Source organism: Cotesia glomerata, linkage group LG3 (genome assembly GCF_020080835.1).
Source record: "Cotesia glomerata isolate CgM1 linkage group LG3, MPM_Cglom_v2.3, whole genome shotgun sequence".
NCBI classification, from domain to species: domain Eukaryota; kingdom Metazoa; phylum Arthropoda; class Insecta; order Hymenoptera; family Braconidae; genus Cotesia; species Cotesia glomerata.
In genome coordinates this window covers 27,676,305-28,724,833 of record NC_058160.1, presented here as the reverse complement: position 1 = coordinate 28,724,833, position 1,048,529 = coordinate 27,676,305, and the positions used below count along the sequence as shown (strand labels likewise).

General features: G+C 29.3%; 61 protein-coding genes, 5 long non-coding RNA genes and 1 pseudogene across 154 annotated transcripts; 33 read left to right on the top strand and 34 right to left on the bottom strand.

The window, feature by feature from the left end:
• Window positions 1–4,646: 4,646 nt before the first annotated feature.
• LOC123260721 (cyclin-dependent kinase inhibitor 1) lies at window positions 4,647–11,834 on the bottom strand. The gene is made up of 2 exons (XM_044721992.1): window positions 11,141–11,834; window positions 4,647–6,177 (listed from the first exon to the last, which is right to left on the bottom strand). Exons 1-2 carry the CDS (start codon window positions 11,733–11,735, stop codon window positions 6,074–6,076), a joined length of 699 nt encoding a protein of 232 aa, XP_044577927.1. The 5' UTR covers window positions 11,736–11,834; the 3' UTR covers window positions 4,647–6,073.
• A 6,086-nt stretch (window positions 11,835–17,920) lies between these two features.
• LOC123261973 (TBC1 domain family member 19) lies at window positions 17,921–152,104 on the top strand. Of its 3 annotated transcripts, none has more exons than XM_044723917.1 (13): window positions 17,921–18,188; window positions 23,310–23,458; window positions 35,566–35,760; window positions 76,633–76,680; window positions 147,508–147,633; window positions 147,751–148,101; window positions 148,161–148,283; window positions 148,772–148,976; window positions 149,050–149,198; window positions 149,733–149,963; window positions 150,024–150,535; window positions 151,700–151,886; window positions 151,982–152,104. In XM_044723917.1, the coding sequence occupies exons 6-13, from the start codon at window positions 148,006–148,008 to the stop codon at window positions 152,048–152,050; spliced, it is 1,572 nt and encodes a 523-aa protein (XP_044579852.1). In that variant the 5' UTR covers window positions 17,921–18,188; window positions 23,310–23,458; window positions 35,566–35,760; window positions 76,633–76,680; window positions 147,508–147,633; window positions 147,751–148,005; the 3' UTR covers window positions 152,051–152,104. The 3 variants fall into 3 exon arrangements, with proteins under 3 accessions (XP_044579852.1, XP_044579851.1, XP_044579853.1); XM_044723916.1 differs by having other exon boundaries at window positions 35,566–35,783; XM_044723918.1 differs by lacking the exons at window positions 17,921–18,188; window positions 23,310–23,458; window positions 35,566–35,760; window positions 76,633–76,680 and adding an exon at window positions 147,053–147,143.
• Window positions 20,311–31,321, bottom strand: LOC123261979 (cyclin-dependent kinase inhibitor 2-like). 3 transcript variants are annotated; one of them, XM_044723928.1, is made up of 3 exons: window positions 31,159–31,321; window positions 21,357–21,556; window positions 20,311–20,494 (listed from the first exon to the last, which is right to left on the bottom strand). In XM_044723928.1, the coding sequence occupies exons 2-3, from the start codon at window positions 21,525–21,527 to the stop codon at window positions 20,321–20,323; spliced, it is 345 nt and encodes a 114-aa protein (XP_044579863.1). In that variant the 5' UTR covers window positions 21,528–21,556; window positions 31,159–31,321; the 3' UTR covers window positions 20,311–20,320. The 3 variants fall into 3 exon arrangements, with proteins under 3 accessions (XP_044579863.1, XP_044579864.1, XP_044579862.1); XM_044723929.1 differs by lacking the exon at window positions 31,159–31,321 and adding an exon at window positions 23,257–23,388; XM_044723927.1 differs by lacking the exon at window positions 31,159–31,321 and adding an exon at window positions 22,146–22,474.
• Window positions 49,478–57,170, bottom strand: LOC123261978. The gene is made up of 2 exons (XM_044723926.1): window positions 56,643–57,170; window positions 49,478–50,198 (listed from the first exon to the last, which is right to left on the bottom strand). The coding sequence occupies exons 1-2, from the start codon at window positions 56,914–56,916 to the stop codon at window positions 50,089–50,091; spliced, it is 384 nt and encodes a 127-aa protein (XP_044579861.1). The 5' UTR covers window positions 56,917–57,170; the 3' UTR covers window positions 49,478–50,088.
• LOC123261474 (serine-rich adhesin for platelets-like) lies at window positions 69,894–73,999 on the bottom strand. Its single transcript, XM_044723068.1, has 5 exons — window positions 73,981–73,999; window positions 70,882–73,811; window positions 70,563–70,809; window positions 70,306–70,482; window positions 69,894–70,219 (listed from the first exon to the last, which is right to left on the bottom strand). Exons 1-5 carry the CDS (start codon window positions 73,997–73,999, stop codon window positions 70,083–70,085), a joined length of 3,510 nt encoding a protein of 1,169 aa, XP_044579003.1. The 3' UTR covers window positions 69,894–70,082.
• On the bottom strand, window positions 88,461–116,567 carry LOC123261972 (solute carrier family 2, facilitated glucose transporter member 1-like). 6 transcript variants are annotated; one of them, XM_044723911.1, is made up of 7 exons: window positions 106,610–106,719; window positions 104,506–104,527; window positions 104,376–104,435; window positions 104,272–104,292; window positions 93,802–93,900; window positions 91,541–92,506; window positions 88,461–90,683 (listed from the first exon to the last, which is right to left on the bottom strand). In XM_044723911.1, the coding sequence occupies exons 2-7, from the start codon at window positions 104,518–104,520 to the stop codon at window positions 90,336–90,338; spliced, it is 1,509 nt and encodes a 502-aa protein (XP_044579846.1). In that variant the 5' UTR covers window positions 104,521–104,527; window positions 106,610–106,719; the 3' UTR covers window positions 88,461–90,335. The 6 variants fall into 6 exon arrangements, with proteins under 6 accessions (XP_044579846.1, XP_044579845.1, XP_044579848.1 ...); XM_044723910.1 differs by lacking the exons at window positions 104,272–104,292; window positions 104,376–104,435; window positions 104,506–104,527; window positions 106,610–106,719 and adding exons at window positions 111,278–111,480; window positions 115,485–115,556; window positions 116,473–116,567; XM_044723913.1 differs by lacking the exons at window positions 104,272–104,292; window positions 104,376–104,435; window positions 104,506–104,527; window positions 106,610–106,719 and adding an exon at window positions 100,542–100,983.
• LOC123261975 (hsp70-binding protein 1-like) lies at window positions 117,312–121,766 on the bottom strand. Of its 2 annotated transcripts, none has more exons than XM_044723920.1 (5): window positions 121,576–121,766; window positions 121,046–121,253; window positions 119,756–120,158; window positions 119,311–119,548; window positions 117,312–118,325 (listed from the first exon to the last, which is right to left on the bottom strand). In XM_044723920.1, exons 2-5 carry the CDS (start codon window positions 121,244–121,246, stop codon window positions 118,112–118,114), a joined length of 1,056 nt encoding a protein of 351 aa, XP_044579855.1. In that variant the 5' UTR covers window positions 121,247–121,253; window positions 121,576–121,766; the 3' UTR covers window positions 117,312–118,111. The 2 variants fall into 2 exon arrangements, with proteins under 2 accessions (XP_044579855.1, XP_044579854.1); XM_044723919.1 differs by lacking the exon at window positions 121,576–121,766 and adding an exon at window positions 121,393–121,526.
• LOC123261971 lies at window positions 123,714–141,194 on the top strand. Of its 2 annotated transcripts, XM_044723907.1 has the most exons (6): window positions 123,714–123,918; window positions 134,005–134,209; window positions 135,232–136,143; window positions 137,728–138,765; window positions 140,660–140,689; window positions 140,846–141,194. In XM_044723907.1, exons 2-6 carry the CDS (start codon window positions 134,098–134,100, stop codon window positions 140,923–140,925), a joined length of 2,172 nt encoding a protein of 723 aa, XP_044579842.1. In that variant the 5' UTR covers window positions 123,714–123,918; window positions 134,005–134,097; the 3' UTR covers window positions 140,926–141,194. The 2 variants fall into 2 exon arrangements, with proteins under 2 accessions (XP_044579842.1, XP_044579843.1); XM_044723908.1 differs by lacking the exon at window positions 140,660–140,689 and having other exon boundaries at window positions 123,715–123,918.
• LOC123261970 lies at window positions 142,128–146,784 on the bottom strand. The gene is made up of 5 exons (XM_044723906.1): window positions 146,650–146,784; window positions 146,469–146,567; window positions 145,787–145,948; window positions 145,407–145,644; window positions 142,128–144,506 (listed from the first exon to the last, which is right to left on the bottom strand). Exons 1-5 carry the CDS (start codon window positions 146,717–146,719, stop codon window positions 142,235–142,237), a joined length of 2,841 nt encoding a protein of 946 aa, XP_044579841.1. The 5' UTR covers window positions 146,720–146,784; the 3' UTR covers window positions 142,128–142,234.
• Window positions 152,105–152,188: 84 nt separating the features above from the next.
• Window positions 152,189–166,976, top strand: LOC123261968 (coronin-7). 6 transcript variants are annotated; one of them, XM_044723901.1, is made up of 10 exons: window positions 152,189–152,463; window positions 152,562–152,587; window positions 153,218–153,427; window positions 154,955–155,844; window positions 158,082–158,234; window positions 158,865–159,356; window positions 160,497–162,339; window positions 163,610–163,743; window positions 163,916–164,005; window positions 164,181–166,976. In XM_044723901.1, exons 3-10 carry the CDS (start codon window positions 153,268–153,270, stop codon window positions 164,187–164,189), a joined length of 3,771 nt encoding a protein of 1,256 aa, XP_044579836.1. In that variant the 5' UTR covers window positions 152,189–152,463; window positions 152,562–152,587; window positions 153,218–153,267; the 3' UTR covers window positions 164,190–166,976. The 6 variants fall into 6 exon arrangements, with proteins under 6 accessions (XP_044579836.1, XP_044579835.1, XP_044579840.1 ...); XM_044723900.1 differs by lacking the exon at window positions 152,562–152,587; XM_044723902.1 differs by lacking the exons at window positions 152,189–152,463; window positions 152,562–152,587 and adding an exon at window positions 152,630–152,729.
• A 1,460-nt stretch (window positions 166,977–168,436) lies between these two features.
• Window positions 168,437–171,854, bottom strand: LOC123261977 (ubiquitin-fold modifier 1). Of its 3 annotated transcripts, XM_044723925.1 has the most exons (5): window positions 171,570–171,833; window positions 171,304–171,395; window positions 171,058–171,114; window positions 168,752–168,882; window positions 168,437–168,616 (listed from the first exon to the last, which is right to left on the bottom strand). In XM_044723925.1, exons 2-5 carry the CDS (start codon window positions 171,306–171,308, stop codon window positions 168,546–168,548), a joined length of 264 nt encoding a protein of 87 aa, XP_044579860.1. In that variant the 5' UTR covers window positions 171,309–171,395; window positions 171,570–171,833; the 3' UTR covers window positions 168,437–168,545. The 3 variants fall into 3 exon arrangements, with proteins under 3 accessions (XP_044579860.1, XP_044579859.1, XP_044579857.1); XM_044723924.1 differs by lacking the exons at window positions 168,437–168,616; window positions 168,752–168,882 and adding an exon at window positions 168,917–170,009 and having other exon boundaries at window positions 171,304–171,433; window positions 171,570–171,854; XM_044723922.1 differs by lacking the exons at window positions 168,437–168,616; window positions 168,752–168,882 and adding an exon at window positions 168,917–170,009 and having other exon boundaries at window positions 171,570–171,854.
• A 3,994-nt stretch (window positions 171,855–175,848) lies between these two features.
• LOC123261976 (serine/threonine-protein phosphatase alpha-2 isoform) lies at window positions 175,849–181,223 on the bottom strand. Its single transcript, XM_044723921.1, has 5 exons — window positions 180,814–181,223; window positions 178,574–178,705; window positions 177,999–178,229; window positions 177,580–177,908; window positions 175,849–176,464 (listed from the first exon to the last, which is right to left on the bottom strand). Exons 1-5 carry the CDS (start codon window positions 180,866–180,868, stop codon window positions 176,225–176,227), a joined length of 987 nt encoding a protein of 328 aa, XP_044579856.1. The 5' UTR covers window positions 180,869–181,223; the 3' UTR covers window positions 175,849–176,224.
• Window positions 181,224–182,272: 1,049 nt separating this feature from the next.
• Window positions 182,273–185,222, top strand: LOC123261964 (ran-specific GTPase-activating protein-like). The gene is made up of 4 exons (XM_044723897.1): window positions 182,273–182,430; window positions 182,584–182,723; window positions 182,819–183,105; window positions 184,464–185,222. The coding sequence occupies exons 1-4, from the start codon at window positions 182,416–182,418 to the stop codon at window positions 184,745–184,747; spliced, it is 726 nt and encodes a 241-aa protein (XP_044579832.1). The 5' UTR covers window positions 182,273–182,415; the 3' UTR covers window positions 184,748–185,222.
• A 12-nt stretch (window positions 185,223–185,234) lies between these two features.
• LOC123261963 (endoplasmic reticulum resident protein 29) lies at window positions 185,235–188,340 on the bottom strand. 2 transcript variants are annotated; one of them, XM_044723895.1, is made up of 4 exons: window positions 188,232–188,340; window positions 187,474–188,127; window positions 186,139–186,540; window positions 185,235–185,824 (listed from the first exon to the last, which is right to left on the bottom strand). In XM_044723895.1, exons 2-4 carry the CDS (start codon window positions 187,579–187,581, stop codon window positions 185,588–185,590), a joined length of 747 nt encoding a protein of 248 aa, XP_044579830.1. In that variant the 5' UTR covers window positions 187,582–188,127; window positions 188,232–188,340; the 3' UTR covers window positions 185,235–185,587. The 2 variants fall into 2 exon arrangements, with proteins under 2 accessions (XP_044579830.1, XP_044579831.1); XM_044723896.1 differs by having other exon boundaries at window positions 188,239–188,325.
• Window positions 188,341–190,149: 1,809 nt separating this feature from the next.
• On the bottom strand, window positions 190,150–206,047 carry LOC123261961 (alpha-tocopherol transfer protein-like). 3 transcript variants are annotated; one of them, XM_044723894.1, is made up of 6 exons: window positions 205,958–206,047; window positions 204,100–204,434; window positions 193,214–193,494; window positions 190,841–191,204; window positions 190,587–190,692; window positions 190,150–190,471 (listed from the first exon to the last, which is right to left on the bottom strand). In XM_044723894.1, exons 3-6 carry the CDS (start codon window positions 193,483–193,485, stop codon window positions 190,284–190,286), a joined length of 930 nt encoding a protein of 309 aa, XP_044579829.1. In that variant the 5' UTR covers window positions 193,486–193,494; window positions 204,100–204,434; window positions 205,958–206,047; the 3' UTR covers window positions 190,150–190,283. The 3 variants fall into 3 exon arrangements, with proteins under 3 accessions (XP_044579829.1, XP_044579827.1, XP_044579828.1); XM_044723892.1 differs by having other exon boundaries at window positions 190,151–190,471; window positions 193,214–193,646; XM_044723893.1 differs by lacking the exons at window positions 204,100–204,434; window positions 205,958–206,047 and adding an exon at window positions 202,302–202,683 and having other exon boundaries at window positions 190,151–190,471; window positions 193,214–193,646.
• LOC123261967 lies at window positions 191,197–193,377 on the top strand. Of its 3 annotated transcripts, none has more exons than XR_006508815.1 (4): window positions 191,197–191,365; window positions 191,459–191,555; window positions 192,963–193,104; window positions 193,237–193,377. It is a non-coding gene; the product is annotated as an uncharacterized LOC123261967 (long non-coding RNA). The 3 variants fall into 3 exon arrangements; XR_006508816.1 differs by having other exon boundaries at window positions 191,197–191,371; XR_006508814.1 differs by having other exon boundaries at window positions 192,963–193,086; window positions 193,237–193,344.
• On the top strand, window positions 193,642–196,803 carry LOC123261966. The gene is made up of 3 exons (XR_006508813.1): window positions 193,642–193,992; window positions 196,401–196,637; window positions 196,723–196,803. It is a non-coding gene; the product is annotated as an uncharacterized LOC123261966 (long non-coding RNA).
• LOC123261954 (RIMS-binding protein 2) lies at window positions 202,856–227,369 on the top strand. 7 transcript variants are annotated; one of them, XM_044723871.1, is made up of 16 exons: window positions 202,856–203,174; window positions 203,333–203,884; window positions 207,779–207,907; window positions 208,851–209,176; window positions 210,047–210,734; window positions 210,819–211,134; window positions 212,147–212,724; window positions 213,606–213,732; window positions 214,605–214,813; window positions 216,394–216,798; window positions 218,088–218,577; window positions 219,035–219,444; window positions 220,543–220,788; window positions 220,903–221,158; window positions 223,008–223,354; window positions 226,581–227,369. In XM_044723871.1, exons 3-16 carry the CDS (start codon window positions 207,875–207,877, stop codon window positions 227,067–227,069), a joined length of 4,920 nt encoding a protein of 1,639 aa, XP_044579806.1. In that variant the 5' UTR covers window positions 202,856–203,174; window positions 203,333–203,884; window positions 207,779–207,874; the 3' UTR covers window positions 227,070–227,369. The 7 variants fall into 7 exon arrangements, with proteins under 7 accessions (XP_044579806.1, XP_044579805.1, XP_044579804.1 ...); XM_044723870.1 differs by lacking the exon at window positions 203,333–203,884; XM_044723869.1 differs by lacking the exons at window positions 202,856–203,174; window positions 203,333–203,884 and adding an exon at window positions 206,029–206,159 and having other exon boundaries at window positions 208,851–209,173; window positions 214,629–214,813.
• A 5,947-nt stretch (window positions 227,370–233,316) lies between these two features.
• On the bottom strand, window positions 233,317–236,318 carry LOC123261960. 2 transcript variants are annotated; one of them, XM_044723890.1, is made up of 5 exons: window positions 236,034–236,318; window positions 235,658–235,973; window positions 235,425–235,586; window positions 234,950–235,355; window positions 233,317–233,551 (listed from the first exon to the last, which is right to left on the bottom strand). In XM_044723890.1, exons 1-5 carry the CDS (start codon window positions 236,147–236,149, stop codon window positions 233,451–233,453), a joined length of 1,101 nt encoding a protein of 366 aa, XP_044579825.1. In that variant the 5' UTR covers window positions 236,150–236,318; the 3' UTR covers window positions 233,317–233,450. The 2 variants fall into 2 exon arrangements, with proteins under 2 accessions (XP_044579825.1, XP_044579826.1); XM_044723891.1 differs by having other exon boundaries at window positions 235,670–235,973; window positions 236,034–236,317.
• An 11,230-nt stretch (window positions 236,319–247,548) lies between these two features.
• On the top strand, window positions 247,549–284,332 carry LOC123261957 (ATP-binding cassette sub-family F member 2). 2 transcript variants are annotated; one of them, XM_044723875.1, is made up of 6 exons: window positions 247,549–247,651; window positions 277,908–278,064; window positions 278,471–278,652; window positions 280,477–281,660; window positions 282,821–283,012; window positions 283,486–284,332. In XM_044723875.1, the coding sequence occupies exons 3-6, from the start codon at window positions 278,481–278,483 to the stop codon at window positions 283,831–283,833; spliced, it is 1,896 nt and encodes a 631-aa protein (XP_044579810.1). In that variant the 5' UTR covers window positions 247,549–247,651; window positions 277,908–278,064; window positions 278,471–278,480; the 3' UTR covers window positions 283,834–284,332. The 2 variants fall into 2 exon arrangements, with proteins under 2 accessions (XP_044579810.1, XP_044579811.1); XM_044723876.1 differs by lacking the exons at window positions 247,549–247,651; window positions 277,908–278,064 and adding an exon at window positions 278,223–278,362.
• LOC123261958 (cardioacceleratory peptide receptor) lies at window positions 250,676–275,018 on the bottom strand. Of its 11 annotated transcripts, none has more exons than XM_044723883.1 (9): window positions 274,432–275,017; window positions 272,478–272,763; window positions 271,616–272,413; window positions 255,314–255,449; window positions 253,569–253,766; window positions 253,201–253,295; window positions 252,843–253,098; window positions 251,932–252,112; window positions 250,677–250,967 (listed from the first exon to the last, which is right to left on the bottom strand). In XM_044723883.1, exons 3-9 carry the CDS (start codon window positions 271,802–271,804, stop codon window positions 250,766–250,768), a joined length of 1,257 nt encoding a protein of 418 aa, XP_044579818.1. In that variant the 5' UTR covers window positions 271,805–272,413; window positions 272,478–272,763; window positions 274,432–275,017; the 3' UTR covers window positions 250,677–250,765. The 11 variants fall into 11 exon arrangements, with proteins under 11 accessions (XP_044579823.1, XP_044579818.1, XP_044579812.1 ...); XM_044723877.1 differs by having other exon boundaries at window positions 271,616–272,763; window positions 274,432–274,577; window positions 274,836–275,017; XM_044723879.1 differs by having other exon boundaries at window positions 271,616–272,622.
• Window positions 284,333–284,452: 120 nt separating the features above from the next.
• On the bottom strand, window positions 284,453–286,948 carry LOC123261965 (transmembrane protein 98-like). The gene is made up of 4 exons (XM_044723899.1): window positions 286,608–286,948; window positions 286,420–286,526; window positions 284,951–285,083; window positions 284,453–284,880 (listed from the first exon to the last, which is right to left on the bottom strand). Exons 1-4 carry the CDS (start codon window positions 286,758–286,760, stop codon window positions 284,605–284,607), a joined length of 669 nt encoding a protein of 222 aa, XP_044579834.1. The 5' UTR covers window positions 286,761–286,948; the 3' UTR covers window positions 284,453–284,604.
• A 1,453-nt stretch (window positions 286,949–288,401) lies between these two features.
• On the top strand, window positions 288,402–296,111 carry LOC123261959 (U1 small nuclear ribonucleoprotein 70 kDa). Its single transcript, XM_044723889.1, has 7 exons — window positions 288,402–288,726; window positions 288,884–289,066; window positions 289,146–289,208; window positions 290,523–290,604; window positions 293,571–293,814; window positions 295,235–295,593; window positions 295,676–296,111. Exons 1-7 carry the CDS (start codon window positions 288,583–288,585, stop codon window positions 295,831–295,833), a joined length of 1,233 nt encoding a protein of 410 aa, XP_044579824.1. The 5' UTR covers window positions 288,402–288,582; the 3' UTR covers window positions 295,834–296,111.
• A 1,894-nt stretch (window positions 296,112–298,005) lies between these two features.
• On the top strand, window positions 298,006–304,523 carry LOC123261956 (staphylococcal nuclease domain-containing protein 1). The gene is made up of 6 exons (XM_044723873.1): window positions 298,006–298,580; window positions 299,199–299,317; window positions 299,384–299,526; window positions 300,748–302,789; window positions 303,980–304,183; window positions 304,266–304,523. Exons 1-6 carry the CDS (start codon window positions 298,527–298,529, stop codon window positions 304,362–304,364), a joined length of 2,661 nt encoding a protein of 886 aa, XP_044579808.1. The 5' UTR covers window positions 298,006–298,526; the 3' UTR covers window positions 304,365–304,523.
• Window positions 304,524–306,428: 1,905 nt separating this feature from the next.
• LOC123260695 (methylosome protein 50-like) lies at window positions 306,429–308,828 on the bottom strand. The gene is made up of 5 exons (XM_044721956.1): window positions 308,539–308,828; window positions 308,122–308,458; window positions 306,992–307,164; window positions 306,699–306,885; window positions 306,429–306,631 (listed from the first exon to the last, which is right to left on the bottom strand). The coding sequence occupies exons 1-5, from the start codon at window positions 308,654–308,656 to the stop codon at window positions 306,436–306,438; spliced, it is 1,011 nt and encodes a 336-aa protein (XP_044577891.1). The 5' UTR covers window positions 308,657–308,828; the 3' UTR covers window positions 306,429–306,435.
• A 621-nt stretch (window positions 308,829–309,449) lies between these two features.
• On the top strand, window positions 309,450–314,912 carry LOC123260696 (vesicle-associated membrane protein-associated protein B/C). 3 transcript variants are annotated; one of them, XM_044721959.1, is made up of 7 exons: window positions 309,450–309,487; window positions 310,354–310,423; window positions 311,248–311,403; window positions 313,208–313,317; window positions 313,397–313,576; window positions 313,705–313,806; window positions 313,889–314,912. In XM_044721959.1, the coding sequence occupies exons 2-7, from the start codon at window positions 310,366–310,368 to the stop codon at window positions 314,060–314,062; spliced, it is 780 nt and encodes a 259-aa protein (XP_044577894.1). In that variant the 5' UTR covers window positions 309,450–309,487; window positions 310,354–310,365; the 3' UTR covers window positions 314,063–314,912. The 3 variants fall into 3 exon arrangements, with proteins under 3 accessions (XP_044577894.1, XP_044577892.1, XP_044577893.1); XM_044721957.1 differs by lacking the exon at window positions 309,450–309,487 and adding an exon at window positions 309,855–310,127; XM_044721958.1 differs by lacking the exon at window positions 309,450–309,487 and adding an exon at window positions 309,855–310,158.
• Window positions 314,913–321,646: 6,734 nt separating this feature from the next.
• Window positions 321,647–379,511, top strand: LOC123260606 (glucose transporter type 1). 16 transcript variants are annotated; one of them, XM_044721800.1, is made up of 16 exons: window positions 321,647–322,013; window positions 322,145–322,669; window positions 343,965–344,140; window positions 346,595–347,312; window positions 354,656–354,851; window positions 355,020–355,160; window positions 355,953–356,048; window positions 356,206–356,366; window positions 357,590–357,949; window positions 358,084–358,315; window positions 358,533–358,745; window positions 362,716–362,940; window positions 365,305–365,444; window positions 367,145–367,174; window positions 370,910–371,007; window positions 375,970–379,511. In XM_044721800.1, exons 4-16 carry the CDS (start codon window positions 346,603–346,605, stop codon window positions 376,071–376,073), a joined length of 2,706 nt encoding a protein of 901 aa, XP_044577735.1. In that variant the 5' UTR covers window positions 321,647–322,013; window positions 322,145–322,669; window positions 343,965–344,140; window positions 346,595–346,602; the 3' UTR covers window positions 376,074–379,511. The 16 variants fall into 16 exon arrangements, 15 of the variants coding, with proteins under 15 accessions (XP_044577735.1, XP_044577739.1, XP_044577738.1 ...); XR_006508481.1 differs by lacking the exons at window positions 321,647–322,013; window positions 322,145–322,669 and adding exons at window positions 339,062–339,410; window positions 372,677–372,762 and having other exon boundaries at window positions 375,970–376,038; XM_044721801.1 differs by lacking the exons at window positions 321,647–322,013; window positions 322,145–322,669 and adding exons at window positions 339,572–339,661; window positions 339,746–339,953.
• Window positions 379,512–380,963: 1,452 nt separating this feature from the next.
• Window positions 380,964–382,972, bottom strand: LOC123260612 (mediator of RNA polymerase II transcription subunit 27). The gene is made up of 4 exons (XM_044721818.1): window positions 382,663–382,972; window positions 381,654–381,923; window positions 381,258–381,558; window positions 380,964–381,192 (listed from the first exon to the last, which is right to left on the bottom strand). The coding sequence occupies exons 1-4, from the start codon at window positions 382,833–382,835 to the stop codon at window positions 381,058–381,060; spliced, it is 879 nt and encodes a 292-aa protein (XP_044577753.1). The 5' UTR covers window positions 382,836–382,972; the 3' UTR covers window positions 380,964–381,057.
• Window positions 382,973–384,093: 1,121 nt separating this feature from the next.
• On the top strand, window positions 384,094–386,980 carry LOC123260611 (periodic tryptophan protein 1 homolog). Its single transcript, XM_044721817.1, has 10 exons — window positions 384,094–384,278; window positions 384,364–384,422; window positions 384,493–384,629; window positions 384,853–385,038; window positions 385,345–385,452; window positions 385,547–385,721; window positions 385,799–385,957; window positions 386,025–386,133; window positions 386,435–386,762; window positions 386,825–386,980. The coding sequence occupies exons 1-10, from the start codon at window positions 384,216–384,218 to the stop codon at window positions 386,926–386,928; spliced, it is 1,428 nt and encodes a 475-aa protein (XP_044577752.1). The 5' UTR covers window positions 384,094–384,215; the 3' UTR covers window positions 386,929–386,980.
• Window positions 386,981–387,475: 495 nt separating this feature from the next.
• LOC123260608 (pyruvate dehydrogenase phosphatase regulatory subunit, mitochondrial) lies at window positions 387,476–408,355 on the top strand. 2 transcript variants are annotated; one of them, XR_006508482.1, is made up of 14 exons: window positions 387,850–388,203; window positions 388,597–388,809; window positions 388,909–389,072; window positions 389,133–389,296; window positions 390,323–390,506; window positions 390,645–391,166; window positions 391,918–392,075; window positions 392,597–392,745; window positions 392,804–393,101; window positions 393,351–393,530; window positions 393,586–393,786; window positions 393,897–394,173; window positions 394,441–394,448; window positions 408,343–408,355. XR_006508482.1 is itself a non-coding variant. In XM_044721815.1 (13 exons), exons 2-13 carry the CDS (start codon window positions 387,947–387,949, stop codon window positions 394,104–394,106), a joined length of 2,700 nt encoding a protein of 899 aa, XP_044577750.1. In that variant the 5' UTR covers window positions 387,476–387,528; window positions 387,935–387,946; the 3' UTR covers window positions 394,107–394,232. The 2 variants fall into 2 exon arrangements, 1 of the variants encoding a protein (XP_044577750.1); XM_044721815.1 differs by lacking the exons at window positions 394,441–394,448; window positions 408,343–408,355 and adding an exon at window positions 387,476–387,528 and having other exon boundaries at window positions 387,935–388,203; window positions 393,897–394,232.
• Window positions 394,833–406,098, bottom strand: LOC123260604 (CCR4-NOT transcription complex subunit 1). Its single transcript, XM_044721789.1, has 5 exons — window positions 405,244–406,098; window positions 404,624–404,836; window positions 403,844–404,284; window positions 396,237–402,892; window positions 394,833–395,266 (listed from the first exon to the last, which is right to left on the bottom strand). Exons 1-5 carry the CDS (start codon window positions 405,343–405,345, stop codon window positions 395,179–395,181), a joined length of 7,500 nt encoding a protein of 2,499 aa, XP_044577724.1. The 5' UTR covers window positions 405,346–406,098; the 3' UTR covers window positions 394,833–395,178.
• Window positions 407,478–423,036, top strand: LOC123260605 (protein phosphatase 1 regulatory subunit 12A). 8 transcript variants are annotated; one of them, XM_044721792.1, is made up of 23 exons: window positions 407,481–408,239; window positions 408,343–409,222; window positions 410,557–410,687; window positions 410,794–410,912; window positions 411,811–411,970; window positions 412,055–412,199; window positions 412,270–412,403; window positions 412,482–412,624; window positions 412,834–412,968; window positions 413,097–413,179; window positions 413,251–413,383; window positions 413,535–413,643; window positions 414,029–414,166; window positions 414,440–414,640; window positions 415,484–415,612; window positions 416,114–416,294; window positions 416,508–416,657; window positions 417,397–417,580; window positions 417,661–417,770; window positions 418,035–418,106; window positions 420,022–420,348; window positions 421,233–421,328; window positions 422,858–422,998. In XM_044721792.1, the coding sequence occupies exons 2-22, from the start codon at window positions 408,974–408,976 to the stop codon at window positions 421,326–421,328; spliced, it is 3,129 nt and encodes a 1,042-aa protein (XP_044577727.1). In that variant the 5' UTR covers window positions 407,481–408,239; window positions 408,343–408,973; the 3' UTR covers window positions 422,858–422,998. The 8 variants fall into 8 exon arrangements, with proteins under 8 accessions (XP_044577732.1, XP_044577727.1, XP_044577725.1 ...); XM_044721790.1 differs by having other exon boundaries at window positions 407,481–408,269; XM_044721797.1 differs by lacking the exon at window positions 416,508–416,657 and having other exon boundaries at window positions 407,478–409,222.
• Window positions 423,037–424,285: 1,249 nt separating this feature from the next.
• LOC123260610 (glutamyl-tRNA(Gln) amidotransferase subunit B, mitochondrial) lies at window positions 424,286–428,287 on the bottom strand. The gene is made up of 8 exons (XM_044721816.1): window positions 428,068–428,287; window positions 427,836–427,983; window positions 427,643–427,756; window positions 426,897–427,218; window positions 426,245–426,666; window positions 425,847–425,983; window positions 425,652–425,775; window positions 424,286–425,581 (listed from the first exon to the last, which is right to left on the bottom strand). The coding sequence occupies exons 1-8, from the start codon at window positions 428,151–428,153 to the stop codon at window positions 425,351–425,353; spliced, it is 1,584 nt and encodes a 527-aa protein (XP_044577751.1). The 5' UTR covers window positions 428,154–428,287; the 3' UTR covers window positions 424,286–425,350.
• A 323-nt stretch (window positions 428,288–428,610) lies between these two features.
• LOC123260613 (YY1-associated factor 2) lies at window positions 428,611–430,944 on the top strand. The gene is made up of 3 exons (XM_044721820.1): window positions 428,611–429,016; window positions 429,098–429,588; window positions 430,415–430,944. Exons 2-3 carry the CDS (start codon window positions 429,412–429,414, stop codon window positions 430,754–430,756), a joined length of 519 nt encoding a protein of 172 aa, XP_044577755.1. The 5' UTR covers window positions 428,611–429,016; window positions 429,098–429,411; the 3' UTR covers window positions 430,757–430,944.
• A 2,219-nt stretch (window positions 430,945–433,163) lies between these two features.
• Window positions 433,164–436,219, bottom strand: LOC123260614 (LITAF domain-containing protein). 5 transcript variants are annotated; one of them, XM_044721825.1, is made up of 5 exons: window positions 436,074–436,219; window positions 435,829–435,998; window positions 435,014–435,156; window positions 434,743–434,899; window positions 433,164–433,669 (listed from the first exon to the last, which is right to left on the bottom strand). In XM_044721825.1, the coding sequence occupies exons 3-5, from the start codon at window positions 435,129–435,131 to the stop codon at window positions 433,564–433,566; spliced, it is 381 nt and encodes a 126-aa protein (XP_044577760.1). In that variant the 5' UTR covers window positions 435,132–435,156; window positions 435,829–435,998; window positions 436,074–436,219; the 3' UTR covers window positions 433,164–433,563. The 5 variants fall into 5 exon arrangements, with proteins under 5 accessions (XP_044577760.1, XP_044577756.1, XP_044577757.1 ...); XM_044721821.1 differs by having other exon boundaries at window positions 435,888–435,998; window positions 436,074–436,215; XM_044721822.1 differs by having other exon boundaries at window positions 435,888–436,002; window positions 436,074–436,211.
• Window positions 436,220–437,734: 1,515 nt separating this feature from the next.
• Window positions 437,735–445,916, top strand: LOC123260306 (protein Jumonji). Its single transcript, XM_044721319.1, has 7 exons — window positions 437,735–437,779; window positions 437,872–438,094; window positions 438,196–438,365; window positions 439,337–444,225; window positions 444,287–444,385; window positions 445,114–445,416; window positions 445,504–445,916. Exons 2-7 carry the CDS (start codon window positions 438,009–438,011, stop codon window positions 445,591–445,593), a joined length of 5,637 nt encoding a protein of 1,878 aa, XP_044577254.1. The 5' UTR covers window positions 437,735–437,779; window positions 437,872–438,008; the 3' UTR covers window positions 445,594–445,916.
• Window positions 445,917–449,122: 3,206 nt separating this feature from the next.
• Window positions 449,123–453,431, bottom strand: LOC123260307 (solute carrier family 35 member C2). Of its 2 annotated transcripts, XM_044721322.1 has the most exons (8): window positions 453,254–453,431; window positions 453,098–453,150; window positions 452,663–453,017; window positions 451,983–452,197; window positions 450,214–450,286; window positions 449,890–450,142; window positions 449,611–449,786; window positions 449,123–449,536 (listed from the first exon to the last, which is right to left on the bottom strand). In XM_044721322.1, the coding sequence occupies exons 3-8, from the start codon at window positions 452,870–452,872 to the stop codon at window positions 449,189–449,191; spliced, it is 1,275 nt and encodes a 424-aa protein (XP_044577257.1). In that variant the 5' UTR covers window positions 452,873–453,017; window positions 453,098–453,150; window positions 453,254–453,431; the 3' UTR covers window positions 449,123–449,188. The 2 variants fall into 2 exon arrangements, with proteins under 2 accessions (XP_044577257.1, XP_044577256.1); XM_044721321.1 differs by having other exon boundaries at window positions 453,098–453,431.
• Window positions 453,432–454,285: 854 nt separating this feature from the next.
• LOC123260638 lies at window positions 454,286–479,188 on the top strand. Its single transcript, XR_006508483.1, has 3 exons — window positions 454,286–454,466; window positions 478,747–479,005; window positions 479,100–479,188. It is a non-coding gene; the product is annotated as an uncharacterized LOC123260638 (long non-coding RNA).
• Window positions 456,153–459,032, bottom strand: LOC123260636 (SOSS complex subunit B homolog). The gene is made up of 3 exons (XM_044721854.1): window positions 458,676–459,032; window positions 458,060–458,588; window positions 456,153–456,667 (listed from the first exon to the last, which is right to left on the bottom strand). Exons 2-3 carry the CDS (start codon window positions 458,513–458,515, stop codon window positions 456,431–456,433), a joined length of 693 nt encoding a protein of 230 aa, XP_044577789.1. The 5' UTR covers window positions 458,516–458,588; window positions 458,676–459,032; the 3' UTR covers window positions 456,153–456,430.
• Window positions 459,307–461,510, top strand: LOC123260635 (nurim homolog). 2 transcript variants are annotated; one of them, XM_044721853.1, is made up of 3 exons: window positions 459,307–459,588; window positions 460,668–461,154; window positions 461,226–461,510. In XM_044721853.1, exons 1-3 carry the CDS (start codon window positions 459,453–459,455, stop codon window positions 461,350–461,352), a joined length of 750 nt encoding a protein of 249 aa, XP_044577788.1. In that variant the 5' UTR covers window positions 459,307–459,452; the 3' UTR covers window positions 461,353–461,510. The 2 variants fall into 2 exon arrangements, with proteins under 2 accessions (XP_044577788.1, XP_044577787.1); XM_044721852.1 differs by having other exon boundaries at window positions 459,322–459,593; window positions 460,667–461,154.
• Window positions 462,643–503,062, bottom strand: LOC123260637 (dynein axonemal heavy chain 6). The gene is made up of 51 exons (XM_044721855.1): window positions 502,889–503,062; window positions 502,650–502,791; window positions 500,430–500,669; window positions 499,345–499,601; window positions 499,003–499,186; window positions 497,145–497,308; window positions 496,654–497,058; window positions 494,897–495,128; window positions 494,657–494,806; window positions 493,090–493,902; window positions 492,798–492,944; window positions 491,259–491,435; window positions 490,696–491,133; window positions 490,479–490,615; window positions 489,463–489,653; window positions 489,271–489,386; window positions 489,051–489,196; window positions 488,840–488,985; window positions 488,404–488,536; window positions 488,129–488,345; window positions 487,912–488,046; window positions 486,457–487,041; window positions 484,955–485,178; window positions 484,664–484,875; window positions 484,142–484,589; window positions 480,967–481,459; window positions 480,677–480,867; window positions 479,371–479,543; window positions 479,118–479,301; window positions 478,825–478,996; window positions 474,512–474,673; window positions 474,225–474,401; window positions 473,855–474,051; window positions 472,957–473,202; window positions 472,196–472,736; window positions 469,725–469,910; window positions 469,460–469,632; window positions 469,019–469,376; window positions 468,725–468,958; window positions 468,520–468,654; window positions 467,218–467,408; window positions 466,536–466,978; window positions 465,437–465,631; window positions 465,258–465,356; window positions 465,025–465,167; window positions 464,774–464,944; window positions 464,483–464,662; window positions 463,491–463,586; window positions 463,215–463,409; window positions 463,025–463,142; window positions 462,643–462,909 (listed from the first exon to the last, which is right to left on the bottom strand). Exons 1-51 carry the CDS (start codon window positions 502,939–502,941, stop codon window positions 462,680–462,682), a joined length of 11,775 nt encoding a protein of 3,924 aa, XP_044577790.1. The 5' UTR covers window positions 502,942–503,062; the 3' UTR covers window positions 462,643–462,679.
• Window positions 503,063–504,975: 1,913 nt separating this feature from the next.
• On the top strand, window positions 504,976–513,420 carry LOC123260853 (ras-related protein Rab-3). 2 transcript variants are annotated; one of them, XM_044722186.1, is made up of 4 exons: window positions 504,976–505,219; window positions 510,094–510,315; window positions 510,733–511,023; window positions 512,658–513,420. In XM_044722186.1, the coding sequence occupies exons 2-4, from the start codon at window positions 510,094–510,096 to the stop codon at window positions 512,811–512,813; spliced, it is 669 nt and encodes a 222-aa protein (XP_044578121.1). In that variant the 5' UTR covers window positions 504,976–505,219; the 3' UTR covers window positions 512,814–513,420. The 2 variants fall into 2 exon arrangements, with proteins under 2 accessions (XP_044578121.1, XP_044578120.1); XM_044722185.1 differs by lacking the exon at window positions 504,976–505,219 and adding an exon at window positions 508,373–508,519.
• A 7,922-nt stretch (window positions 513,421–521,342) lies between these two features.
• LOC123262257 lies at window positions 521,343–617,815 on the top strand. 4 transcript variants are annotated; one of them, XM_044724432.1, is made up of 14 exons: window positions 521,343–521,740; window positions 530,387–531,213; window positions 561,370–561,632; window positions 563,813–564,258; window positions 567,843–568,058; window positions 569,985–570,096; window positions 593,500–593,654; window positions 594,383–594,436; window positions 594,675–594,949; window positions 603,427–603,582; window positions 614,821–614,994; window positions 615,133–615,382; window positions 616,665–616,848; window positions 617,295–617,815. In XM_044724432.1, exons 2-14 carry the CDS (start codon window positions 530,655–530,657, stop codon window positions 617,439–617,441), a joined length of 2,991 nt encoding a protein of 996 aa, XP_044580367.1. In that variant the 5' UTR covers window positions 521,343–521,740; window positions 530,387–530,654; the 3' UTR covers window positions 617,442–617,815. The 4 variants fall into 4 exon arrangements, with proteins under 4 accessions (XP_044580367.1, XP_044580365.1, XP_044580368.1 ...); XM_044724430.1 differs by having other exon boundaries at window positions 614,803–614,994; XM_044724433.1 differs by lacking the exon at window positions 594,383–594,436 and having other exon boundaries at window positions 614,803–614,994.
• LOC123262258 lies at window positions 579,221–580,178 on the bottom strand. The gene is made up of 2 exons (XR_006508895.1): window positions 580,103–580,178; window positions 579,221–579,829 (listed from the first exon to the last, which is right to left on the bottom strand). It is a non-coding gene; the product is annotated as an uncharacterized LOC123262258 (long non-coding RNA).
• LOC123262325 lies at window positions 595,883–595,982 on the bottom strand (annotated as a pseudogene).
• A 6,013-nt stretch (window positions 617,816–623,828) lies between the features above and the next one.
• Window positions 623,829–629,736, bottom strand: LOC123260707 (chitinase-like protein Idgf4). Its single transcript, XM_044721975.1, has 6 exons — window positions 629,606–629,736; window positions 628,850–628,974; window positions 627,152–627,405; window positions 626,782–627,085; window positions 625,103–625,265; window positions 623,829–624,395 (listed from the first exon to the last, which is right to left on the bottom strand). Exons 2-6 carry the CDS (start codon window positions 628,965–628,967, stop codon window positions 623,933–623,935), a joined length of 1,302 nt encoding a protein of 433 aa, XP_044577910.1. The 5' UTR covers window positions 628,968–628,974; window positions 629,606–629,736; the 3' UTR covers window positions 623,829–623,932.
• Window positions 629,737–633,563: 3,827 nt separating this feature from the next.
• LOC123261651 (Golgi integral membrane protein 4-like) lies at window positions 633,564–640,540 on the bottom strand. Of its 3 annotated transcripts, XM_044723352.1 has the most exons (8): window positions 640,213–640,540; window positions 639,991–640,066; window positions 639,446–639,628; window positions 638,805–639,280; window positions 637,703–637,837; window positions 635,762–636,258; window positions 634,262–634,389; window positions 633,565–634,152 (listed from the first exon to the last, which is right to left on the bottom strand). In XM_044723352.1, exons 3-8 carry the CDS (start codon window positions 639,624–639,626, stop codon window positions 634,097–634,099), a joined length of 1,473 nt encoding a protein of 490 aa, XP_044579287.1. In that variant the 5' UTR covers window positions 639,627–639,628; window positions 639,991–640,066; window positions 640,213–640,540; the 3' UTR covers window positions 633,565–634,096. The 3 variants fall into 3 exon arrangements, with proteins under 3 accessions (XP_044579288.1, XP_044579287.1, XP_044579286.1); XM_044723353.1 differs by lacking the exons at window positions 639,991–640,066; window positions 640,213–640,540 and adding an exon at window positions 639,803–639,914 and having other exon boundaries at window positions 633,564–634,152; XM_044723351.1 differs by lacking the exon at window positions 639,991–640,066.
• A 127-nt stretch (window positions 640,541–640,667) lies between these two features.
• LOC123261655 (probable NADH dehydrogenase [ubiquinone] 1 alpha subcomplex subunit 12) lies at window positions 640,668–642,378 on the top strand. Its single transcript, XM_044723358.1, has 3 exons — window positions 640,668–640,841; window positions 641,598–641,680; window positions 642,017–642,378. Exons 1-3 carry the CDS (start codon window positions 640,741–640,743, stop codon window positions 642,259–642,261), a joined length of 429 nt encoding a protein of 142 aa, XP_044579293.1. The 5' UTR covers window positions 640,668–640,740; the 3' UTR covers window positions 642,262–642,378.
• Window positions 642,362–645,896, bottom strand: LOC123261653 (protein tramtrack, beta isoform-like). Of its 2 annotated transcripts, XM_044723355.1 has the most exons (7): window positions 645,750–645,896; window positions 645,602–645,669; window positions 645,187–645,491; window positions 643,562–643,741; window positions 643,254–643,482; window positions 643,114–643,200; window positions 642,362–642,799 (listed from the first exon to the last, which is right to left on the bottom strand). In XM_044723355.1, the coding sequence occupies exons 3-7, from the start codon at window positions 645,385–645,387 to the stop codon at window positions 642,540–642,542; spliced, it is 957 nt and encodes a 318-aa protein (XP_044579290.1). In that variant the 5' UTR covers window positions 645,388–645,491; window positions 645,602–645,669; window positions 645,750–645,896; the 3' UTR covers window positions 642,362–642,539. The 2 variants fall into 2 exon arrangements, with proteins under 2 accessions (XP_044579290.1, XP_044579289.1); XM_044723354.1 differs by having other exon boundaries at window positions 645,187–645,669; window positions 645,740–645,874.
• Window positions 645,897–646,212: 316 nt separating this feature from the next.
• Window positions 646,213–657,906, top strand: LOC123261649. 2 transcript variants are annotated; one of them, XM_044723347.1, is made up of 6 exons: window positions 646,213–646,457; window positions 647,100–647,366; window positions 647,444–647,644; window positions 649,276–654,358; window positions 654,421–654,654; window positions 655,616–657,906. In XM_044723347.1, the coding sequence occupies exons 2-6, from the start codon at window positions 647,131–647,133 to the stop codon at window positions 656,696–656,698; spliced, it is 6,837 nt and encodes a 2,278-aa protein (XP_044579282.1). In that variant the 5' UTR covers window positions 646,213–646,457; window positions 647,100–647,130; the 3' UTR covers window positions 656,699–657,906. The 2 variants fall into 2 exon arrangements, with proteins under 2 accessions (XP_044579282.1, XP_044579283.1); XM_044723348.1 differs by lacking the exon at window positions 646,213–646,457 and adding an exon at window positions 646,691–646,712.
• Window positions 657,907–659,541: 1,635 nt separating this feature from the next.
• On the bottom strand, window positions 659,542–661,255 carry LOC123261654 (STING ER exit protein). Its single transcript, XM_044723357.1, has 4 exons — window positions 661,030–661,255; window positions 660,432–660,588; window positions 659,878–660,106; window positions 659,542–659,729 (listed from the first exon to the last, which is right to left on the bottom strand). The coding sequence occupies exons 1-4, from the start codon at window positions 661,148–661,150 to the stop codon at window positions 659,580–659,582; spliced, it is 657 nt and encodes a 218-aa protein (XP_044579292.1). The 5' UTR covers window positions 661,151–661,255; the 3' UTR covers window positions 659,542–659,579.
• A 113-nt stretch (window positions 661,256–661,368) lies between these two features.
• LOC123261650 (WASH complex subunit 2) lies at window positions 661,369–672,577 on the top strand. Of its 2 annotated transcripts, none has more exons than XM_044723350.1 (9): window positions 661,369–661,507; window positions 661,647–661,781; window positions 662,837–663,716; window positions 664,769–664,957; window positions 665,026–665,324; window positions 665,430–665,797; window positions 667,478–669,060; window positions 670,169–670,278; window positions 670,508–672,577. In XM_044723350.1, exons 1-9 carry the CDS (start codon window positions 661,505–661,507, stop codon window positions 671,873–671,875), a joined length of 4,935 nt encoding a protein of 1,644 aa, XP_044579285.1. In that variant the 5' UTR covers window positions 661,369–661,504; the 3' UTR covers window positions 671,876–672,577. The 2 variants fall into 2 exon arrangements, with proteins under 2 accessions (XP_044579285.1, XP_044579284.1); XM_044723349.1 differs by having other exon boundaries at window positions 661,370–661,507; window positions 665,026–665,345.
• Window positions 672,578–675,239: 2,662 nt separating this feature from the next.
• Window positions 675,240–681,178, top strand: LOC123261189 (fatty acyl-CoA reductase wat-like). Of its 3 annotated transcripts, none has more exons than XM_044722712.1 (9): window positions 675,240–675,363; window positions 675,520–675,720; window positions 676,125–676,215; window positions 678,007–678,252; window positions 678,331–678,476; window positions 678,561–678,863; window positions 680,239–680,541; window positions 680,625–680,882; window positions 680,964–681,178. In XM_044722712.1, the coding sequence occupies exons 2-9, from the start codon at window positions 675,569–675,571 to the stop codon at window positions 681,052–681,054; spliced, it is 1,590 nt and encodes a 529-aa protein (XP_044578647.1). In that variant the 5' UTR covers window positions 675,240–675,363; window positions 675,520–675,568; the 3' UTR covers window positions 681,055–681,178. The 3 variants fall into 3 exon arrangements, with proteins under 3 accessions (XP_044578647.1, XP_044578645.1, XP_044578646.1); XM_044722710.1 differs by having other exon boundaries at window positions 675,243–675,363; window positions 675,440–675,720; XM_044722711.1 differs by having other exon boundaries at window positions 675,278–675,441.
• A 5,213-nt stretch (window positions 681,179–686,391) lies between these two features.
• LOC123261823 (Krueppel-like factor 3) lies at window positions 686,392–938,930 on the top strand. 3 transcript variants are annotated; one of them, XM_044723655.1, is made up of 9 exons: window positions 686,392–687,220; window positions 687,295–688,268; window positions 710,241–710,836; window positions 767,112–767,147; window positions 783,012–783,101; window positions 805,078–805,246; window positions 923,696–923,963; window positions 928,062–928,276; window positions 938,097–938,930. In XM_044723655.1, exons 3-9 carry the CDS (start codon window positions 710,825–710,827, stop codon window positions 938,267–938,269), a joined length of 963 nt encoding a protein of 320 aa, XP_044579590.1. In that variant the 5' UTR covers window positions 686,392–687,220; window positions 687,295–688,268; window positions 710,241–710,824; the 3' UTR covers window positions 938,270–938,930. The 3 variants fall into 3 exon arrangements, with proteins under 3 accessions (XP_044579590.1, XP_044579587.1, XP_044579591.1); XM_044723652.1 differs by having other exon boundaries at window positions 686,392–688,268; XM_044723656.1 differs by lacking the exon at window positions 767,112–767,147 and having other exon boundaries at window positions 686,398–688,268.
• Window positions 829,687–830,657, bottom strand: LOC123261826. The gene is made up of 3 exons (XR_006508780.1): window positions 830,374–830,657; window positions 830,033–830,281; window positions 829,687–829,974 (listed from the first exon to the last, which is right to left on the bottom strand). It is a non-coding gene; the product is annotated as an uncharacterized LOC123261826 (long non-coding RNA).
• Window positions 907,448–910,263, bottom strand: LOC123261824. The gene is made up of 2 exons (XM_044723657.1): window positions 909,347–910,263; window positions 907,448–907,535 (listed from the first exon to the last, which is right to left on the bottom strand). The coding sequence occupies exon 1, from the start codon at window positions 910,261–910,263 to the stop codon at window positions 909,349–909,351; it is 915 nt and encodes a 304-aa protein (XP_044579592.1). The 3' UTR covers window positions 907,448–907,535; window positions 909,347–909,348.
• A 12,822-nt stretch (window positions 938,931–951,752) lies between the features above and the next one.
• Window positions 951,753–953,097, top strand: LOC123261825. Its single transcript, XM_044723658.1, has 5 exons — window positions 951,753–951,882; window positions 952,154–952,297; window positions 952,365–952,471; window positions 952,549–952,654; window positions 952,952–953,097. Exons 1-5 carry the CDS (start codon window positions 951,834–951,836, stop codon window positions 953,029–953,031), a joined length of 486 nt encoding a protein of 161 aa, XP_044579593.1. The 5' UTR covers window positions 951,753–951,833; the 3' UTR covers window positions 953,032–953,097.
• A 13-nt stretch (window positions 953,098–953,110) lies between these two features.
• On the bottom strand, window positions 953,111–955,525 carry LOC123261822 (kanadaptin). Its single transcript, XM_044723651.1, has 2 exons — window positions 955,481–955,525; window positions 953,111–955,384 (listed from the first exon to the last, which is right to left on the bottom strand). Exon 2 carries the CDS (start codon window positions 955,376–955,378, stop codon window positions 953,267–953,269), a length of 2,112 nt encoding a protein of 703 aa, XP_044579586.1. The 5' UTR covers window positions 955,379–955,384; window positions 955,481–955,525; the 3' UTR covers window positions 953,111–953,266.
• A 1,404-nt stretch (window positions 955,526–956,929) lies between these two features.
• Window positions 956,930–958,618, top strand: LOC123261081. Its single transcript, XM_044722565.1, has 2 exons — window positions 956,930–957,185; window positions 957,788–958,618. Exons 1-2 carry the CDS (start codon window positions 957,027–957,029, stop codon window positions 958,571–958,573), a joined length of 945 nt encoding a protein of 314 aa, XP_044578500.1. The 5' UTR covers window positions 956,930–957,026; the 3' UTR covers window positions 958,574–958,618.
• Window positions 958,619–958,765: 147 nt separating this feature from the next.
• On the bottom strand, window positions 958,766–960,645 carry LOC123261082 (protein SGT1 homolog). The gene is made up of 5 exons (XM_044722566.1): window positions 960,432–960,645; window positions 960,238–960,348; window positions 959,964–960,165; window positions 959,250–959,446; window positions 958,766–959,029 (listed from the first exon to the last, which is right to left on the bottom strand). Exons 1-5 carry the CDS (start codon window positions 960,456–960,458, stop codon window positions 958,925–958,927), a joined length of 642 nt encoding a protein of 213 aa, XP_044578501.1. The 5' UTR covers window positions 960,459–960,645; the 3' UTR covers window positions 958,766–958,924.
• A 97-nt stretch (window positions 960,646–960,742) lies between these two features.
• LOC123261080 lies at window positions 960,743–968,289 on the top strand. The gene is made up of 3 exons (XM_044722563.1): window positions 960,743–961,014; window positions 961,790–965,149; window positions 966,132–968,289. Exons 1-3 carry the CDS (start codon window positions 960,848–960,850, stop codon window positions 967,897–967,899), a joined length of 5,295 nt encoding a protein of 1,764 aa, XP_044578498.1. The 5' UTR covers window positions 960,743–960,847; the 3' UTR covers window positions 967,900–968,289.
• A 133-nt stretch (window positions 968,290–968,422) lies between these two features.
• On the bottom strand, window positions 968,423–970,489 carry LOC123261473 (the record flags this gene model as incomplete). The annotated part of the gene is made up of 4 exons (XM_044723067.1): window positions 968,423–968,574; window positions 968,882–969,134; window positions 969,221–969,411; window positions 970,298–970,489. Coding segments are annotated over 4 exons (765 nt in total), but the record flags the coding sequence as incomplete, so codon positions are not given.
• Window positions 970,490–972,373: 1,884 nt separating this feature from the next.
• On the top strand, window positions 972,374–977,196 carry LOC123261079 (general transcription factor IIH subunit 1). The gene is made up of 8 exons (XM_044722562.1): window positions 972,374–972,527; window positions 973,056–973,237; window positions 973,308–973,509; window positions 973,602–973,758; window positions 974,667–975,200; window positions 976,324–976,645; window positions 976,748–976,923; window positions 976,990–977,196. Exons 2-8 carry the CDS (start codon window positions 973,084–973,086, stop codon window positions 977,110–977,112), a joined length of 1,668 nt encoding a protein of 555 aa, XP_044578497.1. The 5' UTR covers window positions 972,374–972,527; window positions 973,056–973,083; the 3' UTR covers window positions 977,113–977,196.
• A 3,794-nt stretch (window positions 977,197–980,990) lies between these two features.
• Window positions 980,991–989,805, top strand: LOC123261078. 3 transcript variants are annotated; one of them, XM_044722561.1, is made up of 11 exons: window positions 980,991–981,701; window positions 981,774–981,961; window positions 982,466–985,061; window positions 985,128–986,024; window positions 986,162–986,188; window positions 986,325–986,462; window positions 986,542–986,663; window positions 986,741–986,865; window positions 987,859–988,142; window positions 988,227–988,409; window positions 989,051–989,805. In XM_044722561.1, the coding sequence occupies exons 2-11, from the start codon at window positions 981,942–981,944 to the stop codon at window positions 989,285–989,287; spliced, it is 4,629 nt and encodes a 1,542-aa protein (XP_044578496.1). In that variant the 5' UTR covers window positions 980,991–981,701; window positions 981,774–981,941; the 3' UTR covers window positions 989,288–989,805. The 3 variants fall into 3 exon arrangements, with proteins under 3 accessions (XP_044578496.1, XP_044578494.1, XP_044578495.1); XM_044722559.1 differs by having other exon boundaries at window positions 982,466–986,024; XM_044722560.1 differs by lacking the exon at window positions 986,162–986,188 and having other exon boundaries at window positions 980,992–981,701; window positions 982,466–986,024.
• A 4,627-nt stretch (window positions 989,806–994,432) lies between these two features.
• LOC123261077 (caprin homolog) lies at window positions 994,433–1,001,895 on the top strand. Of its 2 annotated transcripts, none has more exons than XM_044722557.1 (6): window positions 994,433–994,615; window positions 995,546–995,764; window positions 997,251–997,607; window positions 997,923–998,672; window positions 998,770–999,061; window positions 1,000,670–1,001,895. In XM_044722557.1, the coding sequence occupies exons 1-6, from the start codon at window positions 994,502–994,504 to the stop codon at window positions 1,000,945–1,000,947; spliced, it is 2,010 nt and encodes a 669-aa protein (XP_044578492.1). In that variant the 5' UTR covers window positions 994,433–994,501; the 3' UTR covers window positions 1,000,948–1,001,895. The 2 variants fall into 2 exon arrangements, with proteins under 2 accessions (XP_044578492.1, XP_044578493.1); XM_044722558.1 differs by having other exon boundaries at window positions 994,434–994,615; window positions 998,310–998,672.
• Window positions 1,001,896–1,003,784: 1,889 nt separating this feature from the next.
• Window positions 1,003,785–1,005,998, top strand: LOC123261074 (RING-box protein 1A). Its single transcript, XM_044722556.1, has 5 exons — window positions 1,003,785–1,003,953; window positions 1,004,152–1,004,179; window positions 1,004,643–1,004,764; window positions 1,004,979–1,005,064; window positions 1,005,702–1,005,998. The coding sequence occupies exons 1-5, from the start codon at window positions 1,003,858–1,003,860 to the stop codon at window positions 1,005,712–1,005,714; spliced, it is 345 nt and encodes a 114-aa protein (XP_044578491.1). The 5' UTR covers window positions 1,003,785–1,003,857; the 3' UTR covers window positions 1,005,715–1,005,998.
• Window positions 1,005,999–1,012,981: 6,983 nt separating this feature from the next.
• LOC123261071 (proton channel OtopLc-like) lies at window positions 1,012,982–1,024,539 on the bottom strand. Its single transcript, XM_044722547.1, has 9 exons — window positions 1,023,685–1,024,539; window positions 1,021,053–1,021,244; window positions 1,017,756–1,018,003; window positions 1,017,459–1,017,634; window positions 1,016,355–1,016,516; window positions 1,015,801–1,016,070; window positions 1,015,343–1,015,733; window positions 1,013,863–1,014,098; window positions 1,012,982–1,013,594 (listed from the first exon to the last, which is right to left on the bottom strand). Exons 1-9 carry the CDS (start codon window positions 1,023,705–1,023,707, stop codon window positions 1,013,310–1,013,312), a joined length of 1,983 nt encoding a protein of 660 aa, XP_044578482.1. The 5' UTR covers window positions 1,023,708–1,024,539; the 3' UTR covers window positions 1,012,982–1,013,309.
• Window positions 1,024,540–1,048,529: the final 23,990 nt, after the last annotated feature.

Sequence of the window (1,048,529 nt, the reverse complement as noted above, 5' to 3'; positions counted from 1 at the left end):
CACAACTCCAGGAAAATATATAAAAAAAAGTAAGACGATTTTTTTAGAAAATGAAATTTTGAATTATTTTTAAAACTAAAAATTATGGCCATAAATAACAAAAATTTATTTTAATTAAAACCGGGAACTGATAAATAAATAAACTGACTTGAATATTTATCAATCGCACGTGCCAGTTTGCTGGAATTGCATAAGTAATAGCTTGTTAAATAAACATAAAAGCAGCTGATAAAAAAATGGACAAGGGCGTTATTGTCTAGCATTTTAAATTTTCCATTTTAAAACTGAGGGTCGTTAAATAAAGCGATAAATAATCCATAATACGCGGTTTAGGTACCAAAACACCGAAATAGTCGAAATATAAAAAAAAAAATAATGCTTATTATATATACAAGAAGAATAAAGTCCCATTATTCATATTATGTATTGATGTAAAAATCAAAAGTCGTTTAAAATTTACAGAAACCATTTCAGCGACATTTAAGGCCCATAAAAAACACCACGTGTCGTTAATAAAGGAGCCTGACAAGAGCTTATAAGTAAAAAAAAGAGTTACTATTTCCAAGACACTTTCTTCCTCTTTTTTTTCAATGGTTGACGCGTGTAGAAGGATATTGAATTTATTGGGCTTCCTTCCGACAGAAAACTGGTCATACATGCAGACGCAAGATGTGCCGGATGGTAATTTGATAACGAAACTTAGAAATTAATCAGTACAGCTTTTGCATTTATTTTTTATAATTTTATTTAAACGTTGAACACCTGAAAATTTGTATATTTATAAGGAAGCCTGTTTTCTACTTCCTTAAAATTTTATAAAATTTTTTCCGCTATCAGTCGCTTCGAATTTCATATGTATGAATTCATATATACGGCTGCTCAATTTTTGGTTTTTGAATTTATAATCGGCTAATTATCTCTTGACAGTATAATTGGACTGTCAAAAATAGATGTCAAGTAAAAAGTATAATCCTGCTAAGGAATGATTTCTATCAATAATTAAAGATATTAAATATTTTTAGGATACTCTGGCGTAATCCGTTGAAAAAAAGATCCTGCGTTGAGTACGTTCTCATTTCCAATCTACCGTCAAGGTTAAATTTGACCGTTACGCCTCAGCGTCTGCTCCTTATTCAGACTCTTCTTTGGTTCACTCTTTCTTCTTCTTAATCTTATTCTTATTCTTACTTGAGCTCCTGGTTCTTCTTCTGGTTCTTACATTGCATTAACAACCCCCAAAGGCATGATCACAAGCCTAAAAAAGATTATATTCTTTTACTTTTATTATACTCGTAGCAGTATACTATTATAAGGTAGTGATCGATTCGCAAGCCCTCGCACACCTGCTAATGGAGATGTAAAAAAAAGAACAGTAAAATAAGAAATATTATAAAATAATAATAATAATGATGATAATGAATGAAAAAGCTAACAAGTATTGGGGACTGTTATTTATAATGTATCACATAAGACTTTACTGTGTTATACCATACTAGCAACCTTGCAGCCACTATGTGACTGCCGTGACTTGTGAACTATGAATAAATAAAAATTTTGCTTTATTAAATAATAACTTTTGTTAAATTGCACTTTACTTACTTAAATATTGACGTTTTTGAATATATAGGCTCATTCCGATGTTACACTTATCAAAAGCTTTCATTTGAGTACCCACTTGCATTTTTCATATTTATATATATATATATATATATATATATATATATATATATATATATATATATATATATATATATATATAATATACATAAATATATAAAATATATGAAAAATTGATGTAGGTACTCAAATAAAAGGTCTCGATGAGTGTAATGTCTGGGTGAGCTTATATCTTTAAGAATGTCAATAGTTCACAAGATATTTGGTAAATTGCACTGTACTTTCTTAACTAACGACTTTTTTAAAGATATAAGCTCATTTCAATGTTACACTCATCAAGAGCATTCATTTGAGTACCCACTTGCATTTTTGATATATTTTTCATATATACATATATGTAATATATATAAATATATAAAATATATGAAAAATTGATGTGGGTACTCAAATAAAAAGTCTCGATGAGTGTAACGTCAGGGTGAGCTTATATCTTTAAAAATGTCAATAGTTCACAAGATATTTGTTAAATTGCACTGTACTTTTTTAACTATTGACTTTTTTTAAGATATAAGCTCATTCCGATGTTACATTCATCAAGAGCTTTCATTTGAGTACCCAAATGCATTTTGATAAATTTTTCATATATACATATATATAATACATATAAATATATGAAAAATTGATGTGGGTACTCAAATGAAAGATCTCGATGAGTGTAACATCGGGATGAGTTTATATCTTTAAAAATGTCAATAGTTCACGAGATACAAGGTCATTTCTTAATTATGTATTTAGAGATAGAGCATTTTCGAATGCAGCCTAAATACTTATCATCATAAATTAACTATTGGTGAGAATGATATGAAACCATGAAAAGGTACAACTCCAGGTCAAGACTTTTCTAACGATACCAAATTTACCCATAAAAACCCATTTTATCATGTAAATACACTGGCCACAAAATTTTTCTTACTCTCTTAATAATACAGACTAGTAACATCCCTCTTTATTTCTCTTATGTTACTCTACTGTCGCAGTGCTCTACTCACGCACCTGCCGTCTCAATTTACCCTGACACGATCAAGAGAGATTGTTCTTCCCATGTAATGCGTACCCATACTTACACCGCGAATTATCCACTTACACTTACACCACGGAAAGATTGAGATAACTTTTCTGTACGCAACATTTAACATTCAATTGTCCGTGATAAATCTCTAAAGATAAATCTGATCTACCCTTTACGTATTTTTATTTCTTGAACTTTCAAGCATTTTATAAATAAAGGATTGGGTAAATAAAAATACAACAAAGAAATTAAATGTCAATAATTTGTCTTTAATATTTTATTTTTTATAAACAATATGATTTTATTTAGTTTTGTGTTAGTTAATCTATTATAATTAGACTCTCTTAATTGCTATGTTTTTAAACTATTATCTTTTTAATAATCTATTGTATTGTTCTTACAGTAATTACGGTAATGTGTGTTGTCAATAAGCTAAAAAATGAAATTGATTTAATTACCAAATAATTATAAGCGCTCAAAAACAATAGCATTGAGTTTGTACAATTTTAAAAAGCGGGACTTTTAGAATAATTTTTTTTTTTCACATAAAAACACCCATGCACGCATACATTTTTATTTATTTATATATATTTATATAACAATTATTTATTAACTAATTTTATTAATGTTTACTGAGATCATACTAATACATCACAGGGTTACATTGATAATATTTTTTTTTTTTTTATAATATTGTTGCTATTTTTTAGTTTTTTATATTTTTTGTTCTTCTCAGTTATATTTGACGTAAGTCACTCAAGGACAAACAAGTTCTTGATTATACAGTCGAGGTATTTAAATTAAAAAACAATTTTATGTATGTCAATCAAACGTTACTAAAAAAATTACCAAAGTATTCCATTTATTAAGATTCGATATAATTTTGATTTTATTACGTTAACGTAATAGATTATCGCTACATTTATTACAATTATTTATTTATTAAATACAAATTTGTATAAATGCCTCAGTAATTTAAGTGTAATAATATAGTATTATAATTATTAATTTAGCGCCACTAAAATATTAAATGTTTTAGTTTTTTTTTGTTTCAATTAATTCAAAAAATACAATGTTTAATTGTAATAGAAAAAAATAGCTCTGTGTAACCACCAGTCGTATTTTTGGCTATAATCTCAAGACGAAATAAAAAATACAAGGAAGTATATAATATGTACGTAAATTTGAATGATACAATAATAATAATAAGTGATAAGAACAAAGATACACAAAAAGAACAAGATGACACTGGATATCATTCCAGATTATACTGAGTGAAAAAAATTACGGATAGTAGCTAATATAATCCAGATTACAATGAGTATAATCTAGATATAATCAGTATAATCTGGATGTTTTTAGCTATTACACAGTAAAAAATTTTGCGTCATTGCGTCAAAAAATTTTGTGTTAAATTAACACAAAAAAGTGTTAAATATTTAACATAAAAATTTTTAACACCAAATTTTTTGACGCATTGACGCAAAATTTTTTACTATGTATCTGAAATTTTTTTTCACGACAGATATCACTGAGTATAATCTGGGATGATATCCAGTGTCATCTTGTTCTTTCTCTGTAGGTGAGATGAACAAAAAAATTTTAATAAAAAAATATAATTTAAAAAAAAAATACAATAATAACAATAAAGAAACATGATCAGTGACGCGCTTCGAAAGTTTAATTTTTAATTAAATTGTGACTTTATGAGCAAAATATAAAAATTATTAAATAATAATAATAAATGACAATTATTTATAAGAAAGACTCAAAGCCAATGTGTGTATAAGTAGGACCGAAGGATAAATGATATTTTCTCAGTTTGTTAATCATTATTTTTTGTTAGTATTTCAACGGCGAGGTAACCAGGAAAAAAGGGGAACAATTTGATTTATTGTCAAAATATATTTATTTATAATAAATATAAATTTTGTTTAAATTAGAATTTTCAAAGTAAGAATTTAATTTTTTTTTTATAAGGTACAAATAAAGATATAAAAAAAAAATAAGCAAATTCGCGAGATTAAGATTTGGCATCGGCTGTACTTTTAAAAGTTATTTTGTACAGGAGATCAATGCTTTTATTTTTGGGTAACGTAGTAAAGGTTATTTTAAATGTCTTTTTTTAAATAGTTACTTGACATTACCGTTGACTTTCTTTATACCTTAGTTTCTAAATATTTCTCAATAAACCCGCATCTTAATCGTCGGAATAGAACATAGTTTAGAAAATCGTAATAGAAAATAAAAGAAAGGGAAAAAGTAACGGATTTTTTCTAGCCAAGCAACAAGTCAACGGTCAGAAAAAAAGACTTTAGGAAATACGGGTACTCTTTAGCTTAATCTTAACAAAATACTTATCTAAAAACTACATACTGACGCTGTTTCAGATGTGTCACGCAAAGCATCTCGCTCTTTTATTTTCTATCTTCTCTTCGAGTCCATAGAAAATAAAAATAATGATAATTATAATAGTGATAGTAAAAAAAAATAAAAATAAAAATACAATAAACAACAAAAGAAAAAGACATACAGTATAGTTATAAGTATATATATATATATATATTACAAATAAATTTAGATAGTAAATTTTTCCATATTTTTTTCTTACAATAATTATTACTCTTAAATTAGTACTCTATCAATTAATTAATTAATTAATTATATAATGTTTTTATAATAATCTCTTCACGCTTTAGTTCCACGCGTCGCAATTATTTTTTTTTTAAATTAAATTATATTTAACAAAAAAAAATAATCACCCATAAACAACCAACGCCGAGGAATTTAAAACAATGAATATTGAACATAAAAAAAATAATAAACAAACAAAAGTTTATTAATATATTTATAAATAATCATTTGATCCTTCACTCGGTACCTATTAATTATCCTCTTGTATATCATTTGGTGGTTTAATGCGTCTCAGTCAAATAAATCTAAAACGTGAATGGCACAGCCAAAGGATCTTATTATAAATAATTAATTATTGATCCTCAATTAGTGGCACTCGCTCAACTTTCACGTTGAGACAATTGATTAATTAATATTAATAATAATTATCATTATCAATAACAAATTATTGTATTTTAGAACGCTTTGATATATCACTGGACGCCGGGACATAAACGCGTTCATTAGCTTTTTAATTATTGAAATTTAATATAATATAATATATTTATTTATGTTTATATTTATATATTTATATATATATTGATTTTTTAATTAAACTAGGAACAAAAATAATCTATTGTAGAAAAGTAATTCAGTTAAGTTAATTATTAATATTTTGTTTTTTTTTTTTTAGAGGCCACAATTTTAACAGACGTCGTCGCAGTTAGATGATAAATAAGAGGAAGACACGATCCAATGAAGATAATAAAAAGTTTAGCTGCGTATCTGACCCGCGTTACGAGGCAATTTCTCTGGCGGCTCGATACTACTTTTCTTCGTGCTACTGTTTGACGTACGTTTGCGGGTTTTCATAAAATCTGAAACAATTATAATTTTAAAATTATTTATTACAGTGGTAACTATTTTTTATTTTTTTTTTTTAATTTATGATTTGCTTGAAAAAACTTGACAATTTTTATGGATAAAAATATTCGTTGGTAACTATTTAAAAGTGGAGTCAAAATTATTTTTGGTCATAAAAAATAGATTAATTGATGCATGGAAATAACAAGATGACACTGGATATCATCTCAGATAATACTCAGTGATATCTGAGGTGAAAAAAAATTTCAGATAGTAGCTAGAAAAATCCAGATTATACTGCGTGATATCTGCATTAAACTAATTGAAATCTGGATTATACTAGCTACTATCTAAAATTTTTTTCACTTAGTATAATCTGGGATGATATCCAGTGTCATCTTGTTCTTTCCGTGTGGATCATCATAATTTTTTTTCTTAACTTTGTCTTTACGACGAATTTATGGCGGTGATATCAAAAATATTAAAAAAATAATATTTCAATTATTAGTTAAAATTATAATCATTAACTTTTTTTTTAATTGTTAATTTTTTTATGTATTTAAAAAAAATATATCACTAAAATCAAATAGAAATTTCATTCAAAAAAATGAATATTAAAATCGTTGACTCCACTTTTAAATATTTACAATTCGTTTTATGAAAGTAAATTCTGGAGTTAAAATAATAATTTTTTTTTTTAGTTTAACATATTGAATATTCCGTGGTTAATAAATATCGATTGCAATGAATATAAATAAATTCGCCGAGTTTTTCCTTTTGTCGACAATGACATTTATAAATGACATCTGTACAAAATTTTCCAATCCTCTACTCCGGCCGTATGTCACACACGCGACCAAAAAATATAATAGGGTCCTTGTATTGTCAAAAGAAATAATTTCTGTCCCTCGTACCCTTTTAAATTAATGTGGTGATCTTGATCTTCCCCAACTTGTCGATATTTATTCAAATACATAGACTAGTTTTGTTTGCTCACGTGTCGCTTTGGAAAAGTAAAGCATAAATAAAAGCCATTGAAGTTGAAGTAAATATAAAATAAAATAAAAGCAAATAAATATAATAAAGCTTCAAGGTATTTACTAAAAATTATTAGTTTTGTTTCTAGTTGATTAACAAGCACCGAATATATTTAGATATTTAAAACTTCAAGGCCGAGTCGCGTGGAAGTCTTGATAATTTATCGAGTGTGAGTGAGTGGGCACGTTCGCAAGAGAAACGATCCGCAAAAGTTAAAGTTAAGGTTGGTCATGGATTATGATGGCGAAATAAACGCCATTTTTATTATTATACATTTAAATTTAATATTAAATATTTATATTTTGGTAACAGGCCGGCATCTAAATACAACCGAAAATAAAAATAAATAATCAGCTCAAAGCGAACGCCAACTGTAGTTATATCAAGTTCGCTTTGATTTAAACCAAGAAATTTATTTGCTCAATTGAAAAGCGGTGACAAGCATGCGGGACACCTTAGAACAATAGCAAGAGAAAAAAACAAGTACCATATGGGTCACTTGAGCATTAAATGCTTGAACGAAGGCCAACGAACGGTTTTTTCTTCGATCTATATAATTCACAAAAAAATTTGCACATGCGGGCAGAAAAAATGTTGCAATTTGAAACAACAATTCAATTGCTAAATCAGCTTTTCATTCAAATCAAATCAATTTAATTAATTAAATATCCGACATAATTTATTTTTACGGTATTAAGGTAGTACGAGCGCTAGGCGGGGTGGGAATAGATATCGACTCTACGGTAATATAAGGGGAGAGCAGTAACCATATTATTTTTCTCAATATATAGATGTACATTTAACATTGGCTAATTGCGGCATTTATTTTTCTTTTAATTAATACACTTTAATTATTCGGACAAGTATAAATTTTTTTAAATTAAATTATCACTAATATATTTACTTTCATCCATAAGTTTTTTAAAAATATTCACTGACAATTTTACAAGAAAAATACAGAAATGTTTCAATGTTACGAGATTACCCTACACTGATAGAAGGATTTATTTGCACTAAAAAATATTTGTTAATAGTTAATACTAAAAACCACTTTTTAGTATTAAACAAATATTTCTTAGTATTTAAAATAATTTTTTTGTATTTAATAAATCTGATATTCATTTATTAAATATTAATAAATCTTTTTAAATACTAATAAATATTTATTAAGGACTAAAAAGTGGTCTCTAATAAATGATTTGTTAAATATTAACAAATATTTTTAACTACACTGAAAAAAAAATTCTTGAACCAAGAAAATAATTTTGAAGAGTTTCATTGTTTTGAATCAAGACGAAAAATTCTTTAATTAAATAAAACTTACTTAAACCAAGAAAAACTTCTTAATTTAAGAATTTTTCTACTCAAATCAAGAAGATTAAATTCTTCAAAATTATTTACTTGATTCAAGTAAAATTTTTTTCTGTGTATAAACAAATCCTTTTATCAGTATATAAGACCAATGTTAAATTGCTCAACTTAAAAGTTAATTATTTATTTAAATAATCGGGCAATCTCCTTCAAATTTTCGGAATTTATTTAGACATATTTACTTCATATTAAAAAAAAAAATAAGCCTTTTATTAAAAGTTGCCTTGGTGCTCGTACTACCTTAAATAAAAATCTCTGCTGATTGTGACAGAAGTTGGAGTAGAGGAGCAACGAAAATTTATCTTCTCAGCACATGTCAAGAGTTCACATAAGTTCATATCGAACCCTCTCTGGCGAACCCTCGGATTTTTAAAAATAACTAGTCTGGCGTGTAAATCCCCGGGTATATTATACGCGCACAGCTGATACCCCCATGCACGTGGGAGCGGCAGCACGCGCTCGTGGGGGTGAGAGTAAGGGGGTCAGTTATGAGCATACGCAAGGGGTGCAAATAAGGGTGCGTCAAAATACAAGGGTACGTTTTAGTTTTATTTCTCTCTATATATCTATACAGACATTTAAATTTATATATATATATATATATATATATATATATATATATATATATATATATATATGAGCACGCACACAAATTTACCCTAATGTAACAGCTGACCGATTTCTCATTAATAAAAGTACGTTACGAATTCCAAGTTTTCCCTAGCAAATGTATAAACATAAATTATTTATTTTTCTTGATATTACATCCTTTTGCCGTGACTACTTTAATCTACGCTATTTTGTACTCTAATGTGGGGAAAATTAAATCCCATGGAATATTTTAATATTAATGGCATTAATTTTATGTTACGAGTGATATTTTTAGATTTATTATTACAATGAGTCATTTTTGTTGCAGCTTGGGTATAAATATTATAACAGTGGACTTTTGACAATAGCAAGATGAAAATAATCAAAGGAACAAATAAAATTAAATAAAAAAATAATTTGACTTTACAATACACGAAGACTTTTGTCATGTCTCGAAATAGTAACGAAGCGTGGGCGAACGGCGTTGTTTTATTTGTATGTACTTAATACTTGTGGGTTGAATCAACCACAAAAATATGGAGCTTGTAAATTATTAACGTCCATTTAATTGTATGCGGTCTCAAACCATAAGATGATTTAAAATAATAGGTAAGTTTTTTCAAACAAATCAAATATTATTATTATTATTATTATTATTATTATTATTATTATTATTAAAGATAGATAGTTATTATTATTCTAAGCCGAATAATTATAATAATTATAATTATAATTATTATTAATGTGTTTAATATATGACTCTATAGATCGGTAATTTTATTTAATAAAGAGGAGAAACAAAGATAGTTATTATTATAAGCCAAGGTACCGATCTAATTCTTGAAGAATGACTAATTTTTCATTATTATTTCTTCACCATAATATTTTATCGGTATGAGGTCTCATACCATCAGAGAAAATCTTAGGTGAAAATACAACAATTAAAATTTATTTCGACAATTTTTGTTTAGACAATTTCTGTCCGAATTATTTTTTCACTTACCGAAAAAGTTAAACTGAGTAAAAAATTACATCTTTACACATTCTCTAACAAAAATTGTCGAAATAAATTTTAATTGTTGTATTTTCACCAAAGATTTTTTCTGATGGTATGAAACCTCATATCGATAAAATATTATGGTGAAGAAATAATAATGAAAAATTAGTCATTCTTTCAGAATTAGATCGGGTATCTCGGCTTATAATAATAACTATCTTTGTTTCTCCTCATTATAATTATTAATATTATAACTATAAAATATAAAATGATTACTGAGGATAAATCTTTAAGTCTGTGATGCACAAATCGTCATGTCTCATTACTCCAATTGCCGGGTCGTAAACAAATGAATTTTTAATTCAATTCACCCGGTGAATTGACTTTGACCTACTGCCTTGTTTGATACTATCAAAACTCTTACAATTCACACTCGTTTAATACATCAAGATTATTTAAAATTTTTTTACTTTTATTAATCAGATTTCGTAATATTTTTTTCATAAATCATCCAAGCTTATTTTTTATACTCCACCCCGTAAATTTATGTTTTTAAAATATCCTACCAGACAATATAGTAAAATTTTTTATCAGTATCTAAATTTAGTTATATTATTTGCAGCTTCAATAAAAAAATGATAGCATTAAACTCTTTTCTAATCTCTAAATAAATTACATACTGAACCCGTTTGTTTTTTTTATCTAGAAAGTAAAAGTTTTTTTTTTTTATCAACGCAAACGCAGTTGGCGGAAGTTTACCTCGGAATTTAAAATACCTGATACATAATTCTTAATCAAGCTTGTACTCAACAGTGTGTGTTCATGTTCATATAATTAAATTACTCCATCGATTACTTTATTAATTTTATTAACTTTATTATTTTCAGCACACTTGCTCATCTTTCATACTCCATTAAGCTTCCTATTAATTAATTAATTAATAAAAAAAAGTGTGAATAAAAGAAAAATATAAATCTTACCGGTGATACTGGATTGCTTCCTCGCAGATGGAGGCAGAACTGGCGTTGTAGGTTCCGGAATAACGCAAGATTTCTTCGCACAGTCGCCTCTGAACTCATCCTCCGGTTCCCCGATTTCCGGAACTCTGGGCTCTTGCGGGGGCGTCCTCTCAGCTTTAGGACGTCCAGAATCCATGTTCATTGGGGACAGTGACGTCGAACGCCGGTTCGCCGACGAGACACTACGTTCGTTGGTTTTTCTCGGCGTACTTGGAGCATTTTTGCGTAAGTACGGCATGCCTCGGAGCGCGTATGGCTCGGGGACGACTTCTTCATTGCTGACGACTTCCCAGTCATAACGAGCGCTGTTCCTGGGCAAACCCAAGCTAAAGTCAAAGCCCCAGCGTTCAGCGTCCAGCACAGATTGTGCTTTCAACTCGCGTTCAACAAAAGCTCTCGCGGCTTCGTGGTCAACTGGACCAAATAAATCTCGTCTGACTTTAGCTAATTCAGCACGAGTTGGGACAACACGTCCACCACCACCTCCTCCTCCAATGGCGCCTCCTAATTTACGACTTTCAGTCATCATCGCAGGATTCATTACTCTCGCGCTCATTATTTAGCTTCTTTATTTTTTTTAATTATCTCAGCTCGGATTTTATTTGTCTATCAATTTATAAATAATAATAATTTATTATTATTATTATAAATATGTAAAAAAGTTTATTTTCAATATAAATATTTATATTTATATTTAATTATATTTATTTTCAGTATAAATAAGAAAAAAAAGTTTGTTTTCAAGTTTTGAAAATAAAATCTAGGTCAATTTTTGATTTAAAAAAAAGACCGGGAAATATTTTAAAAAATCCAGCGTGTCACTATTTAATTTGAGTGTTGAAGAAATTGTAGCTCAATAATACAACACTGCGTCACAAAATTAGTTGGCGCGATAGTTTAGCTTCAAAGCAAGCACGAGGACAGTTTTCCTGGAATCTCTTGGGGCTGAGTGATACCCACATACACCACCAGCACTTACCAACACATTGATATATTATAAGGCGTGTTCTCTCCTAACACACCCTCACACCCACGGATCAAAAACACACTCAACACACGCTAAAAGTGGCCTCAGGCGTATGTTGCGCGCGCAACTTTTATCAAAACTTGGCAACCGCGTACTCCCTGTCTCTTGGTCGCTTCGAACGAGTTTCTGACGTCGTCTTCGTCAATCTACACACACACAATACTTTAATGTAAAGATATAGATTACTACCAACACATGTACAATACTAAATCCAAGTCGAAGGCGCGGGAGAAAACTATCACGTTCTCTTCTGATTTTCACAACGTAAAATTTTCACACAAAATATTATGATAATTAACGGGTAGTTATTTTATAAAATTTATTTCACTCAAGTGTACCTGGCAAACGTTGAAACTTAGTTTTTTTGATAAAAATATTCCTTTTAACTCCATACACAATTTTTTAACTTATAACTTTATTTTTATTTTTATTTATATTAATTCACTTATGTTTTTTTTTTTTTATATTTATTTGATTTCAGATTCCCGGTTAAATATTTATTACACAGATATTACGTTCATTTTATAAACTTATAATTCTCTTGGCAACGCCGTGTAGCGGATCTTGAAGAGAACGGCGGCGTCGAGCCCGCTCAACTCGCGAAGGATTTAAATCCGGCAACGCTGCACGCACTTGTGCTTGTGTATTGGTAATCGAGAATGGGTTGGGAATCATGTACGTGTTAGAAAATGAAACGCTGGATAGAAGCGGGAGTCTTAATCACATAAAACAATATTTTATTTTAATGGTAAAAAAAATTTTTATTTATTTATTTATTTTATTTTAAATTAAACGGTATTAATTATTTTATTAGCACAATAATTGTTAAATTATCGAGTTGTGATAGCAAAACAATTGTTACTATCCAAACAAATCGATTGCACAATGCCCGTGACACTTGATATTATTTCTTCCCACTGGTGGTAATTTAATAAACAAGTCACTAGCAATAACCAATAATATATTTTAAAAATAAATTTAACTGGAGTTAACCAGAAATTATTTCCCGCGTTATTTTTGGAGCACGTTGGTAGCAGGTGACACACATCCAAAAAACAATAGCAAGAGTTTTTAAACTTGCCGCGTGGATAATGTTTATTAATTAACAAACTGTGTTTAATTTTATTAATATAAAGTACTCTGGGTGAATTGTTTAAAAACAACAAAGTACCGAGCGCGTACCTGCGTTATGTTTGTGTATAACGCTCTCTAGCGACTGGTACCAGCCGTGTTTGTTGCAAGCGTCCAAACTCCTCGCGAGGGTCGGATTTAATCGGGTAAATTCGGCGGGTCTCGATTATTTCCGTTTGAATTTCACCGCGCATGCGCAGTACCCCTTCTTTTGAACTCATTTTATTTCGTTGCTACTCGGTGACTGTCGCTGTAACCGCCATTTCCAATGTCCCGCTGTGTATACTTCACTCCGCGAAAGCACATGAGATCTGTAAATACGTATATATTGTGTATATGTATAAACCAAGCTATTGCACAAGTGTATACTGCGTACTAGAAGTTAAGATGGAATGAAAACCACGATTATTATCGCGTACTCTCGATCCTCGTAACAAAACAGAAAAAGATGGACGAAACTGAGTGGATAGGGCACTCAGCTCCAAACTGAGTAAAAGTTTACTTTTAAATAAATTACCCAGATGAAAAAAACATTGATATTTTTATTTTTTTATATATTTTTTTTTACCGCGTCATTAAATACGTAATAATACTAAAGCCGACGTTTTTAATTTTTTTATTTTTTTTAATTATTAAATTAGAACTAAAAAATATTTTTAAAAAATTGCACTTACAGTTTTTCAAGTTTTTAACAAATGACAATTTTTTTTCTTTTTTTTTGGAGTCATTTTTTCAATAAAAAAATTCTTTTTAATTTTCAAATGTCGGCTAACTTAATTTTCATAAGTTAGTCGACGTTTTTAATTTTTTGATTTTTTTTAATTATTAAAGAACTAAAAAATATTTTTAAAAAATTGCACTTACAGTTTTTCAAGTTTTTAACAAATGACAATTTTTTTTCTTTTTTTTTGGAGTCATTTTTTCAATAAAAAATTCTTTTTAATTTTTAAATGTTGACTAACTTAATTTTCATAAGTTAGTCAACGTTTTTAATTTTTTGATTTTTTTTAATTATTAAATCAGAACAAAAAAATATTTTTAAAAAATTGCACTTACAGTTTTTCAAGTTTTTGACAAATGAAAATTTTTTTTTCTTTGTTTTTGGAGTCATTTTTTCAATAAAAAAATTCTTTTTAATTTTTAAATGTCGGCTAACTTAATTTTCATAAGTTAGTCGACGTTTTTAATTTTTTGATTTTTTTTAATTATTAAATTAGAACTAAAAAATATTTTTTAAAAATTGCACTTACAGTATTTTGTAATAATTTTTTTAATAAAAAAAAGTTATAAAAATTTTTAAATGTCGGCTAACTTAATTTTCATTAATACGTATGCGTTGACTGGTCCACCATTTCTTTTTAACCATCAGTAATTTATTTTAAAAAGTGGAAAAATAAAATGAAGGTAAATTACTTTTTAAAATATATATTTTTCGTTGATTTTAGGTTAATAAAATATCCTCGTTATTTTTTAGTTTTATATCTTTATTGGCAACATAGCCACTGGATATAAATATCGATAAAAAATGTTACGTAAATATTAATGACAACAATACTAGTGATAACACTGATAATTTAATAGGACAAAAAATTTATAACCTAATATTTATTGTTACTTTTATCGCAAATAAGATGAAAAAATTTCACTGACATTTAATTTTTTTTTAAATTAAAAAAATAAGTTTTTAAACATCCAATTGTTGAGAATTGCAAACCTTGAGATGTTTTTTTATTACACAAGCGAATTTTTACAGACACAATTGTCGGCTACTTTCAGTATTGCTTTAAAAATACGATGTTTAAGTAACAAATATTTAAAGTAATTTTTCTTTTAATACTTCTTTTGTTTATTCAGACATAAACAAATTAGTCTACTGATTAAAATATTTTTAGCCCATGGAGAGTTAAGATAATAATCATATATGTTGAATTAAAAATGATACACGATAAAAAAAAAATATTTTCTCTGCAAGAATTTTTTTCAGTTTAAATATAAAAATCCGTGATCTTTAAAATTAACGCCAATCTAAACAATTTATACATTTTTTTCTTGTTCCAATTCTGTTTTAATCTCAATAACTGAACCATTAAATCCGCGATTAAAGCTTCAAATAAAAATAATAAGTATCTAATTTAAATTTTAATAAATTATCACGTTTTATTTATCAACAAAATACGATTACTCAATCAGTGCATCGGGTATTTGCATATTTATCTTGTCCGTTTGACACCGTGTCACTCTCGAATTCCGAAAAATGATAAATTATATTAAAAAACATATAAAAATAATAATAATGTTTAATTAGCAAAATAATATTCCATGTTATTAATATAAAATTTATCATTCGAGTTATCAAACAGAAGTTACAATTATAAACTCAACACAAAGGAGAATAAAATGTTTGCAGAGAAAATTTTTCATTAATTATCAATTTACTTGATAGCCATAGTTGCTATTTGCATAATATTATGTACATAAATACATATATATGATATATAGAACATATGAGGCGGGAAAGTAGATCTCGTGAGTGCGCATCTTGGACTCTCTTTGTATTTCAATTTCAGTTACAAGTCTTTACTTATTATATTAACTTAATGTTACTTGTACACAATGTTTGTGTATTTAATGATACATGCAGCGTGTGTACGTATGATATGATACATTGTATTGTATTGTATGACGGATCGAGAAAAACTCTTGTGGAGTATACTGTATATAGATGAGCATGCATGAGGGTAATCGTAGCCACTGTACGAGCACATACTATCTCTGTACATATTTTATTATAAAACACAGCAACATAAAAGCGATGCGAGTTCGAGCCTGCTAGATTCTTTCGGTTCTCTTCTTCTTTCTTGTTCTTAAGAGCTCGATCCCTATCGCGCGGGGGCGATTATTTTAATTTAATAGACGGCAGCAGTATCGTTCAGCGGGAAAAATTTGAATATTTTGTTTTTTTCAAGCAAGAATTTGATAAAAAAACAAAAATAAAAAATTTTAGAAGGTACCTTGATAGTCACGCTTTTTAGTAGATTTCATAGAAATCTAACTATTGTATTGGTCCTCATGACGGAACTTTTGAAAAATTTTGCTATATTTCGACTGAGCTTAAAAATTTTCTTGAAATTCTATTCTTGGTGGAAGTAATTTTTTCTTAATTCAAATTATCATAAATACTTGATATAATAAATTATTATATTTGATCAAGATTTTTAGATACTTTAGGGAAGCAATGCCACCTACTTCAGCGAAGAAAAAAATTTTTTCACCTTGAGAAAATTTTTCTCTTAAATATTTGATACCCATTTTATATTATTTTAGCCTGCAATTAAACATATTGAATGAAAAAAAATGATTGAATATTATTTGATCTTCCCATTTGACATGTTAATCAATAAAAATATTAATGAAAATTTATTTTTATCTTTATATTTAATTTTTTTGAGCAAGAGAAAAATTTTCTCAAAACAAGATTTTCTTGACTTAAATAAATTTTTTTGGATCAAGATACGTATTTCTTAAAGCAAGAGAATTAATTTTGTTGGAATAAGAGAAATTTCTTGCCAAAAAAAAATTTTTTTTTCGCTCAAAAAAATAATTAGGTAGAAAAATATTTTCTTGGCTCAAGTGAACCTTTTTTTTGTGTAAGCAAATTGACGAAAATCTACGTCCACAATTTGAATACAAAAAAACCAAATTTTTGGTTAAATTTCTTAACAACGCTTACGTATACAACAGTCTGGGCTGTCTGATTATTTTTTCAATTACGGAAAAATTCCCACTGAGTAGGTCCCCCCTTTCCCCTATCCGTTCTTTCCCAACTCCCTTAAAATTTGCTTTAATATGGCCATAATTTATAGCTAAATTTGTCATTAAAGACAAATTTGGGAACTGGGGGAAATAAAGGATAAAGGGGGGGGGGAGGGACCTTACTCAGTAGGAATTTTTCGGTAACCGAAAAAATAATTCAGACAGCCCAGACCGGGACTCGAACCCGGATCGTTTGGTTACGCGCCAAAGACGGTGTATTACTACAACATGACTAAAAAACTTGCACTGCAATTGACCTCAAATTTCAGAGTAACTTATAAAGAATTTAAGTTAACTAAAACCGTTTGGTTTGCAAACTTTTTTTATCAAGTTGGCTACAAATTTTGGCAGTAGATTGAATAAAAGTTTGAGTTAAGGTGGCTATCAGGGTAGAAGGATTAATTTACTGAATACAGTAGCTGCTTTATCAAATAAAGAGTCGTGGAGGCACACCAGTAAATATAACATTAGAGGCTGTAATTCATGACATAAATTAATCTTGTGTGGTTTTATAATATAACGGGCTCAAGGTAGACAAAAAAAATGATGTAACATGTTATATACACAATAATATCACAAACAGGAATAGAACGCTGAAAGCATGTACGCTTTCGCTTTCACAGCTAATGCCCATTAATGTTTACTACTTGTAAACTAAAACTAAATAGGCGCAAGTGCTATCGATGTACCTGTTTCATATTTATAAGTTTAACTATAACTATAACTAATGAAACCTGTTTTATATCATTTTATCAAACGTGAGCTAAAATAATTTAATTTTCAGGGTCAACTGTTGGCGGACTGGTTTTTCCTTTCTGTAACTTGAAAACAGTTTTACTTTTGATGGACAATGGACGTTGGGATAAATACAAAAATCAGTGAATAATCTTTTGTTGCAGAGCTTTAAAGAGAACCCAGAACTGATTGTGGAACTTCCGTGGGAATTAAAGAGAACGGAAGTGCAAGTGGTGGCGGTATAATCTTAACCCACAGAAATCTCAAGATTCACTTTTATTTTACCAAGTACCAAGTTCATAAGTAAGTACTAAAAAATACCACAGAACCAGACGCATTAGTTTCATTTTACTTTTAAAAAATAAATCCAGTAACAAGATATCTCTACTTTTCTCGGTATTAAATTGTACAATTAAATTTATATTATTAAGAAAATAGTCCAAATTTTCTGGCAAGTGTATTTATATGATAAAATAGGTTTTTATGGTTAAATTTGGTATCGTTGGAAAAGTTTTGACCTAGAGTTGTGCCTTTTCAAGGTTTCATATTATTCTTACCAATAGTAAATTTATTATGATAAGTATTTAGGCTGCATTCGAAAATGATCTATCTCTGGATACATAATTAAGAAATGATCTTGTATCTCGTGAACTATTGATATTTTTAAAGATATAAGCTCATCCCGATGTTACGCTTGTCAAGATCTTTGATTTGAGTACCCACATCAATTTTTCATATATTTATATATATATATATATATTATATATGAAAAATATATCAAAATGCATGTGGGTACTCAAATGAAAGCTCTTGATGATTGTAACATCGGGATGAGCTTATATCTTTAGAAAAGTCAATAGTTAAGAAAGTACAGTGCAATTTAACGAATATTTGTGAAATATTGACATTTTTCAAGATATAAGCTCACCCCGACATTACACTCATCGAGACCTTTCATTTGAGTACCCACATCGTTTTTTCATATATTTAATATATAAATATATATCTTACAAATACCATATATATAAAATATATAAAAAATGCCATGTGAGTACTCAAATGAAAGGTCTCGATTAGTGTAACATCGAGATGAGCTTATATATTTAAAAATGTCAATAATTAAGAAATGACCTTCTATCTTGTGAACTTTTGAAATTTTTTAAGATATAAGCTCATCCCGACATTACACTCATCGAGTTCTTTCATTTGAGTACCCACACCATTTTTTCATATATTTATATATATATATTATATATATGTATATATGAAAAATATATCAAAAATGCATGTGGGTACTCAAATGAAAGCTCTTGATGAGTGTAACATCGGGATGAGCTTATATCTTTAAAAACGTCAATAATTAAGAAAGTACAATGCAATTTAACAAAATTCATTATTTAATAAAGCAAAATTTTATTTATGTATAGTTCACAAGTCACGGCAGTCGCATAGTGACTGCAAGGATGCTAGTATTATTTAGATATTTTTAAGCAGTAAAATGTAAACAGAATTGTTGGAAGTCTCTAGTCTGGAGTGACCTTCGTTGACCCTGAGGTAGAGCTCAAGAGATCTTGAAAAAAAATATGTTGATGCTACGAAATGTTTAGCGTTTTTAAGATAGGACGATTGTGAGTTTAAGTGTAGACAGGCGGTGAACTGAGTATGAGATGAAAAAAGAATAAGTAAAGAAGATTATAATGACAAATGTGTGTCTGGTTGTGTTTAGTCGTAGTATATAGTATATAATGATATAGTAATGTCACAGGCATTACTACACGTATCGTAGTAAACTGGGTCGTACGCACACAACTTGAAACCTCCAACGCGATTAAAATTTTCTTCGTAGTATCTTTCATATTAAACTCTTCTGTTCTCTAACAAAAACTCATTATAATTCAACATAAACTCACAAGTTTGTTACGCACATTAATTTAGAAGGAAAAGTACCGGGCTTTTTTTTGTTTGAAAAACCGTTAATTCTTTGAGGTCGTGACGAAACATCGTAATCTAGGATTTGGGCCCGGTTTTGGAATATGTTTACGGAAATAATTACATGAGGTTTCCTGTTTAAATGAAATCAGATATCAGATGCTATACAAGTTATTTTAAAAATTTTGTTTATGTATATTTATTAAAAATGAATCTCAATTGCACTATTTTTATAAAACAAATATTTTGTTAAGATTTATAATTCATTTTCATAAAATATCACGAGTTTACTTAAAATACTCTGTAAATAAAATTGCAAAGGACTAGACTACCAATTATTTATAAAAAAATTCTTGCAATTGGTTTATAGAGTACTCATTACATTAATTATCAATTTAGTTCATTTTAAACTTAGCTTCAGGTGATATTAAATTTAGAGCGTTGATAATTAATGGAATTAATGGAAATAAAAAAACAATAATACATAATATCAGTCTGTTTGTAAGTTAATGATTATTGTTATCTATTTTTTCTTGTTGTAAATTATCTCTGGTGTTGCTGTGGGAATTTCCTAACGCCGGTGGACTCCGATCTGAAAATTCTTCGTCTATTTTTACCCATTCCCATTGACCGTTTAACGGTTCATCTTTTTCGAAATCGAAATTCCATCGTTCTTTAGCCTACAGAATAAATTTATTATAATTAATAAAGTAATATTATCGAAATCAACATAACTTAACAGCCGATCCCATCATTTTTTTACTGCAAGAAACGGTACTATCCTTGTTGCACTCATGATTATAAAGCTATTGCAGTTTTGTTTTTCTTTTAAACAAATGAGAATTTCGAAAAAACGCTCTGTTATGAAATAAATAATTAAAAAATCTATTACGTAGCAGAGCGTTTTTTTTTTTTTAATTCTTCTTTGTCTAAGAGAGAAATATAAAGCTGCAATCGTACACGGAAAGAACAAGATGACACTGGATATTATCTCAAATTATACTCAGTGATATCTGTGGTGAAAAAAAATTTCAGATATATTATAGTAGCTAAAAAAATCCAGATTATACTGAGTGATACCTTGATTATACTCATTGTAATCTGGAATAATCGGAAAAAATAGACTTGGAAAAAATTTTAAAGTTATGAAAAATTCACATTATTTCATTAAAATTATTATAAAATAAAAATTATAATAATAATAATAATAATTGTATCACTCCTACAATTTTCCTGAAAAACAAGCACCCCCAGAATGATCACTCTATTTTTTGTTACAAAAAAAAAAATTATTATTATTATTATAATTTTTATTTTATAATAATTTTAACAAAATAATATGAATTTTTCATAACTTTAAAATTTTTTACGGGTCTATTTTTTCCGGGATTCGTAATCTGGATTATATTAATTGTAATCTGGATTATATTAGCTATTACCTGAAATTTTTTTTCTCTCAGTATAATCTGGAATGATATCCAGTGTCATCTTGTTCTTTCCGTGTAGGGATCGGCTGTTAACAGATAAAAAATAAATACATACTTCAAAACGCGTTTCCTCAATTAATCTATTAGCCAAGTTATCATCATTCCCTTGAGTAGTCTTTTCTTCTTCATTATTTTCTTGATTATCATCAGTATCGGTAAATAGTCTCCTTCTTACGTTTTGTAACTTAGTCTTATCAGTATTCTTATTGCATTTGTCCCCGTCCATTGCCAGTTAAGCCACGTAACTCAATACTTCTAAACATAAGTAAAGCCCAACAAATAAATTAAAAATATTGTAACATAATGACAAGCGATGTAATAATGTTTATATAAATATTATAGATAAAATAGCATCGAAGTGGATTATTATCAAGGCTGTGACCAGCAACAGAGCACACTTGCGTTGTGTGTGTAAACATTACGCGGGTACGTGCCATATCAGACAGTACGACGCCAAAGTCAAGTATAAGAGAAAAAATAGGCAGCACATATACAACGTGTATAATACACACATGTCAAGACAAAGACAACGGGTTCTATTTGTTTAATTTGGAGCTAGCTGTTCTTATAACTGTTTCATTTATTATTATAAAAAATCTACATACAGTATTTAACTCCTAATTTGAATAATTATCTTCACTAATGTTAAATTTTCAAAAATCACGTCGCGATAATTATTCTAAAATACCATAATAATTATTCAGCTTTCATACAATCCAAGTACTTGTAATTGATCAATCAATTTTTTTACCAAAACACATGTACTTTATTTTCTTTGAGCCGGTTCTTTGTACAATAAGTATTGAGACATTTTACAAACTAAAAAATAATACAAATAACTCACTCTTTCAAGTACTCGTTCAGTATTTGCGAATAATTGAGGTCGCGGATGATTCATCAGGTGCACTTGGCCACGTAGTCGCGTTATTAAACGCGAACAGACCTATAACTTCGAGTTACGAGCTACTGGGTCTGGTTCAGTCGGCTAACCAAAGTCCGGTATTATTTTTCAGAAGCGCGACATTAGTAACAGCGAATCAATAATTTAATAAATACGAGGGTGAGCTACAACCCCTGTGTGAATTTTAGGACGCCTGCGCAACTGAAGTTGTCAGTACTGTTTTTGATCACTACTGCGTATGCGTCATCCTTTTGGCATTTAAATTTGTATTACACAGAAAAAAAAGTTCACTTGAGCCAAAAAAATATTTTTCTTTCTAATTATTTTCTTGAGCGAAAAATTAATTTTTTTTTTGACACAAGAAATTTCACTTATTCCAACAAAATTAATTCTCTTGCTTTAAGAAATGTGTATCTTGATCCAAGAAAATTTATTTAAGTCAAGAAAATCTTGTTTTGAGAAAATTTAGTCTCTTGCTCCAAAAAATTTAGTTCTTAATAGAAGTAAATTTTCTTCTCTTGAGAAAATTTCTCTCTTGCTCCCAAAAATTAAATATAAAGATAGAAGTAAATTTTCATTAATATTTTTATTGATTAACATGTCAAATGGGAAGATCAAATAAAATTGAATCATTTTTTTTCATTCAATATGTTTAATTGCAGGCTAAAATAATATAAAATGGGTATCAAATATTCAAGAGAAAAATTTTCTCAAGGTGAGAAAATTTTTTTCTCCACTGAAGTAGGTGGCATTGCTTCCCTAAAGCATCTAAAAATCTTGATCAAATATAATAATTTATTATATTAAGTATTTATAATTATTTGAATTAAGAAAAAATTACTTTCACCAAGAATAGAATTTCAAGAAAAATTTTTACTTCGACCAACACAACTTCGGTCTTCCTTCAGGCACCCGAAAATTTTCTTGAGCCAAGAATTTTGTTCTCCAGTCAAGAAATTTTTCTTTCTGTGTATCAATTGGTTATACTTTGCATATAAATATTTTGCAATTTAAATTTAAACTTTTAACAAACATGCTGGTTAATTAAACGAACCTTTTACTGATGATTTAAATCCCTTATATGGAAATTTTATTTTCTTGTTACAGTTTTCCAGTCAATGAATGAGTCATCGTGGTCAACAAACTAGTTATTTATAATTTTATCAACGACGGCACATTTTAAAATGTTTGTTATGCTGGATAGACGTAGAGATAGCCGTGGTATTTCCGTTGGAGGCTGAAGTACGACTGACAAGGTAAGAGTTTATACTTGACTAGCTTACAGCAACTTGCATGGTTGCAAATGCAGCCTAGTAACACGACTAGCCTAGATCCAAGCACCGACTGACTGCAATACTCTTTCATGACTTTAATAGTATTAGTATTAGTGAGTATGCATTGTACAACGTACATGCACACTTTTATTTATTCAGTAGAGAAATGATCGAGTTATACTCTACTCCATGCACAGTCACTGGTATCGTGTACCGTTAACATCCTGTCTCATTACATTATCATACTCTGATGCATGCTTTTTATGCTCAGGTTCTCAGTCGACTATTTTTAAAATTATTTTTCAACTTTATGTACGTCTCATTTTATTTTGTGTTTTTTTTTTATCTTATTCCTAAACGTTGTGTTTAAAGAATAAAGTTTAAGTTGAGGTTGAAAGATTTTTTTATTCTGCTAAAGCCGATCTCGGGTTGCGTACATTCAAGTAAACTCGAAAATTTTCATATGCATGCGAGTTGTATAGACGCGATACGATGGGATGAACGACCGCGTAATAAGATTCTCGACTAACGGCTATTCCCGTATGCACCAAAGGATGAATCTTGTCGACGGATCCGGTTGTTGTTCAATACAACGCATAGAAAAAATCAAAATATTACTTTTATTTTTAAATTATGAAAGATTTTTATCCTCAAATTTATATCGATATTATAAATAGAATAAGCAAAATTTTGTGGCCAGTGTATTTATATGATAAAATGGGTTTTTATGACTAAATTTGGTATCGTTGGAAAAGTCTTGACCTCGAGTTGTGCCTTTTCATGGTTTCATATCATTCTCACCAATAGTCAATTTATGATGATAACTATTTAGGCTACATTTGAAAATGCTCTATCTCTAGATACATAATTACGAAATGACCTTGTATCTTGTGAACTATTGACATTTTTAAAGATATAAGTGGGTACTCAAATGAAAGCTCTGGATGAGTGTAATATCGGGGTGAGTTTATATCTGTAAAAAAGTCAATAGTTAAGAAAGTATAGTGCAATATTACAAATATCTTGTGAAATATTGACATTTTTAAAGATATAAGCTCACCCCGACATTACACTCATCAAGACCTTTCATTTAAGTACCCACATCAATTTTTCATATATTTTATATATTTATATATATGAATACATGAAAAATATATGAAAATATATGTGGGTACTCAAATGAAAGCTCTTGATGAGTGTAACATCGGGATGAGCTTATATCCTTAAAAATGTCAGTAGTTAAAGAAATATAATGCAATTTATCAAAAGTCATTAATTTAATAAAGCAAAATTTTATTTATTTATAGTTCACAAGTCACGGCAGTCACATAATGACTGCAAGGTTGCTAGTTTTTACTTACATGACGCTTGTTTAATTCATAACTTGGAAAATTTTTTTATTGTTAGTTTGTCCTAAAGTCCAATTTGATGAAGTTGTAAAATTTTGATCATAGATATAAAAAATGATTATCTTCGACTAACTTCAGCATACTTACAAATTTTTTATTTATGTATTAAAAAAATTTTTATTGAGCTAATTAAAAAAATTACAATATTTTTCTTAATAATATTTTTTTATAAAGTCAATCACTGCTCACCTGAGCGTAGTGAGAAGTACGACATAAAGAAATTCTCACAGAGCGTATACACCGCATCCACAACGTTGTGGTGTATTATATGTTGCAGTACGCTTATAAATATACCACAAGTCATTTGTTGATGGATACTTTGTATCTTTGTAATAAATCTGATACCAATAATCATATTAACAATACTGATATCTAAAAAATTAATTCTTAAAAAAATTTTGTCAATTTTCTTAAATTAAATTGCTCAAGAAAATTAAAAAAAATTTATTTTATTAATTATATTTAATACACATTAACGATAAGTGATATTTAATTGTAACCAATTATAATAATACTTAAAGATGATAGTTTTTTATCCACTTGGCAACGGAAATATACGTGAGAATCCTTGACCGCAAAGCGCAGTCTCTTCATAGTATCGTTAACCGAGCGTAGCTTGCGTGTTTACAATGAGCCTTCAAATAGCCTGTTTCCTATTTATAAACATTTTTTTATCAATCACATCCACAGGCGAATAAACTAATCACTGTCAAATAAGCCACCAAAATAATTGAACAAATTTATTGCCAAGCCACGAGCCGAAATAATTAAAAGTTAATTAAGATTTTATGATTAATTGTTTATTTATTTTCTTTTTAAATTCAATTTTATTTTTAAAATTAATTAGCTATCGGTCATTGACGTCTGATGTTTTTTATTCGACAGATAAATAGAGGAAATAAATATAATTTCTTAATGAATTATTTCACATGGTTAATAATAAGCACATTAGTTCTCGCGCTTTACTTCTCTAATTGCAAGTAGGTATTCTATTATTACAATGAAATATCCCCGGGGGAAAATTGTACGTGTAAGGACAGCCATAAATATTAAACTTGTAAATTTATATTTATACATATCTATATAAACATAAACATAAATATAAATATAAGATGCAATTATTCATAAGCCTTCGACGAGAGTGTAATGCACGCTCTACAGTGTGTTAAATTACAAAGAACATTAGTACTGTCTTTTAACTTGAATTTATTTATAAATATTCAAAGATAAATCTTTCAAGGTTTAAATCATTAAAACTTCATTTGACAACGAGAAAAAATTTTATTTGTTTTTTTTAATGGTAAGTTCTCTTAAAAAAAATTTTTAATATTTATGAAAATTATTATTTAAATTTATTTTATTAATTTATTATATATTTTTTCATTTCGCATTTAAATTTTTATTTTAAAAAGCGAAATAAATTTACACAATTTTAATAAAAATTAGAGAATTTTTTTTATTAATAAATTTCTAAAAATCCTAGTGAAATTTTAATGTCATACACTTTGAACAAATAAATTATTTTTTTGTTGTAATAATCTAAAGAACAGATCAAAAACTCATCCACCCTCCAACTTAAAATTGTTTTCCTAAAAAAAAATTACTATAATTATAAAAGGAAAATAACAATTCGAAAAAAAAAAAAATAAAAAACGGAAATTCAGCTTTGATTGAGTAGCTTAAAAATCAGGGTTATTAAACGACTGTCAAGTGCATGAGGAATTTAGTGAATGAACGGTTTATTCATTTGCTCCTCCACAAACCGTGACGATGAAAAAATAAGTCGTATCTACTACACGTGTATAAATGCACTCCGATGGTTGATGGCATTTTAAAACTCTTCCTCGTCTTTAGTATACTAATGCGTAATGTAATATAATGTAATGTATAATATATAATAAGAGACGTGGACGTGGACATGTGGTTAGTGAATCTGGGGCCAACTGTTCCTTCCTGCTACTCCACCAACCTTGAAATATATTCTCAAGGAAATCTCAACGTACATATTTATCATTTATCACACCGCCAATAAACATCTAAGCCCAAAAAAATTCATAAAAAACTATTTAATCTTACCAATTTAATCTGTCAATTATCGGGGCATTGACTCCCAAATTTATTCACAATTACATTATTATTATTATATTTTCTGATCCAATCATCTTGATAGTTGGTTATTTTTTTACTAAAAAATTTCAATAGACTTCGTTAAGATTTAAAATTTACAATTAATTTTAATTGTGTTTATATTTATCATTCCCCTATACTCGGTGTTTGTTGAAAAAAAGTGGCTCACCCTCCGACAGTTCCTTGACTCGGGCACTTCCCGTCGCACGCCAAAAGTCAAGGGATGTTTTTTTTGAGTATACATGCAGTTACCAAAAAAGACAGGAAAGAAAATGATATCTCGGTGTCAACTAATACTAACGACTCTCACCACGCGCTTCTCGTGTCAAGGGCCGGATATTTTTCACATGTGTTTATATTAATTCTGTCACTATTCACTATCCTTCAAGATTTATATCGTATCCTAATTAAATTTTATTTATTCTATGGTACAAGCAAATGTTTATCTTGAATTTGAAGGCTTTACATCTTTTAAGGAGAGTAATTTAATGAATTTCCAAAATTTTATGTATCCTAAATTACTTTCAAGTGTTTTGGGAAATTATTTGGGGTTCGATGGCTTAGAATTGAAGGGGCGGGAGAGAAAATGGTGGTAAAAAAAAATTATTGTCAAAATTTTCTAACCTGTTAATGATCCTTGATGACTTGACAGTGATTTATTATTTACCTAATGGATATTTTCATTTTACTGTTTGACAGTTGTGAGGTTAAACGTTTTTCTGTCAAAAGATGAACTTATTTATATTTTTAATTTCCATAAAATTAGTAAATTGTGAATTATAATTTTTTGTCAAAATATTTTTATATAATTTCCTTTTCAAATTAAATTTAGAGTAAAAATTAACTCATTTTTTACACTTTTTACACAAAAATTAAATAATTTTTTACGAAACACGTTTAAACGTGTTTCATTTTTCCAACGTCATTAAATTTTACTGTAATAATAATTTATCTAATTCAGCATTAAAAATTTTAATAGCTATACTAATTTTAAAAATTACTTTTCTTCCTCAAATTAACAAAAAAATTTTTCTTTTTAATTTTTTTCTAACAAATAAAAACGTGAATAATTTTTCTTCTTATTATAATTATAATTTATAATAATTTATTAGACAATTTCAAACTATCTGAATATTTCCTTCGAAATCAACAGTAGATTTTTGTTTACATTCTTATCATAATTTTTTAAAGACTATTTTTAATTATAAAAAATAATACTTCCAGCGAATTCAACGGCAGCATTGATAAATATTTTTATAATTTTGCAAAAGAAATATTGAACCTCATACATTTGATATGATGTTGCCCGAGGTCAGTACGCGAACGAGAGTACAGTGGACCGTTTTATATTCGAGCAATTGAATTAAATTACTAAAACACATTTAATTTAATCTTATTTATTAAATACATCGGTTTAATTAATCTTAGTAAACTATACTCTTATTTTATATTTGTCGTATAAATTCCGCGAATGAAGGGAAAAAGCGAGCGTCAATTGCGACCGCGGTGTTGACAGTAAATATTTTCGAGCTCGTATAGCTCGTAAGCTGCGATATTTAACATTATTTACAGCAGAGAAAAATAACACAAGGGGAACGAAAGGTCAAAATAAAAAAAGTAAATTGCGGTAAATTTCTTGTTGAACTCTCAAGGTAATATTTAACTGATGGCAGTAAAGAGATCGGGTACGGAGGGAATATGGGAATTGCAAGGGAAAAAGAACTAAATAAAATAAAGAGCAAAAAGGAAAAGAAATTTGTGAAGAAATGCTTTCTGAGAAAAATGATCTCTGCAGGCGTTTACTGCACGAGTTCCGTCGTTTCATGAGCCAATACAAGTGCATTGTATAGCAAGAGCATTTTACCGCTCTCGTGATGATGAAAATTACTCAGCGAGCTTTAGAAACCTTCTCCAGGGTTTTGTGACCTCGAGGATACATCGCTCTGGGCATCATACCAACAAATGACCAAATCATCCGGCTAAAAGTACTCTGCCTGATTATATACGTCTGTATCTCGGCTGTGTTATTTTGAATTTTACGAATATGTTTATGTTTTCATTTATTTATACCTGCTGAAAGGAACTATCCCGTACATGCATATATGTATATCTATATATATGTATACAGGGTTGAATTTGCTTCAATAAAAATAAATTAATACTTTTAAAAGTTTATGCTTTGTTACAAAATACTCTAGTGAGCAGAGCCTCCAGCTTGGGTTTTAAATCTTGAATTACGCTAAATCTACGACCCTACACTAGTATAGTTATAACCGTGCTCTTAGCGGCGATAAAACTTTATTGTCTACTGTGTAGAAACAATTATGCGTAAATATAATGTTTACTTCCTTCCACTTATGTTAATTCTGGTATTAAATTAAAGAAAAAGTCTAAAAGTTTGATTCAATGAGTTATTTATTGTACTTTCACTTCACAGATACCTTTTCGGCGGGGAAAGTTCAAGGGAACGAAAAAGATTCGAGGGTTTCAGATGCATTAATTTTTTTTTCGTGAGAAGTTTTATACAATCGTTTAAATTACTGATCTACCTTAGTAGAATGTATGTTATTTTATTGAAAAACTTTTAGTATTAATTTTAAATTTTTTTGTTGAAGACGTATTGGTAATTATTTACAAGCTTAATTTTCATTTTTTTGAACGAAATTTCTATTTGATTTTATTGATATATTTTATTTTGAAAGATCCATAAATAAATGAACAATTTAAAAAAGAAAAAGTTGATTATCACAATTTTAACAAATTTTACTAATTTTCAAAAAAATTTATAAATTTTTTAGAAAATTGTGATATTTTAATTTTTTTTTTTAAATTGTTCGTTTTTTTTATGTACTCTTCAAAAAAATATATATCAAAAACATCAAAAAAAGATAAAATAGAAATTTTATCTAAAAACATGAGAGGCCAAAATTTTTTCCAACTTTTGAAGATAAAAAAGCTATCGAAATCTTTTTTTTTTTTTTTTTTTATCTTTTAACGACATTTTTTATCATAAATGCCCCGTAAAAACAAGCAGAATAAAAAAAATTTTTAAATGTTCAGTTTTTACCTAGATATGGCCAAAAATAGGGTGGGCCCTAATTGTAAATAATTACCGAAGTATCAATTTATTTTATATGAATAGGAATTCCCTACAAAACTTTATAAAGATTGCAAAATTGAATTAGTATATAATAATCATTAGAAATAAAGCTTACTTTCATTTACTTTGGATACGCCGGGATTTAACTTTAAAAATAAGAAATTTTTTTTTAATTAAAAGAGTCTTTTAATTAAAATTATAAAATACATATTTGAAAAATTTATAAATAATTTAAAAATAAAACCTAAACTGGAAGAGTTACACAAGTAACAAAATCTGAGAGGATGCTTGTGGAAAAGCAACTTCCGTTTGTGGTACTCGCGGAAGTCAGTCTGACAAAAGAATCCTCGTGATGTAATACACACCATATATAACATACATCAGCCATATATATTCACAAAATATCTGTACACACGTAAACACGTATGTAGTCTGTCGCGAAAAGAAACCGCGTGTATCCCGTCGCAAATGCGGGCTCATTCATGACCAGGGTCGAGGCTCATGCTTCAAACAATAGATCCTCGAGAATATAAGTTTATGGCTTTAAATTTCATGCTTACAGAAATTTGAGCGAAATTATACCAAGCTGTAAGCTACAACAATGCATTCACAGTGCTAAGAGTCTCTTACGACACTTACATTTTACATTTATAATAATAATAGTAATAGAATAGAAAACAAAACAGTTGTTGTAAGACTTTAATTATTTACACAATGGCTATTGTCGTTAACAGAAAATTCCCGCTCTGTCACGATTTACTTTAATCATTTTTTCTCGGCTTATCTCGAAATTATTTTTACATTTCTACGAGCATTTTTTTATAAAGAACAAATTTAATTAATTCTAATTAAAAATAATATCCTTCAAATTAGATTTTTAGGAGAAAAAAAATTTACGGTCAATGGGGTCAATTCAAACCTGTCGGCACGAAATAAAAAAATTAGAAATTGAACAGACTTCTTAAAAAAAACCGGAACTATTTTTAAATTACTCCAAAAGGTCAAAGTTAGCCTATTAAATGGTAATTTTGATCAATTTTTCTTACCAATTTCCAGAAAAGGATAGATGTTGAATGATCACTAATTTTTTTAAAAAGAGTAAAATAAAAAATAAAAACACACTTGCACTGTACTAGATAAAATAAAACCGCGAGATCACAATATCTATTATGAAGCCCGGACCTGTCTAACACTTTCCGCGTGGTCGCTGATTTTATATTGAATACTTTAGTATAATCTAAGACATTATGCGCAAGTCTGCTCGCGCAAGTTTTTATTGCAATACACTAGTTTATGCCCCACTAATAAATCGTGAAATCGACACGTACTTGCTAATTAATTTTCTCGACAGTTGTATTTTATCCGACTTTAGACTTTATATTATATTACCTGATGTATCCATCTGTTTTGTTAATGCTTAGTTTTCTCACTGATGAGTCATACACGCTCTTTCTAATAATTTATTTATGCAAATTTTTATTGTATCATCGGCATAAGACTGCTGTCTTTGTTAATTTGTTATCTGACTAGTTAAATGACTTATTGAAGAAATATTTAACCTAATTAAAATTAATAAAATAATGAGTCAAGTAATGGTACCATTATTGTCCTATTTCGAAACAAAATGAATTAATATTTTAAAAACTTTTTTTTTTTTTAATTGTACTTTTTTTAATAATTTAAATAATTAATCTGATGTTTTTGAAATGCGACAGTCGTATATATTAATATATTAATAATATTAAATTAAGTCATCAGATCATCACTTTTATAAAAAACATTACAAAGGAATAATTTCATATTCTTAATTTTTAATATAATTATTGTAAACTTTAAATATTTTGACATGCTTGACAAATATAAATTCTAAAAAATGAAAACAAAATTGAACTTGAGCAAATTTTTTGCAGAATTGTTTAATCAATGCATTTGGTGCATGTGGTTAAAATAAATACAGATGAAGAAAGTTATTTATGGAAGTGCCAGACGACTTGAGAAAAGACTTAAGTATAAGCATAAGATTTAACAGGGAACTCACCCTCTACTCTGTTCTTCCTTCTTATCCTCTTCCTCATACTCTTCTTTTTTCAAAAGTTTATCTTCATTTCGCTCTCGGTTTATAGTCTTTACTTTTTTTTATTTTATTTTTATTTTTTATTATTCTATTAATTTTGTTTTACTTCAGTACTTGTGTATACATATAGCATAAAGCCGTAGCAAATTTAAATGGCCTGCATCTGACATCCAGGAGAGCAGCCGCGTGCAGAGAATTCTATTTCCGTAATAACACAAGACAAAGAAATACTGCGAGCCAGTACCGGGGGTTGAAAAAAATAATATTTATTACCTTCAATATTTAACGTCAAATTTTACTTAATGCCGCTGAGTTGGAACTTTTTAAAAAATTCATATTATTTTTATTCTAAACAATAATATTTTTTTATTATGTATTATTATTACGGTAATTTTATCGATAAAAAAATAATATAAATTTGCTTCAATTAAATATTTGACTTGATATTTAAATTCGCTAAACAATTGATCGATAAGACTACATTAAAGTCATAAAGATAACCCGTGTGTATTTAATTAATTACGTTAATAGCATAATTATAATTATAAACACATTTATTCAATAATTTCAAGTAAATAAATAAGCAAGAATATGCAAATGCATTTTATTTATACGGAAATAAATATTTACTTTTGTCTCTTTGACCCTCGACTAAATTTTTTATGGTCGTTTCTATTTTTGAACATTGTTTTACTTTACTAAAAATTGTTTATTTAAAAATAATAACAATAATGGTTGAAGTAGTCGAGATAATTTATCAATATAGTTATCAATTTGTCGGCAGTATTTATGAACAAACCTTAGTCATCACATCACATCACATCACATAAAATTAATCCATAAGTGGGAGACTCCTAAAAAATTCGTTTATGTCTCTAGCTACTTTGTTATCTCAACAGCACTCAGTTTGGAAGACGCTCTGAGTCGTAGAAACCAAATAAAATGTCAGTTTTAAAACTGGCATATCATCAAACGACCACTCAAAAACTCGTAATAGCCTTATAAATTATAAACATGCATTTGTATATAAAACATTTCCGCAAGATTCTCTTTTTTTGTCATTCAAATTAAGCGGTTGTACAGTCCTTATCAAGCCGTAATAATGGTTCTCGTTTGTCACGTTCCTTCATTATACTAAATAAAAATAAAATGAAAATTCTTCTTGATGATTATAAATTATAAGTCAAAGGTTAGAAGCAAGAGAGTACCATTAAAAAATAAAAACAAGTTTCTTTTACACTGATAGAAGGATTTAGTACACGGAAAGAAAATTGAAGGAGTTTTTACTATTGTACTATTGTAATTTTTACTACATAAAATAGTAACGGTGGACTATACTTCTCATTTAGTAATTTTTACGATCTACTATTGTAAATTTTATCCAACAAATAAGACTAGCAAGAGTCTTAAAAAGTCGGATACTATAGAGCAAATTATACAATATGTGTTTGTGAACTTTACAATTTAACTATTGTAAAAATTCACAGTTGGTTTTTTTAAAAGAAATATTAGGGAGGGAGAGAGATAGAAGGTTGGACTAATTGGTACCTGTACAGTAATCGAAAAAAGAAACCGACATTTTTGTGTTATCTGGGAATCGAACCCAGAACCCTGTGTTGGCAGCCAGAGACTCTCCCTCTACGCTATCCGAGCTAAACTAAGACTCATACGATTTAACATTTACATAAACTCGGAGTCTAGCGCTGTCACGGCCATCACTCACACTAATTGAGAAACATTCCAATTCAACTATTGTAAAATTTGCTATAGTTCTATTGGAAAGATACTTTTTACAATAGTAATATCGTAATTTTTCATGAATAAATAGTATTTTTTCTTCTAAAATATTTGACAATTAATAGTAATAAAAGTATAGTCCAGCTTTACAATAGTTGTATCGTAAATTTTCCCAGAAATTTTTTCCCGTGTACGGGGTACTAAACTAGTTTAGTAACAAAATTTTTATTCATTTATTTGGGAGAAACAATCATTTTGTACCCATCAATATTATTTATTACAGTTTAATAAATGATTTCTTTACATAAACAAAGCCTTATTACATGGAAATAAATATTTATTTCTACCAAATAATATTTAGTAACAGGTACTAAATATTTCTTTAGTATAAGTATTGTCGGTAGATGGCTATGCTTTAATTCCAATGTTTATGAGATACATAACCTATTCACTGACTCAGATTAATTTATTAAGCTCGATTTTGGAAGATTTATCTTCCCTTTGAAAACACACATACTCCCAATAAATGGCTTCTATTTATGTCTTTTCTCAATAGAGTTTGGTTAACAATTTTCAATTTGTCTATTGTTGATATGTTAAAAACTTGTTTAATTTTAAATTTTATAAATGTCTTAAACAAAAAAATATAATTTAATAAGATTCTTTTCTTTATAATACCTTATATTTTTACTTAAAATTATTTATTTTTATTATTTTTATTTAGGGTAGAAGTACCGTTTTTGGCCACCTTAGCACCGTTTTTTGCCAGTTAACATTTGAATTAATTTATAAAAAATTATAATATTATAACCATATTTTTGTTGAGTTTTAAAAAATTTTTATTAAAACAAATTGAGTTTGTAATAGTTTATTAATATAAATTAATTTCTATCGTTTATTTGAACAATAAATGGCCATAAACGGTACAATGGCCACAAACGGTACTTCTACCCTATTTTAAGTTAAAAAGTTAGGCTATACGCTAAAATTAGTTAAAAAATTAATTTCTTTGATACCAATAAACGATTTATTGAATAGCAATAAATAATTTGTTAAATACTACTAAATATTTATTTGGTGGAACTAAATGGGCTTTAATAAATAATTTAGTACCTACTACTAAATATTTGGTAATGAAAGGTTTGTTACTAAATCATTTAGTATCTGTTACTAAATTCTATTAAATAGAACTAAATCCTTCTATCAGTGTATATTTCTTGAGATAAATTTTCGAATTAAAAATTGAAGAATTGGTTTTTTTTTCTAAGACTTATTTTTTGAAACGTTTATTGGGAAAAATGAAATAAAGCGAGCATAGTTCGTTCTTTATTAACGCTGGAAGTGATTTCACGGTTGAGAGAAATCCCTTGTAGTTGTGTAGAGTGTCCAATTTTTCGCAGACAGGATTTAGGCGAGGCATCCGCTCATTCGATAATCGTTAACTTGCGTCAAAGTCCTTTAAACATTTACGTTTCTTGCATTGTCCTGTCTTGTCAATTGTCAGTAAAATTGGCTTCTGAGAATAAAATTATTAAGTGTAATTTTATATCTGGAAGACATTAAAACAAAATTATTTCAAAGTAGATACAAAAAATTAATAACAATAATAATAACAAATTATTTTATTAAAAATTCATTCTAGCGCTTAGCAATAAGATCAGCCGGATGTACAGAGCACCCGTGAGAGCAAAGAGAAAGGATGACACAAACCACCGTACCTACTAACAACCTCCAGGGAAGAGGATTCGTCCCGAATTACAGCAAGTTAGAGAGAACGATACTTTTTGCGGTGGTCTTGGGTCTTGGTCCAACGATCAGCTTTACATCGTGCATTCAGGTTCGTGAGACAGTTCACCTTTGGTGAGTACATCCTTATATATTATATACATATATGTGTTCATTCTTCCCAAAAATACATTCAACCCTTTTTCTTCATCATCTTTATACACCTTCTTAGTTTTATCCTCCTTAGACTCGGGCTTGTATGGCACAAAAGCCTTAAGTCCAGTCATCAGATAGCATAACACCAAAAGTCTTCTGATGCGAAACATATACATATATAGATAATAAGACCCCGCGGTTGAAATTCAATCGGGCATAACCTACACACCCCTGATACCCTGTTACAGAAATCAATCCAATCCAAATCTCACCACCAAATTGTGGTTTTTTGATTCCTCTTTTTTACTAAAATTTATCCTTAAAAATATTTCTATTAATTTTTTTTTTTTTTAAACATTATATTGCTTTGAAATATTTTGTATCGCGTCTAACTTAAAACAATTCAAAATCACTAATTATTATCTATATTATCAAGAGAATAAGCAAAATTTTGTGGCCAGTGTATTTATCTGATAAAATGGGTTTTTATGGTTAAATTTGGTATCGTTGAAAAAGTCTTGATCTGGAGTTGTGCCTTTTCAAGCCTTCATATCATTCTCACCAATAGTCAATTTATGATGATAAGTATTTAGGTTGCATTCGAAAATGCTCTATCTCTAGATACATAATTAAGAAATGACCTTGTATCTCGTGAACTATTGACATTTTTAAAGATATAAGCTCATCTCGATGTTAGACTCATCAAGAGCTTTCATTTGAATATCCACATCAATTTTTCATATATTTATATATATTATATATATGTATATATGAAAAATATATCAAAATGCATGTGGGTACTCAAATGAAAGCTCTTGATGGGTGTAACATCGGGATGAGATTATATATTTAAAAACGTCAATAGTTAAGAAAGGACAGTGCAATTTAACAAATATCTTATGAAATATTTACATTTTTAAAGATATAAGCTCACCCCGACATTACACTCATCGAGACCTTTCATTTAAGTACCCACATCAATTTTTCATATATTTATATATATTATATATATGTATATATGAAAAATATATAAAAAATGCATGTGGGTACTCAAATGGAAACTCTTGATGAGTGTAACATCGGGATGAGCTTATATCTTTGAAAACGTCAATATTTAAGAAAGTACAGGGCATTTTAATAAATGTCTTGTGAACTATTGACATTCTTAAAGATATAAGCTCACTCCGGCATTACATTCATCGAGACCTTTCATTTGAGTACCCACATCAATTTTTCATATATTTTATATATTTATATATATATGTGTCGGAAAAGCATTATTAGGGGCGTTAGTACAGTCCATTGGATTTGTTTATTCAATTATTTATTAATTTAGAATAATTAAAATATACGCTAACTTGTATAAACAATACTACGATTAATTATCCAAATATAATTAATATACAAGGTAAAAGCGCTGGGGAATGAGACCGAGAATGAATCCAGGGTCAGCAGGATATATTCGATGTCTTTACTTGATCAATGCTCAACGAGCACTACTCGTCTCAGTAAATAATTATTAAATATTCTATGCTTTACAATTTTGCTTAAAACTAACAGACAAACTAAAATATTGGGAATTTCCCTATCTCTAGGAAAACCCAGCTCGATATTATCTCCGACACGGCCAACCTGACGATCACACGTCCTCGGGTGCATATCTAAATATTTTATTACAAGCCATGTCATTTTTTTTTTTTTTTTTTTTTTTTTTAAGATATAACTTTTCTTTGTTCAGAGGCTAATTCAAGTGACAAAAACTTTCGATTATCAAATCAAAATAAAATTAGTTTTCTTGAGGATGCCTTTTCAAAATTTCTATGATTGTCTATTCCAGTGATAACATGCAAGCTATATTCACTACCACCCCAGGTATAGACCCTTAGCACTCACAATGGTCTGCAACTGTATACTTCATACAGCAAAACTGTGTATCCACATAGTAATCCAACTATGTACACCTCAAGCCCCCGCCACATTGTCAACCACGTATGACACATGTAGTGCAGCTTACAACATCTCTGGCCCCCGCCATCTCACCAGCTGGCCTTCGCGCCCTGACAATTTTGATAAACAAAATTGATTCAAACTACCCTGAGTTTGCAGTTGCGACTACAGACTGGCGCAGATAGTGCGGCCAACAGATTTCTTTTGTCCCCGCCACTTCACCAACTGGCCTGTCATACCCTAGCCAAATCACTCTAGATTTGCTTGTACGACCTACAGCTTGGAGCAAGTGGTGCGACCTCAAGAAAAATCTTTTCTTATCGCCACCACATCATCTACTGCCCATCATGCTCTGGCCAAACCAACCTTGATTTGCCATTGTGATCTACAGCCTGATGCAAGTGATGCGACTTTCAACAACTACCATTAGTGCCTAGTATTTCCCCGGTGGTTTCTGACTCTGTCTCCGAGTACTTCTGAGAAACTTCATGCTCATCGCTTTCATGATCATCTAATAAATCCAATTCAATAGGAATATGGAATTCAGGCATTTTTCTTAAGTTTTCATGACAATATTTATATGTTCTATTACCCGTTAAAGACTTTAAGGTATAACAATTACCGTCGAGAATTTCGATCACCACGAATGGACCTCTGAACTTCGGATCAAGCTTTGTTTGGTGTCTTTCTTCATTTTTAATTAATACAAATCTCCTACTTTAAATCGAACTATCTTTACTTTATTTTTATCAAATCTAAACTTATCATATTTTTCATTAACTTCTATGGTATCAATCGCTTTTTGTCGTACGTCAGAGATATCAATTTCTTTATCGTCTTGATCAAATATCATACCAAAAGGTCTAACTACTCTGCCAATTAGCAATTCTAACGGACTAGCTTTAGTAACTCGATTAGTAGTAAAATTAATTGCTAATTGAATTTCGTTTACAACTGCTTGCCAAGAGTTTCCACTCGTTTCGGCTGCAGTAAACATACTTTTTAGGGTACTCATTACGCATTCTACCTGGCCATTAGCCTGACTTGAACCCGTAGCTACAAGATGTAATTTTGAGTTTTATGAGGTGCAATACTCAGGTGAAATTCTTTACTTGTGAAACATCTACCTTGATCTGCAGTTATACGGGTCGGTGGGCCAAACAATGATATAGCATTTTTCAGAGCCTTAATAGTATTGACACTATCTATTTTTCGAGTATGGTATAATAAAACAAATTTAGTAAAAGCATCTATCAACACGACAACGTACTCTTTTGAATCGTTTTTACCCGTTAATTTACCTGTGATATCCATGTGCACTGTATGCCAAGGGATGCTGGTCTTAAGAATAGGATGAAGCCCTGCTTGTACTTTGCCTTGAGCTTGACTTGGAAACTTTACAGGTATAACAGTTATCAATGAATTTACGAACATACTTCGTAATTCCTTCAAACTAATAGTACTCGCAAACCTTGTCAAGTGTTTTCTCCCATCCTAAATGCATAATTGACTCGTGCACATGATTTATTACCGACCACCTAAAAGCACATGGAACAATAGGTAAACATAATGCTTTACCTCGCCTATGGATTTTTCGGTGGAATAATCCCTGCCGTACTTCATAGGTTTTAACAAGATCGGACGCGATTTCATCATTTTATAAATCAATTATTATCTTACTAATTTCTGGGTCGCGCCGCTGCTCAACAAGGAGCCAATGATTGGAAATTTCCGTCAAATTTATGCGTTCCTGTAAAATTTTATCTGAATTGCTACGCAATTGTTCCGTAATAGAATTACGCGAAAAGAAATCAGCGTGAGCCATTCGTTTACCTTCTCTATACACGATATCGAATTTAAAAATCTGTAAGAAATCCCACCAACGGTGAACCCTTGGTGTTAAGTCAGCCTTTTCCTGAGAAGCTTTTAACGAATTACAATCCGTAATTACTAGGAACAGTCGGCCATGCAAATAATAGCGGAAAACTTTACTCCGTTAAATACAACTAGAGTCTCTATTCATATGAATGATATCGCGGCTCAGCTGAACTAGTAGCTTTGCTATAATACTCGATAACTCTATTTGAACCATTAAATTTTTGCATTAATATAACCCCATAGCCTTCAGAGCTAGCATCTGTATGCAACTCTATAGGAAAGTTCGGATTGAAGATCAATAGTACATGCTCACTAGTCAATACAGAGATTACTTTCTGACGGATATTTTCATGTACCTCAGTCCATTCAATATTTCTTTTGCTACCTGAAGTCAGAGGGTATAAGGGTTTCGTTACCTGTGGGTTTTGAGAAACGAGTATTTCGAAAAATGAACAAAGAATACGGATTTAATGAAAATAACAACTAATTTTTGAAGTCTGTCTAACGCTTTCTCGATAGTTGAAGCTATAATCATAATACCATCCATATACACAATGACGTATGTATACGAAAATTATCCGAGGGATCTTACAACAGCGCGTTAAAAGATAGACGGTGCGTTCTTTAAGCCAAATGACATGGTCAAATATTCATATTTTCTATCAGACGTTACGAACACCGTTTGTTCAATCGATTCTGTCTCAACAGAGACTTGGTGGAATCTGCTAGCTATGTCTCAGCACGTGAAATATTTTACATTAGAATTTCGAGCTATCTGATCAGCAATAAGGGGTAATAAAAATTTATCGTTAATTGTATTATCATTTAATGAATGATAATCAACATATAGATGATCCAAAACATCTTACTTTTTAACCAATAATATAGGGCTTGCAAAAGATGAACGGTTGGTACTTATAACATTTGCTTTCAATAAATCATCTACTCTTTCTTTTACTACCTGCCTTTCCTCAATACTAAGATAATACGGTCGCCCTTGTACAGTTACATTAGGGTCAACTAAACGTATTTTAAGTACCCCAGTATTAACACAAGTACTTGGAAACCCCTGAATAAATGAATCTGTATATTCTTTTAAGATCAAAATAAGTTTCTCTTTATCATCTCTAATTACGTCAGTATCAATATCATTAAAATGTATTTTACTAACCTGATTACTTTTAGATAAGTTAAATTATTTGAAGTTATATTTACATCAAATCCTTGCCCAAGAATTTTACGACTAATAAATATGTCACATTTTAAATAATCATGTGCAATAGTATGAAAAAGTATCTTTAACTTATGGCTTTTTATAGTTATGTCAAACAAAATTTGTATAGTACAGTTCACGCTAACATTTCCAATACCCTTCAGAATTGTTAAATTATTTTTCCTTTTTCCTGCGATCCTAGTCGCAATACTTTCTTTAACCAATGAGCATTCCGCTCCTGAATTAAACCAAAATGAAAACGACTCACCACGATGTATTACAAAACCTGGCAGAGTTGTCACGGTGCGGGAATTGATTCGCCACTCAATAGATCCCTTGAAAAGCGTCGATTGCTGCAATAATTAATGAACTGTCTCCCAGAAGACGTTCCACCAAACACACATTCACTGTCGCACACCAAGTAAACGAATCCGCGTTTGAATTTCCCGGGTTAAATTTCGGTAGTGAAATACTACGATTCAGTGACGCCGGTTTTGTGATAGCCTTCATTAGCTTCACAAGACTTTTGTTTTGCATTTCCAAAAATAGTTTTAAATTGCTCAGAAGAGAATGCAGCAAATGATTCTGATCCCACTTCTGATGTCGGAAAAGCATTATTAGGGGCGTTAGTACAGTCCATTGGATTTGTTTTTTCAATTATTTATTAATTTAGAATAATTAAAATATACGCTAACTTGTATAAACAATACTACGATTAATTATCCAAATATAATTAATATACAAGGTAAAAGCGCTGGGGAATGAGACCGAGAACGAATCCGGGGTCAGCAGGATATATTCGATGTCTTTACTTGATCAATGCTCAACGAGCACTACTCGTCTCAGTACCCTAAGTACTTCTTCTCTCAAAAATATTTCGACAGCCCTCATTGTCTGTCGATATCTTTAACTGTATACTTATTACTTCTATCTTGTGACCTCGGCTACGTTTGGTGACCATTGTCACTCCGGACTCAAGCCCATCGCCATAACCATAAAAATTATAATCGGATTAAGTTATAAATAATTATTAAATATTCTATGCTTTACAATTTTGCTTAAAACTAACAGACAAACTAAAATATTGGGAATTTCCCTATCTCTAGGAAAACCCAGCTCGATATTATCTCCGACATATGTATACATGAAAAATATATGAAAATGCATGTGGGTACTCAAATGAAAGCTCTTGATGACTGTAACATCGGGATTAGCTTATATCTTTAACAATCTCAATAGTTAAAAAAGTACTGTTCAATTTAACAAAATTTATTATTTAATAAAGCAAAATTTCATTTATTTATAGTTTACAAGTCACGGCAGTCACATAGTGACTGCAAGATTACTAGTTATCATTAATCTTATAATAGCTGGTATAAAATTTTTTATTTGTACCTTTAAGATGAACATCATGCTTACTGTAATTTTCACACCGAATGATTTACACCCCAACGGTGCCGTAAATTTTTTACAGCGTATGTAGCTTTTAATTTTTGAATCAAGTAACCGCAGAATAAGCTGCTGTCTGCCAGCACATTATATTATATAGCCTTTTTTTTTAGTTGCCTGCAAAAACTATTGTGCCAACTCGTAAGAATAATTACAATATTAAGAAAATCTTAGTTAAATTGTTATCATAAAAATAGTAAAGTTTAAATAACTTTGAATAATTCTAGACAAAAACATCAAACTATTGTTGCCGCAAGACTTTGGCTCGCGGCATGAGGTCTTATGATATATTACAGTGTATATATAGTATATTACAACTCGTTAGACTTAGATAAAATATCGTTAACCATCAAAGGTGCTTCGGTAGTCCACATCCGAGATTTAAAAAATTTATATCAGCTACTTTGCTGCTAAAATCAGCCGCTTAATTATACAGAGTATTAAAGACTTAGTCTTAAAGTATAATTTATAGTTAAAGATGATTATTATTATTATTATTATGATAATAATTGTTGTTATTATTGTAAGTAAAAAGATCGAGATGAGATGAGATGAGATGAAATATTTGTTCGACGAGTTCATTAGACTAACTGATAGGGTTATTGTGTTATTGTGTTAGTAAAGCCGGCTTGCTCATGTTTTCGTACTCAGTGTCCCTGCTACCTGTATTCCGCCTCGTTATTTATCACACAGCAGCCAGTAGCAACTGAATTACGACTCACAGTTTCTCTTTCTTTATTTACTTTTTTTACATGTCAAATTCTTTTTCTTCGCTCTGGGCGTATTTGTATGTTACATTCAGGAGTTTTCGCTTCGTTTTATTCCTCCTATACCGTCCTCGCCGTCGTTATTATACACATATATTAATATTATAATACTCCGAGTCAACCGGGATTATGCTCGTGATAAATGATCACTAAATGATAATTACTGCCTAATATCCACGATAAATTTTACACTCGTACAATAACCAGCGTATGGTAGCTAAAATTTAATAAAAAAAAAATTAAAAACATTATTTTTTAACCTCAAAATTGACATACAATTTACTTGATTTTAAAAAAGGAATTTTGAACTAAATTATTTAGAATTTTTTTTAATATAAAACATTTGCAATTATTTCAAATAATTTTCTTGGTTTAAAATTCTTTCTTTTAAATCAAGTTAATTTTTTTTATGCACATAATTTTAAAATAATTAAATTTAAATAAATAAATTCTTAGTAATTGTTTAAATTACTTTTAATCATTTAAGGCTGGCAATGGCCTGGTCGGCTCGGTGCTCGCTTTTCGAAACAGTGGGACCCGGGTTCGATCCCAGCACGCATCAATATTTTTCAGTGATTATAATTAAAAATATGTGCGTTACGTTACGTTGCCAGCCTCTGGAAGTGGCAGAGATAGCCGGGCGGCACACGTCTGACTTTGGGCGATCACACATTTAAGCAACAACTTGAATGGGTGACCGCTCTAGTCAACGTTGGCTAGCGCTAGGGATCTCTGCACACTAGGAGAGGGGCCTAATGCTCCAGTGGTCGATAAAGAAGAGTTTCTTATCAATCACTGTAGACTTAGCCCAGCTCCCAGACTGTACTATCATGGGTTTTCTCTGTGGTTTCCCCATGATTCTGTTCCAACAGCCTGAGAAGGTAAGGTTCAGGGTGAATACGGTACAGAAAGCACAAGTCGGTCCACAGCCGCAAAAATTAAAAGTAGAAATGAAGCGTCGGGTGGGACTCGCTAAGGTCCAATATGAGAAATAGAAAAAGCGTAGAGCTAGGAGAAAAAGAGGAATCAGCCTTGTAAAAACCGAGAGGCGTACAAGTAAAGCATGATAATAATAAAATAATACTTTTAATCATTTAAAAAAATATTTTTTATTCTATTTTACGGCAGTTTTACGATAATAATTATAAAAATTTGTAAAAATAAATTTTTCAATTATTTTTAAAGCTTTAAATGTTAAAAAAATATAAACCTAGAATTTTTATCCTTATTTTACTTTTAAAAAAAATAATTGAAAGAAAAAAACTTGAAAAATGTTAATTTTTTTAAATTTCATCCGAAAAAATTTTTTTTTATTGAAAAATTGACATTTTTTTTAATTATTCTATTTTTTGATGAACTAAAAAGAATATAAAATTCTAAATATTATTTTTATGAACTGAAATCTTATAGACCGCGAAACTAAACAACAATAAAATTCTTTTATCAGCGTATCATAATAATTAATAAAAACTGCATGAGGTTATTTACAGGCAGGTTAACTTTTTTTGATTATATTTAAATTAGATGCATAAATTTTATTCCAACGTCACAATTATTGTCACACTCACGCGGTGAATAAATAAATAATGGTGATAAAAAAAAATTTAAACGCGTGACAAGATACACAGAAGACGCTCAACTTGAAGAAAAGAAGTATACAAATGTGTGTATACATTGAAATATATTTTTAGAAACCACTCGAGTTAGTGTGTTGTGAGTTTGCAACTCTTGAGGAATAATAAGACACGAACTGCGAAGAGCGGAGAGCGAAGAGTATAATATAAGCATAAAAAGTACAAAAGCTAAAGTAAAAAGATAAAAAATGAATTATATTAAATTTGTTGGACATGATATCAGGCAGCGAAGCTAAAGCTGAAGGTGTCCGTCGAGTTGTACCCATGCAAACAAACTTTTGGAACGGCAAATAGCGATACACTGCCACAAAATGCCACATAACTGTCGACTGGTTAATAAATCATTTTGTTCTCACTACGCGGTTCCTCGTAAATAACCCGCTAAACAATACCCGTCAGAGTAAAACAATAATATATTTCTTGATGTCTATGTGACAGTTTAAAGAAACTCGCTATCATCATACTGAAATAGGCTCCATTAATTTGGTATGCTAAGTTAAATATTTTATAGCCAAATTCCTCATAAAAATAACTATAAATTTAAAAACCGGAGTTCAATAAATTTTTAGCTTCTTCTGGTGCAGGACTTTGATAATTTTTATTTAGTTTTTATTGTTTAATGTAAATTTATTTTGGATCTACAAGTTTATTTCGAGCCGAAGGTTAATTACTCGCGAGGAATATGCGATTATTAACAAATAAAATATTTATTACTAGTTAATAAAATTTTTTATAACAAAATTAACAATTCTATTACGGTTTTGTTATTGAAATTTTATTGTGAAATCCCGAAAAGATTTATTGCAAATAGATTTTGGTGGTTAATATAATTTTATTCTGAATAATAACATAAAAATTGGAATTACTAATGATTTTTGTGGTAACACTGTGAAAAATCGCTTAGAATTTTTAATCCGCATTCACAGTAGCTGGAACTTCCGGAAGCTTTAATCCGGTCTGGATTTAGTACATAATTTTAGAATATGAATAGATTCTTTACAAATCTATTATACAACTTTACTAAATGGCGATCTATAAAAAATTTCAATCGCATTCAAATACTTATTACTTATTAAACACCAAATTTATGTTTCCTCAATTGAAATTAAAATATTTCAACAAGTTTTACAAAACTAAAAATTCCTACAATTTTTTAAATGGTATAAATTATTATAATAATAAATAGAATTACGGGTATTTCAAATAAATAATTTTTAATTTTTCATAATTTATTTTTAGTAAACTTTTATTATATTTTACTAATTATTAATAATAAAAATTATTTATTAATTCTTGTATTTTTCAGAGCTTAATACAATTATAATATAATTATAATCAATTATAATTATTTTTTAGCTCAATTTTTCATCAAAATCCATTAAAACTTAATCCAAAAACTGTAACGACACAGTAAAAAATTTTTATGTTAAATATTTAACACTTTTTTGTGTTGATTTAACAGAACAAATGTTAAATTTACACATAAAAGTGTTAAATATTTAACAAAAAAGTCTTTAACACTAAGTTTTTTGACGTAATGACGCAAAATTTTTTACTGTATAAATTTCAACTCACCTGGCCTAATTTTCAAAAAAAAAATCTGGAAAACGGTTGACCCTAAAGGCCATCCCTGCAACTTCCCGCCAATTCCATACCTAAACGCTTGAAATTGCACTTATGACGTTTCTGAGCTCTTCGAGCTCAAAAATACAATTTGTGTGTTATTTTGAGCTCTCCGAGCTCAAAGAAATAGCTTTCGTATGCTTTTGAGCTCTTCGAGCTTAAAAGGCTGATAGAAGTTTAATAAAACAGTATTTTTTGAATTTTCAAACTGCAATAATTTCTAAATGAATGAATCGATTTTCACAAGGTTGGCAGTATTCCACGCATTTTTTCAGAATCTATGATAAACTTTTGAACACAAACTGATCAAACCGAAAATCTTAGAGAAATTTGAAAAATTCAGTTTTTCCGAATTTTTTCGACAACGATAACTCACGAACCAATCAACCAATTTTCATGTTCTTGGTGGCGATCGACGTAATTTTTTGGGCTCTAATAATTATTTTATTTCGTCAAAAATGATCCAAAAAGAAATCTCGAAGTTATGTGAAAAAATTAGGAAAACGGTTGACCCTAAAGGCCATCCCTGCAACTTCCCGCTACCTCCATTCCTAAGTGCTCAACAATTCACTTATTTTTTAAGCTCTTCGAGCTCAAAAATATAATTTTTGTGTAATTTTGAGCTCTCCGAGCTCAAATAAATCGCCTTTCTGTGCTTTTGAGCTCTTCGAGGTCAAAAGGCTAATGCCAGTTTTATAGAACACTATTTTTTGAATTTTCAAACCACAATAACTTTTGAATGAATTAACCAATTTTCTCGCGATTGACGGCATTCAACGCAGTTTTTTGAGTTCTTTGAAAAATCTTTAAGCGTGAACTGGTCAGACTAAAAATTTCATAGAAATTCTGAAAAAAAACATTTTTTCCAATTTTTTTCGACCACGATATCTCACGAACAAATCAACCGATTTTGACTGGGCTGGTGGCAATCGACGTGGTTTTTTGAGGTTAAGAGCTGATTAGTTATTTGGAATTGATCGGTTGAGCCGTTTAAAAGATATTTAAAAAAAACGAATTTTTGGAAATTTTATTTTTTAGATTTCTCAAAATTGATCGACTCAAATTCTGTAAATTAGTATCAGAATTCTAGGGGCAAAGGAACTCTTTAGAACGCCACTTATTTCGATCGAATTGGATGATCCGTTCAAAAGTTATGAGAGATTCACGTACATACACACACACATACATACATACATACATACATACAGACACGGTGACATAATCGCGGAAATAGTCAGGAACGCTTCCTAGGACCTCAAAACGTCGAGATCTGATGAAAACTCGATTTTCGAAAAACGGGGTGAAAACAATAACTTCCCGATTTTTGAAAATTTTCAATTTTCTTAGCGGGAAGTTAAAAAACACTTTTTTCGAAATTTTTCGTTTTCAATAACTCTCGAACGAATCAACCGATTTTGATGGGACTGGTGGCAATCGCCGTGTTTTTTCAAGCTTAAGAGCTGATTAGTTTTTGGAATTGATCAGTGAAGCCGTTTAGAAAGTTATTCCAAAAAAACGATTTTTTGAAAATTTTATTTTTGAGATTTCTCAAAATCAAGCGAACCGAATCGATTCAAATTTTCACGAAATTTAATGGCAATGATACTCTTTGGATTGCCACCTATTTCGATCCGATCGGCCGAGCCGTTCAAAAGTTATAAGAGGTTTACACACACACACACACACACACAGCCGCACGGACACCATCGCGGAAATAGTCAGGGAAGCTTCCTGTGACCTTAAAACGTCGAGATCTGATAAAAACTCGATTTTCGCAAAATGGGGTGAAACCAATAACTTCCCGATTTTAGAAAATTTTCATTTTTCTTAGCGGGAAGCTAAAAATTCCCTCGAAAATAAAATAATTATTCAAATTTATTCAAACAAAACTATCCAGTCGTTGATTGAATTAATATTTGTAAAATAAATTGATCGTGAGGATCACAGGTAGTTAATATAAAAAATTTTATTATTATTGGTTGGTAGCTGAAGTATCATCATAAAATTAGCTTAAATTATTTTATTATTTTATTGAAATTACCAGCAGTAAGATATAAGTATGATATAGGTAGCCATTGCTGTGAAATATATGGGATATTCCACGCATCAGCTGCTTCTTTTCCATCCTATAATCGCTTGTGGTGCATCGTAACGTAATTAGCCATACACGTACATAATACCACACCGCTGGCGAGCACCCCCATGTCTAATTTCGGTCGCAATCGAGCCAACTATACATCTGTAGCATATTTACGCGATCGGGGGCGGCAACGTTTGTGATGAAAACGGCAACTTAAATAAAAAAAAACACCATGTATGTATATAGACCCCCATGGAGTGTCGATTGTATCCAGGTGGTTCGGTACGTTACAAATGCCATCCTCGTTCTAATCGACTTCCATTGGAGTATTATGTAGTCGTTGTCTCTATACTGTCTCTACTCAGCTGCCGTCTAATTTTCGAAAACTACGCGCATAGTATGTATAATAATACTACGCCGGGATTACACCGTGGCAAGCGCGTGCCGCCGATTTCGCGTGTACGTGTGGCGACACAAGTTACAGCTCGTTGCTCACATGAGTGCTAATGTGTGTGATATCATCAACGATAACAGTCCCACTCTATTTTATCGCGGTATATATCTATATAGATTTTTAAAACTAAATGTTGAATAATTGCTCACTGTACTGTATATTTACTGGCTTTTTAATTTTTATATGCGCGTTTTTGTCAAAGAAAAAATATATAATAATTATATTAATTTTTATTAATTTAAATTATGCTCAATATTAATTAATTTTTAAAAAATTAAAAATATTTCTTTGAATAATTAAATAATTAATATGAATTTAATTTTTACATCCGCGTTTTGATCAAAGAAAAAATATATAATAATTATATTCATTTTTAATAATTAAAACTGCTCAATATCAATTAATTTTTAAAAAATTAAAAATATTTCTTTGAATAATTAATATGAATTTAAATTCGATTCAGAAAAATTTTAATTAATACTAAACTTAAAACTACTAATTAAAATTAAATAATAAGAGTCAATAATTTTTTTTTTACATTTATTCAATATTTAAAGAAAATTTATACAAAAAGTAGAGAAAATTAATGACTAGATTGGACAATAAATTCTACAGAAAAAAATAAAAATATTAATAATTATACACAATAGCCGACATTGAGAAAATCTTAGATATTTCCCAACACTTAATAAGTTGATTGTTATTAATTGATCGGTTAATTAGTCTTTGGAGGCGCTGTATTGTTGTTCCGTTAAAGAATCAACTTTTTTCAGGCTTCTGACGGATTTAGCGAGACAATTATTTTTAATTATAATAAGAATAAATTTAACAGAAAATAGATAATACATTATAGAAATAGAGCAGTCTCTGATTATTTAAAAAAATCCATTTAAACCTCCACTAATCACAATAATTATTTACACCTTATGTGAGCTAATATAATTATAATTATGCACAAAACATATTTGTCAATAAACTATTTGATTAGGTCGAATTACATTACAGTAATTATATATATATATATTTATAAAGATATAGAGATAGAAATAAATATATAATATGTTAAGGAAGATACTTTTCACGTTAAATAAAATGAAAAATTTAGGATCACGTTAATTAACGATTAATACCACCGCAACAAAGTTGCTATCGTTAATTATTCTCTGATGCTTATCGTTAGTATTAAATAGTAACTGTAATTATTATAATCTAATAAAAATCTTAATCTTGATTGCGAGGTTAATTTGTTGTCTTCTGAGGCTCTTGCTTCTTTATCATCTGGTTCGGGTCCACTGAAGATACTAGTGATTTTTTAGTTACGTCACAGCTTTTTCGTGATCTCCAGTAATCTGTAATAGAAAAAAAAAAAATTTATTAGTGATCTATATTATTAAGAAAATAAGGAAAGTTTTGTGGCCAGTGTATTTATTTAATAAAATGGGTTTTTATGGTTAAATTTAGTATCGTTGGACAAGTCTTGACCTGAAGTTGTGCCTTTTCATGGTCTCATATCATTCTCACTTAAAAGTCAATTTATGATGATAAGTATTTAGCCTGCATTCGAAAATGCTCTATTCCTAGCTACATAATTAAGAAATCACCTTGTATCTCGTGAACTATTGACATTTTTGAAGATATTAGCTCATCCCGATGTTACACTCATTGAGACCTTTCATTTGAGTACCCACATCAATTTTTCATATATTTATGAATATCATATATATGTATATATGAAAAATATATCAAAAATGCATGTGGGTACTCAAATGAAAGCTCTGGATGAGTATAACATCAGGATGAGCTTATATCTTTAAAAAAGTCAATAGTTAAAAAGTTACAGTGCAATTTAACAAATATCTTGTGAACTATTGATATTTTTAAAAATATAAGCTCATCTTGATGTTACACTCATCGAGACCTTTCATTTGAGTACCTACATCAATTTTTCATATATTTTATATATTTATATATATTATATATATGTATTTATGGAAAATATATAAAAAATGCAAGTGGGTACTCAAATGAAAGCTCTTGATGAGTGTAACATCGGGATGAGCTTATATCCTTAAAAACCTCAATAGTTAAAAAAGTACTGTTCAATTTAACAAAATTCATTATTTAATAAAACAAAATTTTATTTATTTATAGTTCATAAGTCACGGCAGTCACATAGTGACTGCAAGGTTGCTAGTTTATATTAAAATCAAAATTAAATTTTATAAATTAATTCCAAATTTCACAAGTTTAGATATGAATAACGTTATTAATAAATAACAAGATTTATTGAAGGTTTTAAAAGAATTTAAATTGATAGAAAAAAAAATTTCCATTACAATAAAATCTAAATGCAGACTGTAACCAAAGGCCAGGTCGATCTTTGGTACAAAGTCCCTTTATCCTTCATCAGAATCGTACCCTTGTTGGTCAGGTATGGCACCTGAGTCTTTTCCTACATACTACCCTCCAGACTTTACTTGTGTATAAATATATAAAATAGTATGTGTGTACTCTACTGTATTGAGGACAATCTTCTCTACTTTGCTCGCAAGGGGCCCGGTAGATTACTCTTCACTCCAGGCGAGACGCGACCCCGGTTTTGCTCGCCAGACGACAGGTGAGAAAGTTCAATCCGCCTACACAATTCTCGTTTCTTTTATTCTATTCGTACGGAGCTAAACTGAGCACATGAAATATAAAGGAGCGCAAAAAATCATAAACATTCTAAAGTACCTGAGGGTACGATGTATGAATGTAAATATGAATATGTATGTGTTTATTTATATATTATGTGTGTAAGAGTAGTTTTAACCATATGTCTCCAGAAAGTGATTTCTTATTTAATGCTTATGGTTTGGACTCTCACCCCCCGTGCGCATACCAAATTACCTTGTTTATAATATTAGTTTTTAAAAGTTAAATATTTCCCTGGCATGCGGTTAAATAACGAAATCTCCTCCAGGGATACACATCTGTTTCAGCTGCATTTAATGCTATAACCGCAGACTTTCCAACGATCATTTCTTATTATCCTTTTCTACCTGTGCAAATCTTTGGATTTACTTTCTTCATAGAGTTCAAGCTTTGTATTATTTTTTTTTATTTTAAACCTATTTTGATATTTAAAATTTTTTTTCATCATTTTAAATTATTTTTGTTTGGAAATTGTAAAAAGTTCAAGTTTGAATTAAAAAAAAAATCTTGTAATTTTTTTTTTAATTTCAAATTTATTAAAGTAGATGTTAACATTAAAATTTTTTAGTCTCGAAAAATTGACAATTTTTCCAGACGAAAAAAATTAAAAATTCTTTGAATTAAAATAAAAATCAATTATTTCATCTGTTAGATATTTTATAAAACCAAAAAGTTTTTCAATAAAAAATTTGATGAATATCTGGCACACTTCAAAAATCATAAAGAATCTTTAGAAAAAATACTCAATGATTCACAAAACGAAAAAAATGTCAAAGATGTATCACAAGATAAAAAAATAATCTTAAGTTTGAAGAATAATCTCAAACAAGTACCCAGCATCTGATTTTTGACATAAGAAGTGCATCCTAACAAAGAAAGAAAAGAAAAGATGGCACATAAAGAAAGACTTGAATAAAATTTATCTGCCCGGATTATAAATGACGGTTAAGAAAATTTTCATGACTTGGTCGTTAAATTGAAATGAATTGAGAGGCGCATAACGCAACAAAGAAGCCCCTGCATAGTAATAATTTTATCAATAAAATAAAATGAGTGCGGATAGAATAAGAAAAATCAGGAATAGAGCAAACGACTTTTCTTTTTTCTTTTCTACGTAACTTGCCCAATGCAACAACGTAAAATAGCAGCACAAGGAACATCAACAACAACAACAACAACAACAACAACAAGAACAAAGTCTCCTCGAACTGGAGGTAGTTTAAAAACCAGTAAAGTCTTATTCTTTACTGGAGTTTTTCTCCGGGGCATAGTTTTTTCTCCCCTGTTTCTTCTCACGATTGAATGGCAGGAGCTGGATTTTACGACCCCGTACCTGAACAGATCGGCAACAAATACTGAGGCGATGCATCGGTAGATTTTTTCTCATTTTTTAGAACCGTCAACGTAAGAATAACGTATATAGATATTTATTATTATGGAAGAATATCTCTTAGAAGTGAAGGACAAAGAAACGTGTTGTCGGTGGAGAAGAACCAAGAGTCTTCCGGATGATTCGTTGCGGTCGATGACCGTTCGTGAGACTCGACTTGCATTATTCTCTTTACTCATATTATATTATATTATATATTACTCTAGTTGCCCTGCAGCAACTAAATTTCAGCCGCTGGCTCTTTCTTCAGTTAAAATAATTTTTATTCATTTTTTCTCCAGTGAATCCGTAGCAAAACGTGTAATTTAATTTGTATCCTCCGCGATAATTGAAACAATTAGCAGGGTAATAAATGAACGCGATTTTTTCTCCGCATCTTAACAATGACTCAACACTTGAGAGTAAAAAATCAAAAGGTTCTCTTTACTATAATTACTTTTTAATGGTGAGAATTTAAAAATGCAAATAGATGTTATCCCTCTGGATTGCATTAGCAGTAGGCAAAAGGAAATGTCAATACCCATCAAGAGTAACCCTTTTCAGGAGGAATTACCAAGAAGACTGACCATTAGTTCTCCCTCGTACGTTTTAACTTTAATAATGGAAATAGTTAAGTTACAAGCGGCCTTTCCGAGGACGGGGACACTTTCTTGATGGCTGCCTCCTGAGAATCGCATTCAGCATAACTGCCGAGCTATTGCGTGTAACAGACTTAATTGTGGGAAAAATACACATATCAGTTGTACATATTAATACATACATACAATAATAATGATTATAACAATAACAACACTCGTAAAAAGTTAAATGAAGACCCTTAGCATGATTTTATGGAGTTTAAAACAGGTGTCGCAAAAGGGCTAGCTCCGTATCGGTTCGCTGGTTTTTCCCGGGGATTCCCCCGGTTATAATCTTATATATTTCAACAAACATCTATTTATCTGCTGTGTACTTTATACTTCTATCCCAATAATAAAGATGTTGATGTGAAGACGCATATTTCCGGCTGATAAATCTAATGCAATTCTTCAAATTAATATTTTAAATTTTATTAATTTTTATAAACAAAAAAAAATCATTGACTCGATGGTAAAATTTTTAAATTTCTAAAAATAATCTTCAAGATCTCTTCTAATCAATTTTCACTGCTATCTAATTTTTCCATTAACCATAAGCAGTAAAAGGCTCAACTCCCTTAATAAATCTAAAGATACGGCGTATTATCTTGTATTAACAGCAGGTATTAAATGAAATATAAGGGCAGCGCAAAGAAAATATCCTGAACTTTGAGACCGGTACCCTCGAAATATTTGTAGTCTCGCCATTTTGTAAACCAAAACTCTCTTTTACGTTAACAAACACGACCCTTTCTGTATTTACCAGCGATTATTAACGATAAGAAATATAAGATATGATCACGAGAGACACGTTGAGATATAACACCATTCTCACGATTTATTTAACGAAAGACAAGGCCATTTACTACTACAATGTATAACGATCATATATGTATATCTTTTGTTGTGTCTTACAGTTGCTGTTGCTATGTAAGAAAGAATTTATTAAGTAATGACGACAAGGATTATTATACATATATATCTATAGATATGTACGTGTATATGAAATTGTGATGGTTTTATGGGGGCTTTGTAAGGTTTAAAAAAACGTCCTATCGAGTCTCTTCTCTTCTCTTGGTCACGGATGAGTTAAGAAGGATTCGAAGAACGCGATCTCTAATTCCGAGCGATGTAAAAAATGTAGTAGTGTATATATGATTCACCCGAGTCCTTTCAGGATTTCTTATTTCGTTTTTTTATATTATACATTGTATTAATACATACTACCTCGGTTCGTATGTGTTAAAAAAATTTACGTGATTATATATGTGAGAGTGAGTGTACGGATAAAAAACTAGGTAGTAAGGCCATGGCTCATGACTCATATGACCCAACTCTGATTCACCGGCACGGTAACAAGTCTAGACTCGTCCTCTTTAGTCCTCCCGAATTCTTTTTTAATTTTTGACTCATATGTGCTCAATATGCTGTATATTTTTTTTTTTTTTTTTTTTTTTTTAATATTGAGCGATAGTATTTTTATTTATAGTTTATAGTGTATTAATTCAAGACAGCCAATTTTAAAATTCAAACGCTATCTGTCCGATCTTATAGCCATAAATATAAGCAGAAGACGTGTCGTGCTTTTCTAGTTATACTGCGCACTTAACGATTATGGAGTGAAGATAGATATAGTGGTATAAGGGATATATGGATGTATAATATTATAGCCGAATAAAAAACATCATATTATATTGTAGAATTATATAAGTTGGTTGATATCGAGAATAAAAATGATTCGTAGTCGAGTCGAGGCGTAAAACTAGAAGCCGAGTGGATGTGGAAGATCCAGAATAATAATGCTAAGGGTCCTAGATATGTGTATAATAAGAATGATGGACAAAGAGCCCATACATTTTGAGATTCAGAAGAGAATATAATATAATGTAAGGAGAAGAAGAAAGTAAATAAGAAACGAGTTTAGGCCACGCGCCTTTAAGCATCTTTCTAGAAGAGTTGTCAATTTTAAGCGCTTTTTTGCTGGTTTTATAAAATATTACTGGAGGAATTTGGAGTTAATTGGATCAATTATTTGTATCGTAAGATAGTTAATGAGAAAGTAAAAATTTTTAATTTTTTAGCGTTTGATAAATTTATTTTTTTTTTTAAATTTTGGAAATCTATATTGAAAGTATTGAATTTTTTAATATGGAAAAATACGATCAATTCAAAAGTAGTCAATTAACTTTAGATGTAAATATTTTTTTATTTTAGAAAATGAAAAATTTTGAGATTTATTTTAAAAGTGTTGAATTTTCGAACAATATTAAAAATTAATTGAATATAGTAAAATTTTTAAAAACTTGAATTAATTTTTTATGTTATTAAAGCTCACAAAAAATGAATTTTTTTTTCTTTTTTAAATAAAAATTAATTTTTAAAAACTATTAAAAGTATCAATTTTTATAAATAACAATTTCCAATATTTTTAATAATTTAAAAATTTTTATGACGTACTTATATCATTTTAATTAATTAACTTTCTAAAAACTAAAAAATCATCCTGACACAAAAAATTTTTAACCGCCCATATTTTAATTTTAATAAAAAAATAACTTCTTGGCGTCTAATATTCAGGAATAATATTAAATATTTTTAATATTATCATTAAATAAAATTTTAATAAAAAAATTCCACCAAAACACAGGTCTTATTTAAAAAATATTTAACCAAAATTAATTGACAAAATTACACCAAACAACCGAACTAAAAATACGTCCAAACAGCTATTTATATCAAGTGTAATAATAACTAAAAAACTAACAGGCGTATCGACGCTCGACGCGTCTAGTTTTCCCGCCAAAAGTAACAACGTGGCACATGGTGACGCTTATGAATACCGCAGATTTTTCCACATCCACGCCGCCCAATCTTAAAACTCTTTTGCTTCTGTTATCGAGCCAATTGATATTTTTATTCGGCAAAAGCAATCATAATTAATTTATTCACCACCATTGCAAAATATCCGATCAAAAAAAAAAAAATAAAGTAAATGCTAATTGATATCACACAAGTGAAAGATACCAATTCGCCGGCAATTGTATCAATATTAATATTAACATTAACATTAATTAAAAAAAAAAATAATTTACCGTGAATACATGTTTGTCTGGAGTAAGGCGAGCTCCGATTTTTTCGTGGAGACCGCTCGAATTTTCTTTGAACATTTTCCTTGTCCTCCTGACAAGGATCAATGCCCCATCTCCGCTCAAACTTGCTCCTCTCCATATCAAGACTCTCCTGAAGAAGCTCCACCGAGTCCTTGGGATTTGGAGATCCGAACAAGCAGCGTGGGACGTGTGATTGCATCCTTGAGGTCAGCATATTCCCGAAATGCAATTCGCGGCAAAATGGTGCGGCCAACATATCACTTACTTTCACCGTGATAAAATAGCGAGTTATCAATTAATAATAAATTTATATTTATATTTTTATTATTAAAATTAATATTACAAAACTTAATTTTAAATTTCAAAAATGAATAAAATTTAAAATAACAAATCGGATGAAACTTTAACAGAAACTCGAACAAAACTTGGATTTGAACTAAAATTTTTTAGAAATAGAAATAGATAAAACTTGGATTATCTTCACTCGAAGACAGTCCGACTCGGTCTGGCTGATGGCGTTCTACGACGGTTAAGACCAAGTACGCTCCAAACCACGAGGTCTTCCCCACTTTGTTCTCCACCAAGTTTGAATTTTATTGGAGCGCCGAAAGTTGCGCAGTGAAATTGGCGGGAACGCTGACCAACGTTGTTAATCATTCAGTTTAAATAAACTGTACACATATGTACAGTATAAACACAAGCACAGACATTTTCGGAGTGGAGCACAGGTATACCATTTTGTTGGAAGGGGAAGACTATAGTGGTCCGGGGACCAGAGAAGGAAGGTTCGATGTAAATTCAAAGGCATCGAGAATGATGAACAGCAAAATGAAATGTAAAAAGTCTCTTGTATGTGATCTCTGGATAAATGTGTGTGTGAAGAGCTGGAGGGTATGGACGGACGAAGGGAGGGAAGAAGCTACGTTTGCAGTGAATTTATTATAATTCACTAATACCAACTCTACGTACACTTTGTACTAGAATAACGAGTAAAGTAGAATAAAAAATTCGAGTAAGATGCATGTCTTTGCTTCTCCCATCGGTATTAATCTGGTGAATGGTGGGTAGTAGTTACACTTCTCGGGTCACCTTCTTTCTTCACTTTTTACTTGGCTTCTCTGCCCCAATGCAGTGTAATGCTAAGTAAAGAGCTTCTTGCACCCCAAGATAGGAAAAGGAATAAATATAAACGATTATTCAGTGTATGTTACATTAGTCACCTGAATAAAGGCTCAACGGTTTCGTTTCTTCTGTATGTTGTATTATGTATGTATATTATATATATAGGCTTGGAGAAAATGTTCCACTACTAAATCATAAGACGTCATAGTACGTCTTTTGGCTCCACTCCTATCCTGAGTAGACAAAAAACCGACACGAGTATATGAAGAGAGATTTATGACGCCTGTGCTTGTTTTGGCGGGAAATTATTCTTGGATGTGATCATTCGCGGCTTTTTTAGGATAAAGAGTTTTATTTATTATGATTTTATGAACAAATAATTGTGAAAAAAATTTTACATGTCAGAATTTTAAAAAACTATGGGTGCAACTTTTTAAAAATATTTTTTTGGCACTATCTAAAGTGATCAGATGTTTCCTAATTACTGTAACATTAAAATGTACACAATAAAAAATTTTGCGTCGTTGCCTCAAAAAATTTTGTGTTAAAAATAAAAGTGTTAAATATTTAATACAAAAATATAATACTAAAGTTAGCCGACATTTTTAATTTTATGATTTTTTTTTTTTCATTTATTAAATTAGAACTAAAAAATATTTTTAAAAAGTTACATTTAAAGTTTTTTAAAAATGAAATTAATTTTTTTATTTTTTTTTTTCAATCATTTTTTCAAGAAAAAAAATTCTAAAATTTTTTAGATGTCGGCTAACTTAATTTTCATCAGAAAAATTTTTAGCACTAAGTTTTTTGACGCAATGATGCAAAATTTTTTACTATGTAAAATTGTTAAACTAAAATTTGGTTACAATTTAAAGCAACAATAAATCTCTGGTAATTTATTTAGCCCCAAGTTTGTAATTTACTATTCGTATTCGTATTAAGATTTCGGGTGAAATGATGAATGAAATACCTGGAACAACTGATGCATAAAAACAATAAAATACAAAATAAAGCTTCGGGAGCTTCATGTTTATCGAGTAACTAAGGCGGATGTTCAGTTTCCGTGTTAATTTCGCCAGTTACAGTCTGATGCGCAGTTGCGAAGGGGATATATGACTCTACTCCGATGTGTCTCTCTTTTCATTATTATTGTTGTTATTATAATATGTAACGTTATGTTTATTTACTTAAACTTGGCTGTATCAGTACAATATTCGGTATTACGTTTATATATAATTTACATCCTAATTTTAAGTGATACACGATGCACTGAGTAAGAGTACAGAAGGTTAAATCCGGTCACCCGCTACCGCTTTATATTTAAACTTAAACTTGCTTTGTCATTATTTATCGTCTACATTTTACCTTCTACCTTCCACGTAATAAAATTACTTCCAGGGTCTTTATTGAATAATACTGCGTCATATTTGTTACGCAACGAGGATTTAAAGAGAGATTGCGTCTTTTTCGGAGGTAATTCGTTAGATGCGCTCCGTAGGAATTGAACCCTAATAGGGCAATTTATACTTTACTAATAAGAATAAGTCATAAGTTACGAGTAGATTTAAAGTTTCTTTTCTTGTATTTATTCACACTTGGTAGGGCTTCAAGGACTATAGGGGTGGATTTACCCAGGGATTTTTTGTTGGCTATATTATACATTAATTCCTCAATGGGGGTTACTTTTGACCGTTACTGTTTTAATGAAAAGGGAAAAAGTACAAAGATATCGATGTACAAGTTCAAAATCATGCGGGTTGATGTGAAAATATACAGAAGTAAGACAGGTGGACGAAACCGTGACCAGTGGGCGTAACAATATAGCTTGGTCATTTTTTTAACTCGTGATTGCGCTACCCCCGCGGGATCGTCGATCTAACTCTTTTAAAAGGAAATTATTCACCCTAGATAACATTACTGTCTGTATACTTATTTTAACATATGAATTTTTTTATTTCCTCAACCAACAATTTATTTTTAGTCGAAGGGTTTGAAAAATGCGAAGTGAATAAATGTAAAATTTTCTTGGGAAGAAATTAAATAATTTTACGCTGTAAAAAATTTTTTTGAAAATATTTTCAGAGGTTTTTTTTTCCATAATTAATTTAGTGTAAAATTTTTGATTTTTTCTTTAGCAAAATTCATTTACTAAAACGCTTATTTCTTATAATTTTTTTGTCTTGCAAATATAACAAAAGTATATAAAAATTTATTTTAAACTATATGTAATACTTTTATTTTTAAATATTTTCTAATATAAGTATATTCTAATATTTTTAATATAAATTTTAATAATAGTAAAGATAGAAAAAATATAAATGAAAATCGGCCAAAAGTTAGCTCTTGAAAATATATTTTTAATAAAAATTTTATATACTTTTATGCATTATTCATTTATCTTTCAATACATATATTTTTTCACGGGGGATTCCACTCGAAATTTATAGTACCAATAATTTGTAATTTAAAAATCCCTCCCTACCAAACAGGTAACCCATGCTGTCTGATAAAATAAATCCTTATTTGTACGTCGATAAATAGCGTCGGCTCAAAAATATTGTAAACATTTTAAAATTCCACCCACAGCTTCAGCGCTAGGTCATGAACGAAAATGAAACCGGTCTCTAAACTATTATCGTGGTTTAACAATATACAAAAAAAGGCACCTAATATAATAATACAATATATGTTAATATAAATACTCCTTACACATACATTTCCCCTAGCAATCCTCTTCTCGATTACTTCCGGCAAATTCCCCAGACCGGAACATCCAAGTTCGTGCAGGAAGACCCTCCCGAAAATCCGTACAATTTCTCCTGTCCTCTTCACGGGGGTTCTTAAAAATAAAACACAAGTCCACACTTTAATTCCCATCAATTAAAAAAATTAATTATTTTTCTGAATTTCTATTCTCATATTTTATTCTCGTGATTAACAACAACAATAACCATCAATAAAATTGCATCGTTACAAGCTAGAACGAGCCTGTGACCGCGAGAACACACCTACTTCCGGATGTGACGAATAAATGTGCACTTAAATGAATAAATGAAAGTGCAATTGTAGATACAAATCGATGCGCATTGTTGTCTACGTAATTCAGTAGGAGTAAACGCTGGAAACAATATATACATGACTCGAGTTCTCTTATTACTGCTTGTGCTGTAAAATTTCGAGCGTCTTCAAGCTGAAAATCTCCTTAGCAACAGACCGCAACTACAACAGGAAATCACAGTGCCCAATCTCGATCTGAAAAAAAAGTAAACAAATGAAATAGAATACTCAGTCAGAAACGAAGATGGATTGAGGAGATTTAAAAGGCGTGAAGCTCTCGATTTAACAATATCGATTTTGCGCAAGAAAATCTACGACCGTTAGCGCAAAATTTGAAGCGGAAACGATCGACAGCTGACTCAACTTTTCGTTTTAGTTCTTTGTTGCTGTACGTGTATATGTTTCACATGCCTCGATGGTCTATCTTGTTTGAGTGTGCGTTGGCGTCATCTAAGGATGTATTGAAGATCATATAAGACCGTAAACTGTAGTAAAGCCGCTATATATATATTTATATATATAAATATATACAGGCGTTATTTACGCAGTATGTATATGGTTTAAAGCCAGAAAGAAGAATAACCATCATCTGTATATCTGGCAACGCCACAAGTTAAGCAAAGAGTGAGCAAGATAAAATTGTAACTCTACCCTTTACTTTGAGTTGTTATTCGTGATCGGTTCCAGCACCTGGTTGCATCTGTCTAAAGCAATCCACCCGATCGTTTGACCGTTACAACTAAAACGATCTCCACAAATAAAATTCGAAAACAAATTAGCTTGAATCTTTTGTTTAGCCGCGGACTATGCGGGGTAGCTTCTAGTTGGTATCATTTTAACGTCGATAAATTTTATTTAAGATTTTAATTCCGGGTTTGCTGGTGCGCCTCTGCGGGTTCTGAATTCTTTTATGATTTTATTATCTCAATTAATGTAAATTATGAGATGGGGTGATACGTAGATTGCGGGTGAAGTAAAAGGATTGAAGAAAGAAGACTTATGAACGGACAGAGTGGAGTAAAGTACAGTAAAGACACGGGATAAAAAATGAAGAGACTTCAAACGGTAGCCGCCGAAATTCGGGAGCAGATTTCGGGTTTAGAAACACGTTCGAGTCATCTACTCTCCGGCAATCTTTACTTGGGAAACGATCTGCCACGGCGGCATCTCTTTGAAAGCAATACACTGACTGGTTCTGCTCTGTGAAAATAATGGAACCACCCGCAAATTGTCTTTCAGCTTCCTTGTTCCTCGTTGATGGACCTTGAAGCAAGACGAACTCGCTTTTGAGAGTAAGCCACGTTTTAAAAGCAACAATACCTCTTTCATCGATTCGTGATTGGAGTTTGTCAACACCTACCTGGTTTAAACGATCCTTGAATCCTTTCACTAGTAAAGTCATTGGTCATTTGTCATCAACTGAAATTGCTGAAATAAATAAACAAAGTAAATCAAAAGTAAAATTGAAAATTTTTTAAACAAAAACTAAGCAAACATTTTAATGTATTGTTGTTTTTTTCATATGTTACTTTCTATTGTTGTTGATGATCTGGATCCAGATGGGATTCAAAAAGTGATTGATCACTCGCCCGTGGGTGAAAAAGGATTTACGGTTCGTGTATACGTGGGTGAATTATCCAGAGAATCTGAAAAAAATCTACGATGAAAATGATTGGTGTATAATGAAAATATAAATGTTAATAGAAAAGGGTTTTCTTAAATAGGCATCGATACGTCCAGCTGCTTATATATATACATGCAGATGGTTATTTAAATCCTAGATCCCAGCATGACTGCCGAAAAATTGATTACCAAAATTTCCCAATTTTACATAAAAAATATGAATCACAGCCGAAAACTGGCGCACTTTTTTTTTTTAATTTCATCTTTTTTATATAATTTGATCCTTGCTTACACTTTGGTGAAAAAAATGTAGCAAGGGAAAAAAAAATTAGAAGATCTTGAAGGACTGAAAAAAATTTAAAAGTCCGTTGGGCTGAAAGACTTATACCTTTAAAAACGTCCGGCACCAGCTGTTCCTCCTACTCTGTATCTGCCGTTTCTCTGGGATCCTGTTGCTATCTCCGGGAAGTATCGCGAGACGTACCATGGATTTTTTAGGGGTTGAGTAGTCGAGTCTCGTATAGAGAGAATAAGAAGAGAAGGTGGATGTGGTGCATGTATACAAACATAAGAGCACTAGTTTCGGTGTTTAGTAGTTGTGAATTTTATGCAGCTGGATTCTGCTAGAGTAGATCTCGACAACGAATCCTCGTCACGCCCCACGCTTCTCGTCTTCTTCAGCCCCTCAACCTTCGTCTATTCACCTACACCTACACCCACACCTTACCTACACTAGAGTATTCAGTTTTGCTCTAGGTAGATCTGCTGTCTGTATAGTCGATTCAGGCTACATATGCCGTGATCTCGATCCTTTTTGGAAAAACGTTATACTTAGTATGGTTCGTGGGGGTGTTTAGGGTATCGATGGTTGAATTCGGATCTACCAGATGTCTCAGGCTCTGGTAATTAAACATTGGAAATGACCTTTCATCATTTACAATAAATGAAACACAGATACGACCCCACACACGTACTCCATCAACGGAAATTCCGGTATCAAAAAACATGAAAATTTCATTAATTTTTTAATAGAATATTAAACAGTGTTCCTAATGCTTGATGAAATAAACACAGAATTTATAATGAATCAATTTTTTGTTTGATTTCATTTTTGTGATAAACATATTCAAGATCGAGAGTTTTAGAAATATTTTTCTCAACACTGTATTTAAAAGTTAGCATGAGCAAGATTTCTTATTTACAATATGGCCAAACTGTTCAATCTTTAATTTTTATTCGATTTTTTCAATTAGACTGAAGATAAAAATTAATTAGATTCAAGAGAAAAATTCTTAATTAAAAAAAAATCATTTTGAAGAGTTTTATAATCTTGAATCAAGACAATAAATTTTTTAGATTTTATTTATTAATGCCAAGGCACAGGATAAATGGCAATTTCTATTACATAGTATATACAGTTTTTACAAGAAAACAATTTTTGTCAGTACATAATATAGTATTGCATAAAAATGAATTTAAATAATTCGCATATAAACATGGTAAAATCAAACTAAACTTAGAATTTAATATAGAAAATAATAATTTAAAATATAGAATTTTAATGTCATCAAATCAGATGATAACTCAACATAATAATTCTGCATGTATAAATTCGTGAATCAAGTAAAATTAAAAAATTTACTTAACAGGCGAGACCATCTTTTTTTCGCTTTGCTCTCACGGAGTTCAACGGAACTATCTCTGTCGCACTCCCAACAGCAGAGCAATTGCAGTTTCGATTGGTTTCACGAAACGAATGAAATTTTTGAAAAAAACGCTTTGTGGTTAAATAGTTTATTAAATTATCTATTATCTCTAAAAACGTTTTTTTAAAATTTTCATTCGTTTCGCTAAGCCGATTGAAACTGCAATCACTGGTCTCGGCTATTAAATAATAAAAATTTCTCAGTTAAAGAATTTTTTACTCAAATCAAAACAATGAAGCTCCTCAAAATACTTTTCTTCGCTATTGCCAAATTTTTTTTGGAATTTTGACTGTTAAAGTTGTTAATAATTGTTAATAAAGTTTAAAGTCACTAGCGAGTGTACATTAATTTTCATATTAATCAATTTAAAAGCTTCTTCAAAAAAAGATGATCGAAAAAACGGATTTTTCGGTTTTCTAAGTTCATATAATTCCTCAAACTCGAATTTAAATCCCTCAGGCTCTAAATTTGACCTGTCGCGTAAAAATAAGATAACTGAGCATAAAAATTCCATCTTCTAGCGTGAATTTCCCGCCAATCTCGATTTGGCGGGAACTCGGAACTGATGTTGATGATGAATTCAAGTTAGTAACGGCCGTTGGTCTTTTCGGTGTGCTAGTAGCTTGGAAAGTGGCAGGTGCGAGCCGGCCAGACTTCATTAAACGCAATCCCATCTGCGTCCTCGTGTTTCCAAGACCAAGACCAAGACGCCAGAGCACTCGCGGTCGGCAGGCATTCTTGAGAGGAGAAGAGAAGTAGAGGTGATGAAGGAACAACCAACTGAGACAGAAAGCACATTCACCAAGGAGAGTCCGTGCACGCAAAAGAGAGGCCCTGTGAGACGCACGTGCACTTCTTTTCTCATCTTAACTTTATTTTTATTTTCGATTTCGTTCTCGTATGACCGTTGAGAATTTTTCTCATGGCAACAGAGCTCGCTGGATCTCAATTCGCCATTTATCAACACAATCCCTGCATCACACATCACACATCACACCTGATAACTTTTTAACGCGCCAAATTGGCTAATTTCGGTGGAGACTACTTAGTTGCCCTTTTTGTCGACTACTCATAGGCTCAAGCCTTTGTTGCCGGGTCATTTCAGGCGATTGTCTGATTGTCGAAGGAGCACGATGATATAGAAGAAACCAAACTAAAGGGAAAAAATAATAAATAAAAAATGGCGAAATGTAGGACGCGTGCGAGCCTTTTGAGATGTTTGTCGGTAGCTGTTTTGGTATTATGTATTAGTATGAGCATGAGTATAAAGATCTACTCTCATTCTCTTCTCTTCTCTACTCGCCGGTCGTTCATGTATGTGTCGAAGGAAAACAACAACTAAGAAGATGCCAAGACGGTTGGAGAATCGTTTCTTGGAAGTTGGAGCATGTCGCGTGGCTAACCGGCATCGTGCGCGTGCCACTTCCTTTACATCCACAAAACGATCCCTGCAGAAATTCAATGATCTCTGTTTTAGTACACTTTTAGCTTCATTTAACTTTTGTACTCTCGCATAATTTCATACACCCTTCTTCTTCTTCTTAATCATCACTTTTATTCATCTCTTCTCCGTAAAAGTCATTATCGTTCCCATTTATGGCTGCATAATTTTTTTACATAATTACAAGCAGTATCATAAATGATTTTGCTTATTAATTTCATATTTAAATTTGTTTTCATTCATTTTGCTGGAGATGAATAATTGTACAGATTTGTTTTGGTAAAATAAAAATATAATAGTACAGGGCTGCCTAGTGTTCAGCAGTGGCCTTTAAAGTTTAAAGGGATCTCTATAGCAGATCCTTTGGGTGCAAGTCCATGAGGTGCTGGTAGCTGGTGGGCTGCGTGAGACGAACAGCTGATAGCTAGCACCTTGGGGATAGTATTTAGACTACGTCAGGCATTGCCAGGAATTATTTCCGACTTAGTATTAGTTTTAAAGTCAACATGTCACGTGGGAAAATTTTCATACTTCCTGACGGATTTTATGTTAGTACCGTTAATTTAATATTGGGCTAGTTTTTTCAAAAATTTACCAGGCCAGGCGGTATCTTTTTATCAGTTTTAATTTTAAAAAGTCATGTTTGAGTCCGTTAGAAATTTTATTTATGAACTACGAGCTGAGAACACCAGTAGGCGCGTTACTAATTAATACTAAATGCTTCTAAATATTTCCAAAGTCGGTTATTTAATTAGCTTCTCTCAAACGGTAACGGTGCGAAATTCCACGGTCTTACACGGTAAAAATTGGAAGTAGACTGATCTTTTAACATCTAAATTCATTTCATTTCATCATTCGGAAGTTCTTTATTAAATTCTGCTTACTCGGCAAATTTTTTTACATTGTACAGAGTGTTGATAAAACAATATCAAGAAGCAGTGACTCAGTTTTATCTTAATTGAATAACCGCTCAAAACAAAGATACTGTTTCAGTAGACAGTAGAATTAATACACCAGGTGTGAGATGAATTTTTCTACGAAGAGCCAACCGCTAACATTAGTCTTGGCTTGCACAATGTTTAAAAACTAACTTGACACGAGTCTAAAATTGACGTACCTGAATTCCCCGTAGACCTTACAGTAGACAAGGTGTTGAACCCACACTTAGGACCTCTTAATAGTAGTAGATCCTTTCAAAATTTAAATGCCTGGCCAAACCTTTTTACTTGGCCCGTATATCTTGTCTGGGCTTTATTTTCGTTGGAAAACTCCCCATCTACAATTTACTCCTCAAAAGTAAAACACCTTTGACGTCATAGAAGATCGTCATGTCAGTTTTAAATCCCGCTTAGAATTTATTTCCATTGGAATAATTCCTTTTTGCTATTTTGTATTGTAATAAAATTGTTTTGGAGAATTCTCTGAAGTTTTTATTGATAAATATACTGAGTAATAATAATAATAATAATAAAAACAGTTTATACTCTGTAGTCTGTAAAAGAAAACAAATAACAAATTTGTTTTAGCCAAAACTCAACAACGAAGGCTAAGGATTGATATCTGAGGCAATGTTTGTACGCGATAATTTTTATACTGTTGTTTAGTCAGGAGCCGAAAGAAGAAATAAAACAATAAAAAATCTCTATGCAAGGCTTTTTTCGCTGCTGCACAGCAAAGTAAAGAGACGGCTGCACCTGGCATCTCAAAAATGTTTAGCGAGCAAATTTACACTTTACTTACACTATTTTTCGGCACCTGCGAGATCAAACTCAGGTAATAATCTTTCCGGTATTAAAGTACATAATAGATATGATATAATTGCAATCTCAACTGCGGATTGCCAACAATAACTAACCGGAATGCTGGCAAGCCTTTGCGAATCGTAAGTACGTCTTTTGTAATACATAAAACAATTTTTAAAATAAACAAAAAACGCAATAACGTATCCAATTAATGGTTAATGAATAACAATCTCAATGCAGTAATGCATGCAGTTATTTGAAATATTCAATTGCGTGTTGTTGACAGTCTGGTATTTACCCATCCGGTTTTGTTAAAAATGACAACACGTTTTACGACATATGGAATAATACTAAATAATAAAATAAATTGATCAACTTTTTAGATAAAGACAATTCATTTATTGGGGTAAAAATATTTTATTGTCGTAATTAAAACATTAATATGACGATAAATTTTCTATTTTCCACATTGTGCTTTTTTACTGAACAGATGGTGTTTTTTTTTTTTTTTTTAATTTATAGGCGTTAATATTTACCGTTTAATTTATACTGAAGCCAGATTTCCGAGGAAGCTTAAGATTTGTTTAACATTTTTATTTAATTAATGTTAATATATTGTAATATAATTCTGGTGACGCAGAAAAATCTATTGTGATGCTAAGTATGAAGAGGTAGAAGATTCCGGTGAAAATTATTCGCAGGAGGGCCCTTTTATTTCGGAGAGCCGACTTTGAAAAGTTTTCCAACCGATTTCATGGCCAAAAAACAAGCAGTAAATAACTTGTGAATATGAATGCTCAAATTATTAAATGTCCTTTTTGATTTATTCCCGCTATAAAATTAATGTTAATGGAAATAGAATACCAATTGATCAATTATTAGTGAAATTTATTACTAATTATTGTGAGAAATTTAAGCTGATGTACATACGGTACATTTTTGATGGACCCCCAGTAAATATGTTCCCACAATAAATTAAGCGTTGAAACTCGATACGACAGAACAGACGAAAGCCGGAAACTAACAAATAAAAGGAATGTTTAACAGGACAGTTTTACAATCTAAAATTGCTCTGTGGACGTCTTCGAATGTTATATTTTTTAATTACTCGGTGAATCCGTGGCATATGTTATAAAGTATGATATCCAGGTGCTAAACGAGGGGTGTGTCCATTCTCAATTGTACTTGAATTTGTTTATGCATTGTCATGATAGAGATCTGTTTACCGATTAGGATTTTGCAAATCATAGTCACAGCAGTCTATCCTTGTTTGTTTTGATGAGTTAAATATTTAAAACAAAAATGACGCTTAACTTTATATATGGTCATTGTATTGTTGTTCCTATCTATAATCATTTAATAAAACTATAACAATTCACAGTTTGATGGAAATCTTTATTTGATGTTTATTTAAATTTTCACAACGTTGCGTCGGTTTCCCGACTTCTTCAGTTGCTAGAACAATTAAATACAAAATACTTTACAATAATATTCTTATAATTATATTACATGATATTATTATAGCTTTGTATGACCTAGACAGTATAAACTCAACTCAAAAATTAAGTTCAGGTTGTTAGCCTGCTTCAATTCATATAACATGATTTTAACAATTGATATTTAATAATTGAGGTATGTGTGTGTTGTATTCTTAGACTTAGTCATAAATTTAATTTTTGAGTTGAGTCTAGGTCATACAAAGTTATAATAATATCATGTAATATATTTATAAGAATATTATTGTAAAGAATTTAAATAAACATCAAATAACGATTTCCATTAAACCGTGAATTGTTATAGTATAAAAACATATCTGAAAATCGATATCTGTAACGGTTTTGTAGAAAAAAAAAACTATCACGGGAATTCCAATTTATTGGGGATGTATCAAAAACTTTCGCACGGTGATCGGCCAGATGACGCGATAAATACAAAGTTTACTCTTTAACAGGGTAATTGGGGTGGGCGTACCCGTGACGAGTATTTAGGTACAACGGTAATAGATGAAATTAGTTGCTTTGTAATGAAATGAAAATTCATACTGTCTTTTTTTCCCACGCCATAACTGCAATTTTTTTGACAAAATTTTCATAATTTTATTTCAAATTTTATTTTAGGTAAGGTAAAAGACCCAGTTATTGACACTTGCAATTTTATTCTGATTAAAGAAATAAAATGTTCTCAAAAAATCAATTATCTAAAAATTTATAATTCAAAAATTATATTAATTAATTTATTAGAGTCGATTTGTTTTATTTAATTAAAATAAAATTGCAAGTGTCAATAACTGGGTCTATTACCTTAGATAAATTTAAATAAAAAAATTTCAATTTTTTAAAATTGCTGAATCCAAAACTAAAATCTTATTACATAAAATATACAATATAATTTATTATCAATTAATTAAAATAACTATCAACAAAGTTAACATATAAGTATCAAAGAAAATTAGTATACGTGGTAGTAATTTTTTTTTTTTTTTTTTTTTTTTTTTTTTTACAAATACTGTCTGTCATACCATAAAGCAAATAATGCCACTATATAATTTTCTTTGGTTTATTCAATATGGCGATGATGATGAATTAATCTTTAAATTACTGTCATATCTTATTGCCTAGTACGATTAAAAATATATAATAATAATCTAAATTTATATAACATTCAATAAATCATTTGTGCTATAACATATATCAACAAAACAATTTATATACTAAATAATAGTTAACGTTAATCATGGTAGATTTGCGCTAGTTCTTTTACTTTTCTTCGATATAAAGTATAAAATAACGCAAATTATCACAATAGCCGCTGTCAATCCTCCAATGATAGCTCCTACGTTTACAGTAACTTCATTTCCACAAACGTGAGCTACAAAAAATTATTATAAGTTAAAAATCAACTTATTATCAATGATAAATTTTTTATAGATTCAAAATTTGTTAAAAAAAAAATACCTTTTCTTAAAGCTAAGTCTTCTTTGGTATTGAATGCTATCAGCGCAACATTTTTCATCGACAGAGTAATGTTAGGAGTATGGACATCCGTACGTTCATCACAAATTAAGTATTCTGTTGAAATGTTCGCTTCAAAAAGACTTAGACGTTTGATTGATTTTTCCTTCAAGGTCGCCTCTGTAAAATTAATCAAATTGAAATTTACATTAGCAATTAAAATTAAAAAAACGATATTAATGATTTTGAAACATGCTTACTCAGCGCATAAGGGAAAGTCGCGTTATCAAGGTAAATATTTGCCTCAATGTTGTCGAGATAAGCTTTGCTGTCTTTGCTGACGAAATTAAAGACAACAGAGTTCATGCCAATTTCATTGCTATCGACATCTCGCTTAGATTCCGAAAGTTTTTCGTTTTTCCACTTCAGTATCATCATTGCATCGGTGTAACTACAAGTACCTTCAACTTGTGCTGTCGTTGGAATAGTCATACTTCCATTAGCCATCTAAAAAAAAATTTGGATAAAAAAAATGATCAATGATTTCAAATCTAACAAAAAATGTATTCAAAAACTTACGGTATGATTAGCCATCTCATAATGAACGTCCAAATTCATTACAGCACTCATAAGCAAGCAAGGTATTTTAGTTTTTGGATCAACGACGACATATTTATACTGGAGTGAATGATCAGAGCTCTGGTGCGATGAATCAGCAGCCAAAGTTGTTGGATGAACTTCCATTTGGGTTACAAGATCCGTTGACTTTTCAAAGGAGGTCGATTCATCTTGGGTTGCATTGGAAGAGGAGTTACTGCTTGCAGTTGCGGCCGCGGTAGAAGTTACATCAGCGGAAGAATTAGAAGCTGTTGAATTATCGGCTTCAGAAGTTGATTCGGTTGATCCAGTCAAATCTCCCGAGCTAGTTTCAGTAGAATTTCCATCTGGTGAAGCAGTTGAACTTAACGCTCCTGTTGTAGCTGAAGAATCAGAGCCTTCTGCAGTCGCAGTTGAATTTGAGCCTTCAGTCGTGTTAGAAACAGCTGTAGCTGAACTGAGATCTGGTCCTGCGGTTGAATTGTCAGCCTCCAAAGTTGAGCTTTCAGCAGTAGAATTATTAGAAAGTGTTGAATTGGTAGTGTCAGTAGAATTTGATGCTGTGGAGTTATCAGCGAGAGAATCGGTTTCATTTTTAGAGAGACTTAAAGCAGCTTGTTTATCGGCGGCTCTTTGATAGAAATCCATTTGAAATGCGGACAGATGGTTTAACAATCTTTCCTTTGGTTCTTTTTTTATAATTTCAGTGGTAGGATCAGCAATTCGCTCAGAAGTGGTATCTTCTGCTGTAGAATTATCAGAAGGAGTTGTAGGGTTTACTGTTGCATGGGATTTTGAAGTTTTATGTTCTACTATTGAGTCAGCCGTCAGAGTAACTTCATCAATTCCAGAATCAGCTGGAGGGCTAGTTTTTGCTTCGGTTAAACTAGGAGCTGTGACATTCGCTGTTGGTTCAGAAGTTGTATCTTCTGCTGATTTAGCTTTAGTTTCTTCTGATGAAGCGGCTGTTGAATTAGCAGTACTTTCCGCCGTGGCATTGGAAGCTAAATCATTACTAGCGGTAGTGGCTTCGCCTGTAGAATTAGTGTCTTCAATTGTACTTTCTACTGGAGATTCAGAAGTTATCTCAGGAAGAACAGTAGTCGCTTTTTCTTCGGAATCAGCGCTGGAAGTTGAATTATCAGCTGGAGTTGCGGTGTCTACAGGTGACTCAGAAGTTGATTCTTCTTTTGTAGAACCATTACTGTCAGTTGTACCTTCTACTTTGGATTCAGAAGTCTTTTCCGTGGGTTTGCCATCAGTAGTTGTACCTTCTGTCGTAGAATCAGGAGCTGTTTCTTCTGTAGAGTTACTAACAGCAGTTAGATTTGCTTTCAATTTGTCGTTAGAAGATGTAAGTTCTGCTATTTCGTTAGCAGTGATAGCTGTAGGATCAATTGTTGAATTCAAACCAGGAGTCATACTTTCCGGTGTTGGAGTAGCAGTTGAATTATCGAGGGGAGTTTTCTGTTCTTCTGTTGAATTAGTAGAAAGAGTTGTGCTTGTTGAGTTATCAGCAAGGTTTTGTTCTTCAGCAGTTGTATTTTCTAAGATCGAATCAACACTTCGAGTAGTTATTCCATCGGAATCAGAAGTTGCCTCAGCAGCTGAATGTGCGCTTGTAGAGCTAAGAATTGGAGTTGTTGCATCTGTAGAATTATCACTAGTTGTTCCGTTAGCTGAATTTAGAACAGATTGCGTTGCATCGTCTTTAGAATTAAGACTTGAAATTGAATCCGTTGAATTACCAAGTGTCGTTGTTGCATCTGTAGAATTATCACTAGTTGTTCCATTAGCTGAATTTAGAGTAGATTGCGTTGCATCCTCTGTAGAATTAAGACTTGAAATTGAATCCGTTGAATTACCAAGTGTCGTTGTTGCATCTGTAGAATTATCACTAGTTGTTCCATTAGCTGAATTTAGAGTAGATTGCGTTGCATCCTCTGTAGAATTAAGACTTGAAATTGAATCCGTTGAATTACCAAGTGTCGTTGTTGCATCTGTAGAATTATCACTAGTTGTTCCATTAGCTGAATTTAGAGTAGATTGCGTTGCATCCTCTGTAGAATTAAGACTTGAAATTGAATCCGTTGAATTACCAAGTGTCGTTGTTGCATCTGTAGAACTATCACTAGGAGTTGTTCCATCAGTCGAATTGCCAACAGAAGTTGAATTGTTATCGAGAGTTGTACCATCTAAAGTAGAATTAGCAGGCCCGTCAGGACTTATACTATCTACTTTATCTGTTGAATTACCATCAGGACTTGTTAATCCTGCTAAATTGGTAGCAAGTGTCGTTGCATCGTCAGTAGAATTACCACCAGTTGTTCCATTTGTAGAATTGCTTGCAAGAGTCGAATTGTCTGCTGTGGAATTTCCTCCAGGAGGAAGAAGAGCTTGAGTCGTTGAATTGGTATCACCCGTATCATTGAGAGCTAATTCTGTAGATTTTAGAGCAGTCGAGTTTCCGTCTAATCCAATACCTGTTAACGTTGAGTTGTCATTAGTCGCGTTCACGGGTAATGCTGTCTTGTTACAAGTCGGATTCGCGGGTGATATTGTGTTGTCACTAGTCGCAATCAAAGAAGTTAGATTTCCAACTGGTGCATCGGATAATGTTGTACTGTTACCAGCCGGATCTATTGATGACAGTGTCGAGTTATCAGTGGTTCCATTTGCTAGCAATGTTGAATTGTCTGCTGTTGTTCCATTCAGTAATCCTCCAGTAGTATCCGTCAAATTGGATGCTGGTGTCGTAGTACTGTCAGACACAACAGTTGTCGCTGATGATGAAGCGTTTGATGAAGCGCTTGCTGAAGAGCTTGATAAATTGCTTAGATCCGATACACTGAACTCTTTTTCTAGAGGAATAACTCCAGGAGGTGTCGGTGTAGCATCTTCTGAAGATGTTACTGCAATCATTTAATTTTATACTCAAAAAATTTATTTCTATGAATAATAATTATTATTAATATTTTTCAAAAATTTTAATCTAGTGGCTCATTTTTTTTTAATCACCGGAAGTTTCTTTTTTTTTTTTTTTTTTTGCAAAGTATCGGTACATTTCTGTTTCCAATTTACTGAGACCACCCAGCTGCATCTTTAGAAACAATTTAAGAGGTCATTTATCATTTATTACCTAGGGTTTTGTTTTACCAGAAAGAAAAGGTTGCTCAACATTCAAAATTTGAATTTTTATTTCATAATTATCTTTTACTGATGCGTCATAATTATGACGTAGAAGCGTCATAATTATGACGTAGATGATACCGTATCAGTAAAAAAAACCACCGTAGGAAAATTACCTAACAAAATTAAATAGATAAGAAATATATAATTTTAAATTTCTCAATGATTTTGAAATTAAATTTTTGTTTTAAAATAATTTCAGCTTAAATTAATTATTTTAAGTAGAGTATCGAAAAAAAAATCTGTTTCGTTCCAATCGACTTGATGATTATGAAACCGGCTGTTTTATATAATTGTGCACACAAATATAATTTCATCCAAAAATAAAATTATGTATACAAACGTTAATTATTATTACAAATGATTCGAATTACTGCACAGTGAAAGAATATTTTTTCTTATTTTAATTATGAAAAAAAAATTTTTTTGGGCTAAAATATAGAAAAAATTAAATTAAAAAAACTATACCTCGGAAAATAAATACAGCAACAATGAGTACTCGTTTAAACCACATTATTTTTAGCCAAATAAAAACTAATGTAAAATTCTATAAAATAATCTCAAAACTTCATATCACCACTAATATTAAAGTAAGTAAAAAAAGTAACTAAAAAATAAAAAAATTATATATCTAAATCACTTTCCAGTTAGGTACTCAGATCAATAACGAATGAAAAATGATAAAGATCCGAGTTTAAATAAAATAATTAATTTGATACGGCCGATTAAACGGTTGCGGAAAAACTGAAAATACTCAGGTGTAGTAAGACCAAGTTATGGAAGACCAGCCCGTAATGCTCAATATCATAACTCCCCCCTCCAAATGACTAAATTTAAGCAATATTAAATTTAAAGCATCATTGCGACGCTGATTGTTTATGCCTTTACAGATAGTGTACTTATATCACACATTTAAACATAAGTTTGTCTTTATATTATTACAGTAATCCATCATACAATACATTTCTTTCTATCGCGTGTTATTTTATCCCACTTTGTCGTAATCTAAATCCCATTACGCTCAATTCGATTGTTGTCTACCTGATTTATTGCCCAAATAATAATTAAAGATATTTTACTTTATCATTCAACATATTTTTACCGCGGCTGTTTATCAAAGTAAACTTAAAAGTTAACTTTTATATCTATTGTAAATATTTATTTAACACTAGAGCAATTATAAATTTTTAATATTTATTCTGGAGTTGTACCGATAATTATTTTGTCATTTTTTCGAGATATAATTCTCATTGTCGATTCTTTTTATAAAAAAAAAAAAAAAAAAAAAAAAAAAAAAAGTATATTTCTAATGTATGAAAATCTCAAATTTGTGATGATTGGTTTTTGTTGTACTACAACAACAACAACAACAACCTTCAGCAGATAGCTAATTGCTAACTTACTATAATCTATCACTACCTGTGATTAGGTACATCGACAGCAGATAAAATTTTTTTCATTTGTGGGGGATGATTTTAGGGTTTAACATAAATTTATATTATGCGGTGAGCCATAGTCGCAAGTTGCAACGTATATATCCTGCAGTATAAATCGGAAGTGGTTTCACGCACTAACTAAAAGATATATGGACACATACATACTTTAAAACCGTGACATAGTATTTTATCGGTACACGAAACTCGAATGTTAATCACAGCAGGGTGATTAAATTTATTATTATGAAAATCTACCACCTGGTTAATTTAATATAACGTACATATAATACCCAATTTTTGTTCACAGTCGGGTTTATATTGTATTAGTGATTTAAAAATTAAAATCCAAAATAATTTTTTTTTTAATTATTTTCATAAGAAGGAACACATTTTTTATATTTAGAATATATTAAATTCTTATAATAAACGATAACTTATATATTTTACGAAATTTAAAAAATATTTAAATATGTTTAGCACACCTGATGTAATTTTAAAATTTATCCTTGAAATAAGACTAACAATTGCAGACATTACTTGAATTACGAGTCGGTTCTTTCAACTCATGTTGATATATCATTTGACATTTCTTATATTTTCGCAGCCTTGACGTAATTTCATTTCACCAAGAATTGTAAATATCATAATTCAATGTTTAATATAAGTATTTGGTTAATATTATCAGTAACTATTTATAAATTTGTCAATTACTCTATTACCTTTCTTTCAAGTTGTAAATTAATTTTATTTAGCTGTATGTATTGTAATAACGTATAAGTAATGAGATATATCTTGCATCCCGGTTCTTCTTTTCATACACTCAACCGATTACAATCAAATTTCGTAGAGATTACATTAATTTTTCCACACCCAGCTGGCAACTCCCTTTTTCATTTTATTCATTTTAAATAATAACTTATGTATCTTGTAATGGGATTCAAACTTCATTTTTTAAGCCCATGGTTTTGAATACAAACTTTTATTTATAAGTTTTTTAAGTAATCAATTTATTAAAAAAATATTGACAGCCTGAACATTCTAGAAATTTTTATTGAATTCAATAAATCAAATAAAAAAAATTAATAAATGTCTAATTTTTATGTTTTAGGTTCAAAAATGAAGAATTGTTACAGAGATCGACAATTTCTGCAGATAAGTGAGTTAATTTTTTATTTTTCTTCATTTAAAAACTTATAATAATTTAAAAACTTGGTCAAATATAATTATTTAATGACTTAATCATCAAAAATAACTTATGCGTTTTTTTTAATAAAAAAACTCTAGCTATACTGAGAAAAATAAATACTTTTATTAAGAAAATTTTCTTGATACAAGAATTCATGTTCTTGAAAATTTTCAAGAATATATATTCCTAGCTCAAGAACTTGTTAAATTCATTGAAATAATTTTTACTTAATTTAAATAAAGCTATTCTCTTGTTTATCGATTATCCAAAGATAAATATTGATGTTCTTCTCTTCAGAAATTAATAATTAATAATAATAGAATATTTGATCGTTATCGAATTTTTTGAACCAAGAAATTGTTAATTGAGTAAAAGTATTTTTTTTTCTCAGTGTAAAGTAATCATAATGAGCATTTAGTTGACTCTATTTGAAAACAAAACTTTTTAAAATTCAATTAAGCTTATTAACTCCCACAAGTCATTTTTTATAAAATTATCTTTATTGTTTTCCGTTAAAATTTGGCAAAAATATCAAGTCCCATCTGTTAAAAAAAAAGAATAAATGAAATCTAATAGAGCCTCGCATTAAGTCTCCAAAAACTGTCCATAATAGTCATAAAGATGTTCGGTCTTTAGAAACTGCTGACGCCATTAGGACAAGTCGTTAAACCGTAATTTTGAATGTTGACCGAAGCCCAATAATCCTTGGCGAGAATTCTTTGTGACGTTATCCAATACAACTATCATGTTGTTTTTCTCGCTTAAAATATCCTCAGCAGGGAGGCTCGTTAAATAAAATGTTGTCGGACATTATATAGCAGTGCAGGACATTTACGAAAACCCAGCTGAACATCTAATCGCAACAATAAAAGTACTGTTTTTAAAAACTGATAGTCATCTTTTCAACGATTGATCCAATCTTATTTCAGATGATTCTGTTCAATGAACCATCTGCATCTGCAACAGTCATAATAGTACCCCTTTTTTTTGCTTACGGGCCAATGGTTAACCACAATAGTGTATAGAGTCAAAAATACATTTAATATTAGCACTTAATTGCACATAATTACAATCTAAAAACAGGGTATTACTTCCATCATTTTGTATTATTAAAGGCAACAATGCTGCTGCTGATAATCATATTTTTCACGAGCAAATAAATTATACCGTGGACACGAGCCCAAAGTTATCTTGCCCACTAATCGACCATCGATTACATTGCATATTTTAATACATACAATAAATTTTGAAATATTTAGCATATAATATTTTTTCTCCCCTCCGGGCGGAAAGCGTCAATTTTCCGTCCGCTGCGCTAAATGAAAATGCCGCTTTCCGCCTCCGTTGAGGAGAAAAATAGCATTCTCACCACGGGCAGGAAATAAGAAAGCCTCAGATCACACGTTTGTCGACCTCGGCTTCGCCTCGGTCAACAATTACATGTAATCTGAGACATTTCTTATTTTCCTGCCCTAGGTAAGAAATATACTATATTTTACTGACAATAATTGGAATAAATAAAGCCAGGAGCTTGATATTTACAATAAATTTTCAATTTTGAAATATATCTCTTTTTATTTTTCTTTCGAAAATATTATTTTAAAATCATGTCTTTAAATAAATTCGATAATAATATTTTATCTGGTTGCGTTACAAAATAATTAATGTGGACTTTGATGAGTAACTAAATCGACAAGTGTCGCGGTGTTTTTTTTTATGGTCAAAAAAAACAAAGTATAAAATAAAGGACGGTATAGTATTTAGTATTGATTTTTTATAATAACGATCAGTTTTCTCCTATAGCTCGGTTATTTGAGAGGACACCATACGTCACTCGCGACGACCTGAGATGCTTCGTGTCGAATTTCTCAGTGTCATCTGCTCTCCGTAATAAATTTTTACGCTTACAAGCTTCTTCATCCTTTATCTCCAGTTATTTATTGAGTAATGGTAAAGTCTTACTTAGTATACTCATACTTAATTAAACTTAAACTTATACTTCCCGATTACTGCCCGTCGATTCCATCGATTGCCATCGCAGATATCCGATTTCGGTAAATTTCAATGTCCTCTAATCCAAAGATCGGGTTGTTAATAATTAGTAATCCATTAGGACTTCCGGAAACCGTTAACTTGTTTTTAAAATAATTTAGTGGGTACAATACTCATTATTTTTATATTTCTAAGACTTATTTTTGTCATTATATACCGATTAGAAATTTAATTTCGCTCAATAAAAATTTTACTGACCATAAAAAAAATTCTACTGCCTAAAATATTAAAAAAAAAAAAAAAAAAAACTAGCAACCTTGTAGTCACTATGTGACTGCCGTGACTCGTGAACTATAAATAAATAAAATTTTGCTTTATTAAATAATGACTTTTGTTAAATTACACTGTACCTTTTTTACTATTGACGTTTTTAAAGATATAAGCTCATCCCGATGTTACACTCATCAAGAGCTTTCATTTGGGTACCCACCTGCATTTTTGATATATTTTTCATATATACAAATATATAATATATATAAATATATAAAATATATGAAAAATTGATGTAGGTACTCAAATGAAAGGTCTCGATGAGTGTAATGTCGGGGTGAGATTATATCTTTAAAAATGTCAATATTTCACAAGATATTTGATAAATTGCATTGTACTTTCTTAACTATTGATGTTTTTGAAGATATAAGCTCATTCCAATGTTACATTCATCAAGAGCTTTTATTTGAGTACCCACATGCATTTTGATATATTTTTCATATATACATATAAATATATGAAAAATTGATGTGGGTACTCAAATGAAAGGTCTTAATGAGTGTAACACCGGGATGAGCTAATATCTTCAAAAATGTCAATAGTTCACGAGGTACAAGGTCATTTCTTAATTATGTAGCTAGAAATAGAGCATTTTCGAATGCAGGCTAAATACTTATCATCATAAATTGACTATTGGTGAGAATTATTCGCTTATTCTCTTAATACACTGATAGAAGGATTTAGTACAGTGTACTAAATTGATTTAGTAACAAAATTTTTATTCATTTATTTGAGAGAAACAAATATTTTGTACCCATCAATATTATTTGTTACAGCTTAATAAATGATTTCTTTATATGAACAAAGCCTTATTATATGGAAATAAATATTTAGTTCCACCAAATAATACTTAGTAACAGGTACTAAATATTTCTTTGGCAAGTATTGTCGGTAGATGACTATGCTTTAATTCTAATGTTTATGTGATACATAACCCATTTACTAACTTAGATTATTTTACTCAGCTCGATTTTGGGAGATTTATTAAACCTTTAAAAACACACATACTCCCAATAAATATCTTCTATTTATGTCTTTTCTCAGTGGAGTTTAGATTACATTTTTTAATTTGTCTATTATTGTCTATTATTGATGTGTTAAAAACTTGTTTAATTTTAAATTTTATAAATGTCTCAAACGAAAAAATATAATTTAATAAAATTCTTTTCTTTATAATACATTATATTTTTACTTAAATTTATTTATTTTAATTATTTTTATTTATTTTAAGTTAAAAAGTTGGGTTACACGCTAAAATTAGTTAAAAAATTAATTTTTTTGATACCAATAAACGATTTATTGAGTACCAATAAATCATTTGTTAAATACTACTAAATATTTATTTGGTGGAGCTAAATGAGCTTTAGTAAATTATTTAGTACCTATTACTAAATACTTGGTAATGAAAAGTTTGTTACTATATCATTTAGTATCTGTTAATGAATCTTATTAAATAGAACTTAATCCTTCTATCAGTGTAATATAGATTACTTAAAAAATAAAGTCCATTAAAAATAAATAATCTTGCCTATTAAAAAGTTTATACTTTGTCACGTACGCAATGTAAAGCGTGAGTCACTCCCAAAACACTTGATAATTTATGAAAAATGTTTATTTGTTCCAAATAAAATTTTTTCAGTATTAGTTATTATTATTATTTTTTTTTTTCTTAATATTATGATTATAATACGTAAGTGTCTGCATTGAAAGATTAACTGCTGAACGTATTATTTATCATTAACGCTCATTTATTGTTAAACAAAAACTTCCGTAGCGTATTTTATATTTTTTAACATATACATACACACAATACTCAAACTCTTGGACATAAATAATAACACAGACACATTAATCAAAACATGTCAACTATATTTCAAGGTTTTTATTTTTCTTTTTTTTTTTTAAATTTAATAAATTCGATAATCATATACAACGCACGTGTTTTTACATTTTATTTGCTTTATTTTAATACACGGAAAAATGTATTCGAATTTTCTTTAATCTCATTTATTATCTCCACCTGGAAGCCCGAGCTAAAAAGAAATGTCATGGATTTAATTTAATCGCCGCTGTTTTTCGGCGTAATTGTAAATTATATAGCATGTGCCAGTAAATCCGCCAGCCCTAAAATAAATTTCCATTTTTTTGATGACTAATTTTTTTTCGGGGGGAGTTTGAATTGAACTTACTACCTGTGAAGCGGTGATTAGGATGTTAATATTCACGGATGTGGTTTTACATAACCGAAAGGACACCAGGGGGTGGCACGGTTTGGTGAATTCAGCATTGTGAACTCACAAATTGAAACAAGGGTTGAAATCAAAAACAATAATAGTAATAATAATATAATTTATAATGAATATGGTAATATTACATACAATACATAAAATAATGATTTCGCTGTGTGTAGTCGAGCATCGTTCCTCTTCCTCCCTTTTACTATCTATATATATTCATATTTTAATATATATATTGTGGAGCTAAAGTTGGCGACGTAAAACGTTAAGTTTGAAACAACCCCCGGAAACAAAAGTTAAATAATATAAGTCCCACGAAAAGGTATTTATGTATTCTCAAAATTACCACTCCGTGAAATGCTAATGCAACAGATTATGATTTTTATTTTATTTTTTTACTTACATTTTTTTTTTCACATTTTTTATCTTGATTATTGTTTTTTTTTTTTTTTTTTTCATTTTATCAATTTCACATTATCGCGAACAAACAAACAAACAAACAAAAAAACAACTCAATGTTTCTTTTTTGATAAATCACAGGAAAATAAATAGCAATAAATTTTAATTAGAAATTTTGTTAAATAATAACAATTATTTTTAAATTGACGCGTGTAGTAAAACAAAAATTCAAGTAATTTGTATGGAAAATAAAAAAAAATAATTAATGACGTGAATTTTTTGTTTCCGTGCTGTGCATTAATTATAATTGAATTTATTTAACAAAATTAACATGTAATTTCTCTTGTCTACAATTACTCGAGTGTTAACTCGGTTTCTTTTATTTAAACATTTATCGAGGCGAAAACCAAAGGAGTCAAGAGAACAATTAGCATAAGCACTTAAGGTGCATACATATTTATACATTTATATTTACTCACAACTCGCGCAAAAAAGAGATTTCTCGGGTGATTTCTCTGACACTTCCTCGCACGATCCAGCGAAAAAAGTAACATATTTTTTCGTTAAAAAACTTATTGCGTGAATAAATTAAGCTTGCGTTCTTCGAATTCACCAATCATTTTAATTTATCATAAAAATAATAATAAAATAAATAAAATAAAGAGTGCAGAAGCGAAAAGTTGGAAGAGTTCACCTGCAAACAGTAAAAAAAATAACTACACTTAACTTCCTTTTTGTTCTTGTACAATAGTGCAACAATAAAAATAATAACTGCAACGAATAAGAATAACCGACCAAATTTATGCCCCGTAAAAGTCCGCACTTGTATATTACAAGCGTACAAGGGTGTCTAACACTTAAACTTCAACGTAATTGTCTTGGGAAAAGTTACTGCCGTACATTAGAAGAAATATTTCAAACGTACATTCGTACATCGATTCCATAGATCATAAAACACGTACGATAGGTAGTATATAGGTGTAATTACATATGATTATTATTTATTATTTTATGTATGATATATCATTAAAAAAAAAGAAATTGCCCGTGCATTCACCGTTGAGTAAGTCCGAAATTTTTTATTCTGGTGAAAGAATGTAAAAACAGTTAACGAGTGGATAAAGTATCTTAACAACGGAATTTTATGCTCGATTAGCTCAACGTTGGGGGGATCTACGGATGGTCGGCAATCGTTGCCAATTATTAAAACCGTAGACGGGTAAAGTCAAGAAAGTACATGGGGGTCGCTGCAAAAGACCAGAAATTTACTGTAGATAAAATTAAATAGGGTTACTTTAGAATTTTTGACGGTTGAGAAGTAATTTTAAGACAATATTATGATTTGAAGGTTCATTTTTTTATTTTTTACTAATTAATTAGTGAATTACATTTTTACTAGTAACTTGATGGATTGAATTTTTCACTACACTGATAGAAGAATTTGTTTATATTTAATAAGCTTTATTAATGGTTAATAAATGACTTTTTATCATCATAGGATTTAATAAATATTTGTTAACAGTTAACAAATATTTTTTAACTATTAATAAATGTACTTTCCTTCCAAATAAATATTTATTGAATGTTAAAAAATATTTATTAAAATTTAATAAATTAAATAATTGTCTCCAAATAAATTAAATTATTAATAGTTAATAAATCCTTCTATCAGTGTAGTAATTTTTTTTCATCGTAAATTAGCGAACTTTATTTCTGTTGATAAATTAATAAAATTTTTTTTTACGAAAAATTTCCGTCATTTCGTAAAAAAAAAAAAAAATTTTATCAACAAATTTTATTTAAAATAAATCAAGCGTATACCCAAAAATTAAACAAAACTGTTTATTCGTCACATATCTTACACGATTTGTGTACAAAATGACGCAAAATTTTTTACTGTGTAATTAAAAACAATTTTTATCAATTTGATCAATTCTTAAGATAAGAAAATATAATTATACTGAGTATTGTTCCCAAAAAATTTTCTTAATAGCAGTATTTTTTCTATCAAGATGAATCTTAAGCTTATACTCGAATAACTTGACTAACAACAAATCAGTAGAGGTCATAAAATCATTAGTCGGTCTTTTTTAATCTCAAATTTTTATACAAAACACGTAAAAAAAGAAGTAACTGTCTTGCAGTTGAAGAGTTTATTATCATTCTATCTAGTTTGTAAGTCAGAGCTTTTTTTATGGGTATATTAAAAGAACCAATAGATGTTATAAAGACCCATTAGTTCCATGCTGGGGGCACGAAGGCCATATGGACATAAAACATAAAATATAAGAAGCAATACTTGTAAAAGAACTTTATTAGTCTCAGGAGCAGTCAGGTGAGACCTTATTAACAATATCGAAACTCTTCGGGGAGCACCACCCCAACTCCGCTTATAGGCTTGAAATAATTCAAGAAAATTATGTGCTTCATTCTTAAATTCATGAAACTTATAATCAAGCATTGAAAATACGTGCAGAAATTCAATTATTTCACTTTAAATTGTTGTGAAGAAATGTCCCGCATAAATTTTCTTTCCTGGTGGCTTTTAGCAGCGAAATTGATTGATTGAGGAAGCAGTAGCAGGGAATTAAAAAATTCTGTGGGATTTAGATAAATTTCATTGTTTTAGAAGAGAATAACAATTAGTTTTGTGTATAACGGAAATCTGAAACGACGGTTTACCGCCCGCGACAATACCGTGACGCATTGTGTATTGTGAACATGCACCTGCGTTTTATGATTCTTAAAACGGAAGGACTCCCACGTGTGTACACCGTTCACCTGTGTTTTATTTTATTTCAATTCATTTTAGATGTACCAAAAAATTTATCCAATTGTTTTAGTTTAACAAATTATTCCACGGTTTTTTTTTTTATTTCAACTTATTATTATTCTGAAAATAAACGTCATAAAATAAAATAAAAAATAACTTAGCAATTTATTTATAAGTTTTTAATTTAAACATTAATAATTTAATGTACTTATAATATCCGTTTTTTATAAAAATATTTATTTAAATTAATATTGATTTTAATTAACAAATAAATTAAATTTAAAGGATTGACGTATTTATTTCAATTAATAAATTTGAGCTCCGACTGAAAAAGCAAAATTTATTTTATTTATAGCTGATAAAGTTTGATTTAATATTATTTATATCAATTTTCATTGATTAATGCAACTACTCATTAAATAATTACGCTTATGATTTAAAATTACACTTAAAAAAAATCAAGTAGCAGTTTTGAGAGATTAATTTAAGAACTTTTATATCTTTTATTGTTAACTTTGAAGATTTCATTTATGTAAAGTAGATAAATTTAATATCCTTTTGAGTAGTAAACGATATTTAAAGTGTAAATTTCGTTTTTTTCTTTCAATGTTACGTTGTTTTTGGTGAGAAAACTTTATTACCGGTTTGTTTTTATAACCCCTGAGGGACGGCCTCTTTTACCCAGATTCCGATTACACAGATGGCGCTATTACCCAGATCCCTTTGACACATATCCCGATTACGCAGATTGTGATTAAACAGATTTTTTATTACACAGATTACTTATTACTCAGATAACCGATTACACAGAAAATCTTTATCGCAGATCCCGATGACGCAGATAATTTAAATTTTTAAATGATAAATGCCATAATAAAGCCAAGCACTAAAAGTGCCTGAAATTTTTAAATTGCCGCCATCAAAACATGCCGGATGAGCATGTAATCTAGCTATTGGTTGAATTTAAAGTTAAAGGTGTGCACGGAGCGCTTTATTGAAGTATCTACAGTGTATATGTGTAAAATCCCGCGTTGGTTGAATTTTTTATTAAATACTTGATATAATGAATCAACAAAATTACAGGTTAAAGATTAGAGCTATATAGGTAAGTAAACATATTTATTATTTATATTAAAAATTCGGGTTTGAAGTTTAAATATAATTAGTTCAATTACCCCCAAGCGGGGATGAATCGAACCATTTGACGCGTTTGCATAAATTAATCATTTAAGAATCAATGTTGTTTATTGAATAATTTATGGATCGATAATTAGAAAAGACATAATAAATTACCATTCCAAGAAAAAAAAAAATATGATTTAGTTTTAATTCGAATAATAAAAAATTGATGAAAATTTTTGGGTTCAATTGACCCCCTTCTCCCCTACTTTGAATTAAAAATTTTATAGATTATAATCTTTATATATTAAGAAATATATAAAATCAATAGTAATTAATAAATTTAAAAACTATTAAAAATAATACAAATATTTATTAAAAAAAAGTAAAGTTATATATATATTAATATATATTATATATTAAAAGATATATTGAAATATATAAAGAAAATGTACATAAGTGAACATATGTAAAAATTAAAATAGGACCAAATATAAGAACGAATCAGGGTAAATTTTTTCGATTTGAAAATCCCTCGTATAATAATTGGATCGATTTATGAATTATTTTGAGCTCTCCGAGCTTGGAGAGATAGCTTTTCTATGCTTCTTCGAGCTCAAAAGTCTAAAAATTATACTATCTCATCAAAAACGATCCGAAAAGAAATGTTATGTGAACTTATGCAAAATTATGTAAAGTTATGTGAAGTTATGTGCAGAATACACTTTTCGGTTTTCTTTCGTTCATGATATCTCTTAAACGAATCGACTGAAATTATGTGAAATTATGTGAAATTATGTGAAATTATGTGAAGTTATGTGCAGGAAACACTTTTCGGTTTTCTTTCGTTCATGATTTATCTTGAACGAACTGGCTGAAATTATGTGAAATTATGTGAAATTATGTGAAGTTATGTGCAGGAAACACTTTTCGGTTTTCTTTCGTTCATGATATCTCTTGAACAAACTGACTGAAATTATGTGAAATTATGTGAAGTATGTGCAGGAAACACTTTTCGGTTTTCTTTCGTTTATGATATCTCTTGAACGAATTGACTGCACTGATAGAAGGATTTATTTGTATTAAATAATATTTGTTAATAGCTAACAAATCATTTATTAGAGACCATTTTTTAATGTTAAATAAATATTTCTTAGTATTCAAAATGATTTGTTTGTATTCAATAAATCTGATATTCATTTATTAAGTATTAATAAATCTTTTTAAATACTAAGAAATATTTGTTAAGGCCTAACAAATGGCTTCTAATAAATGATTTGTTAAATATTAACAAATCTTTTTAACTATAAACAAATCTATTAGTGTGAAGTTATGTGAAATTAAATTTTATGTCAAAAGTATAGAAAGACTATCTTTGAGCTTGGAGAGCTCAAAATAAGACATAAGTTGTTTTTTTGAGCTCGAAGAGCAATTATTAGTGCAATTTTAAGCGCCTAGGTATGTAAGTGGCGGGAAGTTGCAGGGATGGCCTTCAGGGTCAACCGTTTGTCTAATTTTTTTTTTCTTGGAATGGTAATTTATTATGTCTTCTCTAATTATCGATCCATAAATTAGTCAATAAACAACATTGATTCTTAAATGATTAATTTATGCAAACGCGTCAAATGGTTCGATTCATCCCCGCTTGGGGGTAATTGAACTAATTATATTTAAACTTCAAACCCGAACTTTTAATATAAATAATAAATATGTTTACTTACCTATATAGCTCTAATCTTTAACCTGTAATTTTTTTGATTCATTATATCAAGTATCTAATAAAAAATTCAACCAACGCGGGATTTTACATATATACACTGTAGATACTTCAATAAAGCGCTCCGTGCACACCTTTAACCTTAAATTCAACCAATAGCTAGATTACATGCTCATCCGGCATGTTTTGATGGCGGCAATTTAAAAATTTCAGGCACTTTTAGTGCTTGACTTTATTATGGCATTTATCATTTAAAAATTTAAATTATCTGCGTCATCGGGATCTGCGTTAAAGATTTTCTGTGTAATCGGTTATCTGAGTAATAAGTAATCTGTGTAATAGAAAATCTGTTTAATCACAATCTGTGTAATCGGAATCTGGGTAAAAGAGGCCGTTCCACCCCTGATAGCCACAGTTTCAGACCAACCAAGTTGGTGTCAGATAGTTACCACCAACTTAGCGACAACTTGCGGTCAACTTCCGAATTTGTAACTGTTGGCGTCAAGTTGGCTACAAGTTTCTGGGAAAAACAAGACCAATCTACTGCCGCAATATGTCGCCAAATTTCTTGAGAAACTTGTCGTCAACTTGGTGCGAAAGAGTTTCGAAAGCAATTTTTGCCGACAACTTGGTGAACAACCGAGTTCATTTCCAAGACTTGCTGCCAACTTGGTGACAAGTTGCGGCAGTAAATCGACGGAAAGTTGCGACCGACTTGGCTATCAGGACCAGCGTGTTTTAAACCAACAGCAGGTCATGTCGCTTTAGATCTAGCGCGAGGTATTTGAATTTTAAATATAATTCACTGTTGAAGTGAAACAATATAAAAATAATAATATTATTAACAATATAGTAATGTTAATAAAAATATAAATTTATTAAAAAATATTTAATTCAAAAAACTTTAATTACCTCTTCAATGATTTTACTCGGCACAAATTTCGAGAAAAATAAATTTTAAGAAGGTATATTATATAAAATTTACATAATTTCCAATAATGATTCCAATAAAGTTTTCTAAAGTTTGTTTGGTATAAAATCTTTTTTTAAGCTTTTAAGCTGCTTATAATTTCCACAAAAATTTTTCTCAAGATAAAAATAGAGATTAACACATAAAACAAACACACTTATATCAATTTAAAGGAATTCAGTTCTGGTAAATGGAATTAATAAACCCTTTTCATATTTTTGAATAATATATATATTTTTGAAATGTTTGACAACAAAATATCAGCATCAAAAATACTTATATAATAACATATTGCATTTATTTTGATACGGTGACATGTAAGTTACATTTAAATCTAATATTACTGTGATCTCTTGGAATATTAAGATTTTTGAGGTACAATTTTAAACTCTAAACTCGTATAAGTTCTCAAAGATCCATCTAAACATATACTTATACTCATATTCAATACAATTATAATAATCAATAATAATAACTATAATTATATCAAATTACTCTGCGATATGGTTGTTATTAAAGTTTTTTTTTGCTTAAAAACTACAGCAGGTGTAATTAATTATTATTACTCAAAACATGATGCTGGTTTTTGGCATACAAAAGAACACATCTAAGTTATTATCCTCCTAAATAATTATTCTATTAATTTAATCAGAATAAATTTACAAGTCCAATAAAACATTCAAAAATCAATTTTCTATCATCAGATTTAATTAGAAAAATAAATTTACATGCAAAAAATCATTTCTAAATATACAAACTAAAAACTTATTTTTTTATAATTATTTTTAGTCTATTTTTGTGTGTTTTTTTTAATATGTTTTAATGTTAAAAGATAAAAATAAGCAACTGCGTAAATATTCGCAACTTAATTAATACGAATGAGTATTTAATTCATTAAAAAATTATCATTATCATTTACATATATAGTATTACTTATTTCGAAGACGTATTCGATATATTCATATATTTATTTATAATTTAAAACATCAAATCGTTTTTTATGAGATATAATCTGAATTGCTTATTTCAACAACAATTATATTCTTGAACAAACATAACTTCATATATCTTCAACAATTTAAAAACGATTTAACATCGTGTCTGATTAATTCTACTGCATCAAAATTACAGATGTAATTTAATATTTATATTGATCTACACGCACTCATTATTTACAATATGACAGAAAATAGTTACAATGATAATAAAAATAATAATATTAAAATTTATCTACTGATAATTACAAAGTTGATTATACTGTTGACATTATTGTTTGTACACTAATATTTTAAATTAACAAAGTCTTTTTTAAGACACAGTTTCAATAGCAGTTCAATAAAACTCTATCCAAATTAAATAATTAACATTAAATAGTCAAATATGATTACAATAATAATAATAATATTAATATTCGTTGTCTTTAACAGGCAATAAATCTCAAATATCCTGAATCGGAATACTAAAATTAATACCGGATAAATTTACCAAATAAATCTCAGCTGGACTATTTGACAAATTCTCGCAATATTTATAAATTAGCCGAGAAAAAATTAAAAATGTCGATAAATAAAACCATTGAAGGTAAAAAAAATAGTGAATTTGAATTATGACTAGAGTTGAAAAATTTTTGAATGCGCGTGGTAAATTTGCGCATCCAAATAATTTTTCACTTTATTGATCTATCCTGAGTCTGCCTGTCATGACTTAAACAGTAAATGTTGTTAATTTCAAATGATTTAAAAACGGTGAAATACAAAAATGATAAAACTAAATCTAAAAAAAAAAAATAAAACTATTTTTTTAAAAACTAAGTGATGCCTAAGTCCTGTGTTTTCAGTTCGACATTTCCATTACACGTATAAAAAACAATATTACTCATACACATACATTTATTGTATTATATATATAGTATACTATATATGTTATACATATAAAATCGGTAACAGTTATCGACTGCTTTAAATTGATCTGATTATTCAGAACCAAAATAACATTCATCATCATTCAGATCAGATTCATGCTCCATCCACACAATTTTGTCCTAAGCGTTAAAATATATATTCTTTCGTAAAATAGATTTTAATCGTCTCACTGATAGGATATTTGCCGAAACATACTGCTGATTTCCTCGATAGTCTTGTTCTTTGTTTCTGGAACCTTCTTCCAGATGAAGAGAGCGAAGAGCGCTTGGATGATGGCGAAAAGAACAAATACATTCGTGTCAAGAAGTTCTTTTAATGGTAGGAACGAGTAACTGACGATGAAGTTAGCTCCCCAGTTAACGGCGATCGCAATGGATGTTGCGATTGGTCTTGCCGATTGGTTGAAGAGTTCTGATACCAAGAACCATGGGATACTTCCAGGACCGGTTGCGAAGACTACCACGAACATGATTACCAATGCGATGGAGAAATAAGCTGCTGCTGATGAAGAGTCCTGTCAAGTTAAAAATTTTATTAGTCATTTCAAAAATTATTTCTCGATTGAAAATTTTATTTTAAAATTGAAACGGTTAAATTTTTACTAATTTAGTTAGTCAAATTTTTTTTTCATTTTAAAATTAGTGATTTTACAAGTTATCAATTATAATTATTTATTAATAATTTTATTTTGTCTTTCTTTTATTTTTTATAATTTGCTATTGTTGTGCATGAGTAGCAATAGCTAACTCATCATTACTCCTTTCACTTAGTAATTTGTAATTTGTATATGAAATCACTATGCTAGCTATAAGTCATCTTGTTATACATCAAAAAAAAATTTTTTATATACTAACTACTGTATTATTAACCCTGTTAATGGCCTAGGCTGTTGGGTTTGTTTATTTAAATAAAATAAAATAAAATTATAATTTTTCACTGAATTAATTAGGGTCACTAATTATACTAGACTTGACTAATCAAGCAGTAATTTGTCTTAAATAGTCAATAATTTAACTAGTGATTTTATATTTCACTAAATATCAGCAGTAGATTTCATTTAATTATTAAAAAATATATAGCTAATTTTATTTGTGGGAATTGTCGTTGTCAATATCGCTAACAAATTATTTAAATGTGCTAGTGTGTAATGAATGATTAAAAAAAAAAAAAAACTAATAATAAAAATAATGAATAGTAATCGATTGATAATAATTCTATTTTAGATAGTAAAGTTGTAATTTTAGGAATTAATTTATGATAAATGTCACAATTCAATAATAAAATTAAAAAAAAAATTGATAAAACTTTCCTGTAATTTAGTAAAAATAAAGTTGATTTAATTATTAGAAATTAAAAAATAAATCAACTTACCGCATACGCTAAGCAGAGTGCAAGCAAAGCAGTGTCAATAACCATTGCACAGAATCCAAAGAGCAGAAGAGTTTTTCGTCCGCATTTCTCAACCAAAATCAACGAAACAAAGGTCATAACAACATTCATAGCTCCAACACCAAGAGTAGCTGATTGAGAAGCTGTTGTGTTCAATCCAGCCATACGGAAGATAGCGTCTGAGAAGAACATGACTGCGTTGATTCCAGAAAACTGTTGAGCCAACATCACCATCAAAGAAATTATCAGCGGGATTCTCAAAGCCGGGTTAACGAAAATTTCCTTCATGGTTACACGTTGGGTCAGTTTGATAGATTCAGCTTCATTCCTCATTTCTTCCATCTCGTCATAAACGTCATTGGTCCCTCTTAACCAGACGAGACCTCTCTGGGCATCAACATCCTTGCCTCGGTTCAGAAGCAGGAATTTCGGACTTTCGGGACACAATGGCAGAGTTAAGCACTGGAAGATTGCTGGGATTATGGTCAGACTGAGAAGAAGCGGCCATTGCTCGACGGTACCCAACACTTTGTCCATACTAAGAACTTGGGAGATCAGAATTGAAATTGTGACGATAAGTTGGTAGACGGTACCAACAGCTCCTCGTAAGTGCATCGGAGATATTTCTCCAAGGTACATGGGAGTTATTCCCGCGTTCAAACCGGCGTTTATTCCAATGAACAGACGTCCTACGATTATCATCTCATAGCTGCCGGCCATTTTAGAAAACCCTTCGAATATCACTGTCAGGACGACGAATATGTTGTTTAGTAGCAGACCACCCTTGCGTCCAAATCTGTCGGCTATTAGTCCTACCAAGGATCCACCGATTATACCTCCGATACAGAAGATGGCCACTGCCCAGGCCCACAAGTCTGTCATGTCGTTTGCGGTGTGAGGGATTCCCGTTCGGTTGGTTTTGACTTCTGCGATCCAGGTTTTGATGATCTGAAAGAAATTTGTGTTATTAATCATGTAATTTTGATTTTTAAAATCAAAGATTTGATTAGTTGAATTCTAAAAAAATCTTTTAAGGTTGTAAATAAATTTTGGTGAATAAAATTTAGAAAAAATTGTTTTTTCTTCATTTGATCAATAAAATTTTTCTTTTAGTACTTCAATAATTAATGATCTATTTTATGAAACTAAAAGTGACAAACATCAGACTTTTTTTTAACTTTTGAAGTATAAAAAATAATTTTTCTTTTAATTCTACAAGTAGAAATTAAAAACAAACTATGAACGTAATTAAAAAAAAAATTTTTTAATCTATATTATTAAAAGGATAAGAAAAATTTTGTGTTCAGGATAGTCATATGATAAAATCGGGTTTTTTGGTGAAATTTAGTGTCATTGCAAAAGTCTTGATTTAAATTTGTGCCTTTTCAAGGTTTCATATCATTCTCACCGATAGTCAATTTATTATAAAAAGTATTTAAGCTACATTCGAACATGCTCTATCTCTAGATACATAATTAAGAAATGACCTTGTATCTTGTGAACTATTGACATTTTTAAAGATATAAGCTCATCTCGATGTTACACTCATCGCGACCTTTCATTTGAGTACCCACATCGATTTTTCATATATTTTATATATTTATATATTTCACAAATATCATATATATTAAATATATAAAAAATGCCATGTGGGTACTCAAATGAAAGCTCTTAATGAGTGTAACATCGGGATGAGCTTGTATCTTTAACAACGTCAATATTTAAGAAAGTACAGTGCAATTTAACAAAAGTCATTATTTAATAAATCAAAATTTTAATTTTTTATAGTTCACAAGTCTCGGCAGTCACATAGTGACTGCAAGATTTAAAGTACTAATTTATTTTTTAAATAAAATAAAATTCTTAGGTGTCTTTTGTTATTATTGCCGCTAAATTTTGATAAGTATAATAAATTCCCGAGTCGAAATTTAAGTCGTAGATTCAACGTTTTAAACGTTCAAATCGTAAATTCGACGTATTGAACGTTGAAAACGTAAGTTCAACGTATTGGACGTTGAAATCGTAATTTGAACGTATTGAACGTTGAAATCGTAATTTGAACGTATTGAACGTAAAAAATATAGATTCAACTGTTTTAAAAAAAATATATGATCCAATTATATTCAATATCCAATAAATTTATCTAGTTTAATCAAAATAATTTGCATTTTTCATCAATATCTAGATCTGCATATAAAATTTAATCCAAGTCCTTTAAGTTAAAATTTGTCGACTAAATTTACCTCTTGAGGTGAGTTGACAACTCCAGTATTGTAACCATGTTGGAAGGCAGATCCCAGTGCGATCGCAGTGATCGCGAACGCCAAATGGAAATTAATACCCTGCAAAAAAAACAATAAAAATAAAAATCTTGCAATAATATCCTTTACAATTGATAAACAGTAAATATATAAAGTATATATGATTATGAAAACAATATGCGTTATATAATTATTAGTGGTTTGTTTGTTTGCGAGGTCAAAAGGATCGCTGAAAATGGATCCTCGTTATTCAATTAGAATCCGCGCTCCAGAGACCCATATTACATGTAGTCATACGTGATACGATAAATATTAACCAATTGAAACCTATTGACGTTAATCTGCGGTAGAGTGAATATCTACATACACATCATATATTATGCAGATATTAATATTGCACTTGACCACATTATCGATTACCGCTTGAATTAATTCATTCGAAGTAATTAAACTTGGATCCCGATTGGGACGAATATTTATTATTTAATATTTAATTGATAATTAGCCAATAGTTATTCCGATCCATGTTGAAATCATCAAACCATCGACAGCTCGAACTTTTCAAGGGTCGTGTGATTAATCATTTATGTGTGATGAAATGTCACTCTGATGAGCTCATAATTGATAGCGCTCCAATTAAAGTAGACAAAATATAGATCAATTTTTAATTATTTACATCGTATTTAAAATTCGAAATCGTGCATTCAATTCTTAACACTTTTCTATTTTTATTAATCATTAATTTTTTTATTTTTGTCCTGTTTCATAACATTCACAGAAAAAAAAATTTACTTGAATCAAGTAAATCATTTTGAAGAATTTCTTCTTGATTTTAGTAGAAAAACTCATAAACTAAGAAATTTTTCTTGGTTTAAGTAAATTTTACTTAAATTAATTCATAAAATTTTTCGTCTTGATTCAAAAGTCTTCAAAACTATTTTCTTAGTTCAAGAATTTTTTTCTTGATTCAAATTAATTTTTTTTTCAGTGCAGTAACTGAAATTTCTCAAATTGTTTCAAATTTATTTTATGAGAAAAAAAAATTACCGTTTAAATTAATAAAAAAATTTAATTTGACATTTAAGATAAATTACTAAAAAATTAAAAAAAAAATCATATTGTTGATTTGTAAAAAAAAATTTTCCACAAAAAAAAACATCTAAAAATTTTACAACGGTTTTTTAAAGTGTTAATAAATTTGACAGCTGTATAAAATAAATGGGTGTATTATTTATGTCACTTGTATCAAAAATTTGACAACCCTGATGACACTTATGATTTATAATATCATTTACAATATCAAATTAACAGCAATGAATTACATAAAATCAATGCGGTTGAGCTTAAAAATTAATATCTTTTAATTATCATTATGCTTATTCGTGTAAGTGATTAATATTAATGGATATGGTACGATTTTATCCAACCTTGAAAATATAATATGTAGTTTTTGTGGAAGATTATTAAATTTTAAAATTAATCTTCTTTCTCAAGTTCGTTGGTGATTTAACGTAGCAAAGTTTCTTGAGATAATAAAATGAAAAACATATTTTTTGATTTTCAAATGTCAATGCCACTCGTAATCAACAAATAACAATTGTTGGTATTTATATTGATATTTTTTAAAACTCACCGGTCGTCTTAAGTAAGGCATCGAAAGTGTTCTATAAATAAATCCAAAAATTCAAGAGTAATTCTATTTCACAGAGCGTTAACAGATTCCCGCAAAAAATCGAATAAAAAATACTAGAATGACACTTTTTAGTTTCCGCTCTTAATATAGCATGTGTCAAAGACTTGACTGTCGGGTCGACACCCTGCAACGCATTTATATCAAGTACACACACACCAAACATGGAATTCTCATACTATCAAATCTTAACATATTTAAATATTTGTATGTGTTAATCAGCGTATGTAGTCTTCTGTATGATAATCGAGTTAAAACCCAATATAATACACAATCAATAATATGCTACATATAATAAAAATAATAATAATAATAATGATAATAATAACAATTTATATCCATATAATGTATTCAATTACTAATGTACTTGTATATTGTTTCTTTCAAAGTAATATGATACATTAAACAACTGTCGAAAAGACGTAACAATTACTCACTTTAAAAACATGTTTCAATCCTCTTTTTCCAGAATTTTCTGCCATAAAAACGTTCGATAATTTATCACACCAAAAAAATAATTTTATCAGAATCGCCTCACTATAATATTGAGTTGTATTAATCCCACTAAATAAATTTCACAACCGAAAAATTTTATCTACATAACGATAAATTAATTTAGTAAAATAGTAATATCAAAATAAAAAATAATGGATTAGTGATAGTGACGTCATCGATTTTTTCGGCTAAAAATCTCTTCGGATCATTTGAAATTTATAACCGAGCACGTGTAAAGCGAAAAAAAACAACGGTGTCAGCGAAAAAAAAAAAAAATAATGGACTTTATCTGCGTAAAGCAATAATGTTAAACCGTCTCGGATACACAATGAGTCTTTGAGTTTCGTTGGTGATAAGATTACACGGTATTATAATTCAAATATTCGACAGACCCACACGTATTACATATTAATCGGGATCATTATACATGCATACTCACACTTGTGACATGCAACAAAATGTGTGGTACTATTTATTTAAAAATAAATATGATAATTGATAATGAACGGAAATCTTTTAATTAATAATAAAATTAATAAGTGATGATTTAATTGAATAAATAATTGAAGAACGGAGTACTACTACGATAATTAGCATTTGAAAGTGCATTTATCTCGAAAATTACGTATTAATAAATGATGCAACGTATGGTTTATATGAGTAATAAAAGTAAACGAGTAAATCAACTTTGCTAGCTTATAATTTATATATTTATATATTTATGTGTATATATGATATCAAGCTCATTATATTACTTAAGATGACACGTAGTAGAGGCACGTTCTTATTCGTGTTTCGATTGGTTAACGCGTTAACGATCCCCAGGCGAGCCTTCTTATATTGTTGTATAATATATGTTCTTCGTTTAAGATAAACTTAATACTTTACTTATATATTCATATTCGTATGTTTTATTTTTTATACTTTGCTCACGATTAAGTTACGAAAAATTTTCCACTCGTAAATTCAACGTTTTTTGTTATTCATAATCAGCATTGTTCATAAAAGATTCATTATCGATTCAACAAAAACTATTATTTATCGTTAGATAAACTTACAATGTCAGGTTAAATTTGCAAATTCATTCAAGATATTTAAATATTTAATTTAATAGTTAAAAAGTGATACTTTTTTTAAACAATGCAATTTTTTTAAATAAATTATCTAGCAGCTTTAATTTTTTTTTTTAATTTTTTATAATTAATTCAAAATGTTCAAATTTTAATTTAAAAAAATTCCCAGACAATTTTTAATCACAAAAATTTTTATTTAATTATTTTTATTTCCCCGAGAATTATATTAACATATTTTTCGTGTGAGTTCACTATTTCAACTCGGATACAATACAAAAATTAATTAACAAAAATACCGCGGGTATTAAAATAAATTGAGTTAATAAAATAAATCAAGCGTTAAAAATTATAACTATAACTAATAAAAGTATTTCTTTAACAAACCACCGCGTAATTACACAGTTAACTACTGGTAGTTTGCCGTCATTTTTAATAAAACATGGTTACAGATAATAACTAACGATTATCCAATTAATACCATACAATGTACCGAAATTTATAAACATTAACGATTTTGAAATAATTATTAAAACTTTATATGAATAAAATTGATTGTTTTACAAACCTGAACTTCGCTGAACATATCCGATAATTTATGACAATGTAAATATTTAAAATTAAAAAAAAACGCCTTATGACCGCGTAAAAGAGCCAAGTAGACTTAACACGAAACGATACGACTGTTGAAAATTCCAGCCGCCGGTTTCTCCCACCGATCCAGTGATTCCCTTCTCTTGGCCAACATGTCCACACATACAAATTTGTATGAGCATTTAATATAACACATGTAAGATATAATGCGAGACAACACATGCAAAGCGGGTTCATGAACGTGTACCATTGGCAAAGTGAAGGTGCGCCGATCTTAGAAGCTTGCGATTGGTCGAACATGTCGAGCCTCTTTATTAACAACCACGTGCATGTGTTGAACTGCTGTATCACTAATAATAGCAACACGCGTTTTAAAACATGGTGTATTCATATTTATTATTGTTATTATTATTATTATTATTATTATTATTATTATTCATTATGTTATAAAGTCACAGTTTACTTTATTCTTCTTTTGTGCGTGAATTTTAATTGGAGCTATAATTATAATTATAATTATGATTGCTATTGTTGCATTGTACGGTTTTTGTATTAATGCAGTACTTCCGACATCTCTAAATAATTTCCCTCAATGAAGGAATAAATAATTATCGGAATTATTTTATTGTTTGACCTCGATATAAAGTTTCCCAAGTATGCTTTATTAACGACGGATTAAACAAAAAATTGATCAAGAAATTAGATATATATGTAAAAAAGGAAACTGGAAACTGAGAAAGAGTGAATAGAAAGGTTTTTCTACCTGCTGTACCGTTAGATATTTAAATAAATTTTTGGAGTAGATTAAATGGCGGGTGTCATTAGCCTGAAGTTGATTTATGGGAACCGTAAAATTTTATTTATGGAGTTTAGAAGACCGATGTTTATTCTCACATGTTGATGATAAATAATGTAAAAGTTATAGAACTTTTTGATAATTTATATCTCTGCAGCTATTGGTCGTAGAGATATCGGGTTAGTTTCATTTTTTTCCTTAGTATAAATTTCTTTTTAATTTTTTCATCAGAAAAATTTTACCCAATAAATGGAAAAGACAAACTCTACACAGTAAAAAATTTTGAGTCATTGCGTCAAAAAATTTTGTGTTAAAAATTTTTATGTTGAATATTTAACACTTTTTTGTGTTGATTTAACAGAATAATTGTTAAATTTATTTAACACAAAAATTTTTAACACTAAGTTTTTTGACGCAATGACACTAATTTTTTTACTGTATAGTTAACTAAATCATTTTAAAAATTTTTTTTATGAATTAAATAAAAATAATTTCTTAAAATTCTTTCTCTGCATTTTAATTTATTTTTCTTAAGTATATAATTTCAAATTTTCTGTCATCTATATTGCTGACTCTCTTTTTCAATTGTTATAACGCCATCTAGCAAAAATAATCTTGCAAAATTTGAGTAAGACTAAACATAACTACTAAAGTATTATTTATTGTAATTTCAAATTAAATTTTCTTAAAAAAAATTTATTTTTTAATTTTTCATTTAAAATTAAAATGAAAAATTTGAATTTTTACTCAAATATATTTTTTTATTAAAAAATTCCAAGTAAGATTATTTGCCGCAAAAATATTCTCTAATTAAAGTAAGTTCCACTTGACTAAATTCAAAATCCATACCATTGAAAATAATTTTCTAATCTCCGCTTGAGCGGTCACAAAAGAAACTCTTTTAAAGCCTCAAAAACCCAAACAATAATTGAAAAAAGATTTTCTGCATGGTTGAATTTTTACTTTATTGAATGAGTGCGTGGAACATAATAAGGAAATTTACGATCGGTCGGCCGTAAAGACGAGCCTCCGACATAAAAATGTCGAATGGAACTAACGTAGGTCAGTTTATTCATGCGCTCAGCTTATTTAACTCAAGCTAAACTCATCGATTTATCATTATTATATTATATTATATTATATTTAATTAAACTCAATTACACTCCTAAGAAACTTGAAGTAAATTATGGTAATTATCAAGCGAGAGTTATAAAAAAACGCTATCAAAATATTCAAAGAAAGTGAGTAGAAATAAAAGTTGTCCAGCCGGTTTGTGCATATTTTAAACGAAGTGCATTGCTACGTCAGCAATTTAAATCCTAATTTATAAAATTAAGGATAAGGATATATTTAACCCCAAGCAGCTGAAATAATTCATTATTTTCGGTCAAACTAAATATTTTACTTAGATTACATGTAAACTAAACTTTCTAATAAATTAAACTAAACCATTTGAAATAAATCATCGCCTAGTTATCAAAACAAAGGGATTTGCATTAATTCAAATGAAAAACAGCAGGATGTTCTTAACATTTCATTGTCTAGACTAAAGAGACTGTAACGCCCACTTACACCGTTATATTATACCTCACAATTTACAATATAACAAAACTTTTATTTAGTTAATTTGATATGATACTTGATACAATAATTCAGATTTAAATTTAAAATGATCCAGTTTACTTCAATTTTATTAAAATTAATAAAAAGACCTTCAACCAAACCATCAATTATCAAACCAGTAATCTTTGAATTATCATTATATCAATCACAATTATTTAATGTGATAAAAGCCGGTGTTAAAAAAATACCGCGATTACACTACAAATAAACTTTATTGTACGTTAAAATATGATTAACGATCTGACAATTAAAACTCACATTATTGAGCAAACAATTTTTTATCATTTTATTTTTATCAAGAAAAAATTTTTATTCTTGAACAATAAACTCTTGTCATTAATTTATAGGGCAATGATAAATAATTGCGATAGACCTTTGTACTCTGAATTTTTTACACTTAATAGTAATTATTATTATTATTATTCAATTAAAAATAAATTTCTTCGAAAATTACCTTAGCTGGAGAGGATTTACTGGCGTCAGAAAAGCAACCCATTTTATTTATAAATTTTCCAATATTAAACGTTAAAAATAAAATAAAAACGTTCACTTGTCACTTTTAAAAGCACGTGTTATTATTTTTATAAATAAGAGCTGATAAATCCGCAATAAATGTTAGTAAAATAAAAACAAGTTGAAGTATAAGATCGAAGTGCGCTTGAGGATAGTCTCTTACGAACTGCGTACCGATATACGTAGCATCGAAACTTATTAGTCCGAATGGGTGAGCCACGTCCCGAAAGCAGGTCTACGGTTCTCCTTTCCTTCCTTTTCTTCCATTCCTTCCATACAGTATAATACAATATTATTGTACATGAAACTACCCAAGTACAAGTGCAAGTACAGTAAATTAAAGAGAGTACGACGATATTGACGCCCAACCCGGTTCCAGATATAATAAAGATGACAGTGGAGGAACCTCTAAATAAAATATGCCATATGACAACTATTGTATCAGGTACTCCTACTACTTATAAATGTTTATAAATATGAGAATGTGTAGGGAATAACACACATGAGTCTAGTGTTCGTGGGAGATACGGGTACCCTCTCTCCAGCCCTTGTTGTACTCCCCCACCGATGATTTCATATTTTTCGTCTCCCCCCGGGTCTTCCGCTCACGTAAACTTAACCACAAACCTACTCTATCCTCTCGCCTGTCGGATGCCTGATAATGACAGCTGCCTGTCACGACTCGACAATTTTGCAATTGAGAATATTGAACCTGAATACCGGATTAAATTCTCGAGACATGTTACAACTGTTACAAGTGACCTATTCTTGCTGAGCGTCCATTTTCTAAGTTGATAAACTGTTTTTTAAATCAAGCTAGCTATTTCTGCGAATCTTTGAGGGTAGTTAATTTTTTTTTGATTTGCAAAATTTTTTTAAATCTTGTAGGGCTTATTTTAGGGTTCTATGATTCTTAATTCTCCGACAAAATATCCCCGGACAAAATACACTGATAAAAAAATTAACTTGACCCAAGAGACAAAATCTTAAACCAAGAATACCATTTTGAAGAAAATGATTTTCTTCAATCGAGAATAAACTCTTGAGTCGAGAAATTATTCTTGATTTAAGTAAATTTTCCTTGTCTCAAGAATTTATTAATTTTATCAGTGTATCTTAAATAATTAAATTTTTTAATAAAACAATTCAAAACAATAAATTTGAAAAAAATTATCATTTTATTTTAACCCGGACAAAATATACCCAAAATAAATATACAAAATACACTGGTAAAAAAATTAACTTGACTCAAGAGCCAAAATCTTGAACCAAGAATACCATTTTGAAGAAAATTATTTTCATCCATCAAGAGAATAATTAAATCAAGAAATTATTCTTGGTTTAAGTAAATTTTCCTTGTCTCAAGAATTTATTCTCTTGACTCAAAAAAATCATTTTCTTCAAAATGTTATTCTTGGTTCAAGATTTTGGCTCTTGAGTCAAGTTAATTTTTTTATCAGTCTATCTTAAATAATTAAATTTTTTAATAAAACAATTCAAAACAATTTGAAAAAAATTATCAATTTTATTTTAACACTTATTAATGACATTTCAACAAATTAATATTCGTAGCACGACTTTACCGTGTTGTGCCCTTCTATCATGGTTTTTGTGTGTGTTTATTCGACAGTAAACCAACACATAAGCTTATTACCGTATTGTGCCCTTTTATCATCGATTTTGTGTGATATTTAGTCTCGGAGATATTTTTTTTGTGATATTTTGTCGGAGAAATAAAACGCCTAATACCTTATTTGAGTCTTTTGGGTGACATTTAGCTAAAAATTATTTTTTATTAATTTTTTTGGGAATAGTACTTCACTGAAAAAAAAGTTTAAGTCCTATCGCAATACGTTTAAGCGTATGACTTATACAGATGGCGCATTTAACATGGGTTTAAGCCATACACTTAAACGTATTGCGATAGGACTTATACTTTTTTTTTCAGTGTTGAGAGATTGGTAACACGAGCAGAGAGTGTGTCTAAAAACACAAGCCGCAGCTAATAACTTTGGCTACAATAGCTTATGTAATAAATTTTCATGAGAATACATCATAAATTTTTGAAGTAATTACGAGGAATTTTTTCATACTTGTCATTTATAATAAGAAATTATTAAATAATAGTTAGTTTAAAAATTTTACTCATTAGAGAAACATGTTTTTAAAAATTGAAATTGAATAATGCTAATGATTAAATAACGAGTACAAAAATAAAAAAAAATATTCTTTAGGCCACAGAATAATTAACAGAGTACAATTAGTGTCTTACAAACAAACTGTAAGACACTAAGAACAAGTGTTTTTACTAATTAACAGCAATTATCGATTGTTGCAACAAAACGCGGATATGAAAGGATGGATGCCGTAAAATTCTATATTATTCCATTGAATTTAAAAAAAATTTTAATTTTTCCCGCATTATTTTAATTGAATTAGCAATGAAAAAGTCATTTAAATAACAAAATCGTTTTATGTTTGAGAAATAATTGAGTTTAAGTTAATATATATAAAAATAAGGCTGCAAAAATTGACAGTTAGTATCATTGTTAACTTCCAACAGCAATAGATTTATTGTTTCATAGAATATTGAACGGTGAATAGAATACCTTGACAGTTGGTTAGCAAAACTAATTATCTATTCCCATTTTCATTTTTTTATTTTATAAATTTAAAAAATTATTAATAAATAAATAAATTTATTAATTGATAAATAAATAAATTTAATATTAATTATTTATTTTAAAAATTCCACGCGAATGTAATTTTTATTATAATAATAATAAAATTTGTTTTGCTTATGTCAAAAAATGTATGTCAGATACTTAAAGGACATTGCTTTTTTTATTTTTTAAAATGCTACAAGCTTTTTTTTTTATCTCGACATTTGAATAACACGCAGTAAAACATCTGTGGCATCCGGTAAACGAAAAAAAGTTATTTATAATTTGTTTAAAATATATAATGTTAACCGTGAAGGTGATGGATACGTCTTTGAGCGTAATAATTTTATGTGAAAAATATTTAGTGAAGATTAAAGTTCATAGATTTATTTATTGCGATTGTCGCGACTTGCTGATTTAAAAAACCTGCAGATTTTTTAATTTATTTTAGACAGATATATTTTTATCATATCGACATCTGATTGCGAGGTATCTCTGAGATACACTATATTGATACAAATATATAAATATATAAATTATCATTACCGCTAATCCTTTTATAAACAGAGAAGTTAGTGTTTGCGCTAGTGAATTTAACTAAAAAAAATCACGCGCAATTTTCTAAAAATATTCATTATTGTTTGTGTGAATCTGTGGAGTTGATTCAAGCGGTGCGTGACGCAATACACCGGTTTCTTTGCAGCATGCTAATTAATGTGTGCTAAAGCAAAACTTAAAAGTGAAAATTTATAATATCAGTACATATCAATGAAAGTAAACGAACGAGAGCGTGAAAATACATTTTTATCGCATCGATTACAAGAACAAACAGTCTAGTTTGCTGAGATCTGATTCTGATTAAACTTGTCTCAATTATTGTCCCAGTTTTAATGACTATTGAGTCTACACCTTCGTTTATCTTTAGGTTCTTATGTCAGTAAGGAGATTGTATATTGAAAGAATTACTACAGTTAATTCAATTGTAAGCGAAAAAAATAATTTACTCACAGCTTCCTTGCGTTCCGATTCCTGCATGCAAAAAAATTGTTGATTGTTAGTGAGTCAAGTGTTATTAGCCTTTTAATTTAATTTAAATGGTAATTTTAAACTACCTTAGATGTAGGGGCCAAAGCAGTCGGCGTGCTCGGCGCCTCTTGAATTTCTTCCTTTGACTAAATTTTAGTAATTGTTAGTTAGGTTATTATGATAGTTAAAATTAGTTATGAATAATGTTTTATTTACCTTCCCCAGTTCCATGATGAAGCTGCTTGTAACATTGTTAGATATTTTTATTAAAAAGTTAGTATAATTCAAACCATATGAGTAAATTAAATAATAGAGTGTCTAAATTTTTTTAGAAAAAATTTTTTTGAATCTAAAAATTATTAGAAAGATAATAATTAATTTTTTGCTTTAAAAAAAATTATTTGAGCTAAGATTGTTTTAATTTTCTTGGCTTAAGTAAAATTTTTTTTCAGGATAGAGCTTTGAGTTTTTAAGTTTTAAAATTGGCGGGAGAATTGCGGACAGTGAAAAAAAAAAAAAAAAAAATTATTTTTATTTGATATTTTTGCTACAAATTTTGATACAAATTTTTTTTGATGATAAATAAGGAACAATTTTAAACAAAAATATTTTTGAAAATAAATTTAAACAGAAAACTTAATTTTTGTATAACAATATTCCAGTTAAATATCATCCGATGATACCGAAAGTTATTTAATTAATCTTATTTTCAAAATACTTTAAATGAGTATTAACGTGATAAATAAAAAGCTACGTCATTCATAAAACAAACTAAAAAAAATCTGTTAAAAAATTAAGATAAAATAATCCTGAAAGATAAAATCTTAATTTATAATCCCCCGGCTTAGACTTTTCATGAAACAAGTAAAACCAGAGTAAACAAAAAAAAAAACCAGACTAATTATTCCAAACTTGCCAGCTTTTTGTAGACTCGGAATAAACATCGAAATAATTACAAACCCTAATAAAAAAAAATCTCAACATAAAACAGCACAGCCAATTTCGTACATAAATCATTAATTAGATTCGGGAATACTCGCTATGAAATAACTTATTCAAAAAATTATAATAATCAAAATTTTATCAAATCACCGCGAGGCCATTGTCATTATCGCTTAAGTAAGGTCAATCCTGGATTAAATATATACGAAAGTTAATTATATTACAATCATCATTTTCTCTATTTTAAATTTTAAATTACAGACTCGACGTTAACATTTATTAATGAAACATGAGACATAAACATTAGACGTCTACATTAATCACTATTTTTTTTATTTAGCACTCAATGATAAACAAAACGACCCAATAAAATTTATCCATTGCTATAAATATTACCAGCATTAATTAATTACAATCTATAAAAAATTATTATAAAAATATAAAGCAATATTAGACGACCATTTTCATTTAATTAAATTTATACAGACAATACACTTGTAATAAGGTCAAAAGGTCAAAGACATTTCTTCAGTTTGTTCCCCCTTTTACTACAATATATGTTTGATATACGTATTAAATATTTAGAAAAATAAAGTCGAAAGTACACGCCTTTTGTTATTTTAATAATAATTTATTATTTCATATTTTATATGTTTTACGATGTAATATTATTATGAAAAAACAAACTGATGCGCTTATTGCGACAACACATTATCGAGTATTTTAATGAGTCGTGATAGAGTCGATAACGCGTAAAAAATTCCTAACTTTCTCTTTTATTTAAACATTCAAATATTAGATAACGATTTATCATCAATTAAACTTATTTAATTAATATAATTCCTCTTATTAAATATTAATCTTTTATTTATGTTTACGTTTGTATCGATAAATAGATTCCAGATATTTTTTATAAAAATATAATTAGCAAATATTATTACAAAAATAAGTCAAATTTAAGTACTTTAGATTAAAGTATGAAGATTATAAATAAATATCTAAAAATTGAAGAATTTTATTAATGCTGAATGGATGAACCGGTTACATAACCCAATCGAGTAAAATAAAAAATTGAGAGCACATTATTGTCAATATTATTTATAAGTGAAGAAATAAATTACTTAAAAATGAAAATATTAATAATTTACAATCAAATTTAAAGCTCTATGCTGATTTTTTTCATTTATAAAATCGGATGTGAGATAATAAATAAAATGAAGTGGAAATAACTAGTCGTAGATAGTTTAGTCTCAGGCTATGAACGCTAACAATTACCTCGTAATTATTTAATTGCGATGAATAAAAACGCGGGTCTCGGGTTGGATAAAAAAGCGAGATTGAAAAATTGTTAACGTGCAACATTAACAAACAAACTCACCGTTAATTGTTTATTGTTTAAGGGTGATTGTTAGTCTCACGTACTAACTACGATAGTCTGGTGGCTATTCTGAACCAAAGTTCGATTTCCGACTGATATTATTCAACTTTCATGAGTACCACACAAACTACCCCGATTATTAACCCGCATGCGCTGCTGGATTCACCCTCTGCTACCAACCCTACGTTTTATTTTTGAATTTCAGGCTCAGTCAACGACGTGATGTATTTCATCATTCTTGTTAGAAGAAATTTATTTCTTTTAACGAACTATCAATTTATTTTTTTTCTAAATAAATTGTTGTAGACAAAATTTTAAATATAAATTACAAAAACTCAAATTTTTTTAATGTTACAAATTTTTATTAGTTTAAAAAAATATAATTAAAATTAAAAAAGCGCATCTAGAAATTTATGGTTATTTTTTAATGTTATTTATTATTTATAAAAATTACAAAAAATTACACTTGTAATTTTTTTACTTTCTTGTTTGCAAAATTGCATTCAAATGTTGCAAATTTTTATTGGTTTAAAAAAAATAAAATTAAAATTAAAAAAACACATCTAGAAATTTATGGTTATTTTTTAATTTTATCTATTATTTATAAAAATTACAGAACAAAATATTTTAAAAAATTACACTTGTAATTTTTTTACTTTCTTCAAACGCTAATTTTTGTTTTTAAATAATTTATTTGATAAAAAAAATCAGACAAAATTTAAAAAAATTAATTAAAATTTTTTCAATTTTAATTTTTTTGTCAAAACAATTAATTTGCTCTAAAAAATTGTTAAGTATTCGCTAATTTTTTTATTTATTTATCTCTCAAATATCGCTTTGAAAAAAAAGAACTACTTAAAAATAATTCTAGCTAAGCTTTAAAATATTATTTTGAAAATTTAGTGATAAACTATATTTTAAAAAAATTTTTTTTAAATTTATTCTTTATCACGAGTATGAATTCAAGGCTATGCGTCGCACGATGCCACGAGCGTTTTATGTGTATATGTATAGCTATATATACAAATACATTTAATACTGTACTGCATGTACGTACACAGTCGGTCTTGAACATGTAGTTAAATACTTTAAGTAGTTAATAACCATAGAGTAGAGGAAAGAAGAGCAAAGAGGAAGAAGTTGACGAGCCCCGAGAACGCCCTTCAAAATGACCAATCACATCGCGACTACGTATTCCTGCCGCTCGTCACGTACTCCTGTCCACCGAATTTAATCGATAATAAAGTAAGAGTGTACAGAAAGTGACGTCATTCGCGAGGGCAAGTATCCTCGAGCGGTTTCGTTTCTACCTGTTGAAATGTTGAAATACACGCACATTATTTCGTATCGGCTGACGTAAATCTTTCGGGTCTTACATTTTATCATGCATACACATATCATATAGATTTACCGTTAAATGATATCAGAGGGAGTTTATTGTACTTATAATTTATTCTTCTAATCATCGTTTTATTTTTATCAATTAATTAGAAACAATTATGTCTATATTGTTTGTAATTAAAAAAAAAAATCATTATTTAGATTAGATTTGATCAAAAAATTGAAACTTTATAATTTTAATTCTTGCATCATTTTTTTAAAATAAATTTTTTAAACTTATATTTTGATTTTTTCAATTTAAATATTGTATTTTTAAGTAAATTTATTATTTATTTATTTTTATTATTTGTCGTTATTGTTTATTATGGTTTTTTTTTTTTTTATAAAAGTAAAAATAAAATTAAAAACTGGAAATAAAAATAATTCAAGGCAAGGTTGACAATTTTTTGTAGTAAATTTTTTTCAGATATTTATATTGTTGTATTTTGACGTAAATATTGTCTACACAGTTCTGAGACTGCTGAGAGATTATTAGACCGTACTAATACTAATATTAAGACAGTTTGATCAATAAATGACATACATTTCTAAAGCTTTTATTCTCACTTAATATTATTATTTTTATTGTTCTAATTAATAAAATAAATCTGGCGTTAGCTGGACTGAAATTTCCTGATTATTTTTTTTTAATAAATAAATTCTTATAAAATAAAACAGAAAATAGTTTAATAAATTATCTCGAATTATTCATTAATCTATTTATATAACAATAAGTAGTAATTTTATCACCCCAAGAAATTCTTGTTAGTTATAATTGAAATAATTCATCTGAAAACAATTTATCAAAAAAAAATTGATTTTGACGATTATTAATTTTTTATATACGACTCATTGCAAAGTAAAAATTAAAGTACATATTTTTTACGTAAAAAATAAAACTACCTCAATATATAAACTGTAATTACATTCATAAAATATTTTAACAAATTAATTAAATGCTTTTATATTTTTTCTAAGTATTAATTATTATTATCAAAACATTTAATTAATTAATTAATTATTTTTTACAATTAATTATTTTTTATGACAATAGTTAAAAAAAGTAACTCTTATTTCAGTAAATTAATAAATAAAAAATTTCATTATAAAAATTAAATTTTTTCCAAAAATTATTTCAATATTCTTCTAGGAATAATCAATAAAAAAAATTAGTTCAATAAAAGCATGACTAATCCTTTAACACAAAACGTAGAATCTTCTGACGACAAACAATAAGTACTACATAGCTTCCCTACTGACCAAACATTTACTTAATTAAATAAAATAAATATATTTTCTTGAATCAGTAATTCGAGCTGACAGTCAATGACGGTATTTTTTTATTAAATAAAATTAATAAATAAATAAATAAACTATTTACTAGTTTCGAGCAGAGGCTGGGGGATTGTCATCGACATTGGCCGTCAGTTACGCAATAAGAAACCCGTAATACCAATTTATTGAACGCAATGAGAAACAATACTTGTATCATCCACTACTACATAAAAATAGTACACAGTGCAGATTAAACGGTATGAAGAAACAGTGACGTACGCTCCGTGGACCGACACTTAATTTCAAATAAAACGATATTATTATTGACATGTAATGCTCGTGAAACTAATCGCTTACTTTGTTCGATGTAATGTAAATAAATTTAAATATAAATATCGCGGATACAATAAAGAAAAAATACAATACAATTTTTAATGTCCACATTTTATGATATAATGTCTATATCTATATCAAATACTAATTCTGATTTTAATCGATCGACTTTTTCAATGGAAAAATTTGAGAGTGACGTTATAGTCATCTTCAGTGATTTAATAAATCATCTTCTGTAGCGTAAGGTATAGATGTGTGTATCCATACAATAAATCATCAATCAATAAGCCCCCCAAGTCGTGCGAGTCAACTAGAGCTCTGATCTTTGATGAAGACTATTCTATATATTCTATGAAGACAATTAAGAAAAAAAATGAAAATTTATTTTTAATAAAAAGAAGTTTATTTAATCAAAGTTAGTCAGTGGAAAAATTTAAGCTTGTATGAAATATATGTATTTGTTTGTGTGCTTATATCTAACACGTAAGAAGTAAGCAGAGATGTCTTGCAGTGATTGATAAAAATAAACAAACACACCTCCCAGATAAACCACGCGTCTTATATTGTAATTATTGCTGATATATGTATATATTAATTTCCTGTCTCTTGGTCATCATTCAAAGAGATTCCGTGTGCACCTGAGTGACCTCCAAGAGTCATGATCTTATTATGTCTCATCTGCTTGACACGAGGAATAACACGAGATTTTCCTTCTATACATTTTATTATTTTATTGGCTATTTATATTTAAATCAGCGCTTTTATTAATCTGTTTTTCATTCGGGTTTATTTATTTATTAATTAATTTTCTAACGTGAAGAAAACTTTCCGTCAGTTTGAAAATAAACAAGAAAAAATTTTTCACAAGAAAAAATATTGCAAAATTTTATATCTGGATTTTTTTTGGGTAATTTTTCATTTTTTATTACTTCAAGTAAACAATCTGACTTTTTTTTTTAATATTTTTTTCTACATATTTTCTTTATATAAATTGCATTTTTTAACAAATCGAATTTAGAGTTTAAACTTTTTTATAAAAGGAAAATTTTTTTTAATTTCAATAGCCGTATTTTAAAACATATTATTATTTAATTATTAAGAATATATTTTCTTGTTTGAAGAAATAATGAAATTAATTAAAATACTTTTTATTAAATTTAAATAAAGCTATTAATCTATTTTTTTTATTTCAATGAAAATATTGATATTATTTTGTCATAAAAATGTCAATAGTTCATTTCAAAAAATTCCTGAGTCAAAAATTAAAAAACAATTACCAAAAAAATAATTTTCTTTTCTTTGTATACTTCAGAATAATTTTAAGAAATTACACACAATTTAAAAGATAATTTTCTGGTTAGAAAAATAAATTATAAATAATACATTTTTAATCAATAATTCAAGAGTCAGTTGTTAGAAATTATTCAAATTTATATTTCTTCCCTTCACTTAATTACTAATATAAAAAACTGTCCCACAAAAAACTCATAAATTAATATTTCTTCTTTATTTTAACTAGAAAGGTGCATAATTATTTATCACGCATTTCTTTTTATTACTTTCTAACAACAAATCAAACCTCGGTGTCAACGACTTTAAATTAAAATTCAACTTTTACTTTGAATTTACGGCTTTTATATACATACTTATGAGTTATAGTAGATAAAAAAAAAAACTCACCTGTCTAGCAGATAAAGGAAGCGTGGTATCTCGCGCATAAATCGGAGCATCCAGATCAGTAACACTGCTACTGATACTAGGAGCTCTGGAGTCGTCTCTCCCAGGTACCGTCAACGATGTCGGTCTCAGAGGATGGGATTCCGCGATATATCCTTCCCCGAAATCATCATCGTCCCTGTCCATGGTCATCAATTGGAAACCAACTGGAAGTTATTAAAAATTCATTGAAAAATTTATAATTTAAATAAAAATTTAAATAACCCAGATTTTTAGATAAAAGGAACAAAATAATAAATTATTATAAATTTGATGAAAAAATAGCGATCAAAGAGATAAAAAATATTGAAATATTGATTTGGCAAGTTATAAATTAGTTCACGAATAACTTTATGACGTATGAGCTTTCCCTGTCAAGAATTTGGCATCGGATCAAGGCTAGTAACCCTGTGACACTCCTCTAGCGGCTTACGATATACCGATGATGATGTTTAGCTTGGCAGTCGCTAATCATTGAGGTTACTTGCTTACAAATAAGTCCGACCCGCGTGCATGCATGACTGAGAATCAAATATACACACATTTGTTTGTTGCTTGTTGCTTTTCATGTGTGTATAAGTAGTCTATCTACGTTTTATTTTTTGAAGCTTCAAAACTTCCATTTTAATAAACCCAGACCTTAAACTTATCAGAATAAAATTCTGGGATTCATGATTGTCGGCTTAATTATTGATATGAAGGTGTATGACCTCCGGTTCAAGCACTTGGGCTTAATTGTACAAACATTTGCCATAGAATTTACAGATACTGAGTGTTTTATTTTAACACACGAGTTAGTTCATTAATTAAACACTCAAATGGCTAAAAATATATTTTCAAGTATAATTAAAAATTTTTCTTCATTCATTTAGCCTTGAATTATTTAAAAAAGGTTCTAGGTCTTAGTAAAAATTTAATATTTTATTAAAAATACTCTGATATGTTTTTTTTTTGTGAATTAAACAACAAAAAGTCTTAAAAATTTTTATTATTATTTTAAAAAAAATTAATTTTTTTTTTAACTTCCCGCTACGAAAATCGAAGATTTTCAAAAATCGGGAAGTTATTGTTTTCACCCCGTTTTGCAAAAATCGAGTTTTCATCAGATCTCGACGTTTGAAGGTCACAGGAAGCTTCCCTGACTATCCCCGCGAGGTTGTCACGGCGTCTGTATGTGTGTGTGTGTGTGTGTGTGTGAAAGTATGTGAACCGCTTATAACTTTTGAACGGCTTGATCGATTTCATCGCGGTTGGTGCCATTCGAAAGGGCTTGACCAAACTTAGATTTTGAAAACTATTTGGACCGATTCAGATCAATAGATTTTGAGAAATCTTCAAAAAACTGAAAAAAAAATTTTTTCAAATTGAGAAATCTTCAAAAAACTGAAAAAAAAAATTTTTTCAAATGTGGTTTTTTTGGAATAACTTTTAAACGGCTTAATAGTTCAATTCCAAAAACTAATCAGCTCTTAACTTCAAAAAACCACGTCGATCGCCACCAGTCCGGTCAAAATCGGTTGATTCATTCGAGAGATATCGTGAACGAAAGAAAACCGAAAAAAGTGTTTTTTCGGAATAACTCCAAAATTCCTAGCGCGATCAATTCAAAATTTGGGATTATTTGTGAAACTTGAAAAACTGCGTCGAATGCTTCTTACAGCGTAAAAATCGGTTTATTCATTCAAAAGTTATTGTGGTTTAAAAATTCAAAAAATAGTGTCTTATCAAATCTCTATCAGACTTTTGAGCTCGAAGAGCTTTAAAGGATAGGAAAGCAATCTCTGAGCTCGGAGAGCTCAAAATAACCCATAAATTGTATTTTTGAGCTCAAAGAGCTCAAAAACGTCATTGGTGCAATTTTAAGCGCCTAAGTATGAAATTAGCGGGAAGTTGCAGGGATGGCCTTCAGGGTCAACCGTTTTCCTAATTTTTTTTGGATCGATTTATGTATTATTTTGAGCTCTCCGAGCTTGGAAAGATAGCTTTTCTATGCTTCTTCGAGCTCAAAAGTCTAAAAATTATACTATCTCATCAAAAACGATCCGAAAAGAAATGTTATGTGAACTTATGCAAAATTATGTAAAGTTATGTGAAGTTATGTGCAGAATACACTTTTCGGTTTTCTTTCGTTCATGATATCTCTTAAACGAACTGGCTGAAATTATGTGAAATTATGTGAAGTTATGTGCAGGAAACACTTTTCGGTTTTCTTTCGTTCATGATTTCTCTTGAACGAGTCGACTGAAATTATGTGAAATTATGTGAAATTATGTGAAGTTATGTGCAGGAAACACTTTTCGGTTTTCTTTCGTTTATGATATCTCTTGAACGAATTGATTGCACTGATAGAAGGATTTATTTGTATTAAATAATATTTGTTAATAGCTAACAAATCATTTATTAGAGACCATTTTTTAATGTTAAATAAATATTTCTTAGTATTCAAAATGATTTGTTTGTATTCAATAAATCTGATATTCATTTATTAAGTATTAATAAATCTTTTTAAATACTAAGAAATATTTGTTAAGGCCTAACAAATGGCTTCTAATAAATGATTTGTTAAATATTAACAAATCTTTTTAACTATAAACAAATCTATTAGTGTGAAGTTATGTGAAATTAAATTCTATGTCAAAAGTATAGAAAGACTATCTCTTTGAGCTTGGAGAACTCAAAATAAGACATAAGTTGTTTTTTTGAGCTCGAAGAGCAATTATTAGTGCAATTTTAAGCGCCTAGGTATGTAAGTGGCGGGAAGTTGCAGGGATGGCCTTCAGGGCCAACCGTTTGTCTAATTTTTTTATTAAAGCAATAAATAAATTTATTTTTTTTTTCAAATAACTTTTTAAATTAAACTATTATTATTATTATTATTATTATTATTATTATGCTTTATTTGTACACCTCTCGGTTTTTACAAGGCTGATTCGTCTTTTTCTCCTAGCTCTACGCTTTTTCTATTTCTCATATTGGACCTCAGCAAGTCCCACCCGACACTTCATTTCTACTTTTAATTTTTGCGGCTGTGGACCGACTTGTGCTTTCTGTACCGTATTCACCCTGAACCTCACCTTCTCAGGCTGTTGGAACAGAATTATGGGGAAATCACAGAGAAAACCCATGATAGTACAGTCGGAGCTGGGCTAAGTATACAGTGATTGATAAGAAACTCTTCTTTATCGACCACTGGAGCATTAGGCCCCTCTTCTAGTGTGCAGAGATCCCTCGTGCTAGCCAACGTTGACTAGAGCGGTCACCCATTCAAGTTGTTGCTTAAATGTGTGATCGCCCAAAGTCAGACGTGTGCCGCCCGGCTATCTCTGCCACTTCCAGAGGCTGGCAACGGTAACGTAACCCAGTTAGCACAGGTTGACCATCAACTAGGTTGATGTTCAATAGTTTACGTCAACTTTATGTTAACTTCGCGTCAACCGCTGCATTTGCAACAGTTTCCCAGAACTTGACTTTAACTTACACATCAAGTTAGCGTAAATCTATTGCCGGAATTTTCCGAAAGGTTCGCTCAAAGTTAACGCAAAGTTGCAGAAAGTTAACGTTAACTTCACGTCAACTGTTATAAGTATAACTGTTGCTCTACTGTTAGCGTAAACTTTACGTCAAATTCCGGCCGCAGGTTTACGTGAACTTCGTTTCGCTTGTGCTAATAGGGTAACGCACATATTTTTAATTATAATCACTGAAAAATATTGGTGCGTGCTGGGATCGAACCCGGGTCCCACTCTTTCGAAAAGCGAGCACCGAGCCGACCAGGCCATTGCCAGCCTTTTTTAAATTAAACTATTAATATGCAAATTAAAAATTAAAAAAATCTATTTTTAAAACATAAATTGACATTTTATTGTTGAAAAAAAAATTTTATTTCAAAAATTGCATAACAAAATATTTATTTACATGCATTAAAATAAAAAACCAGACTCTGTAACTATGCATGAATTTTTTTAACGCTTAAAATAATTTTTATTTTTATAATTTACAAATACACATTTAAAAAAAAATAAAAACTTAATTTCTAGGGTCATATTTTTCAGTTTTGTACAAAAATAATTATTAAATACCTCAAAAAAATTAAATATATATTGATTGTTAATTTATAACAATTTTAAAGGTGACTTAATTCTTAATAAAAATGACAAAAAATAATACGTACGTTGGTTATCTCTAAATGAGTGACTCATTGCTCTTAAATTTGTTCTCTTCCCACGATATTAGACAAATCGACCTATAAATAAAAATATACATACATAAAACATGTAATAGTCATTAGATCTAACCGGTAAAACCAACAACGGATCTAAGCGCAAAAAAAAATTTTTAGTGACAGTTCTATGTATGATTCAGTGGCAATAATAACGCACGTGGCGTCGTTTGAGTTTCGTCACATGTTTCGAAATTACCTTTGTAAAAATACAGATTTTTTTCTTAGACTTTTTTAATTTTCAAAAATTTATTTTCACTGTCAATGTTAATAATAATAATATTATTAATTATAATCAATCAGTTGGAAACATACAACATATTAATGCATCTGTTTAATCAAGAGGCGAGCAGTAAATATGTAGATCAGTACGTCTCTTAAAAATACCGTTTGTCGTTAAAATTAGCACTCCATTGCGTATTTGAACGCACGTAGGCTCGTGAACATTTCTAATATTTAGAAAAAAATATTTATTAGAAAAAAAAATATTTTGAGATTTTTTGTAAAAACAAGAATTGAAAATTTTTATTTCTTCTTTGAATAGAAAAAATTAATAAGAAGAAATATTAAATTGTTTGAAGATGACCTGACATATTAAATATTAGTAAAAAAAAAATTAAAAAGAAGAAATAATTAATTAAAAATGACCTGATTTATTAAATATTAGTAAAAAAATTAAAAAAAAGAAATAATTGTTTAAAGATGACCTGATATTAAAAATTAGTAAAATAAATAATAGTTAACGTATTGTAAATAATGTCTGCAAATGAGGCTAAATGAGCATACTAATGAACTAAAACGTCTGAAGATAATCACCACTGGATATATGTAATAATACCAGCATAGAATTGTATATAATATATTCTCATATTTATAACAATAATAATATTTATGTGTGTATACATTATGAGTATCCAATAACATAAACTTTCGTCATTACCTCCTCGTGGAGATGCGAGTCGTTTAAAAGACGGTCACAGTACAGGAGAATTTAATATAAAAATCTAAAATACAGATTTTATTTTATTTAAACTATTTTTTATATTTTATTATTATGATTATTAAACCAATGCTTGTATTAAATATCCAAAAATACAAACAGGCGTGGAGTCTTTCAGAAATAGAGCCGTCAAAAAACTAAATAAATAAAATACATGTACAGTATCTATATATATATTTGTAAAATAAAAGTAGCATCAAAGCTTAAATACGCAGCACGTTCTATTTCAGTAGATTTGAATGAAGTTAAAAAAAAAATAAGAACCGAGTAAACGGCAATAGTAACACCCGAACTCTAATTCTAACGTGTGAAATAAAGATTGAGGATTTAAGATTAGTTAATACCCGCACCCACGGAATATGCTCTTGAGACTGAGCTAGAGGACGTCGTCGTCGTCGGCTAAGAGAAGACGTATTCGCGATTCCTCGATCAGCACTGGTCGTAAGATACTACAAGCTAGATTTAATTTTAACGTGCGACGTACGTCGTGATCAGACGAGCCTCCGCCTTTTTCCGAGTTATCCACATGTTACATCTTATATTATATATTGACCATTGCAATTATAAGTATTATTTATTGCTATGTCTCTCTTTAGTTTGTTTGATACTTAGATAAATAAAATGTACATAGATACACATAGATAAATTTATAATATATATAAGAATAAAAAGTAGATGATCAATTGATTGCTTACTGAGTGTTACAATTGATTTCACCCTGTATTTATTACGTATGCTATAAAAATTTTTCTCGGTCATAACATTTACACTCACTAATATTTTAATATGTATTAGTACGCACATACATGCAAGTACGTATTTATAGATGTATATAGATATTTGAAGAAATAGAAGATGTAATAGAGAATTTCTTAAAGAGATACATTAGCGTGCGAGACTTGGTTATTGCTTTATAAATTTATTTCACGACTGACGCCACTGCGTAATTGTTAAAATTTTTTTTTCCCTATTTAGTTTTTATAATTTTTGAGTAAAAATTTATTTTATAAATCAATAGGCTTTAACTGATGTAATAAATGTTGGATTAAAAATGTGATTTGTAAATAACGCTAGTTGCGTCATCGTTTATGGTGGGTCAGATAAATATTAAAATTCTGCTGAACGTATTTGAGTCTGATCATAAACACACTTTTTAGAAATTAGTGTTTATTTTTTTAATCTTGCGACGAAAAAAAAAAAATGTATAGTGAATAAGAATGAGATGAAGCGGAGGCTGAGGTAGATAAAAAATATTATTTTAAGACAAGCGAAAATTTGCTGACGTGCGTTGAGTCACGTAACTAGTCTGGTTGAGATGGATTCCGATTTCATCAGGCGCGAGCTGGTCGTTTTAACTGATAATCGATTATACTAATGTTTGAATAAAATGAATATCAATTATTGGACAATTGATAGCAATAACAACATATTAATTGATCCAAATATTTATTATTTTTTAAAGTACACAATAAATAGTTTATTATTGTTTAAAAAAATAATATAAGTTAGTCGCAATTAATAGTATTTTTTTTGCTATTATTATTGCATTAAATTAATAAATAATAGACCATTTGGAGAGTTATCTATCTTGATCGAAAGGTGATTGTTCTGCGAATAGTCTGTCGAGTAACTCGTTGCACAGTTTAACTTCATCGACAGCTTCTTCGGATTTCAAGTCTTTCAAATGCCTCTCTATCGTTGCTTTTAAGCACAATTCGGGTCTTCGGCATTCACGTAATGCTGGTAAATTGTTGTTGGCTGTTAAGCTGTTTAAAATACTCAGCAGTGCATCCCTAATAAAAAGAAAAAATTAAATTATTGAACAATTTGTATTTTATTTAATTTAATATTGTTTAGTTCAATATGTGATAAATCGTTTAAGAATTTAAATCTGAAAAATTTTTTGGTAATTATTTACAAGTGGAGTCAACACCATTTGGGCCGTAACTACAATAAAAAAAAAAATTAACTTGATTCAAGAGAAAAATTTTTGAACCAAGAATATAATTTTGAAGAGGGTAATTGTCTTGAATCAAGGCGAAAAATTCTTGAATCAAGAATTTTTATACTGAAATCAAGAATATTTAGTTCTTCAAAATTATATACTTGATTCAAGAATTGATGAAAGAAAAAAAAAAGATTTCGATAGCTATTTTTGCCTTCAAAAGTTGAAAAAAATTTTGGCTCTCATGTTTTTGAATAAAGTTGCTATTTTATTTCTTTTTTTATATATTTTTATTTGAAAATTACATAAAAAAACAAACACTTCAAAAGAAAAAAGTTGAATATCACAATTTTCTAAAAAATTTATAAATTTTTTTTAAAATTTGTTAAAATTGTGATAATCAACTTTTTTTTTTTAATTGTTTATTTTTTTATGTACAGGGAAGAACAATATGACACTGGATATCATCCCAGATGATACTCAGTGATATCTGTGGTGAAAAAAAATTTCTAATTGTAGCTAAAAAAATCCAGATTGTACTGCGTGATATTTGGATTATACTCATTGTAATCTGGATTGTACTAGCTACTATCTAAAATTTTTTTTCAGTCCGTATAATCTGGGATGATATCCAGTGTATCCACTTTAAATATTTACCAATTCTTTTAGGTCAATTGAACCTTGACACACAAGAACTGTCGCAAAGAATCTTGAGTATAATTTTTTGGATAAAAATAAAAAAAATAAGTGCTTTATACACTTACTACTGATACAATATAACTATACTAAACTACCTTGATATAATATAAAAAATAAAAAAAATAAATATATACCTGGTATCTCCAATAATACTATTCATAGCCAACAAGCCGGAAGCTTGTTCAATGATACCCATTTTAATTAAACTCGATCTAATAGCATGCGCATTGTCCTTACTGCACAGAGCGGATAACAAGAATGCTGATTTAATTTGCAGCTTTTCCACAGAGCTCTGCATCGCTCTTATTAACACCGAGTATCCATCGTTAACATCCATGTATTTAAGCGCTAATGCATTGCCACGAACAATACCTAAAAAGGTGATTCAAATATAATAGTATATCCAATAAATGATTATATTTATATACATTATTATATCAAGAAAGAACGTAGATGGAAAATAGAATAAATTAAGGCCGTATGATAATCAACTTCTGAATCAAGACAGTAAGGTCTCAATCAAGGCAAGCATAATACTTATAATTAGAAATTATTAAAAAAAAAAAAAAAAAAACTTACAGGAAACTGCGTACAGAGCCTTTATCTTGGCTTGCTCCGAAGGGTCAGAGTCGACCATCTCCAATAAAATTGGCATGAGACCCATAGCTAGTATCTTTTCTTGACAAAACGGGTTATTTTGCGTCAACTCAGCTATCACGTCTGCTGCTCTCCACCTGATAGTGCTGTGAGGTGAATTCAGACAGGCTCCAATGAGACCGAACCCTCCGATTTTGTAGAAATCATTGGCGATGTCAATACTGTCTACGTAACTCGCTATACACTCCAGAGCTGTTTCGTATTCTGTTGGATCGTCTTCCTGACGAAGGTCCATTACATTTGATAGGATTTTCGCGGATTTTTGCAACTCCTCGATTACATTTACTGTCATCGATTCCAAGGCTTTGCTCAAAAATTCTTTTCTCTGGAATTAATTATTATTTATTATTATTATACTGAAGATGAGCTAGCTAGCTTTGTAAAGAACATAATGAAAATTAATTTAGCAGATATTTACTAATTTTTTAAATTTTCTTAACAAAGCTTTAAATTATGGCAAAAATAAATGAGAAAAAAAAAATTGACATGTAGGAATTTTAAAAAATTATAAATGCTATTTTTTAAAAAACATTTATTTGTTAAATAAAATTAAAAATTATCAAGTGACTGATAATTTTAATGTCATATGAAAATAAAGTTAGCCGACATTTAAAAATTTTTAGAATATTTTTTATTAAAAAAATTGTGACAAAAAAAATTCATTTTAAAAAAATTTGAAAAACTATAAGTGCAATTTAAAAAAATTTTTTAAATTTTAATTTAATAAAGCAAAATCAAAAAATTGAAAATTTCGGCTAACTTTATTATTATAGCTTTATAATAAATTTTTATGTTATTAAATTAGCAGTCACTTAATTTATTAATTTTATTGAACAAAAAAATTTGCTCCAAAAAATTATTTTTAAAAAATTGCATTTTTAATTATTTTTGCTATAATTTATTTGTGAAAAAAATTCTTAAAATGATCAAATATCTGCTAAGTTAATTTTTATAAAATTTGTAATGAAAATTAAATTAGCCGATATTTGGAAATTTTGATAATTTATTTTATTGAAAAACAATTTTAAAAAAAATTAAAAGAAAAATTTTCATATGTAGAAAATTTTAAAAATTATCCGTGGAACTTTTTAAAAATAGTTTTTTAGTTTTAATTATTAATTAATAAAAATAATTTCTGAATTTTTGAGTGTCGGCTAACTTAATTTTCATAAATTTGTAAGCAAAAAAAAAATAATTAAGACAGTGACTTACTTCTTGATCCAGAGGTTGGAAAGATGATTGATGAGGCGCATCTTCATTTTTAGACGCCTCCATGGCGAATCTTAACAAACCTTGCAAATTAGTTGGTTGTCTTGGTTGATTTTCAACTGGCTGGAGATCTGGTTCAGCTGGTGGTGCTGTAATAGACAGAGGTCTACTGCTGCTGTCATTTCCACTTGGTTTATTATTCATTTTGCAACTAAAAATCCAAATAAAAAAATTAATCAATTTTTATTATTAATATTATAATTATAGTGAAATTAAAATTAATTTATATGAAGAAATAATTGAATTTTTTTTGGGTTATAAACACGTTGTTTATTTCCTTGCATTTGTACCTAGAGACTTTATCTTTTGGCTGAGACTGCGAAACACCCATTATAAAATTAATAATAATCATAAACTATATTATTTTTCTTTTTAATTAAATATAAAATGTGTGTACTAAAATTTGGACATTGAAAATACTTAATAATGACAGATAAACAGAACAAGACAACGATAAGTATACAAACACGTACAAATTTAACGATATTATATTAAATCCTTGATGACTTGTGATGTTTCCAAGTTTAAAGCGACAATTACACAATATCAATAGTCTTTTGGCAGGCTCTATTAAGTACAAACTAACGACCACGCTTTATAAATCTCTCAATGATACTCTATTCATACAAAATTGTTTAAAACCACTGGTAAATACATCAGGTGTGTTTTTATATAATTATTTACGAAGAATATTCTAGAATGTTCGAGACATCTAGCGTTTGTTCCACTTAACTTAGACAGTTCCGATCATTGTTCTAATTAACTAACAGTTAGTAAGTAAGAAATTTTTGACATTTGAATTTCCCGCGAAATTATACACCAGCAAGTGCTGACATCTGGGTGCAAAAAAAAATTCTAAAGTCGGTATTTTAGGTTTTGGTATTTTTACTAATAATTAATATAATTGTGCAAAAATTTTAAGCAAAATATAAATGAAAATTAAATTAGCCGACATCTAAAAATTTTTTTTATTGAGAAAAAAATTTTACATGTTAAAAATTTGAAAAATTCCAAATGTAATTTTTTTACTTATAATTTTTATTGATTTAAAAAATCAAAAATTATCAAATGTCTGCTTAAATTATTTTTATTTTATCTGATTTTTCAAATTAATACACAGAAAAAACAAATTTCTGGCGCTAAAAAAATTTTAAGGAAGACAAAAGTTATTTTGGAGCAAGAAGAAATTTTCTTGACTCAAGAAACTATGACTTCATTCAAGAAATTTTCAATCTTCCTCAATATTTATGACATTAAAGTTATCAGTCACTTAACAAGTTTTTAATTTTATTTAACAAAAAAATTTGTCCCAAAAAATTCATTTTTAAAGAATTGTATTTTATATTTTTTAAAATTTTTACAGGTCAATTTTTTTTTTATAATTTTTTTTTGCCATAATTTATTTGTTATAGAATTTTAAAATTATTAAATATATGCTAAATTAAATTTCATTAATATTTTCTTGAGATAACAAAACTAACACTCAAGTCAAGAATTTTTTTTTTCAGTATACTGTAAAATATTGATAATAAATTTATCTTTATAATTATGTTTAGATAATTTTAAAAAACATTTTTACCTTTGAAATGACAATAATTTCGAAAAACACTAATAGGATCAATGCTATGGAACGGAAAAATATTACTAACAAAGTATATAAAAAAATTTTTATACCTCTCAGAAATAATATGAATTTTAAAGGTGAGTTGTTGACAAAGATACTATAGAAATTTCCTTCATTTTTAGGGTAGCCGCTTACTTAAAATATATACTTTGATGTTGAATACTATAGAATTCTCAGTAATCTGGGATAATTTCATAAAATTCGAAACCACAAAAATGACATTAATCCAAGAAGAATACAAAAGTTTATTGAAAATTTATCTTGTATAAGATATTCCAAGATATTTTAAGCTACAAAAAAATTTTTCTTCACAGATTTCCACGATTTTAAACTAACTAAAATCCTCTTTACGTTTTATTAATTTTTTTCTGTCGTTAAAGAGCTAGAGAACTATAAATTATAAATGAACATTCAATACTTGAAAATTCTATCACGAGTCTAATTGAATGTAATATTAAATGCAGGTGATAGTCAGAATACGAACGACCCCATTGGAACCAGGTGTGTGGTCTATAGCATTTTATTATCATGCAAATTCAGGTAATCATACAATTCTGTCACAGCACTTCCGCTGTCAACCCTTCACCCCCAAAAATAAGAATAACACAAAATTAAATACATATAAATTTCGCAAACTTTCTCTTTAACCACCGAATTATTCCAAACAATGACTTGTTAATCTCAGTCCAAGAAGATCAACATTGGAATTAAAATCCTCACAGTAATTTAGCAACCTAATTGCCGTCCTCTAGTGTAGCATAAGCCCACGCTTTCCTGCGCGCGTTTTTAGATTAAAAAAGCCATTTTTTGGTATACATTTATTGGAAAGTTTGAACTTAATGGTTTAATTAAATTTGCTGTTTAATAACAGGTATTTTAAAAGTTTAATGCGAATTAATTTTGCGTGGAAACTGTTAGTAACAAACGGTGCGCATGCGTGTAAATAATTAAACGTAGTGGGGGTTGAAGCCAAGCAACCGATTTTTCCCGCCGGGACGCAACAGTCTCCCGTTGGATTTGAGAGAATTTACGTCCAATACCTATGATTGATGTTTTTGAACTGACAACACCTGGCTGTATTAAACAAAAACTTCCACGACTGATTACTAACTAACAAGTATCAATATGTGCTGTGTTTATTGACAAAATAATTGTTTTTCAACGATGGAAGAGTTTTTTCGCTCGTAAAACGGTAAGCTAAAAATTTCTAAATTAAAAAACTACAACTTTTATTACCAAAAATTTTAAGGAAACCAATTGAACCGTAAATGCCTATGGATGAGAGAACAAAACATCCCCTTGCTCATAACATGACTATCCTTGAACGGAACATCTGCGCTTAGATTATCTGTACCACGGAATCTAATAACACACTAATATTGATGATGATGGACGTTGTTATATTACTTTACTACACTTGACTTCCCGTGAAATTACAGCGCGCTCGAGATTAGATTTTATGAGCACTGTACTTGTACTGTACAGAGAGAATAGATGCCGTGATTGATCTGTCACGATCTATCCAACTCGGTATTTTCTTGCGCTTTAATCCCTGGGGCTTTACTCCCGGCGTGCAACTAGACTATTGACGGAAATTGTAACCCTCACTTGTAATCAAACGTCTATTAAAAGGACTTATCTACCAGCACTTATTTTACATATAATGACGTCATTGCGAGTGTCCTATGAATAATTTTACGGGGCACATATTTTTTTTTTTAGTTATATTTACACGGAAAAAAATAAAGGTGATTGTCGTCGGCACATCTTGAAACTTGCGTGGATTTTTGCAGAATTATTTAAAGTTTTTTTGGAGTAAAAAAATAATTAAAGGCGTCGGACTTTGAAAAAATGACAGTTATTTCGAAACAACCGAAATCTTTCATAGATCTAGGCTTCTGAAAATTTTTTCGAAATTTTTTTCTAAAAACTACATTAAAAAACAAAAATTTTCCATTAGGTGTGGTCCCAATCGGTCAATTTTTGAAAAAGTTCTCGTGATTATTGAATCAAGTAAATAATTTGAAGAATTTTACTATTCTAATTTGACTAAAAAAATTTTTAAGCTAAAAATTTCTCTTGGTTTCAGTAAATTTTACTTGATTTAAAAATTTTTCATCATGAGTCAAATCAATAAAACTCTTCAAAATTATTTTCTTGGGCCAAGAATTTTTTTCTTGTTTAAAGATGATTTTTTTTTTAAATCCTTAAATACAAAATTCGCTTGTCCTTGTTGATTTTTTTATTTAACGATGTGCATCATAAGCTTCTTTAATCACTAAATCCTCTTTACATTGCCCTAGTTTTTTCTCAATATTATCTATCGTGTTATTTTATTAACTGAAACTCGAATTAAAAAAAATATTTAAATTTAAATTTGCAACACCTGTTCTTCAGGTATCGATCCGCTGTACCACCCGGTCCTATCGTGCTCGATTCCGTCGCAATTCAAAATAAATAACGATACTAAATCCAAAGAACAAAATAAATTCAATAATTAACTCTCAAATAAATTACTAAATTAAGATCATAAATCAATAAAAATACCGTTCTATAAATTTTTTCCAGCGTCCTAGATCTCTATTGTCCCAGTTATTAAATATTTTTTAGGCTAATAAATAAAACAGTAAGGGAATTAAAATTTATTGATTTTATTAAATTTGAAATCATTAAAATTTATCAAGTAAATTTAACGAAATATTCTAGTCTATCAGCGTCTTTTATATCGTCAATCGTCACAAATACCGTATCTTACTTCACATTCAGTGAACTTGAATGAATACTATCGCAGTCTTCTGACACTCGCAAATTGCACAAGTACAGTATCCATCCAATGAAAAGCAAACGGATAGCAGACATAAACTTTTACGATAACAAGTCGATATTTTCCCCATTAAAAAATGTCTCGGAAATAATAAAAACTAAAATATAAACAGAATAAAAAATTTTAACGATTGAACATAACTAAAAATTACTACTAAGTTATAATAATAGTTTAAATAATAAAAAGCCAGGTATTAATCTCGATCTAACGGCGTCCTTTGCCCCTTCTCTTTATCTTTCTTTTCTTTCTCGATCTTCTCCAGGTATCTTATACATATATACACCACATACCATATACGTACAATATATATGTACATATATGTTCAGATGATCTCAATCGGGCAAGCCAAGAGCAAGAGCAAGAGTGTGTGTCCAAGTACGTTATACAATTCCTTTAATTTTTTTTCTTCCTTACACTTATTTTCACATCCTCCATCGCGGATCTTTTATACTCTCTCCTCCAGGTACCATCTTAGCTCCTATTATCTCTCCATACGCTAAAACTCAAGAATTATTTTATAATTCTCGTTCCGTTACTTTATTGTGAATAATTTCATTCGTCCGATGTAATATTTCGTCTCTATCTCGATTGATCGATGCCCAGAGCTGTAACGAATCCTCATTATGTTTTATGTATGCAAACGATAAATCATTCAATGATTTTTTTTATTTTTTTATCGTTATTGTATTCTTCAATTAAACTCTCTGCTCAGCATTCGTTGCATTGCACACTGATGGAAAGATTTGTTTATATTTAATAACTTTTATTAACTGTTAATAAATAATATTTTAATATCATAAAATTTGATAAATATTTATTTACAGTTATTAAATATTAATAAATTTTTGTTAACTAATAACAATAATAGTTAGGATAATTATGAGCTAATAGAATTTGGTATTTTACAATAAACATTATTATAATGTGATATAATAAATGCAAATAATTTATAAAGATGATTTTTATTTATAAGCAATCTTCATATCATATGACATTACAAGCAAAATAATTCACTCTACAAAATATTTATTAACTGTTAATAATTATTTAACTATTAATAAATACTTATTGACTATTAATAAATGTACTATTCTTCCAAATAAATATTTTTTAACATTCAATAAATATTTATTCGGAAGAAAAATACATTTATTAATAGTCAATAAGTTTTTATTAATAGTTAACAAATATTTATTAACAGTTAATAAATATTTTGTGGCTCCCCGCCTTTATTAATCCCGCCGAAATTTCTCAGCAAAAATTTCTCACAATTATTTACAATTAAGTACAATTATTTCTAAAAGAAAACATTAACATGGCCCTTGTATCATGGTTTTTGTGTGAAAAAATATTGTACAAGAAATTATTGCTGACAATTTTTGTCGCGAGAAATTTTTGCATGAGAAAAAAGAGACGGTCACCCATTATTATTTTTATTTTAATTTAAATGTTTTTATTTTTCTAATTTCAAACGCCGTCGGTTCAATGAACACTCAATAAAAAAAAAAGTCATCTTCTTTCAAGATTCACCTGACATTTTTAAATAGTTTCATTGAGTCTTAAATAAATTACATGTCTCGTACTCTATATTTACTGTTACGTACCAATTTTAACTATTTCTTTATTTTAATAATATGTAAACAAAAAATATATATTTCAACCGGTTTCATTTCCCGTGTAAATTCATTATAGACTTATTTCTTATTTCTTACACTTGAATTTTACGTTTAACTTCCATTCCCATCACGGACTAGACTATTAAACGCCCGACTACTTAAACTTAACTTTAAACTCAAGTTTCATTCTTATTCTTATTCTGGAAAGTTGACAAATTTCAAGATACTTCCACTCGCAATTGAAACTAAAAAAAAAAATTAGTAAATACTCCGTCTGAAAGTTTGTCTTTTATTCTCTGTCTTCTTTATTCTAGTAAAAAAAAATATTTTAAAAAATCAATGCCCGAAAATTTCAACAGCCTGAAATGTCATGTTGCCATTTCATTTTTTATCTCTATAATACATACATAATAATATTATGTATTGTATATTTTTTATTATTATTATTATTATCTTTATTATGACCATTGTCATTATTATTATTTCTTATTATTGTCGGTACATAACGCCATCGACAAGAATAGATGAAGTGAGAATAATGTATAAGAGTGCGAGACCTGACCCTGAAATATAATACAGACTGGCAAAGCCTATAAAAATCCAACACTCACTGCAAGATCTCAAAACTCTCTCTTTCATTTTATTTTATTTATCTTCATCTTCATATTTTTATTTATGTTTACTCTTACTAAACTGTAATTTCAATTCTTCGTGCAATCAAAGAGCGAATAACATAAAATTTATATCTTCTCTGATAAATGTCTTCTTTAATAAATTTATTTATCTCTAAATAAATAAAAAAATAAAATAAAAAAAATATTAATAATAAAATTAAAATTATAGAGGGTTTATTAAGTAAACTCTTTTTTTTTCAACCCAAATTGTCGCCATAAATAGACACTCAATCATTAATTTTATAAAAAAAACGGCGTATCAAAATAAACAGAGTTATTTTAGTTCTAATCGGTTTTATTTGCCCAAGAATGTAAAATAAAATAATTTTTATATCTACAGTACTAGCAGTTAACAGTAATGATGATACTTAATAAAAATAGTTACTTATTTTACTTAACAACGACTTCGTTAACCTAATTTAACTATCACTCTCAGCTCGTCTAGTCTACTCGGGGAATTTGCTATTATACTATTATCCCTGTTATTATTTATTATCATTATGTATTTATAATTTAATTAGTTAAACGCTTGTCTCATAATTTCGTTTCACTAATTTCTCTATAAAAGCACATCGTCATCGTCGTCATCATCATTACCACAAGTGTTAAAGTGTGAATACGTAAAAATTTTCTCCATCAGTCTATTAATCAAACCAATTTAAAATGAATTCATTATAATCAACGCTTGAAATCTCTTTTAATCAATCGAGATTCACATGAAATCGAAATTAAATGGTTTACTTGTAGCTAGAGGGTTTTCAATTAAAATTCCCGACCAGGAAAAACAAAAACAAGCGCGTTATGTTACTTATTATTGTTATCAAAGATCAGATTAGATTAATTGAAAAATAATACCATGATTTCATAATTTAAATACGTAGAAGAAAATATTTAGAATTAATTAACATGATAAAATTTTAGATAAAAATTCAACATTAGTTGATTATCAAGATTTATAAAATTTTATTAAATATTTTTTTTCTTTTTATAATGTTACATATTGTATGTATATGTGTATAGTACCTATGTAATGATATCATTTATATTTTTATATTTACCTCAAATAGCAGCCCGTCACAGAGCATCTGCACATTCTCAATGTAAAATAACACTTTGATCGCCCTGATTGAATCTAATTCGCAGAATTTATTCCACATTAGTTTAACCTACTTTAATTCTACTAGACGGAATGAAATTTTATTAATAATTTATTAGATTATGTATCAAATTAACAGATTATCGATTTTATTAATACAACGAGTATACTCTATTACCTTCTATTCATTAAAATTTAATACTTGTACACAGAAAAATTCAATTTAAAGATATTTATTGACATATTTAAATTTGTAGATCAGTTCTTCAATCAATTGCATGATTGTAATTAAATGTAAAATACGTTTACGATTCCTCGCGAGTTTTGCTTAATTCTATTAAATATTGTTTGTTATTATAAATTTATATAATTTTTACATGTTTAGTTATTGTTTTATTTTCTTAGATAAAAAATTTTTATTAAAAAATCTAAATAAATATAAGTTATGCCTACAAAAAAAAAATTCTCTTGAATCAAGTACATAATTTTGAAGAACTTAATCTTTTTAATTTGAGTAGAAAAATTCTTGAACTAATAAATTTTTCTTGATTTAAGGAAATTTTACTTGATTAAAGAACTTTCCGTCTTTATTCAAGACAATTATCCTCTTAAAAATTATTTTCTTGGTTCAAGAATTTTTCGCTTGAATCAAGTTAAGTTTTTTTTCAATATATCGACGGTCTAGTAAGCAATTGGTCTAACTCCTTATTTTTTAGAGGATGATTTTATAACATTCTGATGTAGCAATAGTCTGATTATAAACTATTTGAATGATCCAAACCAAAATATTATACCTCTATTAGATATTAAATTGTTTTTTAAAGTGATAATAAATTTTGAACTAATTTTTTTTCGTAAAAATAGAAGATTCTCTAAAATGGAGTTAGGGGACGGACGGGCATTAGATAGAAACATTTTAGACTGCAATCTGTCAATCTATTTTATAACTACACTTACCATTATCGATAAAGCATTGGTTTTGCACACTTGTGAGATTTTTTTTTAAATAAATATTGAAATTTAGGAAAAAAATTAACATTTTAATTTTTTTAAAGTGATTGTTTTAATGTTGTTAAAAACGATGCAGATTTGATTTTTTTCTTCATATTCGGGACGCTGTTTATATTTTTGCGACGATTGTTACACGATTAACATGTATTTTCCAATCAGTATTTGTTTTGCACTCATAGAAGGATTTGTTTATAGTTAAAAATATTTGTTAATATTTAACAAATCATTTATTAGAGACCACTTTTTAGTCCTTAACAAATATTTCTTAGTATTTAAAAAGATTTATTAATATTTAATAAATGAATATCTGATTTATTAAATACAAACAAATCATTTTAAATACCAAGATGGTCTCTAATAAATGATTTGTTAACTATTAACAAATATTTTTTTAATACAAATAAATCCTTCTATCAGTGTGCTATGTTGACTTTTTTTTTTTTTAATTTCGAAAAAGAATTTCTTTGTTTTTATTTTTATTTTACTTTAATTATAAACTTCAATTACCCAAAAAATTAATAGCCAAAATTAAGAGTAGATATTATTATAATATATATTTGTTATTTTATTTTTAAATTAACATATCCTTTTTGCCCATCCTTCCCCTAGACAATTTGCTAATTAAAACGTGGATGTATAATATATACATTATTACAGTATTACAATTACATCTATAAGTTCATTTTCATTTCGGTATTTAATTTGTTGTAGAATTAAACTAATGTAGAATTAAACTATTGTAGAATTAAACTAATTAAAATAATGCGCTGACAATGAGTGAAAGTGAGTTAAATTTAAATGTGATGATGATGGTAATAAAGAAAGAAGTAAAATGCGAAATAAATAACACGTAGCGGAATTTCGAGTTATGTGCCAAGTGTGTCATCCCAAAGTCTTTCTCTGAACATCAACTATATTATTAACTATTTCCATGTAAATTCACACGACACTTAACTGTTTGTAGAAATTTTTTTCACGGTTCAAATATTTATTATTCTAGAGAAATTTATTGTTTAATATTTTTTATTTTAAATAATAATAATAATATTATTAATGATAGTAAATTTTTCACCGCGCTATTAATTAAAAATTTATTACCAATTTGCAAATTCATTAAAAAAAAAAAAATTTTATGTGCAAGAAATTTTTTTCTCTTCATTTCAAAGCTTCTAATCTTTTCGTAAAAACAACTTTTACGACCCTCATTTTCAAGAACAATAAAAAGAGCTCAACATACAGTGAGCAAATTTTATTTCCCTTTAAATATTAACATGTATATGTAATGTTACTGTGTAGAGACTAAGCGTCATAACATAATGTAACTTTTTATGAAGAGCCAACAAGTAAAAACTTCATAATAAGTTTCTTTCTATACATATATGTAATATATATGCAACATTATATTAATTTTAATAGTATTATGGTTCAGGCTGCGGTGTATATATTTGCATTGACATATGTACGCTGTATAGTCATGAATAAGAGTGTACACATACAAGCGCGCAAGGAAAGTGGGTTGCGAGTAGTACGCGCTCGCGTATTTACGCAAAACCGGAATCGTATCAGATACTCCTAAAAAAGAGTAAAAATAACGTATTCATACTACAAACTTACGGCTATCGAAAAAAAAAAAAAAAAAAACTTGTTATTAAATTTGTCATTTCTATAAATAAAGTATTAAGTATAAACATATTACACAATTATCATATAAATTATCCAAGTTATAAAATCAACAAACACGCAATGTCGTAGTAAATTCGCGAGTGATTTTAATCAGTTCCAAAATCGTTACCTCCATTCGGGTTTTTATTTTTTTCCATTTCAATTCTTCTACTTGGTCGGTTCCTTTTATCTCCGTCATAAATCACAAAGGAAACTTTTTCTAACTTATAATTATCCTGAAATTTTTAAATTATCTCTTGCTTTCCGCCCTTTTTACCTGTTTATTTAACTTAAATTATTTTTAGTTAATTAAAAAATGAACTTGGATTTTAAATTAATTAAACAATCAATCAATCACAACAAAATTAAGGGTATTTTTGTTTCTACTTATTCTGGTTAGAAAAAAAAATTAAAAACGACTGAAAATATTAATTCTTAAAGGAAGAAATAAAGAAGTATTTGAAAATTTAAAGATACTGAAGAGAATTTAAATTTCTTCATTTCCAATAATCTATATTATTAAAAGAATAAGCAAAATTTTGTGGCCGGTGGATTTATATGATAAATTGGGTTTTTATGGTTAAATTTGGTATCATTGGGAAAGTCTTGACCTGGAGTTGTGCCTTTTCAAAGTTTCATATCATTCTCACCAATAGTCAATTTATGATGATAAGTATTTAAGCTGCATTCGAAAATGATATATTTCTAGATAAATAATTAAAAAATGACCTTGTATCTTGTGAACTATTGACATTTTTAAAGATATAAGCTCATTCCGATATTACACTCGTCGAGACCTTTCATTTGAGTACCTACATCAATTTTTCATATATTTTATATATATTATATATGTATATATAAAAAATATATCAAAAATGCCATGTGGGTACTCAAATGAAAGGTCTCGATTAGTGTAACATCGGGATGAGCTTATATCTTTAAAAATGTCAATAATTAAGAAATGACCTTGTATCTCGTGAACTGTTGACATTTTTAAAGATATAAGCTCATCCCGACATTACACTCATCGAGACCTTTCATTTGAGTACCCACATCAATTTTTCATATATTTCATATATGAATATATGAAAAATATATCAAAATGCATGTGGATACTCAAATGAAAGCTCTTGATGAGTGTAACATCAGGATGAGCTTGTATCTTTAAAAATGTCAATAGTTGAAAAATTACAGTGTAATTCAACAAATATCTTGTAAACTATTAACATTTTTAAAGATATAAGCTCATTCTGATGTTACACTCATCAAGACCTTTCATTTGAGTACCTACATCAATTTTTCATATATTTTATATATTTATATATATCATATATATGTATATATGAAAAATATGTCAAAAATGCATGTGGGTACTCAAATGAAAGCTCTTGATGAGTGTAACATCGGGATGAGCTTATATCTTTAAAAACGTCAATAGTTAAAAAAAGTACAGTGCAATTTAACAAAAGTCATAATTTAATAAAGCAAAATTAAATTTTAACTTAAAGCATCTTAAATAAAAATAACAACAATATAATTTAAAAAATGCAACGTGATGATTGAGTAAAGAATAAAGAATTTATTTATTATTCCTTATTAATAAACTTCCTGACATCGGAAGGCTTTGATGACAGAAAAAAGCATGGAAGCTTCCGTGGTGGTTATTTACACCTGTATCGGCTAAGTGACATCGCTCGTGGTTCGTTAACCTCTTCTATTCTATATAATACCCACAGTGCTAGCATGTAGTTCCTTCCTCTTAGCACACTGCATGGCTCTCGTTACACTTGGCGTAACGTCTATAGCTGGTCATGCAGCAGCAGCTAAGCCGACGCAATTATTTTCAACGTGAGATGATATCTAGTACACTGGCACCATACCCCAACAAAAGTAAATCAAGTCACTGATACCCACGGGAGCGCATTACACCTGCCAGTAATTATAAAAACAAACAGAGAATTTATTTACTTATTTTACTGTAAAAAGAAGAAATGTAAATGCGAATAAAAATAAAATAAAATAAATAAGCACTAACCTTGCTGGCAATTTACAAACACCGAGTGATTAGCTAATATAATTTTAAAAAACAAACGGATATTACGTCAGGCTGCAATTCCTGACCCCCTGGTATAATACAAAGACAGGACAGGACGCTTTCATTAATAACCAGCGTGTGTGGATGCGATGCATGATGACTAGAGTAAAAGGCCTTGTTAATCGTCTTGGTCAATGGGATAAGACATGCTGACATCCGCTCCGGGATCATTATCCCTCAAACTAAAAGTCTCTTATTTATTTCATTTCTCTTTCGTCGCATCAACGCCCATTTTAAGCTTATTTCTTCCGTGTGTTATTTTTAAATTAAAAATGTTTTTTTTTTTTTGTATTTTTTCAGGGCCCGGCGATCCAGAATGTCTGTAGAAGAAAATTACGAGGATAATTTAGGTCAATAAGAAAGAAAAATAAATTTTTTAAAAAGACAGCCAAGATGTCGATGGCTTCTATAGAAACGATGGACTCCATCAAGGAGTTACCACCACGTAAATTTGTAAATCCAAATTTAATATCCCTCAAGTGCCTTCTATTTATTTTTTTTGGTGGTAAGATTTTACTTTTTTTTTTATTTTAATTTTACAATGAAAAAAAAAATTAAGTTGAATCAAGATGAAAAATTTTTAAATTAAGTAAAATTTGATTTGATTTAAAAAAAATTTTTTTTTAACTTTTTAGTTTAAAAATTTTTGGTAAATATTTACAAGTGGGGTCAATTATTTTAATTTTCATTCTTTTAAACGAAATTTCTGATTTTATTGATATATATATATTTTTTTTTAAATACATAAAAAATGAATAATTTAAAAAAAAAAAGTTAAATGTCACAATTTTAACAAATTTTCAAAAAAATTTATAAATTTTTTAGAAAATTGTGATATTCAACTTTTTTTTTAAACTGTTCATTTTTTTATGTACTTTTCAAAAAAATATACATCAAAAAAAGATAAAATAGAAATTTTATCCAAAAATATGAAAGCCAAAAGTTTCTCCAACCTTTGAAGGTAAAAAAGCTATCAAAATCTTTATTTTTTTCTTTCGTGATATTTTTTTATCATAAATGCGGCGTAAAAACAAGCAAAATCAAAAAGAAAATAAAAATAAAAAAAAATGTTAATTTTTCACCTAAATATGGCCAAAAATAGGGTGGGCCCCACTTGTAAATAATTAATGACATTAATTAATAAATTATTTAAAAAAAATTGCATTTTTAATTTTTTAAAATTTCTACATGTCAATTTTTTTTTCTTATTTTTTTTGCCATAATTTATTTGTTAATAAAAGTTCTAAAAATTATTAAAAATCTGCAAAATTTACACTTGTAAACAATTACCAAAAATTTTTTAGCTGAAAAAAATTTTTTATTTAATTTTTAAATTTTTTTACTCAAATTAAAAAAATAAATTTCTTCAAAATTATTTATTTGATTCAAGTAATTTTTTTTTCTGTCTAAAAATTTTAAGATGATCATCTCCTAAATTAATGATTAATAAAAATGATACTTAAATGAAAGGACACCTGATAAATTTGAGCTTATTAATTAATCGAATTTTATTGATAAAACTTACAGGTATGGGCTGTCTCTTCCCATTTCTTCCACTCCACATGATTGCAGTGGGACTGACAATGGAAGAAACGCGACTGGTGTCAATAATATCGCCTGTGATAGCGATATTAGGACCAATTATAGCAGCACCGGTAGCGGACAAGATAGCAGCTCGTCAAGGCTCTAAGCCGTCAAACGGGCGCTACTTGAGAATAATGATAGCTCTGGTATGTTTTCTGTCGGCTGTGGTCTACTCACTGTTGCTGTTGGTGCCCGTCGTCGAGAGAATAGAGCTTCCGCGAGAGCACAGACCCACACTTAGATTCTCCTGCAACCGCGAAGGCGCGACAGTATTTCAGGAACGCATAAATGAATTTTCCACGTGCTACAACTGGACCAGCGAGAGCCGAGTCTGCGCGATTCTCCTGAAAAATTGCAACTACGCTTGTCATCCGATAGTTCCCAGGCCGAACCATAAATTCCTAAATAACCCGATGCCAGCTATCGATGTTCCTCCAAACACCGACATCGGAGTCCTGGGTGTCGATGAAGGAAGCGGCGATATCGTTGGAGGAAACGGCCACGGCAATTCCCAGTACGCTGATTTGAGCAATGAAGACATCGAATGGAGAACTAAAGTCCCGATAAAACACAAACGACGTCGCTATATCCAGGCTAAAAGCGAACCACCTCATCTGTGTTTTCATGAGGGTGATAGTAAGGTTTGTCATGTTTACACTAGTGATACAGGAAGCTTGCCAGTTAATGCGAGCTTCAGACAGGCCAGTAATACACGTAATAAACACGAATGGTGCGCTTATCCAATCACTGAAGATTTTACCTGTAGGATACCACGCAAATTGGAAGCTGATATGGCTAAATTTAATCAGACTTGCTCTGTTGAATGCGATATACTTGACCCGTTTGTGCTACCAGGTATGTTTGCATTATTGCAATTAATTTTTTTTATTTTTAACTACAAGTATCATAGCAATGAAAAAAAAAATTGCTGTCCAGTAGCCGGAATGGAGAGTAAATTTATTCAAGTGAATTTCATATTTTTATTATGAGTTTAAGGGAATAGACCTAGTTATTGACACTGGTCTAGTTGTTTGACACTTGCAATTTTATTTTAATTAAAAAAAGAAAATGTTCTCAAAAAAACCAACTGTCTTACAATTTATAACTAAAAAATTATCTATATTATTAAGAGAATAAAATAAATTTTGTGTTCAGGATAGTCATATGATAAAATCGGTTTTTTTAGTGAAATTTGTGCCTTTTCAAGGTTTCACATCATTCTCACCGATGGTCAATTTATTATAAGTACTTAGGCTGCATTAGAAAATGCTCTATCTTTAGATACATAATTAAGAAATGACTTTGTATCTTGTAAAATAATGACATTTTTAAAGATTTAAGCTCATCCCGATGTTACACTCATCGAGACCTTTCATTTGAGTACCCACATCAATTTTTCATATATTTATATATATTATATATTTATATATATGAAAAATATATCAAAATGCATGTGGGTACTTAAATGAGAGCTCTTGATAAGGGTAACATCGAGATGAGCTTATATCTTTAAAGTCGTCAATAGTTAAGAAATGACATTGTATCTAGTCAACTAATGACATTTTTAAAGATATAAGCTCACCCCGACATTACACTCATCGAGACCTTTCATTTGAGTACCCACATCGATTTTTCATATATTTTATATTATATATTTCATAAATACCATATATATAAAATATATAAAAAATGCCATGTGGGTACTCAAATGAAAGGTCTTGATTAGTGTAACAGCGGGATGAGCTTATATCTTTAAAAATGTCAATAATTAAGAAATGACCTTGTATCTTGTGAACTATTGACATTTTTAAAGATATAAGCTCACTCCGACATTACACTCATCGAGACCTTTCATTTGAGTACCCATATCAATTTTTCATATATTTATATATATTATATATATGTATATATGAAAAATATATCAAAAATGCATGTGGGTACTCAAATGAAAGCTTTTAATGAGTGTAACATCGGGACGAGCTTATATCTTAAAAAACGTCAATATTTAAGAAAGTACAGTGCAATTTAACCAAAATAATTATTTAATAAACCAAAATTTTATTCATTTATAGTTCACAAATCACCGCAGTCACAAAGTGACTGCAAGGTTGCTAGTATTTATTAATTTATTAGTTGATTTTTTTTTTAATTAAAATAAAATTACAAGTGTCAATAACTGGGCCTTTTACCTTATTTAAAAAAAAAGATGTGAATAAATTACAGAATATTAGATTAATTATGTATAATTAATTTTAAAAAATCTACTTTTATAAATTTTTTTAATAAAATTATTAATTAAAAAAAAATTTTTACTCTTTATAAGAGATGAATTTTTTTTTTAATTTCTTATAAAAGCTGCTAAACCTGTAATTAATTTTAAGTGATCTTCATTTCTTCAATGAGTATAATAATAATACTTGGCGTTATTGACCTTTGCAGGTAGCATTCACACGGAAAATCAATGCAGACAAGTAGCCGGTGACCCAGATATGACATTTTGGATGTACCTGACAATCCGTTCGATCGCGGATATCTTTCCAACAGCAGCAGTAACATTGGTAGACGCAGCGATAGTGATAGCAACAAGAGAAACTTCCTGCGGCCGAGGTGACGTGGGTAGACAGTTAGCCTTCGGGTCACTAGGTTTCGCACTATTTGGACCTTTAGCCGGGTACCTCAACCTCCTGATAGCTCCGAAACCAGCATATCTTTTGCCGATAATTCTACACGTCGCGATGATGATTCTCGCTGCAATAGTAGCGCTGTCTTCTAATGGAATGCCTCTGAGTCCACCAGAATGGTGGTGGCATACAAGGTCAGGAATGCTGGCTGTACCAATGAGCGCGGTAAAAAGATACGGCAGCGAGACAGCAGCTCTGGTGGTGGTACTAATTGTCCTGGGTACTCTTTGGAGCGTGATGGACAGTTACCTCTCGCTTTATCTCACAGAACTGACTGGCGATTCGCTGGCGATAGGTGTAATCTTGACAGTCGGTGCCTTGCCGGCACTTTTGTTCCTCTGGAAGTCTGAACACCTTGTCGACTACTGCGGCCACAGCAATCTACTTATAATGGCGTTCACCATGTACATCGTCAGGTTCGCTGGATTGAGCGTGGTAACTGACCCATGGTGGGCGCTGGTCTCCGAGGCGTTGGAGCTTTTCACTCTCGGTATCATGTGGGTGACTGCTATTCTCTATATGCGACACCTTATCCCAAGAAACCTTACGGTCACTGCTCAAGCGCTGCCAGTGATTGCCCACTTCTGCATCGGGCGCTGTCTTGGAGCTGTTATCGGCGCGTATGTCCACTTCGGCGACACGGAAGTTTTATCTCTAAAATATGTTTACCAATGTATGGCCGTGTCTGCTGCTGTGATTGCTGTTTTTTACTTCGTTCTGTACCACGGGATCCTTAAGCCCAAATGTCATGCTCAGACGATACAAAATGCGCGTACTGCTCCTTCTATTGTACAAGGTAATTTTTATTTAAAAAATTTTTTTCATGTTTGTAAAAATTTAAATGACCATTAATTATTTAAAAATAATCAGCGATCCTGCACTACGTGACTAACGTGATTTGTAAACTATAAATGAATAAAATTTTGGTTTATTAAATAATTATTTTGGTTAAATTGCACTGTACTTTCTTAAATATTGACGGTTTTGAAGATATAAGCTCATCCTGATGTTACACTCGTCAAGAGCTTTTATTTGAGTACCCACATGCATTTTTGATATATTTTTCATATATACATATATGTAATATATATAAATATATAAAATATATGAAAAATTGATGTAGGTAATCAAATGAAACGTATCGATGAGTGTAACATCGGGATGAGCTTATATCTTTAAAAATGTCAATAGTTCACCAGATACAAGGTCATTTCTTAATTATTGACATTTTTAAAGATATAAGCTCATCCCGATGTTACACTAATCGAGACCTTTTATTTGAGTACCCACATGACATTTTTTATATATTTTATATATATAGTATTTGTGAAATATATAAATATATAAAATATATGAAAAATCGATGTGGGTACTCAAATGAAAGGTATCGACGAGTGTAACATCAGGATGAGCTTATATCTTTAAAAATGTCAATAGTTCACAAGATACAAGGTCATTTCTTAATTATTGACATTTTTAAAGATATAAGCTCATCTTGATATTACACTAATCGAGACCTTTCATTTGAGTACCCACATGGCATTTTTTATATATTTTATATATATGGTATTTGTGAAATATATAAATATATAAAATATATGAAAAATTGATGTGGGTACTCGAATGAATGGTCTCGATGAGTGTAACATCGGGATGAGCTTATATCTTTAAAAATGTCAATAGTTCACAAGATACAAGGTCATTTCTTAATTATTGACATTTTTAAAGAAATAAGCTCATCTTGATATTACACTAATCGAGACCTTTCATTTGAGTACCCACATGGCATTTTTTATATATTTTATATATATGGTATTTGTGAAATATATAAATATATAAAATATATGAAAAATTGATGTGGGTACTCAAATGAATGGTCTCGATGAGTGTAACATCGGGATGAGCTTATATCTTTAAAAATGTCAATAGTTCACCAGGTACAAGGTCATTTCTCAATTATTGACATTTTTAAAGATATAAGCTCATCCCGATGTTACACTAATCGAGACCTTTTATTTGAGTACCCACATGACATTTTTTATATATTTTATATATATAGTATTTGTGAAATATATTAATATATAAAATATATGAAAAATCGATGTGGGTACTCAAATGAAAGGTATCGACGAGTGTAACATCAGGATGAGCTTATATCTTTAAAAATGTCAATAGTTCACAAGATACAAGGTCATTTCTTAATTATTGACATTTTTAAAGATATAAGCTCATCTTGATGTTACACTAATCGAGACCTTTCATTTGAGTACCCACATGGCATTTTTTATATATTTTATATATATGGTATTTGTGAAATATATAAATATATAAAATATATGAAAAATTGATGTGGGTACTCGAATGAATGGTCTCGATGAGTGTAACATCGGGATGAGCTTATATCTTTAAAAATGTCAATAGTTCACAAGATACAAAGTCATTTTTTAATTGTGTATCTAGAAATAGAGCATTTTCGAAAGCAGCCTAAATACTTATCATAATAAATAAACTATTTTAAAAAAGCATATGAAACATTGAAAAGGCACAAATTCAAATCAAGACCTTTGCAATGACACTAAATTTCACTAAAAAAACCGATTTTATCATATGACTATCCTGGACAAAAACTTTTTCTTATTCTCTTAATAATAAAGATTATTATAAATTACTTGTACTTTTTCTTTGGTTAGCTGCTTTACAACAACACGAACAAGCGATTAGTAAGTTTTTAATAATCAAGATTAAAAATTCACTCTCACTTACCTGCCTGTATTATTAATTTTCTCTACTTAATAATTAATTAAATAATTATATTTAGATAAAAAATTACTGTACAAATTATTATTTGTTGTGTTAATTGTTTCATTTAATTTTAGGTATGAATGGAAATGGAAGTTATACACCGCTGAGAGTCTACCACAACGGCCTGGGCAGGAAAGGACAATTTAGATACTAAGTGTCAATTAATAAAAAAATAACTAAGAGATTCTTCGAGTCGCGCGTTAAACTTCTTTACTTGCAATTTATTCAAACTTACTTTAATAAATGATCTTTGTAAGTTCAGTATGATTTAACAAGACGATTTAATTTAAGCTCGAAAGAATCTCACGGTTCATCCGCGGTCGTCAGTTGCTATCGTGGACAGAGCAAAAGATAAAAAAATGTTCAAATTATTTTAGTGGAATATCCACTTGTAATTTTTCTAATATATTTTTTTATACTATACACAGTGCATTTTATATTTAAGAAAGAAGTGAAACTGAAACTGCATTTTAGATTTTAATGTTATGTATTTATTTATTTGATAAAACTAAAAAAAACGCTTTTAATAAAGTAAAGTATTAAGTGCTATGAATAAAAATATATATAATACAAAAAAAAGTTATTAATTAATTTATTATGTTATTTTTACTTACAATAATTCCATTCATTCATAAATTTCATTAATAAAATTATCTCTAGCATTCTTATTCTCACATACACACTCATAATCAAACAATTGTACATCATTCATTTATTTATTTATAATTAATTCTAATATTAATATTAATTATCATTTATTAATTACTATTGATAGCTTACAACTAATGTATTGTTGATTTTACGATCATTTATTGTAACAAATGAGGAATTATTAATTATTTATTAGCTTTTGTTCTTTTAATTTCTGTTGATTAATAATTATTATTTTGACTCTGCAAGTTATTATTTTGACTTTGAAAGTTATAAATTTAATTAATAAATTTATCAAAAAAAAAATTCGATTTAAAAAAATTTCCAATTAAAAAAATTATAAATCAACAGAAATATTTGATTAATATTTACAGTCTATGCGGTACGCATTAAAAAATTTTGCATCATTGCGTCAAAAAACAGTGTTGAAAATTTTTGTGTTAAATATTTAACACTTATTCTGTTAAATCAACACAAAAAAGTGTTAAATATTTAACATAAAAATTGTTAACACAAAATTTTTTGACGCAAAATTTTTTATTGTGTAAATTATGTCAGCACTTATGTAAAAGTATAAAAAACACATAAGGGAATATTTTATGAGATAAAATTACTGCATAATAAAGTGATAGTAATATCAATCATAATTAAAATAATTATTATTATTTAATTAATATAAAAAAAAAAAAAAATATACTAAGCTCGTAAAGAAAGTAAAATCAATTATATGTCTTATTCTGTTACAAAATATAGAGAAATAATTAAAAAGATACAACAAAAAAAAATATATATTTATAATATATAAATAAAATTTAGTCAAGAACCATACACTCGTCTTCTTCATCATTGTTTCTCCATCTGTCAAGTTGATCAACACTGTTATTTTCTTCAATTAAAGTTTTAACAGCAATCACAGTTTCTTCGTGTTTGGCTTCTTGACTCGCTGTTAATTTATCCTCGTTATTTTCCCGCGAGTCATTTAATGATTTAGCGGGAGAAACTCCAGGAACATCGTCCAGTTCTATTGAAGAATTATTATTCAATGGTTCAGGTGATTTATGATTCGTCACTTCAATATTCAAATTTTCTTCATCAATTTCATTAGTATTAGAAATATCTTTATCGCCATTACAGTCGTTCAAAGTCTCCAAACTCGGTTCAGAAGGTCTGTCAACATTCATCGCCTCGCCACTGACATTAACCACATCAATATCATCTTGAGACGACGTATCAACTCTAGTATCATCAGAATTTTTTTCACTCTCCTCAACACCTGGCTCCTCTTCGGCAATTATATTAACCGGAGTTTTATCTCCAACAGGTTCCTCGAGGTCAACGACATCGACATCAACATCATTCTCTTTTTCTTTCTCACTAACTTCATCCAACCTCGGAGATCGATCACAATCTTCTTCAATAGTCTTTTCTTGTCTCGCGATATCCTTGTCAATTAAATCAGTCAGCGGTACTTTCTCAACAACATCATCAGTGTCTTCATCTTCGCCTTGATTCTCCAGATGTTGCAAATAAAAAATGAACTGCTCCTCATACTTTCCAAAATTATGATCATGAATCTTGGTAGGTTTATGAATTTCTTTCCTCTTTTCAAAGTCGTAGTCCGTCCTCATGAGCAACGAGTACCCGATAGTCCTATCATAGTCCTTGGTCTCAATTAATTCTTCGACTTGTACCCCCTGGCTTTTAGTCTGAATCTCAGTATTAGTGCTCCGATTAATCGTGTCTTTTTCAATAAAATGCTTAACTTTACCAGTAAAATCAATCAGTTGTTCTACATCAACATCATCAACTTCATCCACTTCATTATCAGAATCAGACTCACTCTCGCAGTCCATATCAAAAGGCGTGTATTTAATACTACGCTCTCCTTTTTTCATTACAATTTTATTAGTATTATCATCAATCGGGTCTCCAGTAATTAATGACTCCTTCCACGGTCGATATTGTTGAATCATAGTGTTATTAAAAGCCGACAATTCATCAACAGCTTGATAAATACACCGATTAATAGTAGCAAGCCTAACTCTAGCATTATGAGCTTCATTGTCTGCCAAATTTCCAGCAGCTTTTTTTAACTCCGTCCTTAGTTTTCCTCGAATTTTAGTAATTAATTTATCAACTTCTTTAATAGGGTTGTAAATAACATCATCAAATATCTTCCTCCGAGGATTGTCTAGAGACATTATCGGTGATCGGTCTTCAAGTCCGGCATTCGTAAGTGCCACAGGATTGATAACTTTAACAGTTTGACCTGCAGAGGTCTGCTGAGCTTTAGAGCTTTCAGTGGTGTTGTTGGTAACTGGGAGCTCTTCAGGGTCGCTGTCGATGTCTATGACACTGGGAGTCGTCGAATTAGGCGTAGTTAGAGCCACCGTGGGGATAGCGGTGAGATTCTTGCATCTCAAGAAAGTCTTGGGAGTCTGATTGACGTTGGCAGTAGTTATAGGAACACTTCGCCCGGGAATAGTTACCATTGGAGCGTTAGGTCGGGTGGGTATCCTTGCAAGTCGGTGTAGCGTCGCTCCGGGAGGCACTGAGTCTAGTCTTATCGGACGGAGGTTTATAATATTTCCCGGTGGCCCGCGGAACAGATTTTTGGGGATCGGGTTCAGTGAGATCGCACTGTTGTTCAGAATAGAGTCTGGTATTTTAGCGTTTGGCTGGTTAGGAAGTACTTGTCCGTCCCCTTCAATCATTGTTTGTTCAAAGTGGAGCAAAGGTGCCGGTATCTCGTCCTTGTCTGAAATATGAGCGGGTGGGCTTGGTTCTGCAGGCAAAAATCGCGTAGAAGATAAAAATCTTGTGTTTCCGTTTGAAATCACTTGCATTGGTTTGTTGGTGTAATTATGATCTTTTGATGTAGATTTACGGTTTTTATTGGAGCCGTTTTTGACTTTGCTCTTTTTAGCGGAACTTCCTTGGTCAATATCATCATTTAACGAACCGGATGATGATATTGAGCGCTTGCGGCGGGTCGAACGCTTTCCTACGCAACATTTTGAGTCATCCTGCTCCATTTTGTTTTCTATGTCCTTTTGTGACATCGTAGGATTGCTCTTTAGTATCCTAAATTTAGCGTGAGATTAAAATTTATTTAATATTAGTAATTCACAAAGATCATAATAAGATAAATGACAATACAGAAGTTAGCCGACGTTTTTAATTTTTTTTTTTTAATTATTTAAGGGATAACACCACTGTGACGGTCGAAAAAAAAAAGTGTTTTTCAGGAATTTTTTCGACAGGAAAAATAATGGAATTTGGGGATCGGATTTTTTTTATTTTATTAAGGGTACATTAGAGATTATTACCCTAAATTTTTATTAAAAAATATTTAATTATTACAAAGTTATTAACAATCTCGTAGAGTACTAGAAAAAACGGAATTAAAAAAATTTTTATTTTAAAGATTTTTTTAGCCGGATTAAAACAAAAAAAAAACAGTAAGAATAGTGAGAAAATTTTCAATCAGTCGCCATTTTTTTGGAAATTAAAATTTTAAAAATTCCGTACGTGCAACGATAACTACATCCTTACTGATTAAAAAACAATTTGGGTTTTATTTTCAGATGATCCGTTTTTGAGTTATCGATGCGACCATGGAGGGGGAAATTTTTCTAGTGCTTTACGAGATTGTAATAAATTTGTGATAATTAAATATTTTTCAATAAAAATTTATGGTAATAATCTTTAATGTACCTTTAATAAAATAAAAAAAAATCCGATTTCCAAATTCCTTCATTTTCCCTGTCAAAAAAATTCCCGAAAGTCACCTTTTTTTTTCGACCGTCACAGTGGTGTTCCCCCTTAATTAGTACTACAAGATATTTTTTAAAAATTGCACGTGTAGTTTTTCAAATTTTTTTTTCTTATTTTTTTGTAATAAAAAAATTTATAAAAATTTTTAGATGTCGGTCAACTTAATTTTCATATTAAATAAATAAAAAGTTGGACATAACAACTTACCTCGTAACAGTTTTTACGTGGAGTAACAAAGCTCGACACACACCTCTCAGTGTATAAAGATCCTTTGGATCGCATACAAAACACCTCCATTTTTCGTCTTCTTCAATCCTTTCACGTACCTCAGCGTCGAAATTTCGCTTGATACACTTGTCGCAAAATGTATTACAGCAGTACGAACAGCAATAAAGGTTCCCGCCATTGGCACACCAACGGCAAAACATATCCGTTGCGTCCTCGCCTGATTTTAAACAATCGCATCTTCTCAAATATATATTTTCACCGGGGTATTTTATAAATGTGCTCAAGTTTTTTCTTGATCACATTTAAAATTATTTTAAGCAAACATTTATTAAAAAAAAAAAAAAAAAAAAAATACACACCTTGTTCGAAATCTCCGTCACCGTAAAATTCTCGACAATGGGCACACAGCAAGGTCTTGAGCATTGGATGTTCTTGCATGTTGTATGCATCGATTGGTGCTGATCCAATATGTTCATCACAAGCTGTACAATGGAGTCTACGAAATCGTACTTGAGCAACATCTGTAATAATAAATAAATAAATAAATTATTATCCATCATTTATTATAAACACAAATCGAGTCAATTTTATTTCTTAGTAATTTTTACTCATTACTCCATTTTTTTATGACATTAAAGTTAGCAGTCACGACCATTTTTTAATTTTTTTTTTAACAAAAAAATTTGTCCCAAAAAATTATTTTTAAAAAATTACATTTTTAATTTTTTAAAATTTCTATGTCAATTTTTTCTTCTAATTTTTTTTTGTTATAATTTATTTGTTAAAATAATTATTTTAAATATCTGCTAAATTAATTTCCATCATTTTTTTTTGTTATTAAAATATTTATAACTTAAAAATTTTTATTCTAATTAAATATATGGAGCATGGTGTTAAAAAAGAAAAAATAAATTTAATTGATACATATTAAAAATTATTTTTGCAAAACTGAATTACTTTTAAAATTAAAAATTGTAGTAAAAATATTTTGAAAAACTTAAACTTGGTTTAAAAAAAAAAAAAACATGATCACAAACTCACCATTTCCAATCATACGACGATAAAATTTTGATTCTTCCGGCGTAACAATTTCTGAAGGTCGATATTGGATAAAATTTTTAGGTTTTTGATCAGCTGAATCTAATAAAAAAAATCATAGGATAATTATTTACTACAATTATTTACAAAGATAGCGGTGACGAGAAAAGAAAAGAAAACTAACCTGACGATCCGAGTTCTGGTGACGCCCGACCCTCATTGACTTGCACCTCAAGTAAACTCGAAATATCCATCTCGATTTATAAAAACAAAATAAAATAAAACAAAAATGATAAATCCGAGCGAGAGTATCTTATTGCATAGTAACTGGAGAGACTGATGATGTATGCTGATGTCGGGTGAATGTTTGACCGCCCAAGTCTCGGTAAAATCGTTACTTCAGTACTTCATCACTCAGTTAAATGCCAGTTCGATTGCATTAAAAGCCCGCAACATTTTCCAGGCGCCTATTTTCACAAAATATATTTATATTTATTGTTACATTATATGGATATTTATAATATACCTACACATATATAATTAACGTAAGCAGTAATATGTACCTGGTGTCTGGGCTACGAGCTTATTCACAGTTCACGGAGTATGAGTATATACAAAATTGATTTAATCACAAACCACCACTGAAACAGTTGAATAAAAGAGAGGTTATGTGTCCAGGTAATGCTACCGTATATACACTTAAATACACTGTAATTTTTTTTTTTAATGTATGAGCTATTGCATTTATCTTTATTTGTGGGATACGTGATAATAAATTACACCTAGGTGTTCAGAGATCTTAAGATCAACCAACACAAAACGAAGGCTTCCGTTTTTTCACTCTCGATATTAAGTCTCGATCTGGCTACAGTGCTTTTAAAATTTTAGCGGGACTGTGACACTGTGACTGGGACCAAGATGGCCGATTGCTTAATCATTCAAACACGTGCACCTCTCAAATAATTTTTTTAACCACATTATCATCCAGAACACCGAAGAAATTAGCAAATTTTAATTAATAATAATTTATTTAATATTTCAGTTCACTTGGCAATTTTTTCCGACCGGAAGAGCGCTAGTAGCGCCGCCTTTCCAAAAAACTACGAACTAAATTGATAATTGCGCTTATTTATGGCCCTTATTCTGTAATTGGAGCTTAAATTTGCAGGTAAAGAGCGTTAAAAGTTGAAACATCAATTATTTAATCAAAAAAATAGCTCAAAGATTAAAAATTAATTTTTTATTTTATAATTATTCATAAATAATTGTTTCTTTGTTTTTGTAGGTTATAAATTCATCACCGACAGGTGTCAGGCCAGTAGATGGAGGCAGTTGACTAATCGATTTATGAAGAATCGATATCTCGAATTGTTTGTATCGAATAAGCGCAGGAAAGATGCGCGTGGAAATTAGCCATAACCCGGGAATAATATTTTATTTACAAATGGCGACGACAGTCACGGTTTTATCTTCGATTTTTATTATTAAAATTATTTCTTATCTCTACTACTTGATTTCTATTAATTAAACAAATAAAGTAATGATAAATAATGAAAATATTGATGACACTGCTAAAAAATTGACTGAAGAAATTCAATGTATGAGTAATTATAAAAATTTATACAATGAGATCCAGGTAAGCGATCAATTTTTTAATTAATAATGATTAATTATTTAATAATCATTATATTACAGAGAATTGTTGCTTCCTCGGCTGTCAAAAAGGATAATTTTAAAAGTACATTACTTGAAGCGTTGAAAAATAATGGTGTAGAAACGGAGATAAGAAATACTGTTTTTCATTGGACGCGCGCTCAAGTAATTGATTTTTTATATAAATTATAAAAATTAAGTTAACCGACATTTAAAAATTTTTATTTTTTTTATTGAAAAAATTATTACAAAAAATAAAAAAAAATTTCCATTTGTAAAAAAAAATTTAAAACTATAAGTGCAATTTTTAAAAATTATTTTTTAGTTCTAATTCAATATATAAAAAAACCAATGAAAATTAATTTAGCAGATATTTCATCATTTTAAGAATTTTTTTAACAAATAAATTATGTCAGAGAAAATGAGAAAAAAAATTGACATTTAGAAAATTAAATAAATAAAAAATGCAATTTTTTAGAAATAATTTTTTGGAGCAAATTTATTTATTAAAAAAAAATTTTTAAATGGTCAAGCGACTACTAACTTTAATGTCATAAAAAATCAAAAATGTCGACTAATTTTAGTACTATAATCTAATTGATTATTTGAATAATAACAATAGTTTACTTAAATTATACTTAATCTTATTCAAGGGACCGTTGCAGTCATCAGAAGAAAAAAAATCAAACGTCGATTTAAATTATTTGAAAAAAGCCCAAATTCAGTGGGAGAGACGGATTCACAAGTCATTAAATTCAATGTGTAATGAATTGAACATACCGCTTGCAAGAATCCGCCCAAGCGCTGATAAAGATGAATTAACAGACAAGTGGAATGAACTGAGTACTTTTGATATTGGTGTGTTTAAATTATTTATTATTACTTAGTACTTAGAATTGAAATTTGTTAACTTTGAAAATTTTTTTAATAGATTTGTCTTCATACCGTCCTTTGTACGCCCCAAAAGATTTTCTGGAAGTACTGTTTAGTGTGCATGACCCAGCGGTCAAGAAACAGATTAATGAGCCTAAATGGGAGTTCAGTCACATTCAAATTCAAGTTAAAACTTTAGAGCAGCTGGTAATTGTTTCATTTTCATTTTAAACAAAAAAAAAAAGTAAACATTTTAAGTAATATAAATTAAAGTTTTATGTCTATTGGTCAAGTGACTAGTGAATCTAATTCAAGACAACATATGGACATTCCATCTTCCCACATGAAATCTATCGAACTTGAATACTAGTAAAGCTGGAAACTTGTGGTATCTGTACGAGTTATAAAGATGTTGATTGAATGAAAGAAATGAAAGAAACCTTGAAAAAATGTATGGGGGTCGGTTACCAAGCCAGGAATCGAACCTGGACCTCCCTGATATCATGTCATGAGCTCTACCAGTTAAGCTACATCTTTATAAAGATAAAGATATCTTTATCTTCGTGTAAAGACAGGACGTCTCTCGACCATGTGGGAAGATGGAATGTCCATCTGTCGAATTAGATTCACTAGTCACTTGACCAATAGCCATGAAACTTTAATTTATATATATATATACAATCGGTCAAAGAAAAAAATAGCTATTAAAATAGCTTTGTTAATTTTAAGTAATTTTCTTAGAGGACGACGTACGCAGAATTAGCACAAGGGGTAGCTTTATTAGGAGTAAATAATGACATGCCAGCGGCAAGAAAGTTTGTGAATCTTGAAGCAGAACGTACTGACTTTGGTGAAAAAGTTCTTAGTAGCAATCACGCACCTATAGCACAAGAATTTTTAAAACGTGGAGCTCCTAGGGCTCTTCGTGGTCGTCTCTGGTCGCTTGTACTTGGTTCTGTTATTAAAGATAGCGTACGTATTTATTAAATTCATTCAAACTATTAATTGATAATTTAATTATATTAATTTTAGGACAGAAAGTACTATGAAGAATTAAAAGAACTAGTTTTACAGTACGACATTATGGTCGATAAATTGATAATAAAAGACGTACAATTAACAGCAAGTAACGACGACCAGTACTTCGTCTTCGAGGATGTCCTTTATAAGACTATGTTATGTTTCTCCCGGGACTCAGAAGTCCTGGCGCCGGTTACGACTGATAGAAGCGCAGGCGGGCAAGTAATTCACGCGATTCTCCAAGGAAAGCCGGCAGCTCTGGAAAATACTTTAGTTTTTCCACCAAGTGGTGTAATTCCGTTCCACGGTTTTACGATGTACGCAACACCATTTTGCTACTTGTACGACGACCCTTGCTCGATGTACTTCACCTTCCGAGCATTTTATTTGAGATACTGGCTGAGACTTCACACGGTTTCCAGTCATGAGCAGGGAATTGTTGCTCTGTGTCTGCTGTTCGAGAGATTATTGCAGTGTCATGAACCTCAGCTGTGGGCTCACTTTAGAAATATGAAGATTCAACCGTAAGTTTTTCATTTATTAAATTTAATAATAATCTATTAGCAACCTTGCAGTCACTATATGTGCAGTCACTTTTGTTAAATTGCACTTTACTTTCTTAAATATTGACTTTTTTAAAGATATAAGCTCATCCCGATGTTACACTCATTAAGAGCTTTCATTTGAGTACCCACATGCATTTTGATATATTTTTCATATATTCATATATATAAATATGTATAAATGTATTAATATATATTATAAATGTATAAAATATATGAAAAATTGATGTGGGTACTCAAATGAAAGGTCTTGATGACTGTAAAGTCGGGATGAGCTTATATTTTTAAAAATGTCAAAAGTTCACAAGATACAAGGTCATTTCTTAATTATTAACATTTTTAAAAATATAAGCTCATCCCGATGTCACACTAATCGAGACCTTTCATTTGAGTACCCACATGACATTTTTTATATATTTTATATATATGGTATTTGTGAAATATATAAATATATAAAATATATGAAAAATGCCATGTGGGTACTCAAATGAAAGGTCTCGATCAGTGTAATGTCGGGGTGAGCTTATATATTTAAAAATGTCAATATTTCACAAGATATTTGTTAAATTTCACTGTAATTTCTTAAATATTGACTTTTGTAAAGATATAAGCTCATCCCGATGTTAGACTCGTCAAGAGCTTTCGTTTGAATACCCACATGCATTTTGATATATTTTTCATATATACATATATATATAAATATATTAAAATTTGATGTGGGTACTTAAATAAACGGTCTCGATGAGTTTAATGTCGGGGTGAGCTTATATCTTTAAAAATTTCAAAAGTTCACAAGATACAAGGTCATTTCTTAATTATTGACGATTTTAAAGATATAAGCTCATCTAGATGTTACCCTTATCAAGAGCTTTCGTTTGAATACCCACATGCACTTTGATATATTTTTCATATATACATATATATAATATATATAAATATATGAAAAATTGATATGGGTACTCAAATGAAAGGTCTCAATGAGTGTAACATCGAGATGAGTTTATAACTTTAAAAATGTCAATAGTTCACGAGATACAAAAGGTAATTTCTTAATTATGTATCTAGAGATAGAACATTTTCGAATGGAGCCTAAATAATATAGATTTAATATTTTATTTATTACAGAGTAAAAATTGTATTCAAGTGGTTAATGAGAGGTTTTAGCGGACACTTACCACCAGAGCAATTACTTTATCTTTGGGATCTTATTCTAGGATATGATTCTTTAGAAATAATTCCTTTACTTGCAGTAACGATTCTTAGTTTTAGAAAAGAGAATCTTTTGCAAGTTAATAATTTAGTCAATGTCGAGGTAATTTTTTTTTTTATATTAATTACTTCATAAATAATTAACACAATAAATTTATAGAAAAAAGTGCTTTTATTAAATTATTTCTTTACTTACAGGCCATCCTAGCAGATCTTTCGTCTCTGAAAGTAATGCCACTGCTTCAACTAGCACTATTGAAAGAATAAAAAAAATAAAAATTGTACAATAAATAAATAAATAAATATTAAATATTAAATTAACTATCAAAGACAAGTATTTAAAAAAAGGCGGTAGTGAATAAATAACAGTACTTTCAGTCGGTATATTATCCACTAGAAGCTTTGTCTAGACGGTCTAGACTACTGTCAGTACTAGATAGATACAGTACCTGGCGATTGCGAGTGAAAAAGGAGTATGACGAGGGTGGGGCGAGTGAGACGCCATACATCCAGATAAGTCTGACAAAGCCAGACACTACGGGAGGGTTCTCTTTTCCGGCTGTCATACGCGACGCCTGTCACCGCTACCAAGTGTTTATACTGCATTTGTTAAAAATATATTAACATTTATTGAGTTACCAAACAGTGTCCAGTGACAAGCACCTACTTGTTATCAATCAGTGAGTATTGCATAAATAATAACTCCTAACTGTAAATATAAATAAAATAATATTAAGATAAAAAATATATGATAGTTCAATTGTACATTGTATTGTAGATTTCAGATAGCAGATAGGAGACAGTGTAGGTATACGTTTATAACCAAGTTTTAGTTGCACCCCGAGTAAAGAACGAGTGAAGCAAGCAGAGGGTGGGGTAGTTGGGTAGTTGGGTAGTTGCGGCCTCACCCCCGAATAATATTAGTCATGCACAGCTTTATGTTACGGTAAAACACCCTCGGCCCTGTTGAGTACAACAGTAGCTTTACTTCTCTGTTACTGTGACTAGACTGGTTACGCGACATCATTTTGTTGTGTCTTTTTAACATTCTATTATATCCCGTCGAAACAATCTAGTCTTTTACTCACCTCCCAACTCAGTGGTCTCTACTCTCATTGTCTATTGCGTGCTGTAAATTTACTTTGTTAGGTTTATTTAATTTTTTTTTTACATTATTTAATTTTTTTATCCATTATTACTCAACTAGGTACTGTTACCCTTCAATGTAACAGCCGATTAAAATTTACTGTCAATTTAATTTAATTTTTATTATATAATACTTTTAAATTTAATTATAACATCCATCATATAATACTTAGTTATTACACTTAGATAGTAATAAAAAAATAGTTAGTACTTTTTTTTCTTTGGAGAATAAAGTGGAAGGTTTAATTTAGTGGGTAATTATTAATTGTTTTTTTTTTTTTATTGCAGATTACATGAGTTAAAGTAAGACCGGGTGGACTTAAATTTACTGATGCAAGATGGCTTGGAGATTTAAGGCTTCCAAGTATAAAAATGCAACTCCAATTGTCCCGAAGCCTGAGGCATGTATTAGGGACATTTGCGTGGGTTCATATCAAACTTATGGCAACAATATTGCGGCTTCTGCTGCCTTTATGGCATTTAATGTTGATCATAATGGTAAATAATTATTAATCTATGGTTTTAAATTGAGAAATTTTGGTAGTTGGAAAAAATTGACCCGGAAAAAATTTTTATTTATTTATTTACAATCAAACCCAACAGCTGTAGCCATTAACAGGGGTAATAATATTTACAAAGTAATTATTCTTAAATTATTTTAGTAATGACCAAGAAAGTTAAATAATAAATTCATTGCAGCAATCGCTTCATAACTACTCGAGTAGGTAACCATAAAAAATAAAAATAACAAAAGAAAAAAGTAACAAATTTGTATGAAGAAAATTTGAGAGCCAGTTTTTCAATCCAGGATAAAATTTTATCCAATGATAAAAATATATCTATATATTTCATATATATAAATATACTGGCAATAATAATTTTATCCTGGATAAAATTTTATCTCGGATTGAAAAACTGGCCTTGAGTAATTAGAGACATAAATTAACTGCAAAATTTGTATACCTAATTTTTTTTTAATATTGCTGCATTTTTTATAACTTAAACCTTAATTTCAAGCATTTTTTTTTTTTAATATTTATATTCAAGTATTTTATATTCATAAATCAAATTTTTCATCAATTTAGCAGGCAAACTTTTTTTTAATAAGAAAAATTGAAGAAAATTTCTAAATGTTAGTTACTGTGTTTTGAAATTGGACAGCCGAATTAGGATTATAGTTAGTGGAGAGATCAGTCAGATCGGTAGAGTTATGAAAAATTCATATTATTTCATTAAAATTATAAAATATCACACCCACAATTTTCCTGAAAAACAAGCATGTTGCTTACCCCATAATGATTGCTCCATTTTTTGTTACAAAAAAAAAAAAAAATTTCCGGGTCTATTTTTTCCGGGATTCGGAAATTTCATGTAAGGTAAAAGACCCAGTTATTGACATGGGCCTACTTGTTTGACACTTGCAATTTTATTCTAATTAAAAAAATTAAATGATTTCAAAAAACTAATTTTCTTAAAATTTATAATTCAAAAATTATATTTATTAATTTATTAGAGTTGATTTGTTTTCTTCTAATTAAAATAAAATTGCAAGTGTCAATAACTGGGTCTTTTACTTTATGATATATTTTTTTTTCTAAATTGAAATTTTTTTATAAGAATAAAAATGATCAAGTGTCTATTTTCGCTATCATAATTTATAAGATAAAAATAATCTGAATTATACAGAATATTCCTTTTTATTCTTATCAATTACTATTATTTTTTGTTTTGGTTTGCAATTGCTAACACATCAAGGGTCTATTCATTTAGCAATCTATCTATTAAATTAATGTACTATTTATAAGTCATTTTGTTATACATTACAAATTTTTTATATACTAACTATTGTAACTATTAACCCTGTTAATGGTGTAAACTGTTGGGTTTGTTTAAATAAATAAATAAATAAATAAATATTTAAACAAGTATTTGATTATAAAAGTCAGTAAAAAATTCTTTAGTATTATAAAAGTCAGTAAAAAATTCTTTAGCATTATTGATTTCTAAAAATAAAATAACTTGCAGGATCGAGTTTGGCGGTTTTACCATTGGAAGATTGCGGTAGAAAAAGCAAAACAATGCCACTGCTGCACGCTCACGCGGACACAGTAACAGATATGGATTTTTCACCGTTTCATGACGGACTATTGGCAACTGGATCGCAAGATTGTCTTGTTAAATTATGGCACATTCCAGAAGCCGGGTTAGAAGAGTCACTGTGCAATCCTGAGTGCACGTTCTCACACCGGCAAAGACGAGTTGAAGTTGTTCGCTGGCATCCTACCGCAGAGCATTTACTGACAACAGTATCTTACACAAATTTATCACTGTGGGACGTTATTTCCCAGCAAGAATTATTCTCAAACAATGAGCACGCTGATGTAATACAGTCGCTGAGCTGGAAGTACGACGGAAGTCTATTGGCAACGTCGTGCAAAGACAAACAAGTCCGGATAATCGATCCACGGGCTAGTAAATCCATTGTCCAGATGTCCTCGAGTCACCAGAGCATCAAGGACTCAAGAATTGTCTGGCTCGGAAACGGTGACCGGCTTCTGACAACGGGATTTGATGCCGCGAGACTCAGACAAGTCTTCATACGTGACTTGAGGAATTTAAATGACCCGGTTAAGACTCTGGAGCTGGACTGCAGCACTGGAATTCTCATGCCGCTGTTCGACCCCGATACCAACATGCTTTTCTTAGCCGGCAAGGGCGATACGACAATAATGTACTTGGAGGTCACCGACAAGGATCCATTTTTAGTGGAAGGAATACGACACAGCGGGGAACAGACCAAGGGAGTTTGCTTAGTTCCAAAGCGGGCTTTGAACGTTATGCAAGCTGAAGTCAATCGAGTGCTTCAACTCACTTCCAATATGGTTATTCCGATTATGTATCAAGTGCCGCGTAAGGTCAGTATATTTTTATTTTATTCAATTTACAAGTTTAATCTTAAGCTACTTATGTTATACTAGCTATTACTCGCTGGGCGCTTTATAGAATTACATTTTTAAATCTAGACTTGAAATTTAATTAGAGTATTGTTTTGACTTGCACAGATTCCCAGTTCTATAGAATTGGCATGCACCTTTTGTCCATATAATTATTCTAGCTAATATTCATTGTAACTTTCAATATGCAATCATTATAACATTCCCGTGTCTTTCTTACAAAAATTAATAATAATTGATTTGAAAAAAAAATTTTTAATGAGCATTGAAAGTTTCAGTTAAAGAAATTGAAGGTCTTATAAGTAAAGAAATATGCGTAGTATATAAACATAACCAATAGAATTAAACAATTTATTTTAAACAAATTACAATCGAGTAGAATAAATTTAGTTACAATAAAATTTTATTATTTCTAAGGTAAAAGACCCAGTTATTGACACTGGCCTAGTTGTTTGACACGTGCAATTTTATTATAATTAAAAAAATTAAACGTTCTCAAAAATTAATTATCTTAAAATTTATAATTCAAAAATTATTTATTTATTTATTTACTAGTTATTACTCGCCCGCTCCGCTGGGCGATTTATAGAATTACATTTTTAAATCTAGACTTGAAATTTAATTAGAGTATTGTTTTGACTTGCACAGATTCCCAGTTCTATAGAATTGGCATGCACCTTTTGTCCATATAATTATTCTAGCTAATATTCATTGTAACTTTCAATATGCAATCATTATAACATTCCCGTGTCTTTCTTACAAAAATTAATAATAATTGATTTGAAAAAAAAATTTTTAATGAGCATTGAAAGTTTCAGTTAAAGAAATTGCAGGTCTCATAAGTAAAGAAATATGCCTAGTATATTTATTTATTTATCTGGTAAGGAATTATATCGAGGTGTAAAAACACCTGTGTATAAAACCAGCACAAAAAATAACAATTTTATAATACATAGAATTTTTTACAAAATTTATGTCGATAATACAATGCAAAGAGATAATAAGTACGAAAAATAATAAATTTTTAGAGAAAGAAATACAAAATTATAAATGATTATCAGAAAAAGAAATATCCAATCAAATACTCGCATTTTCCAATACATTTTTTAAGCATATTAACCATTAAGGTTTCTTATCCAGTAACTTAACTTTTTTTTAACAATTTTTTATTACAATCTATAGTTTTTATATCAGTAGGGAGTTTGTTGTAATATTTAATTGCTACATAATAAGCATTCTGTGTACTCATAGTTTTGTTAATTTTTGGTTGTACTAGCAACTTAGATCTTGTATTTGTGTTTTTCAAAGTACAGGCTTTTACATTCTTGATAGTAGTAAGTTAGTGCATTTATTATAAATGAGTCTCTTATTGCCAAGGGCATAGTGTTGTAATTATTTATACATAGCTTTTTAATTATTTTATATTGAAGAGATGTGACAGGTTTAATTGAATTGAAAAAATAACTAATAGAATTAAAAAATTTATTCTAAACAAATGGCAATCGAATAGAATAAATTTAGTTACAATAAAAATTCATTATTTTTAAGTCTAAAAAATATAGGTCCCGGATAAGTAAGGTAAAAGACCCCATTAGTGGCACCTTTAACCCCTATTAGTGGCAATTTTTCTTTCAATGAGAAAATGTTCTACTTGGAATAAAAATTGAAAATTTTTTTGATATAAAGGTCTTAAAAATTAGAATTAATATATTCATTATTAAAATTAATGATTTCATTGATTGAATAAGTACCAAAATCAAAGAAAGTGTCAGTAATGGGGTCCCTGCCACTAATAGGGTCTTTTACCCTAATCGACAACATATCATATACTAAAACCTTTTCCGAAACACGCTGCATCTTATGGTATAAGGTAAAAGAGCCAGTTATTGACACTGGCCTAGTTGTTTGACACTTGCAATTTTATTTTAATTAAAAAAATAAAATGTTCTTAAAAAATCAATTATCTTAAGATTTATAATTCAAAAATTATATTTATTAATTTATCAGAGTTGATTTGTTTTTTTTTTAATTAAAATAAAATTGCAAGTGTCAATAATTAGGCCAGTGTCAATAACTAGGTCTTTTACTTTAAGTATTCCGATCGGTTCAGTAGTTTTCACAGTACAAAAAAAAAAACCGGCTCTCCATTTATTAGTATAGCCTTAAGTCTATCTAATTGATTGTTTTGTTATTTATAGACATACAGAGATTTTCATGGTGACATATATCCTGATACCGCTGGTTGTATGGCTCAAAATACCGCTGAGGCTTGGATTAAAGGTCACAATGCTCCAGTTCCTAAAATATCTTTAGATCCAGCAAAACGCGCCAAAGGAGAAGAACCAATAATGGTGAATAATTCACTTAATTATTACTTATTTATAATTTCTTTTTGTAGCTTGGTAGATTTTACACTTATTATTTTTACCTTGCGATACTGTGACTTAATTACAGCTTTTAATGACACCAGTTATTTTTTTTTAGTCGACAATAGATATGTAGAATTTTATAATCATTTTTACCTAGCACGTATTTAATTTATACTTTTAAGATTATGATTTATTGATTTGGTTCATGTATTTGTATGATTTTTAGTTCTGTATGTGCATTATTATTATTTAATATTTCAGAGCACCAACTTGAGTGTTATTTCTTTATGAAAATATTTTAATAATCCAAGTAGTGCGGATAAATTATTTATTCCTAGCACGTTGGAGATTTTTTTTGCCTCATCGAATAATGTGCAATGTTTTTTATGTTATTTTTATTATTTTATTATCATTTTTATCGTTGATGAAATTTAAATTTAATTTGCTATGTAAAAAAATTGAATAATTTGTGCATACTAGCGATAAGATTTTTTTTGTGCTGTCAATTGCAACGGCTTAATTAGTGGATCAAATTAGCGGCTTTTGTGTGTTGAGCTTTAAATGGGCTTGTAAATCAAACCAAAATGAAAACAACTTGATAATATTCATTAGATCCACAAAGGAAATCTGTCATCGCTGAAAGAAACCCAGCAGGAAATAAAAATAGAGAACGCTAAAGCAGCTAAGAGTTTGCACTCGACACCGAAAGGCTTTGTGCAGTCATCTAAAATACAGTCTATCATTCAAGAGCGGGAGAAGATTGATAAGAAGGAAAAGGAGATGGAAAAAGACCGTCTGAAGGATAACAAAGACAAGGATAAGGATAATAAAGAAAAAGATAAAGATAAGGATAAGGATAAAGATAATAAGATAGAGTACGAGTTGGAGCGAATCGAGCAGCAACCTGTCAGATCAGATACCGATGAAGATTTAAAAGGAAAGATACAAAATGGACAATCAGTGCCTCCAAAGCCGCTACCCAGATCCTCTCGCGCCAATAGTATTTCCGAGGAAGAACCTAAGCCTGTTGCTCGTCCTAGAACTTCACCGAGTACCGGTTCTGTTGTCACATCCGTAAACCCCAATATAGTTGGAGGCTACAAGGTTCGATGGAAACGTCACTCTTAGAGTTATATTAGTGTTATAAATGTCAGATTATTAGTAGAAGTACATTTTTTATATAGTCCTATTAATTTATATCTATATTATTAAGAGAATAAGAAAAATTTTGACTCTAGGATAGTCATATGATAAAATCGGTTTTTTTTAGTGTCATTGCAAAGGTCTTGATTTGAATTTGTGCCTTTTAAAGGTTTTATATTCTAACCGATAGTCAATTTATTATAAGTATTTAGGCTGCATTTGATAATGCTCTATCTCTAGATACATAATTAAGAAATGACCTTGTATCTTGTGAGATATTGACATTTTCAAAGATATAAGCTCATCCCGATGTTACACTTATCGAAACCTTTTATTTGAGTACCCACATCGATTTTTCATTTATTTTATATATTTATATATTTCACAAATACCATATATATAAAATATATAAAAAATTCCATGTAGGTACTCAAATGAAAGGTCTCGATTAGTGTAACATCAGGATGAGCTTATATCTTTAAAATCGTCAATAGTTAAGAAATGACCTTGTATCTAGTGAACTATTGACATTTTTAAAGATATAAGCTCACTTTGACATTACACTCATCGAGACCTTTCATTTGAGTACCCACATTGATTTTTCATATATTTTATATATTTATATATTTCACAAATACCATATATATAAAATATATAAAAAAACCATGTGGGTACTCAAATGAAAGCTCTTGATGAGTGTAACATCGGGATGAGCGTATATCTTTAAAAACGTCAATATTTAAGAAAATACAGTGCAATTTAACAAAAGTCATTATTTAATAAACCAAAATTTTATTTATTTATAGTTCACAAGTCACGGCAGTCATATAGTGACTGCAAGGTTGCTAATATTTATTTATTTAACCAACTAGTTTAAATATTTTTAAGTATCGGTAATTATAGGTTTATTAAATTACACTGAAAAAAAATTAACTTGAATCAAGAGAAAAATTCTTGAACCAAGAAAAATTTCTTAGTTTAAAAATTTTATCTACTCAAATCAAGAAGATGAAATTCTTCAAAATAATTTACTAGATTAAAGTAAATTTTTTTTTCTGTGTAAAAAAAGTTTAGTACTCATGACAATATTTATTTTTACAGCCAAGACTGGGACCAAAACCATTCCAAGCAAAATCAGGTAGTCAAGAATTTTCATTCGACAAGGTATTCTCAGTTCCGGTAGCACCAAGTACCGATAGTAACGGCTACACCACAGGAGATACAAACGCTTGTTCCGACACAAACGTGATCACAGACTCCGATAAGTCACCGACTTATGACAATGAGCGAATCAAGGAAGCAGAGAACGGTAAAAGTGACTCTAGCAGTATGGAAGAAGACGCAAACTCAAGCGACTCTGGTTACAAACCCAAGACACCGAGTACCGCTGAGCGACGTAAGTTATTTGAGATAAAAGTCAAAGACGAGTCACCGGAGAACGAAGAGCCGGGGAATCTTGAGCGTGGAGGTGCCAACCGGAATTCAATCGCTGAAAGACGGAGGCTTTATGAAAGCAGGTCGGTCTCAGTGACCGACGGGAACCTCGCCGAGAAGGCGATGGGCTCTCCTACGGCTCTCCGGAGGAGAGACTCATTCAAAACCAAGAGCGAAGTAATCAAAGAAGACGATGTCAAAAAAATAGTGCCGATGTTGAGGCAGCAGAGTATGGATCCACGTTTGGAAAAGCCAGAACCTATCTCAACGCCAACTCCCAAGAGAACATCAACAGTATTCGGCCGTGTGTCCAAGTTCCGACACTTAAAAGGCACACCGGGTCATAAATCGACGCACATTGAGAACATTCGCAACATCAGTCGACAGATTTCTGGTGAATGCGACGGCTTTCATGCCAACTCTGACCGCGTTGCCGTTCCATTGAGCGGTCCGGGAGGAAAAATCGCCGTGTTGGAGCTTAAAAAAACTGGAAGACTTCCAGATGGCGTGATGCCAGCTCTGGTGCATGGCGCGAGCATAATGGATTTCCAGTGGGACCCATTTGATAATCAGAGACTCGCTGTTGCTTGCGACGACGGCATAATCAGATTGTGGGAGATACCAGTCGGTGGATTGATTGAGCCAACAAATGAACCTAAATTCACAATTGAAGCGCATTCAGACAAAATTTATCTTATTAAATTCCACCCACTGGCTGCAGACGTTCTAACATCGGCTTCTTATGACACCACTGTAAAAATCTGGGACCTGGCACCCTTGAATTCAGGCACGGGCTCGGCAATTGCCAAGATAACTTTGACTGGACACACAGATCAGATTTTCAGTCTCGCGTGGTCACCTTGTGGCCAGTATCTCGCGACAGCTTGCAAGGATGGAAAGCTGAGGGTCTACAAACCGCGAGCTAGTGAGACTGCGATAAATGAGGGCAAAGGACCCGTTGGTACGCGAGGTGCTAGAGTTATTTGGGCTCTAGATGGCCGCTATCTTGTTGTCATGGGATTTGATAAAGTATCTGAACGTCAGATTATCATTTTTAAAGCGGATAAATTGAACTCTCCGCTGAACACTGTCGGGCTGGATGTTTCACCGGCTATTTTGATGCCGTTCTATGATGAAGATAGCTCGACTTTGTTCCTTACAGGCCGTGGAGACTCGACGATTTATACTTATGAGATCACTGAAGAAGCTCCTTACTGTTGCCCTCTGAGCCATCATCGCTGCGCTAGTCTACATCAAGGCTTGTCATTTCTTCCGAAGAATAAGTGTGACATCGCGAGTGTTGAGTTTGCTTCTGCACTCAGACTCACGAATAACACTATAGAGCCTCTGAGCTTTACTGTACCGCGGATAAAGAGCGAACTCTTCCAAGATGATCTCTTCCCGCCGACTAGGGTCACTTGGACACCCACTCTTTCTTCTGCTGAATGGTTCAGTGGCGTTAATAAACATGCGCCGAGGATAAGCTTGAAACCACCTGGAATGGACTGCTGTAAGTTTATCTTGATACTGAAGTTAGCTAACAATTTTTTTTTATTTCATAACAAATCAATTAAAAAAAAAATGCTTCTAAAATAATAATCTCTACCTCTAGATACATAATTAAGAAATGATCTTGTATCTTGTGAACTATTGACACTTTTAAAGATATAAGCTCATCCCGATGTTACACTAATCGAGACCTTTCATTTGAGTACCCACATTGATTTTTCATATATTTTATTTATTTATATATTTCACAAATACCATATATATAAAATATATAAAAAATGTCATGTGGGTACTCAAATGAAAGGTCTCGATTAGTGTAACATCGGAATGAGCTTATATCTTTAAAAATGTCAATAATTGAGAAATGACCTTGTATCTTGTGAACTTTTGAAATTTTTTAAGATATAAGCTCATCCCGACATTACACTAATCGAAACCTTTCATTTGAGTACCCACATCGATTTTTCATATTGTCCTAATGGCTATGTAACTGCGTTACTTGGCAAACTAGCAACTAAGTGGCGTTAAAGATGTGCAATTATGAATTAATAGTTAATAAGTAATTTTTAATAGGTAATAATTAATAAGTAATAAGCAATAATTACTCAGCAATTTTTATGAGTGGAAATGAATGAAATCACTATGCTAGCTATAAGTCATCTTGTTATACATCAAAAATTTATTTTTCTTATGTACTAACAATTGTATTATTAACCCTGTTAATGGCCTAGGCTGTTGGGTTTGTTTATTGAAATAAAAAAAAAAAAAAAAAATAAAAAAAAAATAAAAATATATAAAATATATAAAAAATGTCATGTGGGTACTCAAATAAAAGGTTTCGATTAGTGTAACATCGAGATGAGCTTATATCTTTAAAAATGTCAATAATTGAGAAATGACCTTGTATCTTGTAAATTATTGATATTTTTAAAGATCTAAGCTCATCCCGATGTTACACTAATCGAGACCTTTCATTTGAGTACCCACATCAATTTTTCATTTATTTATATATATTACATATATGTACATATGAAAAATATATCAAAAATGCAGATGGTTACTCAAATGAAAGCTCTTGATGAGTGTAACATCGGGATGAGCTTATATCTTTAAAAACCTCAATATTTAAGAAAGTACAGTGCAATTTAACAAAATTCATTATTTAATAAAGTAAAATTTTATTCATTTATAGTTCACAAGTCACAGCAGTCACATAGTGACTGCAAGGTTGCTAGTTTAGATTTAAAATAAAATTTTTTTTTAAATTGCAGTAACGGAGAGCCAAGGCCAGGGAGTGGTTACCGCACCAATTTCCGCTAAACAAACGTCACAATTTTCGGTTTCACAACAATCATTGACAAGAATGGGATGGAACTCAGATTTGATAAAAGCCAAACAAGACGAGGTAGTTATATTATTTAAATAAATAAATTAGCGATGCATGATATATTTCTTCGCGATGTAATTAAACTTCTTCTACATTGTATGTAGTAAAAGATTAATTATAAGCAGCGTAATATTTAAATTTACTACTTGACTATCTTGAGTGTATCGTGTGTGCTATACTTGTGTGGTAGATCCAAAAAAACATGAGCAACATGGTCGGTGACATGATTCAGTGTTCGCTGGAGCAAGATCACATGGAGGGCGTTGACGAGCACGAATGGGTACGTACTCGCTTCATGCATTCTTCATGTCTGCTAGATTTTTAAGTGCATCCGTATAATTATATCTATATTACACCACTCTATTTTATTTAGAAAAAATTTTACCTTTATTTAATAATTGATTAATAAATCAATGAAACATTTTACATAATAATAATATTTATTTATTTTTTAGGACGATTAAAGCAATCTTACAAATTCATCCGCTTCAAGATTATTTTGAATATGCAAATAAGCTGCGATCGTGTGCAAGACACAGCCATTTGGCTCACACGAGCTAAGCCATAACTGAACCTTTATTTCACTTACATATTATTTTTTTTTTGTTATTTATATTTTAAAATTTAATATTTACAGAGATATTAAATACTCCGCCATCTTTTGGCTCTATTGAGTCCAAGTATTCAATTACGAGCCTATCCATGACCGTAATTATAATTATAAATTAATAATTAATGCACTAAAATTAATTTTGTGCTATTTAATATTTTATAAATTATGTTTGGCATTACGTATATTTATTTTAAATGCAATTAGAGCTCGTGCTACTCATTGTAAATTTTGTCTTTAAAAAAGAAAATCAATTCCTTGAAAATAATTGCGAGCTCGACAATACTATTTACTCAATTAATTATTATTATTATTATTATTATTATTATTAATATTGGGCGTTTTTAAATAGTAACGCGTGATAGTTCTAGTCTCGAATGATTTTTAAAAAATACTTTTATTAATTATTATTATTATTGATTATTATTTTAAAAAGACATTTGAGTCTACCGTACGTAATATTGATGCTAAAATGTTAGTATTATAATTATATTATAACAATTGTAGATTTATAGAGGCGAGTAGGCGATTTACTTTTGCGCAATAATATTTCGCCAAAGTAGTCGTATTTTTTCTTCTTCATCTTCGTCTTTATTATCTAATCTTGTCTTTAAAAAAACAAAAAAAAAATAAATAAAAACCAAAACAAAAAAAAATGATACTAAAATTTTTATACTTTTTGACAAATTTTTTAATTAGCAAAGTAACAAAAATAAAAAAAATATAACGGAAAATTCAAGTAAATATTATTGATAAATAATACTCAATTGATAAGAGATTTTGTTTTTAAATAATTAAACAGAAGAATAAGTAAAAGATATTCTTTGAACCGTACGCACACGAGTCATAATATGAAATAAATTATAATATTATTATTATTGATATTAAATTTATTAATAATGATTAATTAATGAATGAATTAATTAATTACTATGATTATTAAATAAGATAGTGATGATGATGATGATGATATGCAATACTTTACACTACTGTAATTAAGTATTCCGTGATTTTATTTGTTTTGATGATAAATAATTTAAAGACAAAAGAACCATATCGATTTGAGTCTTTAATAAATGGATTGATAAAGAGACTGTCACTTAAACTTTGATAACGAATAAAATAATAACAAAGAACGAATCCGGGAAAAAATTTTCAAATTTTATAAAATTCATATTATTTCATTAAAATTATTATAAAATAAAAATTATAATAATAATAATCATAATAATATTTTTTTTTTAACAAAAAATGAAGTAATCATTCTGCACGGAAAGAACGAGATGACACTGGATATCATCCCAGATTATACTGAGTGAAAAAAAATTTTCAGATAGTAGCTAGTATAATCCAGATTACAATGAGTATAATCCAGATTATAATGAGCATAATTCAGATATCACTCAGTATAATCTGGATTTTTTTTAACTACTATCTGAAATTTTTTCTACCACAGATATCACTGAGTATAATCTGAGATGATATCCAGCGTCATCTTGCTCTTTCTGTGTGGGGTGCTTGTTTTTCAGAAAAATTGTGGGGGTGGATATTATAATTTTTATATTATAATAATTCTAATGAAATAATATGAATTTTTCATAACTTAAAAATTTTTTCCGATTACCCAAAGAACATGTCGAGGAATTTGTTTGTGTCTTTAGACACAAATTGGCTGGGAAATAAAAATTTTTTTCTAAATAACGATAATAATAATAATATAACTAATAGATACCGAAAAATTATTTTAAATATAACCCGTTTAAACTTTTTCAAGTTTTTTATCTATTTTACACTGCTAATAATAATAATTATTTTTGCGATTGTGATTGCAATACAATTTTTCTATGGTATATATTTTTTTAGTATGAATGCATCATTTGGATACTTAAATGAAAAAAAAAAATTAATTGAATTTTTAGTGATCGATTGTCATTTTTATTGTGAACACTGTGTGTTGAGAGTAATGTAATTTAAATCTGGTGCTACAATCTCCTGTACATGCTTCGATTTCACTTAATATCTAGACAATAACGATAATAATTATGAATTATGTATGTCTAATGTTAACTGTTATCAAGCATTAATGTAACACCTGCTCCATTAACCAACGAGGTGCCAAAAAAAAAAAAAATTTTAGACAATTTTTGATTTTTATAAAACAACTATTTGTAAGCGGCGTTAATAAAATTTTAAACAGAGGCCTCGGTCATTCCAAGAGCATTCCAAGAGCGTAACAAGTAGAATAATAAATTAAAGTTTAAGAGTAAAACTGTAATACTCGTTTAATAGTTTTATTATTTTATATTTTTGTAATTGATTTTAAAACATTGATTTATTATTTCAGTACATTCACTTGCTCAAACTCAAGTAGTACTTTCTTCTGTAAAATCATTTTTAATTTTATTTGTAATTTATTATTATTGTGTTGTGTTTTAATTGATGAATAACTGTCAGCGTGTGGACCCGAATACTTTTCGACCAAATAATTAACGGGTCGTAGCCTAAAAGTACCTCGAAGCTCAACATTTAGTGTTGATACTGGTAATTTGCCATGTAGTTTTTTTGTCTCAGTAGTGACGTCTCTTTGTATCTACTTTATATCTTACATGTATTTCATCAATAAGATATTTCTACCAAATAATTTTATAAATTTATTTCTTCCCTTGTCCACTTTAAAATTTTTTTTTTATTATAAAAAATTGATCAAAAAATTTTATTTTATTTATTTATTTAGTTTTAATGCCAAGGCGTTAAACTGAATGGCAAATTTTATATACATAATGTTCAAATAAGTACAGTAAATTTTGGAGTATTACTAAAATATATAAAACAGATTGCATTAAAAAAAAAAAAAAGAAATGTACATCATATTATTATTTACATCACGTTATTATATTATTTTCCAGCATACTAATTTCTAACTGAGGAGTTGAGTTTCAAAAGGATATCTTTTCATTTTTGATTAATCGAGACAAAAAACTGGTTCTCTTCAATTATAAATATTTTTATTGAATTTTTTTAATTTAGCTATAAAGTGCTATCAGTTATAAAGCTACAATTCAATTTTCATTTACAAATCTTTATAATTCTCGAGGTAATTAATATTTAAAAGTTCAAAAAACTGCTCGTTTAAAATATAAAAAGATACCCTGTTGAAAATCAGCTCTTCAACTATTCATAACTTAAGGGGGAATTCTGGTCTAGAAGCATGAAATTTCAGGTAATTTTTAAAGTGCCGTAAAAAAAAGGCAATCAATATTTTTACTATCCATTTTTTTATGTTATTTATTAACATTATAAGAATACAGAAAAAAATAAAAAAATGAAGAGTTGAAAATTCAAAAAATTAGCAGCTGATAGAGTGGGGGGGGGGTCTCAAAAAATTGGGACGCAACGATACCCACGATTCCAATCCTCCTAGCAATCGGAAACAAAAAACTAAAAAAGATTATTATTCTAGAGTAATGTCGCTATGATCGGAACTACGGTCATCTCCAAGTTTCAATTTTTACTATTTTTAAAAAATTCGAAAGTCAAAAAAAGTGGTAAAAAAAATTTTTTTTTTTTTTCAGGCAGTCGCCATTTTGAGAAAAATTTTTTTTTAACTTTTCCGTAGTTCCGACCATAGCGACATTACTCTAGATTAATAATCTTCTTTATTTTTTTTTTCCGATTGCTAGGAGGGTTAAAATCGTGGGTATCGTCACGTGCCAATTTTTTGAGACCCCCCCCCCTTCATCAGAATTTTGAATTTTCAACTTTTTTCATTTTTTTATTTTTTTCTGTATTCTTATAATATTAATAAATAACATAAAAAAATGTATAATAAAAATATTGATTGCCTTTTTTTACGGCACTTTAAAAATTACCTGAAATTTTATGCTTCTAGACCAGAATACCCCCTTGATAGAAAATCAAATAATTTAATTTTGAAAGTCTCTAAACTGAGAACGTTTACAATTTGAAGGAAATATTATTATTCTTAGGTGCCAGCTTATCTGATCACCTAATTTCAGGATCTTCTTCTATAAATAATCTACGTAGAAACTTCGGTTCACCCGTCAATATTAATTTGAAAAACAAACAAGCCAAAAATAAACATTTTGAAGGAATGTTTAAAAAATTTTTATTTGAAATTTAATTAACATATTCATAGTTGCAGTAATTTGAATTAATCTAATAAAAAAAATATATATATTTTTTTTTGTAATTATCTAGATCCACCAACACGATCTCTGGGTATAAGCCGCAATTCTGTTCCATGTTTCAGGAATACATTACCTGTAAATATATTTTTAATAATAACAAATGAGAAAATTTTTCCAATAATTTAATAATAATTAATTAAATTATTAAATTAAATTAAATAAAAATTAATAATAATTCAATAAATTAAATAGTTTAATAAAAATTTACCAGCAGTTTGTTGAGGATTTATTCCAACACCATCATCAGTAATAATAGCAGAAGTTGCTGGCGTGACTCGAAATTCTTCAGCAGCGAATTTCAACACCGCTGTAAAAGGAGTGTTTTCTGGTACACTTAGCCTGATTAAAAAAAAATACCAAAATTATATTACAAAGTAAAAAATTTATTTACAAACAAAACTTGACATTCAATTAAAAAATCAATGAACTAATTCATAATTAATAATATATTTAATGCAAACAATCTCTTTCAACTTCAACCCAAATTGATCCGTCAACTAATGCTTTAGCAGACTGTAAACGATCTGCAACAACTCGATTCACATCATCCGAAACATTTAATAACTTCCGTATTACTTTAACCAAATGAAAGTAACTAAAAGAATTATCAGACTTCCACGCGCTGCCGTCCCAGCTCATATTTCGCCCGAAGTAAAAAATAGCGTCCATAAAATTGTGATTAAAATCACAATCCTCTAAAAGCTTCCCCATCAGCTTTCTTTCGACATCAACAAGCGCCAAGCAAACAGGAACATCATAATCATGAGCGTATTTACTCAAATTACTCCAAATTAATTTCTTCGCTGGGCTGTCGGCACTCAGGGAATCAAAAGTGCTGAGGACTCTTTTTATATGCCCATCAACGATCATCAGCTGGATCAACTGGTCAACTTGCTCGTGTTTTCCACAAGAGACCTCGTGGTCCCAAGCTATTGTTCGCGCCTCGTCTTCAATAGTCTCTGTAGGCAACCCGATCTCCACCAGAGAAGTCAGCAGGACATTAGCAGCCAGCGTGTCTGTTAAAAGACTATTGAAAAATTTATTAAGTCGATTGTGACCGCAATGCTGGACATACAAGTGCAGTAACTTATCAATTACATCCCGTGGGATTTTTTTATCCTTCAGAAAGACTTCTAGTAAACGATCGCTCGCTAATTGCAACTCGGTGCACGTGTACAACCGGGTCCGGTTAATAGAATTCCAGTAACCGTGTAAATTACTTTCAAATTCTCTTAATTTGTTATCATCCTTTGCTCTAACCACCACAGCCTCGACAAATAATGAAACGTTAAATGCTGTTGTTATATTTTCAAGTGTTATTTTTTGGTTTTTGTTTTCTAGCAAAGATAAATATGCATCGAATGTTTTCAATATTTCTTCAAAATCTCCAGCCATTTTTAGTTCATTTATTTTTTATTTTATTTGCAAGTCTCCCTTCATCTTCTGGCAATCAATATTGGACTCATCTGTTTGAAAAAATAAATAAATAAATAAGTAAAAAAATTGGTGAGTTTTTTTTTATTGAAGCCAGAAGATTCTAGGATTTTATTTAATGAAACTGAAAATAGAAAACGTCTGAAATTTTTTTTTTCAATTTGTTTCATGGTACTGAAATTAATGACATTAAAATTAGCAGTCACTTGATTATTTTTTAACAAATAAATTTGTTCAAAAAAAATATTTTTGAAAAATTGCATTTTTTATTTTTTTAAATTTCAATTTTTTTTCTTATTTTTTTTTTGCCATAATTTATGTGTTAAAAAAATTCTTGAATTTATCAAATATCTGTAAATTAATTTTCATTAAAAATTAAGAAACATCTGATAATTTTTAGAAATTTTTTAACAAATAAATTATAAGAAAAATTAATTTAAAAAATTTCATCTTCAGAAGCTTTAAAAAATTATAAATGCAATTTTTTAAAAATAATCTAGACATAATTTATTATGAAAAAAAATTAAAAAGCTATCAAGTGTTTGCCAATTTTAATAATGACATTAATTAGCAGTTACTTGACCATTTTTTTAATTTTTTTCAACAAACAAATTTGTTCCAAAAAATTATTTTTAAAAAATTGCACTCTTAATTTCTACGTTAATTTTTGTTGCAATAATTTATTTGTCACCAAAATTCTTAAAATTATTAAATATTTGCTAAATTAATTTTCATATTTTGATAATGACATTAAAATTAGCTGTCATTTAACACTTTTTTAAATTTATTTAATAAAGAAATTTCTTCTGAAAAATTGTTTTTTAGAAAATTTCATTTTTAATTTTTTAAAATTTCTACATGTCACTTTTTTTTTGCACTAATTTATTTCTTTAAAAAATTCTAAAAATTATTAAATATCTGCTACTTTAATTTTCATATTTTGATATCATAAATTTTAAATTATTCTAGTAAATTAATATAAAAATTGTTGATAAATTTTGAAACTTGTTTTCAGAGGTCTGCTACTTTCTGCATCATCGTAGTGTTTTATTTAATAAAAAAATCTAAATGTTTACTTACACTTTGAACGGGAGTTTTGGATCAGACGTCAAGGTTATTTTGAATGTTACTTTAGATCTATAAAAAAAAGTAAATAAAAAACATTTATAAATTATATTGTTTAAAATAAAACATATGGCAATAACAAGGTTAACTTTAAACAAATTGTTTATATGCATAAATTTAATATTAATCATTTAATTGATAAATTTAATTAATTATTTTAATTAGTTATCAAAATTTAAACATAAATAAAAAATTACTTACGTCATTATTGTAAATTTATTTATTTATTGAAAGTAATAAATACCGAATCTGAAGTAACCTTAGTCTGACAGGTGACTTTTCCCTTTTTTGTCCTACGTGTAAAAGTCGGTAAAATAAATGTCTATTTTATCTATCCCACAGGACAAATTAATTTTTTTAATTAAGTAAAGGACAATAAATAATTGTACAATTATTTTATTCCAATAATAATATTAGTAAGTAATTAATAAATAATTAAAATGAAATATTTTATAAATACAACCCACCAGACACAATGACATTTTCTATTGTCTAAAGCCTTGTTGTTTTTTTTTTAATTTTAATACATAATTATTGTAATTTTTATTTTTATTATTACTCCTCGTGTGCTTAGTGATCACGGTGATCGATGACACTAATGTCTGATTATTTATTTATCATTATTGTAAACGACGCAATTAATCGTACCCTGTTTGTTTATTTTTTTTTTTTTTTTTTTTTATTTAGAGGGACAAGGTATTTTATTTATTGTTCTAAGATACTGAAGTTAACTGACAGCTGTCAATTTTTTTTTAATTTTAGACCAAGTAAATTATAAAAAAAAATAGTTCCAAAAATTTCCATTAATATTTTTTTTTTTAATTTTTTTCACAATTATTTTATGAAATTAAAATTACCTGTCACTTGACAAATTTTCAATTTTATTTAACAATTCAATTAACTCTAGAAATTATTTTTAAAAAATTGCATTTTTAAATTTCTACATAGCAATTTTTTTTTTGCCATCATTTATTTGTTAACAAAAGTTCTAAAAATTATTAAATACCTGCTAAATTAATTTTCATAATTATTTTACATGAAAATTAATTTAGAAGATATTTAATAATTTTTTTAACAAATAAATTATAGCAAAAAAAAAATTAACAAAGAAATTTTAAAAAAGCATAAATATTTTTTAAAAATAATTTTTCAAAAAAAAATTTATTTGTTAATTCAAATAAAAAAATTTCTAATGTCTGTCAACTTCAGTGTCATTATTGTTCTTTATAAATTTTTTTTTTTAGATAATATTTTTCACTGGATCCAGAGCGGATTTTCAACTAGGCAACTACGTGACCTAATAATTACACCTATTTTTTCATCAAATTTTAATTTTAATTGATTAATTTTAAAAAATGAAATTACTTTAATATTGCTATGGTAATATATTAATATTTTAGATCCGCGACGACCCGCGTCGGTTTTTTTAGCAATTTTCCACAAAATTTTTCTACACTGAAAGAAGTAGACATGTAACAATTATTAAACTTTCAATAAAAAAAAATAAAGTAGAATAATTAATAAGTATGACATTAAATTTAGCTGTCACCGGAAAATTTCTTAATTTTCTTTAATAAAAAAATTTATTCTAAAAAATTTCATTTTTAATTTTATTAAATTTCTACAAGTCCATTTTTTAAATAATTTTTTTTTTGTCATAATTTATTTATTAAAGAAAATTAAAAAAATTGTTGACAGCTAAATTTAATGTCATTTAATAAGTAAAAATTAAAAAAAAAACTTCAAGTGATTTTTTTTTTTTCATTTCATTTTTCTTTACAATATGTAAAATATTTAATAACAGAAACTCGTCAGATGTCTGCTGCTTTCAGTACCACGATTATTATTTTATTTTCTATAACAATTATCAGTGCTAGTTTTACTTTGATTTATCGCAAAAAATTTTTGTATATAATTGTATTTTATCTTAATTAGTGAGCATACATATTATATATATATATATATATATATATATATATATATATATATATATATATATATAATAGTTGATAATAAAATAATAAATTATAAAAAGAAAAATTCCATTGTCTGCCGGATTAGAAATCACGTCCGGTTTATTTAATCTTTCACTTATATATTTATATGTGTATATAAATATATAAATAATGATAGAAAGTAGCTGAGCCGTATGTGAAGAAATGATTAGATGCAGCTACTAAATTTTTTTTTTTTATTTAATTAAAAATAATTTTCAAAAACTTAAAACGAGAATGGAGTTAATGAAACATGAAGAATTAATGACAAGTATATTTATTTTATTAATATTTATAAAATGAAATGAATTAAAAAAAAAAACTTGAATAATTTGTTTAGGTGTTTTTTTATTTTTGTAAAAAAAAAAATTTTTTTTCGTTTATTTAATGTACATACATGAGGGAGAGATAAGAGCAATTGGGAGGACGTAGGCAGGGCAAGTGAATAATTGTGAATTGTCGATATTATAGTGCATTTGTTGTTTAATGTTTTTGTTTATGAATAAATTTAAAATGGCATTTTAATGTCCATTGCGTTATCTGTTGTGCATTTTGTTTTTACAACAATGTCATCGAGTTTACTTTTGATGATAAGTTAAAATTAATAATTTATATTTAACAAATCAAAGATTGACAAAAAATGATTCTATGGCAATGACTTTCGATGACATGACAACAAAAAAAAATATATATATGTATGAGTATATATATATATATTTATATATAATGAAAAAATAAAGAGATATAATAATGATAATAATAATAATATAATGAATGATACTTAATAAATACAAATGTCTCGATTTGACGAGAATAAAGTTTAACTTTGTTATTAGTTCATAATTTTTTTTTTTACCATTCTCACTCGCATTCGCTGTCTGTTTCAACGTTTATTTTTCTGAGTTTAGTTAAATCGCCTTTTTTTATAATTGTTATGTTAATTTACGTTATAATTAAGTTTAATGATATTGGTGATTACTGCTGGTGTAAAAAAAAGATAAAAAAAAAAGATTAACAATGATTGGAAGACGAGACCGGAGATATTTTGCTATTAAATTATTTAAATTAATTAAACTCGAGGCTAAAAAATTAATTAATAAATATAATAATTAATATTGTTAATTTAAATTTAATTGTTTAGTAATTTTTTTCATTCTTCACAACTTAATTTGAGTGAAACTTGTGATTTCACACGTACATATTTTTTATTAATTTTTTTTTATACACACAGCCTCTCGTGCATTCTCTGTCATTTAAATTTACTCATCAGTGGTTGGATGGAATTTTTCAATTTGCGAGAATTTACAGATTCAGCGTGCCAAGTTTATATTACATAGTCATCTTAAGAATTAAGAAATCCCTCTCTTCTTATTTTTTATCCATTTTTTTTTTTTCCAAGTCGTTCCAAGTATTCAAAAATTTTTTCTATATTTATAAAGAATACTAAAGACCTTGATAGATAAACTTAATGTAAATTAAATGAATGAAAAAAAGTAAACTGGGCGTGCGTAGTCAAAATGGCCGATAATAATGGGGGCCATCGAGTTTAATATATATTTTGGTGCGTGGGTGATCACAATACTCAAAGCAAGGACAAAATCACTCATGACGTAACTCTACTCACATTCTCATTAAAAATTTAGTACTTTAGCAAAACATTACTACGCCGTAATAAAAAGATACAAGTGATAATTTATTAAATTAATATTAATTTTAAATAAATTTTCATTTTTATAATTCACATCTTGATGAATAAATGTAAACGTCAATCAAGCTGTGGATAAATATTAAACATAAAAACTGATGAATTAAACAGACAAAATAATTAACAATAATTCTACAATTAACGAGAATCAATTCAATAAAAGACAAATACAAATTTATATAACTAATTAGCATTTTTTTAAAAATAACACTAATGCTTATTAATTTTTAGATTCATACGAATAATTTCCTTATTTAATAATAGATATAGAAAAATTAATAATAAGTGTTGATACTGATCATTAAGATTTACAATTTAAACGCCCTCCCACGCGGAAAGAATAAGATGACACTGGTTAACAAAATAAAAATTTTATTTTGTTTAAGAAATTTTTTATGAAAATTATTTTTATTCTAAGTAATTTTTTTTTCTGAAATTATAATAATAATAATAATAATAATAATAATAATAATAATAGTTATTATTATTATTATAACAGTTATTATTATTATTAAAATGATAATTATAATTATTATATAATTTCAATTACAATAATAATAATAATAATAATAATAATAATAATTATTATTATTATTATTATAAATAACAGAAAAATTTTTACTTCAATTGTAAATTTACAAGTATGTATGGATATTATCCTAGATTATACTCAGTGATATCTACGATAAAAAAAATTTCAGATAGTAGCTAAAAAAAATCCAGATTATACTGAGTGATATCTGGATTATACTCATTATAATTTGGATTATACTAGCTACTATCTGAATTTTTTTTTCACTCAGTATAATCTGAGATGATATTCAGTGTAATCTTGTTCTTTCCTTGCACGAATTACCGAAAATGAAATCGTAATTTATTTTAAAAATCCAAACTTTTAATTGAAAATCAAAATAAATAACTTGGAACTTGTTTGGTTTATTAAACAACCAGAAAATCTTAATACAGAGAATTAGCGACAGCGCAAGTTCCGGAGGTAAAAATTCTCGTCTTCATTATTATGAAAATCATTGCTCGATCGTTTTATTCTTTTTTTAATTATCTTTTTATTTAATATATATTTAATTATTATTATTAATATTAATATCCGAAGTTGGTTAATGACAATGGGTCTTTAGTGTCATGTTGAACAAGGGCCGGAGTCGCGAGGTGCTTCCGTTGTAAGATCAGTAAAGTGTAGCGTTGTTTTAGTTATCATTATTATATTGTTTACTCAAACTTTTATTAGTCATATTAATATTAATATTATGATTGTTGTTTGTTGTTGTTGTTGTTTAGATCAATGACAGTAGGGACGGGAGTAGGTGGAGAGTGAATGATGGTGTTGTGTTACTGGGTTGATAATAAGAGAGGTTTGAGGTCCTAAAAACTCCGCGTCAATAAATTACGCTCCCGGGAATCTCATTCACTTCTTTTTGTTTTTATTATTGGGACCTCGCGGCGGCGTAACCGGTCGGCCAGAGTTGAGGCCACCATACGCGAATTTCCTCTTGTCTGCTGGTTTTAAGATTTGAAAACTGCACATCAGCGTATCGTCGACCGACATCATGGCACCGGCGTTGTCAAACTCACCGCAGTAGTTTGGCGCTGAGAATAACGTCACCAGTTGTCGTTTTGCAAAGAATTCGTAACCATCTTCGACGACCTAGTAGTTTATAAACAAACCAAAACAAAATATTTTATTGAGAAATCTGACAATTTCACGGTCACATTGCGAACGTGCCGGAACTTATTTTAACTGAGCTCTTGATTGATTGAATAGTCCAATCATTAATAGTCACTATTTTTATATTATTCTTAATATACTTTTTTTATCAGATGAATAATAATCAGATTAAAAATTAAGTGTCTATCAAGATTAGAATAATCTTATAATATAATAAATTTGATGGATAAAAAATTATCTTTAAAATCAATCGTTATTTCCATAATTATTAACTATGTTAAATTTAACAGGATCAATAAATTAGGTAATTATTTACAAGTGGGGTCAACCCTATTATTGGCCATATCTAGGTGAGAAATTAACATTTTTTAATTTTCTTTTTATTCTGCTGTTTTTACGGCGCATTTATGATAAAAAAATGTTGTGAAAGAAAAAAATAAAGATTTCGATGGCTTTTTTGCCTTTAAAAGTTGGGAAAATTTTTTTTTTAAGTACATAAAAAAACAATAATACTAAAGTTAGCTGACGTTTTTAATTTTTTGAATAATTAAATTAGAATAAAAAAATATTTTTTAAAAATTGCATTAACAGTTTTTAGTTTTTTACAAATGAAAATTTTTTTTTATTTTTTGTAATCATTTTTTTAATGAAAAAAAATTTTTTTAATTTTTAAATGTCGGCTAACTTCAAAAAAATTTAGAAATTTTTTTGAAAATTTGTTAATTTTTTTTTTTTTTTAATTGTTCATTTTTTTATGCACGCGGAAAGAACAAGATGACATTCGATATCATCCCAGATTATAATGGATGAAAAAAAATTTTAGATAGTAGCTAGTATAATCCAGATTCCAATTAGTATAATCCAGATATCACTGAGTATAATCTGGAATGATATCCAGTGTCATCATGTTTTTTTTCATGTATTTAAAAAAAAAAAAAAAAAAAAGTATATTAATAAAATCAAATAAAAATTTCGTTAAAAAAAATGAAAATTAAAATGACCCCACTTGTAAATATTAACCATAAATTATATTATCCACCAAATAAATACCTAAAACAATTACGATAAATATTATTATTGATTATCGAGCTTACTTGATGCGCACGGCATATGAGGTCAAAGTCATGCTTGTGTAGAAATTTGGCAACGACCTCGGCACCGAATGTAAACGATACACCACGGTCATTTTCACCCCAACCCATAGTGTCTTTGTCGGGATCAGACCAAAGAAGATCACAGAGTAATCCTTGATCAGGAACATCAGTCGGTCGCATAATACGTCTTATTTGCTCCATATTCTGTAGATCAGGACTGAGTCCACCGTGACAGCAGAATATTTTCTCGTCAACGATTGCTGCCACGGGTAGACAGTTAAAGCAGTCCGTGAATGTCTTCCATAGTTTAATATTGTAACGACGTTTGCCTATTCAGTACCATAAAATCCAATAATTAAATCAATAATTCGAACAACAGCATACATGTAACATGTAATATTAATGTCAAAGTAACTTACACTCATCGTAAAAACCGTATATCCTGTTGATGGATGCACACTCGTGATTTCCTCTTAACAGGAAAAAGTTCTCGGGATACTTGATCTTGTACGCAAGAAGAAGGCATATTGTTTCCAACGATTGCTTCCCCCTGTCGACGTAGTCGCCTAGGAAGAGGTAGTTACTTTCCGGTGGGAACCCACCGTATTCAAAAAGCCGCAATAAGTCGTAGTACTGACCGTGAATGTCACCTGATTAGCATAAAAAAAAAAATTTAATAAAAACATCTCAATGGTATACTTAACTCAACATGTGATTCTATTTTTTTCATTATTATCTCAGCAGTAGGAATTAATGTATAAATGTACCAACTAGTCGCAATTATTACGAGTATGCTAATGTCGCCGATAATTGACATCAATAATTACATCTAATGTTGCTTGTTTTCATTTTTTTATCCACTTTGATAATTATGTAAGGCCTTAAAGGCTCGTGTTTACAAAAATAGTAAAAATAAAAAAATATAAATATACACAAGATGCATATACATAATAATAAACACGCGTTCTCTTAGCTCAAGTACTAAAATACACACCGCATATTTTCAACGGTGCCTCCAGCTCGAGTAGTATCGGTTGGGATAGAAATATTTCACGCGACTTGAGACACAGGCCACGGATCTCACCCTCCGTTAGCTGGACATTTTTCCCAGGTCTTGATCCTCGTACTGTAAACAAATTAATCATACAATTATAAATATCAATCGATATAAATAAGTCTGTTGGATAATAATAAAATTAATGTGGTCTATTGCTATTATTATAATCTATATTATTAAGAGAATAAGAAAAATTTTGTGTCCAGGATAGTTGTGTAATAAAATCAGTTTTTTTGGTGAAATTTAGTCATTGTAAAGGTCTTGATTTGAATTTGTGCCTTTTTAAGGTTTCATATTATTTTCACCGATAGTCAATTTATGATAATAAGTATTTAGATTGTATTAGAAAATTCTCTATCTCTAGTTAAAAAATTAAGAAATGACCTTGTATCTTGAGAAATATTGACATTTTTAAAGATATAAGCTCATTCCGATATTACACTCATCAAGACCTTTCATTTGAGTACCCACATCGATTTTTCATATATTTTATATATTTATATATTTCACAAATACCACATATATATAAAATATATAAAAAATGACATGTGGGTACTCAAATGAAAGGTCTCGATTAATGTAACATCAGGATGAGCTTATATCTTTAAAAATGTCAATAGTTAAAAAAGTACAGTGCAATTTAACAAATATTTTGTCAAATATTGACATTTTTAAAGATATAAGCTCACCCCGACATTACACTGATCGAGACTTTTTATTTGAGTACCCACATGGCATTTTTCATATATTTATATATATTACATATATGTATATATGAAAAATATATGAAAAATTGATGTGGGTACTCAAATGAAAGCTCTTGATGAGTGTAACATCAGGATGAGCTTATATCTTCAAAAACGTCAGTAGTTAAGAAAGTATAGGACATTTTAACAAATATCTTGTGAACTATTGAAATTTTTAAAGATTTAAGCTCATTCCGATGTTACACTCATCAAGACCTTTCATTTGAGTACCTACATTAATTTTTCATATTTATATGTTACATATATGTATATATGAAAAATATATCAAAAATGCATGTGGGTGCTCAAATGAAAGCTCTTTATGAGTGTAACATCAGGATGAGCTTATATCTTAAAAAAACGTCAATATTTAAAAAAGAACAGTGCAATTTAACAAAAGTCATTATCTAATAAAGCAAAATTTCATTTATTTATAGTTGAAAAGTTACGGCAGTCACATAGTGACTGTAAGGTTGCTAGTTATGATTAAATGTACTTATTTATATTTATAAATAAATACATCTACAGTTTAATGTATAATATAAGTACAAGTGTCGCGTGAATGTTGTATTGCGCGTGCGATCGATTTGTGGCCAAGACTGCTATGTCTTTACCAAATAAAATGCCTTGCTACGATTGTCAAGGTCAACGGACCACCAATTGACATTTAAAATTGTATTGAATTATTCCCAACGATTATCACTCGGTTTAACCAACATAAACGTTAGTCTCCTCCCACTCGATTGATTTCCTGGGAGTACCTACCACCTTCTATGTTGGTATGTTAACCAAATAAAATATTTACAATCTAAAAAATCTAAAAAGTTATATCAAATATCAATAGTAAAATCTATTATATTCAAATTTCCCGCGGCGATTTAAATCAACAACAGACGGATGGACCTCGCCCCAAAACGACTCTTGGTCCCTCTGCGGTTGTCAACGGTGTTTTGTGTAAACAAACTATACGCCTACGGGCTTTTAACAATCTCGATCATCATCAACATCCTAATCACAAACTAAATTTAATTCTGTTGCGTAATAGCTTATCTGCAGGATTAATAAATAAAACGCCGTTTGCAAAAAAATAAAATCAAGGGAGAGAAATAGATAAAAAAAAATAAAAACAATTTTTTGGCAAGACGTCATCCTTTTATAAACGTACTGCAGTGACGAGCAAGTAAAGTCGCACGGAGAATTGCTGGAGTTTTACTCTGGGCTCGTGGTGGGGGAAGAGAAAACGCGTTCTTGAATACTCTTTCCATCAACGGGTTAATTGATACCCAATTGTTAAAAATATAATTAGTAAATTAGCTGATGAAAAAAAAATTATTATTACTAATAAAATAATATTAAAATATGTGTTGAATAAAAAATATGATACGTATAGGCGAGACTTAGAGCGTCCCTCGTGTAATTATGTCGCATTACCTTCCAAGAGCCGAGCGATGATGTTGTCAATGTTTAATTTATCCGTTTCAGCCATCGGGCCGGGTTTTTTTGTGCGTCCCGGGCTTCACTGGGTGCACCTCGCGACTAAAATGGCCCTTGATTTGAGTTTATTTAAAAACTCGAAATATCCGTGACAATTTGATGTTTAACACAGATTTAGTCTCGATGCTTACGCGGCTCAGAACGTACGACGAGAGATTACTTGCAATGGCCGCCAGACTCAACCGCAAAACTCCCTCTACCTCTGCTCTTCGTTTAACTTTAGTCGAGCACTAATATAACGTGCGCACCAACCAACGCGACGATTGCTCTTGGCTCTAATATTTTTTTTCTTTTTCTTTACTTACTCTCCACTCCTCACTCTTCAACAACCTTACGCTTAATATGAACAAGACAGAAGACCACCTGAATTTTGCTATTTTCTTGTCACACTATTACCAACTATAAAAATAAAGTTAACGAAAATTAAGTTAGCCGACACTAAATAATTTTTCATTTTTTTTATTAATTAAAAACTAGGACTAAAAAATTATTTTTAAAAAACTCCACGTATAATTTTCAAAGTTTTTTGATTTGTTTTCAATAATTAAATTAGAACGAAAAAATATTTTTAAAAAGTTTTTAGTTTTTTACAAATGAAATTTTTAAAAAATTTTTTTGTGATAATTTTTTCAATAAGAAAAAATTCTAAAAATTTTTAGATGTCGGCTAACTTGATTTTCAAAATTTAATTTTCATTAATGTTAGCCGACATTTAAAAATTTTTAGAAATTTTTTATTGAAAAAATTTCAAACAATTTAAAAAAAAAATTTCACGAGTAAAAAACTTGAAAAACTATAAGTCCAATTTTTTACAAATATCTTTTTAGTTGTAATTTAATTAATAAAAAAAATTAAAAAATTTTTAGACGTCTGCTAACTTGAATGTCATTTACAATAAAACTAAAGTTAGCCGACATTTTTTATTTTTTTATTCATTAAATTAAGACAAAAAAATATTTTTTTTTAAATTCTACTTGAAGTTTTTAAAGTTTTTTGCAAATGAAATTTTTTTTGATAAATTTTTTCATTAAAAAAAATTCTTAAAATTTTTAGATGTTTGCTAACTTAATTTTCATTACCAACTGATAAGTAATAAATAAACGAGGCCACAAGATCTCTAGTGCTGCCCTCATTTTTAAATTTCTCCCTCCATTTTTTATTTTGTCACGGCCATTTTTATTTTATGTAATTTTATCTTCACCAAAAATTTATTTTTCACTAATATAATTTGTCAATAAAAATAACTTTTCAATTTTTATCAGCAAGCTTGATATTGTTTTTTTTATACTTTATTTTTAACAAGACCGTTGACGCTGCCAACAAATACAAAAAATATACTCACCAGTTTACATCCAGCGACATCATTGCAACCAATGACAGCTCCGAATTTTAATACGCAATCTCGTGTAAACGCATGGTGTGAATTTTATTAAACGCAAAATCTACGCTTGTGCTTGTAAGAACTCGTAAATTTACAATTTACAATCGTTGGTTGTTTTTTATTCACCATTTATTTATCAGCTTTTAACAATCAGCAACATGCCGGAAATTACGGTGAGTAAAATTAATAATTTAATAATAATTAATTTATTGAAAATTTAATTAATATCTAGGTTATTATTATTATCATCAAAATAACTAATTGTTTTTTTTTTTTTTTTTTTTTTTTATATTTAATTGACTAATTAATTTTTTTATGGTTGACAGACTAATGGAGACCATGAGAAGATCAATGGTGAGCATCAGGAGCAAGAAGAGGAAATAGATCCTCATTTCGAGCCAATTATTTCCTTGCCACTGATTGATGTGTCGAGCAACGAGGAGGATGAAGTTGAGATGCTTAAACTGTAATTTTAATTTATTATTTATTTTATTAATTATTATTATTTTTTTTTTTTTAATTTATTTCACAAAATTAAATTATTTTGCATTTTTTTGACAGGCGTGCTAAGCTGTACCGTTATGACTCATCAAATGATCCACCAGAATGGAAAGAAAGAGGTACCGGTGATGTTAAATTATTAAGACACAAAACCAAACATACAGTTCGAGTGGTAATGCGACGGGATAAAACGTTGAAAATATGCGCAAATCATTTTATTACCCCTTGGATGGAATTGAAACCTAATTGCGGTAGCGATCGTGCCTGGGTTTGGAGTGTGTTAGCTGACTACGCTGATGAATTACTCAAGCCGGAATTACTTGCCATCAGATTTGCTAATGCTGAAAGTAATTATCTTTAAATTTTATTTTCTAAATTACTTTAAGGGGAGAAAATCTCTTTCATCCTGATTTTTTATTTATTTTTTTAAGTTCTAATTAGAAAATTGTCAAACTCCATTTCATAGAATCTTCCATTTGTACAAAAAAACAATTCAAAATTTATTATTTTAAAAAACAATTTAATATTTAATAGAGGTACAATGTTTTAGTGTGGATCATTCGAATAATTTACAATTTAACTATTGCAACATCAAAATTTTAAAAAATATGACATTAAAGCTAGCAGCCACTTAGCCATTTTTTCATTTTTTTTAACAAATAGATTCTTTTCAAAAAGTAATTTTTAAAAAAATTGCATTTTTTATTTTTTAAAATTTCTATATGTTAATTTTTTTCTACTTCTTTTGTGCCATAATTTATTTGTTTAAAAAATTCTTAAAATTATCAAATATCTGCTAAATTAATTTTTATTAAAAAATCACTCTAAAAAATAAGGAGATAGACCAATTGCTAATTAGACCGTCGACAAATATTTATATTTTTCCATATTCAGCTGATACACATCGTAGGTCGTCTTCCGACTTAGCAGTTGGTGTGCACTATGGAAGCCACAATTTTTATCTAAAATTAATGACATAAAAAAATTACTTTTCTTTATACAATTACGCTGAATATGAACCTCCATCATAAGCGATATTTTTATTTAAACTATTTTTTTTTTTAATAAATAATGCATGAAAAAATAGTAAAAAATCACGATTTAATTTTAAAACCCTCTAGAAAATTTTTACTTTTTTTTTTTTGGAATTGAGGTTCATATAGAAGACACACATATAAAAAAAAGTAATTTTCCGTGCCATTGATTTTAGATAAAAATTGTAGCTTCCATACTGCACAGCTGCTAAGTCGTATGACAATCTACGCTGCGTATCAGCTGATATCTCCGCTATTTGTTAAGTTATATTGTTGTTAAATACGAAAAAATACTCATAAATAGGGTAGAAGTACCGTTTGTGGCCATTTATTGTTCAAATAAACGATAGAAATTAATTTATATCAATTAACTATTACAAACTCAATTTGTTTTAATATAAATTTTTTAAAACTCAATAAAAATATGGTTGTAATATTATAATTTTTTATAAATTAATTCAAATGTTAAATGATCAAAAACGGTACTTCTATCCTATATGTATAAAATAACCTAATAGTTTAAATAAATAATATTAATTTTTTATACCTTAAAAAAATTAATGAAAATCAGCATGAAAACGGCCTTTTACACGTACTTCCCCCCTTAATAATTGTACAGCTCCATTTTTTACAAGAAAATTATTAACATATATTTTTATTTAAAATCACAGACGCTTCTCTTTGGAAAGAAACATTTGAAAAAGCAAAAAAAATAGTCGGTACTGAATGCGAGATCTACGCAGGAAAAAACAATCCTGACGCTGAAGCTGACAGTGACAGTGATTCGAGTTACAACGGAACGGATGAGAGTGATGCTGAGGATAAAGCACCAGAGAATCCAGAAAAAGAGAGCAATGAAAAGGAAGCGACAAATACAAATAAAACAGACTCGAGTACTGACCAAGTGACTGAACAACTCACAAATCTTGATGTCAAAGATACTAAAGAGGAATAGTAATCAAGGACTTTTTATAATCCATGTAAATTTAATATTAATTACTTATAATTATATTAATAGATAAACATTCCCGCGTATAAGAATGGTGCAAGTGAAAATGTTGATTGCTTTAGACATTTCTTATTGTTAATAATTCATATTGATAACATTTTAATAATAATTAAAATCACAGAAGTTTTTTTTAAGTTCAAATATCTTGTTCATAATTCTTAACGCTTAATTTATACGGTTTTGCATACTTATCTGTGATTTATTCTTTTTTTTTATTACTATTTTATCTTACGACTCATATTTTAGTGTGATGGTAAACAAAACAACGTTTGATCATAATTGTAGTAGTTAGTTTTTAATTTAAGTATTTGTACGGCATTTATTACGATTGAATTTATAATCACACTTATTTTTAAAACTGTTAACTTTTAAGAGCAAACAGTAATTCGATAAATAAATTTCAACTTATTCCTATAAAAAATTTGTTTGATTGTTTTAATCCTTACCAGCCTAATTTTATATATATATATTTTTTTTTTTAATTTTCTTGACGTTCAGTCCATTACGACAGTGAAAAATTTGATATCGATTCAAGTGCTTTTGCTATTAAAAACCACACTTCAATCGTTATAGAAATAATATATATAATTATTGTAATTACGATGTAGAAGATATTGGATTTTCAAACATCAGCCTTGTGCTCATTATTATAATTTATAAATATATAAATATATATTTAAAAAAAAAATGGAATCCCTTGGAACTTTAATAAAAGTTCATCACAAAATAATATATTAATTACAAATCATAGATATTTGTTAAAGATTCAAAAACCAATCAAACAATTTATAATTCATCTCTAGGCGAAAAAGACTGAAGAATATTTTTCTTCTCTTCCATTGTCCGTTTTTTATCATCAGACAGTTTCTTCTTAAGCAACCCGTTTATTCTCGTGTGTTCAGACTTTACAAACTCATCGCCTTTCTCCATTATCTTATCCATCATCTTCATATAGACTTTAGCGGCGAGTTTTTGCTCTTCTGGAAGAGTTTTCTCCAAATTTTTAGCCTGGCTTAAAATTTCCTGAAATTAAAAAAAAAATTTTTTAATTTAAGATCAATTATGTTCATTATTATTATTAAACATAATGTACACGGAAAAAACAACATGTCACTGGATATCATTCCAGATTATACTGAGTGAAAAAAATTTTGAGATAGCTAGTATATAGTATAATCCAGATTACAATCAGTATAATCCAGATATCACGCAGTATAATCTGGATTTTTTTAGCTACTATCTGAAATTTTTTTTCACCACAGATATCACTGAGTATAATCTGGTAAAAAAAAAAAAATGAAATAAAATGTTTAAAATTACAAAAAAATAAAGCTAACTTTTCTTTTAGCTTCATCAGCTGTCTTAAACTCTTCAGCGAGTTTATCCAGTTGCTCAACACACCCAGGTAGGCCTAAATAAATTCCAGTCTTAGCTCTGACCATTTTTTTAATATTTGTAGACGTGAACTCATTTTCATCTGCCTTGGTCAGTAACCTCACGGGTTTAGTTTGTCCTTCCTGGAACAACAGTACTACTGGGAAATCTTTCTTATCAATATTGAACCTTTTTGCCAAATCTCCGTTGTCTCTATTTCCAAAATCTTTTACTCCAACGATCGCCACTAGCAAATCTTGAACATCCTTAGTAGTTTCAGCGACAGTTCCATATTCATCATGCATATTTCCAAATGGAAATGCCACGTCGAATTTAACTATCGCAGCCTTAAATTTGCTGATTACCTGAAAAATTGTCATTAAATTAATTCTAATGTTACAAAATTTTCTGTGAATTTTAAATGAAAATTAATTTAGAAGATATTTAAATAATTTTTCTAATAAATGAATTACTGCATAAAAATGAGAAAATAATTGACATTTAGAAAATTTAATAAATTAAAAAGGCAATTTTTTAAAAATAATTTTTCGGAACAAATTTTTTTGTTTAATAAATCTAAAAAATGGTCAAGTGACAGCTAACTTTAATATCATGAATTTTAAACTCCTTTTTTTTAATAATTCTAAAGTTAGCCGTCAGCTGTTAATTTTAAAAATGTTTTTAACAAATAAATTATAATAAAAAAATGCTTCTAAAAATTTTCACTGGTAATTATTATTAATTTTCACATGTGAAACTTTTTAATTAAATTTTTGTTCAATAATTTAATTGTCATAAAATTCTAAAAAAATTTTTAATGTCTGTCAACTTTGTCATTATTTTTAAACAAGAAAATTTTTTTCCAGATATTCAAGCTTAGATTAAAATAATAATCAATAAATGCATCATTTATTCCACGATAGAATTTAATAATTGATGCAAAGAGATGTCAAAATCAATAACAAACAGTTTAATCACATGGCACAGTTTAAATTTACCCTGAAAATTAAGTTAGCCGACACTCAACAATTTTTGATTTTTTTTTATTAATTAAAAATTAGAACTAAGAAAATATTTTTAAAAAATTCCACGTGTAATTTTTAAAATTTTCTACATGTGAAAATTTTTATTTTAATTTTTAAGAAATTATTTTTCAACAAAATAAATTATAAAAATTTTTAAATGTTGGCTAATTAAATTGTCATTGGAAATGATATCCCCAAATAATTTCAAAAACCATACAATAAACTTGTATCTAATTAAATAAAAAAAAAATAATAAATTTTATTAATACTCACTTTATCAAATGTTGCAGAGTCCAAAGGAACACATCCTCTGCAATCTTCAGCATTAACCAATCCAATTGCCACGGTGGCAATGATAAATATCAGCAAACACGACTTCATGTCACTCTAATAGCTTTTTAATCTTAATATCAATAAAAGCACAGATAGTTTTAAATAAAAATAAACTTTTATTGTTTATTTTAATATTTTTAATCTAATGCCTTTTACTGATGTTATTATCAATAATAATAATATTTTATTTGAGAAGAAAAGTAACGAAGATATTAAAAAGAAGCCGGTTAATGTTTCAATGATCTTTTTTAAGGTAAAAAAATTGAAATGAAATAATTTATCAGCGAACGTGCTTAATGTTACTGAAAAAAAAGTGTTATCACAATAACATGTTTGCTGACGATGGCAATAACGCTAACACATATCGTATTATTATTATTATTATTATTTATAAAAAGTGGATATGGATGTGGATGGTTACGCGGACTTAACTAGGTTGATACCGTTTACTCAACTGGGAACTGGGAACGCGGTATGGTATATAAGTAAACCCGTCGAATCAGCATCAGCCACGAAGTGCCATGTGGATGTCAATGTATTGGACTCCAGTGCTGGTGCTGGTGTTTTATTCGACAGTCAACATCAACATGTAGCCTAATATAAAGAAGAATATATACAATACATTAATATTTAGATTTTACATGTATATATATACCAGTGAGTGCTCTAATACTAGAGTAAGAGTACTTATATATTACCTCTCACCTTCACTGCCACTCTCTGATTCTGACTTTGATCCTAGTGTAGGTGCGCGCATGCCTGCTCCAACTCCCTGGAGCTGTTTGGTGTTGGTAATTCGGCTTGGAGAGTCCGAAGGTAGGATACTAAATCTCTGGAGGTGCGCTGGAGTACCGAGTGTTGGTGCACAGCTGCTCTGTCCACTCTGTCCACTCTGTCCTAGTCGACTGGAGATGGAGATGGTAGAGGGGCATCATACGAAGAAGTAGTACCTACTGGTGTAGGTACGAAAATATCCACCACCTGCTATAATATAATATAATACTCTAGGCATGGTATAAATGTTATGTCATGTAAATCTAATGTAATGCTACACATACTTACGTTGTGTATGATGTTTGTATACATACGAATTACGTTTACGTTACGCTCAATGCCGGCACAACGACCCATCTATGATCTACAGCACTTGGATAATCCAATCGAGACTACCCTTTGTTTTCCTTTCATTTTATACCCTGGCTTCTATATTTGGAATATATATATATTTTTGACTGGTATTTGTACGCTAATTAGCGTACAAAAGTCAGTCTCTTCATTTTGAAATTTTTTTTTTTAACAAACAAATTTGTTTTAAAAATTATTTTTAAAAAATTGCAATTCTAATTTTTTTTAATTTAGACATGGCAATATTTTTTTCCAAAATTTTTTTTTTCCAGGATATTAATATGATAAAATCAGTTTTTTCAGTGTCATTGCAAAGGTATTAATTTGAATTTGTGCCTTTTCAAGGTTTCATTTCATTCTCACTGATAGTCAATTTATTATGATAAGTATTTGAGCTGCATTCGAATATGCTCTATCTCTAGATACATAATTAAGAAATGACCTTGTATCTTGTGAACTATTGACATTTTTAAAGATATAAGCTCATCCTGATGTTACACTCGTCGAGACCTTTCATTTGAGTACCCACATGGCATTTTTTATATATTTTATATATATGGTATTTGTGAAATATATAAATATATAAAATATATGAAAAATCGATGTGGGTACTCAAATGAAAGGTCTCGATTAGTGTAACATCGGGATGAGCTTATATCTTAAAAAAGGTCAATAATTAAAAACTAACTTTGCTATCTTGTCAACTAATGATATTTTTGAAGATATAAGCTCACCCAGACATTACATTCGTCGAGACCTTTCATTTGAGTACCCACATCAATTTTTCATATATTTTATATATTTCACAAATACTATATATATAAAATATATATAAAATGCCATGTGGGTATTCAAATGAAAGCTCTTGATGAGTGTAACATCGGGATGAGCTTATATCTTTAAAAACGTCAATAGTTAAGAAATGACCTTGTATCTTGTCAACTATTGACATTCTTAAAGATATAAGCTCACCCTCACATTACACTCATTGAGACCTTTCATTTAAACACCCACATCAATTTTTCATATATTTTATATATTTATATATATTACATATATGTATATATGAATAATATATCAAAAATGCATGTGGGTACTCAAATGAAAGCTCTTGATGAGTGTAACATCGGGATGAGCTTATATCTTTAAAAATGTCAATATTTAAGAAAGTACAGTGCAATTTAACAAAAATCATTATTTAATAAAGCAAAATTTTAATTATTTATAATAAGTCATGGCAGTCACATAGAGACTGCAAGGATGCTAATTAAAATTATCAAATATCTGCTAAATTAATTTTCATTTAATTAGCTTTTTCATCCGCTGGATAAAAATCTTTTGTTCAATTTATTGTTTGAAAAATGATATTAAAATTGAAAAAAAATCTGAATATTTTTAGAAATTCTTTAACAAATCAATTATAGCAAAAGAAATTTATTTAAAAAATTCCATCTTTAGAAACTTTTAAATAATTTTTTAGACCTAGTTTATTTTTAAGAAAATTAAAAAAGTGCCTGGCTCATTTAAGGTTCATAAAATTAAATCTATCAATTATTTCTGGATTTACATGCTATAGAAAATTTTTATTTAAAATAAAAAAATGTTAGGGTCTGCAATTTTCAATATCATTTATCATTTTCATTAAAATTATTGCTGTCATTGCAATTATTGATATCAATTTTATGAATAATATCCGGGTCTGAACCGAGATCTCCAGGCGATAATTTTTTTTCGGGCGTTTGCCAACCACGAAAGAGACGTTCTTCTTCTAAAAAGTAATCCCGTAGCGCGTATAACTTTTCACAGTGCTCCTCTGCAATATAATTTAAATTTAAAGTATCAAGTATTAAGCTTAAATATTTAAAAATTTCAGTAAAAAATAATAATAATAGTAAGCATAATAATTATTTTTAGGCAGATAAAATTACCATGAAGAGTCTCTAATGAATCCAATTGACCTCCAAAGTCTTTGGGCAAACATTCGGGTGGTATATGCTGATAAATTTCTTTAACATCGCCGGTGTAAAGATGAAGCTGTTTAAAATTTAAATATTAAGTGCATATTATCATTATGATAATAATAATAAAGACAAATAGCAAGAGCAAGACCAAGAGAATGTTATATAAGCAGTGAGTTTATGAGAATTATTTATTATTACATTAATAATAATCTGGTACTTACGTTGTCAAATAACTCACGCTTCATGAAAGGTCGAATAAGTGCGAGAATCTTGTCCATGAACCACACGGCATTAAGTACATGTATGCCTTTAAGTCTTACTGGAAGACCTTCTTGCAGGTATTCAAAGAATCTACGTATGCTGGTGATTGATAGTCTGGTCAAGTGACCTAGCCCAACACCCTGCATGTCAAATAAAAATATATAACCAGGCGTGCAACCTTCGTAGTACAGACTTCCATCAACGGACATCTGCAGCAGCTTTATTCCGTCGTTGAACATGTACTGGTTTGGACGATTATCTGCCAACCGGTGGAAGATGATCCGGTTTCCATTTTTGTCTGGTTTTGGAAGACTTACGAATTGTCTGGAATTATTAATTATTATTTAATAAAGAATTATTTGGCTATAATAAATGTTTGTTGATTATTTTTAGGTTTTGTGTTACTAGCGGTAATTTTATAAGAAATTATACTCTCTAGAGTATAAATAGAAAGTCTACAAGTATATAAGCATTAATATATAGCTGTAAGTGTAGCTATATATTGTATTTATTTATATATATTTTTAAGATATCGGAGCGATAGAAAAGTATTAATAGAAAAAAAATGTTATTGACAGGTGGGCAAATTGATCCAATAAGTTGCTGAGAATTTATCGTGGTTTCTTATTAACTTAATAATAATTTACGTCGAAGTACACGTTGTATACCGCCAAGGTAAGCTGCTATATTACTTCAAAGCTTCAAGTACATTTTATAAACTTTTGATAAATATTATTAAATAAATATTAATTTAAATATATTTAAAAATTTTTAAAAGTATTTAAATTTTATTTTTTTTTTAATTATAATAATAATAATAATAATAATAATAATAATAATAATAATAATAATAATCTATATTATTAAGAGAATAAGAAAAATTTTATCTCCAGGATAGTCGGTTTTTTTTAGTGTCATTACAAAGGTCTTGACTTGAATTTGTGCCTTTTCAAGGTTTCATATTATTCTCACTGATAGTAAATTTATTTAGATAAGTAGTCAGTTAGGCTACATTCGAAAATAATCTATCTCAAGATACATAATTAAGAAATGAGCTTGTATCTTGTGAAATATTTACATTTTCAAAGATATAAGCTCATCCTGATGTTACACTCATCGAGACCTTTCATTTGAGTACCCACATCAATTTTTCATATATATATATATATATATATATATATATATATATATATATATATATATATATATATATATATATATATATGAATGTATGAAAAATATATAAAAATGCATGTGGGTACTCAAATGAAAGGTCTCTATTAATGTAACATCGGGATGAGCTTATATCTTCAAAAATGTCAATAATTAAGAAATGACTTTATATCTTGAGAACTTTTGAAATTTTTTAAAATATAAGCTCATCTCGACATTACACTCATCGAGACCTTTCACTTGAGTACCCACATCAATTTTTTATATATTTTACATATTTATATATTTCACAAATATCATACGTATAAAATATATAAAAAATGCCATGTGGGTACTCAAATGAAAGCTCTTGATGAATGTAACATCGGGATGAGCTTATATCTTTAAAAATATCGTAAATTGACAAAATATAATATAATTTCTTAATAATTGACATTTTTAAAGATATAAGCTCATCCCGATGCTACACTCGTCGATACCTTTCATTTGAGTACCCACATCAATTTTTTATATATTTTATACATATGATATTTGTGAAATATATAAATATGTAAAATATATAAAAAATTGATGTGGGTACTCAAATGAAAGGTCTCGACGAGTGTAGCATCGGGATGAGCTTATATCTTTAAAAACATCAATAGTTAAGAAAGTACAGTGCAATTTATCAAAAGTCATTATTACATAAAGCAAAATTTTTATTATTTATAATGCAGAAGTCACGGCAGTCACATAGTGACTGCAAGGTTGCTAATAATAATAATAATAATAATAATAATAATAATAATAATAATATGACCTAATTTTAACAATTATTTATCAAGAGTTTAATTTATTGGCTCGCTTAATTCACATGAAGAGCTTGTGACGAATGAACTAATAGTTTTATTTATTTTATTTATATTTCAGATACAGAATAGCGCACACGTAGAAATATATGAGACAACGTTAAATTGCGGAGAAATTAAAGCTATAATTTAACCCGGCAGTTAACTATTTTCTATTTTACATATACATATATTTCCATTCAAGTGTGAGTAAAGTGAAACTGGTATATGTAATACTGTTACCTATCGTTACAGTTTAAGTCACGAGTCATAATATTATTTTTAACACCATTTAGAATGAGAATATTAAATACATATAACAGAAATACGTACAGAGCTCTTAATGAATGTTGCAGATAGTCGGCAAGAGGATCACGATTGCTGAAAAATTCAGGCACTGTTGCTCTGAGCTTGTAGTAAACGGTCATACATTTCTTGGCAGCCTCCAGGTCGAAGTAACAACTGTGAGCAAATAGAGCTAACTTTTCATCAGGTACTTGCGTTATGCCTCTGGCTACTGCCCACACACGTAGCTCATCCAAGATTTCTTTTGTGAGCTCTGGATACTTCTCGCGAGAATCTTCAATAGTATGTCCCAGCTTCATTGTCTTTATTTATTAAATTTATTCATTCGCTGTCTAATAATAATTCCTCGCAATTGTAAGAAGTAATAAGACTGGATTTAAATCAAAAGCTTGTGAAGACAACGTCAGTTGGAAATTATAATTAGATGAATAAATAAATTTGATAACAATTGAAGCGAACTCTGTAAAATAAAATAGGATAATTTATTATATTATTTTATTAAAAATTATATTATCTTGGTTTAATTAGTCGAGATTTAATTGTCGTTTAATGGGGCATGAATAATTTTTAATTAATGAGATGAAATTCAAATAACTGACCTTAAATTATTGTTGTTATTATTATTAGTAGTACCAGAAGTAATATTATTATATTTTTTTTCTGGAGCGTTAGTTTAACTAAGCACTAATCGATAAATTTAAATTAAAAGTGTTATTTAAACACGGCAAAGTAAAGCGCTGAGTTTAATTGTTAGCGACTATTGTGGAGGAAATTATAAAAACAAAAGATCCGGTGAGACCTTGATTGTAAGTCATGTGAATAATTCACAGGTTATTAATATATATTTAGTTAAGTATTTTAATTTTATCATAACGAGAGTATTGAACAGATTATATTCGAGAAATTATTTAAGTATAATAATTTAACTAATAAAAAATACTTTTTAATCTATATTCGAAAATGCTCTATCGCTAAATACATAACTAAGAAATGACCTTGTATCTTGTGACATATTGACATTTTGAAAAATATAAGCTCATCCCGACATTACACTCATCGAGACCTTTCATTTGAGTACCCACATCGATTTTTCATATATTTTATATATTTATATATTTCACAAATACTATATATATAAAATATATAAAAAATGTCATGTGGGTACTCAAATGAAAGGTCTCGATCAGTGTAACATCGGGATGAGCTTATATTTTTAAAAATGTCAATAATTAAGAAATGACTTTGTATCTTGTGAACTTTTGATATTTTTTAAGATATAAGCTCACCCCGACATTACAATCTTCGAGACCTTTTATTTGAGCACCCACATAGATTTTTCATATATTTTATATATTTATATATTCCACAAATACCATATATATATATATATATATATATATATGCATATATATAGCAGCAGCATATATATATATATATATATATATATATATATATAAAATATATAAAAAATGCAGTGTGGGTACTCAAATGAAAGGTCTCGATCAGTGTAACATCGGGATGAGCTTATATATTTAAAAATGTCAATAATTAAGAAATGACCTTGTATCTTGTGAACTTTTGAAATTTTTTAAGATATAAGCTCATCCCGACATTACACTCATCGAGACCCTTTATTTGAGAACCCACATCAATTTTTCATATATATATATATATATATATATATATATATATGTATATATGAAAAATATATCAAAAATGTGTCACGAACGGAGTGAGTGATGGGCGTAAGGACTATGAAATAGAAATCTCAAGTATCCGAACGTTGTCACTTTGTCCGTTCGGGAGCTTAATTAAAAATTGCGTTGGAGTGTGGAGCGGTACACAAGCTCGAACGTTATCTCTAAGGATTAACTTAGAGAGAGTAAGGATGATGGACTCCTGCTGACTTCGGTCACGAGTAACCTATTCTATTGTTCAACTGAAATCTTATTTGTAATAGAGATCTTATTTTATTTAATTGTGTAATTTAATTCAAAGTCAAAAGAGTATAATTCTGTTAATTGAATTTATTGAGACAAACCAGTTAATAAGTTTACAAATTTGGGTTACAAATATAAATGTTAAATAAAAATAGTCATAAAAATGAACATAAAGGTTAGATATTAAAGATAAGTTTATAAAATAAATGTTTTGTACGCTTACCCTGGAAGTCTGCTCTTTCGAGAGTGGCCCAAGTTTTATGGGACTTTCACCTTCTACGGGTATTGTTCACTTCTGAATCACCGTGTCTCGGATATTCCGGAGAAGTTAAGTAATTTAGATAATGAATTTTAATTATAATCGACGCTTTTAGCGGAAATAATAATAAAGCTTCGCGAATTTCCGCGAAGAAATCCTTAAAATCTAGTCAACGCTCTTCGGCGCAAAATACACTTCGCGATTTACGCGGAAAAAGTCAACGCTCAACGGCGGAAATAAATTAAACAAAAGAAAAATTGGAATATAAACTATGGCATATATCGAATAGCCGATGAATCTACCACGTTAGTGCTACTAAAGTGCAGCCTAACCACGAGCAAGGTACTGACTCGTATATTACGGAGTCTATTGTGCTTCCGAAGAATTATTTGCCCGGAGCCGATCGACGCGGAGCTAACCAGTGGTATCCTGGTCGAAATCAAACTGCCTAAAAATGAATTTTGGGCGGTTTATATAGGGTTAGCAACATCGGTGGCTGTATGGGACTCATAGGAAAATTAATTCAAAAAAATGAAAGGGAGCTCAAAGATATTTTGTTGAAAACAAGCGTCATCGCGTTTTTAGATTTTCGAAATACGGATGAATCTATGCGTAGTTTGAACTATTGCCTTATAGGTCTTACTTTTACGACTTTAAGCAGAAAACGTGATGGTGGCTTCACCATATTACAAATTTGAAAGTTAGAAAAACAAAGTCGTTAAATTCTGATTATCACAAAGAGATCGGGGTGATTCGTATGAACGTTATCAAATCGTGGAAAAGATGGGCCAGATTTCTCTTATACAGACTTCAAGGGTATGACAAATTGTAAACTAAAAATAAGAAGTTGCATATGTTTGAAAGAAAAGCAAAATTTTAAATTTTAGCAGACGTCACAAAGCTTTTGATGAGTGTAACATCGGGATGAGCTTATATCTTAAAAAACGTCAATAGTTAAGAAAGTACAGTGCAATTTAACAAAAGTCATAATTTAATAAAGCAAAAAATTTTTTAGGTGTACAGTTAGGGGTACAGTGTGGCTGGTAAAAGTTTCGCAATGCAGAAATACCAATGGTTAATATAATTGAAGAAGTTAAACACTTAACTGGTGGTGTAGGAAAATAAATACCGGGTACATTACTCCACTTAGTAGTTTAAAGGAAAAAGATTTAAGTGGAGCTATGAATTTAATGACGGTTTTAAGAAATATGCCATTTCAAGTTATTGATTTATCGATTGGATATTATATGAAGTAAGTATTTCTTCGTGAAGACATATATCCTTTGAATAATACAACAAATATAAGCGTGCTTACCAGCTATTTTCTTACTTCATAGATTTTTTATCCAACGTTGATGAATAGTGTCCTAGAGCCGCGGAATTCGATTTCTTAACCACTCAATCTTCCGGTGATTTACTTTATTTTTATTGATATTATTATTGTTATTGATGTACGAGTGTTTCATTTAATTCCAGTCTCGTAAATATTAAAACGCACCTGGTCGAAAACACTCAGCCATCGCTGAATGCTGACTGATAAATGATAAATGAAAGTAACTGGTGTCTTACGTTGTAATACTAATACAGGTATTCTTATGAAGAAAATAATTCTAATGATTGTGGCTTGTGGTAATGCGCCAATACAGCTAAGCGTATGAACCGGTTGCTGGTTTCAGCTACATAACACACGCACTGCGTTTTACATAATCGGAGAAAACACGACGATCTCAAAGAAAAATAACGTCATCGGAGAAAGGAAAGGAGCTAGATTTTAATTATTTATCTGAGGATTATGTCCGTAAAAATTCTTTGTGTAAAACTTTGTCAGTATTAGAAGAAAATATTTTTTGAATTCACTAATTAGTGCGGAAAAAATAATGAGAGTCATTAATAAAAGTAAAACTCGGATAGACTTTGTCTCTATAAACTCTGATAAACTTTTCTAATTATTTAAAGCTGACCTATGTCTTACTAGAATTTTAACTTTAACATCTCTTTGAAATTTCTGACCCTCACCGTCCGTATTTACTTACTCCAGATTTTTGCCGCATATTAAACAGACTGGACCTTTCACGAGGTTTCATTGCCAGGTACTGTTGTACACAGTACTGAGTTTTCATTGATCAAAGTTTAGACATCAATATCATCATTCATAATAATATCATTCAATTATTTTGCTAATTTTTTAAAAATTATTCTACTTTCATAAAATTAATAAAATTATCTGAACATCAATTAGTTTAATATTTTTTTAAATATTATTAATTATGTAGGAAAAAATTTGTAATATTTAAAAAATTTATAAGATAATAATAATTTACATGTTAACAAGGCTGACAATGGCCTGGTCGGCTCGGTGCTCGCTTTTCGAAAGAGTGGGACCCGGGTTCGATCCCAGCACGCGCCAATATTTTTCAGTGATTATAATTAAAAATATAAGCGTTACGTTACCGTTGCTAGCCTCTGGAAGTGGCAGAGATAGCCGGGAGGCACACGTCTGACTTTGGGCGATCACACATTTAAGCAACAACTTGAATGGGTGGCCACTCTAGTCAACGTTGGCTAGCGCGAGGGATCTCTGCACACTAGAAGAGGGGCCTAATGCTCCAGTGGTCGATAAAGAAGAGTTTCTTATCAATCACTGTAGACTTAGCCTAGCTCCGACTGTACTATCATGGGTTTTCTCTGTGGTTTCCCCATGATTCTGTTCCAACAGCCTGAGAAGGTGAGGTTTAGGGTGAATACGGTACAGAAAGTACAAGTCGGTCCACAGCCGCAATAAAGAGGAAGTATAGAATGGAGATCAAGTGGGATATCAGCCTTGTAAAAACCAGATAACGGTATACAAGCAAAACTCAAAAATAAAAAATAATTTACATTTTAATTTAATAAGATGGTTAAAATATAATTATTCTCTTCAAATTGGCAAACTAAAAATTTAATATTCATTTATTTTTAAAGAAATAATTTTATTCAATTATTTTACTAGTTTTTTTTTAAATATTACTAATTATGGAGCAAGAAATTATTAATTTTTATAAAGTTAATAATACCTTAATAATTTAAATTTTAATTTAATATCAGAAAGTCATATATATTATTAAGAAAATAAGAAAAATTTTGTGTCCAGGATAGTCATATGATAAAATCTGTTGTTTAAAGTTAAATTTAATGTCATTGCAAAGGTCTTGACTTGAATTTGTGTCTTTTCAAGGTTTCATATCATTTTCACCGATGGTCAATTTATTATGACAAGTATTTAGGCTGCATTCGAAAATGCTCTATCTCTAGATACTTGATTAAGAAATGACCGTGTATCTTGTAAACTATTGACATTTTTAAAGATATAAGCTCACCTCGACATTACACTCATCGAGATCTTTCATTTGAGTACCCACACCGATTTTTCATATATTTTATATATTTCATAAATACCATATATATAAAATATACAAAAAATGCCATGTGGGTACTCAAATGAAAGGTCTCAATTAGTGTAACATCGGGATGAGCTTATATCTTTAAAAATGTCAATAATTAAGAAATGACCTTCTATCTTGAGAACGCTTGAAATTTTTTAAGATATAAGCTCATCCTGACATTACATTCATCAAGATCTTTTATTTGAGTACCCACATCGATTTTTCATATATTTATATATATATGAAAAATATATCAAAATTCATGTGGGGATTCAAATGAAAGTTCTTGATGAGCGTAACATCGGGATGAGCTTATATATCTTTATGAGCTATTATATCTTTAACAGCGGTTTATAGTTGATTTTCAAACGTGTTTTTCTCAAGTATGTGATAAAATTTCGAAAAAAAAAACGCTTCGCTCTTCGATAGATAATTTAATTATCTATCGAAGAGCGAAGCGCTTTTTTGGAATATTTTCATTTATTTATGCATAAAATGCGTTTTAAGATTCTATTTGTTGTACAAGTATGACAGAGATACTTTCGTTTGTCCAATAGAGGGCGAGAGAGAGAAAAAATGTAAACCCTTCTTAAACGTCCATATTTAAGAAAGTACAGTGCAATTTAATAAAAGTAATTATTTAATAAAGTTAAATGTTATTTATTTATAATTCACAAGTCACTGCAGTCACATAGTGACTGCAAGGTTGCTAGTAATTATTATATTATTATTTTGAAAATTTTTTATGCATTCATTTTATTAATAAAATGCAATTAGTAATTTATAAAGTCTATAAAATAATAAAAATCTAATCTCTAATAAAATATTAGAAACTGATAATGATAATTAACATTAATGACTAATAAATAAAAAGGAAAAATAATCGAGGCTGTTATTATTTATTAGCCATCAAGTCCAGTGTTATGCACAGAAAAAGTGCATGTACTCGTGGGCGAGAGAGAGAGAGAGAGAAAAAAAGAGAGGGAGAACCGCCACCGGCGGAAGTTCTCCGTACGTTCATTGATAAGCCCGTACGACCCAGGAGGGTGCGAGAGGAGAGAGGTGAGCTTGGAGGCGGTGGTAGTGCAGACCAGCCATACCAGAAAGAGAACCAGAAAGTGTTGGTGTTGTCCACGACATGACGTCATACATTGAAGGACAACGAGGATAGAGCGAGATGATGATGGTGTAGTTGATAGTGATACATCCACACAACAGAACGCTGAGTAAGAGAAGTAGAGAGTAGAGAGTACTCGCGCCCCTCATCCTCGACCAATTGACAAACTGGGCTCACGCATGCTCCGTGCTCCAGTTTATTTCTGGACACCGAATACTCCTCGGAGGGTAAGAGGAGAGTTTACCCCCCGAGTAGCGGCAGCCGAGGGCCAGAGGGAGAGTAATATTTTACCCCTTGCACGTTGGAGGGATGATTTAAATGGCACGCACGCGCTCTCTTCTTCTTCTGTACACAGTACACACGTCTGTCAATTGCATACTGAGGCAATTAGTGGAAATAAAATTTTTTATTTTATTTTATTGTTTTATGACGAAATTAACTGGGTGAATGGAGACCAAATTGGGAAAGCTGTCACCCTTAAAATCCGACCAACAAATCCCTTTTTGAAATATTGCCATTAAATTCGCTGGCGAGTTATTTTTTTAGGTGGATTTGCGTCAGCGAAATGAAATAATGCCTAGGCATGTGACAAGAATAAGGAGTTTAGATATGCAACCAAAGGATTTATTTTTCAAATTACTTGTCTTAGGAGTTTACTTGGTAATTTTTAAAAATAAGATGGTTTTTTTGAGATTGAAATCAAAATTATGGGCTAAATATTGAATACAAAAAAATTATAAGGGACTTTTTTTGATAGGAAATTTCAATTTTCTATAAAAAAAGGAAAATGAAGTGTCGGTCCAATATGAGAAATAGAAAAAGCGTAGAGCTAGGAGAAAAAGAGGAATCAGCCTTGTAAAAACCGAGAGGTGTACAAGTAAAGCATAATAATAATAATAATAATAGTTTTCTATAAAAAAAAGGTCATCAATTTGATTGTATCTATCTTTCTTTATACAGAATTTTAATTTTTTATAATGAAGATTTTTTGGAGTATGTTAAGTACTATATTCGCTAAATTTTAAATTTAAGAAAGATTTTGAGGTAAAAAAAGTTCACTTGAGCCAAGAAAATATTTTTCCTAATTATTTTCACGAGCGAAAAAAAAAATTTTTTTTGACAGGAAATTTCACTTATTCCAACAAAATTAATTCTCTTGCTCTAAGAAATACGTATCTTGATCCAAGAAAATTTATTTAAGTCAAGAAAATCTTGTTTTGAGAAAATTCAGCTCCTTGCTCCAAAAAATTTAGTTCTTGACAGAAGTAAATTTCCTTGTCTTGAGAAAATTTCTCTCTTGCTCCAAAAAATTAAATATAAAGATAGATGTAAATTTTCATTAATATTTTTATTGATTAACATGTCAAATAGGAAGATCAAATAATATTTCATCATTTTTTTTCATTCAATATGAATAATTGCACGCTAAAATAATATAAAATGGGTATCAAATATTCAAGAGAAAAATTTTGTCAAGGTGAGAAAATTTTTTTCTCATGAAGTAGGTGGCACTGCTTCCCTAAAGTATCTAAAAATCTTGATCAAATATAAAAATTTATTGTATCAAGTATTTATGATAATTTGAATTAAGAAAAAATTACTTTCGCTAAGAATAGAATTTCAAGAAAAATTTTTACTTCGGCCAACACAACTTCGGTCTTCCTTCAGGCAACCGACAAATTTTCTTGAGCCAAGAATTTTGTTCTCCAATCAAGAAATTTTTCTTTCTGTATACAAAAAAATAGAGACTTTTCGGCTGCCCAATTTTAAGACACAGTAACTGCAAAATTTTTTTAAATAATGCTGGATTTTTTATAACTTTTAGACCTTAATTTCAAGTATTTTCTATTCATAAATCAAATTTTTCATCAATTTGGCAGGCAAACTTTTTTTTTTTTAATAAGAAAAATTAAAAAAAATTTTTCAATGTCAGTTAGTGTTTAAATGTTAGCTGTGTTTTGAAATTGGACAGCCCATTTTTTTTTTTTTAAGAAATTAAATTTCTTACACAGAAAAAAAAATATTCTTGAATTGAGTATATAATTTTGAAGAACTTGATATTCTCGATTTGAGTAGAAAAATTCTTGATTTAAGTAAATTTTACTTGATTCAAGAATTTTTCCTTTTGATTTAAGACAATTAAATTCTTCAAAATTATTTTCTTGGTTCAAAAATTTTCATCCTGATTAAAGTTAAATTTTTTTTCAGTGTACAAAAAAGGTCTCTATCAATTTTTCTGTTCTCATTCTTTTAGCAGAATTTTGAATTTTCAGGTAAAAGTTGGATTGAAAGAAAACTGAGTAAAAAAATACAAAAGTTGAATTTTCCCAAAAGTAACTTTAAGAATTATTTTTTTCGACAAATTTTGGAATCTGACCTTCTGGAAATTACAGGGATAGTTATCCTCCGGCGAACGTCGGTGTCAGCGGCTCGGTTTTGTTGTCTCGAAAAAAAAGGATCTCTTAAGTAAAGAGATGAGTTATAAAGAAGACTATGCTCGGAGTAAGAAAAGTATAGCTGGAAGTAAGATATTGGAGATTGCTACGGTGTGTCGTTATTGATTGGTCTTTTGTGATAGGTAGCAGAGCAGTCGGCGTGTGCCAGGCGTCCCTCTGATCGATCCACGAGTGACCCATATCCGGCGTGTCGGAGGGGACTGGCCACCTCCACAGCCGACGAGCTTGCGCAAGCAGTTCTCGAGTGCTCCCTCGCAGGGGTTTCTCTTCCAGCGGGGGTGGCTTTTCTTAGTCGGGCCAGTCACCAGTAGGTGTCGCTTCACTACCCGTGTCGTATATGCTCTCGGAATCGGGGGGCCTCGGCAGCTGGCTCTCGTCGTCGCCGTCGCCGTTGTTCTCGTAATCGTAATCGCGCCCGCCCACCACCGATTCGAACCTAAAACAGCGGCCCTGCCTCACCGTGGCCCGAGATCACGGGGGCTGACTACCCTCTAACTCCAAAATGTCTAAAACGTATTTAGTAATCTTTATTTTTATTTAAATATCTTAAAGCCCGGAGTCAAAAATTAAAAAATCGAGTGACCAGTGGATTAATTACAAAAAAAGTGAATTTATTTTACTTCAATTAAAAAAGTGACTCCGATTACGATAAAATAATTATTATAATTTAAAATTACAAGACAAGGCTTAATTTTAAACGAGAAACTCCCTCGTTTTCTCTCTCGCCTCTCGCGGAACCTTTTTCATCACCAGCAGCAGCCCTGGCCTGCCACAATCCCTTCGATTCGGTTATCGTGAGTGTATAATTATTAAATTGTTTATTATTATTAATAATAATTATTAATACTAATAATTTATCATATTTTACTTTAATTAATTAATTAATTTTCATTTAAAAAAGAATTTTCTTTTTTTTCCGAGTTAAGTTATTAATTTTTTTTTATTTCTTCAGTGGTGACGGTGAAGAAATGTATAGCGAGTGCTTAAATAAATATTTTATCGACGTTTGTTGATAAGATTGTGAAGATTGAGGATGAAGAGATCTGTTATACACATATATAGATATATATAGTCGGCCTAGAGTCGAGATGGAGCTAAAGTGTACAGTAACGATGGCGGCGAGTGAAAAAAAATGTTAAAATTTTGTTAATTTTCACCTTACGCCATTATATTCTTCTTATAAAGATATATTCTTCATATCTTTTATAACTGATTCTATTCAGTAGTGTTCTTAGCGAGTGTACGTCCACACACGCCTTACATATTTATGTACATAGATATCTGTCTGTCTGTCAGCTATATTTGTACACATATATAAATAAGCGTAGATGTATATGTATACAAAACTATATTACTAGTAGTGTAACGAGTTGGAGTAGTATTATATGGATATGTACAATGACTACGTATGTAGTATTATATGTGAGTGTGGGACTTGTCATGCACCCGGTGGTAGTACGCAGAGTGGTGTGTGACGCCCGGTGAGACTCCTATATACGTATATGTAGGTATCTTTAGTAGTGAGATCAATAAGCAGTGCCGTGCTGCTGATTTAGCCGGCCACCCTCATCTGGATTCAATCCCCCTTGACCCACACCCTCTTACTTACTTACTTGCTTAATTTACATACGTCTGGATCAATTATAATTATTGCTCCGAGTAAAAACTATTTTAGACTATTATTTTATGCATTATGAGGAAGAAAAAAAAATATCTTACCAAGTTAATTTATCTCTGCGGTGTTGTAGTTACTTCTGAGTTTATCTTGACCTCACTTTTAAGCCACGAATAAACTCTCTCTCTTTCTTTATGCTTCTCTTCTATTCGGTGGAGTATAGTAGATCTTGCTATGCAGTTAACGTACGGGCACATTTCCACGGACGTTAAATTGCAAATTCGAAAATTAACCACTGTCATTTTGAATTACGAGCTATTATTCAGAAGCTATCGCATTCGTGGATCTTGTTCTTCTTCTTCTTCTTCTTATTCTTTCTGATATTTTTACTTTTAATATAAATCCGGTGATTCCTTTGGTTTGGGTCGGCTCTTTGGCTCTAAAACAGAAAACTCGTCACTTAATGTATATAAATACCCGAGAGGACAATCGATCATTCGACGAGTCGATTATTTCTGGTTTAACATCCAGATAAAGCGGCTGAGAACAAAAAAGCCTCGAGCTTAAGCTTAAAAGCTCTGGTTTTTCTCGTGGATCGCGAGAAGGGATGCGATTGTGCTGAAACTGGATCACTCTTCACGAATGTAAAAATCTAAATACCATCGAGATTACGCTTTTTTACATTTATTTTTTATAAATTTGACTCTTGTAATTGACTCTTGTGTATTATAATTTATTTAAATTTTAATACTGTAAAAGTTTTAATATTTAACTTATGCTAAACTTTATCAACTTTACAAATTGCTAAAGTTATTTAACTACTCACTTGTAAAATATTAATTCTTTTCAATTATTTCTCAGAAATATCAAAGTAAAATTTTATAAATTATTTAATTTTATTATTTAAAATTATTTTAAGAATTTTTAAAATTATTTAACTATTACAAAAATTAATTCTGAATTTAATTTTCATTTTAAATAATTTTTAAAAATTTATTCTAGCTTTACAAAAAAAAAATTATTTAAAGCCAACACCAATCGTTAGATTAATCCTCAAAATAATTTGAACAATATTAATTCTTTTCAATTATTTCTCAGAAATATCAAAGTAAAATTTAAAAAATTATTTAACCGTATTTAATTTTTAAATTATTTTATTTTATTATTTAAAATTATTTAAAAAATTATTTAACTATTACAAAAATTAATTCTGAATTTATTTTTCATTTTAAATAATTTTTAAAAATTTATTCTAGCTTTACAAAAAAAAATTATTTAAAGCCAACACCAATCGTTAGATTAATCCTCAAAATAATTTGAACAATATTAATTCTTTTCAATTATTTCTCAGAAATATCAAAGTAAAATTAAAAAAATTATTTAATCTTATTTAATTTTAAAATTATTTAATCTTATTTAATTTTATTATTTAAAATTATTTAAAAAATTTTAAAAATTATTTAACTATTACAAAAATTAATTCTGAATTTTATTTTTATTTTAAATAGTTTTAAAAAATTCACTTTAATTGTAAAAAAAAAAAATTATTTAAATCCAACACCAATCGTTAGATTAATCCTCAAAATAATTTGAACAAATCCCTGGCGAGTAGAATGAATCACAGGTTTAGTCATATCACTCCCAGCAATACATAATACGAAGAGAGTAATTACTTTGACAGATATATAGTCCGTCAGTGGTATAGAGCCGATGTGAGCCGACTAAGTAGTACAGTGCACGTTAATCAGACGATATGTCGTTTCCCCTTTCATTATATCAACTCTTCTACTCTACATATTCCCTCATATTATGTCAGCCTTTCTTAAATCACAATGAACGGTGAATAAATGAACCAGTTGATTCGCATCAATTACTCCCCAATAACAATACTTGTAATTAATCAATCATTTCTCCTTACTAAAAAATATTCTGCTAATATATATGTATTTAAAAAGCGCTTACCAAAAATTTTCCAAATGGTTTTCAGTCACTCATCTCTACTTCCGATAAAAAACTTTTAAACATGAACAGGCGCTCCTCTCTGTTGTCTATTTCCAGCGCAACTTGCAATTAAAAGCGCGCGAACGTCGCTCATCATCTAGAAAAGGGTGACGTGCTGTCCAATATGTCGTTCGGCACTTCGTATACCTACAAAATGTACAAGGTCAGATTTTACTGGAATTGATCATCTAGATTCATTTTAACCCGGCTCTCTGTCCATTGTATTATATATTTGAGTATGACATCATATCATTCCAGTATTTCACTGATAGAAAGATTTATTTTTGTTTAATATACAGAAAAAAAAATTTTATTTTAAGAAGATTATCAAGAAGAAATTTTATAAAAAAAATTAAATATTTTCTTAACTTAAAAAAATTCTTTCTTCAACGTAGATTTTATTTTTTCTTCAGTTTGAGTTTAAATTATATTTTATTTAAATTAATTGTACTAAATATTTTTTTGGCAAATATTTACAAGTGGGATCAACCATTTTCATTTTTATTTTTTTGAACGAAATTTCTATTTGATTTTATTGATGTATTTTTTTTTTTGGTAATCGGAAAAAATTGACCTGGAAAAAATCTTAAAATTATGAAAAATTCATATTATATCATTAAAATTATAATAATAATAATTTAATAAATCTGAAATAATATGAATTTTTCATAACTTTAAAATTTTTTCCAGGTCTATTTTTTCCGGGATTCATTTTTTTTTAAATACATAAAAAATGAACAATTGAAAAAAAAAAGTTGATTATCACAATTTTAACAAATTTTCAAAAAAATTTATACATTTTTTTAGAAAATTGTGATATTAAACTTTTTTTTTATTTTTCGTTTTTTTTTTATGTACTTTTAAAAAAAAATATATCAAAAAAAGATAAAATAAAAATCTTATTCAAAAACATGAGAGCCAAATTTTTTTTTCAATTTTTAAAAGCAAAAAAGTTATCGAAATCTTTGTTATTTTCTTTCACATTTTTTATCATAAATGCGCCGTAAAAACAAACAGAATCAAAAAAAAATTTACACTTGTAAATAATTACCATTTTTTTTTCTTTAAAAAAATTAAAAAAATCATTTTATCAGTGTAAATAATCATCTATATAATTATTGTTGTAATTATCTTCATCATGATCATCATCCTGATCTTAAGAATCTCAACATAACTTTAAACATCAATAGAAAAGTATCTTCAGTACTCTGACAATTAGTTTATTAAATTAGATTAAGGATATAGTCCTTCCATAGAGAATCAATGCAATTTTCTCTCATTGATTTGAGAGTACATAGAACGAGAATAGCCGTAGAAACTCAGAGAGTAACTCAGTAATACGAGTATAGTGGGTAGTGCGTAGGCTAGTATCTCGCCGACATGCGTAGGTGTCTTTTATGCTGTTATTCATTATATAGATCCAATATATGTATATGTATAAGCATATATTTCATTTTCAATGGACTTTTGGAATTTATAGTCAAGATATGTCGATGCAGGAGCTCAAATTGGATATTATACTGTATGATGGCTATTGAATGATGAGTATGGTTATTCCAGCGTATTGATCATGTCCCAAGAGGACTTGATAAATTGTATTATTGCTCTTTAGTTGTAGTTTACCTACAGTATGCTTTATATATTAATGTCATTAATTGATTGATTCATTTTGTTATTTATTTATTTGTTTTATGATTGATAAAATGCTACTTCCTGTCAAAATTAATTATTATCGATTGTCCGGTGATGGATTGGATAATTGATGATCGAGTTTTCTTTCAGTGCTGTGGCGTTGGAGGTGGCGGGTCCACGTTACCCCAGGCCGCACAGCATTTGGGTACTGGAACTGCCGTCGCGGCCACCTCCGGGAGAGCCATCATGCAGGATCCGGTACTTGAGTCCATTTTGGAGGTAATTATGTCATTTTCATTCACAAAAATTAAAAAAAAAATTTTTTTTTAAATTAAAATTTGACTAAATTTTATTAAAATTTTTTTTCCACAAAAATTTTATAAAAAAATTGAAAAATTTCTCGCTAAATTTGAATTTCTATTTTTATTTTCAGTTTTAATTTTGAACTTTCTTATGGTAATAAGTAATAATAATAATAATAAATTTTAATTCATTAAAAAAAAAAATTATTTTTAAATCAAACTTTAACTAGTTTTTATTTGATTTTTTTTTTCCACAAAAGTTTTATAAAAAAATTGAAAAATTTTAATTTCTATTTTTATTTTTAGTTTTAATTTTGAACTTTTTTATGGTAATAAGTAATAATAATAATAAATTTTAATTCATTAAAAAAAAAAAATTATTTTTAAATCAAACTTTGACTAGTTTTTATTTGAATTTTTTTTTCCAAAAAAGTTCTATAAAAAAATTGAAAAATTTCTCGCTAAATTAAAATTCCATGATTTTATTTTTAGTTTTAATTTCTAACTTTTTTATGGTAATGATAATAATAATAATAAATTTTAATTAATTAAAAGTTACTTTATTATAAAATATACTTTTAATTTAAAATTAGGTAAGTGAAAGAGTATTTTTATTGAATAGGAGATGATAACATACCTATAGAGAAGTATAACGCCCACGCGACGGCTTCAGGCAATGCCAGACACAATGAGAATCTCTTTCCCTAAAAAATTTTTTATTCTAGTTATTTTTTTCGACATACCTCTACTTCACTAGTTATTAATGCCACGCAAACGATTTCTGTCGTTGACTCTTTCCGAAATTACCCAGACATTTTGGTTATTAAAATCTAGAAAATTAAAAAGCTCTTACTGATTATAATAGATTTTTTTTACATTGAAAAATTATTAATAGAAAAATAAAACTATAATAATTACAGCAAATGCGTGAGACGGAGGCTCGCAGGGCGGACCTGGAGCGGCAGCATGCCGAAGCACAGAACCAGCTACGGGAAAAGCTAGCAGGCAGATATCAAGGTCCAGAGTCTGTCGAGGCGCTGCAGTCCAAGATTCGCGAGCTCGAGAAGAAAACAGAGCTGCAGATGGTGAGGAGCGAGGAGTTGTCTCTAGAGCTGACGAGTCTCAGGCGAGCGAGAAGTCGCGGTCCTGGTTCCACGGCCACTACTAGTATCACTGGAACCACGTGGCCGCCTTCAGGCTCGGAAATTGACAGGATGATTGCTAAGATTGAGCAAGACACTAGGTAGTACGTTTCATTCCTTTTTTATTGTTCACTTTAATCAAAACACTGTTAAAGTATTTTTATCAAGGAAAAGATAAGTTTTTGCAAAAAAAAAAAAAAAATTTATTTTGGTATAAATATTCTTAATTAAAAAAAAGATGTCTTAAATTTTTTTTTTTAATTTTGATATATTTTTTTTTTGAAAAATACATAAAAAAATAAACAATTAAAAAAAAAAAAAGTTGATTATCACAATTTTAACAAATTTTTTAGAAAATTGTGATATTCAAAATTTTTTTTAAAAATTGTTCGTTTTTTTATGTATTTTTCAAAAAAAAATATATCAAAAAAAGTTAAAATAGAAATTTTATCCAAAAACATGAGCCAAAATTTTTTCCAACTTTTGAAGGTAAAAAAAATTTGAAAATGTTAATTTTTCAATCAAATATGGCCAAAAATAGGGTGAACCTTGTGATTAATTACCAAAAATTAAAAAAAAAATTGCATTTAGAATTTTTTTTTCAATAATTTTTTTGCTAAATAAAATCTTAAAAATTCCCCAAATTTCTTAATTTTACCATAATTTAATTATATAATTAAAATTAGAAAATATTTGATCAACTTTTTGTTTTTTTAAATTAATATTTAGAAAATTTTCTAAATAAGAATAATTTATTTTTTTAGTTAAATCTTCAAAATTTATCATAAATGCGCCGTAAAAATGAGCAGAACAAAACTAAAATTAAAAAATGTTAATTTTTCACCCAGATATGGCCAAAAATACGTTTGACCCTTTTTGTAAATAATTATCGTCTTTTTCTCTGAAAATTTTAACAGTGTTTTTCTAAATAAACAAAAACAAACTAAAATTTTCTAAACATTTGAACCAATCAGCGGTCGTATTCTCCACGAACTGGACCACACGAGAGGAGTGGTGACAACCCAGCAGCCTTCCTCCGGGCAGAGAATCCTGCGATCTAGCGCAGAAAACCTGAGCAGCCTAAGCCAGCACCAGCAGCATCCTCCTCATCCACACGCGCTGGAGCTTGGAGACCTCGGGATGTCACACTACGTAGGCTCGCCGATGCCTCTGACACCAATGATGCCTGGCTGCCCGCCGCTTACTCCCAACGGACCACCATATCACTACAGCGAACCAATTCCTCCCGCCCCGTCGTCCCTGTCAACCAGCCAATCCCAGCCCGCGTTTCAGCAAAAGCTGCAACAGTATCACCATCAGCATCAGACACACGTCGACATGGCCAGCTCTCATCCTCAAGCCAGTCTCTCCAGTCTCTCGTCTCAGCATCAGCATCAGCAACAACAACAGCAGCAGCAACAACAGCAACAACAGCAGCAAAAGCAACAAGCGCACACACATTTCTCAAGCAATCAATACCAAGAAAGTTATCCTCACACACACACGCAGTCATTTCAGCAGTCTAGTCAGCAACAGCAAACTCACCAATCCCAGCTGCCTGTGTCGAGTACGTACCTGGGGTCCACCAGCCAGAGTGTCCTGCCTCATTATAGCCAACCGATCGGGCAGACTGGACAAACTTTCCTTAATGGAACTCAACAGGTTCGTTTGAGTTTTTCTGAAAATTAAACGGGTTAGACGATTAAAAGTTTTAATTAATTAATAATTGATATAAAATTGTTTCAGAGTGGCAACTATCCAAACTTAACGCTGACTACTCACCCAAATGGAAGCTTCACCTCGGGGGTTGGCAGCAACTTTGGGACGACGCATCAGCTAGGCCATCATAATTACTCAGTTCCCAAGACAAACCTCACGCAAACGACGCTGTCTTCATTGCCGCCATACTCGTCCTCGTCTTATCACTCGGCGCTCAGTGGCCTCCCAAGTGTATCCCAATCAGTGCTTCCTTTCTCCAGCGTTCAAAGCAGCTTCTCTACAACTGGATCAACTTACTCGACTGTCGGGACCAATGCCTTTGGCACTTCTGGCGTTAGCTCAGGTCAGTTGTTTTTTCTTCTATTTTATAATCATCTATATTATTAAGAGAATAAGCAAAATATTTATATGATATAATGGGTTTTTATGGATAAATTTGGTAGCGGAAAAGTCTTGACCTGAAGTTGTGCTTTTTCATAGTTTTATATCATTCTCACCAATAGTCAATTTATAGTGATAAATATTTAGGCTGCATTCGAAAATGCTCTATTTCTAAATACATAATTAAGAAATTACCTTGTATCTCGTAAACTATTGACATTTTTAAAGATATAAGCTCATCTCGATGTTACACTCGTCGAGACCTTTCATTTGAGTACCCACATCGATTTTTCATATATTTTATATATTTATATATATTACATACACATGTATATATGAAAAATATATCAAAAATGCATGTGGGTACTCAAATGAAAACTCTTGATAAGTGTACCATCGGGATGAGCTTATATTTTTAAAAATATCGTAAATTGACAAAATACAATATAATTTCTTAATAATTGACATTTTTAAAGATATAAGCTCATCTCGATATTACACTTATCGAGACCTTTTATTTGAGTACCTACATAAAATTTTTATATATTTTTATATATTACATATATGTATATATGAAAAATATATAAAAAATGCATGTGGGTACTCAAATGAAAACTCTTGATAAGTGTACCATCGGGATGAGCTTATATTTTTAAAAATATCGTAAATTGACAAAATACAATATAATTTCTTAATAATTGACATTTTTAAAGATATAAGCTCATCTCGATATTACACTTATCGAGACCTTTTATTTGAGTACCTACATGAAATTTTCATATATTTTATATATTTATGCAATAGAGCAAAACAGCATATTCATAATCTCAAACATTTTTTCCAAATTACAATATTAACAACTTGTTCAGATTTTTCTTAAATTAATAAATTAATAAGATAAAATAAATTTCAACGTCTAAATAAAACATCTAAATAAAATTACTAATTGGTTAAATTTTTATTGTATTATTCAGGATCGTCGTCGGGTGGGTTGCTCCAAGCAATAAATGATCCATTGCAAGCGATGCAGCAGCTGTCAGCGCAATCCCAGGCAAACCAGCTCCACCAGCAAGCAATTATCCAACAAATTCAACAAAGTTTACGGGCTACATCTCCAACAGCGACCTCTACGACGGGTCACCACTTTCTGGGGCCGCGTCAGATGCCAAAAATACCCACGTCAATACTGACAAACCCTCTGGACCGGCTCACCAGCGAGACCATTCTACCCGAGGGTCAAGTAGACATGCTGGATATCCCCGGCAAGGGGAGGTGCTACGTCTACATTGCAAGGTTCAGCTACGAGCCTTTCCAACACTCGCCTAATGAAAATCCAGAAGCAGAGCTTCCAGTTCAAGGTGGTGACTATCTTCTCGTCTGGGGCCAGCCTGACGACGACGGGTTTCTCGACGCGGAAACCCTCGACGGACGCAGAGGACTAGTTCCCGCTAACTTTGTACAAAAACTTGTCGGTGATGATCTTCTTGAGTTCCACCAGGCTGTCATGGGCCTAAGAGACGTCGATGACGCTGCGTCGACGAATATTCCACAAGTATGTTGACTCAAAATTTAAATATTAATAATTTGTAATTATTTTTATTGATTCCACACAGAAAAAAAATTAACTTGAATCAATTAAACAATTTTGAAGAACTTGATCTTTTTTATTTGAGTAAAAAAATTCTTAAACTAAGAAATTTTTCTTGGTTTAAGTAAATTTTATTTGATTCAAAAATTTTTCGTCTTCACGGAAAGAACAAGATGATACTGGATATCATCCCAGATTATACTCAGTGATATCTGTAGTGAAAAAAATTTTTAGATAGTAGCTACCCTCATGAAAAAAAAATATAAAAAAGATATATGACGAGATACATAAAAAATATATTTTAAATATATTAAAAATCTACAATAAATATATAAATTATGTATAGTAAATATATTTTTAATAACTAACTTTTAGCCGATTTTGATATATGTTTTATATATTTCAAATATATTTTAGATATATTCAAAATATATTTTTTTTATATTATTAGCTATGTATTTTTTATGTATTTAAAGATATATCTTGAATATATCTAAAATATATTTAAAATATATATGAAAATCGGCCAAAAGTTAGTTATTAAAAATATATTTACTATACATAATTTATATATTTTTTATAGATTTTTAATATATTTTTTTTATATTTTTTTTTCATGGGGGTAGTATAATTCAGATTATACTGCATGATATCTTGATTATACTCATTGTAATCTGGATTATACTAGCTACTATCTGAAATTTTTTTTTACTCAGTATAATCTGGGATGATATCCTGTGTCATCTTGTTCTTTCCGTGTTGATTCAAGACAATGAAAATTTTCAAAATTATTTTTTGGTTCAAGAATTTTTCTCTTGATTCAACTTAATTTTTTTTCTGTGCAGTGTTACCTCCAAGACATTGACCTAGAATTGGCGGCATTGGAGGAGGGAAACAGAAATCGGCAAGCTGAGCTGTCAGCGTACGCCGAACTTGACAATATTGCTGAGGAAGACGAACAAGAACCACCAGGTTGGTTTAGCTCGAAGTTGTGTCGTCATCAATGGAGTAATTTTTATCCATCTAACTTGTCGAACATAAACCATATTATATATTGTTATATAATAACTTATATATCTATATCTATATCTATAGAATTATATAATGATAATGACAGAGTATTTAATTCAAGCTTAATGATAAAGTAGTTTCAATGTATTGTATTCTGACGATTTTATTAAATTTTCTGGCTAAAATCGTCATGCTTAAGTAAAATCCCGTGAAAATTGCTACAATAGCTTAGAACTAGAGCTTAGATATTATAAAAGCTGGTTTGTGTTCGCACTGCACGCTTTTTGTCTTAATTTTAATTAACCAGAAATTGTTTTATTTTTATTACTTTGATTGTTTAATTAAAAAATGCATCTAAGATCCATTTAATCTAAAAGTACCGATTAATTTGAGTAGGAAGAGTCTTTCTGAAAAAATAAAAAAAAAATTAGCATGAAATGTTGCATCGTTTGACAATTTACTTAGCGGTGGATGCTTGAGGCGACGTTTGGAACTGAGCATAGTTTTAATCACAAGGTAATGTACTGGTAATTGCACAGTCGTCTCACAATGAGTGGATACAGTCATACAGAGCAACTCAGCATCAGCATCAGCGAAACTTTGACACACGAAAATGATAATTAAAATCTAAATAAAAATAATAATCGTAATTGTGATAATTATTATTATGATTATTGTTGGTATTAATACTGTTAATGTTCGTCGTTGATCTTGCTGTGTTGGTTGAATTTTTAATTTATTTTCGGTGCTCTTAGGCTCGCTTGACAGTTGTGTTTAGCTTAGAGATTTATATCTAGCTACAGCTAGGCTTGTCTTGTCTTTTCCTCCTGAAGAAGTGTACCTGTTTTCGGACCTAGTTCCGGCGCCACAGCACCTCACCCTCGAGCGTCAACTCAACAAGAGTGTGCTGATTGGGTGGACTGCGCCAGACAACCCCATCCAGTTGGAGTCCTATCACGTCTACGTCGACGGGGTTCTCAAGGTCACCGTTAAGGCTACCGAGCGGACGAGGGCTCTTGTAGAAGGTGTTGATTCAACTCGGGTATGTTGTCAATATTTTACTAAAAATTTATTTTTTTTTAATAAAATATCCTTTCAATTAATTGATTAAATTATTTGATAATCTCAAAAATCTATATTCTTAAAAGAATAAGAAAAATTTTGTTTCTACGATAGTCATATGATAAAATCGGTTTTTTTAGTTAAATTTAGTGTCATTGCAAAGGTCTTGACTTGAATCTGTGCCTTTTCAAGGTTTCATATCATTCTCACCGATAGTCAATTAATGATAATAAGTATTTAGGCTGCATTCGAAAATGCTCTATCTCTAGATAAATAATTAAGAAATGACGACCTTGTATCTTGTGAAATATTGACATTTTTAAAGATATAAGCTCATCCCGATGTTACACTCATCGAGACCTTTCATTTGAGTACCCACATCGATTTTTCATATATTTTATATATTTATATATTTCAAAAATACCATATATATAAAATATATAAAAAATGCCATGTGGGTACTCAAATGAAAGATCTCGATTAGTGTAACATCGGGATGAGCTTATATATTTAAAAATGTCAATAATTAAGAAATGATCTTGTATCTTATGAAATATTGACATTTTGAAAAATCTAAGCTCATCCCGATGTTACACTAATCGAGATCTTTCATTTGAGTACCCACATCGATTTTTTATGTATTTTATATATTTATATATTTCACAAATACCATATATGTAAAATATATAAAAAATGCCATGTGGGTACTCAAATGAAAGGTCTCAATTAGTGTAACATCGGAATGAGCTTATATCTTTAAAAATACCGAAAATTAAGAAATGACCTTGTATTTTGTGAACTAATGACATTTTTAAAGATATAAACTCACCCCGATGTTACACTCATTGAGACCTTTCATTTGAGTACCCACATCGACTTTTCATATATTTTATATATTTATATATATGAATATATGAAAAATATATCAAAAAATGCATGTACTCAAATGAAAGCTCTTGATGAGAGTAACATCAGGATGAGCTTATATTTTTAAAAACGTCAATATTAAGGAAAGTAACAAAAGTTCACATAGTGGCTGCAAGGTTGCTAGTAATTTTTTAAATATTCAAAAAATCTGATCAATTTTTTTAAATTTTATAAATAATTTTTTTTCAATTTCTACATCTGACAATTTAAAAAAATTTCCTTTTTAATCATTTTTTTTGCTAAGCAAAATCTTAAAAAATCAAATTTCTTAATTTTACCATTATTTATAGAATGAAAATTAGAAAACATTTTTTTTTTTAATTAATATTAAAAAAATTTTTTTTATAATAATTTATTTATTAAGTTAAATTTAAAAAATTTACCAGATGTCATAATTATTTAATTATAAAACAATTTTTATTTTTTTAATTATAAAAAATGTCTACTTGACCTTAAAAACTCTAATCATACCCAAGTTTTGATAATGAAACCCATATTTATTAAACATAAATAATTATTACGATAAAAAAAAAAATAATAATTATAAGAATTTCAATATCATCTTCTATAAATAGCCGGCGCTATCCACTAAACCGTAGTACGTTTAATTAATAATTTCCCTTTGATGTTCAGCCCCACCGAATAAGTGTCCGCTCGGTGACACACTCGAGAAGAACATCACGGGACGCGGCGTGCACTATGGTAATTGGAAAAGACGTCGCGTTGGGTCCAACAGCCGTAAAAGCATCCAATGTTACGGCGACCAGCGCTGTGATATCATGGCTCCCGAGCAATAGCAATCACCAGCACGTAGTGTGTGTCAACAATGTTGAAGTAAGGACAGTTAAGCCAGGTGTTTATCGGCATACCATCACCGGGCTTGCACCATCGACTATTTACCGTGTCACTGTGAAAGCCAAGAATCTCCGTGCCACTCACTTCGAGGACCAAAACGCTCAGTTGGCCAATAATCTTGCCTGTCACGTACACTTCAAGACTCTCTCCAAGGGTCTACCAGATCCTCCGGTCGATATCCAGGTTGAGATATATTTTTACTCTTCTTCTGCTCTCCACATTTTTACTCATCATCATCGTCATTTAAAACACAATGAACAATACGTACTATTCTTCATCCATTAGTTATATTTATTTTTTCCGTCTTCATCATTTGTATCATTATATTTATCATTGTTATTATTCTTTTTTATACGATACTAATGATAATAGTACTCGCTGTAGCAATAGTTATAGTACTAGTACTAGTGTAGTTATAGTAGTAGTTGAAGTCAATATATTAATGCTTGTAAAAGTCTATTGTCAATTTTTAAAAGCAAAGTGGATGATGATAGTCCATATCAAGGTTTACTAGAATATGCACTAAATATCACTCTATTTAAATAATTGGTTACAAGACTAAAGATTTTTATAAAAAATACATTTTTTAATTCAGGAAAAAATTTATTTTAATTTTTTATTTTAATCAGAAAATAAAGAATTATTTTTAACAAAATATTTGGGATAAAATTTTTGGTAATAACTTTTATTTTAAATAAAAATTTCAGCTAAACTTTTATAGGATAAAGTAGAAAAATTTTAATTGTTGAAGTTTTAAAAATTCAAATTTTATTTTTGAATTTATTTATTTAAAAATCCGATTTAAAACAAGTAATTTTTGTTTTCGATAATTTTTTAATTTTATTTAATAAATAAATTTGCTCCGAAAAATTATTTCTAAAAAATTGCATTTTTTATTTATTTAATTTTCTAAATGTCAATTTTTTTTCTTATTTTCTTTGACATAATTTAATTGTTAAAAAAATTCTTAAAATCATAAAATATCTACTAAATTAATTTTCATTTCTAATTTTACTAATAAATACTTTTTTAACTTCGAAATTTTGTAACTTAATAATTTTTTTTGTACAGGATTGATAAAAAAAAAGGTTTGAATAAAAATCAAGGTTTTGCTCTAATTTCAATAATAAAAAATTTTTTTATATAAAAAATAACTGCAAAAATCGCAACAATATCAATCGAGAGTTGTAAATATTTAATTACTTAATTTGATTTATTGACCATCAAACTCACTTTTTCAGAGTTAAAATTTTATAGACCATCACATTGTTTTTTTTTTTTAATTAAATAAACTTCTGTTTGCTGTCAAATTCAACTTTTTTTTTTTTTTTTTTAAAATGAAATTTTTATCGGGATTTTTAAGAGATCTGTAGTCTTGTCTCCAAAAAATAAAAATGAATGAAGCAATAGCCAAAATAAAAAACCAACAGAATTAATTAAAAGTGAATTATTGTTATCTGGAACGAATCTAGGTGGAGGCTGGACCGCAGGACGGCACTTTGCTAGTGACCTGGCAGCCTGTTGCCCTAAACGGTTCGGCCGTCACCGGTTACGCGGTTTACGCGGACGGCAAGAAGGTCACAGACGTTGACAGTCCGACAGGTGATCATGCATTAGTAGACATCCACAAATTAATGGGCCTTAATCCAAAAGCCATCACCGTCAGAACGAAGAGCAGGGAAAGCCAATCGAGTGACAGCTGTGCTACCGCGATTCCTTGCAGCGTGTTGCGCGGGGGACCACACATGCAACCGGGAATGGAGCACCCTGGCGACCAGCAGCAGGGTTACATGGGCATGGTGGGCAACCGGATGGCCCAGAGATTCCCCGGCGCCCCTGTGCCCGCTCACATGAGGCGCCAGGGCGTCACCAGGGTCGATGCTCATGGTCAGGTTATCATTGAGACTGACGAAAATCTTTCGGATAAAGAAATTTATCCGGGACAAAGTATTTCACAAATGGGTAAGCCTGCTCTTCAAACACTGATAGAAGGATTTATTAACTATTAATAATTTAATTTAATAAATATATTTTAACATTCAATAAATATTTATTTGGGAGAAAAGTACATTTATTAATAGTTAATAAATATTTATTAATATTTAACAAATATTTATTAACCATTAATAATTATTCATTAACAGTTAATAAATTGTACTTAATAAATTACTTATTAATTGTTAATAAATATTTTTTAACTTTTAACAAATATTTATTAACATTTAATAAATCGTATTTAATAAATAATTTATTAGCTGTTAATAAATATTTATTAAATTCTATATATGATGTTAAAAAATCATTTGTTAACAGTTAATAAAGCTTATTAAATATAAACAAATCTTTCTATCAGTAAAGAAAGAGTTTATCGAAGATTTGATTATCAGAAGCTATTTATACTCTAAAACTTGGATTTTAGGAATTCCGGAGATCACCAAAGACTCAGCGAGCGAAGCGAATTACAGTGAAGAAGACGATCCTACTAGAAGAGGTCGTGGAATGCAGCAGCACCCGGGACACCAAAGATACGGACCTCAAGGAGGGCCTCAAGGCCCTCCAGGAACTCACAGACCTGTTCCAGGAAGAACACCACGAGGTCCGGACCACCAAGGGTATTATGATCAGCAAGGGGCTCAGAGAGGCAGAGGACCTGGCTATCGCGGTGGTCGAGGTGGACCTGTTCAGGGTCCTCATCATCCAGACGCTCAGCAAGTTAATAAAAGAGCTCGCTGGTTCGTCGCTCTTTATGATTACGATCCTCCAACAATGTCACCTAATCCTGATGCTTGTGAAATTGAATTGCCCTTCTCTGAGGGTGATACTATTAAGGTAACTTTGTTTATTTACTAGTATCTTGGGATGACAGTTAAATTTTTAATAAATTATGAGTTTTGTATTTTTTTTTGAGATTAATTAGGATAAAATTACATAAAAATTCAAGATGCAAGAGGCATTTTAATATTTTTAGATGATATTGAAGCCAGTAGGCTTTTAGCCATTTTTAAGTAGATTTTTTAATAAATTTATCTGTTGAGTAAATTTTGGCAGCCTGTTTTATAAATATAAAAAATAAGTATTTAGGCTGCATTCGAAAATGCTCTATCTCTAGATACATAATTAAAAATGAGCTTGTATCTTGTGAACTATTGACATTTTTAAAGATGTAAGCTCATCCCAACATTACACTCATCGAGACCTTTCATTTGAGTACCCCCATCAATTTTTCATATATATATATATATATATATATATATATATATATATATATATATATATATATATATATATATATATATGAAAAATATATAAAAATGCATGTAGATACTCAAATGAAAGCTCTTGATGAGTGTAACATCATGATGAGCTTATATCTTCCAAAACATCAATAGTTAAGAAAGTACAGTGCAATTTAACAAATATCTCGTGAAATATTGACATTTTTAAAGATATAAGCTCATTCCGATGTTACATTTATCAAGACCTTTCATTTGAGTACCTACATCAATTTTTCATATATTTTATATATTTATATATATTACATATATGTATTTATGAAAAATATATCAAAAATGCATGTGGGTACTCAAATGAAAACTCTTGATGAGTGTAACATCGGGATGAGCTTATATCTTCAAAAATGTCAATAGTTAAAAAAGTACAGTGCAATTTAACAAAAGTCATTATTTAATAAAGCAAAATTTAATTTATTTATAGTTCATAAGACACATACTAACTGCAAGGTTACTAGTTTACTGTATTTTCGAAAAATTCTAAACTTAATCAATGTTATAATAATAATTAAAGTCTGATAAATTCTCTCTTGATTTTTTAATTTATTTCGTAGCTTGAAAAATTTTATAAATTTATCAAAAAATTAATATTTTAAAAAATAAACACCATTTAATTGGATTAACTATTTTTATCCAGGTTTACGGTGACAAAGATGACGACGGATTTTACTGGGGTGAATGTCGGGGTAGACGTGGATTTGTGCCTCACAACATGGTAGAAGAGGTGAAGAACCCTCCCCCAGGTGCTCAAGGACCAGGCCAACCTGGCAGAAGAGGCCAGAATGACAGGTGGGGTGATATATACACCAACATGCCAGTCAGAAAAATGATTGCGCTCTATGACTATGATCCGCAAGTTCTCTCGCCTAATGTTGACGCCGAGGTAATTATTTTCTCAAGCACAAAAAAAATTATTATCAATTTTGCTTCTCAATTCTCATCAGATATCTTATCGATTGCAATAAATAATACTAATACTTGTAAATAATTATTGTAGCAAGTTGAATTGCGTTTTCAAACGGGCAATGAAATATACGTTTACGGTGACATGGACGACGACGGTTTTTACATGGGCGAACTAGACGGCGTACGTGGTCTAGTACCAAGTAATTTCCTAGCAGAAGCTGGTCCCAACAAAGGACAACCTCCACAAGCCGGGCGAAGACCTCCCGGACAAGGTCAAGGTCCAGGTGCTCGGGGTCCACCTCCGCCACCCCGAGAACCACCACCTCCAGGACATCGACGTAATAAAGGTAACACTTATCCGCGATTCACACCCAGTACCACGACTTAGAATCAAATTCCTTCGCGTTTATTTTTTTTTTTAAACAATCTTGTCAGTTAATTATTGTAAATAAATTCTGCTGAAAATTCCCACTGGAAATAAAAATAAATAATAATTATTTAAAAAAAAAAAAACCCGTAAAAGACGGCAAGCAACACAAGACACGAGACTCAATGTGCCAGACGACAGGCAAAGGGTCTTTTTTATTTAAAATCTCTCCCGTCGATTTTTATTATTTATTATTATAATAATTCATAGCCAATGCCTCATCTACAAGGTACATATTTAAGTTAATGCTCTATTATATTATATCAATAAGACATTTAACATTAACAATGCAATAACATTATCAACATTAACAACAACATTCGCTAAAATATATTTTTAAATATATGAGAATTAATTAATGCTGACACATGACAAATGCAAATAACATTCGCTGCTTTCGATGTATTTTATTAAGTATCTATATTAATCTATTGTTATATATGTATACATATATTATATATATATATATATATATATATATATATATATATATATATATATATATATATATATATATATATTGTTCTATTTTTGTCTATCTATCTTTGAGCGTTTTCTATATGGCTCCATTACTCTACTACATATTTGTCTTTCTTCTGTATTTTTGTATCCAAAATGCGGTATACTAAGGCTTTATTCAGTGTACTTATATAATAATAATTATAATAATAATAAACTTAAAAAATTACTTCAATATTATATTTAATGTAACGTAAATTAATTTCAACTTAAAATATTTTAATATTCCAAATTTGCGCTTCAGTTTTTAATAAATATTTAGTGAAATAATTACTCAATAATAATTCCAGTAAAATAATTGGATAATTATAAAAAAATAATATAACGATTATTTATTATTATATGAGTAACATTGTGCGATAAATATGTGAGGTATAAAAACATTAATGTTAATCTGCGATCGTGTTGCTCCAATTTATTGATACTTTTTTTTATTATCGTTACTATTATTATAATTTATTATTATTATGTACACTAATACAAGAATCTCATGCGTATATATATCTATATAATGACGTGATATATACGTATATATTTATATTTATATCTTTCTTTCTGTGTGCCTGAAACTGGTCGATGGTCGTCGTGTCACATGATTGTCGTTCGTGTCGTGTTGTCATGCTGGCCATTTAACAATTGTTAATGCCATTTCACGGTGATGAATTTATGCCAAAGATATCAATTATTTTTTCTAATTAACTATCGCTCCTGCTTTTATTTTATCTTTCCAATTATTTGAATAAAATTTTTTCACTTAATAAATTAATTAATAAATAAATAAAAAAAATAAAAAAAAAATAATAATAATAATTTGCGTTAGTTCACCGTGAAATGGATTATCTATTTTTCTTTCCATAAAAAAAAAAGCATCAATAGTTCCATCGAAAAAATAAAGAATAGATAAAAGTTATATCGATATAAAATATTGTTTCTACTTTCCAATAAATTCTGGTCGTTTAATTTTATTTTATCCGTTAATTATAAACTAAAGTAACAGCAGTATTGATAAATAATAATTATTATAATAAAATATTATTTTAATAAAAATAATAAATAATAATTATTTAAAATAATAATTATTATAATAAAATATTATTTTAATAAAAATAATAATTAATAATTATTTAATAAATAAATAAATAAAAATGTAGTTTTATTATTTATTAATTATCGTGAAATAATACAATTGAGCTAAAAGAAAGAATGAGCCATGAATGACAACACGATTCTGTTCTCTTCTCTGTTGCTAGATGCCTGCATTGTGCCTGTGTCTGTCCCTGTCTGTCACTTAGACTCTAGACAACAACAACAACAACAACAACAACAACAACAACAACAACAACAACAACAACCACAACAACATCAACAACAACTACAACAACAACAACCACAACAACATCAACAACAACAACAACAACAACAACTACAACAACAACAACAACAAAATCAACAACAAAACAATCCACCGCATCTAGCGTACCAACAAGCGAACCACCACAGCTACACAACTGTAACAACGTCGAATCAGCACGGTGGTCCGGGTGTTGGCGTTATGGCCCATCAGCAGGGTGCCGTACCGCCTCACCTTCAACAGCAGGTGAGTCTATCCACTGCGACCTCTGCCAAGTAATAATATATTAAAAAAAAAATATTAAATATATTTTAACTAACATATTTATTTTTTTTTTATACACTGAGAAAAAAATATATTTTTGTTAAGAAAATTTTCTTGATACAAGAATTCATGCTCTTGAAAATTTTCAAGAACATATATTCTTAGCTCAAGAACTTAATTCGATTGAAATAATTTTTACTTAATTTAAATAAAGCTATTCTCTTGTTTATCTATTATTCAAAGATAAATATTGATGCTCTTCTCTTCAGAAATTAATAATTAATAATAATAGAATATTTGATCGTCACCGAATTTCTTGAACCAAGAAATTGTTAATTAAGTAAAAGTATTTTTTTTTATCTCAGTATAGATGACACTGGATATCATCCCAGATTATACTCAGTAATATCTGTGATGAAAAAAAATTTTAGATAGTATACTGATAGGATTTGTTTATAGTTAAAAATATTTGTTAATATTTAACAAATAATTTTTTAAGGACCACTGTTTAGTCCTTAAATATTTCTTAGTATTTAAAAATATTTATTAATATTTAATAAATGAATATTAGATTTATTAAATACAAACAAATTATTTTAAATACTAATAAATGATTTGTTAAATATTAATAAATATCTTTAACTATAAACAAATCCTTCTATCAGTGTAAAAAAATCCATATTATACTCAGTGATATCTGGATTATACTCATTATAATCTGGATTATACTAGCTACTATCTGAAATTTTTTTTTACTCCGTATAATCTGAGATGATATCCAGTGTCATCTTGTTCTTTCCGTGTACTTACTAAGAATTTAATTATTTTTATTTCTCCGCTATTTTTTAAATATTATTTTTCTACTCGATATTTATTCTGCGACTGCTATTTTTTTGCAACAGCTTAAGCTTTGATTACACAATCTCTATGCTGCTATGAATGTAAATTTAAAAAACAAATGTGTGATCATGTCTCGATATCTCGTGACACATAGGCTGCTACCCAACCGATAACGCTTGAAGATTAAGTGAGCAAGTGTATAAATGGAAGGGAGTGACTTAAATGTTTTATTTTTATTAATTTATTCAATTTTGTTCAATACTAAAAACAAAATTTTAAAATAAAACTAACTAAATTGTCAATCAGCACGGCATGTTGCACTCTGTGACTTTACGCTTTGTGACTCTACATAACAAAATTTATTATTTTTTTTTTATCAAACTTTGTTTACGTAAAACCGGAGTTTAAATTTAATCAAATTCGTATTAAATATTCAACACGATCGCTAACTTTCTCTGGAAAGTCTAATGTAACTATTATCCAGCGGTACCTTCTGCTAGATATATATATATAAATACATATATGTATATTAAACCAGGCTAAGTATGTACTCAAATTTTAGTGCAAATCTGTGCAGAATATTAGTGATATATATCAGCAAATATTGAAAATTTAAACCAACTTTTAAATTAATTTAAATCATAAAATTTATGCTCTTAATAAATTTGCAATTAATTAAATTTATTATTCTTAAATTCTGATATTAAAACTGAAAGATAAAATAATTTATTTTGTAATAAAAAAATTTTAGGTAAATTTAGCCACTTTATAGCAAAACTTTAGCGTCGATAAATGTATGAAAAGTTTTTAGTATGAAATTAAACGCTCTATCATTTTTAATAAACTTATATAATATAATTTCAATAAGAAGTTATTCATTAAACTCTTTAAAAACTTTTTAATTTCAATAAGTTTTTTAGTGATTCATTAAAAAGAAACTCTTTAAATTTAAGATTTAAATTTTCCACGCTGTATTCTGCATCGATTTATACTAAAATGCTATTTAAAAGGGGGTATTCTGGTCTATAAATTTAAAAAAATTGTTTTTTTCATATTTTAAAAGCTTAACCCTTTAAAAATATTTCTTTAGAAGGATTTAAGAAAATTCAAATTATCTTCAAAAATTTTACACGCGAATTTTTAAACGCGTTTGTCTTGAAATTGTCTTTTTTCAAACGATACCCACGATTTCTCAAGTTCTATTGAACCGAATTACTTGAAATTTGGTATAAGTCTTCTCTATAGGCTTTTAGCTGATAACTTTTTGAATTTTGAATTTTTTTTATTATTTTTTTTCTGTATTCTTGACATTTTAATAAATATCTTATAAAAAAAAGAATAGTGAAAATATTGATTGCCTTTTTTTGCGACGCTTAAGAAACTAGCAACCTTGCATTCACTATGCGACTGCCGTGACTTGTGAACTAAAAATAAATAAAATTTTGCTTTATTATATAATGACTTTTGTTAAATTGCACTGTACTTTCTTAAATATTGACGTTTTTAAAGATATAAGCTCATCCCGATGTTACATTCATCAAGAGCTTTCATTTGAGTACCCACATGCATTTTGATATATTTTTCATATATACATATATGTAATATATATAAATATATGAAAAATTGATGTGGGTACTCAAATGAAAGGTCTTGATGAGTGTAACATCGGGATGAGCTCATATCTTAAAAAATGTCAATAGTTCACAAAATACAAGGTCATTTCTTAATTATTGACATTTTTAAAGATATAAGCTCACCCCGATGTTACACTCATCAAGACCTTTCATTTGAGTACCCACATCAATTTTTCATATATTTTATATATTATATATATTTCACAGATACCATATATATAAAATGACATGTGGGTACTCAAATGAAAGGTCTCGATTAGTGTTACATCGGGATGAGCTTATATCTTTAAAAATGTAAATAGTTCACGAGATACAAAGTCATTTCTTAATTACACTGGCCACAAAATTTTACTTATTCTCTTAATAATATAGATTACCTCAAATTCAAGCTTTTAGACCAGAATACTTCCTTAAACTTTGCGTAAACCTCAACGGTACTCTAAAATATCTAAATGTGTGCAACTTAATCGTCTGCTGAACGACATAATTTCTGCTTTGAGTTAGCCAACTTACTTACACATGCTCACACACATTAAAAAAACATTATCAGTAAAAGTAAACACACTATTTGAGCAATTAACAATTACTAAATAGACTAACCAGCAAATATATATCAAATTGAATAATTCAAAAAAAAAAAAAGCAAATAATAAAAGACTTTTATTCTCAGCACGTTAGGAAGAAAAGGCAGCCACAAAAAAGAACCAATAAAACTAATTTTTAATAATTTACAGGGGAGGGGGAGAAACGCGGGCAACCGGGGCGGTGGTAGTAACATGCCCGGAGGTCTCCAGCAGGGTCAGCAGTTCCAGCAGCAGCAAGACTACCAGCAGCAGCAACAACAGCAGCAACAACCTAACCAGCAAGGATACAATCAGCAGAACCCGAACTACCAGCAGCAGCAACAGCCTCAGCAGCAAGGCTACAATCAACAGCAAAACTACCAGCAACCCCAGCAACAGCAAGGACAGCAGCAGTACCAGCAGCAGAACCAAGGTCCCTCAATGCAAGGGCCTCAGGCAGCCAAAAACATGCGGGGAATCCCCGCGGTGATTCCCAACGTCCAGAAGCCTATGGATCAGCAGCAGCAACAGCAGCAACCCCAGAGCACCGGGCCCAATCTCATGCAGAAGTTCACTGAAATGGCTGGAGCCAGTGCTGGAGGAGACATCCTGTCCAAGGGTAAAGAGCTCATATTCATGAAATTCGGACTGGGAAAGTGAGTCGATGTTAATTTCAACAATCCACTCTTCGTTGTCATTATTTTGATCATCATCATGTACGTACCGATACTAACTAGGAAGAAGAAGAAGAAGATGATGATGATGATGATGATGATAGTAATGAAGAAGAAGGTGTCTTGGAGACATGAAGAACGTGATAAAATAAGCAATCGACTGGTCATTGAGACAAACGATGTCTCGTGACAATGGTTTTAGTATCGTTCCAATATTACTGATTGGAACGTTTGGTTATTTGTTATCGAGTGAGGTCAACGACTTGTAATAGATTATTGATAATAATTAAGGGGGTATTCTAGTCTAGAAGCATGAATTTTAAATAATTTTTTGAAGTGCCGTAAAAAAAAAGACAATCAATGTTTTTACTATACATTTTTTTATAAGTTATTTATTATTTATTTATTTTATTTATTTATTTATTTATTTTAAATGCCAAGGCACAGGCCGAATGGCAATATATTAAATACAGACAGATTTTGTGTGTAAACTGTAGATATACATAATAATATAATAAAGAATAATTATAATAATTAGATATAAAGCATGACTAAAGAGGAGTGAAAATAATCAACAAATGTTAATTATTTATAAATAATTAATTTTCTCACTTAAAGACTTATGATGAATTAGATTCATAATAATAATAAAGAGTATATAAAGAAATACAAATAAGTATAATTATTAACATTACAAGAATACAGAAAAAAATAAAAAAAGTTGAAAATTCAAATAATTAGCAGCTGATGTGAAATGAAAAAATCCAAATTTCAATTTTTACTATTTTTTAAAAATTCGAAAAAATCAAAAAATGTAGTAAAAAAAATTTATTTTTTTTTCAGACAGTCGCTATTTTTTTTTCAAATTTTCCCTAGTTCATTTTTTTCTGTATTCTTGTAATGTTAATAAATAACTTATAAAAAAATGTATAGCAAAAATATTGATTGGCTTTTTTTTACGGCACTTCAAAAAATTACCTGAAATTCATGCTTCTAAACTGGAATACCCCCTTAATAATAAAAATAAGGACATATTGAGTCCTGATTGTTGATCTTGGTGTATTTATTAAAGATAAATATTTGAGCTATTATAAATATGTTAAATTGGTTATGATAAATGCTGCTGTTGATCTTGCTGCTTTGTGAACAATTATAAAAAAAATATAATAATAATGTATCTATTGTACGTGTATTGTTGTATAATATGTAATATGCGATTGTTGTTGCTGTCGAAAGCAGTCATCGCCGAAACCGCGTTTTATCGATTAAAATGTGTTTCTTGTATTTTGGTTAATTAGAAAGTCTGACTTATTATATTAATATTGATATAAATAAGAGAAAAAAGAGAAGAGATTTTTAGAGATGAAAATAGCGACTATATTATATTAATATAATATTAAGAAAAGGACAGAAGGATGTCGCTGTAGATAAGAGATGGTAAATTAAGAACAACCTCTCACAATAACTTGAGTTGTTATTTACTACTTAAAGTAACTTTTGTTGATACTTGAGAGGAGTTAAGTCTTCTTAAACTCTATTCAGCTCTTTTGTTACCTTGTTTATCTCTGTGTAGATATTACGCTCTTGAGAGCTCGATATTTTCACTGAGACAATGACTGTGTTTAATTATTTTTTATTACTCTATTAGATAATTATTATTGTAATTATTAAATAAAATAAATGACGATGTAAGATGCTTTAAAGAGAGACAAATCGCGCACAAGAATTAATTCTAGACACGCGAGAGGACGAAGCTGCCACCTAAAATATTTAAATTAGAATATTTATCGAGTAGTTATGATGAAAGATTTTATTATTTATTAATTATTATGATTATGATCATGTAAGAATAGTAGATTATTTATTGTAGAGCGAGTTAACGAGAGGCGGGTGTGCCTTGAAATGCCTCACCCTTAACACAAAACAATAATCATATCTCTAAAAATTGATAAATTTATTATTTATAATTTATAATCATAATCAATAATTATTTATTAAAGTGATCACAACTACTTAATAATAATAACGGTAATATATTATAAATAAGAAAGATAATGATAATAATAAAGATAATGTAATAAAAAATTAAGGTGGTGGCGTGCGTTCAAACTCACCCCCTCGATACATATAATTATTATTTTTAAATATCATAAATTGTAATTTAATTTTTTTTTTTCGGGGGTCCTATTTTTTTTTTTTTTTTTTTTTTTTTTTGAAGAATGTTATTATATTTATTAATTAATGAATTAATTAATAGACTGTGCAACGATCGTTTCCGAATTTTCGACTTGTTAATTTTTTAATTAATTATATTATAAAATAATTAAATTTGCTAGACTTAGGTGCATGAATTAATTTCCAATTATTTATATTTAAATAGATATTAATATTAATTGATGTTATTATAAATATATACATATATATATTATATATATATATATATATATATATATATATATATATATATATATATATATATATATATATATATATTAGTTGAAAAGTATTAATTTTAATCAAGAGCGAGAACGATCGTGAGAAATCGGTTATACACGCGTAAATGCAGTAATGAAATTATATTATTAAATAAAGTAAATTATTATTATATAAATAATATACATATTATAAATAATACATATACATATTATATTTAACTATTGGAAATTGTTGCTACTTGTATCGTATTTTGTACAAAGTATCCGATCTTTATTTTTCTTTCGCCAGAGAAATGTTGATTCAAAAAAAAAAATGACGAGTTACTTTAATTAACAATAAAATTTATTAATTATTAGTTATTTATTATAAATGACAGTCTGGTCTAATAATTGTTACTGTGAGGATGAACGATAGTGAATATATAATGGGTGGTATGCTATAAATATATAAATATATGAGAATTTACTCGTTGCATTAAAAAAAATTATTTGAATATGAATGAGTGAATAGTTTAATGAAAAATCTAATGTAAGTTAATTATTTAAAAATGTAATAACTGTTAGAAAAAAAAAACCGATAAATTTAATTGCAAATTACGACTGTAATAGCTCTTGACAATTCATCGATCCTTTATGTATTTATTATTATTATTATGATTATTATTATCATTATAATATTGTATTAAATTAAATATCGCGTTTTGATGTTTGCCCAAAAATTTTATTTATTAATAAAATAAAAACGTTATCATAATATTAAAATAATAATTATAAATAAATTTAAATGATTATTATTATTGTAATAATGGCGAATGAATATAAATATTAATTTTTTCTTTATCAAATAATTAAAACCAATACGTAACGTTGTACGTGCCATTTGAAATATAAATAGCGGTATATTAAATTATAAATTTTAAAATTTAGGAAAACAAATTCAAAGAGAATATTGATGGACTATTATTATAAATAAATAAATAAATAAATAAAATGTTCTCTTGAGATTGAGATTTAAACTCAATCTAAAAAACGATTGTCCAAAGAGACTGACAGGTAGTAAAAAAGAATAAATAAATAAAATAAAATGAACGAGCCGAGCCTGGAGTGAAAAATAATAATTTGTACACCTGATCATTTAAATTTTTCATCGTATGTGAAAAATAATAAAATTATAATAAATAATGGAACAATTAATTATTAAGGCGACTATGATAGTCTAGTATATATTTAATTGTTGCATTAAATATCAAGAATAATAATAATAATAATATTAATACTAATGATAAATAATAATTATTATAGTAATAAATTTATCAATAAATTCTGCAAACGCTTGATCTTAAAAAAAAACAATCTAATAATTATTTCCAAACTATAAAACTCTTGATATTTATTATTTTTATGCATAAATTATCATAGCAGCCTCGGCTACATATCAAATAAAACGCGAATAAAACTAAAATGATCAAGATTATTGAGAAAATGAAAGTGAAAATGAGGGAGAGACTAGATATTAAAATAGTTAATTAAAAATCATCCTCTCCAATTTTCTTGGTGCTAGAGAAATAATAATTATTAATTATTACTATTATTATTGATGTTATAAAATATGTTTTTAGTGTTGATACTACGTATGAATTGGCTTACTCTGCACTGCTTGATGAGAAGTATAAGAGGGGTGAGGCATTAGCGTATGCATCTTCATTCTCATTAGATTCGCATTTGTAAAAAACAATGCGCAAAAACCACTTGGATAATCTCTTAGGAAAAAAAACTCATGAACGAAAGAATGAATTAATTAAAAATAAAAAAAAAAACCTAGCTGTTATTTAAATGAAGTCCGACATTATTCATCTTATTAGGAATTACGTTAGACAATAATAATCTAACAGTTATACGACTCGTGCAAGAAACAATAAGGATAATTTTCAATTTTTTCGATGAAAATTAAACTAAACAAATAATTAATTAAATAAATAATTCGTACATTTTGTCCTCTTTGTCCGTTGATAATTGAATGCTATCGCTCTTTTAAAAATAAAAAATGAACATTTAAAACGTATATATATTACAACAAAAAAAATAAACTTGAAAAAAATAAATTAAATCATGTTTTCTCTTTGCTCGTTGATCACCAATAATTGTTGTTGTTGTTATTGTTACGCGTACTACGTACCTACGGCAGAATTATTATAAAAGTCTGTTGATGCTAATTACTAAACATTGACTATTTATTAACTGACAAAAAGAATACTAAGTATGCTAAGTGTAATCTATATGAGTTTAAATTTTGTAAATCCTTGATTTTAAAAATTCCTTAAATTTATTAATTATGTATAATTATTTATTTAATTATAATCTTTATGTATATTCTTCGCGCATAAGACTCTTTGATTATTAAAAAACAAAACTAAAAATCGTAAAATATATGTATTAAATCCCGATCCTTTTATTAAGAAATTTCTCGTGCAAAATTCTGATTTAAAATGAATTTAAGATTGAAATTCATATTTTGACACAAATATGAATTAGTTTTGAGATCAATCCAAATTTGAGATTGATTTGTAGATAGAAATTAGTACGCCTGTAGAATTTTCGATCTTGCTTTAGAATTTTAATAAAGACAAGAATATTTAGGATAAAATTTATCTATAAAATCGGCTGCCCAATTTTAAAACACAGCAACTAACATTTAGAAATTTTTTTTTAATTTTTCTTATTAAAAAAAAGTTTGCCTGCCAAATTGATGAAAAATTTGATTTATGAATAGAAAATATTTGAATATAAATATTTTAAAAAAAAAATACTTGAAATTAAGGTTTAAAAGTTGAAAAAAAAATGCAGCAATATTAAAAAAAATTAGGTATAAAAATTTTGCAGTTACTGTGTTTCAAAATTGGGTAGCCGAAATATTCTTAAGTCTTTATTAAAATTCAGAAGCAGGATCGAAAATTCTACAGGCATGCTAATTTCTATCTACAAATCAATTTTAAATTTGGATTGATCTCAAAACTAATTCATATTTGTGTCAAAATATCAACTTCAATCTTAAATTCATTTTGAATCAGAATTTTTTTTGCACGGGTTAAGTTATATATATATATATATTTGTTATAAATTAAGAATTATTATTTTAATCGAGTCTTAAATAAGAGATAGAATTTTATTTAAAGCCGTTACTTCATCTTTCGTATATTGACACTAAAAACTAAACGCGAAGTGACCACGAGTGATATGAAAATTAAAAAAAAAAGTATATAATATATTAAATTAAATTGAACAATTAAAATGGACGTAGTGCAATCGATAAGTATACATATAAAGATGAATTATTATAAATATATCCATTGCGTAAACAAACATCTTTTAATACATGTATATTGCGTCGATTTATGCCAAATTACCCCAAAAAATATATAAATATATGTATAATAAATAATATTATTATAAAAAGAAAAAAAAAATAATAATGATATACATAATGCTAAAAAAAATATGAATGAAAATTACGACGCTGAAATCTCTTACGCTTCGTTTTTCTATGAACCGCGTGTGATGATCCGCGGTTAGATAAATTCAAATAAAAGTTTTAAAAAATAATTAAACTTGTGGAGAGGATGATGAAGTGAGAGAATGCGAGTGTGAAAGTCGATAAATAATAAATAAAATGTTATTATAAAAAAAAAATAATTAATAAAAAAAGAACGAATTTTGTTTCTTGTTACTTCTGATACTTTTTTTAAATAAATTATTTTATCTATTTTACGGGAGTCCGGTAGTGCAATAAAGAGATTTTACTGTTGAGTAATTAGCGTTTATTTTTTAATAATTACGCTGTAGATTAAATACTTGTCTTTAAGAGCGTCAATGCTTCATTTAATTAATCAATTAGTTACTTTTTAAGACATTGATTGATAGGTAAGTTCAAATGTTTATGGATCCTCGTCCCAGACTGTTTCCGTGAGGATCGCTATGTTATCTAGCCCTCTCATCGGCGCGTATTCCAGGTTCCACATCAAGTTTGTGAATACAACTGTGACAAAATAATATTTATTAAATAAATATTATTACTAATATGATTAATAGTATTTTTTAGATTTTTTTCAGTTAATTGGCTGCCGAGTCTAATGCAACAATTTTTATTTAATATTGTTAGCCTGTATTTCCCTCCAGGCAGAAACAATTTAGCCACAATTCATATCTAAACCTATCATTAAAGGGAAAAACAGACTAACAACATTAAGTAAAGATTGGAGAAAAAATTGTTGCATTAGACTGGACAGCCAATTAACTGAAAAAAAACTAAAAAAAAGTATTATACACAGAAAAAAAAATTTCTTGACTGGAAAACAAAATTCTTGGCTCAAGAAAATTTGTCGGGTGCCTGAAGGAAGACCGAAGTTATGTTGGCCGAAGTAAAAATTTTTCTTTAAATTCTATTCGTGGTGGAAGTAATTTTTTCTTAAATTAATTCAAATTATCATAAATACTTCGTACAATAAATTTTTATATTTGATCAAGATTTTTAGATATTTTAAGGAAACAGCGCCACCTATTTCAGCTAAGAAAAAAATTTTCTCACCTTGAGAAAATTTTTCTCTTGAATATTTGAAACCCATTTTATATTATTTTAGCCTGCAATTATACATATTGAATGAAAAAAAATGATGAAATATTATTTGATCTTTCCGTTTGACATGTTAATCAATAAAAATATTAATGAAAATTTACTTCTATCTTTATATTTAATTTTTTGGAGCAAGAGAGAAATTTTCTCAAGACAAGAAAATTTACTTCTATCAAGAACAAAATTTTTTGGAGCAAGAGGCTGAATTTTCTCAAAACAACAAGATTTTCTTGACTTAAATAAATTTTCTTGAATCAAGATACGTATTTCTTAAAGCAAGAGAATTTTGTTGGAATAAGTGAAATTTCTTGTGTCAAAAAAAAATTTTTTTTTCGTTCAAGAAAATAATTAGGAAGAAAAATATTTTCTTGGCTCAAGTGAACCTTTTTTTGTTGTGTAATATTTACCTCAAAATCTTGAGTTCAAAATTTAGCGAATATAATACTTAACATACTTCCGAAAATGTTTTTTTATAAAAAATTAAAATTCTGTCTAAATGATAGATACAGTAAAATTAATAAAGACCTTTTTTTTTATAGAAAATTAAATTTCCTATCAAAAAAGTCTTGTAATTTTTTTGTATCTCCAATATTTAACCCATAATTTTGATTTCAATCTAAAAAAAACCATCTAAATTTAAAAAATTACCAAGTAAACTTCTGAGACTAGTAATTTAAAAAATAAATTCTTTGGTTGCATATCTAAACTCGAAAAATATTTTCTTGGCTTAAGTGACCTTTTTTTTCTGTGTAAATTAGTCTTAGGATAAAGAAAAATATTAATAACAGTATTTAAAATACTAACGCATTTCGCCTCGATGCAAATCGGCAATAAGCTCAGGACAAGAACTGTTACAGGGGTTTATAGGCGTAAGCCGTAACTGAGTAGCTCCCCGAAGTTGAGCAAGTGCAATGAGACCAGAATCCAGTTCAACTCTCTTATAACTCGGACTATTATAATCAGAGGACATCAAAACCCAATTGAAGTGTGCTGGAGACACGGTACTTGACAGGAAGTACGGCCGTTGATAATACTTTCTGAGAGCTTTGACAGCATTAATATCGCAGTTCTGCCAGTGAACGAACCATTTGGCTACCTCGGGTGAATGAACACGCCGAAGAAATGCCGCAAGATCCGAGGAACCGGTCCTGAGATTCGATGTAAGTGAGCAGGGTACCGTTTCCATAAGACGTTCGTTCCCTAAGTACAGCTATTAATAATCCAGTTATCATTTTAAATTTACAATTCTGAATGACAAGATCAGGTAGCAGATAATTACATGCGTGATATTATCAAACCAGAAGTAATCGGTATTTATAGCAGCCCAGGTGTCCATCGCGTCGGTGATGATAGCCGGAGCATCTCGGCTCAAATAATTGTCGACCAGTTGACGATAACGAACATCAGACAGACGGTCAATCGTTTCAACAGACTCGCAAGTCTAAAATTAATTTTTTCATTCTTTTAGAATGAATTTTTGGGTGTAATTTTGTATTATGATATTTAAATTACTCTATAGCTTACGACGCAATCAACCTCGGCGATGGGGTACTCGGTGTAGAACGGGTTATTCATCATACAATTCTCGCGGTAAAGATGCTGCCAGTTCCAAAAAGGCAGAATTTTTACAGCCAACAAACGCGACAGAGCCGAGAAGTGAGTTCCAACAAAGTCCAGCTGAATAGCAGCACAAGTGATGGTACCAATTACTACCAGAATTACAGTCGCTCGGAGAACCAATTGGAGCCAGGAGCGACGCATAGCTGCGACAAGGGGTTGGCAAATTATGTCCATCTCTTCCTCGGTAAATCCGGCTTGTTGGCAATATCTACATAAATATTGTTTGATAAAATAGTGCAATTTAAAAAAAAATTAATGGCTTGCTAACCTGTAAAATGAATTGAGTTCATCGTCAATGAGCCGCAACTTCTCTTGGTGGCTCATGTCCTGAGGCTCTTTCGTGTAAGCCTTCCTCGGGGCTTTAATGCACTTGTTGCTTGACATTTCGTTGCCAAGAAGTTGATACAACACTTGGGGATATGTGAGTAATTTATTTTAAATCACCACTGGTTATTGAACTGATTGCTTATTTTTAGAGGGTTGATGTCAACTGAGAACGGATAAAGGTAAGTGGATTCTGGTTGTATCTACGCGCTTGCTCTGTTTAATTCGCAATTGCATATCGATTGAAGCTGCTTCAGGGAGACTTGCGAATTTTGTTATGTTTGGAAAAACGCATGCGTTTCTGCTTGGCACTAGCTCAAGTGATATTTGAATAAAATCCAACGGAAACGGGGTTAAATTGACGGACAAGAATGTATTATATTAATTCTAGTGTCTTCACAGAAAAAAAAATTTCTTGACTGAAGAATAAAATTCTTGGCTCAAGTAAATTTTCAGGTGCCCGAAGGAAGACCGAAGTTGTCTTGGCCGAAGCAAAAATTTTTCTTGAAATTCTATTCTTGGTGGAAGTAATTTTTCTTAATTCAAATTATTATAAATAATTGATACAATAAATTTTTATATTGGATCAAGATTTTCAGATACTTTAGGGAAGCAGCGCCACCTACTTCAGCTGAGAAAAAAATTTTCTCACCTTGAGAAAATTTTTCTCTTGAATATTTGATACCCATTTTAGATTATTTTAGCACGCAATTGTACATATTGAATGAAAGAAAATGGTTCAATATTATTTGATCTTCCCATTTGACATGTTTGTCAATAAAAATATTAATGAAAATTTATTATCGAGATATTTAATTTTTTGGAGCAAGAGAAAAATTTTCTCAAGACAAGAAAATTTACTTCTGTCAAGAACTTAATTTTTTGGAACAAGAGAAAAATTTTCTCAAAACAAGAAAATTTTCTTGATTCAAATAAATTGTCTTGGATCAAGATACGTATTTCTTGAAGCAAGAGAATTAATTTTGTTGGGATAAGTGAAATTTCTTGTGTCAAAAAAAAATTTTTTTTTCGCCCAAGAAAATAATTAGCAAGAAAAATATTTTCTTGGTTCAAGTGAACCATTCTTTCTGTGTTAGCATACAATCAGGTGAGGTTGAAATACATTTTTGAGTTCAACCAATTATGTTTGAAAGATTTGGAAACTCATAAACTTCTTATTTATGTAGATAATTTGTTTTTTTAAATAAAAGGTGGAATGTTTTTTTATGGGAAAAAAAATATGCTTGTAGAAATTCAAAAATTTATTGGCCTGACTAGAGTGTAATCATATTAGATGTTCCACAATTTTTCGATAATTTATTAATTATTTACCTATTGCAAAAATAATGTTAAAAAAATTTTTTTTTAATCATTAAATTTTTGATTAGTTGGAAATTTTAAAAAATTAGCTGTCTTAATTTTATACTCATGAACCTGACAGAGTTTTTTATACAAATGAAGAAATCGTGAAAAAAGCGCTCTGAGAATTATGACATTAAAGTTAGCAATCACTTGACCATTTTTTAATTTTATTTAACAAACAAATTCGTTCTAAAAAATTATTAAAAAAATTGCATTTTTAATTTTTTTAAATTTCGACGTCAATTTTTTTTTCTCATTTTTTTTGCACTAACCCAGATAGCAAAATGACGTATTAAGTTATTCCGAATGAGCTCAGATTTCTGATTTGGACGTCAGAGTCTACGTCTAAAAGACGTCTTTAAGACCTTCTGAAGAGGTCGAATGCGCCGCTTATTGTAGACTTTAAGAACTCATCAAAACGAGCTCTTAAAGAGCTCTTTTTTTTGAACTCGCACAAATGAATGATTTTTTATCTCTATACGCTATTATAATGATAACAATAATAAGAACACAACAAAAATAATATTAATAATAACAATAATAATAATAATAAAAGTAAATTATGAAAAAAATAATTCAGAGTTTCATGAAGCACCGATGCTGATTTCGAATGTTTATTAATAATTATTTTAGTTAGACCTAATATATTGTAAGTTTAAAGAGAGAAAGTGAAAATCGCAATTGCCGTAACTAAGATTCGAATCCGAGTAGCGCGCGTGCTAGATCGATACCTAACCCCCTACGCTGTTCAAACGATACGTCGTTATACATCTAATGAGATGTAAGAATAATGATTCTTATAAGCTAAGTTTATATAGTGATGAAATGTTGCGATCATTGTCTATATTATTTATTCTATTTGATACTGTGTATCGATAGAGAAAAAGTAACTTATACGAATATTTATATACTAAAAAATATTCAAAAGTCTACCTGTAATATTTTTTTAAATAGTCTATATAAATTTTGTTTACTTTTCACAATATAAAATCTAATAGATAAATTAATGAATATTAAAAATTCAACAATAATTAATAAGTATATAGTTATAAGATATCGTTAAATTCGAATAAAATGTTTAAAATTGATACATGCAAAGTACTCCTTAAATGTAGAAAGTTCACATAATTTTTTCAGATTAAAATCCAATTTTATTATTTTATCTAAATTAGTTTGATTACGAACCAGATTTTAACATTATTGCCTATTACTTCATAATATAATTTAAAATTTTTGAAAAATTTAATTAACCTGGATTAAGAGAAATGAGTTAACCTATGCCAAGTGTATATCTATATATTAATCTATTCAAATTGTTTTAAATCATTTAATTTGAATTATTTTTAATCATTTTCAATTTAATTTCTCAATCAGGAAAGTAATAAATGAAAAATGAATAAGATTTTGACAGCTTTATATTAAAAAGAAATTTGTGTTTTTGTTTATAATGTCTATAAGCTCATTATACGCAACTCAAAAAGAAGTCCAAAAAAGGGACTCAGTTAGATGTCAGAAAATTGACTCCAAACTTATGAGTTCATTAAGAGCTCTTAGTTCTGACCTCGTAAAAAAGAGCTCCTTAAGACGTCACATTAGGACTTCTATAAGAAGTTTTTTAAAAGACCATACTGAAATCTTTCTGACTTGGATGCTGACTGGGAATTTATTTCTCCAAAAAATTATTAAGTATCTGCTACTTTAATTTTCATCTAATAATTTATTTATTAAATTTATATGAATCTAATTCTTACGCTTATACCCATCATAATTTCATTTGATTTATAAAATATAAAAATTTGAGTTGAAAATTATTTATTAAAAAAATTTAAAAACTTATCATTATCAACTAGAAAACATTGCATAAAAAAATAAGTCCCACAAACCTTGACCGGAGAAATATTATGGAGATCCAGGTTGCTTTTTCATCAATTTTCTTCGATCTGGAACTTAAATATACACCCGTAAAAACAATTAGAACAATAAAAATCTAAAACATACTATTAATCATTTTCTTCCCGAACTAAAAACGGTTGATAGAATTCTACTGCCGCCAGTGGGTTCGTATTTCACTTGATTTGCTGCTGCGTCGGCACTACAGACATCTTGACAACTTTTCTAGTGCGCATGCGCTCCGCGCTACCCCCACTTTTTTTACTCAAATTCGCGGTAAATATTTTTTTTACACAACTACAGATGGCGCTTCAAGTAAAATATGCCTTTCATGCGTAACTTAATTGTGTTTTGTTTAACTCTCAATATTTAATTAACCATTTAAACAGTGATCAATCATAATACGCCGCAACAATTGTTCGGAACAGTGAAACGAGTTATTTAAATAAAATTAAAAAATTAAACAGCCAACAAAGATAATTTTTATTTGTGGAGTAAAATTATTTCGACCGGTATTGAAAATGGCGACGCGATAAAGTTTTCCTTTCCCGCGTATATTTTTATTCCGACTAAATATATAAAAACAAATAAAAGTAAGTTTGCTTTATCAGGAATTAAAACCCACGAGCATTTTGACATGCATAAAATTAACTATTATCGTTATTAGTAGGATGTTATATTTACACATACCGCTAATAAGTATGAATATTAATTTAGCATATATTTAAAAATTTTAAGAATTGCATAACAAATAATGACATTTAATTTAGCTGTCATTTGATAATTTTTTAATTTTCTTTAACAAAAAAATTTGTTCTAAAAAATTATTTTTAAAAAATTGCATTTTTAATTTATTAAAATTTCTACAAATCCATTTTTTTAATAATTTTTTTTTTGCTATAATTTATTTGTTAAAGAAAATTAAAAAAATTGTGAAGTAACAGCTAAATTTAATGTCATTAACAAATAAATTATGGCAAAAAAAAAAATTAGAAAAAAAATTTGACATGCAGAAATTTAAAAAAATAAAAAATGCAATTTTTTAAAAATAATTTTTTGGAACAAATTTTTTTGTTGAATAAAATTAAAAAATATTGAAGTGACTGCTAACTTTAATGTCATCTAATTAGTACATGTAACGAGAAACTAAATTTACAATATTGAAAGTTTTAATGAGTTTCTGTAACACATAAGTAACTTAACACTTATTCATCCAAATTTTGTATGAATTATGTAATTAGTTGTTTAGCCCACCCTCAGACAAATATCCCGAAAGCATACATGTCGGCTAAATTACAAATGCTTTGAACAATTAAACTGCTAGTTAAAATTAATAATTTACACAAGCGTATAATGTGCTAATTGTTTCGTCCGTATAATTCTGCAATTGAAATAATTTATGCAAAACCACTAAATGTATGATAAATTTAATAATGACAACGTTGGAATAACTTTTGGTAATATAATTTATGTATTTAGAATTTTGTTCTGTTGTATTTACTGTGTTTACTATCAGTTTCTCTTTAACTTGACATTTCTGTTGAACAAAATTCAACCTCTTCTCTGAATACTTAATTATTCGAAACTTGTTTTAGTTGAACTAATTTCTTTGCTTGTGCTTTTATTATTTCCGTTATTAGAATTTCTCATTTGAGTACCAGTCTTTGTCTTTTGTTTCCGAGGCTTTGATAACTGACGTATTATTGTGTTGATGCACTCTTGTTCTTTTTCATTAATTTCTACTGAAGTTTTTTTATACGGGTCACCATCTCCAAGTGCTCTATTAAATTAAAAATTATGCATAATTTATAAATAAAACTAAAATATGAAAATTAAGTTAACCGACATTTAAAAATTAAAAAAAATTTTTTTTATTGAAAAAAGTAAAAAAAAATTTCATTTGTAAAAAACTTGAAAAACTATAAGTGCAATTTTTTAAAAATATTTTTTAGTTATTAATAAATGAATAACTCGGGATATCCTAACCCTATAGACGGGTGCGGATATCATGGTTGAGTGCCGACCGGGCGCGTCCCCGGGTGGCGGATAGGGGGGCTGTGGGCTTGTTTGGAGAAACCTGGACCCCTTACAACAGAGGACAGGGATCTCTAATCAGATCCCGGCCAGCAGAGGCCGAAGGAAGCACAACCAGTGTAAAACCTGGCTTTGGGCGACCTCGACCCTGCCGCGGACCAACTCCCCTAAGCTAAGGTGGGAGCCATCGTGCCGATGGCTGTATGGTACTAGGGTTATAGTGCCGCAAACGATGCCCTTGGGGCAACAGGCGCAACCCCATTGTATTTATGCGCCTTCCGCTGGCATGCCAGGCTCTGTTAGCGGTGACCTTTAGTTCCTGGAGACTCGTGGGACCAAAAATGGACAACACAATAAAAAACCCCAACGGACTGGGGGACTCTGCGGAGAACCCCAGTCCTTCCATGAAAATGGACATCGTGGAGGAGGCACAGGGCTCAGCAAATGCCGGGCACAGTGACTCCTCCAAAGATATCATGAAGGAGGCACAGGGCTCGACAAATGCCGGGCACAGTGACTCCCCCAAAGATGATGAAGACTCCTCCAAAGATGATGGAAGGAAGAGGAACCGCAGTGGTGCTGCAAAGAGACGGGCCCGAAGAGCCAAACTGGCCCTAGGGACCCAGGCTCTGGAGCAAAACTGCGGGACTACTCCTCCCACCATCTCCGTGGCCAAAGTGGAGGAGGACCCCAAGGGAAAAAACACTAAGAGGCCTAGACCCGAGGAGAACCCTCCAGCAGAGGCTAAGAGTTTGGCCAAAAAGGGCAAAATAGCCCACAGGCCGAGCGGCTTCAGTGACGCCGTACGGGCGAGCAGGAAGGTGGCAATAACACCTTCTGGCTACCCTGAGGTGCTACTGAGCCAAGAGACCAGCGACCTGGTAACGCAGGCACTCGTTGGAGCGCTGGATGCTGTCCCAACAGGACAAGCAGTCCCGTGCTTCGAGGGATGCCGGTGGGAACAGGGAGTGCTGTGGTGACTTGCGCCGACGAAGACTCCAAAAAGTGGGTCCTAAGGACAGTCCCAGCTCTCAGGGCTAGGGAGGGTCTCGTTCTCCAAGTGTTGGAGAGGGAGGCTCTTCCTCGGCTCAGGAAGCTGACGGCGGTCCTGGGAACCAACGAAGAGAGCAGGTCATTATGAGAAGACTCGCTCGCCAAAACCCTGGACTCAACACTGAATTGTGGAGAATCTGGGACAGACGAACGGTCGGCAAGACCGTTCACCTAGTTCTGGGGGTGGACCAGAAGTCACTGGCGACACTCTCGGGGTGCAATTACTCACCCCACTTCGGATTGGGTAGGGCTCGCTTTTACGAGGCCCAATCCAAATCCGGAGGGGGAAAGAGAGCGCTGCCGGGGCTACTGAGCCCACACCCAAAACCGAGCCTCCCAAGGGAGGACTGTCGACGGGAGAGGTCGAGCCGGCCAAGGCTTCGGATGCCAAGGGCGGCTCGATCCCTCCAGAGGGACGAGGGACTTCGGTCGCTGCCACCCGCTGGAGAGCCGAGAGGCCTCCCGTGGAGAGGCACAAGCGACGAAACCGGGTCCTTCTTCCCTAACGACGATGCAGGGCATAGGGTCCCTTCTGAAGCCTGCGCGTCTCCTAATTAGGAGTGCCTCCGAAGAAGATGGAACGATCCCCGAGGGACGTTCCAGCTCCAGAGGAAGGCCCACTAAAGCGGAGACGCTAGCTAAAGAAGGGGCCAAAGGGCTTAAGCTGGGTAAGCAATCTACCCTTGCTCAGGCCCTAGCCAAATGGGAGAAAGGGTCCGGCACATTGAAGGAACCAAACACCCAAGGCAAGAGAGATGAAGATGGGCATGAAAATGTCCCCATCCCCCTTGACACACCTTAACTCCAACCTTCCCCACATTCCCACCTCCCTCTTCCCGCAAATTCGCGAAGACCGTCAGCAATGCAGCAACTACAGCTGCAGGGCAGACGACGTTTTCGCAAATTAACTGACAGCACTGCAAAGCGGCATCTGCTTTACTTAGCAGAGACCTAGCAGTGAGGCACACAGATGTATCCCTGATACAAGAACCCTGGACGTACAAAGGGCAAGTATTAGGGATAGAACTGAAAGGTGGCAGTCTGGTCTATGGTGAATCAGAGCAGGGGCCTAGGGCCTGTATCTTCATAAACAGGAAGCATACAGCGCTCAAGTTGCACCAGTTCTGCACCAGAGACCTGGCTGTTGCCTCAATAAAAATTCCCATAGGAGAAACTAAGGCGGATATCATAATAGGATCTGCCTATCTCCCCTATGAAGATACGACAGTGCCCACTGAGGAGGTCATTAGACTGGTGGAGCACTGCAAAGTCAATGATCTGCCACTCATTGTGGGGTGTGACGCAAACGCACATCACATAGTGTGGGGCAGCTCAGACATTAATAGAAGAGGCTCAGCATTGCTGGAGTACCTCTCAACCACAGGCTTGGAAATCCTGAATGAAGGATCCAAACCTACCTTTGTCACTTCTCGAAGGCAAGAAGTGATCGATATAACACTGGGCTCTCGAAGGATAGCACAGGAAATCAGAGGCTGGGAAGTCAGCAAAGAGGATTCTCTTTCCGACCACAGACAGATAAACTTTTAGTGAGAGGCAACAATAGCAACGGAACTCAGGACACTTATAGGAACCCCAAATCTGCGGACTGGCTCAAATATAAAAAGAGCTAAGAAACAGATTGGGAAGACCTGTAAGAGGACTGAGGAACGTGCCAAGGATTGAGCAAGTGGCCGAACACTTGCAACAAGCCATTGTTCAGTCCTATGAGATTGCCTGCCCACTAAAAGTTAGGAAAAGCAACAAACGGGTGACATGGTGGAATGCAAAGCTGAATAAGCTTCGCACCCTGTCCAGAAAGTTGCTGAATAAGTCCATCAAGACAAAAACGGACCAAGACTGGGCAGACTATAAAGCTGCCCAAAAACTGTATAAAAAACATATCAAGGTCTCAAAACTAGACGCCTGGAGGAGATTCTGCGGAGAGCTGGAGGACTTACCACTGGTGGCCCGCCTACGCAGAATCTTTACTTCAGGACCTAAAACAAAACTCGGTGTCCTCACCCCTACAAGATGGTAGAGTGACTGAAAACAACGAGGAAACATTAGCGCACCTCTGCGAGGTTCATTTTCCTGGCTCGGAACTCATGGAACTGGAACAGGAAGAAGCCTCAGAGAATGCGATAATAAAAGCAGTCACGAAACGAGGAGACTGGAGCACAGCCGTCAGAGTGATAACACCTGATAGAATAAGGTGGGCAATTGGAAACTTTGAAAGGTTCAAGAGCCCAGGGGTGGATGGGATCTTCCCGGCTCTTCTGCAGGAGGGAAGAGAAATCCTCATCAAACACCTAACTAGACTTTTTAGGGCCTGCCTGGCCCTAAGCTACATACCGAAGGCTTGGCGTGAGGTCAGGGTTGTCTTTATACCAAAACATGGCAAAAGCAGCTATGACCTGGCCAAGTCCTTCAGACCTATTAGCCTAACATCGTTTCTCCTCAAGACATTGGAAAGACTGGTGGATAGGCACATAAGAGATAATGCACTAAACGACACGCCGGTGCATTATACACAGCACGCATACCAGGCAGGCAGATCCGTCGAAACGGCCCTACATGATGTGGTTACCTACATTGAAAGGGCCTTTCGAGGGAAGGAATCGGTCCTGGGAGTGTTTATAGATATAGAAGGGGCGTTTGACAATACCCCCTTCGAATCAATATGCGAGGCTACAGAGCTCTTCGGGGTAGAGAAATCTATCACCGGTTGGGCTCATTTTATGCTTCGCACAAGAATAGTGACTGCCGGACTCAGTGACACTAGAGTCCGGGCCCGTGTGAGAAGGGGCTGCCCACAAGGTGGGGTTACCTCCCCTCTCATGTGGATCCTGGTCATCAATGAGCTCCTAGTGGCACTAGAAAACCTAGGAGTATATGCTGTAGGCTACGCCGATGACGTCGCACTGATGATTAAAGGCTCAAGCCCGACGGAGATGAGATGGAGAACACAACGTGCTCTAGATCTCATACAGAAATGGTGCATAGGAAAATCTCTAAGGGTTAACCCCAACAAAACAGAGATGGTACTCTTCACCAAAAGAAGGAAGCTGAAAATTACGGCTCCCTCTATCTTTGGCATGGAGCTTAAATTCTCAAAGGAGGTACGCTATTTAGGCATAACTGTACACAGTAAGATCACATGGAGAAGCCATATCGAGAAGCAGACCCAACAAGCAACTGCCACTTTCTGGGCATGCAGAAGAATATTTGGCATAACATGGGGCCTGAAACCAAGACTGATCAAGTGGATTTACACGGCGATCTTGGTTCCACAGCTCACCTTTGCCTCTGTTGTATGGTGGCCTTCGCTTAAGAAGAACATCAACATCAAGGCATTCCTAAAAGTCTACCGACTGTCGTTGCTAGGGATAACTGGGGCTCTAAGAACCACAGCTACCTTAGCAATGGGGGCGCTCCTGAACCTGGAGCCCCCGCATATCACTGCAGAAGCTCTTGCTATGAAAACAGCAATGAGATTGCTCTTTAACGGACACTGGACAAGGGCTAGAACGGGACATGCAGCCATCCTAAGGGACAGGGGACTCGACAGATTCCTAACCCAAGGAGGAGACATGAGCCCTCGAAGCTACCACTTCAGACGTCAATATAAGGTCCTTATCCCAAGTAGGCAGGAATGGGACGAGGAAAACAAGAGCATCCTGTCCCCCATAGGGCTAGTCTGGTATACGGACGGCTCAAAAACGGACAAAGGGGCAGGAGCTGGAATTTATAGCAGTGGACCGAAAACAGAAATCTCTCTGCGGCTAGGGGACACTGCTTCGGTTTTCCAGACAGAGGTATACGCGATCTGGGCCTGTGTAGAGCACATTTCTAAGCTCAACCACAGGAACAAGCACGTATACATCTGCAGCGATAGTTGCGCTGCGCTCAGGGCACTAGAACAAACTGAAGTGTCCTCGAGACTAGTGCGAAAATGCATAGACTCCCTAAATGAATTAGCAGAGTATAACAAAGTCAAACTACTGTGGGTACCGGGCCATAGCGGGAACGCAGGAAATGACAAAGCAAATGAGCTGGCGAAAGCGGGAGCTCGTAAAAGAGACCCTGAACCAGTAATCAGCATAGCGGTGCCTTTTAGTCTCATAAAGCAACACGCTTCCCTATGGACTAACGACAAGTTTCAGGAAGTGTGGGCAGAGGCAAAAGGCATGATGCATACGAGGGCACTTTTTAAAGGACCCTCCAAGACATTAGGCTTGTCCTTGATAGGGCTCGACAAGAAGCTGCTAAGGCTAACTGTCGGGTATATCACAGGACACTGGCTAACCGGCAGGCATCTGAGACGCCTAGGCATCTCAGATCACTCGATGTGCCCCAGATGCCTATCGGAGGAGGAAACTCCTCTACATCTAATCCTCCATTGCAGAAAACTGGCAACAGCCCGAAAGGACATACTAGGATTCTGCGATGGAGAGTCTATTGATATACAGGAGATTGGCGTGGGACAGTTGCTTCACTTCTTGAAGCAGACAGGCCTGGCCAATCTCCAAGATATATAACGTAACCAACCTAGAAGGGCTGAGTACAATGGTCCAATAGGACTGAGTGCTTGGCTCAATGTCGGCTACAATATTCCCTCCCCTAATTCTATTATTAATAAATGAAAAAAAAATTAAAAAATTGAAAATGTCGGCTAACTTTAATGTTATAACTAAAATTAGCCGGCAGAGAAAAATTTTTGTTTTTCTTATTAATTGAATTAGCAATAAAAAAATATTTTTAAAAAATTGCATGTATAGTTTTTCAAATTTTTTACATGTGGAATTTTTTTTTTTTTTTTTATAATAATTTTATTGATAAAAAATATTCTAAAAATTGTCAGCTGTCCGCTAATTTTATCTTTATAACTAAATTTATTATAATTTCCCTTTCATAGCAAATTAAAACGAGATTACTCAGTAATTTAATTTCAATCTCTTCTAATTTAGACATGTAATTAAAACGAATTTACCTGTGACGTTTTTCCTGCTTAACAATTATTTTTTTAATGCTCATAATTTCTTTTTGCGCATTCTTTAACTCATCTTCTCTGTTCTTAAATTAAAAAAAAAATTAATTAAATAATGTTTGAATTTTTTTAGATTAAAAATTGGAAGTACTTGAAGCATTTGAGCCATTGTAAGAAGATCCTGCAGTCGATTGTCAGCCAACTGATTGACAGTAACTATTTCCTGAGCAAAACGGGTGAGTTGCAAACAATAATGTTTTTCACGCTCACAAAAGTCATCCCATGTTCGTTCCTTCAAAGTTAGCTCCTCTTTCAGCTTACGCAATTTTTGTTCCATTGATGTTAACTCGGTTCTGCCATTTAACATTTCAAAAGTTTAAGCTAATTAACAATTCAAGTTAAGTCTGCACCCACGTGTCTAGCTTAGAACAGTATAAGCTAGTAATGGCGTAATTAAATTTGGATTACACAAAGAATCGATTTTAAAATAACTCACCTCGTTATTAAAACAAAGGACTCAGAAGGATTTAATTTTGGGAGTTTTTTTATACAATATTTGCAAAATGTCCAAGGAATACAATTTACCTTTTTTTCTTTGTCTAAATCCTCAGAATTTTTTGTTATTTTAATTTTATTTTCATTCTATTAGCAAAAAATTGATAATTAATAATTCGATTAGCAAAAAATATTTTAAAAATTATAACATTACTTGAATATTTTTATTTTTATTGAAAAAATTCGAGTTTATAGCAAAAAATTTCTCCTCGAGCTCCTTTACTTTACGTGATTCTTGAAATACTCTACATTGTTAACAACATTACATATTTAAATTGATTTACTGTTCTATGAATAAGTCACTACCTACTACTTACTGCTCCTTCAAAAGAACATTCTCATTAAATAATCCAATAACTCGTTTTTGCATTACTTTCATTTTATCTTCATCTAATATTTTTTTAAATTCGACACTACCACCGTCAATTATTAAATTATTAGGCTTTTGATCTAAAAAAAAAATAAATATACTTTAATTTAAAAATAAAATAATCAAAACTATTACATAAAATTTAATAAAACAAAGCATTGCTGTGACAAAAAGTAATTTAAAAAAATTTTTATTATTGTAACAGACTTTTGACATTATTAGTTTAAAGAAAAAAAGTATCAAAATAAACGAGAGTTGGATATAAAAAAGTAAGTTGGGAGTTTTGTTTTACCTGAAGTGGTAATTTTCTTTTACTTTTTTTTCTTCTTTCATTTTTTTTTATCCAACACGTGTAAGTTACACTTTTTTCGTGTCTAAGTAAAGGATAAAAAAGCAGGAAAGAAAAAAAAGTTAGCAAACTAATATAAACTAACCTGTTGAAATGCTATCGATAGCATGGGAACTGTGTGAATTTGTGCTTTGAGTTAATCGGGAAGTATCTGACATTGCCACGTTCCCTCAATTTTCGCAATGGAAAAAAATATATTTTATTTTATTATAAAAATTTTTCTATCTCATTTTTACAGACAGCGCTCCTCCGTGATTTAAAATCAAATGCATAAATTATTATAGTATTTTATTTTTAGATTTTTTTCTATACCAATTGCAAGTTTTTAAATTGCATAACCTACTAGTAAATTTAATTATTGTTATTTTTTAAATTAATTTTACCACGATAGAGCTGTCATCGACAACTTTCATTTGTTTATAAGTAATTAACAGTCACTATGCATGTTTAGGTCAGTGCTAAAATTTCTTTGAGCTTTGACAAAAATTTTAACTTCAAAAAAACTTATTAATTTTCTGAAAGTAACTACAGGTCAATAATTAAACTCTAATTACTATCAATAGCTTTCTACCTCTTTAGCAAACTTTATCAAACAATTTTCCGCAATCATAATTATGATCCTCGGAATTCAGGTTATCGACAAACAATATGAATAATTCAAAACATTTCCGCAAGTATTATCTCCTCCACTTGTGTGATTATTGAAAATCCGATTTGATACCAAACATATTAATTGCTGATAAAACCACAAGAAAATTATTTCAACAAAACCCGAAGCTTATAAAAATCCTTGGCAGACTTTCCTGCAATATAACTCTTAAAAGTTTCCTTAACTTTGATGTTTCGTCAAAAGAAATTAGCCACAAGAAAGAACCCTCGATCCTTTGATCTAATTTTTCTCATGAACTAAATGATTGAACTTAATGAAAAAATAAAATGATAATCTTTCTTATTCACTTTTATTTATACATAATGAAAATTAAACATAGAAATATTTTTTTAAAATAATTATTTAAATATCTCCAGGTACATAACAAATATCTATACTAAAATATCCTTAAATTTACATACATTTTAATATACAGATGAATAACAAATAATGCCTTTTAACTATCAATCAATATTAATATAAATATTATTAAAAGTTTATCATGCAATAAATAACACATTTAAATGTGTTTTAATAACTAAAATTTTTTATTTTTAAATTAGCTGCCAAGTATTGATTAATATATATATTTATTATTTTACAATAAATACTAGTCAGCTATTTTGTTAATTGTATTTTAATTATAATAAGCCCTTTAATATGACACAAGTTATTTATATTATTTACACGTATACTTTGAGCGTATTACTTTTCCACATTATATTTTTGATTATAACTGTTATTTGTTTTGTACTTGTAGTTAACTAAACAATCCTGTACAAAGTAAATTTAAAAATACTGATAGTAATTTTACGTATTATCAAAAATGCAATTATAGGTACAACAATTAAGTATTTTAAAGTCTCATTGTTTTTATATTTTTCTTATGAAAAAAAACTCATATATTTGCTGATAATAAAATTAATTTGATTAAATTTTGAACCGCAAGATTTTAAAGATTTTGATTATTTTAAATCAAGCAAAAAATTTGATTTAAATAAATTTAATTTGATTCAAAAATATTTTTACCCTATTCAAAACAAATAAATTTTTAAAAATGATTTTTTGATTCAAAGTTTTTTTTTCTCAATATTAATTTATCCAATCTTTATAATAAAATTCAATAGAATACAATTTTTGCACCAGCATTTAATTAGACTATTGTATTTATTCAACTATTATATATATTTAATATTGAATTGAATAATATTATAAATTTATTCATATTATCACATTGACTTTTTTCATAAGTTATAAATTAAAAAAAATATTAAAATTATCACGCATTTATTTTTTAATGACACGTAAATTGAAATACTACAATATTTTTTACACGTTTAATGAAATTTAATTTAGTCCAACTTTAAAAATTATTTTTAATATGTATACATATACATAATTAGATAATTTCTAATACTATTTATCATTTAAACAAACGATACCATTACATGTTTTTTGGATGCGGTATGCAGTATAGGAATATGCCCGCTTCTTCTTGAAGAATGAGCAGTCAACGATGTTGTAACCGTCGTCGTTCTCGTTGCTCTCCTCCGAATATTACTGGCGCTAAAGCAATTATGTGAACACGTACAGCACCGTCCCGAAACCCAGGAAATCGCCTGCATGTTTCTACCGTTAGGTGGAACAAAAATTTTTAGAAAATTTCATTTTAATTTACTTATACATTCTTTACACATTTAAAAAAAATATATTAAATACTAAACATTTTTTTTTTTTCTTTTCAATTAAAAAATAAAAGATCAATTTATAATATTTTTTTTATATAGATCGTTCTAGTTAATACAAAATAAATTCTTTTTAATTTAAAAAATTAACACATATTTCATATTAATCATTAACTCATCTACTTACCGAATTTTTTTTTCCATTAATTTAAGAAGAAAAATAATATATTTTTTTTATGACATGAATTTAAAGTACTCTGATATTATTATATATTTAAATGTAATTTAAATTACATTTCTGAACAAACTTTGCGCAAGTTCAAAATCAAAACTCGAACGGATGTTTGTCGGGATATTGGATAAGTTTTACATGAAGGGAAAAACGAAATTTAAATAAACAAAAATCTAATTACGTTAACTCGTAAGTTATAATGAATAATGACGATCTCTGTACTTTAACACGTGAGTTCATTTCAGTACTAAATTTATAACCATCTCTGTGATGGTAAAACAAATATTACTTTTTAATCCTGGAAAAAACTAAAAATAAAGTTTTGATTGTGATTTTTAAAAAATCCAGAGAGTATAAGGCACCGGTTGAAAGTTATTAAGATTCTAAAAAGACTTTTTTTTAATGGATTTTTTTATTAACTTATTTACTATCATACTTCAAAGGGGTAGAAGATAATTATCTACTCTTTCAATGAAACATCAAAGGGATGTGTTTAAAGTAATAATATTAAGGAACTGGAGTAAATAGTTATTTATAGAAGCATTCAAATTCATTTTATATATCATGAATTATGAATGATAGTAAGAGTTATTTATATAGCTGTTGAATTAACATCAAGTATGAATCATTAATTATACACCTACAGAAATCTATAATTCAATGTAAAGGATCTCACCGTACGTTCTTGCAAAATGGTGTGCTGAAAAGACAGTATATGATTGGATTTGCTGCTGAATTTAGCGGGGCTAGACTTTGAATGAATGTTGCAACCGCAATGTTTGTCTGTGTTTTCGGTACGTAGCCATATACTTGAAGTAAATCAAAGACGATATATGGACTCCAACAGAGAACAAAAACTGTAATATAATGGAACTGATTTATCAATTTTGTAAAAAAATCTCTTTTGTTTTTATTTTTATTTATTGTTAAAATTTATTCGTAGTCATAGAGAAATTTCTTTTGTAAAAATTAATCACAAAGGTATAAATTATTTCATTCATAAAAGTTCATTGAAATTGATACGCTTGAAATATTATTATTAGAGTTCAATATTTACGCGGAAGCATTACTCAGTTTTCCGAATACATATAAAATATTTTATAAAATGCAAAAATTAATAATAATAATAATAATAATAATTATTATTATTATTATTATTATTATTATTATTATTATTATTATTATTAACAAATCAACACTCTAAAAAATAAAATGTTTTTATTTTCTTTTTAATATTTTCATTTTATGATTTAAATATTCATATTCATTTATGACAATTCGCGTTTTACTGAGCTTATTAATTAAACAAAAAATAAAAATAAGATTTTTTTTACACAAATAAAAAATTAAATAATATTTATTCTGTTATTTATATAAAATTTTACTTTCTACTGTGATTATTTTGATAAATTGAACGTGAGTAATATTTATCAACTCAATTTGTATACAAAAAAAAAAATACACATAGAAATGAAATCATCGGAAAATTGAATTTAAAGCAAATATTATTTAATATAAATTGAAATAAATATTTATTTTCCATTATAAGCAACAAAAATAATTTATTCGAATCTTAAAACTACTCACCGAAAACTATAACGAATGTCATTTTAACGCTTTTTATTTTAGCACGCGGTATTAACCCCCTGGACGAAGCTCGTCTGTCGTCCCGCATCGGACTTTGACGCAATGCACTGCTTTGAGTCCAGATAGTTGTCACTATCACCAAATAACACCCACAAATAATGATAGTAGGCGCTATAAATAATGTAAAACTCACTAGACTCATGTAAATTTGCCAATTTACGGGTGATCCCAGGTCTATCCAACATTGTTTTTTTTCCTTCAATTATAAAGAAGGAAAAAGTCATTAAAATTAATTGTTAACTCTTTTAATCATCAAGGAAATTAAATTTAAAAAATTGGTCGTATATATAATTTTTACCTGGATGAGCTTCTCTTCATAAAGAAAAATAATAGGAATACTAAATGCCACAGATAATCCCCAAGCTGTTGCAACAAGAGCTCTGGCTCTCCACCCTGACATAAAATAATGTATGCAATGAATAAATAAAAATTATTAAAAAATAATAATAACAAAATATAAAATAGAAGACATGAAAAATAATATTTTTATCTCTTCTCGTGTTTGAGCAAAATTAATAATATTTTTAATTTTTATTTCAAAGAACGCATGTCTTCTATTTGAACACAAGCAATATGAAATATGTTTTCCGTGTATTTTAAAAATAGAAACGAGATGATGGATAAGTACAAGTACAAAATGAAAATATATTAATATAGAGTACTTACAGCTTCCGGAAAAATTCATCGGCCTAGTAATGGCATCATATCTGTCTATTGAAAGTGCGACTAATACATACGTTGAGCTGTACGTCACAACTACTTGAAGAAATTTAATGAGCTTGCAGGCGATGTTGCCTGCATGCCATATTATCGTAACTCTCCATACAATATCCGTCAGGACCGAAATTAAACCGACGAGTAAATCTGCAATATATAATAAAAACATGCATATTCCTTTATTATATATTACGTTAGAGGAAAATTTGCTGTAGAAAAAATTGTAGAAGCTTTTTAGTTTAGCTAAAAGAGCTCACAGTGGGATATTTCTGTTTTTTTTATCGATCACGTCAGCTATCAGAATATTTCATTTTTTTTTGTTACGTCATATACATATATTTCAGTATTTTTTTAATGATTGAAAAGAATCGTCAAAGCTTTTAGAAGAAAAAGAATTTTCAATAAAAAAAAAATTTTTTTTTTCAATAATCTAACAAAGCTTTTTTCAATATTTAACAAAAAACGTTTTGCGTTTTCAATACAATAGTAAATACTCGAATCAGAGCTCATCGGATAAATATTTCAATAGATAGATTTAAAGAGTACGAGGCGATGAAAAATCCGTGCTTAAATTTTATTGGCTTAATGTAAGCTCGGAAATACGGAGAAATTGATGCATACAAGGATAAACATTATTGAAATTGAATTGCAATGAAGATAAATGCTCTGCGCTTCTATAAATGTTGTAAATTTTAAATCAAACAGTTATGTAAATTGATAAATTTTTTATATTTTCTTCTCGACATTATTGATAATAATTGTTGTCAATTTAATATATTTTTCATTGATTATTTATTATAATCAGATACTTATTTCGACGTTTGTAGACAAAAAAATATGCTAACATAACTTGAATAAATTTACATTTTTCGTTATATTGTCTAAACGAACCAGTGAACCCCAAAAGTACAATGTTTTTGTAACATTTAATATACAATTTTTATTTTTTTTCAATTTGAACTAAAATAGAAAATTTGTAAAATATTATTTCAACGGTGTTATTCTTCCTCAATTTTTTCAGTTTACTTAATTGAAACATTAAAAAAATTTCGCTAGTTATTTCGTCTATTATATATAGCTTCTAAATTCAAAGCTCGATATATTAATGATAGTCAAATAACTCGACTTGAACCAATACCAATATTAAACGTCATCTTCAATTTAGTCTGTGCTATGTGGATTTACTGTCAACAAGCATGCAGGTTACATAAGATGGTATTTACTGTTGTGATCAATTATCAGTAGTGATTTTCCGAAAATAACCAAAACTTTAAGATTTAATATTGACTTGTATAATTATTCCAATAAAAACCTTGTGTACGGCTTTTATGTTTAAAATTTTCAAATAATAATATCGACAGAGAAGTTCCGAACTATTTAGACAATTTTCACACATCCCGCGGAATTTGTTTGACATTTAACAATTTGACCGACAAAGAAAATACTTCATTTGATCCCACCTAGTTTTTTTTACAAAAATTCAAAGAGTAAATTTTTGATTATTAAAAACTTAATTCTTTTATCTTAAATTTGATTAAATTTTTTACAAATTAGAGAAAAATTTAATTTAAAAGAAATTTTTTATTAACACTAAAATAATTTATTTAGTTAGTTTTTTTGTACTGCATTAATATGTTAGTTATATATATAAAATATTTATAACTAATTATATTGTCATACATACATATACATACCAGCGATGGCCAGTTGCTTAATAAAAAAATCCATCCGTGATTTCCGGCGTTTTCCCAACAGTAGACCCATCAGCACAGAGACGTTACCGACGACAATTATAGTAAATAGAAACCATAGTAATGTAAATTGTTCTGTCTGAAAAATAAAGAAAAATTCCATCTAAATAATATAAAAAAATAAATAAGGTCAAAATCAAAAATTCAAGTCTAAAAAATATAAGTATATATTTCATAACTCGCTTACTCTCCTATTATAGTAATAATACTTATTTTCTAGCAATATATATAGATATAAATCACGGAGATTAAAAAAGCGAGGCCAGATAGATAAAAGGAACACCGACAAAAATATATCCCGGTTATGTCATGGCATTACAATTAATTAATGTGTATACAGCAAATACACTGGCTGAGAAAGGAGTTTAACGGACATAATGTGCTGCGGTCATCACGAGTTGTAGGAAAAAAAAAGTAACAACAACTTTGAACACATAATTGCCATATTAATCCTTTCATAAATCACTTGCTGAATTTATCATTGTACGCACTAATGAATGGGATCGTTGTCTAATTTGTTTCTTGCCAATTTCGAATTGTCTTAGACAATTGATTTGTAATTCGTAGCTCGCTAAAATATTCGTTAGACAATTAATCATTGCTTCAAAAAATTTGCTTTTTATTTTGCAATTAGAAAGTACATGATACTTTTTTTTTAAAAACAAATGATTTTACATTTACATGACAGTAATTTTTTTTTAAAATCGACATTTGATTTATTTGCAAACGTAAACATAAATCATCTTGAATAAAAAAAAATTCTTTAATTTAAAAATTGTTCTTGATTCAGATTTTTTAATTGTAAAATTTCTATAAAATTTTTTTTTCAACGTTTTGATTTTAAATTATACATTACTTTATTTCAAATTTATTAAAGATTACCCCACAAAAAATTTACACGATCTGAGACCAGTAATTATTATTTTATTTTGACAAATTTCCTTTTATATAATTGTTGCTCAATTTAGCAGATCGGCTCAACTGACAGACTGGTGAATAATTCATTATAAATAACCCTTCGAGGCATTGAATTTTGCGCTAAGTACACGTTATCCATGGCCTCATAATTTTCTTAACTCGAAGCGTTATGTATACTAATTATTATACCACTATAAAAATTAAACTCTTTATTCCTGAATCCTGTATCGTAAATTCTTCCGGGTTCGACGACCTTAAATAACTACAACTAAATGCAATTTAAAAAAATACCGATGCAAAAAATTAAACTGTCAATATTATGAAATTATTTTTCTTAGATTTCACAGCGTAAATCAACTATCAATTAATAAACAACGTTTTACTATTAAATTGAATTTATAATTTTGAAAGGTAGCAATTTAAAATGCGACATGAACACAATGTTGCTTCTCACGCGTTGGATTGACACAAGCTTACAAATTTATTAAACAAAAATCTGATTAATACAGAACGGAAAAAATTTCCCGTCAGTTATTTTTTTTTTTTATTTATTAGTTATTGTTAATGTATTTATTTATTTATTTAAAAAATGTAATAACTTGAATATAAATCAGTTTTTGTTGACATGAAGGAATAAAAATTCAGTGACCTTACGGATGTATAAAAAGTAACCCTGACGTATCATTCTTTTTACTTTTCTTAGATACTTTTTTCCGTTGACTCATCGTGTCTACCGCACATTCTGTCACTTAACTTTCGAGAGTAAGAGATGAGACTTAGCAAGTTAAGTACCCGAGTCCTGAAAATAATTTAAAGAGAAAGGAATATAATAATATAATAGATGAGATGAGATGAGATAAGAAGAAAAGAGAAGAGAATTATTCTCTTTCACACATCGGCTATTAGAAATTTATTTTCAACACACGCGTTGCTCATAAATGAAAAAAAACTAATTGCGTTAGATTTAGGCGTTGCTCAAATAAAACCCAACTAAGTACTCGAGTATATGTATAGATATATTTATAAAAATATATATAGAGGTTAACGAGATTCTAATGAACATGTACCAGACTTATTCTGATTCATTCTGGACAACGAATAAAAAATCTAAAAAGACAAAAAATAAAAAGTTTAACTCTCTTTATTTATAGCAAGCTAAATGGAACTGTAAATGTTTCTCTCAATCTAAATATTCGTGAGACATTATAAATTCATGTCAAATTTTTTTTTATTATTTACTTTTTACAGAGTGATATTATATCGGTGGTTATTTTAAAATAATACTCTTATGAATGTATTTTTGTATCGCTTTAATAAGCCAAGGTAGTTATTCAAACAATGCATCCAAAAATTCTTTAAAAAATTAATTAAATAATTTTAAAAATTATTTTCGAGAATTTTTGACGCTTGATTCGACCCAATTAATCGAAATAAAGTAAACAAAAGATAAAAAATCAATATTGTGAAATACTTGTGAATTTTTTTAATTTTCAGCTGTCTAAATATTTTTATTAATCGATAATCATTAAGCGATTTTTTTTTTATCGCGATTGTTTTATCGGATTCTTCATTTATTAACTTTGACCTATAAAAATATGATTAATGCGGTGTTAGGAGTTAAATCATCGAAACGCTAATTAATAACCGGTGAATTTATTAATCCAGTGGGGACTATAATTAGAATAATTTATTTTCTCAATATTAAATATTTCCGAGCATACTTCTCTAATTCTTTTATTTCATTATTGTTTGAAAGCGCTAAACCACAAGTAATATCTCATGAGTATAATAAGTTCATTCACGTGTGTCCATGACATCTTCAGGAATTTTATTCTAAAGACCGCAATATAGCTGTGAGAAGGAGTTTTATCTTTTACAGGTGACGAAAATCCTTTTTATTTTGCAATAAAATAAAATTGAAAAATCAACAATCCATGAATTTTAAATTTATGCATAAAGTACTTTAAATTTATTCAACTGTAAATTTATTATATATAAATTATTTACACGCAATAAAAAATAAAATTGAGTATATTATCTGGTGATTTTCCTACCGTACTGCTGTTCTTTTCACTTTTCTTCATTAAACTTATTTATTCAATTTTTTTTATTGTTTTATTTTTTCTTAAAACAAAATACTAAAGCATTAAGTAGAAATTGCTGTATAAAACTAAGTGTTTTATTCAATTAAACTCGAAACTTAACGAGCTTATACAATCTGAGAAGTTTTAGGAAATAGTTTACAAAATTTGATAAATATGTAATATGTATTCTGATGTAGCTTGCGGCAATATAAATTTTCAGCGGAAAACGTTTTAAATATATATGGATTACTTTCACATTTAACCTTTTAGTGTTGAGTTTTTATTTTATATATGATTCAGAATAACCGCGTGAACAACTCCAGAGGCAATATCGCACCCTGAAATATTGAATTGATGTGTAGTAACTTTTACCTCCAAGCTCTAATATTTTTCTCGCTTCTAGCTGTTTAACATCTTTTGTTCATAACTTCCAGTAAAAATAAATAAAGTTATTACATCTGGAGCATTATGTAGAATAAAACTTGAAAATATGCTTCCTTACAGCACAATTGACGACGTGTCACATTGCACAATTATCTGTTTTGTGCATACTATGTTTAGTATGAAGACGGGAGAATTTTTCAAGTACACGGAGAAAAAAGTATTGCTATTGTAGCGATCCAGTGGATCTTGAACGTAGTATTGTGATTAGCTCAAAACAGTATTGACATTTTCACAATATTATAACCTGATATACTCAATACTTCGGATTTTTATATTCACTTGCCGTGGTATGTGAATATGTCAAAACGTATTGTGATCATAAAGAAACGTTTCCTTACTACGGCGAAACGGATCGTGATTATCACGATCCACGACACCTTCAGCGCCACCACCCATATCCAAGTTTGAAACTTACGATTGGATTTATTTACAATTTTGGTGATGAAATAGTGATAATTAGATAAATTAGTGAATTAATAATAATAGCAATATAGATGATTGGTTGTTGATAAATTACTCGAGTGAAATCTTCCTATGTTAACTGTGTTAATGCTGTGTCCGTGGTTATATTGTTTATAATTCTACTGCGTTGATAAGGAAAAACAATGTACATTATATATTGTATTATTAAATAAATAAAATTTTTGTTTTCATAAAAGTCTTTTTTAGCATAAATGATTTGATCCCATACTGTTTTATACAAAAATATGTACCGTAATAAAAGAGTAAAAATTCCATTAAAAATTTTTTTCTTATGATAAAAATATTTGCCTCTTTTAAATGAATACTTCGATAATACAAATTTCTAGACTAATAATAATAATATTTGTAAAAATAAAAAAAAAGTCATATGAGATAAATTCCAACAGTACTGCTGTAAGTCATTATTTAAACATTGTTAAACCTAACTCAATTCTTGACTGTCATAATCTACACAAAAATTTTTAACTAATCAAGCTACAAAAGGAATTTGTATTTATGTTAATAACAATAATATACTAAAAAAATAATAATCTGCAATAAAATATAATTAATATTTAATTCAAGACAACTTATCATCTATAAACCATAGCAATATAGACACTCGATATCCGAATCCATGTGGATCGTGATAATCACGATCCACTAGATTGGGCATTTGCGCATCTAAAGTATAGTCATGCGGGGATCGTGATCATCACTATACTGTATTGTGGTAATAGCAATACTTTTTTCTCCGTGTATTGTGATATTAATTTTTCTGTAAATAGTCAACATTCTAAAATTGTTTTAAAATTCTCATACTTTTATACTTCAAAACATTTCACATGTCTCGAATATTAATAATTTTTCTAGTGTAATAATTCATGATTTATAGAAAAAAATTGGATCAATATTCATTTAACCACATGCTGTTTTGTTGATATTATTTTAAGAATGCATCATTACACATTTATTAAATTTTTATAGACATCAAACAATTGATTCGTGAACAGTATTTTAACACGTGATTGATCGAATGGTTTACGAAAAAATATTCTCCTCGGGGCTACTACATTAATCATCATACTTTTGTAAAAGTTGAATATTTTAAAAAAAAGATTTATATTGCTCTAAAAAAATAAAAAGATTAATTCAAAAGAAAATTTTTTAAACTAAAAAAATTATTTAAGAGTTTGATTTTAAAATTTTCCTTATAAAAAAAAATACACAAAAAAACTTAATAAATTTTTAATCGAGAATTTTTGTGCTTGATCCAAGAAAAAATTTTTCAAAATAATTTTTTTGACTCAAAAATTTTTCTCTCGATTAAATTTAATTTTTTTTATCGCTGCTAGTAGCTCAAGTGCTTTGTACAAAGTCTATAATACTATTTTGATCCTGCTTACGTTTATAATTAGTTTACTTGCTTCCTATAAATTCTTCACCACAAAAAACAAATACAAACAAAATAAAGACAGATTTACAGCCGATTTACTTAACATCACCTATCAAGTGTTTGCTGTCAATTAAACGTGTCTTGATTGCTCTGTTCGATCACGACCTTATCCCCTTCTCTTTCTACTTTAGATAAATACGAAACATAAATTTATATTCTACTCCCACATTATTTTATCCGTTTCTTTTACAATAATTTACACCATTGAAAAAATTTCCAAAATTAAATTTATTCATCAATTCAAATTGATAACAAAATTATTCATAAATTTAATAACAATCATGCCCAATAGAATAAATATTCAAAAAATTTTTCGCTTCTGTTTATTTGAAATATTGAATCGATATGTGTCAAGAGTCGGACTGTAATTCAATAACTTTTGCAAGATGCCAAAACTTTTCGTTCGTTTTAGTTGATCGAAACAATATTAATCGGTAAATTTCATTTTTTTCTTTACGATTTTTGCACGCCTCATAGCGCGAAGCGCGTGAGGTTGTGCTTTATACTCGACTCGTCAAGATCAAGCAATTTTGTGATCTTTAAATGCCTCTATCACAACCATATTACACTTATTCAATAATATAAGTAGATGTATACCGAAAAACACTTAAATTAAACCATCTTTTACTTTCTAAAATCATTTCATGTTGCTATTTTGAAAAAAAAAAAAACGTTTTGAAAAAAATTTTACGTGGACGTCCGGATGTCACCCCATTTTGGATGTACCAACGATTACTCCCGAACAAATTGATATTTCAAGACCGGACCTTTTTTATTAGTTTAAGAATTCGATGAATTGGGTCCGTATCAGTGGCCTAGCTTATGTATTTTTTTTTTAATTGAATTTTTATTAAAATTCACGGATACAACCGTACAAAGCCAAACGAACTTTTCTTATTTGTCACGTGAAAACTTTGGCGCCACTTGATCAAGCTAGATTTTTTTAGACTGCGTGTGCATATGACAAGAAAAAAGGGCGCCGATATTTAAAAAAAAAATAAAAAATACTCTGTAAGAAATTACTTAATTATAATTTTTTTTTTTTAAATTAATTATACAATTAATTTTTTTTCTTAAAAAATGATTGAGCGTTATGAGGCGTGCACTTTTGGATTTTCCAAACTTTTTCGACTTTATTCGCAATAAAATATTTTTTTTAATATTATTAATAATTAATGACCGAAAGGCAAGAACGCATTAGAAGAATTATAATTATCACAGTCGAGAAAAATTAATAAAGTTAAAATTATTAATAAGATAATTAAAAAACTTGGGTAAACATAAGCAAAGAACCTTACAAGTGCACTACTTTTTCTTATTTTAAATAATTTACTTCGCTGCATCCGCGAATCGTAAAATAAAATGAAAAGCATAACAATAGAATTTAATTAACGGAATTTCAGTGTAATAAATAATTCATGAATAAATTGGGTGCTTGTATTTTTACCTTATGTATATTTATCATGATAAAAGCTTTAGTGATACACTTTTAACCACTTGTCCTCCATTTGGGAGATATAATACTTATCGAAACACGACAATCTTGTGTTTGGTTTATCTATCGTTAAATCTCGTCGCGGGTTGTACAGTGTAGTGTTTTTATTTGTACCCTTTTAGAGCAACAATTAACTGCATTAGCTGAGTAAAATCATAAATATCTATACTAATAAATGGAGAGCCAGATTTCTTCACTTATGAGACCTGCAATTTTTTTAACTGAAACTTTCAATGCTCATTGAAAATTTTTTTTTTCATATCAATTGTTATTCATTTTTGTAAGAAAGACACGGGAATGTTATAATGATTGCACATTGAAAGTTACAATGAATATTAGCTAGAATAATTACATGGATAAAAGGTGCATTCCAGTTCGACAGAATTTGGAATCTGTGCAAGTCAAAACAATACTCTAATTAAATTTCAAGTCTAGATCTAAAAATGCAATTCTATAAAGCGTCTAGTGGAGCGGGCTAGTAACAGCTATAGTATTGATATAAATAAAATTTACCGTATTTACCATATTAAACATAAATCAATCACAATTTTTTATTATTTAATCTTTGTAAAGAAAAATGAACTAGTAACAAAAAAAATTTATTCTTTTTTTTTCTGGACCCATATGTGAGAACCGACTTTTGCATACTTATCGTTTTTGTGGGTTTATTGATCTGATTGTTTGACGCAAGTCAAAAAATAACCCCTAGTCTTATCGTTTTCAATACCGATTACGGGTTTTATTTATGACGAATCTTTAAGTTTGGTATATATTTATATCTATGAAGAACGTAAACCACCCGCATATAATGTTGAGTTCTCAAAGAGATAACATTTTCCACCGAAATCCAGGATTTGTTATACTCGTTTATAAACCCACGACAGTGTTGTCCTCCAGTCATGAAATAAAAGTTACGACATCCTCTCGGAGACGGACCATTCGGACAATTGGATTGTAATCGATAATGAAGAATAAAATAAAATAAAAAAAAAACTCCCCCCGTTAGACTATAAAGAAAATATTCTTTTATCTTGTAATGATAATAAACTAAAAATAAAAGAGTAGGAAAGCTCTATGGGCGATAAAATTCAGTCCCGAATTGGTTTATTCATCCGAAAGTTTTTAATGACAATATTTATTATACAAATAAAAACCGAGCTAGCTTCAACAATCATAAAAAATACCTTCATCAACACTATTATTATTTTTAACCTTTTTATTTAGTATATTATTTTTGCGGCTGTTTATAAAATTTAATGAAAATTTTTTATCCCATTTTTTCTATAGGTCTCGGAAAAATGGAAAAAAACTTAAGCGTCGATTTAAATTCCGGTATTTAATTTATTGTTCATTAAAATTCAATTACGTTGATCTTAATTACTATTTTCATAAACTTTGTTAGAGTTTAATGAATATTTATTTCAATGTACATCCAATGTCACTCTTGTTTTTTTTTTTTAGTCAACAATTATATAAATAAAAAGTAACACGCTCACAAATACAACCTTCAGCGCGGCAGTCGTGCCTGCAAAAAAATGCAAAAAATTGATATCAGTTATAGTTGCTCATCACCAACTATTTCACCTTTAAAAATCGATAACCACACACATGAAGTACGATAAATTAACACGTGTTCTCAGATTCTACTCAATGGTTCATTAGTTTCAATAGTTCATTACTATACGTATTTTATTACAATATTTATCTTAATATAAGTAAGTACCTTGCATCATTACTGGTAATTAATTTCATGCGACTGATAATTTATTTAAAAACTCGGTACAAAGCGAAAAAATGTCGCATTCACAGTGCAAATAATATCGTCAAAGCAAAAAATTAATTAAATTTTTCCAGAACATTGTATTAATTGTTGCCATTCGGAAAGTCATGTCTTTGTACTTATTGCATTTCATGCATAATAGTAGCATGGTCTTATACTTATATATAATACATGAAATGTCTCAAAGATTATTATTTAGCTCAAATCGCTTGAATTTAATAAGCAGCAAAGTGTCAAGTCAAAAGAATATTTTTTTTCTTTCACTTTATTATAATATTCTATGATAAATTTTTATCCGTCAGCTCTTCAAATCACGATCAATCGATTAAATTCTGACATGATAATTTATTACGCTTTAAATTAAAAAAATTAAAATTATTAATTCAAACTATAATTAAATATTCGTTGTGTAATTTTGAATATTTATTAGATTTAGAATATTGATGTTTGATGAACTAAAAATTCCAATCAAGAGATTAATTATATTTATAAATTCAAAAGACTAAAAAAATTAGATTGATTAAAAAGTACAAAAAATTGATAATATAATATTATGTTATTTATTATCATTGTTAATATTTAATGGCAATTTAGGTAGCTATTACAATAAGTATCTAAATAAGTTAACATGAATTTCTTAGTGTAATTTCATGACCTCATAAAATGATAAAGTATAAGATAAGCTAATAGCAACTTGCAATACTGCACTTTAGTATAAGAATCGTGTGTGTGTGTGTGTGTGTGTTTTAAACAAGTTCTTGGTCTTTTACTCGGTTATTAAATACCATTTAAATAAAAAAAAACATGAATATGATACAGTTATCTAAAAACTTAGTAAATTTCTTTAAGAACTATTTTTTTTTTTTAATTACCGGACATATGCTTCACTCTACTCACAATTTGTTTTGCATATTCGTATATGGAAGTTATGATGTGTTCTTGAAAGTTTTGAAGCGAAGTTTGCTTAACTATGTTTATTTCAAAGGCACAACATTGATGCGACAGAAATGACAAATGGATGTACAGTGATGGAACTTTGTAGACAGTTGATTGACTCAATTGTATAACGAATTTAAATAAAATAAGAATTATTATTGAGTTAAATTGTGCTATTCACATTCACAATAAAATATAATAATTGAGCTTCAAGTACAAAATAAATATTAAAAGAAATGACAAGTTATGTTAGGATTTGTAAATTTTAATCCCACATTTTTAGTAAATTAATAATTTAATTTTTTTTTAATAGGCTTTTTTTTTCTCCGTATAGTAAATTTTCAGAAAAAAAACTTCTATTATTTTATAAAGAGTTACTAAGTTAATCATAAATCTCTATAACAGAAAAAAATTTCACGTTTATAATTAAAAATTTTTAACAATCGACTAAATTAATTTTTCGTGGTGAAATGTAATACGGAGCGAAGTGATTAAATAACTCAATTATAACAGGGAGCTTGATGGTTCAATTAAATGTAAATGACTATCAAATTACTATTCGGATTGAAATTTGATTCTACTTCAGTAGATATGAAGATAATTTAATCCCTCATCTGTAATTAAAAGGCAATAACTTCATGTAATATAAATCAATGTCACGTATTTACGGAAGTTACTGTGCTTGAATAAATTTATCATTTATAAAAATTTAATGCGTCTATAATATATAAATTTAATTTAAAATTCATAACACATTTACACAGAAAGTAAAAATTTGTAAAAACGTAACAACTTTTCTTATTTAAATGAATTTAAAAAGTAAAATTTTTTATTGATTTTATGCACAAAACTTTTTTTTATCATTTTTACTGGAAATCACTTAGTTGTGAGAGAAAAAGTGACAAAAAAACGTAGCGTACATATAACATGAGATAACTTTATTCGTTTCACTGATTTCCAAAGAATATACAGAGATAAAATGAAAAAAAAGGCGAGAAAAAGAAACAGTGCGATAAAAACAAACCGAGTCTGCTCAAGATTGGAGTGGTCAGATAGAAAATAAGAGACGCCGGGACCTAAATCACCAGATAAACACAATTGTTCATTTCAACGCGTGTAAAGGAAAAAGCATAAAGCTTTTCTGTTTCTGTCATTCATCCGTATGGTAGTCCCTCAAAGTTGTTGAATCTGTTGGACCACAAAGCGACAAAATGGGCTAAACTCAAATGAAATGTGGGCGTCCCGAGTCAATAAAAGTGTCTTTGACACGGGAGCAAAGTTTACACCTCCCTTCATCTGAACAATATTTTCCATTAATAATCTGAAACTAACTATTGGACATTTTTCAACTTAAACTCTAGTTATTTTATCAATTAAACAGCGTTTATTATAATAATTTATAAAGGCAATAATTGCTTTAAAACAGAACGAATGTGTCCGACTAATTAACTGTTTTACTACTATAAAACTTTTTTCCTTTTTATTCTGCTATAAAAATTGAATTACTAAAATAAATATTATTTTTAATAGCGTAAAATTGAGTTTTGATTAATGACAAAATTTTTAATAATTGCTCGCACATTTATCATTTTTTAAATTTCAAATAAGGAGCTTAAAATAATTCAAATTACCTCGTTATCACTTGTAAATGTTTCAGTAAATTCGGAGTATTTGCATGAAAAAAGAATAATTTGAATATGCTAGCTGATACTATACATAGACTCGAACTGGTCACAACTGCGTGCCTAGTTATATTTATCATTGTCAAGGCAATAAATAACAACTGCACCCGACGAAATAATTCATATATAGAATACGCAAGCTAACAAATTCGTCTCTTTACAATAATTGTTGTGATTATCGCGATTAAATGAATTGATAATTATGTCCCCAACAATTATCGGGTTTTTTTTACGGAAATTTCAAATTTTACCACCGTATTATCTGATCACAAAAAATGTAATTAAGGACTCTTCATGTGGAAGTTAACTTTACTAAATCGGATAAACTTAGGAAAATTATTTCACTAGTTGAAAATCCAATTAACTCAAAGTTTTTAAAAATCAATGTTTTCTGAGTTTTATAATTGTTAATTCTGTGTTATTTGTTTTGTTTAAATTTCTATAAGTAAAATTAAAATAATTTAATTCGGTGTAAAAATCATTCAATTTTTTATGTACTTTTTTTTAGTCGGATTAATTGTTATTTTCTTTAATTTCTGAGTAAATGCACCGAGTTAGAAAGAAAAGAGTTCATGTTTCTTCATTTGACGTCATAATTAATCAAAACTAAGATTTTCTGAAGATTAAAGTTGATTATGACTCATCACCCTCCGGCGTGAGGAAGAAATTTTTCCAACCCATTTCAAATTCAACTAAAATTATTTTAAATTTTATTCAATTTAAGTTTTTAGTAAAAAAAAATAATAATATTTATTATGAAAAATTTAGTTTTAATTAATTAATCTTCTTAATAAATTTTTTTCTGTAGAAAAAGTTCAATTGTTGACAGTGACAATAATTAATCCAAGTGATTAAATAAAAGATAAAATCTGAAGCAATAAAAAATTAATAGTCGCAAAAAAAGTTCAATTGACTCGTAAAAACGTTCACTTGGATAAATATATAAAACAAATAAAAGAGTTTTTATTTTATTATGAATGTTAAAAACCGTATCGTCAGTTAATAAAAATTTGTTCATTTTATTACTTTTTTCTCTTTTCTCCTTTTACCACTTTTAAAATATTACTGTCTAAGTTGTAGACATATATATATAAAGGAAATAAATTTTTACGATGATTTTAAAGAATCCCGGTTATAGTTTTGATCTTATAAATCTTAAACTCTTCAGTTATACAAACTTTTTATTTAAGTATTTCCTTCTACCCAAGTATAAAATTTTAAAGGGAATATTATTTTATCCTGAAAGAAAAATAAAAACTTTTAAGATAACATATATTTTATAACTTTGATAGAGATTATTAAGTTACACCGGCCTGGCTGTAATTAAAATTTTCCTTCCAGTAGAAATTAAATCACGGATAAAAAGTTTTTGATACACGGATCGATTCTTCAATAACGCCCACTTGTATTAGTTCCTTTTTTTTTTTTATTAATTTATTTTATGCAAAAAAAATTAGCATGGAGAATGGTAAATTTTTGTTATATATGATATAATAATGTCTCCTATGACAGACAACAACGTCAAGGAACATTATCCAAGGATACAAACATATAGAGGATTCGCAACCTCGCCCTGTATTATATTGTTGTTTATAATCTCATCATCTTATCCCCACAAGTATCATTTCTATTCAGCGAATAACAATGTGAAAGCGTCGATTTGATGTATCGAGTATCGTATCTCGCTCTGAGCAATCATAGCTTTCAGGATAGTATTAGTAATAATAATAATAATAATAATAATAAACTCAGACAATTTCAAATAAAATTGGTTTCTTATTGGATCTTTTGTCAATTTCAATAATTCACTTATTCTGTGAGAATTGTTACTGTACATTGAAAAAATTAATAGTCTTCGATCTTGTTAAAAAAATTTTACAATGAATAATTTTATTTTGAAAAATTTTACAATTAATAAGGCATGCGCTGATAAAAGAATTAACTTAATTTAAAAGAATTATTGAAACAATAATTTTATTTTTAATAATTTAATGAACTTTAATTAAGTGGAAAAATTCTTGATTCAAGTAAATTCTAATTGATTTAGAAATTTTTCGACTTGATTTAAAATTAATTTTTTATCAATGTGTTATTATAAACAATGAATAAAAAATACAATAAATAAAAAAATATAAGAAATAATGAATGAATTATGACTTGCTCAATGATCATGTTTGTTTATATTTATTATTGACGATCAATTAGATTTGTTGATATTTGATAATATTTTTTATTTATCATTTATAAATTTACTTTATAAAAGTCTCAATATCAAATCAAAAATTTAATTTATTTTCTCTAGAATTATTTCATCCGTAAATTTTGTTAATCTTTAAAGTTTTTGTCTTGGAATTATTTCAGACGCAATTTCAATTTTATTTAGTCAAGTGAAAAAAATTTTTCTAAGTAATGCAAAAATTTCTCGTGGGAAGAGAATTGATGCTTGTTAATTTACAAGTTTTAATAACAGTCAGTACAAAGGTCAGTACAAAGGTTTCTGTTTAAAATACAGATAGAATTCCTTTGCGTAACATCGACATATTCTCGAGAAATAACTTTATATATTTTATAAATAATTATCATAAGATCCTTCATCACTAACAAAGTTGCTCCTTTGATCTGTTTAAATTAAACAATTCTCTAGTTGTAATTTCCTTTACCTTTGTAACTGGTTACTCATGTAGCATTAAAATTTGTTTCAACAATGACTCTTGCTTTGAAATGAAGACATAAAAAACAATACCAACTGACAATTAATTTTCACCGCTTGAATGATAGTCAATTTTAATAAAGTAATATTTAATTAATTTGAAACTCAATGTAAAAGTCGAACCTAACAAAAAATTTTATTAATTAATTTTCAATCATCAAATATCTATAATATTAATTTTTTTTTGTCTATTTATTAATTGCTAAGTACATAATGAAGTAATTTAATTAACGTAAAAATCTATTCTTCCTGTTTTTTATGATAAAAAATTCTTATAACTTTATGGGCCTCCTTTGCAAGGAAAAGTTTTAATTTTTCCTGAGAATAAACTCATCGAACAGCCAAACGTATTTACTTCACAGAAGCTGATAGACGTTAATTAATTACCGGATTATAAACTTTTTTTTTTTAATTTTATCTACTGACTGCTCCCATATCTTTGAAATTTCCGACAAAGTATGTCAATGAAAAAATGTCGGAGTACATGTAGCAATGTAAATATTTAGATCAAGAATTTCATAAGTTTACAAATGAGTGCCTAGAAACATTGCTTATTTTTTATGTCCTTTACTTAAATTTATTAAAAATATCCAAGTACAGTCCTTGGAATTTTCGCTGTAAAATCTTTTTTTTCCCCGATGATTTATTTATTTATTTTATTTTATTTTATTTATTTACTTTCCATCAATTACATATATAGTTGTACATATAGAATAGGGAAAAAGATAGGCTTAATGCCTAGTGATAAACAATAATATTTATTACTAATAGAGTCTCTTTTTTATGAGCCTTCAAGGAAAAATTCAAATTAAATTTTGATCTATTTTATATTTTGTTTTTAGTAATTTAAGCCTTATTTGGTAACTGAGATTGTATTATTTTAGGAAATTAGTTGATTCTGTGTATTTGTTAACCATTTTTTCATTTCAACCTTGTTCGTTTTATTAATTTTCGACAATTCTTTATATTTAGTCGGCAAAAGATTAAAATATTTTATAGCAACTTAGTATGGACTTTTACAGTATCTTGTTTTATTGATTTTACATAGTTTTATTTCTTTGTATCTAGATCTACCATCATAATCGTTGTACAATTTTTTACATGCATCATAGTAATATAATAAACTATTTAAGGCAAAAGTTTGCTTAATATTTAGTAGTGTGTTATGTTCCAGCCTAAGTTTTTTGACTATTCTTTTTTGCATAGACAATAGTGGGTTGATCACATTTTTTTAGGCACCCTCCAAGCTATGATACCATATTTTAATTTACACTGATCAAAGGAATTATTTGTACTAAAAAATATTTGTTAATAGTTAACGAATCATTCATTAAAGACCACTTTTTAGTATTAAACAAATATTTCTTAGTATTTAAATATTCATTTATTAAATATTAATAAATCTTTTTAAATACTAAGAAAATTTATTAAAGACTAAAAAGTGGTCTCTAATAAATGATTTGTTAAATATTAACAAATATTTTCAACTATAAACAAATCCTTTTATCAGTGTACAAAAGCTTAAAAACAATCAGATCTAGAGCGTGAAGACTCTTGAATTAATTAATAAAAAAAATTTGGAAAATCCAAAAGTGCACGCCTCATAATCTCATTTTTCACAATAAAATTGATTAAAATAAAATATAAAAAGCAAAATAAAAAACAGAAAACTCTGCTTTGGTTTAGTGGCGTCATAACTCTAAGGTGAGGAAAAAAATACAATAATAAAATATATAGATAGATACACAGTCATGTATTAGTTTTTTATAAATAATAATTTAACAACAGTGAATTTAACGCTTATATTAATTGAGAAAATCAGTCGTGTGTTACTTAAGATAATAAAAAAAAAATATTCCGGTACGATCATTTTTTCGATCAATCTCCTTGCCACATACACCCATTCATACACGAACGTCCAGAAAAAATTATGTTTAATGTTATTATTTACTGTGTTAAACAAAAAAATTGTTATTGAAATATATTTTATATGCCTGACAAATTATTTAACTTGATATAAGTGTACTCATATTGACCTGTAAGTGCGATATAAATAACAAAAAATCAATTTCAGTTTCGAGAAAACTGCTTTTTTTGAAATCTCGAGAGTAGAGCACAACCTCAACGCTTCGCTTATGAGGCGTGCAATAAAAATAATCGGTAGGAAAAATATTAATTCATAAAAATACCGCGGTGGTGAAAGTTAAAGAAATAAAAAAATATAATAAAGTAAAATGATGAATGAAGAATAGGACTAGCGGGTATAATAACGACAAACCTCGTAAAAGTAGAAAGAGTCAATTTCAGTGGTGGCGTTGACCTCGAAGATAGACGAACTATTTGGCAGAACGTATGTAACATCATACCCCTCATCGGTGACATTGGTAACGGGAAGAATCTCGTTATCAAGTTCTAAAACGGTCTCGTTGTCGCCGGACAACAGGGCGACCGTTTCATCAGTAGACATGTCTCTCTCTTGTCTTTGTTGAGTCTCGAGCCAGAGCGTCGATCGAACCTGGCTCAAGTGATATCACCAATCGATTCTCCTCATCTTCTCCTGAGTTCATTTCCTGTCCTCAGGTTTTTTCCCATTCTATCTCAATCACCCTTTTCCCTCCACTATCGCCCCCCTTTGCACTATCCGCCACTTTTATTTTTTCTCAGATATATTCTTCGCTATTATCGATATTATTATTCCTTCCAACTACTGTACCACTCACTCTTTTTTTTTATTCATTTACTATATCGTATAATAATGGTAATAACAATAACAATGAATACTCGATAACATATATGCCGAGATTGCTAATTTTATTCACCGAGTTTGTTTACCTCGGTACGATTCGCCGCGTGTATTGTACAGGCATTGTCACTTTTTGACATTAAACCACTTGGAAAATAAAAAAAAAAATTTTTTTTCAAATGTCATTATTGTAATTTCTTCCACAGATTCAAATTAATTTTTATTTAAAAAAGTTAAAATAAAAAAAACTTTAGATCGTTTTTTGATTTTTCACAGTGCACTATTTAACTGTTTGTTGATTCAAAAAAAAAATTTCTAAAGCGAAAACTCTTCCTATTTGATGAATGAATTGGAGCATTTAATTTACATATAAAGTTTGGTAAATTTGTTGAATTACCTGTTACACAGCACTTTAAAAGTTTATAAGTTAATAAAGTTATTCAACCGAATATCCTTTGACAGTATATTACTGAGAGCTTTGCAAAGTGTCTCGCGCAAGTGCTGTACTAAAGTTTTAACACGAAAATCTAGATACCATTCTGCTACGTGAATGTAATTATAGAGAAATACATTTTAGATAAAGAAGAAAAATTTTAACTGCACAACATGCACTTAGTTTATTTATTTTTATCTTAGTAAATTAATTTAATCATCAAATCTTCATTGTTGGACTTAAGTACAAGCTAAGAAAAATAATAATTTCATTATTATTAGAAAAAAAAAATTTATCATGATTTTATATCGAGAAAAATAAAAATGTCTTGTAAGAAAGATTTTTTTACACGTTTGATAATTGTTAAAAATATATTTTCTTCTATAAAAAATTGATCAAATTACTCAAAGTAATTTTTTCCGGAAAATTAATAAATTCAAATAGTTAATTTAAAAAAATTCTGGAGTGAAGAAATCCTTTTAAATAATTTTTCTTTCTCTCAGTGTATTATTACTCAGTGAGTGATTTTCTGTGCCTATTTCGATATTAAATTTCTCATGCGGGCTGAATAAATTTCTCCGCAAAAGACTAGTGGTTAAGCTCAGGATCAATTTCGACAATTTATCTTTTCCGCTAATACAGAATAATCAATCTCTAAAACTAACTTTCAATGAGGGTAACCTCTACATAAGGATGTTATTTGTGAACTTGATCTACGATCGTTAATAAGACATGTGTCACCACTTTATTCCACACATATGTGCCTTTTACTTTATGACTTCGATATAAATCACACTACGCTCTTTAAATTTTTATTCGCTTGTAAATAGACATCAATTATTTTTTATTAAATACCTTACTAACTTTTTTTAGCAATTAACCTTATAGAATACTTGCAAAAACTTGTTGTTTGTCATTAAATAAATACTAATTACAACCATTTCTATGGAATATTTCAAGGCTTATTCAATAATGTTTTATAAAAAATAATTGTTAATTAATAAACAAACAAATAAAATTTTTTATTAAAAGTCAATTGAATTTTTTTCAAAAAATAATTTTTAAAATATTTAAATAAAAAAATTATCTTAAAAAAAATATACGACAAGCGGAATAATATTTTATTCGGTTGTTTAAATAAATTAAAAAAATAATAATCTTATCAACGCTTTTTAAGCAGATTGCTCAGCGCATTAACGAATTATTGAAGTGTCAAATGCTCTTTTATATGGAATTTATATATTTATAACAGAGAAACATTTCATATTTTTTTTTTCCTAAAGACAAACTTTCCAAGCAATTTAATTAATTCAAAATCGCGTTCGTTTATTTAACGTCAAAAACAAACCTACTTTTTAAACTGTTTTTTTAGTATATATTCATTTTGATTAAATTTTATCACAATAGAATACGGATCCTTTGTGCGTTTGTCATCTCAAATATTATTATCTAGGAATTGTATCGAATGCTAATACAAGCGACTAAATCGCCTCAATGCTTCACTATTTGCAGTCAAACAAATATGAGTAAAAAAAACAATCACTAAAAAAAACAAAAAAAAAAAATACAAGTCCGCAGGATATCTAAGAGATAAAAAATAAAATATTTCAACTCGGCAAGAATGACAATAAACTAGTCGGAAGATAAGTAGTAAAAAAAATTCAACCCAAAGAAATTTCTTGCGCTCATTTTTTCCAACGTTTATTTGCGAGGATCCTGAGCGAAATGTAGTCGTACTAAAGTCTCTATTTAAATTGCAAGAACATTAAATTTTACTCTTTATTTATCTCACAATTGTTTATAGAGTTGGTGTAAAAATTCCATCACAATAAAAAATTTTCTTGTGACACAAAATGAAAAAAAAAATTCAAATGAAATTTTTAATTTTTCTAAAAAATTTAATGCCATTGACTCTTACAAATTAGTTAATAGGAAATTTAATATTGCACGAGATTTTATGAATATTTTCTTCATTTATCACAATTTCATTGTACTTTGTATCCTACCAACAATAGGATTCAACATGAATAGTGTCCTTTGAGACTCGTTGTTCAGTCTGTTACACTAAAAGAATTTTTTTAATAAAAATATCAAATAATACGATATTTTTTCTGATTCAAGCTCAAAAAAAAGAATAAAAAAAATAACAAAAAGATTAAATTTAATAAAAATTATTAGTGGAAAATCTCCAGTGGAAAATATTTGCCAAGTTTCCACGTGGGATGTCTGCAGTTCAGAGTAATGAATAATAATAAAAAAAAAATGAATATAGTAATAGTAATGTAAAAAGTAAGCGGTTTAGATAAGAAAAAATAATTGTACAGAGAGAACGTAACACACTTGCACGTACGACGCGTAAAACGCGACTGAGGCGGAAAGTCGCGAGTAGGCAAAGCTGTGCGAATCCTGATACTGCACTCACCATTCACCACTCACCACCCGCCACTCAACGCAGTTATCCACGGATAAAGTCGGCAACGGACGGTGCGATCTGAATGTCAAAGAACTGAGCCAACAACTAATGTCAACTCGGTAAAAGTGGTGTACCAAGATGCTTGCTGGTTGTCTTACTCAAACTTTTGCGCATGTCCTATTTTTTTTGTTTATTTATTTTTTGGTTTTTAACATCCGAATTATTATTTGATATTATGACAGTCAATTTAAGGGCTTTTAATGGTGAAAATTTTTATAGTAGTTAGTAAATATTGACATTTTGTACTAAGCTTTTAAACGTCAAATAGCATACAGCAAATACGGAAGATTTTAAAGTTTTCAGTTTAATAGAACATCAAAAGACATTTTATTTTGAAATTTTGTCAAAATTTATAATAATTGTTTGACAGGCACTCAGGAGTCAGTAATTTTTACCGAAATTGAATTTCATTTATTTTTAGACAAAAAAAAAATAAAATAATTGACATTTTTAATTTTTTTTTTTATTATTTTGTTAATTTTTTCGACGTATTTCTAAATCTTCAATTAGAAATTCGGAAAAAAATTTTTTCATATCGAATTCTCATCTCTAACTTGCAAAAAATGTACTTTTGTTTTTTTTTATTATTAAATTTTAATTAAAGATTAATCTATGAAGTGTTCATACACACATTTTTTTTTTTGAAAAGACACAAAAAAAATTTAAACTCACAAAAAATGATTTAAATAATTTTTAAAATTTACAAAAAATTAAAAAAAAAACCTTTTTTTCTGTATATCTAACTTTCTAGTATTTATGTTTAGTATTTTTGAGAGTTTAAAGGACTTAAATAATTTATTTTGTAAGTTCTGAACTTTATAAATTTTATCTAACAAATAATCCGACTCACAGCTGAATAAAAATGAAATTAAACTTAAAAACGTTAATTTTAAAATAAATTGTTGATAAATACATTATAAATTTCTATCAAAAAATTATCTACTTGATATTGAATTAATATAGTAATTTTTATTACTGAAGAATACAGATTTTTATAAAAAAATTTGAATACTCTGGAATAAATGAATTAAACATAGACTCCGTGAAGAGAAACAGAGAAAAATAGAAACAAAAAGCAGCCCGTGTGCAAGTATAACATGATATTTATTGAAATAATAACTTAATATTACAAAGAGCGGCGCGTATAAATGTTTTTGAGCGCAATTCAGTATATTAATTAGCTCAAAACCGTTTTCGTATGTGAATGAATGACGAATATGAATGAGGTCTAAATTCACAGTCGTTTATACGCAACCATCGTTACCATATTTGTACATCGGTGACTGATATAATAGAGTATATTTTCGTGTGTCCGCATGCTTTTGAATACATTTACCAGTGCATAACTATTACATTCTATTATTTGTTGGCATATGGACAATTATTTTAGAATTGTGATGATAGTCGTGTGAATCAATTAAATTAGTGATAAGTTAAGTAAAATATACATTAATTTTAAATATTTAGAAAAACAAAATGTCATTTGGCCATAATCAAGGTAAATAGACAAATTTTTTAGACGAATATGATGAAAAATAGAATTTTTAATTAATTCAACACTAAAATAACAAACTTGATTCTTGAGAAAAATTCTTGAACAAAAAAAAATTTATTTAAAGAGCTTTATTGTCTTGAATCAAGATGAAAAATTCTTGAACTAAGTAAAACTTACTTAAAGTTTAAAGAAAAGTTTATCAAAAAATTTTTTTACTTAAATAAATTCCTCAAAATTTAATTTTTTTTTTTTTTTTTTTTTTTTTAATTTGTTTAAAGTCGCATAAACTACTTAGGACATGAGCGACTACGGTAGGGGGTAAACTTTTTGAGATTGGAACTCGTTTTTTTATTTTTTGGGCTGAGCAAAATAATACACTTAAATATTGAAAATACTCATTGGTGTACGCCGGACTCGAACCCGGTCCAATGCTTTGGTAAGCAAGGGCCGGATCCGACAGGGTTACTGCGCGCCTAAAATTTAATTATTTGAAGATAAATGTCCAAAATTTATTTTTTTAAAACTTTTTTAAGCTAAAAAATAAATTTAAACAAATTTTTAAAAATAAGATGAATTCATCGGATTTGAAATATTTTTAATAGAAATTTTTTTTGGATATCAAAGAATTAAAAAAAAAAAAAATAGATAAATTTTTCATGAAATATGTGATTGTTTATTTAAAAATATACTTTTTTCAATAAAACAATTTCCATAAAATTTTTCATCACAACAATAAACTATTTTCTCCAAATTAAATTAAAAGTAATAAATCGTACCTATTTAAAGTCCGCCGGAATAATTTATTATCTCAATTTTTCTCTACGTCCTCAGTTACTTACAAAATGAAACCCGCTTCACTCAACAACCCGTTACACAAATTAATTAAAATGTTCAAGTCGCCGTACTAATTAACATTTATACTGAATTATAAAACTTCTATAGATTAATTGAAAATTAATTAATGAAAATCGAATGAAGAATTTCAATTATTGGTTGAACTTTATCAGCAAATTTGATTAAAACCATTTTTTTCAATTAAAATATTACAATATTAGTAATTGTTTCTTCCAATTCCAAATTTTGGAGAGAGCCATGAGTATTTTCAAGTGCAATCAATTACCGACAAATTAATTACTGCGTTGGAAATTGAAGTATATGGATCCCATCACGTGCGAAGTTGATTGAACTAATTTGACATTAATTTAAAATTGGGTCAGAAAATTGCTACGCGACTGTGAAATTGAAAATTTAATAACAAACAATTGAAAAAAATTTTTTAATTAAAAAGCTTACTTTAAGTATTTTAATTAAAAATTAACCATGCAAAAAAAAATTAGTAAAATAAATTGCGAATTTCAGTAAGTATTTTCAATTATTTATAAACTAATTTAAAAATGAATTTTAAAAAATCCCGCTTATTTTCTAGTGCTGCCATCTGCAAAAAATCACCACGAACTCTGATACCAATTTGATGGTTTGATTCTCTCTTTTATCATCCATAAATCCACGTGAAGTTTAAGATTCTCCGAGTTGGGTACATCGTTACTTTTAGGATCCCTCATTTTGGCGCACAACTAGTACAGGTAATAAATCATTAATAAAATAATTAACAACAAGTCAAACCCGTAAATTATCAATATCCTGTTTTGTACCATTAAAAAATTTTTTTTCAACTATTAAAAATTATTTATCCATTAAAAAAGGCTGTAATCTCAGTTGGAGGTCACGATAATTTTTTACCGTTTCATTTGGCTGATATCGAGCAACGTGCTTTCTTTGTTACTATCCCAAGTATAAGTACTAGGATAATCTATTTTAGCTAAGCATTTATCTCAGAATATTTTAGAACTTTCTAATTCCCAGCTGTGTGATTTTTCTTACGTAATAAATTATTTCCTCAATAATTATAATTTACAATTAACAATCCATGCTCCAATACAGGTTATGACTTGCTAGCAAAAATGAACTAATTACGTTTTCATGATTTAGGTCGACCAAGATGCCATCAGACGCGAAAAAGAAGCAGCAAGCCAAGAAGAAGGAGGCAGCTAAAGCTAGACAAACTGGTAAAAAACCAGCGTCAACTAATCCTACTAAGGAGGATGGAAAGGAGCAGATTAATGCATCAGCAAATGAAGAGAACGGAACTAATGGAGTACTGAGCGCCGAAGGTGAATTATTATTTTTCTTTATTTCAGCATTTTCACTTCAAGTATTGCGGTGATGATTCATGAAGCTTATCATGACAATTAATATAAATTGATTGATAATATTATTCTAATTATTTTTAAGCTTCATGGTTCATCATCAATAGTCACTTTTTAGTAATTGTAAATGTCCTGACACTGACAAGCTTAAAAAATTCCTCATAATTTTATACGAAACTAGCAACCTTGCAATCACTATGTGACTGTCGTGACTTGTGAACTATAAATAAATAAAATTTTGCTTTATTAAATAATGACTTTTGTCAAATTACACTGTACTTTCTTAACTATTGACATTTATAAAGATATAAGCTCATCCCGATGTTACACTCATCGAGAGCTTTCATTTGAGTACCCACATGCATTTTGATATATTTTTCATATATACATATATGTAATATATATAAATATATGAAAAATTGATGTAGGTACTCAAATGAAAGGTCTCGATGAGTGTAATGTCGGGGTGAGCTTATATTTTTAAGAATGTCATTAGTTCACAAGATACAAGGTCATTTCTTAATTACTGACATTTTTAAAGATATAAGCTCATCCCGATGTTACACTCATAAAGAGCTCTCATTTGAGTACCCACATGCATTTTAATATACATTTCTCATATATACATATATATGATATATATATATATATATATATATATATATATATATATATATATATATATATATATATATATATAAATATATGAAAAATTGATGTGGGTACTCAAATAAAAGGTCTCAATGAGTGTAATGTCAAGGTGAGCTTATATCTTTACAAATGTCATTAGATGACAAGGTTCAATGTCATTTCTTAACTATTGACATTTATGAAGATATAAGCTCATCCCGATGTTACACGCATCAAGAGCTTTCATTTGAGTACCCACATGTATTTTGATATATTTTTTATATATACATATCTATATATATATATATATATATATATATATATATATATATATATATATATATATATATATATATATATATATATATATAATATATATAAATATATGAAAAATTGATGTTAGTACTCAAATGAAAGGTCTTGATGAGTGTAACATCGGAATGAGCTTATATCTTTAAAAATGTCAATAGTTCACAAGATATTTGTTAAATTGCAATGCACTATTTTAACTATTGACGTTTTTAAAGATATTAAAAATTTGAATAGTGCGCTACGCGCGCGCCTAAATTTTAACCAATAATGAATCGTGGCCCGTTTTTTGCGAGTTTCGACCTTTGACTAACTCCAAGACTTTCATGTATTTAGAGGATAAAATCCTGATGTTACACTCATCAAGAGCTTTTATTTAAGTACCCACATGGCATTGTTTATATATTTTATATATATATATATATATATATATATATATATATATATATATATATATATATATATATATATATATATATATATATATATATATATGGTATTTGTGAAATATATAAATATATAAAATATATGAAAAATTGATGTGGGTACTCAAATGAAAGGTCTCAATGAGTGTAACATCGGGATGAGCTTATATCTTTAAAAATGCCAATAGTTCACAAGATACAAGGTCATTTCTTAATTATGTGTCTAAAGAGATTTTTGAATGCAACCTAAATACTTATCATATAAATTAAATATCGATGAGAATGATATGAAACCTTGAAAAGGCACAAATTCAAGTCAAGACCTTTGCAATGACTATGACTATCTTGGAAACAAAATTTTTCTTATTCTCTTAATAATATAGATAATTATAACAATAATTCATCAAAAAAATTGAAATTTCAGAGGCGTTATGCTTAAAATTAGAATCAGATGCACGTCTGAATGCTGAAGCTCGAGCCTGTACTGGAAGTTTAGCGTCGCATCCACGAAGTCGTGATATAAAAATATCTAATTTTTCAATAACATTTCACGGATGCGAGCTTCTGCAAGATACAAATCTCGAGTTGAACTGCGGAAGGCGATACGGTTTGTTGGGCCAAAATGGATCCGGAAAGTCGACACTGCTCTCAGTGATCGGTAATCGTGAAGTGCCGATTCCTGAGTCGATCGACATATTTCATTTGTCCCGTGAAATGCCGGCGAGTAGCAAAACAGCTCTGCAGTGCGTGATGGAAGTAGACGAGGAGCGAGTGCGCTTAGAGAAATTAGCTGAAGAACTGGTCGACTGTCCAGAAGATGACGCCCAGGAGCAGCTGATGGACGTTTATGAGCGTCTTGATGACATGTCTGCAGACACTGCTGAAGCGCGAGCTGCTCATCTGCTCCACGGTCTTGGTTTCACCACCAAAATGCAGAACACTGCCACCAGAGACTTTTCTGGAGGTTGGCGTATGCGAATCGCACTAGCTCGTGCTCTCTATGTAAAGCCGCATCTTCTGCTGCTCGATGAACCGACCAATCACTTGGATTTGGACGCCTGTGTATGGCTCGAAGAGGAATTGAAGACTTACAAACGTATTCTTGTTATAATATCACACTCTCAAGATTTTCTTAATGGTGTTTGTACGAATATTATTCATCTGAATAAGAAACTTCTCAAATACTACACCGGTAATTATGAAGCATTTATTAAAACCCGGGCTGAATTGTTGGAGAACCAATCTAAGCAATATCAGTGGGAGCAAGACCAAATAGCTCACATGAAGAATTATATCGCGCGTTTTGGTCACGGATCCGCTAAGCTTGCTCGTCAAGCTCAATCTAAAGAAAAAACTTTGGCTAAGATGGTCGCTCAAGGTCTCACTGAAAAAGTTAGCACTGATAAAGTATTGAACTTTTATTTCCCATCTTGCGGTGGTATACCACCGCCTGTTATCATGGTACAGAATGTCAGTTTCCGGTACAATGATGACTCACCGTGGATTTATAAAAACTTGGAATTTGGTATTGATCTTGATACCAGGCTGGCACTTGTTGGTCCTAATGGTGCTGGTAAGAGTACATTACTCAAACTACTTTATGGAGATGTAAGTTATTTTCATTTTATTTGGTAATTATGCACAAGTAGGGCTCCATTTATTTTAGATAAAATTGAAATAAAATAACAATCAAAAAATTGATTTTTTTGAATATTTTCTGTTCAAATTGTTTTTCACGGCGGATTTATGATAAAAAGGATGAGAATTGAATATTTTGATGTTTTTTTTTTTTCATTTAAAATTCAAAAATTTTCAAATTATATTCTGAATTTTTTTTTTCTAATTTATTATATTTTTATCGCTTCTAAAGAAAAAAAAAATATATCAATAAAAAAACACCCAAAATCGTAAATTTTTGAACATTAAATGAATAAAAAATCACCAAAATATTGAATTTTCATACGTTTTATCATTTTTACTAGCAACCTTGCAGTCACTAGGTGACTGCCGAGACTTGTGAACTATAAATAACAAAAATTTTGCTTTATTGAATAATTACTTTTGTTAAATTGCACTGTACTTTTTTAACTATTGATATTTTTAAAGATATAAGCTCATCCCGATGTTACACTCATCCAGAGCTTTCATTTGAGTACCCACATGCATTTTTGATATATTTCTCACATATACGTATATATATGATATATATTTTAAGGATATAAGCTCATCTCGATCTTACACTCATCAAGGGCTTTCATTTGAGTACCCACATGCATTTTTGATATATTTTTCATATATACATATATATAATATATGTAAATATATGAAAAATTGATGTGGGTACTCAAATGAAAGGTCTTGATGAGTGTAACATCGGGATGAGTTTATATCTTTAAAAATGTCAATAGTTCGGGAGATACAAGGTCATTTCTTAATTATGTATCTAGAGAGTATGATATGAAACCTTGAAAAGGCACAACTCCAAGTCAAGACTTTTCCAACGATACCAAATTCAACTATAAAAACCCATTTTATCATATAAATACACTGGCCACAAAATTTTGCTTATTCTTTCAATAATATAGATGATAAATCCGCCGTAAAGAAGAATAATTTGAAGAAAAAAAATATTCAAAAAGATCAATTTTTTTACACTAAAAAATAAGTGGAGCCCCACTTCTGCATAATTACCTTTTATTTTTATTATATTGATATTCATAGTAATTAAATTATACAGTTTCAATAATTTTTTGCTTTATTTTTTACAGCTGGTACCAACCACTGGAATGATTAGAAAAAATAGCCATTTACGTATCGCTAGATACCATCAGCATTTGCATGAATTATTAGATTTAGACATGTCACCGCTGGATTATATGCTTAAATCATTTCCAGAAGTTAAAGAACGTGAAGAAATGCGTAAAATAATTGGTCGTTATGGTTTGACTGGTCGCCAACAGGTAAATTCATTAAATAATAATACTAAAGTTAGCCGACGTTTTTGATTTTTTGATTTATTTTCATCAATTAAATTAGAACTTAAAAATTGCATTTACAGTTTATCAAGTTTTTTAATAATGAAATTTTTTATTTTCATTTTTTTGTTATAACTTTTTAAAGGAAAAAATTCTAAAAACTTTTAGATGTCGGCTAACTTTATTTCCAATAATACTAAAGTTAGCCGACGTTTTTAATTTTTTGATTTTTTTGAATAATTAAATTAGAACAAAAAAATATTTTTAAAAAAATTGCACTTACAGTTTTTAAAGTTTTTTACATATGAAAATTTTTTTTTTATTTTTTTGTAATCATTTTTTCAATTAAAAATTTTTAGATGTCGGTTAACTTAATTTTCATTTATTTTCATCATTAAATAAATTTTTAAAGTTAAAGTTACAAGTATTTGAAAAATTAATTAAAATTTTTTGTACAGGTATGTCCAATTAGACAATTGTCCGATGGTCAGCGTTGTCGTGTAGTATTTGCTTGGTTAGCATGGCAAGTACCGCATTTATTATTGCTCGACGAACCTACCAATCACTTGGACATGGAAACAATTGATGCGCTCGCAGAAGCCATCAGTGATTTCGACGGTGGAATGGTTTTAGTTTCTCACGACTTCAGACTCATTAATCAAGTCGCCGAAGAAATTTGGGTGTGTGAAAATGGAGCAGTGACTAAATGGCAAGGTGGAATTTTGCATTACAAGGAGCATCTTAAGAATAAAGTACTGAAGGATAATCAAACGCGAGCTAAAGAATTATTGAATCGTGGAAAATAATAAAAAATACTGTTTATAAATTCAAGATAAAATAATTTTGATCTGATTCTCCGCTCTGTTAAAATTCGATTTAATTATTCTATTCCATCGTGTTATCATTCAGATATTAATAACAATTACTTATAATAATAAATATTATTGTACTTTACTACACACTTTCGGTATAGAGAGTAAAATAATATTAAAAACGACAATTTAAGTATTAAATCTCGTCATTGTCATCGTATACGCTACTATGTAGTGTGAATAATCGTGTCAATTGACTTAGATAATTTATTTAAACGATAAATTCAATCAATTAAAACCACCCAACATATTTGTTAATTAAATTATTAATAAATAAAAATAAATTAGCTCAATAAAATTAAATTAATGCTTGTCACGGGAAACAAAATAAAAAAAAATCAAGTTATTGCAATTTGAGCGATAACAAATTAATATTTAATGATTTTAAATTTTTAATTGATGTAAATTAAAATAAAATAACGCTGGAGGGATTCAAATATTGTATTTTATTTATTATCAACATTTTTAATGGAAGACTATTTTATTTTAATACCTTAGTCTATAAAACTCTTAGAAAATCTGTTAAATATATTTAATTAAAAAACATAAATATATGTATATATACAATTTGTCAATCACTATTTTGTTCTGTATCAATTTTTTTAATCGATTCGTTAACCAACGAATAAAAAAATATATTACTTTGAATACTGTGTCAATGTAAAATATATAATATATAATATATCAATAGTAAAATGTATATAATCAAACGGGTGTAGATACTGGAATGGAACTTGTGTTCTCTTGAGCTAGAGCAGCATTTCTCAGAACCAGAAGATGAGTATCCATATCTTGTAAAGCTTGATCAATGAACGCTAATTTTCTGGCTTGGTTTTTAGGTACACCGTGTTTGGTAACAAGAGCAAGATGAGTAACTGCGAGTACCAGAGCTGCGACGCGTGCTTCTAGGAGTCTGGCGTCTAATGGGGGATACAAACTGCGAACAACGTCGTCCACTCGCGGTGGTATCCTTCTTGCAACCTTTAACATCAAATTGACAGTAATTAATAGAAAAATGTGAGAATAGATATATTAATAATTGGTTACTAACATCGACAATTTCTAAGGGCACAGTATTGCTATTAACAGTACCAGCGATAGCTGTAAGACTCGCAGCAAGTGAATGACATGACCGTAATACAGCAATACAAGGTGGAGCTAGTCCAGTAGCATCGTCAACCCACCTGTAAGTAATAAATTAATAATTACTAGTCACTATGTGACTGCCGTGACTTGTTAACTATAATTAAATAAAATTTTGCATTAATAAATAATGACTTTTGTTAAATTGCACTGTACTTTCTTAACTATCGACGTTTTTAAAGATAGAAGCTCATCCCGATGCTACACTCATCAAGAGCTTTCATTTGAGTACCCACATGCATTTTTGATATATTTTATATAAATGGTATTTGTGAAATATATAAAATATATGAAAAATTGATGTAGGTACTCAAATGAAAGGTCTCGATGAGTGTAATGACAGAATGAGATTATATCTTTAAAAATATCATTAGTTAACGAGATAGCAATGTCAATTCTTAATTATTGAAATTTTTAAAGATATAAGCTCACCCTGATGTTACGCTAATCGAGACCTTTCATTTGAGTACCCACATGGCATTTTTTATATATTTTATATAAATGGTATTTGTGAAATATATAAAATATATGAAAAATTGATGTGGGTATTCAAATGAAAGGTCTCGATGAGTGTAACATCAGAATGAGCTTATATCTTTAAAAATATCATTAGTTCATGAGATAGCAATATCAGTTGTTAATTATTGACATTTTTAAAGATATAAGCTCATCCCGATGTTACACTAATCGAGACCTTTCATTTGACTACCCATATGGCATTTTTTATATATTTTATATACATGGTATTTGTGAAATATATAAATATATAAAGTATATGAAAAATTGATGTGGGTACTCAAATGAAAGGTCTCGATGAGTGTAACATCAGAATGAGCTTATATCTTTAAAAATATCATTCGTTCATGAGATAGCAATGTCATTTCTTAATTATTGACATTTTTAAAGATATAAGCTCATCCCGATGTTACGCTAATCGAGACCTTTCATTTGAGTACCCACATAGCATTTTGATATATTTTTCATATATACTTAAATGTAATATATATAAATATATAAAATATATGAAAAATCGATGTGGGTACTCAAATGAAAGGTCTTGATGAGTGTAACATCGGGATGAGCTTATATCTTTAAAAATGTCAATAATTCACAAGATACAAGGTAATTTCTTAATTATGTATCTAGAGATAGAGAATTTTCGAATGCAGCCTAAATACTTATAATAAATTGACTATTGATGAGAATGATATGAAATCTTAAAAAAGTATAAATTCAAATCAAGACCTATACAATGATACTAAATTTCACTAAAAAAAACCAATTGTATCATATGACTATCCTAGACACCAAATTTTTCTAATTTTCTTAATAGTATAGATAATTCGAATCTCAAAAAATTATGATTACAAATGATACCTTTCAGCACCAGCGAGCCATTCTTCTCCTTCCCAGGCATCAAGACCCAAAGTACATCCGTTGTCGACCTCCAACAAGTCAGAGTTCAAGTCTGCGTCTTTCTGTTTCTGCAATTTCACCAATTAACGTCAATCACTGTGATTGTCAATTAACTTCTCTAAGGATCAATAAAATAAATAGTTACTTACATAGTAAAAACGTTGACGGCGACATATAACCAGTAAAACAAATAAAGCACCGAGAAATACTGCTGCTAATGCACCTAGTGCAACAGCTACCACCGTTTCCATACCTGGTGCCGTCGAAGAGCTAGCACTACTTACTGACATCGGAGAACTCATTGTCAATATTCGATTGTCAATATTTTTACTGTCATATTAGTTGTCACTTCTTAACTAAATTATAATTTATTTTTCAGGAGTAATTTAATTAAAAATTTATATCATTTTTATAAAATTATTCTGTGACAAACACTTTGGAATAATTTGTTGATACGCCATTCTTGTGGGAGGTACTGACTGTTACGGACCTGTAACTCGTTCATAAATAATATGTTATCATACATATAAGTATAAGTATAAGTATAGGTATATACAACTATCTAGATAATTTTTATTTTGATAAAAAATAAATTCTAGATGAATATCCTAAAGAGAATTAATTTAAAAAAAATTAATGTGATAAGATCATTTTTAAGTTTGGATATTTTTAAGTATAATTATTTTTTACTGTGGCTTTTTAAATAAATTTTTATGTTATTTTAAATTTTACAGATAACGAGATGAAAGATAAAATGTGACACGATTTTAAATATTAAACCTAATTTTTGTCATTTAAGAAAATTTAATTATTAAAAAAAAAAACAATTCAGCTTTTAGAATTAATTTTTTAAAAATCATTCTATTAATTTTAAATTTATATTTAAAAACAAAAAAAAATTTTAATAAGTATTTGATAAATTATCATGAGAATTAATGAACTGAAGTTGACAGACATTAGAATTTTTTTTTAATTGGAAATTATAATGAGAAAAATTTAATTAAAAAATTCTAGAAGTGAAAATTAAAAAACAATTATTATTAGAAATTTTTAGAAGCATTTTTTTAATGTAATTTCTTATAAAAATTAAAAAATTGACAGTTCTCAGCTAACTTCAGTATCATGGATTAATTATGAACCTGAAGTTGACAGAGATCATAAATTTTTTTTTAATTTTATAGTAATTAAATTATAAAAAAAAATTTTATTTAAAAATTCCAAATTAATAAAAATTACTAGTGAAAATTTGTAGAAAAAAAATTTTCATTTGTTAAAAACTTCAAAAACTATAAGTGCAATTTTTTAAAAATATTTTTTAGTTATAAATTAATAAATTAAGCAAAATAAAAAAATTATAAATCTCGGCTAACTTATGAAAATTAAGTTAGCTAACATTTAATAATTTTTAGAATTTTTTATTTATTAAAAAAATGATAAAAAAAAAAATTTTCACTTGTAAAAAATTTTAAAAACTGTAAGTGCAATTTTTAAAAAATATTTTTTCGTTCTAATTTAATTATTAAAAAAAAAAAATCAGAAAATTAAAATCGTCGGCTAACTTTAGTATTATGGCTAATGAAAATTAAATTAGCTGACATCTTAGAATTTTTAGAATTTTTTTTTATTAAAAAATAATTTTTTAAAAATTAAAACAAAAATTTTCACATGTAGAAAATTTTAAAAATTATCCGTGGAGTTTTTTAAAAATAGTTTTTTAGTTCTAATTTTTAATTAATAAAAAAAATCTAAAATTTTCGAGTGTCGGCTAACTTAATTTTCATTTATGATTAACTTTATAATTTTTTTTATTGTAATTAATTTGTTAAAAAAATTTTTAAAATTGACAGCTGACGGCTAACTTCAGTAATATGATTACTTACATAGTTCTCCACCAGGTGGCGGTAAAACTAAAACTACTGCGCAAGTCCGTCTAAAAAAAATTGACGAAGAAAAAGACAACGAGGACACACGACCAACGGGGCTTGGCTGCAGTTTCCACATAAGTTTTTATTTTAATTTCCACAAAGTATTTACCTGAAAGAGAATCTTTTTATTTAAATTGTAATTAGTTCATTAAAATGTGTTTTATTGTTTGAAGTAATAAGTTGGTTATAGCTAGAAAAAATGACACAATTTTTACCACCAAATTTATTAGCACTATTTGCTCCGCGTGATCCAATACCATATTTACCACCAGTTAGCAAACTTCCGCATGAAAAAAAGAATGGAGGATACCTCGGCGTCGGATCTTTTCTCAAATACTTTGAGGTGAGTTTATAGCTCGTCATTTGTTATTGTGACTCATTGTTTGTTTGCTAACCTTAACTACTCCATTTTACACTCACGCGCAATTATACCTTATTAAGGTTAATTAGAAAATGGCAGGATGATATAAAATTTTTTTAAACATTTTGTTTGTTTACAGGACCCGAAAGATACACCACCACCGCTTAGAGTTGAGACACGGGAAGAACGTCTAGAACGTCGGAGACGTGAACGTGCTGAACAAGTTGCTTATAAACTTGAGCAAGAAATAGCGGTCTGGGATCCAGCAGCTATTCCTAATGTTACTGCTGATCCTTTTAAAACTTTATTTGTTGCGCGAATTGTATGAATTATTTTTTCTATTAATTATTATTAATTTAATTTCTTTATTTATTAGAGTAACTAATTGATTTTTATTTCAGAACTATGATACCTCTGAATCAAAACTTAGAAGAGAATTTGAAGTTTACGGGCCAGTTAAGAAGGTATGAATTATACTTAATATTTTACTGGTAAAGTACTCCAAAAAACAATAATAATAATCCATACAATATTATTAAGGGAATGCAAAATTTTTTGGCTAGTGTATTTATATGATAAAATGGGTTTTTATGGTTAAATTTGGTATCGTTGGGAAAGACTTGATTAAGTCTTAATTAAGAAGAGACCTTGTATCTTGTGAACTATTGACATTTTTAAAGATATAAGCTCATCCCGGTGTTATACTCATCGAGACCTTTCATTTGAGTACCCACATCAATTTTTCATATATTTTATATATATATATATATATGGAAAATATATCAAAATGCATGTGTGTACTCAAATGAAAGCTCTTGATAAGTGTAACATCGGGATGAGTTTATATCTTTAAAAATGTCAATATTTAAGAAAGTACGGTGCAATTTAACAAATATCTTGTGAAATATTGATATTTTTAAAGATATAAGCTCACTCCGACATTACACTGATCGAGACCTTTCATTTGAGTACCCACATCAATTTTTCATATATTTTATATATTACACATATGTATATATGAAAAATATATCAAAATGCATGTGGGTACTCAAATGGAAGCTCTTGATGAGTGTAACATCAAGATAAACTTACATCTTTAAAAATATCAATATTTAGGAAAATACAGTACAATTTTACAAATATCTTGTGAACTATTGACATTTTTAAAGATATAAGCTCATTTCGATGTTAAACTCATCAAGACCTTTCATTTAAGTACCCTCATCAATTTTTCATATATTTTATATATTTATATATATTATATACATGAATATATGAAAAATATATCAAAATGCATGTGGGTACTCAAATGAAAGCTTTTGATGAGTGTAACATCGGAATGAGCTTATGTCTTTAAAAACATCAATATTTAAGAAAGTACGGTGCAATTTAACAAATATATTGTGAAATATTGATATTTTTAACGATATAAGCTCACTCCGACATTACACTGATCGAGACCTTTCATTTGAGTACCCACATCAATTTTTCATATATTTATATATATTACATATATGTATATATGAAAAATATATCAAAATGCATGTGGGTACTCAAATGAAAGCTCTCGATGAGTGTAACATCGGAATGAGCTTATATCTTTAAAAACGTCAATAGTTAATAAAGTACAGTACAATTTAACAAAATTCATTATTTAATAAAGCAAAATTTTATTTATTTATAGTTAAAATAATCCTTGCAAACTTTTTGGAGTATAAACTTTCAATATTTTATTACAAATTAAATCAACTAATTAACTCTTTAAATTATTTATTTAGATTGTTGTTATCCACAACACAGTCAATGGAAAACCAAGAGGGTACGCATTCATTGAGTATGAACACGAAAGGGACATGCACTGTAAGTAAACAATCTAAATGAATAATGAGTTCCAAATAAATAAATTGGATAATGTTTAATAGATCCTAATTGGAACTCGGTCTTAGCGTCACTGAGCTAGATAACGAGGATGGGCGGGTTTATTATTTTAAAAAATATAACTGAAGTGAAAATCGGGGGATTGCGCGATAAATAAGTCTAATGCAGGCATTAAACATCTATCTGAAAACCATTTCTTGAATAGTAAATTGACGAATTTAAAAAAAAAAACTACAAAGACATTATTGGCTGTTTTTGATTAATACAGAGTTTTTATCTTGTTCTTGGTACAGCGTGGCGGCCGCTGCCGGCAACTAGTGCCGTTCACTATTCCATGCAAAATCCCTGAACCTGCCTGATAAATTATAGGTTTGTATGTGTGGTAAGATCCAACATACAACGACGTTGCTAGAGTCTATTTAATAATCACCCTGGTTTATCATGAGATCTATTTTTTTTATCTTGCGGTTTGAATGAGACTAGACAATACGGACTTATTTTTATTTATCTATTTTTTTTTTATACTTTTTGACGCATTACGCGGTTTACAAAAAATATTTTAGCATTCTATTTTGAAATTGATTGGGTTTCGTGACAAATCAAGAGGTTCAGGGAATCCGGCTATGGAAACTTTTATTACTTAACTATTTTTGGTAATTATTTACAAGTGGGGTAAACCTTATTTTGGGTCATAAGTAGATGAAAAATTAACATTTTCAATTTTTTTTTTATTCTGCTTATTTTTACGGTGTATTTATGATTAAAAATGTCGTGAAAGAAAAAAATAAAGATTTCGATAGCTTTTTTTGCCTTTAAAAGTTAGAAAAAATTTTTGCTCTCATATTTTTAGATAAAATTTCTGTTCTATCTTTTTTTTATATTTTTGATATATATTTTTTTAAAAAGTAAATAAAAAAACGAACAATTTAAAAAAAAAAGTTGAATACACGGAAAGAATAAGATGACACTGGATATCATCCCAGATTATACTCAGTGATGTCTGTTGTAAAAAAAAATTTCAGATAGTAAATTTAAAAAAAATCCAGATTATACTGCGTGATATCTAGATTATATTCTTTGTAATCTGGATTATACTAGCTACTATCTGAATTTTTTTTTTCACTCAGTATAATCTAGGATGATATCCAGTGTCATCTTGTTTTTTTCGTGTATCACAATTTAAAAAAAAAATTATAAATTTTTTTGAAAATTTGTTAAAATTGTGATAATCAATTTTTTTCTTTTTTTAAATTGTTCATTTTTTTATGTACTTTTCAAAAAAAAAAAAAAAAAAAAATATATCAATAGAATCAAATAGAAATTTCGTTCAAAAAAATGAAAATTAAAATAGTTGACCCCACTTGTAAATATTTACCCTATTTTTTTTTTATGGAAGTTTGTTATTGATTATCGTTTTAAATTCACGGAAATTTTTATTTTTTTAATTATTTTAAATTATCCGCAGAGTTAAAAAATATAAAAAAAATTTTTAAATACTATTAGACTCCATTAAATACTTACACGATGAAAACGACACAATCTATTGACTAATAAAATTCTTCCATTAATTCACTCGATACTCAAACAATAGGTGAGTAGAATAATCGATTATTAAAAAAAAAAATCGCTCATATTAACCCAGATTAACGTTCACTCGCTTTACTTATTTACAAAGTAATTATATTATCTAGTAATAAATTAATCGAGCTCATTAAAAAAAATTACTAAACAGTACAAGTCCTTTTACATCAATTTCGATTTAGAATACTAATTTATCGCAATTTAATAAAATAAAATCGGTTTGACGAATATAATTTTCTAAAATTAACAAAGTGTGAGTGTTTTGAATGAATCAATGAGCAAATGATTAATTTTTAGAATCATTATTTATTTATTTAAAATTAATAACTATTCTTTAAATATTATTTATCACAACATAGTTAAAGTATCGACTTAAATTTAGAAATTGATTTAATATATTAAATAAATAGAATTAAAATCATTAAAACAATACAATATGCGCACGGTGGTTTAGTAAGTCGTAAGTAAACAAGTATAATTAAATGTAAATAAAGTATGAGTAAAAAAAAAGCGCACCAGGTAATAAATCTATAAATACTATGAACTATCTATGATGTATGGAGATTGAACATATGAAGAAGTCTTTGGGGCAACTTACCAATGAAATAGTACGCGATGGTCTACTCTATCCTCTGATCGCGAGTTACTTACAAGTTGTTGCATTTCATGATTAAAAAGTTCCTCTAAGCATAAGCTTTGTGTTAACTTCCGTACGTAAGTAGTCGCGGTAGGTATATTTTGTATCTCTGATATAATTATTCTCACAAAATAATTCAATATACCTGCACTTATTTCTCAGCCTTTGATTACTGATTACTTATTAAAAAAAAAAAAAAAAAATTATTTAATAATTATTAATCAAACAAAAAATCTTCAGAGGATTTAATGTTTAATTAAAAAAATTATTAATTAAAATAAATATAACGATAAATAATATGTAACTGATAGCTGAGTGTTTGTGTAAAATGATTTTTAATAAAAAGTGCAGTCATTGGGTAAGATGACAGCCAACCAGCGTAATACCGTGTCGTAATAAATAAATAAATAAATATTATCTGTTAGGTTTCTTCATTTAATGGTAATTTTTCAAAAGGTGTACATTTACAGTGTCATCAATACACACCGCGGTAATTTTTTTTTTTATTATTTATAATTAATACGCCCAGTGTAGTAAGTCATTGGCGCGAACAATAAAGAACGTGAACCTCGTTCCTCTGATGTTATATTATATTAATATTGTTGTTTTTAAAATTCTAAATAAATATATAAATTTATAAATTATGATGATTTATATAAATTTATAAATTTATGATTAGGTGGTACTTGCTGTAAGCAAATTTATTTATTTGTTAATTGAATAATTTTAGCTGCGTATAAACATGCGGATGGTAAGAAAATAGATGGCCGCAGAGTGTTGGTGGATGTTGAACGTGCAAGAACGGTTAAAGGATGGCTACCACGTAGACTTGGTGGTGGTCTTGGTGGTACACGTAGAGGAGGTCCTGATGTCAATATCAAGCACTCTGGTAGGGAGGATAACGAAAGGGAACGTGAGCGATACCGATTGGAACGAGAACGAGAAGCATCTGGTCGTGGACTTGACCGTGATCGGTAATTTATTTATTCATCTATATTATTAAGAGAATAAGAAAAATTTTGTCATAAGTATTAAGGCTGCATTCGAAAATGCTCTATCTGTAGATATATAATTAAGAAATGAACTTTAATCTTGTGAACTATTGACATTTTTAAAGATATAAGCTCATCCCGATGTTACACTCATCAAGACCTTTCATTTAAGTACACACATCAATTTTTCATATATTTATATATATTACATATATGTATATATGAAAAATATATCAAAAATGCATATGGGTACTCAAATGAAAATTCTTGATGAGTGTAAGATCAGGATAAGCTTATATCTTTAAAAACGTCAATAGTTAAGAAATTACATTAAATCTTGTGATCCAATGATATTTATAAAAATATAAGCTCACCCTTGCATTACACTCATTGAGACCTTTGATTTGAGTACCGATATCAATTTTTCATATATTTTATATACTTATATATATTACATATATGTATGTATGAAAAATATATCAAAAATGCATGTGGGTACTCAAATGAAAGCTCTTGATGAGTATAATATCAGGATGAGCTTATGTCTCTAAAAACGTCAATAGTTAAGAAATGACATTGGATTTTGTCATCTAATGATATTTTTAAAGACATAAGCTCACCCTGATATTACACTTATTGAGACCTTTCATTTGAGTATCCACATCAATTTTTCATATATTTTATATATTTATATATATTACATATATGTATACATGAAAAATATATCAAAAATGCATGTGGGTACTCAAATGAAAGCTCTTGATGAGTATAATGAGCTTATGTCTCTAAAAACGTCAATAGTTAAGAAATGACATTGGATTTTGTCATCTAATGATATTTTTAAAGACATAAGCTCACCCTGATATTACACTTATTGAGACCTTTCATTTGAGTATCCACATCAATTTTTCATATATTTTATATATTTATATATATTACATATATGTATACATGAAAAATATATCAAAAATGCATGTGGGTACTCAAATGAAAGCTCTTGATAAGTGCACAGTAAAAAAATTTTCGTCAAATTTAACATAAATTTTTGTGTTACTGACTGTTTTTACACAAACTAATGTTAATTCTATATTCTAGTGTGTTAAATCAACACATGAGAATGTAAAATTCTACACACTAGAGTGTAATATTCTACACAAAAATTTTTACACTTTACACAATGAAGAAAAATTTTTTACTGTGTGTAACATCAGGATGAGCTTATATCTTTAAAAACGTCAATATTTAAAAAGGTACAGTACAATTTAACAAAAGTCATTATTTAATAAAGCAAAATTTTATTTATTTATATTTCACAAGTTACGGCAGTAAATAGTGACTGCAGTTGCTAGTTTATATTAATTAAAAGTGTTAAATTTAATTTGTTATATTTTATTTGTTTCAGTGATCGTGACCGTATGGACAGAGAGCGTAGAAGATCGCGTGAACGTAAACGAAGATCGCGTAGTAGATCTCGCGAGCGTAAACGTAGACGTAGTCGCGACCGCGGTGCCGAGCCAGAGGTCGAGGAAATACAGAGAGAAGAGCGGACTCGCGATCGACGTGAGCGTGATAGAGATCGTTCGGACCGTGACAGAGACCGCAAACGCAGACGATCGCGAAGCAACGATCGCAGCGATCGCGATCGTGATCGTGAACGTAAGAGAGAAAAGCGTGATCGCGAACGCCGGGATCGTAAGGACCGCGAACGCGTTCCTGACGAAGACACTAAAGAAATTCGTGTCAAAGAAGAACCTATTGACGGTAAATATTTTTTTAAATACTTTTTCATTATAATTATTATTATAGTAATTAATTAATTAATTTTTTATTCATTTAATTACAGATTATCCGGAGTATAATAATACTTACTCATCTACGACACCTTACTTTGCTCAAGTAAAGTATGAAGACGACAATGAAGTTGAAGAGAAGTATAGAATTCCAGAAAATCGTAGTGATCAACCTCCGTATAATTATGATTCTGTACCAGAATATCATTAATTTATAGCTAATAATTAATTAATTAGTTATAACATTTCTGTAAAATTAATCTTGTTCTTTTTGTTCACCTTTTTTTATTTTTTTTTTTTTTCTAATTTAAATCCTAATTTTTCTCATATCCTCGCCATAGAAATTACAGAGAGTGACCAATAATCAATTTTCGTTATTACTGACTATGTGTATACAACGATAAGTTAACTAAGGTAATTCAAATGTTTTCAATGAAGCTACATTTACTTTTTTAATATTAGTATACTAATTAATAAATTAACAAGACGCTAATTAAAAGAAAAAAAAAAATTTTCTTTTATTGTTTGAAAAAAAGGTAAAAATTTTTAATTCCTTTAATCTGTATATAAACAAGTTAATAATTTTGAAGAAATTCCATAATAACTATAATGATAATGACGATAAATTAATTAAATAAAAAGTGATCTGTGTGTATATTCATATATACAGAAATCAGTATATTTATACACAAATATAATAAACAGTGCATAAAATAATATTTATTTTGAATCGAAAATGATGTTTTTTTTAAATAATTCAGTAATATTTTTCAATAGATTCAGTGATGATAAATTTATATTTGGAAATACAAGTCAATTAAAAGTGAGTGCTGATAAACAAATAAAATACATCCTCAAAATATTTATATAAATTTTTATCTGATTTAAAAATTTCTTGTATTTATACAAGATTGTTTAGTTTATTAACATTTAATGAACAAAAATAACAGTTCAAATCACAATTATAATATTTTATTTAATAAATAATTTAATCAATTAAATCATTTACCACAGATTAGTTACTAAATTGTTCTATTTATTTTTACCGTATTCCTGTAAATAATATTACTAAAATACTGAAAATTTTATAAATATATAACAAGGCTAGATAAGTATGATGAATGTTGAACAAAATTTGAAATTTTTTACTATGAAGAATATTATTTAGCTTTTTTGATAATTTTTTCTTGTCAATACTTTTAAATATTTTAGTTGATAATTTTCATTTAATATTTAGACAAGTTTTTAATAAATCAATATCTGTCAATCATTAGTTTAAAATTTCATCTAAAAAATGCAATTAAATTAAAAACATTTTTTTAATTAAAGTTTGTAAATTTTGCAGTAACTTTTATGAAAATTAATTCTAAAAATTTTTAGAATTTTTTTATTGAAGAAAAAAAATTTGACATGTAGAAAATATGAAAAATTCCAAATGTAATTTTTAAAAAATATTTTTTTACTAATAATTTTTATTGATTAAAAAAAAATAAAAATTTGTCGAATGTCTGCTAATTTTTATTTAGTATCATATAATTTTTTTTAACTATGTTATCATTGTTGACAAGTATCATAAATTATAATAATAAATTAAAAGTAAAGATGGTAATTCGGTTGATCAAATATCATAAAAATTAATTTAGCAGATATTAAATTTTAATAATTTTTTTAACAAATAAATTATGGCAAAAAAAATTGACATGTAGAAATTTAAATAAATTAAATATGCATTTTTTTTAAAATAATTTTTTGGAACAAATTTTTAAAGAAAATAAAAAAATTTTCAAGTGACAGCTAAATTTAAATGATACTGAGTTTAACAGACGTCTAACAATTTAATTATAAAGAAAAAAATTTCACATGTAGAAATTTAAAAAAATTATGTGAATTTTTAAAAATATTCTTTTTATAATATTTTCAATTTTTAAAACTCAATCTCATAAATTTAGTGTATGAAAATTAATTTAGCAGATATTTGAAAATTAAAAAATTTTTTTTTGACAAATAAATTATGACAAAAAAAATTATAAAAAAAAATTGACATGTAGAAATTAAAAAAAATAAAAAATGTAATTTTTTAAAAATAATTTTTCGGAACAAATTTAATTTTTAAAAAATAATAAAGTGACAGCTAACTTTAATGTCATAAAATGTAATTTTTTAAATATAATTTGTTTGTTAAAAAAAGTTAAAAAATGATCAAGTGACTGGTAACTTTAATGTAATTGAAACCTCATCTGCAGCAGCTAGCAGAACAACTAAAAGAAGATAATCCAGTTATTGTATCACCAGGAATGATAATTGAGGTATCAGGTATCAGAAATTAGGAATAGAGCTAGGTCCTAGAAGCTAGTAAATAACAAAAATATATAAATTATAGATGGCACGAGGTTCGACCGGCGAGTGTCGCGTGTTGCCACATCAGCATCGTGGCCCAAGCTTTAGTTTGGAGAATGCATATGTATAGATTGCGCTCGTGTTCACCTTTTGTACTACGTGGTGTTGGTGGTGACGGTAAACGATACAACGAGTGCGTACGAGTGAATAGGAAACGAACTAAGCTATAGAGTGCAGTATACTTACCTTCACCGCTCGCCTCTCGGGATACCCTCTAGCCACTGAGGAACGGACAAAATCATCCAGTTCTATACAAGAGTGTGGAGTGTGTTGCTTTATTTCAACATGCCAAATTATTCTTGAACAGCTAGTATCCACGTATTCCTTAATTAAAATTTTTATTAATAATATTCTTCTATTATTATTATTATAATTAGTGTTATTATTATCATTATTATTTTGATAATCATATCATCTATTTTTACCTCAACTGTGTACTGTATTAACATTTTAATTCATCCTTCAATTATTTTTTAATAATAATTCATAACATATATATCAATCACCATGAGTAGCAACAGCACTACTAGCAACGATACCAAACACGGCATCGTTAAATTGGTAATTATTTATCTATTTAACTTGTTATTATTATTACCGCATGTTATGTTTTTCATTTTTAATTACTAGTCATTAATTTAGAACTTTTTTTAAAAATATTCACTCATTTTATTCATCATTTTCACCAGCTGGATCACATCTTTCCGGACATATGGTTTTATTTATCACTTTTTTTTAACATTTATTTCTTCTTTATTTATTTATCCATTTATTTTTTAAACAAAATTCAATATTTTAATTACACTTGTCTTAAATTTCCACTAAAATATATTTTTAAAAAAATTTCTAGGTCATGTTTGTCAAAAAAATTTTTGGAGTAAAAAAAAAAATATAACCACACAATTTGACAAGATATTTAAAATATTTGTGTTAAAAAATGGATTTTGTAATCAAAATAAAATTTTTATGATATAAAGTCATACTTTCGACTGCCACGTGCTCAATTGAGTGATTGTATGTACATACACTCATATATATATATAGATATATAGATATGTATGTAGATATCTTGGAGTGCGTTGAACGTGTGATTTAATAAATAAATGCTGAGTAAATTAAATAAATACTCAGCTTATTTTTTTAACAAAGTGTCAACAATCTGCTTATTTATTTATTCAGGTTGTTTCCGGAGACACGATTACGATACGAGGACAACCCCGCGGAGGCCCACCACCGGAGAGGACTATCGCTCTTTCTAACATCACTGCTCCGAAATTGGGACGTCGAGGAGTCAACAAGTAAATTTTTTTTTTTTAATTTAGATAAATGTCAAAAATATATTAATTAAAATTTTTTAATTACAGTGGAGAAGATATCAGAGATGAGCCATGGGCTTGGGAAGCTAGAGAATTTTTACGTAAAAAATTAATCGCTCAGGAAGTTGTTTTTGCTGAAGAAAAATCTGTCAGCGCAACTAAAGTTTACGGATCCGTTTGGTTAGGAAAAGGTTACTATTATTTATTTATTTATTTATTTATTTATCAACATACGCTTATCGGTAATATATTTCAATAGAAAATATTTAAAATTAAATAACACTAACAAGTGACTTCCGCGACTTGTGAACTAAAAATAAATAAAATTTTGATTTATTAGATAATTAATTTTGTTAAATTGCATTGTAATTGCTTAACTATTGACATTTATAAAGATATAAGCTCATCTCGATGTTACATTCATCAAGAGCTTTCATTCGAGTACCCACATGTATTTTTGATATATTTGTCATATATACATATATGTAATATATATAAATATATAAAATATATGAAAAATTGATGTGGGTACTTAAATAAAAGGTCTTGATGAGTGTAATATCGGAGTGAGCTTATATCTTTAAAAATGTCAATAATTTACAAGATACAAGATCATTTCTTAATTACTGACATTTTTAAAGATATAAGCTCATCTCGATGTTACATTCATCAAGAGCTTTCATTTGAGTACCCACATGCATTTTTATATATTTTTCATATGTACATATATATAATATATATATATAAATATATGAAAAATTGATGTGGGTACTCAAATGAAAGGTCTTGATGAGTGTAATGTCGGGATGAGCTTATATCTTAAAAAATGTCAATAGTTCACAAGATACAAGGTCATTTCTTAATTACTGACATTTTTAAAGATATAAGCTCATCCCGATGTTACACTCATCAAGAGCTTTCATTTGAGTACCCACATGGTATTTTTTATATATAATATAGTATTTGTGAAATATATAAATATATAAAATATATGAAAAATTGATGTGGGTACTCAAATGAAAGGTCTTGATGAGTGTAACATCGGGATGAGCTTATATCTTTAAAAATGTCAATAGTTTACAAGATACAAGGTCATTTCTTAATTATGTGTCTAGAAATAGAGCATTTTCGATTGCAGCTTAAATACTTATCATAATAAATTGACTATCGGTGGAAATGATATAAAATCTTCAAAAGGCACAAATTCAAATCAAGACCTTTGCAATGACACTAAATTTCACTAAAAATATCGATTTTATCATCTGACTATCCTGAACACAAAATTTTTCTTATTCTCTTAATATAGATTAATTAAAAAAATTAATTAGAATTTAATTAAAGAATAAAGAAAATAAATAATTTTTAAATAAAAAATGAAATTTTAATAAAATTTATTTTATTAATTAATCTAGATAAGAACACCGGAGAGAACGTTGCTGAGTTGCTAGTTTCTGAAGGGTTAGCAACAGTAAAGCGTGATAATGTCCGTAATCCAAGCCCGCCTCAATTGCGCCTGCAAGAGTTGGAAGACGCAGCTCGTTCTGCTGGAAAAGGAAAGTGGTCTGGAAGCCCGCTCTCTGAGCACATCCGTGACGTAAAATGGACCATTGAAACTCCGCGTACACTCGTGGATAAATACAATGGCAAGCCAGTCAAAGCAATAGTCGAGCACGTACGCGACGGATCAACAGTAAAAGTGTTCCTATTGCCCGACTTCTACCACATAACTCTAATGCTCTCAGGAATCCGGTGCCCCCAGATAAAAACAGAGGGAGAAGAGCCATTCGCCCGACAAGCCCAGTACTTTGTCGAGACACGTATCCTTCAGCGAGACGTAGAAGTGATCCTCGAGGCGACCAACAACAACAACTTCGTCGGTACAATTTTACACCCAGCTGGTAACATCGCCGAGCATTTGCTCCGCGAAGGATTCGCCAAGTGCGTTGACTGGACCATGAACTTCACCAAGTCCGGAGTTGACAAGCTCTACATGGCCGAGAAAGCCGCCAAGGAGCGCAAGCTTCACCTGTGGCAGAACTGGCAACCATCAGCTCCCCAGAAGGAGTACAACGCCGTGGTTGTAGAAATCACCAGCGCGGATTCAATGATCGTAAGGACCCAAAATGGCGAGACTAAAAAAATATTCTTAAGCAGCATTCGTCCGCCTCAGAGAGAAAAAAAAGCCGGGGAGGACAAAAACGCTCCAAGGTCAAAGGACTTTAGACCTCTGTACGATATTCCGTTTATGTATGACGCTCGTGAATTTTTAAGAAAGAAATTAATTCGCAAACAAGTCAAAGTTATTGAAGATTACACGCAGCCGGCTAAAGATCAGTACCCGGAAAAAATCTGCTGCACTGTTATGGTCGGAAAAGTCAACATCGCGGAAGCTATGGTGTCCAAGGGATTCGCTACTGTTGTTAGATACAAGCAGAACGATGATCAACGCCCGCTTCATTATAATGAACTCCTGGCCGCTGAGAGCAAGGCTGAAAAATCACAGAATGGTTTGCATGCTAAGAAAGACACTGCTCCGCAGAGAATAATAGATTTATCGAACGACGCTGCTAAAGCCAAGTGTCACTTGTCTGCGTTGAAAAGAACACGTGGCACTAAAGCCGTCGTTGAGTTTGTAACAAGTGGCTCGCGTTTGAAGCTTTTCTTGCCTAAGGAGCACTGCTTGATAACCTTCTTGCTCGCTGGAGTTAAAGCGCCACGCAGATCACGTCCAAAGCCAGGCGGTGGAACTATTGAAGGTGAAAAGTACGCCGAGGAAGCTTTTAATTTCATGAAGGAGCAGTGCTTCCAAAAGGATATTGAAATCCAGGTTGATAATATGGAGTCTAAAGGCAGTGGGTTCATTGGTTGGCTCTTTGTTGATGGGGTTAATATGTCCGTTGCTCTGGTTGAAGAAGGACTCGCTGAAGTGTCCAGTTTCAGTGAGCATGGGGAGTATATCAAGTCGCTGAAGGCTGCTGAAGAACGAGCCAAAGCCAAGAAACTTAATATCTGGGACCGGCCTGATGCAGAGCCGGAGGAAGAGGAGGTTAAGGAGGAGAAAGAAGTTGTTGAACGCAAGGTTGAGACTCGTGAAGTTGTCGTTTCGGAGGTTACTGAGGATCTTCACTTCTTTGCTCAGTATGTCGATCAGAAGAACCAAGTTGAGGGGCTGTTGACGAGACTACGTCAAGAGTTGGAGGAAAATCCTCCTCTTCCGGGGGCGTTCAGTCCTAAACGGGGAGAACTAGTTGCTGCTAAGTTTTCTGGGGATGGAGAGTGGTACCGCGCTAAGGTTGAAAAGGTTGCTGGTACTAATATTAGCGTACTCTATGTTGATTATGGAAACCGTGAGGTTGTTAATGTTACACAAGTCGCGCCGCTGCCTGCTGAATTTTCCGGGGAAAAACCCTACGCTCATGAATTCGTTGCGGCTTATGTTGCTCTTCCTAAAGATGTTAGTATTTCTTTTTTTTTTTTTTTTTTTTTTTTTGAGATTATTTGATGAATTATAGGGTAATTATTTACAAGTGGAGTCCATAAATTTTGAATCATTCATTTATTTTATTTTTGGAGAAAAATTAAAAATTTTTTTGATCTGAAGGTCTTGAAGATTAGAAATAATATATTCATTATTGAAATTAATGATTTTATTTATTGAATTAGGTAAAAGACCCAGTTATTGACACTTGCAGTTTTATTTTAATTAAATAAAACGAATTGACTTTAACAAATTAATATATATCATTTTTGAATTATAAATTTTAAGATAATTGGTTTTTTGAGGACATTTTATTTTTTTTAATTAGAAAAAATTGCAAGTGTCAATCAATTAGGCCAGTGTCAATAACTGGGTCTTTTACCCTATATTTTTTTTTAAATATATAAAAAAATTAATTTAAAAAAAAAAAAAGTTGATTATTACAATTTTAAAAAAAATTTATAAATTGTGATATTTAATTTTTTTTTTAATTGTTCATTTTTTTATGTACTTTTCAAAAAAATATATATCAAAAACATCAAAAAAAGATAAAATATAAATTTTATCCAAAAACATGAGAGCCAAAATTCTTTCGAACTTTTGAAGGCAAAAAAAGCTATCAGAAATTTTTTTTTTCTTTTACGACATTTTTTATCATAAATGCGCCGTAAAAACAAACCCTGATTAGAAAAAGAGATTTGAAAAGATTCGAAACGGCTCAAAGCAATTAAAAAAAATTCAACTTGACAAATATATAGATATACATTTTGCATAGGTTGAATCGTTTTAAATCTTTTTTTTTTTTTAATAAGGGAGCAAAATAAAAAAAAATAAAAAAATGTTAATTTTTCACCTAGATACACTGATAAAAAAATTAGCTTGACTCAAGAGCCAAAATCTTGAACCAAGAATACCATTTTAAAGAAAATGATTTTCTTGAGTCAAGACAATGAATTCTTGAGACAAGAAAAATTTACTTAAAGCAAAAATAATTTCTTGACTCAAGAAAATCATTTTCTCCAAAATGGTATTTTTAGTTCAAAATTTTGACTCTTGAGTCAAGTTAATTTTTTTATCGGTGTATGGCCAAAAATAGAGTGGAGTCTACTTGTAAATAATTACCAATTGTAGTTTATTTTATTTTAATAAAAATTGTCTGATTTTAGGTTGATGATCAAAAAGCTGCTATCACAGCATTCCAAGAAGATATTGAAAATAAAACATTGTTATTGTCGGTGGTTTACAAATCATCTTCAGGAGTATTAGCAGCAACTTTAGTTGATCCTGTAACTAGTGAAGATATTGTTAAAGCTCTTGTTAAAGATGGATATCTACTTGTCAACAGAGAAAAAAGAGTTTATGTTAAGCCTGTTAGTATTTTTCATTTAATTTAAATTACATGTTTAATCAAGGATTTATTTATTTATGAGCTAATTTTATTAATTGTTTTAGGAATACTTGGATGCACAAGCAGAAGCCAAGAAAGCTCATCTCAACATCTGGCAGTATGGTGACATCACGACTGATGATAATGAAAACGCGTGGAAGTAATTAAAGTTCCGTGTGTGTTTGAAAGTTTATCATACGGAATTAAACAATAATAATAATACGGATGATAATTAAGATAATAAAATAAAAAAAAACGGTTATGCATAATGGGCGAAGGATAAATGAAGAGATTGGTTGTAAAAGAAGCATAATATTGGGGATTAAAAAAGACGACATAATAATCACATTAATAATTAACTTTATATATATTTTAATAAGGAGTAAATGGCAATTATTGGTACGCGTATTCTGCCGATTGTGATTTAACATAATTGCACAGCCGAATGATAACAAGATAAAATTTATAAATGATGATATAGAAGAAGAAAAAAGTAAAATATGAATTATAAATTGTACATAATTAATAATCATGGTAACAAGAAGAAATTGTTGACGCATATGACCCCCCCAACGTCCCTCCTATTTTTTCAATTTACCTCCCTAAATAAGACTGTTTCATTGTTTAATAACTATTGACTACTATAATAATGCATTCCGCGTGTTTTTTTAAATAAAAATCTTTTTTTTTTTTAATTTATTTGATTTCTTTTTTGAAATTAAAAAATTTTTTTTTTTAATTAAAATTTTTTTTTTAAATAAAAAATTTTTTTTAAGTTAAAAATTTTTTTAAAAATTATTTATAATGAAATTTTAGTTGGTAAAAATTTATTTTGTGTACTGGAGAATTGACACTCATCCGGGGGTTATTTGCATCCAGATTTTTATTTTATTGTGCATCAACTTTAATAAGAAAAAATCTATTTTTTATTAAATTTGTTTGTTTTAAATAAACGCGCTGGATAAAGTTTTAACGTAATTGTAAAAAAATATATATTAAATATGTGCTCAAAGTGACACTGATTCATTCATTAAAAAACAAATGTACAATAGATATTAATAACTAAACAATTTAAATTGTTAATTAATTAATTTTTAAAGATCTTTTATCTTTTGATCATCTTTGTTACGTTACTGCATCACAATAACAAACCATAATGCATTAATTATTATTTAAAATCGTGTTCATTCAACTTAAAATAGTGATAGATAAAGTGGCAAGTGGGGTTTATAAATAAATAAATAAATAAATGAAAATATAAATATAAGAAAATAATAAAAATTGGGGATCACTAAAATGAAATAGTGATAATTGTGAAAAAAATTTTTTTATTATTTACAAATTTAATAAATTCTTATCAATGTTTATAGCTTAAGAAATTCTTGAAACATTTATGTAATCATGATATTCAAGTAAAAGTAGTTAATAATTTCATAGTTATAATTTTCTTATTTTTCAAACTAGTTTTAATATTTTTTTTTTTAATAATAAATCTGTGTGTTAAAAAAAAATCTGCCAGGATTTAAATTTTACTATACCCATGTTAAAACAAAAATCACAAAACTGTTGAAAAAAATAAATATTAAACAATTTATATTATTTATTTATTCACCCTAATTATTTCTTAACAATTTAGTAGAATTTAATAAAGAATTTTTTTAAATTCTTTAAAAAAAAAATAAGACAATTATTTATTAGATAATTAAATATTCCTTTGTTTATTAATCCTATATTCAAAATACAATTATTTTTTATAATTAACAAATTCAATCAAATTAATTTAATGGAATGGGATTTTTTATATTAATTGTAAACAAATAATTATATAAAAAGTATAAAAAGGAATATAAGTAACACAAATATAAAAAAAAACCTGCTATGAGTTGTGAATAGCTTTTGGTAACTAATTTAATAAGTAATAAAGTCATTAATTAATATTAAATATTTTCTAAGACAAAGATTATTGGATGGATGAAGATAGTTATTAATAATTAATAAAAAAAAGTCATTTAATATTAATATAAACTATTTGAAAGATAACGTGAAATCGATCTATTGAAATGAATTAATGGCAGTTTAATTCACCGCTCATTTAAAAAGCAATGAACAATTATTTAAAACTTATCCTATATAAGTACTTGTTTGTACTTATAAACTGTTATTATTTATCTATGAAAATAAATGTAAGACAATTTATTTATGTCAATTCAACGACAGTGCGAGTTTTGTTTAAATTTACTGATCAGGAGACGAAATTTCATGATTTAATATTGTGTCATCCCATGAGCAAGTTAATAATTCATCTTTACGCCAAGCGAGACCACGAACGAAATCTTTGTGACGGAAGTCTTGGTAAATTAAGCTCAAGTGTTGGGTTGGGTCCAGCACTTTTACAGTCGTATCATCACAGCAGCCAGCAAGCCAATTATTTCTAGAAAAAAAAAATAAATTTAAAAATAAGAAAAAATTTTTTTTTTAAGAAATTATTGCATTTATACTTTTCAGGATGATATCTGAGTCTGTGGACTTGTCGAGGAAATACAGCTATCTCACAGATGACATTATTTGGTGAACGAATGTCAATTAAAGAGACGCTGCCACTTTGTGAGCCTATTGCTACATTATTTTCGTTTGTTTTGTCCCAAGCTAGTGATGTCAAGCCGTTTCCTTCTTTTTTATGTAAACCTGACAAGATTAAAAATTGAAGATTAAATTAGCAAAAAAAAATTTTTTATAAAATTATCATGGCCTTATTATTCAACATTAGCCTATTAATAAATATGAAAATTACATGATGAAGGTTTGGGCTGTCTTAAATCCCAGAGAATAGCTTCGCAATCTAGTGAAGTTGATCCACATATCCAGTCATTCTTCGGCATTACATCAACGCAAGTTATTGTACTGGTATGAGCATTTAAATATGTATACTCGGCATATAAATCAGATATTTGCCACACTTTCATACTGTAAAATAATTACATTAGTTAGCAGTAACTTGACCATTTTAAAAATTTTTTTTAACATACAAAACTTGGTAGAAAAAATTATTTTTAAAAAAATGGGATTCATAATTTTTTTTAATTTTTAAGTGTCAATTTTTTTTTTCTAATTTTTTTTGCCACAATTTATTTGTTAAAAAAATTGGTAAATTTATTAAATATCTGCTAAATTAATTTTTGAATTTATGATTTCTTAAAATTTCTGTCTATTTTTTTTGCCATAATTTGTTTATTAAAAAAATTGTTAAAGTTACTCAAGCGTCACAAAAAGAAATGTTGACTTTCTGGTAGATTTTACTCAACAAGAAGTGAAAAAATTAATAATCGTCAATTTAAATCCAACAAAACATTAACAAAAAAAAATGTGTGCCTCTTAGATTATTAAATATCTGCTAAATTAATTTTTGAATTTATAATTTCTTAAAATTTCTAAGTGTCATTGTTTTTTTGAATTATTTTTGCCATAATTTATTTATTAAAAAAATGATTTAAGTTATTAAATATCTGCTGAATTAATTTTTGAATTTATAATTTCTTAAAATTTCTAAGTATCAATTTTTTTGCCATAATTTATTTGTCAAAAAAATTGTTAGTTATTAAATATCTGCTAAATTAATTTTTTAATTTATAATTTCTCAAAATTGCTAAGTTTTAATTTTTTTTGCCATAATTTATTTATGGCAAAAATTTTGACAAATAGTCAAAAAAAAATATTAAAGTTATAAAATATCTGTTAAATTAATTTTTGAATTTATAATTTCTTAAAATTTCTAAGTTTTAAATTTTTTTCTAATTTTTTTTGCCATAATTTACTTGTCAAAAAAATGATTAAAGTTATTAAATATCTACTAAATAAATTTTTATTGTAAAATAAAACTAATATAATCATTTAATATATCTAAAAAAGAAATAAATAAATTACCAGCAGTCCATTGAACTAGTAACAAAATGAGTTTTGTTATCAAAGACAGCCAACGAAGTAATACTGTCATCATGCTGACACACATAGCCAGTGCACTGAATCCCCGGAGTCAAAGTCTCAGAAGCCTTAATAACCTCAAGTACCTGGACGACTCCGCTGTCTTCGGCGACGAGAAATTTTTTATCATCTAAAAAAGCAGCGTCACAAATAGTACTCTCAGTCCTCGTGACCGCGTAGGCATTTTTTCTGTCCAAGCTCGTGGCTCCGTTGAAATACCACACAGTTCCGGACCAGTAGCGATCTGTCAAGCTGCTCGCTCCCACGATAGTTTTGTCGTCTGTCAAAAATAACAAACAATTCCTAAGTATCAACATTTAATTTATCATTTAACATTAATAAAAAAATATAACCTCTTACCATTGACTGCTACAAACTGTAAATGTTTACCCAGAACAGGTGGCCTATCAGCGGCTGTCATGTTTCTATATATGTCCGCATTTGTATTCGGATGAGGGTAATAGTCCGTGGTACTCATTGTTGCAGAGTATCAATAACTTTAAATAATTATTTATTGTTTACACCAGTATCACTTAGCAACTGTAACAAGAAGACAAGAACACCAGCACCAGGATCTTTAAACTACAAACACGTGCTTTGTTCTCTACTTATACCTAAAGATTAATTCTCATTGGTCAGCTGTTGTGGTTAGTTATTAACTTCGACCAATTGGAGCTCTTCTTTGCTAGAAAAATTTAACTCACCAGATAATTTTTAACCAATTGGATTTGTCAGCTGGGATTTCAAAATTAACCGTTGAAATTTTTTCTTATCTGGCCTGCAGTTTTAATTTGAGGCACATATTGACAGCGTCAGGTAATAATTATTATAATATAAAACTAAAGTTAGCAAACATCTGACGGAAATTAATTTAGCAGACATTTTTTAATTTTTAAAATTTTTTTAACAAATAAATTATAACAAAAAACATGACGTAAAAATGTTCAAAAATTAAAAATACAATTTTTTTTTAATATTTTTTTTTAACAAATTTGTTAAAAAAAATAAAAAATTGCTTCAATGTCATAAACATCTGTTATTTTTTTTTATTTTTACAATAAATGAATTACTCAAAAAAAAATTTTTTTTTAATTATAATAAAATTTTAAAAGTGGAATTTTTTAGAAAATTTTAATTACAATTTATTTGTTTACAAAAAATCATCAGATGTCAGCTAACTTCAGTACCAATTATAATTTTTAATAAAATCTAAAAACTAGTTCAAAGTTTAATTTAATTTTTTAAGAATACTGAAAAAAATTTGGAGACATTTTTTCCTGGTGATTGAAGAGTAATATTGACATAACAGGTGAATACTTTTAGTGATTAGATGTAAAAATAATAATAAAGTTAGCCGACATTTTTTATTTTTTTATTTTGCTTAATTTATTAAATTATAACTAAAGAATATTTTTAAAAAATTGCACTTATAGTTTTTGAAGTTTTTAACAAATGAAAAAATTTTTTTTTAATAAAAAAAATCATAAAAATTTTTAGATGTCGGCTAAGTTTATTTTCATGTAAAATTAAGGTATTTTTTGTTGGTTAATTTTACAAGAATTGGAAAAATTAGTGGGAATAAAAGTAATTGAAATGATTTGCGTAGTAATGGCGACAGTGACGTAACTAGTATGTACACATAAAACGTTAGTGTGTTAATTTCCTTGATGACGCATGCGTACTTAGGATTACATACATTTTTGTGTTGAAGGCTGAGCGAAATCAGAGAATTAGTTTTAACGGAATCGTTGGAAAATAATAAGTGCGAGTCTATTATCAACTTAAATATTTTATTTATCACAGGCTCATTTTTTGACATTTGTTATTGTTACAGTAATATAATAATAATAAAAAATAATTACAACTGTATGTAATATAAAACGTAAAATAATTCAGTGTCAATAAAACCAGCAGACACAAAAAATACATATTTTACAAATATTCACCCGGTATATCTATACATTTTTATTATACATATAGGTATTTAGTATATATATGTAAAAAAAAAAATTTATATGTATATATTTATGTCTGTGTATTGAGTACATATATAAGAATGTATGTACATATATTATAGGCATAGGTATATAGATATAGATAAATATTGTAAGACATTGAAGATCGTACTGTTGGTGATTCACGAGAAACTAACTAATAATTTTTTTTTTTTCAAAGATTCTGAAGAAAATGACCAAGCCGGAGCAAGTTTTAACTATCGAACCTCAGGGCGAGTTAAGATTCCGTGGTGGGTGTTTTATTTGTCAATTATTTTTATTGTTTTAGTTATTAGAAGTATATTACGGCATGTATTGTCGATAAGATGATGGTCATGATGTGAAAAAAAAATGTGTCATGGCGATTTATTAGAGTTTTCTTATTCTAGTAAATTTTATTCTATTCTAATATATATTTTAATAAATAATTTTATAATTATCGACCCAAGTTAAATTATTAATTATAGTAATAATTTTTTTTTAATTTATTCAAGTGACTAAATTTTTTTATAAAATCGAAGGTTACATTTTTTTTAACCGGTAATTTATCACAATACATGACTCTGCATTTTAACAATAATAATTATTGGTATTGAGGGTTTTATTTACCTGAGTAATTAGTGAGAAATATTTATGGCTGATGATATTAAACTGACAGGTTTTAGTGATCAGTTGTCTATTTATAATACGATAATTTTGTTAGACAAATTTATTGGAATTTGTTCAATGAAAAATATAGATTTTGCTAGCATTTTAATTGAACATTTATATTTAGAATTTACAAAGCTATTGATATTAAATGTTCTAGATATTATCTAGGTTTTAAGTTAATTATTAATACGGTTTAAGTAGCGAGATTTAATTTACCTTGTATGAGCTTAAATATATATTTTGTTTTGTAATAAAATTTATTTATTGATAGATATATATTTTTATAAACATAGCTTTGTTTGCAAATAAATTTAATTAAAAATAGTAAATTCTGGCGTATTTCCAAATAATTTTGTTAAGATTTAGAATTTTTGAAAGTATGTAATTTAATTATAATTTTATTTATTTACTTTTTTTTTTATAGGCCCATTTACAGGTTCACCAGTCACATCATACATAAAGTTAATTAATCCAACAACTCAAAAAGTATATTTTAAAATAAAGACTACTGCTCCAAAGAGATACTGCGTAAGACCAAACAGCGGAGCACTCAAAGCTAAAGAAGTTACTGAAATAGCAGGTTTGTTATTTATTTAATTTATTTATGTAAATTACTAATAGTGACTATGCGACTGCCGAGATTTACGAATTATGAATAAGAAAATTCTGGCTTAATGATTTTTTTATAATCACACTCTAATAGTTTGGGGACTTTTAAAATAATAGTGCTATCACAGGATAATTTACAAATAATTTAATGGACAAATGTGACCGAGCAAATTTATAGAACCGAAAAACTATTAAAAACTCCTCCAAAAACTTGACAAAAATTGACTACCAAAAGGCACTAATTCTTATCAAGACCTTTCTGATGATATCAAATTAAACTATCAAAATTTCTTTAAAAATAATAATATGCTCGTCACAAAATTGTCCTTTCTCTCTCAATTATTTAAATCATAAATAACTATCGCTAAAAAATATCAAGCCCAATTTACGATAAATATATACCCGTTACTATATTTTTCTTAGTCTCTTAATTATATAAATTAATTTTTGACATATAATCACATTAAAGTGTACAAAACAAAATAAATAAATAAACAAATTTTGTTTATCGCTAAATTCGAATCTATTTATAACTACTTCGAAAACTTATCATAATAAATAAACTATTACAGAGAAGCATATGAAACATTGAAAAGGCACAACTTAAGGTCAAGACCTTTCCAATGATACTAAATTTAACCATAAAAACCCTTTTTATCATATTAATACACTGGCCACAAAATTTTGCTTATTCTTTTAATAATATAGATTATTATTATTGTTTTTAGAGCATTTTACCTATCAAATATTAATTATAATTTATACCTTCTTAAGAGCTTTCATTTGAGTACCCACATGCATTTTTATATATTTTTCATATATATATATATATATATATATATATATATATATATATATATATATATATATATATATATATATATATATATATATATATATATATATGAAAAATTGATGTGAGTACTTAAATGAAAAGTCTTGATGAGTATAACATCGGAATGAGCTTATATCTTTAAAAATGTCAATAGTTCACGAGTTACAAGGTCATTTCTTACTTATTGACATTTTTAAAGATATAAGCTCATCTCGATGTTACACTAATCGAGACCTTTCATTTGAGTACCCACATACATTTTTAATATATTTTTCATATATTCATATATATATAATATATATAAATATATGGAAAATTGATGTGGGTACTCAAATGAAAGGTATTGATGAGTGTAACATCGGAATGAGCTTATATCTTTAAAAATGTCAATAGTTCACGAGTTACATGGTCATTTCTTAATTATTGATATTTTTAAAGATATAAGCTCATCTCGATGTTACACTAATCGAGACCTTTCATTTGAGTACCCACATACATTTTTGATATATTTTTCATATCTACGTATTTATAATATATACATAAATATATGAAAAATTGATGTGGGTACTCAAATAAAAGGTCTTAATGAGTGTAACATCGGAATGAGCTTATATCTTTGAAAATGTCAATATTTCACGAGTTACAAGGTCATTTCTTGTATCTAGAGATAGAGCATTTTCGAATGCAGCCTAAATACTTATAATTATAAATTGACTATTGGTGAGAATGATATGAAACCATAAAAAGGCATAACTCTAGGTCAAGACCTTTCAACGATCCCAAATTTAACCATAAAAACCCTTTTTCTCTCAATAATATAGATTATTTATAAGTTGATGTAATTTCAATTTTTAAGACACATATTTTATGAGAGTTTTAAATAAAAACTATATAAAGAAAAAAAAAATAGCAAACTTAATAATCTTTATTTTTCTTTTAGTTTGTTTACAACCATATGAGTTTGATCCAAATGAAAAAAACAAACACAAGTTCATGGTACAAACAGTTATAGCACAAGAAGGTGACAATGACGACTGTGTCCACGATGTGGTAAATATTTATTCATATATTTATCGATTATAATGATCGTAAGCTTGCTTGTATTTGATTTTTTCTAACACATTTTCAGTGGAAAGACATTAATGAAGATTTGGTTATGGAATACAAATTAAAGTGCGTGTTTGAGAACCCAGTTAGCAGTAACACATCCGGAAAAGTGTCCGCTGCTCCAACTCAGTCTAAAAACGAGCCCAGTACAGTTAATGGAAAAAATAAAGCCACTGGTGATGGAGCTAAATCGACTGACAAAGTAAATTAATTATTATAATATTTATTATTAGCCACACTCTTAATCGATAATTAAATGAAGTAAAGAGCGTTAAATGTTATATTATTTTTATATAATAATTATATTATTAAATAACGTTTGTTTTCCAGCAACTTATCGAGTACGAAGAAAAGTTAATGAAAGCCGCTGCAGAAGTTAATCATTTGAGGGTAGAAGAAAGTAATTTGAGGCAGGAATGTCTTCAACTCAAGGTAATTTATTTTAATTATTTAATTAATTTATTGAGTGACTAAAAATGAACTTATGTTGTATTTATTGTTGATAAAAAAATAGGAAGAACTATTGAGATACCGAAATATGGAAAAAGGTGGAAACATTACGTCAGGACGAATGACATCTGGGTCTTTAGAACGTAGTAATCCACAACTATTGAATATGACACCTACTCTAGCAATTGCAGCGGTTGTTGTCTTGATAATTGGTTATTTCTTCGGAAAATTAATCTGAGCAGTTCTCTTGCCCAACGTGTATACATCCTCAGCGCACCCGTTTATCCCAAATATATTTTATTTAGCCTTCTCTCTTTTTATTTTTACTATCACAACTTCATTATAATTCGCTATTTATTTAATTTTCTCTTAAAAAAAAAATATGTTACTAAAATTAGTAGCACAACGATCCACTTAAAAAGTAATTATCATCCAGCAGATTAATTTTTTTTTCTTAGATTTAAAATTATAAATTTATTTTTATTACCAGACTTTAATTTTTTATTCTGATTTAATTTCTATTATCATTATTTATTTTAACATTGTTTGATTAATAAAAGTAGTAAGAAGAGAAGGAAACTTATTGATCGAATTTGTTTTTTTTTTGTATTCACAATAGAAATAAAAAATCGCTTAGGATCAAAGTTTTAAACAAAATATTAAAAGTAATTAAATAAAAGTATATTTAAAGTGAGAGGAAAGATATTAAATTGATAAATTGCGCTTGACAGAATAAGTATATTAAGAATAATAAAATGATAAAAAAATAAATGTCGCCAATTTAATAAGAAAAATATGTTGATTATTGTTGATCATTCGACGTGATCTGTTTCTATTATTATTAATAATTAGTTGATTATATTTGTGTAATCGAACGATGAGTAAGTGTTGATATTTGAGGCTCTGAGAAATCTAGCCCGATTAATGATTATTTTTTTTATCAATTTATTAATTAATTAATTAATAAACAGTGTATATAAAGTGTTGATCAGCTGAACATCACAGAGACAGATAACCAAAATATATCATTTTTGACATAGTTATTTGTGTTTGATGATTAATAGCTTTGGTTAATTTAATTAAGCAAAAACCAATAAATAAATATTTAAATTCAACAACTATTCTATTAATTTGATATCGACGAAATTTATTATTATTAATAAACCAACAACTTTACTTACTACGCAATTATCTGATCTGCAAATGACCGTATTGTAATTATTATTATTATTATTCTTTATTTTTTTTTTTTTTCTAATAAAATCATACATGTCATTAGTATATTTTACATTATATAACAAAATTATGTACATCTATTTATTTTTATCAATTATCAAACTGACTTGCATGTTTTAATTTATAAAATTTTTTTTGCGTATTTATACACGGAAAAAAACAAGATGACACTAGATATCATCTCAGATTATACTGAGTATAATCCAGATATCAAACAGTATAATTTGGATTTTTTTATCTGTGATGAAAAAAAATTTCAGATAGTAGCTAAAAAAAATAATTTTTATTTTTTATTTTAAATTAAATTGTTAAAAATTTATTAAAAAAATTTCCAATTGTGCTTGCTAAAAAAAAAAATTAAAAAATTATAAAAATTCTGTAAAAGTTTATAAAAAATCAATTTTGAAACTTTAGAGTATAAAAATTTAATTTTAAAAGTAAAATTTTTCAAATTTTTATAACAAAACTTTTATTATTACATTGTAATTTTTAATTGCTTTTTTTATAAAGAGCTCAAAAAATAAAAATTAAAAAATTTAAGTTTTTTTTAGCTACTATCTGAAATTTTTTTTCACCACATTTTTTTTATCACAGATAAAAAAATCCAGATTATATACTGTGTAATATCTGGATTATACTCTGTATAATCTGGGGTGATATCCAGTTTCATCTTCTTTTTTCTGTGTAATACTACAAAAAATTTTTTTATGACAAATATATCTCAAAAAATTTTCATCAATTTTTTTTTTCAATTGAAAATATAGAAAAAAATTTTTTTTTTAATTTAATTATTTAAAATCTGTAAAATTAATTAATTTTTTTATAACGAGATATATTTGTCATAAATAAAAATTTTTTCGACAGTTATAAGCTGATAAAAATGAAATAAATTTTATAAAATTAAAAAAAAATTGAGACATTTGTATAAGGCTATTTTTTGTTTAAAATTGTGATGCGTTTAATTTATATAGCCCGCTTGTTTCTTCCAACTAGTCTTAATAGTTAACTATTGAATATTATAAATTATAATAATAAACAACGGAGTATGGTTTTAATTATTTGGTAAAAATAATTGTTGCTTGTAAAGTTAATTGATTGTACACTTGAAAGAAGAAATTAATGTCAAGCACGTCATTACTAACGTCATGATTAATTAAAAAGTCAAGTTTTTATACCTTACAGTCTCAATAATAATTATAATATAATACATAATACATAAATATTTAATAAAATAAGACTAGATGTTTTAAAGAATAAATAAGTACACGTTGTTTAGTTTATTTGGTAAATGTAAAGTGACAAATCACCTATTTAATATTAAATAAAAATAATAATGACTCACTAGCTTTCATCCGTGATAAATATATTGGGCGTGTTTTTAGCTATTAAAATATTTAAAATTTAAAATATATACCATCGATTGACTTTTATTATAAATGTGTAAATAAGTCAAATAAATATCTGGAAAAATAAATAATAATAATTAAATGAATCAGCAATAATTTATTGTTAGTCTTGTATTGAAGATTCGACACCGAGATACAGAACAATATATTATTGTATATTATTATTGTCAGGACAAATAGCACTTTTACTTACAATTAGTCAACTATGCACACTGGAAATTGACGAGAAATAATAATAATAATTATAATGATAATGATAATATTTAATAAATGTAGGAATAGCTTGGAAAATGATATAGGATGTTTAGCACATTTTTGATTACTATATAAGCGAGTTGCAATGTTATTTATTTTAAATAATATTCAATAAAATTTATTATTTATAAATATTAATAATTGTACTGAGATTACTTAGCGATTAAAACAAAATTTATGTAAAACGTTATTATAAAATATTATTATAATTATAACTTGTAACGTGTAACTTATAGCCAGTTGCGTTAGAGGCACAAGGTTTTTGCCACGACTTTGTGAATCGAGGTCATACCCGCAGGACTCTATGACGTCAGGTCTTGAATCAGATCGAAGAATTGCTTCTATGTTAAAAACTTGCATCTAAGTCGTTACATTCCAAGTTACAAAAATAACTCATCATCCTGCTTAGTTTAAATTTTTTAAATTAAATAGTTAAAAATTAATAAAAAAAATTTCCAATTGTGCTTGCTGAAAAAATATTTAAAAATTATAAAAACTCAGTAAAAGTTTATAAAAACTCAATTTAGAAACTTAAATTTTTTAGAGTTTATAAAAATTTAATTTTCAAAATTTTAAATTTTTCAAATTTTTAAAAACAAGCTCTTGTTACTATATTGTAATTTTTTAATTGCTTTTTCCATAACTAGCTCAAAAAATAAAAATTTAAGTTTGAAATTTTTTAAAGTTAATAAAAACTCAATTTTCAAACTTAAATTTTTTACTTTATAAAAATTTAATTTTCAGTTTTAAATTTTTAGAAAAAAGCTCTTATTACTACATTGTAATTTTTTAATTGCTTTTTCCATAAAGAGCTCAAAAAAAAAAATATTTAAGTTTGAAATTTTTTAGAGTTTATAAAAACTAAATTAAAAAAATTTTTCAAATTTTTAGAAAAAAGCTTGTATTACTACATTGTAATTTTTTTAATTGCTTTTTCCACAAGGAGCTCAAAAAATAAAAAAAAAATTTAAGTTTGAAATTTTTTAGTTAATAAAAACTTAATTTCCAAACTTAAATTTTTTAGTATATTAAAATTTAATTTTCAAAGTTTTAAATTTTTAGAAAAAAAGCTCTTATTGCTGCATTGTAATTTTTGAATTGCTTTTTCCATAAAGAGTTGAAAAAAAAAATTTTAAATTTAAGTTTGAAATTTTTTAGAGTTTATAAAAACTCAATTTTCAAACTTAAATTTTTCAGTTAAAAAAAAATAAATTTTAAAAGTTAAAACTTTTTATTTAAAGCTCTTATTACTACATTGTAATTTTTTAATTGCTTTTTTCCATAGAGAGCTGAAAAAAAAATTTAATTACCGAAACAATAAATCATCGATATAAATTTCCACATCAGCTATTTTACCAGAATAGACACACGTAAAAGTAATTAGCAGAGCAAAAAAAGTAAAAGAAAAAAAATAAAACTCGCCAATTATCCTCCAGTATTTGAATTAAGGTAAACATGATTCTGGAGGAGCCTCTTGAGGTATTATTGATAAAGGTAAAAAAGTGCCTTTTAAAAGATAGTTTTTCAAGAGCCATCAAATGATTTGGCTTTTGTTACCGTCCTATACGATATTCAACTTTATTTCTTCTTTTGAGTTTTTTTTATCCATTATTATATACGTAACTGTACTCCTTTCTCAGTACAACGTGAAAGTGCCACAGATACATGCATTCATGTACAGAAAATCATTTTAGAGGAAGCGAAGGGGTTGAACGGGGAGATAGTATAGATGAAGGATGGAAAAGGAAGGTGGAAAATAAAATAGTGAATGGAATAGAAGTATAAGGTGGAAGGAATAGTGTCTCTCATCCGGGAGAGTGAGCTTGCGAGGGGTTTGAGGTTTGAGGGCACGTAACGGGAGCTTGCGACCCGCCACCCAATAGTAGGTCAACGGCGGGCCTTGCCGTGCTATGCGCTTTGCGTCATTCTACGTGCGTGCATTACACGGGATAGGATCTGGAAGGATGAAAGAGCAAGAGGAGGGAGAGGAAGAAACTCCTGGGGTGAAATTTATACATATATATTTTTATATAATACGTATTTATATCTATATGATGAGAGGGCGACACTGCGGCTTTGGTAGCAACGGCAAGCAACCCTTCTTATTCATGTCTTCTATCTTGCATCTTCTTTCTGAACTCTCACATCACGTTCCTCCTGATCCTGATCCTTCTCCTCGTTTATCACTCTTTTTTCATCCGACTGAAAGTTACTGCAAGCTCACGAGACCGAGATGCGCTATAAAAATTTTTTCATCCCTCAGCAATAATGTCAAAGCTTCAAACGCTGTAAACGACACGTCAAGTTGTGTTTCAAAGCTAAAAGAAACACAAGTACTGTGGTACATATAAATATACTACAAGGGGTAACGAGTAGCCTTCACTTTACTTTTATTTTGTTTTAGATAAAAAGATTCGCTAAAAAATTTAATTGTTTCGCTGCTTTTTCCCTCAGCTTTGTACTGGGAAAATAGTTGATTCATTTAAGATAGACGGTTTTAAAACAACGACTTAGATAGATGGGTTGCGGATAAACAAATCGCTCCGAGTTTACTTTTTTGTAGAGCAACGTTTTTTCGATCTATTGATCATTTATTTTGCTGGTTTTAATCAACCAGCTGGAGTTGAAATAAGATTTTTATTTTATTGAGGAAATATCGAGATTTTTTTGATTGATTTTAAATTAAGTCTTTGAAATTATCTATTTGATTAAAAATACATTTTTTTTTAGAAGAAAATTTTATTACAATAAAAATAATTTATTTAAATACAAATTAAAATTTTAACAAAAAAAATCGTTTTTAAGTTTTTGATTAAGAAACAAAAACATTTTTATATTTAAACTAAATTTTTTCTTTTTTAAAAAAAATTTTATTGAAGAATTTATTGAAAGTAGATAGATAAATAAGTATTTTATTTGTATCACAAAAATTATGTGTTTTACAAAGAATATAATTTTAAATATATTAAATATTTAAAGCTATGTGTTTATAAAACTACAGTAGTTTTTTAAACTTTTAATTTCTATAAGATAATATAAATGAATATGGTCATACACATATACTTCATACATATTATTAAAAGTAATTGATTTAATTTCAAATTAAAAATTTCAACAGAAAAAAAAATCATTTTTAAGAGTTTTTAAGTTTTTAATTAAGGAGCAAAAACATTTTTATATTTAACCCAAATTTTTTCTTTTTTTAAATTTCTTAAAGAAAATTTTATTGAAGAATTTATTAAAAATAATTGATTTGGTTCCAAATTAAAAATTTTAACAAAAAAAAATCATTTTAAAGAATTTTTTAGTTTTTAATTAAAGAGCAAAATCATTTTTATTTTTAAAATTAAATTTTTTCTAAAAATTTCTTAATTCAAAAATGTATTCAAATTAACCCTTGAATTTATCAAATTCTAAATAAAAAATATCAAAATTTGTTTTTATTACAAACTAATTAAAAAACCATTGAATTGAATAAAAATAATTTCAATAAATTATTAAAAATATACAATCCTGCGTCAAAAAAATTTTTTTCTTCCCACAATTACCATCATCACTTCTCCATATTAACTTCCAAAAGCTCCAATATTTTATCCAAATAACCCAAAACCTTCCAAAAATACTTCCCGACTATTATTTACAAAAGTAATAACCCGAATATTTTTTATTACTAACAAACCCTATGAAAAACTTTTTAATGTTTTACGAGTAAAAATAGGTGGAGCCACCCGACAGCCGAAACAAAAATTTATTAGCACTGCTCCATAAATCCTCAAAATATCACCAATAGTAAAATTTCCTAGCTGATATAAATATCAATCAGTAATAATGATAACAAAAAGCCCGAAAGTTTCCACCCAGGCGAGCGCATTTAAGATAAAACACTCTAGTTGACGGTAAAAAGGTGGCGCATGGTCACAGAATTGCATTTACCTCGAGTCCGAGGTTGCAATGCGGCTCGCCGAAGGTCGCACCGGATATATAAATATAAATATGAAGAAGTTCGCCGCCGCGGAATAGAAGCGAGACGGACGGTAATGGCTCGAGGACGAGAACGAGTATGAGTAAAAAAAATTAGCATGAGGAAACTTTAACATCCATCCACATACTGAAAATTTTCCGAGTAAAATACATACATAAATTTCTATATAAGCCATGGAGAAAGCAACTCTACCACCACGGTGGAATCTCGAAGCTTGCAAGCTCGTGTAGAGTACGGACGAGTGTGCCAGCACTCGCGAATCAAGTAAAGAGGGGTTGGACCGTGCGCGACGACCACGGCTTCTCTCTCGAAGCACACCACGGGAAGGGATCAGCAGGGTGGTGGTACCGGCTGGCTATTGATTTCAAGGGCTTCCTTAACTCCCTCCTTCCAGCAGCTTTACCGCTGATTCCAGGTCGCCTACAAAAGCTCGCGGAACCCGCGTCTATTTCATTATTTTCCTTCCCCTATTCCGTTCTTCCGCCCCCGCATTACCGCTCATTACCACCCTCCTTATCTCCAATTATCTATGCGCCGTTTTTTTTTTTTTTTTTTTTTTTTTTCCAATTAACAACTATTGATTCGCTATTTCAGACTCTAAATTCAAATGATTAAAGAAAAATGATTTATTTAAATAGTAACAATTGTTTTCCCGGGTCGAGTTTCGGCATCGATACTCCGAATTTAAGCGTGTGAGTTTTATATTATTTACATACAATACCTACACCCACACTTTGGCACACATAGACGGGATTGGTCCGGCTAGGGGTTGCGCGTACGGACTTGCACCCTTAGAATAAACCCAACATGCGTGTACACGAGGCACAGCACTGCGCGAATCGCTGTCGCTGCTCCATATATTTATCCCCGTAGATGGTTATATCTATATATCGAGTCTGGTGGTCGTACCGTCGCTCTACTCGCGCTTTACGTCCAAACCAAAGTTGAGTCGAGTCGAGTTGAGAGGATACCGTCGAGTTGGGGCGTCGTCTCCTGCCGTCGCCACCGTCGAGCCGGACGTCAACTAGACAGGGAGAGTGCCCAACGTTGTTCGACGGACCACCGCCTTTCCCGTCCACTTTACTATTGCTATTTTGTATTTCGTGTGTGCTTTCACCCCACGTCCCACTCCGTTTGATTATTTATTTAAATAATAATAATAATAATTTATATTATTGTTATTACTGTTATTAGTTTAAATAATAATAATAACAAATCAGTCGTCTTGAGCGCGGTGGTATTTTTATTTCTATTTTTCTCCTAACCTGCTTCTGTAAATCCATCGGGGCCGCAGTGAGATTTAAGCGGGGGTGTGTGATTTTTTTTAATCGTCAGTTTATGGAGGAATAATTTTAATTTTTATATTTTTTTTAAATTGTTTGTTGGGTAAATTGGTAATTAATAAATCTCCTAATGTATATTTATACTTCTGGTTTGTTAGCTGAAGAAATAAAAGCTCGCGAAGATGTACGATGTCGTGTGTAAGAAAAAGCGGTGATTGGAGTGACAATTTAAATTTTATAGAAGAAAAAAAACTTGTAAAGAAAAGTGATTTTAAATTATTAATATGGGGAAAATTTATAAAAAATTTAACGAGAAGAGCTGCGATGATAACAACAGTCTATCATTCAAAAGTTGTCACTGGCAACGTCAGTTATCTATTACAACCGCAACAACTACTACCACTCATTACAACTGCTGATGATCGCAGCGTTGTTGTTGTTATTATTGTCATTATTAATATTATTATTACTACTGGTATAACAATAATAATAACCGGAGCTCTGATACTCGCCAGAGTTTTAGCTGTAACTGTACTTGTAATCAGTAGTGTCTTGACAGCCGTCGGTGGTGTTTCAATAAATACTGTCAACTACATCACTGCTAACCGCCAGGTTAAAACACCCAGTTTAAACGCGGCCTCAATTCCACGGTAATGCCAGCCCGGAAAAATCAACTCAACTGGGTAGGTACTTGCTTATGACTATTATACCTTTTTTTTTTTAATTTTAGCGCAATAAAAAAAAAAATTATTGAACGCACCATGAATTCAAATGCGTGCGATAAATGCTAAATTATTATTATCGGTTATTTTTTATCGAGACAAGGTCGTGACGCACAAGATCCGAATTGGATCCAGAGGGCGAGTTGGGTGTTGCTCTATTGGTTATAAATTATGTTATTTAAATATTCAATTTTGTTTTTTTTTTTTTTAATTACATTGTCCTGTAATTATTAATCGTTAGCGCTGTTTTTGGTTGTGCAAGTGTGTTTGCTCGGGAAAGTTATTGCGGGTAATATTGACGGGGTTGTTAGTGAATTGCAAGGCATTATGTTATATGGCTTGCACAACAACACACTGTGTTACTTTGTCTTAAAATATAAGAATCGTGTGTTCGATTTGCAGACTCAAACGAAACGACCTCGTGAAATCACGGATACAAGTGTTACGAGTTCACTAAACCAATCGATACCTTTCTATAGACGAACGTCGGCAGTTTAAATTACTCTACATGTTTTTTGTTACATTTTTTTTTATATAAATATATAAATAGATAAATATTACGATATTTAAATGGGTAGTTTTTAGTTTAATGAGGACACGCCTAAAACTTTTATTCGCTCTTAGTTAATCAATTTATTAATTATTATTATTATCGATATTAAAACATTGTATGTGAAATTTAATTCTCTCAATTTGTTTTAAATTTAATAAAATATCCAATTCTTTTTATTAATTTTAATTGGTATTGTTTTCGTTTAAAATTTTTTAAAGGATTATTTTAACAATAAAAATACAGTAAATTTTTAAAAATATCAAAATTTATAAATAAAAATCAATCAAAATTTTCTTTCCCATATAAATATACATGACATATATTTTTAATTCATAAAAAAAAATTTATTGTTCATATACAAAATATTTAAAATTCAGATATTGTTAAAATATTTATTTTATTCAAAGTACTTTTTTTCCATTTTTATTTTTTAAACATACATAAAAAAAAGTATAATTTTTCTTGTTAAATTATCATTTATTATTATTTATTATCAAGGCTTTTTGTACTTTTTTATAAGTACAAATTTAATAGATCTTGGAAGAGTAATAAATAAAATAGTCATTTATTATTTTTTAATAGTGCATTAGAGAAGTTGGAAAAATTTATTTGAAAATTTGTTCATATGTGTTCAAAATTTTTTTATATATCTTAAATATATATCGACGTTCTAATTAGCAAATTGTCTAACTCTATTTTATAAAATCTTTCATTTATACGAAAAAATAATTAGTTAAAAATTTATTATTATTTTAAAAAATAATTTAACATTTAATAGAGGTATAATATTTTGGTTTGGATCATTTAAATAATTTATAATTTAACTATTGCTACATAAAAATATTGAAAATATATATTATATATTTAAGATCTATAAAAAAATTTTGAACACATATGAACAAATTCCCAAATAAATTTTTTCAACTTCTCTAATACACTATAATCTTCTCAGCATGAAAAAAATAATAAATGACTATTTTATTTATTACTCTTCTCAGATCTATTAAATTTGTACTTATAAGAAAGTACAAAAAGCCTTAATAATAAATAATAATAAATGATTGAAGATGAAAATGTAATTTAAGGACTTATCGTGGATAACATGAGATATAACTTGTATCATTACAAGAAGTGAACTCCCCATATATAAATTCTGTGAGAATAGACAAACTATTGGCAATAGTATATATCATTAAAAGGAGATGTATATACGAATAGATCTATATAAATGTATAAATGTATATGTAGTAGGTACAGAACAGGAAGAGGTTCGAATAAGGGAGCGAGAAATAGAAAGCGATTAAGTTGTCCTGCGACAAAACTGGTGGCTTGGGAGTTTCACCAGTGAAGTTTGCGAGCAGAGAGCAGATATACTGTTTCACGTCCCATATAAACCTATATCCACCGTAAAGTGTATCACATACCTATATATAAGCTATGTAGATCTATATACATACATAAAGCTTTATACAGTGGATTTGAGTGAGATATATAGAGTAGCGAGCATTGGTGATGTCCGATTGCCCATCGTGCGCGTCAGAGTTTGATTGACCTCGGGTGACTGCGGACACCCATCTGTCGTTCTATTTTAATTCCAACATCACCAATTATCGGTTTAAATAAATATCTTAACCCACACGCTTACTCTTATGACCTACTGTGACATTTTAATAAATACACGGAGAAAAATTAATTATACTACCTACTATACAAAAATAGTAACTCCTACTATCTAAAATGGTAATAAATTAAATTAGTAACAAAATAATAGGTGGTATCATTGACAATTGTAATAGTAACTATTAATAATGGTAACGATTACTATTGAAAATAATAATTGTAATTATTATAAATTATAACTGTTACAATCAAAGATGGTATAAGTATATATTTGGTTATAGCTTCACGTAATAATTACCGTAACTCCTATTCTTTCCCGCTTCACAGCATTATTTATATTTGTAAAAATGCTTGACGTAAGATGGACGGTGTGGCTTAATGTATATAGAACTAGCGAAAGGAAATTTAGTATAGACCGGATAGCTCAAATGGTAGAGTAGCCGACATGTCTTCGGAAGGCTCTGGGTTCGAATCCCAGTCCGAGCTATCTAATAATTTTTTCTCGCATATTCTATAAACTCACATTAAGATGATCCTCTCCACATTCCTTTCTCAATCCTTTCCTACCAATATCCTGTTACGTGAATGTGGAAAGCTTCACGTAATAATTACCGTAACTCCTATTCTTTCCCGCTTCACAGCATTATTTATATTTGTATAAATATTATTATATTCTTACTACCGAGACCATACTCGGACGAAGTAAAAATTATAAGTAATAATTTGTAATTATATATTTCAAATATATTTTTTTTATATTTTTAGCTATGTATTTTAAGATATATCTAAAATATATATGAAAATCGGCCAAAATTTAGTTATTTAAAATATATTTACTATACATATTTTTTTATATATTTATATATTTTGTATAGATTTTTAATATATTTTTTATATATTTCGAATTATATTTTTTTTTTCATGGGAGAGAAAATAGCAAAAATACAAAAATTTATAAGCTTAAAACAAGTAAAATAATATCTTAATTCAAGAGTCGCGCCATACTTGGAACAAGTCGGTCATATTTTGAACCAATGTTACCGTCTATCTAAGAGAAAGAAATTCTTGGGCAAAGTTATAAATATCTTATTTGAAAACAACCAAATTCCTTGATTCAAAAATCAATTTCTTTAGTTAAAAGAATTGAACTACTTAAAACAAGAATGAAATTTTGAAGAAAAAATTTTTCTTTAATAATCAAGTCATTTTTTTATTTTGCGGTCTTTAATTTTTTTTCTATAGATTTTTTGGGAAAATGTGCAACGAGAAAAAAAAATAATTTGAGTTAAAGTTGGGGCTGAGGAGAAAATAAAAGATGGGGAGAGTAAATACTATATAATAAAAGTAATGTATATAAATATATTGTAGTATAGTAAAATGAAAATGATTGGGAAGATGACAAAGGCGAGGGTGAGTTTCTATTTCTATTTAATATTTCTATTGAAGAAAGAACGAATAGAACGATTTATTTAGGATGAATGAGGTATAGCGTATATAACTAAGAGTAGAGGGAATAATTGATTTTCAAAGTGCACGAAGGTGTGCTGCTGGCTTGCAATAACCTGTGCTGTGCTGGATTTTATATTTATCAGTGGTTTATAGGAGTAGTGCATCGTGATCGTGTCAGGAGTATAATATAGCTGGTGGCGATGGCTGTTTGTTAAAGTATAATACATGGAAGGGGGACAAGGGTCACTTGATGAACTTTAATGTAAGAATTGGGATGATGTGAATATGATCCTCATCCTAATGAAAGTTAACTTTCCTCGGGTTTCCGGTAATGAGATACCCCGAGCATTGCAGAGACCTTAAAATCAACATTTCCTAACGACCGGAAGGCTACCCGAGTAGATCGTATCTAAATGGTATTGTACGTTTCAGTAGTACATCTGTAATTACATCAAACGGAATTTAATCCACTGTAGGTGGTTGCTTTTTTTTTATTCCTTTTTGTTCTTTTGGTAGGGAATTTCTTTTAGAGAATTTTTTGCTGAGGGTAGATGAGAATTCAATGGAATTTTGGTAAAATTGTTAATTGCTATTTTTATTTTGTAATTTCGTGAGGAAAAAAAATTTTATTGGTATCGGACATCTGACAATTTTTTTTTTTTCAATCGATAAATTATTATAAAGAAAATTTATCATGTTGAAAGTTTTAAAAAATGTTAATGCTATTTTTTGAAAATAATTTTTTTAATTTAAATATTTAAAAAATTGTCAGATTTCTGCAAATATCAACAGTGTAAAATTTTTTACACTTATAAAAAAATTTAATAAATTTTTATTGATTATTGAATCATTTATTAAAAGCGATTTATTAACATTTAATGAATATTGGTTAATAGTTAAAAAATTTTAATTAGTAGTTTAAATTTATTTCAATCGATAAATTATGATACAGAAAATTTATTTTATTTATAATGTTGAAAGTTTCAAAAAATGTTAATGTTATTTTTTGAAAATAATTTTTTAGTTTAAATATTTAAAAAATTGCCAGATTTCTTCTAATTTTAATAATTTAAAATTTTTTACACATAAAAAAATTTAATAAGATTTATTTACTGTTAATAAATTATTTTTAATATCAGATTATTTAATAAATTTTTATAAATTATTGAATCATTTATTGAAAAGCGATTTATTAACATTTAATGAATATTGGTTAAAAGTTAAAAATTTTTAATTAGCAGTTTAAATTTATAATTAATAAATATGTTTTAAGTGTTAATAAACATTAATTTAGACTATTTAATAAAAAGTAAGTGTCTAAATTCTATTTTGACCTTTTTTATAACTCCATATAATTTAAATAGATACTAAAATTCTATTTAATAAAATAAATTAATAAATTTTCTATAAATTCATTCAGTTTTAAAGATGTTCATTAAATGTCAAATATTTTTTAATTATCAATAAAAATTAGTTATTTATTATTAACTATTAATTAAAAAATTTTTTTAACAATGTTGGAAAATTTATTATTTATCACTGTAATTTTTTACCCAAAACTTAAAAACAAACTAAAAAATTTTTTTAATTTAGCTTCTAAACTAAAACAAAAAAAAACTAGCATTATCTCTGAAAGCAATAAAACTTGGCAACAATTTCATATCACCGTTTCAGCCGTGATAAACTATCCAGCTTAATATAAATGCAAACTAGTTACTGAAACAAAATATTTAAACATAAGCTGCTGCTCATATATTATATAAAGTCAGATATTAATTAACACTTAGCTATCATACTCGTATATAGACGACCCACACCCCGTCAGACTTAAAATTCGCGCTAAGCTCTTTCTCTCTATAATAATAATAATAATAATAATAATAATAATAATAATAATAATAATATAATAATATAATAACTAATAACACATTTAACAGCTTACTGTTTAACAGTTTGCCGTCTAGTCTAGTCTCTAGTCGAGTAATATAAGTACGAGTAAAGCAGAACATAGAACATATAATAGAGGTCTGTTTCGGCAGCGGATAGGAGCAGTGAAACCGCATGATTGCACTGCACCAACCACTGCACCTATATAATAAGCGAATGGAAGATTCTTATACATGCGAGAAAGGTCACCCGAAATAATTTAGCAACGCCCTCTATTAATGCAATCTAATGTTATGTCTGTGTAGCGTAAAATTTCCGTGTACAAGTTGTAGTTGTAAATGTAGTTGTAGTTGTAGTTGTAGTTGTAGTTGTACCTTTCTCTGTAGCAACCCCTCTGTAGGGGTCTAGTTTATAGACCCGTGCGCTCGGAATTAGTATGCAGAGTTTGGTAGCTCGTTTAGGGGTCAACTGATGTAATATAACGCAATTACCTGCTCATATATACACACATACAACTGTTTAGTTATCGAATATAACCTCGATGTTTGTGAGTTGAGATTGTTATTCGAGTTGAGAATATATAATAGTAATAAAGCCACATCTAAAACATCTTAGATAAGCTTCTGCGTCACGGGTTCTATCGCCTATCACATTTATGTCCGCTCCCAGATCTAATATCTGGCCTCCGTCGAATAGAATCTTCTTTAGAGTCTCTACTTGTTATTATATCGTAGTATCTGCTGTTTCCCCATCCTCAGCTCTTTTGATGTTATGTTAACGCTATCGTATTATATTGTACTGAATTTCAATTCTCTTCGGTTCTTGCTGTTGACAGGGCAACAGAGCATGCTCTCTCTACCTAACATGTATTTCACTATTTTTTTTCCTATGCAAATCAACGATTAGCTTTTGTCAAGTCGATAATTATTTTCGGTTTTTTGTTTGTCCACGGAAATAAAAATATAATTAATATTTTAATTTAAAATTGAATTTATAACAATACTAGCAACCTCACTATGTAACTGCCATGACTTGTGAACTATAAATAAATAAAATTTTGCTTTGTTAAATAATGAATTTTGTTAAATTGCACTGTACTTTTTTAACTATTGATGTTTTTAAAGATATAAGCTCATCCCGATGTTACACTTATCAAGAGCTTTCATTTGAGTACCCACATGCATTTTTGATATATTTTTCATACATACATATATGTAATATATATAAATATATAAAATATATGAAAAATTGATGTGGGTACTCAAATGAAAGGTCTCGATGAGTGTAATGTCGAGATGAGCTCGCATCTTTAAAAAGATCATTAGTTGACAAGATACAATGTCATTTCCTAATTATTGACGTTTTTGAAAATATAAGCTTATCCCGATTTTACACTTATCAAGAGCTTTTATTTGAGTACCCAAATGCATTGTTAGTATATTTTTCATATATACATATATATATCTATAATATATATAAATATATAAAATATATGAAAAATTGATGTGGGTACTCAAATGAAAGGTCTCGATGAGTGTAATATCGGGATGAGCTTATATCTTAAAACATTTCAAAAGTTCACAAGATACAAGGTAATTTCTTAATTATTGACATTTTTAAAAATATAAGCTTATCCCGATGTTACACTCATCAAGAGCTTTAATTTGAGTACCCACATGCATTTTGGATATATTTTTCATATATACATATATGTAATATATATAAATATATGAAAAATTGATGTGGGTACTCAAATGAAAGGTCTTGGTGAGTTTAACATTGGAATGGGCTTATATCTTTAAAAATTTCAATAGTTTATGAGATACAAGGTCATTTATTCTCTTAATAATATAGATTATTTCGAACTATAATTTTTTTAAAAACAGCCACGTTTCAGTATTAAATCTAATTTTTATATTTTTCTTCTTTTTCCGCGTGGGTTATCCCAATTAGATCCTACTTCTCAATTTAGAAAACAAATACCCTAAAAAAAGGTTTATTTGAACTAAAATAAACGATGAGAAAGATCATAAATATTTTCTTCAATTGAAAAATTATTTTCTTTTCTTAAAAATTGATTTTCGTGTCCGTCGATGTTATATTTATTTTATGTTGAAAAAAAACCTTTCAGATCTTATTATTACAATTGAGAATCCGAACCTGACAAACTCAAGAATTTTATCTTTATTTTACGTTGGTTTATTCCTCTAAAATTTTATTTTTATTTTAATTGAAGTTTCCAAATTGAGTTATAATTGAGACTTACTTATCAAAGACACTAAACCACGATAAATAAATTTTTACATTTAATAAAAATAAAGTTAATTCAAAATGTAAAAATTCTTAAACCAAGAAAAATTTATCAGTTTAAGAATTCTTCTACTCAAATAAGCACGATAAAGTTTTTAAGAATTATTTTTTTGATTTAATTTTTTTTCCGTGCAAAAATAAAAAATTCAAAAAAAGTATAGAGTACTCAGACAATCTGTAAATAATTGATTTTTGAATTATGATAAACCCGAGAGTGATATGAGCAAAGCTTGGGGAATTAATCCACACCATTACTTTACATTGGGTTTCACTAGCGCATCACTCCTCATACATCCTCTTATCTAGGGTTACATGTGTACACCAAGTATCTTTAACTCAATACCTGCTACATGAACCCTGATGTATTTTATATAAGATAGACATAGACATATAAATAGACATAGATATATAGGTGTATACAGGAGGATGTATGTGTATAGCTAAAGGAAGAAGAGACATGCTGGCATATATATTTATGAGTAAAGAGACTTGCTCGCTCAAGTGTGCCGCTGTTGTCACTCTTGAACGTCATCCATCAATAAAGTATCCCGTCGCTCCTATGTACGTACGTATATATTCCATATATATGTGTATGTATGTTATGTATGGATATCGTAAGATAAAATCACTTCTACTCAAGATGTCTATTAGCATAATGTATCAAAATTGCTCTTTATATTGATAATATTTTTTTAGAGCCATCGACAAAATCGTTTATGAAAGACGACGTTGATTATTATTGAAACTCATTCTGGAAGTAACGTCGAATTTTTTTTGTTGGGATAGTTCGATATATTACACTGATAGAAGGATTTATTTGTATTAAAAAAATATTTGTTAATAGTTAACAAATCATTTATTAGAGACCATTTTTTAGTATCAAACAAATATTTCTTAGTATTTAAAATGATTTGTTTGTATTTAATAAATCAGATATTCATTTATTAAATATTAATAAATCTTTTTAAATACTAAGAAATATTTGTTAAGGACTAAAAAGTGGTCTCTAATAAATGATTTGTTAAATATTAACAAATATTTTTAACTATAAACAAATCCTTCTATCAGTGTACTGAAAATTAAATTCATTTTACTATTTTTTAGATTTATTTTGATGAATAATTAGTATAAAAAATTTTTTTGAGTGAAAATTTGAATAAAAATTATTAATGCAATTTTTTAAAATATTTTTTACGCTGATAAAAATTAAAAATTCAAGAAAAAACTCAGCAGGAGTTTTATATTTAATATAAGAAAATAATATTTCTTTTTTATTAAACTATTATTGTTATTATAAATTAGAAATAACAACATCCATTAGTAAATAAAATTTGATATTATTTAAGTGAAAGCTTAATAATAAAATTCATTATAATCATACTTTCAATTTAGTATAACGTATATAAACATATTCATAAATTATTTATGCATGAAAAAATATACGAAAAAGTCTGACTACAGATAGAGTAATTTGTAACGCGAGGAGACTCGGTGAATAGAAGAGCTAGAAAAATTCTGTATGTGCATGTTTAATTTTGAAAAAACTAAAAACAAGTAATAACTGAAAATAATAAAACTATCCACGTAAAAATTCACCCAGTGAGTTTTGTTAATCGTGTATATACTATTTCAACAGGATAAAAAACAAGCACGAACAAAAAACAGCGTAGTTTAATCGTCGGGCAATTAAACGGCACAGCAGTTCCGTGTCAATTACCGTGAAATTGAGCGCACCCTGCAAGGTCGTGCCCTCCTTCTCTGCTATTTTTTGCGGCTATTATCCAATCATTCTTCATCCATCAACACCCGACAAAATTACGAATAAATAAGTCATGAAGTTATAAAAATCATTATTGCATTTAATGTCTACCGTACATTCCATAAATCCTTCTTAGGCACACAACTTTTCGTCCTTTTTTGACTACTGAGAAAAAAAATTTTTTTTTTATTCAAAAATTTGTTAAAATCAGCAATTTAGTATAGTACTTTTTTAACTATTGACGTTTTTAAAAATATAAGCTCATGCCGATGTTACACTCATCAAGAGCTTTCATTTCAGTACCTACATGCATTTTTGATATATTTTTCATACATACATATGTGTAATATATATAAAAATATGAAATATATGAAAAATCAATGTGGGTACTCAAATGAAAGGTCTCGATGAGTGTAATGTCGGGATGAGCTTATATATTATAAAATTTCAAAAGTTCACAAGATACAAAGTCATTTCTTAATTATTGACATTTTGAAAGATATAAGCTCATCCTAATGTTACACTCATCAAGAGCTTTTATTTGAGTACCCACATGCATTTTAATATATTTTTCATATATACATATATGTAATATATATAAATATATGAAAAATTGATGTGGGTACTTAAATGAAAGGTCTTGATGAGTGTAACATCAAAATGAGCTTATATCTTTAAAAATGTCAATAGTTCACGAGATATAAGGTTATTTCTTAATTATGTATCTAGAGATAGAGCATTTTCGAATGCAGCCTAAATACTTATCATCATAAATTGACTATTGGTCAGAATGATATGAAACCATGAAAAGGCACAACTACAGGTCAATATCTTTCTAAAGATACCAAATTTAATTATAAAACCCATTTTTTTTTCATATAAATATACTGGCCACAAAATTTTGCTTATTATTTTAGACAAGAAAGAATTTTTTAGACAAAAAACACATTGTTTAAAATTTAAAAAAATATATTTTTGTGTTAATAAAATAAATTCTTGAGAACAAGAATTTTTTATTTCAATATATTTTATATTTTTCCCATTGCAATAGTGGTGATGATAAATTCAATTCAATTGCAACAATACTAAGTACGTGATTCTGATTAATATCGTATCATTACAAGCTATTTTTCCAAGCCGGCTGTCAGCGCGGTATTAACGAAGAGTAATTCTTCTTAGAAAGTTATTACCGAGATTTCCTGTTCTTTGTAAAATTGCCATTCTGAGTTATAATAGTTTTAAACATTCACACATTGTGCGCGCGCACAACAGACGTAGACACATTTAGTGTACACAGACTCTTTAGCTCTCTTTCGGTTGCTAGAGGCGTCGTACAAACTCTGGTTATAGTTCTGGTTCTGGTTCTTCTATACTATGTATACTCAGAGTGGAGCTTTACTACTATACAGCATGTTATCGATCTCAAAATCCCAGTCGAGATTAAACTTGAGGGAGTTTATGTATAGATAGACAGATGTATACATAATATGAGGCACGAAGTTTTCCTTTCTGGAATCCCTGCGGTCTTAACCGCGTGCCTTTCGTCTCTGTATGCCCGTCAACTGTTATCAAGTTTTCCGGTGTTATATTAAATACACATGGACACTCTATAATTGATTTCATTCCGAGAATTTAAGCTAAATCAAATTTTGTAGGACTACTGTTAATCTAGGTGTCTTCAGCTGACGTCTTCATCGTTGATATTATATTAATTTATCCGAGGGAATTTATCATGAATTATATAAGAGAACTTTGTATGTTTTATTACTTGTTTTATCAAATTAACCTTTGCACTGAAAAAAAAAAATTGATTTGAGAGAAAAATTCTTAATCTTAGAAATCAAGTTAATTTTTTTAACAGTGTATGAAAAAAACTTATTAAAAAAATAAATGAATAATACATAAAACTTTAGAAAATATATTTTCAATAGTTAACTTTTCGTTTATATCTTTTATACCTTTATAATTAAAATACATTGAAAATAGATAAAAACATTCATTTTCAACCATATATTATTTTTAATGAATTTGCATAGTCATGTTTTTAATATAAACTAGCAACGTTGCAGTCACTATGTGACTGCTGTGACTTGTGAACTATAAATAAATAAAATTTAACTTTATTAAATAATCTCTGTTGTTAAATTGCACGGTACTTTTTTAACTATTGACGTTTTTAAAGATATAAGCTCATCCTGATGTTACACTGATCAAGATCTTTCATTCAAGTACCCACATGCATTTTGATATATTTTTCATATATACATATATATAAATATATGAAATATATGAAAAATTGATGTGAGTACTTAAATGAAAAGTCTCGATGAATGTAATGTCGGGGTGAGCTTATATCTTTAAAAATGTCAATATTTCACAAGATATTTGTTAAATTGCACTGTACTTTCTTAACTATTGACGTTTTTAAAGATATGAGCTCATCCCGATGTTACACTTATCAAGAGCTTTCATTTGAGTACCCACATGCATTTTGATATATATTTTTCATATATATATATATATATATATATATATATATATATATATATATATATATATATATATATATATATATATATGAAATATATGAAAAATTGATGTGGGTAGTCAAATAAAAGGTCTCGATGAGTGTAACATCGGGATGAGCTTATATCTTTAAAAATGTCAATATTTCACAAGATATTTGTTAAATTGCACTGTACTTTCTTAACTATTGACGTTTTTAAAGATATGAGCTCATCCCGATGTTACACTTATCAAGAGCTTTCATTTGAGTACCCACATGCATTTTCATATATTTTTCATATATACATACATATAATATCTATAAATATATGAAAAATTGATGTGGGTACTCAAATAAAAGGTCTCGATGAGTGTAACATCGGGATGAGCTTATATCTTTAAAAATGTCAATAGTTCACGAGATACAAGGTCATTTTTCATTTATGTATTTAGACTTAGGTCAAGACTTTTCCAACGATACCAAATTTAACCATAAAACCCCATTTTATCATATAAATACACTGGCCACAAAATTTTGCTTATTTTCTTAATAATATAGATTATTCGAAAGAAAAAAAAACAAAACTTTGACAATAATAAAGTTATTTTTAATTCCATGCCCTTTATTGGACAGTCAAAGACTTTTTAATGTAAATTACATTAAAAATAGAGCCATATATACCATAAAACAATAAAAAACTAATCAATCTTCGTCACCGAAAACTTACAAAGTATTTACACATCACTCAAAATTTATTCACATTAATGTAATCTCATTATTATTCCATAACTTTTTCATAGAGATATTTATTACTCAACTTTTATTTCGTAAATCATATCCAATCAATGTTTTACAACTTTTACAATCACTCTAAAAATTAAAAAATAAAATTTTAATCTACCGATTGCGTATGAATATCAAAAATTTAGCCCGAAAAACTGCTATCGATAAGTGGTAAGTGATTTAGCGTTAAAATTTAACAGATAACTTTTTTTATACATCATAAATTTATCGGCTTTTCTTCCTGGTGTCAAAATCGGCCGAAAGAAGAAAAACTCCGTAGAAGCACATGAAAGATTATATATTACCATAAATCTAAATATTAAGACGATAGGGATTATTAATGAAAACCAAAGAATAATTTTTCATCCCCTTATACATATAATGTCATCTCATCCCTTTCATCCAGTTCCCTCTGGGAATGTCTTTATACTATGCAGTGTGAGGTAACCGCGGTTTCTGGATAGTGTGGCTTATATATATTCCTATCCAGCTAATGTAAGTACCGGCACCAGAAGCATCAGCATCGTATCACAGCGAGGCATATATTCCCAGTTGTTACCTATGTAACTTATGAATATGTGCTAGTAGTTTGAGTTACCTCTTCTGTGGTGCACCTGCTCGGGTGGTGGTGGCTCTTGAGCAAAAAAACATAGTCGAGATCTAGTATAGTATAAATAACAAGTATATATAAGTGTACCTAACATATACCCGATGATTTTCACCTTATGCTAACATACTTAGGGAGGTTTCATATTTTTAGATTAATGATGCGATCGCTTCAGATATTTTTATTTATTATTTACTTTTTGTTATGATAAATGGTCATGTTGCAACTGACAGTCCACTATCGTGCATGAATAGATATATATGTTGATATATATGTAGAGCACACTGACAATAAGATAGCCGGGATTATATTATCCCCTTTTACTTTATACTCTCGTGTGTCAAGTATTTTCATCGAGGATATCCTTGAATTCTTTAGTTATAAATCTTCCAATAGCTCGCTGGTATATATCGCATTACATTTTATATATGTATGGATACGTATTATACACATATATATGTACTCGTCCGAGTAAATTGTCTTGCCGGGCGCTCACTCGTGAAGTTGAATCGACGAGTAGACAATTTATAGATTTTTTTTTTATTTAAACTCCTCGAGGTATTTCTTGTATCTTTTTTATTTTGAGGTCACGGGAATAGAACTCCTAGTGGAAAGTCAAGAAAATTTATAGAATAAAAAATTATTTTAATTAAAATATTACGGCATGCTCATGATCAACTTTTAAGTTATTAATTACATATTTTTTAGTATATTATAATTTCACTGGTAAAAAGTTTATGAAAAAAGGAAATAAAAAAATACTTTTTTTATTGTGAAACTTTTACGCATTTCTGTGGTACTCATAGGAATAATAATAATTATAATAATTTTTTATATAAGATTTAATAACTCGCTGGTAATAAATTTGAATTTATAATAGAATTAATGTAAGAAAAACAACAATTATTTAAAGTTCTGGGTTTTTACTCGCTCATTATGTTATATCATTCTGGCAATAGCCTGCGGTGATAACGTGTTAGTCTGACTTTGATATTATCTTAGTCATGTTATTCATGATGTGTATGACACAACCTATTGCAATGATAATAGTGAGAAAACAATGCCATTATTGATGCTTAAATAATTGAAACTGTAATAATATTATTATATAAAAAAAATTGAGATGTAATATTAACTCAATTTAAAATATTATGTTAGATAATACAAGCTTAAATTTGTTTATTTCTTTCTTTCGAGTTTTATCAGGGTCGGATGTTTGTCCTGACCTTAGCTCTCAAAGGTCGTAACCTAAATTTTTGGGATTTTATTTTAGTAGACAAATGTTTGGAATATTTCCCAGAGAAAATTGCTTTGAGGAATAAAATTTTATAGTAATATTTTAAATTTCAGCAAAATAACAGAACATTGAAAAATTAATCGTCAAAATAAATAAATTTTTTCCAAAATTTTTTATTAGTTAGAATTTTATGAAAAATAAAATATTTTATTAATGTTAAGTATCTAAAACTTGCAATACACACTGAAAAAAGGATTTGTTTATAGTTAAAAATATTTGTTAATATTTAATAAATAATTTATTAGAGACCATTTTTTAACCCTTAACAAAGATTTCTTAGTATTTAAAAAGATTTATTAATATTCAATAAATGAATTTCAGATTTATTAAATACAAATAAATCATTTTAAATACTATTAAGAAATATTTTTTTAATACTAAAAAATGGTCTCTAATAAATGATTTGTTAAATACTAACAAATATTTTTAACTATGAACAAATCCTTCTTTCAGTGTAGATTTATAAATTTCTAGAATAAATTAAATAATATAAATTTATAAAAAAATTCTTAACTTTTCTCGAAAATAATTAGAGAAACAATACAAGCTCTAAAAAATTATAAAGTAAAATATATTTATCGATGGTTTAATTACCAATTGGTCTCTCCTTATTTTTTAGAGGGTGATTTTTTAATATTTTGATGTAGCAATAGTCTAATTATACATTAATAAATTATTTTAATGATCCAAATAAAAATATTATACCTCTATTAGATATTAAATTATTTTTTAAAGTGATAATAAATTTTGAACTAATTATTTTTTCGTACAAATAGAAGATTCTCTAAAATGGAGTAAGACACACTGATAGAAGGATTTATTTGTATTAAATAATATTTGTTAATAGCTAACAAATCATTTATTAGAGACCATTTTTTAATATTAAATAAATATTTCTTAGTATTTAAAATGATTTGTTTGTATTTAATAAATCTGATATTCATTTATTAAATATTAATAAATCTTTTTAAATACTAAGAAATATTTGTTAAGGACTAACAAATGGCTTCAAATAAATGATTTGTTAAATATTAACAAATCTTTTTAACTATAAACAAATCCTTCTATCAGTGCAATTTTCTAATTAGAACGTCGTTATGATCTTTTGACTCTACTGAATAATTACAAGCATTGTATGGTCAATGAACGTTAGCACCTCAATAAGAAACCAGGCTATCGACCGTTTACTTTCTGAAAATCAAGTGAACCGTATCAATTGGTAGAATTACAATCAATCGGTCAGTCGGTAAGCGAATCATTGACCATCACAATACGAAAGTACTCACACAAAACATAAATAAAGAGATTGACTGGCAGCAGATAGCGTACTGCATCAGTCATGCTGCTGTTGAACCAGTCAGACTCGTGGCCTCTTTGTCGCACTTATAATTCGTAATATATATCCCATATACAAACATACGCGCAGTAATACGCCAAGCTGTCTCTGTCTGATTCTAGTTACCGGACTTGGTATTACTGTACATATTTTATATGGTACGAGCAGATAAGAGTAGGGATACTCTTGTGTATATTTTGTATTTCTTTTATTCAGCTCCACTCGTGACTTGAAGCACCGCTTACTGATTAGTAGATGCTGCCTTGCCAGTCAGACAACACGGATTTCGGTTCGCGCTTTTTGTCACTTTAATCGATATTTGTCTGTAAAAACCATTTCGTTCTTAATGAAATTGGTTCGTTGATTAAACAAATCTCCATTAATTAATTAGCTAATTAATTAATTTGTATAATGTTTATGATAATTAATAGTAAACTTTTAGAGTGTAAAAATGTAAAATCAGTGCAATAAATGATAATTTATGTTACACTATTGAATCAAGTAATTAATGATTCTGGAGTTACGTAATTTATCATTAAATCTGCAATTATTAAAGTGCGTATTTTTAATCTATTGCTGTAATTATCGTCCCACGGTACGTCTTGGTTGAAATATTTAACGAAGGATTTAAAATAGTTTTTATTTTTTTAATTATTAAAATTCAGCCGTTGTTCGTTACTGCTATTATTATTATAATTATTAATTTTTTTTATTATCATAATGATATATTTTAAATGTAAAGTATGAATATTCAATGCGACAATTATTACCAAGTTGATTATCACGGAAACAGGCGCAAATGAATGCTTCAGCCGACATTTTCCAAGAGTGCTTAACATAGCCGAGGTTGAAATCTTTACTTTCTCTCTTTGCTCACATTTCTCTTTCTCTTTTTATCCCGTTTACTATATCTCCTCCAATTCCTCGCAGGATCCTCCGTCGTTTCATCTCGTCTAATTTTCTCTCGACTGCTGTCAGTCAATCCTGTTATTGTCATCTTACAAATTTGTCTCACGCACCAGTTTCCTCGCGATTATATTCAGCAAAGCTAAAATTTAACCGGAGAATATCAACCGACTTGGATAAAATTTAAACACTTTGCTTATTAGCAAATTCCTTTCTTAATCATCATAATGCTGTGAGTACTATTTTAGAATTTTAATCACTAGAAAAAATCTTTTTATATTTTAATACTTTGATAAGATAATTTTAAATAATTATAAGCAGTTGTCTATTTATAATTATAATTACGTAAGTAAACTTAAAGCGATAAAAATTATTTTTTTTGTTATTGAATTAATGTAAAGTGTCTTGAAAATTAAAAAAACTTTTTTAGAATCTAATTATTAGGACAAGTAGTAAATAATTTATTCATTACTTTGCATAGAAACAATTTCGGTAAAATATAAATTCATTTCAACATTAAAACTCCGTGATCTGAGTGAATGAGAACTTTAATGAAATATACATTTACTTCACTGAAAAAACTCTCTATTTACTCCGTACGCGGAGTGATTTAGTTTCAACTTCAGAACTTTCGGTAATACAAAGTGAATCCGTACTAAAAACTCGCTTTGAATTTTATTTATTCTTGATTTTATAGTTTTTTAGCACAACTTTTTTTTATACTCAGTAAACAGAAAAAAGTATCACTTAAAACCAAGGACACTAGATTATCCTTTGAAAAAATAATTAGAGCTAAATAATTATTATATAATTGAAAAATTTTAACAGAAAAAAATAACTACAGCTATCAAATAATCTATGTTATCAAGAGAATAAGAAAAATTTGGTGTCCAGGATAGTCATATGATAAAATCGATTTTTTAAGCGCTCTATATGATAAAATCGATTTTGAAAGTGCTCTATCTCTAGATACATAATTAAAAAATGGCCCTGTATCTCGAGAACTATTAACATTTTTAAAGATATAATCTCGTCCCTATGTTATACTCATCAAGACCTTTCATTTGAGTACCTACATCAATTTTTTATATATTTTATATATTTATATATATATGAATATATGAAAAATGTATCAAAATGCATGTGGGTACTCAAATGAAAGCTCTTGATGAGTGTAACATCGGTATGAGCTTATATCTTTAAAAACGTCAATAGTTAAAAAAGTACAGTGCAATTTAACAAAAGTCAGTATTTAATAAAGCAAAATTTTATTTATTTATAGTTCACAAGTCACGGCAGTCACATAGTGACTACAAGGTTGCTAGTCTATATGATTAAGAGAATAAGCGAAATTTTGTGGTCAGTGTATTTATATGATAAAAAGGGTTTTTATGGTTAAATTTAGTATCGTTGGAACGGTCTTGACCTGAAGTTGTGCCTTTTCAATGTTTTATATACTTCTCTAAAATAGTTTATTTATTATGATAAGTTTTCGAAGTAGTTATAAATAGATTCGAATTTAGCGATAAACAAAATTTGTTTATTTATTTATTTTGTTTTGTACCCGTAAATGTGATTATATGTCAAAAATTAATTGATATAATTAAGAGACTAAGAAAAATTTAGTGACGGGTATATCTTTATCGTAAATTAGGCTTGATATTTTTTAGCGATAGTTATTTATGATTTAAATAATTGAGAGAGAAAGGAAAATTTTGTGACGAGCATATTATTATTTTTAAAGAAATTTTTATAGTTTAATTTGGTATCATTAGAAAGGACTTGATAAGAATTAGTGTCTTTTGGTTTTATATATTTTTTAGTAGTCAATTTTTTGTCAAGTTTTTGAAGGAGTTTTTAATAGTTTTTTGGTTCTATAAATTCGTTCGGCCACATTTGTCCATTTAATTATTTGTAATTGATTCTGTGATAGCTCCATTATTTTTAAAATTTAATAAAAAAATACCCAAACTGTTAGTGTGATTATAAATATAAAAAAAATCATTAAGCCAAAGTTTTCTTATTCATAATTCGTTAATCTCGATAGTTGCATAGTGACTGCAGGTTGCTAATAATTGTTATTTTTGTGAAGAAAAATTAAGAAAGTTTAAACAAAAAAAATTGTTGCTGATAAACAAAGTATGAAAAACGTCATGAAAAAACTCGATAAAAAGTATGAAAATAAAAAGCGATTAGAAACAGCGATGGGATGCCAGGAAAGAGACGATTGCGCGTGGAAAACTCCTAGCGCTGATAATACCGTTTTGTTTCTTTTTGTTTTTCTGGTGTCATCCGTTTCGACGATGGACCAGACCGGCATCAGGATCATCTCTATTTTAGCTTGACTTATCTTTACATTTAAAACGTCCTCTGGTGTGTATCAGCTCTGTGTGGTAATCAACGTTTACTCTTCTCTTTTTTTCGTTTCAGAACCTTCCACTGCAGACTGTACCTTAGCTATATGTACACACCATTATACGTACATACACAAGATACTATTTACTATACACTATATAGAACCACACCCCCATATATATTATCTACAAAATATAAGCACAGCTTCTTCATCGCTTTACTGCTGATGAGAGCAAAATTCCTAGAGTTTGTTATCGCTATTAGAGAAAAAAGTCCTCATGTTTGCTTTCATTTTTTTTCCTTTACTTTTTTTTTAATACTGAGTATTAAAAAAATTTTCATGCGTAAAAAACTTCCTATTAATTTATTCCTCGTCGGTTTTAATTAAAAATATTTTTTTATTTATCCAAGTACTGAATAATGAACTCTTAATTATTTATTTTTTTTTATTTTTATTTGTAATATCTCGAATTTCTAATTAACTACAACTTAATTTTTTTGCCGTCTGGTTTATTAATATTCAATGAATATTTGTAAAAATTTATTAAAAAATTTTCAACGACAGAATTTTTTTGCCAATAAATTTTTTTGATAGTTATTTTTGTTTTTTATGGCAATAAATATTTTTTAACTGTAAATAAATGAATTTTTTTCCTCAAAAAATATTTATCAAAGTATAAAAAAAATCTTGTTTATATTCCATAAATTAATAAATAAATAAATAAATTTTTTTATTACCAGTTAATAAGCTCTTCTACCCCTCTATAAATACATACCTATTGATTTATTAGTAATCCGGGTAATTCTCACTTCAGAAAACGAAAAGTCACTATTGTGAGTGACATTTTTTAACCCCTATACTAAGGGTTACAAGTACGGTGACTATTAAGCAGCCCTAAGCTGAAAAATATTTTTTCTGAGGTAATTACGGGAGTTACCATAAAAAAAGTCATTCACGATAGTGACTTTTCATTTTGTGGTATAAAAATTACCCTTATCATTATGTTTGAAGATTAAAAGCTTGTATAATTATTTATCAAGTCTTTCTAAAGTTTATTTCATAATTACATTAATTTATTTTTGCACTCAGAAAAAAAAATTCAAGTAAATAATTTTAAAGAACTTAAATTTCTCAATTTGAGTAAAAAAATTTTTGATTTGAAAAATTATTTTTGATTCAAGTAATTTTTACTTGATTCAACAATTTTTTATCTTGTTTTAAGAGAATAAAACGCTTCAAAATTATTTTCTTGGTTTAAGAATTCATTTTGTGGTATAAAAATTACCCTTAACATAATTATATTTCAAAATTACAAACTTGTCCAACTATTTATCAAGTTTTTGTAAAGTCGATTTCATAATTACATTAATTTATTTTTGTACACAGGAAAAAAATTAATTTGAATCAAGTAAATAATTTTAAAGAACTTCAATTTCTTGAGTTAAGTAATTTTTACTTGATTCAAAAATTATTCGTCTTATTTTAAGAGAATAAAACGCTTAAAAATTATTTTCTTGGTTCAAGAATTTTTCTCTTGATTAAAATTAATTTTTTTTTTTTTTAGTGTAAGCGAACTAATAATTAAACATAAATACATACTAACTAATTGGTGTATGTGTTGAAAAAATATTAAATTGGATAGAACCCATACATAATACACAAAATGTTATAATGGGTGAAACAATTCGTTTGAGATTAATTTATTTTAATGAGAAGCTTGCAATGTTTTGGGCTAACAATAAAATTAATAATTAAAACTCATGATCTGATGTGTGGCCCACAACAGCCAGCAGCCATGAATACCGCAACAGTCGGCAGTAAACAGTTAAATTTTATATTTAACAAGAAATTACATTAGTAACAAAGTAATTTTGTTTTGAATTTCAGGTTATTGTTACGGCTGGAGACGAGTCGAGTGGCCGCGGGACTTGGTGAGACGCACAACCGTCTACCTTTCAACGTTACGTCGGAGCTTATCTGCGACGAGGACGAGGTTGAGGGCTACACAAGTGTCGCCAGCCAGTTTGTAATAACCTACCACAATGGATTGTGCATTTTTTAAGGTGAGTTTTTTTAATTATTCCCCTCCTTGACAGTCCTTATAGCGACGGGTTTTACAGCCTCCGTTTACGATCCTTAATAATAAAAAATATTTTTCTTACTCAAGACTCATTTCCGGATCGCTGTGAGAGCAAAAAGTTTAAATAAATATTTTTCCTGGAATTAACATTCTGCTTTCAACACTTTTTGCTCTCCATTCTGCATTTATTCCGCGTTTCTACAGTTACTTTTAACATTTTTAAGTCTTAGTACACGCTTGAGTATTGAGTCATAAATATTTATGTTTTATCGCTAGAAAAAAATTGTTTTTTTTTTTAAATAGTTATTGTGGTCATAACAAGGTAAGCCTTTCGTTGTCGTAAATTTTTAACTTTGTAAAAAAAGTTACTAATTATTTACTAACACTCTATAAAAATTCTTCTATAATTAAATGATAACAATTTTTAATTTAAATAATTAATTTTAAAATTAGAATTTTTTTTTACACTGTATTATTATAATAAATGATGATTATGATTTTTCATAATTATCTTCTTGAGGATTTTTTCTCTTGAATAAAGTTTAGTTTTTTAACAGTGTAGGAAAGGTTTAGATATAATTGAAAACACTCGGAGAAAAAAAAAAAGGAAATTTCCAAGTGAAATTATTTAATTTATCTCTGACTGTTTAAATAACAGAATACTTTCTCCAGAAGACTAAATGTAAATTAGTCATTTAATTAATCTTTAAAAAAAAATACTAATTATAACTCGGAAAAATTTTAGGTAAATTTTTAGACCAAAAATTATCTATAAATAATCAGAAAAATCGAAATTCATTATAATTTCACTTTACTGATGTCAAAATGAAAAAATCAAATTTTTTGACACGTCTTTTTGGCTTTAGAAATTTTTTTATCTTAAAAAAATTTTATTTCTCATATTTTTATTAAATTAAAAGTAAAAAAAATTTCTCCAAAAGACTAAATGTAAATTAGTCATTTAATTAATCTTTTTAAAAAAAAAACACTAATTATAAGTAGAAAAAAATTTTAGATAAATTTTTAGACCAAAAATTATCTATAAATAATCAGTAAAATCTAAATTAATTACAATTTCGCTTTACTGATGTTAAAATAAAAAAAATTTTTTTGACACGTCTTTTGGCTTTAGAAATTTTTTATCTTAAAAAATTTTATTTCTCATATTTTTATTAAATTAAAAGTAAAAAAAATTTCTCCAAAAGACTAAATGTAAATTAGTCATTTAATTAATCTTTTTAAAAAAAAAACACTAATTATAAGTAGAAAAAAATTTTAGATAAATTTTTAGACCAAAAATTATCTATAAATAATCAGTAAAATCTAAATTAATTACAATTTCGCTTTACTTATGTTAAAATAAAAAAAAAAATTTTTTTTTGACACGTCTTTTTGGCTTTAGAAATTTTTTTATCTTAAAAAAATTTTATTTCTTATATTTTTATTAAATTAAAAGTAAAAAAAATTTTCTCCAGAAGACTAAATGTAAATTAGTCATTTAATTAATCTTTAAAAAAAAAAAAAAAACACTAATTATAAGTCGAAAAAAATTTGAGATAAATTTTTAGATAAAAAATTATCTATAAATAATCAGAAAAATCTAAATTAATTATAATTTCGCTTTACTGATGTCAAAATGGAAAAATAAAAATTTTTTGACACGTCTTTTTGGCTTTAAAAATTTTTTTATCTTACAAAAATGTTATTTTTCATATTTTTATTAAATTAAAAGTAAAAAAAATTTTCTCCAGAAGACCAAATGTAAATTAGTCATTTAATTAATCTGTAATAAAAACACTAATTATAGCTCGAAAAAAATTTTAGATAAATTTTTAGATAAAAAATTATCTATAAATAATCAGAAAAATCTAAATTAATTATAATTTCGCTTTACTGATATCGAAATAAAAAAAAAAAATTTTTTTTGCTTCAAGAATTTTTTTATCTTACAAAAATGTTATTTCTCATATTTTTATTAAATTAAAAGTAAAAAAAAAAATTTTTTTACGCCCTTTTGTCATTAATAACGCGATTTATTCACTAGTAAATCAATGCTCCATACTAATAAAATAATAATCAAATAAAAATAATTTCTCTAAATGTTGTATAATACCGAATCATCCGTGACATTTTGAAAAATCAGTGATGAATAAAAAAACTGGCATTAATTATTGAATTATCTTTATCATAGCTCACATGGATGTTATCTTTACAGCATTAATCTATTTTATAGCGACATTAACTAGCCATAACCGTATAAAAACAATGATAATGATAATAATAATGACCATGACAAGGGCAATAAATAATTATAACATTAAAGTAGTACAATGTATCATAAAGAATAATAATAAAATAAAAGAGTGTATTATCAGCGAAAGGATTACCTTTAAACCGGGTATCAGCGTGATCGTTTGATAATAAATTGTCGTGTTAGCACATACGATGGCCGATTCACGCGGCTTCAAGCCAATAAATTTGTGGAGCGGTGACCCGGACTCGGAGTGTCTTTACGAGGAGATATCTGGTCTCTCGTCATCGGTGGACCCAGAGCGTCGCAGCGTAGGATCCGGGACCAGCGAGCGGAGCAGCCGGTCGAGGCGCAAAGCGAGCAGTCAGGAGACTCTCCAGCGAGCAGCAAGTGTAGGCAGACGCGTGTATCACCAACAGGAGCAGGCCCAGGCGGTTTTGATTCCCGATAAATCGGTTCCCCAGCCGCAAGTGCGTCACAATACTCTTCCCGCTAATTATCAGCACCAGCATCAACAGATTCAGCACCACCAATTGCAGCAGCTGCATCAACAGCATTTGCATCAGCAGCCGTACTCAGGAACAACCCAATCAGCGGTACACAATTTCCGGGATCAATTCGGGAGTGGAAACACCGCCGGCAGGGTGGAGGAGCAATATGCCACACGAGGATTCTATGGGGAGTCTCTACACGGCGCCCCATTCGAGGCTTCTGCCTCATTCAAGCTGACGAGGGGACGCACCGCTGCCCACTATCATCACTATCATCATTACACCAGCAGTCTGCGGCGTCCTGGCGCTAGACCCGCACCTAGATACCACTTTCCACGCGGTGTATTCAGTGATGAGACGCAGGAAGAAATACAAGAGGACGATGAAGCTACTCTCAGAGAGTTGCTCGTAAGGTATGTCCTCTTCCTCAATTACAACAGAGCCCCCTTTTATTTTTATCCTCACCAGATAAATATTCGATATTATAATTCATTATAATTATAATTATTAATCAATAAATACAAAACAAAAACACACTATCTATCTAGTTTTTTTTTTATTTTACGAGGAATTTTTGTTGCTGCACGGTCAAACATTTTTTTTATTAAAAGAAAATTTTTTAATTTGTTTGTGTTGGTTGGTCAACAAAAGCATTGAGAATATCGAAATACTTTTAATATTTATTTTTTCTAAAGACTGTTTTATAATATTTTTATTTATATTTTCCTTTGAAAATTTTTCAATTTATTGGCTATCCAGTCTAATACAACCAGTCCTGGTCTGGGCCGTTCGAATTATTTTTTCAGTCAAATTTACCTTTAATGACAAATTTAGATACGAATTTAAAATTGTTTATGCCTGGAGGGAAGACAGGCTAACGATATTATAAATAATTAGATAAAATAATTGTTGTATTAGACTGGATAGCCAATAAATTGAAAAATTTTCAAAGGAATATATATATATATAAATATTGAAATAGTTGGAAAAAATATTCTTTTGTAGGTTTCAAGGTACAGATGATTATGATTATTATTAGCTTGTATACACTGATAAAAAATTGACTTGACTCAAGAGCCAAACTCTTGAACCAAGAATACCATTTTGAAGAAAATGATTTTCTTGAGTCAAGAGAAAAATTCTTGAGCTAAGAAATTATTCTTGGTATAAGAAAATTTTCTTGAGTCAAGAATTTATTCTCTTGACTCAAGAAAATCATTTTCTTCAAAATGGAATTCTTGGTTCAAGAGTTTGGCTCTTGAGTCAAGTCAATTTTTTTATCAGTGTAGAGTAAATATTTACAAGTGGGGTCAACTATTTTAATTTTCATTTTTTTTGAACGAAATTTCTATTTGATTTTATTGATATATTTTTTTTTGACAAATACATAAAAAAATGAACAATTAAAAAAAAAAAAGTTGATTTTAACAAATTTTACCAATTTTCAAAAAAATTTATAAATTTTTTAGAAAATTGTGATATTCAACTTTTTTTTTTAATTGTTCGTTTTTTTATGTACTTTTCAAAAAAATATTTATCAAAAAAAGATAAAATAGAAATTTTATCCAAAAACATGAAAGCCAAAATTTTTTCCAACTTTTGAAGGTGAAAAAGCTATCGAAATCTTTTTTTTTTTCCTTTCACGACGTTTTTTATCATAAATGCGCCGTAAAAACAAGCAGTTGAAAAAAAATTAAAAAATGTTAATTTTTCACCTAGATATGGCCAAAAATAGGTTTGACCCCACTTGTAAATAATTACCGCTTATATTTTAATATTGAATATTGATTTTTATAATTTTAAAATGTGATCCTTACAGAGTTTATAAAAATTCAATTTTCAAACTACAATTTTTTAAATTTCTTGCTCGGAGCATCCATCTTTTATAAATTGTAAATATAAATTTAAATTTTATGTTTAATAAAACGAAATTTTTTTTTTCAAAAATTTACTTTTGAGCCGTAAAATTTAAATTAATCTAAGTAAATTTATCGACGTTACTCTCAATAAAATAAATTACATAAAAAACAGCATTTAAATGTGTAAAAATAAATGAACCGTTTAGTTACGGATAATTTACGTAGATTGTACAATTTTTAACACAAACAAATTGTATTGAAACAACTACTATAAATTAAGAGTTAAAAAAAATTTTTAAATGAATCTAATTTAAAAGAAAAATGTTTGACTGTGTACTTTGTTGAATTTTGTTTGTATTGAAATTGGGATTGAATCTTCCGGAGGAGAAACAATTATTTATGAGAATGCAATGCTTCGGCAATATATTTGTTACGTCACGCTACATAGATTCCATTTTGTGTATTATATATTAAATATTAACACACGAATCAATTCATGGTTGAGTTTCGTTTTGTTTGTTTATTACAAATTACTATCATATCAGTTGGTATATACATATTCTTGAGATAGTATTTTAAACATAACATTATATTACATAATTATAAAATACATGGTGTTGTTTTTAATTGTGTTTGGTTCTTTATGTTTTAAATTTGGTTTAGTTTTAATTTCGCTGCGACGCTCGCAGGCTTACCACTTGATTGCTTATGTTATTTTCTTTTTAATCATGTCCCTCATGGTCGTAAGAATAAACGGGTTTTATCTTTTGATCCTAGATAGATATCAAGCACAAATATTTTTTAAATCAATATAAAACCTGAAAAATTTAATCAAGTCCCGGCTTTTAAAAATATTTTTTTTTTCAATTGCGCTCTTTATTGCTTAGATTTAATAGCCAAAAAAAAATATTAAATTAAAATAACTAAAGTTCGATTTAAAAGTTCCATAAAATTTTCCCCAAAAATGTTTTTAACTCCATCAAAATTCTGATAAAAAATTACCTTCAATTTTTATTATAAAAATTAAAAGACTTATAATGAAATAAAAAAATTTAACGACGTAAAAAGATTATAAATCTGTCAACAAACCGTGACTCAATTTTCTCTATTACATCCCAGATATTAAAAGTTTATGAAGTGTAACTTTAATATGTAATTTTCAAAAGATTAAATTCTTAAAATACTGCCCGTAAAATTTGTTCCATCAATTTTTGTCGTAACCCAGATTTCCAATTTATTTTTGATTGCAATCCGCGGATCAATAGCGCAATTGAAAAATTTTAGTCATAAAAATATTCTTTAAATACTCAAAAATTTTTACTTATACAACAATAAAACAAATCAGTTTATTCTGACGCCCGAAATCACTCATGAGGTCATGCTGATTTTTTGTAAATTATTTTTGGCCAATCAACTCATCAACCGCGTGTGTATCAATCAAGTGATGGAGATCATTTCAATACAGTAAGAAGTGTTTGAACTTTTGGACACGGGCATCTTATCTAGGCAGGGGTGAGTAAGCTGGCGGCGCGTCGCAAAAGATGAATATAATAAATACTAAATAATTAATATCAAATAATAAAATAAATAGTTGATAAATAATATGGAATTAAATAATGTAAGAGTCATTGACAATGACAAGACGAGAACGATAACGATTAAAAACTAATACATATTGTATGTAACGTCATTATCATATTTTATAGTAATAAAATCGTACTTAATTTTTTTAATTAGTCTAATATGATCATAATAGATACAGTAGTAGCATATAAAATGATTTTAAAATAAAAGTAGATCCAATTATTGCTATTTTGCTATTTATTAAAGTAATAAATAGAGTTTTATAATACTTATTATAAGAGAATAATAAATTGTATGAGTAGAAAGATAAATGATAAAAAAGTAATCGCCCTCGACTAGTCATTGGTTGCGATCGACGCCATCAAAATCATCATAAACTGAACCACGACTGTGTTTCCTAAACTAGGTAAAGCTTACAGAGTGCTAAAAGAGGTGGGAACGCGAGCTCGCGGACCAGCCAGCTTCGTTCGTAGTTGGACAACGATACAATACTCGTCTACTGTGTTCGAGACATTTATTCTGTACGAGGCGTAAGAGAGAATTGAGTATCATATTGCGATAAGTAAACCGCAAGTACGTGTGTTGAAATATACGTATTAAACTGTACGTGAAAATAATAACAACAACATTAATAATAAAAGTAATAATAATGAAAATGGTAAAATAAAAATAATAATTGTTATTATTTAACTAAATTATAAAAGTAACTGACGAAAGACTAAATAATTGAAAAAAAGTAACTGATCTGGTACCGAGTGTGTGAAGAGGAAAAGTGAGAAATTGAGAGAGAGAGAAAGGGAAAGAAAGAAAGAGGGTTGAGAAGCGTTAGATGCTACTGTAGTTTCGGACACACAGCCATGGTCTCCCTATCTCCCAGGTACATAACATCGTCACTGATCTATCTTCTATGTCTTATAATTCATAACTTTTATTTCATTATTTATAATACATGATATATATATATATATTTTTTTTATATATATTGCCATTGTAACTTTGAATATGTTAATTATTTTTATATCTATATTTATATCTGTGTCTTTATATCCATATCTTTTATTGCTATATCGTATTAGAAGCAAGTCATTTGATCATTTGCTCACGTCATTACGCTATTATGCAATCGGTATTATGTTTTTAGTTGCTAAGGTTGATCATTTTTGTTAATTTAATGACTTTAAACCGGTTTTATTTGTGTACGTCTTGTTTATACACTTGGTGCTGTGAGATAAGTATTTTTCAGGGGGTTGCTGAGAAATAAAATACATGAGAAATTAATCAATTAAAAATAAAATTTATAATTTTTTATACTTCCAAAATTTTTTTCGCAATAAATTTGAAGGTCAAAAATAAATTTTAATTATTTATTTTTAGTTAAAAAAAATTTGGATATTTTTTAGCTGAGTTTAAAAAAAAATTACAAGTATTTAAAGTAAAAATTACATTTAAATTTATGTTGAAATAAATTTAGTGATTAAAAATAAAATTTATAAAATTTTCTTATTTTAAATTTGAAGGTCAAAAATAAAATTTAATTATGAAAATTAAGTTAACCAACACTCAAAAATTTTTTATTGTTTTTTTTAATTAAAAATTAGAACTAAAAAACTATTTTTAAAAAATTCCAAGAATAATTTTTGAAATTTTTTACACGTGAAAATTTTTGTTTTAATTTTTTAAAAATTATTTTTCGTTAAAATAAATAATTAAAATTTTCAAATGTCGGCTAATTTAATTGTTTATTTTTTTTTTGTTGAAAAAATTTTGATGTTTTTAAGCTGAGTTTAAAAACAAATTATAAGTATGTAAAGTAGAAATTAAATTTAAATTATATTTTCGTGGGTAAAAAGCTTGAGAATAACGTAACTTTAAAGTGTAAATCTAATACCAGTTGATAACTAACAGATTTTATAAATGAAAAATTAAAGCAAACTTAATCTAGTAATACTTAATAAAATTGAGTGTAAAAATATGTAGACAAATTAATATCACAAGCTTCAGTTCATAATTAATTAATATAATTTTTCAAAGGCATTGAAAGGTGAATGCTGCTCTTAAAAGCGGACTTAAGTGATAATTTATTTCTCATGTTAAATTTTCATACCCAGCTGAAATAAACTTTTTTCAAGCACTCTACATACTTTTTCCACTATCACAACCATGTAAATTTACGAGCACTACCTGCATCGTGACTCACTAAATACTCTCTAATGACAATATATTTTAAAAATAAATTTTTGTTAACCCAATATAGTCTACAAACAAGTACGAGCTATTGCTTTTCACGGTATAATTGATTTCTGGCGAAAATTTACCAATAATTTTGTTAACTCTAAATATATATTTTTGCCAGTAATTAATTGAATGTTAATTAAAATTTAATAACTCTATTAAAAAAGTGCACAGATTAATCCAACACTTTCCACTCCTCCACGAATAAAATCTAAGTATATAATGATAATTAATTAAAGCTTAGAGCTACTAAAGAGATTAAAAAGAATAACAATAATTAGAGACATGCTTTATTAGTCGCATCTGATGTCTGTGTTGTCTTACGTGATAACGGATATGTGATCTTAAGCAAAAAAATTGGTAGCTGCCGAGCTGAGTGCACTTTGCTAAATTAAAAAATAAATAAAAGAACCCAAATAAATGTAAATGCGATGAGATGTTGTAGAGAAGTCACTGATGCAAAAGCTCGGCAGTTTGGCAAAGTAGTTCAACACCTTTTAGGGACTAGATATAATTAATTTAATGTGATTAATTATAATATTGCAAGGGCTTGATGCCAATGCGGTCAAAGTAGTTATAGTTTATTTTTAATAAACTTTATCATTAAAAAAAACTTTATCCAAAATATGAAAAAAAATCCACTTGGTTTAGAAAAAATATTCTCTTAAAAATTTCATTTTAATTTTTTCTTACTAAGGCAACGAGTTTTAAGATAAGAAAATTCTTTAATCAAGACAACCCGGCTCTCTTTTATAGGTCAATAATATTTTTTGCGAATCTAGTATAGTAATTTTTTCCATTTAAAATTAAATGTTTTTCAATATTAAAAAATAAAACTGTTCCAAAGTATTAAAAAAAAAAAAAAATAAAATCTATATTATTAAAAGAAAAAGCAAAATTTTGTGGCCAGTGTATTTATATGACCTTATATCTCGTGAACCATTAACATTTTTAAAGATATAAGCTCATCCTGATGTTACACTCAACAAGACCTTTCATTTGAGTACCCACATCAATTTTTCATATATTTTATATATTTAAATATATTACATACATGTATATATGTAAAATATATCAAAAATGCATGTGGGTACTCAAATGAAAGCTCTTGATGAGTGTAACATCAGGATGAGCTTATATCTTTAAAAACCTCAATAATTAAGGAAGAACATTGAATTTTGTCATTTAATGATATTTTTAAAGATATAAGCTCACTTTCACATTACACTCATTGAGACCTTTCATTTAAGTACCCACATCAATGTTTCATATATTTTATATATTTAAATATATTACATACATGTATATATGTAAAATATATAAAAAATGCATGTGGGTACTCAAATGAAAGCTCTTGATGAGTGTAACATCAGGATGAGCTTATATCTTTAAAAACCTCAATAATTAAGAAAGAACATTGAATTTTGTCATCTAATGATATTTTTAAAGATATAAGCTCACTCTCAAATTACACTCATTGAGACCTTTCATTTAAGTACCCACATCAATTTTTCATATATTTTATATATTTATATATATTACATATATGTATATATGAAAAATATATCAAAAATGTATGTGGGTACTCAAATGAAAGCTCTTGATAATTGTAACATCAGGATGAGCTTATATCTTTAAAAACCTCAATATTGAAGAAAGTATAGTGCAGTTTAACAAAATTCATTATTTAATAAAGCAAAATTTTATTTATTTATAATTCACAAGTCACAGCAGTCACATAGTAACTGCAAGGTTGCTAGTTTCTAATTAAAATTAAATTTCTTACTATTACACCTGCCCTATTAAAACCGGCAGTATTTCTCTTATTACCGAAGTAAGCGAAGTTAATTTTTTAACCAAAATGTTAACAAGTACTTCCTTTGATAATTTTGACCGCATTGGCATAAAGCCTTTGAATATTAATTAAAATTATAATTGTGATCATAAAAAAAATAGAAAAATAGAGAATAAATTAAAAGCAATGTAAAGTAAATTAAAAACAGTGAGAATGACTAAGAGGAGTGTCACGTGTGTTGATGATTAACGACAAATAGTAACCCGTAAAAATGTATGTCCGGCAGTCTGCAGAAACAGGTCAGCGTGATGAGTATGAACTTGAGTGCCAAGCTGGACGAGCTTCAGCAGCGGGGTGACCGTCAGCTCGAGACGACGGTGGCTCTTTGTGAGATTCGTACTCAGCTACAGGAGCTCACCAAGAGCGTCGAGTCCTGTCAGAGCGAGGTCAGCGAGGTCAAACGGGACATGGTCGCGATAAAGGTATGATTGGCACTGGGGCTAAAAAGTCGAAAGCTAAAAAGTTGAGCCCGAAAGTGCTTTATTCAATCAACCGACAATTAAAATTATTAAAGTTTATTGCTATGCATGGCCCGGTATTGGGCATTACTTTTATATTGAACGTGAGTCATTGGCTTGCCCGTGGTAAAGAATATTGTTCTTGTCACGCGCTGCCTGCAGCACGAACTGGACACGGTGCAGCAAGTCAAGGAGGAAATTGAGGAATTACGGGAGTACGTGGACCGACTTGAGGAGCATTCACATCGACGGAAACTCAGGCTTTTGGAACAGGTTTTTTTTATACTTATCTATATCATGTCAGAGCCACGTTTTTTTTTCTACAAATTGAAAATTGATAAATTGCCGAGAAAAAAATTCACTACTAATTTTTTTTTCGCTATAAATTATCAGTTTTTTTTCTACAATCAGAATAAAAAACAATCTCTGAAATGAAACTCCTTTATTTATACGTAGTATTGTGTGTATTTTTTATTTTTTTGTTTGTATTTGTTTTTGACAAATAAAATTTTTTATTTATTATTTATTTTAATTGTTTTATTTATTTATTTATTTTGTTTTCTTAAATAAATTAAATTTACACGATATGAGTTTATTTTTTTATAAAGCAATTTAAGGAAATTTTTTATTTTATTACTTAATTTAAAGAAAAAAAAGGAATTTTCAGAGAATTTAACCCTTTGGAGCACATACGGATAAATTAAAATGTAAAAGCTTTTTTATTATTTTTTCGGTGAGTCGAAAAAATTTTTACGAGAGATTTTTATATTCTAGAACAGGAACAGGGTAAGCTTTATTATCTTTTTTATATCTTAATAAATGGTGACAACGGATAACTACTCCGACTTAATGTTAGTCATTAAAAATACCTTTTTAAAAGACACATAAAAGCTTTAAAAATTTCTTCTAGCAGTATGCTCCAAAGGCCGATAAAACCTCAATCTTATTTATTATTATTATTATTTTATTTTTTCACTATTTTGTATTTTATTTGTGATTTATTCTGTATAATCCTTTGAATATTGCATCGGTGTTAAAAAGCTAAATGCGCATAAATATTTTCAGGGATTAACATTTTTCCTGGCGTACGCGATATTCGCAGCGGTGTTTGGAATGCTTCAGTTCGGATACAACACTGGAGTAATAAATGCACCTCAAGGGGTAAGTTATTGGCATTCTCAAGCACCTACTCGTATATATGTATAATACCGCGTATGATACGATACATTCATAAATCATCAATATTGCGAAAGCTCTCGAAAAAAATAACACGAGCGAGGAAAAAATATTTATTAATTTGATATTAAAAATTTTTTAGAATATTGCCAACTTCATGAAAGATGTCTACAAAGACAGGTACGGCGAAGATATGCCTGATTATTATGTTAAAAATTTGTACTCGGTAGCAGTGAGCATATTTGCAATTGGGGGGATGATCGGTGGGTTCAGCGGCGGAATTATTGCTAACAGATTTGGAAGGTAAACAAAAATTATTTTAAATTATTACTGTAATCCGTCTGACGGTAATTAGACTTTATTTTAAGTACAAATATTAACGTGCGCGAGTATCACGTTGTCAGAGCTTGGGTATTTCAAAATAATTAACGATAAGCTTCTTATAAGTATTTACATTAAATATATTAATAGTTAACTGTTAGTAGTAAAATTCATAATCTCTTTAGAGCTACTTGCTCAATAGGTATTTTTGAACTGACTTTCTTTGGGGTCTTAGCATTTAATTTTTTCTTTCTATTATTAAGAATTAAGCGATGTTAGACCGGTCAAAATTATAAGACAAATATTATTTATTTTGTAAAATTATTTTTAAGTGAACCGGTTGTTTTAATAATAACTTTTTCCGGTTTTAAAAACGAGTTTAAAGTAAAAAAACAAATATTTTATCTCAACTCTTTCTAGAATGTATTTGAAACTTATTTTTAAGGATATGGAAAATAACAAAAATTTGAGGATTTTTGGAAAAATTAAAGCTTTATTTATAAAAGCTGGATATTTTTAATAAAAAATTCAAAATTTTTACAAACTGTGTAAGATTACATTCGAAATTGTAAAAATTAATACTTAAAATTTTACTTTATAAAAATTTTATTTGAAACTTTATAAATTTTTTTGCTTGAAGCTTAAAAAATAAATTATGGAGTAAAATATAAGCGCTCTTATTTAAAAATCATCAAATTTGTAAAATTCTTAAATAAAAAAATTTTTATCTTTATTAATATTACTTTCTTCATAAAAAATTGAATTTTTTGAATTAATTCAAACTAATTATTTCAAAACAAAAGTAAAATTTCAAAAATTTTTTAATCAAGTAATTTTTTTTGTAACTTTAAGTTTATAAATTTTTTTGTTTGAAGCTTAAAAAATAAATTGTGGAGTAAAAAATAAGCGGTTTCATTTTAAAATAATCAAATTGGTAAAATGCTTGAAAAAATTTTTTATCCTTATTAGTTTTATTTTCTTGATTAAAAATTGAATTTTTTTAATTAATTCAAACTAAATATTTCAAAGCAAAAGTAAAATTTTTTGAACCAAGTAATTTTTTCGTACAATAGTTAAAAAAAAAACTAAAACCATACTCAAGCCAATAATTCAAACCTGAAAGCTCCGTAAATTTATTATGTCAGACTCGGATTACAAATGACCATCACTAGATCAATATCTGTTAACATAATTGTTATTTATAGAAAAGGGGGACTGCTACTAAACAATGTACTAGGAATAGTAGGAGCATGTTTAATGGGTTTCACAAAAGCAGCTCATTCATACGAGATGTTATTCTTGGGACGTCTTATAATCGGTATTAACTGCGGACTGAACACGTCATTAGTTCCCATGTACATATCGGAAATAGCCCCGCTGAATTTACGAGGTGGGCTGGGAACTGTTAATCAGCTGGCTGTTACTATCGGCCTCTTAATTTCCCAAGTACTGGGTATTGAACAAATTCTGGGCACTAATGATCGCTGGCCCGTTCTACTGGGCTTAGCTGTCATACCGCCTATTGCACAACTTCTGTTACTGCCAATCTGTCCAGAATCTCCAAGGTAATCTCGACAACTATCCCTGATTAACTATATAAATACTGTTCGAACTAGTGACTTCCATGACTAATTAACAATTTGGAATGGCGAGCGGCGGAAAAGACGAACAAGTAGCGAATAAAATAAATTTTTGGCAGGTATTTGCTCATCACCAAGCAGTGGGAAGAGGAAGCACGTCGCGCACTGAGAAAACTCCGAGCTAGCAATCAAGTCGAAGAAGATATTGAAGAAATGAGAGCTGAGGAGCGAGCTCAACAGGCTGAGTCGACTATTTCGATGGGCGAGCTTATATGCAGTCCAACTTTAAGAGCTCCCCTCGTTATTGGTGTAGTCATGCAACTATCACAGCAACTTTCGGGTATCAATGCAGTAAGTCTTCTTAAAACTATTACGTTCTATTGTACTTTAACTATCACTACACTGAACATTCTCCAGATTCTCTCCAACCTGTATTATACTAAACAAAGTTCCTCTTTTGTTATATTAATGCATAACGAGCTAAAGTCATTGTCATTGTTGTTTTATTATTATTATATTACAGTAAACATCTATTGTTTAAGTTTTCGTTGTTATTTTTTTCTCAAAGGTCTTTTATTACTCGACAATACTGTTCCGAAGTGCTGGATTGTCTGACGAAAGTGCCAAGTTCGCAACAATCGGTATAGGCGCTATTATGGTTGGTATGACGTTAGTATCCATACCGTTAATGGATCGCACTGGTAGACGAACGCTACATCTATATGGTCTCGGTGGAATGTTTATATTTTCCATATTCATCACCATTTCGTTCCTTATAAAGGTAAGTAATCCTCTGTCCGATTTATTATTATTAATGTTAATATCACCATTTTTAATCACTAGGTTTGGGATTATTTTTGGGATAAGAAGCCAATTACAATGCTAATTTTAAGTCTTTAAACTCTACTAAGCCTTTTAAAATAATAGTCATGGTAATATTATTTAATATTAAAGTTTAAAAAAATTTTAACTGAAAAAAAAAAGTTTTAAACAATGAAGTCAAAGTTTCTTGAGCCAAGAAAATTTGATAATTATTTACAAGTAGGGTCAAACCTATTTTTGGCCATATCTAGGTGAAAAATTAACATTTTTTAATTATTTTTTTGATTCTGCTTATTTTTACGGCGCATTTATGATAAAAAATTTCGTGAAAGAAAAAAATAAAGATTTTGATAGCTTTTTTGCCTTCATAAGTTGGAAAAAATTTTTGGCTCTCATGTTTTTGGATAAAATTTGTATTTTATCTTTTTTTGATGTTTTTGATATATTTTTTTTTGAAAAGTACATAAAAAAGCGAACAATCAAAGAAAAGGAAGTTGAATATTACAATTTTATAAATAATTTATAAATTTTTTTGAAAATTTGTTAAAATTGTGATAATCAACTTTTTTTTTTTAATTGTTAATTTTTTTATGTATTTTTCAAAAAAAAAAAGTATATCAATAAAATTAAAAAGAAATTTCGTTGAAAAAAATGAAAATTAAAATAGTTGACCCCACTTGTAAATATTTACCAAATTTTCAAGGAAGAAATCCCGTTAGAAGGCTTAAAATATAAAATTTTAAAGACAAATATTGACTTCTTATAACACCAAAAATATGATCATAATTATAATATAAGCACACGTATGAATTAATACGTATATGTTAATGCTCCAGTTGGGAGAAGAGTTTATAATTGTTGAAAGAGATCATTAAACGTTCATATGTGAGTACATTCGACACACCCGGGTTAATATGACGTGTAATACACTCTTCAAGTGGTTTGATGTTTACCATGATAATTAGTCTCTAAAGAGAATTTTTTTCATGCCCTTATTTCAGCTGGAATTTACTCAACTTGCAATGTAATATAATGTTATTTAAGAATCCGAAGTATGCGTAGACCATAACCGGTGCAGCGAGAAGGATTGTTGGTTGTGGATGAAAAAATTTTATTGTTCTGTGTATGCGGCCTGGCTCAAATATTTCCACGAGTTCTTGCTTCGGTGTTTTGAGTCTCAGTAAAGAGGGAAAATAATTCTATATTATTTCGCCTTTGCATAGCTTGCAAAAAATATCTCATTTAATTACTTAAACGCAATTCAAAACTAAACTTTCAACTTATTCATAAGAAGCCATTTACAAGCCGGAGGATTTTAGTGAATTATGATTATTACTGTCTTTAGTTAAAGTCTTTCATGCTTTATCTTCAAATGAAACGGAACCAATTGACGTTGAGAAATTAAAAGGAAAAAAATTTACTAAAGAAATAAGCTTTCAAGTAAATTTATCACAAAGACTTTTTCTTGAATTTAAGTTATTCGAAAAAACGATGAAAATAAAGTTCGATTTATTTCCAACAATAAAAAATCATTTTATTATTACTTTTTCTTTTGTATTATTATCACGATAAAAACGTCAACTTTTAAAGCTTAGAAAATGAATTTATTTTTCAATATAAAGGACAATTTCGCTAAAGATAATACAGCTTATAAAAATTCAAACGCCAAAAATATAAATTGACATATTACTTTTTTTTTTTTTGTTATTTATATAAAATAATATAATTGAATTTGGCTACTTCAAATCCAATTTAACTTAAATCTATAAACTTTTATACCTCCGTTGGAGTTTAAGATCAAAGATCATCAATTTACCGAGTTAGACTAAAAATAGCCTTAGATAAAACTCTAACTGATTGTCAGTCAATCGCCTCTAAAAGTGTCAATGTTTAAAAATAAGCCACTATAACCCGTTATTTAAAATCAATCACCTTGTAAGCATTTATAGATACGAACTACAGACTAAACTCTTCTCCTTTCTCAGCAACAGGAGCTAAATAGGATAAATATCTATTTCATACTTCAATATCGATGTATACAAATTTTCGACCGACATGTATTTGTATATATTAGAGATAAGTCGAGGCATTCGATATGCTCTTTGGTTCTCGAGCAGTACTGCTCAATACCTTTGAAAAAGGCATTATCGAAAGTCCTGACCTATATTTATATTATAATAATAATAAAATATGAGAAAAAATATAAAGCTAGAAAGCTGTAAATACCAATCTCTTCGTGCTTCAACACAACGCACTCGAGTGCAAGGTACTTGAAATGCTTTGTACCCAGCTGGAGTGGGGCACGCTGCACCACCGACTATGAGAGTTTATCACACAAAATATGCAGCTATTTTGCGATATTTTATTGTCAATATGACGAAAATTCCATTTGTTGTTATTATTATTTTTTAATAAATTACTTAACGGGGTGTCTTGATAGTTTTGCATCTATCCGAGTTCCTGTTGAGATTATTATTAATACTACATAGAAAAAAAAATTTACTTGAAATTTTATTTGAATCAAAAAAATTATTTTGAAAAGAATTTCATTTTTTTTTAGTAGAAAAATTTTTAAACTAAAAAATTTTTCTTAGTTTAAGTAAATTTTATTCGATTCAAAAATTTTTCAGTTTATTCAAATTAATTTAATTTTAATTTTTATTCAAAAAATTGCATTAAAAAATTTTAATCTTTTAAATTAAAATCCCCTAAATTACTTTCTTATAAAATAAAAATAGTAATAATAACAAAATAAGTAAAATAAAAATGTCTACATATAAAAAACATCATCTGTATACATGTAAGACTCAATAATCTCCTTAACCTGCATGCGCTTTATTACAGCTGTTATTATTAAAAAAAAAACTATCAGATTTATTCTATTGACTTGCACACTTAAAAGCATTCGCATTATTACCAACAATAACAACAGTAATATATTACACATTACCTATATACGCTTTTAATATTTTATCGTAAAATAATCATCGGGTTTAGTCGATGCAGCAGTACGATAACACAATAACAATCTGCATGTTTATTTGTTTTAACTGTTTGCTAATTTTGCATTCCCATTACCCTTATTTCCCCATTTCCTGTCCCTCCCCCACCGACCTTTTGACCTCTTTCGTGACAGTCTGGAGGAGAATTCAATAATTTAAAAACTCTATATATTTAACATTTATTTAAATATTTTTTTTAAAGCTCAAACCTGTTACTTTTGATACCATACTCACAGTCATTCGTGCCTCGATGGCTTTTCTGATGCTTGCATAATAAACTCAACATTTAAGTACTTTTATATACTAACATCTCTGTGTATGATAAACGTATACATATATATTGAATAGGTATTATGTAAGAGCTCGTAAAATTTTTTACTTTTCATTCAAGATTGTCAGAGCTAGAGTACAAGCATTCAACTTACTATTATACGTACTTTTAACAGTAAAAACGTTTTTTTTAATCCTTTTTTTTTAACATATACATACGGCTTTCTATTCTTATTCATATTATTATGATTATTGCAGGCGGGTTTTTATGAGGTCAATTGTCCGAAGTAAAAAGATACAGCGCAATCCTTAAAAACCCTCACAAGCGAAAAAAGTTTGCTATTTAAGTGAATAAACAACAAAGCGTTTAACTTAAATAAACACTAATAACACTGCTTATGAACAAAACGCACTTGAATTTACATTTTAAATATATACACTACAGTATATTTATAATTAATATAATAATAATGATAATTTAAATATTCACAGACAACACAAAAGTTCAGGACTTGAGCTGCACGTGCATGGCTAATTTATTTATTATTTATCTATTTATTATTTTTATTTATATTATACTTATTTTATGAATTATTATGAATCCTGAGGCTCCTCCAGCTGCTCAGGAAAGATGAACTTTATTCTACGCCCTGATAGGAGTTTTTCAATTACGTACAGGAAATGATCGGGTGGATGTCTTATCTATCAGTGGTATCGACATTAAGTTTCGTAGTATTCTTCGCCGTGGGACCGGGTTCGATACCGTGGATGATCACCGCCGAGTTATTTTCTCAAGGTCCTCGTCCGGCTGCCATGTCAATTGCTGTCCTCGTTAATTGGATGGCTAATTTTGTCGTCGGAATCGGTTTTCCAAGCATGATGGTGAGTTATCTTTATCTCTATTTTTTTTGTTCTATAAAGTAAAATAGTATGAGACTTTTTTATAAAAAATTCAATTCTATAACCCGCTAAAAAATTTAATTTAAATTTAATGCTGGCTAATGGTTAAAAATTAATCCGTATCTTTGTAGAGCAGAAAAAATCCCGAGATTCGCGAATGCTGTGAAAATTAATTCATGAGCCGCGGGATTTATCTTCAAGTTCTTTTTTTTTTTGACTGATAATAAATAGTTCATTTTTTATCCGAATTAGGCCAGTTTCGTTAATCTGAATTAAAATGATAAGGAATAACTAGCCACCTAGTCACTATGTGACTACCGTTGCTTGTGAACTATAAATAAATAAAATTTTGCTTTATTACATAATTAATTTTGTTAAATTGCACTGTACTTTCTTAACTTTTGAGGTTTTTAAAGATATAAGCTCATCCTGATGTTACACTCATCAAGAGCTTTCATTTGAGTACCCACATGCATTTTTGATATATTTTTCATATATACATATATGTAATATATATAAATATATAAAATATATGAAAAATTGATGTGGGTACTTAAATGAAAGGTCTCAATGAGTGTAATGTGAGAGTGAGCTTATAACTTTAAAAATATCATTAGATGACGAGATTCAATGTCATTTCTTAACTATTGACATTTTTAAAGATATAAGCTCATCCCGATGTTACACTCATCAAGAGCTTTCATTTAAGTACCCACATGCATTTTTAATATATATTTCATATATGGGTAATTCTCTGTAAGGATGTTTTTTGCTGTCCCAGTCATTTTTTTATTAGAAAAATTGTTATTTTGTTACTAAAAAAAATTTATTACGAAAGTAAAAAAACATTTCTATTTGAAGCATTGAAAACTAAAATGGAATAAATTTTGGTTTTTTTGCTATAAATTCGTAAACCACCGAAATGTCAGTCCCCTAGGCTGTCCCAGTCCCAAAATTAAAACTTTAAGATTAAATTTTAAGTTATTCGTCAATAATATATAATTTGATCCATAATGTTTATAAACTTAATTAGTTAACTAACAATCTTTTTCAATAAAAAGTACCGAAAGTTAATTTGTTTCATTAAATTCATTAAACCAAAGTTTGTCCCAGGCATTTTAAGATCAGTCCCCTGCCAGAAGTACAGAGCCAAAAAAAAAAAAATCTAGCGTGTTATTTTACCTTTTGTAAGGTTTATAAGGATCTAACTAGCCGTAAGTTAATAACCATAGGGCTGTTAGCGCTTTATCGCCATTTTATTTAGTGTCAAAACTTCAAAACTCAGTCCCCTGGCAGCTATTTTTGTTTATAAATTATTTATAAAATTGGATCCATAAGTCTTAATATTATTCTAATTAATGTAAACATTTATTGAGAACTTAAAAAGTTGAATGTATTGAAATAGTTTGCTTGATTTTTCTCAATTTGATAAAAAAAATCAGTCCCTGGCAGTCAGTCCCCTGTCATGTTATATGGCAAAAGATACACAAATATCGAAAAAGCAAAAATTAATTCGGCTGTTTATTTATTATAATTAAGCTGATAGTTTTGTAGCCCTTGTTAATTTTTTTTCTAATAAAATCAAAAATAATTTGGTCGGACAATTTTGTACATATTTAAGACGTCCTTACAGAGAATCACCCATATATATATATATATATATATATATATATATATATATATATGGGTGATTCTATTATATATATATATATATATATATATATATATATATATATATATATAATATATAAAATATCTGAAAAATTGATGTGGGTACTTAAATGAAAGGTCTCGATGAGTGTAATGTCGTGGTGAGCTTATATCTTTAAAAATCTCAATATTTCACAAGACATTTATTAAATTGCACTGTGCTTTCTTAACTATTGACATTTTTAAAGATATAAGCTCATCCCGATGTTACATTCATCAAGAGCTTTCATTTGAGTACCCACATGCATTATGATATATTTTTCATATATACATATATATATAATATATAAAAATATATGAAAAATTGATGTGGGTACTTAAATGAAAGGTCTTGATGAATGTTACATCGGGATGAGCTTATATCTTTAAAAATGTCAATAGTTCACGAGATACTAGGTCATTTCTTAATTATGTATCTAGAGATAGAGCATTTTCGAATGCAGCCTATATAGTTATCATCTTAAATTGACTATTGGTCAGAATGATATGAAACCATGAAAAAGCACAACTCTAGGTCAAGACTTTTTCAACGATACCTTTAACCATAAAAACCCATTTTATTACATAAATACACTGGCCACAAAATTTTGCTTATTCTCTTAATAATATAGATTATTTGATGGTTGTTTTTTTCAGACCTGTCTCGATAATTATACATTCCTACCGTTCAGTGCATTCCTGGCTGTTTTCTGGATCTTTACGTACAAAAAGGTCCCGGAAACTAAAAACAAGACCTTCGAAGAAATATTGGCTCTCTTTAGGCACAACCACGACAGGTATGACGGAAAGAAGCTATCAAATGTGATATCCGATTCTTATACTAGTAGACCACAAGACAGATAGTTTATTCAAAATACTCAACTTATTATTATTATATATTATAACAATTATTACGATAACTGTTATCATTGCATTAGATATATATATATAACTGCCATCAATGTAAATCGCGCACTTTAAACAGTTTATAGTTATACTAACTGTTTTCAGTTTGTTACCATAACTTCAATTGTTATTACTTATTACATACTTTACATATATATGGGCAACCATTTCATATGTGCAGATTTATTCTTATGAAAATTGATACCTCAAAAACATATCAAAATAAAGCGTTGTCTTTAAATATTTTTGTTTTAAGTTAATGTCTTAGATATTTTTTTTATCGTTTTATAAAATTTTTAACATTAAGTTCTAATTAAATCGGGACCAAATAGGAACTTATTAATTTTTTAATTTCAAATCAATTATTATTGTTGAATAAAACATTTTAAAAAAATTTTTTTCTATAAATATATTTTGGATAAAAAGTTAAAACAAAACCGTATTAATTTTATTTTTATAAATAATTTTTTTACTAAAAAAAAAATTCTCGCAATATCGATAATTTCTATACTCCAATCAATTCTCAAAGTTATTTCATTAATCATCAATTTTTTTTACTCACCGGATCCGCAAAAACTCGAGTCGAGGGTCAGATTAAATTGGACACCGAGGAAAAGCGATTAAAAAAAAACTAACTTTTCACTGGAACGATATAACCTGAAAACAAAAAATATTTTTATGATTATCCTCGAGGTTTCGAAGCTAAACAAAAACCAGTATATAAATTTTTTCAATTATTATTGTTATGATTGATGATATTTTTTTTCTCTAGAATTCAATTGACGTCAGATTAATTTTGATGAACTAAAAATTTATCAAAATTATAAAAAGATCTCCGCCCAACAACGCGCTCAACTCAGTAATCCGTATCATTATTGCTATTACTATTATTATTATTATTATTATTATTATTATTATTATTATTATTATTATTATTATTATAAACAGTATAAATAAAAATTTCCGCAATTCAAAATGAAGTTTTAACGAGTAAATAAATTTGAATACTACAAATAATGGTTTAATTGAAATTCGATAAATGTAAATTGATATTCGGCTTTTGTAAACCCTTAACGATTCGGTCAAGTGATTTGTTAACTCGGTCATACAACTTTATCCAATATATCCTATTTCTAGTAGTTAAAAATACAGCTGAAGTATTATATATATAAAATAAAAAAATAAGCACAATTGTACAAGGATCAGAAGTAATTGATAGCATCGTTTCGATAAATTTCAAACTGATGCAATTATCATTAATCATTATTATTTTTATTTTATTTTTTATTATTATTATTATTATTATTGCTATTGATTTTAATTATGTTTGATGTGTACTTAGTCCAAATAATTTATTAAATTGAGTATTGTACTTAATATATTGTTTATACAAAATAAATAATTACTGTTAATCGTATTTGTTTTATAATTTCAATTAGTATTATTTGATCTTTTGTTAAAAACTAATTTTTTTGACTTTATAATTTATAATTTACTTTTGTTAAAATAATCAAAGGAAGTAAATATAAATAAATAATTTAAAGAGGATGACATTGTCGTAACTATGCTCTTTCTGTATTATTCGACACAGGAGCAGCTTGCGGGACAGCCGACTTTATGGGTGAGTCAAGTGAAAATAAATAAATAAATAAACGAGTTGTGTTTTCTGCGACGTCGGCTTTTCAGTTACTCAATATTGTTTTGTTTTTATTTTTGTTTCGACTTTTATACAAATAACTTTCATGCATGATTAAATCCATTGTTTTTTCCATCAACATCAAAAGGAATTATATTTTTAAATATTTTATTTTCTTTCTAAATAAATAGAATGATGTAAAAGAAGCTTGAGAAGATCTTGGTACTTACCGGGAAATATAATGGAAAATCGAAGGAACTGACAACTTTAAAACTTTTCTCTTTATAATAATTCAAAGGATATTTTCACATTTTTTTCTTTAATTTACGCAAATTATTGTCTTTAGTAATATGTACCTTTAAATTTACATAATTTTGTGATTAAAATTAAACAGGGCGCCCGGAAGCCATTTGAAATTCAAATAGAAATTATTGGAAATAATTCGATTTTTTTTTTTAGCTCACGGTCACATTAGAAAGGTCTCGTAATTTTTTTTTTTTATTGAAAAAAAAGAGTTATAAAAATTTTAGAGTCAAAAGAGAAATTTTTAAGTTTTCAGTTCGGTTTTTAAACTTGCAAAAAATATTTTAAAAATTTAAAATAAATTATTAAGTCAGATTTTTAAATTTTGTATTTTAATTATTTCTGTAAAGAATTTATTTAATTAAATTAAATTTCGGATTTATTAAATATTTAAAATATAATTCCATTAGACAAAACGACGTTTGTAAGTTTAAAATAAAAATACCGCATGATATTTTGAATAAAACCTGTTAGTTTACTTAATTATTATTATTTTTTTAAATTAATTTATTATTATTATTATTATTATTATTACTGTTATTATTATGACTACTATTACTATAATAAAGTTAAGAAAAATAGAAATTACGATAAAACTTCAGAACCAGTAAAGCTAATTATTCAAAAAATCAAATAATGATAATACAGATAATTATATAGCTGCATGAACAATTAAGATAAATAAATAACTAAATGTTATTATTTATTTAAACAAAAAAAAAACGTGAAGATACATTTCACAGTTTCTGCAAAAGTAACTCAGGGCTATTGTGTAATTTAACTTTTATTGGTAACGTAAGTGACCATCATTACATTAAAAATGAATAAAAAAAATTAGAAATTATTAAAATAATTAATAAGAATAACATAAGAGCCCCGACACACTTGACTATCTGGAGCCTAGCATTTTATCGCATGCTCCTAATTATTAACCTATACCTTTAGATTATAATTTAATTTATTTTAAATTGTTAAAAATTGAGTGATAATTTTAATTGCAGATTCAAAAGTATATTTTTGAAAGATTTATAATCTACTGGGCAATTGTCGACGATAGTTGGCACGATTTACTACCGACACTATGTGCAATTGCATGTCAGTGCTTAATCGTTATAAGCGTTTTATTCGTAAATGAAAATAAATAATAATTATTTATATTTTTTGTCGATAGCCAAATGCTTCCAAGCGCTTTAATTACCTCAATGCATCTATTTTTTTTATCCTCAACTATTCGTCATTGCAATAAATTTAATATCGTACATTTTTTTCATTGCGGTTCAATATACTCTACTGTAAATCTTTTAACTCTTTGGGATAGTACTTTTTTATTTTATTTTTTTTTTTGAATGGTCGTTGTGACTATTTAAATTCAATATACCATCCAAAGTAATAGAAAAAAAGAGAAAAAAAAAAACAGATGAGTTTTTTTTTTATTGGTGACTGTTACTTTTCAATTGAATTCATTCAGAGTGTACATCGTGTTTATTAGTTTTTTTTTTTTTTTTCAATGAAATCGTTGAAATACCATGTATGAAAGTGATTTTTAGTAAAAGTATTTATTATCTCTCTTTTTAATCAATTATCACTTACAAAATTCAAATAAAATAAAACCGAGAAACTAAAAATAAAAAATCAGATATTTCTTTTTTCTTTTGCAATCGCACAAAAATGTAAATTCACATGTGAAAAATTAGATGTACAAGGACCTAATTTGAATACAGAATATAAATCTTCATAGAATTAAATTATTTTTTTCCGAGAACAGTAGATTAAAAAAATCACTGTCAGGAGGAAAAATCGCTGTTATAAATTGAACAACTTCCTAAATGGACTTTTAAGCGAGCCATTCCCATTTCATTAGTTGTTTCTCCTTTTTTTTAAGCTCTGATTTTTTTTTTAACCATTCTAGTATTGCATAGCTGCAGTTGTCATAGCGGAACAAAATTATCAATAAAATTTCAACATCGCAGTGTAATTTTAAGTTAAATTAATTAAATTTATGGCATCCCACTTTCAAACTTTTTTTGGGAATTGAAGCTAAAAAAATTGAGATAAGTTTCTTGACACTTTTAATTAATTAAATTACAACTTTAATAAAAATATTTTTTTATAAAAGTTGCAGAATATTTAAAAAAAAATCAATAGTTTATTTTTTAACTTTATAAATAAATTAAATAAAAATAATTTTCCATCAGAAGTTAATTATCGATTGGAAGGTAGCAGTCACATGGGGCAATAATTAATTCTTTTATTTTTAAAATTCAGTAGTAGGTTTTGCCGAAACATTCAATAGTATAATTACAATAATAATTATAATCACAATAAAAAATTTCTACAGAGTATAAAATTTGATAATATTGAGAGAAATAAAATATTTATTAAGTTTTTAAATAAAGTGAAGACATACTGGGTGATAAGACAACACTGGACGTTTAAATGAAATGAAAGATTTAATAGAAAAAATTGAAGAAAAAACGGAAGACCGAAGATTAAAAGGAAGACAGGAGGACGTTAAAGAAGAAGTAGTAGTAAAAAGAAGATAAAATTAAATTAAAAAAAAAAAAAAAAAAAAAGATGTACTTGATGGCCAGAAATAGCAGAGTAATATTGTAATACGTATATATTGCAGGCAAGAAGATCTCACGACAAATTCTAGCAGGGAGACGATTTTGTCTGACGTCACCGCGAGCGCCCACCACCCGCATACCCAGCTTCGATAGGCCGTAATTTCATTAGAGGAAACTATTATTACCAGTAACCAAATTATAGAGAAATGTATAAAGAAAAATAACGAAACTTCCGTGCTCATGGGAATTCAATTACAAGTATAACTTGACTTTTTTATTTTCATTATTTTGAAAATAGATTTTTTTATATTGATAAAATTTTTTTATTTTTTTATTTACTTTCTATGCAATCAGTGTCATTTATTCGTCATAATTCATGAATCATTATTATTATTATTACTCCATTTAGTACTTGAATTATCTAATGCATTATTTAATAGTTTCTTATGAATATTTCGGCATTACCAAATTTTTTTACTCAATGTTTATTTTTTGTCGTGTAATTAAAAATAGAGTTCAATTATTGAAGTCCTAAATGTAATACACAAAATAATAATAATAATAATAATTAATAAATAAAAAATATTAGAAGCATTTCTACTACACAGGCCAGTGAATAAACTGTAATAGAAACTGTGAAATGATTAAGTATAATTAATAAACAAAATGAAAACTGTTCATGCAGTTTAATATTGACTTACTGACATGCATGTTACTGGTGTACAAACTAACGAATATAATAAATAGCGTTACGCCAGCGGAAAATTGATGGCGGGCTAAAAAAACAATTAAAAAGTACCATTTAAAAGTTATAAGTTATAAATTAGGAAAGTCGCGTGGTGTTTTGCAGGAGCATGCTAAACAGTACGAATGCGTTAGAGGGACACATACCGCCAGCCGAGAGTGCAGCCCTGATGGTGGCCGAGGAGAAGCCACATCCTGACTCATGTAAGGCCTGTCAACCTGACCGACAACAGTTTTATCATCACCTGTCACTATCACATATTCCAGCGACAAGGCAAACTATTCCTCAGACCTGGCTCTAGCTGTTTTTTATTCTTTCAATCCCGACGTATTTTTTTTTATTCTAATATCGCTCTTCTTATTTATATTTTACTTTTTTTATTATTCAACAATTTAATTTAATGAAATAATTAGTGCTACCATCTGAGAGTATTTTTAAATGATGATTTTATTAATCAAGAGAATTTAAAGGCTGAACTTCATTATTTACCACTACAATTTGTGGTATGACTTTTTTTTATTTATTATCTTTGTTATTTTTTTTATTACTTTTTAGTAGTGTTTATTTTTTACGAGTTAATTTTGGAAATTAAATATAACATGACAATAATTTATTTTTAAAAAATCAATAAATTTACAGATTTTAATCTATACTATTAAAAGAATAGAGTTATACTGCATTCGAAAATTCTCTATCTCTAGATACATAATTAAGAAATGACCTTGTATCTCGTAAACTATTGAAATTTTTAAAGATATAAGCTCATTCCGATGCTACACTCATCAAGACCTTTCATTTGAATACCCACATCAATTTTTCATATATTTTATATATTATATATATATTTCACAAATACCATATATATATAAAATATATAAAAAAAGCCATGTGGGTACTCAAATGAAAGGTCTCGATTAGTGTAACATCGGGATGAATATATGTATTTAAAAACGTCAATAGTTAAAAAATGACGTTGAATCTCGTCATCTAATGATATTTTTAAAGATATAAGCTCACTCTTACATTACACTCATTGAGACCTTTCATTTAAGTACCCACATCAATTTTTCATATATTTTATATATTTATATATATTACATATATGTATATATGAAAAATATATAAAAATGCATGTGGGTACTCAAATGAAAGCTCTTGATGAGTGTAATCTTAGCATGAGCTTATATCTTTAAAAATGTCAATAGTTAAGAACTTACAGTACAATTTAACAAAAGTCATTATTTAATAAAATAAATTTTTATTTATTTATAGTTTACAAATCACGGCAGTCACTACGTGACTGCAAGGTTGCTAGTTTTTATTTAAAAGAATTTTTTTTTTAATTTTTTTTAACGCATTATTTATAAAATACAAATTTGTAAATTTTTTTTTTCTGTGAATATTTATTAATTTATCTAAATCCTACAATTATAAAAAAACTAATATTTATGGTTTATTAATTGCATCGAGTCAATTAAAATTTAATCTGACATATTTCATGAACAGCCACCAATTAATTTACTGTGATCCGAATTTTAAATACCGAGTTTTATAAATTACTGTAAAACCTCCAAATCTAGTAATATAAGCACTATACATTATTGTCATGTTATATTTATGCAGGGATTATTGTCGACATATTCTTCCCGTGGGACATTAATTCCATGAAATATAAACTCGGAGATCTTTTTACTCTAAAATTAATTACCTTGAGTTTGTTACCGGTCACTGCTAATTACAATAAAATAAAATTATTAGCAATAATAACAACAATAGTAAATTTCTAATCAAAAATAAATAAACACTATTAAAAAGTAAATAATAAAAATTGTCAGACATAAAAATGATCAACTGATGAGTCCTGACTTTTAGGACGCGCAAAAAGGAAACGATGTTACATTAGAAGTTTATAACAACTTACCACAGATATAATACACACAAAACCTAGGATAAACTCGGTAAGACTTAAAGTTTAATAAAAAACAAGTTTTATAAATGAACAACAAAAAGCTCGACACTTTGTTATCGTTTGAGGAAAATAAAATACCAACACGGTAGCCAGCACGCCTTTAAACAACTTTATTAGGGAAAATGGATGTACGTTCTGATGAAGCACTGTTCGATTATTGGTTAATTTATAGTCTACTGATAATGAGTGGCAAGGGTGCTTTATTTACTCCACGAGCGACACGCACTTAATTACAAGGTTTTTACGAAAATCACACATTTTTTAAATGTGAAGTTGATTTATTTACTGATAAATCCCACGCAATGCAATAGAAAATCACAGAGCACATTGATGATCTAAATTATACTTATATAATTAATATTATATATTATAAACAAAAAATCAATAGAAAATCACGCGATCACTAAAAACAGCAGCCTAATATCTGTGTGAACCCACCAAAAACAGCCGTGTGGTCAATAAGCTTCGAGGAATCGTTTGCTAATTGTTGCAAAATCCTTCTTTTATTGAGTAACTCCCACACTTATGCATGACACCTTCTCTGTATGTTTGTAACTTTATTCATTCGTAGTCTCACTGTTATATTTATTATCATTGTCATTATTTTTATTTAAATCGCTATTGAAGCATCATTCTTTTCTTTGCTTGTTTCATACTGATAAATAAATGTATACTCTTAAATTTATGGTCCCCGGTGTGGTGTAATTTATTAAAAAAAAAATTCAAACTCATATTTTTACAAAATCAATAAAAAATGAATTAATTGTCATGATCATAAGTGTGATACTCAAGAAACGCAGTTCAATTGATATTAAAAATAATTCACTGATAGAAGGAATTATTTGTATTAAAAAATAGTTTAATAGTTAACAAATCATTTATTGGAGACCAACCACTTTTTAGTATTAAACAAACATTTCTTAGTATTTAAAATGATTTTTATTAATTTATTAAATATTAATAAATCTTTTTAAATACTAAGAAATATTTGTTAACGACTAAAAAGTGGTCTTTAATAAATGATTTGTTAAATATTAACAAATATTTTTAATTATAAACAAATCCTTCTATCAGTGTGTTTTTATAAAAAAACATTCGTGTTAAAAATTTTTAAATCAATTTTATGGTAGAAGGGGACCATTTTTACAAAATAAATGTTTATTAAAATTTATAAAATTATTGTTAACTCATTAATCATTAGATTCATTTTTTGTAAGTCAATTTATTTATTACCGTACACTGAAAAAAAAATTAACTTGATTCAAGAGAAAAATTCTTGGACCAAAAATATAATTTTGAAGAGGATAATTGTCTTAAATCAAGTAAAATTTCCTTAAATCAAGAATTTTTCTACTAAAATCAAGAATATTAAATTCTTCAAAATTATATACTTGATTCAAGAAAATTTTTTTTTCTGTGTAGAATTTAACCCACCAAAATCATGTCACTTGCCAAATCACACATCACATTATTATAAATTTACGTTTTATAAATGTTATTTTATTTAAAAATTGTCATGATCATTTTGTATGTCACTTTTTACACGACAAACACTGGCCTATGTAGTAGTTTAATTTCAATAAATATATCAAGAGTTCTAAAATTGTTTCAACGGATTTTAAACTGCTATACGTGTTTTAATTATTATTATTAATTTTTTTGTTATTAACATTGTTACTATTGATATAATTATATTAATAAATATAAATAAATGGACACCATATAAGAGAAGTAATTATTGTTGGAAGGGATGTAAAGGGCGTAAATTTGTGACCGAGTAGTAAGTGTGGGTAACTTTAGATTAGTGTGTGTATGTGTGTATATTTACATTGTGTACTATTATGTATAAAATGTGTCACATACTGTGTAATTGTCATGGATGTTAATTTAAATGGTATTATATTTAATTGTTATAAGCATGATTACGCACGGCAATGCATGAGTATTATTATGTAATTATGATTAAGATTGTTGTTATTATAATTATAATTCTGTGGCAAATTTTTTTATTTGCAAAGCTTCTTTAAATAAATTGATCAAAACTGGTCGTAAAAATTTGTTTAATTCAATTGTTGGCAATTTTTCATTTTTATGGCTAATAAAAGCAATAATTCATTTATTTATTGACGATTTAAATTAAATAGATAAACGTTTTGTTTGGTCGGTATTTAAGTAGCATAAAAATCTGATAGAGAAGCATGAATTTTTATTTTAACTGGAATAAATTTATTAGAATGAAATAAACTAGAGGAAAAATTTTAATAAACTATTAAGTTTCATAACAGATGTTAAAATTTTATAAATTTTTTGATTTGAATCTGTATTTATGATTTATAAATATTGTTTTACGGTCAATGTAAAAGTTAAATGAAACTAAAAAATTTATTGAAATTAAGTTAAAAGTTTAATAAAGATAAAAAAAATTCAATATTGGTTAGCTGAAAAATTGATATTAAAATTCCATCAGTCTGCTTTTAAAAATGATAAATCAATTTAAACCTTTAAATATTGACACTGTAAATAATGCATGAATAAATTTGATACAGAGGACTGTAAATATTAAAAGAAAAATTCAATTTTTTTTTTTAAATGTAAAAATTTATGAGAGAAACTTTGTCGAATTTTAGTGTCAATAAATCAAAAAAAAATTTTTTCTATAGAATGTGAGTAAATATTTATATTTTGAAAAAGTAAATTTTGTTCAGGTTCAAAATTGTAATAATTAATTTTTTGTTGAAAAAAAAATCAAAATAAAAGTAAATTTAGCTCAGGGTGGTCACTAAAAAATAATTTTTTTCTTTTACAATAATTTTCAATTTAATAAGTATTTTTTTTATGAATTAATTTTTTATTTAATTAAATTTCTATTGACAATTAAAACAAAGATAAAAAATATATATTTTTCGCTTCAATTTTTTTTTTTTATAGAATTATTGTAAAAATGTACCAGAAAATATTACCAATAAACAAAATTCAAGTTATTATAAAAAATAAAAAAAAATTTCCGATACTTGTCAACTAATTCCAGCTTATGACCACCCTGGAACTTAAAAAGTAAAAAAACGAACCAATTAAATTTAATCGAAAAAAAAAGTACTTTGTATAAACCCTGAAAAATAATAACATCAAAGCCGAGCTTTAAAATAAATGGAATGTAAATAAATGAAATGAAATATAACTAAAAAATATTTTATAGTTGTGTTTGCAGCTGGATCAGAACGCTCTTCCATCGCTCCCGCTCAACCGGAGAGGGCACCGCCCCCGCTTCCCCCGCCACGCTTTCCGAACAGCGGTGTCTGACAATGGGAAACTCCTCTTAATATTGGGAACTTTATGATAATTAACACACCAATACCGCTGCTATTGAGTACAAATAGTCTCACTTTGGAGAACCATCTGTACGAATTGATAACAGAACGCAGTAAAGCTTGCGCCGCATTCTTGAGAAATAGTTTAAGGCGCGCCGCTTCAAACGCTAACACAATACAATGGAATATTAATGTCGAGTCGGGTTTAATTAACACCAGCCATCAGTCACATTTATCTAGACCCTAAACTAATTCACTGTTAATAACAAATAGTAGTTAATACTTAATAATTAATAATTAACATTAATCACTATTGTTAGTGAAAAACTAAATTTAATTTTCAAAATTAAATTTTCCCGATTAATCTTTCGATTTTCGACTGCTGTCTCCAAAAGTGTTCAACTCACGACAACCCTCGTCACATCTAATTACGATGCGATCATAAATTTAAAAATCACGGACTATGGTATGAAAAATTAATTCTACTGTCTATCATGCCTATTTATCATTAAGAGTGCAAGTTAATTATTTTAATAAATAAAGACTTCGAGTTTGTGCGACAAATTTTATTAATTAATTAATTAAGATTTAAATAATTCAATTTTACTTAATTCATTTGAGTTGTGGGTGTAACGGAAGGTTTTTCAGTCCTCTGAATAATTAATCATTAATCTGAGATTTTAAAACCCGGAAAAAAAATAATTTTATTGGCAAACCTTCCATTATATGTACATACTTGTGTATATAATTGTAATTTAAGTTTCCGTTGATTTAATTCGTTTTATCTGTTAAAGTTATAGCTATAATTATTGATTATAAATTATAAATAAATAAATTTTGTACTATATTACTCGGTGGTATTTAGAGTAAAGTTGTTTGACGTTGATCTAAGTTTATTTGTCGTTTGGGTATTCATTGAACAGTATTCTAAAAACTGTGATTTATATTTATAAAATATTTATATTGAAGTTAAAAGTTTAAAAAATATATTAGTTAATTTATTTATTAATTAAATGAGTAATTAAGTTAATAATGCGGATTGAAAATTCAATCGAAATTATAATGCTGATGTTATTGATTCAATCTCATATCAAATAACCAAGGGGTAATATAGTACTGTTTAATTAAATAATCAATCTTTGATTATGTGCTTGTCTTGTATTTATCGATGAGATATTTATTTTTTAATCGACGTAATATTTTTTTATGTAATTTGCTCTGGAATTGTTCATTAAAAAAATTTTGTATTTTTACCGGCTGACTAAATTAGATTTTACTCCTTAATTTGTTTCATTTAAAAATTTTTTAGAGTTTAATTGGATTAATTAATAAATTGTTTGATATTTTTTATTGAGAACTAGTCAATTAATAGATAAATATAGTCTTAACGTAAATACAAGATGTGAAATAATCGAAAAATTGATTAAGTTGAAGAATAAAATTAAAAAAGTGTGTACGATTTATTAACTGATTATTAAAAAAGTAATTATCTAATAAACGGCTGTATAAATTGTAACCGCTAGCATATCCGTTCGATAGACAAAAAAAAAGTATAAATAAAAGCATTAAATAATATTAAATATGTATTTTAACAATTCGAATCTTGGATTCGATGAGTACACACGTGTTCATAAGTTTGTTTAAATTTACGCGTTAGATAAATTTGTTTTTAGAAGCTTTAATTAAACACGTACAATTATAAACGAGGACTAGCAAAATTTATTGAGATTAAAAAACGGCTGATCGTTTTTAATAAACACAATGAAACAATGAAATATACAATGAAGTAAACGTTGCATATGTACTTAAATTTTATTGGTTTTTATTTAACCATTAACGTCTAGATAACTTGATTAAAAAGTAATAGACGAATGTCATCCGACCACATATGTATAAAATAAAACTAATAATAATTATCATTTATAAATTATTATACAATAACAATAATTATGATAATAATATTTATTAAGTCCGAGGCACATTTTTCTTAGAAGCGTAAATTTGCATACCCACAATTAGGTAAAAAACGAGCAATAATCGCATAAATAGTACCCTTTTATTTATCTTTTTTCTTATAAACGATTTATGAATAAAGATTAATCAATAATGATAAATAAATTAGATAGAGCCTTTGGATCAGTCCATCAAGCAAGTTATTACTTAAACAAACTAATTAAATTGTCAAATATAAGTTCACTGCCATTCAAATGACTTGCGCTTAATAAATGATTTAAAAAGTGAAGTTTTTAAATAAAAAAAAAACACTAAAGCGCCAAATATTCCAGGTGAATGTAATGTGTACAGTATGTTAATGTACTAAGTTATGTATTAATTAATTAATGGTATGACATAACATAATATTAATGGTAATGTAATGATAATGAGTGTTATGTAACTCATTTTAGCAACTAAACCGTAATATTAATAATAATAATAATTATATTAATGATAAAATATATAGAATTAATTACAGAGCTATTATGAATGAAAATGATGCACGCTTTAAGGTAATACTGCAATTAAATGTGGTCAATGGTAATACATTCATAAATAATAAATAAATTTTATAATAAGCAATTATTAATCGTGTAATTTCACTCGACACTGTGAATCATTATTTTTAATTAAATAATATAAGCAGTGTGATTGATTTATTGATTAGTATTATTTATCTTTGATCGATTAAATTAAATTGAAACGAATATTATTAAATAAATAAATAAATATAATATTAATACCTTAACAGTCCTCACTTATCCTTGTAAATAAATGGTTGACTCTATTTAGCGTAGCGTAAATTTGAATAGTTTAAATAAATAATTTATTAATGAGTTTACGGAAGAACTTGATCTTAACGCATTTTCAATCCATATGAAGCTCTGTGATTATAATTAATTAAAGAAAGATAAATAACAATTATAATTATAATTATATTAACAAAAAAAAATACGCTGATAGATGCTATGTAACTAGAATAAATTGTGTACAGTGCAAAGTGGTGAAATTAACGATAATAATCGAAATCATTCTGGAGTAATTAATAGTTGATCGATTAATAAGATCGTTATGATTATGATTAATAATATTATTATGACTATTGATTATTTATTAATATTGATATTGATAAATTGAAATGTTTTTTTTGGAGGAAGTTCTTTGAGGACCAACTTCCATGGAAATTTTTAAACACGTAAATATTATATGTAACGAATAAATATTAAATGCGTAAGACATTAATAAGAATAAATAATAAAAAAAAATAAATAAACTTTCTATATTAACCGTACCAGTAGTATCTGTTAAGAGATTCAAAAGAATAATAACAAATTAGTGACTATGCTAATTTCCTTATAAAAAAAATCTCCAATCCTTCAACTTTATACTATCGTCAATTTTGTTATTCAATGAATAAAGATACATTAAAGACTAATGTTTTTGGTGAAAATAATTATTTATTTTTGTTTTTAATTTTTTAAAAATTCAATTAAAAAAATTTTAGGAAATCCAGAAGTGCATGCCTCATAATCTCATATACCACAGTAAAATTTATTAAAATAAAATACAAAAAACAAAATAATAAAAAACAGAAAACTCTGCTATGGTTTAGTGACGGAATAATTCTAAGGTGAGGAAAAAAATACTACAATAAAATTTATATATAGATTTACAAATACACACTGATAAAAAAAATACTTTTACTCAATTAACAATTTCTTGGTTCAAGAAATTCGATGACGATCAAATATTCTATTAATATTAATTATTAATTTCTAAAGAGAAGAGCATCAATATTTACCTTTGAATAATAGATAAACAAGAGAATAGCTTTATTTAAATTAAGTAAAAATTATTTCAATCAATTTAACAAGTTCTTGAGCTAAGAATATATATTCTTGAAAATTTTCAAGAACTTGAATTCTTGTATCAAGAAAATTTTCTTAATAAAAGTATTTTTTTTCTCAGTGTACGGTCGTATCTTAGTTTTTTATAAATAATAATTAAGTGACAGTGAATTGAACGTTCATATTAATTGACAAAGTCATTAGTGTAGTACTTTAGATGATAAAAAAAAATGATTTCGGATTATTTTTTTGAGCAATTTTCCTGCCACATACGCGGATCCATAAACACAGACACACAGACATCCAGGAAAGATTATTTTTAATGTTATTATTTACTATGTTAAACAAAATAATTGTTATTGAAATATATTTTATGTACCTGACAGATTATTTGACTTGATATAAGGGCACTCATATTAACCTGTAAGTGCGATATGAGTAAAAAAAAATCAATTTCAGTTTCGAGAAAACTCCTTTTTTTGACATGGCGAGAGTAGAGCACTTCCTTAACGCTTCCCTTATGAGGCGTGCAAAAAAATATTACTACTCAATTTTTATTTTAACAAATAGGGTAGAAGTACCGGTTTTTGCCATCTTAAGACCATTTTTGGCCACTTGATATTTTAGTTCATTTGTAAAAAATTTAACTATTCAAGTAGAATTTTTTTAAAATTTATGAATTATTACATTTATACGAATTGAATTCATTGTCTTTCGCTTATAGAAATATTTTTACAATAATTTGAAAATAAAGTCGATAGAATTGTTCAAACATAATTTGGACTTTAATAACATATTTAAACTTTCAATTTTATTTTTACATCTATATTTCATTTTGATTTTCATAAAATGCTGTACTAATGTATTATCTTTGTATGGACGGCCGCAAGAAGTTTTGACTTCTTGGTCGATGAATAAAGAAATAATAATAATAATAAAGTGGCCAAAAAAGGTACACTGTCCACAAACGGTACTTCTACCCTATTACCCCAAATAACAAACTTATTAAAATATCTAGACATTAAAAAAAAAATAACCAATTTAATTATTAAAAAATTTCATTTATTACCTTCATACAAATTATCTTATCAATTTATACAATAATTAATTACTTATAGAATTAATTATAAAATTTCAAGGTTTACATTCTTGATGATACGGCTCAAGAGTCCTAAAATCTCTCCACGTGGGTGGTAACGCATTATGTAAGTGTAATCCGCACCTTTTGCAAGGATCGCTGAATAAATTATTTAAACTTCCGAACCAGGTCTGGATAAAAACAATCAATTAGTACTTATATAGTAAATTAAAGAACAAAATAAATTTAAACTTACCATAAAAGATCTAACAGAAAGCTCAGGAAGTGCTGGCGAGTGAAAATGCAGCATAGCAGCATGTGCATTTTCAGTAAGTTTTTTGAAAACTTTGTACCTGGATTCCGTCCAGAGATCCATTGGCTCGCCGTATCCTTTTACGATCACCCACTCGATCATCAGACCTTTAAATGCTATTGCGCCTTTCAGGACCTGGCCCAGGGTGACATGTAAAATAGCATTTGACGCGTAAGGCCGAGTTACAGTTACAGTCATCTCACTGTGCACGCGATCTAAAGCTGCTATTAGCGCGTCAACTTGTCTAAGAGTAATAAAAATAATAAGTTAGTACAATTGATAATGATAATGGGGACAGTGGTGGTGAGTTAGAAGACGGCGATTAATCTAAGTGCTTACTGAGGCGGCACATTGTGAGAACTAATTTGCATTCGTCCTCTCTTGGCCCTGCTGGTACTTATGTAAGATCTTTTGAGGGAATTAGTACCCAACAGTGATTGCGCGATATGACTGTACTCATGAATCCTATCTGTCCATTTGTAACTGTTAACCAGAGTTCCATACAATGCTTGTCTACCTTGTGTCGTTTCTTGACTCAAGAATGTGGTACTTGCTAAATTAAATGGTCCTGGTGGTGGATTTAGAGTACTTACTGCTTGTTCAACATCTCTGAAATTATTCTTTTATTCGTAAATCTTGATATTTAAACATTTTACTATAATTATTAATGAAAATTAAGTTAGCCGGCATTTAAAAATTTTTAGATTTTTTTTTTTTGTTGAAAAAATCATTACAGAAAAATAAAAAAAATTTTTTCATTTATAAAAAACTTAAAAAACTGTAAGTGCAATTTTTTAAAAATATTTTTTACTTCTAATTTAATAAATGAAAAATAATAAAAAAATTAAAAACGTCGGCTAACTTTAGTATTAATAATTATTATTGAAAAATAATTTATCAGGTGTTTAATAATTTTTTTAATAAATAAATTATGGCAAAAAAAAATGAGAAAAAAAATCGACATTTAGAAATTTTTAAAAATTAATAATGCAATTTTTTAAAATAATTTTTTGAAACCAATTTGTTTGTTAAAAAAATTGAAAAATGACCAAGTGACTTAACTTTAATATCATTAATTATTAAGTCTTCTTAAACTAAAAAAAAAAAAATTTTTTTAATGATATTTAAGTTAGCCGACATTTTTAATTTTTTTATTTTTTTTTAATAATTAAATTAGAACAAAAAAAATATTTTTAAAAAATTGCACTTACAGTTTTTAAAGTTTTTTACAAATGAAAATTTTTTTTAGTTTTTTTGTAATCATTATTTAAATAAAAAAAAATTATAAAAATTTTTAGATGTCGGCTAACTTAATTTTCATATTTTTTTATACTTGATTAATAATTACCGCAAATTAACGTTGACCGCAGTCAAAAGCTCCTGGAGCTCTTGTACATATTTAGCCTCTTTATTCTCTTCTCCATGATCAGCTCTCAGTCCATTACCAAGGCAATCAAAAACTTGTCCGACACTTGATCGCAATACTTTTATTGCTGTCAGTGCGGTGTGCAATTGTTCCATAATATAAGATTTTTATTTTATTTATTATAAACACTATTCTTTTTTCAAGTATTATAATTTCATCATAAATTTCGAATTTTTTATGTTGAAAATTTGTATATAAACACACGTCACAAGTAGAAAATAACAAAACAAACTTTTTAGGTTAGATCGCTCTTAACAAAACATAACGTGAATATTTTCTAATGTACCGACCAAATAGCGGAATGTCAAAAATTCAAATTTCACGCGCAATATAAGCAAAATGGCGGTTAAAAAAGTAATTAATAATGATCATAATATCACTATGATTGATAAAATAAAAAAAGAATGAAAATTCTTAGTTAAGACGAAAAAAATATTTATAAATTATAAGTCTAACAATTTAACAAGTATTAAAAGTTACTTACTGACCCCAGAAGAAAAATAATACGCTGCAGATTCGATGTGAAGATCCATCAATTAATGGCTCGTTTTTTGGCCATAATTACACTCACTAGTTAACATCGCACTATTTTTTTCGTCAAAAATAATAATCTGTATTTTAAGAACACGTATTTACATATTTTTTATTAAAAACTTAAGTTAAGCTTAAGTTACTTGAGTTTTTTAAGTTGAAGTAAATTATGACGTCATAATTTAAGATACTGAAGTTAATTGACATTAAAAATTTTTTTATAATTTTATAACAATTAAATTATGATGAAAAAAATTTAATAAAAAAATTCCACATGTAAAAAATTAAATAAAATTATTAGTGGAAATTTTTTTATTGTAATTGATGTATTAAAAAAATTGAAAAAAAATTGACAGTTGTCAGTTAACTTAAGTATTATTTTTTACTATTTCACTCGCATTTAATTGTTGCGAATAATAATTATTAATTAATTCCATCCAAAATAAAACTAACTTAAATAATTTCTAAATACTCTTTTTAATTAAACTAACATTTAACAGAACTCATCCGACCAATCGAAGCGACTTGCTTAGAGTCTTAGCGCTCAGTGATTAAATACTATATAGAACTAGTTGGTTAAGCCCCCTCCCTAAAAAAATGCTCTCCCCCCACTCTCGGCCTCTAAAAAAATTTAAACTTAATTATTTAGTTATTTTTAATTATTTAAAAACTTCAAATTTTTTATTATGCAATTTTTAATTTAATTGACAGACATAATAATTATATTATAACAGAATTAAAAGCAAGCGCTATCCTTGATACCAATTGCTGTTAATTGCATTTTCTTTATTATTCTCTTGATTCTCTTTCTAAATTATAACCTGCAATTTTAAATACTGTGTGTACAGATTTTATACCTGCAATATTTTTCACTCCACGTGTTGCATGTTTCAACTCGTGTTTAATAGTTAACATAATATTTTAGTAAATAATCTCCAGCAAAAATGAACGTAATTCCTTGCTGTACGTGGGTTAAAAGAGGAGTTTCGGCCGCTGTTCCCGACAAAGTAATTAATTGTTTTAATTATCAAAATTATGTTTTGTATTTACTACTCATTAAATGGTAATTGTTAATTAAAAAATAATTTTTAGGTGCAATTGACAGCTGAGGAGCTTGCAGGAATTATAAAAAAGACTGAATCAGATCTTGCGTGCGTATTAATTACCTAAAAATTAAAAAAAATTTCAGTTGGTATTTTTAATTTTTAAAAATAATTTCAGTGAATTTGAAGCTAATTCTGATGATGATTCTGATAAAGAAGAAGCTGGATGTAGTAGCACTAACACTGACAATAAAAACGAAGCTCCTTCAAAATCAACAGACGATGAATTCAATTTCGAGAACTATGACCAAGAAGGTACCAATTATTTATGACATTAAAGTTAACTGTCATTTGATAATTTTTTAATGTTATTAAACAAAAAAATGATTTTAAAAAATTGCATTTATAATTTTTTAAAATTTCTACAAGTCAATATTTTTTTCTCATTTTTTTTTCCATAATTTATTTGTTAAAAAAATCATTAAATATCCGCTAAATTAATTTTCATAATTTAACCAATTATTAATTTTATTTGCAGCTGGAGAGATCAAGGTTACTATGGACAGTTTGGCTTTAATAGAAAAGGATGGAAAAGATCCTTACATCACAGTGCAAGAAAGTGAAGATGATGACTCTGAAAAAGAAGATGAGATTATTAAACCTGATGATAATCTTGTGTTACTTGGACATGTTGATGGAGATGCTAGTATCCTAGAAGTTTATGGTACTTTTTTAATTTACTTATGACATTAAAGTTAGCAGTCATTTGACAGTTTTTTAATATTATTTAACAAAAAAATTTGTTCCAAAAAATTATTTTTAAAAAATTGCATTTTTTATTTTTTAAAACTTTTTCATGTCAATTTTTTTTTCTAACTTTTTTTTGCCATAATTTATTTTTTAAGAAATTCTTAAAATTATTAAATATATCCTAAATTAATTTTCATAATTTACTTTCATAGTTTACTCTCTTAATTTTCATCTTCTGATTTTATTTACTTGCTCACTATTAAATTTTTTATTTCTTCAGTTTACAACGAAAGAGAAGGTTCTTTCTATTGTCACCACGATATTTTCTTACCATCGTTCCCACTGTGTCTTGAATGGCTCAGTTTTGATCCTTCTGATGCTAAACCAGGTAATTAAAATCTACCATACTTCAAGATAATAAAGATTTATTTTTTAGTTGATTGATTCAGATTATTAATTATTTTAAATTAAAAAATATTTAGGAAATTTTGTTGCAATTGGTAACATGACGTCCGTGATCGAAGTATGGGATTTAGACATCGTCGATTGTTTAGAACCGATTTTCAAACTCGGTTGTAAGCCAAGTAAAAAACACAATAGGAAACGTGTAGGTCACAAAGATGCTGTTCTTGATTTAGCATGGAATGTTCAATTACCGTAAGTATTATCTTTAATTATTATCATGATTCTAAATTGAAATTATGTAATTAATTAATCAATTATTTATAACACAGGCATATATTGGCAAGTGGATCTGTTGATAAAACGGTTCTACTATGGGACATTGAAAAAGGAGTCCCAGATACGAAGCTAGATCAATTTACCGAAAAAGTTGGAGCACTTCAATGGCATCCGAAAAAATCTTACATGTTACTAGCTGGATCTGAAGACAAGTAAATATTTATTTTCATGATCAATTTTTTTTAAATTGAACAAATAATTAAAAAAATTTATTTTTAGAACCGCTAAATTATTTGATTGCCGAACGAGCGATACATTCAAAACCTGGGAAACTACTGGAGAAGTTGAACGTGTCTTGTGGAATTATTTTGACCCCAATTATTTCTTTGTAAGTATTTTAAATTTGTAAGTATTTTGTATTTTAAGACACTAATTATTGACACTTGCAATTTTATTTTAATTAAAATAAATCAAGTCTAAATAAATTAATAAATATAATTTTTGAATTATAAATTTTAAGATAATTAATTTTTTGAGAACATTTATTTTTTTATTTATTTAGAATAAAATTTCAAGTGTCAAATAACTAGGTCAGTGTCAATAACTGGGTATTTTACCTTAATACTTATAAAATTAAATCTTTTAATTCAATTATAAACATTATGAATAATTAATTATTGTTTTTTTAGTTAAGTACTAAAAATGGAATCATTGAATGCATTGATATACGGCAAGGACAGCATTTATGGGAAGTAAAAGGTCACGAAAAAGAAATAACAGGTCTGTCGCTTAGTTCTTCGTGCCCAGGATTTTTAGTAACCTCATCTGAAGATGGAGTAATTAAAGTATGGGACGCATTGAGCCCACAATTATTGGAACCTGTTTGGGAAACAGAAACAAATTTAGGAGCTATTCAGTGTCTTCATTTATCTCCAAACAGTCCGTTTACTATCGCTGTCGGTGGTGACCATAAATCTCATAATTTCAAAGTCTGGGATCTCACGGAAAATTCACAAGGTAAATATTTAAATTTAAAATTACTTTTTAATAAAATTATTTATTTTAACAATTTTTTTTAGTCAATGAACGATTTCGGTCACGAAGATTGGTTGAGTCAGTCCAGAATGAAGAATCTGATGCCGGAAATCCTGAAGATACTGAAGAGATGGAAACTGATGAATAAATTAGATTTAAATTAAAAATGTTTAAATAATTATAACTGAGATATGTTCTCATTTCTTTTTTATTAAAGAAAAATTTTATCTTTACAAAATTAATGAGTTTAATTATTTAATTATATTTTATAAAAACTTCTAGTTCGAGTAAAAATTAAAATTGATAATTAATTAGAAGCTTGATTAATAAATTAAATCTGGAAAATTATTTATAAAAAATTGCACTTATAATTTTTTAGCGCTTCTAAAGATGGAATTTTTTAAATTAAATTTTTATGAAAATTAATTTAGCAGATATTTAATTATTTTAAGAATTTTTGAGACAAATTATTGCAAAAAAAATTGACATGTAAAAATCTAAAAAAATTAAAAATACAATTTTTTTTTAAATAATTTTTTCGAACAAACTTTTGTTGAAAAAAATTAAAAAATGGTCAAGTGACTAGTAACTTTAATGTCATTTAATTTTTTTTGCTATAATCTATTAGTCATATCACTCTATTAATTCAAAATCAAAACACTCATTCATACACATTGTTATTGTATTTATGAAACTCCACATTTCGTGTGTTATTTCTTAAAGTCACGGATGACGTCTCAATCGAATTAGGTGATTTTCTAGTTTTGTCACTCCATTTTATAAATACCAATAAAAAACTTTTGTGTATATATTTATTTATATAAACATATAATTTATGAAACAAAAAGACTGACAATAAAGTGATAAATTAGTGTTGACACATATTTAGAGGTTAAAAGTATCTTGACCAACAATTATAAATTATTTATAAAAACCTTATCGCATTAAAATTAATTAAGCAGATATTTTATTATTTTAATAACTTTTGTAACAAATAAATTATGACAAAAAAATTAGACGTAATATTTAAAAAAATAGAAAAAGCAATTTTTTAAAAATAATTTTTCAGAAAAAATTTGCTTGTTAAATAAAATAAAAAAAATAGTAAAGTGACTGGTAACTTTAATGTCATATTTATTACTCTATTAATAAACATAGACATAACAATGTGGCCAAAAACACCAAGTGCTTTTAAAAAACTCAAAGATTATCATTGGAAAAAGTTGTTGACAAACCAACAAGAGTTGTCAGGATGGAGAACGATGGCTAATGAATCCAATGAAACACCAAAAGGACATAATTTATCATTACCTGAAAGTAAGCATGTCGTGATATGTGGAGGTGGTGTCATGGGTGCTGCAGTTGCTTATCACTTAGCAGCTGCGGGATTAGGACCACAGACTATTCTTCTTGAAGGGTCCAGGTACTATAATGCTAAAATTAAGACACATTTGATTATTTTTAGAATTTTTCTAACAATTAAATTATTTATTAATTTATTATAAATTTATTTTCTTTATTTAATTTATTAATAATAAATAAATTAAATTAAATAATAATAAATTAATTAATTAAATTAATATAATTAATAAAAATATTAAAACGAAATAATTTATTAAAAAAATTCCATGTTTAAAAATTATAAATAAAATTTTAAAAAAATTATTTTTTATACCTAGTTTATTTTTTAAGAAAAGTAAAATAATTGTCAAGTGTTTTCTAATATTAGTGTCATCTAGGTACTTCATACAAAGATTACTTTATAAAACACTAAATTTAATTTTACATACTTATATATTTATTTATTTATCCACAGAATTGGTGAAGGGACAACTTGGCATTCATCTGGTTTAGTTGGAGCATTTAAACCAAGTTTATTTCAAGTCAAGCTAACACAAGACAGTATTGCTCTGTACAAAGATCTTGAAGCAAGAGGTCTTTCAACTGGATGGAAACAATGTGGGAGCCTGTCAGTTGCCAGAACTAGAGATAGGATGACATCCTTCAGACGTATGAAAGCTCAAGCTGTGTGAGGATTTTTTTAATTATTTATTTATAATTGACTTAAGAAAAGACATTAGATCAATTATTCTTACTCATTAGTAATTAAAATTATAAAATTATGTAGATCTCGTGACATCGAATGCGAGCTGATAACTCCAGCAGAAGCCCAAAAACTTTGTCCTCTACTCCGAGTCGATGATTTAGTAGGCGGTATCTGGATCCCCGGTGATGGTGTCGCTGATCCTTATCTTACTTGTTTAACTTTAATCGAAGAAGCTCAGAAAAACGGTATTACAAGTCTTTAATTAATATATAGAACTACTCACTGGTTTTATTTATCTGTTAAAGGAGTAGAAATTTATGAAAATTGTCGTGTAACAAAAGTATTGAGTAACCAAGGAAAAGTGTCCAAAGTTGAAACCACTCGTGGTAGTATTAATTGTGAACACTTTGTCAATTGCGCTGGATTTTGGGCTAGAAGTATTGGGAAATTAAGTGATCCTTATGTTAAGGTATTTAGTTTTATTAATTACAAACAACCTTGCAGTCACTATGTGACTTCCGTGACTTGTGAACTATAAATAACTAAATTTTGCTTTATTAAATAATGACTCTGTTAAATTGCACTGTACTTTCTTAACTATTGATCTTTTTTTAAAGATATAAGCTCATCCCGATGTTACACTCATCAAGAGATTTCATTTGAGTACCTACATACATTTTTGATATATTTTTCATATATACATATATGTAATATATATAAATATATAAAATATATGAAAAATTGATGTGGGTACTTAAATGAAAGGTCTCAATGAGTGTAATGTGAGAGTGAGCTTATATCTTTAAAAATATCATTAGATGACAAGATTCAATGTCATTTCTTAAATATTAATGTTTTTAAAGATATAAGCTCATCCCGATGTTACACTCGTCAAGAGCTCTCATTTGAGTACCCACATACATTTTTAATATATTTTTCGTATATACATATATGTAATATATATAAATATATAAAATATATGAAAAATTGATGTGGGTACTTAAATGAAAGGTCTCAATGAGTGTAATGTGAGAGTGAGCTTATATCTTTAAAAATATCATTAGATGACAAGATTCAATGTCATTTCTTAAATATTGACGTTTTTAAAGATATAAGTTCATCCCGATGTTACACTCACCAAGAGCTTTCATTTGAGTACCCACATGCATTTTTAATATATTTTTCATATATACATGTATGTAATATATATAAATATATGAAAAATTGATGTGGGTACTCAAATGAAAGGTCTCGATGAGTGTAAAATCGGGATGAGCTTATATCTTTAAAAATGTCAATAGTTCACAAGATAAAAGGTAATTTCTTAATTATGTCTCTAGAGATAGAGCATTTTCAAATGCAGCTTAAATACTTATCATCATAAATTAACTATCGATTTTATCATGTGACTATTCTGGAGTCAAAATTTTTCTTATTCTCATAATAATATAAATTAATTCTTCTCTAAAAATTTATTTTTTTTTTCACTAAATAGGTGCCATTACATCCAGTGGAACATTACTATCTACACACAAAAAAAATACCAGGCTTGGATCCAATGACTCCAGTGGTACGAGATCTAGACGGGTCTGTTTATTTTCGCGAAAACGGAGGAAGAATACTAGCCGGTGGCTTTGAATCAAATGCCAAGCCAGCATTCGAAGATGGGAAAATACCTGGTTAGCCTTGATGTAAATCTCAAAATTTAAAGATTAACATAGCAACTTAAAAAAAATTAATCCATTTTCAATTTTTTCTAATAACTATTTTCCAAAAATATCATAACTTGGCCCATTAAAAAATTGCTTATGTTTTAGAAAATATATCGGAGAGAATTTTACCCGAAGATTGGGACCATTTTCATGTTCTGTTGGAGGAAATGCTCCAGCGTATTCCCTCGATGGGAGATGCTGAATTAGAACGTCTGTGCAATTGTCCAGAAGCCTTTTCTCCCGACTGTAAATGGATCGTCGGTGAAGCTCCGGAACTTCGAAATTATTACGTCGCAGCTGGAATGAAAACCATCGGAGTTTCGGCAGCTGGTGGGGTAGGACGAGCCACTGCGGAGCTCATAATTAATGGATCAACCTCCTTTGACATGTACGAGCTAGAAGTCTCGCGATTTTTGGGTCTCCATAATAATCGGACTTTTCTACGTGATCGAGTTAGAGAGGTACCGAGTACGCATTACGCGCTTCAGTATCCTCATCATGAATACAAGACTGGTAGAAATCTCAGGATGTCGCCGATCTATCCTAAATTAAAAGAAGCTGGTGCTGTTTTTGGTCAAGTCATGGGATATGAACGCCCTAGTTGGTTTGAGCCAGCTTCTGAAGATGGTAATTCTTAACTATTTCTTAACTATCTACCTTAAAATCTTAATCATGTCCAGAAAATGTAAATAACTTTAAATTTAGTCACAGAAATTCAGGACTATAATTTCAAACTACGTATTGATTCTAGTTGAACGTTTCGTCCTTTTATTAGGACTTACTCAGCAACTACAAATAAACAAAAAATTATAACCTTTGTATATAAAAATAAATATAAAAAATTCGTAGTACAATGGAGGAGTTATGTTTCAAAAGGGTATCTTTTCGTTTTTGATTAATCGAGACAGAAAACTGGTTATCTTCAATTATAAATGTTTTTATTGAACTTTTTTAATTTAGCTATAAAGTGCTATCGGTTATAAAGCTACAATTCTATTTTCATTTAGAAATCTTTATAATTCTCAAAGTAATTAATATTTAAAAGCTCAAAAAACTGCTCTTTTAATATATGAAAAGATACCCTTTTGAAAATCAGCTCCTCAATTATACCTTAATCATACTAGTTCACAGTTTAAAATATATTATTGTTAAAACATATAAAGTATTAGTATACATCTTACAAAAATTAACAACTTAAATTTTATACCAATTATCACAGAATAATTAAGTATACTTCTGAGAAAGTCCTAATAAAAGGACGAAATCTTCAATTAGAATCGATACGTTGTTTGAAATTATTGTCCTGAATTCCTGAGACCAAATTTTAAGTTATTCAATTAACATTGAACTATTTAAATAAAAAAATCAATTAATTTAGATTTTGATCCAATTGATGAGTCTCGCAGATATAAAATCGCTTACACAAATACTTTCGGAAAACCACCATGGTTTGATGCTGTTGCTAATGAATATGCTGCATGCAGAGAAACAATTGGTTTAAGTGACTATTCTTCTTTTACCAAAATTGATCTATGGGTACTCAATTTAAATTTAACTTAATAATTTAAAGTATAATTAATTGAAATCAGGATGATGTAGACCAAAATGATGTTATGTTTTTTATTCCATTTATTTTAACATGCGACATTTTTTAAAGCTAGTATTTTCCAAAAAGCAGACTGAAACCTCGTGTTTATTTGAAGACTATTGTTGATAATTTGTTACTTATCAATATTAACTAGAAAATAATAGACTAATTTTTTAAACATATTGAGGTTTTTGAAAATAGTTAAATAGATATGTTTTTTTTATTTATTACGGACTCTAATTTTTTGTATATAAAAATTTCGTGCGCGGTAATTTTTTAAATTAAGGACTATGTGTTTTTATATTGTAAAATTTTAACTGAAAAAAAGTCGCATGTTAAAATAAATGTAATAAAAAACATATCATCATTTTGGTCTACAACATCTTGATTTCAATTAATTATATAAGAATCTAGACCGGATTAGAGTAATAATTTAAAATATTTGTTAATAATAAATATATTGTTTTAGTCAAGTGGTACAGAGGTTGTGGACTTACTCCAATATCTGTGTTCAAATGACGTAGATGTGCCAATAGGAGGTATTATTCACACTGGAATGCAGAATCACTGCGGTGGATATGAAAATGACTGTAGTTTGGCTCGTATTTCACACAACCAGTAAGTTATTTAATGTAATTAAGTAAAATTACTGATTGACTAAACGTTAGAATTTTAGTTACATGATGATTGCACCGACAATCCAGCAAACGAGGTGTAAGCATTGGATAAGACGTCATCTTCCAGCAGACGGATCCGTCGCAGTGTCTGATGTGACATCAGCATATACTGCGATTTGCATAATGGGATCTGCGACTCGGCAATTGCTAGCTGAGCTTACTGATACCGATCTTAGTCCTAAAAATTTTCCATTTTTTACATTCAAAGAACTTGACGTAGGTCTGGCGACTGGAATAAGGACGATGAATTTGACACATACTGGAGAGCTTGGATATGTCTTGTACATTCCTAATGAGGTACTAAAATTTTTGGTAAATATTTACAAGTGGGGTCAACCATTTTAATTTTCATTCTTTTGAACGAAATTTCTATTTGATTTTAGTGATATATTTTTTTTTTTAATTATTTATTCAATAAATAAAAAATATTAATTTTTCACGTAGATATGGCCAAAAATGGGGTTGACCCGTCTTGTAGATAATTATCAAATTTTTTTACTAGATAAATAAATAAATAAATTTATTATTTGTAAATTATAATTGTAGTTTGCTCTTCATGTATACACGAGATTGATTGAAGCTGGCGAAAAATACAGAATGAAACATGCTGGATATTATGCGACGCGTGCTTTGCGTGTGGAAAAATTTTATGCATTTTGGGGTCAAGATCTAGATACCTTTACAACTCCATTAGAATGTGGACGTGCTTGGCGTGTTAAATTTGACGTGAGTTAAAAATTTTCTCAGTCTTGACAATTCAATAAAATATATTTTATTACAGAAAGACATAGATTTTATTGGAAGGGATGCATTGATGAAACAACGTGACACCGGAGTTGAGCGCAAATATGTTCAATTATTATTAATTGACCACGATCCGGATATCGATATCTGGAGTTGGGGAGGCGAACCGATATATAGAAATGGACAGTACTGTGGAATGACAACCACTACCGGTTATGGATATACTTTCAAAAGCCAAGTAATTATAATAATAATTGATTAATAATAATAATTATTAATTATATTAATAATTGATTGAATTATTGTTTTTCTTATTTATAAAAATTTAATGTTAATTTTAAAATGCAGGTATGTCTTGGATTTATTCAAAATATTGACGACAAAGGTCGCACTCAAGTAGTGACCAATGAGTACGTGTTATCAGGTGACTACGAAGTTGACGTTGCAGGTATAAGATACCGAGCCAAATGCCACTTACACAGCCCGAACCTGCCAACTAAATTCCCTGACAAGGAACGTGATTCTTATCACGCTACTCGTGATCAAGTAACTCGGTAAATAATTTTCAAATCTAAAACCTTCCAAATATCTGTACAAATAAAAACTGTATATAAATTAATAACTAGTTGTTTGACACTTGCAATTTTATTCCAATTAAAAAAATAAAATGTTCTTAAAAAACCAATAATCAAAAAAATTATATTTATTAATTTATTAGAGTTGATTTTATTTTTTTTTTAATTAAAATAAAATTGCAAGTGTCAATAACTAGGCCAGTGTCAATAATTGGGTCTTTTATCTTATGTTGATTTTTTTTGTTCGATGATACTACTTGTAAGATTTTAAATATTTAACATAATATAAATATATAAGTATATGTTTTTTGTATGAGTGTTAATTGTACATTAAAATCTGAAATTTGAACCTGTGCCATTTTATTTTAAGATTAAATACATTAATTACTAACTCTGAACTAAAGTAAAAAAATTTTCTTAGTGATTTTAAAGTCTACTGAACACCATTGTTACGTTTTCATTCTCAATATAATACATAAGACTAATTATTCATAATTGATAATAATAATTATTATCTTTTTTTGACACTCAATATTTTTTGTACTGAAATCATTTTAATTATTTATAATAATTATAAAATATTTATAATATTGTTAATAACTACTTATATTAATCAGCACTTTATGAGAAAGACACGATTTTTTGTTGAGGCTTCAACATTAGTTTTCTTATATGTCAGCAGCTTATTTTTTTTATACTTATCTTAACATTTTTTATACATATAATTATTTTTTATTATTAAAATATTAACATATCAATTATTTTTCCTTACAATTTAGTCATTTGTAACTTTTTGTTTTCATGTCTGTTTTAAACTATCATGTTATCTACTTAATATTACTTAACCTTGATATTTACTTAGTTCGTTATAATTATTAATAAGTCAAACAAAAAAGAAAAGAAAGTTTCAAAGTTCATCATAATATTATTATACACTCTTAATAATTATATAAGCAACTTTATACACGCGTTATTAATAATAAGTATTATAACTTTAAAGTTTTTGCTTTGTTCACTGTACACAGAATAAAATTACGATTTATAAAAACGTTTTATCACTCTGGCAATTCTGGTTCTTGTGTTGATTGTGTTGATAGCACTTGTTTTTGAACCATACATGATCTCGCAACAGACTCAAATAATCTGAAATAAAAAATTTTGACAGTGATTAGTATGTTAATTATAAAAACAAAAATAGTTATTATTTACAAGGGTAATCGGAAAAATTTTTAAGTTATGAAAAATTCATATTCTTTCATTAAAATTATTATAAAATAAAAATTATAATATCCACCTTCATAATATTTCTGAAAAACAAACAATTCCAGAATGATTGCTCCATTTTTTGATATAAAAAAAATATTATTATTATTTTTATTTTATAATAATTTTAATGAAATAATATGAATTTTTTATAACTTTAAAATTTTTTTCGGGTATGAAATTTAAGTTAGTTGACATTTCAAAATTTTTAGAAATTTTTTATTGAAAAAATTCCAATTAACCAATTAAAAAAAAAATATCACATGTAAAAAACTTGAAAAATTATAAGTGCAATTTTTTAGAAATATTTTTTTAGTTGTAATTTAATTAATAAAAAAAATCAAAAATTTTTAGACGTCTGCTAATTTTTTTGGGGTCTATTTTTTCCGGGATTAATTTACAAGTGAGGTCCACTTTATTTTTGACCATATTTAGGACAAAAATTAACATTTTTAATTTTTTTTATTCTACTTATTTTTACGGTGCATTTATGAAAAAAAAAAAAATTTTGGCTCTCATTTTTTTGAATAAAATTTCTATTTTATCTCTTTTTGAAAAGTATATAAAAAAACGAACAATTAAAAAAAAAAAAAAAAGTTGAACATCACAATTTTCAAAAAAATTTTTCAATTTTTTTGAAAATTTCTTAAAATTGTGATAATCTACTTTTATTTTTATTAAATTAATTTAATAAATGAACAATTATTCATTTTTTTATCTATTACAAAAAAAATATCTCTAAAATCAAATAGAAATTTCGTTCAAAAAAATGAAAATTAAAATGCTGAACCCGACTTGTAAATAATTACCAAAAAAATAAATAATAATAATAATAAAAACAAAAACATACTTTTCAATTTCGGGTGCACAATGAACAAATTCATGAGTCCAAAATTTATACGTAGGATTTTTAATAAGCTCAATAAAAGTAATAAGTAAGCCCCAAGGATGTGGTCTGTTGACGATCAATCTCTCCAAAAGCACTCTCGTAATTTGTTCCTGAATAGCTTCAGTATTTGCTTCAGCAAACAAATACAATAATGTACAACTGAAGTAATGCGTATGACTGTTAGGATAACGTAGCTGATTAGCGATAGCGTTCAAGAACAAGTACCGTCCCTCGGTGTCGAGATCAACGGCGAGATTTTGGAAGATGTCCATGTGAGCAGAATGAGCGATAGTCGACATATTCGGTGTGTGTCCTTTGTTACGAATGAAAGCAATCGCTTGAGTTCCCACGTACAAAACCAGCGCGTTCATCAGTGGTATGTTGTACCGCATTCCAGCTTCTTGGGACACCTGTAAGTTGCTTCTCAACTCCGACAGGAAGGTGACAGGTGCTCGAGCCTTGAGATAAGAATCAAGTTCCTTTTTAAAACTAAGCGGCTGGATTATCGACGCAAAGTTTGTGAGTACTCTCGGAGCATGTGCTATCTCTTGCAGCATATCGACCTTCAGGTTAGGAGTAAACGGGTCTGGGAGCCGCATGTTTCTCGGGAATGCGCTGAGAATTAAATTTCTCATCTGGATACAGTTGGGCGGTATCGCATCGCAGAATCCGTAGTGATAATCACAAAGGAATTCCGGAAAATCGTGCAACAGTACCAACAAAACTCGAAGAGTTCCTTTGTAAAGAAACAGTACTGGCTTGGCAAGTTCAGCGTTGCGCAAATACGGAGCCAGATATCTAAACAAATCAATCAGCAGTTGAGCATACATGCCCCAACATTTTTGCTGAGGAGTAATCGCAAGCATACGGCCAATAAAAACTCGGTGAGAAACGAGTTCTAGCCACGCGTAGCAGAACCCTGAAGCCTTGGCTGGACGCAATATGTGAAGAGTGTGACAAAATGCAGTGAGTACTTGATAATTAACAGCCTCTAGGACGGGTTCTGGAGCACACAGTTCCAAAAACAGCATTATAAAAATCCGATGATACGGCAATTGTTGAAAATCAGTACCACGCATTTCATGATCTTGCAGAAGAACACCAGCTACAATACCCAGCACTTTGTTAAGCAGGTTTATTTTAGTGTGAGTGTTAGAGGTGTCTCCAGAATGCTTGACCAGCAACGCTACCAGCTTGACAAAAGCGTCAAGAGTCAAGAAACACTTGGCTCTTACAGCCGATACCGCTAAATTAGACTCAGCTAGCGCTCGGTAGCAAAGATCGACGCACATTTGTGTGCTCAGCTTGAAGAAGCGGGTGATTAGGTCGTCTGTCTTCAAGATACCGTGGATGTTCATCTGATGGACAAAGAGACCAAATGCCTTGGTGGGGTCTCTTGAATTGTTGGGACTGTGATGCATTGTTACCCACTCGCGCAACAGGTACTCCGTTTTTTCCATCAGTCCTGGTGGATCGTCAAAATCACGGGCTCTGACTTGGGAGATTCCCGAGTGAATGTGGGCAGTTGGTCCCACGGATGAGCGGTCAGCTAGTACACCTGACTCGTGGTTGGCACGGAGAGATTCCATGACACTGGTGAGACGGAATACAGAGATGCCGTCGGGTGTTGCGCGATGATGAGCCATTCGTGCTAAAGATTCAAGGAGGTTGTACAAGTCAGATTCATTTACGTGGGTGGTTTGTCTTTCGTCGATCAAGTAGACCTGGACTAGCTGCATGGCGAAGGCTACGGCCATTGCAATGCCTCCTTCCATAGCCTGAGCCAGTGCTCCGTCGAGTTGAGGAAGGCTTATCAAGTGTGACCTGATGAGACAGTCAACGGCTTCAAAGTTAAAACGACACTCTTCTCTGCTGTCGGCCCATACACGTGCTACATTTTTGTTCGTCCATTGTAAGCCGTAAGCACGTGGGTCTTGGAGGCATTTTAGAATTCTAAGATGCAATTCACGATAACGGAGAATTAATTCCGATTCTATGGTACTGCTTGAAGCTGATGGGCTCTCTAAAAGTCCATCAACAGCTCTTTTTAAGAGAGCCATTGCAGCACCGGCGTCACGAGACCTTCTGGTGAGGATTATAGACTCCAGAAGCGCGTGGAGGCCTGTGAGTTGCTGTGGCGGGGCAGCTGTACTCGTGAGAAGTAATTCAACTTCACTGGCAAGCTTCTCTAGCATTGTACCAACTTCGTCGTTGTTTACAGCTGCGTTTGCATACACAGCGACTTGTTGTGTTGGTAATGTTACAGCGGGGTTTGAAGCGAAAGCTGTCACTGCTGTCGGCTCGCTTATCGGCTTGGGTATAAACAGAGCTTGTGTTTCACGCTCAGACAGCGGCAAAAATCCGGGAATATTTCTTGCAAATTCTTCATAGACAGCCATTTGTTGAGGAGTTACTCCTCCGGCTTTCAAGCGAATTTGTTCCGGCATACGCTCGGCTTGGTATTTAGCCACAGGATCAAAGTACCGACGTCCCTCTTGACGAGCTATTTTTCTGAGCTCAATTTCATTCAACAGCCGTTTGTCCATTTCCGGCATTGCTTTTTCAATAGCCGTCTTTTGGACGAAAGCACACGCCAATTCCATATTGTCACCAGCAAGGACATTAGCTGCCTGTTCTACAAGATCTTTTTGCTGTTGCGTAGAGCCCATCAGTGCTGCCAAAAATGCCTGCTTCAAGTTAGTGCTAATAGACGCCAATATTTGATCTCGGCAAGTAATCATTGCCATCCCAGCGACTAAATTCCGTACCATGTGACGCGCTGCTTGACGCATCCTGGTTTCATCAGGATCTAATGCGAAATCTTTTCTAGCAATCTGTTCACTGGTGGTAAGAGCTATTTTAATAGAACGATCTACAACAGGATGAATCCATTCTTGAATTGCACGCTCGATAGATGGCCGGATGAATTGTTTCAAGTGTGGACTCGCTTGCAAAAGCGGAAGCTGGTTGTTTACAGTTATATGTTGAGCAACATTGGCTACATTGGATACATTGATGTCCATGTAATTAAATCGGGGCTCTGGAGGACCGGTGGGAAGAGATGGAGTGGTATTAGCCGGCTGAGGCTGAGAAATAACACCAGGTGCTGAAGATCCGACTAATTCTTCCATTGTATTTTGTTGAGACGACTGTTGTTGTTGCTGCTGCTGTTGTGACTGTTGTTGAGCCAATTGCTGCTGCTGTTGTTGTTGCTGCTGTTGTTGTTGTTGTTGCTGCTGCTGTGCTTGTTGTTGTTGTTGCTGCTGTTGTTGTTGCTGGGCTTGTTGTTGTGCTTGTTGTTGTTGTTGTTGCTGCTGCTGCTGTTGTTGTTGCTGGGCTTGTTGTTGTGCTTGTTGTTGAGCCTGCTGTTGCTGTTGTTGTTGTTGCTGTTGCTGTTGCTGTTGCTGCTGATGTTGCTGTTGTTGCTGCTGTTGTTGAGCAGAATGAGACGCCTCAGATTTTTTATTAGGTTGGGACAGTTGGTACTCAATACTCCTTATCTTCTCAGGATCCTTTAAATAAATCGCAGGTTTCAACTCCGAAACATCAATACTAAGATTTTTACACAAAACCTCGATTTCAAATTTGAGATTCAGCTTCAAATCTGGCTCTTGGTGTAACTCAGCGAGGACATTCATTATAGACATGGTCCAAGGGTTTGGTGGCCGAAAAACACGACTCTTGGCACAGCTTTCTAAAACTTTAGCTACGAAGGGCACGACGTACAACAATTCTTGCTGACCTTTATTATACGCTTCTACTAATAAGCTTTTTAAATCAATGTCAACTTGTAGAATTGGCTTATTTCTTCCAAGTGTTAGCATACCGAGCCAATGTCCGAGATTTTTTAGCAAAGAACGGTCAGAAAAATTTGCAATACCTTTATCACTGCGTAATAAAACTTTAATATTCCTAAAAGTCTCTCTCGTTACTAATCTGTTAACTTCTGGTACTTTAAGATAATCCAGAAAATTTGAATACAGTACATGAAAATTCAATTCAATACTCGCACGTTTCATTACCAAGTACTGAGCAATCCAAGGCCAGAATTCTTCAGTAACAATTTCACGTATTTCATCACACTTAGCTTGTAAATTAATCTGACTCAAATTATTAAAAATGAATGCCGTTTTGTCTTGCATGGTTTCTGGCGGTATTGTAATTTTCATTTCTTCTTTATCAGTAGCTACAAGCAGTGTATCGATATTGGTTGCATTTGCAATAGAAGGCCGAGCAGACATCGAAGTTGTTGGCGTAGTAGATGGTTTTGACTGCGTGTTGCTCGTAGCGGTCGTTGTAGTTATGGATTTGTAAGCAGTGGTAGCCTGGTTCATCATAAGAGGATGTGATTTTGGGTAAATAGGTCCCTGAGGTTTATGAGGCGGCTCTTGCCCGCTCAGTCCAAACTCAATGTACTCGACTAAATGCGATGGAAACTCAAGAAAATGATGAATAGCTCTTACATGTTCGCAATAAGTCGAATATTCTTTTAAACGGCTTTTGAATCTGTCAAGAGCTGCTAAACCAAAGAAATACATTTTACTGCCTTCTGGTTTTCTCAGAGCATCTAAAACAAACCTAAGCGCTATTCCCAGGGTCATGTAATTATTTACCAATCCACGATCAATAATCCCGCCGAATAATTGAGCAGTGATATGAAGTTCCTTTTCAGGATACTGCGGAAAGAAACGATATTCTTCCAATAAATTACGTAATATACACTGAAACACATCATGCTCGCGTTTTATAGTAGAATTCTGAAATTTTTTTAATATATCAAGCACCTCATCAATTGACAAAGTCTGATGAGGTGAATGATTGTAAATACCCATAAAATAACTATTAGCTTCATCTTCAATGTCTTTAGACACTATTTGTGGCATATCAGGGAATAAATTTGATATTTCAGGTATTCTAGTCTTTTCAATATTCGCCGGCGGGCCTAAACGTCCATTACCGCCTATTGACGCAGCACCGGGTATCACAGCAGTGCTCTGAGTACCAACTGGTCCAGAATGAATTTGCGAAGACATTGGCATCATTGGAAAAGGATTTGGCGACGGACCCATTAGCCTCGAGGGAGATCCTGGTGCAGATACCAAAGGACCTAAAGCACCGGGTAAATTAAAAGCTGAGGTACTCGGCGGTCCTAAGCCAGATCCGATACCCATTGAAGCTAAATTAGTGCTCAAATTACCCAGAGTGTCAATAGGTTTTGTTGGAAACAAAGGAGCTGCCAATTTAACTGGATTAAATACGTCTAATGCGGGATGACGCATCACTCCTGGAGGCGGTGGTCTGTTTAAATTAGTCTTCAACATCATACTGCAGTTTCCGATCATCGTAATTATGGTATCTGCTAGTTCTTGTGAGAGACTTGCAGTGCAAGGTTGCAGGACCATTAGAATAGTTGTCAAAGTTTCTTGAGGCAGTTGACTGGCCTTGGGGATGGTTGTGTCTTCTTTAATACCCGGTCCCATTACTTGTGGGCATCTTCGTTGTAAAAATTTAACACATGCCGCGATGAATATTTCACCGTGGTCACGTATTTTGTCTCCGAGCCACTTTTCCAGTTTCAAGTACTCTCGTCGTGATGCCAAACAAGCAAGATCGATTACAAATGGAAAACTTTGTGCCTTTAATAATGCTGATAAAGCTTTTAAATCTTGAGCTACGTCTAAAATTCGTGATAATCTTGTCTGATCATTATCACCGCGTAAATACCAGTCAGCCATTGCGTGCATTATTATCGACTTTATTTTTAAATTATTGGCATGCCAAGCGTGGTGTAAAATAACTGCCGAATTCGGGTGATTGCCTAAAAATATTGGCATTAAAGTGCTCAGCAATTCTTGCCGTAACATTGTAATCGGTGGGTTAATTTGGAGTAACGCTAATACAAGTACATCCGGACAGTGTTGGATCGGCCATTTAAATATATCTTGTACAGGTCCATTGAGTCCACGTTCAGCCATATGAAGTAAAAGCTCTACTACATTTAGTGATCGCCAAGTTTGGGCTTCTTTGCTGTCACCTTCCGGTGCAGCTTTTAGTACATCAACTGTCACCGAATGATAGGGATAATCAGCGAAGCAAAATACATCGGGATTTTTCAAAATTTGCTGAATCAAAGAAAATTGTCCCTCGACATTGTCCCAATGACGATAAAATAACTCAACTGGAAATACATCCAATGGAAAACCTTGTAATTGTAATCCAAGTCTTAAACCAGTTATCAAAAGATTCAAACTTTGGCGATTTTTAATGTGAAAATCGGGATGATCTAATTTAACAATCACTTCATTCCATGATAATGTTGACTGAATTTCTTTTAACGTCTGTACAAATACTTCAACATTCCATGTACTTGATGGATTACCGTCTGATTTATCTTTGTTACCGTCAGCATTGTTCGATGAAATACTCCAAAATGACTGTAAGCCACCAGCATCGTCTAACCCACTGTACGTTCTTGCCATGTGAGCCAGGACGCGTGCTGCAGCCAATGGAGATATTTCTCGCGCTCCCAAGCCAGTTAAGGCTGCGCGACAGTCTTCTACATTGTTGGTAAATCCATAGCCTAATTCCATTATCAACTCGACTAACGAGTTGGCGTCCTAAATTTTTAAAAGAAAAAAAATATATGTAATAAAAATAATAATATAAATTAAATATACAGTGGACTCTCGAAAACTCGAACTTCAAGGGAAGTGATAAAAACAACGAGTTTTTATTCAATCTACTGCTGAAATTTCTCAAGACTTGCAGTGCAAGTATTTTAGTCAAGTTTAAGTAAAGTTGAAAGGAAATTTAACCAAAAGTTAACCATAAGTGTTAACTTGTATTCAAATTGCGGCCGTAGATTTTCGTCAATTTGTTTACAACTGAGGAGCTGAGTTTCAAAAGGGTATCTTTTCATTTTTCATTAATCGAGACAAAAAACTGGTTATATTCAATTATAAATATTTTTATTGAACGTTTTTAATTTAGCTATAAAGTGCTATCGGTTATGAAGCTACAATTCAATTTTCATTTAGAAATCTTCATAATTTTCAAAGTAATTAACATTTAAAAGTTCAAAAAATTGCTCTTTTAAAATATGAACAGATACTCTTTTGAAAATCAGCTCATCAACTGTTGTACTGTAAAGAATTACCACAAACTTGATGTTAAGTTAACTGTAACTGCTGAAATCCAACTATTTTTAAAAAAATCGTGGCTATCAGGGATGTTCAAAATTTGCAAGTAGACCAAAAAAATTAAGAAAACATTTGATTTGCAAGAAAATAACTTAGAGAGAAAATATACATTACAAACAAGAATATAAAAATCATTGAAAATTTCTATAGGAATTAAGATTTAATTGCTATAAGCTTGGACAATTCGGAGAAAAACGTCTTTATATTTTACTAACTTCGACTTATAGAGTTTCACTTTTAAAATTCGAGTTATAGAATATAAATATCCTTTATTGATACTGGAAGGGAAACGATGCTAAGTTCGAGTTACTGAGAATCCACTGTAATTTATAAACAATACAATGTAAATAATAAATAAAAATGACAAACCATTTGATTGGTGGCCATATCGAGTTCGTTAGGTACGTGAGTAATTTCCCCGTCTCCTGGATATAATAGTGGTGCTAGCACCACTGGTACCAGTTCACGGGGAAAATCACGTTTCAAATTTTTCAAAAATTTTTCTTTAGTCTCCAACGAGAGCCCGTAAGAATTTTGATCTTTCAATGTTTCAATGAGTATCAAATGTAATACTTCCGGCGAGGAATCGTGGAGCCCGTCCTCCTGCTGCTTGTTGCCAGTACTGTCTGCTGACTGTATGTAATTATTTATCAAGTCTGGAAGTTGTTTTTTAACTTCCTCAAGTGCCAATGATCTCAACTCGGCGTTTTCTGAGTGCTGCAATGCAATTGCAAAAACAATTTCTTGGACGAGAGTTAAGCTCAGTAGTCGTCGTAAGTGAAGAAAAAATTTCAGCGATGGTTTCAAAGTCTGTAACATTGATTAATAAATAATAAGTTAATATTTTTAAGAAAAAGAAACAAAATTAATGTCAATTAATAAGACAATCTTCGGCTGCCCAATTTTAAAACACAGTATGTAACTGCAAAATTTTTATAACTGATTTTTTTTAGTATTGCTGCATTTTTTATAACTTTTAAACTTTAATTTCAAGTATTTTTTCTTCAAGATATTTATATTAAAGTATTTTCTATTTATAAATTTAATTTCTTATCAATTTGGCGCGCAAACGTTTTTTTTTTTTTTTTTAAGAAAAATTTTTAAATTGTCAGTTAATGTGTTTTGAAATTGGGCAGCCGTCTTCCTTACCTTTTGATGATGGAGAGGATGGTCAATAGCGTAACAGAGATTTGAGACCAACGAAGGTTTTCCAAGAATATTTGTACACTCTTGTTTGAGCAATTGAACTTGATAATAATCCTTGGAGCTAGTGTTTGGCGTTTCTCCTGTAGAAAAGTCAATGTGCGAGAACAAACAGCGCAACAAATGTCTGTCTGCCTCTAGACCTTTCCACCGTACTAACTAAGACATTAAAATATTTTTTTATTAATATAAATATAAACATACTAATTTATGTAAATAATAAATCAAGCCTTTGTTTTTACGGTGCAAGTTAATTCGACTATCATTTGTTATAAAAGTTAATTATTACAGAGAAAAAAAATAATTAAAAATTTAACGTTAGAATGTTTGTCTGAATTAATTTTAGGGAGCATAAAAAGCTGAGTAAATAAAACCGGAAGTAAGATTAAACATGGCCATTAAATTTTGGCTTGAATAACCTCTACAGGCATCAAACATATGGTAAAAAAATGTCTGGTGCAACGGAAGACGAGCTAAACTTCCGATACTGATAAAACTAATAAAGAGCTATTGTTAAAATAACTACTTCAGGGTAATAATAAAAAATATTGTTGAGAAAAACTTACGATTGATATTTCCTCGGTACTATCGCGATAATTTTTCTTATTTAAATTTACAATTAAATAATTTATTTGTGTTAAAGTAAAAGATAACGAGTCCAGGTTCATAGTTCCATTAATCCGACCTCGAAAGCTTCAAACGTATTTGAAGCTTTCTTGGGTAACCACAACCAGTTTCTTCTCCAGTTTCTATCCACTTTATAACCATGAAAACTACATTTGCACAATCCTACGACCAACATCGGGATCGATATTTAGATTTATTATTTTCACACTATAACGTCATTGCGAATCACTTCAATACAATATTATTATTATGATTACTTAACTACACTGACTAAATTAATAATTACAATTATATTTATAATAAAAATAATAATAATAGTAATAATGCGGATGCAAATAGGCGGAACAATGGTGGTGATCAAAAAGAATCTAACCAGAGAATAATTTTGGTTGAAAAAAAAATCACACTACCCAACAAAAGTCTACTTGCAAAATCTCAATGTCTTTTTTATTTTTATGACTGTTATTAAGACTGTTGTCCGTTGGATTTTTGTCACTCAGTCTCGTACGGCTCTTGGCTATACGCAGAAACCGATTGGTTAGTTTTTTATTTCCCCCCCGACGAGTTTAACCCCCACTAGCACCCAAATCCCGCTAACGGCGTCACAATGAAATTATTATTTTTATTACCGCACTAGCTTTAAATAAATATTTACATCTAATTAATTAAACGATTGTTATTTTTATTTAAGATTATTTATTTTTATTATTTATTATAACTATCTTTTTATAAATGTTCAAAATTGTAACGTCACACACGATGTGGTGTCGAACAACAGCCGCCATTACAGGGGTTTATTTTTAAACTTCACCACCAGGCTGCGCGTTTTTCTCTTTTTGTTCTTTATACCGCCCTCTAGGTTTTTATTGAATCATTAAATTTAAGGCTTAAAGATATTTTGAATTTTGATAATTTTCATCAATAATTAATTTAGCAGATATTTAATAATTTTTCTAATAAATAAATTACTGCATAAAAAAATAAGAAAAAAAAATTGACATATAGAACATTTAATAAATTAAAAATACAATTTTTCAGAACAAATTTTTTTTGTTTAATAAAATTAAAAAATGTTCAAGTGACAGCTAACTTTAAATGAAAATTAAATTAGCTGATATTTGAAAATTTTTATAATTTATTTTATTGAAAAATAATTTTAAAAAAATTAGAACAAAAATTTTTACATGAATAAAATTTTAAAAGTTATACGTGGAATTTTTTAAAAATAGTTTTTTAGTTCTAATTTTTAATTAATAAAAAAAAAATCATTAAAGTTAACAGCCACTTGATAATTTTTTAATTTTATTTAATAAATTTTTTTTGGAAAATTATTTTTGAAAAATTGTGTTTATAATTTTTTAAAACTTCTACATGTCAATTTTTTTTTCTCATTTTTTTATGAAAATTAATTTAGCAGATATTTAATAATTTTAAGAATTTTTCTAATAAATAAATTGCTGGATAAAAAATTAAGAAAAAAAAATTGACATTTAGAAAATTTAGTAAATTAAAAATGCAATTTTTAAAAAAAATTTTTTCGGAACAAATTTTTTTGTTAAATAAAATTAAAAAATGGTCAAGTGACAGCTAACTCTAATATCATATTTTTTTACCATAATTTATTTGTTAAAAAAATTCTACAAATTATTAAATATCTGCTAAATTAATTTTCATTTTTTTATCAATGGTTATAAAATTTTGACAGTTGGAATTTTTTTTTGTAATAATTATATAAGTAAGTTTAAAAAAATTTGAAAACTTGTAAAATATTTTTTAATTTATGAAAATTAAGTTAGCCGACATTAAAAAATTAAAAAGAATTTTTTTATTGAAAAAATGACTACAAAAAAAAAAGAAAAAAAAATTGTCATTTGTTAAAAACTTGAAAAACTGTAAGTGCAATTTTTTAAAAATATTTTTTCGTTCTAATTTAATTATTAAAAAAAAAATCAAAAAATTAAAAACGTCGGATAACTTTAGTATCATTTTAATTTTTGGATCAGCTGATTAAAAAAAAATTTTAATTTTTTTAAATTTGCCGGTAAAATAAAGAGCTTGAAGTAAACCGAATACTCAATCGACTGTCAACAATTCGATTATAATAATAATCGATAGTGTTTCAAGGAGAAGATAAAAAAGTATTAAAATAAGTGTAATCGATATATAAAAAATATGGTTATCAGTTGAAAATCAAAATGGCAGAAACATTTTTATGATAAATGTAATCATTGACAATAAGTCAACAATACAATGTATTATTACAACGAGTAATATGAAGAATAATGTGTAACAGAGAGAACAACTCAAATAATAACAATAATAATAAATGAAAGATAATTATTAAAATTGAATAAGATGTAAAAATGGCGCGGCCAATGGGAATTGAAGATTGTGTTGATTCTTGATTAGTGTTATATTAGAGTAGTCACCAGTCACCAGTCAGAGCACCAGAGCCAGAGCCAGAGCCAGAGTGCCCGAGTAGTCCCAGCAACACAACCAACAACCAGTAGTGTGTAGTTGTAAGTTGTATGCATTGTATTGTATTGTAAGTTAAATATATGTGTGTGCAAGTGTATTAAATCTAGTGGGCAAAAAACTGGCTGTATACACAAGACACCAAAAAACGCTACAACTCGTCGGTCTCTGACCAGTGAGAACTTCCACTCGGGTGCTCTCTCAAACTAGCTGGCTCTCCTCAATCTCGAGTTGACAAAAATTAAGTAGTTGGAGTAAATTTCGGACTGAGAGCTGCTCGAATTGAATTCGGAGCCAGAGTTGCTTACCATCCAGTTGCTGAGTCCGAGAGTGAGAGATACGGGTGGTGTATTGGTTGGTTGGTTGGTTGGTACGGGTACGGACTAGGGTCGGTCGACCAAGAATAGCCGTCAGCCAACTAAGACGGCCTGCAACTACAACTACAACGAAAAATAAGAGAGTGAGCCAGCCAGACAGACCAAGGCAGCACGTACTACTGCTGTAGCATCTTATCTCTCGCTAAATAAAAGTACTTAACTCTCTACCTCTTAATAATATTTTAGTTTTAGTTCGATACCTTCTGCACGGACAGATCTTGTTACTGGTGTTGTTAATTGTCATCCAGGAAAGGATAACACTCGAGACCCCACCCCTCCCACCAGCATCATCATCATCAACGTCATTACCGCAAGTATCGTCATAAGCGTAAACGTTATTTTATTTATTTAATGGAATCACTAAGTATCACTAAAAAAAGCGATAAATCAATGGCCGAGGATTGCACCGAGTTACTGTGGATCACCCTGAGGTTCAGTGTTGTCTAGTATAGTGCTAATGGTTCATCAGTGCTAATTCAACAAGCAAGTGTATCGTCAGTGTTTCTGTTGGAATATCATCTAGGTAGATAATATTGGATTATAATTTAATGTAATAATAATTGTAGGGATGGAAATTGGACAAGTTTTATCGGAATTTTTGATTGCCCAATGATTGATTGATGGATAAAAATAAAGTTAACTCCAGGTAGAGAGACCCGGAGAGTCTGAGTGTGGGATTATTAGTCTTCGGCCGGTGGTGATTTAGATTGGTGTCTAGACGTTCTCATTGAGAGCAATACGAGTTAAAAGGTTTTGTAAATTAGAGAAATTAAAGTTAATTTAAAGTTACTTTAATTGAAATTTAAATAGCAGTAATATGTCTCTGGAGACGAGATCTAACTCGGCTCTGTTCAAGAGGGCCGAGCAGCTTAAACGGTGGGAACAATCAGAGACTAATAGAGAACCGGCCCAGCCAAGACAAATCGCGCGAAAGATCAAGTTCTCGGCCGATTGCGTGTTCCTAGCAGCATGTGCTGCTGGCGACAAGGAAGAGGTCGTTAGATTGTTGCAAAAGGGGGCGGATATCAACACTGGCAATGTCGATGGCCTTACTGCGCTCCATCAGGTATGACTAATTGCCCTATTTATTTATTTATTTATTTATTTATTTATTTATTTTGCTAAATGATTTATAATGCCAGTGATTTGATCGTAGCTCATAGTTACATAGGTGAGACCAAGGTTATTAAATGAAAGTAATTATTAACCATTGATGGTTCTATTAAGTTGTTGGAGCAGCTAAGTCTTCTGTCGGCATCTCTGCAAGATGGCCGACTCAGTACCTACTCCAGCTGTCTAATTTCAGCACCAGATCCGCCAGATATTTATCCCAATGTGTACACGGCTGTCACGATCATTTTCCTTCATATACTTAAACACTAATATAATACTCTACAGAGTAATATACTTTTTGCTCTCTTATCTAACATTCATTATTTATTTATTTATTTATTTATTTATTTATTAATCAGCCAACAACTCTCTAAAGACACATTAATGAATTTAATTAATATTAATGAATATTTATTATTGAATAAAATAATTTATCAAAGCTAGAGAGCCGTTATGACAATCGGTATTTTGATACCGCTCTTGTGCTCATGACTTATGATTATTTAAAACGTTGATTAAAGCTAAAAATAAATACATCATCACGGAATAGAGTTGTTGATTGGAATAATTTTAAGAATTATACCCAGAATAACAACGAGAATTAATAATATAACATTTATATTTTATCATTGCTGGATTTTTTTCTCGGTATGTTTAATCATATTGAGGATTATATAATCTGCACTTGACATTATGTCATAGCCAAACCATTAAATCAGTAAATTCTGCGGTAAAAATTTTGAGTTTATGATAGAGATGAGAAATGGTGTGTACCTAAAGCTCTATTTATAGTCCTTAACTATTAGGAGTCACAAGCCCTGGTTGTACATGTGTCTACGTTCTTTGTCAGTCTTCTTCTCTTTCTTCTCCTGCCTCTTCTTCATCATCATCTTCTTATACTTATACTTTTCTACTACTTCTTTTACACTACTCTACACTACATTAGATAGTTTATTTTTTTGGCGAGACTTAAACATGTTATATTATCCAACAAACTTTGTGAATGAGGGAATAGATAATTTTAAGTTTAAAATATATACATATTATTTTTTTATTTGCAGCTTGCGAACATGAGTGATTCACGTGTGCTATTTCTGACTAAAATACTACCAATATTCTATATATAAATGTCCATATATACTTTTACATTTACATATATATGTATATATATTTATAATGTATCAAATAAAGTATTTTTAAATTATATATATATACGTATTACGCATATATATATATATATATATATATATATATGTAACCTTATAATCAACGGCTATTGTTTTATAGGCATGCATCGATGATGACTTGGACATGGTGGAATTTTTGGTTGAACAAGGCGCAGACATTAATCGCGGTGACAATGAAGGCTGGACTCCGCTGCACGCAACGGCATCGTGCGGATTCATATCAATCGCCAAGTACGTGAAAATATTTTGTTTATTTTTATTTTATTTTTTTACACCCAATCTACGCAAGTATTTTAATTATTCATTTATTATAATTTTTTTTTTTTTTTTTTTACAGATATTTAATTGAACAAGGATGTAATTTAGCAGCTGTAAATAATGACGGTGAACTTGCCCTTGACATCGCGGAGAGCGATGAAATGGAAGATTTACTTCAGCAACATATCAATAAAGCAGGTAAGGGGTCATTCATTAATTACGTAAGCGGGGGGTTAAGAAAATCTCTACATGTCCTTATGTTGGGGAGAAGGGGGGTGAAATAAATTCTTACGTAATATTTCGTAAATCAAAATTCAATATTAAAAATCTAATTCCATTTTTCCAAATAGTTTTCATAATTTTAAAGTGTACAGTCAAATTTTTATTTTTAAATAATTTTTATTGCCATTGAAAAAAAAAATAACTCATTAAAATTTCATATGTTTTTATTGTTATCCATGTTTGGTTCTATAGAAAAAATTATAGTAAATTTTTCCGTGTATTATCGTATTTTTATTATTTAAAAAATAAAAAACATTATTACTTGTTAAAGAATAAAAATGATAGATCCACGTTGACCTGTAAATTTTAGTGAAACTGATCCTTTCCTAACATAACAGTTTATTATTTAGAAGATCAAGATAAAATCTTACATGGGGGTAGGGGGGTCAAAAGTCACCAAAATTGTCCTTACGTAATTAATGAATGCCCCTAAGAGTAATTATCGGGTTAAAAATTATCATTGGCCCTTTTCGTAGACTTTTATAGCAATACTTCCATTAAAATTATTTTTTTTATTTGATAATTTTATAAGTTATAATAATAGTATCAAAAATAATCCCGAAACCCGTGACTTAAAAAATTTGTGATGTTATTAATTTTTTAAATAAATTTATTAGAGTCTAACGTTACCGATTTTCAACTTTTAGAAACTTGGGATTATACCGGAATTAATTTAGAAGAGTGGACCTTACGTAATTTTCCTTACGTAATTAATGAATGGCCCCTTAATGTGAAATTTTTATTAGTTAAATAATTGTCAATTATCTATAATGTAATTAATGAGTATAGTAAATTAATTGTGAGAATATTTTAGGTATAGATTGTGATCTAGCGCGCACTGAAGAAGAAAGGTCGATGCTGAGTGACGCTAAAGCCTGGAAAGCTGGATCTCCTGGAAAAGACGCCGTTCATCCTCGGACTGGTGCTACGGCACTTCATGTAGCTGCTGCCAAAGGCTACATCAAAGTCATGAAGTAATTTATTTATTTAATTAAATTTTATTTTAAATTACAGTGGAATAAGTATTAATTAATTAAGTATTTATATTTTTTTTTTAGTATTTTATTGCAAGCTAGGTGTGATGTTAACGCTCAAGATTACGATGGGTGGACGCCGTTACACGGTGCAGCCCACTGGGGTCAACTAGAGGCGTGTAAACTTCTTGTTGAAAATTATTGTGATATGGATATTAAAAATTTTTCTGTAAGTTTTTATTAATTTTATTAATTGATTGATAAGTCATTTATTTATAGAGATAAATATTATTAAATAGGGTCAAACGGCGTTTGATGTAGCCGACACCGATATTCTCAAGGCCTTGGAGGAATTAAAGAAAAAGCAACAGATAATATTAAAAGATCATCCGTTATTAAATAATCAAAAACAACTCCCGATACCAAAGAAACGGTTATTATATTTTTCATACAGTCGTATGTATGTATGTATGCTTTTTATTTTTATTTTATAATATTTTTTTTTGTATAGAATATCACCTACAATTGAGAACACAGTCGTCAATGAGGGAATGGAGACCTTTGAAGAAGAAACTCCAAATAAAGTAATTAAAGTTGAATTGGAAATACATTCGGATAAAGACGACACAAGTGCTGACACGAATAGTGACGTCGGTGAGTGTGTCAATTTTTTTTTTTTTTTTTTTTTACATCATACTGTAATGTAATTCAACATAATAGTTAGTTGAAGTTTAAATTAAAGATTGTGGTTGTAATATTATTTGAAGTAATGTATTGTGTCAGTATCATTAACAACTGTTGATTGTATTATAACATTAAATGAATAATTAACATTGCATTTGATATGCATGCTGCGTGGATAGAAAGTGGAGAAGAAACAGATATTGAAGATAGCGATGGTGATAATGATTCTGAGAGTAGCTCAGATTCACAAACATCATCATCGTCGAGTAATTATTCTAATAAGTCAGATCAATTTTTAGGTGTTACTGACGATGGTAAGCCTAAAGTTGAATTTGTGAATATATTTTATTGCATATTAAATTTATTATTATTATTAATATTATTATTTATAGTTATAAAGTGTAATTATTACGGGTTGTTAATGGGATTTTTAAATTTATAGAAAAGAAAAATAGAGCTAATAAAGACGACAGTGGAACACTTAGTCCAGTCAACGTTCCAGAAATAAATAAAGTTCCTAATCAGGTAATTTAAACTAATCTATTAAAATTTAATATAATAATTATGTAATAACTTGGGATTTATAATTACTTAAGGCGCCAATTTTACCACCAAAACAACAGACTGAGAATACTGATGAAGATACAATACCGTCGTGGAGACGATCAGGTTCATTTAGAAGTCGAATACAGGAAAATGAACCGACTAATTCAGTAGCTTCAACTAAAGGTAATAATTATAGTGTAATTTTAATTAAAAATTTTATTCACTATTATTTATTATTTATTATTTATTATTGATTATTTATTATTGATCATTTATTATTGATTATTTATTATTTATTACGCACTATTATTTATTAAAAAATTTTTTTCTGCAGAAATAGAAGATAAAGAGAAAAAAACACCGCTTATCTCAAATAAACTAAACCAGAATACAGATTCAGAAGTTGTTTTACGAAGAACTCATAGTTTTGAGACAGACGAAAAGTACGTAAAATTAATAAATATTATAATTAACACAAATATTTTTAATTGTTTTGCTGATAAATTTATCAAAAGAAATTTTTTTTTTTGCTTCATTCATTCATTACATTTTTTTTTTTTTTTTGTTATCAGTAACCAAAGAGTGAATTTATATAGAGCTAAATATTTGTTTTGCATAGCAGTTATCATTTGCCAAAGTACTCAGTAATATTATTATTTTAATCAGTCATTAGTCATATTAGTAATTAGTAATTAGTTGAATATTTTTTATTATCATTTAATTTAATATTATTTTTATTATTTAATTATACATTAAACATGTACATACATATATAAAAAAAAAGTATTAGAGCATAGCAGTACGCATGGCATGATGCATGTTACGCAGGTTCTATGAGCAGTATCTGGCATTGCGAGCTCGCATCAAGGCATCTTCCTGCCCTACACTCCATCGCTGCAATCCAGTTACTCCTACCCTCACCAACACTTCGACCGCGCGTTCTGCGTCTTTACGCGAAACTCACAGGTACATGAGCATGTATCAAAATTATATATTATTTATTTCATTTTATTTTTAATGCTATAAGCGACAATTAAATCGAGTAACACACATTTGCCTTAGTGCTTCATTAGAGTCGCCTTGTAACAAATGATTCATCAAGCTACTTTATTTATTTATTTTTATCACCAATTCAATCAAGTATTTCTAGCTCCAATTATTCAATTAATTACTGATTTATTAACTATACTCACTATCGCTACTTTTTTTTTTTTTTTTTTTTTTTTTTTAATTATTTAGACGCAAAGAAGTAAAACTTAATTTGGAATTGTCACGAGTACCACAAGAGGGTAATGCATCATCTCCAACATCTTTGACAAATAAGTTTCTGTCCTCACCAGTATTGCCGATATCCTCAACTACTGGTTCAACTCCAACAAGTTCTACCTCCACAACTACTACCACAACGACAAGTCCTGTACCAGGAAATCAAATTCGTAGGTTCGTATGATGATCAATAATTTTTTATTTATTTATTTAATATTAGCAATCCGCCCCGGCTTCGCACGGGTATTTAAGAAAGGTTTTAAAATTAATTATAATATAATATAGCCTATGTCATCCGGGGGTAGTGTAACTTCCCAATAGTGAAAGAATTTTTCAAATGGGTTCAATAATTTCAGAGCCTATTTAATGAGTTCCATGATTCTTGATCCTCCGACAAAATATTCCCGACAAAATATCTTAAATAATTAAATTTTTTAATAAAACAATTACAAGCTTGTTACCGTATTGTGTGCCCTTTTATCATATATGATAAAAGGATTTATTTGTACCAAAAAATATTTGTTAATAGTTAACAAATCATTTATTAGAGACCACTTTTTAGTATTAAACAAATATTTCTTAGTATTTAAAATGATTTGTTTGTATTTAATAAATCTGATATTCATTTATTAAATATTAATAAATCTTTTTAAATATTAAAAAATATTTATTAAGGACTAAAAAGTGGTCTTTAATAAATGATTTGTTAAATATTAAAAAATATTTTTAACTATAAACAAATCCTTCTATTAGTGAAGATTTTGTGTGATATTTAGTCTCGGGGATATTTTTTTCTTTTAATATTTTTTTTTGGGATATTTTGTCAGAGGATCAAGACGCCTGATACCATTTAATGCAAACAAATAAACGAACAAACAAACAGTCAAATCTTTCCTCTTAATAATATCAGTATAGATAATAATTATTTCGGATGAATAATTTTAATTATTATTTAATAAATTTTACTGTATGGTGTTGTGTATCTTTTAATATTATTAAAATATAATAAATGGGCAGTGTACAAGTGGTGGAGACGAGCTCTGCAATTGTAACTCCCTCTTACAATTCAACAACAACAACATCAGCACCGACGACTCCTGCTGGTGGGAAACTCAGCCCAGGAAATATCTTCAAAAATTTCTTCAAGTGCGTACTCGTTTGACGGTCGAAGATAATATACACCTTGAAGATCGTGTGATTTTATTTCGCGTGTTTTTTACCCAATCACAATTATTTTACAGCATGATCGTTATTTGCTTTGGCATAATTTATTATTTATTTTATTTTTTGCCAAACATTTAGGAAAATTCAACGAGGATTTGTTTCCAATTATCCAACTAATAATTTACATCTTGTCTCAATAATTGTGCATTCGATAATTAATCGATCACTAAATTGAGTAGATAAATTTAATTACACTAACTAATTATCTAAACACGTACCGAGAAAATTATACTGGCTTTGTGAATATATTTATATTTAAATAATTAATTTATTAATTTTTTTGGTTGAAAACTAAACAGGACAACGTTTTCTTCACCAAAATGCTTCAAAGTTTTGTTTGTTTTATTTTTATCTTTAGGTTTATTAATTAATTAATTACTAATACTATTTATTAATATAATGACACTTGTAAATTTTTTTTAGATCATTTGTACCACCTGTACGTGATGAAGAGAGTGAAACACAGCGTAAAGCTCACGCCAAGCGTGTACGAGAGACACGACGTTCTACTCAGGGAGTTACTTTGGATGAAATTAAAAGTGCTGAGCAGTTGGTTAAGAAAAAACAACAGCAATCTAATGATACCTCATCATCCACACCGCAGGTTAATTTCTATTTACATATTTATATTCAAATGTTTTGATACTTGGTGTAATTAAATTTAAAATTAATAGCTTATAAAGTACCGCAGTTTAATTAACACTTTGCAGTATTTTAATGCAATAAAATGATACTTTTAAATTAAAATTATTTATTTAAATTTTTTTAAAAAATCAATATGAATTTTATTTTTTATTTTTTTTTTTTTAAATACCAGCCAGCAGCTTCTCTTGGCCAAACAGCTTCAATCATAGCCACGATAACAACAGCAACGCCAACAACCGTGACAACAAATAAATTACCTGAAGAAACGAATTTGCCTGAAAGACGGCCGTCTTGGAGGTTGAGGGTAGACAATGGAAGCAAGGTTTGTAGCTTTTAATGTGCTTTTTTAATACTCAGCAAATTGCTTTTCAATAAATAAATGATTATTTTAAGGATAAATATACAGTACACGAAAAAAAAAAAAAAAAAAAAAAAAATGACACTGGATATTATCCCAGATTATACTCAGTGATATCTGTGGTGAAAAAAATTTTTAGATAGCTTAAAAAAATCCACATTATACCAGCTGCTATCTGAAATTTTTTTTCGCTCATTATAATCTGGGATGATATCCAGTGTCATCTTGTTCTTTCCGTGTAGAATAAATGAATAAATAAATTAGAAATAATATTTAAAAAAAATTTTTTTTTTTAATTTTTAATTTTTTCCAGGCATACGGAACGAACAAAATGACACTGGATATCATCCCAGATTATACTATCTGAAAAAAAATTTCAGATAGTAGCTAGTATAATCCAGATTACAATGAGTATAATCCAGATATCACGAAGTATAATCAGGATTTTTCTAGCTACTATCTGAAATTTTTTTTGACCACAGATATCACTGAGTATAATCTGGGATAATATCCAGTGTCATCTTGTTATTTCTGTGCATCACCAAATAAATTTATTTCTGTGTAATTTTTGAGGCAAAATTTCAGATTTAAAAAATTTATAATTTATATCTTATAATTTAAGGACTATACTAATTGTTGTATAATGCCGATTGGCGTTTAAATGAATAAATAAATAAATATATAATATATAAACTGTTATTAGTTCCAGCTGGAAGATGCTAATAATAAGTCATCGGACACAACAACAGCGTACATACGAAGGCCTTCAGGTGGAACAGGTATACCTCGACCAAGTTCAGCACCAGTAGACTCAATAGCAACGAGTACTGCCGATGCAACAGTTACTTTGCCACTTAGACGATCATTAAAATCACCGGAAGACAAAGGTAATATATATTTAACATTAAATGTTAATAGGTAATTAGTTGAGTGGTAATTTAAACCTTTGATTGATGATTGTTTTTAGATCAAGACAAGGAGAATGACAGTAGAAATGCCCAAGCTACCCAAGCTGTTATTCAAAGGCGACGTAGACCCAAGAGAAGATCTACTGGAGTTGTTCATGTGGATATGGATGTTAGTACAGTTATTTATTTAACAAATAATACATTTTATTTATAATATCAATTTAAATTGATGGTTTAATGCATGTTTGTTTTTAAAATGGTCCTGAATTAAAAAACCAAAAAAAAAAAAAGAGTTTGAAACGTGTAGGCGAACCAGATCACTATTTCGTTTGACGTCACACTCCCAATATCTATTAATAATATCTAGAATGTTATTTTATTTTAAGTTAAATACATTTGCTGATTATTTACATGTGTATTTATATTTTTTTAGGAAATAGATCCTGATAAACAAGATACCTCAGCTGGTGGTGATTACGAGGAGTCCAAAACCAATCACACAGAAGTATGTTGATGATTGAAATAAATTTTATTTTTTTTTTTCGTTAAAGTTTTAAGTAGCTTGCAATGATTTATGATCTCATCGTCACCTTGCCGTCATCGCTCTTAATAACAGTAAAAATTTTCTAAGTATAATAACGCGTAAATTTAAAATTGTTTAAAAAAAAAACATTTATTGGCAGACTCGATGTCTGATTCGCACACAAAAGTGTATTTACAGATTAAAACAAATGATGATGATGATAATGACTATACATCACATTAAATCTATTTTACACTTTAATACAACACCACACGATGTCTTCTCAAACGTATTTTAGGTCAGCTTCTGTTTAAGATTAACCTCTATTCTTACATACCGGCGATTTAAAATAGAATACAACAATCTGCTGGTTTGTTTTACTTATTTTATGCTTTTAAACACTTTTAACACATGTATAAATAATATAATAACGATGCATATGGATTTTTAAAGGATCAAGTGTCAAAAAAAAATTAAGCTTTCATCGACAGACGGATCGAGTTGATCTGATGCGAGATTGGATCTGAATATCAGATTTTTATTTTTTTTTTCTTTATTTGTATTTTTATTTTTTTTTACTTTTATTTATAGACTCGTCGTGTCAATAGACTCGCGTGTATTTATCGGAGTTATCTAAAGAACGATATAAAAATAATATAACACTCGTAGCAATTAAAAATAAATTTAAACGACATGGTCATTAACTGTAGACACCTAAAATTACACTCTGACATTTGAATCGACCTCTGACATTCGTTGATAATTTTTACCGGGATTAGTTTTTTATTTTTTCTATTATTAAATTTAATTCGTGGATTTAACTAAACTGACAGGGTAGATTTAAGCTGTGACAATAGCTTAGTTATTAATAAATAATTTAATTAAGAATGAAAAGGAATTTTAAATAGCCGTTTGTTAATTTAGATGTTTTAAGTAAATCTGTATTTATAATTCTATTAATAGAATGATCATAAGAGAGAGAGGTATAGAAATAAAAAATAAAAATGGCTGATGACTGTGAGTTTTGCTGGCTAGCTTCCATCAGTCAAACACTTGCTGTCAGTGGCCGTGGACCACGGGAACGGGAGTCAAAAATTAAGAATTTTACCAATTATGATTGTTAATTATTTTTATTTAGTTAATTCGTTCTAGTGTCAATGAAATTAAAATTAGGTCAAGATTAAATTTAAATTTAAATTTATAATTGTCAGTATTGTTAAAAATTATTTAATTAAATTATATAAAACAAAAGTATGTCAACTTACCGAAAAAGGGCTCAAGCTAAACCTACAACCGCAGCTGGTTTACGGGCACAAGCATCCGCAAATGGTAGTTCGATATTCAGAAATAGACCAAGAAGTATTACCGGTTTATTTGGATCAAATCAGAGTAGTTTTTCTAATTTACTGGGTATCAATACGCCTAATTATAACTCACCTAGTCATAGTATTAATAAACCTTCAAAGTCATTTTACAAAAATCCGTACACTAACTCAATAAATAATTTAAATTATCCAACTTCTTATACAACTTACGGTGGAACGGCTTCTGGCTATGGGAGTCTCACTTTACCATCCCATTCAGCTGTCAGTTCGTTAAATCTCGCTGTACCATCAACTAGTTATAATTACAATCGTAACAGTACTGGCAGTAGCATTACTGCCGTCAGCAAAAATAATTCCAGTGTTAATTCAACTAAAAAATCTCCAGATAATTACAATAGACGCGTTAAAAAAGCTGAAAGTTTTAACAGACCAAAGGCATCTAAGCCCTCGGGTATCGGATCTAGAAGTTCTAGTTTGCAAAGTTTGGCTGGCTCTGAAGGATACGCCGTAAGAAAATAAATGTGAGTGATTGTTAATATTAAATTTATTAACCCGTAATTATTTTATTTCAGAGCGGCAATGAACGATCCGGACGTTCGAGTAGGATTGGATCCATAACATCTCTGTCGTCAGACATATCAGTGACTCCGAGCAGCAGAATAAAGTCCTCAAACTCGGAGAATGGCGAGCTTGATTACAAAAAACTCTGGGAAGAGTCTCAAGCTGAAAATGAAAGGCTGAAGGAAAAATTACGGCGATCTGATGAGCAGCTTAAAGAGGCTAGAAGTTCGTTGGAAAAAGTACAGAGCACACAGAGTAAACTCACTCTTTCAGAAGCGGAAAAACGTGAGAGGAGAGCTATGGAACGAAAGCTCTCGGAGATGGAGGAGGAATTAAAAGTAATTTTTTTATTTGTTATTATTGTCATTTTTATTAATTATACATGTATTCTACTTTACTTTAAATTCCACTTGTTGTCTGACATCTCTTTATATTTGGATACTCTTCTAATTACTCTGAGGCTCTTCAAATTTATTATTAATTAATTCCACCAGTCAGATAAGCAGTTTATCAAAACGAGTTTATTTTATTTTTTTAATTACGTATACAAATATAAATGGATCAATAAAATATTAAATTAATAATAATTATAAACGTCAAAAATAATTATTTTATTTTTATATAAAATAGTTAAGATAAATAGATCAAAAATAATTATAAACGTCAAAAAAAATTATTTTATTTTTATAAAAAATAGTTAAGATAAATGGATCAAAAATATTAAATTAATAATAATTGTAAACGTCAAAAATAATTATTTTGTTTTTATAAAAAATAGTTAAGATGCACGCTCGAGTTTTTCGACTGTTTTGTCTGCTACGGTGGAGTGCAGGAAGGGTGCAAGTTTTTGTTCTCTTTTATTTTTCTCTTTCTCTCTATCTGTCTTTTTTTTTAAATTATTTAATACCAGTTATGTCGGAGAAAATATACCGGGCTTCGTGGCATTGCTTTTATGTTTTATTTATTTATTTTTTTACTTTCAAACTCTGGCTCGTATCTTTTTCTATCGAACCTACGCGAGTGCTTAGTCTATCAGTCTTTTGAACAATTGATCCTTAAAAAAAAAAAAAAGTTATCTTATTGTTGGTTTTTTTTTTTTTGGAGATGATTGTCTCTGCCCAGAATCTAATTACTTTCTCCTATCCTCTTGTATGGTCTTGGGATTTTAATTATTAAAAAAGGTTAATAAGGTTTAGGCTAACTCTTTAAATATTTATTACAGCAATTGCAAAAGCTCAAAGCCGAAAATGAGCGATTGAAAGCCGAAAATCGGGCACTTACCCGCGTCGTATCCAAACTCACCAATACTACTAAATAGGTAAAGGATTAAAAAAAAAAAGAAAGAAAAATATTTAAACAAAAAAAGATAATACACAAAAGAAAAAGCATTGCGTTAACAGTTGTAAATTATTAAATTACATACTTATATATTAATTCATTAATTAATTTTTAATAATTAGTTTTTCTTTGTTTACATGCAGTATTAAAATTTTATTAAATAATGTGCTACACTTACTCACTAAGAATGTATGAGATTATTTATTAAATTTTTTTTTAAACTTATATGTTGCTTTAAAATTAATCATTTTTTTTTAAATGTTGAATGGAAGATTTTTTGTAAATAACTTTTTTGTTTTAAATAATTAAAACTATTAATTGTGTTTAAAATTTTTTTTTTTAATATAATTAAATATTTAAAATTCTCATACATTCTTAAAACAAGACAATTTTTTCTTTCATAATAAACAAAATTTAATTAGTATATGAAAAGATCAAGATGACACTGTATATCATCCCAGATTATACTCAGTGATATCTGTGGTTATACTCAGTGATATCTGTGATTATACTCGGTGATATCTGTGGTGAAAAAAATTTCAGATAGTAGCTATAAAAATCCAGATTATATTGCGTGATGTCTGGATTATATTCATTGTAATCTGGATTATACTAGCTACTATCTGAAATTTTTTTTCACTCAGTATAATCTGGGATGATATCCAGTGTCATCTTGTTATTTCTGTGTACTTTTGCTGAAACGTTTTTGTTTAAATTAAAAATTACTCTACTCTGTTGTAAAAAAAATTCACTTAGTAAATTTGTTATAATAATTTGTATAAAAAAGTAAAAAAAAAAAAAAAAATTAGCAAATAGTCTAATTATACTTGTGTGCTGTGATAAAAGAAAATACTCCCTCTAAAAGATAATATTTACGCGAATGATTATTTATTATCGTTGTAATTTTCCAATAGCCAGCACGCCAAGCGCATGAACAAGTTTAATTTTGAACCTCGCATCACGGTTTTTAAATTATTATGAAATAAAATATCATAATTTTAGCATGAATTTTATCCTTACTCCTCAAGGTTTCCTCCCAATAACATTCATTAACTAACAAATAAATCTTTTTATTTTATTTATTTTTATAAAGTAAGATTAAAAATAAAAATCTAAACAAAAACAAACAAACTCACTTCTACTCATGTACTTGTGTTTTATAAATAGTATGCACGTGTTTTACAAAATTTACTGGCATGGTTTTTCAAACACTTAATTATAAATCCCCGAATGTTCACTCTCCAATTAAATCCATAAAATAAATGAGAAAATTAAAAAATAAACGCGTCCCATAGTATAATAAAATATTAGCGTGAAAGAATCACTTGTTTATATTGTTGCTCTAGCACTAATAAATTTTTTAAAACAATAAATCTTATAATTAAAGTGGAGACACCGCTAGGGCGTGTTCAATATTGCTATATTAATATTATTAATTATTTATTATACAATAATTAATAGAGTTATTATTTTTATAAAAAATATATTAATTGAAATTTTGTCTTTTAGATGATGGAGCAATTGAAGTGCGAAAACCAGAGGCTAAAGGACGAGAACGGCGCATTAATACGTGTCATTAGCAAACTTTCGAAATGATATCGTCAAGTCAACAAATAAATAAATAAAAAAAAACATACAAATTAATTAATTAAATGAACAAACAATTAATTTAATTAATTAACAAAAGATATAATAAATAATTGTTAAATTGTATTATTATTGCTTTATAAAATATTTTAATTACTCAACAATATTTAATAACAATGTTGATTATTTTACATTATAATTACTGTCATTAATTAAATATTGATCTTTGTGTCTATTATTAATTATTTATTGTCAATTATTAAATTATCAGTTACACAAGTGGCTGTGTCATGTAAAGGGCGATTTTAAGAGATTAATGATTAATTGTTTATGCCTATGTCTATGTCATTACAATAGTAAAGGATTAAAAAGAAAAATTTTTAATTAATTTGTAAAAGAAAGATAAAATTTTCTACTTTTTAAATTGATTTTTTTTTGGATTTTTGATTGTTAATAATATTAAGACTTGATGTAATTATGTAGATACGCAATTTTTTTTTCAAGATTATCGATTAATTTGATATCAAGTAGCATTTTTTAAAATAATTAACACACAATTGAACGTGTTCACAATTAATACAGTAAAAATATATTGGCGTTTAAAAAATAAATATTGTGATCTTTTATAATGCATTAAGGCCATGATAAGCCGTTAATTATTAATTGAACAGTTTACTTTTAAATGTAATAAATATTTAATTAATAATTATTTAAATCAAGTCAAAATAAAATATCATATAAATTATACTATACTATATACTTATAAATTAATAATGTCAAACTCCGTTACACTAGAGTGGCCTTTAATAAAAAAATCAAGACTGCAATTAATTTAAAAAAATAATAATAATAATTACTATCATTGCCACCATACCATTAGAGGTAACGTGAATAAAATATATAACGAGACAATATGCATTTCCGTAATGGCCAATCATTTAATTACAATTTTTAAAATTCATCATTAAAATTTATATAAACATGCTTTTGTACAAAGAAGAAAATTTTTACGGCGTTTGTCGACTTGTCTTGTGTAATTTATTAATTATTGTCAACTAGTGCTGATAAAACGTGATAATTAAATTACAATTGAGCAGATTTTTTCGCATAATTTTTATTGTAAATTATAAATTGTCGTTTGTATTAATTATATAAATTTTTAAACTCAAATTTATAAGTAATCGTGAGTATAATAATAAATCGCGTTACAAATGCCACAAGGGTGTATAAAAAAAATTCTATTTTTTTTTAAGTCCAAAAAAAATTTTTAGTTTGGAGAAAAATTTTTTTTTGCATTTCTGGACGTTTTATTCAGAAATAAGTTGATTCCCGAAAAAAAAATTTTTTTGAGAACTGACGTATTTTTTTATGAAATGTCCAGAAATGCAAAAAAAAATTTTTTTCCATACTAAAAATTTTTTTTGGACAAAAAAAAAAATAGAATTTTTATTATACATCCTTATGGCATCTGGAACGCGAAATCATAAATAATAAAAATGAAATAATCGATCTTGTAACACCATTTAGATAATAAGAATTTAAATAATGGAATTGCGTAAATGTTTATGTGTTTTATATTATAAAATGATAGTATTAAGTGTGTTCAATCGATAACTTGAATGCATAATATATATCGTTGTTGTACAACTGTTTGCTGAAAAATTAACTTAAATAATTATAACAGTAATAAATGTAGGTGTAATGCACCAGTCAATTTTTTAGTATAGCTTAAAAATATCTTTTGATTATTTATATCAAGGAACAATCAAATTAACGAAGCTAATTTAGTGAAAAATAATTTGTATATTTAAAATAAAAATAATAATTTACACTGTAAGCGTAGTGACGAATATGCAATAACGATTGTAAGCACGATTTAATATTAGATGAATATTTACATATTTAGCCAGGTATTTATTTTTGAATTATTGATTATTAATAAAAGCGAATTTAAGTATAATGATTGGACACTCTTGCAAAGATCCAAAGATTAGAGTATCTCTGCTAGGGTGTAATTTTAAAATGAATTATTTATGATTAATAAAAATTGTGTATTGTTTATAAAATAATGAAATTATAATTTTTATTTAATTATTTTAAGTTAATATAAGTCGAAAGGAATAATTAGCTTTAAATTACACCCTTGTGGTGAATGTCGAAATATATTGATATCAAGATCTGGCTGATTTAGAATAATGAATTGTAAATTAAATCATTTAAAACGATTATTGATTATTAAAATTATAAATCATGACACTTTATCAAATATTGTGTAACGAAATATTTATTTCCACTTGATTTTGTACTTGTGAAGTCAATTATAAAAGTTAATGTGAATTATAAGACATCTTGTTTTGCGCTTTACTTACTTTAATTCTTTTGTATTTACTATCTTTTCAGTACTTGATTTTATATTTATTTAAATTGATTTGGTCTCAACAGTTTACGTATCATTTCTGATGCTTTCTGCAAATTGGCCCGGTTATTTGATTTTTTAATAACTTGATTCATTATCGCACGCAGTACTTTGTCCTTTCCGTTTTGGTACTCTTTTACCATTTTAGGATTGTCTTCAAAAATTTTATTAATTAACTTTAGTAACTCTTCGTCGTCATTTATAAGTTCCAAGTTAGATTCTTGCACAATCTAAAAAATCATTTAATTACAAATTTATTTTTAAAATCAAAAAAATATATAATAAATTAAAATTATATACTTCTTCAGGTGTTTTTTCGGGATTTTTAATCAAAACTTCTAGAATATTATTAACAACTAGCAAATTAATTTTTTTTGCTTCCAATAAATCAATAATCTGTCCAAACTGTTTTGAAGAAATATTTCTAAAAAAAATTATTACATAACTCTAATAAAATTTATTTATTATGTTATCCAATTATCATCCAATACTCACAGATTATCCAGTGTTAATTTATTTTTATTAAGAAACTGCATCACTTCATTCATTAAAACATTGGCAACAGTTCTTGGATTTCTATTTTTATTTTCAGCGAGTGTCTCTTCAAATAAATCCGTCAATTTTTTTTCATCCTACAAATAATCAACTGTTTTATAAGGTAAAAGACCCAGTTATTGACACTTGCAATTTTATTCTAATTAAAAAAATAAAATGTTCTCAAAAAACCAATTATTTTAAAATTTATAAATCAAGAATTATATTTATTAATTTATTAGAGTCGATTTGTTTTATTTAATTTAAATAAAATTGCAAGTGCCAATAACTAGTTCAGCGTCAATAATTGGGTCCTTTACTTTAAACAACACTTAATCAAATAAATAGACTTAACTTACAACAATAGATATAGCCATCAATGGAATTAATTTAAACTCATTAACAAAATGCTGACGAATTTCACTAGGCAATCTTGTAATTTTATTCTTAAAACTGTTAACGTCTATAAGATTATATTTATTGTCTCCCTGACCCATATGAAGACGCAAGGGAGGTAAATTTGGCTCAGGCATGAACCGGTAGTCCTGTTTTTCTTCCTTGTCTCTCATCATCACAGTCTTCTGGTACGCTGCGTCCCATGACAAAGTTTCGTTGACTATTTTTTCTCCTTGCTCCAACAACTTTATTTGTCTTTTTATCTCGTACTTAATAGCTCCCGCTACACCACGTACGCTCCCGATGTTTTTAATTTCTGTGCGCGTACCCAATGGCTCATTTTCTTTATTTACAGAAACATTCGCATCTACTCGCAACGCTCCCTCTGAAATTAAAAATTAAAACATGACTTTGTAATCATTTATTTATTTATTTATTTATTCATTTAATCACCAACCGGTATTATAAAACAATTAGTATATTCATTAAATTATAAGATATAAATTATAAATTTTGAAATTTTGGCTCAAAAATTGCACAGAAATAAGTTTAAGTATATAAAATAAAAGATATAAAAAAAAAATTATATCCTGTAAATAAATTAAAAACCATTACCTTCCATTTTACATGAACAAGTTCCTAATCTTAGTAGAATATTCATCAGCTCTTTAACTAAACCAGCAGCTTCTTCGCCATCTGATAAGTCTGGTTCAAATACCAGTTCCATCAAAGGCATACCAGCTCTGTTCAAATCAATGAGGCTTTTATTTATGTAAGTATCATGCAGACTTTTGCCACTGTCTTGCTCCAATTGTATTTGTTTTATCCTCGTTACTTTTTCATACGGCGTTTTGTGGACACCCGGAGTCCACACATTGAACTTAAGGCTACCGTTCACTGCTAGCGGTTGTCTTTGCTGAGTAATCTGATAGCCTGCCTAGAAGATATAAATATACCAAAAAATTTCAACTTTTTCATGAATTTTAGACACTTGACAATTATTTTATTTTTCTTTAGAAATTGCATTTAAAATTTTTAAAGATGAAATTTTTTAAATGAATTTTTCTTGCTAAGGTAAAAGACCCAGTTATTGACACTGGCCTAGTTATTGATACTTGTAATTTTATTTTAATTAAAAAAAAAAAAAAAAAAATAAATCAATTCTAATAAATTAATAAATATAATTTTTGAACTGTAAATTTTAAGATGATTAATTTGTTGAGAACATTTTATTTGCTTAGCTACAGTAAAAATGCAAATGTTAAACAACTAGGCCAGTGTCAATAACTGGGTCTTTTACCTTAGTTATTAATTTGTTGAAAAAATTTAAAAAATTATCAATTTCAGTTTCATTCACTTACTGGTAAATCAGCGTAGAAATAATGTTTCCTGTCAAATAAAGATGTTTCATTTACGTCACATGAAAGAGCTAACGCAGTAAGGACTCCTGCTTCAACACATTTTCTATTTAGTACCTAGAATAAATTTATATTTATTATTACAGACTATTATTAAGTCAAATAATGTAATTTAACAATTAATAATATTTATTACTGGAAGTGTTCCTGGAGTCGCACAATCAAAAAAAGAAACACAGGAATTAACTGGTTGTCCATAAGCTGTACTTGCACCAGAGAATAATTTTGATTCTGAAGATATTTGAGCATGAATTTCTAAACCAACTACCGAGTTCCATTTAGTTCTGAAATTATAAGTTTACAAATTATAATTAACTATTATTATAAGTTAAAAATCTTATTGTCATTATAATTAAAAATTAACTTACGATTTTTCAGAAATTTCAGTGCTGTACTTTCTGATACTGTTCAGAAACATATTAGAATATTTTAATTTTGAGTAAGACATTTTCATAATTAAATATTTATTTATAAATTACTTTTTAAAATCAATTGCATAAAAAGCGACTATGTATTAGGTTATGACTGAGTAACTTGTGCTTACAATTATTTACATATTTAAAATTTCCGCCAAATCTGCGGCCATTTAATTATTTTTTTTTAAGTAAATAAACACTGAAGTTAACTGAAATAATAATTTTTTAAATAATTTTATAGCAATTAAATTATTATAAAGAAAATTCCACAAGTTAAAATTAAGAAAAATTATTTGTGCAAATTTTTCAAAGTATTTTTTTTATTGTTATTGATTTTTTAGAAAAATAAAAAAAATTGACAGCTTACAGCCAACTTCAGTTTGTAAACTATTGGTACGACTGAAACTATACATGTTGGTAGTTGTAAAAGTAATTGACTGCAGCGCCACAGACATTGTTTGTCAATAATTATTTTTCGTCAATTCTCAGCTTTGTCAAAAAAGTACAACAATAATAATTGTCCATCTGATAAATAAATAAGACAATATACAGACAATTATTATTGTTGAACAAATAAAAAATAAATTATAAATTAAATTTGGATGCTGATAAATAAATAAGAATGTGAATTTAGTTATCAATAAAGTGATAAATAAGGAAAAAATTTAACGTCGTACATGTTTAGGTTTAACATTCTTGTGGCTGTCAATTTGTGCTTGTGAATGATTAATTGCTATTGTATTGATAAGGAAATTTTATATTTACCAAAATAAATCCGCAAAGTTAAGTACTTAAATTTACAAACATGCAGATAATTGAATAATTATCAATGATAACTCCGTAAAAATGTTGTAATTATTATTTATAAATATTTATGGTGATAAATTATTCATTTTATCGGGTAAGTACTTATTAACTGTTAATTAATGGTAATTAATAAATAGTAATAATTTATTAAAATATATTCAATTTTTTATTTCAGATAAAAATAAATGAACGATGGCAAATATAAAAGACTTATTAACGCACGGAGATGGTGTTGGAGATGATAAAAGAATGAATAAGTCCATCAGGAACTTATATATAACATCTAGTTGATGTACGACTGGTCAATTATTTTGATCACCGTAATTTAGTAAGGAGTTAGCTCGTGGGAGCATAGATTTATTGGGAAATTGTTTGATTATTAATAAAAGGGAAAAAAAAAGAAATTTACATGAAACGAACCACCCGCATAAAGAGAAATAATCTCTTTTGAGAAGGTTAAGTGGTGACTAAATTTTATTCAGATGAACAATGAACCATTCGGGAAGCGGTAAACGTCAGGCGAAGGTATTGGAAGATAATTATTGGGACTGTAGTGTCTGTACGTACAGAAATACAGCAGAAGCATTCAAGTGCCTAATGTGCGACGTGCGTAAAGGTACTTCTACGCGGAAACCCCGCATCAACCCTCAACTGGCTGCTCAACAGGTTTATATTTTTTTTTTATTTATTGAGAGATTTTTTTTAAGAACAGATGATTTTAATTATTTATTTATTTATTTATTTGAACGTCAATCAACATTATACAGCAATTAGTATATTCCTTAAATTATATAAAAATTTACCTAGCCTACACGGAAAGAACAAGATGACACTGGATATCATCCCAGATTATACTGAGGGAAAAAAAATTTCAGATAGTAGCTAGTATAATCCAGATTACAATGGGTATAATCCAGATATCACGTAGTATAATCTGGATTTTTCTAGCTACTATTTGAAATTTTTTTCACCACAGATATCACTGAGTATAATCTGGGATGATATCCAGTGTCATCTTGTTCTTTCCGTGTAGTCTACTTTATGGATCAACTTGCTTGCTAAAATTACCTTCTCTTGTTTTTGCTACTAAGGAATCTACCTGTTATCATCCTAAAACAGCTAATTATTCATCCATATAAATTAAATGATCTGTAATACTACTTTGTCTATCTACATAAACTTATTCTTACAGAGATTTGTTGATTATTATACATACTTTTTTTTAAATATCAATCCATACACAGAAAAATATTCTAAATGAAATTGTAAAATAATCTAAAATCATCTTTTACTTAATTACGTGTACTTTAATACAATTAAAATGTATACTTCGCCATTTGGCTATCGCCTTGGCATTAAACTATAAATAAGTAAATAAAATAAGATATAAATTATAAATTTTGGCTCGAAAATTGCACAGAAGTAAATTTATTTGGCGATGCTTGGAAAAAATTAAAAAATTATTTAAAATTTATTTTGCTTATTGTTTTAGGCTGCACAGCAACAGTACGTGCCGCTGTTGAAGCCAGGTAAAAAAGAAGGCGGCAGTGGGAGCAGTACGACAAGTTCGTCGAAAGATAACAAAGAACGCAAATTGGATAAGCCCAGGAGGAAAAACCGACATCCGCCTAGGTTGAAAAATGTTGATCGCAGTACTGCGCAAACCAATGAAGTAACTGTTAATAATGTTACCGTAATTATAACTGAATATAAACCTAAAGTTAAAAAGAACTCTGACCAGTCGGGCTTATCGAGTAGTGCTTCTTCAGAGAATGGAAGTCAGCATGACTCAAATCAAGACTCAAGGAGTCTAGATATTGGTACTGATGCTTAGAATTAATAGTTCATTGTTTTATTCATCATTATTATGTGTATTGGTAATTATAGAGATTAATCGACATTTTTTATCATACATTTTTTCCATATCTACGGTTTTCAATTATATATTTGTTTTTGGATGAGTACGTTTATTTTATTGCTCAAATTTTTAAACAGTTCTTAAAGCTATGTTTTTTTGTTCTAAAAATCAAATGGTGCAAGTGCCTTTTTTTATTTTATATAAGAAAAATTTACTTCCTATAACACCAACAAATAAATTTTTTTATTGAGATTCAAAAAGAAAAAAAATATTTTTTTTTTGGAGCTTAAAAAAATTTTTAATCCCTGATAATAAATCTTTTTAGTTACTTTCTTGATTTTTTCGTACAATGAGTGCAAATGAAGTAAAAAAAAAATGTAAAATGTTCAGACTTAAAGTTATTAGTAATTTTTTTTTCTTTTTTTTTTTTGTATGAGTGTAATAATTTTAACTGTTCAATTAACACTGCCATGGAGCAAAAAATATTAAACCACGATATTTTTTTTAGTTTATACTTTAAATAAACAATTTTTTTTCGTTGACCAGAAATGCAGTAGAAATTTCTGACATTTAATAATAAAAAGTAATATTTACATAGTTTAATTTTTAGCATTCCAAAGTCTTGAAATAAAAACGAGTTTTTACTATTTTTGTATGGTTTGAAATAAATATATATCTCATAAACATAAAAAAAAATGTTTGAAACTTCGGCTGCATTTAATAAAAGATTTTTGTGCATAATGTTATATTGTTATTTAAATGATTATTTACTAGCATCAAATTAACACTATGCCATTATATATATTTATATATATAAATGAATATACATAAGTTTGTAAATAATAGTTTAATATTGGGACGACTGTCCTTAAATTTCCGCTGAGAAGTAAAAATATTAGCAAACCAATAGCGGGGATGGGAAAATATTCCAATACTAATTTTTTTAGTTATCAATTTAATAACGAAATAATTAATATTTAATTAAAACTTGTAATTAAAAATATATCATGGATATAAACAAATATATATATGTATGTTTATAATTTTTTTGAGTAAAAAGGTGCTGTAGATGAAAATTAATTATTGAAATTATATTTTTCGCAAAAATATTAATGGAAACAAAAACAGCACACTTTTTTCAATGGAACATAATAAAATTGGGCCATTGAAATATTAATTTTATACATGTAAGATGTAATTTATGTTTTTATGTAAATGCATTGTCTTTAAATTTAATTAAAAATCGTATAGTTAATTGTATGTTCTGTATGTGACAAAATTAAACATTTACTGCAGTGTAAATTGCAAATAAATTTGTTGAATTGGAAAATAATTAATATACTTAATTTTAATGAGTAATTATCGGGTTAAAATGATCATTTACCTATTTTGTAGACTTTTATAGCAATATTTCCTTTAAAATTATTTTTTTTATTTGATAATTTTATGTTATAATAATAATTTATTTTAATTTTTTTATTTATTATTTTTAATAATTTTTTTTATATTATAATAATATAAAAAAAAAATTCGAGAACTCGTGACGTAAAAATTTGTTATTAAATTTATTTCTTAAACATAAATTTATTACAATCTAACATTACTGATTTTTTAAAAATCAACTTTTAGAAACTTCTTTAAGAAATTCTTTAAGAAAGAATGTGGATTTTTTCCATCAACAAGACATTAAAAAAAATCAATTTATTGGATGAATAAAAAAGATCTAATATTTTTTTTGTATATATAGATATATATGTATATATTTATTTGTTTCTCATTTATAAATTACATATATGTATAATACGATTTACATAAATTTGATAAATCCGATAAAATAAATTGTTAGGTAAAAGCGTTATCTATTTAACTAATCTAACTGATGGGTAATAATTAAAAAAATTAACGTGTAAAACAAAATTGATAGACACATAATTGAAGGCACAGTTGTGGCAATCGTTACAGCTAAAGCTGTAACATTTTTTAAAAAATATATATGGACATTGTACAATTATTTAAAGCCATTATAAATATTTGTGTAATAAGTGTGCGAGAATAAAATCTTTCATAGATTTTTTCAACATATAAATCAAAAATCAAAGCTAAAATTAATGAGAATTATTTAATTGTACTATAGTTTAAGGCACTGATAGCACTTATGTTCCCTGATAGAAAATATTCACATTAAAATTTATAATATCTCGTATAATTTTTAGTATTCGTTGGAATGTCATCCAAGTTTTTTAAAAAGTCGATATCGCGTTTAAAATTGCACGAGATTGAATATGAATATTTAATTAGCTGATAAGTATAAAAGCCCTGTGACGTAGTTTTGAAAACATATTACACAATATTATGAAAGAAAAAAAAATATAACAATTATTACTAATGATAAAAATTCCATTTTTAAATCTTAGTTAATTATATAGTTATCAGTTGCCATATCTCTTCGTTAATAATTAATAATTATTAATTAATATACTCCGTTTGTCGATTGATACTTGTCTCTACTACTTAAATAATTCTTCATACTATTGATTCTTAAATTACTCATCCTCTTCCAGAGTCTGAGTTATTTTTTTATCTTTCTCTCAAATTAATGACTGTATCTTCAGATAAACTTGATACGTGAGTTCAATAATTAAAAAATAAATTTAAAAATAGAGACATTTAAAACATTAGATCTGCCTTGAGATTCCACGTTAGCTGTTAAAAATACTTTGTATAAATGTGTATAAGTATTTAAATTACCACTAGAAATAGTAGTAATAATTTTTAAAAAATTTTTATCTGCCGTGACGTCCAAGATAAGCTTTGCAGTTTGGACAAGTGTGATGTACATCCATACACTCGTCAATGCAACAGGGAATTAGACAGCATCCCAGGAAGCATCTGTTGATAAATTAAAATTACAATCACCACTTTCAATATTATATTTTATTTTATCAGTAGTATTAAGGAGGAACACCACTGTGACAGTTGAAAAAAAAGGTGATTTTCGGGAATTTTTTTGACAGGAAAAATAAAGGAATTTGGGGATAGGATTTTTTTTATTTTATTAAGAGTACATTCAAGATTATTACCCTAAATTTTTATTAAAAAATATTTTATTATTAAAAAGTAATTAACAATCTTGTAGAGCTCTAGAAAAAATTTCCCCCTCCATAAATATATTAAAAATATTTATATTCAAGTATTTTCTATTCATAAATCAAATTTTTTATAAATTTGGTGCGCAAAATGTTTTTTAATAAGGAAAATTTTTAAAAATCTTAAAATTGTCAGTTCCCAAGCGTCACAAAAAAAATGTTAACTTTTTGGTAGGTTTCACTAAACAAGAAGTTAAAAAATTAATAATTGTCAACTTAAATTCAACAAAACATTAAAAAAAAAAAATTTATGCCGCTTGGGTTACTGTGTTTTGACATTGGGCAACTGAACGGGTCATTTGAAAATAAAAACCTAAATTGATTTTTAATTAGTAAGGATGTAGTTATCGTTGTACGTACAGAATTTTAAAAATTTTTATTTTAAAGATTTTTTGGGCCGGGTTAAAAAAAAAAAACAGTAAAAATAATGAGAAAATTTTCAATCAGTCGCCATTTTTTTGAAAATTAAAATTTTCAAAATTCCGTACATGCAACGATAACTACATCCTTACTGATTAAAAAGTAATTAAGATTTTTATTTTCAAATGATCCGTTTTTGAGTTATCGATGCGGCGATAGAGGGAGAAATTTTTTCTAGTGCTCTGTGAGGTTGTTAATAACTTTGTAATAATTAAATATTTTTCAATAAAAATTTATGGTAATAATCTTTAATGTACCCTTAATAAAATAAAAAAAATACGACCCCAAAATTCCTTTATTTTCCCTGTCATAAAAATTCCCAAAAATCACCTTTTTTTTCGACCGTTACAGTGATGTTCCTCCTTAATTAATTTAATTTTATAAGTATAAATTTACCCTAGCAAAGCAATAACAGCCCCAGAAATATACGCAATCATTCCAGGTTCTGTTTTAGTAGCAGTCTCTATTTCAGCATGACAATGAGGACAAATAGTATGGGTTGGTCCAGGTCCCAATGGTACTATTGTTGTTACAATGGTTGGTCCATTAGCATCTAATAACAATAATAATAATAATAATAATTGTCATTGATGACTTATTTATATTTATCAATAATCATTGACTTTATTTATTAGTTATTGATCTTAATAACTAATTGAAGGCTTACACGTTGGTGCTGGTGTAAATGGACTTGCTGGAGGTACACCACCTACGCTCTGAAAGTAACTGGGTGGTGCAGATGGTGGGGGTTCATCATATGAAGGTGGTGGTCCATTTTTGTACATGATGATTTATTTATCTCCCAAGAGTCTGCAAAATAATAACAATAATTATCAATATTATTAATTAACTTATCAAGAGCACTTTATTTTATTTTTTGCTCTCAATTAAATTAAAAAGCCGCCTGTTTAATAAAATCATCTTCTAGATAAAATAAAATGCATTAAAAATCAAAGACTCAAATAAATTATGTCACGCATATAAATAGAATAAAATATCAGCACTTTTACAATTATAAATAAAAAAATTCCATTTAAATAAACCAGCATTTTTTGAGTTAATCACCAAGCTCATATTCTTTAAATATACATGACCCAATTGCGAAATAATGAGCTAATAAATTAGCTGAATAAATTCATTCTACTTAACTCGATAAAAAAAAAGTAACAAAAAAATTTATAGAGACCTTGAAAATAATTGGTGTACACAACAAATTTTATCATACGTCAATACTACACTCTGTTATTGTATTGTTTTGCTGATGCTGCCTGGTACTCGTATTTATGTTATGTTCAATTGTTCAGAATTAAACAATAATGTTTAGTTATATATTTTCACACAACGCATTTAATTTAAACTCGCTAATAATTAATTATAAATGCCCGCAATGCTAGATTTAACACAACTAAAGCTTAGATTTAATAAAGTTAGCGTAAAATAAAAGTAGCACTAGTACAAGTACTAGCACCAGTTCTTACTGACTTTTTAGTTATGTCGTAGTAGTAATTGTAAGAAAACTTTACAACTATTCATATACACACCAATATATCAGGTTTACTCCAATAGTATTGGTGTCTCTTTTATGCCTTGGTCTTGGCTCTTGTTTGGTAGGGTCTCGGTCTTCGGTCTTGGGGTCTTCTGTCTATGTTCAACTGCCTTACAATAATAAATATAACGTTATATTATATGTATACTTCTTTCAATACTTCAATAACAAACATACTTACACTTACTCACACGCACAAATGTCATTAATCCATGTGCTTTTATATTGTACTTACGCATTCATCGCAAAAGAAATATTTCTTCTCTGAAGAAATCATTTTTTGATAAATTAATTTTTTTTATCAAGTTTATAATTAATATTTCATTAATTACAAGTGTAATTAATTTATGGACTTGATTAATTAAGTTTGTTTGATGGAAATCTAGGTATGTGTGAAAAATTAAAAAATAATTACAACTAAGTGACAGAATTTACTTGAAGCGCTATTTTTTAAATTCTGCAAATAAAATTGTTATTTTGATTTTTTTAAGGAATTTAATAATAATAAAAAAAAAATAATTATAAAAATATTCTCAAAAATTTTGTAATAATAAAGTTAGGCATTTATGAAAATCAAGTTGACATTTCAAAATTTTTAGAAATTTTTTATTGGAAAAATTTAAATTAAACAATTAAAAAAAAAATTTCACGTGTAAAAAACTTGAAAAACTATAAGTGCAATTTTTTAGAAATATCTATTTAGTTGTAATTTAATTAATAAAAAAAATCAAAAATTTTTACACGTCTTCTAACTTCAGTGTCATCGACATTTATGAAAATGAAGTTGACATTTCAAAATTTTTAGAAATTTTTTATTGATAAAATTTCACATGTAAAAAACTTGAAAACTAATGAAAATAAAATTATCCGACATCTAAAAATTTATATGATTTTTTTTATTAAAGAATTATCATGAAAAAATGAAAAAAAAATTTTTTCATTTGTTAAAAACTTCAAAAACTATCAGTGCAATTAAAAAAAAATATTTTTTAGTTATAAATTAATAAATTAAGCAAAATAAAAAGATTAAAAATGTCGGCTAACTTTATTATTATGAACAACATGAAAATTAAGTTAGCCGACATTTAAAAATTTTTAGAATTTTTTTTATTGAAAAAATGATTGTAAAAAAATTAAAAAAAAATAAAATTGTGATCCATAAAAAACTTGAAAAACTATAAGTGTAATTTTTTAGAAATATTTTTTTAGTTGTAATTTAATTAATAAAAAAAAATGAAAAATTTTTAGACGTTTGCTAACTTTAGTGTCATCGATATTTTTGATTTTTTTATTTTGCTTAATTTATTAAATTAAAACTAAAAAATTGCCTTTATAGTTTTTGAAGTTTTTAACAAATGAAAAAAATTTTTTTGTAATAATTTTTTCACAAAACAAATCATAAAAACTTTTAGATCGGCTAATTTATTTTTATAAAAATTTTTTTTAACATATATCTTCACAGGTGATTTATTTTTCTTCTATTAATATTATTTTGAATCGGGAAATGAGGTTAGAAAAAAATACTAATGACACCTGTCGGATAAAATATGCATTAATAAATTTCTGTATAGGTTATATATATTTACATGTATGTAAATGTGTATTGTATTGTTGTAAATGCATATAGCGTGAATGAACCTTCTGAGAAATCGATTTTTGTACGATATAATTAATATACACATGTGTGTACTCGCATTTATATATAGAGAGTGTGGATACAAAAAGCAGGATAGAAATGAGTGCCATATAAAAATATATATATAGATAGATATATAAATATAAATATATATATATGTATACAAAATTGTACATAGTATTTATAAATAATTAATTATACTGGATAAATAGCAGATGATTTAAATTATTCATTTGTAAATAATTTTATTGGTATGTATAATTTATATTAACTTTTAAAGAAGATTTAGAATTTAATCGGAGTTTTTTTATCACTGGTTTATGTTTGTTGGTTTTCTTTTTAGTGGAACGGAGTGCAGTTTGCAAATATTAAATAAATAATGTGCTAATTACTTAGAAGCAATTGTAATATTGAAATTATATTATTTTGCTGAAAATCGGAGTCGGATTTATTTTATTCTAGATTTTTATTGAAGCGAAAATGGTGCTGAGTAGAAACGACAAGAGGAAAAGGAAAGTTGGTGACCTGGTTGATCTTATGGATCCACTTTCTGAGTCTCCCAAAAGGTATTCACTTTTTTTTTATTTACTTATTTAAATATTACTGGGTCAGTAATTATTATAGTAATTTGGAGCGTGTAATTTATTATGATTGATTATTTTTTTAGAGCTAAAGTTCACGCTCAAAGGAAATTCGCCCAAGGAGCAGCCACTTTATTTACTTCTCCTCAAACTTTAGTTAAAGAAAAAGAAAAACCTAAACCCAGTAAAGTCACTGAGTTGATAACGCACAAACGTCCTAATACTGAAGATTTTTTAACATTTCTTTGTTTTCGAGGTATTGTATTGTTTATAAATGACAGTGGATTCTCGGTAACTTGAAATTTGTCAAGTCAAAATCTTCAGTAACTCGAAAAAAATTTGTTTCCCTTCCGCTGAACTCTTAAATACGCGATATCTCGAAATATTTAGACTCCGTACACTGAAAAAAAAATTTTTTTTGTCCAGAAAAAAATTTCTCGGCTCAAGGATCGTTTAATAAAATAAATTTTGTTTTTTTGACAAAAGAATATCTATATCATGATAATAAAATATTGGCATTGATTTTGATAGATTAACAAATGAATAGGTTCACTTAAATTAAACAAAAAATAATTCAATCAATTCTTGAGACAAGAAAATATATTCTTGAAAATTATCAAGAATATATATTCTTGTGACAAGAAAATGTTCTCAAGAGTAGCACTTTTTTTTTCTTAGTGTAACTTGAACTTAGTATCGTTTCCTTTCCAGTATCGATAAAGGATATTTATACTCTATAACTTGAATTTTAATTAAAAGTGAAACTCTATAAGTCGAAAGTAGTAAAATATAAAGACGTTTTTCTCCGAATTGTCCAAGCTTATAGCAATCAAATCTAAATTCCTATAGGAATTTTTAATGCTTCTTATATTCTTGTTTGTAATGTATATTTTTTTCTCTAATTTATTTTCTTGCAAATCAACTGTTTTCTTTATTTTTTTGGTTTATTTACAAGTTTTGACCATCTTGTTAAGTCGAAAACTTGTTAACTCGAAGTTTTCATCACTTCCCTTGAAGTTCGAGTTATCGAGAGTCCATTGTATTATATAATACTGAAGTTCAGTCAATTTTAAAAATTTTTATTACAAATCTATTAGAATAATAAAAATACTTTTAAAAATTTCATTGCTATAAAATAAAAAAAAAAAATTTCTAATGTCTGTCAACTTCAGTGTTATTGTATTATATTTTTTTTTAAGTTATTAAAAAAAAAATAATTATTCACAGGAACGTCAATATTACCACCAAGTTTAGATTTTTTTAATGCCGGGTTAAAGAAAGACAAACCAGAATCAAAAACAACATCAAAAAAATTAAATAGTACAAGTAATTCAACATTTACACCGACACCGAGTACATCTGGAGTAGGATCAAAAGCAGTAACGAATCAAAGTACAGGTGCTAAACCAACTGGAGCAACAAAAGTAACCGAGCCAACACGTAAAAAAGTAGCGACAGAGATCCCAAAGCCGATAAATAAATACAAATCAGCGACCTCGACGATCCAAGCTTTGAAGAAAAAGTACCAGGAGCAACGTCTGGCGAAGCAGAGGATTGAAAATAAATTAAAGAAGACTTGCGTTATAAGAACACGGTCTACCGTAGGCAGGCCTATGCTGAAGACTGTTCACAAATTAGCACCCCGTAAATTTTCACGAGTTGAACCCAAGAGACACTGCCTGCGGAGCAACACGACCTTGGAGAAGCCGTTCAAGGCTTTTGGAAAAACGAAGATGATTATAGCGTCCAAGGGAACGGCCAAGAAGAGAGCCGTGGTAAAAGAACCGAGTAGTGAATCCTCGAGCTCAGAATCTTCTTCCGAGGACAATAAGTCGGACGTGAAGCTTACTCAGCAGATAAAACGCACGATTAAGAGCATAAAGAAGAATGCAGGAACGAATAAGCCAGAGTCGAGACGAGTCACTCGGTCTTGTAGAGAAGTAACAACTACGGCTGCTGCAGTTGCTCATCAACAGTCTTCAACTCAGAGGCCTTCTAGGAAGACTAAAGAAGCTGCTGCTGTTTATATGGAGATATTGAGTAGGAAATTAGTTAGTCCTGATTTAGATAATGATGATAATTTGTCTGTTGATAGTTATCCAGAGTTACCGAACACTAGACGTCTTGTTGAGACTGAAGCTAAAGTTAAAGTTAAGAAGTTGGTGAAAGAAAAGGATAAAGGAAAGGATAAAGATAAAGATAAAGATAAGGATAAGGATAAGGATAAAGATAAAAATAAAGATAAGAAAGAAGTAACGAGTAGTAAATCAAATCCTGGGGGAGATAAAGGCAAAGAGAAGGCTGTAGCTAAGAATAAAAAAGCTGTCAAGGTTCAGGAGATTTCTGAGAGCGAAGAAGAGTCTGTTAGTTCTGAAGAAAGTACTAGAGCTAGAAGGATGACTAGACGAAGCAGTAGCAGTGTGCCCACGGTGAAGCCAGTTACCCGCAGTCTTAGATCATCTTCAAGAAATTCTCCGCAGAAGATAGATTCGCCGGTTGTTTCGGCTAAAAAAAACAAAACTTGGGTCAGGCGCAAGCGAGAGGTCACTGGTTCACCGGTGGAAAAAATCAAGGAGAAGGAGGAGAAGGAGAAGGAGAAGGAGAAGAAACCTAATGAGAAAAAGAGCAAGGAGGAGAAAGTAGATGAAGATTCTAGTGTGAGTAAAGTTAAGAAGAAAAAAGAAGATAAGGATGAGAAAGTTGAAAAAGATAATAAAGTTGTAAAAAAGGACGTTGGGAAGGAAAAAGTTGAGAAAGATATCAAAGGGTCGGATGATGAAGAATCTTTTCGAGGATTCACGAGTAAGCCGATCACAAAGTTAATTAATTCGCGCAATAGTCTAAGTGTGAATTTAATAGCTTCGGAGGAAGTTAATAAAAAATTGAGTGCTTTGAAAACAGTTACTTCTGAAACTAGAGAAAAAGTTGGTAAAACTGAAGGTTCTTTGGTTGTTAATGATGGGGAGGTTAAATCTGAGCAGAAAGAATCTCTGTCGAGTCATGTACCTGTTGTCGGATCGCTGTCGTCTCAAGCAAGTATTTCAGAGCCTGATAAAAAATTAAATCGCGTTGAAAATTTAAATCCTCCGGTAGTAGCGCCTGTTATTAATATTCCACTGATAACTTCCTCGCCGTTGGGGCGAAAAGAGCGGGTTAATATGTCGACAGAGCAAATTGAAAAGTGGCTGAATGAAAGTTCTATGGCGAAAGAAGAGAGTAAAGCTGAGATGGAGACTGTTAGTAATTTTACTTATGAAGTTCCTAAGAGTAAGAACGATATGAATCATTTATCGATTCCGAGTCGGATTCAGCATCTGGTGAGACCAGTGAATGTCGCGATTGCTAAAATGGCCGAGAGATCTTTGACGCAAGAACGTCTGAATAACGCAGTTAGAGCTGCTACGCTTGTCAATGCGGGGACTATTGTAGGTGCTGGAATTGCTAATTTGTCTTCTCCAGTGAGTCTTGTACCCACGACTAACAGGAATAAAATAAATGCTGATATTAAGGAAATTATTAAGGGAAGAATTGCTAAGACTACTGCAACAGCTTGTGCTGTGAATAAAGATACTGTTTGCGAAGACAGTGATGTAAGCTCTAGAGCTGACGGGACTACTTCTGTTGAGGGATCTCCTGAGAAAAAATCTCCTGATAAGAAGTCAGTGGTACGCAAAACATTTCTGCCCAAGGTTAAGGAACGCAAGACAGCTATTCCGAGTATCAATGCTTTTTCTCCAGAAAATGAGAGCAGTGTTTATGCATTTGAGAGCGACACTGAAGCTCCGGTCAACACTCCGTTCAGGCGGAAGCAGCGCGACAGCAAATCCGGGGCTTCTGGTTCCTCCGACTTGGATGTGTCGAGAGCAGAAAGCGAGGACGGAAACGCACGAGCTTCTGGTAAGTCTACTGAAAAAGAGGATAAATGTGGAAGCAAGTCAAAAAGCGTTGGCACAAGCAGTGAAGATGTTGAAGCTAAATCTTTTGTAACTGGAGATAAAATCAAGGAACCGAGTGGTAGCTATCAAATACCTGGTACGTTTCGGAACATGTCTAATGTGCAGGTAGTTCCGCTGGGAAAAATTCCCAGTGTGTGGAATAATGTCAATTGCAGTGCATCAATAGCCGTTCAGGTGAATTTTGACGACCAGTCTCAAGATTTGCAGACCCAGGGCGCTGAAGAGAGCCAACTGGTTCAACGCAGCACGGAAATCTCAACACAAACTGAGAACACAAATGAGAATGAAGATGAAAACGATGCGCATGTATTTTACATTCCCTTGCAAACTGTCGCGAGGAGTGGTCCCAATTTGGCGCAAGGCCAGCCGTTGATACAAGGAGTGGCTGTTAAATTGGGCACGGAGGGACCTACGGGACCTAATCAGCGAGTGCTGTTGAGAGCACAGTTGGTCACCAAGCCTCCGATGGCTGTTGCGAGGTGTCCACCTGTGGGGACTGTTCAACCTACTGCTCGAACTCCGCCGACTGATAGTGATCCTGTAGCTTCTACTTCAAGGTCCACGTCTACGTCTACTTCAACTTCGACGTCCAATTTGTCACCGATAAAACCTAATGAGGCTTCGCAAGAAGTTACTAAGCAAACTGGCGTAGCGGAAAAAATTCCTAAGTCTCCTAAAGCAACTCGTGAGCGTAAAAGTTCAGCAGATGCGCCTAAAGTTGCCAGAAAACTTTCTGCTAAGGCTAAGAAGAACGCTGAGATGGCTGATAAGTTGAAGTTTTTCCCGAAAATGGAGGAGAAAGGTGAAGCAAGGTTAGTAGACGCTCCGACTTTTTATCCTTCTGAGAAAGATTTTCAGGATCCGCTTGAGTATATTGATAAAATAAGACCTATTGCGGAGAAATATGGAATTTGCCGGGTTGTACCGCCTTCTAATTTCAAGCCTGAGTGTAAAGTGTCGGATGATATGAGATTCACGGCTTACAATCAGTATATTCATCGCATGCTTCATCGTTGGGGTCCAAATGTCAAAGAAATGATGGCAATTAAAAAATATTTGGCCACTCAGAGCATCACTTTAAATCAACCGCCCTGGATTGGAGGTATGGAGGTAGACTTGCCGCATTTGTATCAAACTGTTCAGAGTTTGGGAGGACTGAAAGAAGTGATTGAGAAAAAAAAGTGGCAGAAAGTCGCGGATGGAATGAAAATTCCGAAATCTGCTCAGGATCGTGTCACTAAGCTCGATGATATTTATTGCAAGTATTTATTGCCCTACGACACGTTGTCGACGAATGAGCGCGAGAAGTTGTTCGATGAAGTGGAGGCTGAGTGGAGAAAACGCGAGAGCAAAGCACTGCAGAGACTCAATAGTACGCTGTCGAGTGACAATGATGATGATGAAGACGAGGACAGTTCTGATGAAACTGAGGAGTGTATTGTCAAGGGTAGAAACATGCCCTTAAACGCTTTCTACAGGATTGCGCGGAACACTCAGCGCATGTGGTTCTCGGAAAACCAGAGTGGGATTGAAGCTGATGGAGCTTCTGCTTGTGAAGTTGAAGCCGCTTTTTGGAAACACGTGTCTGAGCGCAAGCGACATGTTTGCGTTCACTCTGCAAGCATCGACTCGAGTGGCCGTGGGTTTGGGTTCTCTGTTGCTAAAAACAGTCCTTTTGCAAGACATCCTTGGAACCTCAAGGTCTTGACTAACAGCAACGGCTCGGTCCTGAGAGCTTTGGGTCCGCTGATGGGTGTCACTGTCCCCACGCTTCATGTTGGTATGCTTTTCAGTGCTTGCTGCTGGTACCGCGATCCCCACGGCTTGCCTTGGATCGAATATTTACACACTGGTGCTAAAAAAATCTGGTACGGAATTCCTGATGAGCATAGTAATAACTTCCGAGAAGCTTTGTCGAAGATGGTACCGAGGTTTTGTAAAAATAAAACTATCTGGCTGCCGTCTGACACTGCTATGGTGCCGCCGGAGATGCTGGTTAGCAATGGTGTTCCTTTGTGTAAGACTGTTCAAGAACCTGGACAATTTATTGTTGTTTTTCCTAAAGCATTCACTTCCAGTATTTGTACGGGGTATGTTGTCTCGGAAAGTGTTTACTTTGCACAGACTACGTGGCTTGAACATGCTGAACAAATATTTAAGGTAATTTTGAGGGAGTTGTGGAATATTTTATAAAATTATTTATTTATTGATTTTTTTATAGGATCTTCAAGATAGCTGTGAACCATCAATGTTCTCATTTGAACGGTTACTTTTTAGTATTATTAATGATACTAGATCTCATGTAGATGTATTGAAACAGGTAAATATTTACTTTAATTCTATTATATTAGCAATCTTGCAGTCACTATGTGACTGCCGTGACTTTTGAACTACAAATAAGTAAAATTTTGCTTTATTAAATAATGACTTTTGTTAAATTGCACTGTATTTTCTTAACTATTGATATTTATATAGATATAAGCTCATCCCGATGTTACACTCATCAAGAGCTTTCATTTGAATACCCACATGCATTTTTAGTATATTTTTCATATATACATATATGTAATATATATATATATATATATATATATATATATATATATATATATATATATATGAAAAATTGATGTGGGTACTCAAATGAAAGGTCTTGATGAATATAACATCGGAATGAGCTTATATCTTTATAAATGTCAATAGTTCGCAAGATACAAGGTCATTTTTTAATTATGCAGCCTAAATATTTATCATAATTGACTGACTATTCTCTATTGTTCTTATTCTCTTAATAATATAGATGATACTGAAGTAAATTTTAAAAATTTTTATAAAAAATCAATTAAAATAATAAAAATACTTTTAAAAATTTCCACTGATAATTTTTTTTAATTTCCACATGTGGAAATTTTTATTACATTTTTTTTATAATAATTTCGTTGTTATAAAATTAAAAAAAAATTTTTAATGTCTGTTTAACTTTAGTACCTATTGTATTTCCATTTTTTTTTTAATAATTTATTAAAATAAATTTTTTTTTTTTTTTAGATTTTACCGGTTGTTACAAAAATACGAGAGCGAGAATTAAACTATCGTCAACAATTAGAATATTATGGATTGAATAATAAGGAAAAATTACCATTACCTGGTAGCGGTAAACGTAAAAAAGGACAGAAATTTTCTGAAGATGAAGACGATTACGAGTGTGAAAATTGTCGCGCTACTTTGTTTGTTTCTTTAGTTAATAATTCTCAAGACGATGGTGTTTACTGTCTTCCTCATGGATTACAATTGATAGGACGTAAAAAACAAGTACTTAAACATTGTACTTTGAAGTATACGTATAGTGAGGTAAGTTAAAAAATTAATCATTGTTCTTTTTAGTAATAATTATTAATTATAAAATAATATATATTAATTTATTTGACTATTTGTTAGGACGAGTTAGACGAATTGATTCACAAACTGGAGGATAAAATTGAAGCCAAATCTAAAAGAACTAATCAAACTCGACAAGCTAGACTGTAATTTATTATTATTTAACGATTTACTTAAAGCAATTTAGATGGTAATTATTATTTTATTTAACTTAATAATATGCTTTCCAGAGATCTATTATTAATTATTTATTTATTTCAATTATTCTTTATATTTATATTCATATCGTTAATCACAATAAGGCTATTGATTTTTATCTCATTACTTACATAAAATTATTCACAATGTATCACAGTAGCAATACAATTTTATCAAAGTGCAGACAATATTTTGATATTTTAAGCAATCGCAGTTATGAAGAAAAAATATATAAATTAGTGCCAAAATATTTTAAGTGCAAATTGGAATGTTTTTGTTGATACAAAATTTTTATAAATCTATTATTTAAAACTATTAAATATATGATACTTGACAATTGGTAAATTATTATTAATTAATTAGTCCAATAATTGATTTTTAGTTTTCTTAAATATGTTAAGTAAAAATTATACTCAATTCTGGACTTTGATTACGTAGATAATTTTTTTTTGACTTACTTATAATTACTAATTTATAATTATACCTAACATCACTTATTTTAAGTTTATTTATCATTAAAAAAACTCTACGTTATCTGATATTATTTATAATTAATGTTTTCATATTTTAACAACTCGATTGCACATACACACTAATCAATTCGCAATTAATTGTATTATTTTATAAAAAAAAGCAATTTATATTTATTGAAATAGTCTAGATGAAATTAAAGAAGATAAACATTATTTAATAAAAAAAAAAAAAACTGAATTTTTTGTTTATCCATTTAAATTTATAATTACGTATTCAAGTCTTAATATTAAGTATTTAAATTATGATTTACTTCTTTTAATTTATACAAAGTTGTAGAGATACTTTGTGCGCGGACATATTTGAAGTTATAAATTTTTAATTACGGGGCACAACCAGTGTGACAGCCTAAAAAAAAGGCGATTTTTGGGAATTAAAATAAAGAAAACTTCTGTATAAATTGTTTTAAAACTTTAAGGGTATATTAATACATATTTTAAGAATATACAGTTGAATTTTTGAAGAAAAAAATTAAATATTTTCCGAGTTACACGCGATCTCTGACGGCGCTAAAAAAAAAAGGCCATTCGGCAGTCGAAATGGAAGTAGATTTCATGATGAATAATAAAAATACTACTAGGGTTGCATACGAAAAAAAAAAAAAATTTCTGTTTAATTAAACAACAATGACGTCAAAACGAATGCGAAAGTAAAATTTCATTAAATCTGTCTGAGAAAGCAGGTGATTTTTGGCCTAGACTGATAATGAGGTACACAAATTAAAGCTTACTTAATAAGCTTTCAGATGCCATTTATAGAATTTTGATAAGATATCGCGTTCAATTGTAATTGCACGAAAATATGGTAAAAGTGAAAATTTTTGCGATTTTTGAAAATTTTTGAATTGCTATTATTTCTAAACTATTTAATTTGGAGAAATGAATAAGTAGACAAATTGAAGCTTATTAAATAAGTTTTCAAATTCAATTTACAGAAATCCGATAGGATGTCGCGTTCCATTGTTATTGCACGGAAATAAGGTAAAAGTGAAAATTTTTTGCAATTTTTGAAAATTTTTGAATTGCTCTCATTTCTAAACTAATCGACAGATTTGGCTCATCTTAGAACTTAACCTCGGAAATCGTCCTCAGAATAAGGATGTTACGTTTTATTGAGATCCGTATAGAATTACGGAAGTTAGAGAAGAGACAATGCCGATTATATCGGATATATATATATATATATATATATTTATTAGGGTGTGCCAAAATGTAACTCCCGTGGAGAACCTTTTAAAATTGGAATTTTGAGTTCCGCTTTTAACAGGGGCTGCGTTTGGGCATTTCCTGAGATATTTTGGTGTGAGACGATGTATTTGATTTTCATAGAATTTTTTAACAGAAGCTTAGTTTGGGCATTTCCGGTGAAAATTCAAAATTTGGCCGGAAGTGCCCAATTAAATCTCCTGTTAAAAATACTATAAATAATTAAATGAATTCTCTCAACCCGAAATATCTCAGGAAATGCCCAAACACATATAAATACATATGTAAACTTTTGAACCATATGCATTTTCTGAATCCGCTTGACGAGCTGAGTCGAAATATAGCAAAATTTTTCAAAAGTTCCGTCATGAGGATCAATGCAATAGTTAGATTTCTATGAAATCTACTAAAAAGGTCCTTCACTGTTGTAGTGATTCTGGCCTTCTCCATGGATAAAACCGAAAAAAAAATTCTCGTTAAACTAGAAGATATTGTCTGTACAATGACCTTCGGTCGAAAAAAAATATCAAAAAGTTGAATTTTACCCAAAATTTTGGCCTGCCGAAATTCGATTTTTGATCAGATCAAAAAACTGGAGGGTCATTGTATAGAGAATTATATACAGAACATACAGAAAAAAAATTGGTAGTGATCGGATCATTCGTCTTTGAGTAATCACTCCAACAAATTTGAAAAATGCTGTTTCGAGAAAAACGCGTTTAAAAATAAAATGATCCCAAGCGGCACAAACTTTTTTTTGTTAATGTTTTGTTAAATTTAACGTGACAATTATAAATTTCTGACTTCTTGTTAAATAAAATCTCCCAAAAAGTCAACATTTTTTTTTGTGACGCTTGGGATCCTATTCTAACTGCCGAGCGGTTACTCCCCAAGCGTCACATAAAAAATTGTTGACTTTTTGGTAAATTTTATTTAACAAGAAATCAAAAATTAATAATTCTCAACTTAAATTCAACAAAATATTAGCAAAAAAATTTTTGTGTCGCTTGGCTCTTTAAATGGCTGTAACTCAAAAACTATTTGAGATATCGATTTGAAATTTTAATATGTTATTTTTAAAGGTATAATTTATCGAAATATGAAAAAAAATAAATAATTAATAAAAAATAAATTTTTTGAAAATTTCACACTGGTTGTGCCCCTTAAAAAAATAGTAATTGATTTGAAAAAAAATTTTTTTTTAATAAAAATAATAAATTACTTTTTTTTTTTATGCAATAACAATTTGTAAATTCAACATTTTTCCGTAAAACTTTTAAAAATAAATAAATTCATATTTAAGACTGCTGAGCCAGTCCCATGGCTAAGCGGTATAATGCTTGTCATGCTTGCTTAGGACTTGGTGAGGCGTGGGTTCGAATCCCGGTGTGAGCTGAAATTTAATTTTCAGTGAACATCGGTGCTCGTAACTCACGCCGGGCTGTACAGGTTTGGGTTTTTCGATGGTTTCCCCAAGCCCTGTGCTACCGGTGGGGCACAGGCAAATGCGTGCAATTTCCCCAAAGTCGGCCCATCGCCGCATTACTCTCCAGGCTGAAAAAGTATCTAATACCGCCAAACTTATTTTGCCAAACTTAATGTACCGATCAGCCTGGAGTCCCCTTCCGGTCTCGGCCGGACCCCCATCAAGACAGAAGTCTGAAAAGCGGGGTTAAAATAAAAAAAAAAAAAAAAAAAAAAAAATATTTAAGACTGCTGTTTATAAAATATAATATCTATTGTCTATAATAAAACTTTAAAGATGGCATGAGTTTAAATAAAATAAATCCTTAAAAAATGGCGATAAAAATTTACGGCTCACGTCGTTGTAAAATATTGAAAAGAACTTCTGAGCTGTCATCTTTTTCTTTATCATCGTCATCGTCTGTACTAAAATTTGAGTTCAACAAATTCGTAAGAGATGTAGATCTCTCGGTCAACAGTGGCATGTTTGTATCCATGTCCTCTTCAACAGATCCGACTGTGGTCATTGAATTGGAATGTAATTCAAGATTTTCTTGAATCTCTTTTTTGTTCGTCAGTATTTTTTGCATTACATGTAACACGATACCACCAAGGCACATCAATAATCCGAAGAAGTTGATACGGCTTATTTGGTCGCCTTTAAACGCAAAGGCTAGTACTAATATACAAATTTCCTAATACAAAAATATTTTTATTAATTTATTAATTATTATTTATATAATTTATAAATATGATGATTAATTTTTACCTTTAAAATACTCAAAATGGATAAAGTAAGACTAGAAGTATACGTAACTACCATAAATTCCATTATTTCCATATTAAAAGCTAGTATAGCACCAATAAAGACAGCAGTTATCGTCCACAAAACTTGATGTGGCTGACTCCAATCTATTTTTTGAATATTATAGAACATATTTGCACCTAAATACGTAGTAAAAATTAAAGAAAAAAAAAAAAAAACAATTATTTTAAACAATTAAATGAGAAATAAAAAAATTCTATTTTATAAAGAAATTAAAGTTACTTTCAAACCACAAAGCCATAGGAAAAATAGCTAACAACATCCACGACTGCATATAATACATCATATCAATAGGACTTTTGATACCCAATTTAGATTTTTGCATTATTAATTGAGCCATTGTCCATCGTAGACCACTGGCAAAAGATGCCAATAAACATAAAATAAAACCAGCAACAACAAACTGCGTTGACTTGTATGTAAACATTATTAATCCACCTGATATCATAATAACAACTCCCATTAATGACCATGACTGAAAAATGGATTTTTATCAGTAATTATTTTTATTTTTTGTTCTAATAAAAAGTGAGAATAAAAACTGACCTTTTTTTCTAGATTAAAAACCAACGAAAATCCAAGAATAAATATAATACTCGTCGATTTGGTCATTGTGTATCTAAAATATTAAATACAATGAGGCATACAGAAAAAACAATGTTCTTTAACTTGATATTCTTGATTTGAGTAGAAAAATTCTTGATTTAAGGCAATTATTACTTGATTCAAGAATTTTTTGTCTTGATTCAAGACAATTATCCTTTTCAAAATTTATTTTTATTTATTTATTTATCAAAAAGTTATGCCAAGGCCTCATAAATTAACAAAATACACAAATATTATACCGCGTGCCTAATGCCAAAAGGACGTATAAAAAGTTATACGCCCTTTTGGCTTTGCAAAACCAAAAGGGCGTATAATTTTTTTTTTTGGTGCCAATAGTTTTGTAAACATGTTCTAAGCCTAAAAATGAAAAAAAAATTTCCAAAGCCAAAAGGGCGTATACTTTTTAACTTCCCGTTAAGGTGTTTTTCATTCTATACATACATATTATGGATTTTAACACCAATTTAACGCAACGGAATCGGTGGTTTGAATTTTTAGGCGAGTAGAGCATACCTACGCTCGCGCTTAAAGTATACAATTAAACAAAAATATATCTTTTATTGCAGCTATAGCGAGCAAGAAATTATAATAATTCGAAGTTAAAAAATACTAGAAAAAACTAATATTAAAATACGGAAAGTTTATTGGGGTACAATTCCTGCACCTTCTATACGTGCATCTTTTACATTTTCGTCTGATAAAAAAAGAAATTTATAAAAAATATGAACATTTTAGTACGCGAAAAAATTTTTAATTCATATGCTTTTTTAATCATTGGTCTGTCCAAGATGATGAAAATTTAAAGTTACTACCATCGAAAATGTTGACTTTTTAAAAATTTTTTTTATACAAACCTTCTCCGGACAATTTTGAAGACTATTTTTCGAAATTTTGAAAAATCCTAATTTTTTTTTATACGCCCTTTTGATTTTAGACCGACAATGTCCTAAAGCCAAAAGGGCGTATATCTTAAGATATGCCTTTTTGGCGTTAGAACGTCAAAAATTTTTTTTCTGCAGATCTTTCGAGCGATTCTAGAAAGAATGACAAAAAAAAATTTTTTATACGCCCTTTTGGCATTAAGCACGCGATATATTCACATTTATAATAGTATTGTTTAATAAATAAATTCATATTGATAGAATTTAGAATTTAAGGAGCATATTTTTTTTTTCTTATCAGAATAATATCCAAGAAAAGCACAGAAATGAAAATAAATAAAAGTAGTCTCAAGACAAAAATTGTAAAAACAAAATCAGAATCAAATTACTGTTTTCCTTCAATCTCACGTAACATAAAAAAGTCGAATACTTTACTTTTAAAAATGCTTAAACTCTGGGAATTTATAATATCGAAATTATATTCTTGGTTCAAGAATTTTTCTCTTGAATCAAGTTAATTTTTTTTTTTTTCAGTGCATAATATCGACGGTCTAATTAGCAATTTGTCTAACTCCTCATTTTTTAGAGGGTGATTTTTTAACATTTTGATGTAGCCATAATTGAATTATAAATTATTTGAAAGATTCAAACCTAAATATTATATCTCTATTAGATAATAACGATATTAAATGGTTTTTTAAAGTGATAATAAATTTTGAACTAATTGTTTTTTTCGTATGAATAGAAGATTCTCTAAAATGGAGTTAGACAATTTACTAATTAGAACGTCGATATAATACTTGATATGAGTAAATTATAATTATTTACAATGATAAGGAAATAGTTGAAAGTGCCCAGTTTGAAAAACCGACATCAAGTCCACTGGCTATTCCCGGTGGCGCTAAAGCTGATAAGATACTTTGCCATGATAAACGCACTTGCTGCTGTCCTCGTTTGTATGATTTGACGTTTCTTATAAACGCTGATAAAAATAATTTGACTAGTAAATGACACATTACAACACTTAATGGATAATGGAAATTCTGCAATTGGAGTCGTTAATAATAAATTATTAATTTTTAGCAATCTTTCAGTAGCTCAAAATTAAATAAAATTAATATGAAAATAAAGTTAGCAGACATCTGACAATTTTCAGAATTTTTCTTATTGAAAAATTTAATAAAAAAATTTTTTTTTAATTTCACATGTGAAAAAATTTTAAAAAATGTATGCAATTTTTTGTATTTTTTTAGTTCTAACTTAGTTAAAAAAAATTGTTGTGTCTGCTAATTTCACTCAAAAATTAATATAATATTAAAGTTAGCCGGCATTTTTAATTTTTTGATTTTTTTTTTCAATAATTAAATTAAAACAAAAAATATTTTTTAAAAATTGCACTTTCAGTTTTTTACAAATGAAATTTTTTCATAATTTTTTCAATAAAAAAAAATTCAAAAAATTTTTAGATGTCGACTAACTTAATTTTCATAAAATGAATTTGTACTTACATGGTCTTTAAGAAACCATTGTTGAAAATATGTTAATCCTACAGATAATATAAAATATGAACCGACTAAAACTAAAGATCGTCCAAATATATTCCAAAAACTTTTCGGAGCTTTAGACGTCGTTTGATATTCCTGTGCGTGTTGTAAATAACAATCCAGCGGTTCCGGTTCATCTCGAGCTGCTTCATATTTGACATCCGAAATTGGCATATTAAATTTATTTATGAGTATTATTGATAATTATTAATCATTAATTTATATTGAAAATCACAAGATAAACATCAGATCCTTCGTTAGTATTATTTGTTTTTTATTTATTAAATCCACATTTTTTTCACTTATTATCAACTTTCTCCTAAAATAAAAAATATAAATAATTTATTAACGATATAGCTGCTTATTTTAATTAATTAATTACACATTGTATTAATTTACCTTTCAGTTTCGTTTAACATACGGTGTTGACGTCAGGTAAATGTAAACATAACCTTTAGAATCATATATTTTGATGTAGTTATTTTGTTACATGTAAATGTTTTAAAAAATTGAAATTTTTTATGTAAACAGATAAAAACTATAAAAATAAATTACTCATTAAAAATACAAATATTTATATATTATGTCAGTATGTATTATCCTTCGTTTACACACAACACACACACTGAGTTTAGAACGTGATAATCTACATTATACACCGCCATATATAAGGTGACGCATGTGGAATTATATTACTTGAAATTATTTTCTTAAGACACGCACTGAAGTTGGCTGACAAAAGAAATTTATTTATAATTTTATAACAATTAAATTATAATGAAAAAAAATTCACATGTGAAAATTAAATGACATTAAAGTTAGCAGTCACTTGATAATTTTTTAACAAATAAATTTGTTCTAAAAAATTATTTTAAAAAAATAGTATTTTTAATTTTTTTTAATTTCTTCTAGTCACTTGATAATTTTTTAATTTTATTTAATAATCAAATTTTTTCTGAATAATTATTTTAGAAAAATTGCATTTATGATTTTTTTTAAATTTCATTTTTTTGCCATAATTTATTTTAAAAAAAATTCTAAAAATTATTAAATATCTGATAAATTAATTATTATGAAAATTATTAATGACATTAAAGTTAGCAGTCACTTGAAAATTTTTTAACAAATAAATTTGTTCTAAAAAATTATTTTAAAAAAATAGTATTTTTAATTTTTTTTAATTTCTTCTAGTCACTTGATAATTTTTTAATTTTATTTAATAATCAAATTTTTTCTGAATAATTATTTTAGAAAAATTGCATTTATGATTTTTTTTAAATTTCATTTTTTTGCCATAATTTATTTTAAAAAAAATTCTAAAAATTATTAAATATCTGATAAATTAATTATTATGAAAATTATTAATGACATTAAAGTTAGCAGTCACTTGAAAATTTTTTAACAAATAAATTTGTTCTAAAAAATTATTTTAAAAAAATAGTATTTTTAATTTTTTTAATTTCTTCTAGTCAATTTTTTTTTGTGACAATTAATTTATTAATAAAATTCTTAAAATTATGAATTAATTGCTAAATTAATTTTTATAAATTATTAGTGGAAATTTTTTATTATAAGAATTTAAAAAATTGACAGCTGTTAGCTAACTTCAGGATCATTCTTAAGACATGTAATTTCATTACAACACCCAGTATATTCACAAGTAGAAATCAGCTGATATCTGGAAAATCCACCTGCCCGCTGGTGTTGTGTTTTGATTTATTGTTATGACTATCTTGTACTATAAAATGAAATACAATTAGAAAATACAGTGAGTAATAAATAAATTGTGGGTGATAAAAAAATGATATAATAATAAAGTTAGCCGACATTTTTAATTTTTTTCATTTTACTTAATTTATTAATTTATAACTAAATAATATTTTTTAAAAATTTCACTAATAGTTTTTCAAGTTTTTTACATGTGAAAATTTTTTTTTAATTGTTTAATTAAAATTACTTCAATAAAAAATTATGACACTGAAGTTGACAGACGTTAAAATTTTTTTAGAATTTTATGTTAGTTAAATTATTGTAAAAAAAATTTAATTAAAAGGTTTCATATGTGAAAATTGATAAAAATTGTAAGTGAAAATTTTTAGAAGCATTTTTTTATTGCGATTAATTTGTTAAATAAATTTTTTAAATTGACAGCTGACGGCTAACTTCAGTATCATAAAAAATTTCTATAAATTTTGAAATGTCGGCTAACTTCATTTTCATAAAAATGATACTAATTGATGAAAATTAAGTTAACTGACATCTAAAAATTTTGATTAATTTTTTTTTTTTTTAATTATTACAAAAGAATAAGACAAAAAAATTTCATCTGTAAAAAATTTGAAAAACCACACTATAATTTTTAAAAAATATTTTTAGTACTAATTAAATAATTCAAAAAAAATCAAAAAATTAAAAACTTCTGTATCATTATTAATTGAGAAATTTTTATATAAATAAATTATAGAAAAAAAAAATTTATTTAGAAAATTCAATCTTTAGAAGCTCTGAAAAATTATAAATGCAATTTTTTAGACTTAGTTTTATTTTTAATAATAAAAAAAATTGTCAAGCGTCTGTTAATTTCAGTGTCATGGTAAAAAGACAAAAAACGAGTTTTTTTATTATATCCTAGGATTATTGAACTAATTAAAATTATAAGGTACTGTATGATGTGGAAAAAAAAGAAGAAATATATACTCGAATTTAAATAAGGGCAGTAGGAAAGATGCTGATATTTTTATATTATTCGCTGTAGTTTTTTTCGAAAAAAATCTTTTTTTTTTTTTCAAAATAATAATTAGATAATTCTTTAAAGAATAAAAAAAAAATTTTAGGCTGAAAAAAAGTTATGTAAATAGTTTAGTAACCATGAAAAAAAAAAAAAAATAACTACTTTCCGGGAAATAATTAATTTATTGCGAGTTTGCATTAACTCGGCTTACTTCTTTTTACAAATTATAAAAAAAAAAATTAGATGTTGAAACAATACTAAGCTGATAAAAAAAATCATTCATTTTTTCACGATAAATCTTACAATATTTATTCAATATAACATTAACTGTTTGTTAAATTACAATTTTATTTCCCAAACCTATTTTAATAAATTAAATTCTTTAAATCGGTAATTAAATTAAATTTATAAGAATTTGATCAATTTCTTGCTTTTTTTACTCCCAAATTTTAATTGACATTAACAATAATCAATAAAGGGAGATGAATGAAACTAAAAGAAGAAATAATCATTTTACACTGAGAAATATAAAAATATTAATTATGAAGAAAATAATGATTATATAAAAATCATTTTCTTTCTCAGTGCTCCAAAATAAATCACAAAAATAAAAATTTATTTTCATTAAAATGACTGCTAATTGCATGTAAAAAAATATCTAAGTAAAATGATACAAAACAATTAAATTTGAAAGATCTACCACTTTTTTATTTATGAGTAAAATGATAGAAAATAGAGTATCGCCTCTAAGATATTTAATTCTTCAAGAGATATATAATCCTTAATTACAAAAAATTAATTTACATGATATAGCCATAAAACCTGTTTACATCTGAGAACTTAAGTGGATAAAAATAATAAAATAAAGATAATTCACGTACTGTACATGAGTGTTGAGAACACAATTACCTATATTACATTACAATGAGATAAATTTTTATTGTAAGAATCTCATTTGATTTAGACACAATTTTTACAGCCGAGTTTACTGACTCGTGGTGTTATCTGCGATCACTACGACCGCCGTTTCGGTAATTTCCTCGCCCACGCGTGCTGCTTTTTCCAGTTGAGGCAGCCGTCGTCTTTGGAGTACTTTCATTGCTAAATCTTGCAGAACCACCCGGTAGTCCCGTGGAGCTTGAACCGCTACTTCCTGAACCACCAGTACCACTGCCGTTACCGCTTTTAGTCGAACTGCTCGCTGTTGAGTTTGCTGTTGTTGAATTGCTTTGGATTGCCTATCAATCAATAATAATTAAATAAATAAATGTCAATTGATACAATAAGAAATAAAATAAAAATAGCAATCTTGCAGTCACTATGTGACTGCTGAGACTTGTGAACTATGAATAAATAAAATTTTTCTATATTAAATAATGACCTTTGTTAAATTGCACTGTACTTTCTTAAATATTGAGGTTTTTAAAGATATAAGCTCATCCCGATGTTACACTCATCAAGAGCTTTCATTTGAGTACCCACATGCATTTTCATATATTTTTCATAAATACATATATATAAATATATAAAATATATGAAAAATTGATGTGGGTACTCAAATGAAAGCTCTTGATGAGTGTAACATCAGGATGAGCTTATATTTTTAAAAATGTCAATAGTTCACAAGATACAAGGTCATTTCATAATTATGTATCTAGAGATAGAGAATTTTTGAATGCAGCCTAAATACTTGTCATAATAAATGGACTATCTGTGAGAATGATATTATTTGAATTGGTTGAATTTAATCTGTTAATTAAATTACTAGCAACCTTGCAGTCACTATGTGATTACCGCGACTTGTGAACTATAATAAATAAATCAAATTTTTCTTGATTAAATAATGACTTTTGTTAAATTGCACTGTAATTTCTTAAATATTGACGTTTTTAAAGATATAAGCTCATCCCGATGTTACACTCATCAAGAGCTTTCATTTGAGTACCCACATGCATTTTTAGTATATTTTTCATATATACATATATGTAATATACATAAATATATAAAATATATGAAAAATTGATGTGGGTATTCAAATGAAAGGTCTTGATAAGTGTAACATCGGGATGAGCTTATATCTTTAAAAATGTCAATAGTTCACAAGATATCTGTTAAAATGCCCTGTATTTTCTTAACTATTGATGTTTTTAAACATATAAGCTCATCCCGATGTTACACTCATCAAGAGCTTTCATTTGAGTACCCACATGCATTTTTAGTATATTTTTCATATATACATATATGTAATATACATAAATATATAAAATATATGAAAAATTGATGTAGGTACTCAAATGAAAGGTCTCAATGAATGTAACATCAGGATGAGCTTATATCTTCAAAAATGTCAACAGTTCACAAGATACAAGCTTATTTCTTAATTATGTATCTAGAGATAGAGAATTTTCGAATGCAGCCTAAATACTTATCATAATAAATTGTCTATTGGTGAGAATTAAATGAAACCTTGAAAAGGCACACATTCAAGACCTTTGCAATAATACTAAATTTAACTAAAAAAAACCGATTTTATGATATGAATATCCTGAACACAAAATTTTTCCTATTCTCTCAATAATATAGTTTATAATAATAACTGGTTATTACATAATAAAATAAAATAAACTTACAATAGGCGACTGTCTAGGCGTGCCAGCAATATTATTAGCATTACCATTATTAGTAATGGTATTATTAATATTACCAGGTGGTCCAGATCCACCTTGATTGACAAGTTGTTGAGCTAAGGCAGGATTAGGTTCGCTCATATTCAATTGTTCGTTAATAACCATACAAAATTCACCTATTTTTTGTATATCACCATTTTTACCAGAATAAAGTGTCAAACATTGTCTCCAGACGGACGCGTAACCCTTTGTCAGTCTCACAATATCACCAGGTACCAACAATTGTCCTGGTTCGTCCCAAATTGACACATTCATACACGCGGTCGCGTCAGCGACTTTGAATGTTCGAACTTCGCGGTTTTCTTTAGTTATTGTAGGATGTCCAACCTCAAGAACAATAAATACCACATTTATGTTTTTTTGTCCGGGTCGTATGTCTTTTATCAACACGTAATCCATTGTTTTTGGTATCTAATGTGTCGCACTTAAATTAAACACTTGATCACTCCAAACTTTGGCGTTAAATTTCCACCTAAAAAATATAATATGATACAATTAAATTATTTTTTTTAAAATAGTCGACCGACAAATCGAAAGATCAACCAATTAATTAACTAACTATATAATAAGGCGACTTGACTCGGTGAAGTAATTTTAAAAATGGATGCTCCGTGCCCATCAACAATTAATTAGTAACAATTGTTTAGGGCCTTTTGTCTTTTCTTTTTTTTTATCGTATCTTCAGTGATGTAGGTTATTATTGTTGTTATTATTTTTTATATATAAAGTTATTACTTTACTGTTATTATTATTATTATTATTATTTTAAAATGTTTTATTTCTTCTTTTAGTTTTATTAACTATTTTAATTAATATTCTTGTTTTATATGGCACTGGTTTGCTTTTTCTTATAAAGAGCAAACCACAAGACTTGTTACTTCCAGGGTGTCCATTGGAGCAATGACACGAGCGCCATTATCATTCCTTTATATTCCCAAGCCCAAGACCAGACCATTCATACATCAACTATTTTATTGCGTATTATTTATTCTCATGACAGCTAAGTCGCTTGCTTTAATAGTCTTCGCAAGTTTTGGATTACTCAATAATTATAGCTTAATAATAAATTAATAAATTTAATTAATTATCGAGTAAATAAAGTAAAATTTATTTTTTTTGGAAAAAAATATCGTAGCGCCATCTTTGACTGAAATTAAGAAATGTCAAATTAAAGAAATTAGTTTCTTCCTTACCGGTACAATGCATTTTTTAAACTAAGTGAAACAATTATTTACTTTATAAATAAGTAATTTTCCGACAAGTTGGCTGTCATTGCAAGAAAATTAATGAGAAAAAGTTTATTTGTTTTAATTAATTGTGTAAAGAAAAAATATAAATGAAGATGATGTTCAGAAATTTAATCAGCTTATTATTAGGATGCATTAGTATTTTTTATACTATTTATGTCGTTTATTGTTTAATTTATTTTATTTCTAATCATAATCAAAACCATAAAGCTGTACAAACTTCTGGTAATTATTTTTATTATTTATATATTGCATTAAATTTATGGAGCTGTCATTAGAAATTTGGAAAAAATTAAATGATACTGGTTAGCTGACAACTGTCAATTTTTTTAATTTTTACAAAACAATTACAATAAAAAAATTAAAGTTAGCAGTCACTTGATTATTTTTTAATTTTTTTTAATAAATAAATTTGCTCCAAAAAATTATTTTTAAAAAATTTAATTTTTTTAATTTTCTAAATGTCAACTTTTTTTCTCATTTTCTTTGACTTAATTTATTTGTTAAAAAAATTATAAATTTCGGCTAAATTAATTTTCATAAAAAATGCTTCTAAAAATTTTCATTAATAATTTTTTTTTAATTTTTAGATGTGGAATTTTTTTATTAAATTTTTTTAACAACAATGTCTTCACAATAAAATTGTAAAAGAATTTTTTAATGTCTAATGATACTAAAGTTAGCCGACGTTTTTAATTATTTGATTTTTTTTTTAATAATTAAATTAAAACAAAAAAATATTTTTAAAAAATTTCACTTACAGTTTTTTACGTTTTTTACAAGTGACATTTTTTTTAAAATAATTTTTTCAATAAAAAAAAATCTAAAAATTTTTAAATGTCGGCTAATTTAATTTTCATTGAAAATTAAGTTAGCTGACATCTAAAAATTTTTTACAATTTTTTTTTAAAGAAAAAATTGTTACAAAAAAAATTTATTAAAAATTTTCACTTGTAAAAAACTTTAAAAACTGTAAGCGCAATTTTTGAGAAATGTCTTTTTGTTTTAATTTAATTATTAAAAAAAAAAAATAAAAACGTCAGCTAACTTTAGTATTATTGAAAATTAAGTTAGCTAATATCTAAAAATTTTTTATAATTTTTTTTTATTGAAAAATATTATTATTATTAAAAAAAAAATTCATTTGTAAAAAAATTGAAAAACTATAAGTGCAATTTTTTAAAAATATTTTTTAGTTCTAATTTAATAAGAGAAAAAAAAATCTTTATTATTATTAAAATTAATGAAACATCAATGGAATAATTTTTATTAATGTCAATTAATATAATTTATTTTTATTGTAGATGATAACGCTGAAAGTCTCACAGCTGCGTGGAACATTTTGATGAACTTGTATTTATTATTCTTGTTCTTGATCCAGCACTCGGTGATGGCTAGTAGAATTATTAAGCGCCTGTATAAAAAATTGAACATCTCCGAGTACGAGAGAAGTATTTACAATGCATTGAGTTCAGTGTGTCTGGATTATTTGATGAGAAACTGGAAACCAGTACCCCTGATTACGCTCTGGGAAGTAAATACAGAGTCTAACATGTATTCATGGATTTTATTTTCTGCTCTACATCTATTCGGATGGCTAATTATACTCGGTGGCTGCTGTATGCTTGATGTCACCGAGTTGTTGGGGTGGAAACAAATTTACTGCAAAGTACTTAATAAGCCTGGAGCATTAGCTGTTAAGTCAAAGGAGTATCAAAGGTATTTAGATCATATGAGGCATCCTAGTTTCGTTGGATTCATTATTACCTTTTGGATTCACCCTTACATGACGTAAGTTAATTATTACCGTAATTACTATGTTAATAAATTAACTATATTTATTTCAATATTTTATTTTTTAGCATCGATCGGTTCTTGTTGTCGTTTATCATAACAATTTATATGTTGATGATATGGAATATCGACGAAAGCGATTATAAATATGCGAGCAATATTTATTACAGAGAAAAACAGTACTTCAAATATTAATAGTTGTTTTTTAAATTAAATATTTATCTGTACCTGAAATTTCAACGATCAAATTTATAAGGCTAATTATTAATTATTAAGAGATAATGGTGAATTGATGATAATCAAGTATTTAGGCTGCATTCGAAAATGCTTTCTGTCTAGATAAATAACTAAGAAATGACCTTGTATCTTGTGAAATATTGATATTTTTAAAGATATAAGCTCATTCTGATGTTACACTCATCAAGATCTTTTATTTAAATACCCACATCAATTTTTCATATATTTTATATATTTATATATATTACATATATGTATATATGAAAAATATACTAAAAATGCATGTGGGTATTCAAATGAAAGCTCTTGATGAGTGTAACATCGGGATGAGCTTATATCTTTAAAAATATCAATAGTTAAGAAAGTACAATGCAATTTAACAAGTATCTAGTGAAATATTGACATTTTTAAAGATATAAGCTCATCCCGATGTTACACTCATCAAGACCTTTCATTTGAGTACCCACATCAATTTTTCATATATTTTATATATTTATATATATTACATATATGTATGTATGAAAAATATGTTGAAAATGCATGTGGGTACTCAAATAAAAGCTCTTGATGAGTATAATATCGAGATGAGCTTATATCTTTAAAAATGTCAATAGTTAAGAAATGACATTGAATCTTGTCATCTAATGACATTTTTAAAGATATAAGCTCACCCTTACATTACACTTATTGAGACCTTTCATTTAAGTACCCACATCAATTTTTAATATATTTTATATATTTACATATATTACATATATGTATATATGAAAAATATACTAAAAATGCATGTGGGTACTCAAATGAAAGCTCTTGATGAGTGTAACATCGGGATGAGCTTATATCTTTAAAAATGTCAATAGTTAAGAAATGACATTAAATCTTGTCATCTAATGACATTTTTAAAGATATAAGCTCACCCTTACATTACACTCATTGAGACCTTTCATTTAAGTACCCACATCAATTTTTCATATATTTTATATATTTATGTATATTACATATATGTATATATGAAAAATATACTAAAAATGCATGTGGGTACTCAAATGAAAGCTCTTGAGAAGTGTAACATCGGGATGAGCTTATATCTTAAAAAAAATCAATAGTTAAAAAAGTAAAATGCAATTTAACAAAAGTCATTATTTAATAAAGCAAAATTTTATTTATTTATTTATTTATTGCTCACAAGTCACGGCAGTCACATAGTGACTGCAAGGTTGCTAGTTATTAATTATTAAAAACTAATTTTAATTAAAGTAAATTTTTTTATTGGAGTAAAAATTAATCAATCAGTAATTTGTATTAAAAGCGCAGTCCCTTTGAGGATCCAATAAGAATTTTTTTGGGATGAAGGCAGCAAGATGGGAGTAACAAAATTAGTACTGTGTCCAGTGGTTGATAGTACCCCAGCACGAACAGCGGTCTTATAAAGCGGACAAATGTACCGTTGATCATTTTCTGGATGAGTTAGCACGGGTATTACGTGGGTTACTGGTAATGGAGGGTTTATTTTGCCTGTTTGTTATTTATTATGCATTATACAGATAATTTAATCAATTAATAAGCTAATGTGATAGTATTATTCAATTAAACCATTATTAAAAATTAATAAAATTAAAAATTAACTTACCTAGTGAAGCGTCAACAAGAAGCATTGAATTAATATTCCACTTTGCTGCGTCTAAATACAAACCATGAATCAAAACTCCGTCGTTTGGTATTGAAAGATTTTTATACAGTAAATGATCCTTGAAATAAACCAATTATTGATTCATTTATTAATTAATAGAATTAGCAAGTATGATAATACAAAGACAAACCTGTTGATTAATTGTGTGAGCATTCTGGATTTCATCTTGATATAAAAGCGTCTTAGTTACCGCATAATCCAGCTTGAGCTGATCAATAGGAATATTATATTTCCTTGCATGGGTTTGGAGCACTGCGGTAATGAATCCTTGAGGAAATGAAAGCCCGGATAGCCAGTAAGAAACCGGTTCGTTTGTTAACCAGCTCTGGATTAAAATGTCAGTCAGGAAATTAATTAAATTCATTTTAATAGAATAGTTAAAATAAAATATTTTATTCTTGGGTACTTTTATAAAATCCGTTCTAAGTTCAAGATCTCTTATCCAACTGCCTAAAGACTTGAGCGATGGATAAACGTGCAGATCATGCCATACCTTCGGGACCTTTAATTTAAAGTTAAGTATATTGAGTCGTTAAATTGTAAGAGGAAATTTTAATAAATTATTGGGTAATTATTTACAAGTGGGATTTATCATTTTAATTTTAATTTTTTTTTAACAAAATTTCTATTTGATTTTATTGATATATTTTTTTTTTGAAAAATAGATAAAAATTAACAATTTATTAGGCGCTGGAATTAATTCGTAGCATTTTACAAAAACGTAATAAAAAAAACGCTACGAATTAATTCCAACTCCTAATAAAAAAAAAAAGTTGATTATCACAATTTTAACAAATTGAAAAAATTTTCAAAATAATTTGTAAATTTTTTATGTACTTTTTTTTGCGGGTTTTTATGTACTTTTAAAAAAAAATATAAAATAGAAATTTTACAGTCCCCCATTTTAATTTTAATTTTTTTCAACGAAATTTCTATTTAATTTTATTGATATATTTTTTTTTTTGAAAAATACATTAAAAAATGAAGAATTAAAAAAAAATAAAGTTGATTATCACAATTGTAACAAATTTTCAAAAAAATTTATAAATTTTATATTTATAAAAATTTAAAATGATTAAAAAATTAAAAATTCAACCTTTTTTTTTTTTTAATTCTTCGTTTTTTTTTAGTACTTTTCAAAAAAATATATGTCAAAAAAAGATAAAATAGAAATTTTATCTAAAAATATGAGAGCCAGAATTTTTCCCAACTTTTGAAAGCAAAAAAGCTATCAAAATCTTTGTTTTTTTCTTTCACTTTTATCATAAATATTTCTTTTTTATCATAAATGCGCCGTTAAAACAAGCAGAATAAACAAAATGTTAATTTTTCACCTAGATATGGTAAAAAATAGGGTGGACTCCATTTGTAAATAATTACCAAATATTGAGTATTTACTTGATTATTTAATAATGAATTGAAAACATTCTCTAATTCGTCTGACATAACGACAAATCCTTTAATAGCGCGTTGTAAATTTTCCATTGATGCGTGAATATTTTTTAATAATTTATTGTATCGATCAATTTCATGTAATAAGACTGTTGTTAGTGAAGGAACTCTTCCCGTTGAATCTTTCTATAATTGTAATAATAATAATAATAATAATAATAATAATAATAATAATGTATGTTAATAAAAATAAATTGTTATTTTGAATAAAATAAAATAAATAATTTATAAAATTACTTTGTAGTGATTTTTATTGCATTTCTCCGAATCAATATTGAGCTCAATTTGATTCATAATTATTTGCGCAGTATCGTAAACTATTTCCGAGTTTGATTTGCTTTCAATGTTTGCATCAACTGTTGGCTGAATTTGTGCTATTGTATTTATCACTAATTGTGACTCGCGCAACTGAAATAATTTATGTTACTTATTTGTTAAATTATAAAAAGAAATATTGCCTATTTTTAAATAAATTTTCAAATTTTTACCTGATAAGTTATATTTGCATTTTCATGCATTCCAAAAATTTCAGGCTCATCAATAATAGGAAAAGTTTCTACAAAATTTTTATACTCCTCCAAAGTTTTTAATCTCGGACAGTAATATACTCCAGAGGGCGAATAAATGTAATCTAAATAGTAATTAAAATGTAAAGATGAGCAAATAAGTCTTTACAAGCATCAAATTTTAATTAAAAAGGATTTTTTGCTTACTGTATTACCTTTGTTAAATATTTTTGGTGAAAAAAAGTTGTCGAGAATAGTTTTCAAGCAGCGCAAATCCCAGTTATCTGTAATTCTGCCTCCGTATGTAATTTCACCTAGAGCAAAAAACAAAAAAAAATTTATTCAATGAATATTTAACCAGAAATGTAAATTTTTCTATTAACAATTTTATTACCGGTAGTATACACCAATGCGTTCCAAGGTATTAATTCATTCTCAGTAAATATTTTTAAATTCGATAGACAGCACTCGCGGTCGTTATCCGTGAATTCGTATAATATATTCCAGCCTAATGGCCCGTACTTTTTTCTTTCTTGTATAATTGAATGAAAAAAACATATTCCGAATATCATGACCCGCCAATTGTCTCCTGAAATGAAAATAAAAATATTCAGACGGATTTTAAGAAGAAATACATAACACCTAATATAACATATCGCGTAACTAAAATCAAAATTATAAAAAAATTTTTTCCTGCAATCAATTATAGAGAATTTATAAAAGTAAAAATCCGGTTGAAAAACAAAAAAAAAATTTTTTTTTTCCAAGTACGCCTTTTTGGCTTTAAAAAAAATTTTTAAAGCCAAAGCGAATAAGAAAAATTAGTCAAAGTAACTTCTAAGGACCTTAAAACGTCGAGATCTAATAAAAAAAGATTTTTGAAAATTCTTCTGAAAATCCTAACACATCCCAATTTTTAAAAATTTTCAATTTTTTGAATTTTGGGAAAATTCACTGAAAAAAAATTAAAATTAATTTAGCATATATTTTATAATTTTAAGAAATTTATAATTATATTCTATCAATTAGTGATTATTAATTATCAATTACTAAAATTTTTTTGCCTTGTTTTGTATTTCTTTTCTTTCAAATTAAAAAAAAATTTTGAAATTTTTTGAATTTCTTAAATTTATCTTCTCTTTATAGATATGTATTGTATAAAATCATTATTACTAAACATTCTACACATGAAAATGTAACATATTGTTGTAAATTGTCGAGAGCGTCTTTTTACAAATAAATAAGTAAATAAATAAATAAATAAATAACAAATAAATTATGGTAAAAAAAATTAACATGTAGAAATATTAAAAAATTAAAAATGCAATTTTTTAAAAATAATTTTTTGGAAAAAATTTTTTTGTTAAATAAAACTAAAAAATTGTAACTGTTAACTTTAATGTCATTGAAAAAAATTAAAATAAAATTTTTAACTTCTAACATAAATTAGTAACGCTATATTATACTGATCAATAAATAAAATAAATAGATACCATCGTGTTCAAAAAATTCTTGGCTCAAATCAAAAAGCATTCGCTTGATATTAGCTTTCAAGCCTTTGGGCGGTTCATTCGTAATTTTAACAGAATTTTCGAGTATAGAAATAGGAAAAGCATCGCTAGGCATCGAACTTAAGAAAAGCCGAAAGTCTCTATGGACCTCGACACTTTCATCGGTGATTTCAGAGACTAATTTCTCGAGCGTCGGCATCCACGACGTTGCCAAATGACAGTTTTGTAAAAAAATCCAGTGACCTTTAACACGACCGTCTTTGATAAGTTTCTCAGCAATTGGTCCTTGCCCTTGACCCAACGATATTGAACTGTACTTGTCGATAAATCCCATTTCGCCGGCAAACCTAATAAATGATCCAAAAGGATCACAACCCGTGCTCAGTATAAATATTAAAGGTGTATTGTGTGATATATCTTGGTACCTAAAAAAAAAAAAAAAATAAAAAAAAAATGTATAATTTATTTAATATCCAACTTTATAAATGAAATATAACTTTGATATTTTGTTAAATTTATTAATGCTTATCAATAAAGTATTCCCATCGCGTGCATGCGTTCAATTTACCTTTACCCTTATTTTTACCTTAACTTTGAACTAAGTAGTTAATGTATGTATGCGTGGAGAGGTAATACTAATAATAATAAATAAAACAATTCTTACGTGTCGGATAATGTTACAATAGACGATTCGATAAATTTTCGACCGAGATTTTTATTTACCAAGGCCGTTATTAAAACCAATAGCTTTTCTTCTTTTAATGATTTCACTAGCATCAATTTTTCAATATCGCTCAGCAAGATATTCCAATCTTTTATCGGTTCTATATTATTATTTCTCTCTAAATTTATTTCCTTACAAATATATAAAATATTTTTTTAGCTTTTATCAAATATGTGAATAAGTTTTTATTAATAATAAAATATTAATGATAAATTATTAATAATAAAATATTAACAATAAAATATCAATAATAAAATATTACTTCTTCAATGTATCTGAGAGTTACACGGATAAAAGTAAACTGTAATAAATAACAGTCGATTTATAATAAGTAATGATCAACTGCTAAAAATTACCATTTCAAACAGTAAAATCGTGATTTTACTATTCACTTTATAATATTTACCATTTAAACGTTACAATTTACTCTTTACATGGAAGAAAATACTATTTCAAACAGTAATATTCGCTATGTAAATGTCTAAAATGCTAAAGTATAATAATTAAGGATTCAGACTTTGATATTTATCATTTCGTACCTAAAAAATGATCTTATGATATGTAAAAAGTATAAAATAAAGTTAGTAAATTTCTAATACAAGCAACGTCAATATTTACAAAGTAAAATGGTAAATTTTAAACGCAACACTAAAAATCAAACTGTAATTATTGACTTGCTTGGACTGGTAAAATGTATATTTTAAAAGTATAATTTTTACTGTTTCAAATGTTAAATTCTCCCAGAGTGAGACTCCCTTCTCTTTTATCTGAGTTCCCCTTCTCCTCATAATATGGACTATATATTGAAATGGCAATTTTTACTGTTTAAAACTGTAATTTTTTAAGATGAAAGAGTCGTTATTTACTATAGTGACAGCTACTAATCACTTATTTTGGATATTAAATTATAAATTGTGGCTTTTATACTTTCTACATTAAGTTCTGTAATATTTATATTTTTGCCACCCCGATGTCCGCTTTACTGTTTGAAACTATAAAAATTAACGGGAATCCGAGTGAATATTACAGTTTACTTTTTTCCGTGTAGTTTAAATATTTTTTTAGCTTTTAGCAAAAATGTGAATAAGTTTTTATTAATAATAAAATATTACTTCTTCAATGTATCTGAGAGTAAGTTTAAATATTTTTTTAGCTTTTAGCAAATATGTGAATAAGTTTTTATTAATAATAAAATATTAATAATAAATTATTAATAATAAAATATTAACAATAAAATATTACTTCTTCAATGTATCCGAGAGTAAGTTTTATTTTTCTAAATGCATCGTCTATTATTCCATTGAAAACTGAAAAGTTTTTATCGAGATAATTTATTGATTTCCACACTAAGTCACTTATATTTTCTGGTTTTTTCCTCTGAAAGTTTTTTTTTATCAAATATAAATTATAAAATGATATAAAAAATTTACAGAGTAATTTTTATTACCAATTCGATAGACCCTGGTCCGCGCAAAATAAAATTCCACTGACTTTGAGTAACTGTTTTATTATTGATACGAATTGCAATGTCAATCATGAAAGCTAAAATAATTTTATGTCTCTCAAAAAGTCCTCGAGAGACGTTTAAATAAATTGCCAAAGTTATTTTTTCATTGAGGATACTCAAACGTTTTTCAATGTCTGGATTTTTTTCGCTTATCTCGATCGCATGATTAAATACCTAAAAATTACATTTTTTATAATTAAACAAATAATATTAATTAATTGTGATGATAATTACTTGTTTGAAATATTTTAGCGAGAATTGATACATAGGATCTATTTCTGCAAGACTAGCAATGACAAAAAATAAAATAAATCCTAGAGTAGCTACTGAGCGATATTTGTCACGCGCTATTATTATCTTAGCCTCTGTTTTTTCAGACTCAACAAGCCGAGCAGTTATAATCGCGGATGTCTCTTTGCTATTATTCAAGCTCTCGACTAACTCCTCATTGTCCAAAATATTACCCGGGCTGGATAACATCGACAGAATTTTTTCTTCTATTTTTTCCAACTGTATTCCGTCGTGATTTATCTTCTCGACTAATTCTTCCCGCTGTTTCTCTAAATCCGGCCTCTCAAGTTTCACAACTTCTCTAAATAAAATAAAATATCATTAATATTTATTACCAACAAATTACTCTCAAAATAGTTCAGTATAAAAGTTATCAATTATTACCCGAGTAATTGATCTTCAAGACCAGATGGTGTAACAGTAAAGTTAACAATTGTTACTTTGATACAAACTTCTGGTAAATAATGAGGATTTGAAAGCTTTGTGGTCATGTACAGCTTGAATCCTTTTTCGTATTCTATATCAGTGTTATTTATTCTCATAATCATTCTTCCTTCCTTGAAACAAAAATCATTTAAAATTTTTTCATTACTTCAAAGTTAAGTTTGTTAAATTTTTCCGGAAAATTTTTTTTAATAAGTAAAAGTACCTGCATAAATATTTGCTGAAGTAAAATAGGTTCTAAACTAGGATCAAGAATTTCTCCTACATTATAAATCATAACTGGCAGCCCAAGTCTAATACAATTTTCAATAATCCTCATCAAATTTGGATTATTCATTTCACTTATCTTGATATTATTCTCCGCTTCCATATTTCTAATCCACCGGTAGCCCTGGAGCGCAAAACCATATTGCAGAAAAATAAATACTGTACAGCAGTATCGATATTCAATATATGATTTAATAAAATATACCATTAATTGTCTTAATTCTAAGTAAATTTACCATGAAAATTAAATTAGCCGACATCTGAAAATTTTTATAATCTATATTATTGAGAGAATAAGAAAAATTTTGTGTCCACTGTATTTATATGACAAAATGGGTTTTTTTTTAAGTGAAATTTAGTGTCATTACAAAGGTGTTGACTTGAATTTGTACCTTTTCAAGGTTTCATATCATTCTCACCGATAGTCAATTTATTATTTTTATTTTTTATTTTATTTTTAAACAGTACACTGAACCCTACAGCAAGGCCATTAAGCGGGTTCCATTAGAAAAAAAAAATAACAGTTAAGGTAAAAGCCCCAATATATGATCATGTACTGGGGCTTTTACCTTACATAATTTTTGAAAATAGTGCTTAAATGTAATAGTAATAGTCATAAGTCCATACTTGCTGAAACTAGTAAATACATAAATAAATAAATAAATAAATTGCGCTGACTCAGCTTCTATTTAGTAAACATAGTATCAAGAAACAAATAACATTATTTATCTCATAAACATCAGTGCTGTTATCATTATTATAAAATTTGTCAAAGGCATAGATTAAACAATATATTAAAAAATATATAGGAGAAGAGATAGAACTAATTATGGCCAGATTGTTCTTATTATGATAAGTATTTAGGCTGCATTCGAAAATTCTTTATCTCTAGATACATAATTAAGAAATGACCTCGTATCTTGCGAACTATTTACATTTTTAAAGATATAAATAAGCTCACTCCGACATTACACTCATCAAGACCTTTTATTTGAGTACCCACATCAATTTTTCATATATTTTATATATTTATATATATATATATATATTAATATATATGAATATATGAAAAATATATCAAAATGCATGTGGGTACTCAAATGAAAGCTCTTGATGAGTGTAATATCGGGATGAGCTTATATCTTTAAAAACGTCAATAGTTAAGAAATGACATCGAATTTTGACATCTAATGAGATTTTTAAAGATATAAGCTCACCCTTACATTACACTCATTAAGACCTTTCATTTAAGTACCCACATCAATTTTTCATATATTTTATATATTTATATATATTACATACAGTGTAAACTCTATATAACGACACTGAAGGGACCGTGAATTTTATGACGTTATAGAGAGTTGACGTTAAATAGAGAGAAGAAAAATTAGAATTAGAAAAAAAAAGTTTACTTTAGTTTACCATATTTTTATTGTAGTTATGTGCATAGAAAGCAATTTTATTTATTTATTTATTTATTTATTAACAGCCCTATTGCGTATATTCTGTTATTTTTGTCTGACGTCTTTTGCTGCACCAATAATTTTGTTGTATTTTTTTACATATCGGCGGTCTAATTAGCAATTGGTCTAACTCCTTATTTTGTAGAGGGTAATTTTTTAACATTTTAATGTAGCAATAGTCCAATTATAAATTATTTGAATGATCCAAACCAAAATATTATACCTCTATTAGATATTAAATGGTTTTTTTAAGTGATAATAAAATTTTCACAAATTGTTTCTTCGAACAAATGGAAGATTGTCTAAAATGGAGTTAGACAATTTGTTAATTAGAACGTCGATATTTTTTTCATATCTTGCGATATTGAGGGATCTTGGTCATAAAGGAGATATTTTTCTAATAATTTAGCTGAATTTCTTAGAAAGTTCGGAATGCATGATGCCACTTAATTGTTGTCGTTATTGAGAGTGAGTATAATGCTATATAGAGTGTATCATTGTATGAAAGACAAGCTAAACCAACCAAAGACAAGTGATTTTGACGCTTTAAGGAGTTTTTCGTTATATAGAGTTTACACTGTATATGTATATATGAAAAATATATCAAAAATGCATGTGGGTACTCAAATGAAAGCTCTTGATGAATGTAACATCGAGATGAGCTTATTTCATTCGAAACGTCAATAGTTAAGAAAGTACAGTGCAATTTAACAAAAGTCATTATTTAATAAAGCAAAATTTTATTTATTTATAGTTTACAAGTCACGGCAGTCACACAATGACTGCAAGGTTGCTAGTTTATTTTATTGAAAAATTATTTTAAAAAATTTCACATGTAGAAAGTTTGAAAAATTATCCGTAAAAATATTTTTTTAGTTACAATTTAATTAATAAAAAAAAATCAAAAATTGTTTAACGTCAGCTAATTTTAGTATTATAAATTTACCTGCTCCTGTGGATCAATCAAAAGCGGCCAACGTCGCGCTTGAGTCACCAGCAGCGCGTTTTCAGTGCTCACGTTGTCTTTCGGTAGCCCGAAAACATTCCACGTGCAAATTTTGTACGGACTAATTAAACTTTTGACAAGACTGAAATTATCCGTAATATTTATTTTGTGAGTGTCAATCGCCGTCAACCAAACTCGCAGCAATTCCTGTCGATAAATCTGAGTGAAAGCCCCGAAATAAGCCAGCGCGCCTGCGATAATAAGGCAATCACCCGTCAGGTTATTTATTTTCGAGTGAAACCCTCGTGTCATGTCTTGCCATAATTCTTGTCCGTCAGATAATGCCGCGATTAAGCGCCCAGATCTGTTTAATCGAGACTCATTCAACGCAATCGTAGACTCTAATTGATCTAGACGCTTAACTGCCAGGTTGTATTGTTTCTCGAGTTTTTCTATTTTCTTAACAACCACACTTAATTGTTTTTGCTTCTCCGCTACTAGTTCTTTAAGTGTCTGTAGCTCTTCTTGTGCTTGTTGCAATCTAAAAAATTATTTTATTTTATTTAAAAAAAAAAAAAATTATTAACTTAATATTAAAATTAAAATTATTATTTTAATATTAAAATTAAAATTATTATTTTAATAGTAAAATTAAAATTATTATTTTAATATTGAAATTAAAATTATTATTTTAATATTAAAAATAAAATTCAAGGGATATTTTTGAGACTATCAGTTATAAAATGTAATTAATTAATTACTTGAGACGTTTCGGCTCGACAACACGAAACACTTTAGCATATCCGTCAATAGCTCTTACCCAAATGCAAATTGACTTGCAAACTTTACTTTGCTTAGCAACAAGATCCGGAACAAACTCGGGATTCTTCAAATAGCTTTCCAATTTTTTAAGCAATTTATCATTTATGTCATCCTTGGGATAGTTGATCAATCGATCAAGAAAGTGCACGTCCGAGAGTATAAGCTTCGCAGTCGGCCAGTCCGTTCTAGAAATAATAAATAATAAATAATAGTTTAAAAAAACTAAAAACACGCTTTTTATAGAAAACCAAACTAAAAAATAGAAAATAAATTTTAATAAATTTAAATTAAGAATAGTCTTAAAAATTTCAATAAATATAAATTAATAATAGTGTAAATAAAAAAAATGTATTTTATTTTAAAAAAAGCGTGGGGTGCTTTTTAAGATATTATCAAAATGATAATCACTCTACTCATATCTGTCAATAAAATATTTATAACTATTGACACCATGCACCCCACGCTTTTTTTAAAATAAAATACATTTTTTTATTTACACTATTATTAATTTATATTTATTGAAATTTTTAACACTATTCTTAATTTAAATTTATTTTCTATTTTTAGTTTGGTTTTCTATAAAAAGCGTGTTTTTAGTTTTTAAACTATTATTTATTTTACTTTTAGTTTGGTTTATTTATAAAAGCGTGATTTTTTAGTTTTTTTAAACTATTATTTGTTGATTATCAAAAATATTCAGGCGCGCAAATTACCCACGGAGAGTTACATACTGACATACTGACATACTGACAAACTGACATACAAGTGAAGCTAATATAAAGCGTGTAAAAATTATAAATGAATTTTTTAAGTGAAATATTATTAATTGGTCCGTACTTTTCGCCTAAAAGCAAGCAAACTGCCTCCATTACGTAACGCACGAGATGCGGAGGCTTATTAAAAACTTTAATTTCGTTAATGTCGCTTTTGTTGAGCGACTGAAGAGCTTTTTGCGCCTCCTCCAGAGCTGGCATCGCAGCCTCCAGGTCTTTGCGTGCCTCGATTTCTAAAACTGCCATTTCGTCGGCTTTTATCTACCGAAAAAATATATTTATTATTCATTGGATTTTTTTATCCCAACAAATTAAATTAAAATAATCGATAAATAAATTCTGTAATTTGCGTTGTTTATAAAACTCTATAATTTATTCTATTTAATTATTTTATTCAAACTCGATTGTTAAATTAATGAAAAGATTTAAGTTACTTTAGCAGTAGCCTCATCCGCTTCTACGACACTTCGGACTGTATCGCACTCAATTTTTTGTTTTGTCACGACTTCCATAAGTTTTTCCACTTCTTCGCGGCTTGTTTTCAATTGCGGTGTTAATATTATTATTTCATTCTTCATCACATCTACTGTGTCTTTGGTTTCATATAATTTCTGGTGATAAAAATAATAAATAATAAATAAAAAATCAACAGAATTAAAATATCAACCTCAATAATTTATCAGATTAATATAAATGTAAATAAAAAAAATTATAAACTTACATTTAAGCCATTTTCAATTTTATTTTTCAATGACATTATTTCATCTGTCTTTCGCTTTAGAGTAGTTGAATATAATGTCAATAATTCAAGATAACTACTCGGTGTTGTATAATATCGACGTCGCATTTCAGTTAAATATCTCTCTGTCATTTTATCAGTCGTCTATTTTTAAAAATTTAATTTTAATACCAATTATTTATCATTTTCTATAAAAAATAGTAAATTATTATACGTTACTAAAGCCCTTTTCTTAAAGGACCAAAAAGGCGTATAAAAAAAAATTTTTTTTCTTCAATCAAGCAAAAAATGTATTTTGTAAAAATTCACCGAAAAAAATTAAAATAAAATTTTTAACTTCTGACAAAAATTTACAATTTTAAAAAATTGGGCTATAATAGTATTTTCAGTTTAATTGCTAAAAATAATTTTTTTATGATCTCGATGTTTAAAGGTTCTTAGAAGCTACTTTGACTATTTTTTCACGCATGCGCTTTTGACTTTATGAAAATTAATTTAGCATATATTTAATAATTTTAAAAATTTTATAGCAAATAAATTATGGGAAAAAAAATTAGAAAAAAAAATTGGCATATAGAAATTTTAAAAAATAAAAAATGCAATTTTTTAAAAATAATTTTTCAGTACAAATTTTTTTGTTTAATAAAATTGAAAAATGGTCAAGTGACAGCTAACTAATATTATTTTGGCTTTAAGAATTTTTTTTCTTAAAACCAAAAAAGCGTACGCCGAAAAAAAAATTTTTCTTGCGTTTTTCAACTAGATTTTTAGTAGATTTTATAAAAATCTAACTATCGCAGCCGTCCTCATGGCGCAACTTTTGAAAAATTTAGCCATTTTCTGACTTAGTTTGTCGAGCTGAGTCAGAAAATATATATAGTTCAAAAGTTTATATATGTATGTATTTATATATATATATATATATATTTATAGCATATATATATATATATATATATATATATATATATATATATATATATATATATGCTATATATATATATATATATATATATATATATATAGATTAGGGTGGGTCAAAAAAATCGATTATTTTTTTTTTAACTTTTCACAATGAAAAGTTGGTTGTCAGGCACCTCTAGAAAGTGCTCACCAAATTTAAGCTCTTAATATTAATAGGAAGCTTATCCTCATCACAGTTTTACATTTTTTGTTAGTCTTTTATAAAAAAGATCATATCTCACTATTGATCAATTTTTTAATCAAATCTCCATACACATTTTTGTAGGAAATTGAATCATCTACAAAAAAAATCTGATATGTGTGAGCGATTACATTAACCATTTCAAAGATATCCGAGGTCAAAGTTCAAAAAATTTATCAAAAAAAAAATTTTTTTTTTTAATTTCCTACCACATTGGAAAATAATAGTTGTCGAATGAATATGCTATATTTTTGTAGGAAATTAAACGCTCTACAAAAAGGGTGTGATATATTTAATTGATTACTGCACTCGTTTAAAAGATATTCGTAACCGAAACCCAATTCGTTCTAATTTCAATAATTTTTTAATAACTTTTTCGATATATCCATTAAATTCATGGATTGTAGATATTTTCATAAAAATTTCTGCTTATATTGATAGAATGGAAGTTTTTAACTATTTTTACCATATTCATAAATGTAAGGAAGCTTTACTTTTGGAAAAAGAGAATGATACGTCCGTTTTTATTACTTACAAGAAAGGGTTCCCAGGTGTCCACCTCCGATTTTGATGCCACTGAAATATGTTATTCTCCGTCGAATTCCAAGCTACACGTATTTTTCTTATCGGCGGAAAAACATTTTTAGGGGATAAAACCAACCTCCAAAAATGACCTTCTTAAAGGGTCAATTCAAGGTTTTATATACTGGTAATCAATATTTTTGTAAACTACCAAGTGGGTTATGATCTGCACGAAACATGATAAGTAATTTATAGTATATAAATGCGTTTTTAAGACACAATGACTTCTTACACAACGAACAATGAATAATCGCTCAATTTTTCATTCCGGAATTTCAAAGTGAATATTACCTCTGTCTCACAGTGTTTTGCGTTTGAATCTGAATTTATTTGGGTTTGTCTCAACGTAACTTTTGAACCAAAAAGAAAATTGAAATTTTATTAAAACTATTTGAATTTTATTATTTTTAATAATTATAAAAATGATTTAAATTTAATTTTTTTTAACGCATTTTTAGATGGTTCTTATCATTTTTCATCTTTGGAGGTTGGTTTTATCCCCTAAAAATGTTTTTCCGCCGATAAGAAAAATACGTGTAGCTTAGAATTCGACGGAGAATAACATATTTCAGTGGCATCAAAATCGGAGGTGGACACCTGGGAACCCTTTCTTCTAAGTAATAAAAACGAACGTATCATTCTCTTTTTCCAAAAGTAAAGCTTCCTCACATTTATGAATATGGTAAAAATAGTTAAAAACTTCCATTCTATCAATATGAGCAGAAATTTTAATGAAAATATCTACAATTCATGAATTTAATGGATATATCGAAAAAGTTATTAAAAAATTATTAAAATTAGAAAGAATTGGGTTTCGGTTACGAATATCTTTTAAACGAGTGCAGTAATCAATTAAATATATCACACCTTTTATGTAGAGCGTTTAATTTCCTACAAAAATATAGCATATTCATTCGACAACTATTATTTTCCAATGTGGTAGGAAATTAAAAAAAAAAATTTTTTTTTTTTTAAATTTTTTGAACTTTGACCTCGGATATCTTTGAAATGGTTAATGTAATCGCTCACACATATCAGATTTTTTTTGTAGATGATTCAATTTCCTACAAAAATGTGTATGGAGATTTGATTAAAAAATTGATCAATAGTGAGATATGATCTTTTTTATAAAAGACTAACAAAAAATGTAAAGCTGTGATGAGGATAAGCTTCCTATTAATATTAAGAGCTTAAATTTGGTGAGCACTTTCTAGAGGTGCCTGACAACCAACTTTTCATTGTATAAAGTTAAAAAAAATAATCGATTTTTTGACCCACCTAATATATATATATATATATATATATATATATATATATATATATATATATATATATGTATGTATTTATATATATATATATATATATATATACATATTTATACGATATAACGCGGCTTGTCAGCACGATAGCGTTTTCAATTTATGACCGATTCTTCTCAAACTCAGCATGCTTTATCTATCGATCAAGACCAAAGTTAAGTTCGAAGATGAGCTTAATCGGGCGAGTAATTTGGAAATGACAGGATTTTGAAATTTTTAAAATCGTAAAATTGATGTTTTTACTACTTCAACTTGGTATAATTACTGAACTAGACAAAATATTGAAATTCGGTAAAATGCATCGTAAAGCTCTTTTAATAAGCTTCAATTTTCACTACTTAGAAGTGGTAGTAGCCTCAATATTACTCCTTTTAGAGTTCGTTTAATGAAACAGTTTTACTGTTGCAGCCGTTTTAGAATTATTGTTTAAATCATAGCTTAATCATGATGTAAATTCAATAATTACGATATTGATCAGTCTTTTGTGTAATGTTTTCGGGTAGGTTGTCAGTAAATATATCACAAATTAGTTCTAACCATTGTTTTCTTCAACTAAAATTTTATGCGATTGCAAAATTCTGATTAACTTGAAAACTGTTGTTTCTCAGCAGTTACTTAAAATTTGGACATTTATAATTCAAATCTTATAATCTGTGCAATTCTTTGGTAAATATTTGAGAAACTTTTTCTTCACAAGATAATTTTTTTTCCAAAATTTGTTGTAAATAGTTTTAAATTTATTATTGAATTTTGTTTTTAATTCATGAATTAAGTTATACATTATCTGTGTTATTATATTATTTTATTAAAAATCAATTTTTTTTATTAGAAAAATCTACTTCCATTTCGGCTGCCAAATGGCCTTTTTTATTACTTTTCTACATTTTTTAGTTAATTGGAGTTAAAAAATTTTTTTTATTCGTCTTTTTGATTTTACTAACGCGATTAATAATAATAAATTGAAATATTATTGGCTATAAATTTTTCAGAATAATTTTTAACTGATTTTTTATCAAATTTAGTTAAATATTTTAATCCTCTGTAAAATTTCTTTTTAAAAAAAATTTTTAAAGAAGAATTTTTCAAATATCAGAGCATTAAAAATCATGACAAACACTCGTATTCTTCATATTAACTCTTATTTGTCGATTTAGGGGAGGAGTGTTATCCTGACAAGCCAAAGTCACGCGGATTGACTGTAAATCGATAAATAAATAAAATATCTGGTATACTTGGTGCATCAGCATACAAATGGAAGCCAGGGAAGAAGCTAGCTTGAGATCTTGGGTGATGTCTGGAACGATGGAAATTTTAGCGACCGAGAGAAGGGCTTCGTCGGGCCACTTGGTGAACCAGTCGATCGTGCAGCAATTGACCAATGAAGGAAACATGCGACAGCGACGTCTTAGATATGTAAGATATAAAATATTTAGAGCGCTCATCGATTTGCATCACTATTACATCTTTGCTTATACTTATACTTATTATGTATATTATACATGAATAGTTCATCAGCGAAACCCACCGAAATGCGTCACCAGCAGGACTCATGCAAAGCACGATGTGGAGATGAATCCTCACCCGGCTAACAAACAGATTGTAAATTTCGTCACGGTTTTCTTCAGATAATCCCGCTTCTTTGGCTGCGGGTCTCGTCAAGATTATTATTTTCTCTAGCTCATCAGCCTCGAATAAATTTGGCACTTCGCCTGAAGATAATTATTTTTTAATTTCATTTTTTTTATTATTATTATTTATAAAATAATAAAAATAATCACCAGAATTCAGTGTATTGTTAATATCTTCAAGAAATTCTTCCATAACAATCTGAGTGTCTGTAAAGAGAAACGTCGCGTCTTCGGCTAAAGCTCCGGGCTTTGAATAAAAATTACGTAGATCTGTATGCCAAGAATTTATATCATATCCACGACTTATTTCAATTTGCCAACATCTGTAGTAAGGAATAAAAAATTCAATCTATTTAGCAAAACACAACATTGAATTCTTAAATATTTTTTTTCAAACTAAAGTCAATTTGTCAAGATTTTTATACCAAAAGCTAATCACGCTTTTTTTTATCTAATTAAATGAAATATTGTCTTCAATAGCACGGAATAAAAAAGTAATTATTTATAAATGAGGTCCACGCTATTTTTGAACCATAATCAGGTTAAAAATTAACATTTTTCAATTTTTTTTATTCTGCTTGTTTTTACAGTGCATTTATGATAAAAAATATTGTAAAAAAAAAAATAAAGATTTTAATAGCTTTTTTGCCTTCAAAAGTTGAAAAAAATTTTGGCTTTTATGTTTTTCGATAAAATTTATATTTTATCTTTTTTTGATATATTTTTTTTTGAAAAGTACGTAAAAAAACGAACAATTAAAAAAAAGTTGAATATCGCAATTTTCTAAAAAATTTATAAATTATTTAAAAAATTTGTTAAAGTTGTGAATCAATTTTTTTTAAATTGTTCATTTTTTTCAGTATTTTTCAAAAAAAATATATCACTAAAATTAAATAGAAATCTCGTTCAAAAAAATGAAAATTAAAATAGTTGTCCTCATTTGTAAATATTAACCAATAAAAATTGTACCTTTAATGAAGATTTAATTTTACAGAAATTTTATTTTATTGTTCTGAAAACATTGAGCACAAAAATTTACATAAACTACTTTAGAAAATCAGATAAAATAAAAATTCAAGTGAATGACATTGAGATCATTCACTCTGATAAATTTTAAAGAGTAAAGACTTTCTTATCTTGCAATCGATTATTAAGTCCAAGAAAAGTTCACTAGGACCAAGGGACATCTTAAGAATTTAAAATGACTACGAATTAAAAATTAAGGGCTTGCATTGCGATAAATTGTTTTTATTTTAAATATTTATTCCAACTTCTGAATAAATTTTCTTACTTCTACGACTTAATCGATAATTAATAGCAATTAATTATTAAATAAAAATAATTATACTAAATAATTAAATAAAAATAATTATTAAATAGAGTATCAAAGGCATCGGAATTTCTGTAATATTAATTATAAATTTTAATTATTGTAAAAATATACCAACAAACTTACGGATATCCATTGAGATGAGATGCTAATTTACTCAAGCTCTGTTTACCCATGCCACCTACACCTACAAGTAATCCATGGCCCCGTTCTGATCTCAAGATTCTCGCTATTCTGCACAAGTGTTCGATGGCGTGGAAAAAAAATATAAGCTTCAAGTCTTTCTTTGTTGCGAGACAATAATCGTCTAGATAATCCTGAGATATTTTAAAATCAATACCCTCCAGTTTAAACTTTGACACAAAAAAAAAAACAAATAAAAAAAATTTCTAATTAAATAAAAAAAAAAAAAAAACCTGAAGAACAGACTTGATTTTTTCAACATCAGTAACTTCTTCGTAGATCCTAAGCTCCCTGGGGGTCCCGAATTTCATAAAGTCTCCAAAGAAAAGCTCCGACGGCGTATCGATAGCATCAGAAGTATTTTCAGGCAAAGCAACAACTTGATCGGGAAAAAAACCCGAGCATGTTTCACTGAGCAATCTGTAAAAGTAACTTTTGTCGATATTATCAACCAGACGGTCGTGAAAGACCCTTAAGCATTCGTGATAAAAGAGTCTCGTCATTTGTCTGGCATCGCGAATGGACACCGGGTCGGACTGCATCATCCCTTGCACACACTTCGACAAATCCCTGAGATTAAAAATATAATGGCTTTTCGCCGGAGTAGGCAGTAAATCAGTCGCGATGCGGTCGTAGATTTCCACCGCTGCGGTTACTATTGCGTCCGCGATATTGACAACCGATTGAGGGAACAATTTGTGACTCAAAAAGCCCCTCACGATCGCTCTGAAAAAATCAATTACATTTAAGTATTCAACGAATACACTAGTCAAAAAAATTAAGGGATATAAAAACAATTCCTAATTTTTAGGTGATTTTCAACGAGCTGTAACTTTGAGGAAAATGATCGTACACAGAAAAAAAATGTTCTTGAATCAAGTATATAATTTTGAAGAACTTTATCCTCTTAAGCTAAGAAATTTTTACTTGGTTTGAGTAAATTTTACTTGATTCAAGAATTTTTCGTCTTGATTCAAGACAATTAGCCTCCTCAAAATTATTTTCTTGGTTCAAGAATTTTCCTCTCGAATCAAGTTCATTTTTATTTCAGTATACAGCAAAAAAATTTTTGTTCTTTTTTCAGTCAAAGTTTTCAATTCAAAAACCTTTTTTCGTTAAAAGCCATTTAAATTAAATTAAATAATTAAATTCTTCTACGACCTTGAACTCAGGGAGGCCTAGGAACCAAAGTCTGCAAATATTCTACATAATTTATAGTATAAACTGATATGTACAAAACTTCATTGTTCAGATCCATAAGTGTTTCTATTTTTTCTATTTATGCTGCAATTTATAAGTCACAATCTATCATATTGATAATGACTATGTTTATGGTTTTACATGTACTTTAATTATCTTCTTTCATACTTTTGCCATCTGGCTTTTTGCTTTGGCATTTAAATCTTGTAACGTCCACGTTTTCAAAAATTATAAAAATATCTATAACTAATTTATTTGTCCCCGACTCGAAATTTGCTCGCCGGAGTCCAGGGTCATAAACGGGGATTACATTATCAATAACAAAATATAAACAAAACACTTCATTTTAAATAAATCAAAGAAAAAGGGAAACCTCTTTATTGGCCTGATCATGTTAATAAACGATATAAACAATATAAACAAATTAAACAATATAAACAATATATTAGAACACTCTTTTCACACATTATTCGCGGTTCAAAATCGCGAACTAACTGTCAAGAGCTGGTTCCCCGCTTCCCCAGGAGACTAGCCGTCACCCCTGGGCCTAAACCTCTACCCCGAGAGCGAATGGAGAGTGTCCTCTTCGCCCCCACCTACACGGCTTATGATCACCTACCGTACCTCTGCTGAAGGCTTCGGCACGGGGAGAAGCACTTTCATCCGGTCGGTTCATGACACTTACCTGGGCCTTGGTCAGACTCCAGGTAGAGTATCATCCTCTGGAATTACCTGGTGAAGAGTATTCGCCCGAGTAATTCTCCCGAGAAAGAATTGCTTGCTTTATCGAGCCAAATTTTGGCGTTTATCATTTTTCCCCCAACTCTCTTGTAACGAACCGGAAGGGTCGTTTTAGACACCTGTCCGGTGCCCTCGAACTAGCATTCAAAAATAATTATTTATTATTTTAGTCGTAATTTCCTTCATTTTCTATCCATTCGTCTCGCCAAATTCTAAGTTTTTATTTTCGAAACTCAATTCTTTATTATTTTAATCGTAATTTCCTTCATTCTCTATCCATTCGTTTCGTCAAATTCACAATTCTTTATTATTTTAATCGCAATTTCTTTCATTATATATCCATTCGTTGATTTTCCATACTAAATTGTCCTCGGGACTTATAAAATCTTCGCTTACCTAAATTATTTCTTACAAAATAATAATCGTCATTTCTTTCATTTTATATCCATTCATCACTTTCCCATACTAAATCTTGTTCGGAACTTAGAATAAATTGCCCAGTCTTTTAATTTCTTTTACAATTAATTCGCTCGGCTTCGCAATAATTTCTCACACGCTTAATTTCTTAATTTAATCATACCTTCGGTAACAATAATATAAAATTAACTAAATAAATACAATAATTAAATAATAATCGCCGCACTAATAACAATAATTGTTTCTATTAATTTTTAAGTAATTAACAAAAAATAAACTAAAATACTCAAATACAAAAAGTAAAATCTGGGTCATAATCTGAATAAATAAATAAATCAAATTTACGGTATCTCATAGAGAATATTGTGTAGTTTCCAAACCCTTCCTTCAATTTCATAAACGACTATTATTTCCATAGTTATTGATTATCAAAGTTAAAAAGAACTTTTTTGGTTTGATTGACGATAACTCCGCAGAAAATCATTGTACAGGCGTTTTGATTACGTCAAATTAAATTTTCTAAAAGAACTTTTGAAGGAAACAATAAAAAAAAATTTTTTATGAAGCCCGTAGACCTTCTTTTAGATGAGAAAAAATTTGGAAAAATTTTTTTTTGGTAATTTTCTTAGGATTACTCCAGACTCAAACATGATAAATAATTTTAATGGTCATATCTGAAAACTAGACATTTGGAGCTCCAATTTTCTTTTTTTTTTGCTGTACGATTATTTTTCTCGGAGTTACAACTCGTTGAAAATCACCCCAAAATTTGGAATTTTTATTATATTCCATAATTATTGTGACTAGTATAGGGTAGAAGTACCGTTTATGGCCATTTATTGTTTAAATAAACGATAAAAATGAATTTATATTAATAAACCATTACAAACTCAATTTGTTTTAATATAAATTTTTTAAAACTCGACAAAAATATGATTATAATATTATAATTTTTTATAACTTAATTCAAATGGTAACTGGCCCAAAACGATGCTAAGGTGGCCAAAAACGGTACCTCTACCCTATAGTCGATAATTTAGATTGTAATACCTGAAAATCGTTTGCAAAGAAGCCTCAGTAGGTATGGGGATCATAAGCATAGCAAAGTGCCGGATAAATCGTTGGCTAAGAGGATTTCGTCCGCCTCCGGGGGGCGCGCAAGCTGCCGTTAATACCACGTCTTCAATAGACTTCCAAATAAGTTTTTTACGGTCGTAGAAGCCACTGAAGTCTAAGACTTGTCTCAGAAGTTCGACAGGCGGCTGAGAGCCGTAAGTATCTAGCCGTGGCATGTTAACATCGTCTACAAAGACACACACACGCTTACCCACGGGGCCGCCGAGGCAAAATCGCGTCTTTTTCTCCATTTTTAGCTCCAAAATGTCTTGCGTCTGTTTACTCGTCGTCTGACCGGAAAAATTTAGCGTTATTGGCAGCCATTGCTCCGATTCACGTAGACTCTTTAGCACGCCTTTCATTATTACCGATTTTCCGACACCTGAAAGCCAATTTCATGGGATAAATCTATTTTTACTGCTCTAAATACTAAATCAGGTTTCATTTTATTTGTACCAGTTGCGCCTGTGATAAACACGGGCTTGTTCGCGTTTATTATTTTCTTAACGATGAATTCAAAGCGCACTGTGTCGATTGTAGGTACAAGAATGTCAAAAAAAGGCACTTGAGGGTCGTAAGTAAACGCGGGTATCATCTTCAGCCATATGTCCATACGTTGTTTGTCTGTGTTCATCCAGAGATTCCAAAGTTCTCCTGCTACAGGCAGTCTGGTGGGAAAATTATTTAATATTAGGTTTTTCGGGTGATTTATTTGGACGAAATTGGACAGTTAGTTTTATGTTATACCTTGTGCTTGAATTTCCTTCCAGTTGGTGGGTGACAAAAAGCTCGAAAGCCTCGCGCGACGAATCAATAACATTGCCTCCGATACCCCAGATATATGAGAATACGAAAGACTGGGTGACAAACGTCGTTAGTCGTGATTTATCAACTATTTTGTTCACGGTGTCTGACTCCAGGAGAATACTTTCCAGAAGAGTGCAGACTGTATTCACTTTACTTATGTCAACCTGCAATCATGAATAAAGGCTTTGATATAATGATTATTGATCAAGGAAAAAAATATAGCGAGATTTAGATATCTCTTTAATTTTTTATTCATTTTTTTTTGATAACGTGCTTTTATAAGCGTAAGAAAATCTTTTAGCGCAATTTTTACCGCTTTTAAGACCTGATTAATTTGAAAATTCACACATATTAAATTAAGGACTGATGTACGGAAAAAGAAAAAGAACAAAATTACATTATATAATGTAATGTGGCGTTTTATATAAAAAACTGAAAAAATTACAGTTTCTGTAACTTTTATAGATTTTTTAAGAATTACATTGCAAATATTACATTTAAAGCGATGAAAATTACCATTCAAAATTTAAATTTAAAAAATGCTATTTTGAACTACAATTTTTCTAATTTTAAATTTGAAAATTTGAAATTAGCATAAAAATTAAGTTAGCCGACATTTAAAAATTTTTTTTTATTGAAAAAATGACAACAAAAAAAAATTTCATTTATAAAAAACTTTAAAAACTGTAAATGCAATTTTGTAAAAATATTTTTTTGTTCTAATTTAATTATTAAAAATCAAAAAATTAAAAAAATCGGCTAACTTTAACGGACATCTAAAAATTCTTGAAATTTTTACAACATATCAATGATTATAAAAAAAAAATATTTAAAAAATTCGCACATTTATTTTTTTTTTTAATTTTTGTTATTATAATTTAATTGCTATAAAAATCTAAAAAATTGTTAGATGTCTGTTAAATTCAGTATCATGCGACATTTATAACTATTTATAATGTAATTTTTTTCTTCTTTTTTTCTGGCGATAATAAAATACACAGTAAAAAATTTTTCGTCATTTTGTAGAGTGTTAAAATTTGTGTGTTGAATATTACACTCTAGTGTGTAGAATTTAACATTCTCATGTGTTGATTTAATGATTTAACACACTAGAATGTTAAATTCTACACACTAGAGTGTAATATTCAACACACAAATTTTAACACTCTACAAAATGACGAAAAATTTTTTACTGTGTAGTTTAGTTTTATTGTAAAAAAATCTTGGGGTACTTTAAAAAATTTTTATCACAATAAAATATTTACAACAGTTGATATTAAATATTCTACGGTTTTTTAAGATAAAATAAATATTTTTTGAATCGCTTTATTCTTGGTTAAAATTTTAAACTGAAATTTATTTAAAAATAAAATTAATAGGAAATTTATTTAATTTATAATTAAACTGAGTCATTAATTAAGAAGAAATGAAGAAATGCTGACCTGAGCAATGGCCGAGTCACAATTTTTCTTAAAGAAAGCTAACCCATTATCGACATATCGATCGAATAGGTCTAAAACAATCCCAGCTATCGCATTACCCAGCGAGGGTGACTCCTTGAATTTACTCTTGAATCCAATTAACCAAGTCTTGACATAAGGCATCCAGCCGAGCTCAAGAGGGTCGACATAGACCATTCCGCAACGGCTGACTGTAGCCGGCGAAGCTTGACACAGATCCATCACTTCGAATATCATGCGGACATATGGGGTGAATTTGATGCGCTCGGAGTTTGCGAGACAGAGCATTTTGTTGTCGTCGAGGACGGTGTTCATGTTTTCGATCCACAAAGCATCTACGGGGCCGTCACAGACTACCCACTGGTGGTCATCTGCCTCGGATGAACACGCTTTGCGGATTATTGCACCGAGAAGACCGTCGTGCCACTCGTTGGAGTAAATATCCACTTCACCGTACAATTCGCTCATCGTTATTGCTTTAGGGTTCAGAGTGTACATATTAACTCGTCTATTTAATTGGCCCGGAACTTGTTTTTCTGCCAGGCTTGTGTAGGTTTCACTCAGCGTCTAAAAATTATAATAAATTATTTAGAAATTTCTTCTACACAGAAAAAAAATTTACTTGAATTAAGGATACATATAACCATAATTAAATATACACTGATAAAAAAACTAACTTGACTCGAGCCAAAATCGTGAACCAAGAATACCTTTTTGAAGAAAATGATTTTCTTGAGTCAAGAGAATAAATTATTGAAACAAGAAAATTTTCTTAAATCAATAATAATTTCTTAACTCAAGAATTTATGCTCTTGAAAAATCTCAAGAAAAATCGAAAAATTACATTATAAATAATAATAAGTGTCGCTCTGCATACGATTTTTCTAGTTTTTTTATATACAAAAAACTAGAAAAATTGCAGTTCGAAATAATATTTTTCTAAAATCAAACTTTGAATGTTAATTTTCAGAGCTTTCAATATAATATTTACATTTTACATTGTAATTCTTACAAAATCTGTAATAATTACAATCTGAAACTGTAATTTTTCCATTTTTTTAATATGAAGCGCCACGCTACATTATATAATATAATTTTTCTTTTTTCCGTGTAATTTTTAAGAATTTCATTTTCTAGATTTGAGTAAAAAAATTCTTAAACTAAGAAATTTTTCTTGGTTTAAGTAAATTTTATTTAATTCAAGACAATAAAACTCTTCAAAATTATTTTCTTGGTTCAAGAATTTTTCTCTTGATTCAAATTAATTTTTTTTTCAGTGTAAAGAATTCAAATGTTCTAGTTTAGATTTTTTTTTTTGAGATTCAATTTTGGATAAATAAATTTCATGATGAAGTCAGAATATTACTGATGGAAAATTGTACGATTGAATCAAAAGTATCAATATATCATTAAAATGGTCTTTTCAACAAATTTTACTCTTAAAATAGTTGTTTTTCCTCCACCAGTTGGTCCAACAAGCATTACACCATGTCTCACACGAATTGTTTCGTGTAATTGAATTGTCTTGTTAATCGAAGATTCTTCAGGCTGTAAATTAGCTGTCTCTAAAATCTACAATAAAAAAATCCATGAACCTACGAAATACTTCTACATTAAAAGAACAACTCAATTAATTTTATCCTGAAATGCTTACATCAATAATAGTATCTTGAAAAACTCCGTAATGATCCTCGGGTATCTCAACGCCCGGAAAAAGATCTGCTAGAATAGCAAGAAATAATAGCTTGTCATCAGCCAAAAATTTCGGCAAATTACTGTCACGCAGAGCTTTTATCAGTACAAGTTCTTCGCTTTTATCCGGGTTTTCACGTTTAAGACTTCCGGCCATTACTAAAACCGATTTTACTGCCCTGGAAGTAGCAATTAAATATAAATCAATATCGGAAAGTAATTACCGAAGAATTTCACCTCATTCCAAAGTCGTAGTGATCTTGCTGAGACAATTGTTCGCTGCACAATGTGTACATTAGGGTCATTTTCTTTGACAATTGCTTCGAAGACTCGAAGCCCTCCGAGTATAAAATTACTTCAGCGATAAGTTCTATAAATAATTCATTAAATTATTTTATCAGTATATATTGATAAAAAAATTAAATTGACTCAAGAGTCAAAATCTTGAACCAACAATACCATTTTGAAGAAAATGATTTTCTTGAGTTAAAAGAATAAATTTTTGAGTCAAGAAATTATTCTTGATTTAAGTAAATTTTTCTTGTCTCAAGAATTTATTCTCTTGACTCAAGAAAATTATTTTCTTCAAAATGGTATTCTTGATTCAAGATTTTGGCTCTTGAGTCAAATTAATTTTTTTATCAGTGTAGATTTATTCCTCTTATCATATTACTGTAATCGGGAACCATCATAGCGATGGGTCGAAACAGAGACTTGAGGTTGTCTGGCAATTCTGTACGTCCCGCATAACCCGGATTCATAGTAATAAAAGTAGCGCAAGACATGACTAATTTGAGATTGCGGCCTTCGAACAAGAATCTGAAGCCATTGATTTTGTCAAAATCAATCATTAATTATTAATTATATAATACAAAAAAATTTACTCATTAGCCCGAGCAACTTTGGCATTTCTGATAGTAATTAATTGCTGAGCAATCACGGAAAGTACTTCGATATCGATTCGATTGAATTCATCGAAGCAGCACCAAGCCCCAGAGGTTGCGAGACCGGAAAAAAATCTTCCCATCATCTAAATGTCGAATAAAAATAAAAATAATTATAAAGAATTACTAATACTAGCACCAATGAACAAAAATAAATTACCCTGAAGTCCAAACCTTCTGAGCAATTAAAAACAACGCACTGAATCGCCAAAGCCTTGGCTAAATCTTTAGTAGTTTCAGTTTTACCGGTTCCTGCAGGGCCAGCTGGGGCTCCGCCTAGTAAAAAACCAATAAATATTTTTAATTATTCATTATTAAACAAAAATAAGCATAATTGAGATTTGTTGTTTGCCTAGATTGAGTTGCAGCGCGCCCATGAGACATAAATAACATTTATCTGTCAGAGGAGTGATGACGAGTCTCTTCTGTGCGCCTAGATACTCATAACCGTATGAATATTCCGTGGTGCTCATACGAGTGATGCAATTATCCAACTCTTGATCCCAGTAATACCGCAAATTCTTCGTCCATTCGAAATTTGAACTATTTTTTTTATTAGAATAGAAATTAATTCAGTTTAAGTATTAAAAATTTAAGCTAGTTTTTTTTTACATAAATAGTACTAAAGCGCAGTTTAAACTTCTCCCGCTTCTACTTTCAGTAATAGTTACCCCTACCAAGAGCGCTTTTGTAGTGGGAGAAGCGTAGCGGGAGTGGGAGAGCTCGACCGCTCACTCTTCAAGCGACTGCGGTAGAGGTAATATCACTTACAGAGTAGTTTTAAGGCGTTTAATTATACTAGAATTCAATATACGCGCGCAAGCGCACGCCTGAGTAAAGAGTTTGCACATATTTTCATGCTTGTGATATATTTGACCAATCACATTACGAATAAATTGGCTTACATATATTCACGGAAAAAATAAAAATGGAAAAATTACATTATATAATGTAAAAGTGGCCCGTCGTAAAGAAAAATGGAAAAATTACAGTATAAAATTGTAATTATTACAGATTTTATAAGAATTAAGGTAAAAGACCCAGTTATTGACACTGGCCTAGTTGATTGACACTTGAAATTTTATTCTAATTAAAGAAATAAAATGTTCTCGAAAAATTAATTATCTAAAAATTTATAATTCAAAAATTATATTTATTAATTTATTAGAGTCGATTTGTTTTATTTAATTAAAATAAAATTGCAAGTATCAATAACTAGTTTAGTGTCAATAATTAGGTCTTTTATCTTACAATCTGAAACTGTAATTTTTTCAGTTTTCTTTACAATGGGCTTTTACATTATATAATGTAATTTTCCCATTTTTCTGTTTTCTGTGTTTCATCACAATTTTATTTTGGGATTTTTACCTGGAAGTTACATTGTTTTCTACTAACGAAGTTATAATATCTCTTGCATGGACGTCAATTGTGATAAGATTGATGACAATATCTCTTATTAGTTTGGGTAATTCATTTCTAACCATACTTGCAAGCTCATTTAAATCCTGAGAGATATAAACAATTAATTAATCAATGATAGTTGTTAATTTATTTGAAAAAAAAATTAAATCAACAGTGAAAGTACTAAGAAAGATTTCTGCTCGAAGGCTTTGATGGCTTTTCCGACGTCATCGACGATTTCAAGAATATAATGAACATTTTTAGTCCAACTGATCTGCGAAACAGTTAGTACTATTTGAGAGGGATGGGAGTGAATAAAATCACGTCGAGTACGTTTCTCAAAATCAGCAATAGCGAATTTCATTCTCCTACGCAGTGAAGTGAACATTGACTCTTCAACCTTTCCAAGCCAATCTTCGACATTTCCCCGAGCTTTCAGCCCTTTTCCAAGGCTCACTTTCTCCCCTTCAGGTGAAATCATAGCCAGTATCTCCGTAGTTAATATCGCGGAACTTTTTCTAGCCCTTGACGTTCCTTCCGGGTCCGCGGAGGCGAATTCCAAGCGGTAAATAGCGTCGAAGCATTTTTGAAGATGCCTTTGAACCGCATGAGGGTTCCGTGTCTAAAGTTATTCAAACAATAACTTTCAAGGATCATGATAAATAAAATCACCGGGTCGAGAGTTTGGTTCAGAGGGTGAAAATTTGGCAGAAACAGATTTATTATTTCATAACAAAATTTACTTACTTGAGCAAGAATTTCAAGCAGTTCATCATTCGATAAAAAGAAAAAACGAGGAAAAGCTAGACGCTTTGTATCAAGATACGCCTCAAGACATTTCGTAATTTCATCTAAACTTTTATTATTATCTTCAAATTGTTCTAAAAGTCCCGGCTGAGTGGCAAATACCATCGCTAAAGGCATCTAAAATTCATTTTTTATATCACACATTATTTAGTTTATTCTAACAATAATAATAATTTTTTTACATATATTTTCCATTGAAAATATTTCAATTTATTGGCTATCCAGTCTAATACAACAATTATTTTATCTAATTATTTATAATATCGTTAGCCTGTATTCCCTCCAGGCATAGACAATTTTAAATTTGTATCTGAATTTGTCATTAAAGGTAAATTTGACTGAAAAAATAATTCGGATAGCCCAGACCAGGACTCGAACCTGGATCTTTTGGTTACGCGCTAAAGGCTCTACCTGTTAAGCTATCCGAGACACTGTTCAGAATTACCATTCAGTCACCTATTAATGACAAACTCAACCATGAATTGTAGTTCTAATATAGTATGATGTTAATTTTAATTTTTCCTTTACCTCCTGTCAGTACATTTTTAAAGCCGATGGTATACTTTTAATATTTATTTATTTTTCCTAATGACTGGACCAAAAAATCCAGGTTCGAGTCCTGGTCTGGGCCGTCCGAATTATTTTTTCAGTCAAATTTACCTTTAATGACAAATTCAGATACGAATTTAAAATTGTTTAGGGGACGGACGGGCAAGACGGAGAGGGCGGGTAAAATGAATAATCGTTTTAAATCGCTGGTCGGTCGATAGAAACATTTTAGACAGCAATCTATCAATCTATTATGTAACTACACTTACCGTTATCGATAAAGCATTGGTTTTGCATACTTGTGGGAATTTTTTTTATAAATATTGAAATTTAGGAAAAAAAAAAAATTTTAAATCGTAAGTATACAGTACTTAGTTTAATGTTGCTAAGGACGATGCAGATTTGATTTTTTTTCTTCATATTCAGGACGCGGTTGATATTTTTGCGACGATTGTTTTGATTGAAATGTATTTTCCAATCAGTATTCGTTTTACGCGACCTGAGTATTCATTTTGCCCGCCCTGGTAGGGCAAAACGGATAATGTTGACTTTTTTTTAATTTCGAAGAAGAATTTCTTTGTTATTATTTTTATTTTACTTTAATTATAAACTTCAATTACCCAAAAAATTATTAGCCAAAGTTAAGAATGGATATGATTGTAATATATATTTGTTATTTCATTTTCAAATTAACATATCCGTTTTGCCCGTCCTTCCCCTATGCCTAGAGGGAATAGAGGCTAACGATATTATAAATAATTAGATAAAATAATTGTTGTATTAGACTGGATAGCCAATAAATTGAAATATTTTCAATGGAAAATATATATGAAAATATTATAAAACAGTCATTAGGAAAAAAAAATAAATATTAAAAATAATAATAATAAAATAATAAGCCTCATAAAAAATATATTATATAATAAATACTTTAGCAACTCTTCTCATTATATCTTTCCAAGATTTGTCAACTTGGATAAATAGTTTAGCTTCTACCGGAAGTTGTCGTTGAATATCCGGAGCCGAGAAAATTGCCTGAAGATACAGCCACTGTTGTTGACAATATTGCCAAGATTCCTTACAAAAAATTCAATCCGTTAAATTTCCGTTTATAAAATTAAAAAGTTTGTCGCGATTTAATAATCAATACCGAAGGCTCTTTTAATCGAGTAATTTTATCAATAGTGACCTTTAAAATTTATAAAAAAATAAAATTTGCTACCAGAGTGGTTGAAAAAAGGTTTAGCTGTTTAATCCACTCATCAAGCCTCGCTTTAATAGGAGCGACGTGCCGGGAAGCTGCAATAGTTTGAACAGCAATATTACTTTCGTCGAGTGCAGCTTGAATCTCCTCAAGACTTCCCAGCACAAATACATCGCTCGAGTCTTTATGCCCGAGAACAATGAACTCCAGGTGCTTCCATGTGTCCTGAATTTTGTTCAACATATTTTCAAGGGCTGCCTCTGCGCTCGCAGCAGCCGCGATTTCCATCAATTCCCGCTCGTGATCAAAAACCCCGAGCTCTTGGATCACCTTAAGCGTCAACTTTTCGTCGGCTTCCAGCTTCTTTCCAGCCATCAGCGATTCTATTTTCATCCAGTGGCGCTTCTTCAAGTTTTGGTTCTTCAGGTAACCGATTGTCGGCAGTTTCTCGCGCATCTCTTGGACCTGGCTTTTGATCGTCGGCAGAATGTCGTTTTCCTCTAGACCCTTCTCCAGCTGAGTTACGTTCTTCGTGTAGCGCATTACCAAGTTATTCATCTCTTCCACGTCCAAGCTGGAGAAATCTGAGTGGTACCAATTTTCCAGAGCTTCTGACCACGAAACTTTGCTCTCCCAAAGAAGCGATCTCAGCCGCAATTGATTCGTCACTTGATCTAAAATATCGAGTCGCGTTATCTCGAGCTTTAAGTTACGTTGGTACATCTGATATTTTTTTGCGGTTTCTATCGAATCTTCCAGGCTTTTTGTTAGTCTTTTCAACGTCTCGATACAAATATTTGCTTCGCTGGATCCACTCAGCAACCAAGGCTCCTATCAAACATCAACAGACCAAATAAGTTTATTGTAAAAAAAATTAATTTGATTCTAAAAAAAATCATGAACAAAAATATCATTCAAAAATTCAAAATTTTTTCTGCTTAATTTAAGATTATCAAACTCTTTAAAATTATTTTTTGCAATTAAAATTTTTTCTCTTGAATTTAATTTTTTTATTACAATTTTAACGAGGTTCTATTTTTAGAGTTTTTAAAAAATGATTTTTTTTTTTTTTTTCAATTAAATTTTATTATAACCTTGTTTTTAAATTCGGTGATTAAGATCATTAAAAAATTTTTCTGCTCGATTTAAAATTATCAAACTCTTCAAAATTATTTTTTGCAATTCAAATTTTTTCTCTTGAATTTAATTTTTTTATAAGTACAATTTTAACGAGGTTATATTTTTAGAGCTTTTAAAAAATGAATTTTATTTTTTTTTCAATTAAATTCTGTTTTCAAAATTTAAAAAAAAAGGCTGAACTGCTCAGTCTCTAATTTTTACATAGATTTTTTTCACTATATTTTTCAGTAATTAATCGGATTTATAATTTTTATATTTTCGTAAAAAATTAAAGGCTCAAATTTTAATTAAAAATTTTTTAGCTACTATTGAACAAAAATAAAATTCTCATATCTCCTCTAATTAGATATTTTATATTAACGAAATTTTTTTTTGATTTTTAAAATTTATTTATTATTAAAAAAGAACTTATTATTGAAAACATTTGATAAATGTTAATGTTTACCGTCGCTTGTTCACTAATACCCGAAATTCCATCAACCAAACTCTGAATATCTTCCTCTATTTTTTCATTAAATCCTCTGATCAATTTCTCGCGTTCCTCGAGACGCGTATCAATCGATAATCGCAAGCTCGTCAATTGCATGCTCAAACCCTGTATTCAAAGCAGCAATAGTATTTATTATTTTTTTCCTCTTTCACTTTATCTTAAAATTCAATAAATTCCGACGCTTTAAATTCAAACCATGTATTGTGTCGTGTCTTCAATAGAAACGGGAACATCAAAGTCTTCAATAATGTCGTACAAGTCTTTGATATAATTCATCTCTGTTTCCATGTCGTCAACTTTCTGCTGCGCGTGATCTACAAAATTAATGTAGTCGACAAATTCTTCGGCGCTCGTCGGTTCGTTCTCCAGATAATTCAACGCTTCAAAAGCTTTAGACTCCAAAAGTTTAACTTTGCTTTTTCCAATTCTGATAAAAGTAATTTAATTATTGACGAGTATCAATTTTTTATGTATTACACAAGAATTTAATTTACGCGCGCAAGCGCGCGCCTCATATTTATGGTCATGATATATTTATGTGTCGTTTATGTATATTATATTCACTTTCAACCAATCAGAATGAGAATAAATATTTTCAACCAATCACATTACGAATAAATTGGTTTCACATACATTTCATCTCAATTTTACTATGGGACTAGAATTTAATTTGCGCGTGCAAGCGCGCGCCTCATATTTATTGTCATGATATATTTATGTGTAGTTTATGTATATTATATTCACTTTCAACCAATCAGAATGAGAATAAATATTTTCAACCAATCACATTACGAATAAATTGGTTTCACATACATTTCATCTCAATTTTACTATGGGACTAGAATTTAATTTGCGCGCGCAAGCGCGCGCCTCATATTTATTGTCATGATATATTTATGTGTCGTTTATGTATATTATATTCACTTTCAACCAATCAGAATGAGAATAAATATTTTCAACCAATCACATTACGAATAAATTGGTTTCACATACATTTCATCTCAATTTTATTATGGGACTAGAATTTGAATTTGCGCGCGCAAGCGCGCGCCTGACTGTAGCATTTGCATATATTTTCATGCTTATGATATATTCGACCAATCACGTTACGAATAGTTTGATGCCACATACATTTCATCTCAATTTTATATTAGGATAACTAGAATTTAATTTGCGCGCGCCTTATATTTATTGTCATGATATATTTATGTGTAGTTTATGTATATTATATTCACTTTCAACCAATCAGAATGAGAAGAAATATTTTCAACCAATCACATTACGAATAAATTGGTTTCACATACATTTCATCTCAATTTTATTATGGGATTAAGAACATGTAATACAGTCTGTTGTCGGTAATTCAGTTTGGACTAGTGATAACAAATGCCAATTGAATGTATCGGATTGTTTATTTGAAACACATAAAATGCACTAAAGATTATCAGGCTGACTGTCAATACTCCCAACACTGTTCAAAAAAATTAAACTATAGTTTATTTACTATAGTAAATGAAATTTTTTGTTGATAATTAGTTTTCTATTCAAACCTGGTTGCATTTTAATAATTCTGTCTTATGAGTAATCTAAACTAAAGTAAAGATTAACCAAAAAATTAAATCAATCTCAAAGATTATATTGGTTGTAAGTTTATGAGTAATTTCTTTATAGTAAAGTTTATTTACTTGAATATATGATGGGCCCGGAGATAAGGCAGTTTTACGCGCGAACTCTGCTTATTTATTTATCATTTTGTTATTTTTTTTCAAAGATTAAATTTTAAAATAGAAAAATCAATTTATGAAGGACTATTATTAACATACTCCTGCCAAGTTTAATGATTTTTTGTTCAAAAATTACTTGGTCAAAAAGCGTCTCAGTATTTTGTCCAAAATTTGAATATTCTCTGTCCTAGGTCCTACATGTTCTTAATAAAATTACTTTGTACTCACTCGGGCATTATTTTTTCCAATAGCTTCATTTTTTCTGTAGGAGCCAACAGCGCTTTCTCTTTAAAGCGGTTAAGCTGCAAATAAAATATCCTGACGGGCTGAAAATCAGTGATGTTTAAAATAACTTCCTCCTCGTTTTTGTAACGCTCACACCACTCGCGGAAAAGTTCGCAGCTGGTGTTGTTCAGGATAATGTTTTCGTTTAAATTTTTATCCTCTCTGTAAAACTCTTCGACGTCAGCAAATCTCTCGCAGTAACGACGCACTGCTATAATGTTTAACTCCAATAGGTCTTCCAACTCTCGAGTAAGGGTTTTTATCGTCGTATCCGTCGGGAGAATTCCGGATATTGATGGTGGCTTGCCGCCAAAATAATAGTTTTCTTTTTTACGATTAATTATTGGTCTGGAATTAATTTATGGGATCAATAAATTTTATTTTTAAAAATCATTGGAGTTTTTTAAAATTGAAATAACGGAAAAAAAAATAACTTTGTGAAAGATTCAAAACGCGGATCTGTTAAAAGAGGCTTAATATCAAGATTCTCTCTCCATATTGATTGCATCCGTTCGATTACAAACCGAAAGACATCTTCCGACGGGTCCATTTTAATTTCTTCGTCATTCAATACGATATCAACTACCCAGTATGGATTCTTTTATTAAAAAAAAAAAATAAATAAATTATTTTGATTAATTTAAAATATTAAATAAAAAAAATATAAAAATTTTAATTAATTAAAAATATTAAAAAAAAAATAAATAATCTATATTATTAAGAGAATATGTAAAATTTTGTGGCCAGTGTATTTATATGATAAAATGGGTTTTTATGGTTGAATTTGGTATCGTTGAAAAAGTCTTGTGCCTTTTCATGGTTTCATATCATTCTCACCAATAGTCAATTTATGATAATAAGTATTTAGGCTGCATTCAAAAATGCTTTATTTCTAGATACATAATTAAGAAATGACCTTGTATCTCGTGAGCTATTGAGATTTTTAAAGATATAAGCTCATCTTGATGTTACACTCATCAAGACCTTTCATTTAAGTACCCACATCAATTTTTCATATATTTTATATATTTATATATATTATATATATATGTATTTATGAAAAATATGTCAAAAATGCATGTGGGTACTCAAATGAAAGCTCTTGATGAGTGTAACATCGAGATGAGCATATATCTTTAAAAAAGTGAATAATTAAGAAAGTACAGTGCAATTTAACAGTTGTCTTGTGAACTATTGACATTCTTCAAAATATAAGCTCATCATGACATTACACTCATCGAGACCTTTTATTTGAGTACCCACATCAATTTTTTATATACTTCATATATTTATACAGAGTGTCCCAGAAGTAGCGGACGCCATTGTAGCATCTGATAAAAAAAATAATTCTGAGACGAAAAGTCCTTAGCCATTTTTTAATCAGACGCATAGATAATTAATTATTAATTAAAATAATGTCCTTTTATGCGTTAGAGAGAGAGCACCAGTGTCCAGTCAAGTGCGTTCCAAACGAAGACGCTTGCACGTGTGAATGTGTAAGTAAATGTGTGTGACTACGTTAGCTATAGTAGCTAGTTAGTCATACAGTTAGTTGTGTCTTTGTTTGCCACATACTTTACTGGACACTGACGCTCTCTCTCTAACACATAAAGCGACGTTACTTTAATTAATAATTAATTATCTATGCGTCTAATTAAAAAATGGCTAAGGACTTTTCGTCTCAGAATTATTTTTTTCATCAGATGCTACAATGGCGTCCGTTACTTCTGGGACACCCTATATTATATATATATATGTATAAATGACAAATATATCAAAAATACATGTGGGTACTCAAATGAAAGCTCTTGATGAGTGTAACATCGAGATGAGCATATATCTTTAAAAAAGTGAATAATTAAGAAAGTACAGTGCAATTTAACAGTTGTCTTGTGAACTATTGACATTCTTCAAGATATAAGCTCATCATGACATTACACTCATTGAGACCTTTTATTTGAGTACCCACATCAATTTTTTATATACTTCATATATTTATACATATTATATATATGTATAAATAACAAATATATCAAAAATACATGTGGGTACTCAAATGAAAGCTCTTGATGAGTGTAACATCGGGATGAGCTCATTTCTTTAAAAACGTCAATAGTTAAAAAAGTACAGTGCAATTTAACAAAAGTCATTATTTAATAAAGCAAAATTTTACTTATTTATAATTCAAAAGTCACGGTAATCACATAGTGACTGCAAAGTTGTTAGTTTTAATTAATTTCAAATATTTAATAAAAAAAAAATAATAATATTATTATGTAAAGAAATAATTACTTTGAAGGGCGACTGAAAATGATTAACATTTTCTCTATTGACATTAATTTGTACATTTGAAAACTGTATTTCATTAGGAAGTATATTTGTGTATATTCTCAGCAGTTTCAGCAGATCAATATAAGTATTTTCCAACACGTTACGCAGCAAGCTTGTAACGGTATAGTCGATTAAGTGAATGAAGCTAAAATAGAGTGTTTACAATTTTAATAATTCATAATTAACAATGTTTATTTCTTTAATAAAATATCAGTTTGTTCCCTATCACCAATTAAGTAACTTTTGGATTAATAAATTATTTACCAATAATTACAATATCAAGTAAAAAAATTATATATGAACCTTGAAAGCCATTTACAGTGTTCTCTTTTTCTAGTTTGTTCAATAAAGCTCATCTTCAACTCACTTGAATTTTTAATATAAATTTTCGAGGCGTTTGTTCCAAATTTACCGTACGCCGTTTGAGCGATTGTAATATTAGAATCGTCTATTGTATACCCAACTTCATTGAGCGATCGATTGCAAGCGTCATAACTTATATCTATTATAAGATTTCTCAGTCCGTTCAATTTAACTACGCTAGTTTCTAATTGTTTTAACTTAAAGTAAACCAATTCATAGTAAATTACTCACTTACAGGCTTGAATAATCAAGACTACACGGAAAAAAGTAAACTGTAATAAATAACAGTCGATTTATAGGAAATGATCAACTGCTAAAAATTACCATTTCAAACAGTAAAATCGTGATTTTACTATTCTCTTTATAATATTTACCATTTAAACGTTACAATTTACCCTTTACATGGAAGAAAATACTATTTCAAACAGTAATATTCGCTATGTAAATGTCTAAAATGTTAAAGTATAATAATTAAGGATTCAGACTTTGATATTTATCATTTCGTACCTAAAAAATGATCTTATGATATGTAAAAAGTATAAAATAAAGTTAATAAATTTCTAATACAAGCAACGTCAATATTTACAAAGTAAAATGGTAAATTTTAAACGCAACGCTAAAAATCAAACGGTAATTATTGACTTGCTTGGACTGGTAAAATGTATATTTTAAAAGTATAATTTTTACTGTTTCAAATGTTAAATTCTCCCAGAGTGAGACCCCCTTCTCTTTTATCTGAGTTCCCCTTCTCCTCATAATATGGACTATATATTGAAATGGCAATTTTTACTGATTGAAACTGTAATTATTTAAGATAAAAGAGTCGTTATTTACTATAGTGACAGCTACTAATCACTTATTTTGGATATTAAATTATAAATTGTGGCTTTTATACTTTCTACATTAAGTTCTGTAATATTTATATTTTTGCCACCCCGATGTCCGCTTTACTGTTTGAAACTATAAAAATTAACCGGAATCCGAGTGAATATTACAGTTTACTTTTTTCCGTGTAGAAAAAGTACCTGCAGTTCGACGAAATAAAAGAGCGTAATTTTTTCTACAACCGTAGTGTCCACAAATGAGGTGTCATGAAAGTTGTAAGTCTCCTTTTTGATGTCCAGCAGAGCTTTTCCGAGGGTATTATTGCAGATAAATAAGTGATTGGCAATAAAATTTTTTGCACTGTTAAATTTTTTTATCCGGACCATTTTCCGCCAAACGTAAAACGCTTTCCATGTTGAAAATAACCGGAAGGTCTTTAGCTGGTAATGAGGGAAAAAATAGAAAAATAAGTCAAGGGCTTTTCTTTCATTATTATTATTATTATTATTATTAATAATATAATATTATATACTAGTGGACCCGACAGACGTTGTCCTGTACACACGTCTTAAATTTAGAAATTTTAGGAATGAGCTTGTATAGTTAAAAACATCATTAGTTAACAATATGCAATGGGCATTCCTAAATAATTAAAATTTTCGTAAATATAAGCCCATTCTGATTTTATACTCATCAAGAGCTTTCATTTGAGTACCCACATGAATTTTTTCATATATCTTATATATATGATATTTATAAAATATATGAAAAGTGCATGTGGGTACTTAAGGTTAACAATAATTTATAAATAAAAAATCTATTAAATAAACATTTTCCCGTGGACTGAATTGTGAATCTAAATCATTCTGGAATCCACCGGAAGACACACAAAAAATTTCATTAAAATCGGTCCAGCCGTTTAGGAGGAGTTCAGTAACAAACACACGCACAGAAGAAATATATATATAAAGATGTAAGAAAATTCAGATAGCTCAAACTGGGATTTAAACCCAGAACCTCCCTATTACATGTTGGCTACACTTTAATTTTTAATTTTTCTATTTTTTAATATTTACGATTTATTTTTCAAATGTTTTTTTTTTTTTATAAACCATCTTTTACGTACAAAGGAAAATTATCAAAATCGGTCCAGCAATTCGTTTTTATAAATATAAATATAGATTTTATACGGTGGTTGAGTATTCTTAAATTTTCTAATTTCCCTCGCAATTTTCTTTCATAAGAACCTTCTCCTGACAATAACAAACTCATCAAAAAAAGAATTAGTGAAATCGGTCCAGCTGTTAACGCGTGATGGCATGACCAAGTGAAATAGGGATTCATTTATATATATATATATATATTAGGGTGGCTCAAAAAAACCGACTATTTTTTAGTCTCGAGTGAAAAAATGTTAGTTTTGATGTTTTAAGAGCCCTCTCAAGAGACAGCTTAAAAAAAAATTTTTCAGAGGTCACTCCAAATTTTTTAAAATTTCAAAAATCGTCAAAAATCGAACTTTTTTTTTTTTAATTTTTTTTTCTCGTTACGGTATAATTTTATAGACTAAAAATAAATGAGATTCTGAAAATTTCAGTTCAAAATTTAAATTTCGAAAGGTCGCTCATAATTTTTTTATTTTTCTTTAATTAGTCATATCGCCGACTTTAACTGTTGGGAGTGGTACGGTGGGGTTTTTTTGGTTTGTAAAAATCTCAACCTACGCGGCAAGGGTCAAATCTCAACCAAGCTGGTTTCTAAGACCAGCTTGGGATTCGAATTCACGCTTGGAAGTTTATTAAATAAAATTATTAAATTAAAAAAAATTATTTTTTCTATATTGTGCTTGATTTTTAGTTCATCTCGTGATGTATTTTTATTGATTATGGTACTAAATAAAAAAAAAAAAATTCATGGAATTTTAATTTAAATAGTAAAAGGTCGCTCGAAAAAATCTAAACTAATGTACTAATAAATTGAAAAAAATTATGAGCAACCTTTCAAAATTTAAATTTTGAACTGAAATTTTCAGAATCTCATTTTTTTTTTTAGTCTATAAAATTATACCGTTACGAGAAAAAATTAAAAAAAAATTCGATTTTTGACGATTTTTGAAATTTTAAAAATTTGGAGTGACCTCGTAAAAATTTTTTGAGCTGTCTTTTGAGAGGGCTCTTAAAACATCAAAAACTAACATTTTTCACTCGAGACTCAAAAAAAAATAGTCGGTTTTTGGGCCACCCTAATATATATATATATATATATATATATATATATATATATATATATATATATATATATATATATATATATTATTATTATTATTATTATTATTATTATTATTATTATTATTATTATTATAATATTATTATCTATATATATATAGATAATAATGATTTTGAGAGATTTAGGGCTCTCACTTTCATAAGCTCCAAATAAAAGGTGTATTCACTTGCCCACTCAGAGAGCGACGTGAAACTCGCTTCTCCAGGACTATAGTGGGTCACACCACTCCCACTAATAGTAATGTAAGCTCCATCCACTTGTTTGTAGGGAACTATTCTGAATAGAAGTAAAATATTTTAAAAGTGACTCAGTATTGCATGCACGAATGCTTGATGCTAATTTTGCGTCAGTGTTTTAGTGCAAGAGGTCTTACTTTAATGCGTAAGGAGTGAAGTACTTAGAGGAGCGTTCCACTGCATAAATCATGTAGCGAAATGAAGCATTTGGGTTCCTAGTAAATTCTTCAATTAGCTTCAGGTGGTCTACTACATCCGGCTCCGTTTGATCTTCTTTCCGAGCTGGAAATTAGCACCAGATTCATAATTATTCTATCGTATATATTTTCTTTAATATTAATTTATTAATTACTTTTGTGCTTTTTCCCCGCATGGGAGCATTTATATTCCTTTGTAGACATTTGAGATACAACTCAGAGGTTATGATTATATTGCTATTTCAGTAAACTTCAGTTCAAATGTTTTTTTTAAATTTGTGATGTATAAAGTTTTCTAAGAAAAATTTTCCGATAATTTTATTTACAAATGTTTGAAGTTCTGTCGAAGGAACGGTAAAAAGCTTTTTTACGCATAACAGTATTTGGACTGCTAAATTGCGTTTCGTGCTACCGATATTTGTGCATATCAATCGTTTTGGGGTTTTTCGAAAAGATCGTCGACATACGGAATAATTCTATTTATTTCTGGTTTGATATTTAGTTTAGAAATTTAGTTCAAGGTTAAATTTTAATGAAACGACCAAATTAGTTGGACTATTCAAATTAAAAATAATTGACTGCAAAATTTTTTGATTTATTTATTTTTCAATGTATAAATTGGATTTTCTGCACTGAGAATAATTTTAAAAAAGTTTATCTTTTTGTTTTCAAGAAAAATATTCTTAAACTGACAAATTTCTTTATTTAAGCTTTAAGGGTAGAAGTACCGTTTTTGGCCAGTTAATATTTGAATTAGTTTATAAAAAATTATAATATTATAACCATATTTTTGTTGAATTTAAAAAAAATTTTAATTAAAACAAATTGAGTTTGTAATGGTTTATTAATATAAATTCATTTCTACGGTTTATTTGAATAATAAATGGCCATCAATGGTACAGTGGCCACAAACGGTACTTCTACCCTATATTATTTTAAGAAATTGCCTTGTATCTTGTGAAGTATTGACATTTTTAAAGATATAAGCTCATTCTGACATTACACTCATCGAGACCTTTCATTTGAGTACCCACATCAATTTTTCATATATTTTATATATTTATATATATATGAATATATGAAAAATATATCAAAATGCATGTGGATACTCAAATGAAAGCTCTTGATGAGTGTAACATCGTGATGAGCTTATATCTTCGAAAAAGTCAATATTTACGAAAGTACAGTGCAATTTAACAAATATCTTGTGAAACATTGATATTTTTAAAGATATAAGCTCACTCTGACATTACACTCATGGAGACCTTTCATTTGAATACCTACATCAATTTTTCATATATTTATGTATATATATATGTATATATGAAAAATATATCAAAATGCATGTGGGTACTCAAATGAAAGCTCTTGATGAGTATAACATCGGGATGAGCTTATATATTTAAAAACGTCAATAGTTAAAAAAGTACAGTGCAATTTAACAAAAGTCATTATTTAATAAAGCAAAATTTTAATTTTTTATAGTTCACAAAATTCAAAACTACGAATCTCTTTAAAATAATTTTCTTACTAAGAAAATTCGACTACATCTTGCATCTACTTGGATCACTGTCTGACCAGTTCATCCTTTATCTACTAAATCCTAAAAATCTATTTTAAACTTTCTACTCCAATTTTCTTTCCAAAAAAAAAACCAAATGAATAAAAAAATAGTATCCAGAGCTATTATCTACTTTTTTTCAACTTCATTCTCCTCTTCGTGATAGTAAAAATGAGCCACCCCACAACCGACCATCCCGGTTCCGAAAAACGCTTGCTATCAACAAAAAGTCAAATAAATAAATAAACAAATATATTGAACTAAAAAATGTACGGCGGCAATTCAACAAGTTGCATCGTCCAGTGTCGTCTGACGCATGTGATGTTGTACCTATCAATGATTGACGTCGGACTGGAGTAGTTTGATGATAGTCGCGCGGCGACGGGGGGTAAAACGCAGGCGCATACACGCGATACCGGGATTGGTCTCGGGCGGGGGTCTCTCTTGGAAATGGTCGATATTTTAGCTGTAGCGTTTGCTACAGTGGTGCGACGACGCTTTAGTGAGACCAGTTGGCTTTCCATTAAACCAACTAGTTATATTTTAAATTATTTATACTAATAAAATCGTAATCACCCCGTCTCGATACCTCCTTAGTTAATGAAATATCTCCATCTGTTTATCGCGAGTTTTAAGTTTTAAAATCACTCGTGTTGTGTAAAGTAAACAGTGTGTGCTAAAGGAACACCTTCCTCGAGTATCTGTGACAGGTGCGAGTTCTATTGGATTCACCTCTCTATCTCTCTCACTCTTTCGCTTTCTTGTCTGTATATATATATATATATATATACGAACATCCATACATAGGTATATATCAGAGCTTGAGGTACGTTGCCTATTATTGGCAAAGAGTGCGCTCACAATCATCTACGTCATCCTCATGGTGGTCAATGTTTTCCATTTTATTTTTCTCAATTATTTTTTCCTTTTTTTTAAGACTCGATTTTTCCTCCTTGATTTTTCTTGCCATAACCACTGAATTTACTGTCTGGGATTGATTTTGGTGTCAGTTAAATAGTGACGAGATGGATAGAGGCCCAGCCTTTTCCTTTATCGATTTTTCACTCGTCCAACTGGCACAATACAACATCAGTCCTCAAGGTTTTTTCCTTTTTATTTTCATTACTAGGTCGCTAGTCTGACCGAATTTCTAGTAGTTTTATTTTTTATATTACTTAATTTAGAAATATTTATTATTCATGTTATTTTAATTTATTTTTATTTAACAGTTATTTCAAGGTTTTATCACGAATGTTTAACACGCCGCGATAACTTACCGCTTCCGCTAGACTCTATTTGTAGTTATATTTTCATTCTTGAGTATCTAATTAATTAAAGCTTGTTAATTAGGTCAGTAAATAAAGAAGTTAAAATTTTTGAAACTTTTTTTTAATAATTAAATTAATAATTCCTTTTGGAAGGACTTGTCTCCTGAAATTGTAAACTTTCTCAGTTTAGAGACTTAAAATTAAATTATTTGATTTTCTATTAAATTTTTTATTAAGATTTTCTATTAATATGATGTACATTTCTTTTTTTTTTTTTTTTTAATTAAATTTGCTTTATACATTTTAGTAATATTCCAAAATTTACTCTACTTATTTGAACACTATCTATGTATATATAATTTGCCATTCGGCTTAACGCCTTGGCATTAAAATTTAATAAATAAATAAATAAATAAAAAAATAAATAAAGAAAAAAAAATAAATAAATAAATAAAAATAAATAAATAAAGTAAATTTATTTTTTTAATTTTTTGATAAAATATTTGTTGTCTAAAACATTATTAAAGTATTAATTATTAAAAATTTATTTGTAATACCGTGAAAGAAAATCGGTATGTAAATATGAATAATGTAGGAAGAAGAAGAGAGAATTGATTCGTACTAAAAATAATACGAGGAGGTTGATAGCGATATGAAATAGAGGAAATATAGGCTGAGGTCGAGTTAGATAGGAGCAAGTTGGGTATAAATCGGGCAGTGTGTCACGCAGAGACAGGGGAAAACTATTGTCCTTTTAAAGTCGAGGTGCAAAGGAACCATCGGAGCATGAAGCTTAAAACGAGAGACAAAAATTTAGTATTTTCATTTTTCAGAGTCGACCCTCTACTCCATGTCACTCCAGTTTCTCTGCGTACCCACTTGTCTCGTGTCATTTAAATTCACCCTTGGAAAGGTCTTTTGTTATTTCAGAACTCACTTAAGACGGTATACATTTGAGAAATCCATTAAAATTAATAAGTGCATCAGTTATTTCATTTATTTTGTTTCAGGGGTTCTTTAGAAAATTTTATTGTCAATACTTATTTATTTATTTATATTTTATGCATTTATGGAGGAATTCTAAGTAGTAATTTTATTTCAGTCAATTATTTGAGTAGTAATCATAAAATAACAATTTTTTATCCTAAACTTATCATTATTATTATTATTTTTTTATTTAAATAATAAAAATAATGATAAACATATTGACAAAAAAAATGAAAAATTTATTTTGTTTTTATTTTAGAACTCACTTAAAACACTATACATTTGAAAAATAGATTAAAATTATTAAGTGCATCAGTTATTTAATTTATTTTGTTGTTTCAGAAGTTCTTTAAAAAAATTTTATTGACAATAATTATTGATTTATTTATATTTTATATATTTATGGAGAAATTCGAAGTAGTAATTTTATTTTAGTCAATTACTTAAGCAATAATCATAAAATAATAATTTTTTATCTTAAGCTTACTATTTTTTTTATTTAAATAATAAAAAGAATAATAAACATATTCGCAAAAAAAATGAAAGATTTATTTTGGTTTTATTTCAGAACTCACTTAAGACGCTATATATTTAAAATAGATTAAAATTAATAAGTGCATCAGTTATTTAATTTATTTTGTTGTTTCAAAGGTTCTTTAGAAAATTTTACTGTCAATAATTATTGATTTATTTATATTTTATGTATTTATGGAGGAATTCTAAGTACTAATTTTATTTCGGTCAATTATTTGAGTAATAATCATAAAATAATAATTTTTTATCCTAGGCTTATTATTTTTTTTATTTAAATAATAAAAAGAATGATAAATATTCACAAAAAAAAAAAAAAAGATTAAAATTAATAAGTGCATCAGTTATTTAATTTATTTTGTTGTTTCAAAGGTTCTTTAGAAAATTTTACTGTCAATAGTTATTTATTTATTTATATTTTATGCATTTATGGAGAAATTCTAAGTAGTAATTTTGTTTATAACAATCTCAATTAAATTATTATTAAATTAAATTAATTATTTAATTATTTAATTAACTAAAATTAATTTTGACTAAGATTAATTATTTAAGCAATAATCATAAAGTAACAATTTTTTATCCCAAACTTATTATTATTTTTTTTTTATTTAAATAATAAAAATAATGATAAACATACTCACAAAAAAAAAGATTTATTTTGTTTTTATTAAACAACATATGACCCTACTTAAGCACGAGAGTAACAATCAAAATAAATATACGCATAACTATAGTCGAATAGGAGGAATAAAATTGACCATGTAAATTGTACACATGTGGTCCAGTACACCTGGACACACATTCACAGTCACGTGACCGCTAATTGTACTTGATAAAGTGCCGAGTACGAGGTCTGATAACAAACGCCAACAAAAACACAACCAAGAATAAGTATTTACAAGTCTACATACAATAGGCACGTCGACGTGGAATTAAATATGTCATATTTTATTTCTTTCTTATTTTAGTTTTTTTTTTACTCAAAACAGTTCATTGAATCGCTAGCACTGTATACGTAACATGTTCGATCGTTAATTGAATTTTAATAAATAAATAACCAAAATTTTAAGTGATTTTTGGCTTAATTACAAAATGTGGTTCGAGAGAAACAAAAACAAAAGTGTGAAAAAACATGAAACTTTGAGAAATTCCGTTTTTGAACTAAGATCGCGTATGGCGCGGATGGTTTCCATCGTCGAAATTACATCTCCGGATTATAATCCGGTACCGGATGACTCATTCCCCTCCGTCGTTATACTTAATACCTTTCTTAATATTTAAATTTAAATTAATTACTTACAAACATTTTATTATAAATTATAATTCTCCGAGAGATTTAATAATTATTCTAATATCATATTCATTATTCACAGCTCGAGTTATAAATGAATAATTTTGATAAATGAATGGAAATTTAATTAATCTCTGCAGAGTATTAATATTCAAGTATTTTTATTCAAAAAAGAAAAAAAAAATATAGTGATTTAATAAAATAAATTAAATTTTGATTCATTCATGTCATAGATAATGAAGTACAATGAGAGAAAAAAAATTTTTTGTCCAGAAAAAAATTTCTTCGCTCAAGAATCTTTTAAAATAAATTTTGGTTTTTTGACAAAAGAATATCAATATCTATCATGATTAGAGTGGCGCAAAAAAAACCGACTATTTTTTTTTTTTTAGTCTCGAGTGAAAAAATGTTAGTTTTTGATGTTTTAAGAGCTCTCTCCAAAAGACAGCTTAAAAAAAAATTTTTAAAAGGTCGCTCCAAATTTTTTTAAATTTCAAAAATCGAATTTTTTTTTATTTTTAATTTTTTTTCTCGTTACGTCATAATTTTATAGACCATACAAAAAGGTTTCCCTGAAAGTTTCAGTTCAAAATGTGAATTTTAAAAGGTCGCTCATAATATTTTTTAAATTTATTAGTGACTATAGTAGATAAAATAGATTTAATTGGATTAGCATTTTTTGACTCTGAAATTCAAAATAAATTATGAGCGACCTTTCAAAATTTAAATTTTGAATTGAAACTTTCAGGAACTTAATTTTTTTTGGTCTATAAAATTATGACGTAACGAGAAAAAAAATTAAAAAAAAAAAATTTCGATTTTTGAAATTTAAAAAAATTTGGAGCGACCTCTTAAAAATTTTTTTTGAGCTGTTCTTTGGAGATTTTTTGTTTATTTAATGCCAAAGAAGCAGTTTCTGTGAGTACATAATATAATATAATATTGCACAATAATTAATTAAATGAATTAAATCCATCTATATGAAAACAAGGTAAAAAAGAAAATCATATTAAACTTGAAACTTAACATATAAAAGAAAACAATAATTTTAAAATATAGAATTTTAATGTCACCAGATCAGGTGATAACTCAGTATAATAATTTTACGAATTGCAATTTCTATATCCTTATTTTAATCTTTAATTTTTAATGTATTAATTTAAATTTGTTATTTATTAGAATTTGTTTTAATTATCAAGATTTAATAAATAATTAAATACTTCTGTTTTTAATACTTGGAGAGGGCTCTTAAAGTATTAAAAACTGACATTTTTTCACTCGAGACTCAAAAAAAAATAGTCGGTTTTTTTGCGCCACCCTAATCATGATAATATAATATTGGCATTAATTTTGATAGATTAACAAACGAATTAACAAGGAAATATATTCTTAAAAATTATCAAGAATATATATTCTTGTGACAAGAAAATTTTCTCAAGAGTAGTATTTTTTTTTCTAAGTGTATTTTAATGATTAATTTTACTAATAAATTAAAAATAAATTACAGATGGCAGGACAAGATCCAAAGTGGCAGAAAGATGCCGCGGATCAAAATTTTGATTACATGTTCAAATTGTTGATCATCGGGAACTCGTCGGTAGGAAAAACCTCATTTTTATTCAGATACGCGGATGACTCCTTCACGTCAGCGTTTGTGTCGACTGTCGGCATTGACTTTAAAGTCAAAACTGTGTTCAGACATGATAAAAGGGTCAAGCTACAAATCTGGGTCAGTAAAAATATTTTTTGCCCTCCGGGCGGAAAGTAGCAACTTTCGTCCCGCTGCGCTAAACAAAGTTGCCGCTTTCCGCCTTCGTCGAGCAAAAAAATAGTATACACTCCACGGGAAGTAAATAAGAAAGCCTCAGATCACATGTTTGTCAACCTCGGCTTCGCCTCGGCCGACAATTACATGTGATCTGAGACATTTCTTACTTTACTTCCCTAGGTGTGTAATATAATAATTAATAAATGGTTTAGATTTCTTTTTTTTTTTTTTTTTTTTTTTTTTTAAAGGCGGGTAAAATAATTGAAATAGTTTGAATGCCCGGCACTAAATCGGAAATCGATAGATGTATTAGCGTGTGTGGTGGATGTGAGCTGAAGGTCGTTTGATTAACATCTAGATTTAATTTACACACCGCAGGACACGGCTGGACAGGAGCGTTATAGAACCATCACGACGGCCTACTACAGAGGAGCGATGGGATTCATCCTCATGTACGACATAACTAACGAAGAGTCTTTCAACTCGGTCCAAGATTGGATCACGCAGATTAAAACTTACTCGTGGGACAATGCTCAGGTCATTCTCGTAGGCAATAAGTGCGACATGGAGGACGAAAGGGTGGTCAGTTTTGAGAGAGGCAAGCAGTTGGCCGAGCAACTGGGGGTACAATTTTTTGAGACTTCTGCCAAAGAAAATATTAATGTTAAGGTAATTTATTTTTTTAATAATTTTTATTTAATCCAGTGATTTTTTTTTCAGCTAATTAGAATAATGGAATTTAATTTTTTATCTTATTAAAAATTATGGGGAAAAAGTATGAAGTTTTAAAGGAATTTTATATATCTGACCTATTTAAATAACTGAGAGAAATATTTTTCATTCTACTCCTCTGGGAGATAAATGAGGACTGTAATAACGTTGGTTTATAGAATTATTATTCTGTTTTAAATTCAGTCGTTCTTTGATTGAGAACAAATTTTTTCTACTATTTGCAAAGTTTTGTAAATAAAAGTTATTGTATTCGTTGTTGAATTTGGAAATATTGACTTTTTATCCATAAAGTTTTTAATTGAGGCAATTTTTAATATTTGATGATTGTTTATTATTTTTTTTTAATGAATAATTAAAACTTGGACTATTTTTTATTCGTTAAATTAAAAAAAAAAAATTATTTTAAAACAATTTGTTTTTTATAGTTGAAAAAATTATTCAGTTATTAAATTATTCAATTTTAATGCATAGAGTTTTAGATTCGGGCAAATAAATTGTAATTATATTTTTTTACATAAATTATTAAATTTATTGGTAATTTAATTACCAATAAAACCATTTATTGGTAATTTAATTTTTCAATTATTTCGATATTTTATTTTATTATAAATAAAATAAAAATTAAGTCCATACAATAATTAAATTTTGGTAATTATATATAAGTTTTGCTTCACTTATTTCCAGTCGTAAATAATTAAAAATTAAAATTTGTATGATTAAAAAAAATAACATTTCATAAATATTTTTAATTATAAATTCAATATAAATTAAAATTAAGAAAAAAAAATAATTTTTTAATATCTGATGATTGTTTATTATTTTTTTTAATGAATAATTAAAACTTGGACTATTTTTTATTTGTTAAATTGTAAGAAAAAAAATTTTATTTTAAAACAATTTATTTTTTATAGTTGAAAAAATTATTCAATTTTAATGAATAGAGTTTTAAATTGGGGCAAATAAATTGTAATTATATTTTTTTTCATAAATTATTAATTGAATTTTTCAATTATTTTGATATTTGTGCTTTAACACAAATAAAAAAAAATTAAGTTTATAAATTAATTAAATTTTGGTAACTATATATAAGTTTTGCTTCACTTATTTTTGTCGTAAATAATTCAAAATTAGAAATAAAAATTTGTATAATTAAAAAAAAATTAAATTTCATAAATATTTTGAATTATAAATTCAATATTAATTAAAATTTTGTCTTTTTATTAACAATTTAAAACATTTTTATCAAATTGCGTATTTATATGGAACAATTAAAAAAAAAATATATTTTTTTTAATTAAAATTAAAAATTTTTATATTTTTAATTTATAATTCAAAAATTAATTTTTAAACAAAAATAAACGGCGCTACTTGTAAATAAAGTAACCCATTTTTAATAAAAAGATAAATTATTTTGCTCCATTAGTCAACTAGTTAACAATCACCATAAAAACGATAAATAATTGGCTTATAGATTTTTTTAATAAATTAAATACCAATAATTCATCTTATTACATAAAAACACACTAATAAATGATAAATACTAAACAATAAATTATCGGACTTATTTCCAGGCGGTGTTTGAACAATTGGTAGACATAATATGCGACAAAATGAGCGAGTCTCTCGACAATGATCCAGCGCTGATGGCAGGAGGCGGTGGACAAGCGAAAGGACAAAAGCTAACCGATCAGCCGGCGAACCCTTCGAATCCCAACTGCAACTGCTAAAGACCTAAATAAAATAAATTTTAAAAGTCTATATAAATATATATTAAAAACAAAAAGTAAAACTAAACAAATAAAAAAAAAACCACCAAGAAAAATAAATAAAGCGGTTAAGATCCAATCACGGCGGTTGTCTCTAAATCGTTATATTACATTAGTTAGAATTATTATATGTTCAGCCGTTAATTATTTAATCACTGGTTGTTTGGCACGTATCGTGGGACTCGTTATTTAGTTAGAGAATTTATCAGACCATTTATTATTACTTATTACCTGAGACTTTTTATTAAATCCGCAGAGTTTCTATCAGTGAGAACTCAGACTTTGCGGTTAAACTTCACATTCCTCGTTAATATTATTATTATTTTCATTATTATGACATATATATATTTAAATAGTCACTGTGCCGTCACGAAGATGCTCGACGCCCTGATTATTGATTATCTCAGTTATAAAAAAAAAAAAAAAAAAAAAATCCTCGTCTTTTTTTAATTTGTCGATTGGCGTGATACATTGCACGTGCGCTCGTATAATTTATTAAACACCCCCATTATATTATTTTTTAACATAATAGAGTAACGATTGCGCTGGTACGAGTATTTTATTAAATGAAAAAATATTATTCGAGTTTGTTAATTGAAAAAAAAATTTTCAAATGAATAAAAAATGTACCATCGGTTAAATTTTAACTAGTACCAGGCAACTTGCCCTCTGTATATATTTATTATTTTATTAATAATTATTACTATTATTACTATTTAACTCTATAAACGAATTGTATTGTCGTTAATAAGTTACTGGGACCTATTCTAATAGTAGAATAGGACAAACACAAAATTTAAGCGTAAGAAACTAGCCAGCGTCACTGAAATTTATTTTATTTTAAAAACTGAAAAATTTATGACATAAAAAAAAGTAAAAGTTTAAATATATGCTATATGTGTATGTGAAAAAAAAAATGTAGTGCAGTATATCGAAATTTGAGATATGACTTTGCGGAAAATGTTTAAAACTCTCTTGTATTAGTACTCTACATATATATTCCCCCATGAAAAAAAAATATTAAAAAAATATATGTTGAAATACATAAAGAATATATTTTAAAAATATTAAAAATCTATAAACAATATATAAATATATATTAATTATGTATAGCAAATATATTTTTAATAACTAACTTTTGGCCGATTTTCATATATATATTTAATATATTTCAAATATATTTTAGATATATTGAAAATATATTTTTTTTATATTTTTAGCTATGTATATTTTATGTATTTTAAAATATATCTAAAATATATGAAAATCGGCCAAAAGTTAGTTATTAAAAATATATTTACTATACATATTTTTTATATATTTATATATTTTTTATAAATTTTTAATGTATTTAAAATATATTTTTTATATTTTTCGACATATATTTTTTTTTCATGGGGGTTTTGTCAGCCTTTTTTATTTTTTAGTTCAGTGGCGTGTTCAACGTCGTTATTACAGAAATTGCATACTATGCGTTGTATCAGCTGTATACGTCAGATACTTTTCACACAAAAAAACTAGATAGTGAAGGAAGAAAGCCGAAATGAGAAGAAAGAGAAGAGAAAAGTGAATAATTATTAATATGAGTGCTGTTTTGAAAATATATTATTATTACTATTACCATTAATATTGATATTGATATTTATTATTGAAAAAAATTATTATAAATTTATTTGATGGCCGGATAATTGTATGTGTGTATCGTATGTAACAATGCCTAATGTTATTTATGGTAATAGATACATAACACATGCATAACACATGTTAAGAGCGATTTCGGGGTAAGGAGAGCTCAATTCATTGATTAATTGATTAATTTATTAATTAATTAATTAATTATGGATGCTAAAATATCAATAGATGAGAAGCGAACGTATAAATTAAAAATAAATAAAACAAAAGTTTAGGGGAGAAAAGGATAATTTTAAATGTAGATGAGTCAGTTGTGCGACTGTATTATTTTCCTGATGCGTGCGTGCATGCACAGACTGTGAAAAAAAATAAACTAAATAAATAATGAAGTTGATTGACGAAAATGAATAAGTTATTAATTGAATAAGGATGAATAATAACAATAATTAAATTAATTATAAAATATGAAACAAAGATTATTGGTCTGTTGTGACTATAAACGTAGAACTGTGTAAAAATGTAGCAGATATGCATATATATATGTGTGTACGTATATATATGTGGCTCGGTTTGAAATGGAGTAAAGTTATAATTTACAAAAAAAAAAAAAAAAAAATTCTTCGTCGTTATTTAATTGTTATCCTTGCTATTTTATTTTTATTTTTATTGTATTAGCGTAAGAGTCGCTGTCGGGACTTTTAAAGTGTGTAATGGAGTAGGTGGAGAAATTGCTAGATAAATTGCGTTATAAAACTCTCTCGGAAAATTTGTAATGGCGAAGATATATAGCGTTTTTATGGCCTTCGTGTCTCTTCATATCTGCTGTTGGTAATTCGATGTGGACATCAGTAATTTCTTTTTAAGGATATTTAATGTCCTGCGCATGCTTGGAATTGAAAGCTTGATGCAATTTTTTTTAACTCATTACATTTTTTTAATGTTATATTACTTAAGGTCAATCATTGATTGGGTTTTTGGGTAAAATTAATGAATTTAGATTTTTAATGGTAAAAAATAGCTTGATTAAAGAGAAAAATATTTTTAACCAAAAGAATTATAAAGAATTTAATTATGGAAAATTTTTGAATAAGAATTTTTTTTTTGGCTTGATTAAATAAATTCTATTTGATTTAAAAATCAGTCTCGGAAAATTTTTATCAGATTTTATTACTAAGAAATATTGCAGGGAGAATATTTTTAATATTGGGAAGAAAATAAAAATTTATAGATAGCATGAAAATTACCGAGAAAAATTCTCTATAATAATTGAATTTCTCGATGAAAATTTATTTTTAAGTTCAAAACTTCTTTTAGCATACCCGTTTCTCCATCTGGGACCTGCACTAGAAACGCTTGACAGTCGGTATGTATGTACCTCTGTTTGCGCATATAATAGTAATAATATTCATTATTATTATTATTATTATTATTATTATTATTATTTTTAAGAAGTGAGAACAGATTAACCGTTTCAATTGTAGGAATTACAAACTGGATTATAAAAGTCACTCACAAGATTACATATTTTACCGTTTGCTTAGAAATATTTACTAAGTAAAGTAGTAAAAATGTTCAAGTACATCTTAATTTGTTATTATTATTTTTAAGAAGTGGGAACAGATTTACTATTTAAATTGTAGGAATTACAAACTGGATTATAAAAATCACTCATAAGATTACATATTTCACCGTTTGCTTAGAAATATTTACTAAGTAAAATATTAAAAATGTTCAAGCATATTTTAAATTGTCCTTTGAAGACAATAAATTTTATTCAATTGAAGTATTTATTTATAACTAATGAAAATGATTTTTTACTTTAAATTTCATAAAAATCCTCATTTTTTCATGGGTTTAAAATTATCGCAGACTGCAATTTTTTATTTAAATTAGATAAAAATTACGGGATTTTTTTCTTAGTGTCCAAAAAAAAACTATTAAAGACGCGTAATAAATTTCTGAACAAAGAAATGTTTATAAAAAACGTTCAGTTACTCGATAGATTATTTAATGTTTCATTCACTGAAAAAAAATTCATAAATCTGCAATGGCTCCGCTACACAGTGAAAAATTTTGCATTATTGCGTCAAAAATTTTTGTATTAACTATTTAATACTTTTTTGTTTAAATTTAACATTTGTTGTGTTAAATTAACACAAAAAAGTGCTAAATATTTAACACAAAATTTTTTGACGCAATGACGCAAAATTTTTTACTGTGTATAAAAATGAAGACTCATTATGTATTTTATGAAAAGATTTTAGTTTTCGGTTCTATTAGTAAATGCAAAAGTTAATTTCAACTGAAAGAAAAATCGTCATTGCATTGCTATTGACAGTAATTGTTTCTGCAGTAGAAAAGTTTTTGTATAAGGGTGTAGATCCATAAATGACTTTCATTTCTACGAAAAATAGCTTTCATGATGATTCAGGAATTGTTTCGATAGTTTTGTGTGTGTAAAAAGGGAGAAAAGAAATTCGATGTAAGGGTGGAACAAAAAAACGGTGAATGCATTACGGCATATATCGTTGAAAAAGCAATGTGTCTCGCTTAGAAATGATCAATTTGGAATTGAAATCAAGGACACGTATCTTTTTGCAGAGGTTTTGGAGAGGTAAGGTATTTTTCCGTGTCTTAATTTCCCGAGTGAAGCAATCGATCCTCCAGAAGCGTTGTGGATGTCAGCGGTAATCCTTTGGATAATAATAAAAACAATAAATAAAATAAGATGAGATAAAAAAGTGATAAGATTTATTTGAGTCCCAGAAGAATTTCTAAAAGAAGTTTTAGAAAATAGTCAGGATGACATATTGACGGTAGACCTCCTAGGAAATAGAAACTGAAGCGGCCAAAGTAAGCGACAAATTTCATTGCCGTTGTTTTTATTTGTACCTCGGGGCCCATAAAGAAGCTCTAAAGGAAGGTTATGAATATTTTTTATTCGGTAATTGAAGATAAAAAAAGCCAAAAATTATATTTCCCAGGTGACGTACATTTAATGTACGAAAAAAAAAAAAAAATATTCCATTATTTTTGACGTGTCAGGTCGGACCTATACTATTTTTACCGAATTTGAATAGTCTGTGAGGAGCTCGCTCGAGTGTCGATCGATTTTATGAGATACTTGTGTAAATTCATACATGTAAAAGGAAATAGAAGATGTGAATCAAAGAGCTCTGAGGCCTGGGGCTCATGAAAATTTAACAGTTGTTTTGTGCCAATGCCGGCACGGTGGTATTCCACTTATTCAGCAAAGGCGTTCCTACACAGCCCTAGTTATTAGAGAGAATATCCTTCGGCATCGATTGAAAGCTGAAAAGTACAAAGTAATTGAGCAAAAAGTGAAATATATTATAAAACTCTTTTATACGGAAAATAACACACCGAAAGTAATGCCGTCAACTTTTTGGCGCCACAGTTTATCTTGAAAACATCGTCGGTCGCTTCACGATCAACTTACAGCCATTGTTCATTCAATTCGTTGCCAAATTTTTTTGGGAAATTCTAAGTTTTTACTTCTGGTATCGTAAATATCTAAATCAGACGAAGATGCTATCAATTCAACTTAACTGTTGTAATTTTTTTATTTTATTTTTTTTAGTAAGAGAAAAATAAAAATTTAGAAGATTTATACAAAAATGATAGATGATAATTAATTATATTACTAAAACTATAAATAAATAAAATTTTGTTTTATTAAATAATGACTTTTGTTAAATTGCACTGTACTTTTTAAAAATTAATGTTTTTAAAGATATAAGCTCATCCCGATGTTACACTCATCAAGAGCTTTCATTTGAGTACCAACATGCATTTTTAGTATATTTTTCATATATACATATATGTAATATATATAAATATATAAAAAATTGATGTGGGTACTTAAATGAAAGGTCTTGATGAGTGTAACATCGGGATGAGCTTATATCTTTAAAAATGTCAATAGTTCACAAGATATTTGTCAAATTGCACTGTACTCTCTTAAATATTGACGTTTTTAAAGAAATAAGCTCATCCCGACGTTACACTCTGCAAGAGCTTTCATTTGAGTACCCACATGCATTTTGATATATTTTTCATATATACATATATAAAATATATATAAATATATGAAAAAATGATGTGGGTACTTAAATGAAAGGTCTTGATGAATGTAACATCGGGATGAGCTTATATCTTTAAAAATCTCAATATTTCACAAGATACAAGGTCATTACTTAATTATGTATCTAGAGATAGAGCATTCTCGAATGCAGCCTAAATACTTATCATAATAAATTGACTATTGGTGAAAATGATATAAAACTTTGAAAAGGCACAAATTCGTCAAGACCTTTGCAATGAGACTAAATTTCACTAAAAAAACCCATTTTATCATATAAATACACTGTCCACAAAATTTCGCTTATTCTCTTAATAATATAGATTATTTGTTAAAAATTATCAGAAAGTATCGAAAGAAAAAATTAATTTTTTCTCCCTAAAAATGTAAACAACAATGAAAGTTGAATATTTATCCAGGATTTAAAGTTTTGAGAAAGTTGATAAGACTTTTGCGTTGTCGGAAATGTTAGTGTGATCCAGTTTGTTTTTATAATAAATTTTAAAACTTTTTTACCAGCTACAAACTTGTTACCGGGGTCTATACTCTCATAACAAACATAATTATAATGGTAACACTCGATCTCTGGATCTGGAGGATGGTGGGCCTTTGAACCGAGTCTCAGAGGTCATGATAATTTTAAATGTCATTTCTCCACTCGCTTTTGTATACATGTACAATTACAAAATAATAATATCTTTTTTATTTTATTTCTCAGGGTGAAAAGCTTATTTGATTTTTGTTTTTCGCGGCGTCTTTTCATTGTTGACTGCAGGCACGTGGCCAAGTACTGTTGCCATGGATTTTTCGCGTTTATTTTATATGTATGTTTTAGATGTATACATATATATATTTAGTACTAAGAGAAGAAAAGAGAAGCAGGAAAAAGAAGAATAAGATGAGAATAAAGATGAGCTGACGGTGTTTTTTGGTGTAAGTGAACGGATTTGACATATAGCCGTGAGGGAAAGCAAGTTTTATAACTCTGTCTTGAATGAATATACTTAAAATAAAAAAAAAAAAAAAAAATAATAATAATAATAAAACTCGCGAATCAAAAATGTACCGCGTGCGCAAAGTAAAATATAAATCTGAAGAAGTAAAGCTACGTTAAATCTAAAATTAAAGTAATGCGTGTGACAATTTGTCGTCATAGTAATATTAATATTAATATGTATTATAATGTTACAATAGTAACAGTAATAGTTAAATTTAATGTTAAGGTAAGTAACATTACGCGTAAAGTTATTAAAATAAAATAGATCTTAAATTTTTATAGCTCACAGTTACTATCTGACATTGACATAAATTTTGTTATTTTTATTATATTGAAAGTGACAAATAGTCCTTAATGTCACTCGTCATTATAAATTATACAAAGTAACCAAGTAAATAATTGTTATGAATAATTTATGGTGAATGTTAATGCTAACAATTGGTTATTTTTAGAATTTTTTTCTATTTTAGTTAAACTAAAATTTTTCAAATCAAAGAAACTTTTAAATTCAACATATCTGAGTCGACTTTTTCTTTTCTTTAGAAAATTAATAGGGAATTTAAATTTGTAAAATTAATTATGAGTAAGTGGAAGCTTTAAATAAACGCGAGTTAATTTAAATTAAATAAAGTTTCTTTCAGATGAATTATTAATAATAGCTTTTATTCATTTTACGATTGCGTACGCGTGAGTAACTGGACAAAATGTTTCATTAAAATTTTTTCACTTTTATAATTATATTAATTTCTTTGAGAATGCCAAAAAAACCTTCAGTTAATTATAATTGAGGTTATAATTGAGGATGGTTTTACTTGTATCACTGTAGAGTGTTTTACAAGGGAGGGTGGGGAATTATTGTCTCTCCACTTTTTTTCTCCGCAATATAATCTCTCAACCCCGTCATTATAACTCTCAACCACTTTTTCATCCCCACCCCCCTGCATGTCGGGATTTTATCTTTCATGCCCGACACACATGTGCTGCGACTGTGGCCGACTTACGCGTTATAATCAGTACCTGCATTTGCATTACGATCTTAAATAGTATGGAGGTACTTCTATAATGACATTTTACCTCCATAACTATATGGGAAAACCACAGAAAACCCGACCGGTACAGAGGCTGGCAATGAAACGCACATATTCTTAGTTTATAATCATTGAAAAATATTGGTGCGCGCCGGAATCGAACCCTGGTCCCACTCTTTCGAAAATGCAGGTACCGAGCCGACTAGGCTATTGCCAACCTCAGTTAATTATAATAATTTAATTATTATTTTTATTCATGATAAAATCTAAGTAAAAAAGTAACAAAACAGCAAAAATTTTAAAGGCCAATTTAGCATTTTTTTTTTGCTTCTATCATTTGTTTTTAACAACAAACAATGAAAATGATAAACAATGCTCCAAAAATGAAGCGATAAACAAAGCTAATAAAGTTCTCAAGAAAATAAAAATAAAGCCGAGGAAAATGATTGCAATTAAAATCACAGAGTGAAGAGGCGGGAACAAAAAAGCCGTGAGGACAAGAATGCTCTTCACACTATTGTAGAGAAAGTCCTTAGATTATTAGTGCCAAGTCAGGGATTGGAAGTGTACTCTTACAAGTGGTATTACACTTGGTACCAGCAACTGGCTTCAACATGTAGCATTCTACTTGAACATTATAAATTTTGCATCCTACAGAGTTCGGACATGGACGAAGACAGGTTTACATCCACAGAAATGAACAGGGTAGCGGAAGTTGAGCACAGAACGTCAGTGGCGTTGGCGGCAGTCGCAGAAGAGGAAGAGGACAGATCGCGTGCCCGGTCAGACGTCAGTAGAAAGAGTCAGTGCCGCGCGGACCTCACTACAGCGAGGACGTTATCTCCTACCGATTCGATAAAACACCAGTGAGATCGAGCTCAACTCCTAGTACAATCCCAAGTTTTTAAATTTTTTATTTTTATTTTAAGTACAAAAAATATTAATTATTTATATGTGATTCTCTTCAACACTTTAATTTATTATTTATGTTTTTGCCAAAACTTGTATTTGTTAAACTATTTTGTTCATCTTGCTTCTTCGGGCCAATTTGACGCTCTTAAGTTTTACAATTTGCCAACGCTCATTTTTTATTTCTACAACAGTGATAACATCATCTCACTATTTGATGGTAATGTTTTTGAGACTTTTTTATTAAAAATTTTTTTTTTTTAATTTTCAGAATTGTGCAATAGGAAGTTTTTTTTTTTTTTTTAAATAAATTTAAAATATACTAAAAATTTTGTGAAATTTTGTAATTGTTTTGAAAAAAGTCCAAAAGTTTGTTAATGTTGTTTAGAGTCATAAAAATGTTTGAAATTTTTTTTTATTAATTTTTGTGTTAAAAATAATTTTTTTAATAAGATTTGTTTGAAAATTGACTCATAAATTTTGTGCGGTAAAAAGAAAATTGAGTCTAATTTGAATAATTGTTTAGTTTCACGGTCACTTGTTTTTTGGCATAAAATCGTCTAGCAATTTTTAGTTTTTTCTATATTAAGTGTAAAAAAACATTTCAATTTGTTTATTTTTTATCAAATTTTTGAACTTTGAAAAAAAATTCTATATATTATTTTTAGGGGTTGAAGCATATTGAAACGTGAAAAGTTTGGGTAAGAATTACCCAAATTTGTTGATCATAAAAATAAATAAAATTTTTTGGACAAGATTAATAAAATTAGTGAAAAGAAATAAACGAATTAAAGCAATGATAATTTCTCAGAGATAAACCATTTGTTAATTCATTTGATAAATGTATATGTATATAAGTATTCATATCTGTGCAATGGTTTAGTAAAACGTAAATGCATGTACAAGAAGGCTCTTGTACTTCCCGCATCTTGTTGCTATTAGGCCGGGCGCCTATATATAGCGGAAGTATAATTAAATCCACTCAGAATATTAAATGTTGCCAACTATTTGAGTTCCTCTTTCTAAAATTCTTATTCTTCTTCTTCTGCTCAAACTACAGCCTCTTCTTACAATTACTATTTTATAATTTTTTCTTCTTCAAAGTTCTATTGCTCCGCGTCGAGTGTCCAGCACTCGTACTATTTAAATATTAATTTTCATAAATTTTTAATTATTATTTCATTCCATTTAAATAATAAGGGTAACAATTTTATTGTATCCGAAGGAAAAATTTTTATTCATCTAAAGAAAAATCGAGAATTCTTCTTTGCCAAAGCTTTTATTAATTCAATTGTCGATTAATTTAAAATAATCCCCGTTTTGTCCGTCTATTTTATCAGAATGATTTTAATAATTGATGCCGCCAATTTTCTGGCTAAAAATTCTCCCGTCGGAAGTTTAAATTTTAAATTTTCACCAAATGTCTTCTTTATTTGCGGAAAATATTTCTTCTCACTAGGTCACTTGTTTTTTTAAATAGTCCATTCCTATATATGAAATTTTTTTTAATTTTTAAAACACACATTCAATAACGCCGCGTTGGGTTTCTCGGACGAATGTTTTACGTTTTTTATTTTTTTTAAATTTTAATTGACGGACTTCAAGTGGACGGAGCTTGTGAATTGATTGTTACTTTGACGAACATTCCATTCTAAATTATTTTATTTTTTTATAATAAAAATTGATGACAAAATACTATTTTGTAATTTGAAATATCCATTAATTGTAATCCATCATTTGGATGATTCAATACTTTTTTCTCAATTAATAAAAAATTTATTTATAAAAATAAATTTAATCAATCAAAATAAAGGGATAAAAAAATTTGAATTTAATTATACACATTTTACTTTTTATCAAATTAAATTTATAAAATTTTTTAGATCAAAAAAAATTTTTGAATATTAATTTTAATTTTTTAAATCCAATAAATCGTAAACATAATTGCTTTTTGAATTTAAAATTAACAAAATATTTAAATTAAGTATTTAAATAAAAATCATTAAACAATGGACTTTAGTTATTCTCGGATCCCCGGTAAGAGCTTCCGACGATGTTCTTTGCCAGGAGGTTTAATTTCGATCTACACTTGTGATTTAATTTAAATGAACTTTTAGGCATCAAGATCAAATTCCAATGTCTTTAGTTTTATTTTCTTTCCGTCAATTGATAAATGGGACACGATTAATCTCTTTAAAGTTTCAAAACATTCATTTTTTTTCAACTAACTCATTTATAATGTTACTAATTAAGTTTAAAAATTACTAAATGTGTTACTTGGAAAAATTTTAAGCATTTAAAATTTTATTAATTTTTTTATCCCTTTACTAAATTAATTAAATTTTTTTTATCATAAATTTTGAAGGATATAAATTTTTTATTGATCGACAAAAAAATGTTAAATCATCCCTTTTTTTTTAACTCATTTATAATATTACTAATTAAGTTTAAAAATTATAAAATGTTTAACTTGGAAAAATTTTAAGTAATTAAAAATTTATTAATTTTTTTATCTTTATTTTGATTGATTAAAATTTTGTATTATAAATTTTGAAGGATAAAAATTATTTATTGATTTAGAAAAAAATGTTAATTCATCTATTTTTTTTAACTAACTCATTTATAACATTATTGCTAATTAAGTTTCAAAATTATAAAATATTTTACTTGAAAAAATTTTAAGTATTTAAAATTTTATTAATTTTTTTATCCCTTTATTTTGATTGATTAAATTTATTTTTATCATAAATTTTGAAGGATATAAATTTTTTATTAATTGAGAAAAAAGTATTGAATCATCCAAATGATGGATTACAATGAATGGATATTTCAAATTACAAAATAGTATTTTATCATCAATTTTTATTATAAAAAATAAAATAATTTATTTTACTTTTTATCAAATTAAATTTATAAAATTTTTTAGATCAAAAAAAATTTTTGAATATTAATTTTAATTTTTTAAATCCAATAAATCGTAAACATAATTGTTTTTTGAATTTAAAATTAACAAAATATTTAAATTGAGTATTTAAATAAAAAATTGAAAAAAAATTTCTGAAAATTAGTTATAATTTTTTAAATCTAATAAATCGAAAACAAATAATTTTTTTTTGTTCAAAATTAACAAAACATTTAAATTGAGAATTAAAAATAAAAAAATTCAATTTTAATAGAAAAAAAAATAGATGTATATTAAATTTTATTTATCGATGCAAAAAAACCTGTAAAAATTGTCCCATCAGGTGTCAAAGTGAAGCCCAACTTGAATTTAAAAAAGTAACAAAAATTAATTGGCGGATAAATTTGAATGAGAATGAATGTCGTTGGTCATTGGAAGTAGGTCGAGGATGTTTGTAATTATTTTTTGTTGATCGTATGTAGAATGTAGAATTTGAGGCTTTACGCATTTAAAGTTGTTGGCTCTGAAAATATCCGCGTGCACTAGAGGTTGACGGCTGGCAATCAGCGCAGACACTTTAAAAACTCTTCCTCTTAACTATATACAACATACTACACACTTGTTCATATAATAGTCTATCGCAAACTCGGCTATTATTAATCAACAATAACAGAGTGAAAAACAAACTCTGGTATAATTTACAGACAAGAGAACTAAGTTAATAATAAATCCCGAAAACAACGCACACTAACTTAAACTGTGGAGCTCTTGTTAGTATTTAATTATAATTGACTATCCTTTCCTACCCCACGTCAATTACGCACAGCTAATGGAATAATAAATTTACTTATTTATAAAATAATATTCGGGCGTATAATTTCCGTAATTCGCCTACAGCTAATAAGCTCAACTTTATCTTCGGTTATAAATACAAATAACAATTAATTTATTTATTTATTTATTCTCCCGCAAAATTTAAATAATTAAAAATTACCAGAAAATCCACGTGAATTAAATTTGACATATTTGGTGAAAAGTTTCTTACTGACAAGAACTTTCTTTTAAAACTCCACCTAAAACTTTTATATCTCCACTCCATATAACTTATTTATCTTTAATTAACTTAACTTATGACTTTTGACCTTTATACAATAGAACTATAATTGTTTGTTGAAATAAATATTATTTTATACACATGCCCATATATTTGTCAACAACTCTTGCCTATAAATAAATCCTACAGGTACATAGAAAAAATTTTACTCCTGTATTTTGGGTAAATCCTATTGGGAACAATGTAAGTGATTTACAACAAAATTTACTTTGAATTTATGTCAGTTACTTTATCTGAGGTTTGATAAATTTATTTTCCTTTTGTCTGCAGAAAAAAAATCTATAAAAATAATAAAATAGTCCTTTTAGAAATAGAAGCTTTTTTTTTAAAGAAAATTTTCAATCAATTAAAAAATTATTTAAAAAATTTACACAATTTAAAAAATTCTTTCTTCGCAATTATTTTCTAAACACAGAAAAAAAAAATTTTTGTCCAGAAAAAAAAAATTTTTGTCCAGAAAAAAATTTTTTGGCTTAAGAATCGTTTAAAATAAATTTTGGTTTTTTGACAAAAGAATATCAATATCTATCATGATAATAAAACATTGGTATTAATTTTGATAGATTAACAAACGAATAGGTTCACTCGAATTAAACAAAAAATAATTCGATCAATTCTTGAGACAAGAAAATATATTTTTATAAATTATCAAGAATATACAAGGTGTCCCAGAAGTAACGGACGCCATTGTAGCATCTGATAAACAAAATAATTCTGAGACGAAAAGTCCTTAGCCATTTTTTAATCAGACGCATAGATAATTAATTATTAATTAAAATAACGTCTTTTTATACGTTAGAGAGAGAGAGCATTAGTGTCCAGTCAAGTGCGTTCAAAACGAAGACGCTTGCACGTGTGAATGTGTAAGTAAATATGAGTGACTACGTTAGCTATAGAAGAAGTCATACAGTTAGTTGTGTCTTTGTTTGGCACGTACTTTACTGGACACTGGCGCTCTTTCTCTAACAAATAAAGAGACGTTATTTTTAATTAATAATTAATTATCTATGAGGTTAATTAAAAAATGGCTAAGGACTTTTCGTCTCAGAATTATTTTTTTCATCAGATGCTACAATGGCGTCCGTTACTTCTGGGACACCCTGTATATTCCTGTGACAAGAAAATTTTCTCAAGAGTAGTAATTTTTTTTCTCAGTAAAAAATAAAAAAAAAATTTTTTTTTTAATTTTGAGCTTTTTTTTAAAAAATAAAAAGAGCTTGAAAAAAATTTTGAGGTAAATTTTTGTGGATTTTCCGAAGTGTCTTAAGTCTTAACTTCCGGCTCATCTACTCACTTTTTGTCACCAATTTCATAAAAAAACTCGGAAAACTTTTTTTATCATAATTCTCAGGCGCCCTTTGTAAAAAATTGGGGTGGTGAAATAAAGTTCGGCCTATCGGGATTAGAACTCGTGGAAGGGAATTTGATTTTTTCTCAGTGAGCTTTTCTGGGCTTGAGATACAATCATTAATGATAACGATCATAATATATATATAAATATAAGAATAAATATTATGTGAAATAACATTTATGAATTGTTGATTCATTTTCTCGAATAATAATTTTATTAATAGACAAACATCTACTGAGGGTAAAACACCCAATTGTCCTCTGCCAGTCGAATCCTCCTATTTTATTAATGAATAATATTTTATTAATAAACTGATATAATGTTGAGACAATATTTATTTATCTAATGATAAAGATTAATCGTAAAATCAATTATTTTTCTTATTATTAAATTATTATTAACAAAAATCACTGGTTATTTTTTAAATAAAAAAAATTGTCGTGTAGGAAAAAAATGTCTGGAATTTTTTAAGAATAATTAATCTAATTAAATAAATTTCTATTCGCGATAAGTATGAAGTAAAAAAGACTAAAACCAATTGATATATTTTTTTCTTCAGTATTTAATCCTTTATTAATCTCTCCGAGTCACTGATATGATTTCCTTTGGGATATTGGAATTATTAGAGCTGTCGGATCCAATACGCCAATCGAACAACTGAAATAAACACTCGGTTAATCACCGAGTCAAAATGACACACTTCGTTACGAATTTTCCTGTGATCTGATTAAAAATAACCTTCTATAAAATAAACCGTATTGTGAGCTTTTTGTTCAATTTGAATAATAATTTTTTGTGGCTGTTATTATGCATAAATTATTTTTATTTACAATATGATCGATATAAATGCAATTTTCATGCTCGGTTATTTATTATTTCATTAGGTGTTTACATTGATAGGTCAATTAATTACGGAACGATAATTTGAGGACTTTTATTCCATATTTTCGTTCATTGTAATTTATAATTATAATTTAAATTAGTCGGTAATTATTGTTATAATTATTAACCCTCGATGATGATAAATAATTAAGTTAATTAATATTGAAAAGATATTGAGTCATTTATGGGAGAAATAAAATTCGAAATGATAAAAATTTTATTTCTTTTTCTTTCATACAAAAATCGATTAGAAACAAAAGTTAATTACACGACCCTTCATGTTTGAATGCCATGCGGCGTTTACTTGAAACATAAAAATTCAACATAAAAAAATAATAATAATAAAATGAGAATTAATGCACTCGATTTTTAGTTTAAAATCGTTGAATTTTTCATTACGTTTAAATCCAGTAAATTATGGAATATAAATATATAAAAAAGGAATTATATAAATCCATATATATTTATGTATATTATAATAATGTTCACCGGACTGTGAACGATATATTTTTGATACTTCAGTCTTTTTTACCAATGGTATATTTGCTTACTCATCATGATATATGTATCGTAATATTTTTCCATTAAAATTCATAAATTTTAATGACAATTTCAATCGAAAAAAATTTTTTTTCACTATTTATTACTTCTCAATTATTAGTTAACATTTTTAATAATTAATAATTAATTAATTAATAATTTCTATAGTTTCAAACAGTAAAGCGGACATCGGGGTGGCAAAAATATAAATATTACAGAACTTAATGTAGAAAGTATAAAAGCCACAATTTATAATTTAATATCCAAAATAAGTGATTAGTAGCTGTCACTATAGTAAAAAACGACTCTTTTATCTTAAAAAATTACAGTTTCAAACAGTAAAAATTGCCATTTTAATATATAGTCCATATTATGAGGAGAAGGGGAACTTAGATGAAAGAGAAGGGGGTCCCACTCTGGAAGAATTAAACATTTGAAACAGTAAAAATTATACTTTTAAAATATACATTTTACTAGTCCAAGCAAGTCAATAATTACCGTTTGATTTTTAGCGTTGCGTTTAAAATTTACCATTTTACTTTGTAAATATTGACGTTGCTTGTATTAGAAATTTACTAACTTTATTTTATACTTTTTACATATCATAAGATCATTTTTTAAGTACGAAATAATAAATATCAAAGTCTGAATCCTTAATTATTATACTTTAACATTTTAGACATTTACATAGCGAATATTACTGTTTGAAATAGTATTTTCTTCCATGTAAAAAGTAAATTGTAACGTTTAAATGGTAAATATTATAAAGTGAATAGTATACGGAAAGAACAAGATGATACTGGATATCATCCCAGATTATACTCAGTGATATCTGTGGTGAAAAAAATTTCAAATAGTAGCTAGAAAAATCCAGATTATACTACGTGATATCTGGATTATACTCATTGTAATCTGGATTATACTCATTGTAATCTGAATTATACTAGCTTCTATCTGAAATTTTTTTTCCCTCAGTATAATCTGGGATGATATCCAGTGTCATCTTGTTCTTTTCGTGTAAAATCACGATTTTACTGTTTGAAATGGTAATTTTTAGCAGTTGATCATTACTTATTATAAATCGACTGTTATTTATTACAGTTTACTTTTTTCCGTGTATCGACTGTATCGAGTATCAGCAACATCCATTAATAATTAAATCCATAGATTTAATTAAATAATATTCATTGAGTAAAATATGACGTACACCATTAGTCCACCCACACGCCATAAAGTCGATATTTAAAAATACACATCAGATATTAACATTAATATTCGTCTATTTCAAAGATAAAAAAATCAATATCAAACAGATACTATAATTACGCGCTTGTGGGTGATAAAAATCATAAATATTGATTCATGACTCGATAAGTTAACGCTCGGAGAACTAACTAATCAATTAGATTAAAATTTTAAATTTATTAAACATTTCGAAAGTTTTTAATTTGATTTAAAAATGTATGTACACAAGTTAGTTGATTAAAAATTACCAACTTACCGGGAAATGTGTAGTTTACTTTTAATTCAATTAAACTTCCATTTGAATTGCGTTTAATTATTCTAAATTTCAAAAATGTAAACATTTGTATATGTATTTAATTCATTGCAATTTTTTTTTACTATATATTTTATACTGAAAATTAAAAAAAAATTATTTATTTTTTTAACATTGAAAAAAATCTTACAAAATTTTAAAACTTAAAAATAATTGCAATCTTTTCAAAATTTTTACTGTAAAAAATTTTTTAAAAAATAAATTTCAACATTAAAATGTCGAATTTTTATTTAAAAATAATTTACAACAATAACTAAAAATAATAATTGCAATTTTTTCAAAATTCTTTAAAAAATTTTTTTTAAAATAAATTCCAACATTAAAATGTTGAAATGTTATTTAAAAATAATTTACAACAATAATTTAATAATAATTGCAATTTTTTCAAAATTTTTGCTTTAAAATTCTTTAAAAAATTTTTTTAAAAATAAATTACATTAAAATGTTGAAATTTTATTTAAAAATAATTTACAACTAAAAAAATTAAGATTAAATTTAACATAATTTAATTTTTTTCAGGCTTAGATAAAATGACCGCAACAAGTGTAACAACTTAAGCCGAGGTGATAAAAGCTCAAGATGTTCGAACGTAAAATCAGTTAATTCTCGGAACGATGTTTGAGCTGATGTTTCCGGCATCATCAGTAATCCTCACGAGCAGCGAGCGGAGTAAAAACGACCACAACAATTTACTAAACGATGAATTTCAGTTTGAGTGTAAGCGCAATGTTCGCGGATTCGGGAAGCTCCAGTCGGTCAAGGAAGAGCGATATCATTTTGACCGGGCATGTACGTCATCTATCCGGCCGAAGAGCTCCTCAGAATTTACGATAACCCGACTCGTCGCTTTTCATTCACTTGCTCGTATTCAACTTCTTCTTCTCTGCCACCCTCGCCGGAGTCTTTGCCTCTAACTCCCACTCCAACTCCGGGAACGCCAGTAATTAGCCCGAAAAATGATCGGCAGTGTTCCGAAGAGAAGCACACGCGTAAATCTAAGACTTACAAAAAGTCAAGTGATAGACACAAGACCGTGAAGAACACTAGTAATAATAATAACAATAATAATATTAATAATAATAATAGTAGTAACAGTACATCCAGTACGACTCCTGTAAAAGAACAGTCTAATAAAAGTAATAATAAAAATTTAACATCGAGTAACTTTAGCAGCAGTATAAGCGCGAAGTTGACTTCAGTGAGTAGCAGAAAAAAATTAACCAGCCCGATTATGCAAAATCGCAACGGTGAGGAGGGTAATAATCCCTTCAAGGACCTGACACATGCCACTCTCAATGAGCCTCTTAAACAACATAATGGCAATGCTCTTAAACTCGTACAAACTGGTAAGTTCTACTTTTATACGATCATCAATTATTTTTACTTTTTGTTTGATTTTTATGGTTTTATATGTTATAAATTAGGTATTTATTTATTTATTTATTTATTTATTTATTGACAATCAAACCCAATAGCCAGAGCGATTTACAAAATTAATAATAGCTAGAAATAGTATATTACACACCTAGGGAAGTAAAGTAGAAATGTCTCAGATCACATGTAATTGTTGGCCGAGGCGAAGCCGAGGTCAACAAACATGTGATCTGAGGCTTTCTTATTTACTTCCCGAGGAGTGTATACTAATTTTTTGTCCGACGAAGGCGGAAAGCGGCAACTTAGTTTAGCGCAGCGGGACGAAAGTTGCCACTTTCCGCCCGGAGGGCAAAAAAATTAACTTGAATCAAGTAAATATTTTTGAAGAATTTCATCTTGTTGATTTGAGTAGAAAAATTCTTAAACTAAGAAATTTTTCTTGATTAAATTAGACTTGATTCAAGAATTTTTCGTCTTGATACAAGACAATGAAACTCTTTAAAATTTTTTTCTTCACGGAGAAAATTTTATAGTAAAGTTTATTATCTAGTTATGTTAAAATCTATTAACTGAATTCGATAGTAGTAAATATTATTTAAATAATTAAATGAACCATCTGAATTGTAGTATTTACCATCCTGATGGTAGCTACTACTATTATGATGGTAATCAGTAATAATAACTGTTATTATTTTTATTAGTTACTACTATTAACAAAATCGTAATTCCTAATATAACCTGATGGTTGCAGTTACCATCAGTAATAATAATAACTACTTTCTAAGCTAGTAAAAATATTAAAAAATTAAGAATCTGCGTTAATGTGGATGCATTTCTGAATAAACTAAAAGCAGCTGTAGTGCAGTGTAGTGCACAAAAATCGGGATTAAATTAGGATTCAAATTATATTTATAAATTTTATTTGTCTAAAACAAGTTTCAAAGCTAAATTTTTCAAAAAGAATTTGAAATTTCCAAAAATCAAAATTTTTAATAAAATTCAAATTAAAAGAAATATTAAAATTTCAAAAAAAATTTTAATCCTCAAAAATCAAATTTTCAAAAAAATTTTGAAGGGAATTTAAAATATTTTAATATTTCAAAGAAAAAATGTACATTAGCCAAAATATAGATGTAAATAAAGGATTTAATTAAGTAAATTTATATTATTTTTTTTTTCAGAATTTTTACAATCTGAGATGGTTACAGTTACCATCTTTGATTGTAACGGTTATAATTTATAATAATTACAATTATTATTTTCGATAGTAATCGTTACCATTATTAATAGTAACTATTACAATTGTCAATGATACCACCTATCATTTTGTTACTAATTAATTTTATTACCGTTTTAGATAGTAGGAGTTACTATTTTTGTATAGTAGGTAGTATAATTAATTTTTCTCCGTGTTGGTTTAAGAATTTTTCTCTTGATTCAAGTTAACTTTTTTTTCTGTGTATATATACAGAGTATTTATAAGTAGATAAATTTAGTTTTTAAGTACAAGATAGTTATCTGGTGCATAGACATATTTAACTAGGTTGATTCCATAGTTGACTCATTCATATTGCGCAGCTATGAGTAGAGAAAAATAAAAAATGAAGAAAAGTAAATTATTAATTAAGTAACATAAATTAATTTAAATAGAGATAATAATTGCACAATTTATGGCGCATCTAACGCCATTTAATGATCAAGTTGCCAAGTGATGTAGTTAATACCCTGTAGGGCAGTCCAGTGGATCAGGTATGACTTGTGGTTGAATTTTGAGAATTTTTTTTAATTTTTTAAAATGGACCGATTTTTTTAAATAGTCTAAAAAATTTCGAAATTGTGTCAATTTAGATGTGAAACTTTTTATTTATTTAAGGTATTACCCTCGCGACTTCCGTCGTCAAAAGTTTATGCTAGAGTATACGGTACACATACCGGATAGTCATTATTAATAAGCCTAAAACTTTTTGCTGTTTATGTACTTATTTCAGCCAATCACGAACGAGAAACTGATCGTTTGAAAAATCTGGCAACACTGCGTGAGCATTAAGATATTTTATAGTGGTTATACTGTAGTGTTTTGGACTAGCTGTAGACTAACCTCTGTTTTGATACATGCGTTTATTTATTTATTTACATACATTTATTTGGAAATATAGTAACAATGTCTGAAAAATCGACATATAAAAGACGATTCATGAAAAAAAGTCCTTGATAAACGACAGAAATCTCTAGCACATATGGAAATAACTATACAAATAACAAATAGAAAAAAAATAATTAACAATATTGTTTTGTTTTTTCAGAAAAATAAGTAATTAAATTTTTGTGTTTATATGTATTAACTGATTTTAAATTTAAGTATTTTTTATTATTTCATCTGACTATTATTTTTATAACTTATGAAAGATTAAAAAATATTAATCTATTAAAACTGTTAACATTTTGAAAATTTAATATATATAAAAAAAAATTAAAATTAAATCAGCCGACATTTAACAAATTTTAGAATTTTTTTATTGAAAAAATGATTACAAAAAATAAAAAAATTTCACTTGAAAAACTTCAAAACTGTAAATGCAATATAAAAAAATTTTTTTTCTCATTTAATTATTAAAAAAATCAAAAATTAAAAATGTCGACTAACTTTAGTATCATAAAAAAATACTTATTTTCATAAAATAATCATAGTTTTTTTTTTTTAAATAAATAAAATTAATAACTATAATATTACACCTAACGTAAATTAAACTTTTCAAATTTGTCAGCGCATGCGCATCTCATACTTCTTTCGCGGCTTACAAAACTTGCGCTGTTGCCACAGCTTTATTAACGTATCCCCTCCTCGGCTAAAGTCTGGTAAATTTTTAATTACTTATTACTAAATATCTCTGAAACTGTGTGGTAATTATCAATGAATTTTTTTTTTTTTTTAGTGTTTAGTTGTTAGTTAACGTTACTCTAGTTTTTTAAAAAGATCCTAAGAAAAGTTTCTAAGATATAAAAATGTTTGTAGGTAAATTTTTCGATATCCCGTATACTGTAATGTATAAGAGCGTTCAAAACTCAAACTTTGAAATTAAATATCTCGGAAACTAGATGGTCAAAAATTCTCAAATTGCGCCAATCGACGCAGAATTATATGAACATTAATCTGCCAAAATTAAAAAAAAATCCTAAGAAAACGACTTTGGCGAGGGTACTACCTTAAATAAACAAATCCAACAGCTTAAGCTATTCACAGGGTTAATATTTACAATAGTTAGTATATAAAAAAATTATAATGTATAACAAGATGATTTATAAATAAGGTAAAAGCCCCAATTATTGACGCTATAAGAGACAAAGTTATGATTTCATTTTTTTTTAAGCAATCAAATATAAATATCGATGAATTTTGTTTGTGGTAATGTCTTCAATAATGTTTTAACTAATCAATTTCTTTTTTTAAAATGATAATCAGTGATATTTACTAATTAATTTTAAATAATTAAATATATGATCTGGATACACCAATTATTGACGGGTTAAAAAACTGATTGATCTAATTATTGACGTACCGTAATCCCAATTATTGACGCCCCTACTGCACATGCGTCGAATTATTTGGTTATATTGTTATTTAAATATCAAAAACTTGATATAAAGTAATCAATATTATTAAAGTTAATTAATAATAATTTCTATGAATGAATAATTATTATGAAAAATATAACAATTTATTTAAAAACTTATTTAACACTAAAACACGCCGAGTTATTTGACAGTTAAAAGCCTTGAATATAATCGCGTATATAACGTATTTTATACTTAAAAAAAAGGCGTCATAGCGCTGTCGACTGGCTGTCAATATGGGATTCACCATAAAAATTATGAACTAGTTATTGACTCCCATTATTTAAATATCGTAAAGCATACAATTAATTTCGATTATTTAATTTTATAAATATTTCATATATTGTTAATTAAAAAAAAAAAATAGATCATATAATTACATGAAAAAATTAATTTAAACTCGGCAGTTAAAAAAAATGCTTTTCTAACCAAAGTTGTTAAGAAAATAGACGCTCGTAAGCTGATTTGATGAATTGGTGCTAACTTTATTTTTTTTTAATAATTAATATTTAATATTTTGAACTGAATGTGATTTTTTTCAATTTTTTAATTAATTAGAATTTAATAAAAATTTATTTGATCGTTATTTTTATTACAGATAATTTAATATATTTAAAAATAATTTAAGGTGTCAATATTTAGACCCCCGTCAATAATTGGGGCTTTTACCTTAGTACAGTAATTTAATAGTTAGATCGGTAAATCAGTAGACTATTGATCTGTTAGCAATTGCAACCCCCAAAAAAAATAACAATTGATAAAAATAAAAAATAATAGTCAATTAGTTATGAGTTTTATTTGTATCACATTTATGCGTTTTACAAAAATATTTTAAATATTACATATTACATACATAAATATTTTTCTTACAAGCTAAAGTCACCACATGCATATTACATATTACATATTAGGTATCAGACTTTGGTAATATATCAATTATTATTCTTAATTATGATTTTTCTGCCTGTCCAGCTTCTATGTTAATTGTCTAATAAACTAATATTTTACTTTTATTTTTATTTTACATTATATTTGTATCACATTTCGTTTTATTATTCTGCCATTTCTTTATATTACATGCTTTCTTTCTCATTTTATCCTCTCCATTTTCACTCTCTCTCTTTCTCCCTCTCTCACTATTTACATGGCTTGTACCATTATTTACACTTTTATTACATTCTCGCTCTCACACCTCTCTTCGTTTCCTTTTAGTTTCTTTTCTATTTCTTTCATTACTTTACACAATTTTTTACAAATTTTCCCTTTTAGTACACAAAAAATAATAATAATAATTACCATAATTGTTACAATTGCACATAATTAACGCCATTCAGTTGCTAATTTGCCAACTAATGCCGTTACATAGCCACTAAGGCAGTTTGACAGTACCAGGTCTAAACAATTGTTTTGATAATTACTAACAAGATTGTATTGTTCAAATTTAAATAAGTTATTAAAGTTTTTAATTTCATAAAAAAATCTTGAGTATTTATTCTTAAGTAAATAATTTTATTAAGTTAAAAAATGGTTAAAATTGTCAATTTATTCAAAAATTAATCACCAACACAAGGGATGTTTTTAATAAAATAACAGTTTAATAAAATTCAGTTTAATCAATAAAATTTTGTTAATCATTCAAATAAATTTTCTTCAAGATATTTTTGATTTTTTTCGTAGTTTATAAGTTCAATATATTTAAAAATATAAATACGATAAAGAGCTTTATTTTAAATAATTTTTTAACTACATCACACGTAATATTTTTTTCTGACGTTAAAATTAAAAAATAATCTTCAATTTTAAAGTATTATCGTCCAAATAAATTAACATAACTCATTAATCTTCCCCCTAAAAAATATCTCTACCTATTTTTTACACGCTTTATATTAGCTTCACTTGTATGTCAGTTTGTCAGTATGTCAGTAACTCTCCGTGGGTAATCTGCGCGCCTGCGGCCTTCCTTGGTTCTGGTAGCCGTTTCTCAGGCTCGCTCTCCGAAATCGAACTCTGATTCCCCGTATTTATAATATTTATAAATAATTATTTTTTATTAGCTTCACTTGTATGTCAGTATGTCAGTATGTAACTCTCCGTGGGTAATTTGCGCGCCTGAATATTTTTGATAATCAACAAATAATAGTTTAAAAACTAAAAATCACGCTTTTATAAATAAACCAAACTAAAAAGTAAAAATAAATAATAGTTTAAAAACTAAAAACACGCTTTTATAGAAAACCAAACTAAAAATAGAAAATAAATTTAAATTAAGAATAGTGTTAAAAATTTCAATAAATATAAATTAATAATAGTGTAAATAAAAAAATGTATTTTATTTTAAAAAAAGCGTGGGGTGCTTTTTAAGATATTATCAAAATGATAATCACTCTACTCATATCTGTCAATAAAATATTTATAACTATTGACACCATGCACCTCACGCTTTTTTAAAAATAAAATACATTTTTTTTATTTACACTATTATTAATTTATATTTATTGAAATTTTTAACACTATTCTTAATTTAAATTTATTTTCTATTTTTTAGTTTGGTTTTCTATAAAAAGCGTGTTTTTAGTTTTTTTAAACTATTATTTATATACCAAGCGTTTATTATTTTAAACTTTAGAGTTGTTTATAATTTTTCTATGTGTTTCCAAGCGGTAAATCCGGCTGTAATTATTCCGCAAGTACAAACCACAGGCCAGTAAACGTAAGCTTTTTTCTCCACCAGTCACACTTTTGTATTCTAAATTGCACGGGCTTCTGTTGAAGAAAGTAGAACATTCTTTACTCGGCGAAAGTAAACACTCGGAAAAGGTATAGGAAAAGTTGAGCTCCTATAACATCGATGATGTGTAATGTAAATATAAGTTATAAGGGTATATATGTGTGTATATTTTGCGGGCATTGATATGAGATGCATTACGGGCACAGGAAGCATTAGATGAATGCGGGCGAGCTCGGGCTGGGTGGTTTTATTGGTAAATAAAAATATTTTAGCCTTACACGGAAGGATCTTGTATGGTATGATATATTTTACGGTATTATGTCGTACAGCGTAGTATATTGAGAATAAAAAAGAAGAAATATAATAGGTAGGATGTGAAACAGCACTATTGGCGATTGATTGAATGTAGAATGAAACTCGCGACTTGCGACTGTATAAAATTTATATTGAAATAGCAAACCACGGAACATTTCGTCGACGGTTATTCAAATTCAATTTTAATTAACTGATTCCCACTTGTGTGCCATGTTTACTGTTTTAAACTTCCCGTATGAATATTATTTACTCTCAACTCATAAACATTAACACATATTTTGTATATACACATTTATAATTATTATTGTTCGCTATATAAATTGGTTAGGTGGAGAGGGGGAGCCAGAGATAGCAATTCTCGTTTATTTTCATTTACTTATGATTAATTATTTTTTCAATTAAGGGAGTGATCTTTCTTTTTAGTATTAAATATAAAACATTTATAATGTAGTAAAATATTATTTATCTTAATGTTTTGGACATTGAGCTATTTTTAATGGTATTAAAAATTTTTTTTTCACACAAATAAAGTTAATGGTTCGTGAATAAATTTATCGGACTTACATATGTTTGATAAATATTGTAAAAAATTTAAAGTAATTGTTTTTTTTATTAACTTTTATATCATTTCAAGGAAGTTTTATAATTAATAATTTATTTTATTATTGCAGTAATTTATTAAATTATTTATTATATTATTGAAGTAAAATTTTATTTAAAAGAAGTCGATTTCAAGTTATTATTAATACAAAAATCAAACTTATCATTTGTATTTCTCTTCAATACCAGAATTTTTTCCAATTTTAAAATTCACCTGAAAATAATAAAAAAAAAGTCAAATTACAATTTTTTTATGCAGTAAAAATTATTATGAAAATTTTATTAAAAAAAAAATATTGAAAATAAATTTTTAAACAAAAAAAAAATTTATTTTTTGAATTTTTCTATTTTTAAAACTTCAAGAAAAAAATAATTAATTATTAAAAAAAAATTTTACACATATCTAAGAAATTGATTTTAGTAAATTTTACTTGACTGAAGAATTTTTCTTTATGAATGTAAATTAAATTTTAATTAAATATTTATTATAAAAATTTTTTATAACTCCTAATCATTTTTTTTCTCAATCTTAACTTTCTCGATATAAAATAAAATTACTGATCTTAAATAGAAAATTTTTCCGAAGAAATAATTTACAAACCGAAAAAAAATTTTATACTTTCTCAAAAAAATTTTCTATGCACTTCAAGTTGACATGAATTTTATGTATAGAAACTCTAAAGTATCTGTGGTCAAGATACTATCAATAAGTCTGCTTTAGGTTCTCGAAGAATCTCTTGTTGAATAAAATATCCGATATATTTATATCAGCCCTCTTTAACTTTCAAGAGTCTATTTTCACCCACATCTAATAAATAAAATCCATTTACCTATATATTCAATAAACCTCAAATGACAATAATTTTCTGTACCGTGTACAATACCCCTAAAAAATACAATTACAGTTAATACAGAACACAAAAAAATTACTTACGCTACAAATTATTCACAGCAAACTGAAGTAGTAAAATAGTACTGTGAAAGAAAAAAATAAAATATAAACATAAAACAAGAGCCAGAGAGTATGATTGATAGTGACATGTTAAAATAACCATACGAACACTCTTATTCCTCCAAATAATCCAGAATGAAAATATTTTTCCAGTGAATAACTCAGAAGTGAGCTCAAAAAATAATTACACTGCTCCCACTAAATTAACAAGATACATGGAATATTTATTTACTAAATAAATACCATCTGTTTGTACAGCTACAAAAACCTTAACTTTTATTAATTCGATCCCATTTGCTCTCAGTCCCCTCAGCGTTATCTTCCTGCCTTTATATTAAATAAACATAAAGCATAAACCAAAAAACATCAAACTTTTATCTGGTCATCAGCATTATTTGTAATTTTGTTCCGCTGCAGCGCTATCTACTTATCTCCCCTAGTTACAATTAAAGTTATATCACTTACGCATACACTGATAGAAGGATTTGTTTATATTTAATAAACTTTATTAACTGTTAATAAATGATTTTTTAACATCATAGGATTTAATAAATATTTATTAACAGTTAATAAATTATTTATTAAATACGATTTATTAAATGTTAATAAATATTTGTTAACAGTTAACAAATATTTGTTAACAGTTAATAAGTGATTATTAAGTACAGTTTATTAGCTGTTAATAAATATTTATTAATGGTTAATGAATATTTGTTAACTGTTAACAAATATTTATTTAAAATAAAAAGCAAAAATTGCAATTTTCTTTTGAGACTTTTTATAACCCTACAGCTAGAATACGTGATAATAATTAAATTCACTAAATAAATTAACGTTTTTAATATTTAAAATTATAAAAGATAATTATAAGCTGTGATAGAATTTGGTATTTTACAATAAACGTTATTATAATGGCTGCGTTCAGGTTTACTAAGTTCTGAGTAGGGCTGACTTTATCTACCAAAAAATTAATATTTAGACACACTTAAATAAATATACCTTGCATTGTTTTATTATAGATTTTTTTAAAAAACAATATAGTTACTTTAAGTTGTTGCTACAAGATATGCTAAGATCTGCCAAGAACTTAGTAAACTTGAACGCGGCCAATGTAATATAATTAATGCAAATAATTTATAAAGATGATTTTTGTTTATAAGCAATCTTCATATCATATGAAATTGCAAGCGAAATAAATTCACTCAACAAAATATTTATTAACTGTTAATAAATATTTGTTAACTATTAATAAATACTTATTAACTATTAATAAATGTACTTTCCTCCTAAATAAATATTTATTGAATGTCAAAAAATATTTATTAAAATTTAATAAATTAAATAATTGTCTTCAAATAAATTAAATTATTAATAGTAATAAATCCTTCTATCAGTGTAGAAGAGATCGAGTAGAAAATCCCGAAGAATAATCGATCCTTTTTACTTCTTCTCCTCTAACTTATTTACTACATATCTTCCCATAAAAAATTAATCCGCCGCTATTTTTCATCCCCTTTCTTTCCTTATCTTACTTATTTTATTTATTATTTTTTTATTCTGGGCACGTGGGATCAGGACGGAGAGTCACTACTACTACCGTGAATTTTCGCGTGAAATCGAGCACTAGACCTTTACTTTGACCCCTAACCCTTAACCGAGCCTAAGCCGCAAGATACAATTAGATAGAACATATATTCTATAGAATGAAGTCTTAGACTCTCCGACAAAGCGACCCTCCGTCCTCCGTGAAAGCTCTCTGGGCCTCTTGGCTGTCAGGTTTAATGTTTATTTGACGAGTCACGATCTTACGCACATAATATAAATTTCATGTTGTATTTAATAAAGGAAGGAGTCCCGTTGCCACGGTAACTGCGAGGTGAGCTAGCAGGCAAAGTATTGATTTGCCCCACCTGAATTCAGGTCAACTCCTGACTCTGACTACACATATAGAATGTACTGCTCATTTTGTACTCGGTACTCGATGCCAACGCACTCTGCTCGAGTTCCAGTATTTAAATAATATAAATCCACTTATATTTATTGTATGCTTACACAGTTGTATGCTCGTGCAATACACCTGGAGTTATGGTTATATTCCTTCACTCTACTTCGCTGTACTTTGCTAGGCTGATTGGAAATTTTATTTCTTTGAAAATATTTGCCTTTGTACTTTAAATTTATTAAAAAGAATATTTTAATAGGGGATTTAATTTTATTTGAAATATTTTTATTAATACTTGTACTTAGAATCTTTTTTTAATTAAAAAAATTAATTAATATCAAAACTTTTTTGGTTAAAATAAAATCAAAAATTTTATCCAAATAAAAAAATTATTTTTTTTGAATCAAAAATATTTTTTTTAATTACTTAAAATTTTTTTTTATATATTTATATTTAAATTAGCGACTATTGAAATAATTAAATTAATTTCTCGATTATATAAAAAAAAATTTTTTTTTTGTTAAAAATTAATTTTTTTGACTCAAAAAAATTTCTTTGATTTTTTTCTTGCTCCAAAAAAATTTAGAATTAAAAAAATTTAGAAGATCTAAAATTAAACATTCTTAATTTTTTGGATGAATATATAATAAATTATTTCCAATTTATAATAATAATTATTACAAAAAATTAAATTTTTATAAATGTACTAAAATTGCGAAAGTGATTTATTACTTATGAACTTCAGAAGTTTCAAAGTTATTGCGATGAGAAATTCTTTTATGGAGTACTCTTTCGCCAAATAAAGGTTAAATCCTTACACAATTTACTTTATAAATATGTAAATTATTTTATCGTGATGTTTATTTTTTATTGCACAAAATAAAAAAAATGTTCGCGTGAAATAATTGATCTCTAAAAGTCAAGCATGAAACTTTAAACTCTACAAGATTCATTTAGTTCTTAAAATGTTAAGACAATTCCAAAACCACCTATGACATTTAAAAAACTTTTTAAATTTCATTTGTATTGTATTATTTGACATATAATTGTGTTTTGTTTCAATTGCGCGGTTTTCTGTTTTCAACATGTCTATAACCATTCCGTGGTTTCAATTTCAATATAATCATTGATATATTAGTCACAATTCGACAACAGTTCTCTGAAATAACTATATCGTTCGCAATTATTCATTATTTCCTTCCCCTTAATATAAAAATTTAACAATATTTTTTTCATCGTGGTTTTTTTTTTGTAATTTTGAGTCCTTTGTTTTTGTAAAAAATTACTTTTTTTGTGATATTATTCGTATTGTTAAATTATATCACAACAAAATAGTATATTACATACCTAGGCCAGTAAAATAAGAAAAGTCTCAGATCACGTAATTGTTGGCCGAGGCGAAGCCGAGGTTGACAAACATGTGATCTGAGGCTTTACTTTTTACTGGCCAAAGTATGTATACTATTTTTCTGCTCGACGTAGCCGGAATGTGGCAACTTTGTTTAGCGCAGCGGCCAGAAAGTTGCCACATTCCGGCTACGTCGAGCGTATACCTGGCCAGTGTAAAGCCTCAGATCACATGTTTGTAAACCTCGGCTTCGCCTCGGCCAACAATTACATGTGATCTGAGACTTTTCTTATTTTACTGGCCTAGGTATGTAATATACTATTTCTTGCTCTCCTACCCGAAAGTACGCTCTTTCTGGACGCATTTTACTCCAGAAAGAGCAACATTTGTGGCTTGTTTTGGCGCATGCGCGCTACGCATATTTTCTGGCCGGGCAGCACAGAACCTCGCTTTTTTTCATATTTTCGTGGCGCGAGTTTCAACTGTCTAACAGTCACAACATCGTTTGTATGTAACATGTCAGCGCATAAACTAACCAGAAAATGTCAAAGAAATAAAAAATAATTTATAACTAGATTATTATTAATGAACTATTTAATAATAACACTATACAAATGATTTATATAAAAAGTTTATACAAAATAAAATATAAAAGTTTTGTGGACTTTATTTGCTTTCTTTTATATTTTGACAGCTAGTCAAGCAATGTTTATAAAACAATAGGTACATGTACTCTACAAGCTTCTAATAATTTAATTTCAATCTTTCTTAGCCGTCGATTACTAATTAAAAATTAATTTTTAATCAACTCAAAAAAATAAATTCTGTTATTAGAACGAGTTTAAATATTTGTGCCAAGTTCTGTGCACTCTTAATTAGAACAGTTGTTAGTAAACTTTAAAATAACTTATTTTTTTTTTTTTTAATTTATTAATTTTTATTTTTTTTTTATGTCCGCCCCGACCAGCAAAGCCTCGGCTTTGCAAAAGTCGGGCGGCGCCCCCCTCGCGTCCGGCAAAACCTCGGCTTCGCCTCGGTTTTGCAAAACCCCTTCCACGGAGTTGCGTACATTCGGGTGGAGAGCAAGAAAAATAGTATACAACCCACGACCAGAATGTTGGATGCCCTGACGTATGGGATATGATGGCCTCGGCTACGCCTCGGCCATCATATCCCATACGCCAGAAAATCCAACTTTCTGGCCTAGGGTTGTAATATACTATTTTTACAAAAATAAAGGACTCAAAATTACAAAAAAAAAAAAAAGAAAATACCACAATGAAAAAAGAATCTATCGACATAATCCACAACTATATCAACCGCTTTGTCCACCGGCAGTATGTAAACCGAATTCGGTGATTAAAAATCTTTAAATAAAAGTTAATTGAATATAAAAAAAAAATGACCTGAATGCGGTGTAAAAATACAAAAGATCAAAAATAAAATCAATCAAAAAACTACTAAATATTCATTAAATTCACGAAAGTATATTCTTATTATGAGTTTTACTTGTATATATACCGTTTTCTGGTCTTTACAAGGTTACTTTCCGCTCTATATTATCAACACAATTTTTCAACCCTTTTTTATTATCAACATATTCTCCACTCTTTTTATAATCAACATGTTCTCCACTTTTTATTATCAACATGTTCTCCACTTTTTTATAATCAGCATATAATTTTCGCATTTATAATTTTTATTCCAATGCGGCTGTGGACCGACTTGTGCTTTCTGTACTGCATTTACCCTAATTCCTCACCCTTTTCTATCGGTTGTTGGAATAGTGGCGATGGGGAAACCACAGAGAAAACCCATGCTAGTACAGTTCGGCTACCGGAGCGACCCTCGACGGTTGATGTTGAAACTATTCGAATAACCGTCGGGGCTCGAACCCTCGCCTCACGACACGATGCACGAACGAACTATGAGGATAATGACTTAGTCCGCTCGGCTATCATGCCGCAAAATTCCCGGAAGTATAATAAACTAAATAAAAATCAAGTAAATTTAATTCTCAAATTACAACAGCGATAATAACTATAATTTGAATTTCCAGAAAAAAAATCCAACTAATTACAATCACCACGTGAGATCAAATCTTTATTAACAACTAACCAGATTCTTACAAAAAAAAAATTGTGTGTGTCAGCTCCGACGTACGATTGGAGTTTGACGTACTCCTTACGAACGATTATATCGAATATATAGATTAGTAAATGATGGTAAATGGAACTAACTATTATATTACTCGAAGCATACATGATACATTTATTTTCATTAATTATGCAATTAATTCGTCAAAATAGCTAACTCTATTAGCTTGTTAATATTTTCAAATCGCAAATTAATATCGATAGATTTAATTAAAAAAATTACGTGTAAATTCCAATAAACTCCAAAAATTTGTTTAAGGAACAATTTTTCTTTTAAAAATCATTATTTGTATCAAAGATTGGAATTTCATAAAAAAATTTTCAATCATCTTATGAACAACGCATTTGTTTATAACAATTTTTTAAACAATAAAATATAAAAATTTTTAAAAATCATTTCCGTGCAGCTTCTGACAACATAAAAACGCATCATTAATAATATTTTGAAAAAATAAATTTTTTTGATGATTAATTTAAGTTTTTAATTTTGCAACAGCGAAAATTATTAATAAAAATTTTTTAATTTTTCGAACGGGGATCTATTCTGAAGCCTTCCAAGAATTGCTCCAAGAGAGGCAAAAAATCTCAAATAGTTATAGTTTAACAATTATTACACTTGCAATGGACATGTTCAAGCAGAAAAAAAATTATTAATTAACATCTGCATAACTAATTGAAAAATTGTGATAGAAATTTTTTCAGGCGGATTATTGTTCATTTATCTATCCAGTAAGCCCCTGATTTTTTACATTTCTTAAATTTTATATTTAATATGTTAAAATAATTTTTATTAATCAAGTGTTCAAAGTAAACATGGCTTACGCAAGCCAGAGCACCTATTTTCGGCCGTATTTTCATTCCTCTGGGAAAATTATTAACCCTCCGTTGGTCGCGCTATGAGCGAATCGCCGCCTAACAACTACTCAACCTATGGAGACTCGCTATAGTGCGAGCAAGAAACTAAAAAAAGCGCGACCAACGAAGGGTTAATATTGGTCCTACAGTTCCGGGAGTCCAGACTTTTTTCTAGGAAATTTCCTCCTCTTTTTGAATTTTTTAAAAATTTTTTAAATCTTTATTAGTTTTTAAGATATTTGTAAAAAACTAAACCCCCTTTTTTTCAGTTAATTTTTAATAAACTTTGCAATTTTTGCAAGCGGAACTTCATTTTTTTCAAAAATCATTTAGATCCCATTTCGAATCGAATGACACCTCAATTATAATTTTCGAAGACTGCAGAAAAAAGTTGATCAAAAAGGCACTGGTTAACTAGACTATGAGCTACACGCAGTATAATGTGTATACTGGCTACACACAAGTATACACACACACACACACACCAAAACTGAAAAGTGAAAGGTGCTCACCAAAAACGTTACTATCCCATTTGATGAGTAGGTTTTACTCTCCATATTTTTCTCATACCGGGCGTCTTATATGAAAATCGATTCTTAAGGAGTAAATTCCAATAAACTCCAATAAAAACTCGACTTTTTTCCTGTTAGGAAACTTTCGTGTCTAAATTAATAGTTTTTACGTGATTGCGTTTCCAAAAAACCCTTTTTGTTAATGTTATTATTATTATTATTATTATTATTATTGAATAAACAGAGATACAGACGCAAACATACACATCAAATAACCAACCATAAATATAAAAAATCTCCTTCACATATCTTGATAAGCCTCTCTTACACATAAAACATACACAGTGAATGAATTGTTCATTTCTCCCTGCGGGCAGCAATTTTACTGAACATTCCTGATAAAAAATGACGTGACAATTACGAGTTTCTTGGGGTGAAGAAAAAATACCAACCTTGTATTTATACTTATATTTCTCGAGTACGATTAATAGAGCAGTATTTATCTTGCGTGTATTTTTTAGTGACTATGCAACAGGCTCGGACATTAATCAATTGATTATTCAACAGTTCGTCGGGGAAAACATTGTTCGTGTGTATTCAGCACACTGAGCTGCGTCTGTAAGGGTAACCTAACAGTAATAGCAATAGTAATAGAATATTAAATTCGTGGGCTGGCTCCCGTTTATACCCGGTACTGCTAATAAAATAGCAATAAAATGCACTGTGAACTTTACCTGAGGTCAAACTCGTAGCGGTTTATGCACGTGGGGAGCAAGTTGATGTTTTGTAGATCGTGTACAAGCACTAGTAAGTACTAACTGGTCGGGGTAATATAAGCGTAAGGAGGCAACACAGCGAGAGGATAGGAGGACGTAACCTTTGCTGGGTTGGGACGGGGATCAAATTTGTTTGAGCGTGACTTGTGATCGTTGATCGTTCGCTCGTTAAATCAAATTAATAACCCATATCTTGTGGTAATTGATAATAAATATGTCTTTATTATTTTCTACTCAAATTTACCTTTATTTTTGTTTTTATTAATGTTTATATTTATGTTCCTGTTTGAATTTACACGGAAAAAAGTAAACTGTAATATTCACTCGGATTCCGGTTAATTTTTATAGTTTCAAACAGTAAAGCGGACATCGGGGTGGCAAAAATATAAATATTACAGAACTTAATGTAGAAAGTATAAAAGCCACAATTTATAATTTAATATCTAAAATAAGTGATTAGTAGCTGTCACTATAGTAAATAACGACTCTTTTATCTTAAAAAATTACAGTTTCAAATAGTAAAAATTACCATTTCAATATATAGTCCATATTGTGAGGAGAAGGGGAACTCAGATGAAAGAGAAGGGGGTCTCACTCTGGGAGAATTTAACATTTGAAACAGTAAAAATTATACTTTTAAAATATACATTTTACCAGTCCAAGCAAGTCAATAATTACAGTTTGATTTTTAGCGTTGCGTTCAAAATTTACCATTTTACTTTGTAAATATTGACGTTGCTTGTATTAGAAATTTATTAACTTTATTTTATACTTTTTACATATCATAAGATCATTTTTTAGGTACGAAATGATAAATATCAAAGTCTGAATTCTTAATTATTATACTTTAACATTTTAGACATTTACATAGCGATTATTACTGTTTGAAATAGTATTTTCTTCCATGTAAAGAGTAAATTGTAACGTTTACATGGTAAATATTATAAAGTGAATAGTACACGGAAAGAACAAGTGGATAGTAAAATCACAATTTTACTGTTTGAAGTGGTAATTTTTAGCAGTTGATCATTACTTATTATAAATCGACTGTTATTTATTACAGTTTACTTTTTTCCGTGTACGGTTTACGATCTGTTGTGGGAGGATGAGCAACACTAGAAGACAGAAATTTTTTAATGGCCCATTAATGGTTTATTTTCGCGTGTTCGGAAGTGACTCGAAATGAAATAAAATTTTTTTATTCGTTAAAATTTTATGGTTCTGACATTCTTTGAGCTTTACAAAGGCCACAATGTGTCCTGGTTTAAATTTGAGAGGTTTTGTACGAATCTAGGTCTTGAACTTGTCAAGATGTTGAGCATCTTGATGTTATATTTTTAAATTTATTTCGCGGAAATTTTAATTTTTCACTAATAGAAGTTGTTTTAAGCTTTGTTTATTTAATTAGAATTTTTTTTTTATTTATTGCTGATAAATTTATGAGTTTTTAAATAAATTATGAGGGAAAAAATCAAATCGTAAAATTTTATAAGCTTATTGCGTTAATTAATATACTTTTTTTTATTTCTCAGTCGTTGAATATTTGTAATTGTTTTTTTTTACATCTCTTCTTCAGCTCTTTTACAAATCTCGTCCTTTGCTTAGCTTGCTTGAAATGTACACAAACATCTTTATCAAATAAAATTATTAATTCTTTCTTTCTATTCACTCGCTGGAAAAATTCTTGCAAGAGAATTTTTCTTGTACTAAAAGAAGCTTTAAAAAAAGGATCTTTGTATAAGAATTTTTGTTTGTCTTAGTAGTGAATTTTATATTTTGAAAGTTTTAAATAAATTGGTAAATTGAAGTCATTATTAAAAAATTTATTTTACTACTTATCGCTCTTCTCAGTTTTTAAATTCTTGCCAGAAAAAAATTCGAAAATTCAATTTTTATCAACTTTTATAAATTTAAAATTAACATGAAATTATAGAAATAGCCTGCAGAATCAACCCTTGTTTTTTTTTTTTATTTATAAAAATCATTTAGCTGAAAATTGATCAAATATGCTTTAATAAATATGATATTGTTGTTTATACAAATTCAAATAAAATTAAATCAGTTGAAAAAAATATTCATCAAATTCAATACGAAATTTATTGAGCGAATTCCCAAAGTTTATTTTGAGCGTGAAAAATATGAAATAATTAAATTCAATATTCATCAAACAAATGTATGTATTTATATTTACAAACAATATTTTATAAATAAAAAAATCTTTTAGTTAAATTTGACAATAATTAAAAAAAATTTTTACACTACCTGAAAGTAAAAATATAATTTATTAATAATATTCTTTAAATAAATAATTTATTTAACGCAAAATAATATTTTATCTCAAGAAAATTTCTTTGCTTAGAAATAATTTATATTTTCTCAAAAAATTTCTTGGTTCAATTCAATCATTTTTTTTTAACAAAAAGTTTTTCAAAATTTCTTTTTCATACTTAGTAATTTTTCAACCCGTCTCATAATTATAACATCCACGGAAAAACGTAAATATATAGAGTAATTTGGTATCATTTTCACGGTAACGAAACTATATGTTTAAATTTTGACTAAAAGCCAAAAGTCTGTACATATAAATATACGTAAAGTCAGTTGATGGTGATCATCGACTCAGGTCTGAAGAACAGCTGCATCGTTGGTGACAGTTCACTGTCGTATTCTTCATACTGACGCTTAGATCTCTACTTTTATTTATACTATATCATATCATCATATCATACACACATATAAGTGTATTAATATTCTCATTTATAATTCCTGCACATAAAAACACAGACTTGGGCAAGTGGCTCTATCATGCAGCTGAAGCCCACGCGATAAAATGTGTAATATATAATCCATCCGATGAACGCAACTTCTTGGATGAATAATAATTGCTAGATTATTTTGGTCCTTACCTTCGTACCCTTGACGTCATTACGTCAGCTTGACTCGACTACCGTGATATTATTTTACATATGACAGTATTTGTCTTTGTCGTTTATTACACCGTTCTGTTTTATTTATTTATTTACTTATTTATTACTTCCGTATTATTTTGTTGCTATTGTCTACTTTGATCTCTTTTACTTCTTCATATTTGTATTTTTAATGTAGAGTTATGATTATAAATAGTAAATTGTAGCAATTGTAAAATTCACAGTCAACTACTAAGATATCCCCAGAAACCGACATATACAGAAAAAAAAAATTTACTTTAATCAACTAAATAATTTTGAAGAAATTAATCTTGGTTTGAGTTAAAAAATTCTTAAACTAAAAAATTTTACTTGGTTTAAATAAATTTTATTTGATTCAAGAATTTTTCATCTTGATTCAGAACAATGAGCTTCACAATTATTTTCTTGGCTCAAGAATTTTATTCTTGATTTAACCCTCGGAGTATACTGGGGATTATTTTGACCCCAGAATTTTTTTTATCCTAAAATATTTCTCTAAAATAGGTTCGTTTTTAATTAACTAGAAAATCAAACGCGCTTTGCGCGTTTCTGTCAAAATGTTTATTATCGACAATTTAATTAATCAAAATTTTTACAAACTTTATTCATTAATATTTAACCATTGTCATAGTTACCGTTGCTGAGAGAAAAGTGTATAATTAACTGAATCATAACATCACAATTATTAAAATATAGTTTTCTGAACTTTTTTTTTTGTAGTTACTCAAACTATGCATTAGTTTAAGTAACTATTGATAAATAGTTATATCGACTATATTTTAATAAATATGTTTTTGTTATCGTGTTAAAAAAAAAGCTATTAGGTGACTGAAAGGTTTTTACGGGCGACATCTCAGATAGCTAAACTGGAAGAGCTCGTCATGCGTAACTAAAAGATCCGAGTTCGATTCCCGGTCTGAGCTATCCGAATTATTTTTTCTGTTTTATGCGTTAAAGTTAATCAAGATAGCTATTAAGCTGATATTTAACTGAAAATAGTTTAAGTAACTATCTATTGGGGTTCAATATAATAAATAATGTTAGGTACAAAAACTGCGATTAAATAGTGGTGATGCTATTTAACTAGATTTTCCTAGTTCAGTTGACCATTTATTCTCTCAGTGCAACGAAAAGCGACAACAATGAAAACGTCACATCACTTTTTTATATTAATAAAAGATTTTTTCAACATTAACCCTAGACTGGTCAACGTATGAGCGTGACACGCTCGATTATATTTTTTTTTATTAGATAGATAGATAGATATATTTATTTATGCCAAAGCTTTAACTGGCCAGATAGCATTGTATAAATATTTTACATATTGGAAACTTAATTTAACAATATTTTTGTAACTTAAATTAACTTAATGTATATTTTTGACAGAGTAAAAAAAGGAGAATATAATTTAACAGATTGAATATAATACAGAATACAATACAGATTGAAGATATTTTAAAATTTAAGTAAAATTTTTAGTTTGGTTACATAATTTTTGTTGATTTATTTTTTTTTTTTTTTATTAATTATTATTTAGAGTCGGTTTTAACTGCTGAGGTCATATCGCCGACTTTAACTGTTGGGAGTGGTACGTTGGGGTCTTTTGGATTGTGTAAATCTTAACCTACGCGGCAAGGGCCGAATATCAACCAAGTTGGTTTCTAAGACCAGCTTGGGATTCGAACTCACGCCTGGCCGGTAAGTTAGTCCGAGTTCTCTATAGGCCATGCGCCTTAGACGACTCGGCTAACGTCACCGGTTTTGTTGATTTAATTTTTGGTGATTCAACTGAATTTAACGAACAATTTTTATTAATCAAGTTCCAAGAGATCATGAAAGATTTTATTTTTGAAAGTTTCAATACTAGACATTTATTACATCTTTAATACTTACTAAAATTATTCAAAAAAATTTGACTTTTTCTCGAATATTTTACAATATATTAATAATTTTTTTAAACATCTTCTAAAACGTTAAATTGCTGAAAAAAAATTTCTTAAAAAAATTAAATTAATTTTTTAAAAAAAATTTGTGGCAATTCGCGGGGCTTTCCTCATCGCTTGACTAAAGATGTAAGGAGTTTTTTGTCCGCGGCGTTGCCGGAAACACCTCTAGTCTCTGCCTGTCAAACGTGTATGAACTGGCAACACTGTACACTCTAAAAGCATTACGGCAAATCCCTCATCACTTGACCAAAGTCGTTAGGTCGCGTTTGTTGACTAGTCTAGGGTTGAAAACTATTTAATTCAGAATAATAATGATTGTATTTAAAAGAGCATTGTTTAAGCTACCAAAAATGTAATAACTTGAATTTGACCCTGTGTGTACTCTAAAGTTCTATTCGGAGGTATGTACTCTGAGGGTGAAGTTAATTTTTTTTTCAGCATACTAAATTTGTCAGACACTAAATCACAAACTAAACAGATTGATGACAAATAATTAATTGAAAGTAAAACAAAAATAAATGATTCAGCGTGTCAATTACTGGACAAATATTTGTTATCTATAGAAATCTCGTTTAGTTATTTACTTTTGTTAAATTTATTCAGACAACGGAGGAGTAGATGTAGGTACAGGAATTAAATGGAATACATTATATTATGAAAGCCGGGTAAATTTAAATGAATCTTCAATTCTATGGTTATATATTATATGTTATTAAGGTGTGTGTGTACTTGATAAAATAAATTGAAAGGACGGAATTTGAAAGTAAAACTAAAATTTAAGCTCAAGAACTAAGCTCGATGTTGAGTACTAAGAAAACTTGTATTATGCTAATAATTTTAATAGTGTATAAATGACTTATTTTATATACATACAATTAAATTTCTTATTATTCTCGATCTTGATATTATTGTTGTTTTTTTTTTTTGGAAGCTGGAGTGTAATTTAAAGTTAGAGAGTTTGAATCGCTACAAGATGAAGTTCGAGACATAAAATGTGACGAAATTTAGCACTGAAAGGAATTTTTTGATCCGGACATCAGATAAATGTAAAGTTTGATCCCGGCGGTGAAAGGAAAATATTAAAAATAAAAGTGTAGGAGAAAAGGCTGGATAGTACACTAGAGAAGAGAAAAAGAGAGAGAGAAAAGAGAGAGAAGAGCGGAGAAGTTTAACCAAAGATGATGAAGGAAAATAAGTAAGAGGAAAGTTTTATATTTAAAAAAAAATGACTTACAAAGGCCGTTCGTGCCATTTTCAAGTTGGGCGGCAGGTTGAACTACGTCTCGACCTCTTTCTATCCTCTCGTCTCTCGTCGTTGTTTCTTCGGTCATATCATGTAAATATACGAGGCTTGTTTTTTTATTTTTTTTTTTTATTTATACAAATGTTTTTTTATTTCTTTATTTTTTTTTAACTTTTTTGATGTTCGTATTTGTAACAGTCAAGCTTAATAATTCTGCTAGCGGAATATTTAACCACAAAGGGATTTTAAATGGTGAGAAGGTGGGTGAATATATTTTACAGAGATGGTTTTTTATCAATATTCATACTGGGTATCGAGGTAATTCTTTCATTTACACGATGATCCAATTTATAACTCAGTGCTTCTGAGAAACCTCACTAAATCATTTTTTGCAAATTATGAAAATTTTCATATTAATTTAATATTATTATCATTATATTGTGATATTGATTTTTTAATATAAAAGCTTTTTAAATTCTTGACATTAAAATTTTAATTACACCATCTTAGCTACAATTTTTGCCATTTTTTTTTTAATTAAAACTGTAATAATGTAAATTTACTGAAAAGTACAAGGACAATTTTGAAAAAAAAAATGGAAATATAATTATTTTGATAAAAAATTCTTAAAATAAAAAAAAATTGTCATTAAAATATTTAATAAAAAATAACGCCAAATTAAAGAATTAGGAAGCTTTAATATCAAAAAATTTATGTTACAAATTTAAAAAGTACTAATTTTCAGTACAATAACTACTAATTGTTATTATCTATATTATTAAGAGAATAAGAAAAATTTTTTTTTCAGGATAGTCATATGATAATATCGGTTTTTTTAGTGAAATTTAATGTCATTGCAAAAGTCATGATTTGAATTTGTAGCTTTTCATATTATTCTCATCGATAGTAAATTTATTATGATAAATATTTAGGCTGCATTCGAAAATGCTTTATCTCTAGATACATAATTAAGAAATGACCTTGTATCTTGTGAACTATTGTCATTTTTAAATATATAAGCTCACCCCGACATTACACTCATCATGACCTTTCATTTGAGTACCCACATCAATTTTTCATATATTTTATATATTTATATATATATATATATATGTATATATGAAAAATATATCAAAATGCATGTGGGTACTCAAATGAAAGCTCTTGATGAGTGTAACATCGTGATGAGCTTATATCTTTGAGAAAGTCAATAGTTAAAATAGTTCAGTGAAATTTAATAAATATCTTGTGAACTATTGTCATTTTTAAATATATAAGCTCACCCCGACATTACACTCATCAAGACCTTTCATTTGAGTACCCACATCAATTTTTCATATATTTTATATATTTATATATATATATATATATATATATATATATATATATATATATATATATATATATATATATATGTATATATGAAAAATATATCAAAATGCATGTGGGTACTCAAATGAAAGCTCTTGATGAGTGTAACATCGTGATGAGCTTATATCTTTGAAAAAGTCAATAGTTAAAATAGTTCAGTGAAATTTAATAAATATCTTGTGAACTATTGTCATTTTTAAATATATAAGCTCACCCCGACATTACACTCATCGAGACCTTTCATTTGAGTACCCACATCAATTTTTCATATATTTTATATATTTATATATATATATGTATATATGAAAAATATATCAAAATGCATGTGGGTACTCAAATGAAAGCTCTTGATGAGTGTAACATCGGGATGAGCTTACATTTTTAAAAACGTTAATAGTTAAGAAATGACATTGAATCTTATCATCTAATGATATTTTTAAAGATGTAAGTTCACCCTCACATTACACTCATCGAGACCTTTAATTTAAGTACCCACATCAATTTTTCATATATCTTATATATTTATATATATTACATATATGTAAATATGGAAAATATATCAAAAATGCATGTGGGTACTTAAATGAAAGCTCTTGTTGAGTCTAACATCGTGATGAGCTTATATATTCAAAAAAGTCAATAGTTAAGAAAGTACAGTGCAATTTAACAAAAGTCACTATTTAATAAAGAAAAATTTTATTTATTTATACTTCACAAGTGACGGCAGTCACATAGTGACTGCAAAGTTGCTAGTTATTTTATAAATTAATTAATGATTAACACGATCATGATCATTGATCATCTTTGCGGTCATGGAAATATAATATAATGTGATAGATAGTAAACATAGTCAAGTTGAAACGATAGAGCGGAAGTTTGTAAAACTAATTACAATATTCTAGAAACGCATAACATGATAGTTGAGTTCGTTAGCTGAATCACTGACAAAGAGTACAACTACACTCTACAAACTAGAGCCATAGATATTATATATATACGAAGGACAAACATATGTGTTGATATGTATACGTCGCCTTGAGTTGGAATCGAAATCAACGGGCAGCTCGACTAAACCTCGGTCTTACCAATTTACCATTGGCAATTATACAATTTGCCATCTGCTAATTTATCAAATCAATGCACTCTCACTTTACCTGACAGTGTAAGCTAGTGGGTGTGCGTGGGTGCTTCCATTTCTGATTCCGATTCCGACAATGAACCTCGATAATCAATCACAGAATTTTTATAATTATCAATCCCAATAATTAAATTATATATCGCTCTAATTCTACCTTACACTATGTATGCATACGCTTAGGAGAAATTTATATACATCCTACGACTAACTTTAAGATGATTTATCTCCAAGTGACGTCCACGTCATCTAAAATCCACTTGCTTCTATTTGTAAATTTAGACTAATTAAAAATTTCTAAAATAAATTTTAATTTATTTTCTCTTTAAAATAAACTCTCAGTTATGAATGAAGTTATAAAAAATCTCGTCAACTGAAAGTTTAATTATTCAATCGGCTTTTCACGTCCGGAATTGTTAAACTACAAAAACTATAAAGCTTCACTCAAAAAATTTTTCTACAGTTCGCTTGCAGACACTTTTAAATTGATCTTTTCTCTTCAATTTGTTGGTTGGTAAGCGCTGGGATAATTTCCCTCCAGATATCGGCTTTCAAAGAAAGAAATACTCTAGCTTTGAGAGCCGAGAACTCAACTCTCGATTGAAAAATTGATGCGTTAAAAAAAAATTTAACTAAAAAAAAAAAATAAATATTTTTACAAAAGATATAAAAGATTATAAACTACAAGTTTTTTCTCTTATTAATAAATATTAAATAGAATTTAATATAAATTTCTGAGTGCTGAAATTACAATCGCATCAATGAGTTTCTTTACTTATTTTAAAATACTAGTAATTTAAATATTACGGAAAGTAATTTCGTTTTACATCAACTCAATGCTCAATACTTTATTATTATTTATTTTTTTTTAATAAAAATAATAATAACTAGCAATCTTGCAGTCACTATGTGACTGCCGTGACTTGAGAACTATAAATAAATAAAATTTTGCTTTATTAAATAATGACTTTTGTTAAATTGAACTGTACTTTTTCAAATATTGATATTTTTAAAGATATAAGCTCATCCCGATGTTACCCTCATCAAGAGCTTTCATTTGAGTACCCACATGCATTTTTGATATATTTTTCATATATACATATATATAATATATATAAATATATGAAAAATTGATGTGGGTACTCAAATGAAAGGTCTCGATGAGTGTAATATGGGGGTGAGTTTATACATTTAAAAATCTCAATATTTCACAAGAGATTTGTTAAATTGCACTGTGCTTTTTTAACTATTGACATTTTTAAAGATATAAGCTCATCCCGATGCTACCCTCATCAAGAGCTTTCATTTGAGTACCCACATGCATTTTTGATATATTTTTCATATATACATATATATAATATATATAAATATATGAAAAATTGATGTGGGTACTCAAATGAAAGGTCTCGATGAGTGTAATATGGGGGTGAGTTTATACATTTAAAAATCTCAATATTTCACAAGAGATTTGTTAAATTGCACTGTGCTTTTTTAACTATTGACATTTTTAAAGATATAAGCTCATCCCGATGCTACCCTCATCAAGAGCTTTCATTTGAGTACCCACATGCATTTTTGATATATTTTTCATATATACATATATATAATATATATAAATATATGAAAAATTGATGTGGGTACTCAAATGAAAGGTCTCGATGAGTGTAATGTCGGGGTGAGTTTAAACATTTAAAAATCTCAATATTTCACAAGAGATTTGTTAAATTGCACTGTGCTTTCTTAACTATTGACATTTATAAGATATAAGCTCATCCCGATGCTACCCTCATCAAGAGCTTTCATTTGAGTACCCACATGCATTTTTGATATATTTTTCATATATACATATATATATATAATATATATATATACATATATATATATAATATATATAAATATATGAAAAATTGATGTGGGTACTTGAATGAAAGGTCTTGATGAGTGTAACATCGGGATGAGCTTACATCTTTAAAAATGTCAATAGTTCACGAGATACAAGGTCATTTTTTAATGATCTATCTAGAGATAGAGAATTTTCGAATGCAGCCTAAATTCTTATCATCATGAATTGACTATTGGTGAGAATGATATGAAATCTTAAAAAGGCACAACTCCAGGTTAAGACCTTTCTAATGATACCAAATTTAACCATAAAAACCTATTTTATCATATAAATACACTGGCCACTAAATTTTACTTATTCTCTTAATAATAATAATAAATTCTTAAAACAAGTAAATTGAATGAAAAATGATATGATGTCAAAATGCAAGTAAGATGTAAGATTAGTGACGATGATAAAGTTATAATTTAACGTTTGAAAGGACATTATCGTTGACATTAACAGGTTGATTGGCATTTAATAGCGGAAGAGAAAAGCCTGGCTGGTAAAGAAAGAATATAATAAAATAAAGTCTTAGATATAAGCAACTACAAGCGCCTAGAACTGTCTTCTATTATCTGTTACCTTGGCCGTAGTTCGACGGGAATTATCGTTATTTTATATTATACTGTTTTATTTTTATTTAGTTGGTAGTTTTAGTGCTGGTCGAAAATGTCAACGACATCGAAGACCTAATAAAAAATGTTTATGTCTGATATCAAGCTTCAGAGACTAGACAGGCTCCTGTCCAAAGCAGTTATTGCTACTGGACGTTTGACAGTCAGCCAAAAAGTATCTCAGACATTAAATTATTGTCGTGATTGATATTGATAACAAAGTCAAGATTGTTGTACTTGTATTTTTACTTTTACTTCTATTTATTGTGACATTCTATTATTGCTTTTTTTTTGTTTGCCGTTTATTGATGCACATAAAATAAATTATAACTCAAAGTTATAGATATAAGTCATGAAAATTGGAAAATTTGATTTACATTTTTTTCTTTTCTTTTTAATGGAAAACTTTGTTATAAAATGTATCATGATTTATTTTATGTTTTGTTTTATCATTAAAGTTAAAAATAATAAATTTTTTATTTAAAATTCCAATTCTCATATTTTTTAATTAAAAAAAAAACACTGCTGAAAATTTCAGGATTATTTTAAAAAAATTCTATTAAAAAATTTTGATTCCCAAATTTTTTTGTCAAAAATGAATTTTGATAATTTAAAAAATTCTACAAATTTAAAAAAAAATTTTATGATAGGGTAAATGCACCAGTTTTTGACCGGTCACCAATTAGTTGACCGATGTATAAAAAAGTTAATTAATTAATATTTTACAAGGGGGTTTTTTTTTCCTAAAGTATTAAAATAAAAAAATATGGCATTTAATCGTCACAATAAAAAATTACGCAATTCATTTGTGACCTAAAAAAATGTGACTTTATGTTAATTATTGCTATTATTTATATTATTTTATAAAAAAGTACGATTTAAAATTATATTGTAAGTTTAGTTTTGTTAAAGATGTCGTTAATATTTCAAAAGTACTGAATAAATTTAATTACATACATGTAGTTTACAAAATTACTTATAATTATTTCAGCGGTCAATTAATTGGAGAACGGTTGGTCATTTATTGGGTTTCTTCGGTCAATAATTGGTGATTTTAGTACACGGAAAAAAGTAAACTGTAATATTCACTTGGATTCCGGTTAATTTTTATAGTTTCAAACAGTAAAGCGGACATCGGGGTGGCAAAAATATAAATATTACAGAACTTAATGAAGAAAGTATACCCGAGTCAGAATAATAAACCTACATAAGACTACATGAACCTACATGAGCCTACAGGACAATTTTTAATTGTTTTGATCGATATTTTTATCTTTAATTGTTTTGATTGATCAATATAACCTCCCAAAATATACTTATAGCAATATTAAATAGTACAATACAAATAAATTTAAATAGTAACTAAAAATTTATTGATAAAAAAACTTAAAAATTCAATTTATAAATTGAATAATATCGATCAAAACAATTGAAAATTATTCTGTAGGCTCATGTAGGTTCATGTAGGCTCATATAGGTTCATTATTCTGACTCAGGTAAAAGCCACAATTGATAATTTAATATCCAAAATAAGTAATTAGTAACTGTCACTATAGTAAATAACGACTCTTTCATCTTAAAAAATCACAGTTTCAAACAGTAAAAATTGCCATTTCAATATATAGTTCATATTATGAGGAAAAGGGGAACTCAGATGAAAGAGAAGGGGGTCTCACTCTAGGAGAATTAAACATTTGAAACAGTAAAAATTATACTTTTAAAATATACATTTTACCAGTCCAAGCAAGTCAATAATTACAGTTTGATTTTTAGCGTTGCGTTTAAAATTTACCATTTTACTTTGTAAATATTGACGTTGCTTGTATTAGAAATTTACTAACTTTATTTTACACTTTTTACATATCATAAGATCATTTTTTAGGTACGAAATAATAAATATCAAATTCTGAATTCTTAACTATTATACTTTAGCATTTTAGACATTTACAGAGCGAATATTACTGTTTGAAATAGTATTTTCTTCCATGTAAATAATAAATTGTAGAATTTAAATGGTAAATATTATAAAGTGAATAGTAAAATCACGATTTTACTGTTTGAAATGGTAATTTTTAGCAGTTGATCATTAATTGTTATAAATTGACTGTTATTTATTACAGTTTATTTTTTTCCGTGTATTTCAAGATTTAAATACTAAAATTAATATAATTTTGTTAATTTTTATTATAAACTAGCGGACCCGACAGACGTTGTCCTGTACACACGTCTTAAATTTAGAAATTTTAGGAATGAGCTTGTATAGTTAAAAACATCATTAGTTAACAATATGCAATGGGCATTCCTCAATAATTAAAATTTTCGTAAATATAAGCCCATTCTGATTTTATACTCATCAAGAGCTTTCATTTGAGTACCCACATGAATTTTTTCATATATCTTATATATATGATATTTATAAAATATTTGAAAAGTGCATGTGGGTACTTAAGGTCAACAACAATTTATAAATAAAAAATCTATTAAATAAACATTTTCCCGTGGACTGAATTGTGAATCTCAATCATTCTGGAATCCACCGGAAGACACACAAAAAATTTCATTAAAATCAGTCCAGCCGTTTAGGAGGAGTTCAGTAACAAACACACGCACAGAAGAAATATATGTATATAAAGATGTAAGAAAATTCAGATAGCTCAAACTGGGATTTAAACCCAGAACCTCCCTATTACATGTTGGCTACACTTTAATTTTTCTATTTTTTAATATTTACGATTTATTTTTCAAATGTTTTTTTTTTTTTATAAACCATCTTTTACGTACAAAGGAAAATTATCAAAATCGGTCCAGCAATTCGTTTTTATAAATATAAATATAGATTTTATACGGTGGTTGAGTATTCTTAAATTTTCTAATTTCCCTCGCAATTTTCTTTCATAAGAACCTTCTCCTGACAATAACAAACTCATCAAAAAAAGAATTAGTGAAATCGGTCCAGCCGTTAACGCGTGATGGCATGACCAAGTGAAATAGGGATTCATTTTTATATATATAGATAGATAGATATTAATTATTATTAATTAAGTGTTTAACTTTAATAAAATCCATTACAAATTGTAGTTAATAAGTTAATAGTTTTTTTTATAGCTTAGTACAGAAAAAAAAAACCTTAATCGGTCAATAATTGGTGCTTTTACCCTAAACTAAATTTGATAATTAACGCATGTTTCAGTTTCGGAGTTTGCCCAGGAGCTTGGAGGCGCGATCGAAAATCACGCGGCTAACGTCCGACGGATCGTCGACGAGTTCCGCGGCAGAAGCAGCGAATCTAGAAACGACGTTGGTGCTAACGGGATCCGCCGTTTATGGGAGAGTCTTTTGCGACAGGTGGAGGCAGACGCCGCGGCACAGCTGGACCTCGCGGCCGTTTTACAGCAGCAAATTTCCCGGCCGGCCCAAGAAGCCTGTTTTTACCGGAAAATCCAGTCACGAAAGGTCTGTATGTCAAATTTTTTTCATTCGAGCGCATTTCTGGTTTTTAATAGCTAATTAATTCAAAACTTAAACAAGGATTGTTATTATAAATTATTATCATTATTATTATACTATAATGAGGAAAGTAGGCATTTAATGTCGTAAAGTATGTTATACTAATAAGGGAAGTTGGGATTTTATATCGTAAACTTTGTCAGGAATTTAATTAACTCTTGTAAATTAATATTTAATATTAATTTAGGGTTGTGAATTATGGATTTTAAATTTTGTCCTGCTAAGTGTGTATTATACTGGTGAAAATTGATAGTTTAATAAATTATTCCACGCATTGTTCTTATTGTTACGTTTAATTTTATTTTTAATAATAATAAAGTTTAGGTAATATTAGTTTTGAAATAGTAGAAAAATATTTGATTTTCATTATATATTTTTTGATTTGAAAAATTAAAGAGATTAATCGGCTTGATTTGAGTAAAAAAATTTTTTAACTAAGATATTTTTGGTATAGTTTAAGTAAATTTGATTTGATTGTAGGATTTTTTATTTTGATTCAAATCAATAGAACTCTTAAATATAATTTTCTTGATTCAAAAATTTTTCTTTTAAACCAAATCAATTTTCAGCGTGTAAAAAATAAATAAACATTAATAAAAAAAATTAATTTAATCCAGAAAAATAAATAAACATTGATAAAAAAAATTAATTTGATCCAGAAAAATAAATTTATAATTAGGAAAATTATTTTTAAGAACTTAAATGTTTTCAATTTAGTAAAAAAAATCTTGGCAAAAAATTTTTTTATTAAAAAAATTTTTTTTTTGTTTTATATCAATATCTTATTTTTTTTAATTATTAATGATGATTTCAAAACATTACAAATTTTTTTGTTACAAAATTATAAATTCTATACGTTCCATTTACTTTGCAGAGAAATAATGCCTTAAGTAATTAATGTTTAGTAATTTTATCGTTGATTATGCTGTTGGAATTTAGTTTACAACAAAGTTAACTCTGTTGAGATAAACTTGAAATTACATTGCAACACAAATTTAATTATTAAAAAACTCAAGATAAAAAAATTTCCTTGTACTTCAGAAAACTGAAGTAAAAAAAAAAAAAAATAAAAATCGCCAGGTGTTAACAACATAATTATTTACACTCGAGGCGTCAGCGACTCAGGACATAATTCATCTAATTAAACAATATTTAAGCCCTCAAATAACACCAAACGTGACGATTATCTCTCAAGTTAATTAAATAATTAACAGGAAGTATAAGGAAACTTGTTGACGCCCTCTGCCTACACTAGATTATCAGCGTGTTCGTAAAAGCTCCTTTATTTTTTATAATATATAGATAGACATAGAATTTTTTCCTGCACGGAAAAAACTAAACTATAGTTAAATTATTATCCCATTTATTATTCAAATGTTACAATTAAATAATTATTGAGTACAAAATATAATCGCAATTTTTAATAAAAGATTTGTAAAGGTTACTAAATTTCTATAGTAAAAATTTTTAATTTTAATATCGGTAACATCAAAATTTACGAGGTAAAGTAACAAATTTAAAACGCATACTGTAAAAACAAAAATATAATTATTGAATTAGCAAAATTTTTTATACTTAAAAAAATTATTTTAAAAGAATGAGAGTCGTTATTTGTTAGAAAACTGAAAAAAAATTGACTTGAATCAAGAAGAAAATTTTTGATCCAAGAAAATCGGTTCAAAAAATTTTTTTACTTGATTAAAGTATAAAAATTATTGAATCAAGTCAAAATTTTAAGTTTAAGAATTTTTGTACTTTAATTAAGAAGATAAAATTCTTCAAAATGATTTTTTTAGTGTAAAAATTTGTCTTTTAAATTAAGTTAAAATTTTTTTTTTCGTGAAATTATTTTTATCAATATTAAATTATAAATTTTGGCTCACATAATTTTTGAAATTATGTTTTGTAATATTTAATTTGATGTTTGCCAGAAAAGAAAAAAATAGTTAGAGTTTGAGTGAATTTTACTATTTAGTTTTTTCTGTAAAAGAAAAACCTTTAATGACTCTAAATTCTACAAATAAAGCAAAAGCTCGTGATTTATGAGATGACTTGAAGAACACAACATATATCTGAAAACTGTGAGGCGAATAAATGTATTAGTAATAATATTTTGATGGCTCCAGGTGTTTGCTCATCGTGAAGCGTACGAGCAAGTGGTGAGCAAGACAGAGGAGAAGCTGCAGCGTGCAAGGGTAGATTACAAGCGCGCATATGGGGCTCTTTTGACCATTAATGAGAGCACTGCAAGCGAGCAGGAACAAAACAATCTGAAGCGAGCTTACTTTGATGCTCACAACGCGTACGTGCTCCAGCTACGTGCAACCAACGCAATTGTCGAGCGTTATCAGTTTCACTGTCTGCCAACTTTGCTCGGGGAAATAGCTGAGGTTTACGAGGAACTTTCCGGACTTACATGCGGATGCGTTACCAGAATTGCTGAAGCTGCTGGGGAGCGCGTCAACGAACAGACCAAACGGTATCAAACTATCGTTAAAGAAGCTCAAAATATTTCTGCTCAAAATGATCTCCAGGTTATTGCTAAGAATCTCTCCAGCACTACCACACCCAAGTATGTTATTTTTTTATTGTATATGTATTGAAAAAAAATTAACTTGAAAAAATTCAAGAGACAAATTCTTGAATCAAGTAAAATTTACTTGAGTTAAAAAAATTTCAAATTAATTAAGGACGTTCCTAGACAAGAAAAAAACACCAATAGGTTATGGATATTGGTTTCTTTTTCAGGCAATAGTGCTGCCTCTCTTTATAGACTATCGCTCACGTAAAATTAATATTGAGTCACTAACTTCAAATATTTTTTATAAAAAAATAAATACTGCTCCTTCACGGAGAAAAAAGTGTTGTTATTATCACGATACAGTATAGTGATGATCACGATCCACGTATGACTATACTTTAGATGCGCATATGTTCAATCTAGTGGATCGTGATTATCACGATCCACATGGATTCGAATATCGAATGTCTATATTGCTATGGTTTATAGATGATTATTAGTTGTTTTTGATTAAATGTTAATTATATGTTATTGAAGATTATTTTTAACTTCCCGCTAAGAAAATCGAAGATTTTCAAAAATCGGGAAGTTGTTGTTTTCACCCCGTTTTGCAAAAATCGAGTTTTCATCAGATCTCGACGTTTGAAGGTCACAGGAAGCTTCCCTGACTATGCCCGCGAGGTTGTCACGGTGTCTGTATGTATGTATGTGTGTGTGTGTGTGTGTGTGTGAAAGTATGTGAACCGCTTATAACTTTTGAACGGCTTGACCGATTTCATTGCGGTTGGTGCCATTCAAAAGGGCTTGACTGAACTTAAATTTTGAAAACTGTTTGGACAGATTCAAATCAATAGATTTTGAGAAATCTTCAAAAAACTGAAAAAAAAATTTTTTTCAAATGTGGTTTTTTTGGAATAACTTTTAAACGGCTTAAAGGTTCAATTCCAAAAACTAATCAGCTCTTAACCTCAAAAAACCACGTCGATCGCCACCAGTCCGGTCAAAATCGGTTGATTCGTTCGAGAAATATCGTGAACGAAAGAAAACCGAAAAAAGTGTTTTTTCGGAATAACTCCAACATTCCTAGCGCGATCAATTCAAAATTTAAGATTCTTCGTGACGCTTGAAAAACTGCGTCGAATGCTTCTAACCGCGTGAAAATCGGTTTATTCATTCAAAAGTTATTGCGGTTTAAAAATTCAAAAAATAGTGTCTTATCAAATCTCTATCAGACTTTTGAGCTCGAAGAGCTTTAAAGCATAGGAAAGCAATCTCTTTGAGCTCGGAGAGCTCAAAATAACCCATAAATTGTATTTTTGAGCTCGAAGAGCTCAAAAACGTCATTGGTGCAATTTTAAGCGCCTAAGTATGGAATTAGCGGGAAGTTGCAGGGATGGCCTTCAGGGTCAACCGTTTTCCTAATTTTTTTTTTTAGTTTTTTCGTATATTATTGTTATAAACATAAATACGAATTCCTTGTATATCTTGATTAGTTTAAAATTTTTGTGTAGTTTTATATCACAGTCAAGAATTAGGTTAGGTTTAAAAATGTTTAAATAATGACTGACAGCGGTTGGAATTTATTTTATGACTTTATTTTTTCATTTTCAAAAATATTAGCCTAGAAATTTGTATTATTGATATATTCATTAAAAATACGCAATTATTTTTATCATAAGAAAAATATTTTTTCTCCCCTCCGGGCGAAAAGCGTCAATTTTCCGCCCGCTGTGCTAAATGAAAATGCCGCTTTCCGCCTCCGACGAGGAGAAAAATAGTATTCTCACCACGGGCAGGAAATAAGAAAGCCTCAGATCACATGTTTGTCGACCTCGGCTTCGCCTCGGTCAACAATTACATGTAATCTGAGACATTTCTTATTTTCCTGCCCTAGGTAAGAAATATACTATTTAATGGAATTTTTACTTTTTTATTACTCCATGTACTTTATAAAAAAAATAACATATTTTTGCGTAAATTAGTATGGTATCAAATTATTTATGCTAAAAGAACCTTTTATGAAAACACAAATGTTATTTATTTAATACAATATATAATGTTCATTGTTTTTCTTTATCAACGCAGTAGAATTATATACAATAACCACGAACACAGTTAACATAGGAAGATTTATTTCTTTACTAGACCTTCAAAAAACGACACGAGTTTTTCAAGATTCCACTTGAGTAATTTATCAACAACCCAATTGTCCATATCGCTGTTAATATAAATTGGTGCAATTATCGCTATTTCATCACCAAAATTGTAAATAAATAAACTCGTAAGTTTCAGACTTGATTATGTATGGTGGCGCTGAACGCGTCGTAGATAGTGATAATCACGATCCGTTTCGCTGTAGTAAGAAAACGTTTTGAGATATTCACTATAAGGTAAAAGCCCCAATAGATGACCATGTACCAGTATATGATCACTCCATGTATTCGTATACCTATATTTGTGAATATAGATATACAGATACATGGAGTGATCATATATTGGTACGTGATCATCTATTGGGGCTTTTACCTTACAGTTGAGCGTGGTATTCAGTATTCACTGTTTCGATCATAACTGTATTCGTATGGTGAATATGACAATACTGTTTTGAGCTAATCACGATACTTCGTTCACGATCCACTGGATCGCTATAATAGCAATACTTTTTTCTCCGTGTTTATGTTATTTTTGATAAAAAATACTTGTTATATCTTCAATTAATGATTCTGTTTTTTAAAACAATCCTAAGAAAAGTATGATTGATATTTAATAAAATGTTCGCTTGAACGTCGGTCAGTAGGGTAAAAGTATCGTTTGTGGCCAGTGTACCTTTTTTGGCCACTTTATTTTCAAATTATTCTATAAATATTTCTATAAGCGTAGAACTTTATGAATTCAATTCGTATAAATGTACTAATTCATAAATTCTATAAAAATTCTACTTGAATAGTTAAATTTTTTGAAAATTTACTAAAATATCAAGTAGCCAAAAATGGCCCTAAGATGGCCAAAATCGGTACTTCTACCCTATAGGGTTTGTATGTAAAATATACAAATTTTAAATGCTAATATTTAAAAATTTAGTGCCGCAAGGACTATTTGAAAAAATTCCTGCACTGATAAAAAAAATTAACTTGACTCAAGAGCCAAAATCTTGAATCAAGAACACTATTTTGATGAAAATAATTTTCTTGAGTCAAGAGAATAAATTCCTAAAACAAGAAAATTTTCTTAAACCAAAAATAATTTCTTAACTCAATAATTGATTCTCTTGACTTAAAAAAATAACTTTCTTCAATGATATTCTTGGTTAAAGATTTTGGCTTTTGAGTCAAGTTTATTTTTTTATCAGTGTGCGTATAAAAGATACTTATGACTCTTATGAGTATAAGTACTCAAAATTTAAAAAAAATTTTAAGAAAACGGTTTTTTCTCGAAACGTCCTTAAAAAAAATATTCGATATAAAATATAGTTGAATTAAATTGAATTTTCCAATCCTTCCTTAATTCTTAATCTCGATCTCCAATTAACATACAAGCAATTAAGCGGCCGGATTTAATACCGTAGTTTAATTGGAAAATATTGTGATCGACGAGCGGGAATTAATAATGACGAATCGGGAATGATTGTTTGATAGAAAACCACCGCGACGGCTGTTCGTGCCGCCATCGCCACCCGAGCAGGTTCCCATGGATAAAATTAATCAGGTCCCTGCCTTGAGGGATGAATTGGTACCGACTGGAATCAACGGGCAACCCAATCTCGAGGATTTGCGCCGCGAGGCCGATTCTCTTACTCTTGAAATCGGGAGACTTCAGGATTCTTTGGATGCGCTCATGCGAATGCAACGCAAGTAAGTATTATCCGAACAAAAACAATTTCACTGTAAAAAAATCGCGCCAAGTCCACGTTCATAAGACTATTAAGAAAAAAAATTTTTATTTATTTACAAAAAGATATAAAATAAAAAATTAAAAAATCCAAGTAACCGATATGGTTGTATATGATTTTTGGACATTAAAAAAAATTTTGTTGTAAATTTAAAAATTAAAAGAAACAATTTTGGAACGTATTTAGTGTGCGTGGTTATGAAATATTTCACTTTTTATGAAATTCCTAAAATCTATCTACTAGGACTTTTTAAAGAAATTGAAGTACACAATGATGCACACCAAGTACGTTCCAAAATTGTTTCTTTTAATTTTTAAATTTACAACAAAATTTTTTTTAATGTCCAAAAATCATATACAACCATATCGGTTACTTGGATTTTTTAATTTTTTATTTTATATCTTTTTGTAAAGAAATAAAAATTTTTTTTCTTAATAGTCTTATGAACGTGGACTTGGCGCGATTTTTTTACAGTGAAACTGTTTTTGTTCGGATTTCAGTATTTTTCGTAATTATAATAAAAATTGACAATTTTAATTTAATACATTTCCGGTGACAAACTATCCCCTTTAAGCTATAATAGTTCATGTAAAAGTTATTCTTGCGCCGCCTGGCGTGTGTAATTGCAAGCTGTCAAATATCTTTTTTTCACTATAGTTTCCCATCTATTATAAGATTAGCATGCATCCTTATATTATTTAGTCTCTGGCCGTCCGCTTTTTACATAAGAAAAAAGTTCAAATCTAAAAATCTGGGTCGCTATAGTTTGTGCTGATTATTTTTAATAATTTTAAATAGAAATTATAAAGATAATTGATAATAATCAAGTAATACGCGTAATAAAAAGCATGAACTACTATTATAAAATATCATATAAAAAAAAAATCAAAATAAATTTGAAAAAAAATTTGTAACCTCAAAAAACCGTTCTGCTTACGGTATATACACACTCGGTAGTCTGGCTTGAGAACGGAACTTGGCGCCAGACTCTATCGAGTCTGATGATTATTATTAATTATTTACCATTATAATTAATTTTAGTAATTAGCATATAGTTAATTAATTGATAGTTAATTGATAAATCACTTATTAAATTTCAAGGAAAATTAATCTTATTTGATTTGATAATCAAGAGTCAGATTTAATCGGCTCAAAAGCTTTAAACGAGGATTTATTTAATCGCAAAGGAAAAATAATTTAGCTTGGATTAAATCCTACTCTTTATTCATGTAAATTTACTTTTTTTACTAAGATGTGAATCTTTGAAGGGCGAATGACCCAAAAATCGGCTTCAATCTTTTAATATTGATCCTGAAATTTTAGTTTATATTTAAAATAAATCTAATTTAAATTTAAAATTAATTTTTTGGATATTTAAGAAATTAATATTTAATTGACTTTTAAAATTTTTTAATAAGTTCTACAGGTTATGGGCCCAGGATTTTTTTTGTTAAAAATTCCTCTTAAAAATAAAAAAATATAAAGAATATTTTAATCGCTAAATTTGAGGTTAAAAATATGAACATTCTCTTCAAAAATAAATGTATATTTTACCCATTTCATTTTAAAGTGACGGTACACCTTTTTACGTGTAATTATGCTTCAGCATAAACACTTGAGACAAAAAAAAACTTAAAATTTATCATGAGAAAGAAAGTAGACTGAAATGTTCCGTTATTTTAATCAAGAAGATGAAAATATATAAATAAACACTTACAAACTTTACATGCTAAGTTTAATACTTTGAGATTATTAATTACTTTTTTAAAAGTAATTAACAATTAATACACTGATAAAAAAGTCAATTTTTTCTCTTTAATCAAGTTTACTTTTTTTTATCAGAGTAGAAAAATGAACCTCACGCTAAATTTAAAATAATATTTTATAGAAGCGCCGAAAGCAATCTATTCACAAAAGCCGCGGAGCTCCAAGAAGACATTTCGATGAAGCGATTCGACTTAGGTGTCGCCCATTTGCACTTTGCAGCAGTTCAAGCCCAGGTAATTTATCTTATACTTGATTATTTTTACCGACTTGAACCAATATTAAATAAAAATACAAAAAAAAATTCGTTTACTGCCTTTATGATAAAAAAAGACCATTCGGCAGCCGAAATAGAAGTAGATTTCTCGCATAAGAAGAATATATTTTTTATAAAATAATATTAATAATAATAAACAACTTCTATCACAATAAAACGATGACATCAAAACGAATGCAAAAGTAAAATTTCATTGAATCTGTCTGAGAAAGTAGATAATTTTTGGCCTCGACTGATAGTGAGGTATGCAAATAAAAGTTTATTTAACAAGCTTTCAGATGCAATTTACAGAATTTATATAGGATATCGCGTTCAATTGTAATTACACGGAAATACGGTAAAAGAGAAAATTTTTGCAATTTTTGAATTGCTCTGATTTCTAAACTATTCAATTTGGAAAAATAAGTATGCAATTTGAAGCTTATGAAATAAGCTTTCAAATGCAATTTACAGAAATTAAATATGATATCGCATTTAATTATTATTGCACGGGAATACAGTAAAAGTGAAAATTTTTTCAATTTTTGAAAATTTTCAAATTACTCTCATTTCTAAACTAATAGAAAGATTTAGCTCATGTTAGAATTTAACCTCAGAAATCGTCTTAAGAATGAGTATGTTACGTTTTATTGGGATCTTGGAAGAATTGCGGGAGTTAGAGAAGAGACAATGCCGATTATATCGTATATAAATACATACATATTAGGGTGTGCCAAAATGTAACTTCCTTGATGGACCTCTTAAAATTGGAATTTTAAGTTCCGCTTTTAACAAGAGTTGTGTTTGGGCATTTCCTGACATATTTTGAGCGTTAAGGATTTATTTGGTTTTCATAGAATTTTTTAACAGGAGTTTTGTTGAGGCATTTTTGCTAAAATTTCAAAATTTCAAAATTTGGCCGAACAAAACTCCTGTTAAAAAATTCTATAAAACTCAAATAAATCCTTAACGCTCAAAATATGCCAGGAAATTCCCAATCACAACTCCTGTTAAAAGCGAAACTCAAAATTCCAATTTTAAAAGGTCCATTAAGGAAGTTACATTTTGGCACACCCTAATACATACATAAACTTTTGAACCATATGCATTTTCTGAATCCGCTTGACGAGCTGAGTCGAAATATAGCAAAATTTTTCAAAAGTTCCGTCATGAGGATCAATGCAATAGTTAGATTTCTATGAAATCTACTAATAGTATATTGTGTGACTAGGGATGAAACAAAATGATTTCAGACCAGAGTAAAGTTGCCTGCCCGAGCGAAGCGAGGGCTGGCATCACTCGGTCTGAAATCGTGTTTCATCCCGCGTCACACATTATATTTTTCATATAAGTTGCATTAAAAATGCTAGTTTCAATGTCTGGAGCCAACCAAAACTAGATAGTTTCAGACGAACAGAGAAAATACCATTTTATTATGAAACTTATAATAAAATAGAAAGTAATAGTTTATTTTTTTAAGTTTTCTTTTATCATTCTTATTTATGCTTAATAACAGAATTATGATATGTCAATACAGTTAACGGTTAGAATGACAATTATAAAGGTATAAAATAAACAAACAATTGATAGGATTGAAAATAAAGCTGCAACTTCACCTCGCGGACAGAAAATCGTCATTTTCTGTCCGCCGGGAAGAAATAATTGATACCTGCCCGGCACAGTCGCATTGGTCTGAAATTGTCTAGTTTCGGTTGGCTCAACAGGCATTGAAACTCACATTTTCAATGCAGATTATATGAAAAAAATTTTATACACCCTTTTGGCTCAATGAACGCGATATTTATTCCATAAACTGTCTTATTTATTCAAAATTGCCCTCAAATTTTATTGAATTTCTTGAAAACCGATAAAACACAGCTCTCAAAAGACATTCCACGTAAGCATTACTTTTTCTGATGAAATTAAACTTTAAATATGTACAACGGACTTATTTATGTAAAACAAAACTTTTTACCTTTATTTGTTCCCCGAACATTCTTGGAAAACTTTTCTCCCCTTTAAAGTTTTCACCCGGATAAATAAAGCCACGACAGTCATAACTTAGAAGCCTTATAACATACAACTGCCAAGACGTTTACTTATAAGTTATAATACAAGATTTATATTATCGTTCATTATGCATATTGTTATTTTTAAAATATGTTACAGTTATTGTTATTGTTATTGTCATTGGTATTGATGTGTAAATATAATTCCATATTTCTCTTTAACTAGTATAGCTATAGCGGTAAAGTATTATTCGCATCAAAAGTATCTGCGAACGCAAATAGCGTTAGTAATAAGTGGCTTTCAGTAAATTCAATTATGAGTAAAGTTCGATGTGGATATGACTTTTGTTTTATTTATGTTAGCTTTGTAATATAAAAGGTAACCCGCAGCAGCAGACTCCTTGTATTACCAGACAGTCTACCGCGATATGTTGTCTAGCGCGCGAAAATATTATTCTCCTAAGCAGTAATGGCACCGTTAATATTGCTATCGTTGTTGCGACCTAAGTGCTGTAACGTCAATATTCACTTGAGTTGTGCTAACTTTTTTTCCTACGATTCTAATATATGATATCTAAAATTTTACATTTTAAGTACAATGGAGCTTGCAAATACAGTAAAAAAAAAATAAAATAAAAAAAGGTACTTTAGTTTGCTTGTTAAGTATATTTTGTAGGGCGTGTTTGTACTATACGATAACGTGTATGTTGATCGAATATTTCTCGACAGTTTGGTTGTTATAACAACTGATGGAGTGCCGGTAAATTTATATTGTACGCGTACGTAACTATAACAAGCTCTACGCTCTGTAAAATACATGTCACGCAATATTTTACGAGCTATATTTATTATTTAATGGTGTCTAATGAGAATAAAAAGAAAATTGTGATAGAGGGAGAATTTAAGGGTTGTAAAAAGGAAAATTTTTAACGAGGAAAGATGAAGAAATCTGCTGTGGTGAGTTTTTTTTAAGTATTGACTCAATTTTTTTTAAATTAATAATGTTTATTTTGAATCCTATTAAAAAAAAAAAATTTATAGACAATTATCACAGTTTTAATAGTAAAAATTAAAAAAAAAATTAGGTAATTATTTACAAATGGGGTCCAGCTTATTTTTGGCCATATCTAGGTGAAAAATTAACATTTCTTATTTTTTTTTATTCTGTTTGTTTTTATGGCGGATTTATGATAGCAAATTTAAAAAATATTTTTTTTTTAATTTCTTAAATTTTTTAAATTTCTTAAATTTATCGTCTCTTTACAGATGCTATGTATTGTATAAAATCATTAATTCTAAACATTCTATACATAAAAATATAACACATTGTTGTAAATTGGCGAGGGCGTTACTTTATAAATAAAAATAAAATAAAATAAATGTTGTGAAAGGAAAAAATAAAGATTTCGATAGCTTTTTTGCCTTCAACAGTAGGAAAAAATTTTAGCTCTCATGTTTCTGGATAAAGTTTCTATTTTATCTTTTTTTGATGTTTTTGATATATTCTTTTTAAGTACGTAAAAAAACGAACAATTTAAGAAAAAAAAAAGCTGAGTATCACAATTTACAAAAAAATTTATAAATTTTTTCTGAAAATTTGTTAAAATTATGTTAATCAATTTTTTTTTTTTAAATTTATTTTTTTATGTATTTTTCAAAAAAAAATATATCAATAAAATCAAATAAAAATTTCGTTCAAAAAAATAAAAATTAAAATGGTGGACCGCACATGTAAATATTTACCAAAAAATAACTTGATTTACTAGAAAAGCTTAAAGTGCAGTAGAAAAATTCTTGAACAGAAATTTTTTTTGATTTAAGTAAATTTTGATTTATTCAAAAATTTTTGTCTTAATTCAATACAAATAAGCTCTTTAAAATAATTTAAAGGAGATAAACAACTTAAAAAATGATATTTTAAGTTTAAATTAGAAAAAAATTAAATTAAAAATAATGAAAAAAAAAATATTTTTCCCCTGCAAAGCCTGAAAAGCTTAAAATTCAAGCTACGCCCTTTTGCCACTAGCAACGTGATATTTAAAATGAATCTCGAAATGATTTATGACCTCAACTTCTCGCGAGTTAATTCCGGTGGTTTATCTTTGACTAAAAGACCTCAAACAGCAATATTTACGCTAATAGCAAGTGCTTTGAGAAACTTTTTTCTCTAATACGAACTATAAGTTGCCGAGATGAAATTGCCGTAAAAACACACTGTATATAAGCTCGGAGCCTTGAGTACCGGAGGGAAAATTAATGGAGGGTAGTAGCAATTGTAGAGATTGGATTTTAAATGCCGGATTTTTTATTTCTGAGGTTAGGAACGATTATCCTCGGGTGAGTAGAGCGATCGATGGATAGCTTCAGAGTCGTTCACCTGTGAAGCATTTATGAGTTTACAGCCAGTTTAATGTCCCAGTCTGAGTTGTGAGTGCTCAAGTTCGTCTGCTGTGGGATTCGATCCGTGATGCATCTGTGGTATTCCAAGAAAGTCCTACTCATAATATACTATATATACTGTACTATACCCGAGCTTCATGCGAGCAACTCTTGAATAGCTTCGAGATGGATAGTCGGGTGTTAAACCGTGAAGCTACACGGAAGTCGATGAAAGCCGGATAAAAAAACCTCCTCAGGATTTTATTGAAAGTATTTATATATATATAGCAAAAGTAAAAGGAGAAAAAAAATAAACGCTACAGTGAAAGTGACAATATTCTCTTCAATAGAAAAGTCACATTCAATGGTCCACAAAGAACTCCGAGGATAATGCTATTGTCAATGTTACTCGATATTATTAGTGACTGAATCGCTCGTCCAGTTTATTTTTATAAACATTCATACACTTTTTTTATTATTTTTATTATTAGCAATTTTCTACATTGATTTCATTCTTTAGACGTTCTATAGTTTTTTTTTTATCAAGACTGTTCTTTGAATTTGATAAAAATAAATCTGATGAATTCTTTAGAAATTTTTCTGAAGAATCTAATGAATGCTAAGAATATTTTATAGAGAAGAAATTTTTACTAAAATAAAAAAAAAAAATTTAGTTTGATCACTAATTATCTTTCACACGGAAAAAAGTAAACTGTAATAAATAACAGTCGATTTATAATAAGTAATGATCAACTGATAAAAATTACCATTTCAAACAGTAAAATCGTGATTTTACTATTTACTTTATAATATTTACCATGAAAAAGTTACAATTTACTCTTTACATGGAAGAAAATACTATTTCAAACAGTAATATTCGCTATGTAAATGTCTAAAATGTTGAAGTATAATAATTAATAATTCAGACTTTGATATTTATTATTTCGTACCTAAAAAATGATCTTATGATATGTAAAAAGTACAAAATAAAGTTAGTAAATTTCTAATACAAGCAACGTCAATATTTACAAAGTAAAATGGTAAATTTTAAACGCAACGCTAAAAATCAAACTGTAATTATTGACTTGCTTGGACTGGTAAAATGTATATTTTAAAAGTATAATTTTTACTGTTTCAAATGATAAATTCTCCCAGCGTGAGACCCCCTTCTCTTTCATTTGAGTTCCCTCTTCTCCTCATAAAATGGACTATATATTGAAATGGCAATTTTTACTGTTTGAAACTGTAATTTTTTAAGATAAAAGAGTCGTTATTTACTATAGTGACAGCTACTAATCACTTATTTTGGAAATTAAATTATAAATTGTGGCTTTTATACTTTCTACATTAAGTTCTGTAATATTTATATTTTTGCCACCCCAATGTCCGCTTTACTGTTTGAAACTATAAAAATTAACCGGAATCCGAGTGAATATTACAGTTTACTTTTTTCCGTGCAGCGTTTTTTTTATAAAAACTACAGAAATTTAGATTAGATTAGATAAATTTATTTATGCCAAGGCCGTGGCTGAATAGCAATTATAAACAGAAAAATACAATTTAATTACAATGTTTTTCTTATTATAATACATAGTGTAAATACATAAACATATAATCGATTAATTTAATAGTTTTATCGATTTGATTGATTTAATTGATTTAATTGAGCACATAGAAAAAAAAATTTATTTGAATCAAGTAAATAATTTTAAAGAACATTAGCTTCTTGATTTGAGTAGAAAAATTCTTAAACTAAGAAATTTCTCCTGGCTCAAGTAAATTTCACTTGGTTCAAGAATTTTTTTTTTGATTCAAGTTAATTTTTTTTTCTGTCGACAATTTTGTTTAATAGATGAAAATAATATTCTGTAGAATGAAGCTCAGCAATATTCATAATTATTTTTATTCTATTCACATGTAATTCGAGTGCTTATCTTTTTCAATATTTACGCAGAAATTTTTTCGATTTAAGTTTCTCTCGGAATACCTTCAATATAATATTACATAGAAAAATATATATTGAAGCCTATTGAAATAATATTGAGTTTATTTTTAAAGTTGTAATATGAAACTTGAAAGTTTTTTTAAAGTTTCAATACGAAAATTGATCTTCAATTTAACTGGAAAATTTTTTTTATGAGTAAATTTTATTCTTTTTTTTTTTTTTTTAAGTAAGGTCATTTAACTCTTTAAAATGATCTAGATTTTTTTTTAAAAGCAACTTAATTTTTTTATCAGTGCAGATATTTTTTTAAAGGTCTCAAGTTAATAATTTGTATAAATTCTAAACTTAACCCAAAATAGATAAGGCTTTAACTGTACATGATATGAAAGTGACATTCCTAAAATGTCCACAAAAAAAGAAGCAACTAATTAAAGTGAAACCCTTCCCAAAAAATTTGAATAATTAATCCTAATTTATTAAAATGAAGGTCCTATTCGCTAATATAAATACTCTAAAATAATTTAGTGATGAATGTTTCTATTACTTTAATGGATAAAAATAAAGAGACAGAGCTTTTAACTATTTAACGGAATCGTGAAGAGCTTTTATCGTAATAGCAAATAAGGAGGGCGATATTTAACTGATAAGCATAAACATAAGGTGAGTCAGCGGGGTTCATTTTTAGTAATTATTATTTTGTCAGGACACTCGAGCGACCTGGGATTACTACGATAAACCATTTTAGTTTTATTTAGTGTCTTTTGTCTTGGAGTGAACACAAAAGATAAAGTTCAAGGCAGCCCAGGGGAAGACGAGTGTGTTATTTGATCAAGTTGTCGGCAACCAAAGAAAACATCGTGGTGTGAGGGGTGAAATAAAATGAAATAAAATAAAAAGAAATAGAAGGGAGAAAAAATATCGAGGAGGTGTATCATTCTCCCTGTCGAGTTAATGAGTCTTTTTTGACAGGTTACTCGGGTAAATCAGTCGGGTACTTTTTTCTTCCTCTATTCATCTAAAACGTAATAAAGCTTAACGAGCTTGAGTCGGAGCCTGCTCGTGATAGATGAAAGACACTGGGAAAGCTCGGCATTAAAAAGATAAGCCGTAATAAGGCCGGACAAAAACTCACGATGCTCTGATCGCGGTATTAGTTTGTTGAAAAGAGATTTTACGGAGAAATGGTTAATTGGTTGATATAATACCTAAGTGATTTAGGAAACTTAATAATTTTAATAATAATACTTAGTAAAAAAAAAAACGAAGAAATGACTTTTGATTAATATTTCAACTGTAAGAACTTAATCAAGAACATTTTGAAATATTTCAAAGCCAAATTTTTGGTTAAAATATTGTTTAACTCCACACTGAAAAAAAAAATTAACTTGATTCAAGAGAATAATTCTTAAAGCAAGAAAATAATTTTGAAGAGGTTAATTGGGTAGCTGATATTCAAAAGGGTATCTTTTCATTTTTGATTAATCGAGACAAAAAACTGGTTATCTTCAATTATAAATATTTGTATTGAACTTTTTTTAATTTAGCTATAAAGTGCTATCGGTTATGAAGCTGCTATTCAAATTTCATTTATAAATCTTTATAATTCTCGAAGTAATTGATATTTAAAAGTTCAGAAAACTAGTCTTTTAAAATATGAAAAGGTACCCTTTTGAAAATCAGCTCCTTAATTGTCTTAAATCAAGACGAAAAATTCTTGAATCTAGTAAAATTTCCTTAAATCAAGAAAAATTTGTTAGTTCAAAAATTTTTCTACTTAAATCAAGAAGATTAAATTCTTCGAAATTATATTCTTGATCCAAGAATATTTTTTTTCCTGTTCATTTCAGAGAATCTACCATTTGTTTCCATTTATTATCACTGTAAAAAACAATTTAATATCTAATAGAGGTTAAATATTTGGATTCGGATCATTCAAATAATTAATAATTAAGCTATTCGACGTTCTAATTAGCATTGTTTAACTTCATTTAAAAAAATCTTCTATTTGTACGAAAAAACAATTAGTTTGAAATTTAAATTTAGATTACTTTATTTATACAAATAAAATAACATGTTAATAAAATAAATCATTGATATTACAAAAACACTGTAAAAATAAAGTTACAATTCATTTGATAATAGGTAACTTGCAACTGATTTTATATTTTTAAGTTTGGTACCATTAATTAAAATTAAACAACACTTATAATTTAACATTTTGCTATAATAATTAATCTCAGGGTTAATAATTATAATTAATATTTAATAAAATTAGCTAAAGAGCACTCTAAATATGAATAGATAAAATTGAAGATTTATAACAAGATTTGTTAATTAGATTTTAGATTTATCTGATAAGTTCACATGATATTCTTACATCCATTACATCAATTATTTTGAGTATATCATATTCAAGCAAATTTATTATCACTTAAAAAAATAATTTAATATTTAATAAAGGTATAATACTTTAGTTTGGATAATTCGAATAATTTATAATTAAGCTATTGCTCCATCAAAATGTTAAAAAATAAGGAGTTAGATCAATTGCTAATTAGACCTTCGATATGACATAGAATAGATTTTGTTTTGGAGGAATTATTCTACTACAAAGTGAGTTGTTAGTGGGGAAAAAAGTATTTTTTTTTTATTTATTTATTTACTTCTGGTAAAACATTCTACAGAGGTGCAAGAAGCACCTGTGCATAGACACCAGAAAAATATAATACATTTATAAAAATTAATACATAATATTAAATTAACTAAGTAAGTAGTGTACAGAGTATATTAAGAATAATTTTACAAAATTTTTACATAAATACAATTTATCATGAATTAAAGTATTATTGATCTTATCCACCTCACAATATGCTTTCTTAACCATTTATTATAATTTAGCTCTTTCAGATTACTAGGAAGTAAATTGAAGTATTTAATTGCAATATAAATTGCACTTTTAGTACTTATTGTTCTATTAATTTTTGGTAATGTTAACTGTCTAGATCTTGTATTGATTACTCTATCAGAGTACAAAGTTTTACATTCACAAAAATAATAGGCTAAGGCTTGTACAACGAAAGATTGTTTAATCTTCAATGGTCCTAACATATCATCAGAATTTGTTATTTTGCTTACCATTTTATTTTGTAGATTTACAATAGGTTTTAATGTGTTATCATATGCACCTCCCCAGGCTATAATTCCATAGTTTATAACACTTTCAAATAGACCATGATAAATGATTTTCAGTAATGATGTGTTTATCCAATTACTTAATTTGTAAAAGAGGAAGGTAAAGTACTTGAGTTTTTTCATTAGTTCTGAAATATGTTTGTTCCATTTCATGTGGCAATCAAAAACTACTCCCAGATATTTACACACTGATAGAAGGATTTGTTTATAGTTAAAAAGATTTTTTAATATTTAACAAATCATTTATTAGAAGCCATTTGTTAGGCCTTAACAAATATTTCTTAGTATTTAAAAAGATTTATTAATATTTAATAAATGAATATCAGATTTATTAAATACAAACAAATCATTTTAAATACTAAGAAATATTTATTTAATATTAAAAAATGGTCTCTAATAAATGATTTGTTACATATTAAAAAATATTATTTATTACAAATAAATCCTTCTATCAGTGCAACTTTCAACTCTTTTCAACTCTCTATCTTTAATGTACAAATAAAAATTAGTAGGCACACTGTCAGTATAACAACCAAAAGTATCTAAAGAAAGATTAAAATTAGGTTGTTATCAAAAGTGCACGTGTATCTTTACTCTGCCTATTGTTCACTCGAGTGTAAGACAAGTAAAGTGTCAAACGATGTCTAAAGTCTTCTTAGTATGTTACTCAGCTGAGTAGTTTTGTCATCCAATAAAAATACTCATATGTTTTCCTTTAGAAAGTTCCTTTTCCCAAAAATGGTTCAATGGAGCCTGAGATGACTTTGTAGATTGATAAAAATTTTCCAAGTGAACAATTTCAAACTATTTCTTACTTTAGATCACCAAATTTTCATCAAATTTCCTTTTATTTTTCCTTAAGAAATTTATAATCTGTCTATCTATTTTTCTCAAAGTGTCAGAGCATTTTTTTGAAAATTCTTATTTGTTAAAAATAAATTCATCACGCCAAAATGCCAGAGAACGTCTCTTGAGAAAAAAAAATCAATTCTTAGTTTTAAAAATTTACCAATTGGATTTTATTTGATACTAGCTGCTACTCGCCCGCTCTGCTGGGCGCTTTATAGAATTGCATTTTTAGATCTAAACTTGAAATTTAATTAGAGTATTGTTTTGACTTGCACAGATTCCCAATTCTATCGAATTAGGCACATTTTATCTATGTAATTATTCTAGCTAATATTCATTGTAACTTTCAATGTGCAATCATTATAACATTCCCGTGTCTTTCTTACAAAAATGAATAATAATTGATATGAAAAAAAAAATTTTTAATAAGCATTAAAAGTTTCAGTTTTAGGGCCAGTTTTTCAATCCGGGATAAAATTTTATCCGAGATAAAAGTACTGTCAATATAATAAAAAAAAATAAAATAAATAATTTAGCGACGTGATATTGCTCTCAGTTAATTCTCCATGAATTTGGTCATTTATTTAAATAAGAAATAAATATATCATAAAAATAATAATAACCTCTTGTTGTGCCATTTAAATTGTTTTTAAATTAATTAACACAATTGTAGATTAATAATAGATATGACAAACGCAAGATATGAGCTCGAAGAGCTCAAAAGCATAGAACAGCGACCGCTTTGAGCTCGGAGAGCTCAAAATAACACATAAATTGTAATTTGGAGCTCTTATTAAATTAAAGCCATATTAAAGCAAATTTTTTAAGGGAGTTGGGAAAGAACGGATAGGGGAAAGGGGGGGGAACTTACTCAGTGGGAATTTTTCCGTAATTGAAAAAATAATCAGACAGCCCAGACTGGGAATCGAACCCAGATCTCTCGGTTACGCGCCAAGGGCTCTACCAGTTAAGCTATCCGAGACAAGTACTGACTACTTTATTCAGTCACGTATATAAGACCCACCGAGCAAACAACGCCACCGTCCATCTTACGGTAAAGAGCCATATTAAGAGCTCATATTAAAGAGCTCGATAACGTTACAAGTGCAATTTCAAGCGTTTAGATATGGAATTAGCGGGAAGTTGCAGGAATGGCCTTCAGGGTCATCCGTTTTCCTAATTTTTATTTTATTTATTTACAATCAGCAAGTTGTCACAGTTGGAGATTAATATTTCTGTGACATGCGGCTAAAGTTTATTTATTTTAATTCAAAATAAGTGACTGAATTCAGGAAGAACTACTCGTACGCAATATCACTGTGCTGAATTACTTATTTTTATCATTATATTGGCAGTACTTTTATCTCGGATAAAATTTTATCTAGGATTGAAAAACTGGCCCTTAAAGAAATTGCAGGTCTCATAAGTGAAGAAATCTGCCTAGTATATAAACATAACGAATAGAATTAAAAAATTTATTTTAAACAAATGACAATCGAATAGAATAAATTTAGTTACAATAAAAATTCATTATTTCTAAGTCAAAAAAATATAGCTTCCGGATAAGTAATCACCACCATATCATACACTAAAACCTTCTCCAAAACACGCTGCATCTTATGGTATAAGTATTATTCCGATCGGTTCAGGAGTTTTCGCAGTATAACCGGACAAAAAAATCGGCTCTCCGTTTATTTGTATAGATTCTGGATTCAAAATTTTTTTTTTCAGTTAGTAATTAAAACATCTCTTTTACCGACCAGCCTCGTTAATTTTCCAACAGTCAAATTTTTCTTAATTTCCCCGCAAAAAAATAATTCTTTCATTCAAATAAAAAAAAATAAAAATAACACACTGATAGAAGGATTTATTTGTATTAAAAATATTTGTTAATAGTTAACAAATCATTTATTAGAGACCATTTTTAGTATCAAACAAATATTTCTTAGTTTTTAAAATGATTTGTTTGTATTTAATAAATCAGATATTCATTTATTAAATATTAATAAATCTTTTTAAATACTAAGAAATATTTGTTAAGGACTAAAAAGTGGTCTCTAATAAATGATTTGTTAAATATTAACAAATATTTTTACCTATAAACAAATCCTTCTATCAGTGCAGCACAATTTGTCTCAAAAAATCTATCATAAAAAAATTATCTTAATTTGCAATGTAGTACAACAAAACCTTTACCACTATAAATTATCCGAGTAGCATTTCATGAACTAATAATTCCTCAGCCTAAAAAGTTAATCATAAGAGCACCTAACGACCCCTTTGGGATATTTCATAGTTGATAAACTCTTGGGGTAATCGAATAATAACGAAATTTTAGGTCATACACTAGACTTAACTAAAATTTATCAAAGCACCCGGCAAATTCATAAAGCCGGAGACCGAGAAGTGAGAAGAGAAGGTACTCAGTGCTGTCCTTGGCTCAAAAATACCGATGAAAAAAAAAGAAGTAATGTCTAAAAATGTTTACTGTATAGCAAACAGAAAATCAAGTGTAAGACATTGAATTAAATTCGATAAGAATGTTGTACAAAGTAAAAGCCGACGAATAAATGGTAAATAAATATCGCGCGCAATCGTCGTTGACATGCGCCCTGTCAACTAGGTCATTCCCAAGCAAGCTCGCAACCACCGGAAAATCTATCCCGGTCATAGTATCAAGCTAGGTCAGGGGAGGATCCATCGATACTCGAGTTATCGCAAGCCAAAGAAAGCTTTTCTTAAAAACCTAAAATGGGCTGGACGACTCTGAGGACACGAATCGTTAGTAAAATTACTAAATTAATCAACCACCAGTTTAATTAATCATCTATCCGTTTTAGTGCTGTGCTTTATTTTTACTGTTGTTATCATTGCGTTGATGTGCTTGAAAATAAACAAACATCCTAACCCCATTCAAGTGGACTTGTCGAATTGGAGCTTGCGAGTTTTTATTTTGTTCGATAAACTTTTATTCATTTATTTATTTATTTTTTATAAAACTTACGTTTCAGTTCTTTCTTGGTCAATCACTTTTTCTATAGTTCTTTTATCTGTATCTGTATCACCCGACACCTATCTCGTATTACGAAAACCATTATCCTTTTTTGGTCGAGTTCCTGAGAGCCCCGACCCGGGAAGCAGCGCGTGTGAAAATAAAAATCCTGGGAAATTTTCGCCTGTCACGTCAATGTAGATGAAAAAACCTATTTAATGGAAAGAAATACGATAAATCAGCCGAGGAAATAAAAATAAATATGTGTTATGTTACATTGATACATTAATATTGAAATTGTTTATTTATTAATTTGCTTTCGCTAACAAACTCGTTGTTCAATCACTCCTGCGCTTCTAAAGTGCTGTTCAAACATTTGCGATATTTTAATCGCGAAAGACAGCTGCGCCTCTATTTAAGCATGCATGTCTGGCTGCTCGTTGATTTATTCACTTTATGCATTTTTATTATTTTTTTTTTTTATTATTCTTATTTTAACTTAAAGGAAAAAGCCATTGATTTACATTTATTTATTTATTTATAGAAACATTATGTATGTACATTTTTTATTTATTTCGTTTGAGCTTACATGTTATGTTTAATCGATAATTTATTATTCATTTTTTTGATTATTTCTTTCGAGAGCTTTCTAAATATTAATATTTTGTTACAAAATTGTCAATAATTTTTTTTTTATGCATTTTTAGAAAATTTTATGTTTATTTTTAATAACAATTTTTATAAAAAAATTTATTATTTTATTTTAGAAAATTTAATTGTTATTAATTAAAATTTTTAAGTAAAATTAATAAGATTAATATAAATATTCAATTAATAAATAATTTTAATTGAAATCAAATCATAAAATTTAATAATTTTTCGTTAAAAATTTGAATTAAAAAAAATTTCGATTTTTAATAATAATAATAATAATAATAATAAATTTTTGTAATTTTTTACTGAATAAATTATTAAAATTTTTCTATTGCCAGCCTTTAAGATTTTTAAGTAAAATAAATGGGATTAATTTACATATTTTACAAATATAATTTTAATTGGAATTAAATTATAAATTTCAATAATTTTTCGTTAAAAAATTTTAATTAAAAAAAATTCCGATTTTTAATAATAATAATAATAAATTGTTGTAATTTTTTATTAAATAAATTATTGTTTTGGATTTGATATTTTTTCATCGAAAAAATTTTAATATATTTTATGACTCAATAATTGAAAGTCCAAAAAAATTATTGGTAATTAAAAAAAATCAATTTATATTATTAAAAAAAATTGTTTACCAAAAATAATTACAAGCCAAATTTAAATAATAGTCTTTAAAAAATGTACCGTTTGTTGAATAAACAACCCCTGTTTAAATATTGATGAAAAAACTTTTACCGAAGGAAATAAAATAAAAGTTATAGCAAGCAGGTAGTTTAAAGAAATTTGTTTAGTACTTGCTCAATAGTTATGTCTATAAATATTTAACAAACTTCGATGACTTTGAGCAAGTGTTTCCGTAGTATAAAATAAATTTGTGTCGCTCTTGAATTTAATGTTGGACTTTACGGCAACATTACACACACGAGTGTTTACTGGGCGGCATAACAACCCATTATTAAGCTTTCTTGTTCCCGTAAACCCACACACGTTAACTAGAGTGCTCGTATGATGTAAATTGTACAATTATACTGGCGTTATAAATGGCCGGAGATATTTCCGTAAATTTTTGGCTTCTAATAAATTTCTCCAAACAATCTCAATCTCTTTGAAGCGCCCTCAAGTATTCGGGAGTTCACTAATTCAAAATTAATCAAGCCGCAACATAATGTCTCCGTATAAATAAATTATTTATTGTTATTATTATTGTTTTTATTTTATCCCAATTCCATCGCTCTACTTTCTTAGCATATAAATAGACTTCCTTTTGACCTCACCTCAGATTCGAATAAATTCCATCAAAGCTAATCAATACTTTTCGTATTACATAAATAAGGATAAATTGGTCGTCAATCGCAAAAAATGTATCTAAAATCATTTCAAACCTTTGATTTTTGGTATTTTTATTCAAATATTAAATCACAAATTCAAATAAAAGTATCCGAAGGTTATAGAATATATGAATTTTAAATCTTAAAAAAAAAAGTATCCTTGAAAAAAATTAATCCCACGAAATTTAGCTTTTTGTCACTTTAAATTCAGAGATATTTTATGAATGGAAAATATAATTCTATTAGTTTCGCTCGCTTTAATATTTATCGAATATGCGAAAGAATTAAATAAATGCGAGCTTTAATTTCAAATTTTTTGTTTAAATTAAGTTGCAGCTCATTCATTCAGTTAAATTAAAATTATACCAAAGATATTTTTAGTTATTTTTTCTCCACAAGGAATTTTTTATTTTAGATAATTTTAATTAATCGAAATTTTATTAATTTTCGTCAATTATTATCCTTTGAAGCTTTAAACGATAGAATTAAGGCGTACAATTAGTGTGAAATTTTCAAAAAATCGATTTTTTGTTTTTTTCATATTTCAATAGGTTTTACCTTTAAAAATAACATACTAAAATTTTTAATCGATGTCTCAAATAGTTTTTTAGTTACAGCCATTCAAAGAGTAGCCGCTCGGCAGTTAGAATAGGATAATTTTATCTTTAAACGCGTTTTTCTCGAAACAGCATTTTTCGAATTTGTTGCAGTGATTACTCGGAGATAAAAGATTCAATCACTATCAAATTTTTTTCTGCATGTTCTGTATGCAGTTCTCTATACAATGACCTACCAGTTTTTTAATCTGATCAAAAATAAAATTTTGGCAGGCCAAAAACGACCAAAATTTTGGGTAAAATTCAACTTTGTACGGATAATATCTTCTAGTCCAACGAAAATTTTTTAACTTCCCGCTAAGAAAATTGAAAATTTTCAAAAATCGGGAAGTTATTGGTTTTACCCCGGTTTTCGAAAATCGAGTTTTCATCAGATCTCGACGTTTTGAGATCCTAGGAAGCTTTCTTGACTATTCCCGCGAGGGTGTCACTATGTCTGTATGTATGTGTGTGTGTGTGTGTAAGTATGTAAACCTCTTATAACTTTTGAACGGTTGAACCGATTTCATCGCGGTTGGTGCCATTCGAAAGGGCTTCGCCAAACTTAGATTTTCTGTTAATTTGAACCGATTCGGACCGATAGATTTTGAGAAATTTGGAGAAATCTAAAAAAAAGTAGGAAAAAAAATTTTTTCTGAAGTGGTTTTTTTGGGATAACTTTTAAACGGCTCAACCGATCGATTCTAAAAACTAATCAGCTTTCAACCTTGAAAAACCACGTCGATCGCCGTCAATCCGGTCAAAATCGGTTGATTCGTTCGAGAGATATCGTGAACGAAAGAAAACCGAAAAAAGTGTTTTTTCAGAGTTACTCCGAAATTTCTAGTTTGACCAATTGAAACTTAGAAATTATTTATAAGGCTTAAAAAACTACGTAGAATGCTGCCAACCGCGTAAAAATCGGTTGATTCATTCAAAAGTTATTGCGGTATGAACATTCAAAAAATAGTGTTCTATGAAACTTCTATCAGACTTTTGAGCTCAAAGAGCTCAAAAGCATAGAAAAGGTATCTTTTTGAGCTCGGAGAGCTTAAAACAACACACAGATTGTACTTTTGAGCTCGAAGAGCTCAAAAAAGCGGCCAGGTATTAACGGAATTAGCGGGAAGTTGCAGGGATGGCTTTTAGGGTCAACCGTTTTCCTAATTTTTTTTTTTTGGTTTCATTCACGGAGAAAGCCGGAATTACTGCAGCAGTGGAAGACCTTTTTTCTTTTAGCGCCGTCGGAGATCGCGTGTAACTCGAAAAATATTTAATTTTTTTCTTTAAAAATTTTACTGTGTATTCTTAAAATATGTATAAATATACCCTTAAAATTTTAAAACAATTGATACAGTAGTTTTTATTTTAATTCCTAAAAATCGCCTTTTTTTAGGCTGTCACACTACGTGTGCCCCTTAAATTTTTTAAAGTGAAACTATTTTTTTTTTTCGAAAAAAAGTTGAGAAATTTCAAGTAATTTTAAGTCAAAATTATTTATTTTTTCTTTAAAAGGAATTTGTAATTTTAGATAATTTTAGTTCATTAAAATTTTTTAATTTTTGTCAATTATTATCCTTTGATACTTCAGAGAATAGAGTCAAAGTAATTAACGCACGATATATGTACAACTTTTTTTTACTCGCTAGAGCTGCTTTTTATACCAACTATTGCTTACTCGCTTTCATTCATTATTTCTTTTATTGACTTTACTAGTTTATTAATTATTAATTATTTATAAAAAACTATAAGGCCAAAAATTTACAAAATTTTTAGAGTAACCATAAATATAATGTAAATTAAATTAGCTGACATTTAAAAATTTTTATAATTTATTTTATTGAAAAATAATTTTTAAAAAATTAAAACAAATATTTTCACATATAGAAAATTTTAAAAATTATCCGTGGAATTTTTTAATAATAATTTTTTAGTTCTAATTTTTAATTAATAAAAATAATCAAAAATTTTTAAGTGCCGGCTAACTTAATTTTTATTAAATATAACATTTTACTAAATATAAATTTTTTACAAAAATTCTTTAAATGCAAAAACAAATTGATCAAAAAAAATTTTTCTCTTTAAATATTTTTTTGAGCTTCAACAAAATTTACTCTAGGGTCAAAAATTTTTTCTTTCTGTTACATAAAATTTTTATGATACTGAAATTAGCTGACAGCTGTCAATCTTTTCAATTTTTATAATAAATTAATTCCAAAAAAAAATGTTTTAAAAAATTTCCACTCATAGCTTTTTTTAATTTTCACGTGGAATTTTTTAATTAAATTTTTTAATAAAAATTTAATTGTTATAAAAAATTCTAAAAAACTTTCTAATGTCAGTTAACTTCAGTGTCTTAAATTTTTTAACAATCTCTAAAAAAATAAATTTTTTCAATAATTAAAATCATTTGAATAAACTTTAAAAATTATTAAATATAAAAAATTGTCAATATTAACAGCGTTATAATTTATAAAAAACAAAAATAAAATTTTAATTAAAAAAAACCTCCAACATAAAATGACAGATAAGTAACTTTGCGATCGCGTGAACATTAAAGTAAAATTTGAATAATTAAAATAAATACCCTCGTCAATTATCATTAACTAGCAGTACGGTACATTATTAAGAAAAGGATTAAGCCAGTACACAGTGTGTCGTAGAATAACAAGCAAGAATATATATTATATGTATATACTCACATTGAGGACCTCGAATGACTTGGTAATAACTTAGCACACCCGCATGAAAAAACTATATATGGCTGAACATATATGGAAAGTTATATGGGGAATATGTGATCATATATAGCGGCAAAATTATATATATGAAATAATAAATGTTTTGTTAATATAATGAAGATATATTTGATTCAATATAAGTTTAAATATATTAGTGCCGTATATTACTTAGTATATGTTATAAAATATACTATTATTATATAAAAATTACTTATATAGAAAACGAGCCGTTACCCGCCCGCTTCGCGTGGCGTACAATATACGTGTATTTGTATATCTATATTCACAAATATAGGTATACAAATACATAGAGTGATCATATAATGGTACATGATCATCTATTAGGGCTTTTACCTTATATAAAAATTTTTAATTTTTTTTATATTTAATGCCTTCTTATTATCCTTTAGGAATTGAATTTTATAATTTTTTAATTAACGCCCACGCAAGGATTTATGAGGGTGGCATTTCATAAAATTCATTCTTTACAGCTCAAAAACTCCAAAAAAATCAATCTGGCCAAGTTTCAATCCTTTAGCTGCTATAGATTAAAAGGTACAATTTCTTTTAATTTTACGCCCACGCACGGACATGTGGGGGTAGAATTTAATGAAATTTATTCTTAACAGCTCAAAAACGCCAAAAAAGCATTCTGGCCATGTTTCAAAGTATTAATAGCTATAGATTGAAATTTACGAATTTTTTCTTAATTTGACGCCCACGCACGGGCACGCCAGGGGGTGGAATGTCACAGAATTCGTTATTAAAAATTTCTAAATGTAATTTGAAACATTCTGACCAAGTTTTGAACTATTAAAAGCCATAATTGAAAAATATGAATTTTTTTTCGTGAACACCCCCGCAACCCCCCTTGTGGGTGGAATTTCGTGAAATCCGTTCTTAGCTGACCTCTACTTGGCAAAAGGAATATTCCTGCCAAATTTCAAGTCTCTAGGTCTTATAGTTCCAGAGATATCGTGATGAGTGACTATCTATATCTATAGAAAGTCTCCTATATATATATATATATAGATATATAATAGATAAATATATTTTTCGTAAAATATATGTTGAGATAGATTATTACTGTATACTTTTCATTTATAAAATTTCAATTATATGGAAATATATATTATTTTATTATAAAATACCATACATAATACCAGATATTTATGATATGTTGAAATAAGTCAAAACGGAAAGATTAATAAAAAACAAAAAAAAAATTAATAGTTTGTCGTATATCTTAAGTTTCAAGAGCAACTTGGTCAATCGAGTTTAAAGTCGAAGCAAATCGGAATTTCAGTAAATTAGTAACACATCACGAAATATTTTCTTTTTTTTTATAACTTTTTTTCAGAGAATTATTTGGCCTCAGCATTCTATTGTAATTTTGGTACCAATGCTAATATTAAAATTATATTGAACATATAATTTAAAGTATATTTTAAATTATACTGAAAAATACATTGTTCTTATACTATTTATAATATAGTGTTGATTATAATATGTACGATATATTTAATCATATATAGCTGAAAATATAATTGAAATATATGTTATGAGTATAACATCAATACATAATACTACATATACCATTATTGTATATATGAAACGGCAAAATTTTGCATATGGGTCCTTATATAATCACATATATTTTTATTTATGTAAAATATAATTTTTTGTATATGATGAAGGATATATAGCTTTTTCATGCGGGCAGCAATCAAGGCGTTCTCGAAACCGTTTTCTGTTCCGTGAGCAAGCTCTTCGACGTCTTTAACAATAGTTTTATTATTATAATATAATAACAGTATAACAAGACGTTGTTAAAGCTGTAGGCGGAGCTAAGCTCTAATGTAGTAATTAAAGTTGATGATTTTGATGAACGTGATCGTAAGCAGAATCAATGGAATGTTGTAAGCTATTGGCGGGTATTATATTCCATATCAAAACTCGATAGTCTGCTCGATTTCACATTATCCGACATCCGATCCAATTAACCCGTGCCCATAGTTATAAACCGATTCTTCGATGGCTACTGTTCTGTTATTATGTACCAGCTACAATACAGGACCTTTATCATCTTCTCTGCTCGCTCTATACTACTATTTCTACACAGCAAATTCGTAACTTTAATAGACGGGCACCGAAAAAAAATATAAGAAACAATTTACCGATTCAACAATGGCTATTGATCGTCGCCAATTTAGATTTATATATAGTAATACATCTTTATTTTTATCTTTATCTGTATCTGTGTATATAGATATTTTAAAGAGATATGACAGTCGATAAGATTAGTTTTAGATGGGGATTTGAGGGTTTTTCTCTTCAGAATTCAGTTGATAACGAAATAAAAATAGAGATAAATATTGCTGGGGTGTACACGATTTTTTTGTCCCAGACACTTTGGTAAAAATAGTTATCGATTCTTCCTCTTTCTGGGGTTCTATTCTATTCAAGGATCAAATTGTCATTTTGGTAAATTGACGTATGACTTTTAGTTGCTGTGTCGCGAGCGAGCTTAATTGATCGATCGATAATAAATGCTTCATGTTTTACCGGTCGTTATTTAAATTATGCTTCAACTACTTTTTGGAATTTATCGTCAATTGGCCTCATTTATTATTTTATTATTTATAATATATCATGCATTGACAGTAAAGATAATCATTTCTGATCAGTATTATTTGGGTGTAAATTATTTGGATACGATGAATATGTAGGATCATTATATGCAAATTTATTTTAAAATCGATGTTATCTATATTATTAAGAGAGTAAGCAAAATTTTTTGGCCAGGGTATTTATGTGATGAAATCGGTTTTTATGGTTAAATTTGGTATCGGAAAATTTGAAGTTGTGCCTTTTCAAGGTTTCATATCATTTTCACCAATAGTCAATTTATGATGAAAAGTATTTAGGCTGCATTCGAAAATGCTCTATCTCGAGATATATAATTAAGAAATGACCTTGTATCTTGTGAACTATTGACATTTTTAAAGATATAAGCTCATCCCGATGTTACACTCATCACGACCTTTCATTCAAGTACCCACATCAATTTTTCATATATTTTATATATTTATATATATATATATATATATATATATATATATATATATATATATATATATATATATATATATATATATATATATATATATATATATAAAGGTGTGCCAAAATGTAACTTCCGTGGAGAACCTTTTAAAATTGGAATTTTAAGTTCCGCTTTTAACAGGGGCTGCGTTTGGGCATTTCCTGAGATATTTTGGTGTGAGACGATGTATTTGATTTTCATAGAATTTTTTAACAGGAGATTTAATTGGGTACTTCCGGCCAAATTTTGAATTTTCACCGGAAATGCCCAAACTAAGCTTCTGTTAAAAAATTCTATGAAAATCAAATACATCGTCTCACACCAAAATATCTCAGGAAATGCCCAAACACAGCCCCTGTTAAAATCGGAACTCAAAATCCAATTTTAAAAGGTTCTCCACGGAAGTTACATTTTGGCACACCCTAATATGTATATATGAAAAATATATCAAAATGCATGTGGGTACTCAAATGAAAACTCTTGATGAGTGTAACATCGGGATGAGCTTATATCTTTGAAAACGTCAACAGTTAAGAAAGTACAGTGCAATTTAACAAATATTTTGTGAGATATTGATATTTTTTAAGATATAAGCTCATCCCGATGTTACACTCATCAAGACCTTTCATTCGAGTACCCACATCAATTTTTCATATATTTATATATATATCATATATTTATATATATGAAAAATATATCAAAATGCATGTGGGTACTCAAATGAAAGCTCTTGATGAGTGTAACATCGGGATGAGCTTATACCTTTAAAAACATCAATAGTTAAAAAAGTACAGTGCAAATTAACAAAAGTCATTATTTAATAAAGCAAAACTTTATTTATTTATATTTCACAAGTCACGGCAGTCACACAGTGACTGCAAAGTTATTAGTAATAATTTAACCCTTCAGCACTCTCGCAAAACGATTTACTATCATTACTCGCGCGATGAGAGAAACGCTCACGCCTTTTGTGAAAACGCACGCATGCTTATAGCCCCTTTAATTGAAAAATCTCAAACAAGATAAATTTTTCTAAACAAAAAAAAATTGACTTATTTTAAAATAATATTTAATAATAATACATCCAAACATAAATGCACTATTACGGGAACCTCCGAACTGTACTGATCAGACCCGATTTTTTAAATTCTGACCCCCCTACTTTACTATTGCGATGAGAAAATATCTCACAGAGTTAATAAAATTTATTTTATTTTTTTATAGCATAGAACAATTAATAATAATAATATTGCAATCTGAAATAATATTAATTTTTTGGTAGATAGAAAAAAATCACATAGTCATTCCATTTGAAATTTGAAAGAAAATTTGAGTTATTGATGAGCGTGAGAGAAAATCTCATAGCGAGAGTGCTGAAGGGTTAAAAGTACAAAACTGAAATAAGAAATTTTATTTTATTATTATATGGAATAAATGTTATTATTCGAAAACAAAAAGGTTTTAATTTCAAATTAATAAAAATTTACACATTGTAAATTTAATATTTATTAAAAAATTATCAAGATTCAACTTATAGTTAAAAAAAAAACTAAAAAAGACAAATGGTTTGTTTGGATTTACAGAAAGAGCTGTTTGGAGCAGGAGATGTAGGTCCACCAGATGGGATGAGCAACCGGAAAATGTCCAATGGATCCACCGGAAGTACCAAGCACAAATGGCTCAAAGCCTTCAAAAGCCTCAAGACAAGTTCACCCACCACTCCACCCACTTCCGACAAGTAAGTTTATCCTTTGACATTTCTCATTGCTCCATTATAACATCAAACATCTTTATTGTCATACTAATTATAATTATGGTAAAAATAATCATAATACCAAGCAATTAAAAATGTATAAATAAGTAGCATTATACACTGTAAAAAATTTAGAAGGAATTTTTACAAACAACTAAATTATTACAGAGAGAATTTATAAAAAAATTCTAATTGTAGAAATTAAAAAAAATATTGATGCAATTTTTGTTAATTAAAATTTATTTATTAAGAAAAAAAATTGTATCAATTTTTTAAGTCAATTAAAAAATATTTTTTTAATTTTATTAAAAAATATTTTTTCAATTTTATTCAAAAATATTTTTTTAATTTTATTCAAAAATATTTTTTTAATTTTATTAAAAAATATTTTTTTAATTTTATTAAAAAATATTTTTTTCAATTTTATTAAAAAATATTTTTTTCAATTTTATTAAAAAATATTTTTTTAATTTTATTAAAAAATATTTTTTCAATTTTATTAAAAAATATTTTTTTAATTTTATTAAAAAAAAAATTAATAAAATTTTTCTGGAGAAATTAAATCAATTAAAAATCATTTACTCCGCATTTACTTTGCAAATTTTTTACAGTGTATGTATTAACGCTCTATTAAAACGCATTTTACATCAATATTAACTTAAAAATGTCTGTTGCTTCTGTTCCTTTAAAAAAAAAAAAAAAAAAAACACAAGACCGGGAAAAGGGGCGATGTACCATGCCGTCTCTACAGTCGTTGCCATGTCCAGGTAAATCAATCGCACTCATAATAATCATAATAATATTTTATGCTTACTTCTAAGTATAATATAAGCATTCCTTAGATTCTATATAAATACAAAATTAATTATTCCGTAAGTACCATCAAGAAGTTTTGAGCCGGTTGAAGCTCCTCTCGAAAGTTTGGTAATTTTTCCGGCTCTCGGGCTCGGAGAGCTTACAGGGAGATTTGTTGGCGAGCTTAAAAAAATTTAGAATTTTTCCCAGGAAAAACTTGGAGTCTGAAGGCGGTCACCAGTGGCGCGAGCACACCTATCGCAAAATAACTCCTTGCGACGCTTGCGGACAGGTGCTGAGAGGACACAGTCGCCAGGGGCTCAGGTGTCGCAGCTGCAAAGTAAACGCTCATGCAGATTGCATTAATCTTGTACAGCCGGTTAATTGTCCGAGTCTTGCTCCAAAACGCAGTGGAGGGATTCCATTGCTAAGACGTCAGAGGACGCCTGCACCACCTGTCGAGGATGCTAATTCTACCGAGCACAGTGAGTTTAATTTAGTATTAATCATTTTCTTATCGATTATACACTGATAGAAGGATTTTTTAATATTTTATTTTATAAGCTTTGAATATTATTTTTTGGTAAAAAATTTTTTCGATAATACACAAAAAATTTTTGTGTTAAATATTTTAAACAAAATTTTTTACTGTGTAATTTATTTCTCAATTGATAATTTTTATTAATAGTTGATGAATCCTCTATTAAATAAAATAAATAATAAAAAATAATGATAATTGATAAAAGTATATTTTATTTGATGGTATAAATTGTTAATTTAATATTGTAAGTGCGTCACATTCAACCCTAAAGATATTTATTAACTGTTAATAAATATTTGTAAATCGATAATCAATATTTGTTAAGTATTAATCATCAACTATTAACAAATTTAGGCTTTTTCCTCAAAATATATTTATTAAATATTATAAAATAATTACTTAAAAATAGTGATTGGAAAAAATAGACCCGGAAAAAATTTTAAAGTTATGAAAAATTCATATTATTTCATTAAAATTATTATAAAATAAAAATTCTAATAATAATTGTATTACACCCACAACTTTCCTGAAAAACAAGCGCCCCCAGAATGATCGCTCCATTTTTTGTTACAAAAAAAAAATATTATTATTATTATTACTGATTAAAGAGCAACATTTATTGTAAGCCATTTCCCGATCCAATTCCGATGGTAGAGTAGCCGACATGTGTTCGGAAGGTTCTGGGTTCGAATCCCAGTCCGAGCTATTTAATAATTTTTTTCTTGCATACTCTATAAACTCACATTAAGATGATCCTCTCCACATTCCTTTCTCAATCCTTTCCTACCAATATCCTGTTACGTGAATGTGGAACGCTTCACGTAATAATTACCGTAACTCTTATTCTTTCCCGCTTCACAGCATTATTTATATTTGTAAAAATGTGGAACGCTTCACGATTTTGCGTGTCATCCTTGCGCAGGGGCCATACTAATCTCCTGTTGCTACCAAGTAAATTTAACAACGGATATGTATTACAAGAAATAAAATAATTTTTATCTGTAAAAAAAAAAAGAAAAAAAAATTATATTTATGCTATATAGTATTTATATTATACATATATATACACATTATAATATATAATATCATATAACATCATATAATATCATATAATATTATAATATAATAATAATAATAATTTACTATGTAAATTTTTATCTATTAAGGAAGTTCGAGCGTAACTAATGAGTCAAAATAATGTTAAAATTTTTTTTTAATTTTAGTCTTCCCAATATTCGTCAAAATTCTTTATTTTAATTTAAAATAATTCAAACAATTTAATAATTGATGATTTTTACTTATTTAATAAAGTAAAGTAATAAAATGACTTTGGTATTTATTACTTGCCGGAATAAATAAACAGATTTGGCAATAGCGCGCTTGATTATACCCACACAGAGACGTGGATGAGTGTGTGAGTTAAACATTTCTCTCTCTGTAACTATATTTCTATCCTTTTCTTTTTTCTCATTTATTGACGCGATGTTGGCAAATCTTTATTCGAATAAATGGCTGACGATAAACGAGTTACAAACATAAATTTGACTTTAAATATTTAAAAAATTATATCGGTAATGTATTATTATTAAATTGTTTTTATATTTTGCAATAATCCATGTTTCTTGCGTATAGTTTTTTATCCATTAAAGTTGGGAGATTAATATTGAAAAAAATAATTAAAGTCTCGACAAAAGTTTGTCCGCCATAAGAGCCCGTGTATAAGGAGATAAAATATGTGATTTTTAAAATTTAATATCTAAGTAACTAAACGGTGAATCTTTTTCAAATTTTGGGATTAAATAAATGACGTATTTATTTATACGTATACTTAATTTCAAAGCTCAAAGTTGGAAATTATTTTTTACATTAGATTCGCTCGAACTTCCTTAATGATTACACCACCACAATATTGTCGGTATGAGCACTCATACCATCCTCGGGTGAATATATAATAATTAAAAATTTTTTTGGCTTAAAAAAATACTTCGGAACACTCAGACCAGGACTCGAACCTGGATCTTTTGGTTACGCGCCAACTGCTCTACCAGTTAAGCTATCCGAGATAAATCAAAATTGGATCGCGAAATGGCTTACAATAAATGTTTTTCTTTAACAAGTAAAATCACCGATCTTAGGAATAATGTTTAACAATTATTATTATTGTAATTTTTATTTTATAATAATTTTAATGAAATAATATAAATTTTTCGTAACTTTAAAATTTTTTCCGGGTCTATTGTTTCCGGGATTCCTTAAAAATATATTAATAAATTGTATGTATATATATATTTATAAGGTTTATAAATTTTATAAATAGTTAATAAACTCTTTTATCAGTGTATAGTACTATATAATATTAATATTTATCATAATCATTAGAATTAATACTATACTGATATGCTGATGACTCCTCCTAGCCCCACTAGTCGATTTTGAATTATTCTTTAGTTTATTAGCAATTAGTAATTAATAATTAGTAATGAGACTTGGAATAATTTATTGTTAGTTTAGTCTCCGGACTGTTATGTGTTTAATTAAAAATAAAATATAGTCTGCCGAAGTTCGATCCCACGTTATCCTTGCGTGACCCTCTACGGGGAGAAACATATTATGTTTTAACTGATGATGTTTTGTTTTCGGTACTTAATATTCTCGAGAGTATTTCAGAGATCAAGAGATTTATCTTCCCGAGAACGTGTATAAATAAATAATAATATTTAATAAAAATATGAGTATAAATCTACTCAACAGAGCATATTTAATATGTTCTGCACACAAGATAAATTACGTTTTATGTTTACGGAAAAATTCTCGAGGTTTACTAAAAAGAACATTAAAGAGATAATTTTGTGCTTTTTAATTTTTTGGTTACTTTGATTTTTTATAAAACAATAGTAAAGCTTTTTTTTAGATATTAAATTTTTATTAAGAAGAATACAAATTAAAAAAAATTTATTATTTCCAATTTTATAAATTGTTTTAAAGCTTAATTAAATTTTTTTCAAAAATTGACAAAAAAATTTGAAAACTTTGCAATGTATGATAAAAATTTTTTTAATTATAAAATTATTAATTTTTTGAAAATAAATTTTTTAAAATTGTTCCAAAATTACAAAAAAAAAAAATTAGTTTTTAATATACTTTACATTTTTAAATATAAAAAAAAAAATTATAATTTATAAAATTGTAAACAACAATTTTTGAAAATATTTTTATTACTAAAATTTTAACTTAAAAAAAAATTAATAGTTGGTAAAATAAAAATATGCCTAAAAAGTTCTTTTTAGTGAACAAAAAAAAATTACTGAATGTTTCTCCTCAGATCTAGTTGGTGCCAAATATTACCAATTGAAGAAATAATAGAGTAGATAAGTCACTCCAATAGTCTGTCTCTCTGCCCTGAGTTTAAGAGTTTAAGTTTGGAGTTTTAATTGAGATTAAAATGAGCCCTAATAGTGTTAACTAATTACAACTGACTCTGGCTTGTTAAAGTTTGTTGTGGGTATTGCGCAAAAAAACTCGACTGAAGCTTTTTATTAAAATATAATTAAGATGATTCTTTTGCTGTAACTTAAAATTGTAAGAGTTTACTTGATCATAAAAATAATGGCGTTCTTTGACTAGACGCTGCCTCGAGACTTGAGACTCGGTTTCTTTAAATAGATAAAAAATAAAACAAGATCTTGAGTTATAAAATTAGATCTATTTTTGCAGCGATACTCTTACTAGTATAGTATAGTATAGATAGACACAATAATAATATCATAAAACTTGAAGTCGAGATTCAACTTTCGAATATTACTTTATCATTTCTTTTTTTTTTTTTTTTTACAATAAATTCAATAAAATAAAAAACTATTCAATAGATATAAAAAGAAATTTATCAATACAAGCAACAGAATAATTTTAAAAATTTGTCGCTTATAAAAAAGAAAAGTTTCATATTTTTTTTTATTAACAAAATTAAAAATGTAACATGTATTTTTTATTTGTTCTATTTTTCATAAAAAATATAAAAAGCAATTGAAATATTTATTTTTCAGATATCTTAAAAAATCTTTCCAATTTTGATATGATAAAATAATTGATATATTTTCTATATTTAATCAAATTAATATTCCAATAAATAAAATTTTAATTATAATTCAAAAATAATCTGTTACTTAAATTTTCATCAAATTTTTATAATCAATTTTATATAAATTTTAATCAATTTTAATATAATTATTTTAATCATTTTAATACTATATTTTAATCAATTTAATCAATTTTTATATAAATTTTAAGCTTTGAAGGCAAAAAAATATCCGCAAATTTATTGTGATAAAAATTTTTTTACATTATCAAAATTCTACTGTATTTTTATCAAAATTCTAATTTTATAAGCGATTATTTTTTATCAAAACAAACTTAAATTTTTTATAAAATATAAACTTCTCAATTTAATGCGATAAAATCAAAAAATTGAAATTTTTATTTATAATTTAAAGAATAGAACAAAAAAACTTTAACATGTCACATTTGTCCTCTACAGAAAAAATATATTTGAAAACATATACACAAACTTACAAAAAAACATAAGCAAAGGTATAATGAACAATTTTTTATATTCTTGCCTCTATATTTCCATATATATTGAATATATCCGTTTATACATATATGAAAAAAAAATACAAACTTCGGAAAATTATTCCTGAAAACTTTAAAGTTTTTTTTTTATATATCGATGGTTTTCTAACGCAACCTCGTAACTCAAAAATGAAAATTTTAGAGATAAGGTGAAAAATAGCTTATAAAAAATTAATATTCATCTAAAAACAATATTTATCAATTGTATTTTTAGGTAGATTTCTTTAGAAATCTAACTATTTCATTAGTCCTCAAGGTGAAATATTCACCTCATTTTGCTATCATATGTTATAATTAGTCGAGTAGGTTCCAAAAATACCATTGGTTAAAAAATTTATATATGTATGTATGTATATATATATATATTAGGGTGTGCCAAAATGTAACTTCCGTGGAGAACCTTTTAAAATTGGAATTTTGAGTTCCACTTTTAACAGCAGCTGTGTTTGGGCATTTCCTGAGATATTTCAGGTTGAGAGAATTCATTTGATTATTTATAGGATTTTTAACAGGAGATTTAATTGGGCACTTCCGGCCAAATTTTGAATTTTCACCGGAAATACCCAAACTAGGCTTCTGTTAAAAAATTCTATGAAAATCAAATACATTGTCTCACACCAAAATATATCAACAAATGCCCAAACGCAGCCCCTGTTAAAAGCGGAACTAAAAATTCCAATTTTAAAAGGTTCTCCACGGGAGTTACATTTCGGCACACCCTAATATATATATATATGTAATATAACAAGCCTTGTCATCAGGATATCTCGAAAAGTTCTCAACCGATCTTGATGAAACTTGGTACACATATTATTTGGGCAATTTCCGAGGTCGAGTTCGACGATGAGTAAAATCGGTCAATTAGTTTAGAAATGGCGGCCATTTAAAATTTTCAAAATTTTGTAAATTTCAAGTTTTGTAACTTTAACCGTGAATAACTTTTGACTGACAGAAAAGAGCTCATTTTTGAAAACTTCATGTTGAAGCTGATTATATTACCTTCAATTTGACCTATAACATTTATACGTTATGAAGATTTTTATCAATTTTATAGGCCATTGAAAAATTTGAAAATAATGAACTTTTTTTCAAATGTGGTTTTTTTAGAATGACTTTTGAACAGCTTTACCGACCGATTCCAAAAACTAATCAGCTCTTAACATCAAAAAACTACGTCGATCGCCGCCAGACCGGTTAAAATCGCTTGATTCGTTTGTGAGATATCGTTGACGAAAAAAATCGAAAAAAGCGTTTTTTTCAAACAAATTCCGAAATTTTTTATTTGATCAATTCACGGTTTAAAATTCATCATAGAATTCAAAAAACTGCATTGACTGTTGTCAACTACGTGATAATCAGTTAACTCGTTTAAAAGTTATCGCGGATTGAAAATTAAAAAATTACATAAACATTTGTTATTGAACAAATTAAATAACATAAATAAAGAAAATCTCATATCGTATGAAATCTACCTTCCATTTCGGGTGAGGCCGAATGGCATTTTTTTAAAAATACCATCGTATTTATTATTAATCTGGTTAATATTTTTTTTCAGTATATTTTCACGCGTTCATAATTAATTATTAATTTTTCAGTTGAACCCTTTCATCTTCAAAAATCGAGATACGTGGTTGCGTTAGAAAACCCTCGATATCCAACCTATATCAAAATATGTAGACAAATATATAAAAAATTGTTCATAAAAGTTTTCGTAAAAAAATCTAAAGTAGATATAAAATATCTACAAATTTTGTATATGTTTTCTCGTATATTTTTTCAATAGGGACAATCACCAAAAACATACCGCTTCTCCGTAATAAAATTCCAAAACTATCGATTAAAAGTCACTTAGCATTATCTTCCATCACCAGCATACTGTACTTAATCCCTCATATTTCATATCGCTGGTAAAGCTTGTTGACGCTTGACAATAAACATCGCTAACGCGCTTAAAAAATCGAGCTCCCGGGTTAGGAGCTAGAAACAAGGGGTGGGTGCAGATAACCTAAATGAATAAAAAAAAAACCCTAAAGTTATTCCATACAATTATAAATACAACGCTAGCCCCAACCACAGATAGCGGTACTTTTCCTATCCCCCGACTCTAGGCGAGGGAAGAGACACGTCTGCACCCAGATCACAAAGTGCCGGTCTTGTAGTCGCCCTTGCTATTAATCATCCTCTCAGAGGATGGAAGTGAGCCCAGAAAGAACAGATAGAGCTGACAGCTACAAAGGGACCTTCACTAGTTCGCTAGGAGTCGATCCTCTTGCCTCGAACCATCTTGTATCTCCAAGGAAGTGGAAGATCAACTCAATATGATAGAGAGATCCATTCCGTAGATGTAACATGTAACTAGTGACATATTAGACGAATTGTTGAGCTTGCGCTTAGAATGACAGAATAAGAGTTCTCCAGAATATGAGATTGTTTTAGAGCCACCTTGAATGTTACACAGAAAAAAAGATTTCTTGACTGGAGAATAAAATTCTTGGCTCAAGTAAATTTGTCGGGGCCCGAAGGAAGACCGAAGTTGTCTTGGCAGAAGTAAAAATTTTTCTTGAAATTCTATTCTTGGTGGAAGTAATTTTTCTTAATTCAAATTATCATAAATACTTCACTGATAAAAAATTTATGTTGACTCAAGAGATATTTTCTTGATCTAAGAATTTATTTTGGAAGAAAAATAATTATTTTGCTTTAAGAATTTCTTGTCTTGATTTAGATTTTCTTGACTTAAGAGCTATATTATCTTCAATCGACACATTTAAGTTTTTCAATCAAAATAACATTATCGTTTAAAAAACTTAAAATAATTCATCAAAGTAGATTTTAAAAACTAAATAGCCTTCAATTGTTATACCAAATAAAAATTATTTCTTGGAAATAAGTAAATTAATGACTCAAAAAAAGCCATTCTTAACAAAAATTCTTGAAAGAAATATATCTATATCTAGTTTCGAGAGTTCAAGCTTTGAAGAAAAAAAATTTCTTGAATCAAGATTGTTTTTCTATCAGTGTTGATACAATAAATTTTTATATTGGATCAAGATTTTTAGATACTTTAGGGAAGCAGCGCCACCTACTTCAGCTGAGAAAAAAATTTTCTACCCTCCGGCCGGAAAGTGGCAACTTTCTGGCCGCTGCGCTAAACAAAGTTGCCACATTCCGGCTACGTCGAGCAGAAAAATAGTATACACACCTTGGCCAGTAAAAAGTAAAGCCTCAGACCACATGTTTGTCAACCTCGGCTTCGCCTCGGCCAACAATTACATGTAGTCTGAGACTTTTCTTATTTTACTGGCCTAGATATGTAATATACTATTTCTCACCTTGAGAAAATTTTTCTCTTGAATATTTGATACCCATTTTAGATTATTTTAGCACGCAATTATATATATTGAATGAAAGAAAATGGTTCAATATTATTTGATCTTCCCATTTGACATATTCGTCAATAAAAATATTAATGAAAATTTATTATCGAGATATTTAATTTTTTGGAGCAAGAGAAAAATTTTCTCAAGACAAGAAAATTTACTTCTGTCAAGAACTTAATTTTTTGGAGCAAGAGAAATATTTTCTCAAAACAAGAAAATTTTCTTGATTTAAATAAATTGTCTTGGATCAAGATACGTATTTCTTGAAGCAAGAGAATTAATTTTGTTGGAATAAGTGAAATTTCTTGTGTAAAAAAAAAATTTTTTTTCGCCCAAGAAAATAATTAGCAAGAAAAATATTTTCTTGGTTCAAATGAACCATTCTTTCTGTGTAACCTGGTGCTTTTGTTAGGCATTGACGCTACGTACCAGGTACTCAAACAGGCCGGAGAAATCCGTGGAAGCTCAACAAACTCGCCGCCTACGCCTCCTACTGGTGATCATCTTTCCTCTGGAGTGGGTCCTACGTCGAGGGCCATCTCGTCCCACCCTTCCTCGTCCACCTCTGGTAAGACACATAATTACCCTATTTTTATTTACGTATTTATTTTATTTTACAGGCTCTTTCTCTCTTTCTTTCTTTCTTTCTTTCTCTTCTTCCATCTCTCTCTGTCTCTTTATGTTTATCTACGATCAAAGGACACGACTCGCTGGGCTTCTATTCAAAGCTTTCTTTTTAATTCTGTTATTTATCAAGTAAATTAAAGGCTAGTATTTGATTTTTTTTTAATACAAAAACAACTGAAAAAATTTTTTAAGAGGTTTTACAATAATAAAAAAATTAATTTGATTGAAGGAAAAAAATTAGAACCGAGAAAATAATTTTAAAAAATTTTATTGTATTGAATTAAGCAGATAAATTATCATAATTAATTTTTATAAAAGTAATAAAATAAATCAGACATCTACTACTAGGTGGAGATAATTTATTTTTATATAGAAAACCGTGACAAGAATGTGAAGAAAATAAATTAAGGGTATCAGGATTCGCTGAGGTCTGTGTTACTTTCTACCCTATTATTAGCGTAATGTTGGCATTAGCAAAAGTTCCGCAGTGAGCGTCTACCATCAGGATCTCTGGCCATTGATTTACGCGGAACCGCACTTTATCACAACAATGACAATTATTGTTAAATAAATCCTCGTGAAACTTCCTGGGGGCTTGAATTTGATTAAACTGACATTCACCCTTCACTGTTTCATACCGCATTTTAAAATCCTTTGAAGTACGCCCGGCTTTCGAAATCACTAAGTGTTCAATTCGCTTCTCTGTATTAACTATTGATCCGACTAACTGTTTATAGGATTGGGATTTGAGTTGTCGAATTATTATTGCGGATTTGAATCGTTTATCGCTTTGCTATTTTTGGATTTATTGTCAGAAATCAAACGCATTAAATTCGGGTGGTATGATTAAAATTTTTTGACAGAAAATTCTAAAGCTTTTTTCTTTTTTTGCTCTGATACACTGATAGAAGGATTTACTAAACTGATTTAGTAACAAAATTTTTATTTATTTATTTGGGAGAAAAAAATATTTTGTACCCATCAATATTATTTGTTACAGTTTAATAAATAATTTTATTTCTTTATATGAACAAAGCCTTATTACATGGAAATAAATATTTATTTCCACCAAATAATATTTAATAACAGGTACCTACCTTATACTTTTACTTAAAATTATTTATTTTAATTATTTTGATTTATTTCAAGTTGAAAATTTGGGTTACACGCTAAAATTAGTTAAAAAATTAATTTCTTTGAAACCAATAAACTTTTTATTGAGTAGCAATAAATCATTTGTTAAATACTACCAAATATTTATTTGGTGGAATTAAATAGGCTTTAATAAATTATTTAATACTTATTACTAAATATTTGGTAATGAAAAATTTGTTACTAAATCATTTAGTATCTGTTAATAAATCTTATTAAATAGAACTAAATTCTTCTATCAGTGTAGAAGGATTTGTTTATAGTTAAAAATATTTAATATTTAAAAAATTATTTATTAGAGACCACTTTTTAGTCCTTAACAAATATTTCTTAGTATTTAAAAAGATCTATTATTTAATAAATGAACATCAGATTTATTAAGTACAAACAAATCATTTTAAATACTAAGAAATATTTGTTTAATACTAAAAAATAGTCTTCAATAAATTATTTGTTAACTATTAACAAATATTTTTTACTACAAATAAATTATTTTATCAGTGTGAGAAAATTTCTGTTATTTTATTTTGCTTGTTAATTTTTTTTTAACTAAATTAAAAAAAATTCAATTTTAAACTCGGGCCTGATTTTTTTTATTAAAAAAAAAAAAATTACTTTAAATATTTAGATATTTAATTAATTGAATTTAAAGCCATATTATCAGGACGTTAATTAAATACTTAAATAGATCTAAATTGACCTTAATTACTTAATTAAATACAAATATAAATTAATCAATCAATTTCTGTCTCTCGGGTAAATAATCGGTCATAATTGACAATAATTTAATTATTCAACAATATCATTAATAATACGTTTAGTAACTAATTAATTCATTGAATTATAAATTTTGAATCATAATTAGTGATTAAAAATTAATAATTCATAATAATATTTTAAAACAAATATAATTAGCTTAACTAATGCTAATAACACGCTTTGTTGTTTGGCTTATACTTATTATGAGTAAGCAATAATATAATAATATCGAGAGACGTCAAAAATGAGCATTAATTGGAATTGGCCAGGACGCGGAAGCGGCGGATCGACTTCGGGCACTCGACCATTTGGGCAGCCGCTGATTCTGATGCCGCAACATACTCTCGCGACAAACTCATCCTCGGCTTCCCGTCGCAAGCGCAACACCAATAAAAAACGGTGACATTGGAAAAAAAAAAAAAAAAATAAAATTTATTACAAGTTTTTTTAAATGAATAATCATTATTTTTTTATACAAAATATTAATAATAATCTTATAATATATGTCACCTAAAAATAAACGACGGATAATAAAAATCAGCAAAAAAATCCACCCACCTAACATCACAAAAAACCTTCGAAAAAAAAAGTCACAGGTTAACAAAAAATAAAATATAAATTATGCATATAAAATAAAATATGACATGAGAAAAATAAATCAAGCCTTAGCGGGTGGGTCTTCTTCAGGAATACGACCATCAGGGCAGCCTCTGATATTGATGAGTCCAGAACCCTCGTCGTCGGGTGCCTCTTCCCCATCACCGAGGTCACCGTTGAGGAGCCAGAGTAGTACCAGTAAAAAAATTCGATGATACTCAACTTAAACTCAACAAAACTTTTATTCTCAATAGACAACACCGGATAACGATCGTTCTAATTAATCAACTCTAATTAATCGGGATCTATTCTACACAACAAAACAATACATCGCAAATCTAGCACGCTAGGCATTTAATTATAATTATCCCTTTAATTATAATTAAAACTCTATTAAATTTTCGATTATAAACCGTGGACTGAACGCTCAAAATACCGATACGACTCACTCGACCGGTGCACTCTGTACTAAACTCTCTGGAAAATGTGTGCCCAACTATCATGCATCACTTGAGGACGTTAACCACCCCCATGAAAAAAACTTATAATTAGAATATATAAAAAATATATTTAATTTTATTTTTTTTATTTTATTTATTTAATAATTTTGACCCTAGAGCAAGTGCTCCCTAAGGGCCATACAATCAAATATATTTATAAAGAGTACATTATATAATAATAATAATATTAATAAAATAATAATAATAATAATAATAATAATACATAACTAAAATGGTAAGCACACAACAAAAAGACTAAATGCAAAATATATGTGAAATATATTTGAACTATATTCAAAATATATTTGCATATATTTTAAATATATTTACTGAACTTTTGGCCGTTTTTGGTAAATGCACAGAAAAAAAAATTAACTTGATTCAAGAGAAAAATTCTTGAACCAAGAATATAATTTTGAAGAGGGTAATTGTCTTGAATCAAGACGAAAAATTCTTGAATTAAATAAAATTTCCTTAAATCAAGAAAAATGTTCTTAAATCAAGAATTTTTCTATTCAAACCAAGAATATTGAGCTCTTTAAAAATATATACAGTGTAAACTCTATATAACGACACTGAAGGGACCGTGAATTTTATGACGTTAAATAGAGAGAAGAAAAATTAGAATTAGAAAAAAAAAGTTTACTTTAGTTTACCATATTTTTATTGTAGTTATGTGCATAAAAAGCAATTTTATTTATTTATTTATTAACAGCCCTATAGCGTATATTCTGTTATTTTTGTCTGACGTCTTTTACTGCACCAATAATTTTGTTGTATTTTTTTACATATCGACGGTCTAATTAGCAATTGGTCTAACTCCTTATTTTGTAGAGGGTCATTTTTTAACATTTTAATGTAGCAATAGTCCAATTATAAATTATTTGAATGATCCAAACCAAAATATTATACCTCTATTAGATATTAAATGGTTTTTTTAAGTGATAATAAAATTTTCACAAATTGTTTCTTCGAACAAATGGAAGATTGTCTAAAATGGAGTTAGACAATTTGTTAATTAGAACGTCGATATTTTTTTCATATCTTGCGATATTGAGGGATCTTGGTCATAAAGGAGATATTTTTCTAATAATTTAGCTGAATTTCTTAGAAAGTTCGGAATGCATGATGCCACTTAATTGTTGTCGTTATTGAGAGTGGGTATAATGCTATATAGAGTGTATCATTGTATGAAAGACAAGCTAAACCAACCAAAGACAAGTGATTTTGACGCTTTAAGGAGTTTGTCGTTATATGGAGTAACGTTATATAGAGTTTACACTGTACTTGATTCAAGAACATTTTTTTTTCTGTGTAAGAAATATATTTCAAATAAAAGTAAAATATATAATTAATATATTTATTTTATACGATAAATATAAGTTATGAAATATATGAGAAATATACTCACTGTATGTAAAAAATATAAGCTGCAAAATATATTCGAATTATAATTTGTTTATATAAAAAATATAAAAAAATTATATTTAAAACATCTACTAATAGAACCAATGTTCATTTAAAACAAAAAGTTATCAAGTGCACGATTCATGACGCATATATTGTAAATATAATTTCCGTATATTTTTATTATACTTTTCATATAGAAAAATTTTACTTCGGATCTATTTTGCAGCTTGTATTTTTCATATACAGTAAGTCTATTTCTCATATGTTCCGGTTATATTTCATAACTTATATTTATCATATAATATAAATATAGTAATAATATATTTTACTTTTATTTGAAATATATTTTTTATATACCAAAAGTTAAGTAAACCGAATATAATTCACTTACATTTAAAATATATTTGAAATATACGCAAGTATATTTTGAATATAATTCAAATATATTTCATATATATTTTGTGTATAAAATTGGAATGTTCTGCCAGCTGAGACTGTGGCTGTGGATAATTTGGTTGAATTTAAAAATGCTTCAATCATTTCTCTCAATGTGATACTTAAATTTGAATTAAATTAAATTATATTTAAATTCGATTTTCACTTTCAATTTCAATTGGAATTTTTGAATACCTATGCGTCTTAGATTTATTTGTAATTATTTTAATTATCACTCTGAATTATTGCTTTAAATTGATATTAAGGGGTTATACGCAGTTGCAAAGCTAAAAAAACAACATTTTTTTATGAATTTTTTCTAGACACAGTTTTTAATTATCAATTACAAGTGATGGTTATTTAAATAGAGCCTACTTTCAAGAATACAATAGCGCGTCAATCATGTAAAAATATAAATGTGCACCGCTCCTGTAGAAGATGTTCTGAACGACCTCTAAAAAAAAAGGCGCTTGGCGGTGATCTTCATTTCGGTGGTTTGGATTATCTGAAATCAAAAAATATGGTGAATTCTTTTACAGGATAGATTAATGCAGGTATTGGACGAAGGAATAAGAAAAATTTTGATTTTTGACAAAATGGCGTCTATTTGTGAAAAATTTTTCGTTTTTGTTGAAAAACAATTTTCCAAATTGTTAAAAAAAAATAGTAATAATTTTTTTGAATCTTATTCCTTCGTCCAATACCTGCATTAATCTATCCTGTAAAAGAATTCACCATATTTTTTGATTGAAAAACTGTGTCTAGAAAAAATTCATAAAAAAATGTTGTTTTTTTAGCTTTGCAACTGCGTATAACCCCTTAAATTAAATTATATTTTATAATCATAAGATCTTTCTGTCTATCACTAAAAAGCTGTATGTGAACGTTTCATTAATTAATAATTAATTTGTACTTAGTTTTACTATAATACGTAAAAATGTAAATCAATGTATTAATATTGCTGATGGTCCTGAGGGAGCTTAGGCTCTAGGAACAATAAAATTTATTATCTATCTATCTATCTATCTATAAAATGAAATATATTTTTTTTATATTCTAATTATAAGTTTTCTTCGTGAGGGCAGTCTTTTTTTTAAATCAACGACCCCAAACGACAAATCCATTCTCAAAATAATTACGACGACAATTACTGCAGATTTCTCCTCTGTTGTCATTAAAATCGATTAGATTTAGATTGTCCGCCCGCCGGACCACGAGGAACGAGAATAAGCTTTGCTTGACAACCGGGGAGGTTCTGCAACAGATATATTCAGACTGACATGCTACACCACTTATTGTTACGCGTCAATATCGATCGGTATGGTCTAGTTATCCTATGCATTAACATTACCATTGTTATCGGGCAGGACATGATAAATTTAATGAACATAGTGGGCAAATTTAATTTAATTGATCATCGATCTTCACTCTCCTTACCTCCGCGACCTCCCGTGTCATATGTGATATTAGACACTGCCTAATCGAGTTTCGTGATTAGACTAGCTTCTCTCCCTTTCATCTATTGTATCTCGTTACTTCTCTGTATCAATTAACGAATTCAAAATATATCATTTTCGGTCATTTTATAATTATTCTAAATTTTTAAATTATTAATTTAATTTTTAAATTATTAATTTAATTTTTAAATTATTAATTTAATTTTTAAATTATTAATTTAATTTTTAAATTATTTATAATTATTTTAAAAAATCGTTTCAATTTTGATGCAGAGAAAAATTTTTACTTTACAAGAAATTAATTTTTTTTTTTGTGAAACGCAGAAAGAAAATGATTTATATTTATGTCCGCTCAATCTTATATTGTATGATTTAATTTACTAAATATTTAATTAAAAGTGTATCAAATTATAATTTGTAAATACTGTAAATAAACAGCTGTGCGTAAAGTATATTGATTTTTGAGTCGTGTCCGACTGAACGTATTTTTTATAAATACTCTATCGATATTAATACTTTCAATGTGTTCTGATTCAAGAGTTTTTATTTTAAAATTTCAAAATATATTTATTAATACTTTATAAAACACGAATAGAAAAATTTATTTAATTCAGAAGAAAAAAAATTTAATAAAGAAAATTATTTTCAAAAATTTTTTAGTTTTTAATTATTTTTAAACGAAGAATAATTTTTTTTTGGTTCAAAATTTTTATCTTAAAAATAATCTGAAAAAAAGAAGAAATTAAATTTGAAACGAAAATTTTTTTAATAATAAATTAAAATAAAAATTAGTCTTTTTATTGTTTGATATAAAATTATTTATTGAAATTTCTTAATTCTTCCGTCTGACATTTTTCTGTTTGTACTACTCATCTAAAAAAAAATTCCTCTAAATCACTTGAATCAACTTTTAATTAAAAAGTAACAAATTCTCGAATCAGAAGCTACAAATATTTCCTCTATTTATTTTCCAAGTGTACTTGCTCTTACATCTTAAAAATTCTATTGATTTAACCTTATTTTCTTATCTTATAAATATACCGTGTGGCACGTTCTATGCTTCGAAGAACTTTTTATACTTTTAATCGCTGTGATCTGTGTATCTGGTCTGAAACTCAATTACAATTACCAACTTTCTCTCTATTGCTGTTAATGTATGCTAAAAAGACTGTATTTAAAAAATTACTTATAATTTATAACACTTGATGTTTAAAAAAATAAAAAAATGTATGTGTAAAAAAAAGCGAAGTGTTCGAGGCTGATGTCGGACGTGCCAGCTAGGTATCAATTGTAGTTGCCTGATTAGATTTTTATAGTAACATCAGCCACCGTATTTATAAAACTATTGATCGCTGGCTGAGAATAATTAGCGAAATAGACAGTAGTGATGATCAAGCCATTGACCGGAGACTTTTCTCATTCTAAATTTTTTATATTAATCATTTTAATGATGTTATGAAAAAAATATTATCACTGTAAATATCCCCATAGAAAAATGCATATACAAAATATATATATAAAAATAAATTAACATAATTTTTAATTTATTTATTTTTTTTTTTTTTATTAAAAAACAAAAAAAAATTGTTTTTATTCATTTAAAAATTCCAAAATCCATACTTAGAGATTTCAAAAATTTATGTGAATTTTTTTCTTAATTAAATAAATTTTAATTTTATAAAATAATTTAATTAATAACTTTTTTTAATTTTTATAAGTAAAATTTTTTGATAAATTTTTTTTATAATAATTTATTTGTTAAAAAATCCTAAAAATTGCCATATAAAAATAAATTTCAATTAATTTTATTTAATTAGATTTAGTAGCGTTAATAAATTATGATTTTTAATTTTTTACTTTAGAATTTTTTAACAAAATATAAAAACAAAATAATTTTTATTAAAATTTTGTTCAATGTTTAAAAAAAGAAAAATTTTTATAAAAATATAATTAATATTTACAAATTTAATTTTTATATAATTAATTTAAAGTAGGGGAACCTGGGGCACGAAGGTCCCCCTCGGGGCACGACGGCCCCCCTCAAAAATTAGGGAAAAATTTTTTTTTTAATTTCCCTCAAGTTACGACCTCTGTAATGTTTTTATGATATTTTGGGCCAATATGTGATATGTGGGGCATAATGGACCACTCGAAAAAAAAATTGTAACGAAAAAAAATTTTTTTTTTTTTTAAATTGTGATAAATTTGTGGTAAAATGAATCAGAAAAAATTTAATTGAACTGAAAAATTTTACAAAAAATTGAGTCATACAGGGGAGAGTGGTACACGACAGTCCCTGGCATAACGGTCCCTCTCATAAATTAGGTAAAAATTTTTTTTTCCATTTTCCGTCAAGTTATGACCTTTTGATGTTTTTATGATATTTCGGGCCAATCTGTGATACGTGGGCATAATGGATCACTCGAAAAAAATGACAAATTTAAAGAATTCATTATTTTAGGCCTTTTCAGGTCAATGAATCAGAATGAATTTAATTAAACTGAAAAATTTAATGAAAAGTCGAATTATACAGCTTATAAAAAATTGAAAACACAAATTTTTGAAATTAAAATAGTAATAATTATATTATTAATTATTGATCACGGCATCCTCTGCACCAGACAGAAACCTAATCTCAAAAATTTATTTGAATTCCTCCAAGGATGTCTTATTTTACGCAATTCATATTTCTAATTTTGACTTGACAAAAATATAAAAAAAAGGTCTGGTTCAAGATATTACGTATTTTAAAAGCTCAACCTGTGATTTCAATCAATGTAAACTAATGTAACCAATTCATTGCTAAATAAAATCTCTGTATTTTTTCTTGTACGTGGGTTCAAAACCTCTGAGTGCAATAAAAGAAATTAATTATATTTTTAACTATTATCTATTTAAAACTAATTAACAGTTTAAAAATGAAATTTATAATAATTTTTTAAGACATTAACAAAAATTAAACTTTTAATAAAGCATGAAATATAAATGTTCGATGATTAGGAAATCACATCAAGATATTCTAATTAATATACGATTATTCGTAACGATCACAGACATATTCGTCAGAATAATCTTCGCCAATACCTGCGCAAAAATCATAAGACCATTTATTACAATTTTTACATTGAATCCATGACTCTGAGGACTCTGAGGAAAGTCCATAGCAATAAAGACAATAGCAATCATCATTTTTATATTTTAAATGTTTTTTTTTTTTTCAAATTTTTTGATTTTGATTTTGTTTTATTTTTTTTTTTTTTTTTTTTTTGTTTAATTAAAGTCTTTTTTTTTTTTACTTCATGTTGATTTTTTTTTTCTGCGAGTTCTCGGTGATACTCAAGACTCGTGAGAATCGTGGTTTTCCTTTGACGCCGTTTTCTGGGAGGAGAATCTCTAGATTTTGATGGTAATAGCTTTAGTAAAAATAGTATATTACACACCTAGGGAAGTAAAATAGAAATGTCTCAGATCACATGTAATTGTTGGCCGAGGCGAAGCCGAGGTCAACAAACATGTGATCTGAGGCTTTCTTATTTACTTCCCGTGGAGTGTATACTATTTTTGCTCGACGAAGGCAGGAAGCGGCAACTTCGCTTAGCGCCGCGGGCCGAAAGTTGACGCTTTCTGCCCGTCGAGCAAAAAAAATTTTTTCTCACCTCCGGGCGGAAAGCGTCAATTTTCCTCCCGCTGCGCTAAACGAAAATGCCGCTTTCCGCCTCCGTCGAGGAGAAAAATAGTATACACACCACGGTTTATTGACCTCGGCTTCGCCTCGGACAACAATTACATGTGATCTGAGACATTTCTTATTTTACTGCCCTAGATGTGTAATATACTATTTTTTATATGATTTTTCATATAACCTGCATTGAAAATGTGAGTTTCAATGCCTGTTGAGCCAACCGAAACTAGACAATTTCAGACCAATGCGACTGTGCCGGGCAGGTATCAATTATTTCTTCCCGGCGGACAGAAAATGACGATTTTCTGTCCGCGAGGTGAAGTTGCAGCTTTATTTTCAATCCTATCAATTGTTTGTTTATTTTATACCTTTATAATTGTCATTCTAACCGTTAACTGTATTGACATCATAATTCTGTTATTACACATAAATAAGAATGATAAAAGAAAACTTGTCAATTTACGAATAATGTTTGGTAAAAAATAAACTATTACTTTCTATTTTATTATAAGTTTCATAATAAAATAGTATTTTCGCTGTTCGTCTGAAACTATCTAGTTCTGGTTGGCTCCAGACATTGAAACTAGCATTTTTAATGCAACTTATATGAAAAATATAATGTGTGACGCGGGATGAAACACGATTTCAGACCGAGTGATGCCAGCCCTCGCTTCGCTCGGGCAGGCAACTTCACTGGTCTGAAATCGTTTTGTTTCATCCCTAGTCACACAATATTCTATTTTGGGGAGGGGGCCGTCGTGTCCCAGAAAAAAAAAAAAATTTTTTTTCGATTTTTTGCGAAATTTCGACTGATTCGTTCGAAATAGATGGAAAATAAGTAAATTTGATGGTTAAAAGCCACAAAAAGAAAAAATCGGCTTAAGGGGGCCGTCGTGCCCTAGGCTCCCCTATTTGTTAGTAATAATCTTCAGTATAAAAATATATTTTCTATATAAATTATTAATTTATCTTTTATATATTTTTGCGATAAATTTTTCTATGGAGATAATTTTTTTCTTAAAAATAATTCCTGAAAAATTTGATCTAAAATCTTGTGGTAAAAAATCCGCAAAAGTAATTCGAGTCTCCGGGATCGGTATGATCAATTAAGCACGTTAGACGACATCGAGCATCGAGCACCAAACGGAAGAAGGGCTGACTCATAATAGATATCATGAAACACGAAGCTCCGCACAGTCCGCAACGTCGACGCGAGCGGCTTAACCTCAGGATGAAGAGTCTCAGTCTGGACTCGCCGGAAGGATCGGCCCACGTGAGACATCGCCCGAGGGACTACTACTCGGGGCAGAAGGACTCCACTCCGCCCAGGCACTCCGATAGCGGCAGCATTAATCGTCTGTGTAAGTTTCATTTTTAATATCATATCACCCTCACTCACTCATTCACTCTCTCGCCCTGGATGACAAACAATTTATATTTTTACAAGTAATAAGTATTGTGCGATTAACTATTAACTAAATTGTTAAAAATCGGTGAAGCCCCTTGCAGCTCAGGTCACGGACAGGCGGTTCACAAGCAGAGTCGCTGCGCGATCAGGATGTCCAGCATGGAGCTCCCGGATGATAACGACAAGTCCTATTCATCGGCCAGCACCTCTCCTTGCCCGTCACCCCACGCCAACAATCAGAGTCACTTAAATTTTCCCGGGAAACGGGTACTACCTACGAATAATCTCTTCGTTGTGTTGTACAACTTTGATGCACGACATCGTGATGAGCTTGACCTCAAGTGAGAATTTTTTTTTTTTATTTTTATGACATTAAAATTACCAGTCACTTAATCATTTTTTTATCTATATTATTAAGACAATAAGCAACATTTTGTGACCAGTGTATTTATATGATAAAATGGGTTTTTATGGTTAAATATGTTTCATATCATTCTCACCAATAGTCAATTTATGATGATAAGTATTTCGGCTGCATTCGAAAATGCTGTATCTCTAGATACATAATTAAGAAATGACCTTGTATCTTGTGAACTATTGACATTTTTAAAGATATAAGCTCATCCCGATATTACACTCCTCAAGACCTTTCATTTAAGTACCCACATGCATTTTTGATATGTACATATATCTAATATATATAAATATATAAAATATATGAAAAATTGATGTGGGTACTCGAATGAAAGCTCTGGATGAGTGTAACATCGGGATGAGTTTATATCTTTAAAAATGTCAATAGTTAAAAAAGTATAGAGCATTTTAACAAATATCTTGTTAATTATTGACATTCTAAAAGATATAAGCTCACCCTGATATTACACTCTTCGAGAGCTTTCATTCGAGTACCCACATCAATTTTTCATATTTTATATATTTATATGTATTACATATATGTATATATGAAAAATATATAAAAAATGCATGTGGGTATTCAAATGAAAGCTCTTGATGAGTGTAACATCGGAATGAGCTTATATCTTTAAAAAAAATCAATACTTAAGATAGTTCAGTGAAATTTAACAAATATCTTGTGAACTATTGACATTTTTAAAGACATAAGCTCATCCCGATATTATACTCACCAAGACCTTTCATTTAAGTACCCACATCAATTTTTCATATATTTATATATATTATATATATATTACATATATGTATATATGAAAAATATATCAAAAATTCATGTGGGTACTCAAATGAAAGCTCTTGATGAGTATAACATCGGGATGAGCTTATATCTTTAAAAACGCCAATAGTTAAAAAAGTACAGTGCAATTTAACAAAAACCATTATTTAACAAAGCAAAATTTTATTTATTTATAGTTCACAAGTCACGGCAGTCACATAGTGACTGCAAGGTTGCTAGTAATTTATAATTGAACTACACTATTAAAAATTTCCCTGCAAAAATGATGGTGTGAAAAAATATTTCTTCAGTAAAAATTTCTTTAAATAAAATCAAAAATCAAGTGCTTATAATTTTAATATTATTATTTTATTATTATAACTTCCAAATAAAATATTTCCAACCTAATGATCAATAACAAATATTTATTCTAGAGCCGGATATAAAATAACAGTGATTGATAAGTCAGAGAAAGATTGGTGGAAAGGTAAATGTTTGGGTGGCAAAGCTGGTTACTTTCCAAGTGCGTACGTTATGAAAATAGAATCTGGTCAAAAAACGCTCCAAGTTACCCGCAATCTTCAATTAACCGACACCGTGACACTTCTGCGAGACCAAGTAATAATTCAAAAAACTTACAATCTTCTTTTTATTTAATTAACACCAACAATCATAATAATATCAATAATGTTAATAATAATACACAGAAAAAAAAAATTTTTTCTTGAAACAAAAATACCCGCAGATAAAATACCAAAAAAAATATCTCAGCAATTAATTATCGGAGAGAATATCTACAAAAATCTGCCATAATTTTTTGAAAAAAAAATTTTATTTTCTCTTTATATCAATGCGGGTATTTTTTCTGTGGATATTTTTTCATAATAACAATTTTTTTTTTTTTTTCATAGTAAGAAAAAATTCTTTTAATACAATAAAATTTTCTTAAATTTATAAATATTTTTTTGATCCAAAAAAAATTTTTTTTCTCGAGAAAAAAGTTTAGAATTTCTTCTCTCTGTCTAATATTAAAAAAAAATTATAATTGTAATTTAATTTTCAAGATCGTGATCCAAGTAAGCGACGCAGTAGATGGCGTAGCGATGGTCCGATGTGCAGCAGACACCCGTTCATCGGGGCACGTGACCGAAGAAGGTGATGTGCAGTTCCGGGAAGTCCTCTGTCCTACCAAGTACCTGCAGGAGGTGTGACAGCGACGCCAATACACCAGGTCGAGTATGAATTACTACCAATCAATCAGCGAGCGTGTGAGATACCGTCAGTCAACAGTCGCGCAGGATAATTTGATGACGTCCTTTGATACACATGCTAACACCTCGGAAATGTATTATGACTGTTTGCAATGCACCGAGCACTGTCGGCACGCCAGTACCACCAACGACAATATTAACATGAACATCAACGCCCTCGCAAACATCACCTCCACCGACAGAGACAACTCCAGCTTTGTCTTCAAACGCGGAATGGCCAAAGCAAATGTCAACCCCAAGTTCGACGTCAACTACCAACCAAACATGAACATCAATTATCTCAACTGTAATTATTCATCAGATTTCTACGAGCTGAACCGCGAAAAAGTCTGCAGCCAGATCCAGTGCGTGACAACTCCCGCGAGAAAACGGTCCTCCTTAGCCCGTCCCGTCAGAATCCACGACTCTTCAGTGCACAAAAACGTACCCACAGAAATGACCGAGTTTTCTATCGACGAACGTTCGAATCCCGGAGAAACTGCCTACTACACTGGCGGGCTGCCCTTCGATGACCACTCGGGCAGCGAGGACGGCTGGCCAATTCGCCTAAGGCTCGAGGAAATCCTGGAACTCACCTTGTCCAGGAGCAAGAAGTCCAAGAGGATGAAGACCAGAAAGCGCAAGAAGGTTACGCTCACCAGCAAGCACACACACTTCAAAGATACCGAGAGGCTTCTCAAGGTACTTAGCATTAATAATGTGGACCAAGATTGTAGGTACAATGTTAAACGTTGTGCCATTATGTAGTGTGTTGTAATGTTATATTTTCCGTGAAGTAATTTTCTGATTTGGCTTCATGTGATCATATATGGCCACATTAAAATTTTTTGTATGGCCATATATAATCTAATATGTGCATATATATTTTTTTATGAGATCATATATGATCTGATTTTTTCTGATATGAAAAATATTAAAATCAATACATATATGGCACTATATGTCCATATATAATTTTTTTAATATGACTATATATCACTTGATATGTTCTAATATGGAAAATTATATAAATTAAGACATATGAGGCCATATTAAGCCATATATGTCCTTATACATGGCCGGGCATGTCTTGATATGTTGTGATATAAAAATCATTACATGAAACATATCAGGTTATATATGGCATGATATGTCCATATATAATTTTTTAGTATGACTATATATCCCCTGATATATTCTGATATAAAAATTATATAAATTAAGACATATCAAGCCATATATGGCCTGATATGGCAATATATGGCATGATATGTCCATATCTAATTTTTTTAATATGACCATATATCACTTGATATGTTCTGATATGGAAAATTATACAGAGTGTCCCAGAAGTAACGGACGCCATTGTAGCATCTGATAAACAAAATAATTCTGAGACGAAAAGTCTCTAGCCATTTTTTAATCAGACGCATAGATAATTAATTATTAATTAAAATAACGTCCTTTTATGCGTTAGAGAGAGAGCGCTAGTGTCAAGTCAAGTGCGTTCCAACGAAGACGCTTGCACGTGTGAATGTGTAAGTAAATATGTGTGACTACGTTAGCTATAGAAACTAGTTAGTCATACAGTTAGTTGTGTCTTTGTTTGGCACATATTTTACTGGATACTGGCGCTCTCTCTCTAACAAATAAAGAGACGTTATTTTTAATTAATAATTAATTATCTATGCGTTTAATTGAAAAATGGCTAAGGACTTTTCGTCTCAGAATTATTTTTTTCATCAGATGCTACAATGGTGTCCGTGACTTTTGGGACACCCTGTATAAATTAAAATATATGAGGCCATATATGGCCATATTAAGCCATATATGTCCTTATATGTCCTCATATATATGGCCGGGCATGTCTTGATATTTTGTGATATAAAAATCATTTAAATGAAACATATCAGGTTATATATACCAATATATGGCATGATATGTCCATATATAATTTTTTTAGTATCACCTGATATATTCTAATATGGAAAATTATATAAATTAAAACATATCAAGTCATATATGGCCATATCAGGCCATAATAAGCCATATATGTCCTTACATGTCCTCATATATATGGCCGGGCATGTCTTGATATATCCTGATATAAAAATCATTTATATGGAACATATCAGGGCATATATGGCCATATATGGCATGATATGCCTATATATAATTTTTTGGTACGATCATATATCATCTGATATATTCTGATATAAAAATTATATGTATTAAGACATATCAGATTATATATGGCCATATCAGGCCATATTAGGTCTAATATAGCCATATATCTTCTCGTATATATGGCCGGGCATGTCTTGATATGTCCTGATATAAAAATCATTTAGATAAAACATATCAGGTCATATATGGCCAAATAATAAAAATATATGCGCATATCTGGCCATATCAGAAAATTTTTTCATAGATTGTTATTTTTATTATTATTATTGATATTGTTTTAACGAGGCGGCTTCTTATATATTATATATTATTAATTATTATAAATATTATGGTAACTTGTATCATACAGGAAGACGGTTCTTAATATAACGGAATTTATTTAATAGCTCGTAATCCTATTGGGCTTCCGCCAGCACGCTCTTCCTATACTTTAGCTGGTGTCTTAATTATTATTATTATTAGAATTATTATTAGGTATGTATATTTATATTAGGGTGCGCTAAAAATTTTTCTTATCTTTATTTTAGTAATTATGAAAAAAATCTCGAAAGAGATTCTTGGTAATGTGGAAATATTTTTATGATTAGGGAAGAAATTGCAAGATTAAATTCGATCGAAATTTTAAAGATAATTTTTTAATTTAACTTATTTTTGAGAAGGAAAATTAGGAATTGTTTAAGAGAGGGTCCATTATTTATTTACCATAAAAATGGGAAAATTAATTTGTTTGAATTTTGTTTTTTGTGATTGCGAATTTGTTAAAATTTGAAATTTTTTATGACCAAAATAATTATCGAAAAAAATTTTTCACACCCTAAAAAATATACATATTTAATATTTAACATAAATATAACGCATTTCGATCTTTTTCCTATAAAATTTTTAATGTTATTTTTTGTAATTACTTCATCTATAATTAACCACTTTTTGCTCGTAATTGTTTTTACTTAAATAAATTAAACTAATGTATTTTTCAAAGCAAAAACCTCTTAAGAGAATAAACACGAATTTAACATTACCTACTACAAAAACCAGCCTAATAAAAGCCGTCCTTTCGTACTTGCCTGAAAGTCGTAAAACAATTTGTTTTAATGATAAATAACATAAAATAAATTTTTACCAGGATTTTTTCGTTAATTAATAATTAAGTTAATATTTATACAAAACCAAACGACAAACTAACTAAATAAATAAATATATATCTAAAGTACCCATAAAATAAGGTGACCTGGAAAACAGAATGTGTCGTTTTGTTAAAAACAATATTATACAATTATTTATTACTTATTATTCTACCCGTTGCGTGTAATAATTATCGATTACCCATAAGCCATAAAAATAATTTTCACTGCATTTTAACTATAATTACAATTACTTATTATTTTTATAATTTTACCATCCACCTGTGGATAATATGTAATGTTACTTATGAGCGAGAAAGATCGTAATTGCGAGTAATTATTATTAATAGATAAAAAGAAATTTTAATATTTTATTTCGGAACTAATTAATTAATTTAAATGCTTTTATTCTTTAACTATAAAAATTATTCCTTAAATTTTTATGAAAAATTATTTAATAATTTTTGAATTTTTAAATAATTTGGGTAAATATTTAAACTTGAGGTCAATCATTTTAATTTTCATTTTTTTGAACGAAATTTCTATATGATATTAAAGTAAGCTTTCACTTAACAATTTTTTAATTTTATTTAACAAGAAGATTTGTTCAAAAAAATTATTTTAAAAAAATTGCATTTTTTATTTTTTTAAATTTCTAGATGTCAATTTTTTTCTTACTTTTTTTGCCATAATTGGTTTGTTATAAAATTTTTTTAATTATTAAATGTTTGCTACGTTAATTTTCATAATTTTTATTTGATTTTAGTGATATTTTTTTTTAAATACATAAAAAAATTAATAATAAAAAAAAAAAGTTGATTATCAAAATTTTAACAAATTTTACAAATTTTCAAAAAAATTTATAAATTGTTTAGAAAATTGTGATATTCAACTAAAAAAAAAAAAAAAAAAAAAGGTGACTATCAAAATTTAACAAATTTTCAAAAAAATTTATGAATTTTTTAGAAAATTTTGATATTCAATTTTTTTTTTAAATTGTTCTTTTTTTTTATGTACTTTTCAAAAAAAAAATATATAAATAAAAATTAAATAGAAATTTTATCCAAAAACATGAAAGCCAAAATTTTTCCAACTATTGAAGGCAAAAAAGCTATCGAATTTATATTTTTTTCTTTCATAACATTTTTTATCATCGATGCGCCGTAAAAACAAGCAGAATAAAAAAAATAAAAAATGTTAATATTTCATTTAGTTATGTCCCAAAATAGGGTTGACCCTTCTTGTAAATAATTACCATAATTAAAATTTTTTTTGATAAAAAAAACCCCAAAATGAAAAATAAAATAGATAAATTTCTTGATATTTATACAACAAAGAATATAAAATTTGTTAGTATAGAAATAAATGTGCGATATTTTATCTCGTTGACCAGAAAATAAAAAAATGTTATTTATAATTAATAAATAAATTAAACCACTAACTAAAAAAAAAAAATACAGTATGTTACGAGTGCCCTTCCCTTGAAAGTGTATCTATTATAATACAAATATAAAAATCTGAAGTAAGCTATTCCAAATACCACGCCCAGTATTTTCTAAGTATTAATAGAATGTATCACTACACCCAATATTAAATATTATTACTTATTACTGCTAATTGAAAAAATAAAAAATATAAAGATATAAAATGTATACAAGCGTACGCGCACTTATAAATGTCTTTGAATATTTAAAGTATCACTGAGACGATAATTTGTTGGGTGTCGTGTTATTATTTGTAATGATTATGTTGTGTAATAGTTAATAAAATATAAAATATATATATATTAGGTAAATAAATATGAGTGTACTGAGCCACCGCCGAGTGCCATCTTACATTCTAGTATTTAATATATTTATCAAATCATGAATCTAGTCTGTTTGCAATGAATAAAAAAAAACCTTTACATTTGTGACCAGAATAAATGTCAAATTGTTGTTAGTTATTAATTACTATTAATAATAATTAAAATGTATAACACATGAATTTTTGTTTTAATGAATTTAGATCGCACGAAAATTTGTGTAAATATATAAAAAATAAAATAGATAATTTGCAAGTAAAAAATGCGTTAAATATTTTATTAAATTTATTTAAATAAAATACTCTATTTCTAGGTACATAATTAAGAAATGACCTTGTATCTTGTGAACTATTGACATTTTTAAAGATATAAGCTCATCTCGATGTTACACTCATCAAGACCTTTCATTTGAGTACCCACATCAATTTTTCATATATTTTATATATTTATATATATATATTACATATATGTATATATGAAAAATGCATGTAGGTACTCAAATAAAAGCTCTTGATGAGTGGAACATCGGGATGAGGTAATATCTTTAAAAACGTCAATAACTAAGAAATGACATTGAATCTTGTCCTCTAATGACATTTTTAAAGATATAAGCTCACCCCGACATTACACTCATCGAGACCTTTCATTTGAGTACCCACATCAGTTTTTCATATATTTATATATATTACATATATGTATATATGAAAAATTTATTAAAAATACATGTGGGCACTCAAATGAAAGCTCTTGATGAGTGTAACAGCGGGATGAGCTTATATCTTTAAAATCGTCAATAGTTTATAAGATACAAGGTCATTTCTTAATTCTCTACCTTTATCTCTAGATATATAATTCAGAAATGAGTTGTATCTCGTGAACTATTGACATTTTTAAAGATATCAGCTCATCCCGACATTATACTCATCATGACCTTTCATTTGAGTACCCACATCAATTTTTCATATATTTTATGTATTTATATATATGTATATATGAAAAATATATTAAAAATGCATGGGGGTACTCAAATGAAAGCTCTTGATGAGTATATCATCGGGATGAGCTTATATCATTAAAAACGTCAATAGTTAAGAAAGTACAGTGCAATTTAACAAAAGTCATTATTTAGTAAAGCAAAATTTTATTTTGCTATTGGGTTATTAATTACTGTTAATGATAATTAGAGTTTATCTTTAGCAGCAAAAAATAAAATAAAGATAATTTGCAAGTAAAAAATGCGTTAAATATTTTATTAAATTTATTTTAAATAAAGTAAAGTTGTTTTATTTAAAATTTAAAATTATTATTACTTATTGGGTATTAATTACTGTTAATGATAATTAGAGTTTATCTTTAGCAGCGTGGACGATGGGGAATTTATCTCCGGCGCAGATTCCTCGGAAATCGTCGGTGGAAAGATCCCAGATGGCAACGCCGCCGAGACCTTTGGCTTTTGAGTAGCTGGCCTTGTTTCCAGCAGTATCGCGGTCTTCGTACCCGACCCAGATCCCGTCAGCCGACGTTTCGGGGTTGTAGGATTGATACGCGTAGCTTCCGTACTTCTTTGACGGATCACTGACGCGTCTCAGTCTACCCACGTGGCTCTCCGTCAGACGGGTGCAGACTTCACCGTATGACAGGACTCCTGGATTTGCTGTGTGAGGTCCCTCCGCTCCAGGTCCGTCAGCTACTATTGGCGGCACTCCGGAGATTTGGCTTTCTGATGTCAGTTTCCACGTGCGAGCGAACGCTGGGATTCCTATTACGATCTTACCTCCGGGAGTTCCGTGTTCCAGCCAGTATCTGTTATGATTGTTTTATTATTAGTAGACTATGATACAATTGTTTGTTTTTTTTTTTTTTAATTTTCATGAGATAAGAATTATTTTGAAAAATTATTGAAGAAATTAAAAATTATGAAAGAGCTTTCTTTTGGAAATTTTAATTTTTAATTAAAAAAATTTTTATTAAATTTACAGTCTTTTTTTTTTTCAATTAAATGTCAATTCAGAAATTGAAAAAAAAATTTTGATTTTGAAATTTTGTACAAATGAAAAAATGATTACATTACTAGTAATAATTTTTTTATATTTTACAAGAAATTTTACTTATTAAAGATTTTCAAAATAAAATTTGAACAAAAATATTTAAAAATAAAAATTGAACTTAAAAATTTGGAAAAAATATTAAAAAAAAAAAAATTTTTAATAATTTTACAAGAAATTTTACTCCAAAATTCTTTAAATAAAATTTGAACATAAAAATATTTAAAAATAAAAATTAAACTTAAAAATTTTAAATAAAACGATAAAAAAAAGAAATTAATAAAATTGGTAATAATTTTACTTAAAGTTTTTTAAAATAAAATTTGAACATCGAAATATTTAAGAATAAAAATTTGAAATAAATTTTTTTGAAAAATAAAAATAATAAAACTTGTAATAATTTTTTGATATCTCGTAAATTTTCCTTTAAAATAAAAAAAAACAAATTTATAAAAAAAAACTCACCTGACAGAAGCGTCAATATTATCCTGAGGCACACGGTTGTAACTTTCATAAATCGGCGCAGGGTAATCAGCTTCTTTGGGATTTCTTTCAGGTGTTATCTGATCGAAGGCCATCAAATGAACGGCCTCGATGTTGGGAGCAAGAAGTCTTGCGTCATAGTAGACTACAAACAAGAAAATAAAATGATTAGATTAATAAAAAACGAGCTAAGCAAAGGCGTAGTAAATATAAATGAACTGTGGGTGTAATTGAATATCATTGAAAATAATAAGAAGACAATTGTTTTGTTTGTTACGGAAACTTACGGCAATTATTTACAAGTGGGGTCAACCCATGCCGGCCTATATTAATTTTTCTTGATCAAATTTATCAATTTTTTTTTTATTTTTCGTTTTTTTATGTACTTTTCAAAAAAAAATTTTAAAAAACATCAAAAAAAGATAAAATATAAATTTTATCCAAAAACATGAAAGCCAATTTTTTTTCCAACTTTTAAAGGCAAAAAAGCTATCGAAGGGTTATTTTTTCCTTTTACGACATTTTTTATCATAAATGCGCCGTAAAAACAAGCAGAATAAAAAAAAATAAAAAAATGTTAATTTTTCACCTAATTATGGCCTAGTTATGGTTTATCAACAGACTCGATAGAGTCTGGCGCCAAGTTCCGTTCTCAAGCCAGACTACCGAGTGTGTATATACCGTAAGCAGAACGGTTTTTTGAGGTTACAAATTTTTTTTCAAATTTATTTTGATTTTTTATATGATATTTTATAATAGTAGTTCATGCTTTTATTACGCGTATTACTTGATTATTATCAATTATCTTTATAATTTCTATTTAAAATTATTAAAAATAATCAGCACAAACTATAGCGACCCAGATTTTTAGATTTTAACTTTTTTCTTATGTAAAAAGCGGACGGCCAGAGACTAAATAATATAAAGATGCATGCTAATCTTATAATAGATGGGAAACTACAGTGAAAAAAAGATATTTGACAGCTTGCAATTACACACGCCAGGCGGCGCAAGAATAACTTTTACATGAACTATAGCTTAAAGGGGATAGTTTGCCACCGGAAATGTATTAAATTAAAATTGTCAATTTTTATTATAATTACAAAAAATACTGAAATCCGAACAAAAACAGTTTCACTGTAAAAAAATCACGCCAAGTCCACGTTCATAAGACTATTAAGAAAAAAAAATTTTATTTCTTTACAAAAAGATATAAAATAAAAAATTAAAAAATCCAAGTAACCGATATGGTTGTATATGATTTTCGGAAATTAAAAAAAATTTTGTTGCAAATTTAAAAATTAAAAGAAACAATTTTGGAACGTACTTGGTGTACGTCATTGTCTACTTCAATTTTTTTTAAAAGTCCTAGTAGATAGATTTTAGGAATTTCATAAAAAGTGAAATTTTTCGTAACCATGCACACTAAATACGTTCCAATATTGTTTCTTTTAATTTTTAAATTTACAACAAAATTTTTTTTAATTTCCGAAAATCATATACAACCATATCGGTTACTTGGATTTTTTAATTTTTTATTTTATATCTTTTTGTAAAGAAATAAAATTTTTTTTTCTTAATAGTCTTATGAACGTGGACTTGGCGTGATTTTTTTACAGTGAAACTGTTTTTGTTCGGATATAAATAATAGTCAAACTTACTGCTCGCGTTGACGTGGGGCAAGACGGTGAGTGTCAAAGCCTTGTTTCTTGATCTCAATTGAACCTTGAGGTCACGTACCAGGTTCGTGAATCCGTTTCGGTGCTCTTCCTCATGCTCGTCCTTGTATTTTCCGCCTCCAAAGGCTTTCTTAATGTTGTGCCAGACGTTGCCGAACGTGCTGCGTTGCTTCTTAACTTTGGTCTCGGGGAATTCCCAGGCGAGGTCGATTCCGTCAAAGTCGTACTCGGTAACAAGCCTTACCGCGGAGTTTATGAATTTGTTTCGCGCTTCAGGGGTCTCGGTCTACAAATCAAAGTCTGCTTAATATTTGCACTAATTTGAGAAGAGGTTAATTAGTTTGAAACTTACCACAGTCAAATATTTGTGGGTGTCGTAGTCGGGATCGGCGTTACCCCCCACGCTGAGGTAGACTTTAAGATGGGGGTAAGTCTGTCTCAGCTGATTTACAATCCGGTAAAAGGAATATCCTGCTCCGGTATCGAGATTTGGGTGCAGAGGAATCGCTTCAAAGCTATTGGGGTCGATTCCTGCGAATCCGTAGACAAGGTGCGTACAGAAAGGTATTGCTGGTTTTAAATCATCTATTTGGAATTTTCCTGGTCCTAAAAAGTCAAATTATTATCATCATTATTGATTTATTTATTTATTTAAAAGAATTATTTTATGACTGACGCAAAAAATTTCTTTTGAAAAAAATGTAAGAAATTAATTTGTTGAAAATTTTTTTATTTTATTTTTTAGCCGAAGAAATATAAAATTTTTCTCACTTTTTTGTTGAAAAAAATTTTTTTTATTTTTAAAACAACAAATTTAATTAAAAAACTTGCAAATTATCATCCAAAATTGTTTTTTCCAAACCTAGAAAATTTTTTTTCAACGAGGAAGTTCTTGTGATTTTTTATTAATCAAAAAATAAAATTGTTTAAAAATTTTCAACAAATTAATTTCTTATTTCAACATTGTTCATTTTTTTCAAAATAAATTTTTTTCTTTTAGTATAAAATAATTTTTAATAATTATTTATTGATTTAATTTTTATGCCAAGGCAAAATGGCCAAATGACAATAATATACATAAATTTATAATAAAGTACACTTATAACAGGATTAAAAATAGAAAACTGACATCATCAATTTTAAGGAACTTCATAATTTGGAAATTTAATAATATAGATAGAATTCTGCACGCAAATTTTAATTTTTTAATTAAAAATTTTAGATGGCCTATTTGATGTTTATAGTACACTGTCTCGTTCTAGTTTCACAAAAAATTCAAAAGCTTTACTTTAATTATGTGCAATATTTTGGATGAAACTTCATTTATCTAAACTAATATTACAAAGAGGAAAAATTTGATTGTTTGTTTGTTTGTTTGCATTAAATAGGCTCCGAAACTATTAAGCCGATTTGAAAAATTCTTTCTTGGAAAGCTACTTATCTCCGGGTCACATAGGCTATATTATATTTTCAAAAAAATTAGGGATCATTACTATAAAGCTCCAATTTTTGTTAAATATCCGTGCGAACAGCTAATTTATCATAAAATTCATCTAAAACTACGATTTTATTCATAAAAATCAACAATTATAATTATTGGTATTATAAAATAAAAATATAATTTTATACTAATGAAATAAAATTTTTTTAAATTAAATTTATAGTATAAAATTTTCATTGTAAATAAATTTGATGATAAATGGAGTTTCGTCCAAAATATTTTACATTATTAATAAAAATTATTTTAATTCTCTTTATTTTTTGTTTTTATTAACATCAAGAAGAAAGTCTAATAAATATCTCTAAAAAAATTCTCTGTTAAAACAATAATAATACACGGCAAAATATTTATTGAATTTCAATTAATTTATTTTGAATTTTTGACTCTAAAAAATAATTATTATTATTATTTTAAATTATTTCCATCAGTAAAAGCATAGTAGATCAATTTACAAGTTGTAAAGAATATGTATTGATGACATTAGATGTTTGGTACATTGAGTTAATACTTAGCTAGAAGAGTAATAGAGTAATGGAGTAATCTATTTACCTGGACGTTCGAATGAGGTGGAGTTCCAATAACAGACAACCTTGTTGTGTTCATGAGGATCGAGTGCAGCTCCAAGGCTAACTGTGAGTGCGGCAATTACTGCCAGCAACAGCTTCATTTTCTATCTTTATAGAAAAATTCACTATTTTATTTTTTTATTTATTTAACTGTGCAATTATTAATTACTAATTATAAATTATTTTATTTTTTGAAAATTGCTGAAGTATTGTATCGTCAAAAAAGATCACTGATTTAATTGCCCGCACGGAAAAAGTATATATTCTGGAATATATTTTGAAATATATTCCGAATATAACCCGTTTTGCCCGAGGAATATATGGTCATGCACTCACTTGTATTCCGATTTACTCAAAATTTTTCTCTGGTCTATAGTCTGGTCTATCGTCAGATCTATGGTCTGATCCATCGTGTATATACTGAATATATTCAGGTATTTATATACTTTTGAAATATATTCCTTGGGCAAAACGGGCTATATCCGGAATATATTTAGAATATATTTCAAAATATATTCCAGAATATATACTTTTTCCGTGGGAATGTTAATTAATCGGCGGAGTTAATTAAAAAAACTAAATTTTAACTTAAAAAAAAAACTAATAAAACTTTTATTAAATAGAAAATTAATGAAAAAAAATTTTAATTGAATGAAAAGTTTATTTGAAAAGATAAAAATTTCTAGTTTACAAACTTAATAAAATTTCATAAACAATTGTGTAAGAAAAATAAACTTACCAGTGACTTAACTTGTTGAAGGATGAAAATAATTTGACAGAGCAAATTGAACGTCTGTTAAAATGATAGCTCGCCGACGTTAAAACGGGGATTAAAATCGTCCAAGTGGGAAGGATCTGATTAGTCATTACCCTGCCCCTCTCCACCACATATTCTTTGTAACATTTCGAAATTTCTTCATGCGACTTGTGATATATTATATTATTGTATTATACATGCTATGTGTACATAAAGATAGAGAGAATACGTAGAACAAAAATAATAATAATAATAACATATTAATGAACGTGAGGATGTAGAGAAGTAGATAATAGTTCACATCTTGGATCAACCTACACTGGCACACTCGATAATAAACTACTGAGCTAGTACAGTCCCAGTGTTTGATGTTGATAACAAGATTTATAGACGCGTTTAATGTGAAGGGTAGAGGTCACTGGGACTTTAATTCGAATAACAATATTATTACTTTTGTTTAATTGTTTCATTCAATACTTATTTTATTTTTTATTCATTAAGCTTTACAATTTTAATTACTTATTTTATGAAAAATAATTACTCTACACTGAAAATAAAAAGTTTTTTTTATAAAAATGAATATTTTTGAGACAAAAAATTAATTTGCTGAAAATTTTAATCAATTTTATTTCTTAGCTAAAGAAATAAAAATTTTTCTCACCGTAATTTTCTTTTTGAAAAAAAAGTTTTCTAGATTTGAAAAAAAATAATTTTAGAATTTTCATCCAAAATTATTTTTTTTTCAAATCTACAAAACTTTTTTTTCAAAAAGAAAATTACGGTGAGAAAAATTTTTATTTCTTTAGCTAAGAAATAAAATTGTTTAAAATTTCCAGCAATAAAATTTCTTATTAAAACATTGTTCATTTTTTTAAAAAGAAATTTTTACTCTAAAAGTAAAATAATTATTTTTCGTACAATAAAAATGAAATAAAATTGTTTAAAATTTTTAACAAATTAATTTCTTGTTAAAAAAATGTTCATTTTTTCCAAAATAAATTTTTTTCTCAGTGTATGTTGTAATAAGAAATTTTATTGCTGGAAATTTTAAACAATTTTATTTCTTAGCTGAAGAAATAAACATTTTTCTTACAGTAATTTTCTTTTTGAAAAAAAAATTTTCTAGATTTGAAAAAAAAAAATAATTTTGAAAGAAAATTCTGAAGTTGTTTATTTCCAAATCTAGAAATTTTTTTTCCGACAAAAAAATTACTTTGAGAAAAATTTTTATTTCTTCAGCTAAGAAATAAAATTGTTTAAAAATTTTCAACAAATTAATTTCTGATTACAACATTATTCATTTTTTTTAAAATAAATTTTTGCTCTAAGTGTAGAATAATTATTTTTCAAAGAATAATAATGAAATAAAATTGTTTAAAATTTCCAAAAATTTAATTTCTTGTTACAAAAATGTTCATTTTTTCCATAATGAATTTTTTTATCTCAGTGTAATTATTTTTATTTTGTTTTATTTCTTAGAAGAAATCGTTTGGTTGTTTTCGTACATGGTTTATAAACACGAACACTTGAAGAGCCGATTGATCACGAGTATCTGTCTCATCTGTATGCAAATACGGTTTTGTTAATTCCAAGCCAAGGATAACACCATTTTGTCGCATGTTTCGACTTAATGCTTTATTTTTATTATTATTTTATTTTAATTTTCGATTATTTATTTTGTGATAAATACATTTTAAGCTGACTAAAACCTATACTTAATAATAAGTCATTGAGAAAATATTTATTCTCTTAGAAATTTATTTAACATAATCCTGATAATTATAATCTAAAGTAAATGTGTTTGCGATACCAGTTTCGAAGAATGGGAATTTCCAAATGTTTCTATATACGGACTTTCTCATTAAAAAAACAAAAACTTGTATTATAATTTACTGAGACAAAAAAATAATGATAATAATAATAAATAATCATAAGCTGATCTTTCTCTGAATTTGTTATCCATTAAAAATATAAAACGATAACCCTACGTACCAGAAAATATAATATTATCTAACTATTACTTCGAGATAAATGAAAGTAATATATAGGATAAAGTAAATTAAAATAATGTCAATACATTTATGAATTACTGTTAGCTTTGTAATTAATTAAATGATTTATTCAGCTTTAAACTATTTTATTAAATAATTGGTGACCTATTCTTCGGGGTCTTGTTAACTCCGGCCGTTCTCAGTCTTGTCTTCTAAGAAATTATACAAGTTGCTAATCAAATTACTTCCAGCGAAAACAATTGTATAAATATTTAATTGTTTCGATTTTTTTGTTTTGCAGAAGTTTATTTTGGAGTATATGAATATCTATAGAAATATTTATAAAAAAATAATCGAATAAAAATAAAAAAACTCAATTTTGTTCGCTCGATTTAACAATTTATTGAGAACACATATAAGTCATACTTTAATGTCGATTTATACATTAATTACAAGTTATATAATTTGTGAGTCAGAAACAGACCCGCGATATTTACGCTTTTTTTTTTATAAAAGGTTTTAATTTTGTTAAACAAATATTTTGCGCTATCACTTTTTTTAATTATTTATTGAATACTTATTCATGATAAAAAATTAACAATTTTATCTTAAGTAATTAGGAAATGACCTTGTATCTTGAGATTTATTGACATTTTTAAAGATATAAGCTCACCCCGACATTACACTCATCAAGACCTTTCATTTGAGTACCCATATAAATTTTTCATATATTTTATATATTTATGTATATTATCTATTACATATATGTATATATCAAAAATGCATATGGGTACTTAAATGAAAGCTCTTGACGAGTGTAACATCGGGATGAGTTTATATGTTTAAAAACGTGAATTTTTAAGAAATGATATTGAATCTTGTCATCTAATGACATTATTAAAGATATAAGCTCACCCCTACATTACACTCATCGAGACCTTTCATTTGAGTACCTACAACAATTTTTCATATATTTTATATATTTATTTATATTACATATATGTATATATCAAAAATATATCAAAAATGCATGTGGGTACTCAAATAAAAGCTTTTGATGAGTGTAACATCGGGATGAGCTTATATCTTTAAAAACATCAATAGTTAAGAAATGACATTGAATCTTGTCATCTAATGACATTTTTAAAGATATAAGCTCATCCTCACATTACACTCATTGTGACCTTTCATTTGAGTACCCACATCAATTTTTCATATATTTCATATATTTATTTATATATTTCATATATGTATATATGAAAAATATATCAAAAATGCATGTGGGTACTCAAATGAAAGCTTTTGATGAGTGTAACATCGGGACGAGCTTATATCTTTAAAAACATCAATAGTTAAGAAATGACATTGAATCTGATTATCTAATGACATTTTTAAAGATATAAGCTCATTCTCACATTACACTCATTGAGACTTTTCATTTGAGTACCCGCATCAATTTTTCATATATTTTATATATTTAGATATATTACATATATGTATATATGAAAAACATATCAAAAATGCATGTGGGTACTCAAATGAAAGCTCTTGATGAGTGTAACATCGGGATGAGCTCATATCTTTAAAAAAGTAAATATTTATGAAAGTACAGTGCAATTCAACAAAAGTCATTATTTAATACAGCAAATTTTTATTTAATTATAGTTCACAAGTCACGGCAGTTACAAAGTGACTGCCAGGTCGCTAGTTGGAGTTGAAATTTTTTCAATTAAAAACAAAAAAAAATTTCCTCGCGTAAATACAATTTATTTTCATACAAATGATGTTGAGTTGTTTTTCAAAGAAGGTGAATGTACTTGGAAAATAATTCAAGAGTTTAAAATAAATAATAGCATAAAACGTACTAAAAATGTTTTTTTTTTAATTTTTTTTATTACGAAAAAAAATGTATTTACAGTAGTACGTACATTCTATCTTAAAAACTAATTAATATTACACAAGTGTCCGTAATAAATTTATTTTTCTTCAAGTATGTATAATTATTTATAGTCTTAAGTTTATAAACCGTCTTACGAGCATTGGCAATAAATAAGTACAATACATCGAGAGTTTTTAGATAAAATAAACCGTAAAAAATTATACTGATTGATTCAGTCTGCGTTTATAAATAAATTGACATATTTTAAACATTTTATTATAATAATTTACTAAATATTAATAGTATAAATTTCAACCACACCAAACAGATGTTTCAAATTAAAAATATATACTCAGTCGTAGTTTTCAGACCTATATAAAAAATACTATATTATTTATTTAATCTCTGATTATACTGCGCTATGTCTAGTTTTATTTATATTCCAATTCATTATCTCTAAAAAACGAGAAATAGTCTCAAGAAGGCTTGCCAAAATAATATTTTTTTTATTTACAATCATCCTTATTGACTGGAATGGTACTTCCCTATTTTCTTTTTTATGTATATATTTATATATATATTTATATTACACAAGTCTTTCTTTTATTTGTGTTTATCCCCAGCATTATTTTGATAATCGAATGGCTCTTCATCACCATCTAAAAAAAAATTATCATTTTAAGTAACTGGTTTTCTTTTACTATAACATAACATCAGAATAAATAAATAAAGAAATAAATAAATAAACTATATTAAATAATTTTTAACCTTCTTCTTCCTCTTCCTCTTCTTCGCCTTCCTCTAAATTAATATCACTGTTTTTTTGTTGTGGTTCTTTATAATAATCACCATTATCATACTGCTCGTTATCACCTTGCTGTATCGCTACGTCATGCCTGAAAAAAATTATCTATATTATTAAGAGAATAAGAAAAATTTTGTATCCAGGATAATCATATGATAAAATCGGTTTTTTTTAGTGAAATTTAGTGTCATTGCTAAGGTCTTGACTTTAGTATGAAAAATATATCAAAAATACATGTGGGTACTCAAATGAAAGCTCTTGATGAGTGTATCATCGAGATGAGCTTATATTTTTAAAAAAGTCAATAGTTAAGAAATTACATTGAATCTTGTCATCTAATGACATTTTTAAAGATATAAGCTCACTCCGACATTACACTCATCGAGACCTTTCATTTGAGTACCCACATCAATTTTTCATATATTTATATATTATATATATGAAAAATATATCAAAAATGCATGTGGGTACTCAAATGAAAGCTCTTGATGAATGTAACATCAGGATGAGCTTATATCTTTAAAAACGTAAATAGTTAAGAAATTACATTGAATCTTGTCATCTAATGACATTTTTAAAGATATAAGCTCACTCCGACATTACACTCATCGAGACCTTTCATTTGAGTACCCACATCAATTTTTCATATATTTTATATATTTAGATATATTACATATATGTATATATGAAAAATATATCAAAAATGCATGTGGGTACTCAAATGAAAGCTCTTGATGAATGTAACATCAGGATGAGCTTATATCTTTAAAAACGTAAATAGTTAAGAAATTACATTGAATCTTGTCATCTAATGACATTTTTAAAGATATTAGCTCACTCCGACATTACACTCATCGAGACCTTTCATTTGAGTACCCACATCAATTTTTCATATATTTTATATATCTATATATATTACATATATGTATATATAAAAAATATATCAAAAATGCACGTGGGTACTCAAATGAAAGCTCTTGATGAGTGTAACATCAGAATGAGCTTATATCTTCAAAAACGTCAATAGTTAAGAAATGACATTGAATCTTGTCATCTAATGATATTTTTAAAGATATAAGCTCACTCCGACATTACACTCATCGAGACCTTTCATTTGAGTACCCACATCAATTTTTCATATATTTTATATATTTATATATATTACATATATGTATATATGAAAAATATATCAAAAATGCATGTGGGTACTCAAATGAAAGCTCTTGATGAGTGTAACATCGGGATGAGCTTATATCTTTAAAAACGTCAATATTTAAGAAAGTACAGTGCGATTTAACAAAAGTCATTATTTAATAAAGTAAAATTTTATTTATAGTTCACAAGTCATAGCAGTCACATAGTGACTGCAAGGTTGCTAGTTACTATAAATTAGATAAAACTTTTAAAAAATTTAATTGAATTTAAAAAAAAAAAAATTTTATGTATACATAATTTTAACTTACTCAGGAAGCTTTCTCAGATGATTAGGTTCGTCTCCAATTTCCTGAACACCAGGCTTAACTCTATACCAAGGAGGATTTTCTTGTCTCCCGAGGATTTGATCAGCTACGTGCTTGTCAACATCGTGCTCAATATTCCCGGGTGCCTCTTCTGAATTTTTTGTTTGTCTGACACCATTGTGGTTGTTGTGAATACTATTACGGTTTAAATTATTATTCCCGTCAATATTTAAATTGTTATTGCTTTTTTTGTTGTCCTCGCTCAGCGAAATTCGATTGAGATTTATTTTTTTAAGTTCTTCGGTATCAACTTTTTGATCAACTAACTTTGGTATTGGCAGAACGCCAACGGGCAATTTTCCACGTGAAGCTGATTTAACAGGCGCCACGACAGCATTTCGGAGTAATTTATCGGAAGATACTATTGAGGAAGAATTTGTACTTGATTTTGTATAACTTCCTACAGTTGATTCTTTCGCTACGTTAACAACTAAATTTATCTGTAATAAAACAAAAAATATTTTTATGTAGTTTTATAAAATATATCTAATTTTTTTTTTTATTTATCTATTATCGGGAATAATATTTTACTTTACTTACACAAAAAAAATTAACAGGCTTTTAAAATAGCATGCGTAGAAATAAGTATTGTAATTTTTCATTCAACCACTTATGATACAAAAGATTGAAAACTATTTTGATTTCACTCAAGAAGAAAGCTAACTAGCAATAAATAATAATAATAATAATAAATAAAATTAATTAGCGATACATAAAATAGGAGGTGCAAAAACAAAACGCAAGCAAGTAAAAATAATAACAGTTTTATTAATTATTTAATTTAAGTAACACAGAAGAAAGTACAGGCACATTTAAAAGGCAATGTACATACTAAGTACACTCTAATTGCACTATCATACTCAATTTTTTTTTTTTTTATAACTAATACTAAACCTTGTCTTAAATAAAATTAAAAGAGCAAAAAGAAATGTCCAAATAAGAGTCAAAAAATAAAAAAAATTAACATGAGTATAAAGAATATAATATTCAACTTAATTAATAATTTGAAAAAATAATTAAACTAAGTAAATGCAGATATGATTCAAAGATTTAAATCATTTTGTGAAGTATCGTAAAATACTATGGCTAAGAAAAATAATTTGTTGGAATATAAATTTTAATTATTAATATTTTAATATACTAATTCAAATAAATTCATTTAAATTAATTAAATTTTACTACGCCATCCCAACTAATTATTTTTTCGACTGTAAATATTTATTTACAATAAATCTAATTAGTCTAGTTTAATATAAACTAAAATTGCAAACAGACCGTGTAATTTAAATACTTTAAAAATAAATTTTGAGATCACATTAAGTAATAACTTTTTGTGAATATTTGTTCTATAATTATTAATTATTTAAAGTAAATAAATCAATTCACTAAGATTAATTAAAGTAGCGGGCTCTGAATATTTCGCTGGTTTTCATCAACAGGTTTATCAATAGCTTGTGGTTTTAAAAACGGTATCATGTTATTCTGAGTCGACGATGATTTACCATTATTATTATTATAATTATTATTCATTTCATTTGGCATCGGCAACACCGGATTATTGTCATTATTATCATTATTGTCATTGTTATGATCGTCGATTTTTTCACGATTTAATTTAACTTGCTCGCCATTAACATCTTTGTCATTGTTATTTTTTCTTTTTACAACATAAGGTAACGGTAGTGATTTTTGTTCGTTGTCGCGCTCAATATCATTAGCGCCAGCAGGCACGATCATACCGTTCTTTTGAATAAATCCTATATTGTTGATATTCTGATCTTTGTCATCCTGATTATTCTCAAGAGAATTATCAATTGGTTGATGATTGCGTGGCGCTTGGATAGGTTGAGGATTATCACCGTCGTTGTTACTCGGTTGACTTACCTGTTGGGGTGAAGGGGCCGATTGCTGCTGAGCCAGTCTCTTTTTGGGTTCTTTTTCAACGCTGGGTTGCCCGACTGACTCGACAGCTTTGTTGTCTCCTTTTTCAACTGCAGTAGCTGCTGATTTGCAGGACGCCTAAAAATCAAACATTAATTAATTAACCAATACTCTTGAGCTTTATTATTAAGAGAATAAGAAAATACTCTAGATACATAATTGAGAAATGACCTTGTATCTTGTGAACTATTGACATTTTTAAAGATATAAGCTCATCCCGATGTTACACTCATTGAGACCTTCCATTTGACTACCCACATCAATTTTTCATATATTTTATATATTTATATATATTACATATATGTATATATGATAGATATATCAAAAATGCATGTGGGTATTCAAATAAAAGCTTTTGATGATTGTAACATCGGGATGAGCTTATATGTTTCAAATCGTCAATAGTTAAGAAATGACATTGAATCTTGTCATCTTATGACATTTTTAAAGATATAAGCTTACCCTCACATTACACTCATTGAGACTTTTCATTTGAGTACCCACATCAATTTTTCATATATTTTATATATTTATATATATATATTACATATATGTATATACGAAAAATATATCAAAAATGCATGTGGGTACTCAAATAAAAGCTCTTGATGAGTGTAACATCGGGATGAGCTTATATCTTTAAAAACGTCAATAGTTAAGAAATGACATTGAATCTTGTCATCTAATGATATTTTTAAAGATATAAGCTCACCCTCATATTACACTCATTGAGACCTTTCATTCAAGTACCCACATCAATTTTTTATATATTTTATATATTTATACATATTATATATATATGTATATATGAAAAATATACTAAAAATGCACGTGGATACTCAAATGAAAGCTCTTGATGAGTGTAACATCGGGATGAGCTTATTATATCTTAAAAAACGTCAATAGTTAAGAAAGTACAGTGCAATTTAACAAAATTCATTATCTAACACAACAAAATTTTATTTATTCAAAGTTCACAAGTCACGGCAGTCTCAAAGTGACTGCAAGGTTGCTAGTACTTATTAATTAAAAATAAAAAATTTACCTTGGAATCCTCTAGCTCCCGCTGCAATTGAAATACTTCTTTGCGCAAGTGTTCAATAGTACTGTCAGTATTCCCGTTGCTTTTCATCAACTCGTTATAATTTTTCTCGATTTTAGTCTTCTCAGTCTCAAGCTCCATGTACTTGTTCTTCAGATGTTCCATAGATTGTTCCTTGTCCTCCTGGGCTTTCTTTATTTGGCTCCTCAGCATCTGCAGCGTCGTCTCAAGCTGGCTTCTCTCCTCCAACGCTTGCTTATGCACTTTCTCGCACTCGTCACGCAGATCTTGATGCTCGGTCTTCAGAAGTTTATGCTCCTGCTGCAGAGAATTAAATCTCTGCAAAGCTTCAATACTGTCTTTATCTCTTAGAGATTTCTCGCGATTGGCACGTTCTTGGAGATCATGTTTCGCAGCTGCGTTCGAATTTTTTTCTTCAGTCAAAGATTTTTCTAATCTTTCTTTGTACTCGAATATTACTGAAAAAAAAAAAAAAAAAAAATCATTAATTTCTTATTTAAAAAAAAATCTTAAAAATCCACCATCGATTTATGACTTTGACTTTAATTTTTAAATTAAAAATAAAACACTTATAGACTTTATTTTGTCTTCGGATTAAAATTAATGGAGCAGAAAATATTTACCTTGAAGTTGAGCGGCTAAAGCTTCCTGCTGGTGTGTACACTGTACATGTAATTCTCTAAGCCTCGTCATTTCAGTGGTAGCGGCGCGGTATAAAAATACTAAAAGAAAAACAACAATTGCACAGCCTCCATAGACAGCTAGACGGCCGCCGCGGCCTCTTCCGAGCCGGGAGCCGGTCATGGCTGAAAATAAATAAATAAATAAAATAAATATTCATTATTCAGTAAAAAAAGAAAATTAACAAGTTGATAAAAATAAAATTCAATAGATTGTTAAAAATAATTAGATAATTTAAATTGAATAGAATTTTAAGTTGATAAAGATCTATGCAGTACATCAATTTAAAATTTATCAACCGTGTTATGATGTTAGGATTAACACGTGGCAACTTCCGCGTGTTTTTGTTTCATTGTTTTGAATTTATTCACTTTATTCACAAGCATGGTTATTTTGTTTCACATGACCCACATTTGAGACCATAACATTTTCTTCACCAGTATCTGTATTATAAATATAAATATGTATGTATACTTCTACACAATACCTGTGTAGTAGTTAGTACCCGTACAGTAATACTGATGTTGATGTATAATGTAGAAAATATACTTGTAAGTGAAAGTCTGTAAGATTTATTAATATTTTTAATTTTTATTTTTTTGTCGGTCTTAAATAAAATTAAAAAATTATTAAAAAAAATTATTAAAAATTAACAGGTAAAAAAAAATAAATTTTTTACTTGCTAAAAAACTTGTTGACAAAAACTTACCTTAAAAAAAAATATAATTTGACGTTAAGTTTCAACTCTTGGTCATCGTTGAGCGATCGAGTAAATAAACTGTTTGCTATAAATTACTTTTTTATACTCAATAATATTTACAATAATAATATACGGCTTGCTAGCACATTGGTTGGTAGATTTATGACACAATAAGTCGTTTAATTGCTTTAATAACACATCCGTTTGACAATAGAACCAGACACGGAGTATATGCTGGAGCGTAAATACTCTTCTCTTCCCCGGACTCCAGGTTAGAAACAGACAGAAGACACTAGACACATACTGACAACTGTCACGTCATATGGCGGCTATGTGGAGTAAGGTAAAGCCGAGAAGTCATGTTTACTGTGTTTTATTTATTTTTTATTCCGCTAGATGGCGATACTTTTAAAAAGTCGGTAATGATGAATTTGAACCTTCCAGTTTTTGGCAAGCAATTTTATTCAGTGTTGAATTATAACCTCAATCAATAGTCTATTGATATTGGTTAATTTTACATAATCGCGAAGAACAACAATGAGTTTTATTAAGGGTCATATTGACCAATTAGTTAGATTGGGAAAAATTATTAAACAAAATGGTGTAAATCCTTTGAAAGTCCTCGGAACACTATACAGGTATTTTTTATAAAAATTATTATTGATTCATATTTTTTATCGCTGCCTTGTCACTCTCCAACTTATTTACTTTTTTGTAATGGTGAATCTAACAGACAATGTATAGAATTTTTTTTGACAATTAAATAATTTTAACAAAAACTTTTTAGAAATTTCAAAAAATTTCAAAAAATTTTTCTTTGCTAATAATTTATTTTTTGACTCTTAAATTAGCAGACATTTTAACTTTACTTGGATTTTGTAAAACAAATAAATTGTTTACAAAAAATTATATGACACTGAAGATGAAAGACATTAGAAATGTTTTTAGAATTTTTTAGCAATGAAATAATTATGAAAAAAATTTAATTAAAAATTTCCAAATGTGAAAATTAACAAAAAATTCCTGGTGAAAATTTTTAAAAGCATTTTTTTATTGTTATTGATTTGTTATAGAAATTTAAAAAAATGACAGTTGTCAGCTAAATTCAGTACCATAAAAATTATTAATAAAAAATTTGCATTTCCAATTTTTAACAAGTTTTACATGTGGAAATTTTTTTAAAATTTTTTTATTGCTGTAATTTGTTAGTTATAAAAATCTAAAAAATTATTAAATGTTTCTTAATTTTAAGATCATTAAATAAAACCAAAAAATGGTTAAATTTCTGCTTAAAGTTTATACTTTTTTTTTTTAATTAACTTTATTTATTTGTTATTTATCATCAATGATATCTTAAATCCTTATTATTTACTAATAAATAATTATGTTTCCAGAACCGATGATTTGAAATTTGGTAAACATATGGGTACTGACAAATATGGCAATCGTTATTACCAAAATGACTTTTACTTCTACGGTAAATATTTTAATTTTTAAACAAATACTAAGGGCCAGTTTTTCAACCCGAGATAAAATTTTATTCGATTCTAATATATATCTATATATTTCATGTATATAGATATACTGGCAACAATAATTTTATCCTGGATAAAATTTTATCTCGGATTGAAAAACTGGCCCTAAGATTTCAGACATTTTATCATTTTTTTTTGTCTATGTACTTATAAGTAATAAATAATTTTTTAAAACTCCGAAATGTCTGATTTTTTCACTAAAATTGAAATCACCTGATAATTTTAAATTATCTCGATTAAAATTTCTAATAACAAATTATCTATTTAAAAAAAAATAGGAAGAAATCGTTGGGTAATTTATGCCGATCACGTTCATATGGATTACGACGCATCTCAAGTCCCACCAGAATGGTTCGGATGGTTGCATTACAAAACAGACTTGCTGCCACACGAAGACCCAGCAAGAGTCCAGCGCCGATGGATGATCGACCACAAAGAGAATATGTCGGGTACTAAGGAAGCTTACATGCCCTACAGTACCACCAAGCCAAAAGTAGAGCCATGGAAGCCTCCACAAAATTAATTCGTGCTCAAAAAGTTATTTATAAAGTCCTGAGCGTGTAGCAATTATCCAGTGTGTTTTTTGCTAGAAAAAAGTTTATTTAAATGAAATTAGATGTAAATAAAAGTTCTTCATGGAGTTTATTATCTTAATTATTAATCAAGCAGCACTAACAAGTTATTTAAATCTCCAGTTTATAAATAAGTACATTGGTAAGCTTTCTTAGAATGTAGAAAATTAAGTAAAAAAATTATCGTATAAATCGTTAGACCCGCAAGTATTTTTAGTTACTTATTTAATTAATCTTCGTAAGACTTTTTCTTGCAATAATCTTCCTCGGAAAGGTAACCTGGTAAATGGTTGTGGTCTTTAACTCCAGTTGGCATGAATCTTTCAGAGATTACTGCGCACTTGCCACGACAACCGCGGTGCTGTTCAGCACAGCGATAGTGCGATCGGTTCAATACTTCTGACCGGGATGTTAAATTATATACGAACCCTTCGTAAACTAATTGCGGACGTCCTCGGGCAGATAATCTGTATGTCACTGGTCCAATATCTAATTTAAAATAAATTTTAATTTATCAATACCTTGCCAAGGATTTTGGAAACATATTTAAAGTTTTGAATTTTATCTTAAAATTAATCAATAATTTTATATCAAAAATTTTTTTAAAAATTAATTCAACTAAGTGTTGAATTTTATTTTTAAATTAATCAATAATTTTAATTTATCAAAACTTGGCCAAGAATTTTGGAAACATATCTAGAAAAGTTATTAATTTTATTTTAAAATTAATTAACCAATAATTTTATATCAAAAAAATTTTTTTTTAATTAATTCAACTAAGTAATAAGATTTAATTAAATTACTTGGTTCTGCAGAGTTATCAAGTGTGTCATCAGCCAGTAGGTCTTCATTTGAATCCTCACCCTCTTTGATTACATCAGTAGCTTCACCTAAAAAATATTTAATTAAAATTACAAAACAAACACTGATTATTAAAACTCACCATTATTTATTCCACTGGAATGATCTACAGAATTATCGACATTATTTTCATCTTGATCTTTATCAGGATCTGTTTTTAAAGGACTTTTTAATAACCCCTGCGACCTCTTGACTTTTTTACTGGGTTGAGTTGAATCTTGCGCTCTTTTTTTGCTTCTTTCTTTAGGTTTCACACTCTTAGCTTCACTCTCCGGGTTATCGTAACCATTAATCGGAAATTCGTCCGAGTGCTACAAAGAAGAAGAAATAAAGTGACTTTCTAATTTAAAAATTAAATATAAAGAAAATACAAAAAAAAAAAATACGAACTGTTACATCGTTATTAAATGTAAGACCTTTGACTTTAAGAATTTCAGCGACTGTTAAAAAATTCTCGAGTTCTTCCTGCTTGACATTAACTTCTCCTTGGTACATAAAATTTATCAGCGCTTCAATATAATTGTATTTAATATCTTTGAGTATTATGACTGGGTGCTTACACGGGTTTGCCTGAAAATAATTATTCTTTTGTTAAATTGGACTGTACTTTCTTAACTATTGACTTTTTTGAAGATATAAGCTCATGCCGATGTTACACTTATCAAGAGCTTTCATTTAAGTACCCACATGCATTTTTGATATATTTTTCATATATACATATATGTAATATATATAAATATATAAAATATATGAAAAATTGATGTGGGTATTCAAATGAAAGGTCTCGATAAGTGGAATGTCGGGATGAGCTTATATCTTTAAGAATGTTAATAGTTCACAAGATATTTGTTTAATTTCACTGAACTATCTTAATTATTGACTTTTTTAAAGATATAAGCTCATCTCGATGATACACTCATCGAGAGCTTTCATTTGAGTACCCACATGCATTTTTGATATATTTTTCATATATACATATATGTAATATATATAAATATATAAAATATATGAAAAATTGATGTGGGTACTTAAATGAAAGGTCTTGATGAGTGTAATGTGAGGGTTAGCTTATATCTTTGAAAATATCATTAGATGATATGTAATTTCTTAACAGTTGACATTTTTAAAGATGTAAGCTCATCGCGATGTTACACTCATCGAGAGCTTTCATTTGAGTACCCACATGCAGTTTTGATATATTTTTCATATATACATATATGTAATATATATAAATATATAAAAGATATGAAAAATTGATGTGGGTACTTAAATGAAAGGTCTTGATGAGTGTAATGTGAGGGTTAGCTTATATCTTTGAAAATATCATTAGATGATATGTAATTTCTTAACAGTTGACATTTTTAAAGATGTAAGCTCATCGCGATGTTACACTCATCGAGAGCTTTCATTTGAGTACCCACATGCAATTTTGATATATTTTTCATATATACATATATGTAATATATAAAATATATGAAAAATTGATGTGGGTACTCAAATGAAAGGTCTCGATGAGTGTACTGTGAGGGTTTGCTTATATCTTTGAAAATATCATTAGATGATATGTAATTTCTTAACAGTTGACATTTTTAAAGATGTAAGCTCATCGCGATGTTACACTCATCGAGAGCTTTCATTTGAGTACCCACATGCAGTTTTGATATATTTTTCATATATACATATATGTAATATATATAAATATATAAAAGATATGAAAAATTGATGTGGGTACTCAAATGAAAGGTCTCGATGAGTGTACTGTCGGGATGAGCTTATATCGTAAAAAATGTCAATAGTTCCAAAGATACAAGGTCATTTCTTAATTATTTATCTAAAGATAGAGCATTTTCGAATGCAGCCTAAATACTTATCATAATAAATTAACTATTGATGAGAATGATCGAAAAAAACCAATTTTTTTTCATTAAAAAACCGATTTTATCATATAACTATCCTGGAGACAAAATTTTTCTTATTCTGTTAATAATAAAGATGATAAAATATAAAAAAATTACCTTAAATATTTCATGGAAGTACGGACTACATACAGATAAAATAAGTTTGTGTGCCTGTAACAGTCGGCCTTCAACAGCCAGAGTAACGTCAACCAGGTCTTTGTTACTTAAGTGCGCCGAAAAACCGTCGGATAAATTATTAGAAAAATTATTCCAGCGCAATGCGAATTCTTCTGAAGTAACATCATCCATCAGAGCCATTGTTTGGAGTTATTATTAGCAATTATGAGGATTGGGAATTTCTTTAATTTACTTTAAATTACTACTCCAATAAAATAAAAAATGTCACCCAATAAAAAGAGTATCTGGTATTACTTATACTTATAATGAAGTAGAATTACTGAAGACAAATATTAAAATATCTCGTACGTGATAAAAATTTGAACAAATTCAACAATCAACAGTTATGACAGACCATGACATCAATCCTATCCTGGAATCATCATCTACAATCTAAAAAGTATCCAGTATCTTCACATATATCTACAAATATATACACATATTATATACATATACATCTTCTTACTATACATAAACATAAGTACTTATATACAAATACTTACAAGTACCATGTGGGAAATGAAACGCAGTAAATAATGTCATGTTTTTTTGGTTTATTTGTTTACTTTTTTTTTTTCTACATTTTAGAGGTTAGTTTTTTTTAACTAGCGTTGATGGCGCTTCTTTTTTTTTTTTTTTTATATTACTTATTGTTTTTTTTATGTGATTGAAAAGATAAATAAAGTAAAAAAAAAAACAATTTTTTTTTATTATTGTGAAAAATTTTTCTTTAGAAAAAAAAAATTGTCTTATTTAAAAAATTTTTTTTAATAATTTTATAAAATTTAAAAAATTTTAAATGATAAAAATTTATTAAAAAAAAATTACAATATATATAAATTAATTTTAATGAAAAAATTATTTAAACTTTAACGTGATAACGTGTTGATAATGAAAATAATAAAAAAAATTAATTTTTTTTTTTAATAATAATAATTACTATCGACTACTCGTGGTTGATATCCAACGCCCTCTGTAAGAGTTCATTTGGTCTCGATTCCAGTGTGTGGAGTGTGGAGAGGAATTTAGCGATAAACTAAACGCTTATAATATTAAATAAATATTTATCTAAAAATGTGTCAATTATCAAAGAATGATTATTAATTATAAGCTAAATAATTATCTGGATAAAAAACAAGTGAACTTTCGTACATAGTGTGTAATTGAGGTTTTTTTAACTGGAAGTGTGCTAGGGCGGCGTGAAAACGCAGGTATATATTGCGATCAATAAATTATTGGGATTAAAATTCTACATTTAAATTTATAAATAATCGCTGGATAATATATAAATAAATATGAATATGATATGATATAATATAATATAATAAATTACTGACACCCACGCTAATTGATGATTATCACGGACCGTAAATTTATTTTTGTTTAATAGAAAAAAAAAAAAAAAGTTTTACATTTACTTTTGGAGATTTAAAAATATATTTCGTAACCTAGTCCGTTAATTCATGGTCAGCCTATTTTTATTATTAATTTTATGTCACTGTCTGCAATTAAGTTTATAAATTTTACTTGAAATTTATTATGTGAATTTTAATATTTAGTGAAAGACATTAAACAATTTTTTATTAATTAAATTGGAGCTAAAAAAATTTTTTAAAAATTGTTTTTTAAATTTTCTATATGTGGAATTTTTTCAAAATTTTTTTTGTTACTAATTTTTTAATAAAAAAAATTGTCAGATGTCCACTTACTTTTTTTTCATCAATATTTAATTAATTTATCATTAAAGTGTCGTGTTATATTTGTTTAAAGTTAACAACAATAAATACAAACATTAAGAATTAAATGATTGAATTGTTTATGAAAAATGTTTATAATGTTTACGTGTTTTCAAGGTGAATAATTATGGAAGAGTAGATCCAACTCATGGCTAAAAGTACTGGCATTGAAAAGAGGCAAGGAAGTTTGAATAAGCGAGTGTGGTCATGTTCGCATCAGCAGCTGCTAAAACATCAACAATCAACTCATAATTATTATCTATCTGGCGCTCATACTGGTGGAAACGTGATACAACCGAGTCTACTTTTCAAAAGGAAAAAATATATCGAGTACAGAGATACTTGTGCTAAAGCTATTTCTGTTTTGCAAAAAAATATTTTTAGGTAACTTATTTATTTATTTATTTTTTTTGTTATATTTAGTTTTATAAATTATGTTTATAAATTCTCGGGGGTTTTAGAATTCTTGAAGAGTGTTTGCATACTGATCTTTACATAATACACCAGGCCACTGCTCTAGAGATTAACAGTTGTATCTTCAGTGCAAGAGCTCCAAATTTGTACAATCATCTGAGAGATAAATATTTTAAAAATGATAGTGCTCCTTTTGAATGCAACCTTGATTCTTCAGAAATTTTTCATCAAATCAATGGCTTTGTGAGGTAATCATTATTATTAACAAAAGTTACTTATTGATTAATATTAGAGTCAATTGTAGAAAATTAAATTTTTAATTTAAATCGAAAGAAAAAGTATTTATTTACAAGCAGGGTCCACCCTATTTTTGGCCATATCTTGGTGATTAATTAATATTTTTTAATTTTTTTTATTCAGCTTGTTTTTACGGCGCATTTATGGTAAAAAAAGTCGTGAAAGAAAAAAATAAAGATTTTGATAACTTTTTTACCTTCAAAAGTTGGCAAAAATTTTGGCTCATAATTTTGGATAAAATTTATATTTTATCTTTTTTTGATATTTTTAATATATATATTTTTTTTAAAAGTACATAAAAAAAGAACAATATAAAAAAAAAAGGTTGATTATCATAATTTTCTAAAAAATTTATAAATTTTTTTAAAAATTGTGATAATAAACTTTTTTTTATATATTTTAAAAAAAAAAATATATCAATAAAATCAAATAGAAATTTCGTTCAAAAAAATTTTTTTTTCAAAAATTCTACTTGGTAAATTATTGATTAATTTTAAAGTAAAATTAAAAACTTCGGTAATTATTTACAAGTGGGGTGCAACCTATTTTTAGCCATATCTAGGTGAAAAATTAACATTTTTTATTTTTTTTTTTATTCTGCTTGTTTTTACGGTGAATTTATGATAAAAAATGTCGTGAAACAAAATAAAGATTTCGATAGATTTTTGCCTTCAAAAGTTGAAAAAAATTTTGGCTCATGTTTTTGGATAAAATTTCTATTTTATCTAGTTTAATATTTTTAATATATCGAAGGTCTAATTAGCAATTTGTCTAACTATTTGATGTAGCAATAGTCCAATTTTAAATTATTTGAATGATTCAAACCAAAATATTATACTTTTATTACATATTAAAGATATTAAATGGTTTTTTAAAGTGATAATAAATTTTGAACTAATTGTTTTTTTCGTACAAATGCAAGATTCTCTAAAATGGAGTTAGACAATTTGCTAATTTTAGCGTCGATATTTTTTTTTTTTTTTTTTTTTTGAAAAGTACATAAAAAAGGAACAATTTAAAAAAAAAGTTGAATATCACAATTTTCTAAAAAATTTATAAATTTTTTTGAAAATTTCTAAAATTGTGATGATCAATTTTTTTTTTATTGTTAATTTTTTTATGTATTTAAAAAAAGTACCAATAAAATCTAATAGAAATTTCTTTAAAAAAAAATGAAAATTAAAGACCCCATTTGTAAATATTTACCAAAGAAAATTATCAACAACTTTTAAAAAATTTTAAATACTCAATACTTTAAAAGCGAAAACAATTAAGGCTTCAATTATCAATGAATTTATGCGTAAAGTTTTAAAGCAGATAAATAATTAAATTTAAATATTAATATTTCTGATGATATAATACTAAAAATAGCCGATTAGTTCCAGTTTGTTAAAAGGAAAAGTTTATTAAATTTTAATATACACCCGGTTATATTTAGAGTAGTATTTTTGAATGCGTCTATTAAGCTGATGAAACCCTCGGAGATGAAACTTTAAATGAAAAAAAAAAAAAAAAAATATTATTTTAAAAATCTAATTTAAGATTTAAGATAGTATTTAAGTAATAAATAAATTATTTGCAGACTTTTATACTGCAACTTGGATATAACAGAACAGGAGCAGCGTTTAGTAGAGTATATTTTATACATTGAAGATAGAGTACTACCGTTAAATGGATCAATAGAGTTAGAAAGAAGTTGTTTGGAAACAAGCTGTGATGTGGTTGATTTAACTGTAAGTAGATCAGAAATGGCTGATTCCGGGCTGGAAACCGGATCGTTCAGCCCCCATGAGAACACAGAGTCCGAAAACTCGTGTACGGACTTTGAAGAGTCACATGTTACTGATTACGTCTCGACAGACGAGGACTTGATTAGAGTGTCGTACAGTGGGGATGGAGAAAAATCATTGTCGGGTAAAAATACTAACGCGAGTCACAGCCATCTTACCGGTTGGTGCAGTAGTAGTAGTGACCGAGACCCCATAAACAACCAGAGAACTATTTTGAGCGACGTCTGTGCATGTGGCGCCAATAAACCATCAGCTCACCAGCAACTCCCGCCAGTAGCTACTGCTAATTCTTATCAAAAAAAATCCCCAAGTCCCGACACTCCCGACACTCCCGACACTCCCGACCCAGTAGAAGTTCAAGTGCCGGCTAAGCAATATCAAGTTGACGAAGTCGCTCAATATGAAAACGAAGTTTTGAACGATCCATTTTACGAATCCGATAATGAGCAAAGTGATTCTTTTGTCGTTACCGGGTCATTTGAATTTATCGAGCCCGCAAATCTTTCACCAACCGGAAACGCTATCAGACAAGAATTTTTAAATGAATCTCCGGAAGAAAAATCAAAGTCTCGTAGTATGATCGTAGAACCGTCAAATCACACTTGTTCTTCTTCATCGTTATTTTTACACGCGACAGATGATTTTAATTTTAAAAAAAATTCTACAAGTGAAAATAGTTATTACTTTATCGACGCGTCTAGTCTTAATGATGATAATGAAATAGCGAGTAATTTAACTAAAGCAGCCTCAGAAGCTTCTTCAGTTCCTGCTTCTGGAATTAGCTTACCCACGTATTTAAAAGACACTGTCTATATTCCTTCAAAGTCACACGAGCACGGATACGGCTTGGAGCTCACTAGAGGCGATAATAATTATAATAACAACAACAGAAAATCTTTCGCCGGAGGACAAGAAACAACTGCTGAGTTTCAGTGTGAATTAAAGCTCACAGAGTATCTTAACAACGATTCTCCGTCGCAGAGTCATAGAATAAGAGCCGCGGAGTTTGAAAAGTCGAGTATTATTAAACCCGTGGAAAAAGAGTCGCTGGTTGTTGAGATTAAAGAAGCCGACAGCGGGGAGAGCAATCATCCTTCTCCGTGTATTGATAATAATAAAAAAGCCCAGTGCAATAGTACTGTCAACGTTAGCGAAGTTCCTGGAGATAATGATGAAAAAGAGGACATTATTGTGATCAATGATAATATTTCTGATAACAATTCCTCGTGTGATTCTCAACCATTGTCCCTAGTACGAGGAAATACATTCGAACTCGAGTCAGGGGATGAAAAATTGTCACACTTAAGGCAAGAGTACGAACGTCGCCAGGGAAATTTAGTGTTTAAAAGTTCTATTCCTCAATATTCAGGACACAGAGTGGATGACGATCTAGCTTCGCTCAATGGAACGCCTTACTCATCTTTGTCTTCGTACTTTTCCGAACCGGGTCGTGAAAAGAACATTGATAATGCGGCAAAGATTCGGCAGAATAATAATTACTCATTTGCAGAAAATTCGAGGTCTTTTAACAGTGTTAATATTAATAATAACGACTGCGTAGATTGTCAGTTTGATGGAACAAGCAATGGACTACATCCACTGGCTAAGAGTGCGAGTGATAAATTTATAAGCGCTGGTTCTGAGACAGACGATAGTTCGATAAACGATTGCAATAGCTTGCCGACTACTTTTGATCATTTCGCGTCGAGTAGTCAATCTAGTACCATGAGGAGGACTAAGCGTGATGAAATGACCCCCATTGTCTCGGGTGGAGTCAGCAGCGCTGATTATTCTAGACCTACTGATAGTCCGTCGGTGAGGAGGAAGACGGAATCCACGCCGATTGTTTCTGGCGGTTCTGTTCTTTCTAATTTTCCTAATGAGCGAGTACGGACGGGTCGCATGTCTTCGTCGATGACGAAGACTTCATGGGTTGTTGACATGAGTAACTGCGGGAGGAATAATGTTAATAATAATAGTCCTAATGGTAATAATAATTGTAATAATAATAATAATTATGATGGTACAAAGTCAACGAATGGGTCATCACCAAGCAGCATGTCTCAAAGTTACTCATACTCGGAAAGTCCTAAAAGTTTTACGAGAAGTAAAGATAAACAGAGCAGCAGCGCGGGTTTTTTTGTTAATCTAAAAGATATTAATTGTGGAAAAGATAAACCAGGCGTTGATATAACCCTCCCAGAGACATCTAAAGACACTGGTGCAAGTACAACTAAATCTTGTGAATTTTTTATCGACTTGTCGAACGAGTCTGATAAAACACCCAAGAATAGCTGTAAAAAAGATTTATCTCCTAAAAGCAAAGCTGTTGTTGATAATGTTGAGAAAAAAAATATATTTTCAATGTTTATTGACTTGAGCGAGCCCAACTCAAATTCGGGTTTTAAAAAAAATGAAGATTCGGTTACTAGCAAAGATAAAAAATCATATAAATTGCTAAATCGCATGACTGACAGCGCCAAGAGCTCAAGCAACGAGTCCCCGAGTGAATCTTCACGATCTAAAGATAAAAAAAGTGTGTTTATGTTTATCGAGTCGGATTCTCCGGTTGTGAGGCGACGTACACTGTCAACATCAAGGTCTGCCTTGCAAAGGCACTCGTGGAATGTCGCTGATAAATCACAGAGCCCGGGCAACGGTATTGTCGCCAAAGGAACTACAGGCGAAGCTACAGGTTTTTACCGGCAGCACAAACGGGCACACAGCGTTTCTATCGAACCGCTGCCGGGCGTCGATAAATTGTTGCAAGCAAACCCGAGTGTCTCCAGTGGCTCCAGTGTCTCGCTTAATCAATTGGAACGTGGCTCCTCACTTCCAGCTAAGCCGACGTCTCTTGACAAAGCTAGTGTCAGTGTCACGACTTCCTTTGAGGGCTACGACAACGGGATCCGCGACACTCCGCCCAATTCTCACGTGGAGATCATCAATGATTCGTTAAGAGGATGCGTGAGGCGGCAAGAGTACAAAGATCTGATGCGCAGCAGCATGTGTTCAAGCGCGGGTGCTTCGGTGGACCCGAAGATCTTTGACGACGACCAGTCGGAGGTGTCCCAGTCTCAGTCTGTCTGGGACAAAACCGGGACTGAGAGCACCACTGGGACTGAAGGACACACCAGGAAGAGCGAGACCTTTGACATCAGCAGTGGCAGCGCCAGTGGACCCTCTCCCGGGAGTGAAAATCACGAGTTTGAACTGGGAGAGTTTAGGACCGGGTCTGCTGGCTTGAATGATAGGAGGCAGGCTGAAGTGCCTAGTAAAATAGCGGAGACTCACAAGTCTTTGACGGAAACTATTAAGAAGATCGAGTGCGAGTTTAACAAGCCGGAGTACTGCGAGCCGGTTAAAAAGTCTGATAAAGAAGCTGGATCAGGATTCGTTCGTTTGTCAGATTTAGACAAAGTTCCTCCTAAAGCTTCTGAAGCTTCTGACGTAGAAGCGCGCAATATAGATATCAATATGCCTTACAGAATGTGCAGCAGCATTCCGGAGATGTCTTGGGTAGAGAGCAAGCTAGCTATTAACCGGACCAACGGGCCATGCCAAGTCCGTACTTTGTCTTCGAGGAAATTCACGTCAATAATGAGCACCTCGCTGCCTGCTAAGCACAAATCACCGATAGAGGAGTTTGCTAATGAGTATGAGGTCGAGGGAATTGTTTCAGAGTCGGATTTAAGCAGCATGCAAAGCAGCATGGGCCGCTCTGGAGCAGACGTTAGCACTGAGGAGACGGAAACTTCTAGCTTTGCGAATACTAAACCCTATAATAGACTCGGGGAAGATCTTCTGAGGATGTTCTTGGAAGAAATAAATCCAGATGTGACAATAGACGTCAGCGGGAGACGGATAAGAGCGCACAAGTGTATTTTAAGTTCTAGGTGCCAGTACTTCGCTGCTATTCTCAGCGGTGGTTGGATTGAAAGCGCGGGTAATGTTATATCACTGCAAGGGTACTCTTACAGCTCCGTTCACTTTGCGTTGTGTCATATTTATAGTGGGGAGAGCAACATACCGGACTCGATAAGTATTGTAGAGCTTGCCACGCTTGCGGATATGCTTTGTTTGGAAGGTCTTAAGGAAGTTATTGGTTATACTATCAAAGTTAAGTACTGTCATTTATTCCACAAGCCTTGTCAAATTTGCGCCGTGGGAGTTTTGGAGTGTCTGCCCCTTGCGGCAGCCTACGGGCTGGATGAAGTGTATAGAAAGTCTCTCAGGTGGATCACTAGGCACTTTGTTCGTATCTGGCCTTGTAAAGCCTTCGCGGCTCTGCCTAGAGAACTTATTGATAAGTGTTATCATCAGCACATTGTTCATATGTCGGCGGATAATATTTTACAGACTATTATGGACTGCGATAAGCTCCTGGCGACTTTGCCGAATGTCAGGTGGGCGGAACCGGTCTTTAGGATGGTTTCTAATCTTTTGGAGACGGCGCTTAAATTTTTGTCGGAAAATTTTGCAAGTGTGCTGAGCAATGAGAGCTTCCAGGCTCTGGGGCGGGATCTTACTTGGAATATCAGTCGGTTGGAAGACAGTGTTCTTACTGCTGCTGATAGGTTACCTCCGGATCAAGCTTGCAAGAGTTATGCTAAGCTCGCGAAAATGATGGCGGCTGTTAAGACTGATGAGGCGATTACTAAACCGCCGTGGGGAGCGCTGTTTGTTGACTTTTTGGGAAAAATTCAAGGAAGAGTGGAAAAGTGTTTGGTCAAGGAAGCTTCAAGGGCATCCAGAACTACTACTTGGATGAAAATGGACCTTGAATTGAGACGCAGAATCCAGGAGCTTGCTTGTCTTGTTATTTTGCCGCATGAGTCACTCAAACGACCTTCCAGACACTCCAATTTTCTTAAGGTTGGTAATTTTTTTTTGCTTTTGTTTTATTGAGTTTGATGATTTTTTTTTTTGTTTCTTAGGATTCTAAGACTCCACCGAGCAGAACATCTGCTAGCAGAAGTTTGGACCTGAGGCGAGTTAAAATGACGATGACTGAAGCTAATAAAACAGCGGCCAAGCCGACAGTTGTTGCACAAACGAGAAAGATATTGCCGAAGCCTAAGAGCGATCCTTTGGAACGTAAAATGCAGGACAGCAAATTGCTGGCTGCTGAATCTACCATTCGACCTAAATCTTGGCCGAATAAATTGGAGGTAGTTATATTGTTTGTATTAAATAATAAGTATATTATTAAAACTATATATTATTAAGAGAATAAGCAAAATTTTGAGGACATTGTAATAATTAAGAAATGACCCTGTATCTCGTGAACTATTGACATTTTTTAAGATATAAGCTCATCTTGATGTTACACTCATCGAGACCTTTCATTTAAGTACCCACATCAATTTTTCATATATTTTGTATATTTATATATATTACATATATGTATATATGAAAAATATATCAAAAATGCATGTGGGTACTCAAATAAAAGCTCTTGATGAGTGTAACATCGGGATGAGCTTATATCTTTAAAAACGTCAATAGTTAAGAAATGACATTGAATCTTGTCAACTAATGATATTTTTAATGATATAAGCTCATCTTGATGTTACACTCATCGAGACCTTTCATTTAAGTACCCACATCAATTTTTCATATATTTTGTATATTTATATATATTACATATATGTATATATGAAAAATATATCAAAAATGCATGTGAGTACTTAAATGAAAGCTCTTGATGAGTGTAACATCGGGATGAGCTTATATCTTTAAAAACATCAATAGTTAAGAAATGACATTGAATCTTGTCAACTAATGATATTTTTAATGATATAAGCTCATTCCGATATTACCCTCATTGAGACCTTTCATTTAAGTACCCACATCAATTTTTCATATATTTTGTATATTTATATATATTACATATATATGAAAAATATATCAAAAATGCATGTGGGTACTCAAATGAAAGCTCTTGATGAGTCTATCATCGGGATGAGCTTATATCTTTAAAAACGTCAATGTTTAAGACAGTACAGTGCAATTTAACAAAAGTTACTATTTAATAAAGAAAAATTTTATTTATTTATAGTTCACAAGTCACGACAAATAGTGACTGCAAGGTTGCTAGTTTTATATTAATTAATTAAAATTTTTTTTTAGGTGAAATCGAGGTACTTGGAACCAAGAAACAAATCCGTTTCAAAAGACACTGCTCAACAGTTACCAGAACGTGTAACTGTTCAGCAAAGACGTAAAATAATGATCTCATCATCGGATTCCTCACGAACATCAAGTCCAGCGATGAAACGCGCTGTAGAGAAAAAACCAATCACCAAATTAAAAGCAGCTGTTAAAAAAGACATGAGAGCTGTTTCATCCGACAGTTTGACAGACACAAGCGCTAAGCCGTCAGCGAAGCGTGACAACACCAGTAAAAGTTGTGGGATTACCAGACCCGAATCTCCGTCACTTGAACCTAAAGACGCTGAGATCGGGCTTTCCGCTGATTCGTTAGCAGACTCTAAAAAAAAGCCACTGACTGTCAAGAAAATCGAAAAAATGGACACTTCGATGTCTGCGGACAGTTTGATGACCGAAGTTACCGCAACTCCCAAGTCCGTAGTGTCCAACAAAGTTTCTCCTACCCTCGGAAGACCCACTGCTAAAAGCCTGGCCATGGAGCGCGCTAAAAAGTCATCACCACCCGTTCAACACAAGAGCCCGCTCGGAGTCACCAGAAGACCCGTCAGATCCGTCGAAAGCTCAACAGCCGCAAGCCGGAATCGCGTTGCTGCTATCAATGCTTACCACGGGTCTCCTAATTTACGCAGAAACCTCCTGGATGCTGCTAAGACTCCTGAAGTCTTGGTTCCCAGTAAATTAGTCAACGGAACTGCGTCGAAAGTTAATACTCGGCAGAGTCTGCCTTCCACGAGCACTCCTCCAGCTTCTAAGCGGGAGAAAAAAGACTCGAATCCTTCCAGCAGCGACAGTCCCAGCAAAAGATCTCCTAAATCAAATAGTAGTGGTGGTGGTATTGGTAATAGAGTTACTCGTAATTCACAGGCTGCTAAAACAACTAAAACAGATGTCAAAGGCACTGAGGAAAAAAATAAATTAAAGTGCCATAATGTTGATGCTTTAAAACAACTCACTGTTGGATCTAGATCCGGTACATTTTTAAAAGACGAACCTACAATACTCAAAAAGTCAGACATGAAAACAACACAAGTAACATCTTAATCTTAATTAATAAAATTTATTTATCTTTTTCCACTAATTGCTTAACATCTTAAGAGGGTCCTCTGGTCTGACATGACGTCCTGATTTTTGAGCATTTTTTGGGATTTTTTTGTAAAGACCAATGAAGAGATAGAACTTTGACCTTTTTACCATTTATTTATACATATTTCAAGAGTATAAGTTAAATTTTTAGCTTAAAACATTCAGTAGAGTTAAAGTTATAGGGTGACACGACAAAATCTCCCCGGAAAAAAATCTCCTCTCTAAAAACTAATTTTAAATTATAATATTGTTATCCCTGACAGTTGTGATGGTCTATTTCGTATAAATATACACAAAAACTATGATAAAAGGGCACAAAGAGATTTTGAAGCGTATTTTGTCGGGGAGATTTTGTCATGGAACCATCTGAAAAAAAAACCCGGCGAAGTTTTGTTCCGTATACTTAAATACGGGGAGTGTACTAAAATAAAAAAAAAAATTTTCAAAATTTTTTTTTTTTTGATCAAAAAGTTGAAAAAAAAAATGAAATTCGGACTTTTTTGTTCCGAAGTCTGTCAAAAATCCAGTTTTCAAATTTTTTTTTGAACTGTCTACTCTTAAAATATGTATAAATAAATGGTAAAAAATTCAAAGTTCTATCTCTTCATTGGTCTTAACAAAAAAATTCCAAAAAAATGCTCAAAAATCAGAGCGTTAGACCAGAGGACCTCTTTAAAAGCGTAGAAAAATAATTGAGTGAGATCTGCATGACTATATTAATTAAGATTTTATTCATTTAAATTTAATTATTAATTAAAATAAAAAATATATAAATCGCGATATTATTCGTGTAAAGTGATATTAATTCCATCAGAGGAATAAATAATATTTAAACAAAGTATAATTGTTCTGTAAATCGTATATTGAGTACTGGGTACGGATAAGAGTGATTTGCAGTCTATTTAAACTTATAAGAAGAATATGAATAGAAGCATTTATTGTATGTATTGTATTGTATTATGAAAAAAGTGTGCTATGAATTTGTTTATAAATTATAATTATAATTATTCACTTAAGCTGCGTAGAATTTTGCAAGAACAAATAATCTAATTAATTAAATTTAAAATTAGTCACCCGATTTTTTAAATTTATTAGTTTGAATAATTATAATAATATATTCGTGCTCTGTAGTTATATTTATTCTTGAACTTTCACGCTTTTTTTTATTTCAAATAATTTATTTATTTGGGATATGAAAGTTTTGAGAATAAATCTAGAGAAAAATTCACTAAAAAAAAATTGTTTATATTTTTTTGGATTGATAAATTTAATCATATATACGATTAATCTAATTGAAATTTTTCTCGGAAATAATTATATAGATTATATTAACTATATCTACATATTAGGAATATATATTTAATATTATTATTATAATTATTATCATTATTGATTATTAATTATTATTATAAATAATGGCCAGTTTGTTGATAATAGTTGATAAGTAAATTCTCTCCACTTGTTAATGTGAACAAAAAGAGCCATATCATAAAATATTAAAGGGAAAATACGTGTAGAAGGCCGTTTTCATGCTGATTTTAATTAATTTTTTTAAGGTATAAAAAATTAATATTACTTATTGAAACTATCAGGTTATTTTATACATATATTTATGGGTATTTTTTCACATTAAACAAAAATATAACTTGAAAAATAGCGGAGATATCTTCTGATACACATCGTAGGATGTCATCTGACTTAACAGTTGATCTGCAGAATGGAAGCCCCAATTTTTATCTGAAATCAATGGCTCAGAAAAATTACTTTTTTTATATATGTATCTTCTATATAAACCTTAATTCCAAAACAAAAATTTCATTTTTTAGAGGGCTGTGAAATTAAGTCGTGATTTTTTACAATTTTTTCATATATCGTTTATTAAAAAAAAAAATAGTTTCAATAAAAATATCGCTTATCATGGAAGTTCATATTCAGCGTAATTGTATAAAAAAAAAGTAATTTTTCTGTCATTAATTTCAGATTAAAATTGTGGCTTCCATAGTGCTCACCAATTTTAAGTTATATTGTCGTAAAATATGAAAAAAATATAAATGTATGTATAAAATAACCTGATAATTTCAATAAATAACATTAATTTTCATACCGTAAAAAAATAAATAAAAAATCAGCATAAAAGCGTCTTTCTACACGTATTTTTCCCTTAACTTACTCGGTTAAAAATATTTTTTTCACAATTGTTGCCATCAAATTTCATTCTCATATAATTAAGATACCTATATATTGATATATTTTTTGTTAACTCAATCATTTATTTTGTATTTATTTTTTTGTATTTTTTTTTAGGGCTCGAACAATAAAAGACGTTGGTTTAATGTATATTTATACTTTGCCAATCGCAGTATTTAAAAAAAAAAATATAAATAATGATAATGATAATAATAATACATCATGCGGGCATGTTTCTTAGGATTGGCAGTTTTCCAATAAATATTTAGCAAACAGTTGATAATTTAAATTTAAATTAGTTAAAAAATATTAAAATAATTAAATATAAAAGAGTGAATGATTTATCATTGATGTATCCCATTAAATATGTATGTAGTTCTTATATTTATTTAATTACTGATTAATGAATTTATATATTTTTTGCAATGTACATTTTTATGCAATATTTGTATCTAGTCATTTATATATTTTAAATATTTATGTTAATGTAACGTTAATAAAGGTATTTAAATACAATATTCAAATAAAGTATGAATTAAAAAATAAATTTTTTGTTTTATTTACAATTTATTTTGTAAGAGATAATTAATAAAAATTAGAATTAATTACAAGTATAAATTTTAAGTTTAATTTTTTTTTCTTACATTAAATATTAAACATCTAATAAGGTTCCTCGTGGTCTAGATCTTTTAGTAGGATCAGCATCAGGCATTGGAGCAGTTTTTCTCTTAGTCATTCCTTTCCTTTCTAATTGCTTTTCAATTATACGCGCATTGTTCGCATAAGAGTCAGCAACTTCACGCTAAAAATTTTTAAAAACCCAATTAGTACTTTTAAATGATAATTAACTATTTTTACATGTTCACTTGCCGTGAATTCGTGAGACATATCACGCCAGAGTTTTAAGTGAGAGTAATAACTATTTTTTGTACTAAATATAAAATACTTACAGCTTCAATTTCATCTTCTTCTTCGTCGATAGTTGAAACAGTTACTGAGCTGAATTTACCCATATTTTTAGTGTGTTTAGTTACCATTATTTTCTTGGGTTTTACTACTTCAACTTGATTATAAAAGTCAGTCAATGGTCGTTCACCTGAACTCTTTACTACAGAACCTTTTACTACGAATACTACATTTGCATTGGGATCGTGTTTGTAGTACAATAAAAGTCCACATCTGTAATAAAATAATCAGTTAATTAATCATGAAGTTGACGTACATTAGAATTTTTTAAATAATTTTTTAGCAATAAAAAAAATTTTAAGTGTGAAAATTTTTATAAGTATTTTTTTGTTGTTATTAATTTGTTATAAATTAAAAGAATTTTAAAAATTTACATTTGTTAGCAAACTTTAGTATTATTAATTAATTAATTATTTTTTATTGTGAATAATTGCTGCATAAAGAAATTTAATGAAAAAAGTTTTATTTCAAGTAAGTATATTTTTGTTTCTAATTAAGTACTGACAGGTTTAAATAAATATTTAAATAATTAACTTACTTTTTGCACTTTTGTCTGTGCTGTTTTTCAATACCTTCAGCACGTTTTAAGAAAACAATTTCATCCGTTTCGCAGATCATTTTGTGAGCGTGTTTACTTCCATCAATTACACGAGCTCCATCACGTTTTCGCAGAGGTAATTTTTCTATCGAGCAGTCTAAAAAATAATTTCAATTATTTTACATAAAATTAATAATAATTATAATATATAAATATAAAAAATAACACAGTTTTTTTCATGCAAATTAATTTAGCAAGTATTTGATAATTTTAGCAAATAAATTATGGCAAAAAAAATTGATATGTAGAAATTTAAAAAAATTATGACATTAAAGTTAGTAGTCATTTTTTATCATTTTTAAATTTTATTTAGCTAACAAATCTGTTCCAAAAAATTATTTAAAAAAAATTGCATTTTTAATTTTTTTTAAATTTCTAAGTAAATGTCATTTATTTTTTCTAATTTTTTTTTTCTTTAATTTATTTATTATAAAATTCTTAAAAATATTGAATATATGCTAAATTAATTTTCATAAAAAAATTATCAGACTGTTAACTTTAATGTCATAAATTAAATTAATAATAAAAAAAAACTTACCTAAAATTAGTGTCATCTGTCCACATAAACAATAATAAGTCAATAATGGTTTTTCTTCACCATATTCTTCTTGGTCTTTAGTATCCGAACATATAATACTTCTTGACACAACTTTTGGCATTTTAATAATATTTTATTCCACTATTTTCTATAAAAAAACTGATAAAAATAATTACCAACACTTAGAACGTTAGAACGTAAATAAAATGTTTATATATAACCTTAAAGCGCACATAACAGCTGACAGCGCTTGATAATTCGTACAGCGCCTAAAGTCCAATTCAAAAACATCGACCACTTCCACGAAAGTACTGCCACCTGAATCCAGTAATTTAGTGTTTGGATCTTGTCATTCACCAGAGTAACGATAGGCGTATCACTTATTATTCATTATTATCAAAAGCAAAAAAATATCATGATAAAAGGATTAAAAAATTATATGATTTCACTGTGATGGTAGTGAACTGGATAAAAAATGGTAATTTTTATTGAAATTTATTTATTTATTCATAATTCAATGTCAAGTTGACTCAAAAACAACTTTCAACTTATTTACTTTAATTTAATTAAATTTTATCATATTATCAAGTATTAAAATAATATTTTACGATATTTAGAATTTATCGACATCAGAAGAAGGTGAAAAATCATGGGACCACCCTTGGAGTACCGATGAGATTAGATTGAAGCAGCATGAGTGGAGTTTGGCTGGAGATGTCGGTTTATTAAGACACCTTGAAAAATTTTCCGAAGTATACAGATCAATTATTTATGACATTAAAGTTAGCAGACATTTGATCTTGTTTTAACAAACAAATTTCTTCCAAAAAATTGAATTTTTTATTTTTTTTAATTTCTACTTGTCAATTTAAAAAAAATTTTTTTTTTGCTCCAATTTATTTGTTGAAAAAATTATTAAAATTATCAAATATCTGCTAAATTAATTTATAATACTTAGCTGACGTTTTTAATTTTTTGATTTTTTTTAATTATTAAATTGAAACAAAAAAAATATTTTTTAAAAATTGAACTCAGTTTTTCAAATTTTTTTTTATTTTTTTCTCTTAATTTTTTCAATAAAAAAAAATTCCATTAAAGTTAGCAGTCTCTTAACAATTTTTAAATTTTATTTAAAAAAAAAATTTGTCCCAAAAAATTATTTTTAAAAAATTGCATTTTTTATTTTTAAAAATTTCTATGTCATTTTTTTTATAATTTTTTTTGGCGATAATTTATTTGTTGACAAAATTATTAAAATTATCAAATATCTGTTAAATTAATTTATAACACTTAAGTTAGCCGACTTTAATTATTTAATTAATTAAATTAAATAAAAAAAATATTTTTTTAAAATTGCACTCAGTTTTTCAAGTTTTTTACAAATAAAATTTTTTTTATTTTTTTGTCATAATTTTTCAATAAAAAAAAATGACATTAAAGTTTTCAGTCTCTTAACAATTTTTTAATTTCATTAAAAAAAAAAAATTTGTCCCTAAAAATTATTTTAAAAAAATTGCATTTTTCATTTTTTAAAATTTCTACGTCATTTTTTTTTCTAATTTTTTCTTTGCGATAATTTATTTGTTATAGAATTTTTAAAATTATTAAATGTATGCTAAATTAATTTTAATATAATATAATATAATAATAATAATAATAAATTAATTTTCATTAAAAAAAATTCTAAAAATTTTTAGATGTCGGCTAACTTAATTTTCATCAATTATTTAATTTTTATCAAATATAAATTTTTATTGTTAAAGTATGTAGGTCAGGTTATTATTATTAATTAATAATTTATCAACAGACATTGACATCTAGGGTTAAATCTACGCAAGAAAACCTCGACTCGCTTACTAGTGATCTAAACGAGACAACTGTGCTGATAGATAATGTAACAAACGCGTCACTAGCCCTCGCTAATACTCAGTTTATTGAAAGCCGGGTCTACGAAGATGACCCAAGCAGCGAAGAGCATCAAAAGAAAAAAACCGAGACTGTTAATGTCCAGAAAGAATTAAGCGAGGCTGAGGTGATTGCAATAGTCAGCGAAAACATCCAGCGAGGGCTCCAAATAATGGACGAAAAATATGACCGGCTGGAAGTGGTCGCGAGTGACGACAGCGATGATGAAAATCCCAGCCAGTCGATGGTGTCAGTGCCGAGCTTTATCCTCAGGCCAAAGGATCCTTACAAAGACCGTCCATTGCCGTATGTGATTGGTTCGGACAAATGGCAAGCTTCGAATAAAATAGGAATTGAGTCGAGCAGCAGCGAGTCAGAGGCTCTGGATAATGAGGAAGATGATGATGACGATGATGATGATGAGAGCACTGAGGGTGATAAAATTACACATATCTTTAATTCTACTCAAAGAAATAATTTGCTGGCCAAAAGATCCTCATTGTCGTCCAGCGAATCTAGTGACTTTAATGATAAAAGTAATAATACTAATAAGCTAGCCAGTGGTCCTAGTTCGACGACTGATAAGATGTACACCAGGAGTCAGGATACGCTTAATTCAACCTCGGAAATTGACACGCCTGTTGAAGTAAAAGGGAAGACGGGCAGAGACGCTCCTGGTTTCGCTGAAGAACTTGCCAAGAGGCTGGGAAGTGTTTTGCCTGGTGCTAAGGTTGATAGCTCCAAAGCTGATGTTGATAGGTCGTCTGTCAATCGTTCCAATGGTATTTATAATCTATATTACTAAGAGAATAAGACAAATTTTGTCTTCTGATAAAATTGGTTTTTTTTTTTCGTAAAATTTAGTGTCATTGCTAAGGTCTTGACTTTGATTTGTGCCTTTTTAAGGTTTCATAGCATTCTCATCGATAGTCTATTTATTATAAGTAGTTAAGCTGCATTCGAAAATATCTCTAGATACATAATTAAGAAATGACCTTGTATCTAGTGAGTTATTGATATTTTTAAAAATATAAGCTCATCTTGATGTTACACTCATCAAGACCTTTCATTTGAGTACCCACATCAATTTTTCATATATTTTATATATTTATATATATTACATATATGTATATATGAAAAATATATCAAAAATGCATGTGGGTACTCAAATGAAAGCTCTTGATGAGTGTAACATCGAAATGAGCTTATATCTTTAAAAAGGTCAATAATTAAGAAATAACATTTAATCTTGTCATCTAATAATATTTTTAAAGATATAAGCTCACCCCGACGTTACACTCACCGAGATCTTTCATTTGAGTACCCACATCAATTTTTCATATATTTTATATATTTATATATATTACATATATTTATATATTAAAAATATATCAAAAATGCATGTGGGTACTCAAATTAAAGCTCTTGATGAGTATATCATTGGGATGAACTTATATCTTTAAAAATGTCAATAGTTAAGAAATGAGATCGAATCTTGTCATCTAATGATATTTTTAAAGATATAAGCTCATCCTGATGCTACACTCATCAAGACCTTTCATTTGAGTACCCACATCAATTTTTTATATATTTTATATATTTATATATATTACATATATTTATGTATGAAAAATATATCAAAAATGCATGTGGGTACTCAAATAAAAGCTCTTGATGAGTGTAACATCGGAATGAGCTTATATCTTTAAAAACGTCAATATTTAAGAAAGTACAGTGCAATTTAGCAAGTCATTATTTAATAAAGCAAAATTTAATTTTTAAATTAGAAAAATTTTTTTTTATTGATAAAATATTGATTTGATGCGATTTTCAGATGATCTGTTTGATAATGAGAAGAAGAATGAAGATATATTCAATGTTAAAAAGGACAAACTATTTAGTGATGGAGGGCTGTTTGATGAGGACGTACCGAATCGTTTATGGAACAATAAGCCATTGAGACGTCCGCAATCTAATATCATTCCCGCCAGTATTGATTTACCGCCACCGATCCATTCTGTTGGTAGGTATAAATATTTTTTTTGTAAAAAAAAGCGACCTAATAAACTGACGGAAATAATTTACTTTTAGAAGCTAAACCTAAATCTTCAATCGACGATCTGTTTGGTGACGTGGATTCTGACGAATCTGACGATATATTCGCGCCTCGTAGCTCGACTAAGAGTACTACTGTTGATAAAACTAGCGTGAGTGATAAACCAAAGAATGAGTCGAATAGATTTCCTATTATTGATCAAACGGGTGGTGAAAAAGTCGCGACAAGTACGCCGGATATTAATACCAGTGTCCCTAATCTGTTCGATGACGATGAGGATGACAGTTTGTTTAATTCTGTTAAAAATTCAGCGCCAGTCAGGTCACCAAAGGCGGTACGAAGTTCACCTCGCGGCGTAATTATTTTTATTTACTTATATTACTTATATATTCATTTTATCTGTTTGTCTTTTTATTTATTAATCTGATTTATTTTATAGCGAGTACCCGGTGTGTTGATAAGTCAGGCAGACCTTTTATCTTCGAGCTTAGGCAGCAAAATATTTCAGCGTGCGCGTCAAGATTCTTCGGAGTCATCTGAAACTGAAGAGAGTGTCGGATTCAAAGGAGAAGGAGATAGGAATGCATCGGTGGTTACTGTTGATAATGTTAGTCGCAGTAGTAGTATAAGTAGCAAAAGTAATGCTACTCAGTCGCGAGAAAATGATAAAACTACATCCCGGTCTAACGCGAGCTCGACTATCGCCGGAAATCGGATTCATGTCAGTAGAGAAAGTAGTGACAGCAGTGGAATTTCAGTACCACCACTCAGTATCAGTAGCAATTTGTCTATAAGCCTCGGTCTCGAGTGAGTATTTTTGTTATTGTTGGTAATAAGTATTATTTTTTAAATTACATGCTAATTTATTCAACAATTAGCTTTTAAAGACTGAGTAGTTACTGTTAACAAAATAATATAGATTTTATTTTTATTGTCATTATTCAACCGATTTTTTTTTTCTTAAGAATTTATTTATTTTTTTTTTTTTTAATACTATACAGTTCTCTGATCCGTTATAATGAGTACTGTAAAGACAATCTTGTTAACTATTAACAATCAACAATACATTACTATGATGGTCACGATATTATAATATGTTATGCGGGATCGAACACTGTGTTGAAATTTATTTGTGTTGCTTGCATTATATATTTATGACTCACTTGCTTGCTCACTCAATCCACTCAATACTTGTTAATAACTTTCAATAATATTAAAGTATCTTTAACTCGCGGAATTTTATTCTATGATTTAATTAATTCCAGTTTTTTTTTTTTTTTTTTATTAAAAAAATTGAAAATTTATTTTTTTATTACAAAAATTGAAAATTTATTTTTTTATTAAAAAAATTGAAAATTTTTTTTTTTATTACAAAAATTGAAAATTTATTTTTTTATTAAAAAAATTGAAAATTTTTTTTTTTATTAAAAAAATTGAAAATTTATTTTTTTCATTAAAAAAATAGAAAATTTATTTTTTTATTACAAAAATAGAAAATTAATTTTTTTATTAAAAAAATTTCAACATTTTTAAGGGGACCCCGGTGGTCTAAGCTAAAATTTAAGCTATTTTAAAAATTTTATTTCTATATGAAGGAAATGACTAATGCTTTCAAATTTTTCTACACTTATTCTATTACTTATCAACTACACAAAAATGAAAATCAAACCAAAAAAAAAATTTTTTTTTAATTAGAAAAATAGCGCTGAAGTTCCCCAAAAAAAATGGGCCTGACTGGTGCATGTCGATTGATCTCTCCCTCTAATCTGAAATGAAAAGAAATGACGGATTTTTAATTAATATAAATAGAGTTATCATCGGAACTAGAAAAAAAAAATTTAACAAAATGGCACGTAGTTAAAAGTACGAATCTGAAACTCGTTTTCAAAAAATACGTCACACACCAGTGAGGTCCATTTTTTTTGGGGAACTTCAGCGCCATTTTTCTAATTTAAAAAAATTTTTTGTTTGTTTTGATTTTAATTTTTGTGTGGTTGATAAGTAATAGAATAAGTGTAAAAAAATTTGAAAGCATTAGTCATTATCATTACCTACATATAGAAATAAAATTTTTTAAAATAGTTTAAATTTTAGGTCGCTAGACCAGGGGTCCCCTTAAATAAAAAAAAAAATATTTTAAGCATAAAAAAATTTTTTATTTATTTATTTATTTATTTATTTATCTATTAATCAACATACACCTATCGGCAATATACATGAGAAGAAATTAAAAATGAAATAACATTAATTAGAGAAAATTAATTAGAATTTAATTAAATAAAAAAAAAATAAATATCCAGATTGTTATAGTTGCAGATAAATTTATTTTATTAAAAGTTAAAATTAAAAAGTGCAGTTTATAAATTAATTAAAATGTTAGCTAAATAAGCAGTTAATATATCTAATAGTATATAAGAAAAAATGTAAAGGGCAGTCACCAATGCCATACATTGTAACAAATATAATAATAATAAAATAAATTTCCAGACAACCGCAGATGGAATCAACTCGTTTGATTTCTGAAGAATTATCCCGAGAAAGATTAACAAGCGACAGCCTTTTAAATCAACGATCACGTCAGCAAGGTGAAGAAGTTAATTCTGGACGTGATGTAAGCGCTCCAGCATCAGGAGGAGCTGTGCAGGAGCACTTGACCACCAACTCTAGTAGTAACATTAAAAGCAATGCTAATAGTAAAGAAGTAAATATATTTGATGATGACGTATTTAGCCCACCACCGTTGCCTAAAAGTGATATCAAGTCCAAGTCCAAAGTAGTGTCACTTTTTGACGATTCTGATTCGGGTGACGATCTATTTTCGAATACAAGTTCTGGCTCGCGTTCGCAAAAGAGCGCAGATGTACTAGCTCACAGTAATAATAATTTACCGCATAAACTTGCTCAAGAAGCTAAGTCAAAAATTAATCAGACGAAGCTGAAGCACAGTTTGTTTGATGACGATAATGATAAGATTGAAGATATCTTTGGCAGCGCAGACGATTCGGACATTGACATTTTCGCGAGACAAAAGTCTAAATCAAATACTTTGTCATCTGATCTACCTGCTAATAAGGCCAGTGTGAATAATAATACCACTGAAGAAATTAAAGTAGGTGATAAAAAATCACCTAGTTTTATCTCGAACAAGTCTGAGAAGAAAACTTTGAGTATTTTTGATGACAGCGACGAGGAAGACGACGATTTGTTCAGTACAAATACTAAAATAGCGAAGAAACCTTCAAATATGTTTTATGGGGGCGGTATTACTCCAAGTGGAGGCGGAATGAGTGATGATGTTGATGATCTTTTCGTAAAGTCAACATCAACATTAACAGAAAATAAACTTGAAGAAGAAAAAGAGAAGGAGGAGGAGGAGGTGGAAGCCGTAAAACAGGCGGCGAGTCCGAAAAAAGATTCCGCTGAGGCCGTGACGCTTGTGGAGGGAGAGAAGAAAAGTAAAGTCAAACTAGATGAGAAACAGAACAACAGTGACCACGTACTCCCGTCAGTTGATGATAATTTACATTCACAGAGCCGCAGGCTTTTTGATGACTATGCGGGTGAAGATAGTGACGACGAGGACAGTCTTTTTGGAAAATCAAATGTAAAGCGAGGCTTTCCTGTTTTTAATGACAGTGTTGTAAATATTAAAGAAACTAAAATAACAAGTGTACAAATTACTAGTGAGCGAGTAGATAATTATTCTGATACTGAGACTAATAGTGTTTCTGCAATAGATGGTGGTAAAATGTCGAGGATTAATGATAATGATACTAAAATCAGGACACCGCCGAAAAGTTTGAAAATTAAACTGCCTACTGTCACTGCTGATGATGATAACGAGTCAGTGTCACCGCCGAGGCGCGCTGTTTCGGGGAAAATTAAAAATCTCATGGGTAAAATGGGGGATCTTAAAATTCTATCGCCCACTGACACTCCTCTGACCTGGAGAAAGGCAGCTGGGGAGAATAATAAGGTTGATTCGGAAAATGATAACACGCCGGATCGTGATAGCGAGGATGGAAGCTCGATCAGTGTACCGAGTACTAAATCTCCGACAATTTTGTCTGGTAAGTTTCTTTTTATTTTATTAATTAAAACTTGTGATTTCTGTAACTTGTGAACTAAAAAAAATTAAAATGATTGCTTTAATAAATAATGACTTTTGTTAAACTTCACTGAACTATCTTAACTATTGACTTTTTTAAAGATATAAGCTCATCCCGATAATACACTCATCAAGAGCTTTCATTTGAGTACCCACATGCACTTTTGATATATTTTTCATATATACATATATGTAGTATACATAAATATATAAAATATATGAAAAATTGATGTGGGTATTCAAATGAAAGGTTTCAATGAGTGTAATGAGAGGCCGAGCTTAGATCTTTAAAAATGTCATTAGTTGACTAGATTCAATGTAATTTCTTAACTATTGACGTTTTTAAAGATATAAGCTCATCCCGATATTACACTCATCGAGAGCTTTCATTTGAGTACCCACATGCATTTTTGATATTTTTGTCATATTTACATATATGTAATATATATAAATATAAAAAATATATGAAAAATTGATGTGGGTACTCAAATGAAAGCTCTTGATGAGGGTATCATCAGGATGAGCTTATATTTTTAAGAATGTCAATAGTTCACAAGATATTTGTTAAATTTCACTGAAATATCTTAACTACTGACTTTTTTAAAGATATAAGCTAATCTCAATGATACACTCATCAAGAGCTTTCATTTGAGTACCCATATGCATTTTTAATATATTTTTCATATATACATATATGTAATATATATAAATATATAAAATATATGAAAAATTGATGTGGGTACTCAAATGAAAGGTCTCTATGAGTGTAACATCGGGATGAGCTTATTTCATCAAAAATGTTGATAGTTCACAAGATACAAGGTCATTTCTTAATTATGTATCTGGAGATAATATTTTCGAATGCAGCCTAAATACTTATCATAATTAACTGATTATCGGTGAGATTGATATGAAACCTTGAAAAGATATAAATTAAAGTCAAGACCGTCGCAATGACACTAAATTTCATTAAAAAACCGATTTTATCATACGACTATCCTAAAAACAAAATTTTTATTATTCTCTTAATAATATAAATTACTTTATTTTAATGTAAATCTTTTTTTCAGATGAAAACATTAATACAAATGTATCATTGTCTCCTTCTATCGAAACTGAAACTGCCGTGAGCTTCGATGTTCCAGCCCAAGCTGAACCTTTGACAATTAAAGGCTCTAAGGTAATAAAATAAAAATATTTTTCTATATTAATTTCAATTTATTACCGTTTAATTAAAAAAAATGAAACACTAATTAAAATAATATAATTTTATTAGGATAAAAGAATTTAAAGCTTAATAAAAATTTATTATCATTTAATTGCAGTTAACTGTTAAGAAAAAAAAAATTAAAGATACTATTTATCCGGTAATAAATATTACAATTGTAATAAATGCTTTTAAATTATAGATTTTACAAAACCGTGCTCGCATTCCTGTTAAGCGGCGACCTCAGAGCAGACAAGCCCGTCAAACGGCACTGAGAACAAGTGGCCTAGATTTCGATGCAGTCGATACGGCTGGCTCCGTAGCATTTGACTCAAACAATTCAGCTAGTTCAACCACGGAAACTAAGACGAGAAGTGCCGATGATAGCCGTGACGAGGGAGTTGTCAAAAATAAACATTATCTGAACTTAACAACAACAGACGACCGTTCGGAAATGAGCCTCAGCAAAGACGGTTCAATAAGTACCACAAAAAACACATTGCTGTCGCCATCGACCGACGAGGAAGATTTATTCGATGTGCCGCCTGACTTACCCGAAGATCCACCTAAAGAAGACAGTCTGTTTGACCAAGCGCCGATTCTCTCGCCTGTCCAAGCTCGCAGGTCTAAAACTCATTTTGATAATAAATCACACTCTTCCTATTCAGTTAACAAATCAAAAGTCGAGAGTAAAAATGAAGTAAAAGAAGCTCATAAAGAAGAAGATAAATCCCTATCAGCTCCTATCGATCCACTGCGTGATGACAATCATGATCCTTTAAAAGATCCTAGTCAATTGTTTGCGTTCGTAACTAAAACTCCGTCTCCGGAGAAAGGTCAGGGTTTGTTATTCGATGAAGACGACAGTCTATTCAGTAGCACTAAAAATGAAGCTTCTATTAGTGAGTCTAATAAAAAATCACCGCTGGATTTATTTGACGATGACTCAACTAGTGATTTATTCTCTGGTCCTTTTGCAAAGCCAGTTAAAAAACCAGCTAGTGCTGTTAAGAGCAGCTTGTTTAATGATTTTGACAGTGAAGATGATGAGACTGAGGACTTGTTTGCTTCAATGTCTAGTAGGAAAAGTAATCAGAGCAAATCTGAATTTTCTGACACTGAAACAAGTGCTAAGGGTAATAATAATAAACAAGCCGACGGTTTTGAGGATGATGAAGATAATGAAGAAGAATTGTTTTTTGATGCCAGTGAAAAACCTTCTTCGGACTCTAGCAAAGGTGACCAGTCTCCAGCGGTGACTAGCGTTACTGCTGCTAGTGTTGATGCTAGTAGTAAAAAAACTAAGTTAGAAGATATTTTCGGTAATCAGTCTAGTGGCGAAGATGATATCTTCTTCACGAAAAAACCTATCGCCAAAGAAAAAGCCAGCTCTTTTTTTTCAAACGAAGGCGAGAGCGACGATGACTTGTTTGCAATAAAACCCGCGGCTGGATTAGCCGGATTGTCTCAGTCTGCGGATAAGCCGGTTAAAAAATCTGTTACTAGAGATTTAAAAAAAACCGCTGAAGCTATCAGTGAAGACCCACTCAGTATACTTCATGATGATTAATTTATTATCAGTATAAATATACAATTGTGGTCATTAATTTTTAAGTATGTTTTTAAGTTTACTGGAAAATGGCCATTTGTAAACTCGAACGTTTATAAACTATAAATTTGAAAATTATTTGATAATGTCATTTGCAAAATTAGTCAAAAATAAAAAATGATATTAATGAAATTAGCGAATTTTGAAAATTTCACCAAATATAAATTCAATCATTTATGAAATAGCGAAAAACAAAAATCTGTGGTTAGGTGAATTTAGCCAATTCTTATTGTAGAAACTTGTAAAATTAGCCGATTGTAAACTTTGTGAATTGTAAAATTAACCGTTTTTAAACTTCTTATAACTTTTGAATGGGTTGGTCGAATCTGCTCTAATTTTCAGAAAAACTAAATTTATGGAAATCCTTTTAGGTAACTCAAATCGTTTTTTGATCCGTCGATCTGTTCAAGAATTAAGAGAGATATAGAAACGGCTAATTTTATAAGTTTCTGCAATAAGTATTGGCTAAATTCACCTAGCTACAGATTTTTGTTTTTTGCTATTTTATAAATGACTGAATTTATGTTTAAGCTATATTAATTATTATTTGGTTAAATTTCTATTTTACTAATTTCATTAATATCATTTTTTATTTTCAGTTAATGCCACAAATGACATTATCAACTGATTTCCAAATTTAGAGTTAATAAACGTTGTAGTTTACAAACATCATTTTTCAGTAATATTTAAAACATACTTAAATTAATGATCACGATTGTAAATATAAATATAAAATATCGAGTATGATATATATTGTAAAAAAGTATATTTTATTTCTATATAAATAGATTTTTGTTTTTATAAATAAACATGTGTCATAAGTGACTAATATTGAATGAAAATAATACTCGGAAAATATTAATTTTTTTTTTACATTATTATTTGAAGCTTTAATTAAATTATATGCAAAGTTGGAAATGAATTTAAATAGAATGCAAGTAAATATATAAATATATACATATGTAAAAACTATATTTTATTTTCAAAGTTTAATCAACAATCTCACTTGGTAAACTTTAATTACTTATACAATATATATAAATAATAGACTATCATTAGATCGTAGCCGTCAATTAAATGGTAAAAAATAAAAATTGTCTGGCTGTTTGTTTTTTTTATTTGTATAAGTAATTGACACGTGGAGGCTTGTATGTATATAGACAATCTTTAATTTGAATAAAAAATAATGGTCAAATTTTAAAATACATTTTTATGATATTAATTAATTAAATTAATTACTAACTAATACTTAATTAACAAAAATTATAAAAAATAAACTAAGTTAACAACTAAATTAATTAGTTAACAACTAAAAAAAATTAACTAAGTTAACAACTAAATTAATTAGTTATTAATTAGTATTTAAATTAGGATGTTTAGACCAAAATGATGTTATGTTTTTTATTTCATTTATTTTAACATAAGACGTTTCGTCAGTTTTATTCTGACATCATCAGACAGCTATGTGTTTACAAACAAATAAATAATTAATAATTTTTCGTGTCAAATTAAAAGCTCAGTAAGGTAAAAGACCCAGTTATTGACACTGGCCCAGTTGTTTGACACTTGCAAATTTATTCTAATTAAAAAAATAAAAAACTAATCTTAAAATTTATAATTAAAAAATTATATTTATTAATTTATTACAGTCGATTTGTTTTAAGTAATTAAAATAAAATTGCAAGTGTCAATAACTTTATAAAAAAATATAAATTATTATTATTTATTTATTTATTTTTTTAAGTACAGCTTTTACAGAAAAACTTTGATACTCTCTCATCCCATGTTATATTAAATCACATTTACATCAATATACCTTATTTGAATAGAATTCTGCATATAGATTAACAGATATAAATAAGACTTTAACAATTTACTTCATGAAAAAAAAAAAATATAAATTAATAAATATCTTTTATGGTATTAATTGTGATGTTATTTAATACTAAGGTAAAAGCCCCAATAGATGATCACGTACCAGTATATGATCACTCCATGTATTTGTATATCTATATTCACAAATATATTCCATATATTGGTACATGATCATATATTGGGGCTTTTACCTTAATACCAAAGAAAGCTCTAGAAAACGGGTCACGGTGCAATTCGATGAGTCACTTCTAATGCATGAATACTTCACTTACACTGTAAAATTTATTGTAATTTATTGTTTTAGATTCCAAAACGTTTATTAGTTATTTGCAAGATATTAGTGTGACGGAACTACCTGCGTAACCAGGGAGTTTCCGCGGGAATATGAGTCATTCCCATTAATATGTATTTGTTTACCAAGTACAAGAAATTGAGATCATTTTTGGGGTGTCCGCGATTTAATTTTTTGGTAAATAAATAAAGATATTATCAAGAAAGATATTTTAGATTAACAGTAGGCAAAAGTAAAAGCGAGATTACTTTCAAATAAATAATTATTTTAAAAAGTAATAATAGATAAATACAGCGACTGTTAAATTTTAATTTGATTCGACGATACCTACACTATCTAATCGAGGTATTGAAACAATTACACGTTATAAATGCTTCTGTCATCGAGGGGTGAAGACAATATTGACCTCTGTATACTGTTTACATAAAAAAACTAGTAGCATTAAATTCAAACTATATATTTACAACGTCTAAACTGCAACGATACTAAAATTAGCCGACGTTTAAAAATTTTTGACTTTTTTTTTATTAATTAAATTAGAATTAAAAAAATATTTTTTATCATCCCAGATTATACTCAGTGATATCTCTGATGAAAAAAAAATTTCAGATTGTAGCTAAGAAAATCCAGATTATACAGCGTGATATCTGGATTATACTCATTATAATCAGGATTATACTAGCTACTATCTAAAAATTTTTTCACTCAGTATAATCTGGGATGATATCCAGTGTCATCTTATACTTTCCGTGTATAGTTTTTAAAATTTTCTGCACGTTAAATTTTTTCTTAATAATTTTTCAATAAAATAATTTACAAAAACTTTCAAATGTCGGCTAATTTAATTTTTGTTAAACTGCATCATTATTTACAATAAAAATATTTTAGTGTATTATATGCCCGAACGAATAACTTCACTACTTTTTTTTTTTTTTTTTATATAAAATTAGTTTTTTTTTTATATAAAATTAGTTTTTTTTAATTATTAAACTATCAGCAAAGAAGCATTTGACGTTTTTATAATCGTAGATGTGGCGAGTAATCAAATGTGCAGTGAGAAATATTTAAATACCAAATACCCAGTTAATAATACTGATTGCAACAAAGAGAATTTTTAATTATATGAAATAGGGTATTAATATTTATAGTTGATATTATGACCTTCAATATTTTGGATTATATCTACTGAACAATGGGAATAATTAATAAGAACTATTGATACCGAGGCACAGTCCTCACTCGTACGTCGTTCAAGACACTTCGGCCGCCAGTTCTTTTGGCGGTACCGTTTTAGTTTTTAACATTTTTCGCTTACTTTATAAATAAATAAATAAATTTATTAATTATTTTACTTTCAGTTGTAATTATCAATACAATAATATTGCCTTGATTATAAAATAAAATACATGGGTAAATTTTAATTTTACTTTTCTTTAAGGCGACCGTCGAATAATTAATTGGCTGTTTTTTATACTATTTTTGGAATAATGACGTCGACGAGTGATGATTCTCAAGTAGTTAATGCTGAAACAAATTTTGAGGGAAAAAGTGAAATTGCTGAGTTTTTTGAAGGATGTAATGTTCTTGTTACCGGAGGTTCGGGTTTCGTTGGAAAGCTCCTGGTTGAAAAACTATTGCGGTGAGTATTGTTTTATCTGTAAAAAAAATTTGATATTTTATTTTTAGGCAGAATTTTTAAAAATTTTTAGTTAAAAAAAAATACTATCAATTTTAATTTTAAGTAGCTTAAAAAATTTTACGCGCAGTCGAATTAAATGCATTATTCATAGGAATAGTTAATTTAATGCCTATGGATATGAATTTGTCTTGTTCGCGGCCTTGTTTTCTATCGCCGGAAATCACCTATTGAATAGAGCAAAATGTATTTACATGATACATTAGATTTACATGCTACATTAGATATACATGCGTTAGTTGAAAAATAAAAAAACAATTGTACGATTGTCAAACAATCGAGGTATTTTGCAATTGTACCTTTGAATATTTATTAATAAAAATTATAAATAATCACCTTGTTTTTAGATCATGTAATGTCAACAAAGTTTACCTCATTATTAGAGGGAAAAAAGGAAAATCTGTGGAGCAGCGTTACAAAGAGCACTTTGAAGATAAGGTATAAACTTTATCATATCTTCATCATGTTATTAATCACTAACTGACCCAAAAGATGTCCAGTCGGAATTTTAAAGAATTTTTTAGTGATTTTTTTTTAATACAGTTAATTAAGTGGATTGTTCAAAACCGCACTGGAGCTTATGCCAACTAATAATCACAAAATTGAATATCGCTAAGAAATAATAGTTTAAAAAATTATTAGTTTATTTTTATTTGAATTCAAATTTATTCTTACTAAGCGTTGTTTTAACTTTTTTTTAAATTATCAATTTTTTATTTTTTAATTTTAATAAAAAATATAAAAATTATGAATTTGTTAAAATTAGAGGTAAATATTTACAAGTGGGGTCAACCATTTTAATTTTCAATTTTGATTTTATTGATGTATTTTTTTTAAATACATAAAAAAATCATCAATTTAAAAAAAAAGTTGATTATCATAATTTTAACAAATTTTACAAATTTTCAAAAAAATTTATAAATTTTTTAGAAAATTGTGATATTCAACTTTTTTTTTTTTTTTAATTGTTCGTTTTTTAATGTACTTTTCAAAAAAAAAATATATATCAAAAACATCAAAAAAAGATAAAATAGAAATTTTATCCAAAACATGAGAGCCAAGTTTTTTTCAACTTTTAAAGGTAAAAAAGCTATCGAAATCTTTATTTTTTTCTTTCACGACATTTTTTTATCATAAATGCACCGTAAAAACAAGGAGAATGAAAAAAATTAAAAAATGTCAATTTATCACCTAGATATGGCCAAAAATAGGCTATACCTTATTTGTAAATAATTACTGTACAAATTTTTTTAATGATCAATGATCGAGGATTGATACAAGAATCTCATGAGAAAAAATTTTTTTGAATTTACTAATTTTTCAGAGAACTTTTTCAAGCATAAAAACTTAATTTACACGGAAAAAAGTAAACTGTAATAAATAACAGTCGACTTATAATAAGTAATGATCAACTGCTAAAAATTACCATTTCAAATAGTAAAATCGTGATTTTACTATTCACTTTATAATATTTACCATTTAAACGTTACAATTTATTATTTACATGGAAGAAAATACTATTTCAAACAGTAATATTTGCTATGTAAATGTCTAAAATGTTAAAGTATAATAATTAAGAATTCAGACTTTGATATTTATCATTTCGTACCTAAAAAATGATCTTATGATATGTAAAAAGTATCAAATAAAGTTAGTAAATTTCTAATACAAGCAACGTCAATATTTACAAAGTAAAATGGTAAATTTTAAACGCAACGCTAAAAATCAAACTGTAATTATTGACTTGCTTGGACTGGTAAAATGTATATTTTAAAAGTATAATTTTTACTGTTTCAAATGTTAAATTCTCCCAGAGTGAGACCCCCTTCTCTTTCATCTGAGTTCCCCTTCTCTTCATAATTTGGACTATATATTGAAATGGCAATTTTTACTGTTTGAAACTGTAATTTTTTAAGATGAAAGAGTCGTTATTTACTATAGTGACAGCTACTAATCACTTATTTTGGATATTAAATTATAAATTGTGGCTTTTATACTTTCTACATTAAGTTCTGTAATATTTATATTTTTGCCACCCCGATGTCCTCTTTACTATTCGAAACTATAAAAATTAACCGGAATCCGAGTGAATATTACAGTTTGCTTTTTTCCGTGTAGATTATCGCGAGCTTTTAAATTAGTCCAATGGATTCTTACCAACAAACAGGATTTAATTTTGATTTTTATAGAAGATAGATTGATTATATTAACTATCTATGTTATTTTTAGCTGTATGACAGATTAAAAGTAGAAAAACCAGATTTTGCTGGAAAAGTTGTGATGATTGAGGGCGGACTTGAAGACACAGGTCTAGTAATGTCACCAGAAAATAGAAAAATGCTAAAGAATTCCAATGTCGTATTTCACGGGGCTGCAACTGTCCGATTCGACGATAAACTGAGATTCGCAGTCAACATTAATGTCAGAGGAACAAAAGACATTTTTAATTTTGCCAGAGAAATGCCCAATCTCAAGGTAACTATTATCATCTCCATTTCTTCACTTACTTATTGATAAATATCTAAATAATTTACATCAACAATGGTATACTAGGCAATTGTTCACATTGGAACGGCATACTCGCAATGTATTAACAAATTTATCGATGAAGTATTTTACGAAAGTCCTTTGAATAGTGAAAATCTGTTGACATTGGTAGATATCCTCGATGATGAAGCTCTGGAATATATAACGCCAAAGTATTAATTTTTTTTTTTATATTTTTGTTAGAAAATTCTTTTTAACTAAGAAGATAAACTGACTGTTTATTTTAATGATTACAGGATCATAGGTGAGTGGCCAAACACTTACGCATTCACAAAAACAGTAGCGGAAGATGCGGTTCTCAGACACGGCGCAGGATTACCTGTTTGTATTGTTCGACCCTCGATAATAATTGCCACAGAGAAAGAGCCAGTTGAAGGATGGATTAATAATCTCTACGGGCCCACTGGGGTTCTCGTTGGTGCTGGTATAGGGTTACTGCGTACATTACATTGTTACCCTGAAAAAATAGGTGATATGATTCCGGCAGATTACGTTATCAACAATATTATTGCAGCTGCGTGGTATTGTGGAACAACGAAGTAAATTTTTTATATATTTTATTGATAATCTATATTATTAGAATAAGAAAAACCTTGTATCTTATGAACTATTGATATTTTTAAAGATATAAGCTCATCCCGACATTACACTCATTGAGACCTTTCATTTGAGTACCCACATCAATTTTTCATATATTTTATATATTTATATATATTACATATATGTATACATGAAAAATTTATCAAAAATGCATGTGGGTATTCAAATGAAAGCTTTTGATGAGTGTAATATCGGGATGAGCTTATATCTTTAAAAACATCAATAGTTAAGAAATGACATTGAATCTTGTCATCTAATGACATTCTTAAAGATATAAGCTCATTCTCACATTACACTCATTGTGACCTTTCATTTGAATACCCACATCAATTTTTCATATATTTATTTATATATTTCATATATATATATATATGAAAAATATATCAAAAATGCATGTGGGTACTCAAATGAAAGCTTTTGATGAGTGTAACATCGGGATGAGCTTATATCTTTGAAAACGTCAATAGTTAAGAAATGACATGTAAATTTTGTGAACTATTGACATTTTTAAAGATATAAGCTCACCCTCACATTACACTCATTCAGACCTTTCCTTTAAGTACCCACATCAATTTTTCATATATTTTATATATTTATTTATATTTATTTATATTTATTTATATATATATATATATATATATATATATATATATATATATATATATATATATATATATATTACATATATGTATATATGAAAAATATCTCAAAATGCATGTGGGTACTCAAATAAAAGCTTTTGATGAGTGTAACATCGGGATGAGCTTATATCTTTAAAACCATCAACATTTAAGAAAGTACAGTGCAATTTAACAAAAGTCATTATTTAATAAAGCAAAATTTGATTTATCTATAGTTCACAAGTCACCAGTCATATAGTGACTGCAAGGTTGCTAGTTTTTATCATTTATTTCAGGAATAATTAACAGTGTCTTTATTTTATAACTCACTAGTAATTTTTTAAAGTTAAAAATTTTTTTAATTTATTAATTAAAATAGTACTTCTCATTTTAATATTAAATGACACTAAAGTTAACTGACATTAAAAATTATTTTATAATTATATAAAAATTAAATTATAAAAAAAAATTTTTATATTTGAAAATTAAAAAAAATCACTAGTGGAATTTTTTTAAAGCTTTTTTTTTTACTAAAATTAATTTGTCAAAAAAATTAAAGAAATTGACAGTTGTCAGCTGACTTCAGTATCATTAATATTAATACAAAATAAATTAAATTTTTGTTCTTAAAGTTATTTATAGAACTGTAATACAATGAACTAATATAATCTGTGATAATGTGTGAAATAATTAGTCACCTAAAGCCCCCGAGAGCTTTGCCAAGTGGTACAGCGGATAACTACAACGATGAAGAAAATGATGACAAACCGCTTATATACAATTCTGTATCTTCAGTACAAAATCCGATATGTTGGGGTACTTTCATGAAACTTACTGAAGGTCATGGTAAAGTGGCCCCGCTTTCAACAGCTTTGTGGTATTATTTCTTCACCCTCAACAGTAATCTCTTCATGCACAACCTGTATGTCTTCGTACTTCACTTATTTCCGGCTCTGGTTATTGACACTATATTAAGGATAATAGGACGTAAACCGATGTACAGATACAGTTTTTTTTTCTTCAATTCCTCATTTTATTTTCCTGTTTAATCATATAAACTTTTTCTTCTTCTTTATCTAGGCTACTAACTACGTATAAAAAAATTCATAAATTCAGCTCGGTGATATCGTACTTTTGTACTCAGCAATGGAAGTTCCGTAATAACAATGTTGTAAGATTGTGGAACAAATTAACTCCACTAGATCGTAAAATATTTTACTTCAATGTTAGCGGATACAAATGGGAAGATTATTGTCAAACTAGTTTTTACGGAATTAGGACATTCTTAATGAATGAACCAATTAGTAACTTAGATGTCAGTGTAAGAAGATATAAAATGTATGTGTTTAGTGCTAGACAAATTAAAATTTTCTTAATATTTTTTTATTATATTAATGCTTTTTATTTCTTATATTTCAGGTTAAAATTCGCTCATTACACAGTAATAACAGTACTATACTTATTAATGTTCTGGCTATTATGGGCGCTGTATTCAACATTAGCCAATTAATTAGATTTATTTATAAAAACAATAACTATTGTAATTATTCATCTACAATTAACTACCTACACATCTGTCTATTATCACAATAACTGTGTAAAATCATATTGAATAATAAATTATTATTAAAATTTATTATATTTTATTTACTGAAATACAGATGACACTGAAGTTGACAGACATTAGAAATTTTATTAGAATTTTATACCAATTAAATTATTATAAAAAAATTTTAATTAAAAAATTCCACCCTGATTAAAAAAATCAATTGAAAAGAATTAAAACTATTTCAATTCTTTTTCATTCTGTTTAATTCCGATAGTCGCATTAAAAAGAATAGAAAATAATTTAAGCACCGGTAATTTGAATTCTTTTTAATTTTTAGAACAGTATTAAACTGAATTCAAAAGAATTCAAACTTCTCTCATTTTAATTCATTCCAATTCTAACTATCATATTAAAAATAATTCAAGCCCCGGTCATTTTAATTCTTTTCTATTCTTCATTAGTCAGGTCACTAAGAGCAAAAAGTACAACCGGGTCAAGACCTCCACCTAAAATTATGTTCGAGGTGTCATTGTGTGCGGATTTTGATGTAGATACGTTTTACGGTTGGTGACATGTCGCGTAAACAAATAGTTTAAAAGTTTTAAACGAATTAAAAAAAAAATAGGGGTTGGTTTTTTGCAAATATCTCATAAAGGTTTTGAAATATCGAGAATTTGAAAAAAGATCCAAAAAAGGCATAAAATTTCCTAAAAAAAGTCATATATCTCCCCGGACTGTAGCACCAATATTAATAATTTTAATTGAGCGGTGAAAATACCGAAAAAATGCGTGACTCTGCGCGCGGACGCTTCGGTCAACTCGGACGCTTAAACAATAAAAATTATTTTTACTAATTAAATATGAAAATTAAGGAATGAAAAAAATCAGGCACATGTTGTAGGCAGATAGTTGAATAAACAATAATCAGCATTCAAAAAATTTTTATCTTAATTTTCTTTTTAATTATGCTTTTGTTAATTAACAAAAGTTTTAAAAATGAAATTAAACAATAAAACCTCGATAATTCTTAAACTGGAAGTCAAGAAATTTTTTTTTTGACCTGTTCGTTGACGGCTTTAGAAAAGATCCTTGTTGGAAAAATTAAAAATTTTTCATTTTTATTTTTTTTACAATCAATTAAAAATGCTGAAAAAGAAGAAACATAAATAAAACATTGAAAAAAATTTTTTTTTTTTAATATCCCGATTCATTCAATTTTTTAATACTAAAAGCCATATGAAAATAAAGATTAATATTTTTTTACCATAATTGTTTAAAAAATTGAAATCAACAAATGTGTTATTTATAATATAGTTGAAAATTTTTTTTTGGAAATGTAATTAATAATCAAAATATTGATTTTTAAGATAAAAATCGTTTCGTAAAAAAAATTTTTTATTGCTTAAAATCGTACTTTTTAGTTAACAATTTTTTTATGCAAGTTAATATGAATATTAAGGAACTATTTTTTTTTAATGCTCATTTTCATTGCTCTTTCTGAATATGACAAAAAAAATGATTATTTCAAATGTTTATTTGTTTTTTAAATAAACAATTTGTTATGAACAAATTAAATTTTGCGCTATATTTTTTTTAAATACTATAAAAATATACAAAAACGGTCATGTATCATTTTTTAAGCAAAAAAATTTTTTTATATTTTTTATATAATTAAAAAAATTTTCATACTTCGAACTTGCAGTTTTTATTCGTGTTTCTCATTACTGAATTTTTAACTCAGTTACATCTCTACTCACAAAGAATCTATTCACTTACATTTGTAATCATTTACATCTCTACTCACAAATTTTTACATTATCAATTAACTATAAATTTGTGAGTAGAGATGAACGTGAGTACAGTTGTAAATGATAACAAATGTAAGTGAATAAATTCTTTGTGAATAGAGATGCAACTGAGTTAAAAATTCAGTGAGTAGACTTGAAAATGAATACAATTGAAACTGAGCAAAGTTGTAATTGACTACTGTTGAATTTGAGTAAGGCTGTAACTGATTAAAGTTCTACCTGAAGGCAAATAATATTGAATAAAGTTGAATCAGAGTAAACATTTAAATGAATAAAGCTGTGACTGATTGAAGATAATTTTGAATAAAAGTGTAATTGAGTGCAGATGTCGTTGATGGCTGTGAGTAGAGATTTTATGAGTAGACCTGTAACACAGCCGCTGAGGTCCAATATGAGAAATAGAAAAAGCGTAGAGCTAGGAGAAAAAGAGGAATCAGCCTTGTAAAAACCGAGGGGTGTTACAAGTAAAGCACAATAATAATAAATCATTCAATTTCTTTCATTATTTTTCATTCAATTAACATCTTTAACTCGAACAGATACCACAAGATTCCAGTTTTACTTGCATTCAAGTTCGATGGATTTCCATCGAACTAATGTACAAGAGAGGAAAGTTAAGAAGAAAAACATGTATTTTACTAAGGACAATACAGAGGTTTAGACCTCACAATAAAATAGTTTTAACATTATAGTTAGTCTGCGACTAAACTCTGTCAAGTAACGACACTTTTCTCGATACGATTCCTTTTTAAATAAAGATTCTATTTGAATCACTCTATGTGGATAATAATATTGTTTTTCACTTTACTTATTATTAATCCTATCCATAACTTCCTACATAAATATAGATATCTCATAATTTTTAGAATAAATTATTATTATTAACAGCCGAGACCAGTGATTGCAGTTTCAATCGGCTTAGCGAAACGAATGGAAATTTTGAAAAAATGTTTTTAGAGATAATAGATAATTTAATAAACTATTTCACCACAAAGCATTTTTTTCAAAAATTTCATTCGTTTCGTGAAACCAATCGAAACTGCAATTGCTCTGCTGTTGGAAGTGCGACAGAGATAGTTCCGTTGAGCTCCGTGAGAGCAAAGCGAGAAAAAGATGGTCTCGCCTGTTAAAAAAAAATAGTAATTTATTTATTAAAAAATTTTAAAAAGTGCTAAGATGTCTGTTTACTTCAGTGTCGCTGTCTTTTACATTAACAAACTCTAACTTACCGATTTAAAATTTTCAAAAATTCCCGCTAGATAGTTCGCTTACTCGCCACTAGGTGGCGAAGCCAGTACCAAGTTCCAAAAAGTCTTCCCAGATATTCAGATCAGTATCAGTGAGTAACGCTCGCAGGTTTAATGCAGTTGACTCCGACAATTCTTCCTCAATTTATTTATTTTTAATTAATATAGAAAATAAAGTAATTATTAATCACTATTTCATCAAACTTATTAAATCAGTCAAGCTATTATAATAAGAAAAATGGTAAGAAATAAAATGCTTGCTTACTGAGTAATTAATAAGTATAATTAATGAAATTATTTTTTAGCTGTCACTTTTATTCTTTATTTTTTTATTTCATTAATTTCGTAATTATTTCGAATAGTTTTTTATTTTAAAACAATCATGAATATTGTCAATGATTAAAATGATTACTGTAATTAACAAATGATAAAACACAATGGCGGGTATTGAAATTTTTGCAAATTTGCTTTTTATAAAAAAATTTTTTATACCAATGATAAAATTCGTAGTTAATAATTTTTAAAATAAAAATGATTATTATTAATTATCATTTTTTTTAATTATAATCATAAAATAATAATAAATAATATCTTATTAATTAAATTTTTTTTTCAAACTTTAAATGTCATATTTTACATTTAAAAAAAAATTAATAATTTTTAAAATAAAAATAATCATTATTAATTATCATTTTTTTTTTAATAACAAACAAAAAAAAATTAATAATATCTAAATAATTCAATTTTTTTTTTTCAAATTTTTAATGTCATATTTTACATTAAAAAAAAATCGTAAAATTCATAAAATGTCGATTTTTAATATCATTATCTTTCATCTTAACCAACTCTATCTTACCGACTAAAAATTTTCAAATTTTCCCGCTAAGTAGTTTTCTCGCCCGCCACTAGGTGGCAATACTAGTACCGACTTCCCGCGTATCCCGCTCAGTATCAGTGAGTAACGGACACCGGCCTGATGCAGTTGACTCAGACAATTCTCCCTCAACTCATTTATTATTATCAATATCAATATTAATATAAATATCAATTACTATTTCAATTTATTAAGTCAATCCGTCAATTACAATGATAACAATGGTAAGAAATAAAATGCTTACCGAGAACTGAGTAATTAATAAATATTACTTTTATTTTTTATCTTTTTGCCACCGCTTTGTCATACTTTTGCAATTATATTTTTCACTTTTTTTTACCTTAAAACAATAATAAATTTTTTAAAAATAATTCTTACTGTTGATAAACGACAAAATAAAATGGCGGCCGTGAAATTTTGCAAAATAAAATTTAAAAAAATTTTTTTTTGCCGATGAAACTTTCAGGTAGTAATTAATTAAAAAATAATTATTATTAATAATAATTTTTTTTGACAAATAAGAAAGTTAAATTATAATATTTAAAAATATTTGTTCGTTTTTTTTTTTATTTAATGTTTTATTAATTGAACTATTCAAACAAAATAGATAAAAAAAAAATTAATAATTTTATAATTAATAATGAATGATTTTTTTTTTTAATAATGTTTTATTAATTAAATTATTCAGAAAAAATAGATAAAAAAATTAATAATTAATAATTTTTTTTAATGTTTTATTAACTGAACTATTCAGACAAAATAATGAAACTAAAATTAGCCGACAGCGAAAAATTTTTATTTTTTTTTATTAATTAAATTAGCAATAAAAAAATATTTTTAAAAAATTGCACGTACAGTTTTTCAAATTTTTTGCATGTGGAATTTTTTCTTTTAATTTTTTGTAATAATTTTATTTATAAAAAAAATTCTGAAAATTGTCAGTTGTCTGCTAATTTTATTTTCATACAAAATAGATTAAAAAAAATTAATAATTTTAATATTTAATAATTAATGCTTTTTGCATGTAATTCATTATAAAAAATATAAAAAATTTTTATATCTTAATTTAAGTGAAATATTTTTGCAAAAAAAAAGCGCGGGAAATATATCCGACACTAGCCGTTCAAAGCTAATGTAAAATAAGAAGCATATTGTTGTGTATAAACACTGACTGTAATATGGAGTAATTAAAGTTAGGAGTTAGGAGATAGAACAACAGCTTGCCGACTCGAAGTGTAGGACTGGGAGAGGCGGATAAGCTCAATCGTGTGGGCTGCGCTTGTATCACGAGCTCGATACTCGTAGTGTACGGGGCTACGAGTGGAGTAGCTTGAGTGGTGGTTCTACTCGTATAGTATCGCGAGGAAAGAACCCGTGGCTGTTACAACTCGGTTTTCAGCAAGCCAGTGTACGCCCGGCTGCCGACACGAGCGGAAGGTGCATATGTCCTTTCTATTTAAAAACATTCCCAGTACGCTTATAAACACTCCAACCTGCTCGTCGTTGTCATTTATATTTTAATTATTATTTTTTTTAGTAATAGTTAGTTACTAGTGTCACCAAGAACAGTTTTGTTTAAATAGAAAAGGGTGTCAATTTTTTTTTTAAATTTCAATTAAAAACAAATCAGGCTTGTCATTACCTGAAATGAATAATTCGGAGGATTTACATTGTATTACGTGAGCATTATTGTTATTGCTACTGAGACGCGTGTCTTGTGATTTAATTGTCAAGAGTGAGATTTAATGAACGTGGGCTTAATAATATTGATAAGATAAAAATAATTAAAATTGTAAATATTTAAAAATAATTGTGATCGTTTTAACACCGTCGTTACATAATGGTCCTTTTAATTTGGCACCCTGGAGCGCGAACCGTCCACCGGTTGGCATAGGACCGCGTGGCGATCAGCTGATCGCTAGTCAACCTTAGCTTATTCTGCAAGCGCTGCTCCAATTTGTCCGACACAAAACACACACTGTCAGTTTACCACGTGAGAGTATTTAGAGTGTCTACTAGGTCACATACCAATTTTCAATTCTATAAATAGATAAATAGACCGGGTATAGCAACTCCAATTGCTAATTGTTAATTACTGGACATTAAAATAGAGACAAACTTTATGGGCAGAGTTGATGACATTGTGAGTGCTTACGGAGATTTAAACTCAATAATTAAATTACAAAACACTCTTGTTGGTAATTAAAAAATTACAATTAATAGTGTAAAGTTTATTGTTATTGATATATTAATTATTAAATTTTAATTGTAGATATGAAAATGATCTGCCGACACATATGACAATTAAGCGTAATCAATTTGCGTCGTCTGCGTCGCACGTGATCGCGAGTGAGTGACCTCTGAATTTATCAAGTGGAGAATTTCATCGGGCTGTTGAGAGTTCATCGATCGCTCTCTACTCACTCATTCACTTGTCATCTTTTTATTTTCTCTCTCTGTTTATTCAAATACATTACACATTATTTTAACATTCTCTCACTCTCACTCTCTTGAAAAACACCGCTGTGCCCTCCCCAAGTAATATAATTTTTTAGCCAGTCTGTCTGTCTATATTTTTAGCTCGGCTTATCGCGCCCGCAGCTTTGCTAATCCGGAAATGTATTTGCCGCGCGAGACAATCCGAATCTCACTAACTTTCGGTCATTGAATTGTTATTTATCGGTAATGTATTTTAAAAATCCCGAAATTGAATTACTGATGATAAAATGCAAAAGAACTATCGATTATCGGACTATTGCAAAAGTTCTATGACAAAGCCTTAATTCTTTTTGTTTTTTATTATTTTTTACTGATAATTAGTAGTATTGTAATTATTATTGATATAATAATAATAATAATTATTTATTCAAGCATTTTATTCAATGACAATTATTGCTCCGATTACGTTAAACGTGACTGAAACCCGCCAAGACATTTTTAAAACCCGCGTGTGTCACTTTGTAAAGACAATTTTTATTGTGGAATTAAACTTTGGTGTTAAATTATATAAGTAATAAGTAATATATAATCGTGCTAATAATTGTGGTTTTAAATGTCCGTGAAAATATAATAAAGTGCCTCGAACGTGGTCCTATTGCTGTGATAAACTCAAGTTTATTTTATCATACGCACTCATAAGTGAAGCAATACTGTGATAGGAGTTGTACGTTGACGAGGATTCGAGTGTCAAGCTGGTGAATTAGTTTGACAGGTCACGGAGCTACGTCTGTTTCAAGCCCAATTTGAGTAAGTTTTTAAATAAATTTTTTTATCACAAAAAATTGATTATTTTTTTATTGCCAAACTTGTTTTTTTTTTTTATCAAATAAATTAACTAAAAAAATATTTTTAATAATTTTTCATGACACTGAAATATGATAATAAAGTTAGCCGACATTTTTGATTTTTTTATTTTGCTTAATTTATTAAATTGTAAATAATACTAAAGTTAGCCGACGTTTTTAATTTTTTGATTTTTTTTCAATAATTAAATTAGAACAAAAAAATATTTTTAAAAAATTGCACTTTCAGTTTTTCAAGTTTTTTACAAATGAAATTTTTTTTATTTTTTTATAATAATTTTTTCAATAAAAAAAAAAATTCTAAAAATTTTTAGATGTCGGCTAAGTTAATTTTCATAAATTATAACTAAAAAATATTTTAAAAAAATTGTACTTATAGTTTTTGAAGTTTTTAACAAGTGAAAAAATTTTCTTTTAATTTTTTTATAATAATTTTTTAATAAAAAAAAAATCACATAAATTTTTCGATGTCGGCTAACTTTATTTTCATCACTGAAATTAGCATACATTTGAAAATTCTTGAAATTTTCATAACAATGATTATAAAAAAAATTCGTACTTATAATTTATTTAATCTAATTAGAAAATCTAAAAAATTGTCAGATGTCTGTTAAATTCAGTATCACAATTATTCACTTAAAATTTTATTTTAAAAAATATTTTATAATGAAATATCAAAAAAAAAAAAAAAATCAAGAAAATTTTAAATATTAAATAATTTATGTGTGAAAAAAATGGACAATTTTTTTTTCTATGTATACATTTAGTATCAATGTTTATTATCGGATAGGCGGCAAGTGATAGTTAATAGTTGATAAATATTATCACGTCTCAGATATGATTTGCATGATGAATGATAAGTTAACTTTTATGCTATCAATATTAATGATGCGTTAAAATTTTTTGCTCATAGTACGTGCGTATATACATAGTGTGGGGTACGTAACCAGTAATGACGATAAAACGATAAACGTGCAATTGGCTGGACGTAAACACGTGCAGGGTATTGATGTATCAAGTGTCGCGCGCCACTAACCGCGATCGATAATAAATAAACAACTCATATCCACTCATATATATACTATATATACTTATGGTATTAATTTATGTATCGATACCGTCGATCAAGTATCTAGTGTGAGTAGTTTATTTATTATTTCATTTCTTACACATGCATTTTTAAATGCTGTGTAATTGTCATCTGAAATATTAAAAGATATTATCTAATTAACTCATAAATAAATTTATCTCAGATTAAATTTTATTGAATTATAATTGATCCGCTAAATTAAATAAAAACACAATTATTTATTCAAATTTTATTTTTACCAAGTGAAATATCGACTCTAATTGAATTTAAATGAAAGTTATCAATAATAATAAAAAAAATCAGGATTAAGCAAAGAGAAATGACAAATGTCCTCTGAAATTTCATTTAATCAATTGAATCTTAATGCTCTGCGTCAAGTAATGTTCCAAGCGATTAAAAACTTTTAAAAATAATGCCCGTCATCTGTAATAACCGCGACAATCAATATGCATCAGGAAATGAATTCGAAATGAATAATTACTAAAATCTACCGGTCGATTTATTACCAAGCCCGTATATATAAAAAATTCCTCAACTGAATTCAAAGAATAAATAAATAAAAAATGTGTATCTAATTACTAGAATTGCATAAAATTCACCTGCATCGTCCGCTAACTCTTACATGTGTGTTAACTCTTAGTGTATTCTCTTTATATTTTAATTTAGCGACTTGTTAGCTGTCGGATTGACTCAGTGATACGTTTAATGGGATTATTTATGCCACCAAAGGCGCTTAAATGACCACTTGCCATATCATCATATCTACCTAACAGCCGGTAACATAATTATGTTGACATGGATCGTAAGACAATATTTTTAGTTAATACATTATGTACAAGTTATTAACTCTCAATGACGATTCACTTTTTTATTCTATAATAATACAAGTATAAGAATAATAATTACGATATATATTTGAGTGTCCGCAAAGTCGTTTAAAATAAAAAAGAAAAAAAAAGTGTATTAATTAACCGTGCAAAATACTGTTAACACGTGCGTAGGCTTAATTTAATTTAGTAGTATAAATCAATTAAATGACTAAACACATAAATCATGATAATGTAGTTATTTTTGTAATATGTCTATCACAATTTTATTACCAATTGTAAAGTAATGTCTTTTGCAAGTAATTATTTATAATTTTGACGTTTAAGTCCACGCGTTAAAGGATATTTTTTGCTGTAATGCACTATAGTAGACTGTAGTTGTAGTTGTTGGCTAGTCTGGACTCAACTTATTACAAGTAAATAAAAGTAGAGACTATCTAATCGAGGTAAAGTAAATTAGCGCTAGTTATTTCTTCGGGCTACAGGCTACGGGATTTTCTTCAATGGCTGGAAATATTTTTTTTTGTCTATATATATACGTATATAATATGTCATATACAATACATATCATGTGTGGAACACTTTCTTTGTTAATGATAGTGTAAGTGATAGTTATAAGTTAAAAGTATGAGGCATAATACACTGATAGAAAGATTTCTTAACATTTAAGAAGATTTATTTGTATTTAATAAATCATTTCTTAGTATTTAAAAAATATTTCTTTGTATTTAAGAAATATTTCTTAAATACAAAGAAATCTTCTTAAATACTAAGAAATCCTTCTATCAGTGTACATTAACATTATTTATTTGTAGTGGTAGATATTTAAAAAGACATGAATGTTGACAAGAGTAGTCATAGTCTCTAAGCACGTAATAACGACAACTGTGTACTGTATAGTAGACGGCGGGCTCCGGGGCGTTTCCGTATCGATCACAATAATGTCGCATGGCAATCGACTCGCGCAAATGCGGTCGACCATGCGGGCAACGTCACGAATTTAGTTCTCATCCGGAAATATAATTTCATTGTTACGACACACATTTTTACTTTGTGTTAAGTATTGTTTCTTGTATCTTCTTTTTAACTTTTTTTTTTGCGGGGTATTTAAATTTAGTTTGAAAAAATTCCGCTAGGTGGCGACGGAGAAAGTTTTTCTCGCATGGAAATTTAGAATTTGGTTATATTAAGCGTGTATGGGCAAGCGCCTGGGGGGAGAGCACATTTTTATGAGTTGAGGTAGGCTAGGATAGCAGTGGGGTTAAGTGACGGAAATAATCAGGTGACATTTGTTGATTTATGGTCACAATTACTCATATCTTAATGAGAGCAATTTTATTCCGACTTTCAATTATTTTTTTTGGACAATATGAACAGCTGGTTATCTTAAAATTTTTATAATCAATTATTGAAGCAGAATTTACTTGTAAAAAATTTTTGAGTCAAATAAAGAATTCTTAATTTTTTACAAAGATTATTTTTACTTTCAATTTGGGCAAAAATTTTCTTTCTATTAGAAATATTCTTATTAATTTAATTATATCTCTGTACAGAAAAAAAATGTTCTTGAATCAATTATATAATTTTGAAGAACTTAATATTTTTTATTTGAGTAGAAAAATTCTTGATTTAAGGAAATTTTACTTAATTCAAGAATTTTTCGTCTTAATTCAAGACAATTACCCTCTTCAAAATTATATTCTTGGTTCAAGAATTTTTCTCTTGAATCAAGTTAATTTTTTTTTCAGTGTTTTCTTTTAGATAAAATTTTTATTTTACTTTTAAAAATTTTAAATGCAATATATTAAAATTAGAAAATTTTCTCCGAGAGTAATCTTGAAACCTGATAATTTATTATAAAATTTTTCAAATGCAACTGATGAAACTATCGATTCCTTCGTAACACCGAGGCTCATTAGAAATTATAAATTTAAAAATTAGCATAAATTAAACAAAATTAGTTAACAACTTCTAAAAAAATAAGTTCTCAATGCTCATTTTTATTAATCATTCTGCTCCGTTCAGCGTCTGCCTGCCTTCTATTCTAAAAAGATACTTTCATATAAGTATAGATATATATCACATGATATGTATGTGTATATGTATACAAAATTACATGGCACTTTCAATAATGAAAAGGTCACACCTCATAACTCGCCATATTCATAAATTATTTTTAATACTTTATTATATTTATTTATTATTGTTATTATTTATATTTTTTTCCTAGCAATATTTTGACATCAATATTTATAATTAACCCGACATGTCTGGCATTAATGATTTTTTATTGAGTTGAATACTGTATTAAAGAAAGTTAAATAACTGTGCGTATAAATAAAATCATATACATATATATGTATATAAATACATTTATATATATTATAATTTATAATAATAAGTGTATATAAAATAAGTATCGAAATTCCTGAATAACAAGTGGCGCTGTTGATTATTTTATTTCTTCGCGGCCAATATAAAACTGTCTGTACGTATTGAGATTGAAACTCGGACATAAATTTATCGATCCACCATTTCCATTGACCATACATCGTAATCGGTTCCTCATATTATGATATTAAATAATATGTATAATCCACAGATGGAGATGAGTTTTGATTTGAAACATCTTCCGCGTGTAATTTAACTGTTGACTCTACTGTATTTACGACAGCAAAATATGTGTAATTAATTAAATTTATTGTTAAAGAAATTTGCAGTGATACTTTAATCCCTGGTCGTATGATTATAATGTATACTTAATTAATGAATATGATGATGTTGACTATGACGACAATAACAACTGCGGACAGACGACAACTAAACAGCAATATAAAATAAAAGGTACAAGAGTTCCTCGTCTTGTCTATATGCTATTTTACATCTTCTACATGAAGAAGACTATGTACTAAGTAAAGAGCATGCCGCCTACGAAATACCGCTATTTCGTCTTTCGTCTTTGGTTACGTGGCACGCCTCGACGGGTTGATAAATATAATTATGCCTCGGGGCAAGAAGATGCTTTATTAGGTGAAGATTAAGACAACTATTTTTATTTTAGTTCTTGATAGAAATTTTTCCGGACATTTTTATTTATTTCGCAAGTTTTGTAATATTCAAATTAATTTAGCCGTTTTTTATTTTTTAAAAAATAGTATCTCCGATTGATAGCTCTGAAATTTCAAAGAAAGGAGATTACAATCAGCGCCATCTGTTGGAAATTTTAAAAGACGTTTTTTATTCTCATTGATAAGGCAGTTTTCTATCTATTTTATATCTGACTTATTTTGCGTATTATGTCTTGAAGATATTTTTTATAGATAATTCAATTTCCTAAAAAAAAGTATTTCAACACTACACAGAAAAAAAGGTTCACTTGAGCCAAAAAAAATATTTTTCTTCCTAATGATTTTCTTGAAAAAAAAAAATTTTTTTTTTGACAAGAAATTTTACTTATTCCAAGAAAATTAATTCTCTTGTTTTAAAAAATACGTACCTTGATCCAAGAAAATTTATTTAAGCCAAGAAAGTCTTCTTGTTTTGAGAAAATTCAGCCTTTTGCTCCAAAAAATTTAGTTCTTGATAGAAGTAAATTTTCTTGTCTTGAGAAAATTTCTCTCTTGCTCCAAAAAATTAAATATAAAGATAGAAGTAAATTTTCATGAATATTTTTATTGATTAACATGTCAAATGGGGAGATCAAGTAATATTGAATCATTTTTTTTCATTTAATATGTATAATTGCACGCTAAAATAATATAAAATGGGTATCAAATATTCAAGAGAAAAATTTTCTCAAGGTAAGAAAATTTTTTTCTCAGTTAAAGTAGGTGGCGCTGCTTTCCTAAAGTATCTCAAAATCTTGATCAAATATAAAAATTTATTGTATCAAGTATTTATGATAATTTGAATTAAGAAATAATTACTTCTACCAAGAATAGAATTTCAAGAAAAATTTTTACTTCCGCCAACACAATTTCGGTCTTTCTTCAGGCACCCGAAAATTTTCTTGAGCCAAGAATTTTGTTCTCCAGTCAAGAAATTTTTCTTTCTGTGTAGACGTATTTTCAAAATTTCCCCCAGAATTTGAGATTTAAACTTTTCCTGATGATTTTTCTTACAACAAAACGTGATTTATATTAAAATGATTTGATTAGATAATATTTATAAAGATTTGTATGTAAGTAAAGGATAATAATGAGGTATATATCAAGGTGTCTAGAAGTGACTTATGTCTTTTATCAGATAAAAGATCTACCTCACAATCGTCCATCAGTATCCATCAATAACATTTGGATGTAAGATTATCCGTGATAATCGTGACGCAATATCGATAGGACAGCGGAGCTGTGTGTGACGGTTGAGTTATCGGTCTGAGAATCGCTCGTGGGAGGCGTGAAGAAGAAGTTCCGCTTGGATAAGATAGCTGCACGAGCATAGCTAAGAAAACGTTAAATGATTAAGCTATTAATCAGCGCAGAAACTCTGGCTAGCACGCGACTGCCGTTAAGGATTCGCGAAACAACTTCGGCCCACGTACTCACACATGCACGATATCCACAGTGCAGTACTATATATCTATACCTACACATATGTCTATATCTATACTGCTTGTGTGTTGTTCTCTGGAGCACTGCACGGCTACTGTAATGTGCTGGGTCGAGCTACTGCTCCCGCTGTCTGATAATGTCACAAGTCTCGAGACTTTAGTTTATTTATCTGCTGAAAAATAACTTCTGTTTGCATTATTATTGTTACTATACTATATAATGCCCACATCCAACCCAGCTGTTGCATATATGTGTTGTGTTTTATGGTTTGTTTTTGTTATTATTTATATGAGAACCGCTGCAAGCTTAACCAATGTCGATCCACACGTGACAATCGATCATTAGCATACAATGCAGGCTAATGGGATCGTGGTTGACGAGCTACTTGCTCCTGGCTCGTGATTCAATTCAATTCTGTGCTTAACTTGAGAATTTTAGATCTTAACTTTGAGTTAGAATTTTTGTTTGTGTAGAACAAAATAATATTTTGACTGAAAAAAAATTTTTATTTGTAAAGAAATTAATATTTTTAAGTTAAGAAGATCAATTTTCTTGTTACGTGTTTAATTTTTGAGTTAAGAAAATAATTTAATAAATTTTTGGCGTTTGAATAAAATTTTTTTTGGCTTAATTTAAAAATAAATTGTTTTCCAATTAAAAAAAAAAGTTATTTTGTTAAAAAAAAATTTTAATACTATTAATTAAAAAAAATTTCTTGAATTGAGAGAAAAAGCTTTTTTAGTTGAAAAAAAAAATTTTGAATATCAAAATATTGTTAGTTAAAGTTAATCTTTTCTTCTGTGTGGTTAAAATCTTTTTTATTTTCTTACTTGGGTGTAATGTTAAAAAAATAATATTTTGACTAAAGAAAAATTTTAATTTGTAAGAAAATTAATATTTTAAAGTTAAGAAGATCAATTTTCTTGTTAAGTGTTTAATTCTTGAGTTAAGAGAATAATTCAATAAATCTTGTAAGTTTGAATAAAATTTTATTTGGCTTAATTTAAAAATAAATTGTTTTCCAATTAAAAAAAAAGTTATTTTTTTAAAAAAAATCTTTTTGAATTGAGAGAAAAAGTTTTTTTAGTCGGAGAAAAAAATTTTTTAATATCAAAATATTGTTAGTTAAATTTTTTCTTCTGTGTGGTTAAAATTTTTTTTATTTTCTTATTTTGGTGTAATGTTTTACTTCAAATATGAATAATTGATGAAGAAAAAAAAATCATGAAATTACCGACAATAAAAGTCGAAATTTGTTACCAAAAAATATAAATGTTGGTTGTCAATTTAAGAAGACAAATTACCATTAGCCGTAATATAATGTAGCCTCGTTACTCTTAATTTAGTATTGAATGTTTATTATTAATATTAATCCGTTGGGTCGGATGTATATCAAAGGCGCTTCGAAAATATTGACAGTGACGAATCGAGCTGAGAGGATCACACTACATTGTCCCGATTTCGCGGTGTCCAAAATGCAAGAGGCGTTGCCTTTTTTTTTATCCCGTGTGTAAGAATATAGGAGAGTACTTAACTTATCCGTTCATATACATGTGTGCAAATATGTTTATTATTATATAGTGTAGTGTAGTGTAGAAGAGCATAAAGCCGAAAAAAATAAAAAATATGAAAGACCAGTTCGGCGTTCTCTCAACTCTGTTTTTAATATATATGCATCATTCGCGACAGTGATAAAAGAAGGTTTTGAATGTAACGGACACAAGCTCAGGCTGGAGCTTGGGGATATCTTTTATTTTTTCTTTCTCCTCTTAAAATTACAGTAATATACAGATGACACATGGGTTCGTGTTGCGAGTGATAACCCGCTTGCGTTGCTGAAAGTTAATAGTCGGTGGTAAGAGTCTTGACATTTAATACTTTTGCAGAAGGCAGTATGTACCTTTTAAATCATTTTTTTCTTGTCACGTGTAGGCACGTCGTTCCCGAAACTCGTTTACTATCGACGCAACTTGAGACGCGAGATCCAAATTTTTATTTTTATTTATATTATCTTTAGTGTAATATCTATCGTTATCATTATCACATATTACTTTATATTATTGGTTGTTTCCGTGAAAAAATTTTCATATATCGCCATATCAGGCTTTGTATGAGGATAAAAAATTATTTATTATGATTTTTTAAATTTTATAGAAGCTTGTATGTCAATTAACGTTTTAATAATTAAAAATTGATATAGTAATTAATTAAACAAAAAACAAATATTAGATAAACTCCTCAAAAGAGTCATTAAAAAGATTTTTATTTTTTATCTGTTGGAAATTTTAAACATCAACTTTGGTTGAAAAATTATGTATGGGCATATATGACCTTATCAGAGTTAATATGGCCAATTTTTACAATTTAAGGAATCAGGACCAAGAAAAATTTTTCTCAAGATGATTTTTGCTTCCATCGAGTAAAAATTGTATAAAAATTAAATATTATAACTTTAAAAAACAATCAAAACGAATAATTCTTACATAGAAAGAATAATTTCTTGACTGGAGAACAAAATTCTTGGCTTAAGAAAATTTTCGGGTGCCGGAAGGAAGACCGAAGTTATGTTGGCCGAAGTTAAAATTTTTCTTGAAATTCTATTCTTGGTGGAAGTAATTTTTCTTAATTCAAACTATCATAAATACTTGATACAATAAATTTTTATATTTGATCAAGATTTTTAGATACTTTAGGAAAGCAGCGCCACTTACTTCAGCTGATAAAAAAATTTTCTCACCTTGAGAAAATTTGTCTCTTGAATATTTGATTTTTATTTATTTATTTATTTATTTATTTATTTTACTTCTGATATACATTCTATAGAGGTGCATAACACCTGTGCATAGACACCAGAAAAATACAATAATATTTAGTTATATATAAATCGTGTTAAAACATTCATAAGCCAATACAATGTACAAAGTATAAGTTTCCTTACGACTAATTATACAATATTTTGCTATCTAATATAGTATCTTAATTTATAATTCAATAGATCTAATCCACCTCCCAAAATTCTTTCTTAATAAGTTCTTTTTGCATTCAAGAGCTTTTAGATTATTAGGAATTAGATTGAAATATTTTATTGCCACAAAAAACGCATTTTTGGTACTTAAACTTTTACTAATTTTTGGTAAAATTATCAGTCTATTACGTGTGTTTATAAACCTCTCAGAGTACATTAATTTACAATCTGTAAAGTAATAAGTAAGCGCATTCACAACAAAATACTGGTTAATTTTTAAGGGTACTAACATTTCATTTTTTATTTTCATTTTACTTATCAACTTATTCTGCAAATTTATAATAGGTTTCATCGTATTATCATATGCACCACCCCAAGCAATGATTCCATAGTTTATAACACTTTCGAATAGTCCATGATATATTGTTTTCAGTATAGATGGGTGTAGCCAATTACTTAATTTATAGAATAAAAAAGTGAAGTACTTGACTTTTTTAATCAGCTCAGTTACATGCTTATTCCATTTCATATGACAGTCATACACTACCCCTAAATATTTACAGCTTTCAACTCTTTTCAGTTTTCTATCTTTAATAAACAAATGAAAACTAGTGGGAACACTATCAATGTAGCTTCCGAAAGTAATGTATGTAGACTTATCAACATTGAGCGTAAGCTTATTGCCTTTTAACCACTTATCTAAATTTTTTAACCATTCAGTCAGACATTCATGAACTACTTGCCAACCACTTCCACTGCACAGGACTGCAGTATCATCAGCATAAGAAACTAGTGCATTCTCTGGTACAATATTAAAAATATCATCAATAAACAAAATGAAAAGAAGTGGTCCCAAGATAGTCCCTTGAGGAACTCCAATTTTCACAGATCTGTAATCACTATTACAATTATTTATTTTGACACACTGCTCTCTATTCGATAAATAATTATCAATCAATTTATGAGGCAGACCTCTTATTCCCTTACGCCATAGTTTATTTAGAAGAATTTTATGATTCACAGTGTCAAAAGCTTTAGCAAGATCCAAAGATACCCATTTTATATTATTTTAGCATGCAATTATACATATTGAATGAAAAAAAATGATTCAATATTATTTGATCTTCCCATTTGACATGTTAATCAATAAAAATATTCATGAAAATTTACTTCTATCTTTATATTTAATTTTTTGGAGCAAGAGAGAAATTTTCTCAAGACAAGAAAATTTACTTCTATCAAGAACTAAATTTTTTGGAGCAAGAGGCTGAATTTTCTCAAAACAAGAAGACTTTCTTGGCTTAAATAAATTTTCTTAAATCAAGATACATATTTCTTAAAGCAAGAGAATTAATTTTGTTGGAATAAATGAAATTTCTTGTGTCAAAAAACAATTTTTTTTTTCGCTCAAATAAATAATTAGAAAGAAAAATATTTTCTTGGCTCAAGTGAACTTTTTTTTCTGTTTAATCAGTTTAAAAGAATTAGTTTTTTTTGCTGATATTATTTATTGATTATTATTATTTTAAAAATAAAAATAATAATACTAAAACATATGTACGTTAGCAGCGAATCAGGTTACCGACACTAACAATGTTCCTCCCTCATAAACGTGCAGTGTGGTACTCGCTTATTGTATTAGTTTGAAGCTCATGATTGCTTCCTAGGTCACACCAAAGTGCAATCTCCGGTCTTCAACACGAGGATGGACGGATGGACACCCGAGTAGAGCGTAGAGAGCAGAGAGCCTGTCATACCGTGCGATAAGAGTCATCCTCATCGTTGATGTTGTTTAACGACAACGTATCTCTGATACACACGACACAACACAACCCAACCTAACCGTCTGCTAACTCGACGATCTCATTTTTATTATTTTGCTGAATAGTGTATCGTGTATACAATATACAACATACAATATACACATGTAATATGTATATCGGTGAACTGTACTTGTGTGTGTGCGTATGCAGTACTCTATGTATAGCATGACAACGACATAAAGCGTACGAGAAATGCAAGCGCGATAAGGAAAAAGCCTTGAGCCATAAGCAAGCTAAGCCGCGAGCCGCGAGCGGCACCACTGTACCAACAGAATAGAACCAACGCACCGCGCCGACGATGGAAAATATACGCGGCTCCATATTTAGTGTGAAGGATTCTTGGATTTCCACTCGGTACTCTACTCGGTGGTATATAGAAACAACCGAACATATACGATGGGAAACACCGTTTGTATTGGCTATGACCGACACAGACTCAGGAAATTGTCGATCGATTGATTAAGTGTCAGTTGATTCAAAAAATCACCGGCTAGTCTTGATTGGGAAAAACGAACAAAACAGTTTTCTTGGACGTGTTTCTTTAAGGAAATTGGGCCGGGATTCAACACTAACTTGTTAATGTTACAACACTTTTTTTAATTATTTTAAATTAATTAACAATTCTAAGTCATGAATCTACTTTTAGTTTTTCTTCCAGTAGAAAATAAAGATTATAAATTTCTTGGTAATTGATTAATAAAAAATATTTTTTAATAAAAAGAAAGTTAAATAATTCAAAGTTTTAATTTTTTAACATAAAATCTTTTCCAAAAATTCGGAGCCTACAATTTTATGACAAAATAAACTAAAAATTGATTTTAGAAAAAAAAGTTGTAGCTTAAGGCCTCAGCTTCAATATGAGCCCTCATACGACTCATTTTATTGATTGTTTCAAAATTTATGGCCATTTTTGTATTCCAAAAATTGAAAACAGCAATTTTTTTCGGATTGTTAAATAATTAATAAATTTCTCGTTAAATTTTGAAATAGCTTTGGGTCGTATAACTTGTAACCTTTTTAAATAAATAATTTTATTTTACTGCATTTAGTAGTTTTATAATCGCAGTACAATCGTATAATTATCCAAAGGATGAAGAAATACTTTTGTGTAGTCACATTAATTCGACTATAAAAAGAAAAGAAAAAATCCACTGCGGTAGATGCTCTTGGTTGCAATTGACGAGTGTTTAACAACGCGGTTTCGTTAAAACAGTCTGCGATTACGGTCCATTATTCTTTGGCCTGATACTGCGTTCTCACTCATATCAGCTTTGTAGTACACCAGTATCGTAATAGTGCTGTATAAATATAAATGTCTGTTCGTATTTGAGATATTACTATTTAACAGCATATCAGCTGACTCGGGATGACTACTTCTCATATTATATTACAAATATACATACACAATAAAACACAGATATGGACATATATGTATATATAATATCTACTTGGAGTTAAATAGCGTACGAGCGCTTGGGAAAACTTGAATGTCCCTGGGAGGCAAGGAAAAACGTTTCTGGGTGTGGTTTCCTTGCAAAACATCCATACTGCACAGAAAATACCAGCCGGTCTCAATCTCTCTCTCTCTCTCTTTCTCTCTCTCCAGTCCACAATCTCCTATCCTGTCCGACAAATGTTTCATTCTTGACAAATTATTTAGCAAGACATAAAAATCCGCGGTAAATTAAATTTAATGCAATCGCTGTTAATTATTATTATAACAATTTACATTTTTATAATTTATCATTTACCATCAATACAAATAACAGTACAATTACATAAATTATTATTTAAAATAATAGCAATAACACACGAATATTTTTAATATCTCTTAAAGATCTAACGACGCATCATCATCCTCATAATTATCATTATTATCATCATAATAATAATTTCTAGCATTGAAATCAGCATAACGCCGAAGGAACAACCGCCACTTAAAGAGCATTAAACTCGTGTTGAACTATAAAGGTTTACGCCTACATTACTGCCTTAACTTGTCTTGTGGTTTAGAAAATATTCATACAATATGTAATATATATTTCAAATTTACCATGATATGAGGGGTACTTAAAAAATTAATAGCCACACTTAAATTAAACATAAATATATACCATGTATTAATATAAAAATTAACTTGACTTCAAAGAAAGAATCTTAAAGCAAGAATTTTATTTTTGGATGGAAAAAAAATTTTATCTAATTTAAAACAATTTAATTCTACAAAATAATTTTTTTTTAATTATTTTTCTATCAACGTATGATTTATAAAATTTATTATTACTTATTTATATTACCGTAATTAAATTAAAATCCGCTTATTTTCGTCATTACTTTCACATTTTATTTAAATCCGGTCAATAAAGTAAAGCCAAAGTCAAAGTTAAATGAAATCCAGTACGGATTCGATAACATTGTAACATTGTAAGCGCATATTGTCGATATAAATAAATATTCGGCTTAACCGGGAACAACACCCGAGTTAAATTAAGTACGAGCAGAGGTATTATATTTAATTCGAGTATGTGTACGGTGATAGTTAATGTGTTTCGTAATAATACACACGTCGACGAGTGTATTATACATAGAACGAGAATTCTCGACGTGTCACTACGGTGGGTTACTACATTTTCCTTCGCGACAAACTTATTCACTTATTTTTTTTTTTCTTAAATCCAGCAACGTATATATAAATTTACGTCTGTGTAGATACAGTAGTACAATTTCATTGATCGAACTGGTAAAAGTGTGATTTAGCAACGTGTAACTGACAAATCGTTACTAAACCGTGCGCCAAATTTCACACTGATCACTTGCGTCGAATTTTTTCCTTTCTATTTATTTCGTTTCCTTTCCCTAGATGACATGACATGCTCTTATCTGCAATCCCGAGACTTTATGTACCCACTGGATACATACTTTTAATCAATCCGGATTATCAGAAGTAAGGAGTAATGAATTTACCTGGTGGAATCTTTGGAGTGTCGAGCGATCTCGAGAAAGTTTATTTTATTTATTTAGATTTTTTTTGCTATCATTAGTATGAAGTAATTACTTACATTACCACTCGATAGATCGAGTTCTTCCGTGTATTCCAGTATTTTACTCTAGTTCTTGGGTCTTAGCTTGGAATCAACGTCTTCAACTTGTTTTTTTTTTTTTTCGAAGAAGTATCGATTTAAAGCAAACGTTATGAGAATTTCTCGGCCGAATATGGTTATTATGAAATTAAAAAAGTCCATCAAGTTGAGGAATTTACTCCGTTTGGAGGAAAATTTTAATGACTTGCACTACTACATTGCAAAATTATTCAATATATAATTCAAATCGGCTTTAATTAGCTAATTAATTCATCAATTATCCTGGCAAACAAATTAAATACATTGTAAGTACTTAATACTAATGTCTTAATTATTTGCGAATTATTCAATTCACTGAGAATTAAAAAAGGCGTTACGCTTTATGCGAGGTGATTTATGGTGGAAAATTTTCGGAAAATCAAACGGCAATATTTATTTATTTATTATTGTAATAATCAGTTAAGACATAATGCGAATGTATGAGTGTATATTTGATAGAACAGCTGAAGTTTTCAAGGTGAAGTATATTACAAAGCGAGACAGAGCTGAGTGAGAAGCCAGCAGATAAGGTAATACATATTTCCAGTAGTAAATGCGCTTGAGTTCTCACGTAGATCAACCCGCGATCTACCACTTACGATCATTATCTATCTAGCCTCTGTACAATCCACTTATTTACATCTAGATTGTGTCTGACAATCTTATTCAAATATCCCAATTGTCTTTTTCGATATTGTTATTATTGACAAACATTTGACAGTTTTTAGAATTTTTTTTAATAAAAAAATTATTGCTAAAAAATAATTCCATGTGTAAAAATTTTAAAAGACTATAAATGCAAATTTTTTGAGAAAAAATAATTTCCCGATTTTTGAAAATTTTCAATTTTCTTAGCGGGAGGTTAAAAATTTTAAGTATTTTTTTTTAGTTACGAAAAAATATTATTTAAAAGTTAACTAATGTTTGACAATTTAAAATAATTTTTTAACTATGATAATAAATTTTTTTAAAAAAAATCTATATGTAGAAATAAATAAATAAATAAATAAAATAAAATTAAATGCAAATTTTTTGTAATTTTTTTTTTCTCCAATAAATTAAATACTTGATAAAATAAAAAAATTTTAAGTGATGAGTTTTGACAATGAGTTTCAATTTTTTTATAAACATTTAATGACTAAAAACAAATATAACTGGTTATTTACGTCAACATTTTTTGCGATTTGACTAGTTTATAGTCCTTGATGCAATAGGTCACGAAACGACAAACACGTGAAGCTTATCTCTCAAATTAATTAATTAGTTAATTAATTTTTTATGAGGCAAGTTTTCGATGTGGTAATTTGCCAAATATTTGAATTAAAGTAATCAAAATTGACATTAATTTAATAACCAACAATAAAACAAATAACAAAGCGGTAAATGGAGATCCATTTATTTTAAAAAGTAGCAATTAAAAAGTATCGGCGATGTGATGGCACGTGTGCAAAGTTTAATGGCAGGCAGGTCACTTTCCCGAGTAGAGACAGTTGTTGATTGTGGAGCTCGTGCTCTACTCCGTTCCAGTCGTCGCACACGCGTGCTACCTCATTCATAAAGACCCAAGCTCACGGGTACACACGTCAGCAAGACGAGACATAAGTATATTGCCGTATAACTCTCTCCTCTGGATTCATATTATCTATATTATACTTATACTTATATATACATAAATAAAAACAAGCTTGCACTGATACCTCATTCTCAGGTATAAATAGTACATGACAATTGCCAATGTGTATACAATGTATAAGAATAATATGTAATGTAATTTGAAATGTATATTATAATGCAATACCGAGAACTCGAGGATGTTTACCGAGTAACTACATATTATGTCTAGCGTTTTAAATTGCCTTGATCGGCGTTTTTATTTGTGTGAGTTGGCCAGAGGAAAATCGCTGGTCACTCTGCATCCGGCTGCTTTGCAAGGATTACGCCCCAGACGCATCCAACCATATCAACATTGTATAATTATGCTAATTTTTATGGATTTCTTTTCTTATCCTTCCTCTTTCACTATCATCATTATTGGATTTTTTTCTTTCATTCTATTACTTTTCTTAACAAAAGTTTATCAATTATTTGTTAGTCAAAATATTTGATAATATTTAAAATTTTTTTCAACAAAAAATTTATAATAAAAAAGTTTATTTAAAAATTGCAAAAATTAAAAATGATAGGGTAAATGTTCCAGTAGTTGACCGCTTTCATAAAAAAGTCCGAAAATTATTATTAACTGCATTTTTTATGACCCTGAAATTTATTTTTAACTATTGTTGAACTTATAATCATTACAATGAATAGATATTCCAGATTTTATTTAATTTTTAGAACATCGAAAATAATTCATGAAAATTTTTCACCGCATAATCTGACTAAAATCAGTCAAATACTATAGTAGAGTATCCGAGAGGCGACTACATGTTTTAGTTAACAAAAAAGTTTCTATTAGGTTAATCTTGCCAAATTAAATTCTGAACTAGTCTTTAATAGTTTCTTAACGAATCTCTCAATAAGATTTGACAAAAACAATCAAATAAATACCAATTTAACGACCGGTCAGATACTGGCACAATAAAACACCGTTGTACCATCAATAAATGACTTCGGTCATCTATTGGAACCTGCTATTTTTCAAAATACCAGTAGTTGACCGCATGCACAGTTGTAAGTTTCTAACCTATATAAAATAAAAATATAAATATGTTTACGTGATAATATTATGTTTACATAAGTGTTGTTATTTAAAATAATTTATAATTATTAAATTATTAGTAATAAAGAAGTATTTATGCTTATTGTTTAATGTTTTTCAAATAAGATGATTGTTGAGTCAAGTTTAAATTTGTACACTGATAGAAGGATTTATTAGCTATTAATAATTTAATTTATTTAGGAGAAAAGAGTACATTTATTAATAGTTAATAAGTATTTATTTATATTTAACCAATATTTATTAACAGTTAATAAATATTTTGTTGAGTGAATTTGTGTTTCGCTTGCAATGTCATACTTATGTTATGAAGATTGCTTATAAACAAAAACCATCCTTACAAATTATTTACATTAATTATATTATTTTATAATAACGTTTACTGTAAGATAACAAATTTTATCGCAGCTCATAATTATCTTTTATATTTTAAAATATTAAAAACGTTAATTTATTTAGTGAATTTAATTATTATCATGTATTCCAGCTGTAGGGTTATAAAAAGTGTCAAAAGAAAATTGCTATTTTTGCTTTTGATTTTAAATAAATATTTGTTAAAAGTTAACAAATATTCATTAAATATTAATAAATCGTAATTAATAAGTAATTTATAAACTGTTAATAAATATTCATTAAACCCTATGATATTAACAAACATCATTAAACAAATCCTTCTATCAGTGCAACAAGTTTAAATATGAATTTTTTTGTTGATATTAGAAATATATAGACATAAATTTATAGTAATTAATAGTTTATTTTAAATAATAGTTATTATTTTTAATAATTGCATACGTGTGTCTCAAAAAAATATTTTGCTTTTGTCATTATTGAATCGAAGTTTAATTTACTAATCTGTTACTTTTTTATTATTATTAGTTTTGTTCTAAACTAAACGAATTTTGTTTACTAACAATACACATCTAATTTAAATAAATAAGCATAAAAATATTATACATTAAACATAAAAAACTAATTAAAATTTACAAAATAATCAATGTTTGATAATCGGTCAACTACTGAAACACTCCGGTCAATTTACTGGATCAAGTCGGTCATCTACTGGTGTTTTTATCTTACCTGCATTTAAATGTGAATTTATATGTAATTTTATGAATAATTCGATTATATAACATCACATATCAAAAACTTGAATATTTAAAGTTTAAATAAACTTAGAATTTTTATTTTTTAGCGTATAATAATTAAATTACGATCAATTGAAATGCCAAAAATCCTTAATCGGTCAACTACTGGTACATTTACCCTACTCTCTTTTAATAATTTGTTAAAAAAACAAAAAAATGTTTAGAATTTTTGAATCAATAATTACTGAAACAATGAAAATTAAAATATTTAATCTTTTCCACGTTTAAATTATTATAAAAATTAATTTACCAAAAAAAAAAAAATTAAATATCGAAGTTTAATTATTTTAAACTTCTACACAGAAAAAAAATGTTCTTGAATCAAGTATATAACTTTGAAGAACTTAATATTCTTGATTTGAGTAGAAAAATTCATGATTTAAGGAAATTTTTCTTTATTTAAGGAAATTTTACTTGATTCAAGAATTTTTCGTCTTGATTCTAGATAATTACCCTTTTCAAAATTATATTCTAGGTTGAAGAATTTTTCTCTTGAATCAAGTTAATTTTTTTTTCAGTGTAGTTGTCACACCCCCCCAAGACAAACGTGAAACCGCTTGGATGCTTGCAGTAACTACTTATTCCGTATTTTATTACTCATTACTAATTTTCATAACTTTGCACACTTGTTACAATTACACTCGTGCCGCCGTATGCTCGAGATAAAACATAGCATAACTGTATAATAACAATAATACACAATAAGTAAAAGCTTGTCATGCTTGAGCTCTTGTAAAGTTGTTTCGGTAAAAGACACGTGTGACACGAACAAGCTCATACTTAGCCACCATACAAAACAAATAATCATAAACATTCTTTTTAATCTAATAACCGGGTTTCGTTTAATTGTTATCACAAAAATTCAACAGACAATAAAAAATTGACTTCCATAATTATGTTCCATATCCGGACGAACATTTATGCTCGAGCATTACTTGTATTGCTTTACTATTAGATTTAAATTTTAGATACATGTATTATTACTTATAACATTATTATATATTAGATATTCATATAAATAGAGCAGAAATTAAATATTAATTGTGTATTAACAGAGTTTAAAAATGCGTAAATCAATTGACCGTAACACGGACATTCTTAGGGAATGTTCAGTGCAGACTAATTAAAAATCATCGGATTAAAATACCGCCGTAACTGTTGTAGTTGTTTATATCTTTAATTCGAGGCGGTATTTATATTATATTATATCATATTATATTAAATGTTAACTTAACTTAACTTAACTCTACTGTACTGTACGGTGAAGGGGCGAAACCATTTACGAGTGTTCGATTTTAAAATTCTCCAGCGCAAACCAGACTCGTACTCGTATATTGTTTCGTCACTAATCAAATCGATTGCAGCGCCCCAGGACATTTGAATTTATCATTCATACTATTTTAATTACGACAGTTTCTTGTTACTGTTGTTACTTTGTACTTATGACCGTTTTATTGCACGTATTATATTAGTTAAATATAGAGCAGAACATATAAATATCAACTATCAACTATTAACTATCAACATCAAAGATATTTTATTTGTAGCTAATTATTTATTGCCCGGGTTATTATTATTGTTATTAAAAAAAAATAATAATTTGTTCCGGAAGAAGGATACTTTTTATTGGAATTGAGCAACTAAATTCCAACTTTAACGTATTATTGAACATGTAAATTACTCTGTGGAGTTATTTATTAGCACTTATGCTTAACAATAATGTTAACTTTGAGGTTTTAAATAATATAACGATTATTTATTCTCATATTTATATTTATATTTATATTATTCATCGGTCTTTCACAATGGATTTATTTGGCAACAAGGTCGTTAATTATAAATTCAAAACTCATTTATTTTGTTTTAGTATTCGCTGACATATATTTTTAGTATTTATATATCGACTGCAATAATGTAGTCTGCACTAATAAAAGGTTTTAATTTTATTAATGTTTTGCTGAAAAAATTTAATTAATTATTTGCTCCGATCTGTGTTAGGTTTCGGCAACTTTATACTTTATTCATTTAATAGTGAATATTTATTTGCGACTAATTCGAAAAGCCCGTTAGGGGATAATAAAATATTCAGATCCTTCCAATTTGTAGCAGTTGATTTGATTGAATTATAAATCAATTTCATTCCATTAGTTTTTTTTTTTTATTTATTAAATATACACTGATAGAAAGATTTATTTGTATTAAATAATATTTGTTAATAGTTAGCAAATCATTTATTAGAGACCACTTTTTAGTATTAAATAAATATTTCTTAGTATTTAAAATGATTTGTTTGTATTTAATAAATCTGATATTCATTTATTAAATATTAATAAATCTTTTTAAATACTAAGAAATATTTGTTAAGGACTAAAAAATGGCTTCTAATAAATGATTTGTTAAGTATTAACAAATATTTTTAACTATATAAACAAATCCTTCTATCAGTGTAAATCTGAGCAATTAAAAAAATAGATTTTAAGAAAAATATACAAAATGGAAAAGAAATAAAATTCGATGATCGACGAGCAATAACGTTAATCGATTGTGACGTGCCGGATCGAATGATTTAAATAAAGAAGAGGCTTGTCATGGGCCTGGCTAAACGACCGCGCCCTCGATCGCTTTTCAATTGTATTATAAATTGTCGTTCCGTCCAATAATTTTATTTGGCATAGTCTTACAATAGCAACTTCAATGCAACAGTAATATAATTATTATGCAAAAAAATTCATCATCTCAACGACCATTATTATGCTGGAGTGATTATTATTTTTATTTTTTATTTGTCACAATCTCGGGAACGTGACGAAATTTCCCCGTTGGACTTTAGAGTAAGATAGCATCTAATACTCCCATCTGTAGGATCAGTCATTAGGTCTTCTTACTTCTATTCTCTTTCTCCTTTATTTGCAACATCAATTTATCTTCGTGAAGTCAGAAGCCAGGCTCCAGATGTTGAGATCTCGAGCGACACTCTTCCTATCTATATCTTTTTTTTTATTTATCTTACTTTTACTCTTATTCTTACACTTAACTCGAACGCTGAAGCTTACTCGCGTTTTGTGTTATTTATTTTTTTTTCCACACCCAGTACCGTGTCCACAACCAGCTTCTGGTTTATTTCATATCTGATACAGTCCCATTATCTAGACCGATTTATCGATAAAGATGAGAATGGGCGTGTTTGGGAATTACATACCAACTCAATGTGACATTTTGCCTGAGGATTTTTTTTTTTAAATTTTTATATACATAAAAAGATTTTACGATAAAATTCCTTTAAATTTCAAACTGCATAACATGTCAACACTTTATTTTTTATTAAATTATTATTATTATTATTAATATTTGAGAAGAAAATTTCTAAATTAAATACCAAATAACTTCCTAGTCACTCTAAAAATAGCTATTACTCCTGAAATATTAATTTTATTGAAAAATCATGAGGCAAAAATTGTAGCTTAAAAAATTTCCTATCAGAAACATTTTTATACTATCAGGTTATCTTCAATATTTTAAAAGCTACAATAATTTAAGTAAAATTTTTAACTTTATAATTATATTCATAATTATAAAAATGATAAATTAACAACAAATATTATCAGTACTTTTTTTTCAAAAAAATCTTTATTGTTACGATCAAATTGATACTAATAAAAATTTTCTTTATCATTCCAGATATCAATAATTAAATGGGCCAGTATTTATGCCAGTATGCCAATACCTACAAGTTGCCAGTACTAAGTAGCCCGTAATAAACCAATCAGATTTAAATTGCTGCAATAAACACTAATCTAAATAATTAATCGCTAAGTGAAGCATCTACTGCAAATATCACTCTAATAATAATTCATTAAACCTCAACAATATCAACATATCTTATAGCCAATAAAAATAAAAATAATAATTAATTTTAAAATCACGATTACAATCGCTATCGGGTTTTTCGATCGCGATTACTTGTCTGCTATTTTTACTCGTATCACGAGGGTTAATATCTGAGTAGTGGACACCTAGCCTGCGTGAGTGTAACGAACCCGGTGAATTCGCGTGGCTCAGTGTACTCATACAAGGAAACGAACCGGTGAATAATAGAAACTCGGTTTACGAGCACTCGTATTGAAGAACTATAAATAAATAAAGTGATATAAAAAAATAGTGAAGAAAAAGGGTAACAAAATACAGTACTGTACTCAAGACACGCAAGCCGGTGGCTGGAAACGCTGACTTACATCGGGAACGCCAACCTGCAATCAAGGTTCATGGTTTTCATGGTGAGTCACTCTTATCATTTATTCTCTCTTTTATTCGCAATATCATTTCATTATACCATCTATTGGCTGGTCGAGTTTATTTCTCCTCTAGTCTAGACACGGCTCACTGATAATGTATTCAAATAATCTCTTCATAACATACATGGATACTAAGTGATAGCAGATATCTGATTTTGTCTGCTGAATATTGCGATTGTAGGATTTTACTATTTCAACAGTTTTGTGCTTAGATCAATATTTACACACTCGGTAAAACATTTGAAGTCTAGACATACTCAGAAAGTGTAATTGGAAATTATATTTTTGATTCATTGGTAAAAGAATTTGTTTATGGTTAAAAAGATTTGTTAATATTTAATAAATTATTTATTAGAAGCCATTTGTTAGTCCTTAACAAATATTTCTTAGTATTTAAAAAGATTTATTAATATTTAATAAATCAATATCAGATTTAATAAATATAAACAAATCATTTTAAATGCTAAGAAATATTTTTTTAACACTAAAAAGTGGTCTCTAATAAATGATTTGTTAATTATTAATAAATAATAATAATAATAAGAATCATAATAATTTTTATTTCATTGCATGTCCTTACAGGATATTTGCAATTTGCAACAATACATAGAGTTACATTTTGATTTATGCCCAAAGATCACATCAAAACTATTAACAATAATTATTTAATACAAATAAATCCTTCTATCAGTGTAGATTCGTAAAATAATTGGCATAAAAATGAAAATTTGTGATTAAATTATGATTTAAAGAAATTCATTCGAATTGTTTTATTCTATAAACTTTCAATTAAAATTCTGAGTTAAATATTAAAGATTCGTTAAAGTCACCAAATTTATATGAGTTTAACGTATTTTTTTTAGAGTTAAATTTAATTTTAAGTCAAATTTTGGAATATTCGTAGTTGACGGTTCAAATTTAGCAAATTTTTAATTAAAAAAAAATAAATAAAAATTTTCAGCGCGTAAATTGACAGTAAAATAGATTACACATGCGTGTATTGGAGTTTCGTAGTACTAGCGATTGTTGGCACTTCAAACATTACATTGACGTGACGAATTATCTTTATATCCAAGCCGAGTTGTCTGTAAAGTTGGTTAGTGTGTACGTTTATATTTATATTTATATATAAGAAAAAAAGTTGATCCACCGAGCACCCAGCATCTCGATTCTCAGTTTTTTATTTTTTGATTTGTTATTTCTTATATGTACTCACTTTTAAGACTCGTTTGTGTTTACAGCACGAGTTACATACACACTCTCATATCACGTGTTTGGTATCCTACTCGGCTCTTAAGCCGTTGTCTCGTAAGTCTTTCGGGAGTGTATCGAGTACGCGGGAGTTGTAACAAAATACTGGTCAACATAAATTGCCCGTAAAGTTCTCCAGGTCGAAGGTGGTGGGACTACTGCAATGAAAATAAACTCTTTTTTGTTAAAACTTTTTTACTGCCGGTACCGAGTCTGTTTGTATCTCGTATCTCGTCTGCGAGGTCTTTGCGGTTTGCCCGACAGTTTATGTGGTAGCGGGTTACACAAATTACCTACCCGAAATAATCTTTCACCAATTGTGATCTTAGTCTCGACTCTGTTACTCTTCAGTGTTTAAGGTTTTAATTAACTTAATAATTTATTTTATGTTTGATGATATATATTTAATAAATAAAATTAATATTAGACAATTAATTATCAAAAACAATTTTTAAGTAAAAATTAGAGTCTTGTACTTAATTTTTCAAAAATACATCAATCGAATAAAACAAAAATTACCTTCTATAAATAAAATTTATTTTTTTTAAATTAGAAATTAAAAATTGACTTAACAATCAAACTCTTACAAAATTAATTATATACAAAGCTTGAATTTACATAAAAATTATAATATAGTCAAAAAAACCCAATCTTAAAAGCCCATACCAAATTATAAAGTACTTGTAAGTAAACCCCATCCGAAGATTTTCCCACTGCACCGTAAGAATCTTCTATCTCATCCACCCAGACGTGATCGCGTCTTAGCCGTGCTAGCAGACTCAACTCCGTGACTGGTGGACACTTTAAAGGATCCTATAAAAAAGCGGTGTATAAACCAGTCGTGTGCGGTTCTGGAAAAAATGATAAAAAACTCTGTGAAAAAATCGCCGGATAAACTGGCTGGTAGTTGAAGGATCACCGGGATTTCATTTATTGCGCGAATTCCCAGCTCAAATGCAAATCGTGTCTTGCCGTTACTCCTGTCCTTGGTGTAATAAATAACCAATTCATCTTACTGCAGACATATATATTCACAGTAACTATTTTTCATTACTATTAATAAAAAATAAAAAGAATTATTTTTATTCGGTCGAATTTAGTCAAATTTAATGACATTTTTCTTCTCGTTAATATATTTATTTAAACTCTCTCTCGCATGCGAGGCGACATCGCGACGTGTAAGGAGAGACATGTCGATTCGAGGGAGTGAAACATAATTTTCATGAAACGCCTACGCCCATTCATTTGAACACACATGTGTGTTGTGTGTGTTGTTGATACTGACGAGACAATAATAAGACGAAAAAAAAATAAAATCCATAGATAAGGCTCCAACTTGGTATCGTGCACGTCAGGCCCGGGTGGACACTAATATAAATAGTACTATATGTTATTAATTATAATTATCACAAGTCAGTAAAGTAAGAATGCGACGGCACGCACTATTGAGACCTTAACCGGTTAATTGTCTCAGAAACTGACAGAGTTAAGCCCGTTAATGCCAGTCGAAATAAATGAGCCTTGATTTCGCGAGGGTGCGGCTTTCATGCGTGCTGGCGCGGACAATCCTCGGGTACAGGTATACAGTATAGTACCATACGTGATTTCGCGGCACCACGCTGTGTATGTATGGACAAAAGATAAAACAAACTAAAAAAATACATTCACAAATTACCTCGGTATTTTTATTAATTCCAATATTTCTACTTGGACCCGAGATCCGAGAACCACACTGCAAACTGTCGGCATAAATGTATGCTACGCCCACTCAGTTGGTCATTTTATTTATTTATTTATTTATACATTTTTATTACACTGTCTCTTCAATTGGACAAGTAATAATGACAGCCGAACTTGTCACGAAACAGACGGCTTTCTCTTGCAGCCCGGTAAAAAACTAAGAGCGTTATATCGCTCCAAAGGATGCAGTAGTACCAACCAGTGGAGTTCACATGACAAAGCGCGGCTTCAGGGAAGATGAGAAGGAGAATCAAATGCCCGACAACTTCTTCTTTTATTTATTTTTTTTTTTCGTTGTCTTTTTTGATTCAATTCTTGCATTTTTATTCTCTTCTTCTCATCTAAGCGGCGATGTTCTCTCTGAACTCTTATGTGAATAGAAAAATACTAAAAATTACAAAAAAAAAAAAAAAAAAAAAAAAAACATTTGATGATAGATTAATTTTTTTATTTTTTACAATACAAATTATTTTGAAAGTAAATTAAATTTTTTTTTTTGAACAAATTTTTAGTTCAAACATTTTATGTTTGATGAAAAATAATGAAATTCTTTATTAATTTTTTTAAAAATCAAATTGAAATTTTTCCATTTAATATTTTACAAAAATCCAATAAATTTTTTTCACATTCTACATTGTTTGCAAACCCAAAAACAGCGCATTTTAATTTATGAATCATTAACGTCACGATGGTATTATATTGAGCTTTAAAAGTGCTTGTAAATTAACGGTGAATTAAATAGGTGCCAAATTTAAAAAGCAGCTGTCCAAAGGCAGATATTACGTTGCAAATTCATTAGACTAACTTTGTTATTTCCAACCTTCTGTTAGTGTAAAGCATTGTCACTAAAGAAATAAATAAAACTATAACCAAGAGATTGGGTTTAGTCTTCTATTCGAATTCGGCGATGGCGAAATTGGTTATTTTGGGATTGATGCTCAGAGCATTATTCACGCTCGGAGGTCTCTTACAAAAGATATCGTATATCATCGGCACAGCGAGGACCATTATCATATTTCTTGAATAATAAAAAGTACTACCTACTAAAATCTACAATATAGCAAAAGTTATATTATAATACGTCCATTGTACAAGCTGGACATTGTATATTATTATGAATAAAGTCTGCTGATATAAATTTTTCGGGCGATAAATAATAAAATTTTACGAAGTTGGCTTCGACAAACTACGGGTATATATACCGTAGTATTTATCGTGGAGTTTGGTAATAAAAATAAAATAATTAAAATCGTAAATGGAGCGTTAAAAGTGGGTTTAAAGTGTCAAAATGCGGGGTTTAACTCTGCGGAATAATTGTAATTTTTAGAGGTTTGATGCGTTGTCAGACAGGACGTTCAAATTCTTCCAAACGCGTCCTGGGATTTTATGAGCCACTCAAAGCTGTTCCCTCTTAAATATATAAGCTCATTTAAACGTTCCGAGAGCTCGTTTTAAAATGTTAAGACCGTGTCACTGGTTACACACTCAACACGCTCCGTCTTGCTAAGTGCTCATATTATCCACGAATATCGCCAATAAATGTTATCCTCGTACTGGTAGCGATCAACTTATATTATTCTCTGTTATATACACTAAATACTATACTTTACTCGTAAACTTGGTGTATCTGTTAAACTATATAACACTACGTTATTTGTATTTTCTACTTGTATCGTATTATAAATAGTTAAATTTAGCTCCTGTCCGGCAGCATCCGCCTTTTTAAATTTTTAACTTGTGTCTTATCTTTAATGGATAGTAAAATTTATTTTTACATCGAAAAATTGACGGTCAGTTTGATTTTTCCTTAGTATAAAAAATTTTAGTTGAGAAAATTTTACAAATTGGTTTAATAAATTAAAAATTAAAATATTGAAAATACGAAATATTTATCAGAATTTATTTATAAAGGAAATTTAATTTTTCTACAAAAAATAACCTTTTTAATTTTCCCATATCTCACATATTTTAGCCACAAATTAAAAATTACAATATTTATAAGCATAACAAATTTATAAAATTCTTATTACAAATTTTTGGACATAATTTTCCATTCCCAATTCTTTACAGCGCAATTTAAGACTATCAGCTGATACTTTGTGCCATAAATGTTTATTTATTCTCCCGATTGAGACTGAAATAATCGGCACTAAACGTCTTTGAATTCAAAAGTTTAACTTAAACTCAGCTTTCAGGGCATTTCCGAAATCTCCGAACACTACATTAGCGATACCCATGCACATAAAATTCAAACTACTGTACATTCTGACGATTCAACTAAAAACCCGATTGCGATGCTGAGTGTTACGAAAGTGGTTTTTTGTTTATTTGCAGTATAAGCGAAAACCGATTCTCAGTTTTTATTGCGGCATTAAAGATACGCTACGGAGTATTTATGACGCCCGAGGAAATATAAAACAATTGAATGAGGACAATAAAAATCAAAGTGTTCTCTGATGGTCACTTTACTCTGTTCGGCCTTTCAGACAAATTATAAATATTACATGCATTACCATTTATTTTATTTTATTATACTACATCAAAGACAAGAAACTAAATCCAGGGAAATTTTTTTTATATATCTCGACATAAGAATTTGCAAGAAATTGGAGAGTGTCAGGATCACCGTCTAGTCTGTATCTAGTTCAGTCTGGTGATCCTGAGCATCATTGAGTTTTGAGCGTGCTCTGGCGTCAGAATACGAGGTCGTCGTGAATATCGCCGTTCGTCGTGAGCGATCCCGCGGCGAGGAGCATGTCCTCCAGAGAAAAGCCACTGTTTTTTGCTATACAACGCGTATATGTACCTCGATCGTTTACTGTGTCTTTGGCCTTTACCATCATCTTTATGGTACCATACACCCGTTGTTAGAATCCCTGTTGTTGGAGCCAACGCTAGCTCTACTCTATACAGCTCAGTACTACTAGCATAGGATCACCAATATTTATTAGCGCTGCGCTTCATGTACACTGTTCTATGGAAATGTTTCCTCGTAAACTTTTAGACCCATACACATAAACCAATCAAACTACTGTCCTGTACGGTGTCTTCTTGCTTTTTATTATTTCCTCATTTTTTCTCAGTCCTCAGTGTTGCTTTCATAATTGTTCATTGCTAAGTTAATTAGCTTGATAGAGTTGAAAAGCTCGGAACTTCAGTAAAAATTTATACACAGTAATGGGTCTTTGTGGTTCAACCATCGCTGATTGAATAGATTAACTTAAGCGATAAATGAATATCGTTGAAATTCCATCAGAATTTTGAAAATGTCACCGATTTAATTGCTGATAAAAAGATAACGGACTAACTGGTAGATATTTTGAATGCTAAATCTCCACTGTAAGATCTTGATTAATTTTAATTATATCTTATCGCAAATCGGATCCCTGGTTATCATAAGACCGGTAATTGCTTTTATTTATTCACTCGAGACGTATTAATTGACAGGTTGCTTCTTTTGCATATATTTAATTAAACCGGGAATTTTATTTTGGTGGGTATTAACGTCAGATTTTGAATGGATCAACTGGAGGTAATTAACCTTCAAAAAGATGGGGAGTTATTAATTATTAATTTGAGGCTGGAATAATATTTCAATCACTTTGGATTTCAGTTTTTTAGTCGTTCAAAATTTGGAGATTTTTAGTTTTGTTAAATTAGATGATTTTTACATAAAAATTTTTTATAATTTTCTAATTAATACCAAAAAATAATTTTTATTTTTATTTTTTATTTTATTTTTTAGTAAATTTTTATCGTGACAATTTAATATCAAATAACAAAATTTGTAAAAATAAATTTGTACCCATACAGTAGCAATTTATTATCAAATCAATAGAACCCATAAAAGTGTCATTTACTCGTAACACTTGTACAATAAAGACCGTTATAAAGATTATAAATAAAATTAGTCATGAGTATGAGTGTTAAGTGTTTATGCCTGTGTCTAATTGAGAAACAATAAGCAAGAGATTGTAACGGAAAATTTGTTGACTTGTACTAGTACCCGCAGCACTTATAGTTATAGTGATAGTCATTTAATAGCCATATCAAGGTGTCAGTACTGGTATTTCCAGTACCATTATATTATTTAACAGTTACTTTTGAGTAGACCTCTGATCAGACATCACAATAATTAGTTATAGTTAGGGGGGTTTAATTAAAGGTAGATTGAAAATGTTAATGGGCAGGTTTCATCGGAGAATGCATTTGTCTAAAATAATTATTTCTGTCTAGGCTCGCATCGTGCGATGGGTTAGGGTTATGACACCAGTACGATGAAATAAAAAAAAAATATAAGAAGTTTATAAAGATAAAGATATATGTTTCTCGATTTATTCCAACTGTTTATTACCAGAAAACTGATGTTACAACTCGGTGTGATTAAGTGTAAGCATCATACATCCCAATGAAAATTAAAACCCAGTACCAGCAAAAAGACAACACACAACAACAAAAATAAGAGTCTGTGAGAGAGCTCGTGTTGGTTTGTTGCTGTGACGGAAAAAAAAATAAAAAAATAAAAAAAAACATTCATGGAACCGGTTGCACCGCCAAAACCGGAAAGATTTCTTCCGTGCATCGTTGCCCAAAACGGACAAATAGGACGAGCCAGCAGTTTCTGCAAGTGAGTGAGCTGATCAAAAAGACACATAGAAAATGAATTAAATGAACATATATGAAAACTACATCAGTGACAGTACAACTAAAACTATTGACAAGATTTGAATTTGAATTTCCTCTCCGTCAAAAGTTGAAGAAAAAAAGAAAGTCCGAACTTTTATAACCTGAAAAACAATTTCTTCATATTATATCACGTTAAAGTAATGAATGGTTATTATTTAATGCAATAATGATAAATAAAAATGAAACAATAATAGACACGGACAGCACGCGGACTTTTGACATTAACCAGCGGCTTAAATCCATTGAAATAATAAAATAAAAGCATTAAAAATTGTTTACCGAGATAGAGAGCATCATTTATAATATCCTCGGCCTCACAAGAAGTATTTTTTTTTTCGAAGATTGTTTATGACCAGTGCCTCGAAAAATAATCTTAATGCTTTGGTAATTAAAAAAATATCATTAAGCTTGGTACTATTTATAAATTCCTTTAAACAACACCAACAATAACTTTAAATAGTAAGAGGAACAACAACAAGAACGGTCGTCCGAACTATACGTCAAAGTGTCTGTATTTTGATGTGAATAAATGATCTCTTATTGTCGTGGCGCACGAGTGAAAGAATATTAACGTTCTTTCATTTGCTCTTATATCACTCAGTACTTTTAACTTCTTACTTCTATTCGGATATAGATAATAGTTGAATTAAGACTAAGACAGCTAAATTCTAAATTGAATGGTATGCTTTACTCTACACTCCACACTATGCATTTACGGAAGAATTATTGAACGAGCGTTACATACCAGCACAACTGAAACTTACTTTTCTGTCTGGTCGTGGTACCCGTGACTAAGTACGTCTATCAATCCGCTAAAGAGATACTCTCCAGCTTAGTGCAGAGTGAATATGTAAGTCAACGAAGAAAGGATATGTTTTAAAAAGCCACCAAAGAAACAACAAACTCAGTTCGTCTTCGCTGTATTTAATATCACATATATAATAGCAATACCTAACCGCAATATAATATCAGCGTGCTTTCTCTTGCATTAAACATTACACTTGGCCTAACCAGCTAGCCCATTCCATTACTGCACATTTCACCTGTGCTAGAGATCTATCGGCTGCACACGATTCTAAGACTCTTTAGGTCACAGGTCGGCATACTCCTTTTACTTCCATCAATATCACTTGCCATCGTATCATCATCATTATGCTAAATCAATCAGTCATGTTATACGCCCCATTGAAAGCGAGTTTCATTGTACGGATCGTAACAACATAACTTCCGAAGGATCGATTTCCGATCGGCTCATCAGACAGCTCGTTAGTCTTCTGCCAACTTCTACTCGTATTTATTATCATTATCATTATTGTATACACATACATTTTTAAATATTCACCAGACTAGAGCGGTTTAGTTGCCATTCAAAGAGATGAATAGGCGTGGTTATACAGGAGCTATACAATTCATATTTTTCTTGGACCAATTCCCTCGGGCTGTGACTGCTCAATACGTTTAATTTGTATCGGCTGTCTGCTGGATAATGGAAGATTACGGCACTTGCTTGCGAGAATGAGGACTCATTACGCATCTTTGTGTCAGAATGAATTCTGGTGGATACAAAGACACTTTTTGAAAATAAATTTCTTTGAGAAATGAGCAACTGCTTCCTTTTTTAGATAAGTTTCTGCTGCGGATCTGTTTCACTTATTTTCATTGTTAAAATTTTGATGATTTACAAATGAATAGTAATGAATTTTTTTTTTGTAAAAGCTTTGCAATGATAAATAATTGGAAAATTGAGATCGTTTTTCTTGTTCCATGATTGTAGTTCAAAAATTGACTGTCTTCAATGAAAATCAATTCAATCTTGATTGATTAATCAACTGAGAAAATAATTCAATTTCTTGAACATCTTTATTGCAAAATATCATCGATCAGATTTTTTTCGATGCTAATTGGTGAAGATTGCGGAAGCTGAGAGTGTATTAATGCCTAATGCACTTCACTCGTCAATGCTAAATATATCACTCTAACTAGCAGCTCAGGAGCTAAACGATCAAATGTTACCGCAAGTGGAAACATTAGCACCGATAATAGATCTGTCAGATCAGATAATACATCTGCCGGTATTGGTGCTCAAAGGGGTCAATTCACCCGTTATCTTCGTACTTTTGTCTCTTTATTGCTTTTCCGTTCTTCGTACCTTGCTTCCCCGTAAATTCGTTTTAAGAAAGACGATAATGAGTGGAGAGTAAAAAAATACAAACAACGACAACTAGAAGAGGGTAATAACAATAATTTAAGTTGTTGAAGAAGACTGTCTTCGTAGCATGACCGAATGCTGTCGGGTGTAACAGCAGAAGAGGTTGTAAGGAAATGCTTACACATGAGACCAGAAGCTATCGCGGGGACCGGTCATCGACCTAAGAGTTTGTTTTCCAGCATGTGCTGACAGTCCTCATCGACATCGGGACATTTTACTAACTCAGATCATCCAATCGTCTGCTTGTTATTATTCTTATTATGCTATACAATATACTTTGATCCGAAAAATGTCCGAGTTCAGAATTTTTAGACTAGAATCGTTTAAAAATTTTGTAATTTTTAAACGAATTAAATTTTTTTTTTGAGTGAATTTTATTCCGAAGGAATTACATAAATATCCATTCATGTCCATATAGAATTTTTTGAACAAAAATAATGTAGAAAATATCCATCAGATGGCGCATGATATATGAACAGATCAGGCCATATATGAAAATAGCTCATAAATGGCTACATGAAAAAATTTTTTCACGAGAATGTCCATCACATTCTATACTAACCTTGAACTGCCTTCCAGCCGATCCGATAAAGACTAAGACTAAGATTAAGACCTAAGACTTAAGACCCTAGACCTTTTTGTGAATGCTTACAATAAAATCCAGCATAAAGGGTGTGATTGATGTATATCGCCGGCAGTTCAACAGGTTTTGGATCCGTCAATAATGTTGATGCCGATCAGTATCTGTAGCTCATAACTCAGCCGGATAAATTTGGCGATCGGTCTTGACAATAATGTTTATTCGAATAAACAACGGCCTGAAAATTAATACTCTTGATCTTTGAGACAGATGCCGGAGTATAGTAAGAGATGCGCTGACTTTTTATTTGTTTGTGCGTTACATTATGTCTTGCATTGCAGCACAAAGAAGTTGACATGTGCCGGTATTTTGCCATTTCATAATATCTATAACGACGTTATAAGCTTTTTATCCGAGAGCCTCGTTACGGCGCTGTGTCTCTGTCTCGAGAGTGTTGATTTCCGGTTAATGAAGAAACTGATCGAGAAATGACTCTATTTAATAAATAAATTACATGCTCTCGTTTTTGTAGAAATTATTATAATTAAAAACATAAATTGTGATATACAAGTGTATTTACATTATTTATATTTAATTGCTGATGATGACGGGAATCCGGGGCGACTTCCTGTGTCTTTAGTCAAGGCCGCGGCTCTTGCAACTAACCTTGACAAGCGAATTCCCTCGGATAGCATTATGTGTAATACAAGTTGAGTACTCACACATTTCAGTGGTAAGAGACTTAATACAACTAAACCTGCTGTCCGATATAATGAGTGCTGTATATATATAATATATATATATATATATATATATATATATATATATATATATATATATATATATATATATATATATGTGAGTGGTGAACTTATAAATGTATTGACAGCAATACTAGACTTGAGACTTATTCTATTCTATTCTTCACGACAGGCATAAATGAGTCCGCCCACGTATCTCGATGACAAACATCACAAGAGACGCAATAGAATATCTTCACGTTGTTCTGTGTGATCTTGAACTTAGTGCTGTTTTCTTACTGTCATTGTCATTGCTAGTGATTACGTTTGCTCGTAAATGTTACCGGAAATTGTTCCTGAGATTTGTTGGCCTTAAAAGAATGAAACGAAGTTATATTAAAGTGGTTTCGATGATAGTCTACAGAGTGGTGGTCTCTCTTTGTGCTTATTTTATGACTAAAGTTTACTTTTTTCAAGTTATTTATTTATAGAAAAAATTTACTTGGTTTAAAGAAAAAAATCTTGAATCTAGAAAATTATTTTGAAGAATTTGAAGTCTTGAATCAAGCAAAAAAAATTTTGAACTGAGGTGAAATTATTTGAGTGTAGAAAAATTTCTTAGTCCAATCTTTTTTCAGAGAAAAAAATTTTTTGTTCGAATTTATTTTTCAAAAATCAAAATATTTTTTTAAGTCAAATTAATTTTATTTGTTTGTCAGAAAAATGGAAATTTATAAAAAAATATTGATTAAAAAAGTAAAAAAAAATTATTGATTGTTATAAATAAATAATTGATTGTCATAAATAAATTTGAACGTCTCAACTTTTGCTATCTTTGAGATAAGACCGTCTTTGTAAAATAATGGATGGTATATAAGTGTAAAGTAAAGTTATTCAACTCGGAAAACAATTGGAACATTTATAAGAGATTTTTTTTTTTGAATTTTATTTAGCAAGAGTGAGTTTTCAAAAATCTTCCCGGATTGACACGCCTATCGCGATTGTACGCGGTGGTAGAATGGTCTATATACTATTCTGCTGATTGTAGAATAACATAACATAAACAGTACAGAGGAGTACACGCTCTGACGGTCCGAGATATAGGTAGGCGTACTGCCGGATATGGTTCGCCGGAAGTAGGGGGACCCCTGCCGTCGACACGCTCCACGCTCCTCGACTCTCGACTCTCGCGGTGAACCATCGCGGATCTGATCCCCTCGCACACATTCTATCTTTCTGGCTTCTCTCTTCTATCTTCTGTCTGTATAATATGTACGCAAGTTAAGTATTTAGTGGTAGTAGTGGTAGACTATTTAAACTCTCTCATTGCAGCGACTCAATCTCGTTCAAATTGCATCTCGATCGGAAGTCCCGATGAATCTCCCTCGATTTTTATCTACCTCAATTATTTATCTCGCTACATCAATTCTTTTTTTATCGTTTCAATTTTTACACTCGAATTCAATCGCTAACTTTTACTTTTGTATTATTAATTAGATAATTAATTCAATTTTTATTTTTAATCCTTGATGAATTACTAAATTACTCTTGATAAGAATTAATTGAAAACTTTGTCTCTAAATTTTATAATTTAAATCATGAGAAAAATATTGAAATTACGAAAAAATTACAAGACACAACTTCCGTAGAAAATTTGATTTTTTGCAAAAAAGGTCCTGATTAATTTTATTCTATCTCTTAAGATAAAATATCAATAAAATGTAAATTCAAGCGATTCACAATTTGCAATTTAACCGGAGATGCACCGCTTAAAGTAATAAAACATATAATACAATAATAAAAGTAGAGTAAATTTACTTGTGCACGACACCGCTCGAAATCACGCACGACTTTTTAATTTTCTTATCTCTATTCATTTCAATTACTACTTCTACCATTACTTCTTAACCCACTATTGTAAAGTAACATGTTTAATAACACTTCCACCGTTAATAAGGAATTAATTAATACAAATACATAAATACAAACACAAACATAAACAATAATTAAATGTAAAAAAGCTTCCGTGTGAAAATTGATGTAATGTGGGAGCGTGTTCTCTCAAGTGTCTTTTAATTTTAAAATCATTTCTTACCCATATGTTTGAATGTACTCTCTCATTTAATTTTTTATCAGTCATTTATCACCTCCAAAAATTTTTTTCTTTTTAATTAATGACAATAAAAGAATTTTTATTGGACCTTCGACTAAAAAAATTTACATTCTTTTGTATTTATATATTGTCGGGTCGTTGAATTCTGCTTCTGAAATTTGAGTCAGTGAAATTATTCACAATAAATTGCCCTTAAAAAATAATTAAACGCCTTATAATTTATAATTTACAACGAAGTCGAGTTAAAATTCAAAATTACAAATCATGCGATATTATACGGTCGGTTTGTAGATCTGAACTCTGAGTCGGGAAATGAAACGAGCAGTAACATATATATAATATATAATGTATCAAATGGAACTTACACCTCAGGTACTAAAACAGGGAGTTTGTCATATCAAGTATTTGCGTATGTCGTACGCGTAATGCCTCGTTGTTTTGCTCGATATACACACACACACACACACACACACACACACACACACACACACACACACACACACACACACACACATACATACACACACACACACGATTATAGCGCGTGCAACAAACTGCGCAGTTGAACGACAGAGGCACGCCCTTCTCGTACACGTCGCACGATACGTCGCGTGGTTGCTCTACACACTACATATAACACAACACACATGATATTAAATCTACCGGGTGTCTCGGAAAATAAACCACATTTTTCATTTATCCTTTTATTATCAAATATAAAACGACATTTACACATGTGTACAAATATCGGCATAATATAATATTCGCATTAATGAAATACATGTTTATCCATTTACCGGGCATTCAATCCACGCTCATTTGCATTAATTAGTCATCAATCAATCTGTTAGCGTATTATTACACTCATTATCCCTATTACATATTATTATTTATAAGTTATAACTTATAACTGTTAATATCATTTTACGGCTTCTGTATCGATCTAATCTCGATCGATAAAATTGTCGTTATTAATATTTTTATTACCCTCATCGATGCATATTTATTTATTTTCTTCATTATTATGAATTCAGATTGCCATTAAAATAAAACCATAACATGAGATAAATATCGCGTGACATTACAGGCTAGTTAAATCTAAACTAAACACAACTCATAAGCGACATTAATTGTATGGAATCACGTTATTAGTTTTGATTTTAGTTTCATTGCAAATTATATTATCTTTTTTACGTTGCTTAAGAGATCTAAATTTATTTAATTTAAGTAAAAAATTAATAATAATATTGATAATAATAATAATAATTTTGATCAAAAGATTTTAGCAAAAATGTTTGCAATTTTTTGTCTAATTAAAAATAAAAGTTATAATGTAAATTTACCGAGAAATACAAAAAAAAAAAAAAATTGTAATTTTTGCAGTTAATTTAAAGAAAATTACTAAAATGTTTGCTTCTTTAGATTATTTATATGAAAATAAATATATAGTTATAAAAATAACAATAGCAATAATGATAGGCAATAGGTATGTGGTCGGTAGTTAAATAATAAAAAATAATCAGCAATGTCGCTGACTACGATGATAACGACTGGCAGTTGCGTTATTGCATAACGCAGTGGGTGTGCACGTGGAATACAGTTTGGATTGTCGACACGACACAATACAAGGTCTCCGTTTTATTATTTTTATTTTCCTCTTCTGCATATGTACTCTGTATACATATATGTATTTTAGTTTATATTAACTGCTATTGGGCCAACAGAACGTCACGTAACGCAGACTGATATGAATTTATAAACGCAGTCTATTTATATTTTCCTCCATCATTTTTTTCTCTTTTATCTCAATCTTTCTTCGATCAAAGACAATCGATCCGTGATTTATAAATTTATTATTACAACAAAAAATCAAAGTTAAAAAAAATTAAATTCCTAAAAAATTAATTCAATAAAAAAGTCAAAATCAATTAAACAAAATCTCCAATATAAAAAAAAACTCAGTTAGTTTTTATTTGTTATATTTAGTATCTGAGCGTACTACCTACCACAAATATATAATATATGATAGTTAAAAATTATTACAGAAAGATTGTGACTTTGAATCCGCCACAGGCGTCGCAATCTACATTTAACAGCCTTCACCTCGTTCTACCTTGCACCGGTACGGTTTATCGTCTACGGTTTACGGTCTTTGGTTCATGTCCTGTGTCTATGGTCTATGGTCTACAATACCTATTATATATTATACATGTATGTATTCTATAGTCGACTATACGGGTGTTTCCGTCGTGTGCAAACTAATATACAAATCAGCAAACCAGCACCAAATAGAACGTTTAGAGTTTGCCTTTGCGTTGTATTACGCTTACGATAATTCTAAGTAATTCAACGGCATTAATCAATAAATTACCCGTTGGAGTAAATGTTACCGTACCTACAATCATGCTTCAACTCGAACAGCAGTATTATATTTTATAGACACTACTCTCGCTCTCTAATTTAACACTCACTTGAGTAGAGTGTCGAGATGTGAAAAGTCAATTACTTGAAGAGGAAAATTGCAGGCGTGATATACTTGCACTGTAAGTAACAACCGTATGTAACATATGTGATGTGTGCCATGGGGACGTTGTGTGACGTCTGATGTTGTATGTTATATGTTGTGTGCTAACTCTACTACTCTGCACTGAAATATAATACCAACGGGTTAATATTGTACACCGTATATGTGTGTTTGTAATGCCTCGGAGGAAAGACGGAGAAAGATAAGAGAGAACACATGTGTGCCACGCCCGTATGTACTCCAACGATTCGCTGCAATCGTTATGCGGACTACGAACTACAAACGCTTTGGCTTCAGCTTTGGCTCTGGCTTTCGTTCAGAACTTTGATGTGTATTATATATATCTACTGAGAGTGTGCAAAGTACATATTGCAGTAAGTTGTTTGTTTATGTGTGGTGAGCAGGGAGTTGTTAGGAGTGAGGGAGGTCTGCTCTTGCGAGACGGGGCCAGACACCAGTAACAGTAACAGTATCACGGACCCTTTGGTCGAGAAAGACCCTGAGAACTTTGAGAAGACGATTTAATCGTTAAGTCTGATATTAGGAACAAAGCGTGCATCTAAAGGGAGTAAATTAATCGTTTATTTGAAAAATATTATTTATTTTTTCCGTGAAGAAATTTTATGATGTGTTTAAATATATCAAATATGGACATATCGATGGTCTAATTAGCAATTTGTCTAACTCCTTATTTTTTAGAGGGTGATTTTTTAACATTTTGATGTCGCCATAATCGAATTATAAATTATTTGAATGATTCAAACCTAAATATTATCTCTCTATTAGATAATAATGATATTAAATGGTTTTTTTAAGTGATAATAAATTTTGAACTAATTATTTTTTTCGTACAAATAGAAGATTCTCTAAAATGGAGTTAGATAATTTGCTAATTAGAACGTCGATAAATACACAGTAAAAAATTTTGAGTCAAAAAATTTTGTGTTAAAAATTTTTATGTTAAACATTTAACACTTTTTTGTGTTGATTTAACAGAATAAATGTTAAATTTACACATAAAAGTGTTAAATATTGAACACAAAAATTTTTAACACTAAGCTTTTTGACGCAAAATTTTTTACTGTGAATCTATACATGATCATATTAGAAAATTTGCCTTGATTTACCTCTATATAATTTTTAAATCAAAAATAGTGTTGAAAATATCTGTCAGATGGCGCATCATCGTTTAATTGTCTCCTTACCAGAGAGTTTAGTTCTAAGATATAAATTTAGTTCTAAATTTTTTCCAAAATTAATTTAGATTGTTCAAAAATATAAATTGCTAATATACAAATTTTTACTTTAAATATTTTCAAGGTTAAAGAAATGAAATTCGAGCAGCAGTAAAATGTTTATGTCAATTCTCTTTAATTATTGACACGAGAATAATAATTAAAACGCCTATAATTTTATAGAAGACCTAGACAGAGTCTGTGGATGAGCAAAACAACGGTTCAAAAGGTTTTGAAGTAAAGAAGGTCGTAAATAAAATAATAAAAAATTAGAGAGTCTTAAACGACCTTAGTCGGGTTCTCTGGTTTCTCGCGATTATTTCGATACAATTTGACGAAACTGGTTTAGGATTCTGGTATTCTTTCGTAGCTCGCCGGCTTAGCTGAAGCTGGAGCTGAAGCTGGACAGTCTTGTCTCTCTCGTTCTTTACATATAATACATAACAGTGTCGCTTTATTCATCAGAAGTCACTCAACAGCCAGAAAATGAGCTCCGAATTATAAAACTAATTGAAAAATTAGCATCATATTAAACAATATCAGTAAATTCTCTTCATTATATTATTACTTCTTAATCAAACATCGTAATACATGAACCTGATAGTAGCAAATATACAAATATCCATAAATTAAGAGACTTTGGTTGACCGTCTGAGAAACTATTACTCAAGATAGGAGCATAAGTAGGAGTGACCGAGTAGCTCTCGGTAAACATTTAATTTAAAAACTAAGAGAGATCTGGCCTGTGTTCTCCAGACTATACTTTTTAGCAGAGAAGTGTAGAGGTAAAGACCAAGATCCCCGCGAGGTGCGTCACCATCTTCCACCACCTCCACAGCCTCATTTGTCTCTGGGTCTGCGCCTCCGCCTCCTCTTCCGTCACCTTTTCAACCCGATGTCTTAGTCTTAGTCTTAGTAAGTATTTTTTTCTCGTCCTCATCTTCTTTGAACTTTTTTTCATCCCAGCACAGCCCACTTTGCCTTTCTCTGCCGACACTAAACACGTCCGCGAGTCTCACGCCGACAATTCGCTGCTCACTGTGCCAACATGTACGAGGATTGAGGATATGTAGAAAAAATATTGTGTGTGTAGTCTAAACCTAGAACATTGTACAGGTGTGTAATCAAGGTTGAGCTTGTTGACCGCCTCAACAAAGGCCGTGAGCATGAAAAAAATTAATTCTCTTTTGTACTTTGTCCTCTGGATTTTGAACCGCTGGATCCGGTAATCAGTTTGCTTGAAAATGATGATTTTTTAATATATGATTGATAGATAGATTTGTTATTATTTAATGAGACTAAATGGTTTTTTAATAAATATATTTATTGACAGTCGATAAATCATTTATTGAATGCGATTTATTTGAATATTTTTAATGCAAAAAATTATTTAAACTTTAAATATTTTTCTATGCAGCAAAATGAATAAATTTTTCAGGAAATATGAAAATCTACTTACTGCAAAGAGTAACTACCGTTTCAAAAGCATAATTCTGTTATTTTTATCCGCATACTTACATATATTAATCATGTAGGAGAAATATAGTCCAGCTGAATGTTAACAAGCACGAGCGAAAAGTCGCACGCAATTTATAGTAAATCTTGTCAAGATGTCGTGAGTCCGCGACATATAATCCAATCGTGATGACAAATCAGCTTCTTCACTCAACTAGTCATAAAATAATAACTGAACCCAGAGTCAGAGATGAATAAGAATAATAAATAAATAAATAAAAAAGCATGTTATTTCAGCATAATTTAATAATTCGCTTTAACTTTAACGCGAGATAAGAGAGAGCCTGTAGATTTACGATGAAAGGACGTGATCTCACAGAAAATATTATTCTGACATGAGCAAGAGCACGCTTCTATCCTCTACTCTTGCGCTTCAATAATATAACAAGGGAGGCGGTGACTGGCTCTTCCTTCAACTAGAGCTCAAACTTCAGAATATAAGATTTCTCTCGCTCCAGCACGAGCTTAACATTCTTTTCTTTTCTTTTATTAGATTATTATTTTCTTGATAGAATGTAATCGTCAAACCCTCCCTTCTCTACATTTTACTAAGCTCACTACTGCGGATATTACACACATCAACTCAACTCTGAAAAATAAAACGAACTTTGAGTAACTTGTTACAATTAGAAAAACTCTGAATTTGAAGTTTTATTTCAATTAATAATTCATTATAAAAAAAAAATTTATTCATGATTAGTTTAGATATTTTAGAAGTAAAAATTATGAGCTTAAATTAATTTTTTTATTAATTAATAAAAAATATTAAATGGGTTTAAGAGAAAAATTTTGAACCAAGAAAGTTATTTTGAAGAATTTTATGAAAAATAAAAATTTATAAGTAAAAACAATTTTTTTAACAGTAGTATTTTTTTCTCTCAGTATATTAGCCCCGACTTATTCCATTTTCATTTCCATCACTCATTATTTAAATTGTACCAACCACCGATCACTTAAATAACTCTCAGATCATTGTAATCCCTCTCTCTTTCTCCTTATTTCTTATATGATCCCCACATTCATTATCGTAACGTACGTCATGATCATGAGATATTCATAAATTGGCTGCTCTAATTTCTCACGCCATCAATCTATATTTTTCCGGGTAGGGTCTATTGCGTAACCAGCAGCCGTCTATCAGAAAGATATAACGGAGCAGAACAGTAATACCAGAGACTTTCAATTTAATATCCGCTAATTGACTTAGATGAGAATTAGCCTACTATTATTTATTATAAATTACAATGTATTACATATCCACACATAGGCAGATAGATAGATAGATAGATAGATAGATAGATAGATCCCGAGGTGAATAATTATTGCGCCTATAGATACCATTCGACCGAGGGTTTTATTTCGTCGGGGTACTACTCGTTGATTGTATATAAACCTGACAAGAGTAAAGCCTTGTGAGCGAGCACGAACCCGTTAAATCTCTCAACAGTAATTATAAATGTTGGTGCTTGGTGAGGTCACCACTAAATATATATTAACATGTACACTTTGATCTCGGAGATATTAAATCTCGATTCAGGGCAATCATAACCCTCTGTAGTACCTATACTACCTGGAACGTACGTAGACGTTATACTATGTAACATGTAATGCCAGTTCTCGTATTTATATTTATATTATGAGTTTAGTTCGGCCTCTTGGGACTTAGTGTAATTTTTATTTTATTTTATTTTATTTTATGTTATTCGTTACTTTATCTACACGATTGCAGGTCGGGCCCGTTGACTCCATTGGATGTAAAAAGGAGCTCACGGTGAGAGGTACTAATTTAATAATCTTCATTAACTAAGGATCGGGATAGGACGAGTATAAGATTGTCGATTCTATACTTCATCAGTTAAGTCTGAGTTGAGGCGGGCAGCTATTGGGTGGCAAACTCGTTGGTATTGTGCTGTGTATGTTGAGCAAGTATAAGGATAAGGATAAGGATAAAATAACTAAACCGAGGAGAAGTTAAGATTAAGAGCAGGAGACTGATGCCTCAAACTCGACTCGCAGACACAATCCCGGCTTACAAAGGAACTGGAGAGAAAGGGTGGTAGGTTACGAAGAGAGACGGAATGTTTGCTCATTAGACCGGATAATTGCTGGTGGGTTTGGACTCACCTTGTCTCGCTTGCTCTCTTTCTCTGATGGCTCGCGATTCCCTTAAAAAACTCCGACTACGTATTGTACAGTTTAGTTAGTATACTAATGTGTACTGTTTTGTAGACGAGTGAAGGCTCCACATTCAGCTTTATTTCCCTTACAGCAATTTTTTTTTTAAATTTGCTCTTTTTAGAGAAACAATTTTGATCAATTTTTTGTCAGATAAAATTGAATTTCATTATTTCAAAAATTTTTTTACCAAATTTATGACGCAAAAAGTCCACTTGTAGAAGTTTAAATAAACTATGAGAAAAAATAAAACTTTTTTTACTAATTAACTTTTTGAATAAATCCAAAAATTCTTAAATGACAACTGATTTAAGTATCATTATGTTAAACGATAAATTTTTCTAATAATTTACGTTCTAAAAAGCATAAATTGACTTGTATACGGTAATTGATTGTGACGAGTGAAGTTTTTATTAAATTACATATAATGTAAGAAGAAAATAAAATTTAATAAAGTAAACCCGTTTAAGGATAAGCGAGTTATTTAGTATCGTTAAATCTGATATTATTTATATTTATTTAATTTTGAAATTACTTATACGAATGTTGATAGGGAAAATGTGAGCTAGAATAGAAGCAAGCAGTTAGTCTCAACTCGGTTAGCTTGGATTCTTTTCCCACATATATGTATACCCAGCGGTGTTTATTTATCTGAGCTAAAAGTAATGTTTATATTGGCTGAGGCGTCATCTAATCCGCGAGTATACTTTATTTTTCGCCTAATAGGATTTAAGGATCGATGATATCTGAAACATGAGCTGGGATTTGTAGTGTACAGTTAACCCTTATAGTGTTTTACTGGCTTACAAACAGCTTTCGTGTATATACGGCTTAATAAATTTGAGCAATTAAATTTGTTACTTTTATTTTACTAATGATTTTTTAATTCAAATGATTTCTTATTACTTACGGCCTTCTAAACTAACTCTCCAAATCAATATTTGTTAACAGTTGAAAAATATTTATTAACTACAAATTTTTTAACAAATCTTAAAATATAAAAAATATTAAAAAAATTAACAATTATTTTTTTTTTCTCTTTTTTCTTCATGACCCATTATGTATATATAAATTAAAGTTTTTTTCATGCCTACTGGTCAAGTGACTAGTGAATCTTATTCAAGCCAAGCGATGGACATTCCATCTGCACTATTGGTCGAGAGACATTCTCTCTGTGCATTAGTTCTATGGGGTCCATCGAACTTGAATACTAGTAAAGCTGGAAGTTTTGTGGTATCTGTTCGAGTTGTAAAGATGTTAAACAAATGAAAGAAACTACATGAGAGCAAAGATAAACTTTGAAAAAATAAATGGGGTAGGTTACCAAGCCAGGAATCGAACCTGGATCTCCCTGATAACATGTCAGGAGCTCCACCAGTTAAGCTACCGGGCCCCTTCCACCATCCACCTTTCTCAGTCCATTCTTATACTCTCGATACTTTACTTACTTTTCTCTTATTTTTATTCTCCCCACCCAAGTTTATCTTTGCTCTCATGTAGTTACTTTCATTTTCTTTCATTTGTTTAACATCTTTACAACTCGAACAGATACCACAAAACTTCCAGCTTTACTAGTATTCAAGTTCGATGGACCCCATAGAACTAATGCAAAGAGAGAATGTCTCTCGACCAATAGTGCAGATGGAATGTCCATCGCTTGGCTTGAATAAGGTTCACTAGTCACTTGACCAGTAGGCATGAAAAAAACTTTAATTGAAAAAATATTTACTAACAATTAATAAATCTTATTAAATAAAAAATAAAACATAAACAAATCCTTGAACCAGTGTACCGGTGGTCGGTAAATCGTCTAAACATAACCTGATCCTCATCTTCATCAATTTACTCACTCACTCACTCGCCTCGAGAAGTTAATTAATTTAAATAAACAACTGCTAATAATATACGAGCCTTAAGGCTGTTAAGTAGCCTGCGTAGAGGTTGGCCGTATAAAAAGTAGCATATGTATTTATAAGAGCCAGTACACCTAATGCAACACAAGTTAAAGTGGCTGAAGCTGAGTGTAAATAAATATCTCGTATCTGGCGTACGTATGCAGCGAGTGAGACCAGGATCGATTGCAAGTATAACACCCCGATAAGGTTATACTCGGGTACTATGGTGTACATACACTTGGCACTTGTATGTTTGCCTTTACACATACAGCCTATCTACCGATATAATACGACGGTAGTCTTTCAGCCTATCTCTTAAAGACTTTTTGCGCCTAATCGATTGGTGCTACGTGGTTGCGTCTGATCATAAGAAAATTTAATTAAATCCCCCGGCATTAATTAACATTCGTCACGTGTTTGATGTGCTGAAGCCATCAGACCAAGAGCAAGAGCAAGAGCAAGAGCAATAGACATAGAGTTACAAGATAAAGAGTAAATCCCTGAGAGATATCTAGTGTAATGAATCTAAGGTGGGTGCTCATTCGCGTGTGTGTTGGCTGATCGATCGCTAGATCGGTAATCGAATGGTAAATGGTAAATACTAAATCGTAAATCGATATGGGTACAGGTCTAGGTAGCGTATAACTCTTTCGATAATATATGTTTATATAGATATAAATGTTGTTAGTTGTCGTTGTTGTTGTTGTTATAAATAAGTTTCTACATACATTAATAGTGTAGAGAAAGATTTTATTTCGATTTAAGCCTGTGCGTAAACGCAGAGAACAGTAACAGGTAGAAGTACAGTAACTATCGATTGAAACTCGATATACTGAATGGTAGACGGTGGTATCGGCAATCGCGAGATCGAAAGGACATTTTAATTGCTATTTTATTCAATTTACCTACCAGTCGAGCTGTTACTAGTTCAGATACTGTTCAAACAACTTTTATTTTATTTTTATGTTTATATTTGTCTTTTTTGACAGTTTATTGTTGCGCAAATAATAACCCGGGAGTATTGATTATCGGTTCTCATGATTATATTCGGTTCGAGGGAACAATTCGCGGTCATACAACTCATCAGGCGGTCATGTAATGTATTGTGAGGTATAAGTTATATGAGAAGTTTGTTTGTACATAATAATCTAGGTACGACCTGAGAGCTAACAAACAACACGTGTTTGAGAGGTAAAAATGCTGCATTACCTATGTGATAATAATGGTAGTAGAAATAATAATGGCAATCGATAATTATAATGATTGTTAGCATACTGTACCTTGGCTGAGAGTCATGGTGTAGCACGAAAGGGTGCAGGATAAAGCTAAACGTAATTGACATTGCGGAAGTCCGGGGTAATGAGGATTTTTTAGCGGAAAATAACGGAGCTAACGAGGGTGGAAGAGAGAAAGAGAAGGAAGAAGAATAGTGGATAAGAAATGGAAGTGGGTGATTCGTTTCGGGAGATAAGATGCCTTCCCACGATGCGCTGTCGTTAACAGTATCTCTATCTGGTCAATTAATATGCAAAGGAATTACGTGTTTATTGTTTGAGTTAGTGAAATTAGTCAGCAATTTTAAGTATGATTTGATGAGTGTAACAAATGGAGGCTTTGATTGTAATTAGGGAGGTTTGTTTGTTGATTGCAGCGGGAAAAATTGTAGAATTAATCGTGTTAACAATTAGTCATATTATTTTAATTTTTGAATGTTAATTATAAAATTTTATTAGTAGTGGAAAAATAATATTTTACATTGAAAGAATAAGATGATACTATATCAAATATTTAATCTCATATTTGTTTTAATAATAAAATTTACATGTCTGAATTGTTAAAGAAGTTGCTTTAAAATCCAAAATTAAGAAAGTCTCTTTTTCTACCATTTAAATAATTAGTATAAAAGTTGCAGGTTCTATATCGACGGTCTAATTAGCAATTGGTCTAACTCCTTATTTTTTAGAGGGTGATTTTTTAACATTTTGATGTAGCAACAGTCCAATTATAAATTATTTGAATGATCCGAACCAAAATAGTATACCTTTATTAGATATTGAATGGTTTTTTAAAGTGACAATAAATTTTTAACTAATTGTTTTTCCGTACAAATGGAAAATTTTCTAAAATGGAGTTAGACAATTTGCTAATTAGAACGTCGATATGCGCATGCCACTGAACGCATACTTGGCACAAGACACCACCGTGTCTTAAGATAACGCTTGAGCAATATATAAATTTATTGATGCATCAAATTAACGGGAGAACGTTGGGATATTAAATGAAGATTAAAGATAGATATTTTTAGCTGAAAAAATCTAGGTAGTTTTCCGGACTTAACTAGCACGGATGTACCCAAGGTATAATGATTAATATATAAATAAATATATGTTTATAAATATTGCATTAAGGTGCCAGAGATGGGAGTGATGGAAATAACAAATGCGTGGGTATAAACAGGAGTGTATATGAAGATGCGCAGAGCAAGTAAAGAGTGAAGAGTAAGGAGAAATAAACAGAGAGGGAGCGGCTCTCTGACCCTACCCATGATTCCTGAATGCCGGAACGTTTTAAAATATCGCTTAGGCTAGAAAGAGAGACGAATATTAAATACAAATATGTATACGCTCTGGGTATAGTCACAGGATCAAATGGTTTCTAGGCATAGGAGCAGCGTCATTTACTTGTTGAGTTTCTTCCGCGGAGGAGGCTGTGCAGCATCAAACACGAATCCTAGCCAGACTCATTATCTTGAGTTTACATACTATACATAAAACACATCCGTACCCCTATTTTACGCTGAGCTATTCCCAGTGACCTCTCCTGGCTTCCGCTATTTTTTCCCGGGTCGGCGTTTTAAATCTAAACTCTGTACCTGGTAATACAAGCCTGACGAGTCATTACAGCTGCCAGATATTCGTAGACACGCACACGATTTAGCAATCGCAGTCTATTCATTACATCTACCTCGAAAATGGTTAATTGCGCGGGAGTTGCGCTGCGACGCTCATGTTTATGTTGATGCTAATGTTGATGAATAGAATTTATATACATGTATGTATAAGAAGACCATGTTTATTATATTTACATGGGTGTGGGAGAGAGAACTCGAGAATGAGAAGCATATTCGTGACTATCTAATCTAAGCTTGGTATCGTTATGACTATGACTGTGGCTTATAACATTATATTGAGATCAGTGTGGAGTTTGATATGATAGTTGATCTACTCTACTCGGTCAAGTAGGTGGATCGGACCTCATCCCGCGTGGGTCGCTCGATTCGATGGTCATTTATTTTCGCAAATGAGAAACGCGATCTAAGAGAGATTTCATTATTATGATCATCATATTCATCTTTATGCTTGAGATTTAACTTGCTTAATCCTTCTAATATTTATTATTATTATTATTTATTAAAGAGCATTTTTTATTGTAAGCTACACTGTTAAAAATTTTTATAAAATTACAATCATATTACAAAACAAATGATATGTAAAATTACAAATCAGTGTATAGCAATGCGAAATAAAATACAATTCATGTAATTTTCCAATACCTGTCAGGAAATCTACCAAGATGTATTGTAATTTTACAATCTTCTTGTATAAACCTAACACGCATTGTAATATTGCAGAAGCGTTCGTCAATTTTTAAGAAAAAGCTTTTTAATTTTGCAAACATTATTTGTGATCTGATTCGGCATAATTGTATGTAAAATCACAAAAAAATATTGTAATTTATATTAGTGTTTTAGATTGCTGAAAAATGTTTGACTGAGTAAAAAATAACATCTTTACATAATCTTAACTAAAATTGTCGTTAAAAATTTTTAATTATTATATATATTCACCCGAGGATGATATGAGTGCTCATACCGACAATAGTGTGGTAAAAATAGTTCATAAATGAAAATTGAATTAAGTCCACCATCATTTGGATCGGAAAAGTTGACTTACAATAAAAAATGCTCTTTGATAAGTAAAATCATCGATCTTCGGAATATTGTTGAATAATTATTATTATTAATTTTTCAATTTATTGGCTGTCCATTCTAAAACAACAGTTTTTATTTATTCGTAATATTTTTTAGCCTGTATTTCCCTCCAGGCATGCATATACATATACAATTTAGCCATATTTCATATCTAAATTTGTCATTAAAGATAAATTTGACTAAAAAAATCATTCGAACGGCCCAGACGAGGACTCGAACCTCGATCTTTTGGTTATGCGCTAAAGCTTCTACCTGTTAAGCTATCTGAGACACTGTCTGTAACTAAAAATTGAAATTGAAAAAAATTAAAAATTGAAAAATTATTATTATTATTATTTTATGGGGTATAAATATATCAAATATATTGTGCATATTATGGTAGTGCATAATATTTCAAAAAGTTGAACAAAAAGAAAACTGCAAGTTGTAGTAACGTGAAGTAACATGTATGGTTACCGTTAAGTTAAGCCACTTGTGCTGCTAGTGAAAAGTATTTTCTCAGTTAAGCTCTCCGAGCCTCCCCTTAATTCTATTGTACATAAATACGCAGAAGGTATTGAGCAAAAAATAACTTCTAATCTTATGCGTCGGGTATTATGCAGTCTAGAGCAGCGAATATAAATATGTATGTGCGTGCTCAGTGATGACAGTAGTGGTTGTAAATAAGTAAACCAGTCGACGCGGTGTCGCGGTCTACAATGAACAGAATCATAATTAAACCAATCAGCGGTACGATCAATCACATATCGCTGTCACCCGCGAGACAGCCGCTGAGTTATGTTCAATCTGTAAATATCAAATTATCCATATAATACATTACAGCATATCATATTATTATATTATTTCATTTTATTTAATGCTCACATTTATTCCTTTTTTTTATTTCTCACTCCAATATCTTCGTCACACCGTACAGGACTAATAATCACGTGCTCGGTACCAACAACACTCATGCCAGTTATAAAATACAATGAAACAGAGATAAAATATTTATAAATAATCGCGGATTTAGACACGGACCTCGACATTATTGTGGATTGTAGAAAATACGATTATACCTTGTATGGTTTGTCCGATTGCTCATATTATGTTATGTACAATAAATCGTTATCTCAGCGCATCATTATTACTTGCGTTTAATTATAAAATCCTTCGCGTCACGGTTCTCAATGAGTCAATAAAAAAATTTTTTTTTACAAGCCTAACTTTTGTTTTCTATATATTTACCAATATATCCGTGTTTAGAGACTTTGTAATTTTTTAAATTACATTTTTATGATACATTATGAAATTTTTTATTTTTATTCCATCTAATTAAAAAAATTAACTTTATTCCAAAGAAAAAAATTTTTTTTATTCAAATGAAATTTATTTAATTTAAGAAAAATTTGATTCTTCAAAATTATTACATTAATCATTATATATTCGTATTTTTAAAAAATCTTCCGCGTTAGTTTTTATAACTTAAAATCTCCTTGAATTAAAACAGAAAAGAGTCATTTATTAACAGTTATTTGTTGGTAATCTTGAGAATATCGGAAGAAACGGGAGTAAAAAAGGCTCTAATGACACAAAGGTAATTTTTAATGGTAATAGATAGTGCGTAAGAGCAGGTTTATCATGAATCACGAGTAAATAGATGGATTGGACAATAATTTATCAGTGTTGGGAGTATAATATAGCGTATACATTATCCTTCGGTTCAATTCCATAGCTGCCGTCTGGTCTATCTTGAGTTTAAGACCGACACAGTAGTGCCAGTAGCACCATGACCCCCGAGGGAATAGCGAAAAAGAAGCCAATACAACAAACATAAACCGATACCAGCCAGTGGTGGTATTTGTATGGTGTATGCTGCACTGTCGGCATCCAAGCGCTATCGATCACCAACGACCAAAGATCTCCAATGAGAGTGGGCTGTGCTGTATATATAATATATAAATACGTGGATATCCGATGCCTTAGGAGCGACAAGGAGAAAATCATCAACATCAACATCCACCAACTACACGTAAACCCGATATTACATACACATACAGTATACCATGCGAGTAGAGATGGAAGTTTAAGTTTCTGCTCAACTCAACTCAACTCAAGCACTTCTCTTCTATACTATATACACTATAATACTGTACGTGAACGACAAGTTTACGAGGCAATAAAATTAATGAAAACCACTACTGTTTATGCCGTCGCTCACTCGCTCTCACTCGGTTTTGTTTTAGTTTTGTTCTTTGTTGATAAAAGAACGGACGAGGACTTGCCCGTTCATCCGGAAGCTCCAAGTAGTATTCTATATTGTCCTACGGTATTACTTTGTATTCGGACGAATGGAATGGGAGGAATTTTTACGCTAGTAGTATAGGTAAACAATTGGGAAGTGAAACTGGTCGGATAGGTAGAGTATGATTAGTTCTACTGTTCTCCGCTAGGATACAATTAATTCAGAGGCTTGTGTTTTTTAATAAAAATTTTTTACCTGAAAAATAAAACAATAACTAAACATGTAAAAATTATATAAATTTATAATAACAAACAATATTTGATACAATTAAGCACAACTCTCGAGGAATTGTAAACGTATTATACATTTAATTACAATAGCACTTACAATCATGCAATTGCAAGAACTGATGTACAAATTTAAATATGTCAATAAATATCTTTAATAATAAAAATAATAAAAAATAAAATCCAAAATTTTAAATGTCATCGCGGCTGCCAAATTTAAAAATAAAGTGACTGCAAAATTTTTATACCTGATTTTTTTTAGTATTGCTGCATTTTTTATAACTTTTAGACCTTAATTTCAAGTATTTTTTTTTTTTAATATTTATATTCAAGTATTTTCTATTTATAAATCAAATTTTTTATCAATTAGGCGCGCAAACTTTTTTTTAACAAGAAAAATTTTTTTAAATCTTAAAATTGTCAGTTACTGTGTTTTGAAATTGGGCAGCCGATCGTCTTAATTCTTATATTATTTATTTATTTTAAAAATATATTTTTTATATTTGAGATGAATATTTTTAATGGAAGAAACTCATGTTGATGGAACATCTTGCAAAGAGTAGAGGATTAACGACAAAAAGTGATTAACATAATACATACCAACGCCCGGTGTTCATTTCTCTTAACTTTTCCTTCCATTATTTATTTATTGTTTTTTTTTTTACAAATATTAATGCTGATGTAGATGTATTTATATTTATATTCACATTTATTCTGATGTTATCCAACAACTCTCGCACCTGATACGAGAGACGTGACACAGAAATCATTAACTCCCCGATAATACCAGGCCTTTTTGTATTTTCATTCACTTCCGAGTAATCAACGCGGTAATAACTACTTACATTCTTGGTTATAAATTTATACCGAATGAATTTTACCTTAGCATACTTAAAAATATGCAAAATTTTATTGAATTAAAAAAGACTTTTCTTCGTAGAAATTTTTCGTATAAAATAAAGTAAAAAAAATTTTTTAAGTAAAAAAGCGACTGCCTAATAAAGCAACAGTGTTGATGCATGACGTTTAATGTAATTAATTATCCCCAAGGGAGTCGTTTACCAATCGGCTGTCCAACAACCAAACTCTTATCCATATCCTTTCTCTTTTTATATTATATATTTTTATTTCTTCTTCTTGTATTATCTTAGCGAGCTGGTTTTAATCCGACAGGTACTTCTGATTTTGATTACAATTCATGCGTCCGAATAATCAATTTGCATGACCGCAAAAGATAAAACTACTGGATTGCTAATAAATGCTCCCGTGGAAGTACCATCGCCGGATCATAATAATATAATAATACACTTACACGCAATTTTTAACGCCAAATCAATTTATTTTATTTTTCACTCTCAATATAATAAGTCTGCTCTCGTTCCCGTTTATTCGGTTTTTATCACCCATAATGTGAAATGTGAGCCAGCCTCTTTATTTATAATAATAATTATCATTATCTTTAAAACTCCTAACTCATAAAATTATAAAATCATTTTAATCAATTACTAACTTTTAATAAATTACACTTTAAAAAATTTGCGGAAAGGATAATTTTTTACTGAATTAATTCCTCAGGAGTGAAATTTCAATTTTTAATTAATTAAAAATTCAGTCTGGATTTTCTACACATAAATATATAAAAGTCAGTACCGTAAAAATATTTCCAAGCGCCAGACAACCTACGCGGCCTTGAAACTCAAGTTTGGTCGGACTTACGAGAGACGGCGTAGGTGTGACCTAGCCTTTTTATTCTCATCCTTATCGTACTATATATACAATCCAACACAATGCTGAAGCCGCGAGAAAAAAATCCCGTTGTAGTTATAAATAAACCGATGTGTGTGTGTGCTCAGAGCAGATTTAACCTCAACTTCCGGGGTGAAGTCCCGCGTCTCGACCTTGCTGCGTATTTTTCACCTTCAAGTGTCTCGGCTGTCTCCCTGAGATGAGTGCCATCGCCATCTTCACATACATCATCTTCATTAGTATGTTACATCGGTTTGAGTATGAAGATGAGGAACATACAAGCAAAACCCATCGACGTCGATCCTGTGCTCGAGTATTCCACGTGCAGCTTAGCATGTTTCTCAAGTGTTTGCCTGGTCAACATAATATTATAACTTATAACTTGTATATCTTTAGCTCAAGCACGCTTTCTAACTATCCTGACTTTGTAAAACCACTCGTACTCGGTGACAATCCGATTGGACAATTTTCCCCTCGGACAATGACCGGGATGTTATTAACTCTCGACCTTATAACTTACAATACACCAGAAAAATTCTGAGATTAGAAATTTATTTAAATATGAGAAAAAAAATATAAGACCCCCATGAAAAAAAAAAAATATATGTTGAAATATATAAAAAATATGCATAGTAAATATATTTTTAATAACTAACTTTTGGCTGATTTTCATATATATTTTAAATATATTTTAGATATATTTCAAAATACATAAAAAATATCTAAAATATATTTGAAATATATAAAATATATATGAAAATCAGCCAAAAGTTAGTTATTAAAAATATATTTACTATACATAATTTATATATGTTTTTTATAGATTTCTAATATATTTAAAATATATATATATTTTTTTTTCATGGGGGGACTTAATAAATCAGAAGATAAAAAAAGGAAGAATAAATAGAAATATCAGGATCGCTGATTAAATAATTATCATTCAGTTATTTTTAAAAATTCATTGATTCGTTTATAACTCGCGATACAGGAAGCAATTAGTAATCGATCATCGGTTGGCGTCGAAGGCTCAGAGATATTATTCGGATCACGTATTGCAGACAGCGTGTGGTCTCGCCTTCATATCGCGATAGCAGCTTTCGGGCGAGTACCAGATGGATTGCAATAACATGACACACTTGGACACCATTATGCAGCATCTGTGTGATTAATACTGATAATAAAACGCTTATCGATAAGTAAAAATGAGGATAATATCAACAAAAACAAGCTTTTCGGATCTGATATTGAAACACGAGGGATTCTCATATCGTCTTACTGGAAATATAATACAACAAATATAAAGTTTAGCTTCTGAACCGGATGCCAGATGATGGAATTTTTACCTTTTTCACAGGAAACTTTTTCTTGACAACGTTAAACATGACTTCAAAGTGTATATTAATATAAAGACTGGTTTTATTGGCTGCTATTAACTGCGATTACCACGAGCGAAACGACTCGTCTTTGGAATACAAATTACGGTATCGACAAACTTACAATCAATTTCCGAAACCCGTCCACCACACTTATCGGACCATTTTCATCAGCTCTTTACGTACTAACATATTACGCGGGTTATTTTTAAGTATATATCCGTCTTCGCGGCCCACTCATACAGTCATAAAAACTTTATACACTTTATACACATGGACATAAACATAAATATAAATATAAATATAAATTAAAAGTTGAATCACCCATTCAATTTAAAGTAATGTCCGCGATGAGCCACTTGATCACCGGACACTTTACTTGACGTGTGAAAAAATATTATTTTGGCCCATCAATTTGTTTATAATTTCGTAATTTTATCATACTGAGTCATGATACTCTAAATTTTTATCATCATTATTCTTTTAATATAAAATGAAAAAAAAAATAATTTTTAACTGTTGTTGTTGTATTTATTATTACTATTATTATTTATTTTCGTGAATAAAATTAACGAATGAATACTTTGGATTGCATGTAAGTAATATTAAATGAGGTTCAATTACCAAATAATTGATGGTTGTGGAAGTAGTTGGCTGACTTTTCGGGTATATAGTAATAATAAGGGCCAGTAAGAGAATATAAGAGTTGCCCGGTGGCCACATCTCATGATGAGACATGTTATGATCATCGATCGCCTTGGTCGCACTTTTAGCGTTACTACGTGTGTGATATTTTACATTTTACTGGGCAATCCAGCCTCTAAACTACTCCAGGCTGAAAGTAGAAGCTGAGAGTATGACGTATCCTACCGTAATAAAATGCATCACTGAAGAAGAATCTTCTTTGAGAATCACGTACCGAGGAACGAAAACTGTGCCGTCCTCTCGGAATTCCCGGAGTCGTCCACCGATAAATTAATATCCACGATGTAACGCCGTGCGCCGCCGGTAAGCATTAAATTGCACGGTCATTAGCCACGTATCGACATGCATAATTAGCTTTCTGAGGATTTTCTTGCACATAACTGCTCGAACATGAGCTGTCTTTTAACCTCTTTCTCGCAATGAGTCGAGTATATACATATATACAGTCAAATAAAAATAAAAAAAAACCAATGAGTAGTTTTATTTGTTAATCCCATTGAGTGATTTTCTAATTGTGGGCCAAGTAGGCAGATGTTGGAGCCGTATATTGATCACTCGATAGTGTTTAACATGAGATAATGAATTTTTAAAGGATTTTATTGAGTTTGAAATGTTTTAACAGCGTTTCTGTCATGTTAATTCAAACGAGTTCGAGAAAGTGCTAATGAAATTAAAGAAAGAGTTCTTGAAGAAGAACTGAGAAGATAAAAAGAGGAAAGAGAAGACACGAGGATTGAGTATGTGAGTGTACCATAATTTGCATCGGTCTACAGCCTAACTGTACTGCTGCTAAGCCCGCGTACTGCTGCTAAGTGTTTTAAGTGGATTGTCGTTTAAATTCCGTCAGACTGCAGTAAACAAAACCTCATGAGGATCGCCGAACGAGTTAAGGAAACTTATATATATATATATACATACAGCTTTAGTTTTATTTTTTGAGAATACTTTCGAGCCAAAAACGCCGGTAAGTTATTAGCGTGAGATTAAAATAAAACGGGGAAATTCGTTCGTTCGGTTAATTCCGCTCCGGAGGCAAGATATCCTTGTAAAACATCTTTTTACCGCCGTTATCTTCAGAGTTATTGCCGGAATCCGATTTGCAGTCTTATTTTAATTAATCGAGTTAGAGATATAAACGTTCGGATGAACTGAAAAATACTTTTGTTGCTAGGAAGGGTGGATAATTTTAAATTAAACAGTGCTTTGGATATTCATAAAATTTTATTTTAAGCATTTTTATTTTTGAGATCAAAATTTATCTTGAAGAAAATTTTTTTCTATTTTAAAAATTACTTTTATTTATTTTTAAATTTCAAATTTTTTTAATTCTAGCAATGATTTATTTTATTTTATTTTTATCCCATTATTTTAAAAATTAATCCAATAATTTTTAATGTAAAAATTGAAATAAAAAATTCATTTTCCAACATTTAATTTAAAATTTTCACTTAATAAATTTGCAACTTTAAGTTAATTCGTGCAGATTTCTATATTTTTTTTACTTAAATCAATTTTTTTATCGTCAGTCTACCTTACATAAAAAATCGTTATCCCTTCACCCTGATATAACTTTTCTTCACTTGATGTTTGTGTACTCAGCTTAATAAATTTACTCCACAAGCTTAATAACATTTATTAAAGAGATCGTCACAGTAGATAAACCTTGATAAATTAAACCCGGGGTGATTGAATACTCCGGCTGAGCTACTGATGTAGTGTCGAGCGGGGAATATAGTGGCGAGTCGGGTATTGGATTTCATTTAATTTGCATTTAAGTAATAATGTGCAGGGCAAACTTATACCTTAACACCGCTGTTGCTGTTGCTGTTATAACTAACTACACTGATACTCAATTACAAAATACACATCCATATACATCTATATCTCCATCTCTGTGTCTATATATTTTATCTATGGGTGAGTTGTATGAATAGCAGTAGAATAGAATAGAATAGGTGGTAAGCAGAAAACTATCGCTCACTCGAGCCTCGCCCGCAGTAGCTGGCAGTTCTGGCAGTCAAGTATATAATTAAGTGTGAGTATTTACGTGTGTATAAGAGAAATGTGCTCTGGGTTCTAACACCACGTGGGTGTACTCGGAAATATTTATTGTAAGTAAATACAATTATATCGATTTAAATGGTGTGATGTGTTTTTTTTTAACTCGTTATTTATTGGTTATAACTTCCATAAAGATAATAATAATAATAATAATAATAATAATAATAATAATAATAATAATAACAATAATGGTCATAGCAATTTATGTTGATTATTGTAACAAATTATTAAACGCAAAATTATTATAAATTTCGGCAATTAATTATTTTGGATAACTTTTTTATTGAAAATATTTCTAGTCACTCGACCGAAATTTAACGAGAACCCGTTACTTCATCGGGCATCGAACCGAGGATCCGGTTAAAATAGCCAAGTTTTTCGGTTCGATTGACCGCCTCAAATATTATACTTATATTATATTAGCTCGCTGGTTGAAAAAATTAAAACGAAAAGATTGAGCAGAAGAGCAAAAGCAAAAAGAATTAAAAGTAGAGGATGTAGACGGTAAAACCTAGAGGAAAAATTTAAAAGTATGAGATACTTTTAGTGAAGCTGCGTTAGTAAGCACTATTACGTACACTTGAGAACGTAATTAGAGAGTCAATGCCACTGTGCTAACTCAAAGAGTTCATACACTTTCTTCACCGGTTTTTTTTTTAATACAGTATAATTAAATTTGTTTTTGCGCAACCGCAGTTTTTAATTTTTCATTTATTTTAGATCATTTTTTTAACGATTCAAAAAATCGAAACTTGTCAGTATTAAAATCAATATAAAATTTCCATATTTTAGAGATTCATTAGATTTTGTTTGTCAAAAAAATTATTATTGATTACATTACTAAAAATTAACTTGATTCAAGATTAATATTTTCTAAAAAAAATTTTTCTAACGGGTACACGGAAAGAACAAGATGACACTGGATATCATCTCAGATTATACTGAGTGAAAACAAATTTTAGATAGTAGCTAGTATAATCCAGATTACAATGAGTATTCCCCCATGAAAAAAAAATATAAAAAAAATGTATTTTAACATATAAAAAAATATATTTTAAATATAATAAAATCTATAAAAAATATATAAATATATAAAAAATATGTATAGTAAATATATTTTTAATAACTAACTTTTGGCCGATTTTCATATATATTTTATATATTTTAGATATATTCAAGATATATCTTAAAATACATAAAAAATATATAGCTAAAAATATAAAAAAAATATATTTTGAATATATCTAAAATATATTTAAAATATATAAAATATGTGTGAAAATCGGCCAAAAGTTAGCTATTAAAAATATATTTACTATACATAATTTATGTATATTTATATATGTTTTATAGATTTTTAATATATTTAAAATATATTTTTTATGTATTTCGACATATATTTGTTTTATATTTTTTTTTCATGGGGGTATAATTTAGATTACAATGAGTATTATAATCTAGATTATAATGAGTATAATCCAGATATCACGCAGTATAATCTGGATTTTTCTAGCTATCTGAAATTTTTTTTTCACCACAGATATCACTGAGTTTAATCTGGGATGATATACAGTGTCATCTTGTTCTTTCGGTGTAGTAATAAAAAATAATTTTTCTCTTTGAAAATATATCAGTATCAGCAATAAATAAAGTACTCAGTCCCCAGCCAGTAAATCAGAAGCCCTCGAAGGGCCGGTTGGTAGCCTTATGAAATATATATGTGGGTAAACAATGACAATGGAGCGAGGACTAATGCACGAGTATATGCTTTCGAGTGTGTAGTGTGTATCATATAGTACGTAGCCGGTAAGATTATCCTGGGATTGACAAACAAGGAAATAAGCCATTACCGAGTAGGTAAGAACGCGCGTGCCTAAGGCCTACACGACTCCGCTCTATGCTTTAGTTGTTTACCACACACTCATACTGATACTCATATCATATACACATAATCACACACATATGGTGATATTATATAGATATATAACATAACATAACATAACTAAACATAACATATCAGCGTTGATACAATAGTGCTTGCGTTCACTTACCGTAATAGTAAGCGCTTATACTTAACTTATGCTTGTAGCAATCTAAATCGTATCGCGTATTATGGACGTATTGGCTCTGCTCGAATCTCGAATATACGCAACTTTTAGTTAAGCTGCTCTTATTATTCTTATTATATATTGCTATTACTGTATACTCGATAAAGTTGAACGTATGTTATGTACAAACACCGGAATGGGCGGCGGGTAAGGGCACTTACGCGTAATTACTCGTACAACGCGCTCGTACTCGATCCAATTACGATTTTTCGACGCTCCTGTGTTACAATCGCGAGCCGCGGACGCGGTAATCAGAGTAGCTACTAGTATAGATGTAAGATACAGGAGTAAGAGGGCATGTTTTCTCTAACCGTTGGGTATTTAATGCGAAACTATTGCTATTACGCACAACTTGGACGTTAAGCGCTGTAATTTTTAATTGTTTTAGAAGAATTTTTTTCCAAAGATAACCACCTTGGTTCTCGGCTATCAAATTGTCAACACGAATCGTTAAATGTTTACAACTATCGCTGCAATAAAAGTATCAAGAGTAATAAATCAAACACGCTCACTTTCTTATATCCGAATTGTGGTTTAAGCCTTTACTTTGTGAATGTTAATTAATATTATCCTGTAGTTGAGATTAATTATTCCTCTTTTACATTTTATGCAACTTCTTATGTTTTTTTTTTTTTAATAACTGCGGATTTTTTTTCTGAAGAGTTACATGTCCCTGTAGGGCGTTACGAAACATAAATTGATTCTTATCATAAATCTCATTAATATAATTATTATTATTTTATTTTTTAATTAGCTGATAGAACTGCGTAACCTAAACGATAAAGACAACACTAAAATATAAAGAGTAAATTTTTCCGAGTAGATTTTGCCCTGTTTGTGGTATCGAAGGTAATGAGCTCGGTTTGTGAGTGCACAAGTAAGGTTTTATTTAAGTTGGTGAGGTAAACTAAAGTAAAGTAAGGGTAATGAGACCTTGCCGGTCTTAGAATCTTATTCTAAGACTAAAACAGAAACGGAATTGTTGGCAACGTTTGATGGCTGGTGCCTGAATCAGTTGTCCCTTTACCGCAAATTCCACTTTACAGCAATCTGTGTCGCTTAAATTCTTCCTCGTGTGTATACATTACAGGCGTGTGTGGTAAAGGCGTGCCCGCAAAAGAGAAAACAAATTTAATCTAAGTACATGCGGTCAGTCGTCATTTCTTTCATCGAGCTTGGCTAAATAAAAGACGTGATGTCGTAAAAATTCCACTGACTAATCCTCTTAAACGCTTTACTTTCTGTGCTTTACTATTATACACACATTAATAATACTTCACTTGTTGAGCATGATAATTACTGCTACTAATGTAAAATACGTAACACGTGCTCTCCCTACGCAGGAACAGCTGCTGCTATTTCGCAGTTAATTATTATTTTATTCTTAACTTCTTAGATTAAAAAATTTATCGTAAGGATAAAAGTTTTGCAGAGTTTTAAATTCTAATTCTCAATAAAATATTGAAGATACGAAAAAATGATAAAAAAACCTTTTTTGTGGAAAATTTAATTTTTTATAAAGTAAATTCTTATCAATTTTACCGGATCTCTTACCCTTAAGCCAGAATTTAAATTCTAAAATCAAAAGACAATTTTTAAATGAAATAAAAATATCATAACAAAAATTTGAAATTTATTTCTGAGTTAAATATTGAAGATACGAAAAAATAAATAAAAAATTTATTTGTAGGAAATTTCATTTTTTACTAATTAAAGTCCTTATCAATGTTACCGTATCTCTTAGTCTTAAACCAGAATTTTAATAAGTAAAAATTAACAAAAATTCTCCCGGAAACGCCTGATATTTTATTGCTCGCAGTTTAATGCTTCCACACAAAGCCTAGCGAAAATAAACAGAAATAAAAAGGGGGAAAATAACCTGAAGGTGTTATCTAAAATTACAAGTGGCTTTGGGTTATACCTCAGATCGTTGGGTAGGTAAACATAGGGATTTCCCTCCAGCAACTGACAGACTATATAAATGTAAATTTTGAGTACTTCGTGCAATACGGTTGTTATTGTTACTGTTATTGTACTAAGACTAGAAAATAAAACATTCAAGTGTCAGAGAAAATCAACTTGTGAAATGAAATTTAAATCGCTTTCTCATATTATTGTTATAAGTTAAAACAAAAAATAAATATTTATCTAATATCTAATAAATATAAATCAAAGGCGTTTACCACTTACACGCCCACTAGTTCGCTGACCGAGTTATTTTCTGTTGGCATAGTAGTCTATTAGTTACTCTAATTGTCCATTAAAAAAAATTATCATTCGGTTACAGTCGATTAGATCGGTAGATTGGCAATAAGGGGACTTGTTGTACCTTTATCTCAATCTCGATCTCTATATTAAAACTTTCAAATTAAATGCGTAACGCACTTCCCGTTGTACAATTTTTTTTCTCGTTTTTATTTTATAAAAAAAATAAATAAATAATTTAATTCAATGCCAGGAATATTTAGCAATACTGATAATATCTCCGTAATGTCCTTTTGTTGGTACTGGTTATGAAAAATTACCTAGACTGTACTCCTTACTCTCAAGAAACACACATTACATCGGCGGCACCTTTAGGACTTGTCGCAGCCAATAGTCCGCCATTGTCTATTCATCTCCGCTCAGATATTTATCTACAGATAAGCCTCCATTGAATGATCGTTCGATGAATCGTTAATTACCGGCTCTGCTCTATTCGATTCTTCTCATTTTAAAATAAAAAATCAATAATAAAAATGCACATTAGACTCAGACTGATTTAAAAAATCAGTAATTTTTTTTTAAGTTATTAAATTAAATATTAAAAAAAAAAAAATTAAATAGAGACAGTTACTTTATATTGGAGAGTACAGAGTAAATTAGAGCCGGAACCGATTAAATGATCGCCGGCACACGACGTGGACCCGGAGGCTCTATCTTCTATCGCGCGTCGCTAACAAAGTTGTCAGCGTAGCGTCTGTTTGGATGAAGCTACTCACCAGGTTTATGTATATGTACATATATATTTATATGTAGAGGCAACACAACCTCAACTTCCACGTCGAAATTCCTCATCTGTGCTGTATGTCACACACAGAAGTACAAGTACAAGCATAACTACCCAAAGGGATTCTCTGCTCAGGAGGTTACTTGGGCTTGGGATGGTTGAATGCACACCAGCCAGCTCGTTAGTGACTGCTACTTTGCTAGATGTCATACTTATACCGAGAAGAGAACCCTTTTCTGCTTAACCATCTTCAATCTTCACTTTTTGTTTTACATAGTTGGCTCACCTTGTTTCGGAGATGAAATTATTGTAGAATAAAATAGCGAGTATTTTTTAATTTAATGTCAAATTTATAATCTAAGTAAATTTTAATGTTTAGTTCAAATAAAATTTGGCTTCAACTAAAATAATTGTCTTTACACTAAATAAAAAATTATTTTTTTTTGATAAAATAAAACAAATTCAAGTGCAAAATTTATTAAGAACATGTAGGACAGAGATAATATTCAAATTTTGGACAAAATACTGAGACGCTTTTTGACCAAGTAATTTTTGAATAAAAAATCATTAAACTTGGCAGGAGTATGTTAATAATAGTCCTTCGTAAATTGATTCTTTTATTTTTAAATTTAATCACTGAAAAAAAATAACAAAATGATAAATAAATAGGTAGAGTTCGCGCGTAAAACTGTCTTATCTCCGGGCCAAAAATTAAATCAATTAAATTGATTTAATTTTTTGGTTAATCTTTACTTTAGTTTATATTACTTATAAGACAGAATTATTAAAAAGCAGCTAATAGGTTTGGATAGAAATCTAATTATCAACAAAAAATTTAATTTACTATACACAGAAAAAAAAATTAACTTGATTTGAGAGAAAAATTCTTGAACCAAGAATATAATTTTGAAGAGGGTAATTGTCTTGAATCAAGACGAAAAATTCTTGAACTGAGTAAAATTTCCTTAAATCAAGAAAAGTTTTCTTAAATCAGGAATTTTTCTTCTCAAACCAAGAATATTGAGCTCTTCAAAAATATATACTTGATTCAAGAACATTTTTTTTTCTGTGTAGTAAATAAACTATAGTTTAATTTCTTGAACGGTGTTTGGAGTATTGACAGTCAGCCAGATAACCTCCAGAGCATTTTATGTGTTTCAAATAAACAATCCGATATATTCAATTGGCATTTGTTATCATTAGTCCAGACTGAATTACCTACAACAGACTGTACTACATGCTCTTAAGTTAAAATAACAGATATCTAATAATTTTTATTATCTTTTCAACAAAAAAAAAATTTAGAAAAAAAATTTTTTAGCTTAGTAAAATAAAAAAATCGTAAGATGTTTGCAGATTTTACTAACATAACTCATAAGTCATAAGATTTATCAGTTTGAAATCAAAAGCCCTAGATATTAATTTGTTGGACAGTTAGCTGAAAGTAATATTTAGTTTAATTCTATTGTATTGTCTGGGATATACACCGGATGCGGTGAAATAAGCCTAAAGATATAATTGCTAATTATATAGAGTTTTAAAAGTGCGAGAGGCTTTCAGAGAATAACTAATGATCGTATCTACTTTAGACAGTGTAGTATATAGTACTTCATACTGAAGTGTGTATGTACTATATACAAAACAGATAGGAGGTCTTATATCTACTCAGATACTTATATATATGTATACTCAGATTGAAGTCTCTTGGCTTGGGAACCCAGAACTTCTTCACGACCGTTCGACGCCCATGATCGATTTGGTCTGGCCTGGATATCCTCCGTAATTATGTTCCTTCCTCCGTGTGAATCAACAGCCAGACGGTTCGAAGATCGGGCTTACACACTACAGATTGCTCCCAATAAAACAAAAAATCTCGAAATTTTTTACCCCTTTTTCAACCATCAACATCCCAGTCGCTAATTGCAATTACAAATGGATATCATTTGCAGTTGGGGATTTCATTATTTACTTGATCGCTTATGAGAGTTAATATTAATAAATATATACGGTCGTGTAAAAGCATAAAACGGGTGTAATTTATTAAATTTTTTAATAATAATGCGGATAAAAAATAATAACCAATAATTTAACAAAGTAATGGCAGCGATTGTGGAAGATAAATAAATAAAGAGTGAGATTTTATTTATGACACCTAATTAGAGCCAGTACAGTGTTCATGCATGTGGGGATATAAAATAATAGCCGACGGAAATTACGACGAAGAGTGTGTTGGGCTGGACAGCGGACAGCAAACCGGCAACCCCCTGCTACTGTCGAGCTACAGCTCAATATAGTTTTATAACTAATGGCGCTTAATCTGTGTAAATATACGAGACTTTTTTTTATAAATAAATCCGGATGTTATAAAATAGTTTTCTCCCTGGCTGGAGCTCGAGCTGGATAATAGTGAGAGTTTCTGCATCGAGATCTGGTGTAAGGACAGTACTGGCAGGTGACAACCTAGCCAGCGAGTCAGTATTCAAACTGTCCTTACTAAAATATAACCTGATAGTCGCAGTCAATATATAAATATAACTATTTGTACAAGAGTAGGCCAACTTAGATATACATAGTGTGATATAGAGTGACTATTCCTAGGCGTGGGCGCTCTATTCGAAAGTTCCTTATATTTGTTTTCTATTTATTATTTATGTTACGGAAATGTTTGAATCTCAACAAAATTTGATACTTATTTATGGAAATTTTATTTTAATAAGCCCTTTTTTGAAATAAACTTTTCACCTTTGTGCGGCTGCTTAATTTTATAATTGACGTTTCCTAAATTTTTTTAAAATTGCCTCGTAAGAAAAAAATTTACGCTCTTAATTACAAGATTCATTAGAAACGAGCTAAAATTTGATTTCTTTCGACGTAAACAGATATTATCGAGAATTTTAGAAGGCTTAACATAAAAATTTATTGATATTCTTGAGCACTTAGATGCTTCAAAGTTACAATATTCAGCGTTATGACGACTATTTTAGAAAATTACTAGTTCGCGGCCAGTGAATTGAGGATTGCGGTTCTGCGAATGGGAATAAGGTCACGACTTTATCACAAATACTAAAATAATGAATCAGATAAAAATGGTTTGAGAAATAAAAGTAAGATCGGTGAGTTCTTAAACTTAAAAATGTCCTTTTAAAGATAAAGATAATATTTATTTTATCGACGTTTTTTATTTTATAAAATACTGACTACACACGTACATTGGAAAGTATTTTGAAATGTGGATTTTAAGCTGTCAAGTCTATAAACCACCAAGTAGTTTACAACTGCGAAGATTCTCACGTGAGATCGGCACTTCGTTTAATGCCAAATTGGGATCAACGTGAATTTAAATTCCTAATTGCTCTGTACGCTAAGGAGTGTGCATCTTGGTCCATTACACATTACATACTACAAATACTATACACTCATTCCCGATGCCTTATACATGCATGATAACTCTTACGATTTAAATAAAAGACTAAGAGTGCACAATGCAACAGTAGGGGGTCGAGTCTTGGATCTTTTTAGTCTTGCTGGTGTAATTCAGATCAGAAGGCTCCCGTTTATTTATCGTGTGAGTACTTGGTAACTTGTAGATGTTTATTTGTGCGAACATTAGCTGCTAAGTACAGAGTGTTGCTATTGTAGATGCTTATATTTTTATTTTTTAACCCTAGGATTATATAAATTTGCCAATCTTTGTTCCATCATTTCATTGTGCTACAAAAAAATTCATTCTCAGTTCATCACTTTATAATGAATTTATCAAAAATATATTTTAATTTTTGATATTTTTTCTAATGATGAAAAAAAAAAATTCATATAATTTAACTCAATGTTTTTTTCAAACATTTTTTTGAGAAATTTGTTTAAAAATTTTCAAAAAATTCATCAAGAGAAATTTTTTTTGCACCGAAGACTAACAAAATAAAATCAAATAGAAAATTATTCAGTAAATTCACGACTGTGCTTCAAAGTTACTCTACAAGATCATCTTGCGTAACATAGCAGCTTTTCCTTCACTTATGAGTGCATGACTAATCCTCACGAAAAGTCTCAACTGGTTGGAAAAAAATAAAAATAATATTTGTTTGCAATAATAACTACTTAACCGCGTGTCTGTATAATTATTGACACATTTATCATTATATTTTTCTTATTAATAATAAATAACATCAGAAACAGGGAGCTGAGAAAATAATTAAGCAAATTATTAATTTCATGTCTGATGTCTGATGAGTCGATAATTATATAATTTAATACCTATCGCGTGTACATATAAATATTCACAGGTTATTATTATTAATATTAACATTAATATAAGTTATTTCATAATTAATGAACACACATTTGCATATAAACTTAATTTGTTAGCTCAGCTATTTTACGCAAAGCTCGACAATTAAATAATGAAGTATTGAATAGTGTCGAAAGACAACCATCAATATCAACAATTGCGGGTAAGGTAAAAATAATCCAACAGGTGTCCTTGAGGAACATTAACTCAAGCGTAGTGTCACTGCCCCCCACGTGATTTTAATGAGAAAAAAAACAGACAACTAAAAATTATGATTACGCCTATACCAACAGAAGCTATCTTAACAGTTAACAGCGGCCGGTCGTGTCTTGCATTCTCTCTTTCCTGGGCCGGAGGAATCGTTATTTTTAATTGGCCCGAAATACCGCGCCCTGGACCACCTTTTGTTGATCATTAAACGGCGTAGTGTTTAACTTAAACTATTCGGAACATAAATTTCAATAATCATCGCCATCATCATTGTCTTGATCGTCGTCATCGTAATTCTATTTCCCAACCATCAAAAGAGTTGTTACATTACAAACATGATTCTAACAAACTGACAATAATAAATATGACATTAACTAAATGTACCCCAATAATGTTGATCTAAAGTATTTGCCCAATCTCCACTGGATTTTCCCATCCAACAAATTACATCACGATCGATGATTTGATCGGCAGTATTGAAAAGTTAAAAATAATCGGGTTACCCTGGCATGGACGATTTGAAAAAGTTCCCACGCGAATCGAACGTCTTTCACGCTCTCCCACCAATCTAACAGCCACTAAAGCGGACAATCGCGTCCCCAAGATATTTCGTCAACATTCTTCGAGCATTGTTTATATTATATTGTATATTGTATTACCGATTTGCTTGAAATATTCGAACTAGCATTACATTACCATTACCGAGACTAGTATCAAGTACCATTACGACTAACAAATCCAGCTCTATCTCTAAGAATGAACTGATATCGCAAAGTGTCTGCATCCAAACGATCTAACGATTTTTACCAGCCTCGGAGCATTAGAACTTTTTATTGTGGGAAATGTCCCATTTAAATTCTTTAAAATGTTTCATTTTTATGAAAATAGATTCTTGTATGTCGCTACTCAAACATCGAGATAAATTAAAACAATTTAAACATTTTTTGGAAAATATTTGGTAATCCTGCATGAAAAAGTTGTATAGTTGAAAAGTAGAATTATACCCTTGAGTATACTTTTTATAAAACGGCAAAATGTCTCATAAATAGGTTATAAAATACACTATAAAACATTCTTATAAATTTGAAGTATACATAATTGCATAATATTTAATATATATAAAACTATATCCGATAGTATACTTCTTAACATATTCAAATTTTATATATTACATGATAAGTAACTTTAATTATAAAACGCAGATATACTTTTAGTCTATATAAAATGTTTATAACTCAAAATATACCAAATTATAAATATCTTACTTATACTGTCAACATATAATACCTTATATTAGAACGGCAAAAAATCGTAGTATAAATTTATACCTCAAATTATGTCCTAAAGTATACTTTTGGATAATACAATTATACCTTGGATTATACTTTTCACCTATACACTTTTTTCATGCGGGTATAATTACTAATGTGATAATTAAGAATCAAAATTTTTGAACTTTATGACCAAACTAGAAATGTTAAAATTATTTTTTAATTAATTTTTCCAACTTACAAAATAAAAAAAAATTGCACAAGGCTTTTGGATCAAATTGATTAAAGAGCAAATTCTTTAGAAACTATTAAAAATTAATATTTTTCACAATTACTATTGGATCAAATCAACAACCAGAAACTGGTATCGCATTATATCTAAGCTCTTTAGTACTAATACTAGAACTAAGCAGCCATTAGAACTATCAGCGATCCAAACTTCACGACATGGTGTCGACTCAAATTACTATTCCTTGTCGATCGTTCGGCAACGCCCATGGCGATAAAACACCGAGGGGGTAAGCTGAGAAAACAATCGATTTGTTTTGCAAAAAGAATGCTCGTATGTAACACTATATAATATAATATAAAATAATATAACATAACAAGTAAGAAGAAAAAGTAACGATCTAGGTGTCTAGTGTCTGATTTCATTATTTCTCGTTGTTCTTATTAGATATTCGTTAAAAAGTAAATAATGTTCCGACGGCTTTGTCCAAGGACGCATGAATAAATAAATAAACTAAATAAATAAATAAACACACGACATCGATACTAATGCGACTCCTGTTTCTATCAATGCAATCGAAAGATTTGAATATACAATACAAGTATAATAAGAACACACGTTAACGATCAACCAGCTCGTTATGTACATATCTACCGAATGTCTCTCTTTGTCGTCTATATTCAAGATCGGATCCTTTAATAGTATCCTTGCTGTGATTGTGATGCTGAGACCACAGCCAACTCTGCTCTACTCTCTTCTGTTCAGCTCTTCAGCATCCTATCGGTACCATACTATACGGGTTAGTTTTGTTGTTGAGTGTGTATCGGCTGCATAGCACACGGCAAACGTGACTCTTGCCTACTTCTTGCCAATGAGCAACGACTCAATTAAATCAAACCCAACTTGCTACTTTTACTTTATCGATATTTAATCCACCGGCATGTAAATATGTCCTTTAATATACATTATGTACTTACTTGGGTAGTCATTTTAGCTTGTTATTACATTCACTGGAAAAGCTACTTACTAAAGCTATTTTTATTTCTTGAGATTGTTTTTGTTTCAACGGTGCAATACTTATTTATTCTATAATATAAAATTGATAACTAAAGTTAATTTTATATCAAAATTCTTGATACCAATCGAAAAAAATGGACCCTGATTTCTTGTTTAGGATTAGAGCACGTGCGTTTAGCGCATAATTTGAATTTCTGGTAAATTATTGAAAATTGATTCAGAAGGAAAATTGTATGCTTTTGAAAGTCTTTTAATTCAAATTTTGAACAGAATGATGAAGGAAAAAACAATTATGATCAACAATTTTTGGAAGAAATTGATTCTTTATAAAAAAGATTCTCATCAAATTCGCCCTATCTTCTATCATTTACACAAAATTTGAACCCAAAGTACAACCCAGCTTAAAAAATCAAAAATTCAGTCTCAACGAAACATTACCCCAAAATTTAAGAAGCCAAATGACTCCCCCGCCTCCAAAATCTCAATTAAACGAGTAGACAGCCATATAAAGTGTTTTTTCGCCTCAATTCCGGCCAATCGACTTTATTATTGTCTAGACAGTGTGCCAAGCATCGGGTTTCCCAGAAACCGATTAAAGTCACGGTTGGGCAAGTCAGGTAGGCATTATACATCTACAATTCATATCCAGACACATGGTCGGCTTATATCGAGTGGATATACATATAAACGCGAGAAAGACTCGCGGGAACTTGTTTCAGAGATGAAATCAGTAGAGCAAAGGAGTTGATATTTGCTAATCACTTAGGGATTATTCGATGGTGATGCTCACGGGAAAGCATGGCATTGATCCTATTCTGTTCTTAAATATACCGGTTAGGTTCAAAGATCGCGTACAATAATCGTTTGGTACACGCAACCTATCTACTGTATTCATATATGAAGATAAGCTGAGTTTCTTATATTATTCTCGGCGTATCGCTTCTGTGAGATCATCGATATACACACGATCATGTGGGAAGATTAGCGTTCTACTTATAACGATCCCATCTACATCTGTGTGGCCTGTGGTGTGCGTGTGAGCAAAATATTGTGTCTTCTTCTTTTTCTCTTTCTTCTTCTTTCTTTAACTTTTTAAACTTCCGCTTGAATTTAACAAGTTTAGAACAATGGCTAATATTTGTAGGCGTAAACTTCTCAACGTTATTTGCGATTACTATGAGTGATTTCTCTTTCACACTGTCTTTTTTATTTAGCCATCGGAATAATTAGCTGTGAACCCGTTATTCTTAAAATTACTCGTATTTTTATGGGCTGTTTATTTATTTTTAACTTTTGCATCTTATATTGTATAGAAGAAATATTACCGTCATTAGTAATGATGATGCATTGAGAATTTTCACGAAAATAACTGAACACAGTCAACTTTACTTTCTCATGGTTGTAACTTTAATAACCGAATAAAATAAATAAGCTTTTAAATCCCGAGCATGGGTGGCGTAATTATCTTCGTGATTTGTGTGTAATCTTACTCGTCTAGTGGCTAGTGGGTTATTTTTACGAGGCGAAAATATTCTGGTGGTAATTTCTAACGGAGTTTAACGAGTACTCCACACCCCTTCACTCTTCAAGGAATATAAATATTTAATATACGCAGATATTAAGTAAATATAATGTCCATATTCATATACTGCCAGCTTAAGCTGTGTTTTTATACTTATACCCTCATCAGACTTGATTAGAAATTTCTTGAGAATAAGTAGACAGTATTTACTTGAATTTACTTATGGGAGATAGGATAATTTATTTCAGATGAGAATTAGTTGCGTAAATTGTAATTTTTTCAAAAATTCTTAAGTAATTTTTTTTCTTTAATTGTAAATTTCGTCGTAAATTAATATCTGAGAACTTAGCTCTCTTGTATTGAGAAGCTTAAGCGATCATGCGCCACCTGTCGGAGATTTTCAAAATTACTTATGGGTGAAAAATCATATATCGGCATGTATGACCATTATGATTATCTAAATAGGAATATCAGAGTTATATCCGGAAATATCAAACTATATTAGGTCAGATATATTCTGAAATGTCTGTATACGACCATATCTAACTTATTATGGTTGATTTTCATGTCAAGTGACATTAAAAAATTTTTTAACGGGTTAAAATTCAATAACCAGGTGTTGGTAAAATTTCTAGTATAAATTTCATGATTTTAAAAAATTTTGGTAGCAATAAAAGATAAAAATCATCAAGATATGTTAATTACAGAAGCTCCCTGGGACATTTCTTAATGTGAATACTACTTTTATAAGCAAAGTAGTCGATGAATAAAAGAAACTAATGAATAAATGGAGTTAATTACTGTGTTAAAGTATCAGCAACCCTGTCACATACTCTTAGTATCCTGTGCAGTGTAACAAACAGGATCCTTATAAACTTGAAGATATAAAGACTAAAGACTAAAGACCACTTGATCATCAATTTCGAGGAATCAAGATATGGAAGAAACAGGTATCTAAAGGTGTGGTCAATTCCAAGAAAGTATCTCTCTTTATTAAAATGATAATTTATTCTGCACATATCAGGATTAATCAGCGCGTATTACTTAATAAATATTAAATGCCAAATGAATTATTTTATTAAGCTAACATTAATTGACAATTAACGCAGATCAATAGGTTTTAAGGGATACTTTGAAACTTTGTTGCGTTCAGATTAACCTCAAACAATAAAATTATTACTGTGTTCTTTTTGCTCACTAGTTGTGTGGTAGTATTATGTATAATATATAAGAAGTATCTGCAGACTACAGTCGACGCTCTCTGTATTGGACCTCTCTGTATTTGACCGCTCTCTGTATTTGACCACATTCTTCCTCTGTATTTGACGATTTTATACAGCTCTTATGGACAAGGACGAGTCAAATACAGAGAATGGTCCTGTACGGGCGAGTCAAATACAGAGAGCGTTGACTGTAAGACTAAGACCAAGCCCTGACTTTCGCTGTCCCCCAAGGTCAGAGGAGGGCAGGACCAAAGAACCTGCACTGGTTAACCGTATTCAACAGCGCTCGCCCCAACCAAACCAAACAACAACTCGTCGTCGTAATTTAGCCCGCTCATTCCCTCAACTATACTCTATACTTTTAAATCTGTGCCGTGTACTACGGAAGGGAAGTCCACGCCCACGTGAAATACTCGATTTATCGTGTATTCACTATCTAGACGGTTAAATCACGCCCGGGTATTTTTCCGCTGGTATTTTGTTCATCATTTTTTTCTTTTCAATTGTTTCGCTTTCAAAAATTTAATTGGAATATTATAATTATTAATAATCACTATTTTTCATATTTTCTAGAAATGTGGATGTTAATTAACATGTTTTAAATAAAAATTAGTTTACTAATTAGCAAAAACTAAAAATCAATGTCAGATAAGCTTCTTAAAAGGATCTAAAAATAATTTTTATTTTGTAACTTCATATCTTAGAATTTAACTCTCTTATAGTGAGACGATTCTGCGATCATGCGCCACCTGTTGAAAATTTTTGAAACTAACTTTTATTAAAAAATTATTTATGGGCACAGCTAGCCATATGAGGCCTAATATGGACACATCAAGTCATATAAAATCAATTAATAAATCGATGAAAATAATAATCTTACGATTAGTTAAACGCTCGTTCAATAAGTTGTAAAGTAAATCTTATTGTGATGAATTGCAGTAGTGATAGCGCAGCAAGGGTAGTAGCAAAAGAAAAAAGAGCAGAAAGGGGATGTAAATTATTAATTTTGAAAGGGAAGCTTCTTGACAACAGAAAGGGTTGATATAAAATTAAATGTACATTTAATTTAAATTATTATTAATAGCTTACATAGTGAATCCCTTCTACATGCTCAGGCTGATATTCATTTTTTTGCGCGGAGGATGATGATGAAAATGAATAATAAAAAAAAGTACAAATTGAAAGTTTTTTTATTATGTTAGCTGAGCACAGCGCGCATTATGCGTAATGTTACTTTACTTTAGTATTCAGCAATTTGAAAAATTTCAATTTTTAAAATTAGCATGTTCCACCCTCGGCAATTCGCAATTCAAGTTTTCTTCCCTTTCTAGAGGTACTTTGTTCTTTTAGTCGCAAAAGTTGTTTGTCAATTTATTTTTTATTCTGACGCGCATTGTCTTTTATTAGGGTACCCGTATCTAAAATTCACAGAAGGGAAAGTACACTGTTACTGTTCTTTGCTGAATATTTAATGCTTCACTTTCAAAAGACTACATCAGAGAACGTAATGACAATACTGAATTCAAATAACGAATTCATTCCATTGAAAAATGTTACTTTTTTCTTATTTTTTTAAACTCCAACAGAATATAATTCCGTTCAAAAGAAATATAATGAGATCTCAATGTGGATTTTATTTCCCTTTCGATGATATGCGAACGTCAAACTTAAATGTATGACCAAAGCGACTGTTTTATTCGAAAAGATTTTATTTAATGTCTAGAAATGTGTCAGTCAAAGGTTAACTTTGTAACTCTTTTAAATGGACAGAACAAGCAATATTTTATTCATTTATGATTTTTTATTGAAACGCTAACTTTCACACTATATTTACTTTTTTTTCCTGCTTTTCATTCGTCAAACTCACTTTAATATTTACAGCGTTACTTTTATTGATCGTCATTGTACAATTGTACATTCTATACGTAACCGATTGGTAGACATTCAGAAAGTTACATTCAAAATAAAGGAAATAAAATTTTTATGTGTTGATTTAAAAAAAATTTTCTTACAATAATTAGTAAGTATTAAAAAAAAGTAATTAAAATTTTAAATGTTATCAAGGTGACTGAAAATTAATTCGGAACAATAACTCGGATAACTTAACTAAAAAATCCTTTAAAAAAATTCATCCAATTCCACCGTAATTATTTTTTCTCGTTAAATTTGATTTATGATTAAGAGTTCATATTTGTGAGTGTTACTAAACAATAGTTGGCAAAAAATGTTTGTTAGTCTCAAGACTCAGGTTCGACGTCTGAGTTCTGAGCTGTAGGAGCGAAGAGCGACTAGGCACCATCAACGATAATATGCATGAAGGGAAACTTTTTCTCGAGTTGTGGATATATACAAGAGTATATAAACGTTGTCTACGTGCTGAGATCGTTTGATGAATTACCAGCAAAAAGTCACGCAGTTACATTTATCCTCATTGCAAAAGCGTGACGAGGCGCCGTCGTGTTTACTTGCAGGCTTTCCACATGATTGTGTAAAAGCACTATATACTGACAACCACCCTACTCTCTTTACCTCTAACCTGCTGTTACTGTTTATTTACTATTTATTCCCATTTTTTATTTATCTCTTTCGTCATTTCATTACTACCTCTGCGAGCCAGGCTAGTGACAGTAAAGTGTCTATCATCGTATGTTAATGCCAAGATGTTTATTTTATTATTTCGTAATCCGATGCTTTATGCCTATTACTATTCATTAAATACATGTTACATCCAACACCTATCGCCAGTTTATCAAATGTCTCATTCAATTTTAGTTGCTTTCAATTAAATTTACTGTTCGACGTCGACTTTTATTCCAATTAAAAAATTTTATTATCTTTTCCTTCATTTTAAGATAACATAAATTATTATATAATGAAAAAAAAAGTATCAAAAATTAATCAACTCATATTTAATACTTTATTTCTGTTTTATATAATTACTCGTCAAAATATTTTTTTTTCTTTTATAAAATAATTTAATTGTCATTTTACATTTAATTATTTCTAAAAATTGAAGAAAATTTTATTGAAAAATAACTTTAAGATTATAAATAAATTATTGTATAGTGCTAAAAAAAAAAATTTTAATAATAATACATTTATTTCCAGATAAAAAAAAAAGTTTTGATTTAATATTTGTTTTCGTTACATTGAAACAAATTTTTTATTGTCACAAACTCAAATAAAAAAAAATTGGATTAGTTTGTTTTTCTGGAGCCCACTGTCTAGTAAATGTAAATCGGAGCGAGTGTGTAAATATAAATAAATATAAAAAGAGGGCTGTTATTTTTATTTGAAAAAGGATGTGTTTTTATATCGGTAATTTGTAGAGTATTATAACAGAATACTGTAAACAACTCTTTGTTTTGTGGGCGCGTTTGTCCCTGGTGTATAATACTTAGCGCAAGTCCTTAAACGGTTTCCCCGAAGAAATATTTCTTCCTTACTCGACATCGGAATTTTTAAGTTTTATCGAATTAGCTATAGGCATTAAAGCCCTAATGAAGCGCAGAGGGTGGACAAGAGTGTCTGGCTCTTTGGTTGAATGCCGCCATAAACGGTGCGACTTTGCGGATCGGTTTTATTCTTTCGGTCCTATTCTATCCACAATTGCCGGGAGTATTTCTGTCCTTGTTACCGGGCTGCGGGCATCCTCGTCCTTGCTAAAGATCAACATGTGTGTGTAGATTCCCCCATAGGAATACCTGGCACCTTCTGTCGGTCACAAATTGCCGGGGCTGGTTTTTCCACCGTGTTAAGGATTCGTCCAAGTCGCGTTCCAACAGCACCTAAACACATACCAAGCAAGAAGAGCCTCGGGAGCTAGCCAAGGCGCCCCAGGAGAATATTTCTTGCGCGGGGGCGGCTGTACTTATGGGCTTAAGATATTCTCCACGGGCGAACCCTACTATATAGACACCAGGATACCTTAACCAGTTTTTTATCACCAACAGAGTCACACAATGTTTATGTGGCCATCGATATATTTTATATAGAAATAAATATATAGTACAATAGTTTAATATTTTCTTTTCAGAAGTCGAAAGATGGGGTAGAATTTTAAAAATTAATTTTTAAATTCATTTTAAAAAATTATTTTTTTGTTGAAATATTTCTTATTTTTTAATTTTGGTAATTACTAATTGATTTATTGAGGTAAATAATTTTTTGAGAGAATAAATATCTAAATAAAATTATTTGAAAAATTTTTTTTACATTTTTGTCTCTGTAATTTCTTTGATAATTTTTTTTTTTTTTTTTTTTAACATCTCATTACTTTAGTTAATGATTTTTTTTCAAACATTAATTTTATTATAATTCAAATTTATAAAGACAATTATTTAAAAGCTCTAATAGAAGAAAGTAAAAAAAAATAGAATCATTAGTTTGAGATTTAATTCGACTGCAACATTTAACTTAATACACTTAAGTATTCCACATCTTAGCAAATATATGCACAGAAAATAATCTGTCACATAATTTTCTTTAATTAAACCAGTTAAGCTAATTGTTATTATCATGATGATGAGCATTAACATAAGCCATCAGGCGGCTCGACTCGGGTTAAATAAAGGCGATCTAAATATAACCTCCGAGCGACGAGACTGTTGGTCTAGCGTCTAGCGTGTAATCACCCGGTAGCTCCTTGGAATCCCACCCCATATTAATTTATCGATGATTCATCTAAAGTTTATGATACTGGAATTTGAAAAGTATCATTAAACTAGCGGCATAAACATTAAATTCTTAACGGAGACGGTAATGCCACCTAACCACTTCACACGTTTATCGCTCTCAGCTGCTACTTCGCGGCTTCGGTTTATGCTTCCCAATTCTTTCTGTTTCAGCACGGAATAGAATTTTATATTAAATGTATAAATAAGTAAATTTAATATACAACCGATAGAGACAGAGCACTCGTGTACGTACTTCTCGTTACACGCTCCCAGGAATTTCAATGGCACTTCATTCCAGGGATAGTTTGCGCCATTGCACTGATAATTTTTTCATTTAAATTTACATTTACTGGGCATTTAATTCGAGTGAATTCTTATTAACATAATCTTGGCAATAAAACCCGCGGGACTTTTAAACTCAGTGGGTTTATGGTCGAAATGTTTGAAGATAAATGTTAAATAATATTCTTAATGGTTCGATAACGTGAAGCGCTGATGGGATGGGCTTGTTGAAAGAAGGAGATTTATTTATAATATTGCAGAGTTAATAATTTTTTATTTTATAAACTTTTATTACTAATTTTTTAAAAAATTCAAAAAAAGTCACATAATTAAAAATAGTAAAATTTTTATTAAATTTTGAAATAAACGAACAATTTTCTTGCAGAAATGTACACAATAAAAAATTTTGCGTCATTGCGTCAAAAAACTTAGTGTTAAAAATGTTTATGTTAAATATGTAACACTTTTTTGTGTTGATTTAACAGAATAAATGTTAAATTTACATATAAAAGTGTTAAATATTTAACACAAAATTTTTAACACTAAGTTTTTTGACGCTATGACCCAAAATTTTTTACTGTGTATAAAAAAATTTTTTTGTACACTTTAAAATTTTCAAAGAATTTTTTAAAAGCTTTAAAATCACGAAAATTATTTGAAAAAAAAGTTTTAATGTCTTGAATCAAGCGAAAAAATTTTACTTAAATTTAAAATTTATTTATAATAATTTCCTGTTCAAAAAAATTTTTTTTTCAAACAAAATAAATTTTTTATCATTGTATAAAATTCAACAAAATTATTAGACGTAAAATTATATCCGGGCAATTTAATAATACAGCAACAACTTAACTCAACTCATACAGCATTACATCCCAGTACTAGTACTAGTACTCGTGTAAATAAAAGCCGAGGTACTCTAAAAGTAACTAGACTGTGTCTGTGTTGTAAGATATTTATATTTGTGTACCAACAAGTTATACCGGGTACAAGACGGGGGTTGACGGATGCGGACGATTGCACGTGGGAATAGCCATGGGAAAAGCCACTTGCTGATATACCTCACACCCTCTTTTTACTTGACTTGTTATTCATCTCCATCTTCATCTTCCTCTCCTCCTCCGTCTTCTTCTTCTCAGTCTTGGTTTTGTTTTTCGCTTTATTTTACTTTGCTCGTGTTTTATCCTCCCGAGGAGTAGCAAGAGGTGTTTGTTACATTACATCCCGCATCGAACCAAGTCCTTCTCGGGTGTCTAATGTTTGCGTGGGCGTAACGAGGGAATCCTCGGCATCTGCTCAATAGAAATAGATATCGCTATCATTTTTATATTTATTTTATTGACACATTATCTGTACAATTAACTAATGAATTATTGATTTGTTCTGTTTCAGGTGAGTGGTTTCAAAGAGTCCCCAGTTGGCAAATTGGTAATTAGATACTTTATAAATTTACTTGTAACAGTAGAGATTTGAGTTAGTAAGTGAGTGCATGGATTTTGAATAATTTATGGACTAGAGTAGTATAGACGTTACATTGATGGGCTCATTTAACGGGTCATAAGGCGTGTCGTTGTTTCAGATGTCATTTATATAGATATATATGGCGATGGCAATGGCAATGAGCCTTTTGCTGCCAAACGTGGGTGTTCTACGGGCAATAAACTCTCCGATTACTCGGGTAATCCGTGATCGACGATATTCTCTTTCTGAATTCCATTGATTTTTTAAAGTTGTAGTTACTGAACGAACATGTTTATTATTATGGGTAAAGTATGATAAATACTTCAATTTTTTGAGGCATAGGTAGATAGAAAGTCTTTTAATTCAGGAGAAATATTTTATTGAAGAATATTATTCTAATAAATAGCTTTGAGATTTTTTTTTGTTTCAAGAATTTTTTCTAATCTTCAATTTTTATAATAATATTTTGGTAATAAAAAATCATAAAAATTCGCTAGTTTGCTGATTTTGGTATGACAAAAAAATAAAATATTTTCCACTCTTACTAAAATCTATATTATAGTAAATAAAATTTTAACTAAGGTTTAAAAATTATTTATTGCATTAATATTAATGTAATTTTTAATTGTCGTTATTAATAATCATTTTTTATTTTATATATTATGGATTAAATAAATTCAAAAACATTTAGAAATATTAAAATGCTTTATTAGAGTAAAATTCTTCTAATAAATTTCTTGCAAATTTGAATCTGAATATTTTGAAGCAAAAGAAAAATTTAAAAGAGAAAACTTTCTTTTAAATTTAGTATTTTTTTGAACTATCAATAAATTTTATAATCTTCTCCCCCATTTCTATTAACCGACTCCTCTAATCATTCGATCTAGATTATCATTGGGACATTAGTAACCCTCGGAGCCGGTGAGTTGATGAAATGAATTGGCGTGATTTATCGGGCAGTTGTGGGCTATTACCATTACAATGGTTTACAACGGTGTATCATCAGAGACAAGATCTGGGGAGTGTAATTCTTCCGAAGACAACTGGCAGAAACTTCTTAGGGAAGAGGTTGAGGTATAAATAGTTGAGTGTAGTAGTTGGCACTTTGTTATCTTGGGTGTGCGAAACGCGTCTGGGATATTACAAGGAGAATATATGTTCCCGAGCATTGTCAAGCCAACACCTCTACTCGACTCGCGACAGAACAGCATAGACTAGCAAAGGCTAGAGCACCCAGTATACAGCAAATACCGTAAACATGCATTATGCATCTTATGTTAGTTACATGAGCATCACCGTCGACGTCAGGCGTTAAAACAATCCCCAACCAGTCGATTTAGAATCTCTACATGTCTACCTGCCACCGTTTAAATTGATACACTTTATATTTTAATTTTTGATATTTTTATTCTGAATTTTTGCCGACGGCGCGATAAATCTCCTGGTATTGTATTATTTTATTTGACATTTTATATTCGAGATTATTAAATATGTAACTTGCAGAGCAAGAGCGCTCTAGTTTATGCAGCAATAAAATAATTCACTCGTTGAGATTCTGTTTGTCATATTTGTTGAGATAACAACCGAGAAGTAGTACGGCCACACCTTTATTTAAACGCTCAGATTATTGATAAGCCAAACATTTATTCCTCACTACGGCATAATCTTTATTGCCATTGCATCAGTTACATCAACTTGTTGTTCTTGTTCTTGCTCATGTTATTTTCTATTCCCATCTTATAAACTTTATCACTCTTTTGCTTAGGTATATACGTACGATTTACTTATTATATGTATCTGCTGGCCTACGCTTCATACGCTATTCATTATTGTCATACCGCTGGTTATTTATGAACATACTGAGATGTAAAAATATTTGTGGTGACAATTTCTCACTGAAATTTCAGGTAATTATTTCATATAAATTTCTGAGTCGGTAAAAAATTTTGTAATTCTTTAGGATTAAAATTATCATTAAAATTATTAATGTTAATTTTGATAAAGATAACAATTTTTTGTGTGAGTATTGTTTTTATAAATTGAACAAGTTAATTTTTTTAATTTTCACTTATTCAAATTTTGGCTTCAGGGTAAGAGCTACGATAAAATTGGTAAGCACACACTTTGTAGAAATTTTAATTTTCTATAAAAATGGTCTCTTATGATTTTTTCGTATCTTCAACACTGAAAAAAAAATTGACTTGATTCGAGAGAAAAATTTTTGAATCAAGAAAATAATTTTGAAGAGAGTATTTTTTTTTTAATCAAGACGAAAAATTTTTGAATCAAATAAAATTTCCTTAAATCAAAAAAAATTTATTAGTTCAGAAATTTTTCTACTCAAATTAAGAAGATTAAGTTCTTCAAAATTATATACTTGATTCGAGAACATTTTTTTTCTGTGAATATTTAACTAAAAATTAAACTTATAATTTTTCTCATTAATATTTTTACTTTATTCAAAAATAATCTTTTGGTTTTAAAACTGAATGAAATATTAGCTAAAGGATATGAGATACGGTGAAGTTAACCAGAACTTTATTTGTAGAAAATTAAATTACCTACAAAAAAAGTTTCTGATAATTTTTTTATATCTTCAATTAGCTTATCCAGAATATTAAGTTTAATTTTTCTTCTTTATTTATTTTTTAAAATCAATCGCCTTTTTAAATATTAACTAGAATTTGAATTTGCGCGCGCAAGCGCGCGCCTGACTATAGCATTTGCATATATTTTCATGCTTATGATATATTCGACCAATCACGTTACGAATAGTTTGATGCCACATACATTTCATCTCAATTTTATATTAGGATAAAATAATGAGCTGATTTCTAAAATGACCCAGTAGAATAAATAGAAGCTAAAATTTAACCAACATCAAAGTAATTAAAATCACGTTACGCCGAGGTAAAAACGGGCCACCTGGTCTGTAGTCAATCATATTATACAGTCTAACGCTTGATGTAACAGAGGCTAGGCTGCTGTATAAAAATCTCAACACAAATATGAATACAAATATAAATATAAATATCCTTATAAATATTAAAGATAAACAAGATGAAGATGATAATCACGCGCGTGTTGAGCAATCAGTGGTTTTTATGAAGCCGTCGTCAGGTTGAGGCAACAGACTGGGAGCGTCTCTCCGTATCTGAGCGGCAGAGTAAAAAATAGTATGGAAATAGACGAAGAGAGAATACCGACAAGGATAGAGATAGAGATAGATGTGATTAGCTACGTTAGTTCAAGGCGCGGATGTCACGGATTTATGAAACTAATGACGATATGAATGTAAAGAGAAAATTTTGCGGGGTATTTATACTCTTAAGTAGCAAATATTTTACTTTTATTTATTTTTATCTCCACTTCTATTTAAAGATAATCCACATCCACATTCAGATGATAAACTTTTATTTCACTCGCAATTACCGGTCGGGTAATTATTTCCATCAGAAATAAAATTATAGATTGTTGGGTAATCAGCAATTAGATAACCACAAAAACGCTTGTAGCTCAAATGTAAGTTAATAATATTTATATCCATATCCATATCCATACTTTATTTTCATACAATACAGGTGCGTGTTATTTTACACCCGTAACACTAACGGCTGACCCTACTCGCTGTTTTATTCACTTGTACTTTAATACCTGTCTATTATGTACAGTACAATGTGAAGCCCCTTCTCCTTCTCTGATATTTAATTTTTTTTTTAATCGATTATTTTCTTCACAGTTATTAAATTAAATATCTTCTTATTTTCTTTGTTATTTTTTTTTTTTATTTTATTTATACTTAACGATCAGATAATGTGTTTAATAATACTAATTTTTTTTCTTTGATTTTATAATTACTGAAAAAAAATGAATTTTTTCTTCTATTTAAAATTTTATTTATTGAAAATATTATCCTATATTATAAAATAGATGAAAGTCTTGAAGTTAGTCAAAGATCGAAACTCGCAAAAAACGGGCCACGATTCATTATTGGTTAAAATTTAGGCGCGCGCGTAGCACGTTATTCAAATTTCTAGTAAATTATAAAAATCGTGATGTTTTCAGGTTTTTTGAATTAAAAAAAAAAATTAACAATGATTTTTGAAATAAGAGTTTTTAATACTCAAAAAAATAAAAAAAAAAAGCTTACAGTCCTAAAACATAATGACATGATTAATATTATTTATTAAATATTTTAATTAAAATAATCTGTAAACAGTAGGGGGTTAAATAAGAAACTTCATACCCTTTTAAGATAGCAATCACGGGATAACAAATGCCCGCTAATCGATTATTGAAAGAGGAAGCCACTGGCATTTAATTCTGTTATACTCGGAAATAAAACCATATAGATATATATGTGGATATGCAGAGTGACCATTGTGGCTGCAAGCAACAACTTATCTTTTAACCCCTGGCTCTCAGCTCCTGACTGGAGGTGTAGAGGGGAGATAAAGTTAAAATAAAAAGGTGAATACGACTGGACGGGCAACAAATACTCCAAGCACATGCATTAGTCGCATTAATACTTGGCTTGGATTTATTAATGCCCATATTATATTCATGCGTATGGTATTATATATAATATAAGTTATATTACGTGTACTGTAAGGTATTGAGCTGGTGTTTATGTTTACGTTGTATTGCTGGCATATTATACAGTATACTATAACACGAATGTAGTGTGAGTAGCAATGCATGGGCTATGCATACCGATGATATATTCGGTGTCGTCTATGCTCTATTGTTCGTGCTTTGAATTCTCGGGATATTATGTATGCAAAAAATTATAAACTATAGGCAATACTATCTATCACACCCGATACTAATCCGGGTATTATATTTAATTGTTCCGTTTTATACATACAGTATTTATTTCTCTATTTTAAATACGTTTTATTTACAATTGATAGTAAAAATATAAATAAATATGAAAAAAAACTTACAGTAATAATAATCCGTGAAAAATTTTTTTAGTATGGTTATTTATGCCAATATATAATTTTTAACCAAAATAGTGTTAGGAATTTCCGATAGATGGCACATGATCGCAAAATCGTCTCCTAATAAGAGAGTTAAGTTTGAGGATATTAAAGTATAAATTACAAATCATTTTTTTTATTCTTCTAAGAAGTTTTTCTAACTTTACATAGATTAATATGGTCATATATATCGCAAAATTAAACGATACTGAAAATTCACCATATAAAAAAATTTTTTCTACGAAAATAATTAAAAAAATGTTTATGAATTTGATATAAGACATTTAATGAACGAAAAAAAAAAAAGTACTTAAGTCAAAATGCAAAATAAACGGCCTTTAAATATTTTAATTTATTACCGAACGAATTGAAATATTTTGCCGGAACAACCAAATTACTGAAAATTAGCCTAATTCGATGGATAAAGCAATGTAACATGATTTTTCTCTAAACTACTATTATAAATTAATTATATATGTAAACTAGCTTTCTTGATTTGTATTTTAATTTATACCAGTCCTATGAACAGATGTTATGCATCTCTATAGGACAGATATGTCATTTATTATATTATATTATATTTGATTATCTGTAATATTTTCTGGTTTAATAAATAAATAAAAATAAAATTCGCTGACGAATAAAAAAAAATAATCATTAACTTTAAATGAAAAAACCTTGTATTTGATCAGTGGCAATCCAATCGAAAGGTGTGTACCCACCGAATAAGAGACCAGTTCTCGGCAGGTTGGTCTCAACTGAAGCTATTAGCAATTCGTTGCCCTGTATCTGGGTATCCGCGAGGTGTAAGCTGATACGTTTACCATCCAGCCGCTTACAAGAACCTCTAACAACATATATAATAATATGTATACATTTCCAAGTATTTTCTCCCTCGTCACTTGTCAAAGCTAAAAAAATTATTTACTTATTATTTTTATTTATCCCTTTTTACAAATTTATAAATATTCATTGGTAAATGCTAAGATAATCCCTTTTTTGAGTCGACTAGAGTCTTTTGCACGCCACACACTACATACAGAATTATAATTCCCGCATCGAGCTTCAACCAGGTACAAACTTATAGACTTATAGACGCTTACCCTTTACACTGCACAATAAATGAGATAGCGACAACGAGGACTGCACACCGTAAGCAAAGACTATCTTCGCATCAGCATATCTTCCACGCTTTTGACCTAACGTCCTCTCGATTTATGGTTCTTCTTCTTCGCAATATTATAATATACGCGGAAAATTTTTTCTTCGAGTATAAGCTGAGTAGAGGTGTACTTCAACTATCGGATATACCCTCAAAAGCAATTCAGTTTAATTTTAAAGCGAATGTAATCTCCGAGATCACATGTGTGATGTGTATTCGTATGAGTTTCTATAAATATACATCACCGAGCCAGAGTTTATCATATTTATTGGTATTAAATAGTGTATCCAGCAGATATCAGACCACCCAAATATACTAAGTACCAAGTACGAGGAACCCTGATGCGAGGACAGAAACAAAAACTTGCAGTTCTTTAGACTTCTGTTACTAAATAGGGTATGGGAATAGAAATAGGAATAGTAATATAAATATTCTGTAAATGGGGTTTTAATATCGATCCAAGCATTATATGGAGAAATGTTAACTTAAGTTAACCAGATGGATCAACATTTGTGTATATATTATGGGTATTTATAGCTGGATAAAAAGTATTGAAAATTACAGATGGCAGTCACTAAAATGGGCATTGAAATTTACATTTTTGGTCTTAATATTCGCATTGGTGTTCTTGGTAAATTTTACAAGAAATTCAATGTTTATTTATATGAGATTGATATTAATCCTGTATAGTATTTAAATTATTTTTTTTTATATTTATAATTTTTAATTTTCAAATTAAAAACCATCGGCTAATTTTAGTAATTTTTTAAACGAATAAATTATTATCTAATTACTATGCTTTGAACGCAAGAAAATTTAAAAAAATGCTTCGTACTGAGTACGTGAATAAAAGAATTAAAGCTGTGGTACCGAGAGAACTAAACACAAGAAAAGACGAGAGCGATTCGCCTTGGCGACGAGCGTTTTGTCGCCAGTGATTGGCGTTTGAAAGGATAAGCAAGTACAATGCAATTACCTTGGCCTCGGGCCGCTCCAGACGCCTGGACTATTCAGACTCTTTATCGAGTCTTGCACTTTTACACACACACACACACATACACATTCACTCAGACTTTTGCTAAAAATATATTGCGAATTGCGACAAACGAGTGCTTAAAGTCCACCGCTAAAAACGTAAATTAATAGTTGATTTATTTATTTATTTAAATTGTTTTCGCGCATTATTTATTCAGTTGATACTTCTTAACGAACTACAGCACAAATTTTACAGAAAAAATAGTAGTAATAATGATAATAATGGTATTAGTATTCAGAGTCTGATGGAAGTGCTGAGGGCTGTATAAATCCAGTGCGTATCAAAAACAATAGCAATAAAAAAGCCGTTCAGCCATTTATGTTTATAAGTCGGGATCAAAGAGCCAGTAATAACGAGGCGCCAATAAAATTATGCGATTCTCTCGCCATTCGTCTTCTGAGAATTTTAACCTCATCCTCGTCAATAGAATCGGGCTCTGGCTCTGGCTTCTTAAGTTGAACACGTCTTGATTTAATAATTCACTCCTGTCCTTTCCTCTTTTAACGTACGAGGTACATATAATATATAATGTATATACATTCTGAAGCCTTATTACATACGAAGTGCAGCATCCACTAGATCAATACTCTTATGCTCGAATTAAAGTCGACTATAAGACACTCATACGGGTGAATACGACCAGAAAACTAACATTGCATTAGCACTATTGAGTACGGCGTCATGTTATAAGGATACTTAAATGGGTATTTATTTAAATAACGTCGCGTATAAATGTATAGATTAAAATCGTGAGAACAAACGTATCACGGTTAAGTATACGTTTTATTTTGTACCTAATATTTTATTTATATTTAAGTATACACCGAGACGAGGTATTAAGTAAATAATGTTTCGACAAGTAAATAATAATAATCATCAGATAAACTCGATGAATGAAGACAAGAAACAAGTGCTGCAAGCTGGATAGTAAGCTCTGAGCTGCCATCCAAGGTGATATGAGATAAGAGACCTTACCAAGACCATCAACTTTTGGCTACAAATGTTATTATGCTATGTGCGTTTATATTGCTATAACCCTGAGTTAGATGAGAGATACTTGGATGGACTGGAAATCGCTATCGGGGATTGTTGGCTGTTAGTGATGTGATGATGTCTGGAGATTTCAAACAACAACGACTATTACTGTGGATAAGGAATAATATATTGCAGATCCATTGGTCTGTTGTCGAGAGATAAACTACTAAGGTGTACGAAGATTTACGCGTTCCCGCGTAATGAAGTGAGTTCATCAACTCCTCGTAATTGCCTCCCGCCTTTGACTATGCCGAACGTGAGGTATTAAAAGCAATAAAAGATATAATTTATACTATTGTCATTTTTGTTGAAGGTAATTGTGAAATAATTCAAGCGATAAAAGATTTTTATTTTAAAAATTATTATTGTTATTAAATTGTTAAATTATAATTTAACCATTAATTAATACACTGATAAAATAATTAATTTGACTCAAGAGCCAAAATCTTGAACCAAGAATACTATTTTGAAAAAAATGATTTTCTTGTCAAGAGAATAAATTCTTGAGTTAAGAAAGATTTACTTAAATCAAGAATAATTTCTTGACTCAATAATAAAAGGATTTATTTGTATCAAAAAATATTTGTTAATAATTAACAAATCATTTATTAGAGATCATTTTTTAATATTAAACAAATATTTTTTAGTATTTAAAATGATTTGCTTGTATTTAATAAATCTGATATTCATTTATTAAATGATTTGTTAAATATTACATGGAAAAAAAAAATATTGTTAAAATGACTATCCAACGTATCCTTAAATGACGTTTCCTTAAAATAACGATCCGGATTTCTGATTTAAGGATTCATTTGTTTGACTTAAAAGCATACAGAGAATAGCTCTTGTAAACATATGCAGTTTCGTCAAAACAGGCAACTGTTTCGTTAACGTGAGGATCTGTATATCACTGAGAGACAATTTTATTTAACAGTAATAAAAAAGTTTATTTGGACTTGCAAAAAAAAACTTAGTTAATAGTAATAAAATTATATTCCATATGAATAAAATTTTATTCCATATGAATAAAATTTTATTAGTATTTAATAAAATTTTCTTTAATAATAATATGTGTTTTTAATACGAATATTAAGTCATTGAAACAAATAATTTCAAAAAAAAAATTAATATTCATCAATTAATTATAATATATTCAAATATATTTTCACAGTAAAATCGTTTAATAAATAAATAGTATAAAGATGTTTCAACGAGACATCCTAACCTAACCTGCTTGTTTATTTCCCCTTCCCCTTCATTAGCCAAATAAACGTTTTATTAAATAGTAATAAAATTTTATTACTATTAAATAAAATTGTCTCTCAGTGTAGTTGAATTAACTAAATGTGACGCTAAAATAATGATATGGATCGTCATTTTGATGATCCGCTGTATAGCTGAATTGGCTATACAGCGTATATCTCTAAAAAAAATGACTATACGGCGTATAGTCAGAATGACGATACATATCTTTATTCTAACGATATTTTTTTCTCCGTGTAACAAATATTTTTAACTATAAAATCCTTCTATCATTGTAATTTTTTCATCGGTGTATTAATCACATATTCGTTAATAACTCACTTCTAAATATAAGCATCAACAGTTCTAAAAAAGAATCCATTTATTAGCATCGCAACCATATTAGAGAGTAGAGAGCCGAGATAAACTTATTTTCTTTTAAACCTTACAATATTTAAATTATTTCTTTATTCACGCGTAAGATTTATTACGTGTGAAAAATAACCCCCGAGTATTAAGTAAAAGCGTTGTTATTGAGATCCAGTCCCTCTCATTACCAATTAGGTAAATCACGCGAATCATTTATCCAACAAATTTCATTGGCCTTACTGATAATGATGATGACTATAATGATGATGGATATATACCCGTACTGCCTACATATCCTCGGATAGATAGATAGATAGGCAGATAGATACATCCAAACTAACTGCTTACAATTTTAAACTGGAAAGTTGACGATACCGCTCATCAGTGGTAAAGTCACAGGTCATACGACAAGTCACGATCACGCATGTGTGCCAGCGCCTTGTCTTACTGTTGATGATGATGACTATGATGACTATGATGATGATGAGTAAAAATACGAAGACCAATTTTACCATGCTCTCACCTAATCTTGTATCAAAAAAATCTCCAGCTTTGAGAATGCAAATCACTAACATAAAAATAATCTACCAGAAGATTAAGATTACTTACACTGCATTAGCGTACGAGTCACTTCAGACTCAAGACTCCAGTGGGAAAGAAGCTAACCTGTTACTTGGCTCGTCAATAAGCCTTAAATGAATAATAAATAAAATATCACTTACTCTAGCCATAACTTACTGGCACAACTTACAGCGCCTTCGTCTTATATCACCTTACAGAAATTAAAGAACAGCCCTGTATTTTCCCATTGCTGTAATCCAGGAACATTAAAGATCTAAGAGACATATAATAACAAGAGACCGAGCAGAGACAAGAGACAGGTTTAGGGGTCTGTTTACCGTGTAGTATGACTCCATCCGGTAATTTAATGCCTCTATGCTGAACCCTAGACCGCCACACACGAGGGTTCAGGAGTGTACTTTGACAACGGCTGAAGGATGTTACTCCTTATTTTCTTTCCTCTAAGTAGTTGCAACAACTTGCAATCCATTCATTCATTTTCATCCACACCACGATTATCCAGACTTTCCTACATGTCTAATCTCCCTACATACGTTCAACATTTAACATTGAACATCATTCAGACTCGGCTTTTTTAACCCTTCCACCTCGCAAACAACGAATCCTACTTTATGCCAAGAAAAAACACTCTACAATTAAACCAAGATGAAACTCAGTTCATGTTCATTATTTATGTTCGCCTCCAAGGAAATGTTCTTACGCTTAGGTCTTATGCTAAGTACCCAACTCACCTGGTCTTCATTAGGTTGATTAAAAAGTGCTGTTAATAGCCGAGAAATTTAACTTAAAACAAGCACACTTAGAACTCGTGCAATACTTTGGCATTTGAGATCACGTTCGTAAATAATTACCGTATTACAATCCTGATGAAGATGAGATGAGATCCGTGAATTGGATTTACCATTGCACTTGGTTCTTTCTGGTTATGCATCCACTTGCTCAGAATAGATTGATAATAATGATAATGATGATGATGAACATTTTGATGATTGTGTTGGTATATAGAACAGTCTGCGTTAGTGCAGTACTTTAGATACACAGACGCCCGATTTGCACGATGTACCCGCGCCTCTCACGTGTAATCTAATATGTAACCAAGAACACGTGCCATGCTTGTTACATGATTTACCCGATTGCAGCCGCGAACACGGATTATAATTCATAGAACGGTTGCCAGCGTCTCGGCGCCGTTTCTCATCTTTCTCTTTCTTATTTTGCATATGACTCTACAGAATTTTGATTAAATTAAATTTTATTCAATTAGACGAGACCGAATAGGAGAGAAGTAATAACGCTAGACTACTTTCACTGCCTATTTTTACAATCATATTTTGTATTTATATTTGTATTTTTACACTGATAGAAGGATTTAGTACGGAGTACTAAACTGATTTAGTAACAAAATTTTTATTCATTTATTTGGGAGAAACAAATATTTTGTACCCATCAATATTATTTGTTACAGTTTAATAAATGATTTTTTTATATGAACAAAGCCTTATTACATGGAAATATATATTTAGTTCCACCTAATAATATTTAGTAACAAGTACTAAATATTTCTTTGGCAAGTATTGTCGGTAGACGGCTATGCTTTAATTCCAATGTTTATGCGATACATAACCTATTCACTAACTTAGAATATTTTATTCAGCTCGATTTTGGGAGATTTATAAAACCTTTAAAAACACACATACTCCCAATAAATGTCTTCTATTTATGTCTTTTCTCAGTGGAGTTTAGTTTACATTTTTTAATTTGTCTATTATTAGTATGTTAAAAACTTGTTTAATTTTAAATTTTATAAATGTCTCAAACAAAAAAATATAATTTAATGAGATTCTTTTCTTTATAATACCTTATATTTTTACTTAAAATTATTTATTTGAATTATTTTTATTTATTTTAAGTTAAAAAGTTAGGTTACACGCTGAAATTAGTTAAAAAATTAATTTCTTTGATACCAATAAACGATTTATTGAGTACCAATAAATCATTTGTTAAATACTACTAAATATTTATTTGGTGGAACTAAATGGGCTTTAATAAATGATTTAGTACCTATTACTAAATATTTGGTAATGAAAGGTTTGTTACTAAATCATTTAGTATCTGTTACTAAATCTTATTAAATAGAACTAAATCCTTCTATCAGTGTATGATAGAGCCTCGGTAAGCAAAAGTTCAAAGAAAATGTTGAAAAATTTGAGTTTTATCTAATACAGAAAAGTTGGTGCATAAATCATGTGCTCTAATCATAATTACAAGTACGATAATCAACTCACAATCTTGATCATTGATCATTGGAGCTAATTAATATATCAAGAAATAATTGAGTGTTTGCATAAAGAATAATGAATGATACTGGAAAAGGAATTAAAAGAGAGCAATGGATAATTGAGTATTAACATTACACACGTATTATATTGCTAGATACTGTTGCGGGAGGCATTACCAAAGGGCGAGGCTTGCGTACCGCGGTAGCGTCTGACAACACAACTACACTCTCTACTCTCTACTATCCACTCTTTTATTCTTCTGCACTCAACTCGTTTGTGTTATATATTATATACATTTTATACTTACACCAGTGTTTACCTGCACACCTACATGAATCTGGGGAAATGAGAGTGTATCTACATAAGCGGGTACATAACACGTAGGTCGATAATAATGCCCCCATAAATCAGCATTGCCATTGTATTGTGCTCGGGAATACGTCTCAACCGCGGTGGTCCCGCAGAGTCCGAATGTGTCAAGGCAATTACTGATAAATAATTCCCGTGGTTGTAATTTATATAGAAAGGAGGGGGAGCGGAAAAATGAGTCTCTTGAGCAAATGATAACGTCAAATTTTTTTTTTTTTTAGAAACTTCTATTCTGAATTTAGCGATTCATGAAGATTTTTTTTTCGAGTGCGAGGAAAAATTGTTGTATTGTAAATTTTTATTAACTTTGTATCTTGATATGAATAATAATTATTTTTTATCATAAATATATTAATTGCTTTAATTTATCACAATAAATTTTTTGAATTTTTGAATAAATATTATTATCAAAAATCTTTTGATAAAAAAAAAGTAAACTCAACTTTTACGTACAAAATTTCAATTTTTTTTCTTAAATACTCTGTATTATTTCAAAATTATCCAAAATAATTTTCTATTTTATAGTTTGGCTTGCTATTGATAAACATTAATTTTTTTTTTATTTTTTTAAACTATAAAAACTCCCATTGAAATTTAAATTTCCAGCCACACCTTAAAGAATCTCAACCTCCAATATTTTCCGTTAAATACCATCTTTCTCTGAAACAACTTAAAACGATCGAGTTGATTCCTTGACTGCGCCCTATAATTTAGCCAAATATAATTGTCAGTGATTTTTATTAGAAAGCGAGGCTTGGTCGCCTCAATAAAATTCCCATGGAATACTTTAGTGTCACGACTGTGTCATATGGATATTACTCTAACAAAACCGGATTTGCTATCAACATCATCGTATTATATTACATGGAGCATAAAAATAAATAAATAAATAAGTACTATACATATGTACATAATATCCTATGTATATACATATATATAGATAGACAGATATAAACATGTGCAATGCGAGCAACCGATGTTACGCTTATACTTTCGCTAGATTTCTCCTATTTTCCGTAATACCGAGATTGCATTTTAAATGGAATCCGCCAGATTTGGAATTGAGCAGTATTAATGTAGCTTATATATATACATATATATTGTATATTATATATATTATATGTGAGCCTCTGGGTGATTTGAGGACGTGGGCAACTTTACTGCTCAGACATGACAATAATATTCGCTAAAAAGATTAGTATTAATATTAGTATTAGTAACTCTGCGATCACGTCTTGAGTCAAATATCTGAGGAGTGCTTTTGGTTTATTATTCTCAATATAATAATGAAATTATTGAAATTATCCGTGAATAATGCGGTATTCTATAAGTTTTACTCAGCACTAGAGTGTCCGCGATAAGGAAACGAGGAAGTAATTAGTCTACGTAAATATATGCAGAGATAGATCTATTTAAAAGTAATAACTTATTAGATATTAATATCAACGCCCGGATTCTCACGGTTTGGTAAAAAGAGCTGGATATTTGATTGCTCTGAGTAACAAAGCCAGCGGTAACAGTTATTTGAATTTTAATTGTAATGATGAGGAAAATAATTTATTTAATGACGTCTATAATTTAAAATATCTCTGGAAGAAAGAGGTTCATGAAAAATATTATAGCTAAAGCGTTCTAATCGATATTCCAACGCTTTTGTGAACGTAATTTGCTGAGGCAAGTACCACTCGCGTCTGTCGTAAACAGCTTGAGAGCAATCATAAAAACATGACTATGAAAATGATTTGTAGCTCGGCAATGTTTTACGTTTTGTAAAATTAAACCTTCAGAATACAGATACAATAATGGTTAGAGTTATAGTTATAGTTATAGTTTCGACGATAAGACACTATAAGAGTGTGTTGGTGAGTCAAGTGTGAGTCGAGCTGCAAAATAACAATAAGGAACTCGAAATTTACTATCTATCTGTTTTTAATATTTTATAAACTCAAAAAAATTTTTTTGTAACCCAAACTTTAGACAAATTATTTATGTTATTTAATTAAGACGTTAAATTAATAAAATAATTTTATTATTGTAGCATTTAGTTTGTTGAAGTAATTAAAATGTTTCAAAGGGATAACAAATATTTTATTTTTGGTTTAACTAAAAACATTTTTTATTTTAACAAAATCATTTTAATGATATCTTAATATGTGATTTAAATTTTAGAATAATTGATGTTAGGTTTTTTTTTTTTTCTTTAATTAAAAGGTTTCGTTAAAAGACCATGGAACTTGGTAGTTAAAAAAAAAAAAATTAGTAAAATTACCCACAATTATAAGAGATTGATGCTAGATGCTTGGGTTTTCCAGGTGGTCCTTTTATGGAGAAGAGTTCATGTAATTAAATTATTATTATAATTTTGTCTCAAAAGATTGTTCGTGTGTTAGTAGTGTCGCTAGTCGCTGGCATGTAATTGTTTTAACGTTTTAATAACTACGCTCGCGTGCTCACCGTTCACCGCTCGCCGGAGTGCAATAAAGGAGAAAATTAACCAACGGATTATTATTTTATTGTTCAGACTATCTTGGGTGTTTCAAGCGCGAGTGCATGTACGGCTTACTCGGCTGACACAGTAAAGCGCGACTATTTCCCGTTGACACCGTGCCAAGATGCGATCTTAATTATTCCGCGTGACAACTCTCCGACGTCAGCTGGAAGTACAAGTTTGTGGTCACGACACATCCGACACTTTTACTTGTACTTTCTTATTATATTTTATTTGGTTTGATCTTGAATCATCGGTCAATAAGAATTTTTTGAATTTTGTTACAGGAGGAGAACGAGCTCTCGAGCAAGCGGTGGGCCAGTGCGCCCCGCCGCCCAGACAGCCCCTGCGTTCTGGGGGCTCCAACGTCTAGGGAGGTGAGTACATTCATTATTATTATTATATCATTGAAGTCATACTTTGGGATGAATAATTTCTCAATTTAATTTTTTTAATAAATTCTAAATTGTAATTACGGTTAAAAAATGAGACTTTAATTGTAAATTGTAAATTTACAATTTTTTCAATCAAAATAACAAATTTCAATATAATTAACTTTTAATCAAATTATTGGCTAATAGACGAGAAAATTAATGATGAAATTTTTTGTAGAAAATTTACTTTCCTACAAAAAAAGTCTCATAATTTTTCCAAATCTCAGAAATTTTGTCTAAAAATTTCAATTCTAAACCCTTGTTCTAAAATTTCTCCAAAAAAAAGAAAACAAAAATCTCAACTTAACAAATTCTGTTTAATACAAGAATATGGCGATCACAAGCTATCAAATCACCTTGATAATCTTCCATTACATCGATTACCGTCAGGTTTTTCTGATGTTATGTCAGAAGTTAGCAAAAAACATCAATAACCGCGTCTTCACGCCCGAGAACGATAAACCGGAGTTAAGTTAAGTCTTAAGTTTATAAGTTTGCCCGGGAAGGAAACTGGACGATGTCACGGCGTACGTGATGGCACCCGAATCACAGTAACGGGTAGCTTGTATGGTCCTGAGCCACAATTACCGAGCTGACAGATTAAGGACTAGACGTACAGATCGAGTAGCTCCGGTATCGGTAATAGCGAGAAAAAGGTTACTGGTATTGAGCGTGTCGTCACGTTCCGCCGTTCCAAGTTCCTCAGGGTACAAGTGGAGAAGAGAAGAGAAGAGAAGAGAATCAACAGAAGAGCAATTAACTGGCGACACCTGGATCTAAGGCGAGGTGTCGATTTATAAAATGGTAAACAACGAGTGTGTGTTTAACAGCGGACATTCTTCAGCTAAACACACCACTTCACTCCATTCTTATTGTTATTCTTATTCCTATTCGTAGTTTCAACTGATGTGTCCTCATCACGATTTATCGAGCATACAAACGTTCTTCCTACGACAAGTAATCCATTATAACACACACTTAGATAGAGATATATTATGAATAGACCGCGGCTCTGACGCTAAGGTGGTTCAATATAAAAAACCGAATCCCGCAGAAATCCAAAGAATTGTCTAAAGCAACGTTCAAGATGATTTATCTGAGGTCACCGGCGTACTCGCGTGACTCCACCTACAGACAAAGGCGACGTTGGAATACGCGCCGTATGATGGGTGTGACTCGGCATTCTTTATGGATATTACTCACCAAGAGTAAGAGCTCCAAAGAACACCAAGGAATACGAGAGTTACCTTCGAGAGCTCGGTTTTGTATTCTCCACCAGACGAGCTGTTATTTACAAAACTCTTCTTTTCTTTTATTGGATCTTTGATGTTTTGATTTTAATTCCCATCTAGTATTTTAAGGTACCGTGACATTTCAGCCCTCGACAAAACGTCCCCCGACAAAATACACAGAGGACAAAATATTCCACGGACAAATGCCCCCCGACAAAATATCCTCTGACAAAATATTCCATGTTAAAAGGGCGCAACACGATTACCTGTGTTGGTCTAATGTGGAATAAAAATACATAAAAACTATGTTAAAAGGGCGCAACATGATTACCCGCGTTTATAATGGCCTATTACTAAGTAAACATACACAAAAACCGTGGTAAAAGGGCGCAACACGATTACCCGCATCTGTGTTGGTCAACTATCGAATAAACACACACAAAATCCATGATAAAAGGGCACAAAACAGTTACAAGCTTGTGTGTTGGTCTTTAGATCGAATTTCATTCGGTTTAAACGTCATAAGGATCAAATTTCGGAGATCTATTGTCGCGAATCAATTGTATTCTGATTATTAGTAACCATTCTCTTTTCTCTTCCTTGGCTATTTCTACCGAGTAAAAAAAATTATCAGTACAAAAAGGGTTATTTTGTCGGGGATATTTTGTCCGAAGGATATTTTATCGAGGATATTTTTTCGGGGGCTGAAATGTCGCGGAATCATATTTTAATGCTCTAACTAACATTCTGGTCACTTTAACATGTATGTCCTCAAAAAGTCCAAAATTCATCTTGACACACGCAATCAACGAACTGATCAAAGGAAATCCCCATTCTGCAAATTAAATGCTCAAAAGCGGTCTCCGTAATGTTCTGTCCTGACGAAGCTAGGCAAATGTTCTGCTCATTGACATTGACCGTGTCTGGTTAGTATGATCGGATCCTGTCGTATCCCAGGCTTCGTCAGCCGGACAGAGCTCATGTTGATCAGCACAGCAGGGAAAAACATCCCACCGGCTTAGGGGAGCATCACCAATCGATGCATACAGGAGTCAATTTATATCCTAACAGCTATTGCTTGGTGGCTCTACTCAGTGGTTAGGTATACAGTATAAACAGTAGTGGGAATGCCGTTACACGTATACCGTAGACCGTAGACGTACCCGGTCTTCCCACGCCAATTAAACATGACTCATTAACGGCCAGAAGCTAGTCAGGGATCAATGCCTGACCAAGAAGTTGCAGTAATACCCTTCTCGATCGCTTCTGCCAGAAGCAATCGGAACTAATCTCGCTCTCCAGCTCTTCTTATTCTCAGCAGATATATATTCTATTGAATATAGCCTACCGACTGCACTTGTATTTGTATTTATATCTGTATCTGTAGCTGTGTCTGCACTTATGCACATTGTAGGCTACGGCAAACGGCGTTTGCTCCTGTTCACCAGCCCGAGATATTATATCGCCACGTACCACCGACCCTGGCATTCGTATCGCCTCTGTATGCACCGGTCTGCTCGGACAATCTTCAGTCAGGGTGTATCTGCCGTTTCCAAGAAGGAAATGAGGCTAACGCCGGATTATACTTACGCCTCAAGAGTCCCGAGTGACTCAGGTCTGGAGAGAAGGAGGAGAACGCGAATTACAGTGTAACGACCATGAGATTAAAAATAAAAAATAGCCAGAGTTGAGAGCCCTGGGAACACGATCAGGACGCGTCGCTACTACCACTAGCTAGTGAGTAAGTAACCGACCACTTTGTTGCCTAGTGTTGCTTCTTCGACAACTCGCTTTAGAGAGCTATTTCCTTTATTCTTATCGCCGGGCGTCAAAGTTAGGTTTATCCGGCGACGGATCATTCCAGAGCAGTGTCTCATGTTCTGTTGCTCATCAGATTCTGTATTGATTGGGGGTTATACCGAAAGAGACTGTCTGCTTGGTCAGACTTCACTTAGATCGGAAATTTGATTTATTTTGCAGTTTATTTTTTATTCGTGAGAAAATTTTCATGTATAACCATATCAGAACATTTTTTCGTAGATATGCAGACTAATTTCGACGTTCTAATTAACAAATTGTCTAACTCCATTTCAGAGAATCTTCCATTTGTACAACCCTTATTAAGAAATCTAATTTGAAATGATTTAAAATGATTCGAAATACTATATAGATATACAATTAACATGAAGGTAATCATTTCAAATTATCTTTCTGAATCAGGGAAAAAAACAATTAGTTTAAAATTTATTATCACTTCAAAAAATAATCTAATATCTAATAGAGGTATAACATTTTAGTTTGGATCATTCAAATAATTTATAATTAGACTATTGCTACATCAAAATATTAAAAAATCACCCTTTAAAAAATAAGGAGTTAGACCAATTGCTAATTAGACCGTCAATTTGACACTTTTTAGGGTTATAAGTACACTCAAAAGATTTTTTATTTTAACTAAATCATGTTTATAAGTGTAGTCTATCCCTTTGATGGTTGCAATTGATCTCCCCGACCCTCCTAAAACCTAAAGGATGTTATCTGAGACTTTTGCACTGGAATTCCAAGCAGACGGAAGGACAGTGCTAGTCTTCATATTGACAGAATCACGCGATTGAAATCCCTCTTAATTAAAGGCGGAGCGGACCAGAGCCACCGATATTCATCCCGAATGACTTTAGCTAGCTGGAATTAAACTGAGAGTCTGGAATGTCCAATGCCGACTGTCGAATCTCTCCCGACAGAGCCATCCTTGATTCAACCAGTTGTAGGTTGTCGTAGTTTCAGTGTTAGTTTCTCTTCGTAGCTTCGATATCTGGGCAGCTTAACTCTCCCCTGCTAATCTCTGGCGGGTAAGTGGCGAGTAGCTTGGTGCAATGCTGCTGGTTCTGGGATGTCTCAGGTTAATGTTAATGTTTCAACCGATCCCAGTCCCACAGTCTGTCGAAAGATTTACCTTTAACGGACACCCGTTGAGGAACACCGACGGTAAATGGTAAATGCTGGATGGTGGACGCTCTCCCGAGTAGAGCAAGATAGAATAAGGTTGTGACCAACCGGGCAATACCCAATACCAGTACCAGCAATACATAACACAACACAAAACAGCTATAGCTATATATGCTTGTATTTATCAGCAGAGTAGAGAAGCCAAAGAATGAGTCTTGGGGATTCCGCGGCTGCCCAAGAGAATCCGGAGAGACGACGGGCTTGGAATTCCAACTATCGGAAGCAATCGCGAAAATCCACGTGCAATAATTTAACTCTGCTGTTTCCCTTTTCTTTCAACAGACCAAGTGTGTGCTTCCTCATGAGCATATAAGTGTTTCCATGGTTAAGCACTCACACAAACACACATACATATACACATGAAACATTGTACAATCATACATATTTATACATTTACATAAATAGGATTGTGTGCCTGCAGCAGGTTGCTAGAACGACCAAGCCAGTGTTGGTGTCACACCAAGAGAAGACTCTGATTCGATCCATGCACAATACAACTCTGTGAAGGATAAAGAATACACAAAGACCACGAGGACGAGGACGACGCGTTGGTATTGTTGTTGTTGTTCCCAGTTGCTCGTACCGTTACACAGCGAATAGCTATTGCAATCCGCCGGATTTAAAAATTTCGATCGCGTAAGAAGGAGATAGAGCCGGATATTTATTAAGCCGGGTCCTTTGGGTTAAATCTCTGAAAAGAGACGAGAGAAACAGCAACAGCAGTAAAGCTTCAAGATACCTGCTTGTATTCGCTTCCATCCATAGGCAATAACGCGAATAGCGAATAGCCAATGGAGAATGGGGAATGGAATACACACACGGCGTAACGTGTGGGTGCGTTAGATGGTGATGCACATGTCGGTGATGCACTTTTACATCTTGGGGATCCGTCTTGGGGATCCTTCAACCCTGTGGACCTTTGCTCCTCGAGTACGCGGCGGTTGACCCCTGGGCACGAACGGTACACTCCGGTTCACTATGACCTGTTCGTGTGATTCGTTTGGTGGTATCGTGCTCGTGCTGGTGTTCCTCTCTCTTTCTTGAAGTTTTAATAAAATTTTTCACGCATCCCTCGTGCTTTGATTACACTGCAATTAAGTATCATTACCACGCTGGATCTAAAAATTCGTTACAGCATTACTCGGTTCAGATGAGAAGTTTTTCCGGGTTTGAGTTTGATCTGCTTTCAATCTCAATTTTCATCATTTTCTTTGCTTTTGAAGTTCTTCTACTTCTCAGCAAGTCCATTGAAGATTTCAATAAATTTAGAACGTTTTTTCAAGCTTAGTTTAAAAAAAACGCGCTTAAAAATTCGAGTCACTAAAATAACAATAATTTCGTAAATATTCCTAGTAGAAATGCAAGTTTCTGGCTAGTTTAACTAGACTTAAGCTAGGAACTGGCTAGTATAATATCCAGTAACTGTCTAGTTACTGGCCAGGTTTACTAGAGACCAAATAAAACATAGCGATACTTGTAGGATTTGAGGTTATTTAAAATTAAATGTGGATATGTTTATTACAAATCAAAATTATATTAATAATAATAATAAAAATAGTAATAATAAATGGAAGAATTATAAAATTTTTAATAATTTATCTCGATGACAGTCTAGTGTATTTGTTTTGATTGATGCCCATAATCGTAATTCGGTTATTATGTTGATTTTTTTTATTTTATCTATTTTTTCAAATATATAACAGATTATTTTTATATTGAAATACACAATTGTTTTTAATTATTTACTGTGTTTCTTAATATTTACTAAAAAATTGATCATTTCTACTAGGGTTATTTGAATTTTGAAAAATCTTTATAAATATATATTTTTGATTTTGATGTCTGAATTTGAAAAAATTAGATTTGTAAAATTTTCCAAGCTAGAATAATACCCTTTACATTAACAACTACGCAAGCAGCGATTATAAGTAAGAGAGATTAAAAAGTGTCGGTAAAAAAGCGTAAGACTGGTCATAGGGCGTGCGCCTACTCCGACGCAGACACGTTGTCGTTCCCGTTATCGCACGGTGCTGATCGCGATACGCTCGTGGCGGCATCACCTTCTTATTCTTGTTCGGGTTGGCATGGGGGAATATTCCCAAGATGGTAGTGACCGCCGCATCTGCCGATGTCGTCGATCGATACCTACTTTTCTATAGACGATAGACGCTAGACGATAGATGTACTTTTCTATACTTGTATTTATATAAGCTATAAGTGCATAATACATATGGGCCGAACTTCGCCTGAGGTGGTTAAGGTGGTTGTTATATACCGGCAATGCCTATAAAAAATAATAGGTTATAGGTAAACGTACCAAAGAAATATAAATGTTTGTCTGTTTGAATGCAAGAGGCGGCTGGAGACCGCGATACACAATAGATATAAAACGTCACTCGCCCACGCACGGTCACACTGTTGCCATCAGCTAAAACCCAAGACCTAAGAGTAAGATTCAAGACATAAGACTTATTGTAAATTCTACTGCTCGAAGAAACAAAGAACTCTGCATCAATGGATTATCAATAACTCACAGATGGGTATTGCCGATTTAGAGCGATCGGTTTTACGATGAGCAAGGTGCGGAGATCTATTCATTTATTATTGCGTTATTGAATGTTATTGTGAACATTTTTTTGCACTGTTAATATTTTTTTTGGTTAATTTTAAATACTTAATCATTTTTTTTTTATTTTATTTAAAATATTTTTAAAAAACTTAATCAATTATTTTTTTACGACTCATTTTTCTTTAAAGTAAATTTCTTTTTTTCCCTTTATCTTTATTAATTAGCAATACATTATATTTTTTATCAAAAATTAAATGAGTCTTATAAGTCATGGACTTTCAGATTTTCCAAAAATTTATTTTTAATTTATACACTGAAAAAAAATTAACTTAATTCAAGAGGAAAATTGTTGAACCAAGAAAATAATTTTAAAGAGGGTAATTCTCTAGAATCAAGACAAAAAATTCTTGAATCAAGTAAAATTTCCTTAAATCAAATCAAAATTTCTTAGTTTAAGAATTTTTTTACTCGAATCAAAAAATGAAGTTCTTCAAAATTATACACTGAAAAAAAAATTAACTTGATTCAAGAGAAAAATTCTTCAACCAAGAATATAATTTTGAAGAGGGTAATTGTCTTGATTCAAGACGAAAAATTCTTGAATCAAGTAAAATTTCCTTAAATCAAGAATTGTTCTACTCAAATCAAGAATATTAAGTTCTTCAAAATTATATACTTGATTCAAGAACCTTTTTTTTTCTGTGAACATTTGAAATTTTTTTTCATAAATTTTCTTTATATTAATGAACTAATTCTTTCCGTCAAATAACCACCCCATTAATTAAAACCCAAAAGTACAAAAAATTAAGCAACCTTTCTCTCCCTCGAGAATGCTTATTGAAATATGACCAACAAGTATGCAGAATGTGCTGTGCTTACCGCTGGAATTCGGTGTATTCCCAGACGTGCCTTCCAACGAAATAATTACTGCTTACAGCTCATTACATTAAATTAGCGTGTCATAAAGAGTAAATGAGACAAGATGTGTACAAACATGATGTTACTTTAAAGTGACATTTTAACAACGAATTGTCTGCGTTAGTTAGACTTAGAGTATTGCCGACGTATAAGTCTCTAGCCTCAACTGTCTTATATTATTACATTATTGTCTTTGCATTGTTCACACTCGAATGATGTATCTCAACGCCTCCAGCGAGATCGCGTGTGATTCCCACAATAGGTGCCCTCACCGGATTTTTCCCTCACGGCAAATGTTCGCGAATTTACATTTATTTCGCACGATCGTTACTCTGGAAGGTGTGGCAGGCACTCATTCACCACTTAACCGAGCACCTCATCCAGCGCTTCTTATAATATAACTACCTCCACGAGCTGAGGACTCCGGTAGACTCTGCTCGTTCTCTTCAGATCTCAAATGCAATTGCGAGGGTAGAAATATAATAAATAAACTGACAATGAGAATAAAAACTCAGCAAAGAAACAAACAAACAGCAGACAGAAAGACAGACAGACAGACTTAGTAACAACTGAGACTGAGAAGAGTCGAGTACCCGGTTTCGATTGTTTCCTCAAGAATTACCGGCGCGACATAACCAGACGAAGGCGTTGATCTCGTGTCTATTCACACGCAGCCCACGACACATTTCTGATTCGTGTTTCTTTGGGATTCCTTGTTCATGCTCTTGCTCATGATAATCCTCAGGTTTCTCATGCTCATGATTATTATTCTTGTTAAAATAAACAACTAATTATTAAATCACTTGTAAGAATTTTCGATTTGCTTACAAATACCCGGCATGAGAGTTTGTATAGTTTTGCTGTTATAGAGTTTTAAATGGAACATGGAAAAAATAAAGTCAAGTAGAATAGAATAGAATGTAAATAAATAAATAAATAAAGTATAATTTTTAACCGCAAAACGTGCCGAGTCAGGTGTTTGCAGCGAGCGACCAGAAAGATGTAACATCTGCCATTTGTCTTGCGTATACCGTTCAAAGTATTGAGTGTGGATCTTAAATGGGAAGAATCTCTTCTAATACTTGGCGCTTTTACTTTAGATGTGTCTTTATATTACTTGTTGCGTCGATGGCTATACACACTCACATATGCTACATGCTACACGGTATTATGGGATTACATTATTGTGCTGCAAGTACAGACCAGCTCGTGCTACTTTAATCGATTTTTATGAGCCTACGATTGCCGATAAAAAATACCGGTGAATTTAATAAAATTGCATGTTCCGTTATTTTCTGAATTACGTATTTTATTGCTTTCTCATTGGTTTAAATTGTTCAATATGGTTAGATGTGAGCTTTTGAAAAAATTGTGATGCTAGATATGTATTAGAAATGGGTAAAAATACATACGTGAAAAATTTATGACAAAATTGAATGTTTTATTTTTTTTGATATTGAAGAATTTATGTTTAAAAATATGTTAAAAATTATATATAGATATATTAGGCAAGATTTGCACATTAAATTTCTTGAAATCGCTAATTTTGAACATAGACTAAATCAGAAAATTTTTTTATTCATTTTCTGGAGTAAAATTTCCGTAATTTGGCTCTGATGTTCAAATTTATGTACAGATAATCCTTAAAAAGTAAAACTTAATAAATTTGGAACGTACAAAAATGTAAAAATTTGAAAATAATATTAAAATATTATTTGAAAATTATTTTTCAAACATTAACTTAAATTTGAAGTTACTAAAAATAGTTCTTTTACTCTATTGAATATTTATCAAGCTTTAAAAATATAATAATAATAATTAACCAGTCAATTTTGACTATTTTAGGAACAATTTAATTAATGTAACATAAATTACTCTAAATATATTTAATTATTTGATATTTTTAGAAATAACGCTGACAAGTTAGAAAATTTAACATTCAAAAATTTTGTTTTTGTCGAAGGATAAGATTGATTGTTCTATTTATATTAAAATAAAAATGAACAAGAAACAAAATCTCAATATAAATGCAGACAATATTGATGCAGTAGGAACATAAAAGTGTCGAATTGATAAATTGTCTCATGGCGTAATGAGGATCATCAATGTCCTAGCGATCAAGTTACGAAGAACCGTGTTGGTCTCGTATTGGTTAGATCTTGGACTTGGTCTTCTCGAGCGGTGATCGGAGCATAACATGAATACAACGAAACAGCGACAGCAGTGGCGTTAAGTGACAAGCTCGTTCTTAGTTTACCAGATGTTTCAACCGGGCAAACTGTGTGTTTACGAGGCAGGGGGCACTGCTCCATACCTTGAGTACTTGAGAATCTTTCTCAACGCATTACATTACATTACATTTATATTCCTACATGTATAGATGCATGAATGTATGGATGGACATAACAAGTATCGGTATTATATCGGTGTTGGTGATGGTTGATGGTGAATACTCCGGGTACAGTGCAGCAAGACCGATGATAAATCACATGGACTCGCCCAACGCCTGCACCGCCGCCGTCAATTGCTATGTACTCCAACTACAACGAGTTTTCTTTTCTTTGAGCACTATGCCATGAAAAATGCTAGTAAAGATACTCCTCCGAGTACACCACAGCCAACTAGATCGTTCTTATAGATCTATACGACAGCTATCGTCTTAATAGCTCTTCGAGTGGTTGTAAATCTTCGAAAAAATTCAAACAACTTGGATGAATAAAAACAGGATGGAGAAATGTCCAGCGGTAAAATATTACGTACTGCAAAAAATTACAATTACTGATCGCCAATTCTGGTTTTAATTAATTTCAAAAGAACAAACATGTAAAAAAAGAAGAATTTTATTTCAAATTACAATTATTGTTTTTTTTTTTTTTTTTTTTTTTTTTTTATTTGTTTAAAGTCGCATAAACTACTAAGATCATGAGCGACTACGGTAGGGGGTAAACTTTTGAGATTGGAACTCGTTTTTATTTTTTGGGCTGAGCAGAATAATACACTTAAATATTGAAAATATTCATTGGTGTGCGCCGGACTCGAACCCGGTCCAATGCTTTGGTAAGCAAGGGCCGGATCCGATAGGGCTATTGCGCGCCTTATAATTATTGTTTAAAAAATTTTATTTAATCGATTATAAAAAAATAAATATTATTCATGAATTATTTAAAATTTTTTCTTATATTTCCATCAAAATATCACCTATTTATTACTCAGAGTTTTAACATAAGTGTCTACTTGAAGTAATCCAAGAAAATAATTTCCAGAATGAAAAGCAATTGACGTTTGAGCCTTAGATTATTAAATTGTGTAATATATGAAAATGAGGTTCGATTTACGTCAATTATCTTCCTCAGAACCGTCATGCAATTTTATCTCATTTAATTAAATTTGATTCGTTAAACTCTTTAGCACAGACAAATAAAGTATCCGATGTATGCATTATGACTTTGTAACAATTTGCTTGTTGAATCACGACTTAAACCTGTCACCAGTTCGTTAAGCGCTGACGTAATTAGACCGGGAGTAAGTACACAGTATTACGGCTCTTTTTATTCATTTAATAGGATTGTAAAGTTATTTAATAATAATTATTATAATCGTCAGTAATTAATTCAAAAGGCGAAATAAAATTTTATTGGATTTATATTGACCAATAATTGGGAGTAATCAATAATTAGTGGGCTCGTTTGCATATTTACCGGAAAAAAAGAGGGTAATTATTTAAACAAAACTATATTCGTTGTTTCTCGAGTCGTTTTGAAGCTAAAAAAAAATAATAATGACCGATACGATCAACTTTCTCGGCGATTACTTCTTATGATCAATTTAAAACTCTTATTGACTCGCCTGGAAGCTTGACGTCCCTATTTCAAGTTAATGATCATTATTATTCGTATATACGACTGTCAAAATTAAATATCATTAGTATAATAACTTCATACATATATTACGTATAATATAATATATAATATTATATTTATATTTATACTTATAGTCGTATAAAAATTTACAACAACTCAATCAACGCATTCAATTACTTTTCACTATTTCTTTACTTGTCTGTCATCTAATTATGACTAATTATTTTTTATTACTTCTCTCGAGAAGTAAATATTAAATAATAAATATAAATATATTGTATATATTTATTTTATGTAGTACAGAATAAGAACTAAACACTGAAGTACGGTATTGAATAATTATCTAGCCATTAAAGTTATAATTCACTCTATTTTATCTGCGCAAAGATTTCTGCTGCGATAATAACAGATCAATTTAAATAAATTCGCTGATGATCCGCTGATTGAACCGCGGGATTATTTTATGAAAGCTAATGACTCAATAAAAAATTGTATCTTTATTTTTTTTGAGATATTTATGATTATTTTTATTTATTTTGAAACAAAAATGATTGATGGTATTTTTTTCATTTTGGAAATAATGATATTAAAAATTTCTAAAACAATTTTTTTTTAGTAAAAAAAATTCACTTGTCAAAAAAATTATTAACTTGGCCAAAATTTATTGTTGTTTTAAAATAATCCCCATGAAAAAAAAAAATTTATCAATATTTTTGAGCGAAAAATTTTTTTTTCTGTACTCAAGAAATGTTTTTATCTTTTAAATATTTTTATGAACTTTCAAAGATCTTATATCTTAATTTTAAATTAAAATTAAAATTTGAAAAGATCTTATTATTTCTTTAAAAAAATTTTCCACTTAATAAATTTCTTAATTTTTTACTTGTATCAGTTGTATCATAATTGCGATTCTCTGACGGTAACTTTAAGATGTAAATTTGGAACGAAAACTCCCGAAAAAAAAATGAGTGAATAATAAAAATAACCATATACTTGTAAATGGGTGATTTAATGAGACCGTCGGCGTATAATAGAGTTGTTAAATTATTTTTTAATCTTGTCTTATTTATTTTATCGAATGTTGAAGCCGGCTGAAGATCATTAGTACTATCGGTCTGCAGATCTTGTATTTTCTCACTTACAAACTTTTTATTCGTCTCATCCAATTTATTTTAAATGCGATAATTCCGATATTTACTTTTCTCATGCAGTTCAATAACAATTTATTTTATTTATTTATTTATTTTATATAATATAACACAAACTTTTAAGTTTAAGTTCTTTTGATTTTATTTTCGAGTTAAATGACGGTGTGAGAACGATCGGGAGATAAATAACTAAACGATTCTCTCCCGGGCAATTCCTATGATCAAGAATCACTTAATCAATCAGTGCTTTTCAATCGTCTTTTAGTCTGCGGGTAAAATGAAAATAAAGATAAAAGTAATAAAAATAAAAAGTGTTATGGAGTGGTTTAATGCGATATGGTCGGTATGGATCCCTCGACATAATAAACCCGGGTATTACTGACATCGGTGGATATTGAAGGTCCGTCGCTTCCTCATCGATCGCAACCTCGAACCTGGAAAATAATTCTCTCTACTGGCAATACCAGGACTAGTACTAGCACCGGGATTTCCAGGCTTGATTTATTGAACCGATCAAACTCGATCTAGCCGAGGGTTTTCTTGGCATCGCTCGATGCTGACTTGAATCTATCAATGATGAATATTGTAATTTCTCTCTGTGTATTTTCGTAATGGATTATTGATAACTTATATTTATACGTACGTGCCTTTTATTCCTTCCTGCACGTACTTACCGTCTACTAAACCTGAAAAATAATCATTTTAGATTTTTCACGTCATAGCCTCCTTTTATTATTGAATATAACTATGATCTATTGGTTATAATTGCATCTAATCTACAGGAAATATATCACGCGAGCTTTCGATCTCGATAAATTTATTTAATTATACAACCGCCGGTATTAATCTTTCTTTAAATTGCTGACTTCAAATAGAAAAAACTGTCAAATTATTTGAGAGTTTTAAATTGTTTTATTTTTTGTCTAGAAAAATTCAAAAATTTACAATAAATTTTGAAAATAAATTATTGCAATAAATTTTCAATATTTTTTTAGAGTATATAATCTATGTTATTAAGAAAATAAGCAAAATTTTGTGGCCAGTGTATTTATATGATAAAATGGGTTTTTATGGTTAAATTAGGTATTGTTGGAAAAGTTTTGACCTGGAATTGTGCCTTTTCATGGTTTCATATCATGCTTACCAATAGTCAATTTATGATAATAAGTATTTAAGCTGAATTCGAAAATGCTCTATCTCTAGATACATAATTGAGAAATGACATTGAATCTTGTGAACTATTGACATTTTTAAAGATATAAGCTCACCCTCACATTACACTCATTGAGACCTTTCATTTAAGTACCCACATCAATTTTTCATATATTTTATATATTTATATATAATAAATATATGTATATATGAAAAATATATCAAAAATGCATGTGGGTACTCAAATAAAAGCTCTCGATGAGTGTAAAATCGGGATGAGCTTATATCTCTAAAAAAGTCAATAGTTAAGATAGTTCAGTGAAATTTAACAAATATCTTGTAAACTATTGACATTTTTAAAGATATAAGCTCATCCCGACATTACACTCATCAAGACCTTTCATTTGAGTACCCACATCAATTTTTCATATATTTATATATTAATATATGAAAAATATATCAAAATGCATGTCGGTATTCAAATAAAGGCTCTTGATGAGTGTAACATCAGGATGAACTTACATCTTTAAAAATATCAATAATTAAGAAATGACCTGATATCTTGTGAACTATTGACATTTTTAAAGATATAAGCTCATCCCGATGTTACACTCATCAAGATCTTTCATTTAAGTATCCACATCATTTTTTCATATATTTATATATATGTATATATGAAAAATATCAAAAATGCATGTGGGTACTCAAATGAAAGCTCTTGATGAGTGTAACATAAAGATGAGCTTATATTTTAAAAAATGTCAATAGTTAACAAAGTACAGTGCAATTTAACAAAAGTCAATAAAGTTTAATAAAGAAAAATTTTATTTATTTATAGTTAACAATTCAGGGTAGTCACATAGTGACTGCAAGGTTTCTAGTTAAAATTAAATCATTTTTTATTTTAATTAAATAAATTGCTAAAAATTTTTTAACTCGATTAATTTAGAAAATTAATGGTATATTATTTTTTGAATAAAATGATCGTTTGAAGACTTAAATTGAGTATAGTAGGCTGGTGATGCAGCATACAAAAATAAAATATATCCCCACCGCAAAAAATGGCTATAAACCGAATGTAAGTTTATATTCGGGAGCAGTTAATAGGCATCATATATATGTTGATAAACAGCAGTCAATAAAAGTCAGTAGTAAATCCAAAAGTTAAATAATTAAAAAATAATAATGTTATTAATGTCTGGCGTTCACGTACTAATTAAGTGAATAATACCGGGCGTATAATTAAAGGGGATTAATTATTTAATATGATTTATCGGGTCGATATAATATTGCGATACAAAAATAAAAATATAAATAGCATGTTCAATTATTTTATTGAATGTGTACAGTTAAATATTAAATGTTAAATATTTTTTGATTATGATTATGAATAATAACATCCTGGAAAGTAGAACAAGACCACAGTGATCGGACAATGGCGAAAAGGAGGCGGAGTTGATGCCAAAGATACGACAGGTGAAAGCAGTGGCTCTGCCTATACTAATTTTATGAATATGAGAAATTAATAATTTTTATCTCGAGGCTCCTGATTCTTCCTTACTACCTTGCTACCTGGATGATGGGTCTTTCCTTTTTTTCTCGGGCTTCATATGGCTTCTCTATACCTCACTCACTCACCGACCGACGGACGAGCTGAAACTGGATCGACTGACTCGACTTATTGATTATCTGACGCCGTTGAGTGTTGTACAACCGGGACTATGTAATTCAAAATTATTTTTTATTCATATCTGCGGTTACGGTAATACTACGGTCCACGGTAAATATCGCGTATCAATAACACTCGTTAAAATAATATAACAGTCTTCAGCTTTTCAGTCTTGCTGCAATTTAAAAACCATATAAACATAAATAAATTCGATTCTGATGCACATAAATACAAATGAAATGATATGAAACGAATAAATAATACTACAGATGAATGAGCATTAATTTAGTACAAATGATGACATGCTGCTCGTATTTAAATCAATAAAGTGGTCTGCTGTACAGTTAATGAACTGATAATTAGTGGCTGCCGAATAAGTTTCGTATTTTATAGATATATAGGTTGTATGTATCGCGTTTGAGTAGAGTGGTTTATTGGCGCTGGTATTGGTTTGAGGCATTATGTGAGTACATGCAAGCCCACAGAAATTTGATTAATGTCCTGGTGGTGAATTTGTTGAAATTTATTGAGTTCGGGTTCACCGTCTCACGCGGTTTTCAATTGAGAAAGAGCGAAAGCAACGGTACGATTGTAATGGAATCATATATAATATTTTATTTAAGTTGAGAAATATATATTTAACCAAGGAAGAAAGTTTTTATTAAATCGTTCTTCAAAGATGAGTTATTTCTGTTATTAATTTTTTACATCGTCTGCTGATTTTTTATCGAAATTTTAAGTTTTTATGGTTCGAAGATATTTGTTATTTTCGATTATTTAATTTGAACTTTTTTTTCAATTTTTAAGATTTTAAAATTGATATTTTATTAATTTAAAATTAGTAGTAGGAACAATTAAGAGAAATTTGAATTTTTCACAATTTAGTTTCTTTCACAATTTAGTTTTTAGAAACTCAAAATTTCCATAATTTGAGATCGAAACCTGAATTTTTTTTTTTTAATAATTAGAAAGTTGATTTTTTATTTAAGTAAACGGCTACCCAATTTCAAAACACAGTAACTAACAATTTAAAAATTTTTTATAATTCTTCTTATTAAAAAAAAGTTCGTCCGCCAAATTTATAAAAAATTTGATTCATAAATAGAAAATACTTGAATATAAATATGTTTAAGAAAATACACTCGAAATTAAGGTCTAAAAGTTACAAGAAATGTAGCAATACTAAAAAAAAATCAGGTATAAAAATTTTGCAGTTACTGTGTTTTAAAATTGGGTCGCCGTGAAATTAAAAACTAAAATTTTCGATCATTTCTTACAATTCAAACTTTAAATTTAATTTTCAAGAATTTAAATTTCTTAAAATAATTTCAAAACTTCTCGTTTTTTACCAAGTATCCGTTATTCTATGATCTCCTAAAAAATCTCTCAAAAACTTCCTCAACCATTGTCTCAATTAACACCAAAACCATTGAGCACATAAATTTCTTTTATCTTTTTACCCCGTAGTCCTATTAAAAACTTCACTACATAACAGCTGTTAATTATTCCGTGATTGAGTGTCCTTATTTGTTGGCTCGGCACGACAAAATTCTCGTTTTATTGGCCATTAATCCCAAGCGTCAACTCGTTTATAAACTCCAAGATAATATTATTAATAAAAGTGTCTTTACACTAACAAACTCTATCTCAACAGAAGATATAATAAAAATTTGAATAAAAAAGTGTCTCTCGGTCACCTGAATAGTCCGAGGCAGATGATCAGGCACATGATCAATGACATCTTTACGAGGCTCGAGATAATAAAGTGAAGACGGAAGATTAAGACGAAGAGAATGAACAATGGAGGCGAAGTAAAGTGTTAAATGCTGGGTATGATAAATCTGTCGTAGCTCAAGTCAATGCACCTTTCATCTACTTCTGCTCAACTCAAATGTCTTAGATGTAATGATCAAGCTTTTAGATCATACTATTCTATTACATTATACATTGTACATTGACATAAATGTACGTATAAGTTTTAACCTCACGGGCTGGGGTAGGGCGTGCCATAATAAACGGATAAGTTGTCTAAGGTGATGCTCTGATGTTACATTAACAGTTCACCGAGTAATATTAAAGCATCAATTATTCTTAGACTCTAAGGGGAGAATTTAGAATTTTATTTTTTTTACTAGACTAAAATTTAATTTAATATTTTTCTTTATTCACGGCCGAAAGCACGTACTTGCTACTTCTGTTGGGAATCAGAAAGACCGACATTTATGCTTTGGTAGGGGCGCGCATGCGCGCTGCTCTAGTGCGCTGGAAGAAACTAGTTGTGCACTGAATTGATGTACGAGGCAGCGAAAAAAAAGTATTCACCAGAGCTGACGCGGTTTATTGTGCACTCAGGCCTAACCTTAAAATTGCTTTTGTGGGTTCTTATGTCGTTGTGTGTTGAAATTTATAATCTAAAAAATTATATCGAGTGAAAAATAATAAAAATTTTAAAAAATGAATGCGTTATCATCATCAAAAGGAAATTTTAAGGAATTTCGATACGGAAGCTAATCTAATTATAAGAACAGATACGTTACCTAAAAAGTCTGCAGATAAATATTTACACAGAAAGAAAGGTTCACTTGAACCAAGAAAATATTTTTCTTCCTAATTATTTTCTTGACACAAGAAATTTCACTTATTCCAACAAAATTAATTCCCTTGCTTCAAGAAATACGTGTCTTGATCCAAGACAATTTATTTAAATCAAGAAAATTTTCTTGTTTTGAGAAAATTTCTCTCTTGTTCCAAAAAATTAAGTTCTTGACAGAAGTAAATTTTCTTGTCTTGAGAAAATTTTTCTTTTGCTCCAAAAAATTAAATATCTTAATAATAAATTTTCATTAATATTTTTATTGACGAACATGTCAAATGGGAAGATCAAATAATATTGAATCATTTTTTTTCATTCATTATTAATAATTTTTATAGTTCATGTACTGGTAATAGTTGTGATGAAAAAGAAAATATGCAATAATTAACTAAAAATAGTTGACAAATTACTCGAAATAATTAAAATTCTGATAAAATTAATGATTTTAATGTATTTGAGTAATCAAAAATTAATAAAAATAAGACTATTCAATTGAATTAATTTAATTTTAAAAAGTTACTATTATTTTTGTCTATTTAGATGAAGTCGATGCCCGCCCCCGACCAGCCGCACTCGCTTCGCTCGTGCCGCAAATGTCGGGCGGGCATCGACAACATACTAAGAACATTTAACTGTAACGTTAATTGATTTGTAAGTCAGCATACTTTCGGCCGAAAATAAAGAAAAATAGTATACACCACACGGGCAGAAAGTTTGAGAGCCCTGAACTGCGCGCCATGATGCCCTCGGCTTCGCCTCGGGCATCATGGCGCACAGTGCAGGAATCTCAAACTTTCTGCCCTTGTAGTGTAATATACTATTTTTATCAATAAAAATTCGATATTTTTTATGAAAAAAAAATTTATTTCAATTTCTTGAACCATGAAGATTGTTTAAAAATATACCAGATTATTATTAGTATCCAACGAAATTAAATATATATCATAAAATAATATAGGGCGTCAATAATTGGGGCTTTAATCTCAGAGTAGAGTTGAGAATTCTGTCAAGAGAAGACTGAAGTCTTGAATATTAGATACGCGTATCATAAAGCTACGTCTAAGTCAATATCTGAGCAGGAAATGTAGCGAAGCAAACTTGTCGACTGTGGAGTGTTCTGTCATGTAACTGACAATTGATCATTAAAAATTCATTTGGTTAAAACTTTTATTCGACATAAATTCGGAATTTAACACGACAGCCAACAGTCAAGTAGTTAGACAAGCTCTTGCTTCTCACCCTACTCTTTATCTGCTCGCGGATGAATCACCCGATAAAAAAATAATCATTTTTTTAAGAAGTTACACTACGCAGTTTCGCTGGTTTACAATTTTATGACCGAGATCGGTTTAACGAGCCTCGAACCTTTTTAACCATCCCAATATAAGTGTATTATATCGTTGTGCTCGAATTACCTGATACTGATGGATCTACAAGACACCAGTCGTCGTATAAGCATAAGACAGGGCAAGAAAGATGCTGGATTTTTGGCGTTACGCCATAAACTTAAATCTTACGATTCCCGGCTGTATATATATGACGCCAATGAGCTTGTTGATCTCTGACGGGTAATGAGGAATCAACCAAACGGTTTATTTTACGAATGCATCATTCAGGTACTATATACTTGCTTGTATATAGATGTTTTCATATAAATTGTGATTCCTGGGAACAGAAACATAAATTGTCCGAAAAGAAATTAAGTGGTAAATAAATTGAGAAGTTAACAGGGTCTTATAAAATTTCATGGGTTTATTTTTATTTTGGAGCTTTTTTAAAAAGTGGGTCTTTGAATTTTGATGAAAATTTAAAATTTGCAAAAAGTAAGACAATTATTCTGTTCAATTATTTTTATCAGAGTTATTTAATTAAAATTGAACTTCAATAGCTTTTTTTTTTCTATTAAAAATATCTCTTCACTACGCCTCATTACACACCAAGCCCATTATCTTCAGATGCTTCACAATAGTCTGTCTAAAAAAATTAGAAACCTCTCGATTAAAAAACACTACAAAATATTTAATATTATCGTCAATAAAAATAAAACTTCACTACTAAAGTTCAATGAAGTTTCTACTTTCGTGTGCTGATAAAGAAACAAAAAAAAAAAAATAGAACATAATAAAGTGTTATGGTTTTTTTAGCGATAAACCGCGTATAGCGTATGCTCAGAATTATCGAGCGGGATTGATCGCGGTTCGGATGTAGTAATTACTCGTTATTACATGGTTAGGCTCATTACCTCTTAAGCGCAATTCCTTTTTATTATTGGAACGGATCCTCGCCCTCCCCTCTGCCCTCCACCCTCGGGTGTAACGACTAAACCTACTCTGCAATTTTTCAATTTTCTAAACTATTCTATTTATAAATGCGAATAATAATTATCTGTTTATCACTTGTAGTCTGTTATTATTATAATTTTATCGGCGTTTAATAACAGCCCATTATCGCACGCTCGAGATAAAAATTACCGATAAAGAATAAATGCTGAATAATAAATAATAAATAGTTAATAGTAAATGGATAATGAATAGTTGAGACTCAAGTGGAAAGCATAAATATAAAAGTACTGTAAGTATTTTAACGCTGACAGTTGAGTAAGAGATGTAACAATATAAAAAGATCTCCATAGATCATTAAGCACATCTCTGTCAGCAGGAAAATCAAGCGAAGCTTGCTGGTTACTCAACTTAAGATGCATCATAATTGGTGTAGCTTGGACTGGGTGTCAAGTTGGAGTTAGATCCTCCGTTCTTGATGACATTGTTATATTATACAATATCATATGTGATATGTGATATTTTATGTGTAATGTAAGAAAGCATCTATCGACAAGATCGATATTCTGTAAACACGACTTTACTGTCACACACTCGACAGTAGCCTCCGGCGTCTACAAACTACTCACCAGCATTACCAACAGCAGCATAAGCAACAGCAACAGCAGCGTTGCATTATTAGCTCTTTATATCGTGTTCCACGACTCGATCCATTTATTTAGTCGTATGACAGGTGGCTCGCCCTCAAAGTGGTTAAACATTCCCACGTTTCGTCAGATTGTTCGCGGGAACAATAATTTACATTTGCCTAGGCCTGCCTCTGCTGGACCCTGTCCCGTAGCTATCACGTTTTTATCTTAATAACTGGGAAAATCTCCGTCACTTATTGATCTTAATAGTTTGCTATTTTATGGGTAAAATATGAATATCGAAATAATCGTAATTAATATTCATTTTAATAATTATATTAAGGTATGCTTATTAAAAAAAAAGAAGAAAATGGACCAAAAAAAAAATGATTTTTAAAAATTACTTTGCTTAAAACCGCGTATGGAAATTCTTAAGTTAGAAAAAAATTTATTTAGGTTCAATAAAAATTATTTGACTTAATTAAAGATGAACAAATTTTAAAAAATTATTTTCTTAATTCAAGAGTTTTTTTTTTTGGAACCAAGACAATTTTTCTATTAATCTAGATCTTTGCTTGTTAACATTTTAAACTTTTGAAGATCTTAATTTCAGAAGGAAAATACCGTCAAAAAATTGTTAATTTTGCGCTGTCTAATGCAATTTTTTTCTATAGAGATATCGACAGTTGATTTTTTGATTAATTTATTTTTATTTCATTTTTTTATTTTTTTTAATGAATGGTTAATATTGAAGAAAAAAAAAATTAGATCCAGATGGATAAAAAATAGAGTTTTTAGATTGAGAATAAAAATTTTGAAAATTAACCAAATTTTGACAGAGAATTTTCTCGTTTTGTTTTCTAGGCAGCGGGACCGCCAGTGCAGCTTGAACCAGTGGACCTGTCGGTGAAGACTCCGGTGGTTCTGCAGGTGCCTCGTTACAGTCCAGCGGCAGCATTAATTACCGGAGCGGCCAGGAGGATTCCATCGCCGTCGACAACACCCACACCGCTGCCGATCTGCCCGTCTACTGGTGAGTCCTCTTACGTGTACTATGTTTATGTATAAATGTATATGTATACATTTATATTTATGTGTGTATAACTTGTATTTGTATCTTGTAGCTTGTTCGGTAGGGTCGCTAGATACCCAGCCGGAAAGATAGCTGTAGCTCAAACTCTCTGATGTGAAAATTCTCCGTAATTATTCAACAGTCGTGCGGTTTTCACAAAGGTCACATCTCGGGTCACGGGTGTCCAGTTTTTGCATGCATGGAATATTGATTAAACACAGGTTAACGACTTCGTGACCGTAATGTTTAATCATCAATTATTGCTGCTATAATAATTGTTTTTTATTGTTATTTCACAATTATTTTGTCATTGTTTGCCGTTTTGTCGTCTTTACTTCAATTTTGATTTTTATTGCAATACTCAAGGCCAAAATGTATTTATTTATCGCACTTGTAACTTGTGCTTATAATAAGCCCTTGAATATTGAATTTTATCGTAATTTTTCATTCAAAAAATTTTTAGTCAAAAAAATTATTCAACTTAAAGAAAATAAAATTTTATATATTTTAACATATAAACATGTCAAATTTTTAATCTTTATTCCGTTTAATTAATTACACATTTTTTTAATTAAGAGAAAATTTTTGAATCAATTAAAATTTAGAACAATTATTTTGTTGGAGAATTTTTCAACTTGATAAAAAAAAATCAAACTCTTTAAAATAATTAAAAAAAGTTTTTTTTAATACTTATAATTTATAACTAAAACACTCCCAACCTCAATTGTCATTTGATAAAAATCAAAAAAATAAAAAGCGTTACATCCTGTCGAATCACATATTTCTATTAAACAGCCAATATAATATATAAAAAAAAAAAGCAAGAACAACCTCCGTAGCGTATAACATACAGCAAAATATCTTTTTATCGAGCACTCGTGGAAAACAATAGAATGTCGAAGTGCCTGAAGGGGTTATCGTTATCTCTCTTTGCTCTATCCTCTATCGTGGTTTTCTCCTGGGGAATGTCAACGAAGCTTACCAAGAATCGGCCCCCTCGAAGATGTGCACCTGTGCCGAGCGTCCAGCGTTCAGCCGTTTGAGATATTCGACGTCGAACAAGTAAAGTGGAGGAGAAAGAATTAAAGTGAGAAGGAGAAGTGCTGCTGATAGTTTCTTTCAAGCTTCTATAACTATACTCTTCTGCAAAAAGATGAGCAAGTTACGCTGCAAGAAGAAGAGTCGCCGGATAGTGAACGAAGGCTCACCTCTTGAAGAGAGTCTAAGAAGAAGAAGAGCAGGTGGAAACGCGTTTAGGTTTAAAAGAGTGAACAGTGAACACTGGGGACTGCAACCAGTGACGAGGAATTTTATTTTTTTTTGCTACATCCGTTTAGCCTTTTGTACTCGATTACTCCCGCAGTACAACACCGAGAAATTTACCGAGCAACCGGACCGAGAGATATCGCCAAAAGAAAAAAACAACCGGAGATTAATCGCGGAATTGAAGATATGCGTGGATTTTCGTTTCTGCATCGCTAATTCTATTCTATTTTATTATACCGTTCGAGTCCATAATGTTTTAAATCTTGTTGCTTTTTAATTCCTCTGCTGCTGTTTGTTCTTTGCTTTTTTTTGTTGTTTTGTCAACGAGGATGAGGAAATTTGTTTTTTTATCGGCCCCTCTACACGGAATAATTCGCCTTTCAGGAATTTTAAACTGCCTTTGAGGAACACTCACTGAGTGTATATACTCAGTGGAGGCTTTATATATTTTATTGTGTATGTAGGCAGGTACCTCAGGCGAATAACGATCGTTACTTACACACGGGGTACATTACGCAGACAATTACCGCGTTTAGTTAACCAGGTGAAAGTTACTTTACGCTTTACTTAAATTGGGCCTCTAATCCACTCGATTCTAATGTTGCTTGTCTCTAAAGTTTAAAGCAGCCTTTGTACTTAATAACGGGTGTGTACTTTATTTGTACTATCGTCTATATAGTATACAAAGAGTTTTATTTAACAAAGTGCTGGTTAGTTTTTTCCATTGAACCATTTGTTGGTTGCCAATTATAAAATATATTTGACAAATTGCTTTTATAATTGGTTGCTGTAACTAACCGGGTTTATTTGTTGGGCATCTAGTTAATTAATGGTGATAAATTATTTTTACCGAAGAATTGATGTTTGCTAAAATAATAAACTCTATTTAATTGGAGGAAATTCTTCAGATACTGTTCACTGAAGGTATAGAGGGAAAAAAGTCAAATCACTGTTGTTTATAGGAGACTCAAAATTTTTTTTAAGTTAAGGATAATTCACATATTCTTTGGCTGGCTAAAAATTTATTTTTAAATTTAATTAGAAGCTCTGTTTATTTTTTTTTTTTAACTCAAATTTTAAATTAAACAAAAAATTATATTTTTAAAAACAATTGCAATTGTTTAAACTTTAATGTTTTTTATCAATTTTTTAATTGTTGAATCAATAATAATTTTGCTTCATAAAAAATGACCTTTGATTCCTAAACTGCCAATTAAAAGTTTAAATAAAAATTTATTTTGAAAAAAAAATTTATCTTCAATGAATATTATTACTCAACGTGAAAAAATTAAGAATTAATTAATGTCCTTTTTTTTAATATCTAACTACAAACAAATATTTAATAAAAAGCTATTTAAATATAAATTAAATTTTGGACAATAATTTTAAGGACAAAGCTTCTCTGAATAAATGTGTAGACACAAAATACAAATAGAGTTTACTAAAAACTACCGGGGAATTCATCACGTACCATGGACTCTCGTAAACTTGTCAGAGATTAATCCCGTGGAGGCGAGGCCCCTTTACAATGAGCCACCACGGTCCTTCCCACGAACAAACGGGAAATCCTCAGCCGGGTATACCCCTTTGTCGAGAGATGAATGTACTTTTTACTTTATTTTATTTTAAACTTACACCATGAACCGCCGGCAAGTCCAGTCAGTGAAAGCAAACATAGTATAGAGTAGAATGTATAGAGACGTTGCCATCCCAACAATTGTTAAAAATTAACACACACTCATACCCTCGTTAGACCGAACCTCCACAACTATTAATCATAGTGCTTGGTATCAATGAATTGTTAAATCCGCGGATAGAAAGCCAGATAAGAATAAGGACTTGCGTCTTTATTAACAAATTATATATTTACAAAAGTCCCGTATTGGTAACAAAACTTTTCTCCTCTAACTTCCAATATAATGTAACAATATAATTTAATACCATCCTTGTTATTTTTATTATTCGTAATCCATTCCACATATTTATTCATGTGGGCGATATTTATTATATTTCATTACACCCCAGGACTATTATTACCATCATTATTGTTTTTTATTTAACATTTTTTTATTGAGTTCATTCTTATTAACTTTATCTCGAGATAGTTTGACAGATAGCAGTCGCAACATTGTTTAAACCCAGAGTTCACGCTCCCAGACTTTGATTGTCTTTGATTAATTACACTCTTTGAATTTTCTCGATGAGCAACCGGAAAGAGAGTGACTGCTCAAACCTACATCTAGATAAATCTTCTTTATTTTTTTGCTTTGTTAATCTTTAAGTCGCTAGAAAGTGACTCGACTTTTATATCCGTCTTAATAAATAAATCACAAATGTTTACGATTTTTTCTTTACTTCAAAATTTCAACGTATGGAACTTTAAAAAAAAATAAATTTTTTTTTTTTTTTATAATAATTTATTTGATCAAAAAATTATCATAAAAATTTTATGACACAAAAGTTGACAGACGTTAAAAATTTTTTTAGAATTTTATAGCAATTAAATTATTATAAAAAAAATTTAATTGAAAAATTTCACATGTAAAAATTAATAAAAATTATAAGTGCAAATTTTTAGAAGCATTTTCTTATTGTAATTAATTTATTAAAAAAATTTTAAAAATTGGCAGCTGACGGCTAACTTCAGTATGATAAAATCTTTAATCACAGAAAAATTTTCTCGAAGAATTTAGGCGTTGCGCCACTCAGTGAGAGCATCTCTAACTATTTTCTCCACCTGGTCTGCCCAGAAAGAAATACAAGTCTATAAACGATAATAGTATTAGTATAATATATAGGTACGGTTATGTGTATTACAGTAAAGTCGATCGAGATAAATCGGTAAAGAGTCAGGACTAAGGACTAAGGAGTAAGGAGTAAGAGTAACAAGTAGCGGATTTATATGTGAGGTGGGGCAGCCCGTAAGACGAGTAGCAATAGGCAATGTGGTCATATCACGCCTCGAGCCAAGAGATATCATCTTCTGGTTATACTCAGCTCATATAATAGTAATAGTAACAGTAATGCAACAATAATAATTAAAATAATAATAATTATTATTTTATATAGGTTTATTTCGTGGCTAGCCACCCAGCAGCCTTTATATTACCTGTGTATTTATAAATATCTCGATCGTGGTTCACCTGAGGCACCAGAGCTATCACCAGCGTGATAGGCATAAACAATCCAGGTTATTTTGACTCGAAAACTAGCTATATAGTAACTAGCGATTGCCTAAACGCTCTTCTGTTGGATGTTGGAGAACTCAATTAATCGATTGCAATAATTTATTGCGATGTTTTATCGGCTGTAACTGTGTAGACGCCCCGAGCGTCTTAATTATACAGCTATCGATTGATACGCACATTAATAAATTAAAGATAGAACTGAGCAACAAGTTGAGAAAAATACGAGGGTTGAGAAATCCCTATGAATTGTTCTTTGGATATAAATGCATTAGTATTTGTATTTATAATAGCGAAAAGCTTTACTCATTTAATATGACACTGATTATCATCCTCCAGCGGATGGAATTAATAATTGCGCACGAGATAGCATAAATCACGAGGAAGATGTTAGGTCTTTATAATAATAATGTTGTTGCAAAAAGTTTAATAAATTGCTGGATTTTTAATAATCCGAGAAGTGATATGAGAGAAACTCCAAGAAAATATCCAACAAATATTAAAAATGTCTGTTTTATTGACAGCATAAAATAATTGATGGAGTGTCTCGATAAAAAATTTATAATCAAATTAAAAATACATGTCCTGTTACATTAAGCAAGACGAAAAATCAGCCAATAATAAAAATGATTATTCCTAAAACTGTGACGAATTCTTAGCCCACATCGATGTATATGCAATGACAGTGCCATTAATTAGACTAAGAAGTTTTTTAACTTAACATCAAAGTTGCATTGATGGCGGAGAATGAACGGGGGCGGGTGTCGCTAAGACTAATCGACCGATTAGTCAATCAGTGACGTCTGTAGCTCACACGTCGATTGTCGATTTGTCAGCTCCTATTTCTATTTGATTTCTCCCCGGGATATTTCTCGTTACAATTATACTGTATTTAGCAGTACTTCCCACACTGTACTCAAGGCATTTATCCTCTATGACATCAGTCATCATCATCATCATCATCATCATCGCCATCAGGAAGTGCAGCACGGGTGGAAAGATAAAAGTTCGCATTGAAAAGGAGATCGCCTAGGGAAAGAAGTGTGTGTAAGAAGAAGTGTATCATGGGAAGAAATGTAGATGTTGATGTGGACGGTGATGTGAATGTAAATGTATGGTCTTCCCTTTGTGGAGATATAGACTGCGAGGAGATGATCAATGTCCATGATCACGCACACACGTTAGCAGCAATTAAGCTTATATACTAATCGGCGTGTTAAGAAATACATGTTAGTGTTGGTATTATCAATAGTACCAGTATTAGTGTGTTGTGTACATATTAATGGTCCTATATGTCTGTGTCTATGGCTGTATCTATGTGAAGTACTGTAGTACGGGTACGGGTATCCGAGAAAAGTGAGTGAGATGATCCCAAGAGGCTGCACGAGGGCGTGAGAAGTGCCTTAGCCCTGTGACCTTCGCTGCCCAGGTATATCTCCTCCACCGTCTTTCTCTCGACTTATCTTCGGTACCTTCGTCTACTATATAGTACATACGCCTCTCGTCTATTTCTACAAGTCTCTTACTCATTCCTCCCCTCGCTCTTCCCCTCTCTGGCTCACCTTACTTCGTTCATTTTTATTTTTGATAATCATCGTGTGCAGTCCGCCGCTCTCGAGCTCTACGCTACTCACGGATCGAAGGTCACCTACAGTTTAATTTTGACAGGCCCGCTGTCAACTCAATCGAGACCCAGATTACCTGGCGCCGCTCGAGAACGGAGGAAGCTATGGGCAATCTTCTGTGGGAAGAGAAACATTCGTATTGGTTGGGCAATAATAGAGTGTTGTTGATAAATTGTCAAAGTCATTGCTCTGAATATCATCAACTACTTGGATTTTCATTTCTCACGAGATTAAAGTTCAATGGTCAGTAACAGTTTTTGGATTAGATTCTAGTTGGCTCATTTCCATGGCATTTTTTTTGACATGGACAGTTTTCACATAAAGCTTGATTTAGCCTAACATCAGAATATACACTTAAAAATGAGAGATATCAAAATTTACACGGAAAAAAGTAAACTGTAATAAATAACAGTCGATTTATAATAAGTAATGATCAACTGCTAAAAATTACCATTTCAAACAGTAAAATCGTGATTTTATTATTCACTTTATAATATTTACCATTTAAACGTTACAATTTACTCTTCAAATGGAAGAAAATACTATTTCAAACAGTAATATTTGGTATGTAAGTGTTTAAAATGTTAAATTATAATAATTAAGAATTCAGATTTTGATATTTATCATTTCGTACCTAAAAAATGATCTTATGATATGTAAAAAGTATCAAATAAAGTTAGTAAATTTCTAATACAAGCAACGTCAATATTTACAAAGTAAAATGGTAAATTTTAAACGCAACGCTAAAAATCAAACTGTAATTATTGACTTGCTTGGACCGGTAAAATGTATATTTTAAAAGTATAATTTTTACTGTTTCAAATGTTAAATTCTTTCAGAGTGAGACTCCCTTCTCTTTCATCTGAGTTCCCCTTCTCATAATATGGACTATATATTGAAATGGCAATTTTTACTGTTTGAAACTGTAATTTTTTAAGATAAAAGAGTCGTTATTTACTATAGTGACAGCTACTAATCACTTATTTTGGATATTAAATTATAAATTGTGGCTTTTATACTTTCTACATTAAGTTCTGTAATATTTATTATATTTTTGCCACCCCGATGTCCGCTTTACTGTTTGAAACTATAAAAATTAACCAGAATCCGAGTGAATATTACAGTTTACTTTTTTCCGTGTATTCGTTATTTTAACGAAATCAATTTATTGCCATAAAAATTAATTTGTTGTCGGCATTATTAGTCATTTTTAGAAAATGATTTAGCTTGTTGAACAACAAAATTTGCTACCCCAACTTGTGTTATGTTATCCTGAGAAAAAATTTCTTGAATGACCATGTTAAATTATTAGATATGATCACATATTGCCACATCAGAAAATTTCTTCACTAGGTGTCAAAAAAAAGATTTGAATAAAAATGAATCTTAGTCTATTAAACGCATTGAGGTTCGCATCTTGCATAATATCGAGCTTATGCAACCTGCCCTTCCCACACTTATCACCGGCTCGCCCCTCTCTGGCTCGTGCTGAAGCTATACCGTTGCTCCTCTTTCGTCGGACTCTCTTCTCTCTCCTCGTATCCAGATCTTGGCATTGAGGATTCAAATCCTTATTCTTATCCCAAGCGAGTGGACTCCAGTCAGCCACGGAATAGAGAAGAGCCGGTGCCCTTGGCGATGAGCCTACGGGTGGGGTGCAGTAAACCTTGAAGGGGAACAGAAATAAGTTTAAGAAGAAGAGGAAAAATAAAACGCAGAAGAAGAAAAAGTAGACGCGGTAGATTGCCGGGTTTGGAGGGATGGGAGGTTAGAGGGGAGCAAGGAAAGTCAGCGGGGGTCAGAACGAAGATGCTCCGCGGTCGTGTCGGGCGGGGCTGTCCGCTCACGACTTGAACTATCGCACGCCCCCACTAGCACTAACACCAGCACCAGCATCATCCACCTTAAAAGTTTGCTTTCTTGGTTCTGCTCCAGGACTCGCTCTAGTGCTCCCTTAGCGCCGGTTTAATTCGATAATAACGAATATATGGATTAAAAGATCTGTAGTTGAGTCAATTGACCTCCAGTTCCGCTGGGGCTCATTGTTTACTTTCGTACTTGCTATTGTTTGTTTATGTTCATTCCATTTAGAGCTCTGGCGTTCTAACAGATTGTAATTGTTGTTATTGTTGTTGTTATTATCAGAGTCGACTAGTAGTTGTAGATCGCACGTGGCCAAAGAAATTGCGGAAAGACAATTGACCGTTGCCGGTGTTCTGGTACACTAGTGTTGTTGCACCCAAGAGCAAGAGCAAGAGCAAGAGCATGTTTGTATTATGGTTGTATCCAGTGCGTCGTAAATCGGGTGTCGTAATAAACGTATTATCCTTTAGAATTGCCAGCCTCGCGGACGATTTTCAACGGCCTCCACTGCTTGCTAAACGAGTTATTTGTATGCGAAACACCTGCTACTGCTCCTGCTGTTGCTACTGCTAGCGATAATAGACTGCTACAATATAATCCAGCGAAATACCCATGAAAATTAGTAACAGTTTTGAATTACATTCTTTTCAATTGAATTTATTGTTTAATTTTTTTTTTTTAATCAAATCGTTACTTCATTAATAATAGGATTATACAATAATGATTTAAAGTTGATTTTTTTACATTTCATTTTAAAAAAGGATGTTATTTTAAAGAATTTTATTGTTTTGAATTAAGTAAACTTTATTTAAACCAAGAAAAATTTCTGAGTTTAAAAATTTTTCTGTTCTATTCAAGATGAAGTCTTTGTTTAAAATTTTCCTCTTTTAAATCAAGTTAATTTTTCTGTCAGTGCATTTTTATACCGATTAATTATTTTAAAAATCGCTTAATTATCTACCTTGTAGTCAAAGAAAAACTATTATGTTTTATTATCAAGGAATTCAGCAGCGATAAATTTCATTTTTAAGAGGAAAAAACTACTTGGTTGAGTAAATGAATCGCAAAATGAGAAATACGTGAGCTGAACCGGGTGTGGATGAGTTTCTAAGACTGGAAGGAATCCATTAGAAATGAAGCGGTCTATAAGAAATAAGGACGTATTATCATTGGAGATAAATCCGGTGGTTGGGTTCCCGTGCCCCGAGCGGTGGCGCTTGACCCAGTAGCACAGGCGGTCTGTAACTCGCAAGTGGATAACAACTGGCATGGGAGATCGGTCAGTCTTGCTCTAGCCGGAGCACATCAGGCGAGTCGATGGCCTGCTCAGGCTTGGGGCTTCGTTCTGGTGAGCTGAAGCTGGGTAGGGTCCAGTTGATCTGCCACTCGGAGCAACTCATCCACTTGTTCATTTCGCCTCTTCCACTCTCGGTATCATTATCCAGCTCAACTCGTGTAGGAATGCCCTCTCCGCTCCATTACGTCTTCTTACTCTTGTTTTTGTTTATCCTTTTTCTCCATCCCATTCCATCCGCTTCTTTTCTTCTTCGTCTCCATGATCCCGGTCTCGCCTTAGTCTTATTCTTATTCTTCTTGATCATGGTCTTCTTCTGCTGTGAGTAGCCCTCCAGCGACTCGACCGCACCTGAGCCGGTTTAAGCACCTGTGGGTGCTCGTGTCCTCTTCGGCATCAGATCAACCGAGTGATCGATTTCCGATCGCGCTGTTATTATCTTCCTTCCAGGCTTTTATCACTCATTACAGCGCCAACTGCTCATGCAACAATTCGCGATTAGTCTGTGGTATTTTTTGTCACTTTTATTTATCATCAAATAAAATTTAAGTTCTCAATTTTAAGAGAAAAATTTTTTTCAATTTTTTTGATGAATTTTTTGCAGATCAGTGTTTAAAATAAATCCTTCTCTTTCAGTAAAAAAATTCCTTCTTTAACATAAACAGCCTAACTTATCACCCACTTATCCTATTCCCTGAAAAAAATTGTTTACAAACAAGTAGTCTGGTCATTGATTTTTAATAATAGAGACAAGACGATAAATAACGTAAATAATTGTAGAAAAGTATAAAAAAGGTACCAAGAAACACAAGGTTTTGTCACGTTCTTGCAATCAGGTTAATCGCTCGCTCACAATTTATTAGCGCGCTCAGCACGTACTGAAGATAGAATTGCATGTTAACACACTGATTGATTTACAGCTCTAATGCTCCCCAAGAAAGCCGTCTGGTAATCATGCCCAAAAGAACTTTACTTCCATTAGCAAAAAAACTGCTCAAAAATTTAGGACGTCTACAAAAAAATCTCCATAAATCTCCGCATCATCCTCTGCAATCAATACCCATTAAAGCACCCAAAAACCAAAAGTGGAAGCTCGTTTCCATACTCATAACCATGCCTGCAAAACCTGGAGGATCACAATAGATAAAGTGCAGTGAATGATTTACGATCATTGAGCGGACTACGATGATGGTCCTTGCTGAACACGATCGCTCCTACATGAGACACATGACCGGGGGTGACCCGGGCTCACGGGCTAGTTTGCATATCCACCCGTCTCTTTACCCGGTGGTGGATATACATCACGGATCCGTTCTTGGTGAGATCGTGGTGCAAGTGCAGTGGTTACAGTATTACCAACAACCAAGAGTATTCTTGTCCTCGTTTTCTTTGTCACCCAGGTGGCTTTCAACACTGGTCCCGGTGTTTCTCCTCCCTGGATCCCGACACCCGCAGCACCCTCGTGTCCTCTTATCAGGCGTCTCTCTTGTTGTATCTATATGTTGCATTCTATTCTACAGCAGCTCACCTCACGATCTGGGCGATAGCTCGAGTTAAATTTGCATCCGTGGAATCCTCGCGTGGCCCCTCGAGTTACTCGCTGAGGCTGAGGGTTCTCAACAAGGGTCTCTCTTTACTGAGCATATATACATATATACACATTCAATGCGAACTTAAAAGGATCTTATTTTTTTTATAAACTTTTTATTTGAGTTGCTCTTTAGTTGAGCTTTTCCACGGTATGTTGTCACGGCGTCGGACTCAAGCCACGAAGTGCCACCGTCATGCCCCTTTAATCTATATATATCTGTGTATTTCTTTTTATATATGGAAATTAGGACAACAAAATTTTATTTGATCATTTTTCTTTAAGGGGGTATTCTAGTCTAGAAGCATGAATTTCAGGTAATTTTTTGAAGTGCCGTAAAAAAAAGGCAATCAATATTTTTACCATCCATTTTTTTATAAGTTATTTATTAACATTACAAGTATACAGAAAAAAATCAAAAAAGTTGAAAATTCAAAAAATTAGCAGCTGATGAAGTGGGGGAGGGGGGTCTCAAAAAATTGGCACGCGACCATGCCCATGATTCCAACCCTCTTAGCAATCGGAAATGAAAAAATAAAAAAGATTATTAATCAAGAGTAATGTCGCTATGGCATGAACTACGGTCATCCCTAAATTTCAATTTTTACTAGTTTTTAAAAATTCGAAAAAGTAAAAAAAAGTAGTAAAAAAATAATTTTTTTTTTTAAGCAGTCGCTATTTTGTGAAAAAATTTTTTTTCAACTTTTCCCTAGTTCATGCTATAGCGACATTACTCTAGATTACTAAACTTTTTTATTTTTTTATTTCCGATCGCTAGGAGGATCAGCATCGTGGGCATGGTCACGTGCCAATTTTTTGAGATCCCCCACTTCATCAGCTGCTAATTTTTTGAATTTTCAACTTTTTTGATTTTTTTCTGTATTCTTGTAATGTTAATAAATAATTTATAAAAAAATGGATAATAAAAGTATTGATTGCCTTTTTTTACGGCACTTAAAAAAATTACCTGAAATTCATGCTTCTAGACTAGAATACCCCCTTAATGTTAGAAATTCTTGAATTAGTAACTTTTGGATTTTATCAAATTTTTATCATCATTCCGAACAATTGTCATGTTTATGACATCAAAAGACAATTTAAAAAAAAATGAGGTTACTCATATCAAAACGCGTGATATATTGGATGAATTCAACAAGTCAATAGGCAAATACTGATGATACTAACAAATTCCGTTTTCATGAGTGAAGATCGTGCGAGTTTGTTTGTTTGAATACTGGTATTAAGTAGACCGCGAATGATCCAACTCGGTTGATCCCTAGCCGTAGATAAAATTCCAGGGAAGAGATCTCGGATTCTCCTTTAATCCCCGGGCCTGGCCAGAGTAATACCTGGCTTAGATAACTAGCCTTGGAAGCGAGTGTTGATCGAGCGTCAGCATCTCAGTGGTGTCGAGGCACGTACGTAGGCATGAGGACCCCGCGAGATCGTGCCCGTATGTAGATATGCCTGAGAGGTGTCTCAAACCACGGCGTGATCGCTTACGAATAGAAGGTGGTCTATTAGTTACAGGGACACACTTCCCGGGTATCTGAATGTAGTCGCGAGAAGTCGGCATATCTGAGATCTCCGATAATATCCCGCAACAATACAGGAAGTCGACAGAACCCTATGCTCGAGTACAACCGTTTGGTTTTAGCGAATCTGTTTGGTTTCATCCTGCCTTGAGGATCTGAAACTACCAATGTATACGTGGATTGGTATTGGTATATGTATTGGATGTTTAGTACTTTGTGTCTTGTACTGCTAGCTTCCCTTGCTGTTCCTGGCTCGGAATTGCCGCAGTTACTATCGAACGCAATCCAAATCCGCGGACAGATGAGAGATCTAGATAAGATCTGATGAGACGGGATGAATTAACGTTAATGCGAGGCATATAAGGTGGATCGCTGGTATCGGTGCTCTCAGAGTTGCCGTATAAGCCTTTCTCATGAGACGTCCAGTTGTCGTCCTCGTTATTGCCTCGTATTATAACGACTTTTAGCCAATACTACATAATCAAGATCATCATCATCATCTTCGTCTTAGTCTTAGTCTTGGTAGTTGTCATCGTTCTGCTCGTTGTCGGAGGACGAGATTGATGAAAAAAACTTTAGGAATGATACAAGTTGAGATTGTGATTGAAACATCGCCATCCATCGTTGACATTATTTATACCTTATCATCGTGCTCTTTAAATAAAATTCCAGCTATGTTTTGAATAACAATGTGCTTTTTTTTACAAAGTTCAAAAAATCACTTTTTGATCTTTTAAATCCGTATAACTTTAAATAAATAAAAACATCTTTAGTAATGAATCAAATAATTTTTTAAAATTACATTTCATGGTTAGTATGGTATATTAAATAATCTTCCGTCCGATTGACCGAAGCAGAGACAATATCGAAGGGAAGACTTGATCTGCGAGGGATATCGCGTTGCCTGATTTACATTGCGCTGGTTGCCGGTCGGATAATGGGAAAATCGGAGTAATGATTCGCGAATAACTTTCTATCGAGGGCGTAACGAATTTACAATTACGTCGAATAGTTATCATTAGCATAGGTCCCGGTGATTACGGTGTCTTTCCGTTCCGCGTGCTGTTAGGGCGCCAGGGCACTTCCCACGAGTTTATTCAATGCTTCTCTTTATCTTATTTTATATTAACGTGCCCAACACATACATTTACATTTACATTATATTATATGCACGTGTACTTGTACATACATGTATATGCACCAAGCATCACATAGATGCTGCACTCATGTCCGATCCAAGATCTCAGATCTCAGATGTGCTCCGGCAACGCACACGTTTTGTCGGAGTGTTACAAACCGAGAATGAGAAAGTATTCAGCCAGTATGGCATGTATGTATCGGTACGTGCTAGTTGAAACACACCAGAGAATTCTCATATGTGCAGATTCCTCTGTAGAATATATTTTGCCCCCAGCGAAACTCGTTGAATTAGCACAAACGCCGACGCATTATTATTAGCTCGTCAGAGTGAATTCAGATGATTTATAACACTCTCTGCGTAACTTAGGTGCTCATCGTCATTTTTTATTAATTAATCATTTTTAACTAATCCGTTACTTCGTTTTTTTGATCGAGATTTTGAATACAATTAATATTTCTTCTATAAAAAATATTTATGTCAAAAATATACGTTAAAAAATAAAAATTACAGATTTTTATAGGACCAACAATTTTTAAATAAAAGAAATTCTTCTGAAAAAAATTTACTGAGAACTTTTGACCATTGATTTCTAGTCAACGACAATAACAATCATCGTGTACTTTACGGACACTTATATTCGATTAGCGAATCTAGAAAAATCGCCACGTGCTTCCACACCTGTCTCAAGAAACAACATCGCAAGTGATGATGATGATGATGATAATAATGATGATGATTGATGCCTCGAAACCGTGACATAAAAATGATAAAAGCTTGGAGGTACGTCCAGCATGAATAATAATCGACAAATTGTTGTTGCGAAGAGCATGGCCGCTCGCGCCCAGCGCAACGGAAAAACATAATGACGCAACGCAAACTGTAATTTTGCAGAATTTTTTCTACACCTTGGATCTTTTTGCTAAAAAATTCACAGGTCAAGCCTGGATCAATTGTAAAGATCATTTTTCAGATTGAAACTTCATTTCTGATGAAGTGATTTATCTAGCTGTCAATAGTTAAAATTTTTCATCACGTTATATCATGAATATAGTAAATATGATAGCGTAAGGCTGTTTATTTCTCTATTTCTTCAGAAGTAAGATCTATTTATTACAATGAACTGCATTCAGTGGATTGCGCGACATCTTTCGAATGCGTGCTTTGAATACGTTTCCTGGGTCAACCGGGTACACAAAACGAGGATCGAGATTGAAGCCGAGAGCAGAACGAGAGACCCCCTGCGACTCAACAATTTTCTTGTGCTCCGGATAAGATAAAATCTCAGATGCGGCCTTACTAAACGGAACGACCTGGGTCACGCCACAACACTGAATATTACTTTTTGTTGAATTTCTCGACATTCGCATAATATTCCGAATAATCCTCGGATAATTGTCGTAAACGATACACATGACACACTTCAGAGCTCTTTATTCGAAGCCATCGAGAATAATGGTCGCCTAAATCTTCTACGCACTAAAAATGTCAGAATGCTGAAAGTTGTCGGCCAAATTTCAGCTAAGTAATGGTAATGCGTTAATTTAAGTGAAACAACAAACTGATATTGTTGGAACAACAAAATTATCGTTGTTAATACATCAAATAGATGGATTTACATCGAAATAATGTATAAGAGAGGAAATCTCTTGACCAATAGGGAAGATGGAGTGTCCATCTATTGGCTTGAATTAGATTCACTAGTGACTTGTGACCAATAGGCTGAAAAAATTGTAATTTATACAACAAATAGATTTTTTGGTATTAAAAGAACTAATAAATTAATTGACATGAGTAAATTCATTTGTAACTACAACAGATTTTTTTATGAGTGCATGCAGAACAATGCAGATAATTATCTCGGAAAATTAGACCAGAATAGACAATGTGATAAATATTATTGGAATGAAGTCACTCGGATGGCAGTCGTTCTGTCGGCACGAGGAAAACACCGCAGCTTCACCATTCACCCAGCCGGTAGATCAGTCATCCGGCGATGTATAATTCATGAATCGTCCGCGCATTATGCACGCCCGATTCCAACTATTAATTTGCATCGACGATAACGGTGGATTATGCTGGCGCGTGTATTACGCACCGTACACACCGAGCATTATTATTGCTCCTACACGGTAGACGGTTTAAAAGTTAACTTTATCTTCCTGCATGACCTCTACATTCATAATCATAATATATACATACACAAACACGATATAAATGCAGATACACTATACCAACTTTTCATCCTCCATATTCACGGGTTAACTTTGCCAGCGTAGCTTTTAACTTTGGATTTAAAAGACCCAGCATCAGCAAAGTGGTTTAATAAATTTAACGCTTACAATATAATTGATTCCGCGATAAATGCATATGCATGCAAAATACAGGATTCATATTTATTATTGAACACATTTATTTGAAATTATTCAATTATTAATATTTGCAATATCTGACATGTTTTCATCCTGCCGTAATATCCTGGATAAATTATATGATTCTAATAATTTTGTTTAAAAATTTATTCATTTAAAACTTTCAACACCTTGGAACATTAATGCTCAAGAAATTAAATTATTATAACTTAAATTTGTCTTAAAATGGCAATATTGAATTATTTTCGAGAAAAAGATTATAATCGAAGCAATAACATAACAGTGACACCCGGAAAAAGAGTGTATAGAAAGTTTCGACATTTATTGAATATCCATACAGCAGCGGCATTAAATCCTCATTTGTCTCACGTCAAGTAATCAGATGTTTTGGCACGTAGCGCGATTATTACGGACCAACCGGGAACCATCCGGCACACCGATCGAGGAATGAAAGGAATGATGTTATTAATGCATTCCTGGAAGCAGGTGGATTCTCATTTCCCACTGATTGCCCATAATTTGTACGTAATCGTCGTTGGAAAGGTTCCGAGGGCTTTCGATAATATCTATATACATACATTATACATTATAATACATTATGCATTATCTTATCATCATTATTATTATCATCATTCTATAACATAACTATAACTGTTATCGATACCTATACTTCTTCTATTATTTAACGAATCGCTTCCTGACTTCTCGACTAAACTTAAATTGGTTCTTCATTCGAAACAGTGCATCTCAAAAAAGAACTTGTGCAATCCAAAAAAAAGAGAACGGCATTGATCCAGCAAGATTCGCGGGAAGTGGTGTCACTTGAGGGGTTCGTATCTCAGTTGTAAAAACTAAAAAGGAAATAAAGACGAAAAAAAGAAGTGCTCTGAGTCGTTGCCCGGGAGACCTTGCTGGCTCGCGTTGTCGTCAACCTAAAAACTCGTATCCCGCGATGTTTATGATCCAAATGTCGACACTGCCGCAAGAAGTAATCCGCTATTTTTCTCTCACACGTTTCGTGGTATGGACACATTGTGTATGTCTGAAATGGATTATCAGAGAGCTGAGTCCCCTGTCTCTGGTTTCTATGAGCCAAGTTTCCAGCTTTACTTTGCTTATGGACTACGTTAACAAGAAAGTTTGCTCTTTCTTCAGAAATTCTAACTACAATTGTAGCTAAGACTCGTCCTTTCTTGTACTAACCCGTGAAAAAATTCTCCGATGTCCCTTATAACGCGGTGCTCTACTTTCAAGTAATCTAAGTCTTTTATCACAATAAATTGTTAGTACAGTCGACTCTCGATAATTTGAAACTCAAGGGACCAGAGATAAATTTCAAATTATCAAGAGTTCAAAATAACAAGTGTTTAAATAACCACGAGGGGGAGGGGGGACTGAAGGAAATAAGAATTTGATCAAAATTCGTCATTTATTATTTCTATATTATTATTATTATTATTATTATGTATTAACAAATAAATTCAATAATACAATTATTCACAAATTTTCATTTCAAAAAGAAGTCTGTAATCTTTTTTTTAGTGAGTGACTTTAGTTTATCATTGTCCAAAGAATTTTCGATAGTGGTGAGAGCTGCGAAGTAATCATCATTAGAGAATGCGAACTTACTCATATCTCATTTATGTAAACAATTGACAGGTCTTTACATGTATGTAAACAAATGACAGGTATGTCCATGATAAACGCTTCAAATTATAGAGAGTAGGCAAGCCCAGATTTCAAATTATGACATATTGGCGAGCAAGATAATATTTCTTCAACTTTAAATTACCGAAGGCACCAATTATCATTGATTTTATTCAATTTATCGAGTATTTTTCAAGGGACCGGAAAAATTTTTCAAATTATCGAGAGATTCAAATTAACGAGTGTCAAATTATCGAGAGTAGACTCTAATTGATTGATCTAACGATTTTTGTGTTAGTATCCAAAATGATCTTTATCTGGAGCATTTTCGAAGATATGCTCGTATGCAGAAAAACAGTTATTCCAGGATTACCATTCATATACATACTATACATAAGTATTTACATATATGCACAGATTCAAATATGTATGATGAAGATAGCAGATCTTTTTGTGTTGAGCCGCTTCATTGAAGTGAGCAAATAAAATAGAGTTATAACAACGCAAGAAAATAAGTAAGATAACAAATAAAAGGAATGGAGCATCCAGCGGCGATCAGGATCTATAATTTGTTTAAAAAATGTATAATGTAAGCCTGGGTACTAGTGCAGAGTTTACTTGTTACTAGTATGGTGTTCTCATGTCTGTTTGTTTAGGAATCAGCTCGAGCTACAAGAATGGTTACCTGTTACAGCTACACCGGGCATTTATTCCCGCACACTCCAGTCCGTATCACGTGTGTGTTTAACTGCAAACAGCGAACTCGAGTAGTTTACGTAAGGGCTGTATTCCAATTGGCTGTCTATATGTCTATACCTATACCGATTCCCGGTGTTGGTTTATACATTTATCGGCAGCCTGTTCGCGTGTCTAGTCACAATCGTGGCCCGACGTGTGATTTGCATCCGAAGATTCGCACTCATACCAGAAGTGGAAGTGGAGCCATCACCAACACCACTCGTTTTCCATAAACTCAATACTGTTTTCACTTCACCGGTACATTGGTGTTCGCCGGAGTATCAAACGACCAACCGGTTGATCAGCGAGGGTGGGAATCTACCTAGCTAGAACTTGAATATCCCACGAGTCGTTGAATCTTGCAAACGAGATTAGCTCGTCCTTTCCAAGTTTAACCCTCGGGATATCTAACAGCCAGGTGCTCTATAAGGGAAATAATTCAATGCTCCGGGTTTATCTATTCTAACAAGTAGTTCGTGAAGGTGGTCATCGTTTTATAGATCCTTATCCGGCAGCTTTAGAGTTCTCAACTTTGATAAAACTTTTTCTTAGGCTATATGTATATAAATCTTTATTATTTTTACTAACGAACAGTAATTTATTAGGTTTCTTTGAGCTTCTGAGATTTAAAGATTATTTTCAATAGATAAAAATTGTAGTAATTTGTTTTTGTCATGCTGAAGTAGAGGCTGTGAAAAATATATAGACTCGAATACTATCAAAATTAAAAAAAAATATTGTTTTGAAGTATTACGAGCAAATTTTCACTGATCCAGTTGCTTAGAAGCGACAATGACCTTATTTATTAGGGTGGCGCAAAAAACCCGACTATTTTTTTTTGTCTCGAGTGAAAAAATGTCGGTTTTTGATGTTTTAAGAGCAAATAGCTCAAAAAAAAATTTTTAAGAGGTCACTCCAAATTTTGTTAAATTTCAAAAATCGTCAAAAATCGAAATTTTTGTTTTTTTTAATTTTTTTTCTCGTTACGTCATAATTTTATAGACCAAAAAAAAAGTAAGTTCCTAAAAGTTTTAATTCAGAATTGAAATTTTGAAAGGTCTCTCATATTTTTTTTTAAACTTCAGAGTCAAAAAATGCTAATCCAATCAAATAGTCATTAATAAATCAAAAAAAAAATTATGAGCGACCTTTTAAAATTCACATTTTGAACTGAAACTTTCAGGAAAACCTTTTTTTTTTATCTATAAAATTATGACGTAACGAGAAAAAAAATTAAAAAAAAAAATTCGATTTTTGACGATTTTTGAAATTTAAAAAAATTTGGAGCGACCTCTTAAAAATTTTTTGTTAAGCTGTCCTTTGAAGAGATCTTATAACATCAAAAACTAACATTTTTTCACTCGAGACTCAAAAAAAAAAAATAGTCGGTTTTTTTGCGCCACCCTATTATTTATAGATACATTTATTAACTCAAGTTGACTTTTAATTGTGGTGATGATAATGAAGCTCGGTGAACGTGTGAAAGACGTCCCAGCTCCTTGGTTACCGTTAGACACCGAGGACTGATAAAAATGGTTTCCAACAAGCAAAGCAAAAGAACCTCAGCGGTGGATGGGTTTAACAACGAGAGTGCCTAACATACATTTTGGATCTTACAAGTTAAGTAAATCCATGAGTTAAGTGAAAAGTCCTTTCTCTCTTTCTCTCTCTTTCCCTCAGTGGAGAGTATAAGCATCGTGAGTTGATCATAGAATGTGTTTTTATTTAGAGTGTATTTATCTGGTGAGGATCTAGATATACTTGTGCTCGGGGCATGTACATCCGCCGCACGAGCCAAGAGCCAAGTAAGAGCCTCACGGCATGTATCCCGTCATAAATATTCCAGTGTGAATGCATGTTAATGAGCCGGTCGGGTGTATGCCGACGCGAAAGCCGCCAGTTCCACAAACACTATTATACTTACCACACCATACCACACATAACAGTGGATTTTATGATTAGACGCGACGAGGAACCGAGATTAACCGCGTAACCTTCCTATACTCAACTTGTTTCTTCCCACCCTCTTTATCTTCATCTTCTCCTCTCTTTTCTTATTATATACTTTGCTTATTATACAAACAACTAGATCTCACATTCTCCCATCCCAAGTTCCACTTACTCTCCTCGTATTTGTCTTTGTCCTTGTCTCTGTCTCATCTTCTTTCATTATATTACCCAGCTACTACGACCGCGAACATATAAATCCACTTTTTCGGCGCGCTCGTTAGAGCATCACATCACCGCGTACATTTGCTCCTAATTTCTTCTGTAATGTAATGCACAATGATATTGTAGTCATATTATAAACATAAGTATGAACATAAGTACAGGTATGAGCATGCTTATGCTCGGAGAAAATTCCACCGCGAGCTCGATCTCAGGGTCTCATGTGCATATCACTCGAGACCGACGTAATGTCTTGTGTCTAATGTCTTGGATCACCATTAGATCCCATAAATCTTAGAAACAAAAAAATTAGTCCAAGTTATTTTATTTATTCAAATTATTACCTTTAAAACATTAATGATCATTTAAGAACATTTATAAGGGTTTAATGATAGATGAAAAATTTTATTTTTGGGTTTTGAAAAGTTTAATAGTAATGTTTTTTCCCCCTGAAAAAATTTTTATGCATGACCATATCAAACTATGAATTGGAATAAAAAAATTGTTTATTACAATTTTTAAAAAAATTTTTTCTCTTATTATTGAACAAAAATTGTTGTAGTAATTGATTAAAATGAAAACTAATGTCAGATAAGCTTCTAAGGAGAGTCAAGAAGATATTTTTTTTTTTTAACTTAAGTTTTTAAAATGAACTTTTTTCTAGGGAGAGGATTTAGCTATTATGCGCCATCTATCGGAAATTTTTTTAAGTATTTTTGGTCGAAAAATGTAAATGGGCATATCAAACCGTATCACAAAATTTTTCCGTAGGAAATTCTTCATTGATCATTTTAATCGATTAAATCTTAAATAAATTTTATAAAAAGTTATTATTCTAGCATAGCGCAAGAACGTTCTCAATTCTTCAGCATTAAAATTTCATAAAATTAATCTCGCGAATGACAAAGGCTGTCCTTGCAGTGATTCTCCGTATAAACTGGCTTGCTTCTGCCTATTGCTTATTCTCAAGCACTAAACATCAAACCCCAATTAAATACAAACACAGTAGACATTGAAAATACTAGTACAGAGAATCCAGTCCGTACAATGCCAGTGTAGAGTATAAAGTATAATATGGGCGTTAATTATCTCGCGGCAGAGCCTTCTGATCTGCACTCATACAAGCTCACTAACTTTTATTATTTCGCGGCGGGTTTCATTCTGATGGCATTAGAATCACCGTATCAAGCATAATTATTGCTCCGAAGAGTAAACCGCGCCTTTAGTTGCTCACCATAGAGCCAACAACCAACCAGCATCCTACAATCGATTTGTACTTGGTATTATGGTATTATGTATTACATTACACGGCATTAACATTAGCATACTCAATAATTAACAGTACACTCATAAATCAAGCGGTAGCGACAATCCTCACTTTCTTGTGCAAATACACCCGACTACACTACAAACATATCAGATTTATTCCTCCTATCATTAGATGCAAACAATAAATTATTAATACAAAAGATTATTCATTCTTCTTCTTCATATTGTCTTTTTTCCTCACCTGTCACCTACTTCTTTAATTATAATTGTCTTTGTTTTTAATAATAATTCAATTAAAGTGGAATTTTTAAAAATGTTTTTATTATTTGCTCGGAAAATAAGGTTATATTTAATGAAAGGAGCATGGCAGATGAGGAAAGCATTTAGTTGATTAGGATGAAAGCGAACAAAATTGTCAGTAGATACAATTAAACGGTGTGGATGTTTAATGACAGCTCTGTACTAAACTCCGAGTCTACTGCCTTGTAATTATAACTTTATTTCTATTACGCGTTCGCTTCAAGACATCACGCGATTTGCTTCTTTGACATCACACTTTGCTCACAGTTGAGACTTATATCTTATAGTGTATTTTTAAACAGTTTATAGACCAGCAATTATGAAGCTTTCAATTTATTTAATGTATTTATTAATACTGAATTATTAAGTGGAGTGACGCACAAGAAAGTCGCCTCGCATCTATCTAATTACTCTATTAAATTACAGGTATTAATTTTATTAATTGCTGATTTTATTGCTAATTATAATAAAACAAATTTTAGGTGAATTGTTATTTACACTGATTATTGTTAATTACCCTTCCATTAACGTGTTCAATTTCTTCTTATTTAATTAATATTAATAGTCTGTCTTATTTGTTAAAAAATACAATCTCATGGTTTTTTTTAAGTTTTCCATAAATTCAAAGTTTAAAATTTTATCTTTCTAAACAAACAAAAAAAACTAACTAAAGTTTTAAATGGTTCACTTATTTTTTGTATTAATTAAAAGTAAATAGATTAAAAATTAAGAAAGAAAATTTTTCTTCAACCAAGTATTTTTTTTGATTGAATGTTAAATAATATATATCTACACAATAATTTTTATGAATTTTAATCTTTACTCTCATACTTCCGTCTCAATTATATTTCTTCAAGGTAAATCACTGAAAAAAAAAACCCTTCTCAGAATAGTGAGTAGTGAGGTTAAGACCACGCCAAAGTGATTAATGGTTAAAAAAATGTCGACTAGATCGCATATTAATATCCTAATTACATATAATTATTCCAGTCTACCGATAGGGGGTTTTCGTGCGTTATAAATAATCGGTGATTTCTCGGCAGGTATGCTCTTTGAATTAATTGCACTTTAGCAGCTCGAGTTCTACCCGTGAACCACTTGTACAGAGTAAAGGCACTATACGATATCCAACATATGCCTCGCTAATTTTTATAATTTCTTCATTCCGTTTCGCTCGCTTATTTCTTAATAATTTCACTGAATTCAAGGTGGTTTATGCACACACTAGATTCAAACTCATCTCAACAATCCACACGTCGGGTGAGGTTAACCATGCCTATAGATAGGATATACTTGGGATAATCATAGGATAGGACTCTTCCGCGGAATAACTGCATAACATCTAGCACGCTCAATATCTTCACGCGATACTTATAAAATAAAATAAAAAAAAACTATTTCGGGCAATAACATCCATCCATCTGCAAGATAGATTAGTGCAAAAACTATTTAAGTGTAATAAAAAAAAAAATAAAAAAATTCAGTCACGAATTTAGTCAAAGAGGATTTATAGGGGAAAATTTATTGCCGATTTCGCAACCCAGGCGTCCTCTTCCACTCGATAAGATCACGTGGATGTCAGCAGTCAGGTGCGGCCCAGTGGAGTTTGCATGCATCGACAATGAGCTTATTGTAGCTCGTACAAGTTTGTTGGTACTATACCCCCTCTTGGATAGCGCTGAAGCTTTCTCTCTTACTCGGTCTCCCTCACTACGTTTTTTATTTTTATTTTTATTATTGATATTATTTTTTTTTTCGGTATTATTGCGATTGTAAACTGTAACAGCGAGGCACGGATTATGCAGCACAGCAGTCTCGCGCGTATGCTCGTTCGATAAATTTAGCGCTCACTTTCCATCTCATTATAATATAAGCTCGTATTTATATGTGCGCTCAAGCGATGGCCCAATCGATTCCTGGTTGAAACGATAGATCGATGCCCAGACAGTTCAGATACTCGATATACTATAATATAATATAATAAAATAAAATAAAATATAATACTAAAGAACCGAGTGTTTATATATATGGCACTATCAGTTTTATAGCTACTGCTGCACCCGATTTGCTCTACTGCTGTATTCGGGATTAGATTTGCTATTTTAAATCCCGACCGAATTAGAAATCTCCCGATCTCTAGTCACGTGCGAGCACCGACCTATCTTACGCCGTATGTTAAATTAAAGCGAGAGATGTTTCAATACTCGATACTCGTGAAAATAATTTTGTTTTAGTTTACCATGTACATTATTAAAATACAACATGAAATTTAATGATTAATATCTTATATTCTGCAAAGTTTGAAATTTATTGTGTCAAAAATATTACAGATCTGTGGTCCTCAAATGATTGATTTAATAATTATAATACATATCGAATTTCCACTCTGCAAAAAAGTCAAAAATTTCTTTCAATGATTGATTTTTTAATAAATTCTTTCGATATACTTACGCTCCATGCATTCATAATCAGAAATTGGAGTATAACCATTTTGGCATCTGCACTGATAATTTGTACACTCTGCAAATCTAGACGCACAATCATTATTATTGTTACAACTTTCGCCTAAAACTTGCAAACAAATTCTATGGCCGTGAGAAATCTTCTCGGTTTTGCATGAACATGTTTTATTTTTCGAGCAATGAGCGAGTCTTATTTCGGAGCAATCCTTGTCAGTGTTGCATTTTTTTCCCAAAAAACCTACGAGCATAAAAGATTTGTAACCCTTGTTAAATGTTTAAAGAAAATCTTTGCTTACTCAATTCGCATTGATGGTTTGACACAGAAACGAAATGGTCTCTGCATTGACATCTGTTGTCTTGGCAAACGGAATTTTGAGCAAAACAACGCTCACCACTCTTACAATAGCTTCCTAGAAGAGGGAGGCATGTTACGTTGTTTATCATGGCATAATTTTTCTTGCAAATGCATTTTTCTTCGAAAGAACATTCGGTATAATTGATGAGACTGCAATCTATGTCCGTGTAACACTTTTGTCCCAAGACCGCTGAAAAAAAAATAATTACTCGTTAAATTTATTTTCTAAAAGTCGCTGGATTTTCATTAAATAAATTTCTAAATAATTGAACTTGTACTTACTTGGTAGGCACTGTTCGGATTGTAGTGCATATTCGGGCTTACATTCGCAAAAACGGTTAACACAGTGAGAGTTTTTGATGAAACAATCGGAAGGTTTCGTGCAATGCCCTCCTACGAGAGGGAGACATCGTTGTCCTTCAAGAGCAACGAACCTATTAACACACTCACACTTTTCATTCGTGTTACATTGTGCGTAGTCTAATGACAAGCAATCTAAATCGCTTTCACAAGATTTATATAGTTCAACCCGTTTGATTGCTTCGTGAAATATGTACCCATAAATTGAAAAGATATTATTCAATAAAATTGTTGATAGAATAATAAAAATTTCTTTACTACCCATTTTCTTGAAGTAAAATTGAGTTTTAAGAAAAAGAATTCAAAACGGTGTATAACGCAAGAATTGTTAGTATCTTTACGGCTCCAATGCTTGGTGTATTTTAATGATGATTGCTATTGACGCAGAGAATATATATACTGCTGAACTAAAAAATTTTGTCAACAAAAAAACCCACTTTTTTTATTATTTTTAGCTCAATCACATTAAAAAAAAAATTTCACTCGTCGGCTGATACGAGAACAATTCATAAGTATTTTTATATAGATTTAATTGTGAGTTTTAACAATACGGTCACTAATGTATTTCTAAAATGAACTAATTGGATCGTAATAAAAATAAAATTTTGAAGAACAAGATATTCTACATTTATAGAACAACATTATTTTTATTAATTTATTGAACTAGTTTAACAACAAAATTTGTCAGACCAACTAACTAATTGATGTTACTGCAACAAAACATTTATAGTTAAAAAAAAAATATTTTATATCCCTTTGAAACAATTTTTTTGCTTCAATAAACCGATTTGGTAATTCAGCTAAACTGTTTTGTTGAACTAACGAAAGGGTTCTGTTACAATAACAAAACTGTCTTGTTGATTTATATATGAGCAAGATCACGTAAACTGGACCCCCTATTTTCCACTTGATCATGAAAATTAAGTTCATGTATCTTTTTTATAAGTACATACCAAGATAAAATGATCCCCAAAACGATTTTTAAAAATTTCGATTTTAACAATAATTTTTTTTACAATGAAAATTTTAGGCACTTTTAATTAAAAAATGGATTGTAAATCAACCGTTAAAGTTAAATTAATGGGACTTGAAAAATTTGTTTTTAAAATATTTATATTTTAATAAAATATTGATAACTAAAAATTATTTGTTTATTATCATATTGTTAATTAACTTTTAAGTTAACAAATGAAAATTTCACTGACTTCTCGGTGAAAAAATGAAGTTTTTTTTTATCGATTACATGCGTTATTTATTAAAGTTCAAGATTTCAGAAAAAAATTTCACTGCTCGCGATTTGTTTAAACAATATAAATTTATTTATCACAGCGCGCCGAGCGCCAGGCGCTGTCAGAATACCGCGCCGTCGAACGTCAGACTATGTTACAGCTTTGATTAATTATAATTAAAAATAACAATTAAAAATATAATTATCAAACAAATATTATTATTATTATGATCAATATTATGACTAATAAAATTAGTAAATTATCTATTATTAAAGAAAAATAGAAAAAACGAACTAGTAATAAATATTAAATTTTGTAGACATTTGTTAACTTTATTTTATTTTTTTTTTTTTTAAATTTGGTTAATAAAAACTTTTTTATCTTTCGAGACATTATTATATTATTATTAATAATATAGTAATATATTACTAACCAAACAATCGGACGTGAAATTTCAAAGATGTGTTAAAAAAATACTTTTTTTAATTTTTTAAAATTAAATATCTCTTGAACCATTCAATCGATTTTGACGTTATTGGCGGCGATTGAAGTGATTTTTTAAGCTCTAAAAATTATCTCGTTGAATCAAAAACGATCCAGGAATAAAAGTCGGAGTTATGTAAGAAAAAAAAAAAACACTTTTTCCCTGTTATTTTGTTCACGATACCTCACAAACGAATCGACCTATTTTGATCGCGTTGACGGCAATCGAGGCAGTTTTTTAAGCTTAAGAGCTGATTAGTTTTTGAAAACGATTGATTCAGCAGATTAAAATTTATTAAAAAAAAAAAACATTTTCTGAAAATTTTATTTTCGAGATTACTCAAAATCTATTGAGTCGAATTACCTTAAATATTATAAAATATTTAGGGGCAAAGGAACTCTTTCAATTGCTGTCAATCCCGTTTGAATCAGTCGAGCCGTTTAAAAGTTATGAGAGGTTTACGTTCATACACACACACACACACACACACACACACACACACACACACACACACACACACACACACACACACACACACACACCATCCCAAAAATAGTCAGGGAAGCTTCTGTAAAATAAATAGTTTTTTAACAAAAAATATAGTAAATAATGATGTTATTTAACTCGCGACCTAGTTCGTACTTTACCTAGATAATTTTTTCTATAATTCAAAAATTCTAGAACACGTTTAACTGAAAAATATTCTTTGGTTTTTAAAGTCTAATCAGTCCATTATACCCCCCAAACACTTTGAGAGTTGAAAATGTTGGGGGCCCATTTTGCCCCCAAATATTTTTGGATATTGAAAATTTTAGCGGGCCCATTCCCCCCCCCCCCTTCCCCTATATACTTATAAAAAAAATACATGAACTTAATTTTCATAATCAAGTGGAAAATAGGGGGTCCAGTTGACGTGATCTTGCTCATATGTTATTATATAAATAAAATGACTTATTATAACCTATGTTATGTTATCATTATTATTACATACAATTTTTTATCCCTACGCTAATATAATAATTTGTTACCACAACTTGTCTTATCTCATCCTACCAAATAATTTTTTGAAATGTATAGTTTAAAAAATTTCTAGGTCTGCTATTTTTATACTCTAAACTTCTGATTAAAAATATTATATACTTAATTGAACAATTCATAATTTTTTCCATTTACCATTAAAGAAAAAAAATTTCTTATTCTGATAGTTGATCGTTGATCACTTTCTGGTCTTTATCCTATAGCTATCACTATCATAAATTAAAACCTTCCGAAGCGATTAAAAAGCAATAATTCTCCGGTATTTATTTAATCTAAATTTAATTGCTGATCATAGAGCATGGCAAAGCCTGGAATAACACGAGATGATAGCCAAGTGTTGTGTACCGTTTCAAATAAAACCCAAGATCAATCTCAGCAAACACGGAAGTGCATCGAATCCGATCTAGTTGTGAGTCGGGTGTGTTGTGTCTGATTGATTCTTCAATCAACTCTTGAAACATTTACCTCCTCGACTAGATTAAACACTCCTGAGAATAAGGATGAAGATGAGGATGAGACCAAACCAACACCGGTATGAGAAAATCAACCGCCTCAATGAGATTATCTCTCTTTTTATCTTGTGGTGTGGCACACAAAGAGTTGTTGCCTTGCACGAGCTTGCATTCAATTAAGACGGAAGAGCACACAAATATATAGACACAGACACACACACACACATGTGGACAGAACTACCCAGCACCAACACACTCTTGATAAATCACTTGACTAACCTTTTCCGCGTGGCAAGTCACCCGCGAGCAATTAGTCCCACTAATTAAGGATTATCCGGTGATAGAGTCACTTTGTCGGGTTAATTTGGCTCTCACGTATTTTTATATTCTGCAGCGTAACGTGAATCTTCTCTCACGTGACTTGCGTTTCATTAAAATTTTTATCTATAAGCTCACATATTAATTTAATATTCTGTTTCTGCAATATTCATTCGGTTTGTTTGTTCGTTTTTTATTATTTGCCGAATCACATCCTCTCAATTCTCGCCGTCGGAGCTCAGCAAATAGCGTTGCATAGAAATGAGTACACTTAAATTTAATTTTTTTTATCTTCAGAGACAATTCGCTATTCAGAAAAATTTCCTTTTTTATTTAAAATTGTCTCGAATTTTTAATGTACGATATTTTTTAAAGCTCATAAATTTTTAATATTTAAAAACTTTAATAGCTTCGCTATTTATAGCCTGCAATAAAAAAAAATTACACTCATTTTGAAACAATTTTTATCGCTTCGATTAAGAATTTTTTTTATTTATAAAAATTATCAGTAATTCAATTAAGTCGTCTATTTTATTTCAAAAAATACCTCCATTATGAGCATTACAATAATTTGTTAAATTTATTAATTAAATAATTCGATTTTTTTGCCAGGTTAGTTATAATGGGGTTTTAATTGATGATAATTGTTGTTGAACAACTTTTTAATCTGCCTAATGTCTTTCATTAAAACTCAATTACACGCGATGCAATTTAATGCATTATTAATAATAAAAATTACGGGAATTAACTGCGTAAGAAAACTTGAAGATAAAAATGAATATTTTAAACTACATATTAATGCTATGGTTTTTATATTTTATAATATATTTATCAGTTAATTTCTTTAATAAATTTAAAAATAATTTTTCTTAATTCCTTTTAATTTACATAAGTATATCGAAATAATTTTATTTATTAATTTAATTTTTAATAAATAACAGATTAATATAGAAAAAAGTTTTTTCAGTTAAAAATATCCAATATTAGTATTTCTATTTTAGTTCTTAATACTTTTCGCTTAAGCTATATTCGCAGTGTATTATTTACAATCTAAAGCACGAGTCTCATGATCCATCATAAAAACAGTACCCTCAAGTGATTGATGTAAGCATCTTAGCGACATTGCAATTTTAATTTGTACCTTGCAATCAACAATCTTACAAATAAAATAAATAAATGAATGAATATGTGAGAGACCATTGATATTATTAATGATGTGCAGAAAAGTAGAAGACATAAAATAAATAAAATCAATCTAATCTGGCGCATTCAAAATAATTATTGTAACTTACTCAGTCAAGCAAAGATAGACTCGTCTTAGTCTGGTCTGAATAAATAATGACAGTATTTAAAGGATAAAATGAAGTTAATAAATATGAAAGGTCTCGAAGTTTGCAAAGATAACTCAGCTATTAGATGTAATGGAGGACAGAGTATCCTATAGGCTTAGAATGGGAGTTATATCTTGATCGGGATCGAAAAGTTAACGACTCGGTTAATGTCGAGCATTAGTTAATAAACATCTTAGCGGTTGTTGCTGTTGTCTCAAGCTGTTTAATCGGAGGGAATATCGAACACGCCCCCCGGCATTGAAAACCCTCGATGATCTCCGTACCAGCACCAGCACCAGCACCACAGAGTATTTAATCACGGTTACATTATCATTGACTCTTAAATGGTTTTGCAGGTTTTAAAACGACCCCAGAGACCTCTACCCCCATTCACATTCTTATGCTAACTATTATTCTAATATTAGTTACCGCCCCGACAATGAGGCACAATTCATCTTTGTACTTCCCATCACACGTCATTGCCTTTCATTTCCGTCCCCATTCTTCATCAATTAAAAAAATCTTCTTTTTTTTGCATTCCAAATTCCAAACCTTTGAGTGATTATTTTTGTATTTCGAAATTTATTTTATAATTTTGACCAAAAATTGCATACAGCGTCGAGTATAAAAAAATTTTGAACTTTAATTATTTTAATTTTCAAAAAAAATCATTTGTTACACTGAAAAAAAATTAACATGATTCAAAATAAAACTTCTTGAACACTGATAGAAGGATTTCTTAGTATTTAAGAAATATTTCTTAAATACTAAGAAATATTATAAATACTAAGAAATATTTCTTAAATACTAAGAAATGATGTTTAAGAAATGATTTCTTAAATACAAAGAAATCTTCTTAAATGCTAAGAAATCCTTTTATTAGTGAATCAAGTAAAATTTCCTTAAATCAAGAACAATTTCCTTAAATCAAGAATTTTTCTACTCAAATCAAGAATATTAAGTTCTTCAAAATTATATACTTGATTCAAGAACATTTTTTTTTTTGTGTAGGACAAATAAGACAAGTTGTAGTCCGAAATTATTATAATAGCACAGGAATAAAGAATTATATGTTTTGATAACAAAATAAACATCGGTAATAATAAGTCATTTTTATTAATATATTATATCAACAAAACAAAAAAAAAATATTACTTTTTGAAAAAATTAAAATGTAAATGTTAAATTATGATTAAGTAGTATGTAAAAATTTTTTCCAGGTGATTATAAAATAGTTATCAGAGTGGTAGCCTGCAATGCGGGCAGGCAATCACTCGGGGACTTGATACAATTGCCGAGAAGTTTTAAAAGTACAGCACGTCCCGGAAGTATCCGGGCAGTTAATAAAAACGCGGCTGACCGCGGCTCCCGCGCAAAATTTCCGAGCCCGCAATGCGGTTTGCATGCCAAGTAGAGAGATAATTTGTAAAAAAATAAAATAAAAAGATATCTTAAAACAAGATTAAACGAATTTAAGAACAGATTTTTTAATTAGGCTTATAAAAGTACAAGCTTATTTATACTTTTAAAAAAGCATTAATAAACAAGTTAATGACTGTGAAGAAATAGCTGAATTCCAAGGTCTCGGGTCGTCCTTTTGCGTCGGTAAGGAGGTAATATTTAATGGTACATTGCGTCGTAATTCAACCTCGGTCTCTCCCGTAATCGCGGCGTGTTTGTGTGCCCAAGTGTGCGAGAGAAGTATAAGCATCAAAAACACGGAAACGCACAAGTTTAAGAGTAGAGGTATTAACTCAAGTAGGTATCGAGCGATAGTTTAACAAGCGAATAAAGGCGTAAGCACGGTCCTCGTGGTATTTAAATAAGGGTCGTCACCTTTCAGTAATTATATAAAATTGTTTGCAAATATCAAGCCTCTTATTCACCTCATTCTGAGCTAATGTCTCAATAGATTTTTTTATTACATTATTTTATCATTTATTTATGAATTTTCATAAGAAAGATGCTCCCTCTTTTTGATGCGCGCACTATTGAGATGTTTTCTACCTGTGGAAAAATTTCATATATGATCATATCAGACTTTACGTAAGACTAATATAATTTTTAGTTTTTTCTACAAATTTTTTCATCAAATATTATTAAATTATTATGTATGAGCAAAAAATGGTTTATTATTCGATTAAATTAAAAATTAGTGTCAAATAAGCTACTTCAGAACATTCATAAATGATTTTTATTCTATTATTTAACTTTTCAAACTTAAATCTCTGGTACCGAGACAATTTATCGATCATGCGCCATCTGTCGGAAATTTTAAATACTAGATTTTGTCAAAAAATTACATATGTCTTTTTATAAAATCATAAATAGACTTTAAAAAAAGTTTCCCTAGAAAATAATTTTTCTCTTATTAAAAATTAAAAATTCTTCAGAAAATTAATATTTAAATATAAATTAATAATTAAATATCAATCATAACAACAAAAGCAACGTACATATTTTCGCTAAACGCACAAATAATCCTTCAAAGCGGCTATAAAAGCCAGAAATTACTTAAATATTGAAGTAGGCACGTGCACGCCCCCATGTTGGGTCTTCGGAAATCCTCACCTGACCTATAGAGGCCTAATGGCAGCACAGGTACATAGCAGATCCCTTCCCCTCACGACAAGAAAAGCCTTAGCATTGTAATTCGGGCCTGCGTCCTCAACTAGTAAGTGAACTTTGATAATAATATGTCTCACATACTTACACTTCAACATATAAATCGACTGCACCACATAGTTCAAGAGTGAAAAGGCGGCATATTGACTCGACTACACTCCACTAGGCGGAGTGGTGCGCCTGAATATGCTCGGGAGTGGCACACAAGTGGTGCCTGCAGGTGAACCAGGAACTCAAACAACTAAACTATTAAGTAAGCAATCGAGAGCTCGACTCGTGCTCATGATCAGCATTGCAGACTAAAAAATCCACTACACATAAATATTCCCCTCTCTGTTTCTCTCTATCGCTATCTCTCGGAGATAATATTCCTGAGCCGAGATCCTCCGTACCGGTAACGATCAATTCACTGGATCAAGTCACTTTCGTTATCTCGTTCTTCGTAAATTAAACCATTTGAAATTTATTGCTCGATAGATGTTTAACGAGATTGTACACTGGCTCCACTTAAGTTCAGGTGCATATGTGTTGGTAAGCTGGTACTCGTATGTGGATGTGGATATGGCTTCTGATGACGTGTTTCTCCCTCGATAATTCTCTCTCTGTGCCAATTTATTAGTTGCCATCCAGCATCCAGGGATCGTCTTGGAGTTTGCAGTACCGAAGAAGCGTGACTTCCTCGATGTCAGAATCAGAAACGCTAAGTCACCATACAATCACAATCACATTCCCCTTCTCTTAAAGAACAGCTTCTCCTCTTATATTCTTTCTACAGCAAATAAAAGCCGTTTTATTCCTTTCTTCTATTCTCTTAATTTAATTCGAGAGTTGTGTCCTATACTACTCACAACTGTCTGGTTGTTCGCTTGTCTCTCAAAGACGTGACGATCACGATTTGCCAGTTGATGGCGCTGCTAGTCTCTTAAAATGAATCACTGGAATTTTCACTGATTCAACCGGTGAGTGAGAAGTCTACTGATTGAATCGGTTTAATTGTAAGATGTAATCAAAATTCCTGAGTGCGCATCCGCGTGGGTATAGTAGAATTATTTACATAAGTTTTATTTATGAAAGCTGTAAAAGTAATTAAGAAGCAATAACATTTACACGACAAATCTTGATTAAATTCGTAAAGTGAATTTTATACAACAGTATTTTGAGGACTTTTTTTTAAATAATAATAATTAGTATTTATTTTTTCTAAAGACTGGTTTTATAATACTTTATATTTCTTTAGTTTATTGGCTGTCCAGTCTAATACAACAAATTTTCTCTAATTTTTCGTAATATTGTTAGCCTGTATTTCCCTCCAGACATAAACAAATTATCCTCAATTCATATCTAAATTTGTCATTAAAGATAAATTAGACTGAAAATACTATCGGCTTTAAAAATGTATTGACAGGAGGTCAAGGAAAAATCTATAGATCAAAAATTAACATCATACTATATTAGAACTACAATTCATGGTTGAGTTTGTCATTAATAGGTGACTGAATAGTAATTGTGGACAGTGTCTCGGATAGCTTAACAGGTAGAGCCTTTGACGCCTAACCAAAAGATCCAGGTTCGAGTCCTGGTCTGGGCCGTCCGAATTATTTTTTCAGTCAAATTTATCTTTAATGACAAATTTAGATATGAATTGAGGATAATTTGTTTATGCCTGGAGGAAAATACAGGCTAACAATATTACGAAAAATTAGAGAAAATTTGTTGTATTAGACTGGACATCCAATAATCTAAAGAAATATAAAATAACAATTAAATTATTCGCATTGGAGCTAACCTCAATCATGAGTTATGTTTCTAAATTTTCTGACCAAAAATTGTTAACTATTGATTCAATTGACTCAGCAATTGAATGGGTCAACCGGGACAAGTGATATCTGAAAAGCGGCTCGAACTGAAACTCAGCTAGAGTTGGAACTGTAAGTATGCATGTGATGTCGAGAATGCGGTATTGTATGTGTTTAAAAAGCATTAAACTACCGGTATGGAGCGCTGAGTAGATGCTTGACAAGTGATGTGGCTGGAGAAATAAAACCCCCGGATTCCTGGTTAGCTCAGCTCATGATCGGAGTACCCGAGGAGAGGATGTCTTTTGAGCAAAACTCTTTCACCAGGCTCGCCTACTGTGCCACACTTCGTGCACACTCGGGGCACACGTACGAGCCGCACGAGCTCGAAATTTACGGCACGCGAGTGAGCTGTAGGCTCGACTGGTGATAGTACATATACAGAATATCGAATACACCATACGGGGAATTGGAATAGAAGCTTCAGCTTCGGCTTTGCGCAACGCCGAGAGAGATCTTTAGCATGCCAGGCACCGAGCTGCACCCATATTGTTCTACTCACTTATGAGTCTCCCCTTGTTAAAAGTCTCTCCTCCTTCTCCTTCTCCTTCGAGGATGGTGCACTATACTATCCTATACCCTGTGGATCTGCCTCGGGTATGCTCAACTCGAGGATCACGGGAGAGTCAGGTAAACTAAGGAACGACGTCCCGGCGCGTCGTGTTGTTGTACCGTTCTGATTAACGGCCGCCAAAGATTATCCCCGATGTACACGGACTTCGAGTAAGAGCACTAGTACCAGTTCCAGCACTCGTGGCTTTGTCGCAGGGGACATAAATCCGAATTCCGCTGGGAATCTTCCACGTTTTGTTGGAGAATAAGGATAAGTTTTTTGTAGATTCTTGAGATTTTTAAGAAATCAATTTTTTCTTGTTTGAGTATTTTTTTCAAAAAGTTTATTTAAAAACGAAAATTTAAAAAAAACCTCCCCATAAGTCAATTTTTGATAAAGTTAAAAATCATTAAAGAAAAAAAGCCATTATTTTAAAAAATTCATAGCTTCTTTTTTAGATTGGTAGAAAAAATTAAAAATTTCTCGGTTTGGTTTGAAAATGTTGAATTTGGTTTAAAATGCCCCACATATGACCATTTTTACATCAATTAATTGAAAAGCCTCTTCAGGAAAAATTATTCAAAAATTCGCTTTTATTTTTAAGCCTTCTCGATGCGTAGAATTAGTTCATAACTGATGATTTTTTTCAAAAGTAAGACATCTTTCAAATTAAAAATCTAAATTATAAAAGAAGATTTTATTTCGTAACACACGGAAAAAAAAAACTCAAAAAATTACATTATAAATAGAAATAAGTGTCCTGTCATATCCAAAACTAGTAAAATTACAGTTCAAAACAACAATTTTCTAATTTCAAATTTTGAATGTTACTTTTCAGAGCTTTCAATGTAAATATTACATTCTACAATGTAATTTTTATAAAATCTGTAATAATTACAATCTGAAACTGTAATTTTTCCAGTTTTTATCACGAAGCGCCACGTTACATAATATGTTCTAATTTTTCGAGTTTTTTTTTTCCGTGCATCTTAACACATTTTTTCAAACTAAATCAAATTTTTTTTTTTAAGAACGAACCAAATGATTAGTAAAAATAATCTCATCAACTCAATAAAACATATCATCGACTATAATTCCCCAGATGCATGAAATAATCCATTCATACCTTAAACCAAACCAAATTACAACATAAACAAAGATCTCAAGCCTTTTAAGTAAAATAACTTCCATCAGAATATTAATTTCGGCTCTTATGGAAGATCAATATCCATATCGACATCCAGAATGCCTTTCAGGCATCAGAGCCGGGATTTATGGTTAATGCCTCCCATAGACCTCGAGCGATTCAAATCACTCGGGAGATATCTTTTAAAATTCATAAACTCAGCTCACAAACTTTTAGTGCGTGGTTCTATCTGATTGTAAATCTTGATGAGTATCTAATTGATGTCCGTGGCCCATAATTGGCATCACTTGTTCTTTCTTACAACAAACAAGAAAGCGATTATCGATGCTCGTCATTGTTCCTGAACTCGACTATCAACTATCAACTATCGACTATCGAGTCCCTTGGTCCCCATGGATACACTAAGCCTCCCCACCGTTTCATTAATACATGTTATATCTCAGTGAGGACGCGTAGCGAATAAAGAAGAACAAAGACGGAATATAAGGAGAAATCTCAGCATCAGTCCTCAGCAGCTTCACCAGAAGTACAAGATCTTAAGCTTCTGTTTTGCTCACCGGGAATTTCGTATTCCGCCTGCGTCAAATGTTGAAGCCGTAACTATATGCTACTACTACTCAAACGGTTTCGCCAGAGGTACCCACTGATGCTGCATGCATCAGTATTATGGAAATCTTCCGGGACTCCGCTAACACACGAGCTCTGAATTGTCATTGGGTTTACTTACCATCAACTATCAACTATCAACTACCAACTACCAACTACTACTTACTGCCTTCCCACTAGACGTTTATTTAATCCATCTGCATTCTCCATTCAAAGGCAGCAGCATCTTTTCTCCTTCTTCTTCTTCCTACTCTATTGGGAAATGTTATGCAGTTTTCTCGAGCCTAAGGGCTAACTATAAACAATTCTAGACGTCGTATTTGTAACACAGTAAATCCACAAATTGTATAACTAATAATTGATTATTCCAGTCGTAAAAGACACACAAGCAGTTTGTATTTAGACGCTTCTATGCTTCTCCTATTGATAAACGATGCTAAATCGATTTGTTTTGAATGAATAATTTGTTATTGTGAGACGCTTTGATCCTGCCGCTGAAATTATGTACTGATGGTTAGAGGCTTATTACATATAATACTTATTGATCTATTGCATCTTCTACCGAGTTTTGATAGTGCGATAGATGTTATTTATAACCCAAAATACACAAAGTTAAGCTTTGCAGAAAAATGCAAAGATCGCTTGGAAAAATAGTGGTAGATTTAATCAGAGACTTATCGTCATGGACTCCTCCTTGGGCTCTCAGCCATAAATTAAGCCCGGTAACAGCAATGACTGCCGACAAACGCAACCCTCGGAAAAGGCACGTACGGTGGGCACTGTCCATTTGCATGCGCCTCCGTCAGTAAGGACCAGAAGAAGAACCGCTTTCTTTAGAATACCCCTACAGTAATGCAGTAATATTGCAAGTCGCCTACTATTACTTTGACTTTACTGTAGTATAGACTACAGTGAGTACATTTTGTTTTATTTGTAGGATCAGAATATGAGAGACCAGTGATGATGTATTTTCCTACCGCCTTTATCCTTTTCTCGGTACGAGCCATAGAACAATACAATAGCGAGATTGTAAAAATTATACAATTGTCGGTTTTGCTATTTTAAATTTTTTAAGCGCGGACATAAATCCCAAAGCATGACTGAGGTATTAGGATTTTTAAAAATTGTTTTATTCTTGTATAAATTGTGTTAGAGAAGTCAAATTTTGATAAATTGATGATGACGAGTTGTTATGAAATCTAACACCTTCCGATGTAAAAGAGTCATCGGCCCCTACGCAAAAAATCATGATTAGGAAAAGAAAAAATTTTTAGATTTACTAGCGGAATTAAATTGTTTTTTAAGAAATATTCTAAGAATTTAAAATGAAACTAAGGATTCAATTATCTAAAAGTACCATTTGAAAGCTAACCATCTGCAACTATACCATGAAAGTTAAACGAGAACATTATTATCACATTAAATTACCGCAAACGTAAAACAACTGAGAGACATATCAGTTAACCAAATTAGATTATTTAAATTTAAATACCTTTAACTGGCTATAAATACCACGACGAATACCAAAATGCCAGATTGCCTGGAAAGTCATTTGCTTCAACGATCTCGCTCTTGAAAGTGAAAATGATTTTTATATTAATATAAGTGAAAACCATTACTAAAAATACTTTTGATTTAGACTTTGGGCTGGCACTCAGTTAATTCTTATTGGACCTTTAATCTCTATTTTATGTAACTCTGTCCGTAGACTCAGCGGGAGGCCAATTACCTTCTTCAGTGCGTTTCGTAATGACGGCAATGAAATTGTAATGACACCGATGTCAACTGTACTTAGCATGTTGTGTCTTCCTACGGGTAGGCTGCTCGTAAATGAATGGAATGAGATGGCTTTAAATTAAATTAAATGTTCAGACTCTTCTGCTTATTCTTGTTATTATTATTATTATTATTATTATTATTATTATTATTATTATTATTATTATTATTATTATTATTAATGTTATTACTCTACTCCACGGTCCATAGTCCATAGCCCGTGTGTAATCACCATCAAATGTATGATGTCGTTTATGGTGAAACCGACAAGTACTCTTCGTATCAGATGAGTGTTTTCAAACCCACAAAACTTATTTCACTTATATTACCCGTACTCAGTACGCAAACTTTAAACTGGAATTTTTTTCAGTGAATTATAGAATTTTATCATGTAAAAGTTTTGAATAAATTTTTAAAATTTTTTAATAATTAAAGAGTAAAAATTTTGATAGAAAAATCAATTAGGTTAAAGAAAAAAAAATTTGAATTAAGAAAAATGTTTGGAAAAGTTTCGAAGTATTGAATTAAACAAAAAAATTATTTAATAAAGTAAAATTCAGAGAAATTTTTTAGTTTAAAAATTTTTTTAAGAATTTCCACGCTTTGATTTAAAAAACAAAATTTTTTTTTAATAAAATAAAATTTAACAAAGTTCAAAAAAATTATTTTCTTGACTCAAGACTTGAAAGATTCTTCAGAGAAAAATTTTTTTCTTACCTCCGGGCGGAAAGCGTCAATTTTCCTCCCGTTGCGCTAAACGAAAATGCCGCTTTCCGTCTCCGTCGAGGAGAAAAATAGTATCCGAACAAAAACAGTTTCACTGTAAAAAAATCGCGCCAAGTCCACGTTCATAAGACTATTAAGAGAAAAAAAAATTTTTTTTTTCTTCACAAAAAGATATAAAATAAAAAAATTGAAAAATCCAAGTAACCGATATGATTGTATACGATTTTCGAAAATTAAAAAAAATTTTGTTGTAAATTTAAAAATTAAAAAAAAAATTTTTGAACGTACTTGGTGTGCGTCATTGTGTATTTCAATTTTTTTGAAAGTCCTAGTAAATAAATTTTACGAATTTCATTAAAAGTAAAATATTTTGCAACCACGCACACCAAGTACGTTCCAAATTTTTTTTAATTTTTAAATTTACAACAAAATTTTTTAATTTTCGAAAATCGTATACAATCATATCGGTTACTTGATTTTTCAATTTTTTATTTTATATCTTTTGTGAAGAAAAAAAATTTTTTTTCTCTTAATAGTCTTATGAACGTGGACTTGGCGCGATTTTTTACAGTGAAACTGTTTTTGTTCGGATTTTAGTATTTTTGTAATTATAATAAAATTTACAATTGGTACCAACTTAAGTATCGCGTTGGCTGCATTTTTTATAGCAAACTATCCCTTTGAAGCTACAGTTTATGTAAAAATAATTCAAGCGCACCCTGGCGGATGTAGATGCAAGCCTTGAAATATCTTTTTCAACTGTAGTTTCCCATCTATTGGAGGATTACCATGTATTCTCGAATTATTTAGTCTGTGGCATGTCACTTTTACATCGAAAAAAGTCAGGATCTAAATTTTTGCGTTGCTATAGTTTGTGCTGATTAAATTTAATAATTTCAAGCAGATTAATTGTTATGATCGACTATTATTAATTAATGTCAGTAAAATAAAGTATGAATTACTGTTATAATATACAATTTAGAAAAAAAAAGTACCGTAGAATTAAATAAAATTTGCAACCTCAAAATATCGTCCTGCTTACAGTAAACACAGTCGGTAGTCTGGCGCTCCGTTTACAACGGATTTGAACGGAACTTGGCGCCAGATTCTACCGAATCTGTGGATACACACCACGGGCAGTAAATAAGAAAGCCTCAGATCACATGTTTATTGACCTCGGCTTCGCCTCGGACAACAATTACATGTGATTTGAGACATTTCTTATTTTACTGCCCTAGATGTGTAATATACTATTTTGAACTCGAGTAAAATCAACGTGGTTCAAAAATTTGTCTGCTTAATTTAAGAAAGAAAAATCCTTTAGATAAATTTTCTTAATTCAACACATTTTCCCTTAAATCAAGTTAAATTTCCATTAAAATATAATAGTGAATGAGTAAAGTTTAAAAACTAGTTGAATGGTCAGTATTCCTAGTCAGTGATTGCAGTGTACGGAATTATCCATTATTGATTAGATCAGCAAACAGTTGTCGGTGTACATGCATCCGGACATCAGAAGTACTCCTATCCTCCAATATAATGTAGCATTAATTTATATTTATAGATTTTATATACGTGTATCATGTAGTGGGTTTGGTTTGGTGAAGCTCATGAATTTCTGGAGGAGTTTAGTGCAGTAGAATAAAATAGTAGAAGAGAAGTATAAGCAGAAGCTGCAATAGCATCGATGTGATTTTCTTCCTGGGTTATACGTCACGTTTATACGCTGTCCGCTCGTGCGTAGCGCGTATCTCGCGATGCCATCTTTATTGGCTCCCGAGGAGCGTATACCTCCACCAATGTGAAAAGAATCTCTCAACGTCCATTACTACTGTCTTGAGAGAGCCACTGGCTGAGTCCTGGAGAAAGAGTATCACTAGGAAATGTACGAACTTGTAGGCTCCAGGATAAAAACCAACTACTATTATATTGTATGTTAGTAAATAAAATAAAATAAGTAAATAAAATGTTTTTAGTTATAAGTTTAAATAATATTATACCATACCTTTAGATTGTCACCGCGATCTTAGATAATTGTTTAGGAGGCTATTCATCAACGCGACTACATAACGTTTAACTAACTGTTGGCTTAACTCATTAATCTCCCGTTGTTTGTTTTTAATCGCGGGTTTCATCTTGGAATTGTTAAAAACGTTTAAAAATTTACTTTAGTTGGATTTTTTGTTTTTATACTAAAACCATTTTAATGAAAATGATTTTTTGATAATAATTATAATTTTATGGAATTTTTTAAAAAATATTTTACAAAAAATTAAAAACCTTCTGGCCATTTTTGTAAAAAAACAATTAGAATTTTAAGAACTCATTTAGAAAGAAAAATTTCTTTTAAATAAGTGTAAATTTATCTCCATCAATAAATGAAGACGATTCAATAAAAATTTAACGACTGAGTAATACTATTAAATTAAAATATATATTTATGAGAAATTGTAAATTATTTGTTTGAATATTAAAAAAAAATATCGAGTAAAAACTGGTCATAAATATTTTTATAGACCATTAATTTGAATTTTTAACGACTGAGGCGTATAGTATATGACTAAATTTAAAGTATCTTGAGAATTTAATTCGGGGCGCATGTACTTTTTTAGTATTATCATTTTTATTTTCTCATGGAGTGATAATATATAATTCAATAAGTTGATTGCAACGTCAACGCTTGTGCAATTTTTTATTGTATCGCTGTGCACAAATTGGTTATTCGGATTCCTGCATCGAGAAAAGGCGAGTCATTAATAATTCTTAAAAGTCGCAAAAACAAGATTTAGCCACATCACGCTTCCAACGAGCCTCAGTCCAGTCGTAGTCCCAGTCTTAGTCTTGGTATCAGCATCTGCAAAAGTAAAAGCTAATATATATGAGATTCGCCCGTGCCAGGCTTGTTTGCACTAGTGCAGCGTCCAGCCAGCAAGAACTCGGTACGCCGGTACCCAGCTGACAGGTGTGGTCGTAAGAAAGCTTGATTAATAACCGAATAATAATACTTGCTGGCTGTCTTTGTTCTGGGACAGAGTCCCATCGAATAGTTGCCGCGTACCTTCTCTCAGTCGATTCGGTATCTAATTTTTTATTTTTTACAATAAAATACCCGAGCTGAGGCTGAAATTTCTGAGGGTACTTTGCATAAACGTGACTCGATTTAATTAAATAAAAGTAATGATTTATAATTAAATAATTTTGATAATGATAATTAATCTCGAGACAAGGTTGTCAGATAAGTAACTGAGAGTGTCATATTTACTTGACTCATCCACGCACCGACACTTGAGTCTGGATCTGGATCCACCAGACACATCTATCTCTTAGCTCTCATTAGTGCCGCAATTACTTGTTCAATCATCGTCAAGTCTAAATAACCGAGATTTCTTTCCCGTATTTATATATACTCACTATTTGCTAAAGCCAGATTTATTTATTCCCACATTAAAACAGCTAATTGTTGTAAATTGATTTATATATATATATATATATATATATATATATATATATATATATATATATATATATATATATATATATATTTTTATAACTTGTAAATGTAGATTGAGGTATTTATTTATTTACAAGTTATAAAAATAGTATTTAACGACTTTATCGGAATGAAAATACGAGACATTCTTTTTATAATTACTTGTGACATTAATATCTTTTCATATTTCGCAATTTTTATTATTATTATTGTTATAATAATTTATTTTATTGAATTAATAACAATTAAATTTTTTTTTAAATTCATTAAAATAAAAAAGTTAATAAAATTGAAAACACTAAAATTGAATTTGAAAAAAAAATTGTTTTTCTAATCTTAAGCAGGCTTTAGACAGGTCTTAAAAAAAAATTGTTAAAAATTTTTCAATTTATTTCTAAATATGCTAACGATAAGATTAAGAAAAAATTTTACATAAAAAATATTGACAATTTATTTCTTATCAACATACATCATTATTTTTATTATTTAAAAATGTTTTATCCTCAAAGACATAAATCACTGAAACCGGAAGCTGGCAAAGCTGTTGACGTTTCTTGAATTTAATTAATCAAATTCCCGATGACGATATTTTTCTTCACCCACCAAGTAATTGCCCGGCGATGACAAATGGCGTCGCTATTTTTCAGTTTGGCCATAAGTAGCTCGGGGATAAAAAGTAACTAAAATAAAAATTATTGCTCGAAGCAAGCACCGTTTGGAGATTGTGAAGACGTATTAACTACTCCCGCATCTCTTGTACAAACACATAAACACACAGTCAATGTTTTATGAAGAATTATGCATCGCGTGAGCCCGAGAGAGACAGCCAGGGATTTCTTGCAGCCCCCCGGACTCGCCATAAGTCATGCTAGGTGTTCTCCCAGTAATCACCCGCGGCTTCTCGTTTTACTCTTCCCGATTCTTTGCATTACCTTTTTTCTAACCTCCCTCATCAATTCCCACGTTCAATCCATCTTCTAGTCCTCTTCATATAATAATCAAAAAGAATTTATTACACTCTTATTAGCTTCTACTTCCGAATAACCTCCTCGATGATACTTTTCACACATTCTGTTTGTACTATATATAATGATATTATGTTACATTACACTTCTCGAGGAACCTAATCCGATTATCTTTGCATCCTAAAAATCCTATTACATTGGAAAAATTATTATAAAATACGATATAGGTACATCTGGTGATGGCACCTGCATTTCATTTCCTTCCGCACGGATAATATATTATGCTGATTTATTGCTAAATATTTTTTACAGTCAACTATTTGTACACACACACACGTGATTCTTACTTACAAAAATTCCCAGTATATCGTTAGTGATAAGAAAAAAATTATATTTTTTCATAGTTTCAATGGGTGGTGATACTAAATATATAAACTATACTTAAAAATGACGTTTTTTGTGTTAAAAATGCTAATTTCTCTAAAGATTTCGGTAGAAACTATAAAATATTATTTCTAGTATGCAATCTATAGCAAAAAATTATGTTTATTACAGACTTTAAACAGATGGAGATACTAGACGCAAGGACTATACTTGAAAATGACGTTTTCTATGTTAAAAATGCAAATTTCTCTAAAGATTCCAATAGAAACTATAAAATAATATTTCTAGTATACAATTAATAGCAAAAAATTATGTTTATTACAGACTTTAAATAAATGGCGACACTTGACGCAAGGACTATAATTGAAAATCACGTTTTTTAATGTAAAAAACGGAATTTCTTAAAAAATAACAACAAATAGTATGAAAAAAATTCAACATTTTTGATATTCAATTTTTCTAACCATTTAATCATTTCTAAACTCAAATATGAAATAAAATGCTGAATTACGATCAAAATTAAGGATTTTTTTCTGATGTATACAATATTGAAAGTAATATAACATTTTTTTACTTATTCAACTGATTTTTACCATGAATTATTAATAAAAGCAAGCAGATTTTTAATAAAAAAAACTTAAAATTTACTCTGCATGCAATATTTCTTCACTCGTAAGTCCTACACTACTTACACTCAACTTATACTTAGACTACTCGGATGTTGGTACCAGAAATAAGAGAAGAAGAACTCTAACTCATTATCTATACAGGCATCTTCGGTCATGAGGTTAACGCGAGATAACACGATTAGACGCACTCTCGCGACCGGTTCTCGCTGGTTATGTTATGTTCCAGTCCAACACAACCGAATTCACCCTTCTTCCTTCTCATTCTCTCTATATCGAAGTCTTTTTCTATTGGAAGTCGGCGAAATTAAAGAGCCACGTCTGTATCAGTTTACCACGTGCGAGAGCCTGAGCAAACACACGTTATATCTGATCGTCGGGTCTTAGTCTCTACCTGAGTTGGTTTGTTTTACAGTTTGTATAATCTTATAAGATACACACATCGGCCGGCTAATCTTCACACTTGTTCCTCGTTAGACTCCTTCCTCTTAATTACCATCATCCAGTTCATGCATACTAATAATAATACTAATATGACCTCTAACAATATAATTACTCGAGTTCTTTTGCTCTTCAGTGAACAAATTATAATTTCTTCTCAACAATTTAGTGTAATGTAAAAGTTGTCGGAGGCGCTGGCTGGATGACCTACTTGTTTAGTGAGACTCCTCCTAAGAGAGAGGGAATCCGCGAGAAGGTTGATTGCCGATCTAATCGGAAAAGTCGCGAGCGGACGAGTTGAGCCGACCTGCTAGCCAATCCTAGTCGCCGATCTCTCTCCAACTAGACTTTTAACTACTAGACTCAACTCAATCGTTTTGTATCGTTGGCAACTCATGAAAAGTCTAGCCAATCATTTGCTTTTATTCCTTCTTCTATTTTATATTCTTAGTATTATTGTTATCATAGATTGCACATTTCATACTATACTCAGTGATCTGCTTTCATTTTTTTTCTCACCTTGTTTCAAATAACCATTTTTTACTACATCTAGTTTCACTAAATGCGATACTGTTATGGTAAAATAGTCAACTCATCCTTACTCAATCGAAATTTGTCTTAGAACATGTAAGGTGGTGAATTATAATTACATTTTAGTAGTTCATGGTATGAGTTAATAGAATAAATTTAATTCTTGGTTAAAAAATTCTATGGTCATTTTCTAAAAGCTGTTTTTCTTCTTATAAATTTTTTTTCTTTCAATATCAACATTCTTGATTAAAAATTTGGATATGATTGGCTTAGGCAGACATTTTTTTCTGTATAAATGTTCTAAAATTTTTATTTCTTCCTAAAACGAATAAATTATAAAATATGCTCAGATGTTTGTCAATTTTTACTGTAAATTCTTGAACAATTACAAAAAATTACAGTAAAAATTTTAATTAATCTAATTCTTCAAAATGATCTACTTAATCCAATATTTTTTATCTTAAATCAAGTTCATTTTTTATTAGTGTCTGACACCACATAAAAATATACCAGAGGGCTGATATATGTTCATACAATAAAAATAAAAACTAAACATTTATTAACTGCATATTTATCATGATCTCCTAAATTTAATTTGCAAATAAAACTATTGTATTATTATTTTTGTGGAAGTTGACCCGTTTTCCAGCATCCAGCAATGGCATAGAGCATGGCACGGCCGTCGAACTAACGATTAAGAGATCGTGGCCACGAACAACGAGTCTAGCTAAGTTCTCGTGGGAAACGATGGTCCAGTGATGCTATTGGTATTGGTGTTGGTAGTATTGGTTTTGCCATCAGCGAGTCAGCGCGAAACACCAACTAATATATATATTTAATATATTATGTGTACGAACAAGCCGACAAGATAAAACACGTATATATAAATATATATCGTTGCTTTTAGCTCCAACGACAGTTCGCTATAAATATATAAATATAAATATAAACGCGTAGTACCTTTCTGCACGTCGTTAAAAACACGTCATTAAGGTTAAGCGGTCTGCTCACCGGCGGCTAGATGACGTGCTTCAATGCGCGATATCGACTAATTGAATGGACTCGCAATGAGTCTTAACTATCTCACATAATACTTGCTGAAGCACCGGGAGTTGCTTTATATTTAAAAATAAGCTAATAAAACTTATTATTACTCTCTTATTTATTTGCTACTAAACTACAACGACGTCTTCAGCCGATAATAAAATAGCTTCATAAAAAAAATAAAATAAGATACAATACTATCTTCATTTAAGTTAATATTTATCATTATTTCTATTATTATTATTATTATTATTATTATTATTATTATTATTATTATTATTATTGTTATTATTGTTATTATTATTATTATGACAAATAAAAGTTACAACTTGTACAATTCTCGTGCAGTAAAAGTGTTACTCATTAAACTTAAACGCAATACTAAAGTAACAAGATTGCAATTAAAATAAATAATTATAATTAAATATAAAAAAGTAAAGTAACAACAGCCTGATGATTAAACTGTCGATCAATCACGAATCCACAATTAAATCTACCGATGAAAAGTTAAGTCTCTATATGTATATATATTAATTCAACAATTATAAGTTATAAGTTAGAGACAGAGTTAATGTACATTACTGGAATAGATATTACATTAGTGACTTAATGAATGGGATTTTCACACGTATCGAAAAGCCTTGAAATAAATATATTATATTCTAGATAAGGTAACAAATGAAACCTATGCCACGGTGGTTAGGTGTCTGATGTTGATCGATTGTAACTCTTGAGAAATTACATAATATCTATCTATCTATCTTTGTATCTCTGGTACAGATTATCGTCGGTTATTGTTTTATAAGTAAGCCAATTACCCGCGCGTCCCATTTTAAATCTATTAGACGATAGATCGTATAAAAAAGCTATTGTTTCAAAAGTTACGACCCAAAGTGATTAATCATCGTTGCGGTGTGTATTATCGATAGGGAGGTGTAACGACTAACCTATGATGTGCAGTGAAGATTAATAAATTAATAAATAAATAAAAAAAGATAAAAATGAATGCTTTTACTTAATGTATGCAGAGTGTTTTGTTCGGTGGAGCGTTTTGGTCAGATTCACCCTGAGAGAGCAGGATCAGCGGATTCCGTCTACGTCAGCGGGCTGGGAATGAGCTTGCCGGGTTCCTCCCACAGCCAGGTCTGGCTCTGGCTGCCAGCACTGGAGATACGAGCAGTCCGGCAATGCGATGTAATGTAATGTAATGTAATGTAAGGTACCATAAGCAGCCTCAGCAGCAGCGGCGTCGGAAGCTAGCCGCGAGCGTCGTTACATGGCTTTAGATCTTGTTGCGCCAACTTGGTCACGATTCTTTAAAGTTACTTTGTACTTTGTACAGTGTGTGGTTGTTTAGTTCGAGCTGGTGTTGTTCCTCCGTTGGCTTGTTGGCTTGCTTGGGAGCTTTAATGCTCTTGCGGTCTTTAATACACATTACAAATAAATATATGAATATACACTGGAAAATTTGTTGCGATTTCTTTGGATGTTGCCGTTAGTCACTTTTCTGGATTTTATTATCATGATAAAGAAAAATTAGTCTAGACGTAAATAATGCATTATCATCTATATTATTAAGAGAATAAGAAAAATTTTGTGTTCAGGATAGTCATATGATAAAATAGGTTTTTTTAGTGAAATTTAGTGTCATTGCAAAGGTCTTAACTTGAATTTGTGCCTTTTCAAGATTTCATATCACTCTCACCGATAGTCAATTTATGATGATAAGTATTTAGACTGCATTCGAAAATTCTCCATCTCTAGATACTTAATTAAGAAATGACTTTGTATCTTTTGAACTATTTACATTTTTAAAGATATAAGATCATCCTGATGTTATACTTATCGAGACCTTTCATTTGAATACCCACATCAATTTTTTCATATATATATATATATAAATGTAAAGGAGAACATCCAGATTTGACTCCTGGCTTTGTTTCTATTGAGTTAAAATTTAATCGAAATTAATTTTTCACCTCAATTTTAAAATGTATAATAAAAAAATAATTAAAAGTCAATAAATTTATTAGGGTGGCAATATAATCATAATAATAATCATCAACCTTGAGTAAAAAAAAATAATAATGATTGAAATGATTATTTAAATAAAACTTGACAATGACAGCAATTATTACAACTGAGACATTTAATATAATTTATGTTGTAATTTATAAAATAAAAGCGATTAGATCGAGATACTGTCGATTAGGTTGGTAATGACTGGTGTCACTGCAGTGCAGTGACTGCACTATAAGTAAAATAACAGACAAGTTCACGTGTATGCAAATGTATAAATAATGAATTTATAATGTATGTTTTCTATGAATTAATACGTAGAGATAATAATGGATATGGATATAAATGTGTAGGAAGGTCGTCGCACTGACCTTCGAGAATGATATCCTTCATAGGGAAAATTATCGTTCCGTCTTACACCCGTGGAATTACTACTTGGCTATTATAATGAGTAATAACGTCACGCCTGCCGCGAGATTAACCACGAGAATTGCAACTACTTGTTCCTTTATACTCAATCTAACCCATGTGTGCCTTTCTTTGTGTCTGTCATATTATATATTGCACACATTGCGGAGCTACGTAGCTCTAATATACAATATACAGTATGCAACGTACAACTTGACGACTGTTTTCTGTGTCATAACATTAATGAAAAATTTTATTACAATAAACATTACAATCATGACCTGTCGACATATTTGATATGTCGGATTAGAAAGTTCAATTATTTTTTAAGGTTATGAGTGACAATTATTTGGTTTTTTTTTTGTTTCGACAAATTAGAAAAAATGAATTTTTTTTTCTTGTTGTTGTAATTTTATTTTATAATTATTTAGTTAGAAAAGTTAACCATAAAAATGATTTTTTTTAATTAATAAAATTTTCTTTTGGAAATGAAAATATTTTTTTTTTTCGGGTTGCTTAAATCTAATTTAGCGCCCCCTATCACGTATAATTGGCCTGAGTCACTACCGTGTCTTTGCATTGAGTGCTAATTGGCACTAAATTTTTTTTTTTTTTCATAGATTTGATGTATTATTTTATTAAAAAAAAAATTGTTCCCACTATAAAAAAGACAATAGTTAAATTTTTATGAAATCTAGCGAACAATTATATTTCTAATTATTTTAAATAAGCAATAAAAATATTTAAGTTAGTTATTGTAAAGAAAAATCGTTCTCACGGTAAAATAAAAAAATAAGTAATTAATATATGGATTAAAAAGTTTGCTAATAATTCTTGCGAGCGCCTCATTGACATCTACGGTGAGTTATTTTAATGGTGTCTAATGAAATTATAAAATGCGGAGCAAAAACCAATCGTTATTAAATGTAATAAGTAATAAGTACCAAGTACTTGGAGTAGAGCGAATACTTACAAAGATACAAACGAGTAGCAGTTTAATGATACGGTGAAAATTCTCGAGTAATTTTAATTTTACTTACGAGGGTACCGAAAAGAAAAAGTTTAAATAAAAGTAGACGAGAGAAGCTCAGATATGACAGATTAAACTCTTTTTACAAGTATTTTTGAGCGGCCTAATGGAATTATAAATGGAGAACACCTAGATGTAGCGTGGGAATAGCGAACGGTCGCGGAACGCTGGCAAACAATTTTTTATTTGTTGTACTTTTATTATTTTAATAAAAACACTAATGATATCTGATTGCTCCTCATAATTCACCGGTATGAAGAGATGATACCCGATGCTCACACGATCACATCACGTCCTCGCGGTCGTGTGAGCTCAAGGCGTCTAACTCGACAACCGTTTCTGTCTACTTTGTTGTATCTTATACATCACATCAACCTCGTCAAACATCACACCCATTAACGACTTTTACTCTTTTTATTATTAACTAATATTTAATTTAATATATCTTTACATCAACATTTTTTTTTTTATTCAAAAAAATCAATTTTCTTATAATTAAAAATTTTTTATATTAAATTTGACATTAAATTGATATTTTCGAAACTAAAATTTAAATTTAAATTTAAAATTTAAAAAACTAAAATTTAAATTTAAACTTAAAATTTAAATTTTTATTGCAAAAATTTTAACAACTTTTAATTTATTCCCCTCCCAATTTTACGTTGTCAATTTTAATTCGAAAAGAGTAAAAATTTTTTATAACAAACTTTGACATTAATTCAAAGATTCCGCACTTGAAAAAATGTTAATATATCAATTAAAGCTATTTAAAAATACATAATCTCTTGAAACAATCACTAGCTATCAATAAAATCGCTAAACATTTCATCAAACCATCTAATCACCTGTCTGAACTTTTTTTCAAACAGTAAAACCAATCAATCCAATCAACTAACCAATAAATGAATTCCAACAATCTTTGCGTAAATTATGAATCATACTCATAATATCCCTCTAAGTGCCAAGTAAAGATTGATCCCTGAGATACAGTCATCTCAACAGTAAAAAAAGCATAACTCCATATTACATTGTTCAACACGCTTTCCTCACTACACACCAGTCAATCGATCGGAGATTGATATTTAATTAAATAATAAATTCCTGTGCGATTTCATCAATCCGTTAATTACCTCGCAATCTAGCTCTCGAACAAAAAAATAAAATAAAATAAAGCACATTACATCAACGAAGCATTTAAACCCATCTCGTCACCGCGTATCATAATCACTTTATACTATTACGGGGCGAGTCTAGATGCCTGATAGGAATGTGCAAGCATAACCGAGTAATTAACATCCCACCTGCCCAGAGCTTGCATGGGTACCTTTTACGTAACTCTACCTTCTACCTTGGGAACAACTTTGACCAGGTGAAGGGTGAGGGAAATGCCTGGAATCTCCTGCGTGGGTGTATCTCTCTCTCTCTCTCTCTCTCTTTCGATGTATAAAATATATTATAAATAATGTGAATTCTGCGAAGCTCTCACGCAGGATCACGATCTCTGGATACATTTCAAGTGTAGTTATAGTTATGAGGATGCACATGAGCATATACCGAGCTTAAAGCCATAAGAGATGTCCCTGCCAGCATCAGGCTGTACCGTGGCATGTTCGCCCGCTCATTCGATCACAGATATATCTCAAATAGACACGTTAACTCGAGCTATATGAGTTGCTCTAGTGGAACTGCCTCAGTATCAGTATCAGGAGTTGAGATGACTCTTATATTTGCTGGGCATATGTTTAAGGACGAGCAATGCTACATACGCTACTAGCTCAATGCATTATCCTCCTCTGTGCTTCGTCTTCTTCTCAGTTTTCATCGGGCTCGCTATGAATCCCCACAACAGAATAAGAGAAGAGAAAAGAAGAGAAGATCGCACACTTAAAGTTGAGCAGCGTGGCATGCTGGATCCACACTACCAACTGCGACCTACACTACCGTTATGCGGTTAACGAGCTATACCCACCGCTATACACCGACGTCGCGCATTGCGCATGCACGAAATGTAAACGTGGGAACCGGAATTGGTCGGCCTAGGGCAACCCGACCAGCAGCCAGTGGATGAACCACTACAGTATTACACATTACACTATTACACTGGCTGGCACCACCGAGTCAACCACAGATACCATGGCTATTTATATTTATGTATATACATGTGTGTAGTGTATGCAGATAAAGGAGAGAACATCCCATGCCGGCTATCGCGCCCTCACTCAAAGAAACTTAAAACTCAACCGTGTAACTTGCCCCGTCGTGGCGTAACGATTTGTGTGCTTCCTCGCTTAGCAAGCTCTCAGCTCCGTATCTCTTCTTATTTTTTCGTAGTCTTGATCTTAGCTGTGACTGCCGAGCGATCGCGTCGAGGATACTCCGCTTTTAGACGGAGAATCGATTGATAACTCGGGAATCAGCAACTGCTATCTTTGCATATAAGACCTTTGTGTGACGAAAATTTTGAGCTTAGTCGGTTTGGTTCAATGATTTTTCGATTTTTTTAACCCGTCAGCACTCACGTGAACTTTTCGGTAATATTTACTCTCGTGATGAGAGATTTGCTCACGTTTAATCTGCATGCGGCCGGGCAGCTATACAGTTACGAAGATACACGAACTAGCCCGAACGTTACCGAAAGTAAATTTTTTTTTGTTACACCTATAATCTCGTGATGAGAAGAATGCTCACAATTTCCGACGCGCATGGGAAAAATATTTTTTTTATAAAATATATATAATATTAAAGCATTTCAAAAGTTCATAATTTGAAAATAGGTAAAATTCCTCGAAGGTAGAAAAAATTTCATCTACCCTTTCCATTTGAAAAGAAAAAGTTTTCATTGTTTTAAATCGAGCGTGAGCAAAATGCTCATAACGTGAGTGCTGACGGGTTAACCACAATATACATAATTTGATTATTTTAATGGATTTAAAAAATAATATTGATATGGTAAAATTAATTTGATGAACCCGAGTCGAAAAAATGAACTTAGATGAGCTTAAGATAGTACTACCGATTTTAGAATTTGCGTTCAGAATTTAATGAAATTTGGCATATTGGTACTTTATAATATCATAATTAAGTAGTAAAATTTTTGGAAGCCTGGCGAGTCCTGAAAAAAAGATATTAATATTTACATATTTTTCCCTTTACCATTGATCCTTATGGAAAATCAAAGACTTTATTTTATTTCACAAAACTGGACGTTCAGATTCTTATAAAAATTAAGACAACGAGAGAAAATAACATCTAGGACCTATTTAATAACAATCAGTATGGTTTCCGAGAATATGAGAATATTTATTAATAAAAAACATTCAAAATTTATCTCTGTCTCTCTTTCTCCAACGTGATTTAATTTAAATAGTTAATTTTTTCAACTCGGGAGATAAGTAACGAAACTAGCTTTTAGAGCTTTAAAAGTTAGCTTTTTAAAAGCTTTTTCAAAAGTAACTAATTTTGCGCCTAAAGAAATTTCTTAAAAGTCATGATTTTGGTCAAGACTTTTCTGATGTTTTAATATTTATACATTCCCATTTTATACTCAAAGTATGCCCACAAAATTTTGATTATTCTTTTAATAATATGAATTGTTAAGCTACTAATCATTAAGCTAAGTCCATAATGATGATGATAATAATAATGGTAGCTAACATTGTAATTTTTTTCTGTTCCAGGTGAGTGTCTGTTAAACCTGACTACCGTTAAAGAATCTCGTTACTTAGATTGGTAAGTGCGTACGCTTCTTCGTAAAATGCTGGAGTAAATTTTTCGCATGTCCCAGCAGCATCTGGCATGTAGTTAAACACACCATAGACTAGGTCTCCTAGGTGGTTGTTCCCTCTTCTTCAAGCGTCCCATAAGTTATGCCCATCTCGTAAGTAGTGTCCGTTCGAAAGAACTACGGCTATCTTGCATAGCAATCATAAGTTTTACCCGGTAGTTTCGCTAAAATCCACTTACACACACGCATTATTTGTATACGGAGACATTTTCATCATGTTTTGTCCTCAGTCTTCTGGATCTAGGCCTAGGCTATAGCTGCAAAAAGCCGAGACCCCAAAGCACTGAGTTTGCCAAGTAGAGAAAATCCAGTCTCAAAAAAGACGCGTAGAATTTCTTGATCTGCGACTGCGACTGCAATAAATTATTTTTTTTTTTGCTTCTTTTCCTTTTGACCAGCATTCCTCTTCAATCTGTAATACATAATAGCCAAGCTTTGAATAACATAAGCCTGTCACTGGTTTTCTCGACGACAACCTGTTTACACCACTGTAACCACTGTAACCGACAGCCAATCATTTTCCTATTAACAATGCCCGGCGTTACCTCCGAGATTAGTATCTGTCATGGTTTAATTTAATCACAGCCGACTCATCCATCCATCCATCTATCCGATGATCCGTCCGTCTTTCCATCTATCCGTCTATCTATCGATGGATCATCCTCGGGTTTGCTTAGTTTGCCAACTCAACACTCTGCAAAGTTAGTCCTGGCATCATTGACTAGTCTGCCATCACTGGATGATCCATCGATCGTAAGATAGCCCGTTGTCGACAATCCTCACATTAACCATCATCGACTCTCGTTCTACTCGATGGAAGGCCAGCCTGAGACTAAGATTAAGATAAATAAAAATAGAAACTAAACATAAAAAATTAAACTCGCTCAAGCGATACATTGACGCAGACAAATCTTCAGCATTTCAATTACTTCCTATAATCGATGGCTGCCTTGTCTACTAACTTGTATTTATTCATTAGCGGAATACATTACATATTAGCCGACTCAGTTTTTTGATACTTGTGTACGCGGTTCCTGGAGACTGCAGATATGCTAGTCTGGGATATATAATGTATATGCGATAGACTGCCGCGTGGGAGAACTTTAGTGTCTTTTTATTCTGGTCTATGGGAACCTAATGTAATGTGTAATGTCTGGTGTATAGTGTAACGTAAGTATATGTTGTGTTATAAGATCCTCTTTCCTCTTCTCTACATTTACTTCCCTCCACTCTGATATATTGCCGTTTTCTCTGGTAGGCTATAAGGGAATATGTTTGTTAGGATATATCGTAAGGAAATCGCTGGCTTTTTTAGCTTCTTAAGTAGTTGGTGTCAAGTGTAACACGGGTAAGAAAAAGAAGTATCTGTTTTATTAGTATAACGCTGATTTTTAGGTAAAAAAAGGAACAAAGTACTTTTTTTTTATTTTTAACAATTTTAGTTCGAAAAATTAGAGAAAATCTAAAAGCTATCTATAAAACTCAAATTTGGCAGGGTAATAATCGTGAATTAGAATAAAATGATATTCAAGAAATTGAAAAGAAAATTTTAAATTGCATGATTTTCTAGAAACTGTTCTTGATTTTTTATGAAATACATTTTTTTGAATTCTTTATTTGACTTAAAATAATTATTTTAACTTTTTTTGGTTTTTAAATAAAAAAAAAGTTCAGAAAATCTAAAAATACATGACCCATAATGCCTATTAAATTAAAAAAAAAATTTTTTTCATATCGTTAATTCATAGAATACACGGAGAAAAAAAATATTTTTGCTCAATTAACAATTTCTTGGCTCAAGAAACTCGCTGACGATCAAATATTCTATTATTATTATTATTAATTATCAATTTCTGAAGAGAAGAACATCAATATTTATCTTTGGATAATAGATAAACAAAAAAATAGCTTTATTTAAATTAAGTAAAAATTATTTCAATCAATTTAACAATTTCTTGAGCTGAAAATTTTAAAGAACATAAATTCTTGTATCAAGAAAATGTTCTTAATAAAAGTATTTTTTTTCCTCAGTGTAAAGTAGAAAAGATAGAAATTTATTCGACTCAAATGCCAGGCTATACAATCTAAGCGACTCATTAAAAATCAAGTGAATTGTCACGTCTTTATAAACATCCTGAACCCAGGATCTCATCGAGGATCAGATAGTTTGATAGTATGATGGCATGATAGGAAGATAGCACGATAGTATCGTACCCAGCAGCTAGTAAAGTAAGTGCGAGTAAGTATAAACTACTGCACCGCCTGATGACCACCATCTGAAGACGCAGACGTGGAGAAGACTCCGCGTTCCATCCCACTGGTCAGATACCATCTAATTCTTCTCTTCATCCTGAGATCCTCACAACCCTTCCATCTTCCATCCTTGAGCTCTGAAATCCATCACCATAAAGTAAGAGCTTAAAGCTTGTATCTGTCTTGGATGAGTAGCTTCGCTTCACGGTTTTCCTCCGGGTATCATCATCCACCTTTCGTCCCGTCCCGTCTTGATGATGCTACTGGTACACCAACCGGCCATCAGAGCATCAACTTCTTCGAAGATCTACAGGCGTTACTATCTTATCTTTGGTGGGACACACACCTCTACTCACAATCAGTTAATGCTGAAACTCATCGCCATCTTATTGTATCTAATCGTGGAGCGCGTGATCTATGATCACCAAGATTGCCGAGTTTCACACGGATCCCAGACTCCAGACTCCTGGGCGTGTCGCTCGTTTAGTCCATCAGATCGCGATCGTCCAGGATTATTTACCTTTAATCTACTATTATATCTCCAGTCTCTCATCTGAGATATCAAGATGCCTGCTGTAAATTTTACCAATAAATTTCGCTATCTTCATCATCGACATTCGTTATCGATTCTTCTTATGACAACAATAACACAAAATTTAATCACGTACAATTACACGGGTCTGGTTAGCTTCAGGTGATAAATAAAATAACTGAGCCGTTTTATATTGAAGGAAGTCGTTTTTACTGGACTGAGTTGGAATAATCGACAATCTTTCTTCTAAAATTGTACCAAAAATTTTATTTAGAGTGACAGAAAAATATTTTAGTCTGAATTTTTAATATTGATGTCTACGATTTCTTCACTGATAGAAGGATTTGTTTATAGTTAAAAAATATTTTTTAATATTTAACAAATCATTTATGAGAGACCACTTTTTAGTATTAATCAAATATTTCTTAGTATTTAAAATGATTTGTTTGTATTTAATAAATCTGATATTCATTTATTAAATATTAATAAATCTTTTTAAATACTAAGAAATATTTGTTAAGGACTAAAAAGTGGTCTCTAATAAATGATTTATTAAATATTAACAAATATTTTTAACTATAAACAAATCCTTCTGTCAGTGTTCTTTTTTAACTTATTTTATATTTTAAACTTCGAATTTATGAATCGTAAAAAAAAAAATTGAATGATACATATTTTTGAAGGAAATTAAATGTTTCATTAATAAATTGCTTTCTTTAAAAGTTATTCAAAGTTGCAGCATTCATGTAAAATAAATTTCCTCTTTTTTTTTATTGAAAGAACACTTTAAAATTTTGCATCAATACATTTTTTATATCAATATTTTTTTTAAAAAATAAATTTGTACTAGACGAAGCCATAAAATTCAAAACGAGCAATATTTTTCAGTCGATTATTTAAACTTCTATCAAACTGCTAATTACTAGTTTAATTTTGAGTCCAATGACCAGACAAATCTCAGAAGTCTCTTTCTCCTGGCACGAAGCTCATCGCCAATATAATATAATATAATATAACATCCAAGTACCGTTCCACCGAGAGACAACAAATATTAATAAGAAAGAGAGACCAGCATAAGAATGCAGTGTATTAAGAGTTGGTTTGCTTTTTTAGCTGATTTTTTACGGAGCACGCGGCACATTCCATGCGAGTCTTAGGTAGATACGCCCGATCAATTTATTAATTTATTTACTCCGGGCCGGGTTACCGATCGTAGTACACTGAGCTACTTTTTTTTTCTCAAACAACAGATTGCGATCATGCTTTGGCCGGCTAATGCTTTGCTAAACAATAATTATTACTATTATCATTTATAATTTATAATTGCAAAAAGTATCCGCTGAATCGATGAATTGTTTCCCGGGTTTCCGATAAAATTATTCCAGGACCACCTATTTGTTGTATTGGATAGAGCAAATTGTTCCTAGTATATATATTTACAGGTGGATTAAGAATTTTTCAGTGTCAACCGATTAACCCGCGGAATAATTTAATACTAACTTTTCTCCAGGCGCATTATAATGTAGATATATTTATATTTATTACACTAATAACTTGATTATCCTGGCAAAGGAACTTAGGGCTAAGCACCTTGACCTCGGGAGAGAATTCTTTAGCAGGTGCATAAGAATCTCGTTTGACGGAGCATAAATGTGGTGATGTAAGGTCATGGAAGCCTGAAAAGTACGTCCATACTGCTGTACACAGAATCTTTAAATAATCGCGTCAGTTATTACCGGGAATGGCTCTATAGAGGCTGTCATGCCGCAACGAGTATTATATTGTGCAAGGGTGAAACTCTGTCGTATTTCACGATTATTTAAGCACATCCAAAGATGAATCCAATCATCGTTAGGCATTATTTAGCCGTCAGGATTTTTATTGCTAGTAAAATTATCTGGATGGGGGCAATATTGTTACCAAATGCGAAAAAAAAAATTGTGGTAACTTTTAAAGATATTTTAGTTGAAAAATAATTCTCATCATTCATCATCTAAAGTTAAGTAAATAAATACGCCGAGAAAAAAAAACCTTTCTAATGTGACAGTTAGTTGATAAATAGAACCGTGAGTCGTTTAGTGTCGCTTTAACATCAAGCAACTAGTAGAAAGGCTGGACGACTACTCAATACAAAATGCACCGCTCTCCATTTTATTTTATTTATACACTATACATTGAATGTAAAAATAAATGGCGCGACTGTTTTCTTCCCAAGTAATTTTTTTTAAAGAGAATTGCTATAATAATTAGAAATTGTAAAATTTTTTTTATATAATTTAAGAAGTTAAACAAAATTTTTGAGATTGATTTTAAAAAATTTAAACTGAAGATTTTTGATTCAATCTTTTGACTAAGTTTCTCAAAACGAGATTAATATTTTTTTATAAAAACAAAAAATAAAATTAAAATTAAAAAAACGATCCAGTAATTCACTTTAACAAGCTGGTAGTCTTCGACACGAAGACTGAGATAGGACGGGAGAGTGCGAAGATCGGAAGCGCATTGATCGGCGACAGGTGAATTCAAAGCGGAGGTTGCTAATGTGAGAATAAGAGAGAAAGAATTAAATGTTGCCGGTAAAAGTGCGTATATAAGACATAAAACGTTGTGTCGGTGCTTAAGTTGCCGAAGCTTCGTCTGATAAACCCAATAGAATAACATAAAATGGGCTTTAACTTGTGTTCTGACTACTTATACTCTGCCCTTATACCTGTACACTGTTGAGGTAGAGTAAGGAGTTGTTCTATCCGTGTATTAAATATTTAATGTCGATCGGGCACTACTATACAAGTCACCGGTCTAATCACCGATCGGCTTGTAAACCTCCGACACAGTACAGGATTTAAATTTATATTTCCATTTGTATTGGTAGTTGGAGTTTAAATGCCGGTTTTTACACAGTTAGAAGTAGATATTGGCTGTAGACAGCTCTACAGCTCTGGCTTTTAGGCTTTGCATTGCTTCTTCAGCTTCCAGAATCCGGGTTTGGGTAATTGCACATTGTGTTGCGCATTTACACGATAGATATTTAAGGACCAATATCGCGGCCTGTATCGTACCTCGGGAGACGTTTACCAGCAGATACGAGTGTATTATAAGCTTCATACCTTATTTTATCGGAAATCAACGGGTAATCATCATCAATCAGTATAAAGTCGCTAAAGGGTTTATTCAGTTGAGAAATTTTAACCCTGATTAAGTAAATAATGGATGTATTTGAATGTATACATGCATTTCACGCATATTTCCGTTACTTTATAGAGTTTTAGATATGAAAAATTATAATTATAATATTTTTTTTAAATGATTGTTAAATTTTGTCGGGCAATGTCAATAAAAAAGATTCTATTGAAATTTGAACCTTTATATTGATATTAGAAGTCAAAAATAAAAATTTTTTATCGAAAGAACATGCACAGAAAAAAAAAATTTACTTGAATCAAGTAAACAATTTCGACGAACTTAATCTTCTTGATTCGAGTAGAAAAATTTTTAAACTAATAAATTTTTCTTGATTTAAGAAAATTTGACTTGATTCAAGAATTTTTCGTCTTGATTTAAAACAATGGAACTCTTCAAAATTATTTTCTTGGTTCAAGAATTTTTCTCTCAAATCAAGCTAATTTTTTTTTTCAGTGTGGGAAAAAAATTTTTTTTAGCTTTGAAATTTTATATCTTGTCTTGCAAAGAACCTGAAAGTGTCATTTATATTTTTTGTAGAAAATTAAAAAATCTAAGAGATAAGGTCTCATGATTTTTTAATAAATTCAGTCTTTTGAAAGTTACTAAAGATTAAAATTTAACAAATTTAAAATTTTTAATTTTTCGTTAATTTTTGCCGAAATTTTTTAAAAATTGCATTCATATTTTTTGGAATTTTTTTTTTATTGAAAATCTTTTTTTTATAGTTTCTATTAATTTCAACATAAATTTGATTTTTATAAAAACATATATTTTATACAAAGATAAAAATATATCCTGAAAAAAGCTATAAATAAATATAAATCACAGCCATAGCTTGTAGACATCCAATAGATCAGATTAAAATGAGTACATAAACAAGCCTTAGAACAATAAATAGCATGACTGAGTGAGTAGAGGTAATTTAGTGAGTAGTCGAAATGGATTGACGAGGTAAACGACTGATGACTCTAACTCTAACTCTAGCTCTGACGAATCTACTGTCTATTGGTGAAGTAGAGAATCTAGAATCAGAGACGAGAAGTCTAACTGGGAGTGCTCGTAATTTAGTATTCGTAACGAACAAGACGAACGATGAGGAGAATCAACAGAAACGACATATTAGCTCAGCTTAAACCCATTACTCGGTGGGATAACTGTGCCGTCTATATCTCCGAGCAGAGGCAAGGACGCGGTTGATTGTTGCCGAGCAACCGGAGCACAGATGTCGTAAACAACCCGACACTTGACAATAATTGTGCGTTTGCATATTCTTGATTGCAGATTCATTTCCTCGCTTTTATTTGTATCCTACAATCATACTTGTTACGTTTTATTTTATTTAATGTGTATTATACGCTCAGCTCAGTCGCCATCAGATAAATTATCTTCGATTAATTTCATTTTATTTTATTCTTCTTGCCTTTAACATTTTTCGAACAGAGTGAAAGCGGCTCTGTATTATATGGATATTTAAATATTGTCGATGAAAAATGTCACACCGACAAGACTAACGAAGCTTTATGCACTTTCGAGCTGCTTAATGTTCGGCATCGACTTTAATAATCCCTACGGTAGCTTGTAAGGTTACTGGGACATCATAAATTCATAATAATTCTCACTTATTTAGATCAATGTTTCGTAATTTATAATCAATGACAATGAGGTTCGTTGTGACACTTTAGAAATTTAATACTTAATAATTCTTTTTGTTACCAAAATTGGGCGAGCTCGGTTCCGGATTTATAATTTTTTTTTTTTATCAATTTTCATAAAATTTAAAGAAATAAAATTAAATTTACTCTTAAAAAAATTTTTTGAAATCTTGAAAAGTTAACATTTTTAAATTAGTCTATTTTTTATGAATGTTAAGAAAAAATAATTTGATTGTTTAAAAAAAAAATTCGAAATAATTTTGTGAGGATACATAACATGAGAAAAAATTTTTAAACTTTGAAATTTTTTATCTTATCTTACAAATAATAAATCAAAAAGTGTCATATGTATTTTTTTGTAGATAATTCAAAAATCTAAGATAAAGATTTCTTATAATTTTTTAATAAATTCAGTCTTTCAAAAGTTATTAAAAAATAAAGTTGAACAAATCCAAAATTTTCAAATTTATTTTTTCAGCGAAATTATAATTATGACTAAAGAAAAAAATTATCATTTTTAGGAAAAGAATATATGATTGTTCAGAAAAAAATTCTAAATATCATTGTTTAAGATTTAATGAAAGTATTTTGGACCGTAAAATTGAAACGGCCAAAAAATTTTTGCTATTAAATAAAAATATTAAAATACATATCAAAATTACTTTATTTTATCTTATTTTAATTTTTCAATAAATTTTGTGTAATAACTTTGTTTCATATTAAATATATTCTTAACTGGACAGATTGTGCATCGCAGAATAAATAGATATCAGTTAGTATAGATAATAGGTATGCTCTCACAATAGGAGTAAAGAGCATCGGGCACTAATTGCCTCGGCTAGCGAATTAGCATCGGCAATAAACTTACTCCGGTGCTCCCGCGAGTCGGACATAAGGTGACTGTAAAGGTTCATTAGTCACCAAGCACCGTGTAACTAGGTCCCCTTACCCGTTCTGCACGCCGCGCACGGGCTGCTTATATTACATTCAGACTTCTTCGCCTAACACAGCACAGATAGAAAATGTACGCTATACAGTACACAAGTATGCCGATTAGATTTTATACCAGGTGAGATGAGAATATTCACTCTATTATTACATACACAGTTAAATTTGCCTATTACAAGCATCCATCGCGCCTAAGGCCACCTCAACATTTTCTACTCATCTTTGCGAGCGCTATTTTTTATGCAGTTGTCTAATAAATTATTAAAATACTTAAATCAATTTAAACTTATCTTTCAACTGGAAAATTAACAATTTAATATTTTTTGCACGACTAATAATGCGAAGCATTAGAGAGTGCTCTATGATCGGAAAATATTTTTTTTTGCCTTTTTTCTGCAACTATTTTTATTATCATACTCTTGTTTGATTAAAATTGTACAGATAATTCAATAACAATTAATTTTTCAATTTTAAAAAATATATTTAGGGAAAAAAATTCATTACTTTACAAAATAATACATTAAAAATTCAATAAGCGTTATGAGTTGTGCACTTTTGGATTTTCCAAATTTTTTTTTTAATTTAAAAACCAAAAAAACTTATCAACTCTCGGGCTTTTCACGCAAAACATTTCATGTTGATCGACACGTTTACATATTTATATTTAAATTATATTTACGAGGCCGAAAGGGTTTGCTTTATGCTTTTTTCCCGTATAATAAAGTTTATGAACATTTTATATAAAATTTTTTATATGGAAGTTTAAGTCAAATAAAAAATAAAAAAAAAATTTTTAATCAAAAACTAACAAAAAACAAGAAAGTAAACAGCCTGTAAAAAATCACGGAATTTAAGGTAATATTCGGGCCTTTAATTTTAGTGAGGTGTATAATGTACATACTTGTCCTTTTTATTTTTTTTAAATATTATTACATTTTAATTCACGGAAATTGGTAACGCAAATTTTCGTACAAGCAATTTATCTGCTCACGTGAGGTCCTAAAGTTAATGGGTAACCGATACGAGCAATTATTGGCTTTTGATGAAATTTATTAAAGTACAGCCGAAGTAAAGCATAAACTCGTCTGAAATATTTTTTATTTTGATATTCAGTATAGTACTTTATTAACTTCCGAGACGAAGTACCGAATAAAAACATTTGGTGTCCCTGCAGGGCAGTGTCGACATCGTGTGAGGTCAATTAAGATCTCTCGGGTACAACGTACTCGCAAACAAAACATAAAAAAATATTTATAATAGAGAAAAGCCTTTAATCATCCTTACGACGTCCACGATAACCGAAATTTTTGGCTAAGTAAAGGAAGTATTAAAAATATCAAGTGTGCCATCAGCGATTTAATCTCCACCTGGCGTTATCGTATCGTGTCAATCAAAATTTATAACTCCGTCTCGGGCTTTTCACGCAAAACATTTCACGTTGATCGACACGTTTACATATTTATATTTAAATTATATTTACGAGGCCGAAAGGGTTTGCTTTATGCTTTTTTCCCGTATAATAAAGTTTTTGAAACGGGGAAAAAAAAATAGGATAAAATTTTCAATGAAGTTTATAATTTTTCTTACAAAAAAAAATAAAAACATGATTTTTTTTCACAGCTTGAACATTTAAAATAAAATTCAAATCGACAATTCAGATGAATGCAAAACACAATCAAAGCGAATGACTGAGCTGAAAATAAGCCAGCAGATTAATCGTCCTATAGGATAAAAAATCCATACACATATATAAAAGCAGTGCACCCTCGTCTGCTGTCTCGTGAAGTCTTAGAGCCACCATATGGCTGTAACAACCGTCTAGCAGCAACTATTACTGTCAGTACTTCTATACCATGTCTACCTACATGCTTTATTCCCCATCAGTCCTCGTCTTCACATTTAATCCATTCCTGTATTTTCAGCGGTAGACAGAAGCTTTTCCGCTAAAAATCAATAATAATCGCACAAATTATCAGCAAGGAAAAAATAACCTGTAATTTCAGCTATCACCGGGTTATTTTCCTTACACACACATACATATATACTATAGTATTACCGTTTATATAAAGACCGAAGCCTCAGCAAGGGTTGAGAACAGTAGCACCGTAATTTATTTATGTAACTGCCGTAAATTATATCCGTGGAAAAATTTGGCACGGACGTAGTTAATTGTTTAACGACCGTTTCATTGATTTTTTTCTTTTTTATTTATTTATTTATCTTTGTATTATAATTATCATTTTTATATATAATGCAATTTAGATCACGAATATTTAAAATTTTTGCAGTGAAAAAAATTAAATGGTTAAAATTAAAAATCACGATATTTTGTATATACTTATTTAGACTCCAGCAAGCTCTAAAAATACAATGGAAACATTACATGTCATTATTTATGAGAAAGTCACTCTACAAAATTTTACAAAAATTAAATTAGTCATTTAATTATTCAATAAATAAAATTTAAATAATTATTTCCTAACAATTTAATACTTCAAAAGTTAGAAAAGATAAAAACAATTATTATTATTTTTTTATTAATTTAAAGTAAAGAAAAAGATAAATCAAATGACTACGTTAGATTTCAAACGGATAATAATTTTTCGAAATCGATCGTAACTCACCAAGCAAACCGATACTACTCTTTTATGCTTATTGAATTTAATGTTCAGTTAAAAAGTTAATAAAAAGTTCCATTCGTCAGTCGATTTCACTCTTCTGTTGTCTATTTCTGGTGAACTGCAGTTACAGATATATTCTATATTATTTGTATACATGCATACACAATAGCGCTGTAATCAATCCGTCCCTGTTCGAACAGCCAACAACTCCAATAAAAATCTATTTTACGAAATAACTATCACTCACCACGCAGCCACGTAATCCGCCATCTATTTGTTTGCTTATATTTATTATTGTTTATTATTTTTACAGTACTTTGTAGTGGATTGGTTTATATTATCGATTTTATCTCGCACTAGCAAAGTTCTCGGTTATTTTATTTTATTTTTATCTACTTTTATTAACAAATCCGTGACTAAGGCTACGACGATTCTTCCCATAACGTTACATGGGAATGGGAAATCTCTTCTCAACAACAACAACGGTATAGTAATCCACTGCCGATTTGAACAATGTAATTAGAGAAGATACGGTTTGTGTACGTTACTCTAGTTAATTTATTTTTTACTTTTTCTTAGTTACTTTTGTTGTCATTCCAATTAATTCAAGATCTTTAAGGGTTGGTAATTTAAATTAAGGGAAATTGTTGGTCAAATATTAAAAATGTTTAAATTTTTAATATTAATAAATTAGTAGTCAAAATTCTTTTTACTAAAATTTAAAATCATTTATTAAAATAATAATAACAAAATTTTACAATAAAATTTTTCAACAAAAAAATTATTTGTTAGGATTTTAACGAAATGATTTTTATAAGTTTAATTAATAAATTTTAATTCAAAATTCTGAGAAAGATATCAAAATTCACAAGAAACTTTCTGCAGAAGAGTATGAGAGATTTTCAGCGTCATTACACGTCATGTATAGTAATTGATTTCCACAGAGTTGGAGTGCAAACAGCGTTTTTCCATTTGTGTTAAAAACAAACTTGTCTAGTTAAGTTAAAGTTCTCAGTTGTTGAGTTTCCGAGTATAGTTTTAGTTTTGTTGTACAGCTCAGTATTAAATCGAGTGGAGCAGAGTAGACAATCGAGCAAACAACAGCCGAGTCATCAATTGTGGTTTACTTATCTTTTATCCCCAGTACAGCCTCAGAAAACTTTCTTTCGAATTCAGCCGTTTTCTTGCTGAGTCCTATCCTACTTTGCTACATTCGATCATCCGAAGTAAGTTTCTGCAGCAATTTGTCTGGAGCAATAAATACTCTACTAAAGATAAATTTATAAATTAGTCCTTTGTCGCCAGCTTCAACTCAACTCACTTAAGTTATTCTGGATCCCTCGGAATCAGTTTTTCCCGCAGTTCTCTTTTATTTCATAGACACTTATACCAATCGGCAAGCATCAGACATCAGACGTTTATTCTTATTCCCATTTAAGTACGAGTGAAGCGACGACTACGACCAGAGCTTCGCTCTTCAGTCACACAAATCAGTCAATCCATCCTTAACTTCAGAGTCCTCAGGTTCTTCGACTCGGGTAACTCTTCTAGCCGAGGTGGCGTTTGCCGATCCATCTCGTGAAATCGTCTTTTACTCTCATGTTCTTCCTCCTTGTATTGGTCTTCGCAACCGTGAGAAAATTCACCGCCATCACTGTCCACTTTTTATTTATTTATTTATTTATTTTTCATTTCATTAATTATTCTTACAGTTTTATTATTATTATCATTATTATTATTAGTATTATTATTATTCAAAAAAAAAAAATAAAGACATCCATATTTGGACTGCAGCTTTTACTTATGTATTAATATATTAATTTTCATTATTTATTTTTTCAATTATCACTGGACACCAAAAGTGTATGATAATAATTATTATTTTATGCATGATCAAACCGATGAATTTTAAAAATTACTGGTACAAGGAATTTAACCACGGAGGTGTGGCTTCGGAGTATCAAAAAGTTTTTTACGACTTGGCGTCTTCGATTTTGGCTCGTTAAAAAAAACTTGTATGTAGAACGGTACATAAGTTTAAGTGTACTTTATGCTCCCATGGGTCACCTTACATTCATACTCCCAAAGCTATTTTTAATGCCAACTGTCTCGAAGTGAAAATTTAATATTTATACCCCGGTTGTACGAATCATCGCTTAAGTTTGTCATATCAAGTCTGTAAATTATTTCATTCTGTGAATTGCCTTTGCGCAATTTACATTTTTCTTCCATCTTTATTTTTTAAGCTCCCGATTACGATTTCGATCCAATAAAAAATTGAGTAACGATTCAAATATCGGCAAATTTAATTTTTTCTTCACATAAGAATCATTAACAAGCCCGGAATTAAAACGTACGATCAGGAGAATATAATATAAAGACTCTTTAGAATAAGTGAAATGCAGAGGAACACCCGCGGTGATTTTTGTCAATTTATGGGCATTTTTTTTAAATAATTAAATAAAAATTTTGCAATTAAATACTAAAGTATAAAGGTACAGGTTGTTATTTATTTATCGTGATAATGAGACACTGGAATTTTTCACTAATTAACTTGCTTATGTTCAAGACTTATGATATATGTTTAAAGATAATATAAAAATTTTTTTAACAATATAAAGATATTTATCCATAATAAATATACGTGTGACATTTTAAAGATTTAACTTTATAGGCTTAGAGATAATGGTTTCTCAAAAGAGACAACGCAGAGTATATACACATGTAGTATGGGTAATAATACCCTATAGTATATATATTGTAGTAGTAGTAGTAGTAGTAGTATTGGGTGAAAAGTATCGCCAGCAATGTCCAAACTGCCGCGAAATGGGATACTCGTGTACTCGGCTACTCGTGAAGATAATGAAATCTCTACGTTGCTCTGAGAGTTTGCTAATTACCGTCGTAAACATTAATTAGATTAACGTATTTCTAAACTATCACTTCTTTCCCGGGCCTTCACTTCTTTATCCCAACTCTTAACATTAACACTGTGCTAAATTCTTCAGTGTCATCGAATATTTAACACGGATTTTTAATCAAGTCCTCAAACGTCATAGTTAATTGCCGACAAAAGATCATTTACAAGCTTTCATAATTTTCTTGATAAATCTCTTCTAGAAATTCAATTTATAAATTTTCACTATAAAAAAAAAACATAACAATAATAACTAGCAACCTTGCAGTCACTATGTGCCTGCCGTGACTTGTGAACTATAAATAAATAAAATTTTGCTTCATTAAATAATGATTTTAGTTAAATTGCACTGTACTTTTCTAACGATTGAAGTTTTTTAAAATATAAGCTCATCTTGATGTTACACTCATCAAGAACTTTCATTTAAGTACCCACATGCATTTTTGATATATTTTTCATATATACATATATATATATATATAATATATATAATAAAAATTGATGTGGGTACTTAAATAAAAGGTCTTGATGAGTGTAACATCAGGATGAGCTTATATCTTTAAACATGTCAATAGTTTACAAGATACAAGGTCATTTCTTAATTATTGACATTTTTTAAAATATAAACTCATCCCGATGTTACACTCATTGAGACCTTTCATTTAAGTACCCACATGGCATTTCTTATATATTTTATATATATGGTATTTGTGAAATATATAAATATATAAAATATATGAAAAATTGATGTGGGTACTCAAATGAAAGGTCTTGATGAGTGTAACACCGGGATGAGCTTATATCTTTAAAAATGTCAATGGTTCACGAGATACAAGATCATTTCTTAAATATGTATCGAGAGATAGAGTATTTTTGAATGCAGCCTAAATACTTATCAAAATAAATTGACTATTGGTAAGAATGATACGAAACCTTGAAAAGGCACAACTCCAGGGCAATACCTTTCTAATGATACCAAATTTAACCATAAAAACCCATTTTATCATATAAATGCACTGGCCACAAAATTTTTCTTATTCTCTTAATAATATAGATAATAATAATAACAATAATAATAATAATAATAACAATAACAAATATAGTAGTTACTATTTTCTACTAAAAAAATTCACCTTTATATTTAAATGTTTGACCGCGGAATTCTTCGACCCAATCTACCCTACACATCTGTACGTAAGTTTCCAGGTTCACTCCGCCCATTTATGTCTCACTTATATCTTCTCGTGTCGCCACTAGTGTAATAATTCAGTCTCGATGAACCGCGAAATCTCTCATTACAATCAACGCACACATATCCACACAAGATATTACATATTATATAAAATTGCGAAGCATCGTTTACGTGGCAACAGAAATTCCAGTTGAATTTCCCTAATCAGAAAATATCTTCCTCCATCTTACATCTCACACATGCATTTGTGGCATAAGTAAAGGTAAAAATCAGGACTAACGCTCCAGCTCTACTCGTTCTAAATCCAAACTAGATAACATCTATTTTAAACGATTGCGTCGGATTAGCATGCGGATCCCCGATAAAAATAGCCGCATTGGACTGAAGCGTAAACCGCGTATTCAATTGGAAAGGGAACGCGAATCTTTACCGTCTAAAGAAGGAAAAGGTGGCATGCTTTATATTATATTTTTATTTTTATTCGGTTCTTTGGCTGGTAGCTAATCGCCCTTCGGCGATCAGTGGTAACTCTGAAAATGAAAGTACTCTTATTTATATCCTTATCCTTGTCCGTACTTTACTCTATAATGTCTACGTAGTAACGTTTTTTACTGTTTTTTACGAGCGAGAGATAAAAGTGAAGGCAAGTACAGAGATTCGCTTAATAAAAGTTACAATTTTATCGATTTACAAGAATTGATTAACGGCGATTAATTTTGTTCGTATCGGTCTTAAGTTAAAACTCGGTAAATAATTTATAATTATAAATTTTATCACTAATTATTATTTTTATTTTAAAATTAAAATCGCGGGAACGTCAATGGAATCGATGCGTCAATTAACGTAATTAACGGTAATGTTCTAAGCCGAGCGATAGTTTGTATATATATAAATATTTTTTTTAAGATATAGAGCATTGAGTGCTTAAGAATTTACGCAACTTATTACATCAAATAATAAATATGTGTAAGCAGTTTGTTGCAGTTTGAGTATATAATATATATAGATTTAGATATATATCTATATAGATGTATGTAGATAAATATGTGTGTATCTTGAGCATGAGGGTAAAACACGCACCTTGATGGTCAGCGATGGTGATATACCTCGTCGGTAGATCGAGAAAAGTAAACTAACGTACACGTGTGTACACTAGATAGTAATTGAGTCGATCGCGATAAATCTTTCGAAGCATTGCTCCGGGCACACGGTAGTCGCTGTTGTTAAATCTAATCGATAATCACGCGACAAAAACGTTTTGTGTATTTATTATTGGCATGTTATGTTATATTACTAACAGAGCAAAAAAATATATAAAAATGAGTAATATATTGTGTGGTGATGGAAAAATTTTAATACAAATCTTTTTTTTCGGTAGAAATAAGCCTGTTGCAGAAGCACTCACGTTGGAATTTTAGTAGAATTTTGCTATTTTATTGAAATAAGTTGTGCCAAAAAATAACATCAGCTCAAAAGTTTATATATGTGATTGATTCTGTCTTGTTAGCACGTCTACAGTCAGAATTCTTAACGAATCTTGATAGAACTTAATAAATTTCTTATATCAACAAAAATCTCGATCAAAAAATCAATAATGGGTCAAATTTGTCCATTGGTTCCAAAGTTGTAAGTGTTTGAACAAATTTTTTATTTTTGGAAAAATCAAAATTGTGTGAGATTTTTCTAAAGAGTTTTAAAATTATAATTGATAGCTACGTTTCATAAATTGTATTTGAAGGTTCATATAATTATCTTCAATTTATGTTACATTTCTGTCTTCTCGTAAAATTATTTCTATTTTTTCTCTGCTTTTAAAATCACCGAAAATATGAAAAATATATTGCAGTATAATGTGATATTATTTATTGAAAATTATCAATAAATTTAATATCTTAATTAAATTGTTGACAATATTTCGTAATATATTATAAATATTAAACAGAAGATTGGAAGTTTTATTAGCAAGATAATAGGTTAATTTAAGATGATTGAGGATCGAAGGATTTGGTTGTGATGAGCCGAGGATCGAACGTGCCCGGAATCCTGATACGAGTAAAAGGCTAGCACCTTTACCCACGGACGAGTCACGCGCCAATTGAGTTAGCTATATAAGTTATTTATTTATACTTTTTTTTTTTTTTTTAATAGATTACCTGAGAAAAGAGAGAGAGAGAGAAAGAATTAACCTTGTAACCATTACAATAGTTTATGTATAAAAGTTGGATTTATTTTCCGATTGTCATGATTGATCGCGATCGACTTTGTGAACTTAACAGCAATTATACAGCAATTGACAACAAAGCAACGACGATTTTTTATTGGCAACCTTAATAGATTGTGTGATTACGTGGAAACGCAGGAGAGTTGAATTATTTAAGAAAACTGTTGCGATTACGAGGAATTGTTTGTGAAGGTAATTGGAATTTTTATCGGCGTTAGACAGTTTTAAACCTTCTAGTACAACCTGATGAAATTACTAGCTGATGATTCATTCATAATGATAATAATAATTTTAAAAAAAATTATAATTTGAGCATTCAATCTTAATAAAAAAAAAAAATAATTTTTAGTTAAAAAGAATGAACGTAAAAAATAAATGAAAGATTGATTAAGTTGTATGAAAGTTGTGTTAACAAACTAGTTAATTTAATTTAAATGTACGGCGTAAGTGTTGAGCTCTTAATTCAGCAAAGTAACGAGCCAGTTCGAGTTCAGTTAGTCGCCAGGAAACTAGAGGTATAAATCCCGCGGTCTAAGAAACTAGCGAAATAACTCACGATCCTTATCACCCTGGAAAATAATCATCCGAAACTTGATACCCTCTGAGCCTCGGGAAAAACTTCCCTCAGTTTCTTATTTTTAAATGGTAAGTGATTTAGTGTCACTATTAATTACCGTCATCGCAGTTGCTAACTCTACATCCGTTTCTCACGTTAATTATTTTTTTTTATATAAATTAATAAATTTTATATTTAAAAAATTTTCAATAAAAGTTAAAAAAATTTTTTCAAAATTTCCAATAAAAATTTTATAATTTAATAATAAAAAAAAAATTAATGTAACACTCCGCACGTGTGTAAGATAAATGTTAAGTTGACCCGAGTACGAGCAGAAAGCAGAATACAGAATAGTAGTGTAAGGATAAATTTAAAACGCCGGAACACAAACTGATGATGATTGGAGCTTCGAATGGGTATGCACGCGGTCACCTCGCCAGCATTTCCCGTCACTCCTCAGTAATCACTCCATTCATCACTTGCGTACATTTTGCACGTATTGCTTTTAGCCTGACAGACGGATAGCCCACCCATCGGGAGTCAGATCGGGAAATAAGTTCAACGAAAAGATAGTTTCACTCCTCAGTACTCGTCCTACAATATATTTATATATACACACTGTAGTTATTTAATATTTTTATTTTTATTAATTTAAACAATCTATCTAAACAAAATAAAATTCAATATCCTGTGGCGCGGACGTAGGTCGGTGTCATAACCACTCGGAGTAGCCATACAGTAATTACAATTCGCCACGCTAATTATTCTTACTGATGTGCAGGAGCTAAAGGTAAAGGTGGTTAAATTTTCTAGCCGGTTATTCTCGCCGACTCGCATTAGACACTAGACATTACACATTACACATCTAACAGTATCAACTTCCGTAATAAAGTTTTTTTTAATTTATTATTAAAACAACATACAACTAACAATTTTTAGAATTCTTTTTCTTCAATAAAATTTTTTAGTTATTTTTATAAATTATTTCATAGTAAACTAAACAAAACAATTTCAAAAAATTCCAAGAATGAAAATTTTACAGAACTAATGTTAAAATTTTTCTAAAACATTTTTTTTCATAAATTTACACAGAAAAAAAGGTTCATTTGAGCCAAGAAAATATTTTTCTTCCTAATTATTTTCTTAAGCGAAAAAAAAAATTTTTTTTGACCCAATAAATTTTACTTACCCCAACAAAATTAATCTTCTTACTTTAAAAAATGCGTATTTTGATACAAGAGAATTTATTTAAGTCAAGAAAATCTTGTTTTGAGAAAATTCAGCATCTTGCTCCAAAAAATTTAGTTTTTGATAAAAGTAAAATTTCTTGTCTTGAGAAAATTTCTTTCTTGCTCCAAAAAATTAAATATAAAGATAGAAGTAAATTTTCATTAATATTTTTATTGATTAAAATGTCAAATGGGAAGATCAAAGAATATTGAATCATTTTTTTTCATTCAATATGTAGAACTGCACGCTAAAATAATATAAAATGGGTATCAAACATTCAAGAGAAAAATTTTCTCAAGGTAAGAGAATTTTTTTCTCAACTGAAATAGATGACGCTGCTTTCCTAAAGTATCTCAAAATCTTGATCAAATATAAAAATTTATTGTATCAAGTATTTATAATACTTTGAATTAAGAAAAAATTACTTCCACCAAAAATAGAATTTCAAGAAAAATTTTTACTTCGATCAACACAACTTCGGTCTTCCTTCAGGCACTCGAAAATTTTCTTGAGCCAAGAACTTTGTTCTCCAGTCAAGAAATTTTTCTTTTTGTGTATTTTTCAACAAAATAAAATAAAAAATATCTGCTGATTTTAGTCTCATGCACTGATAGAAGGATTTCTTAGTATTTAAAAAATATTTCTTTAATAATAAGAAATATTTTTTCAATGCTAAGAAATTATATTTAAGAAATAATTTCTTAAATACAAAGAAATCTTCTTAAATGCTAAGAAATTATTCTATCAGTGTGTTTTAAAGTTTGAATCCTCAAACTTGCAGCATGAATAATCGTTCATAACTGCACGGTATTAAAAAAGAAAATGAATACCCTGAAATTCGAAACTGGTAACTCCTAAACCCCGAGTATTATTCAGGAGAGTAAAGGGTAGAGTATGTAAAACAGCAAGTAGATAATTTGATGCCGCGGAACTGTTATGAATAGCTAAGCATACCTTTCATAAATATTTTTAGCGAACTCATCTATACTTATATTACTTGCATATCATACCTGGACGGGATGCATACGTTCTTACGCATACGTTAGATGTTATGCGTAGTTTATGGTTATTGGAGGGCGTTCCCGGCAGCTCGATACGCTATCGCGGGTATGCTGATGCCTCTTACAAAGTTTTATTCCCGAGGATTTTAAAATAAACCCCGGGATTATTTTATTATTCTATCGGAAATTAATACGTGGCGGGACTTTACTCGAATGGCGGGCTATAAAACACAGCGAGTCGTATTAGTATGTCATTAAGGAGTACGAGACTTAAATAGTCGGACTACTCGCTCTCTTCATTTTTCATTCCGTTCTAGCGCTAATATAATCCTAGTATGATAATAATTATAATAATAATAAATAAAGTAATATTTAAGAGATAAACTTACATGTAAGATGTGAGTGCTGGGATGATAAATGTTGCCCGGGGAAATGGATGAAAGTATAAACCAGAAGCAGAAGCCACTTGCTCACCCGTGCATCGATGCTGTACTCATCCGAGCGCGATTGATTGTCCATTGATGAGAAATGTCTGTTAACTCCAAGCTTCCATACAACTGTCTATTATCATTATTGTTGTTGTTATTATCATCATCATCATTGATTATCCACGTCAAACGGTACAAGAGCGTCATCTGTTGAACGCGCTACTGGCTTTTTAATCTGCAAATTACAACGTCATTCTTAGTAACGTTACCATTATTTATAACACTCTTGTGTCATAATGAAAGAGTGTTCACTTATTGACTGTAAAAATACAAGGTACTCATTTTATTAGATATTTAATTAGTAATTTTGCTGTTAATATTTATGCTCTTTACTTTTATTTTCCAGTAAGATCGTTTTTATGAATTTGTAGGAATAATTATGATACACAAATCAGCAAATAACTAATTAATTTTTCGTTTTATTTATCAATTAAATTAGTACTAAAAATTATTTCTTAAAGTTTACACTCATATTTTTTTGTAATTTCTACACACGTAAAAAAATTTTTATAAATGACCATACCAGTCTGTGAATAAAAAACAATAATTTTTTATTGTATTTTAGAATTATGTTTTAATTAGAAATTGGTTAAATAATTAATTCAATTCAAAATCAACGTCAGATGAGTTCTTTAAGAAAGTCAAATAATAATTTTTATTTAAAAGTCTTTATTGATCATATTTTATATACATACAAGTTTTCTTTCATATATAACATTGCTTAAGGGTATTTATTTGGTACCTGTTATGTTGACAACCCAAAATGATATAAATAACATTTATAAAAATTTTTAACATCACAATAAAAAAAAATATATCGTTTCAAAATTGTTTGAGGGAAAAAATAATTATTTTTGTACTTAATATATTAGAACTTAACTCTCTTGTAGCGAGACAATTAAGCGACCATACGCCCTCTGGTGAAAATTTTTAATACTATCTTTGGTTGAAAAATTATTCATGAGTATATATAATCATATCAGAGAATTTTTTCACGGTTATGAAATTATTTCGTAAAATACTTTTTAAAAAAAATTTGTAAAGTTGTCTTATTGCTTCAATAAAAATATCCAATTTTCCAAAGTCCCAATTTTCTTATTTTTTTATTAATTTTTTCTTTTATATGTTAAAATAATATCATAAAAAAGTTTACAAAAAAATAATTTTTCGATAAACTTTATTGTTATTAACTCTGAAAATGAACTAGTAGGCATCAAAAATAATTAGTAAAAAACAGTAGTCTAAAAATAAACCGATGTAGTATTGTTTGCCACTCTCGCGTTTAATCTTTCTCGCTGCGAGGCGTCGGACTAGAGGGAGAGGAGCTGGTCGGCGCTTTTGTGTGCCAGTGCCAGCAGTTATATAAAATAAAAATAAAAGAGGCGAGCACGAATTTACAAGCACGATACGCGTATGCCGCCGCGTGTGTGCTATCAGATCAGGAGAAATAACAGGAGGAGAATAACATACCCAATAGCCAATAGCCTTCCATTCGCAACCTCCTCTCTAATTCCCTTCATCCATTATTATTATTGTTCGTATTTGTAAATTTAAAAAGCAAAAAGAAATGTCGAATCTAAAGTTTTATTCCCAGAACAGAAAGCTTCCATGGTGCAGCCGGCACATCTTATCAGCGAGGCTACATCTTATTTTACTTCTTCTTCATCCCGCGGGACATTTCTATGCTCTGTCTATGACACGAGTACGAGGATGCGAGTTGACTCGTGCTAGACGCAAATTGACCGCGTGCCACTACCAATACCATCCAACAACACTAATCCTTGAGTTGAATCCTCGTATAAGTACTTGCTTTTCTTAGCTAATGCAACCAACCATCGAACAAATCCACCGACCAATTCACCATTTCCATTCGATCGCAATACGGGCTGTGGGAACCGCGAGCATAAAACAAGTTAAACGATCACCACCGGAATAAACTACTGTACTAAGAATAAAAGGGATTTAAAGCGCTAGGCCGCTTAAGATACGATATAAAAAACACAGAACACTCTGTGCTGGTAATACCTACTAGTCCTCCAATTGGTAACTAAACAAACTGCTTAACTGCTGGAACAAGTATATGACCGTCGAGTAGGCAGTAGTATTTACACTCACCACACCAAGGAGCTAAGAGTTAAGAGTTAAGAGTTTAAAGTAAGGAGATTCACAGATTCCCGAGCTATTCTCCAGCTCTCATTCTCTTACTGTTTACTTACATCGGCTCTCTTTTAAATAAATATCCCACCAGCTCTCTGTCCGTCGGCGATTTATCCAGCATCAAAGCGTAATTGGAATTTAAAAGATAGCTCCAATAGCGCCTAGATAATCATTGCTTTTAAATTGTCTCTTATTAAATTCATTTGCTGTAAATATCTAATATATTATGTAATATTATATGCTTAAGGGTGAATGCGCTGCCGAGGATCTTTTATCACTGTAACTTGGGAAAATATATGCCGGTGATTAAAAGTCGAAAAAATTTAGTTTAATTTATATTTATGGGGAGTCGATGGTGGACAATTTTTATTTGATTTTTATTTTTTTTTTTTGTGTGGAAAATAATTTATTGGAGGGTTAAATGGTTGATGGTCTGGATAATTTATCTAGTATGACTATTGGATTAAATATATAGTGGTAAAAAAATAAACTTTATTCAAAAATGTTATTTTTTAGAGTTTCTTCATTTTTAATCGACTAAAAAAAGCTAAAAAAAATTAATTCATAATTACATATAAAAATTAGAAATGTTATCTTAAAAAAATTTCTAAATGACTAATTTTAGTACAGAATTATTTAAAAAATTTATCCGAATTTGGATAGTATAATTAAAAGAATCTATTTGTAAAATTTTAATTAAACAAATACACATTTATATTTAATTAAAATTTAAAATTTTCAAAATTACACAATCCATCAAAAAAAAAAAAAAAAAAAAAATCAATGTCTTCAAATAATTTTTCTAATGAAGCTTTAATTTTTAAAAAATCCTAACTATTAAAACTCTATTCAGTTCTCGTACACAGAAAAAAAAATTAACTTGAATCAAGAGAAAAATTCTTGAGCCAAGAAAATAATTTTGAAAAGTTTCATTGTTTTGAATCAAGACGAAAAATTCTTGAATCATGTAAAATTTACTTAAACTAAGAAAAATTTCTCAGTTTGAGAATTTTTCTACTCAAATCAAGAAGATCAAGTTCTTCAAAATTATTTACTTGATTCAAGTAATTTTTTTTTCTGTGTATTTATCCTCCAATTGATAAATCTCAACAATTCAACATCTTAATACATAAGTTACTGAATTATAATTATAATAAACTTTGATTCAAATTTGAATAATTATTAACTCCTGAGCAGACGATACAACACTAATAGCAGTTATAACCAAGACTAGGAGTTAAGATCCTCTACTTGCTATCCTATATACTATACACTGGTTTATAATTCAGACGACACTAAAAGCCCCGAAGCCTATAGGGATTGCCTCGGAATTAAGATGCGTTGTGACTAGTCAGGATTTATCCGTTGACAGCGATTACACGCGTCATTTAACTCAGATTACACGTGTGCCCTGTCTAAATCTCTCGTTGTATATTTAGTCGGTTATAAATATACATAGTGTAATAGTGTATACATATAAGTTAAGTGTATGAAGGCTGCTATGTAAGAGCACTACCTCGAATAGATTACCGACATTATCGATTATCTCGAGCGATAGATTAACACGATTACCCCGTCATGCCTCGTTCCGCTTGAACCAATGTCAAACTGGATATCTCTGTGCTTGCCAAGCGCCAGCCTTATCTCAAATTCTTACTCGCACTTGTTTATTATTTATTATTTATCATAACATATTTACATATTTACATACTTACATGTGTACTGTAAATCTGGGACATAACGAATCCCATATAACCGTGGATTTATTATAAGGACTCCGAGTCCAGATAATAAATTCGGTGCAATTAATGAATTATCATATCAGTAGTAAAAAGAATTTAAAAAAAAATTGCTTGTTCCGAATAAATAAGTGCTAAGACTTGAGATTTTGTTTGACAAATGAATTATTTAAAGGGTTTATTTAAAGTGTAATGTGCAAGCTTACTTAATGGTTACGCTGATAATTATTCTTTTTTATTAAACTTGTTTTATTTCGGTGGTTAATTTTGTTAATATTGCAACTGCATAAAATGTCGTGTCGTTGACTTACAGACAAAATTAACGGAATGTTTGCGGTAAAACATGTCGTTATCGCAAGGACCAATCGAAGGGAACCGGTTGTGCGTTGTCGTACCGTGTCGCGTTTTAAATAAATGTGTGGATGCATTCTGTATTTATTTATTTATGTTTAATGTGAGCATATAATATCGCTAGGATATTTTTTAGGATTGTAATAATAATGCGATAAGAAAAAAGTTTATTTAATTTTTATGAGTTGAACCAATCGATTGAAACAAAAAAAGATTGATTGTAATTAGATCTAGTTGAATAATTTAAGGTAGATTCGATTTAGTAGAATTGGGTCAAATTAATTAGAAGTAAATGTGGTTATTCAAAATTTAATTTTGTATTTAAATCACAGTTTAAAAAATTATTTTTTTATTGAATGAATTCAATTATATTTGAATTTAATTTATAGGAGATCTAATTAATAAAATTTAGATCCAGAAAAATCAAATTATCTAATTATATAATAAAAGAAAATAATATTTATGATTTAAAATAAAAATAATTTTTTACTGTCGAAATAAATGTATAATATGAATATGTTTGAATAATTGTGAAAGCAACAAACCGGGAAATTTATTCTTCCCACCTACCGAGGAGAAGATGCGTATTGAGGTGCAAGTACATCGGTTATGCAAACCGCATAATTTGTCTCTTACCCGTTATGGATCGATTATTTCGGGTCCCTCTCATTTAACTGCCCGATCGCCACAAATTGCCATGATTTTACATCGCGTTTTTTATCAGCGGTGCCGATACAATATTTTTATTATCATTATTACTATTATTATTATTGTTATTAGTATTATGATTATCCAGAGTAATTTATGAATGAAATTCGAATGAAAAAAGATGGTTATCAGTTTGGATTTTGATGGATGATATAATTCTTACATGGAGCAATTGGGGTTTAATGAAGACGGCAGAGTCCAAAAATGGTGTATGATTATACCGCAGTTGACAGCGTGAAAAATTACTGTCAATATTTTTCCCTCTTAATTTCACTCTAATTGCATTGATGCGTTGCTCTTAAATGCCTCTCTACTCAACTCGGTTAATACTTTTATTATTTTTATTTATTTTTATCCACATATTAATGGCATACTCGCTGTGGTTATTAGATACTTTTTTATCGCTTTTTATGTTGGTTAATTTTTTAAACTCACTACAAATTGCAATCTGACTCCCGGGGTGCTGGAAACCGATAAGATGCATCAGACACGCTTTTCTTATTGTTACGCATTAACGGTAACCATTAAAGACTCGGTCCCAGTGGATGTATATACCCAGCCAATTACTGTTTTACACCAACCACACATTTCTCTTTGCTAATAACTAATTTGAGATTATATTATTATTGTCTTTTTCTAATCCACTAATTATTAATCAATTTAAGCTTTCATATTTTTTTTTTTCAATTAGAAATTTTAATTTTAAATCAAATTTTGAAAAGTAAACCGTGTAAAAATAGTAATAATAATCGTGTTCATTTAGTAAAAATTTAATAATAGAAAAATATTCTTCAGTAAAAATTTTTAATTGTTTTTTTAATAATTCAAATATAATTTTAAAAAAATTTCATTTTTTTTAATTAATTAAAAATTTTTAAAAAAAATTTTTATTTATAAAAAAAATAATTATGTTTTGTTTATATTTTATATAAAATATTCTTAAAAAATTAATTAATACTTTTCTTTTCTCCGAACTAGGCCTTATTACTCGGGGATACCTCAAGCGTCTTATTTAACCCCCTTGCCCTACATAGACTTAATTACTGACCTAAAAATGCCGTATTAATCGACAATAACCCACAATTTAATAAAAAAATAGCCCCAGTAATTTATAAAGGCATAATAATAATAATAATTATTATAAAAAGGTTCTTAACAAATGATAAGTAGCCACGGGTATGCTATCATCTACACAACAAGGGTCGTATCAAAACGAGCATATCAAATTTCAGTGGACTCATGAACCCAGCAAAACTTCCTGCTGTTATAAAGCGTTATACTGTCGTAATATACTGTTGCGTGTCACGAGACAGTTTCACCATCCTTACACATCCACACACATACCTACAATATCCATAATATGAAGCCAACTAAATATAAAGGAATAGGACTACACGTCAAGGCAATCATCTCCGGTCGTGTTTCACCGACTGATGCACGCCACATCAATATAATAAAAAATCCTTTTATTATTTTCTCGATAAAACACATCAAATCTTTTCTGTTTAATCATTTACGTAAGAGAGAATGTGCGTGCATCTTGGACTTTATACAATCTACGGAGCCTCATAGTCCTTTTTATCCTTTTATTATCCTAAAAAATCTTCTTGGCTCTACAATTATTATTTTCTAGGCAGCCACTCTTTATTTATGTCTTACCGGGCGCCAATGGAGAGATTATTATACTATTTATCCTCCCGATTGGATATACTGTATAATATAATACATTAGACATTAGACATTAAACGTGAGACATTCGACCTTAGGCTCGGATTTTTATCAACTATGACCCGTCTCGCACAAAACGACAATACGCGAGCCCGCTAACGAGCTGCGTCGATCGACTGTACATCACTATAGTATGGTATGTCAGTAATGTTGAGTTTTAAAATAAACAAGTATAAAAAAAGTATCAGTGAAGTTTCTTTGACCTTTCACCCAGTGGAGGTTGCAAGTAGGTACATTATATGAGTACATTGATGAGTTTGGGATTGTAGATTCTGTTTTTATTCTGCTATACCCAAATACAATTAGTAGACTAAACTACAATAATTTTTATGAGCTTAGACTAGAAGACTCGCTAGTGTTCTCAAATCCTCTTAATAAGTGGGGTTAATAAATGAGGATACCTGTGTCCCCCGATCTCGATTTCTCCGGGTAATTTTCGCTTAATTATAACAGCAATAGTTGAGAAACCCACTGATGCTGATAATTAGATTAATTACATGCAACCGAGTTTAATGGAAATTTTTATTACAGTAATTTATATAGAAAAGTAAAGACTTATTTAGTTGATTTTATGTGAGGCTGAGATAAACGCAAGAGATGACTTATAAACTCGTCAGTGCGTCAGGTGACCCTCGACCCTGCCGGTCTAATGTCCGTAGGCTTTCTCGTTTCAGCCCTATCCCTATTCCTCATGCGGCTTCTTCAATTTCACGACTTAATTCATTTCTATCTACTTTACCGCCCTAAGGGTTATAATTGAGAAATTCTTCGGTTAAAACATACGGTAATTGCTTTTGCCAATACAAATATCAAGCATTTTTATTTAATGTCGAAATGTTGATGGTTTAATAGAGAAAAATTCAAAATTCATTTTAAACTTTGTTTTTGTTTTTTTTTTTTTTAATATGAAATATTTATTAGAATTTTTGTATTTTAAATAAAGAAATTTTTAAGCTTTTTAAAAAAAATATATAAAAAGAAAACTATTTATCAATTTAAAAAATGACAATTGAAATGTCAAAAAATTTGTTTTTCCGGTGAAAGGATCTTTCATCGAAAGAAAAATAAAATAACAGTGAATAGGCGACTTTTATAAGCAGTAAATAATTTTTTCGTGCGCTAATAGACTATGAAATGTTATAAGACTGCACCTTCTAGCTTCTTCGCTCACTCCCTCACGCTTACGTAATACAACACACGGCTAAATGCTCGATATCTCGAGGCACTACGGGCTGTGTAGAGTTAGCGACTAGTGTTGCGTCCCCCGCTCGAATTACTATCCAATATCGAACCTATCAACTACCTGGATTAGACACTCTACAGGATTCAAGCAATATAACTAAACAGTCGAGAGGATCGCGAGCATACTTATACATAAGTATATAAATATATAAATCTGTGTGATATTATGCCGGTTATATTGTACGCGCCCGCGAATAAACGACTCGCACGTTCCACAACGATTAATATCCTCTGTCGTGTATACTCTCCCTGGTTTTTATCTTTAATGTTCCCAGGTGCCGAACAAGTTTGCGCTTATAATTATATCACAAATCAGTCCGAGCCTCGGATAGTTTCACTTCTTGCTCAACAGGAAAAAATTTCTTGAATATTAATAACAATAATGGTTGATTTTAAATTATTGGAAAATTCAGAATAAGCTTTTTGATGCTCGTTTAATTTTTAGTAAATAATATACTATATTATTATTGTTATTATTATAAATATAGAGACTAATCGAAGACCAATGAGTCATTTAAGGAATTTTTTTATCAAAAATTTCAGAAAATTTTATATTGAATCAAGAAATTTTTTTTTTTATATTAAATTTACAATTTCTGAGTCAGTTGATCCGATTAAATCGATCATTCGGTGGATATGTAGGGTACGGGTGTAAGGATTGAAACCGTTACAAAATTCGCCCGAATATATTGTTAATCAGGAGAAGATATCTCTCGGTGGTCGTTCATATCGGGGCTCTTACATCGGTGACTGCCAGTACGAGCACAACCCATTCCATAGCTTTCGTGGCTTAACTCTTATTTCAGAGGCGCATCCGTAAATCATCGTCGTACGCCCGCATAAATATCCCGGCTTAATTCAGCATTAACGGGTTAAATTATCGAGCTGCGTGAAGGATCCGGTGACGCCTACGGTGCATGGAACGCCGCCGAAAAAAGGTCGGGAGAATAATATAATATCATATAAGCAAGGCCCTCGCGATCTGAGCTTATATTAGGTGCTGGAGAAAAGGATGTAGTGTAATAATGTATACACATTATAATATAAAGGTTATAAGTTATAATATATGGAGGCACCGACTCGACTTGACTCTACTTTCTGTAGACTGTAGAAAGCAGTGGCATCACTACACCAAATTTACTTTTTAACATCAACACTTTTAGTTACTGTCATTCTTTATTCGGTACAAAAAACTCTTCGAAATAGGTCAAAGGCAAACTTATATTATGTATACACGTCACGGTTAATTAGTTATAGTCATTAGTATGAGCAATGTTTTCTTTAAATAATTAAATTTATTTGTTTTTGTCAAAAATTTTTATTTTTATTTTTCATTAAACAATAGCTAATATTTTGAATAATTTAATCTTCTTAATTTGATCAAATGTTCAAATTAATTTTTTTTTTTAGAAAAATTTGATTTTAATAAAATGAAAAAAAAATCTTTATTCATAAATTGTAGTCAATATTATTTAAATTGAATATTTAAGTAATTTTTGACAGTTAAAAGATAAATTTAATTTTTTTATTAGTAAATGAAAATATTCGATAAAGAATTGAATTAAATATCGTTAAATAATAAATTCAATTAATCGATTATTAAATGGAAATTTTAAAATATTAAATAATTTATCAGAGAAATATTCTCATATCTCATATTACAATATCCTGTTCAATATCTTCCGCTCCAAATATCTTATTCAATATCCTATTACAAAATTAAATCTATATTTTTAACAATTGAATTAATAATCCTACATAATTTTTTATAAATGGACTATTATAAGCAATTTTCAATTTCTTGTCAAAAAAATTCAAAATTATTTTGAATAAAATAAATAAAGATAAAAAAAAATATAATAAACTCAATTTAATTCTTTTCAAATTGAATAGTAATTATAAAAAAAAGTCCACCGCACAAACTATATAAATAAATAAATAAATAAATAAATAAATAAATAAAAAACGCGTTTGGTACTCATTGCGAGGATCATAATCGACTAAAACAAATGGCCCCGTGACTTTTAACACTGCCTCATTATTTACATATGCAGATGTTCCATGCACCCACGCTGCCTCTGCGGTTGCAAACTTATACCAATACAACCTGCATGCAGTTACATTACTCGAGTACTCTGACGTACAAAATAAAACAAATATAAAATCCACATATACACAGATAGAAGAGAAGGTGCAGTAGAAAATGTAAATATATTTACAAGTTGCGATAAATAATAGCTCATTTATTAATCGACTCCCAGTGTTTCCCCCAATGCCTACACTATGCCAATAAGCATTTCTTCCGCGAAATATTGATTACGGGAAATATATTAGCTTTATGCCCCTATTCATGGGAATCCTGAAACTCGCGATAATAAAAACTTACACATAAATATCATTTCTATATACGCATAGAAGACTTACAAGTATATGAATAAAGTATACTATTGGCGGTGGAGGACGTATTTTATGAAGTGGTTTTCCATTATCCGAACAGTATTTTCCATCGTGGACTAGGAGGAGCAACAGCGAAATACCGTGCCCGGTAAAAGACTGTATGGTGTTTAGTAATATTATTATTGTTACTATTATACGGTCAGGCGAGATAATAGATTTACGATTTACAAGGAGAGGTAAGATCCACGGCAATTATAGCTGTGGTGTACTGCCTTGGTAGGGATCGAGGTTATCTTCGGCAGGGCGTGCCGGACGTGCAGGAAAAAAGGAAGACCTGGGAGATATTTGAAAAAAAAAGTTTTGCTAAAAGAAAAAAAAAAAAGAGAGTGTTAGCAAGAGCAAGTTGACGGGGGCGTCGACACCCACGCGAGCAGGACAATAAGCGGGGGAGATGAGAGTACTAACCCAAGTACAAGTCCCTTTCCAGGCTAAACTTTACTATACCGCCCAGTGATATCTCACGCTCGATGCGAGTCTTGATTTTTATTTATTTTATTTTTTTTTTTTATTACATTATACTGTTATAATATCTCCGGGGCGAATCGCCTTCTTCATTCAAGGGTCCACGAGCTCCACGGGTTAGTGATTGCCGTTAACCATCTTAGGGTGTGGATATAAACGCTCAACAATTGCATCTTTTATTTTTTACCCTCTTGAGGATTTTTAATTTCTCTCTTTTGTTTCCGATTATTATTATGTTACTGTGGGTGATTCGCATTGTTGTAATACGAGGATACTATTATATTACAGTCAGGATGTACTGATGAGTGATGAATTTAACGGATGAGGTGTGAGGTTGATTTTATTTTTGTTGGTTCAAGATTTACACTTAAGATTGGGATAATTATAGAGGGTAGATCGAAATTAGTAGTTTCGAGAGTGTAAACTGATGGTATATGGCTAAGGTTATGTCACAGATTTATAAAGATATGGATATAATGGAAAAGATATGGTAATATTGGAAATGCTTTGAACGACCATCGAATTTAAAACGTGATTTAATTAAATTTGTTGATTTAAAATATGAATTTTTTTTGTTAGTTTGGAAGAATGGAAAGATTTAGAAAAGAATGAAGTTTCTGTAGTAATAGGAGGACGGCTGTCTAATTTTAAAACACAGTCTGTAAAATTTATATACCTGATTATTTTTTAAGATTGCTGTATTTCTTATAACTTTTAGACCTTAATTTCAAGTATTTTTTCTTAAAAATATTTATATTCAAGTATTTTTTATTCGTAAATCAAATTTTTTATTAATTAGGCGCGCAAATTTTTTTTTAACAAAAAATCTTAAAGTTGTCAGTTACTGTGTTTTAAAATTAGGTAACCGCACACTGATAGAAGGATTTGTTTATAGTTAAAAATATTTGTTAATATTTAACAAATCATTTATTAGAGACCACTTTTTAGTCCTTTACAAATATTTCTTAGTATTTAAAAAGATTTATTAATATTTAATAAATGAATATCTGATTTATTAAATACAAACAAATCATTTTAAATACTAAGAAATATTTGTTTGATACTAAAAAATGGTCTCTAATAAATGATTTGTTAACTATTAACAAATATTTTTTTAATACAAATAAATCCTTCTATCAGTGCAGGAGCTTTGAACAAAAAACTGATAAATTACAAATTCAAATAACATTTTTATAAAATAAAATCTCAAGTATTGATTTTTACAATTTTGGAATTTACTTTTTATAAAATTTGTGACAACTTATATTTTTAAAATGTAATTTTCCCAATTTTTCGGTCAAGGCATCTATCTTTTATCTATCTTTTATGAATTGTACTGTAAACTGTGATTTTTTTTCGATATTGTTTTATTTTTTATTGTTCTAAATAAACAATGTTTTTTTTTTTTTTTTTTTATTCTTTCTAAAAAATCTCTGTATAAATCGAATTTTTCAAAAATTTAGACTGTCAACTTTTTTCTAAAAAAAAAAAATTTTAAGATTCTTTCACTACTTTCATCTATAAGAGCTTCTTTGTTGATAAGTGTTACAAAGGTATCAAATAGAGCAAATCACCTAATTATAAATGAACTATTACTATTTATAAGAGCAGTGCGTAGACTAGAATCGAATGAAGCGACAGCAGATGATGGATGTCTAGTTAAATAACCAGAATGATAACGCGTACGCGTGCTCAATAAGAATGCTAAATCACATCACCCTCCAAGCGTTGAAAAATCCGGTGGGGTCATTTAAGATCTCATAATTATGGCCCGAAGCATCCTGGTAAATAAGAATTAGCCATAAAAAATAAAAATGAAGATTCTATGATTAGTTTCCACATCGATGAAGTTGGATCTAATCCTACGCGTGTTATCATTATCATTAATGACTTGTTATATTAACACTTGAGGCAGTGATCTTATTCATAATGTTATTAATTTATTTATTTGATTGGAGTGTAGAGCCACAAATCAGTTTCCTGACAGTAATGATCAATTTATTTATTATTATAGTAAAAAATAAAAATATAAATTGATATGAATTTTATTATCGGTGGTACGGTAGGTGAAGTTTTTAGTTATCATTTTTTACGGAGGATAAACTTATAATCCTCGAGTTACAGGTTTACTCGGTTGTACTATCGATTAAAATTATCATTTACAATTTACAATATGTTGTATGTTACATACGTCGAGAGAGAACTAATAATTCATTATTCTTACAAACGTGTCTATTCTATAAAATCTAAAAAGGAATCGACCATGAGAGTATTACACACACGTCTTGTTGGAATGTGTCTTTTCAGCTTTCCTATCCATCGTCATAGTCAACAACCAACAACCAACAACTACACTACTATCCACTATCTACTACACTACTCAACTGCATCCAGTATCCGCGTGTAGATCAAACAGATATATAAATAAATTTCCCGTACGCACGTTCTCGTGCTATATCACAAGAAATCTTAGTCGAGACATCTACCAGCTAAAAACCTACGACTAAGCTATGGTCATTTTAATTTTAAAAGTTTGCGCGAATAACAAATAATTTATATACGAATCATTATTGTTGTTATTATGTTTTATTAATCTAATTCCAAGATCTGGGCTTGTCATTATTGAAAGTTGTAACATCTGATGACTTTGTAACGTTCTGAGAAATGTCTTGTTTTTTTAAATTAAAGATTTTTTGATTTTTTTATGTTGAAAAAATTTACAATGATAATTTTCCACTAAAAAAATAAAAATGTTATTTTTTTCCTCAATTATTCCAAACATTTATAAATAAAAAAATTGTAATTAGTTACAAGTCAAATTTTTTTTTTGATTCTGCTTGTTTTTACGGCACATATATGATAAAAATTGTCGTATATGAAAAAAATAAAGATTACGATAGCTTTTTTGCCTTCAAAAGTTGGAAAAAATTTTGGTTCTCATGTTTTTGGATAAAATTTCTATTTTATCTTTTTTTAATATTTTTGATACATTTTTTTAGAAAAGTACATAAAAAAACGAACAATTTTAAAAAAAAAAAAAAGTTGAATATCACAATTTTTTAAATATTTATAATTTTTTTTGAAAATTTTTAAAATTTGTTAAAATTGTGATTATCAACTTTTTTTTTTAATTGTCAATTTTTTTGTGTATTTTTCAAAAAAAAATATATCAATAAAATCAAATAGAAATTTCGTTCAAAAAAATGAAAATTATAATGGTTGACCCCACTTGTAAATATTTACCAAAAAAATATATGTAATCATATTTGACATTACACGAATTTCCTGTCATTTTTTACATTTTTTTTTTCATTGACGTAAAAATTTATACTGAAAAAAAAATTAGCTTGATTCAAGAGAAATTTACACTGAAAAAAAAATTAATTTAGTTCAAGAGAAAAGTTCTTGAACCAAGAATATAATTTTGAAGAGGGTAATTGTCTTGAATCAAGACAAAAAATTCCTTAAATCAAGAAAAGTTTCCTTAAATCAAGAATTTTTCTATTCAAATCAAGAATATTAAGTTCTTCAAAATTATATACTTAATTCAAGAACATTTTTTTTTCTGTGTACAAATACATAGAGAATGATATAAATTGTAATACGTGTTTATGCAAAACGAATGATTCCATATGAGAAGCTTCCTTTTACGCAAAACAATGCCCAGTTTCCTCCAACACATATTACACAATTGAAATCAAATACTTTAAACAAATAAACAAATAGCTCTTTACAAAAAATATTTAAAAAAAATGTTAATTTCAAGTCGGAGTTTCCACGGTTTGTATTATTCGCAGTTTCACAAATATATTAGTGATCGGTTCACCGATTTCGAGGTACATTCTAGCACAATATTTTCACCTAGATAACATATGCATACCTCGTAGTATTGCGTCTGTGGGTACCTTTCCCTCATCACCCGTGACTATGCTCATACTCATGCTCTTTATCCTGCGATGTATAATCCAGAGTAGAACAAAATGAAAACTTAAATCTAACAGTGAGAGTAAGAGTAAGAAAATAAGTTTAATCGAATCGGATAAATAACAAATAACACATAACATAAAATAGCTAAATGATGTAAAGTATAAGTGTATATCCGATGAAGGACAGTTGAGGCTGATTTCAATCACCGGTGTAGTACGGTACGCAGTCTAGGGGATTTATTCAAAACTACTTTATCTCCGGATGAAGTTCTAAGCTGCTTTGTTTAAGTCGTAATTTCTCAACAATACATAAGCCAATGTCCAAACGCGATCAACGTTACATTTCTTATGTCTATTATCTTTTTCTCACATCAACTTTTGAGAATCAGACTACTGCTATGCGGTACTCATGCTCATATAAATACTCATGCTTCTCAGGCTCTGCTGGATGAGGACTAAACTCAACACTTGCCCGGCACAGCCTCCAGCGCGTACTTATATACACGTAATATATAAGCCGTATTTGGTATCACCGCGGAGGCGTTATATTTGTATTTATATTTATGTTACGTCATTTTTTAACACGTGGTAAATACCGTGATTTTACGCGGGATTACAATTGTAAGTTATTATACCAATGAAACAAGTGTGAAGGATGTTTATTTATATCCTCCGGTATTTATTTACATCCTAATCCAACAGAAGCTCCGTTATAATACCTCGCTAATTTATTGTTAACCTCAATCTGTTGCACACTTCAATCGTTCAATGCTAGATTTTCCGTGAAAAAAGTTTTCTAATGTGGCTTAATATTACCAATTTAAAATCAAACTCAATCAAGCCATATTAGGTTTATTATAAAAAATAAATTTTGATTTTTTAGATATTATTTCGACGTTCTAATTAGCAAATTGTCTAACTCCATTTTAGAGAATCTTCTATTTGTACGAAAAAAAAATTAATTCAAAATTTTTTATCACTTAAAAAAAGCATTTAATATCATTGATATCTAATAGAGGTATTTTTTTTTGGATCATTCAAATAAGTTATACTGGGACTATTGCTACATCAAAATGTTAAAAAATCACCGTCTAAAAAATAAGGAGTCGGACCAATTGCTAATTAGACCGTCGATTTAGCAAAATGGATCATGTTTTATTAGATAAAATTAGTTTAGAAGTTGATTAAACTAAAAATTGATGAAACAAACTCTTTAGAAGCGTCGAAAAAATTTTGTTGCCTTTCAATATTCTTCTATTGCTCAGAAAAAAAGCACACTGAGAAAAAATACTTTTATTAAGAAAATTTTCTTGATACAAAAATTCATGTTCTTGAAAATTTTAAAGAATATATATTCTTAGCTCAAGAATTACGGAAAATTCCGTAAATTTGTAAATTTGTTAAATTGATTGAAATAATTTTTACTTTATTTAAATAAAGCTATTCTCTTGTTTATCAATTATCCAAAGATAAATATTGATGCTCGTCTCTTCAGAAATTAATACTTAATAATAATAATAGAATATTTGATCGTCATCGAATTTCTTAAGCCTATAAATTGTTAATTGAGTAAAAGTATTTTTTTCTCAGTACAATTGATAAATAACAGTTTGAAATAAAATTTTTCTAAAACTATAAAAAGACCCAAACGAAACTTTTACAATCGAAAAGTCTACCAGAATATCATCCTAGACACGCCTATCACCTATTTCTCACTGATACCCCATCAGATTGATGGAATCAAACAACCAGTCATTTGCTCGCTGAAGGATCACCGGGAATAAATGCCGGGCTATTAATTTCTGAGCTTAAACATTGCTGCATGATATCAACTCGTATGAGGGCACGCATTTAGCTCGGTATAAAGTATTAATACTCAACACAGTGGATAACAGATACACAGTCAGTGGAAGGATGTTCTTACCACCTCGCACATGCAGCTGACTGGATGATTTAGGTACGGGGTTTTAATTTTAAATCTCCAGGTTCTTCCTCTTTTAATTTAAAAAGTTGGGAGCGTGAACTTGGTGAACCCTTCCCAGGTGGTACAGAGCTCCTCATGACGGGATCGAGGAACGGTCAGCGAATTAATGCACGAGCATCGATTACGCGGGTTTCTTCCAGCAGCACCACCACCAGATGTGGGAAAGAGATTTCATGAAGAATATATATTTACCGATTGTGAAGCTAGTGTCTATGTCTTCGTCTGTGTATAGATGCAGCCTCGCTGCTGGATGCCTTTGATGCTAAATCCATCAGTCAGTTTGTATTTACAATAATCCGAGAAGAGTATTAGTATTATTATACTTATTGATGTGTTATTACAGGCTACTAACGCATACAACGGTAATAACCAAACAGAAAAGAAGTAAACTGAACTGACGATACCATCGTGTTTATAATTAAGATGAGTGGAGATGAGATGAGATTCAGATCTAGGGTTTCACTTAACAGTTCGCAGTTTGTAGTGCTGAAGAGTATCTGAACAAGATCTTGTTGCCTGGAAGAGAGAGGATGTGGTGGCACTGTGATGACTTGCTAAAGAAGTTTCCACTATCGGGTACCAGATACAAGACAGAAGACATCAACAGCAGCATCAGTATCAAGAGCTGGTCAGTTGCTGTTGATGTTCTTGTTGTTAGTTTGCAGCTCTTAGCTCCTTTGCTGATGCACTACGTTCAGTGGCGGTGAGATCTCAAGCGTTATGAAGCCGTTGTAACTTCGCCGCGGGGGTCCTAGTGCCGGGCGTGTTTGTTGCCAGCATAAATTACGCGGGATTTTGCATTTACAATGAAAACTCTAATGACGGAGATTATTTATCGTCTGGATGATGGAGGAGACTAACATCTAAACTCACGCAGGATCAGGTTGGGTCAACCTGTTAAACGGACCCAGAGCTTTGCTCACGGGGTTGGACGCACTTGGGATTTTTTAAAAAATTGATTTTTTTGTAATGAATATAATATGAAAAATTTTTTTTTATAAATATCTATATTATTGAGAAAATAAGAAAAACTTTGTGGGCAATGTATTTATATGATAAATGAGTTTTTATGGTTAAATTTGGTATCATTAGAAAGATCTTGGGAGTTGTTCACTAATCATTCTCACTAATAGTCAATTTTTGATGATATATTTAGGCTGCATTCGAAAATGCTCTATCTCTAGATACATAATTGAGAAATGACCTTGTATCTTGTGAATTATTGACATTTTTCAAGATATAAGCTCATCCTGATGTTACACTCATCAAGATCTTTCATTTGAGTACCCACATCAATTTTTCATATATTTATATATATTATATATATGTATATATGAAAAATATATCAAAATGCATGTGGGTACTCAAATGAAAGCTCTTGATGAGTGTAACATCGGAATAAGCTTATATTTTTAAAAATGTCAGTAGTTAAGAAATGACATTGAATCTTATAATCTAATGATATTTTTAAAGATATAAGCTCACCCTCACATTACATTCATCGAGACCTTTCATTTGAGTACCCACATCAATTTTTAATATATTTTATATATTTATATATATTACATATATATATGTATGAAAAATATATCAAAAATGCATGTGGGTACTCAAATGAAAGCTCTTGATGAGTGTAACATCGGGATGAGCTTATATCTTTAAAAATGTCAATAGTTAAGAAATGACATTGAGTCTTGTCATCTAATGATATTTTTAAAGATATAAGCTCACCTTCACATTACATTCATCGAGACCTTTCATTTGAGTACCCACATCAATTTTTAATATATTTTATATATTTATATATATTACATATATATATGTATGAAAAATATATCAAAAATGCATGTGGGTACTCAAATGAAAGCTCTTGATGAGTGTAACATCGGGATGAGCTTATATCTTTAAAAATGTCAATAGTTAAGAAATGACATTGAGTCTTGTCATCTAATGATATTTTTAAAGATATAAGCTCACCTTCACATTACATTCATCGAGACCTTTCATTTGAGTACCCACATCAATTTTTAATATATTTTATATATTTATATATATTACATATATATATATATATGTATGAAAAATATATCAAAAATGCATGTGGGTACTCAAATGAAAGCTCTTGATGAGTGTAACATCGGGATGAGCTTATATCTTTAAAAACGTCAATAGTTAAAAAAGTACAGTGCAATTTAACAAAATTCATTATTTAATAAAGCAAAATTTTATTTATTTATAGTCCACAAGTCATGGCAGAAATAGTGACTGCAAGGTTGCTAGTATTTAATATTTTATAAATAATTTAAAACTAAAAACACCTTTGGAGCTTAATATAAATTTCTACTTCATAATTCCTTCCCTAATTCCCACTTTTATTTCTTGAGCTATTCGCCAAGTGCTGACACGTAACACAGAGTACTAAGACCGAAGACCAGGGCGCGGCAAGGTGGATCGTCATCGCAATCAAGGCTCTATATGCAAAGGTGCGCAGTCTCTGTTGGCTATAATGCCTGGGCCGGTGAAAAGAGCAAGTCTTTGAGAGCAGACACTGAGTCAACCATCAGTGGATCTACCACAAGCATAATAGTGAATATAAAGGTGAACCGACTGTTGAGGTCGCGGCCGTGCATATTCAACCTATAACGACGTCCTCAAAGAGATCCAGAGCCTCATCGCCGCGTAAATTGCTCCGTTCGTTCTTGCTTCTTATTCTATCCTTGCTCTATTGCTGTACATACAGTCTGTGTACATAACACAGTCTCCTCTGTATGTACTTATCATATGTGGATATAAGTGTATGTGTTTGTACATTACATAGACACAGCGACCCGCTTTCACAACTACATTGGAATATCTCGTGCATTCTACCTCAAATTCAATATTTTCCTCCCTATTCATCCACGTTGCATTCTATATATTTTATTATTATATTATATGTATCTATATATAGAATCAATTTATTGTTATAATTCTTGTCAATAAAATTATAACTCTTGTTGATAAATCTTAATGTAAAAAGTAAAAAATAATAAATAACTCAACAAGTAAATTATTGTAGATAAAATTTATCAAAAAATGTTACTTACAAAAATTAAAAAAAATATTTATGCAATTTTTCTAAAATATTAAAATTAATTTGTTACATCAAACTAAGAAAAAAAGTTAAATTAATTTTTTTAATTTCTAAATACGCTTTTTTTTCAATCAATAATAAATATTTTTTCATTTTTATTTAATAAAAAAAATATAAAATTCACTCCGCAAAATTTTTATCGTTAATATAGACAAAATCTTTCTTGGACTAAATCAACTAAAATCATTTTCACTCTGCAACTTTTCTTCGGTGTTTTATTATTTATTTAATTATTTATTTATTTATTTTCTTTACATAAAGATCCAACAGCAATTGCCAATAACAGGGTCACTAGAGTATAAATTTATAAATATATATATAACGTCCTTTTACAATATCTTATTACATATTTGTAAGATACAAAACGGAAGTAAAAAACAATAATACTTTAATGTTCTTAAAAATAGTGCACTGAAAGAAAAACAAAAAAAAACAAAAAATATGCTTTTAAACATCTGTTAAGACTTGAAACTTGGCCAACAAAGATTAGAATAGCAATGTTGCATTCATTGTCCAAAATCTTTACTAGAGAACAAATTAATTTCTATTCCTAATGGACGCCAGGACGGACGCCTTATTATAATTATTATATAAATCAAAGTATCCCCAAGCCTTGAAGCACACGACAAATAAAAGAGCAGATATACTCAGGAAAGGGAATTTTATAAACAAAATAAAATGTAAATGAGAAAGAGAAAATATAATTCAGCAGGCACGTGCGGAGTACAACGAGTCGAGTGTGATTCGTGTATCACGCGTCCTGGTGTATATGTATATAAATGTACATTTTATGTATGCAAGATCTTAACTTAACCGATGATCCGATCTTGGTTGTTGGTTAAAAGGATCTTGAGAGACTAGTCTCCTCTCCACGTGCCAACAAACTTCTTCCTTGGAATGATCTCTGAACAATCTCTAGGGAACAAAGATTTAGCCTGCCCCAAAATTCGCGGTTGGTGGTCTTAGTCACTCAGGAAACGTTACACCTCCCCTTTATATACAGTTTAAAATGTCGATTTGAACGTGACGAATTTCATTTCCATAACGGGGAAGATTAATCGAGGATAATTAATAAAAGTTAATTACAGTGAAGAAATAGGGATACTGAAAGTTGGTTTATTGAATAATTAAACACTATGGTTAGCCGGCTCGGAAGCGAAGCTACGTGGTATAGAGTATAGAGATAAGAGTTTAATAAAATAAGAATAAGAATAAAACGAGTGGAAGCTGAGTTGCTTCCAATGCAATTCAAGTTAAGTACAGATTGGATAAAAGCGGCCTTTAATCACGGACTCCCCCGCCCATTCATGCGGACGCGTGTTTGATTTTAATTAACATTAATTAGCATAATAGGTGAGGTCGGGACGGTTATTGATGCAGCGGCTCAACGCCGTCGGTTGCGTCATATGCAGGAGGTGGATTGCCTAGTGAATATATATATATATTTTATATACATATATTTATTATATTGTGTATTTTATATGTAGTAGTTACAGTGTATTCACTCGTATTTCGTATTGCTTGGTTATGCCTCTTCGCTCGGAGGTCTATCGGCGTATTTCATACTAAACTTACACAGATAGATAACTTATTTTATTTCTCATTTTATTAAAGTTTTATTACGAGACGGTGTTCTACAGCACGGTATCCAATCGCGCACGAGCTAACTAAACCCTTTTATTCTTTCTGTGAGCTAAACTCATACCCGTGTTCGTCTACGTGTACGTGGCTTTCTAATTCCAAATAAGTTATACCACATGCTCAAACGATATTCCTCGTCACGCGAGTAATGTATCATGCTTTATTTATTTATTTATTTTTAACTTTTTTTGACATTCTACGACTGAGTATTAATGAAATGTATTGTTTTTGAAAATTGTTGGGGGGTTGAATGTGATTGGTTATTAAATTGGAGCATGGTTTATTATGATATTTAGTGGTCGGAAAATATAGTGAATAAATAATTAAATAACTAGATTTTAAGAGATATTTTTTCTTACTGAGATTGTCGTATGATAAAATCGGTTATTTTAATGAAATTTAGTGTCATTGCAAAGGTCTTGACTTGAATTTGTGCCTTTTCAAGGTTTTATTTCATTCTCACTGATAGTCAATTTATTATGATAAATATTTAAGCTGCATTTAAAAATTCTCAATCTCTAGACATGTAATCAAGAAATGACCTTTTATCTTGTGAAATTTTGAAATTTTTAAAGATATAAGCTCACCCCGATGTTACACTCATCAAGACCTTTTATTTGAGTACCCACATCAATTTTTCATATATTTTATATATTTATATATATATTGAATATATGAAAAATATATCAAAATGCATGTGGGTACTCAAATGAAAGCTTTTGATGAGTGTAACGTCGTGATGAGCTTATATCTTTAAAAACGTCAATATTTAAGAAAGTACAGTGTAATTTAACAAAAGTCATTTAATAAAGCAAAATTTTAATTTTTTATAATTCACGAGTCACGACAGTCACATAGTGACTTCAAGGTTGCTAGTTATAAAAATAATAATTAGTAAAATAGTTTTATAGGTACAATTTTAATTTTTAATTATCGATGTCATTGCAAAATTAACAAAAAATTTATCTCAAAAAAATATAAGATTAATATTATTAAATTTAAAAAAATTGAACGTCTGATTTGTTTATTTTTACAATCTTTACAGTACTAATGAAAAAAAAAATTATTATTATTATTATTATCAAAGATTAAAATTAGAGAGTGAGTACTGAGAGCATAAACAAATTAAATGACTGAAAGCCTGTTATTTAATCGAAGTTATATTGAGAGAGTTGATGATAAATAAAAATTCAAAATAAAATGTAATAAAAATTGAGCGAGTCATCGATCGTGACTGTGGTTGTCAGAAGAGTTTAACAACCAATGGACATTAGTTATTGACTGCATAACTCTCGATATCGACTGATGATACAGTCATGCAACGGATTTTGAGAGCAAGTAGGTGAGGTATCTCGTTTGGTCTTATAAATGATGCGATATTAAATTACAGGATGATCGATTGAAATTTACACTGGGGTGTAACCGCATTATTTTTATGCCGATGAGAATAACAGTAACAATATGTATTTATATATTTATATATGTATATATGATAAAATATATGACGTACATTATTATATATACGAGTGGTGTAGTTTATTGTGTGTCGGCTTCTGTGAATCGCGACGCGTCGCGTTGAAAGTTAATAAGCGATCGAAAATGTTATCCCGAAAAACGATCTGCTCCAATGCAAGTGTAATGCGTGTAAATCGTTGGGCATTATGGGCGGAGCTCACTCTGTGTTAAAATAATTCTATTGATTTACGATTTAACCCACAAGCGACCAATTACTTTGCATTATTTTCATTATTTTTATCATCCTTATTATCATTTATTTATTCATTATTATTATTATTGAAAAAAAATTTTTTTTTTGTTTTTTGAATAAATTTTATTTTAATTTTGCAGTGACATTAATTGAAAATTTATTCATAAAATTTTGCATAGAAAAAATATTGAAAATTTTTCTTCTTATTAAAAATAATTTACACAGAAAAAAAGATTTATTTGTCTCAAATAAATCAATTTATTTGAGTCGTTATTTTAAATATTTCTTAATGATAACTATATATATTTGGTACAAGTAAATATAACAGTTGAATTATTTGATTATTTGTCAACAATATATCATTTATTTATGGTAAAGATGCTAAGTTTGTCGAACACAACGACATCTTTGGCATTAAAATTCTCAACTACTGCTCTCATGACGTCACTTGAACGTTGAAAGCAAAACTTGAAAGTTTTGATTACAACTTAAGCTATAGCGACGTTTCAAAAAATAGTTTATTTGCATACATAATAGTGTTTGCATAAATAATATTAATTAATAACTATTCACTAATTGGGGATTCGAAAAAGTCATACCTAACCTATATGGTAAGTTGTTTAAAATATTACATTTTACGAAAACAAATCTAAATTATCCTTAACATACAATTAACACTTTCATTCAATACTTCTATTGAAGTATTGAATGTCTTTAGAAGACACGGAAAATATCTCCTTATTCAACTAAAAGAATGAAAGATAATTTTTTTTTTCATTTCAAAGCCATAATAATTTCTGAAAATTGATACAATTAATTTAGCAAATATTTAATAATTTTCAGAACTTTTGTTAACAAATAAATTATGGCAAAAAAAAATAAAAAAAAATTGACAGGTAGAAATTAAAAAAAATTAAAAATGCAATTTTCAAAAAACAATTTTTTAGAATTAATTTATTTATTGAATAAAATTAAAAATTAGTCAAGTGACAGCTAACTTTACAATATGTTACAATAAATTTTAAGAATTCATTATTGTCGTCAGCTATGATTTATTTGCCACAAATAAACCATATCTTTACTATGAATAAACTATTTATTTTACGCAACTAAATCGCTCAAATATATTATATATTTACCACAAATAAATATTTATTTGGCCATATCCAAATATATTATATCTTTGGCACAAATAAATCTTATTTCGATCAAATATTTCTTTTTTTCTGTATAACGTTGGAAAAAAAATTAAAAACTTGATTAAAAATTACGCAAGACATAACATGAATCTCTCTCTAGGCTACAAATATTCTAGGCGCGGTTTATTACAGTGACATCTCTCAGAAATGTGGGATGCTGAGGATAGAGAAAGCAATAAATGTATAAGTTTGTTTTCTCGGGAGTTACTTGCTAATGTAATGTAATATAAGACTCTTCTTAGAGGATATAATACCAGAACTTATATTAACTGAAGGAGAGTAGCTAAGATAGAACAAGTTGAGCCAGCGCCGAGCGGTGAGTGGCGACGGGTAAGACGTTAGTCCTTGAAGACGCGCAGGTCGGCTCTAAATAATCCCCAGTGTAATGCTCGACCACAACTGCCAAGCCGCCTTTGTTAGTCGCGGGCGCCGATGGATTTATAAGCCGCGCCTTTACTTGTACCTCTGGCTTGCTCGAACATTTGCGCTGTACTACTCAGTACTCACCGAGACTTACTTTTGCCTATTATTATATTACTAGACGACACTTAATCATAAAATCCGGAAAACTAAACATCTCATTCACTCCTAGCCAACTTTTTATTGCCCGCGATAAATATTCAATAATTCAGCCCTGTAATTTATTTCGGAATAATTCACCGCAATAAAATGCTCTGAATATAAATTATCCAGCATCTAGATTTAACATTTGCGAAACAATTGATTTTTCGAGAGAATTACTTGGCCGGAACACGTAACGCATTTGATGCAAATAAGATTGACTGGAGATTCGTCATGCCGACAAAGTAAATGCTCATGCGTGTTTAGTTGGGTATTTTAAAAAATGTATGTAGTATATGGAGATTGGTTTTACGTGAAGAGGTAAAAGTACTAAGCATAAACCTGACCTGAGTCACCTCTAACGCAGTAGGACCAACAGCTAAGAACTAAACCAGGAACGGTACGAGGATTTCCGTGAACGTGGTAACCAAGACTCAGACTAAGACTAAGACAAGTCGTTTAATCATCTTGTCTATCTTGCTTACCTTACGCATGACTGGGTATCTCGAGTATGGAGATTAGTACCGGCTCATTCAAGAGTGTTTGCTTTTGATTAATATTGCCGTTTCCGTGACTCATTCATCTTTTTCGAACTCTCTAATTTTGTTACTCGGGATCAGCTCCAAGTTTAAAGGTTACGACGCAATAGGTCATTTATATTAGAGTACTGATTGAAGGATTTATTAATATTTTACTTTGTAAGATTTATTGAATTTTAATAAATGATTTTTTAAATGATTTAATTATTTATTCAATTAGATGAATTAATAAATCATTTATTAGATAAGAATTTTTTAAGGTTAATAATTATTTTTTTTTTTGTAGACTCAATATTTAATTTTAACATATATTATTCTAAAAAAATATTAAATAGTTATAAGATATTTAGTTATACTTAATAAATGAAAAATTATTTCTAAATAGATGAATTTTTTAACAGTTAATTGTAAGATCGAGCGAGCCTGGCGAAGCCAGGCGAAGCTCGATATTAATTATATCTATAGCTTCGTTCGAAGAGATCACTAAGTAGTACCGTCCATGTACGCTTATACTTACCACATATTTAAAAGTAAAAACAAAAGCTTTACGCCCTAGCAACCGCTTTGTTTATTAATCATATAGTTTAGCTAATATTAAATAAAGAAGAGATCGCAGGGAGGGAAAAGAATAAAATTATGAACGAAGCAGGGAGGGAGTGATCTCTTCGAACGAAGCTATAGATATAATTAATATCGAGCTTCGCCTGGCTTCGCCAGGCTCGCTCGATCTTACAATTATATCTATAGCTTCGTTCTCAAGATCACTAAGTAGATGTTCAGAGCTACAGTGAACATAATTTAAATAAAATAGAACTAAATTCAAAACAGTTTACATTTTTTTTTTTTTTTTTTTTTTTAAATTTTAATGAACACACATAGAGGAACAAAATACAATTATGATAAAATTGTCTCAGCAAAAGTATTTTTATCAGGAATAATTGGTCGGTTATAAAATTTCTCAAAAGTCTTTGATTTATCCGACCAGCCAGCTAAGTTTTTAATAATATCTAGGTTAACGCCTTTTTTAAAAGCAGTAGAGGTAGATGCATGTCTCAAACTATGAGACGTAAAGTCATTACCTACACAGCTTTGTAAAAAAGAACGAATCCACCTACTTACAGTATCTTTCGACGCTTCTTTAAAAGGTTTAACAGTAGTAATAAATAATTTATTTGGATTAACAATTAAATCAGAAGTTTTTTCTAAATATTTTTCTAAAGTTAAAACAATACAAAGTTTTGAATTTTGTAAAAATTTTGGTAAAAGTAAGAGAGGTTGAGAGACACCTCGTCTAGAAGTCTTAATCTTATCAGATATTTCTATTTCATAATTATTACCTCTCTTCAAAATATTACACCTTTTAATAGATGCAATAGTTTGAATACGATGAGCAGTAATTAACGCCAACAAAACAGCTAATTTTGTAGTAAGAGCAGGTAAATCAAGATCATTTAAAGGGCTTAATAATTCTAATTTCTCTAACACAGGATCTAGGCTAAAAACTCGATCGTAGCGAGGCTTAGCTGGTTTTAAATTGTAAGCGCCTTTTAAAAGGCGAGAAATTAAAGGATTTTACCAATTTCAGTAACACAAATTAAAGATAAAGCTGAACGAGCAGTGTTGAGTGTGCTGTAATTAGCACCATTATTAAATTTATCCGTTAAAAAATGAATAATGTCTTCGTCTTGCGGCTTAAAAATTTTAATATTCCTTGAATAACAAAAAATAACCCAATCACCGATTGGTTTAGAGTATTGATGTAGGGTTGAATGGGAAATAGAATTGATAAGTAAATCAACTGCGTCCTCAGTCACACCTCGTTCCTTGAAGGCCTGGCGGATAATCGTGCAGCCATCAGTGACATCTTTTGGGCAAGAGGATGTTGTACTTGTCTACAAGGAGATCGTAGAAGGTTAACATCAGGTTGAAAAATAATTGGCTGTGAGTCAAGTAATGAAAGCCATAAGGGATACCATGGCTGACCACACCAATTAGGAACTACTAAAATACCACAAGCCTGGTCTGTTTGAATTTTCTTTAATGTTTTCAAAATTAAAGAAAAAGGAGGAAAAGCAAAGAAATAAAAATTGTTCCAGTCAATAGTGAACGCGTCAATACAAAACGCTAGCGGATCACGATGCCAGGAACAATATTTCTTGCATTTTTTATTAAGATTTGATGCAAATAAATCAATTTCCGGTTTGTTAAAAAGAGAAACAATTTCTTGGTAAGCAGAAAGTGATAACTCCCATTCTGTATCAATATTACTAATTCTTGAAGCTTCATCCGCGTCCACATTTTCTTTAGATGGGATGTATGACGCAAACAGCCAAATATTCCTACTCTCGCACCAACTCCAAATTTTAAAGGTTAAATCATTCAGGTACTCGTATTTAGTACCGCTCATTTTATTAATATAAGCGATAGCCGTAGAATTATCAACTCGGAGCAAAATTTCACAGTTAGATAAATTAAAAACAAAAGTCTTCAGACCATTAAAAACAGCTAAAAGCTCAAGATAATTAATATGAAATTGTTTTTCATGGTAATTCCAATGACCATAAATTACTTGACCTTCACAAAAAGCTCCCCAGCCAGTAGATGAAGCATCAGAAAAAATAATCTTTGAGAATCTTGAATTTCTAATAGGATTTTTCGACGAATTGATATTATTTAACCACCAATCAAATTCACTGATTAAATGAAGTGGTAATTGCATGACACAATCGTAATTATAATTAAATTTTAATAATTCGAGGTAACGGTGTCTTTCAAATTTCTTTGAATGGAGCCAACCATAATTAACCGCTGGACAAGCTGCTGTAATGTTACCAACAAATTGAGAAAATTCTCTAATCGAGCAGTATGAAAGATTTTTAAATTTTAAAATTAAATCATAAAGATTAATTCTTTTCTCTTCTGTGAGCTCCATTGTCATGTTAACTGAATTGAAAATAAAACCGAGAAATTTACAAGAAGTAGAAGGAATGAAGTTACTTTTCTTCTCATTAATTAAAAATCCCAAAGATTCTAAAAGTTCTCGCGTGACTTTAATATTTTGCGCACATAAAGCCGCAGAAGTTGCTACTAACAACCAATCATCCAAATAAACTACTGATAACCAGCCCAAAGAACGTAAAAAACTAACGATTGGCTTGCAAATTTTTGTAAAAACCCACGGAGCAGTGCTTAAACCGAAAGGTAAACAGATAAACTCGTAGAGATGATTATTCCAAATAAATCTTAAATATTTCCAGTAGTTTTTATGGATTGGAATCATGAGATAAGCATCCTGTAGGTCAAAGCTAGCCATGAAACATCCTTCTGACATCAGTTTGAGAACCGTACGGAAATCTTCCATTTTAAAATGAGAAGTGTCAGTGAATTGATTTAAATTTTTTAAATTCAGAATAAATCTCATTTTCCCATTTTTCTTAGGAACAAGAAAAATACCCGATAAAAATTGCCCATTTTCTTCTGTACATTCTTGAATAGCACCAATAGACAGAAGGTCATTAATGGCTTCCTGCATTTTAATTTTATCATTATTAGAAAAATTATCATTTGTGGGAATAAAAGATTGAGTTGGTGTCGAAGAAAAAGGAATTTTATACCCAGAAATTGTTTCTAAAATAAACGCGTCAGAGGTTATGCTAGACCAAGCGTGTAAAAAATATTTTAAACGACCAGCAATAACTCTCACCTCTACTTTTGAGTTGAAGCTGGAGGATGTTGGGCCTGATTCGTTTGGTTCCGAGCCCGGGATCGAGTTGCAATTTGATTGTTTTGTTTGTTTGGGTACGTTGGCTTGGCAAACGGAGGACGCTGGTAGCCCGTCTGATTGAAGTTTGCTCGAGGGCCAGACGGGCCCTTCCAGTTTAAAGAAGTCCGTGTAGTTGGAAAATCCTTTTTTGGAGGTTGGGGTTTAATAGATAACCCTGTTTTTTCCACGGCAACCGAATTTTTAATGCGCTTGCCAAGATCTTGACCAAAAAGAAAATCGTCAGTAATAGAATCTTCAAGGACAGATTTTCTTTTGTCATCCACACAGGGGTAAATTTGTGAGCGTCTGGATTTACAGAGCTGATGAAATGACTCACAAAAAAGAGCACTGGAGTCACATAGAAGTTGTAACAACTGGGTTTTATCGACAGGTTCAACTTCATCATTAAAAATATTACAAATTGCCTGACCAAGAGAAACTAAACCACGACCAATCAAATCTTGGTTATTTGATAGATATTTGTCACGAGATTTAGCCGTCTTGTGGAGAAGAGGCAGCAACTCCGGGTTTAAAACAGGAGATGATAAAGTACAATTACCCTTGTTGGGATATTTATCAATAATTGTCGTCTTATCATTTTTATCTAAACCTGATGAAATGATAGCTTTCCAACAGTCCGACAATTCAGGATGAATGCTGTAGGTTTTTTCCTTGTGAAGGCGTTTATCCTTGCCCAGCATTTGGAGAACGGAATTGGACAGGGAGGGAACTTCAGGACCCTTCGTCTCATGCAGTTCGCCTGACGCCTTAAGATCGTGTGTACAATCAGTTTCAGGATCAGAGTCAGAATAAACACTCTGACGACGGTCGTCATCATCTGAGTCTGCAATGAGCATAAGAGCTAGGTTAAGATAAGCGACCAGGAAATAAATAAATAAATTCCTGATGCAAAATAAAATCAGATTATAAAAATCTAATTTTACTATTTTAAAGCTTAACCCAGTCAAAATAGGTACAACAAATTCAAAATAGAAAATTGTTGCCCAAAAATGATAAAAAATTAAATAAAACAAAATATAAATAATTACCCTCAGATAAGAGGTTATCAACGGGAGATTTAGTTGATGCCTTAGTTTTTTCAAGATCAATTAAATCACGATACTTTTGTAACTTTTTTTCGAAGGATTGTAAGAGGGAATTATCCTCAGCCTTACGCTTAGACATGATGTTTAATAATCAAAAAATAACTATTTAATCAATATAAGAAGATTTTGTGATGTTTATTCAAAGCGCACAAAAAACGTAATGATTAATAAACAAAGCGGTTGCTAGGGCGTAAAGCTTTTGTTTTTACTTTTAAATATGTGGTAAGTATAAGCGTACATGGACGGTACTACTTAGTGATCTTGAGAACGAAGCTATAGATATAATAAATTGTTCTAGCAGTGAGTAAAGGAATAAGTATATTGAAGGCAATGTAAAGTAAAATAAAGAGGCGTAAACTTGAGCCGAGGGCTCCCTCAAATGAAAAATCAGTTAAATAATTACCGGTTAAGCTATTTATCCATTACCGCAATCGGAGATAATTAATTAATCGGGAGATCGGTGGAAGTAAGGTGGAAGGTGGACGGTGGACGGCTCTCCTTATTTGGATTTTAACGACCACTAGGTCTCTTTAATTCAAAACTTGTCTACATCCATACATACTTGGAGGTAATTAAAATAGAAATATAATTAAGCGGAAATAAAATAAACATACTCAATATGAAATAATCAACAAGTTGAGAGTACTAATATATATAACTGGTACAACTCTAATACTTTCCAATCGCCTGATCACATCAAAATTTTTTCACTTGCTTACCTATCACCCAATTATATATAAATATATATTTACTCTTTTATGTATTTTACTGCACCCAAGAATGTAAGTTAATATTTCTCTTTTTTTTCACTTTAAAATGTTTTATTAATAATTTTTTATTGGAAATTTTTAAACAATTAATTTTGAAAATTAAATGAAAATTTTTTTTCTGTAATTGGATTTTTTTTTGTAAAATACTAAAAATCTCTAGATTTATATGGAAACATTTTAAGAACAATTTTGGAACGACCTAAATTTATTTTTTTTTTAAATTACCAAAATTTGTCCAAATAAAAATGTGATAAAAATTTTTATAAAAGCACCAAAAAAAAATAAAATACATAATAATCCTACATAAGAGAATCAATTAATATCGAAACACATCTTTTTCTTATTATCATGTCTCGGATGTCTTGTCGCACCTAGTTACCATCAATCAACTTGTCACAGCATCCCAGCAAAAAATCAATTATCACTTATTATTACAAACTACCAATTAACCATTAAAGTAATTAGTATTAACCAATAATCAATAATCAATAACTAAGTCTGGATAGAATGATGATTGATTATCAAAAAAAAAAAAAAAAAAAAAAAAAAAAATAGCAACCAAAAAATAAAAGCAAACCCTATATAAATTTATATAATATAAATAAATAATTTTAATCAATCACTTAAAAAAAAATAAACTAAGCAGCCGGTACCGGATCCGTCGCAGCTGTTGGGACAATTTACTCATACTCGTGACAATATAATATGAATAAATAGATACAAGAGGGAGTCTAAGACAGTGGCCAGGATAAAATGATCAGAAGTGTATCGAAAGGTACTCAATGGACATGGAGAGATTTTAAGACTTTATTCTTTATTCTGTCTTTGGAGATAATGGGCAAGTATCGTATCTTGGAGTTGGGTAGAGCAGCTCGTAGCTCGTTATACCAACAACGATCGCTCACAGATGCGTAACCACTGTTTTGGCGTTATTGCCACTGCAATCAAGATGGAACTTTGTTTCCTTTCCCTTTGTCGAGTGCGTAAGCGCTTCGCCGCAGTTATTGCGCGGATATGTTACTTTTCTCTTTCCTCAGAGTTAAACTTTTATTTATTTATGTATAAATAAAAATCTACTCTACTCTGGTATGCCTAATCGCGAGTAGATATATATTACAGAGACTCTTTTATTATTTTCTTACTGGGGACTTTTATTCGGTTCTGTTAGTATTATACATGTGTAACAAGAATAAGAACCGAGGACATCAATTTGCTCGATAACTATACCTGGAGCAAGCGTTATTTTAAATCCGTGCTACGGCATCAAGGACGGACTCTTGTACTCTGACCAATTGCTTAACTACTTTTTCCTTTACTGTTCACAGTACACCAATAACTATAAATACATATGTATTATATGTTTTGTTTATTTGGTTAGATTTTTACCACTTAAAAATAATTTATGTCGTCGGTTAGTATTCGTTTTTGATTTTTTTAGTTAAAATGGTTTTTTTTTTTTATAAAATATGGGATTTTTTCTGATAAACTTTAAACAACTAATAGAAGTAATTGTTTAAGTTAAAAAAAAATTGATAATAATTGAGGTTTGAATTTTTTTTAGGGAAATCAACAGATATTTTTTAATCATTTTAATTTTTTTACAAAAAAGAAATCTTTCAATCAAAGGAAAATTGATAAATTTTTATGTTAATTATTTAAAGACATTTTCTATAAAACATTAACAAAAAATGGTTATTTTTACTTAAATAAAAAATAGTCCTCATTTTTAGTTTTTTCAAATCTTTTTAATATTTTTTTTTATGAAAAAAAAAAAAAGAATAAAATTTATTTTAACAATTTAAAAATTTTATTGTTAAAATATGAATTATTTTTTTGTTATAAAAATTAAATTTTTACTTTTTTATGACTTTACAAAATTGAAAAATCCAATTGAAAAGTGCTCTAATGATTTACATATCAGCTAATATAAGTGTCAAGTGTTGATTACACTCCTATCCATAAAGCAAGCCTATTATTATCATGACAGTCCCGGGACAGAGTAAAGTTTGACGGACAATAAAAGAAGAACTTTCACACGTATAATAATATACCTCCGTTGATGTTGTGGGCACTTGTTGTCCCCAGTAACCTAGAGAACTACTCTGAGCGGTCTACTCCTTTCGGAAGAAAAAATGAGGATAAAATATTGCTCTCAAGCAGAGTAAGAGTCGACATCTCGAAATAATAAAAATAATTAATGCATTACATCCACGTAATATAACGGGTTGATGAATTATAAACCCCGATAAGGTCGTAAGCTTTAATTTATTATCCCCGTAATCGCCACTCTCGATCCTCTCTTATCCTCACTACTTAGTTCTTCGTGCAGACTTTCATCACAAAACTCAATATTATATTTTATTTTATTTTATTTTTACACTAACAGTCACAATAAATTATTAATAAAACACCTGTGATGTTAAAGACAATGAAATTTATTCAAATAATAAATAAACATAATTTTTGTAAAAATAAGAGAAAGGTGTCTCTAAGGATTTAATCGTACAAGTCAAACATTTTATCGAAACTCCATTCATCTTGTTGTCTCTTAGTCTTCTATTCTATGCACATACAAGAATCCTTGGCACAATCTCTGGATTTTAAAATACGCATCTGTATATTTATTTATTTATTTATTTATTATATTTTATACACTTTATAGATGCGTGTGTGTCGGCACGTAAGAGTAACTCATCCTTTATTTTCTGCAGGTGAATGCTTCTATGTAGAGAGACATAAAAGTGTATGGTGTGTAGTGAATAGGCAGTGTGTAGGGTGATACTATTCACCTCTCGAGTAGAGGCTAAGCCGCGACCTACAGCCACCTCGGCTCATCTATCACCTCTCGATAGATTTATCGTGTATCGGCACATTGCGATCCTTCGAATCCATCGTCCTTCCTCTGTTCTCCGTTCGCTATTCTCTATCCTCTATCCATTATCCATTCCCCTAGTGCTCTTTCCTTCTTCCTCCGTCCCGAGATCTGCTCTCGGCCATTTATTTCCACCCTCGGCTCATTGAAATCAGTCCAATCGCAAACTTTCAATTATTAATTCATTATTCATTCACGATTTATACGCCGGGAAGCTAAGTGGTTAGATCGATAAATTAGAGGATTTTTTGGAAACTGTTTTTTCTTCAGGTGATTTATTTAATTAGTTAGTTGGAATTAGAGCTAGGTATTTTTCTTTCCACAATTTTTCCGATAAATTTTCAGTTAGAAATTTAAAAATTAATTATTTGATATTGTGAATTTGAAAGATTTTTTTTTAATGTAAAAATTTGGAGAAATATTAATGATACAGAAAAATTTCCAACTTTTTTGTAGAAAATTTAATTCTTAAAAAAAAGGTCCTTAATTTTGTCGTATCTTTTACTACTTAGCCAGAAATTAAATTCTAAACTCCAAATACGAATATTAAGTGAATAAATATATTAATAACAAAATTTTGAAATGTATTTCTGGCTTAAATATTTATTTATAATGATTAAAAATTATATCAATGAATATTAATTAAGCAATAATTATTAAATTTAAAAATAATTGATGGTATTAATAAAATTCATAAAATTCCCGAGTCTGAGATAAAAAATGTAAATGAGAATAATTATTAAATTAAACAGCAAGAAGCAATCAATAAAAAGTAAAAATAATAGTTTGGCAAAGGATAAAAAAATACGAGTGATATTGAGTAATTGACGTTGAGCCGATAACCAGGATTCAGCACACTCGCGTTGTTTAGCATTCCAGAACCTCTCCTCGGGCGATTCGAGTAATCCACCCACGCGGCACTCTGGCACTCATCGCCTGTCTTTTTCTCTTCCCGACTCGTGTATGTGGCTCGTGTTTCTCAGCCCGGCTTGATTGTATTACCGTTGCTGTGTATGGATAGTATATAGACGGATAAATATATTTAAGAGCTGAGAGTATAAAGTAAGATTCGCCGTGAAAATTCAACGCCCAAAGAATAAAATATCCGCGTATGTGTAAGGCAAAGTAAAAGCAAAGCAAAGTTAAGGCATGTGTATAAACCATCAGATATGTGTAATAAAAGAGTGAGGGCGGCCTGCAATATATAATTACAGAGCGAAGGTATTCGGCAATCCCGCTCCTGCTTTACGATCTGGTCCTTCCGGAGTCTAAGCTGATAACCCTCTGGGTTTAAGCGTCAACAAAATAAAAAATAAAAATAAATACACTTTTAAATTTAAACTCTTTTAATACTTGCGATTCCACGCTATTATAATTATCACGCGGGCTTTTAATTCATCAATTTATTTAATAACAATAATTATTTATTTTTTCCCGTAAATCGATAAATCTTTTCAAATATTCAATTTTATTGATAATAAATTGAACATTTTTGAAACCGGCCAAAATTTTTCACCGCACTAACACTTTGCACTTTACTTGAGGTGTGCAGCTTCAAAGTTATAAGCCTCGAGATTTGTAAATATTTACCCAACAGATTTATTGATTCGACTAGTGTTGATTTTTATTTTTAATGTATAAATAAAATGGTTAAAAGGCTATCGAGTTCCTAGTGCGTTCGCTACTCTAGTGAATCTCTCCAGGATTATTATTATAAGATGAGAAAAAATCCATATAAAATATTGTATACGGCCGAGGTACAAGTGTACAGGTAACAAGTACCTTATATTGCTCATCTCGCTTTCGGGAAATACGACTGACTGTAAGGGCTTTGCTCTCATGCGATAATCGATAACCCATCGCGGTGGTTCTCACGCTTGGTTGAAAACCACCAGCACACAACTTATCGATCAATCATTCCCTGCTTTTAAAATAATAATAATTCGAAATTTATCTAACTTAACTGCTTTATTAACTTCAATAAAGTATATACTTTTGTTTAATTTTTAATCGATTTACTTTAAATATTTACTGAATCATTAAATCATCCTCTATCATTAAATAATTATAATTAGCTACTTGAGATAAAAATATTCATTACAAATAACAGGAATATTAACGGCTGTTTGATCAATTTCATAGTAATTATTAACTCTCCAATGCTTTGATCCTTTAATTAATCGCTTTTATTATCTAATAAAAGTGAACAGATTTGACAAAATTTATTATTTGATAAATTGTTTAATTTAAAAAAAAAAAAAAAAAATTAATTTTTCGATTTTTATAGTAGTAAAATTTATTAAAGAATAATAAATACAAATATTTAAAAATCATTCATCTAATTATTAGTTAAAACTTTTATATTATTTTTTAAAAATACAAATTTTTTAAATATCCTCGAAATATACCTCAGAGCCTAAATTTTTTTTTTTTGTGGTCAAGTTAATTTTTTCTATTAGTTTAATGGCATTTATTTATGTCACATTTTTAGTAAAAAAAAATTGGTCAATTAAATATTTTCCCGAGTCGAAATTCGAGTTCCGTTTTAACCGTAATTTTTTCCCATCTCAATTTTACGGTCAAAACAGACTTGGCGCTGTATTGATAGCTCATTTAAACTGAGCCTGGTTTCACCGTAACTAGTGGAGTTTTGTCCCATTCTACCACGATTACGGTCAAACCAGGCTTGAAATAATGATAATAATAATAATAATAAATAATAATAAATTAAATTTTAAAATTCTTAGGGGTCCGGGTTCAAATCCAATTGAAATCCCATTTATTTATTTTTTTTTTGTTTCAATCACTGCAATAATAATTATTATTATGAATAATAATTATTATTTTTATAAAAACTAAGTAATAGTAATTAATAATAATTGTCATTAACATAAAAATTTGTAATTAACAATTATTACAATTACTACTATCAAGATTGTTTATGAGCACAAAAAAATATATAAAATTAATTTTGTAATAAAAAAAACAAAAATGGATGATTTCCCAAATTTGAGTCTTTTTACGAACAGGGGTTATTTATTGTCCAGTTTATACATATTAAGGAGTAAGGAAATAGGAGGAAAGGATTACTTATGGTAACTTAATTTAACCTAATATTAACCTAATACGCTTCGTAAATAAAGAAATAAATAAAAGTCGCTTTGCCCTAACCGAGAACCGAACTTGGAACCTATCGCTCGTCAAGACTTACGCGCTACCCGCATCGCTACACTGCCGATTGGTAAAAGGCGAATCTCAGTAGTCTCATTTCAATTTTTTAACTAAAAACAAATTATGAAAAATTTCAAATTTTGGGTTAAAAAAAAGTTTTAGCAAAATATCGAAAAATCGATAATTAAAAAAATTTTTTTTTTCTACTTGTAAAATATTTTTTTTATCAGAGTAAATCTAAAATAGAAAAATTTTTTTTAATTTTTTGAAAAATTTCAATTTTAGAGTAAAAAAAAAATATGAAAAACGTCAGTTTTTCCCTTTTTTGAAAAACCCTTCTCTGAGATTATTATTGTTATTATTATTATTAAATTTTTAATTTTTAAATGTCAACTTTTCATGTTTTTTATTAATTTAAATTTTCGCGCCTAAGAACTACAAGATGGCAAGAGAAATAATAATAATCAACAAGATGACAAATATAGTAATAATATTTATAATGATAATATTATACTCCTGGAAATTTTTACGGTCAAAACAGACCTGCGTACGCCTGTTTTAACCGTACTTATTCTCCGATACCGTCTTGTACGGTCAAAATAGACTCGATTTTTAGCGGCATATTAGACTTCAAAGAGTTGGGACATTTTTACGGTCAAAACGGGACTCGAATTTTTACTCGGGTTAACTTTTGGCTATGAATCATGTAATTAATTATTAATTTTTAATTAAATTGGCTACGCAATAATTTTATAAATCATTTTATAAATTATGTTAAATATATAAATAAAAAAAAAAAAAATACTAATACTGTTATTGCGAATTGAAAATAAAAAAAAAAAAAAAAAAAAAAACGGAACATAAAAATATTATTCGTGTATAAGATAAGGTAGCAGGACTATTAGTACTCGATGGTGGGCCCAGTATCTCCTTTCGACGATATCGCGGATCCACGATATAATACATACAAACGAGAGCTAAACCGCGGCATTTATACAAGTAGCAACTTCCTTACAACAACACCTACCTATAAATGTATAAATATATATAAATGTATAAGTATGTATATTGGATTACATGTGTGCCAGCGAATCGTGAAAACACAACGAGGGATTCATTTTTCCGATCAATCATTATTTACAGTCGTCGATTCCCGGATAAGATAAACCCCAGAGACCGATACCGCAACAATATGTAACCCGCATCTCTTGTTGTGGTCTTGTATGCGCTACAAAGGCGTGAGAACATCGATACTAATGGCCGACGGTCAGCTCGTCGTGTTTCAGTATTGCCGATAGCATCTTCGCTAAGTGCGATATAATGTCATAACTTTAGAAAAGGACCAGTTGTACCAGTAGTGCACTAGAGTAGAGGGTAGTGTTGTTCTTTCTTCAACTCTTTCCTTACTTCTTTTAAATCCTCCCATCCTATCTACAATGCACACGTATGCCTCCAGTTGTTCAGTTGCTGGATCCATACCAGCTTATAAAATCGATTTCAGAATAAACACAACTTGGTGTGCTGTGTCTTTCACTGCACGTGCTCTTGCTGTTACTGTTGTGGTGGATAATCCTGAAATCAAACCTGAAACTACACCAGGAAGCTCGCAGATGCCACTCCCGTAAATCCTCTCTTCTCTACAATATCTACTGAGAATTTAAAACAATTCTGCGGTATCTTATTAGATTTGTTTATTTATCTTATCTTTTTTAATCTGAAGACAATAAAAATTTTAATAATATTTATAAACATGTAAATTATTTATAAAAATGTAAATTTACATTTAATAATTAATAACTCACACGAATTTTAATTTTCATCTAAGTTCCACTTATTTTTTTTCTTAATGAAAATTTAAATATTTTTTTCTTATTTTTGCACAGAAAAAAGTAAACTGTAATAAATAACAGTCGATTTATAATAAGTAATGATCAACTGCTATAAATTACCTTTTCAAACAGTAAAATCGTGATTTTACTATTCACTTTATAATATTTACCATTTAAACGTTACAATTTACTCTTTACATGGAAGAAAATACTATTTCAAACAGTAATATTCTCAATGTAAATGTCTAAAATGTTAAAGTATAATAATTAAGAATTCAGACTTTGATATTTATCATTTCGTACCTAAAAAATGATCTTATGATATGTAAAAAGTATAAAATAAAGTTAATAAATTTCTAATACAAGCAACGTCAATATTTACAAAGTAAAATGGTAAATTTTAAACGCAACGCTAAAAATCAAACTGTAATTATTGACTTGCTTGGACTGGTAAAATGTATATTTCAAAAGTATAATTTTTACTGTTTCAAATGTTAAATTGTCCCAGAGTGAGACCCCCTTCTCTTTCAACTGAGTTCCCCTTCTCCTCATAATATGGACTATATATTGAAATGGCAATTTTTACTGTTTGAAACTGTAATTTTTTAAGATGAAAGAGTCGTTATTTACTATAGTGACAGCTGCTAATCACTTATTTTGGACATTAAATCATAAATTGTGGCTTTTATACTTTCTACATTAAGTTCTGTAATATTTATATTTTTGCTACCCCGATGTCCGCTTTACTGTTTGAAACTATAAAAATTAACCGGAATCCGAGTGAATATTACAGTTTACTTTTTCCGTGTGTGGTTTAAAAATCGAAAAAAAATTTTTTAGCTTAATTAAAAGACTTCTTTATACAAAATAAAATAAACTCAGAGCCTTTCAACATCCAAAAGCACCTAAAACAACAAAGACCATTTACCCAGACGCCTCAAAACTCAAACAATTATCAATTTTGCAAGAGGACAAACTTATTAAAGTGTATAAATTAGTAGCACAATCGTGACAGAGGTTGGCACGCGTCACTTTCACCCGTCTCTGCAATTAACACTCGTAATCACCGCGAAGCAACTAAAGCGAAAAGTCCCATAAGTCCACGGCTGTTGATTAGCACATACAATACTGAATACTGAATACTGTACAATACAATACACAATGAATTAACTCAAACAATTTCATACCGTCACGTTGGTTCGTGGCATTTGCTCTTGACAAAGCGTCTCCGCAATAACTTTTTATTAAAAGTCATCAAAAGATCTGCATTAATGAGCTAGATTTTTAAGAGACTAATTTTTCATCTTAAACAATACAATATTAAAATAACAACTATTTATATTCCTAGCATATATTTCGTAGTCGTATTAATAGCGGCTTTAGGAGCATTACGCTGCTAATAATTTAGCTATTTAGCTGTGGTGTAGTTAGCCGAGTGGATCGCAGTATTATATCATGTATAGAGTATGGAGTCTGCACTGTTTAATGCATAAGGTGCACTGAGTATCTAAGTACAATAATAATCACAAGCATAATAATAAGTTTAAGCGGCCGGTTGGATGTACGTGTCTATATTGCAGGCAATTGTTAAACGCATTAAATCAAACATGTTGCCCACGCGTAAGCTAGTTCACATGAGTACGTATGTGTATGACTAAACGTACACTTTAACCCGACTATCACCGGGACGAGGAGCTATCTCATCCACTCGACAGCGAGGCATTACCGTCTGCCGATTATCCCTCAATTTGGCTCAATTCGAAAAATGTTTGCTACACACTTGGGCCATAAATCCACGGATTAACCTCTGAGTTGAACATTATCAATTACCTACTCTCTCTCGTTCTATCGCATCTGCCCTCTACTCGGTACACCCTACTAAAGTAGTGCTCTATGAGCATTAGAGCAGTTTACCTGCAGTATGGCTCACATAAATAAAATTAAAAGATGAGAACTGAGAGTAGCTAATAAGAATAAGCAAATTGTATGGATCTAATCGCCTCTAATCTAATCATCTTGGATATATCCCTGTCTGTCTTCGTCACAGAGAGTTTAAATAAAGTTAACTTGTTGATGCGATGCGGTTATTACTCGTAAATGCGCTTTGGGGTTACGACTAGTACGCAAGACATTTACGTACCGGTGACCTGTCAGTATCTTATTCCCGGTATAGTATCTTGATGATCACCGACGTCATTTGATGTCGAAGATCACGGCCCTTACCCTCTCGCAGACCGAAATGAGAAAAGTTAATGCCACAACTCTAACAAGAAAAATATCAACGCCGATGAATTAGAGGGAAACAGGTGGATTCTTCGGAGAGAGAAGAGACAAAGTCACGGATTATGCTTCTATGGTTATAGAGTTGGGAGAGCAATAACTACAATGTGTATAAGGCTAATTAAGCGGTTAATGGCTGTGCTACATGAGATAGGGGAAATAGCTTTTATGTCGTTATCCTGACATATGTCGCTGGTTCGTTTGAGAATAATGCTTGTTGGTAAAATCTCTATGGTAAAAATTTATGTAAGAAATTTATGATTGATATATTACACTGATAGAAGGATTTAGTTCTATTTAATAAGATTTAGTAACAGATACTAAATGATTTAGTAACAAACTTTTCATTACCAAATATTTAGTAATAGGTACTAAATCGTTTATTAAAGCCCATTTAGTTCCACCAAATAAATATTTAGTAGTATTTAACAAATGATTTATTGGTACTCAATAAATCGTTTATTGGTATCAAAGAAATTAATTTTTTAGCTAATTTTAGCGAGTAACCTAACTTTTTAACTTAAAATAAATAAAAATAATTCAAATAAATAATTTTAAGTAAAAATTTAAGGTATTATAAAGAAAATAATCTCATTAAATTATATTTTTTTGTTTGAGACATTTATAAAATTTTAAATTAAACAAGTTTTTAACATATGTGTTAAAAAACTATATTGATATATCAATAATAGACAAATTGAAAAATCTTAACTAAACACCACTGAGAAAAGACAGAAATAGAAGACATTTATTGGGAGTATGTGTGTTTTTAAAGGTTTAATAAATCTCCCAAAATCGAGCTGAATAAAATAATCTAAGTCAGTGAATAGGTTATGTATAACATAAACGTTGGAATTAAAGCATAGCCATCTACCGACAATACTTGCCAAAAAAATATTTAGTACCTGTTACTAAATATTATTTGGTGGAACTAAATATTTACTTCCATGTAATAAGGCTTTGTTCATATAAAGAAATCATTGATTAAACTGTAACAAATAATAATGATGGGTACAAAATATTTGTTTCTCCCAAATAAATGAATAAAAATTTTGTTACTAAATCAGTTTACTACTCTGTACTAAATCCTTCTATCAGTGTAAAATATTTGGTATTTTAATTTTAATTGAAGTACATTAAATTATGCATACAAAATATGTTTTAAATTTTGTAAAAAGTTTTCTTTTTATATTATTTAAAATACATTTTTTTAATATTTCAATCTATGTTTATATTTCTTATATATTTTTAATTATAATAAAATTATTAAACATCTGAAAATTTTTAGAATTTTATTTTTATTCAAAAAATCCCTACCAAGAAAAGTAAAAAAAAATTTAGAAGTGGATATTTCAAAAAATTATCAAAGCAATTTTTTAAAATATTTTCTTACTACTTTTTTAAATTATCAAAAAAATTTAATAATTATTATCGAATACAAAATTTGATTCCAAGTAATTATTTAATAATAAAATAATTACTTATTTCATTTATAAAATATGACATTAAGCAGAAGTGCGTGTTTTGTCTCATGAAAAACGAATTACCGAGGACTTATGGGGTGTCTCAAACAAACGATACAATAAATCTCGCAATATTTATGGCCTTTCTGACATTTCGCATTGAGACTGTCTCAATAAATAGCAGCAGCGACCTCGGAGCCTAAATCATGACCCAGTTAGAAACAAGAAATAAGAACTAAAAAAAAAAAAAATACCAATAATAACACAAGGCGTAGAGGCCTTGGTCTGACAGATAAGAATAAAACAATTTAAACATAACAAGAATGCGTTATTGTGCGTAATAAACTAATACACACTATTATATCTGCGAATCGGGAAATCTAGATCATCCGGAAAGCCTCGATATCTTTCAGTACTAATAAACTTGATCGCGATTCAGTATGATATTATATTACATGAACATGTCATGTACTTAGGACGGTAAACACGACAAGGACGTTGATGCGTAAGTACCGCGGGCATTAATCGATCGATCTATCGTGCTCCGAGCGATCCATCTCAGACGTATCGAGAGTAAATCTTTATTCCGCGGTTTTTTACCCGCGACTCAAACATGATGCACAGCCTTGTCTACTTAACATTATGGATTATAAAACATTTATATATTTACTGCAATGTGAATTGGCGCCAGCTTTCGATGAAAATTTACTCGGAATTTTTTTTTTTTTTTTTTTTTTTTTTTTTTTTCTAAACAATCCAACAATTTATTTATTTATTGTTTTAATTAATTTGTTACAGTGTCACCGGCATTACCACTAGTGGACATTGTAAGAGAACGCGAGCAGGAACGAGACCGGAAGAGGCAGGAACCGAGAGACGTGACCAGAAATAAAGAACGAGAGCGAGAACACCGAGAACGAGATCGAGAGCACCGCGAGAGACAACGGGACCGCGAGAGGCAGCGGGAGAGAGAAGTATCAGTCTGTGGTATTGAACCACCTGATCCTGTTTTCGTATCATCCTCGGCGGCCCTCCTTGCGTTACAAAGGATAAAGGAGGCTTCGCTGTAAGTACATAATCCTGTTTCGTCTCATTATACATGACGATTTCATTTTTTTTTTTCGTTTTACATTTACATTTTTTTTTATAATGAAATATAAACACCCGAAAAACACAGCGGGTGTGTCTGGACTTGAACTTCACAGAACTGTGTCCGAGATAACTATCAAAGTAAAGTGAATTTAACAATAAGATCGAGTGTAACACTATTAAATATTCATTAACACTCGACGTGAAAGTTTACCACGGGATTTTTTGTTTAAGAAAAAAAGAGAAATTTGGATTGACCTCTTTTAAGAGCCTGATAAATTTTCGCTAAATTATTTATGTTTATTAGACTACCGTATTATATATTGTATAGTATATGTATAAGCTGTTGTCCAGCGCGATAAATGGTTTAAAGTAGTGTTTTTTAGTGGTTATGCAATAAATAAAATTTTTTATGTAGGCGTTTTCCGGTCTTACGACAATATTCGAGGTAAATTTAATCAAATTTTTTTTACCGTTTACGAGTTTTGATTTTATCAGTGAATAAATTTACATAAAAATTAATTTTTCGAGTCAAATTCGTTTTTGAATCGTTATTTATGTTATTGTTATTACTGTTAATTGATGTAAATATTTTTTATTATTAATATTGTAATGAATTTTTTCAACTTCCCGCTAAGAAAATCGAAGATTTTTAAATGAAAATTGTTGGAAATAATTATGTGCGCTGAAAAAAAAAAATTAACTTGATCCAAGAGCAAAATTCTTGAACCAAGAAAATAATTTTGAAGAGGGTAATTCTCTAGAATCAAGACGAAAAATTCTTGAATCAAGTTAAATTTTCTTAAGGAAGTACGAGCACCAAGACAACTTTTGATAAAAGGCTTGATTTTTTTTTAATATGAAGTTTAAATATGTCTAAATAAATTCCGAAAATTTGAAAGAGATTGCCCGATTATTTAAATAAGTAATTAACTTTGAAGTTGAGCAATTTAACATTGGTCTTATGGGGTAACATCCAAACACAGATACATTTCTGTATTTTTCTCGTAAAACTGTCGGTGAATATTTTTAAAAAACTTATGGATGAAAGTAAATATATTAGTACTAAATTTAATTCAAAAAAATTTACACTTGCCCGACTAATTAAAGTGTATTAATTAAAAGAAAAATAAATTCCGCCATTAGTCAATGTTAAATGTATATCTATATATTGAGAAAAATCATATTGCTACTGCTCTCCTCTTACCGCGCTAGAGTCAATACCGATCCCCACCCCGCCTAGCGCTCATACTTCCTTAAACCAAGTAAAAATTTCTTAGTTTAAGAATTTTTTTACTCAAATCAAGAAGATTAAGTTCTTCAAAATTATATACTTGATTCAAGAACATTTTTTTTCTGTGTGGATTAATTAATTTGAAAATGTGAATTGAAAAAAAAAATTTTTTTTCAAATTATTGAACCTTCAGGTCATGTATGTATTGCATAGAAATTCAATAAAACGAAGGAACGAGGAACTTGGGGAGAGTAAGAGTCAGAAATATGGCATATCGAGATCGAGAGCCGTTTCCCACCGTGAAATGACTCCCAGCGGAATCGATCGAGTTCTGCTACACGTCGATCCCGGTGGACGGCCGCGTGCGACTCGATTGGACGCGCGTCGTGATGAAATCCCTTGGCGTATTGAGCAGTCTTTATATATACTTACTCACTGTACAAGCAGTGTGTATATAAATATTACTAACGAGTCTCAATAATATTGGATATGTTCAAAAACATTTAATCGTTAAGCAATATCTATGATGTGAGTAGTAATATAGGAGTATGTAATGTCCCTTGCCTTTAAAACACGAATTGTTTTCCCATAATTTAGGTACAACAACAGAAACAGAAACATAAGGAGCGACAGCAGTCAACATTTTTTTTTTAATAATTGTTTTTATTTTATTATGTCCTCCGTTGACGTTTTAATAGGCAATTTAAGATATTTTTTGTTAATTAATATCGATTGGTGATTTAATGTTTTGCCGAAGAGAACGACCGAGAAGAAAAATTCATATAATTGCTAATTGGAAATAATATTTACTTTAAAAATATGTTTATGGATAATTTGTTATACATATGATACGGTAATGGAAGTTGAGGAAGATAATAAAATAAAATAAAATAAAAAATGTAAATATTTATTAGCGGTACTTTAAAGTTTATCTTTACTGCGAGTTCCAGACGATTAGAAGAAAGATATCTTCCAATATATAAATAAAATCTTTGTAATTTATATAAATATTTAAAAATAAAATAAATTGTGATTTAATAAACTTAAGATTCTATTTCTATTGGCGAGTTTTTGCCGGATATGAGCTTTACTTGGCAATAGCTTTAATTTTACTCTATACTATATGCATTTTCTCGTAAAGTATTCACTGGTACGGTACAAGAGCGATAATTCGCCGCAGGAGGGTTCGTTAGGTGTCTACTGTGAGTATGCGGGCGACTGTCCAACCGAGTTACCGTTTTATATAAGTTATATATTTATCTATCTATCCGTCTATCTTAACTATTTATTTACGAGCTACGAAATAATCAAAATTATCGTAAACGATGCGTTAATAAATTACTATCATCCCTATTATAAATAACTAAATTTTATGAAGAAGTATTATTAGATTGCGATAGTATTTTTTATTTAAGTGGTATTAATTCCATGTTATCGGATCAAATGTTTACGGGTTGTTGTAACCAAATAGTTTCATCAGTTTTTCGTTCAAAATTATGGACTTAACCGAAATTAATAACTCTATTTTTTTTTTTAATATTACAAACTATATTTCATATTTATTTGTCAATCATTATTTTAAAAATGAATTCAAATTTTTATTTTAATAATTTTTGATTGTTTGTAAGAGTTCAAAAATTTTATTAAACTTTTTTTTATTTTTATTATTTACAAAACAAAAATTATTTTTGTTGTTGTAATCAAATGTTTTTATCAGTTTTTTGTTCAAAATTATGAACTTGACCGAGAATCATAACTCTAATTTTTTTTTAATATTGTAATCTATATTTCATATCGATTTGTCAATCATTATTTTAAAAATTAATTCAAATTTTTATATTAATAATTTTTGATTGTTTGTAAGAGTACAAAAATTTTATTAAATTTTTTTTTATTTTTATTATTTAAAAAAATTACTTCTGTTAAAAATTTTTTTTTTCACACAAGAATAAATATTCTTGATAATTATTAAGAATTTTTTTTGTCCAAAATTATTGCATAAAAAATAAAATTATTAAATATAAACAAAAATATTTGGATAATAATGATTAGAAGAATAGAACGGTACCGTAATAGATTAATAAAACTATTATACAGTGTAATATGTTAGTAGACGCAGTCACGAACGCAATTTCTACATTCGATTACCTTGAATAGTTGGTGTACGGTGAGAATAACGAGCTATGGATATCATCCGTATTATTAAGAGTTTATTGATGTATGACCGAGTAGACAATCGGTAAGGCTGCCGTCTGCTTCGTGCCGAGAAAGGATATTACCGGCAAGTTTTTCCATCAGGGATCATATACGCCTGCACCGACTTCCATCATATCGTATCATATCATACATATCGAATCTTTCGGATCGAATAAATGAAGATGTTGTGAATAAATAAAATATATATCGGGAATTTATATAAATCCCCAAGGTTATCGTTATGATGCCGTCAAATTTCTTGCCTCGACCTCAGCCTGGTCCCTTTTTCTATCGGGTCTTAATCTCCCGATCCATCTCTTGCTCACTCGTCATAATTCTCGATATTATCCGCGTCCGCGATATACAATAAAAATGTAAAAAATTATTACATTTGCTACTCGCGGCAGATCGGCTCATCGCCAAAACAGGCACGCTCGCTGATAAAAAACTCTAACAGCCAGGTTTATGTTTCCATCATCGATCTTGATCATTCATTGTCATCCACTTCTTGTTGATTCTTTATAACCTTGTACCGTTGTACCCGGCATTTATTATATTATTATTTATCATGTACAATGTGTAAGTAAGGCTATCGAAGAAGATTATGATGATACATTTTTATTGATGATTTTTTTTTTATTTTAGTGTATTTCACAAACGACCGGCACTGACGCCTGGGATTGGCCTCACCGGCAGAGGTAACAGCGGAGTTGCTGGACACGGTGGTAGCCACAATAACGTCGACAGTGACTGCGGGGATGCCCTCAAGCGACGCAAAGTTCACCGATGTGATGTCGCGGGATGCGACAAAGTCTACACCAAGAGCTCCCACCTCAAGGCACACAAGCGAACGCACACTGGTCAGTTTTTATTTTTAATTTGTCATTTTAAATTCTCGCTCTTTATCTGTGTCTAGAGCGAATTTTAATTACAGGGAAAATATTGGAGATACAAAAAAATTATACGAGATCTTTTTGTAGAAAATTTAATGCTCTACAAAAAAAAAAGTCCTTATCAATTTTTACGTCTTTAATATTTTAGCCAAAATAATTAATTTAAAATTACTAAAAAAAGTTTTTCATAAAAATTCAGTTAGATTAAATAATTATTTTCTTTCATCAGTTAATTAAATAATTTTCTAGCCAGAGACTTGCAAAAACGTCAGTCAGTTACAGAGTACAATACAATAGAATAAAATAAATAAATTTTTTTAACAAAAAAAGACGTTATAGTTACCGCGACATATTACAATAAAACAGGAAGCAATATACAAGAATTTCCCTAGGAAAGGATTTTAATTGCTTGGAATAGTTTTATTCGCACCTCCGCATCTGACTGTACGTCTTCACTGTCAGACACCGCTGATTAACGAGTGTCGGTACGATTAATCCAATTATTTATTTCCACGGCGCTTAGGAGCTAAACTATTTTCCACGCGCCTGTTCTCCCTTATAGAGCTCACCCGCTTACAATACGGCTTTTTTTTCCGCGGAAAAATAATTATCGAATCGTAAAAAGCTCACTGTTATTTACGAGGACGCGTAGCGCCACTCTGTCTAACAGTTTTTTAGGTGAATTATTAAACATAACAATAATCCATCTTATTATCATAATCGCAACTCGTAACATTAAATAACCTGGGATATAATGTAATTAAAGTGTAATTGTTTAAGAACTTTATTAACATAACAGTATGGCCTTTGCCGCGACGGCTCGAAAAAAATTTATTCCCTCCAGCTATATCATATTATATTATTATAAAAGTATTTATAATTCTTACCTCGGAAACCGAGGCCACGAAACCGTGAAAACGCTCGAGAGCGCGAACCTATTGTCCGCGTAATTAATTCCTTTTTTGGACAAACTCTTAGTGTATTAACATTAGGTGTCAGTCAACGTCAGTTTAAACTATTCATTGCGTCAATTAAAATTATTAATATTTAATTTATACACTTATAAATTTGGGGCCTTCAAATTTTGACATTAAATTCAAATTTTTTACGAGATTGAATATATTATAATTTAACTTCAAATTTAATCATTTTTTGAGACATTTTCAATAATAAATATGAAAATTGATATATATATATATATATATATAATAGGAATTTTAAATTTGATTAATAAGTTTTTTTTTATGTGACATATAATAATTAAATTTCAACTAAAAAATGTTCCTTATAATTTTTTATATCTAATTTTTTATATCCCTACACAGAAAAAAAAATTTACTTGAATCAAGTAAATAATTTTGAAGAATCTCATCTTCTTGATTTAAGTAGAAAAATTCCTAAACTAAGAAATTTTTCTTGGTTTAAGTAAATTTTATTCAATTCAAGAATTTTTCTTCTTGATTCAAGACAATGAAACTCTTGAAAATTATTTTCTTGGTTCAAGAATTTTTCTCTTGATTCAAGTTAATTTTTTTTCAATGTATATTTACTTCAGAATTTTAATTTGAAATTTATTTTCACTACACTTGCATTGATTCTTTAATTAATTTTAAATTTTTATCACCACTAAATTTAAAAAAATTTTAAAAACTATTAAATCAATAAAACTAAAAATAAAAAAACTTTTATCCTCGAAAGCAATTTAAGCGACAGTTAAAAAAACATAAAGTAAAGAATTTATTGATTGCGTAGAATAAGTGTAGTTGTTACTTTGGTATATAATAGCGAGTGCGAGGGAGGAAAACATGGGTTACCTATGGTCTATGGTCTACGGTGTATGGTCCCTGGGATAGTAACGATAGTTACCGGCGAATAATATACTGTTAGAGGTCGGTTATACACGTTCGACACACTGGACACTATATTGTATCTCAGTTTTAAAACTAGCAAAGTGCCCGGACAGTCTATACCTATAGCTTTAGGTAACAGCGTAACGTTAAGTTACGAGGATCCGCGAATCGATAAAACATCATTACCCACACCGGGAAGGTTTTAGCGACACCCATGGGATCCATTAGTCGAGAAGATAGCACCTATTATCTTAAACTACGCAGCGTGTCTAACACTCACCGGAACCTACCATAGTCCTATATATATTGTATATACTTACAGCTTAAATATCTGTTTTAAATCGTTCTTAATTATTTCATACAACATATACTTTCACACTTTAACTTTATCACGTATGTTAACTCACATTTTATTCAATATCTCCTGCAGTGTCCGCATAATACACGACAGCACTTATGTTAAATTTTAAAAATTTTAATTTAAAAAAAAAAGATTTCTTAGCAATAAAATTCTGCGGTATAATTTATTAATATTACATTATAATAAAATAATTATTGTGAAAATAATGTAAATAGAAGATATGAAAGGTAGCGTGACGGTTGATGGACAGGAGGAAGGGATTTTACATATGAATTAACCTGAATTATCTTAGCAACTGCCGCCGTGGGACGCGACCAGACGGGATGTAGTATGTAGTATGTACGATGTACGATGTACTGTGTACTCTGACATGAACAATGCACCCCCGCGTAAATCCTACTCGGGTGAGAGGCTACGCTATACATTCCGGGAGAGGTCAACGGTTTCCCGGGCAGCTGATCTCTTCTACTCTTCTCGGCTATTGCTTATATCTTTACTTATATTACTAGAAGATGATATGATCATCACATGATAGGATACGATTAGATCTCACACGTTAGATCTTATTGACTTGAACTTTTGGACAAGACCAGTTTACTGAAAAAAAAATTAATTTGATTCTTGAGAAAAATTCTTGAATCAAGAAAATTATTTTTAAGACTTATTACACAGTAAAAAATTTTTCGTCAAATTTAACACAAAAATTTGTGTTGATGACTTTTTTTACACAATCTGTGTTGAATCAACATACTAAAATATTAAATTCTACACAAACATTTTTACACTTTACACAATGAGGAAAAATTTTTTACTGTGTACGTTGTCTTCTATCAAATAAAATTTACTTAAATTAAGAAATATTTTTCAGTTTAAGAATTTTTTTACTCAAATCAAGACGATAAAACTTTTAAAAATAAATTTCTTGGTTTAAAAATTTTTTTTAAGAGTCGTTAATTTTTTTTTCCGTGTAGATTTATTCAAAAGTAAAAATTTAATGATAAAAAATAAACATAAACCACAAACTTCTGGAGTTTAACTAAACAAAATAATTCTATAAAAATTAATAACTGTGATAATTTTTTAAGTTAATTTTTTTATAAGACAAATTGAAAGATTGTACTCAGAAAAAATTAAAAAAATCTCAAAAAAACGAAATTCGTAATTTTTTTTTTAAATAATTAATTCATTTTAAAAAAATTTTTTTGAACGATAATTGAAGTAATTAATTTGTTACTATTAAAAACATCGGTAAGAAGAAAAGCGAAGAAAATTTTTTAACAAAAAAGGGATAGATTGCAATGTATACAATGAAATACTAAACTCCAACAAATCCTGGGCGTGTCCGGTGGTCATATTTATCTTAAACATCCAGCTGAGAAAGCTCTATAATCAACTTCTACTTAAGACGTTAATTAAACCCATTGAACGAACGAGCCACATCTCATCGCTGATGCACTGAGCAGTTAAATGACGACCGACTCATAAACGCCCCGGGATAAATATCTGCAAATGTATGGCTACGTGCTCGTAAACTTTATTCGAATATATTATGGGCACTCGATTAAGGTGATTCTTGTTCTCTCAACCACCTGATTCATCTCTTACTTTTCATTTATTTTCACCTCTCATGCTCATTCGCTTCCTCTTTCTCTTTCTCTTTATCGCTTTGTTGTCTCCCTTTCTCTCTTTCAACGTTAAATGTATCAGTAAAATAAATCCCACCGGCTGGACGCGAATTTAACAGTTAAGTAATTGATAAATAAATCAAAAATATTAATTTTTTATCCAATTATCTTGAAAATACCAAATCAAAAGTTAATTCATTTTTATGCTTCAAATCTTGATAATATTCGATTTAATATTAAATTAATGCGTTTTATTTATTAACCGCTTACAAAGTTGTATTATTACTGATCGGTATTATCCCTGATATTTACGATTATGAGTCTTTTAAATCCCCCATTAAAATATAATGCATCACCACCATAGTCCAATTAAACAAAAGTATTTTATTTAACAGTTATAAGTACCGAGAAATGTACGACGCACATACATAAATGTTCTCATTTAATTAAACATTTTACTCTTTGTTTTTATTAATATTTTCATCTGTTTCTCAAGATTAATTTTTTAGCCAATATTTTAACTCTTTTTATCATAATTAAACGGTTAGTAGCTTGTAAACTCATCTTCATCCATTGGTAAGAATATTTATTAATATATAAATAGATAACAAGAATGAAATGAAAAAAATTTTATCCAAGTTTTTTTTTTTTTGTCGAATTCTTAATATTCATACTTTGACCAAATTTTCCGACTCTAAAATTAGTAATTTTTCTTATCGATAAATATTGAAATAAATAAAAAAAAAATTATTAGCTCATTTTTAGATTTAGATTTAAATTTTGTTTATTTAATGCCAAGGCACAGGCCAAATAGCAATTTCAATTACATAGTATATACAGTTTTTACAAGAAAGCAATTTCTGTGAGTACATAATATAGTATTGTACAATAATTAATTAAATTCATTTATATGTAAACAAGATAAAAAAAAAAATCAAATTGAACTTGGAACTTAATATAGAAAAAAAATAATTTAAAATATAGAATTTTACTATCACCAAATCATGTGATAATTCAGCATAATAATTTTGCGAATTGCAATTACTTCATCCTTATTTTAATCTTTAATTTTCAATGTATTAAATTTAAATTTGTTATTTATTAGAATTCGTTTTAATTATCAAGATTGAATAAGTAATTAAAAACTTCTTTTTTGAAGACTTGTAAGCTACTCAAATTTACATTATTGCAGTTACCAAAAAAGATTTCTCTAAGTAGATTGTAGTAAAAGAAGGTAGTTTGAAGGAGGTTGGCTTTTTTGCAGCCAATCGATTTTTTAAACTTTTTTACGGTGATAAAAAAATTAACTCAATTCAAAAGAATAAATCTTAAATAAAAAACAATTTTTTAGTTCAAAAAAATTAAATTTGAAGTTATTTTATTGTTTTTGATCTTCAAAATTATTTTTACATAAAAATTTACTACTTAAAAAAATCTAATAAGAAAAAATAAAAATTTCTTTTTAAAAAGGAGTAAAATAGCTTACAATATTTCGCTCGCGGATAACTAAGCTCGAGAACAAAAATCTCAACAAACTGATTCAACCATCGAACATTAAATAAAAGTAAAAATGAAAATGTGTATGTACTGTATGATAGACATAATAGTGTAGACTAATGAGAGGATTGGAGATGGAGCAACCGCGGCGTTAATGTATGGCGCAATAAACTTACGGTTGGTCGGTTGTTTAAAAATAATATGAAAATACATTAATAACGGTGATATTAATGCTCCATTACTATGTGCCAGCAATAATATCTATCCCATAGACTACAGACTGGCCCATGAGTACTTACAACTAGTACATATAATAGGAGTACGCGAGCACGGGAATAAATACGTAAGTTGCCGGTGTATATGCATCTCCGAGTAGTCTTAGCCCCGAGCTCGTAAATGGACTAATTACTCAGAATTACGCAACTCCTGCTGTTGATTTCTTATGGTCGTCATTAGTTTGCGATTACCGGACGTTACTTGCGCAATACAATGTCGAGCAGCCCGTGCAGCTACTACACTACTCAGCCACTAGCTGAAAATCCAACTACGACCTACGATGATCGATTTCTATATCAATCGGTTCATTTTGTATATACTTTGTAATCGTACGATTAGATGCTCGGACAGCTTTTCGAATTTAATTTCCTGATATGTTCGTGTTTAGCTCGGCCTTTCAATAATTCTATTTCAACGTTTTATAATTAAATATTGCGAGCTCTGATATAATTATCGGTGATTTGTATATTCAATATTTAAATGCGGTAAAGGTCACGCGGGATAATAAGTAGTTACACCTGTTTTATTTATTGGATTATTAATAAGTATAAATGCATTTTTTATCTTTCTGTTATGAGCTTTCATTATTTATTATAAATTATTCTATTATTTATGTCTGGTTTTGAGCGTGAAATGTCATGATTACTATTTATTATAATGTCATAATCTTTTTTACTATTTGTTATTATTTTTAATGGTTGAAAATTTTAATAATTATTGTAATAAAAAAAATAGTTTTTTTTTATTAGATGCATTTTTTTGATTTTTTAAAAAAATTTACAGAGATTATTACTTTAATAATTTTAAAAGTTTAAAAGAAATTAAAGAATCGACTTTGATCAATTATTATAATCTTTCTTAATTAAAAAAAAAAATTATTTGGTTTAAAAAATTGATTGTTAAAAAAAAAACCTTTTTAATCTTTGATACACGGAGAAAATTTTATAGTAGAGTTTATTATCTAGTTATGGTAAAATCTATTAATTGAATTTGATAGTAGTAAATATTATTTAAATAATTAAGTGAACCATCTGAATTGTAGTATTTACCATCCTGATGGCAAGTACTACTATTATGATGGTAATCAGTAACAATAACTTCTATTATTTTAATTAGTTACTACTATTATCAAAATTGTAATTCCTAATATAACCTGATGGTTGCAGTTACCATCAGTAATAATAATAGCTACTATCTAAGCTAGTAAAGACTATTTAAAAAATTGAGAATCTGCGTTACCGTGGATGCATTTCTGAATAAACTACAAGCAGCTGTAGCGCAGTGTAGTGCACAAAAATCAGGATTAAATTGGGATTGAATTTATATTTAAATTTTTATTTGTCTAAAATAAGTTTCCAGAAAAATTAAAATTTTCAATAAAATTAAAATTAAAAAAAAAATATGAATATAAATAAAGGATTTAATTAACTAAATTTATATTATTTTTTCTTTCAGAATTTTTACAATCTGAGATGGTTACAGTTACCATCTTCAATTATAACAGTTATAATTTTTAATAATTACAATTATCATTTTCGATAGTAATCGTTACCATTATTAATAGTAATTATTACAATTGTCAATAGTACAACCTATTATTTTATTACTAATTAATTTTATTATCATTTCAGATAATAAGAGTTAATATTTTTGTATAGTAGGTAGTATAATTAATTTTTCTCCGTGTAGTTAAAAAAAAAAAACCTAAATACTGTAATTATTTGAAGAATTGATTAAAGTAAAGTTCGGAACTTTAAAATTCAAGATAAAAAAAAATTTTTCAAATACTTGTAGTAATTTTTTTTGTTTTAAAAATGAAAATAAAAGCTGTATATACATAAAAAAATTTTAAAAATTAGCTAAATAAGTAAGGTAAAAGCCCCAATAGATGATCATGTACCAGTATATGATCACTCCATGTATTTGTATACCTATATTTGTGAATATATATATACAAATACATGGGGTGATCATATACTGGTACGTGATCATCTATTGGGGCTTTTACCTTACTTAAACTAATAGACGACCGCAAGTAAAATCAAATACGATTAACATCGAAGAATAACCCCTGAAACCCGAGTATAATCGCTTCGAATAGGTTAAACGGATAGGAATTAAATAGTAACACTACAAGAAAGCCGGATATCTAAAAGTCAGAAGAGCAAAGAGGCAGAAATGAGCGTGAATTAATCAAAGCTCGATCCTCGGTGATCAAACACGGCAAGTCTTCAATACAGATAAAGATGAGGCACTTGTCCGTTGAAACAGTACTCGGGATTTATCCATTGAAAGATCCGAATAGAAGATCCCATTATATCCTTCACTATCGAGCCTTTAACCCTAGCGCAGTCTTTTAGCTAGGTAATAGGATCAGGTAGACGACCCGAAGATCCCCGAGTTAAATACTGGGTCTTAAAACTTAAGTTCGATCAGATCGCGATTCAATATTCAAAACAAACAAAAGCCTTTTATTTAGTAATAGCAAGACAAGCCTGTACTAAACAAAGTTTAAATAAAAATCTCTGAAGCTTAAACGGTAACCGATTGACTGACGTCTAAAATTCCGACAGGCTGTCAATGAGTTTTAGGATTGATATACTTGTGCCTGACTGTCTAAATTTATTTAAAGACCAGTAGTGGTACGGTAATACCGCTCGGTCTGATTGTAAGCAGAGAGATCGATACCGGCGACATTGACGACCTTATGTCCGATACCCTCAGACGGACCTGCGAATACCGATCTGGAGATCCAGTCTCGGAGGTATTTATATTGACGAGCCAATAATTGGGTGTGAAAAGACTTTGAGACAACGAACTTAGCTCTACTCCGTTTTCTTGGGCGATCGTATCGTGGCGGGACCTCGTGACTCGTTTTATCCTCGGGGTTCTCCACGATCGTGAGATCGATCGAATTTAGTTTTTTTTTTATTTTTACCAGCTACAGCTAAATTTATTTTTATTGCATCAAAATACTCTCCCGGTGGATTAATGATTATTTTTAATGTTGGAATTATTACTACTCATTAGTCGTTAGTCATTATTCATTACTTACTTCTATTACTATATGTCTAATTAGATTACATCACGAGGCTGTAGTATGATTGTGATACAGAGAAAAATTACGAAATTTATTTATACTTTTATAAAATACTTACTCTAATGCTCAATAAATTCGAATAATTATTGTTAATAATTATTACTGGATAAAATTCGTACTTTCTCTTATAATTTATTAAGTAAATAACAATTATTTCTTTTAAAAATTATTTTCCAATCATAAGTTAATAGACTAGTCATTTAAATAGTTTTTTTTTATTGAAACTCGAGTATTTTATTAACCTACGTTACTGATTTTTCGCAATTCAAATTATTTCATTTTTTCTGATGCAATAATTTAAGTTTTTAATCGAATTAAGTCCCGAAAATGACTAATCTATATTATTAAGAAAATAAGCAAAATTTTGTAGCTAGTGTATTTATATGATAAACTGGGTTTTTATGGTTGAATTTAGTATCGTTGGATAGGTCTTAACCTGAAGTTGTGCCTTTTCAAGGTTTTATATCATTCTCACTAATAGTCAATTTATGATAATAAGTATTTAGGCTGCATTCGAAAATGCTCTATCTCTAGATACATAATTGAGAAATGACCTTGTATCTTGTGAACTATTGACATTTTTCAAGATATAAGCTCATCCCGATGTTACACTCATCAAGACCTTTCATTTGAGTACCCACTTCAATTTTTCGTATATTTATATATATATATATATGAAAAATATATCAAAATGCATGTGGGTACTCAAATGAAAGATCTTGATAAATGTAACATAATGATGAGCTTATATCTTTAAAATATATATTATATATATGTATATATATATATGAAAAATATATCAAAAATGCATGTGGGTACTTAAATGAAAGATCTTGTTAAGTGTAATATCATAATGAGCTTATATCTTTAAAAACGTCAATATTTAAGAAAGTACAGTGCAATTTAACAAAAGTCATTATTTAATAAAGCAAAATTTCATTTATTTATAGTTCACAAGTCACGGCAGTCACATAGTGACCGCAAGGTTGCTAGTTTTTAATCATTTAATTAGAAAATTTGATTAAGCCGCTCCAAAATTTTTTTTAAATGAAAAAATATTTTTTTTTAATTGTTACAGGAGAAAAACCATATCAGTGTACGTGGGAAGGATGTACGTGGAAATTCGCCCGCTCGGACGAGCTGACGCGTCACTATCGCAAGCACACCGGCCAAAAACCATTCAAGTGCCATCTTTGTCAGCGGTCGTTTTCGCGAAGCGATCACTTGTCACTGCACATGAAGAGGCACTGACAGATATAAGCGCCAACATTCAATCTAATCCGGATTTTATTCGTAATATAAATAAGCGAATAAAACTGAAATCCTAGATAATGATAAAGATAATGATGAAGATAGATAAGAAAGACCAATACAAGTTGACGATTTAACTACATACATTCGGGACCTGAACAACCCTTTCCCTCGAGGTGCGCGATTTTCGCGTGGGACTGCGGGCCAACGTAACGTTTTTTCACTAGATATTAATCTATTTAACAAAGTATAATAAATAACTAAAGTTAAATGTTTGCTGACAACGTCCTGACATTTTAAGTTCAAGGACGTGCAATTAGTTTCAATTTTAATATATCTTATAATAATTATTATGATTATTTTTATTATTATTGCTAATAATAATTTGATTATTTTATTAATGAATTTTTAAGGCCAGCTCAACTAGTCTAGAGCAATTGTTGATTTACTATTTTATCAGTAATAAAAGGAGCCAGTAAAAGTATCATAATTAAATTTATGTTTATATTAATTGTAAGGCTAGAGTAGATAATTGTCGAAGTAATTAATCAATTAAATAATTAGAGAGTTTATTAAAGAGAAAATGACAACTCCTTTGATGGAGCTTGGGACTTAGCATGCTCAGTTAAATAAATACAATCGTGATTGTGAATAATTAATTTAAAAATGTTAATGAAAATAAACAAAAAAATAATTATTTAACTATCAGCAATTAACGATTTTAAAATAATATACAAAAGAATTACGCGTTTTATATAAAACGGACAATCATACGTGTTATTTATTCAGGAAAAAATTTTTTATATAAGAAACATTAATTTTTTTAGCAAATTAAAAAAATAACTAAGTTAAATTTTAAAATAAAAACTATTAAATTTTTCATCAGATTTAATTAAAAAAAAAAAAATTTTTTCCTGGATATATTTTATCGTTTTAATAGCCAAGTATTAATTGCGGTCTATTATTTAGGGAATAAATAGTAATAATTATAATAGATAGTTGAAATTAAATAAAAAGCAATATTTAATAAAAATAATATATATTATAAATGAATAATAAAATAAAGTGAATAATTTATACCTATTTGTCGTAAATTTGTGTGAAAGGTGCCAAAGTAAATGTGCTGGCAGTTAAGGCTGTACAATAATATATTTTTAAAAATGAATTAAATTAATTAATTAAGTACATAAAATGCTTTCTAGTGTCGCTGTTAAATAATAACCGTCCTACTAGATCGCGAAACAAAATTTCATCACTGCCGTAGGTATTAATTGTAATTTAAAAAAAATTGATAAAGCACTTTTTGTTTAAATAAAGTAAAAGTTTTTTATTTTTATTGAAATATATTTCAATAGCAATAAATTATAAATTTGTGGTAATTAACTATTAAAGAGACGCATTGTTGGTTTTATTGTTCAGTACAATGTAATTGTAATGGTTTTAGGGATTTATAGAAGTTTGCCGACGAAACTTTCGCCGTGGTATAGGTAATCAAGTTAAGTTATACAACAGAACTATGATATTTAATTATTATTGTAGAATAAGTTAACGAGGAAATTATATTTATCTTGTGGAGAAACAAATGAGATGCACAACGAGATGCCAGTATATGCTAGAGCCAGTTTAACCTAACTATTTAACGAACATTATTATTATTATTATTATTATTATTATTATTATTATTATTATTATTATTATTTATAAATAAATGAATTATTACGCCGTTACTTGATTAGATAATAGTGCCTTTGATCGTTTGCAAAACGACTATGTTATCATTATCATTATTATTATTAATTATTATTATTATTATTAATTAACAAAGTAATCATCTTATTATTTTGCCTATAGTGCCTTAAATAATTATCATTTATGCTTAACTACTTATATCTGATTTATTATTTTAATGCTATCGCATTATTGTGAAATATTCTGAATTTATTTTTATAATGTTAATCTTTATTTTGCTACACGTAATTTTTTGATGATTAAGAAATTTTTTTAGTGAACTTTCTTAAGATGTTTTTCATTAAAAAAAATTCTTTCGCTTTTATTTTCATAATTAAAAAAATTTAAAACATACCAAAAAATTATTTAAATTTTCTAACCAAATTTGAGACTAATTTTAAGTATGGCCTAAAAAAAATTAATGTATAAAATTTTCAAGTTCACTAAATAAATTATTGAAAAAAAAAATTTTGCACTCGGAAAAAATTTTTCTACAGTAATTATTAATAAGTAAAAAAAAAACCCTCGATTCCGTCCATTAGCATTCCAATTAAAACGAGGGAATTTCAAACTCGAATCATAAATTGAGAAACGGTTAAAAATTGTCCTACGTTACTAGCAAAAAAAAAACTACGACTAACTTCTCATGTTATATCGAATATTCTCAGGTGATTCATGGATGGAAGCGGTAAAAAATTTCTGAGCATCTGAATCTAAAGTGCCTTGTCTGTCTTGAAATAAAAAATTTGAAAATCACGAAACATAATCATTTTAACGCCGATATTTTCCGCTTTAACCTTCCACGAATCACCTTAATCTTTGTTACTGATACATAAACATTAATCAATTATCATTTATCACTATCACAGAAGGTAACGGTTTAATATTTAAAACTAAATTGGTACAAGAAATAGCCAGTAGAAAAACAAAATGCACTTTAAGTTTTTTGTAACTTATAACAATACATTTAATAGTAAATATCAGTGGGCATGGTTAAAAAAATAAAGTACTACTATTATATAATTAAATATAAAAACCGCAACGCTGCTAGTGTAAGTAGTCTCTAATTAGAGTTAAAACTATCAGTGTAAATAGTTTGTAAATTAAAAATATTTGTATGAACAGAAAAAGTTTTCGATAAAACTTGACGCGTTCAAACGAGAATATTATTAGTCCTAGATTTTAGTTATTATTACATTATTACGTAATATAAGTAAGAAATTTCTCTTTGATAACCAATGGGGGCCAGTAATTATCTCTCGGATCTCGCACGGATTTATATATATATAAATATAAATATACATAAAAAAAAATGTACGCTGTGCGGCGCGCGATTTTATTTAAAAACTCGAGGGAAATTAATGCTCATTAAAACGTATCATATTTATTGGACTTATTATTAAGTATATTTATGAAAAGACACACTCAGTGTGTTAGTGTCTAAGGAATAAAAATGTGATAAAAAAATTAAATTCAATTTATTTAATATATTTGTTTGTCACATTGACAATTATATTTTTCTGTAAATTATTCCCTCACCGATTTGTTTTGTTGTTATTCATTAAAATATTGTTAAACTTGTTTTGATGATCGGCGCGCTGCAATTATTATGTTATATTTTAATTAAGGGTTATATTTAATAAATACATAGACGCAATATTAAGCAATAGCAATATAATAATTAATAATTATCAATAAATAAATAAATAAATAAGTAAACAAACGCTGTATAAAAAAGGCATTATATTAACTTTTTATACGAGACTAATAATTATAATTTTTGCTTACTTGTTTACGCGCGCCACGAGTTTAAGGGAAGGTTTTATTATTTTATTTTTTTTATCAACAAATATTATTATTATAACTATCATTATAATTATAATTACTATTAAAATAGTAACAATAAATGTTTATTGTAAATTGTGGTTGTAACACACTTGTTATCGTAAAACGATTCTTTGTCATTTCGATTTATTGATTTATTAAAAAAATTTTATTTAAAAATACTCGAAATAAAATAATTAGATAAAATAAATGTAATAAAAAATGACGATCCGCCGTAAAAAAACCGGAGTTAATTAATTAAAATAAAAATGACTAGTGAATTTAAATACGCACTATATTTATGTACTAAAAATATCAATCAGGTGTTTTATTGTGTAATAAATAATAATAAAAATAACTAATGATGATTATTGTGAGAGAATCGTATATATATGTGTTGAAAAAATAAATTATACATGGTAATATAATAAATAATAAAAAGTGAAGTCAAAAAAAGAAATAAAACATTATTTAAATAAAATAAAATAAAATCTTGTATGAAAATGTTAAATAAAAAGTCTGTCATCATATCAGATTTTTTATTCTTATACAAGAAAAAACTAACACAGTCGCGTATATCAGTGTGTACATACGTCACATTTATCATGTTGCACAACGACGCACGGTAGCTGTTAAGAATTATCAAGATGGTTACATATTTTTTAGATACTACCTATTATTATCATTATTTTATTATTATAATTATTATTATTATTAAACAAAATTTTTTTATTATTATAATATTATTGCTATCATGATTACTATTATAACTGTATTTGGCAGGGTCATGAAATGAAAATTAAAAAAAAATAAAAAAAAATGGAGAGTTGTTTTTAACTTGTTTATTACCCAGAAATTACTTTACTAGGATGAGTGGTTGATGTACTCTTTGTAATGGATAGAGATAGAGTAAGTGAGTGAGTGAGTGGAAAAGTTGTTTAGTCTTATAATACAATGATAAACTTCTAGCTCGTCAGTCTACAATGCTTCCACTAGATGTGTTTACCAAATTTCGAAGCACGAGGTAGAAGCTTACATGGGATTTTCTTCAGGTCGCACGATTTTCTGCTAAAACTTGACAATTTTCAAAGTTTTTACGATTTTCGCGGATTCAAAATTTTGAAGCTATAATAATAACTAGCAACCTTGCAGTCACTATGTGACTGCCGTGGTTTGTGAACTATAAATAAATAAAATTTTGCTTTATTAAATATCTTTTGTTAAATTGCACTGTACTTTTTTAAATATTGACATTTTTAAAGATATAAGCTCATCCCTATGTTACACTCATCAAGAGCTTTCATTTGAGTACCCACATGCATTTTGATATATTTTTCATATATTCATATATATAAATATATAAAATATATGAAAAGTTGATGTGGGTACTCAAATGAAAGGTCTCGATGAGTATAATGTTGGGGTGAGCTTATATCTTTAAAAATGCCAATAGTTCACAAAATACAGGGTCATTTCTTGATTATGTTAAATTGCACTGTACTTTCTTAACTATTGATATTTTTAAAGATATAAGCTCATCCCGATGTTACACTAATCAAGAGCTTTCATTTGAGTACCCACATGCATTTTGATATATTTTTCATTTATTCATAGATATAAATATATAAAATATATGAAAAGTTGATGTGGGTACTCAAATGAAAGGTCTCGATGAGTGTAATGTCAGGATGAGCTTATATCTTCAAAAATGTCAATATTTCACGAGATACAAAGTCATTTCTCAATTATGTATATAGAGATAGAGCATTTTTAAATGCAGCCTAAATATTTATCATCATAAATTGACTATTGGTGAGAATGATATGAAACCATGAAGAGGCACAATTCCAGGTCAAGACTTTTCCAACGATACCAAATTTAACCATAAAAACCCATATTATTATATAAATACACTGGCCACAAAATTTTGCTTATTTTCTTAATAATATAGATAACAGCTATGTAATAATACTATGTGTCTATATATCTACGGCGTCGTTTTTCACCGAGAAAAAAAGTAACCTTATTCAAAAAAAAAAATCTTGAATTAATTATACCATTCTAAAGAAAACGATTTTCTTGAGTCAAGAGAAAAATTTACCTAAATCAAGAATAATTTCTTGACTCATGAATTTTTTTTCTTGATGCAAGAAACTTATTTTCTTTGAAATTGTATTCTTGGCTCAAGATTTTTTCTCTTGAGTCATGTTATTTTTTTTTTTATCAGTGTAGACGTCTAGGTTATCACGAATCCCTTGCTGCTCTCATCTGTATCTCGCGGGTTTACTTGGCCTGAGTAGTTATAGTTAAAGTTGTAAGTACAACAAGTACTATACTACATATACATAGAGGACGGAGGATTGAGGAAGTCGAGACTGAGACGGTACTTTACAGTTTCATCGAGTAGAGCTTCTTCGAGTTGGTCTTAGTCTGCAGACTCAGGTCTTACCGCACAGCAGTTAAATCCAGCAAAAAATAACCAGAGTTTTCATCAGAGATCCGACGTTTCTCCTTCACCTTCTTGTCATTACTTGTTACTTTGTTACTTGTTACTGTATGGTGCAGTCTACAGTCTACAGTCTACAGTATAGTAATAATAATAAGGATTAGATGCTGTATAAATTTAATGGCAAAAAGTAAAGAGTGAACCGGGTTAACTTATTCGCCTTGGCTCGCTTGTTCATCCTGATGACCTGCATAGAACTCTCGACTCTCGGGAAGAATATCGGCGCGTTCGATCTTTACGATATGGTGATGGTGGTCCTCGGACATATATTGGTCTACGGCCCCGAGACCCCTCGCAACATTACTCGCTAAAACATCCACCGTGTTATCTTATGCAAATTAACGCGGCACGAACCGGCAATATTCAAGGCTAACGCATTATTTCCGTGTCATCAACTTAGATGTAACTATTATTTTTATGAAATACTTGCTGTTATGGTGTGGGACACTCGTGTACGAGAAAAGTCTTTCCGACAGCAGGTCTATTGTTTTTTTTTTTATTGCTGTCGTAATGATAGGGGTTTTTTATGAGCGAGAATATTTTTTTTTTTTATATAATTAATGATACAAAAAAATCTTTGCTTTTTGAATTTTTTAGAAAAATTATTTTAGCTGCTAAAAAGAATTTTTTAAACAATAGAGATATTTTTAAAATTAAAAATTAATTATCTTGTTAAATTTTTTATCTAGAAATTTTTTTATAGATTAAAATTTTTTTTTTTTAATAAATAAATTTTTTGAAAAAAAGAAATCTAATGAACGATAATTTTCTATTGATAAAAATTAAAAACTAAAATTTCCCACGATAATTATAAACATATGATTTTTATTGAAAGTTCAATAAATACTATAAAATATTATAAAAATAAGTCCATAAAATAATTTTTTAAAAGATAAATAATAATTATAACTATATAAATAAAATAGGTGTAATCAAAAAGCAATTAAATAATAATGACCGTTATTTGCTTGGTGAGAAAATATAATCCTCTTGATTTTAATGGTAGCATCAGACATCAACCTGTGTTTGGAGTATTTACGGAAGAGAAATTCATGCACCTATCAATGAAAATCGCACGAGCACAAATTACCTTACTAAAGACTTTAGTTACCGGTCATAACTCTATTCTCAAAGTCTATAAGTTTCATTACATATTCAACGTTTACAATTTAACAATTTACAATTATTTTGATTTGTAAATCAACAAATCAATCCACCGATTTCCCTTCACAATTTAAATGCCTCTCATTATTCACCACTCATCACCATAATTTACTAAATATTAATATACAAGTCTTACTTTCTCGCTCATTTATTATTATTTAACAAAATAAAAACTGCAGTACTTTTTCGATGAACCCGACAGTTAAAAAAAATTAAGACTGAATTTAAATGAAAACATATAAAAAAATAATAATAATAACTCTATTATGAGTACCGTTAAATAAACTCAGTAAAATTATAATGAAAGAAGAAAAAAGTTTAGTAAACTAGAGACTAGAAAATAAAATCACAAAGACATCCAATTTGGATTGTTATTATAGTACACGGCATTGAATTTAAAAACAATAACCGTGTCATATTTCTCACAATACATTTAGCCATCGTTTTTTTAGATTTTTTACGCCTTAAGATAACAATTACGCCGACAATGTCAGCAGACAACCGAACAATGAGTTCCTCGTTTAAAAAAAGTCCTAAAAAATAGAGATGCCGAGATTAAAAGAAACTATTTTAAAACCTTGAAATATTTCACCCAATTAATATTTTAAATGCTATTTTATTTTATATAACTGCTGTTACGTTTTTATTACATCAGTTAAGGAAATTTCATCCATTTACTCATTAAACATTCATATGTTGTTGTTCTATTTATATTCTTTCATTTCTGAGGCTCAAATTCTGAGAAAATTCAATCTGGATGATTGAAAGAATCTATTATTTATTCTCAAGGAGTAATTCGCTATCGATCGTAAGTTTGCTTGTGCTCATGTACCTTTGATCAAACTCACTTTGCATGTATGTACCGAGGGGCGCGGAGAAGGCAATTAACGGTGAGGCGTTTGCGAGTATTATCGCGTCCAAGGTTGCACTACAAATTAAATTGCACAATAAACTAGGAATCAGTTCACTGGCACGAGTATACACTTCGATATTATCTACCATAAGAGTAATAGTATTAATGATAATACTGATTAAAAATAATTTTATGCAGTGACATTGTTTCATATCATTTTATTGATATTACCAGAAGTCTGGAGTATTAAGATGATTTTGGTGCACAGAAAAAAAATTAACTTGAATCAAGTAAAAAATTCTTGAACTAAGAAAATAATTTTGAAAAGTTTTATTGCTTTGAATTAATTAAAATTTACTGTTAAACCAAGAAAAATTTCTTAGTTTAAGAATTTTTCTGCTCAAATCAAGGAAGTTCTTCAAAATTATTTACTTGATTCAAGTAAATTTTTTTTCTGTGTGAATATTTTTCATAGAAAACTTACTATTACATTGGTTCTCGCCATAAAATTTTTAAAAAATTTGGAATTTTCCAATTCCGACTTGGCTAAATAAGTAAAGACGAATAAATTTCTTCAAAAGTTAATATAAATTTTAATTACACTGATGAAAAAATTAATAAAAAATATTTTAAAGAATTTGATCATTTTATATTGAGTAAAAAAATTTTCAAATCAAGTAGAATTTATTTAAATTAAAAACAACTTCTTAGTTTAAGAATTTCAATATTAAATTAAGTTGATTTTTTTATCAGTGTAAGTAAGGATAAAAAATTGAATTTTTATTTCAAAGTTATACCAAAACAATTATTTGTGGTGACGAAAAAAAATTATTGTAGTTGTTTGAACCCATACACTGAAAAAAATTCTTGACTGGAGTGTAAATTTTCTCAACTCAAGAAAATATCAAGGAAAATTGAAAATTTCTTGAATGAAGTCAATGTTTCTTGAGCCAAGAAAATTTTTTCTTGCTCCAAAATAATTTTTGTCTTTCTTAAAATTTTCTTGGCGCAAGAAATTTGTTTTTTCTGTATAATATTCATAATAATAAAAAATCCATCATCGCCATTTTTTATTTTTTTTATTCTAAACGCATTTTCTCTCGAATTGTAAGCTTAATCAAAACAATACGGTATAATAGAAATCGCTAAGCTTCTGACAGAGATACCGGATTATCTCTGAATAATACCTACGTATAACTTTGAGGAAGAGCATCGTTATATAAATACATATGTATACTATTCACACACACATGGACCTAGACGTAAGCCATGAGTATTTATTATATTAGCAAAAAACGTCTAAACGACCGCGATCTCTCCTCATATACCAATAGGTTTACGAGCTGTAAGTAACTAAAAAAAAATTAATAAAAAAGCTATTGCTTCTGATATATTCGCGTGCCCCTGTCTGGCACTTGATGAGCCTAAAGTGCTTTTCAATTCTCTACTCCTCGAGATAAATTTTCACTTTGGTTTTATTTGAGCTTGAGCTAAATCTTCCTTATCTATTCCCGGGTTTTTTCTCTAAGTGTAACGTGAGAATAAGTATCATGTAAGAAGCATGCCCGTGAAACTTGCCGCCCGGACTCGGACTTCCCAAGAAGTTAAAAATATAAATAAATTTTATAATAATATCGTTAATACTAATGATGATAATAATAATAATTATAATAAAAACATTTATGTATGTAGAATTAAAAGTTTATACGGGAATCCATTGGACTTAATAGTTAGTAGTAAATATGTAATCACGGTAATCATTTATCTATTTGATGATTCTGTCTGGTGAAAGCATAAACTGTTCACTTAGCTTGTAGGTATTATGTATATTAGTAATGTGGTACCACCGTGCGAAAGTATATCTTTCTTCTGTGCGAAACACAGATCTGTACTTGCGGATCAATCTTTGCTGCCCGATGGCCTGCTCCGAGTAGTATCGAGTAGCAGCGAGTAGGCATAACATAATCATGTATTTAATATTAATACGCTTGTAATTTACCATTGGCTATTTGCTATTTGCTATTTTATAATCTAATAAATTTTAAATTATGAATATAATCAGCCGAGGAATTTAACATGATTAAATTTAATAACAAATATTTAAGTATTTAATTATCCGTAGATTAGTATTTCAGAGCCAGCATGATGCGTGAAAATTTAATTTATAATTAGTTATTTTTATATTACTGTTACTATTATCATTATCAGTAACACTTTAGCGATTCTTAAAAAACTTTAACGAAAGTACGTACATACTTTCGATCAGAAGGTACAAAATAAATAAATTTAATAACTTGAAATAATTTTTTAAGTCTGATCATTGTTTAGTTAAAATTTCTGGGGGTGTGCGACTAGCATTCGAATTGAATCGACTTAAACAGTACTATGCGATTCAAAATACTAATCTGTAGAGTTTTTTTTCTTTATTAAAAAAAAAATTAATGTTCTACACTGAGAAAAAAAAGTACTACTCTTGAGAAAATTTTCTTGTCACAAGAATATATATTCTTGATAATTTTCAAGAACATATTTTCTTGTCTCAAGAATTGATCGAATTATTTTTTGTTTAATTCAAGTGAACTTATTCATTTGTTAGGGCCAGTTTTTCAACCCCGGGTTTAAGTATATTATCACTGTGAATATATTTATATATCTATAATAATGTATGAAAATTAATGCCAATATTTTATTATTATGATAGATATTGATATTCTTTTGTAAAAAAACCAAAATTTATTTTAAGCGATTCTTGAGCCAAGAAATTTTTTTCTGGACAAAAATTTTTTTTTCTCAGTGTAGGTTTAAGATTTTTAACTTCCCGCTAAGAAAATCGAAGATTTTCAAAAATCGGGAAGTTATTGTTTTCACCCCGTTTTGCAAAAATCGAGTTTTCATCAGATCTCGACGTTTGAAGGTCACAGGAAGCTTCCCTGACTATCCCCGTGAGGTTGTCACGGTGTCTGTATGTGTGTGTGTGTGAAAGTATGTGAACCACTTATAACTTTTGAACGGCTTGACCGATTTCATCGTGGTTGGTGCCATTCGAAAGGGCTTGACCAAACTTAGATTTTGAAAACTATTTGGACCGATTCAGATCAATAGATTTTGAGAAATCTTCAAAAAACTGAAAAAAAAATTTGTTCAAATTTGTTCAACAAACTGACTGAAATTATGTGAAATTATGTGAAATTATGTGAAGTTATGTGCAGGAAACACTTTTCGGTTTTCTTTCGTTCATGATATCTCTTGAACAAACTGACTGAAATTATGTGAAATTATGTGAAATTATGTGAAGTTATGTGCAGAAAACACTTTTCGGTTTTCATTCATTCATGATATCTCTTGAACAAACTGACTGAAATTATGTGAAATTATGTGAAATTATGTGAAGTTATGTGCAAGAAACACTTTTCGGTTTTCATTCGTTCATGATATCTCTTGAACGAATTGACTGCACTGATAGAAGGATTTATTTGTATTAAATAATATTTGTTAATAGCTAACAAATCATTTATTAGAGACCATTTTTTAATGTTAAATAAATATTTCTTAGTATTCAAAATGATTTGTTTGTATTCAATAAATCTGATATTCATTTATTAAGTATTAATAAATCTTTTTAAATACTAAGAAATATTTGTTAAGGCCTAACAAATGGCTTCTAATAAATGATTTGTTAAATATTAATAAATCTTTTTAACTATAAACAAATCTATTAGTGTGAAGTTATGTGAAATTAATTTCTATGTCAAAAGTATAGAAAGACTATCTCTTTGAGCTTGGAGAGCTCAAAATAAGACATAAGTTGTTTTTTTGAGCTCGAAGAGCAATTATTAGTGCAATTTTAAGCGCCTAGGTATGTAAGTGGCGGGAAGTTGCAGGGATGGCCTTCAGGGTCAACCGTTTGTCTAATTTTTTTTTTTTTTTTTTTGATTAATTTTTTATCATTATAAGAAAATGGAATTTTGTATCTGACAAGTGCCGAGATATTTTAGTTAAGCTACTACAATCTACTTAAGGTAAGCTCTGAGCTCTTAATTTTACTTTACTCAATTCTGCTCCTATCCCATCCAGTCTTAACTTGATGGAGAAGAAGACTAACGAGTAAATCTGTATTCCACGACAACAGACCCATCTCACCTCAAACAACTAATTAACTTTAAAAGAGATTCATTATCGACACCTATGCATCTGTTATTGAAACCGTTTCAACTTATTAATCTGTTGATTATTAATTATTAATATCATTATTATTGTTTATAATTAAATTTATTGTACAATTATTCGCAGTTTGTACATTAGCTGTTATGTACTCTCTAAATGTAAAACAGTGAAAATCACTGGAAATTAGTAGTAAATTCACTACTTCACAGTTATAATTATACCACTTGGTATACTTATAACTGTGAAACAGTGAAATTCCACTGATTCATTTTTAGAGAGTAGCTTAGTATTGAATCAGTAACTTGCTTTAAGACTTGAATTTAATTGTTGTTTGATACTAAATAATATTTTTATTTACGAATTATGAATTATTAACGACACTTTGCTAATCAGATTCAGATATAACATGTAATGTTCCTCGAGATATTCCGCGATAATTAGCTCGACTCTTATCTGGGGATTGAATTGAGCAATAAAATTTGAGAAACAGAATAGAAATGTGCCTTGTAAGCTAAATAGACTCAGGTGAAATGACTATTTGTTAAGTGCGACGCCGGGTTTGCATAAATGCATCTGCAGCTTGCATGAAGTTAGTTACGCTTAAATGCAAATTGTTTTTTTAATCGATCTGTTTAGACCTTGAAACCTACGGCATAATGGACCCCCAGTGTACACCCCGGCTTATCCTCTCATGCATCTTAAACAATCAGGTTGGTTTTTTATTTAAAAGCCTCGCTTGCCCCTTTTTAAGTTCTCAAACTACGACATTATAATCCGCTTGAATAAAATTAACAATTTCAATTCATTTTCCACAACATTTTAATCAGCTTCTTACTTTTTGCCAGACTTTACAGCTCATTTGCGATTACAACAACCTTATTTTTAATAATAACCATGAAAATGATAATTAAATTCTAGTTTGATTCTTAATTTAATTATTAATTATTAAATATTTCTCTTCAAGTTTAACATGTTTTAATTTTGTCATTGTTTCTACAATAATCTAATCAGTCATTATTGCCTTGAGTTTTGGGATTGTAATTATTTAATTAAAGGTATAATTTTAAATGAATTGAAATAGTGAATGGTGCTGTTATCTATGAATCGAAGGCTACATTTTAAAATTTTAAAACAACTCTAGCACATGTAACTATAAATGGTAAGCTAGATATGTTTAATTATATCTTACTGACTGACAGTAAAACAGGATAATAAAATCGTCGAGGTCATGTCATGTATATATATAATAGAATATAATATGATATGTGAAAATAAACACAACTGCTGTCAGTAAAAATTTGTTAATTATTACTTTGATATTTGCGATGGAAGGTGAAACTGTAATAATTAATTCGCAGTCATATCTATCAATGAGTAAGAAACTTTACTGTTTAAAATATTAATTTCAATTTTATTTTCTTTAATTTAAGTAATCCACGTATACTAAGGAAATTTGTGGTGATTGTGGTTATCAAAAATTTTTGTAGTAATTTCCTCAATTATTTATTTAAATATTTAATTATTTTTTGTAATTTTAAATGTAAATTTACCTCAAATTTAAGAAATAAAAATCACCAGAAAAAAATTTAAGTTTTTTGTAATTATTTAAATAATTAAATTATTGAAAATAATTATTATTTTTTAGTATGGGAAGCAATTGCATCAGTTGGTTGGTATATTGTGGGTGTAATTGTACTTTCAATTTGGATGTATCCTTACTTGGAAGAAAAATATAAAAGTTGGAAGCAAAAGAAGGATGATGAACAATATTCTGCCAAATATCATAAAAGTAATTTTTTTTTGACAATAATTATTATTTAAAAATTTTTTAATAATAATATTTTTAATAAATTTAGATCCAGATTTATTTGAAGAGCGAATGAGAGCCGTAGAAGCTGCTCGACAACGTTTGCAACAAAAATATCTCGAGGAAGCAGAACGCGCTAAGGAACAGGAAGAAGAGGTACTCAATAAGTAACAAAAATAATAATAGTAATAAATTAAACTAAATTAATGATAATTAAACACCAATATTTTCAGAGGAAAAAGTTGAAACAAGAACAATTGAAGAAGTTATTAAACGGTACCGAGGGTGGAAATAAACTAGGAACCGGCGAGTCATCAAATTCATCCCACCTCCGAGATGGTATCAATAATTTTTATTTTTTAATTTATTTTTGCAATTAATCAACATGACACTGAAGTTAGCAGACGCCTAAAAATTTTTGATTTTTTTTTCTTAATTAAATTATAACTAAAAAGATATTTTTTAAAAATTGCACTTATAGCTTTTCAAGTTTTTTACATGTGAAATTTTTTTTTTTAATTTTTTAATTGAAATTTTTTCAATAAAAAATTTCTAAAAATTTTCAAATGTCGGCTAACTTCATTTTCATTTAATCAACAGTTATATTAACTTGTAATTTAATTATTAAACTTTTAGAATATAATCCGCTGATGGGAGAATCGAGCCGAGGGTATCGCGCTCCAAAACGCAGTTGCTGCGGTAAAAAATGTGGATAAATTTTTAAGCTGGTATAAATTTAATATAAATCAATTTTCTATATAAATATAATTTTATTAAACAATTATTTCATTTACTTCCATTAAAAAAATTAGTTTAAATTATAAGAAAAAGTTATTTAAACACTAGATATTATTAAAGAGCAAATATGTGAATTTAGCTATCAATAATCAATAAATAAAAATTTTATAATTTATTCATTATTAGCAACAATAAATCATAAAATCTCTCAGACTAATAACCAAACTTATCATTCAAACTAGTCCGACCATCGCCAGTCTGATTCGAAGGTGGTACCCAAGTAGAATAATCTTCACTATGAATCTCTTCATCATAAGCCTTGTTACCCTCTTTGGCAGCTTTTTCCGCCCTTTTCTGCGTGCGTTTCATATTTTTTTTCTTCCTCCTCGCGATTTCAGCTTCTGACAATTCTTTTTTTATCTCAACATCTATACTTTTCACCTCGCTTTCTCCAACTGTATCAACATCAATGGCAGTCGCAGTATCATCACATTCTTCCTCATTTTCTTCCACTTGATCCTCATCTCCACCAGTTTTTTTCTTAAGCTTCAGCAGAGTCTCAGTCGCTGAGATGTCCTCACTCTTAATCAATCCGTACCTACTCAGCACCTTCTTCTTTTCACTCTTCACCTTTTTGTCCTCCAAGCGATCATCAGGCACTGTAGATCTATCTCGTTCCTTCGACTCTTCCTTTACACCCGACATTGGAGTTAACGACGGAAAAGAAGTAGGTCTCGTAATCTCAACCAGCTTTTTAAAGTTCTCCTCCTCTTTTTTCAACTTCTGGAGAGTAGACTTGAGCTTCAAAACCTCGCTCTTGCTCAAGACAGCAGTGTTTAAACTAGACATAAATGCATCAAGAGCATCTTCATTAGAATCAGAATTACCAGCGCGTTTGGCTTCTTCATGTTTCTTCAACTTTCCTTCAACCTCCGCAATATCTTTGGCAATGTTGCTCAACTGAGCACTGAGGCTCGCAAAATTTTCCGCTTTATTCTCCAGTTTTCCAGCATTCCGCATCCTCTGTTCGCGCTTCCGTTCCACAGTTCCCGTCCTATCCAAGAAATTATCTTCATCCGAGTCATAGAAGTCTTCCTCCTCCCAATTTCGAGTCTTGCGTTTCCGTCCCTCGTGTGTAGCCTGTCTCAAAAGTCCGTGCCTGTCCAAGACCCTGCAAGCTTCCAACGCACACTGGATCACGGATTCCTTCTTCTTGCCCTTGACCAGAGCTTCCGCGCGGACTGTGCGACCAGAATCGACGGGCAAGTCAACCCAGCAGAGAAACTGTCCAATTCCTTTTTCCTCAGTTTGATACTGCAGATCAAATCCTTCGCGCTCGAACCATCCTCTGAGTGTCTTCTTAGGATCTTCAAGGAACAGCTCTTCATTATTAGAAACCGCGAAAGGATTTTCAGTCAAATCAGTATCTTCATCAGCATCCTCGCCCATTCCCCAGTCAATGCCTTCAGCTTCTTCTTTTTCCTTCTTCAAGCGCTCCATTTCTTCTTGAATTTGCTGTTCCTTCTCGCGAGCCATCAGCTCCTGGCGTCGCATCTCCTTTAACTCCGTCACTGAATACTCAGACTCCATTTCCTCGTCCTCGGGCGGCGCCTGGACGATGAACTTGCGCTGACTGCAGCCAAATCGAAGCATGTGTCCGCCTTTCAGCTTGACGAAGGTCTTTGGTCTTATGCGACAGCTGTTCCAGAAGCTACCGTGAGTGCTTTCAAGGTCGTAAAGATAAAACCCAGGTTCGTTTTTGTCATCTCCCTCGGCGCGGTACTGGAGGATCGCGTGGTACCTTGAAATTGTAGGATGAGCTAGTGGTATGTCGCAGACTGGAAGTCGTCCTATTACATGGAAACTTTTTTTCGAGAGATCTATCGTGTCTAGAATCACTCCGGACTTTAATATCTCGACCTTGTAACCTTCTGGTGGAGTTCCACTCCACACTGGCTCTTTGTAAGGCAACGGCAGGTGTTTTTGATCCTGAGGAGCTGCTTTTGGAGCTTCTGTTGACTCGGAGATTATTTCTGGCTCGTCTGAGTCGTCTGTTGGTTTTTTAGCCGCTTTTGAAGGTAGCTCTGGTAGTTTTCGCTTGGGAGCTGGCTTACCAGACATCAAATGTGGGACTTTAAATGTGTCTTCAGCAGGTTCCGGGTTAGATATCGTACTAACATCTTCTGGGTTATCAATTTCAACCTCTGTTGACTCTGATGAAACTTGTTTTACATCTAACTCAGGTTTGGGTTCGTCGATCTCCATTTCGCGGGTTTTGTCATTATTTTCGGTAGATTTGGTTGTTTCTACTGGACTGGATTCCATTTTTATCTGATTGTTTGAAAATAAGTAGTAATTATTAGAAATTTACAGAAAAATAATACATTATAAATAATATTTATTATACTATAGGTTATAGATACTTACTTTTGTTTTTTATAGATATTGTCTATTGATAGACAAAGTTAATTTGTTTTATAAATTGTTAAAACTTTAAGTTTTTACAATGTCGAAATTTTTTTTGAATTAACACTAAAATTTTTTTAATTTATTGTTAAAAAAACAATTAAACAATCACAAACTCACAAACAAAGCACGACGTAAATTGTAAATTAAAATGAGTATGTGTGTAAACATATAAATATAAATCTGTCGGTATATTATCATAAGAACCGCAATTGCGAGTACTGAAATTTCTGATGATTTGAAATTATAAGATCAAATTTTTGTTCTTTGATCAGAATAAATTATAAAAACAAGTTGAAAATTTCCATAAATAAATATATACAAAAATTTTTAAAATTTTTAAATTCATGTAATTTTCGATTATGAGCAAAAGTGAAAATGAAAAATAAAAATATGCAATTAAAAGTAATTTATATATTAATAAATATGATAATAAGATCAACTAAACATCTGTAAATTTTTTTTGTGTAAAAAAAAAAAGTTAAAAATATATTCATAAAAAAAATTTTTAAAAATGATGAAATTTCGGATATTTTTTCATAATTATTAGAATTATCAATTTTAAAAAAATCATCAGATGTTTAGGGATTAGAGCATCATCTGCAAACCTTATTAGAGAAATCATGTGCAGGATAATCCGCTTGTCGGCTAATAGCATCGATAAACTGCTATTCCTTCGCTGAAAGATGCCCGATGACGGAGTTGAGTTGCTGGACACCATCTTCTTTTTCTCTATCTCTTCTATCTATATATATATAGAAATAAAATAATTTTTGTTAAAGCAATAATAATATTTAAAGCTGCATATTTAATTGATATGGTTAATTACATTAAATTGATGAAAAAAAATATGAATATAATAAAAAAAACTGATACGAGTTACTCAGCATTTATTTGAAACGAAAATCTAAATGTTAATGTACTGCGTAGTTACTATAAAACCGAAAAAAAATGACTTAATAATAATTATTAGGATAATTTTATATAAAATTTCTAATATTCTTCTTTTAATTTACATATTTAATCATACGGGTGGAAAAAAACATTTTATTTTAAGGATAAAAGAAGAAAAAGTGAGACGCGGTGCAATTTACTGCTACTTGAACGGTGACCAAGCGGGTTTTGTCGATTCCAAGATGGACGTGCCATGAAGCGCTCCCTATAAATGACGCGCATGCGCAGCCAGGGAAATTCAAATGGCGGGAACTAAGAAATATTTAAAAATTCCATAATTACAACTTTAAAGTATTTTTTTTTAATTTTAATCGTAATAATTTTTTTTAAATTAGAATTATAATTATAAAGTTAGTTAAAAAAAATAATCACAGTTTTTATTTACTTTTTTTTTTAATTCCACGCAATGACAGCAATTTCTGCCGTATCACATGAAACGTCAGATATCAACTTTGCCTTTAATTGAAAGTAACCTATAAGCACCGAGAGGGTATATGAATATAAATATAAATAAAAATTTTTATTTTGTAAATATTTTAATTAGAGATAAATAATGACGAGTCGTTCAAAAAAATTACTCGATGTAATAACATCGAGATTTTATAAATCACCTGTTTTAACAAGTGCTATTGAATCAGCAACTGAAAGAGCACATATGCAGTTGACTAATTTTCAAAATATTGCTAATAAAAAATATGACACTATTATAAAGGTATAGTATTTATTTATCATTATATTTATTAATTAAAATTTTTTAATCATTAATTTCTATTTAATTAGAAATAAAATTTATCATGAAAATTAATTTAGCACATATTTAATAATTTTAAGAATTTCATAACAAATAAATTATGGCAAAAAAAATTGACATGTAGAAATAAAACAAAATAAAAAATGACATTAAAGTTAGCAGCCACTTAACAATTTTTTAATTTTATTATAGTAAAAAAATTTGTCTCAAAAAATCATTTTTAAAAATTACATTTTTTTGGTTTTTAAAATTTCTACACGTCAATTTTTTTTTGTAATTTTTTTGCCATATTTTATTTGTCGTATGATTTTTAAAATTATTAAATATATGCTAAATTAATTATTATAAATAAAAAATGCAATTTTTTAAAAATAATTTTTTGGAATAAATTTTTTTGTTAAATGACATTAAAAAATTGTCTAGTGACTGCTTACTTAAATGTCATAAATTTAGCACAAGTGTCGATTTATCTATTTTATTTAATTATTTAAAGTTCATAAAAATATATTTTTATTTTTTTTATTATTATTGATAACAATAAAAATTTATCAACTTATTTACAGCAAGTAAATGGAACAACAATAATCCAAGATTTAAAATCAGGAGCACTAGAGCCAACACCTATGCCAAAGCAGCTGGTACTCTGGTGGAAATGGTACCAACAGTTGACAGGTCTAGAAGACGTCGAACTAGCGCGACAACAAATGATAGCCGTCCAAGATAAATTATTCGACTGTCAAAATCGTCGACGAGTTTTGAACAACCAGGCTTCTTTGATAGCCGATAATCTGAAACAAGTATACGGTGAGTTAATCCAAACTAAGCGCGAGGATCCAAAGTATGTACAGCTGACAATAATGGAGAACAAGGCCTTGCAGGAACAAGGAAGAATTATATCTCAGTTAAATTTGCTGGAGAACGAGGAACGCGATCATTTTACTCAGTTAGCAACTGCCATCAAGGAATACCATGACAGTCAGAATATTAACGCGCAAAAGTATAAGTACTTGTCTATCCTGGCGTCTGCTATTATCGCGATACTTTCTTTAGGTGGATCTATGATCTATAACAACAAAAGAATTTCCGATGTTCATAAAATAATAGCCGAAGGACAGACAAAAAATGAAAATATATTTAAAAGTTATTTTTCAATGTTGGAAAATAGTATTGAAAAGATTAATAAGCAAAAAGTTGTGGTTGATTCAATTAAACCTCTTGATAACAGCCAAATTAATTTACCTAGTGTTGAAATTATTGAACCGGCTGTTAATTATGATATAAATAAGACGGTAGTAATTGGTGGAGCTCTTGCCTTATTTTTTATTATTTTCAATCGGTTATATTCGTAATATAAGTATTTTTAATATAGGTACTTAGATTTTTGTATTTAAATGAAGAAATTTTTATTTATAATTGTAGGAGCAATTAATTAATTTAAAGGTGATAGAAAAATGGACTTTTTGCATTTACAATTAAAATTGAAATCATTTTTACGCTTTGTTAAAAATAAATGTATATAATGTAAAATAAAATAATTTATATTGATTTAAATTATTTATTTACAAATCAAACTATTGTTTTGTTGAAAAGATCCCATTGAATGTATGGTACAAAATAATACAAGAAATTTGTAAGTCAATGATAAGAGGAAATATTCTCGAAATGCAAAGGATTGTTGATTAAAAATCAAATTATGTAATTTATTCCCATGACTTCCATTCGAGGCCATCTGGTGGGCGTTTTTCGACGGTAGTTTTGCCTACTTCGGACCAGTTTGTGCTCAGGACAGTTCCACCGGATTCAATCTAAAAATTAAAAAAATAAATAAAAATTAAATAAATTAATTAAAAAACTAAAAATGGAATAAATTAATTAAAAAAATAAATAAAAATTAAATTAATTAATTAAAAAAATAAATAGAAATTAAATAAATTAATTAAAAAAAAAAAATAAAAATTAAATGAATTAATTAAAAAAATAAATACATTGAAAATTTAATTTTCGTAGTAGTTAGTAAGCACTTACAAATGACTTATTCATGGCCTTGCGAACTTCATCAGATCCAGTACCATAAATTTGCTGGAAGAGAGAATTAAGCGCAGCTTCACCTTCTGGTTTATCTTCAGCCTCTTGTTTCTCTATTTCTTTCTCAACTTTATCCCAATCTTTTGATTTTTTGCTTGAGCTTGGATATTTTGGCGGTTGATTTGCTTGGAGTATTTCTGTACGAAAATTATAAATAATAATAATTGTACACAGAAAAAAAAATTTACTTGAATCAAGTAAATAATTTAGAAGAATTTCATCTTTTGGATTTGAGAAAAAAAATTCTTAACAGGCGAGACCATCTTTTTCTCTCACGGAGTTTAACGGAACTATCTCTGTCGCACTCCCAACAGCAGAGCAATTGCAGTTTCGATTGATTTCACGAAACGAATGAAATTTTTGAAAAAAACGCTTTGTGGTGAAATAGTTTATTAAATTATCTATTATCTCTAAAAACGTTTTTTCAAAATTTCCATTTGTTTCGCTAAGCCGATTGAAACTGCAATCACTGGTCTTGGCTGTTAAACCAAGAAATTTTTCTTGGTTTAAATAAATTTTACTTGATCCAATAATTTTTCATCTTGATTCAAGTTAATTTTTTTTTTTTTTTTTTTTTTTTTTTTTTTTTTTTCAGTCTATTACATTTAATCAATTTAATCAAACTAATAACAGAATTAAGGAGTTATAACTTACCTTGAGGTATAGGTTTTATAGCTTCTTTAGTCGCTGGATTGCCTTCTAAGGAATTCCATCTAAGGCCATCGCGTTTCTTCAATTTTATCTCTATTTTTGAGGGGATCACTTTGTATGAACACTGATCTGGTACTATTTCATGAGCTAAATCCAATTCTAAACTATACTCGTTTCCAGAAGGTAATTTAGCGCTGACACTTAGCTGAAAAAAAAAAATATTTATTACAATTTTTGACATAAATAATAAAAAAATAAATAAATTATAAGTACTAACTGTCGTCTCGCCGAATTGAGTTTTGACATTACTTGTATTTTTAGCGAGGACCGTCACGATAACAAAAGCCTCTGTTTGATACCAATCATGGTTTATTTTTGGCGTAGGCATCTGGAATATTAATAAATAAATAAACAAATAAATAAATTATATTAATAAAAATCTGTAACTTGACCTATATCACTTTTTCTCACCTGGTTATTCAGAGTTTCACTCGCCATTATAAAAAATTAATATTTATTGTTCGTCAAGCAATTTACTAATAAATAAGAAACAAAAAACAATTTCTAATTGTAAATATTTATTGTATAAAACGTCAATTTGTGCGAGTCACTGCTATGAATCCTGATCCTTAAAATAAGGTTTATTGTGAAATTCAATTATTTTTTGTTCTAGAAAAATCACAACAATTTTAGTTCACAATTTTTACGCCCGAGCGTAAGCGCGCTTTTTTAAGTTTTCATGAAAAAATAAATTTTATGAAAACTGGACTTAATTATTTATGGCGCAAGCTGTATATATCAGTCAAAAAAAATAACCTAACACTATCTCTATCCAATGACGATAAACATCAAAACAAATCTAGTACTCAGCATTTAACAGTAAACAAATGGATCGAAAATATTTATCACAACGATCGCTTCCTCCGTTAGTTGAAGGTAAAGTTCACGGTTATCTAGATTTAACAATTGATAAGATTGTTTGGACTCGTAGGAGTCCTGGAAGTGTCACAGTTGTTGCTTGTTGGTGGGGCGAGCTCGACAATGCAAAATTTAAGTAAGTAAACAATAATTTACTAGAAATAATTGTCAATTACTAAAATGAAATCCAAGTTAGCTGTCACTTGACAATTTTTTAACTTTATTTAAAAAGATTTTTTCCAAAAAATTATTTTTAAAAAATTGCATTTTTTATTTTTTTAAAATTCTAAATTTCAATTTTTTTTTTCTTATTTTTTTTGCCATAATTTGTTATAAAGTTTTTTTTTTTTATTTATTTTTATATAATAATAAAGTTATCTGACATTTTTAATTTTTTTATTTTGCTTAATTTATTAATTTATAACTAAAAAATATTTTTAAAAAATTGCACTTATAGTTTTTGAAGTTTTTAATAAATGAAAAATTTTTTTTTTTATTTTTTTGTATGACATTAAAGTTAGCAGTCACTTAACAATTTTTTAATTTTATTTAATAAAAAAATTTTTCGCAAAAAATCATTTTTAAAAAATTGCATTTTCTATTTTTAAAAATTTTCACGTCAATTTTTTTTTATAATTTTTTTTTGCTATCATTTATTTGTTATAGAATTTTTAAAATTATTAAATATATGCTAAATTAATTTTCATTTTTTTTGTAATAATTCTTTAATAAAAAAAATCATATGAATTTTTAGTTGTCGGCTAACTTTATTTTCATTATTTTTATTTATAAAGTTTTTTTTTTATTTATTTGTTATAAAATTTTCAAAATTATTAAATAGATGCTACATTAATTTTCAAATTACTAAAACTTAAAAATAAGTATTTAAATTTTTCTGCTTTTATTAACAGCCCCTCAGAAACAGCCAAGGACACCAAAGACAACACCGAGACATACTCCGTAAAAACAAATTTCGAGTTATTCAAAGAATACTTAAAAAACGCAGAATCTCTGTCACTGTCAGTGCTTTCAAAAAAAACTCAGCAGTCTATCGGAACAGCTACTGTTACAAACCTCCTAGAAATCTTTTCAGGCAAACTAGTAACCTCTGTTTCAATTTACAGTCCCACTGGGTTAAAGCTCGGAGAAATAAACATTTGTTTGCAATTATCTCGCCCTCAAAAAAATAAACCAAGAAAACGAGAAAAAATGCCGGAGATTGAAAAAATTTCTTCAGTCCGTTCTATTTATTTCTCTGAAATAAATTCCGATCTTGAGTCTCCAAGACTAACCTCCGATAACTACCGTTCAATTTTACGTGAAAAACGCACGAATTTAGAAAACAAAAAGAATCCCTTGGATTTAACTGATAGATTAGTAGCTCAGGTTGTAGCTCGCGCGAGGAAATTACGCGGAGCTCTGTCTAACGATTCAAGCGACCCACTGGCTCTGAGCGATTCTACAATCGACAGTTACCGGTCTGACGAGTCAGCGGAGAAAGAAGCTGCGCTTTACAAATATCTAATGGGCTCTTCTATGAGCCGCACGAAAGAAAAAAAAGCCTTAGAGACGCTGAGAACTCAATCACCGACTCCCAGCTTGATTGACTTTGCCGTCGAGACAATAAGGTCTTGCAATGAAAATCATCCCCATCAAAGCACAGATCTAGACAATAATAATCAATATATAACTTCGATTCCAAAAGAAGAGTCTTCTGAATTAACAACAGCCAACAGATTGAGCGTCCAGCGAAAAGAAGCCAGTCCAATTGACTATGTAGACAGTGTAAGGATAGTCGTTGACTCTCTGAAGCTTACACCAGCGGGTTTTCGCCGAGTTAAGTCTTCCTGTTTATCAAAGAGTGACTTTCCCGTCTCAGTAACTTACTTTGTCCAGTACGACCCGAGTTTTTTAACGCTCAAGAAGGTTAATAAGAAAACAACCTACGAAAACAAGCCGGTGAAAATGTGCTCGAAGCAGCAAGAAGAAGAGAATGTTTACTTCAACCACGAAGCGGTTTATAATTTACCCAAGAGTTACTTACGCATGGAGGCCCCTTTAAGGTTCAAGGTCTTCAATCGGCACCTCAATCAACGAACTCCCGCTGAATTGGGAATTTGCTCGATGTATATCAGCGACGCAGCGCGGTCATCAACACTAGGCACCACCCAACGACTCGCTGTTGTTAAAAAGGGAATAAAAATAGGCGAACTGAAGGTCAGTGTCGAGCTCGGCTGTGACAAAACTCACTTTGGCAAGCAGTTTGTCGAGGCTGTTACTTCTACAAAGGAAAACATTCCTGTGCTTGAGCTGTCGCCTAATTTTGCGAGCTCTAGATATAAAACTGCTACGGGAGATAGCAAGTCCAGCAGAGCTACTAGTGCTCCGGAGAAAAAAGAAAGTCTTAGCCGGAGTGGTAATAATAATAGTTGTAATTATAATAATATTGATAGAAATGCTGAAAAAAAAAGGAGTGTTGAGGTTGAAATTGATCTTCCGAAATTTTCAAATGAAAACACTTTGTTACACGGGTTGATTTACATCAGCGACGGCAGAGATCTTCCGGATGTTAGTACGTACTTAATTTGCCGTACTTTTTGGAGGGAAGATCGCTCGGTTAGTAAAGTATGCACCGGAAGAAATCCTTATTACAATTTTTATCAACTGGTACCGCTGATTCATAACCTAGAGCTTTTAGAGCGGACTAAAGATAATTGTATTATCACGGAAGTTTACTCCAAAAATGCAACAGATGATTCTTTGATTGGAATTGCTAAATTGCCGGTTCATCAATTGTATGTTGCTTATCGCGATCCGCTTGTTTTGCAGCATCTTCTGAGGGCTAAGTATCCTGTTGTAAGTGTCGACGGGTGGGTGGCGGTCACTGATCCGGTTAGTGGGAGACACTGCGGGGAAATTTATGCACTGGTAGCTCTAGGAACTGCTGAACAAATTGCGCTGCTTGAAATGACTCGGGGGATTCGCACTCGTGCTAATCTTCCTTCTGTTTCTGCTACTGCTGCTGTTGCTACTGGTGCTGGTGCTTCAGATAATCGTCAAAGAAATGAAAGTCCAGCGGTAAAAACTCAAGAATGTCAAACGGAAATAACAGTCGACGCAAAACACACTCAAGAAGACCAAAATAATCGCGATGAAGCGGTGATCCACACGATTGTCGACAGACTAGCGCAAGCGCTAAGCGCTCCTAAGACTATCGTCGACCAGGGCGCGCAAACGGAGTTTAAATTTCAAAATGAACCTCCGCGAGATAAGGAGAGACAAAAAATAATCCACGTAGAGCCGTTGTGTCTTGAGAATTTAAATAACTCTCAGAGTTTTTCCGCGGAAAGTTCGACTGATAGTCCTCGAGATAATTTCAATATGTCCCGTGAAATATTTCGGAGCGTGGGAGTCGGCGCAGAGTTTGATGAACCTCCTGATCAGACTCGCTCGTCAAACACTTGTTGTGATCATCCGAGTGATAGCGATGACAACGTTGCTGGGACTTCTTTTCACTTGGCGGACAATCCGTCCAGAGACTACTTGGCGGCTGATGTAGAGTCTTGTCATTCTGATAAAGACAAGGATGTTTCTAATGAAAAAGCTTTCAAAGTAATGGTAGAGATTGACTGCGCATTGCACTTGCCAAAAGTCGAAGTAAATAATGAGATTTTGGAGCCGTGTACTTATGTAACCTTTCAGAAGTTTCGTACCAACGATACTAATAGAATAGATGCTTACATGATGACGAATGTGTATCCGTACAGCTCCAGTCCCAAGTACGAGTGGCGCTGTGAGACTAAATTGCCGACAGATTTATTGATTAAGGAAGAAAAACGATTGATTATGAAGGTATGGCGCTTGCTGGCACCGGATGTTAGTATGAGTATTAATTTGGAGAAGGATATACTTGTTGGTATTTCGGCGATCGATTTGTCGGTACTGACCTCTGGGTTTCCGACCATCTCCGGCTGGTATCACATCATGGACTTTGGGGGTAAATCTAATGGGCAATTGAAAATAAGTATCACTCCGCTGGAAGATGTCGTGGGACTCGGGAAATCTGCTACTGCGAGACCGGTTCCTGCTTTTAATTACACCAATTTGTCGTCACCTTACTCAGATGATTTAGTGAAGCAAGATCACGGGAGTCAAGAGCAGGACAGCGAGGAGGAAGAAGATCAAAATTCTGCTGGTGATATTGAGCTTAAAATCAACAGCAATCTGAGCTTTGGAGGGATTCCGACATCTATTTTGTCGCAAACTTTGAAGTAAGTTGTCAATTATAAATTAGTCTTAACTAGCAACCTTACTATAAGTAAATAAAATTTTGCTTTATTAAATAGTGATTTTTGTTGAATTGCACTTTACTTTTTTAACTATTGACTTTTTTAAAGATATAAGCTCATCCCGATGTTACACTTATCAAGAGCTTTCATTTGAGTACCCACATGCATTTTGGTATATTTTTCATATATACATATATGTAATATATATAAATATATAAAATATATGAAAAATTGATGTGGGTACTCAAATGAAAGGTCTTGATGACTGTAACATCGGGATGAGCTTATATCTTTAAAAACGCCGATAGTTCACAAGATACAAGGTCATTTCTTAATTAGTGACATTTTTAAAGATATAAGGTCTTCCCGATGTTACACTCATCAAGACCTTTCATTTAAGTACCCACATGGCAATTTTTATATATTTTGCATATATGGTATTTGTGAATTATATAAATATATGAAATATATGAAAAATTGATGTGGGTACTCAAATTAAAGGTCTTGATGAGTGTAACATCGGGATAAGCTTATATCTTTAAAAATATCATTAGATGACAAGATTAAATGTTATTTCTTAATTATTGACCTTTTTAAAGATACAAGCTCATCCCGACGTTACATTTATCAAGAGCTTTCATTTGAGTACCCACATGCTTTTTTGATATATTTCTCATATATACATATATGTAATATATATAAATAAATATATAAAATATATGAAAAATTGATGTGGGTACTCAAATGAAAGGTCTCGATAAGTGTAATGTCGAGGTGAGCTTATATCTTTAAAAGTGTCAATAGTTCACAAGATACAAGATCATTTCTTAATTATGTATCCTAGAGATAGAGCATTTTTAAAAATATTTTTTTTCGTAATTTAATTATTATAAAAACCCTAAAAAATTTTTAAATGTCTTCTGAAGTATCATAAAAAAAACTAACAAAATAATTTAATTTTCAGTGATAAAATGGATCAAATAAAAGAAAGTCTCCGTTTCCGCTTGAACGAAGTAACCAGCAAAGCATTTGAAGACCTGGCCCAACAATTCGACCCGACTGAGCAGGATTTTGAGTTTGAAGACAACGAAAATGATAAAGAAAACGACTTGGATAACATTAACGTACCCTGGCTATCACAGCTACCAGCTGTGAGCAACTCAGTAGATCATCCTCGCGATATATCCGAACGAACTGTAAACGGAAACGGAAACGGAACAGAAGCGCGTCCAAGTGGTACCACCAGCACAGCGGATACCGGTTACTCCTCAGTATCAAACACTCGTTCTGCAGCTAGTCTCACAAACGGCCACTACAATCCCACTAAAAACCGTCTTCTTCAATCCAGCACCACCACCAACATCAACGGATCAAGTAACGGCATTAATGGCAAAGATTCACGAGTCAATACGGAACATTCGCCTTACAGGGTTGAAAATCCTAATAGTGTAAGAAATAACAAAAACGCCTGCAGTAATCCTGGCGTATTTAACCTAGATCTGAATAACTCAAGTGTTCCATTAACAAACAATCAATACAGAGATAGAGATACGAATCAGCCGGTTCGTGGCACACGAATGCACATTAATCATTTGTTAGACAAATTATCACCGCAGAGTCCTATCGTACCACCTGCAATCGGGAATTCCCCGATGAAGCGCAGTATAATCGATCTATTATCCAGCTTGCATCATAATAACAACAATAATAATTTATCAAATAATGTTAAGTGTAACCGAGAAGTTAATTTGCGTACAGTGCCAACTCAGACGGAAAATTATACAAGTAATTCACGATTATTTAATTTAGATTCTTCAAAGTGGCTGTACCATGGTCGAGAAATCGGCAGAGATGATGCGGAGATACCTGCTAAAACTCAGAAGCGCGAAAAAATATCTACTTTAATTCGCGAAGAACTTATTACTGATGATCAAAACAACGACACAGTGGAGTATGATTTTTTATCAGCCCAGCTTATGACTTCTAATGTCCGTCACATGGGAAGTTTAAATCCTCTGTTCTACCCGCATTTAATTCCAGACGTCCCAATTTCTGACGGACAGTCTGCAGGGGCAAACAACGACCGCCAGGAAAATAATTCAGCGAGTCTAAACTCGGGGGAGGCCGACGAAGCCGTGGAGAGACTAGACAATCGATATGTGGAGAGCTTTAACGCCACTATCAATAAAAGTCTGAAGAGATTGAGAGATCAGGATATTAATTCATCGCACAAGTCAACATCGACTAGCGAAATTGATCACATGTCGACGGTCGCTCTTGGAGATGGTGCTGACGGAGGATACTTTGGTGCAATAGAAACTGGCGAAGTGTCTCGCGTGACTCCTTCTGGTGTTTCCGAGAACGTTGATGGGAATATCGACGTGACTGTTATTCATAAACCTTGTAATGATGATTTAATGGCGTGTAATAGTGTCGGCTCGGCTATTACAGCTACTGGGGCGATGGTTATTACTCCGAGTACGATTACTATGACTGTGGCTGCTATTACTACCACAAGTACTAGTACTAACACAACTCCTCAACTTTTGTACGATAATGACATGCAAACAGTTAGCGAAATCGATGATAATACCTCTTTAAACTCATCCGAAACTTCCGTTTCTGTTATATCACGACAAGCTCCTGATGGTGGAAATCCAATTGAAGATCCTGGTAGATTTGTTTCCAAGCCAAATGATCACGAACATGACGACTCCTCCTCGGAAAGTTAAAATCCCATTTTTTAAGTTTTTTCTTTTATTTTTAATGTGGGTCAATCTGGCTTTTTTATTACTTTATTTATTTTAATGCATTTAATCAACTTTCTATGGTAATTTTTAGCTTTTTATCTTGCTCATGATCAAGTTATGAATTGATATAAAAAAATTATATTTATAACAGCACTTTTTAGTGTTTGTAAATTTGACCAGTGACTGATTCATGTATACGTAATTAGATAATATTTTTAAAAACGTTAAATGTTAAATTTATATATTTAAATAGTGTTGTCAAGTGCAGTTTGCTAACATATTAGCTGTATTAAAAGTGCGCATCGAACAATATTAATTATAAAAAATATTTTTTATATTATCTTTCTTGTAAATAGCGCTCAATAATTATAATTACTATGTATCAATAATTAACATATATTATATAATAATAATTGTATTCATTTAGTAAATAATAATCGCATAATAATATTAATTTTTTGTTATAAATATTTTATTTATAATTTAATAGTAACAACATCAATTATTATTTTTTTTTATTTTTATTTATTAATCTTTGAGATACGAACACATGTAAGCTTCTCGCTGAGTCCATTTTTTTATCACGCTCGGGTGCATTAGCCAAATTTTGGCATCTGTTCCTTCGTGCGAATGAATCCAAGAGCAATCACGTATTTTCTGTAAATATCAATAAAAAAAATTAACACTCATTATTAATTAATTAATTTCACGGAAAAAACAAGATGACACTGGATATCATCCCAGATTATACTCAATGATATCTGTGGTGAAAAAAAATTTCAGATTGTAGCTAAAAAAATCCAGATTATACTGCATGATATCTGGATTATACTCATTGTAATCTGGATTATAGCAGCTACTATCTGAAATTTTTTTTTACTCAGCATAATCTGGGATGATATCCAGTGTCATCTTGTTCTTTCCGTGTAGTTAGTTAAAAAAAAATATTAATTTGTAATTGTACTTTAAAATTATTCAATTCGACTTTTTTATGCTTGCGAAGTCGTCGCTCTTCACTCATACACGCTCGGCAAATAAACACTCGGTTATTAAAATGCCAATAATCTCCGACGGGTTTTTCATTACAAATTTCACAGACGTCATTGTTTCTCTTTGTACATTTTACTTCAACACCCAGTCGCATTTTTACACAATGTCCAAAGTCGTGATCAAAGAGGATACGCTTCCGCGGCGAGTTGAGTTGATATGTGCCTGGACTATAAGTTTTATTTTATTAAAAACAATATTATATATTATTATTATTATTCCTCTTATTAAGAAATTACATAAACAATCTAGTTACCCAGGATTATTATTAATGTAAGCATCTTTTCGTTTTGCGCTGCAATTAAACGGGTATTTAAATTTTTTTTTCACAGGCAGTGGTGCGGTATTGTACTCATTTGGCGCTGGAAAATCTTCTTGATGTATTATACGATACCCAGAATTAGCCAATCCTCCGTATCCTTTTTTACTGAATGATTTTTGGCATGACTTTATTAAAAATTTATATTTAAAAGTAATTATTAATTGACAATTAATAGTTTTTATTTTTTTAAAAGTTATGTGCACTTGAAATTTAAAAAAAAAACAATTTTTTCTGAAAAAACTTTCTACTTATTAATAAATTTATAATAAATTATTTTTTTTTAATTATTTATCGTAAAATATCTCAGGAAGATTTTCTACAAAAAATTGGCTTGCTTGAGAAAAGAAATTTTGATTTTCGATGAAAAGTTTAAATTGTTCATAAAAATATGAAATTTTATGAAAAGAATATTTTTAAAAATTCACACCTACAATTTTTGAAAATTTTTAGATGTTAAATTTTTTCATAAATTTTTTTTTTTTACAATTAAATTGTTAGATGTTTGCTAAATTCATGAAATTTAAATTAGCCGACATCTTAAAATTTTAATAGTTTATTTTATTGAAAAATTCTTTTAAAAAAAATTTTTTTTTAAATTTCACATGTAGAAAACTTTAAAAAATTACACGTGCAATTTTTTAAAAATACTTTTTTAGTCTTAATTTAATTAATAAAAAAAAATCAAAAATTTTTGAACGTCGGCTAACTTAATCATCTAAATTCAGTATCATGAAATTTTTATAAAAATTATTAATCTTTTTATTACTGAAAAATAATTAAAAAAAAAATATATATTATAACAATTAGAGACTGCTGATGTAAAATTTTTGAAAATTTTGCTCACCGACTTTAGAAAGATAGTTTTAAGAAAAGTCTTTAAACTTCAGCTTCAATCTCATTTAAATAAAAATTATCTAAAGTAACTCTACAAAAATCCGTATAACTTTAAAAAATTTTTAAATTCCAAGTGCATGTAACTCTTCAATTTATCAATTTAAATAAAGAAATTACTTGAGTTGTAGATTTAAATGATTCTAAAACGTTGTAACTTCCAGGCGCGATATTATCAAAATTTTCCGGAGTATAATACCGCATAAATGAATTAAATCCACTTTTTGAACTTAAATCTCTTGATTTCGCAGAACCAAAACATAATTTTTGTTTTTCTTGTTTTTTTACAACGTAATTGAATCCTGAAAAACAAAAAATTTACCAAACTTTAGCGAATTTATCTTTTAACTTCAAATATGATAAACTGATGCGTTTGCATGTTAAGGATTTGCCTGATAAATGTGTATGAATTTTATTATTATTGTAAGTAGTTATATGTTATGATGTGGTGTGAAAGTGTGAAAGTGTGATGTGGCAATGTGAGAGTTTGTCGCGATTGAATTCGCGGGGATGCTTGCGCACGAGCTAACGCACATACCGTCCCGACATACCCACATGTTATTTATCTGTTTTTTATGATAATTAAATTAATATTTAAATTTATGTGGTTGGGTACATAAGTAGAGCGCGGGAGTATTCACTGCGGCACGTTCATAATTTTGACTAAAGCGAATAAAAATTCGTATACATCTGTTTGATTTTCTCAACCCTTACCTACAATCATACATTCCTCTACATTTAATTCCTTCATATCTATATATATTTCTATGTATATATGTACTTATATAAAACTACTTACTTTATACTATGTGAACATGAAGGATTGCTATGGCAACCACTACAATAGCTCGTCAATTACAGGCTATTGACTTGAATGCTCTTTTTATGATTTATTTTATTTAAATATCATACTATTAGATATTGATTTGTTTTTGATAATTTTTCAACAAATATTTTTTAATATTTAGTATTTTTTTTAGAATAAAATTTACTATAAAAAGTAAAACGCTAAAAGCGGAGTTTTATTAATTAAAAAAAAAAAAAAAAAGAAAGAAAGAAGCTCAAGCGCGTATTTTTAATTTATGAATAAATGTAGTTTGTAGTTAAATTATTTAATAAAAAATAAAAAAAAAACACTTATTTAAGAAATCGAAAAGAAGACTAATGCTTTTTTTAAGCTTGCTAATTAAATTTTTAATTTAAATTAATAAATTTAATAATATCAGAAATTTATTTTAAATTATGAAAATTTGTAATTTTTTAAGACTATAAAATATTACACTTTAATTAACAAGACTAATTTTAAGATTTATCAAAAAAATTTTGAGAAGAAAATTGCATTGATAGTTTTTTATAATTTTTACATGTGGAATTTTTTTAATTACATTTAAATTAGTAGATAAGTAATTGAAATTTTTTGAATTTTTCTTTAAAAATAAACTAGATCTAGAAAATTATTTTTAAAAAATTGCAATTATAATTTTTTAAAGAAGAAATTTATTTATATATTTTTCTTCCCATAATTTATTTGTTTGAAAAATTTTAAAAGTTATCAGATGTCACTCAATTTGAGAATCATAATTATGAAAATTAATTTAGCAGATATTTAATAATTGTAAAAATTTTAGTAGCAAATAAATTATGGCAAAAAAATTGATATTTAGAAATTAAAAAAAAATAAAAATGCAATTTTTTTTTAAATAATTTTTGGAAACAAATTTATTTATTAAAAAAAAATGAAAAATAATCAACCCACTTCTGACCAATTTTTTTATTTTTAAGCAATAAAAAAATATTTTAGATAAATAAATTAATAGAAAAATTATCTAAGAAACTTATCCAAAAAATTTGATTTATTTTGTCAAAAGAAAAACTAGTCATAATTTGACTTTTTTAAATTTCGCGCTAAAAAGCGCCACCTTAAATGAATTACCGCAATTTAAGTCAAATAAATATTTATTTTTATTGATATCCCAAACAATAAATGTGATAAATACAGAATTAATTAATGAGTAAATAAGTAGTGAATTATTAAAATACGGTAAAAAGTTAAAACTTAAGTAATTAAGTGTCAAAGTGGAGATTTAAATGAAATAAATAATAAAAAACGGGCGCGGAAGCGAGTAAAAAGGGGTGTTGACTAGCGCAGTAAAAGTGAGTGAGAGGAGAGTATTGTCAGCAGGTCGATGGTGGTGCTGTCCGTACCGACGGTTTGTCCGTGGCCGTCGTCGTCGAGCTTGTTCGCTCGCTCACTCGCTAGCCATGAATCTGATGTGCGTTTCTGCACATGGCCGTTCTTCAGAACGTCTCGTCATCACGCTGCTCTCCAACAATTTCGAGATTTACACCGGTAAATATCCCGAAAATCCAATAATTTTAGACTAGATCAACTCCTAATATTATTCCACGGCTTATTATTATTTAATTGTGCCTTAAAATCCTGTATAATTCCCCTAATTACTCTATATGTGTGTACTGAGTAACGCGGGTCAGTAGTTTTATTTTATAAAATCCTCTCTCTTGATTTCACCGGCTATTAAACAAACAAATATTGTTTACTTTTTATTTTATATATTTTTTTCATAATAAATATCTAAAATTTCTCAAACAACCCCCAAAAAATTAATTAATTCTTAACCAATTACCGCAAAAAATCCAGTGTAATTTTTTGTTACAATTTATGAGTGTTGCGTGTAACATAAATTTAATTTCCAAGGACACGCTACTCATATTTTATGTGTTATAGTTTAATAGTGAAAACAATTCGATTTTTTTTTTTTTTTTTTTTTCATGTATAAGTTATAAAATAAATTTTTTGTCAAGTGAGTTTGTTCGGAAGTTACTGAAGTAAAAGTAATCAAAAAAATAATTTTTTCAGATAAATTGTACCGTTTAGTCCACCCACCATGACTACATCCTCGGAAGATGTGCTGATGCAAGTGAATGAGGTCCGTCACAAAAAAGGCGATGGTATTCTTTACGTAATGAATGAACGTATCGCATGGATGGTCCACAAAAAAGACACTGTGTCTGTGAGTCATAAATACGCTGATATTAAGAGTAAGTACTCGCCTTGTAATTTATCATTGATCAATTGTTTTTTTTTATTAAAAATTTATTTTTACTACAGTGCAGAAAATATCACCGGACGGGAAATCAAAAATACAACTGCAAGTTGTTTTACATGATGGCTCATCATCTACATTTCATTTTGTCAATAAAAATGGGCCAGCTGCACAAATAAAAGACCGTGATGATGTCAAAGAACTGTTGCAACAGTTATTACCAAAATTTAAAAAGAAAGTCAATAAAGAGCTGGAAGAAAAAAATAGGTGAAGATTTTTTGTTTATTTTTTTTGTATGATACTGAATTACAAAGTGGTTTTGATGATTAATATTATTAATTAAATATATTTCCTATTAGATTATTACAAGAGAATCCTACATTACTGCAATTATACCGTGATTTGGTAATAACACAAGTAATAACGTCTGAAGAATTTTGGAGCCAACATGCAGTCGAATATACTCAGGCAAATAAAAGCCAACGCCAGGATATTGGAGTTAATAGTGCCTTCCTTGTAAGAATTTTTATTTAATTATTTTTTTTTTTTTTTCATTATCTTCAATTTATTTATTTATTTATTAAATTTATTTATTTCTTTATTAAAAAAACCTAACAGCACAAAGCCAACCCGCGTGGAGAAATATATATGCCAAAAATATGTATAATATTTATGTCGCATATATTTACGTAAAAAAAATATGTCATATATTTTTCACATAGATGCTGACATATGCAGAGATACGTGCCAAAATATATGTAGACATATATGTAAGCATATACTGAAAAAAAAAATTTCTTAGTTTAAGAATTTTTTTACTCAAATCAAGAAAGTGAAATTCTTCAAAATTATTTACTTGATTCAAGGTAAATTTTTTTAAAGTCATGAAAAATTCATATTATTTCCGATTTAATAAATTTCTATTATTATAATTTTTATTTTATAATAATTTTAATGAAATAATATGAATTTTTTCATAATTTTAAAATTTTTTTCGGGTCTATTTTTTCCGATTACCAAAAAAAATATATGTGAAAATATATATTCGCATATATTTTTCACATATATATTTTTCCATGTGGGAATGACAACGTTACAAAAAGTCACATATTGTCAATCTAAATGGCACATGTAGCTAATGGTTAATAAAACAATATAATTATATTATATAAAATTATAAAATATAATATTACAATAATAATACCGAGATAGATACACAAGTTACCGGCAGTACTTAGTATTTCCGTATTTTTTAATATTATAGACTATATATTGATGTTATTTAATTGAATTTAAGTTTGATTAAAGCTGACATTACAAAGTTCAAATCATATGCTATATAGACATTATTTTAATTCTTTTAATTAATTGCTCGATACTATATGAACATACATTATTTATAAAAAATAATTATAATTATTCAGGCAGACATAAAACCTCAAACTGACGGATGCAATGGTTTGAAATACAACCTGACAAAAGACATAATAGAGAGTATATTCAAAACTTATCCAGCGGTGAAACGAAAGCACCAGGAGAACGTGCCTCACAAAATGTCAGAGTCAGATTTTTGGACAAAGTTTTTCCAATCTCACTATTTTCATCGCGACCGGATAAACGCAGGTAACAAGGATCTGTTTACTGAGTGCGCTAAAATAGACGACCAGGAGCTGAAAAAAGACATACAGACTGGCATAAACGACCCGCTGCTGGACATAACGTCTTTCGAAGACAAAACGACTGACGAGAACTACGATAGCGGTTTTAGCAAAGGCGACAAGTCCTCCGGGAACATTGTTCACCAGAGCATGATCAAGAGATTCAATCAGCACAGTATAATGGTAATGAAAGCCAACACTGCCAGACAGCCTGCTCAAGCCCCGCCTCAAGTTAATGGCTCAGCGGTGGCTGTAAAAACTTCCGCTCCTCAGTCAGACGAAGAACCAAAAACCAAAAAAGTAAATTTTTATAATTTTTTTACTTGCTTTTAATTCATTTAAATAATTAATCTATATAATTAAGAGAATAAGCAAAATTTTGTGGCCAATGTATTTATAAGATAAAATGGGTTTTTATGGTTAAATTTGGTATCGTTGGAAAAGCCTTGACCTCGAGTTGTGCCTTTTTATGGTTTCATATCATTCTCATCAATAGTCAATTTATGATGATAAGTGTTTAGGCTGCATTCGAAAATGCTCTATCTTTAGATACATAATTAAGAAATGACCTTGTATCTTGTGAAATATTGACATTTTTAAAGATATAAGCTCATCCCGATGTTACACTCAACGAGACCTTTCATTTAAGTACCCACATCATTTTTTCATATATTTATATATATTATATATATGTATATATTAAAAATATATCAAAAATGCATATGGGTACTCAAATGAAAGCTCTTGATGAGTGTAACATCGGGATGAGCTTATATCTTTAAAAATGTCGGTAACTAAGAACTGACATTGCTATCTTGTCAGCTAATGATATTTTTAAAGATATAAGCTCACCCCAACATTATACTCATCAAGATCTTTCATTTGAGTACCCACATCAATTTTTCATATATTTTATATATTGATATATTTCACAAATACCATAAATGTAAAATATATAAAAATTGTCATGTGGGTACTTTAATAAAAGGTCTCGATGAGTGTAACATCGGGATGAGCTTATATCTTTAAAAATGTCACTAATTAAGAAATGACCTTGTATCTTGTGAAATATTGACATTTTTAAAGATATAAGCTCATCCCGATGTTACACTCAACGAGACCTTTCATTTAAGTACCCACATCATTTTTTCATATATTTATATATATTATATATATGTATATATGAAAAATATATCAAAAATGCATGTGGGTATTCAAATGAAAGTTCTTGATGAGTGTAACATCGGGATGAGCTTATATCTTTAAAAATGTCAATAGTTAAAAAAGTACAGTACAATTTAACAAGAGTCATTAATTAATAAAGCAAAATTTTGTTTATTTATACTTCACAAGTCACGGCAGTCACATAGTGACTGCAAGATTGCTAGTTTTTAATTAATTGACTTTTAAACGGAAATTCCAGCGTAGAATACAAGAAAAAATTGCGTACGACGATTTAGACGAGTCTACAACAGAAGCCGCCCTAGGAACGCCGTTAAATTTAACCCACGTAGATAGGTATTTGCACGGACCGATTGCTGGTAGCGGTAGTAATCAAACGACAGATGATCTTCAAACTACGTTAAGTCTATTGAAACGTGAGGCTGCCAACTGGGTCAATGGGAACACATTATCTAGACAGCCTGCTACGTCATTAATCAGTCCAGCCGCTTCGGTGTATGCCCTCGGGGAATTAACGCCCGGTGGGGCTTTGATGAAAGGTTTTCGCGAAGATAATGTCGGCCGTAAGTCTGTCTATCAATTAGTAGCCACTAGTTAGGCATTGCATTAGACAAAGTTAGTTAACTTAGCGGTTCAGTATTAATTAGCAAGATTATTTTCGACAGAGTTGATACCACCGGAGTTGGAGAAAGAATTACGCAATGTCTATGTCTCGCTTTGCGAGCTATTGAAACATTTTTGGCGCAGTTTCCCTCCTACTACCCCACAATTGGAGGAAAAAGTCGTAAGGATGCACGAGACGTTACGAAAGTTCCATAATTCAAAGCTTACACCTTTTGAGGTATTTTTTTTTTTTTTTTTTTTTTTTTTTTATGTTGAATTTATTAATTTATAAAAAATTTTTTAGGATCGTATACAAGTAGAGTTTTCAGCAGTAAGTCAACATCTAACAAGTCATTTAAAGTTATTATTATCAACTGCGTACAATAAATTTGATCATTGGCATCGAAGGAAAATACAGATGAGGTAGCCACGCTGAGCGATCAATCATTAGGAAAATAATAAAAATAATAATTAATCATAACAAAGTAAAAAAATGTGAGGTAATTTTATTAAGAGCAGTTTCAATGATTACTAGATATTGCGTTTTTTGTAATGTTACCGTAATTAGATTTTTAAATTTACAGTTGTGTGTCTTATATTAAAAAAAAAAAAATAATGATAATAACGATAAAAAAAAAGAACCAAATGCGAATGCACATATTTATGGCATATCTTATCTATTATTATTTATTTCAATAGATTTAAATATTTTATTTTTTTTTGTCTGTTGAAATAAAATGGTTAGTCAAGTGAATATATTAATCAGTGTTCATTTGCTTATCAGTTAATAAAATCAAAGACTGTAAAACTACTTCCTTATTCATACTTCTCTTTTGCCTGTTATGTGTTTTTATCTAATTAATTTTTTAGTTGAGGAGGTCCTTTAGTTTGACGCTCTGATTTTTGAGCATTTTTTTGGGATTTTTTTGTAAAGACCAATGAAGAGATAGAATTTTGAACTTTTTATTATTTATTTATACATATTTCAAGAGTACACGGAAAAAACAAGATGACACTGGATATCATCCCAGATTATACCAAGTGAAAAAAAAATTTAGATAGTAGCTAGTATAATCCAGATATCACGCAGTATAATCTGGATTTTTTAGCTACAATCTGAAATTTGTTTTCACCACAGATATCAGTGAGTATAATCTGGGATGATATCCAGTGTCATCTTGTTCTTTCCGTATATACAGTTAAATTTTTAGCTAAAAATATTCAGTAAAATTAATCTTATAGTGATCTGAAGACACCCGCCTCGAAAAAAATTGACGCTCACTTTCTTCATGATATTAGATTGGCTAATCTGGAACAAAAAAACCTGACGGGGTTTTATTCTGTATATTTAAATACGGGAAGTGAACTATGATCAAAAAAAAATTTTGAAAATTATATTTTTGACAGACTTAAAAACAAAAAAGACCGAATTTCATTTTTTTTAATACAAAAGAAAGTAGAAATTTTCAAAATGTTTCTTTGATCATAGTTCACTCTCCGTATTTAAGTATACAGAATAAAACCCCACCGGGTTTTTTTTTGTTTCAGATTAACCAATCAGGTGATATCGTGGAAAAAGTGAGCGTAAATTTTTTTCGAGCCGGGTGTCTTCAAACCATTACACTGATAAAAGAATTTATTTGTGTTAAATAATATTTGTTAATACTTAACAAATCATCTATTAGAGACCACTTTTTAGTATTAAACAAATATTTCTTAGTATTTAAAATAATTTGTTTGTATTTAATAAATCTGATATTCATTTATTAAATATCAATAAATCTTTTTAAATACTAAGAAATATTTGTTAAGGACTAAAAAATGGCTTCTAATAAATGATTTGTTAAATATTATTAAATATTTTTAACTATAAACAAATCCTTCTATCAATGTATAACTTTAATTCTACTGAATGTTTTTAGCTAAAAATTTAACTATATACTCTTGAAATATGTATAAATAAACGATAAAAAATTCAAAGTTCTATCTCTTCATTGGTCTTTACAAAAAAATTCCAAAAAAATGCTCGAAAATCAGATCGTCAGACCAGAGAACCCCCTTAAAGATTCAAAGTATGGGACTGATAACTATTGCAATTTACAGTGTGTTTATTTATATTTAAAATTAGGCTAAATAATTGAATTTAAATATCAAAATTAATTAATAATTGTTATTTTTTTCTATTATCATAAGTCATGAGTTATTTTTAATAATGTGGATTTAAAACTATTATTAAATATATGTATTCTTACATTAAAGAGATTAATTTATAAGTTATTTATTATAGGATAAAAACACTGGACTAATTCAAGGTAATTAGACAAGTAATTATTTTTAAAAGTGTTCTTGATCGAGTAATAAAAATCCGAAATTAATGACTGTAATTAATGATTGATAAAAGTTAATAAATGTTTTTTTTTGGACGAAATTAATTGGCTAGTGGTAATTAAAAAATTAAAAAAAAATACTTTTAGAATTATCAGTAAATGTTTTATTGTTAGCAAGTTACAAGTGTTATTATCCTATCAATCGACAATGACCCATAAATTTAAGTGATACTATTGTATTAACAGTATTTAAATTTAAGTAATTGAGCATGACTGTGAAGTCGCCGAACAAAAGTTAAAAAAGAAAAAAATATTTGAGCGCATGTCTGTGAAAAAAGGTAACGAAAACAGATTTAAGAATTGTCGGGAGAAAAAAAGAAGAGTCCAAGTCGCATTCGATTCAATTCCAATGTCTGGGAGAATTCGCCATGGATTTTTTTAAACCCACCAACTCAAGGCCAAAACAATTTTATTGTATGGGTGAATGTGTGTCTACGAATACCCGAGCTCCTCATCTGGATAAACGAATAAAAAATAATCTAGAATATAGCGTAGGGGGAAATAGAGAATATGTAGTACAATATAAAAATTATATGACACGCAGGGTGGTATCCTTGTACCTCAACATCGTCTTAAGTTAATAATAACAATAATTAAGACAGTATATGTTACAGAGTATTTCCGCTCGAATTTGTTGTACCATTCTCAATAAATCCCACCGGGTTTTAGTTATTTATTTTTTAAACATGACAACATCCAGGTATACCTCCACTATTTCAAATGCCTTTTTTATCTCCATTATATTTTTTTTTAAATGTCTAGAATCAACTTGTCCTGACGTATTTTATCACTGACATCATTCCCGAAAAAATACCACCGAGAAACAAAACAACTTATTTTTTTTTTTAACTATTTTATTTCTCATTTTAACTCACTTATTTTTAATTACCTGATATCATTTAATTACTCAATTTCGAAAATTTCCAACAAAAGTCGGATTGTTTTTTATCTTAAAAATAGTAACGTGGGTGCATCACTTTTTTTTATTATTTTTATTCTCAAAGGAAATGAAAGAAATCTTTTGTCCAAGACAGAACAATATCACCGGCTCAACCAGATAAAATAAATCCAGGCGTATAATTACAGAAACATACATTTAAATATATTTAAAAGGTCTGTAATATATAATTTAAAATTCAATTATTTGTCAAGGATATGTCAAATTTTTCTTGGTAATTTTCTTGAAATATTTTAAATAACTTAAAAAAATTTTATTTAAATAATAAAATTTTATTCATGATTAAAAAGTTAATTTTTATCCAAAATTTTTTGTCTAAAAAATATTTTTTACAATTTGCACTGATAATTTTTTTTCTAAATTTTTTTATGAAAATTAACTTAGCACATATTTAATAATTTTAATAAATTTTATAACCAATCAATTATGGCAAAAAAAATTGATGAGAATTAATTTAGCAGATAATAATTTTTAGAATTTTTTAAACAAATAAATTATGGCAAAAAAAATAAGAGCAAAAAATTGAAAAGTAGAAATTTTAAAAAATTATAAATGCAATTTTTTAAAAATAATTTTTTGGAGCAAAATTTATTTATTAAAAAAAATAAAAAAATTATCAAGTGACAGCTGACTTTAATGTCATAAAAAATTGACATCTAGAAATTAAAAAAAATAAAAATTGCAATTTTTTAAAAATATTTTTTCTTAGCAAATCTTTTTGTTAAATAAAATTAAAAATTTAATATCATAATTTTTTTCGTAATAATTTAGTTAAAAAATTTTTTTTAAATTGTTAAATTTTTCTATAAATATATACAATTTATTGTTGATGTTTTTTACGTCAGCTGTCAAACAATAAAATGATTAAATCTGATTAAGTAAATTTAAAAACTCCCGCGTAAATGAAATTTATAAATTAAAAAAATAGGTGGCGTTTGGAATTGTTGATTATAATCAAAATGGCAGCATGTAAATGGTTACTCCGAAAAGACTTTGCCCAAAGACGGACGCGTTAAATTTAACCGCGTTATTATTTAATAATAATAATACTCGAGCTAATAAAATAAGTTAATCACACAATAATGTAATTGTATTTATAATAATAAGACAAATTAATAATTGTCACAGTGATAATATACACTTGTTGGACGGTATATTTAAAGAGAGTGTGTTGTCGTGCAAGTAGTACCTTTTTTTTTCCTTTATTATTTTATCATCTTCTCTCGTACACACTGAATTTTGGTGCGCGATGATTCGCGAAGGGTTGTAGCCATATTTACAGTACCAGCACCAGTACACTTGTCCATGTAGATTCCAGTTTTATTTTATTATCATTTATTTTTGTATTTAAATTATACTAAATCTAAATTGTGCGTACCGACTAGTTCCTGGTTACTTATTTATTTATAAATAGTAATACGTGTGATTATTAATGTGCAATCAGTGACATAATGATCAGTTTATAGCCAATCTATCTCAATCCTGATTGAGTTATAAAGTTTGTGGATTAAGACAATATCTGTCACGTTTTTAAATATTATTTTACTCCGCAATTATTATCAAAGTTATCATTTAATCCTCTTGAGAAATACATCACAGTTTTTTAAACAAACACTTTTACTTAATCAGTATGACTATTTTATTGTTGAATATTAATACTTATTTATTTCGGTAAGCAATATTTTATTAAATTTTTTTTTTCTTTTTTTTTTTAAATAATATTTTTTTATTTTTACATTACAGATTTATCTCAAAGTAATAAAATTACTTAATATCTACATGGTTTGGAGCAAAACGACTATAAAAACAACCAAAGACAATGTTATGTTTGACATAAATAATAATAACAATCATTCATTAAAAAAAAGCCTGCAAGGTGCAGGCTAGGCACATTAGTGCCAATTTCGGGTAATGGATCCAGTTGGTCCATGGTAAGTTTTATTTTTATTTTTAAAATTATTAAAAATGATACTAAAATAACATCTGACAATTTATAATACTAAAGTTAGCCGACGTTTCTAATTTTTTTATTTTTTTCCATTAATTAAATTAGAACAAAAAAATATTTTTAAAAAATTGCACTTAAAGTTTTTTACCAATGAAATTTTTTTTCTTATTTTTTTTTGTAATAATTAAAAAAAAAAAAAAAATTTTTTTAAATCATTAAATGTCGGCTAACTTAATTTTCATTGATAATTTTTGTATTTATAAAAACAAAAAAATTTTTTTTAATTCTTTACATTACTAAAATTTTTCTTCAAAAATTTTATTCAAAATTTTCAAATAAAAAATTTTCACAAAAATTTTAAATAAAAAATTTACCAGATCTACTTTAGTAGCATAATTAAAAAAAAAAGTATTTTTTATTTATCAGCTGTTTTATCTTTAAAGCAAGAACCATTAACGTATTAACTGTATTGTTATCTATTTAACAGGTACGCCTCGTACAATCGTTTGACAACAGGAACAGCCGCCGGCACGTTTCAAGCCGGCGGAGTGACTGCAAGTGAGTTTGTGTCTCACCATCTTGGATCGCCGACAACAATTAATCAAACTTCGGCATCATCAACCGCAGCGGTAGCAACTACAACATCACAATTATTACTGCAAGCGGCACATACCACCGCTTCGTTGGCTGGTCAATCACCACCGTTTAATTCCAGTGGTTTCTTGTCACCACCGCCGGTTGGCTATGACGTATTCTCGCCGCTGTTTCATCATTCAAGTGTCAAGCAAGCACATTACAATGTCACGACAGCCGGCGCTCTATCTGCCCAACGCACAACCTGTCAAACGATGGTCCAGCCCCAGGCGAGCGCCAGTACGACAATTGCCAAACAAACTACACCGGAGCCAGAAGTCCGTGATAGCTACGGCGCCAATCAAACCTCATTTTTCGAGCATCAATCACAAACGACTTCTCCAACAAGCTCCACGCTGCCGTGGAGCTCCACTAGTTCTCAATTACCCAGTCCGTTTGGTATCCTGCCCCACGAGAGTGTAGTCTCGCCCTCGCCAGCGGCTCCTCCGACATCTAAACCAACAAATAGTACTAATAATTACGATAATAATTTCAACCCTCATTTTTCCTCGGGACACTCCATCGCAGCTATCAATTCCTACGCGACTGACAATGGAAAAAAATTATCTAGGTCCGCATCTCCAGCGACAATTAAGTCAACGTCTCCTGGATCGACGCAGTCTTTTTTCCAGCAGACCTCCACAACTTTTGATCCAGATCTCGCGAGTTATTCAGCCGATAATTCAGTAACTAAAGTACACCAGCAGCAGTCATGCATCGTTTCGACGTCAAATATCGATCACCGAGTCTCTACGATATTCCAGAGCTCTGGTGGCCGACCGACGGCTATTCACACGCAGGAAAAAAATCCACCAGTCCAGACAAAAGCACAAGCGAAAATTTATAGCGACATGGGGGGGAATCACGAGCATCAGCGATCCGAAAGCAGACTCGAGCCCAGTCAATCGTCGCCGATCAGTTTCTCTATGATGGACTCCAGGGCTTTGAATTTTCCGAGTACACCGAGTAATACTGCGGGTAAAATAGGCACAAGTACGCAGCGAACACCGCCCAATACCCAAAACCTACACCAGCAGCAATATCATGTGATAAACCAACAGCAGAGTCAACAACCGCAACAGCAAACAACGGCCTACCGACACTACTCGACGGGGTCACAAAGCGAGTCTGAGTACCACCATCCGGGGAGATCAAAGTCAGCTGCTTCGACAGACTCTGCCTACTCGTCAAACACGTCTACGCAAAACGGGCCGGACTGCGGTGTTGTTGTGCCTCGCAGACCTAGTCCTTTGCAAGCTCACTCGCAAGCGAGCCCTCTGAGCCACGTTCCTAGCCCGGCTTATCCGATGTACAACAGCCCGATGGCCGCGATGTCATCCCCGTCGCCTCTGCCTCACGCCGACAATAACCCGAGCAATCAGTGTGCCAACGCTCAAACGTACAAAGCTATTCAGCAACAGGTTACGCCGCCTTCTCCGCTTGATGTGTCTCTTCCGAGACCAGCGTCTCAAGGTCAGGTCGCGTACTCTTCTGTAATCACTCGAGCGCTTGGTAATTCCGAGAACGCTAAGCCCAATTACAGCGCTGATAATCGGTACGAGCATGATTTCATACAAAGGCCAAAGCAACAACTGTGCTGGGACGGTAATGATGCTCGGACCGGGAAGTTTCCGATCACTGCTTACATGCCTAACAACCCGGAAATAAATTCTCAAACTCTGTCAAGTCAGCAGCAGCAGCAGCAGCAGCAGCAAGGATACTTTGATTCAAGTCAAGTGCCACTTCAAGATCTAAGCAGTTGTCGTGCTGGGGATTCAATGAGTATTGTTAAGAATCTACATCAAAGCTCGGCGTGTCAAATTCAGCAACAGCAATTGAGTGGCGTGCCACAGCCCGAGGATCCTCAGAAGCAAGCCGAGGAGCGACAGAGAAAAATAGATCCGAATAAAAAGAGACGGAGCTTTGAAAAAAATTCAAGCTTCGGCGATCTCTCAACAAGCGCTGTGATGAATGATTACCTTGGTCGAGTGCCACCACCGGCTCATCACAATTTAAACCAGCAGCCTCAAAATGGGTACTTTGATTTTGAGAGATGGAACTTGGCTAGTGGATCGAAGATGTTTCCGGGACCCACGGGGACTTTTCCCTCGCAGAGCAATCTTCATGCTGGAAATTACGTGGGTACCTCGGGCAATCATCATCAGTCGCTGATAAATCCGCATCATGCAGCTCCGATACCTGCGTACTTTCCGGCGTTTCATTTACCACCTGGACATCATCCTCACGAGTACCATCAGTCTTCCATGGATGTTAATTCTATTGGGTACATTGGCGATAATTCAGCAGGTGGACACCATCAGCATCTACACCAGCAGAACTCCGGGTACCAAGATTTCAGAGACGACCAGCCGAAAGTAATAGTGCCGAACATCGAGGAGGAGCTGGGCTTTCTCCAGTCGAGTCAATTGCCAGTGGAGACTGCTAATCAGGTGAACAGGGATCTAAAGCCGGCGTGCAAAGACCCTAATACCGGTTTTATGACAAGCTACTTGAAGTTTTTGCAGGGCGAGCGAGAACCCTCGCCACCACCTGCGATTCGCGGAGGAAGGAAGGCCACTTGGAACAGGTCGAAACCTTACTTGCCACACGAGCCGATTAAATCGATTGGCGATATCACCACCACTATTGGGACGAGCAACGGGGAACTTTACAAGGGACTTAACTCGGTGAAAGACACACCGACAATTGATTACGCAAATGATCCACGGTACTTTCCCTTGCCGAAAGAACGTAAGAAGCCTTACATTGATTCCAGCGACGACGGTATTATGAGCGAGGACGATTTTCCATTTACTTTGAAAAAGAGTGATAAGAATAAGTTGACTAGTAATAATAATAATAATAATCATAATAGTAATAATAATAATAATATGACGGGTAATGTCGATGTGGTTAAACCACCGCCTAAAAAAAAGGGACGTCCGATAAAACCCGGTGGCCCGACAGACAGAAAGAGAAAAGCCGCTGCAGCGGCTGCCGCAGCGGCGGCTGCTGACCTAGCTGCTGGTAGGCCACCGAAAAAACCCGACAATAATTTGTTATTGTTACCACCTAGGCGTGAAACGTCTAAACGTAAAGCTAAAGAAAAGATTTCGACTAAACAGCTTGCTGAAAATTCGGATGACGACGAACAGGGTGACTCGGATTCTGATCCAGCTTGGACTCCTGCCGCTAAGCTTACTGGTGATGATGATGAGAAGAAGAAAAAACGTGGTCGTCCGGTTATCAGTAAAAAAATTAGAAAATTACTCGATGATGATGATTATTCGTCGAGTGATTTAATTCCGAGAAAAGGAAGGAAAAAATCTGATCATAAAAATTCGGTTTTGAAAATAGATGAAAAATTGCTGGCTTCTGTTAGCGATGAGGATATTGATATATCACCTTTTAAGGTTTGTAGATTTATTTATTTTATTTATATAGTTATTGTTGTTATTAATTAATTATAATTATTATAAGTTGTTTTATGAAAGGTTTTTTTTAAATGTAGTATTTATGATAAATGGTCTATTAATTTTATTAAATGCAGCGTTATAATGAGGATATTGAAACTGGGGTAATTTTTTCGTTATTTTGAAGTAATAATTAATTATAATAATTAATTTGCTTTAAAATGATTTCATGAACAATGTTTATCATTGGATTATTTATACTAGTAGTAATAATAATTATTTTTATTTATATTTTTTTAGTCGGGTGAGTTTGTTGTTATCAAAGCCGAGTTAAAGGAAGAGTATCCGGCATTGTGGAGAATAGACGGTAAAACTTTGCTGCAAAAATACGAGCCATTTGATTCAAATGGTAAAACACTGTACCGAAATATTTCAACGGTATGATCTTTTTTTTTAAATTGTACTTTCTTATCTACAGTGATGCTAAAAATAAATATCAATATTTTTTTTTATTTAGTACTCGGGTTGGACACCACAAAATCGACATATGTATCAACAAGTTCCAGTCAAGTTTTGGCAGCAAGGAAAATTGGAGACCATTGTTGAATTTTTAAGAGACGAAATGATTGTTGATGATAGGTAAATCATCGTAATTAATAAAATTTATTAAACTTTGTATTTTAAAATGATAATAATATTTTTTTTTTTTTTTACAGAGAGTGTATTAATCGGTCTATTAAAGAAAACGAAAAATATCAGGACAATTTTGAAGTTTATGTCCAGACACTGATATCTCAGGCGCTAGATTCAAATTTCTTGACGGAAATTTTTCAAGAGCATGGTAAATAGTCTTCAATATTTTATTTAAACTAATAACTTTGCAGTCACTATGTGACTACTGTGACTTGTGAACTATAAATAATTAAAATTTTGCTTTATTAAATAATGACTTTTGTTAAATTGCGCTGTAATTTTTTAACTATTGACGCTTTTAAAGATATAAGCTTTTTTTTTATATATATTTTTGATATATTTTTCATATATACATATATGTAATATATATAAATATATAAAATATATGAAAAATTAATGTGGGTACTCAAATGAAAGATCTTGATGAGTATAATGTTGGAGTAAGCTTATATCTTTACAAATGTCAATATTTCACAAGATAAAAGGTCATTTCTTAATTAGTAACATTTTAAAAGATATAAGCTCATCCCGATGATACACTCATCGAGATCTTTCATTTGAGTACCCACATGCATTTTGATATATTTTCTATATATAGATAGATAGATAGATAAAAAATTTATTTGGCTCTGGAACCTAAGCTCCCTCAAAGCCATCAATATTTAAATTACATTGATTTACATAGGTTACAAGATTACATATATATTTATATATATATTTTTATTTATATATATATAAATATTTATATTTATATTTATATTATATATCTATATATATATGAAAAATTGATGTGGGTACTCAAATGAAAGATCTTGATGAGTATAATGTCAGGGTGAACTTATATCTTTGAAAATACCAATAGTTCTTAAGATACAAAGTCATTTCATAATTAAGTATCGAGAAATAGAGAATTTTCGAATGCAGCCTAAATACTTATCATCATAAATTGACTATTGGTGAGAATGATATGAAACCTTGAAAAGGTTCAGGTCAAGACTTTTCCAACGATACCAAATTTAACCATAAAAACTCATTTTATCATATAAATACACTGACCACAAAATTTTATTTATTCTCTTAATAATATTGATAATTTCATTAATTGATTAATTAAAGTTTGGTCTTAATTTATTATTTTCAGACGAGTATTTCTTGTCGAATGTTAAAATGATAGACGAAATAACGGAGGACCGAAAGCGACGATTGTTGTCGACAACTAAATGGCAAACTAATGTCGTGACAGCAATATCCACGTGGCCTTGCTTGAATGTATTGAAAGACTTATCAAGCTCTGAATGTAAAGGTAAACAGTGCATTGGCTGTCAGCATAATCAAATTCATGCTAGAGTGTTGTTGTACGGACAACCGTACAATGCTACAACTCTAGAAGGTTCTCCTCCAGACCCTACTGTGCCTCATGAAAAGGTTATTATTGATTAATTGTTGTTATTATTATTTTAATTAAAGCTTCATGATAATTATTTATTAAATAAATTAAATTTTTTTCAGGACTTTTTACTGTGTAGAGTATGTCAAACAAAAGTTGCGTTATTTAACAAAGTAGCGCATCAAAAATATCTAATGTTTCTCGAATGTGCTCGAAGAGTTGCTGATAGAAGAATAGCGGATCCTAATAAAGATACAACGACTATTCTTAATGAATTATTAGCCGATGAAACGTGGCTCAATCAGGTAGATTATTCTATAATTTTTTTAACCCATTGAGGACACACGACTGTTGAGGACACATTGACTCTTATAATTGGCACCAAACTTTAATATAACATTCCTGCTAAATATCTTAATAGTTATTTTCAATTTCTAATAATTTAAAAATATTGAAAAATCGTTGAGAAAAAAAAACTTACGAAATTGAATTTTTTTTATAAAAAAAGTCGCAGAAATTTTGATTTTCACGATATCGAAAAAAAACTGACGCCATTTTATTCGGAAAACAATATATTTTAAGGAAAAAAATCAATATTTGGTGAAGTTTGAAAAAATATATTTATTCTGAAGTTTGAAGTTACGAATTTCGGTCAGTCGCTTAAAATGAGTATAAGACATTTAAAAATACAAAATAATATATAAAGATTTAGTTTTTTGTCATAAAACTCTTTCATTATAATTATTACGATGAAAAAATAGAAATATCTTCAAGAATAACAATGAAATCAGTCGTAAATGAGACTAAGTATCATTTATAAATCTTCTAAATTTAAAATTACGTCAAAGTTCACCTGGAGTTCACTGGACCCCGTGTTTCCTCAAGGGTTAATTATAAATCTATTAAAAATAGTTTATCTAATATTATTGTTTGATCATTTTTACAGTTATTTAAAGAGGTACGAACAATTTGGGCGGAAATTGATAGTATAGAATACCAATTAAAATCAAAAACAAAAATAAATAATACACCACCATCACAACCAGAGAATCAAGACTTAAATTCTGAAGCGTCCAATGTGCCATTAAATACAGATCTGGAATTGTCTGCGCAACAAATCGAAAGTAATTGTTTGTTAAATCCTGATACTAATAACGAGGATATAAGTGCCAATATATCCTAGTGATTTTAATTATTTCAACGGTAATAATATTAATATTAATTATTATTATTATAATGATAAGTTACGTATCTAAAAAAGTAAACGGCATAGAAAGAGACAGTTTAAAATATTAATAATGATTAAAAGAAAAAACAACAAATAATTATAACAACAAATAAAGTATTAGCTTATTAATATTTGGAGTTTGTTGCCTTAAAAAATAACTAAAAGATACAAGTTATTAGCGACGTAAATCCAGTGATAGTTTTTCTAATGCAATTAAATAACTCAAAAGTTTATAATTATTTTTTGTTTAAATATTCTTTATTAATAAAAATAGTTATTAAATAACACTGGAGAATAAATTTAATTGGACCTAACTGCTTCTACTAAGTCAACATGAGGGACACCTCACGATATTGTGTAACATATAATACTAATTCAGTGGAACTTGATAATGATGATATAAATTTAAACAATAAGTTAATATTGTGTCTTTGGCCATTTGCATTAATTGAAGAACTAATATTATTATTATTGTAAGTTATCAATAATTGACATCACTGTGAATATTAAATACACTAGGTATTATAAATAATAATAATAATTATTATTATTATATGTATTTGTATTGTGTTAAATAGGTGCTAGGTCTGTAAAAGTACATTATTATTATCGTAGATGATTTTATTAATTTATCATTTAATAATATCAACTAGATCATTAATCAATGCACCGAACTATTCGATTTATTGTCAATAATTATTATAAAACTTCCACTGTAATATATGCATAGATTTTTAACTTCGCGTAATTATCAAAAATTTATATTCGCTTTATCAAAAAAAAAAAAAAAAGATACGAATTAATCAGTTGAATCAACTTACAATCATGGTCATGAATTTAAGTGTGTTTTTAATATTACTGAAAAACTTTATCAACTCTAAAGTCCGAAATCAGTTGATAATGTCATTTGAAAATTAATCGCTAATAAAAAATGATATTAATGAAATTAGCGAAATGGAAATTTCACCAACTATAAATTCAGTCATTTATAAAATAGTGAAAAACAAAAATCTGTAGCTACGTGAATTTAGCCAATTCTTACTGCAGAAACTTATAAAATTAGCTGATTGTAAACTTTACGAATTGTAAGATTAGCCGTTTTTAAATTTCTTAGGGCCAGTTTTTCAATCTGGGATAAAATTTTATCCGAGATAAAAGTACCGCCAATAAAATAAAAAAAAAAAAAAAAATAAATAATTCAGCGACGTGATATTGCTCTCAATTAATTCTCCATGAATTTGGTCGTTTATTTAAATAAAAATAAATAAATATATCATAAAAATAATAATAACCTCTTAATGTGTCATTTAAATTATTTTAAATTAATTGACACAATTATAAATTAATAATATATATGTCAAACACAAGATATGAACTCGAAGGGCTGAAAAGCATAGAACAGCTACCTCTTTGAGCTCATAAAGCTCAAAATAATACATAAATTGTAATTTGGAGCTTGAAGAGCTCAACAAAATTATAAGTGCAATTTCAAGCGCTTAAGTATGGAATTAGCGGGAAGTTACAGGGATCTCTTTCCGGGTCATCCGTTTTCATAATTTTTATTTTATTTATTTACAATCAGGAAGTTGTCACAGTTGGAGGTGAATATTTCTGTGACATGTGGCTAATGTTTATTTATTTTAATTCAAAATAAGTGAATGAATTCAAGAAGAATTACTCGTAGGCAATATCACTGTGCTGAATTATTTATTTTTAAATGGGTATTTATTTATTTATTTATTTATTTATTTTTGAATGGATAAGTCGAATCTGCTCTAATTTTCAGAAAAACTAAAATTATTAAAGTTCTTTTAGATGCTTTAAATCATTTTTTGATCCGTCGATCCATTCAAGAATTACGAGAGATTTAGAAACGGCTAATTTTACAATTCACAAAGTTTACAATCGGCTAATTTTATAAGTTTCTGCAGTAAGAATTGGCTAAATTCACATAGCCACAAATTTTCGTTTTTTGCTATTTTATAAATGACTGAATTTATATTTGGTGAAGTTTCCATTTCGCTAATTTCATTAATATCATTTTTTATTTGCGACTAATTTTACAAATGACATTATCAACTAATTTTCAAATTTATAGTTTATAAACCTCCGAGTTTACAAATGGCTATGTTCCAATAAACTTAAAAACATATTTAAATTAATGTCCACGATTGTATATTCTATTGAGTTTTAATTTTTTGGGTACGATAAAACAGCGCTTTTTTTATTTGTAAATTTTTTTTAACAATTTACTAAAACTTGACGTACAAAAAATCAAATTGATTTTTTTTTTTATATTAAAAATTATAAAATTTTTTTATTTTATCAATGAATTTAACTAACGAATTTTTTCGTAAAAATTTACAAAATAAATTATAGGGACGACTTTTAAGTCGACTCGTGCAATAAAGTAATGCTTGAGAAGATTGTAAGGATTTAGTAAAAAATTAGCAAGTTTTTTACAAACTTTTAATTAATTTTAAAATGCCAATATATTGAAATCATAAATTAAAATTAAATTTTTTTATGCTGGTTTTTTGTACTCGTAATTATTTTGGTACGTATTTTTACACATTACGCGAATAATACCGCGAGTTTTCCCATTTTATTTAATTAACTAATTAGTATTTTATGAAAATAGTACTTGTTATTAAAATCAACTATACTGTACATTAAATATAAATCAGTATAAATTTTTAGTTCTATTAATTAATTATTTTATATTAATTTTAAGTGTTTATTAATTATTATTATTATTATTTCTTTTTTTTTATTTTTATTTGTTAAAAATCTTGATTTTGTTATTTAAAGTATCTGGAAAAGTGAGAATGGTATTATTAGATACCTTATAAAATAAAAATGTAATAGAAGGATAAATGTGGAGAGCTAATGTATTTTTAAGATATACTGTAAAACAAATTATACTTGTAAATTGTATAAATATCTTGTAATGAGATACATTTCCCAATTTAATTAATTAGAACCAGTAGCAATTTAATCAGCTTTTCATACGTTAATCTTTTAGTTTTTATTTTATATTATTTTTATTTTGTTCTTGAAGTAAATCAAATGTTTTACTTAGAGACTTGAAAAAATGCGGGCATTTGGGTGAAGTCGTATCTGTATAGATAAAACTTATGTAATTATAAAAAAAAACTAATGAAAAAAAAAAAGAAAAATTATTTGGTATATTTTTAAAATTTTTTAAACAAAATTTACTTGAAACTTGAAACATTCGTGCCATGCAATAGCGTTGTAATATATATACTAACCATTGCTCTCGTGTGCTTATATTTTTTTTTATATATATATATATATATATATATATATATATATATATATATATATATACAAATCAACTAATTAAAAATAAAATTACTTATAATGATAAGAGAGATGAATGATAATTATTACTATTATGATAAATGAATGGTAATTTTTTAAAATAAATTTGTTAGAATTATACGATATCACGGATAGATTAATCATTATTGTTATTTAAGTAAAATTTGTTTTTTTTTTTTTATTTTTTAATTAATTTAAGAAACACTGTAAAGATTTAAGTTTTATTTTCCCATAATTAGTAATAACTCAGTGACAGAGTGTAAAAAATATTACCTGACTTTTTGTTGTCAAAAATAACGGGAATAAAATTATAAGAAATTTAGAAAATATAATCAAAATATATTAAATATATATATATATACATAGAAAAATATCACACTGGCATAATTTATGTTTTTATTAATCTTTTTTCAATAAAACATTGAAAAAACACGTTGTATCTTAATATTTTCAAACTATGAAAATTAAGTTAGCCGACATCCAAAAATTTTTAGAATTTTTTTTATTAAAAAAATTAAAAAGAAATTTTCGTTCACTAAAATCTTGAAAAACTATAAGTGCAATTTTTAAAAAATATTTTTTAGTTCTAATTTTATTAATGAAAAAAATAAAAATTAAAAACGTCGGCTAACTAACAAACTATTAATTATTATAATTATTCAAGACACTGAAGTTGACATTAGAAATTTTTTTATAATTTTATAGCAATGAAATTATAAAAAAAAAAAAAACATTTTTTTTTGTAATTGATCTGTGATTAAAATTCAAAAAATTGACACCTATCAACTTACCAACATTATTATTATTTATGCTAGTAAAATTAAAAAAAAAAAACAGCTGATTATAATGAAATTAAAGTTAGCAGTCACTTGTAAATATTTTAATTTTATTTAACAAAAAAATTTATTCGAAAAAGTTATTTTAAAAAAATTGCATTTTTAATTTATTAAAATTTCTACAAGTCCATTTTTTAAATAATTTTTTTTGTCATAATTTATTTATTAAATCAAATTAAAAAAAATGTGACTAAAAAAAAAAATTTTTTTACATTGTGACAACAAAATTTTATGATATTAAAGTTAGCTGTCACCTGACTAATTTTTAATTTTATTTAACAATTAAATTAATTATAAAAAATTATTTTTAAAAAATTGCATTTTTTATATTTTAAAATTTCTAGATGTCAATTTTTTTTTTGTCATAATTTATTTGTTAACAAAGGTTCTAAAAATTATCAAATATCTGCTAAATTAATTTTCATATTATTTTTTAGTTAAAAAATAAAATTTTTATTATTTGGCGCCAGAAATTCAAGTTTCAGCGCCTCTAGCGCTTAAAAAAGTAAACAAAATTTTTGGCCATTTTAGTTTTTGGCGCTAAATTCAATAAATTAAAATATCAAAAAAATCGATCCTCAATAATTTCCAAAAACTAAACAAATGTAATTATTTATTTTACTTCACTTGTCATTTTATAAAAATAGCAAATTTAATTAATTAAATTTCTATTAGAATAAAAAAAAAACATTCAGTACTTTCTCACAAAATATAAAATATAAATTTTTTTTAATTTAACAATAACAATCAAGTTAAAAAAAAAAAAAAAAAAACAAAACAATTATTGTGTAAAGAATAAAAAAAAATCACGTGATATAAATGTAAATGTTAACTAAAAAAACGCGCTTGCGCAATGAGCAACACAAACTTTTCTCGAAGCTAGGCTGGTTGCTTGTTAGCTCCCCCCGACCCGGCACGGACTCCTTTAGCAGAACGAAACGAAAGCAGCTTCACTGCCATTCCAGTTCGCGTTTGTTGCCCGTGAAGGATGCCTTCTGCCAACCCTAAGCTAGAGAAACAGGCCTCTACGGAGGCCACTGATCCGATTCGTCAAGCGATCACCGTTATCGAGCACAAGATAAGAAATTTGGAAAAACGCAAGGTACGTTAATAAATAAAAAATCATTATTCTGTTGCTAAACAAGCTTATAAATACTCGGCAATTGTTAAACATGTATCTGTCAGTCGCCGCTTACTCGCGGTGATCGACGCCATGTTTTTTTTTTTTTCAGTCGGTGCGCCATGTGCTCGACGAATGAACAAATCGTTATTTACTGATTGTTCTTAACAATTACCTCAACCAACAGCCAACAATTGTTCCGCCTTTATTTCTCCATTATTATCATTAATTAGCATCCCCAGTCTTTGCTAACTGCTAATAATAATAGCACAACAACTAGGCGTCCAATGCAAATTTACTTGTGTCATGGCGGCCCCCTGGCTAAATTCCTACTGTCCATTTACGTCGTTTTTCATTTATTATTTTATCTTTACAATTATCATCATTTTTATTTAAATCCACTTTGACCAATCTTTTATTTTGTTTTATAATTATTCATACTTGTTCCATTACTTAGTTTATTATTTTTTCAAATAATCGCTATTCTTTTTTTTTTATTTTATTTTATTTATACTAAGAATTAATAATTATCTAGTGGGGATTTTTTGCTATATTATCTGTAGGATTTGCCAGCGCTATTGTTGTAAATATTAAGCCATAAAAAAACTCGCCCATGATTTTATTACTTTTTTGCAGCGAGAGAATTATAAAAAAAAAATAGTTAAATTACAAAGCAAAGAATGCTATTGCTTCCTTTGAGTCTATAGAATGCTTGTATTTACATTTTCCTGGAATTTTATAGTAAAAGAACTATTTAAGCTGTCGCTTATACTCAATATATAGTATTATATTTTTTTTTTGTTTTACTTGTTGGTTGTTGGCTTATACTAAACTTTTATTTTATAATTTTATATTGATAATTCAATTCTTCATTGGATAAAATCATAACAATTGAAGGTTTTATTATTGTAGGGCAAACTTGAGGTGTTAAAAGACCTCCAGAAAAATGGAAAAGAATTGAATCTTGACCAAAAAACGACGGTCGCCAAGTACGATGAAGTGTTGCAGACCTTGGAGATAACTCGGGAGCTCTACAAGCAAATCGTTGGTATCTCTAATGACTTTGCTAAGCAACAGAAGAAACAGGCGAGGAAGGAAGCCTTGGAGAGGATGCAGCAGGACATTTCTAAGGTGTTTTACTTATTCATTCATTCATTATTAAGGAGGTTCGAGCGAATCTAATGTAAAAAATAATTTCCAACTATGAGCTTTGAAATTAAATATACGTATAAATAAATACGTCATTTATCTAATTCCAAAATTTAAAAAAGATTTACCGCTTAGTTACTTAAATATTAAATTTTAAAAATCACATATTTTATTTCCTTATACACGGGCTCTTATGGCGGACAAACTTTTGTCGAGACTTTAATTATTTTTTTCAATATTAACCTTCCAACTTTAACGGATAAAAAACTATACTCAAGAAACTTGGATTATTGCAAAATATAAAAACAATTTAATAATAATACATTACCGATATAATTTTTGAAATATTTAAAGTCAAATTTTATGTTTGTAACTCGTTTATCGTCAGCCATTTATTCGAATAAAGATTTGACAACATCGCGTCAACAGCTGAGAAAAAAGAAAAGGATAGAAATATAGTTACAGAGAGAGAAATGTTTAACTCACACACTCATCCACGTTTCAGTTATGGGTATAATCAAGCGCGCTATTGCCAAATCTGTTTATTTATTCCGGCAAGTAATAAATACGAAAGTCATTTTATTACTTTACTTTATTAAATAAGTAAAAATCATCAATTATTAAATTGTTAAAATTATTTTAAATTAAAATAAAGAATTTTGACGAATATTGGGAAAACTAAAATTTAAAAAAAATTTTAACACTATTTTTTGACTCATTAGTTACGTTTGAACTTCCTTAATAATGTATATTTAATATATGAAGATCGGTGTTTTTAAAATTATTAAATCAAAGATATTTAATATTATAAGCCAGAATACCCGAGCCAAATTGTTGGATAATGACTAATTTTTCATTATTATTTCTTCACTATAATATTTTATCGGTATGAGGTCTTATACCATCAGAGAAAATTTTGGTAAAAATAACAATTAAAATTTGTTTTGACAATTATTATTAGAGAAAGATGTAATTTTTTACTCAGTGTAACTTTTTTCAGTGACTGAAAAAATAATTCGGACAACAATTTGGATCGGGTATTCTGGCTTATAATATTAACTATCTTTGATTTAATAAATTATTAATAATGATAATAATAATTATAACCAGTTTTTTTTTCTTTAGCTTGGTAAATTATAATAACATCTAAAAATTTCAAATTAAGTATTGACAAATCTTTTTTAGAAATTTAAATAATCTCCAATTTGTCTCTGATAGAAATTTTATTTACTTTACAAGTTTTAATATTTGTTCATAGATTATTTTATTTTACGTGTATATTTTTTTTACGAATCGTAAATCTTTTTTCTTACTGTAAACAATGTCAAACTTGCTATTGTCAGTCAATAAATCATAAATTTTCTTTTAAACTAAGATCTGTATCTCTAAAAGAAAAAAAAAAATTAACATTGTTTTTATATTGAATTTTTAGCTGATGATTATATTTTAAACATTACTATATTTACAGATCCGAGAAGTCCTGTTGATCCAAGATGTGCTGATTAACATCGGCGGAGAAGTTGTCCGCGAGGACTTTCTCACTGGTACGAATGGCGCAATAAAATTGACGCAAGACGACCTAAAGTTCCTGGGCGATTTTTACAACGAAGTGACAATGAAGCGTCAGCCTGAACCAAGCGAGCCATCGTTTATGGAGCAATTACAAAAGGCAGCTGAACATTACATGGGAATTCTTGAAGGGAAGCAGCGTGAGGTCGCTGGTACTACTTACCTGAGGCTTAAAGAAATGATCACGTCTGTCCAAGCTTGTGGATACTTTGATCAGGTCCAGACTGTAAAGACTGAAGTCATCACTAATGAAGTTGTAAGTAATTATTTTTTATAAAAAATTCACTCTTAATTATCATTATTATTTTTCTTTTAATAGAGAATTTAATATCCCTCAAAATAATAAAAAAATTTTTACTTAAAAATATGAAATATAATTTACATAAATTTATTAAAAAAAAAAAATTAAATTCTCTATAAGTAAATAAAAAAAATTTGTATTATTTATTATGTTTATGATTTTGTATAATTATATATTTTTTCTCAATAGATGATAGAGTTGCTTTTTTAGGGATTAAAATTTAGCAAAAAAAAAAATTAGCTAACAAAATAAATTTTAACTTGATTAAAGGCTCTAGAAGCACCAGTAGAAGTTGCCACTGGTGATGGTAAAAATATTGTTGAGCAGCCGTCGGAAGAATTCACAAATAATTCCGGCGACGTAACAATCATTCCACCCCCGGAGTCAATGATTCCAATGCCCAATTTTCCTGTACAAGTAACACCGGTAGCGGTTGTTGCCGGTGGAGCCCCTGTAGCTGGCCCAATGGCGGTAGTTACACCGCAGGCTATACCAGCACCGCACCCACCAGCACCTGTTGAAACGGCGTACTACGCAAATGCGGCTGGTTATGTGCCGCAACCTCAGCAACCCCAGCAGCCACAGCCGCAACAACAACAGCAACAAACACCACGCATCAATGACGTTATTGGAACACCAAATTTCTTCTTTCTGCAGGAGTCTGAGCTCGATCCACCGGAAGTTGCTGCGGGACAACCACCGACCATTGTTCAACACATTCCTCCGCCTCCAGTAAACGCTCCAATTCCAACTCAAACCTTCACCAACCAAAACTTCACTGGAGCACCTGTCCAAGTGCCGCAGCAGGTTATCTACCAGCATCCACCGCAAGAAATGTCTCACATTCCTGGCTTTGCGAATCCTAATCCTCCGCCGCCAATACCCATGCCACCTTCTCATCAACAGAACATCCCATACAGTCCTCAACATCCCGCTGGACAATTCCAACCACCCGCTCCAGGGCAACAGGCTATCCAGCCGACGCAGAACTTTGATCAGCAAGAAACTCAGCAGACTGAGGTGTGTACTTTCTCATTGCTGGAAAATAAATAAATTACTTGCTATTTGCTTTGCTCTCAAGTCTCTTTAACACTAACGAGTGTTTGTATTTTATTAGGAAAAACCAGAGCAGCACGCAGAAGAAACTGAAGTGGCTCCGGTAGAAGCAGATCCGTCTAGTGAGCCGGTTAATTGGTGTCAAATGGCCGACGCCCCTATGGACGAGTGGTCTAATGACAACGCCCAGCAGTCTGAACACTCAGACCACCAGCAGTCCCAGCAAGGATGGGGTGAACAGAGGAGTAGCTACCGAGGTCGTGGTGGACGTCGTGGTAACTCTAATGGTTACAATAGCCGAGGAAGGGGCACTGGTAATTACCAGCAGAATGGACGTGGCGGAGGAGGGCAAGGTAATTTATTGTGTCAACAATTTTATGGTTAATTCATTTGCAGTCGGCTTTTCTAATTAGTCTTTTATTGATATTGTATAATCTTGAAGGTTAATCGATATCCATTTTGATAATAGAAACTTGCTTAGTGAGCTAGTTAACATTTACAATTTTTTTTTTTTTTTTTAATGAGTATTCTGTGTTGGAAAATCCTAAATTTTTAGTAGATTTTATAGAAATTTAACTATTGCAATGGTTCTCATGGAGGAATTTTAAAAAAATTTTGATATATTTCGACTCAGTTCATTTATATATTTATGTGATATAACGCGACTTATCAGGATGATAGTGTCTATAATTAACAACGGATCTTCACCAAATTCAACATACTTATTCTATAGATAGATATCGAAGTCAAGTTCAAAGATGAACTTAATCGGTCAAGTAATTTATAAATGCCAGGGTTTCAAAATCATAAAAATTCATATTTCTTCACTTTATTACTTGAATAACTTTTGAGCGGGATAACTTATTGAATCTCTGTAAATTGCATCTCAAAGCTCTTTAAATTTGCTTCAATTTGAGTACCATATCATATGTGGAGTCTTAAAATTATGTCCTATTCCACTATGCTAATTATGAAATTTTTAGATTTCATAAAAATCTAACTATTGCATTAGTTCTCATGACGGAATTTTTAAAAAATTTTGATACATTTCGACTCAGTTCATTTATATATTTATGGGATATAACGCGTCAGGACGATAGTGTCTAAAATTAGCAATGGATCTTCACTAAACTCAACATACTTATTCTACAGATAGATACCGAAGTCAAGTTCAAAGATAAGCTTAATCGGTCAAGTAATTTATAAATGCCAGGATTTCAAAATTTTCAAAATCATAATTCATATTTTTTCACTTTCTTACTCGAATAACTTTTGAATGGGATAACTTATTGAATCTCTGTAAATTGCATCTGAAAGCTCTTTAAATTTACTTCAGTTTGAGTGTCATATATCGACGGTACTTTGGTAAAACCTCGTATCTCTCATTTAAAATACATAGAAGATACGAGGTTTTACCAAAGTACCGTCGATATGTGGAGTCTTAGAATTATGTCATATTCCGCTATGCTAATTATGAAATTTGTTGTACTTTTTTTCTTTTTAATTTTTTTAAATACAATCCTAGGGTAAAAGACTCCATTAGTGGTTGGAACCCCATTACTGACACTTTATTTAATTTTGGTACTTATTCAATTAATGAAATTATTAATTTCAATAATGAATATATCATTTCTAATCTTTAAGACCTTTAGATCAAAAAATTTTTAATTTTTATTCCAACTAGAAAATTTTTTCATTGAAAGAAAAAGTGCCATTAATAAGGGTTAAAAGTGTCACTAATAGGGTCTTTTACCTTAGTAGTTTTTTTTTCTATTTATTATGAAATCTACTTCCATTTCGGCTACCAAATAGCCTTTTTTTATTTGAAAATTTCAATTTTATAAATTTATCAATGAATTTTTTAATAAGATATTTTATTGTTTCTTGGTGTATATTTTTTAAAAATATATAATGTCCAGTAAGTTTATATTTGTTTGAACATCGTTGTTTTTTTGCTTTAGGATCCTATTATCGCAATGACAACTCGAATTATCAGAACGGTTATCAGCAACGCAATTACAACAATGACGGCGGGAGCTCCAATTACAACGGTGGAGGCTTCAAACGTGAGCGAGGTGGTGTCAGCGGCGGCAACGGTGGACCACGTACCAATTCAAGGGGAGGAGATCGCGTGGGAATCGATAGAGGTGGACGCGGTGGACAATTCCGTGGCGGTCAACGAGGCGGAAATCGCGGCGGTGGTTACGCACCACGTGGCAAGCCACAAACGCAACAATAATTATTTCACGATCTAAAAGATTTTAAAACCTAAAATCTAAAGTCGATACGCGTTAAATGCACTTTTAATAATAACATTCTTAATATCATTTAAATAATTATAAAAGCGGGAACATTCAAAATTTTCTCTTTATAAAACACGAGAAACAACGAAAAGAAAATTCATTTATTTATATTATTAAAATATATACATATATATATATAAATATATATCTTTTTTTTTTTTTTTTTTTTTGTTAATCGCGTTGTAAAATAAGTTGAATTAACTTTCATAATTCAAGAATATATCTATTTAAATAAATATCTATATATATTTATATATTTTTTTTTTCTTTTCGTCGTTTCTCTTTTCAATAGTTAATAATTTTTGTTGATAATCTTATTTATAGATTATTGAATAATAATTACGCTTAAATAAAAAATTTTGAAACCTGCGTCTTGTAAATTGTGAAAGCGAAGAACCATTGATTGATATCAAAAACTTGCATTAATTATAACGATTGATTAAAACGCGTATGATATAATGAAACATCTTAAAAAAGTAATTACTTTAATTACTTGTTAAATGAGTGACATTACTATTGTGAAATAGAACGATGCAGCTGACAACATAATCTTCGTTGATCAAGAGTTGAATAATTATTAACTAATTGAAGAAAAAAATAATAATAAACTGAACCCACCACGCAAGTATTATTGTGTTGTGATAGAAGGCAGTTTCACAGGGCAACAATTTATAATTGACAAATATTAGTAGAAAAAAAAGTAAAAAAATAAATAAATAAATAATTTTATTAAAAAAAAAATAAAGAAAAAAAAATGAGAAAAAGTTAAAAAAAATAATGACTTATACACGCATTTCACGACGTAACACTCGAGTACTAACACAAGAGTTGATGAAAAAAAAAAAAAATATCGTCGTAAAAGTTTTAAATGTACATCGATTTAACAAATAGAGAGACAGGCTACGCGAGTAACTCTTTATCATCAGTGTACCTAGTAATAACTTTAATTTAAACAATTTTTCAAATTGATAATATTATTATAATATAAACAATAGAAAAATAATTCATTCATCTTATTGAAGAAAAAAAAAAAAAAAAAAACCAGAGATCTTTATCTGTAAATATTTTTTTTCTTTTCGTTCCGATTTTATATATCAGTCATTAAATATCTCTGAATTATTTTCATTTTTAATAACTCAAAATTAATGCAGGCTACGCTTCTCCCTTGATTGGATTATAGCAGTAAGCGATTAAGTGAATTTCATACGAGACTTTTTTTTAATTGATATTAGTTATTATTACTATTAATTATGAAAGACGTTGTTTAAAATTAAAATAAATAAATAAAAAACACTTGTTTGGATTTTTTGTACACCTTTTATTATTTTTTTAGTATCTCGGTCAACTTTTTTTTAGAGTGAAAATTTACAGGTACTTTTCATTCTAAGCGAGGTGGATTTTTGCAAGCAGAAGTTAAGTAAAAAAAATTAACACTAATTACAAACGACAGTTGGACTTGAGTTTGTTCGTTTTATTCTATAGAACATTTTAAAGTCGAATAATTTTTAACAATCTTATCAATAGTTATTTATCTAATTAATAATTATATTTTATAAGTATTTATATAACTTAATTTTTATTAATTAACTTGAATATTTTATAAATTTAACTTTTGAGTATAAAAACAAAATAAACATTCAAAAATGTAGAAACAATGAAAATAACAATAAATTTTCAGAAAATTTGTTTCATGTAAAAAGGTTACAATTTTATATTTAATTTGTAATCTTTCATTTGGAAGAGAAAAAATTTTTTTCTGAATTAATTAAATTTTTAAAATTTTTATCCATCGTTTTTTTTTTTTTTTAAGTTTTTGAATTTTCAATACCGGAAATAATGTCGGTTAATTTTACAATAATAAAATTTTCTAAAAATTGAATTATCAAAATAATAATAAATGAAAAAAGTGCAAGATCAAGTGAAAAAAGTTGAAAAAAATTTTATTTTATTTTTTTTATCGAAAGATCGGGCTGACCAATAGCAAGTCACGCTTATAGAACGCGGATTGGAGATAACGGACGTTTCCGCTGGCCGCAGCAGCCAGCTGCAGTATTGACCGAGCTTCCAACAAAGTAACACGCATTTCCAAGCGCGTCGCGGACATCTTACTCTCTTTCTACCTTTTAGATACAAAATTGAATGCCCAACCCGTTAGATTCTTAATTTCTTACATTCTTTCTAATTTTTAACAAGTAATTAGTGATATTGTAATGTTTTTTTCTTTTAATTTTACTATAAATTTCTAAAATTAAGTTTGTGCATTGTCATCATGAAGATGGCCGCCAAATGTTCGAAAAAAAGTGTTTGCAAGAAAAGTGAATTTTTTAGCAGCCCAGCCGCGGAATTCCATCATCTGGTAGAAAAACAGAAGGTAAGTGATAAAATAAAAATAAAATATTTGCTAATTAACACTTATTTCACTCTAAAAAGTGTTACATTTTTATGCGCATTATTTCCCGCCATTTTTTGACCTGTCTATTGCATTCTTTTATTTTCTTGAAATGGCTGACTTAAAAAATTATGAAAAATTTTAAATTAACAAGCTCATTGGCGATTAAAAATTAAAAAAAAAAAAAATATTCTTCAACAAATTAAAAAAAAAAATTATTATTTTTTTAAATTAAAATTTTTTATTGAATTTTTACATACAAAAATTCTTTTTTCCATCACAAAATTTTTTAATTTCCCGCGCTTTGGTCTCGTACTACTAGCGCTCCGCGCGAAGAGAATTCGAACTACCGAGCACTTTAAAAGCGCCATCGCGTGTGTTGGTGGTTAAATCACTTTCGGTTATCCACTCGCAAATATCACAGTTTAAAGTAAAAGTTAAATACAAAATTATCAAAATGGCATCAGCAGCGATGGATGTTGACGAAGAAGAGATTGATATGCCTACTTCCAGCAGTGGAAGAGGCGACAAAAAACGTTTTGAAGTTAAAAAGGTAATTATTTATTCTATTTATTCTTATCAATGTCCGTGAACAACGTATTTATTTACTCGCCTCCATGTCCGACGTTTTTATAACCTAATACTTACTACCTGATGCTTAGTCATTTTGTAGTTTATTTTTTTTTAACATCTTTCATTATTTATGTCGTTGTATTTAATTAATAATAATAATTTTTTTTTGTTATTAAAGTGGAACGCTGTCGCACTTTGGGCTTGGGGTAAGTCAACATTTTTTTTGTCCACTTGAAAAAATTATAGACTGTCTTTTTTTTTTCTTCTTATATTTTTGTCTTAAATAATTAATTTTTTTATTCAAATTATTTTAATTTTGATATCGAATCTAATTTTATTATTGTGAATTGCAGCACGCGTTTTAAATTTTTTTAATGATTCTGTCAATAATTACAAACCAACAATTGAAAAATTTTTTTTATTGAATTATTTTAAACAAAAATTTTTGCTAATTTCATAATAATTTTTCAAAATAATTTTTTAGTATTCTTTTTCTAATTATTTTACCAAAGCGTATTAATATTTATATTGCCATTGTACGCTAAGAAGGATTATGCTTTCTTTATAATTAATTTTTAAATCTATTATTTTGTACTCACTTCTTTTGTCTTCTGAAAAGCTTGTCCCAAAGCTTATAAACATAAAATTTAACTGAATTATATTTTACAGATATTGTGGTCGATAATTGTGCTATTTGTCGAAACCACATTATGGATCTTTGTATCGAGTGCCAAGCAAATCAAGCATCAGCTACCAGTGAGGAATGTACAGTAGCTTGGGGAGTTTGCAATGTAAGAGAAAAAAAAATTATTTATGAATTCAATTAAAAGATGAAAATTATTCTTACATAATATTAAATTAACAAATATAAAAAAAAATTATCTATGAATTTAATTAAAAGATAAAAAAATGAATATTTGTTGATTTAAAATTGTTAAATTAACTATTATTATTATTCATCGCTAAATTCGCGTCGAGACTAATTGATTGATTTTTTTATTCCAGCACGCTTTTCACTTTCATTGCATTTCTCGTTGGCTTAAGACACGTCAAGTCTGTCCTCTTGATAATCGTGAGTGGGAGTTCCAAAAGTAAGTAATTTTTTATTTTTAAAATATTTATTGTTACTAGGAATTTATCAATTTTTTCATACTTAATTATCTTTGATTAAAAATAATAATAATATTCATTTTGTAAAACGTAAAAAATTTAGTCATTCTACGAAATGAATTTTCTTAATAATTTATTTATTATACAAAGTAAATAATCAAATTATTTGAATATTATATTTAATCATCTGAGTATTCAATTAAAGATTTATTCTATTTAAATTTTTAATCGCTTAATTACAAATAATTACAAGTTATATTTATAAGCAAAGAATTTCTCGATAAATTGATTAATTATTCCAAATTTCTGTCGAATTATTAACGATTACTCTTGTCTTAATTTTCATTCATACATTAAAATTTTTAATCTTAGTATTAGTATAAAATTAAACTCAAATAATTTATCTACATAATCAATCAAGATTTAATTTCAAGTAATTAAATCAATTGATTTATTAATACTTTAAGAACATTCTGAAAGATACTTTTTATTATTAAATATTCAGTAAAAAAAATTTAATACACTAAGTATGTTTTATCATTAACTATTAATATATTTATTTAATTTTTATTAAGTAAATTAACAATTCCAAATATTAATAATAAATTTATTTTTCAGGTACGGTCACTAGGTGCTTTTATAACATTACTCACCCGAGTAAAATTTTCCTACAAATAATTTAAGTTTTACTGTTAATTATAATTGATAATAATAATAATCACCACAACATCAAGAGTTACTACTATAAAAAATAAAATTTGGGCAGTGTGAGGACGTCTTATCTTAATAAAAATACTAAGATCGTCAATATTCGATCTGTAAAATCAAATTTCTTATTAATTTAAATGAATATTTATGTAATTTAAATTACTTTATGTTTAAAATTAATAAATTTCAATACTTTTAATCATAAAATAATGGTATTATAACTAAAAGTAATAGTTATTTCATGAGTGAAACTCGAAATTGGAAATACTATTAGTATTCTGGTGACCAAACGCGTTTATCTGTAACATTACAGTAAAAATATATTTGCGAGTGAAGCGGCGGAGATGTGCGAACGTGTCTTCAGTTTGATTTTTTTTTTAAATTCATTTTTATAGAACGTCTGAATGATCCGATTATCCGGTCTTACCCGAGCCTGGATGTAAAAGTTTTGGCTTATTCGCCTCCTTTTCACTGCCGCCTCTTTTCTCAGCAACAAATAGGATTTTACGTTAAAAAAAAACTCCCGAGTGAATTTATTACTCATCAGACTCTCAGCCAGCTCGTCTGCGCCCCGACTGAAAATAAAACAAATAACAATAATAACAGTAAAATGAAATGAAGTGAGTGAAGTATTTAAACCAAATCTTTTATAATAATATAAATTTAATAATGTTTGAATAGGTATTATCCTTCATTACGTGTAATGGAATAGATAGTTGAGCTTTTAAACGGACAATATTTTTTCGCCAGTAAATAGAGCAGGAAAAGCACAGGCAAGCCGGCTTCTAATCCAGTCATACAGCGAAAATCACATCTTTGTAGACCACCAGGTATTACCACTCGCTCCATCTTCTCTGCTCATCTTACCAATAGTCTGAGCCACTTTTTTACTGCCTCAATTATATCTCGCATTTTCTTTGCTTCGCTTTCTGCTTATGTGGCACCATCTAATTATATCATGAGTCTACTCTCGATCCAGAGCTTACACTGGATCATTTCCACCCACTAGACTCTTAAAATATCTTTTTTTACTTCTATTTAACTGTAATCTTTTTTGTTCAATTAATTTGCTGCGGTGATGCGCAATTAATAGAAAAGAAATTAGACTATCATTTTTTCTCAGCAATAAATAATAAATTTTTTTAATCAATTATACGGCACCTTTTAAAGCGTAATTTTTTATTTTTTTTTTTTGTCAAAATAAATTAAATTTTTACTGAGTTAAAAAATTATTAAATTTTAATATTAAAAAAAAAAATTAAATAATTTTACATTCAATAATTTATTTTTTGAAAGTTATAAAATTTTGAAAAAATAGTCTAATTTTTTGAGTTAACTCAAATTAAAATTCAAAAAAATATTATAATTTTTTTATTACAAAATATTTTTCTATAAATTTACTTATTTTGTAATTTAAATTTATTTACTACAAAAATAAGAAAAAAAAATTTTAATCGCTTAATAATAAAATTAAATTTTTGGACTGAATGTTTTTAACATTCAAATTAAAAACTTAAAACTACATTAATAAATAATTTTTGTTTTTTTTGTCAAATTATAATTTAAAATTATTAAATTAAATTTTTACTGAATTGAAAAATTATTAAATTTTAATATTAAAAAAAAAATTAAACAATTTTACATCTAATAATTTATTTTTTTAATTATAAAATTTTCAATTGACTTTAATTTTTTGAGCGGTCAAATTAAAATCAAAATAAATATTATAATTTTATTACAAAATATTTTTCCATAAATTTTTTAATTTTGTAATTTAAATGAATTCACTACAAAAATAATAAAAACATTTTTAATCGCTTAATAATAAAATTAAATTTTTAGATTGAATTTTTTAAATATTAAAATTAAAAACTTAAAACTATTTTAATGAATAATTTCCATAAAAATCAAGGAGATTAAATTTAAATGAATAATAATAGTAATAATGATAAAAAAAAAAAGTAATAAGTGGATCGAACAGAATATTGCTGATACAAAGTTTAATTAAAAATCACTTATCGACTCTCTTGTGTTTGAAAAAAAAAATAATAAAAAAATAAACAATAAATAAATTGAAATAGTCATTCTCGATTTAATAAAACAATTTGTTCTCGACATAATGAAATTTTAATTTAAAAAAAATGAGCGCTGGCGTACTTGAATAAATATCAACTGACAAGTACAAGTTGGAAAAAAAGTAGATTTAAAAACTGGAATTTAGTGGAGGTATTTAATTCGATTGACTAACGAAAGGTTGGTTGCTTAGATATAGCCGAAAGATTAAAAGTAAAATAAAAAAAGTGAAGGTAGGACGGAGCGAGTGAAAGACTGGCGTTTAGGGCAGACGCAGAATTTTGTTTCCGGCGGAAATGAGGCCTTGGTGGCTACCGATTATCACCCCATCCCTTCCTCCTCGCCGGCCTTAGTCTTGCCGAAGGCGACCCTACTGCTCAGCTGGAAGTCAAGAACCCTCCTCGCTCTTCGCTCCCTTTAAACCCCGTTTAGCGAAAATCGTATTTATATTCCATCTCCCGCGTTCACCAGGTAAGCGACAAAGTCGCCGGCGAGACGAAACGAACTAGTAGACTAACTGGGTTTATAATAAAATGGGAGAGCAACTTTCAAAATTAATCTAGTACTTGCATAAAAATGATATTTTATCTTCCATATTCCATATTTATCGTCTGTAAATATTTATTTTTTTTATGTTTATCTAGATGATATTTTACTCCCATAATTTGAATTATTATGATTACTCTTGTCGTAATTAAACATAAAGCTGGTCAAAATAAAATTTATAAAATGTCCTCAATTTTTTAAAAATTTTTAATATTTCAAATGTTGCACTTTAATTTTTCTGAAATATACATAGCTGTTATTATCCATTAATTATTATTTATTGCAGTTTATTTTTTTCTGTGGGCAAAAAAATTTAGTTCATATTTCTTTAACTTTTGGTATGAAAATTTACGAAAGTTGATTTAAAATAAAATTTATCTCTCCAAATTTGGAATTGTGCTTTTATCTGTTAATTGTCCTTCATTTGATTAAAATTTGTTCTTTTGACTATTTTATTATTATTCAAATAATTTTTTTGAATTAATTAATACTTTAAAATTTTAACTCATTTATTTTGTGATACTGTTTCATTTTTTAGTATTTTAAATAAACAGCTTGATTTTTTTTTTTTTTTTAATTTTTTTTATTAATAAATCGTCCATATCTAAATCAAATTTTTTATCAAGATTTTTAATCTCAATCAATTTAATCTTTTTAGTAGTGTAAATGAAAAACATCTGACTACAAATAATAATTTACTTGAGTAAACATTTCAATCAAACCAAAAGTTACTCATGGCAATTATGTATTCATCGATTAAAAATGCCCTTATAAATGCTAGCAAGTCTATCTAGAGACTCCCCAGACCAAATTGACCCTTTCTATTTTATTTTACTAACAATCAATTTATAAGCAATTTTATTTGGGTTCTTATCACCCCTTCCTTCGGTGAAATCAATAATTTATAAGTTTAAGGCTGTTGCATTGACGTGTTGTATTATTTAGAGGCGTTTACTCGCCACGGACTTAGCGTAGAGAGCGCCCATTTATTATCCGGCTCCGATAAATCCAGAAGACGTGTAACCGGGGACCCGCTGTGTTTGGCGGATATATCAAGGATTCTTTTCTTTGCCCGTTGTCATCGTCCTCAGCTCCTATCTTGATGCATTTGCTCCTTTTACCACCAGGACACAGATATTCTCTTCCTTTTTTCCACCCAATATTTATTTTTTGGTTTAAGTAAATTTTACTTGATAAAATTCTTCAATATAATTTTGTTGGATCAATAATTTTCCTATTTATTGTAACAGAACTCTTTAGAGTTAGTTCAACAAATCTGTTTAACTGAATAAGCAAATTGATTTTTTGTAGCAACAAAATTGTTTCAAAGGTATAATAGGTAAATTAGTTTGTTAAAATAATTAATAGTAACGACAACAAATTTATTTTGTTAAAGCAACAAATAAGTTTTTTTATTTTATCAAAATCAACTGAGTAATCTATATTATTAAGAAAATAAGAAAAATTTTGTATCCAGGATAGTCATATGATAAAATCGGTTTTTTTTTTTAGTAAAATTTAGTGTTATTGCAAAAAGGTCTTGACTTGAAATAATGTCTTTTCAAGGTTTCATATCATTCTCACTGATAGTCAATTTATGATGATAAGTATTAAGGCTGCATTTAAAAATTCTCTATCTCTAGATACATAATTAAGAAATGACCTTGTATCTTGTGAACTATTGACATTTTCAAAGATATAAGCTCATCCCAATGTTACACTCATCAAGACCTTTCATTTGAGTACCCACATCAATTTTTCATATATTTTATATATTTATATATTTCACAAATACCATATATGTAAAATATATGAAAATTGCCATGTGGGTACTTAAATCAAAGGTCTCGATGAGTGTAACATCGGGCTGAGCTTATATTTTTAAAAATGTCAATAATTAAGAAATGACCTTGTATATTGAGAACTATTGACATTTTTAAAGATATGAGCTCACCCCGACATTACACTTGTCGAGACCTTTGATTTGAGTACCCACATCAATTTTTCATATATTTATATATATTATATATATGTATATATGAAAAATATATCAAAAATGCATGTGGGTACTCAAATGAAAGCTCTTGATGAGGGTAACATCGAGATGAGCTTATATCTTTAAAAACGTCAATATTTAAGAAAGTACAGTGCAATTTAACCAAAGTCATTATTTAATCATCAAAATTTTCGTTTATTTATAGTTCACAAGTCACGGCAGTCACATAGTGACTGCAAGGTTGCTAATGGTGATGAAATAATTCAGTTTTAATAACAAACAGATATTATTATAACAAAAAAATGATTGCTGTTGATACATCAAATTGATTTTTTGTTAAAACAATTAATTCGTTAAAATAATTAATTAATTCAATACCATAAGTAAACTCATTTGTTAATGCGACATATTTTTTTGTAACTCCGTATTATTTTTATTTCAACAAAATTATTTTTATGAGTGTACCAGATTCAATATCATCCGTGATTAAATTTTGTTTGAAAAAAATTCAACAATCCAAAAAAAAGAATTGAAAAAAAATAAACTGTTTTCAAACAAAGCAGGGATCGAGAAAGGCGAACATCGAGAGTTTGATCGGTTTACGGGTTACTACTATGCTATACCATACTATACTGTTGTACACTATGATACGGTAAACACATTTGGGTGGCAATCATGTTGCAAAGTGAGCGGATAGGAGAAAGCGGGACCGCGACGTTGAGGAGCACCACGGATCAAGTGGTGAAACAGATGAGTATGAATACGAGGAGGAGTTGAGTATTGTGTAGAGCTTCATAGACATAGAGACTGACAAGAGGGTGAGATTGGGGACGGTAGGAGGCAGGGGTTGGGAGTGGGTGGCTGTATATTCGGTTATGGGTACAGTGTAGCGGTAGTGAGTGCGCTGGTCATTGGGTCGTTACTGAAGAGCTCTCGTAGCAACCCTTTGTTGCTGTTGGTTCGTCACCCAGCGGAGTGTGTGCTCGCTTGTCCAAGTGGGGTGCGTGAGGGCTTCATGATTTAGTTGACCAGCTATTGAGTGTTCATCTTCTCGACGGCAACTTCTCAATCCTTCCACTCCATTACCAGTTTACTTTACCGTCTGAGAGATTTTTTGTAAATAGTCTATCGAATTTTAGTTATTATTGCTTCTCTTCTCTTCTGTTTCTATTTTCACTTTGAGAGCCAGGACAGGGAAACAGATTTTTAAACGAAGCTGAGGGCTTCGACGAGAAACGAGAGAGAGATAATAAAAAAAAATAAACATTGTACATTGTGAAAGTACGGAGTAAATCTGGAATTTTTTTTTAACGAAGGAAATATGGATTTTAATTCGAAAAACATCCGAGTACGGAGTTTTTAGATTGAAAAAAATTTCAATTAGCTTACACAAGTTTCATATGCAAAATAACTAACAGATACTTCAAACAATTTATCTCAAGTTTAAGCTATAAATCTATATTATTAAGATAATAAGCAAAAATTTTTGGCCAGTGTATTTATATGATAAAATGAGTTTTTAGGGTTAAATTTGGTATCGTTGGAAGTCTTGACCTGGATTGGTGCCTTTTCATGGTTTCATATCATTCTCACCAATAGTCAATTTATGATAAGTATTTAGGTTGCATTCGAAAATTCTCTATTTCTAGATAGATAATTAAGAAATGACCTTGTTTCTCGTGAACTATTGACATTTTTAAAGAGATAAGCTCATCCCGACATTACACTCATCGAGACCTTTCATTTGAGTACCCACATCAATTTTTCATATATTTATATATATTATATATATGTATATACGAAAAATATATCAAAATGCATGTGGGTACTCAAATGAAAGCTCTTGATGAGTGTAACATTAGGATGAGCTTATATCTTTAAAAAAGTCAATAATTAAGAACTGACATTGCTATCTTGTCAACTAATAATATTTTTAAAGATATAAGCTCACCCCAACATTATACTCATTAAGACCTTTCATTTGAGTACCCACATCAATTTTTCATATATTTATATATATTATATATATGTATATACGAAAAATATATCAAAATGCATGTGGGTACTCAAATGAAAGCTCTTGATGAGTGTAACATCGGAATGAGCTTATATCTTTAAAAACGTCAATATTAGTTAAAAAAGTACAGTGCAATTTAACAACAGTCATTTTTTAATAGAGCAAAATTTTATTTATTTATAATTCACAAGGCCCGGCAGTCACATAGTGACTGCAAGGTTGCTAGTAATAATTAATTAAATGAGAAAATAAAATTTGAAAAATTTTTTATTTAGGTCCTCTTGAAAATTTTTTTTATATTTTCTAACTTTCTGCTTTAAAAATTCAACGTTTTGAATTTTTAGCTATAAAAATTGAAAATTTTAGAAATATGATTTTATTCATTTAGATTTTTAAAAATAAAATTTTTTAAAATTACAATTAAGATCCCGTTTAATGAATTAAGAAAAACTCTGCTTGCTTGAATTATAATTTTTTTTTACTCATGTTCTTTTAATGCTAGTATAATTTTATTAAGAAAATCAATGATAAATTCAAGAAAATCTTCGTGAATTCAAGCTTTAAAAAAAAACTTCATATTAATAGATATAAAACTCCAGTACAAAATAAAACTCAAAACCAATTAAATTTTCTCTTCATATAATATAAAAAAATATGAGCAGCGATTTGACCTAGAACGTATAAAAGACACTCTAAAAGCTAATCAACGAGTTTAATTCCACATTCCAGCTCCTGAAGTAAAGTGCAGTTAAAAGTTGAGCCCCTTTAATACAATTCAAGAGCGAAGTATTCAACAATTGTACTTCCGGCGTTTAGAATCAAGAGCTCTTGAATTATTAAACCAGAATTTAATAAATATTTATAAAACCTATCGAATAAAAAATAATTAGGGACGAGTATGTAGAGCCGGTTTGTACTTGTAGCAGCTTTTCCAAACTTCAAACAAGCAAATCGCGGAGTGAAATCGGAAGAAAATGGCCAGTGGCATTGAGACGTGGGTGATTATAGTCCAGGCCCAGACGCCGAAGAAATGGAGGTGGTCCGGCCTGACGTCAGCTCTGGACTTCTCAAGAGTGTTGACTGCCCACAAAGCGATGTTGACGACAATCAGGAAGGTTATCAGCTCCTTGCCGGGCTTCTTCGTTGATGAGGAGCGTCTTCGCCAAGCAATCTGCGGCGCAAACAAATAAACTAAGGCATTATATAGGTATAACATTGTACCTTGCACTTGTAGTTGGTTCAAACTATGTAATATAATACGACACACTCAGTATTGATTTATGGGCACAGTTGATTGAAATATCAAAGCGTGGTAGAACCACGACAGCAACAACTACTGTCATAACTAGTAGACCAGACTAAGTATTATTCTGCGACCCTGTATTATACTGTGGTGTCGTTACTGCACAGACTTATTATGTATGTATGAGTATATGTACCTTGACTAGAAGAGTTTGACTAGTGCTTTGAATCAAAGCGATGAAATCAGCGGTAAGTGATAGTACCCAAGTTGGGCCCATTGTCAATATCCCGCCGACTGCACCAAATAAACAATGGAGATAGACACCCGCTTGTGCCGCTGCCAGCAAAGTCGAGTCAAGATGAGGTGCGGGTTTCGTGTTCTTCAGTTCTAAACGCCGTAATTTAAGTGCGCAACTTACAGACGCGATTGCACCTAAATTAAATTCATTTAGTTGAGTTTTAGTTTTAGTTTTCATTTTACATTAGAAGTTTTTTTTTAACTAATTAATTAAAAATCAGGATGTTGTAGATCAAATTGATGTTATGTTTTTTTATTTCATTTATTTTAACATGCGTCATCATCAGGCACCTTAAAATTTTTACAATACAAAAACACAGTCCTTAATTTACAAAAATTACTGCCCATGATATTTTTTAATACACAAAAAAATTTGACATTTTTTTAATTAGAGTCCGTAATAAATACAATGAACCAAATCCAATTACACTGGTTTATTTGTATTAAATAATATTTGTTAATAGTTAACAAATCATTTATTAGAGACGACTTTTAGTATTTAACAAATATTTCTTAGTATTTAATAAATCTGATATTCATTTATTAAATATTAATAAATCTTTTTAAATACTAAGATATATTTGTTAAGGACGAAAAAATGGCTTCTAATAAATGATTTGTTAAATATTAACAAATATTTTTAACTATAAACAAATCTTTCTATCAGTGTAAATATATTTTAAAAACCTCCTCAACAATATGTTGACAAGTAACAAATTATCAACAATAACCTTCAAATAAACACGAGGTATCTTCCAAAGTATCTTCCAAAATGAAAAGTTTTTTTGTATATTAAAAAATATCATGCGCAGTAATTTTTGTAAATTAAGGACTATGTGTTTTTGTATCGTAAAAATTTTAAGGTGCCTGATGATGTCAGAATAAAACTGACGAAACGTGGCATGTTAAAATAAATTAAATAAAAAAAACATAACATTAATTTGGTCTACAAAATCCTGATTTTTAATTTAATTATAAAAAAATTTAGACCTGATTAGAGCAATAATATGGAAAACGGTTTTTTTTTATTTTTTAATTTTAAACAGTTCAGAATTAAGAAAAATTTTTTTTAATGATTAAAAAATGAAGATTTTTTATGATAATTTTTGATAAAATATTTGAAACACGAAAAAAGAATAAAAGGGTCTATACTTTAATATAAAACGCTTTGAAAATTTTAATCTGATTATTGTAGTTTCAATTCAATAGAAATTTAAACATCAATATTTTAATAGCTTATAAATTCGAAAACTTTAAAACTCAATTTTACTTTTTAAGTGTTCAAGAAAAAAAATATTTTTTTTTTCTTTTTAATAGAGTATTGAAGTATAAAAGCATTGAAGTGCTGAAGTATTGATTTGAGTGATATAAATAGTTACCTGCAATTAAAATGGCGGTTTCAAGAGCAGTAACTTGCTCGATAGCCATTTTCGACTTTGATTTTTTGAGGACGAAAAACATTATCAAACTCAAAACCGTGGCTGCGATTACCAAAATTCCGCCAAAGAGACCTTTGTGAGCGTTGCTGCAGTCAATGCTCAGTTGATGTAATGACTTTGCAGAACCGTCGTGTTTCACGACAACCATTCTGTCAACGCGCTTCCACATTTCGAAAAGAATAACGGCGCAAATCAGGCTGAATTCAATAGTACAAGGAAATAAAAAGGGACTTGCGTCTGTCAGAAGCGTCTTTAGTATTCCTTCTTCATTGAGCTCGTGATCGTGTAACTCTAAATGCGCGATTTCATGCCTTGTCTCTTCTACAAGTGCCTGTTCATCAGAAAAATGATCAAAGTCGGAAAAAAATTAATATTGGATAATAATAAAACAAAATTACCTGCAGCCATTCACAAAGATTGGTAGCAATCATATGCATGAGCCCTAATTTAGCGAGAGGACTGTGTTTAGCGAGCTCGAGATCTTTACTGTTCAAAAATATAAAGTGCATTTGAGCGGTCACTAAAAGAAGCCTCGCACTTGGTGTAATCGCTTTTAATGGACCAGCAGACGCAATAGCAGCACCGATTTGCAATCCAGTAAACACTAACGAGCCGGCTCCGAACCCGATGGCACCTAGACGCAGACAAAAGCTCCCGTACTGCTGCGCCTGTTGAATTTATAAACTTTTATTTTTATTTACTTTTAATTCTTACTGTTCCGACCCCTTGCAGCCCTTCAACAATTATCGGTATTTTAAATTACCCGGCATAACATTTTCTGTATCGAGTTTCTCGCCGGTTTAATGCCACCCGGCTTTTTTTATTTTATGGCCCCATTTCCAGGCCTGTCGGCTTTATCAGCCACTTTTTTATGTTAATTAATATGGCCTCATCTCTAAATATTTTGAACTTGAGCTATCTAGTTTTTTTTAGCTCTAAAATTATATTTTACCTGAAAACTTTGCCGCTTTCCTGTAAAGTCGTCCAATACAAAAGTCATTCCGTCCTTTCTTTTCTGGATCAGCATTTTTTTAACGGCTTTATCTCGGAGTACTATTGTGTACATTGTGATAACAAATCCTACACTCACTAGGTAGAGGTACAAATAAAATCCCTAGAAAAAAATTTTAATTAATTTTATACTCGTTTTAAAAATTATCTTTTAAGTAACTTAAATTTGCGCTTTTGTTGTCAATAATTACGAATAATAATTAAACAAAAATTGTTTTATCTTATACTTTTCGATAATAAGCAATTTAAACAAAATTTTAATATTTTTCTCTTGTCAAAATAAAATTATTAATGAAAAAAATAAAAAATTCAAAGAAATTTTAAAACGTTATTTTCAAAAATTTTTTAAATTCAATTTTTAAACTAATTTTTTTATTACACTCATACAAGAATTTGTTTATAGTAAAAAATATTTAATATTTAACAAATCATTTATTACAGACCACTTTTTAGCCCTTAATAAAAATTTCTTAGTATTTAAAAAAATTTATTATTATTTAATAAATAAATATCAGATTTATTAAATACAAACAAATCATTTTAAATACTAAGAAATATTTGTTTAATACTAAAAAACGGTCTCTAATAAATAATTTGATAACTATTAACAAATATTTTTTGGTACAAATAAATCCTATTAGTGTATTTTATTCAAGGCAGCTAGATTTTATAAACCGTACTTTAATCTGCAATTAAAAATTTTTTTTTACCGCGTAAGTCACAAAAGTAAATATTTTTCTTTAGTACTAATTGTTTAAAAATATTTATTTTTAAATAAAGCGTTGATCACTGATGGTTGAGTATCTGTGAGGGCAAATTAAAGCCGACATCAACATAAAGTGTCATTTACGCGGTGCGGGCTTATAAAGGCGAGCAATATTGCTCGCGGGGCACTACACTAGTCGACACATAATGAAATTTATTATTAATGCAAAATGGAACCGGTAAGCCGAGATGAGAATCGATCGACAAATACGGGATGAGGGCACGATATATTTATATTTATATTCATATTTATAAGTCCACTTTATAATATAATACAAACCTGATCGAGAGCGGGAGGGACCCTTTGGCTCACACTAGCCGTTACTGGGACCGTCACCCCGACGACTATTAGCAGCTTAGCATAAAGTGTGCTGACCGTGGATATTAATTCCGTGCGATGCTTTTCTTTTCGGTGCCTAGATGAGCCTCCGCTGCGGCGATTGCAGTGCGGCTTGCCTAGATATTTAATATTTAACAATTATAATCGATATTAATAATTACAATCGACGTATTATTTATAACGATAACAGTAAATGTATCCAATTGACGTTAACTCGTAATGGCAATGCATAATTACACTTAGAGGTCTCCAATGCACACAATGGGATGCCCGCGCTATTGACCGGCGTAAGTTGTAGATTCGAATACTGGTGGGATGCTGCTCTGGTATAAGGCCGATGATTATCAGGGATCTCTTGACAATGCTGCGAGCACGAGTCATGGTTCGCTGCTGATGTTGACGTATTGTTGCTTTGTCCTGGATTTTGATCTTGTGTGCCACAAGATGGCAGAGACAAGTTGCTACCAATACCCGAGATCAGTGCCCTATTCAATGCAAAATTTTTTCATTAACAAATTCAACTAAAAAATGGAAATACCTTTTTTTTTTATTTTTTTTTCGCAATACGTTTATTGCACGGAAAAAAGTAAACTGTAATAAATAACAGTCGATTTATAATAAGTAATGATCAACTGCTAAAAATTACCATTTCAATCAGTAAAATCATGATTTTACTATTCACTTTATAATATTTACCATTTAAACGTTACAATTTACTCTTTACATGGAAGAAAATACTATTTCAAACAGTAATATTCGCTATGTGAATGTCTAAAATGTTAAAGTATAATAATTACACAGAAAAAAAGATTTCTTGACTGGAGAATAAAATTCTTGGTTCAAGTAAATTTTCGGGTGCCCGAAGGAAGACCGAAGTTGTCTTGGCCGAAGTAAAAATTTTTCTTGAAATTCTATTCTTGGTGGAAGTAATTTTTCTTAATTCAAATTATTATAAATACTTGATACAATAAATTTTTATATTGGATCAAGATTTTTAGATACTTTAGGGAAGCAGCGCCACCTACTTTAGTTGAGAAAAAAATTTTCTCACCTTGACAAAATTTTTCTCTTGAATATTTGATACCCATTTTAGATTATTTTAGCACGCAATTGTACATATTGAATGAAAGAAAATGGTTCAATATTATTTGATCTTCCCATTTGACATGTTTGTCAATAAAAATATTAATGAAAATTTATTTAATTTTTTGGAGCAAGAGAAGAATTTTCTCACGATAAGAAAATTTACTTCTGTCAAGAACTTAATTTTTTGGAGCAAGAGAAAAATTTTCTCAAAACAAGAAAATTTTCTTGATTCAAATAAATTGTCTTGGATTAAGATACGTATTTCTAGTAGCAAGAGAATTAATTTTGTTGGGATAAGTGAAATTTCTTGTGTCAAAAAAAAATTTTTTTTCGCCCAAGAAAATAATTAGCAAGAAAAATATTTTATTGGTTCAAGTGAACCATTCTTTCTGTGTAAGAATTCAGACTTTATTTATCATTTCGTACCTAAAAAATGATCTTATGATATGTAAAAAGTATAAAATAAAGTTAGTAAATTTCTAATACAAGCAACGTCAATATTTACAAAGTAAAATGGTTAATTTTATACGCAACGCTAAAAATCAAACTGTAATTATTGACTTGCTTGGACTGGTAAAATGTATATTTTAAAAGTATAATTTTTACTGTTTCAAATGTTAAATTCTCCCAGAGTGAGACCCCCTTCTCCTCATAATATGGACTATATATTGAAATGGTAATTTTTACTGTTTGAAACTGTAATTTTTTAAGATGAAAGAGTCGTTATTTACTATAGTGACAGCTACTAATCACTTATTTTGAATATTAAATTATAAATTGTGGCTTTTATACTTTCTACATTAAGTTCTGTAATATTTATATTTTGCCACCCCGATGTCCGCTGTACTGTTTAAAACTATAAAAATTAACCGGAATCCGAGTGAATATTACAGTTTACTTTTTTCCCCTTGCTCTCTTAAAATGAATCAGTAGAATTTCACTGTTTCACAGTTATAAGTATACCAAGTGGTATACTTATAACTGTGAAATAGTGAATATACCACTAATTTCCAGTGATTTTCACTGTTTCAGATTTAGAGAGTGTGGAAGTGGTTATTAATATTTTTATGGTTTTGAAGAGTTAAAAAAATTCCTCATGATTGTTTTGTTGTAGAGGATTTCGTTTGCAATCGGATTTATAAGTAGAATTCGGAATTTCTCTGTTAATCGATTTCAATCGGCTCGTTCTAGTCTGAGCGCTATTTTATGTGGAATCATATCAAGTTTGCGAAATTATCACGGTTAAATTTTTACGTGTCTAAATTATTATTTTTGAATAATTAAAAAAAAAAGAAAAATTTATTTTTAAATCATTAAGTTGATGTAGAGTTTAAAACTTCACAAAGTGAAACAAAAATAATAGACAACTTTTATAGAATAATTTTTTTTTAATCTCTAAATCTGTTAACCATTTCATTTCACCTATTTTACTTCTATGATATTGTTATTTTACCAAATAATTGAAGAACAATGGCGGTAAATTGTTTTAAAATTTGAAGTAATTGTTATTCATAGTACATTGTCGTTTTTTTGTCCATAAAAAAGTTATAAAATAAAACACCGATGAAAATATGGTATTCCCAATAGCTGAAGAGTTAATATTCACCTTTTATATTTTTTTCTTGCGGATGTATACGTTAACAAACAATATTTGTTACCAAAACCGGTATTTTTAAACTAAATTTTTTTATGCTTTCCGGAATAAAAAATACTCGCGTTCGAAGCGGAGATATTTTTATTGCTGGCGTTTTTTTATTGCGTAGTGTAAAAAAAATAGATAGACGTGATTTGTAAAATCTCGAGTAATTCACGGTAAAATGGAATAAAAATAATAAAAGTAGGTATAATAATCAAAGAGGGAGAAATGAAAATAGATACAGAGGAGTATAAAGTGAGAAACTTAAATGGCCGAGGGATCCTTTCATGATCGATTTTCCATCATAAAAGCTTTATTTCGTTAGCTTCGATCGCGCGCGGTGTAATATAATTCTGTTTGGCTTTTCGCGAAACAAGAGAGCTGGCAGCCTCGACGGCAGTGTCTGCGGTGTTTGACTGGCGTTGCGTATTGTTGTGGGTCTTTAGTTTGTTGCTGTGTATACTTGATCAAACTCAATTTGGCTGATATATACTGCTATACTCTATCTGTACTCTACTCTATATAATATGGTGTATACACACTAGGCACTTGTATCTCTTGCGAATTAGCATGGCTAGAATTAAATAGGTTTAAGTGAATAGCAGCTCTCTACTCTCACTTGGAATCATCAAGTGACGCCTATTTTATTCTATCTTCATGTGCTTTCAATCTTTTGTTATTTAATAACAATAATAGTCAGCCGTAAAAGACAACTTAAGTTGATCAACTCTCACATTTTCTCTGTATTGTTGCTTTTCCTTCATATATTATTATTAAATAAATAAATATCTAATATTGAAATTTTAAATTACCCTATTAATGCACGTCTATGATTAATAATAGCGTTCAAAGCGATGCTTTGTCGACGTAGACTTGATGATCGGCCATTTTGAGGCAAAGGAAAACTATCCCTTCGATCCAAGTTGATGCATTGGAAATTTGGCCCTCCTGGTATTTGATGCTCTGCTGTTGATGGAGTAACCACTACCGAATCTCCTTCAAGCCTATATTTTTCAGTTCAATTATTATTCAATTTTTATTTAAATTTATTGCATTAATAATTTTGAGAAATCTAAAATTTAAAATTAAATATTATGCCTACACAGAAAAAAAAATGTTCTTCAATCAAGTATATAATTTTGAAGAAATTCATCTTCTTGATTTGAGTAAAAAAATTCTTAAATTAAAAAATTTTTACTTGGTTAAGTAAATTTTACTTGATTCAAGAATTTTTCGTCTTGATTGTAGAGAATTACCCTCTTCAAAATTATTTTCTTGGTTCAAGAATTGCACGCCTCATAGCGCGAAGTGCGTGAGGTTGTGCTTTATACTCGACTCGTCAAGTTCAAGCAATTTCGTGATCTTTAAATGTCTCTTTCACAAGCATACTACACTTATACAATGATATAAGTAGATGTACACCGAAAAAACACTTAAATTAAACCATCTTTTACTTTCTAAAATCATTTTAAGTTGCTATTTTGAAAAAAAAAAACGTTTTGAAAAAAATTTTACGTGGACGTCCGGATGTCACCCCATTTTGGATGTACCAACGATTACTCCCGAATAAATTGATATTTTAAGACCGAACCTTTTTTATTAGTTTAAGAATTCGATGAACTGGGTCCGTATTTCATATCAGTGGCCTAGTTTGCGTATTTTCTTTTTAATTGAATTTTTATTAAAATTCACTACGATACAACCGTACAAAGCCAAACGAACTTTTCTTATTTGTCACGTAAAAACTATGGCACCACTTGATCAAGCTAGATTTTTTTAGACTGCGTGCGCCTATGACAAGAAAAAAGGGCGCCGATGTTTAAAAAAAAATAAAAAATACTCTGTAAGAAATTACTTAATTATAATTTTTTTTTTTTTTTTAATCAATTACACAATTAATTGTTTTCTTAAAAAATGAATGAGCGTTATGAGGTGTGCACTTTTGGATTTTCCAAACTTTTTTTCTCTTGAATCAAGTTAATTTTTTTTTTAGTGTACGAAAAAAATTTACAATTTATAAAATGAGATTTTTAATTTAAACCGTTTTTTGGATGTTTACATAACCTAGTTTGTAAATTTATATAACGTCCATATTTATCATAATTACCAATTGTGATTCATAAAGATAAAAAATTTTTAAAAAAGTAAAAAAATTGTTACAAAAATTTGCTTCTAATAAATTTTGCTCTTTTTTGCAATATCATACAATTAAATTTTAAATAAATTACTTTTCGATAATCATCAACATTTTTAATTTAAAAACATTTTTAATTTCTTTTGCTATCAATTTTTATTTAATAATTTCATAATTCAAAATTTAACGACCAATAATTTCTTTTCCAACTTTGCATAATAAAAAATCATTAATTTCGCGTTTACCTCCCGCATAAAATTTAATTACCAAAATTTTTTTAATAGTTTCCCTCATTATCCACTAATTAATAATACTCGATTAACCTTCACGATCAATAAATTTAATTACCAATCATAACCCTGTTAGCAACTTTAGCAGTTAAATAATCATAAATTCCACTCATATCCTCTAAAAACTTGACTTTTAGAGTAATTTTCCATCAAAACATTCACTTCAAAGGAAATCGAAATTACTGACAGCAAAAACATTTCCATGCTCAATAACTGAGTAAATATTCACAGTTAATAACAACAAACATTCCCGAGACCCAATTTCGAACATATAAGTTCTCCCAGTAAATGAAAACTAATTAATTTAAACATATTTACGCATGATTGTCGGTACTAACAATTACCACCGATGTATTTTTCGAAAGGCCGTTTCATAAATTATTTATTATATTATATTACTCATACCTATAAAATCACGATCCAGTATTGCACTTGTTAATGTACATAAATACATAAATATATATAATAAAATTTCAATGAAATCAAACGACATTATTTACGCAATAAACTATCGTATGTAAATTAGCAGCTGGCAATTATCACATTTAGTATTGCAAAAATAAATATAAATATAAATTCAAGTCCTTAAATATGACATATATGACACATGACATGTTACTCATGACTCATAATCACAAATATGTTTTTAGAGGCATGCACATGTCTAGAGTTTTATTTAGCTTTAAAATGAAGAAAAAGAAATCCATCTCATGCTTTATTCGAAACTCTATCTCGAGTTTCACCGAATAAAACTAAAAATAGATTTATAAATATGATAGTAAGCCGTTGAAGTTTGATAGTTGTGAATTTGTGTTCAAGGTTTTATCAGCGCAATATTTTATCAGAAAAAAAAAAAAAAAATAAAATAAACAACAAGTACATTACATATAAAAATAAACTCCAGTATATCATGACGTCATGAGAGTAAGAGAGAAGTTGTGAGTAACCAGTGCAGTTCAGTGGAGATAGACAATTTTACGGGTTTACCCATAGTGGTGAAAGTAATATGACTAGACTCACGTGCCAGCTATGTCGTTTGCCATTTGTCTCCAACGTTTTGCTGGTGCTTACTTCTTTGCTTTTTTATCCGCGCTCGCGTTCGCGAGTCCTTTATTTTTATTTAAAATTTTTTTTTCGCCCAGATTTTTCTTCTCGAAAGAAAAGGACCGAGCGAGTGACTTTGAGTTGAACCACTTGGCTTAAACTCCAGGAATAGAGCAAAGAAAGTGTAAGAAAGAAATCCAGCTGAAAGGACTGAAAGCGGGAAAAGTTTTTCACCGGTCGATCGACATCGCGCAACAATCGGTTCCGTTTATTCACTGACAATGACAATGCACAACTTTTCGACTTCCACTGTCGGTGTTACTGTTATATGTAGTACAGTTCAGTATAGAGAAGGTAGAGGAGTTTCCGTGGACTAGACACGCGGACAGAGTCTTCTGTTTGCTCGTACCTCCCAGATATTGGAATAGGAATACCTGCCCGGGCTGAAACTCCAGAATTTATTCCACCAAATTCACCTCCCCGAATTTTAATGGCTCTCTTCTGCGTCAGTGTCACGGCACTCTGCTAAATTGTATTCACTCCGTTCGAGAATTTAAACTTTTTTTTCACTTAACCGACTACGAATATATTTTGTACTGCATTTTACAGTCACGGAGTTTAAATTTATTTCGAAGGTAAATTACGGTCTTTTAGAAATTTTTGTTTGGTTAAGTAGAAAGCTCGGGCACTCGTCTGGCCTTGGAAATTTCTTTGAAAGCGAGACTGATTGTTTACACGGTCATTTTAGTGTTTAACTTGAGAAAATATCAATTATTTAAATTATTTTTAAGAAATTCTTTAAAAAATGTTTTAAACTTTGACTTTAAATTCAAATTCTGGCTTATGATAAAAGATATAGGAAAATTTATAATGAGTTAATTTGTAGAAAATTTAATTTTCTACAAAAAATATTTCTTATAATTTTTTCTATCTTTAATATTCTCCCAAAAGTTGAATTAAAAGATTCAGAAAATTGTTTAACTAAAAGATTTACTGCACTTTGTGTGATTTTAATATTTGTAAAAGATATTTTATTTATACTAGTGAATTTATACGGTCAAAAAATAGAACAAACTAAAGTAAAGCACCTCCTCCGTCGACGATTTCTTTAATTGTACGCAATTTATAACTGAAAACTTAAATTTATATCACATAAATATTTGAGGTTAAAATTATCAAGAAAATTATCTTAAGAGCGCTAACTCGATATAATTTATCGCGCATACAGCGAGTACATTTTTTATTTATCCGTGCGGAAAAATCAGTTGCTTTGTTTGAACGTTCTTGGAAGGAATATTTTTCGAGAAAGTGTGCAGTACACTCTGTAGAGTAATTAAATAAAAAAAAAAGGTAATTGATCTTTAAAATGAAATAAAATATATATTTAGAATAAAAATGAGTTTTCGTTTCCCCAATGAAAAGTTGGTCGAAGGGAGAGCTCTTGGGAGCCAACCGAAACCGATTTGTCGATCATGAGCGGAAGCAAGTTCCAGCCGTTCATCTGCACATCGACGGTCTTGCTGGTGAATCGTCGGCGGAGACGGGACAGACGGAGGACGGGGGATTGGTACTCGGGAGCACCGGAACCACCCGGATATGAGTTTCCGGCACGGACAATTTGCCGCGCGAAATTGAATGATCGACTTGGATAACGCGGCTGATCGGGTGAACGGGTGCGCTACTTGGACTGGGGCGTTCACTACCTGCCAGACGCCGCCAAACACTAATACCAATTCGCCATTCGCCGGTACAAGGCTTACAAATACATTTTCCTCGCCTCCGCTCGTTAATACCCGTTAATTAAGGCGCGATTGCTTCTGTAGCAATGCAAATTACCGCGAATGACTCCCTGACCCCTGACGTTTTTTAATCTTCCAAAATTACATCGATTTTCATTGTAATTGCTATTTACGGTTATGATTTCCTTGATTTAATGATAGAATTTTAATTGGTAGTTCTGTTTATTTTTTTTTTTAATCATTCGATTGAGTAAATTTTATATAATCATTAGTTGTTATTTGGGAAAGAAGTAGAGAACCCAAAAAAAATTCGCAAAACAATTTTTTCACTAGAATCATAATTTCGTTAATTTCAAATTTAATTTTTTGAAGTCTATTAGTTGAATTGATAAAAAATGTTTTTATTTTAAACTTTATTTTCTTTTCATGAAATTTATTTGCTCCAATTTTTCAGCGGGTCTCCCATTTTCGTTCTAAAAAACTTAGTATTTTTTCAAATACTCTGCAAAGAATTAATGATAATAATAATAATAATAATCATCATAATTACAATAATATCACACAGTAAAAAATTTTGCGTCATTGCGTCGAAAAATTTTGTGTTAAAAATTTTTATGTTAAATATTTAAGACTTTTTTGTGTTTATTTAATAGAATAAATCTTAAATTTACACATAAAACTTTTAAATATTTAACACAAAAATTTTTAACATTAAGTTTTTTGACGCAATGACGGAAAATTTTTTATTGTGTAATATTAAATACATACATACGAATTAAACGCTCTAACTATCGATTTAATGAAATGAAAAAATTTTTAACTTGATAATTATTATAAATGTATGATCTTTTTTGTTTTCGATTTTTATTAGTGAAAAACTTGTTGAAAAAATTGAGAAATTTTCTTAAGCTATAATATTGCATTTTTTCTTGATCAAAGACAATAAAATTATTGAAAATAATTTTCTCGACTCACAATTTTTTCTCTCGAATATAATAAAATTAATTTTTCTATCAGTGAACTCATAAATAGAAAATCTCAGTAGTCTGAAGAATTTAATACTATTAAAAAATAAAAATATACAGATATATATTTAAAAAGAAAAAACATATGAATACACTGATCATATGAATAATCAAGAATATAATAATAATAATAACAAAGTAAAGTTGGATGAAGGTAGGCAGTATTATTTGACGTTTCAATATCTCGTGCTCGATTATTTCCATGGACCAGAGCATCCACGACACCCTGCATGAGCAATATTTACAGTAGAGTAGGCGCAATCGTGCTACGTACCAATTGCTTTCGATCTTCCCCCTATATATCTACATAGACATAGACCGTCGAGCGATCGAGTGAGTGAGTGAGTGAATGATCGGCCATATAAATAGAGGAAGAGAAGCAGGGAAGAAAATGAAATAAAATAGTAGTAGTGTGCGATGTGGGTGGGGAAGGGTAGCCAGGGGGTTTGCAAACTGAATTCCAGCTCTATCGAGTCGGCCACGCGCTCTTGCCCTCTTTTATCAATGTACATACACGCGAGTACTCGCAGTTACTGTGGATTTGGCACGCGGGTACTGCCCGACCACTCGACCAAGTGTCTGTCCTCGTCACACCTCCACACCATTTAAATGTGAGTTTGTACATACGACCATTGACCATGTAAAATTGTCCATGTCAACTCAAACACAGCATTTACTTCATGAGCCCTACTGTACTATACTGTACTCGATTTCAAATTTTATTTTGAATCAACTGATACCTTTTTATCATAGTATCATTATTATGCATCTCTATTTCTATCATATTCATGATTAATCATTTATTATTAATGTCATTTTTCAAAAATTGTTTAAAAATAAATTTTATATTTGACAAAAGAAATTTGAATAGCATTCTCGCTCTTTATATTACTTCTCGAATCAAAATTTGTTTTATTATGAATTTATTAAAGTACTGGTGGAATTTTTATGATCTACAACTCAGCATTTTATATTTGATAATAAGAAATTTAACTTCTAAAAATATTTCTGCTTGATTCAAAATAAATTAATTCTTAAAAATTTTCTCTTTGAAATTAAGTTAATTTTTCTACCAGTGAAATTTATTTGAATAACATAAAATATTTTCTTAGGACAAAGTAGCATATTTAAAAAAATCCTTTTCATTATTTTAGAATAAATTTACTAGTAGATAAAGTCGAGAAAATTTTTTTAAATAAATGACTTAATAAAAAGTCATTTTTATTACTGTTAAAATTTCATCTATAGAACAAATGAAATAATTTGATGTTTTGTCGATTGAAATTTCGGAAAGTTGCATTAATATTTCCAGCTGGGCCAGTATTTAGAAGAATGCAGTAAAGTTATTACTGGAATTTCAGGTGGAATAAAACGGTTGCCTGGTGAAATATGAACAGGAGTGAAAAGGTAGTTAGAAAAAAAGCCGAGCGAACATCGAGTATTGAAAGTTTTGGTGGAGAGCGATGAATACACAGTGTGCGGATGAGCACAAATGGATTTCGGCTGTTTCACACCGTACGCATAAAAGAATGAGAAAAAAAATAAATTTTAAATGTATGTCGGTCGATCACTCGATTTTCAACGTTTTGAGATAGAATTCTATTCCACTCCCTCTCATATCACTCTCTACTCTCTCATTCCCGACATCGCCCGCAATATTGTATTTCTGTCTCGAATTCGCGTCCATCCTATTGAGTGGACATTCCTTTTTTTTTCTTTAGCTTTTTTTTTCAGATATTTTCGAAATCGCTCTGAACGACGTTTCATTTTTTCGACAGTGCGTTCGTTAAACGAAAAAAAATAAATCAACAGAAAGAATAAAAAAGGAAAGAGCAAGAGAATAAAGTTTTATTTCATTTGCATCACGACTTTTGTTATTTTTTGATCCACCGGTAGGCAGTTTTCCGTTTCTTTGGCTGTCGCTGAGTCCTGAATCTCGGATGGGAGTTTATTTGTGTTCGTAAAAATATACATACCTATATTTAACGTTATAGTTGTGTACTTTAGTGTACTGTATGTCATTTAGTCGCGGTCTATCGAGCATCCAAAGTTTCGCGTCGTCCGTTCTCGGCCGGGTGTCTATTGGAAAATTTATTCCAATATTTTCAATTAAAGTTGGACAAAGGCTCTGCTCGTTTGATAAGGCCGTGTGTCGTCAACGTGTTACCCCGCTCCAGTTATGAGGGATAAAAATATAACCACGCGCCACTGGAGCCTCCAGTCTGATAGACCCAGAGGACAGAGACCAGATATTTGCAAGTGTGAGTCAGAGTGAGAGTGTCATTCTTTTCGACTGACGTTTTCACCGTCCGTTATATGTCTGCCTTTTTACGTGTTACAATAAATAAATAACAATAATAATAATATAATATATGATGCTAAAGAACAAGCGCTGCTGCGTTACATGGTTAGACGTTAGAGGATTGAAAAGAATTGCGAGGATTGAAAAGGATTGCAGGAGAGGAGGAAGAAAGGTAGATGGAAGGTACACAACAATTCCACACCCAGGTCTTACAGTGTCTTTTATAGACGTTCTTATAGTTTTGTATTAAGAGACATGCTTCTTCTTATTCTTCGTCTTTTATTCTGTACGCTTCCAAGTCGATGGATCGATCGCCTAATGATGATTTAATTTATTTGCAGAGCTCTAATATTTATTAACGGTTGATGCGTGACTTTCTCCTCAGGATTGACCGAAAAATGAGCTTTAGGAACGTAATTATGGAGAATGTTTTAATAAAGAAAATAGTAAAGCTAAAAATGACCATTTTTTGCTTATATTTTATTGAAGATATTCTTAAAAAATAATTAATATCGAAATTTATCGATAGTTTTTTTTAAGACAAATATCTTTAAAGGCAATTCAAAGACAAAGGTTTGAATTTTTAATTTATTTTCATTGAATATTAATTAGGTATAAAAAATTTTTTGAAAAAAAAATCTGGAGAGTTTTTGTGAAATTATAATTATTAAAAAGTGCACCGTTAATTTTAACTGAACACACTTTTGGAATAATTTTGTCGAATCTACTGAAGATTAAAAAAAAAAAAAAATTCTATTTATATAAATCATCACTTCTTGAAGATTATATTGAAATTACATAAAAATATTCTAACGAAGGGTTTTGTAAATATTAAAAAAAAAAAAAAAATTTATTTTCACGAAATCACCGTGAGTAGAAGTGAGTTAGCAACAGTCTATGAGAGAGAAAATACTAGCGAGTGAGCACAGCGATAGTATTAACTACAGTTCTTATCCGATCAACCTTACACAGAAAAAAGAGCATCCGAAAAATTACAGTTTCTACAGTAATAAGAGAAACTTTGAGAAAAAAACTAGAAAAAAAAAATTTCGAATAACATTTTTATGAAATAAATTTTTAAGTATTCATTTTCGCAGTTTCAAGTGTAATTTTTCAGTTTTAAAATTTACTTTTTACAGAGTTAATAAAAATTTAATTTTCAAACTGGAATTTTTAGTTTTTTTGTTTGAAAAATTGACTTTTGCTAAAAATCTTTGTCCAAAAAATTAATGATTTAAATTTAACTCTTTCTCTTAACTAAAAAACTTTTTAATGAAGGACTTTTACACAAAAGATAAAAAGCCATGAGCTTAAACTTGTATTAAAAATATTCAGCCTTAGCCCAGATCTCGGTACAAAAACATGACTACTGGCAATCGAGTTAAGCTTGTCGCGAGTTGATAAAAATCGATTTTCACCATACCACTTGATTTAAGTTTTCAGTTAGTGGTCTGTCCCAATTTGTGCCCGCGAAATTGGCCCTCGACGACCTGGATACGAAAAGAATCTCTTTGAGCGAGAGTTACGCTGTCGCGAATAATTGTGGTTCGCGGGCGTCATTTTATATCCATGCATTTGTGTGGAATAGTACTAATATGAGTAACAGTGCCTTTTAGTAAAACAACACGGACTCGGTGTGTGTGGTAGGTTGATGCACGCTGAGCGATAATTAGATGCCTACCAGGATGCCCACAAACGTCATGCGGCTGTCACGGGAGCTGTCATCTGGCTGTTGTGTCCCATTCTTCCTGAGCCAGATAATATATATATTGCACGGAGTGTATGTGTGAGTGGGTATCTGACAGAGTTTGTATCAATCATCAGAATTTTAATATTCACAAAAATCAATAGTAAATATTAATTCTTAATTTTTTTACTTTCGAATTTGGGTCAATTTTTGTTATACCCGTGAAAAAATTTTTATATATTGCCAATTTTCATATCAAACATTATATGGACTTATCAGGACATATGCTGTATATTTGAACTTTTTGAACTTCAAATTAATAATTGAAAATTTTTCATAATTCGAAAAAGTATCGAATTCAGTTAGATTTTTTTTTTAATTTTGCTCTTGTGGCTTTAAAAATTTTTTTCTTATATGAACGTATCAAATTTTCTGATATTGCCATAAGTGAAAATATTTTCACGGGTAGATAATCTAAGAATTATAGTCCATGATTGAATATTTAGAGAAGAGTTGATTGATTAAATGGAATAAAGTTGAACAAAAATAGATCTCGGAGTGCATCCAAGAGACAAGACATAAAATAACGGTGGTTCGGGCGATAGCGACGTCGAGCAGAGGTAACATTGTAGTGCAGGCCATCAGCCGATCAATGGAAACCGATGAATGTCCTTCATGTGCCAGTCGTCTCAATCCAACCGAAAAACGAATCCTACTCCACCCAGCCTATTCGACACTATAATATACTAGTGTGTTCCATGCTTTATGTACATTTTTAATTAAAATTCCGATATATAGCACAGTGACTCGGTCAAGCCAACACTCTGTGACTATTGCAGCCTTTTTCAGTTTTTTCTTTGTTTTTCATTTTTTTTTTTATTTACTCCACAACTCGGTACGTCCAAGTATTTATGAGGAAGCATCGTATTTACATTTTTTTTTAATTTCATTTTTTTCATCAATATTTTTCATCAAATAAACTCGATAAAATCGAAATGAACAAACTTGATCTCAATTAATATTTTCATAAGTGTTGTACTAACAATCAACAGTCATTATATGAATTAAAAATTATGAATCAAAATTTTGAATTAAAATTTAAAGTCTATAGTTTTTCTGTTTGATTAAAAATGATGAAAGTTTTAAAAATTGTGTTTTGGGTTCAAGATTTTTTTTCTTTTATCAAATTAATTTTATTATTAATTCATTGGAAAAAATATTAAGCAATTAAATGGGACAAATTCTAGTCAATATCTTCCTGACGTAACCAAATTTAATAATACAAACTTATTTTATGGTAAGATTTGACTTAAAAAAATGTTCTTTTTTCTCTTAATTTTATAAATTAAATTTTACACTAAATCGAAAGGTCCAGTGTTCAAAACGTGGCTCAGAAAAACTAATATTTTTAAAAATTGAAACAATTTCAATAGAATTATATTTAATAAACGTAAAATTAATCCACTTTACAAATACAAACATAATTACGTCAATCAAAACACATGTTAATGCATTGATATTAACCAGTTATGAAAATAATAAGTATGCACTTAGTTTTGGGCATAAATGCTGCGCGTAGATTATAGAAATTACTATCTAGGGAATATCCGATGAATCTGCTGTTAATGTACATAACAGGTAACAGGTTTGCAGGCGTTAAAACAGAAGTCACGTAGATATTATAATATGTACGTATAATGAATTATCTATAGCGAATGATGATAGACAATCATCATTACGTCATGCCACTACAATATATCTGGTGCTCGTATCAGAGACCGAGATTCACTACTGGAGCTCTGTACCTGTGATTTCCAGCGTGTTACGTGCACGTCAATTATTTATCCGTAAATTTTCAAACTCCCGCGAGTACTGAGCAAGAGGAGATCACGTACTGTTTTCATCCCTTGCATACATCACGTAATTCGGTTTATATTTTTTACACTTTTAATTTCCGCACCCTCCACCCTTCATCAGAGAGCTCTAACTCATTCCTATCAGTACCACCGATATTTTTCCCCTATCTTCGTTTCCCAATTAACGTCCGAATATTCTCAGACAATGCCGTCTAATTAATTTTCAGGTTATTTATTATTCTGCATACAGACAACAATTTTTTTTAAATCTTGAGGGAGTATTTTAGTCTACAAGTATGAATTTAGGATTTTTTTTTTAAATTCGATAATAAAAAATTAACAAATAATTTTACCATACATTAATATTTTGAAAATATACAAAAAAATTTCAAAAATAAAAAACTCAAAATGAAAAGGTTACAAATGAGGAAAGTAAAGAGAAGAAAACAAATTTTTTTTAAAATTAATTATTGAAAACGGATGTCGATTTTCGCCCGTGTTTTTCAATTTTAGGAATTTTTTTGAAAGAGTAAAAATAAAAATTTTTTCTTAATTCTGATAAGGGCTATAGAGGCACATATTTAGAAAATTTATACCAAATTTCAAGTAAATCGGTTTATTAAAATTTAAGAAATCATTTCAACACTTTTGAATAGTTATAACTTCATAAATAATTTAATTTTGAGAAATTCTGATGGAAATATCTTGAATATCTGAATTTTAAAAATATCAAAAAAATTTTCTTTTTTTTTAATTTCTAGGCTAGAATACTTCTTTAAAACTAGAAATAAAAATTGATAAAAGTTAAATTAAATTTCTTGCAAAATAAAAAAAAAAAATTATAATTTTTCTAAGTTTTCAAATATTTCCAACAATTTTTTTGTTTACTCCATATCTGCCCCAGAAACTTCTCCAGCTTCTTATCCCTCAAAGATTCGAAAATTAACCCGAGCTTAATCCACAGCGAGTTTAAGTACCGCGATATCTTTTGCTTACGTCAGAGTTGAGGGAAACTTCCTGAAGAGAGAAAGGTCTGCAGGAGATGGAAGCCGGTAGACGGGAGACGGAAGACAGGAGGACGGCTCAGAATAGTACAGGTACTCAGAGAATGGACTGGGAAAGACGCCCGGCGATATAAAACCAGCGCAAAGAGGAAAATCTGCGGGCTCGTCACAATGTGCCCTAGTTAAAAGTAAAATCGCCTCTTAGCCTTGCATTTAACGGAGCTAAGGATTTTTATTCAGAAATACATAAGGACATTAATAAATCCCAATCAATACCACCGCTGAATTGCAGATTCTGGAACTCCAGACATATTATTTTCCGATCAAGTTTGAGATCAAGAGTAACAGCCGAATAAAAAAAATATTCTCGGTATTCCTACTAGTTATTGATCTCGAAATGAAACTGCTGGTTAAATATTTGCTCAGTGAGTGCGTAGGTACTTTACTTGCCGAACTAAAATTAAAGAGTATGCTTCCTACAAGTCTCAGTCTGTCTCAATCCCGGTGTAGTACTGAGCAAAGAAGACTCGAGCAAGAACCAGGAGCCAAAGCTAAGAAGCCTGTACTGTATCGTGTAGCGTGTAGTAGTAATAGACTAGAAATGTTGAGCAAGGTAATGCCAAGCAAGTATTATACATCTACGTGCATACACTTACATACTATGATATATTAATATAGCTAAGCGTGAGTGTGAGTATGAGTATGAGTAATACTGATAAGACCTCGCGGCGTTAGCAACCCAGAGTTGACTACTTGGCAAGTGAATTAACCTCAGTAAGTTAATCTCGAGTTAAGTCAACCTTTAAGCATACCTCGAGTGATGATGCCCATTCGCTACGGTCTTCTTATACATATATAGGTATATGTGGGTAAATATATGTAAGAAGTAGTTGCCTAGCTAGTGAGGTAAAGCCACTTGAGTGGGACAATTCCAAGTAAAGGCATTTACTGGCATTTACTGGCATCTTGGGTTAGACAAGCTAATCGGGTGAGCGAGTAGAGGGATCTACTCGGCTGTGTGTGTAGAACCTCTTACAGCTAACTCATATCACGCATGTGGTTACGCTATCATTAATTTACCGGATTCAGTTATCGTGTGTTCGTTCGTTTTAATTTACTGTAATTGTTGTAATGTTGTTAGCTACGGATCAGTGTTTAAGGTAATTTCTGGTTTGGTTTATCCTTGTCGAGAGGTTCTCTAATTGTTGTTTTATTAGAAGACTTTTGAGGGTCGAAGTACGGTCGACTTTTTGTCTGGAGAGTTTTAGAACATGGCATGTAGTTTGGATTTTTTTTGTAAAAAAAAAAGTTAGATTTTTATAAAAAAACGATTAGTTAAAAATTTAACAAGTCAAAATTTCAATTAATAATAAATATAAAAACTAGTTCAATTTATTTGTTGAAAAAATATTAAATTAATTGAAATACTAATAATTATTTTTGCCAGAAAATTTTTTTATTTTTTAGTAAAATAATTTTTTTTTTTATAAAATAAATTTCTGCATAAATATTATTTTTGATAAAACAAAGCCTGAGGATTCTCTTTGAAAAAGTTATTAATTATTATTACTTCAACAATAAATTTATAAATATAATGAATCGTGCGTGGGTATATTAATTGATTGTTGGACGCGGTGAATCTTGTTGCAGGATGGACACCGCTGTCGATTTAGTTAAAATTGTTTGTAAGCCAGTGATGCACGAGGTACATGACGCTGTGAAGCGGATCATTTTTCATTGGGTGTAAAAAATATTAATATTAATCAACCCGGGCAGTGATTTTTTCCGGGAACATTTTAAAACTTTTTTCCTTGATAGCTGAAGCTGAAGCTTATTCACATTTTTCATGTGATAATTTTATCTTCGGTATTGTTTATTTTTCAGCTGCACTCCATTAAGGATGAGAGAAGAAGAGAACTTTGCTATCTTGTTGATTTTCTTTCGTCTGGAGTTAAATTGATATTACCCAGCTGTTTATTATTTTTCATTTAAATTTCAAGTGATGGATAAAAATTGCAAGTGTTGGCGTTATTTATTTTTCCCGTGGTACAATTTTTACCTCAATTAATTAAGTATTCTAAATATTAATATTAATTAGAATTATAACTTTAATCATTTAACCAAAACAGATTACGATGAATGCTGAATCGTCGAAGCGGTTACAGATCGTGCAGGTTTCGTCGACAACGAACCCGTATTAAAATAACGGCTCGCTTGTCACGAAACCCGGACGTCTGCGGCCATATTATCACTCTTCAAATCGTAAATTTTCGACGTATCATTCACATTTTTTTTTTCCATTTTAAATTATATTACAATACATATGATGCCTGGTTATTTCGAATGTCAGCTTGTGGATTTGCGGTCGCTGAAAATTAAACCAAACTTTTTCATTCACTTTATCCACCGCACTGAATTTTATTCAACTCTATAAATTTTTACCGTTGTTTTTACTCGATAGACTGAAGTCAATAGACCCGTTATTGCCCAGTTAATTGTGAAATTGTTTAATCGCTTTTCGGTGACAAATAATATTTTATTTACCTTCGAAAAATTAAACTCCATGAATTTCGGTCATAAATATTATATCTTTTTTTTTATTTACTCACGAAAAATGTTTGTCGTTTATGATTTTGTTTTTTATTGACCAAATTTATCATGTTTCATGTACATAAAAAAACTTAAATCATTATTTTTTTTTTTTAATTTAAAATGTGTCATCATTAATTATTTTTTTACAACAACTAAAAAAATGCTGAAAAAATGACTTATTTTAAATGACACTGAAGTTAGCAGAAGTCTAAAAATTTTTGATTTTTTTTATTAATTAAATTACAACTAAAAAGATATTTCTAAAAAATTGCACTTATAGTTTTTCAAATTTTTTACATGTGAAATTTTTTTTTTAATTTTTTAAATGAAATGTTTTCAAAAAAAAATTTCTAAAAATTTTGAAATGTCGGCTAACTTTATTTTCGTTTATTTTAAAATACATTTATTTCGCATTAATTAAAAAATTTGTATAAATTTTAATTCAATAATATTATTATAGAAATAAAATTAACAGCAGATGAACGAACGGTTAACCATAACATCTGGAGTGAATCCGAGAGATGTAGCTTGCAAAACAATCAAGCAAAGCGGGTGTCTTGTGAAGTTACATCGAAAATGAGTGTGTAAAGGATAAAGCCTGTTGTAATTAAAATCTCAGCAGGATGTATAACGAGACTCGAGAATCCCGATCCCAAGCGCAGTTTCTGGGTAAAGATAACAGGGAATATAAGGGAGCTTCTGAAACTAAACCGAGAAGAGAGTTTGTAATGACGATAATCTCCCAGTAATTCCTTAATTATACATCGGAAGACAAAAAGGGAACGCAGGAATTGGGTTCATTAATAAGGTACTTTATTAATTGGTTCAATGTATTATATATTATATTGAGAGAGTAAAAAGTAAACAGCTAAAAGTTTGGGGTACTATGGGCATTTAGTTAGCTAAAATCAGAGTGCATTTAGAGTGATGGGAAGATGTGGTTTCCGATGCCTAGAAAGCCAGTGGCTGTGTTTGTTACCGAGACATAGTTAGTTACTGGCTGATCACAGGGGTGGCTGCACTACTCCCTAACAGAATTACGTTATAGGCCAGTTACCAATATGCTTCTGTACCGACCTGTCCTTGTTATATACATCCATGCATAGATATTATATACTCGTCGAATCCTTGTGCGGTAGTTTGGCTTCACATAGTTTGCATGCTTTGGTATACTTAACATAATTACTGATCTTGATGTCATGCATACCCTACCGCCTCTTTCTCTTTCCCATTTACGCTTCCCCAAACTCTATATTGCTTATCAAATACAAGTTTTCATCTACATTACTATTGGCTAGTAATTTATAATTGATATTACTTTGGTAGTTTGGTGTGGTAAGGAAGAGGTTTGATGTTCAGACTAAATTTTAATCTTCTATTTTTAGACACTAGGGGAAAAACTTTATACTGATGAAAACAATTTAACTTGAAGAGAAAAAAATTTTTTTGTCTTGAAAGAACCAGCAAAGTTTCTTAACCAAGAGAGTTTTCTTGGCTTAGATAAATTTTATTTGGTAAGAGAATTTTTATCCTTAATTTAAGACAGTAAAATTTTTAAAAACAATCTTTTTGGTTTAAAATTAAAAATTTGGCCACATTTTAAATTGTCAAATTTAGACAAAAATTTGTTAAAATAAATTATTTTAATATAAAAAATTATTTAAATTAACCTCTTGATATTTATAAAATTTAATTTCAAAAAAAGAACAAAATATTTTTAACATTTTAAAAATTTTTTTCAAAAAGGTAAAAAAAATATTATGTAACAAATAAAACATATTCAGATTACTTCGCGCAATTATCGATCTAAAAATGTCTTACAGAGAGTTTGTAAAAATAAATCTCAAGTAAAGTACATGTTCGAGAATAGAAACTCTTGTTAGAGGGCGCAATACAAAATAAACCACTCAAAGCATTGTTTGGTTGTTTCATAATATAGAAACAAAAATCAAAAATGTCTGGAGCATTTGTTATTGAATAATAAGTAATTTAATCCACAGAGGGAGGTAAACCGATAACTTTGATATCGGTCTAGTGTTAGCTTTGAAGCTAGCATTATTTATAATATTTTTTTTATTCTCCTGGATTAAACTCGTTCTTTCCTCTGTCATTTAACCAGTAGCTTTGTCGGGACGCAGTACACATTGATTTTCCAATATTACATCGTTCACTAATAGTTGTGCTCGTCAATACTTTTTTTTATTTTATTTTTTCCACCGCTCTTACTTCAGAGGCTTTGACGCCTTTTTCCCAACAGTCTCCATCACTGAACATTATTCCATACTCGCGCTGTAATTATTTAACGGTTCGACGGAAGCTTTTTTTAAACTCCTTCACTCGCAAAACGAATAAATCCCAGTCATACTCGGGATATAAATTTATCATTGTTTGGCTCGGGACATAAATTTATACTCTGTACTTTATATACTTTATAATACACTCGGAAGAATATAATATTTAGTAAGGGCGGGTTATATTTACCATATATTTGCCGTTTGACGACGTATTATTCGTAAGTTTATGGAAGTATAAATTGCTTCCAGGTTGCGCACTTTATGGAGACACTAACCGTGGCAATTGTACCTTGTTAACATTGCGAGCTGTCTTTTCAGAAACGTAACCCTTGAATTTAATGTGCTCGCGGGATTGCACGTGCGATATATCATATACTAAAGGTCACCGTTATTGCCTTTCATGATGCACAAACCTTTATTTAATTAACTAGCCACGGTGTTTATATTATATCTGACAGTTAATGATTTTTCATGTCAACAAAGTTGGTTAATTAAAATTTAACATCATTATTATTATCATATTACATATTTAACCTAATTTTATACAATTAAGAAATATCATTTTTCTCAATTTTTATTCTATGATTTTTAAGAAAAATTTAGAAAGCTTTATTAACTATGAATAAACAATTTTTTAACATTAAATAATTGAATAAATACTTAGTAAATTTCCAAACATAAGATTTTTAATTAATTTAAAGCTTTTAATGTTAACAAAAATTTTAATCGTTCAAAAATCGTTAATAAAATATATCCACATAGAATTAAAAATTTATTAAATTTTTTTTCATGTCAAAACAAACGATTTACATAAAAAAAAAAATGTTTTTTAATTATTCTCTTTTTGATGAACTCAAAAAAAAATATGTTATTCAAAAAATCATTTTTATACATTAAAGTTCATATTATGGACCGTGAAACTACTTAACTGCCAAATTTTTAATTAAAACAAGAATCATTACATCCTACTGCAAAGTACCGGCAGAAAAGTAGTAACAGTGAATTTCTCGTTATAATCTCCGGGGTATATCGAGGTGTGGTATCGATTATTGCCAGCGGGTAATAATAACACGTTGGCTGTCAACGGTTCGCTTGCACTAGTAGAGGTATATCTTTGTCTTGGTCGATTTTCTCTCTCTGAATATGAGCTCTCTCTCTCAGATATCGGTACGCATCCGTAGGTTTGATCATCTACTGGTGTGCCTCTTGTGAGTCTAGTATTCACGATAGCTCACTAGTTCACGGTAGCATAAGTGAACCGACCAATATACATACTACACTCCGTGGTCAAGTACAATGGAAGTCTCAATGGGTGTTATAACGTTCTGTTCGTACCAGAATAATTTATGCCTTCTCATATCGATGCTCTGATATTTTCGAACAATTCCAGTTTAAGCTCCATTTACAGGTATAGCTAAAGTTACAGTGCCTTATTTTTAATCCAATTTCGGATAATCACGATAAATAGATAAATTTGTTGTTTTATTATTGTTATTATTGGATTTTAAATTTACTAGTAATTTCCGACGGAATGTAAATCCAGCTGGGAACTGGAATCATTGAATTATAAAATATCGTGTAAGGTATAAATATCAAATCAAATTTTTCCTTGTTTGAGTAAACTTGGATTAAGACTTTTTTTTTTCAATTATAAACACAAAAATTAATCGAATTCGGATGTATTCGGTACTACGCTGAGTGTTTTCCACTTAAGCTATTCGACATTGTGCTGAATTTAATTCAGTTTATCTATCATTTATCATCTATCATCTACCGTATACTTGTTTTGCGAAGGAGCGGGGTCACTGTGAAATATTCGTTGCCCCAGTTGACCAAATAACAAAGAGAGAGAGAGCGAGAAGTTTGGAATTCAGGTGAGAGAGAATAATTATGTACAGATGATTATAATTGATAATATTTACAATTAATGAATATAGTATTATCGTCCGTATGTTCATTTCTGTCCTACACAAAGTTTGAAATGTTTCACTGGATTTAATCTACAGTATAGGATGCATACATACGTGCTTGTATTCACATTGTGCTTCATGATATTTGAAATTGAAAAAAAAAAAAAAAAAAATAAATAATTACTCATTTTTATCAGCAAATTTTATTAATTTAAAATTTTTCAATAATTCAATTAAAAGAACACAATTTAAGTGTGGAAATATTTAAAAAAAACTTTCAATCAATTAAAATTATTCAGAATTTCAATTTATTTTTTTTAAATAAAAAATCCATAAAATTTAACTGAATTGGTACTAATAATGATTGGACTATCACAACATCTCTTTTTCTCCTAATTACCTGGTTTAATTGCTTCGTGATTTCGAATTGTTTTTAAATTGGCAGACTAGTGATGAAAATAAATCGGGCGAAAAATGTAAAATAAAGTTTTGAGATTCATTGGCGATTAATTCCCGTGTAAATTGTAAATTGAATTTTAATAAAAAGCGTGACTCGGAAGCATATTAAACATCTATGTAAATGATCCGCTCGAGCAGGGTAGAGCAAAGTGTAGATTAGACAGAGTGGATTTGGGAGCAGTAGGTACAGTTTACAGGATGACAACGAGACTTGTAAGCACATTACATCCCGGTCGGTGGTGGGTTTGCTCTAGTACATACAATATATACAATATACATATACTGGTCTCTGGCTCTTCTACTCTTAGTCTCTTTACGGTACGCGTAATTTGGTTTCTCTGAATTTAAGCGTCGTTTCGGGCCTTAATTTCGTTAAACGAGTTGTTTGCTAACTTTGTTAAATTCGGCGGGCAGGCTACGCGCAAACGGGTACGCCAGTGACCATCGAAACAGCCAACCAACCGGTCATGCTTGTCGATTCTCGCTCTTTCTCACTTCCTGTAGATTCAACATTCATATAGACACACACATCTATATATCTATATCTAACACTCATGCACATCATTCTGGTACAGGGGATGCTTCGATGTGGTTATTGACATTTCGGGCAGAAATTAAATTATGCGTTACGCGTGCTCACCGATTTCACCCCATCATGCCAACTCAGACAGAGTCCATTGGAGACGACTCGACACATAATAGAAACTAAAGGGAGCACTATTTGGACTATATACATTCAAAAACGTAACTTGCTGCAAGAAATTTAGTTCTTGTAATTCAAAAAGTTCATTTTTTAATTAATAAATTAAAATTATTGAATAAGCAGGAAATTATACAGAAGAATTTTACTCTAACGAAGCACTTTACTGTTTTCAAACAATACACACTTATAAGTAGCTCAAGAATTTCTTACTCTTGAATTAAAATATGCGGAAAAGTTGGTACAATATATTACCATTTTATTTTAAGAATTTCGTTTAAATTAAATGAACAAATTATCGAATTTCTGCTACTTTAATTCTGTCATCGAAAATTTTAAATATTTTAAAGTGACAATTTCTTTTATTTTTTTGATACTTATACTAAAGAAATTTTTGCTTGAGCTTAAATTCTAAATCTTTTCAAAGATAAATAAATTTAATTTCTAATAATTATTGTTGGTTAAAGAATTTTTTGTACACTGATAGAAGGATTTATTTGTATTAAAAAATATTTGTTAATAATTAATAAATCATTTATTAGAGACCACTTTTTAGTATCAAATATTTCTTAGTATTTAAAATGATTTGTTTGTATTTAATAAATCTGATATTCATTATTAAATGTTCTCTGATAAATGATTTGCAAATATTAAAAAATATTGTTAACTATAAACAAATCCTTCTATCAGTGTACTGACTAAAAAAAAAAGTTATCTTGATTAAAGTGACAATATTTATCGACCGAATAGACAAATTTCCAATTCAAGAGTTAGAATTGAAGACAAAAAATTCTTGAAGCAAGACAATCAGTTCTAAAATAGTTTCTATCAAAATAATATTTCTTAAAAGAATCTTTATAAAATTTTTCCTCTAAAAATACAATACCAACACCCATTTCTCGTAATTTACCTCAAAATACAAAATAATAACAATCAATATTACCAGAATTTATTTGCAAGCGTAGGACAAAACTAAAATAATAAGCCACAAGTTGAAACACAGCCTGTGTATGGAATATAATAGCAAAGAGAGCTTTGAGAAGCTTCGGAAGCTAGAGCGCGAAGGAAACGTCGGTATCGCAGCAACGTCAAACGTCAAGCGGCGTGATGAAACAATGCCAGCTGGCAGCTTCCGCTTAAGATACAATTGTACGCTACTTGCCCGCGTACTCTCTTTATCCTTCTCTTACATTATTATCACCATTACTATTATTATTATTATTATTATTATTATTATCATCATTATTACCAGCAGAACCAGAATTTCTCTAACTCTAGACTTTGGTATAGATCGTGGATGCATTTGAGCAGGTACATTATGTCCGTGACACATAACAACAGGTATAGGTATAGAAGTATGCATGAACATCAATATGTATGCATGCAAGTGCACCACAACTACTCGCAGGCATAATCCCCTCACGTCCCTTACCAGACTACCCTTACCAGGTAGACCGAGGATGTCACTTGTGTGCGTACTTGTGACACGATGGAACGCAGCACAGCACCCTTGTATTGGATGCTTGAGGATGTAATAGTATTGGTCGCATATCGGTGGGAGGTAGATGACCGAGTGGTGTGAGTGTTGACGGAGAGCAGAGTGGCCTTGTGGGATGGTTACAGGTCTCTAAGTACTACACACTGCTACAACAACACTTACACAGTTGGCATCTCTGTGTAGATCCTGGATGGTGGATGGTAGATGGTAGATGTTGGAGAATCGAGAATGGAGAATGAACAGGAAGTGAGTATATATAACATGTACGTGGCTTAAACTCGCTCTTGCCGTCCAGTGGAACTTTGTAATACCCTGGACAATGTCCTCTTTACTATCATTCTCTCAGTGTCTTTTTGACCCGCTTCTGTTCTGCTCTCTGGCAGCTCGTTCGTTACCGTGTTATTTCGACCGAGCATGTGTTCGCATTCGCTAGGTAATTTTAATGTCTATTGATATAATTCTGAAGAGGACCAGAGGACAAGAAGAGAACCTCAAAACGCGGCTATGTCCTATCGCAACACAGAGATCAAGAGGTGATGTGATATCATGTCATACGTATACGTATAATGAAGCTATATGTGTCTATATGATAATTTTGTATCAACTACGACGTGTTTTATGGGTAAACGAACTTCGAGAGATGTCGGCCATCGAGTTCATGTTACAGCTTGTTGTGTACTTTGTTTGTTATTCATTGAACTTTTTTAGGAAACTTTGTACTTAGGGTGATATTAAATATTTAACTTTTGAAATCGGTGGTCGAGAGTAAGTGTACTGGTATTTGGTCAAATACTCTGAAAATGAAAGATGGATTTGGTTGGAAAATGTTTGCTTTTTAGAAATAGATTGTAAGCTAAAATTTATTGACTTAAATTTTTTTTTACTCGAGTAAATTTTAAATTATTCAAGAATTTTTTTGCTTGATTCAAAATCTTTTTTTCTAGAAAAAATATTTTTCAACACTAAAAATTTTAAATAATTATACTTCTCGTGCAAAAAAAATTCTGATTCAAAATGAATTTAAGATTGAAATTCATATTTTGACACAAATATGAATTATTTTTGAGATCAATGCAAACTTGTAATTGATTTGTAGATAGAAATTAGCACGCTTGTGGTCCTGCTTCAGAATTTTAATAAAGACTAAAGAATATTTAGGATAAATTTTATAAATATTTTGCAAAATATACATATATGCAAATTTAAATTAATTTCAAAACTAATTCATATTTGTGTTAAAATATGAATTTCAATCTTAAATTCATTTTGAATCAGAATTTTTTTTGCACTTTTTGTAAAAATTTTATAACATATAAATCCAAAAATATTTTAAAAGCTTGAAATTTTTGGTCTTAATAGTACCAAATAAAAATATTTTAATAACAGTGAGCTTTTAAAAAGTAAATTCTTTGTACTTTGGTCACGTTTACATCACATTTGCAAGTTTACACAAGTAAAAATAAGTATACAGCTTAGAAAAATAAAAGTAAAAATGTGTAAAGGGAAGAAAAAAGTTTTCTCAACGAAAAGTAAAAACTCTTTATCCCGTAGCCCGCGGCTTTATCTACTCCCTTACCGTTAAGTTTCTTTATTTTTTTTATATAATTTTATTTTATAATGGCAGAAAAAGCTTTTAGATCTGTATCGTGACGCTCCGTTTACTTTCTCGCGGTCTGACGCTTGTGTGCTAGGCAAATTAATTACCCGGAGCACAAGGAAATTATTCGAGAGTTAAACAGAGCAGTGTGACAAGGAGGAAACTCCAGGAAACTTTTATATTTATTTTCTAAACTATTAAGTAATGCCACTGACACATTTGTTGTCTAATCGATATACTTTTACAGTAATTAAACTTTTTGTTTCCTTATGTAGTCTATTCTATCTATAAATACCAAGTGCGCCTGCATCTGACACTTTATAATGCAACCGATATAGTATTACATATTTCAATTGTCATTATTATTATTATTAATCCGCGGTTATGCATGCAATCTCTGAAAATCACTGACACAATTTTATTCATTCATTCTCGTAAATCCAATTCGTAATTCTGTTACACAACAGAATTTAAATAAATAATTTATTACACACAATATTAAATTGAAAATTTTTGTAGCATAATTTTCAATAGCCAAAGAAAAGTGTAAAAGTTTCTCAGCTTCGCGGAAAAGAGAGACGAAGAATTAATTAATGCAAGACGTTTTAAAGTCAAATTTCAAAAGCTTTCAAATGACATTAACGCGCTCGTTGTTATCCTTTTTTTATTCAACTTCATTTTATTTTATTTTATTTATTTTTTCAGTAGAGTACTTGTGAATTTATTTGCGATACATTTACAAACATAAATACTGAGTAGATAAATAAAAAAAACAATAGCATTTAATCACTTTACGGGTATAAAATATTTAAAACCGAAAACAAATACCGCGTTTTATTTTTTTTCTCTGGCAATAAAATAAAATGGATTGAATTTTCATTAGTAATACGCATGATTTATTAAACCACGTGTAACCCGTCAATTATTTGCACGTGACTTACTCTGAATAGACGGTTAAAAATAACCAACCATTAAATAAATATGATGAAACGTTTTTAGTTTTTATTTAAATTTTAAACGTCATTGGAAATCTATCAAAGTATTCACGTGGGTTATTATCAAGCTTAATCCCGATAAGTAGATCGATGTTTTTATGTTTAATTTTAATTTTAAATAAATAAAGTAATAAATTTAAATGAAGGAAAAATATAATGGGAGCAGACGCCGGGTTTATTGGTTGCTCGATAAACACGCCGGGATATCTAAATCCATTACTGTCTGTTTCAAAGTTTAATTAAATAAGAAACGTTGGACCTCTTGCGTTTAAGGGGCGACGTGAGTGGAAAGGAGTAAGGAGCAACCCGAGTTCTTGTTGTTGCTTCTGCTCCGACAAGGGACCAGGGATTTTACAAACATCCTCGAGAATAAAGAGTAAGCCAGCTGGATTGATGTATTAGGAGATTGTCTGTGTACATGAACACCTACACCATTATTTATTGTTTTATATAAATTATATTGACCTGTTTTGAACTTGCTGTCATTAAGGCACTATTGAATTTAGAAAATTGATTTTTTTATGTATTAATTATCAAGGAATTTTTTTAGAAGTTAAATTTAAGAATGGAGGTCAAGATGTTAGGAAATTCATAAAGTCTAAAAAAGTAACTTTTTTTTTTGCTATAAAATCTTTTTTTTTTAGTTTAAGTCTCGTAAATTTTTATTTATATATTAACCCTAGGAGTACACTGAGGGTCATTTTGACCTCAGAATTTTTTTTATTCTAAAATATTTCTCGAAAACAGGTTCGTTTTTATTTAATTTTTTCAGCATTTAAAACAATTTAATTCAGAATAATAATGATTGTATTCAAAAGAGCATTGTTTTACCTACCAAAAATGTAATAATCTGAATTCCGATAAAATGCATAGTTTCTGAGATAATTCTTCAAAAGTCATGTGGGGTCAATTTGATCCCATGTGTACTCTAAAGTTCTGTTCGGAAGTGTGTACTTCGAGGGTTAATAAAAAAAATTGTTTTACTAGACTCAAAACATCGAAATTGAACGATAAAAATATTAATATTTTACGATTTTAAAAAAATGATTTACTGATAAAAAATTAAGCTTAATTCAAGATGAAAATTCTTGATCTTTAATCATCATTTCAAAAAATTTGATCATTTTGAATCAAGTGGAAAAATTATTGATCTACGAAATTATTCTAGATTGAAGAAAATTTAACTTGACTCAAGAGCAAGAATCTTGAACCAAGAACACGATTTTGAAGAAAATGAATTTCTTGAACCAAGAGGAAAAGTTCTTGAGTCAAGAGGAAAAATTCTAGATTCGAAAAAATTTTCTTGGTTTAAAAATTTTTCTTTTTGCTTCAAGAAATTCATCTTTTCCAAAATGGTGTTCTTGGTTCAAGATTCTTGCTCTTGAGTCAAGTTAAATTTTTTATCAGTGCAAGCTACTCCAAATGATGTTCTTAATTCGAAAATTTTTCTTTTCAATCAAGTTTATTTTTTATCTGTCCTCGGATAAAGACTTCACCCACATAAGGTATTTATAATCGCCGTAACATGTGAAATTAAATTCAGCGACATGTAAATTGGTATGAATCTATGCATCTCTGTGGTATCCGACAAAACGACAAGAAGCATGAATTTAAAGAGGCGTCTTTATGTGGAGTGTATATATCTATGAATGTATATACGAAGGAATTTGAGCATTAGTGTATTTCAAGTTGTGAAAGTTGGTGTGTCGCCAGAGCCGAGGACGAGGACAGCGTAGTGCTACCCCAGCTGACATTTCAACAGGCGTACTCCTCGAATAAATTTAGGGAAAACTGCTTTCTCAAAACGCAAAATGCAAATTATGCCAGAAGGGGCAATTTAGAATTTTAGCTTTCTGAAAGCCGAGAATTCGTCGCCAAGGCAGTGGCACTAGCAACCCTTCCTTTTCACTCTCCTTCCACATCCCCTCTGTCCTTTCTTCTTATTCACTTTTATTCCTCCGTCACCTTCTTTATCTTTATTAGTAATCTCCATCGCCATCTCCATCTCCATCTCTGTGAATGCCCTGACACTATTATATACTTATCGAGAATCGAGGTGACCGAGTCCTTGCATTACTGCTCGTACATTAGCGTTAACTGTCCCGAAAGTTCTAGTATTAAATCGTTCCTCCATTACCGAATCCCATTTTATTTTCCGATACTTCTTTCAAGAATCTCCTTTTGAATCCCATGTATACATAAACTTTTTGTTTTTCGGTTTAGTGCCACGACTTAGGGAACGTTTCATTCGTAAAAATTCTCTCCACGTACGGTCAATTAGGTGGTCGTAGGCGAGCCAGACGCGCCGGATGCGCTAGCCAGAACCTATAATGGTACAGGAAATGTTGGCATAAGTACTCCAGTCCTCGTGACTACTTTCATCGAAACGGAAATCGAAATATATAGATATACATATACATTTTTTCTTCTATCTTTTATCCAACTTTACAAAGAGAAGAACGGAAAGAGAAGCTATAAAAGTAATAATAACAATGATGGAAATGAAAATGTTCAAAAATCTTTCTCGTGCTCTGGTCTATATAATAAGAAAATAACGATACAGACGTTAATAATTTTAATATTTATGGTTAGTAATTTTTGAGTGGTAAATTTCTTATTTGGATAAAAATTTTCAATTGATTCTCAATTATTAATGATTGTTTTAAAAAAAAGTTAAATTTTTGGGTAAACAATAAGAGATATGGAAAAATTCATAAGGAGAAAATTTAATTTCCTAAAAAAAAAGTCTCTTATGAATTTTTCGTATCATTAATAATATTTTGTCCAAAATTTTTAATTTTAAATTCTAACAACTTATTATAACTTAAAAATTTTATTTGAATGTGATAATTGTTCACAATCGATCTTTACAAATTTTTAATACCTGAAATAAATATTAATATTAATAATAAAAGCAATTAATATTATTTCTTCCTCGTGTCTTTCAATTTCCTCATTTTTCCGACAAAAAAAGTTTACAACGTCAGAAATAATTTAAATTTTCTCGAAAAATCTCGGGACAACAAACTTTTAAAAACTAAAATCTAAAGGGATATACATAAAAAACAAAGTGTAGCTGACAGTGAATTGCATCGTCTCCGAAACTATATACCCTGTGCTTTTCTCCTCTCCGTTATTCTCAGTCTCAGTCTCGGGGACTCGT

Coding starts and splice junctions, on each gene's coding strand:
- LOC123261653 (XM_044723355.1), bottom strand. CDS start 645,387: ATGGCTCTGATGGATGATGTTACTTCAGAAGAATTCGCATTGCGCTGG. Junction 643,201..643,253: donor TTCCAGTGGAATAAATAATG/GTGAGTTTTAAT, acceptor AATATTTTTTAG/GTGAAGCTACTGATGTAATC. Junction 642,800..643,113: donor TGATAACTCTGCAGAACCAA/GTAATTTAATTA, acceptor ATTTTAAATTAG/ATATTGGACCAGTGACATAC.
- LOC123261976 (XM_044723921.1), bottom strand. CDS start 180,868: ATGGCTGAAACGGATAAATTAAACATTGACAACATCATCGCTCGGCTC. Junction 178,230..178,573: donor GGCACCGTTGAAAATATGCG/GTGTGTATTTTA, acceptor TATGCTAATCAG/GTGACATTCACGGTCAGTAC. Junction 176,465..177,579: donor TCATATGCCGTGCGCATCAA/GTAAGCTCGATA, acceptor ATAAACTACTAG/GTCGTCGAAGATGGTTACGA.
- LOC123260853 (XM_044722185.1), top strand. CDS start 508,388: ATGTGGTTCGAGAGAAACAAAAACAAAAGTGTGAAAAAACATGAAACT. Junction 510,316..510,732: donor GGGTCAAGCTACAAATCTGG/GTCAGTAAAAAT, acceptor TACACACCGCAG/GACACGGCTGGACAGGAGCG. Junction 511,024..512,657: donor AAGAAAATATTAATGTTAAG/GTAATTTATTTT, acceptor ACTTATTTCCAG/GCGGTGTTTGAACAATTGGT.
- LOC123261954 (XM_044723866.1), top strand. CDS start 206,121: ATGTCGTTCGGCACTTCGTATACCTACAAAATGTACAAG. Junction 209,177..210,046: donor ATTGAGCAAGACACTAGGTA/GTACGTTTCATT, acceptor TGAACCAATCAG/CGGTCGTATTCTCCACGAAC. Junction 219,445..220,542: donor CTGAGGGTGATACTATTAAG/GTAACTTTGTTT, acceptor ATTTTTATCCAG/GTTTACGGTGACAAAGATGA.
- LOC123261655 (XM_044723358.1), top strand. CDS start 640,741: ATGAGTTTTATTAAGGGTCATATTGACCAATTAGTTAGATTGGGAAAA. Junction 640,842..641,597: donor GTCCTCGGAACACTATACAG/GTATTTTTTATA, acceptor TTATGTTTCCAG/AACCGATGATTTGAAATTTG. Junction 641,681..642,016: donor AAATGACTTTTACTTCTACG/GTAAATATTTTA, acceptor AAAAAAAAATAG/GAAGAAATCGTTGGGTAATT.
- LOC123261956 (XM_044723873.1), top strand. CDS start 298,527: ATGAGTAGCAACAGCACTACTAGCAACGATACCAAACACGGCATCGTT. Junction 299,318..299,383: donor GGACGTCGAGGAGTCAACAA/GTAAATTTTTTT, acceptor TTTTAATTACAG/TGGAGAAGATATCAGAGATG. Junction 299,527..300,747: donor ATCCGTTTGGTTAGGAAAAG/GTTACTATTATT, acceptor TAATTAATCTAG/ATAAGAACACCGGAGAGAAC.
- LOC123261960 (XM_044723890.1), bottom strand. CDS start 236,149: ATGTCAAGCAACAAGTGCATTAAAGCCCCGAGGAAGGCTTACACGAAA. Junction 235,356..235,424: donor GGTTTGATAATATCACGCAT/GTAATTATCTGC, acceptor GATTATTAATAG/CTGTACTTAGGGAACGAACG. Junction 233,552..234,949: donor TTTGCATCGAGGCGAAATGC/GTTAGTATTTTA, acceptor ATTTTGTCACAG/TTGTATTCACAAACTTGATG.
- LOC123261978 (XM_044723926.1), bottom strand. CDS start 56,916: ATGTTGGCCGCACCATTTTGCCGCGAATTGCATTTCGGGAATATGCTG. Junction 50,199..56,642: donor CAGACAAACATGTATTCACG/GTAAATTATTTT, acceptor TTTCTATTACAG/ATTACTGGAGATCACGAAAA.
- LOC123261958 (XM_044723883.1), bottom strand. CDS start 271,804: ATGTCTACTGATGAAACGGTCGCCCTGTTGTCCGGCGACAACGAGACC. Junction 255,450..271,615: donor ACTCTTTCTACTTTTACGAG/GTTTGTCGTTAT, acceptor TTTATTTTTCAG/ACAGAACAATTTACATTACT. Junction 253,296..253,568: donor GATGAATTTTTCCGGAAGCT/GTAAGTACTCTA, acceptor ATTTTATGTCAG/GGTGGAGAGCCAGAGCTCTT.
- LOC123261650 (XM_044723349.1), top strand. Junction 661,782..662,836: donor ACCTTGAAAAATTTTCCGAA/GTATACAGATCA, acceptor ATTTATCAACAG/ACATTGACATCTAGGGTTAA. Junction 670,279..670,507: donor TGACAATTAAAGGCTCTAAG/GTAATAAAATAA, acceptor TTTAAATTATAG/ATTTTACAAAACCGTGCTCG.
- LOC123260637 (XM_044721855.1), bottom strand. CDS start 502,941: ATGATTTATGCAGTGGAACGCTCCTCTAAGTACTTCACTCCTTACGCA. Junction 467,409..468,519: donor CTCTCGGATACATTGAAGAA/GTAATATTTTAT, acceptor TATATTTGTAAG/GAAATAAATTTAGAGAGAAA. Junction 462,910..463,024: donor TCTTGTTGACGCTTCACTAG/GTAAGTTAATTT, acceptor AATAACAAACAG/GCAAAATAAACCCTCCATTA.
- LOC123260636 (XM_044721854.1), bottom strand. CDS start 458,515: ATGGATTACGTGTTGATAAAAGACATACGACCCGGACAAAAAAACATA. Junction 456,668..458,059: donor CGCCTAGACAGTCGCCTATT/GTAAGTTTATTT, acceptor ATTGATTGATAG/GCAATCCAAAGCAATTCAAC.
- LOC123261081 (XM_044722565.1), top strand. CDS start 957,027: ATGACGAGTCGTTCAAAAAAATTACTCGATGTAATAACATCGAGATTT. Junction 957,186..957,787: donor AATATGACACTATTATAAAG/GTATAGTATTTA, acceptor ACTTATTTACAG/CAAGTAAATGGAACAACAAT.
- LOC123261979 (XM_044723928.1), bottom strand. CDS start 21,527: ATGGACGGGGACAAATGCAATAAGAATACTGATAAGACTAAGTTACAA. Junction 20,495..21,356: donor TTGAGGAAACGCGTTTTGAA/GTATGTATTTAT, acceptor TTTATTCTGTAG/GCTAAAGAACGATGGAATTT.
- LOC123261651 (XM_044723352.1), bottom strand. CDS start 639,626: ATGACCGGCTCCCGGCTCGGAAGAGGCCGCGGCGGCCGTCTAGCTGTC. Junction 639,281..639,445: donor TTTAGCCGCTCAACTTCAAG/GTAAATATTTTC, acceptor TTTTTTTTTCAG/TAATATTCGAGTACAAAGAA. Junction 634,390..635,761: donor CATCTGAGAAAGCTTCCTGA/GTAAGTTAAAAT, acceptor AATTTTTTTCAG/GCATGACGTAGCGATACAGC.
- LOC123260605 (XM_044721792.1), top strand. CDS start 408,974: ATGTCTCTGGAGACGAGATCTAACTCGGCTCTGTTCAAGAGGGCCGAG. Junction 412,404..412,481: donor CTCCCGATACCAAAGAAACG/GTTATTATATTT, acceptor TTTTTTGTATAG/AATATCACCTACAATTGAGA. Junction 417,581..417,660: donor AAAATCACCGGAAGACAAAG/GTAATATATATT, acceptor GATTGTTTTTAG/ATCAAGACAAGGAGAATGAC.
- LOC123260612 (XM_044721818.1), bottom strand. CDS start 382,835: ATGGAACAATTGCACACCGCACTGACAGCAATAAAAGTATTGCGATCA. Junction 381,924..382,662: donor GCGGTCAACGTTAATTTGCG/GTAATTATTAAT, acceptor GAATAATTTCAG/AGATGTTGAACAAGCAGTAA. Junction 381,193..381,257: donor TTTCTGTTAGATCTTTTATG/GTAAGTTTAAAT, acceptor GTTTTTATCCAG/ACCTGGTTCGGAAGTTTAAA.
- LOC123261957 (XM_044723875.1), top strand. CDS start 278,481: ATGCCATCAGACGCGAAAAAGAAGCAGCAAGCCAAGAAGAAGGAGGCA. Junction 278,653..280,476: donor TGGAGTACTGAGCGCCGAAG/GTGAATTATTAT, acceptor TTGAAATTTCAG/AGGCGTTATGCTTAAAATTA. Junction 281,661..282,820: donor TCAAACTACTTTATGGAGAT/GTAAGTTATTTT, acceptor TATTTTTTACAG/CTGGTACCAACCACTGGAAT.
- LOC123261970 (XM_044723906.1), bottom strand. CDS start 146,719: ATGGATATTTCGAGTTTACTTGAGGTGCAAGTCAATGAGGGTCGGGCG. Junction 145,949..146,468: donor TCGTCGTATGATTGGAAATG/GTGAGTTTGTGA, acceptor TTATTATTACAG/ATGTTGCTCAAGTACGATTT. Junction 144,507..145,406: donor CACGTAAAAACTGTTACGAG/GTAAGTTGTTAT, acceptor CGCTAAATTTAG/GATACTAAAGAGCAATCCTA.
- LOC123260306 (XM_044721319.1), top strand. CDS start 438,009: ATGGTGCTGAGTAGAAACGACAAGAGGAAAAGGAAAGTTGGTGACCTG. Junction 438,095..438,195: donor CTTTCTGAGTCTCCCAAAAG/GTATTCACTTTT, acceptor TTATTTTTTTAG/AGCTAAAGTTCACGCTCAAA. Junction 444,386..445,113: donor ATGTAGATGTATTGAAACAG/GTAAATATTTAC, acceptor TTTTTTTTTTAG/ATTTTACCGGTTGTTACAAA.
- LOC123261977 (XM_044723924.1), bottom strand. CDS start 169,938: ATGGCTGGAGATTTTGAAGAAATATTGAAAACATTCGATGCATATTTA.
- LOC123261822 (XM_044723651.1), bottom strand. CDS start 955,378: ATGGAATCCAGTCCAGTAGAAACAACCAAATCTACCGAAAATAATGAC.
- LOC123261824 (XM_044723657.1), bottom strand. CDS start 910,263: ATGCTCATTGCAGACTCAGATGATGACGACCGTCGTCAGAGTGTTTAT.
- LOC123261071 (XM_044722547.1), bottom strand. CDS start 1,023,707: ATGGCAAACGACATAGCTGGCAC. Junction 1,021,245..1,023,684: donor GCAAACGACATAGCTGGCAC/GTGAGTCTAGTC, acceptor TGAAAAATATAG/GCTTGAAGGAGATTCGGTAG. Junction 1,016,517..1,017,458: donor TCCCTCCCGCTCTCGATCAG/GTTTGTATTATA, acceptor ATTTTTTTCTAG/GGATTTTATTTGTACCTCTA.
- LOC123261961 (XM_044723894.1), bottom strand. CDS start 193,485: ATGAAGCTGGGACATACTATTGAAGATTCTCGCGAGAAGTATCCAGAG. Junction 190,693..190,840: donor AGCGTGAGTTATTTGACAAC/GTAAGTACCAGA, acceptor AATTTTAAACAG/CTTCATCTTTACACCGGCGA. Junction 190,472..190,586: donor TTCATTAGAGACTCTTCATG/GTAATTTTATCT, acceptor ATTATATTGCAG/AGGAGCACTGTGAAAAGTTA.
- LOC123261825 (XM_044723658.1), top strand. CDS start 951,834: ATGGAAGGTGAAACTGTAATAATTAATTCGCAGTCATATCTATCAATG. Junction 952,472..952,548: donor CTAAGGAACAGGAAGAAGAG/GTACTCAATAAG, acceptor CAATATTTTCAG/AGGAAAAAGTTGAAACAAGA. Junction 952,655..952,951: donor TTCATCCCACCTCCGAGATG/GTATCAATAATT, acceptor TTAAACTTTTAG/AATATAATCCGCTGATGGGA.
- LOC123261074 (XM_044722556.1), top strand. CDS start 1,003,858: ATGGCATCAGCAGCGATGGATGTTGACGAAGAAGAGATTGATATGCCT. Junction 1,004,180..1,004,642: donor TGTCGCACTTTGGGCTTGGG/GTAAGTCAACAT, acceptor TATATTTTACAG/ATATTGTGGTCGATAATTGT. Junction 1,004,765..1,004,978: donor TAGCTTGGGGAGTTTGCAAT/GTAAGAGAAAAA, acceptor TTTTTATTCCAG/CACGCTTTTCACTTTCATTG.
- LOC123261823 (XM_044723655.1), top strand. Junction 767,148..783,011: donor AGTCCCCAGTTGGCAAATTG/GTAATTAGATAC, acceptor ATTTTGTTACAG/GAGGAGAACGAGCTCTCGAG. Junction 783,102..805,077: donor GGGCTCCAACGTCTAGGGAG/GTGAGTACATTC, acceptor TTTGTTTTCTAG/GCAGCGGGACCGCCAGTGCA.
- LOC123260613 (XM_044721820.1), top strand. CDS start 429,412: ATGAACCATTCGGGAAGCGGTAAACGTCAGGCGAAGGTATTGGAAGAT. Junction 429,589..430,414: donor CTCAACTGGCTGCTCAACAG/GTTTATATTTTT, acceptor TTATTGTTTTAG/GCTGCACAGCAACAGTACGT.
- LOC123261972 (XM_044723910.1), bottom strand. CDS start 115,512: ATGAGTCACTCATTTAGAGATAACCAAC. Junction 111,481..115,484: donor CTCATTTAGAGATAACCAAC/GTACGTATTATT, acceptor AATAACTTCCAG/TTGGTTTCCAATTGATGACC. Junction 93,901..111,277: donor TTCCTTTATCTGCTAGACAG/GTGAGTTTTTTT, acceptor TTTTTTTTGCAG/GGTATTAATTTCCATTTGGC.
- LOC123260695 (XM_044721956.1), bottom strand. CDS start 308,656: ATGAGTACCACGGACTATTACCCTCATCCGAATACAAATGCGGACATA. Junction 307,165..308,121: donor ACTAGTTCAATGGACTGCTG/GTAATTTATTTA, acceptor ATTATTTTACAG/TATGAAAGTGTGGCAAATAT. Junction 306,632..306,698: donor CTCAGATATCATCCTGAAAA/GTATAAATGCAA, acceptor TTTTTTTTCTAG/AAATAATTGGCTTGCTGGCT.
- LOC123261968 (XM_044723900.1), top strand. CDS start 153,268: ATGGCTTGGAGATTTAAGGCTTCCAAGTATAAAAATGCAACTCCAATT. Junction 155,845..158,081: donor TGTATCAAGTGCCGCGTAAG/GTCAGTATATTT, acceptor TGTTATTTATAG/ACATACAGAGATTTTCATGG. Junction 159,357..160,496: donor ATATAGTTGGAGGCTACAAG/GTTCGATGGAAA, acceptor TTATTTTTACAG/CCAAGACTGGGACCAAAACC.
- LOC123260611 (XM_044721817.1), top strand. CDS start 384,216: ATGAACGTAATTCCTTGCTGTACGTGGGTTAAAAGAGGAGTTTCGGCC. Junction 384,423..384,492: donor AAGACTGAATCAGATCTTGC/GTGCGTATTAAT, acceptor AAATAATTTCAG/TGAATTTGAAGCTAATTCTG. Junction 385,958..386,024: donor CTAGCTGGATCTGAAGACAA/GTAAATATTTAT, acceptor ATTTATTTTTAG/AACCGCTAAATTATTTGATT.
- LOC123260307 (XM_044721321.1), bottom strand. CDS start 452,872: ATGCCAATTTCGGATGTCAAATATGAAGCAGCTCGAGATGAACCGGAA. Junction 450,287..451,982: donor TCAACTATTTCCTTATCATT/GTAAATAATTAT, acceptor TTAATATTTTAG/ATACACAATGACCAAATCGA. Junction 449,787..449,889: donor TATGGCTTTGTGGTTTGAAA/GTAACTTTAATT, acceptor CTACGTATTTAG/GTGCAAATATGTTCTATAAT.
- LOC123261080 (XM_044722563.1), top strand. CDS start 960,848: ATGGATCGAAAATATTTATCACAACGATCGCTTCCTCCGTTAGTTGAA. Junction 961,015..961,789: donor CTCGACAATGCAAAATTTAA/GTAAGTAAACAA, acceptor TTTTATTAACAG/CCCCTCAGAAACAGCCAAGG. Junction 965,150..966,131: donor ATTTTGTCGCAAACTTTGAA/GTAAGTTGTCAA, acceptor TTTAATTTTCAG/TGATAAAATGGATCAAATAA.
- LOC123260610 (XM_044721816.1), bottom strand. CDS start 428,153: ATGAAAATGTCTTACTCAAAATTAAAATATTCTAATATGTTTCTGAAC. Junction 425,776..425,846: donor AAATTAACACTGGATAATCT/GTGAGTATTGGA, acceptor AATTTTTTTTAG/AAATATTTCTTCAAAACAGT. Junction 425,582..425,651: donor CCGAAAAAACACCTGAAGAA/GTATATAATTTT, acceptor ATGATTTTTTAG/ATTGTGCAAGAATCTAACTT.
- LOC123261082 (XM_044722566.1), bottom strand. CDS start 960,458: ATGGCGAGTGAAACTCTGAATAACCAG. Junction 960,349..960,431: donor GTGAAACTCTGAATAACCAG/GTGAGAAAAAGT, acceptor TTAATATTCCAG/ATGCCTACGCCAAAAATAAA. Junction 960,166..960,237: donor CTCAATTCGGCGAGACGACA/GTTAGTACTTAT, acceptor TTTTTTTTTCAG/CTAAGTGTCAGCGCTAAATT.
- LOC123261963 (XM_044723895.1), bottom strand. CDS start 187,581: ATGAAGTCGTGTTTGCTGATATTTATCATTGCCACCGTGGCAATTGGA. Junction 186,541..187,473: donor ACTCTGCAACATTTGATAAA/GTGAGTATTAAT, acceptor ACAATTTTTCAG/GTAATCAGCAAATTTAAGGC. Junction 185,825..186,138: donor CTGATGAAGCTAAAAGAAAA/GTTAGCTTTATT, acceptor TTTTAATTTCAG/GAAATTTTAAGCCAGGCTAA.
- LOC123261973 (XM_044723917.1), top strand. CDS start 148,006: ATGATAAATAATGAAAATATTGATGACACTGCTAAAAAATTGACTGAA. Junction 148,284..148,771: donor TTCATTGGACGCGCGCTCAA/GTAATTGATTTT, acceptor ATCTTATTCAAG/GGACCGTTGCAGTCATCAGA. Junction 150,536..151,699: donor AGAAATATGAAGATTCAACC/GTAAGTTTTTCA, acceptor TATTTATTACAG/AGTAAAAATTGTATTCAAGT.
- LOC123260614 (XM_044721825.1), bottom strand. CDS start 435,131: ATGTACAAAAATGGACCACCACCTTCATATGATGAACCCCCACCATCT. Junction 434,900..435,013: donor ATTTACACCAGCACCAACGT/GTAAGCCTTCAA, acceptor TATTGTTATTAG/ATGCTAATGGACCAACCATT. Junction 433,670..434,742: donor GCTGTTATTGCTTTGCTAGG/GTAAATTTATAC, acceptor ATTTATCAACAG/ATGCTTCCTGGGATGCTGTC.
- LOC123261964 (XM_044723897.1), top strand. Junction 182,724..182,818: donor GAAGTTGAGATGCTTAAACT/GTAATTTTAATT, acceptor TTTTTTTGACAG/GCGTGCTAAGCTGTACCGTT. Junction 183,106..184,463: donor CAGATTTGCTAATGCTGAAA/GTAATTATCTTT, acceptor TTAAAATCACAG/ACGCTTCTCTTTGGAAAGAA.
- LOC123261077 (XM_044722557.1), top strand. CDS start 994,502: ATGCCTTCTGCCAACCCTAAGCTAGAGAAACAGGCCTCTACGGAGGCC. Junction 994,616..995,545: donor GAAATTTGGAAAAACGCAAG/GTACGTTAATAA, acceptor TTATTATTGTAG/GGCAAACTTGAGGTGTTAAA. Junction 995,765..997,250: donor TGCAGCAGGACATTTCTAAG/GTGTTTTACTTA, acceptor CTATATTTACAG/ATCCGAGAAGTCCTGTTGAT.
- LOC123261975 (XM_044723919.1), bottom strand. CDS start 121,454: ATGATTATTATTAATTTTATAATGGGTGTTTCGCAGTCTCAGCCAAAA. Junction 121,254..121,392: donor CCAAAAGATAAAGTCTCTAG/GTACAAATGCAA, acceptor TTGGATTTTTAG/TTGCAAAATGAATAATAAAC. Junction 120,159..121,045: donor TCCAACCTCTGGATCAAGAA/GTAAGTCACTGT, acceptor AATTAATTCCAG/AGAAAAGAATTTTTGAGCAA.
- LOC123261079 (XM_044722562.1), top strand. CDS start 973,084: ATGACTACATCCTCGGAAGATGTGCTGATGCAAGTGAATGAGGTCCGT. Junction 973,759..974,666: donor GAGTTAATAGTGCCTTCCTT/GTAAGAATTTTT, acceptor ATAATTATTCAG/GCAGACATAAAACCTCAAAC. Junction 976,924..976,989: donor CAAAGCTTACACCTTTTGAG/GTATTTTTTTTT, acceptor AAAATTTTTTAG/GATCGTATACAAGTAGAGTT.
- LOC123260721 (XM_044721992.1), bottom strand. CDS start 11,735: ATGAGCGCGAGAGTAATGAATCCTGCGATGATGACTGAAAGTCGTAAA. Junction 6,178..11,140: donor GAAGCAATCCAGTATCACCG/GTAAGATTTATA, acceptor TAATTGTTTCAG/ATTTTATGAAAACCCGCAAA.
- LOC123260604 (XM_044721789.1), bottom strand. CDS start 405,345: ATGAACCTGGACTCGTTATCTTTTACTTTAACACAAATAAATTATTTA. Junction 404,837..405,243: donor GTACCGAGGAAATATCAATC/GTAAGTTTTTCT, acceptor TTAATGTCTTAG/TTAGTACGGTGGAAAGGTCT. Junction 402,893..403,843: donor ATATGGCCACCAATCAAATG/GTTTGTCATTTT, acceptor TTAAAAATTTAG/GACGCCAACTCGTTAGTCGA.
- LOC123260608 (XM_044721815.1), top strand. CDS start 387,947: ATGTGGCCAAAAACACCAAGTGCTTTTAAAAAACTCAAAGATTATCAT. Junction 388,810..388,908: donor CGTATGAAAGCTCAAGCTGT/GTGAGGATTTTT, acceptor AAAATTATGTAG/ATCTCGTGACATCGAATGCG. Junction 393,102..393,350: donor TCTTGTACATTCCTAATGAG/GTACTAAAATTT, acceptor TTATAATTGTAG/TTTGCTCTTCATGTATACAC.
- LOC123261649 (XM_044723347.1), top strand. CDS start 647,131: ATGGCTAAAAGTACTGGCATTGAAAAGAGGCAAGGAAGTTTGAATAAG. Junction 647,367..647,443: donor TTGCAAAAAAATATTTTTAG/GTAACTTATTTA, acceptor CGGGGGTTTTAG/AATTCTTGAAGAGTGTTTGC. Junction 654,359..654,420: donor GACACTCCAATTTTCTTAAG/GTTGGTAATTTT, acceptor TTTGTTTCTTAG/GATTCTAAGACTCCACCGAG.
- LOC123262257 (XM_044724430.1), top strand. CDS start 530,655: ATGTACGTCATCTATCCGGCCGAAGAGCTCCTCAGAATTTACGATAAC. Junction 614,995..615,132: donor CGGCAGCATTAATCGTCTGT/GTAAGTTTCATT, acceptor AAATCGGTGAAG/CCCCTTGCAGCTCAGGTCAC. Junction 616,849..617,294: donor TGACACTTCTGCGAGACCAA/GTAATAATTCAA, acceptor TTAATTTTCAAG/ATCGTGATCCAAGTAAGCGA.
- LOC123261965 (XM_044723899.1), bottom strand. CDS start 286,760: ATGAGTTCTCCGATGTCAGTAAGTAGTGCTAGCTCTTCGACGGCACCA. Junction 286,527..286,607: donor GCCGTCAACGTTTTTACTAT/GTAAGTAACTAT, acceptor GTGAAATTGCAG/AAACAGAAAGACGCAGACTT. Junction 285,084..286,419: donor TGGCTCGCTGGTGCTGAAAG/GTATCATTTGTA, acceptor TATTACTTACAG/GTGGGTTGACGATGCTACTG.
- LOC123260635 (XM_044721852.1), top strand. CDS start 459,453: ATGAAGATGATGTTCAGAAATTTAATCAGCTTATTATTAGGATGCATT. Junction 459,594..460,666: donor CTGTACAAACTTCTGGTAAT/TATTTTTATTAT, acceptor ATTTTTATTGTA/GATGATAACGCTGAAAGTCT. Junction 461,155..461,225: donor TGGATTCACCCTTACATGAC/GTAAGTTAATTA, acceptor TTTATTTTTTAG/CATCGATCGGTTCTTGTTGT.
- LOC123261971 (XM_044723907.1), top strand. CDS start 134,098: ATGTCGATGGCTTCTATAGAAACGATGGACTCCATCAAGGAGTTACCA. Junction 134,210..135,231: donor TCTATTTATTTTTTTTGGTG/GTAAGATTTTAC, acceptor TAAAACTTACAG/GTATGGGCTGTCTCTTCCCA. Junction 138,766..140,659: donor TGCTCCTTCTATTGTACAAG/GTAATTTTTATT, acceptor TTCTTTGGTTAG/CTGCTTTACAACAACACGAA.
- LOC123261959 (XM_044723889.1), top strand. CDS start 288,583: ATGACACAATTTTTACCACCAAATTTATTAGCACTATTTGCTCCGCGT. Junction 289,209..290,522: donor TTTACGGGCCAGTTAAGAAG/GTATGAATTATA, acceptor TTATTTATTTAG/ATTGTTGTTATCCACAACAC. Junction 293,815..295,234: donor CGTGGACTTGACCGTGATCG/GTAATTTATTTA, acceptor TATTTGTTTCAG/TGATCGTGACCGTATGGACA.
- LOC123261474 (XM_044723068.1), bottom strand. Junction 70,810..70,881: donor ATGAGATGGCTAATCATACC/GTAAGTTTTTGA, acceptor ATTTTTTTTTAG/ATGGCTAATGGAAGTATGAC. Junction 70,483..70,562: donor GACTTTCCCTTATGCGCTGA/GTAAGCATGTTT, acceptor TTAATTTTACAG/AGGCGACCTTGAAGGAAAAA.
- LOC123260696 (XM_044721959.1), top strand. CDS start 310,366: ATGACCAAGCCGGAGCAAGTTTTAACTATCGAACCTCAGGGCGAGTTA. Junction 310,424..311,247: donor GGGCGAGTTAAGATTCCGTG/GTGGGTGTTTTA, acceptor TTTTTTTTATAG/GCCCATTTACAGGTTCACCA. Junction 311,404..313,207: donor AGAAGTTACTGAAATAGCAG/GTTTGTTATTTA, acceptor TTTTTCTTTTAG/TTTGTTTACAACCATATGAG.
- LOC123260707 (XM_044721975.1), bottom strand. CDS start 628,967: ATGAAGCTGTTGCTGGCAGTAATTGCCGCACTCACAGTTAGCCTTGGA. Junction 627,086..627,151: donor CCCACAAATATTTGACTGTG/GTAAGTTTCAAA, acceptor TTTGATTTGTAG/ACCGAGACCCCTGAAGCGCG. Junction 624,396..625,102: donor AATATTGACGCTTCTGTCAG/GTGAGTTTTTTT, acceptor CAATCATAACAG/ATACTGGCTGGAACACGGAA.
- LOC123260606 (XM_044721800.1), top strand. CDS start 346,603: ATGGCCGATTCACGCGGCTTCAAGCCAATAAATTTGTGGAGCGGTGAC. Junction 355,161..355,952: donor AACTCAGGCTTTTGGAACAG/GTTTTTTTTATA, acceptor AAATATTTTCAG/GGATTAACATTTTTCCTGGC. Junction 357,950..358,083: donor ATCTGTCCAGAATCTCCAAG/GTAATCTCGACA, acceptor AATTTTTGGCAG/GTATTTGCTCATCACCAAGC.
- LOC123261189 (XM_044722712.1), top strand. CDS start 675,569: ATGACGTCGACGAGTGATGATTCTCAAGTAGTTAATGCTGAAACAAAT. Junction 675,721..676,124: donor CTGGTTGAAAAACTATTGCG/GTGAGTATTGTT, acceptor CCTTGTTTTTAG/ATCATGTAATGTCAACAAAG. Junction 680,542..680,624: donor ATAATAGGACGTAAACCGAT/GTACAGATACAG, acceptor TTCTTTATCTAG/GCTACTAACTACGTATAAAA.
- LOC123261078 (XM_044722559.1), top strand. CDS start 981,942: ATGGATCCAGTTGGTCCATG. Junction 981,962..982,465: donor ATGGATCCAGTTGGTCCATG/GTAAGTTTTATT, acceptor TCTATTTAACAG/GTACGCCTCGTACAATCGTT. Junction 988,143..988,226: donor CTACTGTGCCTCATGAAAAG/GTTATTATTGAT, acceptor AATTTTTTTCAG/GACTTTTTACTGTGTAGAGT.
- LOC123261654 (XM_044723357.1), bottom strand. CDS start 661,150: ATGCCAAAAGTTGTGTCAAGAAGTATTATATGTTCGGATACTAAAGAC. Junction 660,589..661,029: donor ACAGATGACACTAATTTTAG/GTAAGTTTTTTT, acceptor ATTATTTTTTAG/ACTGCTCGATAGAAAAATTA. Junction 660,107..660,431: donor CACAGACAAAAGTGCAAAAA/GTAAGTTAATTA, acceptor ATTTTATTACAG/ATGTGGACTTTTATTGTACT.